This window comes from Kogia breviceps, chromosome 15 (assembly GCF_026419965.1).
Source record: "Kogia breviceps isolate mKogBre1 chromosome 15, mKogBre1 haplotype 1, whole genome shotgun sequence".
NCBI lineage: Eukaryota > Metazoa > Chordata > Mammalia > Artiodactyla > Physeteridae > Kogia > Kogia breviceps.
The window spans coordinates 22,729,493-23,755,186 of NC_081324.1; the positions used below are offsets into that span (position 1 = coordinate 22,729,493).

A 1,025,694-nucleotide genomic window follows, 5' to 3' on the forward strand; every position below is an offset into this window, starting at 1 on the left:
GACCCATAACACTCACTGGTAATAATTAGTGTTTAGGTGGTGCCTTCTGGCAAATCCAAAGTCGTCCACACCGATTAGGGGCGTCACTTAATTCGTGCACCGCAGTGGAATGGTTGAGAGCCAATTTTCTAGGCAGAGAAAAATATGATAACCTAAATATTGTATTATGAGGTCACTAGTGGCTTTAGCTGCCCGTGAGCCCTCCCTTCTCCCAACTCCCAAAGCATTCAGTGTGAGAACTCCACTTTGACACTTCGTAGGGTCTGCTGTGTACTCTGGTTATTTCTGCTTCGTGCCCACCTCTACTTCCAGGGCCTCATACAATTCCAGGTGTGTAAGAGTCACTGAATAACTAACTGTTGAAAGAATTAATGTGTGAATCATATAACTGTGCTAATTATAACGTGGGCAAAAACATAAAATTTTCAATTGTGGGATCATATTGGAAAATGTATTAAGTGGTTAGAACAGTGATGTGAAGGGTAATAAATGGTAGCTGTAATTATTGTGTAGATACAATTGCTATTAATTATAGGTATGTAGGTAATAGGTTTAGGATTAGATGCTAAATTAGAGACAGCAGTAATCTGGACCTTCATTAACAGCAGGATAAGGAGAGGGTGTGTAACAAGCAGATGTGTGTACATCAGTGGTAAGACATTCCAATGTATCTTCCCCAAAGAGAACATTTTAACATTTTGCTTCTTTAATTTTCATTACAAATAAGTATTATTAATTGAGTGAGTATGCATAAGTATGAAATGTTCTTGTGTTGATTTATTCATTTTTATAACATGTTTCCTAGGAAGGAAGAATAAGAGGCCTCAAGGATGCTCATTTTATCCAAAAAAGCTGGAAGGGCAAATGTCCCACCACAGTAAACCCACTGGGTCAAGGGCCTGGTGGGCCTGAAGAGGCTGACCAGGTTGACCCCAGGAAAGCTCAGTCTCCCTCCTGGGTGTTTTAGATCAGTGTCTTGGGTCTGTGAAACTGCTCTGGGGGCAATGTGCTTGTGTCCACATGAGATAATTTATCTCCTCCATTTGGCAACTGGGAAAATGTAATTTTCTCTGTGTGATGAGCATGAGTGAATGGCTCATGCATAGTGAATCGCCATCCTCCAAATCGTGGGACAAGGGTGTGAAATATGCATTTTAATATTAGAGTCCATTACTGCACAATGCCAGGGGAATGAGTGAGAACTAGGCACCCTCCATCACATTTATGGTGTCATTTTCCTGTGGATGCTGCTATCAAGAAACAGGTTGTTCCTTATTTTTACCCCAAGAGAAGACTCCTAAAGAAACAGCTGGCCTAGGTAGGGATAAATCAGCAGAAAATAACCATACAGAGCTTAGGGGTTGGGAAGGTCACCGGATCATTTTGGACTTCTGGGGGGGAAGAATGTACCAGCATTTCTCCACTGCCTATGACTAGATACTACAAGTTGTACCTAGGTGGCTAGGCCAAGGTGCCAATGTCTGCGGTGGTCCTGGAGGACACAGGCAGGGAGTAACCACATTGATCAGGAAAATGCCATGCCTGCCTTGCTGAGGGTGGATAGATATAATTTTTAAAAATATTGTGGCTATCGGCTTCCCTGGTGGCGCAGTGGTTGAGAATCCGCCTGCCAATGCAGGAGACACGGGTTCGTGCCCTGGTCCGGGAAGATCCCACATGCCGCGGAGCAACTAAGCCCGTGAGCCATGGCCACCAGGCCTGCGCGTCCGGAGCCTGTGCTCCGCAACGGGAGAGGCCACAACAGTGAGAGGCCCGCATACCGCCAAAAAAAAAAAAAAAAAAAAATTGTGGCTATAGACTGAATGTTTGAGTCTCCCCAAAATTCTTATGTTGAAATCTAATCCCCAGTGTGATGGTGTTTAGGGACTTTGGGAGGTGATTAGGTCATGACGGTGGAGCCCTCAGCAATGGGATTAGTGCCTTTATAAAAGGGCACAGGTTGAAGACAGTGGTTTAAGAACCAGGAAGCTGGCTCTCACCAGATGCCAAATCTGCCAGCACCCTGATCTTGGACTTCCCAACCTCCAGAACTGTGAGAAATAAATGTTTGCATAAGCCACTCAGTCTATGGTATTTTTTGTTAAACAGCCCAAATGGACCAAGACAATTGTGCTAGCCAAATTAATCTCTTCTGACACCCATTTTGAACTTGGTCCTAGGTGGAGGAAGGGAGGCAATTTAGATTTATCAAACAGTTTTTCCCCACCCCACTCCTTCTATGCCAAGAACTTGGCATCAGGGCCCATGACTTTGCATGTGGCCTCTCTCCTGGTGGTATAGACTGGCCATGCTATGACTTCTAGAAGGTGGAGTCCCAGTTGAGGGGGCATATAAATAAGCCTGTGCTGTGCCAGGTGTCCTACTCCCTCTTTTGGGAGAGATCTGACCTACAGACTGTCTATATATCTATCTATCTATCTAACTCCTTTCTCTTTGCTCGTATGTGCAGCTTGTACAGCTAGGAAGGTGAGACGGGCCTGGGGCTGTTCTCACAGGCTGGGACTTAAGGTTGACAAATTAGAGGCAACTCTCTCTTCACCATCACCCCAGGATGCTCTGGAAATGTCTTTTCTCACCAGCAGAAAAAATGAGACACAGGCATAGAGTTGGAGGAGAAAGCAATAGGCCCTTTGGGTTGCTTGGTTTTAACTATAGGCCAGTGACTCCAAACCTACATGTCCACTAGAATCACCTGGAAAATCTTTAAATACACTGAGAAAAAGAAGTAATAGGTGACTACAGTGACCCACTCACTAATGTCGGTCCCCATTTGTCATATTCTGCATTCCCTCCTCTGATTGTAGATAAACTGTCCCTGCTGTATCTGAAGTCACCTTCCACTTACGTGTAAGACCCATCCTCTCACTTATTTAAGGATATTACTTTATAAATGCTCCCCTCTCTCTTTGATCATTAGTTTTTCCTCATGAGGTCATAAGCAGCAGCTTTCCCATATGGTTTAATGTCTTGAATCTTAAACAAAACAAAATAGAAACTCTTTTGACTCTATTCTGCTTTAGCAGCTCTCCCTGATCTCTTCCCTCTATAATAAATCTCTTCCCTCCTTTATAACAAATCTTTGCAAAACAAAACTTACATCTGCTCGGTGTCTCTACTTCTTCTCCTCCATTCTTCCTTTAACCAATTCTAGCCACTACTCTATGGAAAATGCTCTTGTCAAGTTCATCAGTGACCTCCATGATTTTAAATCTACTGATCAATTCTCAGGCTTTATCTTACTTGCCCTATCCAACATTTGACACAGTTAATCACGCCTGTCTTCTTGAAATACTTTTTGTTTTCACTTGGCTCCCAGGACACTTCTGGTTTTCATTCAACCTTACTGACCCCTCAGGGAACAATAAATGCTAGCTACTGAAAACAGCACAGCAAACAGCATAAAAAATGGAAAAGTACTAAAGCCATTTCCACCAAATTTAGGAACAAGATAGAGACGTTTGCTATCATCACTATTATTAACATTGTTTAGGTGGCTAAAATAAAACAATAAGACATGAAAATGAAATAGTAGATACAACTCTTCAAAAGAAAAATACAAAAAAAGTCTTTATTTGTAGATGCTGTAACTATACAATGAAAAACCTCAGGGCTCTAGCTGTTTTTTAAATAAAACTACTAGAATTAATGAGTATGTGGTACAGTGGCTAGAAACAGTAGAAAAAAATAAATAAAACCAAAAACTCGTTCTTTGAGAAGGACAATAAAATATGTAAACATTTCAAAAGAATTAAGGAAAAAAGAAAGAAAAAAATATTATAATGAGAAAGGTAACATAAGCACAGATTGGAGAGATAGTTTTTAAATGATCAAAGAAAATTGAGTGCAGTTCTCTAGTAAGACATTTAATTTAAATTCATTGTTTTAGCCTTTTTTAAAAATCAGATACTGTTCTTGCTTTCGTGGAGCTCACGGTCTAGTGGGGACATATATATTAAATACACACTTATGCAAATAATTGAATTTCCATGTATGAAAGTTCTAACTGGCAGATCTAATCTCATTGGGTGAGGAGTGGTCAAGAAAGGCTTAATGGGGGAGCAAAAATTAAGTTGTATGTGGAACAAGAAAAGTGGCTTGAGCAGAGTGAACAGTGTGAGGGAAGGCTGAGGAAAAAGTAAGAGCATTTGGAACTGTCACAGGCTTCAAGGCAGGGTGGGTGGAAGGAAGAGCAGCCAGAGAGAGGGTCAGGGCACAAACCATCAAGGCTGTATGACCCATAGCAAACATTTTGGCCTTAATCCTAAGTGGCATGGAAAGTTCTTCTGGCATTTTAAACTGGGAAGAGTTGAGTCCCTACTATGTAAATTATGTCATCGGTAAGATCTGCAAAGATTATAACCATGAAGCAGGGCAGCACTTACCACCAATCCTTTGTCCCTAGCATCACTCAGTGATACTGGCCACCAATATCCCCAACAAGCTCCCTGTCTTAGACGTTTCATGGAAATCCTGCAATGCCTTCAAGGCAGGTCAGCCCAGGAATGAGGTATCAAGTGATTTGGGCAGATCTTGACGCTGCCCTGATTCCCACAGGCAGGGCCAACCTCTCAGCCTGCTAACTTCCCACGAGTTTCTTGACTGGCTTGGACCATCCCAGCATTCTCTTCTTTCAGCCTGCAATAAGACCTCACTGAAATTCTAACTGCATGTGCCCTGCTCTGTCCTTACTTCCCCCAGTCATGTGTTTTTTCAAACTATAGGACATAACCCAATAATTATGAGCTGCGAAATCAATTTAGCAGATCCTGCCAGCATTTTTGGAACAATGAAATAGAATAGAAAGCATCACAGTTCACTGTGATAAGAGTATCACTTGGTGACATTTTAGTTTCAGATATATATGTTTGTATGGGGATGAGGATGTGAGTGTGAGCACACACACCGTGGGTCACACCACTAAATGGTTTTCTTAAGTATGGGTCGTGATCAAACAAAGTTTGAGATTCATTACTCTACTTCCTCCCCTCTTCTGCTCTGTGTAGACATTTGGACTCACTGAGATTTGACTCTTCTGCCTCACCTCATTTCATTTCTCCAACTCATTTTTATTCACCTCCTAACCTGTTAAAATATCCTATTTATCTCATACAAACAATACACTGTTAATATAATGTATTGGAATCTATCCCCTAATCATGGTGCTTAACTTGAGTTTTTCTCCTCATCACCAACAGTGGCTTATGCTTATCACAGTGACCCATGATTTGATGAGTAGCTCACACCCATAAGGACAGAAAACTCATCACCTGTGCCTTGTTGGTACCTAACTGAGCTTCCCAGCCCCAGAATGGTCCATAAACTTCATCCTTCATTCCCAAAAGCCTTCATTAGGCATACATTATTGTGCTAGATTCCTGAACAGACATTATGCCAGGCTAGTAAGGTCCCTAGCATCCAGGAGTCTAGAAGACAACTGATCTAATATTTGCCTCGATCAGTCAATTACTGAGTGCTTCCTACACACTTAGAATAGTGTTCTGTATTTAAACTCTGATAGTTATAACCCACTGGACAAAGACTGTGAGTTGCCTAACTTTAAAAACGTGATCTCTTTATTCTCTTCCTGCCCCTCTCCCTCTCCTCCCTCGGGTTGGTATTATCATGGCCCCAGGTTTTCTGAACACTATTATGGACTTGTCAAGTCCCTAACTTGACATGGGGGGAAAAAGCCTCTCGCCATCTCTGTAAGCACTTAGTAAATGTGGAGTTGGATCTCTATCCCCCAAATCCGAATCTCCCAAAGACAGGATGAGGTACACACGACTATATTGCAAATAAGCCCCAAATGGTTTTGTAGTAGTTGTTGTTGTTTACATAAATGAAAAAAATCTCAAGAGACATTTAGGAGGTTTCTTTCTAAGTGCTGAAATAATATTTGCTTCATTAGAAATTGTCTCTGGCTCTATGAAGACCATTATAAAACGTATGTGCAAGAGTAGACTGTAGTTTCTATGACCCCAGCATACATCCAACCCAACCTCTGCCTAGGCATCAGGAATTTTACTAGTAATGGGAGTTGAGCAGCCCAGCTTGTGTGAGTAATTTTCATGAAAAAATAAAATTGTGGCTGAGTAGATTAAACGCAAATGTGTTTCTAATAACAATACTTTTAATATAAATAGCACACACAGTCACACAAGTCTCCAATGAAAGGATAATGAATTCCAGTTATTTCTCTAGGGCAATCAGTCAATTATCAAAGACCAGAACACACATTCTATTCAACTAAGTCAAGAATACAACAACCTAAATCTCTCAGGAAGTGCCATTATTTTGTGAGTAGAATTTGCAGCACAAACCTGAGTCCACATAAAGGGTATCTCGTGGTCAGGATATATGTTTACCAGAAAGGAAAGCAAAGATTAGTGAATTTATTAGGAATGTATTTTTGCATGTTGGTAACTTCTGCCCTTTGTGTTTACAGAAGTTCTGATGTGTCCATTACTTGTTGACTGTCAGTTATAGGGATTGCACTTGAATTCTCTAAAAATGAGTGACTTACTTTTAAACATCATTTCCTAGGAGGCACCTAACCTCAGGAAATCATTTCACAGATGCTACAGACTAAATGTTTTTGTCCCCTGCAAATTCATAAGCTGCAGCCTAATCTCCCAAAGTGATGGTATTGGGGGGTGGGGCCTTTGAGGGGGTGATTAGGTCATGAAGGTGGTGCTCTCAGGAATGGGATTTGTGCCCTTATAAAAGAAGCCCCAGAAAGCTCCCTCCTCCATTCCACCAGATGTGGACACAGTGAGAAGACAGATATCTATAAATCAGGAAGTAGCTCTCACCAGACACTGAATCTGCCAGCACCTTGATCTTGGACTTCCCAGCCTCCAGAATGGGAGGTATAAATTTCAGTTGTTCATAAGCCACCCAGTCTCTGGTATTCTGTTATAGCAGCCTGAACAGACTTAGACAACAGAAAAACAGGTCTCAGGAACGTCCAGGATCTCAAATCAGGTAGCAAATGATCATCTTTCTCTGTAGAACTAAAAATATGACTCATTTATTGTGGTATAATAAAAAATAGTTGATCTTTGTCCCCAGTTCCCCACACAAAGCTCCGCAAACCCTCGGAATTTCCTGAGCGGTAGGAGCGTCTTTTGTTCTTCATAAGGAGACCCATTCATCACACCTGAGTTTATGTTAATGAGGGGACTTAAGGTGAGGCTACTTCATAACCTCAGGCTGGGGTTGTTCAACAGAAAGACCAAGTGATTAGAGGAGTGGAAATTCAGCCCCAGCCACGACCTCTAGAAAGGGGCAGGGGAATGGCTACAGATAAAACTCATGAATGGTGAGATTAGATGGGCTGCTGGGTAGGTGACCATATCCACATGCCAAGAGGGTGGCACAGCCCCGTTCTATGGAACAGAAGTTCCTGCACTCAGGACCCTTCGACTTTGCCCTACATACCTCTTCACCTGGCTGTTCATCTGTACCCTAATAAACTGGTAAACATAAGTAAATGTTTCTGTGAGTTTTACGGGCCACTCTAGCAAATTAATCAAACCTGAGGAGAGGGTCGTGGGAACTTCTGACCTATAGCTGTTCTGTCATAAGCACAGGTGACAACCTGGACTTGTGATTGGCGTCTGAAGGGGCCTGTAAGGGGTGCAGTTTTGTGGGACTGAGCCCTTAACGTGTGGGATCTGTAGACAGTGTCAGGATTGAGTTAAGTTGCAGGACACCAGTCAGTGTCTGCTGAGAATTGGAGAATTGCTTGATAGTGCTGAAAAAAGCACACAGTGGATTTATTAATTATTAATACCTGCTCTCCAGTTTGGTTTTGTCTTCTGGAAGAAAATCTATTTATAATTATTATAGTTATGCCTGATTTATAACCTGTTGATTACAGAAAGGGATAGGAGGCGCTTTGTAATATTATAAAACATATGAAGCTATAAAGCACTCTTCTGAGTTTTGGTACATCAGTCTTGGCTTACAATTATTCTCAGTATTTTATTAAATAAAGACTGCTGCTATTCAGTTCTGGCAAAGATGAGGAAAGCCCCTGACTAATACTGGCAGATGTGGCTGATAAGAATAGACTTCCACTGAGATTTTACAGAGTTGCTTTCTCCTAACTATTATAAAGGAAACTGGCTGACAAAAAAAATAATAATGTTCCAATTAAGATGTGTACACAGTCTGTGATGAATGGAGTTGGTGCCAGAGTCACTTAAGAAATTCAAATGAGAAGGGTCAGGGCTTTGATTACACTTTCTTGAGACATCAGGAGGAAGAGGAGCCCCCCAAACCATTTGATGACACAGAGCATGATAAAAGAGCACTGGATTGAGAGTCTGGTGTGCAGCTCCTGCCACTTACTAGCTGTATAACACTGGGCAAGTTTTCTCCCCTTGCTGGGTTATAGTTTTCTCATCTGTAAAATAGGAGTTCTCCCCCACTATATCAAACACTCCTTGGGCACCGCCTCAGATCCTTGTGGCCTCATCTTATTTTGGCTGGCCACCTCAGGGACTGTCCTTGTTCAGGGACCTCTGACAGCATCTCACCTCCCATTCATACTGTGGGTCTCTCACTTCCTGCCCTGGGGCTCACCTGCTGCCTCTGAGCTGTGAGATGTCACAAGACCCACTGGGTGCCCTTGCATATAATGGACAGGAAATGTTAAGGCGCTTGGGTACAGTTTTCACCAATGGGTTCTGGGAGCCGGCAGATAAATTCTTTTCACCTTCTCCCCAAGACAGATCATTCTGAGGTGCAGCAGCTCATGTGGCCTCTCAGAAGAGAAAAGATCAGGCAGTCAGTTGCACTTGATCATGAGTGGCAGCTAGCTCCTGAATATGCTTGCTTATTTTCTCTCCTCTCCTCTCTGCCCTGCCCCCTTTTCCTTCACTCCAGCTTCCCTGGCAGGGCTGCACTTCCTAATAAAGTAGTGACATATCAGCTTTCGTCTTGGAATCTGCTTTGGGGATCCCAAGCTAAGACACTAAGACAAACTCTTAGTGTCCTAAAGATTCTCAAAGGAGTCTAGTCCCCACTCCCACCCACCCTGTGAAGGCAGAGGAGCACTGCAAGGCAAGTCTTCCGTTTCATATGTCTTTCCATGTGAGGTTCATTTAAAACAAAAAAGTTCAGATATTAAAACACGTTTGAAAGCTCTTGGACTATTTAATGTTGGGGCACGTTTGGGAGAAGTCATTACAGAGGGGACATGAGTTTGATGGAAGGTTCAGAATGCACCTGCAGGGAACACTACTGCCTGAGGAATCTTAGGAGAAAAACCAAGAGGGTAGCTGGACTCTGGGTTGGAGAGACAGGATTTGAACTTGTCATCAAAATGTGGGTAGGAAAGGATCTGTATTTGTGTTTCAGGTTCCCAGGAAGCAAGTCAAGTGGACAGAGGGTCGAAGAGAGACTCTAAATCACCAAGTGCAGCAACTCTATTGCCCATGCAAAGCCGTTCTCCACCTTTCTGTCCCCCTTTTTCCTACTAAAACAACACTTATTTGTTCAGATAGGAGGTTGAGATCCCTTGATCTCAGGAGCTTAATACCTTCCCAGGCCTCCAGAGGATGAATCATGATTAATTTAAAGACCAATATGTGACCCAGTTCTGGCTAATGAAACACAGCAGGAAGTCTGATAAAGAGAACTCCCTTCCTGAATTAAAAGATTACAAAGAGACAGAGGTTGCCTCATTCTTCCTGTCTTGAATGTATTGATAGATGTGATGCCTGGTGCCACAGCAGCTGTATTGTGATCTTGAGGCAACAAGCATGGGAAGAAGGCCAAGAGAATCTCAGGGATGTTGATCCTAGCATCCCTGAGCTACTAAGTCAATGTCAGCAGCTGTACTTCATCTTTTAGTGTGCAGGAAAAATAAGGGCTTATTTATTTCAGCCACTGTTAGTAGGGTTTTCTGTTATAGCAAAAGTCACTCCTGAGCATAGGAAGATGTGATGGAGGAACCATAAAGACAAAGATTCAGAAGTCAAGGGTATAGTTTGAGGAGGAGGTAGTGGCTGACAGTACAAATGCTACAGAGGAATCAAAAGGAAGATGAGACTGGAAAACGTACATGTCAAGTAAGAAGTCACTGGTGAACTACATGAGAGCCGTTTCAGAGGCTGATGGGGCAAAAGCCAGATTTCAGTGGGCCAAGACGAAAAGAACTCAAGGATGGATACATCAAATGTAGACCGTTCTTTCAAGAGGTTTTGACTGTGTATGTACCAAGAGCCTTTGAATGTTGCTGAGCTTTGACCTATATTTTTCACTTCTAGAGAGCTATTCAAAGGAAATAATTAGAGACACAGCAAAGATTTAGGCATAAGGATAATTGCAGTTTCATCTATAATAGAGGAATGTTGACAGCAATGTAAATATCACAAAATTGGAAAATTGTGAAATAAATTATGATATGTCTTCATCTTGTAATATTGTTCCAGCCAATATATGTGATATTTTGCAAGAATTTTTAACAGGGTGGAATAATATTCCTAATGAATCAAGTAAAAAATACAATTATAAATTTGTTGTGTGTAATATAATTTATATGCAAAGAGAAAGGTAAGAAAGAAATACATTAAAATATCAAAAGTTATGGGAGAACCTCTTAAATTTATACTTTCCTCTATGTTTCAAAATTAGCATTTCTTTGTTATGTAGCCCTTGTTCCCTGCCCATCTTCCCAGCAGCCCCCCAAGCCCAGGCTCTTATGCCTTAGGTTAAGTTATTTGGGCCCTCAAGGCTCGTGAGTGATAAAAGTTATTTTCCTCTGAATAGATTTCATTGTAGAACATTCTCTGGCTTTCCTTAAGAACAAATGAGGAACATGTTATTTGGCTGTCAGCCATCCTATTATAGTATTTAAATCTAATTCTTCTATAGGCACACATGGGCCAGGTGTGATATTCCCTGCAGCAAGGGAAGGAAACCAACGCCAAGCCTGGACGTCTCTCCACTTCCTCCCATGACAAACATTTCCAGGTGCAAGTCACAGGGTGGTTATGCGGGTCAAATGAAATTATTAATATGCAGAGTATTTGTGAACCATGAGAAGCTGTATGAGTGTAGGTCATTGTTATTATTGCTCTACAGAGAAGCCAAAGTCTAAAGTGGATACTCTGTCCCATTTCACTTTTCTTGACTCCAGGCCATTGAGAAACTCCTCAAGTGAAGAACTGATCTTGGAACCTGGGTATCAGAGAGGAGAAGCAGGGGAGAGTGAACCTCTCTGGGCTGTGGGCCGCGGTGGCTGAGTGCAGGAACAACGGCGCTGTCCTAGAGCTGCCCTTGCCAAAATGGGGATGGTTAATGACAAAGAGCAAATGGGCTCCAAATGCTGCTTGGACATAAATGAATCAGGGTTATTCTGAAGCCATGTGGTGAGGAAACAATGCAAAAAAGCCTTGCTTGGAGTCAAAACTGTGTGACAGTGACCTTCTGTGTTCACTAAAACGGCCACCACATCTTGAAAAGAGCAAGAGTGAGTTGCTCATTCATTCCACAGGTATTTCCTGGACCCTTGCTATGTACATAGTAAATTCTAGACACATGGGGTGAAAATAATAAAGCGATCTTCCGTTCATGGTTTTACCCTGAAGGGACTCAGAAGTCAGTAGAAAAGCTAAATGGCTTGACACAGCAGAATGATGAGGTCACAAGGCAGTAGGAGACAAGTGACAGGTGAGGTCTCAACAAAAGCGCTAGAAGTTGAAAGAGGGAGAGATGATTATGGGCTAGAGGTCAGGGGAAGCTTTTGTTCCGGAGATGCAAGCTGACCTCGAACTTGAAAAATGCACCAAAATTCAACAGTCAGAAGAGAGGGATAGTCCAGACGTAGGGGACAGGGAGAGCACAAGCAAAGGCAAGGAAGCAGGAATGACCCTGGGATGTGGAGGCAGAGGAAGGGGTAACCTTACTCTCCGAGAGGCTTTGAGTAGGGAAACGATGGACATCAAGATCAGAGAAATAACAGGTCTTGATTGCCTCCTGGAAAGTGTTTTGAAATGCCGCGGCGGCTAACACTGCGCGTTCAACCACATGGAGCACGGACATGGTGCCCATCTCTGGGCCACCGCGTCCACTCTGTGGAGCACATGTGAGAAGCAGCCTCTGGGGCAGCCTGGGAGCCCCAGGTGGGTGTTTGCAGCTGTGGTCGGTGGGAACAGCCAATGCCACAGGAGCAACTGCAGGCAGGAACGTGACTTCCAGATTGGAGAGCACAGGTCAAGTCCTTTCAAATCCTAAAGAAGTCCCTGCAAATCCTAAGTCAATCATGTGACAGCAACCTACGTCCACCCCACTGCATCAGTTCCAGAACCATTTAAGGCAAATGAATGACATGTCATGAGCAAAATTAAACATGGCCTCTGAGCCCGGATGTAGTTTCCTCTTTCTTTGGTCTCCTAAACAGTGCCTAGCACAAGAGTTAAACCACATGATATTTAACAATTATTATTTATTAAGGTAGATGATGTGAGGGAGAAGTGAGGGGGAACAGTTGATCAAAGTTGGATCTTCCTATCCTTATTTCTTTACCCCATCCATTATGTGTGTACTCAATGAATCTGCTCCTCCTCTGTGCCCTGGTCATACCCCATGGACATTGCCAGTCCTAAGCAAGCTAATGACAATATTTAGCTTCTCTGTCTCTGTGTTTCTCATCAACCATCATGGATTCTGCCAACACTCAAAGCCTATCATTCTTTTAGGCAAAGACACACTGTTAAGATGCCTGTGAAATGGTGCAGTAGGAAATTCCAAGAGACACTCTCTCTACAAAAACAGTGAATAATCTGGGGAAAATTGTCAAAATCAATTTTATTGGAACTCTGGGGACTAGTCAAAGGTTTATAGCCGCCAGCTGAATGTTTAAACAAGAAGAAGGTGGCTGAATCTTGGTAGGAAATCTTTGTGACATTTTAGCTTATCCTGGCTCCATCCCCACCTCCCTGGATCGGCTACAGTCTTGAAGATGGAGCCCTCATTGCTGGTGTGGGCTCCTGGTGCTGGATATAGAGCAGATGTTGTGCTCAAATAACTGTGGTTGTTTGGTTTGACCTGAATGGTGGCTCCCTGAACTGGCACAAAAGGCTTGCTTTTTTTTGCCTGGATTGGAACTCTCACAGAGTGGAGAGGCAGCTAAGGGATATTTGTCAGAAACACTTAAAGGCAAATGTATTAGCCACTGCTGCCAGAGGAAGGGGTAACAGTTGGCACACAATACACATACCAAAGAGCTTAGGAGGAGAGGATGGAGAGTGAGATACTTTAGGAATAAGGGCTTTGAAAATCTCCCACATATTCCTGGGAATCTAAGGCCACACACATGCCTAGGGCAGGGCGTATGCTCAGAAAAGACCTGAGAAGGCTTTAAGCTTTCACCTCTGGTTGACCTTCAGGTTCTGCAGAAGCAGGAAGTGAAGGCTAAGGCAGGGTTGTAAACTGCCCAGTGTACAGTGGGTAGCATGCCCCGACACACACACACACACACACACACACACACACACACACACACACACACACACACACACACACACACATATCTGCAGAGACCTGGATATTTTTCTGTGTTGAATTCTGGGCATTTCAGGAAATCTGTCGAATCACTAGCTGACAATTAAGCTAATCAAACTTCAGTGGCCACACATGACAAACAATAGGGCTTTTTTTAAAATTAGAAAAGTCACAAAACAAACAGTAAACAAAAACAGCAACACGAAACCCTGAGGAAGGAAGAGAATCCCATTTCTAGAGTTGGCCCATTATGACATTCAAGATGTCTAGTTTTCAACAAAAAATTATGAAGCATGCAAATAAACATGGGGAAGAGGAAATAGGGAGTGACTACTTAAAGGGTACGGGATGATGAAATGTTCTGGGATTAGATAGTGGTGATGGTTACACAGCATTTTGATTATATTGGAAACCACAGTATTGTACATTTTTAAATAGTTAAAATTATGACTGTTATATGAACTTTACCTCCAAAAAGAAATAAATAAAAGGCTCATAGCAAAATGGATTCTTAAGCAGTATGCTGGGGCTTTGCTTTGATACAGTTTAATGAAGTTATTTTTGTAAATTTCCTCAGCTATTCCCCTTTTGTCTTTAGACACACACCTCAATAATGCCAGGTCAGCTAGGATCACTATATAAACTGGTCTGTAGTTGGAGGTCTATTTCTGGGTGGCATTTGCCCATGGGTCCTGATGGTGGATTCAGACTGTCACATGAAATGCATGATTTTTTCCAACATCTCCCAAATGCAACATGTCCAAAACCCAGCCCTGATTTCTTCCCATTCTTGTCCTCCTCCATCACCCTACATCAGCAAAGGACATTTCCCCATGCCATGTTGGACAGCTTGCTTACACCTTATCCACATAACACCCACGTCTGGATATTTAACCTCTTAAATGGCTTTCAAATCAATTTACTTCTCTTCATCACCACTACCACCACCTTCATTCAATATGTCCCCATTCCTTATCTGTACTGTTTAATAACAGATGCCCAGCTGGCCTCACCACATGTTCTCTTGACCCTTTTCAGTCTCTTTCCCCTACTCTATCCATGTGCATTTTTAAAATGCTAATCTAATTATTTCACTCCCCCATTTAAAGCCTTTAATTGGCTTCCCATTGCTCTTAGAATAAAATCCTCAAGTGCTGCAATGGTCTGCGAAGTCCTGTGTGACCTGGCTCTTGCCCACCTCACCAGCCTCCCCACTGAGTCACTGCACTCCACTCATGGAAACTTCTCTCTGTTTCCCACGACCTCAAGGCAATCATATACATGCTCATGTCTTTCTAGAACATTCTATGTCCTCTCCTTTCTGCACTTACCCAGTCCTACTCATTTTCAGAGCTCAGATGAAAGGTTACTTCCTGAAGGAAGTCTGCCTGGCCCTCCCAGGCTTGGGGGAAGTCCCCCTGTGAGGGCTAAGTGCCCAGGGGTCCTCTTCTATAGTACATCTTACTCTTACCATCCCTGCGATCAAGTGCTCAATATCTGACCCCCCACTAAATATGAGACCCATGAGGACAGGTACTGTCTTATTCAATGCTGTAGCCCCAGTACCAATCGCAGTGCCATGTGTACGGCAGGGGGTTCATATGTATTTGTGGACTTAATATTATGGAATGCAATGAGGTCTTACCAATAGCACCTTACTAATCAGTTGGCACCTTAGTAAGAATGAGTTGACAGCCTGCCAGGGAAAGAATGTAGACCAGGTGTGCTGCTAGCTCTATGCTACTTATCGCAGGACCAGGGCGGGGCAATGGGAATTGGGATGGGGCATCCATCACCAAGGAACCCTATTCTGAGCCAGCCAAGCACAGACAGGATCCTAGAGGAATGTACGTATGAGCGGTCCTTCACTCCACATTTCATTTCAATGTCCTATCACAGCACACACAGCCTTCCCAGGACAGTGGAATTTAGGGAGTGGATTATCCATTCTGTTCAACTTGACCTCCCAAGACTGTTCAATCAACTCAGAGTCTTTTCTCTAGATTCTCAGGTTCCCCAGGTGGCCACCCCCTTGTCAGGGGCAGAGAAACATCTGGTCCTGGAATCCTCCCCGTTTCTCTCATAATTCCTTTCCCACAGCCTCTGAGTCATTTTAAATTCCTTTGTTCCTCCTATAGTCCCCATCCATCCCCAGTCCACTCTGGAGCCCCATGTCCTCTTGGGGTTGGTTGCCAGTGTCAGCTGTCAGTCATTCAGCTTCATCCACAGTCACTACCAGGTGGGGTCCAGCAGATGAGAGAGGTAAAGAGGGGAGGGGAGAGGTGACGAACCCTCATCATGATCTAACCTCAGGGAGAGATATGGGTAAGCAATCAGATCATCCATCCTACCAAGGTTAACCCCCTGCCAGTTTATTTCCTGGACATTATAACACTGAAGAGAATGTCTGGTTTCTACCCGCCTCTAGTTCTATTACAAAAGACCTCTCTGTTATTTTAGCTTCAGTATGTGCCAGGCAGGGTCCCCAAAAGTGGGATAGAAAACCTGCAAAGACCAGGCACCAGAAGGAGTGGCCACAGTGAGGGGAGTGGGACTAATACAGGAGACGGAGGGCAGCTACAGACAGCCTTCAACAACCTCACAGGTTTTCTGACAGTTTGACATAATTCCGGTTTTCTTGAAGAAAACAGGTATCAAGGAGGGGCACTGCAGAATTGTTTCCATAAGCTGTCTGAAACTAAAGATGATGTGTGGGGAATGGCATTGAGCAAATAGACTCCTAATCCTTCCTCATTCGCTTCGGTTTTCTCCATCAAAGAGAACAAGCCTTGGACTGCAAAGGGCAGAACAAACATGGGTGAGGCCAGGTAGTCAGAGATGAGTAAAGAGCGTGTCTGGAAAGTGGTGAGCTTGTCCAAGCACCTCAAGCCTCCCAGCCTAGGTGGGCTCCCTCCCAGGGAAATAAAAGAACCCATGAATGAGACGGATCAGCCCCAGCCATAACTTCTGAGGACGTTTGAGAAGGGGAGAGGTGCTAGAAGACTAGAAACAGGCTGAGTTTGATGTCCGTTCAGACTGTTAAAGGCATGGTTTGTGGTCATTGAGTGTAAAGGAAGGAGTGATCGCAGGACCTGAATAGAAACCCTAACCTCATTTTCTTCCTTAGCAGGGATTCTGGGCTGGGAAACAGGATAACACAGCTGGTGATGCATCTGGGTTTCTGCCACTATGAACACCTAAGAGCATCCACGCAAAAACATCTGCACCATCCCCACCTGGAGATAGAGTTCCAGAGACATTCCTCAGGGCTCTTGCTCCAGCCTGCTCCTGTCCCCAAACTGTCGCCATGAAATTTAGCTATCCTTGCACTGAGCCCATATTTGTTTATATTTCCCAAAGGACAAAATAGTATAAAATTATAGAATGAATATATGGTCCTATACTTTGGTCTGAAATATCAACTGCACATCTATAACACAGGAAAGATGTGATTTAGCTAGAGTGGCTTTTTAAACCTCTTGAGAGTTAATGATGATTTGCCTCATTCCTAAAGGATCCTCACAGCAAGTGCTACTGCTGGATGACTTCTCAAGGTTGCGTGACCTCTGCTCCCCCTCCAATAAGATTCAATTAAATTTATCATCAGGTATCAAGGGATCTGCAACCTGCTCTCCAATCACGTACAAAGTGTTTCCCTGAAGAGCTTCAAAGTGAGTTGGTTTCCTTTCTCAAGGACAGGGCAGGAGTACCTCTGTCTTTTGCATTTTGTCATCCAATGGCTGGATCAAAGTTAAACAGCCAAGACTTCACACCAGAGGGAACAATGGAGAGAAGTCACATCTAATTAAGCCCCTTGTATTGGTACCTTTCCTAAGAGCTTCAAAGTACACCCATCTCACTTGAGCCTCCTCTGCACAATCCTGCGAGATAAGCCAACCAGGTGTCTCCAGCTGACTGATGGGGGATCAAATAGCCTGAGAGAGGCAAAGGCTCTCCAGCTTCTCAGCATCAGAAGTGGGCCTGGAAGCCAAGTGCAACGCCAAGTTCAGCTCACTACAAATGAAACTGTACCGCATGTATATGTGCATAAAAAAAAATAGTTAAGAACTTATTTACAAAACAGAAACAGACTCATGGACATAGAAAACAATCTTATGGCTACAAAGGGGATGGAGGGTAGGGAAAAATTAGGAGTTTGGGGTTAACAGATACACACTACTATGTATAAAATAGATAAACAATAAGGACTACTGTACAGCACAGGGAACTGTATTCAGTATCTTGTAATAACCTATAATGGAAAAGAATTTGAAAAACAATATATATATATACATACATGTGTATATATATATATATAAAACTGAATCACCTTGCTGTACACCTGAAACTAATACAAAATTGTTAATCAACTATACTTCAACAAAAAAACACTATAACAATAAAGACAGCTTAAAATCAGATCTTATGAAAGCATTCCCTGTGTATTTGTTTAATTTGAAAACTAATAATTATTCATATTTAACAACTGTTAGCTTTTTATAAGAAGCTACTGTGTGTCAATCGCTGCTCCTCGGTGGGGGAGGTGCAAGAAACGGAGTAGATGGAACGTCAGCCTCAAAGGCCCTCAGGTGTGGGGAGCCCAGATAATAATCTTGCCGGGTCCTGAGCAGAGGCTGTGAGCTGGCACAGAACAGAGTTCACCCGTGCATGGTAGAATTAGGGTTAGACAAAACTTTATAGATATTATCTACTCTGGTTGAATTCTTTTTTTTTAACATCTTTATCAGAGTATAATTGATTTGCAATGTTGTATTAGTTTCTGCTGGATAACAAAGTGAATCAGTTATACGTATACATATATCCCCATATCCCCTCTATCTTGCAACTCCCTCCCACCTTCCCTATCCCACCCCTCTACGTGGTCAAAAATCACAGAGCTGAGCTCCCTGTGCTATGCAGCTTCCTCCCACTAGCTATGTGTTTTACATTTGGTAGTGTATATCTGTCCATGCCACTCTCTCACTTTGTCCCAGCTTACCCTTCCCTCTCCCCGTGTCCTCAAGTCCATTCTCTACATCTGTGTCTTTATTCCTGTCCTGTCCCTAGGTTCTGAAGAACCTTTTTTTTCAGATTCCATATATATGTGTTAGCATATGGTATCTGTTTTTCTCTTTCTGACTTACTTCACTCTGTATGACAGACTCTAGGTCCATCCACCTCACTACAAATAACTCAGTTTTGTTCCTTTTTATGGCTGAGTAATATTCCATTGTATATATGTGCCGCATCTTCTTTATCCATTCATCTGTCGATGGACACTTAGTTTGCTTCCACATACTGGCTATTGTAAATAGAGCTGCAATGAACATTGTGGTACATGACTCTTTCTGAATTATGTTTTTTTCAGGGTATATGCCAAGTACTGGGATTGCTAGGTCATATGGTAGTTCTATTTTTAGTTTTTTAAGGAACCTCCATACTGTTCTCCATAGTGGCTGTATCAATTTACATTCTCACCAACAGTGCAACAGGGTTCCCTTTTCTCCACACCCTCTCCAGCATTTATTGTTGGTAGATTTTTTGAAAATGGCCATTCTGACTGGTGTGAGGTGATACATCATTGCAGTTGTGAACTGCATTTCTCTAATGATTTGTGATGTTGAGCAACCTTTCATGCGTCTGTTGGCAATCTGTATATCTTCTTTTGAGAAATGTCTATTCAGGTCTTCTGTGCATTTTGGGATTCGGTTGTTTGTTTTTTTGATATTGAGCTGCATGAGCGGCTTGTATATTTTGGAGATTAATCCTCTGTCAGTTGCTTCATTTGCAAATATTTTCTCCCATTCTGAGGGTTGTCTTTTCGTCTTGTGTATGGTTTCCTTTGCTGTGCAAAAGCTTGTAAGTTTCATTAGGTCTCATTTGTTTATTTTTGTTTTTATTTCCATTTCTCTAGGAGGTGGGTCAAAAAAGGATCTTGCTGTGATTTATGTCATAGAGTGTTCTGCCTATGTTTCCATTGTATACTCTTGCCTCCTTTATCAAAGATAAGGCAACCATATGTGTGTGGGTTTATCTCTGGGCTTTCTATTCTGTTCCATTGATATACATTTCTGGTTTTGGCCTGTAGTTTTCTTTCTTTGTGACATCTTTTTCTGGTTTTGTTATCCAGGTGATGGTGGCCTCAGATATAGTCATCTATAGACCTAAGGTACTTAGAAAATGATGCTGCCTGAGAAATCTACTCAGGTAGAAGGTAACTATTCTGGACAAAACACTACTATAAGAGCTTTTCATATAATATTTTAATGTATATATATATATATATATATACACAAATAAATGCATCTTACCAATATAGAATTTTTAAAGGGTGCCACTTGCCTGTTTTATCTACTCCAGGCACAGAATTGTGCATGTAATAGTGTAGTGTTCATCAAGTCTAGACAGCTACACACAAACATTCCAAGTTAAACATTTCTTTAACTTGAGGCTTGACATCAAAAGAACTGAGCATCATACTCTTTGAAGAGCATATACTTACAGATGGATTGATATATAGATTTTGATATGTCTACATACAAAGGGACTATGAAGGCAACCATGAGTTCTGATACCATCCTGCAGCTCTCTCACAAGGCACTGTTGATAAGACTTAATTAGTGCAGCCAAGACCATGTCCTTTCGGGCCAGTCTGAGACAACTGCTACATATGTGTGTCTGCTCAATCTGCTACATCGAGATGCCTATTTCATGCTTTAGGCTAAGCCCTCAATAGTAAGTTTCCCACCAAGACATGTGAGTTAACATCCCTTTAAGCTCAACCTTTACCAAGTGGTTTCTATAAAGGCTATTCACACCAATACCTTCTGGGAGTTGCTGGCTGGCTGCTCCCATAATAAAATAGTGCCTCTCTGATCATCTACTATGGATGATTTAGATCTCTGTGTTCTTGTGCTGGCTGCTTCCGTTCTGCAGGGCCAGCGTTTTTCTGTATGTGGTGGTAATGGGATGAGTGTTCGAAATCTCTCTTGGGGAGAAGAATTAACTGGATTGGAGAGGGATCCAAAATTCGATCCCCAGTTACTCATTTCCAAGATACTTTCTGTGAAACACCATTAAATATCCCTAGGGGTAGCAATAGGGCAATATTGTTTAATTACTACCTGTCTAATATTATAAGGGTTCTATTGGATTCCTCACTTAGATAAAGAATCCAGGTCTAAAGACCCTACGTGATTTGTCCAAGATGACCCAGCTCACATGAGGCAGAGCAGGGTCCAAATCCACCCTCCTACTTGGACACACTGGCTTAAAACCTCGGTTTTGGGGCGGCATCACTCTGCTCTTCCACCAGCTGAGCTCATCCTGCACCACTACCCTTTGACAACCAGTCCCACCTGGACCATTTTTACCTGGACCTCATGAAAGTCAGTGTTCCTTCCATGTCCGTGGTATTCTCAGAGTGACTTACTCATTGGGAGGGCTGGGGTAGCATAGAGGTAAGTGCACAGAGGGTGGACCCAAACTCCATAGGTTCAAATACAAGCTCTACTGTTTACTGGCAATGTGACTGAGCAATGTGACCTTGGACAAGCTAATTGCCTCCGCTGTGCTTTGGTTTCCTCATTTGTAGGATGACAACAATAACTGACCACCTATCTAATAACTGACCACCTACCTACCTTGTAGGATTATGAATTATAAATACCTTGTATAGGTAAAGCACTTAGAAGAGTGCCTGTCACATAGCATATTCACATATACACATATACCCATATATATATATATATATATATTTCCTACAATTTTTATTCATCATTTCTCCCCTTTGCCTTCCCACCCTCCATGCCTTCTGTTCTAGGCCACTCTATTTCCTTCTTCTTATGCTCTCTCATTCTCCTACTCTATCCATAGTATCTTCAGCCCAATTACAGTTGGAAAGACTTGACTCTGATCCTCCTCATTAATTGTGACTGCAAAGATAAACTCCCTTCTCTTGCCTATCTTTTTCTGTATCAAACTACTTTTCCTACATAGGAGTGGGCTGGCGTGGACAACGGATGGGATGGTGAGACAGAAGACCTCAGTCCAGGTCTGAGATCTGCCACTTAGAGCTACTGGATCTTGGGTAAGCTATTTCATTTCCTCAACCTCTGAACTCAGGAAAAAGTAAAAATATCTCATTACCACATGACTGGTTGCTCAGGCTTTCTGCTGAGTTGATTCTTGCAGATCAATTTGACCAATGATTAATAGTGGTCTTCTGAATAGCATGTCTTTGTCCAACCCCTTCCTGAAAATGTATCCACCCAGCTCCCCGAAGCCTTTGAAACCTGGCAGCGAGAAAGTCTGAGGGACACACCTGCCTTGCATTTCACTGCTGAAGTCCTGCACACCAATGCTGCTTTTCGCTATGCTCTCATTTATTAGGATGTATTACAAGTGTTTATTCCTGACCTCAATTGGGTTCCCCGTAGGGAGTCTCAGGCATGGTATTTGAGAGGTAGAGAGGAAACCAGAACACTGTATTAAATTGCCTACCACACATCTATCCTTGAAGGAGTTCATTCTAATTTCTGTTTCCTTAATATCCAGTCAGAATTTGAAATCTGCTTTTATTGCACTTTCCATGGAGGTGAGGTGCCACTCTTGTTACCTGGGAGAGCTTCTGGGCTGCAGTTACATTTAGGGAACCATTTCCCTTTGTTTTTAGCTCCCAACTTCATGGGACAACAGGCCTCTGCCTTCAGGTGAGCTGGGAATGAGCTCCCGGGATCCATAAGCTTTGAGGACTGCCACTCTCCAGCTCACCTGCTGGCTGGTGGAGCTGTTCCCCCTTTGCTTTTTATTTATTGCCATAGATATTTTCCAGTTAAGCTTCATCCATGGAATTCCACCATGGCCACCTGAGTTTCCCAGAAAAGACTGCTCTTCCCATGGGTATCTATCAGACCCTTCAGTTTCAAGATACAATGTGATTTTTTTAAATAGCATTTTCTAGTGATTTTAGAATTGAGCTATGCCATTTGATGCAAGGTCAAATAATCATTGCATATGTGCCTTACTACGTGCAGGGGGACAAGGCGGGATGCTGACCATGGACTTGACTTCTCAGCCTTGGAGCTCAGGGCTGTGGTGGGGCCATCTGAAGGAAGACAAGGATGAGAAGGAGATATTTGGAAACTTTGGTTTGATGGTTTCTTTCAGTAGCCGAAAGAGGTGTGACAATGAAATCATTGTTCAGGGGACAGTCCAGGAGGCCCCATGACAGGTGAGGAGGAAGAAAGGAGAGCAAGAAACTGTACTGGACACTGTAGCCTGGATGAGTGAAAATAGAGCACTGAGTTCTCACAAAAGTGATTGAACAAAAGCCTCAAAACTTTGCATCTGGACCCTAACAATCTTAACAAAATGTCTCATTCAGCTGCAATTTGTCACATTAACTGGAAAGCTAAGTTTGGGGGAGAAAACAAAAGGTATGAAATAGTCACAGAACATTTTGACTACAGTGCATTTTCAAATTGTTCACGTGGTTCCCCATTCCTGAAACTAATTATTGTTCCCTATTCCCTCTTTCCCTTGCCAGCTACATTTGTCTCATAATCGTGTAATTCATTGCTGTAGTCCAACCTTACTGGTCTCAGGTCAGCAAACTACTTTAGACTGGTTTTGCCCCTAAAAGCAATGTCTTTCATAACACACGTAATAAGATTTTATATGACTGACATACGAGATTACCCAACACAAGGATTTCATTTTTTCTTGTTTAATTGGGGAACTCATATAGATAGGCATGACTGCATCAGCTAAACCAGTGATTCTCCACTGTGGTTCCCGGACCAGCAGCATCAGAAACACCTGCAAACTTGTTGGAAATGCAAAGTCTAGGGCCCCACCCCAGACCTCCAGCATCAGAAACCCTGGAGGTGGGACCCAGCAATTTGTGAAACCCTCCCGGTGATTCTGATACCCGGTGGAGTCTGAGAACCACTGTGCTAAAAGATCTTCCCAGCATGCTCTGCTGGACTAAGTTGTGTTGGCAATATGGAAAGCCCTCACTGTGAGGCTATAGCCTAAGAGAGGTGTGGAGGAGGATTGACTGAACAGGAGACCACCTCCTTGGAATTTTATTCTTAAGAGATTCACAGGTTGGGAGTCATCACTCTGATTTCTGGTCTCAGCTTGGTCCTCCTATAGCTTTGGAACCTTAAGTCACAGCTTCTCTCTGCTCATCAGTTTTCTCATCTGTAAAAGCAGGAAAATGAAATGGATCATCCTTTCTTACGCTAACAACCTCTTACTCCTATCTCTTTTTGCATGTGGGGTTGCCAGATTTAGCAAGTAAAAATATATCCAGTCTTTTAAAATATATGTCCAGTAAAATCTGAATGTTAGATAAATAATTTTAGTGTAAATATATATACTAAATATATATATCAGTATATACTAACATATGTGTTTATAAATATATAAAAATACATTTTTAGTATATATGTATACATATTTATTTGTACACATATGCATGAGACATACTAAAAATCTTTTGTTGTGTATCTGAAATTCGAACTTTACTGGGTGTCCTTATTCCTATTTGCTGAATTGAACAACTCTATTTGAATGCCAGATTTAATCAGAGTTTACGTCAGTTGGCAGGGTCTGATCCAAATCTCTCCCAGAATGCAGAGGGCCCTGCAGCCTCGGAGGGGCAGCCGCAGGAGCCCCGGGCTGGGAGGGAGGAGTCCAAGAAACAGGATTCTGGCCCTGACCCCATCTCAAGTCATGTCCCCTCAGAGGGCTCAATTTTATCATCTGCACAGTGAGAGATATTTGACTAAATTATCTCTAAAGTGCTGTCCAGCTCCAAATGTCAGTATTATTTTTGGCTTTTTCACTACTCTTTGGATCTGTGAAAGGCATTTCACTGTTTTTTTTTTTTTTTTTTCTGATGTTTTACTTGTGAGGAAAACAGATTAATCATGTGAAATTTAGAAAAATAAGTATTCTTGAGCTATGAGCTGAACTCCTTGAAAATGGCTTTGATAGGCTGAGGGACACTTTAAGAGCCTCATAATTTAGTTGTCATAATTTATTTAACATTTAACATCTGAATTACTTTAAGTATCATGAGTAAGGCTGTAATGGCCATTGTTATAGCCAAAGCTTTCACATGCACCTGATTATTTCATTAGACACAATCCCTGGAGTGGGGTTGTAGGGTCAAAGGTGAAGGTCTCTGGGGGAAGACTACTTCTCCTCGTCTCTCCCCACCCCTCCCCCATTCTCTCCTTACCCCATCCCCAAGGGGTCAAGAGGGGTCTGCATCCATCAGATCCCAGGTCACCAAGAGGCCTTGTTTTCTGGGCCAGCACAGGTGGCTGGGGTGGGATACCATGCAATCCCCACCTACAGCTGGGCCCAGGGCTACTGCCCACCAGAGCAGCGCTAGTCCAGGGCCTACGTGGCCCCTGTCCTGACTCTTCTCTCCCCTTGGCTCCAATAAGACATCACTCCCCTTGGGCTCAAGACCGGAGGCTCCAGATGGAGCAGTTTATAGTCTACTTTGGTTCAAAGCCATCTAAGCCCAATAATTTTCAGAAAAAGGAGGACTCCATGTGTTCCAGTGCAAGTCCAGTATTGGACGTGGATCCAGAACCCCTCCTAGTAGTAAGGAGTCACCCTTCCTGATCTTGCTTCCTTTGTGGGTACCATGTAAAGAGGAAGATGTTCTAGGCTAAGACAACATTCATTTGCATCTGGGTCCTACAACCAAATGCGCAATCAGATATCTCCAACAAAGGGTTCTAGGGCTATTCATATGTTTTGCCAAGTTCTATAGTGAACATTTATTATTTTATAAAAAGGAAAAGTCATTATTTTTACAAAGCCTTATAATTATTCCCAACTGTTCATTTTCCCAACTGTACATTTTTGGTGTAACCAATCCATTGCTCTTTGATCGACTTGCTTTGTATAACAGATGGAGTATGTTATTAATAATTGGGTTACTGATATTTAGATAACAAAGATAAAGAAATGTATAAATAGGTCATACTTGCTCTTCTTAGGATAGGAAGAAGAGGAGAAAAGGGGTAAGCCCAAGGGAAGGACACATCTAAGAAAAAAATAGAGGAGGAACAAAGAGTAGGGCTCAGTTCTCGGCCAGTGCTTGGCCATAAATGTCAGGTGATAACTGTTGGATGTTCCAGAATGAGAGACTGGGAAACCAAGGTGGAGCCAAGAGCCAGCATGTGGCCCTCAGACTTAGCCATTCACGCAGAACCAGTGAGTGCCTTGACAGGTGGGTAAGGAGCTTGCTCTGTAATTACTTTGCTTCTGTGTGTGTGTGTGTGTGTGTGAGATTTATCAAGAACTTTAAGGCTTAGATTGTGAAAGGATGTATTAATACTAGCATTAAGAGTATATTTGATTAGATTATTATAGTTTTGTTGCATTTCTTTTGTAAAGACTTTAATTTTTTAAAACAGTTTTAGGTTCACAGCAAAATTGAGAGGAAGGTACAGAGATTTCCCATATATCCTCTGCCCTTATGCATGCATTGCCCCTCCCCCCCAATTATCAACATCCCTGTCTAAGTGGTGCATTTGTTACAACTGACGAACCTACATTGACACATTCTAATCAACGAAAGCCTATAATTTACCCTAGTGTGTACCCATTCCATGGGTTTGGATAAATGTATAATGACATCTATCCCTCATGATAATCTCATACCAAGAATTCTCATTGTCCGAATGCATTTCTATTTTTCCTGTGTCACAATAGTGACTTTCTCACCCTACCATAAAAAGATCTTCCCCAGTTACCTAAGTCTAAAAAACATGCGCATGGTTGCGGCCTGGAGGTTCTTCAATCTTGTTCCCTGGAGCTAGGAAGAGAATTCATCCAGAGTGATGATAGCAGAGAAGGGCAGCTGAAGGGGTGTCAAGCAGTAGGAAAGCCAGAGGATGCTATCGGGCAAGGTGTTTCTCTTCTCAGTTGAAGCACTACAGCCCTGAGGCTGTTTATCTGAGACTGGCCCTCTCTAAAGATCTGATTCTTGGCTTACTGAGGAAGTCCTCGGTAACATCAAGAGCCTCAGGGTAGTAACCACTAAAGTAAGTTTGGCTGAAGTTCTCCAGGCAGAGTTTGTTCACAGAGAGAAAGTGGAAGTTAGTTGGGTTGTTGGCCAGCTTGAACGCTCCAAGGGAAAGTAACAACCAGAAAGGCTTAAAGGAGTTCCCAATCTTGTGTTTGTTTAGGCTGTCACCAGATTACCCACTGAGCAATAAAGATCATTCGGGGTTCAGTAACTCTTCTCATGTACATTGCTAAACCAAATAGTCCTTAGCAAAGGAAATACATTTGTCTTTATTATCTAAATATCATCAGCTCAATTATTCACCTTTATTTACATAACACTGTATGCTGAAAAAGATCATTGATATAAATGATCTCTTTTACTTTTTCCAATGGTCTTATGAGGTGAGCAGTGAAGGTTTGTCACCCTATTTTGCAGATAAGGAAATCGAGGGCTCAAGGTCACACTGTGAGTTAAGTGGCAGAGCTGAGACCCAAACATGGAACTTTATACCCCTGGTCTGGAGTCCTTTGCATCTCTGAGATGATCAAATCCAGGGCACACTCAACCCTCTTGATCCAGTGGCAATGGTTAGAAACACTGAACTTGGATAATATTTGTTTTAAACACAGCCTTACACAAGAAATACATCATAATAGAAATGAGTCAGAGACATTCAACTAAAATGCTTGTGGAGATTGAACAGTTTTCGCTCAAAGATAGACTGGAATGATTACAACTACTTAGGCTCAAAGTAATACCGAGCAGGACCCTGTGGGGCTCCTGGGCACAAAAGCCTTCCTGCGTTCCCCACTTCTTTGATTAGGAAATAGGCTTCCTTCAGCCTCGATGACCTTCCCTGAGTTCTAGGGGCAGGTTCCAACAGTTGCTTAATCAGGGAAGGGAGGGGATGTGAGACAAGGGAGGAGCAGTCAAGAGAAACAATAGTGCAGCCTTGGGGCAGAGTCCTGGTTCCCCCTCAAGGGATACACACAACAGTATCGTCCAGCTGTTTTGTTTGAAACCGCCACCAGCTGGGAGACGTTCACAATTAACAACAGTATGCTGCCCACAACTAGGAAGACCCCAGACCAGTTGGAACCAGAAGGTTGATGATGCGGACTCCTACTTACCTCACCATCAATCAATCAGAAGAATGTCCAAGCTGATCAAGCCCTCTCTGAACAATTACTATAAAATTTCTCACTACGCTCTCTAGGTTGGGGACACACAGTTTGGGGGTCATTAGCCCTCTGTGACCCCCTTTTCCTGGCAAAGCAATAAAGCTGTTCTTTTCTACTTCACCCAAAACTCCGTCTCCAAGATTTAATTTAGTGTTGGGGTACAGAGGCCAGATTCGGCTTCAAATGGGAACAGATTGAAGGGGACGGATGAAAGGAACTTAGCTTTCATTTCAACAGTAGAAACTAGACATGACTTCTTTGAAGTTTGGGCAATGTTGTTTCAGGATGAGCACAAACGGTAGGGTCATGTTGTTGCAGGAAGGGGGACCCCTTCCAGGGCCCGAGAGTGGGCTCTTGTCTAACACTCAGAAATGAGTTGTCTGAGGAGACACACATGCTGACAAAACAAGAGACTTTATTGGGAAGGGGCACCCAGGTGGAGAGCAGGAGTGTAAGGGAACCCAGGAGAACTGCTCTGCCACATGGCTTGCGGTCTCGGGTTTTATGGTGATGGGATTAGTTTCTAGGTTGTCTCTGGCCAATCATTCTGACTGAGGGTCCTTGCTGGTGACACATGCATTGCTCAGCCAAGATGGTTTCCAGCAAGGAGGATTCTGGGAGGTTGGTAGGACATGTTGACTGGCATCTCCTCTCTCCTTTTGACCTTTCCCATTTTCTTCCATTTGGTGTGGCTTGTTAGTTCCATGTTCCTTACCAGGATCTCCTGTCATAAAATAACTCAGTGCAAATTGTTACTGTCTTTGCCTGGCCAGGGCGGGCGGTTCCAGTCAGTGTTTCCCCTAACATGTGGTTCATTATCAGCCAAGGGAGCCCTGCCTCTTAAGAGCTAGAGAAGGTTTGCTCAAACACCCACACCACAACTTGTAAAAAGTCTAAGCTCTTACCCCCAATTTTTGCAAATTCTCAGAAGACTATGGGTTTTCATAGTCACATTCTATCTCCTGATGAATTACTTGAGTTTATGAACTTCACATTATTCTATGCTGGATCCATCCTGATAGGAAACTTAACCTGTTTCTTTGACTTTCTTTACCTTTCTCCTACCAAGCAAACAAGAAATAAACATAGTCTGATCATAAAGGCCTTTGTATAGCAGTGTTTGGGGAAACCAAAGTAATTTGCATTGCAGAAATTCAAACAGTTTTAAATTGTGTATTAGACCTCCCTCTTCCTAAAGGTCATTTTGGCCACTAATGCTACCAGATGTTTCATTGGCTGGACTCCCTACATTCAAGGTCTTATGCCAACTAGCTGGCTGCCTCTTTTCCTTACCCCTCAGTCTCTTTTCCTTACCACTCCTCCCCCAATCCTGTCCCCAGGAACTACAAATTCTTGCTGTTTATTAAGACCTATACTTCAATTCTCTTCAGCCCCTAGTCCTTAACCCAGCACCAGGCCCATATCAAGAGTCATCAGCTGAAAAATAGGGCTCATTAGCATATTAGCACAGAAGACTGACAAAGATTCTGCTATGTCTGACCTTGAAGGCAGCTGTGATTTTGAAGAGTATTTTCCTCTTCCTTATAATATTATCTTCTCAAAATATCAAGGAGCACCAGAAAGTGTTGGGTCAAAAAGTTGGAAGTTAATGATTACCCTGAGCTTCTCTAAGGTTGTCAGGTTCACATATGACCCCCCAGGACACGGCCCATTGAAGGGATTTCCAGAGACTGCATCTGGGATCCCTGGACCATAGGGTTATCTCAACATGCCTTCTTTATCCTTACTTTGTTATAGTACCTACACATGAGGAGGAAGGTTACAGGGAGGTTTCTTTTTGCCTTGTTTGGCAAATGGCCCTCAAAATGTAATGAACCCTCCCAACCTATTAGGGACTAATCAGAAGTTAATTGGGTTAATTGTACATTGAGAGAGTATGTATGAAATGAGCCCCACAGTGTGAAAAAATTAGACCTGATATCCATTTATCACACAAGACATTTTGCTTCTTATCTCATAACGGTACTTTGAAAAGAAGATTCCTGTTAACTTGCTTTATGCTGAGTTTTGAAAGTGTGAGAATATTAATGAGAAAAAGGAATAAATTATTTAAGCAGGAAATTCCAGGAATAAACTGTCACCCAGAAATATTAAAGCAAGGAAACTTAAACTGTTAACTTAAGAATTTTATTTTTTTAAGTTTCTTAATCACAGTCCAAGAACTTATTTATATGCAGTATTCAAGACATTAAGTAAATATATTAAGTTGGAAGTCAGAGCCCTTACTTAATCCAGTCTGTTTCTCCCAGTTAAAATATACATTAACACAAATCACATCAATATTATCAGCTTCAATGTCTTTTATTAACTTTGTCAGTAAAAATTGGTAGAATATTTTCTAACATTCTATGCTTGTGGTTACTGTGATTTTAGCTAACAGGTTTGAGTGCTTCCTAGGAGCAGAGGTGGATGCTTTACAAAGGCTGTCTTTATTTTTTAACTTTTCATTATGGAAAATTTCAAACGCACACAAACATTGAACACCCCTTTATGCCAAATCATCAAATTTCTGTCATTCTTTCTTCATGCATTCCCCCCAATATAATTTAATGAATTATTTTAAAGTAGATCCCAGACATCATATCATTTCATCTTTAAATACTTTAATGTGTATCTTTAAGAGATAAGATAGTGTCATCTGGTGTCAGAAGTGAAGTGAAGCATTGGTAGTGGTATGGGCATAAAGAAGAGACACAAACAGGCTTCCCGTTTATATAGCACCACTCAGGTCCATAAATAGAACATTGCTAGTACCCTGGAAGTTCACATGTGCTCCCCGCCCCACAAAAGAGCCAGGAGAAAGAATTCCAAACGTATCAGTAGTTCCCCAAAATATGAATGAGTTAAACTCATTTATTAAAATGTATATCAATTGAGGGGGTATTGACATCTTTATAACATTGAGTCTTCCTGTGTAAGAATTAGTTATATTTTCCCTTTAATCAAGTCTTCCTTTATGGTCCCCAGTAGAGTTTTTAAGTTTTCTTCATTCCCTTGTGTCATTCTCATGGGGTTCCTATTCCTGTAGTTGATTTTTGTTTGGTGTTTTTAAAAATGTATAAGTAGAATAGTTGGCATTTATTCCTGTTAAATTTCAAGTTTTTGGTTTTTATCTGTAATTCCAGTCTATGCTTGCTTCACTCCCATGCTTATCTTCACGCAAATCGCTAATAAAAAATGGTGGCCTGGACAGAGCTTTACCTCTGAGTATGCTATAAAAGATTCCCTCCCAGAATGACACATGACCCATTAGTCAAAAATTTAAGAATAGCTGTATAAACATCTGTAGCTTTGTCCAACCGTACTGTTATATAATCTGTATGTCTCCATTTTATCTTCAAGAATATTATGGAAAAAATTTAGAATGCCTTTCTAAAATCCAAATAAAGTATAACTGCCAATTGAAGACAACACAAACAGATGTGTCCTTGGACTGGAAGAATCAATATTGTTAAAATGATCACACTACTACCCAAAACAATCTACAGATTCAGTGCAATCCCTATAGAAATGCCAATGGCATTTTTCACAGAACTAGAACAAGTAATTTTATTTTATTTTATTTTATTTTTGTGGTACATGGGCCTCACTGATGTGGCCTCTCCTGTTGTGGAGCACAGGCTCAGCGGCCATGGCTCACAGGCCCAGCCGCTCCACAGCACGTGGGATCCTCCCGGACCGGGGCACGAAACCGTGTCCCCTGCATCGGCAGGCGGACTCCCAACCACTGCGCCACCAGGGAAGCCCTAGAACAAGTAATTTTAAAATTTGTATGGAAAGACAAAAGACCCTGAATAGCCAAAACAATCTTGAGAAAGAAGAACAGAGCTGGAGGAGTCATACTCCCTGGCTTCAGACTATACTACAAAGCTACAGTAATCAAAACAGTATGGTACTGGCACCAAAAAAAGACACATAGACCAATGGAACAGGATAGAGAGTCCAGAAATAAACCCACACATTTATGGTCAATTAATCTACAACAACAAAGGCAAGACTATACAATGGAAAAACGATAGTCTTTCAATAACTGGTGCTGGGAAAACTGAATAGCTACATGTAAAAGAATGAAATTAGAACATTCTCTAACATCATATACAAAAATAAGCTCAAAATGGATTAAAGACCTAAATGTAAGACCAGATACTATAAAACTCCTAGAGGAAAACAGGCAGAACACTATTTGACATAAACCACAATATTTTTTTGGATCCATCTCCTAAAGTAAAGGAAATAAAAGCAAAAATAAACAAATGGGACCTAATTAAACTTAAAAGCATTTGCACAGCAAAGGAAACCATCAACAAAATAAAAATACAACCTACTGAATGGGAGAAAATATTTGCAGGTGATATGACTGATAAGAGATTAATATCCAACACAGATAAACAGCTCATACAAGTTAACATCAAAAGAACAAACTACTCAATTAAGAAGTGGGCAGAACTAAGACATTTTTCCAAAGAGAAAATGCAGATGGCCAACAAGCACATGAGAAGATACTCAACATTGCTAATCATCAGGGAAATGCAAATCAAAACCACAATGAGATATCACCTCACACCTGTCAGAATGGCTATCATCAAAAAGAACACAAACAACAAATGGTGAATATGGAGAAAAGGGAACCTTCGTACACTGTTGGTGGGAATGTAAATTAGTGCAGCCACTGTGGAAAACGGTATGGATGTTTCTCAGAAAGCTGAGAATAAAATTATCATATTACCAGCAATCCCACTCCTGGGTATATATCTGGAAAAAATGAAAACACTAATTTGAAAAGATGCATAACATATACCTCAATGTTCAAAGTGGCATTATTTACAATTACCAAGATATGGAAGCAACCTAAGTGTCCATCAACAGATGAATGAATAAAGAAGATGAGGTATATATACACAATGGAATACTACCCAGCCATAAAAAAGAAAGAAATTTTGCCATTTGCAGCAACATGGATGGACTTGGAGGGCATTATGCTAAGTGCAATGAGTCAGACATAGAAAGCCAAATACTGTATGATATCACTTATGTGTGGAATCTAAAAAATACAACAAACTAGTGAGTATAACAAAAACAATGCAGACTCAGATACAGAGAACAAACTAGTGGTTTCAAGGGTGGGGAGGGGCAATATAGGGGTGGGGGAGTAGGAGGTACAAATTATTGAGCATAGGATAGGCCATAGGGATGTATTATACAACATGCAGAATATAGCAGAAAAAAAAATTAGAGTACCTTTCTAAAATCCAAGTTAAGTAAAACTGCCATATTCCCTTGATTTGGTTGTAAAGCAAATCTAAGGTAGAAAAAAGATCAGAAATTAGATTGACCTGATATAGTCTTAATGAAGTTGTGCTGAATCCTTATAGCCATCATTCTCCTTTTTAAATACTCAAGAATCACCCATTAAATAACCCCGTTTGAAATTTACTGGGAACCAATATCAGGTTTACTCCCCTATATTTTCCATAATCAACTCTGTTGTAGCTTGGATTGTTGCTACTAATTGTCCACTCTCCTGTATTAAAATAATGTACCCAAGTCTTTTTCTGTGTGATGTTTCAGGATTCCCACAGGAGCTGGAATCTTCTATATTACCCCAGCACTGATGTTGGCATGGCCATGTGGTTGCTTTGGCCAATTGGAGGAAGGCAGAAGAGACTGGGGTAGATGCAGGCACGTAAAACATACAAGATGCATTATGCATCCACTCACTCCTCAGGTGCCCCTGCCATTCACCATGAAAATCACCTGCCCCAGGGATTGCTGGTCCACAAAGAATGAGAGACATATTGCTGATCTGAACCAGACCCACAGCTTGACACAGAGCTGCCCCAGCTGACCTGCACACCTGGGAGTGAGAAAAATAAATGTTTGTTGTTGTAAGCCACTGAGATTCTGAGGTTGCTTGCTGTGCAGCAAAAACTAATATGCTTTCCTTTTTGAAAACTAGTCCCTCCGCAGCCTTTCAACATTTCTAGTGTTTAACATGAATTCTTAAAGATTACAAATAGTATATACATACAGTGGAATATTATCCATCCTTAAAAAGGAAAGAAATTCTTTTTGATAAGAGCCATCCTAACAGGTGTGAGGTGACATCTCCTTGTGGCTTTGATTTGCATTTTCCTGATGATTAGTGATGTTGAGCATCTTTTTACGTGTGTGTTGTGGCTATTTGAACACACTGGGACTTTCTGAGGTGATGTAAATATTTTATATCTTGATTTATGGTGACCATTCCACAACTGTGTCCATTTGTCAAAACCCATTAAACTGTATACCTCAACAGGGTGAATGTTACTATATGCAACTTGTAACTCAATAAATCCTTAAAAAGGAATGTAATTCTGACACATGCTACAACATGGATGAACCTTGAAGGCATTATGCTAAGTGAAATAAGCCAGCCACAGAAAGGCAAATAAATGTATGATTCCACTCATACAAGGTACCTGGAGTAGTCAAATACATAGAGACAGAAGGTAGAATGGTGGCTACCAGGGGCTGGGAGGAGGTGGAGAATGAGGAGTTGTTATTTAATGGGTGCAAGAGTTTCAGTTTGAGAAGGTGAAAAAATTCTGAAGATGGATGGTGATAATTGTTGCACAGCAATGTGAATGTACTTAATGCCACAGTACATTAAGGTGATGAAAATGTTCTATATCTTGATTTATGGTGGCAGTTCCACAACTGTGTCCATTTGTCAAAACCCATTGAGCTGTATACCTCAAAAGGGTGAATGTTTCTATATGTACCTCAATAAATTTGAATTTTTTAAGAAAGGGAATGCAATTCTGACACATGCCACAACATGGATGAAACTTGAAGCCACTTAACCTTGAATATACACTTAAAAATAGTTGAAATGGTAAATGTTATATTCTGTATTTTTTACCACTATTTCAAAAAATTACATAGTGGAGCCTCAGTTTGTGTTCCCAGAAAAGCAGATTTTGAGACAAGGACTTGGGTTTAGGTTGTTTGGTTAAGTGAAGCCAGGAAGCTCAAGTGAGAAAACAGGGAAAGTGAGACAGAGAAAGCAAAATGCCCATACAAGGAAGCATTAAGGAGCAGCCTCCATCTGTGGGTAACTGTTGCCTGATCCTGAGTACTAGGTGGACCATACTTAAGAGCATCTCCCTGGAGGATGGGAAGGTTGCAGCATCTATCCTATTCCCCATTGGTCTGAGATTTGCCTCTGTGGGCATTAACGCCCCTCTTGCTTTCTGGATTGTGTCTGGGAGCAGTCAAATGATGCCTGGTGGTGACAGAGAAACCCATCACACAGAGAAGAGGAGAGGGTTGGGTGCTTGAGTTGGGAGGCTGGCACATGCAGGAACTGCTCACCTTAGCTGCAAACTCAGGTGGGTCCCAGAGATATGGGACAAGGCATCGAAACATCTGCTAAGATGCTATGTCCATCTTAACTGCCTGGGAGGTAATTCATCTGGGCAGCTAGGAGCTCTCTTAATTTCTTCTCACCTGTCTTGGGCTTTAGGCACAAAGGTATTGTTTATTCCATTTGATTCAATTTGGTTTTTCCATCTCCTTGATAAAAATGGTGAAAAAGAGCAGAATTATGTCTTATTCCCATGATTTGTTCATATCATGTCATCCCCCTCAAGCAGCTGGATCCTATTCTCCCCCTAACTCATACTAGGAAGTTCAAGATGCTTCATCTTTTTCTGGCTCTTCTTATTCCTCCTGATTTCACTACCCCACCACGGCCACTTGTTTCTATAAGCAAGAGAGATACTTTAGAAAGTCAAGGGCTTCCCTGGTGGCGCAGTGGTTGAGAGTCTGCCTGCAGATGCAGGGGACGTGGGTTCGTGCCCCGGTCCGGGAAGATCCCACATGCCGCGGAGCAGCTGGGCCCGTGAGCCATGGCCGCTGAGCCTGCGCGTCCGGAGCCTGCGCTCCGCAGCGGGAGAGGCCACAGCAGTGAGAGCCCCGCGTACCGCAAAAAAAAGAAAAAAAAAAAAGTCGAAGTTGCTAATTCCAGTCTGTTTTGACAGCAGTGGTCCAAGCCTGGTGTGTGTGTGTGTGCCAGAAAATAATAAATGTTCCTGAGAATCCTCAACTCATTATCATTAGATAGACTTGGCTTCAGAGAATTTTTAAGTTTTGAACTTGGGTTCTCTGATCTGGTAGGTGGGAGGAAAGTCTTCACTTCAGAAGACTGTTCCGAGTTTGCTCACTCTTCCAGGGATGCATTTTGTGTGTAGGTCACTCATGGGGAAGGGGGTGGATCGAACAATCCAGAAGCCAAGAAACTTTCAATAGAATCAGCTGAGAGGGACTGGGTTGGTTTTTTAAAATTCAAGTGGAGCAGTTCTTGTTCAGTCAGACCCAAAATCCTGTCTAACTTTATTTGCATCACACCCATTGGCACAAATCGCCTGGTGATGAAAATAAAAGAGCCTGTGTAAAGGTCTGGGAATAAAAACAACAGACATAAGAGAAAAGGAAAAGGAAGAGTGAAAGGAGACAGCACAGGGGAAAGAGGGCAGGAAGGGAGAAATGCGGGCTGAAAGGCAGAAGGGAGGGAGAGGGTGTCCTCAGAGAATTCTTGCATTGCAAGTTGCCTTAAAGAACAGCTAATTTAACCATTATTTTAATGGTGAGATCATTAAGACACAGTGTCACCCAAATAGTTAATGACAAAGCCTGTAGCCATGGTCGTCCAACGCTTATTCAGTTTTCTTTTCTTCCATCCTTCCCCTACCCCCATGCAGGCTCATTCATTAATTTTTTTTAAACATTCATTAATTTTTTAATTGAGTTGACTCATTGTGAGAATAGAAGCAATCACCTCCTAGAAAAGTTCAAGGAAAGATCTGGAGGTATTTAGAAGACTAGGAAAAACCCAGGAAATTTTCAGTCAAGCATCTGACTGACGTATTTGTCCAAACATAGTGATTTACTCAGCCGAAAACTGAACTTTGAGTTTTCTTCTGGTTGGAAGCTAGTCTCCCGGACACAGCTTATGTGTCCAGCACAGAAATCCCTACAGGGCAGATTCCAAAGCTCCATCCAGTTGCTCTGGAAACTGGTTACTGTCCTTAGCCATCTTGCTGTGATTCACCCCCAACCTGGACCCAGAGGTGTGCTGGGATTTCCAGTAGGGAAAAGAGTGAGGCTGGCAGGGGCTTCCATTCTAATCTTCTAATCTTGCATTAAGGTTTATGTGGGTCAACATCTCAGACACACGGTCATGTAAAACACAACTTGCTCAAGGATTTTAGTCCTCTTTACCCTATATGCACCTCTTGTACCAGTAATAATATGGCTGTAGGGGGGGAAACAGTGCTATTCTAACTCCCAGAAAGTTTGGAGATCACTTCCCTGAAGTAAAGGTCTGTTTCCCAGAATTACTGTAATAGGAAGTTCTGAGTGTCTCTGACACCCCATGACAGGTATTCAGAATCTGGTTGTATCTAACAAACTGGTGAAACAGTGATGCCCAGACATCATTTTGCACCAGTTGATATGCTTGGAGGCAATTATTGTTAGTCTGTGGAGAAGAAGTTGGAAGTATAAGTTCAAGGAAGGAAATGTTAGAGGAGAGAAGACCTTGGGGCGCTGTTTGCATGAGGGGAAGCATGAAATCTGGGTCACCAGCATTGTTGCTGAAGGGCCTGGGAGCCAGGACCAGGGTAGGACTGGGTTGTAGATTTCCACCTGGGATGCAGTGTGGCTCTCGATGGACAGAGACGAGAGGGAACACAGACTGGAGTGTTGGCATCTGAAGTGCTCGGCTGTGCTTTGCCCAGGAAGCTCCAGCCTAAGCAAAGGGCAAGTCGTTGGTCTCAGAGTGCAGGCCCAGCAGCAGCTGCAGTGGTGAGATACTGCCCACAAGTGGCTGGAGGGCTGGGGCACTCAATGAGGAGGCAAAAGGCAACTTTTGGTCTGGGATGTATCTGAGAGCAGAATTAACTGGGGGACATTGAAAATCCTGCGGTTGTAAAGGTGGTAACTGTGAGCTAGCAAATTCCTGTGTTAAGGTTAGCATCATGTGCCCACGTGGTGGGGAGGCCTGGGAAGAGGCCATCCTCTCAGTCCTCCTCCTACACCCATGCTCCATCTCTTTCCAGCATCCCTGGATTCCTGCTTCCACATCAAGCAGATCATTTCCCCGTAGCACTCCTGCTCCCTACAATTGATTTGGGTGGGCCAAAAATTGCCTTCGGTTTTTAAAGTAAAAATAAAAGACACATTTTTCATTTTCACCAAGAACTTTCTTGAACAATGTATTCACCCTTTTGTTCCACTACCTTCTGACATTATTCAGGCAGCTTCATAATTCCATTTTCTCAAAACTTCTTATCTTTTCAAGCAAAGACCTGTTCCGCTGCCTTTTACAGTCTTCCAGGGAATTGAAATTTTTTCCATTAAGAGAATTTCGTGAAGACTGAAATAAATGGAAATCCAAAGGTGCAATGTCTGGTGAATACGGCAGATGAATCAGAACTTCCCAGCCAAGCTGTTAACAGTTTTTGACTGGTCATCAAAGAAACATGTGGTCTTGCATTATACTGATGGAAGGTTATGCATTTTCTGTTGACTAATTCTGAATGCTTTTTGTCGAGTGCCACTTTCAGTTGGTCTCATTGGGAGCAGTACTTGGAATTAATCGTTTGGTTTTCCAGAAGGAGCTCATAACAGAGGATTCCCTTCCAATCTCACCGTATACACAACATAACCTTCTTTGGATGAAGACCGGCCTGTGGTGTGGCTGGTGGTGGTTCATTTCGCTTGCCCCACGATCTCTTCCATTCCACATCATTGTACAGTGTCCACTTTTCATCGCCCATCACAATTTGTTTTAAAAACGGAACGTTTTCATTACGTTTCAGTAGAGAATCGCATTCGGAAATACGGTCAAGAAGGTTTTCACTTAACTTATGTGGAACCTAAACGTCAAAGCGATTCACATAACCAAGCTCGTGAAAATGATTTTCAACACTTGATTTGGATATTTTGAGTATGTAGGCTATCTCCCGCGTGGTATAACGTTGATTGTTCTCAATTATTGTTTCTATTTGATCGCTATCAACTTAAACTGGTCTACCCAACTGTGGAGCATCGTCCAGCAAGAAATCTCCAGCACAAAACTTTGCAAACTACTTTTGACACGTTCAATCAATCACAACACCTTCTCCACACACTGCACAAGTCTTTCTTTGCGTTTCAGTTGTGTTTTTACCTTTCTTGAAATAATAAAGCATAATATGCCAAAAATGTTGCTTTTTTTCTTCCATCTTCAATATTAAAATGGCTACACAAAAATTCACCAATTTTGATGTCTTTTTTTAAATGCACGCTGATATGACAGCTGTCACATACAATCTAACAATTGTTTTGAATGAAGTTAAAGACAACTAAGTGCTACTAGAGCCATCTTATGGAAAAAACTGAATGAAACTTTTGGCCCACTCAATACAAGTTGTACACCGCTCATGGCTGTGCAAGCATATATTATACAACCGTGGGGAACAATTCACCTCATAGATGTCATAGAGTTGTATCATTATTGTGAACATTTTGAGACCAATTGCTGTGAAGTGACTTGATGTTCAGGAGCTTTTTTCTAATTTGTACCAAGTTACCATGTTGGTTGGTAGAGGGCTTCCCAGAGTTCCTTTTGGGCGGACCTCTGTTCCAGGACTAGTAGCCAAGGAGAGGCTACTAGCTAAAGGTTTGGCTTTAGCCAAACCTAAAGTCAGCAGAAGGCAGGAAATAATAAAAATTAGAGTAGAAATTAGTGAAGTAGGAAATAGAAAAACAATAGACAAAAAATCATCCAGATGGATGGCCTCAGAAGAGACCCATCATCAAGACTGAAGCTAAAATGAAAAAATATAGACTTCCTGACATTATCATTTAGGAGGATGGGTTGGGGAAAGTGTGGAGAAAAAAAATTAGTGGATTCTTAGCAATTGAACTTCAAATTATGAGATGGTCTATAAAGACAAACTTATCCCATACAGGTAATAGTTCTGGACTAATAACTCTAAGAGCAGAAATTTTATTCTATTCATTTCTGTTTGTGAGGTTTCTGGCTTATTGGCCAGAGGCTACCCTCAGTTCTTGACAGTTGGGCCTCTCTAGCAGTGTATAACATGGAAGTTTGTTTCACTAGAAAAAGCAAGAGGGGAGAACCAAAAAAAGTTTTTGCAAACAAGATGGAAGTACCAGTTTTTTAAAAAAAATCTAATCCCAACGGTGATATTGTCTCAATTTTGCCATATTCTACTTATTAGAATATGAAAGACTTTAGGAAATTCAAAAATATGTGGAAAAACAATATACTCCTAAATAAACAATTGGTAAAGAACAAATCAAAAGGGAAATCAGAAAATACTTTGGAGATGAATTAAAACAAAGATACAACATACCAAAACTTAGGGGATGCAGGTAAAAGCAGTGCTTAGGGGGAAATTTATAGCTGTAAATGCCTATATTAAGAAGAAAGATCTCAAATCAATAATCTAAAGATACTGGGAAAAACCTAAAGCCAGCAGAAGACAGGAAATAATAAAAATTAGAGTAGAAATTAGTGAAGTAGGGAATAGAAAAACAATAGACAAAAAACCATGAAACCAAAAGTAGATTCTTTGAAAAAAACCCATAAAATTAATAAATCTTTATCTAGATTGACCAAGAAAAAAGAGAAAATTCAAATTACTAGAATTATAAGTGAAAGAGGGGACATTATTACCAAACTTTATAGGAAATGTATGCAGAATGGATAGTCATATGCCAAAAAAATTAGATAAACTGGATGAAATGGACAAATTCCTAGAAAGACACAAACTAACTCAAAAAGAAATAGACAATCTGAATAGACAAGAGACTGAATTAGTAATAATAAATATTTTTTAAACTGCCCACAAAGAAAAACAGGATCAGTTGTCTTCTCCGGTGAATTTTACCAAACATTTAAAGAAGAATTCATTCCAATTCTTCACAAAATCTTCCAAACAGTAGAATAGGACAGAACACTTCTTAACTCATCCTATGAGGCTAGTATAACCCTGTCTTATCAAAACAAGGCAAACACATAACAAGAAAACTATAGATCAATAGCTCTTATGAATATGCATATAAAAACCATCAACAAAATGCTAACAAACCAAATCTGGCAATATACAAAAAGAATTATAAACTGTGACCAACTACGGTTTATCCCAGGAATGCAAGGATGGCTCAACACTAGAAAATCAATCAATGTGATTCTCATTAATGGAATGAAGAGGGGGAAATCACATGATCATCTCAATCAATGCAGAAAAAGCATCTGACAAAATCCAGTGATTTTTGTTCAACAAACTAAGAAAAAAAGACTAAGAAAAGACTAAGAAAACTAAGAAAAGAACTTCCTTGACTCCATAAAGGGCATCTATGAAAAACCCACAGCTGATATCATACTTAATAGTGAAAGACTGGATACTTTCCCTCTAAGATTAGTAACAAGGCAATATGCCCACTTTCACCACATTTTTTCCATATTTTCTGGAGGGTCTAGCTAGGGTAATTAGGCAAGAAACTCCCTTCTTTAAGCTCATGGAGTCATAAGTTCACCACTAGCTACAGGAAGGCTGGGCAAGTATCTGGGAAGAGGTCTAGGATTACCATATCTGTCCAATCATGAGTTATCCCTGGGAGTGAAGGAGGGATCTACCTTACTGAGTTTACCATGCAATTAAGTAAATCAGGGTTCACTCAGCAGGAAATAAGTGGGTGGAATAGTTATTGTGTAGGCAACCAACCAAGTTCACCAGGCTATTCTCTCCCTGGGAAAGTGTAGATAACATATGACCCCACATGACTCAATGCAGACTTTCCTCTCTTGTGGTTGTAGGCCCTATCCTCTGTTTCTCTGCTTCAATAGGACAGGATAAGACAAATGGCACAACCCTGAGTGGCCCCACCACTGACCACTGCCAATTTCCAAAAAGGGAAGACACTCTGGACTACAGTCATCCCTCAGCTGATGGGCAACCTCCCCCCTCACATCCATTCTTCCTGTCCTTCAGCACATTCTGCATGGAGCTGTCAAAAAGATCTTTCATAACATAACCATAGGAGGGTAATAATTTAACCCTACAACCTGCTCAAAACCCTACAATGGCTGACATTTGTTTTAGGATAAAGAGCAAAATCCTTGACATAGACAACAAAGCCCTGCATGGTTGACTTCTGCCTACTTCTCCAGCCCCATTACTCACTTCCTTGGAGATGGCTTCTCCTAAGAGTAGGTCAGGTCCTTTAATTATATATTTCTAGAACCCAGTGAACTTTTTCTTTATCTCACTTATCGCAGTATGCAATTTTAGTGTTATTTTCATGATTGTTTGATTACTAATTCCCCTACTAGAGTATACGCATCATAAGTACAGGGACTCTCTATTTTGACTCCCATGTGTAGCAGAGATTGGTAATGACCTCCCAATATCCGGTCTCCACTTTTCTATTAGAAAAAGAATCCTAGATTTATTGAAGGCAGCAACGTACCCAGCTATATGTTCCAGCTTTGCTACATGTTGCAACTTTCTTTCAGGTCCCAGCTTCCCTTGCAGCTAGATGTGACCATGTGACTAAGCTCGGCCAATTAGATTTAAGCAGAGCATGGTGTGGTAATTCAGGGAAGTCTCCTAAAAATGGAGAGTATGAGTCCCTCTCTATTTCTCCTTTCAGCTTGCTTGGATTTGGACATTAGAGCTGGAGCTGCAGCAGCTATCTTAGACTGTGAGTTGTCATGCCAAGGATGATAGGACAGCAAACTAGAAGCAGCCTGGGTTCCTGATGACTCTGGAGCTACCATCCAGGTCCTGGAGTGCTTCCTCTGGACTACTTTTTATGTGTGAGATAAATAAACTTCTGTGTATTCAAGCCACTATTTTTTTTCTTTCTGTCACTTTCAGCCAAGCTTGATCATAACACAGTATTGAATCATCTGCCTTGCACATAATAGAATCTCAATCAACTCCTGTGGAAGGAAGGAAGGAAGGAAGGAAGGAAGGAAGGAAGGAAGGAAGGAAGGAAGGAAGGGAGGGAAGGAGGGAGGGAGGGAGGGAGGGAGGGAGGGAGGAGAGGGAGGGGGAAGGAGTCACTGGTTCAGACTGATAGGTGCCATGTATGATAAATGTATAAGCAAAAGCCTGTGAGAGTCCAGAAGACAGAAAAAAATGTATCCCAGTTACAGTGATCAAGAAAACTCCTCAGTTTAGATCTGGTAACTTGTTTCATTGCTTCCAGTACTCACTATATATATCTTTTGATGGCACTGCCACACTGTGTTGTTGTTGTTTTATTATATAAATAATGCATGCTCATTGTAAAAAGTATGTTTTCTGAACATATGGAAGTGTATAAAGTGGAAAGTAAAAATCTCTTGCCTTGCCTATTTCCCCAAAGCCAAACCTCCAGAAATAACCATTTATCTTCTATGCTTCCAGAAATGTTATTTTCATATATAAGCATATATGTCTTATATCACTCTATATGTATAAATAACTCTTGTTACTCAGATGGGAGTGGGTATTAGTCAGGCTGGTCTGCTCCTGGCTTTTTTCCTTCATCATGGGTCTTTGGTCACCTCCAGTCTGCTTACAGTGGTCTGTTTGGGTGTTTATCATATACTGGACAACAAGCCTCAATAGAAATGCGTTCTGTGCTTGCTCACCTTTGAAGTTCTAGAACTTAAAACAGGTGCTTAATAAAAGTGCTGCTGAATGAACACTTGAATACTTGAATGGGCCTTGAAGTTGGCACAGAGCAGGTGGCAGAGGTGGAATTTTCCTCACTGACAAACTGTTCTTTTTTTTTTAATTTTTAATTTTATATTGTAGTACAGTTGATTAACAATGTGTGTTAGTTTCAGATGTACAGCAAAGTGATTCAGTTATACATATACATGTATCTACTCTTTTTCAAATTCTTTTCCCATTTAGGTCATCACAGAATATTGAGCAGAGTTCCCTGTTCTATAAAACTGTTCTTCTTTTAAAGACAGCCTTGTGGTCACTGGACACACATCATTCTTATGTCCCTGAGTTTTCTCAGGACTTTTCAATGAACCACAGCAGTGATGCTTCAGAATGGGGAGCTAAACTCAGCTGGAGCGCTCAGCACTGCCCAAGAGCCAGAAGGAAAAAAATAAAATTAAAAGAGCCAGTCTCTTAAATAACTGAGTTCTGGCTCCCTGCATCCCCAAAGCCATCCCTTGGGGTCTCATTAAAATGCAGCTCCAAAGAAGAGGAAGGGGGAAGCCCCTTCCAGGCCAGCTGAGGAAAACAAACCAGACTTTTTTAAAAAAAAAAAAAAAAACATGAAAAGGCTCTAAAAAGAGATTCATGATCAGTCTCAGACCTTTGAGCTGTGGGCACTTCCACTGAGAAAATTTGTGTCTGGAAACAAAACTGAGATGCAATAAAAGGGAAAATAGAGCTACTTCTAGTACCCTTTCCCAAAATCCTGTATCATCATTATTAGGTTTTTCCCACTTTGAGTTTTCATGTATTAATTAAAGCCCAGCTTTAACACACCTGATGGGAATCAGTTTTGCTTCATGAAATTCAAATGGGTTTGAATAGAAATCCATTACTACCACGTAATGGATCCAGGGGGTCCTGGCTTTGGGAGGATTAAAGCTGTTTTTTAACTCGCTGTTTCTGTGGCAATTGTTAATATAAAGTTTCCAGAAGGCTCATCCCAGAAAAGTGATTGCTAAGAACTCCAAGCAAATGGAACCATTCATGGGCCATGGGGGAATTAAAGTTAATTCCCCCAACATAAGCCTTGTTCAGCCTGCTCTGCTCTGATTAGAGCAACAGTTCAACTGATTAGAGCAAAAGTGTCCTTGCCAGGAAAGCTGGACTGAGAAGTGAACCACAGTGAGTTTTCCCATAGAATACTGGTTCCCTGTATCCAGCGGATCCAGGAGGCAAGGAAAGGGTGACCCTCATCCCCGGTCAGAGTCATTACGTGCTGGACTTACAGAAGCAGGGCAACTCAGAGTGACTGATAGATCTTTTTTTCTAAACTTTCTGATTAAATGGGGATGAAAGGGCTTATCTTAATCAATCCTTCTTCCTTTCTCTGTGCCTAAAAGCACATGTTTTCCCACTGGCTGGGGTTGTCAGTATAGTAGGTACATTAGGAGAACAGCATGAGGTGGCATTGCCCCCTGCAGTGAAAATTGCACTGGACAAGGGTCAGGAGACCTGGACTGCCATCCCAGCCTCGTTTACCAGCTGTGTGACCTTGAGAAAGGCACGATGCACATTTGCTACTGGGTGATCCAAGAAATGGCCCAGTGAGTCAACACAAAATCCCTGAGGATCTGTGAATGTGAATTTCTAGACCAGAGGTTGGCAAAGTATGGCCCACAGACCAAATCCAGCCCACCACCCGTTTTTGTAAATAAGTTTTGTTGGAACACCGTCATGCCCATCGATTGCATATTATTTCATGTCGCAATGGCAGAGTTGAGTAGTTGCTATAGAGACCGTGTGGCCCATGGTCGCTAGTTAGCAAGAAATACTTACTATTTGGCCTTTTATAGACAAAAGTTCCTGCCCCCTGTTCTAGACTCATGTCCTGATTCCTTTTGACCTTGGAATTCCAGTCCCCACATATCATTTCCTTATCAGTAAGCCTCGGATGGCCCAGAGAATAACTAAACAAGTGCTTTTGAAATAGGACACCACCTAAAAGCGCCATCTCACCACGGAGAGCTAAGGAGCGTGTCCTTCCACAGGAAACCCGCACTCCCCCAGCCTCGCAGAGCAGAGGGTGGGCACCTGCCTGCTGAACGGTCCTCATTTACTTCTTTTTAAAATTTTTACTGAAGTATAGTTGATTTACAATGTTGTGTTAATTTCTGCTGTACAGTAAAGTGATTCATTTATATCTATATATACATTCTTTTCAAAATATTCTTTTCCATTATGGTTTATCATAAGATATTGAATATAGTTCTCTGTGCTACACAATAGGACCTTGTTGTTTATCCTTCCTCTGTATAATAGTTTCCATCTGCTAACCCCAATCTCCCACTCCATCCCTCCCCCAACCCCCTCCCTGTTGGCAACCACAAGTCTGTTCTCTATGTCCGTGAGTCTGTTTCTGTTTCGTAGATAGGTTATTTTGTGTCGTTGTTTAGAGTCCACATGTAAGTGATATCATATGGTATTTGTCTTTCTCTTTCTGACTTACTTCCCTTAATACCATAATCTCTAGTTGTATCCATGTTGCTGCAAATGGCATTATTTCATTCTTTTTTATGGCTGAGTAGTATTCCATAGTTCAATATATATGTACCACATCTTCCTTATCCATTCCTTATCCATTGATAGACATTTAGGTTATTTCCATGTCTTGGATATTGTGAATAGTGCTGCTATGAACATAGGGGTGCATGTATCTTTTGGAATTACAGTTTTGTCTGGATATATGCCCAGGAGTGGGATTGCTGGATCATATGGTAGCTCTATTTTTAGTTTTCTGAGGAACCTCCATACTGTTTTCCATAGTGGCTGCACCAACTAACATTCCCAGCAACAGTGTAAGAGGTTCCCTTTTCTCCACACCCTCTCCAGCATTGATTGTTTGTAGAATTTTTGATGATGGCCATTCTGACCGGTGTGAGGTGATACCCCATTGTAGTTTTGATTTGCATTTTTCTAATAGTTAATGTTGAGCATCTTTTCATGTGCCTATTGACCATCTGACATATCTCTTTGGAGATATGTCTATTTAGGTCTTCTGCCTATTTTTCGATGGGGATGTTTGGTTTTTTGTTGTTGTTGAGTTGAATGAGTTTTTGTATATTTTGGAAGTTAAGCCCTTGTCAGTTGTTTCATTTACAAATATTTTCTCCCATTCCATAGATTGTCTTTTTGTTTTGTTTATGGTTTCTTTTGCTGTGCAAAAGCTTGTAAGTTTGATTAGGTCCTATTTGTTTATTTTTGCTTTTATTTATTTATTTATGTCCATTGCCTTGGGAGACTGACCTAAGAAAAGATTGCTACAATCTCATTTATTCTTAATGCTCTTGCAGAGCAGAGGTGCAAGCAGCACAGGGCGGTCCCAGCCAGCACGACAGTGTCTTCTCTGCTGCCCTGCAATTTTTTCCTCTTTTATTTCTCTGGATTTGAAGAAATCAACCAACGTGATAAAGTGGTTGAAGGGGAGCAGGTGTGCAAGGGTCCCTCTTGCGTTTATGGGAATAAGACACTTTTTCTATGGGACCTAAACAACGGGAAAAGCTTTCTTCACTAGTTAAGGGTGTGAGTGAAAAAAATGTTGCCTGCCATATCAGTAAACAATGGATGTTGCAGTCATCAGGCCACTACAACCAGCCCTGAGGGAACTCAGGCTGGAGACAAACAGGCTGCCCGGTTGCCAAGCCCTCAGCCACTGCAGTCACACCAGCTGTGCACTCAGAGGGGATTCAGGATGGAGAAAAGCAGGACACAGGCCCCAGATAGCTGAGGTACGTATCAAAGGAATGATTTCAGTGAGCCAAGACTCTTTCATCTTCACATACATAGAAAAGTGCTAAATTCCTTAACTTGAGCTATTTCATTTTCTTTAATTAACAGTAATCTTTTGATGTCTGACTGCTTGTTCTTTGTTGCAAAAACTCCTAAATATCCTGGCTCCCCGCTTCCCTCTTTGGAGCAGTCCCTCCGAGCTATCTGAGAGGCTGCATCCCGTGGGCTTAAGTTCTCAGTTTTGTCCATCAAATAAAACATAACCCTCAACTTTTAGGTTGTGATTTTTTTTTTTTTTTCAGATGACAATGGCATGTTAGTAAGAGCTGGGAGAGGCCACAGGGCATTTCCAAGTTCAATCCTTTCATTTTATACATGAGGAGCCCAGGAAGCAGAGAGTTTGGTCAGGGTCAAGGTTAAAGACAGAGCCAGATTAGAGTCCCCATCTCAGTGTCCAGGCCAGTCCTCTTTACTCTCATCTGCTTAGTCAACAGCCATTTATGACGTGTCTGCTGTGGACCAGGAACTGTGGTGGCATCTGGTTGTAAGTCATGACAAGACAGATATCATGGGCCTTTCAGTTCACAGCCAGCTCTCCAATGAATAATATATCTATAATAATACATATTATTATTATTATTATTTTTTAAATAATACATATTATTAAAAATTTGGCTAAGTGAACAAGGTACAATGATAGAGAAAACAGGAAAAACCTACTGGCCATATATCATTGATTCTAGACATGCTTTTTTATTTAACACTTTAATATTTCTGAAATCAAGATGCACCTTAATCATAGATGAGACCTTAGATGATAACGAGTAGCATTTTTACTTTCTGAGTGGTACATGGAATAATGGTATGTCTTACAGTTGGTGGTATCTTATGACCAATGATACAGAGTGGGTAAGGCAGTCAAGAAAGACCTTTGTTCATTTCAGCCAAGTACTGAGGCTGGGAAGGAGTCCACAGTGCCCAGAACAGGAGAAAAAACATTCCTGTCAATGGGATTAGCATGTGCAAAATCCCAAAAGCTAGGTGCCCTTGAGGAACCGAGTGAAGGGCAATGAGGCAGGAGAGGGAGGCATGTCCTGGGAGTGTCTGGAACTATGTGCCAGGTCAATTAGAGGTGTGAAAGCTGTGATCTAGAGTTTGGATTTAAACAAGAGAGTGACACAAACAGCTTTGTGTTTCTAACAGATTACCTCCCAGAAGGGAAATATAAAATCCAGGTTATTTGTTTACGGGGCAAGATTAGAATCAGGAAGCCCAGGTAGGGGGCAGTGCAGGCAAGGGAAGGCCATGGCCTCCATCAGGGCAGGCAACAGAGATGGAGAAGAAGGGACTGATTTGCCAGATGCTTAGAAGGTGCCCCAGACAGGACCCCCTCAACATCTGACCACAGGCCGTGGAGATGATTACAATGACGGGGAGGAGAGCCAGGAAATAAAGGATACAAGCCTGCTAATAAATTTGCTCCAGGAGGTGGGTGTGGCTTTCCTGGTTTTCTGTAGTTACCTCCTCTGAGGATATTCTGCATTCTCCTTAAGTCTTTTCGTTATGATGTGATTTCTTTTGTGTTATGATTCTTACTCATCTTGTGTGAAACGTATGGGATTTAAGCTATGTTAAGCACGTTAAGTGGTCCACAATGGAGTCATGGTGATCAAGGTGAACTTCCATAGTAGTTGTCTTGAAATGTCCACTGTAGGACTGTGAGTGTCTTAGATGGATAAACTAAGAGCGTTAGATAAGAAATCTGATGGTCCACGTTATGTCACAGGAACAGAAGGAGCAACTGATTGAGCCAAGACCCCCTCCCCTGGGGTAACTTTTGCTCCTTAAAAAGAGACCACGGGGCTTCCCTGCTGGCGCGGTGGTTGCGAGTCCGCCTGCCGATGCAGGGGACACGGGTTCGTGCCCCGGTCCGGGAAGATCCCACGTGCCGCGGAGCGGCTGGGCCCGTGAGCCATGGCCGCTGAGCCTGCGCGTCCGGAGCCTGTGCTCCGCAACGGGAGAGGCCTCAACAGTGAGAGGCCCGCGTACCGCAAAAAAAAAAAAAAAAAAAAGAGACCACGGAGCCGACTGACTTGAAGGCTCTTTGCTGCAGGACCCGACCCCACGCTGCTGAGAGCTGTCAGAGCCCTGCTGGAGCATGGCTGGTCATGAGACCCCCTTGCTGGACCGCAGATCACTGCTCAGGCTGAGGCACCTCCCTCCCGGACTTCTCCTTGAAGTGGTCCGTTACTCCCTTTTCTCTACTTTGACGAAGCTGTGTTGTGTGTAATACACCGAGTGATTCATGAATTGAATATTGGCTACTGTTTCGTGTATCTCCAATCCCGTGATTCTTACCTGCCCTTCCTGCTGGGCCCAGTGACAGACACTTTTCCAAGCTTTGCACCAGGGAGCCTTCTTTGTGGGGAAGGAGAGGGATCCCCAAGGTGAAGAGGTGAGGTTGCCTCTTTCCACTTCTCAGCATGTCTTCCTCAGTCCATCTTGCCTTCGGCTCGTATTTGCCTGATTAACCACTAGACACAAATATTGTGGGGAAGGTAGAATTGTACCTTATGCGATTTACCTCAGGCTCTTCGCATCTTTGTCTTTCACTCCAAAATGGTCTTGGACCAGACTGGTCAGGGCCAAATCCTTAGGAGTCCACTGAAAACCAGGCCCGCTCCTGTCCTGAGGCCCCATGGAGGCCTGGGCAATTCCCAGGAAATGGTAAGGCAAGGACGTATCTCTGCTCAGGCCCCAAGCCCCAGAAGAGTCCACGGTTGGGGCCAGTGTATAGGAAGCCGGGGCTCTGCTCCCACTCTGCCCCAGCCCCTGTCCTTCTCCATTTTCCTAAGCCTACAGGCCCCAGCGGTTGTGAAGCCACCAGGAAACCTCGCAGAGCATGTACCAGCCTCCCCGACCCGGAAATGGCTCCTCTGCCTGCTGCTTTCCCAGGGATTTCAGGGCCCTGCGGGTGCAGCTGAGTTTACTTCGGATAATGGCAGGGAACGGCGTGAATGTTCCTGGTGGCTGGCGTTCCTTGGGCTCGCCCACGCCTGCCGGCCTCCCGCCACCTCCACCAGTACCAGGAGGCATCACCAAAGCCCTGTGGGCCCCGCCGGGCTGGCAGGGCACCATCTCCTCCTGCCTGCTCATTCCGCAGCATCTGGCTTTGCCTCCCCATCATCTGGCATTTATGGGACCAGTGCCAGTGACTGGCTGATGAATCGGGGGTGGAGCCCCATGAGCTGTCTCTGAAAATATCTGCTCCTGTGTGTTTTGAATTCCTCCAGCACTTGTCATCCTCTCTGCTCATTTAGCATTTAGCTTATGATGCCTGGAGTTTTAGGTTCATCTAATGGCGCCATATGACATCTCTCCAACTGGCTAGTCAGCTCCTGGGGAAGCAAGCCTGTGTCACCTGGGCTGTACCCAGTGCTGTGAGGACAGCAGGACCTCTTAATATACTGGCTGACCAAAGGCTTGATTGGGCCTCCTAATTCCCAGAAGCACAAACTGTCTCCATAATTCATATCTTGGAATTGTTGTGGCTCAGGTAGACTTGGCCTCAAGACATCCAAGTTGAAGAGAGAAACCAGGAGTAAGTGGACTCGAGACCAGATGAGGTCCCAGGAACGCCAACAACCCAAACTGGAGGATTGTGGTGAAATGGAAGTCACCCTGGATGATATCGACATCTGAGGGGGCAGGGCCCTCCATCAAGAATGACAAATGGCCTTCATCTTGATGGCCAGTGCTAATTCTTGAGTGGTTTCCTGGAATACTGCATAGAAAAAAATCTTGAAGCTGTCCAATACAGTGGGAAAGATTGCTGGGCTCACTGGCACTGCTTGCATGGGCCCAGGGGAGTGGGGAGAGAGCATGCATTAGCCATTCTTCTCTGGACAGTGCTGGGAGTTGGGTGAAAGGCAGAATTCATGGTTCCAGGAGATCCTTCTGTGTGGAGCAGAATCATGTCCAGAAGTGAAGATGAGGGAGGATGTTCTGGCCTTCATGCCAGAGTGAGAGGGCCTAGAAAAGGCAGCTGGCCATACAGTAGATAGCTCAGGACAGCTCACCTTTGGACACCTGGAGCACATATCAGGAAACAGATACAGAGGTGGGCACAACCACGAGATGAGGCAAAAAAAAAAAAAAAAAGATGCACCCAGGGGAAGGTTTGGGCTCCCTGGATTCACCTTACCTACCCCAGACACTAAGCTCTTGGCGACTAGACCCATTCCAGACCCCGCTCATTAGTGGAGCTGAGTGTTTTAATATAATGGCAGCCAGTTCAGATTTGCAGGTGAGGCTGGACCTCAGTTGGGAGCAGTGCTGCCAGGGGCAGAAATGAACAAACTTTGAGATCCTGTTCGCATCTTTAACCAGATAAGTACAATGGCCTCCCAGCCTCCAGGTTTATTCCACTGCAATTCTTCATTACTAACGCTGCCAGAATGTTCTGTCTGCAGCACACATCTTTTCCTGGAAGCCCCTTGTTAAGATTCTTCAATGAATCTTCTCCATCTACAGAATAAAATCTAAGTTCCCTAGTGTGACATGGGCCCTCGATTAGACACCTTCTGTTTAACTCTCTGGCCTGATGAGACTGTCCTTGTGTACCTAGAGGCCTCGGGCCATGCTGGATAGCCTTTGCTAACAATGTGATTTATGGTTGGGGGTTCTTGGGTCACACAGTAGCAACTCGACCTCTGGAGGGTCTGGAGACTAAAGTCAGCCACGCAAGTGGTCAGCTAGGTCTATGTGACCAAACGCCAACAAAATCTTTGAACGCCAGGGCTCAAGTGATCTTCATTGGTTGGCAAAATGCCAAGCATATTGTCACATACTGTTGCTGGGAGATATTGGTGTTGCCTGCATGACTCCACTGAGGAATCAGGAGGGAGCACTGGGAACTGTGCTTGGTGTCTCCTGGACCCTGCCCTGTGTGCCTCTCCCCTTGGCTGATTTTAATCCGTGTTCTTCTCCTATGATAAATATAAATGTTAGTGTAATGGCTTTGCTGAGTTCTGCAAGTCCTTCCAGCAAATTATTGAAACTGAAGGTGATCTTGGGGTTCTCCAAACCTGCAGTTGGTATCAGATCAGATGGTAGAATCGAGGATTCTTGAATATACAGTTTTGCACTCTAATAAACACTGTAGTAAGGAGCATCCTTCTTCATACATATTGGGACAGTGGTGTGTTTCTTTAGGATAAATTCCTAGAAGTTAGTTGTCAAGTCAATGTTTTTGAACATTTCCAATTAGAGCAGATTATGCTACACTGACCCCATGCCCCCAAATAGTCTACCCAATTGACACTTCATCTTGCAGGTTGAGAAAGTCTGTTTTCTCATATTATCAGTCTTTCCCCCCAAGTCTAACAGGTTTTTTTAAAAAAGATAATCCACAAAACAGCCTATTGTTTTGATTTGTGTTTTTTTATTATTAGCGAGGTTGAGTATCTTTTCATAACACGTGTTGATCATTTAGATTTCTTTGGTGAATTGTTGATTTGTGTCCTTTTCCTGTTTTTCTACTGCATTTCCATTTTTATCTTACTTATAAGAAAAACACTATATATATCAGGAATCTTAACCTTTTATCCTTGACCTGAAATGTTTAAAATCAGAAATCCTACTTCCCTTTGGGGAAGTGTTCTGTTCAAAAGGCAAAGGGGTGTTTCTGCATAGTTGAAAAGTGACTAACACATTTCTCCAAAGATAAAACGGTATTTCTGTTAAGTCTTAAAGCTCAAACCTAGATTGCCTAATAGAATTTAAATACACACACAAGAAAGCGCAATCGTTCTGAGTTTAGGGATAAGTAATTCCATGCCAAACAGTAATTTAAAAATTGAATTATTGGGCTTCCCTGGTGGCCAGTGCAGGGGACACGGGTTTGAGCCCTGGTCTGGGAGGAATCCCATATGGCGTGGAACAACTAAGCCTCTGTGCCATAACTACTGAGCCTGTGCTCTAGAGCCCATGAGCCACAACTACTGAAGCCTGCACGCCTAGAGCCCGTACTCCGCAACAAGAGAAGCCACCTCAATGAGAAGCCCATGAACCGCAACGAAGAGTAGTCCCCGCTCGCCCCAACTAAAGAAAGCCTGTGCACATCAATGAAAACCCAATGCAGCCAAAGGTTAATTAATTAATTAATTAATTAATTAATTAAAAAATATATATATATATAAACTGAATTATTACAGCAAAAATGAGATAAAATCACAGAGCTCAATTTAAAGCTTTACTGTGGGGCTTCCCTGGTGGTGCAGTGGTTGCGAGTCCGCCTGCCGATGCAGGGGACACGGGTTTGTGCCCCGGTCCGGGAAGATCCCACATGCCACGGAGCGGTTGGGCCCGTGAGCCATGGCCGCTGAGCCTGTGCGTCCAGAGCCTGTGCTCCGCAACGGGAGAGGCCACAACAGTGAGAGGCTCGCGTACCACAAAAAATAAAATAAAATAAATAATAATAAAGCTTTACTGTGGCTTCATTCAAATTCATCACCCCCAAATCACAGTAAGTTGTCTTTTATAAAGAGTATACTGTTTGAGCCATGCTTTCCATTCAAAGAGTTAGATTTATGCTAGACCATCTCTGATGTCCCTTGAGGCCAGTACCACCCTTATGCCTGGACAAGAGGGACCCCAGCCTTGAGCCTGTGCTTTCAAGGACCCACATCACACACACAATCAAAATTATGTGCCTCAGTCATTCAACTTAGTCATTTAAAAGATGTAGCTTTATACAATGTGGGGTGTTTTCTGATACCACTTCTAACACCAAATGTGTGTGGATATTTCCAGCACCAGCAACCAATTCTCCAATTCTCCAAGAATAACCAGATGTCCAACAATTCAATTCAATTCTTTCACTAACTATCCTGAATAAGTGCAGACCTCAAAGTTAAGGGCTCAGCCCCACGAGACAGCCCCCATTTCAGATGTCACTGACATGTCCCAGGGGCCTATACTTCTGGCTGATAGGCTACTATTTAGGGGGCTCCCACAACCCCCTTCTCAGGTTCAACAATTCTCTAGAGTGACTCACAGAATTCAGAAAAGCACTTTGCTTACTATTATGGGTTTATTATAAAGGATAAACTCAGGAACAGCTAAATGGAAGAGAGGCACAGGGCAGGGTATAGGGGGAGGGTCTCAGAGATTACATGCCATCTCCCATCATGGGACACATCATCCTCCCAGCATCTTGAGGTGTTCACCAACCAAGAAGCTCCTTGAACCCTGTTGTTTAGGGGGTTTTATGGAGGTTTCATTACATAGGCATAATTGATTGAATCACTGGCCACAAACCAAAATCAAGCTCCAGCTCCTTTCCACTCCCTAGAAGTCAGGGGATAAGCCTGAAAGTTTCCATTCTCTAATTATGGTGTGGTCTTTTCGACCTGATGACCAGCCTCTATCCCAAAGTATCTAGCCCCTCCCCACCCATCTCTGGAGCCATCTCATTAACATACAAAAGATGGTATATTCCAAGGCTTTCAGGGGCTCTGTGCCAGAAACTGGGAACAAAGACCAAATAGTGTATTATTCAGTTTCAGGGTTTATGAAGGTATATTTGTCAATGCAGAAACAAAACTTTTCTTTACATAAACTGTAGCGATTTTTTTTGGATCTGTCTCCTAAGGCAAAAGAAATAAAAGCAGAAAATAAACAAATGGGACCTAATTAAACTTTAAAGCTTTTGCACAACAAAGGAAACCATCAACAACAACAAAAAAGACAACCTACTGAATGGGAAAAAATATGTGCAAATGATTTGACCAATAAGGGGTTAATATTTAAAATATATAAACAGCTCATACAACTCAATATCGAAAAAACAAACAACCCTATTCAAAAAATGGGCAGAAAATCTGAATAGACATTTTTCCAAAGACATACAGGTGACCAACAGGCACATGAAAAGATGTTCAACATCGCTAATCATCAGAGAAATGCAAATCAAAACCACAATGAGATATCACTTCACATCTGTCACAATGGCAATCATCAAAAAGATCACAAATAACAAATATTGGTGAGGACATGGAGAAAAGGGAACCCTTGTACGCTGTTGGTGAGAATATAAATTGGTGCAGCCACTGTGGAAACAGTATGGAGTTTCCTCAAAAAACTAAAAATAGAACTATTGTATAATCCAGCAATTCCTCTCTGCTCCCAATGTTCATAGCAGCATTAGTACAATTGCCAAGATATGGAAGCAACCTAAGCACCCATCAACATATGAATGGATAAAGAAGATGTGGTATATATATTTATACAATGGAATATTACTGATATAAAAAGAATGAAATTCTGCCATTTGTAACAAGACGGATGGACCTAGAAACTATTATGCATAGTGAAATAAGTCAGATAGAGAAAGACAAATACTCTGTTATAACTTATATGTGGAATCTAAAAAATAAAACAAACAAATGTATGGAACACAACAGAAACAGACTCACAGATACAGAGAACAAACGAACAGTTACCAGTGCGGAGAGGGAAGGGGGAAGGGTAACGATAGGGGTAGAGAATTAAGAGATATAAACTGCTCTGTATAAAATAGATAAGCAACAAGGATATATTGCACAGCACAGGGAAATATAGCTGTTATTTTGCAATAACTTTAAATGTAATATAATCTATAAAAATATTGTAATATAATCTATAAAAATATTGAATCACTATGTTGTACACCTGAGACTAATACTGTAAGTCAACTATACTTCATAAATAAATAAATACATAACATAGCTTCTTTAACAATTTGTTAGCTGGATTTATAACTTTAAAATATTTATACATTTAGTCATGTGGGGCACCCTTTGCAAACTGTGCAACCCCACACATGTTAGGAGCCAGCCTGCCTGAGGCTGGCCAGGTTAAGGGGAGATAGATTTTGTGCCTGTGGGTCTTTCCTACTGATTTCCAAAGATGGGTCTCGAATCTCTAAATTAGAACACTTGGGAGCAGCAGAAAGTAGTGGCCAAGTAGCTTCAGAGTGAGACGGACTGATTTCTATCTTAGCTCTGTCATTCGCTTTGTATGACCTTGGGCAAATTATTTCACCTCTGAGTTTCAAGTTCCTCACCTGTAAAAGAGGGATAATACCCACCTCACTGGGTTGTTATAAGAATTAAATAAGAAAGACCATGAAATGTTTAACACAGTTCTAAGCACTTAATAAACATTCAATAAATGGCTTCTATGGTACTGTTGATATTACTGCTACCCACACCACTCTGAGAGCTTTTAGAATAGACATGCTAGTAAACGATGCCCACAGTTCAGTTCCCCAACTAGATACAATCCTGGAAACCTCCCACTAAAAACCTGTTCAGAAAGGAGGATCCCTGGAGTTGATCCCCTACTCTCAGATCCTAGGGACTTTCCCTATCCATTTTGGGGTGTGCTTAAGACCCAAGTCACTGGAAACATAAAAGTAGAGAATCCCACGTGGATCTAGAGGCCCCTCCACAGGTTCCCAGGAAGGGAGACTCTAGCTTGTTGGATGGAGACAGCAGTTTTTTGAGAGGACTGAAGATTCCTCAGCTTGTCTTGGGTCTGACCTCACCAAGTGTACTCAGCTGTGCCCACTTGGCTGATCAGGAAGCCTTAAGGAGGAAAGGAAGGTCTCTGAACTAATTTGTGGACTTGAATTTTCACACCAAGAGTCCATCTGATTGCCATAAACAGCTCGCATACTTACCACTCTGGCCTTTAATTCAAGAATAGGTAAAAAGCACAGTGTTCTCACCATCTCCTATGGTCTGAATGTTTGTCTTCCCACAAAATTCATATGCTGAAATCTTAATGCCCAATGTGATAGCAGTAGGAGTTGGGGTCTTTGGGAGATGCTTAGGTCATGAGGGTAGAGCCCTCATGAATGGGATTAGTGTCCTTATAAAAGAGACCCTGCAGAGCCCCCTAGCGCCTTCCACCACGTGAGGATACAGTGAGAAGTCTAAATAACCTAATTAAAAATAGACAAAGGATCTGAATATACATTTCTCTAAAGAAGATACACAAAATGCCAATAAGCACCTGAAATGATGCTCAACATTATTAGCAACAGGGAAATGCAAATTAAAACGATGAGATACCACTTTACACCTACTATGGTGGCTATAATCCGAAAGTCAGATAATAACAAGTATTGGCAAGGATGAGGAGAAATTAGCACCCTCATATACCAGAGGGCCCTCACCATGATCTCAGACTTCCAGCCTCCAGAACTATGAGAAATAATTTCTGTTTTTTTTATAAGCCACCCTGTCTGTAGTATTTTGTTATAGGACCCAAATGGACTAAGACATCATTGAATGGGATGCAGAGATGAACACTATGTGATGATGATGATGGCAACAGGACTTGACATTTGAAAAGCATCTGGACCTACCTAATGGAAAAAATTCAAACCATTATCATTGTTATTAATAATATTACAATAAATCAAGATAGCGTTTAATCTTGGGAATGCAAGAGGACCTGGAGCATTTTCTCCAAGAAAACCTCTTGACTGTGCTCTTTCTTCCATCATCAATAAATGGGGATTATTTGTGTTTTCTTTTCTGCAGAGCAAGAAACAGTAGGTAACTGCTCTGTCAACATTCGAGCTGTTTTAAGTTGTTCTCACTCCCATCATCCTGTATGAGTGAACTTCTCCTTCACTGATATAAGAGCCCATGTGATTTCTTTCCAGCCTAACTTCTGACATATTTAATGGAGGGGGAGAAATCTCCACCACGGAAGTAATTGGATTTTAGAGGAAAGATGACTCTGAGTCTTGTATAATTGATTAATGGGAAAATGCGATTATCCCACGTTTCATTCAGCTGCACAATCTATTTGACACCAGCCAGTTTGGTCAGCTTGCAAGAGCAGAGCCTGGCTTCTAAAGAAAGTGAATGTGGAACAACAGCTGTGGGACTGGAATGGACCTTGGCCTTAGGCTTGACCAACTCTCTCTTTGTAGGTTAATGTACCTATCCAGAATGCTGCACAGAGAAGATTCTGGGAGAAAAACATGACATCATTTCCCATGAAGGAAGATCATTTTATTATATATAAATGTTCAAAGCATAAAAAAGCTCAGGAAATATTATATAATGAGCATATCAGAAATTCTCTGCATCTGAAAAATTTCTCCTTTTAAGATTAGAAGTAGAAAAAAACAGAGATAGGAGAACCATCACCAATTTCTACACAGTTTCTTAAAATGGTGTAGTGAGGGGAGTCCTGGATGGAGGCTGATGGTGCTGAGTTAAGTCACTTACTGTGTAGGATGTGGGCAAGTCATATCACCTCCTTAGGCTTCAGTTTCTTTTCTCGTAAAATAATGGTGTTTAAATAATTTCTAAGGACTCCTACAACCATCAAAAGTTCTATGCAAAGTTATTCCTCCTGCAAATCCTCACCAGTTTCTTCCAATCTTATGAGAGCTTGGTTGATAATGATCACTTGAGAGAGTGCAGTGAGCCTTTATTCATTTTAATTAAAATCCTAGCCTGCCTGAAAACTATTTCTATCAAGCCAGGGACCCAGAAGCCTATGTGAATTAACATAGGTTGGCATTGCCAACATTCTTCATCAAATCATATTTTCCATCTTGGAGACTACTAATTTTGCAACTTCTTATTTCTGAGTTGTTTTTAATGCTTGACACAACTTTGGGTGGCCATGATGTGTGATTTATTCTCTTTTCCAGATCATTTAAGTTAAAAAGAGTTGGGCCAAAGGGTAGTTCTTCAGCACTCTGTCAGATGCCACCAACCAAGCCACCATAAGGTCTTTTGCCCTGAGTGTGGCCTTTCAGGCCGAGACAGTCTGTTTAGAATTAATAGATTCTGAATGTCAAGTCTCAGTGTACTGACCCTTGTATTTTTCTGACTGCTTTCCTATTTTAATTAGAAATAATCATTTGTATCTTCAATCTACATCCCAGGAACCTTCCTCACTTGCAAGAGAATAGGCCTAACTCAAGAAGGTAATGGTGATGTTGACGATGATGACAGATGACATTTACTGAGGGTTGATGACACACCAAGCACTATGCTAAATACGACTGTGGTATAGGAAGAAATATATGGGGCTTCCCTGGTGGTGCAGTCATTGGGAATATGCCTGCCAGTGCAGGGGACACAGGTTTGAGCCCTGGTCTGGGAAGATCCCACATTCCATGGAGCAACAAGGCCTGTGCGCCACAACTACTGAGCCTGTGCTCAAGAGCCTGCAGGCCACAACTGCTGAGCCCACGTACCACAACTACTGAAGCCTGCACACCAAGAGCCGGTGCTCCATAGCGGGAGAGGCCACTGCAATGAGAGGCCAGCATACCGCAACAAAGCCTCCGCTTGCCTCAACTAGAGAGGGCCCATGCGCAGCAACAAAGACCCAATGCAGCCATAAATAAATAAATAAATAAAATTTATTTTAAAAAAGAAAGAAAGAAATATATGTGGTCTATGTCCCCAGTTCCTGGAAAAGAGCTCCTAAAACAGTTCGAATTTCCTGAATGATAGTGAAACCTAGCAGGACCCCGAGGGGCTCCTGGGCATGGAAGCCTTTCCATGTCCCCCGTTTCTTGTTTGTAGGGAACAGACTCCAGGCTCAATGACCTTTCCTGAGTTCCAAAGGGCAGATTTGAACAGTTGCTAACCAGGGAAGGGAGGGGATGCAGAGACAAGGGAGGAACAGCCAAGAAACAATAGTACAGCTTTGGGGCAGGGTCCTGGTTCCGCCTCAAGGGATACACATAACAATATCTTTTGAGCTCTTTACAGAACTAAAACCCCCAATAAATGGAAGATGTCAGTATTCTTCATTCCAGAGAAGACCACCTGAAGCCAGAGTAAAGGAACCAGAGAAGCTCATCAAGAGATTACCTGAGGCCAGCTTAAAGAAGTTCAGGCCCTGCACACACCCTAATTTTATCAGCAACCCCATCCTTGAACTATTGCTATAAAACTCCTCACCAAATCCTCCCGACACACAGGTTTTCAGGGCAAGAGGCTGCTGTGTCCCCCTTTGCCTGGCAAAGCACTGAACCTATTCTTTTCTACTTCATCCAAAACTCTGTCTCCAAGATTCATTTCGGCACTGGTGCACAGAGGCCAAGTTTTCAGCATCAATAGGAGTGCCTTTTGTTTTTTTAAGGGACCCCTTTCATCACACCTGAGTTTATGCTAATGAGGGAACTTAGGGCGGGGCCACTACATAACCTCAGGATGGGGCTTGTCACCAGAAAAATCAAGTGATTAGAGAGTGGGAACTTTCAGCCCCACTCATCAACCTCTGAGAAGTGGGAGGTGGCTGGAGACTGAGCTCTATAAAAATTCTTGAACAAGATTCAGAGAGCTTCCATGTTGGTGACCACATCAAGGTACTGGCAGGGTAGTGTATCCAGAGAGGCCATGGAAGCTCCATGCTATGTCTCCCACCCCATCCCTTACTTGGCCCTATGTATCTCTTCCATTTGGCTATTCCTTAGCTGTGTCTTTTAAAATCAACTAGTATATATAAGTAAAGTATTTCCTGAGTTCTGTGAGCCATTCTAAGAAGTCACTGAACCTGAGGAAGGGGTTGCAGGAACCCCGATGTATAGCCAGTTGCTCAGAAGTATGGGTGCCCTGGGACTTACAAATAGTATTTGAGGTGGAGGCAGTCTTGTAGGACTGAAACTGAGCAGGACCCTGTGGGGCTCCTGGGCACAAAAGTCTTTTCGTGTCCCCAGTGTTTTGTTTGTAGGAAATAGGCTTCATTTAGCCTCCATGACCTTCCTTGAGTTCCAAAGGGCAGGTTCCAACAGTTGCTAACCAGGGAAGGGAGGGGATGCAGAGACAAGGGAGGAGCAGTCAAGAAACAATAGTGCAGCCTTGGGGCAGGGTTCTGGTGTCTCCTCAAGGGATACACATAACAATATCTTTGAGCTCTCCTGCAGAACTAAAACCCCCACCAAATGGAAGATGTTAACCACTTGATGTTAACTTCTTTCTTCTTTCCAGAGAGAAGTGAGAAGTTCACAGTTCGATAACCTGGAGAACAACAGAAGCCAGATGATCCCTGGATTGGAGGAACACAGGCCCTGCAGGCACCCTGATCCTTAATCAACAATCCTGACTATAACACTCCTCACAAACCACCCTCCCTCCCCCCGGGTTGGGACACAGTTTTGAGGGCATTAGCCTGCTGTGGCCCCCTTTGCCTGGCAAAGCAATAAAGCTACTCTTTTCTACTTCACCCATAACTCTGTCTCTGAGATTCAATTCAGTACTGGTGTATAGAAGCCAAATTTCCACTTCAGGACTAAACTCTTAAATCTGTGGTAGTTAGGGTCGTAATTGAAGAATTATTGGGTACCCAGTTGGTGTCCAGAGAATTGGTTGTTGGTGTTGAAAAACACCCCAGAATGACACATATTAGCCCATATTGAATCCTCACAACAGCCTTATGAAGTCAGTACTATTATTACGCTCATTGGACAGATGTGGACCCCGAAGCTCAAAGAGGTGTCCTTTAGTGACTGTCCAAGGTCACACCATAAGTGGTGTAGGCAGGATTCAAAACCCCACCGTCTGACTCCTAACTTTTTTGATACCTCAAAGAATGAAAGGAGAATGGGATGGTCCCCATATGTGTGAGCGCTCGGCATAGCAGCAGCAGAAGAAAAAAGACTCCGTGGTTGAGTTGGTCAGCCTACACTTGCTTCTGCAACAAGGATTTATGAAAAATTTACCATGTGCTTAACCGTATGCAGCATCTTTAGTGCCTGCAGTGACCTGACAGAGTCTCTACACTTGGAGAGCTTGCATCTAATGAAGGAGCCACTAGATGTGTAGAAATATTACAAAGGAGGAACAGAACGTGATAAATGCATGGAAGATTCAAAGTACAGGAGATTCAGGGCAGGTCAAGCATTTCGAGGTGGAGGGACCAACAGAAGATTGAAGGCTCTATAAACAACTTTTCTTATCTGAAAAACTGACACCACCCACCTCAGGGCTTCCTTTTTTGTTTTTATTTGTGTGTGTTTTAACACAAATGCATGTAGAAAGTCAATGTCCGTGATCTATTGTGAGTGAACCAACCGCTTTATGCTTTCTTCTTCTGGGTGGAACCCAGCAAGTTCTACCCCACTGATGGGCAGGATGCTCTTCCTTTGGGGAGAAGGGTCTGCTGCCACCATAGCATCTAGCCCAGATGACCTGAAGTTACAGCATCTCCTTTTCCTGGTGATAAAGGAGGCTCTCCACTGTTAGCCCTGCTCACTAAGACTGCCCTCTTAATGGTAGATCTTAGCAGGTGAGACCCTTGAGCTCAGGCACCATGTCAGTTTTATGCAGAGTTGTGAGGCTCTTTCCAGGGTCATCCTAGTTTAGAACGCTATCCTGCTGTCCTATGGTGCTCTCCTACTAGTCAGACACACTCCTACTTTTAATTTTATGAACTGTGGTTGCTGGAAACTTAACAAAGGATACTCTGAAGCAGGAGCCAGATGATCTTGGACAAAAGACTTTCTATCCTGGAACCTCAGCTTTCTCATCTGTAAAATGTGACAATCAGTCTAAGCTGAACACTGCTGACCTTTTAGTTGGGCCTATTCTTCTTGGGAAGAATTGCTCATTGTGGCAGGATATTTAAGGTCCCTGAATTCCTGGGCTCTAACTGCCAGTTATAAGGCCGCACCCACAGTCATCATGAAAACCAAAACCACCTCCAAACATTTCCAGATGCCCCGTGGGGGGCGGGTAGGGGAGAGTGGGGTAATACTACTCCAGTTAAGAGTCACTGAACTAAGTGATCTCCAAAAGGGCCTTCCAGCCATGATTCTAGTTGATAAATGTTAGGATAGAGGCTTGTCCCCAGGCTATTCCTCTGAAGTATATGAGGTGTGCTGTGTCAACAGGGCTTGCAAGAGCATTATCAATAAAGACCTACTTGGTTGTCAGGTGTGCTGGAGTATTCGCTGTTTTAATGCTGATGTTTTGTTCCATCCAAATGCCTATAGTTGTACAGAGTGCTGAATTGAAGCCATCTAGGCCTTGGGAAAAGGTTACTCTTGACAGCCCAGCTCTTGATTCTGACCAGGCAGAACATCCAGTTACGAGATACCGAGTTTGCTGCTTCTTCACCTTCTCTAGTAGGTTTGCTATTTCTAATTTGTACCTCTTCTTAGCTATCAAGAGAGTTCAGATACTAAGACTTTCTAGTTTATCACAACAAATTGCACCAAATTAAGAAAAACCCAAAATGGCCCCAAATGTCTTTCCTGTGGCCAAGGAGGCCAGCATTTCCCGTATTCAAAGGGGTCACTAGAGCTTTGGGCCTGACAGCTAGCCCACCTCCTTGCAGGAGCTCTCTCTACAGCGGCAGCTGGCAGGATTTGTGCTGCAAATGGCACCACTTTGCTGTTCATTGAAGTGAAGTGGCAAACTGTGTTTAAGGGACCCGAATGCCTGTGTGTGTTTATGAAGCATGAATAAGTTATGACTTTCTGTCTAAGAATCTCCTTTGAAAGCAGCTGCGCTGTGCTCCCGGCCGGTCCCCCAAGCTTTGAGCTCTGTGGCGGTTCCGGGCTGTGGCTTTGCTTAGTAAACACCTGTGTTATGCAGCTCATTGTTTTGTCTTTTGAAATCTCTTCTTCTAGCAAGGGCTTCAGAAAGCAACCCATAAAATGAAATGCTTGTCACATTTGCTTTATGACCCTCCCTCCTGAGCCACGAGCAGAGGACCCCGTGGCTGAAATTAACAAGCACTGATGGGGACCTCATCCAGCGTGTGGCGAGTCGGAATAGCTCCACTGTGTCTTGGGTCCCCTCTGCTCAGGCCAGCAGCCCCAGGGGGCTTTTCTCCAGCAGTAACTGACAAGATGAACCAACTCAGAGCGAGTGCCAGGAAGCCAGCCTGAGGCAGGAGCCAGGACTTCAATGCTTCCCAGGCTGAGGAGGACGGGCCAGGCACAAACCCACTGTCTGAGCCAAGGCCAGAGCTGGCCTTCATCAAGGCAGTTAGAAAAGTGGCACTCTTGCCGGTATTACTGCTAGGCTGACATATTAAATACTCTGCTCTGTAGAGAATCAGTCTTAAAAATGTGCCTCTCCTGAGAATGTCCACTATGCAGAAAATGGAAGCATTTTCATTTTTCCCTATCCTCCTCTCATTAAGCGCTGTTCTTTATCTCTAGTTTCAGTCTCTAGTCTCCTCTCTCTTTCCCCAACTCTGGCCAACACCCTGATCCAGACCCTGACTGATGCACCCTTCAATTACTGTTGTAAGCGCTAGGATAGAAACCAAGTAAAGAGGGCTATAAATGTTCCTCTTCCCATAGACCAAAAGCCTTACAGGCTCCCAACAAAGACCATTTAATTCACTGATAATCACGGTAGGACAAGTCAAAAGCTCTGGTTATCGAGGATTTTCTGAACACTTTCTGGGGAAAAGACGTGGGAGGAATCCCCACTGTCAACTGAAATAAAAAGCACAACCTAAAAGTTGAGAATTGTTTTATTCAGTGGACTTGCTGAGGACTTATGCCCAGCACACAGAGCCTCTCAGATAGCTCTGAGGGACTGTTCCAGAGAGGGAAGGAAGGAGCCAGGATATATAGGAGTTTTTGCAAACAAACAAACAAAAAACCCAGGTAGTCAGAACATCAAAAGATTATTGTTAATTAAAGAAAAACAAGACATCTCAAGTTAATGAATTTAGCCTGTTTCTGTGTATGGGAGGATGCAAGAGTCTGGGCTCATTGAAATCATTCCTTTGATATGCACCTTAACCATCTAGGGCCAGTATCCTGTTTCTCTCCATCCTGAAGCCCCTCAGGGGGTGGCTGCAGTGGTGATGGCTTGATGGCTGCAACACCTTTAGTTTACTGATATGGCAGGTGACATTTTTGGTCCACACATCCCTAATCTGTTTCCCCACCCCCACTTCTAAACCACACCCACAGTGCCCTGTGCCATAAGCGCTCCCAGCTAGAGAGTATCCGTCTGAGTCGCTGCCTTAGGGGGATAGGGGAAGCAGTATATGGAATCAGAGGGAAAGACAACCTCACCTCCCAGAATTCTCAGGCAGGCACCACATCCATTCAGCCTCCCAGGGCTGCCTTTCCAAATACCCTAGGGTGCTTGGTCATAACCCTTCATTTGCAAACCTTTCTTACTTGCTCAGTATTTAGAAATCAACTCACATTATGTTGGCCCAAATCCTGCTATTGAAGGATACAGAGAAAAGCTTCTCAAAAATGCAACGTGGGATTTGGCTGTGTGTTGAAATTTTACATTTTGTCGCAAACACTTAAATTAGGCTCAGTCAATATTTCATACAATGACACTTGTAATTAAAATGTAGGATCTAATTCCGGAACATTCTACTCTTTTAGAGGGATGGGCAAACTATAACCCATAGGTCCACTACCTGTTTTGGTAAATAAAGTTTTACTGTCACACATCCACAACCACTTATTTGCATATTGTCAATGGCTACTTTTGCTACAAGGGCAGGGTTGAGTAATTGGGACTGAGACCATATGGCCCACAAAGCCTAAAATCTTTACTATCTGGCCCTTGCCATCACCTGCCCTAGAACCACCAGGAGACGGCTAATAAAAGTCCCAGTGTTCCTTCTTTATGCAGGGCAACAGTCCGAGAATACAGGCTTTGCCTTCAGACCAACTTAAATCCCGTGCCTCTCACTTATTTGCTGTGGGATCTGGTATAAACGGGCACCCTTGTCCTCCTCTGCCCAGATTCTACCCACAGTAACAAATATCCCAACTCAAATAGGCTAAAAAGATTATAAAAGATGTCATCTCACATAACAGGAAATACAGAGGTAAACAGCCCCCAGGGTTGATGGCATCAAAGACTCAGCAATGTCTCCAAGGCACCAGGTTCCTGGCATCTCTCTTTCCCTGTCGCTCTCAGTGACATGCTCAGGCTGATAGCAAGTGAGCTGTAGCAGAACCAAGTAACACATCTAGACTCAGATTTCCAGAGGAAGACAGAAACCATCTTTCCCTTTGGTTCTCTCTTGGGAGCAAGGACGGACTCCCCAAAGCCCAACAGCTGGTCTCCTCTCACCTCTCGTTGGCAGATATCAGGTCACATGGCCATAGCTCTAGGTTGTCGAATTACAGCACTGGTTTAATTCACAGCCTCATTCATTCTTATGTAAAAATTGGGGCATATAAAATGAAACAGATATAACGAGAGGATCTGAAAGCCTCAGAAGGAGCCTTCCCTTTCCCTTCTGATGAGGTTATCCTTTCCTTGCCCAAGGACCCCTAAAGATCATAGCCGAGGCGGTGTCGACTAAAAAAATATTCACAACCTAAAAGTTGAGAGTTAGGTTTTATTCAGCAGAAATGTTAGGGCTTCAGGCCCAGGAGGCAGTATCTCAGGTAACCCTGAGAGAGAACTGCTCCGAGGAGGTGATGCAGGGGAGCCAGGATATATAGTTTTGCAACAAAGGGCAGGTAGTGTGAACGGCAAAGGATGATTGTTAATTAAAGAAAACGAGGTATCTCAAGTTTAAAAATTTAGCGCTTTTTTATGTGTGGGAAAATGCAAGAGTCTAGGCTCACTGAAATCATTCCTTTAATAGGTACCTCAGCTCTCTGGGGCCAGTATCCTGTGTTTTCATATCCTGAGTTTCCTTAGGGCTCACCAGCAGGTGGCGGCTGCAATGGCCGATGACTGTGACATCCTTTGTTTACTGATATGGCCGGCAATATTCCACTTCTCAGTGGGTATCTTGCTAAGAGAGCCCATTCTCCTTATGATTCAGTTCTGCCATCCCTATTTGTTTCCAGGCTTTTGATTAGATTCCAGTTTTCAGTACCTGCATAGCCTGGGATGTAATTATAAAGACAAACCCAGGAGAAGATGATCACACCAAAAGATATGTAAGATATTGCTAATTTTTATTTTCAAAACCTTGTAGAATAGGAGTCTAGACCAAGGAGAGGGAAACATAATGTTACATCAGGCTGAATTTACTGATATATGTGTGTACCCCAAACTCTGAATTCAATATGCCAGGTCAAGCGGGTGGAAATGATTTTCGTTGTGTTTTCAGTTAGGTGACTGATACCTGGGCTCAGGGGTGGCCTAACTGCAAGATGCTGAGATGCCAGAAATTCGCTGGCATAACTGCAAGTTAGTGCTTCTCAAGCTTTAACGTGCACACAAATAGCATGGAGGTCTTGTTAAAATTCTGACGCAGTAAGGTCTGGGAGAGAGTCCAAGATTCTGGATTTCTAACAGGCTCCAGGTGATGCCAGTGTTCCTGCTCCTCATACACTTTGAGCTGTGAGGATACAGGGAAAGGATCCAACGCCTTGGGGTACAGGAATGTTGAAGTAGAATTATCATGGGCAACTCACTCATCCATTTCCCATGTACCTTCAAGAGAATCCATAATGTGCTTCCTTTACCAAGCTCTTGAGAATTACATTGGTGAAAGTATTGCCATCATCTTCAAAAGTAATGGTAGGGCCTATTCTCTACAGGCTGAGGATGCTGGTGGGAGACCCTGCAATGGAAATGAGTTTCCTGATTTCAATGACAATGCTGGGATTCCAGGGTGGATAAAATCTAGGAGCAGTGTTCAACTCCCAGAGACAAGGTAGAGGTGGTTATTGAATAGGACGTGGGACCAATGTAATAGAATAGTCTGACCCATGGGGACCTTTGGCAATGGTCATTGACCATGAGCTCTTTAGAACTGAAATAAATGGCCAGTCCATTTAGTTCCTTCTTCAGTAAAACAAATGAACAAACAAAATCGAATTCTAATAACAGAGACCTGAGCCACCAAAAGTGTTATGACTTCTGTTTTAGGTCAAGTTCTTTGGAAGCAGACCCTGAAATGAAGATTTCTACACAACTTATTTACTAAGGAAGTGCTCCCAGGAGAAACTGGTAAGGACAGAGAAAGCATGATAGGAAAGGAAAAGAAACCAAGCAAGGTGCAATTTCTGGCAAAGTCTCAGCCTCTGATCCCACTAAGAAATCTGGAGTTTAAATTATCTCAGAGTTTGTCTCAGCTCCAGTCAAGGAGGCTATGCTTTCACACTCTTGCTCCAATCAGTCATTGACTAGGAGTCCCAGGAGGGAGGGGGTCACAAGCTCCCAGGCACTTCCGGCTCTCTGTGTATGTGACCAAAGTGGCTCCAAAAGCCGAAGGGCAGGTGTCTGAAGACAGTTGCAGATATAGACATCAGAAGCAGAAGAACCCCCAAATCAGGGGAGGGTTTAACAGAAATGGTAAAAGGGATCCAAGGGGATGTGGGTAGACCCAGAGTGTCTACTAAAGCACCTCATCCCAGACTTTGTGAATTTAGACTTAGAGTGAGTGCCCTGAATGAAGGGGCATTGTAAGGGGAAGATCCTGCTGACCATCCCAAGTATACACTCCAGTTGTTCCTTTTAGTCTTGGCCAAAGGGAACTGTGGCAACTTACTAGGGTAAATGGACTTTGGGGAATGGTAATTCTCCAGGCTTCTTGGGGATTATCAAACACAGGTTCTGAGCTAACAGTAATTCCTAAGGTCCCAGAATACTACAGTGGGTCATCGATTACAGAGGGAACTTGTGATGGTCAGTTGATGAGTGAAATTTGGCCCAAGTTCATCTCATGGTGGTTCTAGTGGGACTCCAACACTGATTCAAGGTTTTTGCCCCATTCTCAAGCATAGAGTTAGAAAAAATATACTCTACAATGGGCAGAAATTCCATGTTGACTCCCTGATCTAAGGAAGAAGGGCCATTATGGTAGGAAGAAGGGCCATTATGGTAGGAAGAAACCAGAGGAAGTCCCTAGATCTCCCTGCCCTCCTAAAATAATAAATCAAAACCAATACTGCATCCCTAGAAGAACCAAAGATCTTTTGAAAGGTGCAGGGGTAAAAATTCATATTGCATCACCTTCTTAATCATATGTTGGGTTAGTATAAAAGACAGCTAAGTCTCAGAAGAATGCTACTAGCTTAGTCAAGTGATACAGCATCTGTGACTGCTGTTCCAAATGCTGTTTCTATCAAAACATATTAACACAGTCTCCAGAAATTTGTATGCAGCTGTTGATCTACTGGGTGTTATATAAAAATCTATCCTAAGAAAACCCGAAAAAACAGAAAATGCCTGAAGAAAATTCTTCCTCCTGTCAGTGGCTGCAATACACCTTCACAGTTTTGTAGAATGTTGCACTTTCCAGATTTGTCCTACGGTTTTCTTGTAGCTGTGTTGCTCTGACCCATTTATATGCTCCAGCTCTGAGTGGAATCCACACTGAGAGAAGTCTCTTCAGCTGCTTCAGTCTGCTGTATCAACAGCTCTGCCATGTGGTACTTTTGACCAAGGAGATCTGAGTGACTATGGTGGATCAGCACGCCATAAGGAACCTACAGCAAGCCCCCAGTGAACAATTTCAGCCACAGCTCTGAAAGGTTTTGAAGTAAAACCACTCCCTCTTTAGAAAGTAACTTCTACTTTTGAGAAACAGTTCCTGGATTTCTACTAGACACTGGTAGTGATTGAGTACCTGGTCACCATGTGACATAGAGTGTGAGTTTCTCCTCATTAACTGGAGGTTTTCTGATATACTAAGCAATAATTTCAGATGTGCCCAGTAGCACTCCATTAGCAAGAAGAAGCAATATGTGGTAGTCAGTCTCACCCCAATGATTCCACCTCTGGTATTCATGCCTTATGTAGTCCTCTCCCACATGGTATCAGGGTTGGTCTGTATGGTCAATGGAATACAGCAGAAATGATGGTATGTAACTTATGAAGCTAGATTATAAAAGACATTGTGGTTGATGCCTTGTTTTCCTTCCTGGATCACCTTCTCTGGGACAACTAAGCTGCCACGTCATGAAGACACTCAAGTAGCCTATGGAGAAGCCCACGTGGCATGCGACTGAAGCCTCCTGCCAACAGCTAGGGAGCAAGTGAGACCCCCTGCCCTCTGCCAAGGGAGGGAGCCACCATGGAAGTGGGTCCTTCAGCCCCGGTCTAGCCTTCAGATGACTGCAGCCCCAAATGACACCTTTATTACAGCTTTGTGAGAAACCCTGAGCCAGAACCACCTGGCTAAGATGCTCCCAGATTCCTGATCCTCAAAAACTACGTGTGATAATAAATGTTTGCTGTTTTAAGTTGCTATGTCTTGGTGTCGTTTGTTATACAACAATAGATAACTGATACACAGCATAGTGTATTTGAAAAGCTCTTAAAGTCACACGTAAGTGTCATGAGGAAGCTCACATTCCCAAGGGCTTACACCCATCACAGTGACACCCCTCCCTCAACAAATGGGGAGTTTTCTAGAGAGTTTGAATTTTCGGAACACTCTATGTTATGTAGGCACCAGTGGAATGACATAATGGGCTTTAAGGTCAATACAGAAGGGAATTCCTCATAACAGGCAGAACTTGAAGCTGTGCATCTCATTGTCTGTGTTGCTTTCTAAGCCTGCCTTGTGCTCACAGTATGGACATGTAAAACCAGGCTCCACCAATTAGACATACCGGGGTGGGTATTACTCAACAACTAATGCAAAATAGCAGGAATCTATTCTTGTGAGGGTGGTGGCAATAGGAAAGGCTATGTTCAGTTTCCAGTGGTTACAACATTGTCCAGGGCCCAGTATTGATGGTACCAGTGACACCAGTGTAAGTGGTACCTTCTTGGCACAAGCTCCATGGAATTATTTTGGACATTGTTACTGGACTTGCTTCTACAGCACTCTAGGAATGATCTCTATTATTTTCAATTAAGAACCTTGAGTATGGGACCTATTTAAACTTAAAAGCTTTTGCACAGCAAAGGAAACCATAGACAAAATGAAAAGACCACTTACTGAGTGGGAGAAAATATTTGCAAATGATAAACTAATAAGGGGTTAATATCCAAAATATATAAACATCTCATACAACTCAATATAAGAAGAAAACCACAAACAACCCAATTAAAAAATAGGTAGAAGACACAGATAGACATTTTTCCAAAGAAGACATACAGGCACATGAAAAGATGCTCAACATCTCTAATCAAAGAAATGCAAATCAAAACTACAATGAGATATCACCTCACACTTATCAGAATGGTTGTCATCAAAAAGAACACAAATAACAAACATTGGTGAGGATGTGGAGAAAAGGGAACAACTGTACACTACTGGTCAGAATGTAAATTGGTGGAGCCACTGTGGAAAACAGCATGGAGGTTCCTCAAAAAACTAAAAATAGAACTACCGTATGATCCAGCAATTCCACTCCTGGGTATACGTCAGAAGAAAACAAAGACATTAATTTGAAAAGATATGTGCACCCCAATGTTGATAGTAGCATTATTTTCAATTGCCAAGATATGGAAGTAATCTAAGTGTCCATGCAACAGATGAATGGCTAAAGAAGATGTGGTATATACATACAATGGAATACTACTCAGCCATAAAAAAGAATGAAATTTTACTATTTGCAACAATATGGATGGACTTGGAGAGTATTATACCTTGCAAAATAAGTCAGACAAAGATAAAGACTGTATGATATCACTTATATGTGGAATCTAAAAAATAAAACTAGTGAATATAACAAAAATCAAAGCAAACTCAGACACAGAGAACACACCAGTAGGGAGAGGGGAGCGGGGGAGGGGCAAGATAGGGGATTAAGAGGTATAAACTAGTATAAAATAAATAAGCTACAAGGAAATATTGTACAGCACAGGGAATATAGCCAATATTTTATAATAACTATAAATGAACTGTAACCTTTAAAAATTGTGAATCACTTTTGTACACCTGAAGCTTACATAATATTGTAAAGAAATTATACCCAAATAAATAAATAAATAACTATTTTGAAAAGAAATGTTAAAAAAAGAAAAGAACCCTGAGTAATAGATTTGCTATGGTTTATTTCCTCATATCATTATACTTCTTTCTGCCACAGGACTTTTGCACATTTTCTTCCATTTGCCTAGAACATGCTTTCTTCTCACTTCATAAATGAATTATTTCTTCTTCATTTTGAGGATCCCAGCTAAAGTATACTTCTTAAATAAGGCTTATCTGATTCACTATTAAATATTCTCATAGTATCATTTACCTCTCCTTCCCATTATTTATCATCTTTTCATGGCTATTTGATTAATTTGCATGTCCCCTCTAGCATATAAACTCCCTCAGAGCAAGGACCATATCTGTTTGGGTCAACATTGTATTTCAGGGACTAGTCCTATGCCTTGAGTGTAATAAGCACATAATAAATATTTGTCCAATGAATAAATGAAATAAATTGAAGATGTTTCTCCAGCTACTCAAAGGATCACCATGAGGAATAAAACGAGCACATATGTAAAGCAGACATCAGAGTTTCTGGCATAAAGAAGTAGATCAGTACATGTTTATTCATTTCCTTGTAGCTTTTTTTCCTCTATTCTCCCAACTCATGTCCAATCCTTTCTTGGTCTTCAGCTATATCATCTAAACAGCTAAAGGATATTTTATAAATCCTCAAAACACAGTTGGTGGCAACTACTGCAGCATCTAAATTGTGAAAAATTTAGTTACTCTGAATCTTCTGTAATCAAAACTAAATTGCTAAGTTGAAAAAGACTTTTCAATTTTGTTCTACCTGCAGAAAGAATCAAATCACTCTCAAAGACCAGGCTCTAAGCTAAGAAGTGCCTTTTTGTTCTTAGGTTCATTCATACAGCGTAGGCCTTTCTGCAGACTTTCCGTCCCCCTCACTGATAAATTTATTCGGTTTCTCTCCTTGTTCTTAGCTGGAAGTACCGATTCGAAGCTGCTTTGGGGTAGCTGATATAAGCATATGTGACGGATTACATATGGTTACATGAGGCTTTACCAGGGAGGGTGATCTGCGTGAAACTCACGAGCACACACACAGGGTGAACTTGCACTTGACACAGGCCCACCCTCCCACACACGGCTTCACAGACACGTTGCCATGGCATTTCTCTGACAATGAGAAAGACTCCCTGCCTGCTTGCTATTGTTCTTCTAGAGATTCTCCGGCACCTGTAAGGTCTGTTTAAATGTCAGACCTCAAAACAAGGCCCTTACTACTTTGCTATTCACTTTTGCCCAAACGGAACACAAAGGCACCAGCACCCTAGGACGGGCTCATCGACGGCTTCAGGGGGAGATACTTTCCATTCAGAAGGTTTTAATGGCTGAGGTTTATGCATTCACTTAATCTTCTGTTAATTCAAAAAGGGCAAAAAGCTATTGTTTTTAAATCCACTCATTTCTAGTTCTCCATTCAGTTTCATTTTGAAGGCTAAGATTAGGCAGAAAGTCTAAATTACCTTTGCAAAGAAGGCAGCTCAGTTCAAATTACATTTTATGTAACTCACCCTAATTAGACTGCAAAAGCGCTCAGCAAGGAATCCAGCTGTTTGCTGTAGCGATGCTCTCCTTCTCTCCTTCTTCCTTCTACTACTGAAGTCACCCATTTTTCCGTCACAAAAACCAGACATGTAACACTCTGGAAATTATTCTTCCTACCAGTGTAGGAGGAAAATATAATAAAAAGTCGTTTAGGCAGTAAAGAACATTCTAGCAGCATTGAGATAACACTCACTTAGATTAATCCTGATTCAGTTTCTTTTTTAGAAAATTTATTTATTTTATTTATTATTTACTTTTGGCTGCGTTGGGTCTTCATTGCTGCGCGCAGGCTTTCTCTAGTTGCAGTGAGCGGGGGCTGCTCTTCCTTGCGGTGTGTGGGCTTCAGCAGTTGTGGCTCGCGGGCTCTAGAACGCAGGCTCAGTAGTGTGTCGCACAGGCTTAGTTGCTCGGTGGCATGTGAAATCTTCCCGGACCAGGGCTCAAACTCATGTCCCCTGCACTGGCAGGCGGATTCTTAAGCACTGCGCCACCAGGGAAGTCCCCCTAATTCAGTTTCTTTATCCTGGAAAATCAGTGAGCAGCATCAGGACCTCACCCCACCCCTTATAGATCCAGGGAGCTCCAGGCAATAGATGCAGGGCCTGCCCCAACCATGGCGTCATAAAACTGTTGGATATCAGCCTCTCTCGGATATGCTGTCCTGAAGTTTTATGAGGTGTGTGGGATTTTTCTTTTTATATCCACTTCATCTGTGATATTTACTTGCTGCTGTAGGCCAAACCAGGACCTTACTGAACTGAGACTGAAAACAGCAATTGAAAAAGAAAAAAACAAACAAACCAGTAATTGAATCTGCCTTGCTTCCAGGAGCACAACATACTTTTTTCTTTTAGGGGAAAGGTCAGGTGAGGGGTGTGGAGGAGGATTTATTTTTATTAAAACAGGAGAGTAAATTGACTTTGAATTTGTCAACTTGAGTTCTATCCCAGTGGCATCCACTGTCTAGCTGGGTCCTGTAGCCAAATTACTTTCTTTCTCATTTGCAAAATCGGAGTTGGATTAAATATTCTCTAAATATCAGAAATCAGAATGGAATTCTGTTAAACCAAACCTAATAAACCTAACCTATTGTAGTAAAACAGGTATTAATCAGAGAGACAATTTCAGAAAAAAACATAAATAACAGAGATGCCTGAATGTCCTTTGCCAACAGATCAGCAAATATTTAGTGATGACCTGCTTTATGCTGGGAACTTTCATAAGTGATTTTAGTTCAGCTTGTTTTCTTGATGGCCCCAGGAAAAGGACTCCGGGGACCCTAATTTTGCCCATGGCACTTATTATTGTTAAGCTACACAGGCCTGGCCTCTCTAGGAAGTCTTAGTATGGAGTGGCTCTCAGCCAAAATATGTAATATGGACAAGAGTCTCTGGGTTCAACTGTCTTTCCTCTGACTCGTGTTTCTAGTTGGGCTCAAATGTGCAACAGCCTAACTGCCTGAGGCTAACTGGTCAAAGGGCGTTCAGTAGAGATGATTTTAAAATATTTAATAAGTGGTAAGGCCCTTGCTCTCACCAGTCAGAATAAATACTGACCATCTTGACGGTCTGACCAGTGCAAACAGCAGCTGAATGTCAGTCCTGAGTTGATGCTAACTGGGATGTAGCACAATGCCACAGGGCTTTTGCACACGCTGTTCGCCCTGCCTGAAATGATTTCTCTCCCCTCTTCACCAAACTTGCCTCTGAGTCACTCAGGTAAGCTAATTCCAATCAACCTATGCACAGAGGTGCCCCAGAACCACTAATTTTCTATGCAGACCCAACGGTCCTTGATCTTGCTACTTCAGCAGCAGCACTGATTAAACACTAGCAGTATGCATCATATTGAAACATTAATATCTGCAATTCTCTACATGGGGTAAGAATGACAGAAGTTTAGCAAAAATTCCCACAGTAATTCCTTAGTTCCCTACACTCTACCCACCCCAACACTCCGACAATCCCCAAGAAAGGTATTAGTTTGGCGAGGACTGATCTCGTATGTCCGTGAATTATATGCATAGACCAATAGAGGCTATTGAATTCAGGTAGGCTTCATGTAATAACATTGGCCTGCTCTTGAAAGTGGTTTGTAAGACAAAAGTTTCCATTACTTCCCATTGGTCTTCATTAGAATTTCAAAGTTAATGTTGCCACAGAGGAAACACTTGTCTTCAAGAACAATTAAGAATACTGTTCAGCAATTAAAAGGCCACAAACTGTATGATTCCATATATATGACATTACGGATGATTCCATTTATATGACATCATGGACAAGACAAAACCACAGGGACAGAAGAAAGATGAGTGGTGTCTCAGGACTGGGGATGAGGGAAGGAGATTGATAGCAAAGGGCCAGGAGGAAACTTCAGGGGTGGTGATAGAAAGGTTTTATGTCTTGACTATGGTGGTAGTTACATGACTGTATGTGTTTGTCAAAATTCAAAGAAGTACACATCTTAAAAGGGAAAATTTTTACCATATTTAATTTTCACCTCAATAAACCTGACTTACAATTTAAAAAAAAAAAAAAGTGCAACTAAAAGTGAAATAAAACCCCAAAACTTAGCATGTAAGAATATGTGTGACTTTCTGGACAGAATAATAGCTGGCTCGGGTGATATCGCCCTTTCTTTTACGGCACAAGTGTCCCTAAGTTCAATAAGCAGGACATTTTATGTGACACCCCTGACAGGGTCATGTCTGAGAAGGGGTGGGGCCTGGGATTGAGGGGCATGTCCCCAGGGCCAAGTCGAAGGCCTCATTGCTTTGTTGTCAGGCCGTACGTGCAGGGCAGAGATGAGGGAGTAACTTCTGAGCTCAACAGTGGGAAGCAAAGCAGTGAGCCAGGCTGGACAGAAGCACAGAGAATCCGGATGCCGGCTGGACAGGGGGCAGAGCATATAGAACTGGTGGAATGAACTGAGGCCGACATGGAACTGGGCCCTAAAGGGGTGGAAACCAGGGAATCCTGTGGCTCTAAGCAAATCCTTGCCCCCTTCATTCTCTACTTCATTAGATTCACACAAGCACACACTCCAACGAGGGTCGTATTCCCTGCTGTATCTTTGTCACCTAGAATAGTCTCTGGCATATGTTAGTGATTTAATATATATGTCTTCTTAATGGAATGAATCTTCCATACCACCTGGTGGGCAGTAACCAAGGACTTTGAGTTCGAAAGAGCTGGGTTCAAATCCCAGCCATGGGACCTTGGGCAATTTATGTCACTTCTCTGTGCTGTTGCTCATCTATGCAATGGGGACTAACCATCCTGGGGCCATATTGTAAACTGAAGCGGGAACTTGTATGGAAGCCTTAGCACAGGGCCCAGTTGGCCGTAAGCACCAAAAAACCAAAGGTCACAAGTGAGCGGTTATTGCAGCCTAAATCCAACTCACGGAAATGTTACGGCCCACACAGAGATTTTTTAAAATTTTTTTGTTTTTATTTTTTAGTTAATTGCCTGCACTGAAAAATTGGGAACTTTTAACTAAATAGATGGATCTGGGGCTTTTCTTTAACAACTGGGCCTGCCTTCTCCCAGGCAACCAGAGGCTGGAACTCACTGGAAGCTTCCCCTTTTAGACAAGTGCCATCCAGTTTCGTGTTGTCCCAGCCCACGTCCCTGTGACATCGCCCATCTGGTCGCTGTGGACCTGTGTGTCTGCACACAAGCAGTAAATGATAGCGGCATGATTCATGCCTTTATGATGGCACTTAATACACAGCTGCTATTCCATTCCCTTTTTACATTTTCACGGCCACTGGAGGGCAATACGGATGCGATTTTTTCAAAAACAGCAAAGTTAATATTTTTAAGGAAAACATTTTACACGTGTAATGAGAATAACTTTTTTTAAAACAAAAACAGTGTTGATAGATGACACACTGCTTTTATTGTTAACATCGTCCAATATAAAGAATAGGTGAGACACCATCCATCCTCAGCAGGGACCAGAGACCCAGGTAACTGAGACTCACCCACCTAAGCAGCACATATGTTCTTCCAACCTCCCAGAGCATGAATCCTGGCCTTGACTCACATATCACAGGCCAGCATAAGGGTTAAGAGCAGAAACTACCAGGATAAATCACCCAAGTTCAAATCTCACTTCCGTGATATCTGGCTGGTAACTCAGCCTTTCAGTGCACTGTTTTCCACATCCGTAAAAGGAGGATGAAAGGAATCTACACACGCAGGACCAGCTTCACCGGTTTGTGACCAGTACAGTCTCACAGACCCCCTTCCCTTGCCTCAGAAAGGCCTCGCCGTTCTTGGGGTTTAATGCCCACTCACCCCCCCCCCCATTGCCATCTTGGAATTCTTAACGATTTTATCTTTGATTTCCTTGTGGTTTGTAAGTGAAGTCTGATGGGACAGGGGAGCACGTGCCAGGGCCTTGGAGCCTCAGCCCACACGGTCGTGCCTTCCACTGTCACCCAGGATCGACCCTCTGCCACCTGCTCCATGGCTCCAGGCCCCCGGGGCAGTGACAACTGTGAGGCCAGTGAGAAGGTGTCCTGTGGGAACACAAATCTCTGATAACCAGCCCAGCCTTCAGGGGATGGGGAGGCCTCCGTGCTGAGTCTGAAGAGCCCACAGAGGAGAGAGGGGGAGGAAGGGAGGGGGAGAGAGTGGGGTGGAGAAAGAGAAAGAGAGAGAGAGAGAGAGAGAGAGAGAGAGAGAGAGAGGAGTCTGGAAAATAGGACAGAGAGGAAAGCAGGGGCCAGCCTGGAATCAACCTGTAATAAGCCGGCTATGACTGCCAAGCAGTCCTATTAACTCCAGCAAGAAAAACTGTGGACCCAGATAGAATTATGAAAGGTTTAGCACTTCCTTCAAAATTAAGTATGTTTATATGGCTTCTTGGTGGGTGCTTCTAGATGATCAAATATCTGATCAAATATCTATGTTGCAAGAAATTTTCTTTGATCTAACTACTGATGATCTCAAGGTGGTATAAACCATATTGGCTCTTGGAGGAAATAGAGATTTAAGAGAAATTCAAAATCAGATGGACATTAACAAGATAATAATATTTCAGCTTTTTTAAATTAACATTTTAAAGAATTCATAAATCCCTATGACTCAACTGAGAATTCGCCAATGACTATAAACTCACATGATCATTGATAGCATTATAATAAGGAAAGCAGTAATAAGTTTAAGTAGCTTAAAATGCCTTAAATAACTAATCTGGGACTTCCCTGGTGGTGCAGTTGTTTAGAATCCGCCTGCCAGTGCAGGGGACACGGGTTCAAGCCCTGGTCCGGAAAGATCCCACATGCCGCGGAGCAACTAAGCCCATGCACCACAACTACTGAGCCTGTGCTCTAGAGCCCACAAGCCACAACTACTGAGCCCACGAGCCATAACTACTGAAGCCTGCGCGCCTAGAGCCCATGGTCCGCACAAGAGAAGCCACCACAATGAGAAGCCAGCGCATCGCAACGAAGAGTAGCCCCCGCTCGCCGCAACAAGAGAGAGCCCACGTGCAGCAACAAAGATCCAACGCAGCCAAATAAATAAATTCATTTTTTAAAAAAATAACGAATCTGATCTTAGGAGGGGTTCAAGCCCCCCCCACCCTGAATTTACATGAAGTATTAGTCTTCTACCAAATCTGATTACAAGTTACAAAAGCAATTTTCTTTAATTATCCCCTTATGTTTTTGATGGTAAACATTTTAAGAAAACATTTTAAGAAAACATTATGATTTTAATTGTATGCTTAAACCTATTATCCATGGCTTTTCATTTTATTCCTCAAAATTCCATAGAAACTTGGTAAATAATATCATTACCAAATGATAAAGTTGTCATGCAGACATAGATTGAGAATCTTATCTAGATTTATGAAAAAGAAAATCATAATGCTTCTTTTTACTCTTGCAGCTTTCACAACCAATTTTTCTCAAATTACAAAAAAACCCTCTTTTGTTGTATCACCCTACCCCATTGTATGATGAGTGAATATCACATTTAACTTAAGAAATGGAAGAATCACTTTATAGAAGTTCCAAAGCTAGAAAGATTTAGCAACATAGCTTACAGACTTTTCTGAGATACTATAATGTTGTTTAGAAAAATTTGGAAGCACCACAAATGCCAAACAATAAGGAACGAATTAAATAAATACACCATATGAAAGAGTACCTAACTTAAATGATGTTGTAGGATAGTATTTAACAACATTGGAAAATGCTTATGATCTAGGTAATAAAAAGGACCAATTATACAAATATTGCACAAGACTCTTTTATACACTTAACATATAGCTGGTAAGAAAAAAAAATACTGGAAGAATGTATCCCCACTCTTAACAGTGTTTACCTTTGGGAGGGGGTGCATTTTCTAATGACTTTTCTTGTTTTCTTTACTAATTGCTATGTGTAAGGCACCACATCTGGTACATTAAACCATTTCTGAAGTACATTTCTCAACTATGGATCATACCTGGACTCCTAGTGAGCAGGCAGTTTGTAAATAATTTATGATTTATCTTTTTACAAAGAGCAGATTCTGATTTATCCCCACAATGACTTTACTGCTCCCCTTGTAGTCTATATACTCTCTTAAGCAGGAGAGAAAAGGGTGGGTAGAGGAGGTAGTTGGAGATTAGGCATTATCCCTGGATCCTTCCTGGGCATGTGTCCTGTATGAGGATGTGCATGATCCTTCTGCTTGGATCCCTCTCCTCCTAATCACCCTTGGGCCTTGGCCTAGATATCACTCCTCCCAGAACACTTCCTTAATCCCTATACATTTATGTTTGGTGTTTCTGTGTGTCCCTACAATATCCTGTACATGCACATCAAAGCATTCATTGCACTAATCTTTTTCACTTACTTAGCTGTAATCCCTCCTAGAATATAAGCTTCATGGAAGCAAAAACTCATATCTTGTTTTTTGTATCACTGATCCCCAGGCTCTAACACATCTGAGTCAAAGTAGATGTTCAATAAATATTTGTCAACTGGAGAAAGGGATCTATCTTGTCTATCAGACTGGAAAAAAAGATGGAGGACCACTGTGCTAAGCTTCTCGCAGGATCTTCCATAGAAGCCATACTGGCTGAAAGGGGCATGAGGGACCATACCTCAGGAGGCTAAGGGTTCAGACCACATGCAGCCAGAACAGGCCGAAAATAAGGTTGGGTTTAGGAATAGATGCAGAGTGAGCCAAAGGGTGGATACAAAAGATGATTCAGAGATGGCCAAACTAGGAGATCCAATCAGATAACAAAGAGAAATTAGTAGCTAAGAAAACTGAGCAATCATTTTCCATCCTCATAAATAATCCACATGATCCATTAAGGCAGGGGACATATTTCACCATCTAAGATTATAGTCACCTAGAGGAGGTCCACATAACATGAGATTTAACCTTTTATAAAATTAAACATTATACCCCACCAAGTTTCTTGGGGTCCAATCTCTTAATGTTGTGAACAAATATTTTAAAAACGCGAAGATTGTTTCAGTCATTGTGTCCTTGCTCTGGTGGTATACACAAGCAGAAAATCACATCTGACGCATGAATTCCCAACCTGTAGTGTCAGAACACTGCTGTTTACTCATCTCAGAACTGGTGCTCTGGGCTTCAGAATCTTGAAAACATGGCAGTTCACGTGGCATGGAGTCTCTTCTGATTCAGAGCAGGTCAAAGAGGCAGAAAGGGTAAATGCCCTTCTCACTCCTCCCCCAAGACAGAAGTCAGCTCACACTCACAAATGGCAATGGTGTTTGTGAATAAGCATCTCTGAATCCAAAGCCACCTCCAAGGAGAACCTCAGAATAGAAGAGAACTGCCCACTTCCATGCCCTGCCCACACATAACAGCAAGGCTTGGGTGTTCCAATTTAGGGAAACAAATGATTGTGTGATCTATCATGGTCTCCAACTTGGAAAGGATTACCAGACATGAATGATTATTTCTAGCTTATTAATACCAAGAGCTGCTTCTGATAACACAAAGGACCAGAGAAGAAGAGAGAGCTGGCAAATGTACATTCCTCAATTATTAGAGTTGATAATAAAAGTATAAACAGAAGCACACTTCTGTCAATATTCTTCCAAGCTGTGGAAACAGGCCAGGATTAAGTCTAGGTATATATGTGTCCTGCTGGAAGAAATTCCTAAATCCAAAATACACATGTCTAAAACAGAAAATTGTGGCTCTCATTACTCTTTACTCTCAGTAGGAAAATATTAATGGAGCCTTCAGAGCACATAGCAGGCACATGACATTTTTTAATTACTAGTGATCCAGAGAAATATAATACATGTAATATGTCTATATCCTAGAAGGTTACCTTGCTGTTCTCGTCAAAAAGGTCAAGAGACAGCTTCCTACGTTCTAGTTCCAGTAATGGAGGAATAAAATGAACTAACTCTCCCACCGATAACAATAGTCAACTCTATTCAAGTTATTTAAAGAAAAACAACTGTTTGAAGGCTCTGGAAAATGACCAAAAGCAGGCAGAAGTGGAAGGACAATGCCCCTTGGAAAAAGGGAATTGCACTGGGTAACTTCCATATTTAGAGAGGTTTTTCCCCGAAGGTATTCCCCAGCTGTGTGCAGGTAAACTAAAATTCAAATAGAAAGCTGCAACCTTATCTTGATTCAAGGTATCACAAGAAGGACTTTGGGAGTGCCAGAGGGGCTGGAAATACGAGGGTGAAATCTCAGAAACGAAGGAGGGAGAAGCTCCCCTCATACATTCCACTCAAGCACTTGCTGTGCACTGAGGAAAGGAGGGGGTCTGTGAGGAGCACGTGGGCAGCAACAGCTGAAAGGATGAAAAAGTCGAGTAAAGCTATCAGCTGCTGCTCATAAAGGGGAGACAGAGCTGGATATTGAATCTTCCTGGGTTAGAGGGCTTTACTAAACATTGCTAGCTTTCCATTGAAACGGCAGAAGGGCCTTAGGAGTAAACAACCTATGTCCCAGGACTAATGAGTGAACAGATGGGGAACATACACATCGTGGGAATACCAGAAGGGGAAGAAAGAGAGAAGAAATATTTGAAGTAATGATGCATGAGAATTTTCCAAAATTAACGACAGATACCAAACCACAGATCCAAGAATCTCAGAGACCATCAAGCAGGATAAATACCCAAAATCTACACCCAGGCACACTACATTCAAATGGCAGAAAACCAAAGAAAAAGAGAAAATCTTGAAAGGAGTCAGAGGAAAAAATACCTCACTTAGAGAGGGACAAGGATAAGAATTACATTGAACTTCTCATCAGAAACCAAGCAAACATGAAGAGAGTGGAGTGACATATTTAAGAGGATGGCTTAAAGAAAAAAAGAAAAACACCAGTAAAAACTATCCTTCAAGAGTGAAAGAAAAATAAAGACTCTTTCAGACAAACAAAAGCTGAGGGAATTTATCGCCAGTAGACCAGCCTCTCAAGAAAAGTTAAAAGAATTTCTTCAGGGAGAAGGAGAATTATACAGGTCAGAAACCCAGGTCTGCATAAAGACAGGAAGAGCCTTTAAAGAAATAAATAAAGATAAAATCTTTTATTGTTCTTATTTTTAACTGATCTGAGAGATAACTGTTGGTTCAAATAAAAATAGCAATATTAAAAAACTAAAAACAGAGCTACCATATGACCCCAGCAATCCTACTACTGGGTGTATACCCTGAGAAAACCATAATTCAAAAAGAGTCATGTACCACAATGTTCATTGCAGTACTATTGACAATAGTACTGGACATGGAAGCAACCTAAGTGTCCATCGACAGATGAATGGATAAAGAAGATGTGGTACATATATACAATGGAATATTACTCAGCCATAAAAGGAATGAAATTGAGTTATTTGTAGTGAGGTGGATGGACCTAGAGTCTGTCATACAGAGTGAAGTAAGTCAGAAAGAGAAAAACAAATATCGTATGCTAATGCATGTATATGGAATCTAAAAACAAAAAAAAAAGGTTCTTCAGAACCTAGAGGCAGGACAGGAATAAAGACGCAGACGTAGAGAATGGACTTGAGGACACAGGGAGGGGGAAGGGTAAGCTGGGGTGAAGTGAGAGAGTGACATGGACATATACACACTACCAAATGTAAAATAGATAGCTAGTGGGAAGCAGTTGCATAGCACAGGAAGATCAGCTCGGTGCTTTGTGTCCACCGAGAGGAGTGGGATAGGGAGGGAGGGAGGGAGATGCAAGAGGGAGGAGGTATAGGGATATATTTATATGTATAGCTGATTCACATTGTTATACAGCAGAAACTAACACACCATTGTAAAGCAGTTATACTCCGATAAAGATGTTAAAAAAATAACAACAATGTATTGGGTGATTATAGCTTATGGATAAGTGAAACGAATGACAACAATGTTATAAGGGATGGGAGAGAGCAATTGGAAATATTCTCTTATAAGCTACGTGCACTACCTGTTATAATGTTATTTGAAAGTGGACTTCAATTAGTTGCAAATGTATGTTAACAAATTCTAGGGCAATCACTAAAATAAAAATTTTAAGAAGTATAATTTACAAGCTAAGAGAGAAGAGAAAATTGAATCATATAAAACACTCAAAACCAGATAAGGTAGGAAAAAAGAGACGATTTTTTTTAAAAAATGAAAGACAAATGTAGCAAATAGAAAACAGTAACAAGTACAGCAGATGTTAATCCAAATATATCAATAATCACTTTAAATGTGAATTGTCTAAATATACCAATTAAAAGATAGAGACTGACAGAGTAGATAAAAAATCAAGACTCAACTATGTGTTGTCTACAGAAAACCCACTTTATTATAAAGACTGGTAAAAGTAAAGGAGTAGAAAGAGAGATGCCTTGCTAATAATAGTCAAAGCAAAGGTGAAGTAGCTGTATTAATTTCAGACGAAGCCAACCTCAGAATAAGGAAAATTACTAGAGATAAAGATGGGCATTGGGCTTCCCTGGTGGCGCAGTGGTTGAGAATCCGCCTGCCGATTCAGGGGACACGGGTTCGTGCCCCGGTCCGGGAAGATCCCACATGCTGTGGAGCAGCTGGGCCCGTGAGCCATGGCCGCTGAGCCTGCGCGTCCAGAGCCTGTGCTCCGCAATGGGAGAGGCCACAACAGTGAGAGGCCCGCGTACCGCAAAAAAAAAAAAAAAAAAAGATGGGCATTAATGATTAAGGGGTCAGTTCTCCAAGAAGATATAACAATCCTTAATGTGTATACACCCAACAACAGAGCAGCAACATACATGAGGCAAAAAGACAGAACTGCAAGGAGAAACAGACAAAGCCAGTACTATAGTTGGAGACTTCAACATCACTCTCTCAGTAATCAACAGATGCAGCAGGCAGAAAATCAGTTAGGACACAGTTGAGTTGAACAGCACCATCAATCAACTGGATTTAATTGACATTTATAAAATATTTCATCCAACAACAGCAGACTATACATTCTTCTCAAGCTCACATGGAATAGTCACCAGGATAGACCACATCCCTAGCCATTAATAACACCTTAACAAATTTGTAAACTAGAAATCATACAAAGTATGTCCTCAGACTAACATGGAGATAAACTAAAAATCAATAACAGAAAGATAGCTGGAAAATCACAAAATATTTGGAAATTAAACAACACACTTCTAAATAACACCTGGGTAAAAACGGAGTCTCAAGAGAAATTTTGATGAATTTTGAAAGATTTTGAAGGAAGTAAAATAAAAATACAACTTACCAATATTTGTGGGATGCAGTGAAAGCAGTGCTCAGAGGAAAATTTAAGACAATACAGCCACGTTGGGAAACAATTTGTCAGTTAAGAAAAAAACTAAACTAAGAAGCTAAGCATGCAGCTACCACGGGATCCAGCAATTGAACTGCTGGTTGTTGCAGTCCCAGATAAATGAAGATTTACGTTCCCATAATAAACTGTACCTGGGCTTCCCTGGTGGCGCAGTGGTTGAGAGTCCGCCTGCCGATGCAGGGGACACGGGTTCGTGCCCTGGTCCGGGAAGATCCCACGAGCTGCGGAGCGGCTGGGCCCGTGAGTCATGGCCGCTGAGCCTGCGCGTCCGGAGCCTGTGCTCCGCAGCGGGAGAGGCCACAACAGTGAGAGGCCTGCGTACGGCAAAACAAAAAATAATAATAATAACCTGTACGTGAATGTTTGTAGCAGATGAATTCATGAGAACTACAAACTGGAAACAAGGCAGCTGTACTTCAACAGGTGGAACGATTAAGCTAACTATGGTACATCCACACCGGAGAGCACTGCTCAGCAATAACAAGGAACAAACTGTTTTTTTTTTTTTTTATTACATCCACACCGGAGAGCACTACTCAGCAATAACAAGGAACAAACTGTTTGTTTTTTTTATTAACTATTTTTTTATTTTTGGCTGTGTTGGGTCTTCCTTGCTGTGTGCGGGCTTTCTCTAGTTGCAGCGAGTGGGATCTACTCTTTGTTGTGGTGCGCGGGCTTCTCATTGTGGTGGCTTCTCTTGCTGAAGAGCACAGGCTCTAGGCACATGGGCTTCAGTAGTTGCAGCACACGAGCTCAGTAGTTGTGGTGCACGGTGTCTAGAGCGCAGGCTCAGTAGCTGTGGCTCACGGACTTAGTTGCTCCGTGGCATGTGGGTTCTTCCCGGACCAGGGATCGAACCTGCGTCCCCTGCATTGGCAGGTAAATTCTTAACCAGGGAAACCTGATATATGCAACCACCTGGATGAATCTCCAGAGAATTAATTATACTGAGTGAAAACAGCCAGTCTCAAACAGTTTCATACTGTATCGTTTCATTTATATAACATTCTTGAAATGACAAAATTATAAAAATGGAGAACAGATGAGTGGTTGTCAGGGGCTAAGGAGGAGGTGATGGTGGGAGGGGAGTGGGTGTGGCTATGAAGGGGCAGCTTGAGGATTCCTTGTGGTGACGAAAATGTTCTGTCTCCACTGTATCAATGTCAATATCCTGGTTCTGATACTGTACAAAAATTGTGCAAGATGTTACAATTGAGGTAAAAAGTATAGGGTACCAGGGCTCTCTCTGTATTATTTATTACAACTGTATGTGATTCTATAATTATCTCAAAATAAAAAGTTTAAGAAAAAAACAAAAAAATGATACAGGTGGAGTTTACATGGGTATATGCACTGGTCAATACCGATCTGTATCCTTAAGATCTGTGCATTTTACTGTAGGTAAATTTAATCTCAATTTTAAAGAAATGATGTAGCCTCCTAACCACCTAATTTACTACTTTTTAATACAGCAGAGCAGAAGGGTACTCACAATAAAGAATTTGAGGTACAACTTGCTAAATACCATAGTTTCCCTTTTTTTAAAAATAAATTTATTTTATTTTTGGTTGCATTGGGTCTTCGTTGCTGCGTGCAGGCTTTCTTTAGTTGTGGCGAGCAAGGGCCACTCTTCATTGCTGTGCTCGGGCTTCTCTTGTTGCAGAGCACGGACTCTAGGCACGGCACGCAGGCTCAGTAGTTGTGTCTCACAGACTGTACAGCACAGGCTCAGTAGTTGTGTCTCGCAGACTCTAGAGCGCAGGCTCAGTAGTTGTGGCGCACGGGCTTAGTTGCTCCGCGGCATGTGGGATCTTCCCGGATCAGAGCTCGAACCCGTGACCCCTGCATTGGCAGGTGGATCCCCAGCCACTGTGCCACCAGGGAAGCCCATACCATAACTTCTGGTAAATATTTCTCGTGTGTGTTCCTTAGAGACTTAACCTAACTTGAACAAACTCCAATTGACATATTAAATTATTTCTACTTTCTAATCGTGCATATAGTCTTGGAACCAGTTTGAGTAATACTGTTTGAAATATATCCAGGAAGAGTCCTCAATATCTTGAGTAACCCTTCTTTTATGCTACTTGTATTAATAGATATATTTATGGAACAATGGCAATCATTTATTAGGAGATGGAATGTTTCATAAAAGAAATCATTTGGGAATTCCCTGGTGGTCCAGTGGTTAGGACTCTGCATTTCCACTGCAGTTGGCCTGGGTTCCATCCCTGGTCGGGGAAATAGGATCCCACAAGCCACGTGGTGCAGCCAAAAAAAAAAAAATTAAAAAGGGAGAAAACTTTAAAAAAATTTTTAATATTATGAAGCAAAACTGCGTTCTATAACATATAGGTCTATTCAACATACCACAGAAGTTTCCTTTATGATCAAGCATAACATTTATAAATTGTGAAATCTTAAAACTATTTCTAATAAGCAAAATTAATTAGAAAACTAAAGATGTTGGCTGAAAAAATTTTAATAAATTTCCTTAGTCAATGGAAGCTTCTTTGTATTATTTAACTAGTAACTTAGAATTTCAGTATTTCTTGAAGCTTAATACTTTACAGATTCTTTGGGTGAAAGATGAGCATTCCATGTAATCAGCAGAATTTTTTTTTTTTTACAATTTTTTATAATCCTGTCAGAGAGAAGGATTTCATCATAAGTATATTTCCCAGAAGGAACTGGGAATATTAGAACCATAGAATATTAAAACTAGAAGGTCCTGAGAGAAATTTTTGTTCAACCATTTCAATATATACAGGGGAAAACTGGAGCCTGGAAAGATGAAATCACTTGCCCATGGCCACAAACTGTGCCAGTTACTGTGTGTTCAGGAAATGTTTATTTAGCGCCCTCTACTGGAAAGCCCTGTGAAAGTGGCTGAGGACACCACAGTGAATAAAAGGGACAAAAACACCTAGTGTCGGTAGTTTATATTCTAGTGGGAAGAGAAAGACAAATAAATTGGTAAAATATATAAACCGTGAGATAGACATTCGTGCTAGGAAGGAAAATAAAGCAGGGAAGGAAAGTGTTGCAGAGGGAGATGTAAATATAAATGTAATATAGTCCAAGAAGCCCTAAGGGATCAAATGACATTTGAGCAGATATAAGAGGTAAGGGGGAGGGTCACATGGGTGAAGGATGAGGAACTTTCTGGGCAGAGGCAACAGCCAGTGCAAAGGTCTGGGGAGACTCATGCTGGGCCTGTTCCAGAAAGAGCATGGCGGCCAGAGTGGCTGGAACAGAGTTGGGAAATGGAGGAGTAGGAGACAGTACCACTGTGCTGAGGAGGGACCCATGAAGGGCCTCGCCGGCCTTTGTGAGGATTCAGCCTTCGCTCTGTAAGAAATGGGGAGCTATTTAAGGTTTCTGAGTAGCGGAGTGACCTAATGTAACTGTGGTTCATGTGGACAATAGACAGTAGTAGGGCAAGAATTAACACAGAGACCAGTTAGGAAGCTTTGAATTAATCCAGGGGAGATGTTTGGAACCAGGGTAGTAGCTTGTGTGACGGGGTCAATTTTTTTTTTTTTTTGAAGAATGGTTATATCATTTATTTATTTATTTATGGCTGCATTGGTTCTTCGTTGCTGTGTGCGGGCTTCTCATTGCAGAGCACGGGCTCTAGGCACGTGGGCTTCAGTAGTTGCGTCACTCAGCCTCAGTAGTTGTGGCTCGCGGGCTCTAGAGAGCAGGCTCAGTAGTTGTGATGCATGGGCTTAGCTGCTCCGCAGCACGTGGGATCTCCCCAGACCAGGGATCAAACCCGTGTCCCCTGCATTGGCAGGCAGATTCTTAACCACTGCACCACCAGGGAAGTCCCTGAGAAGGGGTCAAATTTTTGAAGGTAGAACCAAGAGAGAGCAAATGGCAGAGGTAGGAATAGAACCAGGTTTCTGAGGCTTAAGTTTTCTTTTTGATGCACCAGGTTGCTGAATTATTTTGTAAAGTTAAAGAGAGTATCCCCAAGAAATAATCTGATTTCTGAGTCACAATTAAGGATTAGAGTTGTAATTTTTAGTATGCAGGTGAGGCACAGTTCACAATCACTCTGCCAAGAAAACTTTTGTAATTAGAAGTGCCCACATCTGTCATGTTGACCCATCAGAAGGAAGGGAATTTTAATTACTTGAGCTTTGTGAGTTGCTGCATTGCTCCTCGATTTAAAATGAGTCTGAAATTGCACTACAGTTGTTAAAAAGACAGGCAAGTAGGCTCATCAAGTTAAACCTGCATTAGAAATGACCATCTGTCCATGTTCATCACCTGCAGAGCGTATGTCCTGCCTAAGCTTATCTGAAAACATGGTTCACTAAAAGTGACACATTTCCCAGATATCAAGCTTTGTACACAGTGCAGAAGTTAGATGCCCAATACATTGCTTTGTGTGTAAACATAATAAGTTACATCCAGCATAATTCAAGAAATTTCATCTAATGCATCAAGTTCAAACACCCAGCCTAGGCTCAGTGGGCAGTGCTGGGAAGCATGGATACAGGAACTTGAAGTTCACAAGTGCCTGAAGGGGCACACGAGCTCATGACTGATGGCTAACAACCCTTCCGTCCCGGCTTCATGTCACCAGCCCGCAAGTTCTGATCTGTGTTTTCATGAAATGTAAATATCTATTCAGTACATTTGCTTCACAAGTATTCTAAATTTTATTAGGAAAAAAATGTTAACATAAAATTAGAGAGAATAATACAACGAATGCTGTTTTAACCATCAGCTAGATCGAACAATTAACACTTTACCATATCCGCTCTATGTGTGTATGTATGTATGTATCCAATTATATTGCTTAGCCATTTTAAAGCATATTATTTTACCCCTAAATAAATACGTCAGATGCACCTGCAGAAAATAAGGATATTCTCCTTCATAACCATGACTATTATCATAACTAAGAAAACAGATACTAGTTCTCTCACAGCATCTCATACACAACCTATATTAAAATTTCTACAATTGTCCCTCATTCTTTTTTTCAAACGAAATCAAGGTTCATGGTTTATATTTGACTAAGCTCTTTAGTCTTTTAATCTAGAACAGGAGCCCTTTATTTTTTTCTGTTATTGACTTGTGTTTAAGAGACCCGCTTACTTATGTTATATCTGGATTTGTCTGATTGCTTCTTCATGATAACATTTAACTTGTTTCTCTATTCCTTGTGTTTCCTGCAAACCAGATGATACAGCTAAACTAAATCATGAGCATTGGAATCAGGGGACTCAGTGAAACAGACTGCCCTCCCCTGTGTGGGTGGGCATCCTCCCATCCATCCACAACTTGAACAGAACAAAAGGTGGAGGAAGGAAGGACGAATATGCTCTTTTTTCCTGCCTCGCTGCTGAGCTGCAACATCTCATCTCATCTGCTCTGGCCTGGCTCCCCTGGTTCTCAGGCCTTCACACTCAGACTGAATCACACCACCAGCTTTCCTGGGCCTCCATAATCCATAGGCTTGCGGACAGCAGACCTGTGGGCCTCTCAGCCTCCATGATCACATAAGCCAATCCCTCATAATGAATCTCCATAGATAGATAGATAGGTAGGTAGATAGATAGATAGACAGATAGAAAGATAGATAGAATGGATAGAGAGATAGATTGGGGAGATAGAAGAGAGAGAATTTGATAGATAGAAGAGATAGTCAATAGATAGATGACAGGTATATAGGTAGATAGATAGAAAGATAGATAGATGATAGATAGATATAGAGATAGATATAGATAGATAGATAGCCTTTTGGTTCTGTTTCTCTGCAGAATGCTCACTAAGACATAGACTAACAACGTCCCCAAGTGCACAAGAGAAACTCCATTAAATTCTTATAATCTAACCACTCATTTTCCATGACCTTACACGTCTTATTTTATCATCTTTTTCATCTCAAAATACTTTTATTACAATTTCTTTACAGGTCAGTGTTTACAGGCTGATTTACGCTGAATGCATTTCAGGTCAGCTGTTCCTTAACCACATATGGGAAAGCAGAATAACCACGTGGGTGGGCTGCCTCCAAATCCAACTTTTGCCTATAGACTGAAATATCATTAGTGGAATTTAGACACTAATGACCTTTAATTCCAAAGAGCCTGGATATCCTTGATCTCATCTTCTTGAACTTTGACTTTTATTATCACATTTGCAACCATCTTACTGGGGTCAGCATTACTGTCACTAAACACAAAAACTAAATATGAACATTTTTATGCCTAAAACAGAGGCTCACATGGTAGGTGATTAAATATTTACTGTAAGGAAGTAGATTTTAAAATATACATGCTTTATTTATTCTTAAGTTTTATTTTTACAAGAAACAAAGAAAAAGAAATGGCTAAAGCAATTATATATAAAGAAATTACATATAAGGAAACTATAGGAATAGCCTCTATACCCTACTGTTGGCTGGTTCAAAAGCTCACAAGGGCCTTATGTTATAACGTATCGGGTAAGTCCTCCCCCTCGGACCTCTGATAGCCTCCGGCAGTGTCGTAAAATATTCAGTATCACGTGAAATCTCTTGTCAACTTTCAAAGCTGTGAACTCCTTTATGTCAGCTTCCACTACAAAATAATGGCCTGAAAATAGATATTAATGCTAATTTTTATTAGGACAACTTTCAAGATGAGTCTTTAATGTATTACATTATGACTTTGAATGGCATTAATCACTTTTTCCTATCATTATCCAACCACAGTGAGAACTGGTATTCTTGCTAAAATAATCATTATTCTTTAAATTGAAGTTGCATAATGTTTACTGTAGCATTTCAGAAATGTAGCCCTGCTTATTATATCACTGGCTATCTGCTGGTATCTTTTGAACAATTCACTTTTCAAGACGTGACATGGTACTGCTTAAGAGAATGAAACGCACAGCAGCTTTATCACTTAACTGAATGACCTTGGGCAAGTAGCTAAGCCTTCTTTGCCTGCTCTGAAAAACAGGAATAATAATAGTACACAACTCATAAGGATGCTGTGAGGACTAAGGCCCTTAGTACACTATCTGGCACATAGTAAGTCTTATAGTATAAGCATGAACAACTGTTATCATTACTCTTCTAATTCTGAAAATATTGGATATCATTCCACAATGGACTCTAATGCCGCATTTCTCAGCCTCGGCACTACAGACATTTTAGGCTAGATCATTATTTTTTTTTGTCAGGGCTGTCTTGTGCATTATAGGGTACTTTAGCAGCATCTCTGGTTTCTACTCACTATGCCAGTAGCACCTCCAACCCCAGCTATAACAATCAAAACTGTCTCCAGAGATGGCCAAATGTTCCCTGGTGGGAAAACTGCCCCTGATTGAAAACCACCTCTCTGGAGTTAGAAGTTTCTGGAATTAATCTTGTTTTTCATGTTTAGTTACATTCCAAACAGTTGACATGTACACATATATATACCCTCATTTTACCTTTGGTTTCCTTCGTTTCTTCATCAATAAATCTGTGATAGAGATTTCTGGCCACAGAACTCATAGACTTTTTTGGTTGATGTAAGATCTTATATTTACTAACTACTACTTTGTTGATTTCTTTAATAACGTCATTAATTTGACAATAGGTTAAGCGTGATTTCATGTACCTGTAAAAAAGAAAATGATTAAATTTTCTAAAGAATCATCATACACAATTGTTTTCTTTGCAAAACATTTACATATGATGACTTTATACAGTAGCAAAGCTATTAGTACTCTATATAAAAAATTTTATACCAACTTCCAAATAAACCAGACACAGCTCAACCGTTGAAAAATTAGAGACCACAATATATTAGTGCTTATCTTCCCTAGTTATGTCTGGATACATAAATTCCTATTCTCCACCTACAGAATTAACATTACAATTTAAAATAGGCTTTCAAACTCTGATTCAAATAGACTGATTAATTGTAAATAGAAGTTTATTTAAATATTTTTAAATGTTTGTGAGCAAGGGAGAGAAAAATTTAAATATTAATAAATTATATAACTCATACCACTCTAGTTTCCTGCAAAAATGGATCTGTTCAGAGAGAAAAAGAAAAAAGGAGGAGGAAGAGGGGGAAGAGAAGATGAAGGATGACAAATGTGACAACAAAGATGACAATGCTGATTGAGATGAAGAAGAACTGACGGTGCAGGGGCTGCAAAGGGACAACAGGGCCCGGAAGTTAAGCTGCACAGCTGGCCGGCAGAGGAGACCCAGGCAGCCTCCACGGACAGCTCACTATTCATTCTGAACTCAAAGGCCCTTAAGCATTGTCTCTTTCACTCTAAAGCCCACTCTTCCAATCCAATCTCCCTCCTGCCCGTCCTCCCAGTCACCAGTCTTAGAATATAAGAATAGGAGACCCTTGATTTTGAGTGGTCTGTACAGACCAAAAACAAAATTTTCATGATCTGCTTCAATTTTTCCCTTCAACAAATCATGGATTCATTATGTTAAACTCTGTCCTTTGCCTCTATTCAAAGGGGCAGTTTTCTAATCGAAACTTCCATAAGATAAAATAATATATAAATATGTTTAAAGGAAAATGTTCATATTGACCAAAACCCATTCATTTTCATTATTCCCTTCCTTTCTAGATTCATTTTCACCACTCATTTTTCTAACCACAATTTCCACAGTTGATGCCACAGCTCAACACAATGCAATTCCTTTAAATCATGTGAACTATTTCCTAATTTCCTCAAAACAAGTGCCAATGTTTTCCACTTTAATTCCATCTCAGTATTAACTTTTTTTTTTTTTTTTTTTTGCGGTACGCAGGCCTCTCACTGTTGTGGCCTCTCCCGCTGTGGAGCACAGGCTCCGGACGCGCAGGCTCAGTGGCCATGGCTCACGGGCCCAGCCGCTCCGCGGCACGTGGGATCTTCCCGGACCGGGGCACGAACCCGTGTCCCCTGCATCGGCAGGCGGACTCCCAACCACTGCGCCACCAGGGAAGTCCCTCAGTATTAACTTTTTAAAGATAAATAAAGTCCCATGCTTGGAACACATTCTTCCTTATCCTAATCTTCTAACTTCTCTCATTCGTTAAATAACTCCTTAGTTTAAAAATGAATACTCTACCATGACTATTCTAATATCCTCCCTTCAAGGAAGCATTTTCTGAAGACCCTTTTACAGCCATTTGTTCTTCCCTTTAGCTCAGCCGATGAGCAACAACAATTACAACAACAATTTAAAAAACGGAATAGCATCAAACAGAATTTTAGTGACAATAAAGCTGTCAATAAAGGAAAGGCCCAAGTGACCAAATCAAACAAACAAAAAAACTAAAGAGAATTGTCAGCCTCATTCCTCGTCTCAGAACAGTGAAACTGCCAGATATTTTTCAAGTGGCTACTATGCATATGAAAAGATGGTCAACATCCTATGTCATCAGGAAACTGAAAGTAAAACAATGAGGTACATTATACTTACTAGAATAGCTAACAGAAAAAAACTGACAAAACTAAATGCAGGTGAGTATGGGGGAACAACAGGAACTCTCATTCTGCTGGGAACGCAAAATGGTATAGCCACTATGGAAGACAGTTTGACAGCTTCTTACAAAGCTAAACAGTTTTACCATAGGGCCCAGCCATCACACTCCTAGGCGTTGACCCAAGTGAGCTGAAAACATGTCCACACAAAAACCTGCACGTGAATGTTCACAGCAGCTTTAGTCATAATTGCCCCAAACTGGAAGTAACCAAACTGTTGTTCAACAGATGAATGGATAAAGAAACTGTGCTACATCTACGTGACGGAATATTAGTCAGCGATAAAAAGAAATGAGCTATCAAGCCATGAAAAGACATGAGGGGAACCTTAAATGCATATTACTAAGGCTACAGTGTATGACTCCAACTATATGACACCCAGGAAAAGGGAAACCATAGAGACAGTAAAAAGATCAGTGGCCGCCAGGGGCTCAGCAGGGAGAGATGAAGGGGTAGCATACAGGGTATTTTTAGGGCAGTGAAACTATTCTTATCATGGTGGACACATGACATTACGCATTTGTCAAAATCCATAGACTGTACGACACAAAGAGTGAACCCCAATATAAACTACAGACTTTAGTTAATATCTAGTTAATAGTATCTAGACTGGTTTATCAATGATAACAAATGTACCACACTAATGCAAGATGTTAGTAATAGGGGAAACTGTTTTCAGGTATGAGAACAATGTACTATCTGCTCAATTTTTCTATAAACCTACAACTGTTCTAACAAATAAAGTCTATTAATTAAAAAACAAACAACAAAATCCAGATGGACGACTCTCAGACAAGTAAAATAATCATGCCCTTTGCCCCAGGGATTCTCCTCCTAGGACACTATCTCAAGGAAATAAGGAATTATAAAATAGACTTGTCCAAAAGAAATTTCATTGTACCGTTCTTCATAACAATGTAATCAACCAAAATACTTAATAAGGTCATGCTTAAATAACTTATAGAGAAGCCACACAGTAAAATATTATACAACTATTAAAATCCAAGTTTTCCATGATAGTTAATGATGGAAAAATGCTCATGATAAAAAAAAGTAAGCAAACTATATTCACAGAATAACTACATTGTTGTAATGACAATCAAAAACAACTTGTTATGTAGGTGAAATTAAAATATAGAAGGAAATACTCTCTCTTGTCTGAGTCGTGGAATTACAGATGAATTATCTTCTAACAACAAACATTTTCTAACAACGTGCATTATTTGTATAAGAAAGTAACAAGAAATGTAATAATATAAAGCCTAGAAGTTAAGTAAAGCCCTGGAATTATGAGAGTTTAAAAACATGGATTTCCATAATTAGTTCCCCATTAATGTCATCTGTGAAGAGCAAAGGAGCCCTCTCTCAGGGGAAGCATCTCGTCTTATTCGCCCTGTATTCTTTTCCTCAGTGACTCAGACCCCAGAATAGAGCACAGACTCAAACAAGTGTATGGCATAAGTTAATGGACAAATGGAAACCAAACAAACACAGCACTCTCTGTTCTAATTCTCAAACCAATATGACACACTCACTTTCCTTAAAATTGCAGCAAAACTGAAGCTACTTCTGAAATGTAACTGGTTAAATCTGTGTCATAAAATGACCCTGAGAGGACTCAGCAACAAATTGATCCATCTCTAGATCTCTCTATGGAAGGGTTTTACAACTAAACAAAAAACATAGTTTTAAACATCTTCAACAAAAGATTTTCACAGTACAATATAAAACTATTTTAGAAAAGATCGATGTTGGAACACAGCATGTTACAATTAATATAATCAAGGCTTATACTTATCAATATGTATGTTGATTATTAAAGAGCTGAATTTATCTTAAAATTTATCTTAAATACTTACGCAGGAATGCCATTAAACTCATCAGAAGTTATAAATGGCATTTCTTTAACATTTTTTTGTTCTTTGGAGGACTTCTTTGTGGGTGCAGCTTTCTCAACTTTGACTGGTTCTTCAGGGTCAAGATCTGATCCATTAACACTACAGAATAGAGGTGCACAGATGTACAGGTAATCGTCAGAATTCTGCAACATACCAGAAAGCTTTGCAACTGAAAATGATCAGTATGAAACACATGATTCATCTTGTTACAAGTTTATAGCCAACTTGTTTTTCTATCGCTACCCCTAACGCTCATGAAGATCTGAATAGTGAGAATGCTAAAAAATCAAGTCCCTAAATCTTCAGTAATATAATTGTTCTTTACACACTCAAAACATGGTGTAAGTGGAACATGTGCCAAACATCTTCATCAGTTATCCCACTGGTTCCTCAAAGTCAATATGCATAAAGTTGAATTTAACTTCTAAAGGGCTTTTCTTCCTGACTTCCCTATTTCTGGACATGGAAACATCAATCACCTTATATTTCTATCTTTCTAATTTATCGCATTGGTTGCTAGTACAGTAAGTCCCCTACATACAGATGAGTTCCGTTTCAAGGGTGCGTTCGTAAGTCCAATTTGTTCCTAAGTCCAACAAGTTAGCCTAGGTACCCAACTAACACAATCAGCTATATAGTACTGTGCTGTAATATACTTTTCACACAAATAATACCTAAAAAATACACACAAAAAATAAAGAAAACATTTTTAATCTTACAGTACAGTACCTTGAAAAGTACAGTAGTACAGAACAACAGCTGGCACTTCTTAGCAGTACCAGCTATATCACCGCTGTTTTTACTCTTGTTTCTGGATATCCTGGGCTTGAAATAAAGATACTGTACTACTGTACTCTATACAAGACTGTACTGTACAGCAAAGTCCACAAAAGCACAACCACTTGTAGAGGATGCATGCATGTGGCAATGTATGCCAGACGCATGAACTAACTTACATGATTGGACAGGCGAACGCATGTTCACATCTTTGAAAGTTTGCAACTTGAAGGTTCATAAGTAAGGACTTACTATATCAATCCTGCCTGCTACAGACTCATTTTAGTTGCCAGCAATGAGCATGGGTCCCCCTTGGCTCAGTCCTGCCCGATTTCTGAAGTCAATGAGAAGCCTAATATAGCTCCTACCCACAAGCAAATAGAGTCTACAAATAGGCTGTATCTTCTAGGTTGTTTAACTGCCAAGGAAGGAATGGAGCCCTGTTGCCAGCAGCAAGTCAAGCGATAAATGGAGATGGGATAAAGGAAAGAGAAGATCCAACCGAGGAGCAAGGGAAGGGAATCCCAGGAAAGACAGGGAAGTGAGATCCCAAGACGACAGCTGAGTACCAGACACAGAGGGCAACCAGGCCTGACTGAAGTGGTGTGATGAGGATATGGCCACGTGGTGGGTTGTCAAGATGAAGATGCCTGATGTTATGGTAGCATGATCCTTACATGAATCCTAACCTGAGACTCCATGGTAAGCCTGGCTGATTCTTACCTGTACTTGCTTATCTTTAGGCCCTGCTGTGTGTATCAACAGAAAATAACCATTTCTACCTATAGAAAGGTTCTGCTGTGGCCTGGCCCTAAAAGCTGACGCTAGGCCATAGTGAGTTTAGAAGAAAATTCCTCCTATTCCTCGGGCCATATTCCTGCTGGGTAGCCAACAACCCTGGCAGATATCCTATGATGACCTCTGTTCCTAGCATTTATTCATGACCTTGCCCACTAATTTTCTCTGCTTGGAGTGAAATTCCAAGGTACCCTGACATGCAAGGGACTCTGTTGAGCTTATCTGTTCCTGGAGACCTTCAACTATCAGCAGCAACATGGTTCTTTTCCTATACAGCAAGGTTCGTGCCTTCCTTTCAGTTTTCAAACTTAAGCAGTATGTTGTTTATGGAAACACATATGCAAAACTGTGATTATCATAAACTCCAGGATGATTACCTCTTTGATAGAGGGAGGGTTTGCAATAGAAAAAGGGCTGTAGGTACTGGTAGTGTCCTATTTCTTAATCTGACTGGTGGATATGCTGATGTTTATCATGCTTCTTTAATTTACACTAATAATACTTTAATTACTTTTCTGTATATATGATACATTCGAAAGTTAAAAAGTTAAGTTAGCCATGGGATGTTTTTACATACTTGGAGCCCCCTTTTAGAAATACAATTTTGTAAATCAACTATACTTCAATAAAGTTAAAAAAAAAAAGAAATACAATTTTGGGCAGAGGACTGGAAAGATGGGAGTGGAGAAATACTGGAAAGACAAAACACAGGAGCTCCCCAATCATGAAGACAAAAGATGATGGAAGATCTCACGGAGCCAGACAATCAGAGGGAGGGCAGGGACAGACAAAACCCCACAGAGACCGAATGGACGGCTGGGGCTACGAGTCAGAGAGACAGGTTGAAGATGCCGAGTTCCTGTCTAGGTGATGGGTGGGTAACAAGGAGACAGTTTAGTCTTAGACATGCAAAGCTGGAAGAGAGAACAGCTCATTCATGAGATTCCCAGCAAGAGATTAAAACTGAACTAGATGCCATGTCAAGGCCAGAGTGGGACATTTGAGAGCATTAATAATGGTGTTAAGTAAGCGTGAGTAAAACAGAGCTTTAGGACATACTTGTAATCTAAAAGAGGGCAGAGAAAAAGGAGACAGACTAGTCAAAGATGTAGGATGACAACTAAGAAAGCACAGTGGCAGTGCAAATAACAGAATTTCAAAAAGATGGGCAGCAAAATAAAATCTGAAAAGAATCAGGGTTGAAGAGGTATTTTTTTACCTCTTTGTGACCTTCAAGCAATCATTTTCACAAGTATGGTAGTAATTAACAGCCAAAGGCTAGGTTTTAGGGGCTTCAGGAAAAGGGAAGGCACGAACATACACTGGCAGTGAACAGACAGAGGTAGGACAGTACTTTGAGGGTAAAAATAGAGCTAAGTTTTTGTTCCTTGAGCTGTTTTTAAGATGGGAAGCTCATTAAGTTTAGTTTTACCCTAAAGCAGGGGTTCTCAAGGGTCAGGGGAAATTCTGCCCCCCAGAACACATATGGCAATGTCTGGCAACATTTTTCATAGTCACAACTGGGTGGAGGGGTGGAGGTGGGAGGGGATACAGGGGGCTACTGATATTTAGTTGGAAGAGGGCAGGGATGCTACTAAACATGCTATTTTCACAAAAAAGAATTATCTGACCTAAAATGCCAATAGAGCCAAGGTTGACAAACTCTGCTCTAAGGGAAAGAAATGAGAAAAAGTAGAAAAAGACAGTCTAGAGGAGACTTACCCTTGGTTAAGAGAGGGGACATTATTCCCAGAGACTGTGGGATAAGAAAACTGGTAAAGATGGGGGAAAGACTATTTCTTGTATAAGTAACAAAACAAAACAAAAAAACCCCTGGATAATCACTAACAAAATTGCAAGTATATAGAAAAGCAAAAAGATTTGAAGTGTTTGTTTTAACAGTTTTATAAAACCAGATAGTAAAAATAATTATAAACACACTTACAAGTTCTGGGTTACTGTTACTTGAGGCAAATGGGGAGGAATGTTTTCTTTGAGATGTTCCACATCTTTATAATCTTCTTCAAGACATTCAAAGAGTTCCTAAAATAAAAAAAGAAAAGCTCACAAATAAGCATCTGTCCTGCCTGTGTGTGTTTTAACATGTTAGATAGAACATGAAAGGGGCTTCCCTGGTGGGCCAGTGGTAAAGACTCTGCACTCCCAATGCAGGGGGCCCAGATTCAATCCCTGGTCAGGGAACTAGATCCCGCATGCGGCAACTAAGACCCAGCGCAGCCAAATTAATTACTTACTTAATTAATTAATTTTAAAAAAAGAGCATGAAAGACTATGTACCACAATCACAATGATTCTGAGTATTCAAAAAGCAGAGCGGTGAAAAAGCACTGAATACAGCATTATTTTAAAAGAGCCCTTTGGTTTCTCAAGCTGATCTTGGACAGCGATATATTATTTTTCTCTACTGGATTTTTTCAGAGGACAATTGTTCGAATAACATTACAACAGGCAGGGTGGACATTCATGTCTTTCTAAAATACTTTAACCTTGGGAAGCAACTGAAAAGTATACGAAAGATTTATGTTTCTCATTCTGGTAAAGTGCTTTTGTTGACTTAGCAAACGTTCCCCAGCACCGGAGTGATAATGCATTCCTGGAATGCAACGATGAGATACTGCTTAGAACGGCTTTCATATATTCCAGCTTAATGAAAATTCCTACTTGATCATAACCACTTTCATTTTGTGTTGTCTTTATTTAACTTTCCCTAGAACTTGAGGTTATGAACTCACGCAAATTTAATAAGAAAAGTACTCTGTCCCTTTGGATTCCCGTCATCTGATTTTCAATCATAATGTAAACAAAAATTCCAAATAGTCTTTAATCCTGAGTTGAACATTCTCGAAACCCACACCTAACCCTGGGCATTCCTGGGCAGGGTAGAAGTGAAACCATTATTGGTTTCTGTTTTGAATTTGTATAACATCTTTCTTTTAAAGAGATGATGATGTTCAGAGATACTAATTTCATTTCAACTGATAGTAGGATAGGCACAATCATGCCCAGTCCCAGAGCTGAAAAATCTTTACAGACATTGAGGATTATAAGACTTAAAAAGGACCATAGAGGCCACCTTGACCATATCAATGGCTCTAAGAGCATGAGGTAATTATGGTACAGATTGAGTATTTTCCCATCCCACCAGAAAGTACACTAGCACTTTGATTAAGTGAAGGCTTATTTAGAGTAAAATGTGTGTGTGAATGAGGCTCAAGTTTTTCTTTGCTTGAGAATCCTTATACTGTATTCTACAGAAATACAGAAATGCAGAATAGAAGGGATCCAAGAAATAGTTCAGTATGACCCATCACTTTTCAAACGAGGACACTGAGACCCCAAGAGGAAAAATGACCTTCTCAGGGTGGCAGAAGGTGCTTCGGGGAGCCAGGGTGAGAATCCACGTCTCCAAACCCCAGGGCAGGCATTCCTCCTACACCACACTCTCAGGAGATCATTTATTTAAATTAAACCTACCAAGAATTATTTAGGAGAGACTTCACTGGTGGCGCAGTGGTTGAGAATCTGCCTGCCAGTGCAGGGGACATGGGTTCAGTTTCTGGTCTGGGAAGATCCCACATGCCACGGAGAAACTAAGCCCATGCGCCACAACTACTGAGCCCACACGTCGCAACTACTAAAGTCCGCATGCTCTAGGACCTGTGTGCCGCAACTACTGAGCCCTCGTGCTGCAACTACTGAAGCCCACAGGCCTAGAGCCCGTGCTCCACAACAAAGAGAAGCCACCGCAATGAGAAGCCCGTACATTGCAAGGAAGAGTAGCCCCCGTTTTCCGCGACTAGACAAAGCCCACGCACCACAACAAAGACTGAACACAGCCAAAAAAAAAAAAAAAAAAAAAAAGAATTATTTAGGAAATATTCCTTTTTAGTAAATAGATTGGCTACCAGCACGGAGGAAGAAACACATTTGGAACTCTGGAGTGTTTTATACTGGGAAAATAAAATGCAAATGGCACTCTTTACCGTTAATAATAACTTACAAAGCTAAGAACATTATAAACGTAAAGAATCCTTAAGAATTCCCTGGTGTTTACAGAGTCTGTATCTATTGCCTTTTTATTTTGTTTTTTTCACTAGAAAACCATTACCTTGAGTGAACTGTTGGTTTGTTCTTGATACTGAATTTCCAATTCCAATTTATTTAGAAGTTCATTTACTACAATGATCTCATCTCCTATTTTATTTAATATAGTCTTCAAGGTAGGTTCTTGCCCTATTAATAAACAAAGATAAAATGGAAAATAAAATGTATAGAAAAGCAAAAAACATACATGTATCCAATTGAACTCTTGGGACAGAGCTCTACCTTAAAGAGACACTGAGAGTTGAGAAAGAACTATTGTTTCAGCCCCTAGGAACTGTCTCTATGGATAATCTTAAGAACTCATTTCTAAGTAATATGGAAAAAAAGGAAGGGAGAGATAATTACACTGTATCCCCTGAATCTTTTGCTTCTGGAGAACTGTTCCACTAATAAAACACCTAGAAATGCTAGATAAAATACACACCCCCTTTACATGCATAGTTGAGCTCTTATGAGAAAAAGGTGAATCACCAAGGGCTTCCACACGAAGAGCGAAACACAGACCAGGCAGTATGTGTCAGCTGATGCTGCAGCAGCCCTAATGGTGGTGGGGCAGGGGACGAGGTACAGAGGAATGCCAGACAGAGGAGGCTGTCACTCTCAGCAACCTAATATATTTGGTTTTAATGGGGATAAGAGCCAAGGCTTTGGGACTTCAAAGCACAGGATGCTGAAAGTGAGAATCCCAAACAAGGCCAGATCCCTCTTCATGGGCTATATCTTCAGTGAATGTGTAAACCTGAAAAATTCTAATCACTGGCCAGGAAGATAAGCTTATGTTTTGGACTGGCCTGCAAGAATGGGTGGGAGGCGGCAGAGAGTAGCCTGCTCTCAAATTCCCAACCCCACCTCCTAGTCCCTCTCTCTAGCTTCCTAGATACGAGGATGGGAAAACCAGAGTCCCCTCCTCCCTAGAAATAAGAGAAGTAGTAAAAAAAAGAATTTTTAAGGGCAGATCAAAAGCACAAAAAGGAAAACTATCCTCACAATCAAATCTTTCCATCTTCACTTCTAGCAACCAAATCATGAAATACACATAACTGAAAACATCCTGTGACCACATCTATAGATTACGGATGCAGTAGAGTGAAATGGCTAAAGCCTCCAGGCCTGAAGTCAGAGACACCAGTACCTGCCCTCAAAGGGTTACTGAGAAGTAGGAAAGTACATATAAGATGGGTGAGCACTGTGCTTGGAACCTAGTAAAGCACTCAGTAAAGGCAAACTATCATTAATCGACGTAATGTAATAAAGCAATGCAAATTGCATTTGACAGTAGGCTCATAACAACTAAAAGAAATTAACAAGTAAGTTAGAGTATTGATGTCTCTGCTGAGATTAACTGCAGGGGGTAAAACAACTAGTTGGATATACTGGTATCTCCAATAACTCAGTCACCTAAATTTTAGGGCCTTGTTTGCTGATTTGTAGTAAAATAAATTCACTACTTTTGATAGTCGTGATCTAGTAAATTACAGCAGCCAAAGTGGCAGACAAATTACTAGGCTCTCCTAAATAGGCCATGGAATCAAACAGACAAATTGTTCTCCCCACGTACAAATAATGGTTACCCAGTGCGTAGTTATCTAACAGGTCAGACTGCTTCATCCAGACTTCATGCTTTGATGGGGTCATTTGAATTCAAGGTTTGATCGTTAACAGATCTCTAAATTATATTTTTCCAATAGTAATCATGCCCTCAGAAAGAGAATCTAAAGACTACTTATTAAAAAACCTAAATGTCCTTTTTCAGATTATTCAATGAAAGTGGCATAGAAGTAGACAAGTACTACACTGGGAACCGGGACACAAACCCTGTAGTTCCAACTGACTACCCATGAGCTGGGGGACCGGGGCAAGTCACCTGACTTCTGAGCCTCAGTTTCCTCATGTGCGAGACCAGGGGTCTTGAGAAGATGAACCCACAGTCCCTTCAGCTTTAACTTTCTACAGAATATGTCAGCCGCCAACTGTAAAATGAATGAGGCTCTTTATTAGTGGTTCCCAACAAGAGACGGAGAATATCAAAGTCTCAGAAGGACATGTATAATTTGAAAGGACATTCCAACAGGATAATTTCATATTTGAATTTTTTTAAATTATCAATTCATAATACTAACTACAATAAAAGTTCAACAGGATCTTCACAGCAGATGGAATTCCACCTATCAATAAATCTTTAGCTTTCCTAGATATGGCTGGGAAGTACATCATTTTTGTGAACAATATTTTTCCAGACTTCACAAGGATCTCCTACTTCTCTGCACTTCCACTGCATCATCCACTTTCAGCACTTCAAAATATCTTGGAAGATGTTTACAATTTACAAGTTTCTGGATGTTAAAAAATTGACTTCATTTTCAATTAGTTGTTTCCTAGTGATATATATATTGATCAGCTTCCTCCAAAGCAGTCTGTAAGATGGGTTATGGGCTACTTCTATCTCTGTGGATCTTTTCCACTTCTGGTTTTTTCCTTGTCTTTTAGTATCTCTACTTAGCTCTAAAACTAGGAACACGAAATAACCTTCAAATCTTACTATTCTGCCTTGTGTGTCTCAGAAAAACATAAGTAAATAAATTTAGTTAATAGCTAGCTCATTGTTCAATGTAACTTACATTTTAGTATCCTCTGCAATATTCAAAATACTGAGGGCAGACTGTTTTAAGAATCACCATTCGAAACTTAAAATTACGTTTTTAAGATACATTCACTTAACCAGGCATAAGATATCAAAGTGGGACAATAATCATAATGCATTTTGTATGTACAAAGTCAGTGGAATCTGTTTTACTTACCACAATTTCTTAATGACAGAGTTTTTTTAATATTGCCAATCTTTTCATTAATATGAGAGCATAATTGTTCCAGATCTGAGGAGGCCATCCTTTAAGCCTCTGAAGAAAAAGATAGACACTTATAAAAAAATAGAAGCCAGACAAATTTATATTCACTTTCAAAATCCAAGAATGGTAAATACCCAGTAAGTCACATCTCCCTGAAAAGAAAGTACAAAAACTCAAGAGAAATATCTTTCAATTCTACAAAATTCAGTTTCTGTCCAAAGTCCAGTACTGCCTTGTCTTAGAGCTTTCTGTAGTTAATGCATCCCAAACCAGGGTACAGGGGATAAGCCTGTGTCATTTCCTTATAGATTTAAGGGGACAAATGCCTTTACTTACACATAAAGACAACATTGGTATTTTCTTTGAAAACTCAAAGACCCAAGAATTTTAAGGAAAAACACAGTAAGTTCAAAGAAACGGGTCCAGGTAAGCATTTCGCCCATGCTGTTGGGTTTGGGGCTTTACTATTTGGGGTCGGTAAGGAGGTGGAGGGAAGGGAGGAAAGAAATCAGGTACTATTCACTCCGAGGGTTGATGAGGTCTAAAGCATCCACCCCGGCTAACCGGGCGAAGCAAAGTCAAACCCTCTCTTCCGCCCCACGCGGCACCGCCCCGAGCCCCCCACCCCGCCCAAGCAATGCCTTCCGCCCGCTTCCGAAGGCGGGATCCTCAACACCAGACTCCAACCTTGTGCGGGTCCAGGAGCAAAGGGCCCACTCAGTGCGGTCCCGAGGCGAGAAGACCCCTCCAGTCTCCACCGGAAGCCCAGGATGGCGAGACCCGACTCCGGGAGCGAAATTCAAACTGCCCGCCGGGTCTTGGTACCGCGCAAGCGCACATCAGCGCTCGCGGAACACTGCTTAGCGGCCTCCTGCGTTTCCAGTTTACCCAGGGCCGCAGCCGAGCGGGGCCGGGCCAGGGGAAAAGGCGGGGCTGGGTTGGCTAGGGCGCGAAAGGCTGCCGCGACAAGTGCCCCTCCTACTCCGTGCCGTAACGGGTGATTTCAGTAGGTCACCCAATCCTGACCGTCCAGCAGCCAGGGCCAAGCGCTCGGGGGATCAAATCGCGAGCTTAAACTGGGTCTCCAAATTGGCTACACGTTAGAATCACCAGGGCAGCTTTTACAAATTCCAGTGTCTAAGCTGTACCTCAAATCAGTGAATTCAGACGCTCTGTAAGTGTTGATTTGTTTGAATTAGAATCCAAACAATATTTACACATTGTTATTTGGTTGATACATTTCTTAAATCTCTTAATTGCAACATGCCTACTTATTTTGAGCTAAATTCTTTTAGCAGGAACAAAGCCTTTCATTGTAGGACTAAATGTAAGGCTTAAAATGTCAACATTCTACGAAAAATAACATAATAACAGAAATTCACCCTGCAGCGACAAGGACAAACATTATCAGATTTCTTCCCATGAGAAAATAAGAAGAGAGCATAAAGGCACTGAATACAAGACGAGAGGGGGGAAATGTGGAAAAAATATAGAAATGAATAGTTGTATCACTGCCTGCTTCTTAATTCCTTCTGGGACTGGTTGACTTGGCAGGACTCCTTCAGGTGCAATGACAGAAACTCTATCCAAACTGACTTAAGCAAGGAAAAAGACTTTATATGGCTTATAAAACTATAAAGTGTGTGTGTGTGTGTGTGTGTGTGTTCAGTTACAGCTGAACCCAGGTACTCAAGCATACTATTAGGAAGCCATCTCCATCTCTCAATTATGCGTTCCTCCCTGTTGGTTCCATCCTTAGGCGGCCTTTTCCCTATGGTGACCTCTGGTACCTCCAGACTTATACCTCAATGGGTTAGCAGTTCTTGCTTTCCTGAGAGATCTAGCAAAAACCCCAGGATGGAATCTCATCAACCTGACTTGGGTCATCTGCCCACTCTGAATCAATCAGTCTAATTTGGAGGGGTGAAATGGTCTGATTTGCTAGGTAGCCTGGAGCTGGAAGCCAGGACAGCCCTACCCAAAACACAAAGTCTAAAAAAAAATAAAAATAAAATAAAAAAACAAACAAAACCACAAAGTCTGAGAGTAGGACACAGGTAGTTTCTCAGGAAAATCTAGCTGCTTTTATGAGACAATGGGGACAGGGAGAAGTAAAAACAAAACAAAAACCTGTCTTCTTCAGGGTTATGACTCATTCAAGGTGAAAGAGACAACTTGCCTCACAGAAATTATGTTATGGGGAATTAAAATTTATCGGTATCCCATCTCTTTCCACAGAGAAGGTATGTTCCATTGTCATCCCCAAATTACAAGTAAGAAAGAGCTATTCTGCATTGGAATGATTGTATGGCTGATATAATTCCCTGGAAAAATTCCAGAACCATTGCTACAATTCATTATTCGCTTCCATAGTGTTCTGGGAAGGATTTTATTTATGATACTGATATTGTCAAGTTCTGAATCCTTTATATATTCATCCATTCTCATCTCCATCTCTTTCATTATGTCAAGAAGATTTTATTTTCATTCTTTTTCAAGCTGAGATGGTTGGTTGAGAGAAAGTTATTTGTGTTTGGAATCTCAATAATTTATTTCTTCCAGGATAGCAATGTCCTAACCTGCACCTATCTTCCCTTTCCTGTTGAAGTACCTCTGGACAGTCATATGACAAGAGGGAAAAAAATGAAAAGAGCAAGATGTAAGAAATTGCTGGACTGTTCCTTGCAAGAAATATGAGCAAAAGTAATGTAAACTCTAGTCTTCAGAGAAAAATAGTAATAACAATAACATCAATTAACATTTATTGGGTACTTATTCTAATTCAGGCATTTTATATAAATTATCCTGTTTAAACTTTGTAATAAATTTATGAATACTTAAATTATGATCTGCACTTTACAGATGAGGAAACTGAGGCTTATAATTAAGTAACTTAATTACTTAATTACAAGCCCAGGTCAACAAATGGCAAAGTGGATCCCTGACCTCAGAACTGTCCTCTTTACCATGATGCTCTGCTGCCTCCCCAGGAGAAAGGGGTCATTTGCTCCCACGTTTTGCATTTCTGAACCTATAGACTTCCATCATCATTTGATTCCCTCATGACATATCACCACATGAGCAATTTTAGATTACCTATAAATTTGAAGTTTTTGATACCCAATTGACTTTGACAGAAAAGACTTTATTTGTACTTCTCTTTGTCTTTCTCTTGCAGCTAAATGTCAAGCTTAGCCTCTGGATGTCCCTAAACTGTCACTGTAGAGTAAAGATCAAAGATCTTGTTAAGCAACAGGCCTCTGCATTTCTAGGCAACTTGGGAAATATTTATTCCTCTGGTTTTGACCAATGGCTAGTGACCAGTGGATCCAATACGTTTTGGGACAGGTTTATAGCTCTCTAGTACTGATGGGTCTTCCTTTCTGAGATGCCTCACTGATCACGCAGGATAAGTCTGACCTTTTAGGGAGTTATAACATCCAGACAGATTATGTTTTTACATTTACCTATTAAAATACTCTCCTTTAGCTTGATTTATTTATTTATTTATTTATTTATTTATTTATGCCCTGCGTGGCTTGCAGGATCCTAGTTCCCCAACCAAGGATTGAACCCAGGCCACAGCAATGAAAGCACCAAGTCCAAACCTCTGGACCACCAGGGAATTCCCTTTTGCCTTGTTTTTAAAAGCCATTTTCTAGATGACAAAATTAAAATCCAAAGCATGTACTTGTAATACAGATCCCACAGGGACTATTTCTCAATTCTCATTAGCTGTCATAGCAGCTGAGGTCATCCCAGAAAATCAAAACTTGTCACTTTACAATGTTTCATACCCTAAAATGATTTATAGGGGAGTTTTTTTAAACCAGAAAGGAGAGGAAAAAGAAAAAAGCTTACACTTTCCCCCAGTGGTCTTTCTTAACTTTACTGAGTCTTTATCTTACGTATAATTTTTTAGTTTTATAGTCAAGCCGCAATTTCTGTGCCAGCAGGCTGCTCTTAACAAAGGCCCAGAGGTATGTAATATGATTAGAGGCAGGAAAGGAAAGTCCCCAGCATGAAAACTTCCCTCTCTCTCTCTCTCATCTACAAATTCCAGCCAATAGTAAGACAGAGGAATATGCAAAACAAAACCATCAGGAGACCTTTTCATAGTCCCAGCTCAGTCATTAACTGGCTCTGTGAACTTGAGAAATGAACCACTTCTGAGATCACATCCAACTCAAAGCATCAGACATTTTTTTCTTCAAAAAAAGTTTATCTCTTCCTATAACTTGCTATTTAAATATAAATATGACTAGGTAAGGATAATAGACTTTTAAGTTAGAAAAGAGAACTAAGATTTTTCCCATGGATTTTCCTTTCCTTACTTCTTAACAAATGTACCTCAAATAAGTTTTTTTTTTTTTTTTTTTTTAAACCCTTTCAAAAAAACCACTAATAACTGTTGACAAAGAAAGAGAGATAATGTAAAGTAATAAACATTTAAAGCTGATGTCAAGGAGGGAAACAAGATTCTGGAGCAAAGAGGAGAAGCAGAGCATGGCCTGGCTCTTAACGACACTACCACCCCGGAAATCATATTGGAGAACCTATATATCTGAGAATTGAAGGAAATCTGAAGATTACCACCTGAGGGATAGTCTTTCTTTTTTCCCTCGTCTCAGCCATGGCTCTCTCTCTAACTGAGTCTAGTTTCCCAAAAGAAAATGACCCAAAGTTTGAGCTATTCCCCAAAGCAATGGACTATTACTTGAAATGGTGAAAAGCAGAACATTGGTTTAGGGTGTCTAACAATGAAAGAAAAAAGGGAGAAAGGAAGTCAAGGAAGGAAGAAACCATGCAAAGACTGATAAAGAAAATGACCTACAGTAATACATATTTAAAGGAATGGAAGAAATTTTATATCCATATGAATTGTATATATATTAATTAATTAAAAATAAGACTTCATAGAAAAGAGAATAAACAGAAACAAAGATATAAGGAGAGCATTAGACTTAAAAATATAAATTGAGAGTCCAAACAACACCATTACAGAACTAGTATACTGAAGTTCAAATAGCAAGAAATAGAAAAGACACCATTGAAAATCAAGTTAAAAGAGAAATTTAAGATGATTACAGTACATGCAGTTGAAAAAGAAAAGAAAGAAAGTAAAGTAAATACAGAGAAACCCACAGAAACAGAAGATAGAAATGATCCAACATGAGGATAACTGGTGTCCGAAATGTAAAGTACACCAAAAATGGGCCAGAAGAATCCAATAGATGTAATAAAGGTGATTACCAAGGGGGGGAAAACACTGAGCCTCTAGATTGCATTCCAGGAAAAGTTACTAAGAGATACTCTACAACTAGAAATATTCAAGTTAAGATATTCAACTTTAAAGATAAAGAGTTCTTGGGCTTCCCTGGTGGCACAGTGGTTGAGAATCTGCCTGCCAATGCAGGGGACACGGGTTCGTGCCCCGGTCCAGGAAGATCCCACATGCCGCAGAGCGGCTGGGCCCATGAGCCATGGCTGCTGAGCCTGCGTGTCTGGAGCCTGTGCTCTGCAACGGGAGAGGCCACAGCAGTGAGAGGCCCGCATACCGCAAAAAAAAAAAAAAGATAAAGAGTTCTTTAAGCATTAAGGTAAAAAGCAAATTGGCTACAAGAAGGGAAAATATCAGGGTGCCTCAGATAACTGCCCGTAACTTTTTATTTTGAAAAATTTCATTGAATAATTTCAAACATACATAAAAATCGAAACAGTTGAGCAACACTCATATATCCTTCACTTAAATTCTTCAAATGTTAATATTTTGCCATATTGTGATATATATGTACTTCAGAAATATCACTGTATATTGCAAAATCTAGGGAAACCACTTGTATTTGGCCAGACTGCTCAGCTTGCGAGATCTTAGTTCCCCAACCAGGGATTGAATCTGCACCATGGCAGTGAAAGCGCCAAGTCCTAACCATTGGACCACTAAGGAATTCCCCAAAATTTTTTAAAAGAAGAATAATTGTTTACTAATAAAGAATGCTCAACTAAAATCAGAGAAGTTAGGAAAGTAAGCCTCTGGTGACAAATAGAAAATAGTTACAAACATTGTTGATATTACTCCAAATATACCAATAATCACTTTAAATGTGAATGGGTCTAATTACACCAATTAAAAGATAGAGATTGTCAGACTGTATTTAGAAAAAAAAACAACACACACAGAGCCCAACTATATGTTATCTATAAGAAACCCACTTTATATATACAGAATCTAATAGATTAAAAGTAAAGAGAGAGGTAAAGATATACCATGATAACACTAATCAAAAGAAAACTGAAATAGCTATATTAATTTTGGACAAAGTAGACTTCAGACCAAGAAAAATTATCAGAGATAAACAAAGACACTACATAATAATAGAGGGGTCATTCTCCAAAAGGACGTACAATCCTAAACATGTATGTACCTACCAACAGAGCATCAAAATGCATGAGGCAAAAACTGATAGAAATGAAAGGTAAAATAGACAAATCCACTCTCACAGTTGGAGACTCCAAAATCCTCTGTCAAATAACCAATAGATCAAGCAGGCAGGAAACATTAAGGATATAGTTTAACTGAACAACACTATCAATTTGATCTAATTAGCATTTATAGAATACTCCATCAAACAACAGCAGAATATGCATCCTTTTCAAGCTTGAATGAACCATTCACCAAGAGAGACCACATTCTGGGCCATAAAATATACCTTAACTAATTTACAAGAATAGAAATAATACATAGTATGTTTTCAGACAACAATGGAATGAAATTGGAAATCAATAATAAAAAGATAGCTGGAAAATCCTCAAATATTTTGAAATTAAACAACAAACTTCTCAGCAACACAAGGGTGAAAAAAGGAGTCTCAAGTGAAATTACAAAATATGTGAGGGTTTCACTCCTAGGATGGTAATGTGGGGAGCCCCTAGGACCTGCTCCCCAGCAGAACAAACATAACTAGTGTAGACTATGAAGGGAAAAAAAGCCATTTAAAATGTCTGGAAGTTGTCTGAAGGGCATACAGAAAGTTAAGAAATATTTATTCATAAAGGCTACTAAAAGTTAGTTAAGACCAGTGAAAGTCTGTGGGCCTTGAGCCACCACCTTCTTCCTGCCACCACCTCCTTCCTGTCTTTCCAACTCCAGCTCAGCTTCATGGAAGCTCTGCTCTGGGCAGTTGTGGCCAAGATAGTGGGGATCGCTCTCCCCTCGGGTTTCTATCAGGGAACACAGTATCTCACCAGCAGGGCAAGCCACCAGTATTGCTCATTCCCTCCAACTCTGAGTAGAAAAGGCTGAATTTCTGGTGAGAGCGGCCAAAATGTCGGGGGATCCCCTTCTTCTATGCAGCCCCTCCCTACGAAGAGGCTCCAGCCCAGGCTTGGCAGGCTGAGACTACTAGGGCCCCAATGGCCCACGCTCCAGCTCGTTCACAGGGCAGAGGGTCCATGCTGGGAGGGGGCAGCCGTGAAGACCCCCCACCCAGCACCCAGAGTAGTGGTTCACAGATTTTGCCCTCTGTGTAACATTTTAATTTTCACTTTTGCCTTTTGATGTACTCTTTAAATCTTTATATGTAAGCATCTGTCATGTTAATGAACAAGTAAACCAGTATGGGCTTTCTTTAAACGGGGTGAGGGTGGGGTTTGGACTGGAAGCAAATATGTCAAGTAGGCTAGCAGTGGTTATATCCACTGTATTGCTGTGATAGGACTTTTGTCCCTGCATTTTCAATACACATAAATAAAACACGCACGGTCTTAGCTCGAGCTTCTTTAACAAAATTCATAGTCTCGGTGTCTTAAACAACAGACATTTACTTCTCACAGTTCTGGAGGCTGGGAAGTCCAAGATCAAGGTGCCAGCTGATTGGCTTCCTGATGAGAACCCACTTCCTGGCTTGTAGACAACCACCTTCTCTCTGTGTCCTCCCGTGGCAGGAGTGGTTGGGTTGGGGTGCAGTGGGGATGGGGAGAGAGGGAGAGAGAGAGAGAGAGAGAGAGAGAGAGAGAGAGAGACATCTCGTCCTCTTCTTATAAAGGCCACCAATCCTATCGAATTAAGCTCCCCAGCCTTATGATTTCATTTAACCTTAATTGACTCCTAAAAGTCATATCTCCAAATAGTCACAATGTTGGGTTAGGGCTTCATCAATATATGAACTTTCATGGGACACAATTCAGTCCATAGCAAGGTTGGCAGTCTCCAACTGAGACTGGGAGGCTAACCTTTTATATCTCTGGCTTCTAGAGTCTAGCATTCTTTTTAATTTTTAAAATTATTATTATTATTTCTTTTGGCCACTCCCTGTGGCATGCAGGATCTTCGTTCCCAGACCAGGGATCGAACCCGCGCCCCCCTGCAGTGGAAGCGCAGTCTTAACCACTGGACCGCCAGGGAAATCGAAATCCCTAGATTCTAGCTTTTTTTTTTTTTTTTTTTCGGTACGCGGGCCTCTCACTGTTGTGGCCTCTCGCGTTGCGGATCACAGGCTCCGGACGCGCAGGCTCAGCGGCCACGGCTCACGGGCCCAGCCGCTTCGCAGCATGTGGGATCTTCCCGGACCGGGGCACGAACCCGTGTTCCCTGCATCGGCAGGCGGACTGTCAACCACTGTGCCACCAGGGAAGCCCGATTCTATCGTTTTAATGTGACAAAATGTGTATATGTAATAGTAGGATAAGATGAGAGGATCAGCTGCCTGTTTAGAGGAAGGGACAAGGACACAAATGAAATAAATTACTTAATAATTGTTCAATAATAAGAAAATCCATCGTCTTTCTCATTCACATATTCTAGAGTAATGGTTGTTGCATACAGGGGTATAAAATGTCCAATGCAAACGCTAGCAATGTATGAATAATCCCTTGAATCCTGGCAGGCTGTGGGTGACCTGACCTCAAGAGAGACTCAGAGCTGCCTGGAAATTGGAGCATTGGTTTCTATCAATACTTAAAAGGAAGAAGAGAGTAATATTAATAGAGCACCTTTGTAGTACACAATTTCTCCAGTTTTTCACAATTGTATTTTAACACTTTTTTGGGCATATGCTTAGTTCACACAGAGGAAGAGAATAACCACTTTGTATCATTTGGCAAGAATCAGACTGAAAACTTAAACGGCATAATTGGAGGAGAATTTAATTAAAAAGCTATCCACAATGTGTAGGCAGAGATTACAGAAGGTAATAAGTGATGGCGAGGTTCCCTGACGTTCACAAACTCAAGGACCAGTTATTACCTCGAAGCACGGATACTAACGGTCATGTGAGCCTGGGGAGACAGTTCTATGGAGGTGCCACCAGGCAGGAGCTGTGGCCTCTGGTTAGGTTCAGAGCACACCTGTCAGGAGCATAGCAGGAAGGAAGCTGGGAGAATAAGTACCTGCCTCTACTGTCCTCCCACCTGTGGCTCTTCCCAGTCCCATTGGCTACATCCATCCTGAAGTCAGAAAGCAAAGGAAACTCTTGAAGTAGTCTGTATAGGTCAGGCTCCCTGGGTCCAGGGCTGGATGGAAGACCATGGAGAGTGGTTACTGAGGGGCAAGCGGAAGGCAGCCAGGACATACAGTTAGATTACGGCATTCATATATTGACATACTTTGTGAATTTGGTAAAATATTTCTTAGAACAGACATCAATATTTATATATAAATATTTGAAATTGGGTACTATAATAAGTTACGTGACTGTACCTTTATTTGATAGACACTTTTCCCAAAGCACTTAAAGGATATTATTATATTGATATTTACAAAGTGGGCAGTTGTCCAATTCTTGAGATAGAGAAGAGTAAATCTTGCCATATTTTCCAGAATCAATTAATTGTGGAAATAGCTGCTGATCAGATCTCTAATAACAGGGCACAGCAAAGACAGAAAAGACTGTTTGGGTATCATTTATATCAGTGTGTTCATTTTGCTGAATATGTTCTAATTTCCTGGAACTAAGGTGTTTTTCTTGCTTACCTTCTGAAAGTTCTTCTTAAGAAAAACTTAACAATGAAAAGGAAAACTCAGTTAGAACTTCATTTTATTAACTGTCATTTTGATGTCCAAGTCTGTATGATGAGGTAATTTCCATGTTTTGGAAAACTTCTGTCTGCGTGGATGGGTGCAGCCAAACATGCTGGAGTACATTCTGTATAATGGGTACATTTACAAATCTTGTGTAAGCCTTATTTAAATCTAAATTAATAATAACTCATGCATTTCAAAGGTGCTTATAATAAATTGCAAGATTTTCAATCTTTGCCTCAAAGATTTATCAGAAATCATCAGAGCACTCCTAGGATTTACTATATCCTCCAAACCTCCAGATAAACGTCCTGGATAATCTAGAAAATGGTCAAATTACACCATGTGTTGTAACACCGTTGTAGGAGAGGCAACAAACCCAAGCACAGCACATTTACCCTCCCAGTTGCTATTGATGTTTGAGAGACAAGGTCACTCAGGAGTCTGAACTGCAGATGAGGGCTCCCGGCTGCACTTACAGCAAGCAGCACCATCACGCCAGCCCATGTGTGCCTGCGCCACGCCAGTGCCTGGAGCAGCAAAGCTCGGCCCTCCAGAGATTAGCAGTCGTGCACATTCAGCAGTTGAGTGGCTCTACTCCCCTTCACCACATCCCAATGAAGCTGCTCCCAGGACCTTCACTAGCCCAGACGTTCCCCTCTGCCTTTTCCCTTGTACCCAGCATGGGTCCTTATACCATGTCTTTAACCTCAACGCCTGGACCCAGCTGTTCACCTCCCTTCTCCCCTCCACACAATGCATTTCTGCACTATCCACCCCATTGTTTGTCTGGGTCCAGATCTCCCCACCATCCATTATGCTCCATGAGTCTTGCTCAGCTGTTGTCCTGCCCCTTCCACTCTACCCTGACTCGCCATCCATGGCACCTTTGGATGTGGTAACAGCATTCTTCTTCGTATCTTTTGACTCACACTTACTGTTTATAAAAGTAGAATCAGAACAGTGATTCAGCTGACAGGAGGGCAGACAGATAGGGGAGGCAAGGACGGGATGGTCAGGAGTGAGTGCAGATCATGGTGGGTCTCAAGGCTCCCTTTCTGAAATGCTGAAAATGATGCACAAGTCCACCCTTGATCTGGGCCCTGCCTGCCTCCTCAGCTTCATCTTCCAGTACCTTCAAGCATTTCCATTCACTTTTCAAAATTCAGCAAATAAATCCGCTTCTAGCTGAAGCCTTCCTGAATCCCTTCATTTGGGTTAGGTTTCCTTGCAAATTTCCTCCAGCAATTCTGATTCAACTGATCTATGGATAGGGTTCATGATTAGAATTTTTAAAAAATACCTCAGATAATTTTAATGTGCATCAGGGTTAAACACTATTGAGGGAGAAGAAAAGGAAGACGGAAAGAACCAAGGAGCTGAGGATTTGCAGGTACCAACCTGAGGCTAACTGGTCTCCCTCTGAAATGTAACATTGGGAGGTATTATGGGTTGAATTGTGTACCCCACCCCTCAAATTCACATGTTGAAGTCCTAACCCCACTACCTCAGAATGTGACCTACCTGGAGATAGGGTCTTTCAGAGGTAATCAAGTTAACTGAGGTCATTAAGTGGACACTAATCCAATATGACTGATTTCTTTATTAAAAGGGGGAGATTTGGACACAGATCCCTTTAAAGGGAAGATGAAGTGAAGAGACACAGGAAGAAGATGGCCAGCCACAAGCCAAGGAGAGAAGCATGGAAGGAATCCTTTCCTCACAGACCTCGGAAGGAAGCAAATCTGCCAACACTTTGATTTTAGACTTCCAGCCTCCAGAACTGCGAGACAACAGATCTCTGTTGTTTAAGCCACCCAGCCTGGCACTTTGTTATGGCAGTTCTAGCAAACCAACACAGGGCGTAACTGTAAGAAACTGCTACAACCATGCCCTGGATTTACTGATTAGCTTCAACTAAGCCTGGGTTCTTCCTGATGATGGAGCTATGCATCATTTCAAAAGACCATGAACTCCAGAGGATAGGTTGTTGTATCCAATATATTCAGTTTAAAAATTGAGTGAGAATGTTCATTTAATTTTTATGTAGCAATGTAGAGTTAAGCTTTGAGTGGAAAACTGTATTCCCAGATGATGCAAAGAAGATGAGATATTATCATGAAACAGAATACTTTTTCTGTGTTTGGTATCACTAAGGCTTCAACCAAATCCAAGTTTTACCTAGAACAGTACATTTGTTGTCTTCTTCAAACTTGATAAAACAGACTTTGGCTTTACCGGAATGCTGGTTGGAAGGCTCCCTTGTCACATGGTCACCAGATGGCAAGGCACACCATTCTTTTGAGGGCACTAGCAAAACAAAATGCAAAGTTAGGGAATTATGGCCACAGTTGGGCAGTCAACCTGCTCTAAAAGTTTATGAAATTAAACTTCACTATCTTCCTTTTTAGCACTCACTTTTTCTACTATAAAAGGAGCACATGTTTTTAATTGAAAATTTGAACAACACAGAGAGTGTAAAGAATAAAATGAAAACTCTCATTATTCCACCTGTCAGAAACAAACGTAGAGTCCACGTGCTTACTCCTAGGATAAAATGCGTAAATGTGGACCATTTCCAGCATCCTCTGTAAACACCCTCTGCTCATGGTTTCCTCTTCTCTCACTTATTATGACTTTTACCCAAACCTAACCATAATCCCAACTCTGATCCAACCTTACCTAAACCATAATCTCCCTTTTAAATGTATAATGGCTATTTTTTGAAATTTGTTGCCACCGTGGGTGAAAGGAGACATTCACCATTCATAGTACTCACCATGGATACCAAATCTTGTGACAACAGCAGCAGTAGGTACTAAACGAGGAAAAAATTCTTTTAATTTTAAAAGTCATTTTAAAATACAGATGAAACACTGACACCTGAGGAGATGTCACAGAGAAATTCAACTTTGGTGAAATGTTTGGTCAAATCTATTGCCTGTGTTTTAAGATTGGGCTGTTTAGGTTTTCTTACTTTTGAGTTTTGAAAGTTCCCTATACATTTTAGATAGACGTCTTTTGTTGGATATGTGTTTTTAAAATATATTCTCCCAGCCCTTCTTGTGTTTTCATCCTCTGAACAATGTCATTCACAGAGCAAAAGTTTTGAGTTTTGATGAAGTTCAGTTTATCTATATTTTTATTTAATGGATCTTAATTTGATGTCATGTCTAAGTACTCTTTGCATAACTCCAGGTCATAGAGATTTTCTCCTATGTTTCCTTCTAGATGTTTTATAGTTTCATGTTTTACATTTAGTTGTATGGTACATTTTCAGTAACTTTTTGCATAAGATGTAAGGTTTGGGCTGAGGTTCTTCTTTTTTCGCATGTGGATGTCCAATTGTTCCAACATCATTTGTTGAAAAATACTATCTTTTCTCCATCGAATTGCCTTTGCATCTTTGCAAAAAATCAATTGGCTGTATTTGAGTGAGTCTATTTCTGGACTTTCTATTATGTTGCATTGATGTATATGTCTATCCCTTCACTAGTACCATCCTGTCTTGATTACTAGTGTCATGTCTTAAAATGAAGTCGTGTGAACCCACCAAGTTTCTTCTTTTAAAAATTGTTTTGGGGCTTCCCTGGTGGTGCAGTGGTTGAGAGTCTGCCTGCCAATGCAGGGGACCCTGGTTCGAGCCCTGGTCTGGGAGGATCCCACATGCAGGGGAGCTGCTGGGCCTAGGTGCCACAGCTGCTGAGCCCGCGTGCCACAACTACTTAAGCCCGAGCACCTAGAGCCTGTGCTCTGCAGCGAGGGAGGCCACCACAGTGAGAAGCCCGCACACCATGCAGCAATGAAGACCCAACGCAACCAAAAATAAATAAATTTTTTAAAATTGTTTTGGCTATTCTAGTTCCTTTGTCTCCATAAAATTTTAAAATAAATTTGTGTATATATACACCAAAAATTCTGCTGATATTTTGACTGGAATTGTGTTAAATCTGTTGCTCAACTTGGGAATGACTGACATATTAAATATATTGAATTATCTAACCCACGTACCTGACATGTTTCTCCATTTAATTATATCTTCTTTTATTTTTCTCATTAGCACTTTGTAGATTTCAGCATACAGATACAGCACATATTTTGTTAGATTTATACTATGTGTTTCATTATTTGGGAGTTATTTAAATGGTATTATTTAAATTTTTTGCTTTCAAGTTGGTATGATGTTCATATGGTCACACGATTAATTTTGTCTGTTGACTCTTTATCTTGTAGTGTTACTAAACTACTTATAAGTTATGGAAGCCTTTTTTTAAAGTTTTTTTTTGGATTTTCTACGTAGAAAATCATGTTGTTTGAGAATAGGGGAAGTTTTATTTCTTTCTTTCCAATCTGTATGCCTTTTACTTCTTTTTATTTTCTCATTTTACTTACTGGGCTGTAAGTATGATGTGTAACAGGAATGGTAAGAGCAGATGTTGAGCAAGTGACACCTGTTGCCTAGCAGCAACAATCCCAGGGTGTCAACCCTTCATGGTTTGCAAATGTCAGGGTAGCAGAGAAAGACATGACTCGCATAGGCGCTGATGGAACAATGCTTTCCTCACGTAGAGAAGAGACAGAGCAAGATCAGCTTCATTAGTAAGTGTCTGTCCCTCGTGGCCAGAAGGGGTTGCCCAGAAGCTGACACAAGGAAATGGTCTGCATGCACCCCTCTTGTGCTGCACGTAAAGGACTCCATTACCTCCCCTCCAAGAACAGATATAGCAATGGGGTTGGCCAGATGCTATAGGACACACACTAAGCAGAACAAAGATGTACGCATTAAGCCTGGAACAGGGAAAGATATACCCAAGCAAAGAGATATGCCTAGCTTGGGCTGTGAGGGCTCTTTATCTCTTTGCTAGGAAATGTTCCAGGTCAAAGACCTCTCTTATACAACTGTGAAAAGGGCAAGAAGCTGCACGTGACTGTGTTTCCCAACAGCAGACATCCTTGCATTGTTCCCAGTCTTAAGGAAAAAGCATTCAATCTTTCACTATTTAAGCGTGGTGTTAGCTATAGATTTTTTTTTTATGGATGCACTTTATCAGGTTAAAAATTTGATCCTGTACCTTGTACCTTGTAACTTTGTTTAATTTGTTTATTATATCTCATAGTTTATTTTTTGTGAATTCTTTGGTATTTTATATATATATAACATTATGTCATGAAAGAATAGAGATGGTTTTACTTCTTCCTTTCTAATCTGGATGGTTTTTTTTCTTGCCTAATAACTCTGAACTTCCAGTAGAATGTTGAAAACAGTGGTGAGAGTGGCCATTTCTTGTCTTCTTCTTGATCTTAGGTGGAAAGCTTTCAGTCTTTCACCATTTAGTATGATACTAGCTGTGGATTTTTTCAAAGCTATGCCCTTTATCATGTTGAGGAAGTTTCCTTCTATTCCTAGTTTTCTGGGTGTTTTTACCATGAAAAAGTGTTAGATTTTGTCAAATTTTTTTTCATCAACTGAGATGACCATTTTTTCCCCTTCATTCTATTAATGTGGCATATTACATTGGTTGGTTTTCTTTTGTTGAACCACCCTTGCATTTCTGGAGTAAGTCCCACTAGATCATGGTGTATAATTCTTCTAATATGCCGTTTAATTTAGTTTGCTAGGATTTTGTTGAGGATTTTTTGCATCTATATTTTTAAGGGATATTGGTATATAGTTTCCTTGTGATGTCTTCTTCTGTTATACTTTGGTATCAGGACTGCTGACCTCATAAAATGAGTTATGAAGTTGCTATAGACTGAATATAGACTGAACATTAGTGTCCCTCCTAATGTTCATATCTTGAAACTTAATCCCCAATGTAACAATATTTGGAGATGAAGCCTTTGGGAGGTGATTAGATCAAGAGGTGGTGCCTGCACAAATAGGATTAGTGCCCTTAGGCTCCAGAGAGTGCCACTGCTCCTTCCACCATGTAAGGACATGGCGTGGTGACTGTCACCTATGAACAAGGAAGCAGGCTTTCACCAGACACAGAATCTCCTGGTGCCTTGATCTTGGACTTCTCAGTCTCCAGAACTGTAAGAAATAAATTTCTGTTGTTTATAAGCCACCTAGTCTATGGTATTCTGTTGTAGCAGCACAAATAACTAAGACAGTGTTCCCTCTTCTATTTTTTGGAAGAGTTAGAGAACAATTAGTGTTAATTCTTCTTTTAAGTTTGGTAAAATTCACCAGTGAAATCGTGTGGTCCTGGACTTTTCTTTGTTGGGAGATTTTTTAAAAAGAATTTTCATACTTTCTTTGTGTGGTAAAATATGCATAACATAAAATTTACCATTTTAACCATTTTAAAATATATAGTTCAGTGGCATTAAGTACATTCACATTATTCTGTGACAATTACCACCATCATCTCCAGAGCTTTTTCATCTTCTCAAACTGAAACTATGCATCCATGAAGCAATAACTCACCATTCCCCTCTTCCCCAGCCACTGGCAACTACCTGGGAGAATTTTTTATTATTCATTCAATTTCTCTAATCACTATAGTTCTTTTTAGATTTTCTATTTCTTCTTGAGATATTTTGGTAATTTTTGTGTTTGTAGATATTTGTCTAGTTCATATAGATTATCTAATTTGTTGGTGTAAATTTGTTCATAGTATTTTCTGACAACCCTTTTTATTTCTGCAAGATTAGAGGTAAGGTACCCACTTTCATTTCTGATTTAGTTATTTGTGTTTTCTCTCTCTCACACACACACTCTCTACCTAAATATTGTTAATTTTGTTCATCTTTCCTCAGAACTAACTTTTGTTTTTGTTGATTTTCTCTATTATTTTTCTATTCTATATTTCATTTATCTCCACTCTGCAAGCCAGAAGGGAGTGGCAGGACATATTTAAAGTGATGAAAGGGAAAAACCTACAACCAAGATTACTCTATCCAGCCAGGATCTCATTCAGATACGACAGAGAAATTAAAACCTTTACGGACAAGAGAAAGCTAAGATAATTCAGCACCACCAAACCAGCTTCACAACAAATGCTAAAGGAACTTATCTAGGCAGGAAACACAAGAGAAGGAAAAGACCTACAATAACAAACCCAAAACAATCAAGGAAATGGTAACAGGAACATACATATCAATAATTACCTTGAATGTAAATGGATTAAATGCTCCAACCAAAGACATAGACTGGCTGAATGGATACCAAAACAAGACCCGTATACATGCTGTATACAAGAGACCCACCACTTCAGACCTAGGGACACATACAGACTGAAAGTGAGGGGATGGATAAAGATATTCCATGCAAAAGGAAATCAAAAGAAATCTGGAGTAGCAATTCTCATTATCAGACAAAATAGACTTTAAAATAAAGACTATTACAAGAGACAAAGAAGGACACTACATAATGATCAAGGGATCGACATTGAGGACATTTAAGACCTCAAATTATTGAGGTCTTACAAGCAGCTCATGCAGCTCAATAGCAAAAAAAACAAACAACCTCCCCTTAAGGACCAATCTCCTCCACTTTGTCCTGGACTTTGCCCATTAGATTCTGCCCTCTGTTTCCTATGTAATTAACCTCCTCCCCCTTGAATTTAAAAAACAAACAAACAAAACAAACAAACAAAAACCCAGTTCAGATCAATTAATCAGTCAATCAGTAAATCATTCTATACAACTTAAATATCCCAGTCTTTAATCATTCTGCTTTTAGCATTGTTTTCCATGAACATTTTTTCCCAGTGCATGCTTTAGACCCTCAATAAAGCCTCTTGGTGAATTTTCTAACAACACTACCTGCAGCTGGGGGAACATGTTCCTCAGTGGGATCAGGGCAGTGCAATACAGGATCCACTATCCCTGTACATTCTATTGCTAAGCTATTTATCATCCAAAATGGAATGTCTGGATTATCTGGCCCATGATCTATCGTGCTGTTCTGGCCTTGCCCAGCTCCTGGAGGTCCTGCCCTTTCATCTGGCCTGCCGCATAGATGTTCATGACAAATTTGGAATTGACAACAATATCCTCATCACACTCAGATTTGTTATTGATTAGAAAAACAGAGTCAGGGACTTCTCTGGTGGCACAGTGGTTAAGAATCTGCCTGCCAATGCAGGGGACACGGGTTCGAGCCCTTGTCCAGGAAGATCCCACATGCCACGGAGCAACTAAGCCCCTGCGCCACAACTACTGTGCCTGTGCTCGCGAGCCACAAATACTGAAGCCCGTGCGCCTAGAGACCCTGCTCCGTAACAAGAGAAGCCACTGCAGTGAGAAGCCCGCGCACAGCAATGAAGAGTAGCCCCCGCTCGCTGGAGAAAGCCCTCAGGCAGCGACGAAGACCCAACGTAGCCAAAAATAAATAAAATAAATAAATAATTTTTAAAAGTAAAAAGAAGAAGAAACAGGGTCAGAACTGGAGTTCATCTGACAGGAGGGGAACCAGATCGGGAATATCTGATACACAATGGTCATGGGTGAGCACGGTGATTGTGGCAGGACTCACATTTTTTCCCCCCTGAAAAAAGTGCCTTCATGGCTCCCTATCATCTTCAAAGGAAAGCCCAGGTTCCTTGGCATGACATACCGGTTGCCCTGGCTCCTGCCTACCTCAGCAACCAGCCTCTCTAGCCAAGCAGTTAATCCCACCCAAACAGCTGTTTCTGGAAGCTGCCACTTCTGTGTGCCTCCAACCGCACCCTACCAGTACAAGCATGCTCTTTGACACCTCTGAGTTTCTGTTCATCACGTTCTTCTGTCCAGAATATCCTTCGGCCCACAAAATCTTTTTATCCTCTGTGAATAATTCGAATCATCTTTCAAAATTTAAGTCAATAATTACCTCTGCAGGGAACCTTCCTTGATCCGTTTAGACTAGGCCATATTTTTCTGAAATTTGCATTCCTTTATTATTGATGAGCTTTTAACAATTTAATGAAAGTGTTTGATTTTATATCGTCTCTCCAACTACATCGTGAGTTTCTCATGGGAAAGGACTGTTATGGTAGTTACCATAATCGATTTCCTGAGCGTCTGCACGTTTCCGTCAGAACCTGAAAGCAAGCGAGGAACGGAGCCTATGGGCGTGACCAATGGTGAGGTGAGAACTGCGCAGACTCAGCCATTCAACCCAGTAGGAAGTCGCGAGTCCTGGAGTCTTCGGTTCCCATGGAGACAGAGCCCGCTTCCGGTCTCTTACTTGGAAAGTATCCCCTCTCTCTGATCGCAGGGCGCTGATAGGCGTCCTGCAGCGGGAGGTGTACGGCCCCACTCCCAATGGTTATCATGGTAAAACTCGGGAGTTGGCGGGAGTGTGCGAGACCCTTAGATTTCTCCGGCTTTCCCCATCCTTAGGCCCAACCTAGCGACCCCAAATGGATCGCAGTCGGGGCTCCAGTTAAGAGGGGACTGTGCTCTGGTTTCCTAGGGCGGTTTGGCAGGTGAGTTCACTACGTACCCAACTCCTAAGAAATATACCCCACTAGTCAGACTTAACATATAAATTATGTCTCTGGAAAATCATTTGAGGTCTTAAATGTCCTTCAGTCTCCAAGATACATCGGGGAGGGGTGTCGGGGATGCTGTTCACTTGTGATAGGTTATATCCCAAGAGACACGGGGCTGAGAGGCAGGAGATCTGGGCTCTGAGCTGGCTGTTAACCAGCTTGAGATATGGAACTAGTTCTGCATCTCTTGGAGTGTGGTCTGTGGTATGTGATGGAGCTGTGGATTTCATGCCTATGTCCCTCAGCCTTCTGTGATGGCTTTATGTGACCAGTTCTACCCTGAGAGATGCTTGATGGAACTGACCCTGCAGACCTGGAAACTGGAGGAAGGACGGGTGGCTGGAAGGACTATGGTTGTGGAAGAGACCAAGGGAATGCTGCTTGCCATAGAATATTGATAATTTCTGCATAACACTGTAGAATTGTTCGTATAAGCACCCAAATTCCTTTGTTTCTGCCTAACCAGTACAACACTCTAGTAACCCCTCCATTTGCATTTATGCAATTACAGACATACTGATTTAGCCCGACATTGATTCTGCAATGTGTACAGTATGACGGAAGACCCAGGAGGTCACAATTATCCCATGCATTGCTGGTGGGAATGTAAAATGATGCAGCCACTTTGGAAGACAGCCTTGCAGTTCATCAGATGATTAAAGATAGAGTTACCATATGATCCAGCAATTCCATTCCCAGATATATACCCAAGAGTAATGAAAACATGTCTATGTAAAAACTTGTACACAAATGTTCATGGCAGCAGGGTTCATAACTGCTAAAAAAGTGGAAACAACCCAAATGTCCATCAACGAACGAGTGGTAAAATGTGGTATATCCAAATAATGGAATATTATTTGGCTATAAAAAGGAATGAAGTACTAATACATGCTACCACATGAATAAACCTTGAAATTTTGCTAAGAAACCAGTCACAAAAGTCTACATATTGTATGATTCCGTTAATATCATACAATATGTAGACTTTTGTGACTGGTACTGTCTCCCTCTTTGGAATTTCTCCTTCTGTTTCTCCTTTAAGTAGTGTCAGACAAAAAAAAGTCTTTCCAGGGGCTTCCTTGGTGGCGCAGTGGTTGAGAGTCCGCCTGCCGATGCTGGGGACACGGGTTCGTGCCCCGGTCCGGGAGGATCCCATATGCCGCGGAGCGGCTGGACCCGTGAGCCATGGCCGCTGAGCCTGCGCGTCCGGCCTGTGCTCCGCAACGGGAGAGGCCACGACAGTGAGAGGCCCCAGCACCGCAAAAAAACAAAAGAACAAAAACCAGTTTACCTTATCAAGGAAGAGTTGTAACAAATCTTAAAATACTATAATGGTAGAAAAAAAGTCAGTGACTTCCCTCCTTTCCTGTTTTTGTCAGATCAAAGGAAAATATTTATGAAATGAAAACAGTAACCTTTGTATTTGCCATTCTTCTTTGTAGTATTACAAATGATTTTTCAAAAAATCCTTTATATAATGAGCAAATATAAGCACATATATTGTAAATTCATAGATTACATAATACATTTAAGAACAAACAATACAATGTTTTATAGCTACATTTGTTTTTTGAAATGCAAACAAAAACACTATCCACATTAAGATAAAACACTAAAAACTGTTCCAAACTATTTCAAAGAAATTACACAAGAATTTTTTTAAATTTAGCTTCTTTGTTTTGTTTTCACACAATTCCCTGTTATGCTTGAGATCAAAAGAATGTTGGGACAATTACACTTTTTAAAACAGCGCAAATCAGAGACATAACATGGTAGCCTACCATAAGCACTCCGAAACTTGCAAACATTTGTTTTCTCTTCCTAAATCATCGAGAGAAGAAAAGGGTCAGTTGGGCACACAGGAGGGAAACAGAGTCATATCACAATACTAGAAAAAAAAGACAATCTGGCAAGTGGTGATAGTGACTTTTAACTCAGTTTTGGTGTGAAAGGTGGTGCCTGGGAGAGAATAACAATGATCACACAGCAGCCTCCAGCAGATCTCCCACTGCTGATGGGATTCCTCTTTCTATCCTAGTACTCATGGCCCACAGAAGGTAGGGAGGATGCAGGCTGACAAACGCAGTCAGATACCCAAGGAAGCAGCCTCAAGTCCCCTGTCCAGGTGACACCTATCCCTGATGGGCTGCAAACTCCAGCCAGCCAGGGATGCAGGTTTTCTGACTCCTGCTTCTCCTTGTGTCACGGTCCCCAGAGACCCGTGATGCACTTCCTGGCTTACTGAGGTCAACCCAGTTCCCAAGCCACATGTTCCTCATGCCGCCTGTCCCCGGATCTGAACCGGTCGGGCCAGGGCTCTGTGATCTGGCTCTCCCTAGGAAGCAGCAGAGGGGCGAGTCCTTGAGGGGGATGAGAGTGGCTTGATCATGGGCTTCTGTCTTATGCCACTGTCTTGTGACTTTGTTAAATTAACATTTGTTAAGTGAAGCATAGGGTGCAGGTTGGTGACAACAGGACCACAAGAATAATTAAAATAGAGAAGTTTGTTACTCACAGGTCCTGGAGAAAGTACACTTCATTTCTACAGCAGCTGTCAGGTCAAGGCAGAGTGCAAGAAGGCAGGACACGGGGGCACATGCCCTTGCTAGGGTCCCTGGGTGGAGTGCTTTGGGCTTTCCCAGGCTAGGACCCGATAGGTCAATTCAAACCAGAATTTTGGTAAGCCGCAGGAGTTCTATCTAAGGGGTGCATAAGGCATACAGGCGCTGGGAAGTGGGGAGACTGTTGATCAAAAGAGCTGTTGGGGAAGGCATACCAGGAACTTCTGTCTGCCTGTGACTCTGTGGCTGCCATGGGGGGTGTGCGCTTGCATGAGGGGGCTAGTGTCAGTTTAAGGTCCCTGCAAGCCACTTGGCCAAACAAAATGGATGAGGAGGCAGCAATACCCAGGAGTAATAGCTCAGTTAAACTCTCCTTATGTCGACATGGGTTACTCCGTAAGAGTGAAGGGCGCCCGGCGGCCGGCTGCAGACCCGGCCAGGAAGACGCCCGGCTCATACCCGGTCCCCGGGGCTCGGCTGAGAGCCACCCTGCCGGTGCGTAGTGTCTGGAGGAGTCTCCCCAGGAGAGTGCCGGGCTCGGGCACAGCCCGGGCCTCCTGTCGCTGAGCCGAGGCCCCTCCAGCTCCAGGTCCGCGCTGATCGCCGGGGGATGCAGGATTTCCAATATGAAGACCCATCCTCCCAGGAGCGGTTTCAGACGTTGGACAAACCTGCAGAGGGCGGACGGACCTCACGCGGGACTCGACTTCCTGGGCTCCTTGACGGGTTGCGGAGCTCTTGTAGTGCCCGGGGTCTCCGGTTGGGGCCCCTCCCGCCGATGCCAAAGCCGAGGCACCCGCAGGCAGCGGAGGAGACCCGGAGGGGGGCGGAGCCGCGGCTGCTGTGGGAGGCGGGCAAGGGATACCTTGACAGCTACCACGACCTTCGCTCTCCTCCGCCTGATCCTGGAGGGGCACTCCTGCCCGCCCACCCCCATTTTAAGCCAGTACAATAAACAACAAAATAACACAAATCTTCCCGACGTGCTAAGAAAGCCCTAACTGTGCACTCCTGGTACCAGGTGGGATCTAACCAAACCTTTATACCTATTATAAGATACAATTAGTTGTATAAATTGGAGTTCTATTTAGACCTTCGACTTTGCCAAGGGGAAAGACGTACTAGAACATGGTCTGCCTTCCGGGCAGAACCCCGAAAATATCCAGAGCGGTGGAGGAGAGAATCTCGAAGCCTCGAGCCAAGAGCAAGTAGCTGGTCTCGGCGTTCTAGGTTCCCATGGTCACGCTGCCCACTTCCGGCCAGACGCAGACACAGCGCCACACACCTTCCTCTTGGAGCTGGTAGCCCGGGGCAACCAGGACGCCGAACCTTGAAGCATTCCTCACTGGTCGCTGCAATCTGTGACATCCTGCCAGTGTGGCGGCGGCTGACGTTACCAGGGGCTCTGAAGATGTAAAGACAACTTTTTGGCTTTCTGGGGCACAGGGAGGTGAAAGGCCTGACACTCCCTACTTGGCGACCCTGGCAGTTGAGGAGTTGGAGGGCAGGGAGCTGGACATGGGAAGGGAAAGGGGAAAGAAGGGAGTTAATGACCTGAGCCCTAGACCCTAGAAAGTTGTCCAGCTGGCTCCAATTCCTGGCCCCAGACTAGCCCAGCTGGACCTGCAGTCAGGGCTCATGTTAAGAGGAAAGAATGACATCCCATGTTTCTGGATGGAAAAACAATATTGTTACTATGATAGTACTGCCCCAAATTCATCTACAGATTCAACACAACCCCTATCAAAATCCCAGCTCACTTCTTTGAAAAATTAAACAAGCTGATCATAAAATTTGTATGGAAATGTAAGGAACTCAGAATAGCCAAAACAATATTTTAAAAGAATAACAAGTTGGCAGACTCACACTTCCTGCTTTCAAAACTGTCAGAGGCAAATAATCAATAAACAATCTATAATAGTGAGACCATCACTTCACATAAAACAGTTGATGGCATTTGTTGCCAATGATAAAATTAGAGCTTTCATATGCATGCTCATTGTCAACAATACCCACAACTGCTCACATTCAGGCAACATAGCCAACTGGTAAAGGAAGCACCAGATTTGAGTCCTCACCCACACCTTGCTCTTATCTGCCACGGTTAAATTCCAGTAGCCCATTTTCCCAGAGGTAAGCATGGACAGTAAAAGAAGAGTGAGGAGGGTTAATAATGTGGTTTGGGTCTGTTAGAGCCAGCTTGAGTCTTTTATTCCCCTACCCAACCATGAGACTGAGCATTCTATCAAATTGGAGGCATGCTTCCTAGAATTTCCACATTACTGCCTATCTTATTGTGTGCTTTACTGGAAACTGAGTTTTGATTGCCCACTTATTTAGTTTTTCTTTTTAGAGTCCATTACACTCAAATCAACAACGTAGATTTTCAGATTAAAATAAATAGAAAAAGGAAAGCAAATTAAACCCATAGTGATCAGAAGGAAGGATAATAAAGATTAAAATGTAAGTTAATAAAGATGCAAAAAACAGGGCTTCCCTGGTGGCGCGGTGGTTGAGAGTCTGCCTGCCGATGCAGGGGACACGGGTTCGTGCCCCGGTCTGGGAAGATCCCACATGCCGCGGAGCGGCTGGGCCCGTGAGCCGTGGCCACGGGCCATGCGCTGAGCCTACCCGTCCGGAGCCTGTGCTCCTCAACGGGAGAGGCCACAGCAGTGAGAGAATCGCGTACCAAATAAATAAATAAATAAATAAATAAATAAAAAATAAAGATGCAAAAAACAAAGAGCTAGGTCTTTGAAAAGATTTGTTTTTTTTTTTTCACCACACAGCTTGTGGGATCTTAGTTCCCCAACCAGGGATTGAACACAGGCCCTTGGCAGTGAGAGCGTGGAGTCCTAACCACTGGACTGCCAGGGAATTCCCATGAAAAGATTTTTTAATGACAAATTAGCTAGAATGACCAAGAGAAAAGTGATTCAAATTACTAAAATCAGAAACGAAATAGCAACTTTACAGAAGTAAATGATTATTTTTAAAAATAGTATAAATCATTGCCAATAAATTAGATAACTTAGTTGAAATGGACAAATTCCTAGAAAGACACAAACTACCAAAAATGACTATAACAGAAATAGAACATCTGAGTAGACCTATAACAAGCAAAGAGACTTAGTAATTTTAAAACTTCTCACAAAGAGTAGCCCAGCCCACATGACTCCACTGGTGAATTCTACCAAATGTTTAAGGATTAAGTAATGTCAATTCTTCACAAACGCTTCAAAAAAAAAAAAAAAGAGGAGGTAACAGTTCCAACTCATCAAGAGGCTAGTATTACTCTGGTACCAAAACCAGACAAAAATATCACAAGAAAATAAAGCTACAGATCAAGATTTCTTATGAATATAAAACACAATATCCTCAATAAATTACTGGCAAATCAAATCCAGCAACATATAAAAAAGATCATACACAATGATCAAGTGGGATATGTCCCAGGAATGCAAGCATGGCTTAACATAAAAAATCAATCTTTATAAATCAATATTTATAGAATATTAATCTTCTCAATAGACACAGAAAAGCATTTGACAAAATTCAACAGCCTTTCATGATTCAAAAACAAAACACTCAACACATTAGGAATAGTAGGGAACTTCCTCAACCTGATAAAAAGCATCTACAAAAAACCCCACGGCTAACATCATACTTAATAGGAAAAGACTGAATACTTTCCCTCAAGACTGGAAACAAAACAAAGATGTTTACTTTATGTCTCTATAGATTTGCCTATTCTGGACATTTCATGTAAATGGAATCATATGATATATGACCATTTGTGTTTGCTTCTTTTATTTAGCAATGTTTTCAAGGTTCATGCATGTTGTATTGATAGCATGGTGTATGAGTACTTCATTCTTTTATGTAATGGTATAATATTACATTGTATAGCTATAATACATTTTGTTTATCTATTCATCATTTCAATTGTTCCCACTTTTTGGTTATTAGTTGCTATGAACATTCATCTACAAGTTTTTGTATGGACATATGTTTTTAATTATCTTGGATAATTAATTATCTTGGATGAGTGGAATTGCCAGATCAAATGGTAGCTCTACGTTGAACTTTTGAAGGAACTACCAAAATCTTTTCCAAAGCAGCTGCACCATTTTACACTCCCACCAATGTATGAGGGTTCCAATTAATTCTTGGGCCAAATGGTATGGCTAGAGTTGGCTGATTAGACTGGAATCTCACTGTAAGCTGAAAAGTGCCAGAAGTGGTGGGTCATCCTTGGTATCCCTAAAAGCGGGTCAAGAGTTCTATGTAGTCAATCTATCAGGAGCAGATGGGACCAAAGTCTTTTTCTTTGTGCCCATCCCAGATGGTGGATGCACTGCAATGTCTGGTGGTGATCTGAGCAGTGCAGTTTGATCAGCAGCTTGATTACAGTCAATCTCATCAGAGAATAATCCCTTACTGTGAGCATCTACATGAGTGACCAGAAGCTCTGATTAGCAGCTGCAGTTTGTTCATGGCCCCAGAGAAGAGTGTCTTACTCTGCCTGTCTGTACTCTTAAGTGGCAGACCAAACAGCCCAAGAATCAGTAAACAAAGCAAAACAAAACAGATTCCTGAAGGGAAGTACTGGTTGCAGCTATGAAAATGCCTTTTGAGTTCTTCCCATGGAGCACAGTGATGACATCTGCTTTTGATTCTACATAGCTGACAGGTTTAACAGCAGCTGTAGCATAGTTGCCACGTTTTCATGCAAAAGTGAGACTTTCTTGACACTGAGACTTTGATTTGCCAAACACAGGTTATCATCTATTAAGAGAAAGCTTTGGAATCGGGATAGAAGCACTTGTGCTATATCCTGACCTTGCACTGGTGCCAATGGCAGGGGAATTTGTCCCATAATACTTCTCTACCTGTAGCTCTACCCCAAAGGGGAGAATGTTTCCTGCAAGTTTATGAGCATTTATAGTTCAAGCATATAACACATCAATTTTATTATATATTTGGCAGAGGAAGCTATAGCAACGGTAGATTAATTGGCCCAGAGCCCTCACCTGTAGGGTAACTTTAAATTTTTTCCCCTTTTCACTGTAAGTTTTGCCCAGATTCTATCAGGAGATCATGTTACATTCTGGCTGAGAACCTGAGGATTGCTGGAGGATGGTGGAGGCTAGGCGGTAGAGGTTGGCTGGAACAACTGGGAAGCCTTTTTTATCCTTTGGCTCCTTGCCCACTGGATGCCTCCTCCACCCCTGTGTATCTCCCAGTGTCTGGAGAGCACCTGAGTTCCGAGGCTTGATCCTTCTTCCTCCTCACATGCCACAGCTTAGTCCTGCAGGCCTTGGTACAATCAGCTACCCCTGTGCTTCAACCACCACCCACCCCCATCCACCATGGTAGGATGATGACTTGGGCAACTGTATCCAACAAATCCAACTCGGTAAAAATTTGAGTCCTTCCTCTATCTGGAATTCCCCAGTTTACTTGACATTTTTCCTTTTAAAGCAACTAAGGTCAGAGTAAAGCAGAGATCAGGGAGGGAGAGAGTAGCTCAGCACAAGTAAGCAAGGCTTTGCATATACTTGAAGCTTCTTGCAGTTGCCCACTCATGCTAAGCATACAAACTCATAAAATTTTTAGTCTACCCAAAGCTCTATAGCCTGATTGCTGACATGATTTATTTTCAGTTTTTCAATCCCTTAATTCACTACCCATAGCCTACATTGCCTTTTGACCTAGGCAGCAGAGTCTGCTGTCCCATTATCCTGATGACATGGCTTTCTTCTCTTGTACTGGAGGTGAGTGAACAACCACCAAAGCACCAGTCAGGTGGCTTCTTTCAATCCTACTTGCTGCCCAGTCTGTAAACATTCATTAACAAGTTGGACAATGAGGGACACTTAATCCCCCATCACCCACCACTTAGGCAAGAGCATTTGTTACTGGATCCCAGGGAGTCTTAGTGTTCACTGCCCCAAACTGTCAAGTGGACAAGCGTTCCTTAAGCAGTAGTGTGGTGGTTAATGAGGTTACATGAATCACTACTATAGCTGTTCAGTTGCTTACCTTGCTTCCATAGACTCAGTTGATTAGGAGACAACAAGCCCAAATACATTCAGACAGTTCATTGCAGTTAGCAAAAGCACAATCATCATATCAATTTCCTGCATCCCTAGTCCCATGGAAAACACTAAAACAGAGGAGCCATATGATGGGTAATTAGAATGGTGGTCATTCTTTCGCTGAAGAGTCAGCTCTAAACTTAAGCCAAGTGCTTCTATAACCTGCAACCATATCCAAAGAGGAGGTGAAATGAAGTCTTGAAGTCAACTGCAACTGAGAAGGTGGATGACAAATGGTCTTTTGGCTATTTCTGTTAAGGCTGCTTGTCTCCCTTGGTTTGGGGGAATGCAGGGCATTCTACCAAGACTCATTTACACTGCAATTAAGCTTTTCTTACTTGGCCTGTATGGAGATGTATAAGATAAACAGGGTGCCGTGGTGTAACGATTCCCCCAAGAGACTTCAAATCTTAAACCAGTCTTGCATTCCTGGGATCATTCATGGCATAAATACAGTTGCTCATGGTGGTTATCATTTTTATAAATTGCTGGATTCAATTTTCTTATAGTTTGTTAATGACGTTTTCATCTATGTAGTAAAGAATTTAACCTTGGCCAGAGAGAGGTCTGTCTTTTGCCCTCCTTGGCTTAAGGTGGTAATATCTAACTAAGCCTGTCAATGTTATTCCTCACAGGAGTGAGTGTCTTTGTTTGCCTGCGGATCTTTAGTCACTTGACAGTCAATGTGATTTAGGGTTGTGGCTGGCCATAAGTCTAACAGTGTGATTTAGGTTGAGGACTTTGGGTCACATGGTATCAGCCTGACCTCCTGAGGGGATAAAAACTGAGATCAGGCACCCGGGCAGTCAACAGTGCCTATGTAATGGAATCCCAATAAAGATTCTGGACACCAAGGCTCAGGTGAGCTTCCCTGGTTGACAGTTCTCCATGCATATTGTTATACATCGTCCCTGGGAGCAGCTAACCCTGTCCATGATTCCTCAGGGAGAGGATAACTGGAAGCTCTGCATTTGGAACCCTCCTGGACAATTCCTAAAAGGAATTGGGGAGTATTCCTTCCTCCTCTATTTTCTGAACGACTTTATTTAGGATTGCTATTTTTTTTCCTCCTTAAATATTTGACAGAATTTACTAGTGAAGTAATCTGGACTTGGAGTTTTCTTTGTGGGATGGTTTTTAATCAGAAACTCAAATAACTTTATATCTATATGGCTACTCAAAGTTTCTATTTCCTCATGTGTTATTTTGGTAAATTGTCTTACTAAAGACAAGGAATTTGTCCATTTTATCTAAGCAGTCAAATATATTAGGTCAGTATAAATGTGTGAATAATATTCTCTAGCCAATATCTGTAGGATCTGTACTGATGGCTCTTTTTCATTCATGATTTGGGTAATTTATGTTTTGTCACTGTTTTTTCTTAATTAAATAAATCATCTTTAATTTAATAAATTATATTTCAAAAATATAGTAATTGACTATAAATTTAGTTAACTTAGTGTAATTAATTACATAATAAAATTTTAGTTTAATGAATTAAGGTGAATTTGAATTAAAATTTAAATATGTAAAACTAAATTGAATAAACAAAATTAAACCATATGAAATAAAATGTAATATACTAAATTAAACCAAAATTAAATTGAAATTTAAAAATACACAAGACATTGAATTTAATACATTAAATTAATATTAAATTGTTTTAAACCAAATTAAATTTAATAAATCCAAATTTAATATGTTAAATTAAATTTAATTTGAGTAATTAAATTTCAGTTAAACTTGAACTATATTGCCTTAAACTTATTTTCCTACATCAAACTGTAATTAAGTTAAAATTGAATTATATAAAATTCATTAATTGATGGTAATAAAATAAATTTATCTAAGTACCTTACCCACACATATTCAACTATACTAAAGTTAATTTAATACATTAAATGAAAAACTAAATTAATAATTAAATTACATTAATTAAAATAAGTTACAATCCAATTAAGATTCTACGTTAATAAATAAAAATGAGGCAAGTCTTATGCTGGATCTGAAGGTCTCTGTTTAGTGGGTTAAAAACCCCTTTGGGGAGGAGGTCACAGAACCCATGTTGTAGCCCCTGTGTCTTGGTGTCTGTGACAGTGTGGAAGAGACCATGAGTAAAAATGTTTAGGAAAGGTGAAAAAAAAATCAAATCTAAACCACAAATAGCAAAAAAGTTGCTACTATGTCCCGAGCTAAGAAAGCCAGAAAAACTCTCAGCCAAGGGTGAAAAATCTCATTTTCCCCAGACCCTTCTCCTCAACCTGAAAGAAAGTCATTTTGACTTTGACCGTGGACCTGTGGACATTTATAATGACCACAACTTCCGTATCCAGTGTGTGTGTGGAGGGGGGCAGGTGTACTGATGTTTTGTACCTCATTTGATTTTCATGGTTGCCCAGGTTAGAGCATTACCCTGAAGAGATGTCTAGCTCTCTGATCTATACAGATTTTTGATTATATGTAACATAATTTAAAAAAAAATTTTAAATTAACTTTATAGGAGAGAATACTAAATACATATGAAGTAAGAGAACCAAAGTGGACATCACCAGGAATTGAGGAAATCTACACTCTGGTAGTGGTGGGTGTCAGCTAGGCAGCAGTAAGGATGAAATGGGGTTAAACCAAAGTGTGCTTTGTTTTGGAGAAACTAGCCATTAATTTGCAGAAAGCTGCAGACACCAGACGTTCCAAAAGGTTACAGTGCATTCCAGTCAACAGGAGACCACAGTGAGAACAAGTAACCAAGCACCTACTTACTTGCAGTTTTGGGCAACCTAGAGTAACCTTTGCCTCATTGTAATGATCATGCCTTCCCCAGGTTTAAAACTCCCCAGGTACACAGTGCTTTTTTTTTTTTTTTTGCCATACCGCGTGGCATGTGGGATCCTGTCTCCTCCACAAGGTATCAAACCCATGGCCCCTGCATTTGAAGCGCAAGTCTTACCAGCAGGGAAGTCCCTCTTTTTTTTTTTTTGACACAGCGCTTTGAGTGCTATCTCCCTGCCTCCTTACTTGTCGCTAGTAATAAACAAGTAATAAATGCTTCTGCTTTAATTGAAAGTTCTTAGTGTGTTCATTGGCTAAGCATCCCAAGTGACAGACCCATTGTGTGTGGTCAGAGGAAGACTTGGTGAAGCTGGTGGTCCCTGATTTCAGTCTACTTTGGTCCAGCCATTCTCACCAGAGATGGTCAGGTCACCATCATTTATGGCCATAGATTGTTGCTCTGGACTAATTGTGATGGATGAATGCTGCTGTAGAGGCCCAGAGGCTGAATCATCTTGTGAGGCCTGGCTAAGGAACTGCTGGGAGAAGTGACAGCTGGAAAGAGTGGTGGGAGCTAGCAACACAGATAATCAATAAACAATCTATATTAAAGAATAGAAGAGAGTTTTATTTGCTCCAAGATGAGGACTGGCCCAGGAGTGCAGCCTCCACGGAGGAAGAAAACACTCCAGAGAAGCATGGTTTTCAGCAGTTTTATACCATGTCAGAAACAAAGAACATATATCAGACATGACAGAGGTACATTCCTTCAAGGTTTCAACAGAGATGTATAGTTACAAATTATCAGATACACAGTGAGTGAGCATGACCTTGGCATCTGGGACGGGAACTTTATCTTCCAAGGAATACTAGCATCGGTGTCATAGGAAGGGAAGCATTTCTCCCTATTGTCAGAGTGGGCATGCTTTACTGTAATGGTTAAAACAAATGTACAACATATATTTGACACACCATAAGTCAGGCTGTTCCAGTTTACATAAAGTTCAGGCCACATCAGGTATAAGCCAGCCCCAATACACAAAAATTTCTTCAATCAGAGGTAATGTGGGAGGCATATGACAAAGGGACTGCTTTCCTTCCCAGCGTAAGGCACACAGTATGCCGGCGCCGATTAGTACATGTAGAAGGGAAAAATGATTTTACGGTGATATGAGGGCGACTTAATCCAGGTAGTGTTCCTAAAGCGGACCCCTTTCCCTGTGACCATCTAGGCAGTACCAGCTGCTGGCGCCGGAATCGACCGCCAAGATGGCGGCGCCCTCTCGGAAGCCGATTAGCACGCTGCCATGTGTTGCCAGTGAACGTACGGACTACGCCATCTTACGGAATCAGACTCCAAGATGGAGGCGTCCAGAAATACAGGCGTGGCCATGCTTCCTGAGAACGTAAGGACTCGCCGCTGTACGGTCTCAGTAGTCAAGATGGCGGCGCCTGAGAGGCTGTCGGAGCGCTAGGCGGGCGACCGACTTGTTTGTCGCGGAGCCGACGCACTGGGCCTGCGCAGTAGGAGTACGGTGCCTGGGAGGCGCGACGAAAAGCGGAAGTGCTTGTAAGGCGCGTTTGCAACGGCCAGGGACGCCGCTAAGGGGGTCCGTGTAGGTTCGCGGGTCGCTGGCGGGGTCCGTGAAGGGGTGCGCTGGGAGCGGAGAGATGGTGAGTACGAGGTCCCAGGAGGGAGTCGGCGGTAGAGGCCAGTGGGGTTGGAAATGGTGGTGTCCATCGGCAGACGCATGGGGGTTTGTGGTGAACCATAACGGGAGTCAGTGGGCAGAATGGGGCGGGGGACTGTTTCGAGCCTTAGAATGATGGGGGTCTGATGGTCAGAATTTTTTACTTGTGTGTGAACCATCTGAGAGTTATGTCATGAGCCATTATGGGGGTCCGTAATGGAAGTTTAGTGGTAGTTCCTTGGGGGTCCGAATGGGGGATTCTTTGTGCAGAGTGATGAGGGGTTTGCGAAGAGTTGTACTGGGCAGTCTGGAGTGAGCCGTGATGAGCCTGTATCGGGGGATCTAGGGGGGCGGGGCTGTCTGTGAGGTTAGTAACGGAGGATCTGAGGGGAACCGTGCTGTCTTGAGACCCGGTGATGGGGGTCTGTGAGGAGCCATGACGGGGGCAAAATGTAGTGAGTGATGCGGTGTTTGTAAGGAGCAGCAACTAGTTCAGTGGGTGAATAGAGTGATGGGGTGGCAGTGGGGTAAGCGATGGGAAGTTCTGAGGCAGTGATGGGCGTTTATGAGCAGGCTAAGGGGGTGTCAGCGGTGAGTGAGGGGGGTGGTCTGTGGGGACTATGGTGGAGAGATTTATGAGGAGCCATGGGGGGAAGTCTGTTGGCAGACTGTTGAGGTCTGTGGTGAGCCGTGATGGAGCTGTACTGGAGGGACGTGGCATCATGATGGGGGTTCTCTAAGGAGCCATGATGGGGGCTCCCACAGGAGGCGGATGCTTCAGACCCAGAGCCTCCAGATGCCGGGGAGGACAGCAAGTCAGAGAACGGGGAAAACGCGCCCATCTACTGCATCTGCCGCAAACCAGACATCAATTGCTTCATGATGTGAGCCGGGGAGCGGTGGGCGGGATGGACACCTGGCCGGGTGGGGAGAGGCCGATCGATGGGTCCGGCCCCTCACATCTCCCTCCCTCGCCCCATCCTCCGCAGTGGCTGTGACAACTGCAATGAGTGGTTTCATGGGGACTGCATCCGGATCACTGAGAAGATGGCCAAGGCCATCCGGGAGTGGTACTGCCGGGAGTGCCGAGGTGAGGGGTCGGGGTGGACAGGGCAGGCAGCTGGGGCTGCCAGGGAGGAGGAGGAGGGGCCTTAACAGTTGGGTGGTTCACGGGGAGTAGTGATCTGTGTCTGTGGGCGGAGGGATTGTTGGTCAGTGCTAAGCCGGAATGGAGGCTCCATCGTGAGCTGTGATAGAAAGCTCCACCGGAAGGAACAGCTCTGCCCTGGAGCAGGGAGACAGAGCAAGCGGGTGAGACCGAAGAGGAGAGAAGAGGAAGAAAGAGTTCTGGGGCCATCCATATCCCCCGGTGCCAACCCACGCTGGCTCCACCCTCTACCCCGCAGAGAAGGACCCCAAGCTGGAGATCCGCTATCGGCACAAGAAGTCACGGGAGCGGGACAGCACTGAGCGAGACGGCAGTGAGCCCCGGGATGAGGGTGGAGGGCGCAAGAGGCCTGCCCCGGATCTGGACCTGCAGCGCCGGGCGGGGTCAGGGACAGGGGTTGGGGCCATGCTTGCTCGGGGCTCTGCTTCGCCCCACAAATCCTCTCCACAGCCCCTGGTGGCCACGCCCAGCCAGGTGAGTGGCTGCGATGGCTGGGCTAGGGGAGGTGATCCCATCTCAGGCCCTGCTCGGTTCCTGAGCTCTGTTGTGGGCGCCTCTCGTTAGCATCACCAGCAGCAGCAGCAGATCAAACGGTCAGCCCGTATGTGTGGCGAGTGTGAGGCCTGCCGGCGCACCGAGGACTGTGGCCACTGTGACTTCTGCCGAGACATGAAGAAGTTTGGGGGCCCCAACAAGATCCGGCAGAAGTGCCGGCTGCGTCAGTGCCAGCTTCGGGCCCGGGTGAGCATGGGCAGAGCTGGGCGGGGTCAGGTGGGGGGCCAGGATGTCTGGGAAGAGCTGATTGAGGTTAGGATGGGTGGGCTGGGTGGGGTGGGGCCTAACTGCATGCAGACAGGTGGGGAGGGGCCTGGCTGGTTCAGATGAGTGGGGTGTGACCAGATGTGCTGGGCTAGTGGGGGAGCCCCCAACCCCAGACGCGCAGGGTAGGGCCAGGCGTTCCTAGGTGGTCAGACATGTCAGCACAACTGGGGCAAGGCCAAGCATGTCCTGGCGGTGGGGGACGGGGGACGCTGGTGTGTCTAGGGAGGCGAGGCGGGGCTGGTTGGTGGAGTCGGGCGCTGGTGGGAAGGGCTAGGGCAGGGCCCCCTCCATCCACCTGGGGCTGACCTGGGCCTTCCTCCCACCGGCACAGGAATCGTACAAGTACTTCCCTTCCTCGGTGAGTCCAGCCCCCCAGGGCGGGCGGGGCCTGCGGGCAGGGCGGTCAGGGCCAGTCCTGAGATTCTGCCCCGCAGCTCTCGCCAGTGACGCCCTCAGAGTCCCTGCCAAGGCCTCGCCGGCCACTGCCCGCCCAGCAGCAGCCACAGCCATCGCAGAAACTGGGGCGCATCCGCGAGGACGAGGGGGCAGTGGCATCAGCAGCAGTCAAGGAGCCACCTGAGGCTACGGCTACACCCGAGCCGCTCTCAGACGAGGACCTCCCGCTGGACCCTGACCTGTACCAGGACTTCTGTGCAGGGGCCTTTGATGACCACAGCCTGGTGAGCAGACGGAGTGTCCCGTGGCGGAAGGGTAAAGGTTACAGAAGCAGAGAGTGTCCATAACGAGGAGAGAGGAGGCAGAGGGTATGGAAGGCTGACGCGGGGACCGAGCAGGTGGGGGGAAGTCACGAGTGGAACAGGAGAGTCAGCGTATGCCTCTCGCAGCCCTGGATGAGTGACACGGAGGAGTCCCCGTTCCTGGACCCTGCGCTGCGGAAGAGGGCGGTGAAAGTGAAGCACGTGAAGCGTCGAGAGAAGAAGTCTGAGAAGAAGGTGACCGAGAGGGTGCAGTGGATGTGGGGAGGGAGGGCGAAGGTCAGGGGCTGAAGGGCTGGGGTGTAGGGGGAAACAGGGCTCCGGGGCTGACTTCAGCTGCGCCCTGCCCTGGCCCGTCCTGGCCCGTCTTGCTCCACAGAAGGAAGAAAGATACAAGCGGCATCGGCAGAAGCAGAAGCACAAGGACAAATGGAAGCACCCAGAGCGCACTGACGCCAAGGACCCTGCGTCGCTGCCACAGTGCCTGGGCCCTGGCTGTGTGCGCGCTGCCCAGCCTGGCTCCAAGTATTGCTCAGACGACTGCGGCATGAAGCTGGCAGCCAAGTGAGTTATTGCGGAGGGTTCAGGGGAGTCAGGGAGTACAGGGTGGGGCATGACCAGAGCCCTCTGTGTGTCTGCCAGTCAGTCACCATTCAGTCAACCAAGCACCCGCCGGGCCGTCCACCTGCTCCCCCATCTGTCTGTCTGTCCGTCCAGCCATCTGCCCTTCGGTCACCTGGTTCCTTATCCTTTCACCATTGAGTCAGCAATCTGCTCTGTGCCCGTGGATCACCCCGCTCATCTTACTGCCTTGCCTCCTTCTCTGCTCACCCAATTCACCACCTCCCTGCAGCCGCATCTACGAGATCCTCCCCCAGCGCATCCAGCAGTGGCAGCAGAGCCCCTGCATTGCTGAGGAGCATGGCAAGAAGCTGCTCGAACGCATCCGCCGGGAGCAGCAGAGCGCCCGCACCCGCCTTCAGGAAATGGAGCGCCGATTCCACGAGCTCGAGGCCATTATCCTGCGGGCCAAACAGCAGGCTGTGCGCGAGGACGAGGAGGTGAGCGGGCGCGGGCGCAGCAGCGGCACAGGGCCCAGTACCTGCTCCCGCCTGGCCTCATCGTCCCCTCCACCCCGTGCAGAGCAATGAGGGTGACAGCGATGACACGGACCTGCAGATCTTCTGCGTCTCCTGCGGGCACCCCATCAACCCACGTGTTGCCTTGCGCCACATGGAGCGCTGCTACGCCAAGGTCAGGGTGTCGGCCTGAGGGGGCGGACGGTGTGGGGACATCACTGGGTTCCTGGGGGCGGGGGTGCCGTCCCGCGAGGGCATGCGGCGCACATCCACAGTCCCTCCGTTTGTGCTCACCCCTCCAGTACGAAAGCCAGACGTCCTTTGGGTCCATGTACCCGACCCGCATCGAGGGGTGAGTGTGGCTGCTGCGGGGGCTAGCGGGGCCGGGCCTGGGCGCCACCCTCCGCTTCCTCTGCTACCTTCTCTGCTCCACACCCCCAGGGCCACACGACTCTTCTGCGATGTCTACAATCCTCAGAGCAAGACATACTGCAAGCGGCTCCAGGTGCTGTGCCCCGAGCACTCACGGGACCCCAAAGTAAGCTTTTCCCTCAGCTCTTCCCATTCTGTCCCCCTCCCTTCCCCCCGGCCACATTTTTCCCTTCCTCCCTCTCCCCCTTCCCTTTTTCCTGCTGGCCCACTTCCACAGCCCCCACTTGCCCTGCATGCCTCTCCTTTTTCCTGTTGCATCACCTCCTACTCCTCTCCCCCCAACCCCCGCCTTCCTCCTCTCCTCCTCCCCTCTCCATTCCTTCCCAGCGCTCCCGGTCCCCATTCCTGTCCTCCTCCCTGACTCACCACCCCGCACTCATGCCCACCCCGGTCTCCCTGCAGGTGCCAGCTGACGAGGTATGCGGGTGCCCCCTTGTACGTGACGTCTTCGAGCTCACGGGTGACTTCTGCCGCCTGCCCAAGCGCCAGTGCAACCGCCACTACTGCTGGGAGAAGCTGCGGCGTGCCGAGGTGGACCTGGAGCGCGTGCGCGTGGTAGGTCTCGGCAGCGGATGCGGCGGGGCGGGGGCCTCGGGGAGCCCCTTCTCACGGCTCCTCCTGCTCCCCCGGCAGTGGTACAAGCTGGACGAGCTGTTTGAGCAGGAGCGCAACGTCCGCACCGCCATGACCAACCGCGCGGGCTTACTGGCCCTGATGCTGCACCAAACCATCCAGCACGACCCGCTCACGACCGACCTGCGCTCCAGTGCCGACCGCTGAACCCCAGCGGTCCAGACGCCTCCGCTCGCGCGCCACACGTGGGAGCGGCCCCGGAGCCCCCATTTGTCTGCTCTGCCATTCATGTACCTCCCACGGTCCCTCAGTTTCTCCCTGTGCCCATCCACCATTGGACCGCCTGTTTGCCCTTACCACAGGCCTCAGAACTTCCTCACGTCCTTGTCTGTTCTTCTGCCTCCCCGTTCTCTGTGCCTGGGAGGGGCTGCGGAGTCTGCGCACCCTCGCCTCCCCCACTCTGGTTTTGTTAATAAAATTTTGATGAACCAAAAAAGCTAATTATGGACGGTCTCCAAACTTTTTTCCGTTGCAACTGCTTTTCCGCGCCCCTAGAGTAGAGTGGCATGCCTGTACTCCGGAGAGACTGCAGTACGGGTGTAGGCTGCTCATATCCAGTCGGCGCCCACTCTGTGGTCTGCAGGCTCCGCCTTGGTCTGTGGGGTTATGAGGTGCTGAGGGAGAGTCCAGGGACCTACACTGTCAGCCTGTCCTCTCATTGTGTGACAGTGGGTATACAGTCAGTGCTCAGTCTGTGTATGGCTGATTCATCATTCCTGTGTGAGCAGGAATTTTCTTACTTACTTTTATTGATGGTCTCCAGACCAGAGTTGTATGAAATGATGGACACAAGGCCCTCCTCTTTCCCCAGAAACCCCTCTCTTGGGACGCGTGTACAGCAGGAGCCCACTGGGTTTGTGTCGGGAACACCAGCCTGTCCTCTCATTGTCAGGTGCAGTCAGCCACATAACACTACCTTTCCAGCATGGACCCGCCCTCACGGGCCTCCTGTTTACCTGCAGAGCAGCATCAGCCCTCCCCTAGTGGAAGAAGCTCTGGCCATCGCCAGGCATGACTTGTCCCTAGGCGCTCTAGTGACTCCAGCGGGGAAGAGAGAACGGGACACAGTAGCCCTGGGGGAGATCTTATGTTTTAAGGCAGGATAAGAAAATTTAAGCATAACATACTCCCTACCCGTTTTGGGCCCTCTCCAATGGGCAATGTGCATCTGCATTATACATAAACCAGACCTCCTCAAAGGCAGGAATGTCTGCTCAACCATAAAGATCAATTTTTTCCTTCTCGACGCCAGCAATGTAACTCCTTAGACGATAACATTCTTAATTCTTTCCTAATTTTGTAAGGGGTCATGGTGACCTGGTGCTGCTTCCTATGTGCAGATCTGGACTATGTATCGTTGGTGAACTTTATGTAAGATGTCAGTGTGTCATTTTGACCCTTTGTCTCAAAAATGTATATAACTTCTAACAGGCGGAATAGTCCTCAGAGTTTTCTGAACAACTCCTGTGGTTCTAATCCTCAGGTTGGCTGAAATAAAATTCTCTATTTCTCCTTTAGATTGACTGTTGATTAATTTTTCATCGACATAGGTCTTATTCTGTTCAGCATCTAGTTGAAGTGGATATTGTTGAATATTAGGCAGAGGCTTGGAGTTGTCAACAGTCATTTAAATAGGAGTGGCTGACGCAGAGGTATATAGTGACAGGGAAACATTTTATAGGCTATACATGTTATCAATCACATTGACTTGTCGCACAAACATTGTATGTGTACTTTTAGCAGTAGAATTTAAGCAAGCAGTGATGCACGCCATGCATAGCTTGATAGCTAGGAGAAGGATAATAATACATACAGTGAAAATAATAATCATCTGTAAAACAGAGCAAAAAAAATTACCTAATCCTGAGGAGAGCCAATGAAACAGATCATTAAAAGGGTCTTTTTTTTTTTTTTGTCATAACCATTTTGCCTCTTAAAAATTGTATCCAGGAGCATCTCTACTTCTGCAGAGGTATTGATACAAGTGCAACAAGTAGTGTGAGCAAGAGCACAACTCCTTGTGTAGCCAGTAGAAAATCGAAGGTAGGGACCTCCCTGGCGGCCCAGTAATCAGGACTCCATGCTTCCACTGCAGGGGACACGGGTTTGATCCCCGGTCAGGGAACTAGGATCCTGCAAACGGTGAGGCCAAACAAACAGAAAAAAGATTCGAAAAAAAAGAGAAAAGAACATCGAAGGTAACTATTATCCAATACTACTTAGGTTAAGGAACTGAGGGATGTCTCTTGTGCTGAATGCTTTTTGTAGTCTCTTCAGCTATTTGACCAATGGGTGGCTGATAGATTTATGACCACATCTCTCTCTCTTTTTTAAAAAAATTTTGCGGTACGCAGGCCTCTCACTGTTGTGGCCTCTCCCGTTGTGGAGCACAGGCTCCGGACGCGCAGGCTCAGCGGCCATGGCTCACGGGCCCAGCCGCTCTGCGACATGTGAGATCCTCCCGGACCGGGGCACGAACCCGTGTCCCCTGCATCGGCAGGCAGACTCTCAACCACTGCGCCACCAGGGAAGACCCACATCTCTCTTTACCTATACTCCTTCACTAGGAGTCAAGATTGTCAAAAGACTTTGCTACCAGGTATCTTGGTATCCTAATAACATGGATCTCTTCTGTAATGGAGAGAGAAAGGAGTTTTATCTGTCTCTTTTATATAGACAATGGGATAACATAACATCCCAATAAACATAAACCTTCTACCTGTCAGCTCTTAAGATATTTATGTGCCCATTCTTGGGAAGGTGGGTCAATTCCAGTGCCATATATGAAGACAAAACCTGAGGATGCAAGTGATCCCAAAGTTGCAAGTCCAACAATCGGTTAAATGGCCCCCAGTAACTATACTCTGTGAGAACTTTACTAAAGAATTTTCTTTCCCTCCTAAACACTGGGTCAAAAGTATAGCCAGAAGTAAAACAATAACTCTCAATGTTGACAGAGAATCAGACAGTTGGTAAACAGTACAACTGAACCAGTAGGATGGGTCTTACAGGGCTGGTCTGGACTCTTGGGTTAGCTGTCTGCTACTGTTGTCGACTTCTTCTCATCCCAGCTTAGTGAAGCTTGACTTAGTCGAAGTCAGGTGTCAGAAACAGAGGTCACGGTCCAGTTAGGAGCAGAAGCCTTTTTAAAAAATGAGAGATAGGAACCTAGGAGTTTACTCCTTTGAGCTTTGCAGCACAAAGGATATGTCCTGATATGGTCCTTTCCAACGCAGCTGCAAAGCATCTTGTATTTATGCCTTTTCCAATGGACAAAATCTCCAGGTTGCAGTCCACGATCCATAAGGTCTTCATCTCCTGGGAGCTCACAGTGAAAGGAATGTTACCAGCTTTTCATTTTCTTTAAGTGCCTTAACAAGTCCCTGACGATAATGCAACATATCACACCCTTATGCAATGCTGGTTCGTACATGCCTACGTCTGGGCACATAGGTCGTCCAGTGGTTATTTCAAAAGGACACAGTTGATGCTTACCAAAAGGAGTGGACCTAAGGTTGAGAAGTACCGATGGGAGAGCTTCTGGCCATGAAAGATGAGAAGGCCCTGAGAGTTTTGTCAGTTGAGTTTTGATAGTGCTGTTGGTTCTTTCTAACAGTCCTGAAGATTGGAGGGGGGTGATAAGTGCATTAAAGATGCTGCATTATTGACTAAATGTCATAAATAGATTTAACTATATGTCTGGCAAAGTGAGTCCCTGGTCACGATGTAACTCAGAAGGAATTCCCCAAACAGGAATTATTATTTCCAATAGTGATTTACCTACTGTTATACCCATTGCTCTCCTGCAGGGAAAAGCTTCAACCCAGTGTGAAAACATACAGATCATCACCAAGATTATTTATATCCTCGAGGTGGTGGCATTTGGACAAAGTCCAATTGCCATACCTCAAAGGGTCCCTTAGGAAGAAGAACGTGGCCTTGTGCCCCATGAAGTGGTTTTCTGAGATTATATTTAGGACACAGAGTACATACCTTATGAGCCACCATGGAGAATGTTTCCAAAACTATAGTTTTCCCCCATAAAACCATCTTTCAGGTGCCTAATGAGTTAAAGAATATACATGCTGGAGTAACAGCCATTGTGCTCTAATAGACACTATAGGTTTTAAAAATCAGGTCCAAAGCATATTTGTGTGATGGGTTCAAAAATTCCCCCTTTTGTAGCCACATCTGTTTATCTTCTTTAGTGGCGATTTCTTGAGTCTATGGAAGGAAATCTTTTACTGGGTTAGCAGGGTTCACAGAGAGCAGTGGAAGTTCTCAAAGCTGAACAGGATGAATTTTTAAAGTTGTCTGTTTGTCTGCAGCATCAGCAAGCTAATTTCCTTTAGCTTCCTTAATGTCAGATTTGGGATGCCCCAGTGTTTTAATACTTGCCAACTGTTTTGGTAGTTGTATAGAACTACAACCTGCAGTTAAGAACTCTGCAACCTGTTTCCATTTTTCATAGGCTGCTCTGAAGTGGTTCAAAACCCTTGTTTCCATAGCATTCCAAAGTCGTGTGCCACGCCAAAGGCATAACAACTGCCAGTATATATATGGACTATCTGGGCTTTGCCTAGTTGACAAGCTCGGGTTGAGGCAATTCATTAGGCTTGCTGTGTGGACTTTGTTTCTGGTAAATAAGAGCTTTCTCTTATGTCCACTGTGGATGTTATTGCATATCCAGCTCCGTAATGTCCCTGTTCATCCCTTAAACAGGGTCCTTCTGTGAACCTAATTAAATCAACATTATCAATAGAAATTTCTTATAAATCGTACCTGGAACAAGAAGATAATCTGTTAATAAAATGCAGTCGTGGTTGTTTTCTTCCTGTGGTGCTGGAAGCAAAGTTGCAGGGTTAAGATTATTACATTGCGGTTCATGCCCACCCAGGGATGCTAAAAAAAAAAGATTATTACATCGAACTAAGGTAATATTAGTTACAGAAAGCAACAATACCTCATAAGAAGCTAGTCACCTTACAGAATAGTGGTGAGTGTGGTAAGAGTTTAGAAAAGACTCGACTGAGTGTGGGATATGAGTCATTAAAGGAGACCCCATTATTATTTCTCCAATAGTCTTACATAAGAAAGCCTTTGCTGAAATAGCCCTCATACAAGGTGGAAGTCCTTTTCCTACCGAATCTAATTGCTGACTATAATATCCTATGGGTCGCTGTTTATCACCGTGCTCTTGAGTAATACACCTAAAGCAGTTCCTTTAACTTCAAGTACAAGGAGAAAAAAGAGCAAGTTATAATTAGTGTGACCCAAAGCCAGTGCCTGAGTTAAGATGGATTTTAAGGTGTTTATGGCCTCTTTTCCTTTCGGCCTCCACTCAATCAGATCAAGCTGGTCAGACTTAAGTAACGCATATAAAGGTTGAGAAATAAGTGGAAAATTAGGTACCCAATTGCTACAATATTCAGTCAGACCCAGAATTCCCCTCAATTGTTTCTTTTTTTGGAGAAGTGAGAAAGCTAAAATCTCTTTAATTCTTTTAGAGTCGATTAATAGTCCTTCCTTAGATATAAAGCAGCCCAAATGTTTTACAACAGGTCAGCAAACTGGAGTTTATCTTTAGGCAACTTGTGTCCCTTAGAAGCTAGTTGTTGTAACAGATGGATGGTGTCTTTTTGAGAATCCAATTCATTTCTAGAACATAAAAGCAGGGGCTTCCCTGGTGGCACAGTGGTTAAGAATCCGCCTGCCAATGCAGGGGACACCGGTTCAAGCCCTAGTCCAGGAAGATTCCCACATGCTGCGGAGCAACTAAACCCGTGTGCCACAACTACTGAAGCCCATGCACCTAGAGCCCATGCTCCACCACAAGAGAAGCCACTGCACTGAGAAGCCCATGCACCGCAAAGAAGAGCAGCCCCGCTCGCCGCAACTAGAGAAAGCCCTCATGCAGCAACGAAGACCCAACGCAGCCAAAATAAAATGAATAAATTTATTTTTAAAAAAAGAACATGAAAGCAAATCATCTACACATTGAATTAAGGTGGAGCCAGCAGGAAAGTTTATGTCAGCTAAATCAGCTTTAAGCATTTGAGAAAAGTAAGTAGAGTTCTCACTATAGCCCTGTGGCATGGCAGTCCAGGTATGTTGATGATTTTCCCATGTGAAGGCAAAAACGTACTGACTGCCCTTCTTAACTAGGATACTAAGGAAGGCATAAATCAATTACTGAAAAATAGCAGCTATTGGCTGGAATGACTGAGAGCAGAGTGTGTGGATTTGGGACCACAGGACAACGAGGAATCACAATGTTATTTATAGCTTTCAGATCTTGAACAAATCTCCAACCTTTCCCATTTGCCTTTCTCACCGGTAAGATAGGTGTGTGTGACAAGGATGGGTACAAGGAATTATAAGTCCCTTCTTAAGAAAGTCCTGGATAACAGGGTTTATTCCATTTAATGTCTCTGGTTTAAGTGATATTGTCAACTATTAGATAGAGGCTTGGAGTTGTCAACAGTTCCCTTAACAGGAGTAACCAATTTAATTTTTTCAGTAGCTGAAGAAGAAGATGGCCATAATTCTTTAGGCACTGGCGATAACAGGTCATTCATTTTTTCTTGGTCTGTTTGAACCACTGATTTTATTGCCATCTATTTTTCAGTAACTAGATTTTGCTCAGCATTAAATTTTCTAAACCTAGAAGCATTTCACCTTTTTGTGAAAAGGCAATATGAGCATTGCTGGCTTCTGAAAGGTCTCTTCCTATCAGATGAATTGGGGCACATTTTACTAGGAGAAACACAAGTTTCCCTGTGATAGTTCCTAACTGAAAGGTTAGTGACTCTGATTTTAAAATTTGCAAAGGTAAATTAGAAACCCCTACTATTTGAATTGACCTTATACTCCCAGGGAGAGGGCAATGATAAGGGTAGGGTAAAGACCAGAGATTGTAGCCCCAGTATCTACAATGGCCTTTGAAGTTTCCCCTCTGATTGTTGTCTCAATTTCCCCTAAGGTATTGGTGAGGAGCTGGGGGAAATGCCTTCTCATAACCGTCAGAGCACTCCTATTCCTTTTTAGTTTTGCCATGTTCCAAATTCCATTTAAATGTATGGCACTCTCATTTGAAGAGACCATGGCTTTTGCACTAAAAACAAGTGCGGGCATTTCGTTTGGGGCCAGGGTTAGAAGAAAAGTGTTTTAATAGGACCTCTAAGTTGCTGTAGTTGTACATTCATGACTTTAGTGACTCTTTCTTCTTCTTTCTTTGGAAGATTTTAGAGAGCTTCCCTGCAATAGGGACAAGCATGTTAGAATGTATTATGGCCCAGTCCAATTCATGTCTTTTAATTAGCTTTGCTATTTTTTCATCTAATCCCTCTTAAAGATTGAATTTAGAATTGGATCATTCTGATGATTTTGAAAACCCATTCCAGGGTGCTATTTGAAGGTTTTCTCAAATCTCTCTCAAAAAAAAAAAGTTTCTCTGCACTTTTGCTTGCATTGGTGGATCATTGTCCACTCTATTTTCTCAGGAAAAATTTGGGGGATGGCTTGGTACAAGTTACGAGCAAGTTCTCGACACCTGTGAACATCTGCATGTTCATGTTTATGAAAATCTTCCATAGGTGTCTTCCATTCTCCCTTTTGTAGCCATACTTGGATTTACTTTTGGATACCAGCAATTGCTCAAGCTATTACAAATCTGAGTATCCTGGCTCATGTATCCTTACAGAAAGAATTCTCTAAAAAACCCTGAAGGATCTTGTAAAGGGCCTGGAAAATCCTTAGTTAAATTTTTAAGTTCAGCTCTACTCCAGGGAGTATATATTAGTTCAGGCTCACCTCTTCCAGTAGGTTTCTCTTTAAAGGGACCTGCAATGATTTTAGGGCTCTCATTTATTCCCTGGGATCCAGTTAATTTTTCCTTTGGAGGTGGAGGAGGAGGTAGAACAGACAAGTTGAGATATGGATGTTCAGAAAGGAGAAGGTATGAAGTTCAGAAATGAGGGGAAGGAGGAGGAGAAAGGGATAGGGTAGTTTCTGAGCTTTTCTCCAATTTAGCAACAGTTTCTAATAATTTTCAGTTTCCTGTAAAGGTGTCATTTTATCATTACCATGCTTCAAAGCTTCTAAGTATCAATTGAAATATGCTTCCCATCCTGTCTATATAATTTTATAGCCGGCATTTTCCAATTTTGCACGCAACTAAACTAATTTTGGTGAGTCGAATGTTCCCCGTTTTGGCCATTTAAGAGTTAAGTTAGAGCCTCCCATTTTACCAAGTTCTTGCAAGTATCGGCTCCATACATACTGTACATGAAGCCAGCCGAAGTTCCAGTGGGTGGCTATCCACCTGGGAACTGGTCGGCTTCGGAAGCACGATTTCCCATTTTCTTTTTGTTTAATTTGTATTATGAGGTCACAATTTCTAAGGGCGCTGCAGGGTCAGGCATGTGCTGCTTGTGAGCTTAGCTCCTCAAGGTGTCACCCTTGAGTCGGTTCAGATCTTCTGTGTCTCAGTTTCTCCTGTAAGCTGTCTAAAGCCACCATGGGGGCTTGGAGCACCGTAAATTACCTAAAGTGTTAAAAGGGCATTTCGTATGGGACTGCTACTCATCATAAGGATTAATCCTCAGACACTTCCTCTAGGTTCTCAGTCACCAGAGAAGGCCTTGTGGCTGGAAGGAGCAAATGTCCGTTTTCTTCAGAGCTGAATAGGTTCAGTCTCTTGTTCTGCTGTCAAACAGTTTGTTCAAACCATTTATACACAATCTTTCCAACTTGAGCCAAATTAAAAAAAGCAGCCAACCCAGTTCACTCCAGAGTTCCTTCTTGGCTTTCCCCTTCTAGGAACCTCCATCTAGCCCATTGCCTAGGAAATTCCCCCTCGGTCCCTTTCACCTGGAAATGTACCAGTACCCTGTTAAGACTATAAATCCTAAAATTTTAACAGATTGGATGAAATTCAGGATCATCATGCAAAGCAATGTGGTCCAGATATCAGGAGAACTCACCAAAGTAACTGAGGAATACCAAAAAGCTGGTGGGGCTCAAAGGGCCAGTGCTGGTACTGAGCGCCGGTTTAGAGTAGAGTCCAGGTGTCCTCTGGTGGGTGTCTCTGATATACTGCTAACTACGCCAAGCAAATATCAACAAAAATGTAATCAATACCTGTCTAAAGTAGAAATAGAGAATTTTATTTGAGCCAACTTGAGGATTATAACCCAGGAGACAGTCTTTCAGAAAACCCCGAGGATTGTTCCGCCTGTTAGAAGTCGAAGGCACAATTATATACATTTTAAGACAAAGGATCATACATTAAAATGACACACTGACATTTTATCTAAGGTTCACCAAAGATACATAAGCAGATCTACACATATAAGGCAAGCAGTCACCATGACTCCTAACAGGATTAGGAAAGGAAAAATTAATCTTCTCCGCAGGTACACTGCTGGTGTCAGAAGAAGGAAAAAATGATCTTTGCAGTTGAGCAGACATTCCTGCCTTTGAGGAACGCTGGTTAATGTATAATACAGATGCACATTGCCCATTAGGGAGGGCCCAACATGGACAGGGAGTATGCTACACTTAAATTTTCTTGTCCTACCTCAAAACATAAATTTTATTCTATCACCTGTTATTCAGGAATTTCTTTCAAAAAGGCTTATAGTTTCCTGTACTAGTCCTTGTAACATGTCTATCCTGCCAGTAAGAAAGCTGAATGGAAAAGACTGGAAATTTGTCCAAGATCTGAGAGCAATAAATAATATTGCAATTCCTTGACATCTTTTGGTCCCAAATCCACACATCTTACTCTCAGTCATTCCAACTCAAAACTGCTATTTTTCAGTGATAGACTTACGCAGTGTCTTCTTTAGCATCCCAGTAGAGAAGGACAATCATACCTTTTTGCCTTCATATGGGAAAATCATCAATATACCTGGATGGCCATGCCACAGGGCTATAGTGAGAACCCCACTTACTTTCCTCAAATACTTAAAGCTGATTTAGCTGATGTAGACATTCCTGATGGTTCTACTTTAATTCAACATATAGATGCTTTGATTTTATGTTCTAAAATTGAACTGGATTCTCAAAAAGATACGTTCCATCCGTTACATCAGCTAGCTTCTAAGGGACACAAGTTGCCTAAAGATAAACTCCAATTTTGCTTACCTATTGTAAAACGTTTGGGCTACTTAATATCTCAAGAAGGACTATTGATTGACACCAAAATAATTAAAGGAATTTTATCTTTCACACCATCCCCCCCAAAAAAAAACAATTGAGGGGATTTCTGGGTCTGACTGATGTTGTAGGAACTGGGTACCTAATTTTTAATTTATTGCCCAACCTTTATATGCACGGCTTAAGTCCAATGGACACGACCAAATTGAATGAACAACAGAAGGAGAAAAAGCCATAGAAGTTTTAAAGTCCACATTAACCCAAGCTGTGGCATTAGGCCATCCTAATTACAATTTGTCATTTTTTCCCTCTTTACATGAGGAGAAAGGTAGTGCCTTAAGGCTGTTAACACAGAGGTATGGTGATCAACATCTACCGGGAGGAAACTATAAGTCATCAGTTAGATTCAGTAGTGAGAGTCCTCTCACCCTGTATGAGAGCTATGTCAGCAACAGCTCTCCTAGGCAAGGGACTGAAGATATAGTGATGGGATCTCTCTTTTGACTATCGATGTTCTGCACCCAATTGAGTCTCTTTTGAATTCTCTTCATACTCAATGCTGTTCTGTGAGTCAGTTGTCCTCTTACCAGGTATTGCTGCTTTCTTCATCTAATATTACTTTAGCTTGGTGCAATAATCTTAACCCTACAACTTTGCCTCCAGCACCCCAAGACGACAACAATCATGATTACATTTTACTATTTCCTTGCTCCTAGCAATGACTTACAAGAAAAGTCTATGAGTAATGTTGATTTAGTTTGGTTTACAGATGGATCCTACTTAAAGGAAGAGCAGGAAGATTATTGAGCTGGGTATGCAATAACATTAACTGTAGATGTAATTGAGAGCTCTTATTTACCAGAAGCAAAGTTAGCACACCAAGCTGAACTAACTGCACTGATCAGAGATTGTCAACTAGCTAAGGACCAAATAGCAAAGGTTTACAATGATAGCTGCTGTGCTTTCAGAGTGGCTCGTGATTTGGAATGTTCTGGAACCAGAGAGGGTATTATGTTGTCAGGCAAACCCATGAAGAATGGGAAACTAGACTCAGAATTATTAGACTCTATACAATTGCCTAAAAATTGGCCGGTATTAAAATACCTGGACATTCCAAATCTGATTCAATAGAGTCCGAAGGGGATCAATTCACGGAGGCAGCAGCCAAACAACCTGCTTTTAGTTCTACTTCTACCCAGTTCTGAGAATGCCCACTGCTCAATCCTACCCCTGATGACACTGTCAAGAAACTTCTTTTACAGGCTCAAGAATAAGCCTCAGAAGGGAGAAGCAAATACAGAAGAAGAAAGGAGGATTTCTTAACCCCACCTCACAAATCTGGTTTGGGCCAAAAAATAGACTTATAGTGCCTATAAGGGCTCAATTACCTTTACTCCAGCACGTGCATTCCCAGACCCATTGGGCTCCTGAAAAAAAGGATTTTGTGGGGAAAACAGCATCTTTGGAAATCCTCCCCTACAGTAGCCCACAAGGCATATGCCAATGAATTATTTACCTGAGATAAAATTCCAGAAAACTGTTTCATGAGTCTCAAGATCACTTTCCCCTTCTTAGGGGATCCTCTGAGGTATGGAAGTTGGATTTTGTCCAAATATAACTTGGTATTATCTTTCACACTGGGTGAAAGCAGTTCTTTGTAGGAGAGCAACAACTTTAACAGTAGGTAAATCACTACTGGAAATAATAATTCCTGTCTGGGGAATTCCTTCTGAGTTGCACAGCGATGAGGGAACTCACTTTGCCAGAGAAATAATTAAATCAATTTGTGATATCTAGCCAATAACAACATTTTCACTGGGTTTATTACCCTCAATCTTCAGGACTGGTAGAAAGAACTAACAGCACTATCAAAACTCAACTGACAGGGCTTCCCTGGTGACGCAGTGGTTAAGAATCCACCTGCCAATGCGGGGTACACGGGTTCGAGCCCTGGTCCGGGAAAATCCCACATGCTATGGAGCAACTAAGCCCATGCACCACAACTACTGAGCCCACGTGCCACAACCACTGAAGCCTGTGCATCTAAAGCCCGTGCTCCACAACAAGAGAAGCCACCGCAATAAGCCTGCACACCACAATGAAGAGTAGCCCCCACTGACCGCAAGTAGAGAAAGCCCGCACGCAGCAACGAAGACCCAACACAGCCAAAAAAATAAATTAAAAAAACAAAACAAAACAAAAAAAACCTCAACTGACAAAACTATCAGGGGCTTTTAAATCTTTCATGGCCAGAAGCTCTCCCATCGGTACTTCTCAACCTTAGGTCCACTCCTTTTGGTAAGCATCAATTGTGTCCTTTTGAAATAACCGCTGGACGACGACCTATGTGCCCAGATGAAGGCATGTATGAACCAGCATTGCATAAGGGTGTGATATGTTGCGTTATCGTCAGGGACTCATTAAGGCACTTAAAGAAAATGAAAAGCTGGTAACATTCCTTTCATCGTGAGCTCCCAGGAGATGAAGACCTTATGGATCGTGGACTGCAACCTGGAGATTTTGTCCATTGGAAAAGGCATAAATACAAGATGCTATGCAGCTGCGTTGGAAAGGACCATATCAGGTATTAACTAACCCCTGTGCTGCAAAGCTCAAAGGAGTAAACTCCTGTGTTCCTATCTCTCTTTTTTTTTTTTTTTTTTTTTTTTTTTTCCGGTACGTGGGCCCCTCACCGCCGCGGCCTCTCCCGCTGCGGAGCACAGGCTCCGGACGCGCAGGCTCAGCGGCCATGGCTCCCGGGCCCAGCCGCTCCGCGGCATGCGGGATCCTCCCAGACCGGGGCACGAAGCCGTCTGCCCCACCATCGGTAGGCGGACTCTCAACCACCTCGCCACCAGGGAAGCCCCCTATCTCTCATTTTTAAAAAAAGGTTTCTGCTCCTAAATGGACTGTGACTCCTGTTTCTGACACCTGGCTTCTACTAAGACAAACATCACCAAGCTGGGATGAGAAGTCAACAGCAGTAAAAGACAGCTAACACAAGAGTTCAGACAAGCCCTGTAAGATCCATCCTACTAGTTCAATTGTGCTGTTTACCAGCTGTCTGTCTCTCTGTCAACATTGAGAGTTATTGTTTTACTTCTGGCTATACTTTTGCCCCAGTGTTTAGGATGGAAAGAAAATTCTTTAGAAAAGTTGTCACAGAGTATAGCTACTGGGGGGTCATTTAACTGATTGTTAGATTTGTCATCAAATTCCTCGGTCAATATAAGACTGATATAGGCCCCTCATAATTCCTGTTACCGATTTTCAGATGTTCCTACTGTTACCACTTACTTAGATGAACCTCCTTCTGGCCTAACATTTCAGGTTCAAATTCCCCAGCATATTAATGTGTCAATCCCCTGTCTGATACTATCCTCGGTCCTTAGAGGCTGAACACAACTTACTCTAGGACCCCTTTGCTCCATCTCTTACTTAACAAATGTCATATGTGTGTGTATATATATATATATATATATATATATATATATATGTTTGTTTGTTTATTTGTTTGTTTATTTTTAGCTGCATTGGGTCTTCATTGCTGTGCATGGGCTTCCTCTAGCTGCAGTAAGCAGGGGCTGCTCTTCGTTGCGGTGCATGGGCTTCTCATTGTGGTGGCTTCTCTTGTTGCAGAGCATGGCTCTAGGCACATGGGTTTCAGTAATTGTGGCATGTGGGCTCAGTAGTGTGGCTCACAGGCTCTAGAGCTCAAGCTCAGTAGTTGTGGCACATGGGTCTAGTTGCTCCACGGCACGTGGGATCTTCCCGGACCAGGGATCAAACCCGTGTCTCCTGCATCAACAGGCAGATTCCTAACCACTGAGCCACGAGGGAAGTCCCTAACAAATGTCTTGAAGAGAAAAAGACAAGTTGAACAAGCAACTCCCTTACGTCAAATACCATATAGATGGCTCTTGGAAAGCCTGCAAGAGAAGTGACCATGTTTAATACCATGTTAGCAAAATTTCCAATTGATGAGGCTATCAATGAGAGCTCTCTTGGAAGGATCACTTGCACTCTCTCAGGTTCTGTCTTCATATGTGGTATTGGAATTGACCCACCTTCCCAAGAATGGACACATAAATATCTTAATAGCTGGCAGGTAGAAGGTTTATACTTATTGGGATGTTATGTTACCCCATTGTCTATATAAAAGAGACAGATGGACCTCCTTTCTCTCTCCATTACAGAATCAAGAGATCCATGTTATTAGGATACCAAGATACCTGGTAACAAAGTCTTTTGAGAATCTTGATTCCTGGTGCAAGAGTACATGTAAAGAGAGATATGGTCAGAAATCTATCAGCCACCATTGGTCAAATACCTGGAGTGACTGCAAAATGCATTGCAGCACAACAGACATCCCTCAATTCCTTACCCCAAGTAGTACTGAATAATTAGAGTCACCTTCAATTTTCTACTGGCTAGCCAAGGAGTTGTTTGTGCTATTGCTCACACTACTTGTTGCACTTATATCAATACCTCTGCAGAAGTAGAAATGCTCCTGGATAAAATTTCCAAAAGGCAAAATGGTTGTAAGACTGAAAAAAAAACCCTTAAAGAATCTGTTTTGGTCACTCCCTACAGGACTAGGTAATTTTTAATTTTTTTCCCTCTGTTTTACAGATGATTATTATTTTCATTGTATGTATGATTATTCTTTTCATAGCTATCAAGTTACTCATGGCATGTATCATTGCTCACTTAAATTCTATTGCTAAAAGTACATGTACTATGTTTGGGCAACAAGTCAATATGATTGATAACATGTATAGCCTATAAAATGTTTCCCTGTTAGCATATATCTCTGTGTTGTTCACTACATTCAATTAACTAATTTCTCCTTTAGTTTGCTTAATTCTGAAGTTTTTATGATAATGAAATCAGTGTTGCCAAACCAAATGGATCTTGACATTTTAACTGCTTGGCAAGGAAGAATGTGTGCTATAATCCAGACTGAATGTTGTGTTTTCATGCCAGATCTGTCCTCTAATATAACTCATCTGATGAATCACATTAAAAAATAAATCTCTGCATTAGGGGATCCCCTTCCTAGTCTAGGTTACATCTTGGGTAAATGGTTCAGCTCTGGGGGTTCATGGTTTAAATCTCTGCTTATGACTTTATTATTGTTGTTGGCTATATTGATTGTGTTCTGTATCGTTTATAGAGTAATAATCTATTGTGCTTTTTGCTGCATATACAAACCTGCAAGTAAAATAAAGATGTCTCTAAGACTTGAAGCTATTGATCATATGTATAGCTCTATTAAAAATACTGGACATGCACAATGCACATAAGAGGATGATTGGACAATAATTGGCATGAGTTCTATTGAACAGCATGAGACTGGCTATGAGTCCTTGCCTGGTACTTTACTGACACATAAACCCCTGAAAGATAGAAGAAACTGGCCTATTGGGACCTGGTATTGCAGGACCAGATAGATCCAGGGCAGGTAAGACACCACCCTGGTGTCGAGGGACCAAGTATTTCATAACCTAATACTTTCTATCAAAAGATTAATGATCAAAAGTGGGAAACGATGGAATAAAATTTATGTCTTGAGGCAGGACAAGAAAACTTAAGAGTAACATACTCCCTGCCTATATTGGTCTCTCCCTAATGGGCAATGTGTATCTGCATTATACATTAACCAGACCTCCTGAAAGGCAAGAATGTCTGCTCAACCATAAAGATCATTTTTTCCTTCTTCTCATGCCAGAAGTGTAACTCCTTAGAAGAGTAATCTTTCTTTTCCTAATCCTGTAAGGGGTCATGATGACTTACCAATCTGGGAGCATTTGCAGCTGCACTCTGTGCTGCTAAAAGGAGTACAGGGACATTTAGCGGGACCAAAGCTAAAGACAGAATCTGAATACTAAGTGAGAAACATCCACATAACGGGAACTGGTGTTTTCCCTCCCCCTGGGGTTCTCGTGACCGTCATTCCTCATGAACCATTAACCATCTTGTCAGCAAACAGACAAACAAACAAACTAAACAACATTCTTTCACTTTTCATATAAGATGAAGGCAAGGGTAAAAGTTGACAGGGAACTTATCTGGCTTGGGCACACTCCTTGTGAGTAGGCTAAAGCTCAGTCACACAGAAAGGGAAGGGGATAGGACTGCAGGCCTAAGATGGAGCTGAGTAAAATGGAGTCAGTGTGGTTCAGCCACACATTTCACCCCCAACATCTGTATGGTCCACACAATCTTATCTGCCATTCTTCCTTGAATACCCTAGGGCCAGATATTGGGAGGTAACCTGCATGCCTAACCCACAACAGCAATATACACAAAAGCAAGCACAAAGAATCCCTGCTAGACAAGGAAGGATGCCTAACAGGGCCATGCCCCATATGCCAGGTAAGGAGGTCAACCAACAGATGAAGTCGTCTGCAAAAGAAATGTTCCCTACATGGTTAATAGCCTTTTTCATATGAGACGATAAATCAGTGATGTTAGATTCATAAGAGGGGCTTTAAGTGCAGCATTGTTGTTGAATTAGGACATGTTTCCCCTTGTTCCTCTGTCAACATGTCCAGAGTTGTATGGTTTTGTAAAACTACTTTCCTCATTTGTACAGTTTCCTGATTTAGTAGAAAAATGCTTTATCTAGAGTTATTTAATACAGAAGCAGTGAACTTGGCTAGGGCTTATATTTCTAATTCAACATGAATGCCTACATATTGAGGGAGAAAAATAGATACCAGCCATTCACATCAGGAGAGACTATGGTTCCACCTAGTTTGGAGAGCCAGCAAGTTTGAGAATGTCTGGCAATGAGGAATAGATCTTTCCTGACAAAGAGGGAAAAGTAAGGGTATAGTGACCAGTCCACCCATATGGGAGATAAGGCCAAAGATTGGTGCCACGTATCCAGGTGCCACCTTTGGGTGATAAGAAAGCCCCTGCCTTAAGAGTCTTATTTTCTTGAGCTGTCCATTCAGTTTGTAAAACCAGGTAGACAAAAGAACAAGAGGTTGGTGGTAGCCACTTGATATGTTTATGTCTGGCCAACCAGGTGTGATTTTTGTCCCTCTTTACAAAAAGGAGCAGTATGTCCCAGTTGACTGTGCTTAGCACATAACCTCCCCAGACCATCCCAGACATGATAGGCAGTGTCAAGTTTAGAGGAGTTGGGTTCAAGAACAAGCCAAGGAGAAAATACTTTTTACTATCATTACAGTCAAAGGGGGAAATGTGAGCCATGGTGACATCTAGTGTCCCCAACAGGAGTTTACCTGCCATGCCCACCAATTGTCCCCATGCCATGAGGTTGAAAGGCAGAATGACCCATGCATTCCTTCAGTGCTAGACATTGGCAGCAATCTGAACACCCAACAGTCAGAGCAGTTATGGACTTCAGCATAGGTGGTGGCCCAGGACAGAAACACATTGTTGGAGGTAGGTGGCATGAATCCCAGAAGGAAAAGACTAAGAATGATAAGCATTTGAAAGGTGCCAAGAAAGGCAAATGTTCATTCAGAAACAACACCATAGAAGTTTGGTCTCCATGTACCAGGATAACCCCAGACTTTGGCACTTTTCCCAGAGGACGATACCAGACATATTTTCCCTTTATGTCAGAAGTGGGCAGAGAGATATTATATGTGGGATTTTTGGTAGAGCCCATAAGAGGAGCCCTACTTCAGTCTCCCATCTAATTTCAAGGAGGAGATCACCTTGTTTATGGGTGGGCCTTCTCTTAGAAAGGTTGGGGAAATACTATACCAGGGGCTACCCCTTTCCACAAAGATATAAGCATGCCAGGCCACCTGGGAGGGGGATACCATTTAAGTCTCCAAGGTGGGGGGTCCTGTGACACTCTTAGGAAAATATCTGTACCCTGCTAGATGGGTCGCAGTCCTCCTTCCAAGACTTGTACTTTTAAGGCCCTAGCTGATAGAGCAGGTGCAGTCAGTGTCTCATAAACAGGTGTATAGCCTGCTGTGGGTTGCAGTGTTTAATAGCTGGATGGCCTCTAACAGTCGTGAAGACCATCCTCTTAAAGACCTGTCCAGAGAAATCTTCTTCAATGTCTCTTTCAGTAACCCATTAACTCTTTCTACCCACCTTGCTGCTGTTGGGTTATACAGCAGATGGAAGGTTCATAAAATCTCACAGGCTTCTGCCCATTCTTGTACATCATGTCCAGTGAAATGGGGCCCTTGGTTGCTATCTATGTGAGTGGGGTCTCTTATACACTTTCCAACTTGGTCAAACCCCTTGACCTGTCCATTCAGTTTGTAAAACAAGGTGGACAGGGCTTCCCTGGTGGAGCAGTGGTTAAGAATCTGCCTGCCAATGCAGGGGACACGGGTTCAAGCCCTGGTCTGGGAAGATCCCACATGCCGCGGAGCAACTAAGCCCGTGAGCCACAACTACTGAGCCTGCGCGTCTGGAGCCTGTGCTCCACAATGAGAGAGGCCGTGACAGTGAGAAGCCCGCGCACCGCGATGAAGAGTGGCCCCTGCTCGCTGCAACTGGAGAAAGCCCTCGCACAGAAACAAAGACCCAACACAGACAAAAATAAATTAATTAATTAAAAAAACAAAACAAACAAACAAAAACAAGGTGGACAAAGAACAAGAGGATGGTGGTAGCCACGCCATATGTTTATGTCTGGCCAATCAGGTATGATTTTTGTCCCTCTTTACAAAAAGGAGCAGTATGTCCCAGTTGATTATGTTTAGCACATAACCATCCCAGATTTGCTCTTTTACTAGCAAAGGATTGTATCAGACCAGAGGTATTAATGTGTGTTTGTGTCTCTCTGATAAGGGTAGCAGGTCGATATAGTGCACTTTCCATCCAGTCACTGGGTCAGTGGCTCATCCACTGTGATCAGGGGTATGTCTCAGGGGTTGTTGCTGCAGGTTTCAATGGGGGCAGTCTCAATCCCATTTTTGTCCCCTTTTAACTAGGGAGTATAGAGGTTGTATTATTAGTGCCAAATGAGGTATGAACAAATGCCAATAACCTACTAAGCCCCACCACTCCAAATATTGTAATTCCTTGACCAACTGTGGAGTGGGCAAGGCTTGGATTTTATCAATAACTTCAGCCAGCATAACTTTTGTCTTACCCAACCAGACAATTCTGAAGAACTTTACTGATTGCTCAGGTCCCTGGATCTTGTCAGCATTTATTTCCCATCCTTGGTTTTGGTTTGTGTAAATGTGTCTGTAAAGGGGCAGCAGCTTAGGAGAGGAGAGACAAGTCATCACAGGTTAACATAATGTCATCAATATAAAATAATTCCAACTCAGAGTGGGGCTTTTGCCAGATTTCCAGGTCCTGGGAGACCATACCATGACAAATGGTGGGACTGTGTAAACAACCCTGAGGCAAGACCTGAAAGGTCCATTGCCTCCTGTCCCAGGTGAAGGCAAATTGATCTTGAGGGCTAGCATCCAAAGGAATTCTGAAAAACGCATTAGAGAGGTCAAGCATACAATAAAACATTTTCATCACAGAGATATTCTAAAATAGTAGCATTATTGGGAACTGCCATATGGATGGGAGGGACCACCTTATTTAATTGGCTATCATCAACAGTCATCCTCCAAGTCCTGTTGGGCTTCTTTAGCAGCCACACTGGCCTATTATAATTGCTATGGGAGTGTCTGATAACTCTCACCCTTTCTAGTTATTTAACAGTAGCAGTAATCTCTTCATAGCCCTTAGGCAGCCTATACTGTTTGACATTAACAATACAGTGGGGTGTGGGTAAATGGACATGCATGGCCTACCGACATTGGTGTCACCATTCTGGTGTGAAGGTGGCACTCTCCAGTGGTGGTGGTCAAATCTAGGTCTTGTAAAACATCAACACCTAGGATATAGTCTGGTACCAGGGAAATATATACATGGAACAGTCAGGTTGGCAAAGAGACAATTTGGAAATTTAATCTGATTTGTCTTATTTGAATAGTTGGACCCCCATGTCTGTCTGTAGCCCATATTTCTCCCTGAAATTTAGAGGGTTTGCCATACAGCAATGTACACTGAGCTCCGGTAGCTACCAATGCTAAGACGGTTTGTTTATGTGGGACCAATAAACTATCAATTCTACATGAAGCCTCCAGTCACTCCCACACTGCATGCACTACAGGGCAACATTGGCCCTACACCTAGGTCCTCAGCGAGAGGACAATTCACCCCTGGGATTCTACTTTTAGCGGGGGACACTGGGATGCATTGCCACATGTTTATTGTCAGTAGAAAGAGGAGTAATTTGTTTGTCTTCTGCTAGGGACTTCCACAAAGACAACAGGACTGAATTAGGTTTTCTGTTCTTTGGTTTTGCTGTTGTTGCTGTTGTTGTCATTGTTTTATCACTGTTTTCCTTTGGAGTTCCTGCTAACACTAAATCCTGCCAAAGTTGTTTATGTGATACCTGGGTTGGTCCTTTCCCTGCTTATTCTCCACCCTTTGTTTGTTTCCCTTTTATCTCTTTATTTTTGTCTACTTTTCTATTTCCTACATGGAGGACTCTTTCTGTTTCACTGAGATCTGCTATAATGGCAGCTACCAGAGATATCACTTTACTGAATATAGGTGCCAGAACTGATACTAAGGTGTCATACCAAACTCCAGGAGCAGACTGTAAGATGCAGCCCTTCATACCTGAGATAAATTATTCTTCATCTGGCCCCATAAAGTTGTCTGGATATATAGCATGTCTCATTCCCACTTCTCTAATGATGTCTTGTAGTTCTTCCATGGAGTTCCAGTGTAATGGAGGAGATGGGATGTCTCCTTTGTTAGGCCAGGCCAGCTTTACCCCAGCCCTAATCCAAGTAACCAAATCAGCCACCATCCTCAGTTCCCTCCCATTCCAGCAGCATATAACCTTTGTCTCAGGGATGGCTGTGCTGTCACCAAATCCAGTTTAGACATCTCCAGGCCATTTAGCATGATACTATCTGTTCCTCTGTCCCACTGGCAGAGTAATCGTGCAGTTACTCCTTCCCTGGTCTTTTGTTTGAACCTGGCTGTCAACTCAACTACTTCTGCAGAAGAATAGTCCCTCATAGTTATCTTTTGGCTAGTTGGTATCACTTCTTGGTCATCTCTGAGCTCATGGGTTGCCTGAGTCTTTGTTTGAATGAGGGGGCAAGCCCTTAGGTCATCTTCCCCTTCAACAACTATATTTCCCTTCTCAGAGAAATCATTACACCATAGATCCCATCGTTTGGGATTCCAATTTTCCTGTGAGATAATGGTCCTCACCTTGTTGGATGATGCCACCTTTGCATTTTTGCCACTTTGCATACCATGACCTCCAGGTGTTCCTCTTGTTGTTGTACCTTTTTGGCTAGTAGGTCTGAATTAGAGAAACAAACACTCTTAGATCCTTTTCTAATGCCAGGGCCTCTTTAGTTTTCCCCAGTTCCTGCCTGAGTCGGAGTTCTTTATCTGCACTCAGTCATAGGGCCCAAAGCAACAGCCATACTACTGCGGCTATAACATGTTCAATTTCCTACCTTAGCTTCTCTTTACCTACTGCTTTGGTTAGAATCTCCAGCAACCCTTACAGCGTTTGGGGGGTGTCCCTGTACTCACACACCAGTTTGAAGCGTTCCAAAAACTTGGCTAAGTCTACCCACATGGAAGAGGCTGGCCTCCTGGGATTTCCCCCACTGACAACAGGCTGTCTCCCAACATGGTCCCTTTACCCATGACTATTTCATTTTTGGTCTCCTGGCTGGCTCGCCAACTCTTTGAAGGAAGGGATATTGAATAAATCCCCTGAACTGAGAAGAAACTTTGGGACTGAAAAACAAAGCAGGCAACTCCATAAAGTACAATTATGAAGTTTATTGTGGGTAAGTTACATACAGGTAAGAACGGGCAGATTTCAATCCGGAATCATTCACAGCTACACTATACACCACCGAATGTGGTACAGGATTATTTAAAGGGACCAAAGCTAAGGATAGAATCTGACTACTGTTACCAAGCCAGATTCATTTGCCTGTATGCAGCAAGCCAAACGCTGAGATGCCAAGCTTTGTAGTAGAGAAAAGCTTTACTCACAAGGCAGCCAAACAAGGAGATGAATCTCAAATCTACCTCCCAAAGATAGATTTTAGGAATATTTATGGGATAAAGAGGCAGGATGGTCTGAGGCATGGGAAAAGGTGATTGGAAATAAGAAAAGCGAGGTAATCAGTGGTCTGTGCAAGTGTAGTCAAGCTTCATGGTTCTTCATAGGACACATGTTCAAAAACTGGCAGTGTTAGCATGTTCTGAGGGTGGAGTTTTAGGCCCTTTGATGTTAAAAGGTCATCATGCAGGTCCATTTACATGGTCGGTAGTCTCGACCGGTCTGAATGGGGCAAGAATTAGCTCCAAGTTCCTGAAAAACAACTTAAGCAACCATTACTACAGTGACCCATATGTCAGGGGTGTTATATATAAGGAAGCTAGTGGGAGTTTAATTTAAAATCAACTAAAATCAAACTAAAAGCAAGTGAGGCAGGTTAAATTTGGTGGGCCTACTCAGGTTAGCCCTCTGTTTCACTACTAAGGGAGAAGCATGTCCATGCCAACAGGAACCAGGGTTTTTTCTCTCCCCAGGGGTCTCATGACTATTATTCCTCACAAATCATTAACCACCTGCGTCAGCAAAAGGCATTCTTCGAATTTTCATATCAGATGAAGGCAAGGGTAAAAGTTGATAGAGAACGTTTCTGGCGCCAGTGCATTCCTTCTGAGTAGGCTAAAGCTCCGTCACAGAGAAAGGGGAGGGGGGGTAGGACTGTGGGCCTATGATGGAACTGAAAAAATGGAGTCAGTGTGGTTCAGCCACACAGCATCTTTGGCTAACTTAATGTAAAATGTCAGTGCCATTTTGATGTTTGATCCTTTGTCTCAAAGATGTACATAACTGTGCCTTCCATTTCTAATAGATGGAACAGTCCTCAGAGTTTTCCAAAACACTGTTTTTCAGATTATAATCCTCAAGTTGGCTCAAATAAAATTTTCTATTTCTTCTTTAGCTCGACTATTGATTAATTTTTCCTTGACAGGAGGAACGGTAGGGCACAGGCGCGACCAAGGTAACAGGTGCGAGAGAAGTGTTCTGGCACGACCCCCCAGCCTTCTCTGCTCCTCCCTCCCAGTTACTCCTTGTGGAGATCGCCAACCAGAGACCAGGACCAACCCCAATCCTCCTCCTCCCCTTAGGTTGGAACCGGAGAGCGCAGGCGAGAACGAGATGGGCGGAGGGGCGCGAAGAGAGGTGCGCAGGCGCTGCAAGTCTCCGATGAGGCGCGAGCCTGAGTGGGACGTCGCCGCGCAAGCGCATCAGGTCCCCTCAAAAGAGGCACGCTTCTCCACCGGACTCAACACGCAGGCGTGGAGTCTTCCCCGCTAAGGGCTCGCGCAGGCGGGGTATTAGGGCGCAGGCGTCCCGCCAGGGGGCGGAGCCCGAGAGTTGGGCGGCGGATATCCGGTTCCTGGAGCAACGAACGGCGGCGGCGGCGGCGGCGGCGGCGGCGGCGGAGACAGCTACAGCTTCGGAGGAAGCGGCTGCGGAGGAGGAAGAAGAGGAGCTGGGCAAGGCGAGAGCCGCAGGCGGGAACCTCGCCATGGGTCAGCGGACCTAGAGCGGTGGAAGGTACCGGCCGGAAGCCGAGCTGGTGAGACAGTCGTGGGGGTGGAAATGGAGACCGCTCAGGCGGAGAATGGGGAAGAATTGAGGCTCAGAACGCTGACGGAGAGCAATGAAGGGCCCTCAGGCCGACGAGTGGGAGGAATGGCGGCGTCGGAATATTGAAGGGGAGTAATGGGGGAATTTAGGGGGAGGACGGGGAGGAATGGGCTCAGAAGACTGACAGGTAGAAGTGTCGGGATCTTGGACGAGGACGGAGAGGAATAGGGGAGGATCTGAACGCTGAGGGCAGATATTGGGGCCTCTCAGGTTAAGAAGAGAGAAATGGGGGTTCAGAACGCTTAAGGGGAGAAATTAGGGGCTCTCAGGCTGATGACGGGAGAAATGCGTTGGAATGCTGAAAGGGTGGCACGGGGGTCTCATGGAGGACGATGAAAAATAGGGGGTCAGAGCGCTGACAGTTAGGGATGGCATGACCCTGGCCCAAGAGGAGAGGAATGGGGTGGGGGGGGTCAAACGCAGAAGGGAGAAATCAGGGTGTCTCAAGCTGATGGGAGGATGAGGACGCTGAAGGGAACTTTTTAGCTGCAGAAGAGCGGAATAGGGAGGTTTGGGGGCTTGGGAAGATATTGTGGCTTAGAGCACCGACAGGGAAAATAAGGTGGGCGAGGCTGTCAGGGATATGGAAGAGCTGGGGGTTCTGTGGCAGAGGACACAGAGGAAGTCGAGGCAATAATATTGAAGTAGCAGGATAAGAGGACAGCAGACAGGAAAGGAATGGGAGAGTTAAAAGACTGAAAGAGAGAAATTAGTGACTCCTGGGTCAAGGAAGGGAATGAATGGGAGGTTAGGATATTGAGGGAGAGTTTGGGACCTGGGTCTGAGGACGAGTCGTATGGGGCCCTCTTGCGCTGAGGATGGGAGGACTGAGGTCTCTCAAGCTGAGGCCAGGGAGGAATCGGAGATTAGGACGCTGAGAGTGAGGAATGCATTGAGGATGGGGACCCTTAGGTTGAGGATGGGGCTACCAGGTCAAGAAGCGGGGGGAATGACGAGCTCCTGGGTCCAGGACAGGGAAGAATGGAGTGGGGTTGGGGGTTTTCTCTTCCTTATATTGGCCAGTTGCTTGTGGCAGGTCCTAGATCTTAAACAAGCATTAATAGATCCATGGGTTTGTGTGGCCTGGGGCACAACATGTTCCTCCCTAGAGCCTCAGTTTCTCCCACTGCCCCCTCCATGTTGCAGGCCGCTGCTCCTTCTTCTGGCCCCCATGGCTGAGGACTGGCTGGACTGCCCGGCCCTGGGCCCTGGCTGGAAGCGCCGTGAGGTCTTTCGCAAGTCAGGTGCCACATGTGGACGCTCAGACACCTATTACCAGAGGTACTGGGTGGGTTGTGGACAAGTCAGGGGTTAGGGCTGAGCCTGTTTAGGCAGGGTGAAATTAGGGGGTGGGGTTAAATTATGCATATACAGTTGATCCTTATTATTTGCAGATTCCGTATTTGCAAATTTGCTTACTAAAATTTGTTTGTACCCCAAAAGTCATACTCACTGTGCTTTCATGGTCATCTGTGGATATGCGCAGAGCAGCAAAGAAAAAGTCGCCTGATGCATGTGTTCCCAGCCGAGGTTGTACAAGGCTTTCTTATTTTAGCTCTTGTATTGGAAACAAGTATCCTTTTTGAGGTCTACTTAGTGTTCCGTTTTTTGCATTTTTGTACTTTTTAATGGTGATTTTGCTGTTTGTAGTTGCCCCCAAGTGTAGTGTTGAAGAGCTGTTCAGTGTTCTAAGCGCAAGAAGTCAGTGATGTGCAATATGCAGAAAATACGTATTAAATAGCTTTGTTCAGGCATGAGTTGTAGTGCTGTTGGCTGTGAGTTCAATGTTAATAAATCAAAAAGGCAGTATATCTAGAAAAAGAAGAGGAAATTTGCCAGTTAGTACATGAGGCTGCTCCAGAAAGTGCTAAAGGAACATCTACAGTATCTGATGAAGCTAAGGAAGAGGTGGAAAAGTGGCTAAATTCGCGAAACCATGAGATGATGATTCAAGTGTAGTGGATAGTGTGTGAGGCTGAAAGCAAACGACATTGACAGTCATGTTTCCCAGGGTTATGAAAATGTTAAGCCCGTCCCAGCTCGTGCTGGCTGGCTCACACGTTTGAGAAGGTGATACATCGTGAAAAGTGTTAAATTTGCAAGTGAGGCAGGTTCTGCAGATAAGAGACTGTGGAAGAATTTTAAAAACACCTGTTAAGTGTTATACAGGAAAAGGGTTATGTAGAAGAGTAGGTTTTCAATGCTGATGAGACTGGCTTGTTTTACATTGACAAAGGAACCTATGTAACACAGATGGCTTCCAAAGCTCCTGGCTTTAAATCATTCAAAGGCCATGCAGTTAATTATTTGTAAGAGGACTGTATTAAGCGGGGTGTCTTTAAACAGAAACACACATAAAACAAGGTTACATACTGATCAATTGACAGAATGTGACCAGAGGCTTACAGGAACCTAACCTGTAGTTCCATTAGGAGCAGTGGTTCTGTACTCACTAATTCAGTGTTCAAGGTGACTTTATAAAACAGATTACTGTGAATAATGAGAATTGACTGTAAATACATAAAAATAAATTTTTATAAACAAGTTACATTTCAGGATTTAAGGTCTTTTAGAATATGTTAGTGATATAGTTATTACATTTTCTGAAGTTTTTTTGTATGTAAGTTGTTTCCTTGAAGGAATGTAGTAAAATTGTACCTACAATTACATTTATTTACATGTTTATAAGTAAACATATGGTGTTTTTTAAATGTTTATATGTTTATATTAGTTGTATGTTTATCCACATATTTACAATTTTTATAAAACTTTAAAAATTTGTAAATATAAGTGCAATGATCAAGAACTGAAAAGGCCAGAGATTTTACCCTAATTAAGGCAAGATAGCAAGTGAATGTGTTGCAGTTTTGTGGATGCTAGTAGGAGATATGAGCCTTCTGGTTCAGAGATGAAAGACAGTTTATTACTCACAGCATTAGCAGTATCCAGTATGTCATAGTTATTGTGCCAGTTCCCCAAATGCCAGTTCCCACAGGGTGACATGAAGAGGGTAATTAATTAGCACCTACACATGCACTGGGTTGTGTTGTAGGAAAGGAACCTTGAGCTTAAGGAATCCAGTCTTTTATAATGTTAGGACAGTAAGGATGCCTTCCCTTTGCTCTGGAAGGACACCCTATCTCTTATCTTCCAAGGCTGATGCTGTACACACATCCTTGAAAAGATAGTTCATAACAAAGGATAGTCAGTGCTGGTCTTGAAAGACATGTAGAAATGTGAGAGACCTGTGGAATATTGTCTCCCAACATCAGTTACTTATACTTTGTTTTGTATGTAGTTGCATTTATTTGTTTGCATATGTATTTGTATGTATATCTATATGTGTACTGTTGACCCTTGAACAATGTAGGGATTAGGGGTGTCAATCCCCTATGCAGTCGAAAATCCACATATAACTTTTGATTCCTTGAAAACTTAACTACTGGGGACTTCCCTGGCAGTCCAGTGGTTAAGACTGTGCACTTGCACTGCAGGGGCATGGGTTCGATCCCTGGTGGGGGAACTAAGATCCTGAGTGCCATGTGGTGTGGCAAAACAAACAAACAAAAAAATTAACTACTAATAGCCTATTGTTGACTGGAAGCCTTACCGTTAACATAAATAGTTAACATGTATTTTTTATGTTGTATTTATTATATTCTGTATTCTTACAGTAAAATAAGCTAGAGAAGAGATTAAGAAAATCGTAAGGGAGTTCCCTCGTGGCCTAGTGGTTAGGATTCTGCGCTTTCACTGATGTGGCCCAGGTTCAATCCCTGGTCAGGGAACTGAGATCCTGCAAGCCGTGCAGCGCAGCCAAAAAAAAAAGATCATAAGGAAGAAAAAGTTCGCTTACAGTACTGTACTGTATTTATCAATACCATAAGTTTACATCATCTGTTTACAAGATGAATTGCTTGTCTGTCAGTACCTACGTCAATATTGTCTTATATGATACAAAACATTGTAGATATTATACATATTACTAATACCAGACATCAAAAATGAAAAGATAATTGAAAAATGTACATTTATTTACAGGTATAACAATTCATGCATTGATAACTAAGAAGGAGCAATATGATTGCTTTATGGTAGGGTACTATAACTGATACGATTGCTTCATGGATTGCTTCATGGTAGTCTCACCTGTACACTAATGAATGAATTGTAAAAATTTTATGGCATACAGTATTATAATCATATTCCTAATACAGTATTGGGAACATTGTTACATTTTTGAAAACCACTTACCTGTGATGATAGGCAGTTTCCCTGATTGCCAGAGAGAGAGGCATACCGTATTGTAATATAATTCTTTGAAAGCAAAGTTATAAAACAGTAAGAAAACTAACACGTTACTAAGTTTATATTAAATATCACTCACCTTATGCCTGTGTAAGTATAGGCCATCCACTTCAAGTCTCGCACAGATGAATACTTGGGTGATGAAACGTCTCATACAGTTCTTGCTGTACTAGGTTTTCACACAAAGATACTCATGCACAAACATGATAGGTAAGTATTAACTGTACAGCCTGATGATTATTTACTGTTCGTTAAGTAGAAGTGGATCATCGTAAAGGTCGTCATCTTTGTTGTCTTCATGTTGAGTAGGCTGAGGAGGAAGAGAACGAGGAAGGGTTTGGTCTTGCTGAGGAGGATGGTGGAGGCAGAAGGAGGAGGTGGAAGGGAAGGCAGGAGGGCCAGGACACTCAGTGTAACTTTACAGAAATACATTGTAATTTCTGTCTGACTTTTTTGCTTTTTCACTTTTCCAAAAATGTTTCTACACAGTGCCAATCTTTCTTCCACTGTTTGCTTTAGTTTCAGTGTCCATATCATAGAAGGGTCCGTGTTGTAAAATAAGTCAAAGTATTCTTGAATATCGGAACCCTTCTGCTAGATTGTCTAATGTCAGTTTTTTTCTGGCACTTTTTCTTCATCTTCTTCCTCATCATTGGACACGGGTTCGGTAGCATTCGTCTCCATCAAGTTGTCTTGTCTTAATTCCTCTGGTGTGGTGTCTGATAGCTCTTGAATCCAAGATCCATGTCTTGGAACCCTTTATCCCCTCTCCGCTTTTTGCCCTTTCCACAATCTCTTTCATGATATCCTTGATTGACTTGGTCGTAAATTCTGGGAAGTCATGCACAACATCTGGACACAGTTTTCTCTAGCAGCAGTTATTGTTTTGGGCTTGATGACTTTCACAGCCTTTTCTACAACGATGGCATCTTCAGTGGTGTAATCTTCCCAGACTTTCATGATGTTCTATGAAGGTTCTCTTCCATATTGTTGACTGTGTGTAATGAGCCTTCAAGGTCCTTATGACCCCCTGATCTAGAGGCTGAATTAGAGACATTGTGTTTGGGGGCAGGTAAACCACTTCGATGCCTTTGGTGTTAAATTCATGGGGTTCTGGGTGGGCAGGGGCGTGGTCCAATATCAAAAGAACTTTAAAGGCTGTCCCTTACTGGCAGGGTACTTCCTGACTTCAGGGACAGAGCATCAATGGAACCAATAAAAAAAAAAGGGTTCTCGCTGTCCAGGCCTTCTTGTACAACCAAAAGACTGGCAGCTGGGGTCTTTCTTTTCCCTTCAAGTCTCTAGGGTTAGCAACTTTATAGATAAGGGCAGTCCTGATCATAAACTTGACTGCATTTGCACAAACAGTAGGGTTAGCCCGTCCCTTCCAGCCTTAAATCGTGTTTCTCACTTCTCTTTCTTACTAATAAATGTCGTTTCTGGCATTTTTTTTTTGCAGAATAGGGCACTTTGATCTGCATTAAAAACTTGTTCAGGCAGGTATCCTTTCTCCTCAATGGTTTTCTTAATGGTGTCTGGGAACTTGTCTGCTGCCCCTTGGTTGGCAGAACCTGCTTCTCCTGTTATCTTGACATTTTCAAAGCCAAACCTCTTTCTACAATTATCAAACCATCCTTTGCTGGCATTAGATTCTCCAGCTTTAGAGACTTCACCTTTCTTTTGCTTTAAGCTGTCATTACAATGACTTCATTTTTTCTTGAATTATATTGGAATTTATAGGTATGGATTTCTTATAGCAATCTTGCATCCACATAAGAGCTGCATTTTCAGTGCGAGATAAAAAGGTGTTTTGCAAAAAATACAAGGTTTTCGAGCTGTTGGCGTAGCTGCAGTTACTGCTTCATGAATTTCCTTTTTTTTCTTTCTTTTTTTTTTTTTTTTTTACAATAGTCCTTACAACTGGATTCATTAATCTTGAATTGGAGGGCAACCACAGCTGCAGATCTCAGTCTACGGTACATGTCAAGCAATTCGGCTTTTTCTTGTAATGTCATGACTTTTCTCTGCTTCTTGGGAGCACTTCCAGCATCACTAGTTACACTTTGTTATGGGTCCCATGGTGTTATTCAGGGTTTTTACGGTATTGCGCTAAACGCGATGAAAATTACATGAGAACCACCGCAAGGGGTCACTTTCTACTGTGATGTGCAATTTACTGGAGAAACAGACTGCTCACTCGGAGATGATTAGCCTTCCATGGCATTTTAAGCAGATACTCGCAACACTTGAGCTCACTGCAGTAGCAACAGGAGGTGGCTGTTAGATGATTATAGTAGTACAATATGTACTACTACAGTTAATTTTATGCAGTTATGGTATAATACTACATCTTTATGTTTGTTTACATTTCTCTTGACTGCGAATGGTACCACATATGGTCTTTAAGCGTTTGTGTGATGAATAAGTTTTGATAAGTTTAAACTTTTTATAATAGATTTATGTATATTTTACGGTGGTAAAAGATAAAATAGACTAGTATCTACATATATTTTATGCATTCATGACACACCTAACTTTTTCTTAATTTTTTCAATATTTCTAGGCTACATGGTTCATTGAGTTTTTTTAGTCACAAATCTCAAAAAAATGTTCCAGTACATTTATTGAAAAAAATCTATGTATAAGTGGACCTGCACAGTTTAAACCTGTGTTGTTCAAGGGCCAGCTATATTTAAAATATTTGTGTCTTATATAAGCTTTCTTTATTTGTCTATGTATTTAGTATGTAAGGCTAACACAGTTACATTATTTAATGTATTTGTGTTCCTATTTGTGTTTATTTTCACTTACATAGAATACCACTAGTAGCACACATTATAAATACATGCATATCTGTTTACATTTATATTACTTATTACTGTTTGTACACTTACTGGTATTTATATGCCTTTTATCTTCCTGCTGTTCAGGGTTATTTGGGGTAGTTACTTGGTCGGGGCTCATAGTCTGATCCCAGGCTGCCTCCTGTATCCCACCAGCTCTGCAGGCCTATTCACCAGCCCAGTGGGAGGGTTGTGTGGGTGGAGTGGCAGTGGTTCTGCCTAGGTACCAACCTGTCCTGGCCCACCCCCAGCCCCACAGGAGACAGGATCCGAAGCAAAGTTGAACTGACCCGATACCTGGGCCCTGCGTGCGATCTCACCCTCTTCGACTTCAAACAAGGCATCCTGTGCTATCCAGCTCCCAAGGTACTGTACGGTGTGGGATACCCAGGCAGGAGTGGCTGAGCCACCTAACACCCACCCGCTGACTTACATCTTCCTGCCCTTTCTCTCATCTCCAGGCCCATTCCTTGGCCATCCCCAGCAGGAAGCGGAAGAAGCCTTCGAGGCCAGCCAAGGCTCAGAAACGTCAGGTTGGACTTCCGAAGAGTGAAGTCAGGAAGGAGGCCCCAAGGGATGAAACCAAGACTGATGCGGACACAGTCCCAGCCTCACTTCCTGCGCCTGGGTGAGTGTCGGCCTCAAGTGTGCCAGGTCCACGAGGGCTGTGGTTGGGGGTGCACTCGGCCCCACGCCCATGTTTCCCGTCCCAGGTGCTGTGAGAACTGTGGAATCAGCTTTTCAGGGGATGGAACCCGACGGCAGCGTCTCAAGACTCTGTGCAAGGACTGCCGAGGTGAGTGGCCCCTGGGGCACTGGGAGGTAGAGCCAGAGCAGGCTTGGCGTCAGGTTAGGACACAGGTGTCTGGCTGGAGATTGAATGGTAGATGTCAGGAAGGAGGCAGTCATGAGGTCAGGTATCTGATGCTCCCTTTACATTTCTCTTCTACTCTCTCCCTCCCTGCAGCACAGAGAATTGCTTTCAACCGGGAGCAGAGGATGTTTAAGGTAAGCACGACCTGCTTCCTCCTCACAAGTGTGCGGTGGGAGCAGGATGTGATAGGGGCTGGTGAGAGTCCGAAGGAACAGTGATGGATCCACAGGATGTCAGAGTCATTTTGTAGGGAGCTAGTGACAGTCAGCCGACAGTAATGGGAGTTAATCAGTAGACACAGTGACGAGGTTCACAGGGGAACAGTAGACATCGTTATGGCCTCAACGATGGTGGCTAATCAGTAGTCATCAGACAGTGATGAGACAAATGGGGGATGAGCAGACATGATGATGGGGGCCAATGTGGGGTCAGCAGACACACGAGGGGCAGTGCTCCTGGAGCCACTCTGCCTGGACCTGTGACCTTGCCCCGCCCATTCCTGGCAGCGTGTGGGCTGCGGGGAGTGTGCGGCCTGCCAGGTAACAGAAGACTGTGGGGCCTGCTCCACCTGCCTTCTGCAGTTGCCCCATGATGTGGCCTCGGGGCTGTTCTGCAAGTGTGAGCGAAGACGGTGCCTCCGGATTGTGGAAAGGGTGAGTCGGGCAGGTGGGGTGGGCCCGAGGCTCACCTGCACTCCTGACCCTCATAGCCCTGGCCCCATGCGTCACACCTCCGGCCCCCCACAGAGCCGAGGGTGTGGAGTGTGCCGGGGCTGTCAGACCCGAGAGGACTGTGGCCGTTGTCGAGTCTGCCTTCGCCCTCCCCGCCCTGGTCTCAGGCGCCAGTGGAGGTGCGTCCAGCGGCGTTGCCTGCGGGTGAGTCAGGCTGGAGGGGCCGGCGCTGGTGGGCCACGGCAGAGCTCATTCTACTGTTATAGCTGCCTCTGCTTCATGCCAACCCGGCCTTGCCCACCTCATGTCTTCTTTTCTCCCCTGTCCCATGCTCACCTCCTTGGCCCCGCCTGCCCATCTGCCAGCACCTTGCACACCGCCTCCGCCGCCACCATCAGCGATGTCAACGACGCCCTCCCCTAGCTGTGGCTCCCCCTGCTGTGAGTGCCCCGGCCCACCTTCTGCCTGCCTGTCCCACGTGCATGCTTTCTGCACACCTCGGGGGAGGCAGGTGGTCCTGTGTCTGCCTGTTGCCACCAAGCCTAAACTGTCCTTCTGGCTTTCTCTCAGGGTAAACACGGCCGCCGCAGGGGAGGCTGTGACTCCAAGGTGGCTCCCCGGCGGCGCCCTCCCCGAACCCAGCCCCCGCCTGTACTTCCGCCCTCGCAGCCTCCAGAGTCTCCAGAGCTGGTGAGGCCCTGGTGGGCAGGGGGAAGGCACAACTGTCACTGCACCCACTACCTGCCCTGACCCCACCCCGTTTGCCTCTGCAGCACCCCAGAGCCCTGGCCCCCTCGCCACCTGCTGAATTCATCTATTACTGTGTAGACGAGGACGAGCTAGTGAGTGGCCTCACCCTACCTGGACAAGCCTAGACTCTCCCAGGGCACTTGGTTAACCCCAAAGAAGCAGATGCTGCCATGGGCCTAATAAGGGAATAGTAAGGCACAGTGATGGGTGCTAGTGTGGGATGAGTAGACAGTGGGGTAGGCACTAATATGGGATCAGCAGGTGCAGTGACGGCACCTAATGTCGGATGAACCAGCACTCTGGTGGGACTAATAGAGGAGAAGCTGGCACGGTGACTGAAGTTCGCACAGGATGAGCAGATGTTGCAGGTGCAGTGATGGGAGCAAAATCCTGCTGGAGACGGGGGTCAAAGACATTCTTGGTAGCTAGTGGGGGACTAGCAGATAGAACGATGGATACTGTGCTGGAGCAGCCACAGTCCTCGTGGTATCAAGGGCCATCTGGTACAGTGATACTGCCTGGTGCTGGACTAGCAGATGCTGAGGTGCAACTAGTGGGGAGTCAGGCTAAGACCAGTGTCCAGCCGGTTCCCTCCAGTGGGGCTAGTGGAGGAGTAACAGGAGCAGCATTGTCATTGTCCTAGTGACAGCATCCCCCATCCGTCTGCTCCCCAGCAGCCTTACACGAACCGTCGGCAGAACCGCAAGTGTGGGGCCTGTGCAGCCTGCCTGCGGCGGATGGACTGTGGCCACTGCGACTTCTGCTGTGATAAGCCCAAATTCGGGGGCAGCAACCAGAAGCGCCAGAAGTGTCGTTGGCGCCAGTGCCTGCAGTTTGCTATGGTGGGTGCAGCAGGATGGGTCAGGTGGGTGGGACGAACAGTGCCAGGCCCCCCGGTGCCTGAGAGGGATGGGCCGGCCTGGTAGGTGGGTGGGGACCAGCCAGATGGGTCCTGCAGCTTCGGAGCGGTGGGTGGGGCAAGGGGTTCGGCCAGCAATGAGCAGACATTGTGCTGGGATAAATGAGGCATCTAGGTGGCACTGGCATTGCCAACAGGAGACTAGCAGGCTCGGTGACGAGGGGCTCATACCTAAGGAGACTCTGTGCTGGGATTAACGGGGGCGGGGGAAGCAGAGTCACAGGCACATTGATCGGGGCAGGGCAGTGTGGTTGGCCATTGTACCCAGCGGCCATAACACCCCATCTCTCCTCACAGAAGCGGCTGCTGCCAAGTGTCTGGGCAGGGTCCGAGGATGGCGCCGGGCCACCCGCACCTTACCCGCGTCGAAAGAGGCCTGGCTCTGCTCGAAGGCCCCGTCTGGGTCAGACCCCGAAGCCTCCCTTGGCCACGCCCATGGCCCAGCCAGACCGTGCCCAGACTCCAGTGAAGCAGGAAGCAGGCAGTGGCTTTGTGCTGCCCCCACCTGGCACCGACCTCGTGTTCTTACGGGAGGGTGCAAGCAGTCCCGTGCAGGTGCCTGGCCCAGCTCCAGCCTCCACAGCATCTCTGTTACAGGTGAGGGTCCCACCTTATCCTGCCCTTCCCGACCCCACCCAGCCTCATGTGGGGAAGCTGGGACCAAGTCTGCTGCCATCCTCCTTCACGCAGGAGGCCCAGTGCCCTGGCCTGAGTTGGGTCGTGGCCTTACCCCAGGTGAAGCAAGAGAAGGCGGATGCCCAGGAAGACTGGACACCGGGCACAGCCATCCTGACTTCTCCTGTATTGCTGCCTGGCTGCCCCAGCAAGGTGGGGGTCAGTGATGGGTGGTCTGTGAGCAGAGTGATGGTGAGCCATGATGGTGGTTCTTTGAGCAAAGTAATAGTGTGCTGATTACAGCCTCTCACAGAATCATCCCGCCTGTCTGACAGATGCCCCACCCTCCCCAGGCGACTAGTTTTGCCTGCTTTGTTGCCCAGCTAACAGAAGAATGGGAATCTGTGAGGAATGGGAAAGGTTTGTAGGCAGAGAATTGGTTTTTCTGTGCTCAAGTGTGACAGAAGTGGGATTGTCAGTGCAGTGACAGGTTGGCTGATAGAGACACTTTCCTCAGGCCAGCCCTACCCTTCTGACAACTGCCCATTTTCCACCTCTCCCAGGCAGCAGACCCAGGCCTGCCACCTGTGAAGCAAGAGCCACCTGACCCTGAGGAGGACAAGGAGGAGGAGAACAAGGATGACTCCACCTCTGACTTGGCCCCAGAGGAGGAGGCAGGAGGGGCTGGCACGCCCGTGGTCAGTGCTGGCGGACACCTCACTTTTCCTGACCCTGCTTTAGCCCCACCAGCCATGTTGACCCTGATGTTAATTCTTCCCCAGATCACGGAGATTTTCAGCCTGGGTGGAACCCGCCTCCGGGACACAGCAGTCTGGTTGCCAAGGTGTGCCCTCCACAGGGAGGGGTTTGGGTGGGATGGGGTGGGGTGCCGGTCAGATGTGGGCCCTGAGTCTTGAAAGTACACTCAGCATTTTGGCATGGTGTAGTGGGAGGTAAAGGCCCCACACCACTGCTCTGGTCACAGTCAGTGATGGGGTATGTACAGGACCTTAGAGATTTCTCCTGAGGTCCAGGTCAGGGCTCTTCTTGAGGAGGGTTATGGGAGGTGATGGGGGGAGAGGATTTGGTGACCTGTGATGAGATTTGAAAGAAAAAGAAAAGGAAAGCCTTGTCCCCATGTCCCTAAGAAAATCCACAGAGGTCAGGCTTAATATATAAATTCTTATTCAGAGAATCATCATTCAGGGTCTTGAAGACCTGTGGAGTCTCCAAAAGATGAATGGGTGGGCTGGGCAATGGTGGGTGGGCAGGAGATCTGGGTCCTAAGATGGCTGTGTTATCTGGGTCCACATACAACTGGAGTATCCTCTGTGGAAGGGGTTAGGCTGTGTTTCTTGAGCCTTTCCAGAGCCCATTGAGGTCATTTACTGTTTCAGCTGCTGCACAGGACTGTCCCTGCAGGTGTGGCAGTAGAAGGCAGGATAGGTGCCTATAAGGACTGGGACGGTGGGAGGAGGACAGGGGGATGCTGCCTCCTGCAGAACTGCTGACAGCCCTGAACAGAGCCCCAGACACAGGCAACATAAACCTGTTGGCCTAAACTCCTGGATTCCTTTGTTCCTGCAAACTAGTGTCTGCAGGCCAGAGACTTCTCCACCTGCACCTGGGCAAGTACTGAGGTACTGATTGCGGCCCTTCTGGGCACACTGCAGTGTGGCAGTTACAGCGGTGAATCAATGACCCTGGAAGGCTTATCCTTCAGGAGACACAGGATTTCTGCCTTCAGGGAGCTTATAATCCAACAGGGGAGACTTATTTCCCCTATGCATGAAGTCATTACATATTACTGGAGAAGGTAATGATGTGCTACATTGTCTGTAATGGAAGATTTTAGAAGAGAGAAGGGGAAATGGAAGAGTAGGGAATGGTTTGTGATGCTCCATTTTGCACATAGGGAACCTCATTCAACATACAGACCTGCTCCCTCTTCTCTAGGTCCAAGGACCTTAAAAAACCTGGAGCTAGAAAGCAGTAGACTGGAGGCTTCTGCAGACTGTAGGACTCAAGGTGATATTTACAGACCGACTTTATGAGAGACAACACTGATCTGCTCAGAGGCTGGACCATAGATGGATTGCCAGGGCTTGTGTGGGAGTCAGTAGGAACTGGGAAAACACCACCAAACCAGAGGAGCAGGCCTGTTCAGTACTTTGAGCTTATAGAGGAAGTAAGCAGAAAAGGAAGGAAAAGAGTAGAAAGTTGGTGTATCTGCTCCAACCGGTGCAAATCCCGAGAGCCTGAGTGTGATAAGAAGTGTGGATATTAAGGATGGGGGAGTTGGGTTGGGAGAGCGGATGTAATTAAAGCCACCTTCAGCCTAAACAAGCCATCATCATAAATAATTTTAAATACATTTGGATGAGACCTGGCCGTGTCTCTAACATTTCCTCAGGGAGACAGCAGTTGGGAATGTAATGTGAATAAATGAGGAAAGGAACTGCTATTTGGTGAGTTCCTCCCATGGACCTAGTTTAGTCCTCAGAAATATCTTTCTAGAAAGGCATTGGTTTTGCCCATTTTTGCAGACAGGAAAACTGAGATGCAGAGAAACTACATAACTTGTCCATTGTCGAACAGCTAATATTGATAGAGCCTAGAATCAGACCCAGGTTGTAAAAGCCTTGTCCTAAGTTAAGCCACTAAGCTGTAAACTATAACCTGTGTCCAATAGTGTGTAATAATGTTATATTAATGGAAGTTTCCAGTGACCTTGAAAACAAGGTGGATTGCTCTAAGCTTTACACAAACCCCTTAACACTGCTGCCCTTAGGGTGGTTTAGGGAGCACCAAGGCATTGTGGATGGTGTCACCTTATCAGAGCACCCATGCCTCCTGAGACTGGGTTCTTCCCAGGCCTTGGCTGCTGCATAGGATCCCTCAAACCCAAAAGGGCATCTTTCCCCATTGGTGCTGCTTGTTGCCGTCACTCCCTGTCCTCAGCCAAAGCAGTCTTCAGAAGTAAAGCTCCTGGCCTGGCTCATCATTCCTCACAACTCGAATCCCCTGTCCCTTGGTGACCTTTGTGCTTGGTTTCTGCTCAGCACCTATCTACTAGGAGTCTGAGTTCCTGCTTCAAGTCCTGCCTAAGGGCCAGTCTTGGCTCAGCCCTGCCTCACTTTCCAATTCTGCATAAAATGCCAAGAAGATTAGACCTGTGATTCATTACTTAGTTAGCTTTATAGTGCCAGGACTGAGTGCATGCCTCCCTCCTTAAATTTTGTAGTTTATGTGCTTCGCTTGCCTTACTCTAGTCCCAGCCCTGCAGCTTTAGATAATTCAGATGTAGATTAAACTTTTCTCTAGTTTAACTCATTATATAGCCCTCTGCCAGCCTCCTCTGCTCCTTCCTTTGCCTCACCCTGCCTACTTCAGCCAGAGGAAGACTGGATAATTTTCTTGATACTGTTTTGCTCCCCACCCCCAGGATCCAACCACTCAACCCTAGTATTCTAGTGGTATTTTGACAGTGATGTCCTAAGTGAAATTTATTTGAATAGCATTCTGATTCATGAGATAAGAGTCTGGTTATTGTGTGTATGAGGATACAGTCAGAAAAGCAGCACCACTAATACAAAGATTTTATGTATATATGTACATATAAATATGTATATTATGTTAAAAGATTTATTGTAGGGATTTGACCTTATGCAGTTGTGGGAGCTGGTTGAACAGTCTCTGTAAGGCTGTTGTTTTTACATCTAATGCTGGAGCTTGAAGTCTGCAGGGCAGGCAGTCGGGAAGGGAAGATGGATGTAAAGAGTGGGAGACCGAGGAGACACTGGCGCCCACGAGCACGAGCTGGAAACCACGCGGATGGCCCAGGACCCATGTCAGCCTCTCACCACCTCCAACTTCGGTGATGTGGGTTTCCTGCAGAAGAAGCTGGTGCCCTTCATCACAGAGTTAAATATGCATCTGGGCCAGGAATTAGAGAAGCCGAAGGAAGATCCTGGGGAAGGTGGAGCAGCTGCAGGCCTGGCTGCAGGCCTGACTGCTGCCCCATACCAACGAGGTGAGCCAGCAGATAAATGACATGTGTGAACTGCAACAGTGCCTGGTGCCCCTGCACCAACCTTCCGAGTGTGCTGCTGCTTCACTTCTGCCCTCCAGTTATCACGCAAAATGTCTCTTGTGGCCCATCCTAACCGGAAGCATACGGGGAAGGGAGTACTGGGAAACGTAGCCTAGTCAAGGTGACACGTTACAAAGCCACCCTGCCATGAATCAGCTCCCAAGGGTCTCACTACTCAACTGAGGATAAAGGATAACGTGATAAAGCTTCGTTGCTGAAAATGCAAAGCTGAAGACCATGGATTTCATGGTGACCCCAGCAAGTACAGAAATTCTGTCAAGCCCACCCAGAAAAAACTTGCTGGTCTCGGCAATTTTTGTGTCATTCAAGTATTGAGAACCTGGCCCATGGTAGGCACTGTACTTAATACTGGGATTCAGGAATGAAAAAGATATAGTCCATGCAGTTTTATTAAATACATCAATATGTATTTACAAATGGTGAATGGATTTCCAACTTTATCGTGGAATTTAATGGTGAAAATGCAGAATTCAGGAAACTGTTGGGAGGACAGCCCTTGCGTGAACCTTGTTGGGGCACAGTAGGCATTGGAAATAATATAAATAGTTTCTATCTCTATGCTGTTCTATTTTAAAATTATTTTTAAATGATTTTTATTGTCCCGTTTACTGATTTATACACTTAATGTTTCTTTTGGGAGTGTCTTGATGGTGCTTAAGTGTTGATTGACTGCCTCTGAGAAAGTGGTATAATGGGTGGCAAGATCAAGGTCAGGTTCTGTCCATGGACCTTGGGTGAATCACTTCTCTTAGGCCTCCCAGGAGGTTGAGACTTGGTTGAAAGCCTTGTCTCACTGGGCTTGGCGCCTGGCCCGGCCCCTTCACCCACTGAATAGGCCCGTCAGGGGGCTTCAGCGCCCGGACTGTGGTCCTCCTACCAGGGCTCGGGAGACGCTGACCCTCACCCGCCTGCCTGGGAGGCCCTGGGGCGTGGCCTCCGCTGGGTCCAGGCTTCTGTTCCCAAGCGGAGCCGGCACGGTGGGAAGCCGAATCCCCTCTTCACAAAGTGGCTCAACAGGTAAAACCGAAGCGGAATTAAATTACGGGACACGCCCAGGGTGAGGGCGCGGCAAGACGAGCTCAGGACCAACGCTGGGATGTTCAGGGCGGCCGGGTATTGCCAAGGGTCCGCTTCCCCTGTCTGTCGCTGAAAACTCCAGGCTGTAGACCTCGGAGGTTACCGACGGGCGCCCAAGGATCTCAGTGGCTTTTACCAAACCCCGCTCCTAGGCCGAGGGCGTTTTTGTCGCCTCTCTTGCCCAAGGGTGTGGTGTCAGGGTGCTTCCACCCAGACCAGCCGGCGGGCCAAGTATCCGTGGGAATCGAAGATCAAGGAACTGGCCCTCAGGACCCCGTCCAGGGAACGGAGACGATCGTCTAATTTCTTTCTTTTTTGTTTGTTTCAGGCTACGTAAACTTTTAGCAGTAAATGAAAATGAGTATTTTACCGAACTGCAGTTGAAAGAAGAAGCTTTATAGGAGATAAAAGACAAAATGAGAGAATTATTAAAAGAAATTTTGAAAGAGAAGAGAGACTTTTGTGGCTGAAAGTCTGAACCAGCAATTCAGGAAATGGAGTCCAAACCTAGAAACATACTGCCTACAAAATCCGAAGTGGGCGGATTACAAATGATTAAGCAATGCTAATTTACCGTAAATTGCGGACTTAAGATAGGATGCACAGCACTAGTTGTACTTTGGTTATTACACGTCAGTGACCAACTAGGTGCTGATTTTTTTGTGTTGTAGTGATAGTTGTATGTTCATCCCCACTATAGAAAGAGTACCAAAGTGTTATTTGGCTTTTAGGTATTAACTACCACCTTGCTCTTGACCCGAAGTACAGCTGTGGTCTCCACCTGTGCTGAGGACCCCTTCTAGGTTTCCTGACCTGTGTTGTTTTCCTGCCTGGGATCTGGAATCTCAGAGCCCGATCACCTGCAATTCTAATCCACATCCTACCCCTGGCCCTAGTTTTTATTGTGTGCAGCCAGGTCGTGTCACTGCCGTACCAGCCCATCTGACTGCCCCGCCATCCTAGGGTACCTCAAGTCTAAACCCCGGTTTCCTGATTTTATTAACAAATTTATCATTACTGGTTGAGTTGGCTGACAAAACAGCCTCTCTCAGCTTTAATTGTTTTAGCTGTAAAATGAGGATAATACCTGCTGTTCCATCAATCTTATATTTGTGAGGCTCAGAGGTTTTATGTGTGAAAATACCTTGTAAATTCCTGTAAAGAACTACGCGAATAAGGTTGTCTTGTGATGATTTATGTCATGAAGATTAACTTAGAGATGGCCTCAAAATTTAACGAACCAACAAAATACCCACTAACCTTTCTCATGCTTTTAGTCCGATTACAAGATATAAATAGAAAAGTCAATTGGAATGTAGTTAGATCTTCGACTTCACTTCGGGTTAAGGAGGCTCTTTTTCTGCTATTTGATGAACCCTAGAAGAAGGGAGCGAGGTCGGCGGGAGGCCCGGCCAAGGGCGGGGTGAGGACTGCGCAGACTCAGCTTTCACACTCCCAGAGGAAGTCGTGAGTGCCGGCGTCCATGGTCACCATGGTGACGGGACCAACTTCCGCCCCACTCACCTGCCCCGAGCCCTGCGAGGCGCACCATGGCAACCGGACCTCTGCGTCGCGGAATCTGGTCCCTCAGGTCTCTGTGGTTGGGGAACCGCGGCTGGCGCCGCCACCAAGCCGAGGGGACTCGAAAATGTACAGCCAGCGATTTGGCATCGTACAGCGGGAGGTTAAGGGCCCCACTCCCAAAGTGGTGATCGTGGTAAGCACGGGATGTGTGTGCGGGACCCTACCGCTTTCTGCATCTCCCACAACTCAGCGCTCAGCGCAGCCCACCCTGGCCCCCAGCAGGGGCTCTCTCGAGGAAAGCAGGTGTTTGATGCAGCAGCTTGAATTTTGAAAGAGGGAAGGGTAAGGTCTCTTGCCTAGCTCTCGTACTCCGTCCCTCCCTACCCCCCAACTCCCCGCGTCATATAATATTTACTTTCTATATTCGGAGAAACACTACTTGAGGTCTTGAGGGTTTTCAGTCTTCCCAGACTGCTGAAAGAGGTCGTCCCCTTGCAACGCGGAGTGTGTGTCAAGGAAACGGTGCTGGGTCAGGCGGCAGGAAATCTGGGGTCTGGGCTGGCAGTGATGCAGCTGTACGGTCTTGGGCTAGTTCTACACGCCTAGGAAAATCGTCTGTTGAAGGAGTATTGGGCTGTGAGGGGTTGTGAGTGGTTATAGAGCCCTTCCTTTGCTGACTCAGTCATAACAGAAGCGTCCCTGCAGGCCTGGGAATAGGAGGTTGGTTTCCTTTAAGACAGGGGAGGTGGTAGGAGGCCAGGGGAATGCTGCGTGCTGCAGAGTTTGATAGGTCCTGCTCAGAACCCCAGACACTTGGTCCATGCACCTGCATTCCTTTGTTTCTACACAGTGGTTTCTACAGGCTAGACAACCACGTGTAGGTAGGCAATTATGGAGGTATTACTTGAGCCCCTGCTGTGTGCACAGCTCTGTGGAAAATACAGGGGTGAATACAGTGACCCTGGGAGGTTTACCCTTCTTTAGAAGTCTGATCCCTGCCTTCACGTTGCTTATCATCTAACTGCAGAAACAACTTGCTCATGCACAAAACCATCAAAGGTTAACACAGTAGATAATGATGTGCTATATTGTCTGTGTTGGAACATTGTGGAAGAAAGATCAGAGATGATGAAGGGTGCAGTTTTATTATGCTCCATAGTGCACATAGCAGTTCTCAATGCTCCCTCTTCTTTAGGTCCAGGGACCGTAGGATCTGGGTTTGGAAATCAGAGTGGAGTCTTTTACAGTCTGTATGGTTCAAGGTGATCATTATAGACAGACTTTATGAGGGACAGAAATCGATGTACTTTGGGTTCTGTATGCGAACACTGAGCTCAGGGGCTGGGCCATTGGTCAGGTGATATTACTTGTGTTGGGAACCAATAAGGATTTCTGTTCCACCAAATTACCACCAAACCAGAGAAGCAGGCCTATTGAATACTTTAAGTTTATAGAAGAATAAAGAGGAAAAGGAAGAGGTCAGAGCTGGTGTATCTCAGCTGTCAGAGTGTGATAAGAAGTGTGGATGTTAGAGGTTGCAGAGTTGTGGTGGGAGAAGAATTAAAGCCACCAGAGATGAGACTTGGATGCTAAACAATTCCTCCAGGAGAAGGTGGTGAAAGATGAAATGTCTGAAGTAATGGAGAAGCAAAAGGAGCGGCTATTTGGTGAGTGCCTCCTAGGGACCCAGTTATTTACTTCTTGAAATAATTTTTTAGGAGGACATTTATTTTGCTCATTTTGACAGGTGAGAAAACTGAGACTTAAACAGATTAAGTAACTTGCTCAAGATCACACAATCAGTAATCAGTAGAGGCCAGAATTAAACCTAGGCTGTAAGACGACATTCTTTAAGACATTAAACTGTAAACTGTAATAGTAGAAACTAATTTGAGATGTTGCAGTAACAAAAGCCTTCAGTGACCTTGAAAGTACAGAGTAGTTATTAAACCCTTTGTTCTGAATTTAGCATGGTTTAAGAGTTGCAGTGTCCATTATGGTGGCCACTAGCCACAAATGGCTTTTGAGCACTTGAAGTATGCATAGAGTCACATGTTGAAATGATAATATTTTGGATATATTGGTTAAATAAAAATATATTATTAAAATTAATTTCCCCTGTTTTTTTTTTTTACTTTTTAAAATACAGCTACTAGAAAATGTTGTTAAATTACATATCTGGTTTATATTATATTTCTGTTAAACAGGACAGATTTTGATTACATAATGCTAAGACTCTGCATGGATTGGCACCACCTTGTTGTTAGAGAACTCCAGATCATACCTGTTCATCCAGAGATAGGGTCCTTCATGACCTCAAAGTCCTACACAGGATGCCCAAGCCTTAAAGGGCTTCCTAATCCCCAGCTGCTGCTCAGGCTGTTTCTCACCACCCTCCACCCCCATCCCCCTCTTCAGTCAAAATGTACCTCAGAACCTGGTTCTTGCTCTGACAATTTGACAATTGATTCCTGATGCCCTTGGTGCTTGGTTCCTGTTCTCAGCCCATCTGTCTACTGGGAGCTTGGTTCCTATGTATATCCTGCCCAGGGTGCAGTCTTGACCCAGCTCTGCTTTGTTGTCATTGAATCCACATTCATAAAATATTTTATATATTAGAGGACAGTAGTTTGTTAACTAAATCTAGGCTCTAAATAATTTGGATATGAATTAGCTACTTCCCATGATGTAACCCTCAACATCGTCTTTTGTCTCCAACCTACCTCAGCTTTGGTATTATCTTGTTCAACTAATCTAGGTACATATACCCTGAGCCCTGAATCTTTTCATGAAGCTGTCTTCAAATGTTGATTTTCTTTCCCTAGGAGATTCCCTTACCAAGTCCCAATGCCAGTATTCTGGTAATCCTGACAGTGCTGTTCTAAGTGTAAATGATCAGATTGACTCTGCCACATGAGTTAAAAGTTTTGTTACTGTGAATCAGCACACCAGAGTCTCACTACTCACTTAAGGATGATTTGATAAAACTGGCTGAAAGTACAAAGCTCAAGACCATGGATTTCATGGTGGCCCAGGAGGAGCAGGAGTCACATCAAGCCCACCCATAAACATTGTTTCACTCATTCATCTTTCCCTTTCATATTAAGAACCTGATGCTGGTAGGCGTGTTCATTGCTAGGAATACAGAAATGAAAAAGATATAGTCCTTATGATTTTATTAAATGTGTCAATATGTATTCACAATGATGTATGCATTTCCAACTTTCTGGTGGAAGTTTGTATAAAATGAACATATTTACAGAAATTCAATTTACCCCAAAATGTCAGGAGCACAGCTCTTACATTAAACTTCTGGGCACAGTAGAAATAGGAAAAAAGTTCTACCACTAGTGTGTTTTTTTTTCCCTTTTCTTTTCCTTCTTTCCCTCCCTCTCTTTCTATCTTCCTTACTTCCTTCTTAGTAAAGGGTTTTTCATTGTCACAACTCGTTAAATATTGATATATCCTTATACTTAGATAGTAGTCTTTTAATTGAAAGAATTTTTATGTTGGTAACTATGTTGTCCACCCCTGAGAAACAATGTGGGATAGTTGGTGGCAAGATCAAGGTCAGGAATTAGAAGATCTCTACTTCTTGTTCTGTCCAGGTCTGCCCTAACTATTTAAAGCACTTTGAGCAAGTAACTTGTCTGTTGTTAAGTTATAACTTATCTAGATAATCCAGAGATTATCTAGTCAATTATCTATTGACTAGATAATCTCTGGAGCCCTGTTCAAATTTTTAACTTCATAATTCCATGAACTTTTATTCAAATGGCATTTGAGAAATATTTGAGACTGATTTGATGACATCTTAGGTATAGGTTCAAAGAATCAAACAAGTTACATCTTAGGCACCTAAGTTGTTTGCAGTTGTAGCAGGATGTATTAGTTTTATATACCAAGTTTTGATTAATATGAGTATTGGTGGAGGTCACGATTAATTGAAAATATGCAGTTGATTTTGGGTCTATCATAAGTGATAGTTGCTATTTGTTTTCAGAGAGCCAAGCCTCCCAAAGGCCAAGGGGCTGAGCGTCATCTGGAAAGAATCCGACGCAGCCATCAGAAGCATCATGCTATTTTGGCTTCAGTTAAGTCAAACGAGCGGGATCGCTTGAAAGCTGAGTGGGACCAGCACAATGACCGCAAGTTTGTGGACAGTCTTGTGAAAGCAAGAGTCAAGGATGCCATGCAAGGGTTTAGCATCAATACTGAAGAAAGACGAAATAAGTAAGGCTCGTAAACCAGCTGATTCAGACTCTGAAACATTCCTAAAGCCACAGTTTGAGATTGATCAATCAAAAATCAAGTGAATTTTTACAATAAGGATCATGGCTGAGCTATGCATATTCCTACCAAACAAATAGCTATTGCTTGTTTCTATTTTCACTTGTGATAACCTATGTTTGATAGAAAGCAAAAGAACATATTGTTTCAAATTTCTTTATTTTTAATTAAAATCTCATTCTTTTTTGTTGAAGATACACATTACATATCTCATCTGTATGTGATCAAATAAAACATGGCATAGATTAGTATCTTTGCTTTAAATTGCTTTAAATGGCAACTAGTCTTATTTTATGGAATACTGTAATGATTTTTCCTTTTTACAAAATTTATGACTGAATGGGTACTTCTGAAATCAGATTTAACAAAATAAAATCAGTTAGTGAAATGGTACATGTGGCATGATAGTTTTAATTTCCTTTTCTTTTGTCATTTTGTTTTGTGAACTTAGGTTACGTGAACTTTTAGCATCAGAAGAAAATGAATATTTTATTGAAATGCAATTGCAAGAAGAAACAATTGAGGAGAAAAAAGATAGAATGAGAGATAAAATCAGATTATTAAGAGAGAAGAAAGAAAAAGAGAGACAGGATTTTGTGGCTGAAAAGCTAGACCAGCAATTCAGGTAATGATATCAGAAAAACACACACACAGAATCTGAAGTTGGCATATTAAAAATTATTTAAGAAAGCTAACTACAGTAAAGTGTAGCCTTAAGAGGGTATACACAGTAGTTGTACCTTTAAGTCTTGTTAATTATATATACATCATTGCATAATGCAGATACTGAGGAGTTTTGTTTGTTTTGTGGTGAGAATGCATAAGATTCACACTCTTAGCATATTTCAAGTATATAATACAGTATTATTGTCTGTAGTCACCATACTGTATATTAGAGCCCCAAAACTTATTCATTCATCTTATAACTGAAATTTTATATCCTTTGACCAATATGTTCAGATTTCTCCCACCCCAAAACCCCTGAGAACCAGCATTCTACTCTCTGTTTCTGTATGTTCAACTTTTTTTTCTCAGATTCCACATTTAGTGAGATCATACAGTACTTGTCTTTCGCTGTCTGGCTTATGTCACTTAGTATTATATCCTCCAGGTTCATCCATGTTGTCTCAAATGGCAGAATTTTCTTTTTTATGCTGAATACTATTCCATTTCATACTTTCTTTATCCATTCATACGTCAGTGGACACTTAGTTTGTTTCCATATGGTAGTTCTGGTTTTAATTTTTTGAGGAATCTCCATACTGTTTTTCAGAATGGCGATACCAATTTATATTCCCACCAACAGTGTACAAAGGTGTCCTTTTCTCTACATCCTTGCAGACACTTATCACCTCTTGTCTTTTTTATAATAGTCATCTGAACAGGTATGAGATCATATCTCATTGTGGTTCTGATTTGCATTTTTCTGGTGATTAGTGATGTTTTCACATACTTGTTGGCTATTTGTATGTCTTCTTGGAAAATGTCTATTCAGGACTTTTGCTTATCTTTTTAGTCAGATTATTTGGTGGTTTTTTTTCTGCTATTGAGTTAAATGAGTTTCTTATGTATTTTAGATATTAACCCTTAACAGATACATGGTTTGAAAATATTCTCTCCCATTCTGTTGGCTGCCTTTTTATTTTGTTGATTGTTTCTGTTGCTGTGCAGAAGCTTTTTAATTGGATATAGTCCTACTGGTTTATTTTTCATTTTGTTGCCTTTGCTTTTAGTGTCATATCTGAAAAATCATTGTCAAGACCAATGTCAAGGAGCTTTTTCCCTATGTTTTCTTCTATGTGTTTTACAGTTTCAGGTCTTATGTTTAAATTTTTAATCCATTTTGAGTTAAGTTTTTTGAATGGTGTATATAGGGATGCAATTTCATTCTTTTGCATGTAGATATCCAGTTTTACCAAGACTGTTTATTGAAGAGAGTATCCTTTCATCATTGTGTGTTCTTGGCCTCCTTGTAAAAGATTGGTTGACCATATATGCCTGGATTTATTTCTGGGCCCTCTATTCTGTTCCCCTGGTCTATGTATCTGTATTTATGCAGCTACCATACTGTTTTGATTATGATAGCTTTGTAGTATAGTTGGAAATCAAGTGTGTGATGCTTCCAGCTTTGTTCTTCTTTCTCAAGATTGCTTTGGCTATTCAGGGTCTTTTGTAATTCAGGTGGAATTTGGGGATTTTTCTTTTTCTCTTTCTGCGAAAATGCCATTGGAATTTGGATAAGGATTGCACTGAACCAGTAGATCACTTTGCGTAGTGTGGACATTTAAAAAAATTTTTATTTATTTATTTATTTATTTTGTTTATTTTTGGCTGCGTTGGGTCTTCGTTGCTGTGTGCGGGCTTTCTCTAGTTGCGGTGAGCGGGGGCTACTCTTCATTGTGGTGTGCAGGCTTCTCATTGTGGTGGCTTCTCTTGTTGCGGAGCATGGGCTGTAGGGTGGATGGGCTTCAGTAATTGTGGCTCATGGGCTTAGTTGCTCTGTGGCATGTGGGATCTTCCCAGACCAGGGCTCGAACCTGTGTCTCCTACTTTGGCAGGTAGATTCTTAACCACTGTGCCACCAGGGAAGCCCCAGTATGGACATTTAAAAAATATTAATTCTTCCAACCCAAGGGACAAAGGATATCTTTCCATTTATTTGAGTCTCCAATTTCTTTCATCAGTGTCTCATAATTTTCAGTGTACAGATCTTTAACCTCCTTGGTTAAATTTATTCTTCTGTATTTTATTGCTTTTGAAGCTGTTGCAAAAGGGATTATTTTCTTAATTTCTCCTTCAGATAGTTCATTTTTAGTGTAAAAAATGCAACTGATTTCAAATCCTATAGTTTTACTGAATTCATTGATTAGTTCTAACAGTTTTTGATGGAGTCTTTAGGGTTTTCTATATGCAAGATCATGTCATCTGCAAACAGATAATTTTACTTCTTCCTTTTCATTTTGGATGTCTTTTATTTATTTTTCTTGCCTAATTGCTCTGGCTAGGATTTCCAGTACACTTGTTGAATACAAGTGGCAAGAGTGGGCACCCTTGTCTTATCCCTGATTTTAGAGGAAAAGCCTTCAGTTTTCTACTTTTGAGCATGATGTTAGCTGTGCACTTGTTATATATGGCCTTTATTGTGTTGAGCTACATTCCTTCTATACATAATTTGTTGAGAGTTTTTTTTTTATTGTGAATTTGTCAAACCGTTTTCTGTATTAAGATGATCATATAATTTTTATCCTTCATTCTGTTAATGTGGTATATCACATTTATTGATTTGCATATGTTGAACCATCCTTGCATCCCAAGGATAAATTCCACTTGATCATGGTATTTCATTATTTTAATGTGCTGTTAAATTTGCTGTGCTAATATTATATTGAGGATTTTTGCATCTGTATTATCCAGGGATATTGGAAGTGTTTTCTCTTCTTCAATTTTTTTGGAGGATTTGAGAAAGATGGGTATTAATTCTTCTTTAAATATTTGGTAGAACTCACCAGTGAAAGCATCTGGTCCTGGACTTTTCTTTATTGGAAGATTTTTGATTACTGGTTCAATCTCCTTACTCATTATTGGTCTTTTCAGATTTTCTATTTTGTCATGATTCAGCCTTGGTAGTTTATATGTGTCTAGCAGTTTATCCATTTTTTAGATTATCTAATTTGTTTGCATATAATTGTTCATAATAGTCTCTCATGATCCCTTGTATTATTGCAGTATCAGTTGTAATGTTTCCTCTTTCATTTCTGATTTTATTTATTCAAGTTTTCTCTCTTTTTTCCTTAGCTAGTCCAGCTAAAGGTTGTCAATTTTGTTTATCTTTTCAAAAAACCAGCTTTAGTTTCATTGATATGTGTTATCATTTTTCTAGTCTCTATTTCATTTATTTCTGCCCTGATCTTTGTTATTTTCTTCCTTCTGCTTACTTTGGGCTTAGTTTGTTCTTTTTATAGTTCCTTGAGGTTTAAAGTCAGGTTGTTTATTTGAGATCTTTCTTTTCTCTTAATATAGGTGTTTATTGCTATAAACTTCGCTCTTAAAGCTGCTTTTGTTGCATCCCATAAGTTTGGGTATGTTGTATTTCTGTTTTCATTTAAGCTATTTTTTGATTTCCCTTTTCATTTCTTCTTTGACCCATTGGTTATTCAGGAGTGTGTTGTTTAATTTCCACATATTTGTTAATTTTCCAGCTTTCTTCTGGTGTTTGGTTTTTAGTTTCATGCCATTGTGGTCAGAAAAAATACTTATATGATTTTAATCTTTTTAAATCTGTTAAGACTTTTTTGTGACCTAGCATGTGATCTATCCTGGAGAATGTTCCATGTGTACTTGAGAAGAATGTGTATTCTGCTGCTATTAGACGGAATGTTCTGTGTATGTCTGTTAGGTGCATTTGATCTAAAGTATGGTTCAATCCAGTGTTTCCTTACTGATTTTCTGTCTGGATGATCTATGCACTGTTGAAAGTGGAGTATTGAAGTCCCCTACTATTACTGCACTGCTGTCTGTTTCTCCTTTGATATCTGTTAATATTTGCTTAACATATTTGAGTGCTCTCATGTTGGGTGCATATACAGATGACCCCTTGAACAACACAGATGTGAACTCTGCAGGTCAGCTTAAATGTGGTTTTTTCAATAAATGCAGTACTACATGATCCGGGATTAGTTGAATTCACAGATGTGGAACCAGGGATGTGGAGGGCTGACTACAGGACTTGAGCATCTGTGGGTTTTGGTATCTGCAGCAGGTCCTCAAACAAATCCCCTGCACATACCAAGGGATGAATCTATATTTATAATTGTTATATCCTCTTGATGAATTGACCCTTTTATCATTATATAGTGACTTTCTTTGTCTCTTATTACAGCTTTTGAGTTAAAGTGTATTTTATCTAACATAAGTGTAGCTACCTCTGCTCTCTTTTGGTTTCTACTTACATGAAATATCTTTTTTCCATCCCTTCACTTTAAAGGTATGTGTATCCTTAACGCTGAAGCAAGTCTCTTGTAAGCAGCATATTGTTGGATCTTGTTTTTAATCCATTCAGACACTCTGACTAGATAATTTCAAATTACCTGTCTTTGAGTTCTCAGATTTTTTCCTCTGTTTTGTTTGTTCACGCCTGATGTTGATGCTGTCTGTTGGATTTTTCATTTCATTCATTGTATTCTTCAGCTCCGGAATTTCTGTTTGGTTCTTTTTGATGATTTCTATCTCTGTTGAATTTCTCATTTTGTTCCTGTGTTGCTTTCCTGATTTTGTTGCATTGTCTATATGTGTTCTCTTGTAGCTTACCAACCTTCCTTAAAACAATTGTTTGGAATTCTTCATCAGGTAATTCATAGAGCTTTATTTCTTTAGGATTGGTTATTAGAAAATCATCGTGTTCCTTTGTTGGTGTATGTTTCCTTGATTTTTTTGTATGCTTTGGAGTCTTGTCTTGCTGTCTTTGCATTTAAAGAAGTATTTACCCCCTCCAGTTTTTACTAGCTGGCCTCAGGAAAGAAATACCGTCACCAATCAGCCCAGCTAGGGATTCTGAGACCTTTCTCAGACCTTTTCTATGGATGCACCTGCTCTACACTTCTTGTTCTCTCGAATGTATGTAAAGCATAGCCTCACATCCTGTCTTTGGCAGGATCTGGATCCTCCCTACTGGCTGCTAGAGGAGAAGATGCTATAAGGGGCAAAGGACACTGGGAAGTGAATTTCAATGGACGATTAATATATTTTCCACTCTCTAGTAAATGTTTTTTGACACAGTAATAAAAGTGAAGTTTCATAAGTGGTTTGTGCTCTTAAAATACGTATTAATTTGGTAACAATTTTTACAGATTTCATAGAGAGATCTTATATAACTAAGTATACAACTTCAAGTTGTATAACTTGCTAGTTAGATGAATTATTAGAATTTTTGAAGAAACAGTTATATCCTGCAACAATATACAGTAGCCCCCTTATCCATCCCCAGTAAATGTCTGAAACTGGGGCGAGTACCAAATTCTGTATATACTATGTTTTTTCCAATACATACAGACCTATGATAAAGTTTAATTTATAAATTAGGCACAGTCAGAGATTAAAAACAATAATGAAATAGAACAGTTATAACAATATACTGTAATAAAATTCGTGAATGTGGTCTCTCTGTCTCAAAATGTCTTATTGTACTGTACTCACCCTTCTTCTTGTGATGATGTGAGATGATAAAATGTCTATGTGATAAGTAAGATTAAGTGAAGTGAATGATGTAGATGTTGTGATGTAGCATTAGGCTACTGGCCTTCTGACCACACGTCAGAAGCAGGATCACCTGCTTCAGGTGATCCTGGATCATTGATCCATGACGATGTTGATGGTTGATGTCAGGAGCAGAAAATGTTGACAGTTGGAGATCCCAAGTGGGTGCAAAATTTCATTATGCTACTTAGAACAGAGTGCATTTGAAAAACTCATGAATTGTTTATTTCTGGAGTTTTCCATATAATGTTTTCAGACCACAGTTGATTGTGGGTAATAGAAACTATAGAAAGTGAAATGGTGGATAAGGGAGACTACCATAATTCATTTGAAATCCAACTGTTTTCAGTGTTTTTAATGTAATACCACCAACTCTTTAATACAGAGCAGCAAATATAGTTTTAATTCATTATAAGGGTGAAGGGGCAGTGTTAAATTTTGATCAAGGATGCTAAATCAGGCCCCATTACTGGAAATATAATTGAGGCTTTAATGTATACATAAAGTGAGATGAAATTTTTCTTTTCCTCTCCTTTCCCCTCCTCTTCCTTTTAGTATTCCATTGTGTGAATATACCACAATTTATTCATCTTCCAGGTTATAAGCATTTCAGTTATTTCCAGTTTATTCTTATAAATAAAGCTGCTGTGGACATTCTTGTACGTGTCTTCTGGTGGACAAGCACATTCATTTCTTTTAGGTATATTCAGTGGCATACCTAGAATATTTGACACCCTAGAACGGGTCATTTTTATTGCTCCAAGTCTTCTAAACAACAAAATTATTTTCAGTAATAATAATGAAATGAAATGAATAACAGTGACAAGATAACCAGTGATTTAAAAAATTTTTATTTTTAAATAATTATATATTCACAGAAATTGCAAAGATAGTACAAAAATCTCATGTGTTCTTACAGTCCCAGTTTCCCCCAATGGTTATATTTTATGTAACTATACCACAATACCCTACAAGGAAATTGACATTGGTATAATGTATGTATATAATTCTGTGCCATTTCATCACATGTGTAGATCCATCTAACCTCCCACCACACTCAAGATACAGAACTGTTCCATCACCACAAAGGTCTCCTTGTGCTCCCCTTTGTAGTCACAACCACCACTGTCACCCCCATCATTCCTAACCTCAGGCAACTTCTAATCCCTTTTCTGTCTCCATAATTTCATCATTTCAAGAATTTTATATAAATGGAATCATACAGTATGTGATCTTTAAAAATTGGCTTTTTTCAGTCAATGAATTGCCTTTGAGGTTCATCCAAATTGCTGCATGTATCAGTAGTTTGTCCTTTTTATTGATGAGTAGTATTCCATTGCATGGATGTACTTAAACCATTCACTTAAACTATAAACCATTCACTTTTTGCAGTATATTTTGATTGTTTCTAGTTTTTAACTATTATGAATGAATCTGATATGAACATTTGTGTGAACATAAGTTTTCCTTTCTCTAGGATAATTGCCATATGCTGGGTCTTATATGTATGCTTAATTTTGTACGAAACTGACAAATTGTTTTCCAGTGTGGCTGTACGATTTTATATTTCTACCAGTAATGTGTAAAAGATTAAGTTTTTCCATATCTTTGCCAGCTTTTCATACTGTCACTATTAGAGCACAGGTGTGTAATGATATCTCATTGCCACCTTTACTGGCATTTCCCTAATGGGTGGTGTTGTTGAACAACTTTTCATATGCTTATTTGCCATGTGTACATTCAATTTGGTGAAGTGTCTCTTCATATCTTTTCCCATTTTCTAACTGGATTAGCTGTTAAGTTTTGAAAATTCTTTGTATAGTCCAGATATGAGTCCTTTGTAGGATATGTGGTTTCGAAGTATTTTTTCCTAGTCTGTAGCTTGTTTTTTTTTCCTCTTAGCAGTGTCTTTCACAGAGAAAAAGTTGGTACACCATGAAAAAAACTTTTAAAATCCCCTACCCCTGTATTGCCTTTCTGCCCTTCCCTCTCCCCACTGGTAACCACTAGTTTGTTCTCTATATCTGTGAGGCTGCTTCTTTTTGTTATATTCATTAGTTTCTTGTATTTTGTTGGATTCCACATGTAAGTGATATCATACAGTATTTGTAATTCTCTGTTTGACTTATTTCACTTAGCATAATGCTCTCCAAGTCCATCCATGTTGCTGCAAATGGCAAAATGTCATTCTTTTTTATGGCTGAGTAGTATTCCATTGTGTATATATATGCCGTATCTTCTTTATCTATTCATCTGTTAATGGACACTTAGGTTGCCTCCATATCTTGACATTTATAAATAATGCTACTATGAACATTTTGGTGTGTGTGTCCTTTTGAATTAGTGTTTGTTTTTTTATTTTTGGATATGTATCCAGGACTGGAATTGCTGGGTCATATGGTAGTTCTGTTTTTACTTTTTAGAGAAACCTTCATGCTGTTTTGGCTGCACTAATTTACATTGCTACCAATAGTGGAACATCATTGCCAGCATTGTTATTTATGTTCTTTTTGATGATAGCCACTTTTTTTTAAACATCTTTACTGGAGTATAATTGCTTTACAATGTTGTGTTAGTTTCTGCTGTATAAGAAAGTGAATCAGCTATACGTATACGTATATCCCTATATCCCCTCCCTCTTGCATCTCCCTCCCACCCTCCCTATCCCACCCCTCTAGGTGGTCACAAAGCACTGAGCTAATCTCCCTGTGCTATGCAGCTGCTTCCCACTAGCTATCTATTTTACATTTGGTAGTGTATATCTGTCCAGTTCACTCTCTCACTTCATCCCAGCTTACCCTTCCTCCTCCCTGTGTCCTCAAGTCCATTCTCTACATCTGCGTCTTTATTCCTGTCCTGCCACTAGTTTCTTCAGAACCACTTTTTTTCTTAGATTCCAAATATATGTGTTGGCATGTGGTATTTGTTTTTCTCTTTCTGACTTACTTCACTCTGTTTGACAGAGTCTAGGTCCATCCACCTCACTACAAATAACTCAATTTCATTTCTTTTTATGGCTAATATTCCATTGTATATATGTGCCACATCTTCTTTATCCATACATCTGTTGATGGACAATTAGGTTGATTCCATGTTCTGGCTATTGTAAACAGTGCTGCAATGAACATTGTGGTACATGACTCTTTTTGAATTATGGTTTTCTCAGGGTACATGCCCAGTAGTCGGATTGCTGGGTTGTATGGTAGTTCTATTTTTAGATTTTTAAGGAACCTCCGTACTGTTCTCCATAGTGGCTGTATGAATTTACATTCCCACCAACAGTGCAAGAGGGTTCCCTTTTCTCCACACCCTCTCCAGCATTTATTGTTTGTTGATTTTTTGTTGATGGCCATTCTGACCGGTGAGAGGTGATACCTCATTGTAGTTGTGATTTACATTTCTCTAATGATTAGTGATGTTGAGCATTCTTTCCTGTGTTTGTTGGCAATCTGTATATCTTCTTTGGAGAAATGTCTACTTAGGTCTTCTGCCCATTTTCGGATTGGGTTGTTTGTGTTTTTGCTATTGAGCTGCATGAGCAGCTTGTAAATTGTGGAGATTAATCCTTTGTCAGTTGCTTCATTTGCAAATATTTTCTCCCATTCTGAGGGTTTTCTTTTCATCTTGTTTATGTTTTCCTTTGCTGTGCAAAAGCTTTTAAGTTTCATTAGGTCCCATTTGTTTATTTTTGTTTTTATTTCCATTTCTCTAGGAGGTGGGTCAAAAAAGATCTTGCTGTGATTTATGTCATAGAGTGTTCTGCCTATGTTTTCCTCTAAGAGTTTTATAGTGTCGGTCTTACATTTAGGTCTTTAATCTACTTTGAGTTTATTTTTGTGTATGGTGTTAGGGAGTGTTCTAATTTCATTCTTTTACATGTAGCTGTCTAGTTTTCCCAGCACCACTTCTTAAAGGGATTGTCTTTTCTCCATTATGTATTCTTGCTTCCTTTATCAAAAATAAGGTGACCATATGGGCATGGGTTTATATCTGGGCTTTCTATCCTGTTCCATTGATCTATATTTCTGTTTTTGTGCCAGTACCATACTGTCTTGATTACTGTAGCTTTGTAGTATAGTCTGACGTCCAGGAGCCTGATTCCTCCAGCTCCATTTTTCTTTCTCAAGATTGCTCTGGCTATTGTGAGTCTTTTGTGCTTCCATACAGATTGTGAAATTTTTTGTTCTAGTTCTGTGAAAAATGCCATTGGTAGTTTGATAGGGATTACACTGAATCTATAGATTGCTTTGGGTAGTATAGTCATTTTCACAATGTTTATTCTTCCAATGCAAGATCATGGGATATCTCTCCATCTGTTTATATCAGCCTTAATTTCTTTCATCAGTGTCTCATAGTTTTCTGCATATAGGTCTTTTGTCTCCTTAGGTGGGTTTATTTCTAGGTATTTTATTCTTTTGTTGCAATGGTAACTGGGAGTGTTTCCTTAATTTCTCTTTAGGATTTTTCATCATTAGCATATAGGAATGCAAGAGATTTCTATGCATTAATTTTGTATCCTGCTACCCTACCAAATTCATTGATTAGCTCTAGTAGTTTTCTGGTGGCATCTTTAGGACTCTCTATATACAGTATCATGTCATCTGCAAGCAGTGACAGCTTTACTTCTGTCAGATTTGGATTCCTTTTATTTGTTTCTCTTCTCTGATTCCTGTGGCTAAAACTTCCAAAACTATATTGAATAATAGCAGTGAGCGTGGACAACCTTGTCTTGTTCCTGATCTTAGAGAAAATGGTTTCAGTTTTTCACCATTGAGAACAATGCTGGCTGTGGGTTTGTCATACATCGCCTTTATTATGTTGAGGTAAGTTCCCTCTATGCCTAGTTTCTGGAGGGTTTTTATCATAAATGGGTGTTGAATTTTGTTGAAAGATTTTTCTGCATCTATTGAGAGGATCATATGGTTTTTCTCCTTCAATTTGTTAATAGGGTGTATCACATTGATTGATTTGCATATATTGAAGAGTCCTTGCATTCCTGGGAGAAACCCCACTTGATCATGATGTATGATCCTTTTAATGTGCTGTTGGATTCTGTTCGCTAGTATTTTGTTGAGGATTTTTGCATCTATGTTCATCAGTGATATTGGCCAGTAGTTTTCTTTCTTTGTGATATCTTTGTCTGGTTTTGGTATCAGTGTGATGGTGACCTTGTAGAATGAGTTTGGGAGTGTTCCTCCCTCTGCTGTATTTTGGAAGACTTTGAGAAGGGTAGGTGTTAGCTCTTCTTTAAATGTTTGATAGAATTTGCCTGTGAAGCCATCTGGTCCTGGGCTTTTGTTTGTTGGAAGATTTTTAATCACAGTTTCAACTTCAGTGCTTGTGATTGGTCTGTTCATATTTTCTATTTCTTCCTGGTTCGGTCTCGGAAGGTTGTGCTTTTCTAAGAATTTGTCCTTTTCTTCCAGGTTGTCCATATTATCGGCATATAGTTGCTTGTAGTAATCTCTCATGATCCTTTGTATTTCTGCAGTGTCAGTCGTTACTTCTCCTTTTTTATTTCTAATTCTGTTGATTTGAGTCTTCTCCCTTTTTTTCTTGATGAGTCTGGCTAATATTTTATCAATTTTGTTTATCTTCTCAAAGAACCAGCTTTTAGTTTTATTGATCTTTGAGATCATCTCCTTCATTTCTATTTCATTTATTTCTGTTCTGATCTTTATGATTTCTTTTCTTCTGCTGACTTTGTGGTTTTATTGTTCTTCTTTCTCTAACTGCTATAAGTGTAAAGTTATGTTGTTTTTTTGAGGTGTTTCTTGTTTCTTAAGATAGGATTATATTGCTATAAACTTCCCTCTTAGAATTGATTTTGTTGCATCCCATAGGTTTGGGGTCTTTGTGTTTTCATTGTCATTTGTTTCTACGTATTTTTTTTATTTCCTCTTTGATTTCTTCAGTGATCTCTTGGTTATTTAGTAGTGTATTGTTTACCCTCCATGTGTTTGTATTTTTTACAGATTTTTTCCTGTAATTGATATCTAGTCTCATAATGATGTGGTCAGAAATGATACTTGATACTACTTCAATTTTCTTAAATTTACCAAGGCTTGATTTGTGACCCAAGATATGATCTATCCTGGAGAATGTTCCATGAGCACTTGAGAAGACAGTGTATTCTGTTGTTTTTGGCTGTAATGTCCTATAAAATATCAGTTAAGTCCATTTGTTTAATGTGTCATTTAAAGCTTGTGTTTCCTTATTTATGTTCATTTTGGCTGATCTGTCCATTGGTGAAAGTGGGGTGTTAAAGTCCCCTACTATGATTGTGTTACTGTCGATTTCCCCTTTTATGGCTGTTAACCTTTGCCTTATGTATTGAGGTGCTCCTATGTTCAGTGCACAAATATTTACAATTGTTATATCTTCTTGGATTGATTCCTTGATTATTATGTAGTGTCCTTCTTTGTCTCTTGTAATAGTCTTTATTTTAAAGTCCATTTTGTCTGATACGGGAATTGCTACTCCAGCTTTCTTTTGATTTCCTTTTGCATGGAATATCTTTATCCATCCCCTCACTTTGAGTCTGTATGTGTTCATAGGTCTGAAGTGGGTCTCTTGTAGATAACATATAATATATATGGGTCTTGTTTTTGTATCCATTCAGCCAGTCTGTGTCTTTTGGTTGGAGCATTTAATCCATTTACATTTAAGGTAGTTATTGATATGTATATTCCTGTTACCATTTTCTTAATTGTTTTGGGTTTGTTATTGTAGATCTTTTCCTCATGTGTTTCCTTTCTAGAGAAGTTCCTTTAGCATTTGTTATAAAGCTGGTTTGATGGTGCTGAATTCTCTTGGTGTTTGCTTGTTTGTAAATGTTTTAATTTCTCCGTCGAATCTGAATGAGATCCTTGCTGTATAGAGTAATCTTGGTTGTAGGTTTTTCCTTTCATCACTTTAAATATGTCCTGACACTCCTTTCTGGCTTTCTGAGTTTCTGCTGAAAGATCAGGTGTTAACCTTATGGGAATTCCCTTGCATGTTATTTGTTGCTGTTCCCTTGCTGCTTTTAATGTTTTTTCTTTGTATTTAATTTTTGATAGTGTGATTAATATGTGTCTTGGCATGTTTCTCCTTGGAATTATCCTGTATGGGACTCTCTGCGCTTCCTGGACTTGATTGGCTATTTCCTTTCTCATGTTAGGGAAGTTTTCAACTATAATCTCTTCAAGTATTTTCTCTGTCCTGTTCTTTTTCTCTTCTTCTTCTGAGACCACTATAATTTGAATGTTGGTGCATTTAATGGTGTCCCAGAGGTCTCTGAGACTGTCCTCAGTTCTTTTCATTCTTTTTTCTTTATTCTGCTCTGTGGTAGTTATTTCCACTGTTTTATCTTCCAGGTCACTTATCCATTCTTCTGCCTCAGTTATTCTGCTATTGCTCCTTTCTAGAGAATTTTTAATTTCATTTATTGTGTTGTTCATCATTGTTTGTTTGCTCTTTGTTTCTTATAGGTCCTTGTTAAACGTTTCTTGTATTTTTTCCTTCTGTTTCCAAGATTTTGTATCATCTTTATTATCATTACTCTGAATTATTTTTCAGGTAGACTGCCCATTTTCTCTTCATTTGTTTGGTCTGGTGGGTTTTTACCTTGCTCCTTCCTCTGCTGTGTGTTTCTCTGTCTTCTTATTTTGCTTGACTTACTGTGTTTTGGGGTCTCCTTTACACAGGCTACAGGTTCGTAGTCCCTGTTGTTTTTGTTGTCTGCCCCCTGTGGCTAAGGTTGGTTCAGTTAGTTGTGTAGGCTTCGTGGTCAAGGGGACTGATGCCTGTGTTCTGCTGGATGAGCCTGGATCTTGTCTTTCTGGTGGGCAGGACTGCATCCGGTGGTGTGTTTTGGGTCGTCTGTGAACTTAGTATGATTTTTGGCAGCCTCTCTGCTAATGGGTGGGGTTGTGTGTCTGTCTTGCTAGTTGTTTGGCGTAGGGTGTCTAGCACTGTAGCTTTCTGGTCATTGAGTGGATCTGGGTCTTAGCGTTGAGATGGAAATCTCTGGGAGAACTTTTGCAGTTTGATATTACGTGAAGCCAGGAGGTCTCTGGTGGACCAATGTCCTGAACTCAGCTCTCCCACCCCAGAGGCACAGGCCTGACGCCTGGCCAGAGCACCAAGACCCTGTCAACCACATGGCTGAGAAGAAAAGGTAGAAAATAAATTTAAAAAATAAATAAAGTTATTAAAATAAAAATTTTTTAATTATTAAAAATTAAAAAGTAATTTAAAAAAAGAAAGAAGAGAGCAACCAAAGCAAAAAACAAATCCACCAATGATAAAAAGCGCTAAAAACTATACTAAACGAAAAAAAGGACAGACAGAACCCTAGGACAAATGGCAAAGCAAAGCTATACAGACAAAATCACACAAAGAAGCATACACATACACACTCACAAAAAGAGAAAAAGGAAAAAAAATATATATATATATATTTTTTAAGACGGAAGCGAGCAACCAAATCAATAAACAAACCTACCAATGATAATAAACTCTAAATACTAAACTAAGGTAAACATAAAACCAGAAATGAAATACATGCAGGGAGCAAACTCCAAGTCTACAGTTGCTCCCAAAGTCCACCACCTCAATTTTGGGATGGTTCATTGTCTATTCAGGTATTCCACAGATGCAGGGTACATCAAGTTGATTGTGGATATTTAATCCGCTTCTCCTGAGGCTGCTGAGAGAAATTTCCCTTTCTCTTCTTCATTCGCACAGCTCCTGGGGTTCAGCTTTGGATTTGGCCCCGCCTCTGCTTGTAGGTTGCCTGAGGGCATCTGTTCTTCACCCAGACAGGACAGGGTTGAAGTAGCAGCTGATTCGGGGGCTTTTGCTCACTGAGGCTGGGGGGAGGGAGGGGTATGGAATGTGGGGCAAGCCTGTGGTGGCAGAGGCTGGCGTGACGTTGTAACAGCCTGAGGTGCACCGTGTGCTCTCCCAGGGAAGTTGTCCCTGGATCACGGGACCCTGGCAGTGGTGGGCTGCACAGCCTCCCGGGATGGGAGGTGTGGATAGTGACCTGTGCTCGCACACAGGCTTCTTGGTGCCTGCAGCAGCAGCCTTAGCATTCTATGCCCGTCTCTGGGGTCCGCGCTGATAGCCACAGCTCGCACCCGTCTCTGGAACTCATTTAGGCAGTGTTCTGAATCCCCTCTCCTCATGCACCCCGAAACAATGGTCTCTTGCCTCTTAAACAGTTCCAGACTTTTTTCTGGACTCCCTCCCAGCTAGCTGTGGTGCACTAGCCCCTTCAGGCTGTGTTGTTCACGTGGCCAACCCCAGTCCTCTCCCTGGGATCCTACCTCTGAAGCCTGAGCCTCAACTCCCAGACTGCACCCACCCTGGCAAGTGAGCAGACAAGCCTCTCAGGCTGGTGAGTGCTAGTCGGCACCGATCCTCTGTGCGGGAATCTCTCCACTTTGCCCTCTGCACCCCTGTTGCTGCGCTCTCCTCTGTGGCTCTGAAGCTTCCCGCCTCCACCACCTGTCTCTGCCAGTGAAGGGGCTTCCTGGTGTGTGGAAACTTTTCCCCCTTCACAGCTCCCTCCCAGAGGTGCAGGTCCTGTCTGTATTCTTTTGTCTGTTTTTTCTTCTTTCTTTTGCCCTACCCAGGTACGTGGGGAGTTTCTTGCCTTTGGGGAAGTCTGAGATCTTCTGCCAGTGTTCTGTACGTGTTCTGTAGGAGTTCTTCCACATGTAGATGTATTTCTGATGTATTTGTGGGGAGGAAGGTGATCCTCGTGTCTTACTCCTCTGCCATCTTAAAGGTCTCCCCCGACGATAGCCATTCTGACAGGTGTAAGGTGATATCCCATTGTGGTTTTGTTTTTTTCCTCTTTTTTTTTTTTTTTTTGGCCATGCCTCATGCCTCGTGGGATCTTAGTTCTCCGTCCAGGGATTGAACCTGGACCCTCGGCAGTGAAAGCATGGAGTGCTAACCACTGGACCACCAGGGAATCCCCTCATTGTGGTTTTCATTTGCATTTCCCTGATGATTAACCATGCTGAGCATCTTTTCATGTGCTTTTTGGCCATTTGCATATCCTCTTTGGAGAAATGTCTTCAGTTCTGCCCATTTTTTTTTTTTTTTTTTTTTTTTTTTTTTTTGCGGTATGCGGGCCTCTCACTGCTGTGGCCTCTCCCGCTGCGGAGCACAGGCTCCGGACGCACAGGCTCAGCGGCCATGGCTCACGGGCCTAGCCGCTCCGCGGCATGTGGGATCTACCCGGACCAGGGCACGAACCCGTGTCTCCTGCATCGGCAGGCGGACTCTCAACCACTGCGCCACCAGGGAAGCCCTCTGCCCATTTTTTAATCGTTTTTTTTTTTCTTTTCTTTTGATGTTGAGTTGTATGAACTGTTTATATTTGTTGGATATTAACCCCTTATCAGTCATATCATTTGCAAATATTTTCTCCCATTCAGTAAGTTGTCTTTTCATTTTGTCAATGGTTTATTTTGCTGTGCAAAAGCTTTTAAGTTTAATTAGTTCCCATTTGTTTATTTTTGCTTTTATTTCCCTTGTTTTAGGAATCAGATCCAAAAAAATATTGCTATGGTTTATGTCAAAGTCTTCTGTCTATGTTTTCCTCTAGGAGTTTTATGGTATCCAGTCTTACATTTAGATCTTTAATCCATTTTGAGCTTACTTTTATATATGATGTTAGAAAATGTTCTGATTTCATTATTCTACATGTAGCTGTCCAGTTTTCCCAACACTTATTGAAGAGACTGTATTTTCTCCATTGTATATTCTTTCCTCCTTTGTCATAGATTAATTTACCATAAGTTCATGGGCTTATTTCTGGGCTCTCTATTCTGTTCCATTGATCTGTGTGTCTGTTTTTGTGCCAGTACCATACTGTTGGGATTACTGTAGCTTTGTGGTATAGTCTGAAGTCAGGGAGCATGGTTTCTCTAGCTGTATTCTTCTTTCTCAAGGTTGCTTTAGCTATTTGGGGTCTTTTGTGTTTCTGTACACATTTTAAAATTATTTGTTCTATTTCTGTGATAGATGCCATTGGTATTTTGATAGGGGTTGCATTGAATCTGTAGATTGTCTTGGGTGTGGTATGATCCTTTTTTAACAATATTAATTCTTCCAATCCAGGAACACAATGTATCTTTTCATTTCATTGTGTCATCTTCAGTTCCATTCATTAGAGTCTTTTAGTGTTCCAAGTACAGGTCTTTTACCTCCTTAGGTAGGTTTATTCCTAGGTATTTTATTCTTTTTGATGGGATGGTAAATGTGACTGTTTCCTTAATTTCTCTTTGTGATAAGTTGTTGTTAGTGTATAGAAATGCAACATATTTCTGTATATTAATTTTGTATCCTGCAACTTTACCAAATTCACCAATGAGCTCTAGTAGTTTTCTGGTGGTGTCTGTAGGATTCTTCTGTGTATAGTATCATGTCATCTGCAAACAGTTTTACTTCTTTGTTTCCAATTTAAATTCCTTTTATTTCTTTTTCTTCTCTGATTGCTGTGCCTAGGACTTCCAAACTGTTGAATAAAAGTGGTGAGAGTGGGCATTTTTGTCTTATTCCTGAGCTTAGTGGAAATGCTCTCAGTTTTTCACTGTTGAGTATGATGTTACCTGTGGGTTTGTCATACATGGCCTGTATTATGTTGAGGTATGTTCCCTCTGTGCCCCAGATTTCTTTTTAAATGTCCTATATTTGTACACAGTGATTGGACCCAGATTAAGGAAGGAATTTTTTTTCGCTTTTTAGTATTTTGTGGTGTTTTTATTAAATGAATATCCTAGGATGTGTGGTCAGAACACTTGATGATGTAATGAAGTACCAAGGAACTCCAGGACTAGACTGCCAGGTCTTCAGTCCTTGCTCTACTACATATTGAATGTATGAAATTATGTAAGATACTTAACAGCTCCGTGCCTTTATTTCCTTATCTGTAAACTGGGGATAGAAGAATAATAATAATTAGCTTACAATAGTGTTTGTTGCAACATTGGTTGTTATGAAGATCATAAGAGTTCAAACATGTAAAGTGCTTAGAACAGTGCCTGGCAAATAGTAAGCACTTAATAACTGTTGCTAATAACAGTTATTAGCAACTCCTGGCTCTGTGGCTTGGAAAGATACTTAGGCTCCCTGCATTTCTATTTTTCTTTCTTTTCTTTTATTATTATTATTTTTTAATTAATTAATTTATTTATTTATTTTTGGCTGTGTTGGGTCTTTGATGCTGTGCACGGGCTTTCTCTAGTTGCGGTGAGCGAGGGCTACTCTTCATTGCAGTGCGCGTGCTTCTCATTGCAGTGGCTTCTCTTGTGGCGGAGCATGGGCTCTAGGTCCGCGGGCTTCTGTAGTTATGGCACACGGGCTCAGTAGTTGTGTCTCAAGGCTCTAGAGTGCAGGCTCAATAGTTGTGGCACACGGGCTTAGTTGCTCTGTAGCATGTAAGATCTTCCCAGACCAGGGCTCGAACCTGTGTCCCCTGCATTTTTTAAAAATATTTTTTATTTGGCTGTGCTGGATCTTAGTTGCAGCACACAGGATCTTTGTTGCGGCCTGCGGGCTCTAGTTCCCTAACCAAGGATCGAACCTGGGCCCCCTGCACTGGGAGTGTGGAGTTTTAACTACTGGACCACCAAGGAAGTCCCCTTGTGACATTTCTTAGTCATAGTTTCAGGGCTCAGGATGTCTCTGGTTTGCCACTCTCTGGAGATCCATGGCTTGGCCATCCGTGAGCTCATCTTACTTCTTCTAACAGGATCCGTCTCACTATCCTGTTCTGGGATCACCCGGAAGGCTTGTCACTCTGAAATAGGCAGATTCTTAACCACTGCACCACCGGGGAAGTCCCTCTTTTTTAAAAAAATATTTATTTATTTATTTGGCTGTGCTGGGTCTTAGTTGTGGCATGTGGTATCTTCATTGCCGCATGCAGGATCTTTAGTTGCGGCATGCGGGATCTAGTTCCCTGACCAGGGATTGAACCCGGATCCCCTGCATTGGGAGCGTGGAGTCTTAACCCCTGGACCACCAGGGAAGTGCCAGGTTTTGATTTCTTTAACTCTAAAATGGGGATAATACTTTCTGCCCCATCTAAGTTATAAGGCACTTATGAGGATGAAATAAGATTTTATGTGTGAAAGTACCATGTGAAGCACTGACAAAAAGTTTTCCTCTTATTAATTATTATTATCATTAAAATAGATATTCTATTTGATGCTTTTTAGCTCATCTGTTTTAATTTTTGCATATAAATAATTTATATGATATAGTTACATATTAGTAACCTCATATAATTTATAAACAATGTTGTGGGTGCTTAGAAGTTTTTTTACTGAAAGACATACATAATCAAAAAAGCTTGAAGACCTACTGATCTAAAGAAATGTTTATGATATGAGCTCATTCATGCAGTGTTAACACATTATTGACTGGGGGATTTTTGCATAAACTAATGCCTGTGGCCAAATATTTGTTTTATAAGTGAATATTGAAACACCCACGTTTGAGTAAATATCAACAACTTTTTTTACACTTAATGTATTTATTTGAAACTTTGTACATGTCTTACTAAAGCATTCTAATATTTTGTTAGAGTGTGGTAGGCCTTAGCAGGCACCTCTGTGCAGGGGAACAGAACATCTATTGCAAATATACCATGTTTCACTGCACTTTCCCCTGGAAGAGCAGACTCTACACTTTCTGGTGACATTTTTTTTTAGTCCTGTGGATATTATTTCCTCTAGAATATGTTATTTTATTTTACTTGATAGTTGACGAGGTGGATCTTTGCAGGGGGATCCTTTAGAAATGCCACAAGAAGGACCAGGTGCGGAACTACCACTATATTCACCAGAATGGTCAGTTACCTATTCTCTAGCTACTGCTAACAAAAATTGCTTGTAAGTCATTTTATTCTGTGCATTAAAGCTACAATAAATTTTAAACACATTGAATAAACCTCAATTACTCAAATAGAAACCCACTTTCTTATACCATTTTTGAATTTTCCAGAGGATATTGAAGTTTTCCAGGCATTCATCAGATTGATCAACTCCTTTCATATATTTATTATACTCTGTTAGACAAGTGGGCTTAGTTATCTTGATGGCCACTCCTCCTGTCTTCCTTTCCTGTAGGAGGAGGCTGAGGCCTCCTCCTATGGAGGCGTCATGAATAGCTGTCACCATGCGGGCTAACCTCTTGTCTTTCCATACAAGAAGAATCACTTCTCCCTTCCATAAGAATGTCATTTCTCCCCTCTGTATATTTTTAGATTTATCCTTTAATTGGTTTGGTAGACCACGATTATCTCTTGTAGTCCCACAAACTCTGGTTTTATTTTTCAACAATATTTCAGATGTGGACACACTGTTGTAATAATTGTCTTGGTAAATATGGTGCCATGAACTAAGATAAGGTTGTAGGACTGAAACTGTTTCTTGAAGTTTCTTTTCTTCACCCGTGTAAATCTCAAGGTTGCATATATATCCAGTTTCAGTTTTGCTAACCATCCGAACCAAAATTCCATATTTTGTAAGTTTTCCGAGATTATAGGTTTTAAATCTGAGTCATCCTCTCCACTTTAACATTGCCTCATCAAGTGATAGCTCTTGTTTGAGTATGTAGATCAATTGAAATTTTGGTAGAAAGTAAACCAAAAGAGCTTTAACTTTTGAAATTCTGTCTGCAGGAAGTGGAGTTTCCAAGTTATCATTAAAGTGAAGAAATGTCATTATTTGTTCGAAACTTCTTCTTGTCATAATCTTTGGAAAGATAGGTTTCAAGTAAGGGATCAACCGACTATTCTTTCCAGTGTGACTTTCTTATTTGTCCCATCAAAATTATTAATCCAAGAAACTTCTTCATGTCACTATTGGTTACATCAGTCCATTTTAAAGCTTTATCATACTTTTTATATGATTTTTCGTTCTGTTGGTGATACAAGTTTGTTTGAGAAGTGACCAACTTGAAAAAGTCATTACCCAAAATTCTGTTATTTTGCTAATACTTTGCGGGTTATTACATTCAATAGTTATACCTGACACACCTCTAAAGTCTTCTAATTTTCGTGACATGTTGTCCTCAGTCCACTCCTCTGTAGAAGCAAAGGAGCATTCTCCAGCACCGTGAGTTTCATTTTCACTTTCTGTATCAGAATCAATCACTAAGGTTTTTTGTCTTTTTGTTGGTCTAATATTCACATCATCTGAATCAGAACTGTATTCTGAAGAATCATCTTCTGAGACACTCTAGCATATATGTCGCTCGGACAATCAGAGAAAGTATCTGCATAAAATTCACCGAAAAATTCTTCTTCACTCAAAATTTTGTGATGTGTTATTTTTGAAAATTTTATGGTAATAAACTTGCATTTATAATATACACAGGGTTGGAACAAAAACCTAACTGAGCAAAATGGGAATGATAATGACAAGTTTTAAGCTCTATCAACTTCGCATGGTGATGTTAATTGTATCACTCTCTAAAACCGTATTGATACGTCTCTGGTCAATAATGTTCGGGTAACAAAAGACGTATTAATACATCTGTGGTCAATAGTGTGTTAATTCTGGCATTCTTGGCAGCATGCATCATCAACTTCCTTAAGAATGTCTTTGTACTCTTAGATTTCATATTAAGGAAGGAATTACCTTAAGAAAATCATTAGCAATAAACAGAAAGAGCTACAGAAACAATGTTCATTGCAATATTGTAATAAAAGTTAGACATAACCTATATGTTCATCAAATAGGGGAATGTTTAAGTAAACTGTGATATATTTATAGGCTGTAGCCTCTGTTATGCAGCTTAGTAAACTATAATAAAGTTCTAAGGTTAGGAATTGTTTTAAAGAATATTTCCTGAGGAAGCATTCCCAATATAATGGTAGATGGAAAAATTAAGATACAAGGAGATATAGATATGCAGAATAACTCCAGTTCTAGTAAATATGCACATACATAAGACTGGAAAGAAATATATTAACATGCTAATAGTGATTATCTCCTGATAGTAGGATTATGTGTTATTTTTAGTGTCTTCATACTTTTCTATATTTTCTAGTTTTTCTGCAGTGAACATGTATTAGTTTTATACTTAGGAAGAAAGAGTTGATTTTAAATAAAAATTTAAAAATATAAGCCATACTTATTATCCTTAGGATCTAGATTTCCATTAATTGAATACCTTTGTTAGAGTATGAATCATAGGATTGGGAAGGACTTTAATAAGTTATCATGGCCAATTCTGAGAATTTCACTGATGAATTTCAGACAGCTGAATTAGTTTTTTTAAATGTTAAAGTGTATTTTGGGGGTTTTATTTTGTGTGATATTGACCACTCTTGCAATAAGAGTTTAGACCTCATCCTTTCTTTCAGTCTTAACAACTCGAATTTCTTTTAAAGTTCTTTATTGAGCCCATTCTCCAAACTTTAGCTTCTTGGTGTAGAATTTGATTTAGAAACCAGGAAGACTTGATGTTTATAAAAAACATTGCCTTCCATCACAAACTTGGCTATATGTCAGAACCCTCTGAGGAGCTCTTAAAAAATACAGATGTGTTAAATATTCTGATTTAACAAGTCTGGTCTGGGAGGGGGTAGGGCGGAAGGGGAGAGTAGGGTTTTGAAAATATTGCTAAATAATTTCACAGCTCTTAAATTAAAAATAGGCTCAATCAAGAACATTTGAAGAAATTTAAATTAGTGAGGCTGAAAGAAAGGATGAGGTCCAAAGACTTACTGAAATAGTATTTCTTCTTGAATGGTGACACGAGCCTGGTTGTGAAAAGGCAACAAGAGGGCTGTTTTCTCAACTCTGGCAGAAACCCCTTCAGTGGATGTGTGCCCTGCCAGGAATCCAGATGCAATGGGGAAACATCACCATGATACGCTAACTCTATCCTTGGGTCTTTTCGTGGATGTACATACAGGGTCTCTTTCTACCAAAGCCTTAATCTACATGTAATGTTGCAGGGACTCGTCCCTCTTCTATTTCCTCTATAGTAATAATAGTAGTTACCATTTACTGAGTTCCTGTTACCTACTAGGTATTTATATCCATCCATCTCTGATCCTTACCAGAACCTTGAAAGTCAGTTCTTTTACAGATATAGAAACAGGCTCAGATAGATTGAGTTTTTGATCTAAGGTCACATAGGAAATATCAAAACCAGATTTCAAAGCCTGCTCTGCTTGACTCCAGTGCCTGTACTTTGTCTGTGGCATCATGGTGCCTGCCTCCTTGCTGCTCCCTCATGTGTTTCTGGTGCTCAGATGGCCTACATCCAGGTCTTTAACTTTCTTACTTCAGTGTCTGACTGTGCAGATTTGTGCCTATAGGGAGCAATGTCTTATGAAAGGCTGGGTTTCTTTTTTAAATTGTCCTTTCAGGGAACGCTGTGAGGAGCTCCGTGTTGAGTTGTGCTGTATCCATCAGAAGGCAGTGAGCAAGGAGCGGAAAGCACAGATAGCATTTAATGAGGAGCTGAAAAGGCAGAAGCTGGTGGAAGAGCAGATGTTCTCAAAGCTCTGGGAGGAAGACCGACTGGCCAAAGAGAAGCGAGAAGCCGAAGAGGCGAGGAGACAGAGAGAGCTGGTGGAGAACACACGGCTGGGGCTGAATGCCCAGATCACCAGCATCCAGGCACAAAGGCAGGCAGCGCGGCGGCTGAAGGAGGAGGAGGCGCGCCTTGTGGTGGGTCTTTTGAAATGCTTGTGATAGGATGATGAACTCAGTGGCTAGAATACACAGTTTGCCGGCCTGCTACTGTAGTTTGCCTGATGGCCAAGGCTTGTTCACAGAGCAATAGACCATGGTCAGAGCCTTGAATTTCAAGGCCCAGCTGACAGTGCCATCTCATTGTATAGGGCAAGTTACTTCACTACTGTGATTCAGTTGCCTCATCTACAAAATGAGGCAAAGGGCACTTGTCTTTGTTGTGAGGATAAAATGGGATAATCATCGGCAGTGCCAATGAAGCCTAGTGGCAATTTGGCCACATCCCCCCATTCTTTGATATGGATAATTGATAGTTTACAAATCCTATATAAAGTGCTTATACAACAGCTACAGTAACCCCCCAGACCACCAGCATCAATAATTTTGTTCCTACAAGATCACTGCCCCTAGTATATACAAATTAGAGTTGTCAATGGAAATGTGTGCAAGCACTCAAAAGGTAGCAATTTTATAAGTATATAAAGCTTTCAACATCTGATACTTTAATACCACTAAATTTAGGAAGATGGTAATATTTTCCTGGGAAATCTCAAGTATTGAAATTTGAAACCATAAGAAATATCAAAGGTAAGGTACATGCAGAGACCAGAAATCTTCTCTGGGTTTAAGATTGTTTTATTTTGAAGAGTTTAGTAGATCTCTAAGAAAATCAAAATAGTGGCCCCAAAAGGGCCTTATATATACCCCTCCTCTGGTGTAAGATACTTAGTGAGCCACTTTTACTCACAACACTTCTGACACCAAATTTGTGGGTTTTTTTCTCACATCAGACAATACTCTGATGCTCTGCAGACACTGATTAGGTGTCCTACAATTTGATTCAGTTCTGATACTATCTGGAGTTAGTGTCAGACTCCATAAATTGAAGGGCTTAGTCCCACAAGACTGCCCTCACTTCAGATACCCATCACAAGTAGTGGGTCCCTAGGTTACCCACACTTCTGTCCAGCTTGGCTACAAAGTCCAAGGTTCTCATGACTCCCCCTCAGTTTCAGTAATTCACTAAAACAACGCATGGAACTTAGGAAAGTGCTTTACTTACCATTACCAGCTTATTGTAAGGTATACAACTCAGAGATGGTCAAATGGAAGAGATGCATAGGGGAAGGTATGTGGGATGGTACACAGAGCTTCCATGCCCCCACCACCTTGATGCGTTCAATCCAGAAGCTCTCTGGACCTCGTCATTTGGGGGTTTATGGAGGTTTCATCACATGGGCGTGATTGATTAATTCAATCGCCATTGGTGATTGAACTCAATCTCTGGCCCCTCTTCCCTCCCTGGAGGTCAAGGGGTGGAGCTAAAGTTCCAACCGTCTGATCACATGGTTTGGTTTTTCTAGTTATCATCTCCCATCCTGAAGCTATGTAGGGGATCCAGCCACTGGTCATCTCATTAGACTACAAAAGATAATCTTATCACTTTCGAGATTCCAAGGGTGTTGGGAGCTATGTGCCAGGAAACAGGGGCAAAGACAAAATATTTATTTTTTATAGCACACCTAGCTATCTCTATTTCTACCTTACTTTAAAAAAATTTTTTTTTGGAAATAACTTTAACAAGGAGTTGCCAAAAATATTAGAGTTTCTGTGTACCTTTACATAACCAAATATTACATATATAGACTTATAAAGACTTATACTGGTATAATACTTTCAACTAAAATTACTCCCTTATTTAACTAAACTAAAAAACCCTTCTTTGGATTTCACCAGCTTTTGCATGCACTCTTTGGAAGAAGGGGTATAGTTCTATGAAATTTTACCATATGTAACCAGTACTTTAATGTAACCACTACTGAATCAGGATACAGAATTGTTCCATCATTCAAAGAAACTCCTTCCTGCTACTCTTTTATTGTTATAACCTCTGTCAAAGAAAATTCAATTAACAATCAAGTTAAGAAGAAAAAGAGAATTTTATTCAAGCCAAACTTAGGATTATAATACAAGAGACAGACTCTCAGAAGCTCTGAGAATTGTTCCACCTGTTAGTAGTTGAAGGCACAGTCATATACATTTTCAAGACAGAGGATCATACATCAAAATGACACACTGACATTTTACATAAGTTCACCAAAGATACATAGTCCGGGTAAGCACATACAAAGCAAGTAGTAAGTCACCATGACCCCTTACAGAGTTGGGAAAGAATATTAATCTTCTATAAAGTTCTATTGCTGGCATCAGAAGAAAGAAAAAAAAATTGATCTTTGCCATGAAGTAGGCATTCCCATCTTTGAGGAGGTCTGGTTAATGTATAATGAAGATGCACATTGCACTGTAAAGGGGGAGGGAGGAGGCCCAAACGGACAGAGAGAGAGAGAATTTTATGTTTACATTTTCATCCTACCTTAAAATGTAAATTGTATTTCATCACCACCCTCAACCCTAACCCCTGGCAGCCACTGATGTGTTCTTTATCTCTATTATTTTGTAATTTCAAGAATGTTATTCCACCTTTTTTAATGTTATAATTATAACATTTGTTATAATTATAACAGTAATGTCATATTAAATAATAATATGAACATTTTCAAATGCACAGAAGTGGAGAGTACAATGATCATACTCATGTACTGATCTCCCAGTTTCAGCAGCTGTTGCATTTTGACATGTTGATTTCCTATATTCTACCCCTTTCCACTTTTGTTTTAAAATATGTCCCAGGGACTTCCCTGGTGGTCCAATGGTAAAGAATCCGCCTTGCAATGCAGGGGACGCAGGTTCAATCCCTGGTCAGGGAACTAAAGTCCTGCATGCCGCAGGGTAACTAAGCCCGCGTGCCACAACTACTGAGCTTGCGTGCCTCAGCTAGAGCCCATGTGCCACAAACTACAGAGCCCACGTGCTCTGGAACCCAAGCACCATAACTAGAGAAGAGAAAACCCACACGCCACAACTAGAGAGAAGCCTGCATACCACAACAAAGAGCCCGCATGCTGCAACGAAAGATCCCGTGTGCCTCAGTGAAGATCCTGTGGGCCACAGCTAAGACCCAACACAGCCAAAAAATATGTATGTGTGTGTGTGTGTGTGTGTGTGTGTGTGTGTGTGTGTGTGTGTGTATGTGTGTATATATATATATATCCCAGACATGTCATTTCTCCCGTAAATACATCTCAAGTATGCATCTCAACAACATGATTAAGGACATTTTCTTATACAATGCCAATATCAAACCTAAAAAAGTTAATAATAATTCATTGTTATCATCTAAAATCAGCATCAAATTTCCATCACTAAGTTATTTGACATTTAAACCATGATCCAAACATTGTTGTCCTCTTATAAGTCTCTTTTAGAATGAGTCACTGTTTATTATTCAAATCTGATCACATTTGAGATTGAAAGGGGTGCATTTAATTCAGTACATAAGCACAACAGTGTAAAATCAGAACTATCCTGGGGAAACCAAGACATAGTAAACTGCTTTTAGGTCTCTTAATTTTGAGCAGTTCTCCCCCCATACCATATTTATCTGCTTCATAGTCTGATTTGGCTGATTGCTGCCTCCTGGTATAGTCAACCTTACTTTTTAGAAAGTGTGGCCTGGAACTTCCCTGGTCATCCAGTGGCTAAGACTCCACACTCCCACTGCAGGGGCCCCAGGTTTGATCCCAGGTCGAGGAACTAGATCCCACATGCCACAAATAAAAGTTTGCATGCCGCAACTGAAGATCCCGCATGCCGCAACGAACGTCCTGCACGTGACAACTAAGACCCGGTGCAGCCAAATAAATAAATGAATGAAAAATAAATAAATAAATAAATTAAAAATGTGGCCTGCTATCCCACTGGCTTTCATGTTTGATATCCATCATTTTCCCTTAAATATTGCAGAGCATTTTTACTTTTATTGTTTCATTTGACCCTCACAATTCAGTGTGGATTTACTCTCATGACATAAATGGAAAAGTCTAGCATATAACTTCCCTCTCACAAGCCAGAAATTTTGGCAGTCATGGCTGTTGTGAGTCTCAGATCAAGTTAGTTGGGGATTGTATCCCTCCTCACTATGTGTGTCATCTCCTGTCCCCGCTGGGCAAGGACTTATCCCACCAGGAGAGTGCAAATGCCTTTGACAGGAGGATTAATGCCTCAGTTTGCACCAAACTCACAGCACCCAACAGCAGTGGTACCCCAGTTAAAACTGATTAGTCAGGCAGTTAAGCTAGCCAGGAGGGTCAGATCGGTAAGAAAATGAGAGGAATGGGGGAGAGCTTTTAAAAAACAAAATGCTTAATTTCCTTTTCTATATTTAGCTGATGTGGACATCTCTATTTCTGGACTCTTATTGCTGGTTAATAATGTATCCAAATCTAGATGTGCAGATGTGCATAGAAGACTAAAGTCTGGGAGGTCAATACACCAAAACGTTGAGAATGGTAGTGGATGAGTGGGTATTAAGAAAAAAAAATGATTTATCCTTATACTTTTCTGCATTTTGAACTCCACAGCTATTTATTACTTTATACACAGACAGCAATTTCACAAAGCCGTATTGCTGATTCAGCAATGAAAAGGCAAGTTTTATTTCTTACAGTACCTTTTCACCCAGGAGTGTGTGTTTCCAAGAAACCGTTTATTCTCATCTCTTAAATGAAATGCATTAACTTCTTTGTTTTGTCCAACTGTACTGATGCAGTATCTTCACTATTGTTTTGCCATAGGAAAATGACAAAGCACAGGTGAAACTTGAGAATGAACAGGATAAACTAAAGAAACAGAAGACAAAACAGGAAGTAAGGGCTGCTTTGCAAAAAGCTCTCCAAGAGAAGATGGAGAATATTCAGCACGAATACAGAGAAGATCAGGACTTGAACATGAAGCTCATGCAAAGCGCCCTTCAAAACTTACAGGAAGAGGCTGATAAAAAGAAGCAAAAAAGAGTAAGACATTTATTCAGTGCCTACTGTGTGCTTGACGAGGTTCCTTGTTGAGCTCTCAGTCTTATGGGAGCCAGCCATGTGTAGAATAAAGCATAACTGCTACTGTAAGTGTGGTCCACGAACCAACAGCATTAGCATCATCTGGGAGGATGTTAGAAATAGAAATTCATAGGCTTCAGACTCAGAATCTTCAAATTCAGACCTTGGCCGGGACAAGAAACCTGCTTTAACAAGCTCTCCCAGGTGATTCGGAGGCTCACTAAAATTTGAGAACTCCTACTCTATAACATGGTGTTAGTACTGTGATAGCAGTATGGGATCGCAGGAAGTGGAGTGACTAAGTATGTCCAGAAGTTGGGGAAGACATCACCGAGAAAGTGGTGTTCAAGTTGTACTTTGAAGGATATGTCGTTTTGACAGGCAAGGAGAGTAGAGAAAATCATTCCAGTGTTTATTTAGCTGTTTCTTTAAAATTTGTATTGAATTCTTTAGGGTGTTGTTCTTTTCTGAAAGGTACTATGATTTGTTTTGTTTTGTTTTGATAGACTTTATTTTTTAGAGCAGTTTTAGGTTCACAGCAAAATTGAGCAAAAAGTACAGAAACTTCCCATATACCCCCTGCCCCAACACATGCATAGCCTTCCCCATTCTCAACATCCTCCACCAGAGGGTACATTTATTACAATCGATGAACCTACATTGACACATTATTACCCAAAGTCCATAGTTCACATTAGGGTCCATTCTTTGGTGTCGTAGATCTATAGGTTTGGACAAACATATGATGACCTTTATCCACCATGAGAGTATTATACAGAGTGATTTCACTAGGCTAAAAATCCTCTGTGCTCCACCTGCTCATCCCTTCCTCCACCCCAAACCCCTGGAAACCACTGATATTTTTACTGTCTCCATAGTTTTTCCTTTTCCAGAATGTCATATCATTGGAATCATATAGTATGTAGCCTTTTCAGATTGGCTTCTTTCACTAACTAATATGCATTTAAGTTCCCTCCATATCTTTTCATGGCTTGACAGCTCATTTACTTTTAGCACTGAATCTATTCCATTGTGTGGATGTACTACGGTGTATTTATCCAGTCACATTCTGAAGGACATCCTTGGTTGCTTCCAGGTTTTGGTGATTATGAATAAAGTTATTGTGTACTTTCTTAGGCAGATTTTTGTGTGAACATAACCTTTGGGTAAATATCATTTGGGTAAATATCAAGAAGCGTTATTGCTGCATCATATGGTAAGAGTATGTGTCGTTTTTTAAGAACAGCCAAACTGTCTTCCAAAGTGTCTATACCATTTTGCATTCCCACCAGCAATGAATGAGAGTTCCTATTGCTCAGCATCCTTGTCAGTATTTCATGTTGTCAGTGTTCTGGACTTGAGCCATTCTAATAGGTGCATAGTGATATATCATTGTTGTTTAATTTTAATTTCCCTAATGTCATGTGATATTGAGCATTAAGGATTCTGAACACAATTCCAATGTGTAGAGTGGTATCCAAGCAATGCTCGGGACATGAGCTGGGTGTCCTACAATTCCATTCAATTCTGGCACTATCTACTGAGAGATGGCATCAGATTCCACAGGGAAAGGGCTCAGTTCTATAAGACTGCCCTCTACTTCAGTTGCCAGTCGCAAGCCCAGATGGTTACCTGTGCTTCTGACCAACTGGCTACAAACTGGAAGTTCCAATGATCCCCCTCAAACTCAGGATGCCAATTGCAAATCCAAGTTGTTACTTGACAGACTGGCTATAAATCAGAGGTTCCCATGATCCCCTCCTTGAGTTCGATTGATTGGCTAGAGCAGCTTACAGAACTCAGGAAACCAGTTTGCTCACTAGATTACCAATTTATTACAGAGTATATTAAAGGATACAAATAAATAGCTAGATGAAGAGACATATAGGATGAGCTCCTGAACAAAGGAGCTTCTGTCCTCATGGAGTTTGGGGCCTGGCATGGTGGAAGTGTTCTGGTTCCCCAATTCTGAACCCTCTCCTTTGGGATTTTTATATAGGCTTCATTACATAGGCATGATTGGTTAAGTCACTGGCCATCAGTGATTGATTTCAGCCTCCAAACCTTCTCCCCTCCCCAGAGGTCAGGGAACTGGGACTGAAAGTTCCAACCCTCTAATCACATGGTTGGTTCTCCTGGCAACCAGAGGTGTGGTCCAAAAGTCACCTCATTAACAGAACCAAAGACAACTTTGTTGCTCTCATCACTTAGGAAATTCTAAGGGTTTTAGGACCTCTGTGCCAGAAATGGGGATGAAGACCAAATATATACTTCTTATTATAAATCATAATATCATAAGCATCTTTTTATATGTTTGTCATCTGTATATTTTTGATGAGGTGCCTGTTAAGATCTTTGGCTCATTTTTGGGGTTGTTTTCTTCTTGTTGAGTTTTAAGAGTTATTTGTATATTGTATCGTGAAAGCACCCCTCCTATTGTCTTCTTGTAGCTTCTTCTTTGTCTTTGGATGTAGAATATCTCTTCTGGTAGGTCCCAGTCTTTTTTTGTTAATGGTTGTTTAGCAGTTAGTTGTTATTTTTGTGTTTTCGTGAGAGGAGGCGAGCTCAAGTCCTTCCGTTCCACCCTCTTGTCTCCAATGCTCTCTGTATATTTTAGATAACAGTCTGTTATCAGATAAGTTTTTAGCAAATATTTTCTCCCAGTCTGTGACTTGTCTTTCATTCTCTTGATCAGAGCTTTCATAGAGCAAAATTTTTAATGTTAATGAAGTCTAGCTTATCTATTCTTTCTTTCATGGATTGTGCCTTTGCTATTGTATCTAAAAGCTTATCACCAAACCCAAGGTCACTTAGATTTTCTTCTTTATTATCTTCTAGGAGTTTTATATTTTACGTTTAGATCTTTGGTCCATTTTGAGTTAATTTTTGTAAAGGTGTAAGGTCTGTTTCTAGATTCTTTTTTTTTTTTTTTTTTTGGCATGTAGATGTCTAGTTGTTCTAGCACAATTTGTCGAAGAGATTCTCTTAACTCCATTGTATAGCCTTTGCTTTCTAGTCAAAGATCAGTTGGCTATATTTATATGAGTCTATTTTGGGGCTCTATGTTCTTTTCTACTGATCTATTGATCTATTCTTTCACCAATTCCATACCATCTTTTTTTTTTTTTTTTTTAAATGGTACACGGGCCTCTCACTGTTGTGGCCTCTCCCGTTGCGGAGTACAGGCTCCAGACACACAGGCTCAGCTGCCATGGCTCACGGGCCCAGCCACTCCATGGCATGTGGTATCTTCCCAGAGTGGGGCACGAACCCATGTCCCCTGCATCGGCAGGCAGACTCTCAACCACTGCACCAACAGGGAAGCCCAGGCTTATCGATTTTATTGATCTTCTCAAAGAACTAGCTTTTGCTTTCACTGATTTTCTCTTTCATTTCTTGTTTTCAATTTCATTGATTTCTCCTCTAGTCTTTTCTTATGCTTACTGTGGATTTAATTTGCCTTTTCTTCTAGTTTTCTAAGGTGGAAGTTTAGATTATTGATTAAAAAAAAATTTTTTAACATCTTTATTGGAGTATAATTGATTTACAATGGTGTGTTAGTTTCTGCTTTATAACAAAGTGAATCAGTTATACATATACATATGTCCCCATATCTCTTCCCTCTTCTGTCTACCTCCCTCCCACACTCCCTATCGCACCCCTCTAGGTGGTCACAGAGCACCAAGCTGATCTCCCTGCACTATGCGGCTGCTTCCCACTAGCTATCTATTTTACATTTGGTAGTGTATATATGTCCATGCCACTCTCTCACTTTGTCCCATCTTACCATTCCCCCTCCCTGTATCCTCAAGTCCATTCTCTAGTAGGTCTGCGTCTTTATTCCTGTTTTGCCCCTGGGTTCTTCATGACCATTTTTCTTTTTTTTTTAGATTCCATATATATTGTGTTAGGAGACAGTATTTGTTTTTCTCTTTCTGACTTACTTCACTCTGTATGACAGACTCTAGCTCCATCCACCTCACTACAAATAACTCAATTTCGTTCCTTTTTATGGCTGAGTAATATTCCATTGTATATATGTGCCACATCTTCTTTATCCATTCATCTGTTGATGGACACTTAGGTTGCTTCCATGTCCTAGCTATTGTGAATAGAGCTGCAATGAACATTGTGGTACATGACTCTTTGAATTATGGTTTTCTTAGGGTATATGCCAAGTAGTGGGATTCCTGGGACATATGGTAGTTTTATTTTTCTTTTTTTAAGAAACCTCCATACTGTTCTCCATAGTGGCTGTATGAATTTACATTCCCACCAACAGTGCAAGAGGGTTCCCTTTTCTCCACACCCTCTCCAGCATTTACTGTTTGTAGATTTTCTGATGATGGCAATTCTGACTGGTGTGAGATGATATCTCATTGTAGTTTTGATTTGCATTTCTCTAATGATTAATGATGTTGAGCATTCTTTCATGTGTTTGTTGGCAATCTGTATATCTTGTTTGGAGAAATGTCTGTTTAGGTCTTCTGCCCATTTTTGGATTGGGTTGTTTGTTTTTTTGATAATGAGCTGCATGAGCTGCTTGTAAATTTTGGAGATTAATCCTTTGTCAGTTGCTTCATTTGCAAATATTTTCTCCCATTCTGAGGGTTGTCTTTTTGTCTTGTTTATGGTTTCCTTTGCTGTGCAAAAGCTTTTAAGTTTCATTAGGTCCCATTTGTTTATTTTTGTTTTTATTTCTATTTCGCTAGGAGATGGGTCAAAACAGATCTTGCTGTGATTTATGTCATAGAGTGTTCTGCCTATGTTTTCCTCTAAGAGTTTGACAGTGTCTGGCCTTACATTTAGGTCTTTAATCCATTTTGAGTTCATTTTTGTGTATGGTGTTAGGGAGTGTTCTAATTTCATTCTTTTTCATGTAGCTGTGCAGTTTTTCCAGCACCACTTATTGAAGAGGCTGCCTTTTTTCCACTGTATAGTCTTGCCTCCTTTATCAAAGATAAGATGACCATATTTGCGTGGGTTTATCTCTGGGCTTTTTATCCTATTCCATTGATCTATATTTCTTTTTTTGTGCCAGTATCATATTGTCTTGATTACTGTAGCTTTGTAGTATACTCTGACATCTGGAAGCATGATTCCTCCAGCTCCATTTTTCTTCACAAGATTGCTTTGGCTATTCAGGGTCTTTTGTGTTTCCATACAATTTGTGAAATTTTTTTCTTCTAGTTCTGTGAAAAATGCCATTGGTAGTTTGATAGGAATTGCACTGAATCTGTAGATTGCTTTGGGTAATATAGTCATTTTCACAATGTTGATTCTTCCAATCCAAGAACATGGTATATCTCTCCATCTATTTGTATCATCTTTAATTTCTTTCATCACTGTCTTATAATTTTCTGCATACAGGACTTTTGTCCCCTTAGGTAGGTTTATTCCTAGATATTTTATTCTTTTTGTTGCAGTGGTAAATGGGAGTGTTTTCTTAATTTAACTTCCAGATTTTTCATCATTAGTGTGTACGAATGCAAGAGATTTCTGTGCATTAATTTGGTATACTGCTACTTTACCAAATTCATTGATTAGTTCTAGTAGTTTTCTGGTAGCATATTTAGGATTCTCTCTATATAGTGTCATGTCATCTGCAAACAGTGACACCTTTACTTCTTCTTTTCTGATTTGAATTCCTTTTATTTCTTTTTCTTCTCTGATTGTTGTGGCTAAAACTTCCAAAACTATGTTGAATAAGAGTGGTGAGAGTGGGCAACCTTGTCTTGTTCCTGATCTTAGTGGAAATGGTTTCAGTTTTTCACCATTGAGAACGATGTTGGCTGTGGGTTTGTCATACATGGCCTTTATTATGTTGAGGAAAGTTCCCTCTATGCCTACTTTCTGCTGGGTTTTTATCATAAGTGGATGTTGAATTTTGTCGAAAGCTTTCTCGGCATCTATTGAGATGATCATATGGTTTTTCTCCTTCAATTTGTTAATATGGTGTATCACATTGATTGCTTTGCATATATTGAAGAATCCTTGCATTCCTGGAATAAACCCCACTTGATCATGGTGTATGATCCTTTTAATGTGCTGTTGGATACTGTTTGCTAGTATTTTGTTGAGGATATTTACATCTATGTTCATCAGTGATATTGGCCAGTAGTTTTCTTTCTTTGTGACATATTCGTCTGGTGTTGGTGTCAGGGCGATGGTGGCCTCGTAGAATGAGTTTGGGAGTGTTCCTCCCTCTGCTATATTTTGGAAGAGTTTGAGAAAGATAGGTGTTAGCTCTTCTCTAAATGTTTGATAGAATTCGCCTGTGAAGCCATCTGGTCCTGGGCTTTTGTTTGTTGAAAGATTTTTAATCACAGTTTCAACTTCAGTGCTTGTGATTGGCCTGTTCATATTTTCTATTTCTTCGTGATTCAGTCTTGGCAGGTTGTGCATTTCTAAGAATATGTCCATTTCTTCCAGGTTGTCCATTTTATTGGCATACAGTTGTTTGTAGTAGTCTCTCATGATCTTTTGTATTTCTGCAGTGTCAGTTGTTACTTCTTCTTTTTCATTTCTAATTCTATTGATTTGAGTCTTCTCCCTTTTTTTCTTGATGAGTCTGGCTAATGGTTTATCAATTTTGTTTATCTTCTCAAAGAACCAGCTTTTAGTTTTATTGATCTTTCCTATCATTTCCTTCATTTCTTTTTCATTTATTTCTGATCTTATCCTTATGATTTCTTTCCTTCTGCTAACTTTGGGTATTTTTTGTTCTTCTTTCTCTAATTGCTTTAGGTGCAAGGTTAGGTTGTCTGTTCGAGATGTTTCCTGTTTCTTAAGGTAGGATTGTATTGCTATAAACTTCCCTCTTAGAACTGCTTTTGCTGCATCCCATAGGTTTTGGGTTGCATCAATATTTACAATTGTTATATCTTCTGCTTGAATCGATCCCTTGATCATTATGTACTCTACTTCTTTGTCTCTTGTAATAGCCTTTATTTTAAAGGCTATTTTTTCTGAGAATTGCTACTCCAGCTTTCTTTTGATTTCCATTTGCATTGAATGTCTTTTTCCATCCCCTCACTTTCAGTCTGTATGTGTCCCTAGGTCTGAAGTGGGTCTCTTGTAGACAGCATATATATGTGACTTGTTTTTGTATCCATTCAGCCAGTCTGTGTCTTTTGGTGGGAGCATTTAATCCATTTACATTTAAGGTAATTATCGATATGTATGTTCCTATTCCCATTTTCTTAATTGTTTTGGGTTTGTTATTGTAGGTCTTTTCTTTCTCTTGTGTTTCTTGCCTAGAGAAGTTCCTTTAGCATTTGTTTTAAAGCTGGTTTGGTGGTGCTGAACTCTCTCAGCTTTTCCTTGTCTGTAAAGATTTTAATTTCTCCATGAAATCTGAATGAGATCCTTGCTGGGTAGAGTAATCTTGGTTGTAGGTTTTTCTCCTTCATCACTTTAAATATGTCCTGCCACTCCTTTCTGGCTTGCAGAGTTTCTATTGAAAGATCAGCTGTTAACCTTATGGGGATTCCCTTGTGTGTTATTTGTTGTTTTTCCCTTGCTGCTTTTAATATGTTTTCTTTGTATTTAATTTTTGATAGTTTGATTAATATTTGTCTTGCCATGTTTCTTCTTGGATTTATCCTGTATGGGACTCTCTGTGTTTCCTGGACTTAACTATTTCCTTTCCCATATTAGGGAAGTTTTCAACTATAATCTCTTCAAATATTTTCTCAGTCCCTTTCTTTTTCTCTTCTTCTTCTGGGACCTCTGTAATTCGAATGTTGTTGCATTTAATGTTGTCCCAGAGGTCTCTGAGACTGTCCTCAATTCTTATCATTCTTTATTCTTTATTCTGCTCTGCAGTAGTTACTTCCACTATTTTATCTCCAACGTCACTTATCCGTTCTTCTGCCTCAGTTATTCTGCTATTGATCCCTTCTAGAGATTTTAAATTTCATTTATTGTGTTGTTCATTGTTGCTTGTTTCCTCCTTAGTTTTTCTAGGTCCTTGTTAAATGTTTCTTGCATTTTCTCTATTCTATTTCCAAGATTTTGGATCATCTTTACTGTCATTACTCTGAATTATTTTTCAGGTAGACTGCCTATTTCCTCTTCATTTGTTAGGTCTGGTGGGTTTTTATCTTGCTCCTTCATCTGCTGTGTGTTTCTCTGTCTTCTCATTTTGCTTATCTTACTGTGTTTGGGGTCTCCTTTTCGCAGGCTGCAGGTTCGTAGTTCCCATTGTTTTTGGTGTCTGTCCCCAGTGGCTAACGTTGGTTCAGTGCGTTGTGTAGGTTTCCTGGTGGAGGGGACTTGTGCCTGTGTTCTGGTGGATGAGGCTGGATCTTGTCTTTCTAGTGGGCAGGTCCATGTCTGGTGGTGTGTTTTGGGGTGTCTGTGGCCTTATTATGATTTTAGTCAGCCTCTCTGCTAATGGGTGGTGTTGTGTTCCTGTGTTGCTAGTTGTTTGGCATAGGGTGTCCTGCACTGTAGCTTGCTGATCATTGAGTGGGGCTGGGTCTTGGCGTTGAAATGGAGATGTCTGGGAGATTTTCACCATATGATATTACATGGAGCTGGGAGGTCTCTTGTAGACCAGTGTCCTGAAGTTGGCTCTCCCACGTCAGAGGCCCAGCAGTGACTCCTGGCTGCAGCAGCAAGAGCCTTTCATCCACACGGCTCAGAATAAAAGGGAGAAAAAGTAGAAAGAAAGAAAGGAAGGGAGTGAGGGAGGGAGGGAGGGAGGAAGGAAGAAAGAGAAAGAAAGGGGATAAAATAAAATAAAGTTATTAAAATAATAAAAATTAAGAAAATAAAATTTTTTAAGTAATAAAACAAACAAGCAAACAAACCAACCAGGAAACAAACAAACAAACAAAACGGATGGACTGAATCCTAGGACAAATGGTGAAAGCAAAGCTATACAGACAAAATCTCACACAGAAGCATACACATACACACTCACAAAAAGAGGAAAATGGGAAAAAATAATGTATCTTGCTCTCAAAGTCCACCTCCTCAATTTCAGATGATTCGTTGTCTATTCAGGCATTCCACAGATGCAGGGTACATCAAGTTGATTGTGGAGATTTAATCCGCTGCTCCTGAGGCTGCTGGGAGAGATTTCCCTTTCTCTTCTTTGTTTGCATAGCTCCCGGGGTTCAGCTTTAGATTTGGCCCCGCCTGTGTGTGTAGGTCGCTGGAGGGCGTCTGTTCTTCACTCAGACAGGACGGGGTTAAAGGAGCAGCTGAAGCGGGGGCTCTGGCTCACTCAGGCCATGGGGAGTGAGGGTTACTGATGTGGGGCGAGCCTGCAGTGGCAGAGGCCAGCGTGATGTTGCACCAGCCTGAGGCGCATCGTACGTTCTCCTGGGGAAGTTGTCCCTGGAACATGGGACCCTGGCAGTGGCGGGTTGCACAGGCTCCCAGCAGGGGAGGTGTGGATAGTGACCTGTGCTCGCACACTGGTTTCTTGGTGGTGACAGCTGCGGCCTTAGCGTCTCATGCTGATCTCTGGGGTCCACGCTGATAGCCGCGGGTCGCGCCCGTCTCTGGAGCTCCTTTAAGCAGTGCTCTTAATCCCCTCTCCTCGTGCACCAGGAAACAAAGATTCCCTTGCTGCTTTTAATGTTTTTTCTTTGTATTTAATTTTTGATAGTTTAATATGTGTCTTGGCATGTTTCTCCTTGGATTTATCCTGTATGGGACTCTCTGTGCTTCCTGGACTTGATTAGCTATTTCCTTTCCCATATTAAGGAAGTTTTCAACTATAATCTCTTCAAATATTTTCTCAGTCTCTTTCTTTTTCTCTTCTTCTTCTGGGTCCCCTATAATTCGAATGTCAGTGCATTTAATGTTGCCCCAGAGGTCTCTGAGACTGTCCTCATTTCTTTTTATTCTTTTTTCTTTATTCTGCTCTTCAGTAGTTATTTCCACTATTTTATCTTCTAGGCCACTTATCTGTTCTTCTGCCTCAGTTATTCTGCTATTGATCCCTTCTAGAGGTTTTAAATTTCATTTATTGTGTTGTTCATCACTGTTTGTTTGCTCTTTAGTTCTTCTAGGTCCTTGTTAGATGTTTCTTGTATTTTCTCCATTATGTTTCCAAGATTTTGGATCATCTTTACTGTCATTACTCTGAATTCTTTTTCAGGTAGACTGCCTATTTCCTCTTCATTTGTTAGGTCTGGTGGGTTTTTATCTTGCTCCTTCATCTGCTGTGTGTTTCTCTGTCTTCTCATTTTGCTTATCTTACTGTGTTTGGGGTCTCCTTTTCACAGGCTGCAGGTTCGTAGTTCCCATTGTTTTTGGTGTCTGTCCCCAGTGGCTAAGGTTGGTTCAGTGGGTTGTGTACGGTTCCTGGTGGAGGGGGCTCATGCCTGTGTTCTGGTGGATGGAGCTGGATCTTGTCTTTCTGGTGGGCAGGTCCACGTCTGGTGGTGTGTTTTGGGGTGTCTGTGGCTTTATTATGATTTTAGTCAGCCTCTCTGCTAATGGATGGGGTTGTGTTCCTGTGTTGCTAGTTGTTTGGCATAGGGTGTCGTGCACTGTAGCTTGCTGGTCATTGAGTGGAGCTGGGTCTTGGCGTTGAGATGGAGATCTCTGGGAAATTTTTGCTGTTTGATATTACGTGGAGCTGGGAGGTCTCTTGTAGACCAGTGTCCTGAACTTGGCTCTCCCATCTCAGAGGCACAGCCCTGACGCCTGGCTGTAGCACCAAGAGCCTGTCTTCCACACAGCTTGGAATAAAAGGGAGAAAGAAAGAAAGAGAGAGAGAGAGAGAGAGAGAGAGAGAGAGGGAGGGAGGGAGGGAGGGAGGGAGGGAGGGAAAGAAGAAAGAAAGAAGGAAAGAAAGAAAAAATAAAGTAAAGTAAAATAAAATAAAATAATTAAAATAAAAAATAAAGAATAATTATATTAAGAAAAAAAAACTTTTTTAAAGTAAAAAACAACAAAAAAACCAGACAGACAGAACCCTAGGACAAATGGTAAAAGCAAAGCTATAGAGACAAAGTCACGCACAGAAGCATACATATGCACACTCACAAAAAGAGAAAAAGGGAAAGAAATATATATCGTTGCTCCCAAAGTCCACCTCCTCAATTTCGGATGACTTCTTGTCTCTTCAGGTATTCCACAGATGCAAGGTACATCAAGTTGATTGTGGAGATTTAATCTGCTGCTTCTGAGGCTGCTGGGATAAATTTCCCTTTCTCTTCTTTGTTGGCACAGCTCCTGGGGTTCAGCTTTGGGTTTGGCCCTGCCTCTGCGTGTAGGTCGCCTAAGGGCATCTGTTCTTCGCTCAGACAGGATGGGGTTAAAGGAGCAGCTGAAGCGCGGGCTCTGTCTTATTCAGGCCAGGGGGAGGAAGGTGTACGGATGCGGGGCGAGCCTGTGGAAGCAGAGGCCGGCGTGACGTTGCACCAGCCTGAGGCATGCTGTGTGTTCTGCAGGGGAAGTTGTCCCTGGATCACGGGACCCTGGCAGTGGCGGGCTGCACACGCTCCCTGGAGGGAGGTGTGGAGAGCGACCTGTGCTCGCACACAGGCTTCTCTAAGTGGCGGCAGCCGCAGCCTTAGCATCTCACGCCCGTCTCTGGGGTCCGCGCTGATAGCCGCGGCTCGCGCCCGTCTCTGGGCCTCCTTTACGCGGCACTCTTAATCCCCTCTCCTAACGCACCAGGAAACAAAGAGGCAAGAAAAAGTCTCTTGCCTCTTCAGCAGCTCCAGGCTTCTTCCCGGACTCCCTCCCGGGTAGCTGTGGCTCACTAGCCCCCTTCAGGCTGTGTTCACGCCACCATCCCCAGTCCTCTCCCTGGGTTCTGACCTCCGAAGGCCGAGACTCAGCTCCCAGCCCCCGCCCCGCGGGTGAGCAGACAAACCTCTCAGGCTGGGGAGTGCTGGTCGGCAGCAGTCTTCTGTGCGGGGATCTCACCGCTTTGCCCTCCGCACCCCTGTTTCTGCGCTCTCCTCTGTGGCTCCAAAGCTCCCCCCCTCCGCCACCCGCAGTCTCTGCCCGCAAAGGGGCTTCTGGTGTGTGGAAACCTTTCCTCCTTCATGGCTCCCTCCCACTGGTGCAGGTACCGTCCCTATTCTTTTGTCTCTTTTTTCTTTTTTCTTTTGCCTTACCCAGATACGTGGGGAGTTTCTTGCCTTTTGGAAGGACTGAGGTCTTCTGCCAGCGTTCAGTACGTGTTCTGTAGGAGTTGTTCCACATGTAGATGTATTTCTGATGCATTTGTGGGGAGGAAGGTGATCTCCGCGTCTCACTCTTCCGCCATCTTGAAGCTCCTCCGTAGATTATTGATTTTAGATCTTCTTTCCGTATATGTAAGTGTGTGTGCATATATGTATATACGTGCGTGTATATTTATATATATATTCTAGAGGAAGTACATGGCATGCCTTCAGGGACCACAGGTGGTAGTCAAAGCAGAGTGCAGACAGAGAGAGGCAGGACCTGAGGCACATGCCTTTGTTAGGATCCATGGGTGGAGTACTTTGCGGTTCCCAGGCTAAGGCTGGATTGGTCAACTCAAAACAAAAGTGTGGGGTTTCAGTAAGCCCCAAAGGGGTCTTATCTAAGAGGTATATAAAGGGAAGATGTTGGGAGGTGGGGCACTGTTGATCACAGGGGCTGTTGGGGAAGTCATATTAGGAAGTTACATTAGCTTGTGACTCTGTGCACTGCTATCTAGAGCATGCACTTGCATGAGGACTGTGTCAATTTAAGATCCCTGCAGGATACTTAGCCAAACAAAATGGATTTAGAGGCAGCGATGCAGTAGAGTAGCTTAGCTAAACTCTTGACAATCTATCCTGTGATGCCTTGTCATCAGGAATAACAGTCACTTGTGTAGTGGATATGTTAAAGGACATAGGTATTGTTTTCTTTCTTTTAAAAAAAAAATTTTTTTTTTGACCATGCCGCATGGCACGTGGGATCCTAGTTCCCATACCAGGGAGCAAGCCTGCACCCCCTGTATTGGAAGCACGGAGTCCCAACAACTGGACCACCAGGGAAGTCCCAGTATTGTTTTCTGAAGCCACCTTAAGGCACATTTAACCAAGGCAATAATGATAAAGCCTATGATAAGTAGACTTGCTATTGTTTAGAATCCAGTTCTTAGCCATTGCCCTCAGGTGGATGTCGAGAGCCATGAGAACAAATCAGGGACCTCGGAAAGTGGGAATTTGTTGAAATACTTTAGTGATATTAAGCATGACCTGAATCTCTTGACGTCTGGAGGTTGGCCTGTAACAATGTTACAATAATAGGGATCATCTCCATGGATAGCCTGTAGACTGGGCAGAGTCAAGTAGACCTGCTCCAGCCCCTTGAGTCGATCCACATCATTAAGAGGCGATGAGTATACAGGGTGAGGTCCAGCCTTTGTGTTTGAGTATAGTTGGTAGCCCTCAGAAAGGACTGCAGTTACTTTGATGCCTACCCACAGGGTGCCATGTGTAGGGTCTAGATTAGGGGTTTGGTCCAGCCTAAATGAGGCTCGAGGTGTTTTGGAGGGAATTAGCACAAGGGTCTGATAACTAGGAAGAGCTCTAGGATACATAGGGACATGGGGCTGTACATCTTGCCCTGAGTGCTCACAGACCCAACATCTTTTTACTTGCAAGGCCTGGGCTGCCACCTTGCAGGTTTGTATGAATATATTTGTCACGTAGGATCTGGGGTTGTGGTGTGGGGCAGGGTCGTGGCATGCAACAGGGAAAAGATGTGGATGAGATGTAGAGAGGTGTGGAGGTAGCTTTTTGGGTATGGAGGATGTTCTGGCAGTGGTGGTAGTGCTGGGAATAATGAGGGGAGTAGGTCTGTTGTGGATACATCAGGTAGAAAGCAAACACTGTAATCTAGTATACTGAGCAGGGAACACAGCACTGAGAATTCCCTGACCTAGGTCTAGGCAGGTCAGTCAAGCTAGAGGTGCCTCATTGTGGCTCATATAGCTTAGAAGACATTGTTTAGCTTGCCATAAAGGTGAAACGATGTCTAATGTTGACAGGCAGTCAGCAGGGGACTTACAGATTTTCAAGGATTTTTATAGAGGCAAGGTTCCTGAGGCAAGCAGTTAGCTATTTCAGGAAAATAGTACTCTGTAGGGTCTTCTGGGCTGATCACCTGGAGGCGTTTTTGCAGCTTGGCCTTGAGGTTAACAGTCACTGTCACCGAACTGCACTTGGGTCGGCTCGCCCAACATGTGCAGCAAAGCCAATCTACTGACACTGGGTTGTGGTGAAGGAAAGTACAGTGTTTATTTGTAGGGCACCAAGTAAGGATAACAGATGCCTCATGCTCAAAAGACCTGAATTCCCTGATGGCTTTCAAGGATGAGTTTTTAAAGACAAAGTGAGGGGGAGAGGGTCATGGGGAACATGATCAGCTCGTGCACAGTTTTCTGATTGGTGGGTGGTGAGGCAACAGGATGATGTTTCAGGAATCAAAATCATCAGTCTTCCGGCTCCCCACAGTTGGGAGTCTCTCCTATAGTCAGGGGTCTATGTGCTGGTGGTCAGGATTTGGCGGGATGCTCGTGTCTATAAAAACAACTCAAGAGTGTGTATCAGATTGCTATCTATATCCCTCAAGGAGGAACCACAGTCCTGTGACTCTGTTTTATGGCTGACTTATTGTTTAAGTTACTATTACTTTTCTTGCTTGACTGTTTTTTCTTTGTTTCTGCATTACCCCGATTCTCTCATTATTAGCTTATTGAGCCTGGTCTTTAAAACTCAAGAGGATGAGGAAACCAAAGCTTTTCCTACAAAAAAGAAGCAGGGGGACACAGAGAGCTCTGTGACCGGGAAGGTCCCATAGGGTCCTGCTTGGTTTCAACAGCCTTGAGGTTAACAGTCACCACAATCATCACCCCCTGGTGTGAAGGGGATCTGGGAGACAAAAGTCCCAACGTCCAATGAGGTTGGGGCACGTTGTCTCCCTCTTTGTTCTCTTAGGTTGTTGTGTTGTCACCTGAGGTGCAGTCATGTCCAGCAGTGAGCCCTTGGTCTGGGGCTATGTTCTCTGTGGAGCTAGTGTGCTTTGGGGTGGCAGAGGCTAGCTTGCACTAGCCTTGCACTAGCCTCTTCCCAGGTGGAGAGTCATGAAGGGTAGGATGGCTGGTTGGTGTTAAGTTCTGAGTTTAAATGGTAGAGGCCTGACTCAGGACGAAACTATAAGTATGAACTCTACTACTAGTTGAGCAGATTCAGTAAACTCCACTGGGTCATCAGGGGCATACCTTGCAAAGGAACACTTGGTGTCCATGACCAAGCTTTGTGGGGACTCCAACCACAATGTGTATAGATTCTGGGCATGATGATAGGCTAGTCCTAGGGACATTTTGTGGATGGAAGCTTTGTAATCCAGAGATCACCCCATTAAAACTATAATAAGATCATTAGACCATGAACCTGTCAGCCAGAGGAGTCTGATTTGGTTACATTGGGAGGGCCATTCTGCCTGGGATATAATTTGAGGCGTGGTATAAAAGGGGGTGACTCACTTAAGCATAGCTTCTACTGACACCATTTAATGTAGAGGGAGGTGAACTCTGGGTCAGAATCCATGCCTGCTGGCAAACTGGCAGAAAATCTTCTAACAGGGCCTGCCAGCACCTGGTGCTCTGCTATCCAGTTGCGCCCCTGGCTGGTTTAGTTCCAGCATATCTCCTGGGACATGGTTAGGCCTGAGGGGTCTACTGGCAATCCTATTATCCATGCTGTACACAGTAAGAGTAATTGGCACATCTAAGATCATTTACATTTGACTGGTTTCAGAGGCCTCCTTTGGGACCAGCAATCTGGATACTGACCAAAGGTGAGGTATAGTTGCTCTGGAGCATGAGGTCATTTACTTCTTCATCTAAGGTTAGGTAGGGACCCAGCCCACATCTGCTGATAGAGGGTGCTAGATCCCAGGGTCCTTTTTGGATTTCATTTCCTAATGTGGTTGGCAACCACTAGGTTGAGGGCCACTTTTCCTCTCTCTGAGATCCACACAGTTCAGCTAGTGGGCCCTGGAGCTATAATTTCAATCTCCAGCAAAATTTGTGATGAATTTGTTTTAATTAACCAGCCTTTATAACCCAAATAATGAGCCGTAGCTGATGGCTCTAGGTTCGTGACTGATACTGAGTCATCTTCTGGGTCAAAAAAAATCTGTATAATCATGATTCTAAGCAATTTGGTAGGGATTTGTCCTCTCAGGCTTTCAATTATAAGAGGATCATATTACATAATTTGCCCTTGACTGGGTTGCCAGCGTGTGGAAGACAGAGAGACAATGGAATAATCAAAATGGTAAGGGGAGTATTCACCTGGTGAGTGGATGTGAATGGCATCCTCTCTAATGCAAAGGATTGGGGGTTCCCTTTTAGTACTAAGAGGGGAGTCTTTGGAGGAGACTGGTAGTACATATGGAGGCGTTTAGAGACGTGAAGGCTGGGAATTAAGTAGTATTAGAGCCTGGGGCCAAATTTCTTGTCCATTTGGGGGACAACATAGTGTATAAGAGCTTGAGGAGTATATCTATGAGTAGGCCATTGTGCCTTTCTGTAAGTCCAGCTGCTTGAGGCTGGTAAGCTAAGTAGAATTCCACAAGATTCCATATTCTAGAGCCCATGACAGAACAACTTGGGAGGTGAAATGGGTACCTTGATCTGAATCTATGTTTGGTGGGGCAAAGGGGATGAACACATACTTGATTAAGAAGGAGGTCACATAATGGGAAGCAGCCAGCAGACATCCAGTGAAGGTATGAATGATGGTGTTTGCATACCTGTTAGGTCTTGTGGAGGGCAACAGCAGCCTGATAAACTCCATATGCCATCTGAAGTAGAGTCTGTCACTTGGGGCATGTGTCTCCACCAAGCATCTTTCCAGAGTTTTGTTCGGGAGCAAAGGAAGCAATTATCTACTACCACTTTGGCTAGAGCTGGAGTAAAGGGCATACACCTGTATGCCCAGTCAGTAAGTGCTGTCACTCCCCTATGGCCTGATATAATATGGGCCCACTCTGCTAGTGGGTATGGCACCGAGGAATAGTTGTGTCCAGGGTCGCTTTTGGTACTCCGGGAGGGGGCTCATACATGTAATTTATATGAGTCTGTAATGTTACTATATGCTTCTGGTGTTTGCTGTGTGTGTGTGTGTGCAGAGACAAGTGACCCTAATTGGCATGTGTGAGTTGGCTATTTCTTTCCAAATGGAGGCACCCCAGATGGGCTTTCCCTGAATCATGAAATTATCCTTTTGCCATTGTCCAGACTAGACTGTGAATCCATTGGCTACCTCCCAGGAGTGAGGGAAAAATATGTGCCCTTAGAAGTGTCATTTTTATGATCTATTGTAGATCAAGGTACACTGCCTCTAACTCTGCCAGTTGGGCCAAATCAAGAGAGCTGTCCTATACTAGGGATGTGCCATGGCCTATGTGTACAATGATGGTGCTGCCAATGGTGAAGAATACCAACTCCCTTTCCATGTCAGATGTTGTTTGCAAGGGCCTCCCCAAACTACTAGATGGGCTGGCATGAGGGTGCCACTAGTTGCACCTCAATGTCAGTGAGTAAGGGGCTGGGCATGGGGAAACCACTTTCCTGTAATTTGGAAAGACCCTTGATATCAGATTTAGCCCTTTTCTGAAGGTGCCATTTCCATTTTAACAGTGAGGGCTCAGTGGCCATGCCGAGCCTCTGCCAGGTTGAATCCCTCACAAAGTGGAGGAACATGGCCTCGTAATTTGAGAGGGACTCCCTGTAAGAAGAATTATCTGGATTTGGGGTCAATTAGGGCCTCTTCAGGATTGGAGGTGAAATCTAGGTCATCTGGGTTGCTCTGTTCAAAGAAGTGATAGATCCATTGACCCATACCAGTCTTACAGAGAGGGAGTCAGGCCTCATCTAGTGTTTTCCATTGGCTTTGAACCTTTGTGGTAATAACTGCAGTAAAAGGGTGATCTCAGTGCCAAGCGTTAAAAATCCAAGTAAACAGGGGAAGGGATTCTCTTTCTATACATTTAGGGCTAGTGCCTTTGGGTTTGGACTCTCCCTGGTCGTTGGAAGCCTCAATTATTGTGTTTCCCTTTTCCCACATGGAAGGCTAGAGGTTGCCCAGAGTTGGGTATTTCCCTTCCCCCAGGTCAGTGAGGCTCTGATAAAACACCAGCAGGTTAGGCTCTGGTTAAATACTTTCTCCTGAGGGCAAACCTTATTAAGAAGAATAGAGGGCTTCCCTGGTGGCGCAGTGGTTGAGAATCCGCCTGCCGATGCAGGAGACACGGGTTCGTGCCCTGGTCCGGGAAGATCCCACATGCCGCGGAGCAACTAAGCCCGTGAGCCATGGCCGCTAGGCCTGCGCGTCCGGAGCCTGTGCTCCGCAACGGGAGAGGCCACAACAGTGAGAGGCCCGCATACCGCAAAAAAAAAAAAAAAAAAAAAAAAAAAAAAGAAGAATAGAATGCTCTGGTGTATTTCAGAATGGTTCATTTTCCCCTCCCCTTGCCAGAAGCACGAGGAGATTTTTCTCTGATATTTACTGTAAGAACCTGATTTAAGGTTTTGTGAGTTTACAGGAGGTAAAACTCACAGAAGTGTGGGGTCCCCCTGGGTGATTGGGTCCCCTTAGAGTTTTTAACTCAGAGCAGTCCACACTGAGCCTCCAGCCAATCTCACTGTGTTTTCAATATTTATTTCCATAATAGCTAATGATGTTGACCAACTTTTAATGTGCTATTCACCATCTGTATATCCTCTTCAACCAAATGTCTTCTGATGTCTTTTGCCCATTTTCTAATTGGATTGCTTATTTGATTTTTCCCTTTCTTTCTTTCCTTCCTTCCTTCCTTCCTTCCTTTCTTTCTTTCTTTCTTTCTTTCTTTCTTTCTTTCTTTCTTTCTTTCTTACTATTTTTGCTATTGAGCTTTTTCTTCTCAATTGGATCTTTTTTATTAATTTCTTAACAGCTTCATTAAGGTATCATTCATAAAACATACAATTCACCCATTTAAAGTGTACATTTCAATGGATTTTAGTGCAACCATCACCACAGTTGATTTTAGAACATCTTTATTATCCCATTTTCCCTCTTCCCCTCCCTCCACCCCCAATCCTAAGCAACTACTAATAGAATTTTTGTCTCTGTTGATTCCCTATTCTGGACTTTCATATGAATGAAATAATATATTGTGGGATCTTCTGACTGGCTTCTTTCACTCAGCATAATGTTTTCAAGGCTTATCCATGTTGTAACCTGTATGAGTAGTTTATGCCTTTATACGGCTGAATAATATGTCAGTGTATGGATATACCACATTTTGTTCATACATTTGTCAGTTGATGGACATTTGAGTTGTTTCTACTTTTTTGCTATTATGAATAATGCTAATGTGAACATTCATATGTGAATTTTTGTTTGGATGTATATTTTTGTTTCTCTTGGGCATATACCTAGGAGTAGAATTACTGACTCTATGTTTAAGCTTGTGAGTGATCACCAAATTGTTTTTCAAAGTGGCTTCACTGTTTCACATTCCCACATACTTAGGAGGATTCTGATTTTTCCACATGCTTGTTAACATTTGTTATTGTCTGTCTTTTTTATTTTAACCATCCTAGTTTGTCTAAAGTATTATGTCACTGTGGTTTTCATTTGCATTTCCCTAGTGACTAATAATGTTGAGCCTCTTTTTCTGTGCATATTGGCCATTTATATATCTTCCTTGGAGTAATCTATATAAAGGTTACTGAAGTCTTAAGAAGTATATTCAAGTTATTTGCCCAGTTTTTAACTGGGTTGTCTTTTTATTATTGAGTTGTAGGAGTTCTTTTTATGTTCTAGACACAAATCCCTTATCACATAAGTGATCTGTAAATAATATTTTTCTCATTCTGTGGGTTGCCTTTTCACGCTTGATGGTGTCCCTTGAAGTACAGGAGTTTTAAATTTTGATGAAGTAAAATTTATATTTTCTGTTGTTGCTTGTGCCTCTGGTGTCATATCTAAAACACTCTTATTACCCCAAGGTCATGAAGATGTCCTGTTTTCTTCTTAAAGTTTTATAGTTTTAGCTCTTACATTTAGGCCTTTGATCCATTTTTTAAAAATATTTTTTTGATGTGGAGCATTTTTAAAGTCTTTATTGAATTTGTTACAATATTATTTCTGTTTTATGTTTTGTTTTTTTGGCCACAAGGCATGTAGGATCTTAGCTCCCTGACCAGGGATTGAACCCACACCCACTGCATGGGAAGGTGAAGTCTTAACCACTGGACTGCCAGAGAAGTACCTGCCTTTGATCCATTTTGAGTTAACTTTTGTATATGGTATGAGGTAGTGGCCTAACTTCATTCTTTTGCATGTGGATATCCAGTTGTCCCAGCACCATTTGTTGAAGAGACTATTTTTCCTCTATTGAATTGTTTTGGCACTCTTGTCAAAAATCAATTGACAGTAAATGTGAGGGTTTATTTTGGACTCTTAGTTCTATTCCATTAATCTATATATCCATTCCTAGGCCAATATCATGTCTTGATCACTATAGATTTGTAGTAAGTTTGAAATCAGGAAATGTGAGTTTTCCAACTTTGTTCTTCTTTTTCAAATTGTTTTGGCTATTCCAGCTCCCTTGAATTTCCATTTGAATTTAGGGTCAGCTTGTCAATTTCTGCAAAGAAACCAACTGGGATTTTGATAGGGATTATTTTGAATTTATAGACCAATTTGGGGATAATTGCCATTTTAACAATATTGTCTTCTGATCCATGAACATCAGATATCTTTCCATTTATTTAGGTCTTCTTTAATTTTTTTCAGTAATACTTCTTAGTTTTCAGAGTATAAGATTTGCACTTCTTTTGTTAAATTATTCCCTAAAGTATGAAACTATGTATACAAGCCATTCTGAGGGTGCAGCTACACCCTCAGATCTTGCTAGTTCTACCTCAAATCTGTGATATTCTCGAAAGAGATCAGATTAGAGATTGGATCGAACAGCACAAATATAATACCATGAAAAACAGAAGCCAACTGAAATTACCTGTGTTATAAAGCCTAGTTCACAGCCTTAGCTGCACAGTCAAATCACCTGGGGAACTTAAAAGCTTTCCATTAGATAGGAATCTCGAGGGGTGAGACTTAGTACTTTTTAAAGCTCCCCAGGTGATTTCAAAGTGTAGCTAAGATTGACATTTGCTGTCGTAAATTATCAGCTAACTCATCTTCTGGTCAGAGACAGTGCTGTAATAATAGTAGTGACTTATTTTATCAGGTTGATTTCATCTACCTAAATGAAAATAAAGTTGTATAATTGAAAATTATTTGGGAACTTCTTTGAGAAACACTTTGAGAAAGTATTTGAATTACTATTTGAACTGTTCAAAAATGTGTTATAAAACATTTCAAACAGATGCAAAGAATAGTACAATGAACCCCCATGCATCAATTTCCTAGCTTCAACAACCATCAACCAATGGCTATTCTTGTTTCATCTGTCCCTCCCGCCCATTCCCCACTGTCACCCGAATTTTTTAAAAAATAAATAAATTTATTTATTTATTTATTTATGGCTGCATTGGGTCTTCGTTGCTGCATGTGGGCTTTCTCTAGTTGCAGCAAGCGGGGGCTACTCTTTGTTGTTGCACGCGAGTTTCTCATTGCAGTGGCTTCTCTTGTTGCAGAGCACAGGCTCTGGGCGCGTGGGCTTCAGTAGTTGTGGCACGTGGGCTCAGTAGTTGTGGCTCGCGGGCTCTAGAGCACAGGCTCCATATCTGTGGCGCATGGGCTTAGTTGCTCCGTGGCATGTGGGATATTCCTGGAGCAGGAATCGAACCCATGTCCCCTGCATTGTCAGGCGGATTCTTAATCACTGCACCACCAGGGAAGCCCCACCCCGAACATTTTTAAGTAAACCCCAGAAATAATATTTTACAATATCTGTAAATGTTTCAGTATGTAACTCTGAAATATTGGAATTGTAGCTCTAAAAGATTATTTTAACACTTATCCTCTATATCATTATCATACCTAAAAGTTTTAACAACATGAGGTAATTTTTATATTATGTAGGAATATATGATAAGAGAACAGAAGATATATCATCAGTACTTGGCACAACGGCATGAGGAAGAAAAAGCTCAAGAGAAAGAACTGGACAGAATGTTAGAGAAAGAGAAGGAAAAGAAGTTTGCTGAGAAGGACAAGAAGCTGAGGCTTGAAAAGGAAGCAAGAAAACAACTTTTGAATGAGGTCATGTGTACAAGAAAACTGCAAGTTCAAGAAAAGTGTAAGGAAATGAATTATAATTATATTATATTTGGGCCTTAATTCAATATAAGTAGCAACCAAAATATTTATTAAATAAGGATTATGTGTGAAATACTATGAAGAATGTAAAAAGGATTAAGGCAAGATCCCTGCTTTGCAGGGACTGTACCTAATTGAATACTTGAATATCTTTCTGCAGGTGTCACCATACGTCCATACCTGCATGCCTTTGCTTGGGTAGTTTTCTCTCCCTATGATGCTTTTGATCTTGAGAAATCCTGGACATCCTTCAAGGCCAGCTCAAATATCTCATTCCTTGAGAGGCCCTCTGTGTTCCTCTATTCATAATAAATCTTCTATCTGGGTTTCTCACCATTGCTTGTTCACATCTCTTAGTGTACCACTGAATTCCCTCGGCTTTAGTGCTTGGTCACAGAAGGAAATATTTGTTGAGAGGATTTCTATACCCAGATGTAAACATTTACTAGTAGGGTACTATGGACTTCACAGTAGCTGTCTTTGCAAGAGAAAGCTCATCTTGGTTCCATTGATTAATTCTCCACTCCAGGAATTATAATGGCAGTTGAACATTGTTAAGCCAGTATTAGATGGAGTTTTAAGAAATGAGAAGAAAGCTTCTATGATATAATGATTTCTGTATTCTCCCATGATAAATGTTTTAGAATGTATTGAGAAAACATGGAAAATTTAAGTGTTTGGAACCATTTATAAACAAGGAAATAAAATCAGCCATAATACACCACCCAGGAATAGCTACTGTTCACAACTTCCTGTATTTCCTTCCAGTATTTTTATTATGTATGTCATTTCCCCTCACAAATTAGGATCTTGTTGTATATATATTTTTACAGCCTGTATTTCCCACTTATCATAAACATTTTTCCAGGTTATTTTTCTTCAATTGTAAGATTTGTAATGCTGCCTAGAAATCCATTATAAAAATGGACCATAATTTATTTTACCTAAACACAGCTAATGGACCTTCAGCTTGTTTTGAATCTTTTTCCTGCTGTGTTAGCATTGCAGGTTACTATCTCTGTACCTAGGTTTTTTGGCTCATATATGATTAAGATAAATTCCTGTAAATGGATTTGGGACCAAAGATATGTACATTTTAGATGTATATTGCCTGGTTTTATTTATTCTTTTGTGAACTCTGTTCTCTTTGTCATTTTTTTACCTACTTGGTTGTTTAAGTTTTCCTTATTTAATTTATAAGAGACTTACATACTGTTTTTCCAATACTTTTGAAATAAATAAAATCCCCTATTAATATAAATGGCAATAGAACTGTTTGTCCTCAAGAAGAGAAAGGTGAGAAGTGTTCAATCAGTAGTAATCTGGTATGAAAAAGGCTGATCATAGATTTCAATGACAAATGATTAAGAGAAAAATCTCTGTAGGTTGCAGCACATATGAATCTAAACCCTATTCTTTCCTTAATGGAGATGACTATTTCTACCTTATTAAGCTAAGATCCAGCCCAGTGATTCTAAGCTCTGCCTTTCTAAAGACAATATGGCATCGATGCCCCAAAAGATGTCAGCAAGTTTTCTGAGAAAGTCATTCAGCAAAAATTACTTTTGTCTTTCTTAGTGCAACGAAAAGCAAAAGAACAGGAAGAACGTGCTATGGAACAGGAACGCATAAATGAAGGTCTTAAAGAGCTTAACCGTGAAGAGAGGGAGGATTTTACAAGGTATGATTTTGTTTTCTTTATTATTAGCATAGAGGACAATGTGCCATAATTCATGTATTATTGATGTTATTTTACATCAGTATTATATTTGTCCTAAAAGCTCAATTCAGTTTATAAAATTTCATATAAAGATAAGCAATAACCGTTTTGGTAAAATTAAATTCTGTACATTGTGTAATTCTAATTATACACATTAGGTATTAAACTGGATAAACATCTTTTTTTTTTTTTTTTTTTTTGCGTTATGCGGGCCTCTCACTGTTGTGGCCTCTCCCGCTGCAGAGCACAGGCTCCGGACGCGCAGGCTCAGCGGCCATGGCTCACGGGCCCAGCCGCTCCGCGGCATGTGGGATCTTCCTGGACCGGGGCACGAACCCGTGTCCCCTGCATCGGCAGGCGGACTCTCAACCACTGTGCCACCAGGGAAGCCCTGGATAAACATCTTAAAAAAATAAAACAAATTAGAAACAATTTTTATAAAGTAGGTACCAACCCTAAATCGTAATGAAATAAGTTTTTCCCCCCATGAAATAAACCCAGAAATACAGCATGACCTAATTAGTTAGATTAACAGAAATGGCTTATGGGGTTATGATTCCATGCAAATGTCCCAGGAAGATTTTTTTGTAGCCTCACTGAGCTAGAAAACTGAAGTGCTCTGGGTGCTTTGAGATGTACCACTTCCCTCCTCGGGCAAGTGTTCATCTGATTACCATAATCAGGCTCAGGTAGAGAAAATTAGCTGATGCCTCCTTGCAGCCTTTCTCAGATCATAGCAGTCCCTTCCCACCGATGACTATGACACCCAATTCAGGTGACCAGTGTGCTGGAGAAAGAGGACCTGGCTCCTCTAATTGCTGGTCACCCTCCCTGTCCCTAGGGCCTGTTCCCCGGCTCACGCACATTTGGTGCATAGAAATAAGCTCTCTTCTTTATAGGAAGAGTATGGTTTATATGCCTGAGCCTATTGTTACTTTGGGGCCACTACCAACAATATCTGGCCTACCCTACTGACTTCCTCTACTTCTGCTCTGGAGGTCCTTCCTTCTCACTTTTGAAAAGTCTGTCGTTGGAGATGTGAGGGGAATTTAATGAATAACAACTCTCTTCCCTGCCCAACTTTTATTTTTTTATTATTTTAACATCTTTATTGGACTATAATTGCTTTCCAATGGTGTGTTAATTTCTGCTATATCATAAAGTGAATAAGTGAATCAGCTCTCCATATACATATATCCCCACATCCCCTCCCTCATGCATCTCCCCCCCACCATCCCTATCCCACCCCTCTAGGTGGTCACAGAGCACCTAGCTGATCTCCCTGTGTTATGTGGCTGCTTCCCACTACCTATTTTACATTTCGTAGTGTATATATGTCCATGACACTCTCTCACTTCATCCCAGCTTACCGTTCCCCCTCCCCATCTCCTCAAGTCCACTCTCTACGTCTGCATCTTTATTCCTGTCCTGCCTCTAGGTTCTACTTCACTCTGTATGACAGACTCTAGGTCCATCCACCTCACTACAAATAACTCAATTTCGTTTCTTTTTATGGCTGAGTAATATTCCATTGTATATATGTGCCACAACTTCTTTATCCATTCATCTGTTGATGGACACTTAGGTTGCTTCCATGTCCTGGCTATTGTAAATGGTGTTGCAATGAACATTGTGGTACATGACTCTTTTTGAATTATGGTTTTCTCAAGGTATATGCCAGTAGTGGGATTGCTGGGTTGTATGGTAGTACTATTTTTAGTTTTTTAAGGAACCTCCAATACTGTTCTCCATAGTGGCTGTATCAATTTACATTCCCACCAGCAGTGCGAGAGGGTTCCCTTTTCTCCACACCTTCTCCAGCATTTATTGTTTGTAGATATTTTGATGATGGCCATTCTGACCGGTGTGAGGTGATACCTCATTGTAGTTTTGATTTGAGTGTCTCTAATGGTTAGTGATGTTGAGCATCCTTTCATGTGTTTGTTGGCAATCTGTATATCTTGTTTGGAGAAATGTCTGTTTAGGTCTTCTGCCCGTTTTTGGATTGGGTTGTTTGTTTTTTTGATAATGAGCTCCATGAGCTGCTTGTAAATTTTGGAGATTAATCCTTTGTCAGTTGCTTCATTTGCAAATATTTTCTCCCATTGTGAGGGCTGTCCTTTCGTCTTGTTTATGTTTTCCTTTGCTGTGCAAAAGCTTTTAAGTTTCATTAGGTCCCATTTGTTTATTTTTGTTTCTATTTCCATTTGTCTGGGAGGTGGGTCAAAAAGGATCTTGCTGTGATTTATGTCATAGTGTTTTGCCTATGTTTTCCTCTAAGAGTTTTACAGTGTCTGGCCTTACATTTAGGTCTTTAATCCATTTTGAGTTTATTTTTGTGTATAGTGTTAGGGAGTGTTCTAATTTCATTCTTTTACATGTAGCTGTCTAGTTTTCCCAGCACTGCTTATTGAAGAGACTGGCTTTTCCATTGTATATTCTTGCCTCCTTTATCAAAAATAAGGTGACCATATGTGCATGTGTTTAACTCTGGGCTTTCCATCCTGTTCCATTGATCTATATTTCTGTTTTTGTGCCAGTACCATACTGTCTTTGATTACTGTAGCTTTGTAGTGTAGTCTGAAGTCATGGAGCTTGCTTCCTCCACCTCCATTTTTCTTTACAAGATTGCTTGGCTATTCAGGGTCTTTTGTTTTCCATTCAAATTGTGAAATATTTGTTCTAGTTCTGTGAAAAATGCCAGTAGTACTTTGATAGGGATTGCATTGAATCTGTAGATTGCTTTGGGTAGTATAGTCATTTTCAATGTTGATTCTTCCAATACAAGAACATGGTATATCTCTCCACCTGTTTGTATCATCCTGAATTTCTTTCATCAGTGTCTTATAGTTTTCTGTAAACAGGTCTTTTGTTCTCCTTAGGTAGGTTTATTCCTAGGTATTTTATTCTTTTTGTTGCAGTGGTAAATGGGAGTGTTTCCTTAATTTCTCTTTCCAATTTTTCATCATTAGTGTATAGGAATGCAAGAGATTTCTGTGCCTTAATTTTGTATCCTGCTACTTTACCAAATTCATTGATTAGCTCTAGTAGTTTTCTGGTAGCATCTTTAGGATTCTCTATGTATAGTATCATGTCATCTGCAAACAGTGACAGCTTTACTTCTTTTCTGATTTGGATTCCATTTATTTCTTTCTCTTCTCTGATTGCTGTGGCTAAAACTTCCAAAACTATGTTGAATAAGAGTGGTGAGAGTGGACAAACTTCTCTTGTTCCTGATCTTGGAGGAAATGCTTTCAGTTTTTCACCGTTGAGAACAGTGTTGGCTGTGGGTTTGTCATATATGACCTTTATTTTGTTGAGGTAAGTTCCCTCTATGCCTAGTTTCTGGAAGGTTTTTATCATAAATGGATGTTGGATTTTGTCAAAAGCTTATTCTGCATCTATTGAGAGGATCATATAAATTTTCTCTTTCAGTTTGTTAATATGGTATATCACATTGATTGATTTGTGTATATTGAAGAATCCTTGCATTCCTGGGATAAACCCCACTTGATCATGATGTATGATCCTTTTAATGTGCCATTGGATTCCGTTTATTAGATTTTGTTGAGGATTTTTGCATCTATGTTCATCAGTGATATTGGCCTGTAGTTTTCTGTCTTTGTGACATCTTTGTCTGGTTTTGGTATCAGGGTGATGATGGCCCTTAGAATTAGTTTGGGAGTGTTCCTCCCTCTGCTATATTTTGGAAGAGTTTGAGAAGGATAGGTGTTAGCTCTTCTCTAAATGTTTGATAGAATTTGCCTGTGAAACCATCTGGTCCTGGACTTTTGTTTGTTGGAAGATTTTTAATCACAGTTTCAATCTCAGTGCTTGTGATTGGTCTGTTTAGATTTTCTATTTCTTCCTGGTTCAGTCTCAGAAGGTTGTGCTTTTCTAAGAATATGTCCATTTCTTCCAGGTTGTCCATTTTATTCGCATAGAGTTGCTTGTAGTAATCTCTCATGATCCTTTGTATTTCTTCAGTGTCAGTTGTTACTTCTCCTTTTTCATTTCTAATTCTATTGATTTGAGTCTTCTCCCTTTTTATCTTGATGAGTCTGGCTAATGGTTTATCAATTTTGGTTATCTTCTCAAAGAACCAGCTTTTAGTTTTATTGATCTTTGCTATAGTTTTCTTCATTACTTTTTCATTTATTTCTGATCTGATCCTTATGATTTCTTTCCTTCTGCTAACTTTGGGTTATTTTGTTCTTCTTTCTCTGATTGTTTTACATGTAAATTTAGTGGGTTTTTTTGAGCTGTTTCTTGTTTCTTGAGGTAGGATTGTATTGCTCTAAACTTCCCTCTTAGAACTGCTTTTGCTGCATCCCATAGGTTTTGGGTTGTCGTGTTTTCATTGTCATTTGTCTCTAGGTATTTTTTGATTACCTCTTTGATTTCTTCAGTGATCTCTAGGTTATTAAGTAGTGTATTGTTTACCTTCCATGTGTTTGTATTTTTTACATATTTTTTCCTGTAATTGATATCTAGTCTCATAGTGTTGTGGTCAGAAAAGATACTTGATAACATTTCAATTTTTTAAAAGCTTGATTTGTGACCCAAGATATGATCTATCCTGGAGAATGTTCCATGAGCACTTGAGAAGAAAGTGTATTCTGTTGTTTTTGGATGGAATGTCCTATAGATATCAATTAAGTCCATCTTGTTTAATGTATCATTTAATGCTTGTGTTTCCTTATTTATTTTCATTTTGGATGATCTGTCCATTAGTGTAAGTGGGGTGTTAAAGTCCCCTACTATGATTGTGTTACTGTCAATTTCCCCTTTTATGGCTGTTAGTATTTGCCTTATGTATTGAGGTGCTCCTATGTTGGGTACATAAATTTTTACAATTGTTATAGCTTCTTCTTGGATCGATCCCTTGATCATTATGTAGTGTCCTTCTTTGTCTTTTGTAATAGTCTTTATTTTAAAGTCTATTTTTTCTGATAATGAGAATTGCTGCTCCAGCTTTCTTATGATTTCCATTTTCATGGAATATATTTTTCCATCCCCTCACTTTCAGTCTGTATGTGTCCCTAAGTCTAAAGTGGGTCTCTTGTAGACAACATATATATGGGTCTTTTTTTATATATCCATTCAGCCAGTCTATGCCTTTTGGTGGGAGCATTTAATCCATTTACATTTTAGGTAGTTATCAATATGTATGTTCTTATTATCATTTTATTAATTGTTTTGGGTTTGTTATTGTAGATCTTTTCCTTCTCTTGTGTTTCCTGTCTAGAGAAGTTCCTTTAGCATTTGTTGTAAACCTGGTTTGGTGGTGCTGAATTCTCTTAGCTTTTGCTTGTCAGTAAAGGTTTTAATTTCTCCGTCGAATCTGAATGAGATCCTTGCTGTATAGAGTAATCTTGGTTGTAGGTTTTTCCTTTCATCACTTTAAATATGTCCTGACACTCCTTTCTGGCTTTCTGAGTTTCTGCTGAAAGATCAGGTGTTAACCTTATGGGGATTCCCTTGTATGTTATTTGTTGGTTTTCCCTTGCTGCTTTTAATGTTTTTTCTTTATGTTTAACTTTTGATAGTTTGATTAATATGTGTCTTGGCATGTTTCTCCTTGGAATTATTTTCTATAGGACTCTTTGTGCTTCCTGGACTTGATTGGCTATTTCCTTTCCCATGTTAGGGAAGTTTTCAACTATAATCTCTTCAAGTATTTTCTCTGTCCCGTTCTTTTTCTCTTCTTCTTCTGGGACCCCTATAATTTAAATGTTGGTGCATTTAATCTTGTCCCAGAGGTCTCTGAGGCTGTCCTCAATTCTTTTCATTCTTTTTTCTTTATTCTGCTCTGCAATAGTTATTTCCACTATTTTATCTTCCAGGTCACTTATCCATTCTTCTGCCTCAGTTGTTGTGCTGTTGATTCCTTCTAGAGAATTTTTAATTTCATTTATTGTGTTGCTCATCACTGCTTGTTTGCTCTTTGGTTCTTCTAGGTCCTTGTTAAATGTTTCTTGTATTTTCTCCATTCTGTTTCCAAGATTTTGGATCATCTTAACTATTATTACTCTGAATTCTTTTTCCTTCCTTCATCTGCTGTGTATTTCTCTGTCTTCTCATTTTGCTTAACTTACTGTGTTTGGGGTCTCCTTTTCATGGGCTACAGGTTCGTAGTTCCCGTTGTTTTTGGTGTCTGCACCCAGTGGCTAAGGTTGGTTCAGTGGGTTGTGTAGGCTTCCTGGTGGAGGGGACTGGTGCCTGTGTTCTGGTGGATGAGCCTGGATCTTGTCTTTCTGGTGGGCAGGACTGCATCTGGTGGTGTGTTTTGGGGTGTTTGTGACCTTATTATGATTTTAGGCAGCCTCTCTGCTAATGGATGGGGCTGTGTTACTCTCTTGCTAGTTGTTTGGTATAGGGTGTCCAGCCCTTGAGGTTGCTGGTCATTGAGTGGAGCTGGGTCTTGGTGTTGAGACGGAGATCTCTGGGAGAGCTTTCGCCAACTGATATTACGTGGGGCCAGGAAGTCTCTTGTGGACCAGTGTCCTGAACTTGGCTCTCTCACCTCAGAGGTTCAGGCCAGACACCCAGCCAGAGCACCAAGACCCTGTTAGCCACACGGCAGATGTGCAAACCTGGGCAGCCTATTTTATTCTCCAGGCCTCAGTTTCTCCATCTCCAGACTCTGGAACTCCACACTCCAGAGGCCCTCCTTTCAACATGCTGCCTGTCCCCTTCTGTGCAGGTCCTAAGCCCCTGCCCAACTTTTGAATCAACTGAGAATTAAGAAAAATAGTGTGAGCAGAAGGTATTACAGTTACCTATTGGTGTATAACAGCACACCCTGAAATTTGTAGTTTAAAATGAGTTATGATTATGTCTCATGATTCTGTGGTTGACAAGGCTCAGCTGGCTGGTTCTTGCTTGGGGTCTCTCATGTGGTTCAAATCAGATGCTGGCTGGGGCTACATTCATGTGAAGGCTTAGCTGGAAAGCACACCTAAGATACCTATTCATATAGCTTGTAGTGTGTGCTGACTCTGCCTGGGGATCTCATCTGTTATTATCAGCCGGAACACCTATGCATGGCCTCCCCATGTGGCTTGGGGTTCTTACAGTGTGGTGGCTGGTTTTGAGAGGGATAGTTCCAACAGCAAGCATTCTAAGAGACAGGAAGAGCAAGCTGCCAGGCCAGTTAAGAACTACATCTAGGACTACCATAGCATCACTTCTGTCATATTCTATTGGTCATAAAAAGCAGCCACAGGGCCCATCTAGATTCAGTGAGATGGAGAAATAAGCTCCACCTCTTTTTTTTTTTTTTTTTTTCACAGTACGCGGGCCTCTCACTGCTGTGGCCTCTCCTGTTGTGGAGTGCAGGCTCCGGACACACAGGCTCAGCAGCCATGGCTCACGGTCCCAGCTGTTCCGTGGCATGTGGGGTCCTCCCATACTGGGGCATGAACCCGTGTCGCCTCCATCGGCAGGTGGACTCTCAACCATTGCGATACCAGGGAAGCCCGTAAACTCCACCTCTTGATAGGGGAGTAGAGGTTCACTTTGCAGAAGGGCATATGGGAGGGGGCGATATCACTGTGGCAGTCTTTGGAAAATGGAATCTGCCACACAGAGGCATATGCATGCTGTAATCTCTATTTCTGATAAAGTCTTATATTAATAATGCGGCTTGTAGATTGTAAAATGGTAAAACTGCTATGGAAAACAATATGAAGTTTCCTCAAAAAATTAAAAATAGAAATACCATATGATCCAGTAATCCCACTTCTGGATATAAATCCAAAATAAATGAAAGCAGGACCTTAAAGAGATGTTTGTATACTTATGTTCATAGCACCACTATTCAAAATAGCCAAGGTGGAAATAACCCAAATGTCCATTAACAGATGAATGGATAAACAAAGTGTGGTATGTACATACAGTGGAATATTATTCAGCCTTAAAAAGGAAGGAAATCCTGTCAGATACTACAGTATGGATGAACCTTGAGGACATGCTAAGTAAAATAAACCAGTCACAAAAAGAGAGATGCTGTATGATTTCACTTACTTGAGGTACCTAGAATAGTCAAATTCATAAAGACAGCAAGTAGAATGGTGGTTACCAAGGGCTGGTGGGAGGGGACAAAAAAGAATTGTTCTTTAATGGGTATAGAGTTTCAGATTTCCAAACGAAAAAGTTCTGGAGATCTGTTTCACAACAATGTGAATATACTTAACACTACTGAACTGCACACTTAAAAATGGTTACGATGGTAAATTTTACATTATGTGTTTTTTACCACAGAAAAAAAACCACTATAAATTTTAAAATGTGGCTTATATATTTTAACTGTGGCTTATATATGGAGGAAATCATGTAGTTAATACTGAACAGAATGAGTCAAACTTACCCACCTGGTCACCAGCAACCCACCCAGTCACCAGCAGTGCCAGACCACTGCATGCCTCCCCTACAGGGAGAATATGGCCCCTTTGATATAGAAAGCAGACAAGAAATAGGCAGAACAACTTGTTCTGTTTTACCTTCTTCCTTGGAGGGGAGTGAGAGGGGATGGAGAGAGGCCAAGGGCTCTCTCCACATAGCAGTCAATATTTTGAATGAAGAAGAGACATTCCCTCACTAAAATCAATTTTTGTTCTAAGGTTGTCTTAATTATTATTGGGTAATAAACACATTATTGAATTTTTCATCTATTTCTTCCCCACTCACCCTGATTTTAATGGGAATTTTAATTTGACTTTGAAAATTAAATTTTAAGTGTAATGGCCTACATAAATCCAAATACTTACTTTGACAGTTTTATACTTTGACATTTCTAATACTTTAGACGCTCCAGTTTAGCCCAGGAGTACAGGAAGCAACTTCAGATGCAAATGTGCTCCCAACAGCAGGCCCGTGAAGCAGCGAAAGAGGAGGAACGCCGAGAGTTTGAAGCAGGGATGACAGCAGAGAAGAATTTCCAGGACAAGATTCAGGAGATCCTGTCCACCCATCAAGTGCTGCCCCAAAATATTCATCCCATGCGGAGAGCATGCCCTAATCTTCCACCATAGTTTCACAAACATCAACCTAGTTTTACTCAGTCTTTTACTATTTTAAACTATAGCATGCTTGTATATCCCTTTTAACTCATGGATAAACTGTTCTTTTATACTCTGAGTTTGCATAATTATATGCCATAAAATTTTCTTCTTACAAATTAAAATGTTCCTTTTTGAGATTTCATAGACTGACAAATCTGAATGGTCTACTTCCTATCACATAGTAATTTTCCTTATTTATCTCCATGCCTCCCTTTCTTGTTCATTTATTAATAGCTTCACTTTCTTCCATCCATCTGCCAATATGCCCATTTCCTCTTGCCTCCTTTCTCTTCTCTCTCACAGACATAATTCACAATATTAGCAGGGCATTTTTGCAGGCAGAGCTGGGACTATCAGCCACTTTCATTAACCCACTTATTCAGTCATTAAACAAATGTTTACTGAGTGCCTTTCATGTGCCAGCACCATTCTGGATCCTGAGACTTCAGCAAGAACAAAGCAAACCCCTTGCTGTCATGGAGATTACATCCTAGTGGAGGAAACCAGGTAAGTGTTAAGTGCTATAGGCAAGAAGTGGCAGGAGTGCTCTTTTATTTTATATGTGATAGTCAGAATAGATCTCTTAGAGCAGCTTATATTTGAATGAACCAGCCATGTGGCTATCTGGGGGGAAAATATCCTAGGAAGAAGAAAGAGCCAGTGTAAGGGCCTTGGGGCAGAAGTCTGCTTAGTGCATATGAGGCATTTGTGCTCCATTTGTGCTGGAGTAGAGTGAGGAGAGAGTGGTAGAAGACTAATTGGAAAGGTAGTGGGGTCCAGATGATGTAAGGCCTTGGAACCAGGGCAAAGACTGGCTTTTACTTCTATAGGAAGATGTTATAGGGTTTTGAGCAGAGGAGCAACGTGATACAATGTAAGAGGGTTGCTGGCTACCATGTAGAGAATAGACTTCAAGGAGACAAGAAACAAGGATTCAGTTAAGAAGTGATCACAATATCCCAGGTTAGGGGTGATGGTAGTGTGGTAGCCAGCCCCCAAGGTGACCCCTAATAATTCTCGATGTAGAGAATGTACACACAGAAGTATGTGTTTATGCCCTTGTATAGCCCCCTTCCACCCTGAATCTTGGGCACTATGTAAAATGTGTGCATTTACTCGTTAAAAAAAAGGTAGAAAGAAATCGACATGTTCATATTCCTAAAGTTCAGCATTATAATTATTTTCACTTCTTCGAAAAGTTCCCTCCAAGGCTTATTTTTTTATGGATACTCATTTTTCTTTTTTTAACACCTTTACTGGAGTATAATTGCTTTACAATGGTGTGTTAGTTTCTGCTTTACAACAAAATGAATCAGTTATACATATACATATGTTCCCATATCTCTTCCCTCTTGCCTCTCCCTCCCTCCCACCCTCCCTATCCCGCCCCTCTAGGTGGTCACAAGCCACCTAGCTGATCTCCCTGTGCTATGCGGCCTCTTACCACTAGCTATCCACCCTACGTTTGGTAGTGTATATGTGTCCATGCCACTCTCTCACTTCGTCCCAGCTTCCCCTTTCCACTCCACCATGTCCTCAAGGCCATGCTCTAGCAGGTCTGTGTTTTATTCCCATCCTACACCTAGGCTCTTCATGATATATTTTTTTCTTAGATTCCATATATATGTGTTAGCATACGGTATTTGTTTTTCTCCTTCTGACTTATTTCACTCTGTATGACAGACTCCAGGTCCATCCACCTCACTACAAATAACTCAGTTTCGTTTCTTTTTATGGCTGAGTAATAGTCCATTGTATATATGTGCCACATCTTCTTTATCCATTCATCTGTTGATGGACACTTAGGTTGCTTCCATGTCCTGGCTATTGTAAATAGAGCTGCAATGAACATTTTGGTACATGACTCTTTTTGAATTATGGTTTTCTCAGGGTATATGCCCAGTAGTGGGATTGCTGGGTTGTATGGTAGTTCTATTTGTAGTTTTTTAAGGAACCTGCATACTGTTCTCCATAGTGGCTGTATCATTTTACATTCCCACCAGCAGTGCAAGAGTGTTCCCTTTTCTCCACACCCTCTCCAGCATTTATTGTTTCGAGATTTTTTGATGATGGCCATTCTGACCGGTGTGAGATGATATCTCATTATAGTTTTGATTTGCATTTCTCTAATGATTAATGTTGTTGGGCATTCTTTCATGTGTTTGTTGGCAACCTGTACATCTTCTTTGGAGAAATGTCTATTTAGATATGTCCATTTTTGGATTGGGTTGTTTTTTTTTTTGTTATTGAGCTGCATGAGTTGCTTATAAATTTTGGATATTAATCCTTTGTCAGTTGCTTCATTTGCAAATATTTTCTCCCATTCTGAGGGTTGTCTTTTGGTCTTGTTTATGGTATCCTTTGCTGTGCAAAAGCTTTTAAGTTTCATTAGGTCCCATTTGTTTATTTTTGTTTTTATTTCCATTTCTCTAGGAGGTGGGTCAAAATGGATCTTGCTGTGATTTATGTCATAGAGTGTTCTGCCTATGTTTTCCTCTAAGAGTTTGATAGTGTCTGGCCTTACATTTAGGTCTTTAACCCATTTTGAGTTTATTTTTGTGTATGGTATTAGGGAGTGTTCTAATTTCATACTTTTACATGTAGCTGTCCAGTTTTCCCAGCACCACATATTGAAGAGGCTGTCTTTTCTCCACTGTATATTCTTGCCTCCTTTATCAAAGATAAGGTGACCATATGTGTGTGGGTTTATCTCTGGGCTTTCTAATACTCATTTTTACATTGTAAATACACTGCCATGTTTCTTCACCTATCACATTTACATATGGCTACATAATAGTCTACTGTTTGTCCTATAATTTATTAAACATTGGACTTTGAGTTTATTTCAAATTTGTCCCTATTACAAATTTTTCTGTACAATATTCATTTGAATTATTTCCTTAGAATCATGCAATTCCCTGGAGTGGGATTTTTGGGTCAAAGGGGATAAACATTTATATACTTATGCTTTCAAGCACCACATTTGCGAAAGAAGTTTTTAGAGTTGCAGACTCTTTAGGGAAATGTTTTCAGGGCCAGTTGGTATTCTCCCTGAAGGTTTAAAGTGTATTTAAGCAAATTGTTTGCTAGAATCTCTGAGAGGTTTTTTCTTTAACCTTTCTACCCATTCATCCACTCTTAACCTCAGCTCTGGGAATCTATCTCCTCCTTTGGATCCTTTCGAGCCTCCTTGTGGCCAACATTAATCTCTAATCCAAAAGTGGGAGTGGGAGTCTTGGCCACAAGAAAAAGAAAAAAAAAGACTATCATTGAAGTTTTGTTGCAAATCAACTGACTGTTATTATAAGGGTTCATTTCCAGGCATACTACTCTGTTCCATTAATTTGTCTATCCTTACACCAACACAAAACTGTAGTGATGATCACTGTAGCCTTTAATAAGGCTTGAAATTGGTAGTGTAAGGTATCCAATGTTGTTCTCTTTTTTCCCGCCCCAAATTGTTTTGTCTATTCTAGTTTCTTTAAATTTCCATAAATTGTTAGAATCGTCTTGTCAGTTTCTACAAAGATGCCTACTGAGATTTTGATAGAGATTGCATTGAATCTATAGATCAATTTGGGGAGCACTGCCATCTTAACAATAATGAGTTTTCCAACCCACGAAGAAGATCTATCTCCCCATCCACTGAGGTCATGTTTAAATTTTTAAGGAATGTTTTATGGTTTTCAGTGTGCAGGACTTGTGCTTCTTTTGTTCAACTTATTCCTAAGTATTTCTCTTCAGTGCTATTATGAACAGAATTGTTTTCTCAAATTCATTTTTGGATTTTTCATTGTTAATGTATAGCAATGTGACTGATTTTTGTATATTAAACTCGTAACCTGTGACCTTGCTAAACTCACTTATCAGTTCTTGTAGGGTTTTTTTTTTTTTTTTTTTTTTTGAGGTTATGTAGGATTTCCTACATTCAGGATCATGTCATTTGCAAATAAAGACAGTTTATTTCTTTCCAATTTGGATGCCTGTTGTTTCTTTTTCTTGCCTTAACTGCACTGGTTAGTGCAATATCAAGTATGATATTGAATAGAAGTAGAAAACATAGGCATTCTTGACTTGTTCCCAGTTTTAAGGGAAAACGCTTATTCTTTAACCATTAAGTATGATGTTATCTGTAGGCTTTTCATAGATGCCCTTTACCATGATGAGGATGTTCCCTTCTCTTCCTGTTCTATTGAGAGTCTGTATATAAAGAGGTGTTGGAGCTTATCAGATGCTTTTTCTGTGCCTGTTGAGTTGAACATGTGATTTTTGTTCTTTTGTTCTATTAATATGGTGTATTACATTAATTTATGTTCAGATATTAACTAACCATGAATATCTGGGATAAATGCCACTTGGTCATGGTTTATGGTTTTTTTCTTTTATTAAGTTGCTGCATTTCATTTGCTAATTTATTTTTATTTTTTTTGTCACTGTGTTGATCTTGGTCTGTTGTGTATCTTCCATCTAGGTCTCTTGTGATGTTGTCTGGGTCTGCTATCAAGATATTATTGGCTGTATAAAATGAGTTGGAGAGTATTCCCTCTTCCTTTATTTTCTGAAAGATTTGTGAAGGATTGCTATTATTTCTTCCTCAAATGTTTGATAGAATTCACCAGGGATGCCACCTGGGCTTTCTCTGTGGAAAGATTATTTTTTATTGCTAATTTAATATTTTTACTAACTTAGGTCTAATCAGATGTTCTGTTTCTTCTTGAGTCAGTTTTGGTAATTTGTGTTTTTCTACAAATTTGTCCACTTCATCTAAGTTGTCTAATTTAAATGCATAAAGTAGTTCATAAAATTTCCTTATAATTATTTTAACTTCTAAAGGATCTGTAGTAATGTGCCCCTTTCATTCTACTTGGAATTTGGGGTTATTTTGCTACTCTGTGACCAGAAAATAACTGGAAAGTATGGCCTCTCCATCCAGTGTCTTTCCCTGCCCCCAACCCAGAATAACTCTCTACCAGAGAGCATTGTACTTTGATGATTGAAGCAATGTTTAAAAACAAAAGTAAAAATCACTTATTGTTAAATTATGCTGTTTATCTTTTTCTTATTTTTATGCAAAGGCAACTAGCCTTTCATCGTACGGATGCAAACATTTTTTTCTAGTTTTTCTGCCCTTTTGATGGCAGAGCAAGGGTCTGGATTGCTGATATTTTATTATCTGGTAGGGCTGATTTCACCACTTTGGTCTCCTTTTACAGTTTTTTTTTCAGAGCTATCATATCAGGTTTGGGTTTTTTTCCCCCAGATCAATACTAGTATCATTTGATTATCCCAGTAATATTTTCATTCAGATTACATTGGGTTTATAAATTAGTTCAGGGATGCTGTCAACTTTACAATGTTGCATTTATTCAAGAAAATCCACTAAACCTTGGTGAGAATGGTGGGAGTCTATGGCATTTTGGCCTGGAGCTGCTTCCAGATCCCCCTCAGCTGCATGGAGCAGTGGTTCTATCAGGGCAGAGTGGGTTGTAAGGACCTACCTGCAGCCTTACTGCCAGAGGGGGTTGACTTGATTGACAGCAAATTTGGAAAAATCCATGCTTGGGACATTGTCAAAACAAGAGCAATCTTGGTGGCAATAAATCAGGGAATGCTAACATCACAGCTGGCTTGAGACTGTGATACTGGTTGGAGCAAGCAACAGACAGACCAGCCAGAAATTTCACAGGAAGATCTGGAGAACATGACAGCTATTATGGGCTTTGATAAACTCCCACATATTCTTGGTGATATGGAAGCTGCTTAGACAAAAAACTACATGCATGCTTATGAGAAACCTAGCAGGCCCTCAAAGTCTACTGATCCTTGGCCACACGTGAGGCCTTGCACATACGAAAAGTAAAAGCTGGGCGGATTTGCTAATGACCTAAACTTTGAATGTGTTCCCCACCCCCTCACACAGATCCATCAGCAGAAAGTGGAAGCCTTACTAGCTCAGTCACTCACTGACCACTGCGGTGACCCAGGGCAACCCCTGGGAAGCCATGCTTCAAACTAAAAAGAGGAATTTAAGAAAATGAGCAGAGACATCAATGTTATTTTTCCAGGTGGTATAAAGGGTCAAATGAAGTCAAATATGTATAAATGACTTGATTTACTATAAAATGTTATACATACATAGGCATTATTATTGAGTCCATTCACCTAGTGCAGGGAAATCGATAAGAAAAAGATAACCCAGTAGAAAAATGTATGAAAGACTTGTGTAGACACTTTGTGAAGGAGGATTGGAAGATGGCCAATGAACAGAGGAAAAGATGCTCAAAATTATTACTCATCATGGAAATGAAATTAAAAGTACTGTGTGTCAGGAAGGGGGATATTTCCCCCTTTATCCATCTTGAGTTCTTGTGGCTGGACTAACAGTAAAATTAACACAAGACAGATTAACAGAAGAAAAACAAACAAATTTTAATTCATGCACACAGAAGACTCATAGAAATGGAACCTAAGAAGTGGCCAAAAGCAATAAATGTGTGAGAAATTGACAGGACAAGGAAACTTAGGCTTTGGGTGCTTAATTTGTGAAGAATCTAACCAAACAGAGTTTGGGATTGGGGTAACAAGTTTTGTTTGTACAGGCTTCTTGGCCTGAATGCTCTATCTCTGGTGATAGGGTGTCCTTTTACCTCCAGATGCCAGGAGTACACCTGTTGTCGAACCCAAGTTCATGTGCCTGATGCACAGTGAGGCCAAACAAACCGAAATGTTGGAGTTTGGAGCAGAGAAAGGTTTATCGCCGGGCCATGCAAGGAGAAGGGGGTGGTTCATGCTCAAAAGACCCACAATCCCCGATGGGCTTCAGGGAAGCATTTTTAAAGGCAAGGTGAGGGAAGGGAGTTGTGGGGGGTGTGACTTGCTCATGCACGATTCTCTGATGGTGAGGTAACATGTCACAAGGGCCATGTCACAAGGGTTAACATTGTCAGTCCTCAGACTCCAGTAGCTCTGGGGACAACATGCTCATGGTCATCAAGTAGTTAACTTCTTCCATTTGGTGGGGGTTTTAGCATCTATAAAATGACAGTTCTCCTGGCCCAACTGCTGTTTTTGTCACTATGTATTCACATTCTTTCAATCATTAATTCTTGAGCCAGGCTTTTGTGACTCAGGGGAGGCCTAGGAGACTATGGCTTTTCTACAAAGAAGAGGCAGGCAGAGGATATGGGGGCAGGGGTCTGTCCCAGGAAAGCCCCACAGGGTCCTGCTCACTTACACACCTTTCACATGAGAGATTTATTTCCTACTTTCAGGGGGACAGAGAGGTGGGTTCAATCTCCGGGGCCATGGGGTGCAGTGGCTTGAAGCAGAATCTTAGTTCCCTGACTGGGAATTGAACCCAGGCCACAGTGATAAGAGTGTGGGATCCCGACCACTAGACCACGAGGGCCAGCAGGCTTGAAGCAGGACCTCTCTCCTTGACTTCTTTTAAGAAAGAATTCAGTAAAGTGACAGAGGCAGTGAAGCGGGTTAAGTGTTTATTAGAAGCAAAGTACGTGTGGAAGAACACACAGGCGGGCTTGGATTGAGTCATGTGCTTTTGGGGTGGCTTAAATTGCTTATGTTGGGGCAGTTTCCTGGGTTCCCTCTGGCCAATCATCTTGCTCCATGCCCATATTTGGTCTGACTCAGGGCCCTCTCTGATATCCGTGCATATCTTTTAGCCAAGATGGATTCCAGTGCAAGGGTTTCTAGGAGGTTGGCAGAACATATTATGGCATATGGCATCCCTTCCCTTCCCTGACTCCTGAGGATCTTTTCTGCGTATATGTGGTCTGGGAGGTCTCCATGACCCAAGAAAAATGTGGTCTCCTTATCTTTTACTCAATCAGAGTTCTGCTCCTGCTGTTATCTTCATCTTGAAGTGTCAGCAGGAGACAAGTGCCAGCTGCTCAGCCTGGGGCCCAGCTATCTTCTGCCTCAGGTCAAAATGTCCCTCTTGCATCAGTCATTTCTTAACTAACTTTAACTCAGAACAATCAATATACCATTAATTCGTATGTTGGGATGGCCTGCCTTGGGCCTTAACGCATGCAATAACTCTACACACTCACCAAAGTGGGTAAAATGAAAAAGACAGGCAAGCATCGGTGAGAATGTGGAGCAACTGGAACTCTCATATGCTGACGGTAAGAATATAAATGTAAACAATCACTCTGGGCTGCTAAATCTGAAAATATACGTACACTGTGATCCAGAAATTCCACTCCTAGGTATTTACCCAACAGAAATGCATACATATATGCAGAAAATGACATGTATAAGATTGTTCACAGTGGCACTATCTGTAAAAGACCTAAATTAGAACTAGTCCAAATGCCCATCCAGAGAAGAATGGAAAATATCAATACTATACACAATGTATATGAACGAACTTTGCTACATGCAACAGTATGGATGAGCCTCATAGCCACAATGATGAGCAAAATAAGTCAGACATAGAACAACATGTGCTATGTAGTTCCACTTATGAAAAGCTCAAAAGCAGGCAAAACTAATTTTTGGTGTTAGAAATTAGGTGATTACCCTTTTGGAGAGAATGAGTGGAAGGGGGGGCTTGGTATTAGTGTTCTGTTTCTTGATTTGTGTGGTGGTTATTCAGTGTGTTCATCTTGAGAAAATTCTTCAAGCTATACATTTAAGATTTATGTACTTTTCTGTATGTGCATTGTACTTTCATTAAGAGTTAAAAAAAAACAACAACCTTCACAAAATAACTACCATTGGTCATTGTGCTGGTTTCTGGAGGTTTCCAGACTAAATCTGATGTTTGGAGACTACTCATGTGTCTTACCATTTATTCTCCAGGTAAACACCTCTAATTTGTCCAGCTACTCCAGACCCTTCATCATCAGCTTGCCCTCTAGTGGTCTCACCTCATTTTTCTAGGTTTGTATTGAGACAGGACATTCAGAATTAGATAAAAGCAGTCCAGAAGAGGTCTGCAGAGCAGAATACAATGGGACCATCACCTCCTTCAATCCGTGCATTATACTTCATTTAATATAGCCCACAGGTGAATGTCCACCCTCTAACCACAATTGAAAAAATGTAGGAGTAGTTGTCTTGTCCCTACCTGCCAGTTATAAACAAGATAGTGAGAAGCCATGTGTAATACTTCAGAGGACAAAGTATTTTCACTAACTCTATCACCTATTTGCATATAAGTTACCAGAGTGCTACCTACTGGTGACTCAACTTAGTTATTAATGAAGACCTGGCAAAGCTGCTATCTGGCAACACTTCGTTAACAGTTAATTTGAATTACTTTATACATTTATAAACAGCACTTCATTTCCTGAGTCTTTCTGACTTTTTCCTTTTTCAGGTTGACCTTGCCCTCTATCTTTCAGTTCTAATTTAAAAGATTAAATAATGACAACTAAACTTTACATAGGGCTTACCGAATACTAGCTACTACCCTACTGCACTTTACATGTGTTTACTCATTTAATCCTCATGACATCTTTTTGAGGGAAGTACTACTATTTTCAGGCCCATTTTACAGCTGAGGAAACTGAGACATGGCAGGTTAAGAAAACTTGCCAAGGCTACATGGTTAGAATAAATATTTGGTCTTTGTTCGCAGTTCCTGGCACAGAGCCCCTAAAGTCCTTGGGATTTCCTGAGTGATAGGAATGCCTTTTGTTCTCCACAAAGAGCCCCTTTTGATCACACCTGAGTTTATGCTAATAAGGTGAGGATGAGTGATGGTGCTGGCATTTGAAGCCCGTCTCATCGCAGAGCCCATGGCTTTCAGGCTCTCTGCTTTACTGCCTCCCCACAACAGGCAAAAATCAATGAATTACAGATTTTAAAGCTTAAAAACCCACCGCAAATACTTTAATTAGCTTACTTTGCAAATGAAGAGCCAGAAGTCCAAAGAAATCTCCTATCTATCTCTTGCTTCAGCACTTTTTCCATTATATAACATCATGATTTCTTACCAAAATCCAGTTTGTTATCAAAGCACCCTTAGTCACCAATATGCCCTTTTTTCAGGCTTGCAGTTCAGGCAATATATAGCATGAGACTATTTTCACTCCATTTCCATCACTTTGTGGTCTCTATCCAAACCTTTATGTTTGCTAACATAGCATTTTGGTGCAAATCCATCAAGTACATTTATGCATACACATTCCATAAATTACACAAGGGCATGAATATTTTTCCTTCTATAAACCATCCTTCTGATATTTTGATTACCTTATATAAACTGGGCAAACAGCTTCTCAGAATACAGATGAGAGTTGCATCTAATAAAAAGAATAGTTTCCTATATAGAGAAGCCCCCAAGGTAACTGGAAAGGGTATTTTATCACACCTAGTACAGGTCACAGTAAAAGATGTGATTCTGTTTATGTCTCCTGTGAAGCTGTCGGCTGGATCTTGGGCTCTGAGAGCCAAAATTCCTCCAGATGTCAATTATTTTCTCTAAAGTTCTATGATGTGTGTTTTGGATAGAGGTTGAGGGTTATTAGCTTAGTGCTTCCAAGTATTGTGATGTGGGACTTTTATCTGAAATGACTTTGTACATATGGTTCTGGGAAAACTGATGAAACCAGACAATTTCATGCTAAGTCTTTGCCCAAATGTGCCATTAATCAGCTGTGTGACCTTGGCAGGACTTTCTGGGCTACAATTCTCTTGTCTAAAAACTGAGGGGCTTCTTGCGCTAGAAGGGGCCTGAGAGGGTGTCTAGTCCAAATCCTTCACCTTATAGACGAGAAAGTGTCTGGGGTTTGCTGGTCTCTCAAGCAGAACCCATTAGGAGGACTTGGATGCAATTCGATTCTGTGGTAGGTGACCCAGGAAGCAGAAGAATGGGGCAGGCAGAGTAGCAGGGGAGGAACCAGCAGAAGAAAGTGTTACAGGGTGGCTATCACAGTAGGCAACTGGGTCTTAATCCACTCAGGAGCCTTCTGAAGAAACGTGTAGGCCTCACAGGTATATACTGCTCAAGGTGGGGGCTGGGGCATTTATCACTCCCACCCCTTTTAGTTGAGGGGTGCCCCTACCGGCATTGACTTCCCCATAGATGGGAGGCTAAAGAGGCTGTGAGAAAGCCCTGGGACGATAAAGCAGAATGATGCAGGGCCTGCACCTGAGGCAGACCCTGGCTCCCTGGACAGAACCATGGCTGGAATCTGAGAGGCACAGAGAAACAAGGCCAGAGAAGTTATGACTTATGATGTGACCTGCAGTGCACAGCTAAAACTATGTTTTTGGGGGTTTGTGGGATTTTGGGGGGTTTTTTTGCATATTTCCCAGGTGTGTGTATGTTTTCTCTCCAATTAGGCACTGTTGCTTAAAGCAGGTACCAAGTGTCAGACAACTCTGATGAATCCAAGCTTTCAGCAAAAGGTCTGCCCAGAGCAACCCCTCAGAAAATATTTCCTCATTTGTTCTGGGGGAAAAGAGGAAGGCTAAGTGGCCAAAGTGAAAGGGTGACTGTAGAGCCTTCCTTCTGATTCTTTAGCACCCAGACCTAAGAGGGCCAAGCAAGGCTAAAAATGGAATAAGACCAGAGGGACAGCCCTGAAATGGCCAGCAGCCAGCGGAGCTGACAGACAGGAGGCAGAGAACTGTGATGGTGAAGAGGCCAAGCCAGACCTGAAGCGGCGGGTGCTGGGCCAGAAGATGAGCCATCAGAGGTGGCAAGACTCGGACATTTCTACAGCTCCCAGCTCCGGACAGGAAATGGCTTTAGCTTCCAGAAGCACAGACCTTGACATGGAGCAGGCAAAGGCACGTAAGGTGTTTGTGCCCTCTCATCCCTCTGGAGGAGCTAGAATTCACAGACTCCCATCTTGACCACGCACCCAAGGCTGGTGACCATGGCTCTCATCTGCTTTTTTTAAAAATTAAATTAATTAATTAATTTATTTATTTTTGGCTGCATTGGGTCTTCGTTGCTGTGCGCAGGCTTTCTCTAGTTGCAGCGAGCAGGGGCTACTCTTTGTTGTGCACGGGCTTCTCGTTGCGGTGGCTTCTCTTGTTGCAGAGCACAGGCTCTAGGCACACGGGCTTCAGTAGTTGTGGCTCGCTGGCTCGGTAGTTGTGGCTCGCGGGCTCTAGAACACAGGCTCAGTAGTCGTGGTGCATAGGCTTAGCTGCTCTGCGGCATGTGGGGCCTTCCCGGACCAGGGCTCAAACTCGTGTCCCCTGCATTGGCAGGTGGATTTTGAACCATTGCGCCACCAGGGAAGTCCCCTCTAGTCTGCTTTTGCTGTGCCACTAGATGATTTCAGGGGAGAGACCCCCTCAGAGCTGGGGGCAGGTTAGCCAGGGTGATGTGGAGAGACTGGGGTTGAGGGAAAGGCATCTTGCCCCCTTGTGTCTTCTGGACACTGAGTAAAGGGCGCTCCTTTGGTGGCAGATTTCCCTCTGCCTCCCTGCAGGACTTCAGTGGGTTTGGGGCTGATCAAGGACCACAAGGCGGCCATAGCACACACAGCTTCTGTTGGGTGGTGCTTGGACAGGGTTGCTGGAGAGGTTACTCCTCACAGCACAAGACCATCCAGAGGCCTGCAGAGATCAAGGGCCAGCGTCCGGAAGGGCAGGAGGACAAGGGACCTCCCAGTGGGGAGAGAGGCCGGGCAGGGGCTTACGTGTTCAGGTGATGCTGTTCAACAGCATGGTGGGGATCCTCTGGGTGCAAGAACTCCCAGGGCACCATAGCGTTTGGGGCCTTATTACTGCAAGGTCCTATCTCATCGACAGGTAATCGCTGTTGGGGGAGGTTTCATGGGGTTTGCAAAGCAGGCAGTCTCTAAATGGCTAAACATTTGTGTGTCTGGGCTGCTTTTTAAATAATTGGATGTGTAAAAATTTAAGTTTGGCACTGACAGGCTTTTGAACTAACAGGTCTCCGCCTGCAGTGAAGAAGTCCATAACCTAGGGGCTAATACGCAGAGGCCACGGTTGGCTGTTTTATATAACATTCTCTGAGCATCAGGAACCCTGCTATGCAGAGCTGAGTGTTACTGTTCCCCCAAACAGACACCCTCCCTCCTCCTCACACGTAGGCATTTTTCCCCACTGCTCTGCCTGGACTCAGAGGGTCCACATGCCCCTTGGGATTCCAGCCTTTCCTTCACCGTGAGCTCAACTCAAACCGCATCTGTTGTGTAGTCCCCCCAGACTCCCTGGCGGCGCCCTGACTCCTTGCTCACCCCCAGCTCTCTATTTCTCTTTTCTACCACAGGGTGCAGTTTAGCTGTGATAAGCCTGTGTCCACTACTAGACTATGAGCTGTTTGAGGGAAAGAGCCAGGTATGAACTGAACGGTGTCTCCCCAAAATTCATATGTTGAAGCCTTAACCCCCAGTGTGACTGTATTTGGAGATAGGGCCTTTAGGGAGGTAATTAGGTTTAAAGAGGTCATAAGGGTGGAGCCCTAATCAGATAGGGCTGGTGCACTTATAAGAAGAGGAAGAGATACAGGGATTGCCCTCTCGTTGTGCACAAAGAAGGAACCATGTGAGGACACAGCAAGAAAGTGACCATCTTTAAGCCAGGAGGAGTCCTCGTCAGAAACCAACATGTTGGCACCTTGATCTTAGACTTCCAGCCTCCAGAACTGTGAGGAAATAAATGTCTGTTGTTTAAGCCCCCCAGCCTGTGGTATTTTGTTATGGCAGCCTGAGAAGACTAATACAGAGCCCTATCTTTTTCCCCTGAAAATCTCTCACAGCACTTAGAACAGTGGCACATGGAAACCCCTTAACAAATGTTTGCTAAGTTGAACTGTAGTCCTCAAATGAATGAGACATGCATGGTGCTGGTGGTGCCCTGGGTCTGGAATCTCTGACAAACCCAGTGGCCAGCCCTTCTCCTTGCACACTGTAGGAGAGAGACCAGCCTGCCAGTCTCCTCTGCAACTGAAATATCCACAAAGCTCTGAGACCAGAAAGTCTGATGCTAAGCCTCATTTAGCAGCAAAATCTGAGCTGAGGGCTTCCCTGGTGGTGCAGTGGTTGAGAGTCCGCCTGCCGATGCAGGGGACGCGGGTTCGTGACCCGGTCTGGGAGGATCCCACGTGCCGCAGAGCGGCTGGGCCCGTGGGCCATGGCCGCTGAGCCTGCGCGTCCGGAGCCTGTGCTCTGCAAGGGGAGAGGCCACAGCAGTGAGAGGCCCGTGTACCAAAAAAAAAAAAAAAAAAAAATCTGAGCTGAACAAGTATGAAACTACTTAAGATTATCCCACTAGGTTTTACTACAGAACTATGAATGATTTTGACTACTGAGCACCACCCCAGCTCTGGCTAAATGCATTATAAGATTTATGGCTTAGGCATCTACTACATTTCTAAAATCTAAAAACTTCAGAATTCCAAAACATATTTGGCCCCAGACTTTGGAATAAAGGATTGTGGACCTGTGCTATATAAAGGGGTTAATACCAAGCCCACAAGTGTCAACTTGAGGAAGACCATGGGAGGCACTGCTTACCTGGTGTGTAAGTAAACTGCAATGGCTATTTGAACAGAATGAGAAATAACTAACCTAAACTGGGGAGTTGCTTGATTGGAATTAAAACGTTGGTTGATACGCATGCTACAGGTGCCGGCATTGTTTTTGAGCAGTTTATTCCATCAGCCTACAAAATGTGCTGAGTACAGTTTTTAAAGATGCACAATATTACCTAGGAAAATAGCAGCCGTGTAGTTTAAATTCCAATTGGCTTTTTATAAATTGTGTTTAACAATTGGAGAAATCAATAAAAATGAAATTACTAGAACACTCACAACTATTCATTATGACGATCAGCGTTGCTACTACAAATAATATGAATAAAAAATTAATCTGCTGAATTTACAAAGTCAAGCATGTTTTAAGCAGAGCATCTCAAAGTGTTTAGTATCTAGACTCTACCAAGCCTACAATATAAGACTGACACTGTTTCTTCCCTTCAGGAATTTATAGTCTTGTTGAAGGTCAAGACCCAGACACAATAAATAATTGTGAACACTACAAGGCAACATATAATCCAGTGCTGCGTTAAATATAATGAAGTACGTGGAACAGATTTATTGCTAAGCCTTCTTAAAGGCTCCAGAATGCCTGTGCAGCTTGGGCTGATGGGAGGCCTCCGGTTGGAAGACAGGCTTAGAAAGTGTGACTTGAAACTGCATTTGAATAGCAGTGCACTGCCTCTGCTTAGATTTTATGGGTTTTTTAAAAATTAATTTTTATTGGAGTATGGTTGCTTTACAATGTTGTGTTAGCCTCCACTGCACAACAAAATGAATCAGCCATACACATACAGATATCCCGTCCCTTTTGGACTTACCTTGCATTTATGTTTTTTTAAAAATAAATTTATTTATGGCTGCGTTGGGTCTTCGTTGCTGTGCGTGGGGTTTCTCTAGTTGCGGTGAGCGGGGGCTACTCTTTCATTGCAGTGTGAGGGCTTCTCATTGCAGTGGCTTCTCTTGTTGTGGAGCATGGGCTCTAGGTGCGCAGGCTCAGGAGTTGTGGCTTGCGGGCTCTAGAGTGCAGGCTCAGTAATTGTGGCATGCGGGCTTAGTTGATCCGTGGCATGTGGGATCTTCCCGGACCAGGGCTCGAGCCCGTGTCCCCTGCATTGGCAGGTGGATTCTTAACCACTGAGTCACCAGAAAAGCCCCCCATTTGTGTTTAATTGCAGGATCTTGGAGGAGCTTTTGGCGAGTTGGAGTAGGGTGGCACCAGCTAAGTCATGCTTCAGAGCCACACCACTGTTGCTCTGGGTTTTTGGCAAAGCGAAGGGTGAACTATGGCTGGGGAAATCAAGGAGGCTTCCAGGAAAAGTTGGCACTCGAGCTGGACTTATAGGTCGTGTGGGCTATAGATGACCTGGAGAAGGAAGAGGATCTTTGGAGAGGAGTCTTTTGGGGGCAGATCATAGTGAGAAGTGGACGCGACGCAACTGGAGAATCTGTCTTGGGGTCAGGAGGTCAGAGCGTTCGGAGGCAGACCAAAAAGTCCCACTTTCCAAATGAGAAAAAGGAAAATCTGCTACACATCACCGGATCCCAATAGAAATGTATTGCCTTAGAATTTCAGTAACTGCACAACCAGCTTAAGCACGCTTCATGAGCGGACACCTCACCTCCTCTCCCACTAGGGGTGCAGTCTTGGCGGTACGGATAACACCGTGTGACGGAATCGTTTGGAATGTTGACCTCAGCAAGAGGAAGGTGCATCAGTACGTGGCAGGCATTGGGTGCCTGACAAGCCTTAGCAGCTTTGAGAGTTGGGGCCTGGGAGTTTGACTGACTTCCAAAACCGCTTGAAAGGTCAGAGCCGAGGGCAGCAGGGGCAGCCCTCACCTTGACTGCTGGGGAATTAAGTGAGAGGCTACAGGAAAGGGTTAGTACTCAACAGACGGCAAGTGCTATAACTCAACATCAGAAATAGTGCAGACCCAACACATATCCTATCCTTGCAGTGAAATGATGTAACTTCCCAGAAGCGCTCTGTTTCTATTCCAAGTCAAGGTACTTCTGGTCTGCAAGAACAGCCTGGCTTTCTCGAGAGTCTAGCATCTTTCTAACACATTATTATTCCTTAACAGTAACCGTTCGTATGTGTTTGCTGTTTTACAAGTATGTCTAGTTTTACTTGTCCTCACCATAGCCACAGGCATTTGACAGGGATTTTTTTTCCTTTTTTTGTAACTGAGATAACACTCATACAGTCAAATTTGTGAAGCACATGGTGTGGTGAATGTTTACACGTTTGCCCCTGTATAACCAGTAGATGAAGATATGGAACATTTCCAGAATCCTGAAGTTTCTCATGCCTCTTCCCCATCAAGGCCCCCTCAGAAATAACCACTATTCTGATTTCTATCATCACCCATTAGTTTCCCCTGCTCTTGAACTTCGTATAAATGGAATCTGCTATCTTCCACTCGATATCATGTGTATGTGATTCCTCTATGCTCTGCACACATACCGATAGTTCAGTCTTTGTCCTTGCTGGGCACCGTTACATCGTCTGAATGTACCACAATTCATTTATCCATCTTCTCGTGGGCAGACATAATTAAACAAAGTTTACAAATGAAGAAATTGAGGGCCAGAGTGACTTAGTCCCTTAGACCTTAAGGTCAGGCAGCCGGGAAGGTCAGGATTAGAACTGGAGCTGTCTGTCTCCTAATCCAGGGCTCTTTCTAACGTTCCACTTTGGAGCAGCCGTGTTTTCTAGAACTTTTTTTTTTAAGGTTTCAGAATTTTGAACTACTTAGTTCAAACTGCTGAACTAAGGACGTCAATCAAAAAATAAAAGCAAACAATAAAATCCCCATTTTGTTGGCAATTCCCATGTGAAAATGTACGTAGGTACTCAGGATGAACACCATGCCCGTGGCAGGCTTTGAATAAATGCTTAATGGTCCCAGTTCACATGGAAGAAGTCCTGGAGTGATGGGTTCAGTCCTTCAACTCTCTGTGTTTATAGTTACAGTGTGAGTGAGACAGGAGGAGAAGTACCAATGTTTCCCTACAGAACACCCTGCACATGGTTGGCTGGCCCAGGCTGTGTGTGTGTGTGTGTGTGTGTGTGTGTGTGTGTGTGTGTGTGTGTGTGTGTGTGTGAATTTAGCATGCTGCTAATCGTGAAAGTCCAAAGCCCTGCTGTGCACATAGGCACACACCTCTCCCTGCATCCCTCCACTGTAAACCCAGACACATTGCTTTTCCCCTGCAGGGCCCAGGCTCCCAGGACCTGGCTGTGGCCAGTCTAGCTCTTTTTCTCAAAGGGCTAACTGCAGAGTCTTGCTGCAGCCCTGGGAAGCCAGTGTCTGGCACCTGACAGGGGGAGAGAAGCCGGACGGAGCTCAGAGTGATTTGTGGGAAACTGGGATGGGGAAAATAGAGCCAGATAAGGATTTAGAGCAATTAGACAAAATAACAAATCACTTCTTTGTAAATGCTGCAAATCAGATCCTAAGTCTAGGGCCAAGAACCAGAGAACTTTCTGTTCAGCAAACAGGTTAGGGAGGGAACCACTCAGACTGAATGCGCTTTCTCCAAAATGGGTGCTAAATATGGGGGTCTGCACAGTCAGGAAGAAGAGAGTCTTTTCCATTTATTAGCAGAGAAATTACATTTCTTGTAAGAGGCGTCACCCAAGCCACCTTGGCTTACAACAGTAAAAAATTCAAAAATCAAGTTTTCTCTCTGGCAGTTCCTGTGTCCACTTTCAGACGCCCTCCCCCCATGACATCATCTCTCCTCCCAGCCCAGCACCCAGTGGGCAGGGTCCCCCTCCATAACCACCACCCCTGGACATGTCTGTCATGACTTTTTCTCCCACAAGGACACATAGCTACCTCCCCTGCCCTCATCCACAACCAGCTCTCCTGTCTCTCTTTTCTGACCCCAAACTCAACTGTTCTCATGTGTGCAATGCTCTCCCCTCACCAGAGAACGCTCTGGCAAAGTAACCTCTGAGATGGCTACCACCCAGGTTTGGACCGATATCTCCATGGACAAACCTTAGAGCTTCATGCCAGCAGGAGACCCCTGCAGCTGGGCATTCAGGTGGTTTCCAGTCTTTTGTTATTTCACATCATGCTGCCATGAACGAACTTATGAGCATATCAGGAAAGTGTATCCCTAAAGTGGAATTTCTAGGTCAAAGGAGACGTGCATTACTATGTTTGAGCATTATTGCCAAGCAGCCAGCAATTTTCCCATCCACACTACTGATTAACTTTAGGGGAGGAGGGGCTGATAGATGAGAGGATGTTATAAAGGGGAAGGATGAACCTGACCCTGTCATGTTTCTTCAACTTTAAACGTATTTAAAAATTTTTTTATTGAGGTATAGTTCATTTACAATGTTGTATTTAATTTCTGCTGTATAGCCCAGTGATTCAGTGATACATATATATATTCTTTTTCATATTCTTTTCCATTATGGTTTATCACAGGATATTGAATATATAGCTCTCTGTGCTATCCAGTAGGACCTTGTTGGTTATCCATCCTATATATACTAGTTTGCATCTGCTAATTCCAGCTTCCCAATCCTTCCCTCCCCCACCCTCTCCCCCTTGGCAGCCACAAGTCTGTTCTCTAGGTCCGTGAGTCTTTTTCTGTTTCGGAGTTATGTTCGTTTGTGTCATATTTCAGATTCCACATATAAATGATATCATATCCCTAGGTCCATCCATGCTGCTGCAAGTGGCATTATTTCATTCTTTTTTATGGCTGAGTAATATTCATTGTGTACATATGTACCACATCTTCTTTATCCATTCATCTGTCGATAGACGTTTAGGTTGTTTCCCTGTCTTGGCTATTGTAAATAGTGCTGCTGTGAACATAGGCGTGCATGCATCTCTTCAAATTAGAGTTTTGTCTGGGCTCTTCTAATTTTTGTGTATGTTTCAAGTCATACTTTTAATACCAGAATATTTGTTGACACATCTGAAAGGATCAAAAGACACAAAACCGTGGCATGGGACACTGATTAAGAACCACTCACCCAAAAGCCAAGCAGATCCCCCAGCGGGGAGCGGGGAGTATGGGAGGGTGCCAGCAGTGGGTCACAGGCATCTGACAGGTGAGGAACTCCCAGCATTGGGAATCTGGAAGTAAGATGTAGGCAAGTCCAGGCATCCAGGGGGAACTGCTGCAAATATTGGGACAAAGTCCTGAGACCTGGGCTTAAGGATGGGGTCACAGATCAAGGGAAGACTGTAGTGGGTGAGCCTGAGTCTCATCCCAGGAAAACCAGGATATGATGTAGGGAATCGGGTAAAGATGACGGCACTAGGACAAAACAAGGATTCGGTTCCTATAACCAGAATGTGACAAGGCTTGGTTGTAAGGAAGCATCCCGATTGCTGGAACCAGGGTGCAGTTCAAGGCAAGATGAGCATTTAAGACTGAGTTGGACAATTGACTGACTTTGGGCTTAAAACTGGTGGCAGCTTCAGGGCCGAGCTTGCCTGTTGGTGGTAGCCGTGAGGAGTGGGGAGCTAGGAGCTGGACAGTTACTTCTCCGGCCACTGGTGGAATAAGCTTTAAGACCAACTTGAGCAGGAGTGGCAAAACACTTGAGTCAAGAGACAACTCTGTACGTGAGAATTTTACAGCCTAATTTACGGAGTAACACATGTTGAAAGAGAAAGTAGACCGTAAACTTTTAGCTAGAGCATAAAGATGAAATCCTAAAGGATATGCCTCCCCACCCTGCAAAGCTGCCAAGGCTGGGGGTGCAAATATTATGGGAGGTGCCGGCAGGTGGCTGCTGACAGATGGCCATGGAAAGGAGGAGCCCCCCTCTCACGCGTGGGCTTGCGCAGGACCAAAACACCAGCAGTGTGATCCCTGCTCAGTTGGTGCTGTCACGAGCCTCGGCGCTCCTTGGGGGAGGGGCTTGCCTGTCACTTTTTTTGTCTCAGTGATAGCAAATGCCTGGCCCTATAAATCCTTGTGGAATAAATGATGAAGACAAGAAGGAAGCCTTTGTCTCCAGCCCCGTGTCTTCGTCTTGATGGGACAGAACAGCCGCTGGACAAGGACATCCTGAGATGTCACCTTTTATGGGATGAATTCTGTTCCCTTCAAACAACGATACGTTGAAGTCCTAATCCCCCCAGCACCAAAATGTGACTTTATTTGGAAATCGGTTCACTGCAAGTGTGATTAGACAAGATGGGTCACGCTGGAGTGTGTCGGCCTTTAATCCAATGTGACTGGTGTCCTTATAAAAAGAGGAAAGGACACAGAGGGACACAGACACATTAGGGAGAAGGACATGTGACAATGAAGGCAGAGGTTGGAGAGATACAGCTGCAAGCCCAGGATGTCAGGTTTTGCTGGGAAACCACCAGGAGGTAGAAGAGGCAAGGAAGGGTCCTCCCTTACGGGCTTCAGAGGGGTCATGGCCCTGCTGACACCTAGATTTGGGGCTTCTAGCCCCCAGAACTGTGAGGCATTACATTTCCATGGTTTTAAGTCACCCAGTTTGTGGTTCTTTGTCATGGCAGCCATCCCTAGGGAACTAATACATCACCCAGCCTACCTCTTCATGTTGGAAAGAACCAGAATTAAGTGAGGCTGCCCCTAGAAGAGAATAAAACAGCTGAACATTCACACAAGGGGGGGAAACAATAAACAAATAAATATGGAAAAAATATAATATGCTCTACTGTGATAATGGCATAGAGAAAAATAAAGGGGGGGGCGGGATATGAAATGACAAGGGGATGTGCAGGTTTAAACGAAGCAGACAGGAAGACCTCCTGGGAGAAGCCCTGAGGAGGTGAGGGGGTGAAAACCATGGAGATGGAAAAGGCAGCCAAGGGGGACTGGCTGTGAGGTTTGCCTGGGCAGGCAGCTGGAGCGGAGCAGGAGGGAGCAGAGCCAAGGCCACTGCGAGAAGGACCCTGGCTGGTACCTTGAGTGAGACAGGAAGTCGTCAGAGGACTGTGCACGGGCAGATCTAGGGGACAGAAAGAGTGATTTGTGCGTTAGGAAGCGTGCAGAGGCAAGCAGGAGGCCAGAAGGAGAAGGATGGGGTCACACCCCATGAGGACTCTGGGTCCGGAAAGAATGGCGGTGATGACCAGGCAAGAGCCAGAAATCAGCACAAGACTCAGAACCACAGGCATTAAAATGCAAACATTCACATCTGATGACTTGTTCCTGCCTTTTCCTTTAGAGGTTTGTATTTTAATAGGAGGTGCCTAGAAACACAAATCATCATCAGAAAAGGATGAATCATTTTCCCAGGACAGACCAAAGTATCTCTTAATAAGCTCAGAGGTGGTGGGAAAGAGGTGTTTTCTGCAAAGCTGGAGAGTATACATGTAGCTAATTTGAATGATGTGAAGTTTGAATATGCAAGGTGTTTTCTGCACTCTGACAGGAGTGCAACTTGTCTGTGCTCTGTAAACAGCTCTTGTTAAACTGGTAAAATTGGAAAATAGCTAGAGGCTTCCTTCGAGTCTAATGTTCCATCTGGATTTGTCTCTGTGGGTCCTTTCAGCCACTGGACGCCCCCCCTCCCCAAGCCACAGAGGGCAGCTTGGCAGTCATAATAGAGAGAACCTCACCTGGGTGCCCGCTTTTTGTGTCCACCCTGACAAAAATGCTTCAGTCCCCAGGCAGAGGCTCAAAGCAACTAACATTTATTGAGCATCTACTATGCGAGGGACACTCTTCTGAAGTCTGGGAGTTTAGCAGTGAATAAGATGGACACGGTTTCTGCTTTTACGGAGCTTATATTGGTTGGGAGGTAAAGATAGACAGAAAATAATAAGAATACAAATAAGGCAATTTCAGAGTGTGAAGTGATTAAACGAAATGGGAGGGTGCTATCATAGGCTGGGTGATGAGGGAAGCCTTTCAGATTCGGTGTTATTTGAGGTTAGAAAAATGAGAAGCAACGACATTTAAAATAGATAACCAACAAGGACCTACTGTATAGCACAGGGAACTCTGCTCAATATTCTGTAATAACCTAAATGGGAAAAGAATTTGAAAAAGAATAGATACATGTATATGTATAACTGAATCACTTTGCTGTACACCTGAAACTAACATAACATTGTTAATCAACTATACTCCAATATAAAATAAATTTTTTAAAAAATGAATATAAAAAAAGAAAAAGAAGAAACAGTAGACTTTCTATGCTACTATAAAAGTTTGCCCATTATATCCTAGTCTTATAATTCTATAATGTGATGAAAAAGTATTAAAATCAATGGAATATGGATGCAAAAAAAAAAGAAAGGAAGAAAAATGAGAAGCAACAGCCTTGATTGTTGGGGGACCAGGACTAGGGCGTGGTGAGTGAGGCACTAGCCTTGGGTGCAAAACTTAAGGGGCACCAAAAACTCAGTAATCATGATAAATAATATTTGTAAAAATCAAAATTCATGCCAAAAATCCATGAGGAATGAAATTTCAAAATCTTAAATAAAGGTCTGACAGTGCTGGGCTGGGCCAGATTAGAGCCTGAGGCCAAAGGAAAAATGTGTGTCCCTAGATGCGTGTTTTAATGTATTTCTTTAATGGTTCATTTTTTTTCCAGAGGTAGATTTTGAAACTATTAGTGATACGTTTGCTTCATTAAAACCGGATGAAGTAAAAGAGTATATTCTGTTTAGGGGATTGTTATAGTAAAGGGTTAAGTCAGCAGGCTTGGGGTGCTCAAACCCTACACATTCCAAAAAAAGGACTGGTCCTTGATCAGCTCCTGGGAGATCACCTGTAACAACTCATTTGGACATTGCTGTGCGAATTAGCCAAGACTTGGTTATTGATTCAGGTATGGATAGCAGAAGAATCTGTAGGCTGTGGCTTTTTCTGATATGCCAGCTGACCAAAGCCTGCAATGTAAATTCTTGATAGCATATTATCTGGCTACCCCTAGAATTAAAATGCAAAATAAGTACATGTACTGAAGCATTTCAAAGTATATTAAAGATATTGTCAATCCCAGGTACCAAATAGAATAGAAACATATACAGTGTATCCATGCAGTGGAGGAAGGCTTCATGGAGAAGGTGGGACTGGGGGTAAGACCAAAAGCAGAGGTTTAGTAGCTCTGCTTTAGAATTACCTGGGAGTGTAAAGACCTCAGCTGGAGATTCTGGGACGAGATACAGGGATCAGCCCTTTTGAAGTGATTCCTAGGTGATTCTAGTGTGTAGCCAAGCCCAAGAATCATGTTCTTTAAGGATGGGTAGGATTTGGAAGCAGACAGCATATTCCAAGCAGTTTTTATTAATTTACAGTGTTGTGTAATTAATACAAGCCCTGAGATCTATCCTCAGCCCACCCTCTGGTTCTGATTCCCTCTCAATCTCAGAACAGGAGAAAGTCTCATCTGGAATCGGACAGAAACTTGAGCCCCACAGTGAGATCTCCGTTTAATGGTTCAATTTTATTAACGGGCGAGAGGGGGTGAAGGATATACTTTGTGAGCAAGGCAAGTGGGTAGAGATTGTGAGTGAAATTCTCTACTACTCAAGCAGGACTCATGAACCCCTATCCGCTTGCTAGTTCTTCCCAGAAATGTCCAGGCCAAGAGCAGCTCAGCCACCAATCAGCAGTGTCACTTTGGGCAGGTCTGTCTCCTCTGGGAGCCTCAGTTTTTTCATTTGTAAAATGAGAAGGTTGGATATTGATCTCTTTAAGGCTCTTCCAGTTATGACTTTGGAAGATAAGAACATTATGGAATATTGAGAATGAGAGAAAAAGCAAAAATAAAACTAGCCATTGGGAAAAGTGTCCAGAAGAGGGCGCAAGATGCTAGGGCTAAACTATACATGTCCCTGGGAATAATCCGGAAAGGGATCCTGCAGCTGCTTATGAGAGCAAGTGACAGTGAGATGGGCAGTGATTGGAGGACTAGGGTCTCAGGGTTACGTTAGGGGAGGTTTATAGCCTGTGGGCATGCAGGTGGTTACATTGTGTTTACTCAGAGCCACACCACCTCATTTTTCTCCCGTTTTCTCTCCATCCAAACTCCAATAGATCGGTCACTCCATCCTGGAGGCGGGTGGGGGGGGAGGGAGTGGGAGGGTCGTTACAGTTATTTACTCAATAGCCCTTGGGTCTTGGAAGAGCTTCCCTGACCAGAGGTTTTGGAGGCTCTGGGAAAGTGTAAACTCCACTCTTTTCTCTCCCACTTCCCCCAAGAAAAGAACCCAACCCTTTTGCAGCAGAGTCAGGATGCCCAGTAGGAAGCAAAGCCTTTCATTCCACTTAGGATTAAAGTCAAGCTTTAAATGAAACCCCCCTAAAGGGAGCACAGGACTTTTGGTCTTACTGAGTTGTAAAGCATTGCTATCAAACCTTCCCACGGAGCAAGCTTTGCTCCGTGACAACAGGTCTAAACTTTGTTTGATGTCGTGAGCCAGGTGTATGGAGGGCAGCCACCAGGGCACAGCCACTGACTCCCAGGGGTGGTGCAGCTCACCCCCACCCAGTGGCAGAATCTACAGCATCCTTGGCAGCGATAATCCAGCCTCTGCTTGAATTCCCCCGGGGACAGCACTCACTTTTCCATGAGATGCCTCTCTTAGACAGTCTTTATTAGAAGTTGTTCTTCATGGTTGTGCAATATCTATCACCCAGACACTTCCTCCCTGTGGTCTGGCCTCCAGTAACCAGACCCAGCCTAATTAATCCCTCTTTCACGTGACAGATTTTCAAGTGTTTGAAAATAGTTTTGATGTCCGAGAATCTCTCACCAGTCCTCAGCTCCCAGAGTCTTTTCTTACCCAAATCAAACCAACCCAGTGGTCCTCAACCATCCTCGTGTGTCACAGCTTCCGCCCTCATCACCCCCTACCTGCATCCCACAGAGGAGTAGCCGGTGGGAAATCCAGGCTGGGGTCTGTGTCACTGTCTCTTCCTGACAAACAGTGACAGAAGTCATGGCTTGAATCTGCACACAGGCCGAGTGCTAACTCAGAACAGGTGAAAAATAAGTCTGCTTCGCCCTAAGAGGGACTCGGAGGTGACCACTGAATGCACTGCAAAGGTGAAAGTGTTCCACAGTGTCAGGCTCTGAACACCATTTTAAATCCTGAATTTCTAATAAAGATCTAATTTGGGAGGTTGTGGAAGCAGATGCCCTTCTCTCCATGGGCTTCAGACTTTCTTGTTCTCAAATTCTCTAAAGGAATTTTGAAAAACCATGTATGTCATCACACATTTTTAGATTAATAACTAACATTTTTAGTAAGTTTAAATAGTTGGAAAATATGTAATTTCTGGCATATCATAAATATTGTCAGCTTAAAATAAAACATATCAAGTGAACCCAATGGACTCTAACTGCCATAACAATTTGATACCTTCCACTGCCCATTTAAAAACCACACAAATTCTTTAAATCATTCATTTTTTCCCTTGAGCCTGGAATTCTGTTCCACTTTCCCCACAGAATTTTATCCTACATTTTTAATGCTAGAAACTCCTTTAATAACCACCATATAATACTTATCTATAACAAAAATATGTATATAACTTAATATATTTTAAAAATTTGCCGTGGTCAAGTATTAAAATTATTCTGAAATGATCACAAATGCCATTATTATACAATTTCAAAAATCTATTTGTATTTTTGTTATAGACATAAGTGTTATATATTTGCTTACACAAAAAAGTAGATGGTAAAGAAAGTTTTGTTAGAACAGGGTCCCTTAATTCTTTGAATTGCTTCTGAGTTGCCAGAAATCACATGGTGATCCAGCAAAAGGTTATCTTTAATAAACTGTCAGGTGACAATGGCTTAGTTCCTCCTTCAATTTTGTTGATAACAGAATTGGAACCACCTAACCTGAACAGAATGTATGGTCCCTTCATCAGTCACTCACTCTCAACAAGGAAGTTTTCCAATTGTCCTTTGTTTGGTGCCCCGAAGGCTTTTGCTTCCCAAGGAAAGCACCACCCTACTATTCAGGAGGACTGAGAAATGTGTTTTCTTCTGCAAAGTGGGAGGAGAAGTGAGAAGGGCCATCTGAGATGAGCCCCCCAACTCAGGCTTGTTTTCTGGCAAAGCCGTGTTTAGAGTTGCCACTAGATATGGACACTTAGGATCTGGAAATTGATTTTCTTAAAACAAACTACGGACTAACAACTCCTTGAAAAGTCTTGGCATACACCAGTGGACCACAAACCCCAGTTTGAAGATGCATTTGGGGAAACCAGCCTACCATGAAGGGCAGGAGAGCAATTGCTAGGTTGAAGTTCTTGCTAGTGAGTCAATCATCACAGGACGCTTTTTGTATGTGATTTTATTAGTCATCTATTGCTGCATAACAAATTACCCCCAAACTTAGTGGCTTCAAACAACACACATTTATTATCTCACAGTTTAATTTAGACACAGCTTTTCTGGATCCTCTGCTTCTGGGTGTATCACGTGGCTGTCCTCAAAGTGTCAGCTGGGGCTGTGGTTCTTCAAGTCGAGTCTGAAGACTTGACTGGGGCAGAATCTGCTTCCAAGCTCACTCACTTAGCTATTAGGAGAATTCAGTTTCTCGAGGGTCTGAGGCCACCCTTAGTTTCTTGCCACATGGGTCGCTCCATAGGGCAGCTCACAATATGTCAGCTTGTTTCATCAGAGCAAGCATATGAAAAGAGCCAGAGAAAATTCCAGCAAGACAAAAGTCACAGTCATATAACCTAATCATGGAAGTGATGTCCCAGCATCACCTTTGCTATGTTTTATTTGCTATAAGCAAATCATTAGGTCCAGCCAACACACAATTCACCTACTATTTCTTGAGTTCTATTCTGTGCAAGGCATTGTGTTAGGACGTGCAGAGGATACAAATATGGATCAGGTGTGGTTCCTGCCTTCAAGGCCCTGAGAGCCTAGCGTTGAGGAGGAGCCAGGGATATTAGCACACACATAACACAGGGCACAGTGAGGGGAGCTTTTTAAGTGCAGATGAATGCTTCGGAAGTTCAAAGTTCTTCCTCATTTGTATATGATGGAAAGCCCCATCAGGAAGGAGGAGGAGGAAGGAGACCAAGGCACTCCCAATGGATGTCTTCTCTTTACTTTGAGACGCCATGGAGCACAGAGCAGTGTTTCTTAAAGGATGAGCTCTATACCACCTGGGGTACTTATTAAACATGAGGACTCGTGGTCCACATGTGGACCAACTGGAATAGCATCCCCTGGCATCCCCTTCATCCTGATACCCACTAACGTTTAGGAACCACTGGCAAGTGCTTAGGCTCTAGAGTGGGATAGAGCTGGGTTGAACACTGGCTCTCTGACCTAGAACATCTCTCCCCCCAACCCCCAGCCTCACTTTGCTCATCTGTAGAACAGAGTTAACGTCCAAACCTCCTTTAAAGGGTTGCTCTGAGGCTCAGACAAGATCACAGAAGTAAAGCACTTGGCAAGTTTCCTGGCACAAAGTAAGTTTTCAAATGTCTTTATTATTATTCAAAGGAGGGAAAGCCCATCTCTGATTGTGGGGTTAGAAATCCACAAAGCTCTGGCCAAGAGTAATATACTCCTCAAGGATGTGATTTAGCTCAGTGAGCATGAATTCAGCTTTTAATTTGTGCCAGGTATGATGGAAGCCAGAAAGTTGGAACTGGGTTGGGGGTGGGAAGAAAGGATGGTAACACAAGTCGCAGGTTTGTCCGAGGGCCTAGCGGGATCGCTAACATTGTCTCTCTGGCAGGTGGAAAGGTGGGTCTAAAGGTTAGAATTGGATTTGAGAGTTAACATTGCAGTAAGAGGTGAGATAGGGGGCATGGCTGAGAAGAAAGGTGAGATCTGGGAAATAGGACACAGTTTTACTCAGGAACCAGGAAGAGAAAGAAGAAGGTGTGGTTAGCGAGGCTGGGAAAACAAGAGGAGAAAAAATCAGAGGACAGGGCAGGGCAACAATGTGGGGAGAGTCAGTTACCACCCCGTGCTTCAGAGGGAGAAAGCAATTTCAATAGGATGGGGCTGAGAGGGAGCGGCTTAGGAAGGAATTAAAGCAGCGACTCTTGACCTTGACTGTCATTACAACCACCTGAAAACTCTTACAACTCCCTTTGCCCAGGCAGCATCCCAGACAAATTAAATCAGAATTTCTGGGAGTGGGAGCCAGGCATTTGTCTTTGTAAAAGTGATTCCAATGTGCAGAAAGTGAGAACCAGTGAATTTCGTGGGCCTGGGCAGTAAAAGCTACCACTTCAACAATTTAGCCGGAAAGGAGAACAGAGGAAAAGTCAAGAGCCCGCTGGGAGAGAGAGTTGCTGGTGGAGAGATGGGACCATGATGGAGCACGGTGGTGAAGGCAAGGGAATCTGGAACTGAGGTGCGGGTTGAGCCTTAGCGAGGAGTCTTTCTTAGTTTGAGAGGGAAGAATCCCCCAGGAGGTGTGAAGACACCCCGTGCTGAGCCCCACCCCCAGCCCTTCTGATTGAGTAGGTCTGCAGTGAGGCCCCATATTTTTGTCTTTCTAAAAAGTTCCCAGCTGATGCTGATGGCCCTGGGGGCCACACTTCAAGAATTATCAGAATATAGGGAAGGAAACTATGCAGACAGATTTTTGAGGGAGATAGACATGATGGAATCCTTTCTGCTCTTGCCAGTGATATGAAGAGCTCCCTTTGAGGTCCAAGAAGAGTTGCCCAAGCTTTGGTCACTGCATTTGTCAACACTGGCAGCACAATCCTTTAGAGTTATGGAGGAACTTAAAAAAATCAGATACTGGGGTCCCACCCTTCACCAGTGAATTGGAGTTCCTCAGAGTGGGGGGGTCCCTTCCTTGGAACTGTTAAAGCTCCCCAGGTGATTCTCACTGAGGAGGCATGGTTGAGAAGGGCGGCAGGTGGGTTAAATGGGGATCCTACCTTCCAAGTGGGAAGGTCTTAAATGGGATGAGTCTAAGAATCACCTTGCAGGGAGTGGAGATCCGGGACAACTGTAGAGATGGATGCTCCGATTGAGAACCACTCTCAGAGGCCATCCCTCATTCAGGTACAAATGCCACCTCAAAAGACCCTGTCTCCTCCTACAGCTCCTGCTCTCCCTTTACTGACTCCTGCCAATTATTTTCCTTTTTGGCTGAAATGTCTACTTGTTGTTGGAAGTGGAAGAGGGAGTGAAGCTGCCAAGCGTCACTGGCAGAAGCGACAAAAGTAAATGAGATGGGAAGCGGCAGACGGATTGAGAGTGTGCGTGAGAGAGAGGGGAGAAAATGTGAGGCTTCCCAGAAAGGCAAACAGTTCTCTGATGCGGGCGGCCAGGAGCCTAGCTGGAAGCTGTGGGTGAAACCCGCAAAGTGGAGGAGTGACGACTCCCACGTTCTGATCAGGATTTCAGCGCAGGGAGCTGTTTGGCGGAGACAATCTTTAGTATATCCAAAACGCCTTAGTAACAGTCTACGCATAACTGAATTTTAATAATGAAAATGTTAATGCCCATGTAAAACCCAGAGAAAAATGTATGGAGCCTTTCGGCCGCAGGCATCTCTCCTTTTTATTCCTCTTCTCCCTTCTCTGGTGCCTCCTCTTCTTTTTTTCTGGTCTCCAATGGGTCCCCGCCCAGCCTCCCTGAGTGCAGTCTGCGCAGAGAGGGGGCGCCGCGCGGCAGGTGTCGGCACCCGGCGCGCACCTGTCCCGCGAGCGCCCGGCGTCCAGCAGGGGGCGGACGGCGCCCGCTCCTCGCGCGGCCCCGCCCCTGGCCGGGAGGACTCCGCTGCAGCTGGGGGCGCGGGAGGCGCGGCCGGCCCGGCCCCCTCAGGGCTCAAAGGCGGCGGCGGCGGCGGCGCACCGGCAGCCACCTAGGACGCGCGCCCGCCCTCTTCTTCCCGCGCCGCCTCCCATACCTGAGCGGGGAGCGGCGCGCGCGGCCTCTCCCCCGCCCGCCCGTCACTCCTGCCCGGCCGCCGCTGCGCCGCCGCCGCCGCCGCGGGAGTAAAGGTCGCGCCGGCCGAGAGCGAGTCGGCCGCGGCGCCTCCAGGAAGCCGGCGGGGCAGGTCGGGGAAGAGAGAAAAGAACCGAGAAACTCTCGGGCAGCCCGGGAATATGGCGCCAGACGGGCCGGCCGTGGACTGAGAGCCGCCGGGGCCGTGAGGAGCCGGGACCTGCCGCCCCCGGGACACAAGCAAGGGCCGCCCACTGGCCACGGCGTCCGGGCTCGGCCCGGCCCGCGGGGGTCATGTCGGTCAGCGAGCTCTACAGCCAGGTGAGTGCGGGCCGCGCCGGGCCCGGGGTACGGGTGAGGGCTGCGGGGCGGGCGGCTCTCCGGGGCGCCTTCTCCTGCGGCTCCGTGGGGTTGGGAGCGGCGGGGAACGCCTCTCAGGCTCCCCCTCATTGCCGCCTCCGCGCCCCGAACTTCGGGTGGCGGGGAAAGTTTGGCTGTTCCGGGAGCGCCCCGCGGTGACCGCCCGCGGCTCCCGCCCCGGCCAGGGCTGTCCCCCGCTCCCCGACGCTCTGCCGTCGCTGGCCTCGTCCCGGCTCCGTCCGGCTGAGGTCCCCGAACTGAGGGGGTGTCCCCGCCAGCTCGGAGCCTAGGGCGCGGGGACCGCCCCCCGCGGTGGTCGCCTGCTCGTGGACCCCACCTCGGTGCTCTGCAGCGTGAGCTCCCGAGGGCGACCCTCTCGAGTGCCAACGAGGGGGAACCCTGAACTTGGGGGTGGAGTATTCCTCAATTTGTGGGTGGGGAGAGAAGGGGGCTCAACCTGCTGTGAGGGCCGCGGCGGCTTTTGGGTGGGTAAGCAGTGGGTAAAGGATGCTCGAGGGATCTGGAGAGAGCCCAGGGAAGCGCATTCCTACTTTGCCGCGGGTGGGCATTTTGAGGCGGGCACTCGGTGGGCTTCAGTCATTGCGGGAGGGGGTCGGAGTAATGCTGACTCGGGGGTGGAGTGTGGATTTCCAGGGTGTCCTCAAGGTCAGAATGGATGCGCAGGGCTCCTTCCTTAGAGTCGGGAACAGGTGCGGCCGCAGGACTCCCCGCTTCCGCAGCAATTGCTGTGATTAAAGTTAGAGACTAGCCACCGCTTCCCCAAGCGCCCACAGCCGAGCTGCAGCCGCCCGGGCCCTCTCGGGTTTCAACTTGGCATTGAGGGGCGGTTGAGGGGGTGATGGGCCTTTAAGCTACCCCTCCCCCCTTTAAAAGAAAATAAGTTTTGGATGTCCGGACACCTCGTCCGCCGGTTTTTCTTCTCTGTGGCCGGGACACGTTTGACAGTGCTTCGTGCCCACCTCTTCGTTTGCAGAGGGGTGCGCGGTGCTCGCGTGGGTTGTGGGTGTGTGATTCCCAGGACTTGGGCCCGGGCCAAGAGGTCTGGGCGGGGGAGGAAGAGCTACTTCCGCATCCTCACCTGGCGACTGCTCAGAGCTGCCCCCGCGCGTGGAGGAGCCCTTCAGCTGGGTGGGCTGGCCACCCCTTTTCGTTTGAGGAATTTTCGAATCCCTTCCTCCTCCCGGAAGGGGACAGGACCGAGGCGGGAAGACGCGAGGTGGCAGTGGAGGGTGTAACCTGGCTGGGGGCGGGGTAGCCATAACCTGGTGCACCTGCTCCGCCCCCACCAGGTCCCCTGGATGTGAGGTTCGAGCCAGGGGTGAAAACTGTGGCGTTTCTGGCTTTGGAAGAGCACCCTATCCCGTTTACCTGTGGGAGTCTTGGGAGGAGCCCTCGAAGTTGTTTCCCTGACGGGAGGCTGGAAACCAGCGAGGCAGGGGAGCTTTGTCACACTAAAGTGCACAAAGTGTACTGAGTGCACACGCAGTATACCTGCAATATATCATAAAGTATTTTATCAGACAGTAGCTAATTGCTGTATTATATGAAGCTAATGGACAATTGAAGAAACCCTTAATTTTTGGATCCCTGATTTTGAAAAACAAGAACACTGGTTTGCTTTTAAAGACAACTTTCAGGGAAAACACTCAATTTGATTTTTAGTTAGAAATGAGTATACTGCATGTTAATTATTAGGAATGATGAGTTAGTGGGAGTCTGAGCTAAAGTTTCAGTGTACTTTTTCGTCTTTTTTTTCCTTTGTTTTATTTATTTATTTATTTTTTAACATCTTTATTGGAGTATAACTGTTTTACAGTAGTGTGTTAGTTTCTCTTTTACAACAAAGTGAATCAGTTATACATATACATATGTTCCCATATCTCTTCCCTCTGCATCACCCTCTCTCCCACCCTCCCTATCCCACCCCTCTAGGTGGTCACAAAGCACAGAGGCGATCTCCCTGTGCTATGTGGCAGCTTCCCACTAGCTATCTGATTTACATTTGGTAGTGTATATATGTCCCTGCCACTCTCTCACTTCGTCACAGCTTACCCTTCCCCCTCCCCATATCCTCAAGTCCATGCTCTAGTAGGTCTGTGTTTTATTTCCGTCCTACCACTAATCTCTTCATGACATTTTTTTTCTTAGAGTCCATATATATATATGTTAGCATACGGTATTTGTTTTTCTCCTTCTGACTTACTTCACTCTGTACGACAGACTCCAGATCTGTCCACCTCATTACAAATAACTCAGTTTCATTTCTTTTTATGGCTGAGTAATATTCCATTGTATATATGTGCCACATCTTCTTTAAACATTCATCTGTTGATGATACAGATTGCCAACAAACACATGAAAGAATGCTCAACATCGTTAATCATTAGAGAAATGCAAATCAAAACTACAATGAGGGGCTTCCCTGGTGGCGCAGTGGTTGAGAGTCCGCCTGCCGATGCAGGGGACGCGGGTTCGTGCCCCGGTCCGGGAAGATCCCACATGCCGCGGAGCGGCTGGGCCCGTGAGCCATGGCCGCTGAGCCTGCGCGTCCGGAGGCCTGTGCTCCGCAATGGGAGAGGCCACCACAGTGAGAGGCCCACGTACTGCAAAAAAAAAAAAAAAAAAAAGTACAATGAGATATCATCTCACACCGGTCAGATTGGCCATCATCAAAAACTCTAGAAACAATACATGCTGGATAGGGTGTGGAGAAAAGGGAACCCTCTTGCACTGCTGGTGGGAATGTAAATTGATACAGCCACTATGGAGAACAGTATGGAGGTTCCTTAAAAAACTACAAATAGAACTACCATAAGAACCAGCAATCCCACTACTGGGCATATACCTTGAGAATACTTTTTCGTCTTTTAAAAAATTATTTATTTTGGCTGCACTGGGTCTTTGTTGTGGCATGCGGGCTCTTCATTGTGGTATGTGGGATCTTAGTTCCCTAACCAGAGATCGAACCTGGGCTCCCTGTATTGGGAGCATGGAGTCCTATCCACTGGACCACAAGGGAAGTCCTCCAGTGTACTTCTTCTTGACTTATGGATATAGGGACAAAAAGGGTTCATGAGGGGAAAACAAGCTCTTGGAAGGGCGCTCAAGGTGCTTAAGAAAAAAAGTAGCTTCGTTGGTGTGAGCGTTTGGCATACTTAGTCCAAAAAGAGTCTTAGAATTTCTCCCTAAGGCCCAGGAACTGTACCTCACTGTTAATGGGTTTCTAGATCTTAATCATTTCTAGGTTTATGAATCTCAAATTGAGATTCTTCTGTGGCCCACGCAGTAGCTTCCAGCCAGATCGCATCTTGAGCAGCTGTTACTTTTTCTAGCAGAGTTGAACACACTTACGCTTTACTACGAGAAGCAGTTGTGTTGTTTCCTAACCACTGTCACCCCACATGCTAGGCTGGATTCTCAGTATGCACATGAATCATAAATTATACAGAGAAATCGTGCCTGTGACTCAGATTCACTTTGTTTTTCAGGAGAGATGATTTGTTCATTTTAGTGTATTATCAAAATATGCCATGTTGCTTTTTATTTTTTACTTGCTAGTGGGCTTTTCTAACGTGATGCACACTGGATCCAGGCATGCACTTTAATGTATTATGCATGATGGAAATAATGATCTATTATGCCAACAGCGTTTATGAGTGGGATGGAAATTTTAAAGCCCTTTATTGATTATACCTGTTGCTTTAGTGACATGGTAGGAAGATATTGTTACTGGAATACGAGACACTTATTTAAGTATATAAATTAGCCTGTAAGTACTATAAATAGTTTCAGGTAAGAATTTGGTATATTAGTCTATTCCCAGTTACCGAAGAAAAGACTTCTTCTTTTCCTCCCTCCACGTTAACTCTTTTCTTGCTCTTCTCTTTGTCTATCTGTTCTCTCCAAATGGAGGCTTATATGCTATGTGGATTTTTTTTTGGAGCTGATTTTAGTCATTGGCAAAGGGCACTTCCCATAACAAAGGCACTTCTGTTTTCAGAAGACCCAACACTTTGCCTTTGAGAAATTACTTTCTTTGTACTGAGGTATTTCTCAGTGGGAAAAGAGAATCAGAGTCAATGCCAGAGGCTTTGTGGGCGATGTCAAGGTGAGTCAGCCTCATCCACCCTTACAGAAACGTGGTGCTGATGATGGGCTCTCTTGTCACAGGTGGCACGTATGTGACAAGTGTTAGTACTTTGCTTCCAACCCACAGGAAAAGACAATATTGTATAAATCAAATTAGCTCAGGTCCCAGAAAGATTCCCAAACATGTGCAAGCATGGTAAACATGATTTGATTATGACAAATGCAGAAAATAGTCTGATTTTTAAAGTATAAAATACATAACCTCTCTTTCAGGCTGAATGATACAACCCTTCTCTATACAAGGGTTATTCTGGATGAAAAATGTAAACACTGCTCTCTCAAATAATGAGGTTTTCAGTATGCTGCTTTGGTTCTAGCCAGCAGAGTGACTGGGAAATCACCAGGCTGAAACCAGCACCTTCAAATAATCCCTATCCTGGTTGGTTTTTAGTTGATAGGTGGTGTTCTGAGCAGTGGATTTTTGAGTGCTGCTAGGAGGTGACTTTACTAGTGGACATGCCCTTTGTGTGTCAGTGATGGCTTTGGGCTCAGGGGCCTTTACGAAGGGCACTGTTTTGGGGCCAATCCTTTGGAAAGTAGAACTTGGGCTGGTGTTCTCTAACTGTCCCTTACCTGTGCATCAGGTAATGCAGCCTTCTCCCAAGTTTCAGTCTGGAAGGCAGCAAGAGGCTCACGTTCCCTCTGTGCCCACCGGTAGAGACACGAGGACCTGGAGGCAGGTAGCAGCTGCATTTCCGCCTGCGCTGTAGCATCCTCCAGTGCACTGCCTGGTGCTTGCTCACGCCCTGCAGTCAGCACCTGTGTCACTGTCAGAGGTTCCTGGAGCCTGAGAATTGATGTCCCCCAAGGGGACAGTCCTTTAACCAATGGGAGTATAACAGCTGTAGCTTCCAGTACCTCCACTTTGGGAACAGAACAGCTCCCTGGTGAGGCCCACGCAGTTTCCAGAGCTCCCGTGCACCATGTCTCTCCACTGGGGCCTCTTGGGAGAGCTTGCTTTTCACCTGCTGGTTTCTTCCCATTTCCTTTCTGTTGATGTGCTCCTAATATTTCATTTCATTAGCTTCAGGATGGCCACCCATTAGGCTTTCTGACAGCTCCAAGCCTGGTTGGAGTCCAAGTATATTATTGTGCTTATTTTGTTCAACAGAGAGATATCATTCTCTTGCTGTTGGAGGGCCTCTGAGTACAAACTAAATAGACATTTTAAATTCTGGCATGTGTGTGTATGTGTTTTGATACTGTCATTTTGTGTGGTACAAGTTAGCTATAAACTATACTGCTTATATAAGTCCACATACTGCCCTCCCTAAGTGATAGAGTATTTGTCACTATCCATACAGGATTGTCAGGGTAAACTTAGATGGGTTTGAAATACTAGTTGACCTCTGTTTTGTAATTCAGTAGCTTCCCAAAAACCACATTAAAAAGCAGCCCATTTTAAAGTGAGCGGAGCATGTTGCCCTGATGTACTTGTCTACACAAGCACATTTTGCATCGTCATTGGACAATAAAACGTAAATACACAAAGTTAACTAACAATCCAACATGACCCATGTGCCACGAGCAGAGAGCAGATACTCATAGTTACAGACATTCTATAGAACCATCGGTCTGGTGGGCAGTGGGGCATGAGTGGGCCCGGAGGAATGAATAGGCTTTGAATACGCGTGGAGACTGAGAAGGGCACTGTTAGTAGGAGATGGTAGAGTGAGTTTAAGCATGGACAGCCATGAGTAGTAACTACAGTAGTATTTTAAAACTCTTATGAAAATCATAGCCTTACAGAAAAGTTGCAAAAAAATAGCAGAGTTCCTGTTATATATTTCCAGATTCCCGTGATGTTAACACCTCATAAGTAGAGTGCAATCGTTGAAACCAGGAGATGAACATTTGTACAACACTATTAACTTGTCCTCAAGCCTGATGGAATTTCACCAGTTTTTCCACTGCTGACCTTCCCTGGGCCAGGAGCCCACGTAGGATTCCACATTGCGTTCGGCATCACAGCTGCCTCGTCTCCTCTGATTGGTGGCAGTTCCTCAGTTTCAATTTCTCCTTTTGACCTTGGCAATTTGAGAGTAGCTTCATTAGCTCAATTTGGGTTTGTCTGATGTTTTCCCATGCTTAGATGGAGGTTATGAATTTGTGGCACAGAAGCGATGTGCCTTCCTCAGTGCACCATCTCAGGAGATTTGTGATATCAGTGTCTCATTACTGATGGTTTCACTTTGATCCCTTGCTTAAGGTGATGTCTGTCAGTTTTCTTTTCTTGAAGACTGGTATTTAGAAACTAAGACCTGGGTGCTAGGTGTGCTTATTACTGTTTTTTTTTTTTTTTTTTTTTTTTTTTTTTTTTTTTTTTGCGGTATGCGGGCCTCTCACTGTTGTGGCCTCTCCCATTGCGGAGCACAGGCTCCGGACGCGCAGGCCTAGCGGCCATGGCTCACGGGCTTAGTTGCTCCACGGCATGTGGGATCTTCCCGGACCAGGGCACGAACCCGTGTCTCCTGCATCGGCAGGCGGATTCTCAACTACTGCGCCACCAGGGAAGCCCCTTATTACTGTTTTTTAAATAGTCATTTAGGGATTACTGAGCCTAGAACTCAGATGTTTGATTATGCAGGCAAGGGAAGAAGAGTCATGACCTTGAAGTTTCCAGCTTGAGGATGGACAGAAATAAAGAAGTCGAGATGGGGCAAGGATAATGCTTGATTGTGACACGTTTAGTTAGGGGTGACAATGGTTTGTCTAAGTGGAAATATTTACATCTGAGGATGTATGAACGAGCTTAGAGGAGAAATGGGTTCTGGGGTTCTTGCAAATAAAAGATGCCTGGGTATTTGCTTTCCTCTAAGAAATGCAGTTGTCTTACAGCATGATTTTAATAAAGATGAGATCATGACCTTGGCATGGGCAGGCTGGCCTCTTTGGTCATGATCTTGCTGTGGACCGTATGGGGTAGTGCAGTTACACATTATCAACTCAGCTCTATGACACTTTGGAGCAGATACTTTCTGAGCCTTGATTGCTTAATCTGAAAAATTGGCATGGTACCTGCATTATAAGGTTATTGGAGGATTATGTGATCTGACATACATGAAGTGCCTGCCTAGCACAGTGTCTGGCACATGGTATGCACCTGGCAACTGTTCATTAGCTTATTTCCCCCTTCAGTCGTGATGCTGGATGGTGGCCTTTTCTCCTAACCCTCTCCTGTCATCCTGCAGGGGTATTGGTCATAAGGGGACTTGGCGAGAGAGAAAGGGAAGAATTGCTACAAATACATAACTACCTGAGCAATAGACAACCAAGGCATGGGGGAAAGGGTTCCTATCCCCCACGGACCCCTGGGGAAGGAGAAAGAGCAGTTTGAAAGAAGCTTGAAATTTAAGCTGTGCTTCCCGGTCTCCTGTTAGAGTTTTAAAGGAAAATTAAAACAATTTTTCACCATGTTCTTTTATTATTTTTTTGTTAATACAAATGATTATTGAAACCATTCATACAATGCAAGAAAGGCAAAGGCTCTGTAATCCCATTCCCAGACCAGTCCTCTTGACCACTGATGTGTACTAGACTAGCACCCAGTGTCCAGTAGGGTAACCACATGTGATTGTTGAGCACTTGAGGTGAGGCTGACCTAAACTGGGATGAATACACGCCAGATTTCCAAGACTGAGTACAAAAAATGAATGTAAAATATCTCACTTATGCTTTTTTATGTTGATTAAATGTTCAAATAATATTTTGGATATAATATGGCTACTAGAAAATTTAAAATTCCACATGTAGTTTGCCTCATTTCTGTTGGGCAGTACTGCTTTAGACTTAGGCATGATGCAGCATATACTTATATGTTTGGCAAGATCCTATTTTTTATTTTAAATCGTAATTTACTATGGCTTTTTTCTCCCTGTAGCATATAAAGGCAATTTTACCATTTTAATGGCTGCATAATAGGGCACTGTATGGTTGTGCTGTAATGTTTTTAACCATTCCCATTTTGATGAACATTTAATTGGTTCCAACTTTTTGATATTGTGAAAAATGTTGCAGAACATTCTTGGAACCTTTCAGTATTTTTAGGATAAATTCCCCAAGGTGGAATTCCTGGCATGTACTTTTATGAGTCTTCATCGATAAGGCCAGTAGTCTCCAGAGAAGAACTGGTCTGTTTCTTCACCCCTCCCGGGCACTGGTCATTGTTTCCTCTTTTTAAACGGACACTGAACAGTTTATTTTTGTTTAAAGTTGACTTTCATTGGAGGGTTGAGCATCTTTTCATATGCTTGGTGTGTTCATTTGTAGTTTTCTTTGTATTTCCTCTGTTAAGGCATTATTTATAACTCTGTTTTTGCTCATTAAATGATTATATTTTTAGACATAGGAATTTGTGGAAACCAGAATGTTCAGGATAAAATATTACAAATACATATTTTAAATAAGGCACCTTGGCATGAATTTCCTCCTTCGCTTGTTTGGAGCTTACGCATCTCTCAGCCCTATAATTGGAAAAGCACTGGTTATGATAGGTACCGTTTATCAACTGCTTTTGAGCCAGGTCATTTCTAAGAGCTGTATGTTCACCATTTAATGATAACACTATGATGTAGGCACCCCCATCATCCTCATTTACAAACGACGGACCTCTGCCTTACTTGTCCAAAGCCACACTCCTCGTCTGACCACTCTGCTGCCTTCCACGAGGTTCTGTCCCAGTGATGGTGGGTCTGGAACATCATTTCTGCATAAAAGAGGCCCTAACATGGAGCGCCCTTTCTATCAGCGCTGCCCTGCCCACCAGCAGCCGGGAGAAAGGAGAAAGGAAAGTCTCTGAGTACAGAAAAAGGGCAGATGGTCTGACCCATAGTTCTTCCCTCGGGGATCTGCTGCTTTGCCTTCCACTACCACACGCAGCCCCTAGACAGCCTGGTGTTTCTTAAAACTGCCCCACGTTTAGGCAGAATCCTTGTTTTTGGCTCTCCTTAGGCCACGTAAGCCCCGAAAGAGGGTCACATCTTCAAAAAGGGGTAAATAGAACAATCAAAAGGTGTACATGAAACTCAAGCAGTGTAAAATTATTTGATCTTAAATCTAACTCTCTTTTCATCCCAGGGCACTGGTCTGCTTTCCAGTACTTTCCCTGTCTCCATCTCTCTCTGAAGCATCTTCTTTCCTATCCTGCTTGATGTCTGATGGGCGTTGCCTAGTGACTCTGTCCTTGTGTGTTTAGTTCTGTATATAAATGCAGTGTTGTAGAGATGACCCCTCTCTGTGCCGCCTGGTTCCCCTTCCCTTTTCCCCCTGGTTGTGGCCACTCATGGAAGCAGAACTAGTAAGGGACCTTCAATTAAAAACAAACAAAAAACAAAGGAAAGAAGGACATTCTGACACATGCTAAACATTGATGAACCTCGAGGACATTATGCTAAGTGAAATGAGCCAGTTATAACATGACAGATACCGTATAATTCCACTTACGAAGGTATCTACAGGAGTCAAATTCATAGAGACAAAGCAGAATGGCGACTGTGGGAGGGAGGGGAGAGTAGAGAGTTGTGTAAATGGATGCGGAATTTCAGTTTTGCAAGATGAGAAGTTTTGGAGATTCCTGGTGGTGATAGCTGCACAACAATGTGAATGTGCTTAATGCCACCGAACTGTACATTTAAAAATGGTGAGGATAGTAAACTATGTGTATTATAGCACAGTTTAAAAAAAACCCTGGAGAAAAAAGTGCAGGGAAAACATGGTGGTCAAGAGTATAACCTTTAGACTCGATAGACCTGGGTTTTGAGTATTGGTGTCCTGTCTGTGTCACCCTCGTACCATCCCCCCACCCCAGCATTTACCAGCTGTATGGCCTTAGACAGTTGCTCAACTTCTAGGCTTCATTTATCTGTAAAACGGGTAAGAAGCTAGTACAGCCCTCAGAGGCTTGTTGATGAGATAAAATGAGAACACGTGAACTGTATTAGTTGGTGCTAATCCTGTTGCTAGGAGAAGGTCTTGTCCTTAGGAAGCCACAGTCCAGTGCAGGACGGTGTGGGATGAGAGCCTGAAGGGCTGGGAAGGTTGCTGTGGGTGCTGATTCACTGGTTCCAACTCCTGCATGTGGGGCGGCCAGCCTTGGATTGGGTCCTCCCATTTAGCAAAGCACCAGCATTGGTGGAGAAGCTTTAGGGCTATGCACATGCTTTTCCTCTTTCAGGTGTGGGGCAGGAAAGAACAAAAGGAGTCCTAAAGTCCTGGCTTTGTGGACCACCTGTCATCTCAAATCTTCAACCCTAGCACTCCAGACCTAACTGTTCTATAGCTTAAAATTGTGGGACACCCCCGATTGTACCGGGAGGAGCATCCCACCTTGACACCACTAACAGGATGCCTGTATCTATCTTTTGCTCTGGCACTTGGCAGATGTCTATATCTATCTATTGCTCTTCCTGGCACTTGGCGTACTAGGCTATTTTGGTTGCAGGGGCACTTCAAGATGTAGGCTCTACTCTAAGGATGCTCTCTTAGGAACCAGGCTTAGCTGATCTGAGCAGCCCGGCCTAAGAGATCAGCACAGTATTAGGGTACCAGAAAGATGCTCACCCTTTCTGAGACTTTAGGGACCAGGTTGTCCTGTCAGCAGCAGGGATATATTTCCTTCCACGCCAGTGCCATTAATGTAACTCAGTTCTCATGGCTCTGCCCTTTTCCCTGTCTTCTTACCTCTGCCTTGGATTCCTTGTCTTCTTACCTCTGCCTTGGATTAAACACCCCTTTCTGAATCTCCAGTTCCTGTTTAGATTGGCTGTACTATCTGCTGTTATTCCTGTGTCACTAATGACAAAAGCTTTAAAGCTTTTGTAGAAAGCAGACTCTTGATTGGCTGTTCCTAGGCAGGTACACCTGGTCCAAGGAGCTTCTGAAGATGCATCATCACTGGAAACCATGTGTCTCCCTCATAAGAGGCTGTGGATGTTACAGGCACCAGAGCTATGGTTTTCCAACTTATAGGTGCGTTGGAATGACCCAGAGAACTAGCAGAAATGTAGATGCTGCTTCTCATCCCCGTAGAGTAGGATTTGGGGGATTGAGTCTGGGATTGGTTTCGTTTTTTGCTAGGTCATGGCTATTTGTGGTACTTGGGTCCTTCTGCTTGAGTTTCTAATCTGGTTTTTGACTATTGTCAATCCCTGCCTTGGTTTCTGGTGGTGGTTTCCACATCTGACCTGCTATTAGACCCTAAAAACAATGCTGGGATATGGGCTTTAACATCTGCTATTACAATAGTCCAATAATGGACTTTTTTTTTTCCTTTTTGGATTTTGTGCGTCTCCTCTGCTAAAAGTGTTCTACATCTTCTTTTTCTCCAGGTGCTTCCTCTACTTCCTTCCTCCTCCCTTGCCTCACATTCCTTAACCTTCTGTAATGCATCCTTAATAAAAGCTCTAGGGATTGCCCACTGCATTAATATCCCTGAAATCTGACCAGCAGTATGAAACCACTGCCAGGCTGCTAGGGTTACACAACACTCAGCCATGTAGAGAGCCCTTACTGAATGGGGCAGACGCTAAAGGTATCAGTATGAACTGTGCTCAAGTCGCAATGTGAACCATCGCAGAAATCAGAAACTGCCTTAGATGCTGGCCACAGAATAATGTGTCCAGGGCTGTAAATAACTCCAGCAGCCATGGAACTGTAGCCTATATCTAAAACGATGTAGCTAAGTGCCAGCCAAATAATTAATTAGGCTATAATTGTTTTCCACTTTATCTCACTCAGTAAGTCAACTCTTGGCTTAATGCTGGAATTTGAAATCTCGCCTTCACGTTTCTTGTGCTTTGCCGGGGGAGGGGGGGGTGTCAGTGGTTGCAATTTCCTGATGAGCTATGTTTATGCATCTCCGGTTTTTCCTGTGAATTTACAGGGCACCTTAAGAAATTATAATTTTTCAGTTATTCGCTGTGGTAAACAGTGGTTAGAATTTGAGTTCATGGCACTGAGATGGGAAGTTTGATCGTTTTCAGTCATATACTTTCTGGTTTAACAGCGTTACACAAGTGGGAAGTAGCACTGATGCTACTCTGTGCCAGTTTGGGCTGTGAACTCTGAGTCTGAAGCTTTATTTTGCGTAGATGTCCATTTTCAGCTCATCATGATGGCCAGAATTGCCCTCGCCCACAGCTGAAATGTCTTCCATTCTTGGTCTCAGTTGGTTGGGCAGTATTATGTAACCGATACAAGTATTTGAGACTCTTCTTGATGTCAGGCACCAGCGCTGGATGTAAGAGGCGCATAAGGCATGGTCCTCATTAACTTACAATTATATTCCATGTAAGAAGTGCCATCCAGGAGTAGTGAATGAAGGAAGTGTCTTACCAAGAGGACAAGAGTGGTAGGACGTGACCCCCGTGTAGTAGGAAGTTGTTGAGGTTCTTGGGCTGTCATGGCAGCTCTTACGACAGCGGTTTGGGAGGAAGTCTCACCTCTTCCCTGCTGTCAGTCCCTCAACGGGCCCTTCTGTCTCTTGCCTCTTAGTGTGGGGAAGGGCATATCCGCCCCCTGCCCCAGAACCACACTTCATTGGGTAGTGATGGAGCTCAGAATCGCATCACCCGGGGGCTTCCAGCCTCCAGAGCTGTTCCTTCTCTGAGCTCTGTCTTCTCAGAGCTCACCGGAATGGGAGCCCCATTTGTTCACTTGGAAGACTGCTTTTCCTTCCTCCAGCCTCAGGGGCTCAACTCTGCAGGTAGGATAACTGGTTGGATGTAGGGGACATCCAACCAGCTGACTGGATGGGAAAGGATAGGGCTGAAGGTTTGGTTTGTGTAGCCTTTTAAGATGGAGAAAACATCAAATAGTGATGTCAAAGAATGATTCCCATAAATTACCATGCCATTTGAGGAGGAAGGCAAAGATGAGAGTATATAAAATCCAAACAAACAAAATGTTTATAAGCTGTTATAAGGGTATGTTTATTGTACTCTTCTTTTTGGAGCATAAAGATACAGTGTTACCCAAAGTATGGAAGAGTATTTGCATGAATCTTTTCAGAGCTGTCTCTAACACTGAGCTGAACCTTTGCAGCTTATTCCTGAGAACAAAGTTAATTTAGCATCAACTTGTATCCATAAAACTTGGATTATCTTGATTTATGTAACTTTTAGTTTTACTCTTTTCACATTGTTGTAAGTGGGTATCATATGAAGTTTTTTCAAAGCTTGGTGTTCATCATCTCCCTTATAAAATAGTACTTTTAATCTTAACAAATAAGTGTTAACTATGGTTTGTCTGGTGCTGGTGCACTAACTTGACTTAAGGTGATTCAAACATAACCAGAAATACAGGCAAGAAACCTGTGCCAATAACTTTTTCACCTGGGATGATAAACGATGATCGTAAGAGTGCACAATTGTCTTCTAGGCAAAAAATGGTAGTTTCTTAAATTGTTTCAGCCTTTAGAAAAGGCTATGGGTTTTATGTGCTGTAGTGAGATTGCTATCACATTAACCTCTTTACAACCTCTTTCTTATCAAGACAATGATTTACAATAGTGGGTGTTCAAAATGGAAGTTTTGCAAAGTTCTTTGTGTGAACTGTGCCAGTGGTGGCTCTTGGTTGGCCATCGTGAAGTATTGGCCTGGATTGAGGATGAGGTGTGGAGGGGAGGATGAATTTGAAGATGTGAGAAAACAGATGTCCTTTGAAGAGGACTGAGTAATGGTGGCACCATCCTAGAGCTTGGGTAAATCTGGCTCATGGATACACCGAAATATCAGGTATTCAGCATGTGTGTGGGCAAAGGCAAACAATTGCCAAGAAACCAACCAACTGGAAAACAAAAAATCAGCTGTGTGAGTCATCATCCTGCTTAGTGAGGATGTGCATTGGGATGAGGGTGAGATGGAAGGAGGGAATCTGTTTCCTGAGGCAGCTCGGAGCCTCTCGAAGTGAGAGGCTCTGAAGCGAAGTGAGCCTCTTGAAGCATCTCACTGTGATGGACAGAGTGAGAGATTTTCAAAGGTGATTTTGGTACTGCATGACTTTTGCTTTATTATTGACTTTAGAATCAAGCTTCCTCACCCCCCCCAAGATGTGACTCCCCTATGTTCTGATGTTGATGACATATTTTTAAGGCATCTCTAAAAATAGAGCTAGAGGTAGCTGCCTAGAAGAGAAAAGTGCCTGGAAACTATGGCGCATGAAGAACAGCTGGGGGGCCCCAGGCATAGAGGCCAGAAAAAAGGAGATATAATCCTGAAATGTTATAGGGCTGTCATGTGGAATTCATGTGCTTCCTCTCTGAGTTCATCTGAGGGTCATAGTGATCATCAGTAGGCATGTGCAGGGAGGTGAGCTGAGCTCGGGGTCCAGAAGCACATGGCCCCCAGTAGTGGAATGGGCTGCCTTGTATGGAAGTGAGGGCTTCATCTCTGCAGGTATCTTAGCAGGCTGGGCACCATCCCGCAAAGGAGGCACCACGGGGGGTGCCTTAGAATGGGAATTTGACCCATACGCCCTTAACTTCTTGCCCACCTTGAAAGGTGGCTAGCAAATGGCTGCTTCTTGGGAAGGAAAAATATAAAACTAAGGTGAGAAGGAATAATTACAAATAAACAGTAAAGGGAAGGAAGGAGTAAACCACTTGGGATTCCACTCATCTATAAAAGGAAACCTAAAGAAATTTGCTTTCTGATTTTTGTTTCTCTTAGAGAAATAGTTTTCCAACTCACTTGAATTTATTCTAAGAATGAGAATTACAAAGCTTTAATTGATTCAGTACAAAATAGTTTAAAATGTGCTTTAGTTCCATGTTTTGGTGGTGGTGATTCACTGGTGGGAGGTAGAAACACAGTGTAAGAGGACCACCTGTTACCTTTCTTTTAGGAGGAAGCTGTGTGTAGGTTGCAGGTTTGGATGCATATAGGAAAGCGGTGAGAATGAATGAAGGAGATCAGAGGAAGGGCGATCAAGGCGGAGGGGGAGTGTGAAAGTCGAGGTAGGTGGGCACAGTGTGGGCTCTGCCATGGGCTGGGCTGGTGCTCTGTGGACCCCTTTGCAGAGAATATTGCTCTGGTGAGTTCTAGAAGAAAGGCAGCTTGTAGCAAAGCGGGGTCAAATCCCCTGAGAGGCTGGCTGGGACCTGATTTGCCTTTTTTAGGTGTCAGTTTCTTATAATGCTCTGGAAGCTGCTGATTTATCTCCTACTAATGACAGATCAAAGACGTGCTGATGTGGCATGTCTGGCTGCCTTCTGACTCCTCTGGCTGTCACTCTGCTTGTCACTTGACAGGAGCCCTGGCATGGGGCATGTTCTTCTAGGAAAAGGGCCTGCCGTCTGAGGTCAGATGTCTTCTGGTGTCGCAGCATGTCTGCATCAGGCAAATCACTAGCACCCTATGTGAGGCATTTGTATAAGCAACTGAAAGAGAAATATCTATGGTGAGAGGCACAGAGACCAGTGTGGTGTGATGGAGAGAGCACGGGACTCTCCGCTTGGAGTAATGTCTTATGTGACACTAACTGCCACTAAATAGTGGTGCTTACGATGACCTGCCCAAGTGAGACAGTGTCACGTATCTCTCTGGACCTTAGTTTCCTCACTGGCTGCATGAAGGGAGTAGGACCAGATCTCTTGCGTTTCTTCCCTCTCTAAGATTCTGTGAAAGTGTCAATCTCTGAGTCCCAATCTGTATGTTTAAAAAATAACAATGCTGCCTCTTCCAGATTTTTTCCTGACCCACTCAGAGAGTGAAATTGTTCAGCCTGGAAGTATGAATTTCCAAAAGTGACTATCTCACAATGAAAGACCCTTAGGAGCAAAGTTGTCTGTTGCTATTCCTTTTTCTCCCCATGCTCTCCCGTGTTCCAGTAGGTGGCATGATCCAATTAATCCTCCAGGGTTTAATCCTTAGGCCCCAGATCCAGGCATCTTCCCCTCAATACCCAGTCTGTCTGCAGGTCCTGTTGACTCAACTTCCAAACAGAACCTGGAGCCTCACTTTTCACCCACTCACTACCGACCTGTGCAACCCCCAGGTCTCTGGCCTGGGTAGTAGCAACAGTCGCCTAACCGGCTTCCCTGCTTTTTCCTCTCTCTCCTTCCAGTCTGTTCTCCACACAGTAGTCAGGTCATTTTTGTAAAATATCACTTGGATTCTGTCACTCCTTTGCTCGAAACCATCCAGCTGTTTCTCTTTGATTTTGGAAGAAAACCCAACCCCCCTGCTAGGCCTGCCTACAGGGCACATAGTCTGGTTCCTGCTTGTCCTGATGCATTAGTGTTCCATCTTCCTCACCGGCTGGTTCCATCCCTGCTGGCCGCCTCCTCGTTTGTTCATTGACACTGCAGGCTTCTTGCCACCTCAGTGCCTTTGACCTGGTCCTTCTGCATTGATGTTCTTTCCCAGATCTTTGCGCTGGTGGCTTCTCATCATTCAAGCCTCTGCTGAGTCAGGTTCTCAGACTCCTTCTCTGTCACCCACTCTATCCATTACCCTGTTTTATTTTTTTCTTTGTGCTTTTCAATACCTGGCTGTTTTGTTGGCTTGTCTTCCTTAACTAGATTCTGGTCCATGAGAGCAGCAGTTGCTTGCTCATTGCTGAATCACCAGGGCTTAGAACATGTGTAGCACATAGAATGTGCTTGAGAAACATTTTTTAAACAAATACAATGACATTACATTAAAGATGGACTTTATAAAGTAATGCTGCAATTGGCCGACTCCCCCAACCTGTGTTACAGATTTTTCAGGATTACAATGAGGGAGATGCACGCTATGACTGAGTAGGAGAGTCCTGCTTGGGTACTGAGCCTGACCAAAGCTCACTGTGCTAGGACCCCCTGTATAGGAATATATTGGGAATTCCAGTTCCCTAGGCCTGGATATCAGTGTACTTTCTCTTCTGGGCCAATCTCTTTGCCTTAATTCATTCATTCCCTCACACTAACATGTTGGAATGTCCTAGTGCAGCTTTGCTTTAATGAACACAGGCCCCCGGTGGTCATTAGAATGAAGTTCTTTGCTGACTGAACAGATTTGAGCAGCCATCCTGGTTAGATCCCCTTTAGAACCCACGTGTATTTTTTGTAAATAGGCACAGGGAGGAGGATCTATTGCTGCATTTCTAAATCTAGTTTTGGATTTGGTTGTTAGATGAGGAGCCTCTCCTGGTTCTTCCCCTATAAGCTTCTCTCTCAGGTTTGCTTCGAAGGTGAAATGCGTGGGTCCTCGCTCGGCACTCACTGAACGGTAACTGTTTGTGATGGCTGGTTACCCATGCAGGATGATCCACACCCCCACTGTGACTTCTTGACAGAAGTTTGGTCTTAACACAACCCCTCCCCCATGCAGCCATGTGCCTTGGGCTGAAAAAACACTAGAACCCATGAGAATTCTAGACTTCTTGTCATGATAATAGAAGCGTCTTTCTGTTTAAGCCAGTTTGAAGCCTCTCGTAGCCAGAGCATCATGACTGATATACTATCAGTTGATCATTGCCTTGTATGGTCCACTCTTTCCCACTGGCAGGATCAATCCACTCAACACCTTCTGAACGTACCTTGAGCTTTTCTGCGTCCATGCTGTATCTACCTGGAATATGCTTTCCCTCTCTAAGTTCATTCTTTCAAGACCAAGTTCAAACTTTAGCTTTTTCCATAAACCCTGCCTACTTCAGCCTAAAGAAAATCTATTCTCTGTAATCTGAAGCAGTTACTCTAAGTGCCCTCCATCCGTAAGTGCTGTCCATCCGTTACTTGGTCTTGGCACTTGCTCATATCTTCCTCTTATGCCTCTGCTCCTGTCATTGGTCTGCACTGTTGTTTATATCTGGGGTGGCTGCTTAACTTTTTACGTATTTGCCTTATCTCCTTAACTTATCCAGGAGGACAGAGACCACGCCAAGGGCCTGACACCGGGTTGTACGTAACAGGCACTTGGTACTTGATAATTTGAAGAGCAGGGCTGCATGGAGATGAGCAGCCAAGCATTTGAGATTCTGGTATTTCTGTAGAGTTTTAAAGGGCCTGGAACATTCTAACTGAGGGGGGACTGGCTGCCAGGAGCGTCTCAGGGAGGCAGGTGCAGTCTACTAGGGGGGCAGTATTTTTGTACCTCTTCACTTCTGAAACAGGAGCAAGAAGAGGATGATGGAGGAGTGCTGAATTTCCTGCACACTCTTCCAAGGTTAGGTAAAATGTATGCGTTTCTTCCTGCTTACTCTTTTCTGACCTTGTGTTCTAGCCTTTTATAATATAATCTTTTTTTCAAACATCTTTATTGGTGTATAATTGCTTTACAATGTTAGTTTCTGCTGCATAACAAAGTGAATCAGCTATACATATACATATATCCCCATATCCCCCCTCTTGCGCCCCCCTCCCACTCAAGCCTTTTGTAGTATAACTTAAAGCAAAACAGGAAATATTAAAAATTGACAGTGCTATTAATGACATACTGTGTGATTTAGGTGAAAGAACACTGGATTGGCAGTCAGAATTCTTGTTACGTTTATGCCATTTCCTTGCTGTGAGGACTTGGGCCAGTGGCTTAATCTCCCTTAACTTTGTCGTCTTACGTGTTAAATGAAAGCAGTTGGGTTTTCCTCACAGTACTGTTGAGAGCAAGAATGAAATTAAAATCTTGGTATGAAGGGAACTTTAAAGAGTAAGGAAGGAGTACTAGACCAATAGGAGGCATTATGATGATAAAAGTGAGTTGTGATTAGAAAAATGTAATACAAATTGATGGCTAGGAAATAAAGTTGAATTATAAATGAAATAGGTGTTAAAGACGTCCCCAGTTTATTGACGGGTTAGATTCTGAAAGTTACTTTAAGTACAGTGTCAGTCTGTTCAGGCTGCTATTGCAAAGCACCATAAGCAGGGTGGCTTATAAACAACAGAAACTTATTTGTTTCAGTCCTGGAGGCTAGAAGTCCAAGATCGGGGTACCAGCATGGTCAGGTTCTGTTGAGGGCCCCCTTCCAGATTGCAGATGGCTGTCTTCTCCTTTTATCCTCACATGGCAGAAAGAAGGTGAGAAAGCTCTCTGAGGTGTCTCTTCTGAGGTACTAATCTCATTCATAAGGCTCCATCCTCATGACTTAATTACCTCCCAAAGGCCCTACTTCCTTGTACCATCACTTGGGAGGGTTAGGATTTCAACATATGAATTTGGAGGGGACGTAAATATTCAGTCCATATCATTCAGCATTTAGGATCTTTCTCATAGAGACAGTGTTCTAAGTGGTGATCCAGTTGAAAAGCAAGCACTGAAAGCCTATTTAACTCATCCTGTATCCAAAGCAGGTGCTGCTGTGGTACACAGATTGTGCACAGAGCTGTTTCTCTGAGAAGATGCCTTTGAAGACGTCTCCTGTCCCTCTTTCATTGCCTGTCCGTCAGAGTCCTGCCTCTAACCTCACTCTTTCTCCTGCTGAGTGTGGGAACTCATTGGACTTTATTAAAAAAAATTTTTTTAACTTTTTATTTTATATTGGAGTAGTTGATTAATAATGTTGTGTTAGTTTCAAGTGTACAGGAAAGTGATTGAGTTATATGTATATCTCTTCTTTTTCAAATTCTTTTCCCACTGAGGTTGTTACATAATATTGAGCAGAGTTCCCTGTGCTATACAGTAGGTCCTTGTTAGTTATTTATCTTAAATATAATAGTGTGTACATGTCAATCCCAAATTCCCTAACTGTCCCTCACCCCCCATCCTTCCCCCTGGTAACCATAAGTTCGTTCTCCAAGTCTGTGAATCTGCTTCTGTTTTATAAATAAGTTCATTTGTATCATTTTTTTTTAGATTCCGCATATAAGCCATATCATACCATATTTCTCTTTCTGACTTACTTCACTTAGTATGATAATCTCTAGGTCCATCCATGTTGCTGCAAATGGCATTATTTCATTCTTTTTAATGACTGAGTAATATTCCATAATATATATGTACCACATCTTCTTTATCTATTCCTTTGTTGATGGAAACTCACGGGACTTTAGGTGGAGATGGACCTGCTGTTGATTCTGGCCAGGCTTTCCTTAGTGCCTATGGCTGCCCAAAACACACAGCTTCTCTGCTGCCTTGTCCCTGGAGCAAATCACTGCTTTTCTGTTATTTTTTGGTAGGTTTTTCAATTGGTGATAGTGGGAAAATAGGAAGGGAGTAGTAGTCCTCTGCCTATTCAATATGTTAGTTATGATTGCTTTGGTTGTGAGTGACAGAAAACCCTGCTATCATGACTTGAACCATCATGGGGTTTATTTTCCACCATGTATGACAAGAAAGAAGTGTTGAGGTGGGTAGCCCAGGGCTGATGTGGCAGTTCTGCCTGTTTTACTGTTCTGCTCTCTTTACTTATCTTGAGACTTCACCTTCATGTCAGCATGCCTGCATTCCAGGCAGAAAGAAGGTGGAAGGGTGAAAAGCAAAAGCTGCCTTTTTCTGTTCTTAAAAAAAATTTTATATATATATATATATATATATATATATATATATATATATAATATTGATATGTATATATAAAACTTCATTTTGAAACCATTTCAAACTTACAGAAAAGTTACGAGAATAATCCAAGGAATTCCTGTGTGCCTTGGGTTTCCAGTTTCACCAGGTGACCCAGTAATGTCTTCTGTAGTAAAGTAATAAAGGATTCAATCCAGGATTACACGTTATACCTGCTGTTCATCACTCCATCAGGGGTTTCCTTCAGTCTAGAATGTTTGCTCAGTCTTGCCTTGGCTTCATGACTTGGACATTTTTGAAGGTTACGGCCCAGTCACTGTTAGAAAGGCCCTCCATTTGGGGTAGGTATTTTGGGCCAGATACTGTGATGACCACTGCAGCCTCTTGGGTGGCACATTTTGTCTGATTTGTCCTGTTTCTGGTGGTGGTAACTTTGATCACTTCTTGAAGAGGGTGTCGTTGGGTTTCTCCTCAGTGAAGTTACTTCTTTCTCCCTTTGTAATAAATATTTTGTGGGAAATACTTTGAGATGATACATATTTCTTTTTCTCACCTGATTTTCATCTACTAATCTTATCATCTAAATGTCTCTTAAATTTATTTTTAATATTGTGGTTGCCACATGATGACTTGTTATTACCCTCATTCCTTCTCCATTTATTTGTGGCTTCTGTTGTAAGGAAGCGCTTTCTCTTCTCCCCATACATATCCATGTATTCACTTACCTGTATGGGCTTGTGAGCGTGTATTTTGTTCAGTGGGTTATAATACGTGATGGTCATTCGTTTTGGTGTTTAGATGGTCCCAGATGAGGTCCATGGGTGCTTTTTTAAACTGACCTCTGTGTCCTCTTGACACATTCTCATCAGTTTTCACCACAACACGTTCCAGACTCATTTTGTGTTTCTCTGCCCAAGCCCAGAATCAGCCATTTCTCTAAGGAGGTCTTGTTCTTTTAGTGGGGAGTGGTGCTTAAAAACCAGTTTCTGGGCACTGAGTGGTTGCTCAGGAGTGTTGCTGCCCCCAGGTCCTTTAAGGGGGACAGAGCTAGGGAATGATTGCGTATACACACACAATCCCATACGCACATGTACACTTAGGTTTTTTAAAAAAATTAATTTATTAATTTTTGGCTGTGTTGGGTCTTCATTGCTGCATGCAGGCTTTCTCTAGTTGTGGCGAGTGGGGGCTACTCTTTGTTACGGTGCGCGGGCTTCTCAGTGTGGTGGCTTCTCTTGTTGCGGAGCACGGGCTCTAGGTGCGTGGGCTTCAGTAATCGTGGCACGCGGGGTCAGTAGTTCTGGTTTGTGGGCTCTAGAGCACAGGCTCAGTAGTTGTGGCTCACGGGCTCTAGAGAGCAGGCTCAGTAGTTGTGGCGCATGGGCTTAGTTGCTCTGCAGCACGTGGGATCTTCCCGGATCAGGGCTTGAGCCCGTGTCCCCTGCATTGGCAGGTGGATTCTTAACCACTGTGCCACCAGGGAAGTCCCAAGGGTTTTAACATAAATAGAAGTCCACACCAATACCTTTAAATCCAGGCCAGCCTTGCTTTCCATATTTGTACTCCCTTTCTCTGGGGACTTTGCTTCCAGAGTCTCAAACCTGGGCCGAGCCTGGCTGGAGGACCCCCACTCACTTGTATCTGGGCTCTGACTTCATATCTCTGCTTGGGCCTCACCCCTTCCCTCTAGGCTACCTGCTTGTTCAGGCCTTGTGGCTTAACAGAAAATCTTTACTTTGAGATGACTGTAGATTCACATGCAATTGTAACAGATAATGCAGAGTGATCCTCTGTGGCCTTTAGTCATTTTCCCCCAATGGCAGTGTCTTGCAGACCATTAATAAACCAATATTAAAACATTGAAGTCTATACTTTATTCATATTCCCTTAGTTTTTACTTAGTGACCAGGCTGGTCCTGGTGTAGCTGAGGAGCAGGGGTGGGGAAGCCCCAGCTTATTGCAGAGACTGCTGGGGAAGGGGAATTGGGGGAGGGGCCCCTAATGGGGGCAGCTGGCCCTTCCAACCTGAGAGACAAAGGAGATGTAGGGATATTCATGGAAGAGACAGACTGTCTTCTAAAATGCCATGTGTCAGGAGTGTCCTTCCTTTCCCAAGTCTTCTGGAACTGCAGGCCTCTAAAAGGACCTCAATAAATCACCTTGTCACCAGATTTCCCAGTCTACTTCCTTAGCTGTTGAACAAGTTTGACTTGTAAGGATGAAGGCCCTTCGGTGTGTTCTGGCAGTTTGAGGAGAGGAAGGCAAATGGAGAGGTCCTGCCTTCCATGCTTTTAGAGATAGTAATGAAACCAAGAGGATCATTCTTATTAGCTGGGCTGGTGCCTTAGGGCTTAGCACTTTAATGAGCAATTTATCAATGCAGTGCTGAATAATTTAGAATTAACAAAAAGCCAGCCAAGGCCCCATGTGGTCCTTCATATAAGTGCAATCTAAATACCATTGAACCTTGCTTTATGTGAAATTTTACAACTTTCGCTAATGGTTTATTTCTGAATTGTTAGTTTAACCTAGACTGTAAGCCCCCAGGGCAGCAGTGGCCTTTATACATAGGTTTTTACAAATGATAAAGTGGTTTTGCCTCACAAATGGGGCCAGATGGCAGATGGGCTTGGCTTTATTTATTTTGGAGACTTGAACATTCAAGTTATTTAAAAAATTGAAAGGAGCCCTAGGCATAGGAGATAGTCTCTTGACTATGGGTCATTGCCTGTCTCAGCTGGGGAAGCAGGGGGAAAGAGGGCTTCTTAGAGGGCATCAGATCTCCAATAAAATCTTAAAGAGCCAGTAGGATTTGGGTCAGAGGACAACAAAGAGGAAAAGCATTTCCATGACCTTTCATGGGGTAATCCAATTCTGATTTGTATAGCTATTTGCCTCCAAAGACTTATTTCTCATGTGCTGTAGATCAAGCCTCTAGGGGTTGGGACAGTTGACAAATCATCTCTAGATTAAAAAGAGAGGTTGAATAGTATGGAACAGAATGTGGAACTGAGGGAGGATGAATGAAACGGATGCCAGGGGTCCTTACACCCATCACATCAGTAGCTCAAGGCTTCTTGTTTCAGAGGTCAGTACTAGAAAGTCTCAAACCTTAAAAAAAAAATCGTCCTCAGTATGTGGAGACATGTGATACCAACACACTGCAGGAGGGCACAGTAGTGGCCTTTGAACTTTCAAACTGTGCGTTCGTACAGGGCAGCGAAAGTAGAGGGAACCTTGTGCAATACACAAAGAATTTTCCTAAGAAAAGATAGTAAATTCTTTGGTCTTTGTTCAAACATACCCACTGGGGCATGCTTGCCAGGGTAGCAGTCACTAAAAATATGCTTAGGGGATTTAGTTAACTTGTGTAGGTCTTTAATATCCTTTCCAGGGAGTTCTTCCTTTAAAACTTCCTTGGCTTCTTTTATATTCACTTAAAAGATTGAAACCATTGATTTAGTATATGCATTCAAGATTGGCAGTTCTTTCCAAATGAAATAAAACTTGAGATCCAAGATTGTGATCTTCGTAAAGTGAAATGTTTCATTCTTGTACTTGGTTTTGCAAAAGATGGAAATGCAGCAGGTTACACCTGGGGGAAAAGCTCCAGTGTCTCCCCTTTAGCCATACATTGGGTCCCTATCAGCGGTGTTTTCATGAGACATTTAACTCAATCTAATCTCCTGATGAGGAATGTTATGCAATCAAAATTCTGAACTAGGGCTTCCCTGGTGGCGCAGTTGTTGAGAGTCCGCCAGCCGATGCAGGGGACACGGGTTCGTGCCCCGGTCCGGGAGGATCCCACATACCGCGGAGCGGCTGGGCCCGTGAGCCATGGCCACTGAGCCTGCGCGTCTGGAGCCTGTGCTCCGCAACGGGAGAGGCCACAACAGTGAGAGGCCTGCGTACCGAAAAAAAAAAAAAAAAAATTCTGAACTAATAAGAGGTTTCTCTTGGTAGGGTGTGAAGTGGGAGTAAGGAGGGAAATGTTACTTCCTATTTTATGTACAAAGCAGTTCAGATTTTATTTATTTGCAATGCGCTTGTAATTCTTAACTTGGTACACTCTAATTTATTAGAACTTTAACTTCTGTTTAAACATCAGGTTAAAAAAATTTAACAGATTTGCTTATACCTGTCTTTTCTGTGGCTTAACTGAAAACTAAGCATGGCCATTTCATAAAATAATTTGGGCTTCTGTGACCAACAGTGCCCATTAGTCAGGTGAACCCACCTGGGGGATCACTCCTAAAATGTGTGGCCGGGAAGTCCTGGGGCCAGTGTGTGTTCTGGGGGAGATATGAATGGCATGCTACCTGATACCTGGCAAAAGGTAATGACTCCTCTGGTAGCTGATAAGAGGACAGTGAGGGCTTCCCTGGTGGCGCAGTGGTTGAGAATCCGCCTGCTGATGCAGGGGTCACGGGTTCGTGCCCTGGTCCGGGAAGATCCCACATGCCGCGGAGCAACTAAGCCCGTGAGCCATGGCCGCTAGGCCTGCGCGTCCGGAGCCTGTGCTCCGCAACGGGAGAGGCCACAGCAGTGAGAGGCCCGCATACCGCAAAAAAAAAAAAAAAAAAAAAAAAAAGAGGACAGTGACAAGTTGTGGTCAGAGTTTAACCATCACTTTGGGAGACAATGTTTGCTTGTGGATGAACCATCCAAACCTTGGGGTGCATGAGAGCCATCTGCCAGCCTTGCAGCTTGAGAGAACCATCGACTGCCTTCCATTAGCTGTCTCCTTACTCTGAGTGGGCAGACCCCTGGGAGAAGGAGAATCTGGCTGGCACTGATTTTCCAGTTATTTTAAATGTTAATCAGTGGCATTCTGGTAGACGTATGTCTCCTGAGTTGGTTACCAGTTAGCCTTCCTGGTCTGTAAACCTGCAGCCATCCCCTCTGGGGGTCTCTGTGCAAGGTGAGGGTCATGCCTGGCACACCAGAGATACTTCAGAACTCTGCCAGATACCTGATGAGCCGCAGCCTCCTCTCCCCCTCTACCCCTCCGATACAAGGGTAGGGGGGGACCTCCAGGGAGCAAAACACAGCTTGTGATACAACAGCGATGAGTTGACACCTGGTTTTAACATTTCTTAACCTGGCTTTGGCTCCAACCGGAAGGGACATTTTGTATTTGTCCCTCTTGATAGAAACTAAATTTTTAAAAATCATCACAATTTGAAAAATCTTGTTAATTTTATTAAACAGATCTAATTCCACAGGGAGCATTGAGTCACAGACATTCTGTATAATGTACATAGATACCTTATCGAGGGGACCTTTCCCTTAAATGAAAGTCCTGTTAAATGGGGCAGGGAGTGCTCAGTTGTCAGTTAAGCTACCTGTCTTCCTCAGGGGATTCACCAGTTGCAGGCGGGATGTGTTGGCAGCCATGCCACTAGTGCCATTGGCCCGGCTAGGGCGTTACTGCTTGAAGAGATTACCACCCATTATAAGGTGCAGACTTTAGAAGGCACATTTGAGGTCTGAATAGAGGGTGAAAGTGAGATCTAAGTAACTAACTCATAAAGACCACTAGAATACAAGTAGTAATGCAAAAGGTACCCTGCTTAGGAATGGTGAGTCCCCTGACAGCCAGCTTCTGTGGTCCAAGTCCTGCGTGAGAATCTATTGGCTTTTTCATCTAAAACCTAAAACCATCACTGAAAACCATCTTGTGGTTTCAGGCAGAAGAGAGACACTTAGTTTCCTTGAATGTTTCGTTGCCTGGAACGTTACCCGTGAAATAGTGTGAACTATTTTGTGATGCGGTTTGTGTTAAAAATAGTAGGTTCTGTCCTGCCTACATGGCTGTCATATGAAGTTTATAGAATTCAGCTCTGGAAGGGACATTAGAGGCCATCTGATCTGTGTTTTGGGATCTCAGAGCGCATCTGAGTTTGCATCATGCTCATGCCTCCTCTCTCCTCTTGTCCCTGATATAAGCCGAGTAGCCACCTGGAGTCTAGGCCGGCTCCGTGGGTTACTTGTTCATCCTGCTGCAGCCCGAACAGTCCTGGTTGGTGAGAGGTGCCTGGTCTGCTGAATGAAGTGCTTTCTAGAAAGAGATGCTGACCGTACCTGGGACTCCGTTTTCTGGTTAGGAAAGGTGCTCACAGTCCTATCAGAAATGCAGTGCAGAGAGTTTCCCAAGGTATCAGGCACCTGGGCTGCTGGTGGGGGCCTAAAGATGATGAACTTAGGTAGGAGGGGAAACTAAGATTATGTGCCCCAGGAGAGTCGTCTAGACGTGCTGCCAGGGCATCCCCTCCTCCCTTGATGTGATGGGTTGAGAAAGTAGAATGGCCTTGCAAATGAAGTGTGCAAAGCTGGGCCAACATTGGACTTTGCTGGGGAGGGAAAAACCAGAACATGCATGGGGCCCCTGCTTGCCAGTCTCCTGGGAGAGTGGCGGGCACGCAGGGGAAAGACATTTCTCTGAGTGAGTGGGGGCCAACCTCGTTAACCCCTCACTCGAGTTCTACATCAGGGTGGATTAATTCTTATGCATGACTTTTCCTCTTTTTGGAGATTAAACAGGTGGGATGGGGAGAAAGGAGTAAATATAAGCAGGCTTGGCTGGGCTTCTCATTCACTGGAGGTCTCACTACATGAGGTCTTAGATTATCTTGTGTCTTGGAAAGCTGACACCCTTGGTAGCAATCTGTTTCAGAGGATCTGCTGATTGCACTGTGTTCCATGAAGTCATTTTTGTTATTACTTACAGTTGCATGAACACTGACCAAAAAATCATTGAAATGTAAAACGTGGTTGCCTCGAGCACTTTGTAAAAGGGGATCTCTGCCAAGGGCCCTTTGCTTTGCCTGTGGATGTTGCTGTTAGTACCCAGAACTGTGAGGGGGAGAAGCTGACCTGGTGGAGTGGGATCAGCTGTGAGAGGTTGCACAGCCAGGAGACGCGTCTTCCAGTCGCTTGGGTGGTGCTCTGCTGACCTCTGGGTTGCAGACGATGCTGCCTCTGAAAGGCTGGCACAGTGCAGGGTCCGTGGACCCTCCGTGGTCTGATCTGATGTCCTCCAGCATCAGCCCATGAAGGGGATGTACTTAAGGGGTTGATGTGATGTGGTTGAGGGCTTCTAGAATATGCCACAGATTTCCTGACGATCTGGGGTTTGCCTTCTCTCATGGGTTCCTCGAGGCTGTGGCTGAGCAGTGTTGGCAATAGTATACTAAATTTGCTCTTTAAAGGCAAGGCATCCTTTATGGAAAGGCTGTCCTCACTGGGAGATTGCATGGGCTTTCCAGATTGTTTAGCAGCATATTAGACATTCTTCTGCTGTCCTTAACTTGCAGCGTCAAAACTGGGCACAGCGATTCCTATGCTGAGTGGTGGTGACATTCAGCAATATGCTAGCGTTTGGCAGGGACTTGCTGGCGATGGGGCGGTGAGGGGAGGTTCCGAAGCTTGTTTTCCTCTTGCAATTGCTGTCGAAGAATGTTAAGTGCAGAAGTGTTAGAACCTGATTCAAAGAGAGTTTGGGCCAGGCAGAACAGTTTCAGAAAGGGCCCTTGCCTGCAAGATGGAAACACAGAATTTGAGAATGTGTGAAGCCTCCTTGCCAGGGGCGACCTCTCTGGAAACACTGCAGCTGGAAAGGTGGCCGTCTTCCTGGCCTGCAGGCTACCTTGTATGTAGTCATTTCCATAAACCAAAAAAAAAAAAAAAAAAAAGAAGATGCCAAACCAGTTTAGCAAAAATCTGGTGGCCCTGCCCTTGGCTAGTTTCCTCAGCCTCCCAGCTTCCTCAAGTGTGCATCTTTTAATTCTGAACAAAACAAAGCACAACACTTCATATTCTGTTTTTCCTTTAGAAACTTTCACCTCCACCTTTGGTTTGGCAGCTGGGAGGGGGCTCCTGTCCCAAGAGCTGTGTCTGACAGGGTTCAGGACCCTGGAGTTCTTGGCCTTTGTGTCCTGGTTGCCCCATGGCGGGGACTCTGTCCAGAACTTGATTGTCCCCACGGATGCTTTCTGGGGTCACTGACGTCTCTACGTCAGGGCCTGAGGGAAGCTGAGGCATCAGGGCTGCACGTGTGTTCTACAATCTGATTTTTTGAGGGAGAGGTGGGATATGATAAGAGCAGTGACTCTTGGGCTCCCGGAAACCAGGCTTTATTAACATCCCCTTCCTCTAAATCCTTTCTGTGTCTGTGGTCTAGTCACACAATTGAGTGTGTGGGTGTGTGCTCGTTGGGGGTGGGGGGTGAGAGGAAAGAGGGTTCTTCGTTTAATGTGAGTTCATCTTTTTTCTCAGCCAGATTGGGAGCTCCACAAGGGGGCAACCGTGACTTTAGTGCTTTGTGCCAGACCCCCAGATGGTGAGTCCTGTACTGTAAGAGGGACACAGACAAAGTGAAGCATATCTTGGGGAGAAAGGCCAGGACGGTGAGGGAGGCAGGAAAGCAAACCATGTGAGAAATGGTTGAAATGTTTCAGGGCTTTTTCTAGAAGATGTTTTCAGAATGGGCTGCTGTTGGCAGCTGGGTACGGGCACTGGTTGTGAACACATGGGACTGAGAATGCAGTGGGGAGGGACAGGGAGAGTTGAAGTTAGGGAGGATTTACTCTGTGCCAGCCTTTAAGATCTGTCATTTCCTCTCCCTGAGGTCACGGCTGTGACTCGTGGGTGAAAGTCTCAGGGAGAGAGACTCCAGCCCAGTCTAAAGACATAACTCTCAGAAGACCGGAAGGGTCTACCAAGCTACTCCCAGCCCTGGGAGCGCTCACGCGGGAGCTGGCTGACCTTCCGTGGGGAGTGCACCTGCTCCATGGCTTGTCCACATGATGTATTCTGTTAAGACCATTCTTTCCTGAGATAGTCCTCACTTTGGGGGGATTAAAATGTCTATCCTTTTGGAGGATGTTGCCCACGGTCTCTGAAGTTAAGTAAATATTAACTGGTCCATAGATTCTCTTAGAGATTAGGGCTGCCTCCTGAGACCTGCGTGTGTAAGACCGCTTTCAACACTGAGGTCCTATGGCTGTGGCCTCTGTAAAGAGCTGCTCGTCCTGGATTGATCCCAAGTTAGGGATGTAGATGCACACCTGGCAGACCCTACTGTTGCTTCTGCTTCTATCTTTACGTTGGATATATATATATATATACATTTTTTTTGGCATACCTCATTTTATTGTACTTCATAACTTCATAGTGCTACATGTGTTTCTTTTTGAATTTTTGAATTTTAATTTTTTTATATGGCAGATTCTTATTAGTCATCCATTTTAATACACATCAGTGCATACGTGTCAATCCCAATCTCCCAATTCAGCACACCCCCCCCACCCCCTGCCGCTTTGCCCCCTTGGTGTCCACACATTTGTTCTCTACATCTGTGTCTCAATTTCTGCCCTGCAAACCGGTTCATCTGTACCATTCTTCTAGGTTCCACATATATGCGTTAATATACGATATTTGTTTTTCTCTTTCTGACTTACTTCACTCTGTATGACAGTCTCTACATCCACGCACGTCTCTACAAATGACCCAATTTCGTTCCTTTTTATGGCTGAGTAAGATTCCATTGTATCTATATATATACCACATCTTCTTTATCCATTCATCTGTCAATGGGCATTTAGGTTGCTTCCATGACCTGGCTATTGTAAATAGTGCTGCAGTGAACATTGGGGTGCATGTGTCTTTTTGAATTATGGTTTTCTCTGGGTATATGCCCAGTATCATATTGGCTTCTTTCACATAGCAATATGTATTTAAGCTTCCTCCATGTCTTTTCAAGACTTGAGAGCTCATTTCTTTTTGGTGCTAATATTCCACTGTCTGGATGTACCACAATTTATCCACTCACTCTCTTAAGGATATCTTGGTTGCTCCCAAGCTTTGCTAATTATGAATAAAGCTGCTACGCACATTCATGTGCAGGTTTTCATGTGGACATAAGTTTTCACCTCGTTTGGGTAAATACCAAGGAGCACGGCTGCTGAATCCTATGGCAAGAGTATGTTCAGGTTTTGTAAAAAACAGCCAAATACTTAATGTCGTTTTCATCTACCGAACAAGTACATAAAATTCACTGTTGCGCAGTGTTAAGGCCCACATCTCAAAGTAAAGGTTATGCCTTTAGCTTTACTTACCTAGGTATAAAGTACCCCAATACATTCTAGGAAAGAGTTTCCACACTGGGTCTCAGTACACAGCGTTTCCATTTTGATGACAGAGCCAAAGGCTAGGAGTCTACCTTGACATCTCTTCCCATCACCTCTCCCATTGCAGCCACTGCCAAGTTCCATCACTTCTACTCAAGTCCAAGTCAGTGCTGTCTTTCACCTAAGCCACAACGACCCCCTGTAACTGATCTCTCCACCTCAACTCCTGCCCCCCAACCACTCGCCACAATGTAGCCAGAATGAGTAATTAAATCTATATTGAATTGTGCCACTCCCCTCTTTAAAATCGAACAATTGATTCTCTTTGAATATAGGATAAGATCCAAATTTCTCACCTCACCAAAAGGCCCTAAGTGACCCTATTTAGGCCTATTTCCCTATCTTCATATCAAGCCCCCTCCACTGTTATTTACAACATTCCTCCCCCTCTGACCTTTCCTACGATTCTTTCAACATTACAGCTCTTCCCTACCTTGGGCCTCTGCACTAGCTTTTCCCTCTGCTTGAAACAGACTTTTCTCCCCAACTCCAACTGAGCCCTTTCCCTCAGGAGCTTCTTCTCATCTCTTGCTTTCTAAATGAGGCCACCCTCTCAAATCTGAAATAGGCACTCCTATTATTCTTGTGCCATCCTCTTCTGTTTCACTTATACCACCCATCGAATTGATCATCTCAGATTTATCTGTGTACTGACTTAGTGTTTGCCCCGCCCACTAGACCAAAAGCCATGAGGGCAGAAACCATGTCTGTTTTGTTTACAGATGCATACCCAGTGCCTGGTACAGAGTAAGCACTTAAATGATTGTTGAGTTAAAGAACTGATTGAACAAACACGGAACTTGTTTTTTTGGTTTTTTAATTGTCAATCAGAATTCACTAAAACTCTACAGAAAAACTTTGGAGAGTTTACTATGTATAACAAAAGAAGTTCCCACAACTAAATGCTGGCATTCTCATAGGTGGAAATAAAGGGTAGCAGAAACATATCTAATGTGGAAGGGTGCACACAAAGCCATTTCCCTGAGAACATTAGTTCTAGGTACCAGGGATCAGGAGGGAAGGGACCAGAAAGTAGTGAGTTCAAAGTCATCAGTAAGCGAGTTATATTAGTTTGATACAATAAGGTCTTCTTGGAGCCATGTGTCTAAAGCAGAAACAGTCTCTGGCATATCAGATACACAGATATTTATGGCACAAAAAAAGTAGGGAAAAGAAAGATCCCTGAGTCTCCTATTGCCTCACACGTGGACACTGCCAAGAACCTCGAGACCCTCAACCAAATTTGCCCTTTCCTACACCAACACCTCAGCTGGGCAGGTGAGCCTCCGCTCCCTGCTTTTATATATTTAGACTTTCCACCTCCTTTTCTATCTTCTTAGCAAAGCCATTTCTGACCCTTAGGAACCAGAATTATGCCTTTCCCTTGTGTGAAGTTCTTACTATATGTACTGTTCACGCAATTTACAATTTAATCATCAATTACCTTTGTAAATGGACAATCAGACTCCTATAATAGGGAATGTACCTGGGGAGACCCCTCAAGATCACCTGGTCCAAAGTCCTCATTTTGAAGGGAAAATCCCAAGGCCCAGGGAGGTGACAGATTTAGCCAATGTCAGAGTCCAGGGTTGAGAGCACTAAAATGGGAATGTCAGTTGCCCAGCTCCCAATCTAAGCCTGCCTGGTCACTGTCTCCCCAAGGAGTCAACGTGCTCTGAGGAAGGAGCTATGTTATCAACCTCTTGGCATATGGAGAAGCTTGCTGAATTTCTGATGACTAGGTTAAGAATGATAATGTGTATGAATCACCATGAAGTTCAGATTACACATAAACGTGCACCATGGCATCTACTCTTATCCTCACCATTACTCCGCGTTTCCAGAGAAGAGCTGGCTGCACAAAGCACTGTCAATTCTACAGCTCCTCTCATGCATGAAGACTGACAACCACAAGAGACAAAGAGAAAGTTTAAACTCATTACCCTGGGTAGACTCCCAAGGAAGTAAGATGGGTTTGTCTAGAGCTGTCATTCACTTCTGAAAATAAACAGACCCTAGTTGAGATACAGTCGGCCTCAGAGTCAGGTGAACCAAACCCACAGCTAATCACAGGCAGAGCTCCCCTGACCTTTGGAAAGACCTAAGAAATCAGGCACAAGTTTTGGTGCAACATATATTCCTCCCTCCCTATGTTGTCAAAAAAAAAAAAAAAAAAAGATGCTTTCCTCCACTTTCTGACTTGGATATGTAATGATTTCAGTCCTTGCAGAAAACTTTTCATACATTCCAACCAGCTGGCATTTTCAAGGTGCTTCCATATGCTTATTATCCTCCTTGACCCCCCATAACCATTTTCCAAGGCTGGGCCTAAACTTGGAACCCAGGAAACCTCACTCAGAGAGAGGTTAAGTGCCATCCATACTCACCCAGCTCAACAGCAGCAGAGCCCAGGCTTCTGGCTCCCGGTTGCTCTCAGAGCCCAGCACATGGTCACATCATCTGGCTTCTCACAGAAGGAACAAAGTTGGCTCATCTCCAGAGATGTGGATGGGTCTAGAGACTGTCATACAGAGTGAAGTAAGTCAGAAAGAGAAAAACAAATATCGTATATTAACGCATATGTGTGGAACCTAGAAAAATGGTACCAATGAACCGGTTTTCAGGGCATAAGTTGAGACACAGATGTAGAGAACAAACGTATGGACACCAAGGGGGGAAAGCGGCGGTGGGTGGGGTGGGGATGGTGGTGTGCTGAATTGGGTGATTGGGATTGACATGTATACACTGATGTGTATAAAATTGATAACTAATAAGAACCTGCTGTATTAAAAAAAAAAACCCAAAAAGCCAATATGAAAAGGCTTCATGCTGTCTGATTCCAACTATAAGCCATTCTGGAAATGCAAAACTATGGAGACAGTGAAAAGATCAGTGGTTGTAAGAGGTTAGTAGGAAGGGAAGAATGGCTAGGGCAGTGAAACTACTCTGTATGATACTGTTATGGTGTATACATGTCATTATACATTTGTCAAAACCCGTGAAACATGAAACATTGAGAGTGAAACCTAAACTCTGGTCTTTGATGTTAACAACTGATGAACCTGCATTGACATGTGATGTACCACTCTTGAGAGGGTGTTGATCATGGGGAGGCTGTGCGTGTGTGGAGGCAGGAGGCACATGGGAACTCTTTGTACTTTCTGCTCAATTTTGTTGGGAATCTAGAGCTGCTCTAAAACTAAAGTCTATTTAAGGCAGTGGAAGGCATAGGAGATTGTGGTGCTTGCATACCGATGGTAGATGTCTCCTAGAAGTTGATTTTAAATACAAAATATATCTTCTTTTAATCCATGTTAAATAGTTCTGGAAGCCCAGTGGACTGGCTCTGGGTAGTTGAGTTCTGGTTAATTTGACTTTGAATTGGAACAGTCTGAAGGCTCTGTTGAGGCTGTGGTCCCGGAAAGGCATGGGAGCTCACTGGAACCTCTCTCTTTGTGCATGACCACAGCAGGTGACATTTTGTTCATTTATTTCCTCTTCTAGTTCCTCCTCTTGACCTGTTAGTATGAAAGGACTTGAAGTTAACTTTTAAAAACACATTAGGGACTTCCCTGGTGGTGCAGTAGTTGGGAATCCACCTGCCAATGCAGGGGACACGGGTTTGAGCCCTGGTCCGAGAAGATCCCACGTGCTGCGGAGCAACTAAGCCCACGTGCCACAACTACTGAGCCTGTGCTTTAGAGCCCACGAGCCACAACTACTGAAGCCTGCGTGCCTACAGCCTGTGCTCTGCAACAAGAGAAGCCACCACAATGAGAAGCCCGCGCACCACAACCAAGAGTAGCCCCCGCTCGCTGCAACTAGAGAAAGCCCACGCACAGCAGCATAGACCCAACGTAGCCAACAAAAAAACAAAACCACACATTAGACTTACCTCGAAGTCATCTCTGACACTGCAGTCCTTCCTATTTCATAAAGCATTTTTAGATCTAGTTTGTCTAGGTTTCTGAGATTCTGTTTAGTGCTCAGAAATTCTACCTCTCATAAACTAGTCAGAGAGGAGATCACTTTTCTGATTGGTAAAAAGACAATTGCCAAGTCTTATGTAAACACACTTAGCTTTTTCCTCTTCCTTTTTGCACCTGCTCTGATAGAAGAAATAGGATGAAACAATGCACTGCACATATTGGGAGAGCCGGGCAAAGCAACTTAATGATTCTTCTCTGAATAATTCGGGAGCATCAGGGCTCTTTCATTAGAATGTAAATAAACTGCTGGAAGGTGGTTAGAAGCAGTGGTGAGTGTACCAACATTAGGAAGATTTTAACTCAAAATATTGAAGGTGAGATGAAAAAACTTTTAATCAAGGATTACCAAGATACATAGCTGGTTGAATACAGGCACTTGTAGTCCTTTTAAATCTTGCCCTAATATGGGTCGTATTTTAAAAGATGATGGTAAGAATACTGGTTAAAGTTATATTAAGCTCTACTAATGAAGAGCTTTGTTTTAGTTAAAGGCTAAATATATTTAGTTAAATATATTAACTAATATATTTAGTTAAATTTATACTAGAAAAGATAATTCTTAGCTCACTGTGCTTACATGAAATGAAGTCTAGTTGTTTGTGCCACATGATTGTTTCTTATCTGGAGTGATTGCAGCTACTGTTTATGAGTGTCTCCTCATGTCAGAGACATATATATTGACACATATAAATTTGGAAAAGTTTTTTTTTTCTAACTTTTATTTTTTACATTAGTCTGTGTGTTAAAACCACTAGAAGAAGAGCTGCAATTGGGATTAAGGTCTGTCTGCTCTACAGCAGACCTTCCCAGTCTGTTCTGCTACCTCTTTACTGTGCTACAAGCAAAGTACTTGGAAAACAGACTTGTGAGTGCTGGCCTTATAAACCTAAGTGTACAACTTAATAGCTAGTGTCGGGCAGGGTTGTAGTAGAACCACCTTGGACAGGTGAGAATTTACTCATTCATTCCAGGGCGTCAAACAGCCCTTGCTGTGTCTAATTCCAGTCACTCCTACCTCACTGTGGCCTGTCCCAGTTAGAAGTGCTTATTAAACAAACTAATGGATTATTAATCTGTGCTTTTGCTTGTTAAGCAGTTTGAACTAAATGCCCTCATGGTACTTCCACATAATAGGTAACAGATGTGAACTCAAACTGATGTTTGTAGACTAGAAACAAGGTACCGAGATGATTGAGGACTCTGCCCAAGGTCTTTGAGCTCCATCTTGACTTTACCACTTGAACTCTGCCTGCTCCTCCCCAACATGCTGGCGGGCTCGGAGTTACCATTACTAATCAAGGAAGGCATGGTGGAGCATTAATGGTTCAAATTTTAAGAACCAAAGGGGCCAAATTTAGCATACAAAAAGAGGACTCTTGCCCTCAGTGTCATGTGGTCGTGGATTGTCAGACGTTTCTTGTTGACTTTTTTGGGTAAGCTTTAAAATTTTTCACACAATCAATATAATTTGGTAAAAATACAAACAATATAGGGATCTCTGGAATAAGAAGTGAAGCCCGCATGCCCATATCCCTCCTTTCTCAGAGGCAACCTCTGTAATTCCCCAGGCATGCACATCTACACACACACGCACACACACACACACACACACACGCACACACACACACACACACACACGAGTGGAGGTTCTACATAAATAGGGCAGGCTTTGTGAGGCGACCGCACACCCATGGAGCCCTGGCCATAAAGGGACCCTCGTGTTCACAGAGCCTAGGGAAGCTGACTGCCCTTGTCGGGGTTCAGCCAGGGCCTTGGCCTCATGGGCATCTTGCTGTACCAGCTGATCATGTGCTTACTGACGGTGGGAAGGTACGGATGGTGGTGGAGATGTGCTCCAAGGCTGCAGGAGTTGGGAGGCAAGAATACTGCGGTCTTGTACACAGGCTTTCCTCAAGGCCCCACTCACAGGCTGACCTGGTTTTATTTTTATAAGGAAAACAAACTATTTTTCCCAGGTCTCATGCTGCTATGCTTATCAGTTGCCAGAATATATTCCATCTTTTAGGAGTTTCTAATATTCTAAGTCCTGCGTTATTATTAAGATAACATTTCTCATTGCACACGGGGTCCCTCCTAGCTTGAGAGTCACTGTTTTGAAGTGAACACTTGGGGCATTATGTTTTGGTGCCTTACATAAGACATCCTTAGTTTTAACCTCCCAAACAATGAACATGACCGTACTCTTTTTACTGAAATTAAAGTGTATAAAATACAAATGTGCCATGTTATCCTTTTGGGTAAGCTTGAATGTTAGGTGATTAATTGGTGCCATAGGACGTTGATATTCTTGTGGAAGACCTAATCAGAAACTCACAATTACTTTATAGCCCTGACAATGAGATGACTACTTCAAATCTGCATTACCATGCTACTGGTAATTTTAGTTTGATTTCCTGCATTTTTATAAGGGAAATAAACTCTAGTTGTTGCTTGCCTCAGAGTGGAATCCAGAATTCACCAATGTATGAACAAAGGGCATGGGTAACTTTCCAGTGTGACGTTATTTTTTTTAGTTTTGCAGAATACGTGTTTTTGATGAACACCAACTAATATACGTAGATTTGACACCCACTCTATGTAGGTTTTAAGACCCCCAGTATCAGAACTTAGGAAATGATTATTTTAGCTTTTCTGCATCTTAAATTCAAGGTATAAATCACAGCAAAACATTTTAGGCAGGTTTCTTTGGTCATTTGGGCCTGTGGGTGGTGGTGTACAGGGATCACCTGTTCTCATGTGGTTCTTACCTGGGAAAACTTGTGGTGTCAAGACCTGTGGGCAGTCAGTCTTGTGGTGATTGGGGTAATGGATAATGCTTTAAGCTCCTTTCTGGTCTCAATGCTTAAGGTTTTAGTCAAATCTGAAATAAAAATCACCAAAAAGCTGCCCTTTGGAATCATGCTGAAAGCAGTGGCACCTCGTTTGCTAAACTACACCTGTCATCTTTCATCTCTCTCAAGGGATGTCTTTAGTTTCTTAACGCAGACTCATCATCCCTGAATGTTCTGTACAGGTTCCAGTGAGGGAGTACTTTCTCTGTAGGTCAAGCCCTGGGACACCCAGGGAAGCCTCTGAGATTCTGTGAAGCTGCTTATGCTGTATGATTAGGCAGGTGGCTTTAATTAATTGCCTGCCACCTCAGCAGGAAATAAGGGGGAGCTCAACCAGGACACTGGATCAGCAGGCTGTGCTTTCCACCAGGCCCTGAAAATCGAACTGCTATATAACGTATTGGTCTTCAGCTGAGGAATTGTGGTCCGGAGAGGACTTCCTCGTTATGATGACTCAGCTCTCCCGTGTACATAATTCTTCATTCCAATTACCGCTCTCAGCATGCCTCCAGCTTTCTTAGAGACCACGGAGGATTTGAACTGGGTGGGTGTTCCCCTGGGACACGGGCTCTCCAGGGGGGTTGGTTTGGTGTATCCCTGGAGCTGGAAGGTAGGCTGAGGAAGCTGGAACCCAGGAGTTGGTGGGATTCAGAGTGGACCCTTCCCCAAAGAAGCTTAGCAGATCCCCCAACAATGCCAGGTGACCAGGTCAGAGAGCTGCTCTCCCTCACATCCCTTGAAAATTATGTACTCCAGTGGTCCAAAACAGAGTTCTCTGATACAGTCCAGTCCTAGCTCTGCCCAAGCTTTTTAACAAATCAGGGTTTCAGAAGGGAAAAGAACACATATTGAACTCTTACTAGAACCAAGTGTTTTTCCTGTGACACTGAAAATTTTCTTTTATTGGACTTTGCATATGTGTATAATTGTGGCTGGGAAAAAATAATGAACCAAATCAGCGAATACAATATTATAGTTCAAAAAAGGAAAACTGTAGTAATGAATTAACATTTTCAAGTCATATGAATGCCTTTTTTTTTTTTTTTTTTACAAAAAGGAAGAGCAACACATTAAGAAACACTTGCAAATGAGTGGACCTATGAGGTTCACAGTATGATTTGCACGTGGAATGATGGCATAGAGGTCACTCAAGCTAGATCCGACAGCAAAGCCCACCAGTATCCAGGAAGACCTGATAATAGAATTTTAGGATTATATCTTGAATCATGATCCTTGGGATTTAGACTCTTCACGAGGGAGCTGAGACCCAGAATGACTGACACTTCTGGGTGAAGTAGGGGAAGGAACTGGTGGTGTCCAGTCCACTGTTTCCAGGAAGAATTCATGGTGGGTATAGTGTGATGGAAATTCCTTATCCTTGGAATGTCAGACTGGCATGCCAACCCAGTCTGACGTCTTGGCATGTTTCTTTATTGGAGCTGTTTTCACTGTGTGTGGAGGTATGGTGGGTGGGAGGGCGGTGAGGGGATTAGGAAGAACAGTAAAGCAAAAGCAAAACTGAACCCTGGAATAAAAAGGAAGCCAAGATGTCTCTGAATCAGATCCAAGGAAAGACTAGAAGCTTGTTTTAGGAGACAGCATCCAAGGCAGGCATCCAGGGGGTAACAGGCGGGCTCCTGAAAGCTGAACTTGAAAATTTAACTTTAAAACCTGGTGCACGTACTTTCTAATGACTGTGAGCCTTTTAGGGGCACAGTGTATTCATATATGGAGGGCACCTGAAAGCAGAGGTGTGTAGGGGGCAGGGGGCTGTAGAGTCGTAGTAGTATAGCTTTATCTCTGGTTATGGGCTGTGGCATTTTTCACACCCAACAGTGCTGGTAACCATTTCCACCTCTTGTCTACCCCATAGGATCCTAGGATTTGGCAGCATAGTTATTGAGCTCCTTAGGAGCAGATCCCTAAGTATTTCATGTTTATGTGTCAGTGTGCCAGATATGCGAGAGAGATGAGGGATAGAGCAGGGCCTTTTCTAAAGAAGTTTCTGATCCTGTGGGGGAGATTAAACCCACAAACACAGGACTGTATGCCAAGTGCTGTGACAGAGGCCTGCGCAGGGCTCTGATGAAAGGTATCTCAATGAATCAAGTCAGGGAAGGCTTCCTGGAGGAGGAGACATTGATTAGAGACTTAGAGGACACGGTAACTAGGCAGAAAAGGGAAGGGTGTTCTGGGCAGTGGGAAGAGCATGTTCAGAAATAAGAAGGCAATGTGCGCTCAGGGAAGTGGCAGTGGTCCAAAATGTCTGGGGTCTCAGGGATGGGGCGCAAGAAGTGGTAACCAGTGAGGTGGGTGAGGTTGTTGGCACTGGGGTCAGGAAAGGTCTTGTGTTCTACCTAAGATGTCTGGATTTTACCTGAAGCAATGGGGAGCCATAAATGGATCTTAGAGTCAATTTCATCACTAGGATATAGGGTCCATGCGCATGGGGACAATGTCTGTTTGGTCGACAGCTGTATCCTCAGGGCCTTGAACGGTGCCTGGCACACAGTAATTGCTCAGTGAAGACAGTGAACTTCCTGAGCTCTGTATAGTAAACAGACCCAAGTGCCATGTGGTGGGTTGGAGGCATTAGCAAGGGTGCTCACCAGGGAGTCACTGGAGTAATTCAGGTGACTCAGGAGGGAGCAGTAGTGGTGATTAGAGGAGAAATCTGCTTTGAGAGTGGTTTCGGGAAGACCTGTAGACTCACTGGGTGGGGCAGGTACAGGGAAAGAATCAAGGATGACTCCCAGGATTCTGACTTGGACACTTAAAGAAGGGAATCCAGTGTGGGGAAGAAGAGGGGAGGGGGAGGATGGTGAGTTGTTCGGGGCAGGTTGGGTTGAGAAGTCTGTGGAACAGCTGGTGGTCCTGACCTTCAAGCCTTTAGACATCCAGTTCTACAGCACAAGAAGGCATTCCAGCCTCAAAATGGGGATTTAGGGTTTCATTAGGGATGAGGTAGGATGGAAACTGTGTCTGTAAGCTGTCACTTCCCTGAGTGTGTAGACAGAGATAAGATGGTGGCCCCCAGTGGAACCCTATGAAATTCTGATTGAGGGAGGACAAGTAAGTGCAGGGGCCGAGGGAGGGGAGCAGATCACGCTCTTGTTGAAAAACAAAAGCACGGAATCATATGAAGTAAAAAGTCTGCCCCTTCCCTTTCCCACCTTATACCCTCCCCAGAAATAGCTACAGAAGACATTTTGTCCTATATCCTTCCAGCTGTTTTCTGTGCCTAAACAAGCCTAAATATGTGTGCTTTTTATTTTTATCCAGATGGATTTGACTTTTATAACATCCCCTTCAATTCTAAGAGTCTATGAGTCATGCAGAAAAACATTCAGAGAGATCCCATAAAACTACAGGTTGATTCTTATGGCTGAGTTAATTCAGATTTAACAGCCCTTGGTGAAAGTACAGAATTTTAAGTGTTATCCAAAACAGCAACAGCTAGATGATTTGGTGGTGTTTGTGCTTCTTCTCTGAACACGCGTGGACGCAGGGTGGGGAGCACAGCCCTCCACTCCGCTTCACTGCCTGGCTTCTTCCTACCTGCTGTTTGTGTTGTGGTGCACAGTTCACTGAGGTTGCCAGGCGAGCGCGGGCTCCTGGCTGCACTGAACTGAAGTGGGTTCACACAGAAAGACTCCGGAGGCAGCGAGGTCACCTGAGGGCAGGCCCCAGGTTTGCTTGTTTCTAGCCGCCTGTATCGCCTATAAGAAAAGGACTTTCCAGAGGACTCCTTCTTCTTGGCCAATAAGACTCTGCCATTCACTGGCCGTGTGACCTTGCGCAGGTGACTTCATCTCTCTGGGCTTTGGTTTTTCCATATCTAAAATGAGAAGCTTGGACTAAGATCTCTAAGATTGTGTCTGGCACAAATATTTCATGATAGCTGGCCCATCTACCTGCTATAGGTTAGACTGAGTGAAGGTTGAGCATGAAAGTGTATTGAAAAGAGACCGCATACCATGTAATTTGCCCTCAATAAATCATAAATTGAGCTACTGTCTTAACATCACCTTTTCTACCTTCTAGGGAAGTGGTATGGTAATTTGTATACTGGGAACGGCTGCTCCTTTAATTTAAAAGGCAAAGAAAAAGTTAAAAAAAATGTAAAGAGCCGTGCAGAAAGTGTTTTGAAGTGTGTCGGTTTTTGGTAAATGGTTTCTTCCATCAATGTCACAGGCACCAGTGAAGGCCAATGGTGTAACGAGTCCGAAGATTTAATTAGAACGGCTTTTGAGTTTTTAAAACACCACCTTAGTGGAAAACCATTCATTTTTTCCCCCCTGATATGCCTTAGTATCCTTCAAATGACATTTTTTTTCTTTGTTTGCAGAAATCTTTTTTTCTGGGACTGCCACTGTTAAGTTAAATTCCAACCTCTTATGACTTTGGTTAAGGCTGGTTGGATAATCTTTTTAGAGATTTTGTTGTTGTTAGAATACATTTTTTAAACAAATGGAAAAATACACTTTTTATGACAAATGAAATACATTTCGAATGCTCTCTCCATCAACATTTTTGATTTAAATACCTCAGTTTTGGGGATGATCCTAGGGGATTGCTGCTCTTAAAACCTTTAAAGACACCTGAAAGTAGGTCACTTTGTAGTCATTCTAAGTTTTGCATCCTGGCGGTAGCTTCAACTTCCCTCTGTGCTGAGAAAGACGTGAAAATTCCGCAGAAACTTTCTCCTGCGGGAGGTACTTAATTGCGATCTCTCCTGGAGTTCCCTATTTTAAGGTAACTAATAGGTCTGTTAAAAGTAAGTATCAAGGGCTTCCCTGGTGGCGCAGTGTTTGAGAGTCCGCCTGCCGATGCAGGGGACACGGGTTCGTGCCCCGGTCCGGGAGGATCCCACGTGCCGCGGAGCGGCTGGGCCCGTGAGCCATGGCCGCTGAGCCTGCGCGTCTGGAGCCTGTGCTCCGCAACGGGAGAGGCCACAGCAGTGAGGGGCCCGCATACCGGGAAAAAAAAAAAAAAAAAAAAAAAAAAAAAAAGTAAGTATCAAGCCCTGATGTGTGTCCTCGACACTGAGGGATTTGAGAGCCTGTGGGCTTGGGTCCTGCTGCCGGAATCTTTACGTGGTACTTGGACTCAACCAGCCCGTGCATGTGAAGTGATTCAGGGGAGAGGAGTCTTTGTCCTCGGAAGGCCTGGTGGATGTGTGTGGGGTTTGTTTGGATGAACTATGTGCATCTCTTAGGTCCTTTCTAAGTGTGCCAAAGAATTTATAATCCACGTGCTTCTTCTTTTAGACCCTTGTTGGTTATCTAACCTAGTGTTTCACTGGGTTGGAATACCAGCATCTCCCTTCGTCCCAGGCCGTGCTTATGTGTCACTGAAGAATCCATTTCTCTTCCCCTCAGTTCTCTTGAGGGTTGTTTCCAGGTTTATTTGCTACCGTTCTGCATGTATGTAGCTTACGCAGAGCATCTTCCAGAAACCTCTGCTATATTTTCCATTGAAGTCCCGTTTCTGGATGGGAGAGTGTAACGTGAATGTCATAAAGGCCCAAATTCCCATCACAACTGTGCCTCTTGTCAGCTTCCGTTTGGGTGAAAGGGTGATAATATTGTCTGACTGGAGGATTGTTTCCTGAATGTCTACTGTGTGCTCAGCCCCAAGCTAGACTCTTGTGGGAGCAGCGACAGGGCAGAAGGTGCTGAGATCACCTGAGGGCTCTAGGCGCATGCGTAGCAAACAGTAGGCCAGGGCTGCACACTGTCTTTCCTTTTTGCACATTATGTTTTGACTTTACCTCATGTCCTTCCCATGGCACCTGTCAGAAAAGGCTCTTGCTGTTTGTGCTTTTAGATACCTTCTAAAGAGACCTTCAGGGATTTTCTGGACCTGGTGCTAATGTTTCAGAATTTTTTCATTCTTATTCCTAGCCTTCATGTATCCAGATAAATACTGATGTAACTAGTCATGTAGAATTCTTACCCCCAAATGGGTCCACCGCCCCAACTCCCCTTTCTGGGGCTGCTGTCAGCCAGGTGCTGTAGAAGACTGTGGTTCCGAGCCCGTGGAACGCTCACACTGCCACAGTGGTTCTTATCTCAGTAGCCGATGCTTCCTCCTGAATCCCACCTATGGGGCCACTCCTGCCCTCCAGAGTTAGGGAGAACACCTACCGTATTCTACACAACAGCTCTTCAGGTGTTTTCAAAACAGAAAACAACCTTCCCAAGGCCCCTCCAAGCTATAAACCTGTCCAGTCCCCTCCACTATTATCCACATTAACAGACCTTCACTACCCTCTCCTTCCTATGAGGACTCGCTAGTTTGCCAGTGATCTTCTTTATGTGTAGTTGGTTTTTAGTGTGTCGTGCTCAGGGCTTGCTACTCTTACCTTGGTGGATTGGAACGAGCAACATAAAACTTAATAAAAATGCTAAATGCTTCATTTAGGTTAAAACAGTTCAATCATGCAAGTACCAAATTCCCCTGGGCTGGACTGAAGTCTGTGTGAAGAAGTGATGGGGTTTTAGTTTAGCTCATTCTGAACTGAGTTGGTAATTTATCAGGAGTTTCTGTGATTCATCCTTTTTTCATTCTTGAAAAGAGACACCCAACATATGTCTTCTGGCGCTTGTCTTCACTGTGATTACTTACAACTAAAATGATGATGTTATTTCACATGGTAAATCAGTACACTTGGATTTGCAGATTAAGGCGAAGTTGAGGGTACCTTGTTGCTGACTGTGTTAGACTCAAGTTACCACTTAAGGTCTTGGTACAGCTCTAGCCATTGTGTTGACTTATGTTGGAATAGTCTTTTGGGGGCAAAGGACTAGTAACCGCCTGTGATGGCGCCTTTGGACATCTGGCACTGACATTGCAAAGCAAGGTGGACATGTGAAACCAAAACATTTATTTCTGCAACTGTTCCACCTTACCCTTTGAACTCAGTAGAAAACATCCCCTATTCCTTGGTTTTAGCACAAACCCCAAACAAATAACAGACCCCCAAAATTCGCACTCAGAACCCCTTCATCCTGTCAGAGACTTGGATGAAGACATTGCTTCTTTGGATGTAGCAGAGTTTGCCTTGTTCACTAATAGCTGGTCTTCCTCCCCTCTGACCACCTGGTAGAATCGTACTTCCTCACCTAGGTGAACTTGGGCATGACCGTAGGGCTTGGTTTGGCCAAGAAGATGTGAATGGAAGTAACTTGTGACGTTTCAGGTGGCACACTTTGCCAGTCTCTTTTTGTCCCCTCTGCCATGGTAACCAGTGCTGTGCCAGGTAGGAGCTGCTCCATCAGCCTGAATTCCAGAATGAGGCTGATGTAGATCTGAATCCCCAGGCAACCCATGAGGAACACAGCAGAAGCGAGAAGCACATGTTTGCTGTGTGCCGGTGAGACTTTGGGTGGTTTGTGACCACAGCAGAACCTAGTTTATTTTGATGGATGCGTTAGATTAGCTAGCAGGCTTCTAGGTTAGCTTCCCCAAAGGTAGCTGGCCAACTACTCGGTGGAGTCCAGAGTAAACTAAGTCCTGTTGGTGCTGGAAGTAAAATGGATTTCCCACAGAGAAACTATCATTTTAAAGAAGAAATGGTATGTGGAGTTCTTTTTCCTCCCTCCCACCCTTCCTCCCTCCCATCCTTCCTTCTGTTTTTTTTTTAGCTTCCAACTCATTGTCACTTCCTTGCTATTTACCCCCTTTTAAAGAGAGGTGTGATAGAGAAGAGTGGTCTGGCTTCAAATCTAGGAGGCTGACTGGTTTCTTCGCTCTGTGTTAGTGGGTCAGTATATCTGACTTTATGCCTGAAATGACAGTGGGCCATTTCTCCTCTGCATGTGAACAAATTTAACCTTGCCCACAAACAGGTCTGGCTTTTGTCTTGGTCAAACAATGTGATTCAGGGTAGGGGCTGGATATTCCAGAAAGACCAGTATGATTTTGGGTGGGAGCTGGCCACATCTTAGGATGGGGCGTGGCCACGCCAGAAAGATCAAGAATGCTTTAGGGGTGGGTACTTCGAGGCATGCCCAGCGTGGCTGGAGATCAGCCTCCCAGGCAGTTGTCTGGGGAAGACACCCTGTTTTCCTTTACTTTCACACAACCACTACATGTGCAGCACATTTGACACCAGATGTGTAGGGTTTTTCCCCACACTGACCAATTCTCAGACACCAGCTGGGTGTCCAGCAATTAAATTCAAGTCTGACACTGTCTACCTGGAGTTGGCATCAGATCCCACAGGTTAAGGGCTCAGTCCCACAAGGCTGCCCCCACTTCAGACGCCAGTCTCAAGTGCTAGGCTGTGAGCTGTGCTTCTGACCAAACGGCTGTAAATCAGATTTCCCACGACTCCCTCCTTGGGTTTGATAGTTTGCTAGAAGGGCTTATAGAACTCAGGGAAATACATGTCCTGGTGTGTTATAGAGGAAATAATAAAGGATACAGATGAACAGCCTGATGACGCGATATATAGAGTGAGATCCAGGAGGGTCCTGGGCACAGGAGCTTCTGCCCTTGTGGAGTTGGGGTGCTTCACCCTACTGGCACATGGATGTGTCCATCAGCCCAGAAGCTCTTTGAACTCTGTGCTTTAGGGATTTTTTTTTTTTTTTTTTGGTGATACGCGGGCCTCTTACCATTGTGGCCTCTCCCTTTGCGGGGCACAGGCTCCGGATGCACAGGCCCAGCAGCCATGGCTCACGGGCTTATCCGCTCCGTGGCATGTGGGATCCTCCCAGACAGGGGCACGAACCCACGTCTCCTGCATCGGCAGGCAGACTCACAACCAGTGCGCCACCAGGGAAGCCCGCTTTAGGGATTTTTGTCAAGGCTTTGTCATGCAGGCAAAGCTCAATTCCCAGCCGCCCCCCCCGCCCCTGGAGAATAGGAGATGGCGCTGAAAGTTCCAAGCTTCCAATTATGGCTTGGGCTTTCTGCTCACCAGCCCCCATACAGGAACCCACTAAGAGTTACCTTGTTAAAACAAAAGGTGGTCCTATCCCTCAGGAAATTCTAAGGGATTTAGGAGGAGCTCTGTGTCAGGAACCAGGGCCAAAGACCAGGTATTAGAAACTGGTGGCAGAAACCAATATATATCTTTATTGTTTCACAGCAGTCAATCATGCCTTCATAATGAGCCCCAGTAAAAACTCTGAACACCAGGGCTTGGGTGACCTTCCCTGGTTGATAGTGTTCTGTGTATATTGTCACACGTCAATGCCAGGAATGGAATGCAGTTGGTATTTCTCTGACTCTGCCCCACATGTCTCTACCTTTGGCTGATTTTGTCTGTATCTTTCCCTGTAATAAATCATAACAGTGAGGACAACAGCTTTCAGTGACTCCTACTGAATTATTGAATCTGAGGATCTCTGAACTTGCAGTTGGTGCTGGAAGTGAGGTTGATCATGTGGACTGTGTGCCCTCCGACTGGACGGTTGGCCCTAATTCTTGGCGTTCTCCCCTTTGCTTCATGACTCTTCAGGCGTTCATTAGATACTATTTCTACTTCTCTGCTGACTGGAAAGAATCGGTTTCCATTTCTTTGAAGGCTGTCTGCTGTTTTAATTGCAAATCTCAGAAAGGAAGGACTGAGAATTTTCTGTGGTCTTGGAGGATTTCCATCCTATAGCGGGTGTGACAATAGACACACTTACCACTCCAGTCCCCCTGACTGTGGAACATCTTCATATGAGAAATAATTTGCCTCTATGTTGCCTAACAGACCCAATGACTGGATAACTCTTGTAAATTAAAAATTAGTTCCTGAGCATGAGGCATCACTTCAGTTTTCTTCTCTGTTCATCCCCTTAGCCCTGTGTTTGGAAAGTGTTCCTACCTTTTTGTTTTAAAAAGAAGATAAATGTGTTACTTTCCTTGGGCATCTTGCAAATAGTAAGCAGTCACTCATTTTCCCAAAATGGTAACTAATAAAGATAGCCTAGAGAAAGCAGCATAAAGTCATTTTAAATCTTCAATCTAGAACCAAATGTGGAATTTTTGGGTCTCTTAACAGTTATAGTGAACCTAAATGTCACACACAGCAAATAATGTAAAATTATACATCCAATAATCTAAGTTGATGCCATTTTCTTTGTAGTTCAGCTGATTGGTTTTTTAGTCTTTTACCCTAGGGTGGTTTTAACTGTAAAAAAAAAAAAACTGGAACTTTCTGAATGATCCTTCTCATCAGGAAAGAGTTGACTCCCATCAACTACGATATATGTTTAATTTATTAAACGGATTCTTATTAAATCTGTATAATACATTTCTGTAGATTTGTTTATGTATATAGTTTCAGGAGGTGTGAAGAGAGTGGGTCAAGTTGCTGGCGGGCTGGGAGCAGTGGAGGTGAAAGGGAGCAGTGTCAGGTCAAGTTGTGCTGGAATCACCTTGGCTTTGCCTTGGAGCTGTTGGGCTGCATCTTCTCAGGAAAGAGTGAAGACACTGCAAAAATGGGACTAGCATGGATCCTTACTTAAATCCAAGGCCCTTGTTACTTGATCATATCTATAGAGCGTCTTGCCAGTGGTATGGTTTCAGGAATGCTGGGACCACTGTTCTTAAGGAGCTTCTGTCACTCACCTGCAGTCTTTTCCATTGACAGTCTGTAACTTGGCTGTGTTTAGATCACGATAGTGAAGAAAGCCAATTCTAAAAATGCCAGGTTAAGCTGGAAATCATAGTTTGATGTTCATGGGTGATTTCTGGGGAACAGGGGGAAAGAGTCTTGATCTCCTAGGGCCCAAACCAAGGGATTTTTTTTTCTGGCCCCAAATGAGCCCCCTTTATACAATGGCTGAGTCATCTTCATGCACTGTGTGAAGCTGGAAGAGGGTCCTGGCTACAACCCTGTGGATCCCTCTATACACCGAACACCCTTGGAGCTAGCATTGTCTCCAAGAAGAAGAATCAGAGGACAGGAAAAGGGATTTTGAGAACAGGCTTTCCAAAGGCCCATGGACCTAAATATTTCCTGGACTCTGGTCTGCCCAAAATGCTGCTGAGAGTTCCTCAAATTAGCTAAGCATTTTTACATTATTATAAATAAGTTATTTGGGAAGGGTAACCAGGAATTTATTAGCATGCATTAACTTAGCTTGTTTATTGGTTGAGAACAGGGTCCTAGCAAAATGGAAATAAAAGGTACTTGTTGAGGATGAGAGAGCTGTGGATCCACCCTGGGCTGGCCATTGTCATGAGCCTGGTGGCACAAGGCCGCTCACTTCTCAGAACTGATATCCCAGGTCTTTGAATGTTCATCTTTCCGAGGGAGAATGGCTGGGCTTTGGTATCTAAACAAATTAAAGCAAATACAGGGAAACTTTTCCTCTGAACCACCAGGAAATAAAGTAATAGTTTCTTCATTTTATGGGCAACTAAGAGTTTACTTAGGCATCAAAGTGCTTCATAAACTTTATTTTGGGACGATTTATCAAATAGAGTTTACGGAGCATAATTTCACCTTATTTTCTTGATGACTCAGGATTTGTCCAAAAAACCCAATATTTCAGTGTGGTTTAGATGAGATTCCTTCAAGGTCTAATGAGGGTAGGCTGGGCCTTTTAGCCTTCTTCTAAATGGAACCAGAATAATTTAGCGTTCTATTCCTGTGCTGTTCTTTAATTTAGTCTTCTCCTGAACTGCCTGCTCCTCTGCAGTCTCTGGTCCTGCTCCTAGCAGCACGACTCCCATTTGCTGCCTCTCCTGTCCCCACTGGGTTTACTTCATGTGTTCCCTTTCTCTCCGTAGCTTCTTGCCATAAACAATTCGTTTCCTGGGTGAGAAAGATGGCAGGAAAGAATGCTGAATCCTGACATCTCTGTTGTGGCAATAAATGACAGTTATTCAGCTCATTATGGAAAATATTCCTTTTAACACTGATGTAGTTCTAAGTTACATGTAGAAATACACATATGTACTTTTGACACATGTCTCCAGAGACAGTTTATTAATAGACAAATGGACAGAGCTGCACTAGACCTTGGAGACAATCTACCCAACTTCCTCATTTCCAGCTGAGAGAACAGGTGGAGTTTGGAAGAACAGGACCTTGTCTATGCTTCTTTACTTTTTGTGTGACCTTTGGTAGATGTCATTCTGTTATGCCAAGGCGGCTCTGAAGGTACGTTCTCTTTCCCAGTCATCTTTGGGTCTCCTAGAGCCTTGCACAGTGCTGGCATACAGCATGCTGAGGAATGTTTATTGAAAACGTGAGTGTGGATTTCCCCTTTTGGTGGATAAGACTAAGGACCCTCCAGAGGCACTGGGAGTGCAATGGTATGTATATCTGCAAAATCTTTGACTGGTAGATAAACTGCCTTGTGGCCACTGTTCTTTTTGTAATTGCTTGAAACTTGTTTTCCCTTGAATTAGCTCATTCCAAAATATCAGAGCCTCTATTATAAAGAGCATCTTACAAGAGGCTATGAGGGATATAAAGGTAAGAATTAGCCTTCCTCCCAGCTCCTCACCACCCGCTCAAAGTGTTTTATCTTTTTGGGCAGATAAACTGTTGATACCAATTTCCGTAATACAGGAATGCCTACAACAGGGCCTCTGAATGATTTGGCAATTGAAGATGGAGAGATCGTTGTGGACTTGGGTAGTTTGGGGATGGTTCATGGAGCTAATTAAACACCTATGTGCCAGGCACTGTATCAGGGGCCTTAAACCTTTATCTCCTTTGATCTTTGCTCTAATCCTCCAAGGTGGGAAGTTTTCTTCTCATTTACATTTGAGAGAACTGAAACAGGAGGATATTAATTTCCCAAAGAGCCATAAGTGGCAGGGTTGGAATTTGTCTCAGACTCTAAGGCCTGTGTTCCTTCCCTTCTCTGCCCTACCAATTCTGGGTGCACTCAGAACTGCACTGCACACACACACACACACACACACACACACACACACACATACACATACACATAAACACACATGTGCACATGCATACACACTGGCCCTCTGGAGGTCAGTTTTGAGCTCAGCCTTGGAGTATGATTTAGATTTGAATAGGTTGAGAAGGAGGAGCAAGGGCCTTCCCAGAGTGGGGCTGGGGGGAATGTCATCTCACAGGCTTTCTATTTGCCACCTAATGTTTAATTGTATCCCACCTGGAAATTACAATTGCAACCCCGTTTGATTCTTTCTTATTAATTTGCATGGATATAAAAGACAAAAAATATAAATTAGTTGATGCAGTCCTTTCAGAGTCTGAAGGCAGATAGATAGTAATATAGGTGTAAGGCTTTCTTAGTCCCTAAATTGTGTATTCCAGTTGAAATGGTTTCTCTAGTTAAATGGCAAGAACACAGGAGGGTTTCTCCATGGACATGCTGTGTGACCTTGGGAGCATCACCTGAGTTATCAGTTTCATTCTCTGTGAAGCTCCTGAATTAGCTGACCTTGTAAGGTCACAGATGAGAGGCCATATGATGCTGTGGAAGAAGCTTTCAGTGTGGGCTCTGAAGATCTGCTTTCAAGCTCTGTGACTAGATTCCTAGGATGATAATGAACATTATCTAGCTTATGGGGTTTTTGTATGGATGAAAAGTGATGACATGAAAAGCACTTAAATGTAAATGCTGGCATACTGGAAAATGCTGGCATACTGTATTTTGTGTCCCTTTACAAACACCCACCAAAGGCCTGCTATGTGTCCTTAGCACCTAGTGCTGTGCAACATTTCCTCCCAAGTCCATGGACAAGGTATCCAAGTTATTTCATAGCAGTTTCTAATGGATCTAGACATTTCAGAGCCTGCTTTTAAAATAGGCTAATGGTGTGTAAGGAATCCAAGTTATTTTTAACGTCCCCGCTTATGTTTAAGAAATAAACAGAAAATTATCCAACTCAGCAATTCAAAAACATATTCTCTCTACTATCTGGGAATGCTTGAGCCAAACTGAATTTTTAACACGGTCAAGCCCAGGGAGGTGGCTTTGGGGCAGCCTGGAATCCCTGTCCCTTTACCTAGTGGGTTCTAGTCTGCCGAGAGAAAGGTGTGTGTGTGTACAAGTGGGAGTGAAGTAAGCTTTAAGTGGGGTTTTGACTCTGGCAGAGACACATGATCAGCTCTTGGTATTGTTGAATTATCCATTCTCCCTTTGTCATTACACAGTTGCTGTCTTTTAGTTTCTCCTATACTTTGTGTTCTGGCCCCACTTGTCAACTAGTGTGCCTTGAACAACCTCAAGCAGGCTTCCATGAAGGGAGGAGAAAAGTGAAATTCGAAGGAAATGTGGCTGTTTTGTTCTCGCCAAGGGGTAGAGGGAATGAGAAGAGGGAGATGGTTTCAGGAATATAAGGCAGAAAACAAACATGAGGGCAAAATTTTGCTGGAAACTTGGTCATGAGGACCATTGTTCCCCGGCGTTTTTCTGGGTTGGTGTATAGATCTAAAGAGGAAAGGGGGAGGGCATTGTCTTCTTGGAGGAAGGCATACCTTATAATCAGGCAGAACAATTCAAAGCAGCCTTTATAGTAGCTTCTAAGAACTTAATTCCAGAGCTCAGGGTCTGTGTCTAAATGATCTGTCACATGCAAAGAGAGCTCTGGCGTAGCTGCTGGAGGCACTGACTGACTCTAGGCATTAAGGGAGATATTAAGGTGGCTGAGGCATAGTCTTTCCTTGCAAAGAGTGTATGGTCTACGTGGGAAACAGAATTCAGGAAGAGGACATATGAGAGGCTTCTTGAGGAACTTCCAGGGCGCTATTCCGCTTAGCAGGAAGCTGGGTTGTCTCCACCTTGACTTCTGCAGCCCATGCAGCAGCCCCAGGCAGGCGAGAGGAGGATCCTGGGCCAAAGCTAAGAGTGCTTGTGTGCAGGAAACCATGAAAACCCTGGAACACCAACCCTGAGGCTGCTACTTCTGTTTATTCCCAAATCACTGTTTTTACTTATTTTTGCATATATTTCTTGTCTCCTCAGCCTAAACCCTCTTTAAAGTGTAAACAACAAAAAGGTGTGTTAGGTAATGTATTGACATAGTTCAAGATTCCAGCAACTAAGAGGAATGTGGTGATACGTTTCTCTCCACCTTTATCCCCAGGCAGGCATTTCCTTTCTCTGGAGGTGACGGATGGGATCTGGGATCTCATTTCTTGGAGATTATACACACACACACAGACACACAGACACACACACACACACACACACACACAGACACACACGTATATGTGTGTATATATGTATATCCTTATCTATATATAAAATATAGTATAATGTCTACTTTATATTTTATATGTAGATAAAATTTCTCTTATCTATATAAATATCAATTTGTTTGCAATTACATTTATATAATCTCTCTACCCCTACCCTTTAAAAATATTTATTTCTCCCATTTTCCCCACAGCTTTATTGAGATGTAATTGACATTTAACATTGTATAAGATTGAAGTGCGCAATGTGGTGATTTGATACACGTGCTGAGAAATGATTACTACAGTAGGGTGAGTTAACACTACCATCACCTCACATAATTACCATCTTTTTGTGGTGAGGGCATTTAGGATCTACTCTTACCAACTTTCAAGTATACACTATAGTATTGTTAACTATAGTCACCATGCTGTACATTAGATCCCCAGAACTTATTCATCTTATGACTGGAAGTTTGTACCCTTTGATCAACATCTCCCCATTTCCCCTATTCCCTAGCCCCTGGCAACCACCATTCTACTGTTTCTAGGAATCTGGTATTTTTAGATTCCACAACTGGTGATGTCATATAGTATTTGTCTTTGTCTGAGCCCTCAGAGTCCATCCATTTTGCCAAAAATGGCACGATTTCCTTCTTTTTAATGGTTAAGTAATATGACATTATAATAATACACACACACACACCACATGATCTTTATCCATGCATCCTGTGGTGGATACTTAGGTTCTTTCCATGTCTTGGCTGTTGTGAATAATGCTCAATGAACATGGGAGTGGAGATAATCTGTTCAAAATCCTGTTTTCATTTCCTTTGAATATATACCAGAAGTGGAATTGCTGAGTCATAAGATAGTTCTATTTTTAATCTTCTGAGGAACCTCCATACTATTTTCCATAGGGGCTATACCAATTTACATTCCCCCCCAACAGTGCACAAGGATTTCTTTTTCTCCACATCCTTGCCAACACCTATCTCTTGTCTTTTTTTATAATAGCTTTGCTAACAGGTGTGAGGTGATATCTCATTGTGGTTTTGATTTGTATTTCCCTGATGATTAGTTCCTTTTCATGTACTTGTTAGCCATCTGTATGTCATCTTTGGAAACATGTCTATTCAGGTTCTCTGCATATTTCTAAATTGGATTATTATTTTTTTTGCTATTAAGTTGTATGTTTTCCTCATATAGTTTGGATATTAACTCCTTATTTGATAAATGGGTGGCAAATATTTTCTCCCATTCCATAGGTTTCCTTTTCATTTTGTTTCTTATGCAGAAGCTTTTTAGTTTGACATAATGCCACTTGTTTTTGTTGCTTGTGCTTTTGGTACATATCCAAAAAATAATGTTGCTAAGACCAATGTCGAAAAGCTTCTTCCCCATGTTTTCTTTTAGCACTTTTATGGTTTCAGGTCTTATGGTTAGGTCTTTAATCCATTTTAAGTGAATTTTTATGAGTGGGTTATGATAGGGGTCCAGTTTCATTCATTTGTTATTAGTTTTCCTACCACCATTTATTGAAGAGACTGTCCTTTTCCCATTGAGTAGTTTTGGCTCCCTTGTCAAATATTAGTTGACTATATATGTGAGGGTTTATTTCTGGGCTCTTTGTTCTGTTCCATTGGTATATGTATATATTTTTATGCCAGTGCCAAACTATTTTGATTACTGTAGCTTTGTAATATACTTTGACGTCAAGTATGTCATGCCCCCCAGCTTTGTTCTTCCTTTTCAAGATTGCTTTGGCTTTTCAGTATCTTTTGTGGTTCCATCTAAATTTTAGGATTGTTGTTTCTGTGAAAAATGCCATTGGGATTTTGATAGGGGTTGCAGTGAATCTGTAGATTGCTTTAGGTATTTAAGGAATTTTAACATTTTAACAATATTTTTCCAATCCAAGGACACAGGATATCTTTCCATTTATTCATTGTCTTCAATTTCTTTCATCAGTGTCTTAGTGTTCATTGTACAGAACTTTCACCTTCTTGGTCAAATTTATTCCTAAGTATTGTTTCTGATGGTATTGCAAATGGGGCTGTTAATTTCTCTTTCAGATAGTCCATTGTTAGTGTATAGAAACAATTGATTTCTGTTTCCTGATTTTGTATTCTGCAATGTTATTGAATTAGTTTATTCTAACAGTTTCTGGTGGAATTTTTAGGGTTTTCTATGTATAAGATCATGCCATCTGCAAACTCAGACAATTTAACTTCTTCCTTTATAATTTTGATAACTTTTTTTTGTTTCTGGCTAGGACTTACAGAACTATGTTGAATAAGAGTGGTGAGAGTGGGCACCCTTGTCTTATTCCTAATCTTAGAGAGGAAAAGATTCCAACTTTTCACCATTGAGTATGAGCTTAGCTATGCATTTGCCAGTATATGGCCTTTATTATGTTGAGGTGTGTTCCCTTTATACCCAGTCAGTTAAGAGTTTTCATCATGAAAGGTTGTATTTTTGTCAAGTACTTTTTCTGCATCTATTGACGATTTTTAACTTTCATTCTGTTTATGTGTTGTATCACATTTAATGATTTGCATGTGTTGAACCATCTTTACATTCAGGATAAATTCCACTTGATCATGGTATATCCTTTTAATGTGCTATTCAATTTGGTTTGCTTATATTTTGAGAATTTTCCTATCTGTATTCAGTAGGGATTATATTGGCCTGTAGTTTTCTTTTCTTGTAGTGTCCTTATCTGGCTTTGGTATCGGGGTAATGCTGACCTTGTAAAATGAATTTGGAAGTGTTCTCTCCACTTTTTTGGAAGAGTTTGAGAGGGATTGGCTTTAATTCTTTTTTGAATGTTTGGTGGAATTTACCAGTGAAACCATCTGGTCCTGGGGTTTTCCTTTTTGAGAGGTTTTTTGATTACTACTTTAAGCTCCTTAGTTAGTGGTCTGTTCAAAATTCCTATTTCTTCATGATTCAGTGTTGGTAATTTATATGTTTCTAGGAATTTATTCTAGGTTATCCAGTTTGTTGGTATGTAATAAAAATCCTTTGTATTTCCATGGTATCAGTTGTAATGTCTCTTTTCCTTTCTAATTTTGTCTTTTCTTTTTTTCTTAGTCTAGTTAAAGGTTTGCCAATTTTGTTTATCTTTTTAAAAAAGCTGCTCTTAGTTTCACTGATTTTTTTCCATTTCATTTTATTTCTGCTCTCATCTTTTCTTCTGCTAACTCTGGACTTAGTTGTTCCTTTTCTAGTTCCTTGAGGTATAAGGTTAGGTTGTTCTTTTGAGAGCTTTCTTTTTTCTTAATGTAGCTGTTTATTGCTATAAACTTCCTTCTTAGAATGGCTTTTGCTTCAGCTCATTAGATTTGGTATTTTCCTATTTTCCTTTGTTTCAAGACATTGTTTGATTTCCCTTTTGATATCTTTAATCCATTGGTTGTTCAGGAGTGTGTTGTTTATTTGCCACATGTTTGTTAATTTTCCCATTTTCCTACTTTTATCTCTAGTTATATACCATTGTGTTTGAAAAATATACTTGGTATGTTTTCAGACTTCTTAAGTTTGCTAAGACTTGTTTTGTGGCAAGCATATGATCTGTCCTGGAGAATTTTCCATGTATACTTGAGAAGAATATCTATTCTGCTGCTGTTGGAATATTCTCTGTATGTCTGTTATGTCCATTTGGTTTAAAGTATAATTCAAGTCCAACATTTCCTTACAGATTTTCTGTCTGGATGATCTATACATTATTGAACATAGGTGTTAAAGTTTCTTATTGTCTTTTTCTTCCTTCACATCTGTTAGTATTTAATATATTTAAGTGCTCTGATGTTGAGTGCATATATGTTTATGATACATCTTTTTGATGAATTGATCCTTTTATCATTATGTAATGACCATCTCTATCTCCTGTTACAGCTTTTGAGTTAGTCTGTTTTGTCTGATATAAGTATAGCTACCCCTGTTCTTTTGGTTTCCATTTGCAGGAATATCTTTTTCCATCCCATCACTTTGAGTGTATGTGTGTGCATAAAGCTAAGTGAGTCTCTTATAGGCAGCATATATTTAGATCTTTTAAATCCATCCAGGCACTCAGTGCCTTTATGTTGGAGAATTTAATCCATTTACATTTAGAGTAATATTGATAAGGATTTGCTAATGCTGTTTTGTTTTTTGGGGTTTTTTTTTTGGCTGCTTTTTTTTTTTTTTTTTTTTTTTTTTTTTTTTTTTGCGGTATGCGGGCCTCTCACTGTTGTGGCCTCTCCCGTTGCGGAGCACAGGCTCCGGACGCGCAGGCCTGGCGGCCATGGCTCACGGGCTTAGTTGCTCCGCGGCATGTGGGATCTTCCCAGACCAGGGCACGAACCCGTGTCTCCTGCATCGGCAGGCGGATTCTCAACCACTGCGCCACCAGGGAAGCCCTGGCTGCTTTTTAATTCCTTTGTTCTTTTCTTGCTGCCTTCCTTTGTGAATTGATGATTTTTCATAGTTGGTATGCTTTGATTCCCTTCTCTTTACCTTTTTGTGTATCTACTATAGGTTTTTGCTTTGTGGTTATCGTGAGGCTTATATAAACATCTTATTGATATAACAGTCTATTTTGTGTTGATAACTTAACTTCGACTGCATACAAAAACTCTACCTTTCTACTCTGTTTTTTTTTAATGTCACAATTTACTTCTTTATGTTGTGTGTAACAAACATCATTAGCAAATGCAGCTATCGTTATTATTATTTTTTTGGCTGCGTTGGGTCTTCATTGCTGCATGTGGGTTTTTTCTAGTTGCAGCAAGCGGGGGCTACTCTTCATTGTGGTACGTGGGCTTCTTATTGCGGTGGCTTCTCTTGTTGTGGAGCATGGGCTCTAGGCACGAGGGCTTCAGTATTGCTCTGCGGCATGTGGGATCTTCCTGGACCAGGGCTCGAACCTGTGTCCCCTGCATTGGCAGGCAGATTCTTAACCACTGTGCCACCAGGGAAGTCCTGCTATTGTTATTTTTAATACTTCTGTTCTTTTAGTAGAGTTAAGTGGTCAACACAGTACCTAATTACAGTATTAGAGTATTCTGAATTTGACTATACTTACCTTTACCAGTGTGTGGTATAGTTTCATATGTTTTTATGTTACTAATCAGTGTCTTTTCATTTCTGCTTGAATAACTCCTTTCAGCATTTCTTGTAAGGCAGGTCTAGTGATGAACTCTGTTTCTCTTTGTCTGGGAACATCTTTATCTTTCCTTCACTTCTTAGGGAAAGCTTTGCCAGGTAAAGTGTTTTTGGTTGGCAGTTTCTTTTTTGAGCACTTTGTAGTATCCCACTCTTTCCTGGCCTTTAAGGTTTCTGCTGAGAAATCTTCTGATACACTTTTGGGAATTCCTTTGTAAGTTATAAGCTTCTTTTCTCTGGCTATTTTTAAGATTCTCTCTTTGTCTTTGATTTTTGACAATTTTATTATAATATGTCTTGGAGAAGATCTTTTTGAGTTGAACTTGTTTGGGAATGTATGTGGTTCACGAACTTGGGTGGCCAGATCTCTTTTCAGATTTTGAGAAGTTCTCGGCCACTTTTTCCTTTAAATTAGCTTTCTGTCTCCTCTCCCTCTCTTCTCCTGGGACTCCAGTATTTCCCAGGATGCTTCTGCTGACGGCATCCAATAGTTCACATAAGGTTTCTTCACTTTTTTTCATTTTTATTTCTTCTCCTCTGATTGGATAATTTCCAAGGTCTTTTCTTCTACTTTACAGGTTGTTTTTTTTTTGGCTTGATCCATTCAGCTGTTTATGCTCTTAGTTGCATTTTTCATTTCATTCTGTTCTTCAGCTCCAGAATTTGTTTGGTTCTTCTTTGTGATTTCTATCTTTGTTAAACTTCTCATTTTCATGTCCTGTTTTCCTGATATCATCGAATCGTCTTTCTTGTATCTTGTTGTCTTGTAGCTCATTGAGCTTCCTTGAAATAGCTATTTTGAATTCTTTATCAGGTAAACTGCAGATTCATGTCTTTGGGGTTGGTTACTGGAAGGTTATTGTGATCCTTTGGTGTTATGTTTCCTTGATTTTTCATGTTCCTTGAGGTCTTAAGTTGCTGTCTTCACATTTGAGGTGGTAGTTACCTCCTTCAGTCTTGACTGACTTCTGGAGACAAACACCTTCTGTCAGCCCTGCTAGGGATTTTGAGGCTCTCATAGCTATGGAGACACGTGCTCCACATTTCTTCCTCCCTCTTGTGGCAGAATTCTTAAGCTTATACGCCTTCTTATATCCTGCAGTGTTCCAGGACAGGTGCTGACGGCCTCCTTTCTGCTTCCCAGGGGTGGTGCTAGGGCTCAGGTTTGTGGTCTGTCCCTGGCCTGCAGACTCGCTGGGTTTGAGTGGGCTCACTAGCCATCTACTAAAGCTTGCTTGCACTGCCATCAGGAGCGTGCAAGGAGAGCTGACCACGGGGTTGGGGTGTGCATGGGTGGGGAGTTCGGAGTGCTGGGGCTGCCTGTGGGCTAGTTGGCGAGATCCGTGGGCAAGGTGTCCCCAGCGGCTTGTGGGCAGGCTTCTTAGTGGAGTCTGCAGCCTGGTTAGTAGGATCTGCGTCCCTTTAATGCCCTCTGAGAGTCCTATCTGCTGCTCTGCTAGTCTCTTCCTGCCTCCTAGACTTAGTACTCTGAATGGGGCAGGAGAGAAATGAACCTCTTTGGAATCGTCCCACACAGCTGGGGAAGCTGGATGCTCAGGCACGTGCTCTCATCCTCCGTCTCGTGGGAGAAATACTGTCTCTTGGCACCGAACTGTGCTGCCTTGGGAGAGGGTGATGTGAGTAAAGTCACACTGGTCCTCTTACCTCTCCAAAGAGTCCAAATGCAGATTTTTGTTGTTGTTGTTCCAGCGGTATGCTAGAAGAACTTCTCCACTGGACTTTTGGATTTCCTTAAATGCTCTCATCTGCATGTGATTCTGCAGTGTTCTCCAGCGGTGGCTAGAGCCAGTTCATGGGCCACTTCAGAGTCCACAGCTGGGACCGAGGTCTGTAGGCTTACTCCCTGATACTTGGGTGGGTGACGCCTCTCCCAGGTCCCTTGGCATATGGTGCTGGACCCCGCAGCTCCCACAAGGCATTTTTGTCTGTGGATGGATGGATGCCAGATTGTTGTTGGGATGGGGGAGGGGGTATAGGAGCAGAGGATATCTTATTCGTCTGTCTTGCCAATGTCACTCCTCTCCCTTTATCTTCATTTCTATCTTCTCTTGTATGTTTGGCAGCTAAAGACACTGTAATATACTTGCTTTTTTCCCCTTAACAATGTATCTTGAAGATTCTTGCGTTTTTGTTGTTAAAAAAATTTTTTTTATGGCTCCATGGCAGTGGGTCTCAAACTTGATGTGGACAGACTCACCTGGAGAGCTAATAACTAAACGCAGGAACCTGGGCTCCTGGAGTCATGCAGGGCCTGGCCCTTTCCTATTGATCATGTTCCCCAGGTAATTCTGAAAAGGCCAGAGGGGGAGAAGCACTGCTCTTTGGTCTTCTCTTGTGTGGCTGTGCTGTGAAAAATCAGGCAGTTGCCAATTTCTGGAACCCCTGAAAGGGTATTGGAGCTGCACTTTAACACACCAGGGCAGTGGTGGGGAGGGATGGAGTGATTTATGTGTTTATGCAGCTACCCTTGGTTCTAGGTTCTGAGGAGCAGAGCAGGTTGTACATCCCTTGGCAGTTTCTACGGTTGTTTGCACCTGCCTTCTGGGTTCCATTGCAGATGTCCACAGCATATGAACTTTGAGTCTCTTCTACATCTCTTTCCACCTCTCCTTCCCTTTCCCTTTCTTTCAGCCTCCCTTTCTCACTTGTGCCGCAGGGATGCCACTCTCCCTCCCCCACTGCCCAACACTCCTGGAACTCTTATTCCCAGGGCAGTGGTTGGAGGGAATTGTTGTAATCCCCCAAACGGTTCTTTTGTGTGACTGTAGAAAGTAGAAATAGGAATAAATGATTATTTAAAAAGTAAGTGAAGCTTGGGAAATGTGATTAAATGCAGTGGTATCAGGGGATTTACTGAGGCCGAGCATTTTTTTTCACCCTTTTGAGTAACTATTCCAGGTTAACAGCTGGGTGTGATCAGAGCAGGTTGCTGTTCCTTGTACTGCTTTGTCCATCTCTGAGGGCCTCCTGCCTCGTGCAGACCTGGGGAGCCCTCTGGAGCACGGGGCAGGCCTGGTGTGGGATGTGAGGGAGGGATGGTGCTTTTCAGTTATCACTGAGTGTTGGACAGGATCTTAGAAGTCATCTTGATCTTTGAAGTTTTTGTTTCACTAACGGGAACCTCATCTCTGATACCTGATAAGCAAGTATTTACATTTCTGAAAAGGCAGATGATGAAAATCGCAGACCATGGACCGGACTTCGCTCTCCCTTCCAAATTTCGTAATGGGTTACTGTAGAGGATTCTGACACATAAGCTTGCCATTGGTTCCTCACAGATACCTGGAGATGATGACTGGTGCTGTTGCAGTTTCTTTCAATACTTTGGACTAGAAATGAGACTCTAACGTTAGTGTCACGCAAAGCAGTGAGCATTCTCCTGACCTCCTTTTTGATCTTGATCTGTAGTATCTTCTTTGTGCTTATTTTTACCTTTGTCCAATTGAGCAGAGCCCCCAAATAGAGAAAATAGAATAAAGAAAGAAGATTGGGCTTGTCTTGGGTTTGATGTGTCTCCTTTTGCCTGGGATATGGTGGTGCATTTTGGAGTGCTTTTAAGGGGGCATGAATAAGGAATGACTTGAAGCTCACTCCTCCTTGCTGAGGTTTTTGCTTTTTCGAGAAGAAAACAATTAAATCCTGGATTAATTCTGTCCTCAGCAGCATAGGCTGGTCTTGGAGAGTCTTCTTCAAGGCTTGTTAAAAAATAACTATGACTGCGGGTCTCTATAAATTAGTAGAAAACACCAGCCCCAATTGATTTAGGTTAAGACTTTTAAATACATCTGAGTGACTGGTTGCATTTGTGGGTATAACCACAGTGCTGTGAGAAAGATGTGAAGGAAGAAAATGTTAATGATTTTAAGGGATTAAAAGGTGTTTATAAAATTTACTTGCCCTTCAAGTTTTAGCTGAGGTACTTAAAGTTCCTGAGATTCACACCCCTACTTAACTCCTTTTAAACATAAATTAATGCCTATTTCTTCTTGCCGTTTGCTCTATGACAGCTCTCATAATCTGTTACTGAGCAAATCTGAGCAGGCAGCCCTAGTCCCGAGAAGAGAGATGGTGAAGAAGGGGGAGATGTGGCAGAGATAAGCCTCTTACTGGGTACAGTGATGTGAACATTAATGCTCATTTTCTTCCCCAGCCTACAGCAGACTGCTGTTAGCCAGGCTTGTTAGTCCTAGGAAGAGCATTATCAATTATTAGCATTATTAATTGACATGGAACCATTATGATGTGAGTCATATCACAGAACCTGACATATATATTAATCTTATACTCAGTCCTTTCAACTGTGGAAGGAAGGCAGTTTCTGTTATCTCTATTTAACATCACAGAGAATTGAGGCCAGAGAGGTTTCGTAACTTGGATAAGGTCACATAGCTAGGAAGTAGCAGAAGCAGGATTTGAGCCTCGGATACATAGCCACTACATTCTCTTCCCCCAAGCATGTTCTGAAGTTCACTGTTCTTACATTTCTGGAGGATTCTTGAAGGACAGCAGTGGACACTCTTTCAAAGCAGAAAGTGGATGGTGGTTTCAGGGATAGTTTTCTGTCCTTGATTTTGTGGGATAATATCGAGTCCTTGATTTTGTTCTTTAAGTGGAGAGGAGGTATTGGCATGCTAGGGGAGGGGGGAAAACAGGAAATGTGTTGTTTGCCAGTGCCCACTCTGGACGCAGAAGCCCCTTTCAATAAAGAATTTTGCAAATTATTATTTGTTGGGGAAAATGGTGCTGGTGGGGAAAACTGCAGGTACAGAAGCTAAAAATGTCTTCACAAAAAGTTCAGGCACAGATCTGATAGTGGACTGTGGTTGGTTTGGTATTTAGCCTGCTGAATAATTAGAGTGATTCATAGTTCATGCAGAGAGTGTGTTTGGAAGTCCAGCATTGCTACAAATGATAGAGGGGAGGTGGTTTTTCCTCTGCTGTTTTGAAACTTGTGAAATGTCACATTATCACCTCCTGTCATGGTGACAAATAGGTTTCTGCACTGATCTCAGTATCCAGCTACATGCTTTGAAATTGCCTGTTGCGCCAGGGGTTTTGGAGCTACCAATGCTTTTAAAGCACTGCTCAGCCTACCTTTCTATCAAAGAATAGTAATAATTATGATGACAATTTAGCAGTCAAAGCACTGTTCTGAGTGCCATGGCAGTATTTCAATGCTTAGGGCCAATGTCAGAAAGGAGGCTTATTTGGTGGGCGTTTACAGGAGGTGGCAGGTGGGCTGGGGGCTCAGCACCTTTTACTTTTCCGTTGACACTGATTTTGCATGTGGTTTGAGACCGTTTCCCATAGGGCTTTGGCTCCTGGTCTTATAGTCCTACTGACATATTCAAAGATTCATGGTTCAAGTTGTGCATGAATGGAGTGAAATATCTCTTGTAGGTAAAGCCTGGGAGTGATAGGCAGGGAGTTGGAGGGTTGGAGCTTGAAAAATACTGCTTTTTCAACATTAATATATTGTGATCAATTATGAGGACTCTCTCAGGTAATTTCTTTCCAGTAATAGTTAATAGAGCAAAACTTTTTTTTTTGGCTGCATGTGTTTATGTGTATCTTGATTCCATGTCATTCCTTTATCAGTATACTCAGGTATTTTAGGATGTTCTCTTGAGAGGGTGTGGGTGGGACAGTGTTAGGACCAGGAGCTAGAAATTGCTCTATCTCTGCACATGCCTGTGAGAGTCTTTCTCAGGCTGTGAACCTCACCTGGCATTGATGTATCCCTGGAGGAAGATAGTTCAAGCACTGCTCCAAAGAAGTAGTGTTCAGTCCTGTCTGTCTCACTCTGCAGCTTAGTAATCTGTTGTAAATCGTCACATATGACAGTGGTGGGAGGAAGAGGATGTGAGGGTAGGAGGAGGAAAGCAAGCATCGTTTGCTTTCTTCACTAGGGTCGTCCATGAGGCTACGGGGGGAAGTAGGGAAAAGGCGGAGGGAGCAGGTAGCAGGAGTCACTGGGGTTGAGGCCTCCAGAATGAAGCACCAGGCCTTGCCCAGCACAGCATGGGGTTATACGGAAAAAGTGCTGGCCCCCGATCTTATGGTTTAGATGGACAGATCAGATGAACATGTCAGGCAGCTGGTGATAAACTGATGCTAAGTTATTATTGAGCTGTAAATCAGAGTTGACCTGAAGGCACAGGGTCGAAGGCTCCCTGCTCCATCGACAGGCTGGGGCTTCAAACGGTTTGGGTCTGTGGCTCATGGCATATGGGTTTGGGATTTTGTGGGATGGGGTGTATGAGAGTAGTTTCACCTGCTTCCATGAAGCGGGAGAAGTGCCTCCTGGACACGTCTGGAGGTCGTTTGCGCAGAAGTCTAGTAGTGGAGTGACTGAGAATTACCCATTAGCCCACTTGAATTTTCAGGAATGTGTGGTGAAAACGAGGATGGGTGATGGAAAACAGAAGACCTGGAAGTACTATTTCGGGTGGGCTCTCAAGTGGTGCTGCGTATCCATGGCATCTGTGCATGTGGTGAGCTCCACGGCCGGGCCCTGGGAGGTCAGGGGTCACAGAGGATGCTGTCTGAGAGGGATTCACTGAGATTTCTTGAGCTGGCAATAGCCCCTCAGCAACCCTCACTGAGGGCTGACCTGTAACTGACTTTCAGAAGCACTTTCCTCTTGTGAGAATTTATGCAGAACCATATGTATTGTTGACTCAACCAAAGATGTTGTTGACTCTGGAAAATTACTTATCACTGGGCATGTTAAGAGGAACCTAGAAAGAAACTTAAAAGATGAAAGTGAAGATTTCACACCATGACTTAGAATCTGTAATGTTGGAGCTAGGGAGAACCTTAAGTTATCTCACCCAATCTCCTCCTCTTACAAATGACAGCACTATAGCTGGAGGAGGTCAGATGACTTTCCCAAGGTCACAGAGAAGGTTAAATGGCAGAGCTGAGACTACAGTCAAGGCTCACTCGTGGATCGGAGCTGTGGTCTTCCTCGTTATTGTGGTCCTGCATTTTGTCCCGAATTCTTGTTTCTACTTTTGTCACTTGGAGTCGGGGGCAATGAGAAAATACTCAGGCTCCTCTGGGGACACTAAAGGGAGGAGGCCATCACTGCGTCACAGGGTGGAGGAGCAGGCAAACCAAATTCGTGTGACTGGGTAGGCTGGAGCCAGTGGGAAGCTGGGAGAGGATGAGCCTGGGAGTAATTGTGTGCGTTCCAGCCAATTTTTAATTGTGGTCTGGTGATTTCCTGTGGGGCAGTGTGGTAAGCAGGACTCTATTCCCCAGGCTGAGCAGCTGGGTGTCTTTCAGAAAAGGACCTAATCGGTCAGTTAATTATCAACACATTCACTGGTTGACCATACTGCCATTTAACAGTGACTTAAGGAATATTTGTATCTTTTTAGGGGTCATTAAAAAGTAATCTTTGTTTTCTTATAATTTTAAGTAAGCTTTTTATAGAAATATATGCTTTTTCTGTCTACTTACTGTGTGTGTCACAGGCAAGCGCAGGGGGCCGGACTTTTGCCTCTGATCCTTGCTGTTGGCGATGACACACTCCTAGCATGTCTGTTACCCAGGGGGGCACAGGCCAGTTCTTTCCCCAGTGTTGGATGTTTGGCAGTAGCATTTTGACCATCACCCAGAGTCTGCTAGTTGATGGGTGCATCTTAGAGGAATGGTGCCTAAATCTCCTTATAACCCCCTGTAAAGCTTGGCCCTGAACAATTTCGCCTGATTTCTTCCTCTGCTGTGAAGATGAGAACTGGATTCCATTCAGTATGACCATGGTCTCTCCTCCTGTAGCCTGACTTTTACTTTAGGATCAGGACTCCCTTTCAGGTCTGAGTTTCGATGCCGTCCGTTCTATGATTCAATGCAATGAATGATTAATACTGGCCAGCATAGCACTTATGATGTTTGTAAAGTGCCATGACCCACATCATCTCAGTTGATTCTCACAAAAAGCGCTGTGACCTGAGCAGAACATGCTTCTCATCCAGCACTTATAAGAACTGAAGGTTGGGGGAAGAGGTTTGCCCCACGCTCCACAGTTGGAACATGACACGCCTGGGGCCCGAGCCCAGGCCTCCTGATTGCTGGGCAGAGTTCCTCCTGCCATGTAACTGCTCAGCTTGGGGTAGATGACGCCTGGCGTTCCAAACAGGGAGGGAGGGCTTCGGAGTCCACCAGGAGCAGATGGCCTGGGGCAGAAGGACAGGTCTGGAGGAGCCCATTCAGGGTCCTAGGGCTCCAGGGCAGCTGCAGTCAGGCCTCACAGAGGTGAGTTCATTCAGGATTCCTGAAACCTTTGACATTAGCAAGCACATCACAGTGACTTTATACAACTAGTCTTTTGCAAACTTGAGCAGATGAGAAATGTCCAGGGAGGAGTAAGTGGCATCCTGTATAGAGGGTTTTGTTGCTTCATCTGTACCACTCTTTGGGCCGGCTTAGAGTTTTTCTCCAGTAGGGTGGGAGGGGTGACACACTCCGTGTGCTTCCCTATGACAGATAAGCCCTATAAGTTGTTCGTGATTTAAAAGAATCCGCTGAGGGTGCTTTTTGTTTCCTGATTTGTGTCAGTGCCCATCAATTCAGGTGAGGTAGGTACCTCTGGTTCTCATCTCCTTGTCTCCTTCTGAAGGTGCCTTTGCCAATGCCCAGTAAGACCTTCTGTAGCAGGCACGAAAATGAACTGTGTATGTGCACTTATCAGGGTAACTTCCAGAAGCTACGGAGGTTGTCCAGACTCTCCTCTGGAAGCCTAAGGATGTTCTCAGGCATGAGCCATCTCTGTTGACGCTCATCCATCAAATTCTACTCGGCAACTGGGGAATTTTTCCCTCCTCCAGGAAGGCTTAATTACAAGTCCAAGGGCCTTCTGCTGGCCAATCGTTGACCAGCAGAGCTCTTTGCTTTGTTGAATAAGTTCTTGAAAAAGTCACAGGAGAGTTGTTTTTTGTTTTTTGTTTTTTTAAGATGTATTTTTAAAAAAATACAAAAGATGTATTTAAAAATACAAAAGATGTATTTTTAATTGTACTTCCAGCATTAACCAACATTTTAAAATCAGATCACTGGGTAGCTGACAGCTGATTCCAGCCCAGCCTCTGGGCAGCCTGCCTGGCCCTCAGCCTTGCTGGGGTTGCACCTGCATTTCTGTTTTTGAGGAACTGCTCTGGACATGCTGAGTGTTCAGGTGGTCTGGTGAGCTCTGTGCTGCTCATCTCCTGGGAGCTACCTGGGAGGGGATTGCAGGAGGGTGGCAGGCGGGAGGGGGTCGTTGAAAAAACATTGGTTAGGTTTGGTTTCTGTTTTTCTGCTGAAAGAAGCATATCATGTTCATTTTAGAAAAATCAGGAAAGCCAGGAGACAAAATAAAGCCTCTCCTCTGACCTTTCTTGTTGGGCAGAGGTTCCTGTAGTATTAGCCCTGTTGTTTGCCCCTTGGAGATGGAAGATAGAGAATATTAGGTTGTACTTCAGCACTTTCTAAACAGCACAGATTTGGGAGACAGACTGTTGCGTGGGTTTGAATCCCAGCTCCATTTCTTACTAGTGACCCTGGGCAACTTACTTCACCTCTTCAAGCTTCGGTTTCCTCATCTGCGAAATGGAGATGATACCTTCTAGGGCTGCGAGGATTAAAGGAGTTACTATGTAGAAGGCACTAGGAAACAGGACCAGACACGTGGTAAGCTCTCGGAGTGTAGCTGTTCTTATTACAGCTCCAATATTGCTCATGGATCGTTTATCTGCTTGCCCTCAAGTCGAATGGAGGATAACAGCTCCAGTGATTTGAGCTTTCTGCTTTATCGGAGTTTGATATTTCTGGTTCCCTTTCATGTTCAGGCATGGAGCATTTATGGTCTCTTTGTTACAGTGGTTGTGCATGACAGAGACTTAACATAGGCAGATCTTGCCCATGATAGAGTTCCCTGGAGGGAAGGGGATGCCCTGAGTTTGTGGGGTGACTGCTGTTATGGGTTTGTGACTATGGAGTTTCAAGCATCAGTGGCAGGAATTGTTTGACTCGGTCCTTGCCTCCTCCAGAGTGTCCTGCTTTGGCTAAGCCTCCCATCCCCCGGTCCCCACTCAACAGCCTTCACCTCCACCCGCACAGGGCAAGACCTGGGTGTTTCCTTCAACATGGCTGAGTGTTCCCTGCCACCTGATCTCACCTGAACTGAACATGACATCCCCGGCAGTAGTGGGGAGGCTAAGGGTGTTCGGCAGTGACTCATCCTGAGATTTAGCAAGTTGTTTTTCCACTGCTTTAATTAGGCCCCGGGTGTGTTTTATGGGGGGGCATTCTCTGCAGGTTTTGTCAATTAAAAACCTGCTTTTCCAGTGGACTACAGGCTGATTTGGTGCTTTCATCACACTTGACACCAGGGCAATTTCCACTGGTGCCTGCCCTCTCACGGGGCCACTTCCTGCTGTGACATTCTTTCATTTTATCTTCTCAGTCCTTCTCTGAGGTAAACAGCTTGGTTCTCCATTTCACAGATATGGAAATTGAGGTCCAGAGGGGCTGAGGGATTTAGGAAGTGTTAAGTGATCTCAGATTATTAGGTGCTGGCAGGTGGCCTTCTCTCTGGGCTGTTTGGCCTTTGTACCTGGGCAGGGAGTTGAACTGCTCCCAAGCTGTTGATTAAGTCACAGGGAGTGTGAAAGGAGTAAGAGATTTCCTGTCAGGCTGCCCCTACACACTGCCATCTCCCTCCCTCCCTCCCTACCTCCCTTCCTCCCTTCCACCCTCCCTCTCTCTCTCTCTCTTTCTCTCTCTCTCTCTCTCTCTCTCTCTCTCTCTCTCTCTCACACACACACACACACACACACACACACACATATCTCCTCCTACGTGGACAAATACAGTGGCCACCTTGCTGCAGTCTTTGCTACTCTTATCTATGTAAGATTCCTTTTCCTAAAGTTCAGCTTTTTTTGTGAATCCCAATATAACAGCATCCAGTCTGTCTGCCTGCATAGAGGTTCACGTGCAGAATCCACCAACTGTCCTCAGGTTACCTGGTCTACCTCACAACCCTCATTCCTCTGTTTGTCCCCTGTCCCCCTTCAAAGCTACTCTGTCATGTCCTTCCTTATTCATTTGTTCCCACCATCTTGCCTTTTTTCATTCTGTTTCTTAGACTTCTGGAAACTTTCTTCCCACTTCCTCTTTGCCAAGCCCATGATAGTGTATTTAGTCTGGGTTCTCCAGAGAAACAGAATCACAGCATTAGTAGAGGGTGTGTGTGTGTGTGTGTGTGTGTAATAGTCTTATGTGATTAGGGAGGCTGAGTAGTCCCACGATCTGCTGGGTCCTGGAGACCCAGGAGAGCTGATGGGTAGTTCCAGTCTCAGTACAAAGGACTGAGAACCAGGAGAGCCAATAGTGTAACACTGTTCCAGTCCAAAAGCTAGCAGACTTGGGACCTGGGAAGAGCCAATGCTTCGATTTGAGTCTGAAGGCAAGGAAGAGCAGATGTCGCAGTGCATAGGCAGTCAGGCAGAAGAAATTCGCTTACCTGGCCTTTTTGTTCTATTCGGGCCTTCAACTGCTTGGATGAAGCCCACCTACATTAGGGAGGGTAGTCTGCTCAGTCCACCAATTCAAATGGTAATCTCATCCGGAAACACCCTCACAGACCAGCAGAATAATGTTTGACTACCTATCTGGGCACTACGTGACCTAGTCAAGTTGGCACGTAAAATGAGCTATCACATGTAGTGATCCCTGAAGCCTCATTTAAATCCCACTTGCTCCACAACATTTTTCCTGGCTATATGAGCTGACACTGGACTCAGCCTAGCTGGATTCCTCTTACTCTTGTTGGCTCCACCAGAGCTCAGCATGAATGGCACCCACCCCTCCATTGTTCTTTAATTATTTTTTTCTGAGTATCTCTTGCCTTCTTCACCATGTTTGAAGGACAGATACCTAAGTTCTACCTCTTTTGTCTTCCCTATGGGGTAGAGGGCTGGATCTGTGCCAGTTGCTCAATCGAATGCTTGGTTCCCAATGGATGAAATGAAGGATACCAAATTTGCCTCCTGGGATTACAGACCACCATGATGGGTTTGGAGAACTTGGAATCTTTCTTCCTACAGGCAGCCAGAGAAGGGATAGCCAGTATTTGGTATACCGTAGGTATCTAGATGTTGTTGAGATGCTTGAAATTTTCATTATGTGCTTTTGGACTGTTGTAGATTCCATGGCATGGTGGGGAGAGCAGTAGACTCCAACCAGCTACATGGTCTCAAGCAACTTGCTCTTTGCCCCATTTCCCATCTCTTAGCTGGAGATGGGTTGGTCTTGCCCCACCTGCCTCTTGGGTCTTGTGAGGATGGAATGAGGCAATAATGATGATGTTGATAGCTAACTTTATTTTTATATATGACAAGCACTGTTCTTAAAAACACTTTTCACATGGAAACATTTAATTTCATAGCCCTATGAAGAGTATATGTTCCCATTTTTGCGACCAAGGTCTAGAAAGATTTAATAACTTGGTCAAGGTTACAAAGCCGGAGAGTGTCAGGGCTGGGAGTATAACCAGGAAGGCTGGTTGCACAGCACTCTCTTACCCATTGTGGCCATGCCATAAGCTTGTGTGGAAGGGCATCGGAAGGAAGCTTGAGAACCCTGTGGCTGTTCTGAGACTCACTTGAGCAGGTCCTGGCAATGACGAGTGTGTGACTGCTGTCTGCCGGGGAGTTTGCCAGGCCTGGTCCGCGTATGATTTGAGAGCAGGAATGTGTGCAGCAGCTCTCATCAAGGCTGTTGGTCACCAGAATGACATGTTGGATTCGCTACAGACATTTCAGACAACTTGGGCTTCTGCTGCTTCCCGGACAGTCTCCGCTGCAACTCCCCTGTGATTTGCCCTCTGAGTTCTGGTTTCACCTTTGTAGCCTGTGCCTCAGTTGTAATTAAATGACCACTGGTGTCTGTCTCCCCAGTGGAGGGTAGGCTCTGTCAGGACAGGAGGGGCGAGGCTGTAGTGTTTACTGCTGTGTCCCTAGTGGCCGGTGTGGCACATGGACAGGGCGTCCCCATCTCGAAAATGAGCGTTACAGTAACGGGCCTACCTAATAGAGTTGTTTTAATCGTGATAAGATACACATGGCAAAATTTACCCTCTTAACCATATCTTAATAATGTTTCATGGTAGAGTTTGGTGGTGTTGACTACATTCACGTTGTGTGCAGCCATCACCCCACCATCCGTCTCCAGAGCCTTTTCATCTTCCCAGACTGGAACTCTGCACCCCTTAAACACTAACTCTCTATTCCCATTCCCTTCATCCCTGGAAGCCGTCATTCTGCTTTTTCTTGCTAGGAATTTGCCTATTCTAGGTCCCTCATATGAGTGGGGTATACAATATTTGTCCTTTACTGTCTTGCTTATGTTATTTAGTGTAGTATCTTCAGGGTTCATCCATGTGGTAGCATGTGTTAGAATTTCCTTTAAGTTTGGATAATTTTCCATTGTTGGTATTAGACCACTTGCTGTTTATCCATTCATCTGTCAGTGGACTTTTGGTTTGTTCCCACCTTTTGGCTACTGTGAGTAATGCGGCTATAAACTTTGATGTGCAAGTATCTGTTTGAAATCCTGCTTTCCATTGTTCTGGGTATCTACCTAGATGCTGAGTAATCATAGTGTTGTTTAGAAGATTAAATAACCTAGTACTTGTAAAGCTCTTAGAACAGTTCCTGGCACATAGCAAGCACTAAATATAAATATTTGCTAAATAAAAATCAAACTCTAGGTGTCCTCATTTATTTCGATGAATCCCTTAATTCAGGCGGTTTCTTTTCAGTTTAATATTTAGAAAGGTTTACAGCATCGTACCTTTGGAGAAAGGGGTAAAAATAGTTTTGTGACCCCCTCCACCCCCACCCAGATGGCCAGGTGTCCCTGGTGCCTGTTCCTACAGGCAGGAGTTCAGAAGGGACATGCCTTTGTCGGGCCCCTGTAACCTCAGAGCCGTGGAGGCTGCGGGTGGAGGCTGGGTTTCTGAAAGCTCCTGTTCTGTCTGCTCATCAGGTCCTTGATTTGAGTCTGGTTTTCAGTGCTGCGGTCTCTTTGTTAACCTTTATCGTGTTGCCTCTGTCCTCTTTTAGTCTGGAGAAATTAAAGTAGGGCTTTTCCATTCTTATTTGGATGCCTGTAGTTTATCAAGAAGGGTAGTATAACATTCTTGAAATAGGTTCACTTGAAGTTTATCTTAAAAAAATAGCATATACCATTCAAAATGATCAAGCAGCAGGAGGGATGTGCCAGAAGCAAACGGTGATATATGGAGTAAATGATGGGAAGGACGCCATGGTTAAAGTTTGATAGGTTTATGCATCTTCTGGATTGGAGATATGCACAGGGCTTCCTTGTAGTTCATACATGTACCTTTCCTTCTGGTTTCAAAGCATTTTCTGGTTCTGTGGTATTCCTATCATTCAAGAGAATTTTTCTTTTTCCTCTTTAATGTTCACTTGAAAACAGAGGTGAGAAAAACATCCGCATTTTCCCTAAGCCTTTTAATAAAACAGAAGAAAGAACATGGTGATGGCTTCCATAATGTAAATGCTACTGTGTCTTGAGGGCATAGGATGGGGCTCCACGGTGCTTGGGACAAGATATCCAGTCTCCCCTGTGGGCATGAGTGTTCAACTAAAGAAGCCACATTTTGATGAAAATATGTTTTAGCACTTGTGTCAGAAAACTCATAAAGAATCTCACAGTTTTACTGTGAAGTCTGTAAAGCTTTGAGAATAAAATTGTGGTTGCTAGAATTGTTATCAAAAACCAGTTTAAGTAGGCAGAGGGGATATCTAGTGTTGCAGAATACAAGGAAATCTCATGGTAATCACAGGTCATAATGTGGTTTTGCTGAATTTTTAGATGGTAATTCAATTAAATTTACTAAGTAGAGCGAAAAGCACAAGTAACATGCTATGGTGAAAGTGGTCTTATTTATATATACACAGTTCACGGGCCAGTTACTCAAAGGACTGACTGAGCTTGAATGGGAAAAAAACCACATTATATTCTGTGCATGGCTTATGTCTGTGTGTTGTGTATAGGCACAAAAAACCCTACTTAATGATACAAATGGTCTACAAGGTGATGAGATACATGAGGGCAGGGATCAGTATTGAGCCCAGTGCCTGGCACACAGCAGGCTTCCACTAGGTATTTGAGAAATGCCTGAACAATCAGGGACACATTTACATCCTACTATTTGAAAATATATATATATATATATTTTGGTACGCGTGCCTCTCATTGTCGCGGCCTGTCCCGTTGCGGAGCACAGGCTCCAGACGCGCAGGCTCAGTAGTTGTGGCTCACGGGCCCAGCCGCTCCGCGGCATGTGGGATCTTCCCAGACCTGGGCATGAACCCATGTCCTCTGCATCGGCAAGCAGACTCTCAAGCACTGCGCCACCAGGGAAGCCCTGAAAATAGAAATTTTTTAATCTTCTTATAGAGGCTTTAAAAAAATTTACTGAGGTGAAATTTACATAACATACCGGTGACCGTTTTAAAATATCCAATTCAGTGGCATTCAGTACATTCACACTGTTGGGCAGCTACCACCTCTGTCTGCTTCCAGAATGTTTCCATCACTTGTGAAGGAGATCATGTACCCATTTCTCCCTTCCGCTAGCCCTGGCAACCACAAATCTGCTTTCTGTTTCTATGGATTTGCTTATGCTGGATATTTCATATAAATGGAGTCATGATATATGACCTTTCATGTCTAGCCTCTTTCACAAAGCATAACGTTTTCCATGTCCCTTGCATTGTAGCAGGTGTCAGACCTTCATTTCTTTTAATGGCTGAATAATAGTCCACTGTATGGATCTACCACATTTTGTTTATCACTTCCTCACCTGATAGACATTTGGGTTGTTTCCACCATTTAGGCCATTGTGCACACACAATGCTGCTGTGAACATTTGTGGAAGAGAATTTGAGTACGTGTTGTCAGTTATGTTGGGTGTGTGCCTAGGAGTGGAATTGCTGGATCATGTGGTATTTCTGTGTTCAGGTTCTTCAGTCAACACCAAACCATTTTCCACAGCAGCTGCACCATTTTACATTTGAGTCAGCAATAAATGAGGATTCTTATTTCTCCACATCCTTGCCAGCACTTGTTTATTTTCTATTTTTAAAAAACTTCTAGACATCATAGTAGATGCATAGTGGTATTTTATTGTGGAATTGACTTGCATTTTAGGGCTCGGTTTTAAAATAAGCAACACAAGGAAGAACCATATTTTTACTTCTCTCAAGGCAGACTTCCTGCAAGGAGTGAATTGTGTGATCAGGAGATATGTGATTTGGTGATGAAAATTGCCATGGAGTGAATGCCTTCTCTGTCCCAGTATTCTAGTGCTTTCTGCACACTGTTTATTTCTCATATCACCCCTTTTTTTTAATGTAAGGAAGCAGAGGCCTAGAGAGGCTAACTTATGTGTCTAAGGTTGCATAGCTGCTAAGTAGCAGGTTTTAGGTTCAATTCAGGGCTGCCCATCTGACTCTAAAACCTCCCAAGAGCTCGTGCTCTTTCCATGGGGAGTTTGAATCTTGGGAGCAGGGAAAAGAAACTAAAGATGGTGTCCATTTGAAATATTTTAATGAAAAGCAAAGTCTTTACAGTCTGTGATCAAAAAGGACTGATGTTGGTGCTTGTTTGGGGTCCTGGGAATCTGCAGTGTCTGATATATTCGTGAGTTGCGGCCTCAGGTGCCGGTGTGTCCCTGGGCTGGAGGTTCCTGAAGAGAGTGCCTGCTTGTGTTTGTGGGGCTACAGGGTCTCTTTCTTGCCTCAGGGACTCTGTTAAGTAGAGACTTTGTAATTACATGGAAGGATGAGGATGAGGCAAGAATGCTCATTGATGAGCATAGGGCAAGCCCCAGCTACAGCCAGTTCTGAAGAACAACTTCCATTAGGTGATAGCTGGTTCTCAGTAAATGTTGGCTGAATTAAATTGAGTGCAAGTTCCTGAAAAAATAAATATCAGACTGAATCCTATAATAAATGCACAGGAACCTGATGATATTTTAAAAAAGAGTCATCTGGTGAATCCTGTTGTATATAACCCTTTAGATGTATCTTTTAGGTAAATCTGATTTTCACTTGTTGTTTGTTTAGTGTGAGATAGACCAGCATTGGGAATTTACTTAAAAAGGTCACTGATACCGTAACTGAATTATCTTACTATATAGAGATAGTTTGTGTATTCTAACAAGGTTTATTAAACCACTTTGGTGATTGACACTGAGGGTGAAGAAATAAGTGAGGCCTCAGGATGCTTATACATCTAGAAGGGGGGACGGACATAAAAACTGCAAACTACAGACCATGCAGGTACACTAGGTGTGCATACTGGGCATACACAGTGGGGGCTGACAGTGCCACTGGGAGAGTTCAGAGGGGGCTTCATGAAGGCTCCTGCAGGGAAGGAAAGGGAAAGAACTCTCAGAACAGAAAGGCTTTGCAGAGTGGGGACCCAAACTAGGCCTAGAGGAATTTGAAAAGCCCCTGGGGAGAAGGGAAAGCATTTCAGGTATGGGGAGTGGTGTATGCAGAGGCCCAGAGAAGAGAACATACAGCTAAATTGCCAGTGGGTTGCTGCACTGGCTGGCTTTTGGGTTGGAGGGCAGGTCAGAGGTAGACAGCAAGAGATCCTCAGTTGATGAGTCTGGCCTAGAAGTTCCTAAAACTTGTAAAGCAGAGCGTGGGTAAGTGTCACCATCTGCTAGCTACTCAAGAAGTAGCAGTGCTCATAAACTATTCTTTTTTTAAAAAATCATCTTTATTGGAGTATTACTGCTTTACAATGTTGTTAGTTTCTGCTGTGTAACAAAGTGAATCAGCTATATGTATACATATATCCCCGTATCCCCTCCCTCTGCGTCTCCCTCCCACCCTCCCTATCCCACCCCTCTCGGTGGACACAAAGCACCGAGCTGATCTCCCTGTGCAATGTGACTGCTTCCCACTAGCTATTTTACATTTGGTAGTGTATATATGTCAATGCTACTCTCACTTCATCCCAGCTTACCTTCCCCCTACCCGTGTCCTCAAGCCCATTCTCTACGTCTGTGTCTTTATTGCTGTCGTGCCCTTAGGTTCATCAGAACCATTTTTTCTTTTTTTAGATTCCATATATATGTGTTAGCATATGGTATTTGTTTTTCTCTTTCTGACTTACTTCACTCTGTATGACAGACTCTAGGTCCATCCATCTCACTACAAATAACTCAATTTTGTTTCTTTTTATGGCTGAGTAATATTCCATTGTATATATGTGCCACATCTTCTTTATCCATTCATCTGTCGATGGACACTTAGGTTGCTTCTATGTCCTGGCTATTGTAAATAGAGTTGCGATGAACATTGTGTTACATGACTCCTTTTGAATTACGGTTTTCTCAGGGTATATGCCCAGTAGTGGGATTGCTGGGTCGTATGGTAGTTCTGTTTGTAGTTTCTAAGGAACCTCCATACTGTTCTCCATAGTGGCTGTATCCATTTACATTCCCACCAACAGTGCAAGAGGGTTCCCTTTTCTCCACACCCTCTCCAGCATTTATTGTTTGTAGAGTTTTTGATGATGGCCATTCTGACCGGTGTAAGGTGTCACCTCATTGTAGTTTTGATTTGCATGTCTCTAATGATTAGTGATGTTGAGCATCCTTTCATGTGTTTGTTGGCCATCTGTATGTCTTTGGAGAAATGTCTGTTTAGGTCTTCTGCCCATATTTGGATTGGGTTGTTTGTTTTTTGATATTGAGCTGCCTGAGCTGCTTATATATTTTGGAGATTAATCCTTTGTCAGTTGCTTTGTTTGCAAATACTGATGTATTTGTGGGAGCAAGGTGATCTCCACGTCTTACTGCTCTGCCATCTTGAAGGTCCCCCCTCAGCTACTCTTGTGAAGGTGGACCAACCTCAAGGTATTAGCTAGTAGGTGGACTCGCCTGAAAGCAGAGGCAGCCCTTTACCCTGGCACAAAGCATCCTCCAACCCCCAGCCAAGCAGGGATTATCTCTGTCTCACATGTGAAGAAATGAAGGCTCACATGTGAAGTGACCTGCTTAAGGCCAGGCAACCTACTTAGAGGAGGGCCTGGGCTGGATCTGGGAGCAGATGACACTGGCTGAGGAGGGTGGTGGCTGGTGGAACAGTGCTCCACTTTCCAGGACTGCTTCCTTAGGACATGACCCATTGGGACCTCCTGAGGGTTCTGTGGGTCCCAGCAACAGACTCATGTTGCCCTGAGAAGCGAGGGGTCTCCTGCCCTCCGTCTTCTTCCGTTTCGTCTTTTAGTGAGTCAGGGAAGGGTTTCAGGAAACAGACTCCAGAAACCTAGACATGGACGGAAGATTGTTTCTGGGTAGGAAGCTGTGTGACCTTTGGGGCGTGGACTCTGTATGAGGCCTGCCTCAAGCAGACCCAGCCGCCAAGGCTCCAGAAGAATGCTGGCTGTGAAGGTCAGGAAGCTGACCAGTTTCGGACGTCCTGCTCTGTCTCCAGAAGGAAAGTAAACTGCAAAGCAGTGCTCGATGAGCCTTTGTTCCTTCTCTCCATCATGAAAGTAGAAGTGAATTGCTTAAATATTTAAGAAATTTAGCAAATGTATACACATGCACAATATTGTTTGTGGAGTACACAGTGGTGTTTCTCATTTATACCTTTTTGAAGGCCCTGTGTGCTAGAAGCTAGATATTTTAAGAATTATGTTTTTGGCGAACCCAACATTTATCTTCAGAGCTATGAGAAGGGTCTAGTCAACTAGCTCATTAAAAATATTTCTGCCTATTAGAAGGCATCCAAAGCAAACTAAAGATTTTTGCTTTCATTGGCAAGATCCTGTCTAGCTAATCCTATTTTCTTTTAGAATTTTCTAAGAAGCCCTGGGAGAAGTAATTGAAAAAGATCAGAAGTGGAGCTCAGTGATGGGCCTGACTTAAGCAGGCTGATTGATATTGGTGGGTTTTTTTCCCTTTAATACCCCCTCCCTTATAGGGGAAAGGAAGATGTGTACAAATGCTTTAGCTGGAGATCAAGAGGACTAATTCTTGCTGCTCGTTGACTCTGGGCCTTGGGGCAAGCCACTGCATCTCTTCGTCTTTCTCATCTTTAGAGTGAAGAGATTGTCCTTTCCGCCTGAGTTTCTCTGTGACCCTGTCACGGGAACTGGCGGGCCATTGAGCAGAAAACTTCTGTAGCCCATGAGATTACTGTATCTGCAGCGACAGCAATCTGTGAATCCACATATAAAACATTTAGGGAGATGGAATGCAGCTGTTGGTGTAATGAGTAAGGAGAGAAAATAGAATTTGTTGAGGATTAAAAAAACTTAAAGCTGAACGATGTGAAAGCCCATAGGGTAATTGCTACTTGGCTGTATGTTCACAATTGGCATAAGTACGTCCCAAGGGCCTCTTGTATGTTGGAAAACAGCACTCCTCAAAGTGGTCCCCTCTGCAGAATCACCATCACCTGTGAGCTTCGTAGAATCCAGCTTCCTGGGCCCACCACAGACCTGTTGACCCAGTAAGTAGAGGGGATCCTGGAATCTGTTTCAACAAGCCTTCCAGGTGATTCTTAGTGCTAAAGTGAGAGAAACACTGTTCTGGAAACACAGCATTTGGGGAGCACTTAGGGGTCATATATACTTGTAGGGGTCATGCATACTTATAGATGAAGAAACAAGCCCAGGAAGGTCAGTGGCTTCCCAGGAAGGTCCATAGCTGACTCAAGCTTTGTCAGGGAGTTAATAGATGAGCTGTAGCCCAGGCCATTCCTCTTCCTAGTATGGTCTGTGACCAGCAACCTCAGTGGCACCTGGGAGTTTGTTAGAAATGCACATGCATGGGTCCCAGGCCAGACCTATGGACCAGAATCTCTGGGGGTTAGTATGTTTTATCAAGCCCTCCAGGAGGCTCTGAAACCCTGGCACTCATCTAGGCTCTCAGCTCTTAGTAGTTGAGTGCTCCTCACCAGAGAGACACTTTAAGTTGCTAACGGCTGTGATGACCCTGTCTTGAGACTGTGTTATTGGGATTTAGATGGAAACATGTGGTCCTACCTACATATTTGTTCTTCTGTAGCAGCAGCCTAGGATCTCCTGATCTCAGGGTGACCACCTGTCCTGTTTTGCCTGAGACGGAGGGGATTTCCCCACACATGCTAACCTGGGAAAGTCCCAGACAAACTGGGGCAACTGGGCATCCTAGCTGGTCTCAGGGTTTAGGGAAAAAAAGTTGGTTGTGTCCTACGGAGTTGGAATCATTTGACAAACATTTTCTTGATTGCATTGAGCATAGGAGGCTGAGGTGGTAATAAAAAGGCCATTTTCATTAAGCCTGTGGTAATGTATTGCTGTCATTGCTGAAGTCCATTATCCTTTTCTTTGTTTCATCTCCACATGGAACGTGGCAGTGCAGGAGCACAGCTGTGGGGGGGAGATGGGATGGCCCAGCACTCGTTTTTTGCTCCTTTTGTACAGTAAGTGGTTATCACATGGTGTGCCACGTGGTAGGGATATTATATAAGCCAGGGAGGGGCCTGTTCTGTGGGTTCAAGTCCAAGGCAGGGAGGGGTCTGAAAGAGGAAGGGATGTTCTTAGTAACAAAATCATTTCATTTGTCAGCTGAAGCTGGGAAGCTCTTGGGCATTTGCCAAGTATAGCTTTTGTTTGTCTCCTGCTCTGCTGGGAGTGCCGGGGCCTATGGACAGAGCAAAATGGCCCTATTTTCTTCATGCACTTACATTTTTCTGAGCTTTTCAGAACGTTTAAGAAGCAAGCAGGGCGGGCTTCCCTGGTGGCGCAGTGGTTGAGAGTCCGCCTGCTGATGCAGGGGACGCGGGTTTGTGCCCTGGTCTGGGAAGATCCCACATTGCCGTGGAGCGGCGGGGCCCGTGAGCCATGGCTGCTGAGCCTGCGTGTCCGGAGCCTAAGCAAGCAGGTATTCTAATTCTTCCGTTTTATAGATTATAAAGTTTTGGTTCTAGAGAGGAAGAAAACCAGACTCCCAAGGAGAAAGGGGGTGATGGTATACTGTGTAGAATTATATAGTCCAAAGTTGTTCAGATTTTATAACTGATGTCCCTAGAGCTGTTTCTTGTACTGAGCTCAGGGATCATGGAAGCTTGCTCCTGATCCATGAGTGGGGCTGCATGTACCGTCCCAGGCCTTTGGAGACTGGCTCTATGCAAAGGTGTTTTTTTTTTTTTTTTTAAATTTATTTATTTTTGGCTGCGTTGGGTCTTTTTTTGCTGCACGTGAGCTTTCTCTAGTTGCGGTGAGTGGGGTCTACTCTTCCTTGTGGTGCGTGGGCTTCTTATTGCGGTGGCTTCTGTTGTTGCAGAGCACGGGCTCTAGAGCGCCGGCTCAGTAGTTATGGCTCACAGGCTTAGTTGCTCCGCGGCATGTGGGATCTTCCCGGACCAGGGCTCAAACCCATGTCCCCTGCGTTGGCAGTTGTTAATACTGCGCCACCAGGGAGAAGGCTGTTATGGGGACATATCTCTCCACATGTTACTGGGGGATTGCTAGTGAAAGAAAAGTAGCCCCATTCTTTCATGGAGTGATACCAATTGTTGTATGTCCTGTAGCTGAGAACTTTTGTCTCTTAGGACCACAGGAATGTGGTATGATTATTCTTAGGATTCTGTCCTAGACTTTCAATTTTTGTTAATTGAATTTGTTTGACCCATTCTCAATCATCTAGGAAAACATTATCGCACTTATTAGAAATCCCTATATTTTAATTCAGTGTGTAAGTCCTGGAGACATGGGGAAGCTGGGCAGGGTCTGGGTGGGACATGGAAAGAGTAATGATGTTGCATTATTTCTTCCTCTTGTCATCTCTGATTAGTTGTAGCTGGAAACATTCCAGGCCTGTTTTTTTTTTTTTTTTTTTTTTCCAGAGTAGACGGGGATCAGATAATAGTTATCTTTAAAAAGGAAACAATGCCCCTAAAACATTACATGTTAACTCACCCTTGTATGCCCAGAAACCTCACCAGAAAATCTATTCACTGCTCCTAAAACTTCCCCAACATGTTACAGGAACAGATATCTGATAATGGTGATTTAAATATTGGAGTAGGTTATTTAGTAGTTCTAGGATGTTCTGTAAGATTTTGATACCAGACTGATTGATGACTAGGCTTCAGCAGTAAACTGTCAGGTCTGTGAGGATAGGGACAATGTATTTTGCTATGTCTTTCTAGAGCCTGGCACAGGGCATGGCCATGGTAGGTACTCAATACATGTTTTATAAAATGGGAATAGAGTTCTCTTTGAAAGAAAGAGGTTACATAAATGTTAGCCTCCCTTACGTAAGGCTAGTTGAGTCTAGCCTTAAGACTCAATTCCACAGACATCTTTTGAAGATTAGCCAAGGGCCCGCTCCTGTCTGAGCATTGTGAGGAGTGAGGGGGAAATGCCTGAGGGGGAGAGAGTAGACTGCAATGAGAAGTCTAGGCTGTCACCCCACCTCAGGGTCAGTGGAGAGCTGTTGTCACTCGTAGGACATGTATGGTGGAGCAGAGGACAGAGGTGCAGGTGTAAGTGAAAGGTAAGTGCACCCTGAGTTGTAGCGCCTGCAGTGGGCCTGCAAATCATGGAGTCCGAAGGGGTCCTGACAGTGACATCGGCTTTGTTCCCCTTCTGTACTGCTGAGGAAACTGAGGCTCAGAGCAGGAAAGCGACTTGTACAAGATCAAACAACCTGTTGGTTGTAGAGTCCAGAGTAGAACCTGGGTCTTCTGGCTTTTAGTCCTTTTTTTCCCCCGGTATCTGTGATTTTCAAATGCCCTGTGGAGCAACGAGGAGCCTGCTGGGTGAGGAAAGGGGGCAGGCAGGTAACCACGTGTATCTTCTCCGAAGGAAGGTTCTATTGATATTTATCTGTAGATCTCTGAAAGCACTGCATGGGCTTCACTGAGGAGGTGGCCACATGCTCCAGCTGTTGAGGTAGCGCCGACATTGCTGGTCGCCCTTGCACCTCCTAGACTTCATTATCATCACATTTTTGCTCCCAGATGTGGTGACACTGATCCCTCAAGAAGGATGAGCTCTTATGCCTGCTCTGGTCCTTCAGCTCTTTGCCAAGTTCCCTCTAGGGCAGTGTGAGTTGAAGCTTCTGAAGGAGTCAGCTGACACTTGAACATGCTTGTCCAGCTTGGACAAATGTCTGAATTGGGAGTGGGTTATGTAACTTTATTACATAAACCTGATTCTCCCCCAGGCCTCAGTTACCCCTTAATTAGAAGCCAGCTGCGCTCAGAAACCTGGCTGCCCCTCTGGGCTCTTTGAGTATTGTTTGGGTACCTGTCACATGATGAGCCTTCCTAAGTGATATCTTGGTGACCTGGACGAGTTAGTGCATCTTTGGAAGGTGCCTGAGAAGTATTAGGCAAGTCAGCGTTGCTGTGACGTTCCAGCACGTGATTTTTTTCTGGTGATTCATTTTTATCATTATTTTCCAAAAACATCAGTATGATAGTTTGGAAATTTAATACATGGTCCTTCACTAAGGATAGTTTGAGAAGGTCTAAATCATCTAAAGCCTTACCTTGAACTTAGTAATCATAATAGTTAACACACATAAAGCATATGCTCAGTTAGGCTTTATGCTAATTGCTTTAAACATGTTTTTTAATCCTTGTGATCACCCTGTGAGGGCGGTACTGCAGGAGACGAGTATCCCTGGCTCACAAATGCAGAATCTGGGCCTTGGGGGCCCATAGCCCACCCAGAATCAAACGGGTGGGAAAGGGCAGTGTGGGGCCTTGACATCAGGTCTGCTGCCTTCAGAGCGTGGCCTCTGCTGAGCCCCTGAGCTGGGCTGGTCTTGGGAGGGGCTCGCGTGCTGGTCCACAGGTTTGTTCCCAGGGCTGAGCTGTGGCCCTGGACTTCATGGTGGAGGAGGGTCAGCATCTCCCACTCTTCTTTTGCCTTCTTCCTGCCTTGCTGGTTTGTGCTCCTGGAACAAGTGGAAATGAGAAGACTCTTTCTTGGACTAAATGAAAGCAATTGCCACTCATTCTTACTGAACATGTCTATTTTTTTTTTTTGGTCTTAATGTAATGCCTTCTGCTGAGGTTTTGGGGAAGACAGGACCCCCCCACATAGAAATGGATTCTGTAGGTGCAGGTGCCCATCTATAAGAGATGGCAGTTGGCAATTTTGCCTTCCTCTTTTCTGATGCCAACTGTCCCTTTCCCTCTGTCAGTATGTGGGAAAGCAGGCCTGCTTGGGGAGAGTGATTGGAGAGTAGGCAAAGGCCTCATAGCAGTCCAGTAGCTGAAGGCTTGTCCCTATGTGAGACATGGGCTTCCTTTTTCTTTCTTTGGGCAGCTGTGACTTGACTTCTGTGCATTCTCCACATTTTATGTAACATAAATTCAGTATTAGAATAACATGTTTTAAAAAGAAACCAAACTCTACCACCTTTTCCTTATACCTGTGCCTCAGTTTACTCATCTGTAAAATGGTGATAATTGCCACTGCTTGCTTCATAGGGCCAAATGAAGTAACAGCCTGGTGTGCTGGGTGTTTTAAAGAGAGGAGGCAAAGACCACGAAATCAAGCTCAAGTGGCAGATAGATTTTAATGCTATAAATGGGGCTGTGAGATGGAAGTTTAATCTTTTGCAATCTGATCTCATTTGTTCAGTCTCAGGACTTAGCTTGGGAAATCGATAAAATGAGTTAATTGTGTGTTCTCTTTTTTCCATTGGTGTAGCAGCTCTGTAGGCTTTGGACAAAAGCTAAACTCCCACGTACTTAAAGAAAAATAGCATTTGAGATGCCTGGGAGATAAGAACAGCAGCCTGAATTGCTCTCAGCCAGGATGATAATGAAAGCCAGCCAGGAGAGTGGGGAAGAGGGGCATTTAGAAGGCGCTCCCCGATGAAGTCTGCGGTGTTGAACCCCTGCACTGACTTCAGTCTTCATGGGCCCCGCAGCACCTATCTCTGGGTAGTCGATGCATTTTTGGACATTCTTTAATGTACAGAAACAAATTGCAGTTTCCTATCTGAACCTGATAATTATGAGGCCACACTTGATGTTCAGACATAAAGAAAAGGAAATAGCAGCTCTCTGACTTGAATAATTAAACCGTATCAGATCAGCGAGTGTTCCATAGCCCTGTGATGAGCTTTTTCTCTGAAGTTCATTTGTCCTTAATCTTTAGCACAAATGTAAAATGTAGTTGTCTGCCTCCAAATCATGGTGAGCCTTGCAGTAAAGTTGGCAAAATTTGTTACAGCAGCAGCAGGGAAGGCATCAGTGACTCTTGGGAGAGATCAGGCTTCTGGTTTTATGTCAAAGCAGTGCTTGAAATGGCTTTAGAATGGTAAGTTTCCTGAGGGCAGGGGCTTTTGTCTGTTTTGTTCACTGTTCTATTCCTAGTACTTCGAACAATGCTGACCACAGAGGTGCTGAGCAGGTATTTTTTTGGAGAGAGTTGGATGAGAGCTTTAGAAAGTACCTACTTACATTCAGCAGTGTTAGTAGTGGGGGCAGGGGGCTAGAGGCACAGCTGAAACAATCTCTTTGGGAAACAATATTAAATCCTGGGGATGGGAAAGGGCTCTAATATACATTATTCATAAGCAGCCACTCAGCTTCCATGTAACCTTAATTAAATGAAATGATTTGAAAGTGTAATGTTGGTAGTAATATGCTTGGGTGTTTGAGATTGGGTGATTGCGTTGCATTAATAAATGTCTTACTGAAATAAACAACCCAGTTTGTTTTAATACAACATTGTTGTAGCGAAAGCAGAAAGCCACTCAGTGGGGTGTTACACTGTTGAAAATGGGTTCATTTTCATAAGTGTCTTGACAATGGGGATTTGATTATTGTCATTAGTCATTATTATTTTTTTATATTCTCTTACATAATTATAGTACAATTATAAAAATCAGAATAAAAGTCTATAAAATAGTATCCTGTAATCAATAGATCTTATTCAGCTTTTGCAAATCATCCCACTAATATTCTTTTTCTGATCCAGGATCCAATCCAGGATCACAGTTTCATTTAGACGTCTCTCCTTAGTCTGCTTTTTTTAAAAATTTTTTAATTAAAAAAATTTTTTTAAAAAAACATCTTTATTGGAGTATAACTGTTTTACAATAGTGTGTTAGTTTTTCCTTTACAACAAAGTGAATCAGTTATACATATACATATGTTCCCACATCTCTTCCCTCTTGCATCACCCTCTCTCCCACCCTCCCTATCCCACCCCTCTAGGTGGTCACAAAGCACAGAGGTGATCTCCCTGTGCTATGCGGCAGCTTCCCACTAGCTATCTAATTTACATTTGATAGTGTATATATGTCCCTGTCACTCTCTCACTTCGTCAAAGCTTACCCTTCCCCCTCCCCATATCCTCAAGTCCATGCTCTAGTAGGTCTGTGTTTTATTTCCGTCCTACCACTAATCTCTTCATGACATTTTTTTTCTTAGAGTCCATATATATATGTTAGCATACGGTATTTGTTTTTCTCCTTCTGACTTACTTCACTCTGTACGACAGACTCCAGGTCTGTCCACCTCATTACAAATAACTCAGTTTCATTTCTTTTTATGGCTGAGTAATATTCCACTGTATATATGTTCCACATCTTCTTTATCCATTCATCTGTTGCATTAGTCATTATTATTTGTTATCTTGGATCAAACAGTTGAGCTTCTGCCTGCCAGTTTAGAAACATCCAGTTCATTGGGGAGTTTATCCCTCTGATGGAAGTACGTATATGGGGTATTTGGGACTGGAAGGGCCTGATGTCTGCTTGGGGCAGACAGAAAAGGGTTTTCACAGGGAATAACTGTGTCAAGTGTCACACACAGTGGGTGGTCAAAGGAAGACACTGCTGCCAGTGCTCAGCTGGGTAAGGTGCCATGGTGTCTTCAAGCCTAGGTGCATGGGTGTCCCCTACTGCGTGTCTGCCAGTGGAGTCCAGTTTGGTGGGTACAGGTGGATGGGTGGCTCAGTAGGAGTCCTGTCTTTGCCTCTTGGTGAGACATCTCAGTGTTGATGCTATACGTACTGTGATGGGTCAGTACGGTCATTGTCGTGTACAAAGGACTCCGTGTTTATCCTATAGTAAGGATAAACTCAGTGAGGCTCTCAGTGTTTCTCAGTGAGGCTCTCGGAGCACTCGTAATAGAGTCACTTAGGTTGTGTGAAATGTGGACTCGTAGACCCATCCCAGATCCTTTGGAGAAGCACTTTGGTCCTCTTTATTTTGCGTTCCTCCATGGAAAAGCCTTGGTGGGCTTTTGGGCCTTGCTTCCTCATTTACATCTTGTCTCCTCTCTGTTGTCACTTCCTTGGAAAGTCCATCTCTGACTACTCTGTCTGAAATAGCACGCTTGGTTTCCCCATTTGGGTTGTTTCCAAGCCCCTTACCATGCTTTACTTCTCTTTGTAGCAGCTATCTGATTTTGTCTCTCTCGTCTACTAGACTGTGAGTTCTCTGAGTGCAGGTATCCTGTCTTTTCCTCCTGTCATACCCCATTGCCTGGAGCCTGCTTGGCAAATAGTAGGTGCTCCATAAATGCATTGCATGAAGGTCTCCAGATGACTCTTGTGTATGCTCAAGTTGCCTTATAGGAAGAGGTGGGGGTGAGTTGGTAAGAGGTAGTTCTTTAATAGGTTAAAGAAATGGTGGAAAAGGCTAGAAACTCAAGTCCTAATGTTAATAAGCTTGTAGTTTTACCTTAATGAGATAACTTTACCAGTGTAAACCGCAGAGAATTTGAGGACCTTAATTACTACTGGTGGTAATTGCAAAACTTTCTGCAAACATACGGCAATAGATGTAACAATAATGGCCATTATAGTTCTTAGTTATGACTGACCCCTTAAGGAAGATAGGGTTTTAGCAGATTCCTGGTTCTTTTGAGTTCTGTCTCAACTAATTTATCCCAGAGAACATGAATTTGAGGGAAAGATGCAGCCTGTCTTGAGAACTCACACTAGAGCTTGCAAAGAGGACACAACCCAGAAGGATCTGTTCTCCTGTCTACTAATTCAATAGTTTTGAAGTCAGGTGCATCTCTGTTTCAATCTATGACTACTCAGTGCCCTTTGCAGGGTAGGGACTTGGTGGTTTTATGAATAGAATTTGCTTCTGTAAAATAATCAGTTTAAATTCTTTTATTTGACAACTTGAGCAAGAAACTCTGATTGTAAACGATGGTAGTGATACCTTTAGCGCTGGCCTCACTGCGTCCCTTTGAGTTGGTAGTGGTTAAACTGAGGTGCCAACAATATTGTGAACAGAAGGCACGGCCTCGGTTCCCACACTGGTAATCTTGGAGCTGATCTAATCTGAGTATTCTTTCTTTCTTCTTTTTGCCATTTCCTTACATAATAGGATCTCCACCAAAGAATGAAAATCTTAACAGAACTGGTCCAGAGGCAACATGTGACATAATCCTAAAAAGAAATCTCAGTATTGTAGAAACCTCATTATTGTGAGCATTTATTTAAAAGTAGCTCTCGTATCTGCTGCTGTTCTGTTAGTAGTGCACTATGATTGTAGGATCTTCTTCTGATGTATTTGTGTAGAGTAAGGCATTCTCTAATCTTAATCCAGAGGTGTTTGGCTTTGTGTTTTCTCCCTTTACCGTATTTTAAACTGTATATGTGTGTGTGTGTGTGTGTGTGTGTGTGTGTGTGTGTGTGTGTGTGTCTAATTTTGTCGTTGTTGTCGACATTTTCAAGGTCTTCCAAGTGGTTAATATCGCTAATAAACCTATCCTCACCAATCTGTGCTCCAAACATCTTTGGAAATTCTTTACTAGTGGAGTAAAGGTTTGGTTTCTTAACTTCCATCTTCAGTAGATCCTATAAGGGGTCCACATTTACAGAGGGACTGGCTGGTTTGAGTGACACATGTTTAGGGATTTTAAAAAAGAGAGCACATTTGACTGACTCAGGAGGAGAGGCAAGGGCGGATTCAGAGTGTTACTTTGGAGTCCTACAGATCCAGGGTCAAATCCTGGCTCTAGTATTTTTTAGTATGTTTGGCAGGGTGCTTAATCTTGCCAATTAATTACCCCACTTTCTTATGTAAACTGAGAGTAAATACTATTTTATTCATTCAAATACCAACTGCTAGGGATACCTAGAGCACATGGTGGGCGATGGCTCCAGCCCACATGGCACTTACATCAAACTGAGGCAGACAAACAAGATTAAGTATTCAGTTCCTAGACACTGTTAAGTGCTGGGGTGAGGTGGGGGTGGGGAATGAAGCGGAGAAGAGAAACATGCAGCGGGGAGAGAGGAGTGATGGTGCGATTTGAGGCTGTGATGAGAAGTTCCCCTTTGGGCGAAGAGTTGAAGCAAGTAGTGTGGATATCTGGAAGAAGAACATTCCAGACAGAGTAACAGCAAGAGCCCAGGCCTGAGGTGCAGCGGGCCTGGGAGTTTTGAGGAACAGCAAGGAAGCCTGTGGCTGGAGCTGAGTTGGGAGAGTAGGATATGAGCTCAGAGAGGGGGCGCAGGCCAGATTGTGTGGGGTTTTGGAGGCCATTGCAAGGCTTTGGACTTTTACTCCGAGATGAGGAATGAGTGGAAGATTTTGAGCAGGACAGTGATGCTGTCTGTCCTCATTTTCACATGACTTTAAGGTTCTTTTGAGAATTTGCATTTGTGTACGAAGGGCACCTGGCATGCAGTAGGCATCCCGTAAGACAATTCACTGTAATGCTGCTGTTAGTAGGATAAGGACGAAAGCCTTGTTCTTGTCCACTAAGCCTTGCCACCTTTGAAAAAGTCACTGTCGGTGGACCTGGTGTGGGTAAGGTTGTCAAGCTGCTCATCTGGAGAGCATGTTGTACAGGACTTAACTCTTCTGGGGGCATTTTTCGAGATTTGTGGCTGCTTCTCTCCCTACTTGGGTGTCCAGTATTCATGGTTCTTCTGGTCCCGTAACACTTTCTGCTTTAATAGGAAGGTATGTGGTCTGTTATTTAGACTCTGGTCTTGATTGAGTTGTCATGTGCCTGTGTATTGACTTTAGAAACTTCCTCATCGTGGAAGCTGTGGATGGGAGAGGTAAGTGTAGGCAGGGTTTCTAGGGCCTTAACTAGTGCCAATGACCAGTTAGCCCTGGCCCATGTAGCTAATCTCAGAGTCATCAGCCCAGTGACTTTATTCTTCTTGGAGCCTTGGTGGGAGAGAATCAAGTTCTAGCAGCACGTGGGACCCTTCAAAGCCAGGTGCACTGTATTGCATGAAAGGAAAGAAAAGCGTACCTCTTCTCTTACGGGAATAGCCCAGCTCTGTGCTGGAAGCAACACATGGAGCCTCATCTTAGACTTGAATAACTCAGAACTGGTTAGGGTGAAGGTTATTTATCAATTTCTGTCTGTATACCTGGTATCATCAGCAGTAGAGTTACTACTTATCCTTATTGATCCAGATTTATTAGCAAGTAGCAAAACTTTATTTTTAGGACCCGACTTGATTGCTGTGTAGCCAGTAAAGAAGCATTGTGGATTGCTGAGGATTTGTGTTTGTAGGCGGCCCACCTGCATGATTTCCCCATTTCTTGGCTTTTTAGAAATATCTGGCCAGTGAAGCCTGCTTGGAGAAGTGGTCATGTTCCTACCTTGGATACTCAGATATTTTCATGACAATCATGTTGAAATTGTGTGGAGTCAGTTGATTCAGTGTTGATGTTAAAACATAGGAGAGATACCCTTCAATATTTAACATAGATCAACACATTGTGGTGTAGTCATACAATGGAGCAGCGCACAACAGCTAAAACAAACTTGAGCTACACACGGCAGCGTGAATGGATCCCACTTTACGCAGAGCCAAAGAAGCAAGACACAAAGCAATACAAACTCTATGCAGTTCAGCTAGAGACAAAGCTCAGCTCTGTCATTCAGAGATTCTTATATAAGTGGGAATTATTTGAAAAGAGGTTAGTGGTTCGCCTTTAGAGGGAGGGGCACTGATGTTCTTGGCTGGGGCTGTAGCTACACAGATACTTCCTAATAGTTATTCTCTACGTGTGTGTATGCTGTGCAAGCTATAGCGTACACAACTTTAAAAGTACATGAAAACCTGGAGAGAATGCCGGAATCCCGAGGCTGGTTGCTGGCACTAAAAAGCTGTGTGACCAGAGCCAGTCTCTTAACCTCTTTGTGTTTCAGTTTTGTATCTGTAAGTTGAGGGGGTGGAATTGAATTTGGGGTCTTGTCCAATTTTAGCATCGAAACTCTTTCTCAAACCCAATCTTAACTGAAGCTCAAGATGAAAGAAGGTCGTGGCATGATGGGTTGTCTGAGCCCCCATACCTCTGGTCTTGGGTGGTTCTTGGAGCCCTGGGAGTACCCTAGAGTTTGAGGAAACCCTGGACCGGGTGATCTCCAAGATAACCTCCAGCTGTGAAAAGTACACGATTCAGAATCAGGGCAGCCTTGGTTCCCATAATGGGTTAGTTCCCACTGCTGGGCTGTTTAGGGTGGGATGTTCTCCTCCCTTTGAATCCTTCCTCAGTGAAGGCAGCAAAGTGAGGCTTGGTCAGCGAGCATTTCTCCAGGGCTTGCCAAATGAGGTGGGGGAGATGGAGGGTTACGAGACCACACCTCACCCACGAGAAGCTGAGGAGACAGACTTATCTGACAGCAGACCTTGAGATCGTACTGTGAACTAAATCTTGAGGATGCAGCAGTGAATAAGGTGCTCTGCCTTCTCAGCCTTGCGTTTAGTGGGGGATGCAGACATGTTGCCTGACAACGTGGGGTCATGGGGCCTGTGAAAGGGGCAGTGCGGAGGAGGAGGGATGGTATACCTCAGGCTTGGGAATTGGACCGTTTCTCAGGGGAAGTGAAACCCAGGCTGCAGTACCTGCAGGTGGGAGTTAGCCACACAATGGGAGGAAGGGGTGGGAGAGCGTTCCAGACAGAGGGAGGGCCTGGGAGAGAAAGAGCATATGGTGCAGTCAGGGAAGCGAAACTAGTGTTATTTCCAAGGTGGAAATGGTTAGAGACCTTGCTGATGCACGAGAAGTCGATCCTGAGAGCCGTGGAGAGGTCGTTGAAGAGTTCTGAGCAGCGGAGGGAAATGCTGAGATTTATATTTTGAAACATCACTTTGGCTGCACTAAGGAGGATGAATTGATGTGGGGGCCAAGCTAAAGGCCAAGGGTCCACTGCTTAACCTTAGTGAGAAAAGGGGCCGCCTGAGCAGGGGTATTGGTGGGGGGGACAGAGAAACGGTGAACAGATTCAGGAGAATTGGGGATCTGCTTGAATTAACAAGGCAGAGGGGTAGTGAATAGAGTGTCGAGGCTTTTTACCTGGGCTACTGAGAGGATGGCATCCCTCTCTGAGACAGGGTACAGAAGCAAGAGAGGGGCTTGGGCCTCCAGAGTGGGAGGAGATGAGCTCACTTTTGAATAGGATGAAGTCGGAGAGTCTGTAAGAAACAACTGGAGAGGGTGACTAGGGTGGACTACATGAAAATGGGCCAGCTTATGAGAGTCTTTGAGAGTCAGCCTAGAGCTCTGTTGTCCTGCCAGAATCACCAGGAGGAGCTGGCCTGGGAGGGCCGGGGTGGCACTTAAGGAAGTGACTCGGTGGCTTTGTCCTTAATTGATGTGTTTTCTCATGTTTCTGGGATTCTGTGTGGCTGGTCCAGAGCTCAAGGTGAAGGAGGCCTTGCTCTGTAGCCACACTGTTTTGGTTGATGGAAAGTAATGGTTTGAGACTCCAGGTTGTAATGACATCCTGGCTCCAACATTCTTTCGATCTTCACAACTGAGAGTCCCTCCAAATCCCACCAGATTCCACCGTCCATCCTGGCTGCCCGCCCAGCTCTGATGTACCCTGGGATCAGCAGCTGTTTTTCTGCTTCTTACCACGCGGTGCACCTCTCATTTATGCCCAAGTGCTAGTGCCTTTGTCTTGTTGTCTTGTTTCATCATCCAGCCTCATCCTGGTCGGAATTCCTACTTTTTTTCCACACCTCAGTCTGTAGGGAAACAGTTCTTTTCCCAAACCTCAGAAGACAAGCCTTTGCTTCCTACTACCAGATATCCCCGTGTACCCCCTCTTCTGGAGTCCTTCTGGTGTGTGAGTCCTGGCGGCCCTCAGAATGTTCCACTCCAGCCTTTTCCAGCCGAGCCTCAGCCTGCCCACAGGTGGTGCTTCTCTGGCATTTTGTGGTTCTGGGATTGCCAGTGTTTACTGTGCATTCTGGCAGGGCTCTTGTCCATCTGCCTCCAGTTAGAAGATTAATAAGGGTAGATGCTACTTTTGGAGTCCACCTCTGTCTGTGCATTCTCTGGATAAAAGAGTTGACCCCCAGGGCCCCGCAGAGGCCTGGCATGCTGATAACATGGCAGCCTGTCACCACGTTGGCTTGATTTTCACCTCTTACCATCTGTGTCATCAAATAGCTCCATCCACCTCCACGTTAGGTGTAGGATTCAAAAGATGTGTGTCACCTGGATTTCCCTCTTTCCTATTCTCTTTCCAGATATTATTTGTCTGATACTCTCACCCTCTGTTCTTACTTTTGCAGGCACTAGGTGCTCAGGTGCTGCTTGGTTTCTACAATCATATACTCCTAAGAGTATGCCACTACCATGGAGAGTTTTGAATAGATTTCATACATCATGGGCCTTTTAGTCTCTTGGAGGTGCTCCTGCTTGGTGCTTGTGCTTGTGACTCCAGCGTAAAAGCCTGATGTGGTGAGGAATCCTTCTATTGGCTCTCCTTCCTGGAGGATGGTGGCTGCTGCTGCTCACCTCTGTTCTTGATGCTTGTTTGCCTGAGTGTGGTCCTCTGAGGAGTAGGGGCAGTGACCTTCAGCCTCTCTTCAGAAGCTGCAAATGACTTGTGTATCCTTAACCTTTTTTCTGGTTGTAACCTGGTTTCCACTGGAGTATGTGCCTGTGAGGCCAGGTAAAAAGGTCAAAACTGTAGTGTTATAGAAGTCAAGGAGTGTGAATTATCATTTTTAAACTTGGAGAAAGGCCGTGAAAGATTTGTGTTTATTTAACTGAAGCTTAAGAGAGCGTGGTCTGTAATTCATTGTTATTAATGATATTATTAGTGAGGAACTTGTTTCATTGTTGTAGGAAACGCAAGAATGCCTTTTTTCCTGATTCCTGCCCTCTTTGAGCATTATTATTCATCCAAAGAAAGATAAGAATCATCACAAAGATGAAAAATTTAATTATAATTTTTCATGGTGCTGACCTAAACTAAGTCAAATTTTAAAAAACCCCACAAAACTGGTACTTTTTACTAAGTAGGAGATTCTTACTACATAACATGTAAACCATATTCCAGAATGATGCTTCCTGGTTGCTCTACCCATTTGGAACTCCATGCTCTGGTGGCACATTATTAGTGAGGACCCACCAAATTTCAAAGGGCCATCTGTATAATGTTAGAAAGAGTTGTTAGGAGTTTGACTGGAATCTTTATAAAGAAATACCAAAAGGATTGAGATTTAAGGATTTTGGATAAGAGTAAGATTGTTGAGATGCTGACAGTAACTTCCAGGGAGGGTTGAGCTAGAGAGTGTTTGTCTCCCCAGCCTCTGTGGTTTGGGTTGATAGAATAGCCACACCAAAAACTCGTTAGAGATGGTGGCTTCAGGAATGGCTAGACAGCACTCTGTTATGCTCAAATTCAGGACTATTGGTAAATTGTTGAGGTCATGATGTTGCCAAAATGCCAAGATGGCTCTGAGTCTGCAAAGCAGGCCACGTGGTCTGCTAACCAAAGGATGCTTACAGGAAGCCCAAGGTGAACCTGCAGTCCTAAACACAGGCAGAACAAGGAGGGGTGGGGCAGGAGAGAAAGGAGAGAGGGCAGAGTCTGTTTCAAGAGTGTAATAACTCCACCTGCTGATAACATCCAACCCTTTGGATTAACTACTCTTCTCCTGTGAGAGAGGAATGAGTTTGGGGTAAAGTAAGACAAAAGACTGCCTCCTCACTGCTCCCTGGCGAGGGCAGAAAAGACTCTTACGGGCTGAAGCAGAAAATGGGGAGAGGAAAGAAAGGCCTTTGAGAAATTCTGAGCTGTCATGGGGCCATGCAATTCTTTTGCCCTGGTGATTTGGGGAAAAGCTCCCAACTATAGTGTGCATGCAAAACACCTGGGGACATATATACACTAGCCAAAGTAGAATAGGTAGCTAGTGGGAAGCAGCTGCATAGCACAGGGAGATCAGCTCAGTGCTTTGTGACCGCCTAGAGGGGTGGGATAGGAAGGCTGGGAGGGAGGGACATGCAAGAGGGAAGAGATATGGGGACACATGTATATGTATAACGGATTCCTTTTGTTATAAAGCAGAAACTAACACACCATTGTAAAACAGTTATACTCCAATAGAGATGTTTAAAAAAAAAAAAAAGAAGCTCCCAGGTGCTGCTGCGGCTCCTGGTGTGTGAACCATACCTGGAATAGCCAGCTTCTGATCCATGCCTCTGGGCCATGCTGGACTGGGTTACTGCTATAACAGCCTTTGCCCTGTATCAAGGTCACTTACTAACTGCAGACTCTCCCTCTGGCTTAGTATTCCCAATATGCGGCCATCTCTACATCTCTAGCTTCTCAGTGGGTCTCTGCAATGCTGGACCATTGGGAAGGTTTGTTACCTGGCTTTTCTTCTCCTGGGTTACATTCCTTTTGCGAATTCTCTCTGAACATTCTGTCTTTCTTTCCCCATGTTAAAACTGGGCGAGTGGTTTTTTAAGTTACTTTTTAAAAAAAAAAAAAAAACTGTAGTGTGTGGCAATCAAGATTGCCTTAGGACTTAAAGTGAAGATTACATGCTATAGAGATGATATGGTCAGGGACTCAAGGATGCCTGACTACTGTCTCGTAAGTACCTGTACTCTTCCCTGGGACCCTCTTAAGGAACAATTGCCAAATACTAAACAAAGTTCCACTAGATTTTGATTGGCCCCAAGCCCAGTGCCTTCCAAAGCAGAGTTCTGGGTTGGAGCATTGCAGTGTTTTGGGTGGTGGAAATGGCCTCAGCTCACCTGAGCCACATCCGTGTCTAGGGGTCTGTCTTCCCATGCTCTGGTTGTGTCCCCTGCAAAGCGAAGACAGGAGAGAGAGAACAGAGAGAGCCTGACATTGAGGATCCTGTATCTCCGGTTCAGTTTTGCTGATCCCTGGACCTGGAGGAGGAGAGAAGGTGAAGAGAAGGGAGAAGCACTGTGTGTCACCTTAGGCCGCCAGTGACCATGTCCTAGCAGTAGTCAATGTCCTGGATCTAACCAGTTGGTATTATGTGCTTTGGGGGAAGAGTGAGGAACTAGGTGGAGAGGGTGGTAGGCACCTTTCATACCATGCAGGCCTTTTCCTATTGGGACATGATTTAAGGATAGCTCTGTGTACAGTAGCTGAAGTTTTCTTGTCAGTGGGCATACTGCTGCATGGCAGTTAACGCTTCAAAGATGCTCAGTGAAGCTGGTATTCCCATGTGTGAAAAGGCATTCTCTCAAGCCCTCACATTAGCAGCATCATGTATCACTGTCTTCAGTGTGGCAGCTCAGGAGAAAACAAGATCCTGATTTAGCAGAAGCATATGTCACATAAAACACTTTGCTTTAACTATGACAAAGTGAAACTGCGAATTGGTCATTTAAGAATTTACTCTAGTGAATATCCAAACGTGTGCTAATGTACAAGAGAAAACTTGCTCCTTCCTTGCTGTCTGTCATTGGACCACACCTGCATGTGGTTTTATGTTCTTCCTTAAGTTCCCAGCCAGGGCTTTGCTGAAACATCTGGGCCGTGAATCTTGGCTCTGAGTTTGGGAGACAGCCACTGGGTTATGGGTGGTGAATCCCTGAAGGTGGGCTTAGGACACTGAGGGCCTTTGTGGACTCTGGAGCCCTGGCCCTATGTCCAGTGTCTTCAACCAGCCCAAGGAGCTCATGGCAGGCACGTGACGCCCTGTTGAATATTTGTCAGGATTTACTTAGCCCTTTTGGTAGAGGATAACATTAATGTGTCCAATGTTGGAGGCCCATTAGCATCAGTGAACCAAGTTGGGTCTACAGGGGAAAAGTAACTGCAAGATATCTTGTATTCCTCAGCTAACCATTCTGCGAATGCACATCAGGGCAATTGCTGAAAGGATGTGCAGCTCCAACCCACCACTTAAAAGCAGCTCAAAGCTCAGCCAAAAATATCTCTAGACCTCACCAAACGTCTCCTGGGGGATCAAGATCACCCGTAGTTGAGACCTTCTCACTTAGGGTAAGGTCGTTGTGTTCTGGGATGAACCCTTGGAGGAGAGAATCCCGAGTCACCTGGATTTTACTTACCTAAGAGGCAAGGCTGCTGGCTCTGTATCTAAGCCAGGACTTTGGGAAGTGGAAGGAAACTCAGACACCTTGTCAAGCTTCTGTTCTCTCATGTCTCCCTTGGCCTCTACTGTGTGTATCACTGTTGCTGGAAAACCAGTTCTGAAGCATGGTCTTCACATGTCACTGATCTGTTCTGGAGCCTCTGACAGCCTCTAGTGCTGAGAAGCCCCCCAAATCTGCCTTACCCGACCTGTCCAAACCCATTTCCCACTATTGCCTGACATGCATTTTCTGTTTCAGGTAGGTTTTCTTTTTCCTCCCCATTTTTCAATTGTTTTTATTCTGACTGTTAGGTACAAAAGATAAGGACATAGAAAATGTCTTAAGTTGGAAATGTGCAACTTCAAACTTCATTAAGGAACTCCAGATTTAGACATGCTGGAATGTGCATTGCATCCATGGTTAGAGAAGGTGGCTTAAATGCAAACAAAATGGAAAAGTTGTGTTTCAAGCCTAAGCACTTACTAAGGGTCACTCTGCTCTTAGAGTTGTGCTTGGATCATTCATCTAGAGGTCACTACTATCTATTCTTCACATTCATTCAGTGGAGGATAAAGGTGTATAATACCGACAGTCAGTTGGGTGCTGAGGGAGGTACTTAGGGGGCAGATGGCCTCGGCGTCCTCGGAGTTTTTCGTCTTTAGTTGCAAGGCCTGTGTGGGTCGGGTTCCGTGTTCTGGCCTGCTCCCCTCTGGTGAAGATCTCTTCCCTGAGCCATTCCTCAGTTGACTTCTGTTGGTACCTGAGTTACCTGTGCCGCAGGAGCAGGTAGTTGAGAGTCACTGCACTGATCGTCCAGGAGAGCTTACTACATTGTCTGCCTTACGTTACCACGCTCTTCATTGGTTTACTCCTGTTTCTAAGTGTTTGGCCCTTACCTTCTGTTTAAATCGCACCACCTCTGGCAGCCTTTTCCAGTTAATCCAGCCCCACCCCATTGCACTTCCAGTCTGTACCCACACTGTCGGAGGCTTAACTGTTTTTCAAAATTGAGTTGTAGTTTATAAGCTGCTTGAAGTGAGGGATGGTTTTTCCCCTTTTATCCGTGTTTTCTTTATGATGATAGCTAGCTTGGTACTTGGTACATATTTTAATATTGATTTCGATGAGGTCTTTGGGACATGTGATATGAATGTTATACTTTAATTGGAATCCAGAGAATGTGGCAACTAGGTTTGGAGCCTGTTCTCCAAAGCAACAGTTGTCACTTGACACCTTGGCCCTTAAACAGTTTGAGCAATAATGAAAGAAACAACTGATTTTAAGCAATGTAGTGTCTCTACAACTCTGAATATTAACTATTAAAGTATACCTCTAGGTAAACACACAAACTGACTTGCTCAATGGAGAATGTTAGCTATAATAAGCAATTTGCATTGTGGAGGAAGTGTCCATTAATTTTGCCAGGGAATCATTTACTCTGATCTTGACAGGTGGTCTCTTGCCTGGACTTCAGTGGGGCTGGTCAGTCTTGTCCTTTCCTGGCTCACACCTCTAGACTCTTAGGCAAAAACTGTATGTAGTTTCCCCTTTGTTGAGGATTGAGTATCAGTTTCCTGGCTGCTGACTTTCCTTTGCCAATCCCAGGTTGTGCTGTCTTCAGTTTCATGTTTCTTTCACTGCCCTATCTCAGTTTCACTTGAATCTCAGTTTCACCAGGGTCTGTGATCTACTGCCCTGGTTTCTTTGTTGGCATTGAGTCCTTTGGCACCTGCAGCTGCTTCATGAGCTGTCAGGGGTTTGCCTCTAGACATTTCAAGGCTTGGGACTTGTGTTGGAGTTTTACTCTCCCTCCCTGACCACTGGCTTGTGTCATTTGATGATGCCTAATTTGGAACCTAAAACTTTTTGCCTGTTATATCTTCAAATCCGTCATGCTTATTGCCTGGAAAATAAGCCCTATATTCTGCTGCTATAAAGTGATGAATGATTTTTAACAAATATATCAGAATTTACATGTTACAAGTTATATTGCTGAGTGAAGTCATTTTAGGACTATTCTAACCACACGGCTATTGCTCAGCAAGTTTTGGAAGTTCTAATTGCGTTCAAGCCATCTTATAATTTACACATGGACCAAACACATTTCATCAGTACAACTAAATAAATCTTTATTGAGCACTTTCGATGAGCCAGGTAGTGCAGTAGGTCTGAGACTCAAAAGAATGGTTATGGCTGCTTTTGTGGAGCCTACAGTCTGGTTGATATATGTGTTTGGGCAACCCTGGGACAAGCGGGATGCATTGGCATGTGATGAGGGAGGTGACATGGATTCCGGTGGTTCATCTGTGTGGAATGGGTGTGGGAGGAAAGTCAGAGAAGGCTGAAGTCATGAAGAATGGGGAGGATTTCAGGAGGATAAGATAAGGGAGGGAGGGACATTCCGGGAAGAGGGAGCCATACCAACAACCAGAAAGTCCAGGGCTTGCTCAGGAAATGGGATAATTCCATTGGACTGGCTGACTGCGTGTGCAGTGACAGTTCCTCATCACACTGGCCCCCGTGGGTGGGTGCCAGGTGAGGCTTCAGGGTCTGGGCTGGCTCAGCAGGGGTCTCCCAGAGGATCTGAGAGTGGATGTTGGTCAGCGATGGGGGGTATATTGTGGCCAAGCTGAGGAGCCAGCATAGAATCCAGTGTTGGGCCCCTGGGCGAGTGGGAAGTTAGAGACTAAGGAGATGAGGTAGGTACAGGACAGGAAATAGGAATGCAAGGCAGGGTGCCCGGGGGTGGAGGGGTGTCAATTTTTAAGGATATTCAGTGTGAACGAGGCCAGAGCCAAAGGACTTACACTCATATAGAAGTGGGGATGATGCTGGGGAAGTGGGCATCTCATAAAGGTCAGACTGAACAAAGGAGAGAGTGGAGACAGTGGTCAGAGAGCACCAAGGGCCTTGAATAACAGCCTGAAAGAGGCTCTGGGAACCATTGATCCTTCTCAAACAAGGAGTGAAAGGCCAGACCTGTGTTTTAGGAAGGGGGATCTCCTAGCTATTGGTAGGATGGGTTGGAGAAGAGAGAGACTGAAGACAAGGAGACCATAGCACTTGGCAGCCTAAGTTTAAAGGCAAAGAATGCCTGAACCAAGATGATTCAATTGGGGAAAGGGAAAGGGTTGGTGTGGGAAGCAGGGGGGGAAAGGGTTTGGTAACGGCTTAAGTGCTGGGTGACCATATGTCTTTGTTTGCACCAGAGATGCACGGTTTATGCCTATTGACCTGGCATAGATGAATCATATGAAGCTGCTTTTCTGTAGGTCAAAAATGATCTCAGGTGGCCATTTCATATGCGTCAACCTAATATTAAAAGGGCTTCCTTTCACTCTTAGAAGTGTCCCAGTTTGGGTAGTAAATTACTTGGTCATCTTAGTTAGAGGTCGAGAGGTGAGGCAGAAGAAAATTTTTTCCAAGGTTCTGAGCTTGGTGACCAGGAGAGTAGCTGGAAGTAATTAGAATTGGGAGGTGGGTCATACTGTCCTATCTTGTTTCCTAAATTTGGGACTGACTCACATCTTACTTTGAAGTAATTCCATTCTCACTAAAGATGGAACACACTTTGACCCCTGAGGATATGTGAAAACCTGCAGCCCGTGAAGGTGGTTCATGTAGGAACCATAACAGCCATTGTTTGGGCTCTTGGAAAACTACTTTTAATGGTGTGACTCACATCTGGATGAGTAAGTTCTGGTGGGTGTGTTTGCACACGAGGCCCCCTGAACTGCGGACACTCCTCATACGGGTGGTCAGAGTAAGCAATTGGTCAGCCTAGGCCCCAGGGTTCATGCCCTTCTGTTCAGTGTTTATAGGCTGTTTCCCCAAGGCCAGCCAGCCTCGCAGATGCTGGTCCTTATTCACAACGAGGGCTGGGCATGGGTGTGTCCATGGCTTGGTGCAGACCCACCACCCTTGTGAGGACGGAGCCCCTCTCACTCATGGAGCCCAGTGCATGTCCCTCCTTCATTATGGAAGCCAGTACCAAGTGTTGCGTGGAGAATCAGAAATGGCACTGTGATAAAGCTGCTTTTAGCCTTTTTACTCTCAAGATCTTGCTTCACAGGCCCTGGTGTGCTGAGGAGGAAAACGCAAGTATGGGGTGGGCCAAAAGGTTCGCTCATTTTTTTCCATAAGATGGCTCTAGTAGCACTTAGTTGTCTTTAACGTCATTCGAAACAATTTTGTTAGATTGTATGCGGCAGTTGTCACATTAGCATGTATTTTAAAAAAGACATCAAAATTGGTGAATTTTTGTGTAGCCATTTTAATATTGAAGGTAGAAGAAAACAACATTTTTGGCATATTATGCTTTATCATTTCAAGAAAGGTAAAATCGCAACTGAAATGCAAAAGAAGATTTGTGCAGTGTGTGGAGAAGGTTATGTGACTGATCGAATATGTCAAAAGTGGTTTGCGAAGTTTTGTGCTGGAGATTTCTCGCTGGATGATGCTTCACAGTCGGGTAGACCAGTTGAAGTTGATAGCGATCAAATCGAGACATTAATTGAGAACAATCAACGTTATACCACGCAGGAGATAGCCGACATACTCAAAATACCCCAATCAAGCGTTGAAAATCATTTGCACCAGCTTGGTTATGTGAATCGCTTTGATGTTTGGGTTCCACTTAAGTTAAGTGAAAAAAGCCTTCTTGACCATATTTCCACATGCGATTCTCTACTTAAACATTCCATTTTAAAAACAAATTGTAATGGGCAATGAAAAGTGGATACTGTACAATAATGTGGAACGTAAGAGATCATGGGGCAAGTGAAAGGAACCACCACCAACCACAGCAAAGGCCGGTCTTCGTCCAAAGAAGGTGGTGATGTGTATATGGTGGGATTGGAAGGGGATCCTCTGTTATGAGCTCCTTCCGGAAAACCAAATGATTAATTCCAACAAGTACTGCTTCCAGTTAGACCAACTGAAAGCAGCACTTGACAAAAAACGTCCAGAATTAGTCCACAGAAAACACATAATCTTCCATCAGGATAACGTAAGACCGTATGTTTCTTTGATGACGGGCAAAAACTGTTACAGCTTGGCTGGGAAGTTTGGATACATCTGCCGTATTCACCAGACATTGCACCTTTGGATTTCCATTTATTTAGGTCTCTACAAAATTCTCTTAATGGAAAAAATTTCAATTCCCTGGAAGACTGTAACAGGCACCTGGAACAGTTCTTTGCTCAAAAAGATAAAAAGTTTTGGGAAGATGGAATTATGAAGTTGCTTGAAAAATGGCAGAGGCTAGTGGAACAAAAGGGTGGGTGGATACATTGTTCAATAAAGTTCTTGTTGAAAATGAAAAATGTGTCTTTTATTTTTACTTAAAAACTGAAGGCACTTTTGGCCAACCCATAATTACTCCTGCTTCTGTTTCATAGGTGGAATTACTGGCCATGCCAGGGCATCAGTCTCCAAAGGATAAATGGCTTTGTCAGGCAGACCATGATAGTAGAAGATAGTTTAGTGGGAGCACAGTTTTTGAAATGGGTACACTCCAGAGGGTCCTGCTGTGAGAAATGTGTACAAAGTGTTTAAAACTGACAGGTTTACCCTGGGAGGGGGAAGGGTAAGCTAGGATGAAGTGAGAGAGTGGCATGGACATATATATACTACCAAATGTAAAATAGATAGCTAGTGGGAAGCAGTCACATAGCACAGGGAGATCAGCTCTGTGCTTTGTGGCCACCTAAAGGGGTGGGATAGGGAGGCTGGGAGGGAGGGAGATGCAAGAGGGAGGAGATATGGGGATGTATGTATATGTATAGCTGATTCATTTTGTTATAAAGCAGAAACTAAGACACCATTGTAAAGCAATTATACTCCAATAAAGATGTTAAAGAAAAAAAACTGACAGGTTTTTTATTACTGGGCAGGTCCACAGACAATAGGTCCTAGCTTCAGTTTTTGGTGGCCTAATAGTTACAGAAAGAGTCAGTACCCCATCATGGACATTGTGTGTTACGTACCAGGTGTGTGGATGAAGAATTCTAAGAACACCAGAGTACTCGGTCTGTGTTAAATCTTTGATGAAGACAACACTGATCTGCATAGATTTTTTTTTTTTTTTTGATAAATGTTCCCATGGGACAGTAGTAGAGAGTGAGGGTTAGCTCTGTAGTTTTCTCCTAGATGGCTTCGCCCTTCCCTTCAGAATTAACTACCTTTTTCTCTTTATTTCATTATGAAATCTTTAGTGTTTTCATTGAATTCTTCTTGACTACAAAAGGACTCGAGTATTATAGAAAATTAGGAAAATGCAGGAAACAATAGAGAGAATCAGGGTCATTCCTAATCTTACCACTCTTCCCCTTAACACGTTTCCTCCTTCCTTCTTCTAATCCCACCTGCTTGGAGATAAACTGTTACGTTTTGGTGTAAACTTTCCACACTAGCCTTTTGCATGCACAGAACATGTATCCAGAGATCCATGTTTTTTGTTTGTTTTTTTTAACAAAATAAGCATCATACTGTATATGTTTTATGAGTTTTCCATTTAATATACCTTGATTATCTTTCCAGATCGTACGTATTCGTCTACTACTACATCTTAGTTACTACAGGATTCACATGGATGACTGTACCATATGTTTCTACCCCATGGTTGATGGAAATTTAGGCCAATTCTCAATTTGTACAATTATAAACCATGGTACAGTTAATATCCCTATTTATTTACTTCATCATCAGGCTAGTGTTTTCGTAGGAGAGAACTCCTAGACTTGACCTGACTAGGTCAAGTTGCCCTCCAGGTTTAATCCATTTTGCTGTTCTGTGTTCTGCGTGACTGTGTGTTTCCTTACCTCTTGGCATTACAAGTATTTTAATATTTTGCAAAAACTTTTAGGTTAAAAAATGGTATCCTGCTGTTTAATGGTCATTCCTTGAATCATGAGTTAGGTTGAGCATCTTTTCGTATGTGGATTGGCTCTTTGAATTTCTTTGAATTGTCTATTGATAGGTGGTTAATATTTTGTTCCTGATTTATAGGAGCTTTGAGAATAAGGTATTAAACCTTTCTTTGTACATTTGAGAATTTTTTAAAAAATACTTATTTGGCCACACCAGGGCTTAGTTGCGGCATGCGGGATCTACTCCCCTGACCAGGGATCGAACCTGGGCCACCTGCAGTGGGAGCACAGTCTTAACCACTGGACCACCAGGGAAGTCCCTTGTGAATGTTTCTTATCTGTCATTTGTTTTTAAATTTGTTTATGGAGAGTCTTTAAAAATAATGTTGTCAAATCTGTCAGTCTTTTTCCTTTATGGATTTTGAATTTTATGTCATGCTTATTTAGGCTTTGAAATTCTTCAAGTATTTTTGGAGCCCAACAGTCTTGATATTTATTCAGTGATGCAGTAAGTTAACTAATATTAGTGTATCTACTTATGTGTTCTGTTCCTACTTATTACAGCATCATTTCTTCCCCCCATTAATTTCATTCTGAGCTCCTGAAAGTCAGAGGCATTCATTCATTACAGCAGCTTTTTAGGAAATTGAATATCCCCCTTTTGGAAAACCTGAGAGTTACGGTCCAGCTAAGCATTTGACCAACCTCTTCCAGGAACCTCATGGTTTCCATGGCACCTTTTTTTTTTTTTTTTTTTTTTTTTTTTTTTTTTTTTTGCGGTACGAGGGCCTCTTACTGTTGTGGCCTCTCCTGTTGCGGAGCACAGGCTCCAGACGCGCAGGCTCAGCGGCCATGGCTCACGGGCCCAGCTGCTCCGATCCTCCCAGACCGGGGCACGAACCCATGTCCCTTGCATCAGCAGGCGGACTCCCAACCACTGCACCACCAGGGAAGCCCTCCATGGCACCTTTATAACCCTTTTATATAGGATCTTTGAGCAGACAGGGTGCTTTTTCATTAAAAACTGACTCAGCCAAAGTCGTGGGTTTCAAACACATCCTGCTTTCCTGAGGTTTGTTAGAACAGTGCCCAGAGGCAGGAGTTCCACATGCTAATCTCCCTTCCCCTTTAAGATGTGTGACCTTGGGGTTTGTCACTTAACCTTTGTAGAGTCCTCTACTTATTTTTCAAATGCAGGACTCAGTCATCCCTTTTAATGCCTCTCCCGTCACTGTTTCTTGGTTTCATGATTCTTTTGAATTTCAGCTTAGGGCTGTGTCTCTGCTACTGTGGTTTTCTTGTCTGTCATTTCCCTCTTCTGATCTTTTCTTTCCATCTTTTGAGCCTCTTATTTGAAATCCCTTCAAGGCAGGCAGTTATTCATTTGGATTCTTCTCTTTGTTTCTGCAGGCCCTTAGATGTGTCTGCCTCATTTCCTGGACTCTTGTCTTTGCAGCTGAAATTAGAAACCTGAAGAAGCATAGCAGATGCTAGAATCTTATGCAGTAACAGACCCCAAATAGCCCAAGTCCACTGGTAGTGGGCTTGGCTATAATTCCAGTGACAGCTCCTGATGGGGCTGACCTGACCAGGTCCCCTGTTTCTCCTAGACTTTTGAGGATGGCCTCAGTACATCCTCACCCCCTTGGCCAAACCCTTGACTTTTGTAGTCCCATTTCCCCCGTTTTTTCCTTTTAGTGTGAGTATTAAAGGGTTTGGGAAAATTTCAATACAAACCTGTGTGTAAATGGGAGTTTAAATCTACAGAAGCTGCAAGCAGTCACTGAACAGAAATTGGGGTTGGGGGTACTCAGCTGTGGGTAACAAGGTGTGGTGATAAGTCAGGTGGCCCTTGGGCATGTGGCTCATTTGATAAACAAATGGCTGCCCGTGTACCCTGAGAGCCTCCTGCACAAGGGGAGAAGCAGCCTGGAGCAATGGAAAGAAGGCAAAATAGGAGCCAGATTTGAGGCCCCCCCCCCCAGTTTGGGGGCTACCAGTTGCTTTTTGTTTTAGGTATATCCCTTAACTTCTGAGTCTACCCACTTCATGGGGTGGTTGTAAGGATTAAGGGATAAGATTCGTGTATGCTGACTACTAGGAAGTGCTATCTGTAAATGGTAATGATAGCTTTTTAGTACTTGTGGTGACGGAATTACCAAGAATACAAGGATGGGTATGAAAATAAGTTGAATATGAGTAAAATCTGTAAATGTACTAGGAGACTTTATAAAGTGCTAAAGAACTTGGGAGACGAGAGCTTCTATCACCCTGCGTGTAGGAGGGGAATGCACAACATTTATATAGTAAATACTCATTGATCAATCAGAGCTGCTGTAAGATGGGCTGCCAGATATTTAACAATTCCTTTATAAACCTCCAGTGCATTTGAATGATAGGATAGGACTTTGTCCAGTTTTCTTTGTCCAAGTGGTGAGTGACTGCAGTGTACCCACATGCACAGGTGGAGCCCTTACTAAGAATTCCCTTATCCTGGTGGCACAAAGATACCCAAGAACACCTGCTGATATGTGATTTGGATGCACTTCCTCACAGAAACATGTTTACGATATTTTGGGTATATCGTCTGTGTGAGCTGTCCTGGGAACTTATCACTTCTAGGATGATTTCTATGGAAAAAGTGAATTCTGAGTTCCAGACTTAGAACTTAAAATACAGCTTGTTTGAATATTGATAAAGAAAACTCTCACTTAATGCTACAGGAGGATGTGGGGCCATGTTATAAGTGAAGTGGCGATACAATGAGGTTCTCCCTGAATGGATCCAAGAGGTAGTAGCCCCCCCTGTGTTGCATTGTAACATGTGCCAGTTCAGTTGTAGGAAGACTTTGGTATCTAAGAGGCTAGGAAGCTATTCTGCTTTGATTTTAAACATTACATTTTGAAATCTTGGTTTAAGAAAATCTCCTTAAAAGAAGGTTAAAAAAGGAAGGGGCAGCATCAGTAGTAGGAACAGCAACCCACCCGTGGTGTGGTGTTGGTGATTTCCTGGCTTCCTGTAAATGCTGGCTGTAGAGCTTATGAATGTTGGTTGTTGAATTCTAGATTGATGTGGAGACAAACCCAATAAGCGATGTTAGTTAACATCCCACAGCTGTTGTTTCCTGGATTCCCTGTCCATTTGGGCTATTGTAATAGAACACCATAGATTAAGCGTCTTTTAAACAACAGGAATGTATTTCTCCTTGTGGAGGCTGTGAGTCCATGACCAAGACACTGGCAGATTTAGTGTCTGGTCAGGGGTGCTTCCTGTTTCATGGATAGCCATCTTCTCTCTGTGTCCTCAGATGTTGGAAGGGGAGAACTTTGGGCTCTTCAGCCCCGTATAAGGGCACTGATCCTGTTCATGGGGGCTCCACCCTCATGACCCAGTCACCTCCCAAAGACCCCACCTCCAAACACCATCACATTGGGAATTAGGTTTCAACATAATGAATTCTGAAGAGACACAAACATTCAGTCTACATCACCCTGTCAGCAAGCAATGGGTTCGTTCTCGTGGGCAGACCTGAAGTCTGTCTTCCATGAACACCCTTTGTTAGTTTCCTTCAGAGGAGAAACTTTGGTTTGCTTTTTATATTTCTAACACTTGAATAAGGTTTCCTATAACTTGACCTTTCGATAAACTCTAAAAAATAGTACTTATAAAGGAAACTCGTATGCCTTCTGGAAGATTGCCTTTGCTAGTGTAATGAACAAGAATAATAAAGATTAGCCAGGAATAATGGACATTTTAGAGAGACTTTTTCTCCCAAATGATATTACCAAGAAAGGGAGCAATAGAAATCAGTCAACAGGAATCTGTCAGTCACTAGCATATGTGTCTACTGGATTGAGGGTTTTGGAAGAACCAAAGATGTATAATACACAATGCTTCTTCAAAAGTTTATCATGTAGATAAGATAGATATGCAAAACAATGACTGGAAAAGACAGTATGAAATGAATTACTTTGCTACAAATCATTTTTGGAAGATGGGATATAAATTATACATACATGAATCCATGCATTTTAAATGGCAATGTGCTCAAATGCATAATCCAGACAATTGGAGGAATTTAGTAATTTCTGAAGTACAGGCTCGAGCTGGTCTTTGAAGAGGGGGCAGGATTAAAGGGTTATGCGAGAGGACATGTAAAATTGTAGATTAAAAAAATTCACTGTTCTATTTTATTCCTAATAAGCTAACCTGGGGTTACACAGAAAGGAACACAATTTTTGTTTTAAAGATTTTAGTCACCTGAAAAATATTTCATCTCTGTGGTTTCACTAGTGTGGCCACCTGTGTTTAAGCAGTATCTGTGGTGGTGATACATGGACTCCACATCACTTATTTTTCTGATGTGTGTGGTGACTGTTCCCTACATATCTGCCAAGTGAAGTTTTCTGAGGCTCAGTTCGGATATCACCTTTATCTGGTTCAGAAACTTTCAGTAGGTTCCTAAGCTTGAATTCCTCCGCCTGTGGAAAGGTGTTCTGGGTTCCTCCATGGTCCGCTACAATCCTGACTTCCCAGCCTTTTCCTTCTGCCTTTCTCTGCACACCCAGTCCACAGCCAGTCTTACTGCAGGGGCCCCCTCACCCACACAACTTGCTGTGTGTCCTACATGTGGGTCTCTTCCTGGTAGTCCCTGTCTCTGCGTGTTCAAATCTTGCATGTCCTTCAAAGCTTTGCTCAAATGTCACTACTTCCATAAAGCCTTCTTATCTTTCCAGCTAACAGAATCCCTGCCACCTCTGAGTCTGGTGGCATCCAACCCACTCTGCTCTTGTGGTCCTTGGTATTTTCTCCTTTGTATTGTTGGTTTCTGAGGAAGTTTTTCTCCTCTCCCCTGGAGAGAGGGCAGAGTGCCAGGCCCTTCTCATCTTGGTTTTTCTGCACCTAACATCAGCTGTGCTTTCCACACAAGAGGCCTTACCTCCTGAGAAAAGGTGCCTCATGAATCAGAACTGGCATCTCCAGTCCTTATTACCCTGACTAGTAAACACCTGGGCCTCTTTGTTGCTACACTTACATATTCATTTGGTGGGTTTTGCTGATGTGTGTGTAGATGGTGGATGCATGCAGACAAGCATAGTATGATTCTGTTAACATTCTGCTTTATAATGCAGTCTCTAAGATTTTTTTTTTTTATCAAAGGGAGTTTCCTGGAGAAGCTGTGAGGTGTAAAGAGGCAATTGTTTGGGAACATCAGAATCCCACCCAGCTGTAGATTAAGGAAGCTCTCTCAGGATGTGGGGAGAAAGCTAAATGCTAAGATGTGTCCCTGGCCACAAGATTATACGGTGTTGAGTGACGTCTCTGCCTGATTGTTGTATTGTTCACAGCTGTCACACACACAGATGTGCCAGATGTGCTGTTATTGTGGATCTCTTGCATGATCTGCTATAGAGGGCCACTATTCCCAGTCCGTCTGATTTGGGGATATTGGTAGAGCGATTTTGTGTTTGGTTATCTGTTGCTGTGTACAAGCCCCCCCAATATTTAGTGGCATAAAAACAGTAGTCTATTTTCATCTCATGTTTGTGTGGGTTGAGTCACATGAGTGCCCTCTCCAGCTCATCTGCTCTCGTGGCTTCAGCTTCTACCTGTAAGCATAAGACTTCTAGGCTCATTTTTTTTTAATAGGCTATTTCTAGGGTATGATTTATTTATTTATTTTTATTTTTAAAATTTATTTTTGGCTGCTTTGGGTCTTCGTTGCTGCGCACAGGCTTTCTCTAGTTGCGGCGAGCGGGGGCCGCTCTTCCTTGCAGTGCGCGGGCTTCTCATTGTGGTGGCTTTTCTTGTTGCGGAGCATGGGCTCTAGGCACGCGGACTTCAGTAGCTGTGGCTCGTGGGCTCAGTAGTTGTGGCTCACGGGCTCTAGGTGTGCGGGCTTCGGTAGTTGTGGCGCATGGGCTTAGTTGCTCTGCGGCATGTGGGATCTTCCCAGACCAGAGCTCGAACACGTGTCCCCCGCATTGGCAGGCGGATTCTTAATCACTACCCCACCAGGGAAGCCCTCTAGGCTCATTTTTGAGCCTTTGCTCCCTTCTTGAGCTCTAGACATAAATATCCAGCTGACTGCTGGCATAGTCCTCAGGATTCCTCCAACCTTTGCATTTCCACAAGGGGGCTCTTTATCTTTGACACAGATGTGAAAATTATGTTGTTTCTCTTTAAGTCTCCAATGCCTGCCTAGTATATAGCACACACAGTAGACACTGGGTAATACTTGATAACTTAGTATGTGAATGAACACTTGTGTAGGCCCAGCAATAGAAGAGTGGGTAGATAATGGTACACACGCAGTGGAATATTGAAATGAGTGAACAAGATCTACTTGTATCAACAAGGCTAAATATCAATGGTGAGTAGAAAAAATAAAATTATGGAGTATTTAGTATATGCTACCATTTATCTAAAATATCCAGCCCCAAATATTGTGCTTTTCTGGCTATATATTTATGTGGTCCTGGTGTACTAACATGGATGTGAGGGCATCGCTCCACTGTCAAGATAATGGCTATCTTTTGAGGGTTAGAGTGGGGGCAATTGCAGGGGGAAGGAACCCTCAACAATAACATTAAATTTGTTTTAAAAAATCCAAGGTGAGTAGGAATTGGCTATAAAACGTTAATTGAGTTTTGGAGATATGGATATCTGCTTTAACTCCCCTGTACTTAAAAAAAAATCTGCAATATATTAATTTTTTTTAAAAGGAAAGACAGTGATATACCAGAGGTCAGCAGAAATAAATGTAGTGAGCCACACTGAGAAGTTAAGCAGCGACTTGATGAGGGTCACAGTTCTGTGCCAGAGATTAGAACCCAGATGACGTGGCCCCGCCCAACTGATCTTTCCCCTCTCCCATGTCATCGCATTATATTCAGACCTAGAATGTTTGGTAAATATGATTGATCATTTTCCATTCACATTGATATTGACTGCCCATTACCTGTGTTAGTTAAGCTCTGTGCTGGGCATAGGCTAGCCAGGGAATATTCAGGGTCTGGCTTGTTATGCCACAGTTCTGACATCTCTTTAAGGAGGATCTCTGTTGCCATCCCTATAACACCCGTGAGTCTCACAGATGGTTTAATACATACTCACAACAAAGGCACCATGTATGGTCCCAGAGGGCTGAGGAGAGATGGGCCAGCATTGGGAAGTGCTGGTCCACTTGACTTGGTGCCTCTGAGGTCTCGGAACCATGTCTTACTTGTCCATGCATCTGTCCTGGCCCCTGCCACCTTGGTACTTAAATATTTATTTGAATTAATGGATCCAGGAATGTTTTATTAATGTTGCGTTGTTAATCAGGGTGCAGATGAGACCTTCTCCCTGTATGCTGAGAGTAAAATATGGTTTATTAGGTTTAGAAAAGTAATAACAGAGCCTGGAAAGAGACCTTTCACCTGGAAGGAGTTTTCTGGGAGCAGCTGTTGGAGGTTCCTTTGTGGGTGATCTTGCAGTTCTGATCTGAGACCCATGTACTTGTGGTAGCACCTGGCTGTTTTCCTCAGCCTCCCCAGGGCTGGTGGCCACAGCCCCTTTCCTTGCACCATTAGGCAGGCAGCTTGATTCACAGTGCTCCCCTCCTCTTCCCCAACCCCACTGGGGTGTGAGGTGCTTCACTCTCAGCTCAAAAACAGCATCCCAAAGACTGCTGGCAAGTACAAAGGACCACATTCCCACAGGAAGGTAGCCGAAGCTTTCTGGAGACATTGCAGTTTATGGCCGGTGGGAATGGGTAAGATAATTGTATTCTCTCTCTTCCCCCTTCTCATGCCAACTGCGTTAACTGTTCCGGTGCTCAGAGCTGAAATAGGAAATACAGCTTTTCAGAAAAGAACTTAGAACAAGGCAGATTTCTACTCCACTGTGAGTTGTTGCCCTTCCCTGTGGGCAGTAGCTCTGTCATAAACAGCCTGCCTGGGTTAAATGATCTTTGTGCACTTTTATGGCTGATTCCATCACCATATAACTTAAAGTTTTAACTAGTCTGATGACGTCAATTTCATATTATGTGTAATTTCCAGAAGGCAATAATAAGTGAATGGCTGTTGTCCTTAGGAAAAATAACTAGATAAAATATTCATTGTTTAGCCTGGGAATGGAGATGGGGCTGGTTATTAGCTAATCATTACTCTAGGTGTTAGAGATTTAGATTAGAGTTTGTGAAGTTCTAAAGAATATATGATGTGTGACTGCTTTTCCTGTTATGCTAATTAAACTAACATGCCAAGCTCACAAGTTCGTATGTTGGAAAAACTACCACTGACCACTCATAATGGATTACTGGGACAGAATAAGCAGTAAGGACTGAGAGAACTGATGTTATTCCTTACTGACAGCAGGTGACACAGGCATGTCACAGTTATGAACGGGGAGGTGGGTGACAATGGACTGAAGCCCTGCCTTGGGGTTAGAAGACCTGGGTTCCAATCCTGGCTCTGCAGTTTCAGGGGAAAAGTGGGCAAAGTCACTTAAACTTGCTGAGGCCTCCCTGCTCCTCTGCCCCTGTACTTTGCCAGAGATGAAATAATACTCTGCTTACTTCTCAGAGGAGTTGTGAGGTTCAAGCTAAAGTTTACAGTCCTCAAAACTATAATCCAGTTCTGTTGTCATTACCATCATGGCAGGCATCAGGGTTCTCTGGCAGCACAGTTGACCCTTGAGCAACAGAGGTTTGAACTGCGTGGGTCCACTTATACATGAGTATTTTTCAGTAGTAAATGCTACTGTACTACATGATCACAGCTGGTTGAATCTGATGATGCTGATACAGAGAGCTGACTGTAACTTATATGTGGATTTTTGACTGTGCAGAGGGCCAGCGCCCCTAACCGCTGCCGTTGTTCAAGGGTCAGCTATATAGATTTTGTCACAAGTTCCCAGAAGGTAAGAGCATGAAGACGTGGGGAGTCGCCAGCAAGGCAAAGAACTGCTGTGTGAGTGATGAGTTCCCCAGCCCTGAGGGTATTTAAGCGTAAATTGGGTAACCGTCTTCCTGCCAGAGATTCAGAAGAAGGGATTTGAAAATTGAGTAGGCAGTTCCTTTCCAACGTCCTCTCCCTCTCAGATGATGTGGTTTAGATTCCCTATGGACACATTTTTCTATTTACCAATCTTATGTGAGGCATAGAAAACATAATGGTTGCAAAGAGAACCATGAAGGTGGTTAAAGCAGAGTTTAGAAAAAAAACAACTGAATATAACCCAGGAAGAGAAATCTAAGAGAGGACAAATATTCCACTCTCTCAGAATTGACACTTGATTCATCCTGGATGATGGATTAAAAGAAACACATCTGTTTTTTCCGCCTTCTCATTTTACAGATGAGAACATTTGAGGCTGAAGAGGAGGGTGTGTGCTGGTAAAAGCACTGGCTAACAGGTGCCAGGCACTGATCTTAAAACACTACACGTTACTCATGGAAGTCTCCCACCTACCGTGCGGGAGGGACCCGATCATAAACTGATGCCCAGGGAGGTTATATAATTGGCCCAAGTCACACTGCTACTCCGTGGCAGGCAGTCTGGCTCCAGAGTTTGTTTTACTGTGGCACTTCCATGGTGGTTGTTCAGGGAAGTTACAGTCATATTCTGTAATTTGCTTTTAATTATAAATCTCCCTTGTGGTGTGCTGGAGTGGTGTGCCTGAGGATGAATGCGTTTGAGATTCCTGAGCTTGGGGATCCGTGTGGGGACTCCCACTAGGGGGTGTATCTCCCTTCACTCCCAGTGGTATGTGGCCTTGGGGACCAGACTTGTAACTGAGCTCACATCTTTGTAGAACGGCTGGCCAGATGTAGGAAAACCCTCTGAGGCTGTGAATGAAAGTGGAGTTGACGTCCCCAAACAAGGAATGAATTCTCTGCTTTGTCTTTGCTTCTCCAGTGCTCTGACATCCCATGTTGCATGCAACATGCTTGCCTAAACTGGCTGCTTCCTCACATCTGAAAGTCTTTCTATTGTATCGGGGTGATGGCTTCAGGTTCTTAGCTAAAGTAAAATGAATCTCAGCTCTTAGGAGGCACAGAAGCTGGGGAGAGGGTATTGTGAGTGAAATATGTCTTAATCTTACAGTTAATATTAGGCCAGACATTTCCTTGAGGTAGAAGGGATGGAATAAGTTGTGTGTGATATTAGTATATTTCACCAATGTCTTTTCTTTAAACATAGTAAAGAGTGAGGCCCTTGATCTGAATTGGTTTGAGTTTTCAAGAATGCATTTTTAAATGTAGATAGGCCCTAATAATATCAGTAGGTTAAAACATTTCTTTGACCAGGTGTTTGGAGTTTTAGGATGCAGTTTCCCACTGGGAATATTTTTGCGGGTGTCTGTGTTTCTAGGTCAGTCTGTTTGGTCAATACTACACTTGAGCTATAATATTCCCAGTGTGAGACTGAGTGAGGCCTGAGCCCTGGGGTCTGCTCACCATGGTGTATAGGGTATGGTTCCTGGTTTAAGGGTGACTGTGATGTCTGGCATTTTGCCTACCTCCTGTTGTATTGGACGTTTTCAAATGTCCTCCAGCTCTTGGTGCATTTATGGACCCAAAGCCACATCATACTTAGGTTGCCTTGACAGTGGTGAAAAGACGTTTCCTTTGAGCAGCTGTTCTCAACTGTTTTCCTCCAAATGGCAGTGAACTGATTTGTTATAAGGGTGTGAATCACCAAAATACCATGTTCCTCTTAGAAGTGTATTTGTGTTTTCAGAAAATATTATTAAACCAAATGAATCACTGTTTGGTAAAATGCCAATAAACTTCAATAATTGGGTGATTGCGAAGTGAGAGAGTAGCATGGACATACATACACTACCAAATGTAAAATAGCTAGTGGGAAACAGCCTCAGAGCACAGGGAGATCAGCTGTGTGCTTTGTAACCACCTAGAGGGTGGGATAGGGAGGGTGCGAGGGAGACGCACAAGGGAGGAGATAATGGGGATATATGTATATGTATAGCTGATTCATTTTGTTACACAGCAGAAACTAACACACCGTTGTAAAGCAATTATACTCCAATAAAGATGTTAAAAAAATAATTGGGTGATTTCAATTCTATAACCAAGAATTTGGGAAATGTGAAATAAGAGATAACAGGGCAAGAAGGGCCATTAGACTAGCCTTAAACCCTCCTTCCTTCCACAGTTGCTTCTATACAGTTTTGAATTTCTAGATTCCGGATTTTATTTTCTAACAAAGCTTACCCAACAGAGGGGAAGATAAAGAAGGTTGCAAGTGTGAATCGTAATATTAGATGTTACTTGCACTGAAAAAAATTGCCCAGAAATAAGACTTTTTTCCCCATATGGGTCTTTATATCCCAGGACATGTGATTTATGTACTTTGATCAAGAACAAACCAAAAGCAAAAGCCCCAACCAGCCCCAGAGCATGGTAACGCATTGTCTTGGAGAGAGCTATTTTATTTTATTACAGTGCAGGGATTGTACACCTTCACAATGGGGCTGTTTTCCTCTCATGGTTTTTTCCCTTTCCCACCACCTGTACAATAACTGGTGGATGAATCACCTGTGTGTAGAGTGTATGACTCAGTTGGCAGCATCCCGAGCCATCAGTTAGCTTTTGTTGGCTGTTATAAAGTTATTTAAAAATAGCAAGTGTTTGTTTTCCTAAGAGTTGAGGATATTCCCATTTGGGAGCATGGGCTGGAGGGCCCCTTAGGCTCTGGGAATAGGTCATCTCTGCCCAGCACTGCCATCCAATCCCCTGGGGAGTTTGGATTAAATAACACATATTTAACTGTCACAGTTCTGGAGGCTGGGGGTCCCAGATCAAGGCACTAGCAGATTCTAGTGTCTAGTGAGGGACTGCTTCCTGGTTGACAGTCTTCTTGCTGAGCCCTCCCATGGTGAAAGGGCCGGGTGGTGCGCTGGGGTCTCTTATAAGAGTACTAATCCCATTCATGAGGGTTCTACTCTCATGACCTGATAATCTCCCAAAGGCCCCACCTCCGCATACCATCATGTTGGCCTTAGGACTTGACGTGAATTTGGGGGCAGGGGACAAGCATTCAATCCATAGCAGGCAGTTAGCTGTGGGCAGTCAGCCTGGTTGACCTTGTCACAGCACCAAACCAGTGTAGTGTCAGGCCGTTCCCAGGGGCTTGCTGAGACACTGCACGGTACTGTCTGCCCTAGTGCAGACTCACACGGGCAGAATCAAGGGCAGGCACGCCTTTGGAGACTCCCCAGCTGGACCACTGCCCAGGGGTGAAGTAGCGAATGCTTTGCCCCAAACTTAGTCTGATTCCACCGATACAGAGATTCACATCTGTCCCATGCCTTCTCTGGATGCCAGCTCCCTTGAGGTCTGGCCTCTCCAGAGACCCGAGGGAACAGCAAATGGCTGTACAGAAAAGGAGGCAGTCATTCATGTGATCATCCATTCGTGGTCTCCAGTGCCAGTGAGGCCGGCAGGTATTTAAAAGTGGATGAGTTTCTGTATCCCAGGGCTACAGAGAGGGCCACACCCAGAGGGGTGACGTTAGGAGGACTTTCACTAGGCAGAGCTTCTGGCTTTTAGGTGGAGGAAGGCAGTGACTGGTCCAAGGGGATTCTGTTATCCCCACCATCTCATACCTGGGGGTACGTGGCAGCATTCTGCGGAGGAAAAGAAGCCACGGGCTAAGTGTGGCACCTTTTCCTAGAATGTGAATTGTAATGAAAGATTTTGGGGAAAACTGAAATAATATAGACATAAATGTGTCTTAGAACCAGAGCATGCCGGGTTGGGTCATTGGTACCCTTGCTTTTTCATTTCCTTAGCGCAGAAGGCTATTAACATCCAAGTAAGTGGATCCCTGAACTAGCTTATTGTAATCTTGACCCATATATATATCAATTCTGAATGGAAAGAAGGAGGTGGCAGTTAGTTGGTACACCATTAGGAATTAAGATACTTTTCTTCTCATTTCCTTTGTATTCCTTTTCCCTCTTCTCCCCTCCTTCCACTTCTTTCCCTCCTCCTTTTTGCCTCCATCCTATTGAGGCAAGTCATACCTCTCCGATTCCTAGCGCCCCTCACCGTCAGGGTGTTGGGAGGGAGCACGGCCTGTCCATTGCTGCCTGCTCGAGTGCGTAAGCTGGTAATTGGGCTTATCTTCCATCCAGTTCCCACAGCCAGAGGAGGGTCTTGACTTCACCCAGAGTGCTTTCCTTTAGGCAGTGGATGAGCTCGGCCTCCGGGTGAAACATCTTTGGCAATTAAAGAAAACATCCTGCCCGCCCTTCCTTCTGGTTGCCCTCGCAGCTGTGGCTTTATTTGATATGATTTTTCAAATCATGAGCTCATCCAGGAGGCGTCAGTGGGAGGGTTAACAGAGGTTATCCTGGAGGTATCCTTGGATTCACAGTGCAGTTTGCAGACGGACTTGCTGAGCCAAAGTCCAGCCCTTCTGATCGTTCTGCAGTGTGGCCTGCCCCGGCCTGATGTATCTTTCCTGGTAGAGCCTCCCTTTGCCAATGATATTTATCTTCAAAAACGGGGTGGTGGTGGCAGGAAAGAGAGCTGGGAGCCAGAAGTCATTGGCCCAGGTTTCTGGCTCCATGCTCATTTTATGGAAGAAAGCTTGTCTCCTCAATCTGAATTGAGTGTCACACCTTGTTTAGAGAGAACTAGGGCTTCCTGTCTTGTGTTCCTCACTCCCCTTTTGGCACTTGTTTCCTTGAATCCAAAAGCCTAGAGCTCTTGGTCTGTCTTGGGGAACCACAGTGCAGTGTGTATGGCAAGGGAAGGCCCTCAGACATCCTGGGATCCAGGCTTGCTCTGCCTTTGCTGCATGGCCTTGGGCAGAGAGAGATGCACCTTAAGTGGGCTGCAGCCCCCAGCATTTACAGGTATGAGGGATATAGTGCTTCACTGGAAGAGTTATGCGGATTAAATGACAATGGGTAAAACATTACCTGGGGAGATGACTGACTCATGGTGGTGATCAGAACAGTCAGTCCCTTTCTTTTTGCAGCTGTGGAGAAGGGAGATGATAGACTGATTCACGCTGTCAGTGGCTCAGTGATACTGCTTATCTCTATCAGCCTTCCTCACCCAGCTCTTCACTATCCAGGAGATGCTTAAAACTTGGATTGCTCACTGTCCTGGCCTGTACCTGAGAGATCTTCCTGCTTCTCTATCCTGTATTTTTCCTATCTCCCCAGACCCATGGAGTCCAGAGAACTCTTTCCAGTCTGAACCTTAGCACCGGGGCAAGGTCAACGGGAATGCTCCCATTTCTTCCAGAGTCAAAGCACCTGTAGTACACATGGTTTGTAGCTCAGATTTGGTTTCTCTGCAAGTTTCTGAGCACCTGTCATATATCAGGCAAAATTGGCACTGGAGATGTAAGCTCCAGGAGGTTAGAGACCTATCTGTTTTGTTCACTGTTATGTTTATGAGCTTGACACAGGCAACAGATGAACAATATCATTTCAGATAAATACTATGAAGAAAATACAATAAGGGGTATGGTAGAAAGTGCCTGTTTTTAAGTTAATTGTTCAGCAGAGTCTCTCTAGAAAGGTGATATTTAAGCTGAGAGTTATGACGAGGCAGAGCCATGTGGTGGAAGGGGCTGCAGGGTGGCAAATTCAAAGGCCCCGAGGAAAGTAAAGGAGGCTGGATTGCAGTATGCTGGGGATGGAAAGGGATGGGCCTGTGGAGAGGACATGCAGGGTTCGACAGCCTCGATGAAGAACTCAAACTTTCTTCTTAATGTGATGGAAGACTTTAAGTGGGGAGTGGCATCTCATGTACTTTGTCAAAGAAGCAGTCTGCCTGCTGTTCAGCGAGTGATTGGTGAAGGCTGAGAGTAGAAGCAGAGGAGACCAGGTAAGAGGGGGCAGGCGCCGTCCAGGAGAGAAGGGAAGGGGCGGGGTGAGATGGGAAGTGTCAGATCCAGGGTATCTTTTGGCGGCAGAGCTAATGGACTTGCTGATGGGTTGGATGTGGATGTGAGGGAAAGAAAGGAAGACGAGACATCTTGTAGGCTTTTGGCTTAGCAATCTAGTGGACGGAGGCATCATTTTCTTTTCTTTTTTTTTTTTGTGGTATGCGGGCCTATCACTGTTGTGGCCTCTCCCGTTGCGGAGCACAGGCTCCAGACGCGCAGGCTCAGCAGCCATGGCTCACGGGCCCAGCCACTCCGCAGCATGTGGGATCTTCCCAGACCGGGGCACGAACCCGTGTCCCCTGCATCGGCAGGCAGACTCTCAACCACTGCGCCACCAGGGAAGCCCTGTTCCTGCCTTCATCCATTTCCCCCTCCTCTCAACCCCCCTCCTCTGATAACCACAAATCTGATCTCTTTTTCTATGAGTTTGTTTTTGAAGTGTGATTGACCTACAACATTATGTTAGTTCCTGTTACATAACACAGTGATTCACTATTTCTATACATTTCAAAATGATCACCATGATAAGTGTAGTTACCATCTGTCACCATACAAAGATATTACATAGTTATTGACTATATTCACCACACTGTGTATTTCATACCTGTGACTCATTTATTTTGTAACTGTAAGTTTGTATCTCTTCATCTCCCTCACCTATTTCTTTCCTCCCCCCATCCCCTCCTCTCTGTTTGTTCTTTGTGTCTATAATGCTATATCTGTTTTGTTTGTTCATTTGCTTTGTTTTTTAGATTCCACATATAAGTGAAATCATACAGTATTGGTCTTTCTCTGACTTATTTCACTTAGCATAATATCCTTTGGGTCCATCCATCTTGTTGCAAATGGCAAGATTTCATTCTTTTTGTGGCTGAGTGATATTCCATTGTATATATACATGCCACTTCTTCTTTATCTATTCATCTGTTGATGGGCGCTTAGGTTGCTTCCATATCTTGGCAAGTGTAAATAATGCTGCAGTGAACATAGGGGTGCACATATCTTTTTGAATTAGTGTTTTCATTTTCTTTGGATAGATACCCAGGAGTAGAATTGCTGGATCATGTGGTAGTTCTGTTTTTAATTTTTTGAGGCATCTCCGTACTGTTTTCCACCGTGGCTGCACCAGTTTACATTCCCACCTATACTGCACGTGGGTTTCCTTTTCTCTACATCCTTGACAGCATTTGTTATTTGTTGTCATTTTTGTTGATACCCATTCTGACAGGTGTGAGTTGATATCTCATTGTGGCCTTGATTCATATTTCCCTGATGATTAGTGATGTTGAGCATCGTTTTATGTGCCTGTTGGTCACCTGTATGTCTTCCTTGGGAAAATGATTATTCAGATCCTCTGCCCGTTTTTTAATTAGGTTGTTTTTTTGATGTTGAGTTGTATGAGTTCTTTGTATATTTTGGATATTAACCCCTTATTGGATGTATTGTGTGCAAATATTTTCTCCTATTCAGTGGGTGGCCTTTTTGTTTTGTTGATAGTTTTCTTTGCTATGCAAAAGCTTTTTTATTTTGATGTCACACCATGCACAAAAATAATTCAAAATGGTTTAAAAACATAAATTGAAGACTGAAACAATAAAGCTTTTAGAAGAAAACATAGGCAGTACATTCCTGGATGTTGGTCTTAGCAATATTTTTTTGGATATGTCTATTTAGGCAAGGGAAACAGAAGCAAAAATAAACAAATGGGACTGCCTCCTCATGTTTAAAACCCTTGCATTGGCCATGGATATAATATTTTTAAAAATGTGGCTCCCCAGCACCTTGTGCACCTTTCCCCAACATCATTTTGAGCCCTTTCCTCCTGCACTGTGTCCCACCCAGACTGGCCTTCTTTCGTCCTTCAGTGAGCGCTATTCCTTCCTGTTCCAGGCTTGTCACACAGATAACCTCTCGGCCTAGAACACTCCTCCCTCCTCAATATGTCTAGCCAACTCCTTGGCCATCTAGGATTCAGCTTGAATCTTGCTCTTTCAACAAAGCCTTTCCTGACGATCCAGACTAGGTTAGGGCCCCCAACTACATGCTGTGAATGTCTGTGCTGTCCAGGCAGTTATGACCATTGCAGTAGACTAATTGCATCATGTAGTCTGACGTCCTTGAAGATAGGGACATGTCTTTTTTTTCTGTGTCCCAGCACCTTGCACAGTGCCTGTCATGTGGCAGGTGTTCAGTAAGTACTGATGGATGAATGAATGGACTAGAGTCTGTGTTCTGGTCAGGGGGCCTTGTAGCTTATGTGGGACATGTCCCAGTTGAAGAATATTTACTGAATAGCCTCAAAGATGAAGTGTTTGAATACTGGTGATGGGAAGGCCAGAATGCTTTATCCTGGGAAAGGAAGGTTGGGAGCTGGCTTGAGTCCCAAATGCAAGTGTGTAAGGCATTTAAGTTATAAGATAGATGATCTCTTAAGACAAGAGCAGAAGTTTTCTTCAGAAAAGAGTAGTGTCCCAATGCTTTCTCGGTTATTTATTTTTGATCAATGAAGTTCTGTTTGCAGAAGCTAGCTTAGCCTGAAATGACTTCAGTCAGTGCTGATTTTGGTTTCTTAGAGAGGTCTATTAATGGAACAGGGTTTAAATTAAAAAATGGAAGCAAACAAACTTAACTTTGCCTTGGTGAATATTTCTAGGACTGTGACTTGCTAATAAGCATTGTGGCGAGTGTAAACTATTAAGACTGTTTCTTTGGGAAAAACAATATAGTAGTCTTCGACTGTGGAGATCAGGAGTATATACCTGCAGGAAGGAGGAAAACAACTGCCCAGTGATGGCATCATATATGGATTTTTAAAGTTGAGGTATTTCAAAGAGCTTAGGTGGAACTATGAAGATGGTGTGCTCTGGAAAACTGTCTTAAATGACTTAAAGATTTGTAATAATATGATTATGGAGTATTTAATTTACATACTAATTTGCCCTGTACAGGGAGAGTCCACAGTCTAGGAGCGGTAGTCCTGTTGCTGGAAGTGGAATTCCAACAAAGCTTTAGCTTCTTGAGAAGATTCAGACATATATTTAGCTGCATGAAATGTACTAGCTTTGAGTAACTCTTTTCTAGCTTCTTTAGTAGCAGGTTAAATGGAGTAAACATTGCAGGCTCACAAAACCGGCTTGCCATCAACATACCCTTTTTAAATAGGGAAATGTCAGTGGTCTTTCCAAAACTTCAAAATTAACACATTGCTTTATGGCTATTTCTAAGCCTCTGGTATCACTGTAGCTTCCATCAAACACATGTGCTGCTGGTATAAACTGGATGGATAAAATGACTCAGCGACGCTCTCCGAACACCAAGCGCCTCCCATCTTGTCCGTTTGTCACTTAAGGACATACTGCTTATTCTGTTAACATCTGCAGGGCAGTAAACAGGTAAATTGTTTCACCAGTCACATGGAGACTTGGGGCTGCATTAGCAGATATAGAATGTGGATTAAGATGTAATTGTGACTGATGATATAATCAGATATCAGAAAGAGTTTAATCTCTCCTCAGAAGACTGGGTTGAGATGACATAGTGCTATAAGCACATAAAATAGCAAATATAAGAGATACGATGTGATGGTCGGTGCAGGAAGTAGGTTGATGGACCTTCCTTTTGTATATTTGACTTTTGTTTCATTTAAATGACAGGAAGCGTTGGATTTTATTATAACTTTGCTGTTTAACTGTGTACTTTATATGTTATAGAATAAAGCTCACTTCTCTGGTTTTGTTCTATGCTTTTTACCCCAAGGATGCTGAGTGGCTTTTTGCTATCCCAGTCTCTCTGCATTAAGTTAAAGTTCTTCCTGGCATTTGGACTGGCTTGGTTCTCTCGTTTAGGAAAGGACATGAAACAAGTTTGGAAGAGTTCGGGGTGGGGCCTCAGGAACCTACCTCATTGGCCCAGAATTGTACATGGATTTTCAGTTACTTCTTGGCTCTGGACAAACAGAATATTTACATATAATTCCCTCTGGCTGTAAGTTATAGGGAGCTTCCAGTGCAGAGCATCTGGGAAAAAAGGAAGGTTATTACTGGTCCAGGAAGCCTTTAATGGGAATGAGTAAACAGGGAAACCAGGAGGCTGGCCTTGGTGTTGGGGGAAGGAGGAGGAGGTAACTAACTCAGGAAGTTGGAGCTTCTATGTTCCCATGACACTTTCTGTGCATGTGGTTCTGTTGGGATTATTTGGTTGTGTCTGTGCTCTCCTACAGGGAGCTCTCCGTGTCTCTATCCCAGGGCCCGTTTCTGCCACAGTAACAATAACTCCTGTGACAGATGCTGTGCTAAATGTTTCATTTCATTTAATCCTAACAGCAACTGTAATACAGACGATATTTCTCCACTCTACAGATGAGGAAACAGCCTGTGATGGGGGTTGAGGCTAGTACCTGATACCTGCATCTTAACTTCCTACTCATGTGTCTCCCATAGCGGGAGCCCAGTCAGTGGGAAGGGAAGATGCCCAGCAACATGCTGCTGGGGATGTTCTTGACTTCGGCCCCCCATATTTGGGGGACTAATCACCACCACTGGGTTCAGGATGCAGTTGGTATCTGGGTCCATGAACATGATCTTCAGACTTCAGTAGATGTGCAGAGGATTGTGGGAGATTCTGCTGGGATGTGGTAAAAGGCCTAGTCTTTGTTCTCCAGACTCTTTACATGCAAAAGAATGAAATGTGACCCACCTCCTGCTATAGGGGCAGTTGGGTAAGGTGTCTTCATAGTTCCTGGGGAAACTACTCTTGTGATGGTGCTGAAATGAAACTGTCGGCTTAGGGAAGTGTGTTGTCTCTCTTTTCCTCCAAGAACTGTTGCTTTAGGAGGAGAAACTTCGAAATGGACACTTACCCCCACAGAGGATCACTTACGACATTTTGGAGAAGCGTTGAGGTGTCTTCCTAACCTCACTAAAGAACTGAGCTACGAATAGCCCCATTTTCAATAAGGGACACATGATTTTTGGCCTAGAGGGTTTTGTAGTCTCTTAGCACTGTGGTTCTCAGCCTGCCATCCTAGCACTTTGTAGCTGGGCTTGGGCAAGGTTGGGGAAGCAGCTTGCTGTCCTTTTGCTGTGTGTGATCCTTCCTGCCTTGGGCGGCATCTGAGTTCCAGGTCTCACCTCCTTACCTTTTAACAATTATGTTTTCCCTTGAAACCCACAGCCTGTCCACTTACTTGTAACAGTGCTGGGAAGCACTACTGTTTGTTGATGCTCCTCTCTGCTGGATCTCAGACTGGTCCTGTACAGAGAAATTTGGTGGCTTCTGTGCTCCTTGAGGGATGGAAGTTGACCAACTTGATCTTGCATCTTCTCCAAATGAGTTCTAGAACAAAATTCACGCCCTGAGTAAATCTATTGACTGGTTTCTCTGTTTTGTCAAAAGGACTCCCCTCCCACCCCTAACCAGAGCCTCGCTTTCAATCATAGAGCAGAGATTTGAGTTCCTACTAACCATGACGTCATGTCAGTGCTGGGGTACAGCCATGAATAAGGCCAACAGTGTGCCTGCTCTTTGTCCCCTAAACACAGGAATGGGCAGGCAGTTTATCCAGTGAGTCACCAGGTTAGGCTGTGGGGTCCCCTCTCATCCATTCCTGGGGGTCTGTGCCCAGACACAGACTACACAATGTAGTCAAGACTACGTTGTGACCAAAACTTCAGTCTGATTCTTAACTCCAAAACTACTTAGTGGCTTAACTTGGCATGTCGTTGTCAGTGGGTGTTTGTACTTTTTTCATGTGTGATGATAAGACACTTTAACTGTATAAAATACATACTCAGTGGGACCTGGGCTGCTGTAAGAAAGTCAGTATTACTCCATGGGTTGGGGGAGACAGTGGAGGACTTAGAGTCTGAGATCTTCTCTTTGATCCTGCCCTGAACTTGGCTCTTCACTGTGAACTTTGGCAAATTGTCCAGTATGTTTTACCCTCAAGTTTCTTCTATGTGAAATATTAGTGATAACTGTGCTCATCTTATTTCAGTTTTAAAAGTAAGATGAAATGATTAAGTTACTTACATTAGTGTAAGATTATGGAGGTGGCATTATTAAGAATTCTATGGAGTGAATGTTTCCAATGTTCCTATTCTCTTTTCCCTAAAGTCCACTTTGGTTCTGAGGCTCACTCTGAAACAATGATTTTATATCTGATGGCACATTCATCACTTGGAAAGCGTAAAATGAAAGTACAGTGCTTGGGGCCTACTCTCAGACTTAATTATTCAAGTGTGGGACATGGGCATTGGATCTTTTTTTCTTTTTTTTTTTTAAATTTATTTATTTACTTTTGGCTGTGTTGGGTCTTCGTTTCTGTGCCAGGGCTTTCTCCAGTTGCGGCGAGCGGGGGCCGCTCTTCATCGCGGTGTGCGGGCCTCTCACTGTCACGGCCTCTCCCTTTGTGGAGCACAGGCTCCAGATGCGCAGGCTCAGTAGTTGTGGCTCACGGGCTTAGTTGCTCCGCGGCATGTGGGATCTTCCCAGACCAGGGCTCGAACCCGTGTCCCCTGCATTGGCAGGCAGATTCTTAACCACTGCGCCACCAGGGAAGCCCTCTTTTTTTTTTTTAAAAAAAAAAAAAAAGATCTGCAGATAATTCTTAAATGCCAGCCAGCGTTGAGAGTTACTCCTCTCAGGGTTCTGAGGTTGAAGTAGTCTAGATCCATTACTGATTTTAAGGCAAAGCATGGCTACCTATGTATGATGATTTGCAGGACATCTCAAGGATCCCAGTAACATGGAACACCTTGGATTTGTTTCCCGTTCCTTAATTGTCTGCAGGATCCCAGGAGGATCCTGCCTTCTAGACTGCACAGTGTCTGATATCATCACCACTGTCACTACTGCCTAATGTGTACAGTCCCAACACTGTGGGATCTCATCTAATTCTTAGGACGCTTTATGAGGTTGGTCTAACTTTTGCCCAGATTGTTCAAATGAGAAAACCGAGGTTCAGACCCATTCATCACCTTACCCAACCTAATGAGTGGTGGTTGGAATTCTTACCCAGGCTGTCTAGCTCTAGAGCCTGCACACTTAACCACAGTACTGCACTGCATGATAATTAGTATCAATGGGTAAATGCTGTACTCTTCTCAGTAGTATGCTTACATTTTAGCAGCAGGGGCTTTCTTCAGATAGTCCTCTGCTCAGGATAAAGAATCCTCAGACTGGAATTTCATGTTCTACCACAGGCCAGTGGGGAGAGGCCTCCGGGCACATGAGGGTCTGTGCTGCCCTGCAAATCAGTTACCAAATCAAACCACAAGGACTGCTGGTTTTCAGACCTGCCTGCACATTGGATGCATCTGGGGAGCTTTAAACAAACACTGCCTGGTTCCCATCCCCAGAGATTGATGTCATTGGCCTGAGGGGTTGCCTGGCTGGGGAAGCTTTCAAAGCTCCCCAGGTGGTTCTCCCCTGCACCAGGGTTGAGCACTAGTGCCAGAGGCAGCCGCTCCCTCCAGCTGTCTGTCAGAGCTGCCTCTGGGCCTGCTGCAGAGACGGGAGAAATGAACTCCGGCTGGAGAATCGCTCTCAGTACTAATGCATTTCATTTCAGAGAGGCATCTGCCTTCTCCGGTCAATACACAGGGCGCTTTCCAAAAGAAAAATCAGCTTTTCTTTGACAATTAGGTCAGACATTATTTTATTTACTTTGAAATGATGGGATTAAGTATTGTTACAACAGCTTAGTGACAAATTGAGTAGTACTGTAATAGGATTCTGTGAGGGAGCTTGTCTTTCCTACAGTCTCCTGCCTCCAGGAAAGTTGGTAGAGGTTAGATTTGTTTGAAGGAATTCCCTGAAGGTGAGAAAAAATGAAGAGGCAACACAGAACCTTGGTTCTAGAAAGTTTCTGTCTGGCTCATAGAAATGATGGCTTTCTGTTAAAAGAATATATTTTATCTTACTGCTTTTCCAGATATTAGAAGTGAGAACCCATGTCAGGAGAGAGTGTGCAGGATGCTGTTTGCATCATCTGCAACCAAAACGGTTTTTGTTTTTTAAACTGAGGTGAAATTCACATGACAAAAAATTAACTATTAAATGAACCATTCAGTGGCATTGAATGAATTCACAATGTTGTGCAACCACCATGTCTATCTAGTTGCAAAACATTTTCATCATTGCAAAGGAATCCCTTCCCTTACAAATTCTTTCCATCTCTGGATTAGAGACCTAAATGTAAGACTGGGCACTATAAAACTCGTAGAGGAAAACATAGGAAGAAAACTCTTTGACATAAATCACAGCAGGATATTTTTTGATCCACCTCCTAGAGTAATGGAAATAAAACCAAAAATAAACAGATGGGACCTAATGAAACTTAAAAGCTTTTGCACAGGGCTTCCCTGGTGGCGCAATGGTTGAGAATCCGCCTGCCGATGCAGGGGACACAGGTTCGTGCCCCGGTCCGGGAAGATCCCACATGCCGCGGAGCGGCTGGGCCCGTGAGCCATGGCCGCTGAGCCTGTGCGTCCAGAGCCTGTGCTTCGCAACGGGAGAGGCCACAACAGTGAGAGGCCCGCATATCACAAAAAAAAAAAAAAAAAAAAAAAAAAAAAGCTTTTGCACAGCAAAGGAAACCATAAACAAGACAAAAAGACAACCCTTTGAATGGGAGAAAATATTTTCAAATGAATCATTGGACAAAGGATTAATCTCCAAAATATATAAACAGCTCATGCAACTCAGTGTTAAAAAAACAAACAACTCAATCCAAAAATGGGCAGAAGACCTAAATAGACATTTTCCAAAGAAGACATACAGATGGCCAAGAAGCACATGAAAAGCTGCTCAACATCACTAATTATTAGAGAAATGCGAATCAAAACTACAATGAGGTATCACCTCACACCAGTTAGAATGGGAATCCTCAGAAAATCTATAAACAACAAATGCTGGAGAGGGTGTGGAGAAAAGGGAACCCTCCTGCACTGTTGGTGGGAATGTAAACTGATACAGGCACTATGGAGAACAGTATAGAGGTTCCTTAAAGAACTAAAAATAGAATTACCATATGACCTAGCAATCCCACTACTGGGCATATACCCAGGGAAAACCATAATTCAAAGAGACACATGCACCCCAACGTTCATTGCAGCACTGTTTACAATAGCCAGGTCATGGAAGCAACCTAAATGCCCACTGAAAGACGAATGGATAAAGAAGATGTGGTACATATACACAATGGAATATTACTCAGCCATAAAAAGGAATGAAATTGGGTCATTTGTAGAGACGTGGATGCATCTGGAGACTGTCATACAGAGTGAAGTAAGTCAGAAAGAGAAAAATATCATATATTAATGCATATATGTGGAACCTAGAAAATGGGTACAGATGAACCAGTTTGCAGAGCAGAAATTGAGACACAGATGTAGAGAACAAACGTATGGACAGCAAGGCAGGAAAGCGGTGGAGGGGTGTGGTGTGATGAATTGGGAGATTGGGATTGACATGTATACACTGATGTGTATAAAATGGATGACTGGGCTTCCCTGGTGGCTCAGTGGTTGAGAGTCCGCCTGCCGATGCAGGGGACGCGGGTTCGTGCCCCGGTCCGGGAAGATCCCACGTGCCGCGGAGCGGCTGGGCCCGTGAGCCATGGCCGCTGAGCCTGCGCGTCCAGAGCCTGTGCTCTGCAACGGGAGAGGCCACAACAGTGAGAGGCCTGCATACCGCAAAAAAAAAAAAAAAAAAAAAGAAAAAGAAAAAAAGAGAAGGATGACTAATAAGAAAAAAAATTAATTTTTAAAAAAACACACAAATTCTTTCCATCGCCACAGCTCAGATCACATCGGTCTTCCTCCCTCAAGTCTTTTTTGTTTAATTGAAGTATAGTTGATTTACAATATTGTGTTAGTTTCAGGTGTACAGCAAAGTGATTTGGTTTTATATATACTTCTAAAATTCTTTTCCATTATAGTTTATTATAAGATATTGAATATAGTTCCTTGTGCTGTACAGTAAGTCCATGTTGTTTATTTATTTTATACATGGTAGTGTGCATCTGTAAATCTCATACTCCCAATTTATCCCTCCCCGCATTCCCCTTTGGTAACCGTAAGTTTATTTTCTGTCTGTGAGTCTGTTTATGTTTTGTAGGTAAGCTCATTTGTACTGTTTTTTAGATTCCACATGTATGTCTCCCTCAAGTCTTTGCTGGCTACTGTGTTCCTTATCTCTCCTTCCTCTCAGTGTGTGTGTCTGTTCTCTTGGCTGTTTACTTTGTACTGATCATGCCCCACCTTGTACCCCTTTATAGGGGCAGTGGATCTGCCTTGGTCTGAGTGGAGGGGCTTGTTGGCTCAGTCAGCACATAAAGCAAAACTTGATTGTGGTTAAAATTGCCCTTGGAAGTCCTATAAATAGCTCAAGTGCGGCGTATGTGACATTGGATGAACAGCCCTGCTCAGTAACTCATAGGCACCTTAAGCTGAGAATCTATGAAGTAGCATAAAGGTGGGGAGGCCTGCCTGCAGATGTCACCCACCCCATGCCATCACAATACAGGGTTTACTTCATTCTTGTTTAACAGTGAACTGCTGTAATCTCAGTGCATGTCCACATGTGTCTTCATTGTGGGGATGGAGGGCACATGACAGCGTCTAGCACGGAGTGGGTACTCAGATGTTTACTGGATTTCAATCTAAAGCTTGCTTGATCAGATGTGTAGCCTTTAAGATGTTGTAGGAGAATCTGGTCACCTGTTTCCTCTCTAAGTTGGCATTTACCATTGTTGCCCTCCCTTCTCTTGCCTTGCCTGCCCCCCCCGCCAACTGATTAGCTGTTATTCTCCTTAGAAATTGGTCACACCTCCCCCTAGAGTATATTTTTTATATGAATTATCTATCCAACTAGACTGTATGTTCCTTAACGTGAGGGTATACATCTTCATGTTTATACTTGATTACATGGTGCTTATCACAGTGTTTTATGTATAAACCAGGTGCCCCATAAACACACCTGCTCTCTTCACTGATTCCTGTCTCAATAAACATTTCCTGAGCACCTACTACATGCCAGGGGTACAGAAATGCCCCGTGGTGTATCTGAAAGACCTTGAATTAATCTGACGTGAAAGAAATGACTGCAAAAACCATGAAGAAAGTAGATCATAGATGAGTTGATTGCGGCAGTCCAGAGTTGGGAAGGGCTACCTCTGTAGTGCACAGGGAAGGAAGGGTTCGGTGAGGAGACAGCACTGGAACTTGGACTCTGCCCACATAGACAATGAGAAAAGGACATTCTAGGCTGAGGAGACAGCATGTTCAAAGGTAGAGGGCAGCAAACCTTTTCTGTAAAGGGCCAGAGGGTAAATATTTTAGGTTTTGGGGCCATAGGGCGCCTGTGTTACAACTGTCACTGATATGTGGAAGCAGCCACAGACAACACGTAGATAGAATGTGTCCTTGTGTTCCAATAAAACTTTACGGACACCAAAATTTGACACATACAGTTTTCATGTGTTAGCATATGTTATCATTCTTTTGATTTTTTTCCCCCCAGCTGTTTAACCATTTAAAGACTATTCTTCACTCATGGGCTGTATCAAAACAAGTGGCACACCAGATTTGGTCCAGGGCTCTAGTCTGGCCTGTGTGCAAAAACAGGGAAGAGTGAGATCATACTGCAGGAGCAGAACAGCAAGTACTTAGGTGTGCCCATTCTGATGCCGTGGGTGTGAGATTCTGTATTTCTAACCAGCTCCCAGGTAGTGGTGAGGCTGAGGTCCTCACCTGGAGTAGCAAGGAACTGAAGTATCAGTAGGGTCCCCTTATGCCCCTGATGCTCTGATGGATTCTGTGGGTTTAGGAAAATATAGATGACAATTTTCTGCCTACCAGGTGTTTTCAGTCTGCTTAGAGAGAAGAGATTTATGTAAGTAGAAAGGTAAATGGACCCTCCCAGAGTGAGAATCAAACAGCAGCAGAGCCAGGCAGGAGGTTCCCCAGTGCTGGGTGCAGTGAACTATCTGGTGAGAGGCATGTGGACAGCAGGGTTAAGGTCAGAGGAGCCCCCGTGTGAGCTGGGACTGGGCTCCTTGGCTTCCAGTACATCATGCAGCTTGACGATGTCCACACATCACCACCTCCACTCGCTTCCTATCGGCATTTCCCCCTTCTTCTGCTGTTTGTCACTCTGTTACCTTGAGCCTTTCCTGACACCACTTTACACTGAGTGGAGGCTTGGCTTTGAATAGAGCTTCTTGGGTGCGCTGTCCTCCCTCTGACTGGAGGGGAGTCCCGGTGGCCTAACTCAGGGACAGGAAGTGTAGCGAGGCTAAGGAAAGTCACTCACTTGAAGCTGGGGGACAGGAGCTTAAAAGTCCCCACAGCTGGATGGATGGTGGGCTTAAATGGTAGAGGAGGTAAGTTAGAACACCTGAAGGGAGAGAAATGTTGAAACTCTCAGTTTTCTCTGGAGATATCTCCAAACATTCTTCATGTATTACTCGATAGCACTCAGATACTATAAAGCTCTAGAGTATCTTCCTCTAAAGATACAGGAATACCTTGCTGTAGTGCAGGCTCAGAGGCAGAGAGACAATCCTGTGAACTTGATTGATTGTAAAACTAAAAACAAACGACTTTGGCTTTGTACCCTGAGCTGGGGTATCAGCGATGCAAGTTGGTGGTGGTTTGCTTTCCCATTAATCAGTGTTCTGAATCTCTTGCCTCATGACTTTCACTCCTCGATCCTGAATTAGAGACAAGTGTAGCAGGGGCCGGGCCTTGCTTTTAAAAAATGTAAAACCGATAGCTAGTGGGAAGCTGCCGCATAGCACAGGGAGATCACCTCTGTGCTTTGTGACCACCTAGAGGGGTGGGATAGGGAGGGTGGGAGAGAGGGTGATGCAAGAGGGAAGAGATATGGGAACATATGTATATGTATAACTGATTCACTTTGATGTAAAGGAGAAACTAACACACTATTGTAAAACAGTTATACTCCAATAAAGATGTTAAAAATAAATAAATAAATAAATAAATAAATAAAGTGAAACAACAACAACAAAAAAAGGCCAGTGATCACGTGGAGCAAAATGCTGTAAAAAAGCAGGACCAAAATCAAGTCGGCAACTGACTGGCCACAGGGCCTGTGCTTTGCTGTCCCTCCACAGGGGAGGTGGGTTATGCTGACCCAAGCACACATTCTGGCTGGCCTCTGGTCTTAAGAACTATTAATTTCAGGAGTATTAATTTTGCTAAAAGTATTCTGTGGCATTTTATATATATATATATATATATATGATTATACATAAATATACAAATATAATTATATATAAAAATTAAAAAAAATATATATATATATAATGGGAGGGTATGTGCACATGTACACAGACAGCTTCTCAAGCAAATAGGCCCTGTGGAAATTCGAACACCTATGAGACAAATACTGGGAAAATGTGTCTGACAGAGGTAAGGAGCGTGGTGCGGAGAGGGACAGCCACTGGTAGATGCTGCCGTTTGGTGCATCAGACCCGTGGTTCTCCCTGGCTGCACGTTACACTCACCTGGGAGCTTTCATGTCACCTCAAATGCTGCGTGGGTCTGAGGTGAACCCCGACTTGGTCTTTTCAAGGCTCCCAGGTGATTCTAATGTGCAGTCAGGGCCGAGAGTGCGCAAGTGACATTGACAGTGCCTCCCACTCCCCGAGGGCTGCGTTCTTCCCTGCCAGGATTTGGCCAGCTTAATGACCTTGCGGATGCTCAATCCGGATGGTGGTTGGGGAAGAATGCATGAGATCTGTGGTCATGTTTGTGGCTTAAAGAATGCACCACTAAGTTGAGATTGCTGACAACTCAGGAATATATTAACACAGTTTCAATTTGCTGACCACTTTCTTTCACTTCTGCAGGAAAATGGCTTTGACCCTGAATGCAGAATATCAAAGCAGAGATTCCCAAGCTCTGAAGACTTGCTACATTGTCTTGTTGGGTTTTTCATGTGTTGTCTTAATCTTTGTTTGCAGCACACTAGACACTCCCTCTGACATTGCAATTTTGTACCACCTTTTGAGATAATGGTGTAAAACTCTGGATATAACCAAATCTAGGCTTGGCATTCCCCTGGTAGAATTCAAATTTCACTGATCTGTGACATTCTCTTAGGATCTAGAAGGAGTCCTCTCTAACCAATCCTGTGAGTTGTCTCTTGTCATGGTATTGGATCACCTTGTATCTTGAAATGAGAAGGGAGGGAAATGTGTGCAGATGACTTTAAAAGTTCTCCTGAGGACCCCTCATAGAGAGCATACCTGAAAGCTTATCTTAGCATCTAAGTTTCTTCTCTTTTAATCTTTCAGTACACAAGGGTCTGGATCCCTGACCCCGATGAAGTGTGGCGCTCGGCTGAATTAACCAAGGACTACAAGGAGGGTGAGAAGAGCCTCCAGCTCCGACTGGAAGATGAAACTGTGAGTGCAGTGCTGGGGGTGGGAGTGCAGAGCTCTCCTGAGCAGGGCTGGATGCTACATTGTGGCTAGAGCATGTCCTGCACGTTGGAGCTTCTGAGCCCCTGGCATCCGTTTTGTTGCTGTTGATGGTAATATATGTGAAAGTTTAAACCATGAAGCTGCTGAACGGATGGCCCATTACAAACAAGTGCCCATAGGTGTTAGCAGCTGAGAGTTGGCGGGTGACTGAGGCAAGAATCTTCTCCGTGGAGTGGAGGGCACAGGAGGCTTCCCTCCGTGGGGTTGAGGCTCAGTGGGAGGTGAGGGGGAGCCACTTACCATAAGAGCCAGTGCCTGGTACAGTGGTTGGAGTACCAGCTGTGGACTCAGCCTGCCTGGGTTGGGATCCTGGCTTGGCCCTTGCTAGCTTTGTGCCCTTGAGCAAGTTAGCAATTTTTCTGTGCCTATTACTTCATCTGTGACATGGGGGTGATAGTTTGTCTAGGGAGCTCCTTAGAATAAAGTGAGTTACTATGTAGCATGTACTTAGAGTTGTGCCTGGCACGTAAGCACTCATTACATGTTATTTGCTCCAGTGAGATTTTTTTTCTTTTTGGCTGCGTTGGGTCTTCGTTGCTGCGTGCAGGCTTTCTCTAGTTGAGGCAAGCGAGAGCTATTCTTCGTTGCGGTGCGCGGGCTTCTCATCGTGGTAGCTTCTCTTGTTGCAGAGCACGGGCTCTAGGTGCATGGGCTTCAGTAGCTGCCACGCATGGGCTTAGTTGCTCCGCGGCATGTGGGATCTGCCCGGATCAGGGCTCAAACCTGTGTCCCCTGCATTGGCAGGCAGATTCTTAACCACCGCGCCACCAGGGAAGCTCCGAGAGTTTTTTCATTAGTTGATTTTCAGGTGGTTTCGCTCAAAAGGAAAACAAGGTAGTAACCAGGAAATTGTATTCTTTCTAGAAGATCTGATTCAGGTTCCCTTTTCATGAGCCTTTTGTCACTACCCTTCCCTGTGATTTGTGCATTTCACAAATATTTGAAGGCTTGCACTGTGCTGGTCATGGGGGTTTATGGGTGATCGGTTGTGGCCCTGCCACTTGTGGGAGCTCAGTGCTGGAGGGCTCAGTGAACGTGAACACAGAAATACGAGAAAGAGCCTAAGCAGGCTGCAGTAGGCACAGAAGCAGTAGACAAGGTACAGGAGGAAAGTGAGGCGGGAGCTGAGGTGAGGGTGTCCGGGGAGGGGCTGTGGAAAGGAGCCAGCATTGAAGACTCAGGCCCGGGTGGGCCGAGGGGAGCGTCCCCGGCAGGAGTTGTGCGCCAAAGCCCTGAGGCCTCAGTGTGTCCCCTTTGAGAGTGTGGAAGGGAGTCCAGTGCACCTGGAAGCCACTGCAGAAGGGGACAGACGGGACAGCCTGAGGCTGAGCTTGCAGGTCGTGCATGCAGGGTTTACAGTAGGGGGGACTGGGAGATGGACAGGCTTTGAACCAGGTGGCCAAAAAAATCAAGATTTGGCTTTGGGTTGGGTCAGGTTTGAGAGGCTGCAGAGCAGGCCTGGCCTGGAGTGATTATTGCCTCTCTGTGAACTGCGGGAGCACTGAAAGTTTGTCCCCCATCACTTAGCCTTTGATCATTTACTGTCTTACTGTTTTTCCTTCTTCCAAGCTCTTTGGTCCTGTCTTTCTAGGTAGTAATGACCTGCTTGAGAAATGGACCTTGTCTTAATGCTTTGCTCACATGTACTTAACAGTGGTTGGTGATTAACACATTGGTTAGTAGGAAGGTTGAACGTCTTCCCCCTCCTAACTTCTGTTTTGTGTCAACTTTGAGCACATCCCTTGGGAAACCTGGGACAGTGAGTTGGTTAGTTTGTTAAAAGTTGTTTACACTAAGGTGTGCTCACCTCCCCTTCCAGCCTCCTCTTGGTTTTGAGGTGAGAAACAAAATTCCCAACAGATGGAATCACGTTTACCATGTTGAATAACTTTCCACCCCACGCCCAAAACAAAATAAAATTAGTTCACCCACGTGAATGGTGTATCTTCCACTCCAGCAGATTTCATTTCAGTTGATCTTGTAAAAGTGGGTGGGTGTTTTTTTTAAGAGTTGTATGGAGGGAGGGTCTGCTGTGTTGCTAAAACAGAGCAGATGCTTGCCTCCCCAGTGGAGAATGAGTTCTGCCCTGCGTGACTAATCCTGGCGGCTGCCCAGCACCCCTCTCCTGCCTCCTTCCCTGCTACACGGCCATCAGCTGTAATCAGAAGAGATGGCTGGGGCTGGAGGTTAGCAGTTCTGGAGAAATAATGGGCTCTGAGCATCGGACTCTGTCCAGGTCGCTCGTGGGCTGTGGTTTGTCCACTGCTGGCTCTGAGTTGTCATCAGGAGCGACTCAGCTGAGCTGTGGACCAGAGGCAGGAGAACAGAAGTTGGATGGCTAGACTCTGAATGTTTGAAGAATCTCCTCTTTAACTAAAAGCATCCTTGATGTACCAGGTTGGCTGAAAAATCCACCCCGGAGTCTCTTTCCCCACCTTCTGCCCCTCCCTCTGAAGTCCAGTAGTGTGGGTTTAACTGTATCAGCAAAGGTTGAAAATAAACTAGTTCTCTTCTCAAACAATAAAGCTCTTAACCTATGGCTTCTACCTTAGCAGTAAGTAACCTGTGTGCTCTGCTTTGTTCAAGGTGGTCAGCCCCCCCCCCCCCCCAGTGTTCCTCTAAAGATGTTTCTTTTCCCCTGTTGCTTTGCTTGCTTCTTCTTATTTATTTGTTTATTTATTTGGGTAAAATATACAAAACATAAAATTTACCGTGTCAACCGTTTTTAAGTGCACAGTTCAGTGGTATGAAACACTTATTCATTGTTGTGCAACCATCACCACTATCCATCTCCAGAGCTCTTTTCATCTTGCAAAACTGAAAGTCTGTACCCATTGAATACTAACTCCCTATTTCCCCCTTTCCCTGCAGCCCCTGGTAATCCCTGTTGACCTTTGTCTCTGAGTTGGATTCTTCTAGGTACCTCAGAGAAGTGGAATCATATAATACTTGTCCTTTTGTGTCTGGATTGTTTCAGCCCAATATAAGATGTTTTCTGTTTAAGCCAATGAGAAGATGTGAAACTTCTTGGGGGAAAAGCATCGTGTCTTCTCTTTTTCTCCCCACGGCTGTGAAGGGTGCAAGGTATCTAGGTGTGCCAACCCTTAGCACAGTAACCTGTACAGACTGGGTAAAGCACCTCAGTGTATGCAGACCTTGGTGATAAATGCAGCTACCTAATTCTTTGTGTGGCGTGGAGCTCTGCCTGTCAGACCTTCTCTCAGTTGCCCCCACTTCCTTTACAAACTGCTCAGCTCCTGCCCTCTACTGGCAGGGAAAACTCTCCCCGTTTCCATGGTTTTGCGTTTAAATTCTGTTTTTCCAAACAAGTTTGTATCCCATGTCCAGGGCGAGTACTCCCTGTGTGCAAGGCCCTGGCAGTGTTCATGAGCGAGAGGAAGATGGGGAGATGTGAGCTGTAAGAAGAGCAACGTGCTCTATCTGTGTCTCTGCATATCCAAGCCTGCTAATGTTTCTGGGGCCAGGGCAAGAATGGGGATGTAGCCTATGTCTGTTTAAATATTAAAAGCATATTTTATCAGAATTATTTAGGTAAATCTGACATTTCTGATTCTTGAAAAAATAAAGCATTTAATATATTAAAAAGAAAGTACTTGAATCTCTACTATTCGGTCTCCATCTAGCTGCCAGTATAAAGAACTGCTACCTTGCGTTGGACATGTCACGTCTGTACCTACATATAAACAAATTTAAGAGGAATGTGACTTGTTCAGTACTGCAGAGTGTTCCTCATAAGCCAGGTTGGCAGTGGTTGCAAATACTGTACTAATTTGTGAGCACCTCTGAAACCACAATTAGAATGTGCAGAGAAGCAAGGCACTGGATATTCGGCCCAACTGGGAACCAGTGTTTCATTATGTGAGAATGTTTTTTTGCATTTGTGCTATCTGGAAGGAAGGATTAACAAGCTAATTTGTCTTTCCTTTCATCTAAACGTCTTTGCTGCCCAGTGCCTCCCCACGCTCCAAAGCAGTGTCTGTCTCTGACATTGGTGATGTTATAGCCCACCACCCTTCAAGGTGCCTGGACACATATGTCTTATTTCAAGGACACAGGGCAAGAGGTGTGCAGAAGCATTTCCCTGGGCCCTGACAGCGTTCGTCACAAGAGTGTATGTTGAGGGTTGCAGATCTCACTGTGTCAGCACTGAACGCTGATCCCAGGTGACAGAGGTACCATGTGTTCTTTAATAAGGTTATATTTTGCATTTGTGATGTTGGAGCCCTTTAAGATGCATGGTCCAGGGAAGGGCCCCTCTTGCCCAGGTCTAAGGATGGTACCAAACATATCAGGGTATTATAGCGAGGAAAGAGCAAACATGGTTCTTCAAGTTAAGAAGCGACAGACTCACAGAAGAGCTAGGACTGTTGTCCTTGCACATTGGTGTACTCAGACCACATACCTTGAGAGTGCTCACAGAGCTCACATAAACCCCGTGCGGATTAAGTGCCAGCTGCATGTACATCTGGCAAAACCAAAGAGCTAAGAATATTTGGTAATACTTCTCTGGTACCAGTAAAGCCTCTTAGTGTATGTGACTTTGATTATTTCTTTTTTCTTTTTGTTTTTCTGTTCTTTCTTACTTTCATATTGGTTATGGGTCATCAAATACTTTTTGTTTGTTTGTTTGTTTTTTTGTGGTACGCGGGCCTTTCACTGTTGTGGCCTCTCCCGTTGCGGAGCACAGGCTCAGCGGCCATGGCTCACGGGCCCAGCCGCTCCGCGGCATGTGGGATCTTCCCGGACCGGGTCACGAACCCGTGTCCCCTGCATCGGCAGGCGGATTCTCAACCACTGCACCACCAGGGAAGCCCATCATCTAATACTTTTTATCTTTATCTTTGTTTTGTTCTCAATTGCTCAGTAATACACCCTTGAGACAGTATTACACTTTGTTGATTGGATGGCAAGGATAATATGGAAGACAATATTTATATTGTACATATGCAAAAAAAGTTTCCTTAAAGTTATAAAATAGCACATTGCATATAAATATCTATTGGTAATATTGTTACCAATACAATTAGTTATCTTGTCTACAGTGGTATTATTTTTAATTAATATATTGTAAAATACACGTAACATAAAGTTTACCGTCTTCACCATTTCTAAGAGTACAGTCCAGTGGCATTAAGTACATTTACATAGTTGTGCAATCATCACTACCATCCATCTCCAGATGGATCTCTGTTACTTAGTTATTATCATTGACCTCTTCCCCTGCTGTATTCATGATCTTTTCCATCAGTTAGGACATTTTTCCTGGCTGCTTCTGCTTAGAGGTTGGTGAAGCAGTGATATTTGCCCCCAAGGGACATTTGGCAATGTCTGGATACATTTTTGGTTGTCATGACTGAGGAGGGAGGTCTGCCATTGGCATCTAGTGATAGGTGGAGAGCAGGGATGTTGTTAAGAGGACCCTCCCCCAAAGAAACAACTATCAGTCCTAAATGAAAACAGTGCCAGAGTTGAGAAACCCTGGTTTAAGCCTGTAGAGGAAATGGTCCTGGACTCGCCATTGCTGAAAGACACCATGTTAAAAGCTAAACTTTTATAACTCCGTATTCTAACAGAATGTGTAAATTGTTTTCCCCAAAATAAATTGAAATCAAAAGATTATTTTTGACTTCACATTTTTATGCTGCTGTAATTTTGTTTATAATTTAAACTTCTTAATTGCCTATTTTCATTTATGGTTTTTTTCCTTTAATTACTTGCACCACCATTCATTCATTAGAAACAGTTATTATTGAGCAATTATTATATACCAGGGTCTGGTTATACAGCTGTGAAAATGGTACATCTGTACCTTTGTGGAGCTTTCAGTCTAACTTGTAATGAATGTAATACATATACAAATATAGGCTTTAGAATATGAAAAGTTCAAGGCCAAGAATCTTTAGAAATCCATTAGAAACATTGTAAGGTGCTTGACTCTACCCCACTGCTCCCTGTGTCTTCACTCCCCAACACTGCACACTTTTTTGAAGCCCCCTTGGGAAGCTACCTCGGAGTTTCTTGCTGACTTACTAAAGCAGGAATGCGTACCCTGGTAGAGGTGTCATGCAAACGTTCTACCATGGTTCTCAGCCCCCTTGCAGGTCATGTGGGACCCCATGATTACTTCTGTCCAGAGAGCTCTAGGTAGAATTCCTGTCTATCACTTCCAGGCAGAAGCATAGAAGAGCCTGTGGGAGTTTGCCATGCTGTCTTCTTCGTCTGCCTGGTGATGGTGGAGGCCACGTGTTAATCTCTGGTTGACCTTGTGGAGCAGAGCTTCCATCCCATCCAGCCTTGAGTACCTAGCATGAATGAGAGAGAAACCTTTGTGATACTGAGCCACTGAGATTTCAGGGTTAATTTATTATTTCTTCATAACCTAAATGATCCTTCCTAACTAAGAAGTTCACATGAATCACAGAGTATTTTATTTTTCAAGTAATTGCATGCCTGTGCTTAGGCCTGGGCAAAGTGATATGAGGCGAAGAATAAGAAGGTTCTTTTTAAGAAGCATGATCTTTTTGGAGACTGGAGAAGATGCAGCTGTAAGATTGAAACACAACTATCACAGACTAAGACACAGCAGAGCATTCATTAAGTGAATGTTTTTTTGTATTCGTTTAGGACATAATGTAAACTGGACTTTTAGTATGTGTTAAATGAACTTGGAGCCACACACTTGCTATTACAGTAAGTGTAAGTGGATTCAAGCTTTGAGGTCTCCTATTTTCCAGGAGGATAGCTCAGAAAGAGAACACAGAAGAGAGCACACCCACATCCACTGACCTGAGTATTTTAGACTAATAAAGTTGGAAGGGCCCTTAAAGATTGTTGGGACCGGTCCTCCCATCTTACAATTAGGGAAGCTGTTGTCTGTGGAAATGAAGTGATGGATGACTCAACACCTCAGAGCAATTAAGTTTAGTGGTTCTGAAGTTTGGCTGCGTGATAGAAACCCCTGAGGAGCTAAAAAATTTTTGCAAAGCTCCAGCACAGCCAGACTTCTTAAATCAGAGTTTGGGGATGGGACACAACATAGTATCTTTTTGCAAGCTCCTCATGGGATTCCAAGGTGCAGGAAGGGTTGAGAGCCACTGCTTTAGTTGTCAGCCAGGACTTGAATACAGGGTTTAACTCCTAGTCGGTCTCCATTTCTGTGAGCCATGTGGCACCTCAGGGTCAGCACCAACTGCTTGCCTGCTGTTAACTCTATTTTTTTTTGGGGGGGGTACGCGGGCCTCTCACTGTTGTGGCCTCTCCGTTGCAGAGCACAGGCTCCGGACGCGCAGGCTCAGCGGCCATGGCTCACGGGCCCAGCCGCTCCGCGGCATGTGAGATCTTTCCGGACCGGGGCATGAACCCATGTCCCCTGCATCGGCAGGTGGACTCTCAACCACTGCGCCACCAGGGAAGCCCCTGTTAACTCTATTTTTACCAGCTTATCTTTTCTCTAGATCTTCTGCTTCTATGGGTAGATAAAGAAAACTTGTTTCTCCTACTCTACCATATATGCTGACTAGTAGCTCCAAATCTTTGTGTTGGGATTTGTCATTTGAAGATGTTTTTATGATTATGTTCTCTTGCTGTGGTACCATGTAACATGGACATGAGTTGAGGTATGGGAGAGGTCATGAAAAGATCAAACATTTCATTCAACTGGTATTTTTAAGCACCTACTAAGCATTATAGAATCACAGATCTACTGAGTTTAGAGCAATCTAGACCAACACTCTCCAAGAGAACATTGTACTACAGTGGGATGTTCTCTATCTGTATTGTCCAGTATGGCAGCCACTAGCCACATGTGGCTAGTGGGCTCTTGAAATGTGGCTAGCATGAGAAACTGAAGTTTTAATCATATTTAACTTTAATGAATTCAATTTAAATAACCATCTATTGGCAAGTGCAGGTCTAGACCAATCCTCTACCTTATGCCACCCTCTGTACTCTCAAGTGTTGTCCAGTATCATTTGCTAGATGGTGACCAATTGGAGACCCCCAGCTCCTGGCCTTGGAGAGGAGAAGGTCCACTCCAGGTGTGACCAAGCATTAATTTTGTGAAGGGTGTTAACATTCAGCCTCCTCTTTACCTCCAAAGGCCCAGTTATTATGTAGTGAAGTCTTTTGTGCAGAAAGTTCAATGTCTCTGATTGTGTCATAAACCCTTTAATTTCAAATAAAACCATATTAACCATAAGTGTTCAGCCCTAGCAGCGCTGTTAGAATCAAATAACTGTAAGAGAAAACAATGTGTTCTTAAGGCTCTCATTTCCTCCCTCCCTCGCCCTGGATATACACAACCCCAGAAGTCTATAGTTTTAGAATGCTGAGCTTGCAGCTCTCACTTCTTTGCTGCTGCTCTGGGCATTTTTATTCCTTATCAATTTTACCGTAACCAATACCATTGGCTTATTTTTGGACCATGTTTTCACAAAACTGCCTATGCCTTTCCCTCCACACGCTTGGGGGAGAATCTTTTGAGGGGAGATTCATCTGAGAAAATATGGAATGCCAGCATTTCTGCCTCAGGGTTTAAAGGTAGCAGGCTCAGGTCCCAGCTTTCTGATCTGAAAAATGAGGGGTTGTCTTGGGGAGCTCTGTGGTTCTGCACCTGGCCGTCTCTGTGCTGCTTACCAGGGAGGCGGCCACAGGGGAGAGCCATGCAGGAGACCAGAGTGGACGCGCTCCTGCTGGGCAGGGGGCCATCCGCATTGGGAAGTCTTTCAGAGGGCTCAGGGAGGAACGTCTGGTTAGAGTCCCAGTGATACCACCCACTCTGCTGGAGATGAAGGGGGTGAGGGAGCAATTCTAGAGCAACAGTCTCCATTTCCCCCTTGTTTCCCACCTTTTGGAAATTTTATCTGCATCTTCATGATAGTTGTTTGCTGGTCTCCTGTATGAAGTAAGTTTGATAAGAATAAAAGAGCTTTTTCACAGAAAGAAAAGAGCCTTGATTAATATTTAAAAAATCCCAACAACAGGAAACTGTACAAAAGAAAACCTCACTAACACAGGTAACCATCGATATTTTGTTGGGATATTATTCCAGTCAGACTTTAATATACAGTTTTAAATAAATGGAATCCTATTATAGGTTTCATTCTGTAACATGCCTTTTGTTAGATGCCGCAGAACGCTGTGGGTAGCTGCCTGACCCGTAAATATTGGTCTGTGTTGTGCTTTACTTCTGTATTTACAGCTTTGGGAGTTGATACATTTGCTCATTTGTAAGATTGTCTCCTGGGGCCAAGGAAGAATATATTTATGAAAAATTCTGACAAGGTGTTGCCACCTGCCCTCCAGAAAAGTTAAATCAGTCTGAACACTTTTTGCCCACACCCGTCCTGGGTGTCAGTTTTTATGTACTTTTGCTTAGCTGATGGATAGTGGTGCTAATAATCTTTTATTTGCATCTCTTTTGTTAAGGGTGAAGTTGAATAGTTTTTCACATATCATCCATTTGTAGTTCTTATTTTGTGACTTGTATTCTGTGCACAATTTTCTGTGAGGGTATTGGTTTTCTTTTTGATTTCTTACAACTCTTTGGATGTTAAGAATATTCTATTAAATAATGCAGAATAACTGTTCCCTTCTCTCAATTTACCCTGCATATGGTGTGTTTTATGATGGTTTTAAAGTTTTAGATTATAGTCAAGTTAATGAATATTTCCCTACATTGTTCTGGCTTTTGTCTCACCCCTTAAAGGTACTTCCTTTCAAAGCTTTTATGAAGATATGCCCACATTTTATTATTGGTTTTATTTTTTCATTTAATTTTTATTTTTTTCATCTAAAATTTATTTTAATATGAGGGAGAATAGAACATGGACTCAATTTCTTTCTCCTAAATGGCTGCAAGTTTATCTACCACTACTGAAAAATCCCTCTTAACATTTATTTGCTATTTTAATGTCATCATGAATAAATTACCCATATTTGCTTGCATTCATTTCTGGACCTACTATTATGTTTCATTTATCTGTCTATTTTAACACCATTACCACAGTACTTTAATTTAAACCAATGCCATAGTAGCTTTAATAATATACCTTAATATCTGGTAGTACAAGTCCCTCTAAAAGTGGGACAGGAGAGAGCACTGAAAGACTTGTATAGAATAGCAATTCTTAAAATATGATCCATAGGGACTTCCCTGGTGGCGCAGTGGTTAAGAATCTGCCTGCCAATGCAGGAGACACGGGTTTGATCCCTGGTCCGGGAAGATCCCACATGCCGCAGGGCAACTAAGTCTGTGCACCACAACTACTGAGCCTGTGCTCTAGAGTCCACGAGCCATGACTACTGAGCCTGCACCACAACTACTAACACCCGCGCGCCTAGAGCCCATGCTCCGCCACAAGAGAAGTCACCACAATGAGAAGCCCATGCACCGCAAGGAAGAGTAGCCCCCACTCGCTGTAACTAGAGAAAGCCTGCATGCAACAACGAAGACCCAACACAGCCAGAAATAAATAATTAATTTAAAAAAATGATCCATAGGCCACCTTTACAGAACTACATGGGGATTTTTAACAACTGATATTCCTGGTCCCTGCCCAAGAGGTCCTGAACATAAGATGTGTTGAGGAAACTTATTTATTTATTTACTTACTTACCTAGCTAGCTAGCTGCGCCGGGTCTTACTTGTGGCATGTGGGACCTTTAGTTGCGGCATGTGAACTCTTAGTTGTGGCATGTGGGATCTAGTTCCCTGACCAGGGATCAAACCTGGGCCCCCTGTATTGGGAGTACAGAATCTTAGCCACTGGACCACCAGGGAAGTCCCAAGGAAACTCTTTTTACAAGCTCTCAGATGATATTTAAGAACACCATAAGAAACTTAACACTCAGATAAAACATGGTAAGCAACAGTCAAGTTCCTTCTGTTTAAATGTTAAAGAACAGTACCTTTTTATTAATTACGTCTTTTTTTTCACACACACACACACACACGCACACACACACAATTTTATTTTTACAAGAGATAAACTGACACCGAGCATTGTAAATGGATAACCATAACAAAAGCAACAATGATTGCAATTACCAAACACGAAACACACTCATACTATGTCATAATATTGACATTCAGTCTAGTAATCCTCCACTGTAACAGCTCCTTTACTTTGCAGTGAAAATTGATTTGTATATTTTTTGCCTGTGAGTCCTTGTGGGATTTTTTTGTATGTGTGTGGTACGCGGGCCTCTCACTGTTGTGGCCTCTCCCATAGCGGAGCACAGGCTCCGGACGCGCAGGCTCAGTGGCCATGGCTCACGGGCCCAGCTGCTCCGCGGCATGTGAGATCTTTCCGGACCGGGGCACGAACCCACGTCCCCTGCATCGGCAGGCGGACTCTCTCAACAACTGCGCCACCAAGGAAGCCCAGGGATTTTTTAAAAATTCAAATAGAAAGTCACAAAAATTATAATCATCTTCATCAGTTCACTCAGTCCCATGTAATTAATTTTTTTTCATCGTGATCTTTTGTTAGCACTTTTATGAATTCATCAGTTTTCCATTAGAGTTCTGAAAATGCTTATTCATTCAGTTCATCAGTATAGTCGGTTACCAGAAACCTGTACCTGTCAGAGTCTTTTACATGAATTCCTTGAAGATGAAACCCTTTTATAGGAACATATTTGCAAAAGCATCAGAGTCACCCAGAACTGACTGTAAATGACAAAACACTTAAAAATGACCATGGTTAAAGATTTGATGAAAGTTCACAATAATGCAATTGACAAGGATATTTAGTTATTTCTGAGATATACATTTTAAAGTAATAACTAGAATTATGACATAACATTACACCAGAACATATAAGATTATTAGAAATTTCATGTAATGTCTGAAACATTTATATTGACATATTTCCATACAAATAACCCAAAGAAAGTTTACTATTAGTTTTTTGTTGTTGTTTCTTTGTTTATACTACAGGTTCTTATTAGTCATCAATTTTATACATATCAGTGTATACATGTCAATCCCAATCGCCCAATTCAGCACACCACCATCCCCACCCCACCCATGGTTTTCCCCGCTTGGTGTCCATGTGTTTGTTCTTTACATCTGTGTCTCAACTTCTGCCCTGCAAACCAGTTCTTCTGTACTATTTTTCTAGGTTCCACATACATGCGTTAATATACGATCTTTGTTTTTCTCTTTCTGACTTACTTCACTCTGTATGACAGTCTCTAGATCCATCCACGTCTCAACAAATGACTCAATTTCATTCCTTTTTATGGCTGAGTAATATTCCATTGTATTATATGTACCACAACTTCTTTATCCATTCGTCTGTCGATGGGCATTTAGGTTGCTTCCATGACCTGGCTATTGTAAAGAGTGCTGCAATGAACATTGGGGTGCATGTGTCTTTTTGAATTATGGTTTTCTCTGGGTATATGCCCACTAGTGGGATTGCTGGATCATATGGTAATTCTATTTTTAGTTCTTTAAGGAACCTCCATACTGTTCTCCATAGTGGCTGTATCAATTTACATTCCCACCAACAGTACAAGAGGGTTCCCTTTTCTCTGCACACTCTCCAGCATTTGTTGTTTATAGATTTTCTGAGGATGCCCATTCTAACTGGTGTGAAGTGATACCTCATTGTAGTTTTGATTCGCATTTCTCTAATAATTAGTGATGTTGAGAAGCTTTTCATGTACCTCTTGGCCGTCTGTATGTCTTCTTTGGAGAAATGTCTATTTAGGTCTTTTGTCCATTTTTGGATTGGGTTGTTTTTTTCTTAATATTGAGCTGCATGAGCTGTTTATATATTTTGAAGATTAATCCTCTGTCCATTGATTCATTTGCAAATATTTTCTCCCATTCTGAGAGTTGTCTTTTCATATTGTTTATGGTTTCCTTTGCTGTGCAAAAGCTTTTAAGTTTCATTAGGTCCCATTTGTTTATTGTTGTTTTTATTTCCATTACTCTAGAAGATGGATCTAAAAAGATCTTACTGTGATTTATGTCAAAGAGTGTTCTCTCTATGTTTCCCTCTAAGAGTTTTATAGTGTCCGGTCTTACATTTAGGTCTTGAATCCATTTTGAGTTTACCTTTGTGTATGGTGTTAGGGAGTGTTCTAATTTCATTCTTTTACATGTAGCTGTCCAGTTTTCCCAGCACCACTTATTGAAGAGACTGTCTTTTCTCCATTGTATATCTTTGCCTCCTTTGTCATAGATTAGTTGACCATAGGTGTGTGGGTTTATCTCTGGGCTTTCTATCTTGTTCCATTGATCTATGTTTCTGTTTTTGTGCCAGTACCATATTGTCTTGATTACTGTAGCTTTGTAGTATAGTCTGAAGTCAGGGAGTCTGATTCCTCCAGCTCCGTTTTTTTCCCTCAAGACAGCTTTGGCTATTCGGGGTCTTTTGTGTTTCCATACAAATTTTAAGATTTCTTGTTCTAGTTCTGTAAAAAATGCCATTGGTAATTTGATAGGGATTGCATTGACTCTGCAGATTGCTTTGGGTAGTATAGCCATTTTCACAATATTGATTCTTCCAATCCAAGAACATGGTATATCTCTCCATGTGACCATCATGTCATCTGCAAACATTGACAGTTTTACTTCTTCTTTTCCAATTTGTATTCCTTTTATTTCTTTTTCTTCTCTGATTGCCATGGCTAGGACTTCCAAAACGATGTTGAATAAGAGTGGTGAGAGTGGACATCCTTGCCTCGTTCCTGATCTTACAGGAAATGCTTTCAGTTTTCCACCATTTAGTATGATGTTTGCTGTGGGTTTGTCGTATATGGCCTTTATTACGTTGAGGTGGGTTCCCTCTGGGCCCACTTTCTGGAGAGTTTTTATCATAAATGGGTGTTGAATTTTGTCAAAAGCTGTTTCTGCATCTATTGAGATGATCATATGGTTTTTATTCTTCAGTTTATTAATATGGTGCATCACATTGATTTGCGTATATTGAAGAATCGTTGCATCCCTGGGATGAATCCCACTTGATCATGGTGTATGATCCTTTTAATGTGTTGTTGGATTCTGTTTACTAGTATTTTGTTGAGGATTTTTGCATCTATATTCATCAGTGATATTGGTCTGTAACTTTCTTTTTTTGTAGTATCTTTGTCTGGTTTTGGTATCAGGGTGATGGTGGCCTCATAGAATGAGTTTGGGAGTGTTGCTTCCTCTGCAATTGTTTGCAAGAGTTTGAGAAGGATGGGTGTTAACTCTTCTCTAAATGTTTGGTACAATTCACCTGTGAAGCCATGTGGTCCTGGACTTTTGTTTTTTGGAAGATATTTAATCACAGTTTCAATTTCATTACTTGTGATTGGTATGTTCATATTTTCTGTTTCTTCCTGGTTCAGTCTTGGAAGATTATACCTTTCTAAGAATTTGTCCATTTCTTCCAGGTTGTCCATTTTATTGGCCTAGAGTTGCTTGTAGTAGTCTCTTAGGATGCTTTGTATTTCTGTGGTGTCTGTTGTAACTTCTTTTTCATTTCTAATTTCATTGATTTGAATCCTCTCCCTCTTTTTCTTGATAAGTCTGGCTAGTGGTTTATCAATTTTTTTTATCTTCTCCAAGAACCAGCTTTTAGTTTTATTGATCTTTGCTACTGTTTTCTTTGTTTCTATTTCATTTATTTCTGCTCTGATATTTATGATTTCTTTCCTTCTGCTAACTTTGGGTTTTGTTTGTTCTTCTTTCTCTAGTTCCTTTAGGTGTAAGGTTAGATTGTTTATTTGAGATTTTTCTTGTTTCTTGATGTAGGCTTGTATAGCTATAAACTTCGCTCTTAGAACTGCTTTTGCTGCATCCCGTAGGTTTTGGGTCATTGTGTTTTCACTGTCGCTTGTTTCTAGGTATTTTTTGTTTTCCTCTTTGATTTCTTCAGTGATCTCTTGGTTATTTAGTAACGTGTTGTTTAGCCTCTGTGTTTTTTACGTTTTTTCCACTGTAACTGATTTCTAATCTCATAGCTTTGTGGTCAGAAAAGATGCTTGATATGATTTCAATTTTCTTAAATTTACTGAGGCTTGATTTGTGACCCAAGATGTGATCTATCCTGGAGAATGTTCCGTGTGCACTTGAGAAGAAAGTGTAATCTGCTGTTTTTGGATGGAATGTCCTATAAATATCAATTAAATCTATCTGGTCTATTGTGTCATTTAAAGCTTGTGTTGCCTTATTAATTTTCTGTTTGGATGATCTGTCCATTGGTGTAAGTGAGGTTTAAAATCCCCTACTATTATTGTATTACTGTTGATTTCGTCTTTTATAGCTGTTAGCTGTTGCCTATGTATTGAGGTGCTCCTATGTTGGGTGCATATATATTTATAATTGTTATATCTTCTCCTTGGATTGATCCCTTGATCATTATGTAGTGACCTTCCTTGTCTCTTGTAACATTCTTTATTTTAAAGTCTGTTTTATCTGATATGAGTATTGCTACTCTACCTTTCTTTTGATTTCCATTTGCGTGGAATATCTTTTTCCATCCCCTCACTTTCGTTCTGAATGTGTCCCTAGGTCTGAAGTGGGTCTCTTGTAGATAGCATATAGATGGGTCTTGTTTTTGAATCCATTCAGCAAGCCTGTGTCTTTTGGTTGGGGCATTTAATCCTTTCACGTTTAAGGTAATTATCTATATGTAAGTTCCTATGACCATTTTCTTAATTGTTTTGGGTTTGTTTTTGTAGGTCCTTTTCTTCTCTTGTGTTTCCCACTTAGAGAAGTTCTGTTAGTATTTGTTGTAGGGCTGGTTTGGTGGTGCTGAATTCTCTTAGCTTTTGCTTGTCTGTAAAGCTTTTTGATTTCTCCATTGAATCTGAATGAGATCCTTGCTGGGTAGAGTCATCTTGGTTGTAGGTTCTTCCCTTTCATCACTTTAAGTATATCATGCCACTCTCTTCTGGCTTGTAGAGTTTCTGCTGAGAAATCAGCTGTTAACCTTATGGGAGTTCCCTTGTATGTTATTTGTCATTTTTCCCTTGCTGCTTTCAGTAGTTTTTCGTTGTCCTTAATTTTTGCCAATTTGATTACTGTGTGTCTCGGCATGTTTCTCCTTGCGTTTATCCTGTATGGGACTCACTGTGCTTCCTGGACTTGGGTGGCTATTTCCTTTCCCATGTTAGGCAAGTTTTCGACTATAATCTCTTCAAATATTTTCTCTGGTTCTTTCTCTCTCTCTTCTCCTTCTGGGACCCCTATAATGCGAATGTTGTTGCATTTAATGTCCCAGAGGTCTCTTAGGCTGTCTTCATTTCTTTTCATTCTTTTTTCTTTATTCTGTTCCACAGCAGTGAATTCCACCATTCTGTCTTACAGGTCACTTATTCGTTCTTCTGCCTCAGTTATTCTGCTATTGATTCCTTCTAGTGTAGTTTTTATTTATTTATTGTATTGTTCATCTCTGTTTGTTCTTTAATTCTTCTAGGTCTTTGTTAAACATTTCTTTCATCTTCTCTATTTTTGCCTCCATTCTTTTTCTGAGGTCCTGGATCATCTTCACTATCACTGTTCTGAATTCTTTTTCTGGAAAGTTGCCTATCTCCACTTCATTTAGTTGTTTTTCTTGGGTTTTATCTTGTTCCTTCATCTGGTACATAGCCCTCTGCCTTTTCATCTTGTCTATCTTTCTGTGAATGTGGTTTTTGTTCCACTGGCTGCAGGATTGTTGTTCTTCTTGCTTCTGCCGTCTGCCCTCTAGTGGATGAGGTTGTCTAAGAGGCTTGATGGGAAGGACTGGTGGTGGGTAGAGGTGACTGTTCTTAATTACATCTCTGTATTAATTACATGTGTATAGGTAGTCAGTTATATATCCTGTCACTAAACATATTTTGAGAAATTATGTAGTCCATGTGCTAAGTATGCTGAGAGTACAAGGATAACACCTTGTATTTGAGATTTGACTTTAGGATGTATAGTCATACTCCCTAATTACACATATGCACACACACACCTCAAGCTCCTATTATACTTTAGGTTAAAGTAAAACTACTGCTCGCGGTTAGGTTGGGAAAAAATATGTGTACAACTTGAATGGAATTATGGAGAGCAGTTTGCTAGTTGTAAGGTAATCCAAAAAAAAAAGAAAAACAAAAACAGAAAAAGGTGAGTGCATTGGATGATGGGAGAGAGAGTAAAGAAACAACAAGATCAAATGGGGCAAACCAAAGAAAGAAGCTTTCCTGGATGGGAGAAAGTACAGTATGGCAAGTAGAATTAAATACTCAGTACTTTTGCAATGAGAAGCAGAAGAACACTTTATTAAATCTACCTGTGCTTTCTGAATTTCTCATGTCATTCAGTCTTTCACCTTGATATACTGGGATTATGTTATCAGCAAATTTTCTACTTGAGCTTGTCACTTATGGCAACACAGGTATTTTGTTCAACTCGCTTTGTTTAAAACGTGTTATTTATCTCCACTTATGATCATGTTAGGGCAGCAATCCTAGCCAACAGGACAGGACATTGAATCCCAGCTAAATGCTTCATAACTGTGTCTTTTTGTGTTTGTTACTTGCCTTTCCTTAGATTCGGGAATACCCGATTGATGTCCAAAGCAACCAGCTTCCCTTCCTGCGGAATCCAGATATCCTGGTGGGAGAAAATGACCTAACTGCCCTTAGCTATCTACATGAGCCTGCAGTTTTGCATAATTTAAAGGTCCGTTTCCTGGAGTCCAACCATATCTATACTTACTGTGGTAAGTGGGGGCTATCTATTGGCTGTGTGTGTTTGAAAGTGCTTACAATCTTTAGACTTTACGTGTTAAACTCCATTGGTTAAGAATCCTACTTTCACTCTCACTTTAAGTGCCTCTCACCAGAGACCCTTGAAATGTTTGCAGTCAGTGAATGTGGCTTAATTAGGCTGCCATACCTCTCTGTGGGAGGATTGGTGTTAATCACAGCTCCAGCATGGAAGAAATGGGCCACACCTTGTGGCTTGATGGTCAGGCACAGTCCTGGAATCAGTAAGAGAGCAGTAAATCCATCCCAATGTGCTAGCGCAGGCGTTTGCTCTCACTGTGGAGTGCACTGATGCAAATGTACATCTGGCTTGTTTTTGTTTTTGTTTTTTAACTTTTTATTTTATATTGGAGTATAGGTGATTAATAATGTGTTAGTTTCAGGTGTACAGCAAAGTGATTTAGTTATACATATATGTGTATCTCTTCTTTTTCAAATTCTTTTCCCCTTTAGGTTGTTACATAGTATTGAGCAGAGTTCCCTGTGCTATACGTAGGTCCTTGTTTGTTATCCATTTTAAATATAGCATTGCGCACGTGTCAATCCCAAACTCCCCGACTATCTCTCCCCACCACACTTCCTCCCGGTAACTGTAAGTTGATTCTCTAAGTCTGTGAGTCTGTTTCTGTTTTGTAAATAACTTCATTTGTATTCTTTTTTTAAAGATTCTACATATAAGCAATATCATACAATATTTGTCTTTCTCTGTCTGACTTACTTCACTCAATATGACAATCTCTGTGTCCATCCATGTTGCTACACATGGCATTATTTCATTCTTTTTAATGGCTGAGTAATATTCCATTGTATATATGTACCACATCTTCTTTACCCATTCTTCTATCGATGGACATTTAGGTTTCTTCCATGTCTTGGCTATTGTAAACAGTGCAATGAACACTGGGGTGCATGTTTTTGTTTTCTGCTTGAGAAGGGGCTGCCTTTCTGTCTGATTCTCACTTGCCCATGTACAAACATGTGCATGATGAATGTATGTTGAATTCATGATCAGCAACCATGACAAATGCTTTTTTAAAATTTATTTTTTAGTTGAAATATAATTGATTAACAATGTTGTGTTAATTTCAATATCCTGGTGTATCCCAGGATATTGAATATAGTTCCCTGTGCTATACAGTAGGACCTTGTTATTTATCCATTCTATATGTAGTAGTTTGCATCTACTAACCCCAAATTCCCAGTCCATCCCTCCCCCACCCCACTCCCCCTTGGCAACCACAAGTCTGTCCGCTACATATGTGAGTCCTTTTCTGTTTCATAGGTAGGTTCATTTGTGCCATATTTTAGATTCCACATATAAGTGATATCATATGGTATTCATCTTTCTCTTTCTGACTTCACTTAGTATGATAATCTCTGCATCTATGTTGCTGCAAATGGCATTTCATTCTTTTTTATGGCTGAGTAGTATTTGTATATATACACACACACACATATACATATACACACAGGCATACCCCACATCATCTTTATCCCTTCATCTGTTGATGGACATTTAGGTTGTTTCCATGTCTTGGCTATTGTAAATAGTGCTTCTATGAACATAGGGGTGCATGTATCTTTTTGAATTACAGTTTTGTCTGTATATATGCCCAGGAGTGGGGTTGCTGGATCATGTGGTAATTCTATTTTTAGTTTTCTGAGGAACCTGCATACTGTTCTCCATAATGGCTGCACCAACTTACATTCCCACCAGCAGTGTACGAGGGTTCCCTTCTCTGCATACATCTCCAGCATTTGTTATTAGTAGACTTTTTAATGGTGGCCATCCTGACTGGTGTGAGGTGGTACCTCACTGTGGTTTTGATTTGCATTTCTCTCATAATTAGCAATGTTAAGCATCTTTTCATGTGCCTATTGGTTATCTGTATGTCTTCTTTGGAGAAATGTCTGTTTAGGTCTTCTGCCCATTTTTTGACTGGGTTGTCTGTTTTTCTGTTGTTGAGTTGTATGAGCTGTATGTATATTTTGGAAATTAAGCCCTTGTTGATTGCATTGTTTGCAAGTATTTTCTCCTATTCTGTAGGTTGTCTTTTCTTTTCTTTTTTATGGTTTCCTTTGCTGTGCAAAAGCTTGTAAGTTTGATTAGGTCCCATTTGTTTATTTTTGTTTTTATTTCTGTTGTCTTGGGAGACTGACCTAAGAAAACATTGGTATGATTTATGTGCCATGACAAATGCTTTAAAGAAATGTCCTAAAATTTCTCTCACATGTTTCTTGAAATTTCTCAATTTCCCCCATCCCAAATTTTAGCTTCTCTTTTTTAGACTATTGTTAAGTGGTATGGTGAAAACAAGAACCCTATATATATTGTCATTTGAGGGGCAAAACGTTTTAGGATCTGGGTGCAGAGTCAGCTGAGGGCTTCTTTGTGGAGGGTTGTCCCATTTGTACTTCAGTGCCTTGGTCTTATCTGTGATCCTAGGTGAGCCCTCAAGGGGTCAGGGTTCTTTTCATTGTGATCTCCCACTTTGGTTTGGAATTGGCTACTAAATTAGGGTGAGCTTTTATGCCAGATTTCGGGAGCTGGAAATACCGTGTTGATTTCAGCGCTTGAGAGAGTTTCCCAAAGCTCCTTTCCCCCAATTGCTAGTGAGAGTTTTATTTGAAAGAAGCCCTCAGTAAGTGTTTTTTTTTTTTTTTTTCAAAAATGGGAACATATGTATATGTATAACTGATTCACTTTGTTATAAAGCAGAAACTAACATGCCATTGTAAAGCAATTATACTCCAATAAAGATGTTAAAAAATAATAAATAAAAAAGATTTTTGAAAATCTCTCTTTTTGCAGAAAGGGGTAAATGACCACCAGCTTCGCTCTTTACAGGCCTTCCTTCCAAGAGAGGTCCGGGTGTCTGTCTGTATTTATCCAAGTGTACCTTGGCTCTTCCAGCTTCAGCTTTCAGAGTGACTGATGTAGCGCAGAATTCTAAGTCATCAAGAAGCACTCTTACCTGTTGTGGAGGGGGCTGAGACATTTTAGGAAAATGTGTGACCTCAGAGTATAATATCAAAATTTAAATGGGATGAACTAGGGTTTTATACAACTCTCAGTAACCAGTAGAATGTGAGAGGCTGTTTTTAAGGCAAATGACTTGGAGAATTCTCTTATTAAGTGGAGTTTTTCTGAGTTCTGGGCCTTATGTTTCATTCCAGGTTGTATTTTCAGGAAAACTTGCATCTGAAGAGGACTTTGTCTTTTTCCTCTCCTTGCCCTTTCTTCTTTACTTGGATAATGTGGTTTATGAAGTTTCACGTTTCTTTCTCTCTCTCTCCCTCTCTCTCGTATTCTTTCCCCTTTTAATAGACTTTACATTTTACAGCAATTTTAGGCTGAGTGGAAGGTACACAGATTTCCCATATAACCCCTTTCCCAACACATGCAGAGCCTTCCCCACTATCACCGTTCTGCTCAAGAGTGAAACATTTGTTAAAATTGATGAACCCACAATGACACATCGCTATCACCCAAAATCCATAGTTCACATTAGGTCACTCTTGGTGTTGTATGTTCTGTGGGTTTAGACAAATGTATAATGACATGTAGCCACCATTATGGTATCATAACAGTCATTTCACTGCCCTAAAAGTCATCTGTGCTCTGCCTGTTCATCCCTCTCTCCCCACGAACCCCTGGCAACCACTGATTTTTTATACTGTCTCTATAATTTTCCCTTTATAGAATATCGTATGGTGTAGTCACAGTGTGTAGCCTTTTCGAATTGGCTTCTTTCACCTAGTAATATGTATTTAAGTTTTCTCCATGTCTTTTCATGTCTTGATAAATCATTTCTTTATAACACTAATATTCCATTATTCAGTGTACCACAGTTTGTCTATTCACCTACTGTAGGACATCTTCGTTGCTTCTGAGTTTTGGCAGTTATGAATATAGCTGTTATAAACATCCACGTGCAGGTTTTTGTGTGGATATGTTTTTGACTCCTTTAGCTAAATACCAAGGAGTGTGATTATTGGATCATATGGTAAGATTATGTTTAGTTTCATAAGAGACTTCCAAAGTGGCTGTGCCCTTTTGCATTACCACCACTGATGAAATAAGAGTTTCCTTTGCTCCACATCCTTGCCAGCATTTGACATTGCCAGTGTTCTGGATTTTGGCCATGCTAGTAGGTGTATAGTGGTATCTCATTGGTGTTTCAATCTGCATTTCCCTAATGACTTATGATGTGGAGCATCTTTTCCCATGCTTATTTGCCATCTCTATATCGTCTTTGGTGAGGTGTTTGTTTAGGTCTTTTGCCTATTTTTTAATTAGATGGTTCATTCCCTTACTGTTGGGTTTTAAGAGTCCTTTGTATATTTTGGGTAACAGTCCTTTATCAGATATGTCTATGGCTTGTCTTCTAATTCTCTTTGACTGTGCTTCTTTTCAAACACCAGAAAGGAGCACAATGTAGGAGCTCTCCCATCTTGGCAGGGACCCTTTCCATTCTTGCCTTCTCTTCCCCAAATGACTGGAAAAGCTAACATTTTTTGTACCCATCAGTGGTTCCCTTGAGATCCAGAATATGTTTATGTGAAAGAAAAAGGCATGAATTTTTCTTATCTTGAATATTGAATTTGTTTTTTTCTCGCTCTTCACATTCTCAAATATCAATTTACCTTGCCCTTCCGTAAAAGATCTTCAGGGTGAGAGGATTTGCTAACTCTTCATTCAACATGTAGCTATTGAGTCCACCATTGCAATATGTCCTTTGGGGGACACAAGATGGGAAAAATAGTGAAGTGAAAGATAATGCATCATATAGTGTCATGTGAGACAATAAAAAGTAGCCAACATTCAGTGCTTACCATGCAAGTCTGAATGGTGTGAATGTTCTCCCTATTAACCATTTTACCCTCAGGATAACCAGGGAAATGCAATTATTATCCCCATTTTGCAGCCTAGGAAACTAAGGCACTCAGAGGTTAAGTAATTTGGCAAAGTCACACAATAATCAGCTGATGCATAGCACAGGGAGATCAGCTAGGTGCTTTGTGACCACCTAGAGGGGTGGGATAGGGAGCGGGGAGGGAGATGCAAGAGGGAGGGGATATGGGGATATATGTACACGTATAGCTGATTCACTTTGTTACACAGCAGAAACCAACAGAACATTGTAAAGCCATTTATACTCCAGTAAAGAAGTTAAAAAATAAATAAATAAAAAATAATCGGCTGAGCCAAAATTTGACATTACGATGTGTAAATCATATTTCCTATTCACAAGTTGTTTATATTTTAGTTAAGACAGCCCACATACAAATGAGAAATTAATAGTCCCTCTTTTAGATTTTAATTCTGAGACTTTTTTTTTAAGCCTAACACCTGTTGTCAGGGTTAAGTACCCTCTTCTTTCTGATCCTGCAACACTTTATACATGTCTCTTTTATGAGTTCAATTTGTTGAGCATTTTTGCGTGCGTGTTTGTGTGTGTGTGCACACGTGCCCATGCATACGTGCTTGTTCCATGCTCTAGGGCATTTGGAGGCCTGGCCTGTCATTCTTTTCTCCATCAGGGCCTAGCAGAGTGCCTGATAAACACACATACATCTAGATTTAGTTGAGTGATTGGTCAAGACTCCTTCTGTTCCTGTTTCCTTCTTTAGTTCTGATGTAGATGAACAGGAGCCTGTAAAGCTCTTGTCAGGAGGCCGTCGTGCTCTCAGAATCTGACTGCGTTTTCTGTTTGCAGGGATCGTGCTTGTTGCCATTAATCCTTATGAACAGTTGCCAATCTATGGTCAAGATGTCATCTATGCCTACAGTGGCCAAAACATGGGGGATATGGACCCTCACATCTTTGCTGTGGCCGAGGAAGCCTACAAGCAGATGGCCAGGTAAGAATAACCTCAGCCCAGAAGTCCTCCTGGGTAGTCAGAGGGAAGAAAAGGGAGTTTCTGCCTTCTTTGGCTGCTTTTTCTCAGTGGTGGAGTGGTGATTCTGGGATTGAGGAAGAGTCTTGGGAACCAAACCAGTTCAGGTTCTTTTCTTACCACGTTTCCTCATGTCTTCATCTTATTCTTGTGAACCTGAACCTTGGCTTGGAGAACAGTGGCTCCTTAGACTTACTTCAGTTTTGAACAATGCAGTTAATGCCTAGTGTTTCATCTCTCCTTGACTTTCTTTTGGCCTTCTCTCCTCCCCTCCAGGTGTAATGAATCCATTTTATACCATCACCATTCATTTTGCAGATCTCACTGAAGGCTCCCTTTTGAAGGAACCAGGACTCTGACAACTTCTTGAGATGGCAGGCATTTGGGGCAGAAATAGAAATTTCAAATTAGCAGTCATGCATCGTGGTTTCGGGTTTTTAGCCTGGAAGTGGAGTTCTGTTTAGGCACTTAGGCAGGTCTGATTTTCGAACTCTGAAAGATAGGTACAGGTCTGTTTCATCAGAAGGTGGGCTAGGTGAGTGTATTGCTCCGGGTTCTGCAGGGCAATAGAACCAATATGGAGTGTGTGTGTGTGCGTGTGTGCGTGTGTGTGTGTATGTAAAGAGAGGGATTTTTATTTTAAGGAATTGGCTCATGCAATTGTGGAGGCTTGGCATGTCCAAAATCTGCAGGGTAGGCTGGCAGACGGGAGATCCAGGGGAAAAATACTGCATTTTGAGTCTGAAGGCTTTCTACTGGCAGAATTCTCTTCAGTGGGGATGTCAAATTTTTTTCTCTTATGATCTTCAACTGCTTGGGTGAGGCCCACCCAGGTCTACTGATGTAAATGTTAATTTCATTTAGAAAAAAACACCTTCATAGCCAGTATTCAGACTAGTGTTTGACCAAATGTCTGGGAACGGTGGCCTAGCCAAGTTGACACAAAATTAACCACCACAGTGTTGGTCTTGAACTGTCAAGATATAGTATAGGGAAAGATAGTTTTACCAAAGTTTTGGCGGAAATGCATTTTTCCAATTAACAGAAAAATGCTGGATCCTTTCAGCTAAATCTTTTTGCCACCTCTAGAGAATATCTTACAGAGCTAGCAGGAAAGGTAGGTGTCCTTTGTGGGGAGGAGGGCTGCTTAGGCTAATTTAGTGAGAGGAGTGAGAAAGAATCCCACTTAAGGTGGTGTGTGCTTCGGTGGATATGAGTGTAATTTTCAGCCCAATGAAAGTTTCCATGAGGAAAGACTGTTATATAGGTTTCCTTACTAATTTATAATGTTTTATTGCTGGTTGTGGAGATCAGTATGTAAAAGGTCTGCTTCCTTATGGATACACAGTGACCATATTCAATATAAGCAGTGATTGGAGAACAGCAATATAATAAGTAGAATGATCTACAACCATTTTATTTCTCCCAAATGTGATAGATTGTGGAGCTAAAATGGTCATGACCTTTGATCTCTCTGATGCCATAAAACGACCACATACTATGTTCATCTGCTATCAGGGCTTGACCTGGAGTCGCTTAGCTTGGTAAGCTGTTGAGGCACACACCTGTGGACTGAAGTGTAGTTCAAGGTCAGATCACATGTGGAGAAGAATGAGGGGTAGCGTGATGTAGCACACGGCCTCGCTCAGGTGTATGCACAGTGGAGGGGGACCTGGGGTCTGGACAAGCTTCTGTGTCTTGGGAGAATCACTTAATCCAAGTCATCCTTTGCTCCATGTGAAGATGATTATCCTTCCTCCTTTACAGATGGTTTCTTTCTGGCTCTAAAATGGAAGGTGAGTATGGCCTGGTTCTGACGACTTCCTACCATGCTAAAAGTTCTGCCAGCTCCCTGAGACTTGTCCTTTCATGGATGTCATTGATGTTTGTTTTTCATCCCATTCTCCTTTCCTAGCCAGTTGCACTTAGATGTATCAGAAGTTGCTCTTCTTTATCAGACTTCTTGAGGCTCACCTACAGCTTTGAGAAAAATCTAGCCTCCACTTTTATCCATACCATAGATCCTGTTGATTAAATACCTACATTCTTCCTTTCCGTGCCAGAAACTGTACTCTTGGGTTGTTTCACTTGTTTGGGTCCTTGTTCACACCTGCTAGAGAGAAAGGGCAGGTGTGGGCATCCAGGGTGGTGGTGATATGATCTTGCCTAGAGTAATGCATTTGATGATTAAGGGGTTTGGATGTTAAAGTTGGACAAGGAGTTGCTTCCTTAAGGATTTTCCTTAAAGTGCTAAGCCTTATACTCGTTTTACCCACTGAGTCCTAGGGTGTAGCCAAATAATTTTGCTGAAGTTCTTGTGCAGTTTTTGCTCATGAACGTGCATTAGAAGCATAAGGCCAGCACACGTGGCCACAGGAGAGAGAGCTATTTTTGTACAAGTTCTGTTGTCAGCACCTCGTGGTTTCTGCTACTGATCTGAGAGGCATATTAGAAGCCCCAGCAGAATCTTTGCAGGGAAAGAGGGAGTCCCACTGGTCAGATGCAGGGACGGTTTTTGCTGCATTTCCATTATGGGCCTTCTCTGTGAAGTTTGAATACTAGAACACGTTCATTTAACAATACTTGCCAACTGTAGTGTGCTCTTCCTGACTCATCAGTAGTTTTTGAAATAATTGTTATGTGGATCAAGTATCCACAGTCTAACACAGTTTGCTTTGAATCTGAGCCTCCATAACCGCTGGGCAAAATAAAGGGTACAAGAAACTAAAGTTAATGACTCCCAGTCTTTGGTGACTATGAGTCAGTTGGCCTTGGACTCAGCAACGCTTTCTCTTGATTCACTGGGGACTGAATTTTCTTTCTTCATGTCTTTCACACTGGGACACTCCAATTTTTGATGCTTTGAGTGTGTGTGGGGAGTCTGTCAAAGCTCAAAGGGATAAATCCAGACCTTGATCCCCATCCTCAGGTTTCCATCCAGCATCTTGTGCTGGACAGAAAGGTTGAGGAGACACAATAACAAGATGGTTGGTTCATTGTCCCTGTCCCTGTTGACTTCAAGACTAGGCTCGAGAGTAATTGGAGATTCACAGTGAATAAAAAGGCTAAGCTAGTATAAAACATCAAATTCTTGAATTCTGTCTTCCACATAAGAAACTATAGTTCCCGTGAGAAAGGGGACTGACCGCTACTTTATTTCTGCTCCTCCCTTGTTCAAGATCTGAAATGCCCATCCCCTCATTTTTACCTCCCCTGATTCCAGCCTCAGCTCCTGTGTTAAGTCATATCAGCCAATTGTGAAGTATCAGTTATTTGATAGGCTCCTTCCTGAATGAACACTAAGAAATGTGAGACCTCTCCCCACTTCTTAAGGTGCCCACAGTCTGGTTGGAGAGAGAGGACACAGTAGGCCAAAAAGCCTGTAACTGCAGGAAGTGTAAATTGAAGCCATGCTCAGTGTTGTTTGAATTGAGTTTGGAGATGATTGTCACACCTGGGCCAAGAAAACTGTAGCGTTTAACCTGGATCTTGATGAATTGGTAGCATATGTAGAGTGAGAAGCAGAACTCCAGGTGGGTGGAGTAGAGTGAGCATTACGCTAACAGTGGGGCCTCAGAAAGTACGGTCACTAAACCACAGTGACATAGTGCTTCACACCCCCTAGGATGTTTGTCATCAGAAAGACATAACAACAGGAGTTGGCAAGGGGCTTCCCTGGTGGCGCAGTGGTTGAGGGTCCGCCTGCCGATGCAGGGGACGCGGGTTCGTGCCCCGGTCCGGGAAGATCCCACATGCCGCGGAGCGGCTGGGCCCGTGAGCCATGGCCGCTGAGCCTGCATGTCCGGAGCCTGTGCTCCACAACGGGAGAGGCCACAACAGTGAGAGGCCCGCGTACCGCAAAAAAAAAAAAAAAAAAAAAAAGAGTTGGCAAGGATGTGGAGAAATTAGAATCCTCATACGCTGCTAGTGGGAATGTAAAATGGTGCAGCTGCTTTGTAAAATAGTCCAGCAGTTCTTCAAAAGGTTAGACACAGTTACCACAGGACTCAGCAATTCTACTTTTATGTATGTACCCAAGAGAAATGAAAACATGTTCACCCAGAAACTCATCCACAAACATCCGTAGCAGAATTATTCACAGTAGCCAAAAGGTGGGGAAAAAACTAACTATCCATCAACTGACCAATGGATAAATAAAATGTGGTTATAGCCATACAGTGGAATATTATTTGATACATAGAAAGGAACAAAATACTGATACAGGGATGAACCTTGAAAATATGCTAAGTGAAAGACGCCAGACATACAAGAACCGATATTGTGCGATTCCACTTATATGAAATGTCCAGAGTAGACAAATATATAGAGAGAAGTAGATTAGTATTTGCCTAGGGCTGGAGGTTTGAGGGGAATGGGGAGTGATTGCTGATGAGGATGTCTTGTTTTTTTAAGGGGTGGTGATGGTGGGGGGCCGGTGATGAAAATTTTCTGCAGCTGATTGTGTGGGTGGGTGCGCAGCTCTGCAGATGCCCTGAAACCCACTGAACTGTGTAGTTTAAATGGGTGAATCGTGCGTTCTGTGAATTATATCTCAAAAAAGCTATTATTCACAAAAGCCATGGTTAGGGAACCAGCACCCAGGAAAGCTTAACCTATGTGGTAAGTGCGTCTGTGTCGGGGGGGGGGGGTGTGGATGGTACAGTTAGAGACAGGGTGGCCAGACGGTGGAGGCCTCTGAAGGCCGGGGTGAACTTTGGGAGAAAAGCGTGTTCTATTAACAAAGGGTACAGAGATGGTCAGACGACTCTTGGAAACCCTGGATTAATCAAGTGAACCATCTGCCTTCAAGGCAGGGGGCTTCTCAGGGTAGTTATGTTGACACGCATTCTGAGTCTCCACGATGGGGATGCATTATGCTGGGTTTGCAAATCACAGACACAGACACAAACACAAAACTGTCTTCAAGGACTCTTTGGGAAATGCTGGCCTAGAGCAGTGGAGACATTTTAGAGCTTGTTAGATAAAGAGATAATATGACACAAGGGATGTTCAAAGACCAATTTTTCTCTGATGGGCCTTATTTCAAAATCGCTTCCTTCTCTCCATATTCCTATACCATTTCCCAGGATGAGAACACCTTCTCATGTGGAGTTTAGATTCTTGCGGAAGTACCTTGCCTGTTTCAATGACCTTGTGTAATGATTGATAGTAGATGCTGAAGCTGGGATTCAGACCTGGTCTCTTTGCCCCAAAGCCCTTTGTACGTGCTGAGAAGCTGTACCCCCTCCGTCACTGGTGCCTGTAGACTGGCTCCAGGCAGTCTTCCCCAAACAGAGCAATCTCTGGTCCTCAGGGCCATGAGGACCGAAGGATAGACCTTTTGCCTTAATGTTTCAAAAGTGTCTAAATTCCAGAGTGAGATTAGCGTTTTGGTGTATTTTCTAGCTCTGCTGGTAGGAGTGGGCCACCTTATTGTGCTCCTCAGGTCTGATCCTTTTTTTTTTTTTTTTTAGCTTTTGTGTTCTTTCCTGAAACAGAGTGGGGACACTGCAGAGCGAATTCATTTGCTCGGGTAGCCAAGGTAATAGAGCACACACATTTCCATCTGGCTCTGCTGTGCTGCTGAGCTGTGACTAATAGTGAAAGATGGGACCGCTCCTGTTCAGGGTCCCGGGGAGGAGAAGTGCAGCTCGGCCCACCGGTGGCAGCTGATTGAAACCTGCCCCCACCTGTGGGAGTGCTCCAAGAGAAATCCTGACTGTGGAGATGTGTTGCAGAAGGGAGAGGGGTAATGAGAAAGTTCTACATTTTCCATCTTCGGAGGTCAAAAAAAAAAAAAAAAAAAAGATAGAATTGACAACTTTATCTTCCTGGTCATTGGGGTGGCATACTCCGGGATAGACAAGAACGGACTCAGGAGATTTCAGCATCTCTTTTGGGCTGCAGACTCTGTGGAATTTGGACCTTTGGGAAAATAATTTTTAAAAAGAACTGCACGTAGGTGACCGAAATTCACACTTTGCTTTGAGATCAAGTTTTAACTAGAATGATGTCAGTTTCTTCCTTCCTTTTTGATGTAAGGTAGTTTATTATTCTGGGTTGTATAGTTTGGGGAAGTTTGGGATGTGAAGTACTTTCTTATTGAGCCTCATGTTTTCAGTGTTGAGAGCAGAGCCAGGTTTTGTTTCTCTGTAAGATGTTTGCTATGCGGGAGTGTCCAGGGGTCTGTCCCTGACGATGTCTCTCCCACCTACTGTGTGTCCATGCACAAACCCTTTGGTGCCTGTGGTTCTCAGTGAGTCCACCCTTTAAGGAGAATAGTGGCATCACCTCAGAGAGGGATTTGGACCTGTGAGAGGTCATGAGGAACCTTTAAAACCCGTTGAGTGCTATAAAAATTGGGGGAGCTGATGTTAAAGCTGATGGACAGCTTCCTTGGCTGTCGTTGAATACAACAAGTGATGGCATCTCTGGGGAGGTCAGTGGTTAGGGAGCAGCGACTTCCTGGATTTTTACAGTAAAGTCTGAAGCTGTGACGTCATTCAGCCCTGACTTTTAGATGCAGTTTTGCTTTCCTTTCCATTCATTATGATTTCAAGTCAGGACTAGGTTGTTTTAGGACAAGGTATAGGAGATGTTCAAGATGTCTGAACACAGGAATGACTTTGTCTCCTCTCTGCCATTATCTCTTATTTCTCGAAAAAGCCCTGGGTAGTTCGTTCCCTTTGTTCAGATTCTTCCCAGGGTGCTGTCTTCCCGAGGCTCTTCTCCTGCACTTACTCCTCCCTGCTTCCCTAGCCTCCTCTCCATGCCCTCCTGCTCAGCCATGCCTGTACACCCCTCTCCCTCCCCACAGGGTGCCCCAGCACCGAGGTCGACAGCATCATTTGATCCTTTATAATCTCTTAGACTGTAGAGTTTCTTTATATTTCTACCTACCCTGCTTAAAATTCTACTTATATTATTTAGATTTGAGTGTAGGGGAAAGTTAAGTATGCAGTGAATGTGGCTAATTATGACATCCCTGTGTTAAAAGAAATTGATGGTAAGTGTATATTGTCATCTCCTTTTAAAATTGTGAGTTTAGAAAAGAATAGGACTGGACCATTTCCTTTGTCTAACTTCTGTGACACTGCAGAGGTCATGAATGTTACTAATAGTCAAGTCCCAAATCAAAAATCATAGAGCTGAAAGATACTTCATTTTGTTAGTGACCACTTTTTATCTTACCTGGGGAATGACGTCATGTTAGGAAAGGGCCTGCAGTCATTTGGTAGGAACTGGCTAAGCTGTAGGGACGCTGGAGCCTGCATGCCAGCAACTGGTCCTTTGGATGCTGCTTGACCATTCCCAGTCCACGTAGCTGTGTCTCTCAAGCGTGTTCCATTTTAAACAGCTTTCATTGTCGGGAATTTCTCCATCATGCAGAGCACTCCGCTCACCTCCAGTCGCCTTCACCCGTGGCTCTGAGCTCTGTCCTGAGCAGCTACACAGGACAGTGAGCGTTTCCTTACATGTGGCAGCCCCCTCCCCGACTCTGGCTGAGCATCCTGGTTCCCACAGCCATTCCTCTGAGCATAGCTTTCAACCCCTCTCCCACTGTGGGTCGCCCCTGGACACCATCCAGTCTTTCTCTCTGATATCCGTGGTCTCTGAATGCGGTCTGCCAGGTGAGGCAAAGAGTTCCTCCTTACCGAGAGTTTCTGTTACAGAGCCAACAGTTGCACTGACTTGGCAGGCGTTTCATATTGCTGATTTTTACTAAGTTTGCAAGTTGTCAAATTCCTATTTCCCCTCCCCCTGCCCACATATGCACAAGAATTATTTTATTACCACTGTAATGAGGTTTAATTGACTAGCAATAAGCTGCACCTATTGAAAGTGCAGTTACATTAAATTGCACATACAGTTTGACAGATTTTGACATACGTGTACACCTACGAAACCATCACCATGATCCAGATAATGAATATTCCCTTAACTTCGAAAAGTTTTCTTGTGTTTCTTTGAAATCCACCCCTCCACCACCAGGTAACTGATCTACTTTCTCTCACTATAAATTTTTTAACATATGTTTCCCTCATTCTGCAACTTGCACAATTGATTTTTTATACGCTGAGCAGGATTCACAGTTACCTGTATTAAATTTCACCTTTTGTCCCTGTGTTCCAATATTCCAGGGTATCTCGTTGAATCTTGATTTTTGCATTTGATATTTTAAGTCTCCCTGGCTTGATGCGTGTGCCAATTGAACAGATCTTTTGCTTCCGTCCTTATCTGTCGATGTGGAAGTGTTAACCTGGCTGGATTCCTGTAACATGCTGGGAGCAGTTGTTTTACTAAAAACTGATAATTTAATCTAATAGAAATAAAAACTTAGGTCCTTACCTGTATTTTAAATCGTGTTAAAACCTGTGCACACGGGCTTGGTCAGGCGTGATTTTCAGGGGCTCATGTCTGAGGAGGTGGGCACGCCAGACCCCAGTTAGCAGCCCAGCCTCACTGCTTCCTTCCCGTGTTTCACGTGGTCACGTTCTTTCACCTACGATTCCTCCAATTCCTCAGCTGCAGCAAGAGGATGCGTGTGTGTACTTCAGTCTTCGGGTTATTGTAAGAAATAACCAGCCCCTGAGCAGCCGTCCCGCGCCGGGCAGGACCCAGTGGACGCACTCTAGAGCTTCCCCCCGCGTTGTCGTTCCCCAGCCTGGTTCTGCTGTCAGAGTCACACTCGTCACCTCACACGGGCTGCTTTCAGAATTCATAGTGGTGCTGACATGTGAATAAGATTTCGTTTTACACGGTGTCTGAAATAATTTTCAGTGAAAAAAAGCTGGTAAAATATGAAGCCTAGCAGAATGAAACGACATTTCTCTTTACATCATGATAATGCCTTCACACCATGTTAGCTACTCTTTTTTTAACTGCATATTTTTACATTTATATCCCGAAAGACAGAGTGGCCGTGGACCCCATGTGCTCATGTGCCCAAGTTTAGTAGGTGAGGAAGGTGCCGTGAAGCGCAGTGGCTCAGCGTCCGGGGACAGGACTGCCTTGGCTCTCAGAACAGAGGAGCCGTGTGACCTCGGCAGCCACTTAACCTTATTTTGCATCGGTGCCTGCGTCTTTAATGTGGGGATAAATAGTGTCTAAATCACCAGATTGTTAGAATTAAATTAGTTGATAAATGAAAAGTGCTTAGAATGATTTCTGGCACAGAGTAAGTGTTCAGTAAGTGATACAGTGGTGGTGGTGATAATCTGGTGATAAATAATACTGATGATCTGATAAGTAATATCATTATCATTTCATAGTGTCCAAAGGAAAGAAGTGCTGGAAGGAGACATCAGGGCTGAGCGGGATTCCCTTTATAGGTCGCCCTCAGAGAACAGATGGTCCTTCAGGCCCAAAGGATTAGTAGAAGGCTGGCCATTCCACATGATTAGCAATGTTCTTTTGGACTTATAGGCTTGTGTTTGAAATTAGAATTACAGAAGTTTATAGGTTGTTGCTAATCTGTCTAGAGGAAATACAGCATCAGTGGCACTATGTCTAAACCTATTTTTTGTCATATACAGAAAACCAGCAGCTTTGAGTTTTGAACTTAAGTGAAGTTGCACTGTTACTCAGCAGCTCCTAGAACAGTGTTAGAATGTGGACACCACTGCCCTTCGGTGATGGAATCTGTAAGCTTAAGCAAAAGGAAAGTAATATAATACACTGCAGGAACCAAGTGATTATTCGATTGCTTTTATAGGCAGTTGCTTGAGAGACAGCCTGCCTGATATCACTAACTGAGCATGCGGTGGAGGCCAGAAGACAGCTTTTGCCAAGTGGATGGAGGTGAGACCCGGTCACTTCTGGTCCCTGCGGTGGTGCGTCAGTTGGTTAGAGCAACAGTCTGCTGGGGCACATTGGTTTTTAGAAGATTCACTGGTATGTGGGAAGAGAATATTAGAACTTTATTTTTCACAGTCTTTTAAGGTTTAAAATTCTGTTGGTGTATCTCTTATAATATGCACAGTGTATTAGTACAGTAGCACAGAAAGTAATTTATGAATACATATTTCAGGGGGAGCTTGCTCACAGTTTTCCTAATAGATAGGGGAAAAGAGAGGACTAGTTTCGTGTCCAGGGCAGTGTGTCTACACCCATAAATGCAGTTGTCTTTGTGGACTAGTTCATGGTCCCCAGAGGAAATCTGTCCCCTGTCCCCCTAGTTCTTGTCGGTGTGCTACAATGGAAAGAAGGTGAGAGAAGGTGGCTGGCTCAGTGCAAGCCATCCGCATCATAGGAGACATACAAGGAAAACATGGCCGTTATTCCTCTATCAGTGTCACTTTCCTAGACTGAGTTAAAGAGCACTGCTCTTTTAGTAGCTTTCTGATTACATCAGAACATAGGTTCTTATGTAACAGTGGACAGTGTTTTGTCTCAAAAAAGAAAAAGAAGAAAGCCTTGGGGAGGTCCTTTATAATGGAGATAAATTGTTAGAATTGAATTTTAGTACTGGCCTTGCCCATGGAGGGAGTAAGCAGAGGTTACCCCAGACGGCTCCATTTCAGAACCATGGAGGGAATCCCGCCCCCCCCCACACACACCTGCTTTACTGAACCAGAATTTCAAGCATGAAACCAAATTATCTCTTTAAAAAGCTCTATAACTGATTCGGAAAGGAGCAAGTCTTTAGACAAGCGTTTGGGAAACTTTTAGAATAGATGAGTCTCTATGATTTGGGGGATTCAGAGCTGGTGCTCTCAAAAAGAATCCGTGTCACAAGCTTTAATTGTCTCCTCAGTCTTTAAGCTCTGCTTGGTTGCTTTTAGCATCTCAGTATGAATTAAGGCTCTGAGAGTGAACTTTGATCAAGGAAAGAAGCTACAGAATTTGAAAGCCTGTTAGAAGGTAGAGGATCCTCCAAATATAGCAGATGCCTAGCTTTTCTTGCCATGATTCTCAATCCTGGCTGCACAGGAGAATCACTAGGAAGGTTCCAAACTACCCATGGCCAGGCCTCACCCCCAGAGGCTGAGTTAATCAGATGGTGCTCAGGTGGTGATATAAACACTTCCATGTGCTGTCTTAGCGAAGCAGGGTTGAGAACTTTGCTGAAGCCACCTGTGTAACTCAGGTGATCCACCTGGTCTTTGTCAACAGCAGAGTGTTGGGAAGTGAAGGGACTCCTCTGTGCACGGGTAACGTTGTAGAAAGCCTGCAGGCCATGAATCACGTCCAGGAGAAGGCCCTGTGTTTATGTCCTTTAGAAGCACAGTGGACAGATTTAAAAGCAAATGCTTTTTGAGTCCACCTGGCTCCTGTCCCCATCACAGATCAATGATTTTGGAAGCCAGAGGAGGGGCACCTACAGCCAAAAGATGATGGAAATTAATTCGGTCCTCTGTATTCCCAGAACTAGAGAACAAAATGCCTCATTATCAATGACCTGCTTTTAAAAAGGTGTCCCGGGGCTTCCCTGGTGGCGCAGTGGTTGAGAGTCTGCCTGCCGATGCAGGGGACACGGGTTCGTGCCCCGGTCCGGGGAGATCCCACATGCCACGGAGAAGCTGGGCCCGTGAGCCATGGCCTCTGAGCCTGCACGTCTGGAGCCTATGCTCCGCAACGGGAGAGGCCACAGCAGTGAGAGGCCCACGTACCGCCAAAAAAAAGAAAAAAAGGTGTCCCTTTTGGTTAAAAAGGGAATTGACGTTCTTCAGAAGAGCAAGTACCAAGAGTACTTAGAAGTGTGGGATGTCTTTTTAGAAAATGCCTTGTAGGGCTTCCCCGGTGGCACAGTGGTTAAAAATCCACCTGCCAATGCAGAGCACATGGGTTCGAGCCCTAGTCCGGGAAGATCCCACATGCCATGGAGCAAATAAGCCTGTGCACCACAACTAATGAGCCTGCCCTCTAGGGCCCGCGAGCCACAGCTACTGAGCCTGCATGCCACAACTACTGAAGCCCACATGCCTAGAGCCCGTGCTCCACAACAAGAGAAGCCACCACAATGAGAAGCCTGTGCACCTCAACAAAGAGTAGCCCCTGCTCATGGCAACTAGAGAAAGCTCATGTGCAGCAACAAAGACCCAATGCAGCCAAAAATAAAATAAATAAAATAAATAAATTTTAAAAAGAGAAGAAGAAATTGCCTTGTACCTGGTAGGAGAGGCATAAAGAGCTAGGGGACATCCTAGTATCCAGTGGCTTCTGATTAGTTATCCTCAGTAGCTAGCAGTACTGTACCCCTAACCGTGTGGTTACTGAGAGGTTACTGGGGACCTGTTTATATAGATGTGTGAACTGTGTGGAGTCTGGCTGCATTTAGCTGAAATGTGGAGTACCAGTCTTCAGTTAAGATACTGAGGATCGATATATGCTCACTCCAGTTGGTTTTGCTTCCCCACTGGGTCTTTGGGCTCCTAGAGTTTTATTCCATTTGTCATTGTACATATTGATCCATCATAATTGCCTGATGTGTAGGAGCTCTAGCTCAGCAATCCAAAGCAGAGATTTTTCTTCCCAGTTGTATGAGGTTGTAATTTCTACAGTGCTGTTCATTTTACTTCCTTGTATTTGTAGATATTCTATTTTTGCAGAGTATATGTTCATGAAATGCATAGAATAGCTAAGACTTCTGTTCTTAGAGCTGGAAGGCTTTTGAGGTCAAAACTTCTGGGATAGGGGTTCCTTTTCAGCATCTTCAATGTTGTGGTACCCAGTCTTTCTGGAAACTTCTAGTCCCCCTCATTCCACTGTTTGAAACTCAGAGGTGAGCAGTTATCTTACTGTCACTTACTCCCACGCTAGTTCCTGCCTCTTTTCTGGAGCAGCCACCAGAACAGATTGGTCTGGGAGTGCACCTTTAGTCTTTTCTACTCTAAGCTAGACTCTTCCTGTTCTGGCTAGCGTTCCTCGTGTGACGGTTCAGAATTCTGATTGACTTCCTTTGAGTATATTCCAATTTTTCAGTATACCCCATGAAATATGGCATCCATAATTAAGCCAAGAGTGTAGATCCAGAGTGACCAGAGAAGGAGTCCGTGGCCATCTCCTGTTCTCCTGGGATATAAATACTTGGGGACTGCATTAATAGAAATTTACTAATAGTTTCTTGCTGTGATGACTGATAATGAGTCAACCAAAACACGTCCACACTGTGGCCTGGATGATGATCACATTTAGGTACAACCATTGTGCGGTATGTTGTAGACCCACCCACCGTGGTTGTAGACCCTGTCCAGATCACATTGCTAAGTGGCGGTGTCCATTTTAGCATCCAGGTTTTCCTATTCTCCTGTGCTCTTTCCTCTCTCTCTCTGAGTTGGGCTGATGATGCCTTGTTTTTAGAACTAATCAAAGATGTCCTTGTTATCATGGTACTAAGCCAAAGTGACTGTTTCACAAAACACTGCAGAGTTTCTCACTTAGGAAGTGTGTAAGAAGAGAATGAGTGGTTTGCTCTTGAAGAAGTCGTCTGGAAGACACTTCTAAGTTTTGAGGACTAAGAAGCAAATTCTGCTTTCCGTCATCATCACCCTATGAGTCATCCCTTTCCTCCTCCACCAGTACTGGCATGCTGTCAGTCTTAAATCAAGGATACCAAAGCTGAACTTGGGCTTTCCCCTTGAGGCTTGGCTTCTTCCTTAGGCTGATCCAGGGTTCCCCTGAGGCAGGAAGTGGGGGGTATAGAGCCCAGCTTAGAACTGACACTGCCTGCCTCCCTTGGTTCCACCGTGTGCCGTCCTCCAGGCTCTTCTCATCGCACCAGAAGCCTCTCCCCATTCCCCTCACTTCACATCCTGAGTTCTCTTTGTCTTTGATTTACAATGAAACTGATGTTCACTTTCCCCCAGGCCTGGCTCTTGATCTTGGAATGGAAATTTAACAAACTTTTAGTTCATTTCTCCACAGCAGCAGACGGAACTTCAAGACAATTACCGTGCTACCAAGACAATTAACATACTCGAAAATCATGTTCTGACAGTCTGAAGGTGAACTTGGGCACTTTTCCTTTGTCTTCGCCTTCCTGTTATAACAATCCTTATCCTCCCGAGACAAATTAATACTTTGAGTTGAGGAAGGAGAATGCCATGTAAAAGAAATCTAAAAGAGAGAAGTTTATTAGTGTATCTCAAAAATATTTCCTTACTTTATTGATAAGCATGATAACAACATGGAATGTTCCTTAAGATCATAAGTGATGTATGAGCATTACTTAATCATTATTGCAGCACTAACTAAATTTTGTAGGTTTGTCAGGGGAACCACAGAAGTCATGCATCTTGCCTAAGGCACATAGCAGGCAGTTGGCAGAGATGATATGAACCCGGGCCCCCTAATTCCAAACCCTGTGCTCTTGACCACTTTGATACCCTGCGTCCCCGGAAAAGATGATTCTTGAGTTTCTGGCTTGGGAAACCAGGTAGATAGAGGTTTTATCTGATGAGACCAGGAAGATGGAGGAAGGGAGTAGGAGAGACACTCTGAAGGGTTGAAAATGAGTTTATTTGGGAACTGTTTCATTCAGGATTCCCCACCCCTGACATCCAAATAAAGCTATCTAGTAATTGAGTCTATGATGGAGTTGTGAGGTCTTTGCCTATAGGTGGAACTTAAAGCCTTGGGAGTGGATGATGTCATCTTGGGAGAGATTGTTGAGAAAAGTTCTCAGATCTAACCCCGAGGAAACTGAGCATTTGAAGATCTGGTCTGAAGAAGAACCTATAGAGGATGGTGATCACCCCTTCTTACAGGTGATGGGGTTTATGCCTCCTTCTTGGGGGCAGTCAGAAACGTGTGTAAGATTTTAGTTTGGCACAAATGGGCTGGGGGTGTGCAGTACTATGCTGATTGGGCAATGCACTGATAGGGTTACTTCCTCGACTGGATGTTGGTTAGGAATCTGGAACAACCTGAAACAGGCAGGGCAGTCCTGTGCATCTATGAATTGCCTCCCAGTGCTCTGCCCCAAATGCTCAAAATGATCTTTAACATCCTTTCTGACACTCACATTTATGTTGCCCTTTAGTCTTCAGGCCTTTTTAAAATCTCCCTTGTCTCATGGCTCCTCACTTGAAACTCAAGGAGTGTGGAAGGATAGGCCATCGAGAGCTGAGACCTTGAGGGGCTTGGCAGAACACTAGTGCCGGAACCAGTTCTCCTGCTGCTGCAGGGCTCCTGCTGGTCTCTGCTCCTTCTGTGTCTCCGTATGACTGAATCTGGAGGACCTGGGTTTCTAGCTGAACTTCTGCAGGGATGCTGGGCTTGTACTCATGAATTTGCTCCATCTCATGGGAAGTGTTTGTGGTTGCTGAATGACAGTGTCTGCCGGGAGACCTGTTGGATACCTGGACTGCTCTCTGTGGATGGCCGTAGAGCAGGTGATAATTCATCCTTGGTGGATTCCCATGCATGTACTATGAGTGCGGAGCCAGCAGTGGGTTTCAGGCAAATATATTCTTTGCTTTTCCCTGTTCGTGTCATGTCTCTGCACACTTGACGTGCCCCAGCTCTGTGTATGTGGGCAACTTCTAGGTGGACCTACAGGAATGCTCTGGGTACCAAAGTTTTCTGCCCTGGAGATGACAGCAGCCCTCTAAATTCTCAGAGTAGACAAGTAACTATGTGATATTAATTAGATGGCTGACCAAAGATTCTCCTGCCTAAATATATCTATCTCCCTGGCCTATCACTTTATTTAAAGTGTTACCCTACTTCTCAGCTATGACTCAAAAAACTATTAAAATATACATAGTATCAGAGAGAGAAAATGTCATATGTGTCACAACTTTCAAATGTAACTCGAGTCTAATGCCTTCGATTTCTGCCACCACAGCCTGAGTTCAGGGCCTCATACTCCATTTGGGTCACTGCTGCAGTCTCTGAATGGGCCTCAGTCTTGCCTGTGTTTCTTTTCTAACTCCCAAGTCCATCCTCCACGCCACTGAAGAGGAGCAAGTGTTTGTGTGTGTGTGTGTTTGTGTGTGTGTGTGTTTGTGTGTGTGTTCAGGTAAATGATTTCAGAATGTTAAAATGCCAATGGGAAGGAGCTAGTTGGGGGAGAGAGGTTGACAGCTGGGAGAGGTTTGGGAGACAGAGAAAGAGGATAACCGGTAGAGTGGAATCCTGGACATGGGGCTGGGATCTAGAGCTCAGATGATGAAATTTACCTCCAAGAAGGTAGGATTTTCCAGTTGTTAGGGAAAGGGAGGAGAAAAGCTGGGTGCTGATGCTGCAGGAAGGTTGGTAGATGTGGTAGCAGGAAGTTGAACTGTTTGATGCCTTTTCCCTCGATTGCTAAGACTCCTTTTGTCCTAGCACATGATAGGTACTGACATGTTAGATGAATAACATGTGGATTTTGTAGTATCTCTCATAATGTAGATGTGCCTGGGGGAATCCCTGTGGTAGGAATAAGTCGCATGTACCTGGGGAGAAGAAAGCTTGAACCGGAACCTGCGGTGACCTAACTGATGCCCAGTTGCCGCAAAGGCAGGTGGGCAGCCGGATGAGATGACTGTCTCTCAAGGGACAGATGACTAAGGGGGTGGTGATGACCCTGCAGCTTTTTCCAAGGGCCCCACGGCAGGTGCATTTGGTGATCTGGCGTGTGGTGTTGAAGACACAGTCATTGATGTCACATCTCTGTGGACCTGACACCTCCGCCTGGCCGGTGACCACAGACTCTCACTCAGCCAGGTTCCCTTGCACTTGTCACAGGTGGGATAGAGAGACCAGGAGAGAGAGAGAGAATCAGACTTTGACAGCTGCAAGGTTGCTGAGATATTTTTCCGTCTAACTCGTTTATTTTACAGAAGATGGAATTGAGTGCCAAGAAGGAGAGGGGACTTGTTAAGCCCTGCACTGAATTTGTGCTGAGGCCCCACAGTACCAGACCCCAAGCCCAGGGCTCTTTCTAAGCTTCAGTGGAAAGGCCAGCTCCCTGGGCCACAGTCAGACCCGCACATCTGCCCAGGGTGTGTGTGTGTTTGTGTGTGTGTGTGTGTGTGTGTTGATATGAACTAAGGATGACCTCAGGCCCAATGTTCCTTGTGCTTGACTGAGGTGGACATCAGATTGAGTCATATGATGAATGTGAGACTTTTCTCAGAGAAATGAGTTCTAAACTGTACAAGGAATGAACAATCCAAGAAATTAAAATATTAACATCTTTTATTTTTAAGACTTTTTTAAAGAACAATTTTAGTTTCACAACAAGATTGAAAGGAAGGTACAGAGATTTCCCATATATCCTCTGTCCCCACACATGTATGGCCTGTCTTTATCCACATCGCCCACCAGTGGTCCATTTGTTACAACTGATGAACCTATATTGACTTGTCATAACTACATAATCAAAGTTCAGAGTTTACTTTAAGGTTCACACTTGGCGTTCATGCTTGGTGTTGTATACTCTATGGGTTTGAACAAATGTATAATAACATGTACCCATCATTATGGTGTTGTATAGAGTAGTTTCACTGTCCTAAATAGACCTCTCTGCTTCACCTATTCATCCCCCGCAACCCTGTCAACCACTGATCTTTTGACTATCTCCATAGTTTTATCTTTTCCAGAATGTCATAGAGTTGGAATCATACAGTATGACGCCCTTTCAGATTGGCTTCCTTTGCTTAGTAATATGCATTTAAGTTTCCTCCATGTCTTTTCATGGCTTGATAGTTCATTTCCTTTTAGCGCTGATTAATATTCCATTTTCTGGTTGTACTACGGTTTATCCATTCACCTGCTGAAGGACATCTTGGTTGCTTCCAAGTTTTGGCAATTAAGAGTAAAGCTGCTAGAAACATCCTTGTGCAGGTTTTTGTGTGGACATAAGTTTTCAATCAATGTAACTTTTAAAGGACGATGCTACATGGAAATGTAAAGTTCTTCCTGGCATAAGGAAGGTAGACTAAAAAGGGTAGAAGTATAATCAAGCGCTTAACAGGATTTGAGTGACTGAAGGAAAACACTCTTAAAGCAGCCCACTTGAACTCGTATTTGAGGTCAGATGCAAAAAACCAAAACAAAGGCACTACCTAAATAGTCATACTGAAATCCCCAGATCGAATTCTCTGTTAAGAGATGCTTGAATTTTCCAAAATTGAAAATTTTAAGTTTTGGTATTTTTTAGGAGCTAGGAAAGTCAAATCAGTCGACTGCAAGGGGTATCAGGTTCTTTTAGTGTTTTATTTGATAAATATTTGAAGTAAAAGGTGTACTTTTTTTGTGTGTGTGGTACTCGGGCCTCTCACTGTTGTGGCCTCTCCCATCGCGGAGCACAGGCTCCGGATGCACAGGCTCAGCGGTCATGGCTCACGGGCCCAGCCGCGCCGCGGCATGTGGGATCTTCCCGGACCGGGGCACGAACCCGTGTCCCCTGCATCGGCAGGCGGATTCTCAACCACTGTGCCACTAGGGAAGCCCAGGAGTACTGTTTTATTGTCAGATAAAACACCTCAGAATTAAGGGATTTTTACTCCATTTTAGCTGATTAAAAAAGTCACTAAACATAACTCACTGGGAAATAAAGCAATTGGGATTGTTCCTCAATAGTATGCTGTGTCTCATCTTTTGACACAACAGTTAGATTCTGATCAGCTCAAAGTAAAGGGGATTTTCAGTGCCTATCCTTCAAACAAACCCACAAAGCTACTGTTATAATCCAAGAAAAATTAAAACATGTCCACACTAAACACCGTACATGAATATTTCTATTTACCCATAATGGCCAAAAAGTAGCAACAACCCAGATGTCCTCCAGCCAAAAAATGAATAAACGAAAGTGGTGTGACCATATAGCAGAATATTGTTTGGCCATAAAAGGGAGTGACACATGCTACAACATGGATGAACTTTGAAAACATTATGCTAAATGAAAGAAGCCAGTCAAAAGGTCATTTATGGTTCCCAGCACATGAAAGTTCAGAATAGGGAGACCAGTAGAGACAGAGAATAGATTAGTGAATGCCTCGAGTTAGGGGGACTGATGGGAAGTGACTGATAATGGGCAGGGAGTTTCTTTTTGGAGTGACGACCGAATCCTAAAGTTTATTTTGGTGATGCTTGCACAACTCTGTGAACATACTAAAAACCATTGAATTGTACACTTTAAATGGGTGAATCGTATGGTATTTGAATTATATCTCAGTAAAGCTGTCTGTTACCCACCCACCCACCCCGAATTAATAAAAGGTAGAAAGCAAATTTAGAGATGTTATTTTAGAGAAGAAGGTGAACAGGAACTACATTTCTTAGATGATATCATTTGATACTATCATACTAGACTTGATAAAATGAGGTTGAGACAGGAGGGATGAGGACAGGGAGGCAGCTGTGAATAATGTTATGTTGTGAAGAATCCTGTCCAAAAAGATTTGTTTGTATTTCAGTAGGTACGCACCACCTGGAGAAGAATTCAGTATCACACAGGCTAGCCAATATGCATATAAATCTACATTTTTATTTAAAAGAGAGGGTTTCTCCAAGTCGTAAGCTAGATTTATAAATTTAAGCTTCATTAAATATAAAACAAAGATTTAAAAAGAAAGCATTTAGGGCTTGAGTTCACATAGGACTAGATCCTGGGCTAATACATAGTCTGGTGGAACTGAGAGTCAGGGACAGCAAAGAAATGAAGCAAGAAGAGAAGGGGATTGAAGAAGAAACATTTCAGCAGCTGGACAGTAGGGCCCATCTCAAGCTCAAGGTTGCCCCGCTCTCTGATCTTGCTTTCCTGGGTTCTGAAGGCCTTGCCCACTGCCTGATGCCTCCCATCTTTGGCCCTTTCCCTATGTCCCTTCTCCACTAGTCAAGAAGCCTGAACATGGCTCAGCAAAATGCACCAAGTTGTAGTTGCTGAGCAGGTTGGCCAGGTAAGCTCCCCAGTCGTGGAGCCTGTAGTACTTCCAGGACTGGAGGTGACCATGGTGTCAGCAAGAATGTTAATATGCTCCAGATCAGCGTTTGACGATTATGGGATGGAGCACAATCATGGCACTCAGACCAGAGAAGGAAAACCTGCTGCTTCCAACAGGAGCATTTCCTTCTGTAGACAGTGCTTGCTTGTGGCGGGGGCGCAGGGAGGAGGGCTCTAGTAGTTGAGAGAGAACACGGTGTGGCTGCATGTGCCCTCAAAGATAACTGGTAACTTGCTCCCAGGAAGTTGGGCTTCCCTCTCCCTGTGCACACCTGCTGCTCCAGTACAGTATTTAACTTAAAATTTAGAATGCGTGTGGATCTTGATAAAGGACACTAAAAATAACACTAAAACTACGTGACCATTTGGGATTTTTGCCACTGATGAGGGACTTCTCACAACCATTACTGAAAAGAGCCAGATTTCAGCATTTAAGATTACTAAAGGAAATCCTGGAATGTATTTTTTGAAAGAGGAAAACAGCAAGCCAATTCTGGTGCTGGGAATATTTGAGTATTGCTTTAATGACGTTACCCAGCCCTGCAAAGCCTGCAAATATTCAGAACCCAGAATCTCCCCAAAGTCAATTGTTTGCATTAAAACAGTCCCTCTGCTTGTGGGGAGACGCTGTTGAATTTTTGACAAAAAAAGGAAGTTTATTCTGACGGAGGTTCTTTTCCCCTCAGAGGGCAAGGTTTTCACATAATTACCTTGTACCCTCAAAATTGTCCTTCAAGGAAAGACAAGGAAAAGCTTCTCTAAGTCTTTGGTTCAGCTCTCCAGTCCCTGTCCCCTGAAGCCATCGCACAGCTAATTCCTGTCTCTGCGCTTCTCTTCTGTTGCTGCAAACTTCCAGCTCTTGGTCAAGATCCACCTTAAGGCCGTCAACATTGACATTTGACGAGATTCTCTAGGGGTCTTTCTCTAAGGTCTCAGCCCTCTTGGATCTTCCCCTTCTCTAAAGTTTCAGACTCGTGGTGGTCTCGTCCACACATTCCAGCACAAATGCTGCCCTTTGTTCTCCGTGTGCTGGGTGTCCCTCTGAGTGTCAGCCCCTCAAGGGAGCTGTTTTCATGTACTTATATGCCAGTCATCATGGTTTTTTCCTCCGCTTCTTGATGCTGAGAGGTTTGTAGGCACTCAAGTAAGGGTTAAAGATGCCTGACTCGGAAGTTGAACTCTAATTCTTGGGTTCTTGCCCACGTTGATGCACCACCCCTGTTGAAGGGCACGTGGGCTCTAACCTGTGGGAAGTGTTCAGTGCCACACCCTCTGCTGGGCTTGGCAGTGGAGGGGGAAGGAGCAACGTGGGACTTTGCCAAAGAAACCCTGGCTTTGGATAAATTACTTCTGCTTTGTGCCCGTTATTGTGCCTGTAAAGTGGGTGAAGGAGTGTTACCTGATCTGCCTCACGTTGTCAGCAGAAGGGTAAACTGAAGTTTTAGAAGTGGTCGTGTAGTAAGGTAGAACTGATATTGACTATTGTGAATTTTGATTATCCCCATTAGGTAGGGTTCCTATTTTGTTACCTCTTAGCCATTTATATCTGTGCTATATAAAAAGGCCTGGAGAGAGGGAAGGGGGTGAGTAGTCAGTAGGAGCTATCTGTTAGAATAACATCTTGGTTACTCTCTGACCCAGCACTCTAGCAGAAGGATCCAGTGATCTTCTCCAGAAGGTAGCCGATTTTCGGCCTGAAGCTGCTATTGCAGAAGTTCAGGAATTGATAGAAGTGTACAGTTGACTCTTGAACAACGTGGGGTTTAGGGGCACCAACTCTCTGCGCATTTGAACGTCCGCATATAACTTAGAGCTGGCCCTCCCCATCCGCGGCTCCTCCAGTTTAACCTACCATGGGTTGTGCAGTACTGTAGCATTTACTACTGAAAAAAAAAAAATCTGTGTGTTAGTGTTCCCACGCAGTTCAAACCTCTTGCTCAAAGGTCAGCTATAGTCTTTTCACCTATTAGAATGGTTTCATCTGCCATCTTAAAATCTCAAGGAGTGCAGGTGGGGAAGATGCCTTGGCTGATCTTAGAGGCCTGAAGACTGGGGCTGGCACATTTAGACCTTCAGGTAGTATTTCCCAGATGAGACAAATCTAAGACTGTATCAGAAACCTCAGGGCTTCCATCAGGTTTCTTCCCTGGCGCAGTGGTTGAGAGCCCGCCTGCCGATGCAGGGGACACGGGTTTGTGCCCAGGTCCGGGAAGATCCCACATGCCCCGGAGCGGCTGGACCTGTGAGCCATGGCTGCTGAGCCTGCGCGTGCAGAGCCTGTGCTCCGCAACGGGAGAGGCCACAACAGTGAGAGGCCCACGTACCGCAAACAAACAAACAAACAAACAAACAGAAAACACCTATGTGGGCTGAGAGAGGGGAGTAGCATTTCTCAATTTTAGTTTTGTTAGAGACATTTCTGAGAGCTGGCGAGTTTTCCTGACAGCATAATTGACTCTTTTTCCATTATTAGGTTTTCTACAGCCCACTAAAGTGAGTCTTTCTTTTGAGAACTCAGAACTGTTTAGGGACCCAGTGGGTATCCCAGGATGCACAGACTTGGGACGTTGTACTAAAGAGACCCATGAATGAGTGCGCTATTAATAAATAACCAGAGTGACCATTCATTGTGTGTGCTGGGCTCAGAAGCCCAGCAGCTACATGTAGATAATACCAACATTATCTACTAAGCCATGAGGTTGGTTCTGTGTTTGCTTGAATGTCTTCAGTCTGAAATAGATTGTTTTATGAAGCAGCCTCTCGTATGGTTGAACACCTGGTGTGGCACAAAGAGTGCTGGGCTGGATGTCCACCTGGGGCTCTGCAACTTAACCTAGAGTGGCTTCCAACAAATCATGCAGCTTTTTTTTTTTTTTGCGGTACGCGGGCCTCTCACTGTTGTGGCCTCTCCCGTTGCGGAGCACAGGCTCCGGACACACAGGCCCAGCGTCCATGGCACGTGGGATCTTCCCGGACCGGGGCATGAACCTGTGTCCCCTGCATCGGCAGGCGGACTCTCAACCACTGGGCCACCAGGGAAGACCTCATGCAGCTTTTATTTGCCTCTGTTTCCTCCATGGGGGGAGAGGAAAGTAGCAGCACCTACTTCCAGCTAGATTTTCAGGATAGGTTTCCTGGAAGATGGCCTTTTCATTGGTCCTGGAGGGATAGATGAGATTTGAGTATGAAACTGAGGGAAGGAGGGACTTCGCTTGTGGCACAGTGGTTAAGAATCCGCCTGCCAATGCAGGGGACACGGGTTCAATCCCTGGGCCGGTAAGATCACACATGCCATGGAGCACCTAAGCCCGTGCACCACAACTACTGAGCCTGTGCTCTAGAGTCCCCGAGCCACAACTACTGAGCCCGTGTACCACAACTACTGAAGCCCGCACGCCTAGAGCCCATGCTCTGCAACAAGAGAAGCCACCACAATGAGAAGCCCGGGCACCGCAATGAAGAGTAGCCCCCGCTTGCCGCAACTAGAGAAAGCCCGCACGCAGCAACAAAGACCCAACACAGCCAAAAATAAATAAATAAACAAATACATTTTTTAAAAAAAAAGAAAGAAAAGAAACTGGGGGAAGGAGACTGAGAGAGAATTCCACCTAAAGAAAAATACAGTGAGAAAGAGGTAAAAAGAAAGTGTGGGAGACCATGAATAGTGCCGTTTGACTGCACCTACAAAGGTTTTGTGTTTCTTGGAGCTGACGGCAGCTTCCTTACAACTTGTAATTGTGGTGCTAGTTCTGCCAGTGGAGGGTGAAGCTCACGGGGTCGGGCTGATTCCTCTGCTGGCCCCACCCCCAGCCCCGGCTCAGATTTCTCACAGCTTTGCTGCTGTACACTGACTGCTCTGTTTTCCGAATCTCCCGCTCTTCACAGTCCTGTGTGTCAGCCTGTCTCAGTGTGGTCCACTGGACATGGGGTCCCTGGTGAGGCTGGAGAGTGCAGAAGGTGGTGGGAATTCCACCTCAAACCTGGTGCCGGGTCAGCTCCCAGGGCCACTTGGGATTGAGGCAGCCGAGGAGAATCTTTGGTCCCGACAAGTGAAGGCCTTCCCTGTACCATATTCCCTTAGTTCTACTCTGTACCCTCTTTGGGTGATGCTAGGAAGTGACTAAAAGCAGGAAGTGGAAGAGTGTGGGTGTGTTTACACTGAGAAAGAGGATGGTGAGGGCAGAGACAGAGCAAAGTAAACAACAGTCAAGAGGTCTTTTATAAACTAGAGGTCATTATGGAAACAGGTAACTGAAGTGCTCCAAGTTCAACATCTTGGCTACTTTGTCATAGGAGACTGCATTTCATATCAAAGAAAACTACATAGAAAAGCAAATGCTGCCCTTTATTCTCCAAGTCTGTATTGTCTAAGAGTCCTATACACATATTCCTTGCCTGCTTAGAGCCCCCGTTGAAGGGAGAATGGAAGAGCTCTTCCTTTATAGATCTGTTAGCAGAACATGGATGTTGACCCTGGAACTTCTCCTGCTAGCTTCCTATTTGTGCCACTGACCCCCCTACTGACCTTTGCCCTCAAGAAGAGCATGACTTCTCTATCCTGTATCAACCCCCCTATCCAGTATGTCTTGGAACCTTAGTTTCCACTGCCTTTATCTGCAAGTTGCAGAGACTTGCTTTGCCCTGAGTTTCCCTGGTTCCTTTATCACGTCGTTTTCTTAAAAGCTTTACTACCCTGCTTAACTGATGCTTAGGCTCCAGTGCATTGTAGTCAAACCCACACCTGCATGGTCCCCCTTACTTTACTTGCCTTTGGGACTCCTTAGTTTATGGCTAGTGGGTCATAAGTGAGATTCCTAAGGCAGTCAGCTTCCTTGTGGCTCAGGTCTGTGGGTTTGTGCCTGGCAGTAGTGGTCTAATTTTTTTAAGCTGTAGAGGGAAAACACTGTGAAGGTGGAGCATTTATTTTTGTAGCTGAGTAAAGCCTACAGCAGAATTAGTCTAACATGTTTAATGATGTTCATGATCATTGTGCTACATGATAATTTGGGCATAAATATTAAATAGCTGACACAAATGGCGGCAATTAGCAGTACCTTTCCATAGCCAAACTGTCTTTCGCATTCTCTTTTTCCACCTACAGTATCTGTTCCTTCATCATGAAATGTTGAATGCCTTCTGGGCACCAGACTCTGTCCACCGTCTGCCTTAGGGCCTGGCAGTTCCTGACACTAACCAGTGCTGAGCACCTGTCCTCCTCCTTTCCCACCCCCACCCGGTGCTGAGCGTTTCATACTTGAAAGGTTGGACAAACGGTTTCTGGGCCATGAGGCTGGGGTGGCTGCCTTTAGGAGAGGAAGGGTCCAGAGAAAGCTGAACTCAGTGAAGAGTCCCTCTGAACGGAGGCCTGTGAGAGCCTTGTGGCAACTGGAGGCGGGGAGGCGGGCCCACAAACACTGCCTTTTGAGCCAGCTCCTCACACTCCGGGGTAGACTCCCCAAAATAACCAAGGCAGATTCAGCTTCAGGCCCAGGTGCTATATAATTTCATGGCCACATAAGAGAACCATGAAATTTCAAACCAGCAAAGGGATGATGATTCTCAGGGTGCCCAGAGCAGCAGCATCGCATCACGCAGGAACTTATTAGAAAGTGCTTCTCAAAATCCTTGCATTCCCAAAGGGCAGTGTTGGACCGTTAAGGACAGTAAGATGCAGACAGTGTGAGAGTGCCATTTAGTCTTCTAGTAAGCTTCAGTTTTAAGGCCTGAAAGTTTACATACCAACTTTATGGCTTAAGCTACAGTGTTTTCCAGTGGAGAGAGCCTTGCCCCATATCCTAGGGGTCTCTGAAATCTGCCTCCCACCTCTACCAGCACACTTAGTGGTGTTTCTGATTGACTCTTGGGAAATGCAGCAGGACTGGTGAAATGTAAGCATGGTTTCCTTGAGAGTCGTTGTCATTAATGCTGTGTAAAGAGGCAGGATTTTGCAATCAGGAAAAGAAAAGAAAAACACTTTGAAAAGAGGTCCAGGGGTTCTTAACCATTTTTGTTCCATTTAAAACATTTCAATGTATCAAATGTAATATGTACAAAGGACTGATTATATTGAAATTGTCAAAATATTTTAGGAGTTTGTGATAAATATAAGGCATGGTTAATGCATTAGTGGCAGATCTAATAATAACCATCATTTTGAAGTAGTGGTGAGTGTAAATATTTAATGCTATCTGCAGCAAGTGTAATACGGTGTCAGAGTCACAGGTTCCTCCTGTTCTCTCTGTTTTTGACTATATTCTTTTGTTTTCTTTATTTTTTTAAAATTGAAGTATAGTTGATTTACAATGTTGTGTTAGTTTCTGGTGTACAGCAAAGTGATTCCATTTTATATATATATATATTTTTTTCTTTTTCAGATTCTTTTCCATTATAGGTTATTACGAGGTATCGAATATAGTTCCCTGTACCATACAGTAGGACCTTGTTGTTTATCTATTTTATATATAGTAGTGTGTATCTTTTAATCCCAAACTGCTAATTTATCCCTCTCCCTGCTTTCCCCTTTGGTAACCATAAGTTTGTCTTCTATGTCTGTGAGTCTATTTCTGTTTTACAAATAAGTTCACTTGTATAATTTTTGGCTATATTCTTAACTGAAGGAAATGTTAAAGTTGTTAAAATTTAGTAAAAACTAAATAAAGATGTGCTTTTTATTCCATTTAAGTTCACAGATCCCCCTGAATTGTGTTCATGGGCCTGTTGGGAATGTGTGGGCCCCAGGTAAAGAACACCTGAAGTAGGGGTAGGGCAAAGCTGTCTCCTTTCCCCAGCTGTAGGCATTAGCAGGCAGCAGCACACTCCTTGTAGTGTGTGCGCATCTGCGTGCTTCTAACCAGTCTCCACTGTTATTTCAACTATGTGCATATCAACTCTGTAAATCCAATTAATGAGGAGACTCTACTTTGATTTCTAGGTGATTTATCATAAACCATTAGCTGGAGCTTAGAATTAAATGTAAAGGCTCCTATTGTTTGCAGCCAGGAAAACTGGTTGATAAATTCACACATTAAGGACTGTGTAGCCTCTGAGCCTCTGTGTAGCTAATCATTGTTTTACGTTCAGTGTTACATGGTATTAGGCTGATATCAACCATGAATAATTTACAAGGTGTTTGAATTTCTACGAGTACCTGAACATATTTATATAGTGACCCATTTAATTAAGCTGTTGCACGGTGGTTCTTAACCCTGGCAGAACTAATGTAGCAGAACTAATGTTGTAGCAGAACATCAGAATCACTTGTGGAATTAAAAAAAAAAACAAATATCTGGGCCCCACCCCCAGAGATTGTGATCCAGTTGGTCTGCTGTGGAATCCAGGAGGGGGAGTTTCATAAGTTCCACAGGTGTTTCTAATGTACAGCCAGGGCTGATGAACAAACTATGGTTCTTTGCACTCAAATTGTTGCCAGAGGCTGTGACTTGCCTGTTGGGGTCTTAGTGCCCTAAACTTCACCCTCTTCCCTGAACACTGCTTGTGCTTTCCCACCCTTTGCACAGCCTGACACCTCTGCCTGGAGTGGCCTCTTGGAATAGGTCACCAAGGGCCTGGAATGCTGAAGACGCTGAAGGCATCCCACAGGCCACAGTGTCTCATGAGAGGGTGCTTAGTGGGACCTACATATGGTCAGATGAGTGTTTTGGAAATATCTTTCCAATGGCAATGAGGAGAATGGATTGAGTAGGGGCTAAAATAGGCACAGGAGGACCAGTTATGATGCTGTGGAAGAATCCCGGAGAGAAAGGATGAGTATCATTGTCCAGAGGGAAGTTGTGCATATGTGCTTGGCTCTTGGGAGACAGCTGGGTTGGGGAGATATATCTGAGTGTGGACAACTTTTAGGTGGCAGCTGTAGTCATGAGGAAAGATGAGATCACGTTAGAGGCAATCTGGAGAAATGAGAGGAGATGCTGAAATTGACTTGCAGGGATGCCCTAAATTTAAAAGATGAATGGATGAGGCAGTATCTATACGAGAAATCGTAAAAGACCTTGTCTCTTACTGGTAGCTTGGCAGAGAGAGTGCAGTGTAGAGAAAGAGGATGAGCTTTAGACTGAGGTGCTCAGATGCACCTGGCTTCAGACACTAACTAGCTGGACTCCTGACCAGCGAGAAGCCTTTTTTACCTGAGTATTGCTTGAATGTGTTCCTTCACTGCAAAATAGTTTCCAGCACCAAATGAAATAGAGCTTGAAAAGTGTTTATTTGGTTCTGTAGGGTACGAATATGTGTATATCATAGTTTACCCCCAGCTAATGATAACATTAAACAAAATAATTCTGTAAAGTAAAAAATCACAGGAAACATTTGTCTCTGTTGCTCACCTTCATCTAAACCCACAGATTTCTGAGTTTCAAGGTATATTTTCAAAATTAGCGGGTAGCTGCAGTTGATGTGGAGTATCGCACAGCTCAACTATAACCTGGATCTAGAATCACAGAGTTCAGGAATAGCAGGAGGTCTTAAGGATCATCTTCCAGCCCTTTAGTTTAAAAGCAGAGAAGTTGGCACATCCCCGTTCACGCCAAGGAGCCCCGCACCCAGTTTGTCTCACTCTGCCCTGCTTATCTTCCAGTGAGGGGTGGGCTTGACTGAGTTCCCAGAGGTTCTTTCTGTGATGTGTTCACATCTGAGAGGAGACAGCCTCTCCTGGGAACAGTGAGTAAGTGGAAGGAGAAGGATTCACTTTGCTAACTACCTGTATCACACTACACCTAGGAGGTGTATAAATAGAACTTAACACTCGGAAGGCCACTGTGAAATTGAAATTGAAGTGGAAAAATGATACTTGGATATGAAATGCACTAAGTACTTAGCCTCCTGCACTGTAAGAAGGTTCAATTTCATCTTACCGAGTAGACACTTAGGATGGTGACTGTCAACTACCAGTTAAGCAGTTTTCCATGAATATTTATGGCAGCCTTCTTGAATGGCTTGATTTCTGGGCTGTGAGCAAACAACGCTACCTGGGAGGGTGGCAGTGTAGGACATTAGTGCCTGATGGCAGAGGTGCTCAAGGATGCTTGTCTGCCTCCCTCACACCTAGAGCCCAGGGCTTGCTTGGGCCGTGAGCCTGGAGGACCCCTCACATAGGTGCCCTCCCTCTAGCTGTCCAGGTCATATGTCCTCCTTCCCACTTTGAGCCAGGCTTTCTTGTTGGCAGGCTTCATAAAATCTTTAGCTTAGAGCTTTCTTGCCCAGCCCCTTCTCACAGCAGCACTGTTCTTTCTCGTGCCCCAACCTTGAGAGGAAGTCTTTCACTTTAGACTCACTGTAACTGTATGGCTCTGTTTTGAGCCCAAAACTGCCTCACTGTAATTTTCTGTATCCTACTCACCTAACTTTACCTCCATCCTAACCTATCCCTGTCCCCAAACCTTACTTTTTCCCTCCCCACAGAACCCAGTTTTATTTCCACCAATCTGATTCTGCCTTCTACCTGGAGTTACATGACTTTCCCCATTCTAATGGGGTTTTGATATCATTTTGTATTAATATAGTTGTGTTTGTATCCCTAAGCATCATGTTTTTCTTGTTGAGTTTCTAAAGAAAGTATCATACCATATATAGTACTGTCATTTTTTTTTTTTTTTTGGTTGGCATTACTTCTAAGATTCATTTTCATTGTTTTCTTAGTCTGTCTCACAGTTATTAACTCTGTCCCTGGTGCTGACACGAATATCTTTGTTCAACAGAAATTCTTGATCAAAAATTCTTTGTATCCCCATTCTCGGGTGCAATTCTTTTTCTTCTTTAACCATAGTAGATGGCCTGCATTGTGATGATGGTGTTGAAAATATCATTAGAGACTAGACAGATATAGACAGGCAAGGGACAGCAGATTGATTATCCCATTAGTGAATAGAATATATTCTACTGACACACCTAAATTTTCAGATGATTTGTTACTGGAGGAAGAAACGATGGAGGCACTTAATGATGTGTTCGGAGACAGGGCATCCTTCCTACTGCGCCCGAGCCAGGCTTTCCCTCCCTCCTATTTTGCACCTCCACTGTGTGGCGGGTTTTTAGTGGGTTTTGTTCCCACCTCTTCACCTCTCTCAGGGAGTGTCCAATCCAGGGAAAGAGAGTCGCACCTGCCTGAGGCTTGAGGCCCCTGCTGTCAGCCCCCTTCCCATGGGCGAGCGGGGGAAACTGAACTCAGGGCAGGAACCACCAAGTTTGGTTTGCGGGCAGTAAGTTGCACATCTCTAGGGGGCACCAGACCCTGGCCTCAGCCTATATAGACCACCATACATGACAGCCCTTACCAGGACTCTTCTCTTGACACAATCGAGGTGCTGGCCTGCCCATCCAAGCCCTGCATCTGAGATTGGCCGTCATGGGACTTACCATCTAGTGGGGAAGACAACGGTAGAAGGACTGCTAAGTAGATCAGTAAAAAGTATTAGTAAATTGTATGCTGAATGCTATGAAAGTAGGGTGGTCAGGGGAGGGCTTCTGAAGAAGTGATGTTTTAGCTGAGGAGGTGATGCTAAGCCAACCAGCACTGAGGACACCTCATTCGTGTCTAATGTCTTAACGGAGGCTAGATTTGTTAGGGGGATTCACTAATGGATGCTTGATTATACATGAATGGGCTGTAATGGTGATACAGAGATGTCACAACGTAAACCAGTGGGAAAATGTATAGGGGTAAGGAAGCCTGTGTTCAAGTTTGCACTTGGTGTCTTACTAGCTGAGAAATCTGGGAAGATTACTCGGCCTTTCCGAACTTCAGTTTTATCCTCTTTAAAATGAGAAGTCTGGCACCAATAGTCTCATGAGTCCTAAGCAAGAGATAACATGGCCAAGAGTTTTGTGCACCATTCGAGCATGATGTGAATAAGTGGTGGTCATTAATTACAATGAAAAGTAGTAAGGCGTGAGCTGCCATCAGAATATGATTGAGTACCAAGCATTAAGAGTTGTGAGGTCAAAGAAGGGAAAATAAGTTTGAACTGGAATAGCTTCAGGCAGCTGTAAAGTAGGAAGGAATAAAGAAACAAGCCCTGTGTGGCTTGAGCGTCGTGAACAAAGAGAAGAGTGGCACGTGATAAAGCTGGAAAGAGAGGTGCTGGTTCACGCAGGGTATTGAACATGATCCCAGAGCTGGGATCTTGGAGGCAGAGGGGTGCCGTTGGACGGCTTAAAGCAGGGGGAGAGGTTTGATCCGATATTTACGACAAAAGGTCATATAAAAAGGTTGCCTTACAGAAGGATGACAGTGAGGGTTAGAAAGCTGCTATTGCAATGCTTGTCAGAGATGGTGATGGCTGGGACTCGGAGGTCCAGAGAGGAGAGCGGTCTGTACTGGGAGGTGAATTCAGTAGGGCATATGCTGTCTGGAGGGAAAGGGAGGAATCCACAGTGACTCCCAGGTTTCTGGCTGAAGTGGGTGAGTGGAGGCTGGTGTCACTAACACAGAGAAGGCCTGGGTCCGGGCACGGGAAGTGACGGTGAGGCTTCGGCCCCAGGAACCCTGGAGGTTCAAGGTTAAAGCAAGTGTCCTCCCTCCGGGGGCTCTCAGTTCAGTGACTGATGTGTGGACACACTGTGGCAGTTAGAACAGGGGGTTCCAGGTGGGAGGATGGTGGTGCCACACCCGTCCACAGGTGGAGGCCCTGGCCTCATTGTCACAGCCGGGGCTTCTCTCAGTCAGAATTGGCTGAAGCAGTGCTTTCCTGATGGTTCTGTGTGCTCATTGCTGATGGGGAGGCCATGGGTGATGCGTTATTCTCTGCAGGAAACCTAAACAAGACAACACTTCAGCGGGGTGTCCCCGCAGTTCCCACAGTGTCTCCCTGGCTGATCAGTGCTCTGCAGTGTGGACCTCAGGTGCCTGGACAGTCACCTTTTCCATTCTCCAAAAATGGGCACGGGGAGAGAGGTTGGCCTTGTTCAGGGAGCTTCAAGTGCTGCAGTGATTTGGTGGGAAACTTTTACTAGAAGAGCAGGTGGCTTAGCAGCAATTACGTCCTGCCTCTCAGATGTCAAACACAGGGATCCAGTGTGAACCAGGGAGAGTCTGTGGTGCACGTGTTGGTTACTGGTGTTTTACCTGGAAGCTGGAGAGTGGCTGGTACCTGACCGGGAATGCTGTGCTCTTGCCTGACGCACAGGCCTTCAAGGGGCTTTTCCTGCTTAGGGTGGTGCTGCCTTCTTGAAGACAGCCTGGGCCTGAGGAACGGCTGGTATTTCACGGCATGAAATGCCATGGCCATTGGTTAATTTTTCTAAATACAGGCAGACCTTGTTTTATTGCCCTTTGCTGTATTGTGCTTCACAGATAATGCCTTCTTTGTTTTTACAAACTGAAGGTTCGTGGCAACCCTGTGTCAAGCAACTCTATCGGCACCAATTTTCCAACAGCATTTACTCACTTCAAGTCTCTGTGTCACATTTTGGTAGTTCTTGCAGTATTTCAAACTTTTCCACAATTACTCTGTTTGTTACACAAAAAAGGTCGCAGATCATTGATCTGCGATCAATGATCTTTGATTTTACCATTGTAATTGTTTTGGGGTGCTACGAACCACACCCATGTAAGAGGGTGAAGTTAATTGATACATGTTTTGTGTGTTCTGCCTGTTCCTCCAACCAGCCCTTCCCCCATCTCTCCCCCTCTCCTCGGGCCTCCCTATTTCCCAAGACACAATATTGAACTTAGGCCAGTTAATAACCCTACAGTGGCTCTAAGTGTTCAAGTGAAAGGAGGAGTCAGTCGCTGCAGCAAAATGCACTGTGGTCTTGTTTTAAGAAACGGTCCCAGCCGTCCCAGCCTTCAGCACCACCACTCTGATCAGTCAGCAGCAGGACACCCCCCCCAAGCAAAAAGATTACAGCTGGCTGAAGGCTCAGATGGTGGTTAGCATTTTTTTTTTGCAATAAAGTATTTTTAAATTAAGGTATGTACATTGATTTTTTTTAGATATAATGCTATTGTGCACTTAATAGACTACAGTATAGTGTAAACATAACTTACATATACTGGGAAACCAAAAAATTCATGTGACGCTTTATTGTGATATTCTCTTTATTGGGATATTTGCCTCATTGTGGTGGTCTGGAAACGAACCTGCAATATCTCCAAGGAATGCCTGTAAAGGGAACCTCACTGGGCTCAGGAGAAAAGGACTGACTGAAAAGCACATGGACCCAAGTTGTCAGCTAAGTCATGTCTGTAAGTGGGCCGAATGGATGGAGCCATACCTTGGTTGTGTTTTTGAAGGACACTGGGTAGAATTCCATGCTCATAAATATCTCCCCCACAGCCAACCCTAAGTAATGGAAGTTTGAAACTGAGAGCTTTTCCCCACCCACACTTCCTGTTACAATTTTGATCACGGAATCATCGAATGTCAGAGACAGATTAAATCACTGGGGGAGTCCATGTCACAACCTTGTACTTTACAGGATGAAAAGACAGAGGCCCAGAGAAAAGAAGTGACCCAAGGTCACACAGCAAGTAAAATGACCACACAGGGCCTGACATCAATATGGGATGAGAGGTGACAATGCCTCACAAGTGGCACAGAGCAAATGACGTGAGACTTTAGAAGGCAGAGAAATAATTGCCTGCTGGGCTGCCTGAGACAGGTCGGACTTCAGTAGAAGGGTGTATGTTGAAGGTGATTTCAGGTAGGGGGAAAACCATAAATGAGTGCTGGGAAAGTGCAGTTTCAGAGACTGACGCGTAGCTCATTTTGTCTGGACTATAATACCCTCGTCTTATACAAAGTGTAGAGATCGTTTCATATAACCTTGCAGCAAATCTGTAAGATGGGGGTATCCTCTGTAATGTGGTTAAGGCTTACAAAGAGCCTGCTGATGGCTGAACCAGGACTCAGACAAGATCCTTAGACCAAAAGCCCGGTGTTCTGTTCTTAGCACCATAACATGCCGATGCTTGTCAAGGGTTTTAGCGTTGGGATGTGCATTGTGGAGGGGTTCAGCTGAGGAGTTTGGACTTGATTCGGTAAGCGATGAGTAGTTAACTTTATTTGAGCGGGGAGAGCATGCTTAAAGCTGTGCTTTAGGCATTTAATCTGGCAGGAATGTTAGGATGAATTAGAGACCTAGGTCCCTAAGTCAAGGTGACCACCTAGAAGATCACGCATGAGCATGGTTGGGGATCAAAGTCATAAGAGACTGGACTGAGATAATCTGAGGGTTAGGAGGTCAACCCCCTTGCCCAAAGTCAGACAGCTAACCAGTGCACGTGAGGTTCAAAATCAAGTTTGTTTTTACTGCCTGTATTCTGGTCTTGTGTTCTCTAGTTGAGCTGGAAGCAAAGCTAATATGGGTAGAACAGACTGAGGATGCTGTTTCACATCATGCCCAAGGCCAACGTGTGGGCCGTTACAAATAGTGTACAGATATGTAATGTGCACCCGGCCATATAGTAGATGAAGAATGGGAGTAGGTAGGATGTGCAGAAGTGCAGTAGAACTAAATAAAAATCATCAATTTAAAAAAATATTTTAAGTTGGTCTCAGTAAGGGAAGTTGTTAAAAGGTCCTTGTTGGTCTAAGAAGAGTTGAATTTCCCTGATTTTAGTCTTATCAGCATCAGTTTGACTATCCACCAAATTAGGTGGGAGTTAGCACTGATGGTCAGTTGCCCAGGCTCCCTGATGCCCGAAAGCCTCGAGTGTAAAGATTTGAAACACTTGGGGATGTTTATAACCCCTGATAATAGTTTGGCCACGCATATGCATTTTCGTCAAAACACCAAAGTTAGCTTCCATGCCCTGCCAGTTTTTTGTTTCCCTGCCTTTGATTCCCTCTCTTTGTGAGGTCCTGACACTTTGTTGTCACGTGAAGTAGCCCTGCCTTTTTGCCTTTCTGGCCACTTACACTTGGAATAGCCTGCTTGGTCCTCAAAGTTTTCTGCCTCTTGTATAAGTCATTCTCTTTCCTGAGCAGTGTGTGACTTTTCAGTCATTTCCCAGTGATGCACAGGGCAATGCCCATCTTGACACAGCAAGTGAAAAGTGACAGGTGTCACTGGTCTGTGCCACCTTTTTTGTGCCAGATGTAGTATGCTATCTGGGTCTCTTCGCAGTTCAGTTCCCTCTGTGTGCTGTGTTGCCGCAGGGAGCCGGGCAGCACTCACGACCCCCAGCCCCCCACCAATCTGATTAATTCTCTCCTGGCATCCACATATTGCTCCCGGGGATCCTTATCATTTGGACAGTATATACCTCCCCATTCGATGTGGTTCTCTGTGGAGGACTAAGTCTTAGACACAGCCTGTGCTCATCCTTTTTAGGTTAAACGTGCAGACTTTGAGCACAACTCCGAACTTTTGGGTATGGCTCCTGCAATTTAGTTCTCCTTGTTGCAGATTCAGGTAGTTTTAAAGGTGGCATCAAACTTGGTTCTCTTTCACAGGTCTAAAGTCCAGCTTGTTAGACTCTTAGTCCCTTGGGATGGTTGTGATTCTGAGCAGTTCTCTAAGGAGTTGATTATGATGGTATTGAGAAGAGGAGGGGTGACACCTATCCTGGTCCCCAGGGTCCAGTGGATGTCATGTAACATTTAAACAACAAATGAGAATGGGAACTGTAAGCATCCACAGGCGTCTTTAGAGGCCACCTTTCAATATGGAGTTTTCACAGAACCAAGGAGAGGAGAGACACACTCTCATGACAGTGGTATCCTAGAACTACAAGGGCTCTCCGAAAGCCACTTCTTATTCCATCCCCCCAATACTAGGTGAGATTCTATGTAACTTTTCAATTTGAAAGATCAATTTTTTCAGCTTCGTCTTCTCAATAGCATCTACTAGCCACCTGTATTCACTGGAGTCCTTCCCCACTTAATGATGGTGTGTGTGAGCTGAGCCTGCTCAGCTCTTCGCTGACCTTGAAGAGCAGCTGAAGGTTAAGGTTTCTTCAGCCCGGCTACCACACCTGACTGTCCCCCGGGGGCCCCCCTTTCAAACCGGTTTTTGTCTGTCTTTCTAGTTCAGCTCTAGTTGACATCAGTGTCATCTCACCACTTTTTCAGCTGCTCAGCTGTTGGCCCAGAAGCAGGGTCAACATTCATTCACCTGTACTGATCAGGTACAATCTACCTGGGCTGATAATTACCGAGGTGGGGCAGGCCGTTCTTTCTGTAGCCAGCCCTGCCCAGGAAGCCACCAGGAGCTGGTGTTAGGAGTACTCGGCTGGTGCCAGGAGACCTGTGTTCTGAACCTGACTTCACACTTCTCGGTTTCTTCACCTGGAAAGGAAGAGGGCTGGTTGATCCTTAGGTTGGCTTCTCCTCCAACATAATATTTTATCTCGGGTGTATTCTCTATGCCAGGCACTGTTAAAGGTACTGCAGATTGAAAGCGAAGTGCCCGTCCTCCTCCTGGCAGTGGATTTGTGGGCTGGAGGTAGAGATGGCTGAGTATAGCTCTTACAAGCAATTTGTTTCCCAAACTCGTGGCCCAGATGTTTGTTCTTACTCCCTGCTTGAACATCCATGTTCCTTGGAGACCAGATAGGCTGCGTTTTCCATTACTTGTCTGTCTCATATCTGTCTCAGAGGGATACATATAGATACATTTTATCTGATGTAGAGTATCTGCTCTCTGCCTCCCATTTATTAGTCTGACTGAACTCCCTCTTACTGCAATCGATAGCTGTTTTATCTGATTTCTGGGAAACTTGAGGCAAGATCAACCTGGTGGTTAGTAGCATGCCCTTTGTGATAGATCTACATGAACAAAAATGTTCAGAACTGTGTCTGCTGGCAGGCTAGGCTCAAATACAAGAGGAGAAGAAAAGAACCTTGCTCTTGAGGAAAGTGGCACAAGATGGGCATGTAACAGAAAGGCGAGATTATGTAACTGAAAGTGTATATTTATGTAAGTTGTCAGGGGATGTCTGTGTAAGGGAGTGGTCTATGGGGTGCTGCCTCCAGAGAGAACTTGGGAGAGTGACCCAGCGGCTACATCCCCATTCCCTCAGGTCACAAAATAGGATTTGTAAGCCCTTCTCAGAGCTTCTTTCTCCCACTTTCAGATCTTGTGCAAGCAAGCGTATGAAGGAAGGTGGGCTATTTTTACACTGCCCCTCACATTTACTCCTAAACGAGGGAGGGATGCTCCTGATTGGGTTCGGGCCCTTGTCAACAGTGTCATTGGAAGGCGACCATGCCTTTCCACGGCCAGCGACTGACCAAGGCTTTTTCCTTTGCAGAGATGAGAAGAACCAGTCCATCATAGTCAGCGGCGAGTCTGGAGCCGGCAAGACCGTGTCAGCCAAGTACGCCATGCGCTATTTCGCCACGGTTAGCGGCTCGGCCAGTGACACCAACATCGAAGAGAAGGTCCTGGCATCCAGTCCCATCATGGAGGTAAAGCCATCCAAATGTCCTTGGCCTTCTTGGCTGGAGTCCCTTCTGCTGGCACTAAGACTGCTGAGTGTCCAGCCTCGCGTGGCCAATCACAGAGTTCTTGGAAGCCACTCACGTGGTCAGCATTCATGCCTGTCCCCAAGAACCCATTGTCCACTGCTGAGGGAAGAATTTCAAAGGTGCCCCTGAAACCACAGATTTGGGAATATTCTGACCTGGTAGCCTAGGTCCCCAGTATTGGATTCAGTGACCTCTTCGTGTTTTCCTTGTTCCTTGACTCTGCTGAATACTGTTGTGACAGTCCTCCCCCATCTACCGCCATCTCTGCTGTGTTCCTCCCCCCTGCTGCCATCCTGTGTCAGCAAATCAGTGTCCCACCAAAACCATTTGATGCTATGAAGGTCCGCTGAATCAAGAGGGCAGTCTTCATGGCGGTGAGGAGGCCTAGATAAAAGATTCCCCTTTTTCCCAAAAAATATTTGGATGTTTTATCTTTGGGGGGGAGATAGAGTCAAAAGCTATGTGACGACACAGAATCTGTTGAAGATGCTCAGAAAATGTTACCTTTGTTGGCATGGACAGGTCTTGCCTGTCTCTTCACCACCCCGACCTCCCGGCTGGGTGGCCTCAGAGAGGCCAATGCAAGTGCAGGGCCAGAGATATCCCCAAAACCTTGGGTCTTGCTATAGTAAACCATGTTATAGGGTCAGAACTCCATCTCTCTTTTTCTTCCGTTCCTTATAAATGCTTCATTCTCATGGAGTTGAGCTAAATGGCTGCACAGTCCCTGAGCCAGCTTTGATTTCCTGCCTTTGAAGCTGAGGCTCTTCATTATTGTCTGGGCTGCAGTCTGGTAGGAGTAGGCTCTTCTGCCCGCCCCGAACAGCCCCTTTGTTTTAGTAAGAAGAAATTCGGTTGAGGCCAAAACAGCATCAGGTTTCTCTGCACAGCCTTGAGCCCCATCGATTAAGACACAAACCACCAGTGTGGTTGGTCCTTCAGATTATTTTGGATCTGGGGGAACAAGAACCTGCTTGGACCTTCCCAGGTCCCCTCTCTCTCCCACTTCCTTTACCAAGCGCAGGAGTAAATTGAGTGTCAGTTCATAGGAGCTCATTGATTATCTAGGCAAACTCTCCTGCCTACAGAGTTGCATTATCCAGAGAACTTTTACTGTCTGCTGAGTATTCAGACACACTGTGTTCATTAAGAATTAGACAAAAGCAAGTTTTGGTATCTGTTCTTATATGAATTGGGAAATGGTCAATACAGTTGAAGGCATTTTTACCAAACAGATAAAAACAAACAAAAAAACACTTTTATTAGATTACAGTTGTTCTTAAACTTGACTGTGCATCAGAATCGCCTGGAGGCCTTGTTAAAGCAGGTAGCTGGGCAGCTGGGCACAACCCCCAGAGTTTCTGATCTAGAAGGGCCTGAGAATCTGCATTTCTCACAAGTTCCTAGGTGATCCTGATGCTGCGGATCTGGGTCCCACACCTGTTTGAGAACCATTTATTGAATAAATATTTTAAAAAATAGGAAGGAGTCACTGGAAAATATGGAAGAAAAGGGAATAATCCCCCACGGTCCTACAGCCTGCTAATAATTGTTCCATATTTTGGTATATTTCCTTCCAGCTTTTTCACTGAATATTATAGTATATACCTTGTCCCCATATCGTTAAACTTTTTACAAACTTATTGGCTACAAACATACATTAATAGATGGTTTTACCATAATTTAACTTCCTTTTGTCAGACATTTAGTTGGTAGCCTCTTTGCTCATAGGATTTATTCTAAGCCCCAAGGTGGCGGCCATGGCCTGGATTCAGGAGACTATCTTGGACTTGAGTCCACACCCCCCTTGGGCCGTCTTCTGCACTTAAATGGAGGCAGCTAAGACAGCACTCTGCGATTAGCATCACGTTTCATCTTGGGTGGGAGTGAGACCAGGATTTCAGCTTTTCCTTTGCCTCTGAGTTTCAAAATTCAGTCCATCTTTTAGGTAGTAAAATTGCAAAGACACAGAGTGCCTCTTCTTTTGGAGGTGAAGTACGTACTTATTCTGGACAAAACAGGGAAGGGCAGAAACCTGTTTGATCTCTGGTGACTGAATACAGTTCTTGTTAGCCAAGATAGGAATTTAGTGAAGACAGATCACCACGTTATTAAGCAGGTACAAGACACAGGGGGAATGATTTTTTTTAATTTTATTGTTTTGTTGTAATAAAACGTACGTAATATAAAATTTATCCCCTTAACCATTTTAAGTGTGCAGTTGAGTGGTATTAAGTATGTTCACAGTGTTGTGCAACCATCACCACCATCCATTTCCAGACTTTATTTTTAATCATCCAAACAGAAACTCTGTACCCATTCAGCAATAACGTCCTATTCTCCCCTCTACTCAGCCTCTGGTAACCTCTATTCTAATTTCTGTCCCTGTGAATTTGCCTCTTTGGTGTCTCTCATACAAGTGGAATCATATGACATCAGTCCTCTTGTGTCAGGCTGATTTCACTTAGCATAATGTTTCCAAGGTTCATCCATGTTGTAGCATGCATCAGTACTTGTGTTTTTTATTAATGGCTGCTTAATATTTTGTTGCTTGTATATACCACATTTTGTTTATCCATTCCTGCTCTGATAGTTGGGTTGTGTCCACCTTTTGGCCAGTGTGAATAATGCTGCTGTGAACATTGGCGTGCACCTGTTTGGGTCACTGCTTTGGGAATGTTTTTTAAATGACCATGATTTGAAATGATCTGATGTTTTCAGTATCTGTTATAGCTTGAGTAGGCTGGTGGACTGCTGGGGAGGCATGATAGAAATGTGAGAGCAACATGCACACCCCTAGAGAAGGAGGAGTGTGTACATGAACCAGCCTAATCTTGCATGATGTCATGTAAGCAAATGCTACAGTGATTTGAGCTCGAAACATTAAATTTCTAAAGTTGTGCAAATTGGTACTTTGGAAATTATGTGGGTAAGTCCAGAGGGCTCATTCCGTCAAATACAGAGTTTTGTTATCATAGAGACTATCCCTTGAGCTGTTATTGAGTGTTACATTTGAGAGAAATATTGGACATGAACATGGGAAGGAAGAATTATTGCCAGGAAGAACTCTAGGTGGAATTAGAGTGTTGCCAAGCAGAGAAAGAGCAGCTTCTGCTCTGCCAAAACCCAACTTTTCACAAGTTCAGAGTCTTACTTGGGCCCTTGTGTCAGGAAGCCCAGTCAGCTTTGTGGCTCCTCAGAGGGTTACAACCAGTGCAAGTCATGTTTTAATCAGGGCACAGCTGATTACTGATGACTCCAGTCCTGTCCTGGGGAAGGTTGGCACCTCCCAACGAAGCAATCAGTTACAGTCGTGTCATCACCTCATTATTTCTGCAGGCCAGCAGCTGCAGATGCCTCCTAGGGAGTCGTTGAGTTGAGGGCCATCTGAGGAGGCAGAATTCCCAGTGGAATTCTGTGGGCTGCGCTAAGTGGCAGTTGTTTGAATTAAAGGTGACTTGGGGGTGGATTGGGATTGGCTGGGGTGGATTGGGATGATTTATTGTCAGCGCCAGAGCTCTCTGACCCCATTCTGTTTAAGAGCTTGTCAGCATCCTGGGAGTGATTTGTTCACAAGTCTGCACTGATTAAAAAGATATTGCTAGTCAGGAGACTGATAGAGCAGGGACAGAACCCAGGCTCAGTCCAGAGGGGTCACATGGCTTCTTGGGCTGACTGGAGTCGGCAGGCATACAACTCTAGGAGCCCCAGAGACTCCCCTCAACCTGGGAGAAAGAAAGGGGGCTAGGGGGTACAGTGAGCAAAATTGACAGAAACTAAGACCAGTTACTATGTAATTCTCAGGGTTTGACTTTTTTTTTAAGCTGAAGAAGCAAGAAGGCCTACAACTATTAACCTATTCATCTGCCCCCAACATACCTTACCTTCTCCTCTTGTTTTCTCTCATGTTTCAACACACTCTAGCCATTCCTCACTTGTTGGGGCTCTCACATACCCCTGTCTCTTTGCCTACACTATGTTTATAAATAAAATTCCTTTTCCTTCCCCACTGGTAAAATTCTACTCACCCTTTAAGATCCACTTCATCTTACACTTTTTTTTTTTTTTTTTCCTGGTACGCGGGCCTCTCACTACTGTGGCCTCTCCTGTTGCGGAGCACAGGCTCCGGACGCGCAGGCTCAGCGGCCATGGCTCACGGGCCCAGCCGCTCCGCGGCATGTGGGATCTTCCCAGACCGGGGCACGAACCCGTGTCCCCTGCATCGGCAGGTGGATTCTCAACCACTGTGCCACCAGGGAAGCCCCATCTTACACTTCTTAAAGCGTTTCCTGTTCTGCCAGCATTGGCTAATTTCTCCCTTCTCTGTTTCCACACTTGTTGATATGCATCTTGTTATTGTATAATCCCAATCATATTGAAATGATTTGTTCTAGTCCATTTTTACTTTACTACATATTTGTATATGTATAAACCAGAAAAAAGGTAGTTCTTTTATATCACATATAAATGGTATCATATTCTGTTAACCACTTTGCAACTTGCTTTTCACTCATTGGTTTTTTATTTATCCATGCATCATACTCTAGTTTAACATCTTTTTAGCATCCCATTTGTGAATATTCCACATTTTATTTATCTCTTCCTCCTATTGGTAGACATTTAGACCATATTCTTTATTGTTAAATACAGCCTGCATTAAACATTCTTTTACACACCCACTTGTACACTTGTGTGAGTTTCTCTAGGTAATATCTAGAAGTACAGTCGCTGGATTGTTAGGTCCATATATGTTCAGTTTTACTAGATATGCCAAATTCTTCTTAAGAATGGCTGTTGCAGTTTACATCTGGACCAGCAGTGTATGAGAGTTCCTTTTTCCTCACATCCTCATCATTATTTCATAGTATCAAAGTTCTTTAGTTATTGCCACTCTGGACTGTCATTTTTGTCTACATTTCTCTGATTTCCACTGAGGTTGAGTATCTTATGTTTATTGGTCATGTGAGTTTCTTCCATGCATTTCCTGCGTACATCATTTGTTCATTTTCCAAATTTTACCTATTTGTATCATAACTGTGTCTTTTGTTGGATTGTGGACTAAGAGTCAAAGCCTGGGTTTTTATCATCTGTAACAACTGGATTTGTTTTCCTCATGCATCAAAATGTTTTGTAAGTCAATAAGCAACAACAAAAAAAACCTAGCAAGGGTTTAAAAGATAAAGAACATCGTGCAGGTTCTTCACACACGTGTAGAAGTTGGAAGTTCTTCATGCCCAGAGTAGAGTTTATGGGTTTGGTAGTAATAATACAAACAACCCTTTCCCTTTGTGGGTACCATTATATACTTTCAAAGTACTTGTAGATCCATTATATCACTTCTCAAAGCAGCCTAGTGAGGTAAGGAGGGTAGACCTTTTGGCAGTGATCTTTAGACTGTTGGCAAGCTTTCCCTAAGCTACCACAAGGAGTGATCTCAGATATGGTAAAGGTTCTTGTTGCCATTTTAGAAATGACAAAATTTGAATTTTTTGAAATTTTAGAATGAGATTTTTTGTTTGAAACTAGATAATCCTTTAGAATTTTACACAAACTGGCCTTTGCTGATTGCACCCTCCTGATGTTGTTAACATGTTCCTTTGGCCTCTGTATATCCTTTGAAAGTGTAGTAAAATTTAGAGGCTTGATTAGATTTAGGTTTGTTTGTTTGCTTGTTTGTTCTTAAAATCCAAGAACCCGTTATTGGTGGTGGTATGTATTCCCGTCAAGACGCACAGAATATCTAGGTGTCTTTTGGTGATGTCAGCAGCCATTGCTTATGCCTAGATCTATTAATTCATCAGGAGTTACAAAATGGTGACGTTCTCATTCTATTTTTACTCTTGCATTTATCAGCTGGAATAAGTTTAGGAAGAGAAACTTCTTGCCAGCTAGTTACGCTGATAGAGTTTACACAGGGAAGTTAGGATGGATGTTTGATTCCTTATCTACTGGTTGTCAGAGTAATGAGTTGGTTCCCTGCCATCCTCTGAAAGGCTTTTCTCCCCTTTCTTATGAAAGGGTAAAAGTGAGGATTCATGTCTTTGTCTTTATCCTTTGATTTCACCTGGCTGTTTGAGATGTGAGAAGTTACCCACATGGGTAGCAGCTCCTGTCTGGTGGTGAGTAGTTTGGAGAGTTGGAAAAGCACTGTGGAACCAAGTGGAATGAACACAGACTGTGAACTCAGTTATATCTGAATCTATACCTTGGTGTTGGCACTTCCCAGCCATGTGACCCTGGGCACACTGCTTGCCCTTTCTGAGCCTAAGTTTTCCCATAAGTATGAGGAGAGTTGATAATGCCTCTCCCCTGGGATTCTTGTCTGGATTCAGGGAAACTAAAGGGATCCCAGCCCAGGACCTAGCTTGTGATGGAGGCCTGGGAAACCATCACTTTTACCTGCATTTTAGGGAATACAGCCCTCCTTGCCACTTTTCAAACAGAATAGGCTCCCTGAAGTCTGACATTGGCTTGTCACATGGTGCCTTGAAGGTTCAGGGCTCTCTTGGAAGTGGGTGCAGTGAGGCCTCTGCTGAGACGATGAGGTTGGTGGATGCTGAGGGGCATGAGTGATGACATAAACTCCTCGGATTAGTCATCCCTTGATGGTCGTTTCAACTTGGCCAGACTCCAGCCTCGCCCTGACCTTAGGGGCATGTTCCATGCTCCATGGTTCCCTTCAGAGCAACGCAATGTACTGGGGTTACACTTTGCCCACTTTCCTACAGAGGTACACACTGTGTATGTGATGTATAGGTTGCTGTATACACTTTAAACCCTAAAAGAAAAAATATGTATTCATGACCCTAACAGGAGATTTTAGGGACCTAAAGAGGCAAATGACCTTCGAGGACAAGGACTTAAAATTCTTATTTCACAGGAAAGAAAACCAAAACCAAAGTTCATCTATGCTTCCATTCACTCAGTTGTTTTGAATGCCTGCTGTGTTCTGGGCACTGGGGTGAGTGTGGGAGGTCCCATGGGGAAGCACACGTACACACCCCGCTCTCACAGAGACAGGGTGGTGTCTCGTGGAGATGGGGGTTAGGGAGACCAGGGGACGTGCAGAGTGAGGCCTGGGAGAGCACATGGTGAGGGAGCTCCCATCGCTTATGAGGCCAGGGTAGGCCTTCCTGAAGAAGCCACATTTGAGCTGAGACCAGAAAGAAGAGGTGGAGGGAGCATGGGCAGAGAGTGTTCCCAGCAGAGGGAACCGTGTTTGTGAAACTTGGGGGGGTGGGGGAGGAGACAGAGGGACCATAGGTCTTTTGAGAAAGAAGAACAAGTTCAGGATCATAAGAGTCTGGAGACAGAGGGCAAGAGTGATGAGAGGCCAGGCTGGGCTGGGTCCCTCAGGGCCTCCGAAATTGTGATCTTCCTTTAGCGTCTTTGTGCCTCAAATTTCCTAGGCAACTGAAAAGTTACAGTGGATATTTTTCAAGTGTTGTAACCATCTAAAAAGTAAACATGTGAAAGGGGTTTCAATATTAGTATGTTCATTAGCAACCCATCAGCAATGTGATGTTTTAAAGAGGGTGAATAATCGCACAGTGAGACCAGTCATTTAGCCACTCGTCTTTTAAATTATTGTCTCGTGTTTTGAACTGCGTCCCTACTGCTGTGTAAGAAATAGTACCAAGAGGTTGATGGTTTCCTGATATGTCCTAGTGATGGTGTGTATGTTGTGGGGAGGGGGCCATTTGACATTTGATCTCTTTCTGGGAAGTACCATTTAACAGTTGGGAATGATATTTGACATTTGATCAGTGGAGACCTGATCAAAGTCGATTAAGCCTCAGAAGATTCATTTTTCTCACAGAAAGTCTAGAGCTCTTGGGTGCTGGCATTGATTTAGTGGCTCAAGGATGTCAGAGCAGTAGTTTCTGTGATTCTCTAGACCTTTCCCTCGTGGTCCCAAGGTGACTGCTGCAGCTGTAGCCATCACATACACATTCCAGGTAGGAAAAGGAAGAAGAGAGGAAGGTCAATGGGGTGCACCTTCCAGCTGTTTAGTCCCCTTTAGAGAGACCATCAGTCAACTCATCACTCTCATTGGCCATCGTTAGGAGTAAGGGAAGCAGGAAAATGAAGTTGTTTTGTTTTCTTTTAGCTTGACCCATTGTCATCCTAATAGTAGAGAGGTTCTAGAAGGAAGGAAGAGGGAGGGAATAGAGGTGCCGCCATGAGCATACAGTCCTGAAATTTAAGAAAACCTGCCATGTTGTGCACACTTTTTGTTTGTTTGTTCTGCACAGGCCATTGGGAATGCTAAAACCACTCGCAATGACAACAGTAGCCGTTTCGGAAAGTACATTCAGATTGGCTTTGACAAGAGGTTCCGCATCATTGGGGCCAACATGAGGACCTACCTTTTGGAGAAGTCCAGAGTGGTCTTTCAGGTAAGCCCTGTGACTGGACCTTCTTGTATTTTTTCCCATGGATTTTTACTCTCTCCCTATGCCCAAAGAACATCTCATTGTTTGAACCTGGATTTGGATAGACTTGTTCTTTTGGTTTTCTTTTTTTTTCATTAATAAGTATTCATTTATAGGCATCAGACCTTAAAAAATTTTTACTCAGTATTGATATGTTTCAGTGAGCATTGTTTTTATTTATTTATTTTTAAATAAATAAATACCATGCATATACCATGCAAGCACAATATTTATCTATCTATGTATTTATTTATTGGCTGCGCTGGGTCTTTGTCGCGGCACGTGGGCTTGTCTAGTTGTGGCGTGTGGGCTCAGTAGTTGAGGTGTGTGGGCTTAGTTGCCCCGAGGCATGTGGGATCTTAGTTCCCTGACCAGGGAGTGAACCCACGTCCCCTTCATTAGAAGGTGGATTCTTAACCACTAGATCACCAGGGAAGTCCCAGGGCATTGATTTTAGAGTTAGTCAACAAACATATATTGTTTGTTATGTGCCAGCCCTGTGCTAGTCACCAGAGATACAGTGAAGAATAAGACTGTTGTGTTCTTTGTGGACTTTGGAGTCTTGTGATCAGGGGAATGTCATATAGGGTCTGTGCATTTCAGCTTTCACCAGCAACCTTATTTGGTAAGTTATATTAAAAAAAAAAAAACAACCTACTTGACCACTTACTTCATTTCCTTCAAATAAATGGAGTTCCCGCTTCTCATGTGACTCAGTTCTTCTTTGCTCGCCTTTTGTTCCCTCCTTCCCAACTACTCTTTGGCCTCTTGGTGACCCTCTTCCTCCTCCACCCTGGCCTTTGGTGGTGGTCGTTGCAGTTCACGACCCCGAGAGTGGTTCTCTCCACCTCCCAGGTTTGGTTGGACTATCCCACATCCTTCATTTCACTGAATCTGAGCAAGCAGCCTGCCGTGGTGGCCGCGGCTCTGGCCAGATTCCCTGTGGGCTTTCCTCTTCCTTGCTGCCCTTGCTTAGGCCTCCTGAAGCCCCCGTCCCACCCATCACCACCATGACCACTCTGCCACTTTAAGGCAGGTCTGGCCCCATTGTCCCCTGGAAGTCCTGTCTCAGTCGTGGACTTTCCTGACTGCCCCAACCTGACATGACGGGCAAGGGCATAGCTTTTACTTAGTTCCAAGCCTCCCAGAGGAGACAGGGGGCCTGCAGCAGGGAAATGAGGGTCAGCCCACCATGAGCCAGGCAGCAAGGTTATCTGAACAAGTGTTGATCCACCGAGCCGTCACTTGTGGGGTAGCAGTGATGTTCTATAGAGGAGGAAAAAGAAAACCCCTGTGTTCTGCATAAATCAGGAGGTAAAAGTCCTCTGGTTGGCGGAAGGCCCCATAACGGTAAATGAGAAACCTGGAGGTGGGAATTGAAGGTGGCAGAGGCGTGAAGGAAAAGCCTTGACCTCTGTCACCCTGGAATTAGAATGGGTGAGGGGACAATCTTGGGGGTCCCTGCCCCTAACACTGTTTAACTGTCTTCCTCCTCCAGGCAGATGATGAGAGGAATTACCACATCTTTTACCAGCTCTGCGCGGCTGCCAATCTTCCGGAATTTAAAGAGCTTGCACTAAGTAAGTAAACGGACTGCGTGCCCGTCCTGGGGCTGGGCTGCTGCCGCCGGTGGTGCATCTGGGGGCTCTGAAGGAGAAGGTGTGTGTGGCTCAGTGTCCTCTGTCGCGGGTTCTTAGCTCTGCCTCACCTGTGGGCACAGTCCCACCCCTCTGTGAGTTTCATGCCCACAGGAAGTGAGAGGATAAGAGGCTGGGGGTGCAGCAGTGTTTTGCAGAGCACAAGTGAATTTTAAATGCATTATTATTTTGAAAAATATGTTTTCACTCTAGACGCCCTGAGAAATGTGTCTCAACCACGAGGATCTAGAGGTTTAGCTAATGCGCATCACTTAATTGTGGCCGACGTGTTTTAAGTCATATTTAAGGATTGAGACAAAGAAAAGGAAGGGGGTGAGGAGAAAGCAGGGGTAAGATGGGGTTGGCTCAAGGGGCATGTTGATGAATCCCGGGCGACCCCACAGAAGGTGAAAGAGGAGCTTAAAGAGTTTAACTGGACCGCTGAGCCTCAGCTGGGCAGCAGTGCTCCGATTCCTCGCAAGCAGACGGGCAGCTTGCCCACATCCACCCTGCAGCCTGGAAGCCAGAGCGGAGCAGCCAGAGTGGGGTGCCAGGGGCGTGCGTCAGCTTTTTGCTGCCATCAGGTAGGAAGACAGCCTTTCAGTGGGTCCCAGTCATCCTCCGTTTCTGTTATTGTTGTCTGCTAAGGTGCCTGGAGACTGTTGACTTGGGGCTAGTGGAGTTGAGAGCCAGGACAGAGCAAGAAGGGCGAGCAGGCTTTAGTTCTTGACACCATACCGATGTAGCGCCGCTCCTCGGGCCTGGAGCCTTCCCCGTTCTATGTGCACAGCCTTATCTTGGAATATTGACTGAGTCCTGCCACTGAGTCCTCCAAGCCGTCTGCTGGTGGATGCGTGTGGTGAGGGCACGCCTCGGGGCCATGCAGCTTCCCTGTCCCTGGCCTGTCATCTGTATTTCTGGGAGGTGCGGGTAGGTCCAGTACTAGCAGATGGTGTACAGAGCTGGGTGTCTAGACAGAGGTTAAATGGCTTTTGTGCAACTGTGTGTCTAGACAGAGGTTAGCTGGCTGTTGTGCAACTGTAAGAGAAGGAGACTTCTGAGGCTTTACTGTCCCAGAGCCAAATCCTCACCATCTTAAGGACCCATCACCAGATCCACCTCTGACCACTCCAGCCTATGCTCCCTGTAGGTAAAATACATCATCAAGTAGTTCAAACCTTGGTCTGCCCTCCTCACTCTCTGCTTTACTTGCATATGGATTCTGGTAGCACTCAGTGCCTGTGCTATGCAGTTTAGCGCTGGCTCCTCCGTTCATTCATTAAACCCCATGCAGGCAAATTAGGCCCTGGGGATGTAGTGTTGAACCAAATGTTGTGCGTCCTGCCCTTGCTTCACTTACAATTACAATACGGAGTGAGAAGGGTATGCTAAGGCGAAGCGCAGTTGAGGTGGGTCAGAAGCTGCTCAGGGAAAGTCATGTTAAATGGGGTCCCAAAGGAGGAAGCCTTGGATGATACACATTAGACTGGTTTTGTGCTGTACTCTAGCTGTTCCGTGCTTGCAGGTCTGATTCTCCCCAGTGAAGTCGTAAACTCCTCGGACAAGGAGTGAATGTTAGAAGCCTTGTTTGATGGGCACTGCCCTGAGCTGGCAGCTTGGGGCTCTCATGCTCGCTTACAGTCACAAGGGACCAGGAAGGCAGGCCACGTTAAGGGCCACTACCATCCTCCCTCCTCCTTCCACAGGCCCAGCTGGACTCCTCAGGGCCAACCTGCGGGAGTTGAAAACTTTTTTCTTAGGGTCAGTTTTATAGAAAATGAACGAATGCTGGTAAGATCCATCTGGCTGTATTTGGACTATTTTATCCCAAACGTAACTTACAGGTAATAGGAAAGAAATCCTCCTCCCCACCCCCCCACTTAACAGGAGTGCATTGAGGAGAAAAAGGACTTTTCCTTACTCCGTGTTTCAGCAAGGTGCAGGCTCCTTGGGCCCCTGGCTGGAGCAGTTGAAAACTACCCGATTGGATCCATTTATTGCATTCTTACCTGCGTGTGCCCTCTGAGAGCATCTTGGAGTGAAGTGAAGAGCCTTTGATAAGCTCTCGTGCTCAGGCATGAGGTTGTCTTCTGCCTTGTGGGTGGATGGGCTGTGAGCCCTGAAGCTTGACGTATATAGTTCCACAGATAACCCTGATTGAATGGATGGAAACATCAAATAAATGAAGGACTAGCCAGCGACTTTTAGTGACTATTCAGACCTGCCTCCCCTCCTTCCCACTTTTCTTCACCTAAACTGTGCTGTTCAAATGCACAGAAATCTCTGTAAGACCCCTTCTTGGCCCTGCAGGAATTTTGTGCATTTGTCTTGAGAATGAAGTGGACAGATGTACATACAGCCCCACTTTCCTCTGCCTTGTGGTTGGTGGTCTGTTGCATTACAATGACCTCGGGAGGAGATTTAAAAAAATAATACAGTGAATAATGTGTTAGAGTGTGAATAAATGATGGTAAAAAGAGGTATAATGGACCCACATTCCCTTAAATGCAGGCTTCATGTAATAAGGAATAAATCCTTTCTTCTTTTTCATTTCCATAGCTGCATAGATACAGTTTTATAAACGCCCTCTCTTGCCTTGCACAAGTCAGAGTACAGCCTCCTCAGGTGAAGTACAAACCCTGGGCCATGGCCTTGATGGTCCATTGCTCTAATCACTGGCTTCACGACCCTTCTGTACACTAGTCTGATCCAGTGAGCCAGTTAATAGGGGACTTTGTGATGTATATCTCCTTGGAAGTTCTAAGTAAAGAGAGAGACCCAAACTGGAGGCCAAGAGACCCCTCTCTGGGATGGGTTGATTGGCTTCATGGGCCTAAAAGGAGAGCTGAGATCCAGGCAGGCAAAGCAAATAGGGGAAGAGTGACTGCATCCTGTTGGGATGTCTGTCTTATTAAGAGGGTCTGGGAGTGATGTTAACAGAGGTGATTGTAGCCTTCAAGCAGATGGAAAGGAGATGATTATTTTGACTGGATTCAAATCATTCAGTAGAGAATGCTGTGGTTGGCTGGGGTGGCCCCTGCAGTGATGAACCTGAGCAGGAAAAAGTTACTCTGCTGGGCCTGTGGGTTTGGGAACTCAAAGCAGGGAAGGGCGAGGAGGTCTGTTTCACTCAGAACATCAGGCATTGGGGCCTTTCATTGCCTTTGACAATGAAAGGTCTTTGATAGATGCTGAAAATGCCTCCTTCCCTCCAATATGAAAGCTTAGTGTTCTTTTTGGAGTCTCAGATGACTCTAGTGTATCAAGTGATACTTTTGTTTATGATGTAGGTTGTATTTATGGCTAAGTCATGGGATGTCATAGATAACCATCTCCTTAATTGGGTGATCAAGGAATGGGCTCACAGGCCTGGCCAAACCCTGGATGAGCCTGGGAAACCCCTTAAAGCCCTGTGGTGCCCAGTTAGCCTGTCTGAAAAATGGGAGTAAATACACACTTGGCCCTTCATATCTGCAGGTTCTGCATCTGTGGATTCAACCAACTGAAATTCAATCCATGGTTGTGGAGGGCTGACTGTACTATACCATTTTACATAAGAGACTTGAGCATCCGTGAATTTTGGTATCTGTTGGGGGGTGGGGGTCCTAGACCCAACTCCCTATGCCTACGAGGGATGACTGTGTTCAGTCGTCTTCATGTGAACACAGTAAAAAACCATCAAATGAGGTGCTTTGAAAGGTGAGTGTAAAGGGAAAAAAAGAATTGATGCTTTTATTAAACCCTTGAAGCTGTTACATTACTCTGTGCCAGAGCTTCCAGGGTGATTAGATATGAAAGATCCAAATATGCCATTTTCCACAAAGACCTAATGTGACTTGCTTCATCAAAATTCGCTTCTGCTGTGGCTGTGAGTGAGCTCAGGGCCAAAGTCCTTTGTCTCCCAGTTCAGGTGCCCTGCAGTCAGCAGAGTGGGTTGAAGTACTCCTCCAGGAAGCCTTCCCTCATAAAACATGACCAGTATTCTGCTGTTCATTCCCATGTGCAGTGTTGCCTGTTGGTTGTGTGTGAGGCTGAGGTTTGGGGCTGAGTTCTGCCACTTCCTAGCTGGGCCTGGTATCATGGACTTGACCAGTGGGAGGAATTGGCGGAACAGTGCAGTGTGGCTTGGAGCATAGCACCAAGGTGGAAAGTGGGAGAGACCAGGAAGGAGATGTCTGCAGGGCCGTTGACGGCATGAACAGGGGTAGAGCTGAGGAATGATGGTAAGGAAGCCGCTGTATCTGGGACATAGAGGTGGGGATGGAAGGACTAGGCGTGAGTCTGGAGTGGTCGGAGGAGGCCACTTCACAGAAGGTCCCGGAGGCTCTTCTAGGATGTTTGACCTTTGCCTTGAGGGCAGTGGAGCAGGAGGGTGTCTCCAAAGGGCTTTGAGTAGGGAGTGGTGTGATCAGAGTTACCAGAAGTTTAAAGGAGGATTTAGAAGGGACAGGAGCAGAAGCGGGGAGAAAGGCTGAGAGTCTTTTGCAACAGTCCCCAGACAACAGGTGCTGAACAGGTCAGACCCCGGATAGTGGCAGTCGGGATGGAGGAAGGAAAGAGACTCAAGAAATTCTTCGGAGATCAAATCGGGAGGACAGTGTTGAAGGAGGACTGGGAGTTGCAATGAAGCTGCATCTAAGCATGTGTAACTGATGTGCCTTCAACCGTACGTGCCCAGGTCAAGAGAAAATCATTTAACTGGTGTTTTCAGGGGAGGAGGGAGAAGAGCCAGTGTCCAGTTTTGGCATCTTATCAAAATCAAACATTATACACTTAGAAATGCCAAGCACTGGACAGAATTGTACCACACAAAGGCATTATAGTTTGTGGAAAGTTGAAGTGATTTTCAAGGGTGATTTTGATGAGGTGCAATTGTTGCCTTAAATGCTGGCTCTCAAGCCCTGTAAGTTCAGATACGCCCCAGGGCTCGTTGCACTTTTACCCTCTGCTGAGGGTGGCTCTGAATTCTAAGACGGAACCTGGGCCTCTCCTCACTAGTCATCCCCAGGCTGTTAGCAGAGCCCTGACTGAAGAGGAAGTAAGCCAGGGGATGCGAATCTCAGCCTGCATTCGTACACGTGCTTAAATAGCTCAAGGTGCCCCAACGTTTAAAACAAACAAATCGGCCAGTGTCCTTGTCACCGCGGTGAACCACAGTCACCTCCCACCTCTGCAGGAGACCCTTCAACACCAGCAGAGACATCAGAAATACATCTACACGTGGAACTCCTCCTATAGAACACCCACCCGAACGCTGGCAGAAGACCTCAGACCTCCCAAAAGGCAAGAAATTCCCCACATACCTGGGTAGGGCAAAAGAAAAAAGAATAAACGGAGACAAAGAATAGGGACGGGACCTACACCAGTGGGAAGGAGCCGTGAAGGAGGAAAGGCTCCCAGACACTAGAAGCCCCTTCGAGGGCAGAGACTGTGGGTGGCGGAGGGGGAAGCTCCAGAGCTGCGGAGGAGAGCGCAGCCACAGGGTGCGGAGGGCAAAGCGGAGAGATTCCCGCAGAGGATCGGTGCCGACCGGCACTCACCAGCCCGAGAGGCTTGTCTGCTCCCCCGCCGGAGCGGGCGGGGGCCGGGAGCTGAGGCTCGGGCTTCAGTCGGATCCCAGGGAAAGGTCTGGAGTTGGCAGAGTGAAAACAGCCTGAAGGTGTAGTGCGCCGCGGCTGGCCGGGAGGGAGTCCGGTTGAAGTCTGGAGCTGCCGAAGAGGCAAGAGACCTTTTCTTCCCTCTTTGATTCCTGGGCGCAAGGAGAGGGGATTAAGAGCACCGCGTAAAGGAGCTCCAGAAACGGGCGCGAGCTGCGGCTGTCGGCACGGACAGTAGAGACGGGTGTGGGACGCTAAGGTTGCTGCTGCCGCCACCAAGAGGCCTGTGTGTGAACACAGGTCACTCTCCACACCGGCCCTCCCGGGAGCCCGTGCAGCCCGCCACTGCCGGGGTCCCGGGATCCAGGGACTGCTTCCCCGGGAGAACGCACGGCGCGCCTTGGGCCTGTGCAGCGTCACATCGGCCTCTGCCGCTGCAGACTCGCCCCACACCCGTGCCACTCCCTCACCCCAGCTTGAGTGAGCTGGAGCCCTCGAATCAACTGCTCCTTTAACCCCGTCCTGTCTTAGCGAAGGGCAGATGCCCTCGGACGACCTACACGCAGAGGCGGGGCCAAGTCCAAAGCTGAACCCCAGGAGCTGTGCGAACAAAGAGGAGAGGGGGAGGTCTCTCCCAGCAGCCTCAGAAGCGGCGGATTAAAGCTTCACAGTCAACTTGAAGTGCCCTGCATCTGTGGAAAACCTGAATAGACAACGAATCATCCCAAGTTGAGGAGGTGGACTTTGGGAGCAAGATATACTATTATTTTCCCCTTTTTTTTCTTTTTGTGAGTGTGTATGTGTGTGCTGCTATGTGAGATTTTGTCTGTATAGCTTTGCTTTCACCATTTGTCCTAGGGTTAGACCGACCCGTTTTTCTGTTTTTTTTTTTTTAATAGAAATTTTTCTTCTTAATAATTATTTTTTATTTTAATAACTATACTTTATCCTACTTTATTTTGTCTTCTCTCTTTCTTTCTTCCTTTGTTCCTTCCTTTCTTCCCTCCTTCCCTCCTTTCTTCCTTCCTTCCTCCCTTCTTTCCTCCCTTCCTTCCTCCCTTCCTTTCTTCCTTCCTCCCTTTCTTCCTCTCCACCTTCCTTCCTTCCTTTCTTGCTTTCTTCCTTCCTTCCCTCCCTCCCTCCCTCCCTCCCTCCTTCCTTCCTTCCTTTTCTTTCCTTTCTATTTTTTCTCCCTTTTATTTTGAGCCGTGTGGATTAAAGGCTCTTGGCGCCCCAGCCAGGCACCAGGGCTGTGTCTCTGAGGTGGGAGAACCAACCTCAAGACACTAGTCCACAAGAGACCTCCCAGCTCCATGCAATATCAAATGGCGAAAATCTCCCAGAGATCTCCATCTCAACACCAAGACCCAGCTTCACTCAAGGACCAGCAATGAACAGTGCTGGACACCCTATCCCCAACAAAGAGCAAGACAGGTCTACAGCCCCATCCATTGGCAGAGAGGCTGCCTAAAATCATAATAAGGCTAGCAACATCCCCAAACACACCACCAGACGTGGACCTGCCCACCAGAAAGACAAGATCCAGCCTCATCCACCAGAACAGAGGCACTAGTCCCCCCAACCAGGGAACCTACTCAACCCACTGAACCAACCTTAGCCACTGGGGACAGCCACCAAAAACAACGGGAACTACGAACCTGCAGCGTGCAAAAAGGAGACCCCAAACACAGTAAGATAAGCGAAATGAGAAGACAGAAAAACACACAGCAGATGAAGGAGCAAGATAAAAAACACACCAGACCTAACAAATGAAGAGGAAATAGGGAGTCTACCTGAAAAAGAATTCAGAATAATGATAGTAAAGATGATTCAAAATCTTGGAAATAGAATAGACAAATTGCAAGAAACAGTTAACAAGGACCTAGAAGAAATAAGAGGAAGCAAGCAACGATGAGCAACACAATAAATGAAATTAAAAATACTCTAGATGGGATCAATAGCAGAATAACTGAGGCAGAAGGACGGATAAGTGACCTGGAAGATAAAATAGTGGAAATAACTACTGCAGAGCAGAAGAAAGAAAAAAGAATGAAAAGAACTGAGGACAGTCTCAGAGACCTCTGGGACAACATTAAACGCACCAACATTCGAATTATAGGGGTCCCAGAAAAAGAAGAGAAAAAGAAAGGGACTGAGAAAATATTTGAAGAGATTATAGTTGAAAACTTCCCTAATATAGGAAAGGAAATAGTCAATCAAGTCCAGGAAGCACAGAGAGTCCCATAGAGGATAAACCCAAAGAGAAACACGCCAAGACAGATAATAATCAAACTGTCAAAAATTAAATACAAAGAAAACATATTAAAAGCAGCAAGGGTAAAACATCAAATAACACACAAGGGAATCCCCATAAGGTTAACATCTGATCTTTCAGCAGAAACTCTACAAGCCAGAAGGGAGTGGCAGGACATATTTAAAGTGATGAAGGAAAAAAACCTACAACCAAGATGACTGTACCCAACAAGGATCTCATTCAGATTTGATGGAGAAATTAAAACCTTTACAGACAAGCAAAAGCTGAGAGAGTTCAGCACCACCAAACCAGCTCTACAACAAATGCTAAAGGAACTTCTCTAGGCAAGAAACACAAGAGAAGGAAAAGACCTACAAGAACAACCCGAAACAATTAAGTAAATGGTAATAGGAACATACATATCGATAACTACCTTAAATGTAAATGGATTAAATGCTCCCACCAAAAGACACAGACTGGCTGAATGGATACAAAAACAAGACCCATATATATGCTGTCTACAAGAGACCCACTTCAAACCTAGGGACACATACAGACTGAAAGTAAGGGGATGGAAAAAGATATTCCATGCAAATGGAAATCAGAAGAAAGCTGGAGTAGCAATTCTCATATCAGACAAAATAGACTTTAAAATAAAGACTATTACAAGAGACAAAGAAGGACACTACATAATGATCAAGGGATCAATCCAAGAAGATATAACAATTGTAAATATTTATGCACCCAACATAGGAGCACCTCAATACATAAGGCAAATACTAACAGCCTTAAAAGGGGAAATCGACAGTAACACAATTATAGTAGGGGACTTTAACACCCCACTTTCACCAATGAACAGATCATCCAAAATGAAAATAAATAAGGAAACACAAGCTTTAAATGATACATTACACAAGATGGACTTAATTGATATTTATAGGACATTCCATCCAAAAACAACAGAATACACATTTTTCTCAAGTGCTCATGGAACATTCTCCAGGATCGATCATATATTGGGTCACAAATCTAGCCTTGGCAAATTTAAGAAAATTGAAATCGTATCAAGTATCTTTTCCGAACACAACGCTATGAGACTAGATATCAATTACAAGAAAAGATCTGTAAAAAAATACAAACACATGGAGGCTAAACAATACACTACTTAATAACGAAGTGATCACTGAAGAAATCAAAGAGGAAATCAAAAAATACTTAGAAACAAATGACAATGGAGACACGACGACCCAAAACCTATGGGATACAGCAAAAGCAGTTCTAAGAGGCAAGTTTATAGCAATACAATCATACCTTAAGAAACAGGAAACATCTCAAATAAACAACCTAACTTTGCACTTAAAGCAATTAGAGAAAGAAGAACAAAGAAACCCCAAATTTAGCAAAAGGAAAGAAATCATAAAGATCAGATAAGAAATAAATGAAAAAGAAATGAAGGAAACAATAGCAAAGATCAATAAAAGTAAAAGCTGGTTCTTTGAGAAGATAAATAAAATTAATAAACCATTAGCCAGACTCATCAAGAATAAAAGGGAGAAGACTCAAATCAATAGAATTAGAAATGAAAAAGGAGATGTAACAACTGACACTGCAGAAATACAAAAGATTATTAGAGATTACTACAAGCAACTCTATGCCAATAAAATGGGCAACCTGGAAGAAATGGACAAATTCTTAGAAATGCACAACCTGCCGAGACTGAACCAGGAAGAAATAGAAAATATGAACAGACCAATCACAAGCACTGAAATTGAAACTGTGATTAAAAATCTTCCAACAAACAAAAGCCCAGGACCAGATGGCTTCACAGGCGAATTCTATCAAACATTTAGAGAAGAGCTAACACCTATCCTTCTCAAACTCTTCCAAAAGATAGCAGAGGGAGGAACACTCCCAAACTCATTCTATGAGGCCACCATCACCCTGATACCAAAACCAAAGACGTCACAAAGAAAGAAAACTACAGGCCAATATCACTGATGAACATAGATGCAAAAATCCTCAACAAAATATTAGCAAACAGAATCCAACAGCACATTAAAAAGATCATACACCATGATCAAGTGGGGTTTATTCCAGGAATGCAAGGATTCTTCAATATATGCAAATCAATCAACATAATACACCATATCAACAAACTGAAGGAGAAAAACCATATGATCATCTCAATAGATGCAGAGAAAGCTTTTGACAAAATTCAACACCCATTTATGATAGAAACCCTGCAGAAAGTAGGCATACAGGGAACTTTCCTCAACATAATAAAGGCCATATATGACAAACCCACAGCTAGCATCGTTCTCAATGGTGAAAAACTGAAACCATTTCCACTAAGATCAGGAACAAGACAAGGTTGCCCACTCTCACCACGCTTATTCAACATAGTTTTGGAAGTTCTAGCCACAGCAATCAGAGAAGAGAAAGAAATAAAAGGAATCCAGATAGGAAAAGAAGAAGTAATGCTGTCACTGTTTGCAGATGACATGATACTATACATAGAGAATCCTAAGGATGCTACCAGATAACTACTAGAGCTAATCAATGAATTTGGTAAAGTTGCAGGATACAAAATTAATGCACAGAAATCTCTGGCATTCTTATACACGAATGATGAAAAATCTGAGAGGGAAATTAAGAAAACACTCCCATTTACCATTGCAACAAAAAGAATAAAATATCTAGGAATAAACCTACCTAAGGAGACAAAAGACTTGTATGCAGAAAATTATAAGACACTGATGAAAGAAATTAAAGATGATACAAATAGATGGAGAAATATACCATGTTCTTGGATTGGAAGAATCAACATTGTGAAAATGACTCTACTACCCAAAGCAATCTACAGATTCAATGGTATCCCTATCAAATTACCACTGGCATTTTTCACAGAATTAGAACAAAAAATTTCACAATTTGTATGGAAACACAAAAGACCCCGAATAGCCAAAGCAATCTTGAGAACGAAAAATGGAGCTGGAGAAATCAGGCTCCCTGACTTCAGACTCTACTACAAGGCTACAGTAATCAAGACAGTATGGTACTGGCACAAAAACAGAAATATAGATCAATGGAACAGGGTAGAAAGCCCAGAGATAAACCCACACACATATGGTCACCTTATCTTTGATAAAGGAGGGAAGGATGTACAGTGGAGAAAAGACAGCCTCTTCAATAAGTGGTGCTGGGAAAATTGGACAGCTACATGTAAAAGTATGAAATTAGAACACTCCCTAACACCATACACAAAAATAAACTCAAAATGGGTTAAAGACCTAAATGTAAGGCCAGACACTATCAAACTCTTAGAGGAAAAATTAGGCAGAACGCTCTATGACATAAATCACAGCAAGATCCTTTTTGACCCATCTCCTAGAGAAATGGAAATAAAAACAAAAATAAACAAATGGGATCTAATGAAACTTAAAAGCTTTTGCACAGCAAAGGGTACCATAAACAAGACCAAAACATAAACAAGACCAAAAGACAACCCTCAGAATGGGAGAAAATATTTGCAAATGAAGCCACTGACAAAGGATTAATATCCAAAATTTATAAGCAACTCATGCAGCTCAATAACGAAAAAACAAACAACCCAATCCAAAAATGGGCAGAAGACCTAAATAGACATTTCTCCAAAGAAGATATACAGATTGCAAATGAACACATGAAAGAATGCTCAACATCATTAATCATTAGAGAAATGCAAATCAAAACTACAATGAGATATCATCTCACACCGGTCAGATTGGCCATCATCAAAAACTCTAGAAACAATAAATGCTGGAGAGGGTGTGGAGAAAAGGGAACCCTCTTGCACTGCTGGTGGGAATGTGAATTGAATACAGCCACTATGGAGAACAGTTTGGAGGTTCCTTAAAAAACTACAAATAGAACTACCATACGACCCCGCAATCCCACTACTGGACATATACCCTGAGAAAACCATAATTCAAAAAGAGTCATGTACCAAAATGTTCATTGCAGCTCTATTTACAATAGCCAGGACATGGAAGCAACCTAAGTGTCCATCGATAGATGAATGGATAAAGAAGATATGGCACATATATACAATGGAATATTACTCATCCATAAAAAGAAATGAAACTGAGTTATTTATAATGAGGTGGATGGACCTGGAGTCTGTCATACAGAGTGAAGTAAGTCAGAAGGAGAAAAACAAATACTGTATGCTAACACATATATATGGACTCTAAGGGAAAAAAAATGTCATGAAGAGATTGGTGGTAGGATGGGAAGAAAACACAGACTTACTAGAGCATGGACTTGAGGATATGGGGAGGGGGAAGGGTAAGCTGTGATGAAGTGAGAGAGTGGCAGGGACATATATACACTATCAAATGTAACTTAGATAGCTAGTGGGAAGCTGCCACATAGCACAGGGAGATCACTTCTGTGCTTTGTGACCACCTAGAGGGGTGGGATAGGGAGGGTGGGAGGGTGATGCAAGAGGGAAGAGATATGGGAACATATGTATATGTATAACTGATTCACTTTGTTGTAAAGGAAAAACTAACACACTATTGTAAAACAGTTATATTCCAATAAAGATGTTTAAAAAAAAAAAACAAATCGTGTCACTCTGGGCACATCATTGCCCCTCATGTGTCCAACGAGGTTATCAGACTAAGATTATTGATGGTCATGGAAGTCTGGTTCTAGGGTGGGTGTACATTTTACTGTGTCTATCAGAGCCTTTTAGGAAACAAGTCAGTGGTCGATGCTACTGTAACTTGAACTTGCCATGACTTTTATGTTCCCTTGTCTTTCACATATCAGTTTTAACACCAATGCAACAACGGGTTCTGTCACTGTGTTGTACTTTTCTGTCTTTTGTTACTCAGTTTTCTCTCCCACTTGCCTTTGTCAGTAAAGATGATATTTGAAAGAGTTCCACATCCAGCTGGGAATGAACTCTGGCCTGGGGCAGCTTGCTCAGGGAGTGGACATCCTCGTGGGGCGTGGTCTGTGGTGAACCTGGGGATGAAGTGTCCCTCCCATGCCTGATGCCTCACCTCCTTTCCCACCACAGCCTGTGCCGAGGACTTCTTCTATACATCACAGGGAGGAGACACGTCCATCGAGGGTGTAGATGATGCTGAGGACTTTGAGAAGACTCGACAAGCCTTCACACTCCTTGGTAAGGAACTTGGGGGTGGGGAGAAAGGCCCAGAGGGTTGATTGCGTGGAGAAAAAGCATGGCAATGTCCCGCTTTGCTTGCCAACCTTCATGAGCTGGTGGGGAAGCCCTCTTGCTCTTGGTGAATATCTTCATACTTATTCCATCCCAACCCTTGGGCTCCAAAGCTTACGGCATGGAACTTTGGTGCCCTTTCTTAACAATAGGATTTGAGAGTTGATCTCTGGGGCATTGCCAAGTACTCCTTTTCACTCCCTCAGGGCATTGACACCAATGGATGAAAACCAAGAAGAGCCCTGTCTTTTTGTTTTGAGGGTTTGAGGCAGTGTGTTGTAGCAGAAGGAACATGCCTTAGGGACTGAAACCACCCATGTTCCACAGTCAGGGTCTCCAAGTGGGAAACAGACTGCAGAGGTCTAGTAGCTCTGCCATACGTGCAGTGTTATTTCTGTTGTTGCTGTTTCCATATAGAACTTAGCAGTGGAATCCATAAATCAAGATCTCTCTGTGCTTCTGGGTCATATAAGAGAGTAGAGCTGGAGAACACTGCCCCTTTCCCCAGCCAGTTTTGGGGGAAAAGAGCCCCCAAGTGGTAAACTGGAAGGCAGTCTGTGCTTAACTGGAAAATGGAAGTGGTAAATTCCTGGGACCTGCAGCCAGAAAAGGGGAAGCTTGGGAAGTTAGCCTGAAATCCACAAAGTGGCTCGGGAGGACCTGGTGCTTTTCCCAGCCCTTCCCTGACAGACATTTGGCTTCTGAGTCATGTGACCAACCCAGAGCAGCATTTCTTAGGTTCTTTGGGAATCAGGGAGGTTTCATCCAATGTCCAAATAAAGCATGGCCAAACAGGACATGCCCTGATCTCCATATGGGGAGAAAGCCAGGACTTCATGTGCTGAAATCTGAGTGCTGTTCACTTCTCTGGATAACTGGTGGATAGATGTGGTTTGCCTTTTGTACCCATGAGACAGAAACCACACTGGTTATTCCAAAAGAGAAAAATTACTATAATTGTTAACAAGAGCAGTAGTAGATAAGTAACTATAAATAAGAGGATTTTAGGGGTCTAGAAATAGTGGGTGTAAAAGAACTGCCTTGAGGGTAAGGAGGAGCAGCCAGTACAGGAGCTATTGACTAGCAGAGCCCCCCATGCCAGGCTGAGATCTGGAACATTTCTAGGAGGATGCGGGTGCCCCAAGATCAGGAAGCCCTCTGGTGGTAAAGGAACCTGCTGGAGGGTGTGGGCCATCCCTGGTCTGTGTAAGCAGTCTGTAGTGCCCTGGGGTGTGGTGGAGCCAAAACTTCTCAGAAGCAGCTGCTAATGGGGGAGCATGGCCTGAAGACACAGCTGGAACTCACCTGGCAGGTGGCTGGGCTTCCAAGGTGAATACTGATGACTGTGGAGGACCAGAACTAGGAATGGAAACGGCTTCTTGCTGCTCTTGCCTTGTGAAGTCCTTGCAGTGCCCTCTCTTGACCAAGTGTGACATGCCACCAGCAGGCCAAAGGGAAATGTTTACCGGCTCTAGCACCAGTGTGACAAAGCAGGGCAAAGAAGGGCAGATTTGAAGCTGAGAGATGATAAACCGGGTACAGGTGTCCCTGAGTTCCCCAGCACCACAGAGCTGTTTTCTTTTCCAGCGCTGGGGAGCAGGTACAGCGGAGACTTGATGTTGAGGAGGATAGCAGTCGGCTAAGAAAGGAGAAGGCCCCTGTAGTGCTGGTGGGAGCAGTAGGCATAAGCTGATCCAAGGAGATGGTTGTTCCCTCCAAAGCGCTAAGGAGACTAGGTGCTTTAATTCTCAAAGCAAATGGAATTTTTTAAAATTAATTATTTAATAAGCCATTCTTCCCTACTCTTTAATAAACATGTCCACTTTTTAAATTCCAGAGGTTGGCAAACTTTTTCTTAAAGGACATGATAGTAAATATTTTGGGCCCTTTTGACCATACGATTTCTGTAGCAACTACTTAACTTTGCCACTGTAGTGCAAAAGTAACCATAGACAAAATGTAAAAGGAAAGACGTGACTGTTCTAATAAAACTTTATTTACAAAAACAAGCTGTGTGCTATGAGCCTTTCAGATTTAGTGTCTGATTTTTTTAAAATTTGTTTTGTTGCTTCCTGTAAAGAGGTACTGCTTATTCAGAGAATCCTGTATTAAAAAGGGACTTTCTGGTCAGTATAGCATAGAAATCTTAACTATTGTTAGGATTCAAGAGTCAGTCATCCAGTATCTACTACTTAAATTCCTACTGTGACAGGGTGATTAGGTCTTTGGAAACTGACAAAGCATTCATTCCTCAGAATAAGAGAAGGGGAGAGGAAAGTGATATATCCCTCTCATCCTGTGGTGGGCCCAGCACCCACTTCCTGACTAGTTCTTCTGTGAGACTTACTTGAGAGCACTGTACAGTGCTTTACTCCCTATACAGGTGCATAACTGTCCAGCCTCCTGTCTTGTCCTGGGTTTCAGCCTCTGGCTTTAACTGGTCTTTCTTTTGCCACTCTTACTCAGTTACACTCAAGACCTGTGCCTAAATTGTTCACCCTCTGGCTGTTTTTTGGATTATTCGTTTAAGTATAACCAGATGTTTGAACAATGCATGCATTTCTGTAGACATTTGCAAGGACTTCCGTCTGCGTAACAAGTATCAATAGTCATTCTGTCACTCATGTTTCTGAGCACCTACTGTGTGCCAGGCAGTGGGGATATAATGATGAAGCAAGAACAGGGATTCGTTGTAATTTTTTTTAAGTTTGTATATTTTGAAGATGTGTAATAAAAATTAAAAAGTAAATCCCTGACCCTATGAAGTTTACACAGTAGTGGTCATCTAACTCTAAAGTGTAGAGTTAATTTGTCTAGTTCGTGCTTGGGTTGTCCACTTTGTTGATTATCTGAGTAAAGTTTTTAATCCTAACATGACACAACTTTACTCCCATTTATATAGGTGTCACTGACTATTTTTTTTTTAAAGCCTGAGTAAAATATTGCCTTAAAAATAAGTAACTGCATCTGGGGAAGAATTTGGAGAACAACTGTATTATCTCTTAAACTGAATGGTAGGTCAACTGGTGTTCATTATATTAGTCTGTAGCCTTTTTTTAAGTCTGAAATATTTGGTAATTCAAAAAGAAATGATAATGCCTTAAAGCTAAATATAAATTTTAAGAGAGTATCCATGTCTTTGATAACTTACATGCATAAATAACAAAATCGACAGTAGATATCTGCTGTCAGTGGCTCCAGAGTAGGTGTGTGTGTCTATAACTGATGGAGCATATAGTGTGGCAAACAACAGTCCCCAGGGGAACAGCCAAGGGCCAGCTGGCCATCCAGCCCCATAACAGCACCCCCAGGAGAAATTTCTCCTCTTCTTTCTCCATTGGCGCTTCAGATGTGTGTCACAGATGTTTGCAGGATATTATGTTGGGAGAAAAATGACTTCAGATAAATGACCATTCTTATTAAACTCATAAAAATATCCATAAAATGTTGGTTGAAATGAAGTCCAAAATGGGTCTGCTTGATTGCTGCCTCTCCTTTGCTCTTGGAGGAGTGAAAATGGTAGCGTGACCCATCTGGTTTGATCAGGACAATCACTGTGAAGATATTTCTCTTTTAGTCCAAGGAGCCCCTTTGCCCTCTGAGCTGTTACTGTGAGTGGTAATTACTTGGTGAGGAGCCTGGATCATTTTCGGAGTCACTGGCCCAGAAAGGAAAATGAAACATTTTTTCTTAAGTCCTTAAAACGAAGGTAAAACATTCTTTCTCTCCTACCGTGGATACTGAGTGTCATTCATTCCTTTTTTTTCCCCCCAGGAGTGAGAGAGTCCCATCAGATAAACATTTTTAAGATAATTGCTTCCATCCTACACCTTGGAAATGTGGAGATTCAAGCCGAGCGCGATGGTGAATCCTGTAGTATATCAGTAAGTTGCCCACCAGCACCAGAGATAACATGTACACAATTTACTCTGTTTGTACAGTTTTATACAACTGAAATGCCTTTACGCTTAAAGGACATTCATAGGTTATTTATTCTTAAGAGGAATGGTTTCTGTTCCCTTGCTGATAATTATTTAAAACAACAAATCCTTTTCAAATCAGCTGCCATCAAGTTTCTGTCGTTGAGGGCAGGGAATTTAGTGGTTACTCAATAAATTATTTTTGATGGTTTGATTTCCCAAGTACCCAAAGTCCATGGGATTCTACAGTGTTATCAGCTCATGAGTACTTTCGGTTTGTGCTTGCAGGGATATGAAGGAGTGTTGGACACTGTCTCCAAGGAGCTTACAATCTAATTGGGTGGACAGGACAGATAACCACAGTTGCCAAGATTTTGACAGTACAAAGGAGAATACTGAGACATCTATATGATAGTATTGCAAACTATGAAGTGCTCCATAAATTCTCTTAATGACTTACTTTCTTGGTGCCCAGTGTAGTACCTTATATGCGGTAGATAAAAAATGTCTAAGTGGGTGGGTGGGGGAGCACTGCCCATTACAAGTAGTATAGACAGCATGTTGCGTGCTCTCTGGTATGTGATGGTATAGGGCTGGGCTAAAAAACTGGTATTCTGACCTTGAGTAAGGAATCTGCAATTGTTTCTTTTAGACCTCTTTTGTGTCCATTTATGGCCAAGTCCTGGGAGGTACAAAGTATGATTCTTTCTACCAAGGTCTTAGAATTTAAATAACTGGGGAAATACAGAAGACAGTACTACAGAATAGGAATGTGGGCATGTGTCCAGGCCACGCACAAGCTGATCCTTTTTCAATTGTGCAGGCATTTTTTTAACCCAGTTAAACCTGGCCCTGCCTTAAGGGAGAGGAAGTCCTGAATGGTAGCTGGCATTTGGCCTAGCTCATCACCCCCATACACCTACGAGAGAAATAGCCTTGGGTTTGGAGCCCCTGGCCCCGTCAGGCCTGCCGCCATCCTCGGCACGGAGTCTGCAGCCTCACGAGAGGATCACCCACTGGGCCCATTGTGAAAGCAGGGAAGGCTGGAGCTGGGCAGTGCTCGGTACCCCGGGACGTCAGTGTGTGTGCGTGTGCCTGTCTGCATGTGTGGGTGTGTGTGCGCGTGTGTGGCGGGGCAGTGTGGTTGGCCGTGGTGATGCTGTGAGACGGATTGAGGTGGGCAGAGGAGAACCTGGTGCCTTGGTGGGTGGCAGATGGGCCTCTAGTGCAGGCCAGACACTCTTTAGGTCCAGTGAAGCATTGTGTCTCTTGAGAAAGGCACAGAGGGTCTGTGCCTCCCCTCCCAACACGTCCGCATAAATGTCCCCCCGTTCCTTAGGGCAACCATACTCTGCCTAGTGTTGGGGACAGGTGAGATTAGGAACATTGGCATTGAAAAACTCCTAATTTAGGCTGGCCAAATGCAGGAAAGCTGACAGATTTCCCTTGGCCTCCACCCTCCCCTTCCCCCAGTCTCCTTCTCAAGGTCACATTCTGGTCACGTCCCCCATTGTGGGTTCTTACAGCGTTCATGCCTCTCCTCCATATCTCTCAGCGTGGTTATAATTTTACATTTATTATGTGATGATTTGCTGTGTGTCTCTCTCCCTCATGAGATTCCAAAGTCTATGAGAACGGGGACTGTTTGCTCTCTGTTGTATCACCAGCACCCAGCACAGTGCCCAGGACTTGGTAGATGCCCAGTAAGCAGATGGATGGATGATGGAGGCTCTCTAGGCTCAGGGGTGATGCAAGTGAGCAAATAGAGGAGCACTGGGCTGGGCTGACGGTGAGGCCCGAGGACCAGGGCCAGTGAGTTCCTGGGCGCCTGTGGCTGTGGGTTGAGTGAGGCCAGGGCCTCTTTGGAGAGCCAGGACTTGGGCTTATCAAGGAAGTGTCTCTCTGATCTTAGGGTTGATCTCTGCACCAGCCTCTGCAGGGACCTTCTGGTGAGAAGGAGAGTGAACATTTACTGGTGGTATTTGATCGATGCCCATTTCCCCCACTAAACTCCAGGACAGTGTCTCCTGTGCTCACTCTTCTAGCCCTGACACACACTGGCACCCACTGAGTGTGTGTGCAAAGACTGTGTGAAGGAGGGCTATCAGGGCACACTTGGGGAAGGCGGGGGTGGGGAAGGAGGACACAAATAGTGCTGGAGGGAGGGGAGGATGCCTGACAGGTGAAGGCTTGGACATCAGGCCCTTACTCTCAGAGACGACAGGAAGGCAGAGGTTTGTGAGCACAGGTACGTGGTGTAGGCTGGTCTCGTATTGTTCTCCAGTTAAAGGCTGTGTTGAGAGCTAGTTGAGAGTGAGAAATTGGAGTCAGGGCTGCTAGGGTTCAAATCCTGGTTCTGCCACTTACTGATAGTTTCTTACCTTCCTGCTTCCTTATCTGCAGGCGGGGGTGATATTACCCACCTTGGCACAGGGCTCGAGGGCTCGAGTTCTCGACTGTTATCATTGTTGGCAGAGCCAGAGTGGACCTTCTGAGCATCCGTCTCCTTTCACAGGGTTGGAAAGACTAAGGCCCAGAGAGAGGAAACTCTCTCTCTAAAGTCATAATGACAGTTAATGGCAAAGCCCAGCCAGCGTTCTTGCTCCACACCACTGCCAGCCCTGCTCCTTCCTCTGGACGGTCAGTCCTTGGAGCTGTGGCTGTTTTCCACTAGCCTGATGTTCCCCATCTGTGCCCAGCACGCTGCTGGGCACGCAGTGTGTGCTCGCTCAAGAAATGCTTTGCTAAATGATCGCTAGTGCAAGGATTTTGGTTTATGCCTTGGGTGCATAGGGTGGACCTCCTACTGTGGAAGGGGTGTCTGTCCAGATGCAGTGGTGCCTTCTGCTTGGTAGTTGTTATTTTTAATTAAAGCATGAAAATATGTTCCATAACTGCCAGAGTTACCTTGGAGATGTAGTAGCATGCAATTATTTGGACACCAGAGGCAATTTGTTTCTTGAATTTGGCAATATGGGCCCACAAAACTCATCAGCTGCCTGTGATGCTGGCTGTCTTTAATGGATTTAGCATCATTTAATTAAGCTTAAGTGTAATTGCATAATGTTAAATCAGTTTCAGTTAGTATCTTTAATCAACAATCAGGAGCGGGTAATAGATGGGCAGGCAACTCCCTGCTGCAGCCAATGGAAACCTGTCCCGTGGTGATGATTGAAAAGTTCCAAAACTTGTGGAACTCTGTGTGTGTGTGTGTGTGTGTGTGTGTGTGTTTACAGAGTACGTTAACAAGCTGGTTCCATCACGTTCAACCTACTATCACTCTCCCGGCCCCCCACTTTTGTTGAGTAAAGCCAGTTAATGGCCTTTGTAACTATTACTCCAACTCCACAAACCATACTCCAGAAAAACTGGCCTTAATGATTTTTGGAGGTTCTTTCCTACTCTGACATTTTATTATTTTGTAATTATGTGTATTTGGGTAGATGGATTTTAAGTATCTGTAGGAGGGAGAAAAAATGGCCTGGGGAAATGGTACAGTTATCTGTGTTAATTTTCATTGAACAAGCCTGCATTTAGGTGGTGGCAGCGTCATCGGAAAATGATTCCCACAAGCAGTTCAGGGCCATTAGGAGGTGGCACATGACATTCTTAAGGATTCCCTTTCAGCCTCGGAGTTATTAAGCTCTCCAGCAGGCTCATGGCTGGGTTATCAACTTCCCCTGGGGGATTCAGATGAGGGAATGAATAATGCGCGAGAAGAACCTCTAGAGGAACAGCAAGTTTTCTGTGGGGTGTTGTGAATGGGCAGCAAGGGGGACCCAGGACACCTACACACTTGGGCAAAGTAAGACAAGACTCTGTGGGTGATTTGGTTATCAGGGACTCAAGGGCAAGGTGATGTGATTGGTACTTTGGGTAACTGAGGGTCAAGATGAAATGCAGCTGGCTACCTGGGTGCATTCTCGTACTTCTCTGGGGCTCAGTTTCTTACCTGTATGGAAAAGGGACTTACGCTGGAGGCATCCCTAGTTTCTCCCAGCTCTAAACATGAATATCAGCTACAGTGTTCCAAGTGATCTTCCCAAGTCAAAATTTGTTCCTTATTTTTTGCCATTTGTCCTAGCTTTCCACCTAGATTCACTTTCTTTCCAAGTGGCAAGTGCTTAAAGAATATAAATAAGTTCCGTTACGTGTTTAGTATGACCAAGGCTAAGATGAAAGCAAATCTGCTTGGAAGCTTAGGATGGTGTGATGTCAGTGTGCTGTCATCGTCCAAGGGGGTCAGCTCAGGGCTCGTTTCCGAGCGCACTGCTCTAGACCGCGTGTGAGCCCAAGGTAACACTCAAAAGCGAGGACCTTTCCAGGGCTGTGGATTGAGCGCTGCATGTGGAACTCTGCAGTTGGAAGCTACGTTCACTGTGATTTTGCCTCTGGCTCCTAATTCTTAATGGATTATCTGTTCCTGAGTTATCAGTTCTCATCCTGCTCCCTTCACTCTGGAGCCCTCTCCTCCAGTTACCCTTCAGGCCCTGGCAGGGGAGGAGGGGACAGGGAAAGTGGAGAGTTGTTTTTTAAAGCCCGGCTGATGATTTGTTCATTAGCAGGTATTATCAGTTTGAGCAACACTCATTGGGCCCCAGTTGTCACCTAGTGGTGTGAGAGTGCATGAGATGGCTGGGGCAGTGGCTAGGGATGAAATGGGATTCTGGGGGGCCTAGAGTTGGGTTCCTTCCCTCCCTAGAGCGTGGTGGTGGGCTGTCCTCAACGCCCCGCTGAACCCTTCTCCCATGTCTCTTCCAGCCTGAGGATGAACACCTGAGCAACTTCTGCCAACTGCTGGGGGTGGAGGAGAGTCAGATGCAGCACTGGCTGTGCCATCGCAAGCTGGCCACCGCCTCGGAGACCTACATCAAGACCATGTCCCTGCAGCAGGTGGTCAACGCGCGCAATGCCCTGGCCAAGCACATCTACGCCCAGCTGTTTGGCTGGATAGTGGGGCACATCAACAAGGCCCTGCACACCTCCCTCAAGCAGCACTCCTTCATCGGGGTCCTGGACATCTACGGGTAGGACTGTGCCTCCTCCCGCTGATCACTGGTGTCTTCCTGCTGGCATTTTAGAGCCAGTGGGGACCTTGGAGACTTTCCTGGTGATTCTCAAGCAGGGGAGTGTGAAATATGGGGGCAGGGGGCATTTTGGGTTGTCACAGTGTCTGGGTCTCTGCCGGCACTTGGTGGCCCAAGGCCGGGGATGCTAGGTGTCCTACAATACAGAGGACAGTCCCAAGGAAGAATGGACCCTATCAAACGCCAGTAGCTCCCCCACTGAGAAACCCCACAGACATCCCTTTGTCCTTTTGGGAAACTGAGGCCCAGAGATGGCAGCGTCTTGTCCAACATCAGACTGGAGGTTTCTGTGAACTTAAATTCAGGTTTTCTACTCCAGTTATGTTTTATTTAAAGCTATCATCTGACCTCATTCACCATGTCACCAATCAAGGTGATTGTTTTAATACTGTAACTGTGCCCAGTGCTGTGATACAGATTGATATTGTGTGTGGTCATTCCTGAAGTTTCTCTGCATTTTAGAATTCTAGCCTAGTGGAAAAGACGGTTACTCATAACAGTGTAACTTACAGGGAGAGGCAACCTGGCATGTAGAAAGCATACTTCACTAGGCACTAGAAGACTGCCTTTCTGACTCGTTGCTGTCCCCAGCTAGCTGAATGACCCTCTACAGATCACAGCCCTTCTATTCTTTAGTTTCTATAGCTTGAAAGGAAGTTTTGAGCCACAAGTCTCTCTTAGGTGCATTCCAGGTCCTTCTAGAATTGCTTGAAATTATATGTACTGGGTTGAAACCTTACCTGCACTTCTTTTATGATCAATGTCCTGCCCTCTTTAAGCTAATAATAGATGAAATCCTCCTGGATCTTTATATCATAGAGGTCATGGTTTCTGTCTTAAAATAGAACTTTGGACGCTTAGAAGTGCAGAGTTGTAACAGCCATGATACTCTGGTAGAAACGACTGCTCAGTGAGCTGACAAGCTGGTGCTCACCTTATGTTGAGGCTGTAGTAAAGGAAAACCTCCTCTAGAAGCGGCTGCTTTCCCGTGCAAAGATAGATAGGCTGTCCCAGCTCCATCTCTGCTGCTCTTGTTTATCACTGCGATTTGAATCAAATCATGTCACGTGCTGTGTCAGTAAACTTGATTTCTGGCATCGCAGAGGCTTCCAGAACATGCTGAAGAGTTAAGTCACATGCACGAGCTACATAATACAAGAGACAACAGAAGAAATTGTAACAGGGTCAGTTTGAGGGTTTGGACACTTGGTGCTGTACGAGTTTCAAGGCAGAAGAGTGCACGCTTGTTGGCACAGTCAGGAAAAGCTTCACGTGGAAGGTGAGGCTTGAACTCAATCTTTCAAGGAGAGGGTAGAACATGGGCAGTTGGGGGAGACCCTTTGGGACAGGAGCACAGTCCAGATGGTAGGGAAAAAGCCACCTCCTAGGTGATGAGGAGCACAGTGGAGGATGAGCTTGGGGGAGGCAGGAGAATGCATCCTCTGCGGGCTCTCCAAGGTTCTAGCCGAGTGACTGTGGACATGCCACTTCTCTTCTGCTCCGTCGAGTGCCTGCTTTTTGACTCAGCCCTTCCAGTTGCTCTGGGGAGAGGAACATAGCACAGTCTGTGCACCCAGGAAACATACTACCAAGCTGTCAGTAATTAATTCTGTGTTATTCATCCCTCTGCCATGAGTACTTTCAGGTAATTGGGTTTCAAAAAACCTGATCTTTAGTGTTACATTCTGATGTAAGAGCTAGAGAAAGTCAGGATGCAGCATCTGACCTGGTTCCCTTAATCTACCTGGGCAAGAATCTATTTTAACTGAGTTTATAGTGTGGGAAGATTAATGTGGAGATTCACTGTTCTTGTTGGTTTTTTTTTTTTAACATCTTTATTGAAGTATAATTGCTTTACAACGTTGTGTTAGTTTCTGCTGTATAACAAAGTGAATCAGTTATACATATACATATATCCCCATATCTCTTCCCTCTTGCGTCTCCCTCCCAGCCTCCCTATCCCACCCCTTTAGGTGGTCACAAAGCACCAAGCTGATCACCCTGTGCTATGCGGCCGCTTCCCACTAGCTATCTATTTTACATTTGGTAGTATATATATGTCAGTGCTACTCTCTCACTTCGTCCCAGCTTCCCCTTCCCCCTCCCTGTGTCCTCAAGTCCATTCTCTACGTCTGTGTCTTTATTACTATATTGCCCCTAGGTTCATCAGAACCATTTGTTTTTTTCGATTCCATATTTATGTGTTAGCATACGGTATTTGTTTTTCTCTTTCTGACTGACTTCACTCTGTATGACAGACTCTGGGTCAATCCACCTCATTACAAATACCTCAATTTTGTTTCTTTCTATGGCTGAGTAATATTCCATTGTATATATGTGCCACAACTTCTTTATCCATTCATCTGTCAATTGACACTTAGGTTGCTTCCATCTACTGGCTATTGTAAATAGTGCTGCAATGAACATTGTGGTACATGTCACTTTTTGAATCATAGTTTTCTCAGGGTATATCCCCTGTAGTGGGATTGCTGGGTCATCTGGTAGTTCTATTTTTAGTTTTTTAAGGAACCTCCATACTGTTCTCCATAGTGGCTGTATCCATTTACATTCCCACCAACAGTGCAAGAGGGTTCCCTTTTCTCCACACCCTCTCTAGAATTTATTGTTTGTAGATTTTTTGATCATGGCCATTCTGACCGGTGTGAGGTGATACCTCATTGTGGTTTTGATTTGCATTTCTCTAATTATTAGTGATGTTGAGCATCCTTTCGTGTGTTTGTTGGCAATCTGTATATTTTCTTTGGAGAAATATCTATCTAGGTCTTCTGCCCATTTTTGGATTAGGTTGTTTGTTTTTTGATATTGAGCTGCATGAGCTGCTTATAAAGTTTGGAGATTAATCCCCTGTCAGTTGCTTCATTTGCAAATATTTTCTCCCATTCTGAGGGTTGTCTTTTGGTCTTGTTTATGGTTTCCTTTGCTGTGCAAAAGCTTTTAAGTTTCATTAGGTCCTGTTTGTTTATTTTTCTTTTTATTTCCATTTCTCTAGGAGGTGGGTCAAAACGGATCTTGCTGTGATTTATGTCATAGAGTGTCCTGCCTATGTTTTCCTCTAAGAGTTTGATAGTGTCTGGCCTTACATTTAGGTCTTTAATCCATTTTGAGTTTATTTTTGTGTATGGTGTTAGGGAGTGTTCTAATTTCATTCTTTTACATGTAGCTGTCCAGTTTTCCCAGCACCACTTATTGAAGAGACTGTCTTTTCTCCACTGTATATTTTTGCCTCCTTTATCAAAGATAAGGTGACCATATGTGTGTGGGTTTATCTCTGGGCTTTCTATCCGGTTCCATTGATGTATATTTCTGTTTTTGTGCCAGTACCATACAGTCTTGACTTGATTACTGTAGCCTTGTAGTATAGTCTGAAGTCAGGGAGCCTGATTCCTCCAGCTCCATTTTTCGTTCTCAAGATTGCTTTGGCTATTCGGGGTCTTTTGTGCTTCCATACAAATTGTGAAATGTTTTGTTCTAGTTCTGTAAAAAATGCCAGCGGTAGTTTGATAGGGATTGCCTTGAATCTGTAGATTGCTTTGGGTAGTAGAGTCATTTTCACAATGTTGATTCTTCCAATCCAAGAACATGGTATATTTCTCCACCTGTTTGTATCATCTTTAATTTCTTTCATCAGTGTCTTATAGTTTTCTGTATACAGGTCCTTTGTCTCCTTAGGTAGGTTTATTCCTAGATGTTTTATTCTTTTTGTTGCAGTGGCAAATGGGGGTGTTTTCTTAATTTCACTCTCAGAGTTTTCATCATTCGTGTGTAAGAATGCCAGAGATTTCTGTGCATCAGTTTTGTATCCTGCTACTTTACCAAATTCATTGATTAGCTCTAGCAGTTTTCTGGTAGCATCCTTAGGATTCTCTATGTATAGTATCATGTCATCTGCAAACAGTGACAGCATTAGTTCTTCTTTTCCGATTTGGATTCCTTTTATTTCTTTTTCTTCTCTGATTGCTGTGGCTAGAACTTCCAAAACTATGTTGAATAAGAGTGGTGAGAGTGGGCAACCTTGTCTTGTTCCTGATCTTAGTGGAAATGGTTTCAGTTTTTCACCATTGAGAACAATGCTGGCTGTGGGTTTGTCATATATGGCGTTTATTATGTTGAGGAAAGTTCCCTCTATGCCTACTTTCTGCAGGGTTTTTATTATAAATGGGTGTTGAATTTTGTCGAAAGCTTTTTCTGCATCTGTTGAGATTATCATATGGTTTATATCCTTCAGTTTGTTAATATGGTGTATCCCATTGATTGATTTGCATATATTGAATGAAGAATCCTTGCATTCCTGGGATAAACCCCAGTTGATCATGGTGTATGATCCTTTTAATGTGCTGTTGGATTCTGCTTGCTAGTATTTTGTTGAGGATTTTTTGCATCTATGTTCATCAGTGATATTGGCCTGTAGTTTTCTTTCTTTGTGACATCTTTGTCTGGTTTTGGTGTCAGGGTGATGGTGACCTTGTAGAATGAGTTTGGGAGTGTTCCTCCCTCTGCTATATTTTGGAAGAGTTTGAGCAACATAGGTGTTAGCCCTTTTCTAAATGTTTTATAGAATTCACCTGTGAAGCCATCTGGTCCTGGGCTTTTGTTTCTTGGGAGTTTTTCAGTTACATTTTCAATTTCAGTGCTTGTGATTGATCTGTTCTTATTTTCTGTTTCTTCCTGGTTCAGTCTTTGAATGTTGTACTTTTCTAAGAAATTGTCTATTTTTTCCAGGTTGTCTATTTTATTGGCATATGGTTGTTTGTAGCAGTATCTCATGATTCTTTGTATTTCTGTAGTGTCAGTTGTTACTTCTCCTTTTTCATTTCTAATTCTTTTTAAAAATTTTTTTTAGTTTTTATAAACTTGCTCTTTTTAAAATTAATTAATTTATTTATTTATTTTAGCTGTGTTGGGTCTTCGTTGCCACGCGTAGACTTTCTCTAGTTGCAGTGAGCAGGGGATACTCTTCGTTGTGGTGCACGGGCCTCTCATTGCAGTGGTCTCTCTGTTGCAGAACACCGGCTCTAGGGCGTGTGGGCTTCAGTAGTTGTGGCGCATGGACTTCAGTCGTTGTGGCTGGTGGCTCTAGAGCGCAGGCTCAGTACTTTTGGCGCATGGGCTTAGTTGCTCCATGGCATATGGGTTGGGATCTTCCCAGACCAGTACTTGAACCTGTGTCCCCTGCATTGGCAGGTGGATTCTTAACCACTGCACCACCAGGGAAGCCTTCTAATTCTGTTGATTTGAGTCTTCTCCCTTTTTTTCTTGATGAGTCTGGCTAATGGTTTATCAATTTTGTTTACCTTCTCAAAGAACCAGCTTTTAGTTGTACTGATCTTTGCTATTGTTTCCTTCATTCCTTTTTCATTTATTTCTGATCTGATCTTTATGATTTCTTTTCTTCTGCTAACTTTGGGGTTTTTTGTTCTTCTTTCTCTAATTGCTTTAGGTGTAAGGTAAGGTTGTTTATTTGAGATTTTTCTTGTTTCTTGAAGTAGGAATATATTGCTATAAACATCCCTCTTAGAGCTGCTTTTGCTGCATCTCATCTGTCTTAGATCGTCGTGTTTTCATTGTCACTTGTCTCTAGGTATTTTTTGATTTCCTCTTTGATTTCTTCAGTGATCTCTTGGTTATTTAGTAGTGTATTGTTTAACCTCCATGTGTTTGTCTTTTTTACAGTTTTTTTTCCCTGTAATTGATATCTAGTCTCATAGCATTGTGGTCAGAAAAGATGCTTGATACAATTTCAATTTTCTTAAATTTACCAAGGCTTGATTTGTGACCCAAGATATGATCTATCCTGGAGAATGTTCCATGAGCACTTGAGAAGAAAGTGTATTCTGTTGTTTTTGGATGGAATGTCCTATAAATATAAGTTAAGTCCACCTGGTCTAATATGTCATTTAAAGCTTGTGTTTCCTCATTTATTTTCATTTTGGAGGATTTTCATTTTGGAGGATCTGTCCATTGGTGAAAATGGTGTGTTAAAGTCCCCTACTCTTGTTGTGTTAATGTCTATTTCCCCGCTTATGGCTGTTAGCATTTGCCTTACGTATTGATGTGTTCCTATGTTAGGTGCATAAATATTTACAATTGTTATATCTTCTTCATGGATGGATCCCTTGATCATTATGTAGTGTCCTTTTTTGTCTCTTATAATAGCATTTATTTTAAAGTCTATTTTGTCTGATATTTTAAAGTCTATTTTGTCTGATAGGAGTATTGCTACTCCAGCTTTCTTTTGATTTCCATTTGCACGGAATATCTTTTTCCATCCCCTTATTTTCAGTCCGTATGTGTCCCTAGGTCTGAAGTGGGTCTCTTCTAGACAGCATATATATGGGTCTTGTTTCCATTCAGCCAGTCTATGTCTTTTGGTTGGAGCATTTAATCCATTTACATTCAAGGTAATTATCGATATGTATGTTCCTGTTACCATTTTCTCTATTGTTTTGGGGGTTTTTTTGTGGGTCTTTACTTCTGTTGTGTTTCCTGCTTAGAGAAGTTCCTTTCGCCTTTGTTGTAAAGCTGGTTTGATGGTGCTGAATTCTCGTAGCTTTTGCTGCTTGTCTGTAAAGCGTTTGATTTCTCTGTCGAATCTGAATGAGATCCTTGCTGGATAGAGTAATCTTGCTTGTACGTTTTCCTCTTTCATCACTTTAAATATGTCCTGCCACTCCCTTCTGGCTTTCTGAATTTCTGCTGAAGATCAGCTTTTAGCCTTATGGGGATTCCCTTGTATGTTTTTTATTGCTTTTCCCTTGCTGCTTTTAATATTTTTTCTTTGTATTTAATTTTTGGTAGCTGGATTAATATGTATCTTAGCGTGTTTCTCCTTGGATTTATCCTGTATGGGACTCTGCACTTCCTGGTCTTGATTGACTATTTCCTTTCCCATGTTAGGGAAATTTTTTACTATAATCTCTTCAAATATTTTCTCAGACCCTTTCTTTTTCTCTTCTTCTTCTGGGACCCCTATAATTCAAATTCTGATGCATTTAATGTTGTCCCAGAGGTCTCTGAGACTGTCCTCAATTCTTTTCATTCTTTTTTCTTTATTTTGCTCTGAGGCAGTTATTTCCACTATTTTATCTTCCAGGTCACTTATCTGTTCTTCTGCCTCAGTTATCCTGCTATTGATTCCTTCTAGAATATTTTTAATTCCATTTATTGTGTTGTTCATCATTGTTTGTTTGCTCTTTAGTTCTTCTAGGTTCTTGTTAAACGTTTCTTGTATTTTCTCCATTCTATTTCCAAGATTTTGGATCATCTTTACTATCATTGCTCTGAATTCTTTTTCAGGTAGACTGCTGATTTCCTCTTCATTTGTTTGGTCTTGTGGGTTTTATTCCTTGTTTCTTCATCTGCTGCATATTTCTCTGTCTTCTCATTTTATTTAACTTACTGTGTTTGGGGTCTCCTTTTCACAGTCTGAAGGTTCGTAGTTCCTGTTATGTTTGGTGTCTGCCCCCAGTGGGTGAAGTTGGTTCAGTGGGTTGTGTAGGCTTCCTGGTGGAGGGACTGGTGCCTGTGTTCTGGTGGGTGGACCTGGATCTTGTCCTTCGGGCAGGCAGCTCTGTGTCTGGTGGTGTGTTTTAAGTTGTCTGTGAACTTAATATGACTCTAGGCAGCCTGACTGCTAATGGGTTGTGTTGTGTTCCTGTCTTGCTAGTTGTTTGGCATGGGGTGTCCAGCACTGGAGCTTGCTGCCCGTTGGGTGGAGCTGGGTCTTAGTGTTCAGGTGGAGATCTCTGGGAGAGCTCTCGCCGATTGATATTACTTGGGGCCGGTAGGTCTCTGGTGGTCCATTGTCCTGGACTCGGCTCTCCCACCTTGGAAGCTCAGACCTGACAAGTGGCCAGAGCACCAAGACCCTGCCAGCCACACAGCTCGGAAGAAAAGGAAGAAGAAGAAGAAAAAAGAACGAACAGATATTACCCCAAACCAAACAGGAAAAGCAAAACTAAACAGACAAAATCACACAAAGAAACATTTACACACACACTCATTAAAAAAAAAAAATCCCAAGGAAAACAAACAAAAAACGAACAGACAGAACCCTAGGACAAATGGTAAAAGCAAACCTAAACAGACAAAATCACACAAAGGAACATACAGATACACACTCACAAAAATAAAAAAATTTAAAAATAAAAAAATTTAGAAAAAAGGGAGAGAGCAGCCAAATCAGTAAACAAATCCACCAATGATAGCAAGCACTAAAAACTAAACTAAGATAAACGTAACACCAGAAACAAATCAGATGCAGAAAGCAAACCCCAAGTCTACAGTTGCTCCCAAAGTCTACCACCTGAACTTTGGGAACATTCATTGTCTCTTCAGGTATTCCACAGATGCTGGGTTTATCAAGTTGATTGTGGGATTTAATCTGCTACTCCTTAGGGTGAATAGAGAAATTTCCCTTTCTCTTCTTTGTTCACACAGCTCCTAGGGTTCAGCTTTGGTTTTGGTCCCTCCTCTGTGTGTAGGTTGCCCTCAGGTGTCTGTTTCCCACCCAGACAGGAGGGGGTTAAAACAGCAACTCATTAGGACTCTTGCTCACTCAGGCCGGGGAGAGGGAGGGGTATGGTAGTCACAACTGGAATGTGGGCCATGCCTGCGGCAACAGACGCCACCATAACATCGCAACAGCCTGAGGCGCACAGTGTGTTCTCCAGGGATGTTGTACCTGGATCCCGGGACCCTGCCAGTGGCGGGCTGCACAGGCTCCCAGTGGCGGGTGTGGGTAGTGACCTGTGCTTGCACACAGGCTTCTCAGTTGCAGCAGTGGCAGCATTAGCAGTTCATGTCCGTCTCTGGAGTCTGAGCTGATAGCTGCAACTCATGCCCGTCTCTGGAGCTCGCTTAGATGGTGCCCTGCCTTCTGTGGGCACACAGAGCAGGAATCCTGTCTCCTCTCACACCCCGAAACAATGGTCTCTTGCCTCTTTGGCAGGTCCAGACTTTTTCCCGGACTCCCTCCCGGCTAGCTGTGGTGCACTAGCCCCCTTCAGGCTGTGTTCACGCTGCCAAACCCAGTCCTCTCCCTGGGATCCTATCTCTGAAGCCCGAGCCTCAGCTCCCAGCCCCCACCCGCTGCGGCGGGTGAGCAGACAAGCCTTTCGGGCTGGTGAGTGCTGGTCGGCACAGATCCTCTGTGCGGGAATCTCTCCGCTTTGCCCTCTGCACCCCTGTTGCTGCGCTCTCCTCCGTGGCTCTGAAGCTTCCCCCGCCCCCCCGCCACCCCCTGTCTCTACCAGTGAAGGGGATTCTTAGTGTGTGGAAACTTTTCCTCCTTCACAGTTCCCTCCCAGTGGGGCAGGTCCTGTCCCTATTTTTTTGTCTCTGTTTTTCCTTTCTTCTTTTGCCCTACCCAGGTACATGGGGGAGTCTCTTGCCTTTGGGGAAGTCTGAGGTCTTCTGCCAGCGTTCAGTAGGTGTTCTGCAGGAGCTCTTCCACGTGTAGATGTATTTTTGTGGAGGAAGGTGAACTCCATGTCTTACTCCTCCACCACCTTGAAGGTCTCCCCATTGTTAATGGCACGTAAAAATATTATGACTGCAGTGCTACTGATACGTACAATATCATGCCTCAGTTCTGTTATAGGTACATACTGTCTTAGCAGTGCCTTGAGCTTAAAGAGGGAGGAGCTATCTCCTCCCTTCCAAGGGATCCCCAGCAAGAGGCTTTGCCTATTGGTGGTGGTGGTGGGGAAGGCCTCTGTGGGTTGGGCTGCTGGTGCTGCTGAGTCTGGAGGTGTTAGCTGAGCCTCTGCAAGCTGGGATTTTGTGTTCATATTTGCCATTTAATTTTTATAACTGAGTTTATTTGCTCTAAGATCCTGTGCCCGCCCAAAGGGGAGAAATAGATCACAGGGAAGACTTGTCTTTGGTGTGAAGGTGCAGTTGTCCGTGGGTGGATGGGGATCCTTAGGACTCCATCTCCTATTTCTGGTGCCAGCTCCTGACCTGTGTGTCTCCTTCCTCCCCGTGTGGCCGTGGGTTCCTTTGAGAACATCTGACAGCTTTCCAGCAAGGACAGGTCCCATCGCGGGGGCGCTGTGCAGCCTGGGACCCTAGACAAGCACTCTCGGGGAGTTTCTTCCCCTTTTGCTTCCTTCCAGGTGTGCTATGCTGTTTTCTCTTTTTAAAATCCTTTTTCCTTCTCAGAAGCTAATTTACTTTTTCAAACCTTGTCTTAAAGTGGTCATATTTAGAAAGCGATTCACCTCCTCCTGGGGAGAGAGAAATGCCACGCATGGTTCCTCCTCCATCTACTCAGTTAGTGCCGGCTTCACATGCTGTGGGCAGAGTTCAGGATGCCAATTTAGATAAGGTGGGCTCAGCGTTAACCAGCTGCTGTCTAACTGGGCCATTTGTGGCCAAGTAAGCACTTATGGATAACCCTGAATGTACATACGCCTGCTCCTCATCAGTTCTGGTCTGCTGAGAAATCATTCTCTTTCTTTTCTGGTAAGAAGGTATGTAATGAACGCTTAGGAGACTAAAACCAAAAACTTCACAGGAAAGCAGGTGACTTGAATCTGGAGGTACTCTTTCTGATCCATCAGGTTAGTGACATCATTTCTTTCTTTCTTTTTTTTTTTTTTTTAGTGATGTTCTAGTCCTGGGCCTTAGAGCCACGGTGACGTTTTTTTTTTTTAATTTATTTATTTTTGGCTGTGTTGGGTCTTCGTTTCTGTGCGAGGGCTTTCTCTAGTTGTGGCGAGTGGGGGCCACTCTTCATCGCAGTGCGCGGGCCTCTCACTGTCGCGGCCTCTCTTGTTGCAGAGCACAGGCTCCAGACGCGCAGGCTCAGTAGTTGTGGCTCACGGGCCTAGTTGCTCCGCGGCATATGGGATCTTACCAGACCAGGGCTCGAACCCGTGTCCCCTGCACTGGCAGGCAGATTCTCACCACTGCACCGCTAGGGAAGCCCAGTGACATCATTTCTTAATCTGGGAGACAGTGGCAACATTTGGCAGAAACTGGGATTTACATTGAACTATTTCCTGTTATCTCCCTTTCCCAATCATGGTGTTCTGCCTTGTTTCCTTTGGGCTTCACACACCTTCCAGCTATCTTTCAGAAACCTTCAGAAAAGATACCTTTCAGAAACCCACTGAATCTTTTGTTTTCAGTTACTTGGAAGTGAGTGTCATGCTTGATACTCTACCTCTGTTACCCTCTCCTCTCATTTCAAACTAATACCTGTTTTTAGGCTTTATTTACAAACAATATGACTATGGGAAGTGATTCATCCATGGCATCTCAAAACTCCAGCCATTTAAAAAAATATTTTGAGTTTCCTACCCAAATCCCTGACCACCAAACTCTGGAGAGGGAGGAGACCATCTATCCCAATGTCTCACTCGTTGTTTCTCAGCCCTAGATGGGGATACCTTGATGCACATAGAAGGTGCCCTTGGGATGACGTAATGTTTTTAATTTTCTTACTCCTCCTTGACACCTGTGAGCAAAAGAGAGCATGTGGAAACTGGAGAGAGCGAGAAGGAGGGTGGGGTTAGGTTTCTGAATACATTAAACCCCACTGATTAAGAGGAAAGGAATAAGGAGTTATCTTCCTGTCTGAATTAGGTTGGAAATGTGCAAAGCAAGCAAATAAGAGTGGGATTGCTGCCCCCTCCCCTACAAGTAGGTACTGATTACTTCAGCTGGGATGACTGTCCGTAGATAAACTGTAGCACCTAGCTAGAGCGTTACTGGGTCACCAGTCAAGCTCATTCTAGAGACAGCTGGAAGGAGTTCCATAGTATAAATGAGCCACTCCAGATTTTTGTATAAATGTTTAATATGTTACTATAGAATCAGCAGCTAGAGTGAATAAACAGTCACTTCGGTATACATAAGCAAGCAGTGTGTGAGCCAGCATCATACATACATACCTCCCCTTACCATGATGTTCTGAAGGGTAGTTAGTTCAGATGGTAGAAAAGGCTGTGAGCGCCTACGTAAATTGCTTGGGCCACAGCTGCCTCCACCACAGCTGTGGTGAGCCCCCTGTTCAGAGGCCCTTCTCTCAGGCTCTCCTGAACAGTTCCAGATACCCAGTGTCCTGGTAGAAGCACGGCTTCCCTCCATCTTGCTCTCCTGCCCCAGCTCCAAAAAGTGCAGAGCAAGCAACACCCAGAGCAATTTAGCCAACCCAAGCCAAGCTCTTTTCCTTAACTAAGGATCTGTGAAGCTGCCTGCAGGGTATTTCTTACCAAGCAGGGGATGGAAATTAATAGGAGAGAGCCAGGCAGCTTTTGGCTGGGGTTTCCTTTTCATGTTGCATTAACTAGCATTTGCCTCTACAGGCTTGATTAATTACAATCCTAACCCTTTATTCCTCTCTTCTCCTCGAGGCAATGAGAAATAAATGGTTCCAATTTGGGAAAAGTACATTTATTTGTCTTTGATCTGAGCCTTCAAAATGCCAAGATAGCAGGAGGCTTTGGCTATGGCCAGCTCATTCTTGAAGAGGACAGTTGGCCTAGGGGACTTTGGGAGCGAGGCAGGGATAGATTCATGCCTAATGCTGAGGAATAGTGAAAGAGAGGATGCCGAGGGATGTTTGGACCCCAGGAACAGGAAATGGGGTTTGCTGGGATTTTATATCTTCCTCAGTTCTTGTGTTACTTTCTGTGTCTCTCATGGTATTTCCTAACTTTAAATTTGCATCCAGTTCTATTCAGTGCTTTTTAATGATTTAAAAAGTATTTTTAAATTGTAGTTTAAAAAAAAACAATATAAAATTTACCATCTTAACCGTTTTTACATATGCAGTGCAGTAATGTTAAGTATATTCACATTGATGTGCTATAGATCTCTAGAACTTTTTCATATTGGAAAACTGAAACTCTATACATTAAACAACTCCCATCTTCCCTCCCCCAGCCCCTGGCAGCCACCATTCTCCGTTCTGTCTCTATGATTTTGACAATTCCACGGACTTCGTGTAAATGGAATCATAGTATCTATCTTCTGGGACTATCTTATTTCACTTAGCCTAATGTCCTCAAGATTCAACCATGTTGTAGCATGTGACGGGATTTCCTCTTTTTTAAAAGGTGACTAATACTACATTGTATGCATGTACCACATTTTATTTATCCATCCATTGATTGGACATTTGGGCTGCTTCTGCCTCGTGGCTATTGTGAAAATGCTGCAATGACCAAAGAAGGATGTGCAAATATCTCTTCTTTTAGACTTCTTGGATATATAACCACACGTAGGATTGCTGGATCATATAGTAATTCAATTTTTAATTATTTGAGGAACCTCCATGTTGTTTTTTATAGTAGCTGCACCATTTTACATTTTTACCAATAGTGCCCAGGGGTCAGTTTCTCCACATCCTTGCTGACACTTGTTGTTTTCTGTTTTTTTTGATAGTGGCCATCCCAATAGGTATGAGGTGGTATCTTGTAGTTTTGATATGCATTTCTGTAATGATTTATCATGGTCTTTTCATATGCTTCTTGGCCATTCACATATCTTCTTGGAGAAATGTTTTAAGTTCTTTGACCATTTTTAAATCAAGTTATTTACTTTTTTTGAGTTATAGGATTTCTTTATATATTCTGGATATTAACCCCTTTTCAGAAATATGATATGCAAACATGTTCTAACATTCTGTAAGTTGCCTTTAATGATCTATTTTAAGTAAATTTCTTAGGCTCACCATTTGCCTTCATCACTTTGATGGAAATTCTTTTTTATTTTGGTGGAAATTCTTTGTGTCTTTGTTATGTTTTGTTTTCTTGATCTCACTCTTCAAAATAGACTTACAGATAATTTCACAATCCTAATTTATTTATTTGGAGAAGACTACCCATCCCCTCTCTGTCTAGTATGGAAAGGTTTCATGGAGAATGGAGGGGGAGAAGTCAGTGATTGCATTTACCCTGCAGCCTGTGAACAGTGACCCAACCTTGGACAGCCCAGAAGATTCCTGGACATGTCTTCTTCAGAGTAGACATGCACAGCTTGCCCCAGTGTTCTCAGATCCAGCAGATCACCTGAAGCAATTGGGTTCTCCCTGGAATCTCTGAGTCTCCCAGGAGAGCCATGTAACTCAAGAGTGCTCGAAAGTCAAGCTCGACCTTCCAGAATTTCTCTGACACAGCCCTTTGGAGCATGCCTGGAACCAAACACCACTCCATAGTCTTAAAGCTTGGATAAAGTCCCATTTCTCTCTGTCCATGCCAGCACCCCCATGAAGTCACCCTCCTTTAAAGTCTTGTAACACATAAAATCTCTACTAGTTGGGAGGTTTCATATACTGGTTTCATGTTATCCTCCTAATAGCTCTGTTGGGCAGGGTCCATGACTTGCTCTTCTTTGCAGCCCTTACAGTTCCTGGGACAGTTGACTGATGGATTGGGAGAGGGTTACCGTATGGTGGGCATCTTCCTGTCCCACATTAGATTTTCAGACACGGAGAAGATCTGGGAATGGGAGCACACTGCAAACTGAATGGACTTAGGTCCTCCAGAAGAACTTTTCTTGACCTTGGGATGTGAGCAGTGCCTAGAACTATGCTGTCCCTGAAGGACAAGTCCTGTGTGGGGACATCTGAGCACAGAGGGAAGCACGTGAGCAGAATTCAAGTCCTGCCATTTTTAGGTGCAGCTAGCACCCCGGGATTGTTTAGTAAAGAGATCAGAAGGGTTGGCCTCCCTAACAGACTACAAGGTGCCCTTGTGAGGTTTCATGAGCTTCAGGAGGGAAAGAGACCTTGAGAAGGCTTGTTTGACTTTTAGTACTCATTCCCTGGAAGCCCCCCTCTACGTCTAACCTATATCACATATCTTCTCTTTCGACCTTTGGTAGAAGGATAGAGGTCTTGGTGAAATAGGAAGACAAGCCTGAGCTAAGAAAATCTAGTTCCTTCGACCTGTGCTCCAGGGGAAGAACTGTTTCCCAACCTTCAAAGCATCTTATTGCCTCTCTACTCTGGAATGAATGGTTTGTGGAGGTTAATAATTAACTCAGAGTGATGGGTTGAGTTCTTTTTATTGCAGTTTCACTTTCCCACAGACACTGTCTTATTTTTATAGAGGTGCTTGTATCCCTTACCCCATCCTGAAGTCGAGTAGAATGAGAAGGGAATTTTCTACGTTTTTGAAGATAGGGGAACATTGAAGTAGGGGTGATAATTGTACCACCATGAGTACAGATCTCAGGTCTCGGCATCAAATCTTATTCCATGTTTTGACCTTCCTCCCACCCAAGAATTCTGGTCTAAATATTCTCAACATTGATTTTAGAAGAGATCTCCAGTTCCCTCTCATATATAAATTTCTTTGTGATATTTTAATCTTGTGAACTATAAATTGATCCATTGTGTTTATTTTAAAAAGTCATCTCTATTGATGGCAAGGATTACTATAAATATAATTTAATTTAGAGAAGTTGCCCTATCTCCCTATCTGTGGTTTGCTGAGGTCAGTCATCTTAGACATTTTCCAAGCTACCCAAACCCCTCATTCATGTCTGGCCCTCCAGCATTACAGTAATTACACTAGACGGCAGAGGAATTGTTACCAGATAATATCTTAGAAATAGGGAAATTATGAGCTAATTTCAGGCCCTCTCAAATTAATGAGGATGTTCTTTGTAGAGTGCTACCAATGTAAACCTTTAAAAAATGACAAGTGGGAGATATTTAAATCCTTTATCTGTGGAGCCCAGTACAAGCTCAGCAAGCACACCCAAGTGCTGTTATCTGGACGATTGCTAGGGTAGCTCTTTTATCCTCCTTCTAGGTTTTATTAATTAAATTTCCTCTGGGACTTGGCTGTCATCAGCAACCTTTCTTGGGGTGTGACGGGATTATAGGGGGAGGAAATGAGGTTCTAGGAGATATAACTCGGGCTACAGGACCATCCTCTGGGCTGGGAGGACCCTAATCCAGGGTAAGGACTGGCAGAGCCAGTGCCTCCCTCCTGCATGGTCTGGAGTGCCTCCAGCTTGGATTTTGCATCTTTGATCGTGTTTTATTGACCTAGAATTACTTCTCTTCTGTGGGCATGACCACAGGCTGTGCTTTAATGTGGTTGTCTCCAAGGAGTTGATTCCTTTGATCTCAAGATGATTTCCCACTTCTCGTCTTACACCTTGGTGGGGGAGGTGGGCACAGAGGAGGAGGAGGAGGAGAAGCCTGATGTTTTCTGGGCACTGAGCCAACCCTGTTGGGCACCTGATGCATTTACTTTTGCTGGTTCTGCTGCTTACGGTGCTGCCTCTCCACCACCACTACCGTCCCCAACCCCACCAGGGGCAGCTCCAACATTTCTATTAGGGAGTGGTAGTTCAGCCTGTTTGGAAGGGCTGGCATAATTTTATGTAAGACTGAGAAAATTCAGTCACCCATACAAAGAGTGTGAGGGCTAGCGATGTGAGGTTATGAAGGCTGAAGCCTGTGTCCCCAGCTTGGGGTCCCTCGGTGTCACCCCTCTCCCACTCTCCACGTGCTCAAACGCTTCCTCCCCTGGGAAGTTTTCCTCTTCTCCACAGCCCTTCCTAGTCATCTCTTCCTTCTTTATGTATTTATTTATTTATGCTCATAATCAAAACTTTATTGAAAAACTGACATCAAAATAGGAGAGCATTGTTGTATACCTTACAAAATTAAACATAATTACATCATCTTGGTAGGTTAACTAGAATTACTAAACAGATAAGGCTTTCTGTGATAGAACACAAATTCAGGAAGTTGCGTGGATCATTAGTGGTGCTTTCTTCTACATGAACACCCTTCTGTGAGTCTGGCCTTTCCTCCCGTCAGCTGGCACAACACTGTTGAACAACCAACACAACGCACCACTGTCTGAGCATGGCTGAAAACTGTGGTAATCCTGTAGCAACCTGGACATTTTACGTCCATAAAGAATTTGGACTTTGAACCAGCCAGGTTTTTTTTAATGTTTTTTTCTTTGCTTCTTCCTAGGAAGGATGCAGTAAATCTCTATCCAAAGGCATGTTGAGCTTTTGCAAGCCCAGCCTGTCCAAAGCAGCAGCACTCACCTGGGTGCACGGCGTCCTCTTCCTTCTTTCTTCCTTCCTTCCTTCCTTCCTTCCTTCCTTCCTTTCTTTCCTTTCCTTCTTTCTTTCCTTCCTTTCTTCCTTTCTTTCTTTCTTTCTTTCTTTCTTTCTTTCTTTCTTTCTTTCTTTCTTTCTAATTTTTAAATTTTTTATTGACTTATTTATTTTTCATTCTTTCTTAAATGGAACTTTTACTCCTTTCTGAGTTAATGTGGTCTCAGAAATCACTCTCTCTGTGTTCAAATATTGGCTCTTCTGTCTACTGACTCTCTGACTTCAGACAGGTTATTTAGTTTCTTCAGCAGTAGAATGGGATTAGTAATAGACCCGAGCTCTTGTTTGTTGTGGGTGTTCAGTGAGCTCATGAAGCATCTGGGGCTTGGTGCTCTATAGGTGCTCATTTACAGGGTCCCTGCCAGCTCATTCAGCATGGTGCATGAATGAGAAAAAGGTACCTCTTCCTCCTCGATTTATTCCCCTTCTTACCCCCTCAGCCTGATGCCTTTGCTCTGCGAACATGGTGGCCCCACTCACTTGTAGCTAAAGCTGCTGATGCTATAACAATGCTCCCAGCTTGGTGGGTGATCACATACGTTCAGTTGTACGAGTGAATCTCATCTCCACACGCCGTTGGTCATTTGAAGTCCTCTCATTTCCACCTTCCTTAATGTCTTTAGAACCTTCCCATTACTTGGCCACCACCAGCCTAAGCCGTGACCTGATTGGATCTTTCCTGAATTATTGCTCCAGTAATAACTGCCTTACTCGACCTCCTGCATTCAGTCTTGCTCACCTTCCCACAAATCACAGTGTTTCTAAGATGCAAGTATAGTTGTCATTTCTTTTTTTATTTTTTTTCATTTCTTTTTAAAAAAATAAATTTATTTTATTTATTTTTGGCTGCCTTGGGTCGTTGCTGTGCACGGCTTTCTCTAGTTGTGGTGAGCAGGGGCTACTCTTCACTGTGGTGCGCGGGCTTCTCATTGCGGTGCCTTCTCATGTTGCGGTGCACGGGCTCTAGGTGTGCAGGCTTCATAGTTGTGGCACGCAGGCTCAGTAGTGGTGGCTCGCAGGCTCTAGAGTGCAGGCTCAGTAGTTGTGGCACACAGGCTTAGTTGCTCTGAGGCATGTGGGATCTTCCCGGACCAGGGCTTGAACCCATGTCCCCTGCATTGGCAGGAGGATTCTTAGCCACTGCACCACCAGGGAAGCCCTGGTTGTCATTTCTTAATTTAAAATCCTTCAAATTTTCCCCATTTCTCCTGGTGAAATCCAAACCCCTCAAGTGTAGCATACAAGGCCTGCAGGCAGGACTGTGCCTGGCTGTGCTGTGCTGTGCCATGTCTCATCTCTTTACCTGCCCTCCTCTCTGCAGGCTCCACCTCTTCTCCAACTCCTTCCCCAGCAGTGATCGAGCCATATTGCAAACATTTCAATTGAGCAGTCAGTGTTGATGATCTAAAGTATAAAGAGCTCAAATAAGTCCATTTTTAAAGTTAAAACCCAACAAGTACTTCACTAATCACAGACAGTTCACAAGGTACAGACAACTAGTACACACACACACACACACACACACAGAAAAATGTTGAGCTCTTATCAATAATCAAAAGATATTAAAACTCAAAGAAGAACAATTTTTGCATAATAATTAACCAAAGATTTTTCAAAGTTAATCTACATTACTGACCAAAGGTCTGTGATGCATTAATACTCCCAGTGAGGGGCAATGAGAACGTACCTGATTGGAGCACAAGGGAACTTTTGGGGTGATTGTGGTGATAAAAATGGTTCTACATCTGGATTGTGATGGTGGACACATGTAGTATAATATTTATCAGAAACTCATTGAAATATATCTTTTAAATTGGTGCATCTTATCATACATAAACTCTATGTCAAACATGAATTTAAAGACAATATTATTAACCAGGATTAGGTGAACAAGATGCTTTCATACATTGGGAAGCTGGGGTGGGGGTAGGGTGATAACATCAATTGGCTCCATCTTTCTGGAAGGTAATTTTCTTCTACCATTTAAGAAAACAAACTTCAACATGGTAATTTTCCTTCTAGAATAACATCCTAAGGATCATGAATTCCAAGATGTATATCCAATATTTGTCACAGCAGTGATAGCAGCTAAAAACTGGAAAAAGAACCAAAATGTCCTGCAATAGGTAATTGGTTAAATTATGATTCATCTGCATGGGGCCACTGCCAGCCCAGGAGAAGCCTTTGTGTGAATTGGAAAAAGGCATCCCTTCTGGGGCAAATGCTCCCTCCCAGACTTGAGGGGGGCATCAGCTAAATTCTGGCCCCACTGGTCCCCTTACCTGGGCACCTGTACAATCCTCAGGCCTAAAGCAGCATCTCTGATCCATACAAGGGTCCATGAGGCAGACATTAAAACTGATGTCTTTCGGGACTTCCCTGGTGGCTCAGTGGTTAAGAATTTGCCTGCCAGTGCAGGGGACATGGGTTCGATCCCTGGTCCGGGAAGATCCCACATGCTGTGGAGCAGCTAAGCCCATGCGCCACAACTACTGAACCTACACTCTAGAGCCTGCAAGCCACAACTACTGAGGTCCATGCACCTAGAGCCCATGCACCGCAACTACTGAGCCCACACACAGCAACTACTGAAGCCCGTTCACTCTAGGGTCCACGTGCCGCAACTACTGAGCCCGCATGCTGCAGCCACTGAAATCCACCTGCCTAGAGCCTGTGCTCTGCAACAAGAGAATGCAATGAAGAGTAGCCCTGCTCACCACAACTAAAGAAAGGCTGCGGGCAGCAACGAAGACCCAATGCAGTCAAAAAACAGACCCAACGCAGCCAAAAAACAATAAATAAATAAGTAAAACTGATGCCTTTGAAGAACAATGGGATGGGAAAATGTTGAATAACGAATGGGGAGTTAAATGACAAATATAGTTATAATTTTACATATAATTCTACTTTTCTTCAAAAATGTAAAATCCCTAGAAGGAAACATACCAAAAGGTAACTGGTGGTTAACATGAGTGATAGAATCATGGGTGACTTTCTCTTTTTTACACCTGCTTTTTCCGAATGTCCTGCTGTCAGTACTTTTTCTAATTGCGAAAAAGGTGTACATTCTTACTCTCCTATTTAATAGGACTCTGTCATGCTAATGCCAGCAACAGTGGTCTCTTTGGGCACAAGAGCAGATGGCACTGTGTGCTGGAGTTAAGGCTAGAGCCGGATGGGAGCAGAGGACGAGGGCTGCCTTGCTGAAGTCCCAGTGATTCCTTTGGTAAAAGGAGACGTCTCTTACTTTATCCTCTGCTCTTTCCATTCTGCAGGTTTGAGACATTTGACGTGAACAGCTTTGAGCAGTTTTGTATCAACTATGCGAATGAGAAGCTCCAACAACAGTTCAACTTGGTAGGTTTTTCTGGACCCGGAGATGTTGGGTGGGGGAGACCTCTCTCCCCACCAGGGAGTGACAGACAACCCAGCCTACTTCTCTTCTGTCCAGGGTCAATGGGCTCTAGCTCTGCCCTGACCTGCCCTTGGTTTCCTGGTGGTGCTCCCCACTGCTCAGAAGGAGGTCAGTGATCCTCTCCTTGGCTTTGACTCCCACTATTTTTTGACCCCGTGCCTCTGTGGTATTTGAGCAATTGCAAGCCAGCTATGAGACTTCTTGCTACTAGTTGATGTATCACAGTACAGGTGATTATTGGAGTGTCCTAGGGAAGGGTTCACATGGGAGTGAGGATTACCTAACTAGCTTTTTTCTTCTGCATTCATGACTGTGACTTGTGCCTAAACCTTTTCTAGCAATTATGCATCATCCTCCAGGGCTCAGAACCCATGTGGTTGAAGCTCAGGGGAGTTGAAAGTTAAGGTGTGTCTGTAGTTCACTAACCTTGACCTTTCACTTCTTACACCAGCATGTTTTCAAGTTGGAGCAAGAGGAATACATGAAGGAGCAGATCCCTTGGACCTTGATTGATTTTTATGATAACCAACCTTGTATTGACCTCATAGAAGCTAAGCTGGGCATCTTGGACCTGTTGGATGAAGAATGTAAGGTAAAACTGATGATGCTATCATTGAATCAGTTCACTTATAGGCTTGGGGTGTGGGGCAGAGGACAGCCCTGTGGTGCAGGGGAACATGTGAGATCTCAAAGCTGGAATTTCATCTGTGATTAGCCAGCCTTTAGTTTGCTGAGAGAAGCATTGGTGTCTATTCTGCATACTAGAAGTTATCAGAAGGTAACACGTTGAGCATGACTGGCAGGTATTGCTGCATTGGTGAACATGTGCCTCTTTGGGCAGAGACTGGGTGTTATGGATTGGCATGATGTGATGGTGGTATGGATTTGGTGCCCCAGATCACCTAGGTGCTGAGAGAAGGACCCCAACTTCTAGACAGGCATCCCAGAGAGTGTGGGTCAAGAGCACAGGGTCATCTTTACCGTGCCAGATGGCTTGGGAGCAATAAGAGCCACATGCTTGGTAGCAGGTGAAAGCTGTAGATTTCCCCCAAGTAGCTTGTCATGGATGCTACCTGCTATAACAGGAAGAACCCTGAATTGCCAGCATGGAGAGAAGCAGACAGCCTTGAAAATGTGGGGCAGGGGAATTGGGTGTTATCAATCACCTAACTACTTTGACCTTTGGTTTTCTGCTTTGTGAATTGAGGGGGGTTGGATCTGCTGATCTTAAAAACTTCTCCTGGTTTGGTGTTTGGTGATCAAGGGGTAAATGTATGCCAGCTCCTCCAGTGATGGAAACTCTAATCAAAAGGTGTAGAAGACACGTGGTTCTCGGTATTTAAACGGAAGAGGCCAGTTGCGTTTACTTTCTGGTCTCCCATGTCTTCCCTATAAAGGGTGGCTTGTGGCTTGATGCTTTAGGAGGAGCAGATGTCTCCCTTCCAGCAGGACTCTCCAAGTTTCATTGTCTTTGAAAGTGAGAAGGAACAATTAATAAGACAGTGGAAGACAGAATGAAAATACACTGAAATCCACAGCACATTTTTTTCAGTGGTGAGAGTGGGCACCCTTGTCTTGTTCCTGATCTTAGAGGAAATGCTTTCAGTTTTTCACCATTAAGAATGATGTTGGAGAGGAAGCAAGATGGCGAAGTAGAAGGGCATGCTCTCACTACCTCTTGCGAGAACACCAGAATCACAACTAGCTGCTGGACAATCATCGACAGGAAGACACTGGAACTCACCAAAAAAGATACCCCACATCCAAAGACAAAGGAGAAGCCACAATGAGATGGTAGGAGGGGTGCAATCACAGTAAAATCAATTCCCATAACTGCTGGGTGGGTGACTCACAGACTGGAGAACACTTATACCACAGAAGTCCACACACTGGAGTGAAGGTTCTGAGCCCCATGTCAGGCTTCCCAACGTGGGGGTCCGGCAACGGGAGGAGGAATTCCTAGAGAATCAGACTTTGAAGCCTAGTGGGAATTAATTGCAGGACTTTGACAGGACTGGGGGAAACAGAGACTCTACACTTGGAGGGCACACACAAAGTAGTGTGTGCATTGGGACCCACAGGAAGGAGCAGTGACCCTAGGGGAGTCTGAACCAGACCTACCTGCTAGTGCTGGAGGGTCTCCTTCAGAGGCGGGGTGGGGCGGGCTGTGGCTCACCGTGGGGACAAGGACACTGGCAGCAGAAGTTCTGGGAAGTACTCCTTCATGTGAGCCCTCCTAGAGTCTGTCATTAGGCCCACCAAAGAGCCCAGGTAGGCTCCAGTGTTGGTTGCCTCAGGTCAGACAACCAACAGGGAGGGAACCCAGCCTCACCCATCCACAGTCAAGCGGATTAAAGTTTTACTGAGCTCTGCCCACCAGAGCAACAGTCAGCTCTGCCCACCACCAGTCCCTCCCATCAGGAAACTTGCACAAGCCTCTTAGATGTCTGCCCTCGGGCAGACAACAGAAGCAAGAAGAACTACAGTCCTGTAGCCTGTGGAACAAAAACCACATTCACAGCAAGATAAACAAGATGAAAAGGCAGAGGGCTATATACCAGATGAAGGAACAAGAAAAAAAAACAAGATAAAAACAACTAAGTGAAGTGGAGATAGGCAACTTTCCAGAAAAAGAATTCAGAGTAATGATAATGAAGACTATCAAGGACCTCGGAAAAAGAATGGAGACAAAGATCGAGAAGATGCAAGAAATGTTTAACAAAGACCTAGAAGAATTAAAGAACAAACAAACAGAGATGAACAATACAATAACTGAAATGAAAACTACACTAGAAAGAATAAATAGCAGAATAACTGAGGCGGAAGACGGATAAGTGACCTGGAAGACAAAATGGTAGAATTCACTGCTGCAGAACAGAATAAAGAAAAAAGAATGAAAATAAATGAATGAGCCTAAGAGACCTCTGGGAAAACAATAAACACAACAACATTCACATTATACGGGTCCCAGAAGGAGAAGAGAGAGAGAAAGGACCCAAGAAAATATTTGAAGAGATTATAGTACAAAACTTCCCTAACATGAGAAAGGAAATAGCCACCCAAGTCCAGGAAGCTCAGAGTTCCATACAGGATAAACCCAAGGAGAAACACACTGAGACACATAGTAAGCAAATTGGCAAAAATTAAAGACAAAGAAAAATTATTGAAAGCAGCAAGGGAAAAAAGACAAGTAACATACAAGGGAACTCTCATAAGGTTAACAGCTGATTTCTCAGCAGAAACTCTACAAGCCAGAAGGGAGTGGCATGACATACTTAAAGTGAGGAAAGGGAAGAACCTACAACCAAGATGACTCTACCCAGCAAGGATCTCATTCAGATCCAATGGAGAAATCAAAAGCTTTACAGACAAGCAAAAGCTAAGAGAATTCAGCATCACCAAACCTGCCCTACACAAATACTAAGGGAACTTCTCTAAGTGGGAAACACAAGAGAAGAAAAGGACCTACAAAAACAAACCCAAAACAATTAAGAAAATGGTCATAGGAACATACATATCGATAATTACGTTAAATGTGAATGGATTAAATGCTCCAATCAAAAGACACAGGCTCGCTGAATGTATACAAAAACAAGACCCATATATATGCTGTCTACAAGAGACCCACTTCAGACCTAGGGACACATACAGACTGAAAGTGAGGGAAGGGAAAAAAGATATTCCATGCAAATGGAAATCAAAAGAAAGCTGGAGTAGCAATACTTGTATCAGATAAAATAGACTTTAAAATAAAGGATGTTACAAGAGACAAGGAAGGACAATACATAATGATTAAAGGATCAATCCAAGAAGAAGATATAACAATTATAAATATATATGCACCCAACATAGGAGCACCTCAATACGTAAGGCAACTGCTAAAACCTATAAAAGAGGAAATCGACAGTAACACAATAATAGTTGGGGACTTTAACACCTCACTTATACCAATGTACAGATCATCCAAACAGAAAATTAATAAGGCAACACAAGCTTTAAATGACACAATAGACCACATAGATTTAATTGATATTTATAGGACATTCCATCCCAAAACAGCAGATTACACTTTCTTCTCAAGTATGCACGGAACGTTCTCCAGGATATATCACATCTTGGGTCACAAATCAAGCCTCAGTAAATTTAAGAAAATTGAACTCATATCAAGCATCTTTTCTGACCACAACGCTATGAGATTAGAATTGAATAACAGGGAAAAAAACGTAAAAAAGACAAACACATGGAGGCTAAACAATACGTTACTAAATAACCAAGAGATCACTGAAGAAATCAAAGAGGAAATCAAGAAACACCTAGAGAAAAATGACAGTGAAAACACGATGATCCAAAACCTGTGGGATGCAGCAAAAGCAGTTTTAAGAGGGAAGTTTATAGCTATACAAGCCTACCTCAAGAAACAAGAAAAATCTCAAATAAACAATCTAACCTTAGACCTAAAGGAACTACAGAAAGAACAAACAAAACCCAAAGTTAGCAGAAGGAAAGAAATCATAAATATCAGAGCAGAAATAAATGAAATAGAAACAAAGAAAACAATAGCGAAGATCAATAAAACTAAAAGCTGGTTCTTTAAGAAGGTAAACAAAATTGATTAGCCAGACTTCTCAAGAAAAAGAGGGAGAGGACTCAAATCAATAAAATTAGAAATGTAAAAGGAGAAGTAACAATAGACACGGCAGAAATACAAGCATCCTGAGAGACTACTACAAGCAACTCTATGCCAATAAACTGGAAAAGCTGGAAGAAATGGACAAATTCTTAGAAACGTATAACCTTCCAAGACTGAACCAGGAAGAAATAGAAAATATGAACAGACCAATCACAAGTAATGAAATTGAAACTGTGATTAAAAATCTTCCAACAAACGAAAGTCCAGGACCAGATGGCTTCACAGGTGAATTGTATCAAACGTTTAGAGCTAACACCCATCCTTCTCAAACTCTTCCAAAAAATTGCAGAGGAGGGAACACTCCCAAACTCATTCAGTGAGGCCACCATCACCCTGATACCAAAACCAGACAAAGATACTACAGAAAAAGAAAATTACAGACCAATATCACTGATGAGTATAGATGCAAAAATCCTCAAAAAAATACTAGCAAACAGAATCCAATAACAGATTAAAAGGATCATACACCATGATCAAGTGGGATTTATCCCAGGGATGCAAGGATTCTTCAATATATGCAAATCAGTGTGATACACCACATTAACAAATTGAAGAAGAAAAACCATATGATCATCTCAATAGATGCAGAAAAAGCTTTTGACATAATTCAATACCCACTTATGACAAAAACTCTCCAGAAAGTGAGGCTCAGCGCACCCCTTCAGGGTGCCAGCGTACAGAGCATGTTGAGAGCATGCTATGTGGGATCCCAAGTGTTCATGGTTGAATCTGCTTTCCACGTCCAGTTAGGGTCCAGGTTTGAGAGCTGAATCCAGCCTCGTGAGGTCAGCTTACTGGCGGACTCCATCATTCTGCCTTGACTCTTGGCTTCCTTTTTCCTCTTCACAAAGCACCTGATTTTGTGGATCCACAGGTCCCCAAAGGAACTGACCAGAACTGGGCTCAGAAGCTCTACGACCGGCACTCCGGCAGCCAGCACTTCCAGAAACCCCGCATGTCCAACACAGCCTTCATTGTCGTCCACTTTGCAGATAAGGTGGGTCTCCTCTTGGTGGGCCCGGTGCTCCGTGAGCCCCGTCCAAGGTGGACTCAGGGTTCCTGGGCTAAGAGGGAGCTGACCTTTGAATTCAGAGGGCCTGGAGTCTCTTGGGTGGAGCCTTGTCTACTCTCCTGGAGCCTGAGAGAGAAAAGGAAAGAGTAGCTCTTCTTCAGGTGGCTCCTTTCCCAGCAGCTGGCGTAAACTTAGAATTTCTCTACGTGGATTGTGTTCTGTGTGCACTAGCCCAGTGCTTCTCAAATTTTCATGTGTGTGTGCAAGTCACCTGGGGTATTGCTCAAAGGCAAGTTCTAATTCAGTTGATCTGGGGTGAGGCTGACAAGCTGCATTTAGAGCACCCAAAGGAAGCCTTCTATTAAAGGCCATCTTACAGGAACTCCTTTTTAAAACAATATGGTTTTCCGCAAAATGAATATTCAGCTCCCTCTTTGTAAACGCTGATCACATCTTGGGTTTGCATTTTGGATGAGAACATCTGTGGGTTTCCCATGTATGCACAGCTCTTTTCAGAAGACACTGTGGATGAGCTGAAACTACTGGAGAAGCTGCTGAGGGTCCCGGGTCAGGCTAGAGCACTAACTACCATTTCTGTTTCCTGCTGTGGCTCCAGGTGGAGTACCTTTCAGATAGTTTTCTGGAGAAAAACAGAGACACGGTGTACGAAGAGCAGATCAACATTCTGAAGGCCAGCAAGGTAAAGAGCATCGAAAGTAGGGAAACAGGCGGAATGTCCACGGCCAGAGCCGGACAGGGTGTGGTTGGTGGCGTCCCCACTCTGGAGGGGCCGAGGCAGAGGTGCAGGGCAGGGGGAGGTGAGGGGTCCGTAGGTTATTTCAGTCTGAGAATTTGAGAACGGCCTGATGGAGGGAAGAAAGCAAGGGATGGCAGAGGTGACTGGGAAAGATACCAGCTAATGGAAGGACAGGGGGGCGGGGGGAACAGGAGAAGTGACAATCGGAGAGACGATGGTAGGTATAACTGTGAAAACATTGCTGGCATCCATCGGGTCATTTGTCCTCCATCTCCTACGTGCAGATGTAAAAGTACTTAAACCCCTTCAAATCCTAGTATCAGTGCGTTTAATTTCTGCTTAGCAGTCTGTGGAACTTCCCTATGGCCAGAAACTTAAATGGAATAATAGGATTCAAGGGACACTTAAATCTACAATTTTGAAATGTTACTTTCTGTTATCTCCGGAATTTCAGTTGTTTCCTTCTCACCAGCATGACAAAAAGATAGCCAATATTGTGACCATTCTACAGGTAGAGGGAACAAGGCACTGATTCACCTAAACAAATATTTGTTAAGCACATACCTTGTGAGGCACTGCCTCTAAATGCACCTTGTACAAAGGTGAATAAGATAGATTCTACCCTCTAGGTGTTTACATTCTAGTGGGCTGTGAGTGGGCAGAAAAACAAGCATACAGTACCTGAAAAGAGAGGAGGTTTGGCTGGGGTGGGGGGGTGCGGGGAACGCGAGCCCCGCCGTTACAGAAAGCCACCCTGCCGATGCAGGTGCCGTTGCTGGCTTCGGCCCTTCAGAGGGAACCGAGAAAAGGACTCTCCAGGATTTAGGAGGCTTTCTACCAGACCACATGGTACTGAACTCACTCACTGCAGAGGCCTGACAACACTAGAAATGGCAGATTAATTTCTCTTTGTGATAAGCTTTAGATGAATGCAGTAGGGTGAGATGATGGAATGGAGAAAATACACCCCACAAAATGGACGCAGGCACCTAAAGGCAAGTAAATCACGTGGCCCCGAGGCCAGGGTTTTAGGGAGGATTTGAGTCAGTACCAGCGATGTGGGCAGCCCAGGGCAGACCCCGGCCCCGTGTCATCTCCCGATATCTGGAGCATCAGGGAATTAGTCGTCACTAAGACAAATTTGCTCGGCTTGCCAGGTGTCCAGGCCTCTAGTCCATGGTGATTAACGTGACTTTTTCCATTCTTTGCAAGGGAGGTGGGGAACGGGAGAAAAGCCACAGGGAGAGAGTAGAAGTGGATGGTTTGAGCCCTGAGGAGCACGTGTCCTCATTGTGTGCGTCTTAGAAGTTAGACGCCTGTGACCTCCTGTTACTGTGACACTGGCCTTAGAGGGCTGAGAAACTTTTGTTACAAGTTTCTCCTTTTAGGTGGGAGCACAAGTGAGGGGCATGCAGTGTCTGGTTCTGCCATTAATTTTTGTCTTAATTTTGTCTCTTAGGGATCCCAGAATCTAGAAGGGAATCTCTCACACTTTCTCTCCAGCAGATCATCTGTTATTAGTCACTGAGATTTTTTTTCTTATTTTTATTTAACAAACTTTACTGAATATTTGTGTGGTGTGTAGTCGTAACAAATGTATGTAGTTAACCTCACAGAACTTACAGTCTAGTGAAAAGACACAGAGTTTAATCAAAAATTTTGATAATGCCGTGAAGGTCAAGAAGAAGGTTCTATGGAAAAGAATAATAGGAATGTGCTGGGAGTCCCCAAGGTCACCCCCAAATTGAACCATTTGCTAGGAAGACTCACAGAACTCAGCATATTGTAGTACTCATGGCTATGATTTATTACAGCAAAAGGATACAAAGCAAATCAGCAATGGGAGAAGGTGCATGGGGTGAAGTCCAGGGCAAACCAGGTGCAAGCTTCCAGAGTCCTTTTCCGCTGGAGTCGCACTGAATATACTTAATTTCCACAGCAGTGAGTTGTGATGATGCCTGTGACCTGTCTACCAGAGCAGCTCACCTGGGCCTGGGCATTTAGGGTTCCCTACTGAGCGTCAGTGACATGGGCACCCTTTGCCTAGCACATACCAAAATTCCAGACTCCCAGAAGGAAAGCAGGTTCGTTCAGCATAAACCATATTGTTTGCATAAACAGTTTAGGCTCAGTGAACCATTCTTATCAGGGACTGCTGAAAACCCTCTCAAAATCCACATTGCCAGACACCAGCCAAGGGTCAACCTTGTAAGCAGGCCTTTCTAGGATGGCAGTCTCAGGCCTGCCATGTTAGCTCTTTTCTAAATAGGGGTATCATTGTAGATTGGGTTTTTATTAGAAATGAAATGTAGGCTTATAAAAATTCAAATAGTATAGAAATATGTAAAATGAAAGTATTCTCTCCCATTCCTGACCTCCCTTTTCATGAATTCCCATTCTGATGATACAAACATACTGGTACATCTTTTTAAGATTGAAATGGGGACTTCCCTGGTGGTGCAGTGGATAAGAATCCGCCCACCAATGCAGGGGACACGGGTTCGATCCGTGGTCAGGGAAGATCCCACGTGCCGCAGAGCAACTAAGCCTGTGTGCCACAACTACTGAAGCTGCGCTCTAGAGCCCGCAAGCCACAACTACTGAAGCCCATGTGCCTAGAGCCCGTGCTCCGCAACAAAAAGAAGCCACTGCAATGAGAAGCCTGCGCACCGCAACGAAGTGTAGGCCTGGCTCACCACAACTAGAGAAAGCCCGCACGCAGCACCAAAGACCCAACACAGCCAAAAAAATTTTTTTTTTAATTTTTAAAAAAGATTGAAATGAATTGCATTATACATTGTCCTCTCTAATTTTTCACTTATCATTTTATCTTGGCCATCTTTCCACATGAGTACATATCTACTTCTTTTCTTTTCTTAAACAACTGTTGATATTTTGCTAATTCAAATAATACTGCATTGGAATGCCCTTTACGTATATCTTTGCTTACTTGTATAGTTATGTCTGTAAAATTTTAGAAATGGAATTGACAGTTCAAAGAATGTGCACTTCAAAAGTCTAGAGGTATTGCTAAGTTGGAGTGTAAAATAGGTCTGTGATCTACTCTTAAATGGTACCAACTCCTTTCTCTTCCCTGTCCACCTGCCACAGCTCTAGCCTCCCCCTTCACCAACTAATATTTCTAAAGAACCAATGACCTTGTTGTCAGACCCTTCCACCCCCATCCGAGCAAACCCTCAGAGGTGCTGTGATGGTGGCCAGCAGTACTCAGATGAACCGAGAGAGGCTTCTAGGCCCACCAGACCCCAGCAGGAGGAGGGAGCGCTGAGAACTCTCCACCCTGGACCCATTTCAGACATCCCAGAGGATAGAAAGCAGAGATCGACACTAGGTCACTATAAACCTACAGATGGGATTACTGCAGACTGCAGCTACAAATCAGAGTGATCAGAAATGTGCTTTAAATCATTTGGACAGATGGACACCTCTGGCAACATCTGTCATTGTAGCGTTTTTAAAACTCATAGTTTAAAATGAGCCTCTATCGTTTTCCTTAATTTTTTTTCACAGTAGTCCCACAAGGTTTATGTTTCTAAGATGCACTTAAAAGCAGAGAGAAAAATAAAGACCTGGAAAGATGCAAGCCTATGGTATCCAGTTAATGCCCAATTTTTTTATTGGTTTTCTTCTCACTAAGCATAGCTAGATCTTAGATCCTATAAGTAAATCCATAGTTTTACTTAAAGTATTTTTATCTGGGGTGAGACCTATTAGCTTTTTTCATTTGTGTGGCATCCCTGATAAGAAATTAACAAATTATTGTGAAAAATTAAGCAGTATGGAATGGAAGACTACCATATACCCTATCAGCCAAAAGGATGTTTGAAGAACTCCCACTAAGAGCAGCGAGAGAGGGTGTTAATGACAATGTGATTAGTAAAGCCAGTTACATTGCCTAAGAGGCTATAATATAGCTAATTGCTTTCTCAGCTATCAGAGAGCTATAAATAAAGACTTAAGAGATGCCTCTTTAAAACATGATTTCAGGTTAACAGACTGATTTGTTTTAGATGCTAAAGGTGGAGGGTTTTCCTTCTTAGTGTTTATTGTAAAAAGCAATATTTTATCAATCTGAAAAAAAAATCTCGAAAGGAGAATTTTTTTGTTCTGGAGATTTCCTCTTCTGGGGCAGTGCTGAGTGTAAGTCAGAGAGATGGGCAGTGGGTCCAGAGTTTATGCCAGCAGGTGCTGGGCAGTGAAGGCCACGCTGGGTCATGTTCCTGGGCCGGCAGCCCTGATGCCATCTCTCCACGCCATCCCAGCAGAAGGGATCTTGAGACCAATGTGGTCCAGATGCCAAGTAGACCATATTAGCCCAAAGCTGCCTACCCTGGGCCATGACAGTCCCGGAGGTCCAGGAGTCAGGATGGAGTAGCTCCAACAAGGCCCAAACTCCATCTCCCCCAAGTTCAGCCCATCAAGGGTGACAATGCATGCATTCCATTGCTTTCCGTGCTGCTAGCTTCCTTACAGGTTATACACACATTTCATTTTGAGCAAATACATTTGCTTTAAATTTTTTCTTGATTTATTTTTTATATAATAGCCTTTGAGTCAACATACTATATAACATTTGCTTTTAAGTGTTTTTGGAATGCTTCCTGTTTAAAATCAGTTTGTACTGGTAGTTAAAACGCCTCTACCAACATTTAGAGTAAATAGGTAACTATGTAAGAGAGAACTTTAGTCAGTAAAACAATATAATCATTCTCTACAATCCAGGAAGGTCCCCCTTTCCTTCTTTAAACAAATAAAATGCTGAGACTTTTCCTCCAAATCCTCTTTAAAACCCTTTTAAACAGAATATTTCTTACCTAAAAGTTTGAGATTTCCCCCCCCCACCCCCCGAGGGTAGCATTTACCATGGAAAATAATTGATTGAAAAGAAAATGTGTTTGTTACTTTGTTTACAACCAGTAGCTTTTTTTTTAACATCTTTATTGGAGTATAATTGCTTTACAATGGTGTGTTAGTTTCTGCTTTACAACAAAGTGAATCAGCTATACATATACATATGTTCCCATATCTCTTCCCTCTTGCGTCTCCCTCCCTCCCACCCTCCCTATCCCACCCCTCTAGGTGGTCACAAAGCACTGAACTGATCTCCTTGTGCCATGCAGCTGCTTCCCACTAGCTATCCACCCTACGTTTGGTAGTGTACATATGTCCATGCCACTCTCTCACATGTCTGTTTTAAAGAAAAGATATTTTATGTTCCTATAAATGGAAGTGAATAGGTGTGATTTCCAAGGTAACAGCTATGTATATACCTGTAACTGACATTTTTCTTAAACTGTCAAGTGGTCTTTAGAAAGTGTTTTCATACTTCTTTTAATCCCTTTTCAAATGGATCTGCCTTAGGCTTTTAAAATCTATATATAGACTTGAATAGCAGAGAACAGGAAAGCCAGTACCTGTGGACACTTTGAAATAAGTGACAAATAGTATCAGGGAAGTACTTGGTTTGTTTGACTGTTTTATCTAAGTGTTTTCAAGACTGAAGGGAGTAAATTTTTAGAAAGGCCGAGGTGGATCGTGTTTCTGAGGGCTGCCCTAAGATGAATTGTAGTACTTCCGTTACTGGTCGGTCAGCTGGTAAATAGACTTTCCAGTCACTCTAAGAGCAGAACTGGAGTTAGTCAATTTTAAAAAAAATTTATTTTTTCTCTCACTCAGAAATGTGCTCCTTTGCGTGAATCCTTTTTCAAACAAGAGCTTGGTAACTACTTTTCATTGGGACTTGGGGTTTATTTACAGCTGGGACACTCCTGGGACAAGGAGGTCCGTGTCTGGCCCAGCCCCCTTGTCCTGGTCCTTTACTGCTGCCTGCAGCCTGAGGTTGAACGTGGTGCCTGTCGGTCTTTCAATCCTGTGGTCAAATTAGATGTCTCTGTACGTTTACTGAGTTTATAATACAAATTCTGTATAGAACGTAAAGCCTGCCCCTCTTCCCTACAGTCCCAACAAACTCATCTTCTTCTCCATCCCAGGGACCCTACCACTTCCAAATATGGTCTCAATAGCAAGGACCTACAATTAAAACATAACTTTTAAAATAAAATTCAAATTCTCCAGACTAAACCTTGGTTGTTCCCAAATTGTAGCACAGTGCCAGTGTAGATTAAAATCTTCCTTGAGCAGAAGTTTTCCTTTTTTGTTCTCAAGTTATAAATCCTTTAATATGTCAATTTTTTTAAAAAGGCATAGCTTTTCTGATTGAAGCAAGAGAAAGGTGCTTATGTTTTAAAATACTCTTATAATTGAATCTGATTTCAAAGTTCCTCCTGTGGTTCTGATACATGCTCCTGACCTTAGAAGTTAACAGATTTTTCACAGAAAATGCCACTACTAACGATATCAGTACATTCGACCCCTTAAACAGTGTAGTCACGCAGTTGGTAACTTCTACCCAAGACTCAAACGTCTTGGAAGTCTATTTCTGAAAGTATATGAATTAGAATAATTTAATCAGTTTATATAATTTTTAGACTCTTTAGACTGAATCACTGATGTCTTTAAAATGTGAACCTGGCTTCAGCCTCCCATTAATTATTTCCCTATGGAGATTTCTAGGCACCACTCTGCCTGGGCACCTGATCTTTTCTCACGTGTGCCTTGGCTCTCTGGCACCAGTTTACAGAGTCCCCAGGCCTGGGCTGTCCTCTCCCCCCACCCCTCCAGCCCCTACCCCTGTTCTCAGTTAATATGTGTGATGGTGGCTCTCTGCCATGGACAGTGAGGACCAGCAGGTCTGTAAACAGGGGGTTACTGGGTATGGTTTGGATTTAGAGAAAACTGGCTGTGGGGTAGAATGTGTTTGTTTGAACGTATGCCTGGAGGTAGGGCACTCGAGTTTTGTAGGTGACTATAGTGACCCAGGAGAGAGCTCAGGTAGACCTGAACCAGAGCAGAGACGTTCTGGTTGATCGAGAAAGGACTGCTGAGACTTAACCATGGACAGAACTTGGTGACTGATGGGGATGAGAAGTAGGGTGATGGCAGGATCTCTAACGTAAATCTGGGAAGACATCAGGCGGCGGTGGTTTGGGCCGTGTTGAACTTGGAGTCTCCAGTGGGACACCCGGAGGGAGGAGGAGCAGGGTATTCGGTTGGAACCATGGACCGTGGCAGTGGAAGAAAATCAAGATGGAGAGACGGGCTTGAAGGTGATAGTTGAAGCCATGGGCATGAAGGATACTGTCCAGGGAATGAGTGTTAGAAAAATTAAGTGGTGAGGATGCAGTTTGGGGGATCAGCAACTCAAAGGAGAAACGTGCAGAAGATGGACCAGTGAAAGGTGCTGGGAAAGAGCACATTGGGAAAAGTAGGCAGAAAGTCGGAGGAATGTGGACCTGCTGAATCTCAGGGAAGACGTCTTCAGAGAGGAGGCCCAGGTCAGTGCTTCTAGCCCTGGCTCATCCATTAACCAACAGCCCTGGGCGAGCTGGTGCCGCCCGCCGTGGTTGCTGTGGGGCGACTGGGGGTTGAAGCAGGGTCTGGTAGGTCCCTCCTCCCAGAGCTGCTCTTTCCTCACCTGCCACAGGAAGTTGAGGGTTGATCTTTATGGTTCTTCCAGATTTAAATTCTATGATTCTGTTTCCTCTTCAGCTCAAAAATATAACTTCCTCAGGCATCTGTACTTTCACAATGTAGACAGATTTTTCATATATACATATATATATATATATATATATATCCCCAATAAAAATAATGAAACTAGATCATGTATGAGTGCTTATTCTATGCTGGGCTCTCTTCTCTGTACTCAAGTGGATTATCTCCTTTAGTCTTCTCTTCAGCTCTCATCCTCCATCAAGGGGGAAGGCTAGGAGGCTGTAGGTTCAGCAAGCCTAGGGCTCAGGGCCCAGCACAGACCTCGGGTGGTACCCAGTTGGCACAGGCTGAGCCCGGGAGAGGCAGAAATGAGTGGATGAAGTGATCTGGGAAAGGGTCGTGGAGGAGGCAGAGCCAGACCCTGAGAGATGGGGCTCCCGGGACAAGCAGGTAGGAGAAGGGGGTGGGTGTTTCAGGTAAGAATAACAGTGAGCAAAGGTGGGAATAACAAGCGTGGTGGTTTATGTGACAGTAAAGTGATCAGCTTCATCTAGAGACTGTCATACAGAGTGAAGTAAGTCAGAAAGAGAAAAACAAATGTCATATAATATCGCTTATATGTGGAATCTAGAAAAATGGTAGAGATGAACTTATTTGCAAAGCAGAAATAGAGACACAGATGTAGAGAACAAACTTATGGTTACCAAGGGGGAAAGGGGGGGTGGGATGAACTGGGAGATTGGGATTGATGTATATTCACTATTATGTATAAAATAGGCAACTAATGAGAACCGACTGTACAGCACAGGGAGCTCTACTCACTGCTCTGTGGTGACCTAAGTGGGAAGGAAATCTAAACAAGAGTGGATATATGTATACGTACAACTGATTCGCTTTGCTGCACAGCAGGAACTAACACAGCCTTGGAAAGCAACTATAAGCCAATAAAAGTTAATTTAAAGAAAAAAGGCATATCTGAGAGGGGGTGAGTGAGATCAGATTGCAGAGCCCCCAGAAGGCAGACTCAGGGCATTCAGAATTGGCAGGAGGAGGTGGGAGACGCCATCATTATGGGGGCTGTGGGAAGAAAGGTGCAAGGGATGCGAAGGAGCAGAGCCTGGACACCGAGGCACAAGCACTTGAGCCTCTCTTCTGTTGGGATTGGGGGTGGCTCAGGGTTAGAGGGTGGGGCCTGGGGCTCCTTTTGTTCCCTCCCCACGTGCAGGCATGTGGTAGTGACCTTACAACACTTGATTCTATCCCCAGCATCCACTTCCCCAAGGGATGCTGGCAGGACTAGTTTTGTAGGGGATGGGGGAGGGCTGGGACTGTCTGTCCCTCATGCATTGTCTGATCTTCACCCTGGAACACACAGTGCGTTAACAGAGAGGTATTCTTATTTAGTCTCATAACAACTCCACATAATGGGTACATTCTTATCCCTGTTTTACTGATGAAGAAAATAAGGCTTAAGGAAGTTAAATAACTTTAAAAGACCCGGTAATAGTAAGTATGGAAAAATTTAAACAGTTTTCTCAGAACATAGCTACCTTCTACCACACCAGAAGGGAAAGAAGTTTTGCCCATCTTTGTAGGTAAAGGTTAAGTGAGATAGTCTGGGAAAATTACTTTTTTCCTTTCTTTAAATTGAGATACAATTCTTGTACCAAAAGTTCACCCTTTTAAATTGTGTAATTCAGTGGTTTTAGTATATTCACCAAGTTGTACAACTATCGCCATGCTGAATTCCAGAATATTTTCATCACTCCAAAAAGAAACTCTGTCCCCATCAGCAGGCATTTCACTTTGCCCCTCCCCTCGCCCCTGGCAAACCGTATACTACCTTCTGTCCCCTGGATTTCCTGTAAATGGAATCACACACTATGTGGTCTTCTCTGTCCGGCTTCTTTCACTTGGCATGTTTCCAAGGTTCACGCAGGTTGTAGCATGTATGAGGACTTCATTCCTTTACATTTTTTGTTGAGTAATATTGCATTGTGTGTATTCACCATATTCTGCTCATCTGTTCATCAGTTGATGGGCATTTGGGTTGTTCCTGCTTTGTGGGCCTTGGGAATAATGCTGTACATGTGTAATGCTATTAGGAATAATGTGGACATGTGTTTCCACTTCTCTCAGTAGTGTATTGGATGGAGAGAGTGTTAGCAGCATAGAGTCCAAGAACTCTTGTTCTCTGTCTTCTTCCTGTGTTTGTTTCTAGTTCCCCCTGGTGGCTGACTTGTTCCATGATGGCAAAGACTCTGCTCCTGCTGCCACCACATCTTCAAAGATCAGCGTTCGCTCTGCCAGGCCCCCCCTGAAAGCCTCCAACAAGGAGCACAAGAAAACCGTGGGCCACCAGGTCAGCCCCAGGCCTCATGGCGGGAGCTGTGGGTCCTGGCACGTGTAGCGGGGCTGCCTCTCTGGAGACAAAGGATGTAGGTGCAGAGTCAGAGGGAGGCCAGAGTGGCCTCGGCATCCGCATCCCCAGCACCCAGCCCGGTCTTTCTGTGCCCTTTGAAGAAGGAAACTGCGAAACCTTCTCTTGAGGAAGTGGGCAGGAGAGAGAAAGAGGATGACTCCAGCCCCACACGATGCGTCTGATCCCTGTGGGGATTGTAGATGTTGCCGGACCACAGACACCTGTGGGCGAGGCCAGAGGTCTAGAGGTGCAGTTGTTGAGGGAGGGGCCAGTAGCCTGGGGACCCAAAAACTGAGAAACAGCTCCTGCTGTGGGTTTGCTGTGGGATTTTATGTCCAGTGTGTCTCCCAAGAGAAGAGAGTGCCTGCTGAGCCCCTGGCAACCACTGACCTTAATACTTCGATGGATTCCCGGCTCTGAGCATTTCCTATAAGGCAGTAATTCCTGGGATGCCTGGGCACCACGTGTCAGGGCTCCAGAGCCTCACATTTAGGACTCATGGGCCTCCATTCACAGCGATGGTCCCTCTCACGCTCTTACCACTTGCTCACCTTATCTCATCTGATCAGGGCACTGAATGAGACGCACCTGGGCGGTCTCTCCCCACATGCTTTGAGGAGCCCCGAGGACGTGGGAGGGCCTCGGTTTTGGTCATGCAACCAGGCAGCTGTCAGAGCTGGCGTCTGACACCAGGTCCCTGGGTGTCCCCCTGTCCTGGGTTAAGCAGTAATATCTAAACAATAAGAGTATTGACAGATACTACCACCAATCTGTGTGTGCTCCTTTTTGTTCATTATTCAGCCACAAAGCTGAAGACAGATAAATCACCAGTCACTGATCTTTGTCTCCCCAGTTCCGCACCTCCCTGCACCTGCTCATGGAGACCCTGAACACCACAACGCCGCACTACGTCCGCTGCATCAAGCCCAACGACGAGAAGCTCCCTTTCCGGTGAGTGCCAGCCTCTTCGTGTGGCCTTAGAAGTTCAGGTGCAGCAGGGGCAGGCACAGCCTCTCAGAGGTCTGCGATCTTCAGCAGGATGAGTAGCTGATCCTGCACTCCCCAAATGGTTTATATGCCGAATACAGGTTGCACCTGTCTGCCGTCTGGAGGATTCAGGGGGATGAGAGGATCCAGTTCCCCAGTCCCCTGTTGCTTACAGTGGTGTTGAATGTGCCCACGAATCCGAGAACCACTTAGAAGTGTGCTGTTAAATGCAGACGTAGTGCGTCTCATGGTGACTGCTCAGTTCAGAGACAGGAGCATGTCCGGAGTGGTCAGGGAAGGCTTCTTGATTGAGGAAACATAACCTCAAGCAGTGTGTCGATGCAGATGGTCCCATTTCTCACATCCGCTCTCCTGCTGGGCTTCCGGAGTTACCCACACTTGCTCGCCTTCCCCTCACTCTAATCCGAATTCTGCCACTACTCCTACCTTAAAAATTTTTACTCCTACCTTAAAAATTTTCTTCCATTTCTGTCACCACTCACATGGCTGACCTCACCCAAATCTGGGTAGCAGTAACTCTTCAGTATCTTTGTCATTTCTGGGTTGTGCCAGATTCCAGCCAGCCTTTCTGCAGGCCTGCTGCAGTTTCATTCGCCTCCTCACGTTCAACGTGTCTGACACCAGACTCATCCTTTCCCCCTTGAATGTTTCCTCTTTACTTAGTCTCTGTTGTAGTAAATGGCATAATGATTTCCTGACATCTCATCCACCCACCAAACTTCGTTCTTCCAAACCAGAAACCTGAGCTCTCTCTGGACTGATGCTGTCCAGTAGAACTTTCTGTGATGATGGAACTCTTCTACAATCTGCCTTGACCAACATGGTAGCCACTAGTCACATGTGACCATTGAGTTCTTGCAATGTGGCTGGTGTGACTGAGAAAGTGAATTCTTAATTTCGTTTTAATTACTTACAAGTGGCTAGTGGCTACCATATTGGGCAGCATGACCCTCGATTCTTCCCTCTCTCCCTTACTCCCCAGGATCCAATCATTGTCCAAGTCCCATGGAGTCTACTTGAAAATTTCTCACACTGGTCTCCCTCGTCTCTCCCTTCCACTTTGGCCTTGTTTCAGACTCTCTTCATCTCTTGCCTGGAATACTGCCCTGCGCCTTTAGAATGGTCTCTCACTCACCTCTGCAGCCTCTTCTTCTGTTACCCTGAGCCTCCACATGTGCTATTCCCTCTGGCCGGAGAAGGGATATTTTTAAGTTTTTCAAACACTTTCTTCCCACCTTTCTGATTTCTTTTTTGGTCCTGGCATAATTTCTTTCTGTGAAATAATTTATTTTGGCAACTCTGACTCTCAGAATGAATATCTGAACAGCCTTCTGCAATTTGTATCAGTTAATAAAGCTTGACTTCCACTCACAGGAGCCTTGTGCTGAAAAAGGTTAGGAAGACGGCGTCAAATCAGCCTTCTTTGAAGCGTGCTGACCGTTCATTCTTCTCCCTTCCTCCAAGTTTCCGAGACACGCTTAGGAATTCCCCCCATGTGGCATCTGTTTACCAGCTGCCTCCAGAAGAAAAGAGGCTGTTAGAAACACAGCATGTGTGAAAGACTTAGATTATGTGTGAAGGGCAGGAGCGGCGTGCTGGGCCCGGGAGAGGAGAGTCCAGGGCTGGCACCAGCTCTGCCCCACAGCCAGTGCAACCTCGGGCAGTTCATTCGTCAGACCGGACGCCCGCCATGTGCCGAGTTCTCATGCTGGGTCTCCCCTCCCAAGTGAGAGAAGACACTGGGGAACTTTCAAAGGGACTTTCTAGTCCTAATATCCCATTTTTCTAAGACCCTCCTTTTCCTTCAGGACCAAAATCTTCCTCCCAATAAAGAAAATGGGGGGAATACAGAACCAAGTCAGAAAGCCTGGATTCTCTGCTACCAATTATTTGGCTAATCCCAAACTAGTCCTTTACCCTCTTAGTCTCATTTCCTTATCTGTTCATTGTGGTTAAAGAAATAATTATCCTGTTGGAAGGATTCAAGGAGATAATGGGGATTATTTGTGACCAGTATAAAAATGTATGCCATTAAAATATATGATGTTGTTGACATTCTGGAAGGAAAGTGCTGTATCCCTCCTCCCATCCCCTAAAACGAGGCTTTCTCAACCTCCGCACTCTTGACATTTTGGCCCAGGGAATTCTTTGCTGTGGGGTGTCCTGTGCGCTGGAAGAGGCTTAGCAGCATCCCTGGCCTCTCCCCACTAGATGGGGACATCCCTACTATTGTGACAGCTACAGATGTTTTAAAGCATCACCACATGTTCCTTGGAGGGCAGAATTGCCCCCAGTGGAGAGCCGCTGTCCTGCACTGAATGCTTTGTTCGCGTCTCTTTTATAAAAGTCTTTCTCTCTACCTCTTCCTGTGTTCAAAAACCATCTGTCCCGAGCACTGGGCTAGGACAGGTGAAATGACAATGAATAAGATGTAGCCTTCGTCCTTAAGGAGTTGCCAGCCCCAAATAACTGTTGACCACATGGAAGGAGCGACTGTCAGTGAGTCTGTAGAAGCCACAGCAGCATAGAGACGAGAGGGCATGAAGTGTCCAGGAAGGAGGTGGCCTAGGGTGTGTGTGAGCATCTGGGGTGGCTCGTCGGAGGAACTGGCCAGGTTTCCTGAAGGCCAGTCCACTGATCTTAGAAGCGGGCGGTCCTGAGCACCTCGGAGTCCTGCGTGTTGCGTGCACAACACCCACCGCAGAGCCCCAGGCAGCCTGTGCGGAAATCAATCAGGCGGCACCATGGGAGGAGGTCTCACTCTGCGTCCAGCAAGCTTCCGGCTCTGCTGAACCTGCACGGTTTATTGAGAGAGGAGAGTATAAGCCTGCATTTCAGCAGTTGGACCCTTACATATCTTTGGTAATTTTTCAGTCCAGACTTAGGTGTTGCTTGTCTGCACTGTGGCCCTCCCAAATTTAATAGATGGAGGAAGGGCTGGTCTTCACTCCCAGTTACTGGGAACTAATGCAAGGAGGCAGACTGAGAGAGTTTAACAGTGAGTTTTCTTTACTATCAGGGAGATAAGATTAAGGTACAGATGGCTGGCAGGCTTTACGTGTCCCCTGGGGGGTGTGGACAGGGGAGGGTCATGACAGTATCTTGTTATCTTGTTGGTATACTATCTTCTCGGGTTTTTTCTAACAGCTTCCTCTCTTTTACATCACTCGATCATTACAACAAACCAGTAGATTAGAGTTGGGCAGATATTCTCAGCTCTCATTGAATGAGTGAGGAAGACGAGGTCCAGAGAGAGTGTTTTGCCCAAGGTGACATTAGCTGTTGGTGGCAGAGCTAAGGCCAGTCCAAGTTCCCGACTTCAGCCTTGCTCGTTTCCCCCACCACGGGGAAGAGGATGTGTGAAGGACGGGATTTTGCTGAGGTCATCAAGAAGCAGGGAAGAGTGTTAAAGCTGAGTTCGAAAATTATTTGCCACGTGCCTTCTGTGGGATCAACTCGGTGTGTGGGCCGCAAGAGAAGACGTTTCCCCCAAAGAGCTTCCACAGCACTGCATGGGAGTGGGGGTCACGTTCCCAAGCAGCTCCCCAGCCGTCAGACAGGACCTGGTCCAGAGCTGGCATGCCCAGTTTTCACAGACATGATACAGGGGTCCAGAGCAGGAGGAGATGGGCGTGCTGGGGAAGAGTAATAGTCCTTTTAAGGAGGGAAGGGCCTCTCAGTGACAGTTAGCTCATTTTTCCACCCAGGAAGCAGCAGGAGGTCCTGGAGGAAGTAGGGACCCCAGCTAGACCCACAGCTCACAAAGGACTAGAGGTCACAGATGCTCACCAAGCATGCTACCCGTCCCCACCATGTACAGCAGGTTGAACTTGACCCCGTAGTTGTGCCAAGCAAAGGGAAGAAGCCGATGGCCAGTCGAGATCCCGGCTGCAGGGTGCCTCGAGGGAGAGGCTGCTGTGCACAGGAAACCTTTCCCAAGGACAAGCATGTCCACATTGCGTTCCTGACTCAGGGCCCAGCTGAGCACTTGAGAGGCGAGAGGAGCAGAACCCGTAAACCGCAGAGCCGGCCTCCCAAAGGCCGCCTTGGGTCTCTCGAGGTCACAGGCAGCCTTTACGTCCCTTGGACGTAGAGCTGCTTATGAAACTGATCACCACCACCCGTATGAAGGTCCTCGGATCCCAGAACTGAGCCGAATCCTGGGGTGGCCTCAGCAAAATTACAAAGGGGGTGGCATAGTAAGAGGTTCAGCCTACGGTCTAGTCTCGGCGCAAGTGTTTCCTTTCATCCTGTAAGACCCTTCCATTAAGGAACTTTTTCTCTGCCTAAAAAAGATGAAATTAACTCCTCTGAAGTAACTGTTGGTATTCAGGACTCTGCAGAATTCAGCGCTTAGTTGTGCTTACACGCTCAAAGTGCCATGTTCACTCTGGGGCTGGAGTCATCAGGAAGACTTTATGGACGAGCTGGGTGTCCAAAGAAGGTAGAACTTGGGCAGGCAGGGGGAGGTGGGAGGAAGTCAGAGTGAGCCCAGGTCTGGAGGAGGACGAGGGCGTCTCCTGGGACGCCGAGCCCTGCGCGTTGGAACCAAGAGAGTGCCCGGGAAAGGTCAGCTCGCGGTCTTCAGTCACTTGGAAAATGCCTGCTGTTTCCCCACCACCAAGTGCCCGCTGAGCTCAGGCCACTGCAGGGCACCATCTGCCTCTGTGGACTCCTGGGCCCCGGCCCACGTGCAACTTAGCGTAAGAGAGCAACGTGACCAGGGGCCGAGCAGGTCGTAGAGATGGGAAGACAGAGAGGGTGTGTCCCATGGAGAGATGTGAATCGAGGGCGGTCGACCCCAGGCCAGGTCCTTCCTGCAGAATTCCAGAATCCTGAATGGGCCCAGCTGCTGGGAGAAGAGCATCTGGGGCTGTCCGGGAGCATGGCAGACAAATGTGGTGAGAGGTTGCCTCCTGAGCCCTCTTGGGTCCTAGAAGTAAAGAAGCTGCCATCTGCATTTACCCAACAGGGCAAGTAGACTGCCCGACTGCCCGGCCAGGTGTGCGCTGAAGCCAGTACAATCCGCAGGATCCGGGACTGAGCCTGGAGGGCCTCACCCCTGCCCTCCCCCCTCCCAGAGTGCAAGGAGCAAGAGGCCCTAGGCTTGTAGCCAAGCTTCAGAACAGCCAGAAAGAAATGGAAACACTTATTCCTCATCCCAAATATAAATGGTTAATTCTAGTTCAGCTTAATTCTTTCTCCATGAAGACTCCCTGATTACCCCAGCCAACCTCAACATCTTTCCCTCCAGTTTCTTTCAGCATTTTTACCACTTTTATTACATACTGCCTTGTGGTTTATTCTTCTATACACTTCTCTCCTCTTCAAGTGTGGATACTCTTAGAAAATCCAGACCATGTCTGACTTTTTATTCCAGTGTCCTACTCAGTATATGTGTAGGACATACACGTATACCCAGACATACACATACACATGTACCCAGAATAAAAAGTGGGTTTTCAGTGCTAAACGTAGCACTTTAGGGTGGGTGAGTTGTTGAAGTCATGGCTCATATCTCTAAAGGCAGGAAGATAAAGTTCTTCATCTATATGATTCTTAACTGGGCGGCTGTCATGATAGTAGCTAACAACACGTGTGCCCTTATGTTCTGCCAGGCGCTGTTCTCACTGCTCTCATGGGCCATTACATTTCATCTTCACACTAACCCTCTAAAAGGGATACTTCTATGATCCCCACTTGACAGATGAAGATACTGCCGTGCAAGGTTTTGTTACTTGCCCCAAATCACACATGCAGCTATAAGTGATCACGTCATGATTCAAACCCAGCTCTGCATGGCCTGAGACACTCCCCCTTTTAACTCCGGAGCCAAATAATGCTTGTGGTGCCAAGTGTATATGATTTGGCCGTTGAATTAAAACAGATGCCCCTGTGTATGGAAATAATGAGGGAAGGCTCTGCAGAGGAAGCAGGAATGAGCCTTGGTGGATGGACAGAATGCAGGGGGCAGAGAAGAGGAGTATCCCAGGTGAGAATAAGAATGTGCACAGAACTGAAGATGCTGAGATGGCTCATGTGCTGCCAGTCACTGTCCTTTAATCTGTCCTTGGCCCCTGACCTTGAGCTCCAGGGTGCCTGTGCAGGAGGGGGTGGGCTCTCCCTCTCCCCTGTTCCATTACTTTGCCACGTGGCACTCACTGCTTGTCTTGTGTTTTGCAGCTTTGACCCGAAGAGAGCAGTGCAGCAGCTCCGAGCGTGCGGGGTGTTGGAGACCATTCGGATCAGCGCAGCTGGCTACCCGTCCAGGTACCGCAGCCCCTGGAGCCTGGCTCCCCAGGGAACCCTCTTATGTGCTGTCCCCCAAGACAGAGCCTCCAGAAATGTTCCCCAACACTGAGGGCTCAAGCAGGGTGCTGACAGACAAAAGAATTTCAGTTTGGGCTGAGAAATATGGGTGTCAACAGTAACATCCTCCTGGACAGCTTTTCAGATTTCAACTTGGCATTGGTCCTGGGTGTCAAGCTGGCTGGAGTTGCCAAGGGGATTTCTCCTGTGCCCAAGTCCTACCTTGTCCTCTTTACCTTTTGCTTGTTTGTTCTTTACCATCTTAATCATTTTTAATTGTACAGTTCAGTGGTACTAAGTCCGTTCATATTTGTACAACCATCACCACTATTCATCCACAGAACTCTTTCATCTTGCAAAACTGTAACTGTACCCATTAAGCACGACTCACCATTCCCTCCATTGGCAGCCAGCATTCTACTTTCTGTCTCTATGATTTTGATGACTCTACACTGATGATTCATGTAAGTGGAATCATGCAGTATTTGTCTTTTAGTGCCTGGCTTATTTCACTTCTCATAATGTCTTTAAAATTCATCCATGTTGTAGCATGTGTCAGAAGTTCCTTTTCTAAGGCTGAATAATATTCCCTTATATGTAGAGACCACATTTTGTTTATCTATTCATCTGTCAATGGACCCCTTTACCTTTTAATATAGAATCAAATATATGATGGAAAATGTCATTTCTTTGAGCTTAAAAGACCGCTATCATGATCTAATTTGCATTCTGGATAGGCCATTGAGCCACCCCAGTGTCTGTTGAAGCTGCGCCAAGACCGTGGATCCCCTCTGCTGGACACTGGCCTGAAATGGGGGGGGGGTACAGATAGCAACCAACTAGCCCCCGTGAAATCACATAAGCCAAACATCTTCTGCCAGGAACTGGAGCTGAACAGAGCACTGTAGCAACCCAGAGTCTGTGGTATTTTCCACAGGGACCCACCTGTCTGAAGAAGGTCCTCTAAGTGTCAGAAGGAGGAAGGAGCCAGAAATGGGGAGGAGGAGAGGCAGCCCAGCCCCCCCACCCGCCCCGCCATCTCCACCTGGCACTTTCCCACTGCAGCTGAGGAAACATTCATGTGCAGTGGTCAGTTACCCAGAAACAACTTAAGCCTCAACGGCTCCCAGATGTTACGCCTGGGAAGGAAGTTGCTGATGGAATTAGGAATTTGCATTTGACCTGGAAAGTGCAAAGAACTGTCACTAATCTGCAACATCCACGCAGCTTCTCAAAACCCAGCAGGTTCAAGCATTGCTCAGAATGGTCTGCTCCAGCTGGGGGTGGAAGGCTGCTATTACTATCTTTCAACCACATCTCTCTTCTTAGGAAACAGACAAGGACTGTCCTGGGGCTCCATCTCATTTTTGGACCCTGGGGTCCGCACTCAACTGGCTGACAACTCCACGATTGATGAGGTGGGCCGCGCTTGCCCTTGGGCGAAGGCTCTGTGCTCCTTCCTGCCCTGCAGCACCCACATCAGCCTTTTGATTGAGTGGAAGGGGCTCAGGCTGCGGGCACAGTGGTTCAATCTTGAGTTCAAGTAGTGTAGCCTGGCTGATTGGATGGCCTTTCAGTGATGCTCCAAGCACAGGGTTCAGACCAGGCATAGTTTGTTCCACTTCAGAACTTCACAAGGACGCTAGGGAGCTGTCGAGCCACTGGTTTTCAAACCGTGTTCTACTGGCAGCCGGGCCCCACTCCTGCTCCTGGCTCTTCTATCTGCTGGGCTCCCAGAAAGGTTTCTTTAATCCGCCCTCTTTAGTCCAGTGTCTCTCAAAACTGCATCGCATCCTACTAGTGGGTCAGGAAAGCAATTTAATGGGCTGTGGCCAACATCTTGTTTGTTTAACGAAATAACTTCAGATGGAAAATAGAAGGTGGCAGTTTGTGGTATAAAGTATGTTGTGGCCTGAGCTCACTTTAGCTGTACGTACAGGTGTGGGTGCTTCCTGATTTAGGATGCACCTTCACCAAGGAGGCCCCGAGAAGGAAGTGAGCTGCCCAGGGTCCCCAGCTGGTTGTGCTTGGGCTGGACTAGAATCACCCTGCCCTGCTCTGCCAGTTGGTGGTTGGCAAACATCTTAACTGCTTACCTCAGTGAAGCGTTTCTTCACTGTTCTTCCAAACAGATGTTTCGGAGGAGTGAGGGGGCAGGTGGGGTCCTGTGGGCTGGGCCCAGGCTGGAGGCCTGGTGTGGAGCTTCTCCCTGCCCTCTCCAGCTTGTAAATAAAAGACCAGACTGCAGAAGCATGGCCTGGACTGGAGCCATCAGAACCTGGTGGTTGGACCTTGGGCTTCGGAGTCAGGCCTAGATTTCAGTGTCAGCTCCCAGACTCCTAGGCTGGGTGACCACAGGCGAGTAAATTAATCTCTCTGAGCCTGGGTTCCCTCATCATTTAGTAGAATGATCATACTTACTTCATAGACTGTTGTGATAAATGAGCTAATGCATCTGAAGGCCTCAGCACAGTGCCAGACACATAAGCATTTAATAACATATTTATTCCTCATCCAGATATGAGCGAGAAGCTGCATCCTTCTGGGGTAGTAATCGGGGTAGGACATGTCTATATCAGACATTTCTAGCTTTGTTTTTGTGAAACCCTGATGTGCCCGGTCGCCTCAAAAGAGGATTCTGGAGCTCTCAAAACTCTCCAAGCAATTGAAAAGGTCAGTCTAAGAATTGTCTAAAGTACGTCAAAACAGAGTAGAGCTGAGATGTCCCATGTTAAACTGTTGAGGGTCCCTGTGCAGGAAACTTAGGGATCACGGGTCCTCGCAAGCATACCTGTGCTGTACAGTGCAGAGGTCTGGAAGTAAGCAGAGAAACCCCGGTGCTCATCTTTGTGTGTAACATATAATGGGTGCTAATGGTGGGCCTGTCCAATGGGAGGCGTGAACATTGAGACCCTGTGAAAATGAGATATTCTAAGGTAGATGGAAGCTTGGGGACCCGTCTCAGTATACAAGGAGCCACCTGTTTCGCCAAAAACTTTCTAACAGAATGAATTGTTTAATAGTAGAACAAATGACTTGCAGAGGGCATGACCCTCTTTTCTTGGAGAACGTCAAGGAAAGGCTAGAAGTCTTTGAGTCTGACATGCTTAACTGTAGACCATGCTTCAGGCAGAGGCCCCTGCACTCTGTCACCTCTGATTCACCCATGGAGCTTCTTCGCAGCCTCACTGTGAAATCAATTGGAGTGACAGCGTGTGCCACCCACTGGTTTTGCTGACACAGTAAATCTATTTAGGAGGTGGAAGAGGAAGGGGAGAGTGTTTAACTCCTGTGGTCTCCCATGAGTTTTTGTAGCATGAGAAGGTTTTCTTGCCTTCATGGTATCCCTTTCTCCTGTTAATCTGTCCTTCCACAGCATGTCTCATCCTGTATCAAGCATCTAGCTCCATGCCGATTGCTCTGAGGGAATTAAGGATGTAAGGCATGGCCTCTGCCCTCCAGGAGCTCACAGTCTAGGAGGAGTGAGTGCTACGCACCTAAAGCAGTTAAAGAACAACTAACTGTTGTAGGTGCAAGTTTAGGAGGAAGCATGGCTTCATGGAGGAGGTAAGACGTGAGCTGAGCCTTGAAGGGTGCGGAGGATTTGGATTGATGCGGAGGCAGCGGGAGGTTCCTGCTGGTCAGGGTGCAGCGTGAGGTCCAGGTCGGGAAGGGATGGTAGGTGGCTCTTCCTGTCCAGTGATGGGGGAGATCAGCTCAGTGCCTGTTCCCCTGCTCAGTCCTCCAGTCTTAGCGTGCCAGGGGTGCTTTTTGCCTCATCCAGACAACCCCTTCCTTGGCAGCCAAGAGAATGCATTCCCTCCAAGTCTTTCAATTCATATGGAGAACCACTTCTCCTGCTGTTCATTCCACCTGGCTGCAGGCACAGTTGCCAGTGAAGTGGAGATGCCCACAGACTTGCTGGCCTCTTATGGGGCAGCTGATGGATGTCTTTCCCTTCCTCCCTAATTGTTTCAGACTTATTCCCAGCAGATGATTACAAGGGCATCTGTACCTTTTGCTTTTGTAATTGCAAAACACAGTTGGATGTTGGGAAGGTATTATAAGGAAGGAAAGAAAGCCTGGTATTTTCTGGTATCACAGAAAACGTTACTTAATGCTGTGATTTAAATGTTTGGGATTAGATCCAGAACACTGCGTTCCATATCCTCCTCCTATTTGCTATCTTAGCAGATTTTGCTGAAGGGTCAAAGAGAGGATTTCCTCCCCAAACTGCCGTTTGAAATACTAACTTTTGGAAAGAGGCACCATAGTGTTGTGACACTTTCGTTAGTGTTGAGACGGAGTTGAATCATCCATATTATTGCAGTTGGATCCTAACTTCTTCCCACCGCCAAGTCACAGCACCTCGGGTGGCATTTATTTGGAAGGTGAGTGGTGAGGGGGAAGGGCTGTGGGGCAAACCACCACACCCGTAGTCTCTGACTCTGCATATGGCCTGACTTTCGGTACCTGCCAGCCTTGGTAACCCCGTGGAGTGACCTCGCTGGTTAAAAACAAAATGCTACCTAACTGCTTCATCCAGAAGCCTGGTGTGTGTCTACTGTGTCTGGGGATGAGGTGAGTGAGGTTTAACGGATACTGTGTGCCTGTCAAGGTGTTTGCCATCGAAGGAAACACACAGGTGTCACGTGTGCTCCCTCAGTGTAGAGGTGAGCAGTCACTTTGTTGACCTGGCTTGAGGAGACCTTCTCGGGACCAGAGGGTCATCACAAAAAGGCCTTCAGCTTCCTTGGCTGCCGAGACTCAGTGCAGCCAAGTGACTTCACGTGCATGAGCTCGTCGGGCAGCCATAGCTTTGCACAGCTGTCTCCAAAGGAAACTTGAATGGCTTCTTTGATTAGGGGGATTACAACTTATAACATTTTCCTACATCTCTCCTACTTCTGTGGCCACAGGGCAGGTATCACTTTATAGGGAAGAAAATGGCAAAGGCAAAGGGAACGCATGGTCCAGGGCTGCAGGGACTTGTGATGAAATGTCCAGAGGGCTCTTCCCCAAGGAGCCCGAGCCAAAAGCAGCCCTTTTCAGCTGGGATCTCAGGCCAGTTTCCTGCATCCAGCTTACCGATGCCCTGAGTGTGGAACTCTTAGCCCTGTTCCGAAATTAATAGATGCCAGTGCCCTCACAGTCCACCAAGCCAGAGAGGGATGAATGCGGAATTGCTGGCCGGCAGCCGTCTCTAGTGCTCCCTCACACCGGCCTCAGGCTTCAGTATACCTGTCTGTTTTTATCCTCCCTAAGAATTATGGCCCTCTGTGAGTCTGATTTTAAATGAAAATGTATCATTCAAGTTGAAATGTGACAGTGGCTAAGAAAAATGTCCATGATCACGTCCATAAAGCACCGTGATAAATGATGTGTCCAGGAAGACAAGCTGGTCCCCCAGCACCTGACTCCCAGCCGCCCCCCCCACCCCGGGAGGTGTCTTACACCTGTGCAGTCACCTGTCTCCCTCCTTGGGGGGATTCAGAGCAGCTTTGTGTGCTGGAGGAATTGTGAAGCAAATTCCACTTAAGCAAAACAAGCGTGTGGGGGTGGGGGGGTGGGGAGAGGGGAGCTGCTTGAATATGCAGTATTTATGTCCTACGAAAAAAACTCACCATAACTCTTCACTCTACCTCACAGTCACGTCAGAAAACCTCACTGGTGCTTTCCAAAAAGACTTCCACTCCTTCCCCAGCTTCACCCCCCTGCCCCATAGGGACTAAATAGCATAGGATTGGAGAACTGGATGGAGGCTTGAGAAATTGCTTGGTTCACCTTCCTATTTAATCATGATTAAGCAAACAGACACATAGTTACTCTCCTTGCTTTTAAAAATCCTACCGAGAAAGAAGAATGTAGAACTTATTTTGGAGCAAAATAATTTTTTATCTCAGCTCTTCCTGCCCTTAGTTCTGGCCCTTTCTCCCCTGAGCGCTGTGCTCATTTCCGGGGACCAGAGTCTGACACCGGGTTCTTGGCCACGGCTGCACATCATGGTCATGTGGAAGTGTTCCCAGAAGCCAGGAGCCGCCTCAGACTCAGAATCTGCCTTCGACAAGATTTCCCAGGTGATTTTTAGATGCATCCTGCCCTACAGCTGTCTCCCAGAGGCAAGTGTTGGCCCCTGGTAAACCACAGCCACTTGACTGTCTGAGGGCAGTGCCGGGACTGCTTAGATTTGCCTCTGTCCTCTCCTAGCATCTAGGCTCCAGCATGGAGCCAGTGGGGAAGGCTTGTGTCTCCCTTCCCCTGCAGTAGGGCTTAGCGACCTTCAGACCCAGGGCCACCTTGGGGTCTCAGCCTGTGTTCCCCTGAGAGGCCCAGGACATACGTTGGGGACAAAGGGAGAGGCATATATGGGGTGTCCATGGCGGGGTGAGCGCCCTGTCACCTTTGCATTGAGAACCCATGCATGAGTATCATCTTTCTATAAATTTGCCTATTGCGGATATTTCATATAAATGGAATCACACATGTGATCAACATGTGGCCTTTTATGTCAGGTTTCTTACACTTAGGATAATATTTTCAAGGTTCATCCATGTTGTAGCATGCATCAGAACGTTATTCCTTTATAATGCTTAACACTATTTTATTATAAGAGTACACCACATTTTATTTTACCCATTCATCAGTTGATGGGCATTTGGATTTTTTAAAAAAATTTTTAACATCTTTGTTAGAGTATAATTACTTTACAATTGTGTGTCAGTTTCTGCTTTATAACAAAGTGAATCAGTTATACATATACATACATCCCCATATCTCCTCCCTCTTGCATCTCCCTCCCTCCCATCCTCCCTATCCCACCCCTCTAGGTGGTCACAAAGCACCAAGCTGATCTCCCTGTGCTATGTGGCTGCTTCCCACTAGCTATCTGTTTTACATTTGGTGGTGTATATATGTCCATGTTACTCTCTCACTTTGTCCCAGCTTCCCCTTCCCCTTCCCTGTGTCCTCAAGTGCGTTCTCTAGTAGGTATGCATCTTTATTCCCGTCTTGCCCCTAGGTTCTTCTGACCATTTTCTTTCTTTTCTCTTTCTGACTTACTTCACTTCACTCTGTATGACAGTCTCTAGGTCCATCCACCTCACTACAAATAACTCAGTTTTGTTCCTTTTCATGGCTGAGTAATATTCCATTGTATATATGTGCCACATCTTCTTTATCCATTCACCTGTTGATGGACACTTAGGTTGCTTCCATGTCCAGCCTATTATAAATAGAGCTGCAATGAACATTTTGGTACATGACTCTTTGAATTATGGTTTTCTCAGGGTATATGCCCAGTAGTGGGATTGCTGGGTCATATGGTAGTTCTATTTGTAGTTTCTTAAGGAAGCTCCATACTGTTCTCCATAGTGGCTGTATCCATTTACATTCCCACCAGCAGTGCAAGAGGGTTCTCTTTTCTCCACACCCTCTTCAGCATTTATTGTTTGTAGATTTTTTGATGATGGCCATTCTGACTGGTGTGAGGTGATATCTCATTGTGGTTTTGATTTGAATTTCTCTAATGATTAGTGATGTTGAGCATTCTTTCGTGTGTTTGTTGGCAATCTGTATATCTTCTTTGGAGAAATGTCTATTTAGGTCTTCTGCCCACTTTTGGATTGGGTTGTTTGTTTTTTTGATATTGAGCTGCATGAGTTGCTTGTATGTTTTGGGGATTAATCCTTTGTCAGCTGCTTCATTTGCAAATATTATCTTCCATTCTGACGGTTGTCTTTTCATCTTGTTTATGGTTTCCTTTGCTGTGCAAAAGCTTTTAACTTTCATTAGGTCCCACTTGTTTATTTTTGTTTTTCTTTCCATTTCTCTAGGAGGTGGGTCAAAAAGGATCTTGCTATGATTTATGTCATAGAGTGTTCTGCTTATGTTTTCTTCTAAGAGTTGGATGGTGTCTGGCCTTACATTTAGGTTTGTAATCTATTTTGAGTTTATTTTTGTGTATGGTGTTAGGGAGTGTTGTAGTTTCATACTTTTACATGTTGCTGTCCAGTTTTCCCAGCACCGCATATTGAAGAGGCTGTCTTTTCTCCACTGTATATTTTTGCCTCCTTTATCAAAGATAAGGTGACCATATGTGTGTGGGTTTATCTCTGGGCTTTCTATCCGGTTCCATTGATGTATATTTCTGTTTTTGTGCTAGTACCATACAGTCTTGACTTGATTACTGTAGCCTTGTAGTATAGTCTGAAGTCAGGGAGCCTGATTCCTCCAGCTCCATTTTTCGTTCTCAAGATTGCTTTGGCTATTCGGGGTATTTTGTGTTTCCATACAAATTGTGAAATTTTTTGTTCTATTTCTGTAAAAAAAAAAATGCCAGTGGTAGTTTGATAGGGATTGCATTGAATCTGTAGATTGCTTTGAGTAGTAGAGTCATTTTCACAGTGTTGATTCTTGCAATCCAAGAACATGGTATATCCATCTATTTGTATCATCTTTAATTTCTTTCATCAATGTCTTATAGTTTTCTCTATACAGGTCTTTTGTCTCCTTAGGTAGGTTTATTCCTAGAGATTTTATTCTTTTTGTTGCAATGGTAAATGGGAGTGCTTTCTTAATTTCACTTTCAGATTTTTCATTATTAGTGTATAGGAATGCCAGAGATTTCTGTGCATTAATTTTGTATCCTGCTACTTTACCAAATTCATTGATTAGCTCTAGTAGTTTTCTGGTAGCATCCTTAGGATTCTCTATGTATAGTATCATGTCATTTGCAAACAGTGACAGCTTTATTTCTTCTTTTCCAATTTGGATTCCTTTTATTTCTTTTTCTTCTCTGATTGCTGTGGCTAAAACTTCCAAAACTATGTTGAATAAGAGTGGTGAGAGTGGGCAACCTTATCTTGTTCCTGATCTTAGTGGAAATGGTTTCAGTTTTTCACCATTGAGGATGATGTTGGCTGTGGGTTTTTCATATATGGCCTTTATTATGTTGAGGAAAGTTCCCTCTATGCTTTCTTTCGGGAGGATTTTTATCATAAATAGTTGTTGAATTTTGTCGAAAGCTTTCTCTGCATTGATTGAGATGATCATATGGTTTTTCTCCTTCAATTTGTTAATATGGTGTATCATGTTGATTGATTTTCATATATTGAAGAATGCTTGTATTCCTGGGATAAACCCCACTTGATCATAGTGTATGATCATTTTAATGTGCTATTGGATTCTGTTTGCTAGTACTTCGTTGAGGATTTTTTTTTTTTTTTTTTTTTTTTTTTTTTTTTTTTTTTGCGGCATGCGGGCCTCTCACTGCTGTGGCCTCTCCCGTTGCGGAGCACAGGCTCCGGACGCACAGGCTCAGCGGCCATGGCTCACGGGCTTAGTTGCTCCGCGGCATGTGGGATCCTCCCGGACCAGGGCACGAACCCGTGTCTCCTGCATCGGCAGGTGGACTCTCAACCACTGCGCCACCAGGGAAGCCCCGTTGAGGATTTTTGCATCTATGTTCATCAGTGATATTGGTCAGTAGTTTTCTTTCTTTGTGACATCTTTGTCTGGTTTTGGTATCAGAGTGATGGTGGCCTCATAGAATGAGTTTGGGAGAGTTCCTCCCTCTGCTATATTTTGGAAGAGTTTGAGAAGGATAGGTGTTAGCTCTTCTCTAAATGTTTGATAGAATTCGCCTGTGAAGCCATCTGGTCCTGGGCTTTTGTTTGTTGGAAGATTTTTAATCACAGTTTCAGTTTCAGTGCTTCTTATTGTCTGTTCATATTTTCTGTTTCTTCCTGTTTCAGTCTCAGAAGGTTGTGCATTTCTAAGAATTTGTCTACTTCTTCCAGGTTGTCCATTTCATTGGCATATAGTTGCTTCTAGTAATCTATCATGATCCTTTGTATTTCTGCAATGTCAGTTGTTACTTGTCCTTTTTCATTTCTAATTCTATTGATTTGAGTCTTCTCCCATTTTTTCTTGATAAGTCTGGCTAATGGTTTATCAATTTTGTTTATCTTCTCAGAGAACCAGCTTTTAGTTTTATTGATCTTTGCTATTGTTTCCTTCATTTCTTTTTCATTTATTTCTGATCTGATCTTTATAATTTCTTTCCTTCTGCTACCTTTGGGGGGTTTTTGTTCTTCTTTCTCTAATTGTTTTAGGTGTAAGTTTAGGTTTTTTATTTAAGATGTTTCTTGTTTCTTAAGGTAGGCTTGTATAGCTATAAACTTCCCTCTTAGAACTGCTTTTGCTGCATCCCATAGGTTTTGGGTTGTTGTGTGTTCATTGTCATTCGTTTCTAGGTATTTTTGATTTCCTCTTTGATTTCTTCAGTGATCTCTCGGTTATTAAGTAGTGTGTTGTTTAGCCTCCATGTGTTTGTATTTCTTAACAGATTTTTTTCCTGTAATTAATATCTAGTCTCATAGTGTTGTGGTTGGAAAAGATACTTGATACGATTTCAATTTTCCTAAATTTAGCAAGGCTTGATTTGTGACCCAAGATATGATCTATCCTGGAGAATGTTCCATGAGCACTTGAGAAGAATGTGTATTCTGTTGTTTTTGGATGGAATGTCCTATAAATATCAATTAATTCCATCTTGTTTAATGTATCATTTAAAGCTTGTGTTTCCTTATTTATTTTCATTTTGGATGATATGTCCATTGGTGAAAGTGGGGTGTTAAAGTCCCCTACTATTATTGTGTTACTGTCGATTTCCCCTTTATGGCTGTTAGTATTTGCCTTATGTATTGAGGTGCTCCTATGTTGGGTGCATAAATATTTACAATTGTTATATCTTCTTGGATTGATCATTTGATCATTATGTAGTGTCCTTCTTTGTGTCTTGTAATAGTTTTTATTTTAAAGTTTATTTTGTCTGATATGAGAATTGCTACCCCAGCTTTCTGGGGTAGAAATATTCCATGCAAATGGTTGCATGGAATATCTTTTTCCATCCCCTCACTTTCAGTGTGTATGTGTCCCTAGGTCTGAAGTGGGTCTCTTGTAGACAGCATATATATGGGTCTTACTTTTGTCTGGCCATTTGGATTATTTCCACTTCTTAACAAGTATGAATAATACTGCTCTGAATATTCATGCACATAGCTTTGTATGCATGTATATTTTATTTCTCCTATTTATACCTAGAGGTAGGATTGCTGGGTAATATGATAACTCTTTACTCTTTCAAGAAACTGCCACTGTTTTCCAGCATGGCTGCACCATTCTTCATTCTTACCAGCAATGGATGGGGCTTCCCATATCTATACATTCTTGCCAACACTTGTTATTGTCTGTCTTTTTTATTATAGCCATCCTAGTGGGTGTCAAGTGGCATCTCACTGTGATTTGATTTGCATTTCTCTGATGATTAATGAAGTTGAGCATCTTTCCATGTGCTTATTGGCCATTCGTATATCTTCTTTGGAGAAATGGTATACACATCACTTGCCCATTTTTAAATTGGGTTAGTTGTCTCTTTGGTGTTGAGTTGTAGTTCTTTACATATTCTAGATACTAGATCCTTATCAGATATATGACTGGCAAATATTTTCTCTCATTCTGTGGGGTGTCTTTTCACTTTCTTGATGGTGTCCTTTGAAGCATAAAAGCTTTTCATTTAGCAAGAGTCCAATGTATCTATTTTTTCCTCTGAGATTGTTTGTCCAATCCAGTGTCACAAAGATTTGCACCTATGTTTTCTTCTAAGAGTTTTATAGGTTTAGGTTTTTAATTCATTTTGGGTTAATTTATGTGTAATGTGAAGTAGAGGTCTGACCTCATCCTTTTGCATACAGATACCAGTTGTGCTAGCACCATTTGTTGAAAAGACCATACTGACTCTTGGTAGGCAAGATGAGGGGGTATCACCCCATTTTAGGATGACAAAACAGATCCCTTAAGAGTTAAGTGATCAGATTAAATCCTCACAGATAGAAAGGGGTGGAGTCGTCATTCCACATGGCCAGGGGTTAAGGATGCCTTCACTTGTGAGTCTTCCACAAAGTGCCCTCTCCTCTGACTTTGGTCTCTTGTGTTCCTTGGAAAATTTTGTCCATCCTTGATACAGTTCCAGGGAAAACTCCTGCATCCAACATCATTTATTTCTCTGCTGGTTTGTTTCTTCAAAAGGGAGAACAAGAGAAGAGTATGGTGCTTGGTGTCCATCATGAAAATTGTTTCTGCAACTCGTATCTAGAGAGACTCTGTTGGTCCTGGTTAACGGGCATCTCAGCGTGGCTAAACACCTCTGCCCCACAAACGTCTGTTGGCCCGTGTGTGAAACACTGGAGGGGACCAGCACAACTCCCCTGCCGCCCCTGGGGCTCACAGGCTCCTGAAGCTTCTCAAACTAGAAGAGAAGCATAACCCCTTATGTTCCGTGTCAGCATGACCAGGATCTTTGCCTAAGTTGACTGGCATAGGGCCGTGAGGTGTGTCAAAGTACAGGTTGACACACCTAATTCTGACCTGAAAAGCCCTGATGGATTCGTCACCTTTTTCTTAGGGGTCCTTGTGATAACCTGACATGCCATCTTCAGGGATTCCTCTTGTGGCTTGATGTCAGAGAGGTTGTGTGACTTAGCCTCAGACTCTGGTCTTACTGGAGAGATTCAGAGCTTGTCTATACCAGCCAGTCCCCGCATGAGGAAGCCTGTCCAAGAGAAGGAAGCAAAGTGCTGCCACCTTTGCAGATCCACTCTATTGTACACACTGGTCCATTGGGGCCCTGCAGGCAGGCGTGTTCTTCTGTGGGGTGTCCCCACGTGTAGATGTTAGGTGCAATATCAGCCTCCAGATGGGAACTCAGTCAAGCAAAACATCACCCCACTGCATGTGCTCCACCACACAGTCTTGAGGCCTGAGGAGCTTGTAACGAGGAAGCACCTTTCCAGACTGGTGGGCTCTGCTGAACCCTTGACCTGGGGCAGCTCATCCACCATGCCTGCCCCCACTTCTTCCCAGGAGCCATCACAGGTCCTGGGCTTTCCCCGCACCCAGCTGTGACCGCTCTACCGGTTGGCATGCCTGCTCCCCAGCAGACCAGAGACACATAGGGTGAAGTAGGCCTCTATTTTGGAGAGAACACGATATTAAAGTCTGGGACATTCAGCCAGACCCCTGGCATGCAAGTCTGAATCCAGAGAGAACAGGGCTGAGTGAGTCCTGTCTCTGAAGCCCCTACGACTCCACATAGCCCAGGTTTGGGGCCATAGTTGAGGCCTGGAATACACTTAGGATGAGAGCTCTTCTCCCGCTGCTAATACGGAATAGAATGGAAGAGCAGCTGGGCCCAGGGTGGACTTAAAAGACACCCCCAGGCCATCGGCCACAGAGATGCCTGGGAGAGGGTGTCTCCAGGGCCACCCAACGAGGGTGGGGGGACCGGGAGGAAGCAGATTCACACTGTAGAGGCAGATGGCAGTCATGGTCCATTGTTCTCAAGGTTCCTTGGACTAGGACTATGTTCTGTAATACACATTCCACAAATGTTTGGGGACATTTCTGCATATCTTGGTGAATGGGGTGGTGGGTAATGGTGGAAAGATGCTCTGTGTCCTGTGTCTTGGGTAGCTGTCCCACACACTGAGGAAGTGTCTGCCCCAGAGCCGTTCCTGCCCTCCTTGAGCAACTCTGGTAGAGAGAAAAGTTTAACACTGGGTTCCAGCCATTTTAAAGCTCAGAAAATACCGAGTTTCTAAGATGTAGTGACTGCGGGTAAAGATACCATGCATGATAGGTGCTGGGAGGTTTAAAAAAAGTATCAGAAGACGTATCCGAGCTTGGCCGAAGGAGGCACAAGTCCAGCAGAGAAGCTAGCATGTACGTAAAAATATCCACAATACAACGCAGAAAGCTTTGTGTCCCACAGGGAAACGGGAATACTTCAAATGCTATGAGAGAGAGAGGTTTCATGGTACATAACCTCCGGGGGAAACCTTGGGTACCTGTGGTGATAATAAGCGGTCTTTCCTAACTTTTACATGGGCACAGAAAACCTCCATCCAGATGTTCCTGCCAAATCAGAAAGTCTTGTTAAGAAATTCTACTTTTGGAAAAAGAGTCACATATTCTATTTAGATTCCCTTGGAAGGTTTTCCTCTTACGGATGAGGGAGGCTTTCCTGTGAAGATTTCATTTCTAAGAGCAGAGAGGTCCATAGAAAACGGAATCCATATTTGATTCTGGGTCCTTTGGTGAAGGACACATACATGCCCGGACCCTGTTGTGGTACCCCATGAGGGGGAGTGCCCACCCAAGCCCTCCTCTGTGGAAGGGCTGCTTTCTGCAGCATCCTCCTCCCCCATTGGTGTCACCTTGATGCAGGCATCTGAGGAAGCCTTTTCAAGAAAAGGGGCAGGGCTTGGATGGGAAGGGAGAGTGACTTCGGTCTTTAGGAAGCGTTGCAGCTTTCCAAACCCTCCACGTCCATGAGCTCACTGGCTACTGAAGTCCTGGGAGGTGCTCGTGAGGTGGGCGATGTTCTCTCCGCTTGCAGACAGGGGAGGTGAGGTGTCCAGTCTGTGACTTGCCTAAGGTCACACTGCCATTTAGTGTCAGAGCGGGCTTCTCTGCTCCCGTCCTCCAAGTTTTTTCTGTATTGCGGTCACATCTCCCTACTCCCTCGTCATCTCCTGGAGCCTGTAACCTCCCTGAGTTATAGAACTGTCAGCAGTGAGTGGTTTTCAAATTAGAAGCATTGAAGGTTTTTAGCCCAGTGAAACACTGCTCTAAATATTTCCCCAGAGAAATTGCAAACTCATAGTGAGAAACAAGACAGATGAGGACATGGCTCACGGAACTGCAGGAGCTGGAAAGTGGCCCCAGAAAGCCACGCCGCCGACAGTGCTGAGCCACCTTGAAGGGAGAGCCCACCCCCGCTGGGCGGGCAGGAAGGAGTGCATGACGCGGGTCAAACACTGATAGTGGACGTGGGGAGTAAGGACGCTTTTCAGTCTTTGATTCTTGCCCAGATCCGTCTTGCCCCACGTGGAAGTATCAGTAAACAGAATGGTCTATGTTTAAAACTTGGGGGCTGGTGCCGAAAGAGCCTGGAAAAAATTCAACAGCGTTTGCATGTATTAAAAACAAAATGCACGTCTCATTTGCAGCTTATCCATCCAGCTCTCTGTTCCTGGGCCGCCAGTATTAGGTCGGTCAGGGCTTCGGAGTTTTCTTGACATTTACTGTGCCTGATAGAAATCACTGAAGCAGCGTTTAGCTGGGCAAATAACCTGAAGTGTTTCCATTGTTAAAGCCTCCTGGTAGAGATTTTCAGTAATTAGGTGGGTTTGGTTCACGGTCCCAAAGGGCACAGAGCAGCAGAAATGCTACCTGGGCCTGATCCCAGCACCGTCCGCCCCCGCCCCCCGCTCCTGAAGGGGAGAACCCACACATCGTGAGCCCACGGAGCAGGGCCAAGCGCACACCTGGTCAGGTCCGAGCAGAACAGATGCTGTCATTCCCCTGTGACCTTGCGTCTGTGAGGGACAGGACCCATTGAAAAAGTAAAGGGCATGGAAACAAAGTATATTCGTGGATGTCAGGGTCTGGGGGGAGGGGAGAACAGGGAGTGACTGATAATAGGTGTCGGGTTTCATTTGGGGGTGATGGAAATGTTCTGGAATTCAACATTGGGGATAGTTGCACGACTTTGTGAAGGTACTAAAAAACTATTGAATTGTATACTTTTAAAAAGGTACATCTTTACAGTATGTGTGTTATATCTCAAGCTGTTATTTAAAAAGAAGGTAAGGCACAAGCCATTTTATGTAGAGAAAAAAAGAGATGGAAAAAAAAGCCGTTTTGTTATTTGCACCTTCTCTGAGACCCGTGGCTGTGTTAGAAGTCTTCCACCAAACCAGACGAGTGTTTACAAAGGCAGGGAGAGGCTCTGAGCTCAGTCTCTTTTCCTTCTGGTCCCAGGGAGTGGAGATGGGTGGCCTGGGAGGGAAGGGGAACCCAAGGACCACACTGGCATGCGACTGTGGAGGGCAAAGGGGAGCAGCTCTAGAAGAACCTGCTTCCAAGACGGTGTCCACCGCCCGCAGTGGCCCCTGATACCCGCAGTACTCATTTATTTGGATAAAATTTCTAATGGACCCCTTTTAAAAGCCAGTGTGCTCCAGGAGAAGGGATGCAATCCGTTTATTCTGTATTAATACTTTAGAATGAGGGAGATTGAGTAACTGGACAGTCACTCAGCAAGGCCACAGGTGATGGTAGATGGTAACACACGATCTCAAGGCAGCACCTGCATGATTTCCAAATGGGCAACGTGGACAGCATGTGGACCTGAAGACAAAGTGTGTGTGCAGCATCTCCTGATGCCTCTGAGGACTCGGAAGGAATGGGGACAGATGGGCCAAACTCACCTTCAGAGGGACTTAGACTGCAAATTCAAAGTCTCCTTAGAGTGGAATTGTGCTTCAACAGAACATGAGTTCCACGCAAAGGCTGTGAGCGTCCCCTGAAAACTGAGATGAGAAGCGAGAAGAGTATGAGCGTCCGTGTGAATTGAGGTAGCTTTCGGGAGAAAGGGTCAGAGCCTGCCTAGAAAATTATGTCTTTGGTCATTGAAAAGACTGCATTTGTTTAAGTAGAGATCTCCTCAAAGGCCAAGGGATAAACTTAAGGCTCTCTTAAAGATTTCCTTCCAGAATGTACCAGAACAGCACTTACTTGAAAGGCAGTGAAATTTTAAGTGCTCTTTATTTTACGTGCATTGATGGACAATTTTCTTTACAGTGGGCCTGCATTACTCTAGTAAACAGCGGGGGTCGTGTGGAATCATAAAGTCTACTTGCGGGAGAAAAATGGCTCCTTCTAAACTATACCAACATGTGTGAACAGTGTATCTCCAGAGGTTAGAATATGGCCTCTCTTTATTTGCTAACGTATGCTTTCCTGCATTAGAAAGTTTTCAATGAACTATATTAGTTTTAGTTTTATAAGAAGAAAAATCAAGCTGCATTCCAGGTAAGGCTCCCCCATTCCAGCAGCAGTGGAGTGGAGCTCCACGTTTTGGGGCAAAACCCCCTGTGAGTGGTTCTGCCTCTGGTCAGCCCTCCCAGGGGAGCCTCCAATGTTTCCTTTTTCTTTCAGTCTTCCAGCCATGATTCTATAACTTAACTACACACTGAAATTCTCAGAAGGCATCAAGGGAGAACAGAATTCCCCGGAACGTGTTTTGCTGCTCTGAGAAGGGCTTTGTGCCAGGCATATTGACCCCATGGGGCGCTGTTTGAGATCACCCATGGCCCTTGTGTGTCTGAGAGGCAGGATGTGTCCCCTGATGCACTGGTTTCCCCTCCAGGTGGGCCTACCATGACTTCTACAACCGGTATCGGGTGCTGGTCAAGAAGAAAGAGCTCGCCAACACAGACAAAAAGGCCATCTGCAAGTCTGTGCTGGAGAGCCTCATTAAGGTGAGCTGGGCACGGCCCGACTGCTGGGCTCCAGGGGAGGCTCAGCCGAGGTGCCCTGGGAATAGGGGCGTGGGGGAGGTGTTAACTGCCTTTTTGGTCTTCATCCCTCGTATTGAAACTGTTCCCAAGATCCTAATCCATTTGCCTGCGTCAGCAACTGTGAAGAAGCCCCTTCACCTGCCTGGAGAACTTTCCAGCCTTTCCCACATCACATCTCACATAGAAAATGAAATTGTTTATACAGCACACTGCAGGTCACGATGAGGCTGCTCCTGGCTACAAGCTGCTGGCCGGGATCTCTGGCTTTCCCAAAGCCTGGGGCTCCATAGCTCAGCCCGCCGGCACCAGTGCACCCACCCGGGTGCTCTGATCTGAAGCCCGGGCACAGCCTGGAAGCCAGCGGAGGGGAAAATAGCTGCGCTTCTGGTAGCTTCCTCACTGCAGAGCCGGCCTCAGGCCCACCCCCAGATGCTTGTTTTAAATAAGGCAGTGGATTTCATTTTATTTGAAACAATCTGAACTCAACAGCTGACACTTGGGACTGGAGAACTATAGCAGAGGTCTTGGGGGCCTTTAGCGAGGGGCAGATCCTTGAATATTTCTTAGTTCCAGAGTATCCAGGGAATACAGCAGAGTATGTACTTAATGGTCTCAATAAAGGGCTAAATTATATCAAAAATCTTCCTTTAAGAAGGTAAGAGAATTACATCTAAACTTTTTAATTTCTAAGTATTGTTTTGCTAGGAAAATCTGTTCATCTGGACTATAGCTCATTGCCAGATGATCAGCTTTTAAGGTCATATGTTATTTTGTGAAAGTGACACAGTCACCCTCAGCGTTGTCTTAGCACCTCAAGTCTGTAGCTGTAGACAGTGCAGAATACTGTGCTAAATATTCCATAGAGAGTAAGGGATGACAGTCTCGTTAATTGAAGGTTGCAGTTGGTTCTTTGGACTCTGGTTAGTTGAGGTTTTTGCTGTGGTGTATCTGTCAGTGTTTACATTTCAACATGTCCTCTTTCAACGGGTGAGAAAAATGGGTTCAAGGTCAGCTGATTCTGGTTGACATGGAGCGTCAGGAGTCTTCCTTCTCTACTGGTACCAGGAGCTGGCCTCTTCATGTAATCAAGGCTCACAAGTAGCCCACTCTTCCATGGGGCTGCCTTCTCCTTTCTCCAGACTGTAGTTCCACACTTCCTCTGCCTTCCCTGGATTTCTCCAAGCTTCCAGCAGAACTGCTGCTTCCCAAACAGAGGGTACTCTGGAGGGGGCCCAGGTCAGACTGGCTGACTCAGCTTCCCCCACTCTGCTCCCCTCCAGCTAGCAGGACCGAGTGCCACTGCCCCGTCCTCCTCCTGATACGCTCAGGCCACTGGCTTGTTAATGCCCAGCTTCCATGCCAACTCTGCCCTCCCGGTTTCCTCAATCCAGCACTCTCTGAGCCCATACTATGCTGTCCTGTGCTCCAGATGTGTCTCCTTTCTTTCAGAGGATGGTCTTTGTATTGACACTCTCCCCTAGGTATGAGTACTGAGCCTGACACTCAGAAATAACTCACCAAACATTTGTGGAATGAGTGAACAAGTGAATTCCCTAAAGTTTGTGAATACGTGCTATTTCCTCTGCCTGAAGTGCTTTTTCCCTCTTTTACCTGTCCGGCCAGGTTTTACTTTCCCTCTAGATTGAGCTCTAAAATGCTTTCTGGTCTTCGAAGCCTGTCCCTGGCCTCCCAGACGGAGTTAGTCACTGGCTAACACTTCTCAACTTCTGTCTTCCATTTTTGCATTTCTCCCCTTGTATTGTAGTTCAGGGCTTCTTTTTCATTTCACCAGACTCTGAACAACTAAATGGCAAGGGCCCCACTGTCATTTGTTCCTAGCACAATTACTGGTCATCACAGGAGCTCTGATGTGAGCTCTTTGTGAGCTCGTTTGCTCTTTGTGCAAGTGGCTGCATGGGTGACATGAGCTTATCCTGATGAAACCTGCCACCAGTGGCTCACGGTTATTAAGCACTTAGTAGGAGTCAGACACTTTTCTAACTGCTTCACACATTTCATCTCATCCTAACATTTCCTTACGAGAAGGATACAACTTGATGCTCATTTCACAGCTGAGGAAAACTGAGGCACAGGCAGCTGATATAAATTGCCCAAGGTGATTCAGGAGCCCCCACAGTCCAAACCACATCACCCACTGAGTCTGACTGATTAATTAATGTCACTGTATAATTACCCTTCCTAGAGATGGAATAAGGATCAGTGCTTTAAGACTTCCCTAGAGACCTTCTATTTCCTTTTTTTGTTTGTTTTTTCCCTTTTTTGGGGACCACATCTTCTGGTCACCAATGCTAAGTGACTTGGGACTTCAAGCAACTGAGACTTGGCAAAGCCACACGTTAGCCTAAAATGGCACATGCCAGCTCCCTGCCCTCTCCAGGAACGTGCTTAGTACATTTTATTTTATTTTATTTATTTGTTTATTTTGACATCTTTATTGGAGTATAATTGCTTTACAATGGTGTGTTACTTTCTGCTTTATAACAAAGTGAATCAGTTATACATATACATATGTCCCCATATCTCTTCCCTCTTGTGGCTCCCTCCCTCCCACCCTCCCTATCCCACACCTCTAGGTGGTAGCAAACCACCAAGCTGATCTCCCTGTGCTATGCGGCTGCTTCCCACTAGTATCTATTCTACGTTTGGTAGTGTATATATGTCCATGCCACTCTCTCACTTTGTCACAGCCTACCCTTCCCCCTCCCCACATCCTCAAGTCCATTCTCTAGTGGGTCTGCGTCTCCATTCACATCTTACCCCTGGGCTCTCCATGACCTTTTTTTTTTTTCCCCCTTAGATTCCATATATATGTGTTAGCATACGGTATTTGTTTTTCTCTTTCTGACTTACTTCACTCTGTATGACAGACTCTAGGTCCATCCACCTCACTACAAATAACTCAATTTCGTTTCTTTTTATGGCTGAGTAATATTCCATTGTATACATGTGCCACATCTTTATCCATTCATCTGATGATAGACACTTAGGTTGCTTCCATCTCCTGGCTATTGTAAATAGAGCTGCAATGAACATTTTGGTACATGACTCTTTTTGAATTATGGTTTTCTCAGGGTATATGCCCAGTAGTGGGATATGGTAGTTCTATTTTTAATTTTTTAAGGAACCTCCATACTGTTCTCCATAGCGGCTGTATCCATTTACATTCCCACCAGCAGTGCAAGAGTGTTCCCTTTTCTCCACATCCTCTCCAGCATTTGTTGTTTGTAGATTTTTTGATGATGGCCCTTCTGACCGGTGTGAAATGATATCTCATTGTAGTTTTGATTTGCATTTCTCTAATGATTAATGATGTTGAGCATTCTTTCATGTGTTTGTTGGCAATCTTCTTTGGAGAAATGTCTATTTAGGTCTTCTGCCCATTTTTGGATTGGGTTGTTTGTTTTTTTGTTATTGAGCTGCATGAGCTGCTTATAAATTTTGGAGATTAATCCTTTGTCAATTGCTTCATTTGCAAATATTTTCTCCCTTTCTGAGGGTTGTCTTTTGGTCTTGTTTATGGTATCCTTTGCTGTGCAAAAGCTTTGAAGTTTCATTAGGTCCCATTTGTATATTTTTGTTTTTCTTTCCATTTCTCTAGGAGGTGGGTCAAAAAGGATCCGTGCTGTGATTTATGTCATAGTACATTTTAGAGCAGAGTGATTAGGAGAGAAGCAGTGACGAAGGTGGCATGTAGGCCAGGCAGTAGGCGCTTATCAGCCACATTCATTGGCAGGCAGCCACAGGGCAGGGGCTGCATCATGAGGTTGCTCATGAGTGATAGTCTCATTCTGCAAGGATTGTAGGAATACCTCCATCTTTTGCCTGAATTTTTTATTCTTTAACTCCACAAATGTGTATTGAGTTCTTCCTATGTACTCACCTGGAGTGGTCAGTGTGAGGGTTACTGAAAGGGTGTACTAGGTGGGCCCTGCCCTCCAGGAAAGATGGTCATCTAGTGTGGTTATAGACATCACTGGCCATCATGCAAACCTGAACCTTCATCCTGACAGTGAAGGAGCATATTGACAAGCATCTACTGAGACCCAGAGAGCACGAGGAAATATGTATGTGAGGAGAGTGAGAAGGAGATGGTATTACAGAAGCGGCGAGGTGTAGTAAGAGACCTCTGGCCTGGGAGTCCTGGGTCTTGGGTTCTATTCCTTGATATTTTCAATGAGACCTTTGGCAAGTCACCTCAACATTCTAGGCATCTGTAAAATAAAAGCAGTGGCTTGGGGTAGATTGCTAAGATTCCTTTCTACTCCCTCAGTCTCTGATTACTGGAGAAGGCTTCTCAAAAGATAACCTCTGATTGGTATGTGAAGAGTATGTCAGTTCTAGGGGTTACAGAAAGCAGGCCTGGGTGGAAGTTCTCAAGACACCTTGGGGAAGGGGAGTGCAGCCATCAGGGCAGTGGTGATGGCTGTAGCAGGCAGGACCTTCAGAGAGATCCTCATTTGTAAAAATTGTGGCTCTGAACCAGACTGCTCTTTCCCTTGTGGTTTTTTCCAGAATAGAAAACGGAGCCTGTGTACTGTGGTTCCTGAGAGGCAGCAGGCACCCCCCCCCCCCCACAGGCCCTAGCTCTGCTAAAGGCCTAGTAGCCAGGCTTGTCCCTTGACCGTGAGGGCTGAGCAGCCCACCTTTTGCTTCTGGAGCCTTCCTCACTGAGGAGGTGTCTCCCCAGCAGGGCAGTGATGCAGGCAAGGCCTCGGCCGCCTCAAAGCTTCCCCGCCCGGTGCAGCCCCTGTTCCTCCCGGCATGAGCTGAGGGCCCTCAGCAGATGCGGGGATGAGAACCAGGTCCTCGCAGCCTGCTCCTCCCAGCTTCACCAGCAGCCCGACCATGGAGGCGACAATCAGTGACGGTCTAGCCAGATGCTGTGTCCCAGCTCAGCCACGGCTCAGGCAGCCTGGATTTCCTGTGCGTGACGCCAGGTTCCTGTTAGCTGTCCAGGGCTTGGCCGTGAAGAGTGGTGACTCAGCATTCTTTCAGAGCCATTTGTCAACATGAAATGTATTCTTGTGTGTGTGTTTTCCCTAGACCTTGGCTCATTATCTCCTCCTTATTATGGTCTTCATGCCAAGTGAGCAAAATTAGATGAAGTTTATTTACAAAGAGTGCTCAGTTATCGTGAGCTGCCTATTGAATATTCTAGCCCAGGCTCATCCACATACACATGGCTGGCTCACCTTCCCTTATCCACCAGGGTAAGCGCAGGGAAGGGCAATTAGCTTTAACCTGAATAGATGTAATTAAAGACAGTAATTATATGTCTGAAAAAACCTCACAACATAGTTAGAAACCAAATAAAATGTATTGGGGTGTTATTTGCAACATATTCGTAATTTCCCACACCTGCCTCCTTTCACTTCGTTCAGGCCTTTGCTTAAATATCACCTCCATAGAAATGCCTTCCTCGATTAGCCTATTTCAACATCTCCATCCCGTCCTCCAGCCCTCAGTTTATTGTCTTCGTAATCTTCAGCACTGCCTGAAATGTACTGTGTCCTTGTTTGCTTGTCTGACTGCCCTCACAACCATCTCAGTTGCTGGCGGGCAGGGATCTTTTTCACTGCTGCATTCAGTGTCTGACCAGCAGTAGGGACAGGCTCGGGGTCTGTTAACACACTAACTCTCAGCATTTGTTTAAGGAGCCGGGGCATGTGAGACCTGGCGAGGGAATTGTGCGTCAGAGGACCTGGGGTGGTAGGGTGCTTTCCCTTACTGCTCACGGATGGTGAACCAGCTCCCCTCCCTGCCTTGTAAAGGATCCTGACAAGTTCCAGTTTGGCCGCACCAAGATCTTCTTCCGGGCAGGCCAGGTGGCCTACCTGGAGAAGCTTCGGGCTGACAAGTTCCGGGCAGCCACCATCATGATCCAGAAAACCGTCCGGGGCTGGCTGCAGAAGGTGAAATACCGCAGGTTGAAGGCAGCTACCTTAACTCTGCAGAGGTACTGCCGAGGACACCTGGCCCGCAGGTGAGCTGAGCCGGGGCACATCTAAGGTAGCAGATTGGCGGTGAGGGTGGAGGGGCAGGGGGCTGGGACCAGCTCCAAGCTGGCTGGCGTCTCTCAGCCCTCGTAGTTAGAGTGGTTCCTGCTGGGCCCTGTCTGCATCGGGCTTTCCCCCAGCAGCTGGGCCCCTCTCTCTCCTGCCCTTCTCACCTGAGCGTGTAGGTCTAGTTCCCAGGTCTTTTGCCTCCCCCAGTCTGTCCCTGTCCTAGGCTAGCTCTGGCTGGTTTTCCCACAAAACCTCCATTTGCCCTTTGCTTAAACTCTTAAGTAAAACAATCTTCTTTTAGAAAAAGAGACAATTTCAGCCTTTTTTGTCACAGTTAACATATACTCAGCTTTGTGATTCACACCACCAATTTCAAAATCCCCTGGGAGTTTGGTAAATAGGGCTGGCAAGACCTGGGGAGATCCCTTCTATGAGTTGTTGCACTCAGCCAGCACAGAGAGGGCGAGACTTGTCTGACCACAAGCAGCTACCTAGGGGCAGAGCCTGAAGCCAGTCGGCTGCCCTGACCCAGGCCAACACCATGCAGAAGAGGCTACTTTACTTTAAACGTCTCCTCAGTGATGTCATTGGGTTGATGAAGTGCTAAAGCGGTATAAGCATCTCCAGAGAGCAGAGAGATGGGCGTGGAGGACACCCCCGCCACGACACCCACCCCCGGACCTTTACACAGGTCATCAGATTTTGGACCCAGCCCTAGTTCAAAATCAGTGACCTCTTCAGATCCGGATTTCCTCAGAGAAATGACTAATTGCCAGGAAGCCTTGCATTTGGAAGCCAAAGTTTCACAAGTGGCTGCTCTGCTTGAATATATAAAACAAGCCCAGAGCAGGCACCCTTTGTACCATAAAGTTAGAAGATTACTCCAGCTCCCCCTTCTGTCCTTGCTGTTAGCTGTTTATCCGAGCAGAACTGGAGATGATGAACGCCTTTAATTTACCTGTGAAGAGCTGAGAGATGGTCTCTGGAACAAAAGCTACAGAAATGAGAAGGTTGTCAGTAGTATCAACACTAAGTCATCATCCACAGTCAGGGCATCACTGAGCACCCTTGTGCCAGGGGCTCTGACTTGGGCAGCAAGCTGGCCTGCATTCGCCCTGCAGGGTGTTTGTGTTCTAGAGAGACTGCTCAGGGAGAGCTGGACCAGGAATCGGACTCATTTCAGCAGGTAGAGCAGGGCTGAGTGGGTCACCTCCCACTCTGGAGCTGTGCTAGATGATTTCCAAGGTCCTTTCTAGCTTTTAATATTCTGACTCTCTAGTTGAGCATTTGCTATGAGCCTGATACCAGACAAAGCCCTGAAGAAGGGTAAAAAGTGTTGGACTGACTTTATGTCTGTCTTGAGGGGTGAGATGGAGAATGCGGAAATGAAACAGAGGAAAGTAGATGCCCATGTGCAGTGTATCCCCAGCAGAACGGGCTGGGAGATGAGAAAACACAGGGGTCGCTGCAAGTCTGAGAAGGTTTTATTCATTCAGCAAATACTTGTGCTACTATGCCAGGCCCTGTACTGGATGTAGGGGTACAAGGATGCTTGAGACACGGCTCCTGACCTCTCCACACCCGATGAGCTCCAGGGACCAGATGGGTGTGAACATGTGATGTTGTTGAGGACTGTCCAGGTTGCAGGAGAGGCTTGCGGTGGGGGAGTGGACAGATGAGGACCAGAGTTGATCAGACTTAGACTGAATTGTAAATGTGTGGAAAGATGTTTTTCACAAGACGGAGGAAGCCAATTCTGCTGTTCTGAGCTGAGCCTCAAGTCCCCAAGGCCTTGCTACAGTCGGTAACGGTGACGAGAGTTAGCTTGTCCTTGTGGTGTCCAGGCAGGGCCAGGGCGGGAGGGGCTCGCATTCAAGAGTGGCCCAGAGGCCTCTGTCAGCCTGGCCCACCACTCTCTCCCTCCCCAGGCTGGCTGAGCATCTGCGGAGGACCCGGGCGGCTGTGGTGCTCCAGAAGCAGTACCGCATGCGGAGGGCTCACCAGGCCTACCAGAGGGTCCGCAGGGCCACCGTCGTCATCCAGGCCTTCGCTCGGGGCATGTTTGCACGGAGAATCTACCACCAGGTGTGTAGCCACCTGAGGGACTCAGGCTGTAAAATCAGAACTAAGCAGCAGCAAATGGGTTGGCACCAACATAAATGTTTATTGGGTGCTTCTGACTTTTTTCTAAGTAATTTCACAACTCTGCTCTCACTGAATCCTAACCAAAGTCTCATGAGGTGTAGTGTCTCAAAAGTTCTCCAGAGAGACAGAACCGATAGGAGATGCGTGTATCTCTGTGTGTGTGTGTGTGTGTGTGTGTGTGTGTGTGTGTGTGTGTGTATTTATTATGAGGAAGTGGCTCATGCAGTCATGGAGGCTGAGCAGTCCCCCCATCTGCTATCTACAAGCTGGAGACCCAGGAAAGCCAGGGGTGTAATTCAGCCGAGTCTGAAGGCCTGAGGACAAGGGAGCTGATGGTACACATCCAGTCTGAGGGCAGGAGAAGATGAGATGAAATGTCCCAGCTCAACAGTGAGGCAGGAAGAAGGCGATTCCTCCTTCCTCCACCTTTTGTTCTATTCAGTCCCCCCGTGGATGGCGTGATGCCCACTACACAGGGAGGGCTGTCCTCTTCACTGAGCCCACCAGCTCAAATACTTCTCTGTGGAAGCATCCTCACAGACACACCCAGAAACAGTCTTTAACCTGAGCACCCCGTGGCCAGTCAAGCTGACACATATTAAGTATCACAGGTAGGAAGGGTGCGTATCATTGTACCCCTTCAACAGCTGTGAGATGCTTGGAGCAGCTGACTCACCTGCCCAGAGGCACTCGGTCAGCCCATGACAGAGCCTGGTGACCTATCTGGGGCTCACACAGACTTGAAAGAAGGAGGCAAAATTGGGAATCATCAGGCAAGCTCCTTCATTTAACTGATTAGCAGCCTGAAGCCCAGTGAGGTGAGGTCAGGAGAAGGACCCTGACCTCCTCCCTGCCAGGCCATTATCCAATGAAGCTGAAAGACCCAGTTAGGTAGCCCCAAGTCAGGACACACCCCATCCACCAAATCACCCCTGCACAACTGAAGCTCAATGCTAAGATGAAAGATGGATTGGAACGAAATGTCTAAAATGGTCTTTTGTTTTCCTAAAATGAACATCTACCTCATCTATGCTCAGAGGTGTGATTTTCTAAGTAATAAAACTATAAAGTGTTACATTGATAATGAAAAAGCAAACGTGGTTAGGCACCAGCTGGAGCACACCCGGGCCAGTGGGAAAAGCTTCTGTGAATATTCCTGGGAGATTGGTGACATCTGTGTGGTGTCGCCATGGATGGGACAGGTGGCATTTCGGAGGCACTGGGGTTTGAACCCAGCTCATCTCAGAGCTGTGATACCGGGCATGTTAGTCCTTCAACATGTTTATGTATTCATTCCACAAATATTTATTTGCAGGGCATTAGAGTGAGAACACTGATGATGCTTTAATTTTCTGAGTGGTTTTTTTAACTGGATAGGAAAAAAAAACAGTGAATTGCAAGCCAAGTTTGTAATTGTAAGCCATTTAACCCACTCAGCAATCTCACTCAACAGTGTCCCTTCATCTCCCCCCTCACCGTCACCAGGAGGGGATCCACATCTGTTGAATGGGGGGCTTATCAGCTGGAAAATCTTTAAGCCCCTCCAACTTTGAGGTTTTTGGACTGTGGTTTCCTAACCGATAAAAAGTTAAAAAACAAAACAAAAAACTAGAAAGGAGAGCTTGACAGCTGATTTCCTGTAGGTACACAGGCTGCCAAACTTAGTTCCAAGTTGTTCATAAAATAAATGGCCACCAAAGCCCTACGCCATAGGGAAGCTGTCTCTCGCTGACCTTGGCTCTCTCCCCAGAGCAGTACATGAGCCCCTTGCTCCCGTCCTGCAGTGCAAACCCACCAGGTGTGTGCTTGTCCCCTGCCAGGTCCTCAGGGAGCACAAGGCCACCATCATCCAGAAGCACGTGCGGAGCTGGATGGCTCGCAGGTGCTTCCAGCGGCTTCGGGGCGCGGCCGTTGTCATCCAGTGCGGCTTCAGGAGGCTCAAGGCCAAGCAGGAGCTGAAGGCCCTCAAGATTGAGGCCCGCTCAGCAGAGCACCTAAAACGCCTCAACGTGGGCATGGAGAACAAGGTGGTCCAGCTGCAGCGGAAGATCGACGACCAGGTTAGTGTCTTGGGCTCCCACCCGAGGGGGGTGTGGCTGTGGGGAGACTCCACGGGCATGTTTGAGAGAGACCCATGGCTTCCCCAGGGAGCTCTCATTTGATCCCCACAAGACTTCGTGAGGCCATTTTACAGATAAGCAAATTGTGGATCGGGGGCATCAAGCACTTGGCCAAGGTCACAGAATTAGAAAGTGCCAGAACCAGCACTCCAGCCCAGGTCTTCTGATCCCACAGCCATAACGAGGGTGATGCTGGTTTTTTAAACCCCAAATGTCACTAAAGTGTCGGTCCTTTCCTGTGTTGTGGCTAAGATGGGTTTCCAGAGTTGAAAGCAGGCTCACTGGTACCTTGCTCGTGTAGGGTATTAATGGCCTCAGGACCAGGCTCTTGCAATGCCCTGGAGGGTTTCAGGTGACTCTTGAGAAAGGAAAGAAGAAGATGGAGTGAAGGAAGGGGGAAAGCATGCTGAAGGCGTGTGGAGGAGAGTTGGAGTTGGGCCACCAGGTAGTGCTTTGGCAGTCACTGGTTTTATTGTACCTATTCTATGCTAGGCACTTTTTAAGCTTCTCATGATCCCAACAGGGCAAGAAAATAAATGAGCCATTTTACACCTAAACCAGCTGCCCTAAACAGGAGCCCAAAAGTGGTTAAATGTTCCTGCCTTTCTGTTCTTACAAAAGACGGCTTCTGGAGAAGAAATTGTCACCCTGGGTGTCTGTCTCTATGTGAGTTCTACAGGTGTCTTATTTGGCTTCGCTCCCTAGTGGGGAAGCAAGACAGAAAGCTCAGTGCAGGATGGAGGACACTTAATACATACCTGGCCCTGGTTGGCCCACAGTGATAGGTCAGGTCAGGGAGGAAGACATATCTACCCAGAGCATCAGGAGTGGATAGGAAAAGGTCTATACTCCAGGATCAGCCATTTGGAAAACATAATCACAAGGAGGACCTAGGGTTGTATTATTATTATTATCATTGCTATTATTATTATTATTATTACAGCTATTGATGACTGGCCAGGAAAGACACTTGCATAGTCAAATTGTGCCAGTTAACTTCGGAACCAGGTCTAGTCAGAGGGACGAGCAGATTTTGTTGGCACTGCTGCACCCTGCCAGGAGCCCCATGTACTGCCCGGCCGCCTCGGCCCTGGGTTCCAGCCATAGGGCCCTGCGTTGGCATTGCTGATTTCTCAAGTTGACTTGAGAGGTTAAGAATAAATCTGGTATTTTATACTCCATGTGCTGAACATCAAAGAGAAGCAGATTTTAAAGGCCTATTTTTAAAAGAGCTTTTTGCCTTCAGCTTCCTGCTTGGCAAACATCTGTGAGTAGTGGCAGGTGTTACCCTGTGTGCAGAGGGTAAGGAGAAGAGGCAGGAGGGGGTGGGTTAGATCTTGCTTTCTTGTGTCCCTCCCCATGTCGCCTGACTGTGTGCTAGGCACTGTTCTCATGTGTTGACTCATTTGATCGTTACCACAACCCTATGAGATTTAACATTATTCCCTTTTTTTGTGTGTGTGGTCCGCGGGCCTCTCATTGTTGTGGCCTCTCCCGTTGCGGAGCACAGGCTCCGGACACGCAGGCTCAGCGGCCAAGGCTCACGGGCCCAGCTGCTCCGGGGCATGTGGGATCTTCCCGGACCGGGGCACGAACCCGTGACCCCTGCATCGGCAGGCGGATTCTCAACCACTGCGCCACCAGGGAAGCCCATAATTCCCATTTTAAACAGGCACAGAGAGGTTAAGTAGCCACACAGCTAGTAAGTAGCATGGCTAGGTTTGAAACTTGGCAGTTTGGTTCCAAAGAATGTTCTGCTGCCTCCAACCAAATTTTAGGATATCTGCATATTAGGGGATTCTTCAGACATGTGAGAATTCCTCAGAACAAGGAAGACTCTTAGCTTTGTTTGGGGTTCATTCTCATAGACAGTGTCGTCCTTGGACAGTGGGGTGTATGACCCAGTGTCAAAGAACATGCTTGGTGCTGTGTCGTGAGAGAAGTCATCAGCATAATCCGTGGCACCAGGACTTGTTTTATTGCAGTCTCTTAGCAGGCAGGGCGAGCCTTTGTAAATGAATGGGTTTCTGTTCTTTCTTTATGGCTGGAGACAACTCAGGCAGCTGCTCCCCTGACACACAAGGTTCTTAGCCAGGAGGAAAGGGTACACGTGTGCCAGGAACAACATAGGTGAAGGCATCCCAAAATATTTGCCAGAGCAGCATGAGGTGTAGTGGACAAAGTCCCAGCTGGATGGAGGTTTGAGTTCTGTCTCAGTTATACTTGCAACCAGAGCTGACAGTTTGGGGTGATGGCCGAATCTCTGATTAGGCTTTGAGTTCCTCAGAGACAATTGGCCTAAGATCTCTAACTTCTAGCTCAAAAATTCACTGATGCCATAAAGTGGCTAATAAAGTGGTTCCCAACTCCAGGCTGCAATGAAGAATCACCAAGGGGAGCTTTTTTTAAAAAGTATCCCTACTGCCAAGAAGTCAGCAAAGGAGGAAACTGAAAGATAAAACCAGGGTAAGGTTAGTGCCCAAAGTTCATGTTTAAGGTTTTTTGCACCCAACCAAAGAGACAAGATGCAAAATTAGCACAAAGCTCCCAAGCAAACAGAAAGAAGGGAACAGGATCCCTTGAGAGCTGTTGAAAGAGTTTAGGAGGGTTTTGAGCTGTCCGTGGTGCTGAGACAGTTTTCCTGAGGGTTTTCAGAACCTGTGATGTAATAAACCACATCCTTCACAATATCCTTCAGCAGTAAGTTCAGTGACAGTTCCTGGGATGATTTCTTGCAGTGTTCCTGGTGTAGCCCTGTGGTGTGACATTTTTCAGCCAAAATGATGTAACCTATGAACTTGGCTGTCTATCAATCTGGCTTTATTCAAGCACATCATGTAGAGCGAGAAGGCCAGTTGAGCTAGCAATATTTTTTACAATGAGGGTCAAGTTCCTTAGACCTTTATGAGTATAAGGCTATATTTAAATATATTTTATTTGATATATGAAAATATGATGCAAATGTATGGATTCAGTCAGTAACCTCTATTTATTTATTTATTTATTTATTTTACAACATATTAAGATTCTTTTTTTCCCTTTTTTTTTTTTTTTTCGGTACGCGGGCCTCTCACTGTTGTGGCCTCTCCCGTTGCGGAGCACAGGCTCCGGACGCGCAGGCTCAGCGGCCATGGCTCACGGGCCCAGCCGCTCCGTAGCACGTGGGATCTTCCTGGACCGGGGCACGAACCCGTGTCCCCTGCATCGGCAGGCAGACTCTCAACCACTGCGCCACCAGGGAAGCCCTTTTTTTTTTCCCTATTTAAAAAAAAATTTTATTGGAGTATAGTTGATTTACAATGTTGTGTTAGTTTCAGATAGACAGTAAAGTGGATAAGTTATACATATACACATATCCACTCTTTTTTAGGTTCTTTTCCCACATAGGTCATTACAGAGTATCGAGTAGAGTTCCCTGTGCTATACAGTAGTTCTTATTAGTTATCTATTCTATATGCAGTAGTGTGTATGTGTCAATCCCAGTCTCCCAATTTATCCTTCCCCTCTTTCCCCCCTGGTAAACATAAGTTTGTTTTCTACATCTGTGACTCTATTTGTAAGACAAATATCATATGATATCACTTACATGTGGAATCTTAAAAAAAAAAGGTACCGATGAACTTATTTACAAGTCAGTAACCTTTTAAATCAGTTTGATTCAGTGTACTTAGTATGCACTCAGTAAACATTAGTTAATATTTTACTTTTCATCCATGTACATTTGAAAAATCGTATGTGACAAGTCAGTTTTATGTCCTTCTGTGCCTCAGTTTTCTCACCTGTGAAATGGAGATATTAATCAGCCTTACTACATAGGATTTTTGTGAGGAGAGAATGAGTTAATAGATGTGAATCATGTAGTACAGCACCCTTGAGCAGTGGCTCAGAGTAAGCATCCTCTGGGGATGTCTGAGGAGCTTGAGGAGAACAGGGGTCCATATGGAAATCCCCAGCGCCCTGCTGTCAGGAAACGGCCCTCGCTGGAGGACAGAGCTGGCCAGGTCTCGGGTCACACTGACAAAGGCAGCTCCAGGGAGCCTGGCCTGCCATCACAGGGAGGGTTTCCAGGGTCTATGAGGGAGCAAGTGCCCCTCACCACTCCCTGTGCCAGGCTTGGCTGCGCGGCCATGGGTTCCATGGCGTGAGAATGAGGCAGGAAACTGCTGGGCCCTTCTGGGGTCCTCCTTTCTAAAACCACGCCTCCAGAACAGGAAATGTTCCTGTTCCGAATCAGGAATCTCCCACCCACACCCCAGGCGGCGGGCAAAGAGTTCAGAGCATCTCTCCCCGGGGGTCCCTAGAGAACTGAATAATGAAGAAGCTGTCCTTTATCAGGTACTAACTGGGTGCTGGGCCCCAGGGGAGCCCTTAATCTCCCTGAGCCTTGATAAAACCCTGTGAGGAAGGAGTTACAATTATCCGTCTTTCACACATGAGGAAGCCAGGCACAGGGAGGTGGAATGACCTGACCATATGTTCGCAGCTGATCAGGATAGAGCTTCGGTCTGAGCACAGGTCTGTCTGGGTCCAGTCTCTTAACTCCCCAACTTCCCAAAGCCTCGCCTCAGCGTGCATGTCAATGAAAGCAAAGAGCTGGCCTCCTAGACGTGTTATCTTTGCATGAGGGTCCTGGGATGTCATCACTGCCCATAGCAGGATGTCACCATCACGTTGTGTGCCTCTCCACACCCCACACCTGCTCCATCTAGAGGCCTCCACAGCCCGGTCCCGGGGATCTGACCCAGGCTGCAACACCTGGAGGAACCTCACTTCCCGCCCAGAGCAGAACAAAGGCTAGTCCAACACGTGTTCCCTCCCTGAACCCCGCCCCCCTTGTGCAGAGACTCTTCAGCTTCCTGGGAGACCCAGACCTGGGTGGGCTGTGCAGATGGCACTGGGGTTTTTAAACAGATGCTACCTAATTAGATTTCTTATTTGTGATTACTTAGAGCAAGGCTGACTGCCAGACCAGACATAAGGGCATGTCAGGTAATAACTGGGAGGTTTCCACAGACTGTGGGAGGATCTTTTTGTGCTGTATCAATGAGGGAAATGTACCGCTTGGACACCAACAATGGGTCTCAGCCTTAAGGTCCTGTGGCATTCATGGTGTTGTACTGGGTCCAACAGCTGTTCTTTTACTACTCCTCACTGCTTTCCATGAAGCTTCATTGCTGGTGTGAATTAGTCATTGGTTCCTGATGCTCCAGCTTGTTGGTAGTTTAGCCATTAGCTCTGTTCTACTTGGAGCTCCTGCAGAGAATAGCAATGAAGACTTATCAATGACTGTCGCTTGGTTATTGGGAGAACCCTGCTTCTTCCACTCCACTTTCCCTGCTGACCACTTTGAGCTGATATGCTCAACTGCAGCACCACTTTCTGCCCATGTTTACACTAGCACGTGACACTGGCCCTGGGTCCTCAGGGCTTCCTCTGTGTGAGCTCATCCACAGTCTGCCTCCCAGTCCCCCTGTGTACCTCTGCCAGGCACCTGGGGGAATGCTTCTCACTTACCTATTGCTTGAGTAGGTACATGACTGGGTACCTCGTCGGCAGGGATGGGTTCTGCCAGGGCATCAGTTTCTGGAGTCAGAGTTTTACAGGATAAGCTGACAGGTGGTGGGAGGGATCCCTAGGCCCCATGGAGGACCTCCTTGGAAGAGGCGATGCTGAAGAGGTCCTTTGTCTCAGAGCCAGCAGATTAGGTTGCAGCTCATTGTGCCAGTGAGTCCAAGGACAGGAGGGCCCAGTGTGAAAGAGCAGGGAATCCTGAAAAGCAAAGGCTGCAGTTCCAAGAAGCCAAAAACATTGTTCCTGCAACTTAAAAACCAGGCGTAAGATCTCTCCAGCCGGACACAGAGGCTAACCACTGTCAGCCAGCTTCCAGCCCTGTCACTGCTCCTCAACACTCCTTGAATGTCAGTACTGGTGTTTTCTCTTTTCCTATATTTCTCCTAGGTTCACAATAGAGTTTTGTCAGGGAGATGCCAAGAAAGCACTCAAGCATTCGGCGATTGTGAGGTTTAATTCTGCCTTGGAAGTCCCTTTTTTAATTGCCTTCATGTTTGTTCCTGTCCCACTAACCTTGCTCTCCACCTGTGTTTCCTCTCTGCCTGTTTGCTGGTGCTCTCCCAGAACAAAGAGTTCAAGATGCTGTCGGAGCAGCTGTCAGCCATCACCTCCACACATGCCACGGAGGTAGAGAAGCTGAAGGAGGAGCTGGCCTGCTACCAGCAGAGCCAGGGTGGGGACAGCAGCCCGCAGCTACAGGAGGAGGTCGAGAGCCTGCGGACAGAACTGCAGAGGGCCCACTCGGAGCGTAAGGTCCTGGAGGATGCCCACACCCGGGAGAAGGATGAGCTGAGAAAGGTATATCGGGGCCAGAGGGGCAGCTGGGTGGTGGCTGGCTAATGGAGCACCCCTCTGAGTGGTTTCTTCTTCCAGCTGTTACACTGCCATGGACTTCACTGGGGCCTGTGCCCAAGATTGACCATCCCTCTGCGTTTAGATGTAAAGTGCCACTGCTTTGGGGGAACCCGCACAAGCACGTGTCCATTCACCTGACAAGTGCTGATTGAGTCTCTGCCATTACCTGGATATGATGACATCCCCTGAAAGGTTACACACATGTGCCTTTGGGCCTGTTCCTTATAGTCTAGAACTAGCCACTGAGTCCGCTCTGCAGTCTGAGTTCCTGTTGGCAGGAGAGATGGTGCAGAGGTAGTGGCCTTTCTTCTTAATGTTGCCTGCAGGGATTAGGGGCAACCTCTAGGCATCCCTACCCATAATCATAGTGTTTGGGGGAATTTGCCTTAAGTTTAAGTGTTGATAGTTTCAGCCTGACTAATCTCCTCTGGTTGCTGTGCTCTGTAGGTTTACTTTCCACCCCACAAAATGGGATTGGACCCCACTCCCCCATCTCAGTTGTCAGGATACAGAGATTCCCTTCTCCACTGCCAAGATAGCCGTTCAAACCAGGGAAGTCCCACGTGCCCCTGCAGAGCCTTCCACGGTCTCAGGACGCTGCTTCTCTCCCCCATCTTTACGGCAACCCACGGGCCACAGGGAAGATGGCACACTGCCCACTTATTTAGTTCCTGTCCATCACTGGAGAGTCACGATGGGTTAAGAATCTAAGAGGGAAGGACTCAGTGTTCCTAACATTGAAATAATAATTTTCAGTGTTTAAAAATTGGGGCAGGCTGAATGCTGCCACAGAAAGCATCCTGAGGTAGACACAGGAGTTTCCAGATTCTCATCCCTGCCTTGCCATTACCAAGTGCATGCAGGAAATCTCACTGGCCTTAGTTCCCTCATCTGTTTTTTAAAAAAAAAAAGAAAAGAAGAAGAAGAAGAAAGGTTGGTTTAGATTGTTTTCTAGGCCCCTTCTACTTGCAGCTAGTCAGCTCCATGAGATGGTATCTGATGGTTTCTAGAAGGAAAAAGAACCTCCCTCAGCCCTGCTCTGTAGTGCCTCTCTCTTCCTGTGCCGAGTTACCTCCTCCCGGGCTGAGCCCTCAGGCACAACAGGAGAATGGGCGGGCTGCCGTCCACCTGCGGACCCAGCTCCTGTTGGGCTTGCCTACGTCATTTCCAGTCCTGGGCAGAACTTCCCCACCGTCAGCCGCTGCTTTCCCCAGATCCCAGGGGGTTTCCCAGAGTCAGAAGGGGGATCCACACGGGGATTAGGTGACGAGGAAATTGAGACATAGGACTTACCGGTGCAGGCAGCCTGGCACAAAAGAGGCCACCCTGCAGCCTGTTGCCCAGATAAACCTGCCAGTTCACCCACCACGCCTGGAGTGGACTTCATTCTTCGGCGTAAAGCACCGAAAACTCCCGTTAAGAAAACTCCCGTTACAATGTAGCTATAAGCCTGTAACCTATAAAGCGTGGAATTCCAAACTTGTTGCTTATGGATCCTTGCCAACAGATAGACAGTAACCCTTGTATGTGAATAAAAGACTAGATGGTGAAATCCACAGGCAGAGAGAAGAGGCCAAGATTAGAACTGGAAACTCTTGACATTGGTGACCCTGGGAGAAAAAGAAAAGCAGGTTCCCTGCACATGGGTGCTGGTCACATGAGACGCTGGGAAGTCTGTTAACCCGGCAGATCACAAAACCGGGGTCTGCAGTCTCTGCCTCCACAGAGGGCACTTGACCCATGGACCCCCCCAGGCTCCTTCTCTGCTTCCCCTGGCGCCCTGTGATTTGGGGACTCAGAGTGCTTTTAAAGTATCCACGTCTTCGTCCAGGGAGCCTAAGGGTTTATAATATCCTGTGAGCCAAATAAGGAAGCGGGATGCGGCCTCCTCTCCTTTAGAAAAACTGTTACTATTGAAGTCTGGACCTGGGTCTTAAATATCAATACAATGAGAGCTTGGTCCTGGCAAGAAAAAAGAAAAATTCAGGGACACTGCCAAAAAGGGAATAGCAGCCACAGAGGCAGAACAAGAAAAGCACCTTCCCTGACTCCAAATACAAGCAAGTCCCAAGCTGGCAACTTAAGAAACTGCCGTGAAATGATTAAGTGTGATGTCCATCTTTTTCCAGGAGGAGAAAAAGTGGAAGCAAACGTTTCTCTTTCTCTAAGGTCTTCCAAACGTTTATTCTGGTGGCTGTGGGGTAGGACAAGTAGGGGCTGGCTTTTTCCCCCTCTGGTTCTTCTCTGCCTAGTCTGGGTTTAATATTTATCAAAGGTACCATGTCCAGTCTTAACAGACGCTGAATAATCAGGCAGTTGGTTTCCTCTCCGGCTTGTCCAGCAGCCTGCTCCTTGCTGAACAAGATTGATGAGACTGGCGAAGCGGGGAGGGAGCTGGCTGCTGGTAGATGTTTAATTAATGGATTTGATACTTCTGTCAGCAAATGTTGTATTGGAACTGGCATGCTGGTAAACTTGGGGCTCCCCACTTCTGACAGCATTCTCACTGTCAGGCCACATGGCCATGCTGCCTGGGACTGTGGGAGGCCAGGCCGCCCTGAGGGCAGAGCCTGGGCATGACCCACCCCCATCAGCTGCAGAAGTTAGCTGACGGTCGTTCTATTAAAGGTGTCCTTGTTGAGGCCTCTCCCCAGAGTGGTCTGCACCTCGGCCTGGAGCCTCCTTTCCTTTTAGCTGTGGGATGTATATTTTGTTCCTTCTTAAAGCTATCGGTGATCCCTGCGCTGACGGACTTGTGCAGCTGTGCTGTTTCCTATCCCTGATGAAAGAGACATGAGTCCCAGGGCTGCCCTTGACACAGAGGCAATGGCTCATTATCCAGAATCTGCTCTGCTGGTGAGGCCAGCACGGCCTGGCTCAGAGCAGGGCTGTGGGTGGGTGAGGAAGAGCAGCCCACAGCTAGGTCCCTGGCTCTGATCGAGGGTCCCTGACACTTGTGAGCCCCACAGGTCTTGAGTGTTCAGGCTGGTGCAGTTGGGGTTCCGTGTTGTATTGTGTCATCAGCCACCGAACCACCAGTGGATAGTTACCTTGGATAGTTCCAGTGTAAAGGTTTTGTGTTTTTCCAAATAGAAGTAAAAAGATCTGCTTTTGGGGGTAGGGGGGTTCTCACAGTGGAATGTTTTGAGTCTTTCCCCGCCGAAGATATAGAACAGGACTTCTTTGGCCCGTTAAGACTCAGAATTGTGCTACCAGCAGGCTTCATGGTTCATAAGGAGGCTGATGGTTGTTCGAAAGAGGACCCCATGCCGTCTCATGGAAGGACATTATCTCACTGCAGAAATCATGGAAGCTCACAGACCTTTGTTTATTCAGTAGTTATTTATTGAGTGTATTTGTTAGGCACTGTTCTGCACACTGGTGCAAAAGTAAGCAATTTTAAAAGTCCTTCTCATTCTTAAGGAGCGTAAATATTTGGAGGTTATTGGAGAGTATACAGATGGGAATCAAATACAAATTATCCCTCAGGTGCAATAAAGAGAAATAAAGCAGAGTAAAGGGATAGAGGGGAATCTTTGGGGCCAGGGGAGGTGTGTTTCATTCAGACTCCCTCTGAGAAGATACCTGAGTGAGGTGAGGAGTGAGCCATGGGGACTTCTAGGGAACAGGTGACAAGTGTCACAGCAGGTACGTCAGCCCTGAGGTGGGAGTAGGCTGGGTGGGTTCAAGGACCAACAAGGAGGCCATCGAGCTGAGGTGGACAGAGCAGGGAGAAGGGTAGGAAGGTGGTGAGGTCACATCAGGAAGGATCTTCTGACCCTGAAGGCAACATTGGCCGTGAACCCTCCAGAGAGATGAGCAAGTCTATCTGATGCACTTGGTCCCTGCAGCACACCCAGGTCCCTCCCGCCCCGAACGCCTTCCTCTAACTCTGCTGTCGGAACCAGGCGTTTGAGGCCTGCTCCAGGCTTCAACATCGCTGTCCTTCGTATGTCAGCCTTCTGACCTGTCAGGATGCAGGGTGGCCTAGTGGTTACGAGCTGGACCAGGTCTGCTCAGGGCCACAGCCAGCTGTGGTTTTTCTACTAGAAAACTTGCATTGGGCTCTTTTTACAGTGCAAAAACCCAACTTGAAAAAATAAGTCAAAACAAAACCGAAAGCCCAAAGCTACATTGTATCCCCAAACATTATCACTAGTAAAGGCAGTTACTTAGCTGAGGCATTTGTTTCATTTAACTTACCAGGGACTAAACTAGCTTCATTTACACCAGTGTTGGTTCTCATGATCTGTCCCCAATAGCCTTTTAGAGGTAAGGAACGCTTCCCAAAATATTGCCTTGCAAGAGTTAAAAGACCCCTCCACCGAAAAAAAAATGGAGCTGCTGAAAGATGTTTAATGAGGCCCCACAGCTGGCAAGGGTGTTATTTATCGTGCTGAGAGGACACGCCTGCCTGATTCTGTGTTGTTAGCGTCTCCCCCTGCAGCCCGCGTCCCTGACAACAAAAGGAAGGCCATTTAGCTGCAGAAGTTTGTCACCCACCACGACGGCCAACAAACTCTCCATATGCTAGCTGGCTGGGGAGACTGGGGACGGCCAGCACCTGGGGAAGTGTGATTGGGGGAGCACCCTCTGCCGCCCCCCCCCACCGGATGTGGAGCTGAGGCGGGGCCCATCCCTCCTGCTGTGCGCCTACCTCCAGAACTGCTCAGGCAGGAAGACAAGCAAAGCTCCCCAATGCCACTTTGATGAATGGCTTAGAATAACAAAGCTGAGTTCATCCGAGGCCTGTCTTTTGGAATCAAAGCCTTGGAGGGAGACGGAGGAAAGAAATGAGGCGCCTGCACAACAGCAGATTTTAGTGGGTACACGCTCATAACCGTGGCTGCCCGCCAGCTGGAGTATTGGCTGAGATTTTAGATCACAGGTGGTTGCAACGAAGCTTCATGATCTTTGCCTGCATTCAGAGGAGTGGAGGTTTCAGGTCCAGCCTCGTGGTGGTGGCTGGCGCCCTCTACTGGGCATATGACACGCTCCACTTCAGAGGGACATTGCCTGCCTGTAGGCCGCTCAGAGGACAGTGATGAGCATTGTGAGTGATCTTGGAAGCCGTCTCAGGTGACCACCTGCTCTGTGAGCTGCCCGTGTATACAGAAGGTGGTTTAGGGAATTGAAGTCCTAGTTCCATGGAGGGTCTGGTTACTTCACAGCCTGATCTGAACAGCCACCCACCGGGGTCCACTGGTTCAGAGGTTGCAGTCTTGCTTCTCCGAGGGGGACTGGAGTCCTGCCCTCCTGACTGTGGCACCAGGTGGAGCTTCACTCTGGCTGCACCCTGGGTGGGCTTTTTTTCGTAGAGGTTCACACCACGTGGTTTCTTCTGTTGGTTGTTTTCAGTTTGACTTTACTTGTACACCTAGAAAAGGGAAAGCTATTTTGAGTATTTGCCAAACTAATTTAAAGGCACACGTGAGGTCAGTGGGTGGTGAACTGCGTCCAATAACAGCAAATTAGATGAATTTAAAGAGTGCTTTTTTCCTGTGGTGTATGTGCCTCCTGAGCCGAATTGAATTATTTGATTAAACAAGCTCATGTCTTCTAGATGTTTTAGTCAACTATAAACACATTTTTAAAAAAACAACAAAAAAACCCCTTAAAGGAGTCCTGATTTTTGCATGAGGAAAGCTTAGGCTCCTTAACTGGATCTGCAGGGCAATTCATTCGTTCAACAAGCGTTAGGTGCCCACGTCGGGCCAGGTACTGATGATGTGACAGCCTGGAACGTGGCCCCTGGGTCCTGCTGAGGCCTCTGGTCCAGGCTGAGCGGGCGGATGAGGAAACCAAGTGTCTGCAAGGGGGCAGGGCCATAGCGCCAAGGCTGAGAAACTCTGCTTTACGGAAACCTGCTATGGCCCTTACCTGTTTTCTCAGTGTTACCCACCTGTTCCTCACCCCTGCTAGGCTGGGCCGTCTCTGTGGGCAGCTACCTTGAGTCTTGTTCATTTTGCATCCCCTAGCTCCTGGCAAGGCTCCTGGTACAGAGAAGCGCATCAGGAAGTGTCTGATGGATGAGTGACAGCCTTGCCCTTTGTCACCCCTTGGGCCAGAACTAGGCTTAGCAAGTGGGAGCCTTTGATGATAAAACAGCATCCATCTCGATGCTTTTTCTTTTATACTTTGCCCTCACCACCAAGTCAGGTTTACTCTCTGTAGACACAAAACATCAGTTGTGTCCATTATAATAAAAAATAAATTGTTGACGAAGATAACAGTTTGGTATAATTAATTACATGAGTGTATACATATTTACTAGCCTTATCTCATTTGATATCCTGTGGGGAGGCAGAACATGGTCCTTTGCCTGATTCTCCATAGAGAGAGTTCCTGACCATGAAGGGGGTAATAATCTACTTGGTTGGAAGGGGTCTGCTGAATATATAGACGTAATGCCAGTGGTTCTCGACCTAGAGTAGTGTCAGCATTGCACTCACTAGTCAGAGCCTCATTCCTGTAACTCTCAGCAGTACATCTGCAGATGAGCTGACGAGGGAAACTGAGTCCATCTGAACTGAGGGTGAAAAGGAGCTGCAGTGTCCCGTTGCCAGGATGGGACAGTGTCCTGGAAGGTAGTTTTGAGCCACGTTTTGAAGGAGATTGAAACCTCCTTGAAGTTTGAAAGAGTTGGGTCGTGTTAATGGAGGGTTAACAAATGGCTTGGAGCTTTTTGCAAGCCTCTGCCAGTACTGTGTGTCTGCTCTTCTCTGTGAGGATCCTTAGAGAGCACGCCGCCTGCAGACTATCAGCAGCTCCCCAGAGGGGCCAAGGCACCTAAGTGGGAGTCACTGCCTTCTGAGTTCCGAAGGGGAGAACAACAGACCTCACTCCTGGACTCCAGCCTCGTTGAAGTTCTCTCCTGACCCTTTCTACGTGATGCTGGGGGTTGGGGGAACAGTTCTCTTAACTCACCTCTTGATGCCTTAAGCTTATCTTTAAAGCCAGAAGGAGGGGAAGATGGCATTGAAACATAACCAGCTGGAATTCAAACCTCTCCAAGGCTTTTGCCCTCTAGCCAGCATCCCTGGGGCCTCCTTTCCTGCTTTTCCTGCCACGGGGTCTAGCAGCATTTCAAGGGAGTGCAGGTGGGTCCTCTGGGATCTGTGTGATCCTCTCTCCCCCTGGATTCCATGCCACAGTCTCCTAGGTAGCAATTCTGGTAGGTCACCATCTAGTCTCAGCTACTCTGCACAGGCTGGTTATCACGTGTTCTGTTATTGTACTGAGGATGGCATTTTGAGGCTTTTTCTACACAGGTTGGGAAGAAGCCTCTCCCCAGTAGGTCATAAAATGTACCAAAGATAGCCAGAACTGATTTCTTCAACCAAAAGGAGCGAGGTTGTTTATGCTCATCACTCAGACCAAAGCCTGGGAGCCTGTCTTACACTCAGTTTTTTGTCTTTTGCCACACCTAGCACAGGGTACTGTGCTTAGTAAAACAGCAGCTTCATTGAACATAATTCACATCCTCCAGTTGAAAGTCAATAGCAAGGCTCCTTCCCTTCCCCAGCATCTGAGCTGTGCGGGTCCAGTGAGATAGACATGGGCAGGGGCGGGTGAAGACCAGGGATAATTCTTCATTGTGAGCTTTAGGCTTTCCTGAGACTCAAATATGAGAGCTCAAAATTTACCAAGACACGGAACTAAATACAAGAAGGCCAGTTATCATTGTAAGATCCTGAACACAGCATATGACCTTGGCATAGACTTTTCATGAGATTTTTGTGGGCATTGCAAAACCATAAACAGTGGTAAACTCATCTGCCTTGTTCTAATGGGATTTTTCTTTCAGTGTACAATTTTAATCCCCAAATGAAAGCAGCTTTGGCCGATTCCATTTTCTTTAGTAAAAAGAACATTAAACTTAACCAGCTGAAGTTCAAGCCTCACAAAAGGAGCCTTTCCTCTGCCCGGCTTCACAGGCAAATATTTTTCCCCCGCTCCCTCTTTCAGCGAGTTGCAGACCTGGAGCAAGAAAACGCGCTCTTGAAAGATGAGAAGGAACGGCTTAACAACCAAATCCTGTGCCACCCTAAAGGTAGGCACCAAAGTGCAGGACTTTGCATTTTGGATTTTAAGTTATTTTCCACACTGATTTCCCCCAAAGATTTCTATCAAGCGTGTAGTCAGTCAGGATGCTGCAGTGGGGAAGGGTTTCAACAGGAGAGAGATGAAAAAGAAGGGTGATCTTTAAGATCCCGCTGCTGACATTTGGTTTCAGGAGTTTCGATCACCTGAGTGCACAGACTCACCCAGCACGGTCTTTAACTGTTTTAAATTTCCCTTTAAAAATTGTTTCTGGGCTTCCCTGGTGGCGCAGTGGTTGCGAGTCTGCCTGCCGATGCAGGGGACACGGGTTCCTGCCCCGGTCTGGGAAGATCCCGCATGCCGCGGAGCAGCTAGGCCCGTGAGCCATGGCCGCTGAGCCTGCGCGTCCGGAGCCTGTGCTCCGCAACAGGAGAGGCCACAGCAGTGAGAGGCCCGCGTACTGCAAAAGAAAAAAAAAATTGTTTCTTTCCACTGATATGAATCATAAGTTTTAGTGCGAGAAAAGCCCACCCATGTTACCTTTTTGCCTTCCCTCCTTCCCCCCACCTAACCTGCGGCCTTATCTCCTCGCATCTCCTTTAATCTCTCTGCACGAGAACCTGAAAGACCAGGAATAAGGAAGAAACTCTGGAACAGAACCTGGGTTCTTCCAGCATCGCTGCCAGCAGTTGCTATGACAGTTGTCGTAAGAGAAAGTCTGGCATGTTAGCTGAGCGAGTTGTGTGTGCAGCTGGCTTCTCTCCCCAGCCCCTAGGGGCAGAGTGGGCCTTCCCCGCTCCGAAGACTGCTGCTGAGCCTTGGGAGCAAACCGCCCTGGGCTCTGCAGAGGGTGAGGTCGCTGAATAAACTCACCAAGTATCTGTGTTGTGAGCTTGTGGTGGGCAGCCTTTTAACAAGAGTTTAGTCAGAAGGCACGAGTGGTCACGCTCCTGGGGAAGCCATGCCAAGCAAACGTGCAGCTCCGTGCACTTGCTTTCCAGATGAATTTGCCCAGAACTCCGTCAAGGAAAACCTGCTGATGAAGAAGGAGCTGGAGGAGGAACGCTCCCGGTACCAGAACCTCGTGAAGGAATATTCCCGGCTGGAGCAGAGATACGACAACCTTCGGGACGAGATGACCATCATAAAGGCAAGGAGGGCAGTTCTCCTGCCCACCGGCTTTGCAGCCCTTGTTCTCGCGCCGCTGCCCCCGCAGTGCCGTCTGGCACAGCGATGCTCGGTGATGGGTGCTGCACGAACAGTGTCGCCTCCCCGCGTCAGTTCTCACCCCTCCCACGGGTAGTTCTCACACAAGCAAGTAGCTGGGCAGTGAGTCCTCTTGGTTAGGACTTGAAGGAAAATTCCACCCACGTAAATGTGTTCTCTTTCTTGTTTCCTATTCTGGGAGAATCCCTCTGTGGAAACAGGAATGGTGTGGGAAGCACGAGCTGCGGGCAGACCTGCAAGGGTCTGACGGTTTCTCCTAATCCTCGATGCCACGCAGATACAGGGGAACGTTTTCATATTTCAAGATTTGTCATTCTCTTTTACCCCGTGTAACTATTCCCTCCAGAAAGGCGTATTCAAACGCGACTGAATAAGTTAATTGCACAGGAACCAGGAAGAGAAGCTGAGTAGGAACATGTATAGAAATCTAAAATTTTCCTACCGAGATCAGTTTTTACTCTCAGCGCCCAATCAGATGCAAGGGGGGAAAAGAGTAATTTTTAAGTGAACAGTATAAATGATAAGCTCCATTTCTAATATGCTTACTATTTTCAGAAACAGAATTGGTGGAGTGCAGGTTGAAGCAGGGGCCTTGAGGGGCCGGTGTGCAGTGTTCTCTTCAAGAGGGAGGCGGTGACAGGACTGTCTGTGTACTTCAGGCTGTTCGAAGGTTAAGCGTCTTTTCCCCAGGACTTCTCAGAGAAATCGGCCCAATGTTAGGGATTTGCATTTCATTTAGAGGGAACACAGACCCGCTGCAGAGCTGTGTTCTCTTCCAAGTGTCATTTTGTTGCTTAGCTGGACGGATGTAAGAACTGTAGGTGAAATTTCTCGTGGGAATAGCTCTGTTTAGCCATCATTGCAAGAAACAGTGGTACCTATTCTTGTTGACAAAGGAGGCAAAAGTCCAATTCTAGAGTCTACTGTTTTTGAAAAATAATAGTTCTTGTTAACATTAGTTCATTATGGGTTTTCACATGTTTCTCCCTAAACAGCAAACCCCAGGCCACAGGCGGAACCCATCAAACCAGAGTAGCTTAGAATCTGACTCTAATTACCCCTCCATCTCGACATCTGAGGTCGGAGACACAGAAGATGCCCTCCAGCAGGTTGAGGTGAGTAAGGCAGCCTCTTGGCTGTTGTCTGTGCTCCAGAGGGAGGGTCTGTGACCTGTGTGGAGCTTCCCCCACCAGTGCTGTTCTGTTTCTGGCACCACAGTTCCCCGGGCTCATTCCTGACAGCAGGGTCACTCAGATTGTGGCAGACTTATAGACAGTTCTCTAGAGTTAATATTTACTGTGCAAGGCAATACATTATTGTTCCCGCTCTCCAAAAAGGAAGATCCTTGATTCCTCTTGCAAAACTGAGGACCTGTTGCAGAGAGGTGAAATAGCTGGAACAGCTGAGTCATTAAAAGAGATATAATTTATCATCCCCATTTAGTATCACAGCACATGTAGTAATATCAACAAGAAAATTTCCCTTCCTGACTTAGAAGCTGGCTAGAACTCAGAAGACAGCAACAAATATTTGAAACAACAGGTATTTGCTGAACAAAATGTATCTTTGTCGGTAATAGCCTCTTAGAGTCACACAGTGGTCTTTATAGTCTGTGTAATTTTATCAAAGGTACATAGGCACACAGTTTTTCCTCTGGCATTTGAAAAGCAGAAAATCACAAGCCCGTAAAACCGTATGAAGCACATGAAGATAGACGTGGAAGAGGGACGGTTATAAAAACAAATGTGCTTTGATCACATCCTTGTGCCAGGCACTGCTGGCGGGTGCTGGAGAAACAGCAGTGATCGAGCCAGAGAAGGTCCCTGCCCTCGCGGAGCTTGTCTGATGGAGAGTTAGACACTAATCACTTGATGGAAGACGCTTATAATACAACTGCGAGTAGCGTTAAGTGCTGTAAAGGGAAGTGAAGGATGGTGGGAGATGGCGAGTGATGGAATAAAGGGTGGGAGGATAGAAAAGGAGGTCCTCCAGGTAAAGGTCTGTCTGCTGTACAGTTTGGTGTGGTTTGCTGCCTGCTGTATGTACTTAGTAAGCATTTAATAAATGCTGGCTTAAGGCCCATGGTTTTGCTTTGCAGTCTCCTAAGTCTGGGTCCCAGAGGCTTGGTCAGCCTAAACTCCAGATGCACCACCCAGGTGTTCATACATGTGACGGTTTACATGCAGACATAAGCACTTCCGTCAGTGGATTTATGTTCTTCCGGGAAGCTGAGGCTGGTTCTTGGGATTGGCCAGAGCAGCAAGCCCAGTGCTGGCTAAGCACGAAGCATTCATTAAGTGCTGGCTGAACCAAATTATGTTGTCCCTTATGTACAAACATGTACTTTTAAGATCCGTATGGATATGCTTGTGCCGATACACATGTTTGTTCATGCACACCCACATGTGACAGACCCTGGAGGTCAAACCCAGGCATGAATCTGAAGGAAGAAATCTACTGGGAAACTGATGCTGCAGGATCTGTTGGATAAATGGGTTCCCTGGCAAGAGAAGCATTGATTTTGATTCAAGGTGCAGTCAAGTGGTGTTCGACAGCAGTTTTAACGGTGATTAGTAAGCACATTGATCCATCATCAGGAAGTGTTAGATCCTGAGTTTTACAACTTCTCTGTGTGAGACCATTTTCCAGAAATGAGCTCTTTTTTAACTTCCAAATAAAAAGGCTGTGTCTTTATCCATTTGTTCCTAGCGTATATGATTGGTCATCTTAGGTGGCTCACACAGGAGGAATATAAGTGGCTGAGACCCAGATGTTATGTAGACAGAAAATGAGCCTGGAGCACCAACTTTAATATGAGAATGATAGTTGGTTGGCATTGGCTTTGTCTCAGAGGCGTGGATTGATGTTTGGGAGGGAGAGGGAAGACAGACAGCCGATGGAGACAGCTGACACTGAGGGTGCTGTGTGTTCCCTAAGGCATCTGTGCTATTAAAACCTCTTCTTCCTGCTCCCTGTCTTCCTCGGAAGGAAATTGGCCTGGAGAAGGCGGCCATGGACATGACAGTCTTCCTGAAGCTGCAGAAGAGGGTGCGAGAGCTTGAGCAGGAGAGGAAGAAACTGCAGGTGCAACTGGAGAAGAAAGAACAGCAGGACGGCAAGAAAATCCCGGTGCGTGAAGGAGCTGCGAGCCCGCAGGGCCGCACCCTGAGGGTGCTGGTGTCAGAATGACCCAGCTCACTCCTGCCAGGGCTCACGGGGTCAGGTGTGACCATGAGAGGTCATGCTGGGGCTGGGTTTCAGGGAAGAGCTTCATCTTGTCTTGATGGCACATTGAATCTTCTCTGCAAATGCCCACATCACCCCAGTTGGACAGGAGTCAGCTTCCCCTGTACCTTCAGGGCAAAGAATTTCCAGTGGTGAAGCCAGCAGGGAGCCTGTGTCATTGTCACCCACTTGCAAAGAGAACCAGGGTGTAATTAGAGTATAAACACAGTTGACCTTTGAACAACTTGGGCTAGGGGCACCCAACCCTCTGCACAGTTGAAAACTCACCTGTGACTTATAGTCGGCCCTGGTTCTGCATCTGAGGATTCAACCAGTCACAGATTGTGCAGTGCTGTAGTATTTACTATTGAAAAAGATGCACGAATAAGTGGACCTGTGCAGTTCAAACTCATGTGATCCAAGGGTCGACGATATAGGCGAAAGTCAAATCTTAGAGAAAATCAATGCCTGTTTGTACCTGGAATCTGGTGTGGACTTGAGTTTAGTCCCATTGGGTCAGGGGCAGACCAAGTTTGCAGTCACCCAGGACTGCAGCCTCGCCTCAATCTAAATTATCATTAGTATCTTGGGCCTTGAAAAGATATTTTTTGAAACCTTAGTGTCCCCAAATGTATCACTCCATCCCAGTGACCCACTGGGCACCTATGCTACGCTCAGCACTGTGCTGGTGCCGGACTCATAGTAGGTGTTCAAAATGTTTATTAAATAAGGGAGATACAAACAGAAGAGAAATCCCCTCATTGACTAGATTATAAATTCGAGGAATGTGTAATCTAGGTCAGGAGGACCAGACATAACACAGATGAAGAATAAAAAAAACATTGGTAGCGCTCAAATAAATGCCAGGTTGAGTACAAACAGATTGGTGCTGTAGGAATAGAGAGCGCTCACTGCCATTAGCAGTGATAGGGAGATAAGAGTCACTTGCTATGAGGACCGCTTCTAATGGGATATGAGGCCGTTTCGGACATGGATCACATCATTAGCTGACCTCACTGTGGGTTTGTAAAAGGCCTTGGGTCTGTTCTCAGGCTTGAGTTGCCCCTTGTGGGGTTTGACCCCCTCCCTGCATGCTCAGCCCTACCCCCGCCCCACCCCTACACACTTCCTCCTTTTGTAACACCCGACCTCCCTTTCCAATCAAATGTGATACAGATGTTGATCGGTATTACTGGTAAATTCTTGGGGTTTTTCCTGAGCAGTAAGTGGGGAGGTCAATCTTGCTGATGGATTTAAATCTTTCAGGTGGATTGGATTCAGAATGGAGGGTAAAAGGATTAGGTTTATAAATGACTCATTCAATTAGAAGAGAATCTGCCCTGACAGGCGAACACAAATCAAATAGATGAAAAGCTGCACAGACCTCAGACGATGCCTGACGTGAAAGTTCCTGGCCACCCAGCTGTCCCTGAAGACTCACTGTCCAGGCTCCCCACTGCAGAAATGCCAAATAATTTTGGAATCTTGGCTTTAGGACTTCTGCTTGTCTCGGAACTAGATAAAAAGGGGTATATCTTTCATTAAAAAATAATCACTGAGCAAAAGTTAGAACCGCAGGCTTGGCTCACAGCCCTGTAATGTGCATTGAGGATCTCTGTTTAAGAAGAATGACCTTGTTTCTGCCAGAGTTTGGTAAGAAAGGCAGAAGTGGGCCACAGGAGAGTATGGAATCCCTCCACAGAAACCCTGAAACTGAGCTTTCAGAGATCGTGTTCTTGGATCTACCCTGGGTCCCAAGAGAAATTCTGAGCCACCCTAGGTCTTTGGTCTGGGGCGATATGGCCCAGGTCTTGGCTATAGAGAGAGGCCAGGCTCTGGATAAGGAATGACAGGGAGGTCTGTAGGGAGCCTGTCAGTGAGGGAGTCACCAAGCCTGTCATGAGGTGGGGCCTCTGGGCCAGTCCATCCATGTGTTTGACTTCCCGTCCATCTGGCTCCCTTTCCCCGGGCCTGGCAAAGTCACCATGGCTATCAGGGGGATTCCAGTGGGCTGTCCACTTAGAAACGACTGCTGGTCCACCCTAATACAGCTCCTCAGATTTGGATAGATGATCTCCCTTTCCCAAGAACCTAATGCGCTCAACAATAATCCATGGTCGTGCAGCAAGCCCATGCTACGTAGAACACAGGTGCAGGCCTCTCCCCAGGCCAGCGGGTTATGAGGTGACCCTGAGCAGTCACATCCCCTACCACTGGGGATGGTGGGAGATGAAGCAGAGACTGGTACCCTGGAGCGTCGCTTTCCCAGGCTGCAGGCTGGAAACAGTGCAGCCAGTGTCACATTCCTTGACCTGGATCCAGCCCCAGTCTCCAAGCCTGGGACCCACCTAATCCATCCACAGCTGGACTTCAGGTTGCTAGCACTGTGGATATCTAATTAAGCACTGTCAGGTTTTAGCTCCAAAAAGCGATCTCATTCAGGAACTATCACTCACTCCTTGAAATCACCCCTAGCAATTAACCATTTGTGAAGGTGTTTCTACCTCTTCTCATTGGACAGGTCAAGTCCAATAGCTGCCAAACAACGATAGGAGTCATTGGCTCGGCTGAGTCCTAATGGGCTAGTGTTTCCGTTGTTGCTATCCACACCCACCAGCTGTGGAGCTGTGAAGTCAGGCAGCATTCATGGTGCTCCGTAGTGGGCCAGCTGTCACACTGCCTATTGTAGAGCGACACAGAGGAAGCAGGCTTCTCCACAAGGTGCTTAGAGTGACTTAGTTGGGAAAACAGTATACATGTGCACACACACACTTCCCGCCCCCAGCCAAAAAAAAAAAAAAATGAAGAGGGGCTCTTAAACCTCATAAGTACATCATTATTATATGTTAACCTTCCTAATAAGCACACAAGTCTAACGGTGCTGGTTTCCTAGGACTACTGAAACCAAGTACCACGTACTAGATGGCTTAAAACAACATAACTTTATTCTCTCGTGGTTCTGGAGACCAGGAGCCAACAATTAAGGTGTCAACAGGGCCATACTCTCCTAAAGGCTTTTGGGGAGGATCTGCTCCATGTCTCTCTTTGAGTGTCTGGGCTGCTGGCGGCCCTTGGCATTCCTCGACTTGCAGCTGCGTGACTCCAAGCTCTGCGTCCATCTTCAGTTCACGTGGGGTGGGGGGGGTCTTCCCTGTGTGCGTGTCTCTCACCTTCTTATAAGGACACCAGTCACATCAGACTAGGGACCATCCTAATGCCCTCATCTTGACTTGATTGTATCTGCAAAGGCCCTATTTCCAAACTGGGTGACATTCACAGTTACCATGGGTTAGGACTTCGGTGTATCTTTTGGGGGACATGGTTCAGCCCATAACACAGTGTTATTTGTGTTCAACCTGTAGGTGCTTGTGAAGATCGTGTGAATAAAGTTATGTAGGGGATGTGGGCAGGCAGGAGGGAGCTCTGTGGTGGCCTGAGGTACTGAGCTGCATCTTGGCAGGAAGGTGGGAGTGCCGGGCACAAGCAAGGGCAAAACAAGCACGTCCCGACTGTGGTGGGAAATCGTCCTGTGGAACCAGCTGCCTTGCAGCCCGTGCTCACCTCCCTGCCTCTTCATCCATGCAGGCGGAGCAGCCAAGCAGTGACTTAGATTTGGACCAGGATGCAGATCTCGCCTACAATAGTCTGAAGGTAAGATTCTTAGAAGACAAGCTTCCTTAACTCACCCTTCGGAGGACGGATGATGGTGCTGGGCAAAGGCAAGTCCAGTCCTGAGCTCCGTCTACGAATAAGTGAAGCCGTAAGCCCACAGGTTCCCCTTCCCGCACTTGAGTTTCTTCATCTGTGAAATGAAGGAAAATTTGTTTTTACTCCAAACACCCCTGACACCAAATGTATGAGTTTTCCACCTCAAGCAATTCTCCAGTTCTCTGTGGACACCAACTAGGAGTCCTACAATTAAATTCAATTGTGGCACAAATTTCCAAGGGTTAACACAGACCCTGCTGGTTAGGGGCTCAGCCCCTCTTCAGGTGCCAATCACATCGGTGGGTCCCCAAGACTCTGCTACGATCATGGGTTCCCGTGCCCCCCTCCTCACGTTTGATAATTTGTTAGAACAGTTCACAGAACTCAGGAAAGCATTTTGCTTACTATTACTGGTTTACTGTGAAGGGTACAACTCAGGAAAGGCCAGATGGAAGGGGTGTGACGTGTGTGGGAGGGGACTCGGAGTGTCCAGCCCACTCCAGACACCTCCACGTGTTCATCAACCGGAAGCTCCCAAACCCTGTCACTGAGAGGTTTTGTGGAGGTTCCGTTACACAGGCATGATGGGTTAAATCATTGGCCCGTGGCGTTTAACTCCATCTCCTGCCCTCCTCTTCCCCTTTCCTAAGGTTGATGGGTGGGCTGAAGGCTGCAGGGCTCTAACCCCTAATTAGAGCCCCTGCAGGGCTCTAATCCTCCAAGAGTTACCTCAGCATAAACTCCCTCATGGTTGAAAGGGACTTATGATGAATAACAGAAGACACTTCCCTCACCTCACCACTCAGGAAATTCCAAGGGTTTAGGAGCTCTGTGCCAGGAACCAGGGACTAAGACCAAATATAATAGAAGATGTTCCTCTCACCTCTAACACTAGGAGGTTACAAGAGTTTAAGAAGCTCTTCCAGGAACCAGAGCCAGAGACCAAATATATATTTATTATTATGTCACATGTATCTTCCCTACCTGATACAGTTTCAGTTAAAGTAAAATAGGCCAGTGGAATGGACTCACTTTGAAAAACAATCCAGACCAGCATGGAGATCTGTAAGGCCAAGGGCTCTCCCAGCGTGTCCAGCAGGAGGTGGCCAGGTGGAGGGTGGAAGGCCTCGGGTCTGAGGACAAGCGGGCCTGCATTTACTGCAGCGATGCGGCGGGCGGGCGGGGGTGGGTGGGAGGTACAGAAAAGGTGCGTTAGATGGAGCATTCCCACTCCCCTGTCCTCTTTCCCAGGGACTTGGGAGTTGGGAATTTATCCAGTCTGCCAGGGCCACTGAGCCTGGTCCCACTTACAGGACTGCAGATAACTCTGGTAACAGCTATATCGTTCAGGAGAACAGCCCTGAGTCATTCCCACAGCTGAGAAAGCAAAGGTTCCAGGGGTACAAAGTTGTACCTCGAGCCAGAGTGAGGACCCAGGGCTCCTGCCTCCAAGCCCAGTGCTCCTTCACCAAGCAGTGCTGGCTTGTCCTGGGAGTGCACACTGCTAGCAGAAGGAAAATCACCCAGGCTCTGAGTGGAGTCTTAACTCCTGAACTTCATAACTAGACTCACCAGTAATCACCACACCCCAGGGCCCTTCTCATTTCTGCAGAATCGCTTGTCTCCATGTCTGGTCCCAAATCTCCCAGAAATGACCACGTGTGTGGTGCAGTAGTGGGAAGGACCCTGGACCAGCCTCTAAACTCACTGTGAGCTTTCTCTGCTCCATCCTCAGCTTCCTCATTCATTAAGTAAAGGGGTTATACCCAATGATCTCCTCGCTTTGTGATCCTGTGGCTCTGTGATGTCTGTGTAACCAGTGCCCAGTTATCCATGTTCTTGGTTTTCTGTGGGAAATTTTGAATCCCATATATTCCAGCGCTCTATCAGCAATTTATGTGTAATTATCAGACTTTAAATTATCTGACTTCATCTCAAACACAAAGTTAAAGATTTTACCTAGAAAATTTTAAATACATTCCAAAACTGAGTTTCAATGGTATTTTTGACTCTGTGTACTGGCAGTGTTTTCTCTGCTAGCACTGGCAATTGGCGGCTTTCCGTATGACCAAAGCAATGTTCTTGGTCTGTTTCCAAAACACTAGTCCATGTGATGCTCCTTAGAAGAAAGGGGCAGGGAGGTCTCTCTAGACAAGTAAGTTTAGGTTATCAGGCATTTTATATTCTCTTTTGGAAAGTCAAAAAATACATTAACATATTAGGGTTCCAGGAAATCCTGTGTTAACAATATGTTTAAAATTGTTAACCCAGCACTTCCACAAAGAAGGGCTTCAGAGCCAAATACACCTAGAAATACGAACCCCACTGAATCACTTAGAGGATTGCGACCATACAGGCATCATGTCAGATCCTTGGCACCGATAACCTGGGGGTCTGGGTTCAAGTCCAGGCCCCAACTTTGACCACTTGCTGACATAGAACGTATACTGTGTGTCCCGTCGTTAACACGGGAAGGTTGCTCTTAGCTTCCCAGGTGGTTGGGGCAGGTGGTTAAGGAAGGTGGAGGAGGAGGAGGCCCCCCGGGGATGGTGCGCGGACTCCAGAGAGTGATGAGTAAGTCGCCGGGCTGCCTTCCAGAGGCAGGAGCTGGAGTCGGAGAACAAGAAGCTGAAGAATGAGCTGAACGAGCTGAGGAAAGCCGTGGCCGACCAAGCCTCAGAGCACAGCGCTGCCCACGGCACCCCTGACAGCTACTGCCTCCTGCTGAACCAGCTCAAGCTGGCCCACGAGGAGCTGGAGGTGCGCAAGGAGGAGGTGCTCATCCTGAGGACCCAGATCGTGAGCACCGACCGGCGCCACCTGGCTGGCAAGGGCTCGGTGAGGAGAGGGGGCCGCGGGCGGGGCACTGGGGCCACGCTAGGGGGAGAGGTGTTTTTCTCACGTTTCTTTACGCAGGAGGGCCTTCAACCTAAAATAGCAGGGTCTTTTAGAGTCTCCTCTAGAAGTAGAGCAAGGTACCTGCTGTCCTCCCAGCATGACTTTTCACAGGAGACTTTGCTGGAAGTTTCTAGGATCTTCTGAAGTTACTCAATAGGAACATGTTCAAAAGGAATGAGGCTCAGAATTTGAGTAAACCTGGGCCACAGCCTGAGCAGCCCCCTTGGCCTGGTTTTTCACCTCAGGTCTTGCCCCTTGCTATTTACTTTGTTTCCAGGTGAAGAAAGTCTTCCTCTCAGCTCTCCCAGGGTGGCAAGTGCAACTTAGCGTTTGTTCCTAACGTTTCCCCCTCCTGCACAGATTGAGGAGCGGGCGGGAGGGCCCGAGGCCGCCTGGGCCACTCTGGGCGTGGGCCCGGGGTGGGGGAGCTGGGGCAGGTGGGCAGCACTGAGTGTGCAGAATTCCAAACTAAGACAGATTTCGGTCATCTCCTCCGCCTTCGGGGAGCTTTCTCCTCCGCCTTTGGGGAGCTTTCTCCTCCAGGGACACCATCCTTGCCTCTCCCTCCCCCCTCCCCCAACCGCCCCTCCACCCTCTCTGCCTTTCACAGCCAGTCCTCTGACTGTGACTGTGATTCTCCCCAACTCTCCCAAAGTGATTTTTTAAAGTCACCTTCCTGCCTTCCTGCCGGGTAACCACTGTTACCTGAAGTCTTCTGGTGCCTTTGTCTTTTCCCAAAGGCTCGTTTTGCTCCCTCTGTGTATAAAGTCATTTCATGACAATTGTTTGTATAACCAGAGTTATTTATTTTTTAATCTGGGACATTCTAGGAGCCAAGCATCAATGCCAGAACAAGCTGGCCTAACAGCGAAAAGCACGTGGATCAGGAAGACGCTATCGAGGCCTATCATGGGGTCTGCCAGACGAACAGGTAAGCCCCACCTTGCAGTCACTGTGCCTGGAGGGGGCGACAGGGAAGGAGCCCTGCCCAGCCTGGCAGTGAGGGCCCCCGCTCCTCAGATACTGACCTTGCGCTCAGCATCAGGGCGTTGGGTTTTATAGGAGACAAATGCGGAGGAGCAGACTCAGTGAGTCCCATGCGCTAAGGAAGCCTGCTGTTAGCATCAGCAAGACTCCAGCGAGCCCCCCCACCCGGGAGCATCCAGAACCCAGATCCTCTGAAAAGCACTGGGGAAGGGAGCTTCCCTGGGAGGTTTGACAGGAGGAGAGGGAAGGGCTGGCTGGGAGCGACTTCTCCTGTTGAAATGGAAGCAGGTGCCAAGTGAGCGCATCTGAGTAGTAGCAGAGGGGCTGCTCCAGCTGTTTGCCACGTCTGCCAGCTTTACTCAGCCCAGCTGGTGGGCGCATGCGACAGTGGGCCCCAGGCGCTGTCATTTAAGGCATGGAACCCAAGCCAGGCACTGCAGAGATTGGCTGGGAGGATGTGACCACTACCATATTGGCTAAAAGGAGATTTCTCTGGACTTCAGCCTGGACTAAATTCCAGGACTTCCTCACTTCTGGTCCCCCCTCAAGGAGGACCTACGCAGGGTTACGGCAAAAGAGAGTGACTTGGGGGGGCAGCAGGGCCCGGGACGCAGGACAGAGCAGGGCCCCCGAGGTAGTGCAGCCAAGCACTTGAGAGTGTGCACTGGAGTTCCTTTCGCTTACCAGCTATTTAGGGACACTTCAAACCGCTCAGTGCTCCGTTTCCTCACCTGTGAACTGGGGACGGTCATAACAGCCTACCACATAGGGTGACTGAGGTTAGGCGAGTTAGTCCGTGCAAAGCCCTCAGAGCAGTGCCTGCCCATGATAAGCATGCAGTAAACGTCAGTGTTGTTATAGCCACTCTTGTTACCTGTGCCTCTGTGGGCACTTGTAAAACCGGAGCTGGCCTTTTCCCTGGCTACCCGTCTCTCTTCCTGAATGTTGATCAATCATTAAGCACTTGTTTAAAATTGCTGAAAACAGCAAGTGCATCCAGAAAGTTGTCAGTAGCGGTCGCTGGGAGTGCAGCATGAACCCGTTTGCAGGAGTGTCACCGAACGACGTGAGGACTTCCCAGGGTTTTGATTCCCAGATCTTCCCATCTGGCCCCTCTTTCTGTGGATGAGAAAACTGAGCTACTCAGGCACGTGACGGGCCTGTAACAGAGTCAAGGTAGAATCCGAAGGCCAGACTCCCAGGCTGGGCTGCCCCCAGCCCACTGTGGAGGTGATCGGAAGGTGAGGGTATTTTAGCAGGCCCCCAGGAGGAAATTCAGTTTATTTCGAGAGGAGGGAAAGAAGGAAATGAAGGTGAATGTCTCTGAATGCCAAAACTGAGTCAAGATTTAGTCATTTTGTTTTTATTTTTTCCTTTTTTTTTTTTTTTTGTGGTACGCGGGCCTCTCACTGTCGTGGCCTCTCCCGTTGCGGAGCACAGGCTCCGGACGCGCAGGCCCAGCGGCCATGGCTCACGGGCCCAGCCGCTCTGCGGCATGTAGGATCTTCCCGGACCAGGGCACGAACCCGTGTCCCCTGCATCGGCAGGTGGACTCTCAAACATTGCGCCACCAGGGAAGCCCAAGATTTAGGCATTTTAAATCATCTTGGGTGAAGATAAGAAATGAGATGTATAAGAAAAAGGAACACAGGTGATATTTTAACATTTTTTAAAAGGAAGAAGGAAACTGGGAACTTGGTCCTGACAAGCAGTGTGCTTATCTTTCTGATCTTCATGGACCGGCGCTGTTATCAGCTCTCTTTTTGTTCATCCAGATGGTTGTCAGGCATCCAGACCTAAATATAGGTATTCCCAGGGGATGCTTAATACCCTGGATTTGTCTTCCTTTGCAGCAATAATGATGATGGTGGTAAAATAAAAATAGCTTTTCTTATATCTTAAAATAATTCAGCTCCCAGCAAACCCAGGGTACAATAGGGAATTAATAGCCTGTGAAACTGAGTTAAGTATAGAAAGGAGCCTCTGCCTCGGGGAAGGGAAGCCGGAGGAACCGGTGCCCCAGTTGCCCTGCACCTGGAAATGACATTGGTGGGTTTGTCTCTCTTCCAATTCCTTGAATCCCAGCAGCAAGGGAGGACAGCACTGGGCAGGCTGGCAGGGCAGAAGGATTAGGATGTGATTCCTGGAGCCCAGACAGCAAGGGCATCCTTTCCAACAAGGGCTGCTCCCTGCAAAGGTGCTTTGAAGACAGAGTTGCTTTTCCTATAATGGAGAGTGTTCTGGTTGAAATGTAAATTGTATTATGCAGGGATGATTTTGGAGTTGGGGTGATTGGAGAATCTATGGTGTCCCTAGAAAAACATATACAGTGAATTTTGCTTCAATTTCTGGAGGGAGTATAATCACACACACCCCCACCCAATCACAGCCCCTCTAAGAGTGCTGGTCTCCAAGTTCAGAACTTTTTCACTTGCTAACTTTCATAGTTTATAGAGTTCTTTTTTGATCTTTGCAACTGTGTCTTGTGTTTTCAAATTTGGAGCAAGAAGCCAGTGTTGAGGGCCTGCTCTGAGAATAGCCACAGGAATATGTAGAGCACTTCTGCATCCAAACGCTCTCTCATTTTCACATCTGGGGAACTAAGAGAAACCAGCAACGTTATTACCATTTTATAAATGGCAGAACTAGGATAAAGAGAAGGCTGGTCCGTGCCCCAGAGATGGGCTGCTGCAGACAGGCTGGGTGTTTGGAGAGGCTGTCTTCTCAGGGCTGTCTGGAACCAAGTGCATCAGGGTCTTCCCGGGAGAGACGGGCAGGTGGGCTGGGGGACAGAGGTTCCTGCTACTCCCGGGCTGACCTCGCCTCTGGGCGGGCACTCAGCTCACAGAGCTGCGTGGGGGCAGGGGTGTGGCCAGGGCTCAGGTCTGGCTCCAGGAGCATGTTCCTTTGGCTGCTAGCCCTTTCCACCCAAGCCTTCCCAAGTCTGTGGAACTCCAGAGCAAGACTTAGGGTGCATTCTTGGACCTTTTCTCAGGTCCCAAGAAACCTCCTTGCCAGGCCCTCTCCACCCAGCAGGTGCTGGGAAACTACATAAGGCCCTGGGCACAGAGAGCAGGTTTGCTGTTGCCACCTGGGCTTGGGCAGCTGACCCTGGGGTTATGACTCACCCCCTAACGGGCCTGCGCAGGAGGATGGAGACCTGTCTCACCAGGAAGGGGTATGTGCAGCCGCCTTAGGGTGGCTTGGAGTTTACAGTTCCTTTGGCCTTGAGCCCCAGCTGCTGCAGGCTGTCCTGCTGGGCAGGGCAAAGGAGGGGCAGCTTGACTCTGCTCAGCTTCTCTCATAGACCCAGCTCAGCTGCTCCCAGAAGCTCGCAGCTTTCTCCTACAGGGTGATCATTCCATTATGTTCCCCCAAATTCTCTTGGTCCTGAGCCATCAGCACAACTTCTGTCTGCTGTAATTCCATGGCATAACCATATTTATCCACGAACAACTCCCTCCTCTGTGGCCAGACCTGTGGTCTCAACATTCCTCTTGCTCCTGGTATTGGGGTTGCTGCCTCCCATTTCTCAGAGATCCCGAATCTCTTGAGCAGTTGGGTAAAGTCCGGGTGGGAAGTAAAGAAATAAGAACATCCATGGAACACAAAGTTGTCTTTGTAGAAATGGGACACCGAGCTAGCTGGAACTTTGCCTGTGTCTGTCCATGCGGCGGCAGGTCCTTCCGCTGGGCAGAGGGCCGGTTGTTGGGTCCTAGGTTTCACAGTCTCCGCAGAGGGAAAGTAATATCATCCCAGGCCTTTTCTGGTGCACACCATTTCCAGTTTTAGGTTAAATACTGCCGATCTAGAAGAAACCTCTCCAATGACACAGCTGAGCACTTTCACTCATGATGAAGGAGGAGGCGGGGGCCGCGTGGGTAATTGGCTGGGGCAGGAGCTCCCTAGCCGAGGGGAGCCGTTGCCTGGCCGCTGTCAGAGGCTCTGCCCGCTGCTTACTCTTGTGTGTGTCTCTGGCCTCTTTGGGAACAGGGCTCAGCACAGGGGCACATACGCGGGAGGTTCTCCATGAATATGGGTTGGTATTAAGTTACATCAAGGACTTAGCTTTATTTTAAAAAGTAATTTCCCGTGAGCTTGTTTGGGGGTTTCCTTCTCAAACCACTAGGGGGTGCTCCCTCCCCGGCCCTCGCCCCCAGTGGTGTGGAGGAGGGGGAAGGAGACCCCTTCAACGGGAACAAAAGATGGGCCAGGAGTTGGTTGACTGATTTTTTTTTCTTTTTTTTAACATCTTTATTGGAGTATAATTGCTTTACAATGGCGTGTTAGTTTCTGCTTTATAACAAAGTGAATCAGTTATACATATGTCCCCATATCTCTTTCCACTTGAGTCTCCCTACCCCCGCCCCCAACCCCTCCAGGTGGTCACAAAGCACCGAGCTGATCTCCCTGTGCTGTGCGGCCGCTTCCCACTAGCTATCTATTCTACGTTCGGTAGTGTATATATGTCCGTGCCACTCTCTCACTTTGTCCCAGCTTCCCCTTCCCCCTCCCCGTGTCCTCAAGTGCGCCTGACGTCCTGAGCCCCCCATGGGACGACTGGGCTGCACGGCACTCTAATGTTTGTGCATGATGCCTGGATGTTATTACAGAATTAGGAATGCTAACTTCCTCGCCGCAGGGCTCAGCAGTACACGCGTGTCCCCCTGCAGAGGGAGTCTGCTGGGAGCCGTAGGAGTGCGGGGACCCTCAGAGGCCTGGCAGCCCCTCCTCGGGGTCTGAAGGCCAGCCAGCGTGAGACAGGAAAGGGCTTGAGACCAAGGCCAGGAGACAGGGCACCTGGGTTCTAGCCTAGGTGTCAGTGTCAGGCAAATCACCTCCCTCTTGGTGTCCCTGCACACATGGAAATGAGATAGTTGGAGGAAGGGATCCCCGAGGGCCCCTTCAGCAACGACACACCTACCTCTGGGCCCGACCCAAGGATGACCCCAACTGTGCCAGGAGTTATTCCCAGTGACCCACCCTCTGGGTTAAAGCACTAGCTCAATAGAGGCTAAAAGTCCCTGAGTTCAACGTAAGAGTTAACAGCTGGGAAGGGAAAGGCCTAAGCTATCGGCTCCCCCCTTCGCACAGCCCAGGCCACGTGTGGATTGGCAAGGATAATGGGACACACAGACCAGCTGAGAGCTAAGCAGGGCGGGGCCAGCAGAGTCTACAGGCAAAGGCAGTATCTGGGGAAGCCAGGCCTGTGTGGGGTCCCAGGGCAAACACCCAGCGGAGGGTGAACAAGCATAACCGGGAAGCAGAGGCCACAGAGTGGCTCCCAAAGCATACTCATCACTAGCTTTCCCTCTGCAACTTTTCATTGACTCCAGAGTCGGGCCTGCTGTCTGTGTGACCAGCTGTGCCCAAGAAGCAGCCTGGGTGAACCCCGCAAGGGCTGGGCCCTTCCTCATGAGGCAGAGCCGGGGGGAGATGTAATGGGTGGCTGCACCCCCAGACCTCACACACACCCTGACAGCAGGGCATGGTCCAGTAGCTGACCATGTCCAAAGATGCTCTTGGGGACAACTGTCTTTCTCCTGAGGGTTAGGAAGGGGTTACTGGTCCTGACAGCAAGCAGTGTGAATGCAGCTCTTGCTTCGTGATTCCTGCCAGGAAAGCTGGGATCCAACCAGCAGGAGCAGAGGCCTCTGGGAGCAGGGACTGAGGGGCCGAAATCTAGTGGGGACAGCAGGGCTCTGCCTGCCGCCCACCACCCAGTCCCGCTGGCCTTCGAGGGCCTCACGTGTGCCCGGGGCTGTGTAGGGTTGGGTGGGGGGGTCCATGCTAGGGGAGTATGTGACATGTGCCTGGTCTCCAGGAGCTGCACTGCTGGCATTGGGCAAACACAGGGCAAATGGAGAGGATAAAATAACTTGCAAATAGGAGGCATCTGGCCTCCTGCTTTCCCAGTTGAGTAAATAGGAGTAATGCAGTTGGGTCCCAAGGTTAAGGGGAGAAAGCTCAGTGCTCACCGTGCTGGTTATTATTAGCAACATTGTTATTAACTGTTTCTTTATGCAAGACTGCAGTGAGGACAGGAGTTGAGATGAGTTAATACTTTTCTGCCCTTAAGAAGTGACAGGAAGGAAACACACACTGAAAAGCAGGCAAAATATGTGGTCTCCTTCCCTGCCCTCTCGGAGCCAGATGTCCCCAAGGTGCCACCCCTGCTGCTCCCAGATCCGGCATCTGGGAGGCCGCCGGACCCCACTCTGTACAGTTAGCCCCTGCTCAGTGTCTGTGCCTTCCACCCTGCGCAGCTCCTCTCCTTCCTGCCCTGTGTGCATCTCTCCTGATTCTCCCCTGCTTTTCCCAGTCCTTCTGGTAGTGGCAAGGACCTCGAGCCTCTGCCCCGCCCATGCTGCAGATAAGCAGAACAAACCCCACCCTCTGCTCTGCCTTCAGGAGCCTGCTTTCGGGCCTGGGGTGATCCGTGATCCCACAGGAGGAGGTGCGGGTGATGGGAGGGAAAGGAGGGGAGCTGGGCGTTCTGGAGCCTTCCCTCCTGCCTTTCCGCACCTTGGCTGTAGTCTCTCTTCCCCCGGCTCTCTGCTGCCCTCTCTCTCCCTCTATACTGGACGCCCTGTTTTTCTGTCCTTTATTTCTAGCAAGACTGAGGATTGGGGATACTTGAATGAAGATGGAGAGCTCGGCTTGGCCTACCAAGGCCTAAAGCAAGTTGCCAGGTCAAATGCGTGCCTTTCTTCCTGTGTCTGCTCTGTTCTGTCCGCTTGTGTCTATGCTTAATTGTTTTTCAGCTGGAGTGGATGCAAGGGCACAGTTCGCGGGGGTGAGACGGCGGGGGTGGGGGTGTTGGTGGGCAGCCCCTTGCATCGTCGTCTGCCACTTTGTGTGAAGGCTGCTTGTTTGGGTCAAGGTGGTAGCACTAGATGGCTCACTGGGACCTTAGGGACCACCGGCTGCAGCTCACTCACTCTGCAGGTGAAGGAATAGACCAGAGGGAGTTAACATGGCAGCAGGCGCACAGCTCTCTAGAACGAGGGGAATTTAACTCTGTGGGCTTCTGAGTCTGTGCTGCTCCCATACCACATATTGACCATCCTGACTGCAGGATCAGCCAAGAGCGTCGGCCGCATTTGTGCTGCTGGCCGTGCTCCAAGCACAGGGGTCCTGGCAGCCTGCCCTCCAGCACGTGTGCCAGTCGCCACTGCAGTGACTGCCTGGACCTCATAAGAGCTGACCAGCCCAGCGCCCAGGGTCGCCATGTCTGACCCTCACCGCACGCTCATGGGGCAAGGACACTGGGTCTTGCAGGGTGTGAGGAACTTGCTGCTTGAGCAGAAGATCCAGAATGTGAACCTGGTTCCCTTTGCTACTGGAGCCTGAATCCGTAACCCTTTTGGCCATCAGCCCCAGGTGATCAGCTTAGCAAAGGAGGTTAGACGTGCGCAGAATTAACACAACCTGACGATCACAACGCACGTTTCCTGCCAGCGCGTGGCTTTTCAGGGCTGTGGCATAGCTTCGTGCACTTGAGATTCCCAACAATAGGCTTTTTCCCAGAAGAGGAAACAGACTGGGCGAGGTGGCGTGAGTGCTGTGCCCAGCACCCTCGGCCTGATGCTGGCGGGCTGGAGCTGGAGCCCAGTGCCTCTCGCGTGTCTCCCGAATTCTGCCTGCTAATGACGTCATGGAGGTCCTGTTACAGTGTCAAGAGCCTGTCTTCTTGGTAGAAGAAAGTTGAGGTCAGCTGGTTCTTGAGGCAGCATGTCTCCTGGCTGTGGGTTCAAACGTGGCCCCACCTGTGAGCAACATGACATCTGGCTTCATTTCCTCTCTGGTAGAATGTGGATCAGAATCAGACCTGCCTCCTCGGGTCACTGCAAGGAATAGATGAAGGTGAAGCACTTTGCACATGCCTGCCACGTAGAAAGCATGGAATAAATATTAGCTGCTACTTGTATTATAGTGGCTATTTTGGAGTAAGATCAAATTCCTGTCCCATCTAGAAGTTTGTTTTATTTTGAGGTGGGAGGGGGAATAGGATGCGCTTTAATACATAAAGAAATGAATGCATTAATAAAGCAAAGAAGGCCCTGTGCCTCAGGAGATCCAGAACCAGATCTGCCACTGGCAGTGGCCTCAAACCTCTCTCACGTTTAGTTTTCTCACCTGCTTAGGCAGGGGTTCTCCGACTTTGCACAGAACCCTGGACTAAGTCACCCAACTACAGTCTACACGGAGGATAAGAAAGATGTGGGCAGCAAACTCACAGCGCAACCCGGGAACTAATCCTTTGAGCAGAGTTCCTAGAGCCCAAGCGTTCCAGTCTATTTCTCTCACTAAATTTATAACTTACTGGTGATTAGTTTTAGTTTATTGTAGCCAAGATTGGATGTTATCTAAATATTGTGTGTCCCCTAAAAATGCTGATTCAATTACCAAATTACTTTCCACAGTCCTCACATTGTTGTTTTCCTTTGGTGATGCTGCCTGTGATGAATGGGTGAATCAGTCGTCCCTCCGTCATTCCTTCATTCATTTGTGTCACTTTGCTGAGAAGCCCCTGGGGCCAAGCACCGCACCTGGTGCTGCTGTGTTCGCCGAACACAGGGTCGCTTCCATCCGGGACTTCCCGGTGTAGACTTTCCCCTCTCTCTTGTCGATTTGCTCCCTCCTGTCTTGTGGGAATTATCTCCTCCCAGAATGACAGCAGAACTAGCAGAACTGCAGAAACATGGACCTGTCTCCTGGGCACTTCCACGGTCCTGACTCTGCTGAGCTCTGGTCACAGTCTTTATCTGCATCCCAGGGAGAGGGTGGGGTGACCAAGTCAGGAGGCTTTTGATGAAAGTGTGTTCAAGTAGTTACGCCCAAGAAGACAGCATCATAGTCATATCAGTAATTAACTTCCTGAAGAGGAGGCTGCTTCGGAACCTTCCTGAATTCCTTACCCGTTCCCTCATAATGGAAGGTATCTCCCAGAATTGCCCAGAGAGTCTCCCGGAGCTTCTCCCCAACCTTCTCCAGATCTTCTCTAGGTCTCTCTGCTTCTTGTCATGACAGCAGTTGATCTTAAACCTCCCCCCAGATCATTTGCAATTAGTCTTAGTTTCTGTTTTGACTGGGGAAAAAATGTATATAAAAGGCCAGAGATGAAGTGGGTGTAAGATAAATAAAAAGAAGGGAACTTTCTATAGAGAACAAACATGTGGACACCAAGGGGGGAAAGCTGCAGGGGGTTGGGGGTGGTGGTGTGATGAACTGGGAGATTGGGATTGACGTGTATACATACACTAATATGTATACAATAGATAAGTAATAAGAACCTGCTGTATAAAAAATAAATAAAATTCAAAAATTCAAAGAAAAAGGTAAAAAGAAAGGATCTTTCTAAAACTTGCAGAGAATCTACTAAAGGGAAAATATGCAAGTAATATAGCTAGTTCAGTCTACCAGAGTTCTGTCTTAGCAAGGAGATTCTTGTGAACTTTGGGCAGATACGGATGCTTTTATTGAAAAGCTGCTATAAGAAATTTATTTCTGCTGATGATATTTTCACATGGAGACAATCTCTCAATCCCAGACCAATAGACCGTGTTCAGGAACAAAGAACAAAGGGATGAGGGTGGTTGAGATAAAGGCCTAAGGCCAGGGGTGCTGCATTTGGCCTTGATTCCCTGTCCTCCCAGAGGAAGGCTGGCCTGCTTGCCTGCCCAGCCCGTGGATCTGCTCCCCTCTGTGTCCGTCCCCTGTTGGTTTCACGCAATTGCTGCTGCTGCTGTGTCCCTGCTCGGCTGCTCCCCTGTTGTGTGTCCATGTGTGGCCCCTACTTGGGGGCACAGATGCAAGCCACCCGGTTTCCTGCCCTCCTTCCCGGGTGCAGGTTGCTGGAGGCCCAGCTGCAGGCTCAGAGCCGTAAGCACGAGGAGGAGGCGGAGGGTCTCAAGGCCCAGGTGGAGGCCCTGAAGGAGGAGCTGGACAAGCAGCAGCAGACCTTCTGCCAGACGCTCCTGCTCTCCCCGGAGGCCCAGGTGGAGTTCGGCATCCGGCAGGAGATGTCCCGGCTGACCAGTGAGAACCTGGTGAGTCGCCATGCCCCGTGGAGCCCAGCTCTGGGAGGTCACGTTCTAGAAGAAAAGGGGACCAGGAGTGGCCTTTCGCCAAATGGACAAGGTTCATGTGCTTGGCCCTGTGGTAGGAATAGAGAGTCTAGAAATCTGCAGTCAGCAAGTGTTTGTGGGGCTATTTTATTTATCTGTTAATGTATAACTAACCTCCCCAAAACTTAGCAGCCTGGAATAGCAACCACATTTTGCGGCTCAGGAATTCTGGCAGGGCTCAGTGGGGGTGACTTGTCTCTGCTCTACTGTGGTTGGAGGGGGCTGGAGGACGTGAGACAGCCCCAGTCCTGTGTCTGGGACCTCAGTTCCCCTCCATGTGATCTGCTCTCTGCACACACGTGGCCGTCTTTCATTGGACCACCGTAGGCTGCTTTACGTGGCAGCTGACTTCCAACAGGATGAGCTGGGAGGCCTCTTAAAGTCTAGTCCCAGAGCTGGCCCAGGGTCACTTCTGGCACATTCTGTTGATTAAGACAGATCTGGGCAGACTGAGTGATGCGAATGGGCTCTTCCTCTTGCTGGAGGAGAGGAATGGTTGGTAGCCATCCTGGTAGTAACCCAAGGAGCCGGGCAGATGCCAGAGAAATGAAAGACAGTCTCTGTCCTCAGAGAGCTAACAGGCTAGTAGGGGAAGCAAAACATGTTAAAACAAAGAAGAGAAAGAAGATGGTGTTTCCGAAAGCATGATTCTACATGGGATTAACAAGTATTACAGAAAAAGAATTGTAGGGGAGGCTTGACCTGAGGCAGGAGGCACGAAAGGGAGGTCACCCGTGCAGAGGGGGAGGGAGAAAGGGAGCCCAGATGTTTTCCAAGGTTCCACAGGGGCATGTTTGCTTCTGTCTCCTGCGTCACTCCTAGTCACAGTGTCTCTGACGGTCGTGGAGCTCCCTTCCTCCACTGCCCAGCTGGGTCAGGGTGACAGTAATGCTGTCCCAGGTCCCAGGGGCTGATTTTCTCCCTGTGGTGGTGGCTGCTAGGAGTTAGGCAGCCACTGAGGGGCCCAGGCCAAGAGCCTGTTTTGCTTCTGGGCCCCAGGTAACCTCGCTGGCCTGCAGGCTCGTCCAGCTGACACCTCCCCGCTGCACTCTCATGCCTTCACCTGTCCATTCCTTCCCAGGGCACCGCCCAGCCACCTGGGGACCCTGAGGCTGAGGGTCTCCTGGGGTTTGGCATGGCAACCTGAGGAGACTTGGCCTAGAGAACTGTGGGTTGGGCAGGGCACCAGGCGAGTCTGCCGTCCAGGCTGAGAGAACACTGTGGCCCATCTCCCACTTCATGGGTCCAGACCCGGTGAGCCTGGCCTCCTTGATGGCTGCCTGTGAGCCAGGCTGGGCCCCAGGTCCCACCCCTGCCCTCCAGGCAGGGTTAGATCTGTTCTCACACTGCTTCCTCCTGCTTTTAGGACCTTAAAGAACTGGTGGAAAAGCTGGAGAAGAATGAGAGGAAGCTCAAAAAGCAACTGAAGATTTACATGAAGAAAGTCCAGGACCTGGAAGGTAGGTGTGAGTGTGGGTGTCGTGAGGCACAAGTGTGCTCGGCCACCCTCAGGGAGGGGACTGCCTGCCCGCCCCAGACACTTCACTTCCCCCACCTGCTGACGCCCCTGCGCAGGGCAGTCACGTGACAGAATCGCGCAGACCCCAGGAGCTCACCCAGTCTCAGTTTGCCGGAACCTGCACTAACAACCCACAAACCCAGCAGGTGGTGCTGACTCAAGCTATGCGGGGAGGGGCAGCTGAGACAGTGGCCCTGTGGTCCTGCGTTCAGAGGGCTTAAAGCTGGGAGGCAGTACCTTCTGGTTGGAAAGAATGCTCCATAATATAAAGCCCCAAACCACGGGGGCCCTTCTCCACGCTACAGTAGTCAGGGAGAGAGGTCAGTTCTGTGGTTAAACTTCCCAACTGGAATCTGGCCCAGAGAGGTCAGGCAGAGATTTAAATCAGTCTCCCAGAAACCCCCAGAATGTTCTCTTTCCTTGACTCCCTGCTACAGATCTAATCATGTCACTCCCCACCCTTCTTTGCACATCCTGCCTTGCTGGGAACCCTCTCTTTGTCCCCTCACCACCTGGGATGCCCCCCCGTCCTTCCGCCTCAGCTCAGAATTTACGTCCTCAGGGTTCCAGTCCCCTCTTTTGCTGTCCCGACACCACACAGCTCTGCCACAATTCCCATCACAGGTACTGTTTAATCACCTGCTTATGTCCACCTGCTGCTCTAGATGAGGCTGTAGGAGGGCAGGGCTATGTCCTGTTCAGCTTTGGGCCGTTGCCCCCATACCCCACATGCCCTTCTCCATCTTTGGATTTCTCTTGTCTGTTCCTAGAGTTCTCAAACTCCTGGTCACTCAGGCTTTTTTTTTCTCCCCCACCTCCTCCCCTCCCTCTTTCCCCCTCCCTCCTTCTGTCCCCTTCCTCCCTCTCTCCTTCCCTCCTCCTTCCCTCCTCCTCCCTCCTTCCCTCCCCCTCCCTCCTTCCTTCCCCCTCCCTCCCTCTGCCTCCTTCCCTCCCTTTCTTACAGCTAGGTGGAGAAAAAGAAACAGCTCCTTAGCCAGATGGTTGTACATCCTGCACCTCCCATCCTTCCCGAGTTTTCTCTGGTCCAAAACCTGCCCATTGCCATTTTGGGTGTTTCCCCAGCCCCTGTCCTGAGTGGCCCCCAGTGCCTGATGCTAAGCTCCTCTGGTCACACTTGGAGTGTGGCCCAGGCTGCAGGGACAGACCAAGCCCAGAGAACCCAGAACCCTGGGGCCACAGGCCCAAACCCCACCCACCTGAAATGACCCCACCCCCAAGCCTGAGCCTGGAGGTCTCAGTTCATCCTGCGTCGCTCTCTCTTGTTCAGCTGCCCAGGCACTGGCCCAGAGTGAGAGGAGGCGCCACGAGCTCAACAGGCAGGTCACCGTGCAGCGGAAAGAGAAGGACTTCCAGGGCATGCTGGGGTACCACAAGGAGGACGAGGCCCTGCTCATTCGGAATCTGGTGACAGGTCAGGCCCTCTGTGGCATCCCACCCCCAGCCCCTCCTCCTCCACCTCCTGCACACCCCCCATCCCACAGACACCCCCGCCCTCTTCCTCCTCCCCCATCCTCCATCCCCCAGCCACTCTCACCCACCACCTCGAGCTGCTGCACTTCTGACCAGCTCCCAGGTGATACTGGTGCTGGGGTTAGTGTGTGGGCTGCCTCCGGGGCCACATGCAGGGCTCTTGGGAGCTGCTTTCCTTGCCAGCCCCGGGCCTGTACCAGCTCCGACCCCTCTGGTCTTACATCCCATCTGGCTGCAACATGCCAGCCTTCCTGCTCTGTGTTCAGCCCAGTTCATCAGCTGCCTGCAGAGCTGGCAGGAAGAGTCCTGGACCAAAAAAGGAGGGATCTTTGGTGGTCTGGTCCTCTGGCCCCTGAGCTACTAGCTCCATCCTCCAGTCTCTTAGTTTTCCCATCTGTAAAATGGGGATGAGGATACTGACCCCGCCCACCCCACACTTGAAATATGACAGAGGTGAAAGTGCTGTGTTAAAGCTGCGAAACCCTTCTCGAATGTGAGGAATTCAAAGAGGTGGTAGCTTTTGCGGGGGTATTTGGAGTTCAAATAAGAGGTAAATGTTACTTTAGAGAAGTGTACGTTTATCAATGTCCCAGTCTGCTGAGTACTGGGCCAAGGGCTGCGGGAAGAATGGAGCACAGATTTTGCTTCAGCTCTTTGTGTTGGGTATTTTTAGTAGCTGAGTATTTTGCTCTTTTTATAAAGGTTAATTTCCCCACAATTGCCTGACTACTAAATGTGATGTAAGTTCGCCTCAAATTTCCTTAACCAGGCTGCATCTTGTTCAAACATCGTTAGGAATGAGCCTTTAATCTCTGATGAATGAAACTCAAAGTTCAGAGCATCAGAGCACAAAGAATAATAATGGTGGAGGCTGCTAGTGCCAGCCAGTGGGTGGCTCCCTCCCACGGCATCGCTCAGGTGGCCCCAGGCAAGCTCATCTGCTAAGCCACCTGCACACGGCGCCTGGTCACCTTCCCTCCAAAAGACCCTTCCACACGAACACCAGGATTCCACCAATCACGGCTCAGGCACCCAGTGTTGGCTGGTTACTGTGGAAGGTGGAGAAAAGTAGAGCCATGGTCCCTGCTCCCAAGACGCTACCATTTAGCTGGTATGGGACTCAAATCACAGTAGAAAGTTCCAAGGCAGGACAAGCTATCTGCATAGGGGTCAGGCTCAAAGCAAGAAGCTGTAGGCTGGAAGTCTGGGCCTTAAAACACATTTTACTGTATAAATGTTATTGGCATTCTAATTAGAGCCAAAGGCCAATCCGCAGTCATCTGTTAAGCCTATGAGATGCCCAGATGTTAACAAGGTACCCGGAGTATTATGGCCTGTAGGTGTATTTGAGGCCAGGTACCCACTGGAGCAGCTGGCAGCACATGCACAGCCCCAACCCTAGGCGGCCCTGACCCTAGGCCGCCCTGGCGGAAGATCTGAGTTGCCCCTTCCCCTCCCCCTGCCCCCCTGCAGGTGGAGGGGAGGTGGCCTCCCTCACTGCCTTTCCAAGCATAGAGGTGGCTCCTGAGGCCTGGGCTGGGTGCAGCTTGGGGGTGGTGGTCATGAGGGTGTGGGGTGAGGCCTGGGGGTGCAGTGAGCACGCCTGGAGTCTGAGGCTCGTGGCCTTGTGCCCGGGCCTCGTGCTTGCCTTTCATCTTGCCTGTCCCTGGGCCTTTCCTCCTCCTGCTCTGGGCCCTGACCAAGCACTGCTGCTCTCAGCCTAGTCTGTGCCTCCCTGGGCCTCCTCTGGCATGGAAAGCAGTCTGACAGCTTCTCCCTGGCCCTCCAAGGGCTTTGGCAGGAAAGGACCAAAAGGCTGAGCAGGAGTCTGCAGTTCACGGGGAGGCCCACCAGCTGCTTCCGGTCCTGCCAGAGCACACGGGTGGCGGTTTAGAGGAGCGTAGTTGGCGGGGAGTGGAGGGGGGAGCAGCTGTCCCTGAGTGTGGCCAGGCTAGGGCTGGCCAAGAGGAGGCGGCGGCGCGGGGAGGGGAGAGCGGCTGTGGCCAGTCAGTGGCCTGCTTGACTTGCTGCCTCCGAGACTGTCCGGGTGGCGGGCGATGCCACGCGGTTGCCGAACCGAGCAGCGGACGTGCTAGAAGTTGCTCCAGCTCTCCCAGCCCCTGGCACGTGGGCTCTGTCTGCGGGAGCCGGCCTCTCCTTCTTGCTGCTGCAGGGCCTGTGTGTCCACCACAGGAAGTGCTGGTGCAGAGGGCTGGGAAGTTCTCACCCCAGCCGCCTGGTGAGGGAGCCAGCTGCCATCTGCAGCCGGCCTCTGGCCGCGGGCCCTTCTTACCGTGTGTAAACTCGGGCAGGGAGCCCCCTGTGGATTCTTTTCCTCCATGTTGTAAGGACGAGGAGTGAGGAGCCTATTTTAAACAATTAGGAACATGATTTTTGTCTGTTTGGTGTTTTTAACTAGTTTCTGAAACCATCGGTAGTCGGTAGTCAAGGTCAGAGGGAATCTGTGTATCAGGGCAGCTTCTCCCCTGCTCCTCTCCCAACCCCCATGAGGAGCTCCAGGAAAATGTTAAAATTATTGGTATTGCAGGCCAGGATTCTTACAGCCCCTAGCATCGGCTATACATCTAATTCTTGCTGTCTGTTGCCGGTAGACCTGAAGCCCCAGGCGCTGGCGGGCACCGTGCCATGCCTCCCTGCCTACATCCTCTACATGTGCATCAGGCACGCGGACTACGTGAACGACGACCTCAAGGTGCACTCCCTGCTGACCTCCACCATCAATGGCATTAAGAAGGTCCTCAAGGTCAGTCTCCAGGCCGAAGGTGGTGGTGTGGGGGGAACTCGGTGAAAACGACAGCTCACCGTTGCTTCTCTCTGTCTGGGTTTTGTGATCGCAAGTTCTCCAAAATCTCCAGCTCTGAAGGTAAATGACACCTGACCTCTAGATAAACAGGATACCAGAATACTTCACCACGTGCTCCCCAACACCCCTTATGTTGGATCACTGATGGTGAGAACCCGCCAGGCCAGCTGGCCCAGGGCTGCTGGAGTCAAGCTCGTCTGTGTCACTTGGCTTTGCAGTCGCCAGCTGTAGAGGCAGCTTGTCCCGCATGTGTGTGGACCACTGATCAGGGGACCAGGGCTGGGTCGTACATCATCCCCGGTAGTGGAAGAGCAGTAACGCAGCCTCGTGGGGATGGCTGTCTTCTGTGTGACTGTGATCAGTAAGGGCCCGCTTGCCATCGGATCTGCTTGGGGCCTGCTGGGTAAGAGAAGGAAACGTGGACATGGAGGGACCAGGTAAGCACTGGACCAGATGGGAACCACTTACTCATAACCAGGAACGTCTTTTTCTTTTCACAGAAGCACAATGATGACTTTGAGATGACATCGTTCTGGTTGTCCAATACCTGCCGCCTCCTGCATTGCCTGAAGCAGTACAGCGGGGATGAGGTGAGTGCAAGATAAACCCGGTCCCCTGAAGTGCACTTAAACACCGTCGAGGTGTCCCGTGTTCTTCAGCAGTTAGGCCCTCGTTTCCTTGGGCACGGCAACACGTGTTCCACTTCAGAGCACCTCCGATCTCAGGTCAGAGTGGAGGGCAGAGGTTTCGGTCATAGAAGGCATCTCTGTTTGTCCAAATGTCATTCTGAGCTGCTCTGTATCCCTTGAAGAGAGGGTGTGAGATCTTTGGAGCACCTCTGGGGCCTCAGGCTCTGGGCGTGCCTTCTGGACCTGTTCACTGGAAGCAGGAATAAGGCAGGCCTCGATGACCCCAAGGGCCCCTGGAAAGCACCCTGAATGAATGAGTGGATTTGTCGGGAAATGAATTTGCGTAACCCATCCATCATCTGAGAGCCCTCGGGACTCCCCCTGAAAACCCTGTGACCTTAATTTTCTGAAGCAGTCCTAGAAGAGCCCCATTTCCGTGAATGCCGGCAGAAAGCTCAGTTGTCTGGGACGTCAGATTGTCTCCTAAGCCAATCGATTAGTTTGTCCATTTTAAGACAGACAGAGATGGTCCAAGAGAAGAGGTGCAATGTAATTGAACTACATCTGTGCAAACTGACCCTGAGGCCCAGCTTCGAGCTTCTCACCAAATTCAGTCCTTTGGCCTGAGGCCCAGCTCACCCCATCACTTAACGTTCTGCTCTGGACCTCTAGGGTCCAGCTTTATCTAGAACCCACCATTCCCACTGCTGGTCCTCGAAAGAACTTTTCCCATGCTCTGCATTCAGCCCAGTGACCTAGTAACATATGGCCCATTTTCACCCTCATTTCTCCGGTGCGAATCCCAGCTTGTCCCAGGCACTGCCCACTCCCAGTGCCTTGCAGGCCTCCTTGACTTTCCTTCTCCCCTTCCTTTCACATATCTCACTCTCCACCCTCCCCAAGGCCAAGACAATGTAAATCAATATAGTGCAACAATTTTGAAAGCTTTATTCCATCTTTTGTGCCAGAACAAGTTTTCACAGACTCTTCTCCCTGGGGTAATAAAAGGGTATGCCATGCCGGTCAGTGTTGCCACCCACCCTTGGAATGGGACTTGACTCCATCTCTCTTCTAGAATCAGAACTTTGATACAGCTGCTTTTATTATGAAAGGGAGTGGGTTAAATATTAAAGAAATAGTGTTTACTGTATTATTGGAAGAAATGGGCTTCATTTCAAACCAGATGTCCTCTATTCCATAACCCTAATATTATGTAAAAGCTTTACTTTAAGCAGAGAACTGCATTTAAGGTTACCTCATTGAGAATCATCTCTTGACCCAATGTTGTCTGTACCCTGCAGGGAACATTACATAGTGCTAGGGAGGACCAAGAACTCCATTATGTTAGGCTATTGTTTCACGTGTTTATATTCCCAGGGACAAAACTTGAACCACAGCATAATCATATCTATGTAGCCTAAATAACGGCTCTCTTGTTATCCCCTCTTCTGCCTGCTTTTTTTTTTTTTTGGCTGTGTTGGGTCTTCATTGCCGCACGCAGGCTTTCTCTGCAGTGAGCGGGGGCTCCTCTTCCTTATGGTGTGCAGGCTTCTCACTGCAGTGGCTTCTCTTTGTTGCAGAACACGAGCTCTAGGCACGTGGGCTTCCGTAGTTGTGGCACACGGGCTCAGTAGTTGTGGCTTGCAGGCTCTAGAGCGCAGGCTCAGTAGTTGTGGCGCACAGGCTTAGTTGCTCTGCAGCATGTGGGATCTTCTCGGACCAGGGCTCGAACCCGTGACCCCTGCACTGGCAGGCGGATTCTCAACCACTGCTCCACCAGGGCAGTCCCTTCTGCCTGCTTTTGTTTTCTTTAAAAATTGATTTGTGATTTGACACAGTAGGAGAGGCTTTGCTGGGGATAGTTACCCTTTTGAAAACACTGACCTTTTGGCTGCTCTTGGTTCCCCTTGGCCTGAATACAGAGAGACATTGGTCACATGAGTCCTTTTGATATTAGCAACTCTTTGAACTTGCATGTTACTTCATCTTGTTAACACAGAAAGCTAAGAAGACATAGTGCTGTAGCTGTGGAATCGTTTCAGTTCATCCATTCTGATACCCAGTGATAGAATCCACATAAATTTCTCATTTTAAAAACATATACTCTGACCCAGGTACTTCTTTAGGGGCTGTATATAATCTAATATTTTAGGGTAACTTGGTATATTGGGAAGAGAATTGGGTAAAGAGTCAGAAAGCATGGACTCCCTCTTTCCCTGGACCTGCTACCAACCTTCACTTTGCTACCTTAGAGAAACTTCAGGGATTTGGACTAAACAACTGCGGCCTTTTTAATTAAGCAGTTTTGAGTCCTCTATCATGCTTAGTTTTGACACTGCCTTCAAATTTAAGAGCCATCACTGAGACCTCAAAGAACTGACAGGGTCTGGTAGAACATCATATTAGCAGACAGAACCTGATCGGGCCCCACAGATAGGGTATTGAGAAAGTGACTGGAGGCCCAGAAGGCCTGCTGAGCACGGCAGGCTATGGAGCCTCAGCACAGCACCCATCTGCCTCTGCAGGGCTTCATGACTCAGAACACGGCAAAGCAGAATGAGCACTGTCTTAAGAATTTTGACCTCACTGAATACCGCCAGGTGCTGAGCGACCTTTCCATTCAGATCTACCAGCAGCTCATTAAAATCTCCGAGGGCCTGTTGCAGCCGATGATAGGTAAGCTGCCACAGGAGATCTCCTGCGCTCATCATGGGATCTGAAGTGAGGGTAAGCACTCTCTACATTTAGGGAACCAGATATCTTAGGTGCGGCCTCCAGAAAGCCAGGACCTCCCCAGTGAAGGAAGCTGAGGAGGTGTGTGCCATCTACTCAAAAGCAGTTATGAACTTTTCAACACCAGCCCATCAAAGCATGTGACGCTTACGTAGTGAGAGTATAGATCACTTTTCCTTTATCTCTTCTTCTGTAATATACTGTATTTTTTTTCCCAAAACAAACTAATTTCCGTAAGTAATAAATATAAATTCAGAAAGTGTAAATGCATGTACAGTGAAAAGATATAATCCACTTGCCCATATATATACTTTATTCATGGAAAAAGGAAAGCATTAATTATGTTCATATAAATGAACACAGTAGTAAACACTCATGCAATAAATATTTATTGAACATCCTGTCTAAAGCAGTACACTTGGGCACTTAACATGAAATCAGATTTGAAAATAAGAGCAGTTATTTTTTAAGTCACAAGAAAAGTGACACGTATATGCATCACTCACTGTGCTCCTTAAAGGCTGTTGAGGAAATAGTCTCCTGGACCATGTAAATAATTATTTCCCCAGGTTCTTACAACACAAGTAGGTTATAAGTAAATTCCAAGTAGGACAGAGTCCTACATGCCATCCAGAAATATATCCCTTGGGATAAGATTCATTCCAAATCCTCCTTCCTGTCTGAGACTCTTCTTATGAGGCGCCAGTTTATTTTCACCAGACATGGGGAGAACTGGGGATGTTTCATGACTCAGATAAGATGATGGTTAACAGCATCAGCTCTGGAATCAGACATACCTGGGTTCAAATCCTGGCCCTGCCACTTCCTAGCAGGGTGACCTTGGGCAAGTTATTTAACCTCTTTATGCCTCAGTTTCCTCATTAGGCAATGGGTTGTTGGAAGATTAAAAGGAATACTGAATATGTGCCTGACATGTAGTTAAGTGCTGTGCAGTAAGTATGACAGACCAGCTCACCTAAGATTTACATGGTCGGTGGGTGATGGAGAAAAGCTATTTGAACAACTATAGGATGATCTCACGGTCCAGGCTCAGGTCAGTGGCTGGGCCATGACTACACCCAAGTTGCTCAAATTTTGGTCTCTCAGCACAGAAGCCAGTACAGAATTAAGTTGGCACGTGCCTCTTACTTCTGTCCCATCACCAATAAATTTAAGTGAAAATTTGGTCCACAGGTTTAGTCCAAGATTTCTATGCGGAAGTCCTATCCTGTGTAGAAATCCATGCCAGGTTAGAAATTCCATGCCAAGTGCTGTAAGTTCCTGAGCACGTCGACCTTGTTCACCTCTGGGTGGAATCACTGCCAAAGCCCTGAGCACTGTGTGATCTCAGTGACCCGAACACAGATCTTCTTTGGGAACACGCAGCTTCTCTAATCACGCTTCTCTTTCAGTGTCAGCCATGTTGGAGAATGAGAGCATTCAGGGTCTGTCCGGGGTGAAGCCCACGGGCTACCGGAAGCGCACCTCCAGCCTGGCAGATGGAGATAACTCCTACTGCCTGGAAGCCGTCATCCGCCAGATGAATTCCTTCCACACGGTCATGTGCGACCAGGGCCTGGACCCCGAGATCATCCTCCAGGTGTTCAAACAGCTCTTCTACATGATCACCGCGGTGACTCTCAACAACCTGCTTCTGAGGAAGGACGTCTGCTCCTGGAGCACAGGCATGCAGCTCAGGTACGACAGGCGCCTTGGCCTGGCACACACCGGCTCCAGCCAGGCACGGGACACTTGTCTCTGAAAATGAAATCCAAATCCACAGTCAGTATGTGACTCAGACACATCACCTTTTTATTGGTTGGTGAAATTCATCACACACTGAGATGGTGACCCGGTAAACAAATTAGTTCAGAGCTTAAACACATTTACATACTTTAATAAGATTGTAAATATGATGTGGATAGGTCAGAGAGAAAAATTAATGACTTCAGAGGCATGAAGGCTCACAGAGATGTACAAACATGTTTGCGAATGTTAAATGTTAAGTTGTTTTAATTCAATATAGTTAATGCCTTTTTTTCTCATTAACTTAGTACAGACACTTTAGGTACTTCATCTTGGCTTGATTTTAAGCACCCACTCATTTCACAGAAAGCTATTGAGTGCCAGGTACTTTTCACGCTTTTGCCCGTGTGAGACAATTAAGATGAGGAGAATGATAACACCAATGGCAGCTGGCCTGCAAAATAAACACAAGAGGTGAGCTCTTCCCAGTGAAGTAGGAGGCCAGCTTTAACGGAGCTCACTCTTCCTGTGTCTAAGGTACAATATAAGTCAGCTGGAGGAGTGGCTTCGGGGAAGAAACCTGCACCAGAGGGAAGTTGCTGAGACCATGGAACCTCTGATCCAAGCAGCCCAGCTCCTGCAGTTAAAGAAGAAAAGCCCCGAAGATGCAGAGGCCATCTGCTCCCTGTGCACCGCCCTCAGCACCCAGCAGGTGTGGTCACTGTCAGCCGAGGGCCTCAGAGCAAGCCCAGCTTCCATTTCAAGTCTGTTCCTGCCGGTGGTTGTTTCTTAGTGTGGCACTCCTGGCCCTTTCTGCTCCCAATGATACAGTCCTGAAGGTCCAGAGGATGGGATGTTCCTGGATGAACCAAAGGCTACTTCGCTCTGTGAAACAAGATGCCACGGTTTCCCAGTAACTCTCTGGTGTCTCTTGCTTACGTAGAAAGATAAGGTAGTCAACTCGCAAAACGTCAAGCTTAGGCACACACTTTTTTAAATGCTTAACAATGAATTCTGGAATGTCTCTCACCTAGAAACTTAAATTTCTTTCAGAAAGCGGCAGCATCCGGCATTTGGCATTTAATTGTTTTCTTTACAGCTATGTTTCCATTATGGTCCTGTTTTCACTTAGCATCCATTTACATTATTTTAAATAAAGTCAGTGAGAACCTAGAGGCATTTAAATGTTCCTTTCCTTTTCCCCTCAAAATTGTATTTGTACTAGGACTCGGTTGCAGAGATATTACCAGTCTGTAAAAAGATCACTCTGGTCCACACACAGGTGGCCTAGCCCTCCATCACGAATGTGCCTATTTAGAAATGGGCCAGCCCCAAGGTGGTAGTGCAAAATGAGACCAGCATGAGGAGATCAGATTTTCCAAATTAAATCATGCACCTTCTCTCTGCCCAGCACCTGAAGAACAGCAAAATCTATACTCAGCATTGCAAAGTAAACATACATTTCCTTACCTCCTCCACTAAATACTAAGAGACGAGATCCCAAACTCTTAGGAAAACTGCTTCCTTCTACAAGCATACTCAAAGTTTTGAAACTTTTTAAAATTTTGCTTTCACGAGTTTACTCCTAGACTGCAACGGGCATCGCTCTGCCCCTGGGCTGGCTACTTCCCCAAGACAGCTGGTAGCAGACAAAGGATTAGCTTCCACTTAGACAGGAGTAAAATCTGTTCCTTCGTAAGTGATTTTGGGGGTGGGGGGAGGTAGGAAGGCTTTGTTAAGACCTTTGTTATATAAGGTAAGATACCCAGGACTCTTAATGAAACCTTTAAATTACTCGTGGATAAGAGGCTGAGTGCTTCAGACAGCAGTTTCCTAAAATCCGCATTACTTTATAAGCCATGGAGCATAGGGGGCGGGGTGGGCAGGTATACGGGAGAGAGGAATGGGGTGAGAGAGCTCAGATCTTCCAGGCAGAGCTTCCGGACTCTAGTTTTCTAAATGTAGACCCCTAAACATCAGTCCAGCTGTATCTAAACTGTGGCTCTTGCCTAAAGAGAAGTGTCCTCCTGTGCCAATGTCATATGTTCTTTAAAATTCAAAAGTTGTCTTATGTTCATTTAGCTCGGTGCTAAATTTTGTTTTTATTCCAACAGATTGTCAAAATTTTGAACCTTTATACTCCCCTGAATGAATTTGAAGAACGGGTAACAGTGGCCTTTATACGAACAATCCAGGTAAGTTTTAAAATATTAATCAATTTTATAAAGTCCTAGTCTAAAACAAATAAAAGAATTGGTAGTTTAGATTTTAACCTTGCTTCTCTTTATTAATGAAATACTGGTTACGTGACATTCTAGAAGAGCTTACATTTTTAGGTGTTCTCTTTAGGTAAATATGAGCCACACCACCCATGAATAACTTATGATATATGCACAGAAGACTGAACTTTAATCATCTCTGCCTCTCAGATTTTAGACATTGTCTAAGTATTTCATTTGCCACTAGCATGTTACTAAACTATAGCACAAAATGAAATTAACAAAGTAAGCAGACTATCAACCCTACCCACAAATGGAACTAAGAAATACTCTTTTCAGAAAACAATTTGAGCTCTTAAATATTGACTCTTAAGGCTTACAATATTTGCCCTTAGGAATATGCTTGAAAGAAAACATTTCAGGGAAATGATTATTTAAATCTGTCTTAAGAGTATGGGAATTTTTACATAAAGATGAGCTGCCTAAGCTGAGCCCTAGGTGATCTGGGCTGAGTGGCTAAACTTTGTGGGCGCTGTAGCGGACAGCATGTAAATGATGAGTCACATCAAGATTACTCAAAAAACGAGGAGCATTTCTCCCATTAGTATATGTGGGTAACATTTTTGAGGAGACCTAATACTTTCTCAAACTTTTAAACAACCTCTTTAGCCAGTGAAGTAATTGTCAATATGAAACAAGGATAAAAAGAAATGGGGAAAAGTAATCACAGGAAGAGACAGGAAAAGAATAAATTAACTTGAGCATCGTGTATAAGTAGAGAATAGAGGCTGAAGATCAAGGGAGGGTGTTCTCTCTCTCTCTTTTTTTTTTTTTGCGGTACGCGGGCCTCTCACTGTTGTGGCCTCTCCTGTTGCGGAGCACAGGCTCCGGACGCACAGACTCAGCGTCCATGGCTCACGGGCGCAGCCACTCGGAGGCATGTGGGATCTTCCCAGAGCGGGGCACGAACCCGTGTCCCGTGCATCGGCAGGCAGACTCTCAACCACTGCGCCACCAGGGAAGCCCGTGGGTGTTCTCTTAAAGGCAGTGGGGGAAATGCAGTGGTTTATTAAAGATTTGGATCACAGAGAAGCAGGCAGAGAGTCACCAACACGCATATTGTATAGTCAATATGCTGAAAAGACTGTTGACAGAAGCCATTGAGTTCTCTGACCTGCTACTGTTTTTATGGAGAGTTGAGAACTTACACAAAGCAAAGTGCAGATTTAGAAAGTCTTTTCTGTCTTTAAATATCTGAAACATATATTAGAGGGAGAGCTGTAACTGCTTATAAATTGGCACTGTTTACCAGAAGCGTTCAGGCCAAAGGTCAAAGAATATGACCCAAGTCAGACTTGGGTTTGAATTAAGGAAGTAGGAAAAAGACAATGGAAGTTGGTCAGATATTCTCTGGAGACGTGTACAGTCAGATTCTGAGTCTTCCTTAACAGTCAATTCCCATGTCCAGCAAGTCTTTCAAAAAATGGTTTTTTTGTTTTGTTTTTCTTGCTAGAGTTTTATGCTCTGTTTCTCCCTAGACAGTGCTCAGGGGAAAGGCTCGGACAATCCATGCCATCCTCCTGTACTTGAACCTTATGTAGGATAAATACAAGTTGCTTATTAAAGCACACCATTTACTCAGGTGGTGAGGACAGAATATGCTGACCTATAAGAATGTAAATTTAAGGGGATTGTTAAACACACCAAAGGATTCCCACCAGCAATGCATGAGGTATATACATACAAAGGAATATCAGTCTTGTATTTTTGTATGTTGAACCACCCTTGCATTCTGGGGATAACTCCAAATTGGTCATATATATGTTTAAGTCTAACTGGTTTATAGTGGTGTTCTTTGGCCTCTGCTGTTGATCTTCCATATGGTTGTTCTATCCATTATTGAAAATGGGGTATTGAAGTGTCCAACTATTATTATAGAACTGTTTCTCCCTTTAATTCTGTCCATTCTTGTTTCATGTATTTTGAGCTCTGTTGCTAGGTGCATGTATATTTGTAACTCTTATATATTCTGGATAGATTGAGCCTTTTATGGATATATAATGTCCTCCTTTGTCTTTTGTAAACTTTTTTTATTTAAAGTATATTTTGTATGACAATAATATAGCCATTTCAGCTCTTTTCTGATTATTTGGAATGTCTTTTTTCAAACTTTTACTTTCAATCTTTTTGTGTGTCTAAACTGAGTCTCTTGTGGATAGCGTATAGATGGATCATGTTTTTTCAATCCATTCTGCCAATCTCTGCCTTTTAATTGCCTTTAAATTTACATTTAAAGTATTACTGATAAAGGATTTACTTCTGCCATTTAGCAACTTGTTTCCTGGATGTCTTATATGTTTTGTGTTTTTCAATTCTTCCATCACTGCCTTTTTGTGTGTTTATTTCTTGTAGCGAGTATATCATTTTGATTCCCTACCTTCCTTTTCTGTATATTTTTTAGTTATTTTCTTAGTGGTTACTGTGGTGCTCACTATTAACATCTTCAACTTATGAAGAACTAGTTTAAGTAACACCAACTTAGTTTCAATAGTACACAAATACTCTGCTGCTATACATCTCCATCCCTCTACCTTTATATTGTTGTTGTCACAGATCACATCTGTTATACATGTGTACCCATTAACAGAGATTTATAATTATTTTCTGCATTTGTATAAATCATACAAGAAGAAAAGGTGCTACAAAGCAAAAGTATAAGGCTGGCTTTTACATTTACCTATGTTGTTAGCTTTACCAGTGTTCTTTATTTCTTCTTATGGCTTTGAGCTACTGTCTAATGTCCTTTCATTTCAGCCTAAGGACTTTCTTTAGTTACTGGTAACCAGCTCCTTCTGCCTTTGTTTATCTGGAAACGACTTAGTTGTCCCTCAGTATCTGTGGGGCATTGGTTCTAGAACCTCCATGGGTAGGTACCAAAACCTGTGGATGCTCAAGTCATTTATATAAAATGACATAGTATTTGCATGTAAACTATGCACATCCTCTGTACACTTTAAATCATCTCTAGATTACTTATAGTACCTGATACAATGTAAATGCTATGTAAATAGTTGCCAGCATATATCAAATCCAAGTTTTACTTTTTGGAACTTTCTGCAATTTTTTAAAAATTAATTAATTTATTTAGTTAGTTAGTTTTGGCTGCGTTGGGTCTTCGTTTCTGTGCGAGGGCTTTCTCCAGTTGTGGCGAGCAGGAGCCACTCTTCATCGCGCTGCGTGGGCCTCTCACTGTCACGGCCTCTCCCGTTGCAGAGCACAAGCTCCAGATGCACAGGCTCAGTAGTTGTGGCTCACGGGCCTAGTTGTTCCGCGGCATGTGGGATCTTCCCAGACCAGGGCTTGAACCTGTGTCCCCTGCATTGGCAGGCAGATTCTCAACTACTGCGCCACCAGGGAAGCCCTGCAACTTTTAAAAATATTTTTGACCCATGGTTGGTTGAATCTACAAATGCAGAACCCATGGATACAAAGGGCTGACTGTAATTCTTCAATCTTGAAAGATAGTTTTGCCAGATATAGAATTCTTGGTTGACAGAAAGAAGAAATTTCAGGACTTCAAATATATCACCTCACTGCCTTCTGGCTTCCATGGTTTCTGATAAGAAATCCACTTTTACTCTTACTGAGGATACCTTGTTATGTGATAAGTCACTTCTCTCTTGCTGCTCTCAGGATTCTTTCTTTGTCATTGGGGTTTGATAATTTGACTATAATGTGTCTCAGTGTGAATCTTTTTTGAGTTTCTTCTGCTTGGAGTTTGTTGAGCTTCTTGGAGATATATATGAGAGATAAATACATCTTTTATCAGATTTGGGAATCCAGTCACTATTTCTTCCAATAGTTTGCTGTCCCTTTCTTTCTGGGACTCTTATGATGTATATGTTGGTACACTTTATGGTGTCCCAAAGGTCCCTCAGGCTCTGTTCACTTTTATTTACCCTTTTTTCTTTCCACTCCTCAAACTGAAGAATTTCAACTGCTTTATCTTCAGTTTCACTGGTCATTTCTTCTGCCTGCTCAAGTCTGCTGTTAGACCCCTTTAGTGAACTAAATGAAAATATTCATTTTAGTTATTATACTTTTCCTATAACTGGCTCCAAATAAAGGGAAAAGGAGATGGGCTCTATCCCTTTAAATCTTCCAGTTGATGCTGCTGGAGGGAGCCACTGCACCCCAAGAGAGCCAAAATCAAGGCAGGCATCTGTGCCAGTCCTTCAGAGAATTGCCAGACCAACCAAAGTACACAACCCCAGATTTTTGAAAGACAGGATCTCACTGCCTACCCTGGCACCAGCCAGCTGCTCCAGGACTGTGGGTTACTATCCCTACAGCTGCAGTGGGGCTGGAGAATGGGGGATGGTAGCTGATGCACACTGATCTCTTAGCAAAGATCAGCAGGCTCTCCCTTCATCAGGCACTCTCCTGGTTGTTGTAAGTGTCCAATCAGGTTCCAGAGTTACAAGATAAGTTGATGCCAATTGCTTTTTTCTAGGTCAGTGGTTGCTTCAGTGTAGGGACTGACCCTTAGAGGTTCCTACTTTGTCATTTTGTGTGATGTCAGTCTCCCCATTCCTTTTTACAGATGAGGAAACTGAGGCAGAGAGAGGTTCAGGAACTCACCCAGGGTGGTGCCAGGATTACAGCTCAGGTTATCTGCCTCCAGAGCCCATGTCCTTAACCACTTCACCATACTGCCTCACCACATGATTTGCACCTGAACTATATTTTTCTATTCTCCCTTAGATGGAAAATTTTTAAAGAATGCTAGAATTGGGAGAGGAGTTAAAGTCGTATGATCTCCAACAAGCCTAAACTAGAGCTTCGCTCCCTGCTAAATACCTCAGGGAGAGGGAGACCACATTCTCCTGAAGTCCTACCCAGTTATCATAACAGAAATATTCCTGTGATTCATTTTTGTGAGTTCACCAAAACTGGCTATTTTTAGGCATAGGAAGTATTTTACGTCATCTTATTCTTCCCCACAGGCACAACTGCAAGAGCGGAATGACCCTCAGCACCTGCTGTTAGACTTCAAGCACATGTTTCCCGTTTTGTTCCCATTTAATCCATCTTCTCTGACCATGGACTCAATCCACATTCCAGCGTGTCTCAATCTGGAGTTCCTCAATGAAGTCTGAAAATGCACGTGCCAAAGCTTGGTTGCCAGTGAGAGCAAGAAGGAAGTATACAGTACAGGAAAGTGAATTTAAGTATCTGTTAAATCTATAAAGGTAGATCAGATCAGAGGTTGAGAACCTGTGCAGAGTGAACTATACAGAATAAGACACATCTGTTATTTTATTTTGTACCTACTCCTCAGAATAAAAACACTTGAAATATGGAAGATTTTTTTAAAGTATGATTTCTGTCTAAACAAATATACATCATAATCTACAGCCACCAAGCAGTCCCCATGGGCCATATAAAAGATGCCAGTCTATAAAATGGAAACTGCCTAGTTTTGATCTTTGCACACAGCTGTAGAATGCCCAAAGTAAAATGATATTAAACGTATGTAAGTCACATAAACTGCCTTCAGAGGACTTTTAACAAATAATGGTACTAATAATCATGACACTGTCATATAGTGAGTGACATTTCCCCCTGTCAACAAACCGTAGGGTGGATGGGTTTATGGGGAGATGTTTTGAGGACAAATATACAGACCTGGGCCTTCTGAGAAGTTTCCCAAAGATTTTTTCCGGACGCGCAGGCTCAGCAGCCATGGCTCATGGGCCCAGCCGCTCCGCGGCATGTGGGCTCTTCCCGGACCGGGGCACGAACCCATGTCCCCTGCATCAGCAGGCGGGCTCTCAACCACTGCGCCACCAGGGAAGCCCCCCAAAGGTATTTTTTAATGCCTGGTGATGCAGAGACAATGGTATAATTGACCTCCAGACTAAACAGTTTATTGGTTTCTGAAATAAAATTAGAAGACTCAGTCCCTAACATACTCAAACCCACTTGTGTAGTCATGAATTTACAGAAGAATTACGCTAAAAATGCTGCAGTCCCAAACGTAAAATGCGAGCAAATAGAAAGATATTCTTTACGTTTCCAATGCTAATCCATGCACTTCCTGAGTCAACAAAACTTTCAGAAAAATCTTTGTAAGCTAAATGTTAGAAAAGAATAACAAGTCTTATTTACAGATTAAAAACCAAACAAGTCAGTATAAAAGCCTTTAATCCCTTATTGCCATTATACCTCCAAAAAGAACATTACATAATGCGCTAGTAATTCCAGATAACTACAAGAGTAAGGAAAACAAACTTCATCTTGAGGATCAGACTATTTGAAAAGCCTTTTTAAAAAATCAGTTCAGGTATTATTAAATTATTATCCAGAACTTTTGGGTGTTTGTGTGTGTCTGTGTTCTTTTTAAAGGGAGAGAAGATTATGTCAACTTTCCCTTTTCAGGTTATTTTCAACAATTTTCAAATTTACCACAAAAAACTGTAAATATCTCTGCTTTGAAATAAGGATTTAAAGAATATTCAATGAAAGTATTACACTGAATTTTACAATGAATTGTAAAGAATAAAGAATATTCAATGGGTTTATGGGGAGATTTAAAGAATATTCAATGATAATATTACAATGAATTTTATGTTTGCTACTTTTATAATTTGTCTCCTAAAGCAAGCATTCAATTAGAAAGTCCTACATGTTGTTTACAGTCTTTTACTATTTTTTTATATTTCTGGTAGATAACAGTATGCTGCTCCCTGACAGGAACAGATGGCGTTTGCAAATCATAGAAGAGCCTCTATGTTGCAACAAGAAGAAAAAAATTTCTCCAGAGAGTACAAGTAGAGCCCCCATACCCCGCCCACCACCTTCTCTTACTCAGCCTCTCAGCTTAAAAGGCTCTGGGAAACACAACACACTCCGAGCCCTAAACAATCCTGGGCACGGAGCTCTCCTCGCCCGCTGGGCAGGACGAGGCACAGCCCCCGGGGGGGGGGAAGACCGCTGCCCAGCACGTCCCAACGCGCGAGTCGCGGGCATGATCCCCTCGACCTCCACCGTTGCACGTCCCGGCTTCTCTTACGTGTCCACGCAGAGCTGTGCCTTTCCCTTCTTTCCCAGCTAGAGTTACATGATATGACATCCCTGACCACACCCTTCAACAGCCCACATGCCGACTAGCTTTGGAAGGCCAGTCTAAACCGGTTGAGTCCGTGGCTGCCTCCTTTAAAAGTTGTTTATTACGTGTAACTTGCTTTTTACTGCACTTTAGTTTAAAACTTGGCTTCATGTAAGGCCTGTTCTTAATCTTCGAGAACCAAACACGCCTTGTTAGAGCGCTAAGGAGTGTAAAAAGCAGTGATTCCGTCACTGTAACGGCTTTCTGTCCCTACGCGCTGTCTTACACCCTCATCCTCTCCATCCCTCTGCTGTCACTGTAAAGCTTGGCAAGTAGAATAAATGGGGCGGCGGAACCTTGTGAACAGTCCTCTACTTAGCCTAAGAAATGCAGGTTTAGTTCTCCTCTTCCAAAGGTAAAGGTATTTCACTGCAGCTGTACTTAATCTATATAAACTTAAAACACAAGTACTCTTTTATAGACACCGGGAATAAAGGAATACAGTAATCAGTTACTTAATGTTTAGATCTGCCCTATTTAACGTAACACTTGGAGACTGGAAGAAGCATCTTTAATATGTTAGCATTTTTCTTCTTTGCATTTTTTTTAAAGTCCAGTTCATTTTCCAACTTCATGAAATCAACGACTTTTAATTTAAATAAAATAATTCAATGTAAAGTTTTGAATTCTAAACCAGATATCTGTCTTTATATTTTAATATTTAAAATTTAGTTGACACTTTTCTCACTATGTGCCTTTAGCAGTTACTAAGGTAACTGACATCAATTCTCTGAAATAAGTGTTTCTGTGGGAAGAATTTTCATGTTCAACATAACGTCCTGGTGGAGTTTTGATCTGTCTTTTGAAACATGAGAAGCATTTTAAAGATAATACTTGAGAATCAAATACTTAAACAATTTGTATTTTAAGTATTATATGGGACCTATCTGTTTACCTAGAGGAATGTGTGTTCGTTGCTGAGGCTGACAAACATATCACCTACATGCATATCACCTACATTCTCCCTGTGCCATCACAGCTGCAGTTAGACTTACGGTACCCAGCAAGCAGATCAGACCCAAAGGAAAATAGGCTTTTCCCCCCTTTTTTATGAAGCACGTCAATAGGAGTTTCTTCCCTTTCCTGTACTAAATTTTAAAGCTTTTGTAAAAACAAAACAAAACAGACAAAACGAGGAACTTGGAAAACTTAGAAAAAATCAACACTGCTACCATCAATTCATCAAATATTTACCTAGAGCTTCACTTAATGCATTAAGATTATAGTAACAAATACATTAGAATCCATTTCTTCTACATACAGTAAATTTAATTGTTTTCATTCATTCTAAGGCACCAAGGGCATCCTAAGTTGAAGCACTTGTATAATGCCAAATGACTAAACAGTTACTGAAATATGACAGCATGGGGCAGGACACGGTAGATTTTCCTCATAGTATATCTCTCTGCAGTTTCTCAAATTATTTGCTGCATGACCCAAATAGCCATAATTCACTTTTTGTACACATCGGTACCATAGAGAATTGGGGAGTATAGAAAATTAGAGGTTGATGCCAATGCCATAGGACTTTTTTCTTATTATAAAGGTCATTAGATACTAAAGATTGTTTTTCCTAAAAAAATTTCTAATTTTAATACAGGGGGTCAATCAAAAATGAATTTAAACTACTTTCTAAAGTGATACAGTATCAGAATAATCCAGATTTGAATATAACATTTTGCTCCCAACTGATGTTTGGATGAAGGACTGCTTCACTGAAGGGGATCACATCATATTGAGGGTTGAATCTAACAATGGAGAAGAAATACTACTAATAAAAATATTTTTCCACTTTGAGCAAATCTGTAAACTACACCTTTGTTTATAAAAATTGCTTGTTTTAGTTACTGTAATATTCAGCTGTGAATAAACATTTGTGGAAATAAATACTTTTGAAAAAAGTGGTGTGACAAATTTAAATGAAATTTAAAACTCTGTAACTACACATTGGCTGAAAAGTTAATTTTTAATGCTTAAGAAACTATTCAGGGGCCTATATTCAAAGATGCTTCATGATCACTTAAACCAGGGTTTGGCAAACTACAGCCTGCAAGTTGGGGGTAGAGAGAAACTTTCCCTATAAAATAAGACTTACTGAGCTGCACAATTTAAACAAGGCAGTTTTGGTGTAGTGGATCAATGGAATAGGACAGAGAGCCCAGAGATAGACTCATATGTATAACTTTGTAAATGGTAGGGGTAGCATTACAAATCAGTGGGGAAAATATTTACAAGATCTGTATGGAGGATCTTATATATAAGTGAAAAACATTAACAATAACATTTAAAAATTGGAGAAATATATTTCACAGATAAGAAGACTCCATACCACAAAAATGTCCATTGTCCCCAAGTTGGTCTATAGATTAAAATCCATCTCACTACAGGATTTTTTTTTTGGTGAAAATTGACAAGCTAATTCAAAAATTTATATGGAAGAGCAGAGGCCCAAGGATAAGGAAGAGGCTCGTCAAGACAGAGGGAAAGCTTTCCCTAATATGTACCAAGACTTACTATAAAACTTTAGTAATTCGGATGAGGGAAACTGGCACAGAGATAGAAAATTTGACCATTGGAGCAGAACAGAGAGCCTAGAAACTGAACATTTGTATGGAAACGTTGGTAGACTGTTTATTACCTAGAGGAGCACACACAAAAATCACCTGGAAATCTTTTAAAAATTCACATAACCAGCCTCACCCAAATGTACAGGATAAGACATCTCCAGGGAAGGTGCCCTTAAACACCCATCATTAGGGAACCCTACTGAAATATTTCATGATACAGAAATGTGTTCACAACATACTGATCAGCTGAAAAGTTACCTCTGGAACCCAACTTCCAATTAAGGATGGACAAACTTCTTTTCTGGGTGGCTGGTGGAAGAATAACCTCTCTTCAGGAAAGCCTCCACCTCATTCCCAGCGAGATTAGGGCCTATCTTCAGGACCTCAACAGGAAAACTGTGTGCCAGGAGCCAAATTTCAGACAACATACACTTATCTAGTAACAGCTGAGAAAGAACAAAGCAGCCGACATCTGGGTCCTGGTCTGACACTCAGAGGTAGGTCTGGGTGGTGGCAGAAGCTGGCCTGGTGCTCCCAGCTAGGCCCCGGTGATCTCCTTCTGCACACAGTCTTACAAAACCACATCAGACAAGCTCACTCTGACTAATGAAGGGAGACAACACAAGACTACTTCACAGTTTTGTCTAAACACAAACACAAGATCTCTGTGCAAAACCACATGATACCAAACACCCCTCTCCTGGCTAATGGGTGACTGCAGCTTCTTCACCAGTTGCAGCTTTAGCTCCAATCTTCCCTCCTTCTAGATAGGATCATGCTGAAATAGCTAATCAAAGACTTGACCCTACTTCTGAACAGCACCCAATCCAGAGTGAACCTCTGCATCTCTGGACTCCGCAAATCACCTAACCAAAGGCCAACGTCCAACACCCTCTCACCGAGCTGCCCCTCGCTTCCCTAAGGTGTGCCCTTGATGTGCAGACTTCCTGTTGCAACAGCGTTAAACCCAACCTGTTCACAGACAGGTGTGTGCCAGGCGGCGTTTGGCTGAAAGGCATCAACACAGTGTTGTCCCCTTCCACCAATATTAGCATTTTGCAGGGTAAACTTAGAACCAAGGAGGTACTGTTACTGAACCAAACTTGGGTCCACTCGCCTGCACACAGTAAAGCCAATCTACCAACACGGGGCCGTGGGGAAGGAAAGTGCAGTGTACTGCAGGGCTAAGCAAGGAGTATGGGTGGCTAATGCTCAAAAAACCTGAACTCCAGATGGATTTCAGCAAAAGGCTTTGAAAGACAGGGTGAGGCAGAGGGTCTCAGGGTACCTGATCCGCTCCTAGACATTGTTCTGACTGGTTGGGGGTGAGGTAATCAGGAGTCAACATCACCAACCTTCTGGTTCCAGCTGGTCTGGGGTCTATGTGCTTGTGGGCAGCACGCAGTTAACTTCTCCCACCTGGTGGCGGTTTCTGTATCTGCAAAACAGATCAAAGGACTTGGCTCAGAACATTATCTATAGCCCTTGAGGAGGAACTAAAGGTCCTTGACTTTGTTTAATGGTTAAACTGTTATTATGTTTGTCTTGACTGTTTTCCTTTGTTTCTGCATTTTCTCATTCTCTGATTAAGTTTGCTCTTTGGAACTCAGGGAAGGCCTAGGCAGTTAAAGTTTTTCTACCAACAAGAGGCAGGTGGAGGACGTGGGGGTGGGGGTGGGGGTCTGTCCAGGGAAGGACCAATAGGGACCTGCATGGTTACACCTCAGGTTACACAGGTTATGGCAGGTACCTTGGAGATACTGCCAGTTTGGTTGCAGACCACTGCAATAAAGGGAATGTCACAATAAAGTGAGTAACATGAATTTGTTGGTTTCCCAGTGCATATAAAAGTTATGTTTCCACAATACTGAAGTGTGCAATAGCCTTATGTCTATAAAACAATGTACATATCTTAATCTAAAAATACTTTATTGCTTAAAAATGCTAACCATCATCTGAACCTTCAGCGAGTCTTAATCTTTTTGCTGGTAGAGGGTCTTGGCTCAATGTTGATGGCTACTGACTGATCAGCATGGTAGTTGCTGAAGGTTGGGTGGCTGCAGCAATTCTGGTTGACATCTATACACTAATATGTTTAAAATAGAGAACTAATAAGAACGTGCTGTATAAAAATAAATAAAGAAATAAAATTAAAGAAAAAAAAAGACAACAATGAAGTTGCCACATCTATTGACTCTTCCTTTCACGAACGATTTCTCGTAGCGTGCAATGATGTTTGATACCATTTTACCCACAGTAGAACATCTTTCAAAATTAGAGTTAATCTTCTCAAATCACTATTATGGCAGCTATAGCCTTACAAAATGTATATCTTAAACAATAAGACTTGAAAGTCAAACTGACTCCTTGATCCATGGGCTGCACAATGGATGTTGTGTTAGCAGGCATGAAAACAACATAAATCTCATTGTACCTCTCCATCAGAGCTCTTGGGTGACCAGATGCTTTGTCAATGAGCAGTCATATTTTGAAAGCGATCTTTTCTTCTGAGCAGGAGATCTCAGCAATGGGCTTAAAATATTCAGAAAACCATGTGGAACAGATGTGCTGTAATCCAGGCTTGTTGTTCCATCTATAGAGCACAGGCAAAGTAGATTTAGCATAATTCTTAAGGATCCTAAGATTTTCAGAAAGATAAGTGAGGACTGGCTTCAACTTCAAGTCACCGGCTCCATTAGTCCCTAACAAGAGAGTCAGCCTGTCCTTCGAAGCTTCGAAGTCAGGCATTGACTTCTCCTCTCTGGCTGTGAAAGTCCTAGATGGCATCCTCTTCCAATAGACAGCTGTTTTGTCTGCATTGAAAATTTGTTGTTTAGTCTAACCACCCTCATTAATTATCTTAGCTAGATTCTGGATAACTTGCTGCAGCTACTACATTAGCACTTGCTGCTTCACCTTGCACTTTGATGTTATAGAGACAGCTGCTTTCCTTAAACCTCATGGACCAACCTCTGCTAGCTTCAAACTTTTCTTCTGCTGCTTCCTCACCTCTCTCAGCCTTCACAGAACTGAAGAGAGTTAGGGCCTTGCTCTGGACCAGGTATTAGCTTAAGGGAATGTTGTGACGGGCTTGATCTTCTATCCAGACCATGAAAACTTCTGTATCAGCGATAGGCTGTTTTGCTTTCTTATCATTGTGTGTTCACTGGAGTACCACTTTCAATTTCCTTCAAGAACTTTTCCTTTTCATTCACAACTTGGCTAAATGTTTGCAAAAGGCCTAGCTTTCAGCCTATCTTGGCTTTCCACATGCTTTCCTCACTAAGTTTTATCATTTCTAGCTTTTGATATAATGTGAGAGATGTGTGACTCTTCCTTTCACTTGAGCACTTAAGAGGCCACTTCAGGGTTACGAGTTGGCCTAATTTCAATACTGTTGTGTCTCAGGGAATAGAGAGACCTGAGGAGAGGGAGAGAGATAGGGGAACAGCCAGCCAGTGGAGCAGTCAGAACACACACAACATAATCAATTAAGTTTGCCATCTTATATGGGCACGGTTTGTGGCACCCAAAACAATTACAGTAGTACCAGCAAAGATCACTGATCACAGATCACCATAACAAATATAATAATCATGAAAAAATTTGAAATATTGTAAGAATTGCCAAAGTGTGATGCAAAGACACAAAGTGAGCAAATGCTGTTGGAAAAATGGCACCAGTAGACTTGCTCCAAGCAGGGTTGCCACATACTCAATGAAAACCAAACCAAACCAAAACAAAAAAAATGCAATAAAGTGAAGCAGAATAAAATGAGGTATGCCTGTATTACTAAATGAAATTCTAGGGCTTGGTAAGGATATACACACTGCAAATAACCTTCAAATAGGTAGAGGAACAAAGACAAATACACTTGACCCTTGAATGGGGGGTAGGAGAGCCCACCCTCCATACAGTCAAAAGTCTGTATATAATTTATAGACAGCCCTCCATACGCTCAGTTCCTCCATATGGGAGGTTCCAACCAACCTCTACTCATGTAGTACAGTAGTGTTTACTATTGAAAACAATCTGCATATAAATGAGCCTGTGCAGCTCAAACTCATGCTGTTCAAGGGTCAACTGTATATATCCTTCACTTAGGTTTGTGACAATATCTTAAGCTATTTGGAACACACCTAGACCTGGGGTAAACTTAAAATAAGTTCAGCTAATCAGTGTCTGTATTATTTTCTATCTACATTTCATTTCTGATGTTCTTGTTTGGCAACTTGAACTTTCTGTAGAGTAGGTATTTGTTATAAGGACAAAACCACATCCAAGGTAATAACTTCTTCTTAATTAACAAAATTTGAAGTTATCACCAAAGCAGTTAAATTAACAATGAGCACATACATAACTTGCCCAACTACTCAAAATTAGCAAACTCACCTGCCTCATTTATTCAAAGCCAAGGCCCTCTGTATCCCTGGGTTCTGTGTCCATGGATGCAATCAACTGCAAATCAAAAATATTTGAAAAAAATTTTTTTCCAGAAAGTTCCAAAAGCAAAACTTGAATTTTCCATGCACCAGCAACTATTTACATAGAATTTACATTGTATAAGTTACTATAACTAATCCAGAGATTGCTTAAAGGAGAATGTGTGTAGGTTATATCCAAGTACCATGCCATTTTAGATAAGGGACTTGACTTTGGTATCCTCCTGTAACCATTCCCTAAGATACAGAGCAAAAACTCTACTCATTTGTTAACATTGTCCTAGCCTCTACCAACTCCATCAATTTTCCCAGTTTCTGTTACTGAAACTTCTAAAGCCATTGCTGCATAAGCTACCATTAATTTTGAGTATTATAGGAAGTTTAAGCACAGGAAAAGTATCCACAAAATGTAGAAGATAGGGCTGAAGCTGGTTATTTCTGAAATCCTAATGAAATCTTAACATTAGAATTTACAGATTTACAATAGATTCATTGATTTCCAGTCTTAATGCTGATCTATTCCTCTTTCTTTTTTCAAAAAACTAATTACAGAAAGAAACGATAACAGGGCATTTCTAAAAATACTGAGAACTAAATGTCTTAGAACATTTACATCTCATGAGGGTCCATGTCTAGATTTTAAGAATTATAAAATAACCAATTTTGATATATTTAGTGTTATACAATATATACTTGGTTATATATGGTTAAACATGAAAAGAACTAATTTATTTCCTGTAATTTTGTATCTTTATTGAAAGATACTTTTCCTCCCAATTTTTATTTTGAAAAGTTAAATAACTACTGAAGAGTTGCCAAAATAGAGCAATGAACCATATACTCTACCTTTAGGTTCCCTAATTGATAATACTTTGCCATATCTGCTATCTCTCTTTCTCTGCCAGTGTATTTGTATGCATTTTTTGAGTCATTTGGTAATTAGTTGCAGCATCATGACTCTTCACCTCTAAATATTTCAGTGTGTACCTCCTAAGAACAAAGGACAATCTCTGCCATATCTACAATATAATTAACATAATCAGGAAAAGAAATGTCAATGCTACCGTCTCATGCAATTTATAGAAAGTTCCCCCAACTGTCCCAATTCTGTTCTTTAGAGTTGTTGTTTTTAAATCCAGTTTCCAGTTAAAGATCTCATGTTACATTCAAATGTCACATATCTCCTCTAATCTAATACTATTCCTGGCCTTTTTTTGTTTTTCACAACATTGACATTTTTTTAAGAGTTCAGGTCAGTTATTTTGCAGAATGTCCCTCAATCTGGATTTGTCTGATTGTTTCCTTATGATTAGATTCAAGTCAGACTTTTTTTGGAGAAATCCTACATAAGTGAGGTTGTGTCCTCAGTGTATCCAGAGGGTGCATGATGTCAGTTTGTCCCATTACTGGTAATGTTAAGCTTGGTCACTTGGTCAAGGTAATACAAGATGTCTCTAGTGTATGGATAACTTTTCCTCTTCATGATACTTTGAGATTATGTAAATATCTTTACATAGATTTACATGTTTTTTATATATGTAAAACTTTTACCCAATGGTTTTCAAAATCCATCCATTTTCATGACAGTTTTAATTACAAAAAACTTAGGAAATTTGGAAAGACTTGCTGCTGGTGATCTGTAAGGTATTGAGTGGGAAACTGATAGCAATGGTATCTTAATTTTTCTTAATATATAGGGGCAAATTGAATAGAACCTGATTTTTTCTCTTATTGAAGAACGCTAATACCCTTATCAATAGTTCTACAGACCAGATGCAATTACTCTGCATTTGGACTATTAGAAAGTTTTAATGGAAAAATCCATAACTTTTAAAGATCTGTTTATTTCCTCCACCACTGTATCTCACACGCATAATTCACTGCATGTTTTCTGATTTTTATTTTCTTTATTACAAAACACACATTTAACTGGCTTAAGTATATTGAGTGTCAGCTTGAGATAAAATGTCTTGGTTTTGGCTCACCTAATGAATTCCATTTTGGTTTCAATTTTATTATGTTACTAGCTTTCAAACATAAATCAAGTTCTAATGCTCTAATGGTACCAGCTCTGTACCATCCTTGGAAGAATTAAGAAAGTAATCATTCAAATCATTTTCTGTAGGAGCCATGGTTGAGAAAGGCTGAGAATCTAGTAGTGACACATTGCCTCACTTCTCCACCTACCTGAAACCACACTTAACCTCATACCCCTAGATCCTTCCCCTGCCAAAAAAAGCAAATAAATCTTCTAATCCAAGCCACCATATGCAAGTATGGTGCAAGGTTTTACCAAGGTTTCAACTACTATTTCTTCCACCGAGGAAGATTAACTTAACATTCACCTCCTTTCTTGTTTTCTATAACATATACCTTAGTTAATGATACCTGTCTCTTTTTCTACCTCTGCTTCTATGTTCCACATGCCATAAGCCCTGGACAAACAACATGGGCCTTGGGCTTCTGAGAATCAAGAGTTCAAACCTATAATTCAGCAAATCTAGATTTGAGGCCTTGGCAAATTCTTTGGTTTCTCTGGGTCTAAGCTTCCTCATTTATAAAATGAGAAAGGAAAAATTCTTATCTATTTCATGGGGCTGCAGAATGTTCCTTAATTTGGGTTTGTCTGATGTTACATGAATTGTATGTTATTCTGTTTTATATAACAACTATATTGCCTGAGTATATGAATTATAAACAGCATACATAAGTGCCTGGTGCATGGTGGGCACACAGTGCTCATAGATGGTAGCTTCTATTTTACTATGCTCTTTGCTCATCATCCAGAATATGAAGGTGAAAAAAAATCATCGGGTATGTGGGAAGCTTTGATTTATTCAAAGTCCAAATTCCACTGACTATACATACTTCTTGTGAAAAAGGAGTATACATATTTTTTAAAGTCAATAGCCTCAGAAATCATGTATTGAATTGACGACTGTCAATTTCCTGGATTTGCTCAAATCAAAGCAACAGAAGAAAGAAAAGGAATAAACCAGAGGGTCAAATTACAATAGATGGTGAGTAAAAGGAAACAGTGTTTAACTGGGAGAACGAAAGGGAAATGAAGGAAATTTCTGTAATGATGGACAAGTTCTAAATTATATTTTGAAAGCTGAGAGTAGTTTGCATTAAAAGAGTATACACACTTGTGAAACTCATCCAATTTAAGATTTGTATATTTGACCCCATGGAGATTTTGCCTTAAAAGAATTGTAAACAAATACTGACATCCTATCATGAGTCATAGTATTTCTGGGTGAAGTGTACTAAGATCTGCATTTAAAAAAAAAGATGGTTTGATGGAAGAACAGATGGAGGGACGTGATACAGCAAATATGGCAAATTGTTAACAACTGTAGAATACAGGTGGTGAATATATGGGTGTTCACTGTAGAAGTCTTTCCACTTTCCTGTATGTTCAAAAGTTTTCATAATAAAAACTCTGGACTATAAAAAAAACAAATAGGGACTTCCCTGGTGGTGCAGTGGTTAAGAATCCGTCTGCCAATGCAGAGGACATGGGTTCAAGCCCTGGTCCGGTAAGATTCCCACATGCTGCGGAGCAACTAAGCCCATGCACCACAACTACTGAAGCTGTACTCCAGAGCCCGCGAGCCACAACTACTGAGCCCGCATGCCACAACTACTGAAGCCCATGATCCTAGAGCCCATGCTCCACAACAAGAGAAGCCACCATAGTGAGAAGCCCACGCAACGCAACAAAGAGATCACCCTGCACGCTGTAACTAGAGAAAAAGCCCGCACACAGCAACGAAGACCGAATGCAGACAAAAATAAATAAATAAACACAATTGGGGGGGGGCGAGAAGATGGAGGAAGAGTAAGACGCGGAGATCACCTTCCTCCTCACAGATACATCAGAAATACATCTACACGTGGAATTTCTCCAACAGAACACCCACCAAACGCTGGCAGAAGACCTCAGACCTCCCAAAAGGCAAGAAACTCCCCACGTACCTGGGTAGGGCAAAAGAAAAAAGAATAAACAGAGACAAAAGAATAGGGACGGGACCTGCACCAGTGGGAGGGAGCCGTGAAGGAGGAAAGGTTCCCACACACTAGAAGCCCCTTTGCGGGCGAGACTGCAGGTGGAGGAGGGGGAAGCTCCGGAGCTGCGGAGGAGAGCGCAGCAACAGGGTGCGGAGGGCAAAGCGGAGAGATTCTCGCTCAGAGGATTGGTGCCGACAGGCAGGATCGGTGCCGACCTGCACTCACCAGCCCAAGAGGCTTGTCTGCTCACCCGCCAGGGCGGGCGGGGGCTCGGAGCTGAGCCTCGGGCTTCAGTCGGATCGCAGGGAGAGGTCTGGAATTGGCAGAGTGAAAACAGCCTGAAGGGGTTAGTGCGCCACACCCGGCCAGGAGGGAGTCTGGTTGAAGTCTGGAGCTGCCAAAGAGGCAAGAGACCTTTTCTTGCCTCTTTGCTTCCTGGTGAGCGAGGAGAGGGGATTAAGCGCACCACGTAGAGGAGTTCCAGAAACCGTAGAGGAGTTCCAGAAACCGTAGAGGAGTTCCAGAAACGGCCGCGAGCCGCGGCTGTCGGCACGGACACCAGAGACGGGTGTGGGACGCTAGGGTTGCTGCTGCCACCACCAAGAGGCCTGTTGCAAGCACAAGTCACTCTCCACACCGCCCCTCCCGGGAGCCTGTGCAGCCCGCCACTGCCGGGGTCCCGGGATCCAGGGACAGCTTCCCAGGGAGAATGCGCGGAGTGCCTCAGGCCGGTGCAGCGTCATGCCGGCCTCTGCCGCCGCAGGCTCACCCTGCATCCGTACCCCTCCCTCCCCCCGGCCTGTGCCACAGCCCCCGAATCAGCTGCTCCTTTAACCCCGTCCTGTCTGAGCAAAAGGCAGACACCCTCGGACAACCTACGCACAGAGGCAGGACCAAGTCCAAAGCTGAAGCCCAGGAGCTGTGTGAACAAAGAGGAGAGGCGGAGGTCTCTCCCAGCAGCCTCAGAAGCAGCAGATTAAAACTCCACAATAAACTTGAAGTGCCCTGCATCTGTGGAAAACCTGAACACACAGCAAAATATCCCAAGTTGAGGAGGTGGACTTTGGGAGCAAGATATACTATTATTTCCCCCTTTTTTTCTTTTTGTGAGTGTGTATGTGTGTGCTGCTGTGTGAGATTTTGCCTGTATAGCTTTGCTTTCACCATTTGTCCTAGGATTAGACCGATCCGTGTTTCTTTTTGCTTTCTTTTTTTAATAGAAATTTTTCTTCTTAATAATTATTTTTTATTTTAATAACTATATTTTATCCTACTTTATTTTGTCTTCTTCCTTTCTTTCTTCCATCCTTTCTTCCCTCCTTCCTTCCTTTCTTCCCTCCTTCCTTCCTTTCTTCCCTCCTTCCTTCCTTTCTTCCTCCCTTCCTTCCTCCCTTTCTTCCTCCCTTCCTTCCTCTCTACCTTCCTCCCTTTCTTCCTCTCTTCCTTCATTACTTCCTTGCTTCCTTTCTTGCTTTCTTCCTTCCTTCATTTCTGCCTTCCTTCCTTTCTTCCTTCCTCCCTTCCTTTCTTCCTTCCTTCCTTCCCTCCTTCCTTCCTTCCTTTCTTTCCTTTCTAATTTTTCTCCCTTTTATTTTGAGCCGTGTGGATTAAAGGCTCGTGGTGCTCCAGCCAGGCATCAGGGCTGTGTCTCTGAGGTGGGAGAACCAACCTCAGGACACTGGTCCAAAAGAGACCTCCCAGCTCCACGCAATATCAAATGGCGAAAATCTCCCAGAGATCTCCATCTCAACACCAAGACCCAGCTTCACTCAAGGACCAGCAACAAACAGTGCTGGACACCCTATGCCCAACAAATAGCAAGACAGGACTACAGCCCCATCCATTAGCAGAGAGGCTGCCTAAAATCATAATAAGGCTAACAACATCCCCAAACACACCACCAGACATGGACCTGCCCACCATAAAGACAAGATCCAGCCTCATCCACCAGAAAGAAGGCACTAGTCCCCCCAACCAGGAAAAACACTCAACCCACTGAACCAACCTTAGCCACTGGGGACAGCCACCAAAAACAACGGGAACAACGAACCTGTAGCCTGCAAAAATGAGACCCCAAACACAGTAAGATAAGCAAAATGAGAAGAGAGAAAAACACACAGCAGGTGAAGGAGCAAGATAAACACCCACCAGACCTAACAAATGAAGAGGAAATAGGCAGTCTACCTGAAAAATATTTCAGAATAATGATAGTAAAGATGATCCAAAATCTTGGAAATAGAATAGACAAATTGCAAGAAACATTTAACAAGGACCTAGAAGAAATAAAGAGGAAGGAAGCAACGATGAGCAACAAAATAAACGAAATTTAAAATACTCTAGATGGGATCAATAGCAGAATAACTGAGGCAGAAGAATGGATAAGTGATCTGGAAGATAAAATAGTGGAAATAACTACTGCAGAGCAGAATAAACAAAAAAGAATGAAAAGAACTGATGACAGTCTCAGAGACCTCTGGGACAACATTAAACACACCAACATTCGAATGACAGGGGTCCCAGAAGAAGAAGAGAAAAAGAAAGGGACTGAGAAAATATTTGAAGAGATTACAGTTGAAAACTTCCCTAATATAAGAAAGGAAATAGTCAATCAAGTCCAGGAAGCACAGAGAGTCCCATACAGGATAAACCCAAGGATAAACACACCGAGACACATAATAATCAAACTGTCAAAAATTAAATACAAAGAAAACATATGAAAAGCAGCAAGGGAAAAACAACAAATAACACACAAGGGAATCCACATAAGGTTAACATCTGATCTTTCAGCAGAAACTCTAAAAGCCAGAAGGGAGTGACAGGACATATTTAAAGTGATAAGGGAAAAAAACCTACAACCAAGATTACTCTACCCAGCAAGGATCTCATGCAGATTTGACAGAGAAATTAAAACCTTTACAGACAAACAAAAGCTGAGAGAGTTCAGCAAGCACCACCAAACCAGCTTTACAACAAATGCTAAAGGAATGCTCTAGGCAAGAAACAAAAGAGAAGGAAAAGACCTGCAAAAACAAACCCGAAACAATTAAGTAAATGGCAAGAGGAACATACATATCGATAACTACCTTAAATGTAAATGGATTAAATGCTCCCACCAAAAGACACAGACTGGCTGAATGGATACAAAAACAAGACCCATATATATGCTGTCTACAAGAGACCCATGTCAAACCTAGGGACACATACAGACTGAAAGTGAGGGGATGTAAAAAGATATTCCATGCAAAGGGAAATCAGAAGAAAGCTGGAGTAGCAACTCTCATATCAGAAAAAATAGACTTTAAAATAAAAAATGTTACAAGAGACAAGGAAGGACACTACGTAATTATCAAGGGATCAAACCAAGAAGATATAACAATTATGAATATATAAGCACCCAACATAGGAGCACCTCAATACATAAGGCAAATACTAACAGCCAAAAAAGGGAAAACTGACAGTAACACAAAAATAGTAGGGGACTTTAACACCCCACTTTCACCAATGGACAGATCATCCAAAATGAAAATAAATAAGGAAACACAAGCTTTAAATGATACATTACACAAGATGGACTTAATTGATATTTATAGGACATTCCATCCAAAAACAACAGAAAACACATTTTTCTCAAGTGCTCATGGAACATTCTCCAGGATAGATCATATATTGGGTCACAAATCTAGCCATGGTAAATTTAAGAAAATTGAAATCGTATCAAGTATCTTTTCCGACCACACCGCGATAAGACTAGATATCAATAACAGGAAAAGATCTGTAAAAAATACAAACACATGGGTGCTAAACAATACACCACTTGATAACGAAGTGATCACTGAAGAAATGAAAGAGGAAATAAAAAAATACGTAGAAACAAATGACAATGGAGACACAAGGACCCAAAACCTATGGGATACAGCAAAAGCAGTTCTAAGAGGGAAGTTTGGAGCAATACAATCATACCTTAAGAAATAGGAAACCTCTCAAATAAACAACGTAACTTTGTACCTAAAGAAATTACAGAAAGAAGGACAAAAAAAACCCTAATTTCACAGAAGGAAAGAAATCCTAAAGATCAGATCACAAATAAATGAAAAAGAAATGAAGAAACAAATAGCAAATATCAATAAAAGTAAAAGCTGGTTCTTTGAGAAGATAAACAAAATTGATAAAACATTAGCCAGATTCATCAAGAAAAAAAGGGAAAAGACTGAAATCAATAGAATTAGAAATGAAAAAGGAGACATAAAAACTGGCATGGCAGAAATACAAAAGATTATTAGAGATTACTACAAGCAACTGTATGCCAATAAAATAGACAACCTGGAGGAAATGGACAAATTCTTAGAAATGCACAATCTGACGAGACTGAAACAAATACACTAATGATGAAAAATCTGAGAGGGAAATTAAGAAAACACCCCCATTTACCACTGCAATAAAAAGAATAAAACATCTAGGAATAAACCTACCTAAGGAGACAAAAGACCTGTATACAGAAAACTATAAGGCACTGATGAAAGAAACTAAAGATGATACAAGTAGGTGGAGAAGTATACCATGTTCTTGGATTGGAAGAATCAGCATTGTGAAAATGACTCTACTACCCAAAGCAATCTACAGACTCAAGGCAATCCCTATCAAACTACCGCTGGCATTTTTTACAGAACTAGAACAAAACATTTCACAATTTGTATGGAAGCACAAAAGACCCCGAATAGCCAAAGCAATCTTGAGAACGAAAAATGGAGCTGGAGGAATCAGGCTCCCTGACTTCAGACTCTACTACAAGGCTACAGTAATCAAGTCAAGACTGTACGGTAGTGGCACAAACACACAAATATACATCAATGGAACCGGATAGAAAGCCCAGAGATAAACCCACACACATATGGTCACCTTATCTTTGATAAAGGAGGGAGGGGTATACAGTGGAGAAAAGACAGCCTCTTCAATAAGTGGTGCTGGGAAAACTGGACAGGTACATGTAAAAGTATGAAACTACAACACTCCCTAACACCATACACAGAAATAAACTCAAAATGGATTAAAGACCTAAACGTAAGGCCAGACACTATCAAACCTTTAGAGGAAAACATAGGCAGGATACTCTACGACATAAATCACAGCAAGATCCTTTTGGACCCACCTCCTAGAGAAATGGAAAGAAAAACAAAAGTAAACAAATGGGACCTAATGAAACTTAAAAGCTTTTAGACAGCAAAGGATACCATAGACAAGACCAAAAGACAACCCTCAGAATGGGAGAAAATATTTGCAAATGAAGCAACTGACAAAGGATTAATATCCAAAATTTATAAGCAACTCACGCAGCTCAATACCAAAAAAACAAACCACCCAATCCAAAAATGGGCAGAAGAACTAAACCGACATTTCTCCAAAGAAGATATACAGATTGCCAACAAACACGTGAAAGAACGCTCAACATCATTAATCATTAGAGCAATGGAAATCACACTTGATCTTAGCCAAAAGGCCGAGAAGCGATGAGAAACGCCAATCAAAACTGCAATGAGTTATCATGTCACACCGGTCAGAATGGCCATCATCAAAAACTCTAGAAACAATAAATGCTGGAGAGGGTGTGGAGAAAAGGGAACGCTCTTGCACTGCGGGTGGCAATGCAAACTGATACAGCCACTATGGAGAACAGTATGGAGGTTCCTTAAAAAACGACAAATAGGACTACCATACGACCCCACAATCCCACTACTGGGCTTATACCCTGAGAAAACCATAATTCAAAAAGAGCCATGCACCAAAATGTTCATCGCAGCTCTATTTACAATAGCCAGGACACGGAAGCAACCTAAGTGTCCATCGACAGATGAATGGATAAAGAAGATGTGGCACATATATACAATGGAATGTTACTCAGCCATAAAAAGAAATGAAACTGAGTTATTTGTAATGTGGTGGACAGACCCGGAGTCTGCCATACAGAGTGAAGTAAGTCAGAAGGAGAAAAACAAATACCGTATGCTAACACATATATATGGAAACTAAGAAAAAAAAAATGTCATGAAGGGATTAGTGGTAGGACGGGAATAAAACACAGACCTACTAGAGCATGGACCTGAGGATATGGGGAGGGGGAAGGGTAAGCTGTGACGAAATGAGAGAGTGGCATGGACATATATACACCACCGATGTAAAACAGATAGCTAGAGGGAAGCAGCCGCATAGCACAAGGAGATCAGCTCTGTGCTTTGTGACCACCTAGTGGGGTGGGAGGGAGGGAGACGCAAGAGGGAAGAGATATGGGAACATACGTGTATGTATAACTGATTCACTTTGTTGTAAAGCAGAAACTAACACACCATTGTAAAACAGTTACACTCCAATAGAGATGTTTTAAAAAAATTTTTTTAATTAAAATTAAAATTTAAAAATAAAAAGAAACGAAAGAGGAGACGTAACAACTGACACTGCAGAAACACAAAAGATTATTCGAGATTACTACAAGCAACTGTATGCCTATAAAATGGACAACCTGGAAGAAGTAGACAAATTCTTAGAAAGGCACAACCTGCCAAGACTGAACCAGGAAGAAATAGAAAATATGAACAGACCAATCACAAGCACTGAAATTGAAACTGTGATTAAAAATCTTCCAACAAACAAAAGCCCAGGACCAGATGGCTTCACGGGCAAATTCTATCAAACATTTAGAGAAGAGCCAACACCTATCCTTCTCAAACTCTTCCAAAAGATAGCAGAGGGAGGAACACTCCCAAACTCATTCTATGAGGCCTCCATCACCCTGATACCAAAACCAGACAAAGACGTCACAAAGAAAGAAAACTACAGGCCAATATCACTGATGAACATAGATGTAAAACTCCTCAACCAAATACTAGCAAACAGAATCCAACAGCACATTCAAAGGATCATACACCATGATCAAGTGGGGTTTATCCCCGGAATGCAAGGATTCTTCATCATACGCAAAGCAATCAACGTGATACACCATATCAACAAACTGAGGAAGAAAAACCCTATGATCATCTCAATAGATGCAGAGAAAGCTTCTGACAAAATTCAACACCCATTTATGATAAAAACCCTGCAGAAAGTAGGCAGAGAGGGAACTTTCCTCAACATAATAAACGCCATATATGACAAACCCACAGCCAGCATTGTTCTCAATGGTGAAAAACTGAAACCATTTCCACTAAGATCAGGAACAAGACAAGGTTGCCCACTCTCACCACTCTTATTCAACATAGTTTTGGAAGTTCTAGCCACAGCAATCAGAGAAGAAAAAGAAATAAAAGGAATCCAAATCGGAAAAGAAGAAGTAATGCTGTCACTGTTTGCAGATGACATGATACTATACATAGAGAATCCGAAGGATGCTACCAGAAAACTGCTAGAGCTAATCAATGAATTTGGTAAAGTAGCAGGATACAAAACTGATGCACAGAAATCTCTGGCATTCTTACACACGGATGATGAAAACTCTGAGAGTGAAATTAAGAAAACACCCCCATTTGCCACTGCAACAAAAAGAATAAAACATCTAGGAATAAACCTACCTAAGGAGACAAAGGACCTGTATACAGAAAACTATAAGACACTGATGAAAGAAATTAAAGATGATACAAACAGGTGGAGAAATATACCATGTTCTTGGATTGGAAGAATCAGCATTGTGAAAATGACTCTACTACCCAAAGCAACCTACAGACTCAAGGCAATCCCTATCAAACTACCGCTGGCATTTTTTACAGAACTAGAACAAAACATTTCACAATTTGTATGGAAGCACAAAAGACCCCGAATAGCCAAAGCAATCTTGAGAACGAAAAATGGAGCTGGAGGAATCAGGCTCCCTGACTTCAGACTCTACTACAAGGCTACAGTAATCAAGTCAAGACTGTACGGTAGTGGCACAAACACACAAATATACATCAATGGAACCGGATAGAAAGCCCAGAGATAAACCCACACACATATGGTCACCTTATCTTTGATAAAGGAGGGAAGGGTATACAGTGGAGAAAAGACAGCCTCTTCAATAAGTGGTGCTGGGAAAACTGGACAGGTACATGTAAAAGTATGAAACTACAACACTCCCTAACACCATACACAGAAATAAACTCAAAATGGATTAAAGACCTAAACGTAAGGCCAGACACTATCAAACCCTTAGAGGAAAACATAGGCAGGACACTCTACGACATAAATCACAGCAAGATCCTTTTGGACCCACCTCCTAGAGAAATGGAAAGAAAAACAAAAGTAAACAAATGGGACCTAATGAAACTTAAAAGCTTTTAGACAGCAAAGGATACCATAGACAAGACCAAAAGACAACCCTCAGAATGGGAGAAAATATTTGCAAATGAAGCAACTGACAAAGGATTAATATCCAAAATTTATAAGCAACTCACGCAGCTCAATACCAAAAAAACAAACCACCCAATCCAAAAATGGGCAGAAGAACTAAACCGACATTTCTCCAAAGAAGATATACAGATTGCCAACAAACACGTGAAAGAACGCTCAACATCATTAATCATTAGAGCAATGGAAATCACACTTGATCTTAGCCAAAAGGCCGAGAAGCGATGAGAAACGCCAATCAAAACTGCAATGAGTTATCATGTCACACCGGTCAGAATGGCCATCATCAAAAACTCTAGAAACAATAAATGCTGGAGAGGGTGTGGAGAAAAGGGAACGCTCTTGCACTGCGGGTGGCAATGCAAACTGATACAGCCACTATGGAGAACAGTATGGAGGTTCCTTAAAAAACGACAAATAGGACTACCATACGACCCCACAATCCCACTACTGGGCTTATACCCTGAGAAAACCATAATTCAAAAAGAGCCATGCACCAAAATGTTCATCGCAGCTCTATTTACAATAGCCAGGACACGGAAGCAACCTAAGTGTCCATCGACAGATGAATGGATAAAGAAGATGTGGCACATATATACAATGGAATATTACTCAGCCATAAAAAGAAATGAAACTGAGTTATTTGTAATGCGGTGGACAGACCCGGAGTCTGCCATACAGAGTGAAGTAAGTCAGAAGGAGAAAAACAAATACCGTATGCTAACACATATATATGGAAACTAAGAAAAAAAAAATGTCATGAAGGGATTAGTGGTAGGACGGGAATAAAACACAGACCTACTAGAGCATGGACCTGAGGATATGGGGAGGGGGAACGGTAAGCTGTGACGAAATGAGAGAGTGGCATGGACATATATACACCACCGATGTAAAACAGATAGCTAGAGGGAAGCAGCCGCATAGCACAAGGAGATCAGCTCTGTGCTTTGTGACCACCTAGTGGGGTGGGAGGGAGGGAGACGCAAGAGGGAAGAGATATGGGAACATACGTGTATGTATAACTGATTCACTTTGTTGTAAAGCAGAAACTAACACACCATTGTAAAACAGTTACACTCCAATAGAGATGTTTTAAAAAAATTTTTTTAATTAAAATTAAAATTTAAAAATAAAAAGAAACGAAAGAGGAGACGTAACAACTGACACTGCAGAAACACAAAAGATTATTCGAGATTACTACAAGCAACTGTATGCCTATAAAATGGACAACCTGGAAGAAGTAGACAAATTCTTAGAAAGGCACAACCTGCCAAGACTGAACCAGGAAGAAATAGAAAATATGAACAGACCAATCACAAGCACTGAAATTGAAACTGTGATTAAAAATCTTCCAACAAACAAAAGCCCAGGACCAGATGGCTTCACGGGCAAATTCTATCAAACATTTAGAGAAGAGCCAACACCTATCCTTCTCAAACTCTTCCAAAAGATAGCAGAGGGAGGAACACTCCCAAACTCATTCTATGAGGCCTCCATCACCCTGATACCAAAACCAGACAAAGACGTCACAAAGAAAGAAAACTACAGGCCAATATCACTGATGAACATAGATGTAAAACTCCTCAACCAAATACTAGCAAACAGAATCCAACAGCACATTCAAAGGATCATACACCATGATCAAGTGGGGTTTATCCCCGGAATGCAAGGATTCTTCATCATACGCAAAGCAATCAACGTGATACACCATATCAACAAACTGAGGAAGAAAAACCCTATGATCATCTCAATAGATGCAGAGAAAGCTTCTGACAAAATTCAACACCCATTTATGATAAAAACCCTGCAGAAAGTAGGCAGAGAGGGAACTTTCCTCAACATAATAAACGCCATATATGACAAACCCACAGCCAGCATTGTTCTCAATGGTGAAAAACTGAAACCATTTCCACTAAGATCAGGAACAAGACAAGGTTGCCCACTCTCACCACTCTTATTCAACATAGTTTTGGAAGTTCTAGCCACAGCAATCAGAGAAGAAAAAGAAATAAAAGGAATCCAAATCGGAAAAGAAGAAGTAATGCTGTCACTGTTTGCAGATGACATGATACTATACATAGAGAATCCGAAGGATGCTACCAGAAAACTGCTAGAGCTAATCAATGAATTTGGTAAAGTAGCAGGATACAAAACTGATGCACAGAAATCTCTGGCATTCTTACACACGGATGATGAAAACTCTGAGAGTGAAATTAAGAAAACACCCCCATTTGCCACTGCAACAAAAAGAATAAAACATCTAGGAATAAACCTACCTAAGGAGACAAAGGACCTGTATACAGAAAACTATAAGACACTGATGAAAGAAATTAAAGATGATACAAACAGGTGGAGAAATATACCATGTTCTTGGATTGGAAGAATCAGCATTGTGAAAATGACTCTACTACCCAAAGCAACCTACAGACTCAAGGCAATCCCTATCAAACTACCGCTGGCATTTTTTACAGAACTAGAACAAAACATTTCACAATTTGTATGGAAGCACAAAAGACCCCGAATAGCCAAAGCAATCTTGAGAACGAAAAATGGAGCTGGAGGAATCAGGCTCCCTGACTTCAGACTATACTACAAGGCTACAGTAATCAAGTCAAGACTGTACGGTAGTGGCACAAACACACAAATATACATCAATGGAACCGGATAGAAAGCCCAGAGATAAACCCACACACATATGGTCACCTTATCTTTGATAAAGGAGGGAAGGGTATACAGTGGAGAAAAGACAGCCTCTTCAATAAGTGGTGCTGGGAAAACTGGACAGGTACATGTAAAAGTATGAAACTACAACACTCCCTAACACCATACACAGAAATAAACTCAAAATGGATTAAAGACCTAAACGTAAGGCCAGACACTATCAAACCCTTAGAGGAAAACATAGGCAGGACACTCTACGACATAAATCACAGCAAGATCCTTTTGGACCCACCTCCTAGAGAAATGGAAAGAAAAACAAAAGTAAACAAATGGGACCTAATGAAACTTAAAAGCTTTTAGACAGCAAAGGATACCATAGACAAGACCAAAAGACAACCCTCAGAATGGGAGAAAATATTTGCAAATGAAGCAACTGACAAAGGATTAATATCCAAAATTTATAAGCAACTCACGCAGCTCAATACCAAAAAAACAAACCACCCAATCCAAAAATGGGCAGAAGAACTAAACCGACATTTCTCCAAAGAAGATATACAGATTGCCAACAAACACGTGAAAGAACGCTCAACATCATTAATCATTAGAGCAATGGAAATCACACTTGATCTTAGCCAAAAGGCCGAGAAGCGATGAGAAACGCCAATCAAAACTGCAATGAGTTATCATGTCACACCGGTCAGAATGGCCATCATCAAAAACTCTAGAAACAATAAATGCTGGAGAGGGTGTGGAGAAAAGGGAACGCTCTTGCACTGCGGGTGGCAATGCAAACTGATACAGCCACTATGGAGAACAGTATGGAGGTTCCTTAAAAAACGACAAATAGGACTACCATACGACCCCACAATCCCACTACTGGGCTTATACCCTGAGAAAACCATAATTCAAAAAGAGCCATGCACCAAAATGTTCATCGCAGCTCTATTTACAATAGCCAGGACACGGAAGCAACCTAAGTGTCCATCGACAGATGAATGGATAAAGAAGATGTGGCACATATATACAATGGAATATTACTCAGCCATAAAAAGAAATGAAACTGAGTTATTTGTAATGCGGTGGACAGACCCGGAGTCTGCCATACAGAGTGAAGTAAGTCAGAAGGAGAAAAACAAATACCGTATGCTAACACATATATATGGAAACTAAGAAAAAAAAAATGTCATGAAGGGATTAGTGGTAGGACGGGAATAAAACACAGACCTACTAGAGCATGGACCTGAGGATATGGGGAGGGGGAAGGGTAAGCTGTGACGAAATGAGAGAGTGGCATGGACATATATACACCACCGATGTAAAACAGATAGCTAGAGGGAAGCAGCCGCATAGCACAAGGAGATCAGCTCTGTGCTTTGTGACCACCTAGTGGGGTGGGAGGGAGGGAGACGCAAGAGGGAAGAGATATGGGAACATACGTGTATGTATAACTGATTCACTTTGTTGTAAAGCAGAAACTAACACACCATTGTAAAACAGTTACACTCCAATAGAGATGTTTTAAAAAAATTTTTTTAATTAAAATTAAAATTTAAAAATAAAAAGAAACGAAAGAGGAGACGTAACAACTGACACTGCAGAAACACAAAAGATTATTCGAGATTACTACAAGCAACTGTATGCCTATAAAATGGACAACCTGGAAGAAGTAGACAAATTCTTAGAAAGGCACAACCTGCCAAGACTGAACCAGGAAGAAATAGAAAATATGAACAGACCAATCACAAGCACTGAAATTGAAACTGTGATTAAAAATCTTCCAACAAACAAAAGCCCAGGACCAGATGGCTTCACGGGCAAATTCTATCAAACATTTAGAGAAGAGCCAACACCTATCCTTCTCAAACTCTTCCAAAAGATAGCAGAGGGAGGAACACTCCCAAACTCATTCTATGAGGCCTCCATCACCCTGATACCAAAACCAGACAAAGACGTCACAAAGAAAGAAAACTGCAGGCCAATATCACTGATGAACATAGATGTAAAACTCCTCAACCAAATACTAGCAAACAGAATCCAACAGCACATTCAAAGGATCATACACCATGATCAAGTGGGGTTTATCCCCGGAATGCAAGGATTCTTCATCATACGCAAAGCAATCAACGTGATACACCATATCAACAAACTGAGGAAGAAAAACCCTATGATCATCTCAATAGATGCAGAGAAAGCTTCTGACAAAATTCAACACCCATTTATGATAAAAACCCTGCAGAAAGTAGGCAGAGAGGGAACTTTCCTCAACATAATAAACGCCATATATGACAAACCCACAGCCAGCATTGTTCTCAATGGTGAAAAACTGAAACCATTTCCACTAAGATCAGGAACAAGACAAGGTTGCCCACTCTCACCACTCTTATTCAACATAGTTTTGGAAGTTCTAGCCACAGCAATCAGAGAAGAAAAAGAAATAAAAGGAATCCAAATCGGAAAAGAAGAAGTAATGCTGTCACTGTTTGCAGATGACATGATACTATACATAGAGAATCCGAAGGATGCTACCAGAAAACTGCTAGAGCTAATCAATGAATTTGGTAAAGTAGCAGGATACAAAACTGATGCACAGAAATCTCTGGCATTCTTACACACGGATGATGAAAACTCTGAGAGTGAAATTAAGAAAACACCCCCATTTGCCACTGCAACAAAAAGAATAAAACATCTAGGAATAAACCTACCTAAGGAGACAAAGGACCTGTATACAGAAAACTATAAGACACTGATGAAAGAAATTAAAGATGATACAAACAGGTGGAGAAATATACCATGTTCTTGGATTGGAAGAATCAGCATTGTGAAAATGACTCTACTACCCAAAGCAATCTACAGACTCAAGGCAATCCCTACCAAACTACCGCTGGCATTTTTTACAGAACTAGAACAAAACATTTCACAATTTGTATGGAAGCACAAAAGACCCCGAATAGCCAAAGCAATCTTGAGAACGAAAAATGGAGCTGGAGGAATCAGGCTCCCTGACTTCAGACTATACTACAAGGCTACAGTAATCAAGTCAAGACTGTACGGTAGTGGCACAAACACACAAATATACATCAATGGAACCGGATAGAAAGCCCAGAGATAAACCCACACACATATGGTCACCTTATCTTTGATAAAGGAGGGAAGGGTATACAGTGGAGAAAAGACAGCCTCTTCAATAAGTGGTGCTGGGAAAACTGGACAGGTACATGTAAAAGTATGAAACTACAACACTCCCTAACACCATACACAGAAATAAACTCAAAATGGATTAAAGACCTAAACGTAAGGCCAGACACTATCAAACCCTTAGAGGAAAACATAGGCAGGACACTCTACGACATAAATCACAGCAAGATCCTTTTGGACCCACCTCCTAGAGAAATGGAAAGAAAAACAAAAGTAAACAAATGGGACCTAATGAAACTTAAAAGCTTTTGCACAGCAAAGGATACCATAGACAAGACCAAAAGACAACCCTCAGAATGGGAGAAAATATTTGCAAATGAAGCAACTGACAAAGGATTAATATCCAAAATTTATAAGCAACTCACGCAGCTCAATACCAAAAAAACAAACCACCCAATCCAAAAATGGGCAGAAGAACTAAACCGACATTTCTCCAAAGAAGATATACAGATTGCCAACAAACACGTGAAAGAACGCTCAACATCATTAATCATTAGAGCAATGGAAATCACACTTGATCTTAGCCAAAAGGCCGAGAAGCGATGAGAAACGCCAATCAAAACTGCAATGAGTTATCATGTCACACCGGTCAGAATGGCCATCATCAAAAACTCTAGAAACAATAAATGCTGGAGAGGGTGTGGAGAAAAGGGAACGCTCTTGCACTGCGGGTGGCAACGCAAACTGATACAGCCACTATGGAGAACAGTATGGAGGTTCCTTAAAAAACGACAAATAGGACTACCATACGACCCCACAATCCCACTACTGGGCTTATACCCTGAGAAAACCATAATTCAAAAAGAGCCATGCACCAAAATGTTCATCGCAGCTCTATTTACAATAGCCAGGACACGGAAGCAACCTAAGTGTCCATCGACAGATGAATGGATAAAGAAGATGTGGCACATATATACAATGGAATATTACTCAGCCATAAAAAGAAATGAAACTGAGTTATTTGTAATGCGGTGGACAGACCCGGAGTCTGCCATACAGAGTGAAGTAAGTCAGAAGGAGAAAAACAAATACCGTATGCTAACACATATATATGGAAACTAAGAAAAAAAAAATGTCATGAAGGGATTAGTGGTAGGACGGGAATAAAACACAGACCTACTAGAGCATGGACCTGAGGATATGGGGAGGGGGAAGGGTAAGCTGTGACGAAATGAGAGAGTGGCATGGACATATATACACCACCGATGTAAAACAGATAGCTAGAGGGAAGCAGCCGCATAGCACAAGGAGATCAGCTCTGTGCTTTGTGACCACCTAGTGGGGTGGGAGGGAGGGAGACGCAAGAGGGAAGAGATATGGGAACATACGTGTATGTATAACTGATTCACTTTGTTGTAAAGCAGAAACTAACACACCATTGTAAAACAGTTACACTCCAATAGAGATGTTTTAAAAAATTTTTTTTAATTAAAATTAAAATTTAAAAACAAACGAAAGAGGAGACGTAACAACTGACACTGCAGAAACACAAAAGATTATTCGAGATTACTACAAGCAACTGTATGCCTATAAAATGGACAACCTGGAAGAAGTAGACAAATTCTTAGAAAGGCACAACCTGCCAAGACTGAACCAGGAAGAAATAGAAAATATGAACAGACCAATCACAAGCACTGAAATTGAAACTGTGATTAAAAATCTTCCAACAAACAAAAGCCCAGGACCAGATGGCTTCACGGGCAAATTCTATCAAACACTTAGAGAAGAGCCAACACCTATCCTTCTCAAACTCTTCCAAAAGATAGCAGAGGGAGGAACACTCCCAAACTCATTCTATGAGGCCGCCATCACCCTGATACCAAAACCAGACAAAGACGTCACAAAGAAAGAAAACTGCAGGCCAATATCACTGATGAACACAGATGTAAAACTCCTCAACCAAATACTAGCAAACAGAATCCAACAGCACATTCAAAGGATCATACACCATGATCAAGTGGGGTTTATCCCCGGAATGCAAGGATTCTTCATCATACGCAAAGCAATCAACGTGATACACCATATCAACAAACTGAGGAAGAAAAACCCTATGATCATCTCAATAGATGCAGAGAAAGCTTCTGACAAAATTCAACACCCATTTATGATAAAAACCCTGCAGAAAGTAGGCAGAGAGGGAACTTTCCTCAACATAATAAACGCCATATATGACAAACCCACAGCCAGCATCGTTCTCAATGGTGAAAAACTGAAACCATTTCCACTAAGATCAGGAACAAGACAAGGTTGCCCACTCTCACCACTCTTATTCAACATAGTTTTGGAAGTTCTAGCCACAGCAATCAGAGAAGAAAAAGAAATAAAAGGAATCCAAATCGGAAAAGAAGAAGTAATGCTGTCACTGTTTGCAGATGACATGATACTATACATAGAGAATCCGAAGGATGCTACCAGAAAACTGCTAGAGCTAATCAATGAATTTGGTAAAGTAGCAGGATACAAAACTGATGCACAGAAATCTCTGGCATTCTTACACACGGATGATGAAAACTCTGAGAGTGAAATTAAGAAAACACCCCCATTTGCCACTGCAACAAAAAGAATAAAACATCTAGGAATAAACCTACCTAAGGAGACAAAGGACCTGTATACAGAAAACTATAAGACACTGATGAAAGAAATTAAAGATGATACAAACAGGTGGAGAAATATACCATGTTCTTGGATTGGAAGAATCAGCATTGTGAAAATGACTCTACTACCCAAAGCAATCTACAGACTCAAGGCAATCCCTACCAAACTACCGCTGGCATTTTTTACAGAACTAGAACAAAACATTTCACAATTTGTATGGAAGCACAAAAGACCCCGAATAGCCAAAGCAATCTTGAGAACGAAAAATGGAGCTGGAGGAATCAGGCTCCCTGACTTCAGACTATACTACAAGGCTACAGTAATCAAGTCAAGACTGTACGGTAGTGGCACAAACACACAAATATACATCAATGGAACCGGATAGAAAGCCCAGAGATAAACCCACACACATATGGCCACCTTATCTTTGATAAAGGAGGGAAGGGTATACAGTGGAGAAAAGACAGCCTCTTCAACAAGTGGTGCTGGGAAAACTGGACAGGTACATGTAAAAGTATGAAACTACAACACTCCCTAACACCATACACAGAAATAAACTCAAAATGGATTAAAGACCTAAACGTAAGGCCAGACACTATCAAACCCTTAGAGGAAAACATAGGCAGGACACTCTACGACATAAATCACAGCAAGATCCTTTTGGACCCACCTCCTAGAGAAATGGAAAGAAAAACAAAAGTAAACAAATGGGACCTAATGAAACTTAAAAGCTTTTGCACAGCAAAGGATACCATAGACAAGACCAAAAGACAACCCTCAGAATGGGAGAAAATATTTGCAAATGAAGCAACTGACAAAGGATTAATATCCAAAATTTATAAGCAACTCACGCAGCTCAATACCAAAAAAACAAACCACCCAATCCAAAAATGGGCAGAAGAACTAAACCGACATTTCTCCAAAGAAGATATACAGATTGCCAACAAACACGTGAAAGAACGCTCAACATCATTAATCATTAGAGCAATGGAAATCACACTTGATCTTAGCCAAAAGGCCGAGAAGCGATGAGAAACGCCAATCAAAACTGCAATGAGTTATCATGTCACACCGGTCAGAATGGCCATCATCAAAAACTCTAGAAACAATAAATGCTGGAGAGGGTGTGGAGAAAAGGGAACGCTCTTGCACTGCGGGTGGCAATGCAAACTGATACAGCCACTATGGAGAACAGTATGGAGGTTCCTTAAAAAACGACAAATAGGACTACCATACGACCCCACAATCCCACTACTGGGCTTATACCCTGAGAAAACCATAATTCAAAAAGAGCCATGCACCAAAATGTTCATCGCAGCTCTATTTACAATAGCCAGGACACGGAAGCAACCTAAGTGTCCATCGACAGATGAATGGATAAAGAAGATGTGGCACATATATACAATGGAATATTACTCAGCCATAAAAAGAAATGAAACTGAGTTATTTGTAATGCGGTGGACAGACCCGGAGTCTGCCATACAGAGTGAAGTAAGTCAGAAGGAGAAAAACAAATACCGTATGCTAACACATATATATGGAAACTAAGAAAAAAAAAATGTCATGAAGGGATTAGTGGTAGGACGGGAATAAAACACAGACCTACTAGAGCATGGACCTGAGGATATGGGGAGGGGGAAGGGTAAGCTGTGACGAAATGAGAGAGTGGCATGGACATATATACACCACCGATGTAAAACAGATAGCTAGAGGGAAGCAGCCGCATAGCACAAGGAGATCAGCTCTGTGCTTTGTGACCACCTAGTGGGGTGGGAGGGAGGGAGACGCAAGAGGGAAGAGATATGGGAACATACGTGTATGTATAACTGATTCACTTTGTTGTAAAGCAGAAACTAACACACCATTGTAAAACAGTTACACTCCAATAGAGATGTTTTAAAAAATTTTTTTAATTAAAATTAAAATTTAAAAACAAACGAAAGAGGAGACGTAACAACTGACACTGCAGAAACACAAAAGATTATTCGAGATTACTACAAGCAACTGTATGCCTATAAAATGGACAACCTGGAAGAAGTAGACAAATTCTTAGAAAGGCACAACCTGCCAAGACTGAACCAGGAAGAAATAGAAAATATGAACAGACCAATCACAAGCACTGAAATTGAAACTGTGATTAAAAATCTTCCAACAAACAAAAGCCCAGGACCAGATGGCTTCACGGGCAAATTCTATCAAACACTTAGAGAAGAGCCAACACCTATCCTTCTCAAACTCTTCCAAAAGATAGCAGAGGGAGGAACACTCCCAAACTCATTCTATGAGGCCGCCATCACCCTGATACCAAAACCAGACAAAGACGTCACAAAGAAAGAAAACTGCAGGCCAATATCACTGATGAACATAGATGTAAAACTCCTCAACAAAATACTAGCAAACAGAATCCAACAGCACATTCAAAGGATCATACACCATGATCAAGTGGGGTTTATCCCCGGAATGCAAGGATTCTTCATCATACGCAAAGCAATCAACGTGATACACCATATCAACAAACTGAGGAAGAAAAACCCTATGATCATCTCAATAGATGCAGAGAAAGCTTCTGACAAAATTCAACACCCATTTATGATAAAAACCCTGCAGAAAGTAGGCAGAGAGGGAACTTTCCTCAACATAATAAACGCCATATATGACAAACCCACAGCCAGCATTGTTCTCAATGGTGAAAAACTGAAACCATTTCCACTAAGATCAGGAACAAGACAAGGTTGCCCACTCTCACCACTCTTATTCAACATAGTTTTGGAAGTTCTAGCCACAGCAATCAGAGAAGAAAAAGAAATAAAAGGAATCCAAATCGGAAAAGAAGAAGTAATGCTGTCACTGTTTGCAGATGACATGATACTATACATAGAGAATCCGAAGGATGCTACCAGAAAACTGCTAGAGCTAATCAATGAATTTGGTAAAGTAGCAGGATACAAAACTGATGCACAGAAATCTCTGGCATTCTTACACACGGATGATGAAAACTCTGAGAGTGAAATTAAGAAAACACCCCCATTTGCCACTGCAACAAAAAGAATAAAACATCTAGGAATAAACCTACCTAAGGAGACAAAGGACCTGTATACAGAAAACTATAAGACACTGATGAAAGAAATTAAAGATGATACAAACAGGTGGAGAAATATACCATGTTCTTGGATTGGAAGAATCAGCATTGTGAAAATGACTCTACTACCCAAAGCAATCTACAGACTCAAGGCAATCCCTACCAAACTACCGCTGGCATTTTTTACAGAACTAGAACAAAACATTTCACAATTTGTATGGAAGCACAAAAGACCCCGAATAGCCAAAGCAATCTTGAGAACGAAAAATGGAGCTGGAGGAATCAGGCTCCCTGACTTCAGACTATACTACAAGGCTACAGTAATCAAGTCAAGACTGTACGGTAGTGGCACAAACACACAAATATACATCAATGGAACCGGATAGAAAGCCCAGAGATAAACCCACACACATATGGTCACCTTATCTTTGATAAAGGAGGGAAGGGTATACAGTGGAGAAAAGACAGCCTCTTCAATAAGTGGTGCTGGGAAAACTGGACAGGTACATGTAAAAGTATGAAACTACAACACTCCCTAACACCATACACAGAAATAAACTCAAAATGGATTAAAGACCTAAACGTAAGGCCAGACACTATCAAACCCTTAGAGGAAAACATAGGCAGGACACTCTACGACATAAATCACAGCAAGATCCTTTTGGACCCACCTCCTAGAGAAATGGAAAGAAAAACAAAAGTAAACAAATGGGACCTAATGAAACTTAAAAGCTTTTGCACAGCAAAGGATACCATAGACAAGACCAAAAGACAACCCTCAGAATGGGAGAAAATATTTGCAAATGAAGCAACTGACAAAGGATTAATATCCAAAATTTATAAGCAACTCACGCAGCTCAATACCAAAAAAACAAACCACCCAATCCAAAAATGGGCAGAAGAACTAAACCGACATTTCTCCAAAGAAGATATACAGATTGCCAACAAACACGTGAAAGAACGCTCAACATCATTAATCATTAGAGCAATGGAAATCACACTTGATCTTAGCCAAAAGGCCGAGAAGCGATGAGAAACGCCAATCAAAACTGCAATGAGTTATCATGTCACACCGGTCAGAATGGCCATCATCAAAAACTCTAGAAACAATAAATGCTGGAGAGGGTGTGGAGAAAAGGGAACGCTCTTGCACTGCGGGTGGCAACGCAAACTGATACAGCCACTATGGAGAACAGTATGGAGGTTCCTTAAAAAACGACAAATAGGACTACCATACGACCCCACAATCCCACTACTGGGCTTATACCCTGAGAAAACCATAATTCAAAAAGAGCCATGCACCAAAATGTTCATCGCAGCTCTATTTACAATAGCCAGGACACGGAAGCAACCTAAGTGTCCATCGACAGATGAATGGATAAAGAAGATGTGGCACATATATACAATGGAATATTACTCAGCCATAAAAAGAAATGAAACTGAGTTATTTGTAATGCGGTGGACAGACCCGGAGTCTGCCATACAGAGTGAAGTAAGTCAGAAGGAGAAAAACAAATACCGTATGCTAACACATATATATGGAAACTAAGAAAAAAAAAATGTCATGAAGGGATTAGTGGTAGGACGGGAATAAAACACAGACCTACTAGAGCATGGACCTGAGGATATGGGGAGGGGGAAGGGTAAGCTGTGACGAAATGAGAGAGTGGCATGGACATATATACACCACCGATGTAAAACAGATAGCTAGAGGGAAGCAGCCGCATAGCACAAGGAGATCAGCTCTGTGCTTTGTGACCACCTAGTGGGGTGGGAGGGAGGGAGACGCAAGAGGGAAGAGATATGGGAACATACGTGTATGTATAACTGATTCACTTTGTTGTAAAGCAGAAACTAACACACCATTGTAAAACAGTTACACTCCAATAGAGATGTTTTAAAAAATTTTTTTTAATTAAAATTAAAATTTAAAAACAAACGAAAGAGGAGACGTAACAACTGACACTGCAGAAACACAAAAGATTATTCGAGATTACTACAAGCAACTGTATGCCTATAAAATGGACAACCTGGAAGAAGTAGACAAATTCTTAGAAAGGCACAACCTGCCAAGACTGAACCAGGAAGAAATAGAAAATATGAACAGACCAATCACAAGCACTGAAATTGAAACTGTGATTAAAAATCTTCCAACAAACAAAAGCCCAGGACCAGATGGCTTCACGGGCAAATTCTATCAAACACTTAGAGAAGAGCCAACACCTATCCTTCTCAAACTCTTCCAAAAGATAGCAGAGGGAGGAACACTCCCAAACTCATTCTATGAGGCCGCCATCACCCTGATACCAAAACCAGACAAAGACGTCACAAAGAAAGAAAACTGCAGGCCAATATCACTGATGAACACAGATGTAAAACTCCTCAACCAAATACTAGCAAACAGAATCCAACAGCACATTCAAAGGATCATACACCATGATCAAGTGGGGTTTATCCCCGGAATGCAAGGATTCTTCATCATACGCAAAGCAATCAACGTGATACACCATATCAACAAACTGAGGAAGAAAAACCCTATGATCATCTCAATAGATGCAGAGAAAGCTTCTGACAAAATTCAACACCCATTTATGATAAAAACCCTGCAGAAAGTAGGCAGAGAGGGAACTTTCCTCAACATAATAAACGCCATATATGACAAACCCACAGCCAGCATCGTTCTCAATGGTGAAAAACTGAAACCATTTCCACTAAGATCAGGAACAAGACAAGGTTGCCCACTCTCACCACTCTTATTCAACATAGTTTTGGAAGTTCTAGCCACAGCAATCAGAGAAGAAAAAGAAATAAAAGGAATCCAAATCGGAAAAGAAGAAGTAATGCTGTCACTGTTTGCAGATGACATGATACTATACATAGAGAATCCGAAGGATGCTACCAGAAAACTGCTAGAGCTAATCAATGAATTTGGTAAAGTAGCAGGATACAAAACTGATGCACAGAAATCTCTGGCATTCTTACACACGGATGATGAAAACTCTGAGAGTGAAATTAAGAAAACACCCCCATTTGCCACTGCAACAAAAAGAATAAAACATCTAGGAATAAACCTACCTAAGGAGACAAAGGACCTGTATACAGAAAACTATAAGACACTGATGAAAGAAATTAAAGATGATACAAACAGGTGGAGAAATATACCATGTTCTTGGATTGGAAGAATCAGCATTGTGAAAATGACTCTACTACCCAAAGCAATCTACAGACTCAAGGCAATCCCTACCAAACTACCGCTGGCATTTTTTACAGAACTAGAACAAAACATTTCACAATTTGTATGGAAGCACAAAAGACCCCGAATAGCCAAAGCAATCTTGAGAACGAAAAATGGAGCTGGAGGAATCAGGCTCCCTGACTTCAGACTATACTACAAGGCTACAGTAATCAAGTCAAGACTGTACGGTAGTGGCACAAACACACAAATATACATCAATGGAACCGGATAGAAAGCCCAGAGATAAACCCACACACATATGGCCACCTTATCTTTGATAAAGGAGGGAAGGGTATACAGTGGAGAAAAGACAGCCTCTTCAACAAGTGGTGCTGGGAAAACTGGACAGGTACATGTAAAAGTATGAAACTACAACACTCCCTAACACCATACACAGAAATAAACTCAAAATGGATTAAAGACCTAAACGTAAGGCCAGACACTATCAAACCCTTAGAGGAAAACATAGGCAGGACACTCTACGACATAAATCACAGCAAGATCCTTTTGGACCCACCTCCTAGAGAAATGGAAAGAAAAACAAAAGTAAACAAATGGGACCTAATGAAACTTAAAAGCTTTTGCACAGCAAAGGATACCATAGACAAGACCAAAAGACAACCCTCAGAATGGGAGAAAATATTTGCAAATGAAGCAACTGACAAAGGATTAATATCCAAAATTTATAAGCAACTCACGCAGCTCAATACCAAAAAAACAAACCACCCAATCCAAAAATGGGCAGAAGAACTAAACCGACATTTCTCCAAAGAAGATATACAGATTGCCAACAAACACGTGAAAGAACGCTCAACATCATTAATCATTAGAGCAATGGAAATCACACTTGATCTTAGCCAAAAGGCCGAGAAGCGATGAGAAACGCCAATCAAAACTGCAATGAGTTATCATGTCACACCGGTCAGAATGGCCATCATCAAAAACTCTAGAAACAATAAATGCTGGAGAGGGTGTGGAGAAAAGGGAACGCTCTTGCACTGCGGGTGGCAATGCAAACTGATACAGCCACTATGGAGAACAGTATGGAGGTTCCTTAAAAAACGACAAATAGGACTACCATACGACCCCACAATCCCACTACTGGGCTTATACCCTGAGAAAACCATAATTCAAAAAGAGCCATGCACCAAAATGTTCATCGCAGCTCTATTTACAATAGCCAGGACACGGAAGCAACCTAAGTGTCCATCGACAGATGAATGGATAAAGAAGATGTGGCACATATATACAATGGAATATTACTCAGCCATAAAAAGAAATGAAACTGAGTTATTTGTAATGCGGTGGACAGACCCGGAGTCTGCCATACAGAGTGAAGTAAGTCAGAAGGAGAAAAACAAATACCGTATGCTAACACATATATATGGAAACTAAGAAAAAAAAAATGTCATGAAGGGATTAGTGGTAGGACGGGAATAAAACACAGACCTACTAGAGCATGGACCTGAGGATATGGGGAGGGGGAAGGGTAAGCTGTGACGAAATGAGAGAGTGGCATGGACATATATACACCACCGATGTAAAACAGATAGCTAGAGGGAAGCAGCCGCATAGCACAAGGAGATCAGCTCTGTGCTTTGTGACCACCTAGTGGGGTGGGAGGGAGGGAGACGCAAGAGGGAAGAGATATGGGAACATACGTGTATGTATAACTGATTCACTTTGTTGTAAAGCAGAAACTAACACACCATTGTAAAACAGTTACACTCCAATAGAGATGTTTTAAAAAATTTTTTTAATTAAAATTAAAATTTAAAAACAAACGAAAGAGGAGACGTAACAACTGACACTGCAGAAACACAAAAGATTATTCGAGATTACTACAAGCAACTGTATGCCTATAAAATGGACAACCTGGAAGAAGTAGACAAATTCTTAGAAAGGCACAACCTGCCAAGACTGAACCAGGAAGAAATAGAAAATATGAACAGACCAATCACAAGCACTGAAATTGAAACTGTGATTAAAAATCTTCCAACAAACAAAAGCCCAGGACCAGATGGCTTCACGGGCAAATTCTATCAAACACTTAGAGAAGAGCCAACACCTATCCTTCTCAAACTCTTCCAAAAGATAGCAGAGGGAGGAACACTCCCAAACTCATTCTATGAGGCCGCCATCACCCTGATACCAAAACCAGACAAAGACGTCACAAAGAAAGAAAACTGCAGGCCAATATCACTGATGAACATAGATGTAAAACTCCTCAACAAAATACTAGCAAACAGAATCCAACAGCACATTCAAAGGATCATACACCATGATCAAGTGGGGTTTATCCCCGGAATGCAAGGATTCTTCATCATACGCAAAGCAATCAACGTGATACACCATATCAACAAACTGAGGAAGAAAAACCCTATGATCATCTCAATAGATGCAGAGAAAGCTTCTGACAAAATTCAACACCCATTTATGATAAAAACCCTGCAGAAAGTAGGCAGAGAGGGAACTTTCCTCAACATAATAAACGCCATATATGACAAACCCACAGCCAGCATTGTTCTCAATGGTGAAAAACTGAAACCATTTCCACTAAGATCAGGAACAAGACAAGGTTGCCCACTCTCACCACTCTTATTCAACATAGTTTTGGAAGTTCTAGCCACAGCAATCAGAGAAGAAAAAGAAATAAAAGGAATCCAAATCGGAAAAGAAGAAGTAATGCTGTCACTGTTTGCAGATGACATGATACTATACATAGAGAATCCGAAGGATGCTACCAGAAAACTGCTAGAGCTAATCAATGAATTTGGTAAAGTAGCAGGATACAAAACTGATGCACAGAAATCTCTGGCATTCTTACACACGGATGATGAAAACTCTGAGAGTGAAATTAAGAAAACACCCCCATTTGCCACTGCAACAAAAAGAATAAAACATCTAGGAATAAACCTACCTAAGGAGACAAAGGACCTGTATACAGAAAACTATAAGACACTGATGAAAGAAATTAAAGATGATACAAACAGGTGGAGAAATATACCATGTTCTTGGATTGGAAGAATCAGCATTGTGAAAATGACTCTACTACCCAAAGCAATCTACAGACTCAAGGCAATCCCTACCAAACTACCGCTGGCATTTTTTACAGAACTAGAACAAAACATTTCACAATTTGTATGGAAGCACAAAAGACCCCGAATAGCCAAAGCAATCTTGAGAACGAAAAATGGAGCTGGAGGAATCAGGCTCCCTGACTTCAGACTATACTACAAGGCTACAGTAATCAAGTCAAGACTGTACGGTAGTGGCACAAACACACAAATATACATCAATGGAACCGGATAGAAAGCCCAGAGATAAACCCACACACATATGGTCACCTTATCTTTGATAAAGGAGGGAAGGGTATACAGTGGAGAAAAGACAGCCTCTTCAACAAGTGGTGCTGGGAAAACTGGACAGGTACATGTAAAAGTATGAAACTACAACACTCCCTAACACCATACACAGAAATAAACTCAAAATGGATTAAAGACCTAAACGTAAGGCCAGACACTATCAAACCCTTAGAGGAAAACATAGGCAGGACACTCTACGACATAAATCACAGCAAGATCCTTTTGGACCCACCTCCTAGAGAAATGGAAAGAAAAACAAAAGTAAACAAATGGGACCTAATGAAACTTAAAAGCTTTTGCACAGCAAAGGATACCATAGACAAGACCAAAAGACAACCCTCAGAATGGGAGAAAATATTTGCAAATGAAGCAACTGACAAAGGATTAATATCCAAAATTTATAAGCAACTCACGCAGCTCAATACCAAAAAAACAAACCACCCAATCCAAAAATGGGCAGAAGAACTAAACCGACATTTCTCCAAAGAAGATATACAGATTGCCAACAAACACGTGAAAGAACGCTCAACATCATTAATCATTAGAGCAATGGAAATCACACTTGATCTTAGCCAAAAGGCCGAGAAGCGATGAGAAACGCAAATCAAAACTGCAATGAGTTATCATGTCACACCGGTCAGAATGGCCATCATCAAAAACTCTAGAAACAATAAATGCTGGAGAGGGTGTGGAGAAAAGGGAACGCTCTTGCACTGCGGGTGGCAATGCAAACTGATACAGCCACTATGGAGAACAGTATGGAGGTTCCTTAAAAAACGACAAATAGGACTACCATACGACCCCACAATCCCACTACTGGGCTTATACCCTGAGAAAACCATAATTCAAAAAGAGCCATGCACCAAAATGTTCACCGCAGCTCTATTTACAATAGCCAGGACACGGAAGCAACCTAAGTGTCCATCGACAGATGAATGGATAAAGAAGATGTGGCACATATATACAATGGAATATTACTCAGCCATAAAAAGAAATGAAACTGAGTTATTTGTAATGCGGTGGACAGACCCGGAGTCTGCCATACAGAGTGAAGTAAGTCAGAAGGAGAAAAACAAATACCGTATGCTAACACATATATATGGAAACTAAGAAAAAAAAAATGTCATGAAGGGATTAGTGGTAGGACGGGAATAAAACACAGACCTACTAGAGCATGGACCTGAGGATATGGGGAGGGGGAAGGGTAAGCTGTGACGAAATGAGAGAGTGGCATGGACATATATACACCACCGATGTAAAACAGATAGCTAGAGGGAAGCAGCCGCATAGCACAAGGAGATCAGCTCTGTGCTTTGTGACCACCTAGTGGGGTGGGAGGGAGGGAGACGCAAGAGGGAAGAGATATGGGAACATACGTGTATGTATAACTGATTCACTTTGTTGTAAAGCAGAAACTAACACACCATTGTAAAACAGTTACACTCCAATAGAGATGTTTTAAAAAAATTTTTTTAATTAAAATTAAAATTTAAAAACAAACGAAAGAGGAGACGTAACAACTGACACTGCAGAAACACAAAAGATTATTCGAGATTACTACAAGCAACTGTATGCCTATAAAATGGACAACCTGGAAGAAGTAGACAAATTCTTAGAAAGGCACAACCTGCCAAGACTGAACCAGGAAGAAATAGAAAATATGAACAGACCAATCACAAGCACTGAAATTGAAACTGTGATTAAAAATCTTCCAACAAACAAAAGCCCAGGACCAGATGGCTTCACGGGCAAATTCTATCAAACACTTAGAGAAGAGCCAACACCTATCCTTCTCAAACTCTTCCAAAAGATAGCAGAGGGAGGAACACTCCCAAACTCATTCTATGAGGCCTCCATCACCCTGATACCAAAACCAGACAAAGACGTCACAAAGAAAGAAAACTGCAGGCCAATATCACTGATGAACATAGATGTAAAACTCCTCAACCAAATACTAGCAAACAGAATCCAACAGCACATTCAAAGGATCATACACCATGATCAAGTGGGGTTTATCCCCGGAATGCAAGGATTCTTCATCATACGCAAAGCAATCAACGTGATACACCATATCAACAAACTGAGGAAGAAAAACCCTATGATCATCTCAATAGATGCAGAGAAAGCTTCTGACAAAATTCAACACCCATTTATGATAAAAACCCTGCAGAAAGTAGGCAGAGAGGGAACTTTCCTCAACATAATAAACGCCATATATGACAAACCCACAGCCAGCATTGTTCTCAATGGTGAAAAACTGAAACCATTTCCACTAAGATCAGGAACAAGACAAGGTTGCCCACTCTCACCACTCTTATTCAACATAGTTTTGGAAGTTCTAGCCACAGCAATCAGAGAAGAAAAAGAAATAAAAGGAATCCAAATCGGAAAAGAAGAAGTAATGCTGTCACTGTTTGCAGATGACATGATACTATACATAGAGAATCCGAAGGATGCTACCAGAAAACTGCTAGAGCTAATCAATGAATTTGGTAAAGTAGCAGGATACAAAACTGATGCACAGAAATCTCTGGCATTCTTACACACGGATGATGAAAACTCTGAGAGTGAAATTAAGAAAACACCCCCATTTGCCACTGCAACAAAAAGAATAAAACATCTAGGAATAAACCTACCTAAGGAGACAAAGGACCTGTATACAGAAAACTATAAGACACTGATGAAAGAAATTAAAGATGATACAAACAGGTGGAGAAATATACCATGTTCTTGGATTGGAAGAATCAGCATTGTGAAAATGACTCTACTACCCAAAGCAATCTACAGACTCAAGGCAATCCCTATCAAACTACCGCTGGCATTTTTTACAGAACTAGAACAAAACATTTCACAATTTGTATGGAAGCACAAAAGACCCCGAATAGCCAAAGCAATCTTGAGAACGAAAAATGGAGCTGGAGGAATCAGGCTCCCTGACTTCAGACTATACTACAAGGCTACAGTAATCAAGTCAAGACTGTACGGTAGTGGCACAAACACACAAATATACATCAATGGAACCGGATAGAAAGCCCAGAGATAAACCCACACACATATGGTCACCTTATCTTTGATAAAGGAGGGAAGGGTATACAGTGGAGAAAAGACAGCCTCTTCAATAAGTGGTGCTGGGAAAACTGGACAGGTACATGTAAAAGTATGAAACTACAACACTCCCTAACACCATACACAGAAATAAACTCAAAATGGATTAAAGACCTAAACGTAAGGCCAGACACTATCAAACCCTTAGAGGAAAACATAGGCAGGACACTCTACGACATAAATCACAGCAAGATCCTTTTGGACCCACCTCCTAGAGAAATGGAAAGAAAAACAAAAGTAAACAAATGGGACCTAATGAAACTTAAAAGCTTTTGCACAGCAAAGGATACCATAGACAAGACCAAAAGACAACCCTCAGAATGGGAGAAAATATTTGCAAATGAAGCAACTGACAAAGGATTAATATCCAAAATTTATAAGCAACTCACGCAGCTCAATACCAAAAAAACAAACCACCCAATCCAAAAATGGGCAGAAGAACTAAACCGACATTTCTCCAAAGAAGATATACAGATTGCCAACAAACACGTGAAAGAACGCTCAACATCATTAATCATTAGAGCAATGGAAATCACACTTGATCTTAGCCAAAAGGCCGAGAAGCGATGAGAAACGCCAATCAAAACTGCAATGAGTTATCATGTCACACCGGTCAGAATGGCCATCATCAAAAACTCTAGAAACAATAAATGCTGGAGAGGGTGTGGAGAAAAGGGAACGCTCTTGCACTGCGGGTGGCAACGCAAACTGATACAGCCACTATGGAGAACAGTATGGAGGTTCCTTAAAAAACGACAAATAGGACTACCATACGACCCCACAATCCCACTACTGGGCTTATACCCTGAGAAAACCATAATTCAAAAAGAGCCATGCACCAAAATGTTCATCGCAGCTCTATTTACAATAGCCAGGACACGGAAGCAACCTAAGTGTCCATCGACAGATGAATGGATAAAGAAGATGTGGCACATATATACAATGGAATATTACTCAGCCATAAAAAGAAATGAAACTGAGTTATTTGTAATGCGGTGGACAGACCCGGAGTCTGCCATACAGAGTGAAGTAAGTCAGAAGGAGAAAAACAAATACCGTATGCTAACACATATATATGGAAACTAAGAAAAAAAAAATGTCATGAAGGGATTAGTGGTAGGACGGGAATAAAACACAGACCTACTAGAGCATGGACCTGAGGATATGGGGAGGGGGAAGGGTAAGCTGTGACGAAATGAGAGAGTGGCATGGACATATATACACCACCGATGTAAAACAGATAGCTAGAGGGAAGCAGCCGCATAGCACAAGGAGATCAGCTCTGTGCTTTGTGACCACCTAGTGGGGTGGGAGGGAGGGAGACGCAAGAGGGAAGAGATATGGGAACATACGTGTATGTATAACTGATTCACTTTGTTGTAAAGCAGAAACTAACACACCATTGTAAAACAGTTACACTCCAATAGAGATGTTTAAAAAAATTTTTTTTAATTAAAATTAAAATTTAAAAACAAACGAAAGAGGAGACGTAACAACTGACACTGCAGAAACACAAAAGATTATTCGAGATTACTACAAGCAACTGTATGCCTATAAAATGGACAACCTGGAAGAAGTAGACAAATTCTTAGAAAGGCACAACCTGCCAAGACTGAACCAGGAAGAAATAGAAAATATGAACAGACCAATCACAAGCACTGAAATTGAAACTGTGATTAAAAATCTTCCAACAAACAAAAGCCCAGGACCAGATGGCTTCACGGGCAAATTCTATCAAACACTTAGAGAAGAGCCAACACCTATCCTTCTCAAACTCTTCCAAAAGATAGCAGAGGGAGGAACACTCCCAAACTCATTCTATGAGGCCGCCATCACCCTGATACCAAAACCAGACAAAGACGTCACAAAGAAAGAAAACTGCAGGCCAATATCACTGATGAACATAGATGTAAAACTCCTCAACAAAATACTAGCAAACAGAATCCAACAGCACATTCAAAGGATCATACACCATGATCAAGTGGGGTTTATCCCCGGAATGCAAGGATTCTTCATCATACGCAAAGCAATCAACGTGATACACCATATCAACAAACTGAGGAAGAAAAACCCTATGATCATCTCAATAGATGCAGAGAAAGCTTCTGACAAAATTCAACACCCATTTATGATAAAAACCCTGCAGAAAGTAGGCAGAGAGGGAACTTTCCTCAACATAATAAACGCCATATATGACAAACCCACAGCCAGCATTGTTCTCAATGGTGAAAAACTGAAACCATTTCCACTAAGATCAGGAACAAGACAAGGTTGCCCACTCTCACCACTCTTATTCAACATAGTTTTGGAAGTTCTAGCCACAGCAATCAGAGAAGAAAAAGAAATAAAAGGAATCCAAATCGGAAAAGAAGAAGTAATGCTGTCACTGTTTGCAGATGACATGATACTATACATAGAGAATCCGAAGGATGCTACCAGAAAACTGCTAGAGCTAATCAATGAATTTGGTAAAGTAGCAGGATACAAAACTGATGCACAGAAATCTCTGGCATTCTTACACACGGATGATGAAAACTCTGAGAGTGAAATTAAGAAAACACCCCCATTTGCCACTGCAACAAAAAGAATAAAACATCTAGGAATAAACCTACCTAAGGAGACAAAGGACCTGTATACAGAAAACTATAAGACACTGATGAAAGAAATTAAAGATGATACAAACAGGTGGAGAAATATACCATGTTCTTGGATTGGAAGAATCAGCATTGTGAAAATGACTCTACTACCCAAAGCAATCTACAGACTCAAGGCAATCCCTATCAAACTACCGCTGGCATTTTTTACAGAACTAGAACAAAACATTTCACAATTTGTATGGAAGCACAAAAGACCCCGAATAGCCAAAGCAATCTTGAGAACGAAAAATGGAGCTGGAGGAATCAGGCTCCCTGACTTCAGACTATACTACAAGGCTACAGTAATCAAGTCAAGACTGTACGGTAGTGGCACAAACACACAAATATACATCAATGGAACCGGATAGAAAGCCCAGAGATAAACCCACACACATATGGTCACCTTATCTTTGATAAAGGAGGGAAGGGTATACAGTGGAGAAAAGACAGCCTCTTCAATAAGTGGTGCTGGGAAAACTGGACAGGTACATGTAAAAGTATGAAACTACAACACTCCCTAACACCATACACAGAAATAAACTCAAAATGGATTAAAGACCTAAACGTAAGGCCAGACACTATCAAACCCTTAGAGGAAAACATAGGCAGGACACTCTACGACATAAATCACAGCAAGATCCTTTTGGACCCACCTCCTAGAGAAATGGAAAGAAAAACAAAAGTAAACAAATGGGACCTAATGAAACTTAAAAGCTTTTGCACAGCAAAGGATACCATAGACAAGACCAAAAGACAACCCTCAGAATGGGAGAAAATATTTGCAAATGAAGCAACTGACAAAGGATTAATATCCAAAATTTATAAGCAACTCACGCAGCTCAATACCAAAAAAACAAACCACCCAATCCAAAAATGGGCAGAAGAACTAAACCGACATTTCTCCAAAGAAGATATACAGATTGCCAACAAACACGTGAAAGAACGCTCAACATCATTAATCATTAGAGCAATGGAAATCACACTTGATCTTAGCCAAAAGGCCGAGAAGCGATGAGAAACGCCAATCAAAACTGCAATGAGTTATCATGTCACACCGGTCAGAATGGCCATCATCAAAAACTCTAGAAACAATAAATGCTGGAGAGGGTGTGGAGAAAAGGGAACGCTCTTGCACTGCGGGTGGCAACGCAAACTGATACAGCCACTATGGAGAACAGTATGGAGGTTCCTTAAAAAACGACAAATAGGACTACCATACGACCCCACAATCCCACTACTGGGCTTATACCCTGAGAAAACCATAATTCAAAAAGAGCCATGCACCAAAATGTTCATCGCAGCTCTATTTACAATAGCCAGGACACGGAAGCAACCTAAGTGTCCATCGACAGATGAATGGATAAAGAAGATGTGGCACATATATACAATGGAATATTACTCAGCCATAAAAAGAAATGAAACTGAGTTATTTGTAATGCGGTGGACAGACCCGGAGTCTGCCATACAGAGTGAAGTAAGTCAGAAGGAGAAAAACAAATACCGTATGCTAACACATATATATGGAAACTAAGAAAAAAAAAATGTCATGAAGGGATTAGTGGTAGGACGGGAATAAAACACAGACCTACTAGAGCATGGACCTGAGGATATGGGGAGGGGGAAGGGTAAGCTGTGACGAAATGAGAGAGTGGCATGGACATATATACACCACCGATGTAAAACAGATAGCTAGAGGGAAGCAGCCGCATAGCACAAGGAGATCAGCTCTGTGCTTTGTGACCACCTAGTGGGGTGGGAGGGAGGGAGACGCAAGAGGGAAGAGATATGGGAACATACGTGTATGTATAACTGATTCACTTTGTTGTAAAGCAGAAACTAACACACCATTGTAAAACAGTTACACTCCAATAGAGATGTTTAAAAAAATTTTTTTTAATTAAAATTAAAATTTAAAAACAAACGAAAGAGGAGACGTAACAACTGACACTGCAGAAACACAAAAGATTATTCGAGATTACTACAAGCAACTGTATGCCTATAAAATGGACAACCTGGAAGAAGTAGACAAATTCTTAGAAAGGCACAACCTGCCAAGACTGAACCAGGAAGAAATAGAAAATATGAACAGACCAATCACAAGCACTGAAATTGAAACTGTGATTAAAAATCTTCCAACAAACAAAAGCCCAGGACCAGATGGCTTCACGGGCAAATTCTATCAAACACTTAGAGAAGAGCCAACACCTATCCTTCTCAAACTCTTCCAAAAGATAGCAGAGGGAGGAACACTCCCAAACTCATTCTATGAGGCCGCCATCACCCTGATACCAAAACCAGACAAAGACGTCACAAAGAAAGAAAACTGCAGGCCAATATCACTGATGAACATAGATGTAAAACTCCTCAACAAAATACTAGCAAACAGAATCCAACAGCACATTCAAAGGATCATACACCATGATCAAGTGGGGTTTATCCCCGGAATGCAAGGATTCTTCATCATACGCAAAGCAATCAACGTGATACACCATATCAACAAACTGAGGAAGAAAAACCCTATGATCATCTCAATAGATGCAGAGAAAGCTTCTGACAAAATTCAACACCCATTTATGATAAAAACCCTGCAGAAAGTAGGCAGAGAGGGAACTTTCCTCAACATAATAAACGCCATATATGACAAACCCACAGCCAGCATTGTTCTCAATGGTGAAAAACTGAAACCATTTCCACTAAGATCAGGAACAAGACAAGGTTGCCCACTCTCACCACTCTTATTCAACATAGTTTTGGAAGTTCTAGCCACAGCAATCAGAGAAGAAAAAGAAATAAAAGGAATCCAAATCGGAAAAGAAGAAGTAATGCTGTCACTGTTTGCAGATGACATGATACTATACATAGAGAATCCGAAGGATGCTACCAGAAAACTGCTAGAGCTAATCAATGAATTTGGTAAAGTAGCAGGATACAAAACTGATGCACAGAAATCTCTGGCATTCTTACACACGGATGATGAAAACTCTGAGAGTGAAATTAAGAAAACACCCCCATTTGCCACTGCAACAAAAAGAATAAAACATCTAGGAATAAACCTACCTAAGGAGACAAAGGACCTGTATACAGAAAACTATAAGACACTGATGAAAGAAATTAAAGATGATACAAACAGGTGGAGAAATATACCATGTTCTTGGATTGGAAGAATCAGCATTGTGAAAATGACTCTACTACCCAAAGCAATCTACAGACTCAAGGCAATCCCTACCAAACTACCGCTGGCATTTTTTACAGAACTAGAACAAAACATTTCACAATTTGTATGGAAGCACAAAAGACCCCGAATAGCCAAAGCAATCTTGAGAACGAAAAATGGAGCTGGAGGAATCAGGCTCCCTGACTTCAGACTATACTACAAGGCTACAGTAATCAAGTCAAGACTGTACGGTAGTGGCACAAACACACAAATATACATCAATGGAACCGGATAGAAAGCCCAGAGATAAACCCACACACATATGGTCACCTTATCTTTGATAAAGGAGGGAAGGGTATACAGTGGAGAAAAGACAGCCTCTTCAATAAGTGGTGCTGGGAAAACTGGACAGGTACATGTAAAAGTATGAAACTACAACACTCCCTAACACCATACACAGAAATAAACTCAAAATGGATTAAAGACCTAAACGTAAGGCCAGACACTATCAAACCCTTAGAGGAAAACATAGGCAGGACACTCTACGACATAAATCACAGCAAGATCCTTTTGGACCCACCTCCTAGAGAAATGGAAAGAAAAACAAAAGTAAACAAATGGGACCTAATGAAACTTAAAAGCTTTTGCACAGCAAAGGATACCATAGACAAGACCAAAAGACAACCCTCAGAATGGGAGAAAATATTTGCAAATGAAGCAACTGACAAAGGATTAATATCCAAAATTTATAAGCAACTCACGCAGCTCAATACCAAAAAAACAAACCACCCAATCCAAAAATGGGCAGAAGAACTAAACCGACATTTCTCCAAAGAAGATATACAGATTGCCAACAAACACGTGAAAGAACGCTCAACATCATTAATCATTAGAGCAATGGAAATCACACTTGATCTTAGCCAAAAGGCCGAGAAGCGATGAGAAACGCCAATCAAAACTGCAATGAGTTATCATGTCACACCGGTCAGAATGGCCATCATCAAAAACTCTAGAAACAATAAATGCTGGAGAGGGTGTGGAGAAAAGGGAACGCTCTTGCACTGCGGGTGGCAACGCAAACTGATACAGCCACTATGGAGAACAGTATGGAGGTTCCTTAAAAAACGACAAATAGGACTACCATACGACCCCACAATCCCACTACTGGGCTTATACCCTGAGAAAACCATAATTCAAAAAGAGCCATGCACCAAAATGTTCATCGCAGCTCTATTTACAATAGCCAGGACACGGAAGCAACCTAAGTGTCCATCGACAGATGAATGGATAAAGAAGATGTGGCACATATATACAATGGAATATTACTCAGCCATAAAAAGAAATGAAACTGAGTTATTTGTAATGCGGTGGACAGACCCGGAGTCTGCCATACAGAGTGAAGTAAGTCAGAAGGAGAAAAACAAATACCGTATGCTAACACATATATATGGAAACTAAGAAAAAAAAAATGTCATGAAGGGATTAGTGGTAGGACGGGAATAAAACACAGACCTACTAGAGCATGGACCTGAGGATATGGGGAGGGGGAAGGGTAAGCTGTGACGAAATGAGAGAGTGGCATGGACATATATACACCACCGATGTAAAACAGATAGCTAGAGGGAAGCAGCCGCATAGCACAAGGAGATCAGCTCTGTGCTTTGTGACCACCTAGTGGGGTGGGAGGGAGGGAGACGCAAGAGGGAAGAGATATGGGAACATACGTGTATGTATAACTGATTCACTTTGTTGTAAAGCAGAAACTAACACACCATTGTAAAACAGTTACACTCCAATAGAGATGTTTAAAAAAATTTTTTTTAATTAAAATTAAAATTTAAAAACAAACGAAAGAGGAGACGTAACAACTGACACTGCAGAAACACAAAAGATTATTCGAGATTACTACAAGCAACTGTATGCCTATAAAATGGACAACCTGGAAGAAGTAGACAAATTCTTAGAAAGGCACAACCTGCCAAGACTGAACCAGGAAGAAATAGAAAATATGAACAGACCAATCACAAGCACTGAAATTGAAACTGTGATTAAAAATCTTCCAACAAACAAAAGCCCAGGACCAGATGGCTTCACGGGCAAATTCTATCAAACACTTAGAGAAGAGCCAACACCTATCCTTCTCAAACTCTTCCAAAAGATAGCAGAGGGAGGAACACTCCCAAACTCATTCTATGAGGCCGCCATCACCCTGATACCAAAACCAGACAAAGACGTCACAAAGAAAGAAAACTGCAGGCCAATATCACTGATGAACATAGATGTAAAACTCCTCAACAAAATACTAGCAAACAGAATCCAACAGCACATTCAAAGGATCATACACCATGATCAAGTGGGGTTTATCCCCGGAATGCAAGGATTCTTCATCATACGCAAAGCAATCAACGTGATACACCATATCAACAAACTGAGGAAGAAAAACCCTATGATCATCTCAATAGATGCAGAGAAAGCTTCTGACAAAATTCAACACCCATTTATGATAAAAACCCTGCAGAAAGTAGGCAGAGAGGGAACTTTCCTCAACATAATAAACGCCATATATGACAAACCCACAGCCAGCATTGTTCTCAATGGTGAAAAACTGAAACCATTTCCACTAAGATCAGGAACAAGACAAGGTTGCCCACTCTCACCACTCTTATTCAACATAGTTTTGGAAGTTCTAGCCACAGCAATCAGAGAAGAAAAAGAAATAAAAGGAATCCAAATCGGAAAAGAAGAAGTAATGCTGTCACTGTTTGCAGATGACATGATACTATACATAGAGAATCCGAAGGATGCTACCAGAAAACTGCTAGAGCTAATCAATGAATTTGGTAAAGTAGCAGGATACAAAACTGATGCACAGAAATCTCTGGCATTCTTACACACGGATGATGAAAACTCTGAGAGTGAAATTAAGAAAACACCCCCATTTGCCACTGCAACAAAAAGAATAAAACATCTAGGAATAAACCTACCTAAGGAGACAAAGGACCTGTATACAGAAAACTATAAGACACTGATGAAAGAAATTAAAGATGATACAAACAGGTGGAGAAATATACCATGTTCTTGGATTGGAAGAATCAGCATTGTGAAAATGACTCTACTACCCAAAGCAATCTACAGACTCAAGGCAATCCCTACCAAACTACCGCTGGCATTTTTTACAGAACTAGAACAAAACATTTCACAATTTGTATGGAAGCACAAAAGACCCCGAATAGCCAAAGCAATCTTGAGAACGAAAAATGGAGCTGGAGGAATCAGGCTCCCTGACTTCAGACTATACTACAAGGCTACAGTAATCAAGTCAAGACTGTACGGTAGTGGCACAAACACACAAATATACATCAATGGAACCGGATAGAAAGCCCAGAGATAAACCCACACACATATGGTCACCTTATCTTTGATAAAGGAGGGAAGGGTATACAGTGGAGAAAAGACAGCCTCTTCAATAAGTGGTGCTGGGAAAACTGGACAGGTACATGTAAAAGTATGAAACTACAACACTCCCTAACACCATACACAGAAATAAACTCAAAATGGATTAAAGACCTAAACGTAAGGCCAGACACTATCAAACCCTTAGAGGAAAACATAGGCAGGACACTCTACGACATAAATCACAGCAAGATCCTTTTGGACCCACCTCCTAGAGAAATGGAAAGAAAAACAAAAGTAAACAAATGGGACCTAATGAAACTTAAAAGCTTTTGCACAGCAAAGGATACCATAGACAAGACCAAAAGACAACCCTCAGAATGGGAGAAAATATTTGCAAATGAAGCAACTGACAAAGGATTAATATCCAAAATTTATAAGCAACTCACGCAGCTCAATACCAAAAAAACAAACCACCCAATCCAAAAATGGGCAGAAGAACTAAACCGACATTTCTCCAAAGAAGATATACAGATTGCCAACAAACACGTGAAAGAACGCTCAACATCATTAATCATTAGAGCAATGGAAATCACACTTGATCTTAGCCAAAAGGCCGAGAAGCGATGAGAAATGCAAATCAAAACTGCAATGAGTTATCATGTCACACCGGTCAGAATGGCCATCATCAAAAACTCTAGAAACAATAAATGCTGGAGAGGGTGTGGAGAAAAGGGAACGCTCTTGCACTGCGGGTGGCAATGCAAACTGATACAGCCACTATGGAGAACAGTATGGAGGTTCCTTAAAAAACGACAAATAGGACTACCATACGACCCCACAATCCCACTACTGGGCTTATACCCTGAGAAAACCATAATTCAAAAAGAGCCATGCACCAAAATGTTCATCGCAGCTCTATTTACAATAGCCAGGACACGGAAGCAACCTAAGTGTCCATCGACAGATGAATGGATAAAGAAGATGTGGCACATATATACAATGGAATATTACTCAGCCATAAAAAGAAATGAAACTGAGTTATTTGTAATGCGGTGGACAGACCCGGAGTCTGCCATACAGAGTGAAGTAAGTCAGAAGGAGAAAAACAAATACCGTATGCTAACACATATATATGGAAACTAAGAAAAAAAAAATGTCATGAAGGGATTAGTGGTAGGACGGGAATAAAACACAGACCTACTAGAGCATGGACCTGAGGATATGGGGAGGGGGAAGGGTAAGCTGTGACGAAATGAGAGAGTGGCATGGACATATATACACCACCGATGTAAAACAGATAGCTAGAGGGAAGCAGCCGCATAGCACAAGGAGATCAGCTCTGTGCTTTGTGACCACCTAGTGGGGTGGGAGGGAGGGAGACGCAAGAGGGAAGAGATATGGGAACATACGTGTATGTATAACTGATTCACTTTGTTGTAAAGCAGAAACTAACACACCATTGTAAAACAGTTACACTCCAATAGAGATGTTTTAAAAAATTTTTTTTAATTAAAATTAAAATTTAAAAACAAACGAAAGAGGAGACGTAACAACTGACACTGCAGAAACACAAAAGATTATTCGAGATTACTACAAGCAACTGTATGCCTATAAAATGGACAACCTGGAAGAAGTAGACAAATTCTTAGAAAGGCACAACCTGCCAAGACTGAACCAGGAAGAAATAGAAAATATGAACAGACCAATCACAAGCACTGAAATTGAAACTGTGATTAAAAATCTTCCAACAAACAAAAGCCCAGGACCAGATGGCTTCACGGGCAAATTCTATCAAACAGTTAGACAAGAGCCAACACCTATCCTTCTCAAACTCTTCCAAAAGATAGCAGAGGGAGGAACACTCCCAAACTCATTCTATGAGGCCGCCATCACCCTGATACCAAAACCAGACAAAGACGTCACAAAGAAAGAAAACTACAGGCCAATATCACTGATGAACACAGATGTAAAACTCCCCAACAAAATACTAGCAAACAGAATCCAACAGCACATTCAAAGGATCATACACCATGATCAAGTGGGGTTTATCCCCGGAATGCAAGGATTCTTCATCATACGCAAAGCAATCAACGTGATACACCATATCAACAAACTGAGGAAGAAAAACCCTATGATCATCTCAATAGATGCAGAGAAAGCTTCTGACAAAATTCAACACCCATTTATGATAAAAACCCTGCAGAAAGTAGGCAGAGAGGGAACTTTCCTCAACATAATAAACGCCATATATGACAAACCCACAGCCAGCATTGTTCTCAATGGTGAAAAACTGAAACCATTTCCACTAAGATCAGGAACAAGACAAGGTTGCCCACTCTCACCACTCTTATTCAACATAGTTTTGGAAGTTCTAGCCACAGCAATCAGAGAAGAAAAAGAAATAAAAGGAATCCAAATCGGAAAAGAAGAAGTAATGCTGTCACTGTTTGCAGATGACATGATACTATACATAGAGAATCCGAAGGATGCTACCAGAAAACTGCTAGAGCTAATCAATGAATTTGGTAAAGTAGCAGGATACAAAACTGATGCACAGAAATCTCTGGCATTCTTACACACGGATGATGAAAACTCTGAGAGTGAAATTAAGAAAACACCCCCATTTGCCACTGCAACAAAAAGAATAAAACATCTAGGAATAAACCTACCTAAGGAGACAAAGGACCTGTATACAGAAAACTATAAGACACTGATGAAAGAAATTAAAGATGATACAAACAGGTGGAGAAATATACCATGTTCTTGGATTGGAAGAATCAGCATTGTGAAAATGACTCTACTACCCAAAGCAATCTACAGACTCAAGGCAATCCCTACCAAACTACCGCTGGCATTTTTTACAGAACTAGAACAAAACATTTCACAATTTGTATGGAAGCACAAAAGACCCCGAATAGCCAAAGCAATCTTGAGAACGAAAAATGGAGCTGGAGGAATCAGGCTCCCTGACTTCAGACTATACTACAAGGCTACAGTAATCAAGTCAAGACTGTACGGTAGTGGCACAAACACACAAATATACATCAATGGAACCGGATAGAAAGCCCAGAGATAAACCCACACACATATGGTCACCTTATCTTTGATAAAGGAGGGAAGGGTATACAGTGGAGAAAAGACAGCCTCTTCAACAAGTGGTGCTGGGAAAACTGGACAGGTACATGTAAAAGTATGAAACTACAACACTCCCTAACACCATACACAGAAATAAACTCAAAATGGATTAAAGACCTAAACGTAAGGCCAGACACTATCAAACCCTTAGAGGAAAACATAGGCAGGACACTCTACGACATAAATCACAGCAAGATCCTTTTGGACCCACCTCCTAGAGAAATGGAAAGAAAAACAAAAGTAAACAAATGGGACCTAATGAAACTTAAAAGCTTTTGCACAGCAAAGGATACCATAGACAAGACCAAAAGACAACCCTCAGAATGGGAGAAAATATTTGCAAATGAAGCAACTGACAAAGGATTAATATCCAAAATTTATAAGCAACTCACGCAGCTCAATACCAAAAAAACAAACCACCCAATCCAAAAATGGGCAGAAGAACTAAACCGACATTTCTCCAAAGAAGATATACAGATTGCCAACAAACACGTGAAAGAACGCTCAACATCATTAATCATTAGAGCAATGGAAATCACACTTGATCTTAGCCAAAAGGCCGAGAAGCGATGAGAAACGCAAATCAAAACTGCAATGAGTTATCATGTCACACCGGTCAGAATGGCCATCATCAAAAACTCTAGAAACAATAAATGCTGGAGAGGGTGTGGAGAAAAGGGAACGCTCTTGCACTGCGGGTGGCAATGCAAACTGATACAGCCACTATGGAGAACAGTATGGAGGTTCCTTAAAAAACGACAAATAGGACTACCATACGACCCCACAATCCCACTACTGGGCTTATACCCTGAGAAAACCATAATTCAAAAAGAGCCATGCACCAAAATGTTCACCGCAGCTCTATTTACAATAGCCAGGACACGGAAGCAACCTAAGTGTCCATCGACAGATGAATGGATAAAGAAGATGTGGCACATATATACAATGGAATATTACTCAGCCATAAAAAGAAATGAAACTGAGTTATTTGTAATGCAGTGGACAGACCCGGAGTCTGCCATACAGAGTGAAGTAAGTCAGAAGGAGAAAAACAAATACCGTATGCTAACACATATATATGGAAACTAAGAAAAAAAAAATGTCATGAAGGGATTAGTGGTAGGACGGGAATAAAACACAGACCTACTAGAGCATGGACCTGAGGATATGGGGAGGGGGAAGGGTAAGCTGTGACGAAATGAGAGAGTGGCATGGACATATATACACCACCGATGTAAAACAGATAGCTAGAGGGAAGCAGCCGCATAGCACAAGGAGATCAGCTCTGTGCTTTGTGACCACCTAGTGGGGTGGGAGGGAGGGAGACGCAAGAGGGAAGAGATATGGGAACATACGTGTATGTATAACTGATTCACTTTGTTGTAAAGCAGAAACTAACACACCATTGTAAAACAGTTACACTCCAATAGAGATGTTTTAAAAAAATTTTTTTAATTAAAATTAAAATTTAAAAACAAACGAAAGAGGAGACGTAACAACTGACACTGCAGAAACACAAAAGATTATTCGAGATTACTACAAGCAACTGTATGCCTATAAAATGGACAACCTGGAAGAAGTAGACAAATTCTTAGAAAGGCACAACCTGCCAAGACTGAACCAGGAAGAAATAGAAAATATGAACAGACCAATCACAAGCACTGAAATTGAAACTGTGATTTAAAATCTTTCAACAAACAAAAGCCCAGGACCAGATGGCTTCACGGGCAAATTCTATCAAACACTTAGAGAAGAGCCAACACCTATCCTTCTCAAACTCTTCCAAAAGATAGCAGAGGGAGGAACACTCCCAAACTCATTCTATGAGGCCTCCATCACCCTGATACCAAAACCAGACAAAGACGTCACAAAGAAAGAAAACTACAGGCCAATATCACTGATGAACACAGATGTAAAACTCCTCAACAAAATACTAGCAAACAGAATCCAACAGCACATTCAAAGGATCATACACCATGATCAAGTGGGGTTTATCCCCGGAATGCAAGGATTCTTCATCATACGCAAAGCAATCAACGTGATACACCATATCAACAAACTGAGGAAGAAAAACCCTATGATCATCTCAATAGATGCAGAGAAAGCTTCTGACAAAATTCAACACCCATTTATGATAAAAACCCTGCAGAAAGTAGGCAGAGAGGGAACTTTCCTCAACATAATAAACGTCATATATGACAAACCCACAGCCAGCATTGTTCTCAATGGTGAAAAACTGAAACCATTTCCACTAAGATCAGGAACAAGACAAGGTTGCCCACTCTCACCACTCTTATTCAACATAGTTTTGGAAGTTCTAGCCACAGCAATCAGAGAAGAAAAAGAAATAAAAGGAATCCAAATCGGAAAAGAAGAAGTAATGCTGTCACTGTTTGCAGATGACATGATACTATACATAGAGAATCCGAAGGATGCTACCAGAAAACTGCTAGAGCTAATCAATGAATTTGGTAAAGTAGCAGGATACAAAACTGATGCACAGAAATCTCTGGCATTCTTACACACGGATGATGAAAACTCTGAGAGTGAAATTAAGAAAACACCCCCATTTGCCACTGCAACAAAAAGAATAAAACATCTAGGAATAAACCTACCTAAGGAGACAAAGGACCTGTATACAGAAAACTATAAGACACTGATGAAAGAAATTAAAGATGATACAAACAGGTGGAGAAATATACCATGTTCTTGGATTGGAAGAATCAGCATTGTGAAAATGACTCTACTACCCAAAGCAACCTACAGACTCAAGGCAATCCCTATCAAACTACCGCTGGCATTTTTTACAGAACTAGAACAAAACATTTCACAATTTGTATGGAAGCACAAAAGACCCCGAATAGCCAAAGCAATCTTGAGAACGAAAAATGGAGCTGGAGGAATCAGGCTCCCTGACTTCAGACTATACTACAAGGCTACAGTAATCAAGTCAAGACTGTACGGTAGTGGCACAAACACACAAATATACATCAATGGAACCGGATAGAAAGCCCAGAGATAAACCCACACACATATGGTCACCTTATCTTTGATAAAGGAGGGAAGGGTATACAGTGGAGAAAAGACAGCCTCTTCAATAAGTGGTGCTGGGAAAACTGGACAGGTACATGTAAAAGTATGAAACTACAACACTCCCTAACACCATACACAGAAATAAACTCAAAATGGATTAAAGACCTAAACGTAAGGCCAGACACTATCAAACCCTTAGAGGAAAACATAGGCAGGACACTCTACGACATAAATCACAGCAAGATCCTTTTGGACCCACCTCCTAGAGAAATGGAAAGAAAAACAAAAGTAAACAAATGGGACCTAATGAAACTTAAAAGCTTTTGCACAGCAAAGGATACCATAGACAAGACCAAAAGACAACCCTCAGAATGGGAGAAAATATTTGCAAATGAAGCAACTGACAAAGGATTAATATCCAAAATTTATAAGCAACTCACGCAGCTCAATACCAAAAAAACAAACCACCCAATCCAAAAATGGGCAGAAGAACTAAACCGACATTTCTCCAAAGAAGATATACAGATTGCCAACAAACACGTGAAAGAACGCTCAACATCATTAATCATTAGAGCAATGGAAATCACACTTGATCTTAGCCAAAAGGCCGAGAAGCGATGAGAAACGCCAATCAAAACTGCAATGAGTTATCATGTCACACCGGTCAGAATGGCCATCATCAAAAACTCTAGAAACAATAAATGCTGGAGAGGGTGTGGAGAAAAGGGAACGCTCTTGCACTGCGGGTGGCAACGCAAACTGATACAGCCACTATGGAGAACAGTATGGAGGTTCCTTAAAAAACGACAAATAGGACTACCATACGACCCCACAATCCCACTACTGGGCTTATACCCTGAGAAAACCATAATTCAAAAAGAGCCATGCACCAAAATGTTCATCGCAGCTCTATTTACAATAGCCAGGACACGGAAGCAACCTAAGTGTCCATCGACAGATGAATGGATAAAGAAGATGTGGCACATATATACAATGGAATATTACTCAGCCATAAAAAGAAATGAAACTGAGTTATTTGTAATGCGGTGGACAGACCCGGAGTCTGCCATACAGAGTGAAGTAAGTCAGAAGGAGAAAAACAAATACCGTATGCTAACACATATATATGGAAACTAAGAAAAAAAAAATGTCATGAAGGGATTAGTGGTAGGACGGGAATAAAACACAGACCTACTAGAGCATGGACCTGAGGATATGGGGAGGGGGAAGGGTAAGCTGTGACGAAATGAGAGAGTGGCATGGACATATATACACCACCGATGTAAAACAGATAGCTAGAGGGAAGCAGCCGCATAGCACAAGGAGATCAGCTCTGTGCTTTGTGACCACCTAGTGGGGTGGGAGGGAGGGAGACGCAAGAGGGAAGAGATATGGGAACATACGTGTATGTATAACTGATTCACTTTGTTGTAAAGCAGAAACTAACACACCATTGTAAAACAGTTACACTCCAATAGAGATGTTTTAAAAAATTTTTTTTAATTAAAATTAAAATTTAAAAATTTAAAAATAAAAAGAAACGAAAGAGGAGACGTAACAACTGACACTGCAGAAACACAAAAGATTATTCGAGATTACTACAAGCAACTGTATGCCTATAAAATGGACAACCTGGAAGAAGTAGACAAATTCTTAGAAAGGCACAACCTGCCAAGACTGAACCAGGAAGAAATAGAAAATATGAACAGACCAATCACAAGCACTGAAATTGAAACTGTGATTAAAAATCTTCCAACAAACAAAAGCCCAGGACCAGATGGCTTCACGGGCAAATTCTATCAAACACTTAGAGAAGAGCCAACACCTATCCTTCTCAAACTCTTCCAAAAGATAGCAGAGGGAGGAACACTCCCAAACTCATTCTATGAGGCCGCCATCACCCTGATACCAAAACCAGACAAAGACGTCACAAAGAAAGAAAACTACAGGCCAATATCATTGATGAACACAGATGTAAAACTCCTCAACCAAATACTAGCAAACAGAATCCAACAGCACATTCAAAGGATCATACACCATGATCAAGTGGGGTTTATCCCCGGAATGCAAGGATTCTTCATCATACGCAAAGCAATCAACGTGATACACCATATCAACAAACTGAGGAAGAAAAACCCTATGATCATCTCAATAGATGCAGAGAAAGCTTCTGACAAAATTCAACACCCATTTATGATAAAAACCCTGCAGAAAGTAGGCAGAGAGGGAACTTTCCTCAACATAATAAACGCCATATATGACAAACCCACAGCCAGCATTGTTCTCAATGGTGAAAAACTGAAACCATTTCCACTAAGATCAGGAACAAGACAAGGTTGCCCACTCTCACCACTCTTATTCAACATAGTTTTGGAAGTTCTAGCCACAGCAATCAGAGAAGAAAAAGAAATAAAAGGAATCCAAATCGGAAAAGAAGAAGTAATGCTGTCACTGTTTGCAGATGACATGATACTATACATAGAGAATCCGAAGGATGCTACCAGAAAACTGCTAGAGCTAATCAATGAATTTGGTAAAGTAGCAGGATACAAAACTGATGCACAGAAATCTCTGGCATTCTTACACACGGATGATGAAAACTCTGAGAGTGAAATTAAGAAAACACCCCCATTTGCCACTGCAACAAAAAGAATAAAACATCTAGGAATAAACCTACCTAAGGAGACAAAGGACCTGTATACAGAAAACTATAAGACACTGATGAAAGAAATTAAAGATGATACAAACAGGTGGAGAAATATACCATGTTCTTGGATTGGAAGAATCAGCATTGTGAAAATGACTCTACTACCCAAAGCAATCTACAGACTCAAGGCAATCCCTATCAAACTACCGCTGGCATTTTTTACAGAACTAGAACAAAACATTTCACAATTTGTATGGAAGCACAAAAGACCCCGAATAGCCAAAGCAATCTTGAGAACGAAAAATGGAGCTGGAGGAATCAGGCTCCCTGACTTCAGACTATACTACAAGGCTACAGTAATCAAGTCAAGACTGTACGGTAGTGGCACAAACACACAAATATACATCAATGGAACCGGATAGAAAGCCCAGAGATAAACCCACACACATATGGTCACCTTATCTTTGATAAAGGAGGGAAGGGTATACAGTGGAGAAAAGACAGCCTCTTCAATAAGTGGTGCTGGGAAAACTGGACAGGTACATGTAAAAGTATGAAACTACAACACTCCCTAACACCATACACAGAAATAAACTCAAAATGGATTAAAGACCTAAACGTAAGGCCAGACACTATCAAACCCTTAGAGGAAAACATAGGCAGGACACTCTACGACATAAATCACAGCAAGATCCTTTTGGACCCACCTCCTAGAGAAATGGAAAGAAAAACAAAAGTAAACAAATGGGACCTAATGAAACTTAAAAGCTTTTAGACAGCAAAGGATACCATAGACAAGACCAAAAGACAACCCTCAGAATGGGAGAAAATATTTGCAAATGAAGCAACTGACAAAGGATTAATATCCAAAATTTATAAGCAACTCACGCAGCTCAATACCAAAAAAACAAACCACCCAATCCAAAAATGGGCAGAAGAACTAAACCGACATTTCTCCAAAGAAGATATACAGATTGCCAACAAACACGTGAAAGAACGCTCAACATCATTAATCATTAGAGCAATGGAAATCACACTTGATCTTAGCCAAAAGGCCGAGAAGCGATGAGAAACGCCAATCAAAACTGCAATGAGTTATCATGTCACACCGGTCAGAATGGCCATCATCAAAAACTCTAGAAACAATAAATGCTGGAGAGGGTGTGGAGAAAAGGGAACGCTCTTGCACTGCGGGTGGCAACGCAAACTGATACAGCCACTATGGAGAACAGTATGGAGGTTCCTTAAAAAACGACAAATAGGACTACCATACGACCCCACAATCCCACTACTGGGCTTATACCCTGAGAAAACCATAATTCAAAAAGAGCCATGCACCAAAATGTTCATCGCAGCTCTATTTACAATAGCCAGGACACGGAAGCAACCTAAGTGTCCATCGACAGATGAATGGATAAAGAAGATGTGGCACATATATACAATGGAATGTTACTCAGCCATAAAAAGAAATGAAACTGAGTTATTTGTAATGCGGTGGACAGACCCGGAGTCTGCCATACAGAGTGAAGTAAGTCAGAAGGAGAAAAACAAATACCGTATGCTAACACATATATATGGAAACTAAGAAAAAAAAAATGTCATGAAGGGATTAGTGGTAGGACGGGAATAAAACACAGACCTACTAGAGCATGGACCTGAGGATATGGGGAGGGGGAAGGGTAAGCTGTGACGAAATGAGAGAGTGGCATGGACATATATACACCACCGATGTAAAACAGATAGCTAGAGGGAAGCAGCCGCATAGCACAAGGAGATCAGCTCTGTGCTTTGTGACCACCTAGTGGGGTGGGAGGGAGGGAGACGCAAGAGGGAAGAGATATGGGAACATACGTGTATGTATAACTGATTCACTTTGTTGTAAAGCAGAAACTAACACACCATTGTAAAACAGTTACACTCCAATAGAGATGTTTAAAAAAATTTTTTTTAATTAAAATTAAAATTTAAAAACAAACGAAAGAGGAGACGTAACAACTGACACTGCAGAAACACAAAAGATTATTCGAGATTACTACAAGCAACTGTATGCCTATAAAATGGACAACCTGGAAGAAGTAGACAAATTCTTAGAAAGGCACAACCTGCCAAGACTGAACCAGGAAGAAATAGAAAATATGAACAGACCAATCACAAGCACTGAAATTGAAACTGTGATTAAAAATCTTCCAACAAACAAAAGCCCAGGACCAGATGGCTTCACGGGCAAATTCTATCAAACACTTAGAGAAGAGCCAACACCTATCCTTCTCAAACTCTTCCAAAAGATAGCAGAGGGAGGAACACTCCCAAACTCATTCTATGAGGCCGCCATCACCCTGATACCAAAACCAGACAAAGACGTCACAAAGAAAGAAAACTACAGGCCAATATCACTGATGAACACAGATGTAAAACTCCTCAACAAAATACTAGCAAACAGAATCCAACAGCACATTCAAAGGATCATACACCATGATCAAGTGGGGTTTATCCCCGGAATGCAAGGATTCTTCATCATACGCAAAGCAATCAACGTGATACACCATATCAACAAACTGAGGAAGGAAAACCCTATGATCATCTCAATAGATGCAGAGAAAGCTTCTGACAAAATTCAACACCCATTTATGATAAAAACCCTGCAGAAAGTAGGCAGAGAGGGAACTTTCCTCAACATAATAAACGCCATATATGACAAACCCACAGCCAGCATCGTTCTCAATGGTGAAAAACTGAAACCATTTCCACTAAGATCAGGAACAAGACAAGGTTGCCCACTCTCACCACTCTTATTCAACATAGTTTTGGAAGTTCTAGCCACAGCAATCAGAGAAGAAAAAGAAATAAAAGGAATCCAAATCGGAAAAGAAGAAGTAATGCTGTCACTGTTTGCAGATGACATGATACTATACATAGAGAATCCGAAGGATGCTACCAGAAAACTGCTAGAGCTAATCAATGAATTTGGTAAAGTAGCAGGATACAAAACTGATGCACAGAAATCTCTGGCATTCTTACACACGGATGATGAAAACTCTGAGAGTGAAATTAAGAAAACACCCCCATTTGCCACTGCAACAAAAAGAATAAAACATCTAGGAATAAACCTACCTAAGGAGACAAAGGACCTGTATACAGAAAACTATAAGACACTGATGAAAGAAATTAAAGATGATACAAACAGGTGGAGAAATATACCATGTTCTTGGATTGGAAGAATCAGCATTGTGAAAATGACTCTACTACCCAAAGCAATCTACAGACTCAAGGCAATCCCTATCAAACTACCGCTGGCATTTTTTACAGAACTAGAACAAAACATTTCACAATTTGTATGGAAGCACAAAAGACCCCGAATAGCCAAAGCAATCTTGAGAACGAAAAATGGAGCTGGAGGAATCAGGCTCCCTGACTTCAGACTATACTACAAGGCTACAGTAATCAAGTCAAGACTGTACGGTAGTGGCACAAACACACAAATATACATCAATGGAACCGGATAGAAAGCCCAGAGATAAACCCACACACATATGGTCACCTTATCTTTGATAAAGGAGGGAAGGGTATACAGTGGAGAAAAGACAGCCTCTTCAATAAGTGGTGCTGGGAAAACTGGACAGGTACATGTAAAAGTATGAAACTACAACACTCCCTAACACCATACACAGAAATAAACTCAAAATGGATTAAAGACCTAAACGTAAGGCCAGACACTATCAAACCCTTAGAGGAAAACATAGGCAGGACACTCTACGACATAAATCACAGCAAGATCCTTTTGGACCCACCTCCTAGAGAAATGGAAAGAAAAACAAAAGTAAACAAATGGGACCTAATGAAACTTAAAAGCTTTTGCACAGCAAAGGATACCATAGACAAGACCAAAAGACAACCCTCAGAATGGGAGAAAATATTTGCAAATGAAGCAACTGACAAAGGATTAATATCCAAAATTTATAAGCAACTCACGCAGCTCAATACCAAAAAAACAAACCACCCAATCCAAAAATGGGCAGAAGAACTAAACCGACATTTCTCCAAAGAAGATATACAGATTGCCAACAAACACGTGAAAGAACGCTCAACATCATTAATCATTAGAGCAATGGAAATCACACTTGATCTTAGCCAAAAGGCCGAGAAGCGATGAGAAACGCCAATCAAAACTGCAATGAGTTATCATGTCACACCGGTCAGAATGGCCATCATCAAAAACTCTAGAAACAATAAATGCTGGAGAGGGTGTGGAGAAAAGGGAACGCTCTTGCACTGCGGGTGGCAATGCAAACTGATACAGCCACTATGGAGAACAGTATGGAGGTTCCTTAAAAAACGACAAATAGGACTACCATACGACCCCACAATCCCACTACTGGGCTTATACCCTGAGAAAACCATAATTCAAAAAGAGCCATGCACCAAAATGTTCACCGCAGCTCTATTTACAATAGCCAGGACACGGAAGCAACCTAAGTGTCCATCGACAGATGAATGGATAAAGAAGATGTGGCACATATATACAATGGAATATTACTCAGCCATAAAAAGAAATGAAACTGAGTTATTTGTAATGCGGTGGACAGACCCGGAGTCTGCCATACAGAGTGAAGTAAGTCAGAAGGAGAAAAACAAATACCGTATGCTAACACATATATATGGAAACTAAGAAAAAAAAAAATGTCATGAAGGGATTAGTGGTAGGACGGGAATAAAACACAGACCTACTAGAGCATGGACCTGAGGATATGGGGAGGGGGAAGGGTAAGCTGTGACGAAATGAGAGAGTGGCATGGACATATATACACCACCGATGTAAAACAGATAGCTAGAGGGAAGCAGCCGCATAGCACAAGGAGATCAGCTCTGTGCTTTGTGACCACCTAGTGGGGTGGGAGGGAGGGAGACGCAAGAGGGAAGAGATATGGGAACATACGTGTATGTATAACTGATTCACTTTGTTGTAAAGCAGAAACTAACACACCATTGTAAAACAGTTACACTCCAATAGAGATGTTTTAAAAAATTTTTTTTAATTAAAATTAAAATTTAAAAACAAACGAAAGAGGAGACGTAACAACTGACACTGCAGAAACACAAAAGATTATTCGAGATTACTACAAGCAACTGTATGCCTATAAAATGGACAACCTGGAAGAAGTAGACAAATTCTTAGAAAGGCACAACCTGCCAAGACTGAACCAGGAAGAAATAGAAAATATGAACAGACCAATCACAAGCACTGAAATTGAAACTGTGATTAAAAATCTTCCAACAAACAAAAGCCCAGGACCAGATGGCTTCACGGGCAAATTCTATCAAACACTTAGAGAAGAGCCAACACCTATCCTTCTCAAACTCTTCCAAAAGATAGCAGAGGGAGGAACACTCCCAAACTCATTCTATGAGGCCGCCATCACCCTGATACCAAAACCAGACAAAGACGTCACAAAGAAAGAAAACTACAGGCCAATATCACTGATGAACATAGATGTAAAACTCCTCAACAAAATACTAGCAAACAGAATCCAACAGCACATTCAAAGGATCATACACCATGATCAAGTGGGGTTTATCCCCGGAATGCAAGGATTCTTCATCATACGCAAAGCAATCAACGTGATACACCATATCAACAAACTGTGGAAGGAAAACCCTATGATCATCTCAATAGATGCAGAGAAAGCTTCTGACAAAATTCAACACCCATTTATGATAAAAACCCTGCAGAAAGTAGGCAGAGAGGGAACTTTCCTCAACATAATAAACGCCATATATGACAAACCCACAGCCAGCATTGTTCTCAATGGTGAAAAACTGAAACCATTTCCACTAAGATCAGGAACAAGACAAGGTTGCCCACTCTCACCACTCTTATTCAACATAGTTTTGGAAGTTCTAGCCACAGCAATCAGAGAAGAAAAAGAAATAAAAGGAATCCAAATCGGAAAAGAAGAAGTAATGCTGTCACTGTTTGCAGATGACATGATACTATACATAGAGAATCCGAAGGATGCTACCAGAAAACTGCTAGAGCTAATCAATGAATTTGGTAAAGTAGCAGGATACAAAACTGATGCACAGAAATCTCTGGCATTCTTACACACGGATGATGAAAACTCTGAGAGTGAAATTAAGAAAACACCCCCATTTGCCACTGCAACAAAAAGAATAAAACATCTAGGAATAAACCTACCTAAGGAGACAAAGGACCTGTATACAGAAAACTATAAGACACTGATGAAAGAAATTAAAGATGATACAAACAGGTGGAGAAATATACCATGTTCTTGGATTGGAAGAATCAGCATTGTGAAAATGACTCTACTACCCAAAGCAACCTACAGACTCAAGGCAATCCCTATCAAACTACCGCTGGCATTTTTTACAGAACTAGAACAAAACATTTCACAATTTGTATGGAAGCACAAAAGACCCCGAATAGCCAAAGCAATCTTGAGAACGAAAAATGGAGCTGGAGGAATCAGGCTCCCTGACTTCAGACTATACTACAAGGCTACAGTAATCAAGTCAAGACTGTACGGTAGTGGCACAAACACACAAATATACATCAATGGAACCGGATAGAAAGCCCAGAGATAAACCCACACACATATGGTCACCTTATCTTTGATAAAGGAGGGAAGGGTATACAGTGGAGAAAAGACAGCCTCTTCAATAAGTGGTGCTGGGAAAACTGGACAGGTACATGTAAAAGTATGAAACTACAACACTCCCTAACACCATACACAGAAATAAACTCAAAATGGATTAAAGACCTAAACGTAAGGCCAGACACTATCAAACCCTTAGAGGAAAACATAGGCAGGACACTCTACGACATAAATCACAGCAAGATCCTTTTGGACCCACCTCCTAGAGAAATGGAAAGAAAAACAAAAGTAAACAAATGGGACCTAATGAAACTTAAAAGCTTTTGCACAGCAAAGGATACCATAGACAAGACCAAAAGACAACCCTCAGAATGGGAGAAAATATTTGCAAATGAAGCAACTGACAAAGGATTAATATCCAAAATTTATAAGCAACTCACGCAGCTCAATACCAAAAAAACAAACCACCCAATCCAAAAATGGGCAGAAGAACTAAACCGACATTTCTCCAAAGAAGATATACAGATTGCCAACAAACACGTGAAAGAACGCTCAACATCATTAATCATTAGAGCAATGGAAATCACACTTGATCTTAGCCAAAAGGCCGAGAAGCGATGAGAAACGCAAATCAAAACTGCAATGAGTTATCATGTCACACCGGTCAGAATGGCCATCATCAAAAACTCTAGAAACAATAAATGCTGGAGAGGGTGTGGAGAAAAGGGAACGCTCTTGCACTGCGGGTGGCAATGCAAACTGATACAGCCACTATGGAGAACAGTATGGAGGTTCCTTAAAAAACGACAAATAGGACTACCATACGACCCCACAATCCCACTACTGGGCTTATACCCTGAGAAAACCATAATTCAAAAAGAGCCATGCACCAAAATGTTCATCGCAGCTCTATTTACAATAGCCAGGACACGGAAGCAACCTAAGTGTCCATCGACAGATGAATGGATAAAGAAGATGTGGCACATATATACAATGGAATGTTACTCAGCCATAAAAAGAAATGAAACTGAGTTATTTGTAATGCGGTGGACAGACCCGGAGTCTGCCATACAGAGTGAAGTAAGTCAGAAGGAGAAAAACAAATACCGTATGCTAACACATATATATGGAAACTAAGAAAAAAAAAATGTCATGAAGGGATTAGTGGTAGGACGGGAATAAAACACAGACCTACTAGAGCATGGACCTGAGGATATGGGGAGGGGGAAGGGTAAGCTGTGACGAAATGAGAGAGTGGCATGGACATATATACACCACCGATGTAAAACAGATAGCTAGAGGGAAGCAGCCGCATAGCACAAGGAGATCAGCTCTGTGCTTTGTGACCACCTAGTGGGGTGGGAGGGAGGGAGACGCAAGAGGGAAGAGATATGGGAACATACGTGTATGTATAACTGATTCACTTTGTTGTAAAGCAGAAACTAACACACCATTGTAAAACAGTTACACTCCAATAGAGATGTTTTAAAAAATTTTTTTTAATTAAAATTTAAAAATTTAAAAATAAAAAGAAACGAAAGAGGAGACGTAACAACTGACACTGCAGAAACACAAAAGATTATTCGAGATTACTACAAGCAACTGTATGCCTATAAAATGGACAACCTGGAAGAAGTAGACAAATTCTTAGAAAGGCACAACCTGCCAAGACTGAACCAGGAAGAAATAGAAAATATGAACAGACCAATCACAAGCACTGAAATTGAAACTGTGATTAAAAATCTTCCAACAAACAAAAGCCCAGGACCAGATGGCTTCACGGGCAAATTCTATCAAACACTTAGAGAAGAGCCAACACCTATCCTTCTCAAACTCTTCCAAAAGATAGCAGAGGGAGGAACACTCCCAAACTCATTCTATGAGGCCGCCATCACCCTGATACCAAAACCAGACAAAGACGTCACAAAGAAAGAAAACTACAGGCCAATATCACTGATGAACATAGATGTAAAACTCCTCAACAAAATACTAGCAAACAGAATCCAACAGCACATTCAAAGGATCATACACCATGATCAAGTGGGGTTTATCCCCGGAATGCAAGGATTCTTCATCATACGCAAAGCAATCAACGTGATACACCATATCAACAAACTGAGGAAGGAAAACCCTATGATCATCTCAATAGATGCAGAGAAAGCTTCTGACAAAATTCAACACCCATTTATGATAAAAACCCTGCAGAAAGTAGGCAGAGAGGGAACTTTCCTCAACATAATAAACGCCATATATGACAAACCCACAGCCAGCATTGTTCTCAATGGTGAAAAACTGAAACCATTTCCACTAAGATCAGGAACAAGACAAGGTTGCCCACTCTCACCACTCTTATTCAACATAGTTTTGGAAGTTCTAGCCACAGCAATCAGAGAAGAAAAAGAAATAAAAGGAATCCAAATCGGAAAAGAAGAAGTAATGCTGTCACTGTTTGCAGATGACATGATACTATACATAGAGAATCCGAAGGATGCTACCAGAAAACTGCTAGAGCTAATCAATGAATTTGGTAAAGTAGCAGGATACAAAACTGATGCACAGAAATCTCTGGCATTCTTACACACGGATGATGAAAACTCTGAGAGTGAAATTAAGAAAACACCCCCATTTGCCACTGCAACAAAAAGAATAAAACATCTAGGAATAAACCTACCTAAGGAGACAAAGGACCTGTATACAGAAAACTATAAGACACTGATGAAAGAAATTAAAGATGATACAAACAGGTGGAGAAATATACCATGTTCTTGGATTGGAAGAATCAGCATTGTGAAAATGACTCTACTACCCAAAGCAATCTACAGACTCAAGGCAATCCCTACCAAACTACCGCTGGCATTTTTTACAGAACTAGAACAAAACATTTCACAATTTGTATGGAAGCACAAAAGACCCCGAATAGCCAAAGCAATCTTGAGAACGAAAAATGGAGCTGGAGGAATCAGGCTCCCTGACTTCAGACTATACTACAAGGCTACAGTAATCAAGTCAAGACTGTACGGTAGTGGCACAAACACACAAATATACATCAATGGAACCGGATAGAAAGCCCAGAGATAAACCCACACACATATGGTCACCTTATCTTTGATAAAGGAGGGAAGGGTATACAGTGGAGAAAAGACAGCCTCTTCAATAAGTGGTGCTGGGAAAACTGGACAGGTACATGTAAAAGTATGAAACTACAACACTCCCTAACACCATACACAGAAATAAACTCAAAATGGATTAAAGACCTAAACGTAAGGCCAGACACTATCAAACCCTTAGAGGAAAACATAGGCAGGACACTCTACGACATAAATCACAGCAAGATCCTTTTGGACCCACCTCCTAGAGAAATGGAAAGAAAAACAAAAGTAAACAAATGGGACCTAATGAAACTTAAAAGCTTTTGCACAGCAAAAGATACCATAGACAAGACCAAAAGACAACCCTCAGAATGGGAGAAAATATTTGCAAATGAAGCAACTGACAAAGGATTAATATCCAAAATTTATAAGCAACTCACGCAGCTCAATACCAAAAAAACAAACCACCCAATCCAAAAATGGGCAGAAGAACTAAACCGACATTTCTCCAAAGAAGATATACAGATTGCCAACAAACACGTGAAAGAACGCTCAACATCATTAATCATTAGAGCAATGCAAATCAAAACTACAATGAGATATCATCTCACACCAGTCAGGCCATCATCAAAAAACCTAGAAACAGGGCTTACCTGGTGGCGCAGTGGTTGGGAGTCCGCCTGCCGATGCAGGGGACGCGGGTTCGTGCCCCGGTCCGGGAGGATCTCACGTGCCGCGGAGCGGCTGGTCCCGTGAGCCATGGCTGCTGAGCCTGCGCCTCCGGAGCCTCTGCTCCACTACGGGAGAGGCCAGAGCAGTGAGAGGCCCGCGTACTGCAAAAAAAAAAAAAAAAAAAAAAAAAATCTAGAAACAATAAATGCTGGAGAGGGTGGGGAGAAAAGGGAACACTCTTGCACTGCTGTTGGGAATGTAAACTGAAGCAGCCACTATGGAGAACAGCATGGGTGTTCCTTAAAAAACTACAAATAGAACTACCATAAGATCCCACAATCCCACTACTGGGCATATACCCTGAGAAAACTATAATTCAAAGAGTCATGTACCAAAATGTTCATTGCAGCTCTATTTATGATAGCCAGGACATTGAAGCAACCTAAGTGTCCATCAACAGATGAATGGATAAAGATGTGGCACATATATACAATGGAATATTACTCAGCCAAAAAAAAAATGAAAGTGAGTTATTTGTAATCAGGTGGATAGACCTGGAGTCTGCCATACAGAGTGAAGTAAGTCAGAAGGAGAAAAACAAATACCGTATGCTAACACATATATATGGAAACTAAGAAAAAAAATGTCATGAAGAGATTAGTGGTATGACGGGAATAAAACACAGACCTACTATAGCATGGACTTGAGGATATGGGGAGGGGAAGGGTAAGCTGTGACGAAGTGAGAGAGTGGCATAGAAATATATACACTACCAATGTAAATTAGATAGCTAGTGGGAAGCAGCCGCATAGCATAGGGAGATCACCTCTGTGCTTTGTGACGACCTAGAGGGGTCGGATTGGGAGGGTGGGAGGGAGGGTGACACAAGAGGGAAGAGATATGGGAACATATGTATATGTATAACTGATTCACTTTGTTGTAAAGCAGAAACTAACACACCATTGTAAAACAGTTGTACTCCAATAAAGATGTTAAAAAATAATTAAACGAACAAACAAACAAACACAATGTGAGAGGGCCAGGAAGGACTTTGAAAAGCAGGATTCTAGGGCGGGCATTGCCTGATAGCTCACAGAACACCTCAGTGCCTCCCACCACCCCTTCCCAACTGTGTGGTCGGAGCACAGGTTGGAAAAGAATTTCCAGACACAAGGCAGAATGTGTGGAAGATAGAGTTTATTAAAGAGAAGGGTCGCTGCAAGAACAGTTGGCCGACTTCCTGGTAGCCAGTGAAAGTGACCCTGAGGGTGGGCTGGTTGTCTGCTTTGTTTGTTTGTTTTAACATCTTTATTGGAGTATAACTGCTTTACAATGGTGTGTTAGTTTCTGCTTTATAAAAAAATGAATCAGCTATACATATACATATATCCCCATATCCCCTCCCTCTTGCGTCTCCGTCCCTCCCACCCTCCCTATCCCACCACTCTAGGTGGTCATAAAGCAGGGAGCTGATAGGAGCCCGCAATCCCACTACTGGGCATATATCCTGCTTGTCTGTTTTTATAGCCAGAGAACAAAGGGACTTCTGAGTCACCCGCTGATTGGGTAGGATCTGCATGTTTCCAGTGGGATGAATACCTTTCTATATATGGTATGGAGAAAGAGCAAGGCATGCTGCTTGGGAAAGCTCAGAGATGTTGCAATGGTTGCTGCATGACAGAGTGATAAGGGTCTGGTAACTCTCTGTTCCGGCGATGTTGGCCCTTTTAGTTTATCTTGTTCTTTGTCCTTGGAGCACACCACACCGACCACGCGAATCAAGCCCGAAGCAGCCTGGCCAGCCTCCGAGCCCTGGCGCTGGGGATCTGCCCCTTCTCTGCCCGGCTCGCCTCCTGCTCGCCCGGTCTCAGTCCGTTCTCAGCACACACTCTATCACCTGGTTCCCAGAACTCAGATTGCGCAGTGGTCACGTCATCATCGACCAGGGCTCACAGTTACAGCGGCAGAGGCATCCCTAACCTCCCTCATCCGTAGCCTAACCGGCTCACCCTAATCTCCCAGCCCCCGGTTCCCTGGCCCCATTTCGCCTGACAAGTTTTCATAATCCTCTCAGGCTCCGCCAGCGCCGCCGCCAGCCATGGGGCCCGATCATATAAGGAAAATACTGCGGCTTCATACGGAGCTGCATCGTGGACCCGGGGGCGCCCCTGCCCTACGCCACCCGCTACACTCCACGCCTGCCAACCTCCCCGGGCCTGTCCCCCTCGCCGGCCCCGCAGTGTAGGCCTCTGCCCCTGGTCTCCGCAGCCGCTCTCCCCAGACTGCGGGAGTCGCTCAGCCAATCCCCTCCCGCCGTCTTCCGAGCCTCCCCCCACTCGACTTCCGGTCCGCCGGCAGCGCCCGGTCGCACCCCACCTCCTTCAAAGCAGTTCCACACTTTCGGCCGCCTGGTCACACGTTTAAGAAAATTCAGGAGTGGGGGTGAAGAGGCACGTTAATTACCTGTTGGGGGTAGCGGGGCGTATAGAGGCCGGGGATAGGATGGACAGGGTAGAATCAAATCATTCTCTTGATTGGAAGACAAAATCTTTAAAAATAGCGATATGAGTTAAAAAAATCCGCTTGCGGGCTTCCCTGGTGGCGCAGTGGTTGAGAATCCGCCTGCAGATGCAGGGGACACGGGTTCGTGCCCCGGTCCGGGAAGATCCCACATGCCGCGGAGCGGCTGGGCCCGTGAGCCATGGCCGCTGAGCCTGCGCGTCCGGAGCCTATGCTCCGCAACGGGAGAGGCCACAGCAGTGAGAGGCCCACGTACCACCAAAAAAAAAAAAAAAAAATCCGCTTGCGAGGAACGTTCTCTTGTCCAAGGCCGGTCTCCCCGGGAGGTTTTGGTACCCCTGGTTCCCACGGGGTGGCGCAGAGGGCTGCGTCGTGCCAAAAGAGAGAGCGCTGGCTGAGCCGCGCGAAGTAGGTAAAAAGGCGCGGCCGAGGTCACGCTGGCGCCGCCCCGCGCGCTTAAAGTCCGGGTGCCCGGGGCGGTACCGGTACGTCAGCGTCGCCGAGGAGGACCCCTGCGCTGCCGCCCGCCGCCATGGCCATGCTCCGAGGTGACCCCTACAGCCTCGCCTCTCTCGCCCCTAGTTGGGGGGGGGGGGGGGGGGAGGGCCCGGTCCCGGCGGGGGGAGTCGAGGCCTCCTAGGAAGTAAAGCGGACTTGATAAAACCCCAACCCGAAAGCACTGTTTGGGTTCAGGAGAAAACATACGTGTCAGGCACTAGCGACAGTGATCTCCCTGCAACTTCCAGCTGAGAGTTGAGACCACGGTTTGCTTGCTTCTGACTTGAAGGTCATTTGCCTTCGCCCGGTAGTGACCTACCTAGTTCGAGGTTAGCTATTTGGAAGACCCGGGCGGCGCCATAAGCAAGAGGCGGCCTGGGGCGGAGGGTTGCCTTTCCCATGAGCCCGGCGGCCTCGGATTTGGTCAGAGGGTAGGCGGGGCTTGGGGGAAGGAAGGAATGTTGTCTTGGGGGTGGGCGGGGCTTGGGGGAAGGAAGGAATGTTGTCATGGAGTTGGCAGGGGATTTCTGTTCCCCCACAGTGCTGGTGGTGGCGATCTGTTGTAGAACTTTCCTTAATCCCTTTCCCTTCTATTCTTTCGAGTGATTCCAGAAGAGTGCAGTCATTGAGTACATAAATTCTACGGTTATTAACTTTAAAAATATATGTAAACTCCCTTTTCATAACAAATGGTCGCAGTCAGTGGAATAAGGATGAAAGTTCATCCTTACTTTATGTGTCCTTTGAAGAACCTTCAGATGGAACACTTTATATATCAAGGCCCCGGGCAGAAAAACACTTGGCAGGATCTATCTAAGAACCAACATTCTGGTGGTCCAGGGCCCTGTGGGCTCTGTGAAGGAGGTGGGGTTTTATTCTAAATTCAAAAGAAGGCAATCTCCTACCTTAAAGTAGGATAACAGGATCTGATATCCAATCTGCCCCCATTTCCTCAGGCCTATGAGGCTGCCTATGTAGCAAGGAGGAGAATTTAAGAGCGTTTAAGAATCTATTGCAAAGGTCCAGGCAACATCAAATGATTATTTTGGCTCAAGTGGGGGGCAGTAGAGTTGGGGAAAAGGGGGAGAAATGATTTGAGATAGATTTGGAGTTGGAATTGACAGAACTTGGTGATAGGTTGGATGTGGCAGGTCAATGAGAAGGAAATGTCAAGAATGACCAGGTTTCTGGTTTGAGGAATTGTGTTCATGATGATACTCCTTTTGGAGTGAGGAAAACTGGGGAAGGGATAGATTTGTAAGAGAATATTGAGATGCTCAAGTGCAGATATCAGGTAGGCAGTTGGTTAGGGGGATTTGGAGCTCAGAAGAGCCAAAATGACATGTGAACAGTTCAAGTGAGAAATAGGTATTCTGAGACAAGAGGATTTAATTTAATTTGTCAGTGCTCTTTCCAATTCTGAATTTAATAAAGCAGCATATTGATTTTTTTAGATGAGGTATTAAAAAAAAACCCAAATTATTTAAAAGATGCATGGTCATGAGCTATCTTCTTTAAAAGGAAATTATATTTTTATTGATTTCTCTGTATAAGAATTTATCAGTGGTTCTGACCACTTTATTTTAATACAGACCCCTTTGAAAATTTGATGAAAACTGTGAACCCAGTAAGGGAAAAGGATGTACATCAACACCTGCATTAAGGGAGTATGAAGTTTATAAATTTGGGATACCATTCACTATGGTGTTAAAGTTAGTGATCGTATTTTTATCCATTTCCCTGTTTTGCAGGGAATGTATCCCTGTTTTACTGATGTCCAGAAAGGTAGAATGGCTTGTCTCTAATGGTAGTTAGTGTCTTGTTATTGGTTAGTTAGAATACATTACAGATACGTACTTCTCTCAAGTAGCATACTAGGTGATTGCAGGACTAGTGGGTAAGAGAGAACGTGCGACTGATTCTTGTAGGGAAAAGGACACATTTGAATGGGAGCATAATTGACTTTGGTAAAGATTGTCATTAATTTATCAGATTTCTGTAGAACCAATACCCCAGGTTTTTATTAGCACCAATCCCGGGGCTTGGTAGAAGGGTTGCACTCAACAAATATTAACTCTCTTACTGCTCCTTAGCTTTGCTGGGAATGTTTGTGCAACCCTCAAGGCAGGTGAGGTGGGCAGGCCGGGGCGGGGGTCAGGGCGCTGCCAGATTAATCCTGAAACTGAAGTGGATACAGAAGCAACAGTTTTCCTTGTTAGCTTTGGTTGCTGTCGGCAGTTGCTGTAATTAAATGAGTAAATATTTGCCTAACAATGTAATAGCAAGGAAGGCAGAATTCCTCTTTCGCTTCTAGTGTTATTTTTCCTCTGAGGTCACATTTGCCACATTGCCAGGCCCTTTCCTGGTGTTTCTGACTCACTATGCTCTGGATTAATATATCTTTTCATTGTCTTTCAGTAAAAATCTTTAACCTCTGAATTTTCAGAGCCTTTTAAAATACACAAGATCTTAGCTGGGTGTTAATGATTGTTAAGTTTTAGACCTTTCAACTTCCACATAAAATCGACATCAGATCAAATAATTATTGCCATGGTATCCAGTTTATGAAATTACAGGAAAAAATCCTTTAGATTGTCTAGTCTTTGTACCTACACATGCCAGATTATTTTTTAAAATACACTTAATAGCTTTTTCCCCATTCAAAATGTATTAGTTCAGTTTTAGCCTTGCTCATGCTAACCTTTACAGCCTGGGAGCTGCAAGTAAGCAGACGTGATGTAAGGAAAGGTGAAGTTCTTGCTTTTATTTTCATTTTCACACACGCACACTCTTTGGTAGATTTCTCATATTTCACCATATGCACTTCCCACACAAAAATGCTTTCTTAGATTATGAAATACAAAGAAAAAACTCATGACAGGAAATTTATGGAGAAGCAAATGAAATGTGCCTTCATTGTTTCTGAAAAGTCAATGTTCAGTTCGAATCATTTTCATATATGCAATGTATCATTTTTTCTGGCTTTTGAGATTTTGTCTTTCGTTTTGAGAAGTTTGACAGTGATGTGCCAAGATGAGTGAGTGTGTGCGTGTATTTTGCATTTATTCACTTTGGAGTTTACTGAGCTTGAATCTGTAAATTTATCTTTTGGTTTTATAGAAAAATTGAACAGAAAGTACAGAGCATTCCCATATACTTCCTCGCCTCACTTCATTATCCCCTATTATTAACAGCATGAATGTGGTACATTTGTTACAATTGATGAACCAATACTGATATATTATTTTTAACTAAAGTCCACAGTTTACATTAAGTTTCATTTGCTGTGTTGTATAGTTCTATAGGTTTTGACAAATGTATAATGGCATGTATCTACCATAATAGTATCATAAAGAGTAGTTTCACTGCCCTAAAATTTCCCTGTGATCTACCCATTCATTTCTCCTTCCCTACCACCCCCAACCCCTGATAACCGCTGGTCTTTTTACTGTCTCCATAATTTTGCCATTTCTAGGTGTAGTATAGTTGGACTCATACAGTGTGTAGCCTTTTCAGATTGGTTTCTTTCACCAGCAATATGCATTTAAGTTTCTTTCATGTCTTTTCATGACTTGATACCACATTTCTTTTTAGTGCTGAAGAATATTCCATTGTATGAGTCTACCACAGTTCATCCATTCATCAACTGAAGAACATCTTGGCTGCTTCCAAGTTTTAACAATTATGAATAAAGCCGCTATAAACATTTGTATACAGGTTTTTGTGTGGACCTAAGTTTTCAACTCACTGGGGTAAATACAAAGGAGTGTGACTACTAGATCATATGGGTGGAGTATGGTTAGTTTTAGTTTTGGAAGCAACTGCCACACTGTCTTCCAAAGTGGCTGTACCATGTTGCATTCCCAGAAGCAGTGGGTGAGTTTCTTTTGGTCCACATCCTCACCAACGTTTTGTATTGCCAGTGTTTTCTGGATTTTAGCCATTCTAATAGTTGTGGGATAGTATCTCTTTGTTAGTTTAATTTGCAGTTACCTAATAACATGATGTCAAACATCTTTTCATATGGCTATTTGCCATTTGTATCGTATCTTTGGTAAGGTGTCTGTTCACATTTTTTATGCATTTTTAACTGGGTTGTTTGTTTTCTTATTATTGAGTTTGAAGAGCTCTTTGTGTATGTTAGATACCAGCCCTTTATCAGATAAGTGTTTTGCAAGTATTTTCTCCCAGTCCGTGGCTTGTCTTTTTGTGCTTTTAGTAATGTCTTTTGAAGAGCAGAAGTTTTCAATTTTAATAAAGTCCAGGTTTTTCTTTCATGGATTGTGCTTTTAGTATTGTATCTAAAAAGTTATCACCAAGCCAAACCAAAGGTCATCTAGATTTTCTCCTTTGGTATCTTCTAGGAGTTTTATAGTCTTTGAATTTTTTCTTTAAGTCTGTGTTCCAATTTGAGCTAATTTTTATGAAAGGTGTAAGGTGTGTCTACTTTATTGTTGTTGTTGTTTGCATGTGGATGTCCAGTTGTTCCAGTACCAGTTATTGAAAAGACTATTCTTTCTCCATTGAATTGCCTTTGTTCCTTTGTCAGACTTTGCCCATGTTTTTTGTTTTGTTTTGTTTTCCCCAATCATCTTTTTCCTCTGTTCTTCAGATCAGGTAATGTCTAGTTATCTCTTTCAAGGTCACTGAATCTTACTCTTTCACTTCCATTCTGCTTTTACACCCATTCGGTGTATACCTTATTTCAGATATTTTTCAGTTTTAGAATTTTCACTTTGGTTCTTTTTTTTAAGCTTTTTTTTTTCTTTGTGGAGATGTCCTATCCTTTATTATGAACAAAGTTTTCTATACATCCTTTAGCATAGTTATGATAGACAGCTGCTTTAAAATCCTTGTCTGCTAATTCTAACATCTGGGTCATCTTGGGGTTGGTTGCTGTTGATTTTCTTTTATCTCAAGAATGAGTCACACAGGCATATGTCATTTTATTGCACTTTGCAAATACTGCAGTTTTTTACAAATTGAAAGTTTGTGGCAACCCTGCAGTTGAGCAAGTTTATTGGTGCCATTTTTCCTACAACGTTTGCTCACTTTGTTTCCGTGTTACATTTTGGTGAGTCTCACAATGTTTCAAACCCTCCATCGGCAAAAAGATTACAACTCACTGAAGGCTCAGATGATGGTTAGTATTTTTTAGCAATAAAGTATTTTTTAAATTAAAGTATGCACATTTTTTTTAGACATAATGTTATTGCACACTTAACAGTCTACAGTAGAAGCGTAACTTTTATAGGCACTGGAAGACAAGAATTCGTGCGACTTGCTTAATTGCAGTAGTCTGGATCCAAACCTGTAATATCTCTTGAGATATGCCTGTATTTGCTTGTTTCTTCATAGGTGAATAAATTTGGGATTGTGTGGTGGACAGTGCAGGTGAGCCATTGTAGAGACTGGATTCTGGTACTTTGCAAAAAGTATTGACTTACCGATTATTTATTTAACTATTTTTGCAGGCAGTTAATTTGGCTGAACTCAAACTGCACACTCTGTCTCCCCTGTAGAGGGCAGTAGCTCAAATCTAACTAATTCATTTAGGCTTAGCTGAGGTGGTTGTAGCTGTCCCCACAGGTTCATGATTAAGGATTCAGCCAGATATTTGGGCTCCCCACTGTGGTGCTTTTCTTTCACAGATCCCCCCCTCAGTTTCCAGTATCTGTGATTGCCATAAACTCAGTTCTCAGATTCTTCAAGCCAACAAGACTTTGAGTTTCTGAATTCTCGCCATTCTATTTAGCGTGAGCTTCTGGCCTTCAAGTTAGAGGTTATAAATAACTTGGACACTCACCCTGTGCTATTCCCTTTTCCCATATCTACTCTACCTCTGCCTACTTTTGTTCATTCTCCAAGGACTTGTTGAAGCCATTCTTATATATCGTCAGTGTCTACAGGAGAGTTGGTCAAATAGGAGCATACTAGGCGATGACCAGAAGCAGGACTGTACCAAAATTAGGAAGAAGGCAAGCAAAGGGGAAAGAAAAACTAAATAAAGCAAACACCAGTATAAAAATAGGCAGAGGGTTTCCCTGGTGGCACAGTGGTTGAGAGTCCGCCTGCCGATGCAGGGGACACGGGTTCGTGCCCCGGTCCGGGAAGATCCCACATGTCGCCGAGTGGCTGGGCCCGTGAGCCGTGGCCGCTGAGCCTGCGCGTCCGGAGCCTGTGCTCTGCAACGGGAGAGGCCACAACAGTGAGAGGCCGTGAACCAAAAAAAAAAAAAAAAAAAAATAGGCAGAGACTATTAATCAAGGAGGATTAGAGGATGTTTACAGGAAGGCATAGTGGCCCAGAATAACCCATCTCAGAGGAAAACATTTGTAGTGCACCAAACCAACATTTATGGCCTTTTGTAAGTATCTGAATATTTTATCTGTAAAGAACTGATTGGATCTGTTCTAAAGTATAGTTATATATGTTGCTCCTAACATTCTTTTAGACTGTAAATTTCTCAAAGTAGGAATGAAAGAAGAAGCTGGAATTTTTTTTAGGATAGATTTAGTTTGTTCCATGGAAAGAGATCTCTAACATAAACAGGAGAATTGTATCCAGATAACAATAGTGGTATGATGTTTGCATGGTCTCAATTATAGGTCAATATCTGGGTACAAACCCATTGTTAAAAGTCCCTTAGTTTCTTGGCAAGATGTGGAAATGTGTGCTCAGATGGTCTTTGGGAAAATTTAGTTAGTGTATACGAAGCATCATGCATGAAGTCCATCATACAGTAAGTGCCCCTGTATGTTAACTGTAATATTTACCTTGCAGAGTTGTTGGGAAGATTAGATACTATATGACAAGTGATGAGGTGTCTAGTACTCAGTAGGTGCCTAATAAATGTTAGTGTGATGAAGCTGCTGTAACTGATGCTGTTCCCCAGTATGCAGGCTTTGCATTTTGCAACTCTAGTGGGTGCCACTCATATCATAGTCATTGTAGATTTGTTAACCATATATATATATTTTTTGGCAGGTGGCAGTAGAGTGCCTTGGGAAGGGACAATTTGTATTTATCTGTACAGGGACACCAATCGAACCAATAATGATACTGCAAATTTGTAGTCTTTGCAAAAATAGTTGTATAGATAATTCCTCTGTATCCTTTGTGGTTAGGTCAGATGTAGGAAACTTTGTTACGTTCTAACTGACACATTATAATAGGATATTAGCAAATGAGAGTGTCTTTAGAGAAAAACAACCAGAATTAATGTTAAATAAAGAACTGTTGAAAGAATGCTTTTTATGTATTTGGGAAAAGAGTCATTAGGTCTGGGGAATTTTACAGGTTAGCTGACTCCAGATACTGGAGGGGCTACCCATGATGAAGGTCATCTGTTTTGCTCATTTTATTCTAAGAGTAAAAGATAATAGTTCACATTATTTGAAATTTGTAATTTGAGTTATCCTCTGACTCTAGAAGCAGTGACATATGTAATACAAATTCAAAGCAGTGTATGTTCTAGAAGCTGTATAATCTGTCTGAGTTTGGAATGCATTTGGATAGAACTACGATTGGTAGATGGAAGACTTGGTAAGCTAAGCCAGCTCAGTATGAGAAAAAAAATCGTTAGGTTATGTTGCCTATTCACGGGCACACTGCTTCACACAATGGAGCATGCCTTCTTTCGGAAAGTTCTTCAGCAGAAGTTAGAGAGGACCTCTTGTCAGGAATATTCTAGAGGATGTTCTTATAGGATGAGTGGTTGGCCTCAAACAACCTTAAGGTAACTTCTAGTTGGGATATTCTTTGATTCTATGACTTAGGCAATATACTCCAGCAAATAGAAGAAGCATTTCGTTTTAAACAAATGTTTCTAGCATTGCAAAACATCAGATTATAAGAATGTCGTCTAGCCAAAATGGATTTACATCATAGCCTGAAGTGCGGTTCTTGGTGCCAGCATGTAGGTATTGATCTCAATGATAACTTTTAGTACTGCTTCTGTGAGTGTGACCCATTCTATGTATTATTATGTGACAAAGATTTTTAGTTATTTAATTGAAAATTGTACTTTACAGTAAGGTTCACAGTGAAATTATTTAAAGCATGTCAGGGACACTGACTAACCTGTAGTTGCTTATAAATCTCTCCTCTTTGCAATAGGTGTGTTCATTGTTGCTGCTAAGCGGACACCCTTTGGAGCTTATGGAGGTCTTCTGACAGACTTCACAGCTACTGACTTGGCTGAATCTGCTGCCAGGGCTGCCTTGTCTGCTGGCAAAGTCTCGCCTGAAACTATTGATAGTGTCGTTGTAGGCAACGTCATGCAGGTTAGTAGGGCTGAAGGGACATATTCATTCCTATTGCTTTCTTTTATCAGTTTCTAAAAATAATTCCTTTAACGTGTTGTAATTGTGTACTAGTTAATAATAGTTGAAGGTATTCATAATTTGAGGAGTCCTCTGACTCCAGAAACAATGGCATATATAATTCAAAAGGACATATATAATTCAAGAACATATATTCAGAAACTATATATCTGTCTGGGATCTGTCTGGGACTTGGGATACATTTTATTGCTTCTTAAATAGCAAATTAATTTCCTTGACTTATCTGAAGTAAATTGGTTCTCTCTGTGTGCCACTAAGGAGGGTAGCAAACCCAAGCAATGCAACACATCTCCCATAATTTCTTACACACAGTAGGAGCTTGGTCAGCGTTTTGTGGGAAATGAGAAGCTCCTTTACCCTCTACCTTGCTATGTATGGTGTACAAAATGGGTGATTCATTTGTAGTAATTGAAAGCTGAATATTCCTTCAAAGTGTGGCCATGAAGTGGGGACTGTCTTACTCTTCCCAGACCTCATTGGTGGGATGGAGGCTCTACACTGAGTGCATTGCCACTGACAGTACTAGGGCCCTAATCACTGTTCTCCTGACTTGTTAAGGTGGTTCCAGACTGAGAAGGGTGAGGTAGGCTGAGAAGACTTGAGGCGACTGCCACCTCCTGCACTGAGTGCTTTCAGCTCTTAGGGCTGGGATAAGGCTCAGAATAAGGTGCACAGTTGTCCCTTGTGAATAATGCTGCTTTGAACATCAAGTACAAGTTTTTGTGTGGACATAGGTTTTTATTTCCCTTGGGTGTATACCTATGAGTGTAATTGCTAGGCTATATGGTACCTCTACATTTAATTGTTTCAGAAACTTTCAGACCGTTTTCCAAAGCAGCTGAAACATTTTACATTCATACCTACAGTGTATGAAGTTTCCACTTTTGCCACATCCTTGTCAACACTTGTTATTGTGTGTCTTTTTATTATAGCCATTCTATTGAATATGAGGTAGTATCTCATTGTGGTTTTAATTTGCCTTTCCCTGATGACTGATGATGTTGAACAACTTTTCATTAGCTTGTTGCCATTGCCATATCTTCTTGGAGAATGTCTAATTCATATCCTTTTCTCATTTTTTAATTGGGGTATTTGTCTTTTTATTATTGAGTCATAAGTGTTCTTTATATATCCTAGATATTAGTCCCTTAACAGATACATGATTTGTAAATATTTTTCTATACTTTGTTATCTTTTCATTTCTTAATAGTGTCTTTTGGAGTATGAAAATTTTAAATTTTGATGAAGCCCAATTTCAGTTGTTGTTGCTCAGGCTTTTGGTGTCATTATCTAAGAATCCATTTCCATATTTAAGGTCATGAAGACTTATTCCCATGTTTTCTTCTAAGTTTTATAGTTTTAGCTCTTACATTTAGGCCTTTGATTTATTTTGATTTAATTTTTATATATGTTTTGAGGTACAGGTCCAAATTCATTCTTCTGCATGTGGCTATCCAGTGTTCTAGCACCATTTGTTGAAAAGACTATTCTTTCTCCCATTGGGTGGTCTTGGCACTGTTATTGAAAATCAGTTGACCATAGACACATGATTTTATTTTTGGACTCCCAGTTCTCTTCCACTGATCTATATATCTATCCTTTTTATGTCAGTTCCACACTGTCTTGATCATCATTGCTTCTTTGTAAGTTTTGAAATCAAGAGATGTGAGTCCTCCTACTTAGTTATTCATTTCAAAGTTGTTTTGGCTATTCTGGGTCTCCTGCAGTTTGATAATTTTAGAATCTGTTTACCCATTTCTACAAAGAAGTCAGCTAAGATTCTGATAGAGATTGTTTTGAATCTGTAGGTCAATTGAAGGAGTATTGCCATGAACATGGCATGTTTTTTCACTTGTATAAATCCTCTTTAATTTTTTCAACAATGTCTTAGAGTTGTCAGAATATGTTTGCACTTCTTTTGTTAAATTTATTCTTAAGTATTTTATTCTTTTAGATGCTATTGTGAATGGAATTGTTTTCTTATTTCATTTTCAGATTGTTCATTGCAAGTGTATAGAAATGCAGCTGATTTTTCAAAAAAAGAAATACAATTGATTTCTATATATTAATCTTATATATGGAAACCTTGCAGAACTCATTTATTAACTTCTAATGGTTTTCTAGTTGATTACTTAGGATTTTTAATATACAACATCATGTCATCTGAGAGTAGAGATAGTTATGCTTCTTTCTTTCCAATCTGGATTTCTTTTATTTATGTATTTATTTTTCTTGCCTAATTGCTCTGTCTAGAACCTCTGATGTTAAATGAAAGAGGCAAAAAATGGATATCCCTGTCTTGTTCCTGATATTGTGGGGAAAGCATCCAGTCTTTCACCATTAAGTATGATTATATGGGTTTTTCTAGATGCCCTTTATCAGGTTGAAGAAGTTCTCTTCTTTTCCTAGGTTATTGAATGTTTTTATCATGAAAAGGTGTTGGATTTTGTCAAGTGCTTTTTCTATGTCAATTGAGATGATCATATGATTTTTGTTTTTTATTCTGTTGATACAATGTGATATATTAATTGACTTTCAGGAGATGAAACAACCTTACATTTCTGGATGACCCTTACACTGGTCATGGCATATAATTCTTTTTGTACATTGCTGAATTCTGTTTGCTAGTATTTTGTTGGAGATTTTTATATTCATAAGAGATATTAATCTGTACTTTTTTGTGATGTCTGGTTTTGATATCAGGATAATTCTGGCTTCATGATGAGTTGGGAAGTGATCCTTTTCTATTCTTTAGGAAGAGTTTGTGAATAACTGGTATTAATGCTTCTTTAAATGTTTGGTAGAATTCAGTAATGAAACCAATCTGGGCTTTTTTGTTGAGTAGTGTTTTGATTACTAATTAATTCAGTCTTCACTTGTTATAGGTCTATTCATATTGTCTATTTTTCTTTGAGTTGGTTTCAGTAGTTTGTGTCTTTCTAGGCACTTGTCCTTTTTACCAAAATTATCTAATTTATTGGCACACAACTGTTCGTGGTAGTCAATTCTCGTTATTCACAGTAGTTATGTTTTATATAGTTGCCGTGTACACTGAATTAGCAACTATTGAACTGCTGCTCCCAGGGGAAATGACAGGGTGAGTTTCCTGTGAGCCTCCAGTCACAACATTTTTGTTAACTGATCAGTACATAACCTTGTTTTATATATGTTTCTATTTAAGGACACCGTATTTAATTATATTGTTGATTCATTAGCATTAAACTCATAACCAACAGCACTATCACTCATGCCTGAATGAAGTTTATCTAACACATATTTTCTCTGTGAGGCACATCACTGCCTTCTTACACTTAGGGATACTGGAGAGCAAGGACTTCAGCATTATATACTTGGGGGCCATTTTAAACAGCAAAATCACCCACAAGAAGCACAAAAATGTATAAAACTAAATAGACTGCAGGAAGATCACTGTTTCTAGGATGAGAGCTGAAGCAAGAAGGCAGAGTGTCCCCTTGTCCATCCTAGCTAGGAACGTGCATATCAGGCAGCTAAAATTTTTTTCCACTCTGCACATGTCTGCAAATGACCACCAAAGTGCTGCAAGTATTGATTTTGGGGGTTACAAATAAATTTTAGCAAGTAGGTGAATTTGCAAGTATAGAATCTACACATAATAAGAATCGACTATATTTTGAACTTATATATTTATGTCCTGCCGATTTTGAGAGTTGTTAAAGTCCTTGGTGTTAAAGGCACTAATGTACCTTTGTTGTAGAGAGAGCTAAAGTGAATTTGATAAAACGTAAAGAATTGGTCCATCAGGGTAACTTTAGGGTGTTCATTGTACTATTCTTGTAATGTACTATTCTTACATTCTATCAAATTTGCTTTAACACTCTCTATAATAAAAGCTGTTGTTATTGTTAAAAAGAAAAAAAACAGTCATTTCATCCCTTCTTACTCAAAGTGTGGTCCTTGGACCAGCAACATTGGCCTCACCAGGGCAGTGGTTAGAAATGGAAAATCTCAGGTAGTCCTAGACCTATTTATTGAGAACCTACATTTTAACAAGATGCCCCAGTATGCATATTAAAATTTGGGAAGCAGTGGTCTAGTCCCACCTCTTATTCTCCTGACCATTGTTCATCTCTCCCCTTCCTAGGTCAGCCAGCCTTAGCCTTGGTTACACATTACAATCACCTGGGTGCTATTAAAAGTAACTACTGATGCCTGTGGCCACCTCCAGCCTTTCTGGTTTAATTGGTTTGGTGAGGAGCTTGAGCACCACTGTGTTAATAAAGCTTCCTCAGTTATTCCATTGTGCAGCCAAGGTTGAGAACCATAGCCTCTAATGCTTCCTCTGTTAAAGAATGTACTAATTCGAGATAGCGTATTCCATTCTTAAACAGTTCTAATTGTTATGAAATTCTGTGTTCTCCTGAGGATTTAATATAAGGATTTCTCATATTTTGTTTCAAATCGAGTTGTCCGAATTACAGTTTTTATTCAAATCATTAATACGTATTATATAAAATATGCTGTACCTGTATACATTGTGTCCCACCTTAGAGCCATATAATTTATAATTTTTGAAAAATTGTGAACATTTTACTATATTGTGTCCTTCTTCTTAATTCCTAGATATATAGAGGTAATTCTTTTTCTTTTCCCTCTGTTCCAGACTTCTTCAGATGCTATATACTTGGCAAGACATGTTGGTTTGCGTGTGGGAATCCCAAAAGAGACCCCAGCTGTCACTGTTAATAGGCTCTGTGGCTCCGGTTTCCAGTCCATTGTGAATGGATGTCAGGTATAGGCAACATTTTCTTTAATTCTCTGAAAATATTAATAGTTATTAGAGGAAATGCCTCACTTCAATATAATACTATAGGTTTTTAATTTTATAGTACTTATTAGGAGAGGTCAATATTTAATTTTTCTTGGAAAAATATTCATGGAAAATAGTTTCTTAAAAGCTAGTAATGAACCTTGAAAACATTATGCTAAATGGAATAAGCCAGTCACAAAAGGACAAATACTGTATGAGTCCACTTATATGAGGTCCCTCAAGTGGTCAGATTCATAGAGACAGAAAGTAGAATGGGGATTGTTGGGGCTGGTGGGGAAGAGAGAATGGGGAGTTAGTGTTTAATGGGTATGGGGTTTCAGTTTGGAAATTGAAAAAGACTTCTGGAGATGGATGCTGGTTGGTTGCATAACAGTGTGAATGTCCTTAATGACCTGTATACTTAAAATTGGTTAGAATGGTACATTTTTGTTATGTGTATTTTATCACAATTTTTAAAAAGCTAGTCATGACTGTCATTCTTATTGAGTGCTTCCTATGTGCCAGACACATTCAATATCTCATTTAATCTTCACAACTGTCCTATGAGGCAAGAACTATTATTCCCATTTTACAGGCAAGGGAACTGATTATTAAAGGCATTAAGGTTACTAAGTTGTAGAGGAAGAATCTGAAGCCAGGTCTGTGAGAGTGCCCAGCAAGGCAGTTTGAAACACTGAATAAAGACTCTGAGATGAGGAAGGGAGTTGGAGAATTTAGAGCATGATAAGACATGTATTTTATTACAAAGGAACTGAATGATACTGTTGGTAGAAGAACAAACTAGCATAATCTCTTCAAGGGATAGTTGGGCAAATACATTTGTTCCCTTGAGCATAAGGAAAAGGGATATAGTAAAATCTAAGTTGTCAAAGTCTTCATTTTATTACAAAATAAAAGATAAAACATTGTAATGAATAAATCACTTTCAGGTTAATTTATTTCTGTAACAATATATCAGGTAATGACCCTGATTTTCTTAGCAATCATTTTAAACATCAGACTCTTGGAGGGTTTTTTGGTTTTTTTTTTTTCCCTCCAGATTTAAAGTGATTTATTTTCTAATAATAAAAACATAACATGTTCATTATGGGTATTTTAGAAAAATAGAGAAGAAAAAAAATAAAAGTACCCTAAATTCCTACCTCTAGAGAAGGTCACTGTGTGAATTTTAGATATATATTTAAATAAATAATTGGGTACTTAGATTACATAAATTTTTACTTCATATCTCAACTTTTTTCTAATTCTTCAGTCACTCCTGATGACTTTTGGAAGACTCCTTAGACCCGGTCTTTATCCTTTTGGCTCAGGGATCAGCAAATTACAGCCCATTGGCAAATCTTGCCTGCTGCTTGTTCTTCTACAGCCTACAAGTTAAGAATATTTTTTATATTTTTAAATAGTTAAAAAATTAAGTGAAGAATAGTATTTTATGACACATGAAAATTATATGGAATTTAAATGCAAGTATCCATAAATGAAGTTTTATCAGAACACAGTTACACTCATTTTATAACTGTGTTATAAAAGTTTTTCTATTAGGTTACAAGGTTTATAAACCTCTCTTGTTTCTGGAACCTCTCTCAGGTTAAGCTTTGAGGAAGAGAATCAGTAGCCATATTAGTTTTCCATTTAATTTAAAATTGTACATTTATCTTTAACTTGCAAAAACTTGGTTAATTATTGGTACTGAAAAAGTCCTCATTTTTGTTTTTGTTATAGGCATTTTTAATGTCTACGTAAAACCTCAGAGCTATAACATTGTTAATTATGCTTATTGTTGAAATAGCATTGAGGTAAATGTTTTGATAGTGTACCCACCTAACAAGGGGTTTATAATATTTTAATTGCATAGATTTTAGTAATCAGAACTTTCACTAGACATTTGATACAGAATTGAAGGACAACTTGGCTCATTTACTAATCAATTTTGTTCATCTATAAGGGGCAAAATCAACTTATTTTCTTGTTTCTCTACATTACTGGACAGTGGTTCCTCAAATTTCAATAAACTTCGATTTCATTTCCTGAATTCAGCCTCTGGGGTGCTGCACGGCTGTTGTAAAAATAACAGCAACTACATGTACAACCAGTGCAATGAAATATCCAGGAGCATGTTGAGTGTAGCTGCAGACGAGTGATTGAAAAGCTGCAATGGGTAACATGCTATTTTTTGTGTAAATGTACAAAAACTAGTTATATGAGTTCACCTTTGATTTTCTTTGAGAACTTATACAGAACATTCCTAAAACATACATTTACAAACTTTACAATATGTTAAATAATTTATGGTTCAGGTTCATCTGTATACTGCTTTTTTTTTTTTTTTTTTTAAATTATAACCATAGACAGCCGGGTACACAAAAGCTACAGATCACCACAATGAGATGCATGCAAATCTTGAATTCGTAGAGGATGTTTTTCAAAGATTAAACTTTCTTTTTAACCCGTTCTGTAATAAAGAGAACAAGCTGACTAGGATAGATGACTCCATAAATCTCTCTAATTATTTCACACTAAAAATAAATTTTGAATCTACTTTATTGACAAAAAAGCAAAGGTACATGCAGAATCCTCAACTATAGCATGTATTATCACACCACAATGTTAAATGTAGCTGTTTTCACAGCACAACTTTTGGCAGCTAAAGCTGCATATATTATCCCACATGGATGATAGAAGGAGGCCAGTCTTAACATATGCAAAGGAAATTCACAGCCTCAATAATATTCATTGCGATAGTTAATAACTCTGAAATTTCAAAACATTTTCTATTTTTTCTAATCTGAATCATCATGAATCAGGTTCCAATTTTTTCTCTTTTAGTCCTTAGAGAAAATAAAATTAGCTGGCCCCTGGTGAAAACTCGTTCTTTAACTCGGTCTGTAAAATAACATCTTGATCTTGATGAAAATGAACTAGGTCCAAATATACAGCTTTGGGGATTTCCTCAACTTTTCATTTTGTCAATGTCTTTTTAAATTGTGGAAGTCAAATATAGACTTTGTTCTGAGCCATATGACTTGGGATTTTGTTCAAATGGAATCAAATTTGAATAAGGAACAAATTAATCTAATTACTTTTATTACAGGTGTAGGCATACTACATACACAAGCTTCCATCATTGTCAAATATAGTAACATAATGCTATGGATGATAACTAGGATTGTCCAATTCTGAATCTATATAAATGAATGGTCTGCTTGTTTTGATATAACAAAATGTGGAAAATGTCTTATAAATCGTATTTTCAAAAATAGATAGGAATATAAATCTAGCTAATGTAATATATATTATAGCAGAGTAGGAGAGAATCAAGATGATTAAATGTTTCTGTAACCTCAAGGTAAGATTTTACTCCTCTGCCTAACACTACTAAATTCTTCCCTTTAAAACACAGGAATATTGTTATTACTAAATTTTCTAAGGGACTAGGCTAAATGCAGTTTCATCATTAATGTTATATTCATGTTAAAGTATGACTGTAAGAAGAATATTGCTCTGACTTCTTTTAATACTATTGTTCCTGAGCCCTTAAGTCTTAAATTTCTGGTGGTTTCTTCAAGGCACTTAGATTTTATACACTGTTCTACTAAATATTGGGAAACAACACCACTAATAATGATTATTACTCTTGATTCCTTTGTGGTTGGAAAGAAAATTTGTGTGAAATTGTCTTTGAACAACTTTCCACCAAGGAAATCATCTTTTTCGGCTTTTGTTGCTATTAATTTTACCCTTTCTTCAACGTACTTAGCTCATATGTTTTGCTTTTTCACCAAGCTTATAGCAAAGATGAATTGCTTGGCCAATTATCATATATGTGATGGTAGAACTGGTAAGACAAGAGAGGGAAAAAGTATATAAGAAAAGAGAATGGCATAATAGAGAATAAAAGTGGTGCTTATATATTGATAACTATATCTCTCCTTAAATGAGGTTGACATTATTACAGATCAGCAAAGTTTTCCTTTGCTACTGTCTATATTTTATCACAGCTATAAATTTTGAGACCTTGTGATTTTCATTACTATAATGGGACAAAAGATTTTATATTTACATTCTTGGGATGGAGTCCATTTTGCTTTATAAAATGGGTGTATTCAAGATAGTAATTTTTTTAAATGTCTTTATTGGAGTATAATTGCTTTACAATGGTGTGTTACTTTCTGCCTCATAACAAAGTGAATCTGTTATACATATACATATGTTCCCATATCTCTTCCTTCTTGCGTCGCCCTCCCTCCCACCCTCCCTATCCCACCCATCTAGGTGGGCACAAAGCACCGAGCTGATCTCCCTGTGCTATGCGGCTACTTCCCACTAGCTATCTATTTTACATTTGGTAGTGTATATATGTCCATGCCACTCTCTCACTTTGTCACAGCTTACCCTTCCCCCTCCTCATATCCTCAAGTCCATTCTCTAGTAGGTCTGTGTCTTTATTCCTGTCTTGCCCCTAGGTTCTTCATGACCTTTTTTTTTCTTAGATTCCATATATATGTGTTAGCATACGGTATTTGTTTTTCTCTTACTGACTTACTTCACTCTGTATGACAGACTATAGGTCCATCCACCTCACTACAAATAACTCAATTTCGTTTCTTTTTATGGCTGAGTAATATTCCATAGTATATATGTGCCACATCTTCTTTATCCATTCATCTGTTGATGGACATTAGGTTGCTTCCATGTCCTGGCTATTGTAAATAGAGCTGCAATGAACATTTTGGTACATGACTCTTTTTGCATTATAGTTTTCTCAGGGTATATGTCCAGTAGTGGGATTACTGGGTCGTATGGTAGTTCTATTTGTAGTTTTTTAAGGAACCTCCATACTGTTCTCCGTAGTGGCTGTATCAATTTACATTCCCACCAATAGTGCAAGAGTGTTCCCTTTTCTCCACGCCCTTTCCAGCATTTATTGTTTCTAGATTTTTTGATGATGGCCATTCTGACTGGTGTTGAGATGATATCTCATTGTAGTTTTGATTTGCATTTCTCTAATGATTAATGATGTTGAGCATTCTTTCATGTGTTTGTTGGCAATCTGTATATTTTCCTTCGAGAAATGTCTATTTAGGTCTTCTGTCCATTTTTGGATTGGATTGTTTGTTTCTTTGGTATTGAGCTGCATGAGCTGCTTGTAAATTTTGGATATTAATCCTTTGTCGGTTGCTTCATTTGCAAATATTTTCTCCCATTCTGAGGGTTGTCTTTTGGTCTTGTTTATGGTATCCTTTGCTGTGCAAAAGCTTTTAAGTTTCATTAGGTCCCATTTGTTTATTTTTGTTTTTCTTTCCATTCCTCTAGGAGGTGGGTCAAAAAGGATCTTGCTGTGTTTTATGTCATAGAGTGTTCTGCCTATGTTTTCCTCTAAGAGTTTGATAGTGTCTGGCCTTACTTTTAGGTCTTTAATCCATTTTGAGTTTATTTCTGTGTATGGTGTTAGGGAGTGTTCTAATTTCATACTTTTACATGTACCTGTCCAGTTTTCCCAGCACCACTTATTGAAGAGGCTCTTTTCTCCACTGTATATTCTTGCCTCCTTTATCAAAGATAAGGTGACCATATGTGCGTGGGTTTATCTCTGGGCTTTCTACCCTGTTCCATTGATCTATATTTCTGTTTTTGTGCCAGTACCATACTGTCTTGATTACTGTAGCCTTGTAGTATAGTCTGAAGTCAGGGAGCCTGATTCCTCCAGCTCCATTTTTCGTTCTCAAGATTGCTTTGGCTATTTGGGGTCTTTTGTGTTTCCATACAAATTGTGAAATGTTTTGTTCTAGTTCTGTAAAAAATGCCAGTGGTAGTTTGGTAAGGATTGCATTAAACTGTAGATTGCTTTAGGTAGTACAGTCATTTTCACAATGTTGATTCTTCCAATCCAAGAACATGGTATATTTCTCCACCTATTTGTATCATCTTTAATTTCTTTCATCAGTGTCTTATAATTTTCTGCATACAGGTCCTTTGTCTCCTTAGGTAGGTTTATTCCTAGATGTTTTATTCTTTTTGTTGCACTGGCAAATGGGGGTGTTTTCTTAATTTCACTCTCAGAGTTTTCATCATTCGTGTATAAGAATGCCAGAGATTTCTGTGCATCCGTTTTGTATCCTGCTACTTTACCAAATTCATTGATTAGCTCTAGCAGTTTTCTGGTAGCATCCTTAGGATTCTCTATGTATAGTATCATGTCATCTGCAAACAGTGACAGCATTACTTCTTCTTTTCCGATTTGGATTCCTTTTATTTCTTTTTCTTCTCTGATTGCTGTGGCTAGAACTTCCAAAACTATGTTGAATAAGAGTGGCGAGAGTGGGCAACCTTGTCTTGTTCCTGATCTTAGTGAAAATGGTTTCAGTTTTTCACCATTGAGGACGATGTTGGCTGTGGGTTTGTCATATATGGCCTATATTATGTTGAGAAAAATTCCCTCTCTGCCTACTTTCTGCAGGGTTTTTATCATAAATGGGTGTTGAATTTTGTCAGAAGCTTTCTCTGCATCGATTGAGATGATCATATGGTTTTTCTTCTTCAGTTTGTTAATATGGTGTATCACATTGATTGATTTGCATATATTGAAGAATCCTTGCATTCCTGGGATAAACCTCACTTGATCATGGTGTATGATCCTTTCAATGTGCTGTTGGATTCTGTTTGCTAGTATTTTGTTGAGTATATTTGCATCTATGTTCATCAGTGATATTGGCCTGTAGTATTCTCTCTTTGTGATGTCTTTGTCTGGTTTTGGTATCTGGGTGATGGTGGCCTTGTAGAATGAGTTTTGGAGTGTTCCTCCCTCTGCTATATTTGGAAGAGTTTGAGAAGGATAGGGGTTAGCTCTTCTCTAAATGTTTGATAGAATTTGCCCGTGAAGCCATCTGGTCCTGGGCTTTTGTTTGTTGGAAGATTTTTAATCACAGTTTCAATTTCAGTGCTTGTGATTGGTCTGTTCATATTTTCTATTTCTTCCTGGTTCATTCTCGGCAGGTTGTGCATTTCTAAGAATTTGTCCATTTCTTCCAGGTTGTCCATTTAAGTGACATATAGCAGTTGCTTGCAGCAGTCTGTCATGATCTTTTGTATTTCTGCAGTGTCAGTTGTTACTTTGCCTTTTTCATTTCTAATTCTGTTGATCTGAGTCTTCTCCCTTTTTTCTTGATGAGTCTGGCTAATGGTTTATCAATTTTGTTTATCTTCTCAAAGAACCATCTTTTATTTTTATTGATCTCTACCCTTGTTTCCTTCATATCTTTTTCATTTATTTCTGATCTGATCTTTATGATTTCTTTCCTTCTTTGGTTTGAAGAACAAAAATCTTTGGGTTCTTTTTTGTTCTTCTTTCTCTAATTGCTTTAGGTGTAAGGTTAGGTTGTTTATTTGAGACTCTTCTTGTTTCTTGAGGTAGGATTGTATTGCTATAAACTTCCCTCTTAGAACTGCTTTTGCTGCATCTCATAGGTTTCTGGTCATCTTGTTTTCATTGTCATTTGTTTCTAGGTATTTTTTTATTTCCTCTTTGATTTCTTCAGTGATATCTTGGTTATTTAGTAGCATATTGTTTAGCCTCCATGTGTTTGTATTTTTTACAGTTTTTTTCCTGTAGATGATATCTAGTCTCATAGCATTGTGGTCTGAAAAGATACTTGAGACTATTTCAATTTTCTTAAATTTACTGAGGCTTGATTTGTGACCCAAGATAAGATCTATCCTGGAGAATGTTCCATGAGCACTTGAGAAGAAAGTGTATTCTGTTGTTTTTGGAAGGAATGTCCTAAAATATCAATTAAGTCCATCTGGTCTAATGTGTCATTTAAAGCTTGTGTTTCCTTATTTATTTTCATTTTGGCTGATTGGTGAAAGTGGGGTGTTAAAGTCCCCTACTATTTTTGTGTTACTGTCGATTTCCCATTTTATGATTGTTAGCATTTGCCTTGAGATGCTCCTGTGTTGGATGCATAAATATTTACAATTGTTATATCTTCTTCTGGATTGATCCCTTGTTCATTATGTAGTGTCCTTCTTTGTCTCTTGTAATAGTCTTTAATTTAAAGTCTATTTTGTCTGGTATGAGTATTGCTACTCCAGCTTTCTTCTGATTTCCATTTGCATGGAGTATCTTTTTCCATCCCCTCACTTTCAGTCTGTATGTGTCCCTAGGTCTGAAGTGGGTCTCTTGTAGACAGCATATATATGGGTCTTGTTTTTGTATCCATTCAGCAAGGCTGTTTCTTTTGGTTGGAGCTTTTAATCGATTTACATTTAAGGTAATTATCGATATGTATGTTCCTGTTACCACTTTCTTGTTTTGGGTTTGTTTTGTAGGTCTTTTCCTTCTCTTCTTTTCCTTCTCTTGTGTTTCCTCCCTAGAGAAATTCGTTTAGCATTTGTTGTAAAGCTGGCTGATGGTGCTAAATTCTCTTAACTTTTGCTTGTCTGTTAAGGTTTTAATTTCTCCATCGAATCTGAATGAGATCCTTGCTGGGTAGACTAATCTTGGTTGTAGTTTTTCCCTTTCATCACTTTAAATATGTCCTGCCACTCCCTTCTGGTTTGCAGAATTTATGCTGAAAGATCAGCTGTTAACCTTATGGGAATTACGTTGTATATTATTTGTTGCTTTTCCCTTACTGCTTTTAATAATTTTTCTTTGTATTTAATTTTTGATACCTTGATTGAATAGTGTCCTGGCATGTTTCTCCTTGGATTTATCCTGTATGGGACTCTCTGTGCTTCCTGGACCTGGTTGACTATTTCCTTTCCCATGTTAGGGAAGCTTTCAACTATAATCTCTTCAAGTATTTTCTCAGACCCTTTCTTTTTCTGTTCTTCTTCTGGGACCCCTATAACTCAAATGTTGGTGCTTTTAATGTTGTCCCAGAGGTCTCTGTGACTGTCCTCAATTCTTTTCATTCTTTTTTCTTTATTCTGCTCTGAGGCAGTTATTTCCACTATTTTATCTTCCAGGTCACTTATCATTCTTCTTCCTCCGTTATTTTGCTATTGATTCCTTCTAGAGAATTTTAAATTTCATTTATTATGTTGGTCATCATTGTTTGTTTGCTCTTTAGTTCTTCTACATCCTTGTTAAATGTTTCTTGTATTTTCTCCATTCTATTTCCAAGATTTTGAATCATCTTTACTATCTTTACTCTGAATTCTTTTTCAGGTAGGCTGCCTATTTTCTCTTCATTTGTTTGGTCTGGTGGGTTTTTACCTTGCTTCTTCATCTGCTGCATATTTCTCTGTTTTCTCATTTTATTTAACTTACTGTGTTTGCAGTCTCCTTTTTGCAGGCTGCAGGTTCATAGTTCCCATTGTTTTTGGTGTCTCTCCCCAATGGGTGAGGTTGGTTCAGTGGGTTGTGTAGGCTTCCTGGTGGAGGGGACTGGTGCTTATGTTCTGGTGGGTGGTGCTGGATCTTGTCTTTCTGATTGGCAGGGCCACATCTGGTGGTGTGGTTTGGGGAGTCCGTGAACTTAGTATGACTTTAGGCAGCCTCTCTGCTAATGGTGGGGTTGTGTTCCTGTCTTACCATTTGTTTAGCATGGAGCATCCAGCACTGGAGCTTGCTGGCCGTTGGGTGGAGCTGGGTCTTAGTGTTGAGATGGGGATCTCTGGGAGAGCTCGCGCCGATTGATATCATGTGGGGCCAGGAGGTCACTTGTGGTGTCCTGGACTCGGCTCTCCCACCTCAGAGGCTCAGGCCTGACACCTGGTGAGAGCACTGAGTCCCTGCCAGCCACATGGCTCAGAAGAAAAGGAAGGAAAAAAAGGGAAGAAAAAAAAAAAGAAAACAAATAAAAAATTTTTTTAAATTAAAAAAAAAAGAGAGAGCAACCAAACCAATAAACAAATCCACCAATGGTAACAAGCACTAAAAGCTAAACTAAGATAAAGATAAAAATCAGAAATAAATCAGTTGCAGAAAGTAAACCCCAAGTCTACAGTTGCTCCCAAAGTCTACCGCCTCAGTTTTGGGACCATTTGTTGTCTATTCAGGTATTCCACAGATGCAGGGTTCATCAAGTTGATTGTGGAGATTTAATCTGCTGCTCCTGAGGCTGCTGGGAGAGATTTCCCTTTCTCTTCTTTGTTCGCACAGCTTCTGGGTTCAGCTTTGGGTTTGGCCCCGCCTCTGCGCGTAGGTCACCCTCAGGCATCTGTTCGCCACCCAGACAGGAGGGGGTTAAAGCAGCAGCTAATTAGGGTTCTCTTGCTCACTCAGGCCAGGGAGAGGAAGGGGTATGGTAGTATAATTGGAATGCCAGGCGAGCCTATGGCAGCAGAGTCCGGCATGACGTTGTAACAGCCTGAGGCACGCTGTATGTTCTCCTGGGGAAGTTGTCCCTGGATCTCAGGACCCTGTCAGTGGCGTGCTGCACAGGCTCCTGGAGGGGTGTGAGTAGTGACTTGCACTTGCACATAGGATTCTTGGTGGCAGCAGCAGCAGCGTTTGCAGTTCATGTCCGTCTCTGGGATCTGAGCTGATAGCCTTGGCTCATGCCCTTCTCTGGAGCTCACTTAGGCAGTGCTCTGCCTTCTGTGGGCACATGGGGAAGGAATCCCCTCTCCTCACACACCCCAAAACAATGGTCTCTTCTGTCTTGGGCAGTTCCAGACTTTTTCCCAGACTCCCTCCTGGGTAGCTGTGGTGCACTAGCCCCCTTCAGGCTGTTTTCATGCAGCCAACCCCAGTACTCTCCCTGGGATCTGATCTCTGAAGCCTGAGCCTCAGCTCCCAGCTTCCACCCACCCCAGTGGGGAGCACACAAGCCTCTCAGGCTGGTGAGTGCTGGTCGGCACCCATCCTCTGTACGAGACTCTCTCCTCTTTGCCCTCCGCATCCCTGTTGCTGCTCTCCTCTGTGGCTCCGAAGCATCCCCCCTCTGCCACCCGCAGTCTCTGCCCGCGAAGGGGCTTCTAATGTGTGGAAACTTTTCCTCCTTCACAGCTCCCTCACCAAGGTGCAGGTCCCATCCTTATTCTTTTGTCTCTGTTTTTTTTTTTTTCTTTTGCCCCACCCAGGTACATCAGGATTTTCTTGCCTTTTGGAAAGTCTTAGGTCTTCTGCCAGCATTCTGTGGGTGTTCTGTAGGAGCTGTTCCACATGTAGATGTATTTTTGATGTATTTGTGGGGAGGAAGGTAATCTCCACGTCTTACTCCTCCGCCATCTTGAAGGTCTCTCTCCTGGAGGGTTGTTCTTTGCTGTTTTTCTGAGAAATGCAAATAGTAGAAAAAGTTGGAAGAATGAACAGGTTCCTTTTTATGAGTCCTCTAGGTTAACCTAGTTCTTATAAATCTGTGGTCTCCTTCAGATTCATCCATTAATAGGGTAAAATTTACTTTTGCCTTTTTAAAGGATTCATTCTTTATTATCTGCTGGCAATCTGTACATTTATACCAGACATTAATATCTATGCTAATTTTCAAGATTTGTATTGAGTTAAGAATTACCATTCCTTGTCAAAATGTAGGTAGGATTTGTTACTTCTGCACAAATGATTGAAGTCTGTTCGTTTTTTTTTTTCCTTGTATCTTGGGAATGGATATTTTAGCATTTGCTTTGCAATTACTTTACAAATATTTCCCTTTGAGACACTGTAATGTGGAAGTTTTACTGTTAAGCAAGGGTATGTTGCTTATTAGCTTTACTATTGGTTTACTGCTTAATACATACTTTTAAGTACATACTTCTGTCACAATAAAAGGTTTCATTGTTGTCATTCATTTGTTTTTAAATAGGAAATTTGTGTTAAAGACTCTGAAATTGTCTTGTGTGGAGGAACTGAAAGCATGAGCCAGGCTCCCTTCTATGTCAGAAATATTCGTTTTGGAACTACGTTTGGATCAGATCTCAAGGTTGGAACCATTAAAATTTTTAAAGATTATTTCTTATGCTATTGTACTATAATTTTAATAACAGCATTATGGGGTAGAGAAAAAAATTTTTAACCAATTTTGTTAATAGGGGATTGGCAAAATATGAATGATTTGAAATTTGTAAACTATTTCATAGTTGTTCATTTTGACATTTAACCACATAAAATTAGACTTTATCTCGGCACATCTTTGGTAGTGACATTAACACCTGGGGAGATGGAGGAAGGGAAGGAGTGGATTAAAAAGATGGGCAGGGCTTCCCTGGTGGCGCAGTGGTTGAGAATCCGCCTGCCGATGCAGGAGACACGGGTTCGTGCCCTGGTCCGGGAAGATCCCACATGCCGCGGAGCAACTAAGCCCGTGAGCCATGGCCGCTAGGCCTGCGCATCCGGAGCCTGTGCTCCGCAACGGGAGAGGCCACAACAGTGAGAGGTCCGCATACCGCAAAAAAAAAAAAAAAAAAAAAAAAAAGATGGGCAAAGTTTGAATTAATCTCTCTACTGAATAATTGGTAAACCAAATAATTAAATCTTTACCATGATTTATAGAAATTTTATTTCTGGAGCAATCTCCATTGAATAAATTTCTTCTTTATCACAGAAAATATTCTCCTCAAATATAGTTTATAGTATCCCAAATCAGTCAGATAAAAAATGACTCGTTGAGAACTGCGTGAGTAGTACTGAAAAAAAGTGATAGGGACTTCCCTGGTGGGACAGTGATTAAGACTCCACTCCCCCAATGCAGGGGGCCCAGGTTCGATCCCTAGTCAGGGAACTAGATCCCACACACATGCCGCAACTAAGAGTTCAAGTGCCGCAACTAAGGAGCCCACCTGCCTCAACTAAGACCTGCTGCAACCAAATAAATAAATATATTTTTAAAAAGAGTGATAGTATGCTGTCCTTCCCACATCAAAGGGCTGATGACATTGTATATTCTTAGGATTTCCCAGTCATAAACATTGATTTATCCTGTTCACCCAGTTTCTCACCTTGCCTTTTTTAAAGTTGAAAGGAGAAAGACTTAGAAAATATGAGGTAATATTTAATATACCTAATATGATTAAGAAAACCTTTGGGAAGACAGGTCAGTGACTCAAAAGGTGGCAAGGCAGTCTAGAAGAAACAGGTGGAGTACATTTATCAGAGACTAACTAATTGGATAACAAATACCAACCATTACTCAAGGAGCCTATTCCAGGCTGTTTTCAACCTTGTAGTAACAGCTGATTGAACCAGCTGTTCCTACCACAGAAGGCATGGGATGGAAAAAGAGCACAGCCGTACGCTTTTGTAAGGGGCTTGTAACTAACTGCTTTACAAAGGTGGCTGCAGGGAAGTGTTGCATGAGGACTCTGAAGTTTCTTACAAAATGGAACCACGAGGGTTTAAGTTTTGATTGTGGGGTGAGTTCCTGTGTGTGTCACCCTGCACATTTAGCACTGTTGGCTCTCTTTAGAGCCCTGCATTTAGAGAGGAGGGTGTGTGCATTTTATTATGGTGTTGGATGGTTTTTTTTTTTTTTTGCGGTATGCGGGCCTCTCACTGTTGTGGCCTCTCCCGTTGCGGAGCACAGGCTCCGGACGCGCAGGCCCAGTGGCCATGGCTCACGGGCTTAGTTGCTCCGCGGCATGTGGGATCTTCCCGGACCAGGGCACGAACCCGTGTTTCCTGCATCGGCAGGCGGATTCTCAACCACTGCGCCACCAGGGAAGCCCTGGATGGTTTTAAAAAAATGTCTCAGGGCTTCCCTGGTGGCACAGTGGTTGAGAGTCTGCCTGCCGATGTAGGGCACACGGGTTCGTGCACCGGTCCGGGAAGATCCCACATGCCACGGAGCGGCTGGGCCCATGAGCCACGGCCGCTGAGCCTGCGCGTCCGGAGCCTGTGCTCCGCAACGGGAGAGGCCACAACAGTGAGAGGCCCACGTACCACAAAAAAAAAAAAAAAAAAAAAGTCTCAGAACCAAATATAAATCATAATACTAAATGCTTATCAGAAAATCTAATTTTACTGTATTTATTGGAACTGTTGATTAGTTAAATTTAAAGAAATGATAGCATATTACTTTCAAAAGATATGCTTTACAGATCATTTTATTAATTTCTTTTAATAGCTGGAAGACTCTTTGTGGACAGGATTAACAGATCAGCATATCCAAATCCCAATGGCAATTACTGCAGAGAATCTTGCTGCAAAACATAAAATAAGCAGAGAAGACAGTGACAGATATGCCCTGCAGTCACAGCAGAGGTGGAAAGCTGGTCAGTGAAATTGTTTATTATAAATATCTATAGAAAGAAAACTGGGAAAGATTTTTATCATTTTAAATTATAAAGGTCATATAATAATATTAGTTTAAAATTATACCTTTAGAAAACCATATTTTTTCATTATTCCTTTTTTTTAATGATTAAATATTCTATAATTGCAAATTAACTGGATGTTTCTCTTTTGAAGTCTGTGAATACTACTTAAAAAGTAGTATGGTTAATTGGCTCTATCTGGACACTTGAATTTTACCCCAAACTGGTCAGCAGAAGACTCTGAGGACTATGATACACTCCATCACAGATGATGGCTCACTGGGACAGCTGGGGATGTCCTCCCCCAAGAGGCGTATCATATGCACAGGAAGGGGTGATATGTTTGGGAAAGACCCATTGGGTATCCTTTTATGACTTCTCTCTCTCATTCCTAATTGAGAAACCTTGCACCTGACTCAGAGACTCAGAACTAGTCCAAGGCCCTAGATGTGGTGCCATGGTGCCCTTGTGTAACACTGCACACTGCTGGTGAGCCAGTCCAAAACGAGCAAGATGACAGCCATTCTTTTTCTTTTTCTTTTTTTTTTTTTTTTTTTTTCGGTACGTGGGGGCTTCTCACTGTCGTGGCCTCTCCCGTTGCGGAGCACAGGCTCCGGACGCACAGGCTCAGCGGCCATGGCTCACGGGCCCAGCCGCTCCGTGGCATGTGGGATCTTCCCGGACCAGGGCACGAACCCGTGTCCCCTGCATCGGCAGGCGGACTCTCAACCACTGAGCCACCAGGGAAGCCCGACAGCCATTGTTTTATCAGTATGGTGAGTTGAAGAAATTTGTTAGTCCTCTGAAAAGGGTTTTGAAAACGAAACTATTATAAATGAGCAGAAACTTTTACTTAGGGGTATTAAATACTTGGAATAGTGAGGATAAAGTTCATTTTAGCATTTCAAGGATAAGTCTGGGGCTTCCCTGGTGGCGCAGTGGTTGAGAGTCCGCCTGCCGATGCAGGAGACACGGGTTCGTGCCCTGGTCTGGGAAGATCCCACATGCCGCGGATCGGCTGGGCCCGTGAGCCATGGCCGCTGGGCCTGCACGTCCAGAGCCTTTGCTCCTCAACGGGAGAGGCCACAGCAGTGAGAGCCCCGTGTACTGCAAAAAAAAAAAAAAAAGAGGGATAAGTCTAATGGAACCAATCCAACTCATCTTCTGTTTTTTAGTTACACATTTAAGTGAAAGGGTATTGGTGTAGAGGTCAAGCGTTATCAGCCTATTTCTAGTTTTGCCACATACAGTTTTTCTGACTTCAGTCGTTTGTTCACCAAGTATTTATTCACTGAGCTAATAACAGAGATAAAAATATTTGCCTTCCCTCTTTTCCTAACAGACTTGTTGTGAGAACCACATAAGGAAAGTGTTAGCCTGCTGTAAAGTGATATCAAAATTAAGGTGATATTATTCCTGGCTTACTCTATTTCTGAAGCTTTTTATTACTATTGTCCAGTCTAGTCAGTGGAGGTATAAGTAGGTAAGCTGTTTTACTTAGAATTGTGTCAGTAATAGCACATATAATTTCTTCAGGTTGCCTGTCATTAAACTTCAGTCATAGATTACTTGGTGACATAGACAACTTGGTAACTTTTTTTCTTATTGTGATAAGAACACTTAACATGGGATCTATCCTCTTAATAAAATTTTAAGTGTACAATACATTATTGTTGACTGTAGGTACAGCTTGGTAACTTTTTAATTACTTCATGTCTCACCTAGATAAGTTAAAAAAGGGCATGAAATCCATTCAGTGCCATTACACCTGTAGGTAACAAACACTAATAGTCTAGCAGTACCTTGTAAAGGAAAATCGGAAATTGTAATTTAAAAAGGTACAGAACACATCTGCATGGATGATAAATTGGAGGATTAAATCCTCCAATAGGCAAGGTAAGTTATGTAAGTAATAAAGGCTTATATTAAAATAGACTGAGATAGACTGAAATATAGGGACTGAAATTAAACTGAAATATTAAATTAAACTGAAATATAGGGACTTCCCTGGCTGTCCAGTGGTTAGGACTCTGCGCTTCCACTGCAAGGGGCACGGGTTCCACACCCGGTTGGGGAACTAAGATCCTGCAAGCTGTGTGGTGCAGCCTAAATAAATAAATTGAAGGATATATTTGATTTCATTTTTCTGTTTTCTGTTATTTTTTTTCCCCACTCTTATGAATAGTCTTTCTACTATTTCAGCTAATGATGCTGGTTACTTTAATAATGAGATGGCACCAATTGAGGTGAAGACAAAGAAAGGAAAACAGACAATGCAGGTAGATGAACATGCTCGGCCCCAAACAACCCTGGAGCAGTTAAATAAACTTCCTCCAGTGTTCAAGAAAGAAGGAACCGTTACTGCAGGGAACGCATCGGTAGGTAGCACCACGGATTATCTTGAACTCTTCCTGATGTGTTCAATGCAAAATAATCATGCAGTACCTTTTAGATACCTTTCATGCTAGTCTTTGCTTATCTAGCTTAAGCTAGTAGTGTTCATATTCTATTAATTTGGGTTTTCATAGTCCAAAATAAAATATTTTAGCCAGGAGCCCTTATATAATACTTTTCCAATTTCTTAGTCTTTTCAGAATGTTAGAAGGAAATCTACCTGGCTTATTATTTTGGTTTTTCTTCCTCATATATACAACTCATCAGATTTCTTCTTACATCTACCCACATCTGGATATAAGCTTTTTCTTGACATTCTTTCCTATTTTTCCCTTAGTGAGGTTGTATTCTGTGCCTAAAACAATCTCTTTAATCCAGCAGTGTGCCACTAATACTACTTGTATCCCAAATTATGGCACTGCTTCCTATGTATTGCCATAATCCTAATAACCACTCCATTAGTTCAAACCTTGATTAACTATATTCTTTTACCCTCTATTAACTATATTCTTTTACCCTCTAGTTAACATCTGTTTTTGTTTCCAAGGGGATTTCTGATGGTGCTGGAGCTGTTATCATAGCTAGTGAAGATGCTGTTAAAAAACATAACTTCACACCACTGGCAAGAATTGTGGGCTATTTTGTATCTGGATGTGATCCCGCTATCATGGGTATTGGTAAGTTTGTAGTGAAACAAACTGGTTCTGTTACATTTCTGAAGATAAGGCTTCTTTGGCATTCAGATTCCTGAAACAGTAGCCAAATCAAGGGCACTTGTAGAGAAAAGGAGATTGTTAATCAATCATTTAAACAACTTATCTTTATGAAAAACTGTGCCAGGCATAATAGTAAGATCAAGACCATGTAAACTCCTTCTGGGCAGTAATAGTGTCCCATTGTCCATTTAAGATACATAAAATTAACACGCGGTAAACAACATAGAAGGATTACGAGGTACTGATAAGACAGAAGAAAACGTGACATGGAAAAATCATGGGGTGAAATAGAGAAGATACACACCCCACTGGGTGTTTTATACATGGTCCTTAATATATCTCATTTAATCTTCCCACAACTCTAGTAACTGCTTTGTGAGTCTTTTTTTTTTCTTTATTACAGTCTTAAAAGCTTACTAGCTTTCAGCTACCCGCTGTCAGCAAAATATAACTTTTGTCTTAGAAATGGAAGGTAGCTTGAAAAATTAAATATCTGTATGTTGGTATGGCATTTATCATTTCGGTATCTAGGGCAGTGGTTCCCAACCCCAAATGATGATCAGAATTTACCCATACCCTACTCCACCCCAGGGTTTTATTTCAGTAGGTCCAGTGTAGAGCCTAGGAATGTGGGGTTTTTTCAGTGTACCTTGATTGTTTTGATGATCAACCATATTTATTTGATATAGATAAGTAGTTATTTTATAGTTTTCTGTTTAACTTCATTTAAGAGGTTCTGATACATTTTGACATAGTTAGTGAGCAAGAAAATGTAGTTTTTCTTCCTTCTATTTCAGGGCCTGAATGTTTGCCCCGTAGTACAATAAATGCCATTGAAATGCCTCTTCAGCCAGGGCAGCTCTTGCTTTATCTGTTATAGGGCTTCATTTGTAGAAGGGATTCCAGTGCTTCAAAAGAAATGAGTTAAAAACCAGCTCAAAGCACTTCTGATGAGACGCTTATAGCCCCCAAAGGTACCCATGGTTACACAGCTGTTAGTGGTAGGAGCTAGCGCTAGGAATAAAGTGTCTTTTTCCCAAAAAGGATATTCTACCTTCCTGAGTCCCAGTAAATAGCAGAGCGGTATGGAAACAGTCCTTTAAAAATTAGCTTGTGGGCTAACATAGTTACAATTGAGTGTAATGATTCTAAGTTAATATGAACACATTTAGTCATGCTGACTGTGGTTATGAAGACATGGAAGTATGTACAATGGTTTACACCCTCAGCTTTTAGTTCTGTGTACCTTTCACCCCTGTAGGATACTTCACCCCCTGACCATGCTGGATAACTGATGCTCTTCTATCGATTACCCGTCCCCTTTTCATGTCTTAGAGATACAAAGAGAATCTGGAATTAGATTCTGTATTAAATCAGTAGCCAGTATAGAACTGACGCTTTAAATCGAAAAGTGTTAATTGGATGGCCCTGCCAATCAGCAGACTGTTGTCCAAGAAACTTTTTAACTAGGTGACAAAATTAATTACATTGTATTGAGATTGTATTTTACTTTTCTTATAAAGACTGATTTCCCATTTTACCTTAGGTGTGTTTGTGAAACTTGATACAGAATATTTGACTACTTGAATTCAACAAAACACACCACATATTTTTCTTTTTAGACATTTATGGCAATTTCATTCTCTAAGAACAGATAGAGAAGTAGATAATCATCCCTAGCCAGATTTTTTTTTTTGGAAAGAAATATCAATTTACTTAAAAATTATGAGCAGTATTAAACTGTCATTAGTGATCATCAGAAATCTGGGAGCTAAAGTTTATTTCAAAAGGTTTTAAGGTGGATTTGCATTTCTTCAGTGGGGGTTATGTTTTATTTCAAATATCTGCTTACCATTGGGGTTATAAACGTCTCCTTGCTTCAGATATCTTTTCCCTAAACTGCCTGGTAGCTTCCTATCTTACTATGCCCATATGGAGATACTACTGCTGTTTCTTGCCTTTTGTCCAAATGGGCCTGAAAATTCAGAGTGTAGCCACAGTCACTTCTATACTGGGAATACATGATTTGTATCCCAGGAGAACGCTCAGTCTGCCTTACCATTTGGTATTACGAATGATCTATACATGGGAATTCCCTGGTGCTCCTGTGGTTAGGACTTGGCGCTTTCACTGCTGTGGCCCTGGTTCAATCCCTGGTTGGGGAACTAAGATCCCACAAGCTGCACAAAGCGGCCAAAATTTTTTTTAATAAAAACTAAAATTAAAAAAATAAAATACATTTTAAAAAAGAGTGAAAAAACACCTATGTGTGTATGTACATAGATGTGTATATAAATTTGTGGAACCAATGAGCTTCGATCTCTCAATATTACCATGAGGGAAATAAGAGTTCATTAATAAAGGAAGACTTTATAGAAAAAAAAAAAATAAAAGAATGATCTATACAAAACCCCATATGACTCCTTTGGCTGTTTGAACTCTCAAAGTCACTTATGGTAGAACTTTTCATGTTAAGTCTCTCATCTACAACTTGTATAAACAGCTTTTCACCCTGGTCCCATTTCCTGTTTCTTTATTGTCATATCATTTAGTATTGCGTGCTATCAGGGTGGCAAGATTTTCAGCTACTAACTGTCACTTTATTTCCTCCTTTAGTAAAGAAGGAGAAATTTGATACTTATAAGATGAAATTGGGTTTTGTTCTTATATAGGTCCTGTCCCTGCTATCAATGGGGCACTGAAGAAAACAGGACTAAGTCTTAAGGATATGGATTTGGTAGAAGTAAGTGTTCTACTTTTTTTACAGCACAGATAAACCACCAACTTCTATTGCATAAATGGCTTTAGTTTGATTTGTATAGCTCTTTCTGTTTTAGTACCATCAAACTTTCCAAATGATGTGAATCTAAATAAGAATTACTTTCATTACATGCCTGTATTGGCATATAATCAGGCTGTACCTGATTAAAATGCCTTATTTATGTTTGAGTAATTAAAAGAGCCTGATTTCTTCTACCAAAGTATAAACTCTTGGAAACTTTTTATGACATCGTAAGATTCTACTACATTTTACACTATTAATGTTCCCATTGAATTGAATTGAATATTATATAAGGTGGATGAGAAATAAGTAACTTTAACCTTATTTTATGGATTAAAGTGAAAAAATATAGGTAAACAATTGATCTAATAGAAAAACAATAATCTGATCCCAAATCTAAAAGATTCTTGCACTTCTGCCAAGTTAACAACCACCCCCATCCCCCAAACTTACCTTTGGCTTTTACACCATAGTGTGGCTTGATTTGGAATGCACCTATCATAATTTTTGGCATTGGAAACTTAAATTTATTGGAAGAGTGATTTGTTTAATGTTAGTTTAAAACAAAGGCATCTTAAATATTTAGTACAATTAAAAGAAAGGATTCAGAAAATGCTTAAAGATGGATTATATGCATTCTACATTTGGGGAGTATTTTAAAATTTTAGGTAATTAAGCTACTTGATATTGGGAAATAACTAATATAACGAAGGAAATCTCTCTATTTAAACTAATAGAGAAAGGGCCTTTTCACTCGAGGCACATGTGTGACGTCCTCTGTGGTAATCCCTCACCAAGTAACTATGGTTTCAGACGAATGGTTTATCCTTAAATCTCTTCTTCCATTCTTTGGTGGTCATAGCTCAGAGCTTCAAAGGGGGCTGCTGAATTACCATATTTGTATTAGCAAATAAGTACCATTAAATTTCTGACTTTAGATTTCACACTTAAAACTCTTGAAATATGTCAGCTCCGCAGAGCTGTTCATCACCATTTATAGATGTATAAACACTCAAGGACATAGCTCTCAACACCCTGACATGATTGTCTTTGGGACTTCTGATGATCGTGAGGTCGTTTTTCCTAGGTTCGAAAGGCTAGTTTCACAACATATTCTAGGTTTCTTAGTACTTCCTTAAGCATGACTATATAAAATGGAAAAATAATGTTGGATCCAAGGACAAAGAAAAAGGACCATCTTGGGAGAGGACAAAATATAGTAGAAAAGAACACAAGGCTGGATTTTTATCCCAACCCTGGAAAAGTTACCTTTTTAAAAATCAGTTTCCTTATCTATAAAATTCCCTAGCTAAGGTCATATGAAAATATAGTGCTAAAAAACAAACAAAAAAAAAGAAAATATAGTGCTATAAACATAAAATAAGGTAATTCTCATAGGCAGCCTTGTTAAGTATAATACAAAAATATGATACTTTTTACGTTGGGCCACATTTCAACATGGTAACCATTCCTCCTATGTATTCTTTTTTTTTTCTTTTAACATCTTTATTGGAGTATAATTGCTCTCCAGTGTGTTAGTTTCTGCTTTATAACAAAGTGAATCAGCTATACATATACATATACCCCCATATCTCCTCCTTCTTGCATCTGCCTGCCACCCTCCCTATCCCACCCCTCTAGGTGGTCACAAAGCACCGAGCTGATCTCCCTGTACTATGCGGCTGCTTCCCACTAGCTATCTATTTTACATTTGGTAGTATATATAAGTCCATGCCACTCTCTCACTTCATCCCAGCTTTCCCTTCCCCCTCCCAGTGTCCTCAAGTCCATTCTCTAGGTCTGCATCTTTATTCCTGTCCTGCCCCTATGTTCTTCAAAACCATTTTTTTTTAGATCCCATATATGTGTGTTAGCATACATCTTTATTCCTGTCCTGCTCCTATGTTCTTCAAAACCATTTTTTTTTAGATTCCATATATATGTGTTAGGGTACAGTATTTGTTTTTCTCTTTCTGACTTACTTCACTCTGTATGACAGTCTCTAGGTCCATCCACCTCACTACAAATAACTCAATTTCATTCCTTTTTATGGCTGAGTAATATTCCATTGTATATATGTGCCACAGCTTCTTTATCCATTCATCTGTTGAGGGACACTTAGGTTGCTTCCATGTCCTGGCTACTGTAAATAGAGCTTCAGTGAACATTGTGGTACATGACTCTTTTTGAATTATGGTTTTCTCAGGGCATATGCCCAGTAGTGGGATTGTTGGTTCATATGCTAGTTCTATTTTTAGTTTTTTAAGGAACCTCCATACTGTTCTCCATAGTGGCAGTATCAATTTACATTCCCACCAACAGTGCAAGAGGGTTCCCTTACCTCCACACACTCTCCAGCATTTATTGTTTCTAGATTTTTTGTTGATGGCCATTCTGACTGGTGTGAGATGATACCTCATTGTAGTTTTTATTTGCATTTCTCTAATGATTAGTGATGTTGCGCATTCATGTGTTTGCTGGCAATCTGTATATCTTCTTTGGAGAAAGCTCTATTTAGGTCTTCCACCCATTTTTGGATAGGGTTGTTTGTTTTTTTGATATTGAGCTGCATGAGCTGCTTGTATATTTTGGAGATTAATCCTTTGTCAGTTGCTTCATTTGCAAATATTTTCTCCCATTCTGAGGGTTGTCTTTTTGTCTTATTTATGGTTTTCTTTGCTGTGCAAAAGCTTTTAAGTTTCATTAGGTCCCATTTGTTTATTTTTGTTTTTATTTCCATTTGTCTGGGAGGTGGGTCAAAAAGGATCTTGCTGTGATTTATGTCATAGAGTGTTCTGCCTATGTTTTCCTCGAAGGGTTTTATAGTGTCTGGTCCTACATTTAGGTCTTTAATCCATTTTGAGTTTATTTTTGTGTATGGTGTTAGGGAGTGTTCTAATTTCATTCTTTTACATGTAGCTATCCAGTTTTCCCAGCACCACTTTTTGAAGAGGCTGTCTTTTCTCCATTGTATATTCTTGCCTCCTTTATGAAAGATAAGTTAACCATATGTGTGTGGATTTACCTCTGGGCTTTCTATCCTGTTCCATTGATCTATATTTCTGTTTTTGTGCCAGTATCATACTTCCTTGATTACTGTAGCTTTGTAGTATAGTCTGAAGTCAGGGAGCCTGATTCCTCCAACTCCATTTTTCTTTCTCAAGATTGCTTTGGCTATTCGGGGTCTTTTGTGTTTCCATACAAATTGTGAAATTTTTTGTTCTAGTTGTGATAAATGCCAGTGGTAGTTTGATAGGGATTGCATTGAATTTGTGAATTGCTTTGGGTAATAGAGTCATTTTCACAATGCTGATTCTGCCAATCCAAGAACATGATATATCTTTCCATCTGTTTGTATCATCTTTAATTTCTTTCATCAGTGTCTTATAGTTTTCTGCATACAAGTCTTTTGTCTCCTTAGGTAGGTTTATTCCTAGGTATTTTATTCTTTTTGTTGCAATGGTAAATGGGAGTGTTTTCTTAATTTCTCTTTTAGATTTTTTGTCGTTAGTGTATAGAAATGCAAGAGATTTCTATGCATTAATTTTGTATCCTGCTACTTTACCAGATACATTGATTAGTTCTAGTAGTTTTCTAGTAGCATCTTTGGGATTCTCTATGTATACTATCATGACATCTGCAAAAAGTGACAGTTTTACTTCTTCTTTTCCGATTTGGATTCATTTTATTTCTTTTTCTTCTCCCATCTCTGTGATTAAGACTTCCAAAAGTATGTTGAATGATAGCAGAGAGAGTGAGCAACCTTATCTTGTTCCTGATCTTAGAGGAAATGCTTTCACTTTTTCACCATTGAGAATGATGTTGGCTGTGGGTTTGTCATATATGGCCTTTATTATGTTAGGGAAGTTCCCTCTATGCCTACTTTCTGGAGGGTTTTTATCATACATGGGTATTGAATTTTGTCTAAAATTTTTTCTACATTTATTGAGAGGATCATATGTTTTTTCTCCTTCAATTTGTTAATATGGTGTATCACATTGATTGATTTGCGTATATTGAAGAATCCTTGCATTCCTGGGGTAAACCCCACTTTATCATGGTGTATGATCCTTTCAGTGTGCTGTTGGATTCTGTTTGCTAGTATTTTGTTAAGGATTTTTGCATCTGTGTTCATCAGTGATACTGGCCTGTAGTTTTCCTTTTTAGTGACACCTTTGTCTGGTTTTGGTATCAGGGTGATGGTGGCCTTGTAGAATGAGTTTGGGAGTGTTCCTCCCTCTGCTATATTTTGGAGGAGTTTGAGAAGGGTAGGTGCTAGCTCATCTCTAACTGTTTGATAGAATTCACCTATGAAGCCATCTGATCCTGGGCTTTTCATTGTTGGAAGATTTTTAATCACAGTTTCAATTTCAGTGCTTGTGATTGGTCTGTTTATATTTTCCATTTCTTCCTGGTTCAGTCTCGGGAGGTTTTGCTTCTCTAAGAATGTGTCCATTTCTTCCAGGTTGTCCATTTTGTTGGCATATAGTTGCTTGTAGTAATCTCCATGATCCTTTGTATTTCTGCAGTGTCAGTTGTTACTTCTCCTTTTTCATTTCTAATTCTGTTGATTTGAATCTTCTCCCTTTTTTTCTTGATGAGTCTGGCTAGTGGTTTATCAATTTTTTTTATCTTCTCAAAGAACCAGCTTTTAGGTTTATTGATCTTAGCTACTGTTTACTTCTTTTCTTTTTCATTTATTTCTGATCTGATCTTTATGATTTTTTTCCTTCTGCTAACTTTGGGGTTTTTTTGTTTTTCTTTCTCTAATTGCTTTAGGTGTAAGGTTAGGTTGTTTATTTGAGATGTTTCTTGTTTCTTGAGGTAGGATTGTAGTGCTATACTTCCCTCTTAGAACTGCTTTTGCTGCGTTCCGTAGGTTTTAGGTCTTTGTGTTTTCATTGTCATTAGTTCCTAGGTATTTTTTGACTTCCTCTGATTTCTTCAGTGATCTCATGGTTATTTAGTCATGTATTGTTTAGCCTACATGTGTTTGTATTTTTTACAGACTTTTTCCTGTAATTGATATCTAGTCTCATAGCATTGTGGTTGGAAAAGATACTTGATACAATTTCACTTTTCTTAACTTTGCCAAGGCTTGATTTGTGACCCAGGATATGATCTATCCTGGAGAATGTTCCATGAGCACTTGAGAAGAAAGTGTATTCTGTTGTTTTTGGATGGAATGTCCTATAAATATCAATTAAGTCCATCTTGTTTAATTTATCATTTAAAGCTTGTATTTCCTTATTTACTTTCATTTTGGATGATCTGTCTATTTGTGAAGGTGGGGTGTTAAAGTCCCCTAGTATGATTGTATTACCATCGATTTCCCCTTTTATGGCTGTTAGCATTTGCCTTAAATATTGAGGTGCTCCTATGTTGGGTGCATAAATATTTACAATTGTTATATCTTCTTCTTGGATTGATCCTTCGATCATTATGCAGTGTCCCTCCTTATCTCTTGTAGCAGTCTTTATTTTAAAGTCTATTTTATCTGATATGAGTATTGCTACTCCAGCCTTCTTTTGATTTCCATTTGCATGGAATATCTTTTTCCATCCCCTCACTTTCAGTCTGTATGTGTCCCTAGGTCTGTAATGGGTCTCTTGTAGACAGCATATATACAGGTCTTGGTTTTGTATCCATTCAGCCAATCTTTGTCTTTTGGTTGGAGGATTTAATCCATTTACCTTTGAGGTAGTTATCGGTATGTGTGTTCCTATTACCATTTTCTTAATTGCTTTAGGTTTGTTATTGTAGTCTTTTCCTTCTCTTGTGTTTCCTGCCTAGAGAAGTTCCTTAAGGATTTGTTGTAGAGCTGGTTTGATGTCGCTGAATTCTCTTAGCTTGTGCTTGTCTATAAAGGTTTAAATTTCTCCATCGAATCTGAATGAGATCATTGCTGGGTAGAGTAGTCTTGGTTGTAGGTTTTTCCCTTTCATCACTTTAAATATGTCCTGACACTTACTTGTGGCTTGCAGAGTTTCCACTGAAAGATCAGATGTTAATCTTATGAGCATTCCCTTGAATGTTATTTGTTGCTTTTCCCTTGCTGCTTTTAATATGTTTTCTTTGCATTTAATTTTTGATAGTTTGATTAATATGTGTCCTGGAGTGTTTCTCCTTGGATTTATCCTATATTGGACTCTCTGTGCTTCTGGACTTGATTGACTATTTCCTTTCCCATATTAGGGAAGTTTTCAACTATAATCTTTTCAAATATTTTCTCAGTCCCTTTCTTTTGCCCTCCTTCTTCTGGGACCCCTATAATTCAAATGTTGGTGCGTTTAATGATATCCTAGAGGTCTCTGAGACTGTCCTCAATTCTTTTCATTCTTTTTTCTTTATTCTGCTCTGCAGTAGTTATTTCCACTATTTTATCTTCCAGGTCACTTATCCGTTCTTCTGCCTTTGTTATTCTGCTATTGATTCCTTCTAGAGATTTTTTAATTCATTTATTGTGTTGTTCATCATTGTTTGTTTGCTCTTCAGTTCTTCTAGGTCCTTGTTAAACATTTCTTGTATTTTCTCCATTCTATTTCCAAGATTTTAGATCATCTTTACTATCATTACTCTGAATTCTTTTTCAGGTAGACTGCCTATTTCCTCTTCATTTGTTTGGTCTGGTGGATTTTTACCTTGCTCCTTCATCTGCTGTGTATTTCTCTGTCTTCTCATTTTGCTTAGCTTACTGTGTTTGGGGTCTCTTTTTCACAGGCTTAAGGTTTGTAGTTCCTGTTGCTTTTGGTGTCTGCCCCTAGTAGCTAAGGTTGGTTCAGTGGGTTGTGTAGACTTCCTGGTGGAGGGGACTGGTGCCTGTGTTCTGGTGGATGAGGCTTGATCTTGTCTTTCTGGTGGGCAGAACGTGTCTGGTGGTGTGTTTTGGGGTGTCTGTGGACTTACTATGATTTTAGGCAGCCTCTCTGCTAATGGGCAGGGTTTTGTTCCTGTCTTGCTAGTTGTTTGGCCTAGGGTTTCCAGCACTGTAGCTTGCTGGTCATTGAGTGGGGTTGGGTTTTAACGTTGAGATGAAGATCTCTGAGAGAGCTTTCGCCATTTGATATTACATTGGGCCGGGAGGTCTTTGGTGGGCCAATGTCCTGAATTCGTCTCTCTCACCTCAGAGGCTCAGACCTGACACCTGGCTGGAGAATCAAGACTCTGTCAGCCACCCGGCTCAGAAAAAAATAGAGGAAAAAAAGAAAGAGAACGAGAGAGAGAGGGTGGGAAAAGAGAGAGAGCATGCGAGAGAGAAAGAGAAGGAAAGAAGGAAGATAGAAAGAAGGAAAGGAAGGAAGGAAGGAAGAAAGAATACAATAAAGTTGTTAAATTAAAAAAAATTTTTAATTATTAAAAATAACAAAATTTTAAAGTAGTTAAAAAAAAAAAAAAGAAACAGAGAGCAACCAAACCAAAAAACAAATCCACCAATGATAACAAGTGCTAAAACTATACAAAACAAACAAAGCAAAACGGACAGACAGAAAGAACCCTAGGACAAATGGTAGAAGCAAAGCTATACAGACAAAATCACACAAAGAAGCATATACATACACACTCACACAAGGATAAAAAGGAAAAAAATATATATTTTTTAAAAAGGAAAAGAGCAACCCAATCAATAAGCAAATCTCCCAATGGTAATAAGCTCTAAATATTAAACTAAGATAAACATAAAACCAGAAACAAATTCGATGCAGAAAGCAAACCCCCAAGTCTACAGTTGATCCCAAAGTACACCGCCTCAATTTTGGGATGTTTCATTGTCTATTCAGGTATTCCACAGATGCAGGTACATCAATTTAATTGTAGAGATTTAATCTGCTGCTCCTGAGGCTGCTGATATAGATTTCCCTTTCTCGTCTTTGTTCACACAGCTCCTGGAGTTCAGCTTTGGATTTGGCCACGCCTCCATGTATAGGTCACCTGAGGGCATCTGTTTCCCCGCCCAGACAGGACAGGGTTAACGTAGCAGCTGATTAGGGGGCTCTGGCTCACTGAGGCCAAGGGGAGGGAGGGGTATGGAATGCGGGGTGAGCCTGGGTGAGCCTGCGGTGGCAGAGGCCAGTGTGACATTGTAATAGCCTGAGGCACGACGTGTGTTCTCCTGGCAAAGTTGTCCCTGGATCACAGGACCCTGGGAGTGGCGGGCTGCACAGGCTCCCGGGTAGGGAGGTGTGGAGAGTGACCTGTGCTTGCACACAGGATTCTTGGTGGCTGCAGCAGCAGCCTTAGCATCTCATGCCCATCTCTAGGGTCCACACTGATAGTCACGGCTCATGCCCATCTCTGGAGCTTATTTAGGTGGTGCTCTGAATCCCCTCTCGTCGCACACCCTGAAATAATGCTCTCTTGCCTCTTAGGCAGTTCCAGACATTTTCCCAGACTCCCTCCCAGCTAGCTGTGGTGCACTAGCTCCCTTCGGGCTGTGTTCACACAGCCAACCCCAGTACTCTCCCTGGGATCTGATCTCTGAAGCCCAAGCCTCAGCTCCCAGCCTCCACCCATCCTGGTGGGTGAGCAGACGAGCCTCTCAGGCTGGTGAGAGCTGGTCAGTACCGATCCTCTGTGCGGGAGTCTCTCTGCTTTGCCCTCTGCACCCCTGTTGCTGCGCTCTCCTCCACGGCTCTGAAGCTTTCCCCCCGCCCATCCCCAGTCTCTGCCAGTGAAGGGTCTTCCTAGTGTGTGGAAACTTTTCTTCCTTCACAGCTCCCTCCCAGAGGTGCAGGTCCCATCCCTATTCTTTTGTCTCTGTTTTTTCTTTTTTCTTTTGCCCTACCCAGTACATGGGGATTTTCTTGCCTTTTGGGAAGTCTGAGGTCTTCTGCCAGCGTTCAGTAGGTGTTCTGTAGGAGCTGTTCCACATGTAGATGTATTTTTGAGGTATTTGTGGGGAGGAAAGTGATCTCCACGTCTTACTCTTTCGCCATCTTGAAGCTGTCCCCCCTGACGGTTTATTCTTTATTGTCTATCAGTTTCTTGGAAGTGTGGCTAATAGTACTGAGTAGTAGTAATAATAATAGCAACTATTTATTGAATACTTGCTTGTGTCAGATAATACACTAAACACTTAATACCCACGATTTCACTTAACCTTACCAATAACTCTTAAGATGAACAACAGTCTCACTTTACCACTGAAGAAATTTGAGTGTCAAGAGAGTTTAAAGAACATCCATATAGCCAAGATTTGAACTGTCCGTCTAGCTCCAGAATCTGTGGGCTTTCTACAGTATCCTACTGCCTCTAATCCAGTATCCATTTATAGTATCACTGAGGATTTCTTTTCTCTAAGGGATACATTACACTTAAAGTATCACTTAGTAAATATACCCATTTTCAAACCTGTTATCTTTACAAAGAATGATTGAAGATAAATTAAAATAACCTTGCAATGTAATTTAAGTAGAAAAAAAAAACAGGATAATTAGCCATTGACAGGACTGGACAGTTCTCAGTTAGAAATAAGTTTGTGAATAAGGATTTTTATTAGTGTTTTGATTGTTTTAAGGTGAATGAAGCTTTTGCTCCCCAGTACTTGGCAGTTGAAAAGAGTTTGGATCTTGACCCAAGTAAAACCAACGTGAATGGAGGGGCCATTGCTTTGGGTCACCCATTAGGGGGATCTGGATCAAGAATTACTGCACACCTGGTTCATGAATTAAGGTACGTGCTAGAAATTGTTGCTTTTCAGATTTGCCATCTTTTGTATAAATGCATGAATTTAGGTTTCCCCAGAACAATCCAACATTTTTCATTCTTCTTTGTACTGCCTCGCACTGCTTCTCACCAGGAACAGGTTATTTGGGTACCCCTTTTTCAGTAGACCTTATAGATGACTCAGTTGACTTGTTGGTACCTCTGCTCTTGGGAGGCTCGCTCTTACTCACATTTGCAGTACAGCCACTCAGCACGTGTTCACTGAGGGCCTAGCGTACATCTGGCCCCACCCCTGGTGCTGGTGCAGAGCAGCAAGCCCGTGATGAGGCCCTGGTTCTCATGGCACTTGTATTCTAGTACCAGTTATAGGAGTGAGACACAATTATTTAAGAAAACAAAATACTGATCTAGGTGCTGTCATTTAAGAAACCTAAGCAAACTGACAATTTGGGTCTGAGCTAAGTTTTTCCTTCATTGTTTCCAGGTTCCAGGAGGAGCCTTCTGTGTGTTTGATACTTTTCAGTTTTAATAGAAGAGCTCCTCCTTCTGTACTGTGTATTTTGGATCATTTTGCTCTGTTAGTAGGGAAATTGCAACCAAAACCAAATATGTCAGGGCAGAAAATCACGCTGCCTCCCTGTGAAGTTAGGCAAATGGGACTCCTATTTCACTTAATGATTGAGATAAAATGAGTGATGGATGTGCACAAAAAATAATTCCTTGATGGTTTCTCAAGGTTATTCTATCAGGACTGAAGAATTAGAGCAGATGGTACTTTAAAGGTATCTGATTTTTATGAAAGGGACATGAAATGTTTCTAAATTATCTGACATTTCATATGGACAAACTTCAGTAATTATACTTATTCTAAGGTTCATCAAAATCTAAAACAAATACATCAAAGGGACTGAGTATTTACTCCCCCTTCTTCAACTTCCAATTTATCCCAATTACCTCCTGTCCTCACTCCTTCCTCACAGCAGCCTAAGCTTTTATATTTGTTTCAGCCTCCCTCTTCTGTGTTACTACTTTTTCTTAAAAAATAAGAATATTCCACTTTCCAAATTCTTTCTCCTCTTTTCTCCAGTATTGAGGACTGGAAAAAAGATTGAGCTGATGAGCTGAACAAGAATGAATAATGCAAATGTGACCATTATAAATGCTATTTACTTAATTATCTAATTTTGTACATTCTTTATTCAAGTAGATTTTAGCCACTGCTTTCTTTCTTAGGCGTCGGGGTGGAAAATACGCTGTAGGATCAGCCTGCATTGGAGGGGGCCAAGGAATTGCGGTCATCATTGAGAACACAGCTTGAGGAGAGCAGGGAGCCTGCCCTGGTCCACGCTCACATGACTTGGCCAGGCCACAGTATGCCAGGTGACCTTCAGAGAAGCTGTGAAGGTCATGCCATGCCCTTCACTGAGAGTGATTGAGTTTGGTCAAGGAATGGTTTGGCAAAAATGCATTTATCATGAACAAGAGCCCATGACAGAATAAATTCTCTCAAATTTGTACCAAATATGCTGCATTTCTGAACTAAAATCCAACTATAGAAGACCTCACACGGAATTGTATCCTTGCCAAATAACCACCACTTATGTCTTAGATAATATGATTGCAGGTAAATTGAATAAATTCTGCCTTAACTTCAGCTAATCCTTTCCTATCGTTTCTTGTATTTTTCTAAATTTTTTATTGAGGTAAAATACACATAACATACAATTTACCATCTTAATCATTTTTAAGCCTATAGTTCAGTGGCATTAAATACATTCACATTGTTATGCAACCATCACCTGCATCTCCAGAATTCTTTTCACCTTGGAGAACTGAAACTCTACACCCATTAAACAACTCCCCCATTCCTCCCTCTCTGCAGCCCTTGGCAACCACCTTCTGCTTTCTGTCTCTGCAGCTGACTCCAACAGGTCCCTCATATAAGTGGAATCATACAGCATTTGTCCTTTTGTGCCTGGCTTATTGCACATAGCATAATGTTCTCAAGTTCATCCATGTTGTATCATGTGTCAGAATTTTCTTCTTTTTTAAGGCTGAATAATATTCCATTCTAGATAGATAGATAGATACCACATTTTGTTTTGTCTCTCATCTGTTGATGGACATTTGGGTTGCTGCCACCTCTTGCCTATTGTGAGTAATGCTGCTCTAAACATGGGTGTACAGATATGTATTCATGGCCTTGCTTTCAGTTCTTTCGGGTATATACTGAGAAGTGGAATTCCTGAATCATATGATAATTCTGTTTTTAATATTTCAAGGAATTGCCATACTGTTTTCCGTAGCAGCTATACTATTTTACACTCCCACCATTATCACACAGGAGTTTAAATTTTTCCACATCCTCACCAATACTTGCTGTTTTCTCTTTCTTTTTTATAATAGCCATCTTAATTAGTACGAGGTGGGAGGATTGGTTCAAAATGGCAGAGTAGAAGGACGTGCACTCACTCCCTCTTGCGAGAGCACTGGAATCACAACTAACTGCTGAACAGTCATCAACAGGAAGACACTGGAACTCACCAAAAAAATACCCCACATCCAAAGACAAAGGAGAAGCCACAATGAGACAGTAGGAGGGGCACAATCACAATAAAATCAAATCCCATACCTGCTGGGTGGGGGACTCACAAACTGGAGAACACTTATATAACAGAAGTCCACCCACTGGAGTGAAGGTTCTGAGCCCCATGTCGGGCTTCCCAACCTGGGGTTCCAGCAATGGGAGGAGGAATTCCTAGAGAATCAGACTTTGAAGGCTAGCGGGATTTGATTGCAGGACTTTGACAGGACTGGGGGAAACAGAGATTCCACTCTTGGAGGGCACACACAAAGTAGTGTGCACATCAGGACCCAGGGGAAGGAGCAGTGACCCCATACGAGACTAAATCAGACCTACCTGCTACTGTTAGAGGGTCTCCTGCAGAGGCGGGGAGTGGCTGTGTCTCACCGTGAGGACAGGGACACTGGCAGCAGAAGTTCTGGGAAGAATTCCTTGGCGTGAGTCCTCCCAGAGTCCGCCATTAGCCCCACCAAAGATCCAGGTAGGCTCCAGTGTTGGGTCGCCTCAGGCCAAACAACCAACAGGGAGAGAACCCAGCCCCACCCATCAGCAGACAAGTGGATTAAAGTTTTACTGAGCTCTTCCCACCAAAGCAACAGCCAGCTCTACCCACCACCAGTCCCTCCCATCAGGAAACTTGCACAAGCCTCTTAGATAGCCCCATCCACCAGAGAGCAGACAGCAGAAGCAAGAAGAACTGCAGTCCTGCAGCCTGTGGAACAAAAACCACATTTACAGAAAGAGAGACAAAATGAAAAGGCAGGGCTTCCCTGGTGGTGCAGTGGTTGGGGGTCCTCCTGCTGATGCGGGGGGCACGGGTTCGTGCCCCGGTCCAGGAAGATCCCACGTGCTGCGGAGCGGCTGGGCCCGTAAGCCATGGCCACTGAGCCTGCACTTCCGGAGCCTATGCTTCACAACGAGAGAGGCCACAATGGTGAGAGGCCCGCGTACTGCAAAAAAAAAAAAAAGAAAAAAAAAATGAAAAGACAGAGGGTTATGTACCAGATAAAGGAACAAGATAAAACCCCAGAAAAACAACTACATGAAGTGGAGATAGGCAACCTTCCAGAAAAAGAATTCAGAATAATGATAGTGAAGATGATCCAGGACCTTGGAAAAAGAATGGAGGCAAAGATCAAGAAGATGCAAGAAATGTTTAACAAAGACTTAGAAGAATTAAAGAACAAGTACCTAGAAGAATTAAAGAACAAACAGAGATGAACAATACAATAACTGAAATGAAAAATACACTAGAAGGAATCTATACCAGAATAACAGAGGCAGAAGAAAGCATAAATGACCTGGAAGACAGAATGGTGGAATTCACTGCTGCAGAACAGAATAAAGAAAAAAGAATGAAAAGAAATGAAGACAGCCTAAAGGACCTCTGGGACAACATTAAACACAACAACATTCACATTATAGGGGTCCCAGAAGGAGGAGAGAGAGAGAAAAGACCTGAGAAAATATTTGAAGAGGTTATAGTCGAAAACTTCCCTAACATGGGAAAGGAAATAGCCACCCAAGTCCAGGAAGCGCAGGAAGTCCCAGGCAGGATAAACGCAAGGAGAAACATGCCAAGACACATAGTAATCAAATTGACAAAAATTAAAGGCAAAGAACAATCATTGAAAGTAACAAAGGAAGAACAACAAATAACATACAAGGGAACCCCCATAACATTAACAGCTGATTTCTCAGCAGAAACTCTACAACCCAGAAGGGAGTGGCATGATATATTTAAAGTGATGAAAGTGAAGAACCTACAACAAATATTACTCTACCCGGCAAGGATCTCATTCAGATTCGATGGAGAAATCAAAAGCTTTACAGACAAGCAAAAGCTAAGACAATTCAGCACCATCAAACCCGCTCTACAACAAATGCTAAAGGAACTTGTCTAAGTGGGAAACACAAGAGAAGAAAAGGACCTACAAAAACAAACCCTAAACAATTAAGAAAATGGTCATAGGAACTTACATATCGATAATTACCTTAAACGTGAAAGGATTAAATGCCCCAACCAAAAGACACAGGCTCGCTGAATGGATTCAAAAACAAGACCCATATATATGCTATCTACAAGAGTCCCACTTCAGACCTAGTGACACATACAGACTGAAAGTGAGGGGATGGAAAAAGATACTCCATGCAAATGGAAATAAAAAGAAAGCTGAAGTAGCAATACTCATATCAGATAAAATAGATTTTAAAATAAAGAATGTTACAACAGACAAGGAAGGACACTACCTAATGATCAAGGGATCAATCCAAAAAGAAGATATAACAATTATAAATATATATGCACCCAACACAGGAGCACCTCAATACATAAGGCAACTGCTAACAGCTATAATAGAGGAAATCAACAGTAACACAATAATAGTGGGGGAGTTTAACACCTCACTTACACCAATGGACAGATCATCCAAACAGAAAATTAATAAGGCATCACAAGCTTTAAATGACACAATAGACCAGATAGATTTAATTGATATTTATAGGACATTCCATCCAAAAACAGCAGATTACACTTTCTTCTCAAGTGCACATGGAACATTCTCCAGGATAGATCACATTTTGGGTCACAAATCAAGCCTCAGTAAATTTAGGAAAATTGAAATCATATCAAGCATCTTTTCTGACCACAACATAATGAGATTAGAAATCAATTACAGGGGAAAAAATGTAAAAAACATAAAAACATGCAGGCTAAACAATACGTTACTAAATAAGAAAGAGATCACTGAAGAAATCAAAGAAGAAATCAAAAAATACCTAGAGACAAATTACAACAAAAACACAATGATCCAAAACCTATGGGATGCAACAAAAGCAGTTCTAAGAGGAAAGTTTATAGCAATATAAGCCTACATCAAGAAACAGAAAAATCTCAAATAAACAATCTAACCTTACACCTAAAGGAACTAGAGAAAGAAGAAACAAAACCCAAAGTTAGCAGAAGGAAAGAAATCATAAAGATCAGAGCCAAAATAAATGAAATAGAAACAAATAAAACAGTAGCAAAGATCAATAAAATTAAAAGCTGCTTCTTTGAGAAGATAAGCAAAATTGATAAACCTTTAGCCAGACTCATCAAGAAAAAGAGGGAGAGGACTCAAATCAATAAAATTAGAAATGAAAAAGGAGAAGTTACAACAGACACCGCAGAAATACAAACCATCCTAAGAGACTACTACAAGCAACACTATGCCAATAAAATGGACAACCTGGAAGAAATGGACAAATTCTTAGAAAGGTATAACCTTTGAAGACTGAACCTGGAAGAAATAGAAAATATAAACAGACCAATCACAAGTAATGAAATTGAAACTGTGATTTAAAATCTTCCAACAAACAAAAGTCCAGGACCAGATGGCTTCACAGGTGAATTCTATCAAACATTTAGAGAAGAGCTAACACCCATCCTTCTCAAACTCTTCCAAAAAATTACAGAGGAAGGAACACTTCCAAACTCATTCTATGAGGCCACCATCACCCTGATACTAAAACTAGACAAAGATACTATCAAAAAAATTACAGACCAATATAACTGATGAATATAGATGCAAAAATCCTCAACAAAATACTAGCAAACAGAATCCAACAGCACATTAAAAGGATCATACACCATGATCAAGTGGGATTTATCCCAGGGATGCAAGGATTCTTCCATATACGCAAATAAATCAATGTGATACACCATATTAACAAATTGAAGGAGAAAAACCATATGATCATCTCAATAGATGCAGAAATATCTTTTGACAAAATTCAACACCCATTTATGATAAAAATTTTCCAGAAAGTGGGCATAGAGGGAGCCTACCTCAACATAATAAAGGCCATATATGACAAACCCATAGCAAACATCATTCTCAATGGTGAAAAAGTGAAAGCATTTCCTCTAAGATCAGGAACAAGACAAGGATGTCCACTCTCACTGCTATTATTCAACATAGTTTTGGAAGTCCTATCCACAGCAGAGAAGAAAGAGAAAGAAAAAGAATACAAATTGGAAAAGAAGAAGTAAAACAGTCACTGTTTGCAGATGACATGATACTATACATAGAGAATCCTAAAGATGTCACCAGAAAACTACTAGAACTAATCAATGAATTTGGTAAAGTTGCAAGATACAAAATTAATGCACAGAAAATTCTTGTATTCCTATACACAAAAGATGAAAACTCTGAAATAGAAATTAAGGAAACACTCCTATTTACCACTGCAACAAAATGAATAAAATACCTAGGAAAAAACCTACCTAGGGAGACAAAAGACCTGTATGCAGAAAACTATAAGACACTGCTGAAAGAAATGAAAGATTATACAAACAGATGGAGAGATATACCATGTTCTTGGATTGGAAGACTCAACATTGTGAAAATGACTCTACTACCTAAAGCAATCTACAGTTTAATGCAATCCTTACCAAACTACCACTGACATTTTTTATAGAACTAGTACAAAAAAATCTTAAAATTTTTATGGAGACACAAAAGACCCCAAATAGCCAAAGCAGTCTTGAGGGAAAAAAAATGGAGCGGGAGGAATCAGACTCCCTGACTTCAGACTATACTACAAAGCTACAGTAATCAAGATAATATGGTACTGGCACAAAAACAAAAATAGATCAACGGAACAGGATAGAAAGCCCAGAGATAAACCCACACACCTGAGGTCAACTAATCTATGACAAAGGAGGCAAGGATATACAGTGGAGAAAAGACAGTCTCTTCAATAAGTGGTTCTGGGAAAACTGGAAAGCTACATGTAAAAGAAAGAAATTAGAACACTCCCTAACACCATACACAAAAATAAATTCAAAATGGATTAGAGACATAAATGTAAGACTGGAAACTATAAAACTCTTAGAGGAAAACATAGGAAGAACACTCTTTGACATAAATCACAGCAAGATCTTTTCTGACCCACCTCCTAGGGTAATGAAAATAAAAACAAAAGTAAACAGATGGGACCTAATGAAACTAAAAGCTTTTGCAGAGCAAAGGAAACCATAAACAAGACAAAGAGACAACCCTCAGAATGGGAGAAAATATTTGCAAACAAAGCAACTGAGAGAGAATTAATCTCCTAAATATACAAGCAGCTCATGCAGCCCAATATCAAAAAACAAAACAAAACAAACAACCCAATCAAAAAATGGGCAGAAAAGCTAAATAGACATTTCTCCAAAGAAGACATACAGATAGTTGGCCAAGAAGCACATGAAAAGCTGCTCAACATCCATAATTATTAGAGAAACGCAAATCAAAACTACAGTGAGGTATCACTTCACACCAGTTAGAATGGGCATCCTCAGAAAATCTACAAACAACAAATGCTGGAGAGGGTGTGGAGAAAAGGGAATCCTCTTGCACTATTGGTGGGAATGTAAATTGATACAGCCACTATGGAAAACAGTATGGAGTTTCCTTAAAGAAACTAAAACTAGAATTACCATATGATCCAGCAATCCCATTACTGGGCATATACCCAGAGAAAACCATAATTCAAAATGACACATGCACCACATTGTTCCTTGCAGCACTATTTACAATAGCTAGGTCATGGAAGCAGCCTAAATGCCCATCGACAGATGAATGGATAAAGAAGTTGTGGTACATATATACAATGGAATATTACTCAGCCATAAATAGGAATGAATTTGGGTCATTTGTAGAGACGTGGATGGATCTAGAGACTGTCATACAGAGTGAAGTAAGTCAGAAAAACAAATATCGTATACTAACTCATATATGTGGAACCTAGAAAAATGGTACAGATGAACCGGTTTGCAGGGCAGAAATAGAGACAACAGATGTAGAGAATAAACGTATGGACACCAATGGGGGAAAGTGGTGGGGGAGAGGTGGTGTTGGGATGAATTGGGAGACTGGGATGGACATATATACACTAATATGTATAAAACAGATAACTAATAAGACCCTGCTATATAAAAAAATAAATAAAATTCAAAAACAAATTAGTACGAGGTGATATCTCACTGTGGTCTTGAGTTGCTTTTCCTATTCTTAGTGATGTTGAGCATCTTTTCCTATGCTTGTTGGCCATTAATATATCTTTTTTGGAGAAATATCTAAGTCCTTTGCCCATATTTTAAACTGAATTTTTAATTTTTTTTTGTTGAGTTGTCCTGTATTTTTTAAAAATATTTTGAAACCCAGTTTAATTTGTGTGTTGAGTGATGTTCATAATTCATTCTGAGATAAATGCCCAAGGAGCAAAATTACGGAATTATTTCTTGATATTAATAAATGATATCATATGAAATTGATATTTCCCTTGAATAAAGACAGTGCTGATTATGTATTATAACTCCTTAAATACATTTGAATTGGAGCATAGCTTCCTTAAGGAAGATTCATGTTCATTTTAAGGACCATATCTGTACATGGAAAATGTGGAGTTGAGAATGGCTACAAGTCAAGTCTCAGAAGAAGGCGTGTGTCACCCCTTCTCCCCCACCTCCAGCACTTCCCAGGAGTCAGAAAGGAATGTTGTCATTAATGTTTATTACACTAGCCAACTAAAATGGGGAAACTGAGTCAGTAGAAAGTAGCTATTATAAACCAATGGGTTTATGCAAAAATTTAGAGAAGCCACAGACTGAGGACAACAAAGTTTTGCCTGGATTTCATCCCCCTCCTTTAACTTTCCCAGTTTACCTAAATTATGTCCTGTTCTGCACACCTCTCCCCGGGGGGCATTTGGCAATATCTGGAGGTGCATTGGTTGTCATGACTGGGGAGGGGGTGCGACTGACACCTGGTGGGTAGAGGCCAGGGCTGCTGCTAAACACCCGACAACACACAGGACAGCCCCTCCAGCAAAGGATTATCAGGCCCCAAAATGTCAGGAGTGCTACTGTTAAAAAATCCTCCTTTAACCCTAAATCCAACCATCCCCTTCTCATGTCACCTCCCTGTTCTGTTTGTTCATATACATACATGGGTACATGTATACACACACACACACACACACACACACACACACACACACATTTTAATATGAAAGTATTCAGCTTTTTAAATTCTCCTGCGGAGATTATATATAGACCAATATTGAGGGTCAGGGGAGAGGCTGGGAAGGTGAGATGAATGTAGTAATACAAATAGGACTGCTACTAATTCTTCAAAGCATAAGCTCCTCACAAACACAGGATGTCTTCAGTATACCTCAGGGATAAGCCTCGTCTCTCTCTTGCCCCACAGTCTCAAGTCTGGGTGTGGGTCAGTGGCCTTGCTGCCCTCCCATGCTGCCTCAAGAGCAGTCATCCCCTCCCTTTTGCAGAACCCTGTGCTATTTTTTTTTTTTTTTTTTTTTTTTTGCGGTACACGGGCCTCTCACTGTTGTGGCCTCTCCCGTTGCGGAGCACAGGCTCCGGACGCGCAGGCTCAGCGGCCATGGCTCATGGGCCCAGCCGCTCCGCGGCATGTGGGATCCTCCCGGACCGGGGCACGAACCCGTGTCCCCCGCATCGGCAGGCGGACTCTCAACCACTGCGCCACCAGGGAAGCCCTCTCATTTATTTTTATCACCCTTTTGCATTAGGCTGGGACCTCTAATGCAATGTTGGGAGGGAAAAAAAAAGCCAAACCTAGAAATGTTCATATTAGTTCACCATTCAGTGTGATCTTTACAATAGGTGGCAGATAGATGCACTTTATCAAAGTCAGGAAGTTTCCTTCTATTTCTGATGTTGCTAAGAAATTCATGAATAGTTGACTCATTCTTCAAACCATGCTAGCCTGGCTTTGCCTCCACCACTTCACTGATCTTGCGAATGTCACCAACCACCTTCACAATGCCAAATCTAGTGAAACTTTTCTGTGCTCATCTTCTTTGACCTCTCCAAAACATGGCACAGGTAACCATCCCTTTGGTCTGTTTTTGCAGCTGTTCCTCTACTAAACCTCTGCTCGTGAGTTTTTCAGGATTGGTCCTTGGGTGTGTGTGTGCTGTCGCTGGTGATGCCATCCCGAGTCACAGGACTCATCACGTTTACATCCCAACACTGGGCTCTCCTCTAGCTCCAGACTCCTGTACCTAACTGCCCTCTAGACATTTCTCTCACAAAACCCTCTGCTCCTTCAAGTCCTTGCTTCCTCAATTCCAGTACTTCAGGTCAGAAATCTGGGCGTTTCCTTGATTCCACCCTCTCCCTCACCCCTGATATCCAGCCCATCAGCAAGTTTTATCAGTTCTTTCAGAATGTATCTCAAATCCACCCACTTCTTCTCTCCGCCTCTACCACTTTGCTCCAAGCTACCAGAATCACTTGCCTGGATTACAAGAGCCCACCTCCATCCTGGCCCCTCTTCAATCATTCTCTAAAAAGCTGCCAGGGGCGTCTTTTAAAAACACGAATTATATTAGGTCGCCCTCCTCTAAAGCCCTGAAACGGGTTTATATCACCCTTGGAATAAAATCCAGACCCTTTTCCCACCGTAGCCTGCTCATGGTGACCCCCAACCCCTGAGGAGGTCTGGCCTCCACTTCCCTCTAACCTGAGCTCAGACTGTTCTCTGGCTCCCCGTGCTTCACATATGTTGCCTTTCTTTGGGCTCCTCACGCGCCATTCTTGCTCATCCTTTAGGACGGTGCCAGATCTCCCCTCTGCCTGCAGTGCTGTTTCCTCTGCCTTCCCAGGACAGGACCTTCCCTACTCGTCCATCAAGTCTCAGATGCTCTCTCTTTAGGCAGGTGTTCTCGGTTCCCCCTAAGTTCCTTTCCCCAGACCTTTATGGAACTCTTCTGAGCTTTTATTCCCTTATTAGATTGTTTATCGTCTGTCTCCCTTGTTAAATTGTAAATTCCAAGAGGGCAAGGACTTCATGTGCCCAGCACAGTGCCTGGCACTAAATAGGCTCACAGTAATGTTGTGGGGATGGATAAATGGGTGATGATTGAAGAAACTGAAGCATGAGAGATTTTTCTCAGAGTCACAGAGAAGTAGAGCAAGCAGCAAGTAGCTGCTCACATACAATTTACCTCTTCTATCTCCACAGGTGATCACGGAAGTGGCTGTGTGCCCGGTCGTACACACCTGTGTGCCCATGTGTTTTCAAGAGAGAAGGGGTAGAAAACGGGGAGATTCTAATGGGGCTTGCTGCCTGGCACTAAGGATCAACAGAAACACTATTCTTGACCTTGGGCAGTTTACTTTGAACCTAACCAACTACATGTGGTAGAGAAGAGTTGGGAGAGAAACCCAAATGCATGAGGTTGCCCCTAGGATGGCCACAGAACTTACCATCCAAGCCAGGTCATCTCTGAGAAGTGAAAGGGGACTCTCTTAATAATTACTCTGCAGCAACAAGTATAAACTGGAATTATTCTGGCCAAGAATAAACAAACAGTATTTGTTCAGTTCAAGAGAGCTGAACAAGTACTGTTGGAGTGTGATTGTTGGATTTGAAGATTATTAAGTCAGTGTAGACTTGTCTAGTGCTTGGGAGATGAGCAAACACTGGAAGGAGGTGACAGGTACCCGAGAAGAGAAGCAGAAACAGCCAGTGCATGGCCCTGAGAGAGAAGCGCACCTGCTATGCAAGGAGGCCGGCGTGGAGGGAGCAAGAGCAGGGTGGTCCAAGTCAGAGAGGCACCCTGGGTGTGTGCCATGTAGGGCCTTAGACGCCATCGCAGGGACTTCGGCTTTATTCTGAGTCAATGGGAGCCACTGCAGCCTTCTGAGTAGAAGAGAGACTTCATCTGACACATTTGAAGGACACCTCGGTCTGTTCTTTTAAAGTGAACTGCAAAGAGACGAAGCTGGGTTAGGATGCTGTTGCAGTAGTCCAGGCATCTGGGATCTACAGTCAGCAATAGAGTGGTGAGAAGCTGTCAGAGTCTGGTTATGTTCTGAAGATAGAAGCTTATTTCCTCTTGGCTTGGCTGCTGCTTGGTAGAAAAAGGAGACAAGGATGACTCCTGGGCTTTTCATCTCAGCCACTGAGATGCAGGAAGGCTGCATGTGGAACAGGTCTGCGGGGAGGTTCAGGAGTTCAGTTCAGACATCCAAGCAGAGATGCTGAGCATCCATCTGGCTTTAGGATGGAGCTAGATCAGAAAGCCATTGGCATATAAATGGGATGTGATCACGAACTAGGGGCCTCACCATAGACAAAACGAAAAGACAGCCTATAGAATGGGAGAAAATATTTCCAAATGATATGACCAATAAGGGGTTAATATCCAAAATATATAAATAGCTCATACGACTCAACATCAAAAAACTAAACAACCCAATTAAAAAATTTTAAAAGACCTGAATAGACATTTTTCCAAAGAAGACATACAGACGGCCAACAGGCACATGAAAAGATGCTCAACACTGTTAATCATCAGAGAAGTACAAATTAAAACCACAATGAGATATCACCTCACACTTGTCAGAGTGGCTATTATCAAAAAGAACACAAATAACAAATGTTGGAGAGTATGTGGAGAAAAGGGAGCCCTCCTGCACTGTTGGTGGGAATGTAAATTGACGCAGCCACTATGGAAAACTGTTCTCAAAACACTAAAGATAGAACTGTCAGGACTTCCCTGGTGGCGCAGTGGTTAAGAATCCGCCTGCCAATGCAGGGGACACAGGTTCGAGCCCTGGTCTGGGAAGATCCCACGTGCCGTGGAGCAACTAAGCCCGTGCGCCACAGCTACTGAAGCCTGCGCACCTAGAGCCCGCGCTCCGCAACAAGAGAAGCCACCACAATGAGAAGCCCGTGCACCACAACGAAGAGTAGCACCTGCTCACCACAACTAGAGAAAGCTCGCGTGCAGCAATGAAGACCCGACGCAGCCAAAAATATATAAAATGTTTTAAAAAAAGAAATACCATATGACCCAGTAAGTAATTCCACACTGGGGTATCTAACCATAAAAACCAAAAACACTAATTTGAAAAGATACATGTACCCCAATGTTCATAGCAGCATTATTTACAACTGCCAAGATATGGAAGCAACCTAAGTGTCCATCAACAGATGAAAGGATAAAGAAGTGGTATATATATATATATATATATACAATGGAATATTAGACAGAAAAAGAATGAAAACTTTGCCATTTGCAACAACATGGATAGACTTGGAGGGCATTATGCTAAGTGAAATGAGTCAGACAGAAAGACAAATACTATATGATATCATTTATATGTAGAAGCTAAGAAATACAACAAACTAGTGACTATAACAAAAAAAGAAACAGACTCACGGATACAGAGAACAAAACTAGTGGTTGCCAGTAGGGAGGGGGAAGGGGGGAGGGGCAATAGGGGTCGGGGATTAATAGGTACAAACTACTATGTATAAAATAAGTAAGCTACAGGGATGTATTGTACAACACAGGGAATATATCCAATAGTTTATAATAACTATAAATGGAGAATAACCTTTAAAAAGTATGAATCACTATATTGTACACCTGAAACATATAATATTGTACGTCAACTATACCTCAATTTAAAATGTTAAAAAAAAGAACTAGTGGCCTCCATCCTAGATAGAGTCAAACAAGAAAATTTTCCTTCTGTTAACACTCTGAGGTTTTCATTTTTATGACTTAAAAATTTAAATGAGAATAAGAATAATCTATAAAACCAGGTATATCTATACTGCCGTTTTGGAGAGTGATCCAGTTCTTTCACAAGTTTTATAATTTATATAATAAGTGCCACCTCTTAAACCTTCATGGAAAAAATGTAAATTCCTTACTAAATTGAATAACTTAAAATGAAGGATGGGAACATACATTTTTAAAGGTACCCTAACCTAAAAGGAATGCCTTTGTAATTGAGAAATAATTGAAATAATTTTTATGAAGTGAACAATGACTCTCCTTTTCCTTTCTCTCCATCTCATTTTTTATTCTTCAAGTGAATCCTGCATTTTCATAAATTGGGTTGATTTGCAATGAGGTGTCCGCTTGCACCAGCGGCGAGCCCAGGGGCACTTCTTCCCCTAGGTGGTGCCACAGGCCTGTGCTGCCTCTGTCCCTTTCTCAGCAGCATCTCCAAGATGCTTCTCTCAGCAGAGTTGGCCAAACTCTTGGTCTTTCTCACTTCCTGGGAATTGAAAGGAGAGAAGGAGCCCGCAGTAAAGAAACCTAGGGCAGCAGCTGGGGAACCAAAAATCTGTCCCACCTGCTAGCCAATGCTCCAGGTCCTTCTGGCCGAGGACACCACCCTTTATTTCTCCTCAGTGAAAACATGGCAGATGCAGAGGCCCAGAGCCTATAGGGAGTCCAGCGTTACACAGTCTCTGAGCTGCTGGTAACAGACCACAGGCCCCAGTGAGGTGGTGAGCGCTGGGCCCTCCCTACCAGGTGACACAGTCTGGAGCAGAGAGAAGGTGGGGCAGCATTCGTACTCCCTGTGGACATTTGGAGCCCGGGGGCTCCTCTTTTTCACTCTGGACCCTGTATTTATTCGAGAGTGCCCAGCTGCCCCCAACCTTTCCCGGCTGACTGAGCAAGGGCTGCCGGAAGCTGCTTGTATTCTCCCCTCCATACTTTCGTGGACATAAACTGACTGGGGCCATAACCAGTGAGGTCTGAGGGCTGTGGGGTGCAGCTCGGACACATCGAGCAAAGACAAGTGGGGAGATCGGTGTCCTGTTTCCTGGCCTTAATTCCCCAGGGATGGGCACGCTGTCTTAGACTCCACATACACCCCAGCGCCTCTGCTCTGAGAGCCTCAGTAAGGAAACAAGATGGATGTAATACTTGTCAGGAACACGGCCAGAGGAAGACAAGGCCCCTTCTACCTGTGCTCGGCAGCATCCACTCTCCCTACAGTTCTGCCATGTGCCAGCAAGTGAGAGCAAAGGAAAGTAATGAGATGGGGTCCTCCAAAGTCATGCTCTGGTCCCGTCTTGGCACACTCAACATGCAGACACATCCAAGAGGCCTGAAACTGTTGTAGAACAAGGGGTTCTGGCGGAGAAGTAAAAGCCAGCCTTGTGTTTGAACATGCAGTTCCTCCGGAGCCTTTTAGAAACACAAGACAAGATAAAATCAGAAACTACATGATGAGGGAACATGCTGATACTAAGAGCAAAGAGTAAGCTATGTGCTGACTATTCACACACACACACACACACACACACACACACACACACACACACACACACACACACACACAAACGAGTTATTCCTCACACTGAATTTCTAAGTTGCAAAGAGAAGCCAAGTCCCCAGGAGCTGAGGCCCACAGCAGATGAAATAGGACTCAGAGCTCAGCCAGCCTTTAGATTTGTGCCTGGTCTGCCATGTAGCTGGTGCTGGGAAAGAAGAGGATGTGGGAGCTGGGATCAAGTCATACCATCCTCCAGGGCTCTAAGCCTGCATCTTCAGGGAGAAACAGCAGCATCCCAGCCTTGCCCTGGATCAACTGCATCTCAGTCGTTACCAAGCCTGCTTTCTGGTCCTCATAGGCAGCTCAGAGCCTAAGACTGTGTGGATTTGCCCAGCCCTGAGAAGACGCCATCTGCCCAGTGGGAGGAACTCTGTTCCGCAGGCTTCTGTGTGCCCATATGAACGTGAGCTCCCAGATGTGGGCCTGGGCCGATCAGTCTGTGGAGGACACGAGACCTCCAAGTGGAAAGACAATGGCTGAGTGAGAACAGACCAAGTTATGAAAGATATCGTGGTGTTTAGCCCCATTGAGCTTTCTAAATGGCTGTTTTACAACAAATAGGAGGAAGTCTTTACATGGGTGCAAAGCAACTCCAGCAACTTTTCTTCAAGACACAGTACAGGGTTAAAATAGAAATATTCTTGGGCTTTCCTGGTGGCGCAGTGGTTAAGAATCCGCCTGCCAATGCAGGGGACACGGGTTTGAGCCCTGGACCAGGGAGATCCCACATGCCGCGGAGCAACTAAGCCCGTGCGCCACAACTACTGAGCCTGCACTCTAGAGCCAGCGAGACACAACTACTGAGCCTGTGTGCCACAACTACTGAAGCCCACATTCCTAGAGCCCATGCTCCGCAACAAGAGAAACCACCACAATGAGAAGCCCACACACCGCAACAAAGAGTAGCCCCTGCTCGCCACAACTAGAGAAAGCCCTGACGCAGCAATGAAGACCCGACACAGCCAAAAATACATAAATAAAAGTTTAAAAATAATAAAATAAAATAAAATAGAAATATTCTTAAGACCAGAAATGTTAAGCATAAAGAGACCAAAAAACACTGTAAGCTGTAGTACACTGCTTTATAACTGTTTAAAAATACACACGCAGAGGAAAGATAACTAATGCCATTAAAATGCTAATGGTGTTCATATTAAGATGGTGAGATTATGAAATACATACATGGAGTATTATGCAGCAGTGAAAACAAACTACTATAGGCATATGGATGAATCTCACAGCTATTGTGTTCTTGAAAAACGACATCAAACTACATACTATATGATTCCATGTATATGATGTTCAAAATATGGGCAAAACTAATCCATGATGACAGAGGTCAGAAGGTAGTTAGCTTTGGAAGAAGTGTCTCCTGAGAGGGCCATGAGGGTGCATACTAGGCTGCTGGGAATGTCCACATTTTTATCGGGGTGGTGGTAACACAGATGTGCACATATGTAAAGATTCACTGAGCTCTATACTTAATGGTTTGTGTACTTTACCGTATTTGTTGTATGAATTTTAAAAAATACCATCAGTTGTTGTCTATAAGTGGTGAGGTGGGTGATTTTTCTGTTTTCCTCTTATTTTACAAATGTTTATAACATGTTTCTGTTTTTTGTATTATTTCTTAAATGCCATATTTTAAAAGAGACATGTTCAAGAAATATATAGGAAAGTGTATATCTGATAGACTCAGAATAGGTTATTAAAGTAAACCAAGGGTATCTGAAGTATTTGAGGAGACTGTGGGTTAACACCCATGGCTAACTAGGCCTCTCCATGGCACATATGTCAGTATCCCTCATTTGAATAGAATTGTTTCTGGACGGATCATGGGCCTGATACGGTGGACTCATGACAGAGCCATTGTGCCATTTTTCAAAACGATGAAGATGCCCTTGGAAGTGGGAACCACAGAATTTATAGAAGTGTCAGGTCACAGCTGAGGGGCCTTAAGAAATCTAAGAAAAGGAGAGTGGAACAATGATAGCGTGTTTGCAGTATATACACACCTGAAACTAATATAATGTTATATATCAATTACATCTCAATTTTTTTTAAAGTAAGAGATAAATGTTTTAAAAGTCATCACGCTGAACTCCACATCCCTCGCTAAAGATCAAAGCTCCAAGAAGAATGACATGCAAAACTGCCAGGGTCTTGTACTTACACCTTAGGGTGAATACATTGCCTGAGCAGTAATACTGCCCCTTCCTGAGAAAAAGTGGTTCCAGGAGGTTGCATGCTATGTGTCATGTGACCCAGGCCACAGCTGATTGGCCAGAAATTGGTGCCAAAGACAAAGCAGGCATTTGTAGGGTAGCCAGTGGCCCTCAGGGTGGCAGGGGGTGGGAACCCTGCCCAGTTGGGATGCTTTGCGCTTCTAGTGACTAACTGACCTGTCAGTCGGCTTCTTGCTCTGCGGAGCTGGGTTGTCAGTCATTCCTGGAGGCCGGTTATGATAGTAGAAGCCAAAAAGGAGAAGTGAAAGCAGGAGGGTCACCACTGGGCCGATGGCTACATGGCTACTGAGGTCACTCCCAGGGCTTTCTCACCACCCTGGTCAAACCCCATCACCTGAGCTGAGCTACGAGTCTCTGTTTCCCACTCCCTGAAAGAATGCAGCCAATACACGAGTTCCCTACCCACCCATCCTGTTCACCTCATCCTGAGCCACCAATGGATGGGGCTGGGCTTTCAGGGATTCCAGACTCTCACCCCCAGCCTAGCTCTGGCAAGTGCCTGTGTGTCTTGTCTGGTGGGGCTCGGTCCTAACCGCCCAGCCCACGTGTGCTGGGGAGACTCAGAACACCTGGGCTGCCGGGCGCTGCCCCTTGAAATCTGTAGAACCGCTTGCTGGTCCACAGAAGAATTCTCAGTGACCACAGCCATGCTGGAATTTCCTAACAGAGCAACTGTCCTGCTCCCCGGAATGGCCAGAAGATAGGGGATTCTGATTAATAGAGAAACCACAAGCCATATTCTTTCCAATCAAAGTTATCAGGAACTGTAAGATGAACATTATTTCACATATCCCTGAGAAAGAAAATAAACCCACACGGAGAGTCTCTTAGAGACAGCAGAGGGCTCGGTGTACCATTAACAAGTGATGACCTCACCTCACGGTGGGAACAGCAAGGAGACTTCACGTTCACCCCGGTACTGAGTGGAAGGAAGGGAAGGAAGTCTCTGAAAATCTGAACTGCAGGCTCCTCCTCACACAGGCTTGCGGTCTGAATTCACACTTCCCGTGCGGTCCCAAAAACCACCCGGAAGCCAAGACGCTAAAGTGGTACTCAGGTGCCCAGCAGAAGTGACTGCAGCCCTCTCTGGAAGAGCCTGCCTTCAATTGAAGTGAGATGCATCCCAGCTTCAGAGACGCTAACAGCATGAGAAGCAGCGAACTGGGATGGCTCTAATTTTATGAAGCATCAGAAAGCAGTAAAATGTACCACCGAAGATTAAAATTGCTTGAGTGTCTCTGACTGTGTCTGACCGTCTGCAGCCCCTGGCGTCTTCCGGGGCTCTCGGTGTCCTTACGACAAGCGGTGGACAGCAATGCAGGCAGGAAGCAGAGACAGTCGTTTTCTCCTTGAAGAGATGCAACAAAGGGAATTCCTCTGTGTGTTTAATTTCCATCCAGAGACCGGCAGAGGAGAGAAACAGCAAATGGCACAAGGAAAATACGAGTACTGAGAGCAACAGAACAGGGAGAGGAGGGCGACGTGCGGGCAGAACATGCAAGCCGGCTGCCCAGGCCCGGGCCTGAGAAGTGGGGTGCGCGGCGGTGGGGAGTGCACGTGTGGAAGCATCAAATCCACAGGCATACCCCCCAGTACTTCTGAAAGGGGCTCCTTTGCTTCTCATACAGGTAGAGGGCATGAAGGTGCCTGGAGTGATCATATCCTGTCTGGGAACCCATGGGAAAAGCCCTGAAATGATTAAATGCAAGACGGTAGAGAATTATACGCTATCTGGCCTGGACTATGGGAGTCAGAGAAGAGTTTCGGTCACGCTGAGAACTAAGGAAGCGTTGCCTTTCTCCTTCTTCTCCTTCTCCTTCTTCCTCTTCCTCTTCTTCTTTTGCTTGAAAAGAGGTTTGCATAGAGGAGATGGGCTCTGAGATGGGCCTCAGATGATTCGAGTGGAGCCTGATGCCCATGATCATTAAATCTTTATCTCCTGCTTGGGATGCTGTGCCCAATGCTGCAGCTGCAGGCTTCTCAGCCGAGCCATCCACCACACCCTCGCTCCAGGCCAGGGTTCATTCTCAGCCTCCCTGCGCTGCTTCCAGGCTGTCCCCCCCTGCAGACGGGGTGCAGGTTTCAGCAGCCGCCCCTTCCCTGCTCCAGGCCAGGGGACTCCCCCATGGCTCAGGTGCCTGCCCTGGAGAGAACCAGGGAAGGCGGCAGAAGCTCGGGCACACACAGGCCAGGTGATGGAAGGCCCAGGGCCCGCAGCGGGCACCCAGAACCCTTGAGGACCATCCAGGGCTCTTTCTCCAACACTGTATCCAACCCTCCAAGTCCTGAACATCTGCCAGGCCTCATTCCCCAGATGCTTAATGAGCATCTTCAAGTAACAATAAAAACCGGGAGAAGGGGGGCAATTATCAGCAACATTCCGATGAGTTAAGTTCATTCTAAAGGAAGAAAAAATAAACAGCGCACAGATGCAGAGGCTGTGATTGGCCAGGAGGGGCGTATCAGAGACCTCCCTTTGCGGTCCACAGGAAATTCCATCATTGGAAGCCTGGAAGGCCTAACCCCTACTCCACCTGGAACCCTGAGACCCAGAGAGGGAAATCGTTCACCCAAGATCATGGCTCCCTCCCATCAACAGCTGAGCTGGCAGAAAGCAGTTGCCTTGGCTGGCAGGCTGTAGGCAGGGTGGTCTCTCCAGCACTGGATGCCATTCCAGAGGTCACGCCCCTCGTAGGGCGGTATTTTATCTCTTTCTCTTGCTGTTTTGTAAATTCTCAAAGCTGATCTGCTGACCTCCCAGAATGCCTTTTACAGCTAAGCAAAATAAGCTGAAAGATAGCCCCAGACGTCCCTAAAAGGAATCTACAGGGACCTCACTTCTAAAACCTCCCAAGACTCTCCTCGCAAAAAGTTCCAACCCTGGACACCTCTCTCCCAACACATCCGGACTCCAGATTTGGTATAAGAACCTCACCAAGGTCTGTCTAGTTCCGCACAAGCCTGAACCTGCTCTTCCCGGAAGTCAGCCCGATTTCTGTCAAGCCCAGGAGAACCTCAGCTCACGTGCGTTTCTCTCTGTGGTGCCTAACTCAGGGGGCGTCACCTTCCCCGTCACCTGGGGGTGTCCTGAACAGCTGTGTTAAGAGCCGCTCAGCAGCAGCCCCCAGCCCCACCAGGCTGCCGGGCCCCCAGTCAGGAGAGAGCGGTTGCCTGTATCGCCAGGCCATCCCTTGGGAGGCGGAGGGGAGAGTTCGGGAGGGACAGGGACGTGGGAAATCTGCCCTCCGCGAGGACAAAACCACGACAGGAAACACGGGGTCTTAGGTTTCCTCGCTGGAGATGGCGGAGGAAGAGAGATGCGGAGAAACGGAGATGCGGAGAAGAGGAGGTGCGGACGGGCTGGGGACCGGGCAGGGAGGGGAGAGAGGGAAGCAGGCCGAGCCGGGCGGGGCAAGGAGAGGCCCCAGAGGCGCGCGCGAGGGGAGCCGAGCGGAGATTGGCCGGCGGACCTCGGGCCACCCCTCACCCCGGGAAACCTGAGCCCGGCTTCCACCGCCGCGGGAGGGGCGCCCGACGCAGCCCGGAGCAGGGTGGGCAGGGCGGAGGCGGCGCTGGGCCGCAGCCAGGGCCTCCCGGAGCCTCCCCGCGCCCTGCCTGCCGGGGCTCCGCCTGGCCTTGCGCTTCCCTCGGACCGTGATCGCCTCCGTCTCCTCCCAGTGGCAGCCTCTTCACACTCCCACCCTCGTCCCCTCCGGGCACCCTGGTGCTTCATTGTACCAGGGCTTCTGGCCAAAGAGAACCAGAAAACCTGAGAGTCAACCAACTGAGTCCCCCCACCCCAGGTCTAACCTTACGGATGGTCTGAACTGCTGCCTCGCTTTACCCAGGAGGGGCTCCCATTTTTGACCCACAGGGTCAGTTTTTCACCCTCAAGATAATGGCACAGCTGGAACTGGAAAGCTGGCCTCTGGGTGCCCCCTGCCCCCCACCGGGGCTGTTCCACCTGGCCTTGTCCTCTTAGGCCTCCACCATCTCTGATTCTTGGGCCATGTTCTCAGCATTTACCCACCGGTGTCCTATTGGTGCAGCCCCAGAAGCTGTAGTGATATTTTGCTGCACCTGCTGTCTGCCCCGGTGCATGTATGCCCATGGAGGACCTGTTTGGAGGCCCAATGGCCTTAATCCAAAGATTCTTTCTAACGGAGGAATTCTGGGCACTTAGATGACAACGTTTTAGTTAACAGAGCCTTTGGGCCCCTTCAGATCATCCTACGCCAGCTCAGGGCTGTCCCAGCTACCAGAAGCCACAAGAGCAGAGCCTGTCACCTTTCTTCTGGTGTCCTTCTCCATGGGCCACTGGTCAACAGGACAGTGAAGGGTGCCCCGTGATGTGAGTGGCGGGGCGTTGGAGGGAGGCTGTTTGGCCTGGGCTGAGAGCCCGCCGGCCTGTCCCGGGGAGGCTGCTCCATCTCCTGCACCTGCTCCTCAGAAAGCCTGTGAGAAGCTCTTTCAACAACAAAACACTTTCTTAGGCAGCAACACAGATGACCTGAGCTAGCCCTGAAGCGTGAGGCCTCACAAGGGACAGCGGGAGTCTGAGAAGAGGGGGAATTAGCCCTCGCCTGGCACTTGCTTCCCGACCACTTCATATCCTGGTTTCTAAAGTGGCATCTCCCTCAGCTGCCCCAAATAGTCGGACTCCGACTCCGTCATTCCAGTGAGGCACCTGAGGAGGAAGCTGCTTTAAAGGTGGGAGAGAAAGTTAAAAAGGATTTACATAAAAAGAATAGCTGGCATTTATTGAAGCCTTGCTCGGCAGGCCCTCAGAGCTCCCAGCACCCAGTGGGGCAGGAACTATTATTATCATCATCCCCCCTTTCAGATAAAGAACAAGAGGCACAGAGAATGGAAGGGACTTGCCCAAACTCACAGAGCTCACTGGTAGTGGAAGCAGGATTTAAACACGCTGCCAGACCCACCACCAAGCTACCATTGCCACCAGACCCTTGCACCTGGCCCCCCTCACACTTCAGCCCCTGTCTCTGTCCCAGACGGACTGTCTACTGCAGGAGTCCAAAACCTCCTGAGGCAGGAGATAGATGGGCCTCAGGCTGAGTAGCTGGAGTCCGTCCTCTGTGGACAGAGACTCCGAAATAGCAGGAGGGAGGAGAGCTGAGCCCTGCCCAGATAAGAGATAAAAGACCACATATTCCTCATTCTCAAAATCAAGGAGACTTTCCCGACTACACACGTGCAGAAAGGCTCCTTGAAGGTCAAAAAGAGAGGGGGTGCCACCCCATGGTAGGTGATGTCAACCTACCCATAGGCCTCTTCACTAGAATCCATCTTGGCTAAGAGACGCACGCACACATGGGAGGACCCTGAGACAAACCAAATACGGACTCAGAACCACGCAAAGCAAGAAGACTGGCCAAGGGAAATCCGGAAGAAACGCCCCATAAAAGTGATTCAGACTACCATGAAGGCACCACTCTTTCTCTCCGAGCCTGCCCGTGTGTCTATGCACACGTACTCTTTTTCCTCCTAATAAACACTGTACTGGTTGCACTACTTTCCACCTCTATGTGGAAATTCATTTCTACACAGCTGACCTACACAGGGTCTTGTCAATGGCCACTGGTCCCTGGTGGTCTAGTGGCTAGGATTCAGCGCTCTCACTGCCGCAGCCTGACTTCAAACTCTGGCGGGAACCTAAATCCTGCTTCAAGCCGCTGCAGGCCAAGGCCACCCGAGAGCACTCCCTGCACCCCAGGAGCCTCCCTGCCCCCAGACGCAGCCCACACAGTTGACGTAAAGGTCAGTTCCGTCTCTGGGTCTCAGCGAGCACGTGACGCCTCCAGCTTTAAGGAGCCTACGGTCTGGAATTCCTAGACAAGCCTAATCCCAAGTTAGCTGGACTGGTTTTAAACCAGCTCTGCACGCAGCTGGTCCCCAACACCTCCGCAGATGCTTCACCACCCCTGCAGCCCTCCTGGGCTGAAGCATGGGCTGGGGTTTCCTAGCGAAGTACGTTTGGGAAATACCAAGTTAAAGGTGTAGGTTTCTTAACTGTGGGACTTCTCAGAGCTTTAAAAAGATAAATGCTCACTGGTCATTTGTAAGAGGATGAGGTAGTATGCAGATTCAGAAGCTTCCCAAAGGGATGTGACCAGGGAACAAACCCTTTATCACTGAGTGTTTCAAAGGAGTCCACTTTGAGAAACACTTCCTAGAGCACTGTAATTAGTCCTGTTCCTACACAGAGGCTCTACGTATCATCATCCATGTATAGTAACAGAAGGAAGTGTTGCAAGGATGGCATAAACCTCCTGAGACTTCATATCCTCGTGTCCCCAGCAAGTTCAACCCAATCCCCCGCCCTCTCTGCTCTCCAACTTGTCCCCTGGAGTTGACCTACTTGAACTTGTTTACAATTTGTGGGCAAGTTTACAGAGGACAGGCCTAGGCAAAGGTGATGCCAGGCGGGGTTACAGTGACCTTGGACTCCTCCCACCTCCCCCGCCTTCAGTGAGGAGGTGCAGAGGGCAGACCCTAGAGAGCAGGAGGGCTCTGAAAAGGGGGAGGCGGCAGACACCCCTGCACCTCCCCCACTGCAATTCCTTAGTACTTGTCACGGAGGCACAGTCCACGAAATAAACCCTACGGTGAGTCTGCTGAGCCCTGGAGACCCCGGAGCTGAATGCAGTTGATACAGGCGCACACACACACACACACACACACACAGAGACACACACAGACACACACACACACACACCCCAATTCAGCCCCGCCCCCCAGCCTCATGACGTCAGCAGGCTGTTCTGGGAAACTCTCCTGAAATGCTTTCTTCTGGCTCAGATGACACTTGACCCAGAAGGTGAATTAAAGCCATTATATTTATGTTTGATTTGAATCTGAGTTTAATTTTATTTTAATGCTTCTTTCTCCCTCCAAAGGATGCCAGTTTTTCTCAGGGCTACCTCAGGACTGATTCACATGACTTCTTGCTTTCCCACTGGCTTACTTGATTTTACTGTTTTTTTCTTTGGTTCAACTGTCTGCACTTGACTGGTCCATGAACTGTCCTGATAGAAATATTGGAGCTTTCTGAGTTTTTCCACCAAGGTGCCACGTCTAGCATGAGACCACCTCCAACCCTAGCTGGGCTCTGGAGTGGAGCCTATGTGAGGGCTGGCCACGATTCTCTCCAAAAAGATCATTCACTGGGTCTCCTGTTCTCCCTGCGTTAGAGGGTCTCCATGGGGGCCCCTGGACTGAGAGCACCCAAAGATGTGTAAGTGGAAATAAGATTCACGGGGCCAGTGATTTGGTAGTTATGGAGACTGAATTCATTCCATAGTGTTCAGTGACAGTGGTGATTTCGCTCTTATTCACCAACAACACATACTTATCAAGGTCCTGCAATGTCAGGCCCTGTTCTAGGTGTGGGAAGCAACAGTGAACAAATGCAGCTGGGTCCCTGCCCTCACCGAGCTTACATTCTATGCGGGGAGTAGACAATCACAGGTGGGTATATACTATCGTGCCAGGTAGTGGGAAGTTTAGTAAAGAAAAGTAAAGCTGGGTGAGGAGGTGGAAAGTGGCTGGAACTCGGGGGACAGCACTGGTTCAGAGACGGGGTCAGGAGAGCCTCTCTGAGTAAAGACCAGTGAGAGTGCAGGACACAGGAACGCCTGGGGGGCAGACTCCCAGGTGGGAGGAGGAGCCCGGGAGAGGGCGGGGAGGCGCAAACCTGCCTGACATTCCCAGCCCAGCGGAAGGCTCTGAGGCTGGATAGTGAGAGGGTGGAAGAGGCTGGGGTCAGTGATGCCACTGGCAGCGGCCAGTGGCCAGATTATAGGCCTTACCGGCCGTGGGCAAAGGGCTTCAAGCTTCCAGTTGAGCTAACGCGTGATCAGGCCTTGCACAACGCTGGCATGCGACAAACAAAGGGAAAAGGCAGCAAGCATGATGCGGATGCTGAGAAGCACATCTACTTGGCAGATGCTTCCCTCTCTTCTTACGTGCTTGGCTGGGAGCCGGCAGGGACGGCAGGTGTGAGACGACCCACCAGGACTCTCTTCAATAGTTGTGCAAACTCAACTCTGCTCAGGGCACTTTCCCATCCGTGCTTTCACCTGGTCCTTAGGGCAACCCCGTGCGGTAAGTGGGCAGGGTGTTGTGATGTCATTCGCGCTCGTTGCTTAACCTCCACAAGCCTCAGTTTCATCATCTGTAAGATAGGGCGAATACCCACTCCCACAGAAGCACCTTGAACACTAACCAAATCTAAATTGAAATTATCTCCATTTCACAGATCATGAAACTGAAGCTTGAGCTCAAGTGCCCACAGTTGCTCCCCTTCTTTCAGCCCAGAGAATGGGGGCTAGTGAGTCAAGTGTATATTGTGACTAGACGTCTCTACCCGCAAGAGTGTTCATTCACCCATAAACAGTCTTGATCCAGATGTCTGAGTCAGTGGCTACATGTAGATAAGCCTGATGTTAGGATGATAATACCAAATTCCTATCTTCCTCTGAGGTCATGAATTAAGGGTAATGGTGTGAGTTTACCAATACTTATCACTGATTTTCTTTTTTTCTTTTTTTTTTTTTTTTTTTGCAGTATGCGGGCCTCTCACTGTTGTGGCCTCTCCCATTGCGGAGCACAGGCTGCGGACGCGCAGGCTCAGCGGCCATGGTTCACAGGCCCAGCCGCTCCGTGGCATGTGGGATCTTCCCGGGCCAGGGCACGAACCCGTGTCTCCTGCATCGGCAGGCAGATTCTCAACCACTGTGCCACCAGGGAAGCCCCATCACTGATTTTCTAAGTATCAGAAAGCTAGGGAAAACCTTCATGGGCCTTTGCCAAGAGAGTGAGTGTAGATCTCCACCGCAGACCCAGCATCTACACAGGCCTTCTCTGCCCCAGTCCCCAGACACACAGGAGAGTGTCTGAAACTCACATGAAACATCAATAATACATATGAGCATGTGCACTGGGGGGAAATGCGTGCTTTACGGAAATGAAAGGGTGGGATTAGGACTCTATAAAGACATGTATTGAACAAGCAAAAACATTGGATAGAAATTAGAAGAGTGATTGTCTCCGGGGCAGGGGGAAATTGACTAGGAAAGGACATGAGGGAACCTTTTGAAGTTAATGAAAATGTTCTACATTTTGTTAGAGGTGGTGGTTATTACACAGCTAAGTGTAATTGTCGAAACTCATCAAACTGTACAACTGTAGTCTATATATGTAACATATATAACTCTACCTCAGTAAAAAAGAGTACTGGAAAAAAGGATACTTTTTCCAGCAACGACAAAAATGTAAAGAATGAATAAATCTAGCTGAAGGTGTGTGAAATTTTAATGGAGAACAGTATAAAACTTAATATTGAGAGCAATGGAAGAAATTAAATAGAGAGATATGCCAAGCTCACGGGTAGGATGATTCAATATTATAAAAGTGTCAATTCTGCCTAAATTAATTTATGAGTTTATTTAATGTTAATCAAAGTCCTGACCTGATATATTATTACTAAAATGTGTATGTAGAGCGAAGGGCCAAGGTAAGCCAAGACAGTTTTGAAGAAAAACCTGCCCTATTGCATCTCAAGAATTATTGAAAAGCTATGGTGATTGGGGCAGTGTGGCATCAGCTTAGTGACAGTCATCAAGGAGAGAGACGGCTCAGTAAGAAACACCGGGCTGTCCATGCTGCTCTGAGGCCTGGCTGGGAGCCTACGTATCTGAGCAAGGTTGTGTCCTTGAAATGACTCCTTGAACCCCACCTCCACTGAATAGTCCCTGAGTGAGCAGGCTAGAGTTTCAGACCAAGCTGACATTGGTTCTTTGAAGTCAGCTGATGCCTGGAAGCCAGTCCAAGGCAGAACTCCACTGTCAGTGAAGTCAGCTCTGGAGCCTTCATTTTGTCTTCCTGCATCTTTGGCTCCCTGGGGGCCAGGTGTCCAGAGACCAGGCATCCAATGAGGCATCCACAGTTCTGGCTATGGTGTTTCCCCCACCTCTGCCAAGGATCCCTCATCTGACTCTGGGCAGGTCACTTAACCTCTCTGTATCTCCAGCTACCTCTCTGTATCCACCCTTGGATAACTCTGTATCAGAGTTTCCGGGGGTGGAAGGGAGGATTTGATGTGCGAGTGGGCAGAAAAGCACCTGCCTGAGTGTAAAGCCCTCTTCAACTGTAGGAGGCTGTGGCCAGGAATCAAAGCCTCGACTTAAGGATATAGCTTTTGAAGGAAAGTTTGGGGCATCAGCTAATAGGCAGGAGAATTCTTTAGGGGCAGAGTGGACAGGAGGCTCTGGCAGGGCCTCTTGAAATTATACCAGAGGGATCCACCATCAAAAGTCTAGTCACACTCAATGCATGACTGCTTTCCTTCTTTGCATTCCCTAAGTGAATAAGCTTCCTAAGATTTGGATCTTGGCTTGCATTGGCATTGACATGTTCTTTCCTGTGTTAAAAATTAAATACAGAATAGAGACAGGACTTCAAAATTCCCTGAGCAGACAAAACCATTTAAGCCACATAAGCAAAGTTTAATTTAGTTTATTCTGCAAGGCAAGCAAAACTTAATTTGGGCTACTTCTTATAAATGCCTGATAATAATAAAAGAAAATTAAGTCATCTTCCTTAAAATGATATGAGATAATCGCTTTTAACCCATCCCCTGCCATATGGAAACCCCCACTGTAATAACTAATCATTCATTGTAAAGATTAAACAACTCTCCACTTTCCCTTTATAAGCTATTCTGTAAGGTCATGACCCTGAGCTTCATATCAGTCTTTGAATTTAAAAGCTCCCAGTCCATGAACTGCTCTTATATGCATAATAAATTCTTACTAAACACTATTTTTGACTTGGTGGATTTAATTTTGCTATTTCTGGATTTTTGACAGTTTCTGGTGTCAGAGGTGGGATCCAAAGACTCTCCCACCCCGACCCCAGCAACTCTGAGGTTGGTGAGCAAACCAGGTGCTGTATCCACAGAACCCTTTGAGCTCGCTGATTTCTCAACAATGATGGAGTTCATGGTCAGGTCTCTCCTGGATCTGAGCTCTGCTCCCTTTTTGCATTTTGAGCTCTCTGACTTAATTGTGCATACCTGTAATTTGTTTGTTGAAGTTTTTGTTTGTTAAGTCACCCTCATCTGTTCCAAAGGGGGTGGAGAGTTCACGCTATTTCCTGTGTTTTGGAACAGCTATTGAAAAAAAAGGCCCATCATAGTTAAGTGATCTTGGGAAATCTAAAGGTAAAGATGGGGGTCTATCTGGTCTAAAACATTTTCTCCACTCTCAAAAACTCCTGCTTCCTGTATGTATACCCTCTATAAACCAGGATCTTGTGCCTTTTTGGAAAATAGGTGAAATTTTAGATAATTTGGAATTATAGTGGCCGCTTTGAGGAATCTTTAACTTAGATAAGATAATCCACCTTAAGGGGCACCCTTGAGAAGAGAGGGTCCCAAACCTCTCACACACAGTGGAATGCATTCTTTGATTGGTGTGAAGAAGCTTCTGATAGACAAAAATGGCTCCAAAAATAACTTATCTAAAAGATTCCTCACAGTGCACAAATTAAAAAATTTTAGTAAAATACTTCGGTCATCTGAGCAGGTAATCTTAGTCCATCTTCCAGAAATACAATTTGGATCCAGCTATTCTTTTGAATTTTGCATTATTGGACCTGAGACATGGTTAAAATTTAAAAATGAAAGCTATAAGATTTCTTTTTGTGTCTATATGTTTTTGTATATCTATGTATGTATGTATATTATATACATGAAAATTTTTAAAGAATTCTATTGAATTGGCTTAAAGAAAAATAAGAGCTTATATGAATTAACTACCACTAAAACTCTCAGAATTGTAGAAACTAACCCAAATGTTTTTCAGGTTCACATAATCTGCAATAATATTGGATAAATAAAAGCTAGTTTAAGTTTGTTGATTTAATAAAAACAGGTATGTCTCCAGAATTGTTAGCATTAAAGGTAATGCAATCATACAACTTTTTCTACTTGTGTTTACCAGACAAATAAGCTCATGCTATCTCTGTTACAAAATTTGTCAATGAGAAAAATAACTTAAGATGATGATTAGCTGTTTAATATTTAACCTAAGCATAATTGTTAAAAACAAGTAATTTAAATAGGTGCAAATAAGATAAAAGTTTGCACTAAGTTAAGCTAAATAATGGATGTTCATTGAATATCTAGATAACTTCCAAATAAGATAATATACTGAGGCATTCATTGCTAAATATAAATTTATATACTTTTGGCTTCTTAATTTTTTAGAGAGACAAAAGATATTAGATTTATTAATAAATATGTCTTCTCCACCTTAAAAATTGCACTATAAAAATCATACATCTCTAAAAAATTATAAGTTTTTATAACTGTGTTTTTATAAATTCACTAATTTACTACAGGATACTACAGGATATGATAGTTCACGAATGCCTGCTTTCTAGTTTTCACTGAAAAGTAAAGGTTACTGATAGTTAAAATTTATAATCAATATATAAAAATAAAACTACTAGACACAAAGAGTGAAGGGAAACAACTCTGGGAAGAAAATGGGATGTATTTTTATATGAAGAGTATACAAGAAATATAGGATGCATTTTTGTTAAGGAAAAAAGAGAGTAATTTTATCCTAAAATAAAATGACTAGTTTTTCCAGAATAAGAAAAGAAAAGGAAGAAGATGAAGCCTAAAAGGATACAAAATATTGCAGAAAGTTTGAGGAAAAGAAATTTTATGTTGTGAGATCAAAACTGGTTAAAAGTGAATAAATTTATTTTAAAAAGGTTTTTTAAATGAACTCAGTAATGTACAGATATAAAACTAGAGTTTAATTTTCTCTGTTAAAATCACAAAATTTCTAATTATTGATCTATTCTTAGTAAAAGATTATAAAAAGATTTTTTTTTACCTTTAATGTAATCTGCTTAAGAAACAAAGATTTGTGTACTATGAAAATATTTCCTGCACTTCGCATTGTCTTTATTAAGTCTTTGATTACTTAGAAAAACTGAGTTTTTCCAAGATTAAAAAAGCTAAGGTTTTTTATTTTGTTTTTTTTTTACAACTATGTAATTTTCTGCATTTGCCTTTAAAATCTTTTAATTGTCATTTTGTTGAATGAATAACTAAGTATTGTTTCACAGTGACTTGTGCTCCTATTTGATCAAGTGCTTTACATCTTTGGACATTTTTGATAAACTGTCCAAAATCAAATTCTAAATGAAGTCTTTTTTACCTCAAACTACTTTTGGGATTTTTCAGAGGGCCCCTGGAAGATTTCAAAAGATGTGCTCTCTCTCCTTATAAAAAGAGAAATGTTATTTAGTTTTATTTGCTATGTTAAATTTCATGGGAAATATTGTCAAATAAAAAGTAATGCTTAACCTTCTTAGCTTATATTTACAAGGGTATATATTATAAGTAATTCAAAAATTACATGAAATTTCTAAAAATCTTTTTTATCCTGGTATAATGTTATCAGTCATAATTCTACCTATTATCTTAAAATATTGTATATTATAAAATTAATCAAATTTACATGTCTATTGCATAATTTTTTAAAATAAATTCTCACCAGGTCTTTAACTATGGCTAATTTTAATCTTTTGTCATTCATAGACAGTTACTGTTTTACTCTTGATTCTTCTCTGAAAGCATTTACAATCAACTACAGGCAAAATGCTTAACCTTCAAAGAGATTCATGGAAATGACCCTGACAGGTATTTTAGAATACAGGTTTCTTGTAGCATTTAAGTCATAACACCGAATTGGGTATTTCTAAAATTCTAATGGAAAACTGACTGATTCATAAAACTACTAACTGAAAAATCAAGCAGGAATTAATTACATGGGAAAGAATGAACTGATGAAAATGATTATAATTTTTATGACAGTTTAAAACATTGCTGGTTCTTTAATGGTTTATTTTCCAGAATTAAAGAACCCTTTTTTCTCTTCTCTTTTAATCCATCTATAACTTACCGAAATTTAGTATACTTTTGTAAACCAAAGTTGAAACATTTATCTTTTTCTCCCTGCCTGATCCCTCCAGAATTCAAAAACTCTTATCAAATATTATTATTTCTCAGGACAATATGTGTATTTACATAAGTCCAAAAAGAATCTGTTCTCTTTGTAACAGGATACAATTGAACAAGTCTTTGGCTGGCTTCTTAGCCTAAAGAGACTTTTAAAAGTCTAATATGCGATTCCTTGTTACCAATTTTAAGGAAATAAGGTTGACTTTATAGAACCAACAAAGCCCCTTGGATATTACCAAAGCTTTGACTGGAGTGTCATATTTGAGGTTATACATAGAATTACTATTCTTGCTATAACTATATAAATAATCAAGCCAAGTTTAATAAGACTAGATTTATTTTATAAACAAATTAGTTTTACTATAATTACCTTTGATAAAAATGGGGTGACTATAAAAATTGTGTTTCAGTAGAAAATATAGTGTACCTGTTATTAGATTCTAGTTCTGTTGATTGTCTTTGAGGTTTTGACATCTACCTGCAGACCTCAGAGAAACCACCACAACAGGTTATATATGGACAACCTTATGCTTGTTGCTGTGTGGGACACCCAAGAGAGTTCATCATAAAAGACAGTCCAACTGCAAACCAGGACAATCCATCAGATTGAAACTACCATCATCTTCCCATTATTTAAAGATGATCCTAACTCAAAACTAGAAATTTTCTCAACTGCTGCTCTCCAAATTCAGAAACTGCGTTTATAATTTGCTCCAACTATTGACCTTTGTTTTTCTTTTGTTTCCATAGAAATGTTTCTTATAAATTACCTGCTTGCTCACTCCAAGTAGAGGCCTAATTTAGGTGGAAGCTCACCTGTAACACCACCTCCTGAAATTAACATCCTCATGTTCATCCTGTCCCAAGTAATCATGAGGACATGTGACTGCTCACCCATCATGTGCTCCTATGTAAATACTTCAGAAAAAAAAGGAAACCCAATTACAAATTATCCCCCCCAAAATGTAGATTGACTTAGAAAGATAAAATCTGAATCAGATTGTAACTTTTTGATTTATTCAGTTGGTTAAATCTTGACTCCTGGGAATCTCTGCTCTGGGGAACTTTTAAATCCTTGGCTATTATTCCCCTTATAGTCATCATATTAACCTCTCTAGTGCATTGTATTCTCTCCAAGGTTTTAAATACATTTTGGCAGCCACTTACATCCCAAATGGAATCCCTCAGGATCAGACAACTGGAAGAACTCAGTGATCTGACCTCCCTGTCTATGACAGCAATGCAACAGTGACTCATGACCATCTATCCTGAAGATTCAACTAGCAGAAACAGTGACTATGGGATTTGTCCACCCAGCTCCATCAACAGGGGTGAGAGTGATGCTATACTAGTTGCTCATACTCTTAACCTGTTGAAAGAATGACCAAAGGAGGCGATTGTTAAAATTAAATACAAAATGGAGACTGGACTTCAAAATTCCCTGAGCAGACAAAACCACTTAGGCCACATAAGTGAAACTTAATTTAGTTTATTCAGCAAAAAAAGCGAAACTTAACTTGGGCCACTTCTTGTAAATGCCTGATAATCATAAAGGAAACTTAAGTCAGCTTTCCAAAAATGATACGAGATAATCACTTTTTAACCAATCCCCTGCCGTCTGGAAACCCTCATCATAATAACCAATCATTGTAAAGGTTAAATAACTTCCTCACTTTCACTCTATTAGCTAACCTATAACGTCATGACCCTGAGCTCCATTTAAGTCTTTGAATTTAAAAGCTCTTATATGACAATAAATTCTTACCAATTACTGTTTATTTATTTTATTTTATTTTTTTGTGTGTGTGGTATGCAGGCCTCTCACTGTTGTGGCCTCTCCCGTTGCGGAGCACAGGCTCCGGACGCACAGGCTCAGCGGCCATGGCTCACGGGCCCAGCCGCTCCGCGGCATGTGGGATCTTCCCAGACCGGGGCACAAACCCGTGTCCCCTGCATCGGCAGGCGGACTCTCAACCACTGCGCCACCAGGGAAGCCCCCAATTACTGTTTATTGATGATGGGTTTAATTTAGCCATTTCTGGATTTTTGACACCTGTCAATCCCATTTGTTTCCTTGTTTGCACATCCCCACTATGACCCTAAATCAGTACCTCTGTCCCTGACCCCTCCCCCTCCAGCCACGATGGCCCACAGACAGCATCATGTGCATGCTCCACCAGCACTTACGTTCAATACACCACAAACAACACCTGGATAATCATTAAGAAAAAGATAACATTGGACCCATCCCGCATACCATACACCAGAATAAATTCCAAATGGATTACAAATCTATATTTAAAAAGTGAACTCATATAAACATTAGAATAAAGACTAAATCTGCAAGATTGAAATCACACACCATTTGCTAGGAAAAATCCATAATAGTAAACCTTCAGACACATTCTGGCTAAACTATTAAACTTAGAAAATAAAAAAAGTATATATTTTTCACATCCAGGACAAAAAGAAATTCGCTTGCAAAGAGAAAAATAGTGCAGGTTTCAGATGTCTTTCCAGCAGCAATCAGTGCCGGAACAAAGGAGAAATGTCTACAAGGAAAAAGAATATGATCCAAGTGGATTCTACTCAGCCTAGTTGGAGCTTAAGTATCAATATAAAGGCAAGAGCTCACATTTTCAAACATGACTCGGAAAATACAGCATCTATGAGCCCTTTTGAGAAATCTACTTGATGGCGAAGCCTCACTCACTAAACTGTGATGAATTGAAATAAAGATCCCTGTTATTCTGAAGCCATAGAAATGGGTCTGGTGGGGAACACAGAAGCCACTTAGATATAGGAGCACTATTAAACATCTGAGATAATTATGGCTTCAGAATGCAGAATGAAATTGTTGCAACTCTGAAAAAATTGACAAAGTTAAAATAATATAAGCATCAAAATTGAGAGGAAGGAGAGGTCAGGATGAAGGATATATCTATTTGTTAATCCCCTATCTTTCCTAGCAAGTAATCAACAAATCCTCTCTATATGGAAACTAGCATTTTTTAAAAACCCACAAAGACTCCAACTTCTTAAATTTCCTTATATTTAGCCGCATCTTTTAGGAAATGTTTTCCCTTGTAGAAAAAAAAAAAAACAATTACCTTAAGTAGTTTGATCTAAGCATATGTTTCTATTAAATTCATTCAAAGTTAAATGCAGTATTTATTTTTTAAAATATGTCACATATGGAATGATACCATCCTTACAGAATTTTTTTTAACATCTTTATTGGAGTATAATTGCTTTACAATGGTGCATTAGTTTCTGCTTTATAACAAAAGGAATCAGCTATACATATACACATATCCCCATATCTCTTCCCTCTTGTGTCTCCCTCCCACCCTCCCTATCCCACCCCTCTAGATGGTCACAGAGCACAGAGCTGATCTCCCTGTGCTATGCGGCTGCTTCCTACTAGCTATCTATTTTATATTTGGTAGTATATATAAGTCCATGCCACTCTCTCTCTTCATCCCAGCTTTCCCTTCGCCCTTCCCATGTCCTCAAGTTCATTCTCTATGTCTGCGTCTTTATTCTTGTCCTGCCCCTAGGTTCTTCATAACCTTTTTTTTTTTCTTTTTTAGATTCCATATATATGTGTTAGCATACGGTATTTGTTTTTCCCTTTCTGATTTACTTCACTCTGTATGACAGACTCTAGATCCATCCACCTCACTACAAAAAACTCATTTTCATTTCTTTTTATGGTTGAGTAATACACAATTGTTTTTATCTCTATATCTTTGTCTTTATCTGGATCCTTCTTTCTATATATATGCATAAAAAGCTGTCTGGAATGATGTCAACCAAATGTTATCATCAGTTACTTTTAGATAGTAGAATTTTTGGTAATTTGTTTCTTCCTTATACTTTCCTGTATTTCTTATATTTTTAATAACAAGCATGGGTAGATTATATTAAAATAATGATATACTTAAAGAAAATAAAGGAAAGCAGATAGATTTACTAACATCAGATAAAGTAGAATTTAAAGTCAAAAGTATTAGAGTTATGAGAAACATTATAGTATGGTACAAGTTACAGTTTGAAGAAAACTATAAGTTCTGATATTCCCAACAGCATAGTTACAAGATATGTAAAACAAAAACTACCAAAAATACGAGGACTTAATTTAAATCACAAGTACACACACTATATATACATATTGAAATACTTTAATATACTTCTTCTGAATTTGACAGATCTAGTAAAACAGAAATAAATGACTAAAGAATCTGAATATTACAATCAACAAATTTGATCTGGTACATACACAGAATTCTGTGTCTTAACTAATAAAAATAGACATTATTTTATTTTGCTCTTGGAATCTTTATAAAAATTGATCATATATTTGGCTCCAAAGAAAACCTATCAACGAAATATAAAAGTGGAGATTTACAAGTCAAATTTCCTGAGCGTAGGGCAAAAAACTTAGAAATACATGGTAAAAGCGCACCTTAAAAAGTCTTAAGGAGATATGGGAACATATGTATATGTATAACTGATTCACTTTGTTGTAAAGGAGAAACTAACACACTATTGTAAAAACAGTTATACTCAAATAAAGATGTTAAAAATAAAAAAAATTTTTTTAAATTATAAAAAATAAAGTCTTAAGTACTCTGGGACTTCCCTGGTGGTTCAGTGGATAAGACTCCGCACTCCCAATGCAGGGTGCCCGGGTTCAATTCCCGGTTGGGGAACTAGATTCCACATGCATGCCACAACTAAGAGTCTGCATTCCGCAGCAAAGATCCCACGTGCCACAACTAAGACCCAGAGCAGCCAAAAATAAATAATAAATAAATAAACATTTTTTTTAAACTCTTAAGTACTTAGAATTAAGAAGCACTCTCGTAAACACCTCCTGAATCAGAGGAATTCAAAATTTAAATTGTCTAGAAAATAATGGAAATAGATGTGAATGAATGAATACTTGAAAGAACCAAGAGGGCGAGAAGGAGAGAGAGAGAGAAAAGAAGGGAGGGTGGGGAAGAAGAACTCACCTAACTAAATATGTCTGGTTATTTAAAAGAGCCAGTTAATAAAATCACAGCAGGAAGAAGTAGGTCTAGACTCTGGTATCATCCTGGCAAGTCATTTGTTCCTCTGGACCTCAGATGTCTATCTCCAAAATGATGGATTCAACAAGATGATCCCTAGGGTCTCTCCTGCTGTTTCATTTGGTTCATAAAATATTTTTTAGCTGTTCCAATCAGTTGCTCATGTTTACATGCTGGGAGATTCGACATGAAAATCCAATTTCTGCCTTTTTTAAAACACCAGAGGATTAGGTGACACTCTGGACTCTGGGTTTAGGCCACCCCTTTAGAAGGGGGGACACTCTCAGTTTACCGTCTTCCTCCACATCAACCTGGCCCCATCACTTTGGGGTTTCCAGCCCTTGAGCAGAAAAGCTGCAGAATATCAGTTGTGTCACCTTCTCCAGGGAAAACCCAAGGCTCACATGTTTTTTTCCTTTTTTAGTTTTCCCCTTATCGAGACTATTGGGCCTGGGGAAAACAAAACCTTTCCTTTCCTTTTGAAAGGAAATCTTCACTTTTGTTCTTTGTAAAAATTTCCATCCAGATACAGTTTAAATAGGCCCAACTGTTTCCAAGAAAACAGGATGAAAAGTTGGAGAAACTCTCCCCACCCCCAGATGTACAAGTTATGGTTACAGGCACCCAACCTCTCCTTGTCAGTCTGAGTCACCAGTGTTTAGGGTGGCTGGGCTGCGAGACACCATCTGGTAGAGGACTTCATGGTTTGGCTGAGTTGCATTCTTTCACAATATAAGGGAGTGGGAGGTATAGACAAATGCTCCAGAAAAAGGTACTGAAAATTTACATAAGCAACTATATGTGGTCTTCTTAGGGCAGCCTAGTCCAGGAAGCTTCTCCCAGATTCAAAGGTAATGTTCTTCAGTATTAAAATGCATTACTTTTCTTTTCTCCTCTCGGTAGGCCAAAATTTCCTTTGCATTCCTTTACAATTTCCTTTGCATTTCCAACTACCAGAGCCTCCTTTCTCATGGTGACTGTGCCCTGGGCATCCGGTTTGGCCAAGTGGCTGGAAGGGGGCCAAGGACCTGGGCCTATTATCACAGAGGTTTGTGAAGATGGGTGGGAACATGCTGGTCTCTCAGACTTGGTAAGTGAGGAAAGATAACCCCAAATCCCACCATCCGCAAAGAACTGAGGCAGGAGATAGATGGGCCCCAGGCTGAGTAGCTGGAGTTTGTCCCCTGTGGACAGATACTCCAAAATAGCAGGAGTGAGAGGAGGCTGAGCACCACTCAGATAAAAGATAGAGACCACATATTTCTCAGTCTTGAGGTCAAGGAGACTTCCCCACTATACATGCGCAGAAAAGCTCCTTGGAGGTCAAAAGGGGAGTGACGTCAACCTACCCATAGACCTCTTCTCTGGAATCCATCTTGGCTGACAGATGCGCACGCGCACACACACACACACACACACACACACACACACACACACACACACACACACACACGGGAGGATCCTGAGATATACCAAATACAGACTCAGAACCAGGCAAAGAGAAATGATTGGCCAAAGGAAACCTGGAAGAAATACTCCATATAAATGATTCAAACTATCACAAGGGTGTGACTGTCTCTCTGAGTCAGCCCCTGTGTCTATCCACACATACTCTTTTTCCTCCTAATAAACACTTTACTTGTTTCACTACTTTCTGTCTTTGTGGGAATTCATTTCTGCAAAGCCGAAGGGCCAGGGCCTTGTCACTGGCCACTGACTCTGATTCAGCACTCTGACTGCCACGGCCTGACTTCAGTCTCTGGCTGGGAACCAAAGTCCTGCTTCAAGCTGCTGCAGGCCAAGGCCACCCAAGATCAGAACTACTATGACCGTCTTTATTTTATTTTATTTTATTATTTTAACATCTTTATTGGAGGATAATTGCTTTACAATGGTGTGTTAGTTTCTGCTTTATAACAAAGTGAATCAGTTATACATATACATATATCCCCATGTCTCTTCCCTCTTGTGTCTCCCGCCCTCCCACCCTCCCTATCCCACCCCTCTAGGTGGTCACAAAGCACCAAGCTGATCTCCCTGTGCTATGCGGCTGCTTCCCACTAGCTATCTATTTTACGTTTGGTAGTGTATATATGTCCATGCCACTCTCTCACTTTGTCCCAGCTTACCCTTCCCCCTCCCCATATCCTCAAGTCCATTCTCTAGTAGGTCTGCATATGACCGTCTTTCTAAACCCTTCTGTTAGTCTGTATATTGTACAGGTAGAACTGTACACTTTATGCATTCATCTATCTACAATATGCAGTTCGAGATAAAGGATCATTCTGTTTTCCACTCAGCAATATCTGGTGGATATCTCTCAATTAAAAAAATGTATAGGTAAAGATCTGCATAAATGGTGGCACTGAACACAGGCATGATTTAAATCATTGGCTTCCTGTTTAGTTGTATCCCTTTACAATCCTAACAACAGAGTATAAAATTGCCCGACTTTCCTAGACCTTGACCACACTAGGTTTTATTGTTCTATTTAACCTTTGCCAACCTAAAACTTACAAAATGGATTCTAAAATTGAAATTGAAATTAGATTTGCCTTTCTCTGATTAACAGTTAACTATCATTGTCTTTTCATAGTATTAGTCAACTGTACCTCTTCTTCCATGAAGAAGAGGTTTATTCAAGCCAAACGGTCATAACCTGGGAGCATCCTCTCGGAAATCTCCGAGAACAACCGTTCCGCCCATTAGAGGTCAAAGCACAGTTATATATGTTTTTGAGACAGAGGGCTGTACATTAAATGACCATGTATTATTGACAGTTTACACAATCCATATCTACATGTACAAAGTAAGTAGTGGGTCATGGGTCATCGCAGCCCCTTGGAAGATTAAGGAGGAGGACGTTTATCTCCTAAGGAGTTGGGACCCTTTACAAGATTAGAAAGAATGCTATCTCCTAAGGAGGTCTGGTTAATGCAGATGCACAACACACCCTAAAGGGGAAGGAGGAGGGTCAAATGGGCAAAGAAAAATTTTATGTTTAAATTTTTCTTGTCCTGCCCTAAAATGTGAATTTTATTTCATTAGTGTGAAAGAGTCATAACATTGATCACGGGTATTATCAGCTTCCTGAAGAACTGTTACTGAAATGGATTGTGGGAGTAACTAATTCGAGGGCTGTGTCTTCGGTTTTGAATGCTGTGGAGGGTAAGAGCATGTTTGGGTTGATTCAGGACCCACAAGGCACTGTTGAACAACTCCAGATGGTGATACATAATCCAGGTGAACATGAGGTTATTCCCAAGGGAACAGCCAGACTGGTGGACTGGATAAAAGCCACTGTAAGGTCTATTTATCCTGAGAAGAGGGACTATCCATTTCCCCCTGTGAATGCCAAAGTAGAGCACGTGAAGCAGCTGATATGCTAGCCTCCTAGAACTGGCTTTAAAATGACCGACTGGGGGGCTTCCCTGGTGGCGCAGTGGTTGAGAGTCCGCCTGCCGATGCAGGGGACACGGGTTTGTGCCCCGGTCCGGGAGGATCCCACATGCCGCGGAGCGGCTGGGCCCGTGAGCCATGGCCGCTGAGCCTGCGCGTCCGGAGCCTGTGCTCCGCAACGGGAGGGGCCACAACGGTGAGAGGCCCGCGTAGCGCAAAAGAGGAAGAAAACAAAAAACAAAAAAAAACGACCGACTGGGATATTCACCCCCTGCATATGCCCTTTACCCAGGTCATGATGCCGAGCAGGGCCCTGTGGGGCTTCCGGGCATGGAGGCCTTTTGTCCCCCATTTCTTGTAGGCAAGACTCCAGCCTCCATGACCTTCCCTGAGTTCCAAAGGACAGATTCGAACAGTTGCTAATCAAGGGAGGAGCAGCCACCTGAGGCAAGATTAAAGGGACCAGAGAAGCTCATCAAGATTAGGAGACCCAACCACCTGAGACCCTGTATACACCCTAATCTTTTCAGCAACCCCACCCTTGTGAAACTTTGCCGAAGAAAGAATGCAAGACTGTTACTGCCTTGATCCATATCACATACCTCTGATCACGAGTCCTGACTATATAACTTCTCCCTATTCCCCAGGGAGGGGGGCACAGTTCTTGAGGCGCTAGCCTACTGTGTTCCCTCTCTGCCTGGCAAAGAAATCAAGCCACTTTTTCTTTTTCCTCCATCACTCTGTCTCCAAATTTCTGTTTGGCATCGGTGCACAGAAAGCCAAGATATTGGCAACAGTCGTGGTAAATACTGTGGTTAAGGAGACCCCTTTCACACGGACGCCCCATGTAACCTTATTGTTGCAAAACTGAGTAACAGTCCAGGAAGCCTTATCAAATTTGTTGTCTCACTTTCCCCTCATGGGTCTTACAGATGCTAATGAAAACAGGTTAGATAAAAAGAGACTGAGAAGAAGCCAAAGGTACTTGCAAGAGACTCTTCCCCAGGAGGTGGACATTTTTAAACAGTTGCTAAGAAATAAAGTGCATTCAGCAACTTTTGATAGGAATGAAACAAAAAGGGGAGTGTCATGGGGCTCTTCCCAGCAGCAGGGCAATCTTTAGAGGGTTATCATGAATTGGGACGAATGAGACAGATTAAAAGAGTTTTTAATACAGCACTACCAAAGAGACCCCCTTCTGGTCCCCCAACTTTAAAGGGCCCCAAACAAGCCTGCTCTATTTACAGAGAAATTTGAAAATCTGGAAGGCAGAGATTCCAGTGAAAAACCTGACCAGCGATTGCTTGCGGCAGCAGTTTAGGCTTGAGTAATCAAGATAAAGCTTGATGAAAGGGCCAGGGTCCCTTGACTCAATCCCTCACCCGGGATCCAAAGCCTTTAGCACAAAAGTGGATAAAGTGGTCAGCAGGTAAAAAAGAGACATTTCCAGGACTCCTTGTTACGGGAGCTCCAGACACTATGGTACCAAAACCCATCCGTGAAGCCCAGGCTCAGGCTACAATTAGACTGAGAGAACATAAAAATGTAAGCGTGCATAGGATTATGAAAGTTGTAATGTTTAAGCAGGTATAATGTAAAGGAGTTATGGCTCCTTTACCTGGATGTTTGATGGGAATGGATATCATGTCTAGTCAGAGAACACGTCCCCTACTTAGTATTATAAAACCAAAACTCGTTGATGGAGTCCTAATAGAGGCTACAGGTAGAAACATAAGTGTTGATGGAATTAAGGTAAAAGATGGTAGGAGAACTGGTATGTTTGAACAGGCTTTATGTGAAGAGGTCGTTTCCCCTGCCTAATATTGTAAAGCAGAAGACATGTAAATCCTCCCTTCAAGCAGTATTAATTAGACATGCTAAATGAGAACTGACCACACAGTGTAGGAGAGAAGCTAGAGAGCTGGGAGGGACAAATCCTCTGTACCATAGCCCTACATGGAGCATAGACTGGGGCTTACAGTGAGGACCACTGGGGCTCTGGACTAGAGAATTTCCCTTTGAGGGGCAGTTACTACCTTGCTACTGGACATTATTAATTGAAGCTACTCCTAGGACTGATGGACAGAACATGATCTTGAAATCTGAAATACCCACAATGTCTGGGGTGATGTTGGAGAAATGTCCTAATGGGGTGGCAGCGTCCAGAAGAGTTCCATAATAATACGTAAATGGTTAATACAAGATCATGCTGTCTAGGGAAGACAAAGAGGAGATACTATCAGGGAGACTCTTTTCCTCTAGGACTGACTTTGGAGCCACCTGAGGAGCTGCTGGAACCCACTGCCATGTGGACAGAGCCCTATGAGTGGTTACTGACTGGACAACAAATTGCTGCTTGGTTTAGGGGTGACAGTTCCAGGGTAAACGGACAACATCCGGTTTGGAAGGCCACCACTCTGATTGAAGAAAGTACAAACAAATCAGCTCAGTGCGCTGAGTTGCATGATGCTTTCCTAGCAGTGGTATGAATTGAGTAAGTGGTAAAAGCCCCAACGTCTGGGTTCTTACTGACTCATGGTCAGTGGCCAATGGCCTGGCCATACGGTCAGGCAGAAGGGCAACAGAAACCTGGCCTATTAAAGGGAGGTCTGTATGGCACACAGCCCTGTGGAAACCACTATAGAAATTTGAGGGGTTCATTAAAGAAGGGGATGTTGGCGTCCAGGTTTGGAAGGCAATTGGAGTCAACAAGAAAATCTCCCCATGTGCTCACTTAAGGTGGCCACCCGCACCCTTGAAAGCGGGTCGTAGGCACTGCAGCAATGCAGGAATGGGCTGAATCTGGATGTAGTCCTCCCATACAGTCTAAGGCACACAATGTCAATGAGAACCGTTCTGTCTGCCAACAAGAGACTGCAAACAACAAAGAAGAGCAAAGAGAGTTTGCAAGAGAGCAAGTCTACAAAGATTAACCCACTTCAGTCAGTGACCCAGAGTGCACTCTGTGATTCAGACAGAGGAAGTTAAGGACAGGATGCTCTGTGCTTTGGACAGACAGGCCCCTTAGACAGTTACATTGTCTCTCGGGAAGAATTTTAATGAACCCAGCTTCTTTCATTTTCCCACACATAGAAACGCACTACAGTCATTAACTTGAAATATCTGTTCTTGGCGACTAGCAGTCATCTCTTACCAAGATGTATGCTTGCCTGCGTGTATTCTGTAGCGACCCCCTCCAATTTTTAAAAATCATTTATAAACTAGCTTCCCCCACACCTGCCCTGACCTCTCAGGAGCAGTTTCTCAGAGCTACTGAGAGGCTGTCTCCCAGGCTATAGTCCTCAGGAAGACCCTGACTAAAGCCTAACTCACAATTCTCACATTGTGTATCTTCTTTCAGTTGAGAAGAGACAGAGGCTGCAGATGCTCTCGTGGCCGATTTCCCTGGTGGGAAGGCTCAGAACATAGCTGGCCAGTGAGATTGATGCTGGTAGCCCCGGGGAGGGGGAGGGGGCGGGGGGTGGGCGCTGCAAATAGGTCCTGACAGGAATAGACACCGATGCCAGGCTGAGGTTTTCCCACCCAGTGGGAGATACAAACGCTCAGGGTCTTATAAAAGAACCGGAACAGGCGTTATTGCACCAAGGTGGCTGGCTGAACATCCATATCTTCAGACCGAGGAACACACTTTATGGCCCGTGATATCCAACAAATACACAGAGAGATCATCCTCAGAGTACTAGTTTGCTAGAGAATTGGAACAGGCAATTAGAACGTTGGTTGCCTAAAGCCGGGAGTTTAAAGCATGAAGGGCTGGCTCAGATACCTTCACAAGCCTATGCTCACACTCAATGTGAACATGAGGGGGGCTAGAGGAGTGTCCCCAATGCACAGGTTTCTCTGTTTTCCTGGTGGACCTGGGGATGGGGTGAGGAAAAATGCGGGTATCCTTTCTAGCCCCCCATCACCTCAAAGTTTTCTTTCTTACTTGATGCTGTGGTGGCAGGACCAGGGCTACACCTACAAGGGCTGGAAGCAGGGATGATTCCTCAGCAAGAGACTGTAAGTATGTTTCTAACCTTTATGTCAGACAGAATTCGTCAGGGCCTGATGGGGTGGGATGTGCCTTCACCCCACCTGGCAAAACTGGGTTGGACAGTGAATGCAGTCATATTGCCAGATGGTCAAGGTAGCCCCCTGGTTCTTGGCCTGTGTAACAGGCATGAGCGGAGGGGAAGGCACTTGCTAGACTAGTATTGCTGCCTGCAGGGTAGACCAGTGTAGTGACCCCACCTGTTGTCCCTTCGGAAGGAGGAACGGTTTGGGTATAAATGGAGAAAAGGGAAAAGAGTAGCTGAAGGTGAGGGAATGAATAGATGGGGGTTATGTAATAAGGGAAATCCAACATTAACACCTTGAGAGAGGTTCAGAGAAGAGATGATATTGACTCTTAGTTCAGTCATATCCGATGCCTGAAAGGGTGCAGCTGTGTTTGCAGACAACGCTCCTGCCTTGGGAAGCTGACAAGGTAGAATGGAAGCCTGGAAACCCAAGTGGCCTTGCCCTGGGAGACACTTTCGTAGGATATGATGACGGACTGGATAGTTATTAATGACTGAATGAGATTCCGGTAATGTGCCAGTGTCTTTTGAGACCTTTATGATTGTTTTGCTATAAGGGATGAATGTATGAAGAGCAGGAAGTGGACTGGGGTATTGTGATTTATAATAAGAAGTATATATTTCGTCTTCATCTCCATTTCTAGCACAGAGCTTCTAAAACCCTTGGAATTTCGTAAGTGGTAAGACAGATCAAAGTGTCTTTTGTTGTGTTAATGAATGAATTTGGATTGTCCCTAGGTCACCAACCCTGTGATTGGAGGGTTAGAACTTTCAGTCCCACCCTTAGACCTCCAGGGAGGGGAGAGGGGCTAGAGGTTGAATCTGTAGCCAGTGAACAATGATTTGATCATTGCCTATGAATGAACCCTCCATAAAAACCCAGAACCCCCAGTGAGGTCAGCCAATTTCTCTGCAAGTCGATGGAACCTTTAGAAATACGAGGTACTGGACTTCCCTGGTGGCGCAGTGGTTGAGAGTCCGCCTGCCGATGCAAGAGACACGGGTTCGTGCCCCGGTCCGGGAAGATCCCACATGCTGCGGAGCGGCTGGGCCCGTGAGCCATGGCCGCTGAGCCTGCGCGTCTGGAGCCTGTGCTCCGCAACGGGAGAGGCCACAACAGTGAGAGGCCCGCGTACCGCAAAAAAATAAAAAAATAAATAACATAGAAATACGAGGTATTTCTAAAGACTCAAAGACCAATAAGAGGTGATGAAACTCATGGAAGAACATCATGTGTTTGGAACTGTTTCATTTTTTGAGCGTTTTATATGTAAAAGAGCTTGCTAGATTAGAACACCTTTGCTGGAGGAAAAGTACCCAGGAAAAGTAAGTGGGCCACATGGGAAAACAATTAGCCCCAGACACCGTGTACCAGAACCAACCTACAAGTTGTAGCCTTATATTGGGGGCTGGCACTTTCCCAGGTGTCTTCTATTTTGGTGTAAAAATTAGCATTTAAAATGACACTCACATTTATTACCTCACAGTATCTATGAGTCAGAAATCAGTATAGGCATACCTCAGAGATATTTGGGGTTTGGTTCCAGACCACCACAATAATGCAAATACCACAATAAACTGAGTCACATGAATTTCTTGGTTTCCCAGGTCACATAAAAGTTGTTTACACAGGGCTTCCCTGGTGGCGCAGTGGTTAAGAATCTGCCTGCCAATGCAAGGGACACAAGTTCGAGCCCTGGTCTGGGAGGATCCCACATGCCGCGGAGCAACCAGGCCCGTGTGCCATAACTACTGAGCCTGTGCTCTAGAGCCTGCGAGCCACAACTACTGGACCCATGTGCCGCAACTACTGAAGCCCATGCACCTAGAGCCTGTGCTCTGCAACAAAAGAAGCCACCACAATGAGAAGTCCGTGCACCATGACCAAGAGTAGCCCCCACTCACCGCAACTGGAGAAAGCCCGCACAGCAACGAAGGCCCAACGCAGCCATAAATAAATAAATAATTTTTTTTTTTTTTTAAAGTTTACACTACACTGTAATCTATTAAGTATGCAATAGCATCATATCTAAAAACACAATGTACATACTTTTTAAAACATCTTTATTGGAGTATAATTGTTTTACAGTGTTGTGTTAGTTTCTGCTGTATAACAAGATGAATCAACTATACATATACATATATCCCCATATCCCCTCCCTCTTGCACCTCCCTCCCAACCTCCCTATCCCACCCCTCTAGGTGGTCGCAAAGCACCGAGCTGATCTCCCTGTGCCATTTAGCTGCTTCCCACTAGCTATCTATTTTACATTTGGTAGTGTATATATGTCAATGCTACTCTCTCACTTCTTTCCAGCTTATCCTTCCCCCTCCCCGTGTCCTCAAGTCCATTCTCTACATCCGTGTCTTTATTCCTGTCCTGCCCCTAGGTTCATCAGAACCATTTTTTTTTTTAGATTCCATATATATGTATTAGCATATGGTATTTGTTTTTCTCTTTCTGACTTACTTCACTCTGTATGACAGACTCTAGTCCATCCACCTCACTACAAATCACTCAATTTCATTTCTTTTATGGCTGAGTAATATTCCATTGTATATATGTGCCACATCTTCTTTATCCATTCATCTGTTGATGGACATTTAGGTTGCTTCCATATCCTGGCTATTGTAAATAGTGCTGCAATGAACATCATGGTACATGACTTTTTGAATGATGGTTTTCTTAAGGTATATGTCCAGTAGTGGGATTGCCAGGCCATATGGTAGTTCTATTTTTAGTTTTTTAAGGAACCTCCATACTGTTCTCCATAGTGGCTGTACCAATTTACATTCCCACCAACAGTGCAAGAGGGTTCCCTTTTCTCCACACCCTCTCCAGCATTTATTGTTTGTAGATTTTTTGATGATGGCCATTCTGACCAGTGTGAGGTAATACCTCATTGTAGTTTTAATTTGCATTTCTCTAATAATTAGTGATGTTTAGCATATTTTCATGTGCTTTTTGGCCATCTGTATGTCTTCTTTGGAGAAATGTCTTCTTAGATCTTCTGCCCATTTTTTGTGGAATCCACAGTTTTGAGCCTGAACACAGGTGTCCACTGTCCTCATTTTTCAGGTGAGAAAGATAAGGCTTCCAAAGCCCATAGTTAGCATAATCAGAACCCAGTGGGTTTTTTTAATAAATCACAAGTCTCCATCCATGGGAAGTGTTCATTCATTCATTCTTGCATTTATTCATCACTGACTCATTCAACATACATTTATTGACTATCTTCTATAAGCAAGGTAGTGTGCTAGGCATCGAAGACAGAAAAATGAAAATATACAGCTGCTGTTCCAAAAAACATCCAACCCAGAGAGGAGACATCCCTGTCACCAATAACAACACAATCTGAGGACAACTGTGCTTTTGGGGTAGCAGGTGGCTTATGGGTGGTTTTAGTGGTTGGGCAGGGGTTGTCCAGCTAGTCTAGATCCTTCCAGAAGGGCTTAGAAAGCATCTCGGGGCACAGAGGATGTCATTCTAAACAGAAGTCCCAATGTGTGACAGAGCTGACCACTTTTAACTGTGGCCCTCAATGGCGGCAGAGAAAATGATGACCTGTCCGACTGAGCTTTGCTGGCCTGGGCCCTGAAGAGCCTCCTGTTTTCTTAATTTCACACTTTCCTGTCTTTAGGTCTCTTGCTCTCTTCCCCTCCCTCCACAGGGTGTGTATAAAGGATGTGGGACAGACATGGAAAGGAAAACATGTGTCTCCCAGGAAGGGGTGGGAAGGCTGTAGGTGAAGTGCAGAGGATGAGGAGGCCCTGTGTTGGTGAACAAGGAGGGCTTCCTGGAAGAAGAAGATGTGGAGGGATACTGGGAACACACAGTTCCCAGTGTGTCTTGGAAACAAGAAGTAGTTCAGTTTCGCTCAAGGGTCCCATGTGGCAGGTATGGGGTGGGGGAGGGGAGGAAGGGGACAGGAATGGCGGAGGAAAGGCTAGACAGCTCAGCCAGAGTTGTATAAAGGGTCTCATAACATCTGCCCATATTGGTTCTGTCTCAGTTTACTAAGACCTCATAAAATAAATGCAGTGCTTTCTTATTCTCCATATATCCTCAAGTATATGAACATAAACATCAAAATATACATTTGAAGATATTCATCTCTTCTCCAACCTGAAAACACCGGAGTAGCCCATATGGCCAAATGGCCCTTAGCTCAGACGCTGAGGTACTTAATCCAAACTTCTCTCTGGAAGGCATCACACATTGGAAAGAACTAGTCTTGGAGGAGGGGTGCTAAGTACCCACAACCACTTAAAGCCAGGCCAACTAAGGTTAGGAAAAAGCTGTCATCATCCAAGAGTCTCTTGCTTCCAAGCCACTCTCACATTATCATTCAGTAGAACTGCCTCACCTCCTGACACTGAATTTCTTCCACCTAGGTACTCTTTCTGGGTCTTGCTTTGGACTTGCAAAAGTGCACATATCACTGTGTGTTGCAGTTTATTTAATAATATATTCTGAGTCTATAAATTCCCTGAAAGCAGGAACTGTGTCCTAAAAATTTTGTTTCTTTCCCAAAGCATAACACAGGGCCTGGGACACAGTAGAAGTCCAGTAAATGTTTGTCAAACGGAGCTGAACTTTGAGAGCATCACAAGAGGGAACTGCAGGAGGTGGATCTGCATCCACACAAGTGATCAAAAGGACCGCAACCAAAGAATGGCGGTAGAAAATAACCACAGGGAGATGGCCTATTTGTCACCCCAGGGTAGGCCGCAAATGATAAAAAATCTGACTCAAATTTGTTATGTAGGAAAGGGATATTCCAGGTCTTTCATGACTGAAAAGCCCCAGGACAACTTCAGGTGAGGCTTGATCCAGAAGCTCAAACAATATTGCCAGGATTCAGTCTCTATCTCCAGCCTTCATTCTCATTCTCTACGTGAGGAAAGGGATCCACGGCAGGTCTAGACCCACACTGCCCAGGTCTGTGTGTAGCTAGAGAGGACATACCTTGACTGACATAATTCTCACCCTGAACCAGTCACTGTAGCTGGGAAACGAGATGTTCTGATTTTACAGCTGTCAGATAAAGTGAACGGTCAATCTGCAGGTACTGTTCTCATAGCACATCATGTAAGTAGCTCACTGGTACAAATTGGCCCTGTGCATGTTTAAGTAGGGTATTGTGGTTGAAAAGTAATGGATTAGGCTCCCCAGCCCTGTCAGTAATTAATATGTGATCAGGCAAGTCACTTCACACAACTTCCCAGACTTAAATTTCCTTCTCTGTAAAATGAAGCTGCACTTGGTCCCCACGAGAGATCCCTGCAGCTTCAGTGATCTCTCTTCAGTGATCTCTCTTGGGTAAATTACCTGCCAAGTTCCAACCTACGGCGACAGCACCCTGGAGCCCTGTCTGCCTTGATCCTATCCCAGGCGCAAACCTGGTGGACTCTGGAGCCATCCCCACCTCCGGGTTTCCTTACAAGCCTGACACCTGGAGTGCTAGGGCTGGGTTTGGGGGGTTTGCCCCTCTGGTTTCCAGGAGCTGCTGCTACCCCAAAGGCCCTGAGTGCTGAGGAGTGAAGTTCTGTGTGGAGAACTTTCAGACTTGGGAGGCTTGCTGATGTTTGTACAAACACCTAAGGTGACCCCTGGGAAAATGTCTGAGGTTTTCTGATTCAGGTCAGGGCTGAGTGAGTGTGGTAAGTTCAAGGACTTTAGGGTTGATCGAGGAAGAGACAGCACCATGAGAGGCAGTCACACGCAAGCTTTATTGCGTGACACTTGGACTATAGGAGGTGAAGACCCTTCCAGCAAGAGACCTTCTAGAGACCCTGGTAAAAGGCCACCAACCCAGAAGGGGTGTGAGGCATGAGGCGGGCAGGGTGGGTGTGGAGGGCAGAGAGGGCGCTTACATATCTAGTTGGTGTCTCTCAGAAGCAAGGTTTGGGGTGGGGGGGAATCTCTGGGTCAGATCATCTCTGGCTGGCAGTAGTTCTGTGCAGTTTCATAGGGTATGCAAAGTAGGTAGGCTCTAAATAGCCAAAAATGTCTCTTTGGATTATATTTAAAGCAGTTAGATGTGTAACAATTTGAGCTTGGCACTGACAGGCTTTGGACTACTGGCCCTAGCCTGCTGTGTTAAATAGGGGAACATTAAATAAACATGGGAACATTTTAGGCCAATACACCAAGGCCATATTTGGTCCCTTTACATAACAGTGAGATCCAGCTGAAAGGTCTCCGGGATGAGCATTTACCAGCAGGCTAGGCCAGGTGTGAAAGTCACACTGGAGGGAGTTGAAATTATTCTCAATAAACTCAGCCCTCCTGGGATGGAGAAAGTTCTCACTGTGATTTTCCTTCAAGGAATTAAGTAAACAATAATCCTTTAAGTATGATTGGAACTTTATCCTTTCATATTTGATTCTTACAACACCCTCCGAAAAAATCAGAATAGGAATGCTAGTGGCATTCCTCTCCCTGCCACCAGCATTTAAGGAGTGAGGGCATAGACAGACGTGGGGACAGAGCACAGTAATAGCCAGGACTGAGATCCGGGTCTCCTAAACTCCTGCCCATTCTATTTGCCACACTTCTAGGGGAGCAGCTGGAGGTCAAGACTGTTCTTTCCTACCTGGGGTTCCTGCCTTGCACAGATGCACAGACTGACAAAAGATTCACCCCATGACCTTGGACCATTTTTTTTGGACTCCTTTTTATTTATTTATTTATTTTTGATGGAATGGGGCAGTTCTTGCAGAGGATGGAGAGAGAGTAGCAGGCTGGGTTTCTAGTTTGTCTCATCAAATTTCTCAGCTGGGTGGGTTCTTAAGAGTCAGGCATTTTGCAGATGGGGGAGAAAGCATCCTGCCCAGGGTCGCACAGCTCAGGGACCACAGTGCCTTCTTCTCAGCGGCTACACTCTAGCCTTTGAGCCCTAGGGGGCGCCAGCTAGCCTCACCTTTCCCGGAATCCAGTGCTGAGAACAAAGCTTCCAGGAAGTCCAGTGGCAGTAAGGGGCCAGTCTCCCCCTTTTCAAGGCATTGTTCCTTTAGCTCTCTGTAACCCCTCCATCCCACGGGCCCTGCCCTGTGGGAGTTGCGGATCATAGCTATTTTCCCCAGGGATGTCTTCATTGCTCCAAATTCTTTCACCTTCACTGGGCAATGACTCTCCACGAGTGGCTTCAGGCTCTGAGGCTGGAGATGCCCTAAATTCTCTTCTGGGAGCCATTTCCTGCCCTGCTGAGGTCCAAGTTCAGCCCTGATAGCCACTGCCTTCAGCCAGAGGTGGATCCAGGCTTTGAGGGACCCGGAAGCTTATGCAGTTTGACGACCTTCTTTAAGAAAAATAATGCAAAATCACACATACAAAATTCCCCCAAGCCTCTAGGAGGGGCCCCGGCAATGAGGAGCCCGCACCCCTGGTGGACCCCTGGGGTCCTCCCTGCAGCTGCCTCTCTCTAGGGAGTGGCTGGTGGGTGCTCCCAGTGGAAGGAGCAGAGCAGCTGACGGCGTCTCAAGGGCCTAGCGAGGGGCGAGGAGTCCTTCGTGTCCTCCAATAGTTGCTGCGATGGTTTCATACTTAAGTTGCCTGACTTCAAGCCTCATTCAACAGAGTAAGGTGGATTCTCTTTACTCTTGGCCAGAGAGAGGGGACCTCTGCCAACTGGCTGAGCAAATCCCTTGTCACCCTTGTGAGTGCCAACAGATCAGCGCCCCCCAAAATGCCCAGAGCTCCCCAGGGATATGCACTCTGGCCTAGACTTGCTGCCATCTTGTGTGGCCAGCCATTTCCAGGACGGTCCTGGCTTTAGGACTGAAAGTTCCATGTCCAAGAAAACCCCTCAGTCCTGAGCAAACCAAGATAACGGTCACTTTACTGCCACCTCCTCACTCACAGTGGTCAGTCAGCTCTGGGCCAGATTTCAGCCCAGTTCTCAGAACCCAACCTGGGGTTTGGATGATTACTCCAAACAATAGGCCAGGTGAGGGAGTTCCCTTGTGGTCTAGTGACTAGGATTCAGGAATTCACTGCCGTGGCCTGGGTTCAATCCCCGGTTCGGGAACTGAGATCCCACAAGCCACGTGGCACAGCCAAGATTAGAACACAACAACAACAAAAAACAGGGTAGGTAAGACTAAGGATCTACAAGGGCCTGCCCTGTTCCCAGCCATGTCCCTGTCCAGTTAAGGAAACAAGGCCTGCTTATGATTTCAGCAGACAAGGAGGAGCTTTGTGAGTGAAATAGGACAGCACCATTGCCAGGGTAAATAATAACATTAGTAATAGTAGTATGATTCAGTCCTAACAAGTGCCAGGGTCAACACTGGGGCTTTGTATGGCATTCACTCTTCACTCCAAACCATGAGGTAGGGATTTCCACGCTGATTCTGCAGAGGGGAACTTGGAGTTCGGAGATGTTAATCAGCCCACGGTTACCTGTCAGTACAAGCTCTTTCAACCATGTCACCCTGGCCTAGGAGGCAGGACACCTGATTCTCATCCCAGCTCTTTTGTTAACTAATTGTGTGACCTCAAGCAAGTGCTTTAGAACTGGGAACCTCAGCCTCGCTGAACAGTGAGCTCTAAGGTGGTGCTCTCGAGGTCTTTCAGGGGTCTGGGCTCAGTCAGGGCTGAGTGTGAAGGTCAGCTCTGCCGCTTACAACACATGTGGCCTCGGACAAGTTGCTGGACCGGCTTCCACCTGTAAAATTGTAATACTATCTTAGGCAGTTTGTGGAAAGGGTTAAATGGAATAGTCCATGGAAGTTCAGCACCGAGACTTTAATATATTGACCTCAAAACAAAACAGCTGTTATTGTTCCTGCTGTGGTTCCTCCAAGCCCTTTTCACTAAGCCTGTAGAACTTCGATATTGTCCCAAACACATTGTATGCAACGATACTAGAGACGGCTTCTTTACTCTTTCTCAAATATGTTTCCAGAAAATGGAAAAGTTGTGTCCATGGTAACCAGAGGGAGGTGGCCAGCAGAGATGGAGGGGAGAAGAACTGGCTCAGAACTGGCCCTGAAAATGGGAGCCCGTTGCAACCACGGCCAGCCCCTTCTAGACAGCTGTCATGGGAGAACCCGTGAATCCACCTTCTAGGACTTCAGAGAACCAAGGCCACACGTTTTCACATAGGATCCTGCCCCTGTTGGGCTGCTTTGGGACCTGCCTGCCAGGCCCAAATCTTAACATACAAACCAGGAATGAGCTGCTACTATGGAAAATTGAGATTTTTACTGTGGGATCAAGAAGCCATCACACATTTTCAATCACATCAGGACCGACACCCCCAGGAGTGACCAGTCAGCTCATTTAAATGAGCAGTTTTTCAGGGTCAGACTTTCACACTCAGATTTTGCTGGCCACCCTGCAGCTGTCTTTATCATTTTTCCAACCTCTTCCAAACTCCGCAGGCGGTTTTGGGAAGCCTTGCACACTGCCAGGGGCCAAGGAGAAGCTGGGAAGCCACTGCGGTGGCAATAAGCTTCAGCATCACTCGAGCCAAGGCGTTCCTGGAGGCTCTGGGGCTGCTCCCTTCCAATAGGAGAAAGGCCAGTTTTCCTCCGGCATCAGGAGATCCTCTCAGCCAATGCGAGGCCAGACCCCAGTGACTCACCCCGCAGTGCGTGGTTTCTCAAGCAGATGTTCCCAGACCACATGAAAGGCTGGCAGAGTATTACTATAGGGTTTAATGTTCCTTCTTTTGTTCAAATTCCTAATATAAGGAAGTGGAGGTTGGGGATAGAAGGAAGCACTGTCATACAGCCCTGCCCCTTCTCCCTGGCAGCAGGGTTCTCGCTGGCCCTCTAGGGTGCGGAGCTAGGGGTGCTCCACCTCCTCTTCTCCTTGCTGCTCCATCCAGAATGTTAATTTTACTGGAATTCCTTTCACTACAGTAAATGGGGCCAGAGGTTGAGGAGGAGGGGAATAAGTCTGGGACAACTTGCTTGTACCCCTCCGGGTCCCTGGGAGGCCTCCTGGGGGCACCCAGCACTCTGTTAGGATCCGGGGATGCAAACCAGTCTCCAACCTCCAACCTCCGGGATGGAGACTGAGCCAGGAAAGGTGGGTTAAGTCAGGGAGTAGAATGAACCCTCTTTCCTCTACTTCAAGATACATTTTTAAAGTTTTTCAAATTATTTTTTATTTTCTTATTAAAATATTAAACATTAAAAAGTAGAATAGTATAATGAATCTCCATTTACCTATCACCCAGCTTTAACAATTATCCATATGGAGCATTTCTGAAATTGGGATACATTTATAGTCAGTGGGTATATTTAATATAGTGTTTCCTTCCCCAGCCAAAGCTATTATTAAATTAACAAGGTGTCTAACAACTGGTTAAGGAGGAACAGGTTGACACAAATGACCAAGGAAGGAAATCAAGCAGGAAACAACCTTGCCCTTGAGCAAATTTCCGTACATTTTTATCACCCACGATCTTTTTTGCTATTTTCTGAAAATTGGCCTTGGGTTTTGAAGGTTTTTATCTATCAAATTCCAGTTATTATTAAATAACCCCATTTTAAAAAATAATTAAAAACTAATAGCAACTTGTACACCAAAGTAATTAGCAGCATTATACACAATAGCCAAAAGGTGAAAGCAACCTAAGTGTCCACTGAGGGGTGAATGGATAAACTAAATGCACTTTAGTATATACTCCATGCAATGGAATATCATTCAGTCTTACAAAGGAAGGACATTCTGACACATGCTACAGCATAGATGAACCTTGAAGACACTGTACCCAATGAAATAAGCCAGACGCCAAAGGACAAATACCATATGATTTCACTTAGATGAGGTTCTTAGTGCAGTCAACTTCATAGAGATAGAAGGTGATATATAGGTTACCAGGGGCTGGGGGCAGGAAAGGATGGGGAGTCATTGGATTCGGAGTTTCTGTTTGGGGTGATGGAAAAGTTCTGGAAATGGATAGTGACAATAATTATACAACATTGTGAATGTGCTTAATGCTACTGAACTGTAAACCTAAATGGTGAAAGCGGTAAATTGTATGTATATTTTACCACCATAACTTTTTTTTTTTTTCCCGGTATGCGGGCCTCTCACTGTTGTGGCCTCTCCCGTTGCGGAGCACAGGCTCTGGACACGCAGGCTCAGCGGCCATGGCTCACGGGCCCAGCCGCTCCGCGGCATGTGGGATCTTACCGGACCGGGGCACGAACCCGTGTCCCCTGCATCGGCAGGCGGACTCTCAACCACTGTGCCACCAGGGAAGCCCCCACCATAACTTTTTTAAAGGTAAAATTATTAAGGATTTCAAGATGGTGACAGAGCCTGAAACCAAGTGTGGTCCTTTCCATCTCCTGCTGTAGGTCTTGATTTCCCTCCAATGAAAGCAATGTTTTTCACCTGTCTTCCCTTTCTTCCTGTTAATGTAAGAGTCAAATGAGGGACTTTCCTGGTGGTCCAGGGGTTACGAATCCACCTACCAGTGCAGGGGATGCAGTTTCTATCCCTGGTCGGGGAATTAAGATCCCACATGCTGTGGGGCAACGAAGCCCATGAGCCGCAACTACTGAGCCCACGGGCCACAACTAGAGAGAAGCCTGCACTCCACAACAAAGATCCCATGTGCCACAGCTAAGACCCAGCCCAGCCAAATTAATTAATTATTTTTTTTTTAAAAAAATTTTTTTTAAAAAGAAGAGTCTAATGAGAAAAAGCTACGTCCTCATTCCTGGGTGAGCATCAGGGTGATGCAAATGTGAGCCACTGAGATCAGGGGCCAAATGGCACAGGGAGGTGGCCCTGTGTGCTCACGCCCTTTACAGGGTGCCAACTGCTCTGGACCGAGTGTCGCAGGTGGGGTGAGTCAGAGCGGAAATACTGATACGGAGCAACGATCAACAAATCAACCCCTGCCTCACTCCTGGAAAGGGTCCAGGGTTTCTCCTTTGTGAGTCACTATAAGAAAGGAAGAGCCTCTCAACTTCCGGACTTTCTTTCAAGCTCTCCTTATAGACGGCGACGTTAGCTCCCTCAGCTGTCATAGTGCTGCCCTCCTGCCATCCTACCAGCATTCCTCGAGGCAGGAGGAACTTAGCAATGGCTGTGAGAAAGGTCAGAGTCACATCTGTGGGCTCCTGGGTTGCGGGGAGTGAAGACTCTTGGCTCCGATTTATCTTTCCTTCTTTCATTTCCCCCAGATTTCCTATGTATTTAGACTTTCCTTGAAACCATCAGGAAAATTCACAGTGTAAATAATAACAAAAAGCCAACAAAGGTCAAGAGCAAGACAATGATAGCTCTTGTCTTAAATGACTAAATGCAGAAATACACAAATTCTCAACAGAACATAGGCATTGTCGTGGGTCAAACTAAAAAGACTGATCCAGGAGCCACCTCAGTCACATAACTTTAATCCAACCATGTGGGCTTTGAGCCCTAGTTTCTTCTTGTGTCAATGGGGATAATGTTTACTACTTCCCAGAGGTGCTGTGGAGACCAAATGGAATTGGCTTTAGAAAGTCCATAAACCCCACACAGATGAAACTCACAAGGAACTGCCCCTCACATCATGTTGGGCACAGAGAGACCCCCTGATCATTGCTCATTCCACCCCACAGGACCAAAGGCCAACGGTTGCTTGTATGCAGAGAGCCAGGAGGGCTTTTAGCAAGGCTACATGCTACTCTGCAATTATGCCTACATCTGTTGTCCTTCCAGACCTTCCAGCAAGATGTTTTTCCTGTGAGTTTGTGTACCTGGCCTCCCTGGTTTGAGAAGCACTGTCTTAAAAGTGACACCAGGATTGAGGGCCACCGTCATAGTGCCTGTGTTGGAATTTATTTGTGATACCTTGGTATAACCAGTAGGATATAGGTATGTGAAAATCAGCTTACATATTTTTATGCTTAGAAGAGGTAATACATTCACATGGTTAAAAAAAAAAATCAAAGTATAAAACGTATTAACGGTGAAAAGTCTTTGCTTCCACTCCTACTCCTATTGGGCCTATTTCCAATCCTCTTTCCCACCTCTACCCTCGGAGGGAACTTATTAGTTTCTTGTGTATCCTTCCAGAGACTCTTTTTGCAATTATAAGCAAACACAAATATAAATTCTCATGCCCCTCCACCTCCACATACACAAAATGGAGCATATTCCTCACCTCCACAGCTGCACCTTGCTCATTTCACCAAATTCTGCATCCTGGAGGTCTTTCCGCACCAGTTCCCAGACCAGCTTAACGCTTTCATTTCAACAGCAGAGTGTTTCATTACACGATGGTACCACATTTTATTTAAGGAATCCCATCGGTGCACATTTTGTTATTTCCAGTTGTAAGCTAACTTTAATGCATATCCTAGGAGTGGCCAGTTAGCATTTGAAGCAGTCCACATTCCAGAGGTGGTGAAAGCAAGATTCAAATGTCTTGGCAATCTAAGTGGTTCAATAATTAACATATAAATTTTGGAAAAACATTTTGTATTGGGGAAATGAATGTGGTTAGCCAGAAAAATACTACAATACCCACCACCCTCGCAAGACCAGACCCTAACCCCTCTGGAGTACTGCCTAGGTCTAGAGCAACCTTTGCAAGATACATCAGCTTTAAAGGACCAAGTTCCTCTCTGGCTCTCTCTGTCTCTCTCTGTCTCTCTGTCTCTCTCTGTCTCTCTCTCTCTCAGCATTTGGAACAGTGATTTATCAAAAACTTTTAACAAAATCCAGTGGCTGCTTTTAGTAATTTGGATTTAACCATCATTATTCTTTTCCTCTTTTCTCTAACTTCTTTGTATACCTTTCCTATGTTTATAATGTTAAAGAATGATTAAAATAATATAACCATATTGCAGACAGTTGGAAAACAGAGAAGAGGTAAGATTGTTCACTCATAATCCCATCATTGTAACACAACCATTCAGGTGTATTCTCTCCTAGTTTTGTTTCTCTACTTAGCTAACGTCAGAGTGAAGGTAAAATACTGTGTGCTCCATTGTAGTTTTTTGCCTTTCACATTGTGCCATTAACAGATTCTCCCTGGAACTCTGTGGTCACCATAAATCATTCTAGTGTTTGTAGGATATTAAAAGATGAATATCTTTAACACTGTTCCTTACTTTGTTTTAAACTTTTACTTTCAGGAGAGCTATTCATTAAAAAAAAAAAAAAAAAAAAAAAAAAAGTGTTGGTTTTGTCTCCCTGTGCCCAGTTTTGAATGTCCCGTCTAGCTGTCTTCATCTTGGCTTTTGGTATCTAGGTCTCTGGAGAGTCCCTGCTTCTTCAGGGCTCTTCCTTGTAGCCACTCCACAGGGAAGGCACAGAAGTTGTTCCTGAGCATCTTTAACTTATGGGAATTTAAACCTGACCTCTAGACATCACTCCTCTTGCATCGCTTATGGTCGACAGCAGTGGATGCCATCGGGTCTGGAACAGTGTGGCAAGGCCTGGGAAGTGAAAGTGTGGGCCATTTACAGTGGTTCCTGACCAGTGGCCAAGAAAGTGGAGCCCGTCTGCAAGTGGCCACGCAGATGGGTGATGGTTTTGTCAAGGTCCTTGAAGAAGAAATGAAATAATAAATTACAGGTCCTAGAGACGCCTTGACTAACAATGATAGGAACTGATGACGGGCTATACACACAAAACTATGTGTGGTGTAATTGTGGGGAAATTTAAGGGATTTTCAAAGGTAATTTTTAATTTCTACTTTCATTCTGACGTTTGGATAAGCTATGACTCCATGATTGCTGGAATGACCTAAGCTAATTTGGCTGGTCTCCCAGCATGTTCTCTCAGTAACCTCTAAGAATGGGAAGTAGATAGAGGTCATTTGTCCCTTCCCCCAGTTTCTCCTCAGGGTGGCATGTTACAACACAAGCAAGTCTTAGGCCAGATTCTGCCAAGAGCAGCCTGCATAAAAGCAATCTATACAACCTGTTCTCATAAAATCAGGGTGTTTCCACTTACAGGCACGCATCTAGCGCCTTGCACGAGATGTTCATTTGGAGGTGGGTAAACTAATATTCTGATGGTAGGATCAGCTGACTACAGTGAGTCAGGCAACAGGCTGATGGTTCTAAACGGGCAGAGCAGGGGGCAGGAAGCCAGCAGGCATCCCATAAATAGCTGTTTCCTTGACTTGCCTTCCCCTCCACAATCTGAGCAGAGAAGGAGCTTGCACATCAGCTTCCCGGCAGCCCCTTGGCAGTCTCCAGCCCTTTTCTGGTCCTGGCACCAGGGAGCTCATGTTTTCCCAGAGTCAGGAAGCCCCCAGGAAGTGCTGAGAGTGGCCCTGGGCCAGAGGAGCTTGGCAGGATGTTGACCTGGGACCAAGCTTCTGGGAAAGTGCCTAGAACTATAGGCAGTGGTTTTTCTCAGTATATAAACCTTACCTTCCCCTTCTGACTATGAGAGTGAAAGGAACTGACTGCGGAAGCATCATCCTATGAGGACAGGGCGCAGGGAGACGATGGATCCCAGCAAAGGTGTTGCTGGTGGCCTCTTCCCAGTCTCCTGTCCTCAACAGAAACCAGGATCGAAAAATGTGGAGCCTGGCCCAGCCTGGTTCCTACCCAATCAGAAACCATGGCATGAAGTGAAAACTCTTCACAAACAGATTTCTGAAGGTCTATTATGTGCCAGACACTTTGCAAGGTTCTAGGCTAGTGGGAGAGAAGAAAGGTCCCCACCGGTACCGACTTGGGTATTCTAAGTGCTCTCAAGGTGATTGTACGAGCCGAGAGGAGGGAGTTTCTAACTGTGCAGGGGAGCCAAGAAAGGTTTTACAAAGAGATGATGCCTGAGCCAGATCTTGAAGGGCAGAGTTGCCAGATAGAAGATGACGGTCCCCTCAGAAGGAATGGTGGGGTGAAGGCCCTCAAAGGTGGGCTCTTCAAACTTCTTTAACTGAATTGCAATCATGCAAAGATTTTGAGTAAATGACTCTGAGGACACTTTCCTCAACTGGAAATCTCCCAGGACAGTAGCATGCTTTCTGGGAACTTAAAGGGGATTTCGTTTATTTTTAAACTAATAAACACTACATTACCCCAGGAGGCTGAATTAGGTTTTGAAGTCAGCGAAGCTGAGATTTCCAGCTCAACTTCCAGTTGGAACAAAATTAGTAAAGAATGTGCTATATCAAGAGAGAGTCGTTTTACTGAAATACCTTGAACTTTTGCTCACAGAGATAGCAAATCTCAGCCAAGAAGTCTTAGTGCTGACTTTGACTTTGGTTGCATCTTACATATAGCTCCTCCCTGAGTCAGAAACCTGGTAACAGGGCTGACCGGAGATGGGGGTGAATGGGCATGGAGAAAAAGCTATTGAACCCACTCTGCAAATGGCAAGCGCAATAAAGTGAAGACAGCCAGACTGCCCACACCCTGTTAGAAAGTCTCTTTAAACTCTGTGGATTAATTAACAAGCTGTTTAGGGGCATTTCTAGAAACTCTCGGGAAGCCAAGCAAGTCTGAACTCAGCCAAAACTGTGTCTTCACCGCTACTTGGAAACAAGCAGGTCCCCCACCTGCAAACTGCCCTTAACCTGTGCAGAGGCTACTTTCCAGGCACGAGGCAGCTGACCAACCCTATCTAGGTCTATTTAGACCCACCTAGAAGCAAAACAGCTGTGAATTGCTCAGGGGGGTTATAACTTCCTTATCTAATATGTTCATTGATAGGACGTTCCTTCTCTCTCACCTCTCCTCTACCTTCTCAAATCCCTGACCCCTACACCTCTGAGGTCTGACCACCAGCACAGAGAAGCAGTACAGCCTCAAAGTTGCTCTGGAGACTGACGCCTGCGCAGAAAATCACAATTCAGAGATGGACGCGGCAGTGTTGGTGTTACCACCATCCAGAACCACTCCATGTGGTGAAAGACAAAAATGCAAACATCATGTCTGTTGAAAATTGGAAATATTTGAAGAGAGAAGATAAATGTATGAGGTTCTCCTGGTATTCCATTATATTTCCCCTTTTCATTGCTGAAATCTTCTAAATATTTTATTACTTAAAGATTCACAGAGCCACATAAAATGATGCTCATCATTACTGATCATTAGTGAAATGCAAATCAAAACTATAATGAGATAGCACTTCACATCCATTAGGATGGCTGTTATCCCCAAAATAAAGAGAAAATAACAAGTGCTGGCAAGGAAGTGGAGAAACTGGAACACTTGTGCATTGCTGGTGGGTAAAGAGCTGCAGCTGCGGTGGAAAATATAGGGTGGTTCCTTAAAAAATTAAACATAGATTACCATATCATCCAGCAGTTCCACTTCTGGGTACATACCCACAAGAATTGAAAGCAAGGTCTTGAAAAGATATTTGTACACCAGTGTGCATAGCAGCATTATTCACAATAGCCAAAAGGTAACAACAACCCAAAAGTCCATGGATGGATGAATGGATAAACAAAATGTGTTGTTTATACAATAGAATATTATTCCATCTTAAAAGGGAATGAAATTCTGGCCCATGGCACAACATGGATGAGCGTTGAAAATATTATGCTAAGTGAAATAAGCTAGGCAAAAAAGGAGAGATATAGTATAATTCCATTTATATGAGGTACCTGGAGTAGTCAAATTCAAAGAGACAGAAAATGGAATGGTGGTTACCAGGGCTGGGAGATGTAATTGTTTAATTGTGTACAGAATTTCTGTTTGGGATGAGGAAAAACTTTGGGAGGTAGATGGTGGCCATGGTAGTATAACAATGTGAACGTACTTAATGCTACTGAACTGTACACTTACAAATGGCTACAACAGTAAATTTTATGTCACATGTATTTTACCACGATAAAAAAAAATTGAAAAATAAATAATAAAGGAAAATTTCACAGATATCTTGGAATGAGTTAATTATAAAATATTTAAACAATATAGATAAAGCCAAAGTTCTGCTTGATTATACTATGCCCTCATCAGATACGAACCTTGTTTTCAGTATGAGGAATTTCCCTACAGATAGTTTATGTATATTTCCAGTGGGGTACATTTACTTATAGAATTAACGTATTTCCGCGTTATTTTTTTCAATTTTCACATAATTATTGTCACACGCAGCACTGTGTCCAATCAAATTAAATTCCACTCTATTTGTCTTACTACATTTATTTCTGCCTTTATCATTGGACTTTCTTACCATTTCTTCCTCTCCTTCATGTTTTCTAAGGCTTAGCCTTTTCCTCCCTGCCTGATGATTCTAGACCAGAGGGTCTCCCTTTTCTTTATTTTAAAAAATATTTATTTATTTGGCCGCGCCATGTCTTAGTTGTGGCATGTGGGGTCTTCGCTGCGGCATGTGGGATCTAGTTCCCTGACCAGGGATCGAACCCCGGACCCCTGCATTGGGAGCACCGAGTCTTAGCCACTGGACCACCAGGGAAGTCCCTCTCCCCTTTCTTTAATTCCTAACATTTTAGAGGCATAAGGACACTTAGAATGTCTTTGGTGTGGGCCTGAAGTAGCACTGACTGCCCTGCCCCAGCACTGCACTTCATTACCCCTGTCTTGCCTCTGATTGGATCATCATCTCACTCAATCATGAGCTTCCTCTGTGTTTCCCAGCACCCAGCACAGCACCAGGCACTAAAGTTCCTGAGAAAGAATACAAAAGCAAAAATTAAAGCAATCAAACCAACACCTTGTTGCGTGTTGAGTACTTTCCTGGTGAATCTGAGTCCTGCCGGGGACTTGGAGGCTCACGGCAGAGAAGGAAGTAATGTCTGCCTTGCTTCTGTTTTCCACCTGGCAGCACAAGTGTGTTTTTTCCATTTCATTCTACGGTTTGGAAAATCCATGAGCCAGCACCCAGCTCTGTCTGCTGACCGCATGATGACCCCCTCTCTGGAGAAGCGGCTCCAGGGCACAGGTCCTCTGATACTGTCTTCAGCGAGCCCCAGGTGGGAACAAGCCCTTCCAGGAAGACCATTTAAACATTAATCAGAAATAAAACTCTACGAGGGTGGAGATGAGAGTCGAGTATTTTTTGAAAGGCTCATTAATGGGAGCATGACCAGGCCTGCTGGTGAGGACCCAGCAAGTTAGACTATGGGACTCTTGCTGGCAGTCACTTGAAAATAGAAAAGTGTGGGTTCTAATGTTATTTGCCAGCAAAAGGCAAAGAGGTTTTCTCCGGTGGCCTCTTGGAAACTCGGCAGACTCTCGCCAGCAGGACAGGGGGGTCCATCATTGGTCACAAGGCTCTGGCGAGAACAAGGTCCCAGGACTAGCTTTGGTGAGAATTTTTGTGCTTTTGTAAGTTAGCTCTTCAAGATAGAACAATCTGGTGGCCTTTTTTCTTCTCTTTTACAACTTTATTGAGGTATAATTAACATACAATAAATTTAAAGTTTACAGTTTGATATGCTTGTGTATATGTATACAGTTATAAACCGTCACCCTAATCAAGATGTGGAACATTGCCAACAACATTGCCAACACCCTAAAAGCTTACTAGTGCCCTTTGGAATCACTGCTTTCCTTCTCAGGCAACCACTGATCTGCTTTTAGTCACTATAGGTTAGTTTGCGTTTCCTAGAGTTTCACACAAATGGAGTTGTACAGCCTATACTTTTGTTGGTTTGGCTTCCTTCAGCTCAGCATCATGATTTGAGATCCATTCATTTTGTTGCACATATCAATAATTCATTCACTCGTTTTCATCGCCTGGCAGTATTCCATTGTACAAGCACATAATTTGATTTTCCATTCTTCAGTTGACAGACATTGTGGTTGCTTCCAGTTTGAGGTCACTACCAAAAAGGCTGCAATGAACATCTGTGTACCAGTTTTTGTATGAACCTGTTTGCATTTCTCTTTGGTAAATACCCAGGAGTACAATGGCTGGGTCATATTCATGGGTTTTTTTTCTTTTTAATTTTTATTCTTTTAAAAATTTTTATTGGTGTATAGTTGTTTTACTATGTTGTATTAGTTCCTACCATACAGGAAAGTGAATTAGCCATATGTATACATATATCCCCTCTTTTGGGGATTTCCTTCCCATTTAGGTCCCCACATAGCAGTTTCTCATTACTTACCTATTTTATACACATTAGTGTATATATGTCAATCCCAATCTCCCAGTTCATCCCACGCCCCCCCTTTCCCCCTTGGTGTCCATATGTTTGTTCTCTACATCTGTGTCTCTATTTCTGCCTTACAAACAGGTTCATCTGTACCATTTTTCTAGATTCCACATATATGCGCTAATATACGACATTTGTTTTTCTCTTTTTGACTTACTTCACTCTGTATGACAGACTCTAGGTCCATCCACATCTCTACAAATGATCAATTTCATTCCTTTTTATGGCTGAGTAATATTCCATTGTATATATGTGTCACATCTTCTTTATCCATTCATCTGTCGATGGGCATTTGGGTTGCTTCCATGGCCTGGCTATTATATTCATGGGTTTTTAAACAGACCCCAAAGGAGCCCTGGGGTTTCTGCTTAAGCTGAGAGAGGAGCAGGGTCCCAGGGTCCCAGTTTCCATTTCAAACACAGTAGAAGTTCCAAGGGCATCCTCACATGGTTGGCTTCCTCTGTCAGCTTTTCATTGGAGAAATGTTTCCATAGCCAAGAAGAAAAAAGTTTGAGAATCCAACTCTTTTTCTAACTACCCCACCCCATTATTTTATAGATAAGGAAAACTGAGTTTGCAAAAAGCCCATGGCCAAGGTTGGTAGACTGGATGTCTCTGCACCTTCCTAGGCCTGAGACTCTAGGTCAGTGACCTTGGCTTCTTCTCATTCATGACTTCCACCTCCCTGGGGAGTGTGGAAGCTGCTAGTAGTATCAGGTTGGCATCAGATAGAATCATATCTCAAATACGTGGACATTTCCTTTAAAAGTCTGTGAAGCCAGATATAGCAGACAATTTAGGCCAAGGGGTCAGGAAGGTATTACTGAGGAGACTTTCCACAACTGCAGAGCACTCTTCCAGAGAATTATACTTAGAGGCCCTTGAGTCAGTCTGAGTCAGACAATGTCAGAGGGGAAGGGCTTATTGTTCCTGTGTGTCTTTCACCTTCCCGTAGGAGAGAGGGGAGGCTTCTCTGGGGCTCATATTATTATTTTTTTAATTTTTATTTTATATTGGAGTATAGTTGATTTACAATGTTGTATTAGTTTCTGGTGTACAGCAAAGTGATTCTGTTATACATATATCCATTCTTTTTCAGATTCTTTTCCTATACAGGTTATTACAGAATACTGACTAGAGTTCCCTGTGCTATACAGTAGGTCCTTGTTGATTTCTTTACTTCACTCCTCCTGCAAGGAAAATGGAAGTCCTTTCCTCTAGGCCACTCCAGCCTGGCAGACCCCATAAGCACCAAGCCTGAGGACAAGAGCTGAGCCCTTTCACCTCTGTTTGCCCAGCTGTTTGAGATGATTTGCATACAGTGTGTCTTCCTCTGGTCCCTACCCTCAAGCAGTTTACAGTTGAGGTGGGAGAGAGAGGCCGGATCATGCAGAGTCTTGAAGGCAGGCTCAGACTTGGTCTCCAGTGCCAAGGGAGGCCAGAGGGGTTTCCACAGGAAAGGCCTGGTCATATTCCAACACTGCTGAGCACACCTGGGAGTTAGGGAGGACAGTGATAATCCAGCTCTCCAGGAGCAGCCTCTGGTGAAACAAGACCAAAGGAGGTCAAGTATGGAACAGAGGTACAAGCAATCTGATGTGAAGGCCCAGAGGTTAGCATGATCAGTCCCAACTGGAGGATTCACAGCAGGCTCCCTGGAAGAGGTGGCACTTAAGCAGGGCCTTGAAGGGTGTGGTGGTTTGGCTGCCCAGAGGGGTGAAAGGAAGCCTTAGAGGTCTGGAAGTGGAAAGCTTGCCTCAGGACCAGGTCGTCCATCAGAGTGACCTGCTGAGGAGCAGGTTAGGACAGAACAGCACAGTGTACTAAATAGGACGCAGAGGATCTGTGGCTTTTTGTGTAGGGAGAGGGGGCTTTCGAGCAGGGATCTGGGGTCAGGCTAGCTGCCCAGGTAACACCAGGGCGTCACTCATCTGTGGGGGGTTCTGGAAAACTGAGCCTCACCAATGTTTCATGTGCAGGTCCTGACTTGTGTTCATCTCTGAGCAGAGAAGCAAGGGCCACTCAGCTGCATGTTTTCCCCACCCCCATCCCTCTATTCAGGGAGATCAGGTTACAGGGTACGGGGGCCTGGAAATAATGAATATTTACTGATGAATAAATGAACGAACAAATGAGTGAATGAGAGGATAAATATGTAATCGAAACCTTCTAAGGGAACTCACAAAAAGATGGTGTGTGTGTGTCTGTGTGTGTCTCTGTGTTAAAGGCAGGCGCTCCAAGCCCACACTTTGTCTTGGGGTTGTGGGGGTGGGAGCGCTTCTGAGCAGAAGCTTCAGGTTTGTTATCCTGCAGCTCCATCCCCATCGTGGATTTCCCATACACACTCCTCCACCTCCAGTCTCCACACACAGGGCCAAGGCCTAAATTCCCCAACACTGGCAGAAGCTCCACCCCTGCCCTGGTACTGAGCCCAGATTCCAAGATTGTGAGGACTCCACGCTCTCTCTTGCAGGCAGCACAACGCTCAGGAGAAAGCCTTCCACATTTCTCCAACCAGCCAGCACCTTCTTCCTACTGAGTCCACGTGTGAAGCCCACCAGCTAAAGCCTCAGCCCACCCCAAGCCATGCCATGCTTTCTCCTTACCCTAAACACCTTTGTCATTCCCCAGCTCAGTCCTTCAACCTCACCTGAGTACACCAGCTTCCTCCTTAATCTCACCCTTGCACCTCGCGATCTCAGAAGGCAGCACAGAGCAGTGGTGCCCGGGCAATCACGAAGGACTGGATGGAATCCCAGCTCCTTCTCATGGCTTCTCCAAACCTCATCTGTAAATGGGAATAGTACTTACTTACCTCACAGGATTATAAGAACCAAATGGCCAAATAATAAATGCCAGAAAGGGTGTAAAGAAAAGGGAATCCTCCTGCACTGTTGGTGGAAATGTAAATTGGTACAGCCACTACAGAGAACAGGATGGCGGTTCCGTAGAAAACTAAAAATAGAGCTACCATATGATCCAGAGATCCCACCCTGGGCATATATTCAGAGAAAACTCTAATTCAAAAAGGTACATGCACCCCAATATTCATAGCAGCACTATGTACAATAGCCAAGACATGGAAGCAACCTAAATGTATATCAGCAGATGAATGAGGAAAGATGATATGGTACATATATACAATGGACTATTACTCAGCCATAAAAAAGAATGAAATAGTGCTATTTGCAGCAACATGAATGGAGCTAGAGATGATATGTTAAGTGAAGTAAGTCAGACAAAGAAAGACAAATATCATATGATATTGCTTATACGTGGAATCTAAAAAAAATGATATGAATGAACTTATTTACAAAAGAGAAGCAGAGTCATAGACATAGAAAACAAACTTATGGTTACCAAAGGGGAAAGGGGGAGGGATGGATAAATTAGGAATTTGGGATTAATAGATGCACACTACTATATATAAAACAGATAAAAAACAAGGTCCTACTGTATAGCACAGGGAACTATATTCAATATCTTATAGTAACGTATACTGGAAAAGAATCTGAAAAAGAATATATATATATATATATATATATATATATATAATATATAACTGAATCACTTTGCTATATGCCTGAAACATTGTAAATCAACCATACTTCAATTTTTTTAAATGGAGAAAAAAAACTTTAAAAAAAAGAACAAAATGGCAATTTACTATATGAGAAGTGATTACCCTTCAGTCCACAAACATGAGTGAGCAAACTGATTTATTTTTCTTTCCCTTTAAAAAGTAACTCAACTCTGTCTCCCAGTTTCTCTCCTAGATGCAGCAACCTGGAAAGCATATTATTTCCACCACTGCAAAGATTTTTTTTTTTAAAGCTGGAAAAATGGCAAGTGCTCCGGACGCACAGGCTCAGCGGCCATGGCTCACGGGCTTAGTTGCTCCGCGGCATGTGGGATCTTCCCGGACCAGGGCACGAACCTGTGTCTCCTGCATCGGCAGGCGGACTCTCAACCACTGCGCCACCAGGAAAGCCCCAAGTTGACAACTTTTATTGAACCCATGAGAGAGCTGAGGGCAACCAACTAGAATGAAATCCAAGAAGAAACAGGTGCCCTCAGGGAGTGACAGGGAATGAGTACTGGCTTACCTGGGGTAGACACAGCTGGACAGTAGTAAGAATTCAGCTGGAACGCGTAACAGACTAGTAGAGACAGAGTGTGGGCTGCCAAGAATATGTGAAGCCCAAGGGGGAAATTTGCTTTTCTCTCCAGACCCCAAGGTTAGGGAGAGTCCTTGAGAAAGCATCTGTTGTGATCCAGGCCAGGGGGAAGTGAACATCCTCCACCATGGAAGGGACACGAAACCCCACCCAGATGTTTCTCCCCCATCCCCCCTATGGGACAAAAGCCTTAATCTGTAGGGGAAAGGGCAGCAACACCATAGCCATAGGATGCACCATTTATAACCAATTTGAAGATGAATAAAACATTAACATACATTTTGTTTCCCCTAAAACATTATACATAAATTAATGCAGTGCTCTGATTACCATCCTACACGTGCATTTAGATTGCAAATGAGCTCAGTTTTAAGCACTTTTGTAAGAGCAAGTGAGAGATGCATTACGTGGCCATATTGATATTAATGATGGTGACCTCCAGAATTGCCCCTTCCCAAGAACACACACAGACACAAGAAGTTACTACACAATAGTTTTCCCTGTTTCCCATTGGTCCAAACTTAGATCATGTCTGAGAGACTGGGGAATAGTCTTTATTCTGGGTGCCCACATGTCCTGCTAAAAATATCAATTACTGTGGAAAAGAGTAGCATGCATCTTCTTTGTTAAAAAAAAAAGGCCTCATTTTTTATCACTATTTTTGCTGTAATTCCACTTTGATTTTCCAATATTAATTCCATATTAATATTGTTATACTATTTTTTTGCATGGTAAATTTTTTTCCATTTCTTCCTTTTCAACTCTTCTGAATGAATTTGTTTCAGCAAAGTGTCTTAGCTATAGCTCGTAGCTGGATTTTGTTTTCTTTTTTATTCAGTGTGATAAACCCATCTTTAAATAGGTGACATATCCATTATATTTATTGTGAACCATCTTATTTTTGTCTTCTGTTTGTCATGCATTTTTCCTTTTTTTTTTCTTTCTTTTCCCTCTGTCTATGCTGTATGTTGAGATGGATAGAGTTGTATAGATCTTTCCACCCCCTTTTATCACTCTACTGTGGGGAAGCTATTTGTTCTACTACTATTCATGTAGTAGTTTCCATTTAAATTTTAATGTCATATCAACTGAGGCAGGTAAAATGTGTCATGCTCAGAGATACTCAGGTTTGGTCAGGAGCCTGATGAAACTCCTGGGATGTGCTTACTCGTTCTGATCAGCCCTTCTGGTGTCATGTATATATGCCTAAGTCAGCCATTGCCTCGGGGATGGGAGTGGTGGAGGTAGCAGTACTCTCCTTGGTCATGCCTGTGTCATGGACCAACCTGGTATTCAGGGGGAGGGATTAGACTCACCCACACAACAGAGACTAGGCACGGGAAAGGGGTGTTATTGCCAAAAGAAGGGGAATTAGATGCCTACCCAGGAGGGTCCATCATAAATGTGTATGCACCTAACAACAGAGCTTCAAAATGCATGATAGAATTGGTTGAACAGGAGAGACAGACAAATCCACAGTTAGTTGGAAAGCCCACTGCTTTGTTTTCTTTTTCTCTGCAGCATTGGAAAACTGGAATATAATTAATTTTCTCTCACATCCTTGAAAAATTGGAAAATTAATAGCTCCTTGCCCTCAAGGGAGGGAAATTAATTTTTTCCATTGTTCATTATTCTGATTTAGAATTTAATGGGTCATATAAACAGTGGCAAAAGAAAAAGAGGAAGGAGAGGGCGCCGTTGAGATTGAGCAACGGAGGGAGGGATTTCACGCAGAGTAAGAGAGGTCAACGATGGGAGTGGAAGTGAGTCTAAGAGCAGAGCCACATGCTACTCAGTGGCAGAGTTCAGGGACGGAGGGGGTAAGGCCTCACCTGTGTGGCAATGTGGAGCTCTCTGGATGTGGATGTACAGGCATGAAGAGCTCCAGCCTTTCCAGAATTTTTTTCACCCAACTGAATGAGAGCTGCTGGACCTAAAGCGAGATGTAAGCTATGACAGGGGGGTCTAGGCAGTCTTCAGTGGGGATAGGCTACTAATGAGGGCAGGGCCTCCCCTGATGTCTTGGTGCAGCCTAAGACCCCAGAACCTATGTAAAATCTGTTGGGAAGTGGAAGGGATGGGGATGGAGATAGAACAATGAGTGAAACTGGATTATCATCATGGCCCAGTGGTAGATGGTAACAGTATGCTGCACCCATGACAGGAACAGATGGTGTTTGCAAATCATAGAAGAGCCTCTATGTTGCAAGAAGAAGAAAAAATTTCTCCAGAGAGTACAAGTAGAGCCCCCATACCCCGCCCGCCACCTTCTCTTACTCAGCCTCTCAGCTTAAAAGGCTCTGGGAAACACAACACACTCCGAGCCCTAAACAATCCTGGGCACGGAGCTCTCCTCGCCCGCTGGGCAGGACGAGGCACAGCCCCCAGGGCGAAGACCGCTGCCCAGCACATCCCAACGCGTGAGTCGCGGGCATGATCCCCTCGACCTCCATTTTGCACGTCCCGGCTTCTCTTACATGTCCACGCAGAGCTGTGCCTTTCCCTTCTTTCCCAGCTAGAGTTACATGATATGACATCCCTGACCACACCCTTCAACAGCCCACATGCCGACTAGCTTTGGAAGGCCAGTCTAAACCGGTTGAGTCCGTGGCTGCCTCTTTTAAAAGTTGTTTATTACGTGTAACTTGCTTTTTACTGCACTTTAGTTTAAAACTTGGCTTCATGTAAGGCCTGTTCTTAAACTTAGAGAACCAAACACGCCTTGTTAGAGCGCTAAGGAGTGTAAAAAGCAGTGATTCCGTCACTGTAACGGCTTTCTGTCCCTACGCGCCACTGTAAAGCTTGGCAAGTAGAATAAATGGGGCGGCGGAACCTTGTGAACAGTCCTCTACTTAGCCTAAGAAATGCAGGTTTAGTTCTCCTCTTCCAAAGGTAAAGGTATTTCACTGGAGCTGTACTCAATCTATATAAACTTAAAACACAAGTACTCTTTTATAGACACCGGGAATAAAGGAATACAGTAATCAGTTACTTAATGTTTAGATCTGCCCTATTTAACGTAACACTTGGAGACTGGAGGAAGCATCTTTAATAATCAATCTTTTGTTAGCATTTTTCTTCTTTGCATTTTTTTTAAAAGTTCAATTCATTTTACAACTTCATGAAATCAATAATGACTTTTAACTCAAATAACAATTCAGCATAAAGGTTTGAATTCTGTACCAGATATCTTTATTTCTTTATTTCTTTACTTATGGCTGCATTGGGTCTGTTGCTGTGCGCAGGCTTTCTCTAGTTGCAGTGAGCAGGGGCTACTCTTTGTTGAGGTGCTTAGCCTTCTCATTTCAGTGGCTTCTCTTGTTCGGGAGCACGGGCTCTAGGTGCACGGGTTTCAGTAGTTGTGGCTCGTCGGCTTCAGTGGTTGTGGCTCACAGGCTCAGTAGTTGTGGTACATGGGCTTAACTGCTCTGTGGCACATGGGATCTTCCCGGACCAGGGCTCGAACCCGCATGCCCTGCACTGGTAGGCGGATTCTTAACCACTGCACCACCAGGGAAGTCCCTCTTTATTTTATTTTATTATTTTTTTAACATCTTTATTGGAGTATAATTGCTTTACAATGGTGTGTTAGTTTCTGCTTTATAAAAAAGTGAATTCGTTATACATATACTTGTATCCCCATATCCTCACTATGTGTAGTTACTAAGTTATCAATTCTCTGAAATAAGTGTTCCTGTTATTTCAGGAAGAATTTTCATGTTTGACATAACATCATGGTAGAGTTTTGATCTGTCTTTTGAAACATTAGTAGCATTTTAAAGATTACTTGAGAATCAAATTTTTATAGATTAAACAACTTGTGTTTTTAATATTTTATGGGACCTATCTGTTTACCTAGAGTAATGTGTGTTATGTACATAATTGTTGCTGAAGCTGACAAACATGTCACCTACATGCATTCTCCCTGTGCCACCATAGCTGCAGTTAGATTTATGGTACCTGGCAAGCAGATCAGACCCAAAGCAGGACCTTGTAGTGTTTCCTCATAGAATATTTCTCTGTAGTCAGTTTCTCAAATTAATTTGCTGCATGAGCCAAATAGCCATAATTCACTTTTTGGACACACTGGTACCATAATTAATGAATTAGGAAGTGTAAAAAATTAAAGGTTGATGCCAGTGACAGTAAAACATAAGACTGTTTCATTTTTCTCTTACTATGAAGGTCATTAGATACTAAAGGTGATTTTTCCTAAAGAAAGAAATGTATTTCTTAAATAATAAGACTTGAAAGTCAAAATTACCCCTTGATCCAGAGGGTACAGAATGGATGTTGTGTTAGCAGGCATGGAAACAACGTAAATCTCATTGTACTTCTCCATCAGAGCTCTTGGGTGACCAGGTGCATTGTCAATGAGCAGTCATATTTTGAAAGGAATCTTTTTTTTTTTTTTCTGAGCAGTATGTCTCAACAGTGGGCTTAAAACATTCAGTGTACCATGTTATAAGCTGTCATCTAGGTTTCATTGTTCCATTTATAGAGCACAGGCAGAGTAGATTTAGCATAATTCTTAAGGGCTTTTGGATTTTCAGAATGGTAAATGAGCATTGGTTTCACCAGCTGCATCAGCCCCTAACAGGGGAGTCAGCCTGTCTTTGAAGCTTTGAAGCCAAGCTTTAACTTCTCGTCTTTAGCTATGAAAGTCCTGGATGGCATCTTCTTCCAATAGAAGGCAGTTTTGTCTACATTGAAAATCTGTCATTCAGTGTAGCCTCCTGCATTATTTATCTTAGCTAGATCTTCTGGATAACTTGCTGCTTCACCTTGCACTTTGATGTTATGGAGATGGCTTCTTCCCTTAAACCTCATGAACCAACCTCTGCTAGCTTCAAACTTCTGTTCTGCAGCTTCCTCACCTCTCTCAGCCTTCACAGAATTGAAGAGAGTTAGGGTCTTGTTCCGGATTAGGCTTTGGCTTAAGGGAATGTTCTGGCTGGTTTGATCTTCTATCCAGACCATGAAAACTTTCTCCATTTCAGCCAATAAGGCTGTTTCGCTTTCTTATCATTGTGTGTTCACTGAGTAACACTTTTCATTTCCTTCGAGAGCGTTCCCTTCGCATTCACAGCTTGGCTAACTGTTTGGCCAGGAGGCCTAGCTTTTGGCCTGTCTTTGCTCTTGACATCCTTCCTCACTAAGCGTAATCATTTCTGGCTTTTGATTTAAAGTGAGGGATATGTGAAGTCCTTTCACTTGAACACTTAGAGGCCAGTGTACGTTTTTTGATCAGCTTAATTTCTTTTTAAAAAAATTAATTATTTATTTATTTTTGGCTGTGTTGGGTCTTTGTTACTCTGTGCGGGCTTTCTCTAGTTGCGGTGACCAAGGGCTACTCTTTGTTGCAGTGCACAGGCTTCTCATTGCAGTGGCTTCTCTTGTTGCGGAGTATGGGCTCTAGGTGTGTGGGCTTCAGTAGTTGTGGCACGCAGGTTCAGTAGTTGTGGCTTATGGGCTCTAGAACATAGGCTCAGTAGTTGTGGTGCATGGGCTTAGTTGCTCCGCAGCATGTGGGGTCTTCCCGGACCAGATAACAGACCCATGTCCCCTGCACTGGCAGGTGGATTCTTAACCACTGTGCCACCAGGGAAGTCCCCAGCCTAATTTCAATACTGTTGTGTCTCAGGGAATAGGGAAGACGAAGGGGAGGGAGAGAGATGGGGGAACAGCCATCAATGGAGCAGTCGGAACACACACATTTATTGATTAAGTTTTCCATCTTATATGGGTGTGGTTCGTGGCCCCCAAAAACAGTTACAGTAGTAACATCAAAGATCACTGGTCACAGTCACCTTAACAAATATAATAATCATAAAAAAGCTGGAAATATTGTGAGAATTACCAAATGTGACATAGAGACACAAAGTGAATAAATGCTGTTGGAAAATGGCACCAACAGACCTGCTCAACACAAAGTTGCTGCAAACCTACAATTTTTTGAGAAAAATAATATCTGCAAAACACGATAAAGGTGAAACACAATAAAATGAGATATGCCTGTATACAAGTCAGAATGAACTTTTTTTTCCTGGCACCCTACTTAATGAGAGAATTCTAATCAGTGGCAAAATGTCCTTGAACACAAGCTTTCATTTCCTTCTACTGAGTGGTCAGAACTAATGTGAAGGTTTGCTCTGCCACCTTCAAAAATTCCCTCTTCCTCTTCTCTTGCTCCCTTTCCCCCCTCATTCTCATTCTTGTGCCTGTGCAAATATTTGAGTAGCTGCTAACTGCTTTCACTTCTGCTGCGGAAATTACGACACACTTCTTTAAAAGGTAGAGAAAAGGGAAAAAACCATAGATCTTCTGATATTACATCATTGGACTTTGGGGGGTCAGTAATCTTTCAAGCCCAGCAGGACCATAAAATTCCCATGTGTCTGAGAGAAGCACTGGGGCATGAGTGGGGAAGAAATTGAAAGAGTGAGAAAGGGAATAGGGGAAGAAAAAAAGAGAAAGAGAGAAGAGAGATAGAAAGAAACAAAGAAAGAAAAAAGGAAGGAAGGAAGGAAGGAGGAGGTAAGGACAGAAAAAGAATTGTTTAGTGTGAATATTCATGCATTCATCTCTCGTACAAATCCCTTGTTGAGTGTAGGAAATTGCCCCACACCAGACCTCACATCGTTTCCTCTAAGGTCTGATGTGACAGCAAATATCTGCTGAATCAGTAGCTCTGAACTGAACCAGGAAATTTACCAAAATTAGGAAAGTCATGGTACTAGTCAGGGCCACTCCAAAAAGTTACACCCAAGAGGAAGAATCCTCTGGTGTGAATTTTTCTCCTCTTGTGAAATTCTCTGCTTCATGTCCAAAGCAAAGAACATACAAGTAGCAGCTACTTGTCCATCAAATGTTGTGCAGTTAGTTTCTTCTGGAAAAAATAACCTGCAGCATATTTAAGTTAGATTTTGTTCTTCTGTTGCCCTCAGAGCATTAGCCCACCAAAAGGGACCAGCTTCTGTGATGACTGCTACAGAAGCAGGTGCAGTCAATGTACCATAGATATTAACCTTTTTAAAATGTCCATTATCCTTGCTAGAAGTTAATTTTTATGAGGCCAGGTCTATGTCTCTTTTATTCATCATTGGACAATCATCACCCTGCATAGTAGAAGCGAAGTAAATATTTCTTGAATATACAAATTAATACTGTTGGTAAATCCAACCTACAGCCATGTAGCAATGACAGAAAACACTAAACTAACTGGTAATTATCATTATAATGTATTGAAAGAGCTCTGTCATAAAGAAGTTAGGCAGTCCATTATGTATAATGTCTAGTGCTCAAGCTATTTGCCTTATACATTCACTGGCACCTAAAAAAGGATGTTGATTTGCATTTCTCTAATAATTAGTGATGTTGAGCATGTTTTCATGTGCCTCTTGGCCATCTGTATGTCTTCTGTGGAGAAATGTCTATTTAGGTCTTCTGCCAGTTTTTTGATTGGGTTGTTTGTTTTTATTTTTTGACATTGAGCTGCATGAGCTGTTTGTATATTTTGGACATTAATCCTTTGTCAGTTTCTTTGTTTGCAAATATTTTCTCCCATTCTGAGGGTTGTCTCTTCGTCTTGTTTTATGGTTTCCTTTACTCTGCAAAAGCTTTTAGTTTCATTAGGTCCCATCTGTTTATTTTTGTTTTTATTTTCATTACTCTAGAAGGTGGGTCATAAAAGATCTTACTGTGATTTATGTCAAAGTGTATTCTTCCTATATTTTCTTCTAAGAGTTTTATAGTGTCCAGTCTTACATTTAGGTCTTTAATCATTTAGAGTTATTTTTGTGTATGGTGTTAGGGAGTGTTCAAGTTTCATTCTTTTACATGTAGCTGTCCAGTTTTCCAAGTACCACTTATTGAAGAGACTCTCTTTTCTCCATTGTATATTCTTGCCTCCTTTGTCAAAAACTAGTTGACCATAGTAGCGTGGGTTTATCTCTGGGCTTTCTATCCTGTTCCATTGATCTATATTTCTGTTTTGTGCCAGTACCATACTGTCTTGATTACTGTAGCTTTGTAGTATAGTCTGAAGTCAGAACCTGATTCCTCCAGCTCTGTTTTTCTGTCTCAAGATCGCTTTGGCTATTCAGGGTCTTTTGTGTCTCCATACAAATTGTAAGATTTTTTGTTCTAGTTCTGTGAAAAATGCCATTGGTGATTTGATAGGGATTGCACTGAATCTGTAGATTTCTTTGGGTAGTATAGTCATTTTCAAAATATTGATTCTTCCAATCAATATTTTGATTGGTATATCTCTCCATCAGTTTTTGTCATCTTTGATTTCTTTCATCAGTGTCATATTTTTCTGAGTACAGGTCTTTTACCTCCTTAGGTAGGTTTATTCCTAGGTATTTAGGTATCACCTCACAAGGGTCAGAATGGCCATCATTAAGAAAATCTACAAACAATAAATGCTGGAGAGGATAAAAGGGAACACTCTTGCACTGTTGGTGGGAATGTAAATTGATGCAGCCACTATGGGGAACAGTACGGAGGTTCCTTAAAAAAACAAAAATAGAATTACCATATGACCCAGCAATCCCACTACTGGACATATACCCTGAGAAAACCATAATTCAAAAAGACACATGCACTCCAATGTCCATTGCAGCATTATTTACAATAGCCAGGTCATGGAAACAACCTAAATGCCCATCAGCAGACGAATGGATAAAGAAGATATGGCACATATATACAGTGGAATATTACTCAGCCATAAAAAAGAACAAAATTGATCATTTGTAGAGACGTGGATGGACCTAGAGTCTGTCATACAGAGTGAAGTAAGTCAGAAAGAGAAAAACAAATATTGTATATTAACTCATATATGTGGAATCTAGAAAAATGGTACAGCTGAACCTGTTTGCAAGGTAGAAATAGACACACAGATGCAGAGAACAAACGTATGGACACCAAGGTGGGAAAGGGGGAGGGGGATGAACTGGGAGATGGGGATTGACATATATACACGATATGTATAAAATGGATAACTAATGAGAACCTACTGTATAGCACAGGGAACTCTACTCAATGCTCTGTGGTAACCTAAATGGGAAGGAAATCCAAAAAAAGAGGGGATAAGTGTAAACATATAGCTGGTTCACTTCACCCTACAGTAGAAATTAACACATTATAAGACAATTATATCCCAATAAATAAAAAAAGGATGTTGAATAAAATGAGCAAGAGTGACATCAATAGAGGAATAACATGAATCCTCACTAATTTTGTAAAGGAAAGTATTCAACATAATCAGTTCCTTATTATTAGTTATAACTAACTTATAATACATCTTATAATATTTTGATTGAGGACCAGTGAAGTAGACTATACATGCTATAATTGTAGACTAAACACAAGTTTTTTTCAAAATATTCAATGAAAATTATTTCAGACTCTTTTTTAGGATCTTATATCTGTTTCATTTCTTCATGAACACTGAGCATACTTCAATGAGATTCAGTATTGTACCTGATTTTTTCATTGAGATATAATTGACATATAATGTTATATTAGTTTCAGGTGCACGACAGTGTATGTATTGCAAAATGATCACCACAATAAGTCTAGTTAACATCTGTCACCACACAGAGTTAACACCTTTTTTTCTTGTGATGAGAACTTTTAAGATCTACTCTCTTAGCAACTTTTAAATATAGAATACAGCGTTATCAACTGTAGTTGCCATGCTGTACATTGTACCCTAGGACTTATAACTGGAAGGTTGTACCTTTGGACCACCCCCAACCTCCACCTCTGGCAACCACCAATCTGTTCTCTGTATCTATGAGTTTGGTTTTTACTTACATACTTATTTTAGATTCCACATATAAGTGAGATCATACAGTATTTGTCTCTCTCTGCTTGACTTAATTTCACTTCATATAATGCCCTCAAGGTCGATTCATGTGTCACAAACAGCAGGATTTATATATATATATATATCCAAGTTTTCTGTATCCATTATCCATCAATGGACACAGATTGTTTCCATTTCTTGGCCACTGTAAATAAAGCTGCAGTGAACATGGGGGTGCAGATACCTTTTTGAGTTAGTGGTTTTTTTTCCTTCATATAAATACCCAAAAGTAGAATTTCTAGATCATATGGTAGCTCTATTTTTAATTTTTGAAGAAACTCCATACTGTTTTCCACAGACTGCACTGATACGTACCCATCCATAGTGCACAAGGGTTCCCTTTGCTCCACATCCTTGCCAGCACCTGTTATTTCTTGTCTTTCTGGTAATAGTCCTTCCTAGTTTCTTCCTCCTTTTTGCTGCTTAGAATGCATCTATGTTTTGGACCTAGAGATGGTGGAGGGCTAAGGGGAAAGAGTCTGAGTCCCTGAGGGCTCCATGGGACAGAGCTCCCCCACCAGCCTGACAATTACATCTGTGGACTTTCTGTCTTTTCTTGAGGTATTTAGTTACAGCTAAACTAATCTCAGTTATATACACTGATGCTATGTTATCTTTTTATGCTCACGAATCTCTTTCTTAGTGGGATTATATGTCCCTTGAGGAGGAAAGTGGTGGCTAAGAACTTCTTGGTATCCCACTTAATATCTAGCTTTGTGACTGGCTTTCACAATGGCCCAGTCTAGGACCAAGGCCTGGTGAGTATGTCTCATGCGTTGGCTTTGTAAAAATTCTAGAGTCTAAGTATTTGTATTAGTCTCCAAGGTTACCATAGGACTGGAATCACTCACCTGTGTCAATCAAAGACTGCAGGTCTAAATTTAGAAAGAGCTCACACTGTCTGGAAGCCTAATTTCTTTTGGAGACTATTACACAGCTGGGGGCTGTCAGAAACTCTTTTCACAAGTCTGCTGTTCTGCACCCTAACTCACACCTTCCCTTCCAAACCCTCTGCCTCTGGTCTGGTACCCTGGGCATCCCCAGAAACAAACAAGTTAACGTGCACTGAGGATCTGCCTGCAGTGCGCTATTGTTGTTAGCAAAGGCTGTCATTTTGGGAGGAAAGCATAATTAGTTCAAGATTAAAATGGTGCATATCTACTGGCAGTTTCGCAGAAACTGTTCCATTGTGTTCCACACCATGGAACACAATTCCTCTTATTCCTGGCTCCTCTCTCCTTTGTTGACCCTCATTCACCGAAGTGCCCTAAGAGACAGCTCTCTGTCTGGCCCCTACATGAAGGGGTCAGTGCTCACAGAAATGATGTAATTCCTTAGGTGCTGGAGGGAAATGAGGAGGCTTGGCCACTAAAATGTTTGGTAGAACAGTCAAAGCAGAATTTAGGGAACCTTGTGAAGGAGTTTATTTTTTGAGAGGGGGTTTGCCTTTTTAGAAAGCACAGACAGAACCCAATATGCCCTAGACCTGGGTGTACAATAAATATCTTATCTTCTGCAGGCCATATGGTTTCTGTCACAACTAATCACCCTGCCATTTAAGCATGAAGGTAGCCATGGACAATACACCAAAAGTTGGACACAGGGTGGCCGTATTCCACTAAAACTTTATTTACAACCCAGGCAGTGAGCCAGAAGAGGTCCGCGGACCTTAGTTTGCCAATACCCGCCCTGGGCCAATTCCAGAAGCTTGAGGTCTCCCCTGTAGTGGAAAGACTTTCCTCCTGCCTTTGCCCAGACTGGTGCTCTGGCTCTGTCGGGCCACCCCACAGGCCCCACAGAGGCCACCCACTGGAAGATGCTGCCAAAGCCTGACCTGAACGCTCACAGCCCTGGGGCAGGTTTGTCCTTGCCAGCATCCTCCCTCCCCGTCCAGGGATGCCCGGCTCCTTCTTGAAGCCCTCTTGCCTGCAGGCTGCCCAGATACCACCTTCAGTGTCCACCCGGGATGCCCATCCTGGACAGTGCCTGTGCTCCTCTGACCTCCTTGACCTCTTTTCCCACTGAAGCTGACCTATTGGGAGCGGTAACTCAGCCACCTCATAAGCCTAAAAGTATTGATCACCCATCATACATCCATTCAGCACTAATCCAACGGAACAAAGTCATAAGGCGGTAGGTATTTCATGCCTTCTGATGAACAAAATACCACGAAGCTTGTGACCTTCACAGCACCTGGGCATAAGGCTGGTGGACCTGACTTGTCTTAAGTGATGGACTTGAGGCTGGGCTGCCATGACCTGCCTGCAGGAGCAGAACACAGGTGCCCCTCAGGTTGGAGCTCATTTAATGGTCTAGCCACTGGCATCTTTTCCCAGTAGGGCTCCTGGTCCATTTCCTAGCAGGTCCCACCCCAGACAGGACACTGACATCCTCTGTTTGTCTGGCTATAGGGCCACTAGCAAAGGTATATGTAATTCTGACCATGCTCCAGAAAAACAGGCTCATGCATTCCCTAACTTCTGTTTCCCTCAAAGAGACCCTTGGCCAGCTAGTAGCGGCCCTCCATCCCATCCCCCCCCCCCCCACCGTGCCTCCTTTACACAGAACTTCTACAGAAGGCAGATGGAACCCTATCAGTCTCCTACGAGTAGGTCTGCAGACACCACTAGCTCTCAGCCAAGGTCCTTCTGGTCTTCTATCCCCACACATTCCTCCCTTTTGCAGGCTTTTCCCCCACTTTATCCCTCACCCTAGTTACACCAACTAATTCTGACAAAACTGCTTCCTGTTTGATGTGGATAGCAAATTCACTGGGGGGTTGGGGTTGGAGTGGAGTAATTATCTAACTAGAACATCAGGAAGCAGGGGTCAGTTACACAAAACCTTTTGGGAAACCAAGCTGATTCAGATGACTCAGATGGAATTCATTTCTTCTCACTCCAGTGCTTTTAGTTTCCGGAAGCACTGTGGCCTTGGAATGAAGAAGCAATTTCTCTTTTTATGCTATCTCTGAAGAAGTTAAACCAACAGCCACTTTAAGTTTTGCCTCCAAATTTTTTATTCTGCTTTCCTTTAGAGTCTTTTCACTGCTGGGGAATGAAAACGTTTAATGCATGATTGTATTTTAACTTCTGTCTTCTAGGATTGAGTACATAGAGGGTACAAACTGGACATATAATGCAAAAATGAATTCTGTGTAGTAGCTCAGCAAGGGTGCGCTAGGAGGAGGTCGGGAAGCCATGGGGGATTTATCTATATTTGACTTTGGATCTTTGATGCAGCAAATACGTAGGTGGTATTTTCCAAAACTTTTTTTAAAAAGTAATTTTAGATTATGAAAAAAATTGTAAAAATAATATATGAGTCCATAAACCCATCACCCAGCTTCCCCTGATGTTAAATTTTACATAACACAAACACTCCTATTTTCAAAAGCAGGAAATTGACATTGATATAACAATATTAACTGAACCACAGATCTTAGGTGAATTTCAACAGTTTTCCCACTAATGTCCTTTTTCCTGTTCAGGATCCAACCCAGAATTCCACACTGCGTTTAGTCATCATGTCTGGTTAGCCCCCTCCGGTCTGCAGAGTTTCTCAGTTTAGAGGTTTACCTGGTGTTGTCTTGTGATTAGATTGTGATTATGCATTTTGGCAAGAATGCCACAGAAGTGATAATGCCGTGCCTTTCTCCATGCATCATATCAGGAGTATATGATATCAATATGTATTATCACTGGTGAGGTTAACCCTGACCACTTAGTTAAAGTGGTAAAGTTGCTCCACTATAAACTTACCATTTTTTCCTCTGTAATTAATATCATATGGGAAGATATTTTGAGACTCTGCAAACATTCTGTTTCTCATCATACTTTTGTCCACTGATTTTAGTACCCATCAGTGGTTCTTTTATTGCTTGTAACCGTTCTTAGTGTGATTTTGTCCCGTGTTCAGTTTCTATTTTCTTTGTTCCCTCTACATTTACTGACTGGAATTCTGTCAGACAGAGCTATCCCTTCGCCAATATTTCTGTATTTAGTTATTTATTTATAACAGTATGAACTAATGGATATTTATTTTATTCCATCAGTTATATCACTATCATTATTTATAGTGTTACTAAACTTATTCCACCTTTGGCATTAGAAACTCCTTCAGGCTGGCTCCTGTGTCCTTTGACACCTTATTTTTTTTTAAGCACTTCTTTACTTGCTGGCACCATAAGATATTTCAGGCTAATGTATTTTTTCATCCCCAGCCTTGGAATCAACCATTGCTCCAATGAGCTCTGGTTCCTTTTATTTGAGAATGGTGTTTAGAAACCAAGATCTGGACACTTGACGTACTCACTGCTAATGAGGTGTCGGTTCTTCTAGGGCCCCTCAGCAGACACACACACATACATCTAGGTAACTACACACACACACACACACACACACACACACACACACACACACACACATCTATATTTCTGTATCCATCAATCTGTGTGTGGGTGTTTCATTCTAACCTTCCACCTTACCTTATTTGCTACTTTTCTTTGAACAGTACAAAACCTGGCTTTCATTACCCGCAATATTTTTGCCTATTTTTTCAGCCTTATTATAGACATAAAGTAGTTTCAGAATTGCTAACCCATATCCCATGAAAAACAAATTTACTAACTAGAGTACAGCATTTGCATACAGATATATATGTGTGTGTGTGTGTGTTTGCAACTTTTCCCCACTTTTTTTAAAGGTTTTTGGTTCTTTGTTCCTTTAGGAGTTCTTTGTGTATTAGGAATATTGACTTGTTGTCTGTAGTATATTGTGCAAATATTTTCTCCCCCTGTGAGCTGCCTTTAGAGTTGTTTATAGTGATTTTTTGCCCTGTGGTTGGTTGGGGTTTTTGGTCATTTGTTTTAATTTAGTCAAATTGATCAGTGTTTTCTTTTGTTGTCTCTGGGTTTTGAGTCAGAGTTAACTGAGTTAACCTTTTCACTGAGGTTAAGAGGGATTCAACTGTGGTTTTTTTCCAGTACTTTTTTGGTTTCCTATTTTTCATTTATTGCTAATCCATTTGGAATTTATTCCTGTGTATGGAGTGAGGTATGGATCTAATTTTATCTTTTTCCAGTTGTTTCAGCACCATTTATTAAAAAGATCATCTTAGCTCTAATAATTTGAGATGCTACCTTTCTCATATACTAAGTTCCCATGTGTACTTGGATCTATTCTATTCTCTTCCACTAGTCTATTTGTCTATTCCAGCACCAATACCATGATGTTTCAATTATGGCCACTTTGTGATATGTTTTAATGCCCCGTGGGGCTACTCCCCTCAGTAGTTTTTCTTTTCTTTTTTAATGTTTTCCTGTTTGCTCTTGTATGCTTGTTTTTCTACATGAATTTCACTTTATCAACCTGTCTAATTCCATAAAAAAAACCTGTTGGTGTTTTTGTTGTGATTTCATTAAACTTTTAAATTAACATAGGGAGAACTAACATCTTTATAATGTTGAGTCATCCTATCCAACAACAACAAATGTCTTTTCCATTTGTTAAAGTCTATGTTTGTGTTTTTCAGAAGTATTTTTAAATTTTCCTCTTTTAGATTTTGCATGTTTCTAACAAGAATAAACTTAACAAAGTTTATTCTAAAGTATTTCATTTTCCCCATGCAGTTATAAATGAAGTTTCCCAAGTTTCTAGCATTGCTGTCTGCACATACACTGCATACTTGACTGTATCCTGCCTTGCATCATTCTCTCCATAAAAATGTGGTGCCTCAGTAAGATCTTAGATGTCTCATGAGCAGGGACCTAAATCTATATTTTCTTCCTCTTGTGTCCCCTACTTCACTTGGTTGAGATTGTCTCCATGACTAATTGGTGAAATGGTACGAAGCCTCCATGTCTGACCCCAAATGTTACTCCACAGACATGTCTTAGAAACAAAAGGGTATTTCTTGTTTGCCTTTTCAAAATCATGCCCCTGTTGCTTCAACTCCAGGCAGCCAGTCTTGGTGTGGAGACAGCTTTCTTCCTGCCTAACTTGACAAAGTCTTCCTAGAGAGAACTGGTAATTGGTTGTATCTTGCTCTCTGCACACACATCTCTTCCTGGAGTTGAGCCAGTGGCCAGAATCTAAATATTCTGAACCTCTCTTGTTTCACAATTTTATCCAGGGCCTGCCTAGAGGGTATCAAAGTTTACAAGAACCAGAGTCCACAGCCTGTTGGTAAATGGCCAACTAGGAGTGCCTCTGGGTCACATGGGAATAGCCAATCCTGAACTTGCCCCTGGAGGCTTCTACCACTGTAGCTACAGTGGTGCCCGGCACACACAGTGGGTGCTTAACAAAGATTTTTTTTGGATGGAAGGTGGTTGGATGTATACATTGACAATTGACTGACAAATGGATGGATGACGGGATGGATGGGTGGATATATGGATGATTTTTAAATGTCATCAATAGTCCCATAGGTTAGTAATGAGTGTTTAGAGTATGTGTCCACAAACAATCTTAAGGTGTAGACCATGAACCTCTTGTATTGCAATCCTCTGGAAAACCTTTTTAAAAAGAGATGACTCAGTGCCACTCCTGGAGATTCCTGCTCAGTAGGTCTGCAGTAGGACTTCATAATCTATAATTTGTCAGACTCCTTTGGTAACTGATGATCAGCAAGGATGGCGCCTTCAGCCCTTTCTCCTGGCCTTGCAGGTGCTGAGCCTTTAGCTTTAAGACTAAGAAGGGGGTCAGAATCTCCCTTCTTACCTTGAGTTAATATTATCCAAAGACCCACAGCCTGCCTACTGAGAGGGGCCTTCTGGGTTCACCCATTCAGACATGATAAGCTGTCAACTCTCAGTTTGAGCTTTGTTTGGCTTGCAGTACTTTTTAAAAATCTGAATTAGTCACCAACTTTTAAAAATCAGATGATTTTTAAAAATATGAATTTCTGAATTTTGTTGGGAAAGAAAAAAGAAAGAAAGAGAGTTCTGATTTACTCTTTTTTTTTTTTTTTTGGCCATGCAGCATGTGGGATCTTAGTTCCCTGACCAGGGATCGTACCCACACCCCCTGCATTGGAAGCATAACGTCTTAACCACTGGACTGCCAGGGAAGTTCCTGGGCCCTTATTCTTACAAGGAACTGACATCTGGAACCCAGTAGCCACCACCTCTCTCCAGTTGGCCACAGTCCCCACTGGTCCTGTTTCACTCATTCACTTTGCCTCTTGGCCCTTGTAGCCATCTGAGATGGTGTCCATTGCATCACAACCCATCCCATCATTTTAACATAAGGGAACAGAGACCCAGAGAGAGGAAGTCATTTGGATGGATTCAGGCCATTAGTGAAGGGCAGGGCCAGGTGCACCCACAGTTTCCCTGCTGCATGTTAACCATCAAAGTAGGACAAGGAGACTGAGATAAAAAACTTTGGAGTTCCCTGGTGGCTTAGTGATTAGGATTCTGGGCTTCCACTGGGTGGCCCGGATTTGATCCGTGATTGGGGAACTGAGGTCCCACAAGCCACGCAACACAGACAAAAAAAAAAAAAAAAAAAAGCCTTTCGGGAATTCCCTGGCTAGGACTCAGCACTTTCACTGCCAACCGCACAGCATGCCCAAAATAAATAAATAAATGAAATATTTTTTTTAAAAAACTTGTTTAAAAATGAATTAGCGGGCTTCCCTGGTGGCGCAGTGGTTGAGAGTCCGTCTGCCGATGCAGGGGACATGGGTTCATGCCCCGGTCTGGGAAGATCCCACATGTCACGGAGCGGCTGGGCCTGTGAGCCGTGGCCGCTGAGCCTGCGTGTCCAGAGCCTGTGCTCTGCAATGGGAGAGGCCACAGCAGTGAGAGGCCCATGTACCGCAAAAAAAAAAAAAAAAAAAAAAAGAAGAATCAGCAGGAGGCATCTCCCCACAACTAGGGTGTCTGCCGGTCTCTGGTGGGGAACTCTGATGCCCAAGGAGACGGGAGGAACCCCAAAGTGAACCGGTAGGATGTAGGGGGACTGAAGGGGGAGGAGAAGTGGAGGCCAGACAGGATTGGAGCCCCTGAGGACAGGGAGATCAGGAGAGGTACTTGGGAGGGGCCTTCTGGAGGAAAGGGAGAGGAGCGGAGGGCAATCACCTGGCCCACTTGGACCAGGGAGCCTGCTGAGCTCCCAGGCCAGTCCCTGCTATACTCCAAAGCCCCCTCCAGGCCGTGTGGGTCCTGGGACATAGGAGGGAGGCTGAGGGGAGAACAGGAGAGGCAAGAGGGAGGGACCCTCCCGGAAGAGCAGAAGAGGAGCAGAGGGTGATTGCCCTGCCCACTCGGGAAAAGAAAGCCTGCTGAGCTCCCAGGTGATCCCCTGCCCTCCAAACCCCGCTCCAGGTGGTGTGGGTCCTAGGGACTTAGGAAGGAGGCCAAGGGTCGAACAGGAGAGGCAGGCGGGAGGGGCCCTCCCAGATGGGAGGAACAGGAGAGGAGAGGAGGGCGTTTGCCCCACCCACTCAAGTCCAAGAAGGCTGCTGTGCTCCCAGGTGAGGTCCCCTGCCCTCTGAGACCAGTGGTGGGGGGCACTCCTGGGCCCCTTCTCTTCCTTGAGCCTAAGCCCCACTCCCCACACCTCCCAGGGCCTTTTCCAGCCCTGTGGGTCCTGAGCATAGGCCCCACCCACCACCAAACCTTGCCCTTGCTTAGACCACGCCCTCCACAGCCAAGGCCTTTTCCCCCTTTCTTTTTTTTTTCTTTTCCCTCCTCCTCTTTTTCACTATTGTGGTACTGATGTACCTTTTGGTTGTTGATTCATCTATATTTTTATTTTTGTATTCTTTCTAACATATCTGTTAGTTTCCTAGTCTAATTTTATTTTTTACTTTGTTATTGTTCTTTTTTTTTTTTTTTTTTTTGCCGCCCCACATGGCTTGAGGGATCTTGGTTCACGAGCCCTGGGTTGGGTCGAAGTTCCTGCAGTGGGAGCTCTGAGTCTGAACCACTGGACTAACAGAGAACCTCAGAACCCAAGGAAAATTTATCAGAATGAGGTCTCATGGAGTTCCTCATCTCAGAACAAAGACCCAGCTCTACCCAATAGCCTACAAACTCCAGTGTTGGAAGCCTCAGGCCAAACAACCAGTAAGACAGGAACACAATCCCACTCATTAAATAAATGAGACAGCAAAAAAATATGTCACAGGTGAAGGAGCAAGGTAAAAACCTACAAGAGCAAATAAATGAAGAGGAAATAGGCAATCTACCTGAAAGAGAATTCAGAGTAATGATAGTAAAGATGATCCAGAATCTCAGAAATAGAATGGAGGCATGGATTTAGAAAATAAAAGAAATGTTTAACAAAGATCTAGAAGAACTAAAGAACAAACAGAGATGAAAAACACAATAACCAAAATGAAAAATTCATTAGAAGGAATCAATAACAGAATAACTGAGGCAGAAGAATGAATAAGTGAGCTGGAAGACAAAATGGTGGAAATAACTGCCGAGGAGCAGAATAAAGAAAAAAGAATGAAAAGAATTGAACAATCTCAGAGACCTCAGGGATAACACTACATGCATCAACATTTGAATTATAGGGGTGCCAGAAGAACAAGAGAAAAAGAAACAGTCTGAGAAAATATTTGAAAGAATTATAGTTGAAAACTTCCCTAACATGGGAAAGGAAATAGTCACCCAAGTCCAGGAAGCACAGAGTCCCATACAGGATAAACCCTAGGAAAAACACACCAAGACACATATTAATCAAACTAACAAAAAATAAATTCAAAGAAAAATATTCAAATCAACAAGGGAAAAACAAAAAATAACCTATAAAAGAATCCCCATAAGGTTATCAGCTGATTTTTCAGCAGAAACTCTGCAGGCCAGAATGGAGTGGCAGGATATAATTAAAGTGATGAAGGAGCAAAACCTACAACTAAGATTACTCTACCCAGCAAGGATCTCATTCAGATTCAATGGAGAAGTCAAAAGCTTTTCAGACAAGCAAAAGCTAAGAGAATTCAGCCCCACCAAACCAGCTTTACAACAAATGCTAAAGAAACTTCTCTAAGCAAGAAACACAAGTGAAGAAAAAGACCCACAAAAACAAACCCAAAACAAATAAGAAAATGGTAATAGGAACATACATATTGATAATAACCTTGAATGTAAATGGATTAAATGCCCCAACCAAAATACACTGACTGGCTGAATGGATATAGAAATAAGACCCATATATATGCTGTCTACAAGAGACCCACTTCAGACCTAGAGACACATACAGACTGAAAGTGAGGGGATGGAAAAAGATATTCCATGCAAATGGAAATCAAAAGAAGGCTGGAGTAGCAATACTCATATCAGATAAAATAGACTTTAAAATAAAGACTGCTACAAGAGATAAGGAGGGACACTGCATAATGATCGAAGGATCAATCCAAGAAGAAGATATAACAATTGTAAATATTTATGCACCCAACACAGGAGCACCTCAATACATAAGGCAAATGCTAACAACCATGAAAGGAGAAATCAACAGTAACACAATCATAGTAGGGGACTTTAACACCCCAGTAACACCCATGGACGGATTATCCAAACAGAAAATAAATAAGGAAACACAAGCTTTAAATGACATGATAGACCAGATAGATTTAATTGATATTTATAGAACATTCCATCCAAAAGTGGCAGAATACACTTTCTTCTCAAGTGCACATGGAACATTCTCCAGGATAGAACACATCTTGGTTCACAAATCAAGCCTCAGAAAATTTAAGAAAATTGAAATTGTATCAAGCATCTTTTCTGACCACAATGCTATGAGATTGGAAATCACTTACAGGAAAAAAAACTGTAAAAAACACAAATACATGGAGGCTAAACAGTGTGCTACTAAATAACCAAGAGATCACTGAAGAAATCAAAGAAGAAATTTAAAAATATATAGAAACAAATGACAACGAAAACACGATGACCCAAAACCTATAGAATGCAGCAAAAGCAGTTCTAAGACAGAAGTTTATAGCAATACAAGCCTACCTCAAGAAACAAGAAAAATCTAAAATAAACAATCTAACCTTACAGCGAAAGGAACTAGGGAAATAAGAACAAAGAAAACCCAATGTCAGTAGAAGGAAATAAATCATAAAGATCAGACCATAAATAAATGAAATAGAAAAGAAGAAAACAATAGCAAAGATCAATAAAACTAAAAGCTGGTTCTTTGAGAAGATAAATAAAATTGATAAACCCTTAGCCAGACTCATCAAGAAAAAAAGGGAGAGGACGCAAGTCAGTAAAATTCGAAAGGAAAAAGGAAAAATCACAACTAACATAGCTGAAAAACAAAGGATTATAAGAGACTACTACAAACAACTATATGCCAATAAAATGGACAGCCATGAAGAAATGGACAAATTCTTAGAAAGGTGAAATTTTCCAAGACTGAACCAGGAAGAATTAGAAAATATAAACAGACCTATCACAAGTAATGAAATTGAAACTGTGATTAAATATCTTCCAACAAACAAAAGTCCAGGACCAGATGGCTTCACAGGCATATTCTATCAAACATTTAGAGACGAGCTAGCACCTATCCTTCTCAAACTCTTCCAAAAAATTGCAGAGGGAGAAACACTCCCAAATTCATTCTACAAAGCCACCACCACCCTGATACCAAAACCAGAAAAAGATATCACAAAAAAAGAAAATTATAGACCAATATCACTGATGAACACAGATGCAAAAAATCCTGAACAAAATACTAGCAAACAGAGTCCAACAACACATTAAAAGGATCATACACCATGATCAAGTGGGATTTATCCCAGGGATACAAGGATTCTTCAATATACAAAAATCAATCAATATGATACACCACATTAACAAATTAAGGAATAAAAACCATACGATCATCTCAATAGATGCAGAAAAAGCTTCTGACAAAATTCAACACCCATTTATGATTTAAAAAACTCTCCAGAAAATGGGCATAGAGGGAACCTACCTCAACATAATAAAGGCCATATATGACAAACCCACAGCAGGCATCATACTCGATGGTGAAAAACTGAAAGCATCTCCACTAAGATCAGGCACAAGACAAGGATATCCACTCTCACCACTCTTATTCAATGTAGTTTTGGAAGTCCTAGACACAGCAATCAGAAAAGAAAAAGAAAAAAAAGGAATACAAATTGGAAAAGACGAAGTAAAGCTGTCACTGTTTGCCAATAACATGATACTATACATAGAAAATCCTAAAGATGCCACAAGAAAACTACTAGAACTAATCAATGAATTTGGTAAAGTTGCAGGATACAAAATTAATGCACCAAAATCTCTGGCATTTTTATACACCAACAACAAAAAATCAGAAAGAGAAATTAAGGAAACACTCCCATTTACCACTGCAACTAAAAGAATAAAATACCTAGGAATAAACCTGCCTAAGGAGGTGAAAGACTTGTACTCAGAAAACTATAAAACACTGATAAAAGAAATCAAAGATGACATAAACAGATGGAAAAATATACCATGTTCTTGGATTGGCAGAATCAATATTGTGAAATGACTCTACTACCCAAAGCAATCTACAGATTCAATGCAATCTCTATCAAACTACCAATGGCATTCTTCACAGAATTAGAACAAAAAAATTTACTATTTGTATGGAAACACAAAAGACCCTGAATAGCCAAAGCAATCTTGAGAAAGAAAAACAGAGTTGGAGGAATCAGGCTCCCCAACTTCAAACTATAGCCACAAAGCTACAGTAATCAAGACAGTATGGTACTGGCACAAAAACAGAAATATAGATCAATGGTACAGGATAGAATGCCCAGAGATAAACCCACGCACATATGGGCACCTAATTTACAACAAAGGAGGCAAGAACATACAATGGAGAAGAGACAGTCTCTTCAATAAGTGGTGCTGGGAAAACTGGACAGCTACCTGTAAAAGAATGAAATTAGAACACTCCCTAACACCATGCACAAAAATAAACTCCAGGGCTTCCCTGGTGATGCAGTGGTTGAGAGTCTGCCTGCCAATGCAGGGGATACGGGTTTGTGCCCTGGTCCGGGAGGATCCCACATGCCGCGGAGCGGCTGGGCCTGTGAACCATGGCCGCTGAGCCTGCATGTCCGGAGCCTGTGCTCTGCAACGGGAGAGGCCCCAGCAGTGAGAGGCCCGCGTACTGCAAAAAAAAAAAAAGGAAAAAAAAAAAACCTCCAAATGGATTAAAGACTTAAATGTAAGACCAGACACTATAAAACTCCCTAGGGGAAAACATAGGAAGAACACTCTTTGACATAAATCACAGCAAGTTCTTTTTTGACCCACCTCCTAGAGTAACGGAAATAAAAACAAAAATAAACAAATGGGACTTAATTAAACTTAAAAGCTTTTGCACACACAGCAAAGGAAACCATAAACAAGACAAAAAGACAACCCTCAGAATGGGAGAAAATATTTGCAATTGAATAACAGACAAAGGATTAACCTCCAAAATATACAAACAGCTCATGGAGCTCAATATCAAAAAAACAAACAATCCAGTTAAAAAATGGGCAGAAGACCTAAATAGACATTTCACCAAGGAAGACATACATATGGCCAAGGGGCACATGAAAAGATGCTCAACATCACTAATTATTAAAGAAATGGAAATCAAAACTACAATGAGGTATCACTTCACACTGGTCAGAATGGCCATTATCAAAAAATCTAGAAACAAATAAATGCTGGAAAGGGTGTGGTGAAAAGGGAACCCTCCTGCACTTTTGATGGGAATGTAAATTGATATAACCATTATGGAGAACAGTATGGAGGTTCCTTAAAAAACTAAAAATAGAGCTACCATATGACCCAGCAATCCCACTACTGGGCGTATAACCCTGAGAAAACCATAATTCAAAATGAGACATGAACCACAATGTTCATTGCAGCACTGTTTACAATAGTCAGGACATGGAAGCAACCTAAGTGTCCATCGACAGATGAATGGATAAAGAAGATGTGGCGCATATATACAATGGAATATTACTCAGCCATGAAAAGAAACAAAATTGAGTTATTTGTAGTGAGGTGAATGGACCTAGAGTCTATCATACAGAGTGAAGTAAGTCAGAAAGAGAAAAATAAATACCGTATGCTAATGCATATATGTGGAATCTAAAAAAACAAAAAAAATCAAAAAAAGTACTGATGAACCTAGTTGCAGGGCTGGAATAAAGAGGTAGACATAGAGAATGGACTTGAGGACGTGGGGTGGGAGGGCGAAGCTGGGGCAAAGTGAGAGCAGCCTTGACATATATACACTACCGACTGCAAAACAGTTGGCTGGTGGGAAGCAGCAGCATAGCACAGGGAGATCGGCTCAGTGCTTTGTGACGACTTGGCGGGGTGGGATAGGGAGGTTGGGAGGGAGGCTCAAGAGGGAGGGGATATGGGGACACGTGTATGCATATTACTGATTCACTTTGTTGTGCAACAAAAACTAACACAGTATTGTGAAGCAATTATACTCCAATAAAGATCAATTTAAAAGAAATGAATTAGGAAGTTGGCTAAGTAAAGCTTCATCATAATCATCCTCATCACCATCATGAGTATCACCTTAAAAATTATAGAATATGTATCATTTAATGAAGCAAGAATCTCAAGGAGAAAAATCATTGCGGAGTTTTTTCAGACTGTGTGATAACATGAATCAATATGCTAACACAGTGTCTAAAATAGCATGCATGCACTGAATGCACAGATCATTCAGTAGGATGAAATGAATTTGATGTTTCCTCAAAATGGAAAAAAGTATGTCTTGGAAATTAAATTAATGGACACAGCAAAATATCAGGATAAATTCAGTCAACTCTAAATTGTTAGGTCCAAAGGAGAAAGGAGAGCTTGGCCATTTTCAAGTCATAAATAATCCCCAAGTCTTATTTTAGGCCGGAAACTTACTAACCTTTTGTAAGTGCACAATACTGTCCTTGGTCTAAGTTTCTTACCCCAACCCTCTCCTCTCTCCCCTCTCCCTTACTCGCTCTTCCTATCTTCCCTCTCTCCTCCCCTACTATTAAGCTCTTACTCCAAAAGGAAGCAGACAAAACTCATTAACTTTGAAATGTATGCAACTCATACTAGTATCTGGGATTACTGCTTCCAAGGGGGTTTAAGCTTTAATGGGAGCCAAGAACCACACTGTTTTTAACATAGTTTGGTCCTTTTTTTTATATTGAAGTATAGTTGATTTACAATATTATATTAGTTTCAGGTGTATAACACAGTGATTCGATATTTTAATAGATTACACTCCACTTAAAGTTATAGAATAATGGTCTACATAAAAAAGAACAAAATAATACCATTTGCAGCAACATGGATGCAACTAGAAATTATACTAAGTGAAGTAAGTCAGAAAGAGAAAGACAAATACCATATGATATCACTTATATGTGGAATCTAAAATATGACACAAATAAACCTAACTCAGAAACAGAAACAGAATCGCAGATATAGAGAACAGACTGGTGGGTGCCAGGGGGAGGGGGTTGGGGGAGGGATGGAGTGGGAGGTTAAGGTTAGTAGATGTAAGCTTTATATATAGAATGGATAAACAACAGGGTCCTACTGTATAGCACAGGGAACTATATTCAATATCCTATGATAAACCATAATGGAAAAGAATATTTTAAAAGAATGTATAACTGTATTACTTTGCTGTACAGCAGAAATTAATACAACATTGTAAATCAACTATACTTCAATTTTTTTTACTTAAAAAAAAATTAGTGACTCTATTTCCTTGTGCTGTACAACATATCCTTGTTGCTAAGAAACACATTTGTAAGTGAGCATTTTCAAAGTATATCAATTCAGGTGGGAGACCCATATTGTGGGTATATTTTCCCCTGTGTCCCTGAAATCCCTCCTACCCAACTCACATTCTTTTCGGGGTCCCCAGCCTCTCAGGAGGAACAGCACCAGCCAGGACCTGAGACCAAGCTGCCCCAGTGTCCTGCCCTAGAGACTGGCAGGCCCTGGTTTCTGACCTTTAACCTACTACCCCCAGTGCCCAGGGATCCAGATTCCAATGGGACCTTCCTCCTCCACGTTGTAAAGTTTTCAGGAAGGACAACAAAACTTTGACTTGAGAAATGACTCTTGGTAAGAGCTAGCAGGACTTATCTCTGCCCACAGCTAATCATCTAACAGTGGGCAGAACATCAAAATGAACAGGAGGGCCGTCCGCCCATCCAACTTGCTGGCACTTACTGTTTTCCAACATTTCTCCATAATTTCCTCACTTGGTCCTTCCAACAGCCATAAGTATCATAAGCCCCAGTGTTCAGAGAAGAAGAACACTGGCCCAGAGAGGTCGTGTGACTAGCCTTAGACCATGCAGCCCAGGCATTGTAGACTTTGGTGGCAGAGATTCTGGGGCAGCCTCAGACTATCTGCCTGGCAGCCTGCCTGCTCTGTTGGATGGTTCCAAATGAGAGAGGCACCTACACATGGAAAATTCTAAGCAGGTCAATAGCCCAACAATTTGCCCAGCTGGTTTGTAAAGGTTTCCCCAGCCTGGAACATGGTGAATATCTACACACATATACACATCTCAGAAGTAGACTGTTGACCAGGGTAATCCAGGCACAAACCAGCACATGGCACTGCCTTATGTGTGGTTTTGAATTCCAAGTGGTTATTGTTCTTTGGTCCCATATAAATCAACATTGTTAATTAGATAAGGTCTGAGGATGATTCTCGGACAGCTCAGCTAAAGGTTAATTCAGGACGGCATGCCCAGACTGGCTCTTCTCTCTTTTCCCATCCAAAGGCTCCTGATGACAATGTTTTTACCTCATCAAAGTTTAAGCAAACAAGCAGTGGGGTAGAGATGGTGGAAACCAGTGTAGGTAAGCTACATGGAACCTGCCCTTGGGAAGATCTGAATTCTAACCCTAGTCCTGCCTTGAAACCACCAGTAAGACCTTGGGAAAGTCCTTCCTTTCTCCAGGCTTCAATCTCCCAAAGAATGAAGTAATAAAACTGGAGTTGATAACCCCTGAATTTCCTTCTGGCTCAGACATTTTGTGGTTCTGAGATCTGAAAAGGAGGTAACTGTAACCCAGCACACTGGGATGTACCCCAAATATAGGAACATGCCCTGGACTCCAGGTGAGAGGAGTCATGAGTTCACCCACTGACTTGCTGTTGCCTTAGGCATGTCCCCTTCCCCCTGGTAATGTCACCCTCTGACCCAAATACAAACACCATCATAGGGTAAACTTCATCTCAAAGACTCCCTGGGATTCCCTAAGAGCTCTGAGAAGTAGGAAATAAACAGGCCAGAGCAGGCCAGAACAGACCAGAGCTCAAAGACACGTCTCTGTTCTAATGGAGGCTACTGCTTGATTAGAGAGAGGGAAATGACCTCCACCCTGTTGAGAAGTCGTTGCATACAGGGAGTGACATTCGGGATAACTGGGTCTACCAGATAGCTGAGGGGCAGCCCAGCGCCTGGTACAGTGCCTGACTCACAGTGGGCCCTCAGTGATATCTGTGGAGTGAATGAATGAATAAGCCCTTTAGGAAATATGATTTTAATTTAACACATTTTAATGTGGACTTTCCTATAGTGATACTTCTCTGCAGATAGTGTTTTGTAGAAAGATCTGGCTCCAGGGAACGCGGTAGCTGTTAGTCTACCACCTTGTGCAAGGTGCATGACTTCCTCTGCAGACCAATGATATAATAATCTGTATCTCACAGGGCTGTGATGAGGAGGAAATGAGGCAATTATGCGGAAGCTCTTTGCAAACTGAAAAGTACTATGTACAGTTGCCATCCTATCCTCCTCAGTACAGGATCAACACAGAAAACAATCTGTTCCTGATCATCTAAGACCATTATTGCAAGCATCAGCCATCACGATGTTCTTTAGCTACAGCTGCAGGTGGACATGTGGACACTGTCCTGTGTAGCAGAAATGCCCTAGCCCCAAACCACCCACTGCACAGAGATTCAGTGGGTCAGTGGGTTGGGGCACAACCAGGCATCATCTGACTAAAACACCCTGGGTGATTCTGATGTTTCAAGAAGCTATACTTATGTATCGAAATCAAACATATTTCTCCCCTTGCCCGGGTGAGGGGCAGCATGGGAAGCTGTTCATCCCTCTTCTCTGCAAATCAATGGAGTCAGGATGTTTTCTGTTTCATGATCACCATGTATCATCAACTTCACCCTGGGACTGTTTGCTACTCACCACCCGAGCACCGGTCTCCTTGCTGCCTCTGCTGAAAACCGCAATTGTTCTCATCCCTCTGTGCTCACACCTTTGCCCCACCCTCTTTTTCCTCTAGGTCCTGTGGCTTTTCCTCCACTCCATGACTTTTGTATGTGAAGACTAGCCTTTGGTAAATCTCACCAACCTATCCCAATGCCCTTCTGCTTCTGTCTGCTGAGCAACCCCATCTCAGCCTGGGCCCGTCTGGCTCAATGGATCTCCTTCCAGTACCTGGGGGGTGAGAGGCTGTTTGTTTGTGTTATGGCCTGAATGTGTGTGTCCCCTGAAAATTCATGTGTTGAAATCCTAATCCCCAGTGTAATAGTATCAGAAGGTGGGGCCTTGGGAGGTGATAAGGTCATGAAGGTGGAGCCTTCACGAATGGGATTAGTGCCCTTATAAAAGGGAACCTCAGCCCTCTTACCATGTGAGGACACACTGAAAAGTCAGCAGTCTGCCACCTGGAAGCAGGTTCTCACCAGAGCTCAACCAGTCTGGCACACCGACCTCAGACTCCCAGCCTCTGCTCTTGATAAGCTACCTGGTCGGTGATGTTCTGTCACAGCAGCCCGAACTGACCAAGGCCATTTGACAGGTTGTTTTTTTCTGGAAGGCTTTGAAACAAACAGTACATGCAAATGAATGCCTGAGAGATCCAGAGGAAAGAACTGATTGATGTTTGTAGGCGTTTATCGAGAGAGAAGCAGGATAGGGCTTTCACAGATGGAGCTTGAATGGTTGGCCTGACAAATGTGGCCCCACTTCCTCTAGGAAAAATGCAAAAGGACTCCCAGCTGATGTCAACAACCCTCCACTAATTCATGACAAGAATAGAAGAGTCACGTTTACAGATCCAAACTTTCCTTCTTTCATAATTTAGCTATCTTCTTCCTTCCCAATTTTTGCCAGAAAGACGAACAGCCCAAAGCAGACGAAGCTGTTGTTAAAGGCAGAGCAGGTCCCAGAGAGCAAAGGCAAGAAGCACCCAGAGACAGGACAGAAAGAAGGCTTCCTCGGATGCACCTGCCCTGGTGCCCACTCCTGGTTTCCCTGTGGGGCTCCTGCTGGGGCTGGGGCACTGTGCCCTCTCAGTGCTGCCGCCCGAATCACTGGTGGCTTCACTGAGGGGGGACTTTCTTGCAGCAGGACTGTCTTGGGATACTTTGGACTTGCAGAGCAGGTCAGTCACTGCTTCACGGAACACGTGGAAAATGCAGTCTCTTTGTCTTCTAAATGTATTAGTTTGCCAGAGCTGCCACTTCAAAGCACCACAAACTGGGTGGCTTAAACAACAGAAATGTAGTCTCTCATGGTTCTGGAAGCTACAAGTCTGAGACTGCCAGCAGGGCCGGTTACTTCTGAGGGCTGTGAGTGAAATTCTGTCCCATGTCTCTCCTCTAGCTTCTGGTGGTTTGCTGGCACCCTTTGCTGCTCCTTGGCTTATGGAAGCATCACCCCAAAGTCTGCCTTCATCTTCACGTGGCGTTCTCCCTGTGTACGTGTGTGTCTGTGTCCAAATTTCCCTTTTTTTGTAAGAACACCAGTCATATTACGTTAGGGGCCCACTTACTGCAGTATGACCTCATCTTAATTGAACTACTTATATCTCTAATGATCGTACTTCCAAATCAGGTCACATTTTGAGGTATTGGGGGTTAGGACTTCAATGTAGGAATTGAAGGGGGACACAATTCAACCCGGAACACTATAGTATAGTTGATGTGGTCCTCTTCATGAACTCAAATTTTCTGCATCGTGTGTGGTGTGGAGGAGCAGAGGGATATTAGAGGCATATATATAGTGCAACCCAGTAAAAGAATTCAAACAACCTCTCCAGAAATGTGTACCTCTCTAGAAAAAAGAAAATGACTGTGTCTCTGACGTCACTCCTCCCTACCCCATCCTAAGATGACAGATGGGTTTGTGGCAGAGGAAGCTGCTTAAGCCACCTTATGGCTGCAGGAAGAGTCACATCTTCTAGCATGACGGCCTAAGTTACTTTCCCTTCAAGCCACTGTCCCCCCTCTTCCTGATTGCTGCTTGTCCAGCTGGCATCTGAGGCTTCGGGCAGCAGCTGGTAGAGATCAGTGTCCGTCTTCTTAGCTCTCAGGGTCCAGGTGGTACACCCCACTCTTGTCCTCTCCACCGTCTCTTCCTGGAGCTACAGAAGCTCTAAGGTCGGGCTGCAGCTCCCTCTGGTACTTGACCCAGATGACCTATCCAGGGACCCAGACCTACAGGACCACTTGCCCATCCCCTTCTCTACCCGAACTTGTTTTTCAAAAATGTGTTCTTTCATTTTTAAATAACATTGAAAATCTTTATAATCAGGTCAGGAGACATGTTTTTAGTTCACCACCCAGTCACATTCAAGGGGAGGATATATCAGTCCCTGGAGGTTACAATACTCCAGGAAAGATCTAGTACTCTCCCAAAACCTGGAGGAATTCTGAGAGAAAACTTACCAAGAGCTGGAAATGGCCTGTGCTTTCTTTGGGGGACACTAAAGCAACTCGGCCCTTCTCTTTCCCTTCTTCTTTCATCATTGAACCACTTTTGCTACCTGCTTCCCCCTCTGGTTCATTTTACCTTCCCAATTGCCCAAGTGGTCGAGCTCATGTGGCCACTATTGGTTGGTTGCCAGGGAGCGGGGACAGCCAGAAAGGCAGGAAGAGAGGCAGAGATGAAGTTTCTGACCCTCAGGGCTCCTCTTTCATGTCTGCTATGGCCCCTGGTATCTCTAACTGGGGCAGTAACTGCAAAAAACCTAATGTTTGTTGAACCAAGGATTTACAGTATCAACCAGAAAATCAAAATATTATGTGTGCACGTGGCCTGAGGCACAAATGCAGCACTCCATCAAACTTCAAAGGGGGATTAATCAAGGCAGGAATGAAACCTCAGAGGCAGGAGGAAACAAGTGTGTTCACTCACTGCTCATCTCCCACAATCTGGCTCTCTAGCCCCATCCACCACCAGCCCACAAAACTGTTGCCTAGGGACTTCCCTGGTGGTCCAGTGGTAAAGAATCCTCCTTCCAATGCAGGGGATGCGTGTTCAATCCCTGGTCGAGGAACTAAGATCCCACATGCCACGTGGCAGCTAAGCCCGCTTACCACAACTACTGAGCTCACGCGCCTCAACTAGAGCCTGCTTGCCGCAAACTACAGAGCCCACACCCCCTGGAGCCAGTGCGCCACAACTAGCGAAGAGAAAAAAACCCCGCACGCCACTAGAGAGAAGCCCGTGTGCTGCAACGAAGACTCCGCGTGTTGCAACAAAAGATCCCCGCATGCCTCAACAATGATCCCACGTGCCACAGCTAAGACCTGACGCAGCCAAAAAATAAATAAATAAATAAATAAATAATATTTTCTAAAAACTGCTGCCTAGGTTGGACCTGGATAGGACAAATCCCATGACCACATCTCCGTTGTACTTTCCCTTGAATTCTTCGCAAGACTGAACACTCTTGGTTACACTCATACTAGCTAACATTTATCCTAAGTTTATTACACTAGACAGCCTTCCAGGGTCTTTTCACTTTTTATCTCAATGTATCATCAAAAGAATCCTATGAGGAAGGTGCTGTTATTTGCCCAGACTTACAAAGGAGGAAATGGAGGCACAGAGAGGCTGAGAAACTTGCCCAAGGGCACACAGGATGTGGTGGAGCTAGAAATTAGACTTGGGCATTCACCTCCAGAGATCGTGTTCTCCTTGACCTTCCCAGAAAGAGGGAAATGTGTTTAGGTCTTTGATGCAGACTTTGAAAGGCAAGTTGTGTTGGGACTGACATATATACACTAATATGTATAAAATGAACAATAATAAGAACCTGCTGTATAAATCAATAAATAAAATCTTAAAATTAAAAAAAAAAGAAAGGCAAGTTTTTGGGGGGTGAGGGTGGCACAATGTGTGTCCACATGTGCAAGGCTGATATTTTTTTAAAGAGTTTCTTGGTGGATCTTGGTTTATTTCATGGTGGGATGAAATGTATGACTCATGTGGCCACGTCCTCCCTTCTAGTAAAAAATAATCTTCATCCTGGAGTCCTGGTCTTCCTTTCCCTTTCTCAGTTCACTGAGAGTCCTTAGGACTCTATTTGCCAAGTATGGCTTTGGAGGCCACTATGGGCAAATACTACTGTTATTCTCTTCTCCACTGAGACCCATGAAGTCCTTGCTTCCCTAACACCTGAACCAGGGTGTCAGTGTCCCCTGGTTGATGTCACCATGTCGCTGTGCAGACAACCCCTGGGGCAGGGGTAAGGTGAGGCAAAGCATTACGGCAAAGGACCTGAAAATCCATATGTAAACCTGGTTCTACTATTCACTGTGTAAATCCTTGAACCCTAATTCTTACAAACTAAATAAATAGTATGTCTCACACATATATTTTAAATGTATAGAGATATTGCTGTCATCAAAAGGCAAATTCATTTAAAAACCTGAGTGATTTTTGGTGATAATAAGGAATACTTTCTTAGCGTTTACTCTTTACCGGGCTCTATCCTAAGCACTTTACATGTATCAACTCATTTAATCCTCACAATAGTCTAGGAGAAAAGTACAATTATTATAATGATCCCTATTTTATTTATGAGGAAACTGAGACACAGAGAGGCTAAGTAACTTGCCCAAGGCCACATAGCTAATGAGTGGCACAGTCAGCGTTTGATCACAGTGTATGGGCTCTGAACCATTGCACCATGCTGCTCTGTGTTTGCTCAACCAATGGATACTACAAACATTCATCCCATCCCGTTATCACATGGATGGGAAAAAGCCCCCAAACCTAAGCTCTATGGTAAATGTCCTATTTTTCTTTTTTTTTTTTTCTTTTTTTTTTTTGGTGGTACGCGGGCCTCTCACTGTCGTGACCTCTCCTGTTGCGGAGCACAGGCTCCAGATGCGCAGGCTCAGCGGCCATGGCTCACAGGCCCAGCTGCTCCGCGGCATGTGGGATCTTCCCGGACCGGGGCACGAACCCGCGTCCCCTGTATCCGCAGGTGGATTCTCAACCACTGCGCCACCAGGGAAGCCCCCTATTTTTCTTAATAAAACTTTTTTGTTTGGGAATTCTATTAGATTTACAGAAGGGTTGCAAAGATAGTACAAAGAGTTCCTGCACACTTCTCATAGTTTTAGTTCTCCCTGGTGTTATCATCTTTTACGGATACATTTGTCAAAACTAAGAAACAAACGTTGGTACATTATTATTAACTAAACTCCAAATTTTGCTTGGAATCTTCCAGTTCTCCAATCAGTGTTCTTCTTTCGTGTTCCAGGACCCTATCCAAGACCTCACATTCCATTTAGTCCTCATGTCTCCTTAGCCTCCTCTGAGCTGAGATGGTTCCTCAGATTTTCCTTGTTTTTTGTGACCTTGACAGTCTTAAAGAGTGCTGTTCAGGTTTTTGGCAGAATGTCCCTCAGTTTGGGATTGTCTGATGTTTTTTCATGATTAGACATGAGGTTACAGACTTTCTGAAAAGAATATTATGGAAATGAAGTGTCCTTCTCATCATATATCGGGTCTGATGGTTAATTTTTTGCATCAACTTAACTTGGCTCAGCGATGCTCAGATAGCTGGTAAAACATTACTTCTGTGTGTTTCCAGAAGAGACAAGTATTTGAATCTGTGAGTAAAGCAGTTTGCCCTCACCAGCGCGGGCGGGCATCACCGAATCTGTGAGGTCTCAAATAGAACAAAAAGGTGGAGGAAGGGTGCATCTGCCTTTTGTTTGAGCTGTGACGTCCACCTTCCCCTGCTCTCAGACATCAGTGCATGTGGTTCTAGAGCTGTTGGAATCAGACTGGGACTTACAACATCTGCCCCCTATTCTCAGTCCTTCAAAATTGGACTGAATTACACCATCGGCTTCCCTGTTCTCCAACTTGTAGACTACAGATTGTGGGATTGCTCGGCCTCGTGACCATGTGAGTCAATTCCTGTAATCAACCTCCTCTTATCTCTCTCCATGCATCCTACTGTTTCTGTTTATCTGGAGAACCCTGATTCATATAAGGGGTTACATGACATCCATATCACCAGTGATAGCAACCCTAATAACCCGATTAAGACGGTGTCTGCCAGATTTCCCACTGTGTGAGGCCACCACTTTCCCCTTTCTATTTCTGTCCTCTGGAGGGAAGTCTCTAAGTCTGGCCCGCACATGGGGTAGGGACACGAGTAGATTAAGGGCCCCTCTCCTGGAGGTGGGAATATTGACATATATTGTTTGAACTTCTGTGAGGAAGAAGTTCCCCTGCATTTATTCACTTATTTGATCATTTATTTATATCACTATGGAATCTTGTGTCAATGCCACTTTTAACATCCAGTTTTGCTGCTTCTCCAGAAAGTCCATGTGCAACTCTGGACATGCTGGCCTGGGTCTGAGCCTCCCCTCGCCCATGCAGACCTGGTTCATCCCCCTCCATATTCTGGCTTTGGCATTCTTTGCTAAGCCCACAGCGTCCTACACGTCTTTCCTCCAGCCAAGTCCTGCCTGTTTTCCAACGACCAGCTCAAGACTCATCTCTTCGATGAAGCATCCCCCACTCCGTGTTTCTCTTTCTCTCTCTCTCTTTTTTAATAACTTCTATAACACCAAGTGACTGCATTATCCAAACTGATGCTTATGTTGCTGTTGATTGTTTCACTAGGGTAGCTCTTATAATTCTATCTGCTCCTTAAGGAAGGAGAGCATACTGTCTTTTCTTTTCTTCTTTTTTTCCCTTTCCAAATAACACATATCCAACAATTCAATTCATTGAACTGAACAGAATCAGAAGATCAAATTCAAACAGAACAGAAAAAAAAAATCCAGATAGATCTGGATCAATTCTTTAAACCATGCTGTTTCCCAAGAGCAAATGAGCAATTTTATTTCATGACCAATATCTAATTTTACTGTAATCAATGCACCAGACTGAAGGCCTCTGTCACTCTCTGGACCAAATGCTAAGTCTGCTCTTTTCATGACCGAAAATATTTAATCCTTTCTCTTCTTTGGCAGATCTCATTAGCCAATTTGTCTGATCAATGTTCATAATCAAGGAATTAGCTGGCTAATTGTAAATTGTGTTAATATTTACAAAGCAGGCACGGGCCCTTTGTCCTGGTGGGCTATGTGTAGGGGGCAGAAGCATTTCCCTGGTGCTCCACGTGAAAAAACGGCCTTTGCAAGGTAACACTGTAGGACTGTAAATGCTGGTTTAGAGGAAAACAACAGCAGGTGGCATGAGGGGTGCTCAGTACATCCTCTGTTTCCACACATCATGTTGTTACAACAATCCCCTCCCTCATCTTCAGGTCACCCTATTACTCTTGAACTATAACCCTGCCCCATAAATGCCTGATCAAATGGAACTGTCCATCAATGCAGGGGGCAGGTCTGCCCTCCATACCAGCCTGAAAGAAGGGCTTCCCAGTGGCCAGACCAAGCCTGTTTGGTGGGCTTTGGTGGAAGGGTTGGGGGGATAGGGGTTGTTCCTTTCACTGCCTGGTGAATTTCAGGCTGAAGGACCCAGCTCAGAGCTGGGACTCTGTGGTCATTTAAGTGACCATTTGGTGAAACCATCAGCTTGACGCTGTTCTCTCAGCCACATGACTGGCTCTTGAAGTGATCGGATGTTGATTATGTCAGTGCCTCTCACATGCAGCTTTTACCCTTCTTGGGGGACTTTTTGATTAGCCAGGAACCTGCCACTATGAAATTGTCTGCGCCACTCCCCAGAGCTCTCGGGCGACACTGGGAAGGCATTCCAAGCCTGATTTCAGGAGTTACAAGGTCATGAGAAACTCCTGAACAGTTCATATGGTGTTGCCATCTATTGACAATGTTTCCACCCTCAGCCCTGTGAGTAGCATTGCTAAGACTGTTCCGCCACTTCTGCCCCAAAGAAGGGCTCCTTTTTCCATGCCTGGGAGATAGGCACTGGGCAGTTGTAGCGCCAAGGCTTCTATTCATGAATTCATAACACTGCCCACATTGTTCACAGTTGGGCTGCACATAAGCATAAAATTATTGTCTAATGGTTGCCATGTGTTACACTGGCAAAGAAAGTCAGTTCCAAATACCTTGATGTCAAGTGGCCAAGTTACCTCATTAGGACTGTACTGTCAAGCTCAGGCCAGAGATGGGAACTTTACAGACAACCTACTGAGCAAATTCAGGCTTCTTTTACCATCCTAAATCAAGAGGAAAGAATACGAACTTGGACATGCAAGAGGCAGACGAAGGAAATTGCTCCTATCTCCCACCCAGTGAGAGGCTGAACGTGAGGTCACCTGGAGTCCATCAGAGGCTACTCTCATGTTCCCAAGCCTTATACAGCCAACAGAGTCTTTCCACAGACCAGTAGTCTCAGCTGTGCATTTCCACTTTGTGACGATTAATTTCATGTGGCAACTTGGCTGGGGCACAAAGTCCAGATAGTTTGTCAAACATTACTCTGGATGTTTCTGTGAAAGTGTGTTTTATTTTAATGAGACTAACATTTAAACTGGTGGACTTTGAGTAAAGTAGATGACACTCCATAATGTGGGTGGGCTTCATCCAATCAGTTGAAGGCCTTACTTACTAGAAAGAGGACTCCCCTCCCCAAGCAAGCAGGAATTCTGCTAACAGATGGCCTTTGGGCTGCAGCTCTTCCTTGGGTCTCCAGGCTGCTGGCCAGCCCTGCAGATTTTGGACTCACCAGCCTCCACAATTGCATGAGTCAATTCCTTAAAATAAATCTCTCTCAATAAAGATAGATAGATGATAGATAGAAATAGATACAGACATAAACATGCTATTGGTCCTATTTCTCTGGAATACTCTGACTAATTTATTGAACTCCTGTTTTCATGGAAGGCTCCCAGGTATTTTGTGGTGGTGGTTTTCCAAAAATGTTATCTGAGCTCCTAAGTCCCCAAAGCCTCTGGTTCACCATTTAATTCAAAAGCACTGCTCTGGTCTGATACGAAGTCTCTTTCGCCCCCAATCCTGGCATCCCATGTACTTCTTCAGTTAGTCTTCAGACCTCTGCTGGTTACAGAACGTAGGCTCTCCTTTGTTCACAGATCTGAGGTCAAGTGTAGGCTAGTCGTGGACAAGACAAGAGGAGACACATAGTCTACAAATCTCCCCTTGGATCTTCAAGCCCTTGGTTCCCAGCCACTCTGTGTTCCCACCGCCCAAGGAGGTAGATGGTTTCATTCTGATTCCAGATTAGGAAGATACAGCTGATTCATTCCAGGAGACGGCATGAATTTCTGGAGTAGCATAAGCATGAGAACATAAGCTTTGGTTTCTGGTCATGGACATCAAACGATGCCGTCCCCAGCTTCCCTAAGTCTGATTTCAGAATATATTCATCTTATTACCACCCCCTCTCCTGCTCATCCAATTTCTTTACCTCTGAAATGGGCACAACCATATTAGCTCTGTCTGCTCAGTATATCCTCAAGTGCTACAGTCTTCAGCCCCAAGGGATATAATAATAACTCGTATTTATTGGGTACTTACTATGTGGCAGACACTGTGTTAAAAACTTTGCATACATCACCTCATTTAGTTCTCACAAGAGTCCTGTTATTAGCCCCGTGAGTCACTCGGTTCACAAACAGTAGGGCTGGCCTGGTGCTGGACATGAACTTGCTGGGGCAGTGCTATCAGAGAAGAGTAGGGAGCACGACGTGGGGTCTGTGTCTGAACCACAGAAGCCCGAAGTGTTGGCTAACTGACTACCCTTTCCCCGAGGACGTCACGGCCCAAGGTCGCACAGCTCAAAGTCATCTGGGAGCGGAAGGCAGAGGGTTAGGCGAATCGGGGAATGAACAGTCAGGGAGAACACTTGGCAAAACGTGGAGGCTCAGTTGGGGGCCTCCCCACTCTCACGGCTGCACCTTTTTTCCTGCTGGTACCCCTTATCCATCCCAGGCTCCCAAGCCCTCATGCTTTCCGAATCCTCTGTGTTCAAACCAGTTTTCCGGAAACTCTCCTCAATGGGCGTACACACTTTTCCATTTTTAAAAAATGAAACATCTTCTTGGGTAAGGACCATTCTGTTGAACATGTGTTTGCATCCTGGCCTGTGACAGAGGGCTGCCCTCAGAGTTGATGACATGAACAAGGTGGTACCTTTCCCTATGCTGACTAGCCCAGCTCACTCTGCTTTTTTGGTTATTAGGCCTGTTTTCTTAGACTTGCTGCCACTGCCCCACTGTTGGGCTGTCTACCATCTTTTCTCCTTACCGTAAAACCTGCCCTCTCAGCATCACCCACCATCTGGTTTGCTGTAGGTTGGAGACCCAGTACCCAACTTCCAAGAGCCATGGGAGCAGGTCCTGAGGGAGGCGGCGCTGTTGTGTAGGGGCCGTTACAGGGGCGTCCCTGTAACTGTTATACACGTCATACTTGGCCTCTGGAAGGCCCATTTGTAATCTGGATTCAAGCCTTCATTTCCTCCCTTATAAATGATGATAATAATTACTACCTCATGGGTGGGAATTAAGGGAGATAGTATGTGTAAAAAACTTATCATATGTAAATATGTACTTACATATTTATATTATATGTATAGCACTTTACACATAAAAAGCATTTAGTAAATGGTAGCTTTAATATTCTTATTTTGACTGCCGTAGAATTATTACTTTTTTTCCCTTCATCTCTTCTGTAGTATTGAGGTTGTCAAAATAAGTTAACACAATGTGCAATCTGATCTCTGTATTATTCTAGCTACACTTTTAGTGTCACCATGAAAAAACTGTCTTTTTACGTTTAGCTTCTCTTTTGACCCTGATGACCTTCTGTGGGTGCTCAGTCAGTCTGCCCTAATTTCCCCGGAGTGGAAAGAGAGCTTGACATGCATCTCACAGCTCTTTTCTTTCTCCTATGTAGGGTGTATACATATATTACATGGATCCAGAAGACTGGAAGAAGAGCCAGACTCCAAAATCCTTTGGGCAGTTTTGATAAGCATTGGTTGATGATGGTGATGTTGTTGGCAACTTATGTGGCCTGACTCTTCAAATTGTAAATAACGTATGAATTAGAGAAGTTAGGTAAAAATCCAATCCTTTTAAATGTTCACAGGGAATTTGCCTTTAAAAACCTTACAGTGACTCCTTTTTTTTCCTAGTAAAGATTAAATTGGGAAGTGAATAACTAGCCCTATATTTACCCATTTTGCCAATCTAGATTGCCCCATGCCCCCGTGATCCAAGGGCATCACGAAGAGAAAAACCCAGATTGTTGAAGCCGAAGTGGATGCAGGGAATCACAATGCCAGCTGACTTGGACAAATACCCAGCTGGTTTTCCAGTCTACATCTGTCTTTCTTCAGTCTTGATCCCTCACAAATACTTCAGGTCGAGACTCACACTGGAGAAGGATGAGTCTTTCTAATCCATTCCTTCAAGCAGAAGTGGGAGGGCAGGGAAGAGGAAGGGATTTGTCTTTGGTGGGTGCTTTCCTTCCGAACTCTAGCTTTAGGAGCAGAGAGAGTAAACACCCCCATATGGATGCCTAGCTCCTTAGAGGGTGACCTTCATGGGCCGATAGTGTTTGAATAGTTGCTTGTCTCATCCAGCTCCTCCTTCGTTTATGTAAACTATGACACGATCGGAAACCCTTCGAGTGCCTTGGCCTCCTTTCCCTTCTCTCCACTCCTGATCCAGTCTAACTGAAGGTTCTGATTCGATTTGGAAGGAGAACAGATTTCTTTGGTCAAGAGCCAAGTTCTTAATGGGAGACTGAGGAGTCGATCCGATTGCGTGGCACGAAGAGCTCCTGGGCTGGGCCTCACTGCCTCCACAGACGCGATGTGCTCCTCTCCCACCCCAGCAGCAGCAGAAAGACTAGTTCTCCACTCCTACACTGTTGGTGGTGCAGCCACTATGGAAAACAGTATAGAGTGTCCTCAGAAAACTAAAAATAGAGTTGCCATATGATCCAGCAATCCCACTCCTGGGCATATAACCAGACAAAGCTGTAACTTGAAAAGATACGTGCACCTCTGTGTTCATAGCAGCACTGTTTACAATAGCCAAGACATGGAAACAACCTAAATGTCCATCAACATGAATGGATAAAGAAGATGTGGGGTGTGTGTGTGCGCGCATGCACGTGCACACACACACACACACACACACACACACACACACACACGCAATGGAATACTACTCAGCCACTAAAAAGAATGAAATCATGTCATTAGCAGCAACATGGATGGACCTAGAGATTATCATACTAAGTAATGTAAGTCAGAAAGAGAAAGACAAATACCATATGCTATCCCTTATATGTGGAATCTAAAATATAACACAAATGAACATATCTACGAAACAAAAACAGACTCACAGACATAGGGAACAGACTTGTGGCTGCAGAGGTTGGGGAGGATTGGGAGTTTCAGATTAGCAGATGCAGACTATTATATAGAGAATGGATAAACAACAAGGTCCTACTGTATAGCACAGGGAACTATATTCAATATCCTGTGATGAACCATAATGGAAAAGAATATGAAAAAGAATATATATATGTATCACTGAATCACTGGGCCGTACAGCAGCAATTAAACACAACATTGTAAGTCAACTACACTTCAATAAAATTTTAAAAATATATATTAGCTCTCCAGCAGAATGACGCTGGGCAAGAAGCTGCTGGCTCTGCCCCAGGTGACAAGGACCAGAACACCTGCAAGGAAGGGGCATGAACAAAGCCAGCACGGGACTGAAGCTACCCGGAAAGAGCGGTCCTATGACCCCCACATCCTGTGTCTCACCAGCCACACTTCTCCAGCCTGCCACCTTCCACTGCTATCTGCTCACAGCTGAGCAGGCGCGCAGGGCACGCAGGCCGCGCAGCTGGCTGTTTGGAGAGTGTACTCAGACTTCCCAAGAAAATCCCCTGAAGTCATGGACATGGGAGAGAAGGGAGGGGCTGGGTGGAGGAGAAAGGGGGATTGGAGGCAGGAGAGTTATCAGAAGGGGTCAGAGAGAAAGACCAGGGAAATTCCCACAGTGACTGAAGGGTAGACAACTTTACATCAGAGCTAGAAGTGACTCAGGGCCAGTGGTTGAAGAGTTTTTGGGGTCACAAACTGCCTTGGGATCCTGATAAAACTGGAGCTCTCCTCTGAGAAAAATGCATCTGAGCTCACTCACCTGTATATCTCACACGTGCACGTGCGCACATATACACACGAAGTTCACATACCATTTCAGGAGGTTCACAGACCTCTCAACTCATCTTTGGAACCCCCAAGGTCTATAGTTTCCTAGCTGAGGAACTCTGCCTCTAGTCCTGTGGCCCTGTGTCCTCAGCTGAGGGTAATTTTGCCCCTGCATCTAGTGGGCAGAGGCCAGGGGTGCTGGCAAACATCCTAAGTGCACAGGACCACGACCCACGACAAAGTGTTATCTGGCCCCAAATATCAATAGTGCCTGTGTTGAGAATCCTGCTGCATCACCTTATCATAGACATGTCCAGTAATCCACCTAAGATCACACAAGTAATTATTAGCAAGGCCAGGACTACTACCAGATAATAAATAATGATAGCCCATTTACTGAGCTCTTATTATGTACCAGACACTGTTCCAAGTACTTTACATGAATGAATTCACTTACGTCTCACAACCATACTCTGAGTTGGGTGTAGTTATACCCATTTTACAGATGAAGAAATTGAGACAGAGAAGCTGTGTCCCAACCAAAGTCATGTGGCTGATAAGGAGTGAAGCTGGGGTTTGAACCCAGACAGTCTGGCTCTAGGGTCTGTCCAGGCCGTTAACCCTTGCAACACTCTGCCTGGATCCTAATAACAACCTGTATTCCAACAGGTCAGCAAAAAGTAGCATCCTGGGCTTCCCTGGTGGCACGGTGGTTAAGAATCCTCCTGCTAATGCAGGGGACACGGGTTCGAGACCTGGTCTGGGAAGATCCCACAGGCCACAGAGCAACTAAGCCCATGGGCCACAACTACTGAGCCTGCGCTCTAGAGTCCACGAGCCACAACTACTGAAGCCTGTGCGCCCTAGAGCCCGTGCTCTGCAACAACAGAAGCCACCGCGATGAGAAAGCCTGCGCACTGCAACAAAGAGTAGCCCCCGCTCGCCGCAACTGGAGAAAAGCCCGCGCAGCGACGAAGACCCAACGCAGCCAAAAGTTAATTAATTAATTAATTTTTTTTTAAAAAAAGTAGCATCCTCCTGCTTGTGCAATATTGGTCCTCTAAAGTCCTTCTCTCTTTTCTCTATTGTTCAGACCCCAGTTTTAGTTTCCTATTAGACTCTACAGTTTTTCCTCTTGGAGTCAATTTCCCCTCTCCCTATGTAGATCTTATATTTCTGCAGTGATTTACAGTTTTCAAAATATATTTTCATCCACTATTTCATCTGATCTTTAAAACAACTCTATTATGCAAGAAGGGCACTTTGCAGATGAGAAAAATGGAGAACGAGGTCCCTGGACAGGCAAGTGGTTAGAGCCAGAACTGGCAGCCTCAGAGTGCTGTGCATGCCACCTCTGTCTGCTCTCTCTGACCACCACTTAGCTCTTGCTCAGACCTCAGGGCCTCTGCAGCTTCTGTGATGAGGGAATACTTATTCCCAAGTCTATTATATGAAACATTTTATTAACCTTCAACAGAAGGATAAATCTAGGTTCATTAGGCCAGACTTTCATTGAAACCTATTCATTTAACTTTTGCTACTAGGGCGAAGCAATCTAAAATTCCCAAGCATCGTCCTAGCTCCTGAACTGCTTCATCTGTCTCTTTCTGGCTCCCTGCTGCACTTCCTTGCTGAAGTTATGTTATGCTGTGGGCGACGATGTTCCGTTTTGATTTTTCAAAACAATGAGCTGTGCTGGGCTGCCTCCCAGCTGGTGCTCCCACCTCTACCCAGAAACTGCACCTCTTTACATATCGCTGTGTGTCCTCAAACTCCACATTCCATCCAATGGGTCCAATCTACAGTTCACATCTTCTCTTGGCAGAAATCTCAAGAAATGATTACCAGTACCTGGATAAGAAGCAGTCTTTTAAGCAATGTTCAAAACAAGATCCCAGAACAGAAAAAAAAGTTCCAATTTCCCTTGCCTCTTCCCCACAGCACACAGGCCTTGCCTCCTGAGCCTGTGTAGTGAATAGAATTGCCTCTAGTTAGAGATAAAGTGAATGAACACCGAGCTTTCCTTAATTTAATTATGAATCTATTCATTGACTCACCCAACTGTAGATATGTAGGGTCTATTATATTTTACTTTTTATACCCCACTGTGCTCTGAAAAGGAAGTAAGGCAGATGCAGGCTTTCTTTGTAAAGATCACTAGTTAATTTGAGTTTAATTCAATAGCTGTGTCTTTATTGTGGGCTGACTACCCTGTCTCAAACCCAAGTCTCCTGCCTGTGAGACCTTTCAAATTTCTTTGGACAAGGAAGATATTCACACCCGAAGTAGCCTAAGGCTCATGAACGGTCCCCTCCCACTCACAACAGGTTAACTTGTGTTGATCAGGATTTTTTTCAGATACAAGAGACACAAAGTTTGCTGTGGCAGAAGGAAAGAAGGGTATGTGTTGGTCGGGAGACAGGAAAGTAATTGTCTCAGGGATGGAGACGAGGGGCTCCAATGATGGGCCAGGAGTCTCCCTCCTACTCTTGACTCAGCTTCCCAGCATCAACCCCCAGGTCAGCCTGATTCTCTCCTACTGTGGAAAAGCTTTTTCTAAGTGGCATGGGAAGCAGGACAGGGGTAAGACAAGACTGTCAACAGCTCATGTCACCCCTGCTCAGAACACCCAGCAGAAGGAAAGGGCCTTTCTCCGTGCTTAAGTACGTCAACGTGTCCAGGTAGGACAGTGATTGGCCAGACTTTAAGGGTCATGGATCCCATGGACCAATCACTGTGTGAGTGGAGTGGGGTGACCACTATGATTGGCCAAGCCTGCATCACATGTCCATCCCTGTGCCCTGGCAGTGAGATAATGCGATGGCAGCCCCAGCAGTATCACAAGTTTGGAGCTGAGGAGGAGCACTTCCTCAGAGGAAGAGGGGTGGATGGTATTGTTATCAGAAGAAGGGGAAAAGGCCACTGGGCAGACCAAAAACAACAGATGGCCCCTACAATTATGTTCCAAGAATTCAATTGAAAGTGGTTGCTTGGAACTCAAATTATATTTCCCTATAAAAACCATCTTATAACAAGCTCTTGTATTTATGTGGTGTTTTAGAAGGCATTTTCTCATCCACGGTGTCATTCGACCCCTCAATAGCTCTGTGAGGTAAAGAGGAGAGGTACCACATCACCTTCAATCTCAAGCCAGCCCTGAAACATCCTTTACTGGGACGGGGCCTCTGTACCAGTTCCCATGAACACTCAGATTCCGGGAAGGATTTCCATGACGGGGCAGGGTGTCACACTAAGATGACTGCTCCTTCCTGGTCTGAATATTTCCTCTCCCTTCTCCCCCAGCTTTGTCCTGGGCCCCTCAGAGGCCACCTAATACGGATGGAGCCCCAAGGCTGTGGGCAGCATTGTGTGAAACTCTTCATGGAACAGAAGGTAGAAGGGTGAGAGTAAATGTTACCTTGCTGGCACCCAACTTCCTCCCAGGAAAACAGCCCGAGACTCTGAGGTGGAAGCAGGAGGGGGGCGGGGAGTGCTAAGCTGAGCAGCAGTCTGGGTGTCTGGGAGTGGGAAGGAGGGTCGGGGTATGGGCTGTGAAGACAGGAATGTTCTATTTTAATTTATCCACAGTGTGATGCTGCAATTAAACTCCCTGTATATAAATCCCTAGATGGCCAGTTACATTTTCTAGAGCAAGACATTTAGCTTCCCTAAGGGGGTAGAGTAGATCGTGAGGGGTCAAAGGGAAGGGGCAGAGGCAAAGGAAGATTTGAAGAGCTCAGAAGAAGCAGGAAATTGGAGTCAGAGGTGACTCAAGGATACATAAGCCCTGGAATTGGTAGAAATCACGGGGAGGGCATCAGCCATCGTCAGGATGTGGAGTGAGTGTTGAGTGGACCCTTTTTTTGAGGTATTGTTGCCTTCAATGTTATATTAGTTTCAGGTGTACAAGATAGTGACTTGATATTTTTATAGATTACACTATAAAATTATTACAAAATATTGGCTCTATTCCCTGTGCTGTACGTTACATCCTTGTAACTTACTTATTTTATCAAGGGGCTGGGGAGTTCTGTTCAGCGAGCACATGCCCCACTCCCTCCTGTTCCATCCTCAGTTCTCTGTGACCACAGCCCCTGCCAATCACTGACCAACCCCCAAGGCCCCATAGGTCTTGGCCAGGGATGGGGAGGAGGGAGAGAGGACGTGTGTGGCAGGATCATGAAGGAGAGAGTCCTTCTTCATCAGAGACAGGGGACCCTGGATCATTCTCAGGAAAGGAGTGTAGGCTGGGCAGGGTGCCCAGGGATCGTCTTCCACAAAAAAGTTAAAAGTGATCAGCAAAAGTGGAAAGACTTTCCCAGCTCACTCTTCTACTCAAAAATTTCCCTAGGACCATGGCACCAAAGGCTTTTGAAATCAGCAGAAACTTTGACCAAGTAATTCTGCTTCTAGAAATTTATCCCTAAGAAATAATCAGAGGCATGCATAGATATGTATATACCAGAATGCCATCAACACATTATTTACATTTCAAAACACTGACAACAACCAGGTAACCATTGATATGGAATTGATTAAATAAATTATCAATTGAATACTCTGTAGCCATTAAAAATCATGTTTTAAAAGATTATTTCTGGGCTTCCCTGGTGGCGCAGTGGTTGAGAGTCCGCCTGCCGAGGCAGGGGACGCGGGTTCGTGCCCCGGTCCGGGAGGATCCCACGTGCCGTGGAGTGGCTCAAACAACCCAATCGAAAATTGGGCAGAAGACCTAAATAGACATTTCTCCAATGAAGATATACAGATTGCCAACAAACACATGAAAGGATGCTCAACATCACTAATCATTAGAGAAGTGCAAATCAAAACTACAATGAGGTATCACCTCACACCAGTCAGAATGGCCATCATCAAAAAATCTACAAACAATAAATGCTGGAGAGGGTGTGGAGAAAAGGGAACCCTCTTGCACTGTTGGTGGGAATGTAAAATGATACAGCCACTATGGAGGACAGTATGGAGGTTCCTTAAAAAACTACAAATAGAACTACCATATGACCCAGCAATCCCACTACTGGTTATATACACCATAATTCAAAGAGAGTCATGTACCACAATGCTCATTGCAGCTCTACTTAAAATAGCCAGGACATGGAAGCAACCTAAGTGTCCATCGACAGATGAATGGATAAAGAAGATGTGGCACATATATACAATGGAATATTACTCAGCCATAAAGAGAAATGAAATTGAGTTATTTGTAGTGAGGTGGATGGACCTAGAGTCTGTCATACAGAATGAGGTAAGTCAGAAAGAGTAAAGCAAATACCGTATGCTAACACATATATATGGAATCTAAGAAAAAAAAATGTTCTGAACCTCGGGGCAGGACAGGAATAAAGACACAGATGCAGAGAATGGACTTGAGGACACAGGGAGGGGGAAGGGTAAGCTGGGACAAAGTGAGAGAGTGGCATGGATATATATACACTACCAAATGTAAAACTGATAGCTAGTGGGAAGCAGCCGCATAGCACAGGGAGATCAGCTCAGTGCTTTGTGACCACCTAGAGGGGTGGGATAGGGAGGGTGGGAGGGAGAAGCAAGAGGGAAGAGATATGGAGACATATGTATATGTATAGCTGATTCACTCTGTTATACAGCAGAAACTAACACACCATTGTAAAGCAATTATACTCCAATAAAGATGTTTAAAAAATATTTTTAATAAATAATAAAAGAAAATCCTGCAGCCAAAAAGAAAGAGAAGAAAAGTGAAACCAAAGAAGGAGGTAGGAGTGATACTATGGCCGTTCTGGGTGGGGTGGAGGTGGGATGGTGGTGGGGGCAGTGGAGACTGCCAGTCTTGAGAGGGGAAGAGCTTCAGATTTCATGTCCATTAACAGAGACAGGAATGAGGCCTGAGGCCAGCTTTTACCCTCCATAAAACAATGAGGGGGGGGGCAGCAATCTGCTCACTTGCAAAGAGATAATAAGGTGGCTTATCTATCTTGTTCAGAGCTCTGATAGAAAATATATCTCCCTTAATAATTTATAATGAGGGCCCTACCTTTATCTAGATTAGGGATTCAAATTTATACTATCAAAGCACTGTGAGATTCAAACGCAATACTGCTCTCCAGAGACCACAGAGGAATTTCACAGATGAAACTCTGCAAAACATGAATTCACAATCCAAACTTCAAAATATGCAAGGAAATAAGCCACCATGAGTGAAAATCAGCAGACGAACTCCCAATCACTTCAGATAATAGAATTGTCACATATATACCATAGGGTTGTTTTAATTTCCAAGAAACATTTTGTTAAGGTAAAATGCCTCATTCTGTCAAAGACCAGTTCCTATTCAATGCTTTTTAATCAAAGTCTTAGTGAAAGATACACATTTGTCAAATGTATAGATAATATATAACTTGAAGATATCACAGATCTTTCATATGACAGAATTACATGTTCAGTAAGATTTTGGAAAGATAAAAAGATGGGCTGAAACAACAAGATGTAATAATGTAACAGGGACAAAATAAAATAAATTTCTGCCATATTAAAAATTATCAACTGCAAAATACAGAACAGAAATACTTGGACTGAAGTAATACGGGTGAAAAAAGACTAAGAAATGAGTGGAGAGGTGTGACAGGCAGGGAGACAGAGGTGTCACTTGATAGCTACATTTTTTTTTTTTTTAGGTATAATTCACAAACCACAAAATTCACCCTGCTAAAGTGTACAATTCAGCAAGTTTTAGCTTATTCACCATGTTGTGCAACCATCACCACTCTGTAGTACCAGAACATTTTCATCAGCCCAGAAAAGAAATCCTATATGCATTGGCAGTCACTCCACATTCCCCCCTCTTCCCAGCTTCTGCAACCACTAATCTACTTTCTGTCTCTATGAATTGGCCTATTCTGGACATTACATATAAATGAAATCACACAATGTGTGGCCTTTTGAGTCTGGCTTCTTACACTTAGCATAATGTTTTCAAGGTTCATCCACATTGTAGCATGGAACAATATGTCATTCCATTTTTTGTTGGTGAAAAGCATCCGATTGTTTGGATAGTCCACGTTTTGTTTATCCATCCATTCTTCAGCTGATGGGCATTTGGTTTATTTCTACTTTTTGGCTGTTATGAATAATCCCACTATAAATATTTGTGAACAAGTTCTTATGTGAAAATATTTTCTCCTTTTCAATGATTTGTCATTTTACTTTCTTGATAGTGTCCTTTGAAGCACAAAATTTTTAAAATTTTGATGATGTCCAATTTATCTGGTTTTTTTTCTTTTTTCAGTTGTGCTTTTGGTGTCGTATCAAAGAAACCATTGTCTATTCCAAGGCCACAAAGATTTACTCCCATGTTTTCTTCTATGAGTTTTACAGTTTTAGCTCATACCTTTAGATCTTTGATCCATTTTGAGTTAATTTCTGTATATGGTGTGAGGTAGGGTCCAACTTCATTCTGTCATATGTGATATACAGTTGTCCCAGCACCATTTGTTGCAAAGACTATCCATTTCCCCCATTGAATTGTCTTGGCACTTGATAGTTACATTCAATGTAACTGCCAGAAAGACCCCCCAAAAAAGCCAAGAGCCAAGTGAAATGTAGGATTCATTAATAACCATGCCCACAGTACCAATACTTCTTCTCGGGGACTTACATATCCAGTGGTGTCCTATCATTGGGGTCATTTCTGTCTGTTCTCCAGACTTGTTGTTTTTGAGCTATACCTGGGTGTAAAAGACAATTATGGCTTCGTATTCACCAAAGTTGTCCAGAAATTTCAGGTTTTTTTCATCACCAGTACCAAATATTATTTCTCTGAATCACTGGCCATTTGTTCCCCATAAACTATTAAAATGATAGAAAATTCCATCAGTTCAACATACAGCTGACTTTCCCCTGAAAGCAGCTGTTCCCAGCTCCATGAGCCTGGAGTGACCTCAAAAGAACTTGGGCCCAGGCCATATTTGAGGAGCCAAGTTCCCCACTTCTGGGAGACAGCCCACAGGCTTGGGAAAAGCCACATAGGATGTTGGATAACTGGATACTCCTGGTTTCTGAGACTTTTTCTTTGTTAAACCCACAGAGATGCACACAGACAAGCCTCCCTGGATTGCCTTGGATAACATTCCTCACTTAGGCATTTCCAGCATTCTGTTGACATCTTTACTATGGTTTGATCACACTGTATTGTGATAAGATTAATAGGTAACACATACTGAGAATTTATTATATGGCAGGCATTGTTCTAAGAACATTACCCATCCTATGACTAGGTACTGTGATTAGGCCCATTTTATAGATGAAGAAACTAAGTGTTTAAATAACTTTAGAAAGATCACACAACCTGTAAGGATTCAGATCCTTGGAGCCTGGCCCCAAATCCTTAATGATTTAAGGATTAAATTGTTCAAGCACTCAGAATCAGAATCTGAACTCTTGGAGGACACCATCTGCCTATACTGCTTTCTGCAGGCAGATGTTATCAGGTACTAGAGAATGTCATAGCTTGAAGTAAACTTAGAGATATCTAGTCCAACTCTCTCACGTTACACATAATAAAAGCAAGACCCAGAAATGGGAAGTAGCAAAGCTGGGACCAGAATTCCAGGTTCTTGACTCACAGTAAAATACTTTTCCCTTCACTCTTGATCCATTTAAGGCAAGAATGTCTACAACGTAAGGAATGTCTACGTGAGCAAGGCCTGTCTGCGTCTCTGGAGGACACAGGGTATGCCTCTTGCCAATTTTCAATCCACATCACATAGTCCCTCAACTCAGGAGGGCAGCAGGGCCCCAGCCAGCCTCACTGCTGGGCCATACCTCATGAGGAAAGTGACCAAAAACAGCTCACAAGGTCCAACCAAAGTGCTCCCCTTGTTCCCCACTCCCCAGGGGGCGAGAGGCAAGCTGAGAAACACAACTGTGGGATTCCTGGGATATTTCAAAGGTACGTGGGGACTGTGGGACAGAATATTTGAAATCAGGTTTCTCATGGAGATCTGCCTATATAGTCTCCATAAGTCTCTAGGCCAACAGCTTGATCCAAAGATGCTTCCAGTAAAAGGATAATAAAAATGTGTAACATTGGTCTTACCACCATGCAAATTTCTCCAAAGAGCTCCCAGCTCTGGCTGGTATTTTATGGCCCTTATCTTCACCTGCACGGTTAGGAAAAGACTACTGTTTTGCTGTAATGGGGGTTAGCAAGTTGAAGCTTCCAGAAGGACAACTAGCCTGCCCTAGCCTGTAGGACTAGCTTTCTGTAGAACTGGTCTCATCGTGTTCTGCTCAACATACAGTTTTCTAGACCCTGTTGCTGTTTCCTCATTCTGAATTGATCTTTAATCAAAATCAGGCCACTAGTTTGAACTCTGAGACGCTGACACATGGCATTAAAGGCTTTAAGGAGATCAGTGGTTCTCGGTTGGGGTGGTTTTGTTTCCCAGGGGACATTTGGCAATGTCGACAGATGTTTTTAGTTATCACAACTCGGGAGGTGCTACTGGCGTGGGCATCTAGTGAGTAGTGGTCAGGGGTGCTGCTCAACATCTTACAAGGCACAGACAGCCCCACAGCAAAGAATCATCCAGTAGTAGTGGGGGGAGTAGTGGTGGGAGTAGTGGTGGGTCTCTAGCTTCTAGAGTGTGTTGGGGGATTGAGGGTAAGAGGACATATAGGGGGAGTTATTCCAGATTAATCCAAGAAAAAGATAAGCCCAAACTGCTGCCTTGGATCCAGGCCAGGGGGACAATTAGAAGCCCCAGGTTGGGACTTCCCTGGTGGAGCAGTGGTTAACAATACGCCTGCCAATGCAGGCGGACATGGGTTTGAGCCCTGGTACGTGAAGATCCCACATGCCGCAGAGCAACTAAGCCCATGTGCCACAACTACTGAGCCTGCGCTCTAGAGCCCTTGAGCCACAACTACTGAGCCCACGTGCTGCAACTACTGAAGCCCGCGCACCTAGAGCCCATGCGCCTAGACCCCGTGCTCTGCAACAGAGAAGCCACAACAATAAGAAGCCCACGCACCACAACGAAGTGTAGCCCCCGCTCGCATGCAGCAATGAAGACCCAACACAGCCAAAAATCAATCAATAAATAAAATTTTTAAAAAAACAAAATGTTTTTGTTTAAAAAAAAAAAAGAAGAAGAAGCCCCAGGTTTGGTTTGCTTGAGTGTTTGTGTAAAGGGCAAATTGTCTGCCTTCTTAAAGAGCCCTATGTAATCAACTCTTTGCCTGTCAGTCTCAGGGAGGCCTGTCAGCCCCCCAGGCAAGCACATTTCTCCCAAAGGAAGTGAACCTTGGCTGCCGGCTGCCCCAGCCCCACCTGGGTTAATGAGTTATCCAAGTGAAAGTGTCTGTGCACCTGGGTTCCAGGAAACCACACACCCAGGCACCCTCCCTCCCGCTTCTCAGGACACAGCTCTCCCCAATTAAGGTGCCATCTCTCAGGCTTCCCTGGAGCGTGACCCACACCTGTGGGGGAAGAGGAGGGGCCTCAGGTAGAAATTCCTGCTAGTGAAGCTCTCCTGCCGAAAACACACCCTTCACTTTCTAGCTAACCCTTCACACTCTTTCTTTCTGACCTGATTCCTCTTTTAACCTACTTCCGGAAGCTGAAAGAGACATGAAGATAGAAGCAAAGTGTCACATGGTAGGAAAAAAGTTTACGGCACACCTAATTTTTCGGGCAAGCCTATAGCTAGGAAAATCATTAGCAGATTCATGTATTAGGACGAGATTATGATCTTAGAGTCAACTCTATTCTTTATCTCATGTGAATAAAGGTTTTATGCCCTTTTTCAGGCATTGGTTCCCATCAACATGTGGCAAAATATTTCTGCTGACCTAGATGCGTTTACTTTGGACATCATTCGTATTTCAGGGCAACAGCCCAGATCAGATATGAGTTTTTATTGGATAATCATACTTCACACGAGAATCTGGGAGGCACTGTTCTTCCTTGCTAAGGTTCTCACTCGAGGGCCTTTTTCTTTTTTTTCCCCCACGCCACGTGGCATGTGGGATCTTGGTTCCCTGACTAGGGATCCAGCCCGTGCCCCCTGCAAGTGGAAGCATGGAGTCGACCACTGGACTGCCAGGGAAGTCTCGAGGGCCTTTTTCTGCAATCAATCCACTCAGCAAACACTGGCAGAGCTCAGGTGAGGTGGAGGCCAAGGGGACAAAAGTGAATAAGCCACGGGTGCTGCTGCACGGGGCTCACAGCCCAGCATGCGACGGACCTGTAAGAAGTAGTGATGGTAATTCATTACAGCACAGTCTCAGCCACACCCTGTCAGCTTGCCCTATTAGCACAAAGCCCTCTAAGGGGCATTCTCACCTGATTTTGCCCTCTCTGTGCCATCATAATCTAACCAGCAATGTTTGGAGATCACTATTCCAACCAATAGCAATAAAAACCAATCATAGTCTCTAAAGGGGAATTTTAACTCAGGTTTGTTGAGAATGACTTGACCCAAGCTCCATAATGAGAACTCAATACAATGGATAATGAAGGTTATTTGGGTAGCGGGGTCTTCCGTTCTCCTCACTAAGGAACTCATGAGAACCTTTATCCAGTGTGGCTAAGAGACTCCCCAGGAGTCTGGACACTCCTCTGTGTGTCCATGTCACACTTGTCCAAGATGAACCAATCTGGACTAAGTCTTGGTCTTTGATACCAGATGGACTTTGCCCTCTCCTGTCCCCCTTCCCAGTGGGTGACACCCTCACTGGATCACCCAAGTTAGGAAATGGGGTTGTTCTCCACTCCTCCCTCAAATTCACTCACCCTCCATATCAGTATGTTTTATCTCCTTAATTAAATCTGCGACCTCCTCCACGCGGCCCCCGCCATCCCCACTGTTTAGGCCCCAGTCATCTCTTGGCTGGACAACTGTAAGTCAAGTATTATAAGCTAACCAAACTCTGTCCCCAAACTCCACTCTTACCCATCATTGTCACCACACTCCCCTCTGCAGCCAGAATAGTCTTTCAGCTGCAAAAGACTGATGGTGTCAACCTCCTACTCAGAACTCCAGTGGCCTCCCATTTTCCCTGGTAAAACTCTATACTCCATCATCTGTCCTGTTTTGACACCTGCTTCCTCTCATGCCCAGACACAAACAACTTCTTTTCCTTGAATAATCCAAGCTCTCTTGGCTCCAGTTCATTGCATAGGTTTCTCTCTTGATGAAATAATTTTCTCCATCTTTTTGCCTGACTGTCTTCTCACTGTTTAGAATTCTGTGTGGATGGCTCTTTTCCAAGAAGGTTTCCATGTCCCCTTGCTGGTCAGGAACATGTCCCAAGAGCTCCCACAGGGCACTGTGCACATGCATCATCCTCATTTCCCCTGCAGGGTAACTTTGCATCTGTCCCCGTGGTAGGCAGACCTGTGAGATGGCCTACAGGATCCCTTCCTCCTGGTATCAATGGCCTTTTGTGATACTCTTCTCTTGGGTGTGGGATGGACCTAGAGACCCATTTCTTATGAATAGAATACAGCAAAAATGAAGGAATGTCACTTCCACGATTAGGTTACTGGAGGAAGGGGCCCTGAGCCAAGGAATGAGGACAGCTTCTAGCAGCTGGAAAAAGCAAGTGCACAGATTCTCTCCTACAGGCTCCAGGAAGGAACACAGCCCTGCTGACACCCTGATCTTAGCTCAGTGAGCCCTGTGTCAGATTTCTAATCTACGGAACCATAAGACAATAAATGTGTGTTGTTTTAAGCCATCAAGTTTATGGAAATTGTCTACAACAACAGGAAATGAATACACCTAATGACCTGGTCCTGGAAACTACATGGATTGTTTTATTTAATTTCTTGGCACCTCTAAGGTAGATACCATTCACTCACGTATTTCAGATAAGGACATTCCATCTTGCCCACAGTCTCATTGCAGGTAAGTGGCCAGAGCCAGGATTTGAATCTGATCCACTTAGAGCAGTGAAGGAGTGAAGAAGCTGTGGGGTGCAGAGAATGGGGGTGCAGGTATGGCAAGAAATTGAAGGAGTTTTTTTTTTAATAAAATTTATTTATTTATTTAATTTTTGGCTGTTTTGGGTCTTCGTTGCTGTGCGCGGGCTTTTCTCTAGTTGCGGCGAGCAGGGGCTACTCTTGGTTGCAGTGTGTGGTCTTCTCATTGCGGTGTCTTCTCTTGTTGCAGAGCACAGGCTCTAGGCACGCAGGCTTCAGTACTTGTGGCACGCGGGCTCAATAGTTGTGGCTCACGGGCTCTAGAGCACAGCCTCAGTAGTTGCGGCGCATGGGCTTAATTGCTCCACGGCATGTGGGATCTTCCCGGACCAGGACTCGAACCCGTGTCCCCTGCATTGGCTGGCGGATTCTTAACCACTGTGCCATCAGGGAAGTCCCCGAAGGAGTTTCTGAAAGCCCTCTTTTTGTCTGAGAAATAAGATGATGCAAATTCTGCTAAAATGACTTGGAAACAGTGGGTTGAGAGCTTGAGGAAAAGGTAAAGTTTGAGCTAAAATGTTTCCTTGATTCTAAGATGACACGAATTAGAAGAAATGCCATCAATCTAATAGCAAGCTATTGCCAGGGAGCACTGTCACATTAAAAATTTACACATAGGTTATAAGACACATCTTAATTAAGGTTCTTTAAAATATTTTTAAAGAATGAGTCTTAGAATGAAATGATGCACTTGTTTTAGGCGGTCAGAGGGTAGCTGACTAGGGTCACAGGGGAGGGCTGTATGTTTGCTTGGAGTCCACAAGGATGGACCCCATGGGTTGGAGTGCTTAGAGTACCGCTGTGTGCCAACTCCCTTGCTGGGCACCAGGATATAAAGATGATACAACATGGAATTCACTGTTAAACAAAGGACAGGCAGTGAAGGTCCAGAAGAGGTGATTAATTCAGAATGGAGGAATCCTCACTTGTGAGTCAGTTAGTCTTGGAGGCTTCATGGGAGCTCAACAAGGAAGGAACAGGATGAGTAAGGCAATAGGTATTGGGAACTGCAGAGCTGGGTTGGCTGAGATGTCAGGGATGAGGTGGGAGCATCAGTAGATGATTTTGCAAAGGCAGGCAGAGAGCTGCAGCCCTTTGCTCGAGGAGCCACAGCACAATATCAGGCAAGGGAATAAAATGATCAGAGTGGCTTTCTGGACTCCACACAGTCAAGGCTCTGCCTCCACCCAGGAGCGAGACTGCACTCTGCCTGAAGCCCTATGAGTGGGGCTCCCTTGGGAGACTGTGGACCCAGCTGCTCCCGGCTTCCTCATCAGGGTGGACTGGAAGGGTGTCAGCTGGCAGCAGCCAGGCCTGTTCAGAGGCTACCACGTTAATTCAGGCCAAAGGAAAGAAGCAAGTCTTGGGTGGGAAGGGGGTTGGGGGTGGGGTGGGGTGAGGGAGTTGTCAATTTGCAAGTCATTGAGGAGAAAACATCCCAGGAGCAAGATGGCTGGTTGGAGGAGGGGCTCAAGGAAGGGTAAGATGGGATGAAGTGAGAGAGTGGCTTGGACATATATACACTACCAATCGTAGGGTGGATAGCTAGTGGGAAGCAGCCGCATAGCACAGGGAGATCAGTTCGGTGCTTTGTGACCACCTAGAGGGGTGGGATAGGGAGATGCAAGAGGGAGGGGATATGGGGATATTTGCATACGTATAGCTGATTCACTTTGTTATAAAGCAGAAACTAACACACCATTGTAAAGCAAATATACTCCAATAAAGATGTTAAAAAAAAAAAAAAGATCTCCCCTTTCCTGACTCAGGAAAGTGGGGGGAGGAACTGGGATGCTGTCCCCACTGAAACACGCAGGAACAGCATTTTTGGAAAAGAAGGGGGTCAGGTCAATCAGGGTCCTATGAAACAGTCAGGATGCCATGAAGCAGGCACCGGGCTAGACAGCTCAGCTTCCTGCCCAGAATCCAGGACCTGGCTGGAGAGGAGGAATTGGGAGCCGGACCACCAGGGTTCCACCTGCAGCCCACCATCCCCAGCTGTGCCACAGCTCTGGGCCTCATGCTCACCATCTCTGAAATGGGCTTAACACTAAGACCTACTGCCGGGGGTGGTGCTGAGGATTAAAGGATAACACACGGGGGGAGCTTTCAGTGCCCAGCCTGGCACGAGCTGCTGCCCAGTGAACAGCAGCTGGGGTTATTTCTGTAGGCGACTAATAGGTATTGGATGAGACCAGGACTGAATAAACGTAACTAAAACCAACAGGAAGAGCTGATGAGACACAAAAGAAAAAGACTGTATAATTTCACTTATATAAGGTACCTGGAGTTGTCAAATTCATAGAGATACAAAGTGGAATGGTAGCTGCCTGAGGCTGGGGGGAAAGGGGGAATGTGGAGTTATTGTTTAATGGATGTAGAATTTCCCCCTGGGAAGATAAAAATGTTCTGGAGATGCAACACTCTTTGACATAAATTGTAGCAATATTTTTTTGGATCCTTCTAAAGCAAAGGAAATAAAAGTAAAAATAAACAAATGGAGGACTTCTCTGGTGGTCCAGTGGCTAAGACTCTGCACTCCCAAAGCAGGGGGCCCAGGGTTGATCCCTGGTAAGGGAACTAGATCCCACATGCCGCAACTAAGAGTTCACATGTCACAACTGAAGATCCTGCATGCCGTAACGAAGATCCTGCACGCTGCAATTAAGATCCTGCATGCCGCAACTAAGACCCGGCACAGCCAAATAAATATGTAAATATTTTTTTAAAAAATAAAAAAAGAATGGGACCTAGTTAAGCTTAAAAGTTTTTGCATTGCAGAGGAAACCATCAACAAAACAAGAAGACAACCTACTGAATGGGAGAAAATATTTGCAAATGATATGACTAACAAGGGGTTAATATCCAAAATATATAAATAGCTCATACAACTCAACATCAGAAAACCAAACAACCCAATTTAAAAACGGGCAGAAGAACTGAATACACATTTTCCCAAAGAGGAAATGCAGATGGCCAACAGGCACATGAAAAGATCCTCAACATCACTAATTATCAGGGAAATGCAAATCAAAACCACAATGAGATATCACCTCACACCTGTCAGAATGGCTATCATCAAAAAGAGCACAAATAACAAATGTTGGTGAAGACACAGAGGAAAGGGAACCCTCGTACACTGTTGGTAGGGACGTACATTGGTGCAGCCACCGTGGAAAATAGTATGGAGGTTCCTCAAGAAACTAAAAATAGAACTACCATATGACCCAGCAATTCCACTCTGAGTATATACCTGAAAAAAACAAAAACATTAATTTGAAAAGGTACATGCACCCCAATATTCATAGCAGAGTTATTTACAATTGCCAAGATATGGAAGCAACTCAGGTGTCCATCAACAGGTGAATGGGTAAAGTAGATGTGTGTGTATATATATATATGTATATATATGTGTATATATTTATATATATATACATTTTTATATACGTATATATATAAAATGTGTGTGTATACACACAGACACACACACACAATGGAATGCTACTCAGCCATAAAAGAGAACAAAATTTTTCCATTTACAGCAACATGGATGGACTTGGACGTCATCATGCTAAGTGAAATAAGTCAGAGAAAGACAAATACTGTGTGATATCACTTATGTGTGGAATCTAAAAAATACTACTAGTGAATATAACAAAAAAGAAGCAAACTGACACAGAAAACAAACTAGTGGTTACCAGTAGGGAGAGGGAAGCAGGGAGGGGCAACATAGGGGTGGGGGATTAAGAGGTACAAATAATTATGTATAAAATAAGCTACAAGACATATTGTACAACACAGAGAATATAATCAATATTTTATAATAACTATAAATGGAGTACAACCTTTAAAAATTGTGAATCACTGTATTGTACACCTGTAACTTACATAATATTATACATCAACTATACCTCAGTTTTTAAAAATGTTCTGAATCAATATCTTGTAACAACCTATAATTGTAAAGAATCTGAAAAAGAATATATATATATATATAACTGAATCACTTTGCTGTATACCTGAGACTAACACAACATTCTAAATTAACTATACATCAATTTTTTTAAATGTTCTGGAGATGGCTGGTAGCGATGGTGATGCAACAATGTGAATGTTCTTAATGCCACAAAACTGTACACTTAAAACAGTTAAAATTATAAATTTTGTATTATGTATATTTTATCACAGTAAAAATCAATTAAAAATGCAAAAAAAAATGAATAAACAAGACAGCCCTGGGAAAACGAATGGGACGAGAACAGAAGAGATGAGATGACTGAGATAAAGGTGCTTTAAAAACACTCTAACTTTATCTGTGCAGATAAAGTTTATAGTGAAGAATGTGGCCTGGTTCTTAGACTTGATAGTCATTTCAAACACCTCTGGGTTCCCTGGCTTCACACACCTGGGATTTATCACACTGGGAGCTAATCATTCACACAGCTCTGGGTCGACATTCTGTTAAGTGTGTCAGCAACTCCAAGGCTCCTAAGAACAGAGCTGGGGTGCCCCCTTTCCTCCAGACACCACTGCACCATGTGACACAGCTGGGGCGTTGTGGGGGGGAAAGAGGTGGGTGACATTGGTGGGGTTGCCAAGGTAGAGCCATCTTTTAGGTCTAAAGAAAATCTGAAGGAAAAAAAAAAAACCCCACATCAGATCATTTCTGCAGCTATGACCAAAACCTGGGGAGCCAGGTCAGGGAATGGTGAAAGGGTGTCACTAAATTCCCGACCCAGGAAGTCAGGCCCCAGCCTGGACATGGCAGCTTGGCAATTCCACATGCTTCTCACCAGGGCCCGCAGGGAAGGGAGGCCAAGACCCCAGCACCAGCCCTGCCTCCTGCCCTGGAGGACCCACTGCAGTCTTTCCCAGACTCTGAATTGGATCCTCCATTTGGCCTCCCATCAATGGGGCCTCAGACCAGTCCCAGCAGAAGCACATGTGGCTCCAGTCTCCTCGTGTCAGAAAGGTCCCAACGCCATCGTTCCCCCTCCTCGGCCTCCCTCCTGTTCTCCACTCCTGCACTACGCCAATGTGATTCTGTGCGCCGCTGCAAAAAAAAAGATGTTCCAGACCACGCTGGCAGCCCTGGTGCCAGTCATGGAAAAAGGACCAAGAGGGAGAAGAGACAGGGTGTAGGCCTGGCCCCAGCCACACCCGGGACATCAGCAGGAGGGCTGCACATGCCCTCCACACAGGAGAACACGCCAAAACATAACACAGCCCTGTACCTTTGCAAATGACCAGAGCCTGCAGCCAAACATGACAGAGCCTTCCCAGCTCCCCGGCAGATGGAGGCACCAGCCAAGCTTGCCAAGCTTGAGTTCTGTCAAAAAGACTCCGGAGGGAGCCTACTGAACCACAGACTGTGTTCTCAGCCCAAGAGCAGAGCCAAAACAGCCTGTCATATCCATCCAAGGAGCAATGGAGTAGAGAAAGTGGAGGATCTAAGGGGGTCTGTCCTCAGGGCAGCCCCAGACATGCCTCTTAGAAGGAGCGGGCCTTGAGGACTTGATAACTTGTCTGAACCTCGTTTGCCATATCTGCAAAATGAGGCTAATAAAACCCCACAGGCTGACTGTATTAAAAGAGAAAATAAACAAATGCTCCCTGATCTCAATTATGATTATGCCAATGATTATCCAGTTGCTTGGTTAATCAACATGAATTTATTGATCACCTACTATATGCCAAAGACATTCTACACATTGTCTCATCTTATCTTCACAACTGCCCTAAGAGGAAGGTATTGTTATTCCCGTTTTATGGACAAGGAAATGGAGGCTGGGCAGGGAGGTTAATCATTTGCTCAGAGTTATGTTGCCAATAACTGACAATTCTTGCAGACATGCGGCCTCCAAAGCCCATGGTCTTTGCACTGTAGGAATCTAACCCAGCTCTCCAGGGCAGAAAACATGCAAAAGAGACAGTACACACGTAGGTGGAACAATTAGGGTAAGGTGTAGACTCAGGCTGAAGGAGTTCAGCCTTCAGGGAGAGACAGGTGAGCAGACAACAGAAACCAGGGCCCAGTGTCTGGTGAGCCTGAAGCCCCCTAGGGCCAACGTGAGGGCTGGGTGAGAGAGAGCAGCTGCGAAAGCGCTCCTCTTGGAGAGGGGGGTGAAGGGGCCTGGGTTGGTGCAATGGTTTACAGAGGCCCAGCGGGCAAGTCTCTGAGAAATTTCTCCTTCTAGAAGCTGTTACAGCCCCTCTCCCCACCCCCAACTGAGGGCACAATTACATCTCAGCCAAGTTTGCCTTCATCTCCTGCAGCTTCCCCATCTTCACCCTCTATCCCCTTGGGGTGGTCCCTTCTATCTAAGCACTCAAGACTCCGAGTTTCCCTTGTCCTTCCACTGATTCTCAACCCCTCCTGAGCACTAGAATCTCCTAGGGGACCCTTAAAAACAGCCGTGGACCCTCCTCTAGAAATTCCATTTCAGTTAGTCCCGAAGGGGTGAGGAAGGCCGACAAATGGCCTGAGAGATGAAAAGGACTTTTCTGGGTCACAAAGCCGCTAGCAGGGAGGCCTGGATTCCCCTAAGGCTTCCTAACTTGGAGCTCAGTTCCTCCCCGTAGCAACCGCGTGCCTGTGGAGGACGGGCGCCCGAACACTTGCCCATGCGTGTCTCCTAGTGTTGGGGTCCCAGGCTGGAGTTCCTCCCTCGGCCTCTCTCTGCCCCAGTCCACCCCCAGCAATGACCACTGTCATTTCCCACTTGATGTCAGAAACACATTCCTCGGCAAAGTCTGACTTTTGGACTTTGGACAGTGAAAAATACAGCTTTGACAGCCAGGCTGTGTAGAACCCAAAGTAAGTTTCCAAATGCCTGTTGACTACAAGGCCTGTAAATAGACTTTGATGCCCCTCAGGTCAGACCCTGGAGGCCCTTAGCCTTGGTTTCCATGTCTTGAATTGAGAATAAATACTATCTAACTCACAAGGCTTTTGCAAAGGTAACTGGAAATGATACCCACAAAGAATAATGCCTGACAGAGGAACTGGCATTCAGTCCTCCCACAAATGCTTGCTCAGAATCTGCTGCAGACTAGGCATTACCTAAGCATGAGGGGAGAATATTTGTGTCCCTAAGATGCCCCTGTCTCAGGGCTCCCAGTAGAGGAGGGATTCAGGCAAGTAGAGAGGCAGTTAGTATGCAGAGAGCCGTGTGCTCTGGGGACACAGAAGGGACACAAGTAACCCATCTGAGAACACACATCAAGAGGTTTCCATGAGTCAGGCTGAAGGGGAAGGGAGTCAGGGCAGCCCTGAAGGAAAGGCGAGTACAAGGAAATCCAAGTAACTGCACGTTACAGCTGAAACAGAAATCGTGCTTTGGTTTCCTAGGACGGCCATAACAAACTACCACAAACATGGTGGATTAAAACGACAGAAATTTATCCTCTCACAGTTCTGCCAGCTATAAGTCCACATCAAGGTATCATCAGAACCAAACACCCCTCTGAAGGCTCTAGGGGAGAATCCTTCCCTGCTTCTTCCTAGCTTCTGGGGGGTCCCGGCAATCCTTGATGTTTGTAGCTACATGACTCCAATCTCTGCCTCTTCTCTCTGTGTCTCTTCTTCCCATGAGGACAATTATCATTGGATTTAGGGCCCATCTAACCCAGGATGAGCTCATCTCCATCTTTAATTACATCTGCAAAGACCCTAGCTCCAAATGAAGTCACACACTGAGGTTCCCGGGGATGTGAATTTGGGGGTCATGATTCAACCCACCACAGAGGGCAAGGGTGGAAGTGGAGAGCGATGAGATTCCCAGAGGTAGGCTGGGGACACACACAGACTTCATCCAGGGACACTGGTGACAGGTGGAGGCGTTTTACAATGTAAGCTTTCGAAAGATATGCTGCCTGCAGGATGGAGGGCAGATAGAGAAGAACAAAGTCGGATGCTTTACAGTAATTCAGTGAGATATATTTCTTGACAGTCCATAGGTATCCGTGAGACAGAACTGACAAGGTGTGGTGGTGATTTGGAAGTAGGGAGAAGGAAAGGAGCCACATTGTGTTCTCAGGTTTCTGAGTAAGGGAACTGAATGAGGGCACGTGGCAGGAGAATACGGGTGGGAAGGAAGGAGATAGGAGACCCAAGCGGAGATGCCAAGGAGACTCTGGACTCGATGCAGGAGGCTCAAGCTCAGGGGAGCTCTCAAGGCTGGAGAGTGAGCCCGTGGAAGGACCTGGCACCATGGGAAGAGAGTGATGTGTAGTGTGGAGAGAAACAGAGGCTCAGCACAGACCAGAGGAGGACCAACGTTAAGGGATGGGGCGGACGAAGAGCTCACCACAGACTAAGGAGGAGGGACGAGAGGCCAGGGAGCTGGCAACGGGCAGTCACACAGAGAGACAGTGCCCAGCCCTTTCCCTGCCCACCTCCTCGCCTCCCGTCCACTTCCCTTTCCAGTTTGCTACAGTGAAAGTACTTGACCTTTCTTGGGGTGATGGGAGGATAGCCTCACAGGGCAAACGGTACAGCTCCCTATTTATTTACACAAGCATGGTCTGTGCTTCCGTTACCTAATCACAGCTTGGACCGGGCAACGCTGGTTTCATTTCCATCACCTTCATCCAGCCCCACACCTCTGGGTAATCTGGAGCCTTGCATCCAGTCATCTCTGGCAAAGAGCCCACACCCTGCATCTGCTGTCTCCAAAAGGCAGCTATCAGACCCATGTGGGCTAATGTTGATCACCTGAGATGGGGCCGGTCTGAATGGAGATGTGCAGTAAGTGTAAATTACATGTGGATTTCAAAGACTCACTCTGAAAATAAATGTAAAATATCCCAGGAATAATTTTATATTGATTACATACTAAAATTACATTTTAATATATGTAATTATTAATTTATTTAATGAATTAAAATATATTTTATTAAATATATTAATTAAATATATATTAAAATATATTATTAAGTTAATTAAATGCAGATGCAGGTTAAATGCAGGTTAAAATATATTATTTTCATTAAATTATATTAATATTAATTAAAATAATAAATATATTATATTAAATTTAATATTAATTAAGTTAAATGCAGGTTGATTGAATAAATTAATAAGATTAATGTCACCTGTTTCTTCGTACTTTTTTTAAACCTAAAATTACTTATGTGACTTGCATTATATTTCTTTTGGGTAGTACTGCCCTAGAGACCTTCTTTGACATCAAAACTTACCTGAAACACAGAACAGTTTTGCATTTCCCCAGAGTCCAGCTGGCACAGGTCATGGGAAGGGAGAACAGCATGCTGTATGTTGCGCCTGGTTTTTCATGTTCTCATTTTATTTCTCATAACTCATGTGATTCACTCTCTCTCCCCCTTTTTTTTTTCCCTGTATGCAGGCCTCTTGGCTGCTGTGGCCTCTCCTGTTGTGGACCACGGGCTCCGGACGCACAGGCTCAGCGGCCATGGCTCACGGGCCCAGCCGCTCCGCGGCATGTGGGATCTTCCCAGACCGGGGCACGAACCCGCGTCCCCTGCATCAGCAGGCGGACTCTCAACCACTGCGCCACCAGGGAAGCCCCTCCCCTAACTTTTTAAATGAGAAAACCAGAGGGCAAATTTAACTCATGTCTACTCAATTCCTAAACCCATAATTTGTCCAACACACAATGTTGTCAAGTCTAATGGTGGTAATAGTTTTTAAGGAACCCCCTTAGATAGTAATAATAATAATCCCTTTATGCACATAAAGTATCTTATATGATTTACATCATCCCATCTGCTCCAAAAGAAAACCTTAAGATTTCCAACATATTTTCATTTAAAAATTTTGTCTATGCACGGCAGAAAATTAAAAGGTACAAAGAAATAGAAAAGTCAACTTCCCACCCACCCCTGACTTGCTCCCTCCTGCCACCCTCCACCCCTACCTCCTCCTCCACCCCTGCCAACAGCATGCTCTGTATATCCCCCTGGAGACGGTGATTCACAAACACAATCAAACATGCGTGTGGATATATGGCCATTTCTCAAAAAACTCAAATAGCAGTAGATTGCACCCATACTCCACATGTTACTCTTTGTACTTAGCACCTTACTTTAGAGACCCTTCATATCAGTACATAAAGGTCTGCCTTTAACTGATATATCATATTTAACTGAAAAGACTTTTATAAATTACAAAGTACATTTAAATCAGGAAACTAAATTCAAGGAAGGAGTCACTTTTTCTCCTTGACGGCGACAGTGACAGATTGGGGCCAAGAGATTCCAGTCAGAGCCTGCTTCCTCTCCTTGACCCTCCCCGTGCCCCCATCTGTGAAAGAGTAGAAACAATTCCTGGCCCACCTACTGTGAAGCTGACATGGAGACTGAAGGAGCTAATGAAACTTGGAAAGCACAATTCAAACAAGAAGCATCGTCATTACTGTTACTGTAACTGTACTGTAACTGTCACCTGAGTCGCATTTTGGTAGAAATCTAAGCAACGCAGGGGAGGGCAAATGTATTTGGGCAGGAGGCCTCTGCCACCCTCTGAATCACATCATCACTGGGCCCATAGTATTGGCCCCCACCCAGCACTGATCTAGCCCAAGGGGACAGATGCTGGCTGCCTCCTTAAAAAGTGTTGGAATGTTCTGAAGGGCTCAGGTGTGACTGTCCAGCCCCTCATCTTGCGGGGAGTAGGTGGTCACAGGTTCTGGCCCCCAAGGACAGGCTTTCTCAGGAAGGAGACTTCACTCATAAGGCTGAGACATACACACACAGACACAGGCCCTGGAAATCTGGAGCAAGGTGAGTGGAAAACTGTCCTCAGCCCAGGAGTGGCTGGCTGTTTGTGTACAGTAGGCCACAGAATGACATTTTCCAGACCCAGGCTCAGCACGGGGAGCTGGCTGCACCCAGCAGCACAGCTCCAGCCCAGACACGGGAGCAATGTGACTGACGGGAACCACAGCCAAACGAGGCTGGCCAAGGGGTCTGGCTGGCACGGCCCAAGCGAGTGAGCGACTGCTTAAAGGGATGCTGCCTTATTTCATCTGGCGGCACTGCCCACCACCTTGGTGTGGGGGCTTGCTTCTCCTTGCTTGTTCCCAGCTCTCCCCTGTGACCCAGGGTCTTGGGGAAGAACAGGGGGGAGGGGGAGGAGACAAATCTCCAGGGAAGAAAAAGCAAACCCAGGCTTAGCCAGCATGTACCCCACATGTCTTCCCAGCTCCTCCAAATTGGCCCCATGGTCCCCAGATGTGCAGGAAAACTGTGCTTAAGCTGTGTGATCACAAAGATTGAGCTTCCCCAGGAAATTTCTAGAGCCCATTAGAAGGGCTCACAAGGCACAGAGCCTCCAGAGAACGTGCCTTCCCTTACCTTGGTTCCTCATCTTGGCAAAGCTTCACACTGTCTTCACCCGGAGAGGTGGAAGGCCAGTCCACTCATCCTCTTTATAGAAGAAGGGTGGGGAGAGCGAAAGGACAAGTTGAGCTTCTCACCAACCCACCCTGTCTGAGCAGTTACTCTCTGAGCTCAATCGACCATCCACTCTTCCTAAAGTCAGCCGGTCAGTGTTCTACACAGTTGGTCCTAAGAAAGAAACAAGTATTCAAAGCTGGATGTTCAAAGCACATTGCTGACAGTCCTCCACTTAACAAAAGAATTAATTACGGAACTTCTTTGGAGAGACAACTTTCCTAGGGCATATAAGGTACAATTTTTACTTAGCATCAATGTATTCACAATTTTGGGGGGTATAAACTTAAAAAGGCGTGTATGTTTGGCTATAAATGTACTTGTGTTATTTTTCAATTCTCAGTATAAAAACTTGATTTAGGGGGCCTCCCTGGTGGCGCAGTGGTTGAGAGTCCGCCTGCCGACGCAGGGGACATGGGTTCGTGCCCCAGTCCAGGAAGATCCCACATGCCGCGGAGCGGCTAGGCCTGTGAGCCATGGCCGCTGAGCCTGCCCATCTGGAGCCTGTGCTCCGCAACATGAGAGGCCACAACAGTGAGAGGCCTGCGTACCGCAAAAAAGAAAAATATATATATACATACGTGGTATTGGAGACAGGGAAAATATACAGATCAATTGAAGAGAATAGTTTGAGGAGAGGGACATTTCCTAGACTAAAACCAGGCGTGGGGTGTGGTCTATGGGTCACAAGATCAATTGGAACTTGCAACCTGCTCACTAAAGGCACCCCAAACTGAGAGACCCTCAAAAGGAATAGTGGTTTGGGGTATCCTGGGCTCTGAGATCACCATAGAAGCCCATGACCCAAAGGTGATCAGCAAGATGCAAAACCTGCAGAGACCACACCTGGGGTAGGGGCTTCTCCCCTGTGATCAATATGGACCCATGACAAGGGGGCCTGGACACTTTACCCAATCCAGTGGCGGATCAGGTAGTGACCAGAGAAAGAGTTCGGTTGAATTTCCTGACATTCCAGTAGGATGGGGATGTGAAGTCAACATTAAGTTGTGTTTGGTCAGGGTTCCCCAGAAAAACATAACCAGTAGGAGATAGATACATAGGTAGATAGATAGATAGATAGATAGATAGATAGATAAAGATTTATTATAGGAATTGGCTCACACAATTGTGGAGGCCAAGAAGTCCTGGGATCTGCCGTCTGTAAGCTGGAGAAATAAGAAACCAGAAGCTGGTTTGCAATTCAGTTCAGATCTGAAGCCCAGAGAACCAGGAGTGTCTATTCAAGCAAAGAGAGTGAATTCATGTTTCCTCCAACTTTCCGTTCTATTCAAACCCTCAGTGGATTGGATGGTGCCACCCAAATTGGCGAGAGGGATCTTCTTTACTTGACCTATTGATTCAAATGCTAATCTCTTCCAGCACCACCTCAGACACACCCAGAAATAATATTTTACCAGCTATCTGAGCGTCCCTTAGCCCAGTCAAGTTGACACATAAAATGCACCATCACAAACAGTTTTGCAGAAAGTAAAGAACTATGCTATTACCTGCATACCTGAGTTGGTGAACTGAGAATCTTCCCGGTTATATGAGATTTAGAGGTAGGTATTGTGGATGAGGTGGGGTTCAATCTCACCTTGAGAACAACAGGTAGGGATTGGGGTGAGCAAAGATGTGACAGCCCAGGTGAGCAGGGAGTGGGCTGCAGGGACAGTGAAGAAACGGGCTTGGCTGGAGCACATGGTCCCAATTAGGGAGCGGAAGGAACCCACTTTTAGTGTCTGTCCTCCTCATTATGAAAACACATCTGTCACTGAACACCTCCACATACAAGGTTCCGGGCTGTATGCTGTGAGGTATGGAAAGGTGAGAAATGCAGGGTCAGCGCTTTCTGTGAGCTCGTAAGTTAGCTTGATAATGTGCATCCATGAAGAAAAACACTCAGAAAGTGGAGTGCCCGATTCCTGACATAGATGATGCGTGCACTTGTTTCCTCAGCTAAATCGTACTGTGTTTAATCCTCATACCGGGCTAAGAATTAGGGATACAGAGATGAATGATACAGTGCACCATCCCTGGGAAATGCATAGAAATCACCTCCGGCTGAGGAAGGTCTCCCAGAGCTGGAGAGGTGGGCTGGTAGGATGCGTTAGGTGTCTGAGGAGGAAGAGGGTACACCTGTGGCAAGATCGGCACCTGAGACTGATGGCCTGTGGAACACCCAGGTGAGCTGGGGGCAGGGGCCGGGGGTAGGGGAGGTGGGCAGAGAGCGGCAGAGAGTGGGCAGAAGATCCAAGTGAGGGCAAGGAGGCAGATGAGGCTGGACAGGACAGCTGGGTGCAGATGACAGAGTGTTCTGCACTCTGGACTTTGGACTGTGGGAACCCCCGGAGTTAGTGAGCATTTCTGATCTGCTGTGAGGCCCTGCTGTGCCCACCAAGCTCCTGCCACCTCCAAAGTGAGTGGTAGATGGGGCCAAGCAGAGCTGGGGTTGTTTTTTTTGTTTGTTTGTTTTTTTGCGGTACGCGGGCCTCTCACTGTTGCGTCCTCTCCCGTTGCGGAGCACAGGCTCCGGACGCGCAGGCTCAGCGGCCATGGCTCATGGGCCCAGCCGCTCCGCGGCATGTGGGATCCCCCCGGACCGCACGAACCCGCGTCCCCTGCATCGGCAAGCGGACTCTCAACCACTGCGCCACCAGGGAAGCCCAGGGCTGGGTTTTTTAACATGAGGAATGTGCCCAGCAAAGATCACCTGTAGCCCACTTAGCTAGTGCCCATCCCCGAGTAACTTCTCTCCCGGGGCGCCTGCCAGCCCCGGACACTCACCAAAGCCCAGGAGAGCCCTCAGCCTCTCCAGCCTGACCCGGAGGCCTGGAGGGCCCACATGCTCTTGAAGAGCTGAGCTCCAGCCTTCTTTGTTCCTCCCACGCAGACAGCAGGGAGTCCCTGTCACACCAACCTCGGGGCCGCCATTGCCAGCTGAAAGGGGAGGGGGAGGAAGCCCTGAGGCTTTCAGCAAAACCTCAGGGGGCTCTTGAGTCCCAGGAGAGCTCAGATGTTGTCTGGGCCAGCCAAGCCTGCTGGGCCATCAACTTGGATGCAGGATACACAGAACGTACCTTCACCTCCTCCGGCAGGTAGCGGTGTGCGTGTGTGTGCGCGTGCGTACGTGCGTGCGTACGTGCGCGCGTACGTGCGCGCGTGCGCATGTGCGCATGCACACGCACGTGCGCGCACTTGGGGCTTCCGGGCACAGGGTGTTGGGTAACCTACATCTAATGTGCCAGCCCAACACGCAGCCAAAGGATTGGGACAGGCTTTGCCTTTGAGGATGCCGACAAGCAAATCTCCTTGTGAGAAGATCATTGTCCCCGCGAACCCTGACGTCACAAACCCATTGCACCGTGTCCTCCCTCTTCTCACAGACAGTTCTGTCCAGCTGAAAGCAAGCACCAACCCTCAACTTTAAGCTGTGTGCTTACGTTTTCACCAACACCAAGGGATGCAGTAAGTGTGTGCTGATTTGATGGTAAAGGGGTCATAGAAAGACCAACTCCATGGGGTTTTAGCATACGGAAGTGAAGAGGGCTTGTCTATCCTTTTCCTTTAGGGTAGTGGGGATGGAGGCAGAGGTGATGGGATTGATGGGGAAGGAGAGAATCTACGGATTTGCTACAGCAGAATCTCTGGGGCATTAGTAATCATGCATTAATATTTCCTAAAGCTCCCCAGATGAAGAAAAAATTGAGAACCAACTGCCCCAAGGAGAGAGGTACGAAGAGGAGCCTTCTTTCAGATCGAATCGAGTGCCCAGAATAAATCAGTCCACCACTGCTATAGAATCCACCTGCTGGACGCTCACTGTGACCCAGATTCTTGTCTCATTCCATCAGCCCCCTGCCACGTCTCCCCCGCCCCCACCCCCACCCCCACCCCCACCCCCAGCCTTATTCCAGTTCAGCCCCTTTAATATCCCTGCTACCCATTGACTACCATTCCCTTAGGACTTCTTTCCAGCCCCAGTTAAGAAAAACATATGATCACCAGCTTCGAGACCCCACCGCTTCCATTCTGCACGCTCCAGGACCCTCTCCCAGTTTGGAAGGAGCAGGAAGAGTTTGGGGTCTTTTCTCCCCCCAAGCCAGTGGGCATCCTGATATGGGCAAAATCAGAGCTTACTCAGCATGCGACCTCCGGGAGTTGGGATGAACGTGCAGGCCAGGCTGCAGCCCTGCCAGGGTGCCCGGCACTTGGAATCTTTAAATGCAAATTTCCCTTGTGGCAACCCTGGCCTCTTCTGCGGGGTGGCAGCCACCCTGGGAGGAAAGACGAGATTTAAATTGGTAATCAAGCACTGTACCAAACCAGACTTTGACCTTGTTCAGAATTCCACTGGCCCGTGTTCCCTGACCCGCCACCACCCTTTCTGCCTAATTGTTTCCTTGAGTAGCTGCCTGCTATCTAAGGCAGTAAGGCAGGCTGTCACCAGCTGCTGCTTCCCTGGCTGCCTTCCACCTGGCTGGATCGGAAGGCCTTGGAAATCAAAGAGCTTTGCCTTTCCAGCCACTTTGCTACCTCTGCTCCTGGAGCGAGACAAGAATGGTTTGGATGAGGTCTCTGGTCCTGGCTGTGCCTGCTGGTAGGGCATGGGAGAGGTGAAGGCAGCCCCGGCAAGCTTCTTTTATGCACTCTTGGTTACCAAAGCGATTCCCAGACAAGGCCTGGAATGGCCAGTGTGGGCCCACACGCCTGCTATGTCCACGGAAGCAGCATGGATCCAGCATTCATTCTGTCCAGCTCCTTCCACTGCCCCAGAACACCCTCTGCTTGCTGCAAAACACCACGTCTTTGCTCATTTCTTCTGCCGAGAAGGTCTTCCACATTCTCTTCTATGTGTCTAAATTCTGCCCTTCCTTCCATGGCCTGGGGAAGCACTCTCCACCGTAGAGTGCCTACTCACTCTCCTGCAACCCTACCACGCTTTTGCTCTGACCTCTTCAATTCATGACTCAAACCAAATATCTGGGGCACTTAGTCACATGCTGATTTGCCGTGTTGTCTCATTGTTTCAAGTGTTATCTCCCCAACAAGATGGTAGGCTCCCCGGGATTATGCATTACCTAGAATTGGCACTTAGTAGGTCTACTGGGAATCAGTGAACGTGAAAGGACAAATGAATGAATATAGGCATTGCTTTATTCACAGCTCTGTTTTCTTTACACACCTAGAATTCTTCCCAACAAGAGGGCTCTTCTTCCCATTGGCTGTCGTCACAACGAAGCTGCCTTTGGAAACTTTTCTTCCCTTGCCTCCCAGAGCACAGGGAAACCAGGAATGTTTCACCAGGAGGAGTCAGTTGCCAGAACAGTTGGATTTCCACCAGCGTGCAGGGAACTAGTGGCTGCTGGGAGCAGATGTCCTGCCCTCTTTGATCTAATTGGGATGCTAGAATGTGCCCACGCGAAGCTTTGTTTCCGTTAATGCACACAGTATGTAAGGGCTGAGAATGACCGGGTGCAGAAAGCACCCAGTCTAGGCTGTCCTAATCAGAGAGCATGTGAAGGATGCAGAAAATAGGGCCACTGAATGGAGGCACGGGGGAGGCTGGGTGTCGAAGGGAGGCGTGAAAGAATGCCCTTACTCCTTCTTCCCCAGCCAGACTCCATCTGTCCACGTCTGCTCCCCCACCCAGGCGAGCAAGAGTCAAAGAGGGGGCCAGGACAAGGGACAAGATCGGGAGTGGGCTGGAGGATGGGTAGTTAACTCAGGGGGTTCATCCGAGAGGCAACACCTTGGGAATGCCAGGCAGCTCTCACACATGCACTATCCATCCGAAGGGGAAGCATAGAGGAGGCTCAAAAAGCCAGGCAAAGACCAGACAGGCAAGAAAGAAAATCTAGAAAGACAGGTGGAGTGTGAGCTGTCACATCTTTGTACACAGAGGGCCCAAGGGTTGGGGTAGGGGGTCGTTGATGAGCTCTGTCCGTGGGGCTTCCACCTGTTGTCTCAGAAGGAAGTCAGGAGCCGGGGGCCAAGCATGGAGCAGCCTATGTGTGGCCCCTGTGTGCCATCGTGCTCCTGTGTCCTTCGCTGTGGTTAGGGCAGAGAGACCCTCTGACAAAAAGACATAGGGTGCTTGTCTTCTGGGCAGAGGAGAGGCTCAGAGACAAGAACAGGAGTGAAGGGGAGGTGGCAGCATCCAACCTACAGGCAGGCAGGCCGAGCGCGGTGGGGTGAGCCTGGGTGTCGAGGAGTCATTCTGGGGCTCCCCAAGGAGCAGAAATGCCCACGTGAGGTTTCCTAGCATCGCCCTCCCCCAGGCCCTTCCCCTCTGGCCTCGGGCCTCTTGCCCGCCAGCGCGTGCAGTCCCACCACCGGTGACAGCGAGCAGAGTCTGCCAGTTCCACTCCTTTTATTACGCATGCCTTTCCCAGGGAAAGGAACAGACTGGAAGGAGAAGGCAGTTGCCATGGACCGGCACTTGCTGACACACCTCTCAGCTAACCCAACCCCTTTCTTTCAAGAGGAATTTTACGCAGCCCATTTTATGGGTACCTACTGACATCAAAACTGCTAGTCACAGGGCAGGCATCCAGGTCAGAGAAGGCCCCACCCCTGGCGCGTATTTCCTCCTCCTGCTCCACAGTGTCCCCCAGGACCATGGGAGGATGTGCAGGCAAAAAGGAAGAAGATTTCATACACCCAGGTTTGTGTGTGCAGGGGAACTTTCTCTCCCACTCTAGCCAGAGACACAGAATTTAATAAATCCTCAGAACTGGGGAGGCAGGGGTGTGTGAGAATGTCTTTCATTGTTGGGGGGGGGCGGTCAAACACCTAGAGCATCTGATAACCGCATGCTCTTGAGAGCATGCCCACACACATGGTGTACTGCTGAGGCCCAGAAACAGAGGGAAGAGAAAGGGGGCCAATCTGGAAGCCAGTGCTCCATCCCCAGTCGCTCCACACTGGTTAGGACTGTGGTTCCCATACCTGGATGGAAGGCAGAATCACCTGGCAAGCTCAGTGAACGTGCAGATTCTTGGGGTCCCACTGCAGTCCCACCAAGTCAGAACCACGTGGGGTGGGGAAATTGGGCTCTGCGTGTGTTCACCAAGCTCCCCTGGGATTCTCATGCCACATTCCCCTTCCTGAGTTTAGAGCTGCCAGATCCACGTGGGGTTCCTTGCAAATTGATGCTACTGTTGTTCAAGGCCACAGGCAGACCTCCAAAGACAGACCCCGGACCCAGCACGTGGAATGGGAGAGCCAGATCTAGTCCCAGAGAAGCACCTTGCAGCCTGAGTATCCTGCTGGCACAGTCAGCCACTGCACGTGATCACCTGGGACGCGTTGATTTCCGTCAATCCCATAAGGACCTCTTTTGTAGCATTTTGTTGTTTGTTTTCACAAAATCAACTATTACAGATATTTGATGATGGACTCGCATGCTATTCTTCTCCCTGTTTAACATGTTTGCCAACCAACTTTACTTGCCAAAGGTAATGTGGAAACCCATCACCCACGGCTTGTTCAAGATGAGCCCAGGGTCACTAAACCACTATCCTATTTTCTTCGGAGCTTCTGCTTGCCTGAACAACAGGCTGCAAAGCGATTTGGAAAATCAAGGTTAAACCCATACCCCTGGGCAAAATGCCTGAGAAGAAAAGACAGTTTCTTATCTTTTTTTTTTTTTCTACTTTTTTTTTGACCTAAGGTCACAGAAAAAAGAGCGTTGATTCCACGTGGCTGGTGCTGAACCCTTGCAATTTACCAATGACGTCTCACTCACTCATGAGTTTTCCTGGGTCTGAGTCACACACGGTCAGGCTTTTAAGCAGAGAAAATTCCTGAAATGAATGAGTTACATTCTGGCCCGGGGGGCAATACCACAGAAGCATTCACTCTCACCCACACAATCGGGCCTGATAGCTGATGGAAATTTGTGGGAAAGGTTGTGGAATTGGGGATTACAGAAACAAAGTCTAAGGCAGTGGAAGGAATTCTACTGGCAGACTGCCTTTGAACTTGAACTCTTCCTTGGGTTGCCAGCCTGCTGGCCTGCCCTGCAGATTTTGGACTTGCCAGTCTCTGCGATCACATGAGCCAACTCCTTAAAATAAATATCTCTTTATATGCGCACATCCTATTGACAAATGCACAGTCCAAGAGACAAGAACACCCACACACACCCACAACCAGCCCAGCAGGGAGATCTTTAGTCCCTACGATGGGCCAGACGGTTACAATAACAAAATCAAAACTGACCTAGACTGCAGTTTCTACATGGCTTCTGTCAAGTACACAAAAGTGTATATGGGACAGAGTCCCTGTCCTCCAATGACTTTCCAACTCGTCACCAAGTTAAAGAACCTCAACACTGAAAGGGGCCCCAGAGAACCTCACCTAGTCCAACCCCTCTGTTTTACGGACAGGGAAACTGAGGTTCTGAGAGGGGACAGGACCTGGTCCAGGCAGCACAGCCTGACGGTGGAAAAGTCGGGACGAGATCCCAAGGAAAACATCCCAGACAAGAAGAGCGTGAGAATGAGTGATTGTGTGTGTGCGTGACACACACGCTGAAGAAGGTGGGAAGATAAGCAGCTGGAGCAGGGTAATTATGGGCTGCAGACAAGGTAGAAATGGGGGAAGATGACCGTGGAGAGTGTCAGACACCTGAGTGTGAACTTTAGAATGGGTCCACCGGATTGGAGACGCTTCCAAACACTTTGGGTGTGGGGAGCGACATGATGAAAGAGTTCTTACAAGAGTGCTGCTGTTACAGGAATACTGTAAAAGAGAAAAATGTTGAAGAAAACCTTCTTCTTCTTCTTCTTCTTCTTTTTTGCCACACCACACATCTTGTGGGATCTTAGTTCTCTGACCAGGAATCGAACCTGTGTCCCCCGCAGTGGAAGCACAGAGTCCTAACAACTGGACCACCAGGGAATTCCCAAAGAAAACCTCCTTAAAGCCAAACCTTATGACAGATATCTGTCTCTTGAGAGATTAGGAGGCCCGATACAGATTAGAACGGGAATAGAAGAATTACCCAGTTAGAAGAATGTGAAGGGAAAAGCAGAATGAGACAGAATGAACTAGAAGGGACTTCCCTGGTGACACAGTGGTTAGGAATCCACCTGCTAATGCAGGGGACACGGGTTCGATCCCCGGTCTGGGAAGATCCCACATGCCGCGGAGCAGCTAAGCCCGCGTGCCACAACTACTGAGCCCACGCGCCACAACTACTGAAGCCCGTGTGCCTAGAGCCCGTGCTCTGCAACAAGAGAAGCCACCACAATGAGAAGCCCCCGCACCACAACGAAGAGTAGCCCCCGCTTGCCGCAGCTAGAGAAAGCCTGCGCACAGCAATGAAGACCCAACATAGCCAAAAATAAATAAAAATTTGAAAACTAAAATAATAAAAAAAGAATGAACCAGAAGGGTAGAGATCATGAGCCAGTCTTCCAAGGAGTTATCCAGGCTGTTCAAAACCAAGAACAGCAAGAAGATGTTGGGCTTTTTGCTCAGAGCCTGTGAGGAGGTACAAGAACCTCTCCACCAACAGCTGGATGGTCGAGCCCCACCGAAGGCTCAGGCACACCCTCGGCCTCTGGTCTCCCCACCGGAGGTGAGGAGGGCTGGCTCGTATCATCTTCGGAGTCTCCCTGCTGCCTCTTCCTCCCATAATGGGCCCCCCACCCTCCCAGGCCTCCAGGGTCTGTTTGCCTGAAACTGAGTCCCTGGGAGATGGTGGGCATCCCTTCTTCCCTCCAGTGACACTGGGCTCCTTCACCAGCGCTCAGCAGCCCCTCCCTGGTTGTAATATCAGGATGGTGGCACCGTCTGCATGTCCAGCCTTTCCTCCCTCCATCCCCCGCCCGAAGCCCTCTCCTAGTCACTGCTTCTTGTCTGGGGACTTCAGCTTTTGGATCAATGCTCTGCTGAGGTGCCTGACCCAGACCTAAGCTCAAGAAAAGATCAGGACTATTTTCTTGTTTGGGTTCATCCTCAAGGGTATTCTCTGAGGTGTCCTCTGATGGGGAATCTGCCAGAATCCTGCATTGACAACTTTTCACCATTAACATGCTGTAAACATGGATAAAACATGTCACAGATGCTCAGCCTTAGGAAAGAGATCATACACTATCTCATGCCTCTATCTCTCTCTCTCTCCACATCTCCTCTTTCCTCTCCTTCCCCACCTTCTCTCTCTCTCTCCTCCCAGAACCTACTTTCCTGGGGTGGTAGGAAATCTGCCTAGGCCAGAATCTGAGGCAGGTGGTGGATTTTGCCTTGTATAACTGGATGAAATAGGTGAGGGTGAGAGAAAGAGAAGAGAGCTCAGGACACAGGAACAGAAACTGGTGAGAGGAGATGGAGCAGGAGAAACTGGAGACCCAGGAAAAGCAGGAACGTGTGTGGTGTCAGGGGATTTAAGAGAAGAGTGGGGATGTTTCTCTTGCTAGGAATAAAGAGGTCAAAAGTATCAAATCTGCTGAGAAAATGCACACTGGCTCTACAGATGGGCCTTTGGTACCACCCTGAGAGCAGTCTCGGGCCAGTGGTAGATGGACAAGCCAGAGAGCAGTGAGTTCAGGTGTGAACACGAGGGGGGAAAGTGGTGGAGAGGGCATGTATAGAAAACACCTTCCAGACGGTGTGAGAAACAGAGTGGCAGGGCATGTGAAGACAGGAGGGAGGCTTTTATTTTTTTGAATGAATGAGACTTGATTGTGTTAAATGCAGGTGGAAGGCAGACTAGCCCAGGCAGCAGGGATAAAGACCAGGGAGAGAGGAGACGTTTAAGGAGATCAGTACGTTGTGAAATTGGGGGTGCTGGTGTAGGAGGTGGACAAGAGGAGATCACAGACACAACTTCCACTGTGACCCAGAGAAGGATCAAAGGGTGCAAACAAATAAAGGAAAGTTTGGTGACCAGGAAGGGGAAGAGGCTGCTTCTGATGGTTTCTATTTTTCTTTTCTTTTTCTAAATAGGAAGGCCCTCATCTTTGGGACACAGGCTAGTTCAAGTCAGAGAAGGCATCGTGGGGTGACAGGTTAGAGTCCCTGGGCAACTGTCTACCATGGCAGGTAGTCACCCCTGGGCACGCATCTGATATGGCCTATGAAATAGCTACTTGTTTGCCTCAGAAGAGACTGGCTTCAAACCCAGACTGATGAAACGATGCTCTCAGGCTACCAGCTCATGGTGGCCAAAATGTGAGGCTCTGTGGAGACACATGGCCATGGGTGTGGTTGTGCAGCTACCCACCAAACGTCAGCATCCTGGGACTCTCCCGACAATACCTGTCTTAGTCCGTTTGGACTGCTGTGATGCAATGCCAGAGACTGGATAACTTATAAACAACAGACATTTATTGCTCAAGGTTCTGACGGCTGGACGTCCAAATCAGGGTGCCAGCGTGGTCGGGCGAGGGCCCTTTTCTGGTTTTCTCATTGTATCCTCACATAGTAGAAGGGGCTGGGGGGCTCCCTGAGATCTCTTTTATAAGGGCACTAATCCCGTTCATGAGGGCTCCACCCTCATGACATTAGGGGCCACCTCCCAAAGGCCCCATCTACTAATACCATCACATTGAGGATTAGGCTTCAACATAGGAATTTTGGGGGACACACATTAAGACTATAGCAAAACTCTAAATCCCCATTCACACAGTGTTGGTACCTCCCTAGTAGTGGTCACCACAGTCCCCCCGGGTCATAACCATATGTGGCTATATTCAATATCCTTTCCTGTAGGTTCCTGAAGAGTTGGAATTCTTAGTCATTGATCCTTGCTTCCCTGTTCAAAATTGCTCTCTGCATGAAACTGATCTGTTTCTGGCTAAATTCCACAGTCCTGATGCCGACATTTTGGCTCAGCCACCACTCAGAGATGGTCCCCAGAAAGCCCCTCTTCTGGCACTGGTCTGCTTCATATAAGAGAGTTCTAACAAGATGATGCCCAGAGACTTACATGCCCCCTGCCCCACTCCCAGCAGCCAGATCAGAAAGAATTCCAGATCTTCAACCCTTCCTAGCACAGCTGCCTCCCTACCAAAAGAGAATTGCTGGGAGTTTGTAAAGTCCCAGGCTCACAGCTTTCATTGTCCAGCACATGATTCCTTCTCCTTCCCCCTTTTAATTTGACACCAGCAAGTACTACAAAGACATGGGCTGAATTCCAACCATGTCATCACTGGGGAAACAATAAAATGCCTGACTGACTATAAAGGGTCTGACTGTCACAGAGATAAAGACCAGTCTCCGATCTTCTCCAGCAAGGCGGGGCTCGAAGTACAGCTGGGGAAAGCTTGGTTTTCTCGTGGCAGAAACCGTGAAAACATTTCCTGCTTTGAAGCCCTCACTGGCTCTTCTGTAGGACAAAATGAGGAAGAGACACAAGGCAGCAGATTGTGCTGCGAGTTGGAGGACCCCAAACCGGGCTGAAAGAGCCCCACACCCACATATACCACACCCTGTGGGCCCATGTGTTCTGATTTAGCGAACATCTGGAGGAGGGAAAGTCTAGCTGATTTGTAATCAAAAGTACCATCCCTTACCGCAAGGGCTCTTTCACATTTTTAGCTCATTTGATCCTCAAGACTAGCCCGTGAGGGCCTAAGACAGGTACTCTTATTTCCATTTTAGAGACGAGAAAACTGACACCCAGGTTGTGAAGGGTTCTTGGCTCTTAAGTGGCAGAATCACTCAGGTCTTCTGACTCCTAGTTCACGTTTCTTTCTGTGAAAGCGCACTACCTCCCCTTTTTAGAGAGTGGTTATTGCACTGAAAGTTACAAACAGACTCTGAAGATCCTGTAATTTCTTCATCCTCTCAAGCCCACTTGGCAACAAAGCATCAGGGATGGTCTCCTCAATTTCAGATGTAATAACCACTCCTTAGAGCGAGCTCTGACCGAGTCACAACATACGCTCTCGCTGCCTGATCAGAACCAGAGGGTGAAGAAAGCTCTCGCAGAATCTCTGCTCTATCCAACAACTGAGACTCCAAACCAGGCCTTCGTGGGGTAGCATCTTCATAGCATCAAGGGCAGACAGAGGTTCCTTCAGTGCTTTCCCTGTAGAACAGGGAGATTGCCTTTCCTCCCGATGGGCTGGGTCTGCTCTGGCCTTGGATTACCTTGAGAGGTTGGTTACAGCACAAGACAGAATTAGAGTCTGATCCAGTGAGCAGATCCCAGAAAGAACAGTCCCAGGAGTTCTGAGACCACCTCATGGGCCTTTGGGTTACTTTCAGGGCAGGTCTGAACAGATCTGGTCCAAATTTCCACTTCCCATTGGAGCCCATGTATATGACTTCACATGAACTTGCCATCACCAAGAACATGCTTTGATTGTTAGGCTATCTCATGGCTGTGGTCATCCTGACTCCTCAATTGCATGGGAAGTGACGTGAGGGTAGGAAGGTGGGCAAGTGTTTCCCAGAGCCGTAACCTCCCATTTCTCAGTCCCTCACCCTCCACAGAAGCCCTTCTTCCCTCTCAGGTACGTAACATCCTTCCAGGCTCTTCCTATCAAAACCTAATCTCAAGAAAGGATCTAAAAATTAAGCAGAATCCAAGCCAACTGGAGCTGGAATAATGCCTTGACTTTCCAGATGAGGAGAGTGAGGTTACGGCAGCACTTAAGGTACAGCTCACACCCTCAGAGATCAAGAGAATTCCAGGATCAGTGAGGAGAGAACATCATCTGTGAGTGGTCAGAGCCTTTCACTTACAGCCCCTGTTTACAAAATCATCACTGATGACTGTGCTTCCTTTGAAGACTGCGTGACCTAGTAGAGATAAGACTTGGTACACCCTTGGCACCCACAGACAACAGTTCCAGGAACACAAGTGAGCCACTCTGGGTCCACATACCTGATATGGACATGCTTGAACTTGCACTTAGACATTTATTCCCAAGGCATTGGCTCCGGGTTGACAAGCAGGGAAACCACAGAGCCCTCAGCTCTTCACCATTTTTCTTGCTCACACGAGAGTCACAAGATGCTTTGTGGCTCCAACACCAGGACAATCATGGTTCACTCCAGTTGGGTCTCCCCAGGCAGGCAGTGGCTGGAAGCAGTAGCCCTCATCTGCCATCTCATTCACACAAGCTGGTTCAAGGCACATTTTTTGAGCACCTGCTTTGTGCCAGGCACCGGGATAGGTGCTGGGAACCCCTAGCTACATGGGCTCAGTTCTTGTGCGCCTCACGGTCAAGAGGAGGACACGGGGCTTCCCTGGTGGCGCAGTGGTTAAGAATCCGCCTGCCAATGCAGGGAACACGGGTTCGAGCCCTGATCCGGGAAGATCCCACATGCCGCAGAGCAACTAATCCCGTGCGCCACAACTACTGCGCCTGCGCTCTAGAGCCCACGCGCCACAACTACTGAGGAGCCCGCGTGCCTAGAGCCCGTGCTCCGCAGCAGGAGAAGTCACTGCAATGAGAAGCCTGCGCACCGCAACAAAGAATAGCCCCTGCTCACGAAACTAGAGAAAGCCCGCGCGCAGCAACAAAGATCCAACGCAGCCAAAAATAAATAAAATTAAAAAAATTTTTTTTTTTTAATGAGGAAGACACGTAAGAAACTGACAACCCAGTTCACCACCTGTGTGCTTTGCCAGAGCTCTTCACAGGGCTGGGGCTCTGGGAGAGGAGCCAGCCCCTAACCCAGACGGATACGTGGGATGCTGGGGTGGTCAGAGAGGCAGGCACCACCCGCACAGATAATTTCAGAAAACTGGGAAAGTGAAAAGATAGAGATACATACAAAATCTGTCTTAAAAAGAAGTCTTCCTTACCCCTGCTCCCCTTTTGCTTCATTTTATCATCTCCCACCCTTCAAAGCAAAGTTTTTTGAAAGTATCTTCCACTCATTCCCCGCTCCACTGAAACTGCTCTAAAATCACCAGTAACCTCATGATTGATAATCCAACACGCCCATCTTCATCTCATAAACCCCTGTGGTACCTGGTCTCTCGGCCCCCGCCTCCTCCTTTCTCAGTCTCCCTGATCCCACCCTCCTGATGCCTCCTCCCTAGTCCCCCCTTCCAGGTTATCCCCCCCAGTCTGCCCTCCGCACTGTGGCCCTCTCTTTCTAAAACTCTGACCACACTATCCCCTTATTCAAATCCTTCACTGGTTGCAGAGTGTCCTCAAGGCAACCTCCAAACTCTTTGGCTTGGAAGGTAAAACCTTTTAGGACCCAGCCACCTGCCTCTCCAGTTCGCCTCTGCCACCCGTGACCCCAGAAAAGCCCGAAACTCTGTCCCACCAGGTGACTTTGTACATGCTTTTTCCTCTGTCTGTAACCCCTACGTGGTAAACCCTACTCATCCTTAATCTTGTTCAAATGTCACCTCTTCCAGGAAGCCCTCCATTGCTCCTCCTTTCACTCCTTCCCAGGCACATTTCTGTACCCCCTCTTCAATCTTCCCAGAGCATCCTCTATTCACCACTGGCATGTAACTGATCACTTGACTATGTACCCCTGCACCCCTAACTAAGTGGCACAGGCCTCATTGCAGATGGTGCCTTACTGATCTTTGCACGGTGCTTGGCAAAAAAGGTTTCTTTAACAAACATTGATTGATTTAACAAACATTGGTTGATTCATTAATTAAGTATAAAACAAGGTCCCCTGTGAAGAAACCACAGTCCAGATGGGAAGGAAAGCCAATCATGGGTGAGGTGATGGAAGATACTCATGCCAAGAGTAAGCATATTTTCCTGACCACAGAGGACTGTGGAAACTTGGAGGAGGAAGATACTGAGAGTGCTTGAAGGACTGGAGCAGCAGGAGGTTTCCTGGATGGGAAGCAGTTTAATCAATGCACAAGCCCGGGCTGCGGCTTCACCTACACCTGGTTCATTTCCAGCAGCAGCAACATTGCAGCAAGGATTTGGTGCCAATGGGCACCCACGGTCCCTTCCACGTAATTAACATGTCTCTGGGGGAGGCCTGAATCCCACAGTCTGGAATGTAGACAAAGAGGATCTGTTCCAGATATGCTAATTGCTGCCTCTCTCCCACAGAGGATGGGGCGGTGAGAGATTCCAGGAGGCAGCTGAGCAGAGGGGGAATTCCTCAGCTCCTGCAGCCTGGCCGGAACCCAGGGAGGGGCCCTGCCAGCCCTCACCGGGGAAAGCTGGAGGCAGAGCCGCATTCGTCTGCCCCATAGGCTGTCTCTGAGAGGTGTGATCTGAAGACCAGGCAGCTTCCTAGCCAGGCACCCTAAACCTTAAAACTGCACTTTAGAAACATTGCTTTCCCCTGAAAGCCACTTTTTAAATGCAAATGACCCAGGAAGAAGTAGCACATTAAGTTCCTAACACCTTCCGTATAAATGGGTGGCTGTGTGGCTTTCCCAGGGGGTCTGGGAACCTGGGAAGGCAGGTGCCTGAGCTGTAGAAGGGACACAGTGAAGACAGGAAGCCCTGGGTCACAGATTCACTTCTGCCACAAATGTACCCCCCCGCCACCCCTGACCGTTGTTGCCCCACGGCCCGGTTCTGTGCTGGCCTTTCCTTCTGCCAGCATCCTGGGCTGAAGACCTTGTTAGTCTTCAGGGGTGCCCACCACCCCACTCTAACACCTCCTTCTTTACGGCTTCCTTTGCTCAGAATCAGTGGCCCCCTGAGGCCACTGGCACCTCTGAGTTTACAGCCCTCAGCTCCCTTATTGGGATGCTGGTCCAGGCTTTTGTACGAGGCATTTCTGGGGGGTAAGAGCACTTGCTGCGCATCTGCAGTGGTTCTCTGACCCCAGCCTGCAGCAGAATTACTGCGAGGGCTTGTTGAAACAGATCAGCTACAGAGCTTCTGTACGTCTGAAGTAGAGCCTGAGAATCTGCGTCTTTAACGAGTTCCCAGGTGATGCTAATGGCGGTCCAGAGAACCCACTCCAAGAACCACAGCTTTATAACCTTGCGACTCAAACTGTGGTCTGCAGACCAGTATCCCTGGCATCATTTGAGAGCTGGTTAGAAACGCTGAACCAGAAGCTGCATTTTAACAAGGTCCTGGGTGACTTGTGTGCACATTAAATTTTGAGATCCCTTCCCCAAAGCAGTGTTTCTCAAAGTGTGGTGCAGACCACCTGCATCAGCTTGTTAATAACAAAAGCTCCCCTACGTTCATAACAGCACTATTTACAATAGCCAAGACATGGATACAACCTAAACGTCCATTGACAGACGAATGGATAAAGAAGATGGAATACTACTCAGCCATAAAAAAGAATGAAATAATGCCATTTGCAGCAACCTGGATGGATCTGGAGATGATCATACTAAGTGAAATCAGAAGAGAGAGACACATACCATATGATATCACTTATATGTGGGATCTAAAATATGACACAAATGAACGTTTCTATGAAACAGAAACAGACTCACAGACATAGAGAACAGACTTGCGGTTGCCAAGGGGAAGAGAGGTGGAGGAGGGGTGGATTGGGAGTTTGGGATTAGCAGATGCAAACTATTATATAGAGAATGGATAAACAAGGTCCTACCGTATAGCACAGGGAACTATATTCAATATCCTGTGATAAACCATAATGGAAAAGAATACAAAAAAGAATGTATATATATGTATAACTGAATAACTTTGCTGTACAGCAGAAATTAGCACATTATAAATGAACTATACTTCAATAAAATAAATTTTTTAAAAAAGTTCCCAGTGTCCCCTTCCTCCTCCAGGCCTTCTGGTGATCACTGTGACCCTAATGTTTAGGAACTTGTGCTTCACAGTCTCCACTTTGGCTACCTGTTAGAATTCCCTGAGGAGCTTGTCCAGGCTGCACCCCCAGAACAATCAAATCCGATTTGGGGAGTGGGGACCCAGACATGGGCATTTTTAAAGTTCCCCAGGTCATGGCAATGTGCATTTAAAGCTGAGAACTTCAGTTTAACACCATCCTCTTCTCGATAGCAAATGTTGGAGCATGTACCCCAGGGTACCTTACACCGAGGTTCTCAAACTTAGCTGCAAATCAGAATCCCCAGAAAGCTTTCAACTTTTTATTTTTGAGATGAAATTCACATAACATAAAATACATCATTTGACCATTTTAAAGTGCACAATTCAATGGCTTTTAGAACATTTTTCACAATGTTGTGCAACTATCACTACCGTCTAGTTCCAAAACATTACCATCACCCTGAAAAGAAAGCCCATGCCTCCCAATTCCTCCCTCCCCTAGCCCCTGGCAATCTCTAGTCTACTTTCTGTCTCTATGGATTTGCCCATTCTGGACATTTTATGTAAATGGAATCATACAATATGTGGCCTTTAGCTTTTTTCACTTAGCACAATGTTTTTGAAGCTCATCTATGCATGTATCAGTACTTCATCCCTTTTTATGGCAAATGATATTTCATTGTATGGATATACCACATTTTATTTATTTATTCCTCCGTTGATGGACATTTGGGTCATTTCCACTTCGGGGCTAACGTGAATAATGCTGTTAGGTCCATTAATGTGCAAGTTTTTGTGAGAACATATGTCTTCAGTTCTCTTGGGGACATACCTAGGAATGAAATTGCTGGATCGTATGATAACTCCGTATTTAACTTTTTGAGGAACTGCCAAACTGTTTTCCAAAGCAACTGCACCATTTTAGATTCCCATCAGTGGTGTATACATGTTCTGATTTCTCCACATCCTCACCAACACTTCTTTTCTTTTTTTATTTTTTACTTTTTATTATAGCTACCTTATCAGATGAGAAGTTGTATCTTGAGGCTTTGATTTGCTTTTTTTTTTTTTTTTTTTTTTTTTGCGGTACGCGGGCCTCTCACTGTTGTGGCCTCTCTCCCGTTGCGGAGCACAGGATCCGGACGCGCAGGCCCAGCGGCCACGGCTCACGGGCTTAGTTGCTCCGCGGCATGTGGGATCCTCCCGGACCAGGGCACGAACCCGTGTCTCCTGCATCGGCAGGCGGATTCTCAACCACTGCGCCACCAGGGAAGCCCTGTATGTCTTCTTTGGAGAAATATCTCTCCAAATCTTTTGCCCATTTTTCAGTCGGTTTATTTGTCTTTTTATTGTTGAGTTGTAAGACCCTGGAAGGCCTCTAAAATCATCCCTACATAAGCCCCAGAACAGCTCAATTGAATCAAAGCACTGAAGTGTACCTGGGCGTTGATTATTTCTTAAATTCCCCTAATCTGCAGTTAGGGTTGAAAAGTACTGGTTTACACCACATGGCCAAGCAGGAACAGAGATACCATGTAAGACCTCTCAGAGTTCATGACCTTATCCGACCGCCTTCAGGGCTGTGTCCGCTCATCAAGATGAAAATGGAGGTGCGTAAGACACAGCCACTGCTGTGTGAGAGCTCTCAGTGTAATAGAGATGCTGGCCCCTAAACAAATAATAACAATACAAGGTCTTAAGTGCTCTAATGAAAGGATGTACAGCTTGTCAAGGGGACTCCAAGAAAGAGTAGCTCAACTTCCTGCGTGCATTAGTATTGCTGAATGTAGGGTGGTGGTCACTAAGGACCCTCAAAAGGTGGTCCCTACTAGCCATGTTAGCACCCCATGGGAGCTTGATAGAAATGCAGACTCTCAGGCCCCATCACAGATCTACTGAGTTAGAGCCAAGTTTAACGAGAGTCTCAGGTGGTTCATGTGTCCATTAAAGTTGGAGATACACTGATCTGAGGTCAATTAAGAAGCATCCAGAAAGTCCACCCACCTAAAACAAAATAAAACAAAACAAACAATTCTACTGCAATGAGGTATGGGTTCATTAAATTGTTCCTTAAGGTAACTGACTTCCTTTCTTAAATTGCAACACATTAAATAACTCTTAGTCACGCATATCTTAACATGAAGTTGTTTATCAGAAGGTTTTAGCCTAAGCCATTCTCTTCCTGAAGTTTCTCTACCAGCCAGCCTAATAAGAGACGGGGAGGGACTAGATTGGTGTCACACTGGCACTTGGGCATCAGCACAGTTGAATTGAAGTACAGGGGTGATGGGGAAAGCAGAGGATGGCTTCACCATTTCTTTCAAAACCAGTCCTTACTCAGAGTTTTATACCAGATTTGTAGACGCAAGTGTCTCGCCCTAGCATAACACAATAAATTAATGTAGCAAGAGCCGGTTTAAAACTTGAGTGAAATGACCCATTTGACTGTGTTCATCCCACTAGACCACACCTGAACTTGATCCCTCAGCAGGTGAAATTGCAGCCTCCATTGACCGTGGGCTTTCCAGAGGCCGAATAATCCATGTCCCAGTCTCATAATGGGTTGTATCTAATTCCCATGTGTCTTCGTACATAAAGGTTTCCACATTTTCCCAGAGATGACTCATTTCAGTGTTTGGTGAGCTTTGCTCCTGGAGAAATCTTCACGTTTAACTTATAACGCCACACGCTACAATGGGAGATGACATTTCTCAGGGCAGCTGGTTTCCTGTTCCAGGTTTCCATGTTGGGTACCAAATGAAGGCCTCCCCTTCTCAACCCCTCAGCCCCAAGACCTCAAATGAGGCCCCAGATGCAGTATTCTCTGAGGAGTAAGATATGTGAGAATATACAGTAGTGTTGGTTCTATTAAAACCTTATTTCAAAATTGCTTTGGGGGCTTCCCTGGTGGCACAGTGGTTGAGAGTCCGCCTGCCGATGCAGGGGACACGGGTTCGTGCCCTGGTCCGGGAGGATCCCACATGCCGTGGAGCGGCTGGGCCCGTGAGCCATGGCCGCTGAGCCTGCGTGTCCGGAGCCTGGGCTCTGCAACGGGAGAGGCCACAACAGTGAGAGGCCTGCTTACTGAAAAAAAAAAAAAAATTGCTTTGGGCCACCCTCAGAAACGCTTCCCAGCTCCAAATCCTAAGACTTAAGCCAAACTCTTTTCTCTCCCTCCTCACTGATTGGACATTAACAAAGAGGCAGGAATTTCAATACTTGTGCATTCAGTTATTGAATGCCTACTGGCTTCAGCCTCCAGTGTGTCCAGTCCAGGCTCCCTCCTTCACCCCTTGCACTGGCACTCAGCTCTGGTCCCAGGACTATGCCAAGAAGTCCAAAAACAACTGAGACTTCCCATCGACAACACTCCAAATCTTACTAACCGTCTCTCCTTACTCGTTTTTAACCATTTTATTGGGATACAGTTAACATACAATTCACCCACTGAAAGTGTACAATTCAATGATTTTTAGTATTTTCACAAAGTTGCAAAACCATCAGCACAGTCAATTTTAGAATATTTTTATCATTTCAGAAAGAAATCCTGGGGACTTCCCGGTGGCGCAGTGGTTAAGAATCCACCTGCCAATGCAGGGGACATGGGTTTGAGTCCTGATCCAGGAAGATCCCACATGTCACGGAGCAACTAAGCCCATGTGTCACAACTACTGAGCCTGCGCTCTAGAGCCCGCGAGCCACAACTACTGAGCCCGTGTGCCACAACTACTGAAGCCCACACGCCTAGAGCCCGTGCTCTGCAACAAGAGAAGCCGCCGCAATGAGAAGCTGGCGCACCGCAACGAAGAGTAGCCCCCACTCGCCACTACTAGAGAAAGCCCGCACACAGCAACAAAGACCCAACACAGCCAAAAATAAATAAATAATTTTTTTAAAAAAAGTAACCCTGTATCACCCCCTCATCCCTAAGTTCCTCAGCCCAAGGCAACCAACAATCAACTTTCTGTTTCTATAGATTTGCCTATTCTGGACATTTCCATATAGATTCTACTCTATTCCATACAGATGGATTCATACAAATGTGGTCTTTTGGATTGACTTCTTTATCTTAGCATAACGTTTTCAAAATTCATCCATATTGTAGTATGTATCAGACCTTAATTCATTTTTATGACTGAATGATATTCCATTGTATAGATATCCTCTTTTTGTTCAACTATCCTTCAGTTGACAGACATTTAGATTGTTTCCACTTTGGGCTATTACGTATAATGCTACTATGAACATTTGTGTACAAAAAATTGCCCTTTGCTTTCTTAAAGGAGCAGAAGAAAAACAAGAATTCTGCTGGTCACCTCAACATTTTGAGTGGAAAGAAGCTGATACAAGGAGAGAAAACATCAGGGTACATTCCTTTGGTCCATTTACTAAGTCAAAAACCTCAAGTTAGGTGTCACTGAGCTGTGAGATCCTTGGCTAATCCACTTGCTTTTTCTTTCCTTCATTTTCCCACTTTAATCAATTTAATTTCTTTTTCCTAAGGAAATTGGAAGACCATTAATTAAATCATTATTAGAGTATCAACTTATTATGCATGAGAGACTTATTCCAGAACAAGCTAAGGGAAAATTGACATCATGATGGATGACACAGTAGAATTCAGATGTTACATTCACAGCCAGACGTTCCAAACCTTCCTGCCTGCCCCTGTGATGGCCAGACCCACTGCACCAGCATCTTCCCCTGGCCTCGTGACACTCCTTTATAGTGTTATCTGATTTATATCTTCATGGAATTTGTTCAAACCCACCAGTAGGCACTGGGAAGTTATGAACACAAATGCAGTCTGGGCTGGTCCAACTTCCACCAGGAAGTTCAAACTCTGCCAGCACCAGCTGAGTGTTCTTCCAGAGTCTCTCATTCATGGAATAACCTGCACATCTTTAGAGCTCAGGTGAATCTTGTGAATACCACCCTTCCTGCTTTACATAGATTAGGACAGGCTCCTCGACACCTCTAGGCTGGCTTACCTCCTAGACAGAATATTCATCTTTGGGGCTCCCTTTCTTCCAATAATTACCAGCCTCTGATAAGCACATCATAACAGATGCAGGCTTTTCCTGAGTCTTCCTTCCTTGCCAGTCACCTCTGGTCATCTTTTTCCATTTCTCTTCTTTATTCCCACACACCCACATCACCTGTGCACAATGTTTTAGCTTATCTTTTCCTAAATGTTGAAATTGGCTTGGGCCCAGTAAGATTTGCACCATTGTGAACTGAATTCTGGTTGAATACTAATTCCTTGATGGAAAACTGTCTGAATGACTGTATAAAATTATAGTTTTAAAAAATATTCAGTTCAGGGAACTCCCTGGCGCTCCAGTGGTTAAGACTCAGTGCTTTCACCACCAAGGGTCCAGGTTCGATCCCTGGTCAGGGAACTAAGATCCTGCAAGCTGCATGGTGAGGCCAAAAATAAATAAACAAATAATATAAAATTAAAAAATATTCAGTTCAATTCCTATTCAACAAAATTCCGTGGACTCCAGCCTCAATAAAATATGTAGATGATTACAGACAGTAAATCAAATGAAGACAATAGGCCATTGGTTATTTACCATATTGTGCAAGTCCTGGGGCACACTTCCTGAAAGATGGTCCTCCTATAATCCAAACTTCTTTCAGATTAAGGTGGATAGATTCAGGATGTCCTCTGATTTCCTGGGGCTCTTGGCATTCTGAGGAGAAGCAGGGGATGTCTCCTGGGAGGAAGCCACCCAAGAAGGTAGCAATCACCAGGTCCCCTCAGCTCCTGTTCTCCTGGCAGAGAGGAGGGTTCCTGCACCCCTGCCGTGGAACAGAAGCGGCCCGGCCAGATGGAGGACGGCCAGGTAGAGCCAGCACTCCCAGGCAGGCTGCCAGCCCTGAGTGGAGCCTAGGAGCAGGCCGTAAAGAACGAAGCCAGGAGACAGAATGTGAGACTTCTCCAGAGTATCCACTGCTGTGGTCTGTGGTGACCACACGGGGAGCAGCAGCAGCGCCTGGGATCCAGCCTTCAGCACTGCCACATCCCTGGTGATGCTGTTTATGAGGCCGCCACTCAAGCACTGAACTGCTTTTTTGTTTGTTTTGGTTTTGTGTTTTTTTTTTGCGGTACGCGGGCCTCTCACTGTTGTGGCCTCTCCCGTTACGGAGCACAGGCTCCGGACGCGCAGGCTCGGCGGCCATGGCTCACGGGCCCAGCCGCTCCGCGGCATGTGGGATCTTCCCGGACCGGGGCACGAACCCGCGTCCCCTGCATCGGCAAGCGGACTCTCAACCACTGTGCCACCAGGGAAGCCCCCCCGCCAAGGTTGTTTTTAAAAGCCCTATTCTAACTTTTTTTTTTTTAATGTGGGGTGATTCTGTGAGGAATCAAAGTAGGACAGGATTTATGTCAAAATGGAAGGCTGAATGCTGGCTAATATCTGTAGCAAAGAGCAATGAGGAAATCCATTCCTGAGGCTCCTGGTTGCCCACCTTTCGGTTCTGATCGCTCTGGGTTTCATTAGCATCAATAAATGACTAAAAATACATTTAAGTATCACGATGCTTAATTTTATAGTTGTTTTTGGTACTATTTCCTCCTACTTCCCATCTCACACTCATGCTCCCATCAAACAAGAGTTGAGAAAAGTTATAAAGTGAGTCTTCACCTTCCATCGGCTCCCCTCCAGCTGTGATACCCTGTTCCGAGAGGCCGAGCTTCTCCATTCAGCTTCAGTTGGCCTCCTGCTTTCAAGGGACGAAAAGTCTTCTTTCCCTCTCTCTCCCATGTGTCATCCGTGTGCCTGCCACACTGAGGAGGCAGAAGCCTGCCAGGTGTTTCTCCTCCTCCCAAAGTCAGGGTGATGCGTAAAGGGGAAGCCCTTCTGAGTGAGAGACGTGACTTTGACCATAAGCAAACAGGCATAAGAGGCCAGTGATTATTGGCTTCCTGTTTTCTCCATATCTCACCTCTGGGCCCCACGGGCTGACCCTGAATCTCTGTCTCCACTCCTTGAAGCTCTTGCATCAGTTGCAAGCTGATTAGGAAATTCTCATCTGTCTTCACTTGGATTCCCTGGGAGACAGAGTGTCTGAGATGGAGGTTTGAGGGCAGGACTTCTACTGGGCAGGGGAGAGGTGAACTATGATATCACAAAGGCCCTGGCTGATCCCACCAGGAGCTGTGCAGCTCCTATAGTCCTCCAGAGTTGTCCTGCCTTCAGGCAAGGAGGTGACTGGTTGTGGACTGCCTTGGGGGAGGGGCTGTGACCATAAGCCCCTTTGTTGACTGAGGGTAATTCCTGGAGACAGACTCAGATGAGAGCCCTCAACTGCCAATGCTCCCAGCAGCCAGCAGGGTGAGTGCCTCAGTTCTGAAGGGGGCTTCTAGTTGGCCCTCCACACATCCACTACACCATGTAAGTGGTAGCTTGACATTTTTTAATGTTCAAAATTTTGTTTAAAAATAAAAATGCCGGGCTTTCCCTGGTGGTGCAGTGGTTGAGAATCTGCCTGCCAATGCAGGGCACACGGGTTTGAGTCCTGGTCTGGGAAGATCCCACATGCTGCGGAGCAACTGGGCCCATAAGCCACAACTACTGAGCCTGCGCGTCTGGAGCCTGTGCTTCACAACAAGAGAGGCCGCGACAGTGAGAGGCCCGAGCACCGCAATGAAGAGTGGCCCCCGCTCGCCGCAACTAGAGAAAGCCCTCGCACAGAAATGAAGACCCAACACAGCCAAAAATAAATAAATAAATAAATTTATTTTATAAATAAATAAATAAAATAAAAATGCCATTGTAAATAAGTAATTGTGTGTTTGCTTAAAGTTGTTCTATCCAAAAAATACGTTTTGGGAGTTCCCTGGTGGTCTAGTGGTTGGGATTCAGCGCTTTCACTGCCGTGGCCTGAGTGCGAGCCCTGGCTGAGGAATTGAGATCCCATAAGCTGTGTGGTGCGGCCAAAATGATTTAAAAAAAAAAAGAAGTTTTGTATATTTGGAAAGAGCAAGCTATAGCTCCCTGAAGAAATAATTTTGTTAGCAGAAAAGTAAGTTATAAAATACCCAATTTCATGTAAAAAGCATTACAGTTCAAATGAAGAACTGATGAAGATAGGTTGAAAGATTCAACATCAAGAACTCAATTATCCTCAGACACATCTGTAAATACAATGCAATTCCTACCAGAATCTCAGCAGATTGTTGCAGAAATTGACATTCATATGAAAATACAAATGACCTAGAATGGCTAAAACAATTTCAGAAAGAATCAAAATTGGAAAACTATCAGTGCCCAAGTTCAGGACATCATAAAGCCACAGTAATCAAGGAAGAGTGTTATTGACATCAAAATAGACAAATAGATCAATGAAACAGAGAGTCTGGAAATAAAGCCACACATATATTGTAAAAACTGGATTTTTTTTTTTTTTTTTTTTTTTTGTGGTACGCAGGCCTCTCTCCGCTGCGGCCTCACCCGTTGCGGAGCACAGGCTCCGCAGCATGTGGGATCTTCCCGGACAGGGGCGCAAACCCATGTCCCCTGCATCAGCAGGCGGATTCTCAACCACTGCGCCACCAGGGAAGCCCCAAAAACTGGATTTTTGACAAAGGTGCTAAGGCAATTCTGTGGAGAAAGGATAGTCTTTTCAACAAATGCTGAAGGAACAATTAAATGTCTGTGTGAAAGAGAAACATTGATCAATAACTCACACCATGTACAAAAAAATTAATTTAAAATGTCCATAGACCTAAATATAAAACCTAAAATTATAAAACCTCCAGAGAAGACATAAGAGAACATCTTTGTAACCCTGGGTTAGGTAAATATTTCTTACAGATGATACTAAAACCAACATCCATAAAAAACAAATGGATAAATTGTATTTCATCAAAATTTTAAACATCTGCTCTTCAAAAGACACTGTTAGGAGAATGAAAAGACAAACCATAGACTGGAAGAAAATATTTGCAGATCATATATCTGGTTACTTATATCCAGAATACATAAAGAACCCACAAAACTCAGTAATAAGAAAACAAACAACCTCTCCCAAAATGGAGAAAAGATGTGAACAGATACTTCCCCAAAGAAGATATATGATATATGAATGGCAAGTGACCATATAAAAAGATGCTCAACATCATTAGTCATTAAGTCAATGCAAATTAAAACACAATGAAATACCACCACACACCTGTTAGAATGACTAAAAATCAAAAGACTGACCATAATAAGTATTGATCAGGACTTAGAACAGCTGGAATGCTCATACATTTCTGCCGGGAATGCAAAATGCTACAACTCCTTTGGAAAAAGGTTTGGCAGTTTCGTAAAAAGCTGAACATGCATCTGTCATATTATCCAGCCATTTCACTCCTAGATATAAACCCAAGAAAAATGGAAGCAGATGTCCTTCCAAAGATAGGTACACAAATGTTCATGGCAGCTTTATTTGCAAGACAACTCCAAGTCCATCAACAGGTGCGTGAAAGAGGTGGTGGTACCTCCACACAATGAGGTACTACTCAGCAAGAAAAAGGAAGGGACTATTAATCCACACAGAAACATGGATGAATCTCAAAATAATTATGCTGTGTGAGAGAAGGCGAACAAAAAAGAGAACATACTCTACTTATGTTCCACTTAACAAAATATTCTAAACTACCCTAGAGGGACAGAAAGCAGATCAGTGATTAGCTGAAGAGAGGGCAGTGGGAAGGATCACAAAGGGGCATGAGGAAACTCTTGGAGGTGATTGCCATGTTCACTATCTTGATTGTGGTGATAAGGTCACAGTTTCATGATGGCTTCACATGTCAGAACATCAAATTATATGATTTACATATGTGCCAAGTATTATGTGTCCATTAAACCTCAATGTGTAAAACTGTTTAACGAAGAAGAGGAGGAAGGCAAGGGGGAGGAGGAAGAGGCGGGGAAAGAGATGTACTAATTGTTGACTAAAAAAAAAAAAATACACAAGCTAAAAGTTGAGAATTATGTTTCATTTGATGGAATTTCTGAGGACTTAAGCCCAGTAGACAGCCTCTCAGGTAGCTCAGAAGGACTGCTCCAAAGAAGTAAGGGAGGAGCCAGGATATATAGGAGTTTTGCAACAAAAACTAAAAACTATTTTTAGTTTTGGTGGACTTTCTGAGGACTTAAGCCCAGCAGACAGCCTCTCAGATAGCTCAGAGGGACTGCTCCAAAGAGGGAAGGGAGGAGCCAGGATATATAGGAGTTTTTGCAACAAACACCAGGCAGTCAGAACATCAAAAGATTACTGCTAATTAAAGAAAACCAGACATCTCAAGTTAATGAATTTAGTGCTTTTCTAGGTATCAGTAGATGCAAGAGTCTGGGCTCACTGAAATCATTCCTTCAATATATACCTTAACTATCTAGGGCCAGTATCCTGTTCTTTCCCATCCTGAGTCCCCTCAGGGTGCACCACTGGGGGTAACTGCAGTGGCTGAGGGCTTGACAGTGGGCAGCCCTATTTTGGCTCTATCCTGAGTTCCCTCCGGACTCTCCATAGGGGCAGCAGTAGCAGCTGCTGGCTTGATGGCCGCACCATCCTTTGTTTGCTGATCTAGCAGGCAACTTTTTTTCTTTTATTCTTCTAATTAATCTTTAATTCTTCAGTTTAAAATCAATGTGAATTTTAAAAATTTTATTGAAATATAGTTGATTTACAATGTTGTGTTTAATTTCTGCTGTACAGCAAAGTGACTCAGTTATACATACATATTCTTTTCCTTTATGGTTTATCACAGGATATTGAATATAGTTCCCTGTGCTATACAGTAGGACCTTGTTGTTTATCCATCCTATATATATATACTAGTTCAGGCAAACATTTTTCCTTTACATAGTGAAAAAAGCTTGTCTTGAGGGAGGCAGACACAGCAACAGTGCAGTTGGGTCACCAGGGAAATGAACTGCAGGGTCTGTGAAGCCACATTGCTGAGGGTTTCTTTTTGATTGGCCAAAAAGAAGCCGGTGTAGAGAGTTTGGGGCAGCCTAATCAGAAAGAAGATGAGTGTGTCTTTAAAAAGGACACAGGACCCACAGTAGGACTGATATCTCCAAGAGAATACAGAAAATGAGTTGAGGTCATGATGGAATATGCTCCTTTGCAGTGACTGGTTGAGACTCTGGCTTCACAGCAATCCCACTGAAGTTGTCCTGGGATAATGACCAGGGCAGAAGCAAAAATATGTTTACTTTTAAAGTGTACTCTTAGTTTCTCCACTCCGGGGAGATCATCCCACCCTCTGCTCCCCGCTTCAACGCTTTCAACTTTGTACGTGGCATCTGACTATGATCACTTCCCACTTCCTGTGAAATTATAAACAAAGTTGAGTGTGAATACCTCTGGGCTGAGATAATTAGTGCTGGTCCAGATAACTCGGCTCCTTGCTGCTACAGCTGACCTCTGGACCTAAACCCTTGCCTGCTTAGACCTGTCCTAGCTTCCAGACTCTTCCCACTGTTACCAACCAGAGTTCTTGGCCTTCCCCAATCAATAGAGGGGAAGATGATTTCTTGTCTCTAGAGGCCAGACAAGAAGTTTAGGCGAGGTTTTATTGGGGTCCCTGCTGCAGCAGGGGGCAGCGAGAACCAACAACAGGTTCTCTTGCTTGCTTACTCCCCGCTCCCCGAGGGGGGCGAACTTGTTCTTTATAGGGGGTGAAGGTAGGGATGTGTCCAGGGGTTGGGCCGGAGGCGTAGCTCAGGTGGTTTGCGCAGCCCTTAGGTGGCGCTGTGCACAGGGGGCATGCTCAGTACCCTGCTTGTGCTCCCAACACCCTGTTTTTGCTCCAGGCTCTTCGAAAGTGGCAGTTGGGTTTTTTGGTCTCTTTGTATATTTTGGGTCCAGAATTTGCCCCACCTGCTCATGCACGCAGTTATTTTTAGTCCCATAGAGTTTCTTTACGTTTTGTTGCTCAAGGAGAGGTGTGTCCAGGTGCAAGCACTGCAGCACTGCAGCACTGCAGCAAATGGTCCCAGGTCCCAGCCTGTCTCACCACCACAATACATACATGCGCCGATATTACATAAGGAAAGTCAAAGTTACACTGTATTGCTAACCAGAGACGTTTAGGAAGACAAATGACTTGAACCCTAGTTTATAGTTGTTTTACTGTTATTCCTTCTATTTGCTTATTAAGCTTTTTTTTAAAGGAAAAACCACTCCCAATTCATGGATAAACCCACAGTTAGAAAAGACAGCTTTGACACCTCTCTCCCCTTCTCAAGGCAACTATTGCTGCCATGGAAATCATTGGGTAGGAGGGGGGATGGAAAAACAAATGCTGGTGCTTAGAGGATCTGCAGCATCAGGAGTGGAGGAATGAAATCAACTGTGGAAACCCAGCAATATTTTAGAGGACTTGATTAGAGGAAAGATTCACAAAGAGGACTAGCCTGTTTGTAAGGTGACCACCCTGACCCAGTGATTTCCTATCCTAACAGGAAATTTTCCTTTTGATGTGCTTGGCTGCCTCAAGGCAAAGATTAATTTGGATTAAGAAGCATCTTCTTTTAACAATGTTTATAACTCTGAACTGGTTAGAGGTCTACTAGCCATTGATACATGAGCAGGACTGAGTTCATTTCCAAGCTTCCAACAGATCCCTTGCAGATGTCAGCTACTCTGAATAAACAAGAGCCTGGGTTGAAGGCGTAGAAAGTCAAGTAAGTTTGGAAAATGGAGTGCTTGAGGGGTATGGGAGGGGAAGTGCTCAGAGCAACAAGAGAACATATAATAAGAGCCAGGAAAGGAGGCACCAGAGGAAAAAAGTAGGCAGAAAAGGAATGTGCACCTGACAGCAATAGAGAAACCACTAAGTAAAGGATGACGTCCACCCATTGTATGGAAATATCTGCAGTCATTTAAAAAAATGATCATTAAGCTCTATTGTAACAAGAAAAATACTCCTGTCATAATATGCAGTGAAGAAAGCAAGAGACATAAGATAGAAACTTCAGACTAAAAAATATGATCTTCATCTAGTCCAATATTTTAACTAGGGTTGGCCTTGAGAGAGTTGGTCTTCTTTTCCTTCTCACATCCTGATTCCCAAGACTCAGAACCCGAGTTCCATTACTGTCCTATTTCAGCTACGTGGTGCATGTGGTCTAGCAAATACTGGGAATATAACTACGGTTTATAGCATTGTTCCTACAGAGGAAAGCTTGAACATTCTCAACATTCAATTTAAAAATGAATGTTTATTCATAAATTGGAGACTGCCTATACTGTTATAGCATTTTGCCAATTTATATTGTTCTTTTAATAATGACTCTCTTCTTTTAAACAAGGCAGTGTTGACCAGATTGTCTGCTTTGTCTCACCACCCCATCTACTCCTGGAGGGGACCCCAGCCCCCTCCAGGGCCCTCCCATTCCCCGCTAGCAACCATGGGACCCATGTTCAGCCTCTGCATGACCTGCACTGCAAATCCAAGGGCCTTTCTAAGAAATCTGCCTTGAGAAAAGAAACCACTGAAACAGTTTGTACAGTAAATTAGAAATTGCCCTGCTCATGCCTAAAATCATTCCAGATCACTGACAGAGGAAAACAAGCAAGGAAAGGGCTGTGTCAAAGAATTGATTTTCTATTTTAATTATTTAATTAGTTCAATTTATTTTATTTTGGACCTCAGCTTCAAGGAGTTCAATTATCCATTCTCCTCAGTTCATGGCCTTCCATCATCATGAAAATCTCTCTTGTTTTATTTTTCCGCACCCTCCACTTCATCCCAACTTTCATTTCCTTCCTCCCACCCTGGGTGCCTACACATTTGATACTTATGCTTACAAAATATATAGTGTTATTCTGAGTGTCTGCGTTTTCATTTATATAATATTTTTGTACTATAAACATTATTTTATTGCAGCTACTGCTTTGGCTATTCGGGGTATTTTGTGTCTCCATACAAATTTTAAGATTTTTTGTTCTAGTTTCATAAAAAATGCCATTGGTAATTTGATAGGGATTACATTGACTCTTTAGATTGCTTTGGGTAGTATAGTCATTTTCACAATATTGATTCTTCCAATCTAAGAACATGGTATATCTCTCCATCTGTTGGTATCATCATTAATTTCTTTCAGCAGTGTCTTATAGTTTTCTGCACACAGGTCTTTTGTCTCCCTAGGTAGGTTTATGCCTAGGTATTTTATTCTTTTTGTTGCAATGGTAAATGGGAGTGTTTCCTTAATTTCTCTTTCAGGTTTTTCATCATCAGTGTATAGGAATGCAAGAGATTTCTGTGCATTAATTTTGTATCCTGCAACTTTACCAAATGCATTGCTTAGCTCTAGTAGTTTTCTGGTGGCATTTTTAGGATTCTCTACGTATAGTCTCATGCCATCCGCAAACAGTGACAGTTTTACTTCTTTTCCAATTTATATTCCTTTTATTTCTTTTTCTTCTCTGATTGCCATGGCTAGAACTTCCAAAACTATGTTGAATAATAGTGGTGAGAGTGGACATCCTTGTCTTGTTCCTGATCTTAGAGGAAATGCTTTCACTTTTTCACTATTGAGAATGATATTTGCTGTGGGTTTGTCATATATGGCCTTTATTATGTTGAGATAGGTTCCCTCTATGCCCATATTCTGGAGAGTTTTTATCATAAATGTGTGTTGAATTTTGTCAAAAGTGTTCTTTCCTCTGCAATTTTTTGGAAGAGTTTGAGAAGGATGGGTTTCAGCTCTTCTCTAAATGTTTGATAGAATTCACCTGTGAAGCCATCAGGTCCTGGACTTTTGTTTGTTGAAAGATTTTTAATCACAGTTTCAATTTCATTACTTGTGATTGGTCTGTTTATATTTTCTATTTCTTCTTGGTTCAGTCTTGGAAGGTTATACCTTTCCAAGAATTTGTCCATTTCTTCCAGGTTGTCCATTTTATTGGCATAGAGTTGCTTGTAGTAGTCTCTTAGGATGCTTTGTGTTTCTGTGGTGTCTGTTGTAACTTCTCCTTTTTCATTTCTAATTTTATTGATTTGAGTCCTCCCCCTCTTCTTCTTGATGAGTCTGGCTAATGGTTTTTTTTGTTTGTTTTTTTATCTTTATTTTGTTTACCTTCTCAAAGAACTAGCTTTTAATTTTATTGATCTTTGCTATTGTTTTCTTTGTCTCTATTTCATTTATTTCTGCTCTGATCTTTATTTCTTTCCTTCTGCTAACTTCGGGTTTTGTTTGTTCTTCTTTCTCTAGTTCCTTTAGGTGTAAGGTTAGATTGTTTATTTGAGATTTTTCTTGTTTCTGGAGGTAGGCTTGTATAGCTATAAAATTCCCTTTTAAAACTGCTTTTGCTGCATCCCATAGGTTTTGGATTGTTGTGTTTTCATTGTCATTTGTCTCTAGGTATTTTTTGATTTCCTCTTTGATTTCTTCAGTGATCTCTTGGTTATTTAGTAACATATTGTTTAACCTCCATGTGTTTGTCTTTTTTACGTTTTTTTCCCTGTAATTCATTTCTAATCTCATAGCGTTGTGGTCAGAAAAGATGCTTGATATGAGTTCAATTTTCTTAAATTTACTGAGGCTTGATTTGTGACCCAAAATGTGATCTATCCTGGAGAACGTTCCCTGTGCACTTTAGAAGAAAGTGTAATCTGCTGTTTTTGAATGGAATGTCCTACAAATATCAAATAAATCCATCAGGTCTATTGTGTCATTTAAAGCTTGTGTTTCCTTATTAATTTTCTGTGTGGATGATCTGTCCATTGGTGTAAGTGAGGTGTTAAACTCCCCCACTATTATTGTGTTACTGTCGATTTCCTCTTTTATAGCTGTTAGCAGTTCCCTTATGTATTGAGGTGCTCCTATGTTGGGTGCATATATATTTATAATTGTTATATCTTCTTCTGGATTGATCCCTTGATCATTATGTAGTGTCCTTCCTTGTCTCTTGTAACATTCTTTATTTTAAAGTCTATTTTATCTGATATGAGTATTGCTACTCCAGCCTTCTTTTGATTTCCATTTGCATGGAATATATTTTTCCACCCCCTCACTTCCAGTCTGTATGTGTCCCTAGGTCTGAAGTGGGTCTTTTGTAGACAGCATATATATGGGTCTTGTTTCTGTATCCATTCAGCAAGCCTGTGTCTTTTGGTTGGAACATTTAATACATTCACATTTAAGATAATTATCCATATGTATGTTCCTATTACCATTTTCTTAATTGTTTTTGGTTTGTTTTTGTAGGTCCTTTTCTTCTCTTGTGTTTCCCACTTAGAGAAGTTCCTTTAGCATTTGTTGTAGAGCTGATTTGGTGGTGCTGAATTGTCTTAGCTTTTGCTTGTCTGTAAAGCTTTTGATTTCTCCATCGAATCTGAATGAGATCCTTGCTGGGTAGAGTCATCTTGGCTGTAGGTTCTTCCCTTTCATCACTTTAGGTATAGAATGCCACTCCCTTCTGGCATGTAGAGTTTCTGCTGAGAAATCAGCTGTTAACCTTGTGGGAGTTCCCTTGTATGCTATTTGTCATTTTTCCCTTGCTGCTTTTAATAATTTTTCTTTGTCTGTAATTTTTGCCAATTTGATTACTATGTGTCTCAGCGTGTTTCTCCTTGGGTTTATCCTGTATGGGACTCACTGTGCTTCCTGGACTTGGGTGGCTATTTCCCTTCCCATGTTAGGGAAGTTTTCAACTATAATCTCTTCAAATATTTTCTCTGGTCCTTTCTCTTCTCCTTCTGGGATTCCTATAATGTGAATGTTGTTGCATTTAATATTGCCCCAGAGGTCTCTTAGGCTGTCTTCATTTCTTTTCATTCTTTTTTCTTTATTCTGTTCCACAGCAGTGAATTCCACCATTCTGTCTTCCAGGTCACTTATCCGTTCTTCTGCCTCACTTGTTCTGCTATTGATTCCTTCTAGAGAATTTTTGATTTCATTTATTGTGTTGTTCATCATTGTTTGTTTGCTCTTTAGTTCTTCTAGGTCCTTGTTAAATGTTTCTTATATTTTTTCCATTCAATTTCCGAGATTTTGGATCATCTTTACTATCATTACTTTGAATTCTTTTTCAGATAGACAGCCTATTTCCTCTTCATTTGTTTGGTCTGGTGAGTTTTTACCTTGCTCCTTCATCTGTTGCATATTTCTCTGTCTTCTCATTTTGTTTAACTTACTGTGTTTGGTGTCTCCTTTTTGCAGACTGCACGTTCATATTTATTGTTATTTTTGGTGTCTGCCCACACTGGGTGAGTTTGGTTCAGTGGCTTGTGTAGGCTTCCTGGTGGAGGGGACTGGTGCCCGTGTTCTGGGGGGTGGGCTGGATCTTGTCCTTCTGGTGGGTAGGACTGCATACAGTGGTGTGTTTTGGAGTGTCTGTGAACTAAGTATGACTTTAGGCAGCTTCTCTGCTAATGGGTGGGGTTGTGTTCCTATCTTGCTAGTTGTTCGGCATGGGGTGTCCAGCACTGGAGCTTGCTGGCCGTTGGGTGGAGCTGGGTCTTAGTGTTGATTCAAAGATTTCTGAGAGAGCTCTTGCTAATTGATATTATGTGGGGCAAGGAGGTTTCTGGTGGTCCAGTGTCCTGGACTTGGCCCTCCCACCTCAGAGACTCAGGCCCAATACCCAGCTGGAGCACCAAGACCCTGCCATCCACTTGGCTCAGAAGAAAAGGAAGAGAGAGAGGGGAAAATAAAGGAACAGACAGAACCCTAGGACAAATGGTGAAAGCAAACCTATACAGACAAAATCACACAAAGAAGCATACACATACACACCCACAAAAAAGAGAAAAAGAAAAATATATATATATGTCTATATAAAGGAAGAGAGCAACCAAACCAATAAACAAATCCACCAATGATAATAAACACTAGATACTAAACTAAGATAAACATAAAACCAGAAATGAATTAGACACAGAAAGCAAACCCCAAGTCTACAGTTGCTCCCAAAGTCCACCGCCTCAAATTTTGGGAACATTTGTTGTCTATTCAGGTATTCCACAGATGCAGTGTTCATCAAGTTGATTGTGGGAATTTAATCCGCTGCTCCTGAGGCTGCTGGGAGAGATTTCCCTTTCTCTTCTTTGTTCACACAGTTCCTGGGGTTCAGCCTTGGTTTTGGCCCTGCCTCTGCATGTAGGTCACCCTCAGGTGTCTGTTCGCCACCAGACAGGAGGGGGTTAAAACAGCAGCTGATTAGGGCTCTGTTGCTCTCTCAGTCTGGGGAGAGTGAGGGGTACGGTGGCCATAATTGGAATGAGGGGTGTGCCTGTGGTGGCAGAGGCTGGCATGACATTGCAACAGCCAGAGGCATGTCATGTGTTCTCCCAGGGAACTTGTCCCTGGATCATGGGACCCTGCCAGTGGCGTGCTGCACAGGCTCCTGGGAGGTGTGGATAGTGACCTGTGCTTGCACACAGGATTCTTGGTGGCGGTGGCAGCAGCGTTAGCAGTTCATGCCCATGGCTGATAGCCATGGCTCGTGCCCATCTCTGGAGCTCACTTAGGCAGTGCTCTGCCTTCTGCGGACACACTGGGAAGGAATCCCCTCTCTTTGCGCACTGTGAAACAAAGGTCTCTTGCCTCTTCGGCAGGTCCAGTCTTTTTCCCAGACTCCCTGTTGGCCGGCTGTGGTGCACTAGCCCCTTCAGGCTGCCTTCACGCTTCCAACCCCAGTCCTCTCCCTGGGGTCCGACCTCCGAAGCCCGAGCCTCAGCTCCCAACCCCCACCCAGCCCAGTGGGTGAGCAGACAATTGTCTCAGGCTGGTGGGTGCTGGTTGGCACTGATCCTTTGAACGGGAATCTCTCTGCTTTGCCCTCTGCACAACTGTTGCTGCGCTCTCCCTGTTTTGTTTTGGGTTTTTTTACTGTATATTTTTAATAATCACAACAACCCTGCAAGGTATTGTCTGTTTCTCAGATGAGTAAATAGAGGTTCAGAAAAATTGTATTTAGCCTAAAGTTCAAATAATACTGAGTGACATACCAGGACTTCTGACTCCAAATTAATTGCTCTTTTCCCAATCCCCCTTCTGCCTGTTTAAGCAGCAGGTTTCTCATACCTCATATTATTCATTCATTTAAATATCTATTGAACACCTAATGTTCCAGACACTATTCTAGGTTCTAAGACTGCAATAGAAAACAACCCAGATAAAAATCTCAGCCCTCTTAGAACTAACATGGCTAAAGGCCCAGGGTAGCGCTGAAAACAGAGGTGAAAACTGAGAAAAGTACATTTGGTAATAGTGGCTGTTCTAGTACCTACTTGGCATCCATCCTTCCAAGGAGTTCAGTGTTTCAGTTTGTTCATATAGTCAAAGGAGGCCCATGGAAGCACCTTGACTGACTCTAATTTGTAGAGGGGGCGCCACTGAACCCCCAAGTCAGATAAGACACGATGGAGGCACCCAGACTATACTTCTACCTTTCGGCAATTTCAAAAAGTTCCTTTAGTTGGCCGGAAAGAAGGCTTCAGCCCTTTCCTCTGTCACCTGAATTAGGTTAAGAATATATTTCTTACTCTCTAACCCAGTCCCCCCACCATGTCCATGATTAAGCCTGGTATTTCAGAATGTCTTGGGTGGCGGTGAAGAACAGCCCCTTCCCACCATCATGAAGGCCCCTTGCAGAGAGTTTTCATCTCATTTTAAAACGTTTTAACATTTAAGACTAGAAATAAAGTCAAATGTATGTACTCCTTCAAACTTCATAGTGATAGATCAGTTTAAATTTATAAAAGTTGACTACAAGATGGAATGATTTAAAAGACAACTTAAAGGGAATAAAAATGAATTCCTGGGACTTCCCTGATGGTCCAGTGGTTAAGAATCTGCCTTCCAATGCAGGGGATATGGGTTCAATCCCTGATCAGGGAACTAAGATCCCATGTGCCTCGGGGCAACTAAGCCCATGCACCACAGCTAGAGAGAAGCCTGAGCGACACAAGGAAAAGCCCGCATGCCACAACTAAGACCCGACACAGCCAAATAAATATTTAATTGCATTTTCAGCTGGGTCCCTGGGCACCCTGAAGAAAGACAGTATTTTTCAGCTTCTGGTGTGACCATCTGACTGATTTCTGGCCATATAATGTGGGCAACCCTCACCGATGCTGTTAAAAGGGAACATTCCCCCCCCTTTCCACCCTCCCACGGGCTAGAAGCGGACCTAATGGGGGACACTTCGGACTGCGGGGGTGAGGGGAACATCCTATGAATGACAGAGCAAAAACTAAGAGCCTGGCTTTATGGAACAGAACCTCAATACCAACTGAGACTTTAACACAATAGAGAATTCATCTTCTATCTGGTTTAAGTCACTGTTATCTAGATCCCATGGGACCAAACCTATAACCTCGCCAACGTTCCCCAATACCCAGACCCCCTGTCCTCCCAAACTTCTACCTTCAGGACTTTCTACTGCAATTCGAATAATTTCTCCTCTTGTTCTTCAGTGAAAGGAGTTGTTGTCTGCTTCTTACCAACAATTAGTATCAAATAGAGAATATATCCTATATTAAAGTAAATTTTTGTCAAAACCTCGGCTTAGGATAATTCTTTCAAATTTTAAGACTGAGTTGCTAGACCATGAAGAATTTTGTAGATTTTTATTATTTTACTATTAAAAATTTTAATCTTGAAATCGGTTAATCATAAAGTAAAAACTAACCATATATTTATTTTTATACATTATATACACTTGAGAAATAAATAGTATTCTAAGCATTTAAAAAAGCATCATTATATACAAATAAGGCTTCAAGCCAAATGTATAAATACAGGACCCACTGAGGATTCGATTCCCAAGGCTTCCATTACAAAAGCAGAAGTAACCAGGATGCACAGTCAATAATACAAGCTCTACTTTGGCTAGAATGCAATCACAGAAGCAACAGAAAAGGCACACAATTGGATTGAGAAAATATCTTGAATTAAGGTATTTGACTGGTTATGTCTTCAGAGGTTTGGCACAGAACAATGACACAACTTTGGCACAATAGAGATTAAAACAATGTCCTTTAAAAACCTAAGTACAGAGAAAATTGCTCTCTCCCTTTCGCACCTGACATCACATCTCCTTCCAAATCAATCTCATCCATAAAAATCCCAACCCTTGGCCCAGTTGTTCTCCCAGTTATATATTAATAAAAGAGTTTTGGGTTTCATGGATGGCTCTGAAAAAAATTCCTTGTTTGTTACATCTGGGGCATATTGCTGGGAAATGGCTATAAGAGTCCTGATGAAGTTGCAGAGATGAGCATACTATGGGCATTGCCTCCAGGAAGTCTAGGTCCTCACCTGGCTCCTCCACCAACTTGGTATATAATTCTAGGCCTGTGCTGAACCTCACTAAGCTTCGGTTTTGTAAAGGAAGCCAATGATGTGTGCTTTAGAGAAGGAGTTGGGGAGCAGGACCGAATAAAATGTAACCAGTCCACATTACCAGTTACCCACTGAACCCCAAGAGCGAAGGCCTCCACACCTCCCCAGATCTACTGTCCCCTCTCACGGTGAACAAGGTCCCAGGTCTGCCATCCTGACACGAGTCAGCTCCCAGCATCAAGACCCCCTCACTATGACTCAAGTCAGGTCAGGCAGCTGACAGCCTTCCACCCAGAGTCACTCAGAGCCTGTGTTCCTTGTTGGGTGAAGCACAGGCTCACCCGGTCACTGAGAAACCAGCCCGGTGTGCATAGCGGCCAGGGCATTGGCCGTTTGCACACAGATCTGGAGTTAGAGCTATCCTAAAACAGCAGCAGGAACAGCAGGAACAGCAGCATGTGGTCTCTGGAGAAAAGTCCTAGCCACCATGGGAGGCGCGGTGCTGGGCCCAGCAAGTGGGCTCCTCCCATTGCTCCAGGGTCAAGCCAAGAAGGGTCTTTCCATCAGGTGGGTCCTCAGCAGTAACGTTCCTCCATGTGCTTGGAAATCAGGGAGTGGGGGGCCTTACAGGCACCTTCAAGGATGCTCCAGGGTTGGACTGAAAGGAACCACGTGGGAGTGGTGTTCATTAGCTGGCTTTGCAAACATGCAACTCTGTTTACCACAAGGCCAAGCTTTCTTCCATACCTATCAGCCTCTTTTTTTCTTTTTTTTTTTTTTTCCCAGTATGCGGGCCTCTCACTGCTGTGGCCTCTCCCATTGCGGAGCACAGGCTCAGCGGCCATGGCTCACGGGCCCAGCCACTCCGCGGCATGTGGGATCCTCCTGGACCAGGGCACGAACCTGCGTCCCCTGCATCGGCAGGCGGACTCTCAACCACTGCGCCACCAGGGAAGCCCCAGCCTCTTTAATTTGCTTCCCTTTCAGAACAAATGGAGAAAGTCCTGAATGCTCCTTCCTCCCCCTACCCCAACAAGCCACAGATTCACTTTGAGAAACACCACACTGGAGCCTGCTCTGGGTTCCTAGTTCCATACACCTCAGTGACATCTGCATATTTAGCAGAATACTCACCCACAGCACGCAAGCACACACACACACAAACACAACTTCAGGGAGAACTATAAAGTGCTCCTTTGCTTTGATCTAGAAACACAAGAGAGCCGGCAGTATGGCACGAAGCGGGCAAGGCAAAGTCAAGACATCTTGATTCTAGTCTCAGCTACACTAACGCACTACTGAGCCTCTTGGAACCTCAGTCTCCTTCTCTGCGAACAGGTGAACGGTCTCCATGGCAGGAGAGAGAGTACTGAAGGTGTAATATATGTCCAGGGATTCACCACTTCCTGGTGTTAATTTATTACTCGGGCTCCTATTGTTTTCTGTTCCTTTGAGGGCAAAGGAAAAGAACCTGTTTTCTCAAAGAGGCGAGGTATAACGTCCTCAACTGTTACGAAGCTCTGGAGCGGAAAAGAAGTATATAAGAATAACAGTAGGGCTTCCCTGGTGGCGCAGTGGTTGAGAGTCCGCCTGCCGATGCAGGGGACACGGGTTCGTGCCCCGGTCCGGGAAGATTCCACATGCCGCGGAGCGGCTGGGCCCGTGAGTCATGGCCGCTGAGCCTGCACGTCCGGAGCCTGTGCTCCGCAACGGGAGAGGCCACAACAGTGAGACGCCCGCGTACTGCAAAAAAAAAAAAAAGAATAGCAATCCTTCCTGGGTGTGTCCAATTTACATGGCTGTTCTGAGGATCAATGAAGTTAATACATGTGGAAGCACTTGAAAAGGTATAAATTCGAATACAAACATAAAGAATTAAAATGATTACTATAGCAGAAAAGCATATCCACGCTAGACTGCGCCACTTAATTGGATGGGCAGTTTTCAGAATCCCACAAGTCCTGTGATCACCGAGCTTGTGGTCACGTTGACGCTGCTGAACAGGAGACAGAGCAGCCAGGATGTAGCCCGGCCCTCCGGGGTGGCAGACAGTTAATCACAGGGGATCCCAGCACGGGCGTGGCTGCTTGATAACTGATACCCAGATTGAGGAGAGGTGATTTATGTGAGCAAGTGGGACCTCCAGGCTCGAGAAAGAGCACAGGCTTTACAGTAAACCAACCTGCTTCAGATCCTTACTCTGCCATCACCAAGTGGGGGACCTGGAAAGGGTGACCAAACCTCCCTGAGTCTCAGGTTCCCCAACTGTTCACAGAGTTATGGCACCAACATCATGAGCTTGATGATCAAAGTAAATGAGATGATACATGGAAGGCACGAACACAGGGTGGGCACACGCTACGTGCTCGGTGTAAGGCAGCAGCATTATTATCGAGTACCTCTGATGGAACCAGGGGTAGGGGCTGGTGGGGGCCATCTCCCTCCTCAGCAGGCATTTAGACTCAGAGGGTGTATGACAGAGTCCCCTTTGGGATGCACCCACTGCCTCATACCATGAGATCATCCTTCCTCAATTCTGAGATAATGAGACTTGCACGGGGCAAGGAGGACACTGAAGCAAGAGCACATGAGCATTCCTGCTTCTCAAAAAGGGGGAGAGTTGCCCACTAATATCCACTCACACCAACCTGGGTTCCAGAAAACCTTAAAGGGGTGCTATGCCTTGTGCTTCTCCCTCACCTCCCACCCAACTCCCCACTCCAACCTGGTGCCCAGAAGGAAGCTGGGAGCCCTGGAACTTCCCACGGCCCCAGTCACTACAGAGAAGCTCCATCTAAGATGAGGGCATGGCTACCAAGCTTGGGGACTTAGTCACTGAAAGACCTCAGCAGGACCACGGCCGTGACACCTACAGGATGAAGCAGAGCAAGAGGCAAAGGGATTTTCACACCATCCAACATCCTATCACACCGATTGGTCTATCTCCTTCCAGCAGAAGGTCATCTTCATAAAGGAAGGGACGTTTATCTGTTTTTGTTGACTTCTATGTCCCAAGTGCCAGACGCATGTCCAGCCTACAGTAGGGGACCCATCAACATGTATTGCATGAACCTCTGAGAATGTCCTGCTTACCTGGTTTCATTTTTCATTCTCCAGCCATCCCGACACTTGTGAAACCAGAGCTCTTGGCCAGGGGATATGCGGGTGTTCTCAAGATCTTCTGCACAAAATGTCAATCTAGGAGGAAAAAAAGAAACCACCGATGTAGCCAAAACTCTAGGGGTAGGTACATGACTGTGCTTCAGCCATATGGTGCTTTCTGGACCTGAGGCAGATGGAATAAGGAGAAAAGAGAAGTTTTTATCATGTGACCCCTGACTCAAGACCCTTCAGAACTTCCCCACTGCTGCTACAAGCACACTGAAAGGGTCTCACTTTGATGGCTCCCATGATTCAGCTCATGCAGACTTTAATCACACCCCTTCCACTTTCTTCCTTCTGTCTATCCAAAAGCCTGCCTGCCTACCAAGGCATAGCCTCTCTGAAGCCTCCCTGATTGCCCGAGACCTTATAAATCTAACCCTCCATTGACCTCCCAATTTAATCAATAGGCACATCCTTATATAAATGTTGCTTTTGTTGTTGTCATTACTTCTTATGGCATGGAGTTAATAATGAAAGCTTTTAGCTCATTTTAACACATTATAACCTGCCTTGCATAGCTTGTGGATTCTTGCATCCACGGTGGACTATAAACTCCTTGAATGGAGGAACTCCAGGTCCCTCCAGCATGGTGTCCAGAAATACCCATTGACAAGCATAACTAGAAATCAGCTGTGAGTTAACATCAAAGATTCAAGAAGTAGACAACTAAGATCACAGGAAGAATCAGTGGGCTAATAACCATTTCAACTGTGACTTACAGCCCAACCATGTGAACTGCCCCAGCTTCAGCGGTGTGTGGACCGCATGACCTCATGACCAATGGACGTGTGGGACACCTGACCGTGATGCTTCCCAGCAGGACAAAAGCCACATCCCGAACAGCTTTCAGAACCTTCTCCAGGAAGCCCAAACAGCCCATAAACACCCACAACACCCACAATCAGGAAATACAAATGAAAACAGCAGTCGGGGACCAATTCACACTCAACGGAATAGCAAGAATGTCCACCAAAGGTAGGTGAGGAAGAAGGGAAAAGGAAGCTCTTACTCTGTGGATGAGATTAAAAATTGGTCCAACCACTTTGGAGAGGGATTTAATAATATCCAGTCCAGTTGGAGAATACATATACTATAACCCAGTGATTCAACATGCCCCCAAGAAGCCCCCACACACGTACACAAGGAAAATGTCCCAGGATACTCATCTCAGAACTAGTTGTAACTGCAAAAAAGTAGCAACAACTTAAATATTCAGCAGAACAGTGGTGAAACTATTGTTTGTGCAATGGCAGTTTACATACAGGAGTTGAATGTGAATAGACCAGATCTGTATGCATTGGATAAATCTCAGAAATTATGTTGAATGGAGAAAAGCAACTTTTAAAGGAATATGTCCACTCATGGAAACTTCAGAAGCAACCAAAACTATTCTATAGGTTGTTTGTGGATACAAACAGAAGTAGTGAAAGTATAAAAATCATGAAGAGGAAAACACACGAACATTCGTTAATGTTGGAAGATCAGTACATTTGGTTTGAAAGGGGAGGAGTCAGACAGGGGAGGGGCACAAAGGGGCTTCAGCTTTATCTGGAATGTTTTACTGTTTAAAAATCTTACATCTGGGGCTTCCCCGGTGGCGCAGCGGTTGAGAATCTGCCTGCCAGTGCAGGGCACACGGGTTCGAGCCCTGGTCTGGGAAGATCCCACATGTCGTGGAGCAAGTAAGCCCGTGAGCCACAACTACTGAGCCTGTGCGTCTGGCGCCTGTGCTCTGCAACAAGAGAGGCCGCGATAGTGAGAGTCCCGCGCGCCACGATGAAGAGTGGCCCCCGCTTGCCATAACTAGAGAAAGCCCTCGCACAGAAACGAAGACCCAACACAGACAAAAATAAATATAAAAATAAATAAATAAATTTAAATTTTAAAAAAGACTGGGAAATATTTTTTTAAAAAATCTTATATCTGAAACCTTTGCATTTATTAAGTCTCAGTGGTTTATTAAATTTGAAATATTTTATAAAAATGATCATCTTTCTGCTACCACACATCTTTCTGGTACAGGCTGCACTTTTAAGCACCGAGAGAAGGAAAAAGACACACAGTTATCTAGACCACAGACTTCATACTAACAGCTCCCCTCATCTGGCACCCACCCCTGCCACGTACACACCAGTGCACAGGTCTTTAGACCAGAATCACTCAGATAAGCAACCTAAGCCTCCATCCCCTGCATGGCCAAGCTGCACCATAGGTGGTGGATAGAAACGGGACGCATGAAAAACTGTAATGGAGAAAATGCCAGAAGAGATAGAAAGAGGGTGGAGGCTTCTTCCCACCTTCCCAAGGCTGGCAGTGACCTCCCGGAGGTCTGCTGAAGGATTTGGCCAAGGAAACCCTCCTCTCTTGACAAAGGTCTTCCGGGCTTCCTGCCTCCCACTTAGAAGCTGCTCCGAGAGTCAAGGCGCATTTTAGTGGCTGATTTAGGGGTGGATTTTTCGTGTTAGGCTTGGTTAACAGACGTGGGGAAACTGCCAGCTGGCATGGCACAGAGGAATCTCTGTTACTTGACGTTAGCGCCCCACCCATGTCCTTGAGTCAGAGCCTCCCAAGGAGAGGTATAATGCTCTGAAAATTGGTTGCAAGGGAAACCAGGACTCCCACAGACCTCATCCATGCAGGATCCCTAAACTGGAATAGTCTGGTTTGCTCTGGACAGGAGCAAGCAAAGGCTTTTGGTTGCATGGACCCCAGAGCAAACAAATTAACAAGGCAGCACTCCTAAAGAGCCCTGTCCAGGAGAAGCCCTCTTCCTCCGGGCCGGCACAGGGCTTGGCAAATGGAACAAGGGCTGGATTCTAGCCCCCGCTTGCCCACCCCTCTCAGCCCAGGGCCTGCGATCAGGGTACAAGCTGCACAACAGTTGACAGAGGCCTTGATCTGGAATTCAGTTTTCCCCGCAAAGGGTTTGCGGTTTTGCCCATGTACTCTGGATACGGAAAGATGGAAGGTGTACGCTTAGCAAAGGAAAGGACGCTGCAGAGACACACGCCTCTGTTGACCATGGACACAGAACAGGGAAAGGGTCATGAGGCACTTACTTCCTCTGGGTTTCCCCGGACTTGACCCGGATGCGCCTGATATTCAGCTCTTGCTCGGACCTGCGGGGCTGAGACAGGTAGCTGCGAAGCTCTTTCCACAGGTTGTACCAGGACTGAGAAGTCCTCTCCCAGGTGAGTTTGATCTTCAGGAGGTCTCCCAAGTCCTCCTCGGTGTAGACCAGGAAGGTGTTGGTGGCATTCAGCCCGATCTGCTCCACTCTGCAAGGGGAGAGGGAAGCTGGTCTCAGTGCCCCCGCCACCTGGAAAACTGCAGCACCGTGGGGCTTGACGCAGTGGCGGCACCTGCCCCACTCGGATTGGAGAGAAATGCACAAGAGGTCCCCCCTATGTCCTCCACGTCCCACCAGCAGGACCGGGATGAAAACTCAGCTGTGCTCCACACGGGCAGAGAGATAATGTTGCCCACGGCACCCCAAACCATTCCTGAGCATCTCCCCATTCATGCTACTTCTTGGGGGGACAAGACCAGGAAAGAATAGAAATGAGAAAGCGCGAAGAAGTCACATCCCCACTCAACAGCCCACTGGCGTCCATCTCCCTCGGAACTCTCAGCCCCTCCTGCCTGTCCCTCTCATATGGCACTTGGGGGAGCCTGTCTCATCCCATCTGTGTGCATGAGCGTGTGCGTACAAGCCTGTTCCTCCCGCTAGACCCCCAGCCCTGAGAGCGAGTATTCTGATGACGTTACTTTGCAAGCCCAGCATTACTCAGCGTGGCGCTTTGCACCTTACAAGTGCTCAACGTATACAGATCACTGTGTGCCCCTCCCACAGATAATTAGAAACATGCCAGGGATGACATTTATCAAGTTCCAAATTTCCTAAAGCCTCAAGAATCAGGCATTCTCTGAAACGAAACAGCAGTTTCTGCCCAGTTGATCCAGCAGATTCTCACGTTGCTGATTCATCCCAGGAGCTGCCCTCCCAGAAACGTTCTGAGTCAAGGGCTAGGTGGAGAGTGTGAAGCAGGAGAGGAACCACACACCTCCTCCCTGGCACGCAGACTAGCTCCTCTGCACTTGTTCACGTGGCACACAGAGAGCTCCTGCGCTCTCTCTCCTTTTCAGACCAACTCGTTCTCTGTCCTGAACTCGGCAAAGGAAACCCGTGACTTACATTTCCAAAGGCAGAATCTGGGAGTCTGCATTGGTGCCATAAAGGGTGACATAAAAGGTTGGCTCGATTTCTCCCATGTTCTTGTAGCTGAAGACATGGATTTTCATCTGATAATGGTAAACTGCAGAGACAGCAGAACAGACATTTGTGAGCCTTGCTTGTCATCTCAGGGCACCCTGACTCAAACTGAGTCACCCAGCACAGTGAGTTTTTAGAGACTCTCATCCTTTTGGTCCAGCCCAGCCTCTAGCCTCCCTTTGATCTCATTCTGTCCAATGGCCTAAGAGGTCACCGCAGTATAGAAGAAGGAGCCCTGAACTTGGGGTTTGGGGGCCCTTTGGAGGATGCTGACCTAGATACTTTCTAGCTGTGTGACCTTGAATTAAGGACCAAGGTATTAACTTCTTGAGCCTCAACTTCACCCACAATACCCACAAAACCTTACGGTTTTATAACATGCTATATAAATGCGAGACATCATTTTGATCCCATTAGTCCTATCACAGATTATTTTGGTGATCACATGAGAAAACAAATATGAAACAGCTTTGAAAAGCTAAATGCAAGATAGAAATTTAAGATAGCGATATTGTGATCATAGGGTGATGATTCACATCACAAAAGGAGTCCCCATCATTTATTTTTAAAGATTTACTTTCCTAGGCATACACAATTCAATGTGATTTGCAGTTATTTGATTTAACTGCAGGAATGTGCCCGTCTACCATGTGGTATTTAGGAGGAAAAAGGTCCTTCCCCAGGGCAATGCGGGTTTGGATGAAGGTTACCTCTGAAAGGCATGCCTGCCCGGGTTTTTAGGTACATTTTGCTGTTCCTCTTGTTCCTCATTTTCTTGGCATTGTAGCCAATGCTATTACAACGGTTCTTCCGGCAACTGAGGCAGATCCCCTTTTTGAAGCGGTTGGAGTCCGTGCACTGGAATGCGAAACTCGGCTTGTCCTGATTCACCAGGGAGTCGACAAAGAGGTGTACTGCCCGCTCGTGCTCGCATCTCACCACCTCTGCAATTGCTGGGGAAGAGAGAGACGGAGGCCATCAGGATGAGCTGCTTCTCGGTGATCCGCCCACTCCATCAGTAAGTACTGTACGCTTCATCAGAAATAACTGCTTTTCATGTCGCTGTTAGTATGCTTGTTTGTGTCATTCTTAACGCATGCCCAGTGATATGCTGTCCTTAGAACTGAAAGCCAGTCCTGCCACCGAACTGCTTGCCCTCCGGGTGAGAAGACAGCACTGATACACATGAAGCAATAAAGAGCAAGAGAGTGCATAGGACAGGCACTAAACAGGGTGATGGAGACCAGTTGTGCAGTGAGAGTCACTAAGTCCCGATAGAGTCATGCGGTCACAACATGGTGGAAATGGATCAGATGCTAAACATCACCTAGTCCGGGGCTCAGCAAACTGCACCTTGCCGGCTGGTCCCATTTTAGTAAAGTTTTATTGGAACATAGCCACACGCATTCATTTACCTCTTGTCTCTGGCTGCCTCCATGCTACGGTAGCAGAGTGGAGTTGTTGAAACAGAGACTGTATGGCTTGCAAAGCCGGAAATATTTACTAGCTGGCTCTTTAAGAAAATGTTTGCCGGGCTTCCCTGGTGGCTCAGTGGTTGAGAATCCGCCTGCAAATGCAGGGGACACGGGTTCGAGGTGTCCGGGAAGATCCCACGTGCCACGGAGCAACAGAGCCCGTGTGCCACAACTACTGAGCCTGCGCTCTAGAGCCAGCACGCCACAACTACCAAGCCTGCGTGCTGCAACTAGAGAAAGTTCACAAGAGCAGCAACGAAGACCCAAAGCAGCCAAAAATAAATAAACAAAATAAATAAATTTATTTTTTAAAAAAGAAAAAGGAAAGAAAATGTTTGCCAACCTCATTCTAGTCTAATACTTTCAGTTGTAGATTATGGGCCCAAATGCCCTTAGAGGTGAAGTCATTTGCTCAGGGTCACAGAGTCAGTTGGTTGCAAAGTTAGAAGTATAATTTGGATTTCTGCGACCCGCAGTAATCATTATTTCTTGCAACCAGAGGCTAAAGCCAATAGTTCCAGTAAATCCTTGGACCTTAAGAAATATTTGGCAAAGCTCCCCTTCCCCTTCCTCATTAACATCACCAGCCTTAAGAAATGCCATCATCTGATCCCCCTGAGGCAGGGCTGAACTCCCCTTGCATGAACCCCGAAGCCCCACAGGGGATCCTCGGATGTTATCACCTTGGAAAAGGGCAACTTAAGACTGAGTGACAGAGTAGACATCCCAAGAGCAGAGCATCACAGTGGAGAGAGCCAACTGGGGCCAAGACTTAGAAATGCTGCCAGGATGCAAGGCGGTGAGCAAATGAAAAACCAAGCCCATCAGTTTCAACAGCAAACTCACTTCAGCCCAAGACTGCTGGGAATAGGCTTAGGCATTCAGGAAGACAGATTGTAAGTGAATGGAGGAAGAATCTTGATTTTCCTTCTTTAAAATGTTACAAAAAATTAAATTATAGTACATCCATGCTAAAGAATATTATACAGCCTTTTAAAAGAATAAGGTAAGTAGATATATGTACTCTGATGTCTGAGAATGCCCATAATATATATCAGGACTGAAAAAGCAAAGTTGCAGAACAATGTGCTTTTGAAAAATATCACACACACACACACAAATAAATTTGCAAAGCAATAAGAGTGGAAGGATACACACAACATGTTCATATTGGCTACATCTGGAGAGTGAAAGTAGGAGTAGGTGTGGGAGATGAGGGGGTATTTTTACTTCTTGCTTTGGGCAATTTTGTAATGCTTGATTATTTTCCCAACAAATATGTATTCCTTTTGTTATAAAAAGAAATTAATCAGTAATAACTGTGACCTCAAGGCACAAGAAAGCAGAGCAGAGACCACGGGAAGGCTGTTAATAGGCTTGCAGGATGATGAACTGTAGAATAAATAGTGTTGAAGGGCCACTGGGGGGTATAGTGGGAATAATGAAACGGATGCTGTTGGGAGCGCTAACAGCTCTGGCTGATTTAGGAGGAGATGCTATAATTGAGTCAAAACAAAAAAGAAGGAACTCACTTCCATATGCAATTGACCCCAAGACATCGTTGAGTCCACAGCCCGGCTGGAAGTCACCTCCGTTGGGGTAGATGTCAATGTGACCCACGGGCATCTGAATCCCGATGCTCAAGCCAAAGGAGCGCGTGTAGGTGTGCAGGACATCCACGAAGTCTGCATCGTCAGGGGACAGCCTCTTGTGGATGTCAACCCCTTCAAACATGGGCCCAGCAGGATCCAAACCTACAGCAGAAGGCGGAGCCAAGACCAGCTGTGTCAGGTGCGCTAAGGCAGTGGGTCCTGATGGGTAGCTAAGTCGGCGAGTGTAAAATGAAGACATCCCCACCCTGGGAATCCTAAAGGGTGCGGTGCCTGCTGCAGAGGAACGTATGCTTTCTTCAGAAGCCTTCACCTGTCCTGACAACTCAGCTGACTCAGTAAACTGGCCACGAGGTTCAACTGACACGTGGATCTGAGGAACCGTGCACCGTCAGAACTGAAGCAGTTCTAGAGGCTTCCCTGGTGGCACAGTGGTTAAGAATCCGCCTGTGAGTGCAAGGAACACAGGTTCGATCCCTGGGCTGAGAAAATCCCACATGCCACGGAGCAACAAAGCCCGTGTGCCACAACTACTGAGCCGGTGCTCTAGAGCCTGCGTGCCACAACTACTGAGCCCGTGCTCCGAAACAAGAGAAGCCACCACAAAGAGAAGCCTGCGCACCACAACGAAGAGTAGCCCCCGCTCACAAAACTAGAGAAATCCTGCGCGCAGCAACGAAGACCTAATGCAGCCAAAAATAAGTTAATTAATTTAAAAGGAAAAAAAAGAAGAACTGAAGCAGCTCTGGAAAGGACTTGGGCTGGCTGAAACTAAGCCATTCATTCCATTTACTCTGTCACTGGGAGCCTTCCACAGTCTTAATTTGAGCAGAATTTTGACAGAATAACTAAGCTACCTACATCTTCAAGAGGGAAGACTCAGTCTCCCCAAACTGAGCTATTTGTATTTGGACTTACACTTCCCCTTCCTTTAGTTATGAATCAGGCCCAGGAGGGGAGTGGCAAGAGGGGGGTACACCAGGCACACTGAGCAGCCGTATCTCGGGCCTCCAGAATTCCTCTCTTTTGCAGCCACAAGGAGAAAACCTTTTGTCTGCAAACTTTCTGTATCAAACAAACAAACAGCACTGCAGAGAGCACTGGTTCTCACATCTGAAACAGCACAAATATCTCTGGGGAGCTTCTTACAAATTTGGATTCCACCGTGTAGCTATGACAAACTCTGGGAGGATGCACAAACCCCAGGTCACCTGTGTGTTGGGGGAGAAGGCAGAGAAGGCAACTGCAAAGATAGTGGCAGCAACAGAGACACTTTCACCATCTTGTATAATAGTTTGGGAACCACATGAGTGTAAAACCATTCAAAATAGAATTTGAAAAGCATAAAATGCAGACTCCCTGACCCCCAAGAGATTCTGATTCATAGGTCTGGTGTAGAGCCCAGAAATAGAGGTTTATTCCCCAGCTGATCCTAAAAATAAGTGGTCTGTGGACCAGATTTTGGAGAAACTTCTCCATGCTTCAGTAGCATTTCGAAAATGAAATCTGAATGTCTTGAATCATACAGTTCTTGTGCAATATTAAGAAGTAAGGGCTTGTCAAGGTAATACTAGCTACTATTACCAAGCTTAAGTAATTATGGGAGCTGGGTTCATCCCAACCTAGCGCCCTACAGACACAGAGAGAGGACCTGGAGAAAGGTAAGAAAAGATTATGTGCAGCAGAGGAAGGGGGTTTGTTTAGTCTAAAACAGTGGTTCTCAACTAGGAGGGATTTTGCTCCCAAGGGGACACTTGGCAACGTCTGGAGGCATTTTTGGTAGTCACAGTTGGGGAAGAGGGAGAAAAGAAGCTGCTAGCATCTAGGGAGTAGAGGCCAGGGATGTTGATAAACATCCTGCAATGCACAGGTCAGCTCCCACACAAGCATTATCTGGCCCCAAATATGAATAGTTGCTGAGGTTGAGAAACCTGGATCTAGAAACACCAAGGTAGGAAGGAGGTATGACCAAGAACAGAGCTGTGAAAGCAGGAGATGAGTAATAGAACAGTGTTTCCCAGACCCCAGTGCAGTGGAACAAGGGAGCACATCGTGAGGTTTGCGGGGGGCAGCATTTTAGGATAAACATAAGGTAGAACTGTTGTCCAGAGTGGACAGTAAACTTGTGGAACTCACTACTCATGAGACCTGGTAATGATTAACACTCTGAAGTTGAGAAAAATGTATGAATGACACAGGCGGAAAGGGAGCCCAGGCTGCCTGGGAGGCTCATCTCTAGCCCAGCACCCAAAAGAAAGATGGCACAAAAACAGTGGCCTCCCAGAATAGCCCTCGATGACTCTTTTTAGGGACTGAACGGACGCAGTACTGACACAGGTGGCCTCTCCCTGCCTCTCACCATGTCCTCTGGAGAAAAAAAAGAAAGAAAGAAAGAAGAGGAACATTCTGCTTTGCAGCCAATAAGAGAGGGGCTCTTGTATCGGTGAACAAAAGTCTCCACCAGACTGTCAGTGCCATGGAAACCAAGCTGGGCTGCAGGAATGCAGGCGGCTGACGGGGCTTCTGGAAAGGCCGGCTGGCAGGCAGGCTGAGCTTTCACCTAGCCAGACTGACCCCGCCTGACACGTAGCTAGAGGGCCCACCGACTCTGGGGAAAAGTTTCACAATTTACTTCTTAACTAGGAATGCGAGGGTGAACGCGTCCCCTCCAAAAAAAAAAAAAGAGATGATGGAGAACCACCTGTCCCTCCGTTCAGTCAGACTCCCCCCAAAGTGTTCTGTCCAGAAAATGGAGTATACACATGCACGCACACGCACACACACACTCTTGTGCACATGCATACACACAGGAAAACCTCCACCTTCTGGCCTGGCAGGGCAGAGGCTGCTGCGCTGTAACAGCTGCTGCATCTCTCCCAGCAGGAGAGCGGCAGCACTGTGCAGTGGTGAGGTGCAGGCTCTGGAGTCTGATGGCCTGGGTTTGAATCCCAGATCCGCTACTCAGGCTGTGAGGTATCATTAAAGTACATACTGCGTCCCGTTTTCCCCATCTGTAAAATGAAGCCCAAGGACCCTTTTGCCTGGATGCTATGTGGCTTACATATGGCATAAAATACCTGTCACACATTGAGTACTTGACATTAGGTAGCAATTAGCCCACAGCCTGCAGGGTGGACACTTAGTTCATATTTCTTGAATGAATGAACAGATCTGCTTGCTTATTTATTTATAACTAACAAAGCACAAGTTCAATTAGAAATATATGACCTCTTCCCTAATATGTCACGGAATTCCCTCAGAAGCCTAAGAGGATAAAACTTTAGCAAACCTCAGTCCACAGCTCTCTGGTCCAAGCAAGACTGGGGTTCAGGTACCTCCTGCAGGTCCAGGCTAAGGACCCCTGCTGGCCTCTGTACAGCGGCATCACTGGCCTCTGCCCCACACAAGCTGCAGTCTCTGGTTCTCTTACCAGTCAGGACCACCTGGTTCCCAGACCCATGGGAAGTCTGAGGGGAGAGGAGAGGGCACAGGTGTCTCCCATCAGACATGCACAGCAGCATGCATCAGGTCAGCCAGATACCCTCTGAGGTGCTGCCTGGCAACTGGACAGAGGCCATTCCTTCCTGTTATGTTCACCCCGGTCCCCTGCTCCACAGAGAGGGGCCGCAGAAGAAGGGGCTGTGCTCAGGACATGCCGGCCCCAATGCTCTATGCAGACAGCACAGAGCACTGATTAGCATTCTGCTGGCAAAGCCCCCATCTCAGCAGCTCCCACCCAGACAGGCAGGGGGAAAGAACTGGAACTCTCCTACTAGCCCCATCTCATTTCAGATTTAGAAAGAGGGAGAGGGAGGATCTGCAGCTTGTCTTTGTTGCCAAGGACACTGGCCCTGGTGCTCTGGCAGGGGCCTTGTGTGTGCTGCAGTTTGAGCACAGCTGGCCCAGCTCTGCAACATCTTGCCTCTTGTTGGGGGCTAGGAGGACGTGCTCAGCCAATAGAACCCTGAGGGGCTTGAGGCCCAACGGCTTTGCTCCAGCAATGGGTTAATGAGCAGTCATGTGTGGCCACATTTCCCGTTAGACAGTTCAGGCCCCGCATCTTGATAACCAAAAGTAAAGCTCTCAAGCTATACTGAAGCAAACAGTTGGATCTAAAGGAGTGTGTGTGTGTGCTCATTACACTTAAGCCCAGGGACAGTGATTTAGGGAGGGCTACTAAACCTCACAAATGTATATAATTTTAAATCTGCCCCGCTGGCTTATTGCTGAAACCAGAAACTCTACCTTTACTAAATCATTCTCTAGCTAAGGACTCCCTTCTACCTGAACCCTGTTTTCAAACGAAAACATTGCCAGGAAGGAAATGATTAACTCTTTCCTTCTGGGTGGCCAGTTAGGCCCTTAGTATGTTGGAGGTGAGGGAGAAGCTGAGAGGGAAAGCAAATAAAAGAATGCTAGCAGGAGGATAAAAATTCAGGGCAACAAATTTGCCATTAGGGACTTCCCTGGTGGCACAGTGGTTAAGAATCCACCTGCCATGGGCTTCCCTGGTGGCGCAGTGGTTGAGAGTCCGCCTGCCGATGCAAGAGACACGGGTTCATGCCCTGGTCCGGGAGGATCCCACATGCCGTGGAGCGGCTGGGCCCGTGATCCATGGTCGCTGAGCCTGTGCGTCCGGAGCCTGTGCTCCACAACGGAAGAGGCCACAGCGGTGGGGGGCCCGCATACAGCAAAAAAACACAAACAAACAAGAATCCACTTGCCAATGCAGGGGACACAGGTTTGAGCCCTGGTCTGGGGAGATTCCACGTGCCACAGAGCAGCCAAGCCCATGCACCACGACTACCGAGCCTGTGCTCTAGAGCCCGTGAGCCACAACTACTGAGCTCACATGCTGCAACTACTGAAGCCCGCGCACCTAGAGCCCGTGCTCCGCAACAAGAGAAGCCACTGCAATGAGAAGCCCGTGCATCACAAGGAAGAGTAGCCCCAGCTCGCCGCAACTAGAGAAAGCCCGTGCGCGGCAACGAAGACCCAAGGCAGCCAAAACTTAATTGATTAATTAATTTAAAAATATATATATAATCTTAAAAAAAAATTTGCCATTAATTTCCTCCTAGAGGAGAGTATGTTTTTTGGGAGGGCGCCCAAATGGGGAAGAGAATCCTTTCCACTTTTCACAATCATTCAATGATTTAAATCAAACTCTCATATCAAAAGGTCACCAATTATTTGCCAAGGGGAAGCGGGGGAGGGAAGGATTGGGAATTTGGGATTAGCAATTGCAAACTATTATACATAGGATGGATAAAAAACTAGGTCCTACTGTATAGCACAGTGAACTGTATTCAATATCCCGTGATAAACCACAATGGAAAAGAATATGAAAAGAATATATATATGTATAACTGAATCACTTTGCTGTATAGCAGAAATTAACAAAACATTGTAAATCAACTACACTTCAATAAAATTTTTTTAAAAGTTCACCAATTCTGCCTATGGAATGTTTATCTCTCCAAATAAACTCACTTTCACTTAAAAAAAAAAAAAAAGCTCACTAAGATGGAAAATTCAAATTTCTCTCGACTACCTGGGTACCAATATCAGACAGAAAGTTCTCTTTAATGACAACATTTAACCACTCATTCTAAACAGGTAATTATCACTAATAAATATGCCAACTAAACATGGGAAAGAGGCCGTTAGTGGATGAAATAGAAACCAGAGGCAGAATTCAAACCATAACCCATCTCTCATTCCTTTCCCTTGAGGTGCTGGCATTATCATGTGCAGAGACTAGAAGTGAGAACCAGAAGCTTGCAGGCCTGGGCGCCACCCCAGTTCTGCCCTTGAGTCTTAGCTGTTTGCCCCTGGGTGTTTCCTCACCTGTTGCACTAGACCTGGTTTTCAAACTGTGCTCCCTGGTGCTCTGGGACCCGGAAATTCCTCCAGAAAAGGGGGAGGCTCAAGTAACAAGGTTAACACTACTTGCAAATACCCAGCTTTGACCAGAACGCACCTTCTATCTGTTTCATACATTGGGGACCTGCACAAGTTCAATGTGAAAAAGGGCTCTGAGACTTTTTGGACGTTTGAAAAGCCCTGGATTAGATGTTCTCCAGGTTTCCTCCAAGGCTAACCCTCTACGGCTCTCTCCTGCTGCCTCTTAGGGAGCACACTGGTTCAGGAAAGCCTGGTGGGCAGAGCAGTTGAGGGATCTCCAGGATCAGCCATGAGTGAAGGGAGCAGCGCTTACCCGTGATTCTGCCCACCGTGCCTTTCACGAAGTTGCCAGCGTACCCGGCCACGTGAGCTCCAAGGCTGTAGCCGATCAAGTGAACATCCCGGAGAGAAAAATCCTCCTTCCCCTGCAGGAAGTCACAGAGGTGTGTGAGTGAAGACTGTGGTCCTGAGCCCCCAGGCCACCAACAATTCAACAAGTCAATCACGTTGGGGAGACGCGGGAGGTGGGGGAGGGGGCCGTGTGGCGCTCAAAGCCACCGGGCTCACTGGAGACTAAGTGCCAGCCACAGCCTGCAGCAGGATGCTCCCTGCCCAACCTCTTAGGCCCACGAACTGCCGACCTCCTCATCCCAAACCTGCCTGGGACCCCAGAGTTGAGGCATCAGACCCTGACAGGGCACTCAGCAGTGGGAGTGAGGAGGTGGCGATTTGAACCCACGGCTCAGGAATTAAGCTCGACAAAACAACCCAGGTAGAGGACTGAGGACTGTTCAAGACTCCTGTCCAGAATTCTGCCAAAATTATTCAGATTCCATGGGCTTCTAAAAGGAAGCTCAGGCTGGAATTGCCCAGATTATAGGGTCAATTAGCCAGTGTAGCCCTGTCTCCCATTAAGTCCACTGATCTCAGGTAAATCGTTAACCTATAAAAAGTAATTTAACACCTCAAGATCTGTTTTCCACATTTAATGCAAGGCACTAAGCTACGTTGGTTTGAACCAGCCCTCCGTACCCTCAGCCCAGCCACACTTCGGAGGCCAGAGCAGACTTCAGTAGGTATTTAAGATTACAAGCTGGTCCTGGCTTCTGAGGGCATCAGCAATTAATGAACCAAAAGGCAAATTTTCTTCCCACAAGTAAAGTAAAAGGAAAAATCCAGAAATGTGTCAATAATTAGAAAGCTTTCTAAAAGTCCCAGCTTCCAAATATTTCAAGCATTACTTAATTCGGTAAAAATTGGAATCTCAAAGATATTCTCAGACTCCTGAAGTTCACTGTAACTGACCTGTCTGACCTGTATTTTTTTTTTTTACAGTCTTAGAATTTTTTAAATAAATTTATTTATTTTATTTTTATTTATTTTTGGCTTCGTTGGGTCTTTGTTGTCGCGTGCAGGCTTTCTCTAGTTGCGGCGAGAGGGGTCTACTCTTCGTTGCAGCGTGCGGGCTTCTCCTCGCGGTGGCTTCTCTTGTTGTGGAGCACGGGCTCTAGGTGCGTGGGTTTCAGTAGTTGTGTCTCACAGGCTCTAGAGCGCAGGCTCAGTAGTTGTGGCCCACGGGCTTAATTACTCCATGGCATGTGGGATCTTCCCGGACCAGGGCTCAAACCTGTGTCCCCTGAATTGGCAGGCAGATTCTTAACCACTGCGCCCCAGGGAAGCCCCTGACCTATATTTCTTTAAAGGGTTCAGGTTCAAGGTCCTGCTCGTAAAGGGAGATGACTCCCTTTGGTCCCGTTACCTGCAGCCAGTTGAGCATCCTGGCAACGCTGTGTCCCACTTCCCTTGTATTATTGACCGCGTCTGTGTAAAGCTGGTGAGCCAGCGGGAGCCAGTCCACCACCACGACGTTGGCTCCTTTCTCTCTTGTCTGCAGGGCTGACACGAGTTTGTACAGCCAGCTTTCAAACATGCCACTCATCTGCAGAGAAAACAGGACTTTAAAAAAACTTCTTCTTCTGGGTTTCAGAAATCCTAATGAATACGGAATTCAGTTCCATGACCTTCTCCCCAGCCACATCCGGAACCTTCACATTGGCTCCCCAGGCACCAAACACTTGCACGTGAGCTGGGCCAGCCACAGGCAGGATTGCTACCTGGGTGATTGTCTTCCATTGCGCTTGACATCTCCAGTTTTTCCCATCAGAGATGTCAGAGCTGGTGTCCTCTGCTGCTGCCCCACTGACCGATAGGCCCCCTATGAGATATAAGTTGGTGACGATGCTGGCCTGAGGTTAACCCAAGTCCCTGTCACAGGCAAGTAAATGGCCTGGTCCATCATTCAAAGGCAGCTGAGAAGGGTTGCCCTGGAGAATTAGTTTCTTTCTCAGAGATGCAGGGAGATTCTGTCTCTTAGGCAAATGCAGAGTTAACAAATGACCCCTTCCCACAAGCCATCTCTGCCATCCTTCTTGACCCCAGAGTAGGGAAGATCTGTCCCTGGAATCCCAAATCAGAACTCAGAACACACTTTCCCACAGAAACAAAGTGTAAATGGTGACTAGGTCCAGTTGTAAACCCATCCACAAGTACATTATTAGATAAATAGATTTTCTGTGCCTGGCCTGGGAACCCTAATGCCATTTACAATCTTGCTTCTATGGGAAACTGGTGTTCCAAGTTCCAAACAGATTATAAAAGAACTTTCTGGAATGCAAGTTGTAAGTTGCAGGCAGTTTGTATTTGCATTTTGACAGGGGGCCTTATAAAGGTTCAAATGCATAATTCTAATCATGGGCTGTGGGGTGAGGATGGATGGCAGGCCCTTAATCATCTCTTCAATTATATTAGGTAGATAGGTGCCTACATACCACCCACCCCCACCAGGCCTGACCCCAACAGTTGGTGATAGACCTAAAGACCCAGAAAGCATGTAACGGATATGAATTTCTCATCGTTAAAAGGAGGAGTGTCCCCTCCCAATTAGCCCAGGCAGAAACTTGCTCACTTAATAGTGCCATTTTCCTACAGACTGCCATTAGATGAATGAATAAATCCCTCGCTGGTCAAAAGCTTCTGAGGCTGAGTGTTAAAGCCCTTTTTTGTTGAAGTTCGTCATGGGCTTTTCAATGTGAATTGCTCAGCTAGGTCATATAAAGACTCCAGTGCCTTTAAACGGAGCCATTTCTATGCAAACAGGAGGGCACCATGCCAACCAGGGCCAGCCAGCCAGGCCAGATGCCTCCTCACAGACTCTCTGAGCCAGTCAAGATGCTTCAGTTCAGCTCAGCTCTTATGGAGGGATGGCCCCCGCAACGCAGTGGTTGACCAATGTAATTAAGCGTAATTAGAGGGCCCCTTAAGAGCCAGTGGAGCTGGGCTGCTGCCCTCAGGAGAGCCACTTTCTGAAAGCCCGCTGTGTGCCAGTGTTAAATACCGCCCTGTTGGAGTCCAGATTGCCCCCTTAGCAAAGTGCCCATTACATTCTTCACAGCTGTCTGAAATACAAGCAGCCCACAAGAAAAGAGGGGAGGGGGAGAGAGTGGAATCTGGAAGCACCAGTATTCTTTCTAATTGACCAAAACAAAGGAAACCAAATCTCCCGGAAAGCTGTAGAGCTCCCTCCCCCAGAGGCTCACCGTCCATCCATGAATGATGAAAAAGGTTTTGGCTGTCGTGTTGAAGCCACAGTCTTCTAAGGGCTGGTTGTGGCCAAAGGAGAGGTAGCATCCTTCATGCTCTGGGTCCTCAGAGGTGCGGAGGTTAAATCTCACAGGGGGTTTGGCAGCAGCCCGTACAGCCCTGGATTTGTTGAGCTCATCTGGGGAGAAATAACAGAGCAAGGGTATAACTAGCAGGCCTGGGTGGTGAGAGATCTAGGGTCTAGTTCTAATTCACTCTTGAGCAAATTACTTCACCCCACTGGGTTGCAGTTTTTACATCTGCTGAATGTTCCCTCCTCACCTCCCAGAAGAGTTGCAAAGATGTTATAAAAGGGACATCTCACCAATATTTGAGTATTAATTAGTCACTAGGATCAATTACTGTGAATCTGAAATAAGTCTCTCTTGCTTTTCTTTCTTCTTCCCCATCCAAACGAGTTCTCTTTCCTTCCCTCAAGTTACTAGTTTCAGAGTATGGGTCCTTAATTCTTTTCCTGAAATGCTTGGGACCAGTTGAGTTTCAGAATTCAGAAATTCTCAGATTTTAGAAAGGTATCATGACATATATATATATATATATATATATATATATATATATAATATATTGTTATATATATTATTATATAACACCCCCAGCAGGGTCTGGGACATTCCCATTCAGCAAACACACCAATAATATTTCTGCAGGGAAATACATAACTACTCACACTCGAGGGGAAAAAAAAAATGATTCTAAATACCCTCTCGTCGGTTCAGGTCAGTTTTTGCTGCCAAATGAGTAAGAGTTCAGGTCATGTAAGGCCAGTTCTTTCTGTCAAGCAAGTTACCAAACAAATTTTTCAGTTTTCAAAGATGTTGGATTTTGGAATGGGAGGCAAGGAGCTGTGGACCTCTTATGCAATGGGCTTCCCTAATGCTCTCATCTCGATTTCAACACTTGCTCCAAAGACCTCACGCATCCTCAGTGCTCCTTGCAGTACCAGACATGTGCCAGACATTCTTCTAGTTTGTTGAATAAATTAAATAAGTTATTGAAGCCAGGGAGAAGCTCATAAGAGCAGCAAAACCTCTCTTTTCAGCTCCACTGCACACACACAGTGCCATCTAGGAGATGGCCCTACTGCAAAACACAGCCCATGTCACCGATGGTCCCTAAGGCCTTTTAACACTAGGTACTGTCATCACCACACTATTTCAGAAAGTCATAAATGAGCCTCATCTAACATTCTTCCAACCATCCAGGATACCATCCCTTGGTAACAGGCTAGGAAATTAGAAAATCAAACTATCCGGTCACCCAGAAATCAAGTGCAAAGGTACCAAATGACCATCCCAGGAGCTTCATTTATCCCAGAGTTAAAAAACAAGTGGAATCATGGAAAGAGAGACCAGAGTGGCGGACAGGTCGGTGGTGAAGCGGACAAGGGGGAGGACAGCAATGCACCAGATGTAAAAAGGGTAAGGTTCCAGAAAATACGACTCAATATGCATGAGCAGAACTTTGTCATTAAAGTAGTGAACAAAAGCCCCAACTGACAGAAATTTGAACCACGGACATAAGTCATTCAATATCTCGCAATTTCCACCCAGAGAGCCACTCACAGAGACCAGGTGGGAAGTCCAGGAAAAAAGGAAAGGGAGTCTGCTGGCTTCCTGGCACCGACTTGTGGATAAACTCACAAATTGGCATAAAAGTTTCAACTTAGCAGCTGGCTCTCTCTGACGCCACAGTTCTGTAGCTCATTTCTACTACTTCCAGCCTGAGTCACTTCAGCCTCTGGAAGTTCATGATAGGCCTTCATCCGGATGTCCTCAGGTTCATTCTCTTACCTCCTTCAGTTCCTTGCTCAGGGGTCAGCTCCTCAGGGAAGGAAGCCTGGTCACAGGCTAACACTGCACCACCTTCTCCCACCAGCCCTCTGTACTTTCCTCCTCTGCTTTATTTTTTTCCATAACACTGAGCACTATTATATATTATAATTAGTTGACTAGCTGTTTTCCCACCACTGAAATGTAAGATCCATGGGGGTAGGGGTTTACACCCATTTTGTTCACTGCTCACTCCGAGAAAGCATGCCTGGCAAATAAATACTTTTCTGAATGAATGAAATGGCCCGCAAATACTCAGAATCGCAGAACATAGAAGTTGGAAGGAGTGTTAGCCATTTTACAGGAGAGGAACTAGAGATGCACCTTACCCTGGTTCAACTGCACTAGAGTTGGGAACATGTTAAATAAAACAAGTTTTTTCCATTCATTCCAATTAACCTCCTGCATGCACAAAAGCAACGTGAACCAACATCATTTGACCCAACCTCGGCAGAAGAGTAGAAGATGAAATAATAGTGTGTGGTTCGGAGGTTCCCCCGCTCTCCTCTGCTTAACTAATTGACTTGGTACTCCCGCTGGGTGACCCTACCCTCGCTCCTCAGGGGCGGGTTCCTCCAGTAGAGAAGACTGCCACGCAGAACTCAGAAGAAAAGCTGGCAGCTGGGAGGAGGAGGGAGAGGCAGCAAGAGGAAGAGCGAGGGCTGGAAAGACTTGGGGAAGAGGAGGCCGGCAACCTAGGGAATAGACCCAGCAGCTTCTCTGCACAAATTACTCACCTAATACTCCCGGCAAGCACTACTCAAACCAGAGCCAGCTACCCTGATACCTTCACTTTCAAGACACCTACACCGAGATTAAAAGGAAGGGCACCAGGTGATAGATCTCTAACAACCTTCTTGCCTCGAAAACCCTAGGTTCAAAGAGGAGGACAAGGTTAAATAGCTGCTGGCAGCCAACTCTGCTGACTGGACAGCACCGAGAGAACCGTATAACGACAAGGGGTGGGGCGAGAGCGAGCGCGGGCGAGCGCACCGGCAGCCTGCGGCCTCTTGGATGCCTGGCTGGGGATGTCCCCGTCGGAAGCGCCGAGGAACAAGTGATCTCCAAGGCTGATTAGGGGGAGGAAACGGACAGCGCAGAGGGTAAGGAAGGAGAATGTCGCAGGATCGCGGAAGAAGGGTGTGCAAGACAGAGGGGAGCTGGCACAGAAAAGAAGTTGTGGGCTGTTAATAAAAACAAGGACACGTTACCTTGCAGCCGACCCTCTGGACCAAGGGTTGCGGGACCTCCCGCGGCAAAGCAACAGTACGCGCTCCAGAGGCCCAGCAGAAGACCGGAGTTTCTCATCCTTCCCGGCCACATCCCCTTCCCCCAAACGGGACTTTTAGAAAGACCACCAAAAAAAAAAAAAAAAAAAAAAAAAAAAGAGCCGCCTCTCAAACGATGTTTCCAGCAGTCCGAGCCCGTAAGACCCGAAGTGGGAAGGCTTCTCTCGACCAAAGAGTGGTGGCCTTAGACAGCTGCAGGTGGAGAAGGTGGAAAATGAAAACTTGGCTAAACTGAGCCACGGGGTGGTGAGGGGAGTGCGAAGATGCTCCAACCAGAACCAGATCTGCCCTCATCCGTGCCGCTCGCCCGGAAAGCCAGGGCTCGCCAGTGTCACACCGCGAGCTCCCGGGCGAGGTAGTTTTTTAAACTATTGGAGTCATCTGACCCATCGCCAGATGGTGATTTGCATAATTTATTCCCGTCCCCGGACTCTGATTGGTCACACCTTCGCTGACGCCCGAACCAAAGACTCCCCAAAGTTTGAATGAAAGCGCCGCACACCCACCGCGTGGACACTCCGCACGCGCCGCCTTGTCTCCTCCCCAGTCAGCTTCGCGGGCAGCCGCGCTCTCGCCACCCCACTTTTTCCTAGTGTCCACTCCCGGACCCTAGATTCTCCGCTCGCCCCTGCAGCCCCAGGAGGGTCATTGCCCCAAAGCCCTGTTCCCGCCGCGCTTGCGATCGCTGGAGAAGGAAGGTTGTCCTCTCCAAGGCGCAAAGCCATGCCCGCGCCCGAAATGATCTCTCCTCGCCCCGGGCCAAGGGTACGGATGGAGGAAAGCCACCTGGTCACCCTGTGGTCCTTCTTTTCGCCCTTTCCTCCTGCGCTCCTGCCTAGCGAAGCCCGTGACAGGTGCAGACGGCGTGATCAGACAATAACCCGGCAGAGCGGAGGGGCTGCGGGCTGTGGCCTGGGCATCAGGATCGCTCAGACCCCTCTCGGAGTCCTCGCTCAGCCACTAGCTACAAAACTCGCGGCAAGCCACCCAACTTCTCCAAGGCCTTCCCTTCGTCCCCAGTACGCGGGCGGTAACAGTTCCTGTCGCTTAGGGATGTTGGGGAAATTTAAAAACCTACAGCGCTCAGTGCGGCGCCTGCCGCGTGGTAGGCGCTCTCACACCTGCGGGTGGAGGACTAGAGGGATGCCAGGCGACACTCGCCAAAGGAAACAGTGAGCCAAGCTTGGGGATCTCGGGCGCATAACCAGCGCCAAGAGTCGGCTGACGCGCGCGCGCAACTACTTATTGAGGTGAATTAGGCAGCTTCTTCCTCTCCCTCCTCATTTTTTCCTCCTCTCCTTCCCTTTATTAAGCGTGTCCCTGCTCCTCCCACGGATGCCGGCTCCATCTCAGCCCGGGGGACCCCGGGACCGAGCGCGGCGAGCGTCCCGACCTTGGCGGGGAGCGCGGGGCGCTAGGCCGGCAGCGGCCGGGACAGCTAGGGAGCGGCTGCGCCTCAACAGCCCTCGGGAACGCCGAGGAGGTGGGAGATATACAAAGCGCCGCGGCGGGGCCGAGCACCGCCATCCCGCCTCCTTCCAGCCAGAACTGGCTCTCCCAGACTACACCTTTGACTGCGAGTAACCCCGCCGTCGCCAGAACCAGTCCCGCTCCTGCCTGCGGAGGAAAACGGCCCGAGCAGCCCCGCGCCCCTTCCTCCCTGGTGTCGGGGGCCCCTCCTGGAAGATCTGTGTGGGGAAACCAGTCTGGAGGAGCAGGTCCTGTTCCAACCTATCCTCGTTACTTTTGTTACTCCAGCTGCCAGCAAAGCACGCTTTGTCCCTCCTGTGTGCTATAATTCATTAACAAGAGGCAGGCCGGCTTTATTTTTTCAGTGTAAAACTCGATGTATTTTATGGGATGGTAAATGGCACCCCCAGATATATTTTTTCCCTCCTCTTACCGCTCTCCTTCTCCACTGGCAAACTATACAGACATAAGTCAGGTATCGTCTCCATTTTACAGATGGGAAAACTGAGTCTCGGGAACAGGCTGCCGGTCTGAAGCAAGTCTGACAACCAGATCTCTCTCTTCTGCTCTGTTTGATTTTAGCCAGTTGACCTCTAAATATGAGCCTTTGGGGTCCATGTCGCCATCTCTTCAGTGGTCCAGTCAGTAGGTGAGTCAAAAATCTCCTTATCTGGGGACTTCCCTGGCAGCACAGTGGTTAAGAATCCGCCTGCCAATGCAGGGGCCACGGGTTGGAGCCTGGTCCCGGAAGATCCCACAATGCCCCGTTGCAACTAAGCCCTGCGTGCTACAGCTATCGAGCCTGCGCTCTAGAGCCTGCAAGTCACAAGTACTGAGCCCGCGGGCCTAGAGCCCATGCTGCACGACAAGAGAAGCCACCACAATGAGAAGCCCGCACACCTCAAGGAAGAGTAGTCCCTGCTCCCTGCAGAAAGCCGGTGCGCAGCAATGAAGACCCAATGCAACCAAGAAACAAAAAACAAACAAACAAACAAACAAAAAAACCCTCTCTGTTCTGAGTTACTCGAATCACAATCCCTAGAACCTTAACTGAACAGTGTGGAGGGTGTGTCTTGGGGACCTCTGTCACAAGTGAGATCCCCTAGGAGAGATTAGGTACTCCTACGAAGTTGGTTATCCTACCTGAAAAAAACGTAGATTCAACAAGATCAACATCCATCTTTTTTACGTTTTATTGCCGGTTGGTTACAGTGCCCTCCTGTGTCTTTATATTAAAACATCATGTGAGAACTTCCAAAGGACATCACGAAATTATAATCGCAGTATTAAAGTAATGTATAACATCAACTGTCTGTTATGCAAAGCATAACATATGTATAAAATATGCAAAACATATTTTCCAGAAGAACCATGAGGAGATTTGGGGAGCCTCCAGTGTGGAGGAAGTCCCTGCCTGGGGAGTTTCAGCAGAAACTTCTGTTTGTGTCGCAGTCAAAATCTCAGGGTCTCAGGTTACTCTAGCAAAGGTTCTGGTCCTTCTTTTAGGCAGTTTGTCATCTGAAGACACCTGCCTATGTTAGAGGAATGAATCTCCCTCTCATGAGAGGAGCCCACTTTCCACTTCAGAAGCCTCCCTTGCAGCTAGAGTTCCCGGTTTAAACTCAGCCAGTCAAACCCTGAGGTGAAAGCAAGCCAGCCTGAAGGCACACAGCCACTCCACTCCGCCAGCCGGGCAGCAGCAGCCAGCTCTAGTTTTGGGGGGCAGCAGTGGCATCACCCCCAGACCAGTCTGCAGTGGGACTTGGGCAATGCAGTCTGCCTGAGTATACTTTCCAAGCCTGGTTCTTTTGCCCTGCAGATATTCTGATTGCTACCTAATATGTTTTTAATGAGTTCCTCTTCTGCATAAATGAGCCAAAGACTGTGTTGCTTATAACTAAGATGATTTAATCACCCGATGCTTATTGAATGGCTACTGGAGTAAAACACTGAGCACCCCAAGGAATGTTCAGGAGGCCATCCGTGCTCTCACAGACATGATGTTGAAAGTGTGGTACGTAGGAGTTACCAGACAGATGTCTGGACCAGTGCTGTTCAATAGAAATATAATACAAACCACATGTCTGAGTCAGCTATAGCTCCCATAACAAAATTCATAGATTGGGTGGCTCAAACAACAAGAATTTATTTTCTCACAGTTTTCAGGGCTAAATGTCTGAGATTAGGATGCCAGCATGGTCAGGTTCTGATGAGAACCCTCTTCCTGTTTTGTAGATAGCTTCACTGTGCCCTCACATGGCGGGGAGAGGGAGAGCAAGCTCTCTGGTGTCTCTTCGTATAAAGGCACTAATCCCATCATTAGGGTCCCACCCTCAGGACCTCATCCAAACCTAACGGTCTTCCAAAGACTTCATCTCCAAATACCATCACATTTCGGGGTTAACGCTTCAACATATGGATGGCAGTGAGGGAAGGGATTGTTGAAACACAATTCAGTCTAAGCACCAAATATGTGATTTTACCTTTTCTAGTAGCCACATGAAAAGGTAAAAAGAAACATGTGAAACTAATTTTTTAATAATTTTTTGTTTAGTGAAATATATCCAAACTATTATTACTTCTACATGTAATCAAAAAATTACTGAGACTATTTATATTCTTGTTTTGAAATCTGGTGTGTTTTTATACTTACGGCACATGTCAAATTGGATAAGCCACATATAAAGTGGTCAATAGCCACATGGAGCTAGTGGCTACCCTATTAGACAGCATACATAGATTTAGAGTGTTAAACCTAAAACGAATCTGAGAGATCACTTAGTACAACCCTCTCACTTTGCAAATCGTGAGCCTAAGACCCAACCAGATTGACTCACTTGCTCAAGGTCACACAGCCGGTAAAAAAGCAAAGATGGAACACAAATCCAAGTTTCTGATTCCAGGACTTCCTCTCTCTGTTTGAAGACAGAGAAGATGATGGAGAACTGAGAGGACCAGACTTAGTGGAAAGTCTAGAATAAAAACCATACCACTGGTTCAAAATAAGAAGGAAAAAACTAGCACAAACTGGATCTCTTCAAATATTTATTAAACCTCTGTCATAGGTCCAGCATTATGCTAAATGCTATAAGCAACTCAAAAAGAAATGGAAAATATAATTAAATGCACAGCGTACTCAAACTCCACTTTCCAAGGTCAGAGAAGAGAAAGATATAAGTGAATCAAACTGATAGAAAAGACAATTAGGTGGAGATGGGACTTAAAAAGACTTTAAAGAATGGAAAGGCCTTAAGTCCCAACCCTTGGCTGGCACTTGGATCCCCCTGAGAGATGTACTGACCACAAAGTTTGGAAATGGAGTGCCAAACCTCCATCGGGGGTAGCATTCCTCTGCTTACTTGGCTGTTAGCTCTGGGTGACAAGCAGGAGTTAAAGTAGCCAGACTCTTCTCTTGATAAATTCGGAGACCTGAGGTCTCCAACTCCTGAAGCTTATATCACTCAGAAGCAACATTTCCTCCGAAAGGAATAAACTATAGAAGCATTTCCGCATGCGGGCCTGGGATGTTAATAGGTGTTACATGGAATAAATATGGGGACACTGAGTTAAACAAGCTAAAACAGGCTTCTTCACTGCAGGACTTCTCAGGACCTTTATTATACTTTAACCCTTCAGTAGCTTCAGGTTCGAGATTAAGACCCTTCAAACGGCCAACAACACCCTCCATGGACTGGCCCAGGCGAGAGGCACCACTCTGTCTCCCACCACCCTCCTCTCCTCTCTCTGCCTTCCTGCCACCCTGGCCTTGTCTTAGCTCCTTTATCTGCGCTGTCCAATCCAGTACCCACGGCCCCGGAGCACTTGAAACGTGGCAAGTCTAAACTAAGTGTAAAATGCATACCAGATTGCAAAGACTTAAAACCAAAAAATATATTTTAAATACGCATTCATAATTTTTATGTTAATTAAATGTAGAAATGACAATATCATGGATACACTGAGTTGGGTGAAATATATTACTAAAATTAATTTCACCTTTTTCTTTTTACATTTTTAATGATTGCAGGAGAATTTTTCATTACATATGTGGCTCATATTATATTTCTAGTGAATGTTCTAAAGCATCAAGATTTGGCTTTTGACCTAGTTAATGCTAACTCTTATCAAATTTCAGATATCTGCTTGTGTCCCTTCTTCAGATAAACTTTTCCTGACCCCTGGCCTAGGTTTCCTATAAGAATGCTGCTATCTTTTATAGAACTTACCTAGGTCTTTAATTAGACATCATTTGTTTGGTTATTTGATTAATGTCTCTCACCCTGTTGGTGTATAAGCTCCATGAAAACAGCAACTGGATTTAGTTTTGCTTATTATTCTTTCTCCCAGAGCCCAGCATAAAACCTGGTGCATAGAAGGCTCATCAAATATTTGTTGAATGATTACGTAAATGAAGTGTGTGATGAATCTCCAAGAAAGGGACAAAGTATTCAGCTTTTGCTAAATTAAGTTAACCACAGAACCCTCACCCCACAAAGGGTTTAGTGAAGGATCAGAATTCCCCAGGAACACAGTTTGGGAAGCACTGGATTAGGCGTTGTAACTACAGAGAGAGAGTTAACTGAGCCCCATTTTAAATCTCCATCTGCAATACGACCTCAGCTCGCCTATGTGCTGAAGGTAGCTCTGGGTAGGTTTGTTTTGTTTTGTTTTATGTTTCCCTTCCTCTGCAAGCCACAAGCTCCAATTCCTTGAATTCTTCCACTTAGAAGACATCTAAAGGAAGCTGAGTTATTCTTTATTCTTAATAAAGAGATTTTTATGCAAATTCAGACATGCAGTTCATGAATAATTGTATGGTTTTCTCCTGCATCTATACAAGCATGGAAGAAGTGAAATATTGAGTTTAACCAGGACGTGGGGTAGTTTAAAGGAATTTACCTAAGAAAGGAGTCAGGCCTGACACATTTCTTTCGGAAAAAATAGCACGATAATGGGCTACATGATCAATTGACCCAGAGGATAAGACCCAGGGAAAGGTTGTCAAGTCACACTCATACCTCCCAAAAAAACAACCAGAGTGCTTCAGCTCACATGCCATTTTAACTCACAATGTTAAAGCATGTCTTCTGCAACTAGCCCTGCACACAAAAGCTAAATGACTGCTATGGGATCAGCGAAGAACTTGAGGATTCTGAGCAGCCTGGAGACCAGCACCTCCCAGGGAAAGGACGAGAGGGAGGATGGCAGCCAGCCCTGCTTGGAGGAAGCAGAGCTGAGCAAACCCCGCCGCTCCACATGCCAGACCCTTTCACTTGTCCATCACTTCCACACCACAGAACAGAGAGAGGAAAAGCCGAGGCAAAGGGGCTCATTGCCAAATTGAGAAGCATTTAAAGTGTTTCCAGTGACAGACTGGAGGGGTGGATCACCAAACGAAGTCCATTTTTAAATGCTCTGGGCCTTTCCAAAGCTCTGTGGGGAAAAACAACAAGAACAAAAACATTTAAACCTGATTCCAAAAGGTCCATTCTCTAGCAAAATATGTTACAAAGAACTGACCTCAGAATATTTAAATAGACCAGTAGGGACTTCCCCAGTGGTCCAGTGGGTAAGACTCCATGCTCCCAATGCAGGGGGCTCAGGTTCAATCCCTGGTCGAGGAACTAGATCCCTCATGCTGCAACCAAGAAGTCCACATGCCGCAACTAAAAATCCCACATGCCGCAACTAAGACCTAGTGCAGCCTAAATAAATAAATAAATAAACTTTTAAATAAAAAAAATAAATAGACCAATAACCACAAGAAAAGATTGAGAGTGACCAACCGTCCTATCCACACAGACCTCCAAAATGCCAGATGGATATGGTTCCCCAGGCAAATTCCCTCAAACTAACCCTTGATTAAATCCCATTTTTCACCTATTTCTGTACCTACACCTACAAACAAGCTTGCTAAATTAAATTAGTAACTACTTATCTCAAGTGGTCTTTTAATTCTGCCTAGCAATCAACCATATTTCTCTAGATTCCTCCTACTCCTTCTCCTAGATGACACTCTCACACCTTCTTCTCTCCCTTCAGACCTCCAACATCTCTCCCATCCTTATTCTGAGCTGATGACATGACTTGCCATTTTACTGGAAAAATAAAATCAATCAGAAGAGAACATCCACAAGCCACCACTGTCATACCCCCAACTGTGTGCATCTGTACCCATGTCCTCAGCCTCCCTGCCAGTTACTAAAGATGAGCTGTCTGTGCTTCTAAATACCCCCCGTGCCCACACACACATTAACACACCAAATTCCATCCCCTCTTACACAAGGACATCACTCCAACAATTTCTCCCTCTCTATTGGATCATTTCCATCAACATACCAACACAAGTTACAAATTCTCCACCTTAAAAAAATTGCCAGAGACTCTACTTCCCTCCCCAGACTCACCCTATTTCTCTGCTGCCCTTTACAGTGAAATTTCTTTACAGAGTTCTCTATGCTCCCTGATTCCAAGGCCTCTCCTCCCATGTCCTCTCGAGCTCCAACTCCTCCCCCACAGCCCTGCCCACCAAGGTCACCCCACACAGCCAGTTGTATCCTCAGTCCTCCTCTCGCTCCATCACAGTCACTGCCTCCTCCTTGAACTCATCTGGTGTTCTCGCTCACTGGTCCGTCCTCCCCAGTTTCCTTTGCTGACTGACTTCTCATTGTTGGAGCATCCCAGGGTTCATCTATGGAACTCTTCTTTTTTGTTCATCTAAAATCACTCCCTTGATAATCTCATCTACTCTCATGCCTTCAAAGCCATCTATACGTGATTCTCCAGCATACACCTCTAGCCTGAACCTCCTCCCTGAAATCCAAACTTCTTTATCACCTTTGATGCCTAAAAGGCATCTGAAACCTACCATGTTCAAAACTGAATCCCTGGACTTCCCTGATGGCGCAGTGGTTAAGAATCCACCTGCCAATGCCGGGGCCGCCGATTTGAGCCCTGATCCGGGAGGATCCCACATACCATGGAGCAACTAAGCCCGTGCGCCACCACTACTGAGCCCGTGCTCTAGAGCCCGCAAGCCACAACTACTGAGCCCACGTGCTGCAACTACTGAAGCCCGCGCACCTAGAACCCGTGCTCCTCAACAAGAGAAGCCACCGCAATGAGAAGCCCACGCACCGCAACAAAGAGTAGCCCCGGCTCGCCGCAACTAGAGAAAGCCCACTTACAGCAATAAAGACCCAACGCAGTCAAAATTTAAAATAAATAAATTGCATTAGAAGGACAATATGTCATAACCAACTGAGGTACATTCAACCTAGAAATATAAACATGGCTCAGTACAAGGAAATCTATAATTTGCCACATATATACATCAAAGGTGGAGAAAAAAATTATTTCAACAGATGCTTGAAAAAATTAGAAATAAGATAATCCAGTAACAAGGGTGGTTACATAATTACTATACAAAAATCTCTACTTTTCCAATATCATAGGGAAGGGGTTTTTTTGGTTGGTATTGTGATAGGTAAGAAGTGGATTTATTTAGAGAGAAACACACTCCACAGAGTGTGGGCCATCTCAGAAGGCGAGAGTGGCCTCATAGCGAAGGTTTTTTAAGCAGGATATAAACACAGAGGATAAAAGAAAGACATAATAATCTTGACTACACAAATTTTTTTCAAACGTGTCTGCAGTAAAAAAAGAGTTTGAGCAAATTCAAAAGACAATTTAAACTGTGTTATAAAATATTTGTTACATGCAAGAACTTGTTTTATTAATTTTCTATAAAATTTTACCCAAAAAAAAGAGACAATTCAATATGCCACTTTCATGCAAATTACAAAAAGGAGTTCCCTCCTTAAGATGCTTTACTTTTGGAAAAAGCTATCATGCTATACTAATTTTGTTAGGACAAGACCCTTCATTGCCATCTGCCAGAAAAATGACATAACAAATATTGAAATCTATGATTTCTATGATGTGAATAACATCTGCTAGGTTGGACAGCATACAACCCACACAACCATTAAAAACACCTATAGTCTAGACTTAGATCATTGAAAATAGTATTATTCACTTATATGAACATCCACCAGGATTAAAAGTTTGTGTGGGATACAACTAAAAAAAATGTTTGTTGTTATTGCAGAATTATAAGTATTCTTGGTCTCTTCCCAAATTCCAGTAATATCCTCTAATCATTGAAACAATCATAAACACTGCCAGTTTTCCAAAATGTCCCCAGGAGATGGCACTCCTCTTGGAGAACAATGGTCTAGATTGATTGGAAGGCATAAAGGAAGACTTTAACTCTTCATTTTATGCTTTTCGATACAGGCTTGGATTTTTCACCATGTGCATGCATAAGAAATGAATAAATAATTAAATACAAAAATATAACTAAACTAAATTTCTACTCTAGAGAGGAGCCAAGTATTAGGGATGAAAGAGTGATTCCAATAAAAGACATGCAATATTTATCCCAGTACATGATAGTTACAGAGGTCTGAGGTCCACCAAGGTCTCAGCAGTAACTAGTTGAAAGAACTTGGTCCAGAAAGCCAAGAGCTTTTGGGAAGATGAAAAAGTTCTGGAGACGGAAGGTGGTGATGATTGTACAACAATGTGAACGTACTTAATGCCACCGAACTGCACACTGAAAAATGGTTAAAATCATAAATTTTACACCATGTCTACTTTATCACAATTTTTAAAACTAAACTAACAACTAAAAATACCCTTTATTCTCACCTATAAGATAAAGTGCTACACCCTATTTTTGAGATCAACCTCCAGGATCAGCACCTTGGGAATATTCCCACAAGGAAGGAAGCAAGTCCATGGAATTTCACTGCAGCCTTATTTACAACAGTGACAGCAAGGGGGAAGGAGGGACAACTCAAGTGTCCAGTAGGAAAATGGGTAAATACGTTGTACCATACTATGAAATACTCTATAACATTGAAAATGAATCAATGAGAACTTTACTGATCAGCACAGATCAATCTTAAGTGAAAAACAAAGGCTGCAAATTTTATCTACAGTATGATTTAAAAAATCTTAAAAAGAAACAAAACAATATAACATATTGTTAATGGCCACATTCATATACGTAGTAAAAATATAAAAACATGCAATTTCAGGTGAGTGATTTAACCTGAAGGGAGAGAGAAAGAAGGAATGAAAGTCTCAGCCTTTAATATTTTATTTCCTACAAAAGGAGAGAATTCTGAAGCAAGTAGGTAAAATATCACACGTTTGTTCAAGTGAGTGGGATATATGGAGGTCAGTTCTATTTTTCTGTACTTTTCTGTATTCTTGAAATATTTCATAATTTAAGAATCTAAAATTAAATTAAGTTGATAAAATAAAAGTCAGATTCCTTTGTGATACATACTTTGACTAACCAAATCCCTAATACACAACAATTTGCAAACCCAGTCATGTGCCTACTTACTGAAGCACCAGGCAGTTCCAGAAGATTTCAGTAAGAGGAAATAATTGCAATAGGATGATTTGGGCAACAAAAACCTCACAACACACCACATGACGTGCACATGCATGGGTGGGTACACACACACACACACACACACACACACACACACACACAGACAAAACAACCAGCTGTAGAGCGCTAAATGAAAAATCTAGAGGGCCCACAGTAGGACAGCAACAGAGTACAAATGGAATGTCCTCTCTTTTTTATTAAGAAAAGAACCAATTAGGTCACTGCTTGAAAGCAAAATTTTTGCTAATGACAGCCAGTGCAAGAAAGCCTGTTACCCAGAGACTGGTAACAATGCAGGAAGAGCAGTGAAGAATGCTGATTTCTCATCATCTGGCCTAAGAGGGCCTCCGGGGAGAGCCAGGCTCTCTCAGGGAGGGTGAGCCAGGAAGCGGGGAAGCCAGTGGCCACCTGCCCAAGATTCCAGCAACTCACAGAGGGAATTTTGCCAAGGCCTCTAGTGCATGGAATTCTTAAAAAGCTTCCAGACCAGCTGCTCACCTACTGCAGAAATCTCTTTTACAGCACCTTGTCAAACCTCTGCTTAAACACTTCCAGAGTTGGGGCCCCATTCTTTTTTGAGGCAGCCAATTCCATTATTGGACCATTTTGGTTGTTGGAAGAGTCTTATAATTTTGAACAGAAATAATCAGAACTAAAGCAGGAGGCATAATAGTACAATCACGGTGTGTAGAATGTGTGTGGGTTATCTCTGTGTGTGCGTGGTGGGGGGTGGTTTGGGAGATCACACACCAAAATATAAAATGTTAACACTCTTGGGGAATTCCCTGGTGGTCCAGTGGTTAGGACTCCGTGCTTTCACTGCTATGGCCTGGGTTCCATCCCTGGTCGGGGAACTAAGATCCCACAAGCTATGCCACGTGGCCAAAAAATAAAAAATAAAATATCAACACTCTGATTAAACTCTCCAAGCATTGGAATTACTTGGTGATTTTTATTTTATTTATTTATTTGTCTGTATTTTCTAAAATGAACAAGTTTCACTTTGGTAAAGTGGGAAGAGATAATATTACATATATTTTAAGTTTGGTGGGGAGATACAGTTCTCACCAAGGTGAAATAAGCCCTTTCCTGTCTTGTGTCCATCGGTCCCAGTTCTGTTGGATCTAATCTCAGGGGAGCAAATGGATCCAGGCTGGGCCAGCTGGAAACAGACCAGGTCAAAACTTGCAGTGTGGCTAGTTCACACTGGACCCATGCCACCCAGTCTGAAGAAAATGAAGCTTTCCGGAAGCTCTGGTAAATTTAAGCATGTTCACACTTGAGATCAGTGAGTTGGGAAAACCAGTTTCCTCTCAGGAAAGGAGGTTGTACTCAGCCCTCACCTTCCAGAAATGCAATGATTTTAAAGTTAGTCCAGCTAAAGACAGGTTAATGGAGGGACGTTTTGGTCTGAGCACTCCTGGAGAAGAAGATAATAATGCTTGGCCTTCGTACAGCACGTTGAGATAAAACGTTTCTCAAGCATCGTCTTAATTGACCCTAGCCCGGAATACCCTCCTCTCCTACCACCGCAACCAACACATATTGTATCCAAAATATTGTGTGTCTATGCATATGTCCACTTTCCTGGGATGAAGGGCCCAAGCTTTCGTCAGATTCTCCAAGGAGTTTGTTTACCCCAGAAGATTTAGGACCACGGGGATGATGGATGCAGCCCAGAGCTGGTTTTTCAGAGGGCCAGCTCTGATTCCTCATCCATTAAAAGAAGAGTTGGGCTCACGATTCCTGCGACCTTTTCCAGCTCCGACTTCACACTGTCCAGTCCCTTGGGAGCCGGAACTTATTCCCAGAGCCTGGAGGTAACCCCGTCTTCACTGTCTATGAGGGCCTCCCACGGGACCGCTTTGGAGCAATAAGGACGTCTGCCTGCCCGGTGACAGGATCTGCAGCCAACAAAACCCTCTGTCAGGCAGGAGGATTGTGCAGCCTGTCTGGCTGCAATTTATTCTGCTCTGTCACTTTGACTTCAGCCAAGTGCCAGGAGAAATTTGAATCTGAATGCTGCTGCCTCTGAAATAAGCTTAGAAAAATATACAGGCTTTCTTCAACAGAGAGCAAGCCTGGCTGAATCTGAAGAACCCCGTTTGGGATGGGATAAAGACACACAGGCAGACACTGTCCAATTGAGCCGAGTCTCAGGAAACCAGACGGAAATTAACTTCTTACTGGAAGGAGAGCTTGAGCCTGCAGGAGAGGCAGTGGTTTTACTTAGAAAGGTTGATGAAGGCAGGGAGTGACCTGGAGGGATGGGTTTATGTCAGAAAACCTTTACTGAGCTCACCTGAAGGATGCACTGGAGAAATCACGGGGGGTTAGTAGGGAAAGGGCTACTTCAAATGTAAGGATGTGTGACGATACTTGTTGCACATGGTTTGCAATAGCAGCAGATGGAGACAACCTACAGTGCATCTCTAGGAGACCGGGTCAATGCACTATGGAATACCATCTGGCCATTAAAACAAATGCTGTAGGTCAATGCAGGCTGGTATAGAAAAACTCCTACTTTTCTTGTTAAATGAAGAAAAACAAACAAGGTATAGCCTGTGAGGTGTGTACAGTACGTAACTCTTTATGGGAATATGCTTCTATACTTATATAGTATCTCTGAAAGAGTTCCCAAGAAACAGGTTAAGAGTGGAAAGCAGACTCACTCTTTACTAGATACTTTTCTAGACCTTTCAAATTGTTTACCATGTGCCTGTATCCCTGCTTGAAAATATAAATACATAAATAAATTTTAAAAGAAAAATAAAAAGAAGAAGCAGCAGCCACTTTCCTTCAAAATCAGCTCTGCCATGGAATCATCCTCCCTTCCCAGCAGTAGTGGTTAATTTTATGTGTCATCTGGCTGGGTCAAGGTACCCAGAGACTTGGTTATTCTAGATGTTTCTGTGAAGGTATTTTTTAGATGAGATTAGCATTTAAATCAGTAGACTTTGGGACTTCTCCAGTCGTCCAGTGGCTAAGACTCTGCGCTCCCAAAGCAGGGGCCCGGGTTTGATTCCTGGTCAGGGAACTAGATACTATGTGCCACAACTGAAGATCCCACATGCCACAACTAAGACCCAGTGCAGCCAAATAAATAAATAAATATTTTTAAAATAAATAAATAAATCAGTAGACTTTGAGTAAAACAGATGACATTCCATAATGTGGGTGGGCCTCATCCAAACAGGTGAAGACACTAAGAGGATAAAAGACTGAGGTCCCTGGAAGAAGAGTCAATTCTGCCAACAGATTGCCTTTGGACTCAAACTGCAACTTTTCCCTAGGTCACCAGCCTTTCGGCCCATGCAGCAGAATTTGGACTTGTCAGCTTTCACAATCACATGAGCCAATTCTTTAAAATAAACCTCTCTCTCTCTCTCTCTCTCTCTCTCTCTCTCTATCTATCTATCTATCTATCTCCATATATATATATATATATCCACAGGCTCCGCATCCGTGGATTCAACTAACCACAGATCAAAAATATTTGAGGGACTTCCCTGGCAGTCCAGTGGTTAAGACTCTGTGGTTCTGAGGCAGGGGACATGGGTTCAATCCCTGGTTGGGAAATGAGATCCCACATGCTGAATGGCGTGGCCAAAAGATTAAAACAAAATTTTTTTTTGAAAAAGAAAAATCCAAAAGAGTTCCAAAAAGCAAAAACTGAAATTTGCCATGTGTCAGCAACTACTTACATAACATTTATATTTAATTTACCACTATTTACATAGCATTTACTTGGGGTTTTTAAAAAAATATTATTGGAGTATAATTGATCTACAATGTTGTGTTAGTTTCAGGTGTACAGCATATACTTTGTATTAGGTATTATAAGTAATCTAGAGATGACTTAAAGTATATAAGAGGATATGTGTAGGTTGTATGCAAATATCACATCATTTTGTATAAGGGACATGAGCATCCTCCAATTTTGGTATCCACAGGGGTCCTGGAACAAATCCCATGTGGATACTGAGAGACCACTGTATGGTAGGTTCTATTTCTCTGGAGGACCCTGACTTGAGGTTCTGAGGGGATCTCTGAGCCCAGACTCCTGGAAAGGCAGAGGTGAGGGGACCTTTGTTGCCTGCTTGGGAAAGGGCCAGTGTGAGAATCACTTGGTGGGGGATGGCCACTGACCCCACTCTAGGAGGAAGGCAGCCTAGCCCCTCCTCCACCAGCATGTGGGGCAAACCTTGCTGTGATCCTCCCACGGACACTCTGGATACTCCCTGAGCATTAGCTGATTGGTTCCTTTGTGTCCTCCTGGGCCTTCCTCATGATGTGGCTTTCTTTTCTTTTTCCTGCCCCACTCGCCAAGTCTTTTCGCTTCCATGTCTTCTTTGTGAGCAAGGTTACACCAACAAGGCAAAAATAAAGATGTTGCCAGGTTGCCGTTTCCTCCCTATTGTGATCCTATTTGCCTCAGTTCAGTTTCTGGTTTTGGCCTCTGAGGCCAGCAAATTCTGCTGAGCGGAAAAGACAGTCAATCAGCCAGTTACTTTGTCTCAGAAGAACCAAGAAATAAGTTTAACCATTTTCCCCCAGCTTTTGTTGTTTGACCAAATAAGACCAGGCAATTCAAGTCAAGATGATTGAAAATGACATGTATAGATATTCTCTTTTTTTCTCCTTTCCCAACTCATGACACACTGCATTATTCATTCCAACTGTGTTATTCAGTCTTCATTCCACCATGAAAGGGGGCATAAAATGATCTCAAACCTAAGGTCCTTGCATTGGGTGGTCCCTTTAAAATAAGTCTCCTTCCATGGACCCCAGCTTCAATTAAGCAGTCAATCCACAAAGACTAAACCAGTTATGATTAAGGCATCACATTAGGCATTGAAAAGATTCAAAGGAGCAGAAAAAGAGCTTATGTACCAGAGGAGTAGATAAAGCACACACATAAATAGATCATAAATTAGCTAAGCAGTATAGGGCTAAATAAATGACAAATGAGATCAGTCACTGTGGGCTAGAAGGCTCTGAAGGCTCTGGCCTGGGCACCAATGATGGACACAAGTCAAGAAATAATCCTGTTCTAACTTCCATGATGTCATTTAACCCCTAGAGCTGCCCAGCAGGGGAGGTGGTTCCAGCAGGCCTTCCCACTGTCAAGGTGGGTTCAGTTTGAGTAAATAACTATTTCCTGCCACATATCAGGAAAGAATGTTCAAAGAGGCCAAGAGCTTTGAGCAATATTACCCCGCAGATCAGTGCTAGAATCAGGGCTGGAGCAAGATTACCCAGCACCACCCTCCTTCGTGCTCTGTTGACCAAATAAGAAAAATAGATAAGGCTGTCAAGCAAGAGAGGGCATCAACAGACACAAAGGCCCAGAGACGAGGGGAGCGTGAACAAGCCAGGCAGGCTGGCACAGGGGGAAGAAAGCAGAGAAAGTGGGGGTCCACTCCCATTCTGCCTGGGGCACACACACACACACACACACACACACACTCCCTGTTTTCCTCAAAGTATACTTCTGCCTGAGAGAGTATGAACAAGCAAAGAATTAATCATGCATCAGCTGAATCAGGATTCAAAAGGATAGCTTTGACCGATAGGCCCTTGCCTGCCATAGGAATCCAGCTACAAATCCTTTCAGCGGGATTAACATGGTATAAAAGCTTCCACACCTGGGTCTTTCTGACTTTCTGCCAGAAACTCACAGAGGAAGTAGTAGCAATTCTATTCAACAAAATAAATAAATAAACTAAAAGAGCTTTATTATCTATGCAAAATTATGCACATTGTCCCCAAACTGATAAACTTTGGCACAATTACAGTTACACACAAAAGAATTATCAGCGAGACAAGGAATTTGCACAAAGGGCAGTAAATAGTGGGGTGAGGTGTTTACTTCAGCTCATTGGTCTGGAGCTTCCAAATGGACAAGACTCTGCCATCAGGTGACCAGCTTGGATACACTGTAACTGGAAACTGTTACAACCCCAGCTGATGTGGGCAGGAAAGAATTGAGTGTGACCCGCCAAGAGACACGGACTGTGGTCTCCACTTTCTCTCCCCTGGTGGGTCCGTCTCCTTATCTGCACAGTCAGGATAATAAAACTCAAAGAAAAGTTTCCATGAAGCACTCAGAGGGCACTTCCACGTGGGTACAACCACTGACATCATCCTGACTTTTACTCCCAGGCAGACTGTCCGTGTGAGAAGGGGGACCCATCTGGGGGCCTCTTTAGCAGAACTTCAGTCCTGGATGGGTTCACAAGCAGAGTGTAACTTAACTTCCTCCGGGATATTTCCTCCACCTGGGTGCTGGACTCTGCAGCTTCCACCTTTGATAACCTCTAAGAAATACAGACCCTCTACTTCGGAGATCTTAAACCCTCCCCAGCGGATCCCTATCCAGTGGTGGAATGCCCTCCAGTGCCCTGGACAGGGTTCATCCTGCCATGGATGCTGGTTGGACCCAGGTGATGAAGGGAACCGGCCACTTCAGAAGGTAGCCTGTTCATTCTATTTAGGTCACTGTAAATGTTAGAAGTCCTTTATTTGAGGTTAAATCTATTCCTGATAATGCCCAGTATTGCTTTTAGTTCTATGCCCTCATCCATGTGGTGACCCAAGTTCCGGAAGACTGTCAGTATGAATTTCACCTCTGAGTCTTCTCTGATCTGGGCCAAACACCCCCAAGTTAGTCATACACAATGAGTATGAGCTTTAAAGTATGAGCTTTAAATCTGACAGGTCATGTTTGGAATCCCTTCTCTACTACTTTTTACCTGAGTGCCCTTGGACAAGTTACCTAATATGCTAATCTTCCTTTTCCTCACTTGTATTATGAGAATAGAAATGTCCTCTTCAGAGATGGCAGAGCAGAAAGACTCTAAGATGGTCCCTATGATATCCACCCCTGGTCTTGAGCCCCTGTGTAATCTCCTCTTCCAAGTATGGGCAAGGCTTGTGACAGGCTTTCAACCCCTAGAATATAGCAAAGGTGACAGGATATCACTGCCTTCAATATGTTACATAAGATTCTAACATCCATTTTGCTAACAGACACTATCCTTGTTGGCTTTGGTGAAGTAAGCAACCATGTTGGTTAGGTCCACATGGCAAGGACCTGGCAGCCTCTGGCCAACAACTAACTAGGACGTGATGATGGCCTCTGGCTAATAGCCAAGGGGAAGTTGAGGCCCTCAGTCTGACAGCCAATAAAGCCCTGAATCTTGGACTGATCTTGGACCATGTGTCTTGGAAGCAAATCCTTTCCCGGTCAAGCCTTCAGATGAGAACCAAACAACTGAGTGCAATCTTGCAGAGAATACAACCTTGCCTGCACTCCTGACAAACAGAAACTGTAAGATAACACGTATGCGTTAAGTCACTACGTTTGTGGTTATGCAGCACTAGAAAATGAGTATGCTGAGATAATGCAAGCAAAATTCTCAGCCAATGCTTGGCAAATGATAAGTAACTTCAGTCGTTGGTAGGTTTTTTTTTTTTTTTCATCTTACTGCTCCTCATATGACATTTCAGCAGCACCTCGATCCACTGGTCTACTCTCCTCAGAGCTTTTCTGGTTTGTCACTAATCTTCAAAACCTATTTGTGACCGAGAACCCTTCTGTTAAAGAACTGCTTTTCCAGATCACTATTAAAATGCACCTGTGTTACTACCTGGCATGGGCCCTTCAGGAAAACAGTATTATCTTCACATGCGTGAGCTGCCACCCTGGGAAGCAAACACAGGGCTCCAAGGGAAAGTTCACAGGTTTGCTTTTGATGGGCAAAGGTGGTTTGGAGCAGGGAGCAGTACCTGAGAAAGTTAAGTCTGGAAACAGCCCTGACTTGGAGGGCTTCAGAGAAGAATGGCATCTAAATAGGGGGCAGAAGGCAGAGGACTAAAGAAAGGGGGGCCAACCTACCCCATGGACCCTGTTTAAGGAAGCAGCATCAGGACCTTAACATCCCAAGCTACAGCACCTGGAGCGCTCAGTAATGGTGACATCATCATTAACCCCAGAACTCATGGCTCCTGCGCTGTGCTCAGCCTACTTAGACCTCGACTGTATTACTGCTTGTATTCCAGGGTGTTTCCCTTAATTAGGTCTGAGCCAGCCGAAGGGACTTAGAGACAGGGGACCACATCTTTTTTATCTTTGAATCTTCCGCATCTAGCACATTACTCACACATTGTAGGTGCTAATTCAATTTTGATGAACTGAACTAAGTGAGGAAGAAAGCTCAGTAACTAGCCTTTGGAGAACTTTGCTAGGAAAAGGGGGAAGAAAGGGGCAGTAAAAAGTAGTTGAGGGAAGAGAAAGAGGAGTTGGAGGTGTCTAAAGGCAGAGTGGGAGCCCTGGGAAGGAATGGGGGAGGTGGAGGGACTGTGAGGCAAGGAGGCAGGCGGAGGGTCTCCTGCAGGGCTCATGGAGTAGGAGACAAAGCCATCCTCCACGAAACAGAAACAAATGCACAGACGCAGAGAACAGACTTGTGGTTGCCAAGTGGGGGGTGGGGGGGGCAGCTGGCGGTGGACTGGGAGTTTGGGATTAGCAAATGCAAACTATTATATAGAGAATAGGTAAACAACAAGGTCCTGTTGAATAGCACAGGGAACTACATTCCATATCCTGTGATAAACCATAATGGAAAAGAAAAAAAAATAAAGTAGAAATGAACGATTGAAAAAAAAAAAAAAAAAAGGAAGCCTTCCTCCAGGAGTGAGTGGGCATCTGGAGCCCAGGACCGACGGACCCGCAGCAGTGACAATGGCTTCCACGGTTCCCAGAACAGGAGCACCATCTAGGCACAGCCACTGGTACTTGTCAGAACTATGTCTCAATTTTTTTTTATCCCCCCCCCGCCCCCCCCGCAACATGTGGCCACTAGAGAAATCACCCCTGAAGGTAGGTGGGAATAAAAGGGCATCCGGCAGCCACGGGCCAACAGCGGAGAATCCTTTCCCCCAAAGAAAGAAATAAAAACCTTTCCAGGGCTTCCCTGGTGGCGCAGTGGTTGAGAATCCGCCTGCCGATGCAGGGGACACGGGTTCGTGCCCCGGTCCGGGAAGATCCCACATGCCGCGGAGCGGCTGGGCCCGTGAGCCATGGCCGCTGAGCCTGCGCGTCCGGAGCCTGTGCTCCGCAACGGGAGAGGCCACAACAGTGAGAGGCCCGCGTACCACACACACACAAAAAAAAAAAAAAAAAAAAAAAAAAACACCTTTCCATGTTGATTGTATTTGCACTTAATTGTATTTGCATTAAAAAATTCAAGAATACCCAAGAAGTAATAAATTGATGGTTACTCATGGGTTGAGGGGTAGGAGGGTGAGACAGATGGGGAAAGAGAGAGAAGTGACACTTTTTATTGATTGCCTTTTAATATTGTTTTGATTTTTGAACCAGATGAATGTATTCCTTTTTTTTTAATTAAAAAAAGACAAAACTTGAAAATTTTGTCTAGAGAATTTCAAATGGACAAAAGAAAAGAAGTTCCTTCAGAAACAAAGAGAGGGGATAATAGTTGCAACCTTTATCTAGTTGCCTTACAAAACTGGGAGGGTCACAAGGCAAAAGATGTTAGGCCAATATTTTCTTGTTAGAGCAATCGGGTAAGTTGGCGATCACTTGCACAGAAAGCAACAGAGGAATGCCTCTTCATCTGTGTCATGAGAAAGTTGGGCTAAAAGACCTCCAGACCCCTCCAGCTCTCATGCTCTCCTGGCCTGTGATTGACTGTCTTACTTGGTTTGGTGTTAAAGGTGGGGCACTGCTTCTCCCCACTACAAGCCAACATTTGTGGGGCTGAGTTTGAATCATTCTGAGTCTCCTGGCCTCCCCCTCCCGCCCTATTCACAATCTCACCTTTGAAAAGCTTGAGAGTCAGCCCAGGTTGGAGGAAATACATAGTTCATTACATCAAAGTAGTATTTACACTTCAAGGTAAACAGAACTTTCTATGCACACCCTTTGCCCACAAAAAGTGTTATGGGAAAAAGCTTTAACTCAACGCTGAACTGGTGCCATCTAGCGGCCCATGGTGTTACTGAGCTACTCCACAACAGAACCGTGTCCTTCAGGAGACGTTTTTGTGAGCAATATTAGAGTTTCTTTCCAGGCTAGCCCTTGGCAAAATTGTGAAATCCAAGGCAAATTTTCCCATAGTTCCAGCTTCCCCTTTCCAAACTCTCCCCCATGACAGACAGGTGTAATGGAGAGAGAGCAAACGTGGGGGTCAGGACAACCTAACTCTATGCTCAATTTGTCCTGTGCTGCCTGCTGATTAGCTTAAGATCCAGGGCAAGTGACAGAACTCCCCCGAGCCTCCAGTCCCATCCTCTGTGAAATGTGGGTAGTTCAATCTTCCTTACAAAGTCGCTATAGGGAATAAATGTGACAAAGCGTACATAGCACTCCACATACAGTAGGTGTACCCTAGTTCCATTAGTTAGTTCCATTCTCAAATACTTCATTATTTTTTTTTATTTTGGGAGGCACCACGAAGCATGCAGGACCTTAGTTCCCCAGCCAGAGATCGAACCCGTGCCCCCTGCAGTGGAAGCACAGAGTCTTAACCACTGGACTTCCAGCAAAGTCCTGAGTACATCATTATTTTTAAAATAGGAGTGAAAGGGGAATTCCCTGGAAGTCCAGTGGTTAAGCCTCGGCGCTTTTACTGCCAAGCCAGATTCGACCCCTGGTCGGGAAACTAAGATCCTACAAGCCATGCAGCATGGACAAAAAAGAAAGAAAAAGAAAAAAAAAAAAAAAAAAAGGAGTGAAGAGATAAATATTGAGCTCTGGTCCCTCAAGTATTCAAATAGACGGTGGATAATTTTCTGTTTGGATGCCAGCAGGAAACAATTCCATGCAGAGTTCACCAGAAGAGGCTTTAAAGGAACTCAAGAGATCGGGACAAAGTTAAGGGAACTTACAAGAGACATTGAGGCACCCAGAGAGTAGCAAGCACAGAAGGATGTTTCCATACTCTGGACTGATTGGACAAAGAGGTATTGAAATGGAGCTCAGAGAGATCTGAGCTTGGGAGGACGGGCAATCTGACAGGGGCTGTAGCCTTAAAGGGACGCAGCCACCCCAGAACCTGGTGCTAAGGCAGCAAGGGAGGTAGGAAGAAATAGTCCCGCCTTTCTCCCTGACCTTCCAGCTCCTACCTATGCTCACCATGGGCCACTCTCAACCAGAAGTCAGCTGGCAGGGAGGCCTGGGTTATAGTCGATGGGCTTAGTTTCACGGGACACAGACATTAGAGAATGGATCTGGAGGAGGCACCCAGAGGATAACCAGTGCAGGATGTCACAGAGGAAATCCCTGCCTGGGGAAAAGAATCAGATTAGGTGATGTCCAAGAATAAATTCTAAGGAGAAATATTAGGGGAACCACTTACCGAAACCACCCTCCCTGGCCAGGCAAGATAGTAACCCCTTGCATGAGTTATCTCTTACAACAGAAGGAACTAACAAGAACTAACACAACGCAGAACTAACAAGCTACCACCAACCGGAAGAATTCAGGAAAGGTCAAAAGGAGAGAGGAGACGCCAATCCATATGTCCTACCAACCTTCCAGAATCCTCCTCGTTGAAATCCATCTTGGCTGAGAGATACGTGTGCCACCAGGAAGGCCCCTGAGTCAGAATGACTGGCCAGAGACAACCTGGAAACTAACCCCATCACCATAAAACCCAAGACTGCGAGCCACGTGGCAGAGCAGTTCTCTGGGTTCCCTTACCCTCCTGCTCTCCACCCGGGCCCCCCTTCCCAATAAAGTCTCTTGCTTTGTCAGCACATGTGTTACCTTGGACCATTCATTTCCGAGTGTTAGACAAGAGCCCTGGAAGGGGTCCCCCTTCCTGCAACAGAAGGAGAGAGAATGTAGGAATTAGCCAATATTGCTGAATATCTAACTTTTGTGCTATTCACAGTGTCTTTTATCTTTCTCTTATAACTTTCCTAGCAACCCAGTACAATTGGTTTGTTATCTCTCTCTCTCTTTTTTTTTTTTTTTTTTTTTTTTTTTTAACAAATGGAAGAGCAAAGCTCAGCAAAACCAAGTAACTTGCATTGAGACACCCGACTGGGAAGTAGTGGAATTCCATTCCAGTTACTGGATGTCAGTATCCCTCTACATGATCCCCCTCCCCCCAGTGCTAGCTCTGGGTGGTTGGGGAAAGACCAACCAGGAGGCAGAGAGGAGCTGGCAGTAGCACACCATCCTAAGGGGCAAAGAAAAGGACTCTACCCTTGGTGTAAGGGATTACATTTTCCTTATTGTCATGTAAAGAATCCCCCTTTCCTGGCAAAGAAGGCCAATTTCTAAGGGAAGCTCAAACAGCATTGTATGGGAGGGTCAGACTGAGGAGAGCCAGTAAATCCTGCTAAGGGATTAAGGCTTTCTTCCCCTGGCTCTCCTGGAGGCCCTGGAGCCAACTATTTGAAGAATATTCTACGAAGGGGCGGGGAGGTGGATGGTAAAGCTAAAAGACAGAATATTGAATATTCACTCACCTGAAAATCCCCAAAGACGTTCTTTTCTGAGAAGATGGTCAGACTAATGCATATTGGCCACCTGACTGAACGGCCAAGGCAGATAAACCTTTTCCTAAGAGATTTATAGCCTCAACTGAAAACAGTTATTTGGACAAACTGTCAAACTCCTGCAGGGCCCACTTGACATCTGTGTTTGTCGGGTCAGCTAGGAGATCGGCTATGAGTTTGAGAGGCTAAGGATTTGTTGTTTCCTGCTGCTCCCTGGAGATCTACACAGCAAATGAAGCCCCAGGGGTGGCCATCAAAGAGAATCCAATAGAAGAAGGTCCCAGGGGAGCCGTGTTTCAGTCCTGTTTGAGGAGTCCAGAGGCGTTTGCTGTTGCATTCCCACTTTCTTCGCCCTTGCCAAACTCGTATTACCTCATCTGCTACAGCTTTTCCGGTATTCTCTAGAATTTTCCAGAATTTAATCTGAGGTTGTTGGCCTCACCAATCCACCTAGTGCCTCAGAGCCAGAATAATCCTCCTCAACATTGCTTTCATTAGGTTCGTCTTGATGAATGCAGGCAGCAGTGGGCTGAGAAAGTGGGACTGTGAACCAGGCACCAGAGAGCATTGCAAAAGCTGGAGGAAAGCTTGATAGCCAATCAAGAGACGGATGGTCCCGAGGCAGGATGGGGAAGCCAGGCCAGCCACGGTGAGCCGAGGGTCACCAGGAAAGGTGGAGGTCCCTGGTAAGCAGTCAGGGAGGAAGGGATGCGCAGAACTGGCAGACAGGATTCTAGAAAAAAACACAGGCATTGTTACCAAGGCTGTTGACCCCAAATCATACCCCTGCCCCTCCCTGGAATGGAAACCAATTACTCTTAATCTAAGTTTCAGGAGGAAGCTGCAAAGAGAAAAAACAAGAACTGGTTAGAACCAACTAGACCCAAGATGGAGGAAGGTTTTGACTTCCAGTGGACATTGAGCCTCACTATACGTTCACTGTAATCCATTAACATGCTAAATGACACACCCACCAGCACCATGACAGTTGATGGTTGCCATGACAACAACAGGAAAAGCCCATACAAGGACTGAAAAGGAGGGTTGCACAAGTTCCAGGTCCAAACCACATACCTGTTCTCAGATAATTCATGAATATTCCTCCCACTCTTTCCAATTCCTTCCCTTTTACCTCCATCTTCCTATATATTTGGTGTTTCCTCCCGAATTGGGTTGAGAAGTTGATTTGCAAACTAGGTTCCTGCTTCTCCATTCTTTGGCCATTGGATAAAGCTTGTGCTGTTCAGTCTCATCATCAGTTCATTATCGGCTGCATGAATTCAACTGGAGGAAGAACCTGGCTGAAGAAAACTGCCTCACCCAAGGTCACACCCCCTTCCTGGGCAGCCTACATCTAGTGATTGATCGGTGAACTTACAAAGGCCCAGCCTCTTCAGCCAACTTGGGACAACATCCAGCTCCAGAGCTCCTCTGGTTGGGAGTGGGGTACTGGTTGAATCTTTCACTGGGGACTGCATCAGAGCCTGATTTGGCCCTCAGGATCAATCCTGCTTCCTGACCCTCCTTTCCATATTATTGAACCCATGAGCACTTGTTCGTCTCTGTCTCAGACTCTGCTTCCTGGGGAGCCCAACCTGAATATCCTCCTCCTCCCATCATCAAGTTCCAAGCACTAGCAAATGTAGAGCATCCAGCCACAATGTCGGTGTAATAAATGCCAGTCCCTTCTCCCAGCCTAGCTCAGTTGACCCAGTATATAGTCAGCCAAATTCTTAAAGGCATTTATTCAGCCAGTATGTGCATGATGTCCCTTCTATGCCACCAAACATTCATTATGCAATAGAAAGCAGTCGCCACCATTACTTAAGACCCGCACAACTCTTCTGGGCATGAATCCTGTTGTTTTATGACATTGCTTGCATTGCCTTTACTTCTTTATAAAATGTATCTGTGTCTTGCTATCTACCTAAGTAGAATACCCCTTAGCATTTACTATGCATGGGCAGTGCATATCCCACCCTGTACATGTAATGGCTTCTTAGTTGAATGCATTAGTGACTGAGTGACAAAAGAAGAAAGAAATTGTATGAATTTTGTTGTTTAAGACACCCAGTCTGTGGTACTTTGTTATGGCAGCCCTAGCAAACTAATACACCCATGGTTACTTAAAAGAATTGAAACATCTTACAAATGAAGAATAATACTGAATATATTACGTATATAATATATATATAGAGAGAGACACATATCATTTGTGTATAACTATGGATTTTCATAAACTGCACCAGCTTGCAGGCAAGAAACTGTGAAACCAGCACCCAGGTTAAGAAATTAGGACGTTGTCAGCTCCCAGAAGCCACGTTTTACCTACTTCCTGTTATCCTGTTCCCCTCCGAGGGCAACCACTATCCTGACTTCATACAGAAAAGATTAGTTTTTGTCTTTTATATAAATGAAATCTTAGAAATATGATCAGTCTTTAATGTGTGACTGCTTTCACCCAACTCTGTTTGTGAGCACATAAGTGATCTTAGTGACTATTGTGCTGTTCACTGTTATAACTTAAAATGTATTTTCTGTATCCTAAAACAATGTCCTCCATTAAGATGGGGTGCTAACACTACTGCTGGAAAAGTATGCCAAAATATCAATAACTTTACAGCAGAATTTAGATGTGGTGAAATGTTAGGGAAAAGCTTTTTTTTTTTTTTTCTTTTTGCCTCTCACTGTTGTGGCCTCTCCCGTTGCAGAGCACAGGCTCCGGACGCGCAGGCCCAGCGGCCATGGCTCACGGGCCCAGCCACTCCACGGCATGTGGGATCCTCCTGAACCAGGGCACGAACCCGTGTCCCCTGGACCAGGGCACGAACCCATGTCCCCTGCATCGGCAGGCGGACTCTCAACCACTGCGCCACCAGGGAAGCCCGGGAAAAGCTTTTTTAAAAAAAGCAATCCATAATATGTCATGCTGTTAATTTAAGAAATCCTTCTCTGAAACATAGTAATTTTTTATTGACCAAGTACTCAATAGCACTTTCTGTGTACCACACACCATTCTAAGTGCTCTATAAATATTAACTCAATCCTCATAACAATCCTATGTGGCAGGTTCTATTATCATTGTTCCCATTTTACAGTTATCTGTAAACGTATCTTCTCTTTCCAGATATTTTCCCAGTTATCTGGAAAGATAAGATAAGGAAACTGAGACACATGTAACTTAATTAACTTTCTCTAGGTCAGGCAGCTAGTGAATGGCAGTCCTAGAAAAAGAGAGAGGAGATGGGATTTGAAACTAAGAAGTCTGGCTCAAGTGTCTATGCTCTTAAGCACTATGCTATGAAATATTAGAGATAAAACTGAAAAAAATAAGTAGACTGTTATGACAGTTGCATATTTAGATGTATTAGGAATACATTCCTTCTTATTTTGTGTTCATTGCAACAGAAAATTAGTCTTGCATTAACAGATGCCTTCAGGAATTCATCTGTTGCAAAAAAAAAAAAAAAAAATTCTACCACCTTCTACTGCCAGATTCTCCTCATAGAGGCTCTACTCACTTCCATTGCTGAAACTGTGCACCTCAGATTGGGACTTGAACGTACGTGCCAGGACTCCAACCTGGCCAAAATCCACAGTCTTCCAACTGAGATCACACACCTGGTTTCAGGACTTAATGAAGCTCAGGTTTATGTCATCTTATCGCAGAAAGAATTCAGTGAGAGACAAAGTGAGAGGTAAGACGTGGATTTATTTAGAGAGAAACACTCTCCACAGACAGTGAGGGCCATCTCAGAAGGTGAGAAAGGCACCAGGGTATGGGGTTGTCAGTTTTTATAGGGGTGGGTAATTTCATAGACTAATGAGTGGGAGGAGTATTCCAGCTATTTTGGGAAGGGGCGGGGATTTCCAGGAATTGGGCCAGCACCCACTTTTTGATCCTTATGGTCAGCCTTGGAACTGTCATGGCGCCTGTGGGTGTGTCATTTAGCTTGCTGATGTGTTATAGTGAGTGTATACTGAGGCTCAAGGTCTAGTGGAAGTCAACTTGTCTGCCATCTTGGACCCATTTGGTTCTAATCAGTTGTGTCATGTCCTCAGGCTATGTCATTCTTTCAAAGGTTGTGCCCTGCTCCCTTCCCTCCTGTTTCATTCCCACCATCATTGCCACATCCCTCTCCAGATTTTATTATTATCCACTTTCTAGGAAGACCTTTGAACCCCTCCAGGGTCTGACTCTGGAACCCACATAAGTAGGGCACATGCTCGCTGAGATCTCCAAAACCATTACGAGAAAGGTTTAAGGAACCTACTTCACAAGGTCTGTGAGAAGACCCTCAAGATTTTCTCAATGAGAAAACCTATGAGAAATGCTTCAAACTATGCCTGGCTCATAGTAAGTGCTGCTTAACGTCAAACATGTTTCTTCCTATTACCTTCCCCCACCATATCTACCAAACTATCTGCATCTACTCCACAAGCAATTCAATAAAGACTTTTTTTTTCAACAAATGGTGCTAGGAATTGGATACCCCTGTGTAAAAAGGTGAATTTATTTTATTTTTTTAATTAATTTTTTAATTTTTGGCTGCATTGGGTCTTGGTTGCTGTGCACAAGCTTTCTCTGGTTGCATCAAGCAGGGGCTACTCTTTGTTGCAGTGCACGGGCTTCTCACTGCAATGGCTTCTCTTGTTGAGGAGCACAGGCTCTAGGCGCATGGGCTTCAGTAGTTGTGGCTCGCGGGCTCTAGAGCATAGGCTCAGTAGTTGTGGTGCACTGGCTTAGTTGCTCCACAGCATGTGGGACCTTCCCGGACCAGAGATTGAACTCATGTCCCCTGCATTGGCAGGCAGATTTTTAACCACTGTGCCACCAGGGAAGTCCCTAAAAAGGTGAATTTAGACCCTCACCTCAAACAAAATTGAGTTAAAAAAACTAAATCAACGTAAATTTAAGAAGTACAAATATAAAACTTCTAGAAGAAAAACAGGAAAAAATCATTACTTTGGGATGGGAAAAGATTTCTTAAATACAATACCAAAATCACAATTTATTTTTAAAAAAAGAAGGAATCAATACATTGGACTTCATCCAAAGTTAAAACTTTTTTTCTTTGGCCATGCCCTGTGGCATGTAGGATCTTAGTTCCCCAGCCAGGGATCGAACCTGTGCCCCCTGCAGTGGAAGCATGGGGTCCTAACCACAGGACCACCAGGGAATTCCCCAAATTTAAAACTTTTGCACTTTATTAAACATTATTAAGAAAATAAAAGACAAGTCAGAACCTGGGAGAAAATATTTGCAAAGCTGATAAAGAACTTGTATCCAATGGAATTCCCTGGCAGTCCAGTGGTTAGGACACCAGGCTTCCACTGGCAGTGGGCAGTTTCGATCCCTTGTTGGGGAACTAAGATCCCACAAGCTGCACAGCACAGCCAAACCAAAAAAACAAAACAAAACAAAAAAACCCACCTGGTATTCAGAATATAAAAATAACCCTTACAACTCAACAATCAGACAAACAACCCATTTAAAAATGCCCAAAAGGGGACTTCTCTGGTGGTCCAGTGGTTAAGAATCTGCCCTCCAATGCAGGGAACATGAGTTTGATCCCCAGTCAGGGAACTAAGATCCCACATGTCGTGGGGGTGGGGGGAGGTGGGGGAGGATAGGGGGGTATTGGATAAGCCCAGGCACCACAACAAAGATACCATGTGCCATAACTGAAACAGGAGAAAAGGGGCAGGGCACAACATTTGAAAGACTGACATAGCCTGAGGACATAACATAAACTGATTAGAACCAAATGGGTCCAAGATGGCAGACAAGTTGACTTCCACTAGACCTGAGCCTCAGTATACACTCACTGTAACACATCAGCAAGCTAAATGACACACCCACAGGCGCCATGACAGTTCCAAGGCTGACCATAAGGATCAAAAAGTGGCTGGTGGCCCAATTCTTGGAAATCCCCACCCCTTCCTGAAATAGCTGGAATACTCCTCCCACTCATTAGCCTACAAAATTACCCACCCCTATAAAAACTGACAACCCCATACCCTAGGGCTGCTCTTGCTTTCTGAGATGGCCCACACTATGTCTGTGGAGTGTGTTTCTCTATAAATAAATCCACTTCTTACCCATCACTTTGTCTCTCACTGATCTCTTTCTGCGATGACACATCAAGAACTTGAATTTCATTAAGTCCTGAAACCAGGTGTGTGATCTCAGTAGTAAGACTGTGGGTTTTGGCCAGGTTCGAGCTCTGCACATGAGTTCAAGTCCCAATCTGAGGTGCACAGTTTCACAAAGAAGATCACGCCTGCCACAACTAAGACCTGACGCAGCCAAATAAATAAATAAATAAATATTTTGAAAATGAATAAATAAATTAAAATGGCTGAAAGATTTAAACAGATACTTCAGAGAGTTGTATGGTACATGAAAAGATATTCAACATCATTGGACTTTAGAGAAATACATATTAAAACCACATGAAGATACCACTACACAGCCATTACAATGACTATAATTAAAAATACAGACAATACCAAGTTTGGGCAAAGATGTGGAGAAACTGGGATCCTCATACATTGCTGGTGGGAATGCCAAAAGGTACAGCCACCCTGGAAAATAGTTTGGCAGTTTCTTAAAAAGTTAAACATAGAGACAGCCTCATGCACCAGAGGGCAGACAGCAGAAGCAAAAAGAACCACAATTCTGCAGCCTGTGGAAGGAAAACCACATTCACAGAAAGATAGACAAAATGAAAAGGCAGAGGACTTTGTACCAGATGAAGGAACAAGAAGAAAAACAACTAAATGAAGCAGAGGTAGGCAACCTTCCAGAAAAAGAATTCAGAATAATGACAGTGAAGATGATCCAGGACCTCGGGAAAAAAGTGGAGGCAAAGATACAGAAGATGCAAGAAATGTTTAACAAAGACCTAGAAGAATTAAAGAACAAATGGAGATGAAGAACACAGTAACTGAAATGAAAAATACACTAGAAGGAAACAATAGCAGAATAAGTGAGGCAGAAGAAAGGATAAGTGACCTGGAAGACAGAATGGTGGAATTCACTGCTGTGGAACAGAATAAAGAAAAAAGAATGAAAAGAAATGAAGGCAGCCTAAGAGACCTCTGGGACAACATTAAACACAACAACATTCACATTATAGGGGTCCCAGAAGGAGAAGAGAGAGAGAAAGGACCCAAGAAAATATTTGAAGAGATTATAGTCAAAAACTTCCCTAACATGGGAAAGGAAATGGCCACCCAAGTCCAGGAAGAGCAAAGAGTCCCATACAGGATAAAACCAAGAGACACAAGCCAAGACACAAAGTAATAAAATTGACAAAAATTAAAGACAAAGAAAAATTATTGAAAGCAACAAGGAAAAAATGACAAATAACATACAAGGGAACTTCCATAAGGTTAACAGTTGATTTCTCAGCAGAAACTCTATAAGCCAGAAGGGAGTGGCATGATATATTTAGGGTGATGAAAGGGAAGAACCTACAACAAATATTACTCTACCTGGCAAGGATCTCATTCAGATTTGACAGAGAAATCAAAAGCTTTACAGATAAGCAAAAGCTAAGAGAATTCAGCACCACTGAACCAGCTCTACAACAAGTGCTAAAGGAACTTCTCTAGGTGGGAAACACAAGAAAAGAGACCTACAAAACCAAACCCAAAACAATTAAGAAAATGGTAATAGGAACATACATATCAATAATTACCTTAAAAGTGAATGGATTAAATGCTCCAACCAAAAGACACAGGCTCACTGAAAGGATACAAAAACAAGACACGGGGCTTCCCTGGTGGCACAGTGGTTGAGAATCTGCCTGCCAATGCAGGGGACACGGGTTCGAAACCTGGTCTGGAAAGATCCCACATGCCGTGGAGCAACTAGGCCCATGAGCCACAACTACTGAGCCTGCGCGTCTGGAGCTTATGCTCTGCAACAAGAGAGGCTGCGACAGTGAGAGGCCTGCCCACCGTGATGAAGAGTGGCCCCCACTCACCACAACTAGAGAAAGCCCACGCACAGAAATGAAGACTCAACACAGCCAAAAATAAATAAATAAATAAAATTTAAAAAAAAAAAAAAAGACCCATATATATGCTGTCTACAAGAGACCCACTTCAGACCTAGGGACACAGACAGACTGAAAGTGAGGGGATGGAAAAAGATGTTACATGCAAATGGAAATTTTTAAAAAGCTGGAGTGGCAATTCTCATATCAGACAAGATAGACTTTAAAATAAAGAATGTTATAAGGGACAAGGAAGGACACTACATAATGATCAAGGGATCAATCCAAGAAGAAGATATAACAATTATAAATATATATGCACCCAACATAGGAGCACCTCAATACATAAGGGAACTGCTACTAGCTATAAAAGAGTAAATCGACAATAACACAATAACAGTGGGGGAGTTTAACACCTCACTTACACCAATGGACAGATCATCCACACAGAAAATTAATAAGGAGACACAAGCTTTAAATGACACAATAGACCAGATGGATTTAATTGATATTTGTAGGACATTCCATCCAAAAACAGCAGATTATACTTTCTTCTCAAGTGCACATGGAGCACTCTCCAGGATAGATCACATATTGGGTCACAAATCAAGTGTCAGTGAATTTAAGAAAATTGAAATCATATCAAGCATCTTTTCCAACCACAACGCTATGAGATTAGAAATCAATTACAGGGGGCTTCCCTGGTGGTGCAGTGGTTGAGAGTCTGCCTGCCGATGCAGGGGATACGGGTTCATGCCCTGGTCCGGGAAGATCCCACATGCCGCAGAGCAGCTGGGCCCGTGAGCCATGGCCGCTGAGCCTGCACCTCCAGAGCCTGTGGCCTGTGCTCTGCAACGGGAGAGGCCACAACAGTGAGAGGCCCACGTACCGCAAAAAAAAAAAAAAAAAGAAAAAAAGAAAAAATCACCAACAAACAGAAGTCCAGGACCAGATGGCTTCACAGGTGAATTCTTTCAAACATTTAGAGAAGAGCTAACACCCATCCTTCTCAAACTCTTCCAAAAAATTGCAGAGGAAGGAACACTCCCAAACTCATTCTATGAAGTCACCATCACCCTGATACCAAAACCAGACAAAGATACTACAAGAAAAGAATATTACAGACTAATATCACTGATGAATATAGATGCAAAAATCCTCAACAAAATACTAGCAAACAAAATCCAACAGCACATTGAAAGGATCATACACCATGATCAAGTGGGATTTATCGCAGGGGTGTAAGGATTCTTCAATATACACAAATGAATCATTGTGATACACCATATTAACAAATTGAAGAATAAAAACCATATGATCATCTCAATAGATGCAGAAAAAGCTTTTGACAAAATTCAACACCCATTTATGATAAAAACCCTCCAGAAAGCAAGCATAGAGGGAACCTACCTCAACATAATAAAGGCCATCTATGACAAACCCACAGCCAACATCATTCTCAATGGTGAAAAACTGAAAGCATTTCCTCTAAGATCAGGAACAAGACAAGCATGTCCACTCTCACCACTATTATTCAACATAGTTTTGGAAGTCCTACCCACAGCAGAGAAGAAAAAGAAATAAAAGGAATACAAATTGGAAAAGAAGAAGTAAAACTGTCACTGTTTGCAGATGACATGATACTATACATAGAAAATCCTAAAGATGCCACCAGAAAACTACTAGAGCTAATCAATGAATTTGGTAAAGTTGCAGGATACAAAATTAATGCACAGAAATCTCTTGCATTCCTATATACTAACAACAAAAATCAGAAAGAGAAATTAAGGAAACAATCCCATTGACCATTGCAACAAAAAGAATAAAATATCTAGGAATAAACCTACCTAAGGAGGTAAAAACCTGTACTCAGAAAACTATAATACACTGATGAAAGAAATCAAAGATGACACAAACAGATGGAGAGATATACCATGTTCTTGGATTGGAAGGATCAATATTGTGAAAATGTCTGTACTACCCAAAGCAATCTACAGATTCAATGCAATCCCTATCAAATTACCAGAGGCATTTTTTACAGAACTAGAACAAAAAAATCTTAAAATCTGTATAGAAACACAAAAGACCCCAAATAGCCAAAGCAGTCTTGAGGGAAAAAAACGGAGCTGGGGGAATCAGACTCCCTGACCTCAGACTACAATACAACGCTACAGTAAAATATGGTACTGGCACAAAAACAGAAATATAGATCAATGGAACAGGATAGAAAGCCCAGGGATAAACTCACATACCTATGGTCAACTAATCTATAACAAAGGAGGCAGGAATATACAATGGAGAAAAGACAGTCTCTTCAATAAGTGGTGCTGGGAAAACTGGACAGCTACATGTAAAAGGTTGAAATTAGGGCTTCCCTGGTGGCGCAGTGGTTGAGAGTCCGCCTGCCAATGCAGGGGACACGGATTCGTGCTCCGGTCTGGGAAAGATCCCACATGCCGCGGAGCGGCTAGGCCTGTGAGCCATGGCCGCTGAGCCTGCGTGTCCAGAGCCTGTGCTCCGCAACGGGAAAGGCCACAACAGTGAGAGGCCCGCGTACCGCAAAAAAAATAAAATAAAATAAAAATAAAAGGTTGAAATTAGAATACTCCCTAACACCATACAGAAAAATAAACTCAAAGTGGATTACAGACCTAAATGTAAGACCATACACTGTAAAACTTTAGAGGAGAACATAGGAAGTACATTTTTTGACATGAATCACAGCCAAGATCTTTTTTGATCCACTTCCTAGAGTAATGGAAATAAAAACAAAAATAAACAAATGGGACCTAATGAAACTTAAAAGCTTTTGCTAAGCAGAGGAAACAACAAACAAGACAAAAAGACAACCCCCAGAATGGGAGAAAATATTTGCTGACGAAGCAACGGACAAAGGATTAATCTCCAAAATATACAGGTAGCTCATGCAGCTTAATATTAAAAAAACAACCCAATCAAAAACTGGGCAGAAGACCTAAATAGACATTTCTCCAAAGAAGATATACAGATGGCCAAGAGGCACATGAACAGCTGCTCAACATCACTAATCGTTAGGAAATGCATATCAAAACTACAATGAGGTATCACCTCACACCAGTCAAAATGGGCATCATCAGAAAATCTCCAAACAACAAATGCTGGAGAGGGTGTGTAGAAAAGGGAACCCTCTTGCACTGTTGGTGGGAATGTAAATTGATACAGCCACTATGGAGAACAGTATGGAGGTTCCTTAAAAGACTAAAAATAGATTTACCATATGACCCAGCAATCCCACTACTGGGCATACCCAAAGAAAACCATAATTCAAAAAGACACATGCACCTCATTGTTCATTGCAGTCCTATTTACCATAGCCAGGACATGGAAGCAACCTAAATGCCCATCGGCAGACGAATGGATAAAGAAGATGTGGTACATATGTACAGTGGAATCTTAGCCATGAAAAGGAACGAAATTGGGTCATTTGTAGAGGCGTGGATGGATCTAGAGAGTGAAGTAAGTCAGAAAGTGAAAAACAAATATCGTATATTAATGCATGTATGTGGAACCTAGAAAAATGGTACAGATGAACTGGTTTGCAGGGCAGAAATGGAGACACAGATGTAGAGAACAAACGTATGGACACCAAGGGGGAAAGTGTCAGGGGTGGGGGCAGTGGTGGGATGAATTGGGAGATTGGGATTGACATGTATACACTAATATGTATAAAATGGATAACTAATAAGAACCTGCTTTATAAAAAAGTAAATTAAAAAACGTCTATGTGTTTGAAAAAAAAAAAAGTTAAACATAAACTTAACATGTAACCAGGCAATTCCACTCCTAGGTAACTATCCAAGACAAGTGAAAACATATGTCCATACAAAAACCTGTACTCAAAAGTTTACAACAGGTTCATTCATCAGAGCCAAAAACATGAAACAATGGAAATGTCCATCTACTGCTGAAATGATAAACAAATTGTGAGATAGCTGTACAATGGAATTCTATTCAACAATAAATGAATGACTTACTGATACATGCAATAATCTAAATGAATCTCAAAAGCATTGTGCTAAGTGAAAGAAGCCAGACATAAAAGACTACATACTGTAGGATTCACATGGCATTCTGGAATAGGCAAAACTACAGCGACAGAAAGTAGAGCAGTAGTCGTTAGGTCCCATGGGTGGGAGAATGAGATTGGTTCCAAAGAAATGTTAAAAAACAAAGCCTAACTGAGTAAATTTGAAGAGTTCATTGGCTTTATTAAGTGATTCATCTAATAAATCATTTAATTAGTTGTCAGCATCCCAACTAGCAAGTAGAAAGTTACTCTGAGGAGCTGTACAAAGTGGAAGGTTTTTCAAGGCAGAGGGGGTGGGACAAGGAAGTAAAAAACAAAAGAAAGTATTATTTCAGGCAAGATCACCTGCCATTGGGGGAAGGGCAGGGGTCTATCATGTAGATTACCTCACTAGTGTTAATCAGGAAATTCCAGACTGGAATTTTATAATTCCACTCCTAGAAGAATCTGAAACTACAATTAGGTTACAGACTAAGCTTTGGTGTGCTGACCTGGGAGTCACTTAGCACGAGTGACTCCATTTTGGGCCTACTACCTTTTATTTTAACAGAGACATAAGGGAATTTTGAGGCGTGATGGAAGTGTTCCAGATCATGATTCTGGTGGTAGTTATATGACCACGTATATCTGTCAAAACTTAATAAATTGATGCTTAAAATTGGGGGAATTTTATTGTATATAAAGTATACCTCAATAAAGCTGATTTGTAAAAATCTAAATCAGCCATTTCTGGCAGTTGCTTAGAGAACGAGCTCAATTTTCTAAAAGTCAATAAATAAAGGGAAAATTAAGTTTTATCCTGCCTTTCCTGTGTGAAATATATTTCAAATAGTGGAAAGAGGGAAAATTCTTTTTTACACAAGTCCAATTAAAAAATGCTAATGGGGGGCTTCCCTGGTGGCGCAGTGGTTGAGAGTCTGCCTGCCGATGCAGGGGAAACGGGTTCGTGCCCGCTTCCAGGAAGATCCCACATGCCGTGGAGCAGCTGGGCCTGTGAGCCATGGCCGCTGAGCCTGTGCGTCCGGAGCCTGTGCTCCACAGCGGGAGAGGTCACAACAGCGGGAGGCTTGCGTACCGAAAAAAAAAAAAAAAAAAAATGCTAATGGGGATTCCCTGGAAGTCCAGTGGTTAGGACTCTGCACTTTCACTGCCCAGACCAGGGTTCATTCCCTGGTCAGGGAACTACTAAGATCTCTCAGGCCGGGCAGCACAGCCAAAAAAATAAAAAATAAAAGCTAGTGGAATGATAAAATTAGGGGGAAAAATCACCACTTTTTAACATCTGATTAAATAATGCATCTAAGCAATGAATTTCAATAGCTGCGAAAGCCATTAGGTAAAAAGCTGATGTGGGGGACTTCCCTGGCAGCACAGTGGTTAAGAATCTGCCTGCCATATACCCTGAGAAAACCATAATTCAAAAAGAGTCATGCACCAAAATGTTTATTGCAGCTCAATTTACGATAGCCAGGACATGGAAGCAACCTAAGTGTCCATCAACAGATGAATGGATAAGGAAGATGTGGCACATATATACAATGGAATATTACTCAGCCATAAAAAGAAATGAAACTGAGTTATTTGTAATGAGGTGGATAGACCTGGAATCTGTCATACAGAGTGAAGTAAGTCAGAAGGACAAAAACAAATACCGTATGCTAACACATATATATGGAATCTAAAAAAAAAAAAAAAAAATGTCATGAAGAGATTAGTGGTAGGAGGGAATAAAGCACAGACCTACTAGAGCATGGACTTGAGGATATGGGGAGGGGGAAGGGTAAGCTGTGACGATGTGAGAGAATGGCAGGGACATATACACACTACCAAATGTAAATTAGATAGCTAGTGGGAAGCTACAGCATAGCACAGGGAGTTCACCTGTGTACTTAGTGACCACCTAGAGGGGTGGGATAGGGAGGGTGGGAGGGAGGGTGACAAAAGAGGGAAGAGTTATGGGAACATATGTATATGTATAACTGATTCACTTTGTTGTAAAGGAGAAACTAACCCCCCACTATTGTAAAACAGTTATACTCAAATAAAGATGTTAAAAAAAAAAAAAAAAAAAAAAAAGAATCTGCCTGCCAATGCAGGGGACACAGGTTCGAGCCCTGGTCCCGGAAGATCCCACATGCTGCGGAGCAACTGAGCCCACGCACCACACCTACTGAGCCTGTGCTCTAGAGCTCTAGAGCCTGTGAGCCACAACTACTGAAGCCCGCGCTCCTAGAGCCCGTGCTCCACAGCAAGAGAAACCACCGCAATGAGAAGTCCGCGCACCGCAACGAAGAGTAGCCCCTGCTCGCTGCAACTAGAGAAAGCCCACGTGCAGCAACGAAGACACAACGCAGCCAAAAATAAATAAACAAATTTTTTTAAAATGGTGATGTGGGATTTTCTAATGAAGGGATCAGACTGACATCTCCTGAACTCACTTACCCATCTTAATATCAGTAAAAACGAGACAATATGACATTTTGTCTATCCTGATGTGATGTAATGGGATATACCTAGTACCACTTATGAAGTTTTCTTGCCCCCCAAACTGAACGGAATCTGATCAAGCTTCAAGGTATAATTCCAGGAAAATTGAAAGACAGAGGAAAATGTTCAATGATACCATGAGGATGTAATTAGCCAAAATCTAAAGTGTGGGAAATTCTATAAGGCAAGTGATCTAGTCTTTGCAACAAGTGAGTGGAATGGGGTGGAAAGTGGGGGGATTACAAAGAGAATATGAAAAAGAGAAATAGTCATAGATTAAAAGTGATTTAGGAGATATATCTCACAAACGTAATATTTGGATCTTGTCTGGATCCCGATTTGAACGAACTGTAAAAGCCTTTCTGAGACAGAGGAAATTGATCACAAAGTAGGGTATGAGGTATATTAAGAAATTACTGTTGTTGTTTTAGGTATGATAATGGTATAATGGTTATAAGAAGAGGAAGAAGATGAAGAAGAAGGAGAAGGAGGAGAAGAAGGGGAAGGAGGAGGAAGGGGGCAGGGGAGGGGAAGGAGATTCTTAACCACTAGAGATACATACTGAAGTACATACAAATGAAAGAATATATTTGGGATTTAGATACTGTAAGAAAAGGGAGAGGAAGTGGTGAAAGTTGGGTAGGGAGGAAGAAATACATAAAACAAGAAAGCCAAAACATTGATTACCATTGAAGTTTAATGTGAGTACCTGCAGGTTTGCTCTGTTGCTCTCCCTCTACATTTGTGTGTTTTGAAATTTTATACATTAAAACTTTTTTAAGCTTTTGTCGGACCAAATAGAATACTTAGTTTATTATTCCTTGTTCCTCCTCCAGGTACAGCATTTTGTACCTCCTGCAGCTCAGGCCAAAATCTGGGAGCCATCCTTGACGACTATCTTTCCCTCACTTGCCACATCCAATCCATTAACAAGTTCCACTGACTCAGCTTCCAAAAGATCCCGTGAATCTGATTCCTCTTCACCATCTCCACTGTGACCAGCCTAGTCTAAGCTGTCATTAGCTCTTGCGAGAACCTCTGCCTCCCTCTCAGTGATCTCACCATTAGCCCTTCACAGTCTACTCTCCACAGAGCTCTCAGAGTCGTTTATTTAAAGCATAAATCTTCGACGGCTTAAAGATGGCGGAAGAGTAAGACGCGGAGATCACCTTCCTCCTCACAGAGACATCAGAAATACATCTACACGTGGAACTTCTCCTATAGAACACCCACCGAACACTGGCAGAAGACCTCAGACCTCCCAAAAGGCAAGAAACTCCCCACGTACCTGGGTAGGGCAAAAGAAAAAAGAATAAACAGAGACAAAGAATAGGGACGGGACCTACACCAGTGGGAGGGAGCCGTGAAGGAGGAAAGACTCCCCCACACTAGAAGCCCCTTCGCGGGCGGAGACTGCGGGTGGCGGAGGGGGAAGCTCCGGAGCCGCAGCTCGCCCACAGGGTGCGGAGGGCAAAGCGGAGAGATTCCCGCAGAGGATCTGTACCGACCGGCACTCACCAGCCCGAGAGGCTTGTCTGCTCCCCCGCCGGGGCGGGCGGGGCCGGGAGCTGAGGCTCGGGCTTCAGGATCGCAGGGAAAGGTCTGGAGTTGGCAGAGTGAAAACAGCCTGAAGGTGTTAGTGCGCCACGGCTGGCCGGGAGGGAGTCCGGTTGAAGTCCGGAGCTGCCGAAGAGGCAAGAGACCTTTTCTTCCCTCTTTGCTTCCTGGGCGCGAGGAGAGGAGATTAAGCGCGCCGCTTAAAGGAGCCCCAGAAACGGGCGCGGAGCTGCCGAAGAGACAAGAGACTTTTTCTTGCCTCTTTGCTTCCTCGGGCGCGAGAAGAGGGGATTAAGAGCACCGCGTAAAGGAGCTCCAGAAACGGGCGCGAGCCGCGGCTGTCGGCACAGACAGTAGAGACGGGTGTGGGACGCTAAGGTTGCTGCTGCCGCCACCAAGAGGCCTGTGTGTGAGCACAGGTCACTCTCCACACCGGCCCTCCCGGGAGCCCGTGCAGCCCGCCACTGCCGGGGTCCCGGGATCCAGGGAGAGCTTCCCCGAGAGAACGCGCGGTGCGCCTCGCGCCTCGGGCCGGTGCAGCGTCACGCCGGCCTCTGCCGCCGCGGACTCGCCCCGCCCCCGTGCCACTCCCTCCCCCAAGCCTGAGTGAGCCGGAGCCCCCCAATCAGCTGCTCCTTTAACCCCGTCCTGTCTGAGCAAAGAGCAGAGGCCCTCAGACGACCTACACGCAAAGGTGAGACCTAGTCCAAAGCTGAACCCCAGGAGCTGTGGGAACAGAGAGGAGAGGGGGAGGTCTCTCCCAGCAGCCTCAGAAGCGGCGGATTAAAGCTCCACAATCAACTTGAAGTGCCCTGCATCTGTGGAAAACCTGAATAGACAACTAATCATCCCAAGTTGAGGAGGTGGACTTTGGGAGCAAGATATACTATTATTTCCCCCTTTTTTTCTTTTTGTGAGTGTGTATGTGTGTGCTGCTGTGTGAGATTTTGTCTGTATAGATTTGCTTTCACCATTTGTCCTAGGGTTAGACCGACCCGTTTTTCTGTTTTATTTTTTAATATAAATTTTTCTTCTTAATAATTATTTTTTATTTTAATAACTATACTTTATTCTACTTTGTTTTCTCCCTTTCTTTCTTCCTTTCTTCCTTCCTTTCTTCCCTCCTTCCCTCCCTTCTTCCTTCCTTCCCCCCTTCTTTCCTCCCTTCCATCCTCCCTTCCTCTCTTCCTTCCTCCCTTTCCTCCTCTCCACCTTCCTTTCTTGCTTTCGTCCTTCATTTCTTCCTTCCTTTCTTCCTTCCTTCCCTCCCTCCCTCCTTCCTTCCTTCCTCCCTTTTCTTTCCTTTCTATTTTTTCTCCCTTTTATTTTGAGCCGTGTGGATTAAAGGCTCTTGGCGCCTCAGCCAGGCACCAGGCCTGTGTCTCTGAGGTGGGAGAACCAACCGCAAGACACTAGTCCACAAGAGACCTCCCAGCTCCACGTAATATCAGATGGAGAAAATCTCCCAGAGATCTCCATCTCAACACCAAGACCCAGCTTCACTCAAGGACCAGCAACGAACAGTGCTGGACACCCTATTCCCAACAAAGAGCAAGACAGGTCTACAGCCCCATCCATTAGCAGAGAGGCTGCCTAAAATCATAATAAGGCTAGCAACATCCCCAAACACACCACCAGACGTGGACCTGCCTACCAGAAAGACAAGATCCAGCCTCATCCACCAGAACAGAGGCACTAGACCCCCAACCAGGGAACCTACTCAACCCACTGAACCAACCTTAGCCACTGGGGACAGCCACCAAAAACAACGGGAACTACGCACCTGCAGTGTGCAAAAAGGAGACCCCAAACACAGTAAGATAAGTGAAATGAGAAGACAGAAAAACACACAACAGATGAAGGAGCAAGATGAAAAGACACCAGACCTAACAAATGAAGAGGAAATAGGCAGCTACCTGAAAAAGAATTCAGAATAATGATAGTAAAGATGATTCAAAATCTTGGAAATAGAATAGACAAATTGCAAGAAACAGTTAACAAGGACCTAGAAGAAATAAAGAGGAAGCAAGCAACGATGAGCAACACAATAAATGAAATGAAAAATACTCTAGATGGGATCAATAGCAGAATAACTGAGGCAGAAGGACGGATAAGTGACCTGGAAGATAAAATAGTGGAAATAACTAATGCAGAGCAGAAGAAAGAAAAAAGAATGAAAAGAACTGAGGACAGTCTCAGAGACCTCTGGGACAACATTAAATGCACCAACATTCGAATTATAGGGGTCCCAGAAGAAGAAGAGAAAAAGAAAGGGACTGAGAAAATATTTGAAGAGATTATAGTTGAAAACTTCCCTAATGTAGGAAAGGAAATAGTCAATCAAGTCCAGGAAGCACAGAGAGTCCCATACAGGATAAACCCAAAGAGAAACACGCCAAGACACATAATAATCAAACTGTCAAAAATTAAATACAAAGAAAACATATTAAAAGCAGCAAGGGAAAAACAACAAATAACACACAAGGGAATCCCCATAAGGTTAACAGCTGATCTTTCAGCAGAAACTCTACAAGCCAGAAGGGAGTGGCAGGACATATTTAAAGTGATGAAGGAAAAAAACCTACAACCAAGATTACTCTACCCAGCAAGGATCTCATTCAGATTTAATGGAGAAATTAAAATCTTTACAGACAAGCAAAAGCTGAGAGAGTTCAGCACCACCAAACCAGCTCTACAACAAATGCTAAAGGAACTTCTCTAGGCAAGAAACACAAGAGAAGGAAAAGACCTACAAGAACAACCCGAAACAATTAAGTAAATGGTAATAGGAACATACATATCGATAATTACCTTAAATGTAAATGGATTAAATGCTCCCACCAAAAGACACAGACTGGCTGAATGGATACAAAAACAAGACCCATATATATACTGTCTACAAGAGACCCACTTCAAACCTAGGGACACATACAGACTGAAAGTAAGGGGATGGAAAAAGATATTCCATGCAAATGGAAATCAGAAGAAAGCTGGAGTAGCAATTCTCATATCAGACAAAATAGACTTTAAAATAAAAACTATTACAAGAGACAAAGAAGGACATTACATAATGATCAAGGGATCAATCCAAGAAGATATAACAATTGTAAATATTTATGCACCCAACATAGGAGCACCTCAATACATAAGGCAAATACTAACAGCCTTAAAAGGGGAAATCGACAGTAACACAATTATAGTAGGGGACTTTAACACCCCACTTTCACCAATGGACAGATCATCCAAAATGAAAATAAATAAGGAAACACAAGCTTTAAATGATACATTACACAAGATGGACTTAATTGATATTTATAGGACATTCCATCCAAAAACAACAGAAAACACATTTTTCTCAAGTGCTCATGGAACATTCTCCAGGATCGATCATATATTGGGTCACAAATCTAGCCTTGGCAAATTTAAGAAAATTGAAATCGTATCAAGTATCTTTTCCGACCACAATGCTGTGAGACTAGATATCAATTACAGGAAAAGATCTGTAAAAAATACAAACACATGGAGGCTAAACAATACAGTACTTAATAACGAAGTGATCACTGAAGAAATCAAAGAGGAAATCAAAAAATACTTAGAAACAAATGACAATGGAGACACGACGACCCAAAACCTATGGGATACAGCAAAAGCAGTTCTATGAGGGAAGTTTATAGCAATACAATCATACCTTAGAAAACAAGAAACATCTCGAATAAACAACCTAACTTTGCACTTAAAGCAATTAGAGAAAGAAGAACAAAAAACCCCCAAATTTAGCAGAAGGAAAAGAAGAAGTAAAGCTGTCACTGTTTGCAGATGACATGATACTATACATAGAGAATCCTAAGGATGCTACCAGAAAACTACTAGAGCTAATCAATGAATTTGGTAAAGTTGCAGGATACGAAATTAATGCACAGAAATCTCTGGCATTCTTATACACTAATGATGAAAAATCTGAGAGTGAAATTAAGAAAACACTCCCATTTACCATTGCAACAAAAAGAATAAAATATCTAGGAATAAACCTACCTAAGGAGACAAAAGACTTGTATGCAGAAAACTATAAGACACTGATGAAAGAAATTAAAGATGATACAAATAGGTGGAGAAATATACCATGTTCTTGGATTGGAAGAATCAACATTGTGAAAATGACTCTACTACCCAAAGCAATCTACAGATTCAATGCTATCCCTATCAAATTACCACTGGCATTTTTCACAGAACTAGAACAAAAAATTTCACAATTTGTATGGAAACACAAAAGACCCCAAATAGCCAAAGCAATCTTGAGAACGAAAAATGGAGCTGGAGGAATTAGGCTCCCTGACTTCAGACTCTACTACAAGGCTACAGTAATCAAGACAGTACGGTACTGGCACAAAAACAGAAATATAGATCAATGGAACAGGATAGAAAGCCCAGAGATAAACCCACACACATATGGTCACCTTCTCTTTGATAAAGGAAGGAAGGATATACAGTGGAGAAAAGACAGCCTCTTCAATAAGTGGTGCTGGGAAAACTGGACAGGTACATGTAAAAGTATGAAACTACAACACTCCCTAACACCATACACAGAAATAAACTCAAAATGGATTAAAGACCTAAACGTAAGGCCAGACACTATCAAACCCTTAGAGGAAAACATAGGCAGGACACTCTATGACATAAATCGCAGCAAGATCCTTTTGGACCCACCTCCTAGAGAAATGGAAAGAAAAACAAAAGTAAACAAATAGGACCTAATGAAACTTAAAAGCTTTTGCACAGCAAAGGATACCATAGACAAGACCAAAAGACAACCCTCAGAATGGGAGAAAATATTTGCAAATGAAACAACTGACAAAGGATTAATATCCAAAATTTATAAGCAACTCATGAAGCTCAATACCAAAAAAACAAACAACCCAATCCAAAAATGGGCAGAAGAACTAAATAGACATTTCTCCAAAGAAGATATACAGATTTCTAACAAACACATGAAAGAATGCTCAACATCATTAATCATTAGAGAAATGCAAATCAAAACTACAATGAGATATCATCTCACACCGATCAGATTGGCCATCATCAAAAACTCTAGAAACAATAAATGCTGGAGAGGGTGTGGAGAAAAGGGAACCCTCTTGCACTGCTGGTGGGAATGTAAGTTGATACAGCCACTATGGGGAACAGTATGGAGGTTCCTTAAAAAACTACAAATAGAACTACCATACGACCCAGCAATCCCACTACTGGGCATATACCCTGAGAAAACCATAATTCAAAAAGAGTCATGTACCAAAATGTTCATTGCAGCTCTATTTACAATAGCCAGGACATGGAAGCAACCTAAGTGTCCATCAACAGATGAATGGATAAAGAAGATGTGGCACATATATACAATGGAATATTACTCAGTCATAAAAAGAAATGAAACTGAGTTATTTATAATGAGGTGGATGGACCTGGAGTCTGTCATACAGAGTGAAGTGAGTCAGAAGGAGAGAGACAAATACCGTATGCTAACACATATATATGGACTCTAAGGGAAAAAAATGTCATGAAGAGATTAGCGGTAGGACAGGAATAAAACACAGACTTACTAGAGCATGGACTTGAGGATATGGGGAGGGGGAAGGGTTGGCTGTGATGAAGTGGGAGAGTGGCAGGGACATATATACACTACCAAATGTAAATTAGATAGCTAGTGGGAAGTTGCCACATAGCACAGGGAGATCACCTCTGTGCTTTGTGACCACCTAGAGGGGTGGGATAGGGAGGGTGGGAGAGAGGGTGATGCAAGAGGGAAGAGATATGGGAACATATGTATATGTATAACAGATTCACTTTGTTGTAAAGGAAAAACTAACACACTATTGTAAAACAGTTATACTCCAATAAAGATGTTTAAAAAAAATAAAAATAAATAAAGCATAAATCTTAGCACGTCCCTTCCCTGCTGAAAGCCCTTCAGTGGTTTTCTGTGACAATTAAAACAAATTCCAAGTACCAGCCCTCCTGAAGTGGCCTCTGCCACTGTTCTCTGAGAGGATTAGGAGTATCCTGTCACTACTCAAATGGCCTTATTCTGCTCCAGACTGTGGTGTCCTCTGAGGTTGGCAGGAAAGATCCTCTTCTGGCCCATCTCCAAACTCTACTGCTCCTCAAAAACACCGCCCCACCTGCTTATGAATGAAATACTTCCTATAGTTCTTCATGTTCCTCCATTCAATCCAATACACAATACCTCTGGGAGGTGTCATTCATAAAGCTAGTTTTCCATCATTATACAGACATAACCTGTTTTATTGCGCTTCACTTTATTGCCTTTCCCAGATTTCAAGGTTTTTACAAATTGAAGGTTTGTGGCAACCGTGCCTGGAGCAGGCCTATCAGCATCATTTTTCCAATAGCATTTGCTCACTTCGTGTCTCGTTTTGGTAATTCTGGCAATAATTCCAACTTTTTCCACGAATATTATATTTGTTATGGTGATCTGTGCTCTTCAGTGTTACTACTGTAATTATTTTGGGGTGCTATGAGCTACGCCCATATAAGACAGCAAAATTAATCAATAAATGTGTGGGCTCTGACGGCTCCACTGCCCAGCCATTCTCCCACTTCTCTCCCTCTTCTGGGACCTCTCTATTCCCTGAGACACAACAATATTGAGATGAGGCCAATTAATAACTCAACAAAGGCCTCTAGGGAATTCCCTGATGGTCCAGTGGTTAGGATGCCATGCTTTCACTGCCAAGGGCATGGGTTCAATTCCTCGTTGGGGAACTAAGATCCCACAAGCTGCAATATGCAGCCAAAAATTTAAAAAAAATTTTTTAATTAAAAAGAAGAAGCAGGGCTTCCCTGGTGGTGCAGTGGTTGAGAGTCCGCCTGCTGATGCAGAGGACATGGGTTCGTGCCCTGGTCCAGGAAGATCCCACATGCCATGGAGTCGCTGGGCCCATGAGCCATGGCCACTGAGCCTGAGCATCTGGAGCCTGAGCTCAGCAACGGGAGAGGCCACAACAGTGAGAGGCCCGCGTACAGAGCAAAGTCTTCTAAGACAGGTCAAAAGCTAAGCCTCTTGCCTCAAGCAGTTGGCCGGGTTATGGGGTGGAGGGGACTTGTGGCGCAGGTTCTTGAAGGAAATTAGAAGTGCTACTCAGTGAACACACAATGACAAGAAAGTGAAACAGTCTTATTGCTGTTATGGGGAAACTTTTAGTGCTCTGGATAGTTAACAGAAGACCAAACCAGCCACAATATTCACATAAGTCAAAACTTAATCCAGAACAAAGCTCTAACTCTCTTCAATTCTGTGAAGGCTGAGAGGTGAGGAAGCAGAAGAAAAGTTATCCAGAGGATCTAGCTAAGATAACTAATGAATGTGGCTATACTAAACAACAGACTTTCAGGGTAGATGAAACAGGCTTCTATTGGAAGTAGATGTCATCTTGGACTTTCATAGCTAGAGAGGAGAAGTCAATGCCTGGCTTCAAAGCTTCAAAGGACAGAAGGACACTTGTTAGGGGCTAATGGAGCTGGTGATATGAAGTTAAGCCAATGCTCATTTACCAGTCTGAAAATCCTAGGATCCTTAGGAATTAAACTAAATCTACTCAGCCTGTGCTCTATAAATGGAACAACAAAACCTGGATGACAGCACATCTGTTTCCAACATGGTTTACTGAGTATTTTAAGCCCACTTCTGAGACATACTGCTCAGAAAAAAAGATTTCTTTTGAAATATTACTGCTCATTGGCAATGTACCTGGTCACCCAAGAGCTCTGATGAAAATGTACGAGAAAATTGATCTTGTTTTCACGCCTGCTAACACAACATCCATTCTGCAGCCCGTGGATCAAGGGATAATTTTGGCTTTGAAGTCTCATCATTTGAGAAATACATTTCATAAAGCTATAGATGCCATAAATAGTGATTCCTCTGATGATCTGGGCAAAGTCAATTGAAAACCTTCTGTAAAGGATTCACCATTCTAGCTGCCATTAAGAACATTCACAGGAGTTTGGAAGAAGTTGACTCCAGGCAAGGTATAAAAGTACCAACTTTCACAGCTTACAATCAGGAAATCATTTGAGTTTTACCAAAATCTCTTGAATTCATCTACCACTCTCCATTCTCTTTGTAAAAATATTAAACTGAACCTGATCAGTTCAAGCCACCACCATCTTTTGCCAGCCTCTGGTCTTGCCCCTGAGGCATCCCAAATGTCTCCCTGTGGAGTGATTTTTTCAAAAGTGAATCTGATCAAGTCACCTCACCCATCCCCCAAGGGTCTAAACACTTTGAAAAGTCCCTCATTAACCTTAAGGTAAACTTAAAACTCCTTGGCAGAGAAATAGGTTCCTTTCAGATCAGGTTTGCCACTCCATCTTACCTCGCCCCACCCACACCCAAAAGGAATCCGAACACTTGCAGTTCCCATAGCAGAATTTTCTTGCTGGCAATAATAGTTATTTTTCTCTTTCTGTATTGCCATGGCCAGCTAGCTCCTCCTGGTCATTCATGGTGCAGCCGCCCTGTCATCTACTCAGGGGAGGCTTTCCTACTCTAAGCGCTCACCCTACTTTAGCAAGTTCACACTGTATTCTAATTGGCTGTTCACCTCCTAGTTCCCTATCTCTCTGTCCTTACCCTCATTCTAAGACTGTGGGTTCCTTGATGGCTGAGACTCTCTTAGTACCTCTTAGAGCATAGCATCTAGCACAACGGCAGGCATATAAGTGTTTGATGAATATTCATTGAATGGATGAATGAACAAATCAATTGATTGCTAAGGATTACCCCTATTTGCAGTACACTATTGTTTTAATAATTAAAATTTCTGCACAATACATGTAATAAAATTAAAATAAATAATTTAAAAACAGATTGAAGGAAATATATGTATATCACATACAATTTAAAGAGTTCATTTAAGTTTTCTAGGAAAATCACAGAGGCCGTAAAAGGAAGACCTAAATCTAACTGCTAACTCCACCAGTGACTGTAAAGGAATAACCAGACAGATGACCTTGGCGAGGAAGAAAATGTCCCTTGGCATTTTTGTTTTCAAGGAACAGATATCCTTTCCCATATGAAGATCTACAAGTTGCAGTGGGGAAACCAGACCCCATTCTTGAACAAGACCCTTCTGATATTACATCCTTCACAAGGGCTGCTTTACAATTGATTGTGTGGTGGTCTTAAACTGAGAATTTTCTAATTAGCATAATTATATCCCATCCTTTGCATCTTCCTAATTGTCCCTTTACAAATCATTTTCATATAATCACATAACCAAACCTAACAAATGTTGACAAATAAATGTCTTGTCTATAACTAATAGTTGGTGGTCTTGTCCTAGAACTACAAACCTTTTTTTTTTAACTTTTTATCTTATATTGGAGTATAGTTTTTTTTTTTTTTAACATCTTTATTGGAGTATAACTGCTTTACAATGGTGTGTTAGTTTCTGCTTTACAAAAAAGTGAATCAGTTATACATATACATATATTCCCATCTCTTCCCTCTTGCGTCTCCCTCCCTCCCACCCTCCCTATCCCACCCCTCTAGGTGGTCACAAAGCACCAAGCTGATATCCCTGTGCCATGCGGCTGCTTCCCACTAGCTATCCACCCTACATTTGGTAGTGTATATATGTCCATGCCACTCTCTCACTTCAGCACAGCTTACCCTTCCCCCTCCCCATATCCTCAAGTCCATGCTCTAGTAGGTCTGTGTTTTACTCCCGTCCTACCCCTAGTCTCTTCATGATATTTTTTTTCTTAGATTCCATATATATGTGTTAGCATACGGTATTTGTTTTTCTCCTGACTTACTTCACTCTGTATGACAGACTCCAGGTCTATCCACCTCATTACAAATAACTCAGTTTCATTTCTTTTTATGACTGAGTAATATTCCATTGTATATATGTGCCACATCTTCTTTATCCATTCATCTGTTGATGGACACTTAGGTTGCTTCCATGTCCTGGCTATTGTAAATAGAGCTGCAATGAACATTTTGGTACATGACTCTTTTTGAATTATGGTTTTCTCAGGGTATATGCCCAGTAGTGGGATTGCTGGGTCGTATGGTAGTTCTATTTGTAGTTTAAGGAACCTCCATACTGTTCTCCATAGTGGCTGTATCAATTTACATTCCTACCAACAGTGCAAGAGTGTTCCCTTTTCTCCACATCCTCTCCAGCATTTATTGTTTCTAGAGTTTTTGATGATGGCCAATCTGACCGGTGTGAGATGATATCTCATTGTAGTTTTGATTTGCATTTCTCTAATGATTAATGATGTTGAGCATTCTTTCACGTGTGTGTTGGCAATCTGTATATCTTCTTTGGAGAAATGTCTATTTAGTTCTTCTGCCCATTTTTGGATTGGGTTGTTTGTTATTGAGCTGCATGAGTTGCTTATAAATTTTGGATATTAATCCTTTGTCAGTTGCTTCATTTGCAAATATTTTCTCCCATTCTGAGGGTTATCTTTTGGTCTTGTTTATGGTATCCTTTGCTGTGCAAAAGCTTTTAAGTTTCATTAGGTCCAATTTGTTTATTTTTGTTTTTATTTCCATTTCTCTAGGAGGTGGGTCCAAAAGGATCTTGCTGTGATTGATGTCATAGAGTGTTCTGCCTATGTTTTCCTCTAAGAGTTTGATAGTGTCTGGCCTTACATTTAGGTCTTTAACCCATTTTGAGTTTATTTTTGTGTATGGTGTTAGGGAGTGTTGTAGTTTCATACTTTTACATGTACCTGTCCAGTTTTCCCAGCACCACTTATTGAAGAGGCTGTCTTTTCTCCATTGTATATTCTTGCCTCCTTTATCAAAGAGAAGGTGACCATATGTGTGTGGGTTTATCTCTGGGCTTGGAATATAGTTGATTAACAATATTGTGTTAGTTTCAGGTGTATAGCAAAGTGATTCCATTATATATATACATGTATCTATTCTTTTTCAAGTTCTTTTCCCATTTAGGTTGTTACATAATATTGAGCAGAGCCCCCTGTGCTATACAGTAAGTAGGTCCTTGTTGGTTATCCTTGTTTTTTTTCAATATTTATTTTATTTTGGTTGAGCTGAGTCTTAGTTGCGGCATGCGGGATCTTCATTGCAGCATGTGGACTTCTTAGTTGCGGCAAGCATGTGGGATTCAGCTCCCCAACCAGGGCTCGAACCCGGGCTCCCGGCATTGGGAGCATGGAGTCTTAACCACTGTGCCACTAGGGAAGTCGTGGTTATCTATTTTAAATAGAGCAGTGTGTTCATGTCAATCCCAAACTCCCTAACTATCCTTCTCCCCCCACCCCCCACTCCGCACCTTTCTCCCTGGTAACCATAAGTTCGTTCTCTAAGTCTCTGAGTCTGAACAAACACAAACCTGTTTTTAATTGAGTGATATTTAGAATCCATAACTTTGTTTCTGGATACAAAAAAAGAAGAATTTTGAGACGGTTCCTAAGGGGGCAATTCGTTTTCAGATCTTGTCAAACATATTCCACACTCCCTTTCTCCTCCGCCCTCCCCGACCTCTTCAAATCTCATTTCTTTGGCTAGGTCTCGCGAGATGTCGAGTTCTCATGAATTGTCCCATGAATCACCGCTCTTCCTTTTCCGGTCAGCGGCCTCAGGTGAGTGTTTCTTCGGCGTCTCTTCCGAGTGGTGAATCCTCTGGTTATCGCTGCCATCCCGGCCTTGGCGGTGCCGATTTCGAGACTCTCGGGAGGAGGACTCCCGCGACTACTGATTTTTCCCTGAGAGTGGCGTTCTGTGCGGGGAGTCGTGTCGGAGTCCCCCGCTTGGCGCCCCGGTGCTCTCGGGCCTCAGCGGGGCGCGATGGTTGGGAAGGGGGCTGGCCGGGGGTACAGGCCGGCTGTGGTGGTTCCCGACTCCGGAGGTCCAGTGTCTTCGCGGTGAGTGGTGGCTGCGAACGCAGCGCATTTGTGGCCGCATCGAGAGAAATTTGGCGGGGGGCATAAAGTCAAGTAGGGTCGAGGCTTTTATTCAGTGGCTGAACGTTAAGTGTTTCGAGTTCAGCGGCACTTAATGCAGGTAATTGAAAGTGTGGAAAAAAGACTGGAGTATTTGTGAAGCTGTGTGAGTAAAGGAGGTTTCTGTAGGGCGAGCCTGTAGAGAGTTGTAGTTGTGTCGAGTTACTTTCATCTGAAGGATCCAGGCTTGGGTTGAAACAGGCTGTGTTTTCTTCCAGAGGGTAAAAGGAATGATGTCCGTGTCACTAGTCTAGTGTCAGCACTGCTGTAGTCACTGGTAGTTGCACACGGGAAGAAACCGTGGATAGAAGGATGGCTGCGATGATGGCATTTCTTAGGACACCTTTGGATTAATCATGAAAACAACTACTCTGAGCAGCTGCGGGCAGCGTTTAGTACATAAACTGTGTAAGTTACTGTAAATATGTTGACAGAATTATATTTGCTCGTTTCCAGGTGACCTCTGAAAATGGTGCGGTATTCACTTGACCCAGAAAATCCCACAAAATGTAAGTGAACTTGAAACATTTTTTATTTTGGAGTAAGAGGCAACAAGATGCCGAGAATTAACCAAAACTTTTTTTTTTGGTATTTTTTAGCATGCAAGTCGAGAGGTTCAAATCTTCGTGTTCACTTTAAGGTATGTGAATCATAGTTATGCTCTAAAAGAGTTGTTTCACGAGTTCTAGTGAGTATTTTTTAACCATTCTAAAAAGGTAGCTGCGGTGATGCATTTCTTAGGACACCTTTGGATTTACCGTGAAAATAAATCGATTCTGAGCAGCCACCTTTTGGTCCGTGATCATCAGTATATAATGAGCACTTTGATTTAGGATTTGTGGAATTGGGTAAAACTACCAGACAACTGCTTGAGAACCTAGTGTACATATCAAGATATGGGACACATAATTGTAGTTCATAAGATGAACTACATAAGGAGAACGTATTAAAGTGAATAAACATGCTTACAGTTCACTTTTTTCCACCTTCAAACCAAGCCTCCCTCGGCTCATAATCAGATTTTTTTTCTTCATTGTATCAGCTCACGTCCTAATAATGGAAAGGTTTTGACTGTTGATAAATGGTGACCTGTTGAAAATGTTAGCATTTAGTGTTTAAAATTTGTGATTTTTAAAAAAATATATGGTTAATTCATAGCTTATATTATTTATACTTAGAACACTCGTGAAACAGCCCAGGCCATTAAGGGTATGCATATCCGAAAAGCCACCAAGTATCTGAAGGATGTCACTTTAAAGAAGCAGTGTGTGCCATTCCGTCGTTACAATGGTGGAGTTGGTAGGTGTGCCCAGGTGAGAATTCATAGTTATCATTTAAAAAGACAAACTGTTAGAGAAGGTGATTGGAGGGAGTAAGAATGGCCAAGATCTGCCTTTAATCAGGCTCTTTCTGGTTGCTGTGATGACAGTCTTAGGACACCTTTGGATTAACCATGAAAAAAACCCATCTTCTGAGCAACCTTGGTGTTGGTTAAAATAAATTCATCTTGTAACGTTAATTTAAATTGGGGGAAGTGACGAATGGTCTCTCTGGTTTTGTTTGTTTTTTAGGCCAAACAGTGGGGCTGGACGCAGGGTCGGTGGCCCAAAAAGAGTGCTGAATTTTTACTGCACATGCTCAAAAATGCAGAGAGTAATGCTGAACTTAAGGTACCCAAACCATAAACATCTTTACTTTATACGTGTAACTTGGATAGTTAACAGTTAAAGTTGCTGTTGTCCAGATTTATTTTCTTGATTGTCTTGCTTTCTCAAGTAGCTAAATTCTCCATTAAAAGAATTCTCTTAAATCTCTACCTCCAGTTTCCAACAGACCAAAATTTTTGTCTGTAAAGCATTTCAGGAGCATGGTCTGCAGTCACTTCAAGCTTAAGTCTTTAGAATTTCCCCCCTATAATCCCAGTACATGCAAAAGAAACGCTTTTTTTTCCTTGAGTATTTTACCATGGGTTTGTAAACTTTCTTGTGCCATGGACCTTTTTTATACTATGGTTTGTGATTCCCTTAACAGGATATATATATTTTTTAAGACATAAATTATATTTTTACAATGGATGGAGGTACAATGTTTATAACCCTTATTTCTTCAAGTTATTCAGACGCCATGATTTTTTTTTTTTTAATTATTTTTGCTGTGTTGGGTCTTCGTTTCTGTGCGAGGGCTTTCCTTTGTTGTGGCAAGTGGGGACAACTCTTCATCGCAGTGCGCGGGCCTCACTATCGCAGCCTCTCTTGTTGCGGAGTACAGGTTCAGTAGTTGTGGCTCATGGGCCTAGTTGCTCCGCGGCATGTGGGATCTTCCCAGACCAGGGCTCAAACCCGTGTCCCCTGCATTAGCAGGCAGATTTTCAACCACTGCGCCACCAGGGAAGCCCAGGATATTTTTAAATACAATAAATATGTACTATTCCAAAGGAACCAATGTGATTGCTGTAGTAATGATTAATGTGGTTTGTTGCCTACGTTCATAGTTGAGAGACATTAAATTTCAGTTAGAAGTTAAAACAGCAATGTGTAACTGAACAAAACCTGTGTCAACAAAACAGGTTTATCCATTAGAGGAATTATCCATTACCCTTTTGCATTTGGAAAACTGGGTCAGAACTGGAATTAATGTGGGTCTGTTTAGCTGTCGCCCTTCTAGCTGCTAAGCCTTGCTGTCAAAATCCTGTTTATCATCAAGTCTTAGAAATAGACATAGACACTACCAGATCCTGTAACTCCTTTATGAATGCCACTTACAAACTTGGTGCATTTAGCATGGAGTTTGGGTAGTTAGATTTAAGGAAGGACACTTAGAATAAAAGGTTAAAAAAAACTGCTTGAACAAATACGCTAGTTAAAGTCCTAAGGATTGCCTTTCAAATTATTTTTTTTTAAGGCAGGGATTTGAATGATACAGTTTGTGTTATTGAGATAAAGATGTTACCTAATTTTGTTCCAGGGCTTAGATGTAGATTCTCTGGTCATTGAGCATATCCAGGTGAACAAAGCCCCCAAGATGCGGCGCAGGACTTATAGAGCTCATGGTCGGATTAACCCATACATGAGCTCTCCTTGCCACATTGAGATGATCCTTACTGAAAAAGAACAGATTGTTCCCAAACCAGAAGAGGAGGTTGCCCAGAAGAAAAAGGTAAATTACTTAGTCTCTGCTCAGTTTCATTTGGTATGTTAGATTTGTGGTTGCTGTGACAGCTAACTTAGGACACCTTTGGAATAGCCATGAAAGGAGACTATTTTGAGCAACCAGCAACCTCTTCTAACTATTTTATTTTGGCTTTCATGGGTCTCATTAGTTTCTTGATTAACAGTGAATAGTCACTTCATATTGTTCAGTATGTTAAAACCATGTGATTATCCGCTTATGTCCCCACCTAGATGTCCATACCAGTTCAAATGCAACATGTCCAAAACTGGGCTCTCCTCCCTGCCCCCCAATAAGCTTGTTTTCAGTATGTGATTACATTTAGTTCTTTAAGCCTGAAACCGGGGAGTGATTCTTCACACCTAATGGATTTGTCTTCTATTGATTTTATCATTAAATATTATCCTCCATCCTTGCTGCCACTTAGTTCTTACCAGCTGGGCACCCTGCCTGCAGTCTTGGTTCTCTCCTGCTTACTACTCTGATGTCCTCCTGGCTGCCCTTCTCCCCATTCCACTTCTCTATGCCAAAGGACTCTTGATGTTGTTCCCTTTATGTTGAAATTTCCGATTACTCTTTCATGGAGTTAACAACCTTCTGGAATCTTAATAGTGCTTTTTTTCTTTTCCCCAGATATCCCAGAAGAAATTGAAGAAACAAAAACTTATGGCCCGGGAATAAATGCTGCAAAAAATAAATGCAAATAAAAGTAAAAGCAGAGTATTGGTTGTCTTAATTAGTAAATCTATTTCAAGTGCCATCACAAAATGGATCAAATGAGTTTTCATAAAACATGTTGTTTTGCATCTTTTGGTGCTTTACGTAAAATGGAATTAGAACATGGGGAAATTTCTGAATCTCTTTTCCACCCACTTTATTGAGATTTAACACACTGTACAGTCTTAAGTAGCATTTAGTATATTCAGTTATGCATCCATCAGCACAATGAATTTTAGAGTTTTTCATGATCCCAAAGAGGAACCTTGGTAGTGGTTGGCTATCACCTCCCCCCAATCTAGTGCTGGGTGACTATTTCTGACTGTAGATTTGCCTATTCTGGACAATTCATATAAATGAAATCACAGTGTGACCTTCCTCACTGGCTTTGACTTAGCATTTTTTCAGGGTTGTAGAATGTACCTGTGGTCATCATACAAATATTTAATCAAACATTTGGGGCTTTTTTTCTTTTAGCTACTATTGGTGTTGCTGTGAACTATAAAAGTTCTTGTGTGGGCATATTTTCCTTTCACTTGGGTGTATACCAAGAGTGGAATTCCAGGGTCATAAGGTAATTTTAGTGAACACTGGAGGAACTGCAGGACTCCTAAAGCAGTGCCGGTTTACAGTGCGATCTGCGCAGTGTATGAAGGTTCTTATTCATCGCCTAGATTTCGCTGATTATAGCCGTCCTAGTGGGAGGAAAGTTGTATACCCATTTCTTGTAAAAATACCCGCTCAAAGCTGACGATGTTAATTTTCCCTGCTCTTGAATTTAAGACCCTTGTAGCAGGGTGAGTAGCTTAGCCAGCCACAACTGCGTTCCAAAACAGCCTAATCGTCACCGCAAGCTTCCCTGTTGGTGGTGAGTCACCGGTACAGGCGCTTATCCTCTCCTGGGTCCGTGTCGTAGATCTTGTTCCGGTGACCGGGCGACCGGGAAGCACGGCGCTTCTGCCACACCCGCAAGCTCTAAGCTGACTGCCGGGGCTGCGCCGGAAGCCGCTTCCGTCCCCGCAGGGCTACACTGTTACGTCGGGTGCGTCCTCAGGCTGACGCAGGCGCGCCTTTGTCGGTCCCTCTTCCGGTGCCTGTTGGGTAGGCTGTGGCACGTCCCCCCGCGACCCTCCCTCCAGAAGCGTGGACACTGCCAGTGGGGCTTGGTGGCCGCGGGTGAGCGGGGCCGGGGTCCGGGCTGCGGCCGGGTCTTCGGGGCGCTGCGCGTTCTCCTGCCCTCACGGTACACCAGCGCCCCTGCCCTGTGCCTCCCCCTGGGTCGGTCTCCACCCCTTCCTGCCTCCGTCCGCCTCCCTTTGCCTCAGGATCCGCTCTCTGGTCTGTATTGTCGGTTATCACTTTTTATCGTCGTCGCCACCATTCGCTCGTACTCTCCGCCTTCAGTCCTTGCCTTTGACTTAGCCTGTCCCGCTCTCTTTTGTCTCCAGTGAAGTGATCCGCCGACTGGTCACTTAGAGGAAGTGGCATTCCCCCGCCACAGCTGCCCTTGTTCTCAGAGAGCCTCCGCCTTTTCCTGTTCCATTGTATTGGACTACGTCGAATGCAAGAAATTCCTCTCCTCCACGTTTCAATCCATCTTTCTCGCTGTGTTGTATATTCGAGAATTGGCTTGGAGGGAGTAAATAAAATCGTGATTCTATCAATTTATCATAGTCACCTTCTAGACCTTTCTAAGCCATAATTGTAACAAAAGTAATTAGTACTAATTCTTGAATTCATTTAAAGCACAATTTCAAGTAGGTAAAAACCTGAATCTTTGTGATGGAGGGATTGCCTGTCACCGTATTGCCAGTTGTTTTGAACGGTTTAGTTGCAATGGAAAGTTTGGTAGAAAGGGGAATAACATGATGATCGTGTTTTGGGGAGAGAAAATGCAAGAGCACTGAGCTAGGAAACCAGAATTATGATTTCTGGTCTTAGCCAGTTCTAGTTACTAGTTACCTGAAGTGTGAACTTTGGACAGGTTACAACTTTTGGATGTGTTTGGGATTTGTTTTGGTTTTTTTTCTTATGGTAGCAACATTTACGTAGTACTTAATATGTGCAGACACGGTTCTGAGCTTTGTATTCCTATTTATCTCATCCACACTACATCCCTGTGAGATCGGTACTATTATTGTCTTCTTTTTGCGCATGGGAGAATTAAGGCACAGTCTGGTGAAATAATTTGCCCAGGAACACTATCTAGAAAATGGTGAAAGGAGGGCTCAAATCCAGGCAGCTGCCAGCCATCCTGTTTGATTATTATGCTATGGTACCTAAACCAGTAAGAAGTCTTTTCAGATCAGATTCTAAATGTCTAGGAGCCAAAATTATGATTTCTTGAAAAGTGCTGAAAAAAACTTGCTCATTTGGCTTATTTTGATCAGAGGATATATTCTTTAAAATTTTGGAACAAAATATTTTGGCAAATTCTAAAATTATTTTAATTTAGGGGACTGTTTTAAAGACTCCAGTTATGAATCCCTTATAAAATAGTTGGTCATTCCCTGATACACATTTACATTTTTATTTGTTTACAGCTCTTGTAATTCATTTCAAAGCCACATTCAGATTGGATTATGTATACCACTCTTCACTTGTGTTGTGAATCATTTTAAATTGCCTGAGCGTAGCGGTACTTACTCATTTACCACTAAATACTACTTAGCTTACAATATTTTGAAAATAAGTTTAACATGCTGAATTATTAGCCTTATGCACTGTTCTGAAGTTTCTTAGTTTTTAAAGCCTTTGCTAAGGGATTAAAAATTCTTGTAAATTTAAGAGGTCTTCGGTTTAATTGTGTGTTATGGAAGTAGTATTGGCTCTTTTTCAAGAAATTGCTGATCTTGAGAAATTCCAAGTTGACTTCTAATTATCAAGGAAATTTAGGTGTTAATTTTTGGAAATTGACTTATACCAATAATACTAAATAAAACTTTTATTACTTAATACCCCTTTATTGCCATTAAAAAGAAAAAGCAAATCTGTCAAGGGAGAGTTGTTGGCTGGGAAAGGCCAGCCAGTATGCAGCCTAGAGGTCTTCCAAAGTGATATCTTAGTACCATATTACAAGATTTGCCCTTAGCATTGTTCAGTCCCTGGAGATGATTAGGCCCTGGGAGTTAATTCACACTAAACCGGCGTATGTCAAAATTACCAAATTCCTTAATGTTTTTGTGCCTCCTTTTCTTTATCCATAAATGGAAATGCCAGGGTACTCAACCTCACTGGGTGTTTTGAGGATTAAATGAGTTGATACATGTAAAGGGCTTAACTGCCTAGCACCCCGCAAATGATGGTGTCATTCCTTTATCATCACATTTATGGTTGTGGAGCAGTGATTGGAGAGGTTTGGAGGCAGGCACCTCACTATTATTTTCAGGTCTACCACCTGTTATTCCTTTACCTTGTAGATAGCAGCATTTTTATTTAATAGACTCTTGCTCTAAGCTAATACCTGTAGTGTGATTTAAGTTTTTCCTTCAGTGTGGAAATAGTCTTTTCATATATCTTAATCTAGGTAAATTCCTTCAGTCATTACTCTATGATGATCTAATTTGTTCTTCTTGTTTATCAACAGTTGAGGATCTCAAGCCTGGGACAATGGTGTGCATTCCCTGCATCGTCATTCCAGTTCTGCTCTGGGTCTACAAAAAGTTCCTGGAACCATATATATACCCTCTGATTTCCCCCTTTGTTAGTCGTATGTGGCCTAGGAAAGCTATACAAGAATCCAACGATAAAAACAAAGGCAAAATAGACTGTAAGGTAAGAACATTAAAATGCCTTGAATAAGGGGGGGTGGGGATGCGGGATGAAATACTTGCCTTTTGGAAAGGCAAGTTCTTCCAACCAGAAGCTTCATGAATGTGTCTAAATTTCCTTCTTTTTTAAAATAGGGGTTTTGGATTTTTATTTGTAATTAACGTTTGCTTTAAACTAAGGTTTTAAACTAGTCCTCTGATTTATGCATTTGCTTCTTGCTTTATGGCCAAGATAATAACCAGTATTTCCTGAGTGGTAAGAGTAATGGTAAATAGTTAATAAATAACAAGAGATGATTCTAAAATAAGCCAGGTTTCACTGACTGATAACTTTGATAAGAGATTTAATTGGTAGGATCATAGAGGTTTTTTTTTTTTTAACAAAATGGAGTTATTTTTTAAAATGAGTATTTAGACAACTGTGTTGTTTTTAGTGTTTGGTGATTGTTAAATACAGCTTCGTGTTCAGCTGCACAAATTTAGCCATCCTGCACATTTCTAGAAATAGTTTTTTCATTCTGAAGTTATTGTCTGTTTTTAAAGAGAATATCTCTTAAACTGTATGTCTGTTTGTTGTAATAATATCTAAAGTGGTTTTTCATTTTAGGGTGCAGACGTAAATGGATTACCGACAAGAGACAAGAGGACCAACAGAAATCTCTGATAAAAAGAAAAACTAAAGTGATGGTCCCAAAGCATCGCATTGTTTTAAAAATGGATCTGATAGTATGAAGCACCTTCTTTGTACTTGTCTCTGATCTTTTTCCCTGAAACCAGAATTTGGGTTAGATAGTTTAGATATTTACCTGACACTAATCAGGAAATACCTGGTATTTGTATTTAAAATGTAGCTAGTTATATTTAATGACATCATTCCTGAGTTCCTTTTTCATTAAAGTAGCTTTCATTTCTTTTATTGCAGTTTTAAAAATATGAATAAAGAAAAGGTTCCTGCTAGTAGACACTGTTACTAAATCAGTCCCTAAAAATCCTTGGGGCTCTAGCTTTTATTCAGGCTCTTCAATTTGAGGAGTATAATTTTACTGTGAAAGAGTGCAGTGAGACTGTGCAGTGAAATGAAAGGTAGTTTTTGGAGATGATAATTACTTGAAACATAAAGATGTAATCACTATCTCACTCAATGGAGCAGCTTATCTATGAGAGTAGTAATTACTGTTTATTGCTCTGAGGAAGATAGAAAAGACAGGGAAATGGGGTAACCTCTGAAAAATGGAACATCTTTTACGTAAATGGCTAATGTATATTATAAAATTCTAATTCTTGTTGCATTCCTTCTGTTCCTACGAATGTATTAAATATTCAGTTTAGCTTATTGTTCTTTTTTCTTTTAAAATATAAATACTTAAAAGTAAGATTTTTTTAACCACATCAGAAATCAGGATTGTAATAGTGTGATGGCATCCGGATAGTTATGGGGCAGTGATTTTTTTTTCTTCTTTTTTTTTAAAGTTTAGATTGTATCAGTTATTTTGTTCCATAATGAGACACCAAAATTTGAGGTTTTCAGCAACAGTGATGTGACTGGACAGTTATTTGCTGGTCTGGGCCTCTCCACATGATCTGTCATCCCCGGGACTCTTCATTTTAAGTGTAAGGATCTATAAATATTCAAAGAAGATGAGACATATCTTTATAGAATATTTATTTTCACTGAAGCAAGGAGAAGTTAGAAAGGACTCCCCGCCTTGGATCCCCAGTGAAGTCCTGGGTCCTAACTGAGGCTCTGTTAAGCTGTGTCTGGTCAAGTCATTGATCCACCTTGGACTTCCTTTGATATAAACGTGTTTCAACTTTTCTGCCCCAGCCTACCTGAGGGATAAGATAAATTCTCATTAGCAACTAAATCCAGTTGATTAGTTTCTTTTTTAAGGTATTAAAGACTGTATTATGAAAATAGCAGATGTTCATAGTAGAACAACGCAAGGGCAGGTTAAATTTTAAAAGTTAATGTTAATGATTAATTAACATTAATGAAAAGTTAATGTTCTTTCTCTACTCTCATTCCTTTGTTCTAGCTCCACAGATGTAACCACTATTAGCTTTTTGTATAGCCTTCTAGCAACTTGCTTAAAATATATCATTTTTTAAAAATCAAATAAGGTCTATAATGCCCTTACTCCCATAGTCCCCCAAGGCTTTACTCATTTAGCTGTTGCTTTTGTTTAGGATTTATCTTCATATTTTAAGTGATACATGTATACTGCAGTTTTGGGAGCTATCAACTTTAAACATTACTGACTTCCTGCCATGGTTGAGATATAAAAGCTGTTTTACACTGTAGTCCCTCTACTTCTCCCACACATCCTCCAGATGTGTTTTTGTAAATTTTGACTAAGTCATCAGTGTGTATATCATTATGCGTGCTCCAGATGTTTTCCATTTGCCCCTCCAAATCTGCTCCCTCACCCTACTCTCCTGCTCAAGAAAGCTGTATGGACTACATCAGCAGGCTCCCTATGACCTCTGGGATCTTTTGGTTTGGCCAGTGGTATCTGCAGCAGGAGATGGGAGGGAGCGAAGGAAAGAATGAGGTCAGAGTATTTATCCCCTTGGCTCCTTCCCTTCAAGGTCTCTTCAGGTCAGATGTGTTCCTCAGCCAAAAGTCACCGTACCTCATGGTGACCAACTCCACATGACCCCTTTCAGTTTCCACTAATGTCTCCCTTTCCTTGTCTTTTTGGGCCTACGGTTGATGGCATCTGTTACTACTGGCTTTGGGTCACTGCTTTATCTTGAGCGTACCATCTGCTTCTTGCTGGACACTGATAAGATGAACAGGTGACTACTGCTCACTGCATAGATTGTGAGTGTAGTGCGATTGAGTTTCCCTTCACTTAGAGCATTGCTTGCCTGCAGTTACTCATTACCTTTTTCTCCCTGTACACTTCCTCCATTAACTAGTTGTTGCCCAGGCCTGAGGCACAGTGGCAGTCCTTGGGACTTTTCTTCACCACTCCTGTGTTGGATCTCTTGTTCCTTGGATCCCGTACCTTCCTCTGTTGGTTTACTCCTTCATTTTTCCTGTAGCATACCAGTTTTTCTAATTCAGTACTCTTAAAAGTTGAGATGGATAATTTTGAAAAGTGGCCCCCCAGATCACTCCAGTTCATTTAAACCTACCTTCCTGAGAATCACTGGTCTTCTAAGGCCTTTTCTGCTTCTAGCAGTCTCCCACTAGAGCACTGGTTCCCAATCTTGTATTTTCACCTACTAGTAAATATTTGTAAAAAAGTTGAGGGGGCTACTACATCGTTACCAACTTTTAATTTTGCCAAGCAGGAATATATTAAAAGGCTGTGACTTATTATCACCATTATTTCATAAAAGAAGACATTGTGACACCAAAAGAGTGAAGAGGAACATGGGAATAAAGGATAATAGTAGCCCATTACTGTGAATACGTTTATAAAAGATATCTTTGTTTTCGTGAGAAATTCACAATTTTGTCCATATTTTTCTGTTTTTTTGTCAAAAGCTTTTTCTGCATCTCTTGATGATCATATGGTTTTTATTCTTCAATTTGTTAATATGGTGTATCACATGGATTGATTTGCGTATATTGAAAAATCCTTGCATCTCTGGGATAAATCCCACTTGATCATGGTGTATGATCCTTTTAATGTGTTGTTGGATTCTGTTTGCTAGTATTTTGGGTTTTTTTGAGGGTTTTTGCATCTATATTCATCAGTGATATTGATCTTTAATTTTCTTTTTTTTGTAGTATGTTTGTCTGGTTTTGGTATCAGGGTGATGGTGGCCTCATAGAATGAGCTTGGGAGTGTTCCTTTCTCCGCAATTTTTTGGAAGAGTTTGAGAAAGACGGGTGTTAGCTCTTCTCTAAATGTTTGGTAGAATTCACCTGTGAAGCCATGTGGTCCTGGACTTTTGTTTGTTAGGAGATTTTTTTTTTTTTTTTTTTTTGCAGTACGCAGGCCTCTCACTGTTGTGGCCTCTCCCGTTGCGGAGCACAGGCTCCAGACGCGCAGCCTCAGCGGCCATGGCTCATGGGCCTAACTGCTCCGCGGCATGTGGGATCTTCCTGGACCAGGGCACGAGCCCACGTCCCCTGCATCGGCAGGCAGACTCTCAACCACTGTGCCACCAGGGAAGCCCTATTGGGAGATTTTTAATCACAGTTTCAGTTTCATTGCCTGTGGTTGGTCTGTTCATATTTTCTGTTTCTTCCTGGTTCAGTCTGGGAAGATTATACCTTTCTAAGAATTTGTCCATTTCTTCCAGGTTATCCATTTTATTGGCATAGAGTTGCTTTTAGTAGTCTCTTAGGATGCTTTGTATTTCTGCGGTGTCTGTTGTAACATCTCCTTTTTCATTTCTAATTTTATTGATTTGAGTCCTCTCCCTCTTTTTCTTGATGAGTCTGGCTAAAGGTTTATCAATTTTGTTTATCTTCTCAAAGAACCAGCTTTTAGTTTTATTGATCTTTGCTATTGTTTTCCTTGTTTCTATTTCATTTATTTCTGCTCTGATCTTTATGATTTCTTTCCTTCTGCCAACTTTGGGTTTTGTTTATTCTTCTTTTTCTAGTTCCTTTAGGTGTAAGGTTAGATTGTTTATTTGAGATTTTTCTTGTTTCTGGAGGTAGGCTTGTATAGCTATAAACTGCCCTCTTAGAACTGCTTTTGCTGCATGCCATAGGTTTTGGATCGTCATGTTTTCATTGTCTTTTGTCCCTAGGTATTTTTTGATTTCCTCTTTGATTTCTTCAGTGATCTCTTGGTTATTTAGTAACGTATTGTTTAGCCTCCATGTGTTTGTGTTTTTTATGTTATTTTCCCTGTAATTCATTTCTAATCTCATAGTGTTGTGGTCATAAAAGATGCTTGATATGATTTCAGTTTTCTTAAATTTACTGAGGCTTGATTTGTGACCCAAGATGTGATCTATCCTGGAGAATGTTCCATGTGCACTTGAGAAGAAAGTGTAATCTGCTGTTTTTGGATGGAATGTCCTATAAATATCACGTTATCTGGTCTGTTGTGTCATTTAAAGCTTCTGTTTCCTTATTTATTTTCATTTTGGATGATCTGTCCATTGGTGTAAGTGAGGTGTTAAAGTCCCCCACTATTATTGTGTTACTGTTGATTTCTTCTTTTATAGCTGTTAGCAGTTGCCTTATGAATTGAGGTGCTCCTATGTTGGGTGCATGTATATTTATAATTGTTATATCTTCTTTCTGGATTGACCCCTTGATCATTATGTAGTGTCCTTCCTTGTCTCTTGTAACATTCTGTATTTTAAAGTCTGTTTTGTCTGATATGAGTATTGCTACTCCAGCTTTATTTTGATTTCCATTTGCATGGAATATCTTTTTTCATCCCCTCACTTTCAGTCTGAATGTGTCCCTAGATCTGAAGTGGGTCTCTTGTAGACAGCAAATATATGGGTCTTGTTTTTGTATCCATTCAGCAAGCCTGTGTCTTTTGATTAGAGCATTTAATCCATTCACATTTAAGGTAATTATCGATAGGTATGTTCCTGTGACCTTTTTCTTAATTGTTTTGGGTTTGTTTTTCTAGGTCCTTTTCTTCTCTTGTGTTTCCCAGTTAGAGAAGTTCCTTTAGCATTGTTGTAGAGCTGGTTTGGTGGTGCTGAATTCTCCTAGCTTTTGCTTGTCTGTAAAGCTTTTGATTTCTCCATTGAATCTGAATGAGATCCTTGCCGGGTAGAGTCATCTTGGTTGTAGGTTCTTCCCTTTCATCACTTTAAATATATCATGCCACTCCCTTCTGGCTTGTAGAGTTTCTGCTGAGAAATCAGCTGTTAACCTTATAGGAGTTCCCTTGTATGCTATTTGTCATTTTTCCCTTGCTGCTTTTAATAATTTTTCTTTGTCTTTAATTTTTGCTGATTTGATTACTGTGTGTCTCGGTGTGTTTCTCCCTGGGTTTATCCTGTATGGGACTATCTGTGCTTCCTAGACTTGGGTGGCTCTTCCCTTTCCCATGTTAGGGAAGTTTTCGACTATAATCTCTTCAGATATTTTCTCGGGTCCTTTCCTTTCTCCTTCTGGGACCCCTATAAGGCGAATGTTGTTGTGTTTAATGTTGTCTCAGAGGTCTCTTAGGCTGTCTTCATTTCTTTTCATTCTTTTTTCTTTATTCTGTTCTGCAGCAGTGAATTCCACCATTCTGTCTTCCAGGTCACTTATCCTTTCTTCTGCCTCAGTTATTCTGCTATTGATTCCTTCTAGTGTAGTTTTCATTTCAGTTATTGTATTGTTCATCTCTGTTTGTTTGTTCTTTAATTCTTCTAGGTCTTTGTTAAACATTTCTTGCATCTTCTCGATCTTTGCCTCCATTCTTTTTCTGAGGTCCTGGATCATCTTCACTATCATTATTCTGAATTCTTTTTCTGGAAGGTTGCCTATCTCCACTTCATTTAGTTGTTTTTCTGGGGTTTTATCTTCTTCCTTCATCTGGTACATAGCCCTCTGCCTTTTCATCTCATCTCTCTTTCTGTGAATGTGGTTTTTGTTCCACAGGCTGCAGGATTGTAGTTCTTTTTGCTTCTACATATTTTTCTTTTTGTGGTTGGTGAAAACTTTTTTAAAAATAAATTTATTTATTTATTTATTTATTTTGGGTTGCATTGGGTCTTCTTTGCTGTGTGTCAGGCTTTCTCTAGTTGCAGTGCGCGGGCTTCAGTAGTTTTGGCACATGGGCTCAGTCATTGTCATTCAAGGGCTCTAGAGCGCGGGCTCAGTAGTTGTGACTCACAGGCTTAGTTGCTCTGCGGCATGTGGGATCTTCCCAGATCCAGGATCAAACCCGTGTCCCCTGCACTGGCAGGCGGATTTTTAACCACTGTGCCACTAGGGAAGCCTGGTTGATGAAAGCTTATCACCTATCCTTGGATTGGACTTGGTAACCACCGTTCTATACCACACAACTATTCTCTTGCCCCAAACCCCCACAGTCAATTCTGACATGTTAATCTATATTATATATATGTTAAGTGTAGAGTCAAGGATTCCAAAGCTGTACTCTTAAATTGTCTTAAAATATTAATCCCCTACAGAGCGATCACAGCTGCTGATACCTTGTAAGACCTTTGTGGGAATAATTGGGCAGAAATGGAGAGGAAAAGTGTGGACTAATCAGTGAGGACTTGTTTTCAGTGTTTGATTTTGATCACCTTTAGCATGACTTTTTTTTTTTTTTTTTTGCGGTATGCGGGCCTCTCACTGTTGTGGCCTCTCCCATTGCGGAGCACAGGCTCCGGACGCGCAGGCCTAGCGGCCATGGCTCACAGGCTTAGTTGCTCCGCGGCATGTGGGATCTTCCCGGACCAGGGCACGAACCCGTGTCTCCTGCATCGGCAGGCGGATTCTCAACCACTGCGCCACCAGGGAAGCCCTAGCATGACTTTTTAACTTACCTAGTTTTCAGTAGCTTATTTTGCCCTAGTTTACTTTAACTGCATTTCCTGTCTCTGAGATGGGCTCATTTTCTCAGATAGTTCTCTGAGGCTCACCTGAAAGACTTGGGTTTTGTCTCATCTTTTTCATTACTAAGTGGCCTTCCTAGGAAACAGGTGAGTCAGCACTTCCCCAAAATGACCATGTCTGATGTGTTGATCTACTCAGCAGACTGATGGGATTGAAAAGAACTTTTACCCACTGATCCTAAGCCTCTTGAACTCTCTAAAGCTAAATGTCCTAGGTTCACTCATAATCAAAAGGAGAAAGACGAGGGGAGTTTCCTTGTGGTTTCCTCTCCATATAGCTACTGGCTAGTTCTATCCGCAAAGCCATATTCATTAATATTGTAACAGTTCCTTAAGAAAGAAACACAGTCTATGGGTAGATGTATTTAAATGAATGAGAGGTTAAATTGAGAAGGTATGACTGTGAAGGGCAGTGTGTGGTGGAGTAGTTGCAGAGTATACTTAAAAACGTCAAATGTTGAGCTGGTATGGACTTTCAGATACACCTAACCCCATCCTCTCATTTCTACTAAAATGGCTCAATGGCAAAAAAAAAAAAAAAAAAAGTTAAAAGAGGTAGCCTAGGTGCTGGAACAGGGCACATCTGCAGGACTGCCATGTACAGTTGTGCTATGTGCACTGCCCAGTTTCAGAGAGCACCATTCACACGGACAGCAATGTAAATGATGCCCCTAGATCTACACATTGCACATCCACAATCCTACTCAGGTCCTGCTCCTGCCATGTAAATCAGCAGATGAAGTTTCACACTTCCTTGGTGTATTCATTTTTTGTTGTTGCATAAAAAATTACCACAAACTTAGTGGCTTAAAACAACACAAATTTATTATCCCACATTTTCTGTAGGTCAGCCATCCGGGTGTGACATGGCCTGATTCTCCACTCAGGGTTTCACCAGGCTGAAACCAGGACGTTGAGGTTCTTGTCTGGGCTTCCAAGTTCACTGGTTGCCAGCAGAATTTGTTCCCTTATGGCTGTAGGACTGAGGTTCCTACTGTCCTCTAGTCAGCCAGGGACTGCACTTAGCTCCTAGAGGCTAACTGTGGTTCCTAGGCATCTGTCCCCTATAGGCAGCTCACAACATGGATGTTCACTTTCTCCCAGAGCAGGCAGAGCACCTCTTTGACTTCTAAACTTCTGGGACCAGCAGAGAAAATTCTCTGCTTTTTAAAGGGCTCATGTGATTAAATCGGGTCCAAATAATTTCCCCAACGTAAGTTCAACTAATTTGGGATTAATTATATCTGCAAAATATCTTTACAGCAGCACCTAGTTTAGTATTTGATTGTTATTTGGGAGGAGGTGTGCGTACATCAGGGGCCGGGAAGCTAGGGGGACCATCTGAGAAGTCTGCCTGCTGCACTTAGCCTCTTTCTTGACTGATGATTCTAGTCCTTCTATTCCTAGAGTCCACTTTGGATTTAAATCTCATGGTCTCCACCTATCAGTGTCCCCAGGATACCAGCATTTATAATTGTGAAATTTAAAGAGCTACTCAGCATAGTCTCATCTAATTTGGTGATCAGAAATCATTTCAGAAGAGGGGAAGAGGAAGGCAGTTAGTGTATTTTACAGAAGAAGAAAGGCTCATATGGAGACACATGTTTCAGCAGGGAAATGCAAATTAAAACCACAATGAAACAACATTGGAATGGTTAAAATTAAACATCAAGAGTTGGGAGGATGAAGAACAGAAAGTGTTTGTATATACTGCTGGTGGGAGTGTCAACTGGTACAACTGCTTTGGAAAACAGCTTGGCATTCTCCAGTAAAGTAGAACATGTACTTAAACTACACCATTCCATTCCTAGAGTCTAGATACCAGAGAAAACCCTGTATCTGTGTACCAGGAGATGTACAAGAATATCCTTAGAAATATTGTTTATGTAACAGCCCAAACAAAACAAAAAACCCACAAAAGTTCATGTAAAGTAGGAAGGATAAATAAATTGGTATATTAAAACCTTGTTATAATGCTTTTAGGAGAGTTCAAAGAATTCCATTATGTAAACTTTGGGGTAATATCATTTTGGGTTAATGAAATCATGGGGGCAAGCTTTCTTAGCTCACCTGATAAAGGGATCCAAAAGCCAGCCAGCATTTATGTCTAAATTCACAAAATATGTGTATACTGGAATACTATGTAGCAGTGAAAAATGAAAGAACTCAAAAGTAATGACGTTTCATGATGTATGAAGAGTGGTTACTTCTGGGGGATTGGAAAGAAGAACAAGTGAGCTTTCTAGGGTGCTGGAATTGTCTATCTCCATGTGATTGGTGGTTACACATATATTGAGAAGATAGAAGATTTAGATACAACCTTAACATTTGTCAGTTTACTATAGGCAAGTCAATAAAAAAGTAAATATAAAAATGAATTCTGGGCTTCCCTGGTGGTGCAGTGGTTGAGAGGCTACCTGCCAATGCAGGGGACACGGGTTCGTGCCCCGGTCCGGGAAGATCCCACATGCCGCAGAGCGGCTGGGCCCGTGAGCCATGGCCGCTGAGCCTGAGCATCCGGAGCCTGTGCTCCACAACAGTGAGAGGCCCGCGTACCAAAAAAAAAAAAAAAAAAAAAAAAAAAAAAAAAAAAAATGAATTCTTCGGTGTATGCATCCACATGGGTGAATCTCGAAAAAAAATTGAGAGGAAAAAAAAGCCACAAAATAATATATGCTGAATGATTTTTATATAATTCAAAAATAGGCAAAATAAACAATATTAACAAAGTGGTCAAACAATTTCTAACAATCTAGAGAATCATTAGCATAGAAGTTAGGATGGTGGTTACCTCAGGGGAGAGAGATGCAATTAAGGAGAAGCACAGAGAGGGCTTTCTGGGATATTGCTACTGTGAATGACAAATGTTGCCTGCCATATCAGTAAACAAGGGATGCTGCAGCCATCAAGCCATCACATTACAGCAGCCACCCCCCACCCCTCCCAACACTGAGCCCTAAGGGAACTCAGGGTGGAGACAGGATGCCTGCCACCAAGCCCTCAGCCACTGCAACCACACCCCAGTGGTGCACTCTGAGGAGACTCAGGATGGAAAACACAGGATACTGGCCCCAGATAGCTGAGGTGCGTATCAAAGGAATGATTTCAATGAGACCATACTTTTGCATCTCCCCATACAGAGAAAAGCGCTAAATTCATTAACTTGAGATGACTAGTTTTCTTTAATTAACAATAATCTTTTGATGTCTGACTACCTGGTTTTTGTTGCAAAAACTCCCATATATCCTGGCTCCTCCCTTACCTCTTCGGAGCAGTCCCTCCGAGCTATCTGAGAGGCTGTCTTCTGGGTTTGGGTCCTCAGAGAGTCCACTGAATAAAACATAATTCTCGACTCGTAGGTTGTGCAATTTTTTTTAGTCGACACTACTATTTCTTAGTTGTGTAGTGGGTTTAACAATATTGTTCTTTAAGCTGTGTCCATTAAATATTTCCTCTCATGACATGACATGTTTCACAATTTAAAAAACAGCATGGGTCACCTTCCCAAACCCTTTACTTACCAATGCATCTTTCCTAGAGTTTAATATTATTCTACAACTAATACATTAATGTATTCTTATTGTAAAATATTTTTAAAATACAGATAGTGGGACTTCTCTGGTGGTGCAGTGGTTAAAAATCCATCTGCCAATGCAGGGGACACGGGTTTGAGCCCTGGTCCGGGAAGATCCCACATGCTGCAGAGCAACTAAGCCCGTGTGCCACAACTACTGAGCCTGTACTCTAGAGCCCACGAGCCACAACTACTGAGCCCACGTGTTGCAACTGCTGAAGCCTGCACACCTAGAGCCCGTGCTCCGCAACAAGAGAAGCCACCGCAATGAGAAGCCTGCGCACCACAACGAAGAGTAACCCCGCTCGCTGCAACTAGAGAAAGCCTGCAAGCAGCAACGAAGACTCAATGCAGCCCCCCAAAATAGATAGATAGATAGTATAAAAATCCCTCCTGACACCCCTCCTAGATTTTTTTTATGGTGCCTTATTTTTTTTTTCTTATTGTTGACTTTGAAGATAGACTTTAAACAATCTGAAGGAAAAGAAATTAACACGTGAACAATCTGGTTTTTCTTCAGTTTTTAGTTGTGCTGTTATTCACCTTAATTCATTAAAAATGTACTTGTTTTAAAGACCCTATAAATAGAGTGACCACCCACTAATGTGGGATATGAGTAAGTCGCCCCTCTCAGCGTGGTATTTTTTTCTTTAAAAAGCAGAGTTTCTTATAGAAATCTTATCACACTGTAGTTACAAGAATGTCAGATACAATGATGTATACAATCTAAACAAGTCAGGCTAATTAAGAATTTACATAATTTAAAAATATACATATTAAAAGTTAGCCATGTGGACAGATGCATGCATCAGGAAGAGGAGTTGATTGGGATTGAAGGCCCATATGCAATAATATTGCTTTTTCTTCCTCAGTTACAATAAATAACTGCCACTCACAGATACAAGTTTTCCACACACATCTAAATACACAAGGGTTAATGGTGACCTGCTAATGTACAGTCTCAAGTGGGTCTGTGTTCATTCTGTGACAGCTCTCACAAAAATAGTACATAGTGAACCCCATGCGGGTAGTAGGAAGCACTGGTTATTTATTCTAGTTGGACTTTGAAACTGTTTAACGTTTGATATTAATATCTGTGAAGAACATGTTTCCTTTTGCTATTTTCAACACCGACATGCACGTGGAGTGGAGGAATTTTGATAACTGCTTGACCTAACAGTGATGACTGAAATACCCTTAAAAATGCTTTTTAATAACATATTTTAGTTACACACTTAACGTAAAACGTGGATCATCTACAGCTTTAAGCCAAAAGGTAGAGAAAGTGTATCTCAATTTTAATGCTTTTAGTTTAGCGGTAGTTGTGACGTTATGGGCTTAGGTGCTCCGCGGCATGTGGGATCTTCCCGGACCAGGGCTTGAACCCGTGTCGCCTGCCTGCATCGGCAGGCGGATTATTAACCACTGCGCCACCAGGGAAGTCCCTGTGCTGTTCTTATAATAAAAATTAATATATAAACATTGAGAATAGACGACAGACAACTAGGCTTAAAACAGATTGTTCAGACACAAGAGCAGTCACAGTCGCCACAGTTGGAGCCGTGGCAGCCACTGCCTGGAGCCTCCGGGACCCTCCACCTCGCCGCCCCCGCCCAGCCTGCCGTGCCATGCCGTCAGAGAAAACCTTCAAACAGCGCCGAACCTTCGAACAAAGAGTAGATGTCCGACTTATCTGAGAGCAGCATCCTACCAAACGCCCGGTAGAATGATACAAAGGTGAGAAGCAACTTCCGGTCCTGGATAAAACAAAGTTCCTGGTGCCTGATCACGTCAACATGAGTGAGCTCATCAAGATAATTAGAAGGCGCTTACAGCTCAACGCTAATACACCCAGGGATAACAGCCCATTTTACTTAGCAAGATGACGTAACTATGGAAGTCATCATAGATCTTCACACACTGGTGGTGTTGGCATAAAGACCTCTGAGATGACCTTTTCTAGTAAGAGTGGGCTCTGCAGGCAGACTGCCTGGATTCGAAGCATTACTTGCTAGCTTTGTGTTGTTGGGAAGTTTAACTTCTTGGGACTGTAAAACCAGGACGATAAATAAGTACCTATTCTGGAGGGTCATAATGACCATTAAGTGAGTTAATATACCTGAAACTTTTACCACAGTGCCTGGTATGGGTAGGTGTCTTCAAAACATCGTTAGCTAATACTAGTTTGTGACTCATCCTAATTTGGCCCCAGCAGGAAGGAGACACTGACAACTGCATAGTAACCCCTCTAAGTCCTCCAGCAGTGAGGCAGTGGACAGCTCCTCTTAGGAATTGTGGTGGTCTGGCTGTCCAAACAGCTTTCTCGCAAGGCTTAGCCTCAGGGCTCCGGGTAAGGAAAGATGAACAGGGACTCTGTAGACTTAGATGTATAGCTGGGCTCTCCTGCAGGCAGGAGGGATTTGAGAACTAACTGGGTAGCCTCTCACTCAGCCAGGCAGGCAACACTCTGGAGCTCAGGAGTCACTGCCTCTGAGTATTCAACACTGTCTGCAGCAGTGTCTTACCTGACTGCTAAGGGCTGGCATTGCAGGGGGTTCGTCATCACTGCATACAGGGAGGCCTAGGGGACTGCTCAATCCAGTCATCTGCACAGCTTACTGGCTGTGTGTCCTTGTCTGAGTCCTCTCATGTCCCTAAGGCTCAGTTCCTCACCTCTAATATAAAGAAACTTGGATAATTGCCAATGTCCCTTCCCAGATGCAATTTTATTTGACTATCTGTTCATCCAGCCTATGCTTGAACACATGTAGTGATCAGAATCTCATTTTTCTTCCAGGTAGACCATTTCATTAATAGTAAGCTTAATTTCACTTCACAACCTATTGTGAAATGTTTTCCAGGCCATTAAATAAATTTCTACATCAACTCTTTCTCACAGGATTGTTTGCAGATTTAAATAAAATAACAGTGCATACGTCATAGCAAACAATCCACAATGTGAATTGTTAATTATTAGTATTGATCTTATTGTCAAAAAGTTCTTATACGGAGTGGAAATCTGCAACCTGTAACTTCAGATCTGTGGTCCTAATTTGGTTCCCTGGCACACACAAAATAAGTGGCCATGCCCCCTGCTCCATATTTATCTCAAGTCTTCTCTTTATCTAGTTGTGCATCCTCAGTTGTATTAGCCATTCCATATTGAACATGAGACCTCTCACCATGCTGATTGCCCTTAATCTAGTTCTGGTTAATGTATAGTATATCCCTGTTAGGAGGGGCACCCAGAAACTGGCAACAACATGTGAGTTGATTACTATCTGGATTATGCAGGTGAATTAACATTTACAGAAAAAGGCACACTACATGCATTACTTCATTTAACTCTCACAGCAACTGTGAGATATAAGTGGGGTATTACTGTCTCCAGTAATAGAAAACTAGTCTCACAGAGGTTAAGTAGCTTCTATGGGCTGCATGTTTGTGTTCCCCCTAAATTTATATATTGAAGCCCTAACCCCAATGGGACAGTATTAGGAGGTGGGCCTTTTGGAGGTAATTAGGTTTAGGTAAGGTCATGAGGGTGGAGCCTCCATGGCAGGATTAGTGTCTTTTTTTTTTCTTTTTCATTTGGCCTCACCGTGCAGCATTCGGGATCTTTGTTTCCTGACCGGAGATCAAACCTGTGCCCCCTGCAGTGGAAACACAGAGTCTTAACCACTAGACCACCAGGGAAGTCCCAGGACTGGTGTCTTTATTAGGAGAGAAAGAGACTAGACCTCTCTTTCTCCACCATGTGAGGCTACAGTGACAAGAGCCATTGACAAACCAGGAAGAGTGTTCTCACCAGATACCAGATCTGCCAGTGCCTTAATCAACAGAGGTTGGACTTCCCAACCTCCAGAATTGTGAGAAATAAATGTCTGTTGTTTAAGCTACCCAGTGTATGGTATTCAGTTATAGGAGCTAACTAAGAACAGACGAGGATAGTCTCTTTCTCAAATCATTCAGCTCATAATTATGGAACCGGAATTCAAACTCAAGTCTGACTCCAAAGTCTGCTCTTCTTTCTCAGAAAAGTTGGAAACATGAGCACTGTTCTTGGACAGGCTTGAAACAATAATCTAGAGATAGTTTTGATCCTGCTTGTGGAATGGCCTTCTAATAGGCATAGGTCCTTTTTTGGCCCTTTAGGTTCTAAGAAGAGAGTCAGCACCCTGTAGATGCAGACTTATTCACACATGAAGTCTGTATTCAACTTGCAACAGAGAAAAAATGCATGCCAGACATTGTAAACCAGCAGTTATAAAAAACTCAACTTAGGAGGTTTAGAAGGACACCTGGTCTACCCATTTGGCTCCAGTTTATGCCCTCAAATATCTTGAGACAAATGAAAATAAAAACACAAAATAACAAAACTTATGGATTCAACTATACTTCAATAAAAAATAAATTAAAAAAACCTTATGGGACACAGTGAAAGCAGTGCTAAAGGGGAAATTTATAGCTATAAATGTTTACATTAAAAAAGAAGAAAGATCTCAAATCAACAACTTAACTTTACAACTTAAGAAACCAAGGAAAAATAAAAAAGAACAAACTAAACCCAAAACTAGCAGAGGGAAGGAAATAGTTAAGATTAAAGCAGAGATAAATGAGATAGAGAATAGGAAAATGATAGAGAAAATCAATAAAACCAAAAGATGATTTTTGGAAAAGATCAACAAAACTGACAAATCTTTAGCTAGACTAAGAAAATGAGAGAGAAGAGTCAAATTACTAAAATCATAAATGAAAGTGGGGACATTACAACCTATGCTACAGAAATAAAAAAAGATTATAAGAGAGTACTGTGAAGAATCGTACACCAACAAAATGAATAACTTAGATGAAGTGGACAAATTCTTAGAAACACAAGACCTACAAAGACTGAATCATGAGGAGATAGATATCCTGAATTGACCTATGACTAGTAAAGAGATTGAATCAGGAATCAAAAATCTCCCAATAAAGAAAAGCCCTGGACCTAATGGCTGCTTCACAGGTGAATTCTAGGGACTTCCCTGGTGGTCCAGTGGTTAGGACTCCACACTTCCAATGCAGGGGACACGAGTTTGATCCCTGGTCAGGGAACTAAGATCCCACATGCCACGGTGCCAAAAAAAAGAGAGAGGGAGAGAGACCTGAAACCTACAGATCAGTATCTCTAATGTATATAGATTCAAAAATTCTCAACAAAATACTAGCAAACCAAATTCAACAGTATATTAAAAGGACCAAGTGGGCTTTATTCCTGGAATGAAAGAATGGTTCAGCATACAGAAATTGCTCAATGTAATATACCATATTAACAGAATGAAGGGGAAAAAACTCCACACGATCATCTCGATGCAGAGAAAGCATTTGACAAAATTCAGTAACTTTTCATGATAAAACAACAAACTAGAAATAGAAGGAAACTACCTTAACATAATAATACTATTCAGCCTTAAAAAGAAAATAAATTCTGATATGCGCTGTAACATGGATGACCCTTGAGGATATCAAGCTAAGTGAAATAAGCCAGTCACAAAAAAGACAAATACTCTATGATTATAAATGAGGTATCTAAAGTAGTCAAAGTCATAGAGACAGGAAGTAGAATGGTGGTTGCATTGGTGGAGTTAGGGGCAGTGAGGAAAGGGGAGTTACTGTTTAATGGGTGCAGAGTTTCAGTTGGGGAAGATGAAAAAGTTCTGGAGATAGATGGTGGGGACAGTTAAACAACAGAGTAAATAAACTTAATACTACAAAAACGTACATTAAAAAATGGTTAGGGCTTCCCTGGTGGCGCAGTGGTTGAGAGTCCGCCTGCCGATGCAGGGGACACGGATTCGTGCCCCGGTCCGGGAAGATCCCACATGCCTCGGAGCGGCTGGGCCCGTGAGCCATGGCCGCTGAGCCTGCACGTCCGGAGCCTGTGCTCCGCAACGGGAGAGGCCACAGCAGTGAGAGGCCCGTGTACCGCAAAAAACAAAACAAATAACGGTTAAGATAGTAAATTTTGTTTGTATTTTACCACAATAAAAAATGTTTTTTAAATTACCAAAAAAATTTACTGTAGTAGATATCTTTGTATTTAAATTATTTCACTTGTGTGCTTTTTTTCTTTCTTTCTTTTTTTTTTTTTTGGCTGCACTGCAGGGCATGCAGGATCTTAGTTCCCCGACCAGGGGATCAAACCTGTGCCCCCTGCAGTGGAAGCTCAGAGTCCTTATCACTGGACCACCAGGGAATTCCCTTGTGTGTGAACTCATATTTGTAAAACAGATTTCTAGAAATGTATGTTGCAGTGTCAAAGGGTATGTGTTTTATAATTTTGAAAATATTATCAAACCGTTGGTGATGCTGGTGTACATGCCCTCCAGGAATGTATGGGGCCTGGTCCCTACACCTTTGCCAACCATGTATTATCAAACTTTTTGATGTTTGCCAATCTGACTTGAGAAAATATTTCAGGGTAGCTTTCATTTGACTTTCTCCTGTTACGAGTCTTGGTGAGGTTTAAGAGCCATTAGTATTTGCTCTTTCTTTTTTTTTTTTTTAATTTATTTTTTGGCCACACCATGAGGCATGTCCCAGACCAGGGATCGAACCTGCGGCCCCTGCAGTAGAAGTGCGGAGTCTTAACCACTGGACCGCCAGGGATGTCACAAGTATTTCCTTTTTAATTAACTGTTCCTATGTTGGGCAGTGGTATTTTGAACCCAAATGCAGAAATTTAGAGTTCCTTTAAATGTCATTCAGCTATTTTTTGGTTCACTATTGTAGTTAATTGAAAGAATTTTGAATTCTAATTTTCCTATCCAGGAAACTGGCTCTCTTTATATTTTTGCCAGTCTGTGGATCTGGTCTCTGGCCACAATGCCTGATCTTCCAACTGGGATTTCCTGAATTCCAGGGACATCGGAGACTCTTTTTGGCCCCAGAGTCTTAAAGTTCAATTCTAACCTATAGTCTCTCCTTCCATCATAACCTCTCTTTTACCATAAAAATTCAAGTTCACAACTAAATCACCATAAAACAACCATAAAAATCCATTCTCTTTGGACTTCCCTGTTTACGTTGTTTATATTAGAAGGTGAACTCTTGGAGGTCTGGGTAACCGAGGTGTATAACGTTCAGTAACGTAAAAAAAAACCACAAACTGTTTTGTATTATATTTTCTCAGGGGTAAAATGGAGACAATAATACTTTACTCACAGCATTGTGAAGATTAGGTCCAATTATGTATATATTTTGATATATTACATATATACACTTGTATATGTTTGAATACATGCACATATATTAGTTTTGTATATATATTGAATATATTCATGTATGCAAACTGTACAAATGCATAAAAATTGAAAAATAAAAGTTACATTTCCAGCCCAGTTCTTCAGACTTTTAAATAAATTGGAATTATGTTTTACATATTGTTTGTTAAACTTAATTTCATTTAGCAACCTGTTGTGAAGGACTTTC

The 1,025,694-nt window shown here is 43.5% G+C and overlaps 9 protein-coding genes, 1 long non-coding RNA gene, 6 other non-coding genes and 1 pseudogene across 83 annotated transcripts; 11 read left to right on the forward strand and 6 right to left on the reverse strand.

Moving 5' to 3' along the window:
* Positions 1-90,177: 90,177 nt before the first annotated feature.
* SKA1 (spindle and kinetochore associated complex subunit 1) lies at positions 90,178-106,216 on the reverse strand. The gene is made up of 7 exons (XM_059039819.2): positions 106,146-106,216; positions 105,411-105,509; positions 102,617-102,741; positions 100,433-100,530; positions 96,874-97,011; positions 92,960-93,129; positions 90,178-92,115 (listed from the first exon to the last, which is right to left on the reverse strand). Exons 2-7 carry the CDS (start codon positions 105,496-105,498, stop codon positions 91,967-91,969), a joined length of 768 nt encoding a protein of 255 aa, XP_058895802.1. The 5' UTR covers positions 105,499-105,509; positions 106,146-106,216; the 3' UTR covers positions 90,178-91,966.
* A 31,681-nt stretch (positions 106,217-137,897) lies between these two features.
* On the forward strand, positions 137,898-143,371 carry CXXC1 (CXXC finger protein 1). 6 transcript variants are annotated; one of them, XM_059039794.2, is made up of 15 exons: positions 137,899-138,063; positions 138,846-138,964; positions 139,070-139,170; positions 139,487-139,722; positions 139,813-139,989; positions 140,402-140,428; positions 140,505-140,750; positions 140,916-141,023; positions 141,166-141,350; positions 141,640-141,847; positions 141,930-142,040; positions 142,168-142,217; positions 142,307-142,403; positions 142,700-142,852; positions 142,931-143,371. In XM_059039794.2, exons 1-15 carry the CDS (start codon positions 138,061-138,063, stop codon positions 143,075-143,077), a joined length of 1,968 nt encoding a protein of 655 aa, XP_058895777.1. In that variant the 5' UTR covers positions 137,899-138,060; the 3' UTR covers positions 143,078-143,371. The 6 variants fall into 6 exon arrangements, with proteins under 6 accessions (XP_058895778.1, XP_058895777.1, XP_058895779.1 ...); XM_059039796.2 differs by having other exon boundaries at positions 137,912-138,063; positions 138,822-138,964; XM_067015775.1 differs by having other exon boundaries at positions 137,927-138,063; positions 138,737-138,964.
* A 23,173-nt stretch (positions 143,372-166,544) lies between these two features.
* MBD1 (methyl-CpG binding domain protein 1) lies at positions 166,545-184,174 on the forward strand. Of its 50 annotated transcripts, XR_010837014.1 has the most exons (19): positions 166,560-166,755; positions 167,973-168,107; positions 174,229-174,343; positions 174,439-174,605; positions 174,691-174,773; positions 174,945-174,985; positions 175,358-175,504; positions 175,598-175,726; positions 175,888-175,962; positions 176,093-176,212; positions 176,296-176,364; positions 176,947-177,114; positions 177,489-177,788; positions 177,882-178,019; positions 178,370-178,504; positions 178,589-178,650; positions 179,763-179,834; positions 181,545-181,839; positions 183,326-183,403. XR_010837014.1 is itself a non-coding variant. In XM_067015706.1 (18 exons), the coding sequence occupies exons 2-17, from the start codon at positions 167,998-168,000 to the stop codon at positions 179,800-179,802; spliced, it is 1,899 nt and encodes a 632-aa protein (XP_066871807.1). In that variant the 5' UTR covers positions 166,560-166,755; positions 167,973-167,997; the 3' UTR covers positions 179,803-179,834; positions 181,545-182,510. The 50 variants fall into 50 exon arrangements, 38 of the variants coding, with proteins under 38 accessions (XP_066871797.1, XP_058895749.1, XP_066871816.1 ...); XR_010837018.1 differs by lacking the exon at positions 177,882-178,019 and having other exon boundaries at positions 183,326-184,174; XR_010837010.1 differs by lacking the exon at positions 179,763-179,834 and having other exon boundaries at positions 176,950-177,114; positions 181,552-181,839; positions 183,326-184,174.
* An 83-nt stretch (positions 184,175-184,257) lies between these two features.
* CFAP53 (cilia and flagella associated protein 53) lies at positions 184,258-250,933 on the forward strand. Of its 2 annotated transcripts, XM_067015725.1 has the most exons (9): positions 184,258-184,714; positions 188,525-188,754; positions 189,263-189,436; positions 212,456-212,759; positions 217,478-217,696; positions 239,776-239,992; positions 241,591-241,693; positions 244,935-245,053; positions 250,542-250,617. In XM_067015725.1, exons 1-8 carry the CDS (start codon positions 184,481-184,483, stop codon positions 245,002-245,004), a joined length of 1,551 nt encoding a protein of 516 aa, XP_066871826.1. In that variant the 5' UTR covers positions 184,258-184,480; the 3' UTR covers positions 245,005-245,053; positions 250,542-250,617. The 2 variants fall into 2 exon arrangements, with proteins under 2 accessions (XP_066871826.1, XP_058895783.1); XM_059039800.2 differs by lacking the exon at positions 244,935-245,053 and having other exon boundaries at positions 250,542-250,933.
* A 30,204-nt stretch (positions 250,934-281,137) lies between these two features.
* On the forward strand, positions 281,138-634,459 carry MYO5B (myosin VB). Of its 2 annotated transcripts, XM_059039744.2 has the most exons (40): positions 281,246-281,489; positions 413,952-414,062; positions 431,683-431,854; positions 437,621-437,765; positions 474,890-475,046; positions 483,362-483,505; positions 485,040-485,121; positions 498,098-498,205; positions 502,034-502,143; positions 506,941-507,206; positions 527,663-527,744; positions 528,254-528,394; positions 533,367-533,489; positions 534,121-534,204; positions 544,058-544,198; positions 545,112-545,209; positions 551,450-551,536; positions 568,848-568,959; positions 574,791-575,002; positions 576,953-577,109; positions 578,990-579,229; positions 585,425-585,658; positions 593,684-593,768; positions 594,760-594,908; positions 595,981-596,100; positions 597,974-598,114; positions 601,796-601,861; positions 604,517-604,756; positions 605,647-605,747; positions 612,418-612,495; positions 615,657-615,855; positions 617,300-617,393; positions 618,741-618,884; positions 621,556-621,707; positions 622,268-622,357; positions 624,922-625,072; positions 626,542-626,827; positions 627,413-627,587; positions 628,990-629,070; positions 634,101-634,459. In XM_059039744.2, the coding sequence occupies exons 1-40, from the start codon at positions 281,463-281,465 to the stop codon at positions 634,251-634,253; spliced, it is 5,538 nt and encodes a 1,845-aa protein (XP_058895727.1). In that variant the 5' UTR covers positions 281,246-281,462; the 3' UTR covers positions 634,254-634,459. The 2 variants fall into 2 exon arrangements, with proteins under 2 accessions (XP_058895728.1, XP_058895727.1); XM_059039745.2 differs by lacking the exon at positions 612,418-612,495 and having other exon boundaries at positions 281,138-281,489.
* LOC131742257 (small ribosomal subunit protein eS27-like) lies at positions 523,990-524,270 on the reverse strand (annotated as a pseudogene).
* On the reverse strand, positions 584,235-708,693 carry LOC131742259 (uncharacterized). 8 transcript variants are annotated; one of them, XR_010836903.1, is made up of 9 exons: positions 707,727-708,693; positions 705,245-705,424; positions 643,225-643,290; positions 641,267-641,425; positions 640,121-640,270; positions 601,897-602,012; positions 590,373-591,092; positions 584,804-585,058; positions 584,235-584,542 (listed from the first exon to the last, which is right to left on the reverse strand). It is a non-coding gene; the product is annotated as an uncharacterized lncRNA (long non-coding RNA). The 8 variants fall into 8 exon arrangements; XR_010836904.1 differs by lacking the exons at positions 584,235-584,542; positions 584,804-585,058 and adding an exon at positions 589,125-589,682; XR_010836906.1 differs by lacking the exons at positions 584,235-584,542; positions 584,804-585,058 and having other exon boundaries at positions 589,847-591,092; positions 640,188-640,270.
* Positions 707,126-707,208, reverse strand: LOC131743007 (small Cajal body-specific RNA 18). The gene has a single exon (XR_009331666.1). It is a non-coding gene; the product is annotated as a small Cajal body-specific RNA 18 (non-coding RNA).
* On the reverse strand, positions 707,286-707,426 carry LOC131743014 (small Cajal body-specific RNA 17). Its single transcript, XR_009331674.1, has one exon. It is a non-coding gene; the product is annotated as a small Cajal body-specific RNA 17 (non-coding RNA).
* ACAA2 (acetyl-CoA acyltransferase 2) lies at positions 708,086-752,841 on the forward strand. The gene is made up of 10 exons (XM_059039816.2): positions 708,086-708,331; positions 716,400-716,566; positions 721,269-721,397; positions 733,187-733,303; positions 735,443-735,590; positions 737,835-738,010; positions 738,574-738,703; positions 741,415-741,485; positions 751,039-751,193; positions 752,421-752,841. Exons 1-10 carry the CDS (start codon positions 708,316-708,318, stop codon positions 752,503-752,505), a joined length of 1,194 nt encoding a protein of 397 aa, XP_058895799.1. The 5' UTR covers positions 708,086-708,315; the 3' UTR covers positions 752,506-752,841.
* Positions 752,842-923,981: 171,140 nt separating this feature from the next.
* On the reverse strand, positions 923,982-970,709 carry LIPG (lipase G, endothelial type). 4 transcript variants are annotated; one of them, XM_059039806.2, is made up of 10 exons: positions 947,844-948,259; positions 944,740-944,921; positions 942,903-943,082; positions 941,457-941,568; positions 935,159-935,380; positions 932,862-933,104; positions 932,074-932,194; positions 930,938-931,156; positions 927,807-927,911; positions 923,982-925,371 (listed from the first exon to the last, which is right to left on the reverse strand). In XM_059039806.2, exons 1-10 carry the CDS (start codon positions 947,953-947,955, stop codon positions 925,350-925,352), a joined length of 1,518 nt encoding a protein of 505 aa, XP_058895789.1. In that variant the 5' UTR covers positions 947,956-948,259; the 3' UTR covers positions 923,982-925,349. The 4 variants fall into 4 exon arrangements, with proteins under 4 accessions (XP_058895789.1, XP_066871326.1, XP_066871329.1 ...); XM_067015225.1 differs by lacking the exon at positions 947,844-948,259 and adding an exon at positions 970,655-970,709 and having other exon boundaries at positions 923,988-925,371; XM_067015228.1 differs by lacking the exon at positions 935,159-935,380 and having other exon boundaries at positions 923,988-925,371.
* A 28,374-nt stretch (positions 970,710-999,083) lies between these two features.
* On the forward strand, positions 999,084-1,003,390 carry RPL17 (ribosomal protein L17). 2 transcript variants are annotated; one of them, XM_059039820.2, is made up of 7 exons: positions 999,084-999,147; positions 999,964-1,000,016; positions 1,000,107-1,000,147; positions 1,000,686-1,000,820; positions 1,001,079-1,001,177; positions 1,002,472-1,002,663; positions 1,003,309-1,003,390. In XM_059039820.2, the coding sequence occupies exons 2-7, from the start codon at positions 999,977-999,979 to the stop codon at positions 1,003,354-1,003,356; spliced, it is 555 nt and encodes a 184-aa protein (XP_058895803.1). In that variant the 5' UTR covers positions 999,084-999,147; positions 999,964-999,976; the 3' UTR covers positions 1,003,357-1,003,390. The 2 variants fall into 2 exon arrangements, with proteins under 2 accessions (XP_058895803.1, XP_066870364.1); XM_067014263.1 differs by having other exon boundaries at positions 999,137-999,429.
* LOC131743002 (small nucleolar RNA SNORD58) lies at positions 999,824-999,887 on the forward strand. The gene has a single exon (XR_009331660.1). It is a non-coding gene; the product is annotated as a small nucleolar RNA SNORD58 (small nucleolar RNA).
* Positions 1,000,228-1,000,292, forward strand: LOC131743001 (small nucleolar RNA SNORD58). Its single transcript, XR_009331659.1, has one exon. It is a non-coding gene; the product is annotated as a small nucleolar RNA SNORD58 (small nucleolar RNA).
* Positions 1,000,922-1,000,987, forward strand: LOC131743000 (small nucleolar RNA SNORD58). Its single transcript, XR_009331658.1, has one exon. It is a non-coding gene; the product is annotated as a small nucleolar RNA SNORD58 (small nucleolar RNA).
* LOC131743003 (small nucleolar RNA SNORD58) lies at positions 1,002,714-1,002,777 on the forward strand. The gene has a single exon (XR_009331662.1). It is a non-coding gene; the product is annotated as a small nucleolar RNA SNORD58 (small nucleolar RNA).
* Positions 1,003,391-1,004,379: 989 nt separating the features above from the next.
* Positions 1,004,380-1,008,035, forward strand: C15H18orf32 (chromosome 15 C18orf32 homolog). The gene is given in 4 exon segments (XM_067014264.1): positions 1,004,380-1,004,434; positions 1,006,979-1,007,166; positions 1,007,770-1,007,793; positions 1,007,795-1,008,035. Coding segments are annotated over 3 exon segments (237 nt in total). The 5' UTR covers positions 1,004,380-1,004,434; positions 1,006,979-1,007,001; the 3' UTR covers positions 1,007,843-1,008,035.
* Positions 1,008,036-1,025,694: the final 17,659 nt, after the last annotated feature.

What these genes read in the sequence shown, in the direction of transcription:
- SKA1 (XM_059039819.2), bottom strand. Translation starts at nt 105,498, where the DNA reads ATGGCCTCCTCAGATCTGGAACAATTATGCTCTCATATTAATGAAAAG. An exon ending in TCTGTCATTAAGAAATTGTG is followed by an intron (nt 102,742 to 105,410) that starts GTAAGTAAAACA and finishes GTTTATTAATAG; the next exon opens with GGCAAGAACCTACCTTGAAG. An exon ending in GTAACAGTAACCCAGAACTT is followed by an intron (nt 97,012 to 100,432) that starts GTAAGTGTGTTT and finishes TCTATTCTGTAG; the next exon opens with TGTTAATGGATCAGATCTTG.
- CXXC1 (XM_059039794.2), top strand. An exon ending in TGGAGCGCTGCTACGCCAAG is followed by an intron (nt 142,041 to 142,167) that starts GTCAGGGTGTCG and finishes TCACCCCTCCAG; the next exon opens with TACGAAAGCCAGACGTCCTT. An exon ending in AGCACTCACGGGACCCCAAA is followed by an intron (nt 142,404 to 142,699) that starts GTAAGCTTTTCC and finishes GTCTCCCTGCAG; the next exon opens with GTGCCAGCTGACGAGGTATG.
- MBD1 (XM_059039783.2), top strand. Translation starts at nt 167,998, where the DNA reads ATGGCTGAGGACTGGCTGGACTGCCCGGCCCTGGGCCCTGGCTGGAAG. An exon ending in GGGAGCAGAGGATGTTTAAG is followed by an intron (nt 174,986 to 175,357) that starts GTAAGCACGACC and finishes CATTCCTGGCAG; the next exon opens with CGTGTGGGCTGCGGGGAGTG. An exon ending in CTCCAGAGTCTCCAGAGCTG is followed by an intron (nt 176,213 to 176,295) that starts GTGAGGCCCTGG and finishes TTGCCTCTGCAG; the next exon opens with CACCCCAGAGCCCTGGCCCC.
- CFAP53 (XM_059039800.2), top strand. Translation starts at nt 184,481, where the DNA reads ATGGTCACCATGGTGACGGGACCAACTTCCGCCCCACTCACCTGCCCC. An exon ending in AAGCTAGACCAGCAATTCAG is followed by an intron (nt 189,437 to 212,455) that starts GTAATGATATCA and finishes TTGTCCTTTCAG; the next exon opens with GGAACGCTGTGAGGAGCTCC. An exon ending in AGGAGGAGGCGCGCCTTGTG is followed by an intron (nt 212,760 to 217,477) that starts GTGGGTCTTTTG and finishes GTTTTGCCATAG; the next exon opens with GAAAATGACAAAGCACAGGT.
- MYO5B (XM_059039744.2), top strand. Translation starts at nt 281,463, where the DNA reads ATGTCGGTCAGCGAGCTCTACAGCCAG. An exon ending in GACGAGAAGCTCCCTTTCCG is followed by an intron (nt 545,210 to 551,449) that starts GTGAGTGCCAGC and finishes TGTGTTTTGCAG; the next exon opens with CTTTGACCCGAAGAGAGCAG. An exon ending in ATGCCCTCCAGCAGGTTGAG is followed by an intron (nt 596,101 to 597,973) that starts GTGAGTAAGGCA and finishes CTTCCTCGGAAG; the next exon opens with GAAATTGGCCTGGAGAAGGC.
- ACAA2 (XM_059039816.2), top strand. An exon ending in TTGTAGGCAACGTCATGCAG is followed by an intron (nt 716,567 to 721,268) that starts GTTAGTAGGGCT and finishes CCTCTGTTCCAG; the next exon opens with ACTTCTTCAGATGCTATATA. An exon ending in CACCTGGTTCATGAATTAAG is followed by an intron (nt 751,194 to 752,420) that starts GTACGTGCTAGA and finishes TTTCTTTCTTAG; the next exon opens with GCGTCGGGGTGGAAAATACG.
- LIPG (XM_059039806.2), bottom strand. Translation starts at nt 947,955, where the DNA reads ATGTGGCCGGGAAGGATGAGAAACTCCGGTCTTCTGCTGGGCCTCTGG. An exon ending in TCATCATTCATGGATGGACG is followed by an intron (nt 943,083 to 944,739) that starts GTGAGCCTCTGG and finishes TTTTCTCTGCAG; the next exon opens with ATGAGTGGCATGTTTGAAAG. An exon ending in GGGGTCAATTGCATATGGAA is followed by an intron (nt 933,105 to 935,158) that starts GTGAGTTCCTTC and finishes TCTCTTCCCCAG; the next exon opens with CAATTGCAGAGGTGGTGAGA.
- RPL17 (XM_059039820.2), top strand. Translation starts at nt 999,977, where the DNA reads ATGGTGCGGTATTCACTTGACCCAGAAAATCCCACAAAAT. An exon ending in CCCAGAAAATCCCACAAAAT is followed by an intron (nt 1,000,017 to 1,000,106) that starts GTAAGTGAACTT and finishes GGTATTTTTTAG; the next exon opens with CATGCAAGTCGAGAGGTTCA. An exon ending in ATCTTCGTGTTCACTTTAAG is followed by an intron (nt 1,000,148 to 1,000,685) that starts GTATGTGAATCA and finishes ATTTATACTTAG; the next exon opens with AACACTCGTGAAACAGCCCA.